Here is a 1,153,433-nt window from a genome sequence, read left to right on the forward strand (position 1 = left end):
GCCTAACCCTTACAAGAAACAGCAGTGGTTTTGACCATCGCCATGCCTGGTAGCAATACATTCCACATGTTAGTTATGCATAACTACACACCTCATGAAGAAATAAAACACCTCCTTGAAAATAAATACTCAGCTCTCCTTTCAGTGGCTCCACTCACTTTCCCCAGGCAGCTAGCTCTGCCACCAATTAGGTTTCTGTTTTTTCTAGATTTTGCAAGGCCCTTTTCAATTTCTATTAAATTATTCCTACTCTACTGGAGAACAGTAGAATTCCCATTATGCAGTTTCTGGCTCATTAAGCCTGTAATTACTTTGATTTTGATGTCAGTAATCATTTATCAACGACTGAACATTTAATAAACAAGTGAGCAGCGCTTTGAAACAAAACATACAGGCATTGATTACACATTGCAAAGGACATATATTATTGATCATTATGGTTGAATGGCTGCCAAGAAAAGGAACCAAGACACATATGATGGGGTCATGCAAATTGGCAATCCTGTGAAGACTTGAATCCAGAAAGGCTGTGCCCCTTTATAAGGCAGTTTATATTTTATGGGAGCCAGCATGGCATAGTGGTTTGAGTGTTGGACTACAACTCTGGAGACCGAGGTCTGAATCTTGGCTCAGCTAGTCACTAGGTGATTGTAGACAAGTCACACTCTCTCAGCTTCAGACTATTACAATGGCAAAAGTCCTCTGAAGAAAACCCCATTATAAGGTCGCCTTAGGATCACACTAATCAGAAACAACTTGAAGGCACACAATAGCAACAACAACAGTGATGAGCATAAACTCATTCTCCAGATAGTTCTTCTGACATCCTTCATGTTCTTGCAGACTTTTCAAATGACTTGAAGGCACACAATAACAATAACAATAACTATAACATATTTTATATGAACTGAACAGGTCATCATCCTTGCTGGTTGGGGATGATGGGAGCTGTAGACCAATATCTTTGGAGGGCACTGCATTGGTAAAGACTATTAGATTTATAAAGTAATTTATAAAATTAGCTATGCTTTTTCAAACGCTACCTCCCTTTTTTTGTTACCAGCAGTACTTGGCATTTCTAAGTTAATACCATTTCCAGGCAAGCATTCCTTCAAAGCTAGCCTGACCTTACAAAACAAACAAACAAAAAAAAAAAAACACCAAAAAAAACAAAAACAACAACCCACCATTGCAGATTCCAAATCCTGATGTAAACTGGTCTATGAACATAAGAAGGACCTGAAATAAAAATAGTGTTATTCAAAGGCATCCATCAGCTGCCACCCCATCCAACCTTTCAGGCCTCCTGAAAAGTTGCTTTAGAAGACTGGAGGTCAACCTGAAATAGCATGCAATACAGTATATCACAGAAGGCTGCAATAGAGAAATGGTGATGCTTGGAGAAGAATGCGGACAGCTGTAGTACAGCACCTCTGAGGCCATCCGGTTGAGGAAAGCTAGACTTGGAATAGATTGCAGGGTTATTCACACTGTAAAAATAATCCAGGATGAATCTGGGCTGAATCTCCATTGTTCACACACATCCCGAATGCACCCGATTTGGTTTCGGGGAGGGCGGCTGTTAAAAAAACCCATGTAATTCGGGATAATCGATATCGGGTTTCTCCCTGAGGTTTTATTTTTAAAGATCCACATTGTTGGTAGTGTGAATAACTGATGCAAATAGACTTGAACAGACCCAGGTTAAAACCCTGCATGCCTTGAACATGTTCCAAATGTATTTGTATCGTCAATTCCATCTTTATTTGAATTCTTGCATGTGTGAGCAATGGAACTTGCAGAGATGCACATCAATGTGGTTCAATAGTGTGAATAACAAACCAGAATGCATGAGTGAAATAATTTGCACTGTGATGCTAAAAAAATGACATCTGAATGAGTCCAGAGACTCCTTTGGACAATGAGAGATATTTGAGCAAAAGAGCATGCCTCCTAGCCAGTTAAGAACAATGTCATTAGACCTCTGCGAAGGAAAGAAAAATCACACTACAGATTTTGGCAGCAATTCTACATGCAGCAATGAGTGGCAGATAGGGAGCAACCAGCAGCTGTGTGTGAATCCACATGTGGGATTTGTGCATGTATGCTCACACACTTGCCTCTTATCACATCTTAGCATAGGGCTGAAGGGTGGGGTATAAATACCATAAATAAATAAATAAATAAATAAATAAATAAATAAAATCACCATAGGACTCCTAGACCACATATCTTTCCAAAGGAATCAACACTGGCAACCAGGCACTGAACCCTTGAAATCAAGAGAGGAGAGGCAAACATAATACTATTTTATACTCTAAAAACAACTTGTAAATCTGAAATACAAGGCATAGCCCACAAGGTCTAGGTATAGAGTAAAGGTCTAGGAAGGCTTAATATTTTTTGGTGTTTGTCATTTCTAATCTGCCACTTTATGTGGTAGTAGTTTACTAATAAAAATAATAACAACACCAAAAATCAATCTTAAAAGCACTGCGCACGCTAAAGTCCCAAAGAGTAACTTCAGTGCACTCAGATATGATATGGTTTGTACCAGAAGTCTTTACAATATGAGATCTGTGGAGGAATGTTGCTTGTATAATACCAAACCCTTTTAATTTATGAACAATGTCAACAAGATTATAGCATTTGTGCATCTTTTGCTTTTCTATCTAGTCACATAACACTAGGACAAACAATACCTAGAAAAAGATTCATATATACGTACTCATGTATAAGTCTAGAAATTTTAGTCAAAAAATTGACCCCAAAAACCTAGGTCGACTTATCCACCGGTGAATGTAAATACTATAACTCTTATTAAAAAGGGAACCATCCCCTGGTGAAAGGCAAGAGTGCAGTCTGTCCTGGAAGCACTGACCTCCCTCTACTCTCTCTTCCATCCAGCATTTAGTGTGAGCCAAAACAGTTATGCCTGCCATAATTTTGTAGTTCTTTAGCATTGTTTTCCTTTGTTTCATCATTTAGATCCTTTGTTGCATGTCCATACATTTTACCCTTAACTTATCAAAGGGTCATATCAAAGTCCATAATTTTGTCCCCAAAACCTGCCCTCGACTTATACATGTAGTCAAGTGTATATGGTAGATATGCCAAAGAATAAGATGGAAAGGCAGGGAGAGATTTGTTAAAATGAAAGCGGGCACAGACCTTATTTTACAGTAAGGGCTGCATTAAATTTAAATTGACATAATCATTGCCTGAGGTAGTAAATTATGGTATGTATTTAATTTCTAATAGGTTACATAACATAGTTTATTAGCTCCCCTAGAAGAGTGTAATTGAAAACACTGACTAGAACAAAAAGCTCCCAAATAATGGATTCATAACTGTCAAATTTGCTTTATACAGAGAATGCAAAGGCAGCTTTTTCTGTTCTTCTGTGGACTGTGTAATAAGCGCTCTTTGTTTCAGTGAAAAGCCTAAAGGTTATGACTGTTGTCAGGAAGTCAGCATTGTATCAAGAAAGTGTATTGTGACATGGGGGGGGGGGGCACACAGAAGGCCACACACACAATTAATGCCACCGATATATCTCCACAGTGGAAGTATTACAGATCTGTGGGATCCTTTCTTGATCAGACAATGGTGAAACATATCTGCCTATGTAGGTTTTCCCCACCATAACTTATGAGCAAACACACATATATTTATGCAGTTTATCATGTGGGGGAAATCGTGGAAAAGCGGGGGTTTAAACTGTCATTATCCCATGAAAGTTGTGCGATCGCGCTGAAGATTTTCACACGACGTTGCAATTAAAGAGGACTTATCTGGCAATTACCAGGTAATATCCAGCAACAAATCATTCACGGGGATTTCCCTCATGATTCATGAATGATTTGTTGCTAGTTATTACTTCATTATTGCTGGGATAAGTCCTCTTCGATCGCAATGTGTGTCAAAATCTCCCTGTAATCATGTGACTTTCCCAGGATAATGACAGTTTAAACCCTCTGATTTCCCCCTGTGTGATAAAGTCCTATGTCACAGGAGACAAAAATAAATCTTTATTCATATGTTAATTTTGTGGTTGTGTGTTTAGACCAACTAATTACATTTCACCAATAGTGAACTCCAAACTTTTTATAATATACGGCTGGTTTCCAAAAAAGTATTTCCTAACTTTGGGATTTTTCTCCTCATGAACTGCCACATTTGCCTCAGTTGGTCCCCGACAGCATCCACCTTTGTCCTCCTATGCGAAATACTGCATGGGATGCTGAGGTGATTTTGAGGGAGGCAGCTGGTCCACTCCTGTGGACAATTTAAAAAGAAAAACAAAAGGCCTGTAATGGGCAATTTATGTGTTTAATATAAAGTACAGCTAGGACTTGGTCATTTTCATGTGTCTCCAGCATCCTGAAATAGGGAATGTTTGCTGGACGTTTTATTGGCCACAGACTCAAGAAAGTTGTGAAAACAGGGACGATGCTGATTATAATCTTTTAGGAAAGTATTCGAGCATCTGCTACTCTGGAGTCAGAGTAGGCTGGCCACAAGGCCCTGGCTATGCGCAAACAGGCTGAAGCATGACTCATGGGGACCACATGGCCTAATAAAAGTAAAAAGTGCTCACAGAAACATAAATGCATGCTTCTTAGTCATGCTCAAAATGGAGAACGTTTTGGAATGCCTCCTGGACCAAAGGCTGAAATGTAGGGCATGCCTTGGGAAAGGAGGACGGCTGGTCACCCTGGACACATGCGCACTACAGAAATAATCCAGTTTGATAGTTTTTTGTGTTTTTTTCGGGGAACGTGGCCATGTTCTAGAAGAGTTTATTCCTGACGTTTCACCAGAATGCCCGAAAAAACCACAAAAAACTATGGATGTTGGCCACGAAAGCCTTTGACTTCTCAATCCAGTTTGACAAAGGTTGACCATGACCAGATGTCTACCTTTTCCAGAACGTATCCTCCATTTCTGCCCAGGAAGGATTCCAAAACATCCTCCATTTTGAGCATGACTTAGAAGCATGAATTTATATTTACTTTAGCGTCTTTAGCTTTTATTTGGTAGTGGCCTTCAGTTCTGTGGAATATCCTAAATTGTTTTGCAATGCCTCGTCCTCCTTTGTGTCTAGGACACCTGGTTACGCTGGTTTGACACCCCCTTCAACTGCTTTTACCCAACGCTATGGAATTCTGGGAAACTGTAGTTCTGTGAGACATTTACTCCTCTCTGCCAACAAACCACTATTCCCAGAATTCCCTAGCATTGAGTCATGGCAGTTCAACTGGTGTCAAACCGGATTATTTCTGCCACACAGCCACACACACACACACTGAAGCCAGGAATTGGGGAGCCTTTTTATGGTTTTTTAAATAGTTTTTATTATTACTATTTCTTCAGATAAATATATTAAGCAAGCTCTGTCCAGTTCCACTCCTGAGCCTGTCTAATGGGAAGGAAGTCCTCCTGGTTTATTGTGGCACCAGAGCTATATTATGTCGCAAAAGCACAATTCCCAGAATTCCTTGAGCCAGGGCGTTTCAAGCAACTCTCCAACTGGATTAGTTGCGGCGCGCGACGGCCGTTGGCGCAACGCGAGCCCCGCCCTCTGCTTTTAAAAAAATGGAACGCTTTTAAAATCCCAACCGCCTTGGAACCGGAACGTCGGCGTTCGAAAAGCAAGGCATGCTGGGATATGTAGTGTCACGCCATCTCCATCCGGGTATTCCCGGTCAGGCCAAGAAGAAGAGAAAGGTTCTGTGCGGAGGATTTGAAAAAACCCCGCGAGGGCCGTGCTTAGTTCTCGCGAGACCTTCTCCTCCCTCACGCCGGTGAGTGTGAGTGAGCCTGAGTGGGCGGGAGAGGAGACAGAGAAGAAGGAGGAGGAGGAAGGTGGCTGCTGCGCAGATACAGAGCCAAGGACCCAGCAGCGCAGTCGGGGAGGCCTTAGCGCGCCCGCACGCACGCTTTTCCTCAGCCGCCGCCGCCGCCGCCGCCGCAGCGGAAGCCATGTCGCGCCTCTGAGGCCGAAGCCGAGCGTCGTGAGCGGTGACAGCCGCCTCAGGAGCAGGTAATGGGACTCCCACCACGGCGACGACGGCGGCGCCTACCGAATGCTAGGCCCGGTTTGCTAGGCCAGGCCTTCCCTGCCTGAGGGAAGGAAGGGAGGCAAGAGGGAGGCGCCGCCGCTGCTGCTGCTGCTTATGTAAGCGCCCCACATGGGCCCCTGGGCGGCCTTCCCCTCCGGCTCCGCTTCTCTGGCACAGTGCTGTGGGCACCTCCTGGGTGTGTTTGCGAGGCCTCCCCCCGTTTCTCAGGCCGATAAAAGGCGCAGATACTCCTCTCAAGGGGCGGAGGCAGAGGCCCTCCTCCTCCTCTTCCCTGCGAAGGAGGACGAGGAGCCGCAAAATGGAGGGCGCTCCAAAGGACACAGAGGGCCTGACTGACCCGAAGGAAGCTGAAAGTGCTTCTATCAGGATGGCCACACGAGGACCTGGCTTACAAAAGAAAGCCCAGAGTACTCGTCTCAGGGAGGGCAAGGGGCTGCAAAATGGGGAGACATGGAGGACCTGGCCCGAGAAAAGCCGAGAATACTGATACCAGGGGGGGTGGCCCTGTCTCCTCCTGGCTGCCCAGAGGACATGGAGGACCTGGCCCAGTCAAAAGCCGGAAATGCTGATTGGAATGTAAATGCACGCCTCTTTGTCGTGCTGGAAAGGGAGGGCATTTGGGGATCCCTCTTGGGCAGGAGGAGGGCATGGCCTGGGGAACGAGGACCAAGCAATCTAAGTCCATGCTTCTTCTTAGTCACGCTTGACATGGAGGGCATTTCGGAATCCCTCCTGGACAGAAGAAGAAGGTGGAAATGTAGGCAGGGTGGCCTTCTTGCCTCAAAGGAGGACAAGGGGCCACAAAATGGAGGGCGTTCGAGAAAACATGAAAGGCCTAACCCAATTTAAAAGCTGAAAATACTCATAGAAGTATAAGTCCATGCTTCTTAGTCATGCTGAAAAGGATTTTGCAATCCCACCTGGACAGAAGGTTGAAAAGGAGGGCATGTCCTGGAAATGGAGGACTGAGTCTGGTCACCCAGTGGACAGTGGGCTTCCTAGTGATGTTCCAAATGGAGGACGCTTTGGAATCCCTCCTAGACAGAAGGCTGAAATGTGGGACATGTCTCTAAGCAGCAGCAGCAGCAGCACCACAGCGGGGAAAGCCTGGCTTCTCAGGGAAGGAAGGAAGGAAGGAAGACGGCAAGGGCAGCATGGTCTTAGCAAGCTGGAGACTGCAATTCTTTTAGGGGTCAGGCAGTAAGGAAGGCACAGGGCGACCAGAAGCCCTAGCCTGCAAAGGAGGACAAAGGGACACAAAATGCAGGACATTCCAGAAAACATGTAGGGTCTGACCAAATAAAAGTGACACTCATAGAAATATAAAACCCATGCTTCTTAGTCAGGCTCAAAAGGAAGGACATTTTGAGATTCCTCCTGGACAGGAGTTTGAAGTGTAGGATGTGTCCTAGGAAAAGAGGGGTTCCAGGTCTCCCTGCAAAGGGGGGTCTTATGCCCCTCGTTCCTGCCAGCCTCCTTTTGCCCACTGAAGCAGAGAGTGCGACTTGGGGTTCCCTGTTGGTCACCATATTGGGAGGGGGGAATACGTTGTAATTGAGCTCCTTCCCTCCCTTTTTGTCCAGTGCACAGAGAATACATGAAGGTTATCTTGGTAAACAGAGAAGATGTTGGGGAAACAGCCATTTTTGAGAGGCCAGTGTACATAGGTCTGTCAGAGGCATGGATTCAAGCCCCTGGTTGGGCCGCCTGGCCCTCTGGGAAGCAGGGCTTTCATTGTTGAAAGTGAGAGGGGGATTGCTTCAAAGAAAGGGTCGGTACTGGCCATTGTAGCCTGCATTCTGTGTAGAAATCAACAATACAACTGTGTTAGAATCTGTATGTGGAGAGATCTTGTAGCACCTTTAAGACTAATTGGAAGAAAGTAGTTGGCAACATGAGTTTTCCTAGGCCTAAGTCTACTTCCTCACATGTATTGTATGCTGTGTGCCTTCAGGTCATTTCTGACTTGTGGCCCCCCCTAAAGCCTATCATGGGGTTTTCCTGGCAAGATTTGTTCAGAGGAGGTTTGCCATTGCCTTCCCCTGAAGTTGAGAGAGTGTGACTTGTCAAGGTCACTAGGTCGGGTTTTCATGGTTGAGCCACAATTCGAACCCTGCTCTCCAAAATCTTAGTCCAAATACTTAAGCCTAGTCCTATATATTTGGGAATAAATCTCATGGACATCAATTGGAAGTGAGATTCACTAAACATCATGGAAAGGGGCTAGATACCGTAAAGATACTTGAATACAAGATGCTGTAGGCTATATTTCATAAGAAGGAAAAGTGGCAAAAGCATCTCAGAATATTATTTGTCTTTAAAAAAAAACATTAAATTCATTGGTTGTTATAAATGGGCAGGAAAGTTAAGTCCAAAACATGCTGCAGAAATAATCCAGTTTGAGACCACTAACAGCCCTGGCTCAGTGCTAGGGAATCCTGGGAATTGTGTATTGTGGCACCAGAGCTCTCTGACAGAGAAGGCTAAATGTCTCACAAAACCACAGTTCCCAGGGCAAGTAAAGTGATCTCAAAGTGGATTATTTCTGCAGTGTGTTTTGGACCTTAAAGGCGCACACACATACATCATGGAAAGATGCCATTAATGGTGTAGTCTGTTACCTGCAGGCCATGATGATGCGATACAGTCTGGGTGTTATAGATGGGCTTTGACTCACTTGTGGACTCTCTTGGGTTTAACCCCCAGTCAGTGACCCAAAATATTTTTCAGGTAGAAGCTAGCACGGTACAGTCGCACCCTCCTCATCCGTGGATTCTGCATCCATCAATTCAAACATCCATGACTTCAAAACATTCTAAAGGAAGTCCAAAAGCAAACCTTGATTCTGCCATTTTGTATAAGAGGCACCATTTTACTAGACATTATATATAATGGGACATGAGCATTCACAGATTTTGGTATCCATGGGGGAGCCAAACTGCAAAGGATATTGAGGGCCCACTTTAGTGAGAAGACTGCTGGAGCCTTGACCTCCTCCCCTTGTATGTTGTTATTGTTGCCTTTTTGTTTGTATGAGGCTCCTTTTGTGGAGATAATGTGTTTGAAAATAAGTTTTGGCTATCTGTAGTTTGTGTAGATCTGGATAACATTTCAGTTGCATATCTGCAACTGTGACGCAAGAAATGGCTGGTTCAAATTTTACCTCATTCATAATAATAATAATAATAATAATAATAATTTTATTTATATACCGCCCTTCCATAAGATCAGGGCGGTTTACAACAATTAAAATACACAATATAAAATTACATAGATCAAACAAAAAAACAAAGACAAAAGCAAAAACAAAAGCAAAAGCCCCCCGGGTTAGCCAATCCATTACCTGTGCGGCGGGGGGGGGCCTATGGGGCCTTAATCGGGGAATGCTATTTGAAACAGGTAGGTCTTCAGATCCCGTTTGAATTGGGCCAGGGAGGTAGCTGAGCGGAGCTCTATGGGCAGCGTATTCCAAAGGGCCGGGACGGCGATGGAAAAAGACCTCCTAGAGGTGGAGGATAATCTCGCCCCGGGAACCCTAAGTAGTTGCTGCCCAGATGTTCTGAGGGTGCGGGGCGGAATGTACGGGGAGAGGCGGTCCTTCAGGTATCCTGGGCCCAAGCCATTTAGGACATGAGTTGATTATCTGGTCCATTCACCCACACACATTTCACTTTACTAAGATCTGTGTGGCTTTCTTTTACTTTCTCAGAGTACTGTCTCTCCACACTTCAGGCATTGTGTTTAAAGTAGGAAGCTTATTGTCAGGACTAGAATAAATAAAGATCTTAAATCAAGGTCAAAGCTTGGTTTAATATCCTTGCTTGTATCTTTCCAGCTAATCATATACGCCCAAGTCAAGAAACAATCATGGTCAATTAATTAAGGCAGGGGTAGGCAACCTGCGGCCCGCGGGCCGGATGCGGCCCGGCGAGGCCTTGAGACTGGCCTCAGCCTGGTCCTGCCGCCGATTGCCGCCGGGGCCTTTGGGGGGCAATTGTCTATAGAAGCCTCAGAAACATGCATTTATATTAACATTTTTTTAAAAATCAGCAAATTTTTTCGCGTGTCCTCCATTTTTTTAAAAAAAAGTGTCTTCCATTTGAAAATTTTGTCCTACATTTGTCCTGGTTTATTTATATATTTAATTTTTTTTTTTAAAAAAAATTATTTAATTATTTATTTTTTGGCTTCGGCCCCCCAGTTGTCTGAGGGACAGCAACCCGGCCCCCAGCTCAAAAAGATTGCCTACCCCTGAATTAAGGGAATGTTGAGCTACATGAGGTTGAGAAGGGAAGACCAGGATTGGTGTGAGGATGGAGCATCTGGGAGCTAGGTGTGTGCATATCTCAGTTTCTAAGCCTCCTTCTGTAATAAGGGATAATGTTTGCTTCTAGTATGCAAGTTTGTTGGTCTTATGGGATCATGAATGTGGAGTTCTTCAAGCACTTGGGGAAAGTGTTAAATAGGAAGCAGCATTATAATCTTTTAAATGGGATTAACTGTGCAATCCCATAGAGGTCTGCACAGAAATATATCCTGCTGAGCACATTGGGACTTGCTTCCAGATAAATGTGAGTACAATTGTAGCATTTTGTTTGTGTCTTTCAGGGTAGTTGTTAAGGAAGAAATTTCACTTGCTTGTGTGTGTGAGTGGGTTTGGGAAACAATGCTCTAAAATGACTTTTCTTTTCTAAAGGAAATATAGCTACCAACAAAGAGAGGCAGTGTGGTGTAGTAGTTTGAGTGGACTAGGACACTTGGGAGACCAGGATTCAGATCCCTGCTTGGCCATGAAAACCCACCTTGGGCAAGTCACACTCACTCAGCCATATAGGAAGTAAAAGGCAAATCCTTCTGAACAGATATTGCAGAGAAACCCCTATGATAGGTTTGCCTTAGGTTGCCATAAGTCAGAAGTGACTTGAAGGCACACAACAACAAGGCTTCCAATATGCCCTGATCTATGTGATCAGAGTTGGATAAAATTCTCTGAAGATCTGAGTGGTGAGCTTACTAATGTCATTGGATTCTACATTGGCAACCATAAAATCTGTGTTAAGCATGGTTGTGGATATTCTGAATTTAGTGGGTTAAACATCTGAGTGAGAACAATGTGCCAGGATATAGGTACCAGATTACATTATATAGACGTACAGCTATCTTCAGAATTTAAAGATTGCATTGTTTGGTGTTAAGTTATTATTTAATATTATCATAAAATCATGTCAGATTCTAGTACTTTTGAGTTTTTAAAGGCATGCATATTCTAGCAGACTGGAATAGCTGGTGTATAAAAATTTTTAAAACCTTAAGCCTGTTGAGTCTTAATTTCTTCCTTTGCTGTCTTTGGTTGTCACTATTCTAGTTGATACAGAAGCTGAAAACTGTTTGATCATGAGTCAGGCAATAATTCTGAATTTTCATGGGCAAAAAAGGACTCTTATTTTTTTTATTTCATTTATATGCTGCCTTTCTCCCAATTTAAAGATTATATATTAAAAGCCTGTTTGAATAAAAATGTCTTTGCCTGCTGGCAAAAGGAAAGCAGGGAGAGGGACAACCTAGTCTGCCATGGAAGGGAGTTGCAGAGGGTGGGAGCAGTCACTGAGAAGGTGCCCCCTTCTCTCTCTCTCCCTCTCTCTCTCTCTCATGCTCTCACCAAATGAGCCTGTGATGGTGGTGAGACCAAGAGAAGGCTTCCTCTGAAGATCTTAGACTTCTTGCAGGTTTGTATGGGGAGATAAAGTCTTTCATATAGTCAGGAGCCCAGTTGTATAGCACCTTATAGGTCATAACGTTTAATTGTTTCTTGGAAACAAACTGGTAATTTCAATAAGGAAGTTGCATGCTCCCTCTAACTGACCATCGCATTTTGAACCCGCTGAAGCTTCTGAACAATTTATAAAGGCAGTCCCACATAAAGTATGTTACAGTAAGACTTGTAAGAAGGCTAGCGTACTTATTTCAATATCTGCTATCCAATGGGATCAATACTTCTGAATCATTAAATAAACAAGTACTAGGCAACAAGCTATCTGTTTTGCTGAGCTTCTTAATTTTTTGTTGTGTTTGTTATGCTGCTTTTATCTGCTCTTGTCTATGGTTTGTATCTAGTTGAAAAGCTTATTTTTTGTTATCTTTAAAACATTTAGATGAAAGGCAAGATGATCTTAGACTATTTGGCAAACATATATCAAAGGTTTAGTAGAATTATAGAGTTGGAAGAGACCACAAGGGCCATAGTATATTTCAGAGTAGATCCTAATGAGCTGAAACAACTTTTTATATGTTGTAATCAAATGTTCTCTTTAATGGGAAAGAAGAGCAAGATGTGTAAGTTATGTGCACAGCTACAATCCCAGTGATAGTTGCAGTGTTACAGTGCATAGGCAACTCATGAGCTGGGTAAATTGGTGAATCACTTTAATATGGGCTGAATAACATGACCTCCCAACTTGAACTTTTCCAAACCTGCCTTTGTTTTTCAGCCTTCATTTTGGACATCTGCTTATGACTTTTATAGTGAATTAGAATAAACTAGTGGAAGAGAACCCCAGAACTGCTTTCCTGAATGATGATTTCCTGGTTTTCTAAATAAAAGGTTGCATTTGGGTGTTTTAAATTAGTTTTTCTATGGAGAGAGCATGACTTGGGACTGCAGGCAGTGGCCTGCTTAGGGAGTGGGCCATGTGACTGCCGCAGTCCTGGCCTGAACAGGGCTGGAGTGGCCATAGGCCCCTACTTCCTGGCCCTCTGCTTCGCCCCCAGATTTCAAATCCTGACTCAGCCATGTAAACCCACTGGGTGACCTTGGGCAAGTCACACTCGGTCAGCATTGGAGGATGGCAATGGAAAACCTCTGAAGAAACATACCAAGAAAACTCCTTGATAGGTTCACCTTAGGGTTGCCATAAGTTGGAATGACTTGAAGGCACACAGCAACAACAGCAAGTTCAAAAACACCTGAAGGGCCATAGTTCCCCACCTCTGCTCCAAACTTTTTTAAAAAGTGTTATATGTTCAGTATCGACAATCTCTGGGTTTGGCAGTAGTGACTGAAAGTGGAGGGAATTCATTGAACTGGGGTGTGATCTTGAAGCCTGTAACATGGTCATTCAGATATCTTTGTTCATGAGAGAAAATGAATTGGTTCTACTGCATGATGTGATTGGAATTACAGTGAATGCAAAACATGTGTTACAGAGAAAGAGAAGTCTGCTCTTAACAGGGTCATCAGTACATCTTCATGTCTTATGGTCTGCCAGTTAAACTGCTTTATGAAGGAAAGTGTATCAATGCATAGGAAAGCAGCTAGCTCCATTGCCTCTGTTACGATTTTCTGGATATTGGATATTATCTGTCTCTATTGTAAAGGAAATTAGATAGTAGTACCATAATGACAGAAAGTTATGCTTAGATTTCTGTAATGTGCTCTACATAGGGCTACCTTTGTACCAAGTTTGGAAGCTTCAATTGATCCAGAATGCAGCAGCCAGATTGGTCACAGGAACACCTAGATCGGACCATATTACACCAGTGTTAAAATCTTTACATTGGCTGCCAATCAGCTTCCGGGTGCAATACAAAGTGTTGGTTATTACCTTTAAAGCCCAACCTAGCTTGGGCCCAAGTTACTTGAGGGAATGCTTCTACCTACAGAATCCACCTCACACTCTCAGAATATTAGGGAAGAATTTGACTACCCAAAAGCAAGACTAACAACAACTTCCCACGAGGCGTTTATGATTGCAGCCCCCAAATTGTGGAACAATCTACCAGAAGAGATCCGTCTTATTGCCATCTTAGAAGCTTTCAAGAGGGCATTTAAGACAGATCTCTTCCGGGCCTACCCACCTGACCTGTTATGACGACCCTGAAAGAACCCCACCCAACCATGATAAGATGGAAATAGACAGCAAGCTAACTTTTAGCAATAGTAGTGATATTGTGATTTTACTGAATATGTTGTAATGTGTATGTTTTTATGCTGTGATCCCGCTTCAATCCATAGAGAGAGGCAGAAAAATATAAATAAATTTGTTGTTGTTGTTGTTATGTGGGCTGCATATTAATGATTTGCTAGCCTAAATAGGTGGTGCCCTTCTAATTGTGTAGAGTACTTGTAAAATTTGGAGTTTGTTTGGGATGGTGTGGGGGGATGCCAGCATACTTTCACTCTGATTAGAATGTTTCCAGCTCTGAGTATTAACATTGTGGCAGATTAATGTTGCAGAGCCCAACTTGTATTTTTGTATTCAAATGCTGTGTTAATTGGGCCTTACTGTCATGTATTTCTAAGATTTCAGGCTTGGTAAATTAGGGTTGACATAAGTTGGAAATGACTTGAAGGCACACAACAACAACAAACAACAAACATTTGCATGCATGCATACAGGCTTAGTTTATGGCTGATGTGTTGATAGAGAGACTTTTTATATAATCCTTCGTCTGATTGAATCATAAATATAGAGAGCATGAACAAATACTTCATGGCACTTAAAGCAAAGAGAGAGTGTGATTCAGAGTGTACCTTCAGAGTGCACATTCTCAATTTACAGTAAAGAGAATGTTAAATGTAAAAGGAAGAAGATTATTTTTGCTGTTTTTCATTAATTGTATGAAGAAGTCCATAATCCTAAAATGATTTGCAGGTCTTGTTCATTTGAAGTGTTTGATACTTGCTTGTACTGTTGGTAGTGAGGTTTCCACTGGATATTAAAATTTAGTAAGTACAGTCAGACATCTGTATTCACAGATTTTTTTTATCCACATATTCAAGCGCTCCCAAAAAAGCAAACCTTAATTTTGCCATTTTATATAATGGAAATCATTGTACTATGCCATGGTTTTTAATGCGATATGGACATTCATGGATTTTGATATTTTTTTTAAAAAAAAAAAAGGGGGGGGGTCCTGGAACTAAACCTTAGGGGATACTAAAGGCTCACTAGTTTTTCCATACTGTGGCACAAAACAGATCCAAAACATTGACATAGTCTGACAGTGTAGTAAGCAATATTCTTTCAGTACATTGTGATGTTCCCTGAGTTGGTTTCAAGATATGTTAGCACTTTTCCTATCTAGCACATGAACCTTTAGTTACAAAAACTACTTTTATTGTTCAACAAGCACTCAGCATGTGGCAGCTCCTTGTATGATAATGTTTTCCCAAGTGGCAACCTTAGTTAGATAAATATATGGCAAGCTGTTTATTTTCAAAAATCATACTGCAGTGATTTTCCTGTCCAATTATTTTATGACTAAAGTGTTAACCATTTTGATTTATAGACATCATGACTTATTTATGGCACACTGAAAATAATTTTGATGTATCCTTTTTGTTTCATTGATGAACAACCCTTGATTTTAATGGTTAAAGAGTTATTTACATCTAGATGCTAACTAGAAAGAGAGCACTAGCAAAAGTCTCTTGATTTGGGGAGTGGGGTAATGGTTAGGCTGAAAGGAGATCTTACTGGATTGATTTTTGGCATTAGCTGAAGCTGATAACAAAGGTCCCCTTAATGTTAATGGTAGAAAATTGAGGACTTAAACCCCGTGTCTTAATCTGGTAGAGGCATATGCCATTTGAGGACATTGTACAGAGCCATCAGTCATGGTTAGCTCAATAGAACTATTCACTGCCTCTTCAGTTTGCAACAGAGCACATTGGACTTGTTGTGCACCTGTGCATAAATACTTGCATAACGTGGCATGTTTATGTAATTCACTTGAAGCTGGTAGAGTGGGAAAGCCTGCAGTCTTAAACTAGGTTTGAAAGGAACACTGGAATTGCAGATTATTTTAACAGATTGTTTTAACAAAACAGAACAAAGCCTACTCTATCATTGAATGTACCCAGACATATTCCTCCAGTTTTTGCTGAAGAAAATACTCCACTGTGTTGATGGATGGAATTTGTATTCATCTGCAGAATGTGGTCATCTTCATTTGCAATACAAAGAAATTTTCCTCATGGACCAGATGTATCCCTGGCCCTGCCAGTATTTAATTTCCCCATAAAGACATTGCACATTTTGCATACCTTGCTCAATTGCTTATGCTACAAATTATTATCTACCAAACCAAATGAAATCTACCAACAACTTGAGAAATGTCCTGTAGCTTTTAAAACTTGATTAGCATTTGAAGAAAATGACAAAACATATTCCAAGTGGGTATTTGATGAGGAAGCTACGACATCTTAAATATTTAAAAATGAACAACAAAACAAAGCTACAGAAGAACTAGATATAAAATGAGTTGCATTAAGGCATGAAACCACCTGCATTGTTCACATACCTCAGTTACTACATAGAGCTGAAAAGATACTTCATTGTCAAGCCTTTGGCAAACCACTTGACAGAGAGGTAAATCACATTGTACACACCTGCTCTACTGCAACCTCTTGTGTGGTACACTTTGTTTACCTGGATTATAGTGCCTGCTAAGCTGAGTGACAGTGGTTGGGTTGGGCTGATCAAATCCTGGTGTTATAAGCAAATATATGAACAAAGTTAATGACCTTTGATACATCTGCTTTTCTTTTATTTGAACATTCTAGCATACCCTCAATTTGCTAGTGATGTTTTAGGATAAAGGATCTTGCCTTGAAGGGACATGGCCAACCACTGGTCATGGTGGACACTTAGAAACTGGGTGGTATAAAGCCTCTTTAATATCCAGAACATTGGACTGTATAAATCTAAAAGCTTAGTTAGATAAAACTGCCTCTTAGTGCTAGGCACTAAAAGGACAGCAGACCAGTCCATCACAGATTTTTATCCTACAACGAAGGACCTAAAATTAATGCATATCAAGTAGTGGATAACCCTGAATCAAGCAAGCTGGCAAGTTGGAAAAGGGAGGGGGAAATTGCCCTCTGCTAATGGCCAACCTCTAGTTTCCAGACTTGCAGGAAAACCTCATAAAATACTTCCAGAAAGATTGATCAGCTTAGTACCAGTAGATGCCAAACTGACAACTCTGATGGGAAAAATAAACAACATAGAAGACACTGCAACCGAAGCATTAAAAAAGACTGATTCTCACAAATTAAGGAGGAGCATCTGGAGGAGGTGAACACTTCCCTGATTAATAAGATGGAGGACCTTGAAAATAGAGGGAAATGGTAAACATCTGCCTTTATAGATCCAAGGAGAACATAGAGCAGGGAATTCAGTGAGCTTCATAACAATGTGAATAAACAAGGAATGGCCTGAATTGATCCTGCGGGACTGACACTGAATGTGTTTATAGAGCCATACTCCCCCCACAATTAGCCAACAAACCACTCGGAGATATTCTCATCCTTTTTTCTCATTATCCCCACAAAGCCTTAACTCTCACCAAGCTCATTGCCACTCTAAACTTCAAGTATAATGGCACTACCATTCAAATACTTCCAGATTTGTCACTGGAAAACCTCAGAAAGGGATGGATTTTCAGATCTCTGACCACACTACTGCATGAAGAAGGCATCAAATATTGTTGGGGATTTCCCTTTAAATTAATAATAACAAAAGGCAAAACCAATATGATGGCCTCTCCTCAGTCTCAGCTGCTGGAATTTCTCATGGTTATAGATATCCAAGTTCTTGAAGATTTGGAAGAGGAAATAAGAAAGAACTTTCCTACTGCTGATCCTCATGAAGTGGAATACAAAACAGAAAGGAACTTTTCACTGCTGATCCTCACCAAGGAGAATGGAAGAGAAAAAAGAAACATTACTTAAAACACAGAAAAAGAGCTACTAAAATCCATCTCTGCAATTTACTTATCTGCTTGAGACCTGCTGCACTCTGACTACAGTCGCCATGGGGAGGCAGCCATTTTAAAAGAATTCATGCCGATGGCACAAAAGAACTACTTCACTGCCATGCTGTGATGTACACCCAACTATTTTTGCTCTCCACGTTCCTAGCAGAAAACAAATCACTAAAACATAAAAGAAATCATTACTTTTTTCTGCTTGCTATTGCTAGACTTGTAATTGCCAGAAACTGGAAAATGGGGAACCTTACTGGAGAAAATTGGTGGGATAGGTTTTGGCATTTGTGCCTAATGGAAAAGCTCATTGATAACACCATGTGATTGACTGAACAAGGCAGTTGCACACAATTTAATGAGAAATGGTCTCTTATTGATTATGTAAAGAATTCTATGCTACTTGTAAACCTCCCTCCCCCACAGCAGGTCGTACTCTGGAAGGATGTACTGAATAAAATCCCAGATGGGACAATGGAATATCAATTGACTCAAAACTATCTTACATCGTTTGAAAAGGAAAACAAAACAAAACTTGATTTGCTGTTCACCAGTTCACATCCAAATGCACACTATTTGTTATATTAGTGTTACAGTTTATTGTTGTTTACTATGTAAATGATGAAGATGATGATGGATCCTGCTTTCATTCAGCGGAATGAAGTAGCTGCCCTATAGGTATCACCTAAGACACCTATCAGCAGATAGACGTTTGTCCTGCAACTCTTTGTGCATATGTGGTCTTCAGAACCAAATGAGAATACTGTAGTTAGAAACAGTTAAGCATAAGCACCTAAATATTCTTTTTAAAAATTCTTATATAGAAAACTGTTGGTATCAAAAGTGAACAATGCAGCTTCTCAGAATATTTATATTCCTGAGTCCATAGTTCTTCACACTTGAGTAATTGAACTAAATGTTAAATGCAAGAGTCCTGCAGTGGAACTAATCTCCAATAAAGTTTTTTTATGAGCTGCTAGTAATTGCTAAGATTGTAGTTCTATATACACCTTGCTTCCAAATAATAACAAATAACAAACATAGAGCATACATGTCAGAATTTAACAAAAGGGGGAAAATGGCACTTCTGGTTCAACTGTAAATCTTTTAAATACTTCCTTCTCAAAATAAACAAATATGTGAAACTATTGGAAGAGTTGCCAGGATTTTGGGGTTCTGATGGCACTCAACTCTCCTTTCAACTTGACTGCAAGGAATCTGTTTCTGTTCTAAGCTAGTGTCAGGCATCACTAGTGGACTGGATGAAATTGCATAAATTAAACCTTAATTTAGGTAAGATATGTGCTCCTGAACAGTTGAAAGGTAAATTAGGGAATAGGAATCCACACTGTGTTGGGTGGGATTATATTTCTCCTAAGGACACAGTTCCAATATTTGGGTGAACTCTTCAATGTGTTTCTGTGGCTGGAGGTCCACATTTGTTTAGTGGCCAGGAACACATTTGCACTGTTGAAGAAATGTCTGATCTGGTCACAGTGGTAAATGTTTACTTATACTCTGTTTCAATTACTGCAATGTGTTCTATATGGGACTGCCTTCAGAATGTGCTCAAAAACACATACTACACACAAAACCTCTCATGGTTTTATCAAAGGTCCTAATGTAGGTTAAGAAAGATCTTGTGCCCATATCAAAATAGTCAATCTGATATGGGCACATGTTCTTTCTTAACCTACATTAGAACCTTCAATAAGACCATGGGAGGTTTTGTTTGTAATACAGTGTGCCCGTGTCATGTGAGCATGCTGAAAGCCGCATAGGGAGGAAGGGACGGCACGTCCCATAGGGATGAATGGGGGGTGGCGCACCCCGCCCCGTGCACAAGCCCCATTCATTTAAATGGGGCTCGAGCATACATGTTATTTGTTTTACACAGGGGAGTCCGAAACGGATCCCCCGCATAAACAAAGGACTCAATGTATGAAAGGAAAATATATACAGCCACAAACCCACATGTTAATGTTTTTAAATGTTGGTCCAGTTGTGAATGGAGATAGTTGGTATTAGTTGTTAGGGCTGGGGAGATCATGTGGATCTAGTGTATGCATATTTTTGATGTAAGGCAGCCGTCCCTACAAATAATAATAATAATAATTTATATTTGTCACCTCTCCCTACAGATTGAGGCAGGATAACAACATAAATAAAAGTACAAAAACACAGTAAAAAGTTACAATTAAGCCCTATCCCACCATTAGAAATAATAATAATTCAACAGTTAAAATAGTTACATCAATAACATAATCTAAAATAATCAAAATGGAATGAACTGTTAAAAGCAGAAGGGCCTATCCTCCTTCAGAAGGTAGGTTTGGTAAGTTCAACCCATCTGGGCCTCACCATGTTAGAAAAGGCTGTTCTACGCCATCCTGTTAACAGTTGGCTTTTCTCTTCATCAGAAGTTGGTAGTGACTAGTAGTAATTAGAAATAAGCTTTTAACCTATAACCATAGAAAAAGGCTTGAAAATCTGAGGGAAATATATGTATGACATCAAAGAATCTGAGGTGGATATCAGTAACACTTCATAGCCCTTTGCAACTCCCTAGCTACTGCCCCTTTATTCCTACAGTGTTCTTTATCTACCATTAATTCCCTTTGCTTCCACCAGACTTTTCTGGAAAATTCCAGGTATGTTACAAATGTGGATTGCTGAAGAAGAATGTTATGCAGAATAAGCAAACATGAATTTATTTTGTCTGTAGAATGTGGGTTTTCCTAGCACACAGTACAACAGCCTTAGCCCATGGCTATTGTAATAGTTGTAATAATTTACTGATACTGACAGCTTGCTGAATAAACTTCCTATTGTTTGTCTACAGTGAAGCATGCGAGACCTAACAGCTCACGTAACCAGCAGTCTGCTGCAGTTTCCAGAAGTTACTGTACAGGCACTTGGAGAAGATGAGCTAACAATAGGCTGTGTGCTTCATGGGAAATTCACTGGAGGTAAATGCCTGAGACTTCTTTTTGTATCAATTATAACTGTTGTAATATTTGAATGCATGACCAAATTTTCTCAGAAAGCAAATAAAAGCAGATTACATTATTGGATCCATGTGAGGAGCAATTCCTTTTGATCAGCAGTGCAGTTTGTGGACAACTGGTCATCTATAGATCTAGGAGCAAGATCTAAGCTTCATACTGCAGCAGGCACATCTACATGGAAAATGAAGCTAATTAGATTAGAATGGAAGCACTGGTGATTGTCGGTTCTAGGGAAAATTATATTTCCTACTTGGAACAAGGTCACAGTCCTCCTGTAAGAAATATACAATGGATCATTCCCAACTGCAGATGTTGGGTGCCAGGGCCTCCTGTGGATAGCCATGCCCAATATTATTCGGTGGTGGCAAAATGCATGTTGATATATTAGTGCATCCATGTGCACATGTTGCCATTAAATAATATGGGTTGTGGCAATCCACAAGTAATCAGTCCATGCCAGCCCCACCAGAGTGGAGAGCCCACTATATGATTTGAAGAAGTCACATCATCAGATTAACAGGTGACATTAATAGCTTGAGCACTTTTGTACCATCTTGAGCAAATCAATTTGCTGTATTCTTCCTCTCTAATTTATGTAACAGTAACTTCTCAGTGGACTAGTACAATATAGTAAGTTCTGATTTTCTGTTGATTATTGGAAGCTTAGATAATTCAGAATGTGATTATCCACCTATTGACTGGCGTGATCAAAAGAAAGCAAATCACTCCAGTTTTGGGCTCACCTAGTCTACACTGATTTAATTTCTAACCCAATAATGTACTAATTCTTAATTTGTAAGTTGTTTGTAGCCTCCATCCTTTACCTTTGGGGATACCTCCCTTCACAGGGAGTCAAGATATTTAGGTTTGTTTACATTGTGAGATCTGTACATTGTGAGATGCACAGAGTTCTGACAGCTGTTTCTTTGGAATTTCCTTCCATTAGAAGGTTCTTGTTAGCTCCTTCCTTTGCCTAGAGTTAAAATCAAACATCCTGTGAATCACATGTGGTCAATAGAGGAAAGGGCCATATGGGACCCCTCTTAATTCCATTGGATTTCATCCTGGAACTACGAAGCCTCGTGCTGGTAAATGTTCCTTTCATTTGGCTGAATAGCCACAATAGAAGCTTTTATCATTTTTGTGTGGAGAGCTGCAGCAATTTGAAGGTGCCTCACAAGGAGTAACAATGAGCAAATAGGCCTAACAATTTCTGGTGATTATTCAGGAATCAATTAACTCTTTAAATACAGATTTAAGTACTGTACTTTCTGGCATATAAGACTACTTTTTAACCCAGGAAAATCTTCTCAAAAGTCGGGGGTCGTCTTATACACCGGGTGTCATCTTATAGGGCAGGTGCTGAAACTTCTGAGCCGCCGCATATGGTGGGGGGAGCTCAAAAACAGCTGCGGCCACATCCCCACCATATGCGACGACCGTATGAAAGCAGCTACTGCACTGATAGTCTTGGAGACAGGGAGGGCTGGGTAGGCAGGGAGAGCTGACCAATCCAATCAAGCTTTGTATACAACAAGGTTTCCTGCTAAGTACCTGCATGTCATAAGTATTTGAATTAAAATTACCATATTGAAATCAAATCTGATGTTTTTTTTTTAAAAATGTTACTTGGTGTGCGTTGGAAGAGAGGTAGTCTTATACGGTGAGTATATCCCAAACTCTGTATTTTAACTGGAAAAGTTGGGGGTCATCTTATACGCTGGAAAATACGGTATTAGTTTTATAGTAACAGGCAGATAATGTCTATGTATAAATTACTTTTGTGTATGTTTATTGATGGCACTGAGATTGCTGTGGGGTATACTCTGGAGACTAGGGTCCTGAATAGATAAAATGTGTCTGAAGGGAAACTCATCCTTTCTTTTACTGATCTCCTTTACCTGCTTCCCTCTGGTATTCTGTCTTAATGAGTTCCATGTTCAGACTCAGCCACATTTCCCTTAATTTCATGCATTTCCCCTTTTTTCTTGCAGGGCGAAGTGGACTGGCTTGCCTAGCATGTGGACCTCAACTTGAAGTAGTAAATGCAGTCACTGGAGAACGGCTCTCTGCGTATCATTTTAGTGGGGTGACTGAGCAGTCTCCTACTATCCTTGCAGTGAAAGAGTTTTCTTGGCAGAAAAGAACTGGATTGCTTGTTGGCTTGGAAGAAACAGAAGGGAGTGTGTTGTGTTTGTATGATCTTGGAATATCAAGAGTGGTTAAAGCAGTAGTTCTTCCTGGAAGGGTATGTATATGGATTTTAAATGTAAAAAGCAAACCTTTTGCTCTGTATATTTTAGATACTGTTTCTGTTCCATTGTTGCTGTTTACAATGACTTACATTCTTTCCTTCATTTCAAACATTACTTTTATATTTGAAATTCAGATCTTGTTATAATAGGAACTGGTAGAGAGGTGGAAATCATGAGATCCTCTGGATGCCATTGGATTACAGGTCTCAGCAGCCCTTTCTACTGTAGCCAAGGGTGGAGAATGCTGTGAGTTGCAATTGACATCATCTGGAGGGTTGCCTGATCCCCACCTCTGATTTTATACTGTGGTGTAACCTGGGGTGAAGCTTTATCCCTCCAGGTACAGTTAGCTCTTCACATTTGTGGACTTGGCATGCACAAATTTGGTTATTCACGATGGGAGGGGCCAGGGGAGCCTGTGCGTGAACCCCTTCCTCCTCCGATGCCTGGGACACTTGACCAAAGCTGTCCTAAGCATTGGAGAAGGTGGGCAGGGCTCGCATGCAGGCTCCCCTGGCCCCTCCTCCCATGCCTGGGACAGCTAGCTAGAGCTGTCCCACGCATGGGAGGAGGAGGTGGGTGGGACTTACACACGGGATCCCATGGCCCCTCCTCTCATGCCTGGGACAGTGGCTGCAGCTGTCCTAGGCATCGGAGGAGGAGTACAGGGCTTGCCTTATTCATGAATTTTCCACATTCGCTGGGGTCTTGTTCTCCTAACCCATGCCAATGTGGATGGCCTCCCATCTTGATTAATAGGTATTGATGAAGTTAGCCAAATGGGTTGTAATATAAACCAACTGAAATACTGTTGAATCCAGAAATTCAATTTAATGAATGAGGGTACGTTAATGGTTGTGGTTGAAACTAAATAAGAGGAGGCAGGTGCTTTGAAGGAAAAGGGAGACAAAAATGCTGACATTACTTCTTTGCTGTGTGTACTTCCAAAAGCATATGTTTGTCTCATGTAATGTGTGAGACACATCTACCTTGACATGAGCTGAATTTACATTGCAATTAGTTGCTTTCTGTATTATCTCCCAACCTACAAGGGCTCCCAAGGCAATGAACAAATAAAAATCAATTAAAACAATAAAGAAATTAAAAAACATTTTAAAAAGACATTAAATTATTGTTTAGAAACCCAAAAAAGCATTCTAAAAACAATCTTTGAATCCACTTTTAAAACCATTAAGTGCATTACAGTAGTCTAATCAGGAGGCAACTAAGACATGAACCACTATAACAAGATCTGTCTTCCCAAAGAAAGGGCGCACTTGGCACACCTGCTGAATATGGTAAAAAGTGCTTCCTGCTACCACATCAACCTGGCTTCCCAGGAGCAGTGCTGGGTCCAGAGGACCTGAAGCTATAAACCCAATCTTTCAGATTTAGTGCAACCCCATCCAAAACAAGTTGTGATCTCAATCCCAGGTTGGTTTCCTACTGACCAGTATCTCTTCTGTCTTTTCTGGATTAAGTCTTCGTCTGTTCATCCGCAACCAGTCCTTTACAGCATCCAGGCAACAATTTAGTACTACCACAGCCTTTTTGGCATCAGTTGTAAAGGAGAGATAGTGCTGAATATCATCTGCATACTGATGACATCCAACAAAGGATGCCTTGCTATCAGGGGCATTTTTTATCTCTTCCATTTCTTTTAGACAATCTAGACATTAGCAGACTAGTAAATTATATCCAGCCTTGCATAGAAGTATTAACGTTTGGAACTTTTTGCCACTGCCTTCCTGGCCACTGTGGACTCTGAGAAGCCTGTCTTGAGAATGGGAAGACTCAACAATAAAGTGGGATACGCTGTGGAGGAGAATGTACAAAGTTGCATAAGCCTTGTACGTGGTTTGAAAAGATTCCCTCCTCTAGCAGCTTCTATGTTGTCATTGAGGATCCTTTAGTTCTCAGTATAAGCCTTTCCAGAGCTGCATCTGAGAGATGGAGAGATGACAATTCCCATAGTGTTGTGGTGCTTGGTTAAATAGCTGTCTGTTGCTTCTAACTTGTTTATGTAAGTAATCCCATTGTACTTTTCTGATTTTTTAAAAATTATGACATTCATTCTTTTTCACTGTCCATAGTTTGGAACTGGAAGCAAAGATTAAATTACATTGGGTTTGCCTTAAAACTTTCTCTTAGTTTTTTTAAAAAACACGGGCCTGTTACAGACTGCCAAAATAAAGCTGCTTCGGGTCTCTTTGGAGGTATGCTATTTGAATGATGCATGGGTCCTAAGAGTCTGGAGGTCGCGCCAAAGCCACACTCCGTTCCTAAGCACTGGAGGGCAACTTTGGCGCAGCTTCCGGATTCTTAGGATGCATGCATCATTTAAACAGCATACCTCCAAAGAGACCCGAAGCAGCTTTATTTTGGCAGTCTGTAACAGGCCACGGTCCCCAAATTTGTATGCTAAATGATATAATTTCAGCTGCAGATCAAATTTGTGTTCAGTCATTGTTAAATATGTTGCATTCTTGCCTCTTGGACTCTTAAGGCAAATGTATCGAGGTCATTGGACTCATGGAGCTGATGGTAATGCCTGGAGTTTTCTATTTGTGCCAGAAGAAATAAAATCTTGAAGCACATGATACTTTCCCATTTTCATAACCACTTATCAGATCCATGATGGCACACCTCTAATCCACTGAAATATTCTGCGCTTCGTTTTGTTACTGCATTGAAAACTTACTTGTGAATTTTAATTTTCGTTGACATATCCTATTTTTAAAAATTATTTTGTTGATCCAAGATCATGTTTTAATTAATTAATTAAACCCTTTTAAAGGAAATAACTAAAAATTGCAAAAGGCATTTCTATAGAGCAGCGAGAGAAATGGAAAAAAATATGTTGGCATACAATAGGTGTACAATGAAATTCATCACCACCACATATTTTTTGGTGTATTCGTTGACAGAAATGATTGTGGGACCCCCTGCTAATTACCAGATTTAATCTTCTGATTTAACCTGCTGAACTGTTTTGTCATTGTACAATAGAAGTAGAGAAAATGGAACAATGGATGCAAGCTCCAGCAACACCTTAACATTAGGAGAAACTTTCTGACAGTAAGGTCTGTTCGACAGTGGAACACACTCCCTTGGAGTGTGGTGGAATCTCCTTCCTTGGAGGTCTTTAAACAGAGGCTAGATGGCCATCTGTCAGGGGTGCTTTGATTGAGATTTCCTGCATGGCAGAGGTTGGACTGGATGCCCTTGTGGTCTCTTCCAACTCTACAATTCTATGATTCTAATCTCTTTTATTTTCCTAGCCACACATTTTTTGCTCCATCTTAACTGTTTGTACCACCACTGTGCTGTGACTCAAAATAGGCTACAATATTCCATACTAATTGATCTGTTTAATTCAAAATCATGAAAGATTCAATTTGTGGTATGCTGCTCTTGTGTTGTACACAGTGGAATGCAACAGAGAAGAGCATTGCATTATCCTTTTACTCTATGGAAAGTTACCCAGAGCTTCATTAGTCATATTTTCCCAGGCATATTGCTTTTGACATTCTGTGCTTTGGTTCTCCTGAAACAAGAGTCTCCTAGAACTGAGATAATGTGAGCCATCAGAGTAGGGAGCTACTAATCTGTATGCAGAGATACTTTCAAAATCTTCCATTACCACAAAAAATTCACAAAAACAATCATAATGTAAAACCAAATCTTTCTTTAATGGAAAAATAAAACCTGAAAATGAGAAGTGCAGGAGATAAGAGAGCTGTCTGTGTATTAATAGAAATTAAATAAGAAATCCATACATTGTTCACAGGACATACAGAGCCAGAGATCAGCTCCCAGTTTCACCCAGATAACCAAATACAGAATGCCGTGCTGGAAAAGCCCTTTGCGCACCCCAGAAGAAGTAATGGGGCGTGCACCTGTGGTAGGTGTGCACCACAGGCACGAGCCCTATTACTTCTAATGGGGCTCCAGCATGTGCGGATTTCCTCTTACGCAGAGGGATCCAGAACGGATCCCCGCGTAAGGGGAGGGCCCACTGTATTGTATTAATATCCTCTGTTTCTTGCATAGTTTGGGGTAATCCAAACTGATAGTGACAGTATTCAGAAATGCTAAATTGGTGCTCCTGATAACGAGAGCTTGACTACTTTGAGGTGATTCTTCTTTGTTTCTTGCTCCTGAAGAATAAAAACCAATACTTTGCACAATACTATTGGTACAAAAAGTGTTTTTGAGAAGGCATTGAGAAATTCTGAGTGTTTATTCAGAGTTCAGGACACCAGTATCAGGAAAGTTGACTGGAATAACACAAAGCTGAATGGAGTCCAATAGTGTTGCTTACTGGAAGAGGTGCTATTTCAGAGACAACTTTTAGTCCATCAAAAAAGGGACTGGATATGTTGGGATATAGAGTCACAAGGAAAATGTACAATGTGGGTTTTAATAGTAACCAGGCATTAAAAGGTTACTGTGAGCCATAATGATTAGGCATTTAAACAGGAAGTGACATCAAAAAGATAGTCAACAAGTGCTGTGAAGTACTGTAGAATGCCACCAGTCTGAGAAGTCCCTCAGGAGGGTGGCTGGATCCTTTGTGGCACCAGAGGAAGAGGCAAGGCTTAGTAGGCTTCATGGAGCCTTTGCTAGAGTAGTGACGAACATTTAACTCAGAGAGGGTTGTTATTAGCGTGGATGGTGGATAGTGTCCATGTATATAGTGTTGTACACGGTGGAACTTCATCTATGAATAAAAGCCTCATCTGAGAGAAGTTTACATCATCTCTTTGCTCATTAAGAAGGGGAGAGGTGTTTCTCCAGCTCACAAGCTGCAGATTACAGTCACAAAGGTGGAAAATCTGGTGCCGAACATTGATGCATTGCCTCATGCGCTGCGCAACATCAAAAGCATTTTAACAGGATACAGCATAGTGGTTTGGTTAGCAGTGCACCAAATATTGCTAACTTCAAAATTCCCTTGATTTTGGAACAGATTTCTTTGCTCCCCGAAACAGTTATTCTTGTTCTTGTACCAAAAGGGGGGGAGTACCTTACATAGTTAGAGAAAAAAGTAAAAATGGACAAATAGCTTCCTTGCTATAAGCATTGGCAAAAATTGGATATTGTTTAAAAAGCTTTTGGCAGTAGCATTTCATATAAGTATTAGCAAATGATTAACTGATAAATAACATATTTTCATGGGGAAAAAATGAACTTACCCCCTTTTTTCCTGGTTAATTTGTCACTGTGATTGAACTACGACTTCAAGTAATGCCTACTGCAGTTCTAGACGGACGCTACAACAAAGTGCCTTTTGAGAACAGACTATGCATCTGCAGTCAGTCTCAAGTGGAGGATATTGTTCACTACTTGTTAATTTGTCCATTGTACAGCAACCTTAGAAAGAATTTTTTAACACCCTTGATGACAAACAAAAGTGGGAGCTCTACTGTTCATTGAGTCCAATTCCTTTTGAGTGATACCAATGACTATGTAACACATAAACGATTAGAAAGAGAGAGGTAAACAAAATTGCCATGGAGAGGCCAAGTATTAATTAGATTTTATGATTTTATTGTATATGTTTACTAATATTCAGGAAAGATGTCTCTTTTTCCTTTTGTCCTTTTTACCAGTTAACTATTTTAACTGCACAGTAAATGTTGGGACATTTTTTGTCCTCTGTATTCTGTGCCTTTTGTTTTAAATATTTTATGCTTTTTGATAAGCTCTTTTTGTCATGGCCTTTGGCTAGTACAATAAACATTAACTTGAAACTCACTGTGATTGAATTTGTTTCTTCTGTTTGGCATAGGGGACAAAGCTATTAATTTATGTCCAGTTGCTAGACACGCTACATTTCTGTGTATAGCAACAGCAAATTAATGGTACAGATTTCAGTTAGGGATGATAGAACTGAGCTAGAAATATCAGAAACGAATGAAATATTTGTATGATCATCTTAAATTTTTAATGCACAAGTAACATTCATTTTTTTTCTCCTAGGTCACTGCCATAGAACCCATAATTAACCATGGAGGAGCCAGTCTGACAACGCAGCACCTACATCAAAGTCTCAGGTGGCTGTTTGGTGTGGCTGCTGTGGTTACAGATGTTGGACATGTCCTTTTGATAGATCTTTGTCTGGATGACTTGTCATGTAGCCAAAATGAAATAGAGGCATCTGGTAAATCCATTCAAGATTTTTTCTGTAATGTTGCTTGCTAGCTGAAAATGAATTAAATATTTTAGACCATCTGTGTGCCATTTTACACATTTTTAGAGAACATAACTAGCATAGATAAAGTGGCTAGGATACCTGTGTTGTGTCCTTCATTCCCAATAGGATGGTTGACTTTGGTTTGATAAGCTATAAAGTGTATTTCCAGTCCCATTCACAAGAGTTTCAGTGGGATGGTGGATCAAAGCAGTTGATCCACCACATTAATTCCCTTGATTGTATAGCTTGAGGAACAGCTTTTGAGTTTCTGTCCATAGCAGAATTGTACTATAACTATTGATGATATTAAAAATGCATAATAAACATCTAACCTATGTTGGCATTCAGAATATCTGGGATTCTTTGGGTTATATCCATCTGTGTCAGTCTACACAGCAAAATGGAGACTTCTGGCAGAATGGATTTTCCACCTTCCAGTCCTCCCACACACCACAGACCCACTCCAAGGAACTGGAGGACCGTCAGTTCCCTGGAGTCGGCTTAGAAAGGCACAGAACACAAGGAGGAAGGAGATTTTTCCATTGTGCAACTGGGAGGAAGTATACTTCTGCAAAATTGGGTGCTCATCCAATACTCGAGGGAAAGTGTCTGGATAAACAATATTTGTGAGTGCCATTAATTTTGACCACCCTCCCCCCCCCAACTGTGATAGGACAACAATTTCTGAGTATTATTGCACTGAAAATTATGTTACAATTACTGCCCATAATCCACAATCCAATATGTTCTCTCCATTGTCTCTCCAGTTTACCTTAATCTCCAGAGTCTCTTTTGTGATTCAGTAGATTGAAGTACAGCCAGCCCTCCTTATCCATGGTTTTCTTTTCCGCGGATTCACTGTCCACAGCTTGAAAATACTTTAAATATATATAATTTCCAATAGGCAAACCTTGATTTTGCCATTTTATATAAAGACACCATTTTACTCTGCCACTGTATCTAATGGGACTTGACCATTCACGGATTTTGTTATCCACGAGGGGTCCTGAAACCAAACCTCAGCAGATACCAAGGGCCCACTGTATAAACTTACAAAGACATTTAAATAAGAAACACCTGTTGATTCATGTACACAGCTTTAGAAGAGCTTTCCACAATAAGGAATTTTTTTACTTTCTGTGAAATAACTAAATAGAGGTATTTGTTTCAAAAACGAACTGAAAAATAAGGCACTGTTTTATATTGAAGAAATAGGTTAAACCTATGTATGGTTCAAGTAGATGGAGGAAAATACTGAAACTGACGCAGAAAATCCTTATTTAAAAATAGCCCATATGTGCCCAGCTCTGAAAAGTTCAAGAACTAGGGACAAGAGCGAACAGAACAGTGAAACTTTAAAAAGGAGTGGGGGCTCTGTTTAGTCTAGATACAAAACTATATCTAGTTTACATTTTAATTGCAGATAACATTTGGAATATCCTGCCTAAATGTCTGAAAGTATAGAGATTGGATCCTGGGGGTGGAAGGATAAGCAATTCAGTGGGAAACATTGTAGGCTGCAGAAAACTGCTTGGACATTCTGTTGAAATCTGTGAATAGCTGAACAAAGTAATGAGTGCCATTTAATTTACTGGAAGACAGAATATGTAAATAGAATATATAAAACTTGAAAAATGGAAACAAATGAAAACTAAAACAAATCCTAGCACATTTCCTGTCAGAACAGTTTAATCTTTGACCTAAAGCTTTTATTTAAAAACAGGCTACTTTAAAGCTTATCGATGTGCATTTAAGTTGCGTATTGTCATTTACACAGATCTGGAAGTTATTACTGGAATCCCTCCTGAAGTCCCACAAATAAGGGAAGCGATAACAAGGAAAGGTCGGCATCTCTGTTTCCAGTTACTAAACCCTTCAGGGAGTGCTGTGACAGCTCTCTCATACATACATAGAAGTAACCAGTTAGTTGTGGGGTTTTCTGATGGCTATCTCTCATTGTGGAACATGAAAAGCTTGAAAAAAGAGTAAGTATGTCTGGAGTATTTCATTGAGTGAAATAATCTGAAAGAAAGCGTTGATAATGACATACTTAGTAGCAATGATTGTTTCAATGATGTGTAAAAAAGGTGTGCTTATCCTTTTTTTTTAAATGCTTGTATTAAGTTTAGATAAACTATGAAAAGTGCATGAAATGTACTGTGTAATTTAACAGGATTTTAAAAGGCATCTTGAGACCAAAGTAATTGAGTTGCAGTCATTTTGTCACTTCAGCTTTTGGTAGGGCTGTGCAATACTTGTGTGGGAGTATAGAGATTCAGATGGCTTGGAGTCAGGCATACTATGAGTGAAACTCTGTTCAATGATGCTTCTCTGTAAGTGAGAGTGAAGCAGATTTTCTTTATTTGCACATGCATACATTCCCCCACCAGCAGTGTCCTGGAATTCTATTCCAGAGTGCTTGGGAAAAATCATTTTATGTGCTGGATATGATAAAAAGATCAAAAGAAAAATTGTCAAAAATCAGTTCTCTCTTCATCCTTCAGAAGACTAGTTCTGTCTTCTTCCTTCAGTGGAGCTTCCACTGTATTAATTGCATGCCCTTCTGTGAACAGAAGGTACTCCTGCATCTAACTCAGTTAATATATATGTATAGTGATCAAAATATAGAATTGATACCAACTTGCAATGTGGCATCTGCTTACCATCCATAACTCTTATAAGTTACTTCAAATGAAAGATGCAGGACAGGTAAATCTATTCAATATAAAAACACCTTATTTATTTAATTACAGTGTGCCTGCGTCATAAGCAGGCACCTTTTACGCGGCTTTCAGCTTATGCTGAACACGCAACGGGGTTGTAATGGTGCTCACACTGCACGTCATGCACAAGCCACATTATTCTCAATAGGGCTCAAGCATATACGCTATTTGCCTTATGCAGAGGGGTCTGGAACAGATCCACCACGTAACTGCAAGGGTGCACTGTAATTAATTTATACAGGTTGAGTATCACTTATCCAGAATTCCAAATTTCAAAATACCCCAAAACCAAAATTGTCCACATGGATGGTGATAGTGATTCCTTTACTTTTTGATTTTTCATTGTACACAAATATTTCATGCACAAAATTATTTAAAATATTATGTATAACATTACCTTCAGGCTATGTTTATAAGGTGAATTTAATGTTAAGACTTGGGCCTCAACTCCAAGATATCTCAAAAATCCAAAATCTAAAACATTTCTGGTCTCAAGCATTTCAAATAAGGGCGGCTCAATCTGTATCTTGCCTTTCTCCTTGCACAGGATTCATGGTGGCCTGTCTGACTAAGTAGGTTTAGCAAGGTTCAGACATATGAGTACCTAGCTAATTATCCCAGTAAGTCTTTTTGATTTCTTCATTGCTGAGTCATAGGAAGTTACTGGAGCAGCATATTTAAGAAGAGGCCACAGTGTTGAATAGTTATTCTGTAAATTCTTCATGACTTGTCTGTTTTATGGTGTCACCATCATACTAATATCACATTTTACCAGCATCAGAGTAGATGAAAGATGGAATAAATGTATGACAATTAGATTTCCATTCAGTACATTACAATAAGTATTTCAGCTAACCAATATATATTATTATGGAGTCTCCAGTGAACTGGTGAAACAGTTATGCTAATTTGTCTGTCTCCCTCCCAATTTAGATACCACTCCCAGTTGGAAGGAGGTAGGATTCCAGTATATGCTGTTACTTTTCAAGAACCTGAAAATGATCCTCGCAACTGTTGTTACTTGTGGGCTGTTCAGTCAACCCAAGAAAGGTGGGTGAAGATGAATTGTCAGATTTAGAAAATACAAATGAATGTTTTTAAAGTTATGAGCCCAAATTCTAAGTCTTACCATGGGCATAAATTTTCATATTTATTCTGCTGTCTGAACACAAATGGTCCATTAAATTTTATATTGGGTGAGAAGTGGCCCTAGGGCTAAATGTAGCTTTCCTTGGGAGTTTTTCCAAGTCTTGAACCTTCTAGATTCCTGAACCCACCCTTTTTCTGGCCAGAAAGAGTGAATTGCCCACCTGTCTGAGAAGCCTCCAGGAGTTGCATTCCACCTTTTAAATAGGTTGTAGTCCTCGCCCCACTAATTCTGTTCTCAGTAGAATGCTTAGACTCTCTATTACTATAATCATATGTTGCAGAACAGTTAAGTAGTCCTAACTAGAATTCCAGAGGTGGAATCTTTAATTATTATCAGTGCTAATGGAGTGTAGTTATTGGGTTTTATTTGTGTGATTTTTGCCTGTTAATGGCAAATCTGCTCCATGGTATTGGGAGACTGTTCAAGTTGGGGAGGGGACTGCAAAGGAATGGGAGAGTTGTTTAAAATCACCCTCCCCTTGTGTGATAAATGTCTTTAAGGTGGGATGCTTCAGTGTTGTTGAAGAATTCATTGATAGAGATTGAAAGAGAGATTAGTTTCAAAAATTGTATTATCATTATTTAATTCTGCCTGTGAATCTTGCAGAAAATAGTGTAGAGCATTTTCTTTTAATATAGCAAAGCCTTCAACTGCATACACATTGTAAACTCTTTAGAGAGTTCTTAAGTGCACTGATAAGCTGTATAGAAATGTACTTGCTATTGCTGTTGCTATACATCACAAAAAGCAATGGATGGCTCCTAAGGACATGGGAGTACCACTACATCTGATAGTCCTGATGAGAGATCTGTACTTAATACAAGAGATTACTGTTAGAATAGAATATGGGGAAACAGAATAGTTCTCAGTTGGCAAAGGGGTCATGGCTGAATGCAAGGCTGGATTCTATCACCCTTTTTGTTCAACTTGTATGTAGAAAATAACATTCAAAGAGCAGGTTTAGATTCAGAAGGAGGAGGAGTGAAGATAGGAGGAAGGAATATCAACGAAATTAAGATCTTTGGATGACACCATACTAGTAGCAGAAAACATCACAGACTTGGAACAATTATTAAGGAAGACCAAGAAAGAAAATGAAAAGGCAAACTTAATGCTAAACATAAAACAAAACAAAAAAAATGACCACAGATGAACCACATACATTGAACCTATCCGATGAGGAAATTGAAATAGTAAAAGAATTCCCATACCTTCGATCAAACATTGACCAGAACAGAGACTGCAGTCAAGAAATCAGAAGACTAGGAATGCGAAGGACTGCTATGAAAGAATTAGAAAAGATCCTAAAGGGTAAAGATATACAACTGAGCACTAAGTTTAGAATTGTCCAAGCCATTGCATTTCCCTTAACCATGTATGGATGTGAGAGCTGGATAGTGAATAAAGTGGACAAGAAGAAAATCAATTTGTTTGAGATGTGGTACTGAAGAAGAGTGCTGAAGATAATAATAATAGGATTTATTTATAAGCCGCCCAATCACTGGGAATCCAGGCAGCTTACAACAGAGGGGATAATAGACGGTTCCCTGCCCTCAGGCTTACAATCTAAAAAGACACGACACAAAAGGAGACGGGAATGGTGGGGGGGGGGATCAGGTCCAGCATTCTTCTCTCCCTCTGAGGCCTGGACCAAGGCAGATGGACTGGAGGGAGGGCTCTTCTTCTTCAGCCTAGCCCTGATGGAGCTGGGCCTGCCTGATCAACTCCCTCGCAGGCCGGAGGATGGCAGTTATGGAGAGAGGAGTCTCTTCTTCCAGGCTAGCCCTGATGGAGCTGGGCCTGCCTGGTCAACTCCCTCATAGGCTGGAAGATGACAGTTATGGAGGGAGGAGTCTAAGATACCATACACAGCTAAAAAATCAAATGGGTCCTTGAACAGATTAACCTCAAATCTCCCTGGAAGGCAAAATGATCAAACTGAGGCTCTTGTACTTTGGCCACATGATGAGAAGTCATGACTCTTTAAAAAATACAGTGCGCCCGCGTCATACGCAGGGCGGAAGGGGCAGCACGTCCCATTCAATTGAATGGGTGTGTGCGCCCATTCCGCCCTGCACGCCGCCGCGCCGCCGTGCACAAGCCCCATTGTTTACAATGGGGCTTGAGCATAGGCAGAATTCGCCTTACACGAAGGGATCTGGAACAGATCCCTGCGTAAGGCGAGGGCCCACTGTACAGTAAAGCTAGAAAAGGTAGAGAGAAGTCCAGAGGAAGGCTGCACTCTTAAGTGGATAGGTTCAATTAGGGGGGCCATGGGTCTGAATTTACAAGACATAAGCAGAGCAGTGGAGGACAGAGAGTCTTGGAGGTGTCTCTTCTACAGTGTCACCATGAGTCGGGTATGACCCAAAGTCAATTAACAATGAACAACAATGTTTCTTGGATCCTATTTTGGGGAGAAAAGCAGAATGTAAGTGGAATAAACAAATACCAAATAAAATCTAGTCAGCTGTCTAAGAGAAGTTAGTTACAAACGTTACAAGCCTTTTTAGAGCATACATTGAGGCTATATAAGTTGAAGGCTTTCATGGCCGGCATCCATAGTTTTTTGTGGGTTTTTCAGGCTATGTGGCCATGCTCTAGAAGAGTTTCTTCCTGACGTTTCGCCAGCATCTGTGGCTGGCATCTTCAGGGAAAGATGCCAGCCACAGATGTTGGCAAAATGTCAGGAAGAAACTCTTCTAGAACATGGCCACATAGCCCGAAAACCCACAAAAAACAAAGTCTATATAAGGTTTGAGTGTTTCGGTTATAATGGCAATAGAAAATTATTATTTGCCTTTTTCTTGAATTTTGTCACTTAAATGTGCATATGGAACTTACATGCATAAGGGTGTCTGATCACTTCAGTGGAACAAATCTGTGCAATTAAGGTAAAAGGGATCCCATGCAGATCAAACAGGAAAATGATTAGATGTTCTCAGTTATATTTCTGTGTATGTGTTGGAGCACTTGCTACTAGAATAAGTTATTGGGTAGGGGTAGCACTGGAAAAAAATCAGTGAACTACTTTATCTGGAAGATATGTTTAAAAACCTTATTTATGATAGTATACTATATCTTAAATAGTTGCAAAGCTGTCTGAGTTCTACACTAAAATCTTAACTTATTTTATTCTATTCTAGTGAAGGAGATATTGTTAGCTTACATTTGCTGCAGTTGGCCTTCAGTGACAGAAGGCGTTTGGCATCAGGACAAATCATGTATGAGGTAAAATATTTTTATATTAAAACACAACATTGTTTCATAGGTTCATCTATAACTGGGGGTAGATTGTAGCCCATGGGCCACATGTGACCCCCAAAACTTTCCTAGCAGTCCTAAAACTCTTACACCCCAAAAATCAGATAATTGCCCCATATTGTTAATTCACCACTCCTGGAGGCCTCTGGGAGTGGAAGATAGTTTAAATTGAACTCCTAAATCCCCAAAGATTGGGGAAAAACAGAGATGAAAACCAGAAGTTACGTATTTCTACTTTCATTTTCAGCTGATCTTCCTGGGTGGTGTGGCCTGCCACAAGGATGAAAATTCTCTGCAGTTGTCACTCCTGATCTAAAAGCACCTAAACTTAATTTGATTCCTTTGATTTTAGAGACTAAATTAAAAATGATTATAGAGAGCCAGCGTGGCTTAGTGGTTTGAGGAACTATGACTGGAGACCAGGATTCAAGTCCCAGCTCGGCCATAAAACCCACATGTGTTAGGGGTGCTTTGATTTCCTGCATGGCAGAGGGTTGGACTGGATGGCCCTTGTGGTGTCTTCTAACTCTACAAGTCAATGATACAGTGATTCTAGGTTCATCTTAGGGTCTCACTCTCCATAAGTTGGAAACTACTTGAAGGTACACAACAACAACAAATATGAGTTTTACCAAACCAGTGGAATTATATTATTATAATCTTCTGTTATCTATATACCTCTATATAGTGCTGAACTATGTGTGATATTTGTGTGTACATATATTTCAGATGTAAAGCCATTAACCTTTTGTTCTTACTGAACTAAATCCACATTGTATATTGACTCCTCCTCCTCCAGGCTGGATAATATCAGAGGTGTATGACTCAATTTGTTCTCCTTCTCTGCAGTTTCCCATTTACCACTTCTCAGTCTGCTCATAAGTGGTGGCCCAAAACCTCTGGAGCAGGTTTGGAGCAACTGGAGAAGGAAATCAGTACAACAAAGAATGATTACCCCGTCACACATGTATTTACTACCATCCTGCCATGTCATGTTTATTATAAATTGATTTTAAAACTCTTTTAATTGTAATATATATAATTCTTTTTTTATGGGGAATATTATAATTTTACGTATTATATTGTACATGGACATTTTAGTGTGAGCGGCTCTGATTGTCTTGCTACAGAAGAGCAGAATATAAATAAATTTTTTATTAACAGAGGTATTTCAATCGTGGATGTAAACAGTTAGATGCTACCCATTCCTTCCTACCTTTGCTTTTTATGTGTTCTCTAGTCTTAGATCTAGACTTACTTAACAGCACTTTGTTTGCCTTCTTAAAGCCAAATTACAGTTTGGTGTAGTTAAGACACACAGGATACCTCTAAAAGTGTGTGTGTGTGTGTGGGGAGAGAACAGAAATAAAAGATTGCTATTTTTTTAACCTGAGAGAACACCTCTCTAGGAATCTCTAAGTTCCCCAGAGAAACTCTGTGGTCAACATCCTCTGGAAGCTGACCACGGAATTGTACTGCAAATGCTCAGGGAAGTGTTATCTTTCTAGGTCTTCCAGCGCAACTTCTCATGAAAGTTGACCATAGAGTCATGGTGGAGGACCTAGAGATTCCTAGAGAGAACATTAATCAAATCTGCAAAAGTCAAAGCTGCAAATGTGGAGAGCCAACTGTAAACATACAGTGCGCCTGCGCCATACGTGGGCACGCCATACGCAGCCTTGAGCACACACGCTCAAGCCGCGGGGCAGAAGGGGCGGCGCGTCCCATTCAATTGAATGGGCGCGTGTGCCCGTTGCGCACCACCGCGCCGCCACACACGAGCCCCATTGTTTCCAATGGGGCTCGAGCATAGGCGGAATTCGCCTTACATGGAGGGATCCGGAACGGACCCCCCGCGTAAGGCAAGGACGGACTGTATAACACTGCATAAGTGGATTGAAAATCAGGCACAACCTCTATCTTGATGTACGTTTAATTTGGCATGGCATTTATGAAAAAGCAAAGCAGATGAATAACATTTAATTATGTGTGGAGCGTTAATCCTTAGTACTAGCCTAAGGACTCATTCAGGTATTGTGCATCCTTGATGAAGCTTCAAGAATTGGAATTAGTTGCCCCAGCCCAAAATTGTCCTGATTTTATTGCAAAGCTCCAAACGCGTAGAACACAGCATATTCCTGTAGGATTATTATCATGGGAATGAGATTACTGAATGAAACTGAGAATGAATGAGATTCAGTAAATCAGATTTTATGAATACAGTGGGACATTGGTATCTGTGGGTTCAATATCCACAGATTTGAACAACTGTAGATTGAAGTGAAGAAACATTTTTTTTTTTTACCTGCAATGGCCAGGCTGAGAAATGGTCCCAGGACAGTAGTAGAAGCTGTTGTGGCAAGATCCGGACAAGCCGATGTAAGTCAATCCCACCACAAAGCCACAGTCAGCCACAGTCAGAATTTAAAATTCTCACTGTTTCTCACAGGAAGCCTCTGCCAGAATTTAAATCTTACCTCACTTTGTTTCCCTCCTTCACACAAGGAAGCTTCTGGTGGAATTTAAACCTCTTTCCCACTGATACTCCTCCTTGCCCCACTCCTTCTGCTGCTCTTCCCTGAGGTGGATTGGTGGCAAGGGGGTTTAAAATCTGGCAGAGGCTTTGTGATGGGAAGATGAAACAGTCAGAAAAGGGTTTTAATACTGGCAGAACCTTCATTATAGGGAAATGGGAAACAGTTCAGGAAGAATGCCTTCCTGATGCCTGGTTCTTGTCACTCAGGTAATTTTAAATGTTAAATACTGACTTGAGCATTTGTGGTTTTTGGCATCCACGGGGGATTCTGGAACTGAACCCCCACAGATACCGAGGGCCCACTGTAATCAGCTTGCATAAAGAAGTCATTTTTATTAGATGGTATGAGGCTTTAGTGCTATCCTGAAAGCCCAGAGGTAAATCCTGGATTTAGCTACTTGTGTTTTTAAGTAGGTATTTTTATTGCTTGTCAGTCATTGTTTATGTATGTAGTTCATGACTCATGGTTGTCTTTTCAAGTGCCCCAATCATTGTGACTACCTTAGAAAGAATCTTCATCCCTGTGTTTGTTTTCCTCTCAGGCTCAATTCTTTAAATGCTTTCTAGATTTTTGCCTGTTTCCCCTTCATGTTTCTTCATAAAGTGATTTCCCCCTTGAATTTATTCCTTTCAATGTTGGTTTAATTTTTTAAAATCAACTTTGTTCTCTTAATACAACTTAATAATGATTTACATGAAAAATCAAATTGAGTCCACCATGACTGTTAAAAACTTAGAACAGGACATAGACATCGGATTGTAGTGGAGACCTTCTTTGGACAGAGGCTGGATGGCCATAATAATAATAATAATAATAATAATAATAATAGGATTTATTTATATGCCGCCCAATCACTGGAAATCCGGGCGGCTTACAGCAGAGGGGATAATAAACGGTTCCCTGCCCTCAGGCTTACAATCTAAAAAGTCACGACACAAAAGGAGAAGGGAATGGTGAGGGAGGGGAGGGGATCAGGTCCAGTATTCTTCTCTCCCTCAGAGGCCTGGACCAAGGCAGATGGACTGGAAAGAGGGCTCTTTTTCTTAATCGAGGCTGAGCCCGATGGCATTGGGCCTGTCCTTTCACTCCCTCTCAGGCCAGAAGATGACAGTTGGAAGGAGGGAAGGGAGGGCTCATCTGTCAGGGATACTTTGATTGAGAGTTCCTGCATGGCACGGGGTTGGACTGGATGGCCCTTGTGTTCTCTTCCAACTCTATGATTCTATGATTATTGTATTTGAATTAGCACTTCTAGTGTTTTATTTTTCTTTAAACTTACTTTTGCTAGTTATATTTTGAGATGCATATCTTACTTGTTAGTTACTTCAGTGACTTTCTCATTTAATGTTGAGAAAGAGCAGTGTATTACTTCTGATTAATTTCAGAGCTGATTTGATTGTACATTTCTTTGCAGAAATTAAATGTGTGCTTGATACATACCTTGAATTACAGGACAACACTCATGAATTGATGAGTGATTTAAAGTATTTTTTCTTGAGTGCCAAAAAAACGAAGTAACATCCACTTTTGAATATATTTAGCAAAATCTCTTCATTTCAGCTAGTTCATATCAGTGGAAGTGTTATGCAAATATCTATCTGTACCTTAGCAGGAGGAGAATTCAAAAATATAGCTGTGTTAGTCTGGAAAATCAGTATGCAAAGGGCTCTTGTAGCACCTTTGAGACTAACTGAAAGATGTTGGTAGCATGGCCTTTTGTAGACTTGAGCCTTCAGATGTATGTTTTGGAATAGAGAATCAAGAGACAGACTTATATAAATTGTTTGTATGTGAGAATGTCAGTTCAATTTCAAAACCTTGTGTAAGGAGATGAGGTGACAAGTACAGTTTTAAAGATGGTCGTTGGGGGACAAAGGCAGCAAAACAGCTGTTCCCCTACAGCCAAGGAGAGGAGATAATCATGAATGAGTATTAGAATGTCACTTTCCCTCATCAGTCTGTTCTGTCATAGATTAGTCCTGGGTGCAAGCCTTCCTTGTTTATTCCTCTTTTTTACTACATGTGGCAGGTACTGTAGTTTGCGGATTGTAACTTGAGAAAATGTAGTTTGATACTGAAAATGTAGTTAAGAGAAAAATGAAAGAACCCCACTAGTGGTCATATACAGCTCCCAACTAGATCACTCAGGTGTATCATCAATGAACTACAACCCATTCTGGACAATAATGCTGCCCTTTCAAGGACTCTTGGTGGCAGACCTTTACTCGCCTACAGACAGCCTCTAAACCTCAAACAGATATTTACCTAAAAGAGGACACATAATACTGATATGGACACTGGTACAAAACCTTGCCACAAACCAAGGTACCAACTCTGCCCACACACCTGTTCAGGAACTCTGAATAGACTCTAATGATATCACCCACAGTATTAAAGGGATTTTCACTTGCTCATCCTCCAATGTGATTTATGCCATACTATGTTAGTAATGCCCTTTAGCACTCTACATTGGGCAAAGAGGCCAGTCCCTGTGCCAGAGAGTAAATGGACATAAATCAGACATTAGGAATGGGAATACAGAAAAACTGGTTGCAAAGCACTTCAGTCTCCCTGGATATTCCATCTCAGACCTCAGAACAGCAGTTGTTAAACAGAAGAACTGCAAAGGAAGATTGGAAAGAGAAACAGCAGAATTGGACCGTATCCACAGAATCCAGTCCATCAGCAATGAGTTGAACAGAGATAATGGTTTTCTGGCATGCTACACACATTTCAACACTGTCTTACCCACACCTTCATGAGGGCACCCATGACCCCATTAATCACATCCTTCTCTGTTTCTCACACTACATTCCGATACCCATATAGTTATCTGCTCTCTGACTGTAAGCAACAGCTTTCATGCTGCCTTTGCCCCCAACAACTATCTTTAAAACTACTTCCCAGCTCATCTCCATACTCACAAGGTTTTGAATTTGAATTAACATTCTCATACACGACTTACATAGGTCTGTCTCTAGATTCTCCACTCTAAAACATGCATTTTAGGAAGTAGGCTCAAGTTTATGAAAGCTCACACTTATACCAAAATTTTATTCATTTGTTTCTTTATTTTATATCCTGTCTTACTCCTGACATGGAAATGAAGGCAGCTTCCAAATTAGTGAAAGAGGTAGCATTTCAAGTCCAAGGAATGAAAGTGAGGCAGGGAGACCATTGACTCTCAGGCCTAATGTGGCTCACTAAGGTATTCTGTCCAGCTTTTGGTAGGCTTCAGACAAGCTGAGTCACACACCCTGATGTCATCCACCCCACAGTGGGAAAGGTGAGACGTGTTCCTTCCTTCCAGTTTCCTAACCCTGCTTTAAGGCAATATTGAACGTCAAGGTTCTGTACCATAACTGGAAAGTGGTTTTTCATTGTGTGCCTTCAAGCTATTGACGTATGGTGACCCTAAGGGTATCCTATCATGGGGTTTTCTGACGCTGGGAGTGTGTGACTTGACCAAAGTCACCCAGTGGGTTTCCATGGCCAAGCTGGGATTCACAACTTGGACCCCAGAGTCATAGTTCAGTGCTCAAACAATTACACCACACTGGCTCCTTTGTATTTTGGATGTTTGTTTATTTATTTTTATCCCGCCTTTCTCCCAAGTTGGGACCCAAGGCGTCTCAACACACACACTCACATATTAAAACAACACTTTGAAAACAATTAAAATTTAATCATTGCTGTTGTGTTAAACACGTAATATTTCTTAAAATCTTATAAATCTTTCTATTTAACACTGATAGTTTTAGTATTAGTAAAAACTTCGAATCTTTAGTAAAGACAAAGACAATATAATCCCTGTGGTCAAAAAATATGGCTGCTGAATTCAGTAAGGGTTAATAATATTTTTATTCTAGTTACTGTGGTTCTTTCTCCCCCACCCCAGGGTTTGGAATACTGTGAAGAAAGGTACAGTTTGGACCTCACATGCGGAGTTTTCTCTTTGAGGGGGCAGAGTAGCAATACCAAATTAATCGGTTGCCAAACTGTAGAAAAATTTCGAAGCCATGTTGATAGAGAAGATGGCATTAATGAAGGTCAGTACAACACTCATTTTAAAAGTTTAGTTGTGTAAAAAAGCCCTTTCTCCAGTGAAGACTGATTGTTCAAACATTTTGTTTCCCCATAATTTTTTAAAAATTTAATAATCCAAATTCTGTTTCAGAATAGTGACTGTTGCACTTTTTACGCGCCATGTCAAAACAGAATTATTATAAATCATTGATCTGTGCCAATGAGAGGCACCCACAGCGTTTGTTCTCCACCTTCAACTCTTTGCTTAAACCTCCCTCTCCTCCTGTCTCTTCATCATTCTCTCCTAATGATTTTGCTATTTCATCTCAAAGATTACAACTATTCACTCTGAGATAGTCCCTCCCAATATTTCTTCTATTACTAATCTTCTATTGCTCTCGCCTAAAAAAAATTCTGTTTCCTCCTGTTTCTTTGGATGAACTCTCTACGCTGCTGAACTCTTCCATACCTGCAACTTGTTCTCTTGATCCAATTCCTACTCGTCTTCTAATTTCTATAGCTTCCTCTTTTCTACCCTTACTTATCTATATCTTTAATCGCTATCTCTACGGGTTCTTTCCCTATGTTCTTTAAACATGCTTTAGTTTCCCCTATTGTGAAAAAACCCTTCTTTTGACCCCTCTTCATTGCCTAGCTATTGTCCGATTTCTCTTCTCCCTTTTCTTTCTAAGGTTTTGGAATGGGTCGTTTATTCTCGCTGTCTTGAGTTTCTTGAAGCCAATTCCATTCTCGATCCCTTTCAGTCTGGTTTCCACCCACGGCATTCTACAGAGACGGCTCTCACTAAGATCTCAGATTATCTTTTGCAGGCTAAGGTTAATGGCCTTTACTCTGTTCTCATTCTTCTTGATTTGTCTGTGGTCTTTGACGCCGTTGATCACAGTCTTCTAGTTGACGTACTTTCTGACCTTGGGTTCCCGGACTCTGTTCTTGACTGGTTTAGATCTTATTTGTCATATAGATCTTTTGCAGTGGTCACAGGTGGTCAGACCTCGTCCTCTGTTCCCTTATCTGTTGGAGTTCCTCAGGGCTCTGTTTTGGGTCCCCTTTTGTTTTCTTTTTATTATTATTTTTGTAATATTTCCATAGACAAATATCTCCCCACATTCTATTACATACTATTACATTTTAACACATTATTTTATATACCCCTCAGTGCCCCCCTTCCCTGAAGCCATTTCCATCCTTATATTCCATCCAAAATTTCAGTTCATCTTCTGGAGGTAATCTTCCATTTTCTTTTCTCAGTACTTTCTTGACAAATTCTTTCCAAATCCCCTCAAAATCATTTCTTTTCCATAGTCCTTTTTTTACTCTCAGTTTACATGTCAGTTTATCATTAATAGCTAATCTGCATACCTCTTTGTACCAATCCTCCACTTCTACATCTATTTTCGTTTTCCAACACCTTGCTATTATTAATCTCCCTGCTGTAATCAAATTTGGTACCAAATCTTTTTCTTCTTTTTTCCATTTCTCTGAATTATATAACGATAACAAAACAATACTCGGTATTCTATCTATTTTTATGTTCATAACATTTTCTATTTCTAATAGCACTTTTCCCCAAATATTTTGTACATATTTACATTACCACCACATATGCAATCCCCTTTTGTTTTCTCTCTACAAATTGTCCCTAGGAAAACCTATCCACTCTTTTGATTTTTCCTATCATCTGTACGCTGATGATACTCAGCTGTATCTTTCCACCCCTCACCTTTCTCCGGGACTTGAACGGCAAGTTTCATCTTGTCTTACAGCTGTCTCTCAGTGGATGCACCATGTTTGAAGGTCAGTGTGTCCAAGACAGAGCTTCTTGTCTTTCCACCTAAGCCCTCCCTCCAAAACACCTTTTCTGCAGTCTTTGTTTTATTTTTTATTCTTCTCTGTTGTGTATCCCCCAGATCCAGGCCACAGCCAAGGCCTGTAGATTGTTTCTCTACAATATTGCTAAAATCCGTCCATTTCTTTCAGCCTCTACTGCCAAGACTCTGGTCCACCCTCTGGTCATCTCACAACTAGATTATTGTAACCTCCTTCTGGCAGGGCTTCCTCTCTTTCTCTCACCTCCATCCTTTAATTTCTGTCCAGCATTCAGCTGCACACATTACATCTGCTCGCCGCTTTGACCATGTTTCTCCTCTATTATCTACCCTTCACTGGCTCCCCTTCACCTTACGTATTCAGTATGAACTTCTGCTGTTGACTTTTAAAGCCCTCCATATGCTGGGCCCTCCTTATTTATCTAACCTCCTTTCTCCTCACCTTCCCACTCGTTCCCTCTGTTCTAGTTGTCAAGGTCTACTGTCTCAGCCTAGGATTTTCACTGTCCCGTCCCGGATTCCTTTTCACTTGCTGCTCCTCATTCTTAGAATCTCCTTCCCCCATGAGCACAGGTCATCACTTCTTTAACTAGTTTCAAAGCTGCGTTGAAGACCATCCTGTACAGAGAAGCGTTCCCAGGCATTGCATGACTATTATTTGTTACTTGACATTTTTAATTTGTTGCCTGCTTTACTTTATTTTACCCTTTCCTGTATTGTTATGTATTATTTATATGTATTATGCTATTATTTCTTAGATTGTACACCATGGGCAGGTTTACTTTATGTATTTTATTGTTTGTATGTACAGCACTGTGTAAATCTACAGCGCTATATAAATAAAGCATAGTAGTAATAATAATAATAAGAAGAAGAAGAAGAAGAAGAAGAAGAAGAAGAAAAGTTATGAACAACTACATGTATACTCTAGATTTTAATAGGGGTATAGAATACTCTGTTAAATGCCACTTTATAACAGTATCACTGAACAGAAAATATATCTAGCTTGTTTTTAAAGTAATGAGAAAGCTTCTAGTGCATTAGTGTGGAAAGCGGAGATTGCTGTGTATGTTTGTAGATGTGTTTTATTATGTGTACACATTCAACAGACTATTACTATAGCTGGCTAACATTATTATGCTATCTTTTGTGAAAGAAGCAGAGTACTCCGAGTGAGGAGGATGTATCAGTCTCATCCTAAACATGCTTTTCAACTGAATAGACTTTAAGAAAATTTCTAAGATAGGAGTGTATTAGTTTAGGTTATTTAAGTCTTGAAATGTGTACACTTCTTTATAAAATAATTAGGATGAAAGCTGAACTTGCATGTAAGTTCTCCTATTCATGTGTTGGCAATATAGGTGTTATAGTAATCGTTTGTCACAAGTAAAAAAACACACCCATAACCACACATAGTCTCTGCTTTTCACATTAATTCCTACAACTGTTAAGAATATTTAAAATGTGAGATAGTTCCTAGTACATCATTTGTTTAATCTTTAGTTAGACCTATTCTAAAGAGCATGAACTAACCTCAGAACTGATGCTTATTAAGGAACAGCCATCTAACAATAGCCCGAAACAGGCAGGCTTAAAAATCTATGAATTCCTTATTGTGCCATTAGGACAGCGTGCATGGTTTTTCCCCTACTCCATTGTAATATCTTTACAACAGGTTGAGTCTTTTGTAGTCATGCATATATAGTTTGACTTACTGGCTGCTTGAATCTACTGCTGGAAGAGCTAGAAGACTTTGTTCTGATGTGTATTCAAAAAAATTTATTTAAGAAAAGGGTTCATTTATTTGGGTAAATTTGAAGAACATGAAATATCTGAATAGTCATGCTGCACATAACCGGGTATTTTTATTAGGTTGATACTACTTGAATTTTAAAAGATGATTAGATATAAGCTATGAAATTGAACTATAGTTATGTAATTGGTAGCTGCAAACACTTACAGAAGTTCAATGTTTTTTCTCAGTCATATCACCTGACACAAGTGTGTCTGTCTTCAGCTGGCAAGTGAACACTTATGGTCAAGGCAAACCAAATACCTATTTAGGTATATTTGACATAAATCGTTGGTATCACGCTCAAATGCCAGACTCATTAAGGTAAGAAGTGTGAGTTTTTCTTCATAGATTTGCCAGAAGAGAATGCATAGTATATTGTCATCTTGATTTTCTTATGTGTTTACTTTCTCAAGACCAGGAGAATTTCTGCATAATTGCCCCTATTTTGCATTATGGTCCCTGGATGCTGTAGTGAGTATGACCTCTCCACACCAGATCCTGGATGTCTTAGTACATGAACGAAGCTTTAGTCGTGGCGTGCCTCCTTCATATCCTCCACCTGAACAGTTTTTTAACCCAAGCACCTACAACTTTGGTATGTATAACATGAGTTGCTTCTATAGGAAATTGTTGAATAAGAGAAGTGGAGATAAATTTTCCAGTTCCTTTACTACTGTGAATCTTTTAATAATTTCTATCCATTATGGACTGATCCATTTCAGAAGCTCCCTTGTGTCCCAGTTTGTGAGAGAAGGCAGGGTATAGTTATTACTAATCTTAATAATAACAGGAGAAACTAGCATTCTTAAGACTCAAGGCAACCTTCGTGGTTGTTTTATTGCACTTTGTTAAATGAGGGAGGTAAGCATAGCTTTTCCTGGCTGTCACAGAGCTCCTTGTCCCTTTGTTGGGTAGTGTGTGTACATCCTGTGTTGCCAAGGAATGTCATCAGCTGAGGGGGAATGTACTTACTATGTCCAGTACTGGAGTTAGGAGATTTGATGGAGAGGCTGGCTGAAACATTTGGATCAATATTTTCCCACAAGGGTAGGAGACCAATAAGATTGTTGAGTGGTCTGCCTTGCCTTGTTCATGGTCCTAAAATTTGAGGACTTTGAGCATTAAATAGTTGAAAAGTCTGAACTTATAAGGATGCAGTTAGCAACCCTTCTCCATCTGCTTCCCCATGGCCTCCCAAAATATCAACACAGTGACACAGCAGCTGAGCTTCATAAAGGTCCCTGCAGGCCACCCATCTAGATAGTAATTACATACCATATTTCTGCTGTAGCAAATCATATATTGTAGCCCCATGATTCCCCATCTAGAAGTGGTGTTCTCCATACTGCAAGCATGTGGCCTGTCTGAGCCCTCCAGTCCTAACTAAAGGTCTCTTCTATTTCATTACTCTTCCTCATGGTGGTGCATTTTTGGTCTTGGGGAGAGAAAATGATATTGAGAGTACATGTAGAATTGAAGTAAGATTCTTACTTAAGATAGGCTATACCTCTTTTAGTTCTGCTTACAGTAAGTTGAGATAGGTGCTTGCATAGTTGAGAGCCAGGTATATCCCCTTTCACCCCATTAGGGTCAAAATGTATCCACATGTAGCAGACAATGTCATTTCTAAGAAGCTGATTGTATCCCTCTGGGTCTGGTATACATGCATAGGTGGTTATTTTTTATAGGTGGGATAGTAAATCTGACCCTCAGATGCTGCTGAACTCTGACCATTGGTCGTACTGGTGGGGGTTGATAAAAATGGAGTTCAACAAGATTTGAAAACCATACATTTCCTTACTGTTAGTCTAGATATTTTTTGTCAGAAAATAGAAACACATATTTAATCTTTCAGCTAATTAAGTGTTATGATTTCATGTTGCTGACAAAGTAGATTTTAATGAAATATTCTCTTTTATAGATGCTACTTGTCTGCTGAATTCTGGAGTTGTTCATGTGACTTGCACAGGGTTTCAAAAAGATGTGAGTTCCATAAAGATGTTTTGTGCTGCTCTTAATATGATGTGCTGCATATTGTTTTCTTATCTACTTTGCAAATCATAAATGTTCCCTCTGTCCTGTCTTGGCATCTGTTTCCAAGATATCTGGGAACAGTACCCAAAGATACCGTGCCAGTTAAGATTGCCAAGTCTCAGGACAACAACTGAAGTACTATGTGAACAAAGTGTCAGTTGTAGCAGCTGGATGCATTTTATTAACTGATAAAAATGATTCCCTTCCTTTTCCCTATCTGGGTTACCGTATTACCTGGTTGGTCAGGTTTTACATGGATTTTGAGGCCTTTTATGTGGATCTTCCTTGTGCCAGTTTCCATAAACAGTTGGTTTAGAAATAGCTCATCCCCAACTCTCTGCCTTACAAGGAACCACTCCTGTGATATTTTGATTTTCTCAACTGGGATCACTTCAAAGTGAAGCTCTGACCTATAGTTATAACCAATTCATTTCCTCACAATGCTTGGGAGCCAAGAGATGGCAGTGTTTCACTGTGCAGTTATTCCCTAAGTCATTCCTCGTGGAGCTTGGTTTTCAGAGCTTTGATTATTTGGTTGCCTTCCTTTGAACCAGCTTTTCAGTAATTTTCTTAGTCTGTGGTGATCTATATCCAGATCTAGATACAGTATCCCAGGTGAAGTTTGACCAAAGCAGACTAGAGTGACTTTACTATTTCCCTTGATCTGGATAGCTTCTGTACATTTTGCACTTTGCAGTACACCCAATCAACCAAGAAAAAATGGCTTAAAATTGAAGTATGTAAGCAAATTCCATCCAAACAGGCTAGTTAGCCAGTAATTTATAAAAGTCTGCATAAATAATTACTTACAAAAATGTTAGATATAAATCTGTTTATATAATCCCATCCTCTGTTTTTTATTGATTAAAAATAGCAGTATGTGAGAAACTTCCTTTCTTAGTTTCTCAGAAATACCTGCTTTACTGCCTGCTGATGCTTTAAATTATAGGATTATTTTATTTTTTATCCCACCTTTCTCCCAAGTTCGGACCCAAGGCAACCATTCAAAACCAGTTTTTTGGTATTAAATGGGAGTATGCTAAATATGACCATTCAATCTTATAAGGATATGGAAGTGAGTTTGATGAGGAAGTGGGGTAGAACAAAACAATTGAGAATTTCAGATACCTATCATGCTTATATGACTGGCCTTGAAAAGTTGTTCTTGAAGGTCAAAGGACCATCCAGTGTGAAATTTGATGGAAGAATTGGCCCGCTTTTTCATGCGTGCGCAGAATCACTTGCTACTCATATATTAGGCTCTTTGGAATCCAGTGTCTTTAGCACCAGTTTGTACAGAATATACCTGCTGGTGTCATTGAACCCCTGAAGCAATAGGGCTAGTGAACACAAGTTCAGCACCATTAGGCAGCACACTGAAAACTTGATCTTACATGAGTGCAGTTCCATGTGGCCTGGTTTCTGTAATATAGCACTGCCTTTATTTTGACCAAGGGTATGTAGTCTTTTCCATTATTTTTTCCATTACTTTTTTTCTTTGTAGTTTTTTGCTGGTAGTTTAATTGCTGTCTAAATTAGTAATAATGTTGTTTACTTACAGACATTGCATTTCTTAAAAAAATCTGCTTCCTTGTTAAATGAAACTATTCCTGATGGTTATAATAGATGTCTGGTAGCAGGTTTGCTTTCTCCAAGATTTATTGATGTACAGCCTTCAAGTCTGACTCAGGTGAGTCCGTAATGTTTATGTGAGTGAAAATGTAGCCTTTCCTTTGTGATTCTTGATTGTTTCTACCCAAACTTACTTGAATTCAGTTAAAGTGCCTGATTTTTAACAAAAGTTGTATCCTCATTGCAGAATTATAACAGTTTCACACCATTTTAACTGGCATGATTGCAGCCTGTGAAATCATGTAATTGGTAATTTTGTAAAGTATTTAGCTGACTCTGCAGGGAGCTATGGTACTTCACCAAACTACCAATCACAGGATTCTGTACAATGGAGCCATAACAGTTAAAGCAGTGTCAAACGCCTATAATTCTGCAGTGTGTCTTAGAGAATGGGATAGCAATTTGCCAGTTTCCCAAATGGGGTTGAAATCAGAATTTCCAAGTGGTGTGGAAGAAAAAAAAATGCAAATTTCCCTCAGCTTTGCCAAGGCATTTTTTTCCTCCTTCTTGGTCCAAAGCTGCATAGCTTGCATTGAAAAATGCACAGCTTTTCCAAGAGACATGTTCTGGGTATTTTTTTTCCTGCAACTTTCCCTCTGTTCTCCCTACCCCAGCCCCAAAGTTCTCATTTGAGAGCTATAGACTTTAACCATGACTTCTCTGAAAGATTACGGGGTGGGGCGGAGGGGAGTTGCAGGGGGAAGTTGCTAGTTTTGATCTAATTTCTGTTTTTCCCACAACTTCCCACCAACCCAAGTCCCAATCTTGATGAGAGGCTGTGAAAAGACTTTTCAGCTACTGTCAAAGCAGGGGTAGGGGCACTAATGGAGGAAACTGAAATGTCTTTTCATAGCCTCTAGTCAAGAGTTTTGTGAAAGATTGAGGGGGCGGAATTTTGGATGTTTGGCAGCTGATGATCTAGTCAGCTAACAATCTAGTCTTCACCTCCTTCCCCACAAGCACTAATCCTGATGAGAAGCTGTGAAAAGATATTTCAGATGCTATCAAACTGGCTGAGGGGACTGTGGAAAGAAACTGAAATGTCATTGATTGTGTACTTCTGCATGGCAGGGTGTTGGACTGGATGGCCCATGTGGTTTCTTCCAATTCTGTGATTCTGTTATTCTTTTCACAACCTTTCTTTTTACAAGCTTTCTGTGAAAGATTGGGATAGGATGGGGGAGCTGGGGATGTTTGGCAGCTGACAAGTATAGTTTCTGTTCTTCCCACACATTCCCTCCCTCCAAGCCTCTATGTTTCATAGAAATCCAGACTAGGGGCTGTGAAAAGACGTTTCAGTTTCCACCTTCAGCCTCCCCACAAAAGTTGGTTTTCATAGTCTTTCATCATGAGTAGGGCTTGGAGTGAGGGAGGTTAGGGGAAAAACAGAAACTACATTGCCATCTGCCAAACATCCATAACTTTCTCCCTTCACAACTTTCCTCGGCAACTCCCATCCCTCCAGTCTTTCACAGAAATCCTGACTCAGAGGCTGCATCTTTCAAACCAGAGCTCCCAGCTTTCTCGTACCTTCCTTCCTTCCCTCAACTGGTTTGACAGCTGAAACGTCTTTTCATAGCTGACAGTTTTTATGCACAAGTTGCAGGAAAACGTTTCAGCTGGAAAAAGCTGTGCCCTTTTCAATGAAAACTGTGCTGTCTTCTGAGAAAGCTGTGCAGCTTCCTGTCATCTCAGAGGGAAAAAAATCTTCCATGTGGGGAGAAAAATAGATGGATTTTTTTTTTACACCCATCCGGACAAAGAAAATCAAGAAGTATCATCCCTAGTGTGGATACAGCTTAAATAAATAAATAAATAAAACTTTTATTTATACCCCACTTTTCTGCTACAGGAGCAATCAAAGCGGCTTACATGATTAAAAGGCAGTCAATATACACTACATACAGTCTGTACAGTACTATATCTAAACCCCCCCTTAAAAAAGAAATAAATAAAACTTAAGAGATGTGTCGCAAAAGCAATTCCATTAAATCCTCAGTAGAATTGCCTGGAAGCATCATTTGAAGGTGGTATCCTCGCACCTATCTGAAACCAGCATTGCACACTGCATATAATGACAGCTGGACTGTTGTTGTGTGCCCTCAAGTCATCTGACTTACAATGACCCTAGGCTGAACCTATCACGGGGATTTTGTGGCAGAATTTATTTAGAAGGGGTTTGCCTTTGCCTTTCTCTGAAGCTCAGAGTGTGTGACTTCTCCAAGATGACACATGGGGTTTCCATGACTGAGCAGAAATTCGAACCCTGATCTCCCAGTGTCATAGTCCAGCATTCAAAACACTACACCACACTGAGCTGAATTGGAACCCAGAAAACCATTTGCACCATAAAATGTATTAATTACTGATATCAGTGAATTTTACTTTTTATTTTTGTAGGAACAGCAGTTTGAAGCTGTATTGTCAGCTGCTATCCAAACCAGTTCTCTGGGGCTCCTCACTAGCTGCATCAAACAGTGGACTGCTGAAGGTAGATAAACTTGTTGTTTAATTAAATTACAGTACCTATAAGAATCTGGAGTTTATGCTCATGACACCTGTTTTGTTTTTCTTAGAGCAACCAGATTCTGCCCCTAACTTGCATTTTGTTCTTGAATGGACATGGAATAAAGTGGTGAATACAAAAGAAGATTTTGTTCGTCTTTGTAAGTAGTATAGTGCATCTTGGGTGGGAACTAAACTGCCTTGTATTGAACATATTCAGTAATTGGGGTGGTTCACTTATTCATTTAGTGATGTTAAGAAAGAGCACCTTTAACTCTCACTCCACACTAATACTTTCATATTCTTTATCTTTGTTTTATAAGGTGTTCCTCTGTTTGATGGATCATCAAACTTCATTGACCCACAAACTCTACAATCCCTACAGCACTGCGAGTTGCTTCTTAGTAACCTTAGCACAGTTTTAAACTGTTTTATAATGGAAGCACAAGAACTGACAGAAAAAGGTGTGTGAGATCACATGTTAGATGCACATTTAATGTAATTTTCTAATAAGTGAGGATCTTACCATTAACTTCTCCCTTATATGGTTATATGTCTGTTTATATTGATTTTCTAGTGAGATGTGAGGAAAAGTCTGTATTTTTTTTTTCTAACGAAAAACCTTCTAACCTTGAAACATAGCATTATAATATCCAAAAGAAATTGCAGAAAGCTTTGGTTAACATATAAAGGCCTTATGTTCCTGGGTGTTACCTCCATATCCTGCTGTCTTGATAACTTGTAAGGGCATTTTTAAGTTGGAGTTGGTGATTCCTCAGGAGCTTGGAGGGAAGTAGAACTAGAGGTGACTGTGTGCAGAAAGGAGCCATTCAGGAATGGGTTAACTCCACTGCTCTCTTTGCAAGGCAGAGGTTATGTGATCTGTATTTTATCTTGAAGATGTCTTTTCTCCTTCTTCAATTGTTTCCTGTTCTTTAGCCTAGGAAGTCGTTTACTACTTTGGCTTTTTTCTTGAACTCTTATTTTGTATATTCTTATTCTTCCATTCTTTCAAAAATCCCCCAGTCTTTAACTCTTGATAGATGTAAAGCTATCAAGATATGTTAACAGAGCATGTGGACTGCATGCAGATTCCGTCGGCCCTGTTCCACCTCCAGTCTGTCCTGTCAAATGAACTATTATTTGTCTGAACAAGTTGTTGTTACAATCTATTAGGAAATATATCCTTGGTCCTTTCACAAGGACATGGTTGCCCTGTTCCTGTGGCTGAGATCACTCAGGTGTTCTGAACATCACAGTAGAATTCCACAAGAGAATTATTTCCAAAGGAAACAGAAGCTTTACCATTTCATCTCCAGTCCCTTTTCTGGCCAGCAGAAGTTTAGAGTGCTCTGCCTGCCCTCGGGATGCCATTACATCTTCCAGGAGAATGTCCAAATTAGAAGCACCCACTTTCAGCAGACACCTGTGTATATTTGGGTAAAGATATGGTCAAGATGCACTTAGATTCTACCTGTAAGCCGAAGATAAACTTTATCTTTTAACATTCAGAGGACTCTTTTGCCCCAGACTATTCCTACTCTCTGAATGGGATGGCATAGGCTGGAGGTAGATAGGGCTCTTAGAATTTAAATACATAGAGAATCTCTCTATCTCTTTCCTTCCTAACTCACAGATGAAAAGGTCACTTTCCACCTTAGCAAGGGGGTTGAAAGCCTATGTTTCCATAATGTAGGAATTCTTGCCAAAACCTAAGCATATCACATCACAATAGAAAATCACAGCTACCAATTCAGTGGCTTTTTTAGCTGATTGTCCTTTTCCTGAAATTTGCAAAGTGGCCACATGCTCTAAACCTTTGTAATGCCTTCACATATCATGAGGCTTAGGAATTTCACTCTTAATTTTACAAAAACTTTTTTACAAATGACAAATTGGATCAGTATGCATCAGTTGAAATGACATTTGGAGAAATCATGTAACAGGTTTTCTCCTCATAGGTTCTCAGGCCCCATACAGACTGCCAAAATAAAGTTGCTTTGGGTCACTTTGGAGGTATGCTGTTTAAATGTTGCATGAGTCTGGAAGCTGTGCCAAAGCTGTGCTCCAGTACTTAAGATTGGATCGTGGCTTTGGCGCAGCTTCCAGACTCTTAGGATGCATGCAACATTTAAACAGCAAACCTCCAAAGTGACCCAAAGCAGCTTTATTTTGGCCTGTCTGTATGGAGCCTCAGTTACCTTTCCACCTCTCTTTAAAATTTAAGCTTGAGCACATTTCAGTATTGGAAGGTTTCTTCCCTATATAGAGAGAATGGAAGGCAGGTGACTTCCATTCCATGAAGAGGGAACCGGTCATAGACCAATCCAGGTAGTGACCACTGAAGTTTTATTTGAGTTGTACCATACATCAGTCGGTGGTGTTATTCCTTATTTCTGAGCTTTACTATGTAAATAACTGTGAGAGGACTCAAAGGATCTGTTGTATAAAGACAGTTTATAGATCTTGTGACATCTGCCTTGCCCGAGTGGCATCTAATACGGTCCTGGGCATCTCCTTTTCAGTCCAGAATGGACCTTCACAGCAAGTAACCAATACTCCATTTCAAATAATTTCTTATATACAGTGCAAAATAATTGTTGCAAATTCATATTGCTTTCTAAGCATGCATTACGATTTTTAAAATCCTATGTTAATTCCATTTCAGGCATTACAGATCTAACAAACAAGCAGGTTGTAACTGGTCTCCTTTCCCAGTATATGCAAGTGGTCATCTGGTTCTGCCGATCCAACCTTCTACCAGAAAGTTCAGGTAAACTATTTAAAGCTCTCCATTTCTCAAGCATGGTAACTGTTCAAATTTAACAACAGGCGAGGTGTAAATTCTGCATACTTAATACTTTTGGAATTATGGTAAGTGGCTACCGTATGTGACCGAGCTGTTGTTTAATATCTTCTGGGTTGGAATTGGGTAGTACAGCTTATCCAGAATATTTGGGACTAGAAGTGTGTTGGGTTTTTTTGGAAGTTGTTTTGTTTTGTTTTGTTTTGTAATACAGGTACAGGAATATAAAATAGCTTAGGGGGCAGCAGTGGAGGCAGTGGCAAGCCCCAGTTGCCAGGTGTGCATTATTTGGGTTCCCTCATCTCTATGGAGAGGGAGGGAAATGGCACAGCTGAGTTTGCAGCCAAATTTTGCACAAGGGGCAGCAGCAGTGGCGGCAGCTACTTCTCCACAGCCATCCCTCAGCCTAAGTGAGGTCTAGAGTGGGGTGTGATAGAAGCAGCTGGTGATGGCCCTGGCCAGCCTTGGCCTGGAAGAAAGCTCCACAGCAAAAAACAAACAAACAAACAAACAAAAAACATTCCCCTTCTCCTCTCCCTACTGCTTCTACCACTGAAGCCCAAAGTCCAGTTGATGCGTTTTGGTTTTTTTACCCAAGTGTTCAGGACATGGGAACCCAGTAATTACAGCCATCTCTGATAGCAGTAGCAATGGTGCTGTCAGCTGCCTGCTTCTGCCTTTGAACAGCAATTGCAGCTCTCCTCCTCATTCTCCAGCCTCTTTCTGCAGCTGTATCTCTCTTCAGCCTCGCTGGACAACGGGGAGGAGTTATTCTGTCAGTTGTGAGTCATCATCAGAAATCCTGTTTGGCTTTCTCCATTACAAAGAAATGTTTGATGCTGGCACAAAATAGGGCTTTTCTTTTTTTATTAAATATTTTTAAAAGACAAAAAAAAAAAACAAACAAACAGACAAACATGTACTCACATTTTATAAAACATATTTCAATACATCATATCTAAAATTTGTACTCAACTTTTTAAACATTCTTAGTTACTTCCTAGGCTACTGACTTAAATCAATCATTCACTATTATTATTATTATTATTATTATTTTAACTGAACTCTAAGTAAGCATATTACTCCTATTGATTCCTTCTAATTTGAATGAAGTTGAGCGCTCTTGATGCCATCGATTCTCTGCCTTACCCTATGAATGATTGTATTTGTATAATTGTATTACTTGTTTTTATCTATTTTATGAGATGTTTTTAATACTTTTATAGTCTGTAAACTGTTTTGATCTAGGGAAAAATGGTATACAAATAAAATATATTATTATTATTATTATTATTAATTACCTTAATTATACATTTACCACACATCCAAATATATTAATGTCCACTGCTTTTTCCTGCTATACCATGGTTTTACCAACCCTAAGTATTTTAAGTAATATAGTCACTATTATTATAATTTCTCTATATATGTACATAAACATATAACTAAATAGAACTACACCAAAAGAGCAACACTTAAATATCTCCATCCGTTAGTCATCTATATCATTTCATTTCAGATTCTTCCTATTGAGCTTCTATAATAGTGAACATTTATCCTCTTTTAAGTTACTCAGATACTTTTTCCAAATAACCCATTCTTAATAAAATTCTTCCAAAGGTCTATCCTTAACCAGGTATGTCAACTTATCCATTTCATACAGATCTAACATCTTCCATCTCCATTCCTCAATTCCTGGACAATCTTCTTTTTTCCAGCTTTTAGCAAATATTCTTGCCGCAGCCAAAGCGAGCAATAAAACTTTTTCATTTATTTTTTCCCCATAATTTTGAGCTTCAAACATATTCAGGAGATAGAACTTAATGGTTGGCCTTCCCTTTAATCCAAAGATCTTTTTCATTTCTATATGTATATTTTTCCAAAATTGTTTTGCTATAGGGCAAGTCCACCACATGTGTAGGTAACTACCTACACTTTATTACATTTACAGCATATATTTTTGTTTTGCTTAAACATTTTTGCTAATCTGAGTGGGGTAAGGTACCATCTATACATGGACTTATCTATGTTTTCCTTTAAGTCAACACTTATCATCTGTTTGATTTTTCCCTTCCAAAGATTTTCCCATTGATCTAACTGTATTGTTTCATTTATATCTTTAGCACATTTAACCATAAATTCTTTTATAGTCTCAGATTCCAATTCATACTCCAATATTAATTTGTATAAGTTTGAAATTTGTTTCTCTGAATGTTTAATTATCTTCTCTAAATTTGAATCATTTCTGTTTTAATTTCTGTTTTAACTTACTATAAAATTTATTTTTATTTTCTAAGGGTCCATATACACCAACTATTACCAATTTTTTCTCTTTTTCTTCTTTATATGTTAATTCAATTATTTCATAATTGCCCTGATTATCACTGTGAATTTCCTTTGCTTCATACTTTGAGTTTACATATATTACTATTCCCTTTTTTTTTAAAAAAAAATTGAGTTTGCAGAGAACATTTGTCCTAATTTATTACATCTTAGGTTTTTTTAAATCTTTTTCTTTTATTCTTGTTTCTTGTAAGCAAATTATATCTAATTTTAGTTTCTGCTGGTAATGAAAAATCTTTTTCCTTTTCTGGGGTGTATTTAGTCCCTGGACATTCCAGGTTAAAAAATTTAAATTAAAGGCCATGATCGTTAAATTCTATCTCGTGAGTTTAAATAATCAGCTTGTCGAGTTCTTGTTCAAAATTTTATTGAAATACAGTTAAAATTTAATAATCCTTTTTCATAAAACTTGTCTTGATCGGGGTGAATATCTGTTTTTCACTTAAACTTGATATTCTGTTACTTCTAATTTTCAGAACTCTCTTCTCTCCTTTTCTTCTCTCCTTAGTCTGATTTCTTATTGTATCAAATCTTGTTCATCATAATCCAACTCTGGAATTGGGGGATCTTGTAGGTTCAATAAATCCTCTTCTTCTTCCTCTCCGTCTTGTTGCTTGTTTACTTCATCCTTTCTTTCTTCTTGGGGTGTAGTGTGTTGTTTTTTAATCTGTTTTAAATATTTTTTTGCTTGTTCTGGAGTTAAAATCCTTACTCTTTTCTTTTTCCACCAGAAGGTCAAACCTTCTGGAAGCACCCACCTGTATATAGTCCCTATATCCCTCAAGAAAATAGTAAGTGCAGAGTATTCTCTTCGTTTTCGCAAGATTCTTCTGGAGATATCTTTTAGAACCTTCAATTCTTGATTTTCAAAAACAAACGGAGTCTTGTTGTGTGTATTTAAGAAGGTATCCCTTACTATTTTTCTTACAAAAAAACCTAATATGCCACAGGGTAATCCATTTTGTTTTGCTATTAAGGAATTAACCCGGAACAGTTTATCTATTTCAAACTCGAAAGATTCAGGATCTCTTTTTAAGAATAGTGCTATTTCTTCTATCAATTTACCATAGAAGTCTTGTTCCTTTTGCTCCGGGATACCTCTAATTCTGACTGATTTCTCTTTCGATTTTAATTCTGCAACTGCTTTTTCATCAAGTTCTCGCTCTTCTTTTGTCAAAATTTTAATCATCTCATTCTCCACTTTTTCATTCTTTATTTCCAAAATTTCCCCTCTTTGTTTTATTTTTTGTGTTTCTTGCGTCAGTTTTTCCACTGTTTGGGTTATTTCCTGCAAATCTTCTCTTATTTCTTGTTTAATTTCTCTCATGAAATTATTCAGTTCTTTATTTAAGTCTTTAGACAAATTGGTCATGCTTATTGAAAGACTCTCTATGTTCTTTAGAAGTAGCTCATTCATGTCTGTAGTTTTAGCTTTGTCTAAAGAGAGCCTTCTTTGATTTATATTCTGTATATTCTGAAAGTTCTGTATATTTGCTTTCTTAGTCTGTGTCCTCGTATTCATTATCTTCCCTCCAAATAAAATAAAATAGGGCTTTTCAGTGGCAGCATCCTGGTTGTGGAAGTCTTTCCTCATCTCCTTTCCCCCACCCCCAGTCTTTGATGGTTTTTTGGTGGACAACAAAGACATTTTTACCCCATAAATTTCTAATATTGTTAAGTGAATGTGTTTATGATGATTTATTTTTGTCTGTTCTTACTATATTAAGATGTACGTTTTGTGTTGAAAATTTGCCTTGAGGGCACTTTTGAAAGAACCATACTAAGCTCAAATATGAACAAGCATGGTTATCAGGACATATTTTACATTTTGAACTGTCTAAGATAAGTGCGAAGGACAGCTCAGCTCTTTAAAATATGAGAACATTAAGTATTTCTATACTTAAACATGGTTGAAGTACTTGTTCTCAGAGCAGAAAGATAGCCTACTTGTATATTCAACTGGAAGTGCTTTTATCTATTTTTAAAATGATGTTCCTCTCATGGCTAGATGAAGATACACCATTGTCAAAACCTTTCTATAATTACGAACATATACAACGTTTTTATGCCGGCTGTCGTCAGAAACTGGAACGGTTATCCAGGTGAGGGCTCTTTTAGATTTCAGAACTTTGAAAAAGTTTTCACTTGCTATGAGTGGATGTGCATATTACTACTGTCAAGATGATAAGCAGAATGGTCTAGACAAGACAACATAAGGGATAGGTTTGCACTTTCTAAATGAATGATATCTGAGTAGGGATATATGACTCTTCTAATATCTTTATGTACATATTTTTATGTTTTAAAATTCTTTTCATTGTCTTGTTCTTTTTGCTCTCCTGTTACACTGTTATTTTAAATTGTAATTTATAAGCCATCCTAACAGAGCTATTGCAGCATGATAAATAGTATCCAACAACTTACTATTTTCAAAACATAAGGATTTTGCAGAGTACTCTTCTACAGAGCCTACAGACCAACTGGTTCAAATTTTGTGATGGATTTTTGTATATGTAAAGATATAAATCAAGATCCATTATCTAACAAATTTTCCATTTGCTTTTAACTCTTAGGAATTAAATTGTTTTGTACATTATTCCTGTTTGTTTTGTTGTAGAGGCAAATGGAACCCTGACTGCTTAATGATTGATGGAATGATGTCCCAGTTAGGTGATCCAGTTGTGAAGCTGTGGCAGAAAGATGGTGGGGGAACAGAGAAATATCCTCCTCCTACATTACATGTAAGTGTGATTAATTAAGGTCTGCTAAACTTTAACAAATGACATAACTGACTGTATGTTATGTATTATAGGCACTACTTAATCTCTACTTGTCAGAAAGTATAGAAGAACTCTACAAGCATGCAATTGTATCCTTTTATATACTTAAAACATAATAGTTCACTCATCAGAAAGTACTGGGTTAGCCTTTTCTTAATTTGGGAGGGGGGGAGTTCTGTGTAAAATTTAATGTACAGTGTTAGAACAACTGAAAAGCCAAAAAGTAAGGAAGTGAAAAATACATACAGTAACTGTCATCTGTAAGGGGGACAGAGCTGTGTTAGCCACAAACACATACATACACCCAAAACTGTTGTCACATCCAGACCTATTACAAAGTTTTGTCCTGCAAAATTTGAGTGTTTTCCTACCATCTCCTATATGAAAGAGACATACCCAGAATGGAGTCTTGCTAACTTCTTTTTTAAAAAATCAGTTATATCAAAATTTTCTTGTTAGTCCGGTAACTGCTCAGCCACTTGGTCTCTCTGGGTAGTTTGGTGCCTAGCTGATTGGCAAGCCAAGAAACAAACAAACAAAATATCAGTCTCTCCTTACTACATATCCCTGCTGCTTGATTGCTGTTGACCAGAGAAGGTTGTAACTTCATACCTGGCCTCAGAGGAAGGCAATGGCAAATTCCCCTGTGAACAAATCTTGTCAAGAAAACCCGGTGACAGTGTACAGGTGTAAATTCTCTGGAACATGCAGGGGTGCAATCTGCACACTAAATTAATCCCTGCAATACCTGACAGAGGCAGGAATCACATGATATTGCAAAATATTCTTGAATGCTCCATTCCTGCTCCTTTCAGATTTTTATTTTCTGACCAGAGTTCAGTTTTATTTTTTTCCTATTTTCCTCTGTAAGAATTATTATTTTAGACTTATATCTATCTTAGTCTACATGCTGGTATTCCATCCCTCTGCCTTTCAGTTTTATAGTGGTTCTGTTTCACACTTTACACAAGTATCCATGCAGTTCTTTAATAGGTTCTCTAGTAGTTCTAATGCTTGAACATATCTTTGAACTTGCACGAAATGTTTGTAAAATTACTTGGAGCTGTGGAGTGAAGAAAAAAGCCATGAATAAAATGCATGTATAATATGACTTAACCGCCTGGGAAATTTAATTCTGTAATTCAGACTGACAAAAGAATTTATATGTATTCATGTTCAATGAGAAATAAGATTGTATTACCTGAAAACTGCAGAATATATAATTTTATAACTAGATCATTGTCCTTAATGTTTCTAATCAGACAATTTATTTACTATTGGACATCATGCATTCCTGTCCAAATAGAACTGATACATCAGTGGACTCTTTCCCAACTGCCTTTGCGATTCCTATAGGTCTGGTTAACCTAATCCAAGGTTTTTGGTGTTTGGATCACAATGACTATGAGGTAAGTAAATAAATGGCTATGAAGGGAAAATAAAGGACATCTAGTCAATTAATATACATAGCTAAATGATTTCATTACTAGCAGTCTGTTGTCTAAAACCCAATAACAGGGTTTTAGGAGCCCTGGTGGCACAGTGGTTAAATGCCTGTATTGCAGTCACTCATTCACAAAACGTAAGGTTGCGAGTTCAATACCAGCTAAAGGGCTCAAGCTCGACTCAGGCTTGCATCCTTCTGAGGTCGCTAAAATGAGTACCCAGATTGTTGGGGACAGTTAACTTACACTTCCTAAACTGCTTAGGGAGTGTTTGAGTGAGTGCGGTATAATGCCTTTTGAACTAATACACTGTTTGGGGTTATAGTGATAGGCTCCAAAATATTGTTGATACTGCAATGTGAGACATAACTGTTACAGCAGTACTAATGGAGGGCAGATAAAACTAACTCCAAGCAGCCCATCTCTTGAATGTCTTCTTCATGGCTGCTTCACCCACAGTCTGCTTCTGCTGCTACTGGCTATGCATAGATGCTGTAGCCATGAAGAAGACATTGGAGAAATGGGCTGCTTGGAGCCAGTAGATTTTGCCTGCCTTCCATTAGCACTGTTGCATGGCTCTTTAAAAAAGTGCACCACAAGATTATAACCTTAGTTGCCAATGGGCCATGTCTCTTGATTCAAGTTGTCCTGTTCCAGGTACAGTAGTGGGCTGTAAGTCAGTTGTGGTTCTTAAATATTTCTTAGTGAAAAGTGAACAGAAATCTTAACCAGAAAAGGACAACTATACCAGGAGTAGCAGATTAATTTTTTTTACTACTTTTTCCTTTTCCAGCAGCCTACTAACACTCCAGAACTGGATGTGACACGAGGTCACTTCCAGTTTCATTTAAAAATGACTGATTTTTGAGAGGAGTGACAGGGCAGTGTGTGTGGTTTTTTTTTTGGGGGGGGGGAGTAGATCAACAAAACTGTCACAATTTTATAGCAGTTTGGATCCATTTTGGCTTATTTGGTGTCTGTGTGTGGGATTCCAGCATGAGCCAGCAGGATCACATAAATGCCCCAGGCGCTACATGTGACCTTCAATCTGCATTTTCTCCACCACTGTCTTAAGTAGATTGTGTCAAAGTAGGTACCACTTTGATGACTGTATTATGATAACTTAGAGGTCTGTGCTCCCAGTTCTCTCTTTTGCTTTATGGTACACCTAGCTATCCTAAATTACATAACATCTGTGTCCAGTTAGATTCAGAGCCTATGCCCACAAGTATGTGGTTATTGTTAAATACTTAAAAGTTAAGCTATAGACTGACAGACTGTTAGGTGCAAGGGTCCAATACTGAAAGGAAAGGGCAGCAGCCCTTTGGGTCTCATGGATCTCTCTGGGTCCTCAGTGTACATAATGAAATTGTATATTGCCAGTATTGTTCACATTCTAGTTGTCACTTTGGACTTTTGCAGAATTCTCTGGCCTATCTATTTCATCCAGCTACAATCAGATTTTCTTGGCAACACATGAGGATAATGCAAGCTTTGATGTGTCAAGGAGAGCACAAGAGAGCCCTCCGATATGTACAAACAATGAAACCATCCATGATGAGCAGCAGTGAAGTTATGCTTCACCTAACTGTCTTGCTGTTTAACAGGTAAAACATGGATAGCAAATTCTTTCTTTGCTCTTTTAAATGATGAGCTGCAATGTTCATGAACAAAAATACTCCCCATTTTTTTAAAAAAAATTAACTTATTATCAAATGATTGTTCATTTTTAGTAGCACGTATTGGAGATATTTCCTAAACCTTTGGAATACTTTTAGTACTACAGTAGTAGTAATGTAATTTTAATGTAGAAAATCTATCTCAACTTTAACCTGCATTTCAAAAATCAATTTCAGTTGTATGGTAGAAGCTTGGAGTGTGTTGCGACAGCATTCTACTAGGTTAAATGCAGAGGAGATGCTCAAACATGTATATGAAATCTGTCAGGACCTGGGGCTCATGGAGGATCTGCTGAAATTACCATTCACAGAAACCGAACAGGTAAGCTGTGACACAAATAGCTTCTTAAAATACACTTCTAGACCTAAAAAGGCGATTGAAAGCACTATAACAAATAAGTATGCAAATATCACAATACAAGCACTATGTTTTTGCATAATTAGACCCTAATTACTATAGAAATGAAATATAATATTTTAAATCTTTTCTAGGAGTATTTACAGAAGTTTTTGCAAACAAGTGCTGGTGTTAACAATCACGAGTTCCTATTAGTACACCACCTCCAGCATGCAAACTATATTCCTGCACTGCAGTTAAATCAGTCATTGAAGAATAATCTCATGGTAAGCCTTAATATTTATGTCAGTATGAGAGAAACTGTGGTCTGTTTGCCCTGGACATTTGCTTTGATCTATTCTGAAAAGTTAGGTTGAAAATCTAATTTGTTTATACTCTTAAATGATTACTTTTTAATCACTGTTTTTCACTTTACCATATAAGTAATGTTAAACAAAACTTTCCCCTCCCTCTCATCCTTGTTAAAATTACAAACCAGTAACTTGTCCATAAATCTTCCTATTGTCATGGCATGAATAACACATTCATATGTAGATCTATACAATTTGTGTAACTGCTGCTCTTCACATCATGGTTTTATGGGATTAATTAATTTAGTGCCCATTTTAAAAGATTTTTTAAAAAGTAATAATATCTTTCAGTTTGTGAAATGTTGATTTAGAATTTCTCCTCACTGTTCCATTAATCAGAATGATCGTGATCCGCGATGGAAAGAGAGATCAGTTGTCAGAAACTCTATATTAGACCAGTATGGGAAAGTCCTTCCCAGGGTACAAAGGAAGTTGGCTGCAGAGCGAGCCAAGCCCTACCATTTGTCATCTTCAATACGGCGGGAAAGTAAGCCTTTCATTACAGTGCAGATTGGTGACTTTTTATTCTTAAAATGAAATTTTGAAATTTTAGAAACTCAGTTGTAATGCCAATTTTCTTTATTTTTTCCTTCATAGTTTTGAGGCCAAAGCCTTTATCAACAGTCGCAAAGCAGGCTGCTCCAGGAAATGTAGTTACAAAAGCAACTTTCATCAATAATGTACTGTCCAAAATTGGAGAGGTGTGGGTAGGAACTGAACAGAAAAATAAATCATTTCAGAATGAAATGTAAGTATTATTTTTGTTACATTAGGGAATAACTGGTTTGTACTGCTCACTTCCAGTGCTAAAATACATAGGAACATCAAATCAGTGATCCATAGTTCTTCACCTTGCTTCCATTAATCACTAATAGTAGCCTGGTATTCTATAAGTGTGCCTTTCAGTTATAGAAACATTCATCCATTTTGTAGAGCAAGTTCCCATAGTTCTACAGTGTGCTAAACTATGTGTTTGTAATGACGAGAAAAGAATTGTTAAATTCATATATGAGTATCATTTCTGCTATGACTTTGGCCTCTCACCTGTTTTCCAAATCTAGAAGTGAAGAACCACCACCTAGCATGTCCTGTACTAATACGGAGTTACCTGATCCATTTCTTGGAACACCAGTTACTAAATCACTACGAAAATGTTCTAGGTAAAAGTTCTTAAATCTGAAATACACCTAAAGCTCAATAGGGATTTATAACCTTGCGGTGCTTTCCTGATCTAGTAACATAAGCAACAATACTTGCATATAGTTGTATAGCTGGGAATTGATTGGTGAATTTGTAACATACAGTTGATAGTTGCCTTGAATTAAATTTTATTTGTAGATCGTCTTAAAAATTTAAGAGTTCAATTTTAGGTTTTGCTATTTAAGGAGAGCTTTTCTGTGTATTGGGAAAGAATGTATATATAATTAAGAGCAGAGAGGAGAAACTTTATGTATAAACTAAATAACTAGTTAAGTGTGAGAAGCTGGCTTGAGGAGGGAGAGGGATTTATTAGCTGTTTTTGTTTAGTGTTTTCTTCCATGTATTTTTCTTTTATTTTTTAAATAAAATAATAATAATAAAACTTTTATTTGTATCCCGCTTTTCTGCTGCAGGACAATCAAAGCAGCTTACATGTTAAAACAGCACCAATATACAGTACACGATACATATACAATACAATATCTACCCCCCTTAAAAAAGAATTAAACATAATATAATTAAAATTGATCTGTTAAAATAGAGTATTGTCAACAGTAGTACAATAGTCCAATGGACAAAGTGGTGGCGTGCTACTTAAGAAGGGGAGAATTTATTCATAACTGAGTCATTTTATTCAGAGAAGGCCTGCCGGAAGAGATCTGTCTTAACAGCTTTTTTAAAGCTGTCTATGCATGTGATTTTATGGATCTCTTCTAGCAAGTCATTCCACAGTCTGGAAGCAGTTGCGGAAAATGTCCTCTGGGAGGTTGCAGTTAGTCTAGTCTTTATTGGCTGCAATAAGTTCCTCCCAGAGGGTGCAGGGTGGAAGTAGGCAATCCCTAGATAGGTTGGACCCAAGCCATGTAGGGCTTTAAAGGTCATAACCAACACCTTGTACTGTGCCCGGAAGCCAATAGACAGCCAGTGGAGTGACTTTAAGATGGGTGTTATGTGATCATTCCTAGATTTTTCAGTGACCAGCCTTTTAATTGTCTTTGTGGTATTTTCTGCTTTTTCTGTAATAATGAAACATGAATATATATATATATAGCGAGAAAGAGAGAGAGTTCTAGTAATGTCTATATATAAGGAGTTCTAGTAATGTCTATTCCATGGTACCAAACTAAAATGACATGTGAACTATGTGTTTGTAATGTTGAGAAAATAATCCTTAAATTCATATATGAATATCATTTCTGCTAAGACTTTGGCTTCTCACCTGTTTTCCAAATCTAGAAGTGAAGGAGTAGTATTAAAAACATATTTTTATTAATATAATGATAAAAACATAAATTAGAAGCATGAAAGCAGATTTTATTAATATAAAACAACTTAACTTTTTCAACTCTAAAATATTTACAGATTGCTTGACTTGATGGTCCAGCCTATTTCTCTTGATTCACCACCCCTTCGGAGTAATTTACAGATGTCGCCAAGAGTTTCTGCTTCCTGCATGCTTTCAAGTCCATTGCATTCCAACCCTCGATTCTCCTTAAGAACATTACTACATAAGAACATTACAAGAGCTCCTGAATTAAAATTACTGGAAACACCCCCTGTTGTTAAGGTATTTAAAATGGTGAAAGTTTCACAAACCTGTCTGGTTTTTAGGCTGAAGCCTGTCACTACATAGCACTTCTGCTAACCTGGATTTTTAGTTCACCCATTTTAAGATGTTTTCTCCTCCCCTTAGAGAGCTAAAGCTTTGACATCTACATCTTCCTCTGGTTTCCCTGGTTTTGCCCCTCAGTCTATTCTGAGATCAAGTCTTCGCACTACTCCTTTAGCTACTCCAACTGCATCTCCAGGAAGGTCTGTTACACCACCTGTACGTGCAAAAGAAACAAAAATTTCATTTATGGAAGAAAACAAAGCTTCACAGTGGACTGCTCCAGTAAGTTGAAAGAAATGAATGCTGGAGAAAATAATAACCTGACTGATTATCTGAAGTATGGGAATGAAGCCAATGCCAGCTCTGCTTGCAGAGAACCAAAGAAATCTAGATTCCATCTAGGGAACCATTGTTGTTACTTCTCAAAAAATGAGAGGGAGAGTAAGACAAACTGGGCCAAATTCACTTGTTTCTGCATGAATGGGATGCAAGTGAATGTGAGGTCTAATGAAGAGGTGTCAGGCAAGCTCAGAAAGCAGGGGCACAATGCTTTTTACAGCTCCCTTCCATGTACAGCCTCTGTATGGTAGCATAAGAGCATATAATAATAATAAGAAGAAGAAGAAGAAGAAGAAGAAGAAGTTTTATTTATAAACCGCTGTTCTGTGTTGATCATAGCGGTATACAGGTAAAAATTGCAATATCAAATACAAAATACAGGATAAAAATTGCAATACATAAATAAAACTTCAATAAAAACATTTCAGAATACAGATTAAAACCATACATCATATCTACCATATCTACAGAATACCTAATGTAAGCTACCTTTAGTGTTCAGTTTGTAAGGCAACTACAGTTAACACTTCCCTGCGATAATATGAAATAGAAAGTTGCTAAATAAAATTGTCAGTAATGCATTTTCTTCTCTTTTTTGAATTTTTTATTATAAAAAACAAATTACATATAAACAAACAAAAAACCCAACAGCACACAAATACATTCATTAAAATTTGACAAAATTCTTCTAATACAACTTGTGTGTAAATTTGTTATTCATATAAATAATTATAATTACTAGTAATAGTATTCATAATTGTCATTAATATTTTCATTATATTGCCTCTTCTCTCATTCACAGTGAGGGGAACTTCTTTCTTTATAGACTTCATTTACTATAATCAACTTACTATTGTATTCTAATTATGTGCAGATATCATAGGAATTAACTTCTATCATTCTTCCATCTATCATACTACACATACCCTAATAATTATCCCTATATTCATTCTACTTTACTTGTCTACATTCATACCTACATGCCAAAGTTACTTCACATTCAACCAGACACACACGTTTAGTTTTATGACCTTGCATTTTTTTCTCTGAAGCTTAAAATAGCTGCATGGTCCCTGCTTCAATTGATTTCAATTCAGTTCAATTTATTTCTAGAACTAGAGCCTTCCTTCTGCTATCTCTGAACTTTTGCTTCATTGGCTTCAGAATGGCAAGAGGCAGGTCTCCATGGAATCATCCTCTAAGACAGAAATCAGTTGCAGAGCAGAGAACAAAGGAGCAAAGTACATTGGAGTTTTAAGCAAACACAAATGTATGGACTCAAGGGACAAGTTACACGTGGCTTATTTGGAGAACTGGAAGGAACTTAACTATTCCCATGAAGAGCACAAAAAGACACAGTCTGCTTTGTCTACTTAGATAAATAATTGGGCTAGATCCTCAATTGCAAGGCTTGCTCCTTCATGAACTGCCACTTCTCTTGTGTCTTTGAGGAAGGCAGTCTGGAGTCAGGTGGTAAAATGTCAAGTAAACATTTAGGCATACATGTTTCTGAAAATTGAGAAGTTTTGTGTGGCAATTAACTTTTTTTACAGTGAAAATTCTTTGAGTTAACATCTTAATTCAGAAACACCCACATCAGATGTGCAAAGCTCTTGTGTGATTGTTTAATTTCAGTAGAAGAAGCTCACATATCCAAAACAACATGCTTACATCTGAATGCTTAAAGTAAATGTTTTCTCATATGCTCCTTTTGAGCTTAGGCATTCAGTAGTTTTTCTGTTCAGAAAATTATCTGTTCACTGGAAAAACTGAGATACTTATCTATTATAATTTGTCTTTTTTTTCTTCCTCAAGGTGATGGATTGTAAAGCAAAACACAGTGAAGTTTCATCTGACTATAATACTGACATACAACTGGAGGATGTGTGGACTAAGAATAGAAAAACTCATTGCTTCTCCATGAACAGTCTTCATGAAGAGCATGAAGATATGAACTTATCATTAGAATTTATACAAGGTGATCATTTAGATAAAAATGAAGACTCAAAAGGAACTCACAACACTGATGGCAAGTCTGCACAGCCAACTTCAAAGTACTATGATTCAAAATTACCAGTTGACTACGGAAGTAATACCTTTGTTCTTGCTCAGACAACTCATTTTTTCTCTGAAGACACTGTAAATATATTAAGGTCAGCTGAGAAGGATGACAATGAGACAGCTGAAATTGATCCTTTACAAATGGAACAACAAATATCACCAGAAGTAAAACAATCAGTTGGTATGTGTCCTGTGACCTAATTACCTACAGACATAATGGCAAAGGCAGCAAGAGAATGTTGAAACAGATCAGAATTCCAGTTACTCTATCATTGGTTCCATAACATTGGTAAATTGTGGGTAGTACGAAATAATGGAGGCAGCCAAATCTAGTACCACCAACTTTATCTCTAGTGTCTGGAGAGAAACAGGTTCTTTAAATATGAAGGTCCTGTCCATTGGCAATAATGGAACATGAGGTTCCTTTCTTTTTAATATCCACGGTAGGGGAGGGGTCTGGGACAGAATATCTGCCAATACGGAGGGCCAGTTGTATTTTCTTTTTCTTTAACAGTAAACTTGGATAGCTCTGTATGTCAGTTTAGAAGCAGACTAGATCCATGAAAAAATAGAAAATGTCCTTTACATATTCAGGGAACACCTTAGATACACAGGAGTAAAAAAACAAACAAATGTAAATTAAAAGAAAGCATGTACAGTTAGATTTAGATGGCAGTTAGTTGTTAGGGTAGGTCCAAACAAGTCTTTGGTCAAATGATGCCCTCTGTACATTTTGTACTACAACTCCCAAGATCCCTTGGAGCTTGTAGGAATACTGGAGGGCACCAGTATCAGGAAATCTGATTTAAATTAAAGAAACCAGAGATCAGTTAGTTATTATCTTCTCTTGCAGGAAGTATACACTGCAACACCCGTTACAGATCCTGTTTTAAAATTAACAAATTATAATCTGCTGCTTTAAAAATATGTGAAATAGTTCCATCACAGCAGTCTGTAGCTATGGTTCTTTTAAGTTACTGTAATACACAGCTGTTCTCTTACGAAAAAAAATAATACAGTGCAGCGCCCGCGTTATACGCGGGCACGCTATGTGCAACTTTGAGCGTACGGGGCTCAAGGGGCGGCGCATCCCATTCAGATGCCGCACCGCCGCATGCACAAGCCCCATTCAAGTGAATGGGGCTCATGCATAGGCAGAATTCACCTTATGCGGGGGGGGGGGGGTCCGGAACGGATCCCCCGCGTAAGTCAAGGGTCCACTGTATATCATTGCAAGGGCCCTGCAAGCAACTTTGCCTTTAGTGACTGCCTTTCCTTTGGACGAATGGGACAAAATTCTCCTGACAAACTTCAAAAGAAAATAACTTTTCATGTGCCACCTCACACAGAGACCACTGGAGTTTGAAAAAAGCAGAAGCAGTGAGAAAGATTTATGTTTCTCCTGCCTTCCTCTGAGCTTACCACAATGTTAGTCTAGTCTAGTTAGTTAGTTATATGCAGATTGTCAAGCATTCATGTAATTAGCCCATGGTCAGCTACTAAAATCAGAACATTTAGCTTGCCTTCAAATTTCTGTTTAACAGAAGTAAACATCTGAGTTTCCTTAAGGTCTTTCCTCTGCTTTTTAGAAGCTGTGTGTATTAGTTTTTTAAAAAATTATACTGCAATTTCTGTTCATAGGATTGCCTGAAACGGAACATGACACACATCCTAAGGACAGCATGTTGGTGATGGACCACTTAAATGCTGTTCAAGACACTGTAGATTCTTTTGTGCCTCCTAATGAAAGGTGAATATGCTTAAGTATATTAAGCTGGTTTTGAAGGGTAGCTTTTTTGTTCATATTCTTGACTGCTGTGATTTTGATGGGAGTAAGGGAAGGAAGGCCACAGGTGGAGCTATTTTGGGGTGGTCTGCGTGGGCAAAAAGGCCCGTGTTCTCCCCAGCCTTGCATCATCCAGTTCAGATGACACAGGCTAAAATGCCAAAGGAAGGATCAGACCCAATCCAGCCAGACCCTGTCATCTGAACTAGATGATGTGAGGCTGGGGAGAACACGGACATGGGTTAATAGCCTTTACCCCAAGTCAGTTTGATCCCTGGTTTGCCACGGTTTCCAGGAAACTCCATGGCAAAGTCCTGCTGTTTATATGACCCTGCCCTGCACTCCATACCTTGCTGCACCGTGGCTGGCATTGAGAAGCCCCCTGTTGTCACATCTGGCATTGAAATGGGGTGCCTGGCCACATGATTGCAGCCAGACGCCCCATTTCTGCATTGAATGTAGAAACAGGGACATCTCAGTAACAGCCACAACACAGCAAGGTAAGGAACATGAACCAGTAGTGGGTCTCAGGTCAGCACAGGGACAGATGTGTAAAAACCTACCCGACCCAGGGACCGATCCCAGTGAGCACCAGGACCAGCATTGCATGGGCTCAACCTGTGCCATCCTACTCTGTATGCTCAGCGCCTATGAAGCTTTTTTCATTTATATTTCTTATTCTTGTTTTCTGAAGAATGCTTATAGTTACAAACTGTTACCTTATGATAAAGTTCATAAAGAGTTTTGACAGCTTCTGATATAGCTTTGAGATCATTTTTCTACTTCTATACTATTTGGCTCACTTTTTGTGTCATCATGCTCTTTAGTTAAAAAAAAAAAAAGCAAAAAATGCAGCCTCCAAAAGCCAATTTTGTAGCCCACAGAAGAATTCTGACTTTTAAAATAATGGACAAATGTATCTCTTGAAGGGGTGCAGTTTTCATCTGAAATAAAGTTTGCACCACACATCATATCGTAGCCAATTATCCATCTTTTAAAGTCTGAGGAAGTTAGAGTTTGGGGTGTTTCAAATGGAAGTAGTCAGCATGGAGTAGTGGTTTGAGCATTGGACCGCTGCTGTGGAGGACTACGACTCTGGAGACCAGGGTTTGAATCCTTGTGTGGCTATGGAAATGGGTTATCTTGGGTGAGCCACACACACTTGATAGCAGGTACATTTCTATATTGCTTGTCAGTGCACTTAAGCATTCCCTAAACGGTTTACAATCTGTAAGCTAATTGCCCCCAACAAGCTGGGTATTCATTTTAGTGACTTATGAAAGGATGACAGGCTGAGACAATCCTGAGCCCCTGACTGGTAAAGAAAATCTTGTGATAGAGTCACCTTCAGCTTGTCATAAATCAGAAATTACTTGAAGGCAAACAACAACAAAAGTAAGGTTCTGATAATTTCTGGTTGCTTACCTTTTAAAGGGTTGTAGCTCCCAGAGTGTTCAGAGGATGTAAAAATGGTCCCTGGAGCATAGCCACCGTTACCTTAGTACAGTGGGCACTTCTCTTATGCGGGGGATCCATTCCGGACCCTCCCCCCAACTAAGAGAAAAGCACGTAAGCTCAAGCCCCATAAGAAGCAATGGGGCTCATGCCCGTGGCACGCCATGAGGCACGCACCATAGGCGCATGTCCCATTACTCCTACCGCGGTGCGGGAGGCTTTTTTCTGGCATAGCTTCCAGCATATGCTGGAAGCTGCGTATGGTGCGCCCGCATATGACGTGGGCTCGCTGTAGTATGTATTTGAGTCTTGTGCTATAGACTGTCCTGTGTGAGATAATAGTTATAACAGTGTTCTTGTACTGTATTCATTTTCTGTGAAGTAAGCTTTGTATTTATAGGGTTTTTCTGTAACTAAATGAGGTTTGCTCCTCAATAAAGGTGCTTTTTGATACTCAGTAATTGTTAATTGAATATACAGGATAGTAAGAAATACAGACTTTAACTTTTCGTATTGTGACCCACTTTGTGTCACAAAGACTTGGCAATTTACCAAAAGGGGCCCCCCAGACTTTTCCATAGAACAGTCTTTAGCTCCTGCATTCAACTCAACTGTAGCTATACTGGTTTAAGATGTGTGTTGCCAGAACAGTTTAGTGGTCTTTATAAATATGATTTTTAAACTTTTTTTAAAACTTTAATTGAATGTTTTCTTTTTCTATATACTAAGTGGAACAGCTGCTATAGAATCCAGTGTGCCATCATTGTTAGATGAAAGGCTTCTTGCTGAGACAAATGCCCAAGCCATGGAGCCAGCAGGAACAGATGTTGAGTGTATGTATATTTGAATTATCAGACAAATAAAACTAACAGAAGGGTTTTTTCCCATTTGCTTGTAACAGATGAAAGATGCTTTAAATTCCAAGACTATGTGACTGTACTTTCACTGTATGATTTTAACACATGTATTTAAACTTTTGGAAGCCAAGCATATTTATTAATATGATGTGATAGTTTCTGAACTCTTGCCACACCAATGTTTTGATTACACAACATTTTGTATAAGCATATATCCAAAGGGAGCATTCTCTCTCCATATTCCAGAGCCTGCTTATTAAGATAAGTTGTAATGATTATTTAGTATCAGATTTTATTTAAAAGTCTTTTGGAAAAGGCTTGGAGTTATTGTCATCTATTAAGCAAACATATGTTGTTTCTGAAGATCATTTCCTAGAAAAAGTAATCTACAGGCTACTTTCTCTACTCTTCATACTAAACACATAGAAGACAGCATGGAAACTGCCTTTTTTCTGTGCTTCACTGTAGTAAAAGCTGAGTCGAAGCCTTGACAAACTTACTCAAAAGCCCCTGCTTCATATTTGCAGATTGCAAGCAATCAAGAGTCTGTTTAGAGAAAGCCAACTGATGTCTATAATATTGAAAATTATGTGATCAATTATTAGCTTAGCCTTAATCAAAGTACACTTGTCCCTCCATATTAGCTAGAGTTAGGGGCACAAGACCCCCATGAATATGGAAAAAACACGAATAACAAAAACACCATGTTTTTACCTGAGAGAACACCTCTCTAGGAATCTCTAGGTCCTCTGGTGGAACTCTGTGATCAACGTCTGACAGACACTGACCATAGAAGTGCACTGGAGGAGCTACAAATGCCTAGTAGAGTACTCTCTCTAGGAATCTCTAGGTCTTTCAGTGCAACTTTTAGTTAAAGTTGACCATAGAGTTGCATTGGAGGACCTAGATATTCCTAGAGAGAACATATTAATCAAATCCGTGACTAATCAAATCGGCAAATATCAAAGCCGCAAATATGGAGGGATGAGTGTATATTGAAAGGATGTCTAATATCACTGTTTTTAAAATAGGAATATCGTGGTGGAGTATCTCAGACATTTTGGGATGTGGTGGCTCAGTGGTTAAAGATGCTGGCTCTGATGATTGCAAGATTGGCAGGTCAAGACCCAGGTGCCACATGATGGAGTGAGCTCCTGTCACTAGTCCCAGCTTCTGCCAACCTAGCAATTCGAAAGCATGTAAAAGTGCAAGTAGATAAATAGGTACCACTTCAGTGGGAAGGTAACAGCGTTCTGTGCAGTCATGCTGGTCACATGATCATAAAGTTGTCTTTGACAACGCTGGCTCTTTGGCTTAGTAACGGAGATGAGCACCACCCCCTGCAGGTGGACACAACTAGACAATCACGTCAAAGGGAAAACGTTTATCTTTTTATCTCAGACACTGAAAAACCTATAATTGTTACTATTTTGTTTTACTTGGGACTAGGAAGTACTTAGGTGGCTTCATATTAATTGAGATGTGCAATAGTTCATAACAGTTGCAATACTTTTACCTCAGTAATGATGAGAGGCTTAAAATGTTCCTTAACATTTTAAGGTAGATGGTAGATGGATTTTTTTTTTAAAAAAAAAAACCTATCACTAATAAAAAGTATTAATTCAGAAATAATAAGTGAGATAAATAATGGGAGGAAAATCCTTTTTCAGCTATCATCAGTATTCCTGATAGTGAAGACATGGCCAGTATTCATTCCACAAATGAACTTGATGAAGTAGTAGTAGATGAAGATAAAGCAGAAGCTGTCAGAGGTGTAAATACAATAATACTGCAAGAAAAAGCACTACCTCATAGTGAACCTGAAATTCAAGAAGGGAAAGTAAGTAAAATCCATACTTAATACTAGCACATTATTTGAAAACAGTTACTGTGTTTGGAATTGTTTTACCAGTATAAATGCTTTCAAATTTCTTTTTATAGTCAATGATCTGGATATATATATAGGTTACTATAATGATGTGTGAGTGTATTACAGTAAAAAAATAATAATCATAAATTGTTACTAGGAAGTGGCAGTTGTATCCATAGATGCTAAAGGTCAGTTCTTTCACCCTTCATGTGGATCTGTTCCTATAGTTGCTCCATTTGAATTAGTGTATTCAATCAAGTTAGTGGGGTATAGCTTTTAAACCGTTTGATTCTTTCTCTAAACTCTAAAGTACATTCTGGAAAACATTATATTGGAACTGATTTCATACACTTTTTGTTCTTTAGGTCACTGGAGACAGAAAACATGGAGCCTCAATTTCAGAAACTGTTGTGGAAGGGTTCCCAAGCATTCAGCTGAGTCCCTCAAACAATCTTACATTTCAGTACACCTGTGATACTGTGGAGCAACAAGTCACATGTGAATTTCTTGATAAAGATACTGAAGAACCTAACTTTACTGAAGGAGAAGGAGAGCTTGTTCTGTCACAGAACAATTTTTCTTTAATATTAGAAGGGGATGAAGAAGCTGAGATAGACTCTGCTGTATTGGATACTTCTCTTAGTTCAGCTGAACCAAAAGAAGATGAGTGCACAAATGGCGCTGGAAATAACAACAAAGAACTTATTACAAATTCCGTGTCCACAGTAACTAATGACGAGATCTCTCAAAATACTGCTGAAGTACTGCCCTATGTACCTGAACCTATTCAGATGGCTATTGCTGAAAACCTTTTAGATGTAATAAAGGACACAAGAAATAAAGAACTTTCCACTGAAGTAGTAGAACAAACTCTTCATGAAGGCATAAGCAAGAAGGTATCAAATTCTCCACAGGTTCCTTTTGAAAAGAAAGATACAAAATTAAATAGAATGGAGAATTTGGTGATGTCTACTACCTGCACAACAGAGCAAATGTCAGATAGACTGAATGTCTCATTGCCTGATGGCCAGCCATTGTCAAAGATGAATAAACCAGAAGTGCTGATAGTGCCCACTCGGAGAAGTACTAGACAAGTAAGAAAAACTCCAGGCATTCCTGAAAGCCTTCCTGTAAGGTCTGAAGAACAGCAGATACTCCAGACTTCAGCTTTTACAGTAAGCAATGCCAAAAAAGCAAAGGAATGTGACTTAGAAGTGTTGGCAAATGTTCAGACTGTTGCACAGGAGTTTCAAGCAACCATTACTCCAAAAAGAGGGGTGAAAAAACAAAGAAAACTTGCATCAGAACTTCATGAGCATCCAAATGAGCAGCCATCTTCTGCTCTCAGAAGAACTTCTAGAACTACAAGAAGCTTAAGAGATCAGGAAGGTAGTCAGTTTATCATTGATCATACAATACAGATGACAGTCAATCCTAAAAGTGCAAAGAAACTAAAAAACATTGCTTTCCAACTCACAGAAAATGTAATTTCAAATACAATGGAACCACATGAACAGCAGCTGAGTCCAAAACCAAGGAGGAGGACAAGAAAGCATGACATACTGAAAGTAACACCTCAGACAGAAAAAGAATCTGGGAAGCTACCATCAACTACACCAATTAGAAGGACTAGAACTAGAAAGTCCAGTCTGCCAGAAGCAACATCTGAACATGATGTACAGCCAAATCAACTACTGACACCTGTCCCAACTGAACAAGCAAAAGCACAGATTACAAGCGTGTCAGGAACAGAACAATCAACTATACGACGTAAAAGAGGCAGACCAAGAAAGAATCCTTTAAATGTTTCAGCAAATCCACAGCTAGATTTGTCTCAGCTATCTTCTCCTCCTCCTCCTCCTCTTCCTGCTCCTCAAACAGATTCTAAAACTTCTCTCACTACTAGAAGAAATACTAGAAGTAGAGCATTAAATCAATCAACAGGTACAGGATCTTTATCTTCTCCAGAAGAGTCTGCAGTGTATATTACAAAGAGGAGAACAAAGTTTGCATCTGCAAGTGTAGATACAGAAAAATCTCTTCTAGAAGAGCATTCTGTCCAGTTAAGCAAGACAGTAACTTCAGCAGTGAGTTCTGGGAGAAGACAGTCTAAAATGACAGCAATCAGAAAGAGGAGTAAGCTCCCTTCTTTTTCTGAGAAAGGTACAGAAGAGGAGAAACACTTGGCACAAGAAACCAGTGATCCAGAGGAATTGCAATCTGCAGACATGACCAAACTAAGGCTCACTGAAACAGGGACAACTCTTACGCAGCATGGTACTCACATTAAAAGGACCAGATACAACAAAAAGAATGTGAATGAGAGCCTCTCTCTGGATGATGCTTTCTATTTTTCTCCTCCTCTAACAAAGCTCACTGAAAAATCAAAAGGTATTTGGATTTTTTCATAGGCATTAAAAGTCTACAGGCAAATAAATTGCTTTCTATGCATGAGCATTGATCACAATCAAAGCCAAAGGAGTATTGAGGATTTTACTGCTCTATATTGGTTGCATGGATACAGAGAGTACAGCTGGAAAGAGTATGACCTGCCTCCATTCATATAAGGATTACAGTTGGGAATAAGCTGTGCCTTTTCCAATCTTGCTAGCAAATCATATGTGAAACATGTCTGCTGTCACTTAGAGACATACAGAGATGTGGATGCACAAGTAAACCCTTTCCCTAAAGTGTGCATCCCAGGGCAACATTTCAAAGGTGGTGTGCTCCATTACCAGTTTTGGCATTAGGGACAGGGCTTGCATGGGTGCCCACATTCCTGTACAATTTGTTTTATACACGTAGGCAGACAGATGCCTGCTTGACTTTTGTTGTTGTTATATGACTTCAAATCATTTCTGACTTAAGTCTACCCTAAGACAAACCTATCATGGGCTTTTTTGGGGCTGAGAATGTGTAACTCACCCAAGGTTACCCAGTGGGTTTCCATGGCCAAGCCTGGAATCAAACCCTGATCTCCAGAGCCGTTGTCCAACGCTTAAGCCACTACACTATCCTGGCTCTGCTTATGACTTAGGTAATGCTTAAGCCAAGGTAGCACTAAACAGGACAAAAATGCCATACTCTAGTAGGAAAATAGAGAATCGGCATTATTTCGGCATTATTTCCACAGACTCCTGTAAAGAATTATAAGCCAAAATTGTGCATGTGAATTGTGCACTTGCTGGATAATCTCTGGCAGCAGAAAGCAGTATGCTCATGCATACTTGGGAGGTGGAAAAATCAATTTGGCCGAAGGAACCGCCCAGTTCACCCATTTGTTTTGATTACTTCTAAATAAAAGGGTGGTAGAATAGGTCAGTGACTCCCAAATTGGCTGTATAAAAGCAAAGAACTGGGCCAAGACACAGGTTACCCTGTGGTGTGCTATGAGCACAGCAACAGTATATTGGTTTGGGGAGCCCAACATGATTGGCAGGGGAGGGAAACATTTTGGGGACACTTTTATTTTGGTGCTTTTTCTCAGATCCTATTGTCCATGTTGATTTGGGGATGAAGGGAGAGTTATAGAATCATAGAATTGTAGAGTTCGAAGAGACCACAAGGGCCATCCAGTTCAGCCCCCTGCCATGAACTCTCAAGCAAAGCATCCCCGACAGATGGCTATCCAGCCTCTGTTTAAAGACCTCCAAGGAAGGAGACTCCACTACACTCTGAGGGACTGTGTTCCACTGTCGCAGCCCTTACTGTCAGGAAGTTCCTCCTAATGTTGAGGTGAAATCTTTTCCTGTAGCTTGCATCCATTGTTCCAGGTCCTGTTCTCTGGAGCAGCAGAAAACAAGCTTGCTCCCTCCTCAATATGACATCCCTTCAAATATTTAAACAGGGCTATCATATCACCTGTTAACCTTCTCTTCTCCAGGCTAAACATCCCCGGCTTGCTAAGCCATTCTTATTGTGTCCCCAAAGTAACTATGGAGGAAATAGAAAGTTGTTTCTAACCAAAATGTAGCCAACATGTAGTGCGAATATGTGATTTCATATTTTCCTATGACATTAAGAGATCTTAAGTTTACATGAACATATCAACAGTAGTTGAAAAACAGACAATATACTGTGGGATCAGAATTGCTGCCCCCCCCCTCCCCTAACTCTGGAAAGAGAGATTACTTAGTTAGCAGGGCTTAATTTGTCTAGAATCTGGTCTTGGTTTAATATAACTATTATCTTATAATACTGACTCTGAAGCATTTACAACAAATCCTGTTCAAAATGGACAGTTTTGGGAAAATATTGGGAGACAGTGAATGCCAAGACCACTGTCTTTGTGAAACAGAGAATTGGGTATAGAACTTTTTTTCCAGGAGATACTTCCCACATGCATGTCTGGTAAAGCAGTTTACCAAAAATATTGCAGCTTAGCTGTTAGTTCACCTTAAATGGAGATTTTGATTATAGCGTTGAACATCCAGCTTCTCCTCTAAGACTTAACTATTTTCAACAAAAGCAGACTTTTGCAAGTATATACCATTGGGTCAGAAAAAGAGATTAACTCGATCTGTCTACTAGATTGCATAAATCCATGGCCTGGTGTTAGAATCTAACAGTTAGATGGACATTTTAATTGGGTTCACATTGAAATCTGCTTCACACAGAACTCTCCACTTTGCCAGATTTCAGCTAAGGTTTGGAATACTTATTTATAAGTAAAAATAAATATACTTGGTTCCTAATTTTAGGTGAAAAAGAAGTGTCTCCTGTGCAACTCAAAAATTTAGAAGCAGACTTGACTTCTCGATTTGTCTTCTCACCTCCTGTTTTGAGATCCAGGAAAAAACAAATGTCCAGTATTTCAAGGATTGTGGAAGAGTTGGTGAGTTGTTGTTGTTTGCTTCCCCTTTCATACCCATACTTTCTGTTGCTTCATATATCAGAACAGAGCAAACCAACATATTCAAGTGAAACAGTCTTTTACTTTTGTCTAGGTCACAGATGGGAATTGCATAACCTCAAAGTCCCAACCCCCCCCCCCGACGTTTTGCAAACCCAAGAAAAAAATTTCACCCACCAAAAAAACTCTAGATTCCCCCTGCTGCCCAACAAAGAAAGGTAGTATCACACCTCATGGAAACATCACAGTTCTAAAAGCAGAGTGTGCCCCCACACCTTGTCTTAGCAGAAAATGTGTGTAGGAGCTGGTGTACTCTGTGAAGGAGGAAAAATGGCTCAGAGCTTGCCCATCCATTCTCTAAGTAGACTTTTAAAGCATATCAGAAGCCAGGACCAAGCTTTTGCTGCTGCTGCTGCTGCTGCTACTTGTTACCTTCAAGTCATTCCTTATTTATGCCAAACCTATCACATGGGCTTCTAGGAAAGATTTGTTCAGATACAGTTTTTCTTTTGCCTTTGAGGCTCAGAGAATATAACTTGCCCAAGGCGATCACCTGCATGACTGAGTGGGGATTCTAACCCTAGTCCTAGTCCAACACTCAAACCACTACACCACACTGGCTCTGTTACTGCTGCTTAGTGGTCAGTCAAATTTTATTCAAGTGTTCCTGCTTCATTGTTCATTGTTTATGTATCCCATCCTATCTTCCAAAATATGAAGCATTGGGTTATGTTTAAAACAGCTTCTTGATTTGAACAGTGTATAAGAGTTTCCAATCTAAAACATTCTGTGTTTCAAGGAGGTCACCGCAACAGTCTGTTGCAGAAAAATAAAAGAATCTTTCAACACCTGAAAGACTAATACTTTTTTTTAAATGCTTTCATCAAGCTCAGTCAATTAAAGGTCATTCTAAAGAAGCCATCCACAACCACTGGGTTACTCCCTTGTGCCAGCTCTTCAAGGCAGGAGACCAACATTCTAATATGTTACTACCGTTGCTCCTTTCTCTCACCTCTTCAATTTTCCTTTTGCCTTGCCAGCTGGTTCGAGAAATTCTCTCTCTCTCTCTCTCTCTCTCTAGTGCTATAATAATTCATTTAAAGTTTCTTGGGCATAATTTACTAGTCAGCAAGATGTGACATCAACAAGGGACTTAGCTATGAGGAAAAGGGAAAATACTGATTCAGATGAGGAAAGGAGAAGCCCCCCATGCCTTGTCAGGGAAAAAGAAAAAACTGCTGGGAGAATGCAGCAGAATCTACTTAAATAGCTGCAGGCATGCCGCCTTCAGAAAATATAAAATAAAGAGACTTCTGCCAACCAGTTGTGCATTGAGAGGCATTCCTCTGATGTGGCTGCTGAGTCAACATTAAAGAAAATATTTTTGGCATCCAGTGAGGGTAAAATGGAGCAAAATCCAACAGCAGTGGTAAGGTCTAAAAATTTAATTACAAAAAAGTGTTTAAAAGATAAGGGAAAGGCAAAGGCAAAGAATTTACCAGTCCATTCCCCTCAGATGGGGAGAATGCTAGAAATTAGCATGAATGTGACTTTAAACATTCATCTGAGTGGTTTTAATTCACACCATGCAATTCGATACAAAACTGAAGGGGAGAGAGAAAGGAGCAATCGACTCTTACCTTGAACAACTGGCACAAGGGAGTAATCTTGTTGAGTGCTCCTTCTGCCTTCCTAATGAAGTACTGCATGCTGTAGCTGTATTAACTGGATTCCAGCCTGTTTCATCACACACTAGGAGGTGAATTTCTGGCAATAAACCATACAAGGCAGAAATAGAATTTTTTCTCAGTTTTCATTCTTGAAGTCACATTAAGCAATAGGACAAATAACATGGGAGAGCAAAAGTTTCATATAGAAAAAGTGCTTTATTCTTGCATACAACAATAATAATTTCATAAGGATTAGTATGTAAATTGGATTGTATAATCCAGGTTATTTGCTCTAAAGGCTGAAAGTTGTTTGTTGTTAATACATTGTCTTAACTCATTTCTGTGGAAGATCCATTCACCAAAAGAGAAAGAAAGAAAACTTGGGAGAAAGGCAGAAGTAGAGAGAGAAATAAATTTAAATTTAAAAATTTAATAAAATAAGCCGGTTCATTGGTGATGGAACAGCAAGACAGATGAGAAGAAATTGGTCTGGAACCAGCTCTGCTGCTTCCTTTGTGGTTTGTTCTCATCCCCTCTCTCTCTCTCTCTCTCTTTTAATAATTCATTGGAAAGGCTGGAAACATTTTTAAAATGATAGTATAGTATTGTGTTAACCGTAGGCCACATATGTGGGCATACGGAACTTCACAATGCAGATGTCTTAACACTCTTCCTTTGTCCTTAGGAACTACCAATTAAAGAGGAAAAGGATACCATCTCCATAGAGTCATTAGAAAAGCCAAATATAAAAAGAAGCAGAACTACAAGGTCAAAAGGGACAAAAAACAGCAAGTATGCAGTGATTCCATCTTTTAAAAGTTTTTTTAAAAGTACAAAGACCTATTACATTTGATATTACTGTAGTGTGCAGAATTATGAACAAATGAAAACATTAATTTTGTCTTTTGTTAAAGTATGTAAAGCAATAATTTAATTCAGTTAAAATAAGATACTTGTCAGCATAACCTGTTTTTTCCCTTTCCTTGCAGAGTCTTAGGAAAAGAGAGCTGGTCACCACCACCAATGGAAATAAAATTTATTTCTCCTTTTGGCACCCCAGTAGATGGAGCAAAGAGCAAACAGAGAGAATCTGTGGACAAAGCAGAAAAAACTGCTCAAAAGACTGTTCATAGGAAAGAGAGGAGGCTCTCTAGCTATCCAAAGCCAGTTGTTCGGAAGAAGATGCTATAACTGTTTTTGTTTTTTCTTTTTGTTTTTAAATGTATAATATACACCAGTGTTTGTAAAGTCACCAGAATTGTGTGGAATATTAAGAAATAATCATCTAATTTGGAAGATAATTTATATAAATTATTGTAAAATTTCAGAAAACTAAAGGTCTTCAATAAGTAACTCCATGTGGAGTGTGATTTCTTCAGTCAATACAGTTTTTCTATTTTATAAGACACTTCATACATTTATATAATATGTAAATACATCTTATTTTAGGAATGTTAAATAAAAATGTATACTTAACAATTACTATTGTCCACTAGATTTTTGAAAGAGAATGGGTATGTGGTGCAAGCAACTTAAAGTGGATTTTAATGATGAATTACCACTGTTGATGCTTCTGTCATGGAAGGCTAATGTTCTTTTTTTCTTTTTTTAAATATAGTTTGATCTTGCAAGGTTTTTAAAAATTAAAATTTGGCAGTTTTAGGATTTATAGAAAATGTTTTGATCTTCGGGGAACTGGTAAAAGAAGTTATCCATTGCAAACAAATCCTTAGTCTCCTGATTGGACATGTACTTTATTGAAGTCAGAATGTAAACAATTGTATTGAAGCTGTGCAATATTTTTTTTATTTGTATTTGTCTTAACCTGAGAAAGCTGCTCTTCAATTGATAAAACAAAATTTCACCTCAAATGTTTCATGGTTTTCTTCAGTTTGCTGCATCAGAGGACCTTATAACACTCTCAAGGTATTTATATCACATATCTTCACCATGAGACTTAACATTTTGTGGGATTCCACCTATATAAAACTTGATTCATTTTTTGATGTTTTGAAATTATGCATGTTTTATCAACTTTATAGTTATTATTGCTGTCACAATTTTGGTAAAATAAAAGTTGCCCAGACATATATTTATCTGCAATTTTTGACCCATCAGTGCAGCCCAGAGAATAGTGAAAGCAAATTCACTATTCACTATGAAGACATCATTGTCCAAACTGACAGAGAAGCAAAATACCAAGTGATTCAAAAAGAATGGTGCAAAAGTGAAGCTGTTCTTACTCTGTTTTGCACCATTCTGACTCATCCGGTATAGCCAGTTAATTCAAATAGTTTCACATAGGATGTTCAGTGTTCATAATGTGCTGATTTTGGGAACAATTCACACTAGTGGCTTGTTTGACCAGTTAGAGTTCCTCTTAGAAATAATTTATCATGTAATGTATACAGGTGATGAAAGCATTAATAATTCAAAATCCTAGAAAGAAACAGCTGCATTGCACTCTTCTGAACCACTTTTATTTTCACTGCAAGATGATGAAGATAAACTGATGGGTGTGCTCTCTATTTTTGCTTCTGAATTTCTTGGAAAATTTAAAACAGCTAAAGCATGCCAAGTTATGACAGCGTGAAAGTGGCAGTACGTGTAAGACCTTTCAGTCAGGTTAGTAACTCATTTTATGTTTTCTGTTGAAAACGAAGGCCAAAGAACACAATTGTGGGAAGTTTGTTGAAAGTATTTAGGAAAAGTGTGTCTGGCAAAGCAAGGTGAAAAGGAACTCAAACTCAGTTTTCCAGTAATTGGGTGTACGTATGCTCTTCTACCAAAGCACAGATGTAATCATAGAGGAAATGAAGAGGCTGGTGTTGGACACATTGCCTAATTTTGTTGTTGTGTGCCTTCAAGGCATTTATGACCTATGGCAACAGTAAGGCAAACCTATTGCAGGATTTTCTTGGCAGAATTTGTTCTGAGGCCAATATCAGGAGCCCTGTGCTTTACCCTGCTAATGTCTTGTCATGTTATCCCATAGAGAGGTGCTTTACATGCTGTATCACATCCACACTAAAATTTGCCAGAGTTGGACTAGAAGTTATCGTTTGAGGTGGCTTTTCTGGTGGCTGCTTCTTTCTGAAGGAACTTGAAGTTTAGAGTTTACATCTACAGTGGACCCTTGTTATACGCTGGGTTTTGGTTCCAAGATCCCCCATGGATAACAAAATCCATGGATGCTCAAGTCCCATTAAATATAATGACATAGCAAAATGGTGTCCCTTATAAAAAATGGAAAATCTAGGTTTGATACTTGAAATTTATACTTTTTTTTAAACATTTTCAAACCGTGGATGCTTGAATCTGTGTATAAAAAATCAGTGTATAAGAAGGGCTGACTGTATCTGCTTGGCAAAGCTTCTTTATATACAGTTAGTAATAGAAAACCTAAAAGCCACCAAGTGCTGCATCTATAAATACGTTGGGTAAACAGGTGGAATTGACTCTTCAGTTTTGCTAAGTAAAAAAGTCAAGCACTCTTCCAGAAGCTGTTGGATTGCAACTCCCAGCATTTTTTACCATTGGCTATCCTGACTTGTCCTTGCCAACTGATACAGTCCAGTAGATGCACAGTTTCTACCAGTATTGTGGATGCTCTTAAGTCATTGTGTTATTTGCCAACATACAGCACCTAGCACTTTCTTCTGCTTGTTTTCTTATAGCCTTGAGACTTTGTATTTCCCTTTCCAATTCATGCATCATAAAAGATGGCTTTATTTGTGATATTAACAAAATTAATATGTGTTGATATCACAAATAAAGCCATTAATTAATATTAATTTGTGTTAATGTTTATTAATATTAACAGCATTATTAATATTAACTTTATACCCTGCCTTTCCCCAAGACTGCAACTTAAAATAATCGCAATATAGTTTTAAAATGATTACAAATCAATATTAAAATAGAAGTAAACGTGGTGTAGTGGTTTGAACATTGGATTATGACTAGAGATCGGGGTCAATTCCCCACATGGCCATGGAAACCCACTGGGTGACCTTGGCCAAGTCACACACTCAGCCCCAGAAGACGCCATGTTAGGTTCACCTTGGTTGCTGAACCTACGTCGCATAGGGGCTGTATACACCGCCCCTTTTGTAGCAGGATAGGGGCTGTGGCAGCCGCGGCCCCGATCTGGCCTTTCCAGGGTGCAAAAAGGAACCACAAAAAGTGGCTCCTTTTTGCACCCTGGAAAGGGTGCAATAACTGCAGCACTGCAACTTGAAGGCATTCATTTGGCGCTGTGCCATATGGACGCAGCGCCAGAGGAGCACCATGTGGAACAGCATGTGTCATTACTGTGCCCTGCGGCTGGAGTCGGGGCGTGCATCATGTGGACATGATGCCCCAACTCTGCCCCCAGTCTGGCCTTAATGGCTGTTCCGAACAGCCCCATAATGGTGTATAGGTGCTATGAACTATGCCCCTAAACAGATTGGCAGTCAGTGGAGTTATTGAACTCTTCAAAAGCAGCCCCATGTAGTGTGCATTAGAATAGATCAATTCAGATGATGTAACTAAAGTGTGTGTCACCTTGACTAGATGAGGCATCTCCAGGATTGGACACAACTGATGCACTATCAATCTTGACCACTACCGAAACCTGGCCCTCTAGGTTCAAGGCTGAGTCCATGAATAAACCAAAACAGTTTGGGAGAGTATAACCCCCATCCAACAAAGCCTAAATCCCTGTTCTCTGATCTTTTGACTATGAAGCTTCAATTTGTTTGTCTTCATCCAATACATTTCTGATGTCGGGCACTGGTTTACAACCAACATCTTCCTTGGAGTTTAGTGGAAAGGAACAATAGAGTTGTGTGTGACACCAACCCCCAAACCTTTAGACAACCTTTTCATGTAGCAGTTTCATGCAGCTATTGAACAGCATGGGGAACAGAATGGAGCCCAGATATATCCCAACTCTATCTAAGAGGTACTTTGGAAGTGACAAATATGGAGGAATGAAAAAGGCATAAAAAGTATTAGTTTGAAAAGTCTTAGCCCCAACTATCAGATTGCATTCCTATATTTTTGCTTCTCTGCACTATGGTTAGTTTAGCTCTATCAGATCCTTGAGCTAAAGGAGAAGAGGTAGAAAAATCCCAAATTCATAGTAACCAGCTGATTCCCCCCACCCCATGGGATTGGTCTCATGGAGGTCAACTTTATGAAGGTCAATAGTTCCACCTGCAAGCCCAGTCCAGTGACTGCAACAGGGTGCATTAATCACCTGGTATTTGCAGTGGCTTAGTGGTTAAGATGCCAGTTCTGATGATCAAAAAATTGGCAGTTTGAGGCCTGGGTGCTGCCTGACAGGGTGAGCTCCTGTCACTAGTCCCAGTTTCTGCCAACTCAGTAGTTTGAAAGCATGCAAATGCAAGTAGATAGATGGATGCCATTTCTCAGTGGCAGGGTAGCAGCATTCGGTGCAGTCATGCTGGCAACATGACCACCAGAGCAGTCCTCGGACAATGCTGCCTCTTCCATGTAGAAGCGGAGATGAGCACCACCCCTACAGTCAGTTACAATTAGACATGTCATGACTTTTACCTTCACCTTTTATAGCCAGTCTGCCATGCCAACAGTGTCCATATTTCCTCCTCCCCTTGAGTCCACAATAGCAGCTGAATAAAGCAAAGGTCAATATATCCATTCACCATGGTTTCAGGGCATTCATCATCTGAGCTTGCTGCATGGCACCATTCAGGGCAGGTTCCAGTCATTTCCTGCCAGCTCCTGCTCTTGTTGAATAGATTCGACTTCCCACACCAATTCCTCCACCACCTGGGCACTCACCAATGTGGCGTTTCCTCACTTCTGGCCTGCCGGTGTCCCACATTGAGATGTTACCTTCAGTGTCTTGGTCTTAGTTCACTTGGGTTGGGGATGGGGGTAGATGCAGTGCAGTTGGCAATCCAACATCCCTCTGCCCATCTGTGTTTTCTGCTCTGACTCTGCTGGCTTAACAGATGCCCAGGCAGCCTTTTTGGTGGAGCCAACTCCTACCAACTTGGGTCCCCACAATTGCCTCTCCTTGGCCATTCACACACAGTAGGGTGTCAGAGTTTCCCTGCAGCAAGGAGGATGTCTGGGGTCAGATCATCTTGGAAGTACTGCTTTTTTGTGGTCTCAGACCAGTCAGGTTTGTATACTGCCAGTTGTTTGAACTCTGCCACATACTCATCCACCGACTTACTTCACTGTTGCAAATGTTTTGATGGCCAGGGCATAAATTCTCAATCAAAAGCACCAACTCATGCATATTAAACCTCATCTCCTGGGTATCACCCACTGAACACAGTTTCAGAGAATGATTACTATTTTTGACAGCTTTCCTCTTCTAGAAGATTGAATCCCTGTCTGAAAACAAAATTTATTTGAAGGATTCAGGCCTAGTAGGTCAATCCACACCATTCTGAAATGGTTTAAACATGAAAAAGTAAAACAAATAGCTCCTTTTAATCTGATAAAAAGGTCAGTGTGGAATTCCAGGCTGCACTTTTGGTTTGTCTTCTATTCTCCAAATCCAAACAAATAGTTTTAATGAAAGGGAAGGAGTTGCACAGCATAACACAAAATGACTGAGACCACAGAGGTTCTTTTCTAGGTCTTTTCCAAGCTTCTTAACCAGTCTGTTCTTACCGTTTTCTGCTGCTAGTTTACTCTTTAATGCAGTAAGAGCTTGGAGACATAGAAATATATTTTTTAAAAAGTAAGAGTGAATAGCTTCACTTCCAATCGCATCCACAGCCTCAAAACAAAAATAAAGCAAAAATCTATGGATGTAACAGAGCATATACAAAGTTGATCAATGTGAGTCCCATTAAAGGTGTGGGCTCTGCAACCAAAAGATAAAACCTTTATTATCTCATATCCAGAGGAGAGAAAAGTACACCACCATTTACTGAACAAAGTCAACAGTTACAAGAATTTAGCCAACAGCAACTACTTGGATCAATTAAAAACAAAGGATGGTGGGACTTTAGGTAAACTGCGAAACTCAGACAAAAGAGCTGTTCACGCCACCATCTTGGCTTTCTCAGTATATGTCAAGAATGTGTCCACTGAGAAGGAGACTCGTGACTTTCTGAACTCTTTTATCCTGGAGAAACAGTTTAAATAATTTTCAGGTCTGAGGGTACCACTGGATAAAAAACTATGTGCAGCTCAAAATAATAATAATCCCCCCGTTACAATCTCTTATGAAGCTCCAGGGAACCCTGGTTGAAAAACTTGTTTGAAGTATGAAAACAGAATGCCAGCATTGAGGTGTTTATTTCTCCTACAAATAGTCAGAGTAGAAAATGCAGAGACTTTGTAAAGCCTATGACCTTTGACTTATTTATTTCCTACCTGTATTCCAATATGGGGCCCAAGGAAGCTCACAACATACCGTATTTTCCGGCGTATAAGACGACTCCCAACTTTTCCAGTTACTATATAGGGTTTGGGATATACTCACCGTATAAGACTACCCCTCTTCCAATGTACACCAAATAAAAATTTTTAAAAATCAGATTTGATTTCAATATGGTAATTTTAGTTCAAATGCTTATGGCATGCAGGTACTTAGCAGGAAAACCTGTTGTATACAAAGCCTGCTTGGAATGGATTGTATACAAAGCCCGCAGATGCTCCAATCTGGCTCGGTAGTTTCAGCACCCACCCTATAAGACGAAACCCAGCATATAAGACGACCCCTGACTTTTGAGAAAATTTTCCTGGGTTAAAAAGTAGTCTTACACGCCAGAAAATACAGTAGATTAAAATAAAACCTAATCTTGTTTCATAGTAAATAAAAGGAAAAGAAGGGCGGAAAATGGAAATCATCTGTAGCATCTGTATCTGTAACATCCAGTCAGTAACTCCCATCAGCTCAGTCAAGATAGTCAAGTGAGAAACTGCACTCCAACAACACCTGGAGGGCAGCAAGTTACCCACTCTAAATGTAAAATTTGAATTTGGAACTTCAGTTTCCTTTTAAAAGCAGACTATAACTTCAACAGAGAGAGAAGAATGTCAGCAGCAGATGTGTGATCTCCATGAATGCCAGCACTACAAGCATACACGATCCGAAGAATCCAAGCCATGTGAAAACATTTACCTTTGACCTGGCATATTGGTCCCACAGTGGATTTTTGAAGGACCAAGATGGCAAGCTCATTCCAGCTGGACCAAACAGCAAATACTCAGGACAGGTAAAATGTACTGGGGGAAAGGGGCTTTCAAATAATCATTATCATGATACAATACTGAAAACATAACTATCCATTCTGTATTTGTAAATGTTCACTAAATGATGTAACATATAATAAGTTAAATAAGAACAAAACTGTAATGTCCTCTGTGGATGTACACTAACAACCACTTCTATTCCTCTCTGCCCCCTATACATGTTTGAAAATTGTACATATTATATATATTAATATTCAATCTTGTCATAGAGGGAAGTTTTCCGTGATCTTGGACAGGGAGTTCTAGACAGTGCATGGCAAGGTTACAACGCCACCCTCTTGGCGTATGGCCAGACTGGCTCAGGGAAGAGCTATTCCATGATCGGATATGCTGCCAACAGGGGCATAATTCCAGTGGTGTGTGAAGAGCTCTTTAAAACAATTCATAGCCAAGAGAAGAACAAGCAGTATCAGGTATGGTCAAATTGTATGTAATTTTGTAAAATCCAAAATTGGTGGAAGGATGGTTGTTGCTGGGTTGTTTTTTTAAAATACACTTCTATGTTTATTAACATATTGATTTGTGTTTATGAGTGTCGCAATTGTACGGAAACAAAAAACTATCTGCCTGGATGCTGATGCATGTCACACAAACTAAGTAGGAGGCATTTAAGACACTGAGGATTTACAATGGAGCTTGTGATCAAAATGTTTTCCTGTCTTTCACACTTCATTTATTTCACCTACCTCCATCTTGACCCACAAGAAAATTAATTAATTGGGATCAAGAATGAATCATTGTTGCTATTTTTATATTGTACTTTTTCTACAATGAGCTCAAGGCAGCGTATATGATATGATAGTTTTGATCCTCTCAACAATCCTGTGAGGTAGTTTCATGGTCAAGTGGAGATTTGAACCTGCATCTCCTCATCCCTCATCCAACACTCTGTCATGCATCATGGACCAGGAGGTTATTCTGTTTCTTAACTTTAAAAAGCCGAGACAAAAAGTGATTTTGACAAGAATTAATAAAATAGTTGGATAAAATGCAATGAGAAAAGATGAAGCTGGTTGTTTGGGTTTTTGAAAACATTTGGTAACTTCACATGATACATTCTGTAATATATTCATATATGGAAGATGATACATTCCATACCAGATTTATATAAAACTCAGTAATGAATTTTGCTGAATGAACCTAAAATGTGAAGAAAGTAACTCGTATTTTGATACGTCACCTTTCTCTCCTTTTCAACTTGTAGGTTACATTTAGCATGCTGGAAATTTATAATGAACAGGTAATAACAGCAAGAGTGTAATGGACCCTTCTTCCCTACCTCTTCCTCCCTGAAGTCTCCTACGCTGGACCAAAACCATCTCCCAAGGGGTTTTCCAGTAATTTAGGGCCACTTTGAGGAGTGCATTGGGGGGGGGGGGAGTGCAGCTGGCCAGGGGATTCTGTCCCACTTCTGTTGATGGAAGGAGATTTATCAACAGAATCCTTTATTTGGATTGTGTTCACTGCTGCTACTTCTGGGTCTGTGTATATTTCTAGAACATCTCATTGTGCTAGTCCTGTGTAGCATATGTGTTCTACAAATAATTCTCCAGAGTCTGCATTCCCGTCTACTTCTTAGTCACATTTGTTTAATTAAACTTGATGGCTGCTAAACCTGATTTCCTCCCTTTCTCTGTACAGTTTTGGAAACATAGGTACCATATGAGGAAGTGGAAGAAATTGCATCTGTACACGTACCTATAGTATACATGTGTATCCACACACAAATGTTAGTCTATATCCTCAGGAGCACCTATATTTCTGTCTGATTTGTCTTGTTTTAACGTGGTTTAAACAGTTAAGATGGGCCTGTGCAACAGGTGTAAAAATTTGGAACAGACAGTGGACACCTTGAGCTGTATTTGTGACACTGGTGTAATTATTAAGAAATACAAAATCATGCATTTAAAACTCACTGTTCTTTTGCAACTTAATCTTAAATGATTTCAAGAGTGGCCCCTACACACACAAATGGAATTCTGTTAAAATTTACTCTTTGTCTGCAAATCTAAGGTGACAGACTTGCTATCTAAAATCAAGAAGCGAGGTGGACTCAAAGTAAGGGAAGATCAGCAGCAAGGCTTCTATGTGGATGGTTTGAAACGGGTGCCTTGTGACAGTTATGCCCAAATTGAGAGGCTAATGGAACAAGGTACCAAAATAAGAACTACTGCTTCAACAATTATGAATGCCACCAGCAGTCGGTCTCATATGCTCATCACCATCCAGTTCAAACAGGTAGGATGAAAAACATTTTTTTTTTTTAGTTCACATTGTCCTGCATCAATATCCATTTTGTACCTCTTGTGGTAATCTGTATATTATTGAGGTTTGTGATAGATTTTAGCCAAGAAAAATACACATAAAACATGCATATTTGTAAAACACATGTAATCAAAAATGTGTACATTTGAACAAGGATACACAAACACTTTGGGTAGTGAGGAAAATGTGTAAAGAAAATAATGTAGTAAATAAACATGTGTAAAAATATACATAAAGATGTTCATAAATTTCTGTATATGGGACAAGAAAGTGTAGATTTCAGTATAGCTCTAAGTATGGGAAGAATGTTTGTGAAAATCCAAGAAGCACAGTGAAAATTGGACTGGATGGCCCTTGTGGTCGCTTCCAAGTCTATGATTCTATTATTCACATCTCTAGTTGTGGGCTGGCAAAACCTGGCAAGCATACACAGATCATTTGCTCTTAATGGATTGGATTATTATCAGAAGTATTATCCTTCCATGTATGTATTATTAAAATAGGGAACTATTTTATCAGGCTGTGGACAGTCATCCTCTGCAATACGTGATGTAAGTAGAACATACAAATGTTTTGGGTGCATCTACACATGAATGGAGAGCTGATGGCATGGTGAAACCATAGGGTGAGGGAAACATGGGTCCCTCCAAATGTTACCAAACTTCAGCTTCCATCAGCTCTAGCTTGCATAGCCAGTGATAATGAATAATGGGAACTATGGTCTAGCAATACCTGGAATGTGATATATTCCCCATACTTGCCATAGGGATACAACAAGCCTTGCCCTCATTGTGGTAGTTTACTAATGCAAAGTGTCACCAAGTTACAAAGGCTGAGTCTGTATTGTAGTGAAGACAGTTCAGCTATCAAATATTGTGGATTTGACTTCACTTTTGCTAAAAATTATGAACCATCATGAAACTGGACATTAAGTAGGCTCCTACTCCTGCAACAGTTTCCTTCTCCTATAACTCTAGGAGAAATTAGACCAGGTCTGGTCCATCAAGGATCCAGCTGTATTTGGGGAAAGAAATTATTTTCGGTACCTCTCAACCCGACATAATTGTATTTTAATTGTATCATGTTTAATCCTATTTTAAGAGGGGGGGTTGAGACATAATATTGAATGTGGATATTTTAGTGTGTTGTGAGCCGTTTTGTTTGTCTCATCACAGAAAAGTAGGATAAAAATAAAAGTTTTATTATGTATTATTTACATAAAAGAATCTGAAGACAATAGGAGCCTGAGCCATGAGCTTATACATTTTAATATCATTTGCCAAGGTTGCCAAGTCACTATGCAAATGATGTGCTGGGGAAAATTCCATCAGGCTAACAAATTCATTTTTCTCTATAGCCCAGGTGCCTCTTCCAAGGTAAGCAACCTTTCCCCAGTCCTTGCTACATGACCCCATTCCCCAGTGCCTTGGCCTCCTAGATAACAAAATATACCGTGTAACTTTCACAGGGTCAGCTTCTTGTTTTAGACAAGGAAGTCCAAGGCAATACAAAAGCATTCTGCTGCGTTAGCCCATCGGAAGCCATTTTAGTTTCTCCTTTAAATTCATAAATGAAGATACAGGAAAGAAGAAATGGCTGCTAGGGGTATACAGGGGCAGTAAAGAATTCCAGGACTAAAAAGCAATGATCTTGACCTAAGTATGTAATAGGTTTGCAGCTGTTTTGTGTCCTTGATACGTGGGGTTGCAATGTCATTTTATTTGTGGACCAGCACCCAGTTTTGCTTTGTCCCTTTGTATACAAGCACATTTTAATCAATGTACATTCGATCATTTATCATCATATCAACATTTGAAGTGTGTTGGATATACTGAGTACAATTCACTAGGAGTGTGTCTTTCACAGATGCAAGCCAGTTTAGTTCATGACAACACAAGAAGCAGGGCTTGCACAGGTGAATTTCTCAGTGAGTTCTGTCCCTTGTGTTCCTTTCTTGGTGCTTTTTCTTTCAGATTTTCCTGAGAGAAGACATCACTAAACAATCCCTTATAAATCTGGTGGACCTGGCAGGAAGTGAAAGGCAAAAATCCTCAGGATCAGAAGGAGACAGACTAAAGGAAGGGTCACGTGTAAATCTGAGCTTAACCACTTTAGGAAATGTTATCAGGTACAAAACAGATTAGGACCCATTTCTAAATCACCATCAGAACCTCAGTCTAGGTCAAGGGTGGGCACAGTGCAACCTAGAGGCTGCATGTGGTCCCTGGGACTCACTTTTGTGGTATCTGAAGTCCCTCAAGCGGTCTCCCAAAGCCCCCTGACCACCCAATTTTTTAAAAGACACTATTTTGAAGCATTTCTTTTTGTTGTAGTGCTCTGGCTGAGGCTGCCATGGGAAAGAAAGTGTTGCATGTCCCATACAGAGATTCAGTTCTTACAAAACTCTTGCAGTCTGCTTTGGGAGGAAATAGCAGAACTATTATGGTAATGTGAACTTTTGTTGTTGTTGTTGTTGTTTTTCACTTAGATGATAGGGATGTGGGGGAGAACGTACATTTTGCCTTATGTTCCTCATGAAACCTATATTCCACTTTTCATTCCTGAGAAAAACAACCAAAAAAATAAAATTACATGAAAACATTTCATTTATGTTGGTAAGCTAAGCAGGATCAAGCCTGGTTAGAACTTGGATGGTAGACCACTGGGTAATAAACCCCAGGAATATCCAGGTACTTCTAGGAAAGAGTGATGCTGGAAACTTTGAAGAACAGCTGCCAGCCAGAGTTGACAATGTTGGGCTAGATAGCCCATGATCTGACTCAATATAAGGCAGCTTTTTAAGTTCCCTTCAGAACTAAATGCATACATTTCATATACATCTCACATATATGTATATGTCGGGGGGGGGGGGCGAGGGAGGACAACTAGAATTCTGGGAAGCCAGTGGATCATGCTGAAGCTGTTTTCCTATTGATTTCAGCTTCCTGGCTGGATACATATAATGTTTCAGCATCCATAGAAATAAACTAGAGGGTAGGCAGGAGAGAAATAAATGTGAAAATGCAAGGCACTGAGAAAAACTTAAATTGCTCTTTGTAGTAGGGAGGTTTATAATTGTGCTTTCTTGATCAGTAGATGTGCTTAGCCTGACAGAGAACAGGTGGAAAATAGGTATTTTCACCCATAGCCCACCTGCCAAAAAACATGGTGCTGGTTGTTCCATCTAGGGAGATGCCATTTTTCTCCAGCCTCAGCTACTAGCCAAGCATTGTTTTGGGAACTTCCTTAGCTGAATGCTTAGCATCTTGCTCCGCTCCCTATTGTACATCTTGAGCCTTTGTCATTTGGACATCTGCTTGCTATTTTTCTTGGTCCTAATATATTCATGTAACTTAATTTTTTTTTAATTTGTATTATTTTAAAATATATTGCTAGCTGCCTTGAGTCCTATTATTGGGAGAAAGCAGGATATAAATGAGTGTGATAAATAAATATAAATAACAAATAACTCTGAATTTCTTTCTCACACCCCTCTATAGACCAGCACCAAAACTGGATTTTTTGCCTTCAGTACCAAAAAAAGTTGTAGAGTACTATGTATCTATGCTTTGATTGTGAATTCCTGCATGGCAGGGGATTGGACTGGATGGCCCTTGTGGTCTCTTCCAATTCTATGATCTATGTACCTTAACTGAGGGTTGGGAGTTTTGTTATACTCTACAGACTACAAAATGTCTTGAAATCATGTTGACCAGCATGTTCTTTCTATTGATATATATTGGGCAATATTTCTGTAGTGAAAGGGAGGGTAGGGTGTAATTGGGTCAAAAGGATTATCAATTACCAATTCCTACTCTAACCATTCTTAACTAGAGAAAAAATAACCAAAATGAAAATTAATTCTTGTTTAATGCACCTAACACTTTCACAGATTGCGGCTATTAGCCCAGCAGACATATCTTACGAGGAGACACTGTCAACACTACGGTATGCTGAGAGGTACAATATTTTCTCATCTTATATGACAAATGATTGGATTGGGGCCAATGATGGGACAAAGCATTCATATTATAGTAAACTCTCATTTATTTTTGCACACAAACCGTTCTATAACAGCACTTGATCTCCTGTTGTCATCCAAATTTATGCACAAACTCACTTCTAAATTAGGACTTAGGTAATTTTTATATACTCAGTTAAACCAGGCTGTTCTAATTTCCAGGCCAATTTAATCATAATAGCACAATCGGCATCCAATTAAAGTTGATACAGGACTGGTTGCCAGATATTAATTTTCAGTGGAAAGCTCAAGATAATTTAAGAAGACAGATAAAACAAATGAATGAATGTTAACATGAATCCCCAGACCTGGACATACTTTTAATTGTGTGAAGTCTCTCAGAAACCTTGGTTTTGAAAATCATGGTAACTTTTCCTCTCCCACACTCTATTTCCTCCCAGTAATCTTTCCACAATGTTTCTCATTTAAAGGGAGAGCAATTGGTTGTCAAAGAGATTTCTACCAAAGGGCCTATAAAGGACAATTACCATCGGGCTGCCCCAGGAAACTTGGGTTACTCACTGTATACCTTAATAACAAGATAAGCATGGAATATCACCAAGCACCACTCTTGTTTTACTATGGTTTTGAGGAGAAGCTGGTATGAAAAGACTGGGAAAGGAGGAGGCAAGGATGATAATAGGAATGGCCTGTGAGAATAAAAAAAGGTGGGGAGAGAGTTGTGTCTTCACCAGTGGAACAGTTAATTCTTTGTGGTGGCAGGTCAGCTCTTTAAACTGGAACCTATTACATCTGTCACTTCAAATTATGGTAAGCAAGACCTTCTGTGTTTGTGAGCAAGTTTTGCTTATTTTACTGAGTGGGACTTGGGTTTCAGTTCCAAAAATCCTTTCCAGCAACAGCATGGTTGATTTTCATGCTTACTGAGCCAAGGTGAGAGGTAGGGCTCAGATGGCTAGACTAACAAATCAATGCACTACAAAACTTGTGTCCATTTCACAAAATCTTGCTTGTTCATCAGTCACAAGTACAAGTCATGAAGACAAAATGTGAAATATTCAACTACTGTACTGAATCAGAAAAGGAACTGATAAGTAGTGCACAGTGTGAGTTAAGCTTCAGATTCCATGTTATACCTCAATAAATGAGGTTAAACTGTAGGTATAACATATACCAGGTACTGCTCTCTTTAGATATTCATCCTAAACAGGTATTCATAGAATCATAGAATCGTAGAGTTGGACGAGACCACAAGGGCCATCCAATCCAACCCCATTCTGCCATGCAGGAAATCACAATCAAAGCATCCCCGACAGATGGCCATCCAGCCTCTGTTTAAAGACCTCCAAGGAAGGAGACTCCACTACACTCTGAGGGAGTTTGTTCCACTGTCAAACAGCCCTTACTGTCAGGAAGTTCCTCCTAATGTTGAGGTGGAATCTCTTTTCCTGGAGCTTGCATCCATTGTTCCGGGTCCAGTTCTCTGAAGCAGCGGAAAACAAGCTTGCTGCATCCTCAGTATGACATCTCTTCAAATATTTAAACAGGGCTATCATATCACCTCTTAACCATCTCTTTTACAGGCTAAACATCCCCAGCTCCCTGAGTCGTTCCTCATAAGGCATGGTTTCCAGACTCTTTACCATTTTAGTCACCCTCCTTTGGGCACACTCCAGTTTCTCAATGTCCTTTTTGAACTGTGGTGACCAGAACTGGACACAATATTCCATGTGGGGCCTGACCAAAGCAGAATAGAGTGGCACTATTACTTCTCTTGATCTAGACATTATACTTCTATTGATGCAACCTAAAATTGCATTGGCCTTTTTAGCTGCCACATCACACTGTTGACTCATGTTCATCTAATGGTCTACTTAGACTCCTAGATCCCTTTCACATGTAGTCTCGTTCAACCAGCTGTAGCCCATCCTGTATCTGTGCATTTCATTTTTCTGCCCTAAGTGCAGTACCTTACATTTCTCCATGTTGAATTTCATTTTGTTGGCTTTGGCCCAGCTTTCTAGTCTATTCAGGTCGTTTTGAATGTTGATCCTGTCCTCTGGAGTATTAGCTATTCCTCCTAATTTGATAAGAATGCCCCCAATTCTGTCATCCAAGTAATTGATAAAAGATGTTGAACAGCACTGGCCCCAGGACAGAGCCCTGTGGGACCCCACTGGTCACTTCTCTCCAGGATAAAAAGGAGCCATTGTTGATCACCCTTTAGCTTCGGCCAGTCAACCAATTACTAATCCATGTAACAGTTACCTTGTCTAGCTCACATTTTACAAGCTTGTTTGCAAGAATGTCATGGGAAACCTTGTCAAAGGCCTTACTGAAATCAAGATATACTATATCCACAGCATTCCCTTCATCTACCAAGCTGGTAATTTTATCAAAGAAATACAACCTTCACTGGCAAGTGCTAATTATGCCAATGTGATTATTGATCGTGGGCCCTATGTCTGTTGTTCCTACAGCAGGAAGTTGAGGCTCCAGGGCTAAGCAATGTTAAAAGCCATCAGAGCATCTGCCTTTCCTTCAAGTGCAGTCATTTTTTGTTAACTTTAACAGAAAAATATCATATTCTCTTTACTTTATTACAAATATTCTAATATAATTTCTACATAAAGTTTTGGATGTGTTTGAATATAACATTTAAATCAAATGTGCTACATTAGATAACATTATTTAGAACACTGAAAAATTTTCCTATTTTTCTTGTTTCAGAAAACACACATCACTGCCACTGAATATAGAAATCAAGCTCTGTCTGTGAAGGCTAAAATTTACATTTGCAAATTCAAAGTCCGTATTGTTTGGGGATGCTCTGATGGCTTTTAAAACTGTAAGGCACTATAGTTTTTAAATACAGTATCCTCCTAGCATTCCTTTAACCAGGGAAAGAGGAGTAATGAACAGGAAATTTAATTTAAGGGTGTCTGTAGTTGCAGTTTTCTTCATTGGCTAGAACAAAATTGCTTAGCCCTGGATTCTCATTTTCCTGCAGGAGGAACAACAGACTTAGGACCAACACTCAATAATCATGTTGGCATAATTATCACTTGCCAGTGAAGGTTATATTTATTTGGATTCTCTTTCTTGATTCTGCAAAATGGTAAAATCATTATTTTCCCCTCCATTTTTCAACTACCAGAACGAAAAAGATAAAAAACAAAGCCGTGATAAACACAGGACCAACTGCAAAGCTGATAAATGAGTTGAAGGCAGAGAATTATAACCTGTTCTCCAGATTGTCAAACCTTGGAAATTCTGGTAAAAAAGTGGAAGATGAAACAAGTGAGTGTATTATGAAGTAAGAACATGACATTTACTATTAAGAAGGACTACATTTTTAAAAAATAGCTCCCATTTTCTGAGAGTGGATGGAAAATGATAATAGTTTGGATTCAACAATGTTTAGTACAAGACACTTTCACTCACATAATAAGAATGCCCAATTTCCACTGCCCTCCAACTGCAGCCTTGCTTACCACATCCTCTGACTCTCTGAAGCATTTCTCAGAGAAGGACTGTGGCACAGGATACTGCAGTAGGAAGGCTCATCACCTGCCAGCAGGTCTCTATGAATGGTTCTTGAAATCCCTTTTGTTGTTTTTAAGCAATTACCAAGGATAAGGTAAAAAGAAGAGGAATAAGAGCTAAGATAGCTTTATAATTAGCTCTCACACATACAGTATGCAACAGCTATATAACCCCTTTGGGGGAAAAATAAACATCTGTATGTATATGTATAATCTGTGTGTGTAGGAGAAAGCAGTCTATTCCGCTGTAGAATAAGTTACTATCAGGAACTTATTCATAATATTAAGTCAGAATTTCCTTTCTTGCATTTGAATCCACTGATTCAAATGAATCCTAGAGTAGCAAAAACAAAAACAAGCTTGCTGCATCACTTACATTGACATCCCTTCAGATACTTAAAGGTGGCTGTTGTATCATTTCTTGGTCTTGTCTTCTCAACCATTCCTCACAGGGCTTGGTTTCCAGACCCTTGTCATTATCCTTCTCAAATAATGATGCTCATATAAAATGAAAACAATATACTCCAGGTGAGGTTTGACCAAAGCAGACAATGAACTATCACAGGCCAGGCAATCCGAACAAAGTGTATTGCAACATTTGCCAGGGCCCACTAAAACTGCCACGACATAGCCTCCCCAAGAGCAGTACCCCTGCAGCAATCAATTTCTCCCTCACATGTATGGGTGTACCTAGTGGTGGCAGCACTGTAATGGCACATTATAGCACTGCCACTAAATAAGCATATGAGCAGATGCTAGAGGAAGCCTGTAGGCTCTCCCATCCATCCCTGGATGTGTCATTTGTGAGCAGGATTTACAATGGCAGCTCCTAGCCCCTTCTGCACCACTATTGGCAAATTCATGATGGAGTGCAGGCAGGGAAAGTTGAATGAGCACTGTCCCATGGGGCTCAAGAGGTGATGGGGGCAGGGGGGGCACTGAGACCAGGGTGCCCAAAGCCCACATGCAAAATAACTATCAAATACTATAAAATGATGCAGACCAGCAAACGTATAATGTTTCCTCTGGTCTTCTAGCCTCTCAGAGTGTTCAGTCTGTCCTCAAAGGTGGCACTTATGTAAAAGGGCCAATAACTGAACAATAGTTAAGGTATATAAACAATGAAAGGTAACCAAGTTATTCATTCAGCTATAACAGGGTCACTTGAAGAGCTCTAAGGGTATCAGCCATAGAAGGCAATGGTTGTACAGACTGGATATATGGAAACTCACATGATCGTGGTTGCTTGGACATTATGTAAACAGTCTGGACTCCCTGGTTTACATAAGAGCACAGATCTTGAAGCATTCCCAAAATGCTGGTTGAGCCTTATACCTAGGCTGCATCTGTAATGTGTATCTATCATGCAACCCATAAACATGAAGCAAATTTACTTGATGGGTATTGAATTTGTATACATTCTAAGTTGGAGCACAAAGAAGATACCAAATTAATTTTTGTCCATTTGTTCTTATATAATAGAAGCATGAGGTTAAAGTTTATTTAGGAAAAATTCATCAGTACTCAAGAATGTTGTTTCATTGACTATGTCAGGATGTATTTCTATGAAGACTGTTTATAAAAAGCCTAAAGTGAAAATGTCACTAGTTAAACCTGTGGGACTTTCTTCCCCTCCTCTCTGACCACAGCTCTCTGGGTCAACCAAAAATCACCTCTAAAGGTGCTGTCAGCCTTCACGACCTGATTTTGGGTGTGCAGGAGGTAGCTACGGTGCTGGAGAAGAGTGCTGAGGATTCTGTGGACAGCCAAAAGACAAAGAAATGGGTCATAGAACAAATCAAGCCTGAACTCTCTCTGGAGACCAAATGACTAAATTGAGGCTGTCATATTTCGGCCGCATAAGGCATGACTCATTAGAAAACGCAACAATGATGCTGGGGAAGTCAGAGGGCAGTAGAAAGAGAGGAAGACCACATGTCAGATGCATAGACTCAATCAGGGAGACCTTGAGCCTGAGCTTGCAGGACCTGAGCAGAGAGGAAGAGGACAGGGCTGCCTAGAGTCAAGACTGACTCGAAGGCAGTTAACAACAACAACAAAGAGGCAGCACCCTTGGCATGCCTGTACTCACTAGTTGCTAGGTTGCAAGTCTCTTTAAGAGTATATGGATAACATGTATTCATGACATTTTCTGTTTACTCGGCTTTGTCACACATGCTTTCTTCCTGCATCAGTTAATCTGAGGTTGTAATCTGCAGTTATCTCTCTCTTATTTTTTGAAGAGCACCAAGAAATTTTGAGAAATCCTTAGTATTTGTAAGCTAGCCCTGGTTTATTTCTCTGCTAAGCCCTTTATGTGAAGGGGTGTGCAGGACTGGTTGTTGTTCACATTCTACTTGCAAACACTAATTACTCTGCTTCTGAGATTTTGGCGGGTTACAGACCACCCGTTTGGGGCGGCCTGCACCCGCCCCTTTCCCCGCTGTATCGGGGCCTCAGCTGCCAGACCGGCAGCCTCCGAGGCCCAGATCCGCCTCTTTGCAGGCCGTGGGGAAGCGGCAAAAGGCCGCTTCCCCGAGGCCTGGAAAGGCGTGTCCTTGGGGCTTCAAGCCCCAAGGACACCCGGCGATGGCAGGGAGGAGGAGAAAGGGGCCGCTTGGCAAACCGTTTCGGAGCTCCTTCTTACGCCACAGAAAGGGCGCTGTAGGCACCCTCACGTGGTGCAAAGACGTCACGTCCATGCCGCCTCGTTTGGAGGCAGTGCGGTTGTGACATCATAATGGTGGCGGCCCTGTGGAACAGCCACCACCATTTTGTATGGACTCAGTCCATGCTAGGGTTAGGGGCGTCTGGAAGAGACGCCCCTTTCTAACCCTAGCACAGACTGAGTCCATCCTAGGGTGCCCGTCTGTAACGGGCCATAGTATTAGTGTATATACTCATGTATAAGTCTAGAAGTTTTAGTAAAAAAATTGACTCCCAAAACCTGAGTCGATTTATCCATGGGTCAATGTAAGTACCAGTGATGTTTGCTGAATTTTGTAAGTTGTTTGGTATCATTTCCCTTTGCTTCATTCTTTACATCCTTTGTACATGCCTCTAAGTTTTACTCTTGACTTATCCACAGGTCATATCAAAATCTTGGCCCAAAAAACTGTCTTCAATTTATACATGAGGTCGACCTATAGTCAAGTATATATGGTATATCCCTGGTTCTCTAACAAAGAGTGCCAGAAGTATCATACAGACCCTAGTTCTCTTGAACTCTGCCACTGGAAGTGCCCAGTTGTCTCCAGCCATTTTGTTTTAGTTTGTAGTAATCACATTTGCTTCAAGATTTTTTTTTCCCACTCTTTCTAGAAGAGCTCCGTTGTTTACTCGCTGAAAATGAACTGAGGATTCAAGCCATCCAAGCCACGTGGGAATATCGTCTGGAGGAAGCCCGGAAAGAATGGGAACAGCAATATGCTGCAGTTACTCAGGTCAGAAATGCCGGACGTTATATGTCCAACTCCATCAACTCTGTCGCTCAGCCATGAACCTCCAGATGTGTTGGACCAGAACACCCATCACCATGATTATTAGATATGCTGACTGGAGGATGAAGGGGATTGTAGGTGAACACATTTAGGGGTGAAGAGCTTGGGAAGGGCTCCTGAATGTGCCTTCTAGCTTGTCACTATGGGAGAAACATGCTGGACTAAATAGCACTTTGATCCAAGAAGGCAGCTTTTTAGTTTTTAAAATGTATGTTTTAAATTTATTTGTATGTTTTGGGGACTGCTTTCAGAGCAAAGCAGCATATCTGTAGGTCCCTGTGCAAGCCTCGTTCTTGTTCTCTTCGTTCTTTTCAACTATCCACTGAAAGCGACACTCAAAATTTCTTCTCCTTGTTAAAGCAAACAAGAGAGAGCTCTTTTTGCTGGAGTTGGGGGCAGGAGGGCTTTATGTATATGTTGGACCTCTCTGCCTACAGCACTTTATTAGACTGAGATGAGCAATGTGTGCTTTTGATACAATTTATCTATATTCCTTACTATGAATTCCATAACAACAGATATGCTATAGTTTTTGTGAGTTTTGGGGCTATGTAGCCATGTTCTAGAAGAGTTTATTCCTGATGTTTCACCAGAATCTGTAGCTGGCATCTTCAGAGAATGCTGAAGATGCCAGCCACAGATACTGACGAAACATCAGGAATAAACTTTTCTAGAACATGGCCATATGGCCCTAAAAACCCACAAAAAAATATGGATGTCAGCCATGAAACCCTTCGACTTCACAATAGATGTGCTACCCAAGCACATTTTGTTAGATATAAAATGTTGCACCTTGTTTGAGCAACAGTTGGGATATCTGTGCTGTAGTACTGCTGAGGACAGATATGAGGACTGAGGGAACAAATGAAAAACAAAAATCCGAGAATAGTAAATTGTGCAGAAAAGGAGCTTTCTATCATTAATAGCTGCCAAAAAAACAACAACCCATGTCTTTAGGTATGATATAGTTGGACAACTTACCAAGCTGCTCGTGCATTTTCCCATCTATGGGCAATATGATAAAAGGATGGAAAGAAATACTTACAGGGTTTCAGGCAAACTTAATATTTATATTAAATTCCTGATTTTATTGTATGCCACCTTGAGATCCTTGGATATTAGGGGAGATATAAATATTTTAATATAAGGAAGGAAGGAAGGAAGGAAGGAAGGAAGGAAGGAAGGAATTGTTCTCAAATTTACCTTTGAGCATTTGTCTAGATTTTTTTATAAGAGTAAAAATCGATGGAAGACCATTTGCTTTGAATGTTTTCCTCTCTTACTGAATCCTTTGTGGAAGGAATGTATGTTCTGTTTATTCCTGCACTTGGCACAAATTCTTGGTCTTAGAATTCTTTATTTCTAATTGTATAACTTCTGTATCAAGCTCAAGTTGGTAGACCTTCTGGATGTAGTAAACAAATACATTTAAAAAAAACCAAATATAGTAAAACCTGCAAGCCTGCTGTTTACCTCTCACTACCATGGCACTGATAAGCAGAATGTGTTCAAAGTTTAATGAATTCTTCCATAGGAGAGATGGATGATGGAAACATTACCGTATCTTGTGAATATCAATGAAGACCCTCAGCTTTCAGGAGTTCTTAAATATTTCATTCAAAAAGGTATTATATTGTTTAAGTAATGCATGTCTGATGCCAAAATGAGCATTTCATTATCTGATTATTAAGGACCAGCAATATAAGCAATTACATTCAGACTAAAAATAAAAGAAACAATGAGCTTATCATCTAATAAGTAGGGAGACAGGATGTTTAGCTTGGAGAACAGAATATATTACTTGACTAGAATATATTTTTCCTTTCTAAGGCCACTGTCACATCTCATAAGAGTGACAGGAATGTTTTAGTCCAGTTTCAGAATTTTACTACCATATGAGTCAAAGTGTGGAAATTAGAATTTACAAAGTTTGTATTTTTCCCCCATATGTTATAAGTAAAATTAATTAATAAAAATAAAATATTTTTTTGAGGAAAAGTTGGTCTACCAAGTGTCAAAAACTACTTGGTGGTTTGGTGCTCCATCTTACTGAACATTTGCTAAACTAATTTAGCAGTCTGATTTCTGCCAGCTGTCTACTCATAGTCCCTCATCGGTAGTCTGGGAGCAATGGGGGGGGGGGGGTCAATATAACTGGTTCTAGAAAACATACCAAAGTATATGATGAGAAGATGTAGCTCACTGTAATATTTCCGAAGAAGACCAAAAACAAAGACATTTTTATAGGACAAGCTCTTTTTTTCAGGCTCTTCTGATGTTGGCCAATCATCCTCAAATGCAATAACCCTCAGAGGTTTGGGGTATGTATATGAACTCAATGCTTTTCCATCCTTCATTCCCAGGAAAATTGCAGGAGCAATATGGTAATTTGATTTCAGTTTATTTCCATAACATTAGAAAGGCAGGCGATAAAAAGGAATGTAATAACTATTCATCAAGTTAGCACTCCCTAAAATTACTCTCACTCTCTGACACTAAACTAGGATAAAAGGACTCTGCAAGATAATCCAGTCAAATCTTTCTCTCTGGGTTTAGTTTGTACTAATTCCACATAATTTGTCTCAGACCATCTGCTCTTTTCTCTTAGACCTGGTAGTCCAACATGCATGGTGGCACACATGGTGAAGGCTGTCTCACATCATCTTTGTCTTCCTATACATGAGGTTGCTAAACTCACTAGGTTATCAGTCCTGCTCATATATAGGGAAAGTGGGAATGCAACATGAAGCTTGAAGATGATAATGCTCACGAAAGTAGAAGGACAGAATACAAACAAATGGAATGGTTTCCAGTTGGCAAGGGGAAATGCATTTTCTCATGCTATTTGTTTAACTTGTATGCTAAAAATATACGTAATGCAGGATTAGACTCAGAAGAAGGACATAAACATTGGAGAGAAGAAAATCAACAATCTAAGATATGGAGATGACATAATAATATGAAGAGAAAATAGCAAAGGCCTGGAACAATTGCTGAAGAAATTGAAGGAAGAAAGCACAAAGGCAGGTTTACAGTTGAACATTAAGAAATAAAAATAATGACCACAGATGTTTTACACAGCTTTAAAGCAGATGATGAAGACATTTGAACCAGTTAAAGAGTTTCCATACCCTTAGCTCAATCATTAATCAGAATGGAGACTGCAGTCAAGAAATCAGAAGGAAGGTCAGCTGTGAAGGAACTAGACATGATCATGAAGTGTAAAGATACCTCATTTAATATTAAAGTTAGGATTGTCCATGCCTTCCTATTTCCCATCTCTATGTATGGTTGTGAAAGTCTGATAATGAAGAAAGCTGATAGAAAGAAAATCAACTAATTTGAAATGTGTTGCTAGAGAAGAGTTCTACAAATTCTGTGAACTGCTAAAAGGATCAATAAATGGGTCCTAGAGTAAATCAAGCCTGAACTCTACCTAGAAGCCAAGATTACTTGAGACTGTTGTACTTCAGTCACATTATGAGAAGACATGACTCACTAGAAAATGTCATCTAAAGCTTGGTAAGGTAGAAGGCCATAGGAAAAGAGGAAGACTGCATTCCAGATAGATAGACTCAATCAAGAAAGCCATGGCCCTGAATCTTCAAGACCTAAGCAGGGCTGGTGATGGTAGGGTGACTTGGAAGTCTCTCATTCATGGGATCACCATAAGTCAAAGTCAACTGGACAACAAATAAGGAAAACTATCAGCCATAAAGAGATCACATCCTTTCCCCCGTTTATCACATTTGCTCCAGACCATTGGTCAATCTAGGGCAGTGCTGTCTTGTAAAGGTTCTTCAAGGACTCATGCAAAGAGTAGATAAAGTCTGGCCCTTGGACCACACCCATCTCCTCAAGGCTGTTGTTGAAGCCCTCTGCACCTTCAGACTTTCAACCGGCCCTTTTACGGCCAGAAAAAGAAGGATGGAAAGGAAGCGGAGGGGGAAAAGGAAACTGGCAATGTTTAACATTTTTGTATTTGTTATAACTAGAAGTGGATTCTCCCCTTATTTTTGGCAACTCAAGCAGCCTCCAGAGATCCCAGGGATAGACAAGTGCCCCTTGCGCCCCCACAATTGCCCACTCCATTTAAGAGCTCTTTCCCAGACGTGGGATCTTTAACTGGGGATGAGCCATGAATACTTCAATTAATCTTTGGGTCTTCCCCTCAGGATCTCCTTAAATCTTCCAAACAGCACCTTACCAATACCTTGTATATATGATCACTCCTCATCTGCAATATTCAGTGCTCAGAAAAATTACTTTTTAGTCTATTGCTTCTAGGCTAGGCAATTTTGGTAGTCCAAAAATATTTTTCTCTCTCTCAAACTCTGCCTTTATTTCATAGAATAAAAATACTTATATTTTAAACTGGGATAGGGTAGGGGCATTTTTTATAATAGATTTTTAATCTATTTGTCTTCCTCTCTTTTAGCATTCTGGATAAACATGCAACATTCACAAATACTGATGGCAAAGTTACAATAACTCCTCGTGATAAGTGTAAAGTCATTGTTAATGGGGTTCCCATTGTTGTGAAAACTAAACTACAGCATCTGGTGAGTTGGTTATTAGTTTTAATTAATTTGTTAACAAGTTCCCCCTCCTCCAGCATGCTTCCAACTTTATGTCATTAACAGCAAGCTAGTGAAATGTTAGGCTTTTACATTTGCTAACCTACTCAGAAAGCTGGGTTGTAAAATGGGCCACTTTATTAAAATCTTTAAATTTAGTTTTTCTTTCACGAGAGCTGCAAAAGCGGGGGGGGGGGGGGAACCTAATGTGGGAGCAGCTGAGGCCAGTGATCTTCTCCCAGACCTTCCCTATCGTTTTTTCTGGGCAAAACACCTCTGTCCTGAAAAGAACCCAAAAGCTGGATGGCTCCCTGGCCAGCCTGCTTCTGGAACACCAACCTGACAGTCCATTGCTCAACTCACAGGACTGAAGTGAGGATATCAATCCAGTACCAATGAAGGATTCTTTCCCCACCCCTCTTGTCACAAAGCTTAAGGAGGCAGTTTCTGAGGCCTATCCACCCAAAGGGGGTGCTATAGGTGCTCACCAAAATCCTATACTGTATCTCCCCCCAATACCTGCCAAATGACCGCTTTTTTAAAGCATCACCCTAGCCAACTGTCAAAGTTCTCAAACAACAGTGTGGGGTAGGCAAAAACCCCATGGAAAGCGGAGAAAATTCCTACCTAGGCCCAGAGCAACCATCTTGGCCCCCTCCCCACCCATTCTCCATCATGGTGCAGCATGCTGTATACTGAACTCTTACCCAAAAGGTCAGCAAATGTGCTTCCCCCACTGTAGGCTACGCTAACAAGGGTGAAGCAAACATCATCTGCATCAACTAAGTTTTTGCCATGGGCAGAAGTGTTAATGGTTCACCTAACTACTTTTCTTATCTGGAATTATAAAAGCACATCTGAGTTTGAGGAACCTGGTGTCTTTTGAGAGGAACTGAGAAAGGTAAATAAATAAAGAAATCTCGAACTCTCTATAGTTTTAAGAAACACCTAAAACAAAAGCAGGCTAGTATTTTTGTGAACACCACACTGACACACAGCAATACTGGTCATATTATGGCCTTCCATGGATTGGCCAGCTTCCTTGCAGTGTTCCAGGCAAAAACAGGAGCCCTCAAAGGAGCCTGATGTTACAGGACATAAAGCAGGAGACTTCTGAGTAAATAATTTCTCTTCTCAGTCAGTGTCTAGAAACTGTAGTACACGCACTGGTAACCTCCCAACTCGATTTCTGCAATGCGTTCTACATGGGGCTACCCTTGTGCCTAGCCCGGAAACGCCAATTAGTACAAAATATAGCAGCCAGGTTGGTCACCGGAAAAACTAGGAATGACCATATTACACTTATTCTGAAGTCACTTTGCTGGCTGCCTATTGGTTTCTGGGCACAGTATAAGGTGTTGGTTATTACCTTTAAAGCCCTACATGGCCTGGGTCCAGCCTATCTAAGGGATCACCTACTTCCGTACAATCCACCCCACACGCTCAGCTCCTCTGGGAGGCATCTATTAACAACCTATCAAATCCAGAATGACTGCAGCCTCCCAGAGGACTTTTTTCTGTAGCCGCTCCCAGAGTGTGGAAGGTCCTGCAAGAGGAGATACGTCAAATTACCAGTTTAGATAGCTTTAAAAAAGTTCTCAAGACAGATCTCTTCTGGCAGGCCTTCACCAAATAGAATCCCTCAGCCAGATAAACCTCCCATCACATTTCACATATTATACCTCACTCAATCTTTTTGTAAAATTATTGTGATTGTTAGTATTATTTTAATAGACTAATTTTAATTTCAATGTGTTTAATCTTGTTTTAAGGGGGGAGTTGAGGATGTGATATATATTACCATGTATTGTATATCGAACTGGTTTTATATGTAAGCCACTTCGATTGTTTCCTAATGGAAAATCCGGATAGAAATACATTTGTATTATAATGTATATAATTTGTATATAATGTATATAATTTGCTCTGAGACCAGACTGAAAGCTTTGATGCTCCACTCCATCACAACTCTATCCCATCCTACCAGGTCTTAAAGGGGCAGGCATTTGCCCTGGAAACTAGCACTTCTCAATCTCTTCAAGAGCTCTTTGACAGGCAGCCATACTGGTATTGGAGCACTGACTTCATGGTTTGTTGACCTCTTGAAGATAGGTAGGTTGGATTGGTGCTGGAGTTAGGTTCAGGGACCACTAGTACTGATCCAGGCTCAAGGATATTGGGAGTCCCTGGCACCTTTAGCTCTGGGGTCTCTTAACTCCACAATGATCCAGTGGTGGTAACTAAGACACTACTGAAATCCATGGTCATGACGTTTCCTGTTTAACAGGAAAGGTCATGACCATGCCCTAGAGGACAACTCTATATGGCGTGGCTGGGCTGTAGACAGCTGACAAACCACAAGTCAAATAGGTATGATATAACATAATGGAGAATAAAGTATGTTTCAAAATTATATTTAACTAATATGGGATAGAGATTTATAATGCACTTATAATGCAACCATACAAGGTTTCAACAGAACAAAGATTATGAATGAACTTGCTCTTAGGACTTGCATTGCAAGTATTTAAGTTACATTTTGCTCAGAAACACTGAAACAACAAAGAGTCTTCTGCTGGCATATTGAAACTTTAAACTGGGCTCATTAATAGTTTTGGATGTTAGTACAGTATTGAATAGTGTATTTTCAAAGATTAGCAGCCCAAGCCTGTTCTAGTTTAGATTCAATGGTACACAGTTTCATTTAGGATGTACTTAGTATTTATTGCAAGTGGCAGAGGATTAAGACTGAGAGTTGCTTTTTAAAATCCACATATTGAGTTTGTAGCCAAGGAGTTTTGAGCTAGGAATATTTTCTTGGTTCAGAATCACTTAACAACAACACAATTTCGTTGCTGTCAAGACCAAGTTTTTGCCATTGCTGTCAAGACCAAGGCTCTGAAAGCAGAATAGTCATTATACTTAACCGTTAATTGTGCAATAGAAACAGTTTCAACAAGCACTATATACTCATTCCATCAGGATCGTATTATTTTGGGATCAAACAGTGCCTACCTCTACATTGGTCCTCCTACAGATCGCACCAGTGAGGATTTGAGCAGATATGATTATGATTTTGTTCAGTCAGAGATGGCAGCTGCAGAAGGCTTCAGTGTAGATAAGCTTGGTAAGCATTAAGTTACATGCATTCTGTTTTTATACATTTGGTGTCCTTAATTTATTTGTATGTTTTAGTTATTGTGCATGTATTAATATTTAATTGTAAGCAGTTTGGGGTGGGACAGGGCAAGATTACTTGCATATACTACTATTATATCTCAACACATCTTTCAAAATGGAGAACATAGGTGCGGGTGCATGATCAAGACTTTTGTCTTACTGGGCTCTATGTGTGCAGAATGCTGTGGGGATCCAGTGTACTGTCTGATTTCCAAGTACTTACTTTGGGTTGCAAGTCAGTATATTATAGTCAATTGAGTGCTGGACTAAGACTCCGGGAGACCAGGCTTCCACTCAGCAATGGAAATCCACTGAGTGATCTTAGGCCTAACAGGAAGGTAACAACAAATGTCCTCTGAATAAAAATGGCTAAGAAAACCCTTGGAGAGGGTTGACATATGTTGGAGTTCACCTGGAGGCACACAACAACAGCAGCAGCAGCAGCAGCAAAAACAACAATAACAACAACTTTGTATACCACTGGCAGAATTGATTCTCTCATATCTACACACATAGCCAGTCTGTTTTGGAGGGCAACATAAACTGAACTGAACAAAAGAAGAGACTAGTCCCTTCTCAAAAATTCTAAAATTTCAGTGGGACAGTGGGGAATAGTAACAGAAATTGGAGGGGGATGAAAGAGGCAAGTGGAATAGAAGATAGAAGTGAACAAAAGCACCTTCATGCATTTGGCCCTACTCCAATTTTATTACTGATAGTTTTCCTTTGGTCCTTCCTCCAAGATGGCATTCATCCTCTTGCCATTTTTTATTCATTCACCATAACTGAACTGAAAATTGGCCCAATGTGTTTAATGATTCAAGGGTATTGGAACCTGGAGCCCAGGTAGCGGAGTGGTTAAATGTCTGTACTGCAGCCACTCACTCACAAACCATAAGGTTGCAAGTTCAATACCAGCCAAGGGCTCAAGCTCGACTCAGGCTTGCATCCTTCCATGGTTGCTAAAATGAGTGCCCAGATTGTTGGGGGCAATTAGCTTACACTTTGTAAACTGCTTAGGGAGTGCTTAAGTGCATTGATAAGAGGTATAGAAATGTACTTACTATTGCTATTGGATATCCCATTCGTGTGTCCAACAAGGTGTTCATTCTCTCATATACATTGTCCATAAAATGTGCACCTTGTACAAAGTGAATGAGTAAGTGTGCACCCACCTGCTTCAACCAAAGAAATGGTGGTTTAGTTTGTGTGATCCTTATACACACAAAGATAGGGATAGAAAAGAATAATTCAAACATAGGAAGTTGCTGTAGAGGGGAGAATGCTGATCTAGTTTCTCCACTGCTGTACATAGTAAATGTATGGTCTGGGGAATTGGTCTGCTGCTGTTCATGAAGCTTCTCTCTTATAGTCTTTTCTCAGCCTAATTCCCTACACTATTTTATTTCCTTTTCCACTGTTGCCAGTCTTTATATGCAGACTAGTCATATCTCAATTTCTCTTCCCATTCCTCCTATCCCCAATGAATGAATGTGTCAGTTTTGTGCTCTGTCCAATCCTTAGCCCAAAGCTGATGAAGTATTATGTGTAATTTCATATCTGGGGAAGAATGTAGTTTCTTGTCATGTCTGGTTTTACCTTTAAAAACATCAGTTCCTTACTACCAAAGTATTAACAGGAACCGAATACAACTTCCTGAAGGGAAGTGTTCATGTGAGATTGTTGCTCATTATGCACACAGACATCTGCTCTTGATCCAAGAAATTGTAGTCTTTCCTTCATAAACTGTTTCTAAGTGCACTATTTCTCTTTTTCAAAATGAAACTAGCCATACCTCTCTACATTGTTCCTCCTAAAGCAGGCCTGTGTTCAGTGGAGACTGGTGGCTGTGTTATCAGTGGAATGGAGAATCTGCTCTGGTTTTAATTCAAACATTAAAGGAACTGTCCAAGTCCCAAACCTATTTTGGGGGTATAATTCAGCACCTTGGATAGTTCTTTTAAAAAATCTGGGTTGAAACCTAGAAAGGATCCACCAATTCATGGGCATCAGTTAATAGCTTCCACTGCCTGCATTTACTCTTTTTAAAAAATACCCACCAGTATGGATGTGCAACCAATGCAAATGTTGATACTGATTGCCAAACATCTGTTTATCATAGTATTTTTGATGTTTCTCAGACTGTTTTGACAGATATATCTCATGAACGTCACAGAAAAAACAGAAAAGTTCTGTGGCACCTTAAATGCCAACACATTCACTCACTGTGTTAGATGCATGAACTCTTACCAGAATGTCAGACACATATACAGTACACATGATTCAGATTGGGATGGTAAAAAACAAGGCCAAAAAGAAATTAAAAACATAAGGTAGTGACAATGAGAATGCTTAATGTCACAAGCACTGTCAGTCATAGTCAATACCTTCTGGCCTTATTGTCTACAATCTCACTCTAATTTTGAATAAGACTGCATGCATCTAATGCAATAGGCTATTGAGAGCTCAGGTGGTAGTAAATCTGTAATTAAGCTGCTACTGAATTCTTTGTTGGTTTTGCTTCAATGAACACAAAATGAAAAGACAGAACAGAAAACTTATCTTTGCAAAACATGGAGCTGGAGAAACTTTTAATCATACTGGGAAAACTGCCTGCCTTTCAATAACAGGGTAATGGGTTACATCCCATTTGGATTACTGTAATGCTAATAATAAATAATAATTTTTTATTTCTATCCCACCTCCCTGACAAGATTGAGGGGGCTTACAGCAAGAAAAAAATACAACAATACAAAATAAAACCCCTTATCCCTCCTACATGCTGTATGTGGGGCTGCCTTTGAAAAGTGCTCAAAAATTTGAGTTCACCTGAAGAGCTGCAAGCAGGTTGATGACTGACACAGGCACAAAACTCCCTTGTTACAACAGCTTCATTGGCTGCTGGGCCATTTTTGGGCACAATTCAAAGTGCTGGTTTTGATCTATAAAGCCCTATATGATTTGAGCCAAAACTATTTGAAGGACCGTATCTCCCTTTATGAGTCAATTAGCACTCTAAGATTTTCAGGAGAGGCCCTTCTTTCTGTCCTGCCATCTTCTCAGGCTCTTTTGGTGAGAACAAGGAAGAGGACCTTCTTGGTAGCTACATCCAGACTTTGGGGCTTGGATGGCTCCCTCCTTGCTCTCCTTCCACCAACAAATAAAAAAGTCCTATTCTATCAGGCTTTTAGAAACTGACTATGATGGGCTGTGTTATTTTGTTGGTTTTAATTATTTTAATTTTACAATTTTTTCCTACATTTTATTGATTTTTTGTATAGTTTGTAGTCTGTATTGCTTTTTAATAAGTTGCAAGCAGCTTTGAGTTCAATTATTTTGGGAAAGAATATAAATGAATAAAACACACAAATACGAATAAATAAATTATTTAGTTCCACAATTGTGAAAGCTTTGCTTGTTTAGAATTGACACTAAGTTTCATCTCTCAAAGGTGTGGTAAACAGGAAGGATGGCAAGCCAGATCCCAGTGTCCTTGCTGTCTTCCATGATTATATTAAGTTAATGCCATTGGTTGCTGAAGCAAATCAGCTGAGTGTAGAGCTGAAGAAGGTATGTTTAAATATCTAATTGTGTATTGCAGGGCTGGAGTTGCTTTGTATGTTGGGCAGAACTCATAGTACATGCAAAATTATTAATTCTGAGATTCAAATCAGTCCAGATTAAGGATAGATGAGAAACAACTGGTGTATCTTTCTTCAGGGCAGAACACCTTTCCTATAGCACTAACAATGAACTTGCAGGGGATTAATGAGAACCTAAAATGGATGCCTTTTTCAACAAAAAAGAGCCATTTTTAGATCAGAGTGTATAGTGCTTTGAGTGCTGGACTAAGATTCTGAGAGTCCAGGGTTCAAATTCCTCTTCAGCCATGGAAATCCACTGGGTGACCTTGGCCAAGTCACACACTCCTTTAAACTAAGAGGAAGGTACAGTCGCCCCTTCTTATACATGGATTTTTTATACATGGATTCAATCATCCACAATTTGAAAATGTTCCAAAAAAGTATAAATTTCAAATATCAAACTTTGATTTTCCATTTTTATAAGGGATACCAATTTGCTATGTCATTATATTTAATGGGACTTGAACATCCACGGGTTTTGTTATCCACAGTGGATCTTGGAACCAAACCCCAGCATTTAAAAAGGGTCCACTGTAATGGCAAGCCTCCTGTGAATAAATCTTGCCAAGGAAACTATGATACAGTTGCCATAGGTCAAAGTCGACTTGAAGGGACATAAAGACTACAAGTGAATACCATTGGTTGCTAAAATCAGATGGACGTGGAGCAAGACTTTATTCAAGGTTTAGGTGGACATATTCAATCTCCTTTACTATTTTAGCCTCTATGCCTGTGGGTCTCCAACTACAAACAGTCCCATATCTAGCTGTATTGAAGACAAGAACAATAACATGCTATGTATAGTGTAAGTTATACTATCTGCATAGTTTATCACTGATATCCCATTCTCTGGTATTGCATGTTGTCCAATATCACAGTTTATGCTTCCGCAGGAGATTTTGGGAGTTGGGAAGGGACTCTCAAATATCTCAAACAGCAACAGTTGTCTCATGTAGAAAGGGAAACTGAAGTATGAGACATGGGAAGGTAACTTTAAGGATCTCTTTGTACACCTCCTACATAGCCTGGAAGAAGAGATTCCTCCCTCCATAACTGCCATCCTCCGGCCTGTGAGGGAGTTGACCAGGCAGGCCCAGCTCCATCAGGGCTAGCCTAGAAGAAGAGACTCCTCCCTCCATAATGTAATCTTCCAACCTATGAAGGAGTTGACCAGGCAGGCCCAGCTCCACCAGAGCTAGCCTGAAGAAGAAGAGCCCTCCCTTCAGTCCATCTGTTTTGGTCCAGGCCTCAGAGGGAGAGAAGAATGCTGGACCTGATCCCCTCCCTCCCCCATTCCCTTCTCCTTTTGTGTCGTGTCTTTTAGATTGTAAGCCTGAGGGCAGGGAACCGTCTATTATCCCCTCTGTTGTAAGCTGCCCGGATTCCCAGTGATTGGGAGGCATATAAATAAATCCTATTATTATTATTATTATTATTATTATTATTATTATTATTATTAAAAGCTATTAGCAACTTTCCCTTGCAGGAATTCACGTTTGTTCCTATAGGCACCTTGAGTATATTCATGTTGTTATTTCTAATAAGTTTGAAGAGGATTTTTTTTAACCTATATGCTAATCTGCAATACAGTACAAAAACTGTTCTGAGAGGCTTTTCTTTAACAGGATTTAGTGCTGGAACTGAAAGTGAAAAATTTGGCATCCTCTGACTCAAGAGGCTATGACCTGCAAAAGGAGGTCATAGTTAAAGTGAAAAACAAAGTTACTAACCAGGTAAAAAGACTTAGCCATTCTGGACATTCTTGTATTAATAGAAGATTGTATGAAGGAAGATTGGGTTTAGTGTCAGAGAATGCTTGCTTAATGCACAAACTGGGCTTTCTGTACCCATCAAAGGTAGTATACAATGACTAGTCCCAGTTTTAATGAGGTTCTGGTCTGCCAAAGGTAGTATACTTTGATCTCTACCTGCTCCAAGGCATATACAATATCCAACTCAGCTTTTTAGGAAGTTGCATTTGGTCTTCAGTAATTTTTAGTAGTTGGGAGATGGGAAGATCTTAGCATATATATACATATGTATGAGGATAAGAAGCTTTTATCCAATCCAAATGCAAGAGATACAAATACAAGAGAACTTAATGTCTTAAAATAGCCTAATTTTTCTAGGTGTGGGTTTGGTCAAAGCCTAAGTTCATCAACAGGAAATTTTTAATGGAAGAGCTTTATCAGCGTTTTTTAGATGGGGAAGATGTGCATGTTGACAAAGAGAGAGATCCATTCTGGGATCCTGTGGAAGTTATTCATTTAGGATCAGCCCATATCTGGCTCCAGTCCCTTGCTTACTGCATGAAACTTGAAGAACAGACAGAACTCCTGAATTCCGAAGGAACTGAGGAAGCCATCATATTAGTCAATATAATTCCATGTTCTCCAAATGGGAGGTGAGTGCCTCTGTTATTTTGACTATAGAAGAAAAACTGAGTTTAGGAAAGCCTATCACAGTATATTGTGCACACCTTATCTTTAAAAGCCTCAGGGCACAGAGAAAAGATGTACAAAGGAAGTCACTGTGCCTTTTCCCTCCTTATCAGCCTATCAGTTTGCTTGCTTATCTTTCCCATTTGTTATACAGCAAAGGCTATATAAGGGAGGGCAATGGAGAAGGTGAGGGGTAGTTGCACGTCTCTCACATCTTCACAGTTGTTAAAAAGAATAGATGTGTTATATGAGTAAAGACCTGATGACCTGTTTCCTTCCCTTTGCTTCTGAAGATTGTGGACAAAAATCCTGAACCCAATAGAAAAGTGGCTAAATATACATTTGGAATAATCTGGTCAAATTTGATTTGAATGAGACTTTATATAATCTTCTATGATTTGTAATGCAGATATTGTGTTTAGGTGTAACACCAAACTATGGTTTAGTGTCCTATAAACAAGCCTCAAGGTTGTGTATTCCCTTCTCTGGCAAGGCTGGCTGGCATGATTAATATTAATATGACTGGTATCCTATTCATAAATTGTGATGGTGTAAGTCTGACCTATGCCATCACAATTCACTTTTATGGTCATTGCAAAAATCTAATTTGACCACACAACAACCAAATCCCTCCAAATCTCCCTTTTAAGTAGTGCAGCCTCCCAAAAGAGCCCTTTCCATGTTGCTAGAGAGCATGGGATATTCCCTGAAGCCATGCCAAAGGAGAAGCGAGTTCAGGAAACAGGCTTCTCCTTTTAATGTAATAATAATAATAATAATAATAATAATAATAATAATAATAATAATAATAGGATTATTATTATTATTACCCCGCTGGACAGTCATGGTGGGACTTGGGGCCATGCCCATCTCATTTCCAATCCCACCTTGTGAGCTGCACTGATCCCTTCCTAGGAAATTGTCTAGTTTTCTGAAAATGGAACTTTGGTGCAAAACAAACACAGGGAGAGCCTGCACTTTGTTTTAGGCCAGTGATGGCGAACCTATGGAATGAGTGCCAGAAGTGGCACTTAGAGCCCTCTCTGTGGGCACACACGCCATCACCTCAGCACGGAATTCACCAGAGTTTGTTACTAGAAAGTCAGAGGGACATGGCACTTTGCGATAAATAAGTGGGTTTTGGTTTGCAGTTTGGGTACTGTCTCTAAAACGTTTGCCATCACTGTTTTAGGCCCTTGGTGGCTTCCAGAGGATGGATGGATGGATGGATTTCTGTCTGTTTGGGGAAAGTTCTAAGTGGTCAAACACAATCTTGAGGGGGGGGCACTATTCCAGGTCTTCACTTCAACATGTTAATTGGTTTTGCTTAATGTTTTGGTTTAGCATAAATGTTTTAAGGTTACATCCAAACAAAGCCATTCTCAATACCACTTTATAATTAATCACTATTCTTCTCTCCTCCTTGCCCCCAACAGAGTCTTTGAAGAGGATGACATGATTATTGACCCTCTGGAGTTGCTTGGCAAAAGGATTGATTTCCAGATTCACATTTTACATTGTCTTGGAGTCAAATGGATTAAAGAAGTAGCACACAGAGGGATTCAGATTGGGTAGTTATTTTAAAACTTTCTGTAGAATAGTTTTCAATATGCTCTTTGAAGAAAAAGATTAGAACTATGCTATAAAACTGTTTGAGGAAAAAAGTTATTGTGGGGTTTTGTTTTTAGATGTGACATTTTAATTATAAAAACTAGGAGTGCAAAACATTTAACTGCATAAAGAAATAGTTGTCTGAAATATATGTTTATAATGTATGCATACAAGATTATCTATTCAGGAAACATCTAAGGTTTGAAATATTTCTGTCATTTCATGGAGCAAAAACTAGTATGTGATGATACTACTTCTACTTCTCTTTCCCTCTGCAACTTTCCCAGATTGATTTGAGGGGTTCCTACAACCTCCCAATGGAGATTTTGAGGGTGAAGATGGGTGGGGAGCTTCAGTGGAGAGTGGAATCCTTCCCTTCCCATTCCACAAATGTCAGTTGGATACTCTTTGGAGACTGAACTTCATTTTAATTGGGTGTTGAATGTTTGTTTGTTTTACACCTTTAGATATAAAATTTATGACCTCCCATGCTCATTATATACAAAACCTGTTTGGAGAAATGTGAATCCGAAGATAGAAGAAGTAGCTAGATTTTCAGCTATGAAGACATCCCATGATTTTTTGAACTATCTGCAGAAAAATGCTTTAATAATTGACTTGTGGGGGCTTCAAGGTATTTTGTTTGCTTTATTTTAGTAAATCCATATGTGTTTTCATAAGCTTTGTATCTAAAGGTTTTAAGTTCACATATTACCAAATGGCAATCTACTTTTGATTAAGAAAGGTAACAGTCACATGAAATTACCCAATACAAGGTCCAATAGTAGGTCACGACAGTTAAGTGTTAACTACTCCACTATGCAGTTATTCTTCAAGGCATTATTAAGCAGAGGTCTTTCTTTACCAGACCTGCTAGCTGAGATCCCTTTTACTACAAGTGCCAAGCATAAAACCTGAGAGTCTTTTGTTGTTGTTGCTCTGCTACTGAACCGGGGTCCTTGCCAACAATTCCAATTAAAACGTGTTCTACATGTTATTTTACATAATTGATCCAGACCAATCAGGAAAATTCAAAGGACTTCCCTTATTGTTATCAGACTTTAGAAACCTATCAAAACACAACAGAATTCCTTCTGCAACCTTCTCCGCCTTATGGATTCCATCTCTTCACTTCCTATGCCTCTTCTAGAATGGTACAGAAGGATCTTGCCATATTTGTCCCAAAGACTACCTGTACTATTGGTAGTCCCAACTAGGCCAGATCTATTAAATGAATCCTACCAAATCCCTCAGTGTATTCTAGTCAGGAGAAACAGGAAGGGTCAACATTTCTTGCCAAATGAAGTTGTGTCAATTAAGTTTGTCCCAGCTGATCTGTTAAGAGATATAATTTCAGCCAGGTCCAACAAGATCATGAAGCCTTTTAACACCCTGTTTTTATCTGGTGTGGTCAGATTCTGTGAGCCTAATCATTTTGCACAGTTTGATATTCTCCAATAGCAGTTTATGTATTAGAGATGATCACATTAATTTTTAACATTTAATATTAATTGTTAATTGTTGATGATTTTAAGGAATTAATGGTTTTAATGGTTTACATGTGTATGAATTGTATTGTATGTTTTGTATAATTTTAAGTAGTTTGTAACCCCGCTTCGATCCATTGGGAGAGGCGGGGAAACATAAATAAATTATTATTATTATTATTATTATTATTATTATTATTAATAGAAAAGGCAGAGTACCTCCTTTCAGTTTGAGTGTAGATCTCACTAGTCTTTTTCCATACTTTCCAATACTGAGACATGGAACACTGAGCCTTTGAATTCTGAATAGCCCACCTCTTATTCACTGTGAAACCATTACAACTTACACAATTTTGACTTGTCTTATAACTGAAGCACTTTTAGTTAGCCCAAACTAACTGAGCTATCAAAGATTCAAGTGTACCTACTGGGCCCAGAGGATGCCCAGTGTCCGGTTTCCCTAGGATACTATGTATGAACAGTATCATAATGGCACATAATGCCTGTGCATCAGGGGCTTATACGCATCAGAAGCAGGAGAGAATAAGGTACAAGGTAAGGGAGGCAATGTCAAAGGAGGCAGTGCTTAATAGAGGATCTGTAGCTTAGATGGTGAAGGGACAACACAGGTGGCTAGTGTCATGGTTTGGAAGATGGTTTTGTGAACATCTCAAAATGAATTTCTAAAGAATGTGGAAACAACAACCCATATGATACTATCTGAACAATTAATGGCAACCCTATCAGAGCAGTGGTAAAAAGGTCTCACAAGTATAATGCTATAGAACAGAAATGTGGAAGACAGAACATGGTCTTTAACTGTTCAAAATGTTCCCAATAATGCAGAAGGATGTGCGGAACTGGACTCAGCACAAGAACACTTGGAAGTCACTGGTGAGAGCTCTATTATCATTGATAATCCTAAAGCTGAGGGTCTGAGCTACACTGGTCTGGTAAGTGCATTACTAGCATACAAGGGACCAAAGGTCAAAGTCAGGCTGCTCCACAAAAGAACTATATATTACAGCTCATGTGGCAGGTATCTTTCTAACACTTTCATGTTTTAATACTTTAATGCTGTATATTGCATCCCAAAATGTTGTTTTGATCTCTTTCTACCAATGAAGGTGACAGTCTATTAGAAGAAATGGGTCACTATCTCATTATTTAGACCCGGAATTAGGCTTCTCCTGTCTACCGGCCTTAATTTCCGATCATTCCAGGGCACAAAATTGTCTATCAGACTCCTCAATTTGTCATGTTATTCTGAATCTCAACAGGAAAGTTTCCTCTTAAGACTAATGGGTGCATTTATTCCCTTAAAAGTGCAAGTGGGTCCTAATGGGCAGAGCCCATTTCCGCTCATGAAGCAACAGGAATAACACAATAGAAATGATTGATAGGACATGTCAAGGGATTCCTAGGGAATCCATTGATCAATAAGATACTTAAAAGGGTGATTTAGGAAGTCTGCCACCCTCCAGCTAATGAACCCCTACCTGGGGTTACTGTTACAAGTTTGGCCACCTGAGCAACAGTTGCTGCCACTCTTCATTGTTTATTTCAACAAAGGAGAATCTTTATTCCACTGTAAACTTCACAGTAGCCAGGAAGGAAGATGCATGCGCTTTGTTCCATTATTTCTTTATTTTGGTGAGGTCGAAGGATGTGGACAAAGGGAAAGATGGAGCCCTTGTGGTGCAATGGCTAAATGCCTGTATTGTAGCCACTCACTCACTCACTAACCACAAGGTTGTGAGTTCAATACCAGCCGAGGCTCTGGGTTGACTCAGCCTGGCATCCTTCCGAGGTTGCTAAGATAGTACCCAGCTTGCTGGGGACAATTAGTTTACACATTGTAAACTGCTTAGGGAGTGCTTAAGTGCACTGATAAGTGGTACAGAAATGCACTTGCTATTACTATTGAGAAGCTTGCTGCTTGGAGCAATATTTTTTTCTGTAGAAATGATTCCAAGATGTGTTGAGGCTTCTGCAGCAGCAAAACCATTAACAAGAAAGTATGAAGGAAACCACACCATGGCCTCTGCCCTGGCAACACTTCTTCTTGCTTAAGGCTATCCTGTTTTCCAGACGTTCTGGCTTCTGAATCTAAGTGTAGAGTAGTACTGGCCCACCCAAACTGACCATTATAATTTTATGTTCAAGTTTCACAAGCGATGTGACTGTCCTTTTTAGACCTTTTCATATTCAGCAACATTTTAGCTAGTTATGGAATGGAATGGAAGGAGAGCAATGTATGGGTGTTTCAGATACTATTTTTCATGCATATTTGCATGAATGTGTATTGCAGTGGAAATCTTTGTGAACAAGCTGAAAACTGAAGAATTATAACATTTTCCAATTTACATGAATTATTTAAAAGGCATCCAACACTCTCTACTCAAAGTATATTTGAGGATAATAATAATAATAATAATAATTTTATTTTTTTACCCCGCCTTTCCAAATGCATGATCAAGGCGGCTTACAAGATAAAGAACGATAAAATACAGTTAAAAACATCACAATATAAAAATTTAAAAACATCATTACAAGGGGTATGGACGGGAATCTATACAAATTGCATTCACCAGGGGCGAGAAAAAACAATGTTTGCACTAGTCTGGGGTCAAAGAAAACAAAGAGACAAGGAGCAGAGAAGAAACACTATTAACTAAAGTGAAAAAGCCAGCTGGAATAGATGTGTTTTTAATTGTTTCTTAAAAGAAACTAATGATGCAGAGGAACGGAGCTCTACAGGGAGCTTATTCCACAATGAGGGGGCGACAATAGTAAAAGCCCTCTGTGAGGTCCTCGCCAGATGGGATTTAGGGACCTCCAACAAATTTGTCCCAGATGTTCTGAGTGTGCGGGGCGGATTATATGGGGAGAGACGGCCCTCCAAGTACCCTGGGCCCAAGCCATTTAGGGCTTTATAGGTCAAAACCAACACCTTGTATTGAGCTCGGAAGCGAACGGGTAGCCAGTGGAGATCTTTTAAAATAGGTGTTATGTGGTCCGTCCTGGAACTACCAGCGACCAATCTGGCTGCGATATTCTGCACCAGTTGTAGCTTCCGGGTTTGGTACAAGGGTTGCCCCATGTAGAGCGCATTGCAGAAATCCAACCGAGAGGTTACCAAAGCATGTACAACAGTTTCAAGGTCCCGTCGGTCCAGGTAGGGGCGCAACTGGCGTATCAGCCGAAGCTGATAGCAAGCACTCCTGACCGTCGCATCCACCTGAGATGTTAGCTGGAGCGACGAATCAAGGAGTACTCCCAAGCTGCACACCGAGTCCTTCAAGGGGAGCGTGACCCCATTCAGGACAGGCTGACAAATCTCACTACCCGGAGCCGAGGGACCTATCACCAGTACTTCCGTTTTCCCTGGATTCACACTGAGTCTGTTCTCCCTCATCCAGCCCATTACCGACACCAAGCAGGCATCAAGAGGAGAGATGCCACCCTTAGTTACTGCATCAGTCGGAGACACAGAGAAAACTATCTGGGTGTCATCAGCGTACTGATAACACCGCGCCCTGTGTCTCCGGATGATCTCTCCCAGCTGTTTCATGTAGATATTAAAAAGCATAGGGGACAAAATCGCTCCTTGAGGGACACCAGATGTAAGGGCCCTCTTATCGGAGCGACAGTCCCCCAGCTCCACCATCTAGAATCTACCCGAGAGGTAGGACCGGAACCACTGCAGAGCAGTGCCCCCGATGCCCAACTCTCTCAGGCGCTCCAGAAGGATACCATGGTCGATGGTATCGAAAGCCGCTGAGATATCCAAGAGCACTAACAGGGACACGCTTCCCCTGTCCATGCTCAGGCGGAGGTCATCAACTAAGGCGACCATGGCAGTCTCAACTCCATAGCCTTCCCAGAAGCCGGTTTGAAATGGGTCCAGAAAATCAGTGTCATCCAAGATCGATTGAAGCTGGAAGGCGACCGCTCTCTCAATCACCTTCCCCAGAAAAGGTAGCAGCGAGATGGGCCGATAATTGTTGTGAATCAGGGGGTCTAAGGAGGGCTTCTTAAGCAAGGGCTTAACCACTGCTGTTTTCAATTTAGATGGAAACTGACCCTCTCTTAAAGATGTATTAACAATGCGGTGCAACAAGGTCAGCACCGCATCTGCCCCCTGAGCTGCCAACCATGAGGGACAGGGATCAAGAGAGCACGTCGTCTTCCTAACGCTTCGAAGGATCTTGTCCACTTCCTCGGTACTGACAGACTCAAAGTGATCTAGTATAACCGGGGCCACGGACGCTTCAGACACCTCTCTTATAGGATCTGCACAAATACTGGCGTCAAGATCAGCCCTGATCTGAGAGATTTTATCCGCAAAGAAGTTATTAAATTTGTCACAGCAGGCTGTAGATGGTACTAAAATAGGACTCAGGGAGGAAGGGAGCTGGGTTAACTCCCTCACAACCCTGAACAGCTCTGCTGGACGCGACTCTGCGGACGCAATCCGTGCAGCATAGAACGAGTTCTTTGCTGCACTTATTGCCACTCCATAGGCTTTCAAATGAGAGCGAAGGAGTGTCCTGTCGGATAAGTGCTGATGTCTTTGCCAGTTACGCTCTAGTCGTTGCACGGCCCGCTTCCTTCCCCTGAGATCTTCCGTATACCAGGGTTGTTTGTTGGAAGCAGGCCGGAAAGGATGCTTGGGAGCGATACTGTGTATAGCCCTGGAGAGATTAGTATCCCAGATATTGGTCAGGGCATCAACAGAATCGCCGTCAGTACCAGTCGTATATCCCTCTAGGGCTTCTTGGAACCTTTTGGGTTCCATCAGCCTTCGAGGGTGGACCATCCTAATGGGTCCACCACCCCCGGGGGAGCTTAAGGTAGAAGCCTTGATTCGAGCCTCAACCAGGAAATGATCCGTCCATGTCAAGGGAGAGATGTTTGAGATCTCTACCCACGGAGCCTCCATGTCCGTACTAAAGATCACATCAAGGGTATTACCAGAGCAATGCGTAGACCCTCAGACTAGTTGAGACAGGCCCATGGCTGTCATGGTAGTCGTGAACTCCCGAGCCGCACCTGTTGGAATGTCACTGGCCCCGAAAGGGATGTTGAGGTCCCCCAGGACAAGAAGCCTTGGGGACTCCAACACCAGTTCCAAGACCAGATGTGTCAGCTCGGCCAGGGAATCTGTTAGTGCACGGGGTGGCCTGTAGACCAACAGAATCCCCAGACTGTCTCTGGCCCTCAGGGTCAGGTAAATACACTCAATGTGATCCGTTTTCCGGACTGGAATCCTGGTTAAAGAGAAGGTGTTTTTATGGACCAAGGCAACACCGCCCCCCCATCCACCTAACCTGATCTGGTCCTTAACTGAGAACCCGGCTGGGAGGATAGATATTACGCATCGATCTCGCCTTCCGTTTCGACACAGATCCGCTTTCCTACCGCCATACCTCCCCTTGCCCCACACAACCTCAATAGGAGCTCCGGTTACACAAGCATCCTGCATAACAGCTGGCCGTTGAACCTTCATATCCGCAGGGGATTCATTCCAGACACACACACACACTGATGTGAAAAACTTCAGGACCTCAAGTCCTGTTGTTCTTCATAGCGGCATGCTGGGTGTGCACCACCATTTGGGACAATGGGGCTTGTCATACATGGATGCTCAAATCCACAGATGGCAAGCCCATGGATGGCAAGGTCCCACTGTACCGGGATCCTGTACTGGATCCCCGTGGAAGAGTTTTTCTGCAATCAGGACAGGTTCAAGACAATAGAGGATCCCTTGCTTAAACAAGGACATTTGAAGAATATATATTCATTTATTATCTATTTGGCGTTGTTGGGGTTCTTTTGCCCATCCGGCTTCCAAAGTGATACTTGGCAGAATGTGCAGTAGCATTATGTGTCATATCACAGAATTTTCATCTGGCTAACAGTGGCATGAACCCAGGAGCCTTTTCACATGAACTGAATATACATTCTTATTGGTGGTATTCATTCAACCTCTTTTTTTTTTTAAGAAAAAGGAAGACAAAACCACTGAACTTTACCAAAAGCTACAAAAGCTAGAGCAAGAGACTGAATTGCTCAGAGATATTAACAGAGCTCTAAGGGAAGAAAATGTACTTCTGAAGGATAAACTGAAAGCATGTGAGGCAGAAATCCAGCAGAGTAAGGACCTGACTTCTTTATAAATTAAGATACAGACCTTTACTTTTGCTTCCTTTCAGACTACTACTGATTACTCCTTTAATGTCTATTTTAGGTGGGATATTCATTTTAATTTTTTTACAGTGGCCCACGTAAAACACCTCATTAAAGTTTTGTGTTATTATGTAAGCAAGGTTTTTTGGGGGTGGGGGGTGGGAGAGTGCTCCTGGCTTTTATAAATGACTGAAAACAGGACTTTTTACACCCGTTTATTCAAAATCAAGATTAAAAGCACACAGTGCCCCAATAAAGTGATACTGTAAAAGAATGTGTGTTTTTAACAGAAAACAAAGACAAGAACAATGGCATTACAAGGGAAGAAATATTTCAGTAGCACTGAGTAAATTGTGTGTTAGTATTAACAAATTCTGGATCAACATGTGGGGTGGGAGGGAGCTATCAGTGACAAAAGAGATACTAATATTCTATTCTTAAGTGATGCCAAATCTTTCCTGTGTTTCCCCAAACTCAAGTCCTATTAGAGGAAAAACAGAACGTAGCACTTATGTCTGTATGTATGTACTGATACCTACACATAAACACAAGACACAGAGAAAGGCAAATCTACCCACAAAAGAAAAGAGGATTAGTTCACCCTAAAGAACACAAACATTTGTACAAGTACTAAACATTTTAGGATGTAGCAAACCAAAAAGCTACACAATGAACTGAAGGCTGAACATAATTTATTGGTCACACAATGCTGAATGCTTCTTGAGGGGAAAAAGCCACATGGTCAAGGTAATATGGGGCTTGCCGTACATGGATGCTCAAATCCGCAGATGGCAAGCCCCCAAATGGCAAGGCCCCACTGTACAGGGATCCTGTACCAAAGCCCTGTGGAAAAGTAATTTTGCAACACAGACAGGTTCAAGACAATAAGAGATCCCTTGCTTAAACAGGAATATTTGAAGAATATGTATTCATTTACCATCTAATTAGTGTTGTTGGGGTTATTTTGCCCATCCTGCTCCCAAAGCGAGGCACCTCGGGGTTTATGTGTATGTATCAGTACATAAATACCAGTACATGGCAAGAGAAGGACAAGACACCAACAGGAGATTCCACATTGCAACAATTTCCAGGTCCTGCATTCATAAATGTAATCACCTGAATCGCTTCTATGTCTCAAGTGCCTGTCTGTTGATACTAATTTTTAACTTTCTCATTCCAGACAAAACCTTAACATGTTCTACAAAAGCCTCAGCTACTAAGATAACACCAGCAGCATCAAAAGACTCTCGACTAGCATGTAATTCTCGGATAAGCTGTGATGCTGAATTTGCTAAAGCTCTCAAAGCCTTTTACCACAATATCAATGTCATCAGAGGACAGTTCTTAAACCTAAAGCACTGCAGAGCTCCGGTATATATTTTAAGTAAATTCATAATGGAAAAGTTTATTCTATCTTTGGTTTCAAAAGACTGTACTAATAGTTCTTCTGCAAAGTGTCTGAGAATTGTTCTTAGGATCACGCTTTCTTAACCTGCCCAATTTTATTAACTCTGTAAATTCCATTTAATAATGCCCACATCTTCTTGAGAGTCAGCATGATGTAGTAGTTTGAGTGTTGGACTATGATTCTGGAGACCAGGCTTTGCATTCCTTCTCAGCCATGAAAGCCCACTAGGCGTCCTTGGGCAGGTCACACTCTCTGCCTTAGTGGAAAGGAAGGGCAAACCTGTTTTGAACACATCTTGCCAGGAAAACCTTATGATAGGTTTGTCTTAGGGTCACCATAAGTGAATGCACAAAAGTCTTCAAATTTAGGAATCTACAAATGAAATACCTTAAAACTTTACCCTGTTACCTGTGTTATACTTAGGCTGGGAGCCACCGTAATCAGAAACAACTTAAAGATAGACAATAGTGCTAGATAAGGTTGTCTACCATGTTGAACTTAATTAGATGTAGTTGTTTATTACCTCTTGTTGTACAGACATGATGACGTTGCCCATCTGCTGGTGCCAGTTATTTTATTCTTGGTATTTATTTTCATATCACTTTCTTGAGGGTCATATGAATTACACTATTTGCTTTTATTTACACAATGCATCTTCCATTGCATAAATTAATAAGACTTGTTTTATTTCCAGGAAGAGGATAACATTCAACTACTTCGACTTTTTGCAGAGAGGCAATCAAACATGTTAAAGGAATTTGGAGAACAACTTGAGTCAAGCATAAGTAAACTGAAAAGTGATGTTGCCTTAATAGTTAAAAAGAAACGAGAAAGGCTGGGTTACAGCAAACCATGAAGTCACTACAGTACACTGCCACCAAATAAAACTATAGTGGTTTAGTATAGTAGTTATAGCAATTCTTAAGCATATCGTTATATATACTTCCATGAATCAGGGTATAATACTAGATCTACCGTGGACACAGATGCAGGAGTGGAACAACCTAGGCATGCATGCATGCATACACTAGAAATGCTGGCCACTACTTACTGTAGACCCACAATGTACCCTTAAATTTCTGATGTTGGTCCTTTGATTCCAGACTCATAGTGAATTCAGATTGGATCCAAACTCTCTGCCCCTTTACTTAATAGCCTCATGTATGCTTACCGATACCACACCATAATTCTGAAGGTGATAGGGATGCCTGAGTAGCTGGAAAGGAAAACTGGTTATTTACTTTTGGCATGAAATACAGGGCCCTTAGAATCTAGTTTACAATTTAAAAACAGAAGTACAGCTAATATCAGTTGCATTCCATCTTCCATTACTTAACTTAGGGGCTTGACAGATGGAAAGAAAGGGGCGGTCAGAAGCTGCCCCTTTCTCCCCCGGATTGTGGCTGTGCCAACCAAATGGCACAGAAACGATGCGCCTGAAAAGAAGAGCCACAAAACGCGGCTCCTTTCTCCACTATTGCCAAGGCGCCATTAGCACACCGGAGTGGCACGGTGACGTCCTTTGTGTGCTGTGCCGTTTGGACGTGGCGCACAAGACATGTCATCGTTGTGCTTGCCAAGATGGCATCCAGACAGTGTGGTAGGGCTTGGGAGCATGCGGACACTCTGCTCTCCCGAGCCCTAAAATCGGCCCCAGGCTGTTGCAAAGCGTACCGGGCCTTACTTTACCAAGAATAAATCATTATTGATTCTCTTTTTTTTTAATTAGAACTTTAATATAGTGGTGTACATGAGTTACACAAAAGCCAAAGGAACTTGCAACCTTCTTTTATTATATTGAAAAATAATAGGAAGTAGCATCCCCCCCCCCCCTTACTCATTAGTACCCTATTTTCCCTGAGGAGATCACCTCAACAGAAAACGAGTATCAGATAACTCATTCATGCTTAATTTGCCACAAGTGTTCAGGCTATAAAGCTACTATTTTTAAAAAAGCATAAGCATTCTCCCTTACAAGCCCTATGGGACTTCAGTTAAACACAACACATTGGTTCCCTTGGGATCAACAGAATTTATTGACTCAATCTGAATATGAGTGGTAAGGCTCACTGGTCAATAGGACTTTAAGTTGAAGAGTAGGCTGTAGCTTTATTTAACTGTAAGACAGAGGCTCAATTGTCTGTGAAGGAACACTCAGTAAAAGGGAAAGTGGCTAGAATACTGGCCTAACTATAGCTGGGCAGAGGCCTGTCTGTCATGTAATACAGTACTCCAAAAATTAAATCAAAATTACAGGAACTCTTCAAGAGACCCTTCTGCTATATATTATTCATTTGAGAAACTGTCCTCTCCTATCAACAGATATTTGGTCAGTTAAGGCACACATTTTAGAACAGAATCACCAACAACTTACAAATTCCCAACAAAAATAAGTGCTACATTTATAGTAACTACATTAAAAACCCGAATAGATTACAGATTACCATAGTGAGAACTCGCTTTCATCTGAGAATTATATTGGAAGAGCTTCTTAATTTCAAGCCTTTCTAACTAGCAAAATGATTCTACTACTACTAATTAATACAGTAATATGTTCATTAGATTAACTTCTGCTGTGTTGAAATGTCCAGCTAAAATTTCCAATAGTAAAAATTCAGTCTTTTTTCTCTCATTTCTAACAATAGTAGGAAACACGTATTCATAATACAAATTTCAAAACATAGGTACTTTATTAAACTTAGCAACCTTTCCTAATTTCTGTTGTTACTTTTGGTATACAAGTACTATCAAAAATTTGCTGGTCATGCTGTCTCTTCAGAGTATTTTTTTCAGGCTTCAGGCTTACTAATAACAGAGAATTCAATTCCATGCTTGTTGAGTCTGTCAATAAGTTTTGTTTTTGAGAACACAGCCCCAGGAGAATAGACACCTCCTCTGTAAAACAAATACACGTTTGTTATTAGCACCCCTGTTAATCTTTGTCCATTACCAGTATTAATCTGGACAAAGTGATCCTTTTTTCTCTTAATTAAAACACAACACATGCTAAATACCATAAACTGTTAGAAAGAAACAAATTTATTATTTAAATTAATTTAAGAACAGTGGGGTAAAGTTTAATTACATAATTGAAGGCACTGATATTTCTAAATACACTTGTAGGATTGCACTAAGTGCCACTGCATTCAATGGGACTGCCAGAGATACAAGACTATAGCCTGAAATACTACACAATACTGAGCTTGATGTGAAAGCTCTAGTATAAAATTGAAGAATCTAGTGAAGTCCAAAAGTTTACTTTCTCTCGCAAATGAACTTTGTTTGAAAAAGTAGTATGTCTTCTGACAAGAGGTCAGCAGTAACAGGTTAAGATCAATCATATTATTAAATGTATTCTCTAATGTTTATTTTAGTAAACTACCAGTGATCTATACAAATGGCTCAGAAAGTGTTCAGTGTTGATTTGTAAAGTGGGAGAGAGGAAAGAGCTGCTGCCAAACTGTTCTGAATACATGCTGCATAACCTGCAGCATTTCAATAATGTTATGTCACTCAGACAATTATGAGAAATATTCCACTCTAACCCTCTGTGGTGGTATATTTCTAGTCTTCTGCTGACTAGGAAAAGGAGAATTTGTTTAACTAATTATGTCTTTGGAGCTAATTTTTATGCTGTTGAAAAGATAGCCCTGATCTATAGATTAAAAAAGAAAGAAAAAGAAAAGAAAGCATAGCAGATATTTCACACCAATAAAATTAAGACTTACTTTTTAGGAAGAGAACTCTTGTCCTTCAGAAGTGCCACACCTGCCTGAACCATTGCTATAGGTGTAGCAACATAGCCAGCCTCTGCAAAGACAAGTGAACCAAACAACAACAAAACAGTTTAAGCAATTTAAAATTTACAGTAACAGGTTGGCAGAGGTGTAGGCACTGAGAGGGATGAAGGCATTGTCCCCCCATAAGAATTCTGCCACCCCAAATAAAATTTTCTTTCAGTCCCCAAATTTCTAGAACTTAAAGCAATAACTTAAAGCTTCAGCATTCAGAAACACAGTTTAGGCATCCAAAGAAAAGGGGCAGTTACCAAGGGGATGCAAACACTGTAAATGTTAAGTTTTTAGAATTTTTAAGGATAAAGGAAACTTTCATTGGTTGAGGAAGAATTCTAATCTGAGGAGATAGTGTCCACATTTTGCCCCTTCATGACTACAACTCTGAGACATGATACATGGACAGTCACCTAATCCTTGAGTGTAGTGGAGTTATGCTTATGTATGTTTAGATTCTAGCCTGTACATCTGTGTTACTTTCTTTAATATGTATGTATGTAATGAGATTATTTCCCCCCCCCAAAAAAACCCCAGCTAGTAGTATGTTTCAATTGTGCAAAAATGTGTATATTTCCAAAACACTTTGGGTAACTTTAGCATGAGAAATAGAGCACATCGGAGCATTTGCAATAAGCTGATACGTCAAAGGCTCAATCCAGAAATTCTTTAACGTGCTTTGGAAGACAGGCCCCCTCTTTTCCTATCAGTTTCCTGTTTAATTTAACACAGTACAATACCTTGAATGGAAACTGATGAATAGCTTGCTTGGGAGAAAATGGGGCGAAGCAGGCTGGCAGCTTGGAGCGGCTTCTGGCAGCTCTAGCCCCCATCAGCCAGGGACTGTGGCGACCAGATGCTGTGGTCCCAAAGCTGGACACTGCTGCAGTCCTAAACGGGCTGCCAGCAAATAGTGGTTTTTTGCTACTCCTTTTCTTGCTGGCTTTTAGCCAATTTGGGGGGCCTCAGAGCAGCTTCTGGTTGTGAAGTTGCCAAAAGCCACATTTTTTGGTCTGTGTTTTGGGCCAATCTGACATTTCCTTTGTGTGAAACCTTGTTCAAGCATAAAGGTTTTAGAACTGGAATTATTTGATGATTCTGAGTGAAGTGAAGCTCAATTTTCCTGAGATAAGAAAAATGTTTCTATGAAATACTATATCTCTTGTGTGAAGTCATGCACAATTATGAAATCCTGTTAACATATTTTTAAAGTATATTTGCCTTCCCACAGGCTGATGTCTAAGAGAAGCAACTGATTACCAAATGGGGCTGTCACTTTGGTGCCTGTTTTCATAACAATCACATTTTGCAATAAATATGGTAATTATTGAAATACACATGATTAAATTTGCTACAGTATGGTTGGCCTACCTGGTCCCTTCACTTGAGTGCATATTTTAACATCTGGTTTGCCTTGTGGATCTTTGCCTGAGCTGTATCCCTCACCAAAAAACGTCATTTCGAAGGATGATCCTTCCATCTGCAATTTCAAAATAGAGAAAGTAAACAGCATTAGCCTTCTCAGCCACAAAACCATGTACATAAAGTTATATCCCACTACCAGTATGCAAAATAGCCCTTTCATTAAAAAAAACCCTCACATCCTCAGTTACTCCTGTTTTTCAAACATAGTACAGGTTGCATATCCTTTACCCAGAATTCTGAAGGACTCCAAAATCCAAAATTTTCCACAAGGATGACTGAGATAGTATTCAGTGTACACAAACTGTTTGTTTCATCCATAAAATTATTTAATAAATAAATAAATAAATAAATAAATAAATAAAATTTATTTTATTCCTCCTCTCTGCAGATTGCAATCAGGGCGATGTCCCCTTATACTATCCCCCTTAAAATACAATTAAACAATTTACAATATAAAACATATCTTAAATTAATACATAACAAAGTAACAATGAATTAACAATGAGTACAACAAAAATCAGGATCCAATGAGTTAGAAGTTTTTTTTTGTGGCCGGGTATCTATTCTGGAAAGGTCTGCTTGAAGAGATACATCTTAACAGCTTTTGTGAAGCTGTTTAAGATGGTTATATGACCGATCTCATCCAGCAGGCCATTCCATATTATGGGAGTGGTCGCCGAAAAGGTCCTCTGGGAGGTTGCCAACAATCTAATTTTTATAGGTTGCAGCAAATTCCTCCCAGAGGACCTGAGTGTGCAGGATGGATTGTATGGAAGGAGGCGGTCCCGAAGATAGGTTGGACCCTAGCCATTTAGGGCTTTAAAGGTGATAACCAACACCTTGTACTGGGCCTGGAAACTAATAGGCAGCCAGTGAAATGATCTTGGAATCTGTGTTATAAGGTCTCGTCTAGTTGTCCCTGAGATCAATCTGGCTGCCATATTCTGTACTAATTGCAGTTTCCAGTTCAAGCACGAGGGTAGCCCCATGTAGGGTGCATTACAGAAATCAAGACGGGAGGTTACCAGCACATGCACTACAGTTGCAAGGTCCCTGATGTCCAGGAAAGGTCGCAGCTGGTGTATGAGCCGAAGCTGATAACAGGCACTCCTGAACGTCGCATTTACCTGATTCGTCATCTGGAGTGACGGATCCAGGAGCACTCCCAAACTGCAAACACTGTCCTTTGAGGGGAGTGTGACCCCATCAAGGACTGGAGGTTGTATCCCGATACCTGGGTTTGGGGCCACTACTGTGAGCATCTCTGTTTTGTCTGGATTCAGTTTTAATCTGTTTTCTTCATCCAGTCCATTTAAAATGTTATGTATAAAATTACCTACAGTCTTATGTGTATAAGGTGTATACAAAACACCAACTAATTTCATGTTTAGACAGGTCCCATGTCTAAGATAGCCCTTCCCCACGACCATTTCCCTTCTCCTTTTGTGTTGTGTCTTTTTAGATTGTAGGCCTGAGGGCAGGGAACCATCTAATTAAAAATAATAATTGTAAGCTGCTCTGAGAGACTTTAGGGCTGAAGGGCGGGGTATAAGTACTCTAATAAATACAATAAAAAATAAATTATGTGTATGCAAATATTCTAAAATCCAAAAACAAATACCCAATCCTGAAATCCAAAACACTTCTGGTCCCAAGCACTTCAGGTAAGGGAGAATCAACCTAAGTTTAACATCTGTAGGAGTAAACACCACTGAACACAGTGGAACGTCTAAGTCATCATGCAGAGAACTATAGTCCAAAACACACTGCAAAAATAATCCAGTTTGAGACCACTTAAACTGTCCTGGCTCAGTGCTAGGGAATTCTGGGAACTGTAGTTTTGTGAGACACTTGGCCTTCTGTCAGGAAGAGCTCTGGTGCCATAATAAACTACAGTTCCCAGGGTTCCCTAACACTGAGCTAGGGCAGTTAAATCAGTCAAACTGGATTACTGTATATATTCATGTATAAGTCATGTATAGTCAGAAAATTGACCCCAAAACGTGGGTCGACTTATCCACGGTTCAATGTAAATACTGTAACTCTTATTTTAAAAAGGGACCATTCCCTGGTAAAAGGCAAGAGCATAATCTGTCCTGTTCTCTCATCCATCCAGCTTCTAGTATGAGCACATACAGTTACGGGTATGCCTGCTAGAATTTTAAGTTCTTTGGCATTGTTTTCCTTTGCTTCCTCCTTTAGATCCTTTGTTACATGCCCCTAAGTTATCCACGGGTCATATCGAAATTCAGAATTTTGGCTCCTGCCCTCAATTTAAATATGAGGTCGACTTATAATCAAGTATATACGGTATTTCTGCAGTGTGTTTTGGACTTATGCTGTTTCTCATACATAGGAATCTCAACAGGAAAAAGGACAATATAGAAACGTAGGAAAGAAACCTACCAACACCAAAATGAGGTAAATGTAAAAATGGACTAGAATTTGCTACATAAAACAACATAGACTGAAATCTTACTTTATTTTTATCTAAAACAATGTACTTGAGCATCGAAATTACCCTTTGGGTTGTTTTCACTTAGCCTTCATAAGGTTAAAAATATTAAAGGTTCTTTTAAAGGTTCTTTTTCAAAACACAGATTGAAGAAACACTTATCAGTGATAAACTGCATACCATGCAGTGATAACAAATATTTGCTCTAAACAGAATGGAGTCAAATCTGTCTTGCAACAAGTAATTTTTCCAGCAAGTGTACAGAAGATTGAATGCATAATTCTACATCTACAAACATACACTGTGTTGTATTGCAAGCTTGGGGACACATTTCAGTTGGCTCCATACTGCACCAAGTATAATGTTCTTCCTGGATTACCCATCTTCTAGATTTAGGCTTTTGCCTCCATGTAGCAAACCTGAGTATATTTGCCAGCTACATGCTGCACAAAGATAAACAAGTCTGCTAGATTTATCCTTTTACTATTAACAGTATCCCAGTACTTCCATTCAGAACATCACTGTTTTAATTTATTCATTCCCCAAGATACCTCCCCTTCATTTTCAAAGCTTAAAATAGCCTCCACACACAGGAGTAAGGAATTTTCATGGTTGTAATTAAGAAATTAATGTACAGGTCACAATGAATCAGTACCTCACGTGGAATATAAACAATGGCTTCATTTCCTGAGGGCAAAACAGCAACATTAAAAGCAGAAGAGGAGTATTCAGAAGCACAAGGACATCTGAATACAGCTAAATTTATTGGACAGGTGCAAGGGCACTCCTTTGAGTGCTGTTCCAACTACTAATGTGTACAAAATCCTGTCAAAAATATTATCATCAAATAAGAACAAAGGTAGTGATTACCTGTTTTTCTGTTGGCCCTTCTTTTGTAAAATATCCTCCAGAAAAAAATTCAGGATACTGAAAATAAGAAGGTCCTCATTAATTTCAAGTAGGAATTTCAAGGCTATCAAACCGAGAAATATTTAAAACCATACCTACTTTTATCAGGAGCTTTCTTCCAAAGTTGAACTTCACAAGCATTAAAAACAGAAGGCCAGCAAACATCAGCTTAATGACAGATCCAATACCACCCACGGTGGCATAAGCAGCATACTGTACCTGAACAGAACGGAGGGTTAATATCAGTAAACAACTACAGTTAACTATATATTTTATTTGCAAAGCATTCTCATATTTTTGAAAGCTTTCCAAAAAGTACAAAGTATCAAAATAGTAAGGAAAAAATACTTAAATTATAAATAAGTGACATCAGTAAAGAAGTGGCTTGGAATTTAGTGAAACTCTTATCTAGAAGTGCTCTCTGATGTTGGAAGCAAATCATCAGCTGACAGTGAGTCAACAGAGTGAGAGCTGATACATGAAAACTGCACTTAATTCTCCTTCATGCGGTCTCCAAAGAGACCACCAGGAATGCCTTCTCTGAAAACCTCAGAGACTTAGCAAGTTGATAAGGGGGAAGGCACACACAGAGACACTGAGATCCTAAGTTGCTATGCGCTTTGTTCACTAACACCAAAACCATAAATCTGGTCTCATTTCCAAGATTTACTCATGGATTTTAGTGTACAAACCTGAAAAGTGATCATTCACTGAGATTTACAAACAACTCTGAAGGCTAAAGAAAATACATTTTCCTTTTACTACCATACTTACAATAGCATCAATCCAGCATTAACATCAGTGTATCATTGTGCTAGGTAATAGTAATTTGTTGCTTAAAAAATAGAGAAGCGTGTTATAGAACATGAAGTGAAGAATGCTCAAAATGGAAACAACAGCAACATATAGCAATAGAATTTACTTTTCTATACTGCTTATTAATTAGTTAGTTCTTATCAATCAGAACTCTCTAAGCAGTTCACAATCTGTAATCCAATTGCCCCCAACAAGCTGGATACTCATTTTACCAACCCATGAAAGGATGGAAGGCTCAGTCAACCCTGGAGCCACCTTGTGGCTGCAGTACTGGCATTTAACCACTGAGCCACCAGGGCTCCATTTGTTATTGTTATTAAAATAAAGTTCATTTAAGTTTGAGAATTTTAAAAATGTGATGGCATTGTTGCAGGAGTAGTGCTAACAGCCTTGCTGCTATGTAACACATTTGATTTTGTTCATTAAACAGAGCTATACAAACACTCCCATGAATGGTGGGGGGACATTTTTTAAAAACTTCCCAGAAGTGCATAAACTAAGATCTGGAAGATTCATACAGTCAGTACTTCCCTTATGCGGGGATCCATTCTGGAACCAACCCACCCTGGCGTAAGGGAAATGCCGTGTGTGCTCAAGCCCTATTGAAAACAATGGGGCTTGTGCACATGGCACAGTGTGGTGCGCACGCCATTGCTGTTTCCATCACGTGGCTTCAGCATAAGCTGAAAGCCGTGTATAGTGTACCCACATATGGAGCGGATGCATGGTACACTGCAGTCCTATGCAGGTGACTCCAGTGGAACTTTCTCCCAAATAAAGGTATATAGAGTTGCAGCCTAAGTGATACACACACAGTCAGTTCAGTGATTTCACTGAAAACAGAGATGGTAGAATGCAGCCCCAGCCCTCTACCTCTGAAACCTTTGTCTACCATGAACAAAGAGAGCATTTTCCTCTTAAATTAATCCTACGGATGGGAGCCCAAGAAAAGATCCATCACAATTTGCACCACTTTGACTCATTTCTGACAAATAGCCAGTACTAATGTACCCAGCTCAGCAATGCTCAGACCAGGTATTACTGTCTTCAGATTGGACATTTACCCCACCCCACCCAACCTTCATTCCAAAATGTGTAATGAGGGGCATGAGGTTTTTCTTTCTCTATTTGCCTTGAAGAACCTCCTTTGTTGCTTCAGTCTCCAGAAGGATTCTGTGCAACTGAGCACCCATGAAAAGTTGGTCAAACTACATTTTCTTTTTATGCATCTGTTAATTTCTTGACCCTTTTAAAAATGTTTGCATTAGAAGCCTGTAGTTGAAGAGTGAGCTCTGCTTGCACCTAAAGTTGCCTACTGAGTCATCCTGTCTAAAGGTATCTAAAAGGCCTTTCCCATTAGGAATACTTCACTTCTGGATTCCACATAAATATATTTAAAAGAATTAACATGGTGGTTGCCGCTGTTGTTCATTAGCAAAATTTTTACCTTTAAAAACAATAAATGTGCATTCCTTTGTTAAAACTGAACAAAATTATTTTAAGAATGATTAAGTAAACTTACTGGTGTTTCCTGCAGATGTGTGTGCAAATAGCGCTGAGTTCGTTTTACCACAGCGACATCTGCTCCCATGAATGGAATGGAATACTGTTGAAGTTCATTACAATAAAACACTGCACCTCTGCAAGAAGAGAAGCCAAAAAAATTAAAACTCAGCAAAGTGTATTTGAGCCAAGACCTTTATCAAGAACAAAATAATCTTTTAGGGCCTGAACAGACAGGCCAAAATAAAGCTGCTTCGGGTCATTTTGGAGGTATGTTGTTTAAATGAGACACACATCTTAAGAGGCCAGAAGCTGCGCCAAAGGTGTGTTCCAGTCCTTAGGACTGGAGTGTGGCTTTGGCATGGCTTCCGTCCTCTTAGGACACATGCATCATTTAAATAGCATACTTCCAAAGTGACCCGAAGCAGCTTTATTTTGGCCTGTATGTTCAGGCCCCTAGACAAAGGAATCTTTGTAAACATAAATTCTATCAGGATGTTTCCTTTCAGAAAATTGAAGGCATGTACAAATTCCCTAACCTTCCATTCAGTCAAGAAAATCATTTTGTAGTAAGCAAATGTCAGAAAATAAAAAGGCTCTAAAAGAGGTATCGAGAACTTGTGGCCCTCCAGATATTGTCTCTCAACTGCAGTTCCCATTATCTCTCACCAGTGACTAAGGTCGTAGGACAGAGGTAGGTTGCAGTCCAACAACATCTAGACAGCCACAGCATTGGGCACCAAAATATACATAAAAATTTTATACCTTCTCTTAAGTTTTGCCCCAATCACTGGAATGGGTTTATGTCCTATTTGCCGTCGAAGTTTCTTGAGATTTTCTTGGTCAGAAAGACCATATATTGCTGATTTCCAGGTACCATCATGAATACAGGAACCCTATATTAACATATTATTATTATTATTATTATTATTATTATTATTATTATTATTATCATGGTAATTTATAACATTAATGTACATTTAAATAATTTCAACACATGTACAACACTAGCTATGATAGTGAATTGCAATCACACAAACTGAATCTGATTCAGAAATTAAACTAGAATACATCTGAAAGCTATGTATCAGCTTCTGGGCTCAACCATATACTCACTTAATCTTTCCTGCCCAAGAAAAAAAGTGTTCGCTCTTATAGCAGTATACATTTGAGTGGATACATCTATAATAGTTATGTCAAATTGATGTCTCTATGAATCAACTGTCACCTCTATACAGTATGAAGTACTGGGATGCAAGTGGTGTTTTAACTCCACTGCAACTTTTTGTATGGGCAGGACTAAACCTGTTTCTGCTCTAGGATATATCCTGATATTCTAGGAATGTTAATATTGCATTTGTTTTTCCACTGACAGTGTAATAAAATATTATCAGCTATTCCATTTATGTAAAGATTAGCACTGCTGCTTCCTGCATTTATCTCATATCCTTAACAAATGTTACACACACACTCAGAAGGCTGTCACAAACCTAGGTTGGAATATATGTTCTCTGACATTCCAAAAGCCATAAAAGAACATGCATGATGTTCTGCTGAATGACAGCTCCACAGTCTGCCAAAAGAGCCAACTCTTCATTTAAATAAAAGATCTCAAGCATCTTCTCAGTGTTTACTGATTTCATTGTATATGTAAGCGGTGGGAATTGTGTGGCCCTCCAGATGTTTTCACAGTGCAACTCCCACAAGCCCTTGCCTCCATCACCAATGGTGAGATGTGCTAGAAGTTACAGTTCCAAAATCTGAAGAGCCACATCATTCATTCCTTTGGTATACAGAATAAGTGGCTATTCCAAGCTTAACAAAAGAGCACCAACTAACCTCTGGGCCAAAATTAATAGTCAGGAAACTTTCCAGTGCTGTTAAGGTACCTTTAAGAAAGAGAATGTATTATTATCTCTGGTCATAAGGAAGTAAACAGATGTTGACATTCAGACTGTCAGGTTGATAGATAAATGGCATCACCCTGGCATGGAAAGGTTTTCACAACAGAAGGCTGTAACTTCAGGGCTTCTGGGCTTGTCTTAGACCAAGTAAGGCTTTTTCTGTAAAGCTTCCCCAAAATTAAAACAGGATAATCCCCACCCCCCACCCCAGGAAAACTGTCATTTTCTTTTGACAGGGTGCTGGGAGGACTTTTCAACATTGAAAAAGCCCACATTGAGGGCATGTGGGACTGCTCTGGGACACCTGGAGACTATATTCAGCCTACAGATCACATTTTCTCACCCTTGCTCCCTCATGTGGATGAAAAGAAGCTTTGTGTTTTGTCTTACTGGAAGGACTGCTTGATGTACACAGTTTTTAGGACAAATGGAACATGAAAAATACAACTGCTAAGTTTAAAACCAATTAAAATTCTGTGATTTATGCTTCCAGTAAAAATGTGAGAAACTGGGCCATTCTGTCAGTCTTCCTGGAAGACCAGCTTCATTGGGCTCTTTCCTCTCCTGCCATTTTGTATCCACAATTCCATTAGGCAGCAGAGCAATAGGAAGCACAGCCACTCACTCTATTAGCTCAGTTGACCTGGTTCCTCACACCCCTTGATTTCCTTAACTGCCTATAATCATTCCACCAAGCAGTAGCAGATAGGAAGACAAGAAGCAAAGCCACTGTACTGGCTGTGCTGAAACATCAGCATCATAAGGCTCCAATTCATTCTAAACTGTTTCCACAACATGTTGGCTATTTTGGACGACAAAGGCTATGCTCCTGAGATCCATAAATGTGCCACAACATGCCATAAATAATGCATTTTCCATTTCAGTTATCAAAATAGTAAATAAGCAAAATGGTAACCTTTCAAATTGTTTCTGGTAAATAATACCCCCATATCTGCTGGAATAGAATCAAAACCACAGCTTCCAACAATATATACTCCTTTTTCTTCAGCTTTGTCATTGTAGTTCAAATACATTCCTTCCAGAAACTGAAAGAGAAATGTGATGATGCTGTATTGAAAAATAGAAACTATTCTGTTTTGATGGTCAAGACAATAATTTTCAAAGCTGTTATTGCTATCACCACTTTCATTGGCACACTATCCACCTTGCAGTGGTATGAAAGGTTATTATTTGTCTAAAATTCATATGTAACCTGGCTATAACAATGCTCAGTAATGAAAATCCAACATTGATTTCTAGAATGGTGTAACACACACTGTGTGTGGGATGTGTGTGCGTGCATGGGCCAATGGCTTATGCTGCCACTGCTAACACCCACTCTCAGCTTTTGCATAAGGTGGAAGATAAAACAATTAATTAATTAATTCTCCAACTTTTAGCCATTCTTTTACCATATCCTTCTTTTTAAGTCTATCCCCAAAAGAATCCCTAAAAAAGTGCATGTTGGAGGAATAATGGGGCTGATAATGTTGAGTGTGCAGCTCTTGAGCAAGGAGCAGCCTGTAACCAGCCAAGATGAATTTAAACAGTATCATTCTATGGTAGTGTTAAATGTAAAAATAAATGTTTTCCCTTTCATGTGATTGTCTAATAATCGTATCCGACTGTAGGGGGCGATGTTCATCTTTGTTATTAAGCTGAAGGAGCCAGCATTGTCAAAGATGACTCCATGGTCATGTGGCCAGCATAGTTTCAGAGAATGCTGTTACCTTCCCACCAAATGCTACCTATTTATCTGCTTGCACTTTTAAATGCTTTCGAACTGCTAAATTGGCACAAGTTGGGACTTATGATTGGAGTTCACTCCGTCATGTGGTGCTTGAGTCTCTAACTGATGACCTGCCGACCTTGTGGTCATCACAGTCAGTGTCTTAACTGCTAAGCCACCACATCCCCAGAATGGTAGCATTACCAAGCTTAACATTTGAAAATAAATATTACTCCTGTATTATAGTCAGATGAGCAAGTACTAATATTTGGGGAAATATTCTCATAACAATGTAACAAAAACATTATTACCACACAAAGTATTACATGTTTTCTCAGTTCCACATACCTGGGGTTCTCCACTAATATCAACGCAGCTTGTACCATTCTCCACACAAGCTTTCACCACAGGTTCTCCGTAAAACCTGTACTATAAGAATGAATAAAAGTCATTACTTATATTATGCAAGGCTGTCTCAGTAAATTCAGCCAGCTATTCACTTTTGCTTGAACAGTGGGCTCTTTTTATCCACGAGCTTCCCATCTGCAGATCTGAGCTTCTGCAGACAGCAAGCACAGTTGTTTTTAACAGAGGCATGTGCATATGGCTGCGCCAGTGGCCGCATGCATGTTGCACCACCATACAAAACAACTGGACTTGACATCCCATGTTTTTTGTTATCCGCGGGGCTGGGTGGGACTGGAACGGATCCCCCAAGGACACAAAGGGACAGCTGTATTTTTAATCATTTTTGAGATATAGTTAAATATGGGGAATAATATAGGCATTTAATAATGAATAATAATAAGGCTATAGCCAGATTTTAAAAATATCTTGATTAACTGAGTCTTAATCAATTAATGGAATTTGTACGTGAAAGAAACAATTTTGAAGAATTTTTTAAAGGGTATGCCTGCCTCCATTTTAAAGGGGCATTTATTGCAACCTCTCCTCACACAGGAAGTAGTTTCTCTAAAGTAATATATGCAAGGCCTGCCTAAATACCCTAAAGGAAGCAGATCCTATCTAATCCTGGAAGCTAGGCAGAGCCAACTCTGGTTAGTACTTGGATGGAGACTGATAGCAAATACCAGGTGCTGCAGGCTATATTTCAGAGCAGCTTCAAACCCCAAGGACATCCTGACAATGGCGGGGAACAAGAGAAAGGGGCTTCTTGGCCCCTTTCTCCTTTGTGTTGCGGGTGCAGCCATGTAAAGGCTGCGCCAGCGACACAAACCCAGGAAGGAGCTCCAAAATAGAGCTCCTTCTGGTGCCACAGAAAGGGCGCCACAGGCGCCCTTCAGTGGTGCCAAGATGTCACGTCTGCGCCGCCCCATGAACGAAATGGCCTGTCTATACAGGGCCTAAGATATGTAGATAACAATATACTACTAGCAAAAAATAGAAAAGACTTGGAACAATTACTGAGGAAAGTCAAAGAGGAAAGTACAAAAGAAGATTACAGCTGAATATTAAGAAGATAAAAATAATGACCACATAAGATATACATAACTCTGAAGGGGATGACAAAGATAAAAAAAATCTTAAAGATTTTCTACACCTTGCCATCAATAAAAATAGAGATTTTATTTTTAAAAAATCAAATAATAGAATCACAGAGTTGGAGGAGGCCTCATGGGCCACTGAATCCAACCCCCTGATCAGTGCAGGAATTCCAGGTGAAGTATCCCCAGCAAGTAGTTGTCCAACCTATTTTGGAAGACATTCAGGGAAGGGGACCCCACCACCTCTCTAAGCAGTTGGCTCCATTGCCAAACCGCTCTTACTGTCAAAAAGCTCCTTCTAATGTTCAATCGAAACCCACCCTACTGTAACTTCAGATCATTAGATCTGGTTCTACTCTCTGGAACAGCAGAGAACAGACCTGCCCAATCCTCTCTGTGACAGTTCTTGATTAGACTGAACTCTCACAGAAACCAAAACGACTAAACTGTAATTTGGGCATATCATGAAATGACAAGACATTTTGGAAAAGATAATAATGCTTGGTACAATTGAAGGTAACAGAAAAAGAAGAGGACTATATTACAGGTGGATTGACTCAACCAAAGAAGCCACAGCCTTTAACAGGCTGTAACACCTGAGGTCATTCAGTTAGTAACAGGGTATCTCATTCATAGGGTTGCTGTAGGTTGAAGTCAACTTGGTAATACATGTAATGACTCTCCCCAAATTAAACTATCTAAATATTATAGTCTAATATAAAAATTATCAGATTAAAATAATTAACTGCTAAATAGGGCTGTACTAATGTTAATGGTTCAATGACAGAAACTGGCCAAGTCTTGCTTTATCCACTATCATGGAGCTATGCATTCTGACTGACCTTGTTGACATAGGAAACTACTTCAAATGTCCAATGCTAGTATCAATTAACAATGTTGTCTCTAATACTAACCATCGCACAGTTCTTTTTCAAATCATACCACCATTACAGAATCATTATGTTAAAAGGTTAACCTTATAAAATTTGTTCCTTATAAAGTCTGTTCTTTAGTCTGTTAAATAGCAGGACTGTCCCAATAATATCCCCACTCAGGAAACTTATTGGTTTAATTTTTTAAAAAGTTTCCATTTCCAAAGTTAAAGCAAAAAATAAACATAGAAGTTTTATCTTGTGACATTCTATGGCGATTTGATTTCTAAAAAGGTTGCTGCAACATAAAACCTCTTATCTTTTTTAACAGAGGAAAATACTTACTGGGCCTACACAGTTGAGAACAATAGCTGTTTGTTTAGCCATATTAGCAAGAGAGGATGGATCACTGACATCACATAGTATTATAGCAACCTCTGACTTCAGTTCTGTTTTCCCTGGAAAGTGAAAAATGAAATGTCATTTTTAAAAAAACTGAAATTATATAATGATTTCCCCAATATATTCTTCCCACTCCATCACCATTATTTTGTTATTAAATGAGAAAGATAAGCAAACCAAGGCCAATTCTAAATTCCTTAATTTAATTACTACTGCTAGTAAATTGTTTACATCCTGTTAATATCCTTTTCCTACAAAGATGACCAGAGAAAATTCTAAAAGTTACACAGCACTTTTAAACAGAATCAAAGCAAAGCAGGCATACAAGGAAGAATCAAATACTGATCATTGTATGTGCTCAATTCTGATTTAGAAATTCAGAGTAAATAGTACTTTCTGACCTCATGTACATTTTAAAAAATCCAAGCCATCTAATCACCATTTTTCTTTCTTTTGCAAGACAGTTTATGCCCATAACGTGAGAACTAAGACAAGTTTTAACGCATTAAGTATAAGGCCTGGGGATGTCCAGCAAATCCCAACAAAAATTTTACAGATGCAAACAAAAAATTGTTAAGGTGATTTAAAGTAATCATAATATTTCAGGGCAATATTTGTGAAACTTAAAAAATGCTGGTGATCAGCTGTATTGAAGAAAACTGTTATCCTAAATAACAACATGCAGTATATACAAATCAGAACAAAGTAACAAAATTAGCATCCGAAAAAGCACAATTAACAGCTGAAAGATCACAACAACCGGAATAACCTAAACCAGTGGTCCCCAGACTGCTCTTTAAGGGATTTTGGACGTCAGCTCCTAGAAATATTGGCCAACATGGCTGAGGCTTCTGGGAGATAAAGTTCAAACTCACTTACAGGGCAGTTTATGCTGTTCACACAACCATAAAGAAGAACCACCTCAAGATATCTTGCGGCCTGATTCACAGGAACATATGGTGCTCCCACTCAACTACATCTGCTCCCACACTGCAGAATTAATGCAGCTTTACACCACTTTAACTGTCATGGTTCCATTCCATTCTATGGAATCCTGGGATTTGTAGTTTGTTGTGACACCAGATCAGTCTAAATATCTCATAGAATTACACACCCCAGAATTCCATGGCATTGAGCCATGGGATTTAAAGCCTCAGTCAAGGTACATAGCACCCAGATAAAAGCCAAGCAATGTGGGCAAATGAAGCAAAAAATTAATAAGCACCAGCAAACAATTTGCTGGCCTTTTATGACATCCAAATTTTGTTGCATGTTATCGGCTCCTCACTGCCTTTGTTGAGTGGTGTTTTTTTTAGTGGGCTCATGCACACAACTGAAGCTAAGATGTTTCTGAGGATTGGGTTGTATGCAACAATGACCTGATAAAATTACCAGCTTGGTAGATGAAGGGAATGCTGTGGATACAGTATATCTTGATTTCAGTAAGGCCTTTGACAAAGTTCCCCATGACATTCTTGCAAACAAGCTTGTAAAATGCAGGCTAGACAAGGCAACTGTTAAGTGGATTTGTAACTGGTTGACCGGACGAACCCAAACGGTGCTCAACAATGGCACCTTTTCATCCTGGAGAGAAGTGACCAGTGGAGTCCCACAGGGCTCTGTCCTGGGCCCAGTACTGCTCAACATCTTTATCAATGACTTGGAGGAAAAAATTGGGGGAATACTTATCAAATTTGCAGATGACACCAAATTAGGAGGAATAGCTAATACTCCAGAGGACAGGATCAAAATTCAAAATGACCTGAATAGACTAGAAAGCTGGGCCACAGCTAACAGAATGAACTTCAACAGGGAGAAATGTAAGGTACTGCACTTAGGGCGAAAAAATGAAATGCACAGATATAGGATGGGGGACACCTGGCTTAAGGAGACAACATGTGAAAGGGATCTAGGAGTCCAAGTAGACCACAAGTTGAACATGAGTCAACAGTGCGATGCGGCAGCTAACAAGGCCAATGCGATTTTAGGCTGCATCAATAGAAGTATAGTGTCTAGATCAAGGGAAGTAATAGTGCCACTATATTCTGCTCTGGTCAGGCCCCACCTGGAATATTGTGTCCAGTTCTGGGCTCCACAATTCAAAAAGGACATTGAGAAACTGGAGCCATGTGTCCAAAGGAGGGCGACTAAAATGGTGAAAGGTCTGGAAACCATGCCCTATGAGGAATGCCTTAGGGAGCTGGGTATGTTTAGCCTGGAGAAAAGAAGGTTAAGAGGTGATATGATAGCTCTGTTTAAATATTTCAAAGCATGTCATATTGAGGAGGGAGCAAGCTTGTTTTCTGCTGCTCCAGAGACTAGGACCCAGAGCAATGGATGCAAGCTGCAGGAAAAGAGATTCCACCTCAACATTAGGAGGAATTTCCTGACAGTAAGGGCTGTTCGACAGTGGAACACACTTCCTCGGAGTGTAGTGGAGTCTCCCGCCTTGGAGGTCTTCAAACGGAGGCTGGATGGCCATCTGTCGGGGATGCTTTGATCTGGATTTCCTGCATGGCAGGGGGTTGGACGGGATGGCCCTTGCGGTCTCTTCCAATTCTATGATTCTAACACCACCTGTTCTATATAATCATGTAAGAATGCAGGCTATTGGCAAGATGTTTATAACTATGGCCATGCCAAAGGAGGTGAGGGAATGTCTTAAGCTCTTGGTGCTCATAAATATGGACACCAAACAGCTTTACAGAGGCCCCATTCCCACTAGCCCCTTTGCCCTGGGTAGATCTGAGCAGATCCAGTAATCCCCAAACCAAATCCCTCCAGAAAGAAGTTCCCACTACCTTTACCTCGATCGGACCTCCCCGGTGCAATTTACCCAGCTGATGTTCACATTTGACAAAAGTAGTGAATTAGGATGGAGCCTCCCTATTGTCAATCAAACGATTTGCATATTCACTTCCACTGTAGCCAATGACGATGTGTCATGTATCTGCTGCAGCCATTTGTCAAGGGCATGGATGCTTCCCCCTCTTTTTTTTAAAAAAATCTAGTGGGAATGTTCACATATTCTGTCAATGTGTCAATTTTTTTTTAAAAAAAAACACCAGGCCTGGCGACATCCCAGCAAAATGTGGCATCCCAGGGTCAGGGTCAATGCGGATGTGATTGCCGGGAGCCTGGCCAGAGCACTCCTGGGACCACCTCTGCCTCCCCCTCCTCCCTCCGGCTGAGAGAGTGTGCCTTGAACTGGCATGGCGGCACTCCGTTTCCCTCCTCCTCCTCCTTCCCCTGCTACTTCTTTTCCTTACCTGAGCCTCTATTTCCCTCTCCTCCTTCCCCTGCTGGTTCTCTTCCTTGCCTGGGTACTTCATTTCCCTCTCCTCCTCCTTCCCTTGCTGGCTCCCTTCGGGTCTGGGGTCTCCTTGCTCTAGCCCCACTTCAATTTCAGGAGGAGAAAGAAGGCAGCAGGGAGGGAGGGAGAGGAGTCAGGAAGGTCCTCCAGGGGTCTCTTCCTAACTCCTCTCCTTCCTCTTTCCTTCCCTTCCCCCCACCTTCCTTCTTGTCCTGGAGCTGAAACGGGGCTGGAGCAAGGAGGCCGTAGGCCCAGGTAAGGAAGAGAGCTGGCAGGAGAAGAAGGGGGATGAAGAGGAGGAGGGGGAGGTGGAAACAGTGCCACCGCGTGGGCTCAAAGCACACCCTGGGTAAGCCACACTCTCTGAACAAGTCATACTCTCTCAGCGAGAGGAGGAGGCAGAAGAGGGCACAAGAGCACTCTGGTAAGGCTCCCCTCCGGTGAGGCTTCCAAGGGCGGATTGGAGCCAGGGGCCTGGAGAGGGAGCTGATGGGTTCAGGAGCCCCCAGACAGCCACCATTCCCTCCCTGGAGCATGTGGGGGGAGGGGTTGGGAGAGCAAGCGAAAAGGAAATGCAACACAAGCATTCACACATTCTTCTGCTGAAAGGGAAACAATGTAGCAGAAGTATTCATTCTAAATGTAGCACAAGCATTTGCATAATCTGTCACAAAATAAATTACCCCCTCAAAACAATGCCCCTTGCAAAGTGACCGGTGCTAGAAGGGAGGCATGTTCCACCCACTGCCCACCCTCTCACATTTATCCCTCCCCCTGAACTTGACCTGATCATGACCAGGGACAAGTTCACATTTGCCGGCACCCAGGAAGAACCGGGTTTTCTGAAAAGAAATGGGGAAAAACCTGCTTTCAGAAAACCCTTACTGAGGGGGCTTTCCCCCGAATCAGATGTGTACAACCCTGATCTGGGTGTGTAAAAACTGGCACCAGTGGGAACTACTCACTTGTAAACCAGTTTGAAATCCGGGCTATACTGCAGTGTCAATGGCCTCAGATAAGAAGTAGGCAGGCCTGAGTTCCACACTCACCCCTTTCATGGCCAAATCCATGTTTATTGGGCCCAACTCCCTATGCAACTACCGATGACTTCCACACAAAACAGCAACTGCAATGTAGGGGAACCTTTGGCTCATCAGGCATTTTGGACTGCAGCTCCCACAATCCTTTATGCTCATAGAATCATAGAGTTGGAAGAGACCACAAGGGCCATCCAATCCAACCCCCCCCCCCCCCCATGGCAGTTCCATGCCAAAATACCTTTGGAGAGCCAACCTGTACTGTTATGCCCCAATGAAAAGGATTATACTGTACTGTATTACCAAACTGCAACAGCAGGTTCTCTCTTTTCCCAGTTTATAAGGAAAAGCAGTGTAATCAGAGTTGCAACACACTGTCATTTCAAAGTTCAATGTCTGCCAGCTTCCTCGAGGCACCAAATCAAGTCTCCATCTGCATTTTGGTGTAAGGCAGCTTTGTAATATGCATTCATGTTACGTGAACCTCCAGGTTCATTGCTTGCAGGCCTCTTACAAGTAGAAACAAGATGCTGGACTGCATGGATCTTCCGAGCTGATTGAGCTAATCTTGATTTTAACCAAAAGCTACTGGGGTTTAGCTCACAGGTTTACACTGTGAACAATGGTTTTTGCTCACAGCAACCTATGACAGAGAGCCAATGTGGTCTAGTGGTTAGAGCACCAGACTACGACTCTGAAGAATGCAGGGCTTTTTGTGGGGTCTTTAAACAGAGGCTGGATGGCGATCTATTGGGTGGGTGGGGGGTGTTTTGATTCAGAGTTCCTGCATGGCAGGGGGTTGGACTGGATGGCCATTGGGGTCTCTCTTTAAATTCTAGGATCCTTCGGCCAAGGTTCAAATCCTCGTTCAGCCACAGAACCCAAATGGGTGACTTCACATAATCATTACAGCTTATCATGCAGCGGGCAGATTGGTAAAATCCCATGCAGAAACAGGATTTTAAAATCCGAGTGTTGTTTGTCAGATGAGTTGGCGTGAAAGACAACTGACAGGAAAATAATCCGAACGGAAAACTCCTTTGTACTTTTGGAATCAGCGATAGTAAAAAAGAGCTGGTTTGGACAACTTTGCATTTGGGTTATTCTTTTGCATTATTTCTCTTTTATGCAAACATCGTCTGAAAAACATCCGGCAAATGTGGGTTTTTTTTCAACTTTCTGTTTGGGCTAACCCTGAATGTCATCCGAAAAACAGCCTGCAAATGCAGGTTGATTTCAGTTTAAATTTAGTTCATTTAAATTTAGCCCTCCCTCCAGTCCATCTGCGCTGGTCCAGGCCTGAGAGGGCGAGAAGAACCTCTGGACTTGATCCCCTTCCCCACCACCACCCTTCCCTTCTCCTTCTGTGCCCTGTCTTTTGCGATTGTAAGCCTGAGGCCAGGGAACCGTCTAATTACAAATAATAATAATAATAATAATAATAATAACTGTAAGCTGCTCTGAGAGACTTTAGGGCTGAAGGGCAGGGTATCAATGCTGTAAATAAATCAGTGTTGGAAGAGAACCCAAGGGCCCTGATCCGGTCCAACCCCATTCTGCCATGCAGGAACTCTCAATCACATTACTCCCTGACAGATGGCCAACCAGCCTCTTGTTTAAATGCAAGCCACTCTCAGCCTCAGAGGAAGAAGGCAAAGGCAGGCCCTCCTGGCAAGCCATGCTGGGACAGGGTTGCCCTACGCCAGCCGGCAACCACCATCTTGTCAGACTCCCTTCCCCGCCCGAGAGAGGGAACTGGAAGCATCTTCAGGACAACATGTCTGCGATGCAGCTCCTGACAAGGCCCTGACAGACACAGGGGCAGCCCAAGCAGAGGAGGACCCAACTAAGCAGAGCAGGGCTTTCCAACAGTGTATTGTACACTGTAGTGTATTGTGGCAACACCAGAGCTCTCTCTGACAAAGGCTGCATCCACACTGGAGAAAATAACCCGGTTTGGCAGCGCTTTAAGTCTTTGTCTGGCTCGAGGCTATGGAATTCTGGGAGCTCCGCTCTGGGCCCCACAACAAACTCCAACTCCCAGAATTCCATAGCAAAGAGTCAGACAGACTTAAAGCGCTGCCAAACCGGGTTATGTCTTCAATGTGGATGCATCCAGAGAAGGCTAAACGTCTCACAAACGCTACACTTCGCAGAGTCCCACAGCCTGGAGCCATGGCCGCTAAAGCGGTACGAAACCGGGTTATTTCCCCCATGCAGACGCAGCCAGAGAGTCTTCTCTTCTTTCTTCCTTCCTCCTCCTTCTCAATCTCACCCAGCTTGGCTGCCGCCTTTTCCAGCACGGCCTGCAGCTTCTCGCTGCTCCTGCCAGCCACTGCCCAGCGTATCTCCTCCTGGGCGGCCACCCGGGCCACCTCCTCCACCACGTACTGCCCGGTGAAGCCCGAGGCCCCGAAGACCACCATCTCGAAGGGACGCCTCGTCGCCATGGCAACCTCCCAAAGATCTCCCTCCTCCTCCTCTGCCTCCTTCACTCTCCTCCTGGAAGGCGAGCGCCGCTGCAACTGATGCTGCGCCACAGAGGCGCGCGCGAGGCTCAACGGCGAATGGAAGGGGGCGGGGCCTCTCAGTCTCTCTCTCTCTCTCTCTCTCTCTGTTGCGCGCGGGCGGGCGAGACAGTGATAGGGGCGTGGCCTAGGGTCCGCCTCGCGCCAGCCCTCGGGCGAGTTCGAGGTCACGTGGGCGTTCTGCCGTTGGAAAGCGTTTACCTCAGGGGGAAAAAAAGCCAACAAAACGCTTATTGGCCGTTTTGTTTGTTGTTTGTTTCCCTCAAGGAAGGCCTCTTCGTCGTCGTCGTCTATCGCCTTCTTTGCCTCTGGCAGAATGACCCGGATGTCCTAACTAAAAATTAAAAATGTGAAGCAAATAAATAAATAAAAACTTTTTTGAATTAAAAAAGGGAAGAAAATCGATTATGGAATGTTTTATTTTAGCATGATTCATGGGGGGAAAATAAAAAATAAACTAATACAAAAATGTAGGGTTTTTTTCCTGAACCCCCCCCCCCCCGCCTTGACATCTCTAGTCCTAACAAAGGACAGGCCAAAAAAAGGAAAAATAATATTGAGGACCTGACTAAATATAAAGCTCGAAACACTCAGAAATATAAATTCAGGCTTCTTTAGTTATGCTCAAAATGGAGGGTGTTTTGAGAAAAATGGAGCACCTCCAAACAAAAGCTCACATGGTGATGTAAGCACCTTCTGCGTGTTCAAAATGAAGGGCATTCAAGAAAAGATGGTAGACCTGACCAAATAAAAGCTAAAAACACTCAATGTAAATTCACGCTTCTTAGTCATGTTCAAAATGGAGTGCGTTCAAGAAAAATGGAGGACCCGGTCAAATAAAAGCTGAAAACACACAGAAATATAAATTCATGCTTCTTACTCATGTTCAAAATGGAAGGCTTTCAGGAAAAATGGAGGACCTGGCCAAATACAAAGCTCAAAACATGCATAGAAATGATAAATTCATGCTGCTTAGTCACGATCAGAATGGGGACATCAAAGAGAAATGGAGGACCTGATCAAATAAAAGCTCAGAACACACATAGAAATATATATTCATGCTTCTTAGTCATGTTCAAAATGAAGGGCTTTAAAGAAAAATGGTCCCAATTCTGGCTTTGCTATTTCAGCAGAGGGGCAGAGAACCACAGAATCCTTGACATGGAAGGGACCACAATGATAATCTTGTCCAACCCCCTGCCATGCAGGAATACACAATTAAGACACAACCAAAGCACTCCCAAAAGACGCCCATCTGATCTTTATTTAAAGCCAGGGTGACCAGATGTCCATCTTTTCCAGGACGCGTCCTACATTTCAACCTTCTGTCCAATCTTCCACCTCCTCTTTTGGAAGAATTCTAACATGTCCTCCATTTTGAGCATGACTAAGAAGCATGAGTTTATATTTCTATGAGTGTTTTGTGCTTTTGTTTGCTCATGTCCTCCATTTTTCTGGAATGGCCTCCATTTTATGGTGCCTCATCCTGTTTTGCAGTTAGGCCATCTGGTCACCTTGTTTAAAGCCCTCCAAAGAATGACAGTACATCATCCTCTGAGACAATCTATTCTATTGTTGAACAGCTCTAACAATAAAAGAAGTTCTTCCTAATCCTGGGATCTGTTTACTCTGTTTGTTGGAGCCTGCTTGGTTGGTAGCAGGAGTTTGTCAGACCTGAGTGTGGTTTTTGATGAACGGGCTGCATCTACACTGCAGAATTAATGCAGTTTGACACCCCTTTAACTGCCATGGCTCCATGTTATGGAATTCTGGGGTTTGTAGTTTTGTGAGACATTTAGCCTTCTCTGTCAGAGAGATCTAGTGCCACAGCAAACTACAAATCCCAGGATTCCATAGGACAGAGCCATGGCAGTTAAAGCAGTGTTGAACTGCATTAATTCTGCAGTGTAGAGGCAGCCCAGTGACTCAAGTAAGCTTCTGTGGTACACTACCCAAAACTGCATTAAATTCTTCAGTGTGGCAGCAACCCAGGGCTCTCTTGGAGGACTCTCATTCATAATGCTACCACAAAGTTGAAGCCAACGTGATGCAGGATGACCAGATGTCCTCCTTTTCCAGGACAACATGTGCTCCATCTCAACTTTCTGTCCAGGAGGAATTCTTAAATTTCCTCCCTTTTGAGCATGACTAAGAAGTATGAATTTATATTTGTGTTTTGAATTTTTTTTCTGTCAATGCCCTACATTTTTCTTGACTGTCCTCCATTTTGCAATGCCTTGTCCTCCATTACAACTAGGACATCTGGTCACCCTGACTTGATGGCAAGTCATAACAGCAATAACATGCCTTCCTTGCCCACTTTTGGCAGCCACCACACTCTGCATCACCAGTCAGCCTTCATCCCAATCCACCAATTAATTGAGAGCATCTTTTTAATGCTCTTGCTATTAGGAGTATGCTCATTTCACAAGCATTTCCCAGAACTGCCTGGTTGATCATAGCTATAAAAATGTAGAGGGAAAAGGCCCTATTAAAAAGCTCTACCAGGCTTTATTATCAAGTTGGTCCCATAAATGCGAGACATCCAAAAACCCCTATCATCTACAACCATGCTCTGATCTAGCAAATTCAGGCCATCTGTACCATTATTATTATTATTATTATTATTATTATTATTATAGTGCTATAGATTTATACAGTGCTGTACATACAATCAGTAAAATAGACAAAAATAAACCTGTCCATGGCGTACATTCTACGAAATAATAGCATAGTACATATAAAATAATACATAATAATACAGGAAAGGGTTCAGTAAAATAAGGCAGGTGACAAATTAAAAACATCAAATAACAATCACACAATGCCTGGGAACACTTCCCTGAACAGGATGGTCTTCAACTCAGTTTTGAAACTGGTTAAAGAAGGGATGAGCCGTTTTCGTGGGGGAAGGAGGTTCCAGGAGTAAAAGACAGCAAGTGAAAAGGGATGAAGCCAGTATGGGGCAGTGAAAATCCTAGGCTGAGACAGCAGACCTTGACTACCAGAATGGAGGGCTCAAGTGGGAAAGTGAGGAGAAAGAAAGTCTGATAAATAAGGAGGGGCCAGCCCATGTAGGGCTTTAAAAGTCAATAGCAGAAGTTTATACTGAATACGGAAAGGGAGGGGGGGTAGTGAAGGGATGACAACAAAGGAGAGATATGGTCTAAGCAATGGACAGATGTAATAATGCATGCAGCTGAATTCTGGACAAAAAATAAAGGACGGAGGTGAGAAAGAGGAAGCCCTGCCAGAAAGAGATTACAGAAATCAAGTCGCGTTACCACTAGGGCATGGACCAGAATCTTGGCAGTAGAGGCAGAGAGAAATGGTCAGATTTTGGCAATATTGTATAAAATGAATCTACATATTTTAGCTGTGGCCTGGATCTGGGGGATACATGACAGAGAAGAATTAAAAATAAAACTAAGACTACGCGCTTCCTGGACTGGTCGAATAGAGATGTCGTCAAGTATTGAAGAGTAGACTTCGGTGGAAAAACAACAAGCTCCGTTTTGTACCTATTGAGCTTCAAGCACTGATGCCACATCCACTGAGAGACAGCTATAAGACAAGATGAAACTTGCTGTTCAAGACCCAGAGAAAGGTCAGAGTTGGAAAGATACAGCTGAGTGTCATCGGCTTACAGATGATAGGAAAAACCAAAAGAGTGGATAGGTTTTCCTAGGGACAATTTGTAGAGAGAAAACAAAAGGGGAGCCAAAACAGAGCCCTGAGGAACTCCAACAGATAAGGGAACAGAGGACGAGGTCTGACCACCCGTGACCACTGCAAAAGACCTATCTGACAAATAAGATCTAAACCAGTCAAGAACAGAGTCCGAGAACCCAAGGTCAGAAAGTATATCAGCTAGAAGACGGTGATCAACAGTATCAAAGGCCACAGACAAATCAAGAAAAATGAGAACAGAGTAAAAGCCATTAGCCATAGCCCGCAAAAGATCGTCCGAGATCTAATGAGAGCCGTCTCTGTAGAATGCTGTGGGTGGAAACCGGACTGAAAGGGATCAAGAATGGAATTGGCTTCAAGAAACTCAAGACAACGAGAATAAACGACCCGTTCCAAAACCTTAGAAAGAAAAGGAAGAAGAGAAATCGGACAATAGCTAGACAAAGAAGAGGGGTCAAGGGAAGGTTTTTTTCAGAATAGGGAAAACTAAGGCGTGGTACAGACCACCCACCCGTCCCTTTTCTTGCTGGATTGGGGCCAGGGCAGCCTCACTGGCAGCCCAGAGGCCCCAATCTGGCGCTTTTCGGGTCCAAGGAGAAGCGGCAAAATGCTGCTTCTCCGTGGTCCTAGAAAGGGGTGTCCTTGGGGCTTCATGCCCCAGGACACACCACCCGGCCCCTTTCTCCCATGGCTTCATTCCTGTGACTGTCTAGTTGCCGCACGGGAATGAAGCTTGCGGCGTCGCAACAAAAAGGAGCTGCCTAGAGCCACAACCAGGAAGTGGTGCCATTATGATGCCACTTCCTATGTGCCACATTTGGGCACTCAGTGGCGGTGCCGGTATCATGGCGGTCCTGTGTAGATGGGAGGCAGCCATGATGCTGGCACGGTCCTGTAGTTGGGTTAGGGAGTGTGCAGATGGTGCTTTAGTATCCTTAGTATCGGTGCAAGTACACCACTTTATGGAGGTCTGTACTACACCAAAAGTATGCTTAAAGGCCAAAGGGAAAGAACCCATAGAGAGAGAGATTAAAGATATAGAGAAACGAGGGCAGAAAAGAAGGAGCTTTAGAAGATGAGTAGGAATTGGATCAAGAGAAAAAGTTACAGGTTTGGAAGTGTTCAGCAGTGTAGAAAGTTTGTCCAAACAAACAGGAGGTAACACAGAAAATTTATTAGTCGGAAGTGATAGAAGATTAGTGGTAAATGAAAAACCAGGAGGAACTATCTCAGAGTGAATAGTAGTAATCTTTGTGATGAAATAGTTAGCAAAATCATTAAGAGAAAATAATGAAGAAGCAGGAGGAGAGGAAGGTTTTAGCAAAGTGTTGAAGGAGTAGAACAAATGCTGTGGGCGCCCTCTCATTGGCACAGATCAATGATTTATAATAATTCTGTTTAGCCATAGACTATCTTCTTCTTTCTTTCTTTTACTGCCTTCCACTTTTCCCAGCATTATCATCTTTTCCAGTGAGTCATGTTGACTTATGAGATGTGCAAAGTCCAGTAGCCACAGTTGAGTCGCTTTGGCTTCTAGGGAGCATTCAGGGTTGATTGGCTCAATTTGTTGGTCATTTGGGCAGTCCGTGCTATCCATCAAAAAATCCTCCAGCACCTCATTTCAAATAACAGGAATCTCTCTCAATCCCTGTCGGTTTTCTTCACTGCCAAGCTTTCCCAATCATACAAATAAATTGGAAATACAAAGGTATTTTTAGACAGCAACCTTTGTTTTGTAATGATAATGGCAGCTGCTCTGAGTGCCTCTCCTGTTGTAGAGTGAGATGTACAGTACATGTAAATAAATAAATGCATAAATTTGAGGGGGTATATTAGGCTTCATTAGCTGTTAAAAAGGTATCTTACTCTGTTTGTTGTTCAACATTCTTTGGAGACATCCCACTATCCATAGCCTATTAACACAAATCACTTCTAAAATGCTTCTGTGCAAATTATATAAGACATGAAGATGTAAAACACATCTGCCAGGTAAGGAGGGTGAGTAGATGTCACTCCTTATTATAGAATTGGTTTCTGCATCCCTTGGTTCTGTGGTTTATGCAGGTCCATGTCTCTTCCAGTTACTACACAGCTTTCTCCTCAACCCCTAGAAAGCACTTAAACATCTGCATCCCATCTGGTCTTCTGGATTTGATGGGAAACAGTTAATGAAATTTCTATTATTGCTGCATTTTTTATTTTAAGAGAGGGAGACGTGCTTGTGAGATTTTCAGCCCCAAGTGCCCAGATAATTTGGCTGGACTGGAGTACTGCACACCTTGATTTTTTGCAGGGAGGGGACTAATTTGTTGTTCAGGTTCAGGCCACAAAAGAACTTGGACCTGTAGTGCTTTTGTCTAAGAGCATGGAAAGCCCAGACTGAGCAAGATGGACAAATAGTTGGAAGGCATCTTCAAACATGTGTATGGGCTACAGGGGCCTGAGGCTAGCATGTCACCCTGGAGAAGCAAGCAAGTGATGTGAACCACCACACAGAGAAAGACTATAGTGGTACCACTGGCAGGAAGATATTGCAACCTGCATTAAGTAGAGCTTCTTCTTTTCTCTCTCGGCAGTGTAGCATTTAGGACTTGCCCTAGTATGAGCATTGTTGTTGCTGTTGATGTGTGCTTTCAAGTAGTTTCCAACATAGGGGGATACCAAGGCAACCCTATCATGGGATTTTCTGTGGCTGAGAGTATGGAACTTCATGAAAGTAAAAAGCTGCCATTTTCCTCCATTTTACCTTCGGTTTATTTTTGTGTTATTTCACGTTTGCAGGAATGTCATGTGATAAGCCTTCCACATTTGCGGGTTTTTAAAAAAATTAAAACTAGTTGAAATCCTGTTTCTGAATGGCATTTTGCTAGTGTGATAAGGTCCTGTGGCTCACCCACAGTCACTCAGTGGGTTTCCATGGCCATGTGGGAAATTGCACCCAAATCTCCAGAGTCATAGTCCAACATGGAAACCAGAGGAAGCAGCTGCTGCAAAGTGTTTGAACTCTTTGAGTAGCTCAGTCATTAGGATGATGCTGCCCACTGATCACCTGGCTAAAATATGCTGTGGATTTTAGCTAATAAAAGACTGGCAACCTGTTAATTAATTAATGTTAATGAAATATAATGCAAATTAATTTTTGTGGTCAGTATGAAGGTCAGCATTCATTTTCAACTATGCATTGACCAATACCTCCCCAAACCTCACCCCCTAACAATAGCAATAGCAAGTACATTTCTATACCGCTTATCAGTGCACTTAAGCACTCCCTAAGTGGTTTACAACGTGTAACCTAATTGCCCCCAACAAGCTGGGTACTCATTTTAGCGACCTACAGAAGGATGCCAAGCTGAGTCATCCCTGAGTCCGTGGCTGGTATTGAACTCACAACCTTGTGGTTTATGAGTGAGTGGCTGTAGTACAGGCATTTAACAAGGCCATTTCCATGTTGTTGGGGTGTGTGTGTGAGGGTGGGGACAAGCAGGGATGTATTTTCTTGTACAAATGGCCCGCCATATCTACAGATTTGGCATCCACAAATTCAGCTAACTACATTTTGAAAATATTCACAAAGAAACCAAACAATTCCAAAAAGCAGAGCTTGATTTTGCCATTTTAAATAAAGGATGTTATTTTACTTCACCACTGTGTAGAATGGGACTAGAGCATACATGAATCTCGGTATCCACAGGAGGTCCTGCAACCAACCCCCTGTGGATACTGAGGGCCCGCTGTAGTTGGACGCCCTGCAAGGACATCATCTGGAGATAACTTGCAAAGACCCTCAGAGGTCTCTGCGAATGCCTGTTGAAGTGTATCCAGATAGAAAGTAGATGAATACATTACCACTCCTTGAAATGGCTGTGTTGGAGGGAGTGGTGCTGCTCACAAGGTGATTTTGAGAGTGGCATTGGGAGACACATATGTCTCAGAGCTAGTGTGATGTTGTGGTTTGAGCATTGAACTAGGACACTGGGAGTCCAGGGTTCGAATGCCGGTTCGGCCATGGAAGCCCAGTGGGTCATCTTGGGCAAGTCACACTCTCTCAACCTCAGAGAATGACAATGGCAAACCCTCTCTGAAGAAATTTGACAAGAAAACCTTATAATAGGCAGATGCCTTAGGGTCAACCTTAGGTTGAAGACACACAGCAACAACATTGGAGACACATATGTCTCACCATGCAAGATATCAGCCCATAATTTCAGCATCCTGAGACACATATCCTTTATCTCTCTTTTGTGAGAGAGGGAGATGCTGACTCTTTTCAGCTACAGGTGCCTACGTTTCCTTGCATCTGGACCTGCACCTGTCCTTCCCCCTTGAACAGGGCGAGGCAGCTGCCCCCACAGCTTGCTAGCTTGCTTGGCCAGGCAAGCTGCAACAGAGTCACAGTTGGTTTCATGCATCTGCTGAGAAAAGCTGTTTTGTGGGAGGCATAAAACCACTTTTGTCTTTTTGTAGGTAAACACCAATTAGTTTAAGACTGTAATCCAAAGCACAATTCCCCAAGAGTGTGTGTTTGCAATACTTCAGAGGTGTAGAACCCCCCAGATTTTTATTCATAGTTACAAGGACAATAATTGTTCTGAAAGCACCAATAGAAATATGAATTACATTGACAAAATTGACATGAATGATAGTTCTAACAATATACAAGATTTCAGCAATAGATTTACCTCAAAGAAAGCACAGATTCCTTCTACAAGATAAATAATCTTATTCAAGAAACAAATTAAACATATGGTCAGATTTTGTTATATTGAATGGAAAGTATGAAATAATAAATAATGAATGAAGATGCAACAAAGATCAGATAATGGAAACTGACATTTTATGTTTGTACTGATTATTTTTTTTAAAAAAATAAAAATAAAGTTTAAAAATGACATTTTGAGTTTGTTCAAAATGGAAACACTGGACCAGATATGCCACTAAGCTGTATTGTAGAGGGTAATATTTATGCAGGGAGAATGTAGGGCACGTTCTGGCAGACAGGAGGGTTGTATTGCCCTTCCTGAATGTATTGGAGTGGGGGTGGATCATATTACCCACATTCAGTCGCAGAAAGGGCTAATTTCCCCCTTTATAACAAGTATGTGGGGAAGATGCACCTTGTTTTAAAGCCAGGTTGGACTTCTGTGAGTATGTTTTAGGTTAAAAAGCAGGTGGATGCTCCCCTGGCACTGTACCTTATCAGGGGAGTGCAGCTGTTTTGATGCACCTCCAATTTAGCAGTGAGTATGGGTCACAAAAATTGGCAGTGTGGTGCATGTATATCCTTGGTGTCAGGTCCACAGTGTCCCAAAGCTTGCTTCAGGATGCAACTCCTCAGTATCGTATTCCCAAATATATCCCGGGGGCATCATTTGTTCAATCATATAATCAAATATTTCAGCCAGTAGACAGTGCTGGTGGATTTCACAGGGAATAATCTCATAGCAATTCTATTTTTATTTAAACCATTTTTGCTTTTTCATGATATGAAAAACTCTCAGTGATTTACAGCAAGCAGCATATTATGGGTTCATAAGCTAAAAGGCATGATGATACCAAAGAAAAAAAGATTTGGGAAGGAGGAGAAATAATTCAAACTCAGGCACTAGCTTCTTGGTTAAAAAAAACTTAGCAGGCTGTAGACCAGGATACAACAGAAATGCTGTATCTTCTTTTTCCTTTCCTACATATCATCAGTTGGAGGAAAAGGGTCTTTAACACAGGAGAAAAACAGATGGCATAATACGCCAGCTTGGGGTTGGCATGGGGTCATGGGGTTTAGATGACGCATGCCCCAATGCTGTCCCCAAGCTGGCGTCATGCTGCCTGCCCACCCAGACAGCAGGCAGTGTTGAGGCACTCCAGCGGCCTGGCATTTATATGCAGCACACTGCACGAGTGCCGCAAACCTGCGGCAGCAGAAAGGGTGCCCTTTTGCCGCTTCAAAAAGGAACAGTATTTTGCCATTCCTTTTTGCACTCGCAAAAAAAACAAAAACAAAAACGGATTGGGGCCACAGTTTGCAGTTGCCACAGCCCCAATCCAGTGCTCAAAGGGGCAGTGTCAAGCGTGCCTCTGTACATAGTTATAGCACATTGATCCCAATTTAACTACCATGTTGACATCCTATGAAATCCTGGAATTTGTACTTTGGTGAGGCATAAGAGGAACTCTCTGGCTGACAATTTTAAATAACCCTCCCTAAACTGTACATCTCAGGATGGAGTGGTAGCAGTTAAAGAGGAATTATGCTATATAATTGTATGAGTCAAAACGAGAATAAAACTACTTCAACTGGACCTCTTGAAGTTTTATACCCCAGAAACCATTCACTTGCCTACCTTGCTCAGCTATATTATAATTATTTTGTTGAAAGACAAACAGGAATATCAGGCTGGGGTGGAGGTAACTAGCAAACTTGGCAAGTGTTACTTTTCTCATCTCTAGAATTCCCACCACATTGCAATAGCCTTGGCTCAAAGGTAGGGAATCATTGAGCAAATGGCAGCTAATCCAGTTTGCAGGTCCCATCTTAGAGACTGTGAAGCAACAACTTTAAGTGGTAGATGGCTGGGTCATGTGGAAAGCAGTGTGTCTGTGCCATTATGCTCTGGACACCCCACGCTAGCCTCTTGTCTTCAGCTCCAATACAGAATCCTTTAGTGTTGTTAGTACTGAATTCAGAATTAATTTTTAGGTAGTTTTTATATATTTAAATGGATCTTGATTTTTATTTCAGGCAACAATCATATTTATCCAGCCCTGCTAGTTCAACTTGAACAAATATTTTCTGTGGGTGTGTGTTCATTGCATCCTTAGAGCAGGTGAAAAGTCATGGGAGTTTCAGTGTCTCATTATGGCTGCTCATTCAGCTCTTTATTTAATAACATCTGGGAACCAACTTCAGTTTCATCTAGAGACAGCCAACTGTGTAATGTGGAAGGGGTGAAAGCAATGGTGTTTATTGGAGTGGGGCACATATATGTTGTTGCGCTTTTGTAATATTCATTAGGCTAGCTAGAGGTGATGGGCATTATAGTTAACCATCAAAATGCAGATCTTTCCTGCCTCATTTTTAGCAACTTGTTACTTTACTTACTAGATAGTAGTGTCTTTAAAAAACTCAAACTAGGTAACAAAATTGGACATGATGGTGGTAAAGTCACCAGTATTTTGCTGAAAAGAATGGCAGTATGCTCTTATTATCCCTAAAAGTCACTTGTTACACATAATTACTTTCAGTTTGTTAGCATCATGTTCTGTCAGAATCGTCCCTCAACATGAAGAGTGTGCCAACTATGAAACAGTATCCTTTACTTACTTATTTATAACATCTGATCTCCTTACGCCTCCCACATGTTGTTCTCTTCAGTATACATGCCCCAACTATACAAGCCAACCCTGCGGAGAAAGACAAATTCTACTCAGACCTACGCCACCTTATACAGAAAGTCCCTGCAGAAGACAAAATCATTATCCTTGGTGACTTCAATGCCAGAGTAGGAAAGAACTTCGAAGCCTGGAAAGGTGTTTTAGGCAAGCATGGTGTTGGAAACTGTAATGATAACGGACGCCTCCTGCTAGAGTTTTGTGCAGAACAGCAGCTGACTATTACAAACACCATCTTTCAGCAGAAAGATAGCCTGAAGACAACCTGGATGCATCCCCGATCCAAACACTGGCACCTCATTGACTATATCCTAGTGCGCCAGAGAAATATTTCCGATGTCCGTCATACCCAAGTGATGCCCAGTGCAGAATGTCAAACAGATCATTGCCTCGTAAGATGCAAACTAAATTTTCATTTCCAGTTCAAACCTAAGAGGGGTGGCATCCTAAAGAGGAGACTCCAAGTCAACAATCTTCAACAAGCTGCCACAAGAGACAACTTCCAGGCAAATTTGCAAACAAAACTTGAAGACCATCCTGTAGACTCTTCTCCTACAGTGCTTTGGCAACATATCAAAAACAGCATCCTGCAATCTGTGGAAGAATCCTTAGGGTTCTCCCTCAAGAAAAACCAAGACTGGTTTGATGAAAACAATCAAGAGATCCAGGAGTTGTTGGCAAAGAAGAGAACTGCTCACCAGGTACACCTCGCCCAGCCATCCTGCCATGTAAAAAAAGCAGCCTTTCGCCTTGCATGTAGTCAACTCCAACAAAAACTCAGAGATATTCAGGACAAGTGGTGGATCAATTTAGCAGAAAAGACACAACGTTGTGCAAATCTGGGTGATTCCAGAGGATTTTATGAAGCTCTTAAAGCAGTGTTTGGACCTACATATCAGATCCAAAGCTCCCTATACAGTACAGATGGTCAAACACTAATCACAGATAAAGCTTCCATTATGAACCAATGGGCTGAACATTTCCAAAGCCTCTTTAGTGCCAACCGAGTAGTCCAAGACTCAGCTATTCAACATATGACACAACAACCGATGAAGAAGGAATTGGACATAGCTCCCACTTTGGAAGAAACCGTTAAGGCCATACAGCAGATAAAAAATGGCAAGGCTGCCGGGATTGATGGAATTCCACCTGAAGCTTGGAAACATGGAGGTCATGTACTCCATGCTAAACTCCACGAGTTCCTTGTGAGTTGCTGGGAAAAAGGCGAACTGCCATCAGATCTCCGAGATGCAGTCATCATCACCCTGTACAAGAAAAAAGGAGCAAAATCAGATTGCTCAAACTATCGAGGTATAACACTGCTCTCCATTGCTGGAAAAATCCTTGCAAGGATACCGCTGAACAGATTAGTCCCTGCTATTGCAGAAGAACTTCTTCCTGAAAGCCAATGTGGCTTTAGAGCTAAGAGGAGCACTACAGACATGGTATTTGCCCTTAGACAACTGCAAGAGAAATGTAGAGAGCAGAACAAAGGACTCTATGTAACATTTGTCGACCTCACCAAAGCCTTCGACACTGTGAGGAGAAAAGGTCTGTGGCAGATCCTGGAACGACTAGGATGCCCCCCCAAATTCCTCAAAATGATCATCCTGCTACATGAAGGCCAGCAAGGTCAAGTCAGATATGGCGACGCTCTCTCGGAGCCCTTTCAAATAACTAATGGTGTGAAACAAGGTTGTGTTCTTGCTCCAATTCTATTTACAATCTTCTTCAGCATCAGGGACGTAGCCAGGATTTTAGGAAGACAGGGGTCCAGACTAAGTGCCACCATTATAATGGGGCTTGAGGGCGGCGGTGCAGCAGCACACACCATTCATTTTTCGAATGGAAGGGGGGGTCCGGACCCCAAGATCCCCCCCCTTGGCTACCTCCCTGTCAGCATGATGGTCCAAAGGGCTACGGCAGATCTCACAGAAGAAGATGGCATTTATACACGCTACTGTACTGATGGTAGCCTGTTTAACTTAAGCCGCCTGAGGGTCTGCACTAAGACTTTAAACTATCTAGTCCTTGAGCTACTTTTTGCTGACGATGCTGCCCTCATTGCCCATACAGAAGCAGCTCTGCAACACCTAACATCTTGTTTTGCAACAGCTGCAGAGCTCTTTGGACTGGAAGTCAGTCTGAAGAAAATGGAAGTTCTTTACCAGCCGGCACCTCAGGAAGAACACTACCATCCCCACATCACTGTAGGCACATCTGTGCTTAAGTCCATCCAGCAGTTCACCTACCTGGGAAGCATCATCTCCTCAGACGCCAAGATTGATAAAGAGATCAATCACAGACTGGCAAAAGCATATAGTGCATTCGGAAGGCTTCACAAAAGAGTCTGGAGTAACAAACACTTGAGGTGAAGCACAAAAATCAGTGTGTATAGAGCCATTGTACTGTCTATTCTCTTCTATGGGTCTGAAACATGGGTCACCTATCGCCAACATCTACGACTCCTCGAACGCTTTCATCAGTGCTGTTTATGCACAATTCTAAATATACACTGGACTGACTATGAGACAAATGTTGCTGTCCTTGAGCAAGCAGGGATCACCAGCATTGAGGCCATGCTATTGAGGACGCAGATGTGCTGGGCTGGACATGTTTGTAGGATGAAGGACCATCACCTCCCCAAAATAGTATTCTACGCTGAACTCGCCATGGGTCAGCGTAAGAGGGGTGCCCCAAAGAAGAGATACTAGGGCGGGTTATAGACCGCCCATTTGGGGCGGTCTGGACCCGCCCCTTTCCCCGGAGTATTGGGGCTTCAGTGGCTACACCGGCAGCCGCTGAGGCCCCGATCCGCCGCTTTTCGGGCTGCGGGGAAGCAGTAAAGCGCCACTTCCCCACAGCCTGAAAAGGGGTGTCCTTGGGGCTTCAAGCCCTAAGGACACCCCGCGGCAGCGGGGAGAAAAGAAAGGGGCCGCTTGGCCCCTTTCTCTTTTAGTCCGCTGGGCGCAGCCGTCTGAAGGCTGCGCCCAGCGGACTAAACCAGGAAGGAGCTCCGAAACGGAGCTCCTTCCTGCTCCGTGTTCAGGGCACACTAAGCGCCCTGGCGCGGAGCAAGGACGTCACGTCCGCGCCGCCCCGTCTAGAGGCAGTGCGGTCGTCATGTCCTCACGGCAGCGGCCGTGCGGAAGGGCCGCCGCCGTTTAGTGCGTGACGAGCACGCACTAGGGTTAGGGTGGTGCGGAAGCACTGCCCTTTTGTAACCGGCCAAGGACTCTCTGAAACAAGATCTCAGGCTTGGCCAAATTGATCATCTACAATGGTCTGCCCTGGCCTCGCATTGGGAGGCATGGAGACGCAGTATCTACGATGCTGCAGCCTTTTTCGAAAGCTCACAGAGAACGAGTCTTGAAGAGAAACGACAACACAGAAACAACCACAACCCGGAAACATCACCCAAGGAGACTTTCCGCTGTGCTTTCTGCAACCGGACCTGTTTGTCCCGGATTGGCCTTTTTAGTCACCAACACGCTTGTACAAAGCGTGGGATGCGTCCTTCCTGAATCTTCGTTCGTGAAGCAACGCCAGAGAGAGAGCGATTGCTCCATCACAAAGTTCTGTTATTCTTCTGCAGTAAACAAATATAAAAACAATGCAAAATACAGTATAAAATTATACAATTGCAAGCAACATACATACTACAGCAAAGTAACACTGAAGTCTTCTGGTATTTGATAAGCATCATCCACTGTTAGTTTTAGATGCATTTAGAAACTATTTATGCAAGTCTACATCATATAGTCCAACCTACCACCTTTTTCATGGAAAATATAATTATAGGCTGATACTCTGCATGGAATACGTAACTACAATGCTATAATCCAACTTCTGATCCAACCGCCTAACACCCACCATAAAAGGCAGGCAGCTGTACCAGGCAAAGGAATTATGTGGCATTGGCGAGCAGGGCACTGACAGATGATATGTTCAGTCCACTACCACCAGTAAGGTATGGTGCAGTGAAACAGGGTCCTATTACAACTCCTTGTTGTATTGTAGCTTCCTGGTGGAAGATAGCTCAAGGTATCCCTCAGTGCTCTGCTCCCCTGTGTCATAGGATTTCTATGTTGAATATGGCCAGCTGGCTTTGAGGATCACATGTGGTCATGCCAATGGTGCCATGATCGTAAATGTGAATGCAAAACAAATAACAGGTTGTAAGTTTAGCTTATGACCTCATATGTGCCTACCAAGATGCCAGCCAACATATTTAAAGTTTGTGTATTGTGTAGATAATATTTTCTTATTTTTGTATACTGCTTTGAAAGTTTCACTTTGAAGTTGTTTACACATATTTGTAAATCAATAAAATCAGCAGTTTGAAAGCATGCAAATACAAGTAGATCAGTGGTTCCCAATTTGTGGGCCGCAACCCCTTTGGGGATCAAACTACCCTTTCACAGGGGTTGCCTAAGACTGTTGGAAAACACATATTTCTGATGGTCTTCAGAACCTAGGCCATCGGTTGAAGGTCACCACCACATGAGAAACTGTATTAAAGGGTCGCAGCATTAGAAAGGTTGAGAACCACTGAAGTAGGTAAATTGGTACCACTCTGGTGGGAAGGTAAACAGCACCACATGATCACAGAGTAGTCTCTGACAACCCTGGTCCTTTAGAGATTATCACAACCTTTAAATCAATCAATAAATCAGATAGTACTCTAAAATTAAATGCACAGAGTTAAAAACAGAAAGGGACAGACTACATGAACAATTTAAAACTCCTTTTAAAATTCCTTGTAGATAATATACAAAATGGTGGCACAGTTCTGGAAGAGGACAATAGTGATGTTTGTGATATGTCCAATATCAAAAGGAGAATATCCTCCATGGTGCAGAAAGTGTCAAGAGCAGTATTATGAGCAGTATTGCAACATGTAGCTATGGTTGTTGTGTTCAACATTCATGTATTCTGAAATCAAATTTGACCATATTTTACAGGCCTTTAAAAACTTAAGCTGAAACATTAGATACATTCTGCATCAGTGGAAAAGCAAAACATAATGAGACTGTGTGTGAGTGTTGTCATATTCTGATAATGCAGGATTAGTCCAGGAACAGTTTTTTCTCTCAAGGATTTTGAGTTTCAAAATGTTGTAAAATCCTACAGCAACTGTTCAAACATAATATTAAAAGCAGCTTTTCTCCCTATGTAATGCAGATGTGTCAGCAGCAAATTACAGCACACAGTTACTTGAGAAATGAGTGGGCTGTTGCAAGGACTTACATAAGAAAACTATCCATTTGTTTTCAACTTTTAATCTACTGACAAGTATCACTTTGGGATGGTGTTTTCTTTCTTTCTGCTTCTTTCTTTCTGTCTTTGTCTTTAGGCAATTTTAAAAGGTTTCTGTGTAATTAAGAATTTTGTTTGCTCCCACTTCTCTTTTTCTTTTTCTACTTCTGCTCTTGAAATAAAACAGAGCTGATGCTATTTGATGAATTAGCTGGCTGATTACTTTGCCTGCCTGCCTTTACACCGTTTTAAAGAGTTGCTGTTCACTTTGTACAGTTTGAGGAAGTCTGCTTTGGGGACTTGTGGGTTGACTCTGATGTTTCAGGATAAAAACTAAAAAACTGCTCAGTAAATAATTAACATTTATTAGAAATTGTTAGCATTGTGATTACAAGGACTGCATTACACCACACCAAGCTGTGCACCTGGATGGACACCAAAGAACTGACACGAAGCTCTGTGCAAGGGGGAGAATTCCCTCTCCCTCTCTAGAAGCAGGCAAATGAGACAATAGACAAATATCTCTCACGGAGGCACTTTACTTCTGATTCCAGCTACTCGTCTAATGCCACACACTGACAAACCCAGACTGTACAATGGGGCTCCTCCCCTTATATACATGTGCCATGCACAGGCACTTTGTCCAGCCTCTTCCTGCTGTGTTACATATTTAAAGTTCCCCCATGCAGTGCGACTTTGCACTTTTCAGCCACCTCCTGTGACTCAGCACAGCTCAATTGCTGATTCCTCATGGCTCCTGTTGGGCACAAGGTAGACCTGTCACCTTTGTCCCACATCTGGACATTTCCCCTAGGATCCATTCTTTGACATTTAATATTGGTGAATATTCACAGGGAACTGAGCCAGTGTGGTTTGAGCGTTGGATGATGAGTCTGTAGACCAGGCTTTGAATTCCCTCTCAGACAGAGAAACCCAATGGGTGACCCTGCGCAAGTCACACCCTCTCAGCCTTTAAAAAGCAAAATCACCTCTGAACAAATCTTGCCAAGAAAGCCCCATGATAGATTCACATTAGAGTAGCTCTAAGTTGGAAATGACTTGAAGGTACACAACAACAGTTCATAAGGAGGGGAAAAAGCTAAATGGACACTTATATTTACTGGCAGTTTCTCCACAGGAATCAGTAGTTCTTATCTACTACATGGCAATGATTCATTCTTGAATATAACTTGATTCATTCACTAACAAGACAACTCAGTGATTCACAAACTAATGTAGTTCGAAACCTATTGACACATCAGTGTCATCTTCTCTGTCTCATCTTACATCTGTACAAGAGCCATTCCTGCTGTGAAATTTTGTATCTTGGCTTCAGTAGACAGCTGGCAGAAATCATTTCCAATCCCACCCTGTGAGCTGCTCTGATCCCTTCCTAGGAAATTGGGTGAGCAGATCATCCTCAGATCATCGGGTACAAATTTAATGGAAACAAGGAATCCCAAATATGCCTCCACTTTGCAAAGAGCCTTTTCTATAAGGGCTCTGAGTTTGTGGAATAGCCTTCCCGAGGACATCCGCCTGGCGACCTCACTACAGGTATTCAAGAAAGCGATTAAAACCGAGCTTTTCCGCCAAGCTGACCATGATATGATATAATTTACTGACTGACATGTTCCCTGAAAGAGATGCTGTTCTATTCTCTGATTGTATTGTTAACTGGTAATTTAACTGATAATTGTGATTGATATGCTGAGATTTTAATGTTAGTAATTTGTTTAAACATTTCTCTGTATATGTTGGATTTTATCTAGTCTGTAACCTCGCTTCGATCCAATGGGAGAGGTGGGGAAACATAAATAAAATTTTTATTTATTTATTTATTTATTATTAAGTGTCACCTACTCCACTATGCAGTTATTCTTCAAGGTATTAAGTAGAGGTCTTTCTTTACCAAACCTGCTAGCTGAGATCCCTTTTACTGGAAGTGCCAAGCATAAAACCTAAGAGTTTTTTGTTATCGTTGCTCTGCTACTGAACTGGGGTCCTTGCCAACAATTCCAATTAAAACGTGTTCTACATATTATTTTACATAATTGATCCATAATTCCAAGGACTCTCATTGCTATCAGATTTTAGAAGCCTATCAACACACAACAGAATTCCTTCTGCAACCTTCTCCGCCTTATGGATTCCATCTCTTCACTTCCTATGCCTCTTCTAGAATGGTACAGAAGGATCTTGCCATATTTGTCCCAAAGACTACCTGTACTATTGGTAGTCCCAACTAGGCCAGATCTATTAAATGAATCCTACCAAATCCCTCAGTGTATTCTAGTCAGGAGAAACAGGAAGGGTCAACATTTCTTGCCAAATGAAGTTGTGTCAATTAAGTTTGTCCCAGCTGATCTGTTAAGAGATATAATTTCAGCCAGGTCCAACAAGATCATGAAGCCTTTTAACACCCTGTTTTTATCTGGTGTGGTCAGATTCTGTGAGCCTAATCATTTTGCACAGTTTGATATTCTCCAATAGCAGTTTATGTATTAGAGATGATCACATTAATTTTTAACATTTAATATTAATTGTTAATTGTTGATGTTTTTAAGGAATTAATGGTTTTAATGGTTTACATGTGTATGAATTGTATTGTATGTTTTGTATAATTTTAAGTAGTTTGTAACCCCGCTTCGATCCATTGGGAGAGGCGGGGAAACATAAATAAATTATTATTATTATTATTATTATTATTATTATTATTATTATTAGAAAAGGCAGAGTACCTCCTTTCAGTTTGAGTGTAGATCTCACTAGTCTTTTTCCATACTTTCCAATACTGAGACATGGAACACTGAGCCTTTGAATTCTGAATAGCCCACCTCTTATTCACTGTGAAACCATTACAACTTACACAATTTTGACTTGTCTTATAACTGAAGCACTTTTAGTTAGCCCAAACTAACTGAGCTATCAAAGATTCAAGTGTACCTACTGGGCCCAGAGGATGCCCAGTGTCCGGTTTCCCTAGGATACTATGTATGAACAGTATCATAATGGCACATAATGCCTGTGCATCAGGGGCTTATACGCATCAGAAGCAGGAGAGAATAAGGTACAAGGTAAGGGAGGCAATGTCAAAGGAGGCAGTGCTTAATAGAGGATCTGTAGCTTAGATGGTGAAGGGACAACACAGGTGGCTAGTGTCATGGTTTGGAAGATGGTTTTGTGAACATCTCAAAATGAATTTCTAAAGAATGTGGAAACAACAACCCATATGATACTATCTGAACAATTAATGGCAACCCTATCAGAGCAGTGGTAGAAAGGTCTCACAAGTATAATGCTATAGAACAGAAATGTGGAAGACAGAACATGGTCTTTAACTGTTCAAAATGTTCCCAATAATGCAGAAGGATGTGCGGAACTGGACTCAGCACAAGAACACTTGGAAGTCACTGGTGAGAGCTCTATTATCATTGATAATCCTAAAGCTGAGGGTCTGAGCTACACTGGTCTGGTAAGTGCATTACTAGCATACAAGGGACCAAAGGTCAAAGTCAGGCTGCTCCACAAAAGAACTATATATTACAGCTCATGTGGCAGGTATCTTTCTAACACTTTCATGTTTTAATACTTTAATGCTGTATATTGCATCCCAAAATGTTGTTTTGATCTCTTTCTACCAATGAAGGTGACAGTCTATTAGAAGAAATGGGTCACTATCTCATTATTTAGGCCCAGAATTAGGCTTCTCCTGTCTACCTGCCTTAATTTTTCATCACTCCAGGGCATGAAATTGTCTATCTTGGGGCCCATACAGACAGGCCAAAATAAAGCTGCTTCAGGTCACTTTGGAGCTAGGCTGTTTAAATGATGCATGTGTCCTAAGAGGCCAGAAGCCATGCCAAAGCCATGCTCTAGTCCTAAGGACTGGAGTGCAGCTTTGATGCAGTTTCTGGCCTTTTAAGATGCAAGTATCATTTAAAAAGCATACCTCCAAAGTGACCTGAAGCAGCTTTATTTTGGCCTGTCTGTACAGGCCCAGAGTCTTCAATCAATTTGTCATGTTATTCTGAAACTCAACAGGAAAGTTTCCTCTTTATAAAGACTAATGGATGCATTTATTCCCTTAAAGGTGCAAGTGGGTCCTTATGGGCAGAGCCCATTTCCACTCATGAAGCAACAGGATTAAAACAATAGAAATAATTGATAGGACATGTCAAGGGATTCCTAGGGAATCTATTGATCAATAAGAGACTTAAAAGGGTGATTTAGGAAGTCTGCCACCCTCCAGCTAATGAACCCCTACCTGGGGTTACTGTTACAAGTTTGGCCACCTGAGCAACAGTTGCTGCCACTCTTCATTGTTTATTTCAACAAAGGAGAATCTTTATTCCACTGTAAACTTCACAGTAGCCAGGAAGGAAGATGCATGCGCTTTGTTCCATTATTTCTTTATTTATTTTGGTGAGGTCCAAGGATGTGGATAAAGGGAAAGATGCCCTGATGGAGCCCTTGTGGTGCAGTGGCTAAATGCCTGTATTGCAGCCACTCACTCACTAACCACAAGGTTGTGAGTTCAATACCAGCCGAGGCTCTGGGTTGACTCAGCCTGGCATCCTTCCGAGGTTGCTAAAATAGTACCCAGCTTGCTGGGGACAATTAGTTTACACATTGTAAACTGCTTAGGGAGTGCTTAAGTGCACTGATAAGTGGTATAGAAATGCACTTGCTATTACTATTGAGAAGCTTGCTGCTTGGAGCAATATTTTTTTCTGTAGAAATGATTCCAAGATGTGTTGAGGCTTCTGCAGCAGCAAAACCATTAACAAGAAAGTATGAAGGAAACCACACCATGGCCTCTGCCCTGGCAACACTTCTTCTTGCTTAAGGCTAGCCTCTGTTTTCCAGACGTTCTGGCTTCTGAATCTAAGTGTAGAGTAGTACTGGCCCACCCAAACTGACCATTATAATTTTATGTTCAAGTTTCACAAGCGATGTGACTGTCCTTTTTAGACCTTTTCATATTCAGCAACATTTTAGCTAGTTATGGAATGGAATGGAAGGAGAGCAATGTATGGGTGTTTCAGATACTATTTTTCATGCATATTTGCATGAATGTGTATTGCAGTGGAAATCTTTGTGAACAAGCTGAAAACTGAAGAATTATAACATTTTCCAATTTACATGAATTATTTAAAAGGCATCCAACACTCTCTACTCAAAGTATATTTGAGGATAATACCGTTGAACCTTCATATCCGCAGGGGATTCATTCCAGACACACACACACACTGATGTGAAAAACTTCAGGACCTCAAGTACTGTTGTCCTTCATAGCGGCATGCTGGGTGTGCGCCACCATTTGGGACAATGGGGCTTGTCGTACATGGATGCTCAAATCCACAGATGGCAAGCCCATGGATGGCAAGGTCCCACTGTACCGGGATCCTGTACTGGATCCCCGTGGAAGAGTTTTTCTGCAATCAGTACAGGTTCAAGACAATAGAAGATCCCTTGCTTAAACAAGGACATTTGAAAAATATATATTCATTTATTATCTATTTAGCGTTGTTGGGGTTCTTTTGCCCATCCGGCTTCCAAAGTGATACTTGGCAGAATGTGCAGTAGCATTATGTGTCATATCACAGAATTTTCATCTGGCTAACAGTGGCATGAACCCAGGAGCCTTTTCACATGAACTGAATATACATTCTTATTGGTGGTATTCATTCAACCTCTTTTTTTTTTTAAGAAAAAGGAAGACAAAACCACTGAACTTTACCAAAAGCTACAAAAGCTAGAGCAAGAGACTGAATTGCTCAGAGATATTAACAGAGCTCTAAGGGAAGAAAATGTACTTCTGAAGGATAAACTGAAAGCATGTGAGGCAGAAATCCAGCAGAGTAAGGACCTGACTTCTTTATAAATTAAGATACAGACCTTTACTTTTGCTTCCTTTCAGACTACTACTGATTACTCCTTTAATGTCTATTTTAGGTGGGATATTCATTTTAATTTTTTTACAGTGGCCCACGTAAAACACCTCATTAAAGTTTTGTGTTATTATGTAAGCAAGGGTTTTTGGACGGTGGGGGTGAGACAGTGCTCCTGGCTTTTATAAATGACTGAAAACAGTACTTTTTACACCCCTTTATTCAAAATCAAGATTAAAGGCACACAGTGCCCCAATAAAGTGATACTGTAAAAGAAAGTGTGTTTTTAACAGAAAACAAAGACAAGAACAATGACATTGCAAAGGAAGAAATATCTCTGGTCATTTGAAAGTGTATGGACCGTCCCAATTTATTTTCATTAACTGCCTGAAAGTAAGTAAGGCAAGATAAACATTGGCAGTTAAGGATTTCAGTAGCATTGAGTAAATTGGCTGTTAGTATTAACACATTCTGGATCAATATGCGGGGCGGGAGAGAGCTATCAGTGACAAAAGAGATACTAATATTTTATTCTTAAGTGATGCCAAATCTTTCCTGTGTTTTCCCAAACTCAAGCTCTATTAGAGCAGGGGTAGGCAACCTTTTTGAGCCGGGGGCCAGGTTGCTGTCCCTCAGACAACTGGGGGGCCGAAGCAAAAAAAATAAATAATTAAATAATATAGGACATTTTCAAATGTAGGACACATTTTTTAAAATGGAGGACATGCGAAAAAATTTGATTATTTTAAAAAAAAGTTAATATAAATGCGTGTTTGTTAGGCATGATCAAAATGGAGGACATTTGGGCCTCAGAAGCTGGCTGATATCAATATCACCATCACCATCATCATCGCTATCATTGTTAAAGCAGACCTTTTAGCATTAAAAGCACCGAAAATACACAGAAATGCACTTTGGAAAGTCACACTGTCTCACGTTCAGAAAGAGTGAGTGCATGTCTCAGAAACTGACTGATATCATCACCATCATCATCATCACCACTATCATTGTTAAAACAAAGCAGACCTGTAGAAATGGAATGGAAATCCTCCTCCTCCTCTTCTTCTTTATCCTCCTCCTCCTCCTTCCTTCCTTCCTCCCTCCTCCTTCTTCCTTCTCTTCCTCCTTCCCTCCCTCCTCCTCCTTCCTTCCTTCCTTCTCCTCCCTCCTTCCTTCCTTCCTCCCTCCTCCTCCTGCTCCTATTCCTCCTTCTCTTCCCCCACCCCCTTTCTTCCCTGCCCGCGGCTGTCTGGCAGCCGCGGGAAGGGAGGGAAGGAGGAGGAGGACCCCCGCCCCCTTCCTGCCCTGCCCCAGCGGAAGGGACCAGGCAGGGCTAAGGAGCCTCGCTCCAGCAGGGCTCCTGGGCCCTGCCCGCCCCACCCGCCGGCAGAAGGAACCAGGCAGGGCCAAGGAGTCTCGCTCCAGCAGGGCTCCTGGGCCCTGCCCGCCCCACCCGCCGGCGGAAGGGACCAGGCAGGGCCAAGGAGCCTCGCTCCAGCGGGGCTCCTGGGCCCTGCCCACCCCGCCTGCTGGTGGAAGGGACCAGGCAGGGCCAAGGAGCCTCGCTGAAGCGAGGCTCCTTGGCCCTGCCTGTCCGCTGGCTGAGGGCCGCTCGCGCGAGAGGCCAAAGGCCCCACGCGAGAGACCCGGTCCTGCCGCCGATTGCCACCAGCGCAGGGCCTTTGGCAATCGGCAGCAGGACCGGGCTCAGGCCGGTCCCAAGGCCTCGCCGGGCTGGATGTGGCCCACGGGCCGGGGGTTGCCAACCCCTGTATTAGAGGAAAAAAGAATTTAGCACGTATGTCAGTATTTATGTACTGATACCTACACATAAACACAGACACAGAGAAAGGCAAATCTACCCGCAAAAAAGAGGATTAGTTCACCCTAAAGAACACAAACATTTGTACAAGTACTAAACATTTTAGGATGTAGCAAACCAAAAAGCTACACAATGAACTGAAGGCTGAACATAATTTATTGGTCACACAATGCTGAATGCTTCTTGAGGGGAAAAAGCCACATGGTCAAGGTAATATGGGGCTTGCCGTACATGGATGCTCAAATCCGCAGATGGCAAGCCCCTAAATGGCAAGGTCCCACTGTACAGGGATCCCGTACTGGATCCCTGTGGAAGAGGTTTTCTGCAACGGGACAGGTTCAAGACAATAAGACAGGGGTCAGCAACCCCTGGCCCACGGGCCGCATGCAGCCCGGCAAGGCCGGGTGACCGGCCCGAGCCCGGTCCTGCCGCTGATTGCCAAAGGCCCCGTGTCGGCGGCAAGACCGGGCCCCTCGTGGGAGAGGCCAAAGGCCCTGCTCCCTCGTGCGAGATTTCAAAGGCCGCTTGCACGAGAGGCCAAAGGTCTCCCACACAAGCGCGCGGGGCCTTTGGGGGGCCACCGGCCTCCTTCCTCCATCTTGGCCTCCGCGGAGGCTGGGAAGGAGCCCGCAGGGCCAGGAAAGAGAGGGAGGCCTCCAGCGCTGGTGGCCCTGCTGCCGGCTCTTTCCCGGCCTCTGACGGAGCCTGGGTCCCGTCAGGGACCGGGAAAGAGGGGCAGGCCTCCAGTGCTGGTGGCCCCCCCGCAGGCTCTTTGCCGGCCTCTGATGGGGCCTGGGCCCCGTCAGGGGCCAGGAAAGAGGGGCAGGCCTCCAGCGCTGGCGGCCCCCCTACCGGCTCTTTCCCGGCCTGTAGGAGCCCCGCTGCAGTTGCCGGAGCCCTCCAGCAGGGCTCCAAGGGCTGCAGTGGGCCTATAGGAGGCCATGCAGCCCCAGGCCCCCTCCGGAGAGAGAGATATGGGGCTGCAAAGGCCGTGGAGGAGCCCAGGACGGCGGTGTGCCCATTCAGCCGAAGGAAGGGACTGAGGAGGAGAGGGCGGGCACACACCTCCTCCTCCCCGCAGGGCTTCGGCAAACCTGAGGCGTCCTTCAGAGGAAACCTCAGGCCTGGCAAAGCCCCAAGGAAAGGAGCAGGCGCGCGCCTGTCACCCCCCTCTCCCAATCCCCCCCTCCACTTCTAGCTGTCTCTCAGACAGCTGGAGGTCGGGAAAGGGAGCAGAGAAAGCCCCGCCCCAAAGGGTGGAAGCTCTGCCCCCAGCATGCAGCTCCGCCCCCAGAGCATGGAAGCTCCACCCCCGGCACATGGCCCCGCCCCCAGAGGGTGGAAGCTCCTCCCCGGCTTCGGACCCCCCAGTTGTCTGAGAGACAGCAACCCGGCCCCCCAGCTCAAAAAGGTTGCCTACCCCTGCAATAGGAGATCCCTTGCTTAAACAAGGACATTTGAAGAATATATATTCATTTATTATCTAATTAGTGTTGTTGGGGTTATTTTGCCCATCCTGCTCCCAAAGCGAGGCACCTCGGGGTTTATGTGTATGTATCAGTACATAAATATCAGTACATGGCAAGAGAAGGACAGGACACCAACAGGAGATTCCACATTTCAACAATTTCCAGGTCCTGCGGTCATAAATGTAATCACTTGAATCGCTTCTATGTCTCAAGTGCCTGTCTGTTGATACTAATTTTTAACTTTCTCATTCCAGACAAAACCTTAACATGTTCTACAAAAGCCTCAGCTACTAAGGTAACACCAGCAGCATCAAAAGACTCTCGGCTAGCATGTAATTCTCGGATAAGCTGTGATGCTGAATTTGCTAAAGCTCTCAAAGTCTTTTACCACAATATCAATGTCATCAGAGGACAGTTCTTAAACCTAAAGCACTGCAGAGCTCTGGTATATATTTTAAGTAAATGCATAATGGAAAAGTTTATTCTATCCTTGGTTTCAAAAAACTGTGCTGATAGAATCATACAGTTGGAAGTGACCGCACAGGCCATCCAGTCCAACACCCTGCCATGCAGGAAATCCAGATCAAAGCATCCCTGTCAGATGGCCATCTAGCCTCTGCTTAAAGACCTCCAAGGAAGGAGACTCCACTATACTCCGAGGGAATGTGTTCCACTGTCGAAAAGCCCTTACTGTCAGGAAGTTCTTCGTCTGCAAAGATAGTTCTTCTGCAAAGTGTCTGAGAATTGTTTTTAGGCTCACTCTTTCTTAGCCTGCCCAATTTTATTAATTCTGTAAATTCCATTTAATAATGCCCACATCTTCCTGAGAGTTAGCATGATATAGGAGTTTGAGTGTTGGACTATGATTCTGGAGACCAGGCTTTGCATTCCTTCTCAGCCATGAAAGCCCACTAGGCAACCTTGGGTAGGTCACACTCTCTGCCTTAGAGGAAGGGAAGGGGAAACCTGTTTTGAACACATCTTGCCAGGAAAACTTTATTATAGATTTGACTTAGGGTCCTTTAAATACCATAAACTTTACCGTTTTCTGTGTTATACTTTAGGCTGGGAGCCACCATAATCAGAAACAACTTAAAGGTAGACAATAGTGCTAGATAAGGTTGTCTACCATGTTGAACTTAATTAGATGTAGTTGTTTATTACCTCTTGTTGTACAGACATGATGACGTTGCTCATCTGCTGGTGCCAGTTATTTTATTCTTGGTATTTATTTTCATATCACTTTCTTGAGGGTCATATGAATTACACTATTTGCTTGTATTTACATAATGCATCTTCCATTGCATAAATTAATAAGACATTTTATTTCCAGGAAGAGGATAACATTCAACAACTTCGACTTTTTGCAGAGAAGCAATCAAACATGTTAAAGGAATTTGGAGAACAACTTGAGTCAAGCATAAGTAAACTGAAAAGTGATGTTGCCTTAATAGTTAAAAAGAAACAAGAAAGGCTGGGTTACAGCAAACCATGAAGTCACTACAGTACACTGCCACCAAATAAAATTATAGTGGTTTAGTATACTAGTTATAGCAATTCTTAAGCATGTCTTTATATATACCTCCATGAATCAAGGTATGATACTAAATCTACTCTGGATATAGCTGCAGGAGTAGAACAACCTGGGCATGCATGCATGCACTAGAAATGCTGGCCACTACTTACTGTAGACCCACAATGTACCCTTAAATTTCTGATGTTGGTCCTTTGATTCCAGAGTCACGAGTGAACTCAGATTGGATCTAAACTCTCTGCCCCTTTACTTAGTACCCCATGTATGCTTACCGATACCACACCATAATTCTGAAGGTGATAGGGATGCCTGAGTAACTGGAAAGGAAAACTGGTTATTTACTTTTGGCATGAAATACAGGGCCCTTAGGATCTAGTTTACAATTTAAAAACAGAAGTACAGCTAATATAAGTTGCATTCCATCTTCTATTACTTAACTTACTTTACCAAGAATAAATCAGCATTATTCTCTTTTCTTTTAATTAGAACTTTAATATAGTGATCTACATGTTGGACTATGATCCAGAGGGAAAATGTCCAGATGTGGGTGAAAGGTGACAAGATAAGAAAAGGTTGCTTATCTGTAACTGTGGTTCTTCGAGTGGTCATCTGTGCCCTCACACAATAGGGGTTTTGCGCCTGCGCAGAGACTCCATTTAGAAGCTGAAAAGCTGAACAGATTGGCAGAGGCCCCACCCACTCCCATGCACTGAGCATGCCCAATCCTGGCAACCTTCAGCCTGAGTCCACCTCAAAAAACCAGCAGGGACCTGACCAAGGGGAGGTAGGGTGGGGTTATGTGAGGGCACAGATGACCATTCGAAGAACCACACTTACAGGTAAACAACCTGCTCTTCTTCGTGGTCTCTGTGCCTTCCACAATAGGGTGACTAAAAAGCTTTACCCATGATAGGTGGGAAGGTCACTACAAAATTGAAGAAGGACCAGCACGGCCGAAACTGGCATTCTGACCTGGAATCAAGCCAATAATGACAGTCAAAAGTGGAAGACTGAGACCATGTGGCTGCCTTGCAGACATCAGGAAGAGGGACCTCTTAGGAAGGCAGCAGAAGAGGAGACAGCCCTGGCTGAGTGTGAGTGCACAGGAAGAGGGTGTTTGGCCAGTTCATAAGTCAGTACAATGGTCTGGGCAACACATTTTGAAAAACCTTGGTGTTCTGTAACTCACTAAGTACCACTGTAAATAAATCAAGCAATGCTATAACATTTCTAAATCAATATATGTACCTAATTACTTGATTATAAATCAAGATAATGATAATACAATTATTATATGAGAACAAAAATTATAATTGAAAAGTCCAACCCAAAAACACCTTGCAAGGATATAAGATGCTGCAAAGACAAATTCCTCTGTTTATTCCATGATTGATAATATAGGCTGAGTAACCCAATGATGCAAGTTCAATAAACAGCCTGGCAATAATGGCAGTGTCCCAGTGAAACACAGTAAGTCACCTTGCGAAGATTTTGCTGGGTTGGTATGTCAAAAGTGTAGACAATCAGGGTAGTAGTATATAACAACTAACTGAAGGAATGGTAGCATTTATATCAATAGCATTACTATCTATGGTAGCAACAAGTAATTGAAGCAATGCTAGCATTTATATCAGTAGCATTATTATCTCTGGTAGTAAAGACGGCTACCTCCGGAGTTTATGTGGCCGTTTTGACTCAAATGTCTTCTTCAGTAATAATGTAACATTTCTATTCCAGATTATAGTTCAAGAAGATATGATTCCAGTAAGCTATTCCATGCTTCAAATATGTGAAATTAACACACAATAGCAAGAATATATACAATTATCACAAAGATGTCTTGATATCATAAGAGAGTCCTCTGTAGTCTGGAGATGTGAAAGTGTGGCAGGTTGAAGAGCCTGCAATACAGTTGTAGGCACCAAAACCTGTGGCACAGCAGAGGAGGCATAGGCTGTTGCACTGATACCGAGGAAACAATAGGAATGACTGACGGTATGGGTATCACAGTCAATATCAAGGTCGGCATCGAGACCTGAGGTTCAGCTGTCGAGTGGACAGGGGGGACAGGTGGCTGAGAAATCATAGCTGTTGTATGAGGTGGAGATGGGGCCCTATAGTCACTGTGCTCACGACGCCTTGGCGAGCAGGAGCGAGGTTGATGGGCGACAGAAAGGGAGCATTCCCACAGAAAAAGTTTTAACTTCTGTGCCCTGTTGCGAAGAGTAACAGTAAAAGCCCTGCAATGTGGACACCAGTCGGTGACGTGAGTTCACCCAGACAAAAAAGACATTTAGAATGTCCACTGGTGAAGGGGATCTTATGATCACAATCAGAACAGATTTTAAATAAAGAGTTGGAGGCCATAAGAGGCCAGGAGGCGAGGGGCCCATCTGGGCTCAAAGAAAGAAAAAAAACCTCACTCCAACTCTGTAAAAAGAAGGGCAACGCTCAGAAAAAAAAGAAAAACAAGAAAAAGGGAGAAAAAAATTTAGAAAAATAAATTCTACTGTACAATAGAAATCTACTCAGCTCAGGAGCAAACCGAAGGAGATGTTTCTCTTGCAGTGGATGAAAGAGAACTGAAGGTGGAGCTAGATTGGCAGGATTGGGCATGCTCAGTGCATAGGAGTGGGCAGGGCCTCCACCAATCTGATCAGCTTTTCAGCTTCCAAATGGAGTCTCTGCGCAGGCGCAAAACCCCTATTGTGTAAGGGCAGAGACCACAAAGAAAAACTATAGGTCACCTGCAGCCATGATGACTAGGCATTTAGGCTGTGCTGAGTCACAGAAAGTGTGGTCATCATGTGCTGGAAAGTGCTGTAAATATGCAAAGTCCCCCTGCAGGGGGGGCTGGCCTTAAAGTGACACATCAGAAAGAGGCTGTACTAAGTGGCTGCATGGCACAAGTGTATAGAAGGATGGAGTCTCAGTGTACAGCGTGGGGTGATGGTGTTATGCAAGTAGCTTTGTCGGAGAAGACAAGCTTGTATATAGAGCAACTCAAGAATAAAAAGCCTCATTACGAGACATCTGCCTTGTGTCTGCTTTATCAGCTTCTGAGGAGAGAGACAAGACTTCCCAGCCTGCACAGAGCTCCGTGTTGCTTCTCAGGTGGCCATCCTGGTGCCAAGCTTCAGCGTCACCCTATGCACACTACGCAACCACACTAGCACTACATGAGTTACACAAAAGCCAAGGGAACTTGCAACCTTCTTTTATTATATTGAAAAATAATAAGAAGTAGCATCTTTCTCCTATATTCATTAGTACCCTATTTTCCCTGAGTAGATCACCTCAACAGAAAACGAGTATCAGATAACTCATTCATGCTTAATTTGCCGCAAGTGTTCAGGCTATAAAGCTACTATTTTTAAAAAAGCATAAACGTTCTCCCTTGCATCATATATGGTGTAGGAAAAATTGTTAGGTGAGTTGAGCTGATTGTGACAAGCCTATGAGACTTCAGTTAAACACAACAAATTGATCCCCTTGGGATCAACAGAATTTATTGACTGCATCTGAATATGAATGGTAAAGCTCACTGGTCAATAGGACTTTAAATCGAAGAGTAGGCTGTAGCTTTATTTAACTGTAAGACAGAGGCCCAATTGTCTGTGAAGGAACACTCAGTAAAAGGGAAAGTGGCTAGAATACTGGCCTAACTATAGCTGGGCAGAGGCCTGTCTGTCATGTAATACAGTACTCCAAAAATTAAATCAAAATTACAGGAATTCTTCAAGAGACCCTTCTGCTATATATTACTCATTTGAGAAACTGTCCTCTCCTATCGACAGATATTTGGTCAGTTAAGGCAGACATTTAAGAACAGAATCACCAACAACTTACAAATTCCCAACAAAAATAAGTGCTACATTTATAGTAACTACATTAAAAACCCAAATAGATTACAGATTACCATAGTGAGAACTCGCTTTCATCTGAGAATTATGTTGGATGAGCTTCTTAATTTCAAGCCTTTCTAACTTGCAAAATAATTCTACAGTACTATTACTAATTAATACAGTAATATTTTCATTAGATTAACTTCTGCTGTGTTGAAATGTCCAGTATGTCCAGCTAAAATTTCCAGTAGTGAAAATTCAGCCTCTTATTCTCATTTCTGACCACAGTAGGGAACACATATTCAAAACACAAGTACTTTATTAAATTTAGCAAACTTTCCTAATTTCTGTTGTTATTTTTGACATACGAGTACCATTGAAGGTTTGCTGGTCATGATGTCTCTTCAGAATATTTTTTTTCAGGCTTCAGGCTTACTAATAACAGAGAATTCAATTCCATGCTTGTTGAGTCTGTCAATAAATTTTGTTTTTGAGAACACAGCCCCTGGAGTATAGACACCTCCTCTGTAAAACAAATACACATTTGTTATTAGCACCCCTGTTAATCTTTCGACAAAGCAATCCTATCTTCTCTTTCTTACACAACACATGCAGAGATTCCACCTCAACATTAGGAGGAACTTCCTGACAGTAAGGGCTGTTCGACAGTGGAACAAACTCCCTCGGAGTGTAGTGGAGCCTTCTTCCTTAGAGGTCTTCAAACAGAGGCTGGATGGCCATCTGTTAGGGATGCTTTGATTTAGATTTCCTGCATGGCAGGGGTTGGACTGGATGGCCCTTGTGGTTTCTACTAACTCTATGATTTTATGAAATACCATGAACTGTCAGAAATAACACATTTATTATTTAAATTAATTTAAGAACAGTGGGGTAAAGTTTAATTACATAATTGAAGGCACTGACAGTGCAAACCTACAAGTGTATTTAGAAATAAGTGCCACAGCATTCAATGGGACTGCCAGAGATACAAGACTATAGCCTGAAATATTACACAATACTGAACTTGATGTGAAAGCTCTAATATACAATTGATGAATCTAGTGAAGTCCAAAAGTTTACTTTGGGTCTACACAGGCCGGCACTTTGCGCTGACCTGTGGGCGGAGTCAGGGTGCATCGTCTACATGCTGGATGCCCTAACCCCACCCCCAGGGCACCATTTTGGCGTGCACCAGTCTACATGGCATGCACCATCATGGCGCAATTCTGGCACTGCATCTACACTATGCAGCACCAAAGAGGTGTCATAAAGCCACACCACCGCACCTATGGCACCCCTTGAGAGAGTGCAAAAAGGAGCTGCTTTTTGTGCTCTCCGGAGGCCAGATCGGGGCCAGTAAAGGGGCGGCTGCATGCTGTCCATTTGGACAGCTCCTTTCTCTCCCAAATGCACTTTGTTTGAAAAAGTACTATGTTTTCTGACAAGAGGTCAGCAGTAACAAGTTAAGGTCAATCAAATTATTAAATGTATTCTCTAATATTTATTCTAGTAAAATACCAGTGCTCTATACAAATGGCTCAGAAAATGTTCAATGCTGATTTGTATAGTGGGAGAGAGGAAAGAGCTGCTGCCGAACTGTTCTGAATACATGCTCCATAACCTGCAGCATTTCACTAACGTTATGTCACTCAGACAATTATGAGAAAAATTCCACTCTAGCCCTCTGTGATGGTATATTTCTAGTGTTCTGCTGACTAAGAGAAGGAGAATTAGTTTAACTGAACGATCTCTTTGGAGCTAATTTTTATACTGTTGAGAAGATAGCCCTGATCTATAGATTAAAAAAGAAAGAAAAAGAAAAGAAAGCATAGCAGATATTTCACACCAATAAAATTAAGACTTACTTTTTAGGAAGAGAACTCTTGTCCTTCAGCAGTGTCACACCTGCCTGAACCATTGTTCTAGGTGTAGCAACATAGCCAGGTTCTGTGAAGACAAGTGAAGTAAACAACAACAAAACAGTTTAAGCAATTTAAAATTTACAGTAACAGGTTGGCAGAGGTGTAGGCACTGAGAGGGATGAAGCATTGTCCCCCCCTAAGAATTCTGCCACCCCAAATAAAAAAATCCCTTCAGTCCCCAAATTTCTAGAACTTAAAACAGTAATTTAAAGCTTCAGCATTCAGAAACACAGTTTAGGCATCCAAAGAAAAGGGGCAGTTACCAAGGGGATGCAAACACCACAAATGTTAAGTTTCTAGAATTTTTAAGGATAAAGGAAACTTTCATTGGGGGAGGAAAAATTCTCATTTGGGGAAGTCATGTCCACATTTTGCCCCTTCATAACTACAACCCTAAGACATAATACATGGGAAGCATGAACAGTCACCAGACCCCGATCCCCTTTTTTCCTACTGGTTTCCTGTTTAATTTAAGACAACACAATACCTTGAATGGAAACTGATGAGTAGCTTGCTTGGGAGATAATGGGGCGAAGAGACTGGCAGCTTGGAGAGGCCTCTGGCTGCTCTAGCCCCCATTGGCTAGGGACCGTGGCGACCAGATGCTGCAGTCCTAAAGCAAGACACTGCTGCAGTCCTAAACAGGCCGCCAGCAAGGAGTGGTTTTTCAGTGCTCCTTTTCTGGCTGGCTTTGGGCCACCTTAGGGAGCTTCAGGGCAGTTTCTGGCCGTGTCAGGGCCGTGAGTCCTCTGCACACCGTGCCCCTGAAGCTGCCAGAAGCCACACTTTTTGGTCTGTGCATTTTGGGCCAATCTGACATTTCCTTTATTTGAAACCTTGTTCAAGCTTAAAGGTTTTAGAACTGGAATTATTTTAGAATGATGATTCTGAGTGAAGTGAAGCTCAATTGTCCTGTGATGAGAAAAACGTTTCCATGAAATACTATACCTCTTGTGTGAAGTCATGCACAATTATGAAATTCTGTTAACATATTTTAAAAGTGTATTTGCTTTTCCACAGGCTGATGTCTAAGAGAAGCAATTGGTTACCAAATGGGGCTGTCACTTTGGTGCCTGTTTTTATAACAATCATATTTTGCAATAAATATGGTAATTACTGAAATACATATGATGAAATTTGCTACAGTATAGTTGGCCTACCTGGTCCTTTCACTCGAGTGCATATTTTAACATCTGGTTTGCCCTGTTGTGGATCTTTGCCTAAGCTGTATCCCTCACCAAAAAATATCATTTCAAAGGATGTTCCTTCTATCTGCAATTTCAAATAAACAGTATTAGCCTTCTCAGCCACAACACCATGTACATAAAAGTCATACCATACTATCTCTACGGAAAATAGCTCTTTCATAAAAAGAAAACCACACACACCTCAGTTACTCCTGTTTTTCAAACATAGTACAGACTGAATATCCCTTACCCAGAATTCTGAAGTACTCCAAAATACAAAATTGTCCACAAGGGTGACTGAGATAGTGACCTTTTTGCTTTCTGGTGGTTAGTGTACACAAACTATTTGTTTCATTCACACAATTATTTAAGATATTATGTATAAAATTACCTTCAGTCTTATGTGCTTATGTGTATAAGGTGTATACAAAACACAAACTAATTTCATGTTTAGATGGGTCCCATTTCTAAATTAGCTCATTGTGTATATGCAAATATTCTAAAATCCAAAAACAAATACCCAACCCTGAAATCCCACACACTTCTGCTCCCAAGAATTTCAGGTAAGGGAGGCTCAATCTGTAGCTTAGGTTTAACATTATTCACTGCAGAAATAATTTAGTTTGAGACCACTTAAACTGCCCTAGCTCAGTGCTAGGGAATTCTGGGAACTGTAGTTTTGTAAGACATTTAGCCTTCTCTGTCAGAAAGAGTTCTCGTGCCATAATAAACTACAGTTCCCAGGGTTCCCTAACACTGAGCCAGGGCAGTTAAAGCCATTTCAAACCGGATTACAATTTCTGCAGTGTGTTTTGGACCTATGCTGCTTCTCACACATAGAAATCTTAATAGGAAGAAGGGCATTATAGAAATGTAGGAAATAAATCTTACAACACCAAAATGAGGGTGTAAAAATGGAATAGAACTTGCCACATAAAACAACATAGGCTGAAATCTTAGAATCATAGAGTTGGAAGAGACACCAAGGGCCATCCAGTCCAACCCCCTGCCATGCAAGAACTCTCAATCAAAGCATCCCCATCAGATGGCCATTCAGCCTCTGTTTAAAGACCTCCAAGGAAGGATACTGCACTACACTCTGAGGGAGTGTGTTCCACTGTCGAACAGCCCTTACTGTCAGGAAATTTCTCATAATATTGAGGTGGAACCTCTTTTCCTGGAGCTTGCATCCATTGTTCTGGGTCCTGTTCTCTGGAGCAGCAGAAAACAAGCTTGCTCCCTCCTCAATATGACATCCCTTCAAGTATTTAAACAGGGCTATCATATCACCTCTTAGCCTTCTCTTCTCCAGGCTAAACACCCCCAGCTCCTTAAGTTGTTTTTCATAGGACATGGTTTCCAGACCTTTCACCATTTTAGTCACCCTCCTTTTGACAGTTTCTCAACATCCTTTTTGAATTGTGGTGCCCAGAACTGGACACAGTATTCCAGGTGGGGCCTGACTAGAGCAGAATAGAGTGGCACTATTACTTCCCTTGATCTAGACACTATACTTCTATTGATGCAGCCTAAAATTGAATTGGCCTTTTTAGCTGCTTCATCACACTGTAGACTCATGTTCATCTTGTGGTCTACTTGGACTCCTAGATCCTTTTCACACATAGTCTCCTTAAGCCAGGTGTCCCTCATCCTATATCTGTGCATTTCATTTTTCCACCATAAGTGCAGTACCTTACATTTCTCTGTGTTGAATTTCATTTTGTTAGCTTTGGCCCAGCTTTCTAGTCTATTCAGGTCATTATGAATTTTGATCCTGTCCTCTGGGGTATTAGCTATTCCTCCTAATTTGGTGTCATCTACAAATTTGATACGTATGTTCACAATTCTGTCATCCAAGCCATTAATGTTGAATAGCACTGGTCCCAGGACAGAACCCTGTGGGACCCCACTTGTCATTTCTCTCCAGGATGAAAAGAAGCCATTGTTGAGCACCCTTTGGGTTTGGCCAGTCAACCAATTACAAATCAATGTAACAGTAACCTTGTGTAACCCACATTTTACAAGCTTGTTTGCAAGAATGTCATCGGGAACCTTGTCAAAGGCCTTACTGAAATCAAGATATACTATATCTATGGTATTCCCTTCATCTATCAAACTGGTAACTTTATAAAAAAAAAGAGATCAGATTAGTCTGGCATGACTTGTTTTTCTGAAATCCATGTTGACTTTTTGTGATTATGGAATTGCTTTCTAGATGTTCACAGACTCTCTGTTTAATGATCTGCTCTAGAATCTTTCTTGGTATAGATGTCAGACTAACTGCACGATAATTGTTGGGATCCTCTTTTTTCCCCTTTTTGAAGATGGGGACAACATTTGCCCTCCTCCAGTCTGCTGGGACTTCTCCTGTTCTCCAGGAGATCTCAAAGATTATTGCCAATGGCCCCGATAATACATTTGCCAGTTCTTTTAATACCCTTGGATGTTTTTCATCAGGTCCTGGAGACTTACATTCATTTCGATTAACGAGGTATTCCTATACTATCTCTTTCCTTAGTCTGTGCTGAATTTCCCTTATTCTGTCCTCTGCTCCATTATCCTCAGGTTGAGCACCATTTGCATTTTCTGAGAAGACTAAAGCAAAGAAGGTGTTGAGTAATTCTGCCTTTTCTCTGTCCTCTGTTAGCATTTTGCCATCTTCTCCATGCAGTGGCCCTACCATTTCCTCCTTCTTCCTTCTGCTGCAGACATACCCCCCAAAAGCCCTAACTTCTCTAGCAAGCCTGAGTGTTAGCTTTTCTGACTTTACCCCTATACGTGCTTGCTATTTGTTTGAATTCCTCTTTGGTGATTTCCCCATTTTTCCATTTCTTATACATGTTTCGTTTAAAACTTGGCTCAGTTGAAAATTCATTAGTCATCCAGCCTAGTTTCTTGAGACATTTCCCATTTTTCTTCCTTACAGGAACTGTTTTAAATTGTGCCTTCAGTATCTCCCTTTTGAGAAACTCCCATCCATTTTGAATTCTCTTTTAGTATTCCTGACCATGGGATCACCCCCAGTATTTCTCTAAGTTTACTAAAATTAGCTCTCCTAAATTCTAGAATGCGTCTTACTTTATTTTTATCTAAAACAATGTACTTGAGCATCGAAATTACCATTTGGGTTATTTTCACTTAACCTTCATAAGGTTAAAATTATTGCTGGTCCTTTTATAGGTTCTTTTTCAAACACACACTGAAGAAATACCTCTCAGTAAAAAACTGCATAACATGCAACGATAACAAATTTTTGCTCACAACAGAATAGAGACAAATCTGTCTTGCAACAACTAATTTTTCTAGCAAGTGTACAGAAGATCGCATGCACAATGCTACATCTGCAGATATACGCTGTGTTGTATGCAAACTTGGGGACAAATCTCAGTTGGATCCATGCTTCAAGTATAATGTTCTTCCTGGATTACCTAGCTTCTAGATGTAGGCTTTTGCCTCCATGTAGCAAACCTGAGTATATTTGCTAACTACATGCTGCACAAAGATAAACAAGTCTGTTGGATTTATCCTTTCACTATTAACAGTATTCCAGTACTTCCATTCAGAATATCACTGTTTTAGTTTATCCATTCCTCAAGATACCCCCTATTCATTTTCCAAAGCTTAAAATAGCCTTCACACACAGGAGTAAGGAATTTTCCATGGCTGTAATTAAATAAATTAATGTACAGGTCTCAATGAATCAGTACCTCACATGGAATATAAACAATGGTTTCATTTCCTGAGGGCAAAACAGCAACATTAAAAGCAGGAGTATTCAGAAGCATGAGGACGTCTGAATACAGCTAAATGTATTGGACAGATTCAAGGGCAGTCCTCTGAGTTCTGTTGCAACTAATGTAGGAAAACCTGTCAAAAATATTATCATCAAATAAGAACAAAGGTAGTGATTACCTGTTTTTCTGTTGGCCCTTCTTTTCTAAAATATCCTCGAGAAAAAAATTCAGGATACTGAAAATAAAAAGGTCTTCATTAATTTCAAGTAGGAATTTCAAAGCCATCAAACCTAGAAATATTTAAAACCATACCTACTTTTATCAGGAGCTTTCTTCCACAATTGAATTTCGCAAATATTAAAAACCAAAGGCCAACAAACATCAGCTTAATGACAGATCCAAGACCACCCGCAGTGAAATAAGCAGCATATTGTACCTGAACAGAAGGGAGGGTTCATATCAGTAAACAACTGCAGTTAACTTTTTATTTTATTTGCAAGCCATTCTCATATTTTTTGAAAGCATTCCAAAGGGTACAAAGTTTTGAAATAATAAGGAAAAAATAATATTTAAAATATAAAAACAGTGACATCAGTAAAGAAGTGGCTTGGAATTTAGTGAAACACTTATCTAAAAGTACTCTCTGATGTAGGAAGCAAATCATCAGCGGATAGTGAGTCAATAGAGTGAGAGCTGATACATGAAAACTGTACTTAATTCTCCTTCATGCGGTCTCCAAACAGACCACCAGGAATGCCTTCTCTGAAAAACTCAGAGACTTAGCAAGTTGATAAGGGGGAAGGCACACACAGAGACACTGAGATCCTAAGTTGCTATGCGTTTTGTTCACTAACACCAAAATCTTGAATCTGGTCTCATTTCCAAGACTTACTCATGGATTAACTATTCTAGTGTACAAACCTGAAGAGTGATCATTCACTGAGAATTAAGGATTTTACAAACAAATCTGAAAGCTGAAGAAAATACAGTAGGACCTTGTTATCCACTGGGATTTGGTTCCAGGATCCCCCATGGATAGCAAAATCCGTGAATGCTCAAGTCCCATTAAATAAAGTGGCAAAGCAAAATGGTGTCCCTTATATAAAATGGAAAATCAAGCATTTGCTATTTGGAATTTATACTTTTTAAAAATATATTCAAACCATGGATGCTTGAATCCGTGGATAAAAAATCCGTGGATGAGGAAGGTCGAATGTATATTTTCCTTTTACTGCCATACTTACAATAGTGCCAATCCAGCATTAACATCAGTGTATCATTGTGCTAGGTAGTTACAAGGAATACTAATTTGTTGCTTAAAAAGAGAGAAACCTGTTATAGAATATGAAGTGAAGAACGCTCAAAATGGAAACAACAGCAACATATAGCAATAGCATTTGCGTTTCTATACCGCTTATTAGTGAACTCAGAACTCTCTAAGCAGTTTATAATCTGTAATCCAATTGCCTCCAACAATCTGGGTACTATTTTACCAACCCATGAAAGGATGGAAGGCTCAGTCAACCCTGGAGCCACCTTGTGGCTGCAGTACTGGCATTTAACCACTGAGCCACCAGGGCTCCATTTCTTATTGTTATTACAATAATGTTCATTTAAGTTTGAGAATTTTAAAAATGTGATGGCATTGCTGCAGGAGTAGTGCTAACAGCCTTGCTGCTATATAACACATTTGGTTTTGTTCATTAAACAGAGCTATATAAACACTCGCATGCATGGTGGGGGGACATTTTTTAAAAACTTCCCAGAAGTTCATGAACTAAGACCTGGAAGATTCATACAGTCAGCCCTTCCTTTATGTGGAGATCCGTTCTGGAACCAACCCACCCTGGCGTAAGGGAAATGCCGTGTGTGCTCAAGCCCTATTGAAAACAATGGGGCTTGTGCACATGGTGCAGTGTGGTGCACACGCCACTGCTGTTACCGTTGCGTAACTTCAGCATAAGCTGAAAGCTGCATAGGGTGTCCCCACGCATGGCGCGGACGCACTGTACACTGCAGTCCTATGTAGTTAGGGATGCCATAACCCGGCTGCAGGCAGGGCAATCACGTTTTTGGGGGTGCTGGCATGGTCACGGTCCGGTTTCGTGCCAAAACCGGGACTGCCCGCCGGCGGCCACCTCCGCCCCCATGCTCATGCAGCCGGCTGGCCACCCACTTCTGCATCTGCCTCCTCCTTGTCCTCCGCCCCCTGCGCGCTCCCTCTGGTCGCGGCCGCCCATGTGGCCGGCTGGCCAGCCAGCCAGCCAGCCACCCGCTTCCTTCTCCAACCTCCTCCTCCCCCACGCGTCCCCCTTGCCTTTCAGGGCCATGCGTGGCTGGCTGGCCACCCTCCTCCTCCTCGGCGACCCTGGCCCTGGCCGCACGCCAGCCTAAAATAGGAGCTGGCCCCTAAAGGAGGCAGAGCCTCAGAAAAGGAGGAGGAGGCAGAGCGGAGGACGACTCTGGGCCAGAGGGAAGGGAAAGGGCCCTACCCTCCCTTCAAGACGAGGCTTCTGCACTTGCAAGGCCACACGCAGGGCTAATGAGGAGGACTTCCTCCTCTGAGTCTGGGGCTGAACAGCCCGCCCCCTTCTCCAGCCCAGAGCCTGTGAGCGTTGGCAGCGGGCTGGGCTGTTCCAGCCCCAGTCTGCCCCCATTGGCCAGTCAGACTCAGGAGGAGGAGCTCCTCCTCTGTTGGGCCGGGCTGCAGCCAGAGAGGAAGGAAAGAGCCATTTCCTTTGCCCTTTTTTGGCACCAAGGAGGAGGAGGAGGAGGAGGTGGGTGCCCATTTACAGTATTTATTTTGGTTAAGTGTGCTGTTTTTAAAGTGTATTTTTTCCAGTATTTATTTTTATTAAGTGTATTTTTAAAGTGTATTTTTTCCAGTATTTATTTTAATTAAATGTATTTTTAAAGTGTATTTTTTCCAGTATTTATTTTAATTAAATGTATTTTTAAAGTGTATTTTTTCCAGTATTTATTTTTATTAAGTGTCTTTTTAAAGTGTATTTTTTGCAATATTTATTTTTATTAAGTGTATTTTTAAAGTGTATTTTGATCATGCCTAAGAAACATGCATTTATATTTACATTTTTTAAAAATCATCAATTTTTTTGTGTGTCCTCCATTTTTTAAAAAAATGTGCCCTACATTTGAAAATGTTGTCCTACATTTGTCCCGGTTTGGAGGTCCAGACTTATGGCAACCCTATATGCAGTGTATACCTTTATTTGGGAGAAAGTAAGGTATATAGAGTTGCAGCTTAAGTGATACACACGCAGTCAGTTGTGATTGCACTGAAAGTGGAGATGGTAGAATGCAGCCCCAGCCCTCTACCTCTGAAACCTTTGTCTATAATGAACAAAGAGGGCATTTTCCTCTTAATCTTATAGATGGGAACCCAAGAAGAGATCCACCACAATTTGCACCACTTTGACTGATTTCTGACAAATAGCCAGTGATAATGTACCTAGCTGAGCAATGTTCAGCTTATGTGTAGGTACCTCACACCAGGTATTACTGTCTTCAAATTGGACATTTACCCTGCCCCACCTGAACTTCATTCCAAAATGTGTAATGAGGGGCATGAGGTTTTTCTTTCTCTATTTGTCCTGAAGAACCTCCTTTGTTGCTTCAATCTCCAGAAGGATTCTGTGCAACTGGGCACCCATGAAAAGTTAGTCACAATCTACATTTCCTTTTTATGCATCTGGTAATTTCTTGACCCTCTGAATTAGAAGCCTATAGTTGAAGAGTGAGCTCTGCTTGCACCTAAAGTTGCCTATTGAGTCACCATGTCTAATGGTATCCAAAAGGCCTTTCCCGTCAGGAGTACCTCACTTCTGAATTCCACATAAATAGATTTAATAGAATTAATATGGTGGTGACAGCTGATGTTTATTAGGAAGATCACTCAGACTTTTACCTTTAAAAAAGCCAAGTGTGTGTTCCTCTGTTATAACTGAACAAAATTATTTTAAGAATGATTAAATAAACTTACAGGTGTCTCCTGCAGATGTGTGTGCAAATAGCGCTGAGTTCGTGTTACCACAGCAGGATCTGATTCCGTGAATGGAACGGAATACTTCTGAAGTTCATTACAGTAAAACACTTCACCTCTGCAAAAAGAGAAGCCAAGAAAATTAAAACTCAGCAAAGTTTAAGCCAAGACATTTATCAAGAACAAAGTAATCTTTTAGACAAAGGAATCTTTGTAAACATAAATTCCATCAGGATGTTTCCTTTCTGGAAAAGCCTTGAAAACTCTATAGTTTTTTGTGGGTTTTTCAGGCTATGTGGCCATGTTCTAGAAGAGTTTATTCCTAACGTTTCGCCCGCATTTGTGGCTGGCATCTTCAGAGAATGCTTGCCTAGAAAGGAGTTGGGTATATATATATATCTACGGTGTGAATCTGGGAAGACAGGAGTGATTTGCATGTGTATGTTCTGTTGCTAATGGCAGGCCTCAAGGTGGGAGGGTATGCAAGAGAGGATTACTGTCTGCTTGATTAGTGCTCATTATCTGCTGAGAAACTCCTGACCCTGGGAGATTTCTCATTTGCATTTGTTGAGTCTTCATCTTGCTATTTTTCAGGATTCTGAAGATGCTAGCCACAGATGCTGGCGAAACGTCAGGAATAAACTCTTCTAGAACATGGCCACATAGCCCGAAAAACCCAAGATAAAGACTCAACAAAGATGAACCCTCAACAAATGCAAATGCACTAAATGATAATTTAGTGCAAGACGAGTTGAGCGTCTTACTGTATATGATAACAACTGCTAGAGTGTTGTATGCCAAACATTGGAGATCCCCAACTATTCCAACATCAGAGGAATGGAGTGTGAAATTAATTGAATTAGCTACATTAGATAGGATTTCTATGTCAAGAAATGAAAGATCTGTACAGGAATATGATGAAAAGTGGAAAAGGGTTTTTGAAATATGGGAAAATAAGAGTAAGAGATAAAGCGTTACATAATGGAGATTGCAAGACTGTATGTTTGTTTTCCAAAAAATGGTTTAGTTTTAAATACTGTTATGTAAATATAACTGAAATAAACATATGCAGGGGAAAAAATAATTTTAGGTATCCCAAACTTGATAAATATAACTGTTTACTCAAGGAAATCAGCAAAAGAAGATCCTGGGAATATAATTAAGTTAAATTAACTCATGAAGCTAGTTGAAATAAGATAATGTAAAGTAAGCAGTAATCAAGGCAGAAGGATAAAACGTTTACTTAAATAGAACAAATATGAGAGGTTTTCCAAGTAGAAGGAAGTCGTATTTCTTTTTGTGTTTTATGTTTTCATAAAGATAGGTCCTTTAGGAAGTATATGTGAGTTATTCCTGTAAGTCTTGTCTTTTTAAGTTAGTAAATGTGGAATAGCACATGTATAGGGATGTTTTCATGTGTATTTATGTATATGTAAAGTTCTCAGTTTGTTTGTCTGTAATTGTTATATGTTATATGTTGAAAAGCAAATAAAGACTATTCATAAAAAAAATAAACCTATATATTTATTGGAAAAAAACAACCAAACAAACAAATGCAAATGAGAAATCTCCCAGGGTCAGGGGTTTCCCAGCAGACAATGAGCACTAATCAAGCAGACACTAATCCTCTTTTGCATACCCTCCCACCCTGAGGCCTACCATTAGCAACAGAACAATACACTTGCAAATTATTCCTGCCTTCCCAAGTTCACACAGTATGTGTGTGTGTGTGTGTGTGTGTGTATATATATATATATATATATATATACACACACACACACACACACACATACATACATACATATACCCAACTCCTTTCCAGGCAAGCATTCTCTGAAGATGCCAGCCAGAGATGCTGGCAAAAAGTCAGGAATAAACTCTTCTAGAACATGGCCATATAGCCCAAAAAACCCAGAAAAAACTATGGATGCCAGCCATGAAAGCCTTCAACTTCACCTTGAAAACTCTGTTATTATATATTTAAGGCATGTACAAATACCCTAAGCTTCCATATGGTCAAGAAAATCATTTTGTAGTAAGCAAATGTCAAAGAATAAAAAGGCCCTAAAAGAGGTATGGGGAATTTGTGGTCATCCAGTTATTGGCTCTCAACTGCAGCTCCCATCATCTCTCACCACTGACTAAGCTGGCAGGGTTGAAGCAGGTTGCAGTCCAACAACATCTAGACAGCCACAGCATTGGGCACCAAAATATACATAAATAATTTATACCTCCTCTTAAGTTTTGCCCCAATCACTGGAATGGGTTTATGTCCTATTTGTCGTCGAATTTTCTTGAGCTTTCCTTGTTCAGCAAGAACATATATTGCTGACTGCCAGGTACCCTCATGAAGACAGGCACCCTGTCAAAATATCATGGTAATTTATAAAATTAATATACTTTAAAATCATTTCAACCCACATACAGCACCAGCTATGATAGTGAAGACATATCCTACTGCAATCACACACACTGAATCTGATTCAGAAATTAAACTAGAGTACATTTGAAAGCTATGGATCAGCTTCTGGGCTCAACCATATATGATGATGATGATGATTTATTTATAGCCCGCCCAATCACGAAGAATCTGGGCAGGTTACAACAATAAAAGACATCAATTACAACAGAGTTAAAAATCAAACCCTAGACCTACCGCCCCCCCCATACCCAATACTAAAATAGAATTAAACAATAACAGTATAAAAACATTAAAAACATTAAAAGCATTTTTTAAAAGGCAGAAAGATAGGTGGGGAAGAATAGACAAATGAGGGGACAATATCTCTGTATCTGGCCATATACTCACTTAATCTTTCCTGCCCAAGAAAAAAAGTGTTTGCTCTTATAGCAGTATACATTTGGGTGGATACATCTATAAGAGTTATGTCAAATTGATGTCTCTATGAATCAACTGTCACCTCTATACAGACCTTTGGTATTGGGATGCAAGTGGTGTTTTAACTCCACTGCAACTTTTTGTATGGGCAGGACTTAACGTGTTTCTGCTCCAGGATGTATCCTGATATTCTAGGAATGTTCATATTGCATTTGTTTTTCCACCAACAGTTTAACAAAATATTATCAGCTATTCCATTTAGGTAGAGATTAGCACTGCTCCTTCCTGCATTTGTCTCATATCCTTAACAAATTTTACACACAAACTCAGAAGACCTGTCACAAACCTATGTTGGAAAGCCATAAAAGAACATGCATGATGTTCTGCTGAATGACAGCTCCACAGTCTGCCAAAAGAGCCAACTCTTCGTTTAAATAAAAGATTTCAAGCATCTTCTCAGTGTTTACTGATTTCATTGTATATGTAAGTGGTGGGAATTGTGTGGCCCTCCAGATGTTTTCACAGTGCAGCTCCCACAAGCCCTTGCCTCCATCACCAATGGTGAGATGTGCTAGAAGTTACAGTTCCAAAATCTGGAGAGCCACATCATTCATTCCTTTAGTATACAGAATAAGTGGCTATTCCAAGTTTAACAAAAGAGCACCAACTAACCTCTGGGCCAAAATTAATAGTCAGGAAACTTTCCAGTGCTGTTAAGGTACCTTTAAGAAAGAGAATGTATTATTATCTCTGGTCATAAGGAAGTAAACAGATGTTGACATTCAGACTGTCAGGTTGATAGATAAATGGCATCACCCTGGCATGGAAAGGTTTTCACAACAGAAGGCTGTAAGTTCAGGGCTTCTGGGCTTGTCTTAGACCAAGTAAGGCTTTTTCTGTAAAGCTTCCCGAAAATTAAAACAGGATAATCCCCACCCCCCACCCCAGGAAAACTGTCATTTTCTTTTGACAGGGTGCTGGGAGGACTTTTCAACATTGAAAAAGCCCACATTGAGGGCATGTGGGACTGCTCTGGGACACCTGGAGACTATATTCAGCCTACAGATCACATTTTCTCACCCTTGCTCCCTCATGTGGATGAAAAGAAGCTTTGTGTTTTGTCTTACTGGAAGGACTGCTCGATGTACACAGTTTTTAGGACAAATGGAACATGAAAAATACAACTGCTAAGTTTAAAACAAATTAAAATTCTGTGATTTATGCTTCCAGTAGAAATGTGAGAAACTGGGCCATTCTGTCAGTCTTCCTGGAAGACCAGCTTCATTGGGCTCTTTCCTCTCCTGCCATTTTGTATCCACAATTCCATTAGGCAGCAGAGCAAAAGGAAGCACAGCCACTCACCCCATTAATAATAATAATAATAAATTTTATTTATATACTGCTTTTCCGCAGATCAAAGCGGTGTACAAACAATTAAAAAACCATTAAAAATGCATAAAATAGATAAAATCCCATAATAAAACCGTGCAATCACAAACCTTTTAAACACAATTTTTCACATTCAGGGGTTCGCTCTGTTGACCTGGTTCCTCAGACCCCTTGATTTCCTTAAATGCCAATAGTCATTCCACCAAGCAGTAGCAGACAGGAAGACAAGAAGCAAAGCCACTGTACTGGCTGTGCTGAAACATCAGCATCATAAGGCTCCAATTCATTCTAAACTGTTTCCACAACATGTTGGCTATTTTGGACGACAAAGGCTATGCTCCTGAGATCCATAAATGTGCCACAACATGCCATAAATAATGCATTTTCCATTTCAGTTATCAAAATAGTAAATAACCAAAAGGGTAACCTTTCAAATTGTTTCTGGTAAATAATACCCCCATATCTGCTGGAATAGAATCAAAACCACAGCTTCCAACAATATATACTCCTTTTTCTTCAGCTTCGTCATTGTAGTTCAAATATATTTCTTCCAGAAACTGAAAGAGAAATGTGATGATGCTGTATTGAAAAATAGAAACTACTCTGTTTTAATGGTCAAGACAATAATTTTCAAAGCTGTTATTGCTGTCACCACTTTCATTGGCACACTATCCACCTTGCAGTGGTATGAAAGATTATTATTTGTCTAAAATTCATATGTAACCTGGCTATAACAATGCTCAGTAATGAACATCCAACATTGATTTCTAGACTGTGTGTGGGATGTGTGTGCGTGCATGGGCCAATGGCTCATGCTGCCACTGCTAACACTCACTCTCAGCTTTTGCATAAGGTGGAAGATAAAACAATTAATTAATTCTCCAACTTTTAGCCATTCTTTTACCACATCCCTCTTTTTAAGTCTATCCCAAAAAGAATCCCTAAAAAAGTGCATGTTGGAGGAATAGTGGGGCTGATAATGTTGAGTGTGCAGCTCTTGAGCAAGGAGCAGCCTGTATCCAGCCAAGATTAATGTAAACATTATCATTCTATGGTAGCGTTAAAGGTAAAAATAAAGGTTTTCTCTTTGATGTGATTGTCTAATCGTATCCGACTGTAGGATGTGATGCTCATCTCCATTACTAAGCCGAGGGAGCCCGCGTTGTCAAAGATGGTCATGTGGCCAGCATATTTTCAGAGAACGCTGTTAACTTCCCACCAAACAGGTACCTATTTATCTACTTACACTTTTACATGCTTTCAAATTGCTAGGTTGGCAGAAGTTGTTACCTATTATGGGAGCTCACTCCGTCATGTGGTGCTTGGGTCTCAAACTGCTGACTTTGCAGTTGTCATAATCAGTGTTTTAACTGCTAAGCCATCACATCCCCAGAATGGTAGCATTACCAAGCTTAACATTTGAAAATAAATATTTCTCCTGTATTATGGTCAGATGAGCAAGTACTAATATTTGGGGAAATATTCTCCATAACAATGTAACAAAAACATTATTACCAAACAAAATATTACATGTTTTCTCAGTTCCACATACCTGGGGTTCTCCACTAATATCAACACAGCTTGCACCATTCTCCACACAAGCTTTCACCACAGGTTCTCCAAAAATACTGTACTGTAAGAAAGAATAAAAGTCATTACTTATATTATACAAGGATGTTTCAATAAATTCAGCCAGCTACCCACTTTTGCTTGTACAGTGGGCTCTTCTTATCCGCGGGCTTCCCGTCTGCAGATTTAAACTTCCGCTGGTAGCAAGCACCGTTGTTTTTAATAAAGGCATGTGAATACTGTTGTATCAGTGGCTGCGTGCACGTTGCACCACCATACGAAACAACTGGATTTGAGTTCCCACTTTTTTGTTATCCGTGGGGCTGGGTGGGGCTGGAATGGATCCCCCACGGATACAAAGGGAAAGCTGTATTTTTAATCATTTTTGAGATGTGATTAGATATGGGGAACAATATAGGCATTTAATAATGAATAATAATGAGGCTATAGCCAAATTTTAAAAATATATCTTGGTTGATTAACTGAATTTTAATCAATTAATGGAATCTGTATGTGAAAGAAAGAGCAGCAGAGAACAGGCCTGACCACTCCTTTCTGTGACAGCCCTTAATTAGACTGAACTCTCATAGAAACCAAAATGACTAAACTGTACTTTGGACATATCATGAAATGACAAGCAACAGAAACAAATGATAATGCTTAGTACAATTGAAGGCAACAGAAAAGGCAACAGAAAAGGAGGACTGTATTACAGGTGGATTGACTCAACCAAAGAAGCCACAGCCCTGAGTTTGTAAGACCTGAAGTCATTCAGTTAGTAACAGGGTCTCTCAGAGGTCTCTCATTCGTAGGGTTGCTGTGGGTTGAAGTCAACTTGGTAACACCTGTAACAACTCTCCCCAAATTAAACTATCTAAATATTATAGTCTAATATTAAAGTTATCAGATTAAAATAATTAACTGCTAAATAGGTCTGTACTAACGTTAATGGCTCAAGGACACAAATTGACCAAGTCTTGCTTTATCCACTATCATGGAGCTATGCATTCTGACTGACCATGTTGACATAGGAAACTACTTCAAATGTCCAATGTTTGTATCAATTAACAATGCTGTCTCTAATACTAACCATCGCACAGTTCTTTTTCAAATCATGCCACCATTATAGAAGTTATAAAAAAGGTAACCTTATCAAATTTATGAAGTTAAGATTAGTCTATTCTTTAGTCTGTTAAATAGCAGGACTGTCCCAATAATATCTTCACCCAGGAAACTTTTTGGTTTAATTTTTTAAAAAGTTTCCATTTCCAAAGTTAAAGCAAAAAATAAACATAAGTTTTATCTTGTGACATTCTATGGCGATTTGATTTCTAAAAAGGTTGCTGCAACATAAAACCTCTTTTTATCTTTTTTAACAGAGGAAAATACTTACTGGGCCTACACAGTTGAGAACAACAGATGTTTGTTTAGCCATATTAGCAAGAGAGGATGGATCACTGACATCACATAGTATTATGCCAACTTCTGACTTCAGTTCTGGTTTCCCTGGAAAGTGAAAAATGAAGTGACATTTTTATAAAGCTTGACATTATATAATGATTTCCCCAGTATATTCTTCCCACTCCATCACCATTATTTTGTTATTAAATGAGAAAGATAAGCAAACCAAGGCCAATTCTAAATTCCTTAATTTAATTACTACTGCTAGTAAATTGTTTACATCCTGTTAATATCCTTTTCCTACAAAGATGACCAGAGAAAATTCTAAAAGTTACACAGCACTTTTAAACAGAATCAAAGCAAAGCAGGCATACAAGGAAGAATCAAATACTGATCATTGTATGTGCTCAATTCTGATTTAGAAATTCAGAGTAAATAGTACTTTCTGACCTCATGTACATTTTAAAAAATCCAAGCCATCTAATCACCATTTTTCTTTCTTTTGCAAGACAGTTAATGCCCATAACGTGAGAACTAAGACAAGTTTTAACGCATTAAGTATAAGGCCTGGGGATGTCCAGCAAATCCCAACAAAAATGTAACACATGCAAACAAAAAATTGTTAAGGTGATTTAAAGTAATCATAATATTTCAGGGCAATATTTGTGAAACTTAAAAAATGCTGGTGATCAGCTGTATTGAAGAAAACTGTTATCCTAAATAACAACATGCAGTATATACAAATCAGAACAAAGTAACAAAATTAGCATCCGAAAAAGCACAATTAACAGCTGAAAGATCACAACAACCGGAATAACCTAAACCAGTGGTCCCCAGACTGCTCTTTAAGGGATTTTGGACGTCAGCTCCTAGAAATATTGGCCAACATGGCTGAGGCTTCTGGAAGATGAAGTCCAAAATCTCTTACAGGGCAGTTTGTGCTCTGTTCACACAACCATAAAGAAGAACCATCTCAAGATATCTTACGGCTTGATTCACAGGAACAAATGGTGCTCCCATTTAACTACATCTGCTGCCACACCGCAGAATTAATGCAGCTTCACACCATTTTAACTGTCATGGTTCCATTCTATGGAATCCTGGGATTTGTAGTTTGTTGTGGCACCAGAGCGGTCTAAATATCTCATAGAATTACACACCCCAGTATTCCATGGCATTGAGCCATGGAAGTTAAAGCCTCAGTCAAGGTACATCTGGCTTTGCTTCGCGAACGAAGATTCAGAAAGGACTCATCCTGCGCTTTGTACAAGCACGTTGGTGACTAAAAAGGCCAATCCGGGACAAACATGTCTGGTTGCAGAAAGCACAGTGGAAAGTCTCCTTAGGTGATGTTTCCGGGTTGCGATTCTTTCTGCATTGTCATTTCTCTTAGAGACTTGTTCACCGTGAGCTTTCGAAAAAGGCTACAGCATCATGGATAGTGCAAGGTACATAGCACCCAGATAAAAGCCAAGCAATGATGGGGCCCTCCAAGAGGCCCGTTGCCGTCAATGGGGCCCTCCAAAAGGGCCCCGGCGACGGCGAAAGGGCTGGCAAAGAGGAGGAGGCCTCCAGCGCTGGTGGCCCCCGCCGGCTTTTTTGCCAGCCTCTGATGGGGCCTGGGGCCCCGTCAGGGTCCGGCAAAGAGGGGGAGGCCTCCAGCGCTGGCGGCCCCCGCCGGCTCTTTCCTGGCCTCTGACAGGGCCTGGGGCCCCGTCAGGGACCGGCAAAGAAGAGGAGGCCTGGCCCCCGGGGGGTGGAAGCTCCACCCCTGCCATGCGGCTCCACCCCCAGAGGGTGGAAGCTCCACCCCCAGCACATGGCCCCTCCCCCAGAGGGTGGAAGCTCCACCCCCCGGCTTCAGCCCCCCAGTTGTCTGCGGGACAGCAACCCGGCCCCTGGCTCAAAAAGGTTGCCTACCCCTGGTTTAACCGATACCAGTGTATTTTAAACAGTTGTAAATTGCAAGTGAGAACACCCCCAAGATGCTGGACTGCATGGATCTTCCGATCTGATTGAGCTAATCTTGATTTTAACCAAAAGCTACTGGGGTTTAGCTCACAGGTTTACACTGTGAACAATGGTTTTTGCCCACAGCAACCTACGACAGAGAGCCAATGTGGTCTAGTGGTTTGAGCACCAGACTACGACTCTGAAGAATGCAGGGCAACCAAAACAGTGAAGGGTCTGGAAACGAAGCCTTATGATGAGAGACTTAAGGAGATGGGTCTGTTTAGCCTGGAGAAGAGAAGGTTAAGAGGTGATATGAGAGCCCTGTATAAGTATTTAAAGGGGTGTCATATTGAGGCTGGAGCAAGCTTGTTTTCTGCTGCTCCAGAGAATAGGACACAGAGCCATGGATGCAAATTACAGAACAGGAAAAGAGATTCTACCTCAACATTAGGAAGAACTTCCTGACAGTAAGAGCTGTTTGACAGTGGAAGTCACTCCCTCAAAGTGTGGTGGAGTCTCTTTCTTTGGAGGTTTTTAAACAGAGGCTGGATGGCCATTTATTGGGGGAGGTTTGATTCAGAGTTCCTGCATGGCAGGGGGTTGGACTGGATGGCCCTTGGGGTGTCTCTTCCAACTCTAGGATTCTTTGGCCAAGGTTCAACCCCCGTTCAGCCACAGAACCCAAATGGGTGACTTCACAAAGCATCTGTCATCATCAGGTGTGGGAGGGAGTGAAAAGGCAGGCCCACCTCCATCAGGGCTAGTCTGAAGAAGAGCCCTCCCTCCAGTCCATCTGCGCTGGTCCAGGCCTGAGAGGGCGAGAAGAACCTCTGGACTTGATCCCCTTCCCCACCACCACCCTTCCCTTCTCCTTCTGTGCCCTGTCTTTTGCGATTGTAAGCCTGAGGCCAGGGAACCGTCTAATTACAAATAATAATAATAATAATAATAATAATAACTGTAAGCTGCTCTGAGAGACTTTAGGGCTGAAGGGCAGGGTATCAATGCTGTAAATAAATCAGTGTTGGAAGAGAACCCAAGGGCCCTGATCCGGTCCAACCCCATTCTGCCATGCAGGAACTCTCAATCACATTACTCCCTGACAGATGGCCAACCAGCCTCTATCTGGTTTTTGATTGGAGAGCTGATGTTGCTGTTTTTAACTGCTGCCTGCTTATTTTAACCAGTTCCATTTTATATCATTACCTATTGTTTTATACGTATTTTGTCGATTGTGTGCCATTGGCAGGTTTCATTTTTATTGATCTGATCATTTGTATGTACAGCGCTGTGTACATTTACAGCGCTATAGAAATAAGCTATAATAATAATAATAATAATAATAATAACAACAACAATAGTTTAAATGGAAGCCACTCTCAGCCTGAGGGGAAGAAGGCAAAGGCAGGCCCTCCTGGCAAGCCATGCTGGGACAGGGTCGCCCTACGCCAGGCGGCAGCCACCTTCTTGTCTCGCTCCCTGTGACTCCAGGGTCTCAGGTCCAAAACAGACGGTGGAAATAACCCAGTCGGAGGCCGCTTTAGCTGCCATGGCTCACTGCTAGGGAATTCTGGGAATCCTGGCTTTGTGGGAGGGACATTGAGCCTTCTTCTGTGTCAGAGAGAGCGCTCTGACGGTGCCACAATAAACTACAGTTCCCAGGATTCCGCAGCACAGAGCCAGGGCGGTTAAAGCGGCCTGCAGCTGGGTTTCATTTCTGCTTAGGTCCAAAGCCCACTGCAGAAACGATCCCCGTTTGAGGGAGCTCTGGGGACTGTAGTTTCTTGTGGCTGAGTTGCCTCTCAAAGACTACGCTTCCCAGAATTCCCTTGAGCCAGGGGCAGCTGCAGCGGCCTCAAAGTGTGTCTTGGAGCTTCCCTTCCCAGTCCCCAGACGGGGGCGTCCTCTTCTTCCTTCCTCCTCACCCAGCTTGGCAGCCGCCTTGTCGAGCACCGCCTGCAGCTTCTCGCGGCTCCTGCCAGCCACCGCCCAGCGGAGGGCGCCCCGCATCTCCTCCTCGGAGGCCACCCGGGCCACCTCCTCCGCCACGTGCTGCCCGGTGAAGCCCGAGGCCGCGAAGACCACCATCTGGAAGGGGCGCCCCGTCGCCATGGCAACACCCCCAGAGACTCCCCTTGCCTTTGCTTTCCCCTCACGCTCCTCCTGGGAGGCAAGAGCAGCGACTGAGCGGCACAGAGTCTGGCGCCAGTCTAAAGAAGAGGGAAGGAAGGGGCGTGGCCTCTCTCTCTTCTGCGAGGGCGGGGCGAAAGGGGCGGGGCCTAGTGGGGTCGCAGAGATCGCCGTCAGAGTTGTCTTTTGAGGTTTGCTTGTTTTTTCTGTCAATGCCCTACACTCTTTTTGACTGTCCTCCATTTTGCAATGCCTTGTCCTCCATTACAACTAGGACATCTGGTCACCCTGACTTGATGGCAAGTCATAACAGCAATAACATGCCTTCCTTGCCCACTTTTGGCAGCCACCACACTCTGCATCACCAGTCAGCCTTCATCCCAATCCACCAATTAATTGAGAGCATCTTTTTAATGCTCTTGCTATTAGGAGTATGCTCATTTCACAAGCATTTCCCAGAACTGCCTGGTTGATCATAGCTATAAAAATGTAGAGGGAAAAGGCCCTATTAAAAAGCTCTACCAGGCTTTATTATCAAGTTGGTCCCATAAATGAGAGACGTCCAAAAGCCCCTGTCATCTTCAACAGTGCTCTGATCTGGCAAATTCAGGGACATGGCACCTTTGAATCAACCCATCTGTACCATGGTCTTATGTTTTGTTTTACTGCCTTCCACTTTTCCCAGCATTATCATCTTTTCCAGTGAGTCATGTTGACTTATGAGATGTGCAAAGTCCAGTAGCCACAGTTGAGTCGCTTTGGCTTCTAGGGAGCATTCAGGGTTGATTGGCTCAATTTGTTGGTCATTTGGGCAGTCCGTGCTATCCATCAAAAAATCCTCCAGCACCTCATTTCAAATAACAGGAATCTCTCTCAATCCCTGTCGGTTTTCTTCACTGCCAAGCTTTCCCAATCATACAAATAAATTGGAAATACAAAGGTATTTTTAGACAGCAACCTTTGTTTTGTAATGATAATGGCAGCTGCTCTGAGTGCCTCTCCTGTTGTAGAGTGAGATGTACAGTACATGTAAATAAATAAATGCATAAATTTGAGGGGGTATATTAGGCTTCATTAGCTGTTAAAAAGGTATCTTACTCTGTTTGTTGTTCAACATTCTTTGGAGACATCCCACTATCCATAGCCTATTAACACAAATCACTTCTAAAATGCTTCTGTGCAAATTATATAAGACATGAAGATGTAAAACACATCTGCCAGGTAAGGAGGGTGAGTAGATGTCACTCCTTATTATAGAATTGGTTTCTGCATCCCTTGGTTCTGTGGTTTATGCAGGTCCATGTCTCTTCCAGTTACTACACAGCTTTCTCCTCAACCCCTAGAAAGCACTTAAACATCTGCATCCCATCTGGTCTTCTGGATTTGATGGGAAACAGTTAATGAAATTTCTATTATTGCTGCATTTTTTATTTTAAGAGAGGGAGACGTGCTTGTGAGATTTTCAGCCCCAAGTGCCCAGATAATTTGGCTGGACTGGAGTACTGCACACCTTGATTTTTTGCAGGGAGGGGACTAATTTGTTGTTCAGGTTCAGGCCACAAAAGAACTTGGACCTGTAGTGCTTTTGTCTAAGAGCATGGAAAGCCCAGACTGAGCAAGATGGACAAATAGTTGGAAGGCATCTTCAAACATGTGTATGGGCTACAGGGGCCTGAGGCTAGCATGTCACCCTGGAGAAGTGTGCAGGTGGTGGCTGTTCTTTGTGGCCACACCATTCAGTGGGAAAGCACATGAATAGTTGAAGAGTTATTGGCCACTGTAAGGAAAAGCTCCCACAAGCCTCTTCTCTCTCTACTTTTCTTCTGAATGCCAGTGATTCCTGCTCCTATTTGTCCTGCCACTCAAGTGATGGGTCCTATCCAAGATGGTTTCTTAACACGTCTGCTCATTTTCCAATGGCCCTCTTGTTAAGATGGTTGTGATTATGCATAGCCAGTCGAGTTCTTTTTGAACCACCACACAGAGAAAGACTATAGTGGTGCCACTGGCAGGAAGATATTGCAACCTGTATTAAATGGAGCTTCTTTTCTTTGCTCTCAGCAGTGTAGCATTTAGGACTTATCCTAGTATGAACGTTGTTGTTGTGTGCCTTGAAGTCGTTTTCAACTTAGGGGGATACCAAGGCAACCCTACCATAGGGTTTTCTGTGGCTGAGAGTAGGTGACTCGCCCACAGTCACCCAGTGGGTTTCCATGGCTAATTGAGGAAATGAACCCTGATCTCCAGAGTCTTAGTCCAACACGCAAACCAGAGGAAGCAGCTGCTGCAAAGATTTGGATCCTAAGGAAAATGTACAGATGTGGGACAAAGGTGACAGGCTTACCAGAGGTCACAAGCAAGCCATGATGAGACAGCATCTGGATCAAGCTGAGTCACACAGGGTCATCATCATATGGCAGAAAGTGCAAAGTTATACTGCATAGAAGATATGTATAAGATTACACACTGGGAAGGGCCTGGACTAAATGCCTGAGGATGGCACATGTATATAAGGGGAGGAGTCTCAGTATACAATGTGGGTAGTTGGTGATGTGTTTACGGCGAGAGACTTTGGCAGTGAGCACAAGATTTGTAAACAGTGGAACGATAAGTAAAAGCCTCATTGAGAGATATCAGCTTGATGTCTTGTTTGCTGCTTCTGGGAGAAGGATTTCTCCAGCTTGCGCAGAGCACTGGTGGTGCAGTGGTTATATGCCTGTACTGCAGCCATTTAAAGGTTGCGAATTCAATACTACCCTGGGCTCAAGCTCAATTCAGGCTTGCATCCTTTTGAGGTCACTAAAATGAGCACCCAGCTTGTTGGGGGCAATTAGCTTACAGCTGTAAACCACTTAGAGACTGCTTAGGTGGTATGAAGCAGTATATAAATGAAGTGCCTATTGCTATCCAGGTGCAAAGCTTCAGCATGGTGCAACGCAGTTCGCACAATCGAACCAACAGTTAGGACCATGCTACCCATTGATCACCTGGCTGCCACAATGCTGAGAGAGAAAGAAGAAACAAAAAGAGGAAAACCTGCAGAGCATCCAAGGAAATTCCCTGAAGGAAAAGGAGATATGTCTCAAGATACTGAGGACTTGTCTACCTGGGTGATTTACCCCAAATTCCCTGTGAACTTCCTGCATCCTGTTTACATGATGCAGGGCCAAAACCTCAAACTGGGCCCAGACTATCTTCACAACACCATGTTTTCCTTTCCTAACTAATATTTAAATAACTCACCTTTTCTTGCAGGATGCCTGGTGCTGACACTGTGGGCGCAAGTAAGAACTAGGTGCCCAGTGTTGATAGCGTGGCTGGGCACCTTGTCCGGATCTCAGCAGCAATGCTGGGTGTTGAACGGGTGGCCATGTGTGAAGGCAGTTGGATGTCATTTTCTGCAAGAACTAAACACCCAGAGCAACCAAACACCCAGAGAGAGCAGGAAAGGGGAGAATTTTGGGCCAGCATACTCCTAGGGCAGCCTGGAATATTCTGGTGTGTAGATCTGTCCTGAAAAGATGATACAGTATTAGCTGTATAAAACCCAGTGTAGGTTCTCTTAAAGACTTCTTTGGGGTTATACAAAAACACAAGAGAACAATACATAAATACATGATATCCAATGGCATAAGGACATGATTATATTTGTACGTTGCTTAAAACATGCTCATACCTACTCAGAATTATAGCTGGAGAGACTTCTGAATATGTGAAAAAGATAAGGTTCAAGGACATCTAGATGTATCTGGGCTAAAGGGGAAGAAGTAGCCTAAAAAATCTGAAAGGTTATGTGAGAGTAGGAGATAATAAACATCTTCCTTTAGACCTGAAAGATATATTCCACCTCCTTTTGCAGCAGAACCCTCTCATTAGTGAGCTTCACCCTCTCTATTTCCCAAAATCTATACAGAATATCCAAGAAGTAGCTTGACAAGGTACCACCTGTTTTGTTGTTCAATCTATTAATAATATAGAAATAGTACAATAATGTTCTTACACAACTGGATGTCATATATTTATGTGTTTTCCCTCTTGTGATTTTTCTATACAAGAAGGCCTTATGAGCATCTGCAGGCTAAAATGTGGTGGGGGTTTTAGCTAATAAAAACTGGCAATTCATTAAGGAATTAATGTTAATGAAATATAATGCAAATTACATTTTATGGTCACTATGAAGGTCAGAATTCAGTTCTAACTATGCAATGTTCCTGCTACAGAGAAGAGGAGGAGAGAGGTAGCTGGGCAGCCATTTTAAGTGGTGACTGTTTAATTGTTTTTTAAACTCTAGGAAGAGTGTGCTTGTAGTCACATCTTCAGTGAGTCACACCTGTGAGTCACTAGGAGCGGAGCAAGCAGACTAGCTCTTTATTTCTTCTCCCAGAGCCTCTGCAGAGCAGTTCCTGCTACAGAGAAGAGGAGGTGCGCGAAATTTTATTTGTATTTTTATTTCATTTTTTTTAATCCAAGGAAATCTACAGCAAAGGCAGAATTGATTGAGTTCACTGCCACAAATTCTTGAAGCATCAGGGGCTTAGCGTTGGTGTTTTCTGGAGGATTCTTTTTTTCAGGAGGAAGCCCACAGTCCTGTTCCAGTAATTTCCTAAGACTTTTCAGTATGGACACTGACGGAACCACAGCAGTCACCTGCAACACTTGTGGGATGTTTGTCTTCTTGCCTAAAGAAGTGGAGAACTTCACATGCCCTAAGTGCAAGTTGATAGCCCTCTTGGAGGATAAAGTGCAGCAGTTGGAGTCCAGAGTAGCTACACTTCAGCATACTAGGGAGCAAGAGGATTTCCTGGACAGAACAGAACTAACAATCCTGGACGAATACCATGCAGAAGAAGATGCTAGAGCCGAGGAGGTCACTTCACATACACAGGAGGCAGACAGCTGGAGGAATGTCACACAGAGAAGTAGGCCAAGAAGGGATTGTTTGGGGAGCTTGCAGCTAGAGAATCGATTTGAAGCTCTTTCCCTTATCAAGGAGGATGAAGAAGAGCAGCATGGACAGACTTCAGGGACAGAGCAGGCAAGCCTGAGCGTCCCACCCAAGGGAACAGCTGCTGCTAAATCTTGTAGGAGGCGTGTGGTCGTAGTGGGGGACTCCTTGCTGAGGGGTACAGAAGCAGTGATTTGTAGGCCTGACAAGATGTCTCGAGAGGTGTGTTGTCTTCCAGGTGCAAAGATCCGTGATGTGACAGAGAGGCTGACAAGACTGGTCAAGCCTACTGACCAATACCCCTTCCTCTTGGTCCACGTGGGAACCAATGATACTGCAAGACACAGCCTGCAGAACATCAAAAGGGATTACGAGGCGCTTGGTAGGAAGCTGAAAGGAATGGATGTACAGGTTGTCAACTCGTCTCTTCTGCCAGTTGAAGGGCACGGTCCAGGAAGGGAGAGGAAAATAGCGGATGTGAACAACTGGCTTCGCAGATGGTGCTGCCGAGAACGATTTGGATTCTTCGATCATGGGCTGCGGTTCCATGAGGAGGGACTTCTTGCAACGGACGGGTTGCATCTCACACCAGTTGGAAGAAATGGTTTTGCCAACAGTCTCAAGAACTTGATCAGGAGGGCTTTAAACTGAGTTCCGTGGGGAAGGGAGACAATATTAAGGAAGGCGAAAGGGCTGGAGAAAATAGTCAAACAGACATAGAGGAAACAAGAAAAAAAGTGCAAGGATCCAACAGTGGGAGGCAAATAAACTTGCACAAGCAAAAAGTAAATGGGACCCGTGGTCTGCGATGCCTCTACACCAGGGGTAGGCAACCTGCGGCCCGCGGGCCGGATGCGGCCCAGCGAGGCCTTGAGACTGGCCCCAGCCCGGTCCTGCCGCCGATTGCCACCGGGGCCTTTGGCATCTCGCACAAGGGGCATGGTGGGGCAATTGTCTATAGAAGCCTCAGAAACATGCATTTATCTTAACATTTTTAAAAAAATCAGCAAATTTTTCCACGTGTCCTCCATTTTTTATTTAAAAAGTGCCCTCCATTTGAAAATTTTGTCCTACATTTGTCCCGGTTTATTTATTCATTTAATTTTTTAAAAATTATTTAATTATTTATTTTTTGGCTTCGGCCCCCCAGTTGTCTGAGGGCCAGCAACCCAGCCCCTGGCTCAAAAGGGTTGCCTACCCCTGCTCTACACTAATGCACAGAGCATGGGAAATAAGCAAGATGAACTTGAACTCCTAGTACAACAAAGCAAATATGATATAATAGGCATCACTGAAACCTGGTGGGATGAGTCTCATGATTGGAATGTGGAAATAGAGGGATATAACCTTTTTAAGAGAAATAGGCCAAACAGGAAAGGAGGAGGAATAGCACTATATGTCAGAGATATTTACACCAGTGAAGAGATCCAGGACATCAATCATGGAAGCCAGGTGGAGAGCATCTGGATAAGAATCAAAGGTGGGAGTCTACTACAGACCCCCAAGTCAGACGGAGGAATTGGATGATGCCTTTCTAGAACAGATGACCACACAGTCAGAAAAGAGAGATGTAGTAGTGATGGGCGACTTTAACTATCCTGATATTTGTTGGAAGTCAAACTCAGCCAGATCCTCAAGGTCTAGCAAATTCCTCACTTGCCTGGAAGACTATTTCATGGTCCAAAAGGTGGAAGAGGCAACAAGGGGGTCAGCTATTTTGGATCTGATCCTAACCAACAAGGATGACTTGGTTAATGGGGTGCAAGTGGTGGGATCCTTAGGTGGAAGTGACCATGTTTTCCTGGAGTTTGTTATACAATGGAAAGGAGAAGCCAGGCATAGTCAAACATGCATTCTAGACTTTAGGAGAGCGGATTTCAGTAAACTTAGAGAAGTATTGAGGGTGATCCCATGGTCAGAAATACTAAAAGATAAGGGAGTTCAGGACGGATGGGAGTTTCTCAAAAGGGAGATACTGAAGTCACAATTTCAAACAGTTCCAGTGAGAAAGAAAAATGGGACGTGTCTCAAGAAACCAGGATGGATGACTAAGGAACTTTCAACTGAGCTAAGTTTGAAACAGAACATGTATAAGAAATGGAAAAAGGGGGAAATCACAAAAAAGGAATTCAAAGACATAGCAGGCATGTGTAGGGATAAAGTCAGAAAAGCTAAAGCGCAGAATGAACTCAGGCTTGCTAGAGAGGTTAAGAACAACAAAAAGGGCTTTTTTGGATATGTCAGCAGCAAAAGGAAGAAGAAGGAAATGATAGGGCCACTGCGTGGAGAAGATGGCAAAATGCTAACAGAAGACAGAGAAAAGGCAGAATTACTCAACACCTTCTTTGCCTCAGTCTTCTCAGAAAAGGCAAAGGGTGCTCAACCTGAAGATAATGGAGCAGAGGACAGAACAGGGGAATTTCAGCACAGAATAAGTAAAGAGATAGTAGAGGAACACCTTGTTAATCTAAATGAATATAAGTCTCCAGGACCAGATGAACTACATCCAAGAGTATTAAAAGAACTGGCAAATGTAATATCGGAGCCATTGGCAATAATCTTTGAGAACTCCTGGAGAACAGGAGAAGTCCCAGCAGACTGGAGGAGGGCAAACGTTGTCCCCATCTTCAAAAAGGGGAAAAAAGAGGATCCCAACAATTATCGTCCAGTTAGTCTGACATCAATACCAGGAAAGATTCTGGAGCAGATCATTAAACAGAGAGTCTGTGAACATCTAGAAAGCAATGCCATAATCACAAAAAGTCAACATGGGTTTCAGAGAAACAAGTCATGCCAGACAAATCTTATCTCATTCTTTGATAAAGTTACCACCTTGTTAGATGAAGGGAATGCTGTGGATATAATATATCTTGATTTCAGTAAGGCCTTTGACAAAGTTCCCCATGACATTCTTGCAAACAAGCTTGTAAAATGTGGGCTAGACAAAGTAACTGTTAAATGGATCTGTAATTGGTTGACCGGCCGAACCCAAAGGGTGTTCAACAATGGCTCTTTTTCCTCCTGGAGGGAAGTGACCAGTGGGGTCCCACAGGGCTCTGTCCTGGGCCCAGTGTTATTCAACATCTTTATCAATGACCTGGATGACAGAATTGGGAGCACACTTATCAAATCTGCAGATGACACCAAATTAGGAGGAATAATTAATACTCCAGAGGACAGGACTAAGACAGATGAATTTGGGCAACAATCTCTTAACATGGATATCTGCTATATATGGTCATCAAAGAGCTCAGCTCTTAGTTAATGGCGAGAAAACAGATTATTTTAACATCGAGCATGGAACGAGACAGGGTTGCCCTTTGTCACCAATTCTGTTTATAGCAGCATTTGAAGTTCTAATGAACAATATTAGGTTCAACGATGACATCAAGGGAATATGTATTAGAAAACACTCTTTTAAAGCAAGAGCATTTGTGGACGATCTTATTTGCTTTTTAGAGGATCCAATCCATACTATGCCAGCTTTGAATAGCACAATGCAGACGTTTACGGAATTTTCAGGGTTAAAGGTCAATCAGAGCAAATCGGAATTACTAACTAAAAACATGGATAAAACAGAACAATTAGAACTAAGCCAAATCTAAGGTTACAAAGTCGTTAGCAAGGCCAAGTATTTAGGAATTTATTTAACTAGCAGGAACATTGATTTGTTCCAGAATAATTATGGCAAGCTATGGAAAGATGTAAAAAAAGATATGATAATGTGGTCAAAGTTACACCTCTCCTTTTTTGGGAGAATAGCGACCCTGAAGATGAATATCCTTCCTCGGTTTCTATATTTGTTTCAGAACCTCCCGGTGATTGCTGATAGAAAATATTTTGCCTTATGGCAAAAAGAGTTTTCTAAATTTCTTTGGGAGGGAAAGCAGGCTAGAGTGAGATGGAAATTATTAACCGATGAAGTTCTTCGAGGAGGATGTGCGTTGCCTAATTTTGAGCTGTATTATTTTGCATCATGTTTATGCTGGATTGAAAACTGGGTCAAGTTACAGAATGATGGCTTTGGAATGTGCAGATCTGAGGTTTGGAATTCATGCCTACCTTTGGTACGACAAAGTTAAAGAACATAAGGGATTTAAACATCATTTTCTGAGGAATGCTCTTCTTTTTGTTTGGAATAAGGTTAAGGATATTTTCTATACTGGCTTACCACAATGGGTGTCTACTCAAGAAGCCCTCTTCAGAAGAACTAGAGATTATAAGAATCCATGGCTGACATATAAAGATCTGATTTTCTGGAGGCCTGATAATATTGTGTCATTGAAACAGAGGGAAGCTATCAATGTAGATAGTCATGAAATTGACTGGTACTTGTATTTCCAACTTGCAGACAGATTTAGAGTAGACTTAAAGTTGAAAGGTTTCAATAAGGAAAATAATGAACTGGATAAGGTTCTGTTGGATAAAGGGAAGGGGCATCTCTCACAATATTACAAAATCTTAAAAGAGAGACAGTTGGAGGATGAAATTGTCAAACACTCGAAGGTTAAGTGGTCGCAGGACTTACAGAGACCTATTGATTTAGAACACTGGGAGGAGTCTTGGAAGGATACAAAAAGATTTACAGTTTGTCAAAACTACAAAGAGAATTATACTAAAATGCTTTTTAGATGGTATATGACACCTGTAAAGATTAATGAAATCTATAAAACTGCAAGCAATGCTTGCTGGAAATGCAGGAAGCAGGAAGGTTCCTTTTTCCACCTTTGGTGGGACTGTGAGGTGGCCATAAAGTTTTGGGGGAATATACATAGATTAATGCTAATCATTCTTCAGGTAGATATACCATTGGATCCTCGTATTTTTTTGTTAAATATGATTTGTACACTGGATGACCCGAGGATAAGAGAGATGTCGCTATTAATTCGTTACATGGTAACATTGGGTCGAATTATTTATGCACAATATTGGAAGAGGAAGGAAATCCCTGATGAAGATGTTTGGCTAGTTAAATTGAGAGAAGCTAAGGAAATGGATATATTGACAGAGAGCTTGAGGGACAAAGATATGAAGATAGTAAATAAGAGATGGAAATGTTTGGATTTATATTGTGGGCTTAAGATATCATAGATATGGCATGGCGTCTCAATATATTGATTGTTCTAGAAGAAGCTAGACTATAGGCCCTTATTACTCTGGGAGATTCCAACTGGAATTGAGTTATACTCGGCTTCTATCCTAGGATAGATAGACAGGATAACAAAAGCTAAGAAATTCAAGCTGGATGTGGTGGAATATAGTATATGTTAAGATAGCTAAGTACCATAATGGTTGCTGGAAGTACTTGAAGAGAATTTTAAACGGTAATGAATAAGCATGTATGTTTAATGTATCCGTGCGTTGTTGTGTATTATGTTTGTATTTGTTCGGTATCCATATTTGTATATTGTATATATCATATTTTTGTGTAATAAAAAAATTGAAAAAAAAGGGGAAAAAATAAGTTTCAGAGAGCTAGTGTGATGCAGTGGTTTGAGTGTTGGAGCAGGACACTGGAAGGCCAGGGTTTGAATCTCGCCTCAGCCATGAAAACACACTAGGTGACCTTGGGCAAGTCACACTCTCAGCCTCAGAGGATGGCAATGGCAAACCCCCTCTGAAGAAACTGGCCAGGAAAATATTATGATAGGCAAATGCCTTAGGGTTGCCATAAGTTGAAAACAACTTGAAGACACACAGCAACAACATTGGAGACACATATGTCTCACCATGCAAGATATCAGCCCATAATTTCAGCATCCTGAGACACGTATCCTTCATCTCTCTTTAGAGAAAGAGCACAAAAGAGAGATGCTGATTCTTTTCAGCTACAGGTGCCTACGTTTCCTTGCATCTGGACCTGCACCTGTCCTTCCCCCTTGAACAGGGTGAGGCAGCTGCCTCCACAGCTTGCAAGCTTGCTTGGCCAGGCAAGCCGCAACAGAGTCACAGTTGGTTTCATGCAACTGCTGAGGAAAGCTGTTTTGTGGGAGGCATAAAACCGCTTTTGTCTTTTAGTAGATGAACACCAATTAGTTTAAGACTATAATCCAAAGCACAATTCTCCAAGAGTGTGTGTTTGCAATACTTCAGAGGTGTACAGCGCCTAGATTTTTATTCATAATTACAAGGACAATAAATGGTGTGGAAGCACCATGCTAGAGAATTAGATAGAAAAATGAATTACATAGAAAAATCGACATGAATGATAGTTCTAACAATACAGAAGATTTCAGCAATAGGTTTACCTCAAAGAAAGCACAGACTCCTTCTACAAGATAAATAATCTTATTCAAGAAACAAATTAAACATAAGGTCAAATTTCACTATATTGAATGGGAAGTATGAAATAATACATAATGAATATCAGATAATGGAAACTGTCATTTTATGTTTGCACTAACTGGTTATTTTTTAAAAAAATAAAAATAAAATTTAAAAAATTGTATTTTGAGTTTGTTCAGAATGGAAACACTGGACCAGATATGCCACTAAGCTGTATTGTAGAGGGTAATATTTATGCAGGGAGGATGTAGGGCACGTTCTGGCAGACAGGAGGGTTGTGTTGCCTGTCCTGAATGTGTTGGGGTGGGGGTGGATCATACTACCCACATACAGTGGCAGAAAAGCCTTATTTCCCCCTTTAAAACAAGTATGTGGGGAAGATTACCAGCTTGGTAGATGAAAGGAATGCTGTGGATATAGTATATCTTGATTTCAGTAAGGCCTTTGACAAGGTTCCCCATGACATTCTTGCAAACAAGCTACTGAAATGTGGGCTAGACAAGGTAACTGTTACATGGATTTGTAATTGGTTGACTGGCCGAACACAAAAGTTGCTCAACAATGGCTCCTTTTCATCCTGGAGAGAAGTGACCAGTGGGGTCCCACAGGGCTCTGTCCTGGGTCCAGTGCTATTCAACATCTTTATCAATGACTTGGATGACAGAATACTTATCAAATTTGTAGATGACACCAAACTAGCAGGAATAACTAATACCCCAGAGAACAGGATCAAAATTCAAAATGACCTCAGATTAGAAAGCTGGGCCAAAGCTAACAAAATGAATTTCAACAGGGAGATATGTAAGATACTGCACTTAGGGCGGAAAAATGAAATGCACAGATATAGGATGGGGGACACCTGGCTTAAGGAGACAACATGTGAAAGAGATCTGGGAGTCCAAGTAGACCACAAGTTGAACATAAGACAACAGTGCGATGCGGCAGCTAACAAGGCCAATGCAATTTTAGGCTGCATCAATAGAAATATAGTGTCTAGATCAAGGGAAGTAATAGTGCCACTCTATTCTGTTCTGGTCAGGCCCCACCTGGAATATTGTGTCCAGTTCTGGGCACCACAATTCAAAAAGGACATTGAGAAACTGGAGCCATGTGTCCAAAGGAGGGCGACTAAAATGGTGAAGGGTCTGGAAACCATGCCCTTTGACGAACGACTTAGGGAACTGGGGATGTTTAGCTTGCGGAAGAGAAGGTTAAGAGGTTATATGATAGCCCTGTTTAAATATTTGAAGGGATGTCACATTGAGGAAGGAGCAAGCTTGTTTTCTGCTGTTCCAGAGACTAGGACCCGGAGCAATGGCTGGAAGCTCCAGGAAAAGAGATTCCACATCAACATTAGGAGGACTTCTGAGAGTGAGGGCTGTTCGACAGTGGAACACACTCCCTTGGAGTGTAGTGGAGTATCCTTCCTTGGAGGTCTTTAAACAGAGGCTGGATGACCATCTGGCGGGGATGCTTTGACTGAGATTTCCTGCATGGCAGGGGGTTGGACTGGATGTCCCTGCTGAACTTTTCCAACTCTATTATTCTATTATTCTTATCAGGGGGAGGGCAGCTATTTTGATCCACCTCCAACCACCAAATTTGAGCACTGGATCAGGAAATTTGGCAATGGGTGTGGGTCACAAAATTTGGCAGTGTGGTCCATGCATATCCTTGGTGTCAGGTCCACAGTGTCCCAAAGCTTTTTTCAGGGTGCAACTCCTCGGTATCTTATTCCCAAATTTATCCTGGGGCCATCAAAACAAAACAAACAGCTTCATTTATATACCATTTCATATTGAACTAACAGTGTCTAAGCGGTTTACAACTGTAAGCTAATAGCCCCCTACAATCATATAATAAAATATTTCAGCCAGTAGACAGTGCTGGTGGATATCACAGGAAATAATCTCACAGGTATTTTATTTTTCCTTAAACCATTTTTGCTTTTTTTATCACATGAAAGACTCTCAGCGATTTACAACAAACAGCATATTATGGGTTCACAAGCTAAAAGGCATGATGATACCAAAGAGGGGGGGAACATTGGGAAGGAGGAGGAATTATTCAAACTCAGGCATTAGCTTCTTGGTTAAAGAAATTAGCAGGCTGTAGATCAGGATACAACAGAAATACCATGGCCCTTTCCAGAAGGGCACCCTAGTACGTACTGTGTACGTACTAGGGTTGTCCGGGGGCATCTCTTTCAGACGCCCCCAACTCTAGTACATACACAGTACGTACAAAATGGCGGTGCCCATTGTACATGGGTGCCGCCATTTTGATGTGACGGAGGGACGCCTAGCGTCCGCACATCCCAGTGCACTTGTGATGTTGCAAGTGCACCATTGGTACCTTGCGGTGTCACAAGGGTGCCAGAAAAAGAAGACGCTTTTTGCCCGCTGCGTTACGCTGGGAGGTGGGGAGGGTGGGGCGGGGCTTCCCCTTCGCCTCTTCCACCCCTGGCTGCGCGGCCCGTTTTTTGGTGGCACGATCGCGGAGCTGCCTCCAGGGCCTCGCTGGGGGGGGAATCCCGGGGCGGGGCCAAACCGGGGTGGGACCGTGCGGACCAGGAAAGTTCTGCCCCCAGGCGGGATATGGCAAGCCTACCCGGGAGTAAAAACAAGAATATAACTACTTCAACCGGATCTCTTGAGGTTTTGTACCCCAGAAACCATTCACTTGCTTACCTTGCTCAGCTATAGTATTTTTTTGATGAGAGAGAAATAGGAATGTCAGGCTGGGGTATGGATAACTAGCAAAATTGGCATGTGCTACTTCTCTGAACTCTAAAATTCTCATCATGTTGCAATAGCCTTGGCTCAAAGTTAGGGAATCATTGAGCAAACAGAAACTAATCCTGTTTGCAGGTCCCGTCTTAGAGACTGTGAAGCAACAACTTTAGATGGTAGATGGCTGGGTTGTGTGGAAAGCAGTGTGTCTACGTTTGTGTGTCTGTGCCGTTATACCCTGGACACCCCATCCTGCCTTCAACTGCAATAGAAAATGCTTTAATGTTGTCAGTACTGAATTCAGAATTAATTTTTTAAGGTAGTTTTTATATATTTAAATGGAGGGAGATACCATCTTTGTTTTTATTTCAGGTAACAATCATATTGATCCAGCCCTGCTTATTCAACTTGAACAAATATTTTCTTTGGGTGTGTGTTCCTTGCACCATTAGAGCAGGTGAAAAGTCATGGAAGTTTCAGTTTCTCATTATGGCTGCTCATTAAGTTCTTTATTTAATAAGATCTTGGAACCAACTTCAGTTTCATCTAGAGAGAACCAACTGTGTCATGTGGAAGGGGTTGAAAGCAATGGTATTTATTTCCAAGCCAAAGTTTCGGGAGACAGGATGTAATCTACATTTTTATAATATAATATACCATAAATAACTATTATGGTCAAGAACAGGAGTGGGACACATATAAGTTGTTGGGCTACACAGTAACATTCATTTGGCTAGCTAGAGGTGATGGGAATTGTAGTTCCCCATCAAAATGCAGATCTTGAAAAGTTAGAAAGGCTGCCTGCCTCATTTTCAGCAAGTTTTTACCTTAATAGATAGTGGTGTCTTTTAAAAAAACCTAGCTAGGTAAGAAAATTGGGTGATGGTGGTGGTAAAGTTACCAGTATTTTGTTAAAAGGTATGGCAGTATGCTCATTATCCCTAAAAGTCACTTGTCACACATAATTACTTTCAATTTGTTCAGTCAGAATTGTTCCTCAATGTGAGGACTGTGCCAACTATGAAACAGTATACTTTACTTACCTATTTATAACATCTGTATATTGCTCCATCACAAAGTTCTGTCATTCTTCTGCAGTAAACAAATATAAAAACAATGCAAAATCCAGTATAAAACTGTACAATTGCAAGCAACATACATACTACAGCAAAGTAACACCAAAGTCTTCTGGTATTTGTTAAGCATCATCCACTGTTAGTTCTAGATACATTTAGAAACTTTGCAATTTATGCAAGTCATATAGTCCAACCTACCACCTATTTCATGGAAAAGATAATTATAGGATGAGATCATGCATGGAATACATAACTACAATGCTGTAGCTATGCTCCATCTCCTGAACCAACCCCCTAAAACCCACCTTAAGGCAGGCAGCTGTACCAGGCAAAGGAATTATGTGGCATTGGCGAGCAGGGCACTGACAGATGATATGTTCAGTCCACTACCACCAGTGAGGTATGGTGCAGTGAAACAGGGTCCTGTTACAACTCCTTGTTGTATTGTAGCTTCCTGGTGGAAGACAGCTCAAACTTTCCCTCAATGCTCTGCTCACCTGTGTCATTGACTTTATGTGTTCAATATGGCTACCTGGATTTTAGGGTCTCTTGTGGTCATGCCCATGGTGCCATGATCGTAAATGTGAATACAAAACAGTGAACAGGTTGTAAGTTTAGCTTATGACCTCATAACTGCCTACCAACATGTTTAAATTTTGTGTATTGTGTAGATAATATTTTCTTATTTCTGTATACTGCTTTGAAAGCTTCACTTTGAAGCTGTTTATACATATTTGTAAATCAATCAATAAATCAGATAGTACTCTAAAATTAAATGCACAGAGTTAAAAACAGAAAGTGACAGACCACTCAAATGTGCCATGCTGCCACCGAGTTTAGGGTTAGGGGCCGTGTGGCAACCGCACAGTCTCTAACCCTAGCACAGCGTGGCGGCCTAACAGTGGCAGCGTCCTGTATACATGGCCCAGCCATTGTGACGTGTCGCGTGGTGTCTGCATGGTGCCACACATCACTTACGTTGCGAGTGCACCATTGGCGCAATTGTGACATCTGCTCTTCAGTGCAAAAAGAACCTGGTTTTTCCGGGTTCTTTTTCCTCTGGAGGGAAGCCGCATGGTTGGAGGCTGTGGCTTCCCTCTGGAGGGAATTAGGCTGCTGGCAGCCTGCCATTTTGGGGCGGTCTGTCCCGCACCTTAATGAACAATTTAAAACTCCTTTTAAAATTCCTTGTAGATAATATAGAAAATGGTGGCATAGTTCTGGAAGAGGACAATAGTGATGTTTGTGATCTGTTGAAAGGAGAATATCCTCCATGGTGCAGAAAGTGTCAAGAGCAGTATTATGAGCAGTACTGCAACAGCGTTCCCAGGCATTGCATAATTGTCACTTGCTATTTGATGTTCTTTTGTTGCCTGTTTTATTGAATCATTTCCTGTATTACTATGTATTTTATATGTATTATCCTACTAGAGAGGCCCCTTCCCCACCACCACTCCCTTTGTGTCGTGTCTTTTTAGATTGTAAGCCTGAGGGCAGGGAACCGTCCAATTAAAAAGATTGTATGTACAGCGCTATATAAATTTACAGCGTTTTATAAATAAAGGTTAATAATAATAATAATAATAATAATAACATGTAGCTACAGTTGTTGTGTTCAACATTCAGATATTCTGAAATCAAATTCAACCATATTTTACAGGCCTTTAAAAGCTTAAGCTGAAACATGAGATACATTCTGCATCAGTGGAAAAACAAAACATAATGAGACTCTGTGTGTGTGTGTGTGTGTGTGTGTGTGTGTGTGTGTGAGAGAGAGAGAGAGAGAGAGAGAGTGTTGTCATATTCTGATAATGCAGGATTAGTCCAGGAACAGTTTTTTCTCTCAAGGATTTTGAGTTTCAAAATGTTGTAAAATCCTACAGCAACTGTTCAAACATAATATTAAAAGCAGCTTTTCTCCCTATGTAATGCAGATGTGTCAGCAGCAAATTACAGCACACAGTTACTTGAGAAATGAGTGGGCAGTTGCAAGGATTTACATAAGAAAACTATCCGTTTGTTTTCAACTTTTAATCTACTGACAAGTATCACTTTGGGATGATGTTTTCTTTCTTTCTGCTTCTTTCTTTCTGTCTTTATCTTTAGGCAATTTTAAAAGGTTTCTGTGTAATTAAGAATTTTATTCGCTCCCACCTCTCTTTTTTCTACTTCTGCTCTTGAAATAAACCAGAGCCGATGGCATTTGATGAATTAACTGGCTGATTACTTTGCATGCATGCCTTTACATTGTTTTAAACAGTTGCTATTCACTTTGTACACTTTGAGGAAGTCTGCTTTGGGGAATTGTGGGTTGACTCTGAATGTTTCAGGATAAAAACTAAAGTGATGAACTGCTCAGTAAATAATTAACATTTGTTAGAAATTGTTAGCATTGTGATTACAAGGACTGCATTGCACCACACCAAGCTGTGCACCTGGATGGACACCAAAGAACCGACATGAAGCTCTGTGCAGGCGGGAGAATTCCCTCTCAGAAGCAGGCAAATGAGACAACAGAGAGATATCTCTCATGGAGGTACTTTACTTCTGATTCCAGCTACTTGCCTAACGCCACTCACCAACAAACCCAGACTGTACAATGGGGCTCCTCCCCTTATATACATGTGCCATGCACAGGCACTTTGTCCAGCCTCTTCCTGCTGTGTTACATATTTAAAGTTCCCCCATGCTGTGCGACTTTGCACTTTTCAGCCACCTCCTGTGACTCAGCACAGCTCAGTTGCTGATTCCTCATGGCTCCTGTTTGGCACAAGGTAGACCTGTCACCTTTGTCCCACATCTGGACATTTCCCCCAGGATCCATTCCTTGACATTTAATATTGGTGAATATTCATAGGGAACTGAACCAGTGTGGTTTGAACGTTGTAATGGTTTGAGCATTGGACTAGGTGTCCGAAGACCAGGCTTTGAAATCCCTCTCAGATAGGTAAACCCAATGGGTGACCCTGCGCAAGTCATACCTTCTCAGCCTCTGAAAAGCAAAATCATCTCTGAACAAATCTTGCCAAGGAAGCCCCATGATAGATTTGCATTAAAGTAGCTGTAAGTTGGAAATGACTTGAAGGTACACAACAACAATTCATAGGGAGTGGGAAAGCTAAATGGACACAATGCATGTTTTGCTTATATTTACTGGCAGTTTCTCCACAGGAATCAGTAGTTCTTATCTACTACATGGCAGTGATTCATTCTTGAATATGACTTGATTTATTCACTAACAAAGCAACCCAGTAATTCACAAACTAATGTAGATCCAAACTTACCCAACAGAGGGGAGATTTATGATGGGGCTTCCAGGGGGTAGGGCTTCTGGGGATGGTGCGTGTGCCCTCTCCCCAAAATGGCCTGTCCTTTTTCTGATGAAGGATGGGACAGTGCAGGAGGGACAGAGCACATGTGGGAGGAATAGAGCGGCGTGCGTGCAGGTGATGGAGCAATGCATGGGCAGGGATGATGGAGCAAGACGAGGAGACAGCAATGTGCAGGCAGGAAGAATGGAGTTGCATGCGGGTGGAGATAATGGAGCAACGTGAGTGAGATGAAATGGTGTGCACGGGCAGGTGGGAGGAATGGAGTGGGTCGCCGGCAGACTAGCATGCAGGATGGACAGAGCATGGGAGATGGTGCAGGGGGGGGGGGGGGGCTGACTGGGTATGTCTCCCTTCTGCGGTGTCACCTGGTGCAGGCCACACACACCCACACCCCAATGATGCTGTTGTGATGAGAGACTATCAAGACATCTCTCATCAACAGCCCTGTTCAGGTCCTGCAAACTCAGGGCTTTAGTTCCTTATGCTGTTTCTATCCTGTTGTCTGCCATTTTTCCTACTGCCTTCTACTTTGCTGAGCATTATCATTTCTTCTTATGTGTCCTGCCATCTCATGATATTTCCAAAGTACAGTAGCCTTCCAGCTACTAAGTATCAACAAGAAAAGACACACTGAGTCAGATGCTGAAGCTGAGTCACTGCTTCAAAGGGTCTACTGCAATTGGGGCTAGCAATGGATTTGGGCCATAGAGTTTAAAAATAAATTATAATTTCTGTTAACAGAAATTTACTTGAGTGCTTTAGCCATGATTCTCTTAGAAGAAAGTAAATTGGCAATCCATCTTATACTAGGAAGCAAGCCCCACTGAGCACAGTAGGACTAACTTTCAAATAGATTTTCAATGAATTGGGAATATGCTATTAGTTATTAATGTCTGTAGAAGCAGGGCATAGGAGTTGCTGAAAAACACAGAACCCTCTCCAAATTATCAGGTGGCTTCTTAAAAAAATTTTTTCTTGAGCTATCTGTGGTAATCTTCTCATAGACTGTATTAAAAGAGCAAGCTGTCTGCTTTCACTTAATTTGTGCATAGACTTGTTAATACCTGTTCATTTATAAAAAGTAGGAACAATTGTTCACAAAAATGAACTATGGCTGGATTATCTCTCATGCAGGGCTGACAATTGGCAATTTAAATGCTATTCCCTTACTCCGCTCGGCCACCTCCCTGGCCCAGTTCAAAAAGGGGCTGAAGACCTTTCTGTTCAAACTTGCATTCCCTGATACAGGCCCCAACTAGTTCCCACCCCCCTATGTCTATGTCAGCAGTGGCAAGCTGGCTTGAATTGTTTTTAATGTATTTGTTTTTACTGTAATTGTATTTTATGATGTTGTACACCGCCCTGGTTATATAGAAGGGCGGTATATAAAGAAAATTTTTATTTTTATTATTATTATTATAGTGGTACTAAAACTTTTTACCCTTAGGAATCCCCCCTGCTTGACATAGAATATGAATAAATATGAACATAAATAAAATCATATACTGTGCATACAGTTGGCCTGCCCTTAAGCGGGCTTGCCTTCCGTGGATTTGAGTCCATGCGGAAGGCAAGTCCCAATACAAACAATGGGGCGTGCGCCTTGTAAGACCATCTCCTACAATCAGTCACAACTTAGACAATATTGTCAAGGGAAAACCTTTACCTTTTACCTTTTTTATAAAGAGTCAAATGCTTGCACAAAGCTTGTGAAAGAAGAGAACCTGGTTGATTAAATAATAAGTAAAATATAACATTAACTTTGAAACTAGCAGAATCTTAATTCTAGACAACTTATATACTGAAAGCAGCCTGTAATCAGTAGATGCAGTGAGGACTTTCCTGGCATCTACTGTCTTGTTATGCTGAGCCAAATGGCTGGAACAGAGTACATGTGGGTCCATCCCTGTTTTGTGGTCCATTGCTGCCATAGAATTGGTAGCAGTTGTAATCATTGCAATGGCCATCCACACAGCTGAACTGCAGTAGTTTCCACTTCTGTCTTCATTTCTTGTCACTTAATAGGAGAAAGGATACTCTATGGTGCAAGAAGACACACTAGCATCTCAGTGCACCATGGAGAGCCACTGCATTTGCCATTGTGTGTCAGTGATAAATTTGATATTGATACTTGCAGTGGTGCTACACACTAAGTAAGTATAGCTCATGAATGGTCCAAGAGGACAGAAATTAACTTTAAGCCACCCTGTCCCTGCAACATTATTTTGAGCACTGCCAGCTTTTTGGAAATGCTACATGCTTTAAATGGTCCAGGAAACTGACTACATGTGGGAATGAAATCACCATACTTTCTGCAGGCTGTTGCAGATATATGTGCAATCGATGCACTTGTTTAACTGCATCTTAAATAGAGTTTTCAGTACAATAATATCTAAATTATAGGGCCTTTTTTAACAGGATGAGTGGGGTGATTATTGCTAATACTTCATTATCAACAAATCTGTCATACATGTCTCAACAAATGTATCATGTATGTTATTGCAGATACACATATATTGGTACAATTTTTCTATCGGTACTTATATAGCTTTCAGTATGTTATTAAATATCTAAATTATAATGGTTTTTTTCTTACGTGATGAACAGAGTGATTATTACCAGTACTTCATTGCCAACAAAATGTATCATACAATTAAGAGTTAGTCAAACACTACTCAAAGTGATAGTCCCTGGACCAGTTCCACTCTTGCTCCACTGACTGCTGGTCCCTCTTGGAGTGGTGATAGATAAACATAAAGTACAAATTTGGAGCTTAATAACTAATGAGACTGCAATATTAGCTATCGAGGTGAATGTCAACCTAAAGACCTGCTGTTGGGTCAGTGGTCAATTGATCACTTCCAGAGAGATTGGAGTGATTGGTTTTCTCCAGGGGAACTACCTGGCTCTTGAACATGGCTCTTTAGCAATGTCCTCCCCCCCCCCCCAAAAAAAAAAAAAAAAACCCAACAGGGATCACTTCTTTCTCTGCAGGTTCAATCAACTCCATCAATGGACTCCACCTACTTATACTAGACTAAGTATAAGAACACAGGGATAGTTGGGCATCTGGCCTTCTCAGCAGTTCTCTCAGGGGAACCAATTTCTACCAAGTCCAGTTCTCATCTGGGACCAAGTAGGTGGAGTAGTGACCTCTGGTTCTAAACTGGAGGTCTTATCACTGGGATCCTCTTTTAAAACAAACTTGTTCAACAAAGAATTTAGTTCCACTATCACCTGATGTTGAACGATGAGCACCTTCTCACTCTGTAGCTGTATATCTATTTCAGAGACATCTGTTTCACCTTTGTCCAAATATCTTATGTGTTGCCATGCAGAAGGAATAGATATAGGGCCAAAACAGATGGTGCTGGATTGGGGATTGCCGCTCCTTTTTGAGGTGCAAAAAGGGTGCGCCCTGTCCCCATTTCTGCAGCTCAGTGCATATAAATGCCAATGCCATGATGTCGCCTGCTGTTGTCAAGAGGGTGGCATGATGCTGGCTTGGAGGTGGCACTGGAACATCCGGCGTGTGGATCCCACACCCCCATGCCACCCTGAAGCCAGATCCTTATGCCAGTGTGTTTAGCCCTATTGTTGGCTTTAGAATAGGAGTATTAGCACTAGAGGAAACCTCAGAGACAGAGTTATTCCATAGAGGACTTAATTTCTTTATTGTCTGGCATTGCAGAGTGTATGTCCTCTTAGTCTGGAACTCTAAGTCATTACATTCCCTAATCCTACATTTATTCATTCACTGAGATGTTTTTGTGTTTTCTATGGACCAATGAAGTTTTTTATGGTCATTTGGCCCTCCATTTCTTACTGTAAATGTAATCAAATGGCTCTTTAAAAGATCAGTTCTGCTGATTATATCATTTTGCACTTCACAAGGTAGAGTAGGGAAAGAATCTAAAAGGTTCATCTCTTCTGGTTCTAAAGGTTCCATGAACCTCTCTGTTGACTGCTGAAAAACATCCTTTGTTAGAACTATATTGCACTGGTTTTTATCTATGGGGGATTGTTCCTCAGTAATATCTATGATGTCTGTAGGGCTTAGATCAATTAAGTTGGTACTGTGGTTTCCCATCACTTGAGGATTTTCAGCATAATCTGATGTACGAAGCACCAGTGGCAAAGGTGGATCACATTTCTCAAAAATTCTTACCACAGTCAGTGCATCTTTATAGCCATACATCATTTCAGCTAAACTCCCTTTAGTGAATGTAGCCACTAGGTATGGATACCATTGAAATATAAGTATTCCACAAATATCAGATCAGCCACGGTGAGAGCTCCTGGGATAACAGATTCTAGAAAATGTAACAGATGTAATTTACACTTGAATTGTGGTATGAATTCCAGCATCACTAGCTTTTGTCTGTTCAAAACTAGCTTTCAACCATAATCTGCAATGCTTCTAACCTGTAAAGCTTTAGTTTTTGGTCAAGAATGGACCTGTGGGCTCTGAACAACATATTTTGGTTCTTAGACAGATGTAATTTTAGGAGCTTTTGTAAAAGGCTCCTCTGCATTAACAAAGAGGCAGTTACATCCCTTAAGGTTAGAGCTCTCATGTACTGATGGGTTCCTGCCAGTATCAACGTCTTTCTGTGCTGATCTACTATCCAGTAGTTTGAAGAGTTTCTGGAACTGCATCTTTATGTAGTAAGATGGGTTCAAATTTTTAACATTCTTGCTCTTTTTTTGTTCTTTTTTTTTGCTCTTCTTAATTGTAGTCCCTCTTTGGTAGCTTTTTTGTCCTTTGCCTTATTGCATGCCAAAGTAGCAGTAATTCTCTTTGCTTTTTTTTTTTTTTTTTTTGGTCAAGATGGATTAAATCATATCTTTTCACAGATATCCACAAGGATTGTTAGAAGTTTATTAGAGTCACTAACAATAAATAAATAAATAAATAAATAAATAAATTTTTAAAAAATCATATTCTGGATATCCTCTGCTAGAGAGGCCAGCTCCCAAGAGATAAATCATCGCTATCTGATAGCAAAGTCAGGTTTGCTGCTTGTTCCTTGGTTAGATTCCTTTTATCTGGAGTCAGCTTTGGTGGTTATTTCATCTCTAATGCCCCCAGAAGATTGGTTTTCTTAGGATGTTGCACTAAAACAGGTGGGACCAAATTCTCAGCACGGGACAATTCAATGGCCAGGTTTGTTATTTCAAACTCCTCCTTACAATCATTAAGATTTCCTTTAAGGTCCAAAGACCAATCCAAACTAGATGCAATAGGGCACTGCTCACTGTTTTCCACTCTTACTTCATTGCTTCCTCCTGGGAAGAACTGGATAATTCTCGTTTGTACTCTCCACTATCTTAAAGGGGACTTTGCAGCCAAGGTTGAGAGTCCCAGAGTTTTATATCCCCTTCTGGTTAATACTATTATCTTAACAGCATAAAGCCACACTTATCTGCCAGGTATGTGTCAAATAATGCTGTTGTTAGAGGCCAGTATGGTTGTGTGAATATCTCTATGACATTCCAAGGCTTCAACAATATACTGAAGAGTCTTCCAAACAAAGATCAATATATCTTGGTATTTGGCAACAACACCAAGGTTTTATCTCAGTTAGTTGACCATACTATGATTATGAGGCTTCCAACTTACTGTAAATAAACTTCCTATGGCTGCATTTACTCTTCCTCTGCTCTGTTCCACTTAAGACAGAAATTAAACAGTAGTACTGAGAGCAATAGAGAAGTGTGTCAGGTTACGTTGCCATCTTGTGCCCTCCTCACTGGTATTTAAACATTTTAACCTTGGAACCTCCTAGTCATCTACATGTGGATGTTGCGTGTAGTATATTAATAAAAATATTTTATTTAGTGTGCATATGTTTATTTGCACATTCATGTACATATTCATGTATATTCATATATTTGCATTTTATAAGAAAATAACATTATTCAAATTATAACAGTTTTATTTAAGTAAATCTGATATTTAACTCCACACATGTGAAAATTTTACAACATTAAAAAGTTTGGGAGGGATCAAGCCCTCCAAGTCTTGTGCCCCCCTTGAGCAACTCTTGTATCCCTCCTGCCCTAGGGTTGCCATCCCTGAGGACCTCCAAACCGGGAAAAATGTAGGACAAGGTTTTAAAATGTAGGACCTTTTTTTTATTTCCTGGCCAGGAAATTAAAAAAAAAAGGTCCTACATTTTAAAACCTTGTCCTCCTTCCCGGCTTGGGAGGAAGCCTCAGCCTCCTCTCAGGCCGGGAAGGGGTGAGGGGGCCGCCCGTCATCGCGGCCATCGCCGCAGTGGCAAGCGGCCTCCTCCTCGTCCCAGGCCCCAGCGAGGCCTTGGAGGACTCCGCGATCACGGAGCCGCCCCCAGGGACTCGCTGGGGGGGAATCCCGGGGGCGGGGCCAAACCGGGGCAGGACCGTGCGGACCCGCCCCAAACCGGGAAAGTCCCGCCCCCAGGCGGGATATGGCAGCCCTATCCTGCCCCACTGTTTGAGAACCACTAGTTATTATATAATGGGAAATCATCACTCAGGAAAGAAACTAGTGGTGGAAAATGTAGTTACTGCTGATGGCCAGATTCCTGAAACAAGGCCATACCTGCCTGCTCTCCATTGGCTATTAAATGGTCATGGAGAAAGGAGGATCCTATTCCCCAAAAGGTTGGGTTTTGGGGAATGAGAGGGGAAACTAAGGAGATGATCACACTACACTCTTAAAGCATTGCTATTCCATTTGTAACTGCTCTGGCAGTTAAATGCCTCCTGTTGCATTCTGGGATTTGCAGTTTAGGGAGAGGCATTTAGGATATTCAGCCAGAGAGCTCTTAGGCCTCACTGAACTACAAACCCCAAGGTGTAACAGGAGACAGTCAGCGCAGTTAAAGTGGAATAGCAACGCTTTAAGTGTGTAGTGCCATAATCTCCATAATGTAGTTCTGCCTGTGGAACTTTTATGCTACATCCTGCCATGCTGAATCCTGGCCTGCATCTCCAGTACCACAGTGCTTCTGTAGTAGAATTTATATTCCTTTATGGTTTTTAATGTACAGTGGGGCCTCGTTATCTGCGGACTTGCCATCCGTGGATTCCAGCATCTGTGGATGGCAAGCCCATAGTTGTCCCCAGTGGTAGTGTGTGCAAATGGCCACACAGCCATTAAGGACCCCCCAAAGAGCCCTTTGGGGGAGAAGAAAAAAGGTGGAAGCGCAGCACCTTGGAAAGGCCCCTCCCGCCACTCCATTTCTCTCTCAGCCTCCTTGGGCCGGCTTTTCTCCTCCCGCTTGCCTGCTTGGGCTGGGAGGAACTGTAGCAGGTTTCTTTTGGAATCAGGGAGACCCGGAGTACGATTGAAAAGGAAACAGAATTTATTTTTGCTGCAGCAGTCTCCAGAGAAAAACATCCAAATTCTGGAGCTCAGATTTACCAGTCTTTTATAGTACTTTGAACAAAGAAAACTACAAATTACATTCATTGGTTATACATAAGCTAAACATATACACCCCTTTATACTCATAGGTTTCCAAATATACCTTTCTCTATCCCTCCTGGGCACCCATCAATCAAACTTTATCTCTATGTTTCCTTTTTACTGTCTCCAAACCTCCCTGCATTATATCCTCTTATTTCGGGTAACAACCTAAATCATTGGCCACTTCAGGGTACATTTCAGAGCAGAGGATTTGACCTGACCTAATATCTGTTGTCTGGGCGACCCTTGCTTTCAATATTTCAGCACTATAGTTCTCTGCTCTTGAGCATAGTAAAAAATTCAATTTTAATCTATCTTCTTCAGAGCGAGCAGTTTGGTCCCCACTGGGTCAGGCCTGCTCTCCTTCTCTTCCTCTGAGTGGAGTTGGAGTTAGGAGCAGCATGGCCTGTCTGTCCAGACCTTTTCTCACTGTGGCTCAGCTGCCCCAGGAGTGTGATGGTGGTGTTAGTGGCGGCCCTCCTTGTGCAGCCCAGCCCAACTCCAAATGGAGCGTGAAGCGCCCCAGCTGGGCCTCGTCTCTTTGCCAGACTCCCCGCACAATCCTTGGTAGGCTTGGCCCGGCCCCAACGCTCTCCTTCCCTGCCCTGTCTCCCCGTTAAGGACCACACCTTTGTACGAGGACTTTTCTGAAGTCCCATTTTCCCTAATGGTGGCACGGCCATTAGGGACAACAGGGCTTGAGATCCTGCAGTTTTTGGTATCCATGGGTTGGGGGTGGAACAGATCCCCCGCAGATACCAAGGTCCCACTGTACTAGATACTAATGTCATCTTTGAAATGTTTAACTGTATTACCTTCTGCATATTTTCTAGAGAGTTTATGGTGCATAATCCTAGTAGTTAAATCTGCTCTATTACAGACAGTGTGCAGTGGTTTGAGATTTGGACTAAGACTCTGGAAAACCCAGATTAGAATCCCACACTCAGCCATGCAATTCCACTGGGTGACTTTGGGTGAGTTACATTCTCTCAGTCTCAGTGGAAGGCAATGGCAAGGCACCTTTAAATAAATCTTCTGGGCGGGAGGCCTTGATATAAGCAACTGTGCATTGCATTCTCTCCAACTATCCTTTAGTTGTGCTTCTTTTTCCTAATATCCTTTGCTCTTTTTTTCAAAAGGAAGCCCACTTGTATCGCAACTCCCAAAGATCTTTTTTTTTTTTCTGGGTAAAAAAGTAATAAAGTATAGTTTATAGAAGGACATGCAAAATTTTGCATTTGAGAGAAAAAATACAAAAATAAATACATAACAAAGTAGTATGTCAGGCTTGTTTGGGTTGGCAGTAGTTCAAGTGAAAAGCTCCTCAGGGTTGGTGCTGATCACAAGCTGAACATGAGTTAGCAATGTGATGCTGCTGCAAAAAGGTTAAAGTGAATTTTGGATGCATTAATAGAATCAGTGGGCCTAGATCCAGCTATTGCTTTCCACAATGGAAGAATGTCAGATTTATTTCTCATATTTCTAAATCACCCCTTCATCCATATGTCTATTAAGGCAGTTTTTCTAGCCACATAAATATTTTGATCTATTTGGCCTTATGACTGTGGAAATAGTTTTCATTAACTCCTCTTTTTTGCAACGCTACATGCAACTCCAACTGTGTTCTGTTGGAAGCCCTTCTGAAATAGTTAAATAAATGAATGAGAATAAGGTTTGAAGTCAAGCCAAAATGACAACAATGGGTTCTACTTTTACCTAGGTTACACCATTATTACAATATATTAATTACAAGAAACATACAGTAACGTTATGGATCAATATATGCCATTAATGTATATCGGTAAACTTAAAAATATTCTGTAAATATTAGATAATGTTCATGTTAGTTATCAAAAGGTAAGTGGACCCTTTTCCCATTTTCTCCAGGCTCCATCACCCTTATCCGATGGTTGCAATAGTACACGTATCACTTGAAGGTGCATCTCATTGAACTCAATGGTACTTTCTTTCAAGTAAACGTACATATGAGTTCAGCTGGGTGTTGAGCACACATTAGACTACTATGATCAATTTGTAGGTTCTAATCTCACTGTATTAACAGTCACTGCTCTATTTGTGTAACACTATGGTATAGGATTGCCACTTAGCTTGGAACAATTCTTCACTGTTGTTATTTGCCAAAGTACAGCAGTTTTGTTATGTGCCAAAGTATAACGATGATGCGTTACACTCAAGGATCTTATTCAGTTCCTTCATAGTTATTTCTTCTTGTTGGTCCTTTAATTGCCATCAAGTCAACAATACATAGAAACCATACACAGAAACTGGAAATATGTCCTAGGTTGTTTTCTTTCTTGCAGTCTCTGCTCTGAGTAATGTCTGAGCCACGGTATAGAAAATCTTTGTTGTCTACTTTAAAGTTATGTAAAGTTATGTGGTCAATATTTTTGTTTTATTAATGTTCAAATATAAATTTGCCTTTGTACTTTCTTCAGTAATCGATCTGAGGTCTGAAACACAAGGACCAAAAGAAGCAGCTTCTGGCTGCTTTGGGAACATGGTGTTTACATGACGTAAGTCAAAGAAGCCGGAAACTACTCTGAAGCTGGCAAAAGACAGTGTGAACCCACCACAAAATGGAGCCATTTAAATCTGGCTCCTGGTGGTGGGTGGTTTGGCCCACTTTCAGAGCAGACTGTGCAGTCGCCACACTCCCAGTATGATTGCGGCTAGAGCCCACTCTTTATCATCCATGTGCTTTGCCCCTAGTCTTGTTATTTTCTGCTCCTAGTATGGTGTCATCTGCATATTTTAAATTGTTGGTGTTTTTTCCTCCAGTTTTCATGCCTCCTTTCTCTGAGTCTAATCCTGCTTTATGTATGAAATCTTCAGCATAAAAATTAAACAGATAGGGAGATAAAATGAAGCCTTGCCCAACCAAATGAAAACAATTCTGTTTCTCTGTGTTCTGCCCTATCTTGTCCTAAATGTTAGGACAATCAAATATTATGGCACAACCATTTCTTAAAAAGCAATCCATTGTTTTTCATGGTCTATACAATCAATGACTGTTTATAATCTATAACAGGGGTAGGCAACCTTTTTGAGCCGGGGGCCGGGTTGGTGTCCCCCAGACAATGGGGGGGGGGGGGGCAAAGCCAAAAATATAAATAATTAAATAATTAAATAATTAAATAATATAGGACAACATTTTCAAATGTAGGACACATTTTTTAAAAATGGAGGACATGCCAAAAATTTGATGATTTTTTAAAAATGTTAATATAAATGCATGTTTCTTAGGCATGATCAAAATGGAGGACATTTGGGCATTATTCCTAGACAGATGGCAGAAATGTATTTCCCTTTCTGGCCAACCCCCCTCCCCCCATTCCAAACAGCACATTTGGGCATTGAACATGGCTTTACTTAAGATGGCCTCTTGCATATTTCAGAGGCTTATTGCATAACCAAACTCTTTCGTTTCACACTGAACATGGGTTCACATGGCTATGCATATTGAACATGTCAAGGTGGTTTCACAGTTCTTGCATCAAGTGTACTTCTCAGAAGTGTGTATTTGGTCAAGGGACTTTGGTTTTTCTTCACTGCGCATGAGTTTGTAAAAATCACAGCAATTTACACTGGCCTTGCCTCAGAGGCTTGCTGATATCAATATCACCATTAAAAAACCAAAAACACACAGAAAAGGCACTTTGGAAAGTCACACTCTCTTGGCTTCAGAAACAGTGCGTGCATGCCTCTCAAGCTGACTCATATCATCATCATCATCATCATCATCACCACCACCACCACCACCATCACCATCATCACACTATCACTGTCAAAACAAGGGAGACTTGTTAGCATTAAAAGCACCCAAAACACACTTTGGAAGGTGACACTCTCTCGGCTTAAGAAACAGTGTCTGCATGCCTCTCAAGCTGACTCACATCATCATCATCACACTATCATTGTCAAAGCAAGGGAGACTTGTTAGCACTTAAAGCACACAAAATAAAAATTTAAAAAACCTTGAGGCCTCTGGCCACTCACCACCTCCTCCTTCTGCTCCCCCTCCTCTTCTTCCTCCTCCTCCTCCTGCTCCCTCTCCTCCTCCTCCTTCTGCTCCCCCTCCTCCTCTTCCTCCTCCTCCTTCTTCTCCTTCCCCTCCTCCCCCTCCTCTTCCTTCTTCTCCTTCCCCTCCTCCATGTGCCGTGCGGCCTGGGGGCAGGGTGGAGGAGGCAGAGGAGGTGGGCAGTGTGAGGCCGCACGGGGAGGCAGGGAGGGCCGCGCTGGGCTTCCCCCTTTGCCTCCTCTGCCCCAGGCTGCGCAGCCCTCCTCTTCCTCCTCTATGTGGTGGAGGAGGAGGAGGGCAGCGCGGTCGCGCAGCCGAGGTGGAGGAGGAGGAGGAGGCGGTGGCAGCGGCAGGACCGGGCTGGGGCGGGTCCTGCCGCCTCCACGGGCCGCCTCCAGCCTGTGGGCTGGGGGTTGCTGACCCCTGATCTATAAAAAGCAGACTGATTTTCTTCTTAAATTATTTGATATCCTCCATTATCCAATATTTGCAATATGATCCCTAGTTCTCCTTCCTTTCCTGAACCCAACTTGGACATTTGGCTTTTGTTGGTCCATATATGGTAAAAGCCTTTATTGTAGAATTTTGAGCATCACTTTGCTTGCATGGAGACTAATGCAGTGCTCCTGTGATTACTGCAATCCCTGGGATCCTCTTGTCAGAATACAGAAGAGTATAACTGACAATTTGAGAAACGTGTTCACAGCCCTCAGCGAAGATGATGGCAGATGGATGTCTTCCAGGAACGAAGGAATGCAGCTACCGTTGGGAACTCTCCAGCACCATTGTAGGCTTCTGCTCATTAACGACCAGACAAGCCAGGCTCCTGAGAGTGCTTATCTTTATTTACAGAGTGCAAACCAAACAACCAACGCTACTATACAGAACTACACAACCAACTCCTATCTCTCAACCCACATCACTCATCGGAAGTCCCTGAGTTTATATACACACAATGCCATGTGGTCCCACAAACTCACCCCCTTCCTGTGTTACATTAAAACTTGTCCCCTTGTTTAAACAGACACATGTACATTTCCAGGCTTGCTGCATGCAGGCAGTAGAATGGCCTTGTACCTATGAGCAACAGCTGTAGCTCATTATCTTTCATCCTCCAAAGGCTGATTGCTCATGGTCACACACATCTAAACATTTCAGTGCTAGTTTGGCTTTTAACCCTTGACACCTCTTTCTTGGGGATTGGAATGTTTCTAATCTGTGAATCATTGTTTTGTTTTCCATATTTGTTAACAGGTTTTAGTTAGAACTAGAGTAGATTCTGTTTCTGTAGTTGGTATATCATCTGTTCCTGGTGATTTATTTCTCCCAAGTACTTTTGGGTACAGCTTCCACTTCACTTTCTAAAATGGTAGGTTCATCTTCAAATGGTTCTTCCTTGAATGAATCTGTCATCCTTTCCACTCTTTCATATAATTCTTTAGTATATTGTTTCCATTGGCTTTTTATTTGTACTTGGTCATGTATTGTGCTCCCCTGCTGATTGAATAGCACCCCTACTCTTGGTTTATATTTCACTTTGATATCTCAGATTTTATGGAACATGCCTCTTGTTCTTCCTTTTTTGTTGTCATATTCTGTTTCTTTGCACTGATTGTTATAGTAGTTTTGTCTCTGCACACAAGTCATTGATCAGTTATATTCAGGGTTCTGATCCTATTTCTGTCACCTTTTACTTTTGCATCTCATCTGTCCTTAATTGCATGAAGAGTTTCATCTGTCATCCAATGAGGGTTCTCTTCCTTTTTAGCTGTAGATAGTGTCTTCCTTTCTTCCTGCCAGACAGTGCCTCTCACTTCAGTCCAGAGTTCCTCCAGCTTCTGGTCAATAAAGCTTAATAGTTTAAAACTATTCTTTTTACATCATCTTTATAATCTATGAGAATGTTCTTCAGGTTGTATTTTCACACAATGGTTGATTTAATGCTCTTTAGACTTACTCTTATTTTATATCAGCAGTTTATGATTTGTCCCACAATCTGTTCCTGGTCTCTCCCCCCCCCCCCCCCCGCCACAGAATTCAACTTCTTCATTTTCTGCTTCTAATTATGCAGTCTGATTTCTGTTTTGGCCATCAGGTTATGTCCATTTTTACAGTTGCCTCTTAGGTTATTTTAGGAATATGTTTGCAGTAAATAAACTGTTGGCCTTGTAAATTTAAACCAATTGTTTTCCTGCTTCTTTTCTTGATCTCAGGCCAAATTTTCCTACAACCTCTGATTCTGCTCTGTTTCCTGCTTTTGCATTCCAATCACCTATGATTAACAAGTCCTGTTTTAGCATGTCATCAATTTCATGAACTCCCACATAGAATCTTTCCCCCCTGCCTCTTGTTGGAATATAAACCTGGATTATGGTTGTATTGATGGGTTTTTCCTGAAGTTTTATAAATATTATTCGGTCAGACTTATCATTATATACTTTTGTTTTTGCTACATCTTTCCTCTCTAGCAATGCCATCCTATTTCTTCTTAGATTTTCATTTCCTGAGTAAAACATTTTGCAATTAATTGACTCAAAACATCTCATTCCTTTCCAATTTAGCTCACTTACACCAAATATTACAATGTTTACACACTAAATTTCTTGTTTTACTATGTCTGCCTTCCCCTGATGTATGCTTCTCATATTCCATGTTCCTATAATATAGCACTATAATTGCATAATTATATATAAATAAGATATAACATGTTCTTATTAACGTATACTTTCTTATTTACATGTAATTATACAATTATATCTAATTCTAGATGTTCCAATATCTATTACTGAGGTTGAATAGGAAAAAAATTCTGCACATGGAAAAGCTCACAATGTCTGGTTGTATTTTGTATGTGGGCTTATATGTGTAGAAACAGAGTAGGGGGAAAATCACTCAGAGTGAATATCTTCATGCAGGAATGACACGTTTAATCTGTGGCAACTTCATGCAGTACTGAGAAAGAATGGAAAGCTTCTATCAGTCATTGTTGACAATACTGGGCTGGATGGACCAGAAGTCTAATATGATACAGTTCCTCACCCATTCCCACCTCACAGAGATTATACAAAGTCTACGACCCCAAAGAATCTCGTGATAAAATGTTTAAATATGCATTTTGTGCCATATTTGAATATCCCATGGTACCACTTTCAGCTGTATTACACAGACATAATTTCTGTGCTTACATAGTACACCACAGGACTATCAGAACCTGGTCAGAGAGGTTAGTACTGGCACCATTTCTGGAGCAAAAAATACAGAGATGCTATATACTAAACTTAGAAATGATATAGTTTCTATTATTTTAGCGTCATCCTGTGTTCAGATGGCTTTCAACAAAAATAAAGTTAGGGTTTTAGCAAAATCATTTGGCCAGCTACAAAAATATTTGTGTGCTTTCATATGTCACAATTCCAGACAGTACTTGACCTTTATTTCTGAGATTATTGATTGCAAGCATTTCAGAGTATGTGCCTAGGAAAGAAATGTCTAAACTAGAGAACTCAGTGAAAGATGGAACAAGTTATTTTTCTGCACACAATATTGTAACACCAATTCTCTGCTGAAACACTCTTGGTGCACTTTCTCTTTTTCCCCACCCACAGTGTAAATGCAAGAACTTCTACTGGAGATGGAGTTTTCCAAGTAATGAACTGGAACTATTTGACATTGTAAATTATTTTGCACTTCCACTTCTTTTTGTAGAACAAATATAAGTGTCATAAACAACACAATATAAGCTTTCCCTCTGGGTTAGATATTCTGTTTATTAAGAGCAACACAACTGTATTCTTATGTAATTCCACTGAGAAGCTTTGCTGGAGCGGAACAGGAATAGTTAATAATGCCACTATTCCATGGCTTAAGTAGATGCAGTGCCTGATGAGGGATGATAGGGAAATCACACAGTCCCATGGGAACTAGTTTTAAAAACTAAAGGAATTAAAAACAAATCCACTCTTTTCAGGATCATTGTTTCCAGTCTAACAGCATTGTTTCTTTTGTTTCATAACAAAAGAATGCATGTGTGTCTGTGAGTGCACTTCAGGCTCTGGTGGGAGTCCGGATCTGGTGCAGGCGTGACTGGGGACATGTGTTCAGAAGGTGCTGGAGGCTCCCTTCCAGACACAGAGTGAATGTGATGAACCGGTGGATACTTGTGGATTGAAGCCTGTGGATGTTGCAATAAGACAGATTGGTTGTCTGTATTTGTGTCTTTAGATCCTGTTCGTAATATTTGTGGTAACTTCACTATTCATAGATACTTTTCTTCATTTTCTTACAATTTTTGTTCTCTCTCCTGGAAGTTTTTAATCTGGAAACCCTTCCCACTCTTGTAGCTGGAAGGACTTCGGATTCGTTCCTGTTCAGGAGCCTAGATATTGAGCTGGACAAGGTTATAGATGCAAGGATATGATATCATTTCCTGGTGGCCTATAAAGTTAAGATTTTAACTCCTCCTTCCCTGGCAAAATAAGTGAGGTTTTGTAGGGAGTCATCTAGGATATCTCTGGATTCCTTCTCTCATACCTTTAGTCAGTTGCCAAGTCTTGTATCCATGTACATTTATGTATCCATAAAACCATTGAAATTGGCTAGGGGTCTATTTGAAATTGTGATAATTCTCAGTGCTGTTATTAATCCAACGCTGGTGACTTTGGGAAGAGCCACAATTAATTAATTAAATTCCTCCCTTCACTGCTGGTACCCTGTTGCCTGTTTATCGAACCATTTCCTGTATTGCTATGTACTGTATATGTATTATCCTACTTGAGAGTATGTATTTTCCCTGGAAAATGATTAACCATCCATTTTGAAGCCAAGCCCTCCCTCCAGTCCATCTGCCTTGGTCCAGGCCTTGGAGGTAGAGAGGAACTGCTGGACCTCTTACCCTTTCCCTCCACCACTCTCTTCTCCTTCTGTGTCATGTCTTTTTAGATTGTAAGCCTGAGGGCAGGGAACCGTCTAACTAAAAAGATTGCATGTACAGTGCTGTGTAAATTTACAGCGCTTCATAAATAAAGGTTAATAATAATAATAATGATAATAATGATAATAATAATAATAATAATAATAATAATAATAATACACTCGTCCCCCGGGTTACGAAATTAATTCGTTCCGGCGCCATTTTCGTAACCCGGGGGACTTTCGTTAGCCGAATCCCCATAGGCGCTAATGGGGAAAAGCCGCGGCTCCGCCGCGGCTCCATTTAAAATAGCGCCGGCTTTTTTTCGCAACCCGGGTAAACCTTCGTAACCCGGAAATAATTAATTAAAGTTTTTTTTTTCGTATCCCGGGATTTTCGTATCGCGGCGCGTTCGTATCCCGGGGTACCAGTGTAATAATAATGGCTTGCTTCCTTGCTCACTTCATACATTTTAAATTCTGGAAAATAAAGCAGCAAGTTGAATGCTACTTGAACCATATGATCAGCAGATCCTCCCACACTGCCATCCCCTTTGTATTTTGGTCATGACTTAATTAGTTTGTAAGACTGAGTGCAGGGAATTGTTTTGCTGTTCTATTACTTGTAAAGCACTATATGGAGCCCTGGTGGCGCAGTGGTTAAATGCCTGTACTGCAGCCATTCACTCAAAACCACAAGGTTGCGAGTTCAAGACCAGCAAAAGGGCCCAAGCTCGACTCAGGCTTGCATCCTTCTGAGGTCGCTAAAATGAGTACCCAGACTGTTGGGGGCAAATTAGCTTACTTGCTGTTCACTGCTATGATCTTTGGAATAGCGGTATATAAATAAAAAAAATTATGTAGTGTGGTGGTGCTAAATAAATAAATGAATAATACAATGACATAGTAAACGTAAGAATCACCCTGCATAGGACCAGAGGCCTATCTTGTCTCGCATTCTGCTCCCACAGTGGCGAAACAGCAGAAAATGAAGGGAATAGTCCTCTGCCACTGTTCTCCCCCCAACAAATAGTATTCAAAAGCATGCTGACTCTGAGCCACCATGACTAGCATTTATTGGTATTCTTATACTCCATTGGTACCCCACTGGAGAATTCCTAACTATTCTTAGTTGAGTTTTTGTTCTGCTTCTTTTCTGCTGTCTTTAAAAAAAGTGTAATTAAAGATACAGAGGTGTGTTTTGGAATGTAAAGCTAATCCAGTGTTATATATTTATGTTAGTCATATTTATGTAGAGTCTATTTATTTAGAAAGAAAGCCTTCACCCTCTGTCAAGAATCCAAGCCTTTGGCAGCATTGTTTCCTGGAAGTGAAATGGCTCCTTTCCAGATTTTACCTTGGCGGAGACTTGGGAATTCTCAGTACACTGTATTCTTTAGTCAGTAAGTGCAATGATAATATAATTATTGTATTTAATGTCTGGTATTTTATATTGCAATTCTCACAGATAGTTAATACAGTGGGCCCTCCACTTATGCGGGGATCTGTTCCAGATCCCTCCGCTTAAGGGGAAATCAGCGTATGCTGGAGCCCCATTGCAAATAATGGGGCTTACGCCTGCGGTGCACGGCTACACAGCCGTGCACTGTGGCTGTGCGCCCCATTTGGTTCTTCCGGGGTGCTCGAGGGGCTTTTCCGGCGCAGCTTTCAGCGTACGTGGGCACACTGTAACAGGTTTTATAGAACTTTTATAGAGCTTCTTTTCTTTTTAAAACACACACAAAACATGCCTCTAGAATTACAAAGAACGGATATCCACTCAAGGTTTAGGATATTCAGCCAAAGACTTTGGTAGACATTTGTTCCAGTCTTGGGATTCTCACATTTAGTGGTGTGGAATTTTAATTTCAAGCATGTAAAGGGGAACTTGAGGGAATGATCAGTCAAACACATGGGTGACTTTTAGATCAAGCCAGTCACACCTTTTCCTGCCACTATGGGGTCACTGCTCATATATATAATCCTGGATAGAAGCACCACTGGACTATTATGCTCTGTACCTGCCCAGATTTGAGGTGGAAAATGCTACCCTCACAAAGCCCAAATGTCATTGTCTACATCACTAGTTGCAGGTGCAATTTTGTAATTCTTTGGAATAAGGAGTCACTTAAGAGAGTCAGCATGGTGTAGTGGTTTAGAGTGGGACTTCGGGAAACCAAATTTTGCACACCCATTCAGCCATGGAAACCCACTGGGGTGGCCATGGGCAAGTCTTTCTCAGCCCATGAAAATGTCAATGGCAACCTCTCTCTGAACACATCTTGACAGGAAAACCCAATGACAGATTTGTCTTCCAGTCTCTAAGTCAGAAATGTCTTGAAGGCACACAATAACAACAACAAAAAGTCATGTAAATGCCTTTTGAAAACATGATTCAGTCATTGTCATTGAATACATATTAACTAGGTCTATTATTAATGAGAGCACTCAAAAGTGATGCATTTTCTCATGGACACTTTATTTTTGTTTTTATGTTCAGGAATCACAAGCTTGGTTGATGGTTTCAAACAGTAATTTCCTACTTTTGCCATCAGTAGCTAAAGTTAGCTTTATCACAAATAATAACTTTGAACTGTCTTTAGTTTACAGTATAGGGGAACAAAAAGTACAATATTTTCTTGTGTAACAGCCCTTTTATTAGACATTTAGGGGTATATGAGCTAGATATGCTCACAAAATGCAACTTTATACCTAATCTGGTTTACAGTCTTCACTAGTCCATCACTGAAAAGGCATAACTTTGAAACTATTCCCATTGTTGGCAGTAATTTTTTCACATTCACGTGTTGAAACATTAGTGATCACATAGGCAGTGATTAGAAGGAATGTGCTGTATAAGTAGAATCCAACTTTTCTCTCTTAAACAACAGCTTTTAACTAGCTGATTATTTTTTGTATATAAATTTACAAAAGTTCAGTACATTGTCTGTCCACATATAATTTCAAAGAACAGAATTGTACTATCATATCTTTCTGTTTTGTCTGACTTAGGTTTACCTGAAATACCTAGTCATACATAACCAGGAGGAAACATCTATGTGAAGTGGTATATAGGCAGATGATTTTTCCACAAATTAATTATGATGTAAGACAAAAAAACGTGTTTCCTAACTTCTCATTTCTCAAATTCATAATTTGAAGTGCTGCTTGTAATGATATTTTAATATAAATATTTTCAAAAATAAATGCAATGGTTATATTTATTTTCATCTAGCTTGGAGCAATGTTAGGTTGAGATTCCACACAGGCCTATACAGGCACATTCAGTGTTAAATTAATTGGATTAAAATGCAGAATCAGGGCCCAAGATACTGTGGAGAAAGACTATAAAAATATCTGAAAAGGGTAGGTAAAGTAACATTGTGTTATATAGCCAACCATTTGTAAAATGTCACTGCAAAGCACGTGAACTATCATGCCAAACAAAAGTTAGTACCAATGTGTTACCCCATTACATGAACAGAGCATTCAGCTATAATTCAGCCTCACATGATAAGCAGACTGATGAAGCAAGACGTGCAAACATGGTCAAAATTTCCAGACTGATTCTGCTGAGTGGTAAACCATAAAAACTGCTCTAAATTGGACCAGTTCTGGACACTGCCTTCCCTCCTTTCAGTTTGCCACTGGCCTCTTCCAAGGGAAATATGGGAACTGTTATATGGATTCTGTGACTGACACTCTTTAAGGTGATACTGGATTAGGATTTCCATATAAAAAATCTAAAAGTCTAAACAGAGGGCTAGATCCAATTGCTTGTTCCATATAGAATATATATCTAGTGAATGAATGTGGAATATGTAGTTAATTAAACAAGTATGTAAGGCCGACTGATTCAATAGATCTACTTGGGACTAATAACTGGATTTAGCCAATCGACTGCTACAATGATTGTTCATTAGAACTTGGTGGAACAGGGAGTGCTCTGAAATATGGGTTATCAATTACATTTGTTTAACTGCCATGATTGCAGATATGGGCATTATTTAAAAGGAGGGCATCCGACAACCCTAGTGCAAAGTAAGATAATTTTAAAATTGTGTTCCACTTATTTTAAAATGTGCAATAAAATTTTTAAAATCACTTCTGTCAGAAAAGGAACCTACGTATCAGCCTTTTAAAGATATCTTTACATGACATAATTTTAAAATAAACATTTTCAAGTTATATCTCTCAATATTTTTGGTGATCAGGTGCACAAACATTTAAAACAGAGGTGAAATTGACTGTTATTTAGAACATTAATTTAACATTCAGGAAAACACTGAACTGAAAATTACATAACCCCAAATATATATGAACTACAGAGGAGTTATAAATACATTATAGCTACTGAATGCATGCTTAACATTCCATCATAAAAATACAAAATAAAAAAAATCCCTTTACAGTTCAAGTGATTTAATGTGAGCAGACAAAAATGATGTACTGAACCAGCCAGTATCATTTTAAAACTCAAGCCTCCCTACTGAAACAGATTGAACACTGATATAACATAAGAAAAAGTCTTTTGGAGTGTACATGGGAAACTGTGCAGACATTGCAGATTTTTTTCTTAAGACACAAAACATGTAAAATTGCCAATTAATCACTTCATTGTAAATCTTGCTCTGGCAGTATCTAAATCCTTTGGCTAGGATCCAAAGAGCCACAAGGGGAAATCCATGATTTGAAAAGCTACCTCCTCTTCACCAAAACTACTTCCTACACTCTGTAGAATTTTAAGCACAACCTCCAGTACAATTTAGAGAAGTTGTGGGCAGACAAAGAAACAAAAAATAAAATACCCTTGATGTATATGCGGAAGCATTTTTGTACAGCTAATGAACCCTTTGGATAACCTTAGCCTGAAGTATACCAATAACTATGCCCATAGTAACACTAACACTAAAATGATAAGCCACCATTGTAAGTTGCAACTGGTCAAAATCTAGAGAGCTATATAGGAAAACTATTAGTTTTATTACAGGATGTCCTATTTTCTAACCACCCCAAGTAGATAGTTTGGTAAGTAGACAAAACAGGGTTTTCTCTGTAGTGGCTTCCCAACTACAACAATTTCCCCAAGGGAAGTCAGGCATGTTCCATTCCTTATGAGCTTCCAGCAAGCAGCCAAAGATGTACTGTTTCATACAGCCATTGCCCTTAAAGCAAGGTGGTATTTCTAGTTGCTTTAGGTGTCTCTCTCTGTGTGTTTTGAGAATTTTTTTTTTAATTTAAAAAACTGTCTTAGGTTCAAAACACACTGCAGAAATAATCCAGTTTGAGACCATTTTAACTGCTTTGGCTCAGTGCTAGGGAATCCTGGGAACTGAAATTTATTGTGGTACGAGAACTTTCTGACAGAGGTGGTTAAATGTCTCACAAAACTACAGTTCCCAGATTTCCCTAGAATTTAGCTAGGGCAGTTAAAGTGGTCTCAAACTGGATTATTTTTGCAGTGTATTTTGGACCACTGTCTATTTTTAAACAATGTTTTTGGTGGTTTCATCTGTTTTTATTTATTGTGTATCTCCTAGGGAGGCCCGTTAAGTTAATAGGTGGAAATATTTATATAAAATATAGGTTTTTTTTAAAGAGCCATGGAAGCGCAATATAATGTATGGCCCCATCCAGGCACAAATAAGCCCCCCCCCCCAGCTATTTCAGAAAATGCTTTGAAAGCTATTCTCAGAAATATCCCAAAAAGCAATTCCACATTCACACAAAGAGGTTAATAAGCTAAATAATCTAAAAATATTTGGGCCAGTATCCAATGCTGTTGTTGTGCTAGTACTGTAGTAGTGGATGCACATTTTCATAGTTAATACAGAAGCACTATCCAATCCAGGTTTTATTGGGCAATTTCTTGAACAAATGTTTGCACAGAAGTGTAATCCACGACAGTGCTGGTTATTCAGCTATTGTTAAGTCTGGATTTAGGCCACTGTCCAAGATTCACTACTATGTGGGACTACTAGTTTTGGATACATCATTGAGTTTAGGTTTTGTATTTCTTGAACATTGAGCCCTCTGTGCCACATGGTGGATCACTTTCAAATTGAGGAGAGGTTAGTCAAGCATATTTCAGAAAGGGTTTGCACACACAAATCCTAGACTGCCTCCTATATGTTATAATCAAGAGTCGTTGACTGGTGAAGAATAATGATTTCACTTTGTTAGAAAAAACTCAATAAGAGCAGCTTTTATGGAGGCAAATGGCCCCAAACATAAACTGACAGCAGACACAGGGATGGTGTTGGAAACTTCTAAGGCACACAAAGATGATGACAACCCAAAGCCCCATGTCAGCTAAATGCCTGACTTAAACATTCCATTTTTCTAAACTGCATGCAGGGGTTTCTCACCTGATATTGGTGTGAAAAGTGACTCAGCAGGAAGGCAGACAGTTTAAAGTCTACAAACCCAAAGACTAATAAAATAAAATGGCTGGCATGCACTGTCACTGTATGTAATTTTCAGTGGCTCCTATTTCTGTTCCCTCTTAAAAAAAATTTAAATTGCTGCTCTCATTTAGTCCCTTTTTAATCCAACATTTAAACGTTTCAGAAAAGTTTGGTGACTGTGGGAAACATGACCTAAATGGAAAGCAAGACAATCTACTGCTGAATTGCAATGGAGGCAGAACCTTCACCTGACAACAATAAATAGCTACTGGTGAAATGGCATAACTAGATTGTTCCTGTTGCTCTTTGGTCTGGGTGTAGCAAAGTCAGATTCTAATTCTTCTCTCTCTGAGGCATGCATTTCAAATATTACACTAATACGTTTACATCCTTGTGCAAACACAGGCTTTCTCGGTGTTCATTTTTCCCCTTCATAATGTGATCAAGTAGAAATTAGTAGGTTTAAGAGAACCACTGAGAGTTATGATATATCTATAGCCCATTTTGCTCATCACTCAGGTTTGCTTCTGAATGCAGTAGGAACCTATAGCCAATTATGGCTCCTCATCAAGTATACCAGTATGATGCTGGTTGCATGCACACTTCACATTTCTAGGTATACATTTAAAACATAAAACATGAAATGTGGCAAGCATCTTGTTAAAGGTATGATGATGACACCTTTCATAGTCTTTTTTTGTTTTATGTGTTGTCAATCTATTTTTAAATTTTCATTTCTTATAAACCTACAATTTGAAAATTCCACAAAGTTTGCCCAGGCTGTTTATGAAATGATGGATGCATTACTTATTGCAGTTACTATATTCTGAAATGCAAGGCAGACTAACATCTAGAATCTAGATGGAGAGCTCTGATTTTTACAGGAATACTCCAAATTACACAACTCACCAGACAATTAAAAAACAAGACAGACATTATTTAAACCCAAATTAGGAACATTTCCATAAGGTCTGGACTTATTGCATGATAGCTGGAGACAATATCTTTGCAAAATTAGCTGGAAAGAAAAATCAATAGTCTTGCACTAAATTTACAGATTGCATATGATTATGTGAAGACCAAAAACTGTAAGGAAGGCAATCATTTCTTCTTCTTCTTCATTTCCCAAGTGTAGATGGTAATAAAAGCATCTCAAAAGACAAATATTAGGACAGTGCATTTACCAGTTTGTCATGTTGCCTCTTGAGGCTTTAACATGATTTCTATATTCCTAATCACTGGAAAGTAGCTCCTATGTAGGTGCTTATGTCATTTCCTATTCATCTTCTGGAGGTGCCATATCATAAGAAGATTGAAGATTTTTCTTTCTTCAGTAATTGTCAACAGGACGTCAGCAAATGTTTATATCCGTTTTCTCTATGAGAAGGATATCCAGTGCTTAAGCTCCTCTATACCTTGCAGTATTCGAGTATAATAAAAGTCCACATTGGTTGCAAACTCAGTACATACCGGAGATTTTGCATCACCAAATGTGCAGTACAGTGCTGTTCCTCCAATACTAAGGAATACAGTTGCTATACACAGTAAGATCAGTAAAATGCACGAACCACCTCCAACTTCCTCTGTAAATATAAGATACATGACATCTAATCAAATCACATGTAGCTGGAACATTGCAGTTCAATTGTTAAATATTGCCTGGATTATGTACATTCACTGATTCTGGAAATGGAGCATGTAAAAGCCATCAGCAACACATTCAATTTTAAAGGGTTCACATAAGACAATGAGCTCCGCACATGTTTAGCTATCCATGGAATATGTTACTCTTTCCTGTTTTTGTTCTTGCAATGTTATTTGGACATATGGTCTGAATAAAAAGAACTACTGCTACTACAAATAATCAAGGAAATAATGTTCAGCACTTTGACAAAAACAAACTTATTTCATTCTGTTATTGACAAATGTATACCAACATTGGATCTTACTTCTCCACGACTAGGGTAGTTTTACAATTTCTGTCCCTCACCTCAACATGTTTTGAAAGTCTATGTGCACAAGGTGCATGATACAGGTACAAGATAATGTCACCACTAGAGAACTGAAATTATACAGATGATGTGTGTGGGTACATGTGTGTTTATATATGTATGAATGAACAGATAGACAGATAATACAGGGAACACTTTCCACATTCTCAGGAATTCGCACTACAATCCCCTGGACTTTGCAAAAATTTTGGAGGAGTGTTCCAAGGTGCAAAATGAATTTATGTGACACACTAGTCATGGTTATCATTTGTCCCAGTTAAAAATTTCCCATGTGTGCAGCACATATTTCTGAACATGCTAGAGGCAGGCTGGGCAGCATCTGCAGCTTGTAGGTGGTGGTGAGGAGCAAATTCCCCTGCCCCAAAATCTGCTGCCTTGTAGTCAAAATTATGCTTCTAACAAGCTACTATGAATTTGATTCTGTTTTAAGACAAAGTATAAGCTTTCTGTGTGCCTTCCATCCAAATGAAAATATAGTTTGCTACTGCATTGGCACATTGGTGGTACACTGCTGGTGATGGAGGCGGGAGCCCAAAAATCAGGAGGTTTGTATGCAGCCCACAGGCCATCCATTATCCACCACTGTTCCAGAGTCATAGCCAGGTAACTGGTATCCATATCTTTACCTCAAAAAGAGTGTACTGTGTACTGCATATACCATGAGAAGTGTGTCAAATAGAACCACTTTATTCTGATGTGTTTTGAGTAATGGGGACCTTTTAACAAAAGCACCACAGCTTGTAGCCAACACAGGGCCACTAAGAAACTAGGGGTGTATCAACATTCTTGGGAAAGCTCAGAAGCATTCCTAATAATAATAATAATAGTAATAATAATAGGGCACTTGCCCATGTATCTCTCCTTAAAAGCTCAATGAGGCCACAGTAGGCTCAGTAGCCACTAATAGTTACTGTACAAAAAAGTGAAATGAAGTTGCAGGATATGGAAGGGGAAGATAGGAGTTAGAAGAGTCAACATTTTACAGCAGGTTCCATTTATCACACTAATCACCACTAACAAGTGAGGCAACTCTGGCTTAATCACGTAGTTCATTAGCTTTTAAAGCTCATACAATACAGTGTACTTACATAAATACAAATATCTCACATAAATATAGTTACTTTGCAGTAAAGATGGGGAACATGTGGTCGCCCAGTTGTTGTGGATTACAACTCTCATCATCCCTAACTATTGGCCATGCAGGCTCAAGTGAATGGGCTAGTGTCCAACCACATCTGGAAAGCTACAGGTTCCTCATCCCTGTTGTACAGAATATTTCATATCACTGTGAAAATATGACACTAGTGTGTAACTTTAAAACAAATCTGAAAAACATGAGAAGAATACCTTGATCTAATGTATCATCCATTTCTTGGAATCTCACTCTTCTTTTTGACTGTCTTTGTTGGATTTGAGCAAATGCTTTTCCTTCAGTGTCATCTCTTTTCTTTAATATGGATACAAGTCCTTCTGTAGGAACAGTCTAACAAAAATTATAGCACAATTATTTTAATAATACAGTAATAAGAACACAGTCCCTCTCTATGAAAAATCAACATGCATTAAACAATGTTTTGTATATAACTATACAACAACATCTACTACTAAGACTTTGCTACTGTTTATAATTACTCTGAATGATTTTGCAAAGATACCTAAGAAATTTGTCTTAACAGAGATGTCAGTAAATACTGAAGTCACTGTTCTGTTATTACAGTAATACAATACATCAGACGCGTGACAGAACCAGCAATGTCACGTGTGCCGCATGCACGAGCCCCATTGTTTTCAGTGGGGCTCGAGTGTATGCAGTATTTGCTTTACGTGGGGGAGGGGGGGCTGGAACGGATCCCCTGTGTAAGGCAAGGGCACACTGTATAACATAAAATAGATGCATACATGATTTATTACCATGACTGAAGAGTTGCCTTTGATCTTTCTTTATAATTAACATTTCCCCTTACACACACTACACATAGGGGCTATCCAGGCAATTGGTACAATTAGCACCCCTGCAAAAATTATAGTGCTTTCTAGGATTTCTTCTGTGTATAGTACAAACAATATGAAGTGCAGAGTTGTGTAGCCATATTATTACATTTTAGTAGCCCTAAAACCACAACAAAATGTTGCTGGGAAAATGCAAGTCATCCTGCTTAAGCACAAACTGTGTGAACTGAAGTACTGTTTGAAATATGATTACATGAGTAGCTCAAGCTCCTAGCGTGTAGTAACAATGACATTCTTTCTAATGAATGAGACATTGACCATGACCACATTGTGACCTTAACATCAGAGCTCATTTTGCAAAGAGGTGACTCACAGCAGAGCTGAAACAAACTGATCTCAACATGAACCATAAAGATCATATCAATTTTAACCATGGCAACAAATCTTCAGATTATACAGTGAACTTTGGTCTTGACTGATTGCCAGGTGCTTTTAACACTGCTCAATGTGGTTCAATGTTTTTAGCTCCAGTGAGGGTTCTCTGTTCTTTAGGTGGCACTTCATTTAGCAGTAAGGAGGAGGCATGGCAATGACAACAGCAGCAGTAATACACAGTAAGATCGGTTCTTTCATAGAATCATAGAATCGTAGAGTTGGAAGAGACCACTAGGGCCATCCAGTCCAACCCCCTGCCATGCAGGAAATCCAATTCAAAGCATCCCTGACAGATGGCCATCCAGCCTCTTTTTAAAGACCTCCAAGGAAGGAGACTCTATCACCCTCCGAGTGAGTGCATTCCACTGTCGAACAGCCCTTACTGTCAGGAAGTTCCTCCTAATGTTCAGGTGGAATCTCTTTTCCTGTAGCTTGCATCCATTGTTCCGGGTCCTGTTCTCTGGAGCAGCAGAAAACAAGCTTGCTCCCTCTTCAATATGACATCCTTTCAAATATTTAAACAGGGCTATCATATCACCTCTTAACCTTCTTTTCTCCAGGCTAAACATCCCCAGCTCCCTAAGTCGTTCCTCATAGGGCATGGTTTCCAGACCCTTCACCATTTTTGTCGCCCTCCTTTGGACACGCTCCAGTTTCTCAATGTCCTTTCTGAATTGTGGTGCCCAGAACTGGACACAATATTCTAGGTGGGGCCTGACCAGAGCAGAATACAGTGGCACTATTACTTCTCTTGATCTAGACACTATACTTCTATTGATGCAGCCTAAAATAGCATTGGCCTTTTTAGCTGCCGCATCACACTGTTCACTCATGTTCAACTTGTGGTCTACTTGGACTCCTAGATCCCATTCACATGTAGTTTCATTCAGCCAGGTGTCACCCATCCTATATCTGTGCATTTTATTTTTCCGCCCTAAGTGCAATACCTTACATTTTTCTGTGTTGAATTTCATTTTGTTAGCTATCATGCCTCCCACAACTTGTGTGTGTAGACACCCCTGTAAAGAGAATTTGGGCATATTCGGCTGGTTCTATAGAGAAATCCATAGGCTTGGATCTATTAGGCTTTTCTTCGCCTACAGAAAACTTGTGACCTCAAGGGTGGATCCTAGAGTAACTTCTGCAAATTGTTCCCTGCTGCACCACTTGGAGCTTCCTAAAACTGCTCCAGACAGTATCTCCCTGCAAGCTCTGTGGCAAATTTTCGGAGGATTCAGGCAGCTATAGGAGGTATTGGATTATCCTTCCATTTGGAAGCAGGACCACAGCCTAGATCCAAATTAATGGTCTTTGTCTGACGTGAAGGTCATTCTGATGGCTCTTTGCAAGAAGTCTATAAGGAGTTTCTAGTCCTTGAGAAGTGTCACTAACGACCTTTCTCTAATCAAAGCAGACAATCTGTCAATTTGTGCTAAATCTGTCAATTTGCCTGAAATTTTAATGCTGCATATATACAGCTGGAACTGTAAAGGCTGGAAGCCATGTTCCAGCCCAAGAACAAATACAAAAATACAAACCCAAACATACCCAAATAAAGTTACAAGGCACATTTAAAAAAGAAATAAAACCTAGGGTTTATATTTCAAGCATTAATTCTGGCATTTAGCTCTATACATAAACTCTCTCAAAATATAAAATCAGTAATAAACTGAACTGCTAAAAGCATAAGTACTACAAAGGGAAGATACTAGTAGCTTTTCTCTAAAGAGAGTTTAATTGTTTCTGTTATATTAGAAAAACATTAATAACAATGTTGATAAATTATTCAACTTTCCAAGCTGCCAGTTGGTACCTATAGTAGTTCCTACTCTCATAGTAGGTCATAGTAGAAACAAAATACTGAACAAAGTTTTCAGCACTATAAAGCCTTACAGGAAGATTGTAACCTTTTGCTGTTATTGAATAACTAAAAATATTCAAGAACTCACAAGAGTGATGACATTCCAAGCATGATGCCCAAATTAAAATGTATCTTTGGTATCCATGTAGTTAATCACATAGTTTTAACTTAGTATAATTCATTAGTATCTTTTGTTAAAAGCAAAAATAAACATATTTAATGATATCTGGTTATGCAATGTGAAACACATAAGCACTGATGCAACCAGCAACCACAAATGATATAAATGATGAGAACTATCCTATAAACCAGGGGTGGGAAACTGTTGGAGGGCAAGGGGCAACATTAGCCCCCTGGAAACTTTGGGAATTTTACCCCACCATACATCCTTTTGATAAAGAAATTCAACTGTTTTGGCCCCAAATGCTCTCTAAGAGGTACAGGGGGCACTTTTATCACACACGCACATCCTTGTCTGGTATAGGCTTTTTTCAATCAGGGGATCGTTTCTTGTTTTGTTTGTTTTTAAAGCCTTTCCTGGGTCTAAAATGGTAGAGATGGAACATGGCAAATATTGTCCACTCTCCCTAGATGCCATTTAAGGGCTTTTTTTTTTACCCGGGGGGGGGGGGGGGCTCAGGCCCCCACAAAATGCTCCATCTCTTGTATAAATACTACCTCACATACCCCTTCTATAAATACTATGGCTATGGGACTACCTTTTCAACAAATTTGCAAATGCTTGGACTGCAAATAGGGAGTGTCTGTATTAATTTAATTAGCAAGCTGTTTCTTTTAAGAGATGGGTGTCCTTTTGCCTTTAACTCCTGACAGCACTACCTTTATGCAAAGATTTTCTTTTAAAATGTGATCTATTTGTCATAGATAGCTGAATAAAATAATGGGGCTAAATGTTCTTATGCTAGCCAATCTGGGCAAAACATATTTCAAACAGAAAATCTGAAAGGTTACATTACCTGCACAAATGTCAACAGAATCTTTACTAACATTACATTTAATACCACACATACAAAATTTCCATTTCCTTACATAAACACCAAGTTCCAAAAAATAAGTGACAGTGTGGCGTCACAAAGACTATTCTTAGCAGTGTTGGCTCTAACTTTTGGGGCCCATTGGGCATGATGCTTTCAGTGGGCTTCCCTGCCTGAACAGGGTCATCGTCCTCCTACTCTTGCTACTGTTCCCCAGCTCTCTGAGCCCAATCTACATACAGGGGTGTATTAACAAGAGTGGTGGTTTAAAATGAGGGCACTGCATCTTTAAGTAGGAATTCTGACTCTCTAATTAAATTTCTCTTCAGTCCCAAATTTCTAGGAGTGCATAGAGTGAAATACCGAGAATAGGTCATACACAGAACTCTTGCATTGGCTCTGTTCACATTCCCATGGAAACTTTGCCTATCCCCTTTCTTTGAAAGCCTAAACTATATTTCCAAATACTCAACTGAAGTTTTACGTTGTTGTAATGCTAGAAATTTGAGGACTGAAGGAAATTTTCAGGGGCGTAGGGGTGAATTCTTATTTTTTTTGGGGGGGGGGGAATGCCTTCATTTTACCCCTCCCCAAGCTATACTCCTGACATACCACAGCCCACTAACATGTGGGTATGGAGAAATGCCCAGAACGGCTGACTCTTGATACCAGTTTTCATGCTTTGGAATCAATTCAAAATTAAAGATTAAAGCTAATATACTTATTATAAAGGAAGCAAAGGAAAGCTGATGACATCCTGACATCTCCTACTATGTACAGGAACAGCAGCCCAACCAGAACATTATATAGAATCATTACAAGATATACCTCTGCTCTGACACAAACAAGAATTCCAGTCTATCCCTTTTGCTTTTGCCTGATTTATATCTTTCTGAAGCTCATGCCTGGGTAACATGCTCCCTCTAGAGACAGCCAGTTTTACTCCATATTTGGCCCGGAGAGATAGCTGTCGAATGATGCAAGGTACATTCTGTGCTCTATTCAGAGACCAAAGTCTGCTTGTGAAGCACTGTGAGCCAAGTTCAGAGAAGAGCAAGCTGGAGCTAAGCATTACATAAGAACTCGTACCTTATTACAGTAAACATAATATGAAAGGGGTGAAGAAGAAAACAGAGTTGGAGCATTCAAATGGTTGCTAGAATTGCTATCATCATAATCATAATCGTTTTAAGAATATAATTTTAATCAAACAGTATGACTAAATTAATGAATAATGAAATTTAACAAGCAAGATTTTATCATGAAACTATGTTCAATTTGTAGTCTATTTACATAAACATTCATATGCTGGAAAAAAAGAAGCAAATAACATTGCCAGCTTTTTCTTCAATCGGAATGAAAATTAGTTTTAGTTCTAGATGAATAAAAGAATATTATTTCCTTCTTTTTAATTAAAATTATAATAGTATTTAGCAGATCTCTGAATTTGGGTTTAAATTTTAAAGAATTTAAAAAACCTTTTAGCGATGATGAGGACTACTGAAAGTACTTTTCCTCTAGGAAAAACTTTCAAATGCTGCCTGACTTCTCCATGTTGTCCCCACTCAGCAGCAAGGTTCGGAGCATATCTGGATAGAGAAACTAATGTACAAATACAGGCTGACTCTAACACACTCCTTATGTCATCAGTATCAAACTTCACACTCTTCACACTCTTGTTCAAATGAAGAGTGTATGCTTTTGTAAAATTTATTCATTTCACTACATAATGGGGCTCCCAAAGAAAACATGCTAATTATTTATTTGGTCATTTTAGAGGCCATTTTATATCCAGTCCCATAGACATTTTAAAACAGAAAATACTTTTTTTTTTTTGGTTACAACTCTGCTACTTTTCTACTTTACTTAAGGTGGCAACATACTGTCTTTAATTTAATTTCTTAGGGGAGGCCAATGCTTGCATCATACTTGGGCTTCCTCCAAGCACTTAGGAATGCAGGTGTTCATGCACACTTTCAATTGATTTTTTTCAGCATGCCATAAAATATTCCCTTAAGGAATGGGGAAAATATACAAGAGGAAAATAGCATGTGTGTCTTCATGTTTATCCTCACACAGATGCAAGGTATTAAGAGAAGTGAAAACAATTTAAAAATATTGCCAATAAACTTGAAAATAAAACACTGGCCTTAATCTAACAGGACACCTACAATAGAATCAGGATTTCCAGCCCTTCTCTCTACAGCCCTGTCCTGCACAAAAACATGCTATAGATGTTTTTTCACTCATCCAGAGCTGAGTTTTTCCTCTCTCCGGTGCTAAATGGGGCTACAAAAGAAAGATAAGACTGTGCCCCCACTGCTTATGCTGGATTCCACTCTTGCATGAGGAGACTCCAGCTCTGGATACAGATCAACTTTCAAAATATTTCTAAGTACAACTGTAGTTACTGATTGTGCCACTGACACTGAAACTGGGCAGGCGTCTTTATTCTTTATATGAAAAAAGCAGACTTGTTTATCTTGCCTTAAGAAAGATTTTAAAGAAAATGATGACAGCAATTTCTCCTTTTGGCTTTATGGATGCAACCATAACTTGTAATGGATAGCCTTCAGTGGGTAATATATAGAGGACTCAATGAACATGCTCAGAGGCATGATGTGAACTCAGGGAGGTCATGCAGCTGTAAAATATGGTGCACTCTGTTTTAAGCTCTAATGGGGCACTGGAGGCTTTGGAGCAGCAGTACAAAGTGCTCATAAAAAGTGTTCATAAAATATTCTGTCTTCAGGTCTTTCATATAGCAATCTATCCTATTCAGAATCCCTTTGCTTAGTCACTCTGCCTTCTCTTATCCCTTAGTTTAAAAGAATGATAGAATCAAGTGTATTTTTTTCTGAGAACAAGTGTGAATGTATTTAATCAGACAGTCATGATTTTATCTTAAATGAAAGGACTTGATCTACTGGAATTTGAACTATAGATAGAATGGGGAAGAAGTCTAATTGCTACTATTGATGCTTACTATAAATGCTGTGGCCTTTTAAAAATATACAGGTTGCAATTAACTTTTTTTCTTGACAATCATTTGTCTGAAAAACATGTTTTACTGATCAAATTCATTAATGAAAAAGGGGAAAAATCTAACGTAACAGTTAGAAAAAAACACAATTATGATAAAAAGAACTTCTACTTTTCCATGCTAAAGAAAATAGGGAAGAGAAATAAAAGAAACACAAAGAATGGAAAACAATGTGTTATTTTTGCAGCGTTTACCTCAGCAATCTCTATCCGTTTTGCAAGTTCGTCAAGTGAAGAAAAGCTTTCATCCAAAGAAAAACCATCTGATGAACTATAAAGTGCTTGATCTGGTAGAATATGAGTAGCAATTTCAGAGTCCTGTTGGCTTTCTAGGGATTTGGGGGACTCTTCTCTGTCTTTTACACTACCATTTAAAAACCTGTCAAATAAGTCTTCTGGTCCTTCGCTTTCACATTCCTCTTCCAGGACTGTTGCTTCCTTTTGTATTCCTTCACGTGTGGCACAAGCCTTTTCAGGTATGCTACTTTCAGCACACCCATCCCCACTGATGTCTGATGTTTTGCCTTGGTCAGAATTTCTATCATTTTCGTAATCAGGCTGCTGCTGCTTGCTTAATATGCTACTTTCCAGCTGATGGCTGGCAGTCACAATAGATCTGAGAAAGTTTCCTTCAGACAGAACATTTTCATCTGTGGAAATTAGATCAGGAGGTATATTACCAGCATCTGTCACAATCAATGTATCTACCATTGGCTTACTAGAGCACTCTGCTGCAGGCTCCTCAGCAGCTGCTTCTATTTCTGCCACATCCTCAGAGAACTGTTCTTCCCTTAGCTGCCGACCGTCATCTTCACTAGCATCCCTAAAAGATAAACAGCCAGAATGAGGCGTGCTCAGCTTCTCTGTGGACCGAGTGGGTGGATCTTGTGTTGATTCAGCAATGCGGTGCTCCTTCTCCATAAGGTCCTTCTCCACAGCTAGGCGATGACCTGTCCTCTCCTGAAGCATATAATGGCTTCTAGACTGGAAACTCTCTCTCCTTTCACTCTCTTTGTGATGATTCTCTTCCTTTGGCCCAATGCCAGACCAAGTTTGTGTATCTAAATGCAACAGGAAAAGCATTCAAGCATTTCAAATTGATTCAGTACCTCAGCATTACAGTGTGTGTGTTTGAAAGAGAGAGAGACAGAGAGACAGAAAACCCCACTAATCTGATAACACTGACCATTAATGCTTTGCATGAATTCCTGTCTGTTTAGCAATGGGTGTGTTTCACTAATTTTAGGTATAAAATACCAATCCTATTTGTTGAATAAAATGAACTAGCTGTGTATTCTTCAACTGCTTAAGATATGATTAAACTGCACTGGACAATGTTACATATTTATATATTTTTAAAGCTTTGGCAAAATGCAGATCAATTTCCTTCCTAGACATTCTGTACAGCAGGGATAGGAATAGTGTGGTCCTCCAGATGTAGCTAAATTTTGCCTACATTAGCTAGGAAGATGAAATTCAACCTGGAGGGCTGCACACTTCCCATCCCAACTATACAGCAAGAGTACAGATTTATCAATATTCTGTTTGCTCTGACAGGGTGGAAGCAGTCTAGATCAAGCTGTTATCCTGGCTCAGGGCATCACCTCTCCAGAAAAAAATGGATTGCTCTAAACCTGTGCATCAGCTTACATGCTACATGCCAGATTTCATAACATCAGTAGCATTCCAGCCTCTTTCCCACCTGAGCAGGAAAAGCACTGAAACTGCAGGCTGTGCTTTTGAAAGCACCGCTGCTTAGATGGGAAGGGGGTGAAACATGGAGAAAGCAATGATCTGCACTTTCAATGGATGGCCCTGCCAAAGCTGGAATTTCCCCCTTCTTGCCCAAGCAGGGCAGACTGCGTTAACAAACCCACTTGGGTGAAGAGTAGGAATAGTATAGGAGCTGTCTGCTTCCTTGGGGTGAGGCTGCTGGCACTGGCTGGGGAGAGAAAGAAGGAGGGTGACAAAAAGGCAAAAGAAAAGGGGTAGCTTGGTTCTTCTTACCTCAGCCAAGCCCCTACTCCATTTTGCACCAGCTCCAGCCAGTGCTACCTGAAACCTTTTGGGGACTTTCCCCAAAGATTACAAGGCCCTTCTTAGAAGAAAGCTTTCCCATTTGTTTTTAAACATTTCTTTAGGCAGGCCAACAGTGCCCAGGAACTGTTTCATGGTATCATTGCCAAAATTATGCACTGTCAACTACATTAATTAAAATAATGAAATATAAACTATAGCTTGAAATTTTTTTAAAAAACCCTCAAAGTATCCAAATGATTAGAAAATCCATTGTGTATGATCATGTCTCAGTAAAATAATACCACTTAATTATGCACTGCATACAAAAGTTTAAAAAATAGGTAAAGGACATACCCCAGTAAGAAGCCTCCCTGTGAGCAATTACATATTAAAAGCCTGTTTAAACAAAGAGGTCTTTGCCTGGCAGTAAAAGGAGAGTGTAGCCTCCCACAGAAGGGAATTCCAGATGGTGGGAGCAGCCATTGATAAGGTTCTCTCTTGTGTCCTCACTAAATGAGCTGATGGTGGTGGGACTGAGAGAAAGCCGTTCCCTGTAGATCTTAAGATTCTGGCAATTTTATGTAGGGAGATAGGGTCTTTCAGATAGTCTGGATCGAAGTATGTCACGACCACTTCTTTGAATAGTGCCCCGAAATGAACTAATAGTCAGTGAAGATGTTTTAACAAGGCAGTTACATGTTCTCTTGTAATTGTGACTGTATTGTTGATAACAGAATTCTGTTTCTATTGGTCAAGTCCTTGTGCCCATAGTGTAGCAGGCACCATTGTTGGCAACTAAGTTAACAGAGACAGCAAAGATTAAATTTTTATTCAGAAGACAGTTTCGATAAGGTTAACAATAGTGAATATAGATGTCTGAGGAAAATTTGGTACATTCTGCCTGAATAGTATTTCCATAATACATTTTAATCTCACTACATAATGATTCTGAGGGTGAAATTTTATTACTTCATTTGAAGTTTTTAAACAAACTTTCACAAGCAGTATCCATTTTCCTCTGAAAATTAGGTGTCATATTTTATACTAACATACATATAAATTGTTTCTGATATGTCCTCTACCTTTTAATAAAATACATACATTTCAGCCTATAGCCAAGTACTAGTGTGATGTTGTGGACAAAAACGTGTGCTTGGAGTTTCAAGTTTGTTCCTCCTTTCAATCAAGCTGACTTATACCATATGCTGCTTCCCATATTAAAGCCCTATATTTAATATGATAAAAATGTCTCCAAAGCAATAAGATACCTTTTATAGAAGAAAACACTTGGCAGTAGAGCATAACTAGGAAAGTTCAGGGGATGTTTCCACATATTATTTAACAAAACACTGAAAAATTCTATTTCTTTTCAACAATATGCAGAGAAGCATACATTTTTTTCTTTCAATAAGGTCACATGAGGACACAGCTATTATTATAGGAATAATTATGTTCTTGTGTGGATGGTACAAAAATATCTTTTGACATTTTCAAAGTTAAAAAAGAGTACGAATACACTTTAAAAGTCACTTTTCCAGCTACAAAGTATATGGTGGAAACCTGACACTCTACCTAATAGTATTGTGGGCCATGATATTACAATATGAAGTAATCTATTCTGCACTGCACCAAAGAAACATTTACTGTTTTCTCTCTGGGCTCTATTTAACAACTTCCAGTGATGAGTCACAGAAGACTGTGGTTAGGGATGGGGTTTAGTTGGCAAGGAATTCATTTTAAAGAGTTTGTGTCTAGAAATTGTAATTTTAGAAGAGCATTCCCCCCCCCCCCCCAGCAGATCAGGGTTTGCATGGGGATTGATGTGATGAGACAAACACATATATAACTTAATGGCTGATGGCATTAGTTAGGGCCATGGACATTAAAGGGAAGCTTGAATAAAAGAACTCATTAGGAAAATAAGCAAAAAAAAAATCTAACAATACTTTGATCTATATTTTAGTACGAGCTTCTGTGGGTATCTGTACACTTCAACTTTGATTGATAGCCATAAAAGCTAAAATATAAATTAGTCTGAAATAAGTTAGTCTTAAGATTTCTTCCCCCTCCCCTTCCCTTATTCCTTTTTATGCTATAACAGACTAACACAGCTATCTCTTAGAAATGTATTATTAAAAGGACAGAAGTAGTTTAAGACACTGCTTAAGAGCTACAAATAGCCAGAGTTTCAGAATATACCACTAAATGTTTTTGTGAATGCCAAACAGTTCTAGTTATGTTGCTAAAGACAAGGCAATGCTAAGGCGTTCAGTAAAGACCTACTGGTCAGTTGCTGATAGGATATTCTCCTTGTTCCATCAGTGGAGCCTAGCCATGAACTGGTGAGAAAAGGCTGAGCTTTTGGTACCACCTGAAAATCAGAAGGACAAACCATTCCCTTTGTATTTCCCCTTGCTAATTGCATCCATGATTGGTAATAATCCCTTGTTCCTAATGGAACTATAATTCATTTACAGTGCAATCCTACAAAGATCTACTAAGAAGTATGTTTAATTGATTTAAACGGGACTTACTCCTGCACTTTATTTAATAAAACTACTGTGTATTTTCTGTTTTGTGAACTAGAGTCCAGTACCCAATTACAGAGTCTTTTATATGTTTGTTTTTATATGCTGTTTCAGTTTTTATTGATGTTTAACTGTAAAGATATGTATGATATGTGTTTTTATGATGTACGTTTTTTAAAGACCCTGTGAACCGCTTTGATCGTTCCAGAAGAGCGGTATACAAATAAAGTATATTATTATTATTATTTTAAAACTTAAAACAGTTCCGTATAAATGCTAAAAACAGCAAAGAAAAGCCTAAAAAGATGGATGGGGGGGGGGGAGTTGAAGCATGTAGGAACACATCTAGAAAGTCTTAAGACAAGTGTCTGAAACATAACTTTCTTCAGCCTGTTTTCACTTTATCAACAGTGGTGTGAATATGAAAGGTGAAGAGACCATTTTTAAGGTTGGGCACATGAAATATACTATTCAAAATCACAGTTTGCATATTATGTTGTTTCCAAGAAAGGTCTAGAATATCAAAAACATAATACTTACTTTCCTATCTTTCTCCCATTAGAAACGTGTCTAACTGTATTCCAGACATGTTTCCAACAGGAAATGAATGCTTTCCAAACACTGGCATGTTGCTTTTAAATATAAACTCAGATAAATTGCAAGAGGGATACCTGAATCATTTGCAGCCGTGTTTCTTTCCTTTAAATCTTCTGATACCATTAAACCTATCAAACTCTCATGTCTCAAGGACTTTTCTTTACTTATCAGCTGAAAGACAGAATAGTATTCCTATCATTAAATAATGTTGCTTTTTAAAAATTACATGCTACACATGCTATGGGAAGTAAGCTCTATTCATTACATTTAGCAACTATGAGAACTCCCAAACATTTAATTATAAAACTATGCCAAGGAGTATTTTATGCCTTACCTTGCTTTTGGACAGAAGTGGCCTGCAACCAAAAAATAAAGTAAAAAAAAAATTAAACAGCTGTTTTCACCCAAGTGTTCTTCACAACAAACGTCATCAAAACTAGACGACAAATCAGATTTGTTCTTTCTGTGCTCTAATATTAGCACAGAAGTTTCCAACACTGAAACATTATCTGTGCCAGCATAGTTTTAAAGCACTGAGGCAGACCGTATGCTAACATCATTACAAATGTCAATGATCAGTAATGGCCCAGAACGTAGTTAAAGTGGTAAAATCAATACAAGATGTGAGAAAGTTTCTTACAAAATTTATTTATACAAAGGTATCAGTTTTCAAAAAAATCATCCTGAGTTGAAATTGTTTACTTAAAGAATTCACAGTGGCTTTGAGAGCAAAGAGATTTTGGAGAAGACAGTACTACTTCCTGTTTTAATTTTCTTTGCAGAGTAAATGGGAATCTGTGAAAAAGTGAACTCTTCTGATATTCTGCAGCATTTGCACAACACATTTTTTCTCTATTTTGCTCAGTAGTCAGTTCTCTTGTTTGCCACAGAAATAACCTCATAAAGGAAAAGAAGTGTAAAATCACTGGCAGCAGGGCCCAATTTTTAAAAGGTTATCCTGTATGCCAAAAGCAAACTAATTTTCCAAGCACAGATTCTTATGTAATGAAAAGGGAACTATCCACAAAGAAGAGAAATTGCAAGGACCATCCCAAAGTCTGCGTAAATATATCCACAGAAAAGAACTCCAAAAAAGGGAATGGCCCAAAACAGCTCACTCAGGACCGGGAATGCTCAGTGGATAAGAAACACTGACTGTTGAGGGGAAATAAAAAAATGGGTTAGAGGAGAATAAAGGGTGGAACAGAACAGAGTATCCATGAAAGGATATAGGTAGCTGGTTGACATTATGAACAGGAGCAATCAATGCAACAACATTGTTTCTTTTTTTAAAAAAATATTTTTCATAATAAATGCACCAACATTGTTTCAGATTCTATATTTATTTTAGATTACCTGAAGTGTACTTGGTGCTACATGGATCCATGCCTGCAAAAGCCCTCTTGCTTTACAACTTCCCTTCTTTAACATCAGAAATATTACCAACACCACCTTTTAACCCAGGGGTAGGCAACCTGCGGCCCGTGGGCCGGATGTGGCCCAGCGAGGCCTTGGGACCGGCCCCAGCCCGGTCCTGCCGCCGATTGCCGCTGGGGCCTTTGGCATCTCGCACAAGGGGCATGGTGGGGCAATTGTCTATAGAAGCCTCAGAAACATGCATTTATCTTAACATTTTTAAAAAAATCAGCAATTTTTTTTGCGTGTCCTCCATTTTTTATGTAAAAAGTGCCCTGCATTTCAAAATTTTGTCCTACATTTGTCCTGGTTTATTTAATTATTTAAAAAATCATTTAATTATTTATTTTTTGGCTTCGGCCCCCCAGTTGTCTGAGGGACAGCAACCTGGCCCCCGGCTCAAAAGGGTTGCCTACCCCTGTTTTAACCTCATGCATCTCAGCAGCAGTGCCTTTACCTTTTCCTGTTTTCTTACTTACCCACCTTCTTTGGGGATCTTAGCACAATACCTCAAGGAGCCCTCTCCAGTTTTCTAGCTCTGTTGCGTCTGATGCTGTTCAGGTTTTTGCCAAATACCACAAATGGGTTTCATGGGACAATATGTCTTGCTGCCCCCCCCCCCCCCCCTTTTTAAACCTCAGGAATCTTTTCCTGTTTTTCTGCCCCTTTTAAACTGCAGGAATCAGTTTTCCTGTTTTTCCGCCTTCTTTCTGCCTAAGGAATCTTTGCAGCAGCACCCTAGAGAGTTGTATTTTGGTTATTAAAACAAATTCTCTCTAAATTATGGCAAGCCTTCCTTTTGCTTCTAGGAAGCCACCCCACTTGGAATTTCAATCTGAAACTCAGCACTGTAATTTGCATGACAACCAAAATATTCTGTCAAGTTATGAGGTGTCTAGCACCACCGCCTAATGAGTTATGACTGCCAACACATGCACAAATTCTCTTTACTATGGATCATACCAGTGTTAACAACCAAGTAAAAATAAATGAATATCCTAAGCAAATACATATGGAATTATTAAACATAAACATGATAGTGGTGGAACACAGTAGTGAAAAAGATGGTATAGAATGGAGTCCATTTCAGTGTGGGGACCTCTACATGAAAAATATGGATTCTAATTTTTCAATCCCACTTTACTATTTTTCATTATGTTCTTCCAAGATGCTGACAAACAACTCTGTGAAATCAGAATTTCATGGCCTTCGTAGTAGTGCTTGCTTCTTCCTTTATTAACATCAGATTAGTACACAAACAACTTTTCAGTATTGTTCCCAGGACTTTGGATTGCACCTGTTTTCTTCTTACACATGTACAGTATGTGTTCTACTATGGAATATGCTGTTTGTAATCCACTGGTACTTCCCCCACCCCCCGAAACCAGAAAAATAAAAATATAAAGATAACATTAAAATGGTTGTGTTCAAGTCCATTGGATCATAGAAAATATCATAAAATACTAATGAGCTTTCACTTCAAATTTTAGTCACAGAGATATCTTCAAACACTTTAAGAAAATTTTGACATTCCTATAATGGGAACATTTATAGCAAAACCAAGTAGAGCCACCCACCTGCTGGAAATGTTATAAAAATAGAAAAGGTCCCAACAGAAAATTAGAACAGATCCCAGTAGTCATAAAGAAACCAAGGACACAGAATATAAGCCTGTATAATATTGAAACAATATCCAAAGAAGTCACATGCAAGCCCATCACTGTGCATGAGTGGTTAGAATTGTATACTCAAGCATTTCTGTGTTTTACTCTAAATTGCAGACCTAAGAAATATTTGAGAAAGCTAGATTTTTTTTAAAAAAAAAACTTGCTGGAAAACTATCAAGTGCACCAATTATTGCTCCACCCCATAGGGGTGCCAAGGCAGCTCTTTAGGAAATTTATGTAAAAAACCTTATTCTAAACAACATGAAGCAGAAAGCTCAAAACTGTAGGTACATGATCAGAACACAGGTGGTTATCCCGTCACTCTTGGGCCTTGTCCAACCCACAGACTAATCTCAAAACTCCTTTCCAAAAATCAGTTCAAGTATCAGACAAGAACAAGCTGTCTTTCTGGCATCCTGGTGGGCAGGGGAAGAGCAAAAGAGAACAAGGGATAGCAGAGAGAGAAAGAAGGGATGTCTCCCCCACTTTTGATTCTAATCGCTGAAATCACTAAGATGCAGATCCTGATGGATTAACAAAACAGAAATATGGCCTTCACAGAAAAAAAGGTTGCCCACCTTTTTTTAAACCAAGACTTTATAACAAGGGTGTGTGCAAGTTCCAGGGGTTATTTTTCTACTCCTAAAATTGATTTTTGTTACCAAAACCTTCCACAAACATTGATAATAACAATTTGGTTTATGTTTGTGGTTTTCCAGGAGCTACAAAAAAATGGTATTTTGGGATGCATGCCCTCCTCTGTCCTACAGGTTAATGATATTCATTGTGACTCTACTAAGGCCAAGTAATACAGTTGGCCTTCCACATTCACGGGTTTGACATTTGCGGTTTTGGTTATTTGCAAATGTTAAACCTGAAGCCCCAACTATCCTGGAAAGGCTTGGGATATGCTTCTCCCAAGGCTTTCTAGGGCGGCATGGGCCAGAGGAAGGGAGCAGTACATTCCCCCGAACCCCTGCTGCCTTGGCTACCGCAGTGGGAGGGAAGCAGGTTAGTTTGCTTACCAGCTACCTTGGCATGTTGAAAAAGTATAGATCTACAACTTTTACCACCAAAATGAAAATCTTAAGTAAAGTGAAGACTATTGAAAGAACGAAAAAAATCAACCTGCAATGCATTTTAGAAGAAGTTACTAGTTCTTTCTATATCTTTGGCATCCACATATAAGTAAGTGGCTATGTACTGTATGCTGTATATCCACTGTATATACTCATGTATAAGTCTAGAAATTTTAGTCAAAAAAATTAACCCCCAAAATGTTTTGTTTTGTTATTTGCCCCATTTTGAAATCATAACAAAAATGCTGGGGAGTGTAGCTTATGCCCTCAGTATAGACTGTACTGACCGTACTTTTTCATAACTAATCTAGAAATGACATCTATTGAAAAAAATCATTATTACTGCTCATGCTTTACTTATTTTTCTTTCCTCTTCTAATTCTAAGCATTTCTATCTCACATCCCAACAGTTTTATCAGCACTCTCGTATTTTCTGGCTGCATAACTTCCCAATGTTCTGCTTTATCATTTCCATAGTGAGGAAAGTGTGGTATCTATGGCCATTTTTGACCCATAGAGATCCTATCTTCAATTTTTAAAAAGTTTTTAAAAAATCTGAATTCAAAATGTCCTCAAACTTTCTAGAATAGGGGTTCATAATCTGAGTCTGTGGCTATGCTTTAGGGGAAGCATGAATTAGGTGCAAAAGCGCTTTTTCTTTGATTTCCTTCCTACTGCTTTGAATTTTTACCTCTGCTAAAACTTTAGTCTTTTTAAATGTAATTTTTCCATTACAGACTAGTTTTCAGAAATAAATTTCTAACATGATAAAATAAACTGTATGCAAACTTTTTCATGCATATGTTTCAGTGTATTTTTGAAGGATGGAAGTCTATAGTTTTTTGTTTTTATATACCGCTATTCCAAAGATCATAGCAGTGAACAGCAAGTAAGCTAATTAGCAAGTAAGCTAATTTGCTCCCTACAGTCTGGGTACTCATTTTAGCGACCTCGGAAGGATGCAAGCCTGAGTCGAGCTTGGGCCCTATTGCTGGTCTTGAACTCGCAACCTTGTGGTTTTGAGTGAATGGCTGCAGTACAGGCATTTAACCACTGCGCCACCAGTTTTTATCATCTACTCAGGTGCATCTGTGTTTTGGAAATAATTGAGAACCAGTGCTCTGGAGTGAGGGGCATTTTCCGCCATGTTTATATTCTCTTGAAAATGTCCCCTCAGCTGGGTCAGGGGAGCTTTCCCCCCCAATCCTATGGTCACCATACTCCTAATTCTAAAGCTGCTTAAAAGGTTCCAGCTAGACAGATGATGAGAAAAAGGGGTCTGGGCAGACATAAAAAGTCTTTGTAAAAAGGAACTTCTTTTCCAGAGGCTTTGTTAACTAAGATATGCCTATACTTCTCAGCCTGTTGGAATATAGAACATAAATCCACTGTATGTCTACCACTACCATGATCTTGATAAAGGGCCTTTTAAATCCCGCAACAGCAACACAGCAATAGATTGTAGGACCAGGAAAGAGTACTGATGCCTTAATTTCTTCTATAAAGGGGAAAGGGAGTATTGCATTGCATGTTAAGAGCAGACTGTTCAGACAATTGTTGCTTGTAAACAATTTTACTCAGTCTGAAGGGCAAAATATTATGTTAGTCCCACATCATGTTTGCAGCTGTTACATTCTAGAATAGTTTATAATCAGACAACTATAATCCATTTTTGAATTTAGATATGAGTAATACTAAGTGCTTAGCATGAAGACCAGCCCAGACACAAAGAAAGTGAGAACTGGCATGGACTTTGACAACTGCAAGTATAGTAGCTGTCATCAAACCATCTGTCTCTGGAAAGAATTTGTGTGGCAGCAGAATTCCTTATTGCCACCTCTGACTAAATGTTAGCATTGTATAATTATAGCAGTTTGATGCCATTTTATAAACCATAATCTATCCAAGGAATCTTGGGATTTGTAGTTTGGTGAAACAAGTGGAAGACCTTTTGTGCTGTAGCTTAAGGGAGTGGTTCAAAACTTTCCAGAAGATAATTCTAGGTATCTCACTAAACTAAAAACCCTGGTATTCAATAAGATGAAGCCATGGGAATTAAAGTGGTATAAAAGTGCTACAACTGTTTAAAGTGGATACACCCCTGGATTAGCCAAGGATCTGAGTTTTTCCAGAGAGGCCTTGCTCTCCAGAGAGGTACCAGCAATATGTCCAGAGAGCAATGAAGCAGCAAGAACATGCAAAGCAGAAGCTACAGAAAAGCAGCAGCCTATCTGGCTGAGGAGAGATTAGAACCCAGCAAATGCTGTGATGCTGACTTTACTGTAGAGGTGATGCTGCTGTCACTGTATCAGAACTGTGCTGAACTTTTTATGTGGTAAACAGGCTTGTATAAACTAGCCCCTTCCCACAAGTGAGTTGAAGGAATCTGCCATAGCTCATTATGGCTTGCGTGCACAGGAAAGTGCTCTATCAAAAGTTGCTAACAATGAATCCAACCTTGGTGCCACAATGAATTTAGAGCATGCACCGAAAATGCAACCACCACTGCATGGGTAGCAGCTACTGCTGCCTGAGGGAGTTGATGAGAAGCATGAAGAATTTCAGCTGACCTCTTGCTCATTCATCTCTGACCGTTCCTAGCCATTTTAAAGCCAGCCATTAGAATCTGATTGGTCTGCTATAATAGAAACAGAAGCCTCATTGAGATTCTGTAAAAGTAAGAAGCAATGATGCATTCAGGTCTCTTAGTCCAAGTCTCAAGTCAGGTCTCATGTCTCTACTTTCAAGTCTCAAGTCCTTGCGAGATACATTCAAGCTAAATCTCAAATCTGGGAGGCAACTTTAACAGAAAAAAAGGAGGAGGGGTGTGTTTCTCAGAAAGGAACTGCAAACGCATTAGGCAATGGACCTGAGGCAAGGGTTGAGGTCTACTCAGCAGCCTGTCCCCTCTGTACATTGGAGGAGCTTTTGAAAAGCTTTAGAAGGATCGTTCCATACTAGGCCTGCTGCCTAACACATTTGCTGTTCCCCTCCAAGAAAAGTGCCCCATGCTCTGGGGGTGGGTCTTGCCTGCTGCTCAAAGTTGATGATGTTAGCAAGTTGGTCACTAAAAATATACAAGTTGCAAGATGAGTCCAACTTGAGTCTTAGAGCTGGCTTAGTGCGGCCCTGATCCGGTGTTTTTCTAGCCCCAAAAGTAGTGGCAAAATGCTGCTCCTTTTTGGGGCAGAAAAAAGGGACCCTTTCCGCCATGGCACCGCCATTTTTATGCTCCTGGGGCATGCGGTGTCTGGTTGGGGAGGTGGCGTAATGCTGGCTTGGGGGTGTCATCAGGATGTCTGTCATCTAAACACCAAACCCTCATGCCCACCTCAAGCCAGCGTATTATGCTGGTCTGTTTTGTCCCTCAGTCAATTAATTCACTTGAAAGAAGAGAGTGGAATATTATTTGTGGATAGAAATCTTTGAATCTATCCATGGTGCCTGGATGTTTTAGATCTCTCACATTAGATCTTTCAGATCCCCTCACACTGGGTTTCTCAGAACCCACCACACTGGGTTTTTTGGATCCCACCAACTGGCACCAAATTATGTGACAATCACCAGGTTCCAGAGGATTCTGCCTTATCCTAAATAGTTTCAGGCTCCCCCCCCCCCCCCCCCCCCGATAGAAATATTTTTCTAACCCTCAGTCTTCCCACTGACTTAAGTGTCTCTACTAGTAAGTGTTTTTAACATTCTTGGTAGTGTATTTTGATGTTATACATAAACCACTTCAGGAAACTCCTTTGTGAACAAGAAGAAAATAACTTTTATTTACATGCAGAACTTATGATAGTATCTTTCTTGGTAGTTGGTTTTCAAGGCTTGTTGTTTTACTCTCTCTCTCTCTCTCTAGATCACTACAGTTGTTAAAATTTACTTTGTTCAAGTTTCCTCACTGAATTGCTTCCCACAGAACACACTCCTCTAATATCACTGTACCCCCTTTGTCTTTTTCAAATTTTTCCTCTCTTATATAGGAATCTGAATCATACTAGGGCTAAACTCTTATCTGCACCTCTAGCAGTCCTAACTGTTCTCAACAGTTCTTGACACATTCCTCACTCTTTTTATCCTTTTTATAGCTGCATATCAGGCAGGTCTCCACCTTTTTGCCAGCCTGACTCCAATTGTCTGCTCTGAATATTCCATTTTTCCAGTGTCTCTCCACACTATCCAACCTTGCAAATTGCACAGCTGTGGCCCAACTCCAAGCAATACTAGACAAGAAAGATCTTGATCTTGATCTTCTTTATCTACTTTCCCAGGATTTTTATAAGACTGAAACTGCCTCATTCAGAATACGAGTCTAGACAGACCTTAGCCATGATCTAGCAAACCTCTTCTTATTTTCTTACCCAAGTTTTACCAAAGAGCACTGAGTCTTTTCTTTGTTTGCAGGGCATAACTATTTTTAGAGCTGAACTTATATCAATGTATTCTTTTACAATATTATTTATACCCAGATAGGAATAAAATTTACCTGGTTGTGAAAGTGGAAGTCACTAACATACTTCATCAGATTTGAAATGTCTCAAGAGCCATATCCCTAGTTTTAATTTTTAACCATTTTCCCCAAGGAATGTTTGGAAATTTTTGAATATTTTTTCTTTTAAAATTAGCACTCTTTGCAGATAAAATTAAATACTGCACACTGCGACTTAATTTAGATATATCACTTATTAAACCAGTAGCCCTCCAAATGTTGTTGGACAGCAAGTACCTTACTACATTCCTTACTATAGGCTTTGTTGGCAAGGGCTTGCTGGAACTTGCAATTCAACAGCATCTAGAGGGCTGCATGATTTTCATGCCTGTTCTAAATTATGAACAATATCCTGACCCTCCCATATTGATTCCCTTTTCACTTTTCTGGTTGGCACACGAATTTTCAGCTATAATTAAGACACCATGAGTAATGCTAACCATAGTTTGCTTGATTAAGATATCACAGTCACAGTAAAACTGCACTTATACAAATCTTGGAAAGGAATGGGAAATAAGAAGAAAATAAGGGGTCCACAGTATATTTTTGAATTTCCAAAACCGTAGCTGTAGGTTTTCCCTGACATCTGAATCAAGCAAACTAATTTATTATTTGAAACAGCAGCTTTGTTTTTAATGGCAAGGTGCTCTTTAAACACTGGGCACTTTCAAAACCACTTTATAGTGCAGGATGGAAAAGGCACTCTTCAAGGAAGAAACAAAGGCAAGAATTTGCTGCGCATTAACTATTCCAAAGTAGCCCCCCCAGGTGCAGATAGGATTATGGCTGAGAATAATGTGTATTACAGTACTTACTCTTGATGTGATGTGCAAAGTTCAGCAAGTTTGTCTAACTCTTCATTATTCAGACTTTTAGCTGAATTCTTTAGATCTGGAGCCTCAGTCAGTTCTGTTGTTTTCCATTTTTTTTCTGCAGAAATAATCAAAATGTTTCATATATTTCAATATAAAAATTTGCATCTTTAAAAGCAAAACATTTTAATAGTCTTCAGACTCAAAATAGTTTCAAAATATTATAGCGCAGAGTAATAACAGTAGCCCATTAAAAACCAAAAACCTAAATTAAAAACCTTACTAAATTATGTTCCCTTTCATTTATGGAAATCAGATGAGAAAAACTTTCTGATGCCATACAAACTGATAATGGTGTATTTCATACCACACTGAGCTACAGAAACATCCAACTGATTTTTTATTTTCTGCACAGGCTTTATTTTATTATAATAAAACCATAAAAGAGTTTTTAAATTTAATCCAATGGTGAGGTTCCAACTATACGACACACTTACCCCACTGCTGTTGAATAGAGGAAAGATTTGCAAGTAACTGCTCATGATATAACCGTTCAAGCTGAATGAACTTCATGGCTTTCTCATCTGATTGGAAAACTATAGGAAAACACAGACTGACAGTGGCGCATAGCTGTTATTTTGCAAGTATTTTCAAAAGCCTTATGATATAACTTGATATGCAGCGGTTATATGGGTACAACCATCAACTCTCCTAATTTACTCTAAATTTCTCCCCTGCAGTCAACAGTCCTAATTCATGATGCATCTTAACATTTTACCTTTTTTGGTCAATGTGCTCTCTGGAATGAGCGCTTCCATCAACAAACTGATTTTCTCATTTAAAGATGCTAGATTTGGTTCAAACAATGCAGTCCTGTGCTAACTGCCAGAATTTATTTGTTCAAAACAGCACACTAGACTAGAAAGACCCAGAAGTTGAATTTCTGATTTAAAGCTAAAAAAGAGCTACTCGTGGGGGGTGGGGATGAAAAATAGAAGCATTTTATACATTCTGCAGCATGGCATGTGGCTTTAAGCTGTAACTGAAACAAACATTTACTGTATACTATCAATAAAGTTAAAGTTTAACCTCCTAATTTAGTAGTAGACATCACTTTGTCTATTTTAACTACTGTGGGAAAATATACTGGACAATTTAAGATCATTTATATTGTGACATAACCCTCCAACATTTCTCAGATGAAAATCAGGACACATCTAGCAAAGCAATATCACTGTGTAGTCAAGAGGGCAAAAGTTATAAATCAGGAAGAACACACAAGCTTAGAGAGATTGCAGCAGTTTGTTTTTGCTGGAATATACTGGGAAAAGCAATATTCTCCCCACCCCATTCTCTCCCTCCCTCTGAGTTAACTAAGTGAAACCTATTCTGCACTTTGAATTCAATTTGCAGCAACAATTTTTAAAATGTAGCACCCGGCAATTGGACACAATACTCCAGATAAAGTCTGACAAATATAGAATAATGAACTATTACTTCCCATGACTTGAAAACAATGGTGCTATTGATGCAGCCAAACACTGCATTAGCCTTTGCAGCTCCATTACATGACCAATTAATATTCAGCTTGTAATAAGCTACATTCCCAAGACCCTTTCGATATGTACTACTGCCAGGCCTGCTAGCGACTGGACTGTAACTATGCATTTCCCTAAATGCAGACCTTTCCATCTTCCACTCTTGACTTTCATTTTGACATTTTTTGCCTCAGCACTCCATTCTGTCATGGCTATTTTTAATTTTATGCCTGTCTTCTGAAGTATGAACCTCCCCTTCTTTATGACATCTTCAGAGTCATCAATTAGATCACATTTCCTGGCGGCCCTTTCTTTCAACTGTATTAATGGCATCCTCTCTGTGGAGAACAAATTTAAACAAATAGCACCTTCATGTGAATGCTGCCCAGGCATGGGCCAACTGGTAGCACTGCATACACGTGGACCATTGGGGAGAAGGGCTGCCAGGAAATGCAAACTAAACCTATTAAAATTGGCCCTAAATCCCAGGTTAACTTATTTACAGGTCAGTATGGTAATGTGATAGCAGCTCTTTCAGATTTCCCCATGCAGTCAGGACAGCAGTTTCTTTCTCTTATGAGCCAAGCAGAAAGAGTCCTGGGTGGCTGATTGATATTGCTGTTTGTTTAAGAGTTCTTCTCCTGCTAGCGCGTATTGCTGTCTGGGGAGTAAAGGCTGAAACGGGAGCTGAAACGCTCAAGGAAAAAGCCTCAATTAGAGCCCCTCTTGCTGTGTGCACACATACACACAATGAAGGAGCCTCCAAATTTTACCCTCGACTTATCTACGGGTCATGGCAAAATCCATAATTTTGATTCCAAAACACAATGTTACACACACACTGCAATTCCGTAATTAAAATTCAAAAGGGATTGACAATTTCCCCCCCTTGCAAATGACCTCAAGGGAGTATTGTGATATATATAGATATAGATATATAGCCATGTTTTTGCCTCTGCAGGGCATTTGGTGCCAGGTGAGATCGTTTTTAAAAACAGGAAGTGTACAGGAAATGATTTCCTGTTGTGGAAAATGGAGTCTCCTGGGCCTTAAATGCAATGGGGAGGCTAAAATATGAAAAAAAAAAAAATAGCTCCATGCTCTTCAGAAGGTGTTTGAGAGCATTTTGGGAAGGAACAATTTTTTGGGGGAAAGAGGAGGAGGGTGGGACTCCAAGGTCTCTTGAAGGCTAACCCCTAGCCTCACCAATCCCAGTTTTAGAGGATCCACTGATGCACAAAAACTGCTTTATAAAACTATGGATCCTAGATTACAGCAATATAAGTAATGAAAAAAAATGGCCTATGAATTATCCACTGGTATTTTAGTCAGAAAAATACTGGCATGATTCAGAGACTATAATGTGTTTCCAGAAACCGAGTATTAGGTATGTAATATAATACATAATACTGAGGTAAGATTAGAGCAAATTCATGCACATTCATGACTAAGCCTATGTAAAAGCTTTTCATAGATCAACACATGGGAAAGTTCAACATCATCACAGAGTTTTTCTGGCCACTATCTGTATCCATTTAAGAGAAGCATTTAGTTAAGGGAAGTAATAGTACCACTCTATTCTGCTTTAGTCAGGCCTCACCTGGAATACTATCATTTTGAATTTTGATCCTGTCCTCTGGAGTGTTAGCATCTCCTCCTAATTTGGTGTCATCTGCAATTTTCATAAGCATGCCCTCTATTCCTTCATCCAAGACATTGATAAAGGTGTTGAATAACGGTGGGCCAGTACAGAACCCTGTGGTATCCCACTCGTCACTTCTTTCCAGGATGAAGAGGATCCATGGGTGAACACCCTTTGGGGTTGGCTGGTCAACCAATTATATATCTACCTAACAGTAGCCTTGTCTAACCCACATTTTACTAGCTTGTTTACTAGAACATTGTGGGGAACCTTTTCAAAAGCCTTACTGAACAAGATATGCTACATCCACAGCATTCCCTTCATCTACCAAGCTGGTAATTTTATCAAACATGCCTAGTAGTTTAACCTTCAGCCATATGCTGTTATTTTTCCAACCATGACATGCAACTCAGTTGTTATTTTGAAAAAGATACATTCTCCAGCTTGAAAATAGGTTTCAGCAATCTGTAAATGAAAAAAGGTGTTTATTATTATTATTATTATTATTAATTTATTTATATTCCACTTTTCCCCAATACTAGGAAAAATTAATATTATCATAGTTAATACAGTTGGCCCTCTGTATCCTTAGAGTCTATATTCACAGATTCAACCAACCAAAACTTGAAAATATTTTGGGAGGAAATACCTCAAAAGCAAACCTTGCTTTATGCCATTTTCTATAAGGGACACCATTTTACTACATCACTGTGTACAATGAGACTTGAGCATCCACAGATTTTGGTAGTCATAGGGAGTCCTGGAACTAAACCCCAGCGGATACCAAGGGCCCATTGTAAACATGGGAAGTCTTCTACTTGAAAGGAAGGTAGTAAAAGACATAAGTAAAAACATAAAAAATATTCATAGGATAGATTTTAAAAGACGAAGGATAAAAATCAGCAAAACAGCATGCTACTAAAATCCTTGCAGCCAATTCCTAAGAACCTATAGGAACAGAAAATGGAAGGGCTTAAAAGAGGGAGCCTCCCTTGGCTGGGAGTTTCAAAACCTGAGAACAGCCACCCAGAAGACCCTCTCCTATGTCCCCACCAAATGTGTCTGAGACTGAGAGAAGCCCCCTACTTCAAGATCTTAAAGTCAGGCAGGTGCATGTAGGAAAATATAGTCTTTCAGATAACTTGGATTCAAATCATATAAGAATTTATAGGTTATTGCCAGCACCTTGAGCCAGACCCAATTAATAATCTAGCTGCAGCTTCTTGAGTCAACTGAAGTTTCTCAGCAACTTTCAAAGGCACACCAAGAGTGCATTACAGAAAGACTAACACGATATATCCAAGACATGTGTCACTGTAGCCAGATCAGACTTTTACAGGAATGATGTAGCTCGTGCACTAACTTTAAAAATTGAAAAGCACTTATCACTAGAAAAACCTGGGCCTCGTGGGCTGAATCCAGGATTACATCAAAACTGCATCTTTGGGGAACTGTAATCCTATGCAGCACAGGCTGAATCCCTATTTTTTGATCTACCTTTTGACTGACAAGAAGAACCTCTGTCTTGTTCAGATCAATGTCAATTTGTTTGCCAATAATAATAATAATAATAATAATAATAATAATAATAATAAATTGTTCATTTATTAACCACTTTTCCAACGATCAAAGAGGTGTACAGAAATTGTTAAAAACAGACAATAAAAAACAGTAGAAACCACATCTTAAAAGTACATAATTAAAATGGATTAAATGCGACCAAAATTTAAAACATCCAATGACATTATTAAAATCAAGAATCATAGATACTATACATCGATAGGGGAATATATTCTTAAACGGAATTATTGCATCTATTACTCATACCAGACACTGGTTTAGAATCAAAACAGACTTTGCTGCTAGCATTTTCACTCAAATCATGTACTGAATTCTCAAATTCACACACACAAGAAACACACACACACATATATAAAACATATACATATAAATGTAAAATATTACACGCACAGAAACATTAAACATTCTGAGATCTAGTTCTCAATAGATATTTGGCATTTCAGTGTGTACTCTCAGACCACATCCTGGGACGTTATGGAAACTGAGAATTACTAGTGACAATTTTTAAAGAATGCTAGTTCTGACTATTGACATTTTTAATTCACCTAATAAATGTCTATTATACCATGGCCTACATTAGTGTGAAGAGGTAAAACACAACTGCTAATGGTGATATACAGTTCAGTATTGTCTTGAATTCATTATACAAATTTAAAATAACCAGTATATATGTACAGTACCAGCAGAGAAGTACTGATGTCTTTTGGGGAGCCTCTTCTTTCAGTCACACCACCCTCTCCAGGCATATTTAGACAGACATGGGAAAGACTCTCCCTGGTGGCTGTTCCAAGAATGCAAGGCTGACCCTCTCCCTGTTGTCCTTCTGCCAGATCTTTTTATTTTGGCATCCTCTTGGTAAACAAATGACTACTGAAAAAGGGGTTTCAGTGGCCATTGTACTTTAAAAAAAATATATGTGCTTTTAAAATGCTTTAAAATCAATTGTGTTTTAATATTGTAACTGGTTTGTTTGTTTTTTACACATTAGATTTGCAACTCTTTTAATTTTGCTTTGAGCTGCTGAGTCCCAGTTTGGGGGAGAAAGGTGAAGTGGATCCTGCAGCCCTCCTTTATGACTGAACTTGCAACATTGTGGCTGGTAAGCAGCAAACAATACAAATAAAGAAATCTATCTTTAAGGCTGAGCTGAAGACCATATTGTTTAGGGAAGCGTTCTTAGGGAATTTGTGATTGTCATCTGGCTGTCTGATAACGTTTGATGTGATTTGCTTTTATATCTGATGTTTTTTAATTTGTCTTTTCCTACATTGTAATTTTATCTATTCCTCTAACTAATTGTTATTACTTTTAGAGTGTACGCCTTGGGCAGGCTTTTATATATTCCTTAATTTTACTGATTTTGTACAGCGCTGTGTATAATTACAGCGCTTTAGAAATAAAGTTTAATAATAATAATAATAATAATAATAATAATCTTCCTGTAGAATTGAAGTTATAAAGCAATATCATAGTTAAAAGTACTGGAGAGAAATCAAGGTATGTATTCACTTTACCTGATGGAGATACAGAGGTAGCAATCGTGAATCCATCTGCTCAAATTCTTCTCGCAGGAGAGAGAAAAGGGCTTGTAAGGTCTGGTTTGGATCGTTCTGGGAAGAATTTGCATTCATCTTATTTATGTCTTCATCATAGGCAGGAGCTGCTGTTGCAATGACAGTCTTCTCCCGCTTGTCTGGAGAAATGGGGAAAAAAGTCCCCCATCCCATCTTTTAAAAAAGTGTTTCTCAAAAATTATTTCAGCATATTAGACTGTATCCAAACACATGTGACCATTGGTGCATGCACATATACAAAGGAATTTCCCCATCTCTACTCCCTGGCAAAGTTGTCAGGAAAGACCTGGGATGTGGAACAAGATGACAGTGGGAATGGGAATTTCAGTGAGTTCCCCTTCCAATACAACTTCCAGACTTCATTTGTAGGCTGACCATATTTCCTTGAGACAAAAATGAGACATTGGGATGGCAAAAATGGCAAAGGATTATATAATATTCCATATGCATGAAAAAGTAAGACAATAACAAAAGTGTTATTACATTAACTTATTGAGCTAGCAATTATTCTTCAGTGACAGAACTCATACAAAAACTAACGTTACAGCAGAACTGACAGTTACGCATCTTCAGGTGTACTGCAGTCATGCACTGGACTATGACTCTGGAGAACAGGATTCAAATTTCCATTCAGCCATGTAAACCCACTAGGTGATTTTGCTTTGCCTTCCCTCTCACTGCTCCAGAAAGAAACATAGGGCAGGGCAAGGCATGGAGAGGGAAGGCAAAGTTGCAGCCAGTTGTGTGGGCAAGGGGATGCTGCCATCAAAGCCAGTGCTGCCCCCACTGAATCTTTCTGGGTTTGGCTGGGTGGGAAAGCGGGGTGGTGTGGGAAAGCATGTTCATGGACTCTTTTCCTTCTGGGGAAGGGACGAGTGTGTGGTCGCCATTGGTGCCACTGCCTGCTTTGTTTTCTACCAGCCAGCAGCCCATCTAAACCCAGAAGAAGCTGGGGGGGGGGGGGATGGTGACTGCCCTGGGTGTTCGAATTAATGCCAGCTTCAATATTACATACTACATCCATCCTTAACATTACAGATGACTGTGAGATAAGCATGATATCTTCAGACATTATAGCACTTTGAAACAAAGGATTACTGAAGACTAGTATAGTATTTGGGCATGGCACTTCCAAAAGTCACAGGCTGCCCTAAATAGAAAACTATTCCTTTCAGGGTAATCTTTTTATTCTATCTCAAATATAATATTTCATAATTGTTGGAAATAAACTGGCTGTTGTAGATCTTGGCTTAAAAGAACAGTGATAACTGTTAAACTAGCAGTTTAATGATTTTAGAATATCACATTGTATAATATTATTATTATTATTATTATTATTATTATTATTTATATCCTGCCTCATCTGCACTCAGGGCAGCTTACAACATTAAAAATTATATAAATCATATCCCCCAACCCTCCCCCCTTAAAATAGAATTAAATAAAATAGAATTAAACACACAATGTTTAATTATGTATAATGTTTTAGTACTCATGGTTTAATTGAAAGGATCTAGCAGTGCGTGCATTTCTGTGTTTTTGGCCACAGTCCCCCACTCTTAACTAACCATGATAGAATGTAAAGTCTGCCTACTGAAGATTTTGATAAACCCAAAGTCATACAAAATAAGTAATCTCTTGGATCGCTTATCTGCATCTATCTCTCAGGTGCAAAACACACAGCAGGGGGGAAAAGTTTAAGACTGCATTAACTGTCCTGGCTCAGTGCTAGGGAATCCTGGGAAATGTAGTTTATTGTATCACCAGAGCTCTCTGACAGAGGCAAATGTCTAAAAAAATGATAGCATTGAGCCAGGGCAGTTAAAGTGGTCTCAAACTGGATTATTTCTGCAATATATTTTTGACCTCTGTCATTACTTTTCCTTTTGAAAAGTAACAAAGAGTGTTAGAAAAATGTAAATGGCTCATGGACTTAATATGTCCAGCACAGCACTTCTGGGAGGGAATTATTTAATGTTTGCCTTTCTGCTACTGGCATACCCCACAAACCAGCTCAGGAGCATTCAGAAACTACCCAGACAAAGTTTTTGTAAGGTTCTGGGAACTGCAAGGGGGATGGAAGCACTAACATAATGTTGGATTTAGGCTATGGGATAGAATTAAGAAGACCTGGAAATTGATTCTGTTTTTGCAACAGAGAGAAAATAATATGGCCTGAGTTCTTTAATCCTTTTCCACCAAGCTAGTCTTGTATGTAACTTGTATGAATTAACACTGCTTATGCAAGGAAGATTAAGTAAGACCATCCTTTTGGTATCCCCTCTAAATTGCTACGGTGTAGTTAAAATTAAGCTCATCAATATATTAGGACAGTTGTAAAACCAACTGCCCACTACCACTATAGTTAAAAACATAAGAAAAACCCACTTAATAAAATAGCTCACACTTCAAAGAACTGAGAAACAATTGATCAAATTAACAATTTCTAGATATGTGAAGATTTTCAGCTTCTAGTGTATTAAGCATTTTAATTATCAGGAATACTCTTTTTAGATTTTATGACAACAGTAAGACCTTCATCCAGAGGAATCCATTCACATCAGTATAAATCCAGGACCCTAATATGGTGATTCTTAATTTCAAATTTTATCTTTCTTCCATGGCAGCATAAATAGAACTCCTAGGTACTCCCCAACAAAAACAATGATCATACTCAAACCTACTGCTGTATTATATGCTTTCAGACAATGCCTTGGAACTTATATGCAGTTTCAAATGTAATTATACTTACACAGATATCTAAAAGACTTATTGGTATTTGCTGGAAAAATAGACATAGAACATTGTTTCAGTATTAGGTCTGTTATATTCTAGGCAGCTATCTCTTCTTATGCTTTCTTTCTTTTTTCCCTCTCTCTCTGGCTGCTTTTTCCTTTGTTTCTTTCCCTCTCTCTTTTGCTGCTTTTTGGGGGTTATGGTGGTGGCTGGAAGGGCTCTCTTAATATTTTTTCCTCACTCTCCTGCCTCATTCCTCTGTCTCCATCGTCCTTGTCTTGGGGAACAATAGACAGAACAGGGAGAGAAAGTGTTAAGCTGTTCTGCTGACTCCTATAATCTTGAGGTTTATTAGGCTTCTCTGTAGCTGATATTTACTTAACAAAATGGGCATGTTTATTGTATTTACACAATTAATGCCAAGTCTACTATGGCCCTTTCTGTTAAGGCTACCAGCATAATTCAGAGAAATTTCCAAACCTTGGAGAGAAAACAAACAAACAAACTGAATTGTGCAATGCCCAAAGTCCAGAAGATTGATAACAGGCCTTCAGTAACCCTGCCTTCAAAAACATGGGCTGCAGATCGCCTGTTCAATACAGGTATATTCTAGTTAATGTTCCCCAGCATTACTTCTTTAACAGAAACTTTGGTGCCAGAGACATCTGGTGTTTACCCTGACTGTTGTAAGAATATGCACACACAGAAGTATTACTAGATGGGAGAAGAACACAGCAGGTGATGTCTCAGGGTGGGGTTGACATCTGGTTGGGTCCTCTGTCCACTGATGTGAGTTGAGTGCTCCTGCCACCCAGGAGCCCTTTCTGAGTCTGGTAGGGCTGTTGGCTGGGCAGGAAAGGTAAGTGCCAATGGCAACAGCAGCAGTGGTACCATGGACACTTCCCATTCCTGCTGCCATCACCTCCCTTTCCCATCTAACTGGCTGCTGGGAGGTAGCAGTAGCTTGCCTCAACCTGCCATTCCTATTTCTACCTTGGGCTTTCTTGACCTGAGCAAAGAGAGTCCAAGGCAGTGGTGAAGCACAAGGTGGCAGGAACAGAGAGCCATTTGCAGGTGCGGATGGGTGGGGGAAATGGCTGACAGGCTTCTTTGTTGCCTTGGGCTCTCTCGAACTCAGCTAAAAGAGCTGAAGGCAGCAGCAAAGCATGATGTAGCGCTGTGGGAAACCATTTGAGGATGGGGGGAGAGGCTGCTATGCAGCTGTAGTTCCCCAGTGCTGGCGCATTCCTGCTTCTCAGCACCCTTGGAATCTCTTGACTTTGGCCAAGAGACCCCAAGACAGTGGAAAACCACAAGACAGTGTCTGTGAGAATGGAGAGGCAGTCAGGAGGAGGTGGACAGAGGGCGAACACTCCTCCCTGCATGCTACTGCTTATACTTCAACCACCTCTACCCTCCCACTCTCTCCCCATGTTGTCTCCCCTGAAGTGGCTGTTTGCCTGGGGGTGACATGAGTTACTGCACTGAGGTGGCACCAACCTTAGTGACTCCACTGCACACAACTACAGTAGGATCATCCAGAGTAGAATCCTATTCTTTCCCAGCTAATGCTTTACTGCATTTTTGTGCTGTAGAAATGCTGCTCAATATGTCACTGAAAGTCTGTATTTCTCCAGCCTTCCTTCAACATCCTCCCAGTACTGATGCTAAAAATCTTCCAGCTAATCAGAGGACAAGAAGGGCGTGGATGAGCATGTGTAAAAAGATTTTGTAAAAAGAAGGTTTTTTGGTAGAGGCTTTGTTAGCAGAGATATACTGTACTGCAGTGCCAGTTTTAGAGAAGACTATACAGTATACCTCAGTTAAGAATCTAAATTCTTGGTATATGATTGGGATATGCGCTAAATAAAGCCAAACAGACTGAGTTTTTGTTTTTATCAGGTAACCATAATTTGCTTGCTCTTGGTTTGTTCCAATGAATCCTAATTTGAATTGAAAACAACTATGTCCACTTTGAATATAATGACAAACCATGAATAGCCTTCTGTCCAAATCATTTGTTTTCAAGGCCTAATTGCAGTTGTATGCCCAGTTTCATGCACCAGGAGCCAATATTTAGCTTAGGTGCTGGAGTGTATACTCATAAGGCTGCTTAGATACAACAGGTGTTTAAAAAGAATGAGTTATATTCCACAGTAATACCGTGCTTGCAGAAAGCACTTCTATAAGACAGGGTACTCAAGTTTTCCTCTATCAACTGCAGGCTATCATTACATATCTAGTCCTGTTCATCCAACCTTATCTTTGGAAGCAGGTGGAAAGGACTCAAGGGAATACTGGTCACCAATGCATATTAGGTACCCTGTTTGTAGGAGAATTTCTTTCTGCTAAGACAAAGCCAGCTAGATGCAAAAGATTATAACCAGCCTATTGAAAAAAGCACGTCTGATGCTTAGAAACCTAATTTTTTTTCTAAGCTGCTTAACATATCCTTTTTAGTGTTGCTCCAAAAATATAATTCAGTTCATCATCATTTAAACTGATGAATTTTTGTGGAATACTTCAAGAGTTAACTTGAAGGAAGGGAACAATATGGAATAAATGAGATATCAAGTGCTTCTGAAAAAATACTATTAGTTGCCGTAAATATTGGATGAGTAATTTTAAGTATCCTTGTTGTTACTGTTGTGTATCATCAAATAGTTTCTGATTTATCATCTTCCACTTCTGACCTTAAGGATGAACCTATCATGGGATTTTCTGAGGCTGAGAATATGTGACTTTCCCAAGGTCACCCAGTGGGTTTTCATGGACAAGTGGGGATTCAAACCCTAGACTCCAGAGTTGTAGCACAATAGTTAAACCACTAGACCACTCTGGCTCCTATTAAACGTTCCAGTACTGTGTTACGGCCATGTGTAAAACAATGATGTGATTAATACAGAAACAGAAATGGGACCTTCTGATGTTCAAGAATTTCTGTGGTGAGAAGAAATTCTTTTTGCTGTCACTGTGAAATCAGATGGCTTCATCATGCTCCACCAGGCCTAGCCCAGAAACAGAAGAAGGGTTCTCCCTCCATTCATCTGCCATGGTCTTGGCCTCAGAGGGAGAGAAGAACCACTGAACCTGATCCCCTTCCCCACTGCCATTACCTTCTCCTTTTGCTTCATGTCTTTTTTAGATTATAAGCCCAAGGGCAGAGAACTATGTAATTAACAATTTATAAGCCACTCTACCAGAAAAGTGGGGTATAAAAACTCTGAATAATGATGAGAAACAACAGAAAACAAATTCAATAAGGATTAAAATGGATTGAGAAGCAGCTGATGCAAGTGCTATATTGTGATATACATCTAGGTCCTAAGAAAAATAACGCTTGTTGCATATGAAATCCCAGGCATGCTTCTAGATTCCACAAATGTAATTGGTTCTTAGTCAGAAATGAGTTTTATTGCAGTAGATTTATTTATTAATTTTATTTATATCCTGCCTTTCTCTCAATATGGGACTCAAGGCAACTAATAATTTTGAGTTAAGGCAAAATGCAGTCAAAACCATGAATAATGCAAACTAAAAAACCCTAAAAATTAAACAATCATATTGAAAACACTAATTTTAAAGTTTTCAAAAGGCCGAAACAATATACCATAATAATAATAATGATAAAAATATACATGCAATAGACCCTGATTAAAAGATTTTCTGCAACAAATAGTTAACACTCAAAGGCCTGGGCAAAGAGAAAGAAAGAGAAAGCATGAGGCAATTAGCCTTCCATGGAAGGGAATTTCACTGTTTGGCAGCAGCCACTGAGGACACTCTCTCCTATGTTCCCTATAAATGTGACTGTGATGGTGGTGGGAGATGAGAAAGCCCTCCCCCAAAGATCTTAAAATTCAGGCAGGCTAAAACAATCTTTTAGCCAGACTGGACTAGAGAATATTATAGGTCACAAACAGCACTTTTTGCCTGGAAATAAAACCATGCTTTATTATAAAATAATGGAAAAGGCAGAGGTTCTAGTCATTGTAATCTTTCCCTTGGTTATGTTAAATAAACAGTAGTGAGACAGATCTAGAATTCTGGAAAAAAGAAATTAATATGAGAGACAGTATGGAACTGACCCAGTTTCATTCCCAAAACTGAGCTCTAAAACAGAATTATAGCACTCTTTCTTTTAAAAGTACGCTACAGATAACTGTTGCCCAATCCAGACCTTGGCATATTTATGTACATTGTACAAACACTACCATGCCTTAATGTTAACTATGCAACTGAAAATAAACCCATCCTACCTTTACATAAATATGTGGCATCTCATTTATTAGCTTATCATAGCAACAGTGTAATGCGCTATGTAAGAACAAGGTGACTGAAGGGTCAAATGGACAGGAATAAATATTTTATCTTCCCTATTAAAACTACCATGGCTATTTTAACAACCTTTACTATTACTGCTACTGAGAACAAAAGTAGGACAGCATAACCTCACAGGAATCCAAAAAACACCTTGTTTCCTGTCTATGTGATTTTAAGTGTGAGTCTGCAGCACAGGAATAGAAAATGTTAAATTATTCATATATAGATAAGAGTTCTTATAGTTTACTGATAGTCTTTGGCGCAATGTGGTTGTGGAAACTGCAAAGAAACTGTAATAGATTTAGCTTTTTCCTCCTCCACCCCAAACTCCTTTACATAACAGTACTTCAATGACAAGCAGATGTAACTTGCTAAGTATGCAGTAACTGCAAGGCTAGATTCTGTTGAGTTTGTATAGAAGTAAGCACTTATGAAGTTCAGTATGAAAATTGATATGAGGTATCAAGATTTGTCACATGAAATGGAGTCGGTGAGTGTGAGTGGTATGATCCTTTCACAAATTATCGCTAAAAAAATTGCCAGCGATATCCCTCTAGTACATACTCATTTTACAGATCAATCTCCACTAAAAATGCTTCCTGAATTGTATTCCATTTTCCAAAAAAGTTTCAATTTTCATGGAAATACTAAAACAATGAAGCACTGTCTATATTCACTGGCTTTCCTCCCTGCCAATGGTTATTGTTATCATCTAAAAGTAAGACAAACAGTGAACAAATAAATGGTAATACTTAAGAAGCACAAGTATGTTCTTTACCCTATGCCCAATTATTTTTTACATGGAAATATCCTAAACAACAAATCCTGAAATTAGGAGATAAAATTATGGCAGAAATACAAGTATTTCTTTCAAACAGTAAAACAAAAATCCCATATTTTATTTTTCAATTTCTCACACACACTTTGAAAGCACAGATTTATGATTGTACTACTTCAACTGAACAGCCCAAGTGTTTTCAAGTTCGTTCCTTAATTATATATGACAAGCCATCTAACTGGCTAACAAAGAAAAGTGAGGGCCTCAAGCAAATGGCTTCAAGAAAATAATTCTGCGGAAATACAGGAGGAAAAAGAATCCATCTCAGAATCTTTGTACAGTGCGCCCGCGCCATACGCGGGTGTGCTATATGCAGCTTTCAGCTTATGCTGGCCGATCTGGGAGCATGGCATACTGATGACACACTCCAAGCTAACAGTCTACTTGACTCCAAAGTCACAAAGGATTAGGTTTATTTCACTTAACAAATTTATTCAATTTAGCATGATTATATTTGTTCTAAGGTATGGCAAAATAAAACCTCATGACTCTTTATGAAAGTCTTAAAACACATCATTCTTATGAATTCAGGTTCTATATAGTCTTAGGAAAACATGAAACCTATGTGTTGATTTTCAGCAATTAAGCTGATTTTCTGATCAATAGCACAAACTGCAAGCTATTATTTAATTATTTATGAAAATAGTGAGGTATTTGGATACAGAGTGAGCTTATAAATATATTATCAAATAAATAAATAGTAGCTGGATCTTGAGCTGCTTATATATGTTGCAGTTTATCAAACACATCCTGTCTCATGCAAACACACGTAAGCAAGATTAAAGGTGAAACAGAGAAGTTCTGGTAATATTGAGCACACTTGTTTCAAAATTTCAAGCAAACCTAATGTGTTTATTTAGAAAGACGTAATACCTTCACTGCTGAAATTTTGTGTTTTTCTTGGATTCCTTTTTTCAGAGGCATATTTTTCAACAGGGAGCATTTCATCTGCAGTGAAACTTCTAGATGGCTTATCACTTTCATCTTCATGGCAACAAGATGTGTAGTCTCCCCTGTCCTCATTATTATTTATGCTGTCCTGCTCAACTTTTCCCATTTTGTTATCTCTGCTGTTCAGAGCATCATGCTTGCTTCTGTTAAACTGATTTTCATTTTCATCTGGAGAACTGGTCAAACACTTTTTTATCTTTTCCACGTGTGTATCAGTATGAGGTAATTCTTGTAAATTTAACTGCAGGTCATTTGTAGGAGATTCCCTGTCATCCATTAGAGCGTTCCCACAGTGAAGTTTCTATCCTCTGTATCCAATTATTCTCAGCTCTAAAAATAAAAGAAGACATTTAAATTTTTATAATAACCAAAATCTAAGTCTGCTGAGTTGCATCACCTATATTTATTTCTACTATTCTGGCAATTTAATTGGTAGCATCTTACAATTATGAAATATAATCAATATACTTTATAAGGCAGAGAATACTGCAGTGTTATAAAACAAAGTCATTACTTCTAATAATTTCTCCTCTCAAAGCTCAGAAACATGCACATATACAGATTTCTACATTAGCTATGTGTGTTTGTATGTGCCTGTCAACTTATGAAGACCTCATAAATTTCATTGTGTTTAATAAGACAAAGAATACTCAGAGGTGGTTTTGCCAGTTCCTTCCTCTGGAATCTAGACTATGGCATCTGTTCTTTCTTGACAGTCTTCCATCCAAGTACTAGCAAGAACTGACCCTCCTTAGCTTCCAATATTACTGGTAGATGGATTCTGGTTCCTTTAGGGCAGTGGTTTCCCAGAAATGGGGCAGGACCCACAGCGGGGATGTGAGAATTGCTCAAGGGCAGGATGTGAGACTTGGAAGTCCTCATCTCCCTTCCTCCTCTCAAACTTTTCAATGTGTAAAATTTACACATGTGTTTATTTAAATATTAAATTTACTTAAATAAAACTATTCTAATTTTGAATGATGCTATTTCCTTATGAAATGTTGAAATATACATGAATGTTTGAATGAAAATATGTACACTAAATAAACAAAATATTTCTTATATCGAGCGGGGGGAGATGTGACATCCACATAAGGAGAGGGGGTCCAAGAGTAAAAAGTTGAGTACCACTTCTTTAGGGTATGTAGCCCCCTTTATGCAATACAGTGGGATCTTGGCATCCGCTGGGGTTTGGTTCCAGGACCCTCCATGGATACAAAAATCCATGGATGCTCAAGCCCCATTAAATACAGTAGTGTCCCTAATATAAAATAGAAAAATCAAATGTTACTTTTTGGAGTTTACTTATTTTAAAATTATTTTCAAACCATGGATGCTTGAATCCATGGATAAAAAATCCGTGGATATGGAGGGCTGGCTGTACTAACTGAAAATATGGTATTTATTAACCATGTGCGTAGCCAAAAACAGGGCTTTCAAAACCAGTTTTATCATGCACGTTAAATGCTGTCATATTACTATTTAGCATTTAAAGAAATTATCTATCTAAGATGTACCTCATAAACCTCAATCATCCCAACAACTATGATACAGCTTTCACTCTCTTCTTCACAATGGATGACTGGCTAGTGAAAAAGAAATTCATGCAAGACTGCACTTCAATAAGTGATCATCTATAGTTAAAATGATACAACGCTTGTCTCTGTCACAGGATAAGAGACAGTTTATTTTCATACTGAAAAGAATTTCAGGCACAAAACCAAGAAAATGTTTCAATTTATTTAGTTAATGACTCATCCTAAGACTGGTTAATTCAGGAAGCAAGAGAACAGAATGGGAGAAACTATCTGTTGCCACTACACTGTTTTGAATAAGTATGTTGTAGTTAGTAACCACTGTAAAAAGCAAAGCTATATGCTCAGATCAAGCCTCCAGTGAAATTAGAATTTCTTAGTAGCTACTAAGTTGTTTTAGATTTCTAATTACTGTATGTACTACAGTTGGCTCCCCACATTTGCGGCTTTAACTTTTGTGGATTTGATTATTTGCAGTTTTGATTAATATGTTCTCTCTAGAAATCTCTAGGTTCTCCAGTGCAATTCTGCCAGAAATTGACCATAGAGTTGTGCAGCAGAACCTAGAAGTTCCTAGAGAAAACACTTCTTTAAGCATTTATAGGTCCTCCAGCATAATTCTATGATCAGTTTCTTGCAGATGTTGAACACAGAGTTGCACTGGAGGAATCTGGAGATTCCTAGAGAGGTGTTCTCTTCGGTAAAAAGAATAATGCTTTTTATTTGCAGCTTTTCCACATTGACGGCGATCCTTCACACCAAACACCAGCAAATGTTGAGGGACCACTGTAATTACTTAGATAAAAGATTTAAAAAGAAATAATACCTTTGCAGCAAAAGATTGCCTTTATTTGAAGAATATATTTTGTAAAGAAAAAAAATACTTAGGCTGGGTCAGATGATACTGTGTCTGAATGTTCCCCTACATGTGGCCAGCATGTCTTATCTCCTCAAACACCCAGCATGTCTATTCAACCACCAATGCCACCAGTGGCTATCATACAGGGAAACACAGTAATAAATAATAATGAACTTTTATTTATATCCCACCTACTCTGATTAGGACCGAGGCAGCTCACAGTAAAACAGTCAAAACATAGTAAAATAACAAGTTCTACCCTCCCCTCAGCTAATTTTGATGCTCTTAACATTCATGCTTTATTTGTAAGTTATTGTATTTTCAGTCTTATCTTCCTCATTCAGTCATTATTATCTCCTCAAACTTATTTGTAGTGTTTGAACACAAGCACCCAGTTCTAAGGAAGAAGCAGTATTTCCCGTTGGACAAGTTGCAGATTGCTAAGTGAACTGCTCAAGCCACTGTCACATAAAAATGGGTGTTGTCTGGTAAATTTCTTGTGCTAATTAGCACGTGCAATTCCCAAGTAGCCCGTATATTAATGCAAATGTTACAACACCATGGCATCGTTTTATAAGTCAATAAAGTTACATGCATGGTGTACTCAGAAGAATGCAAAATTTACAGTAACTATCTGGGATCTTAGATGGCTTCTAATAAATAATATAGGATGTTCCCTCTGGGGGCCAAATGTATTTTCATTTCTAAGTAAAACTGCAATTTGATTTTTATTCAGTCTTCATATGTATATTACCTCAAAATCAATCTCTAGATTTATTAAATGTAAAAGATTTTTAATCTCTGTGCTTCATAATGTTCCTAGCCCTGCAACAGATGGATCTAAACCACTGCCTCTATCTGAAGTGGGAAACTATGATGACTGTATATTGCCTTCAATATGCCTCTTAATACCAGCTGCTAGAGAACAAGAGAGGGAGGGTGCGCTAATGTTCAGGTCTTCCTTATGGACTTCACTTAGCCTCCTGGTTGGCTACTGCAGGAACATTGCTTTTGGTTTGATCCCACAGGGCTTTTCTTTAGTGTTGTGCAAAACTCAGATGCAGTGGGGCCTTGATTAATGCCAGGTTTGCATTCCTGGACTTGTGATGTAAACTGAAACTGAAATTAACGCACGGACCTAGCTCCATAAGGAATCACTGGAGACAAGGGGGATGCATTCCAACAGAGATGAAATAGCCACAATGTAAGTGACTGTATTCAACACAACACCAATTTTAAAAAGATTTAACAGGGAAAAAACCCCACAGCCTACTTTCTCCAGGTTAGAAAAACATGGAGGTGTTTTCCACAGGGACTAAAAGAGGCAACAACTGGTGATTACTTAATGTTAGATTATTATTGCTTTATTTATTTATATCTCACATTTCTCCTGATACTGGGCCTTAAGGTAGCTCAAGGCAACAAATTTGAAACAGTACAAATTAAAAACAATACAAAAGCATTAAAAGTGTAAATATAAAGTTTAAAAAACAGTTAAACAATTAAAAAAGTTAAAAACATTACCAATTTTAAAATACATTAAACTAATATACAAACCTTGACATCTGAGTTGCACAGCATTTAAAAGACCAATTGTGGAGGGATACAGACAGGCAAAAAGGGGCAGTGAGATGATGTCCCTTTCTGTCCCAGATGGAGGCCACAGCAGACAAACACTGTGGCCTCCACGAGGCCTAAAAAGAACCCACACCTGGCGGGTTCTTTTTAGATCACACGCAGGGAGCCATTGCCACCCTCATGCACAATGATGATGTCTGTGTGGTGCCGTTTGGATGCTGCACCATGCATACGTCATCATGGCAACCCCTGTGTGGATGGAGGGGAGCCATGATGGCGCCTGGACAGTGCTTGGGAGTTTTGTGCCAGTCTGTACTGGGCCTCTATTAGTGTGAAAAAGTCTGATGGCACATAAATGTTTTTACCTGGGGCAAAAAGGAGATCAGGGTTGGAGCATCTTGGCCTCACTAGGGAGGGGGTTTCAGAGCCTGGGAGCAGCCACCAAGAAAGCCTTCTACCTTGTTCTCACCAAATGAACCTGAGAGGGTGGTGGGACAAAGAGAGGGGCCTCTCCAGACAATCTCAATACTCTAATGGGCTCATAAAAGGAGATACAGTCCTTCAAATAATTAGACTATGTGACAGGAATGACTGAAGACAACACATCTGATTCTTGATCTCTTAGCTACACCACAAGCCTTTGAATTCTATTTAACATTTGATATCCCTTGCTTTTTCAAAGATTAAGACCTTCATAAATGCCAAGCATTTCTAACCTACATATAGTGGAATATGCGTCAACAGCTACTAACAAAATTACATGTTGAATTCATTCCTTATGTTTAAATTATTTAGTAGTAAAATATCTGATTGTTTTGACAAGATCCAGCTTCCCGTTTAGATTCACCAAAGGGAAGAAAAACTATGCTGCTTGAGTCTCTCTTATCTTAAACGCTTAGGACCATAAATGTCTTGGATCAGCATATACATAAAGAGATATTTTGGACATGAGACCCAAGTCTAAACATGAAATTCATTTACATTTCATATACACCTTATACACATAGCTTGAAGATAATTTTATACATAATATTCTTAATAAATTTGAGCATAAAACAAAGTTTGTGTACGCTGACCCATCAGAATGCAATGGTGTTACTGTCTCGGCCACCCATGAAAAGGTTTTGGATTATGGAGTAGTTTGGATTTTTGAATGTGTGATAAGGAAGACTCAAAACCTCTATTATAAAGCAGAACCTTGGCATCTAGGAAAGTGTTGCTTAGTACACAAACAGATTAACGCTGTAGGATTAGCCTATAAAGTGTTACTTACACTAAGCTGCACTACAAATATCCACAAAAGGAAATGAAGCGAACAGTACTTGCCAATATCTTACATGTGCAGGGATTTAATAATAATAATAATAATAATAATAATAATAATAATAATAATATAAAAAAACAATGTCACCTTCATAAAATCAAGAATAGTTGATATTAAACCACAAAATTATGAAAGAAAAATTCATGCATGATTTCTCTCCAATATTTTTTTTGTCAAGGAACAGGCATGGGGATAGAGGATGACAAAGACTGTTTGGATATAAATTCTCTTTCCAGACCTGCTTTCCAACAGAGACAATTGTTAGTCAGGGCATCCTCATTAGTAGTTTCTCATCATGAGAAACTACATGATGCCTAACCCTGGTTAGGCATCATGTAGGAAAAAAAGGCTACACAAAAGCAGCAGCACATGATCCCAGCATATGATTTATTTCCAATTCTTTTATCAAGAGAGCAAACATATCTTTATGAGAAGTCAAAGGCTTTTATGGCCGACATCCATAGTTTTTTGTAGGTTTTTTGGGCTATGTGGCCATGTTCTAGAAGAGTTTCTTCCTGACGTTTCGCCAGCATCTGTGGCTGGCATCTTCAGAGAATGCTTGCCTGGACAAAGTTGGGTGTGTGTGTGTGTGTGTGTGTGTGTGTGTGTGTGTATATATATATATATATAATATATATATATATATACACACACACACACACACACACACACACACACACACACACTCTGCATGAGCCTTGGAATGCAGGAGTGATTTGCATGTGTATTGTTCTGTTGCTGATGACAGACCTCAGGCTGGGAGGCTAATGCAAAAGAGGATTAGTGTCTGCTAATTGATGATCATTATCTGCTGGGAAAGCCCCAGCCTGAGGCCTGCCATCAGCAACAGAACAATACACATGCAAATCACTCCTGCATTCCCAGGCTCACACAGTACACACACACACACACACACACACACAAAAACTTTGTCCAGGCAAGCATTCTCTGAAGATGTCAGCCACAGATGCTGGTGAAACGTCAGGAAGAAACTCTTCTAGAACATGGCCACATAGCCCGAAAAACCCACAAAAAACTATATCTTTATGAATCTGCACTATGTGAATACCTATGCAGAGCCTTGGTCAAAAAAATTCAGAGGTATCACAGAAGACTTGGCCAAACTTATTTATTCACCTGAGACAGACTGTGACTTAAAGGCCAATTATTATCTAGCTATTCACTATTGTAACGTCATTTAAGCCACACAGTGTATGTACAATGTATTCATATTATTTTTTACATTAACCCTCTATTATCTTTGGTTGTCATATCTTACTCCAGATATAGACTGTGCCTTCTAAGTCACTAACTGGCATGGAATGGTAATATAGGCCAGGTCCAGATGGGCCTATAGGGCGCCCTCGTCACGTGTTAGGGGTTGGCCAAGGGCGCACTGCCCACACGTGCCTCAACCCTAGCACATGACGAGGGCGTCAAAATGGCGGCGCCCTGTAATAATAATTAATTAATAATTTGTTTTATTTATATACCGCTATTCCAAAGATCATAGCGGTGAACAGCAAGTAAGCTAATTAGCAAGTAAGCTAATTTGCCCCCAAGAGTCTGGGTACTCATTTTAGCGACCTCGGAAGGATGCAAGCCTGAGTCGAGCTTGGGCCCTTTTGCTGGTCTTGAACTCGCAACCTTGTGGTTTTGAGTGAATGGCTGCAGTACAGGCATTTAACCACTGCGCCACCAGGGCTCCTGTACAGATGGGCGCCGCCATTTTGACGCAATGGATGCCTAGCGTCCGCACATTGCGGCGCCATAATGATGACATGAGTGCGGCGTTAGTGCACTGCGGCATCATTATGGCGCCGCAAAAAGAACCCGCTTTCTGCGGGTTGTTTTTGCTCCACGAGGGAGCCGCGAGGTTTGTCCGCTGCGACTTCCTCAGGGAGCAAACCAGGGTGCTGGCAGACCACCCTTTTTGGGTGGTCTGTATTAGGCCTTTATTCTGTAATTCTATCATCCATCCCCTTCTCTTCCCTTTAGCAGCAGGCTGGTCTCCAAATGCGCTGCATAGCAGGTAAGAGACTGGCTAGACAAGACTGTGTTAGGAAGAGGTAGGAGAAGCAGATGTTGCCATTTTCCTGCATCAGCTGGAAGTATGAAGGGCAATGTTTATCTGATTGGGGTAAGAGGTGGGAAATCTGTTACTACTATTATAATCTGATATAACATGACTAATTATATTTGGATTGGATTGTAAATGTGCTCCCTACATAGCTGAAGAATGTACTTTTTCATTTTTGTTTGATGAAACAACTTGACAGTACAAGAACTTGGATTTCAAAATAGCAAAAATATAATTCTATTTCCCTTTCAGCATTTAAAAACTAAACATATGGGCAGTGGAGAATTACTTAAATGTCAACTATTATTTCCAAATTCCCATTCAAAATAATTTAACCTCTTACATACATTTAATTAGAAGCATTGCTGATTTTCCAGTTTTTTTTACCTGCCAGTTTAATAATTTTTGAAAGCCATGACTTTCAGTTTCAGTAAACAAATAACTTCTTAACACAATGGAAACATACTTACTTTTGGCACAGCAGTTATTTTCTTTTTCAGGAGTGTACATATGTTACTTTGAATATCCATACCGATTCTAATTTAACACAAAATTAAAGAGCAATCTATCCAGTTTTACTTATAGGAAAGTTCCATAATTTTCAACAGGATTTGCTTCCTACTAAATATGCCTAGGATCACAGGCCATAACTGTAAATTCTATTGGGAGTAGGGAAGCGGTGTATTACTTGCCACTACTAAAGTTGGCTGGGATAAGGCGAGAGTATACAGGTTCATCACGCTTTTCACCCTTGTTAGGCCAAAGAAATAGCACAAAAGAATAAAGAATAAATTTATAATGAATGTTACCTGCCCACTCCCTAGTCTTCCTCCACAAAGATTCAGCTGTGCAAGAGCAGGAATGAAGAGTAAGCCAAGGCTGAGATTTGGTAGAAGGGCTTATGTGGAGAAACAATGACAAAACAGGAGATTGGGGAGTAGCAGGAGGTCCACGGCTTTAGAGCACTAGTCTTCCATTAGGGGGATCATGGCCCACACAGGATGGTTTGTAGCAGCAACAGTATTACCTTTTATTTATATGCTGTCTTTCTCCCAGGATGGGATCCAAGGCAGCTTCCACAACAAAAATTAAAAATGTTTACAAAAAGCTTTAAAATCACCATGTCAATGTGAGGTAAAACATTAAAGTGGGTACCCAAATCTATTTTTGAAATAAAAGTGATCCATATCCAAAGGGGAAAGTGGCTCAGGGATTAATTTCCAGCCTAGTTCATAGCAGATCACATGTTTAGGACTTCAAACCATATGCTGTCCTGATGTCTCCTATGCTTTATAAATACTGCTATTGTGCCTATACAGAGATAATACTGTCAGCATTAAATAATCCTTATTTATATGAATCCTTCATCTCATTATACGAATCCTTCGTCTCAAAATGCAATATTGCTCTGAAATACTCACTTGAATCTTGGTCACTATCAAAACTAGTTATAGGTTATTACCCACTCTGGAAATTATATAAACCGGCAAAAGAGATTATAATTATTAATCTCTCTAATTTCCTATGTTTCAAAAAAATTAATCCCAAAATCTCATGTTTTTTTTACTACCACTTAGAGCTTACTCCCCACCCTGTAAATTAGAGGGAAAGCACTCACCATTTTTTGTTCCTCAAACGTACTGCAGGGCAAAGAGATGACTTTTTTTAGGCAAAGAGTTTACACAGAGGTATCCGGAATCTGCTCAACCTGTGAAAAAAGAGGGTTTAAAAGTAAACAGGTATGCATGTGGGTGTTGTCTAAGAGAGGGATGCTAGAAAACTAACCACATGAAATTTAGACTAGTGGGAGATATATCTTCATCTTGGTAAATCATACTTATCAGCCAGGCAACCCCTTTGACTTTGTTCAGCTACCAAAGATGTTTTTCAAACAAGAATTTAATAAGAACTTGAGCATCAGGATCATTGACACAAAGTCCAAAACATGAACTTAGAAATACCTTGATTAACCATAATAGTCCTATGGGATTCTCTGTAGGTTTTTATTTTTTACAAGTGTTGACATGATTATCACCACAACGTGTATAACACTGGCCTCTGTAGAACGCTAAGATTTGAAATGTAGCTTGCTAGACATAACTCTTAAAAACATTCCCAAAATCAAAGATAATTCAGCAGATCTAACCTGGAGCTGTTCAGGATGCTGAATACAACCCCTGTTAGCCTCAGCCTGTGTGGCCACTGGCCACCCTGACTATTATCATTATTATTTTTATTATTTTATTCATTTATAGCACACCTTTCTTTCCCCCAATCATGAGATACAAAGCAACTTAGAAAATATTACAACAAATAGAGATTAAGATATATAAAAACCATCAGCAAAATCATATAAAAATTTAAAATACAATTAAACAATTCACAGAATTAAAAACACTTAAAATTCATTAAAAACAAAAACCAAACAAGATGGTTCACAATTAAAAGCACATTTACCATCCATTCTTTAAAGCCTGTTATAATAGAAAAATCTTCAGTTGGCAATGGAAGGACACTAAGAAGGGAACCATTTCACCCTTCCTAGGAAGGGTGTTCCAAACCCTTCCTCTGGAAACAGCTACCAAGAAGGCCCTCTTCCCTTTTCCCATCAAATGTGACTGGGCAGGCAGTGGGACTGACAGAAGGGTGTCTCTTAAAGATCTTAGGTAGGCTTCTACAAGGAAATACAGTCCTTCCAATAACCTGGATCCAGGCCACATGGCTTTACAGACCATAAGCAGCACTAGGTCCAACATACCCAGAGGATTCCAGGTTAAAGAAGGCTGCAGAACAACAGGAGGAAAGCAGTTTAAGATGGCTCTGTTTAACCATATTTGTATTTAAAACAACTCAGGAAAGTATAGACAATTTATTACCAATCAATGTCTTTATAAAAAGATGTATGTGTCTTCAGCAACCTTAAGTGTTTCTTAATCTTATTTCTATACATTAAAGCAGCACCAGAACATGCAATTCATGTTACCAAGAGCACGTGATTCAAATTGTTTATCAACACAGTTATACAAATAATGAACGTTACAAATATGACCAGCAAGCAAGCCTCTTGATTTGAAAAAGCAGAATAGGTTTACAGCTGGAATCCAAGGAGCATCCTAGTAATTTTTTCAAGAGCTTTGAATCTGAACAAGAAGACCAGCATGCCACACCAGACCTTCCTTGGAAGCTTTCACTAGTTTCAAAGGTAGTTTGCCATATGGCACTGATGTTTGAACGGTTAATGATACACTAAATCAAAACTTCTTTGGACATAGAAAAATAGCTGCCAGATTTTTTTTTAAAAAAACTTTTTTTGGATCCCAGCTTTCATCTACCACCGAGCCAACCAAAGGTAAAGTAGGCAGGAAAAGAAAAAGAGGAAAATGTTTTCTGGAGATTTGGTTGGCTTTCCAAATGACTGGGATAAAATCAAACTTCTGTAGAAAATTCACTAGTGGAAAACCAAAGCTTATTCAGTCACCATTTAGTGGTTCCAAATATGGTTCAGACACCTTTCAGAATAAGCATTTAGATATACTTAACATTGATATATTATATAGAAGGTCTAGCACTTTTATATAACACAAAAGCAATTATAGCTAGGAAGTTGAACAACTGGTTGGTACTGCTTCAGTAATTACCAGTATCCTGCTGCAATGAGACCTTATTTAAAATTATGCACTCTGCAATCATTTACACAAAAAGAAAGGAAAAACAAAAAAGAAACACAATGTCAGAAGCTAGCAATTTTCCTATCCAAATAAGGTTTTCAACTTTGAACTTAAAAACAAACTAACTCAACCTAATACACTAACGATGCATTAAATATGAGTGCAGACTACCTTCCAGATGACACCCATGCACCTGCCTCCTCCACACACTGGACACCGATTCACAATATATATAGCATAATTGCTCAAAGCCCCGACTTATTTTTACTTCTCATCTAATGGATTGTCTTGTTGCTGTTAACTGCCATCAGCTTGAGTTTGAGGAATGAGAGACCTGCAAGCCACCCTATCATCAACAGCCTTGCTCAGCTCTTACAGACTCAGGGTTCTGGCATCCTTGATTAAGTCAGTCCACTTAGAATGCAGCCCTTCTCTTTTCCTACTGTCTCCTACCTTAACAAGCACTACTGTTCTTTATAGTGAGTCACGTCTTCTCATGATATGCCCAAAGTATGACAGTTTAGTCATCTTGGTTTTGAGGGACAGTTCAGGCTTGATCTGCCACAGAACCCATTCATTTGTCTTTTTAACAGTCCACAGTATCTTCAGAACTCTTATCCAGCACCACATTTCAAATGAGTTGATTTTCTTCTTATCAGCTTTCTTCACTGTCCAGCTTTCACAACCATACATAGAAACAGGAAATATGATGGCATGGGCAATCCTAACTTTAATATTCAATTATATATCTTGAAACTTCAGTATTTGTTCCATTCATTCATGGCTGCTCTTCCAAGTCCTAGTCTTCTTCTGATTTCCTGACTGCAGCCAATTCTGATTAAGCCAAGGTATTGAAAATCTTGAATGTCTTCATCATCTACTTTAAAGTTACATAAATCAGCTGTGCTCACTATTTTTATTTTACTCAAGTTCAGCTGTAAGACTGCCTTTGCATTTTCTTCCTTGATTTTCTTCAATAATCACTCCAAGTCTTTGCTAATAATATGGTGTTATTATTATTATGCTTTATTTATATAGCACTGTAGATTTTACAAAGTGCTGTACATACAATCAGTAAAATAGTGTTCTCTACATATCTTAAATGGCTGATGCTTCCTTCCTCCAAATTTAATTCTGACTGACGTATGATTTTCAGTGTACAAGTTAAACAGATAGGGGGATAAAAGGTAGCCTTCCTGATCCCCTTGTCAATTGTAAACCCATTTCTCTATGTTCTGCCCTGACAGTAGCCCCTTATTCTGAGTACAGGTTACACAGAAGAACAGTCATGCAACCAAAGGCTTTGTTATGATCAATAAAGCACAGACTGGTTTCCTTCTGAAAAATTTTGATGCACTCCAATATCCAACATGTGTTTGCAATATGAATCCAAGTTCTTCTTCCTTTCCTGAACCCAGCTGGGACATCTGGCATTTTTGCCGTCTATATGGTAAAAGTCTTTGTTGTAGATTTTTGAGCAGTACTTTGCTTGCATGGGAAATTAACACAGTGATCTTTTGGTCACTACTGCCTGCTGCTCAGTGAATCTACACCACATGAATGAAAGTTCCTCTTTTAAAGCCATGTCTTTTAAGAAAGAAGAAAAAGTTAGGTAGAAAATTATGAGCCAATTAAGCTAATGACATTGCTTTGGCAATCTGAATAGCTGGCAGGCAACTGTGAAGATGAACACAGGAATGTACTTGTATTCAAGCCATTTAGTCACCACACCTTACTGACCTTTCTGGTTTTGTTTAAATTCCTTATCCCTGAGTTCACATCATAAAGAGGAAATGCCCCTGGAACAAGTACTAAATGATCTTGAACAGATATTAAAAGTAATCAAGATAGCATTGTAAATATACCCACAAGGTTATTAGCCTGCTGGGCAGTGATATAGCTGGACAATTCTAAACACTGGGTTCTATAGTCTTATGGGACTTTCCTTTACATAACCATATGTATTACTATACAGTAGTTGAGAAATATCTGATTTACATTTTTCTTCTCCCCCTCCATTGCTGTTCTGTACTTTACAACTTTATTCTACACTCCTGATGTGATAAAGCAAGAGACAACAACAATCTTGTTTGCCAACCTTGATTAAAAACAACAACGGATACTTCCAGCTCATGGAATTTTGCATTTTATACTCAAATTATAATACCACCAAGACAACAAGAAGAAAACCAAGTCTGTGTCTATTGCAGTGAGGTCAGACATCTATACTTGGGAGAAAACACCACTTTGTGGCAGAAAAGTATAATACATTTTGGGATTACAGTTGTCCCTCTACATTTGCAGTTCTGACTTTCAGATTTGATTATTCACAGATTTGATTAATATGTTCTCTCTAGATCCTCCAGAGCAACTCTATGGTCAATGTGCACCAGAAGTCATACTGGAGGATCTAGACATTCCTAGAGAGAACACTTCTCTAGGCATTTGTAGCATGATTCTATGGTTAACATCTGGCAGATGTTGATCATAGAGTTGTGCAGGGGAACCTAGATTCCTAGAGGGTTGTTCTCTTATCTGTGGCTTTCCCACTTTCGTGGGGATCCTGTGTCCCTAACCCCAGCGAGTGGAGGACCCACTGTAATAATAATCCTGGAAGCATCTGTAACTATGTGCATATCCAGATAGCTGTCCCCTGACTATTGCATGTAGTTAAAAGGAAGAGAAAAAGAAGAATGCTATGTTGGCCCTGGAGGTGCTGAGTCCAGCCTGTTTAGTACAGTATTGCCCATCACCTGTTGTTCTCTGGCTGGGGCAGGGAAGATGATCTCCAGGGCCTTGGATTTCAATCCAACTACTGCTGAGGGCTGGCCAAAGATGAAATAAGTGTTTCACTCCTCTCCAAGAGCACTTTACATTTCTAAAATGGATTCAGAGGTGTGTGTGTGTGTGGGTCCCTTCTCAGGCCACCCACTTGATTTGTATAATGAACAGAGAGGGACAGTGTATCCTGTCTCAGCCAGCCTTTTCACTCACCTGTATGCAGTTCCTTGTTGCCAATAGCTACCAAGCTAGAATTTAAAAACAACACGGGAGTGAAGGTGGAAAAAAGCCATGACTAAAGTACTCTGTTATTGTTCCTCATGCTTATCATTTTTCCTGTGTTACTTAGATGGAAAGCATCCTCTTTGATGGAAAAAAATAACTTAAGCCACAGCTAGATGGTGACATAGGGTTGCTCTTATGCCCTCGCTTTATCACACGACTCTTCAAGTAAAGCAGATGCTTTCTGTGTAGATGTGTAACATCTGAGGTCTCCTCAGGCAAGTGATCTGATATTGGATTGGCAACAGGACAAAGACCAGTGCAAAAAGCTGGCTTACTATACTGGCAAGGACACAAAAAGGCTGGAAACCAACAGGCAACCGCGAGGCCCACAGGGGTGCCCTGAGTAACCCTCCTCCACACAGAAATCTTGAAAGGTTACAACCCCAGGGAGCCACTCTATGCCCTATGGGTGGAAAGGGGTGCATCTGCACTGCAGAAATAATCTAATTTGAAACCACTTTAACTGCCATGGCTAGGAACTGTGGGAGCTGTAGTTTCTTGAGGCACCAGAGCTCTCTCACAGAGAAGGCTACATGTCTCACAAAACTACAGTTCCCAGAATTCCCTACCATTGAGCCAGGGCAGTTAAAGAAGTTTCAAACTGGATTATTTCTGCAGTGTGGATACAACCTATGGATCCACATCAGAAACAGAGATTATGGTGTGCATGATGTTATTCAAACATTATACAGTGGACCCTTGGTATCTGCTGGGGTTTGGTTCCAGGACTCCCCTGTGGAAACCAAAATCCATAGATGCTCAAGTCCCATTAAATGCAATGGTGCCCCTTATATAAAATAACAAAATCAAGCTTCATTTAGTATTTTCAAGCTGTGGATAGCTGAACCCAGGTTAAAAACAAAATCAGTGGAAAGGAGGGCCAACTGTGTGCCCCAGAGTGGTGTAGCAGTCTGAGCACTGGACAACGACTCTGGAGACTTAGGTCCAAAACATACTGCTGAAACAGTCCAGTTTGAGACTGCTTTAACTGCCCTAGTGCTAGGGAATCCTGGGTGGCACTGGAGCTCTCTGACAGAGAAGGCTAAATGTCTCACAAAACTACAATTCCAGAATTTCCTAGCATTGAGCCAGAGCAGTTAAAGAAGGCTCAAATAACTGGAATATTTCTGGAGTGTGTTTTGGACCCAGGGTTTGAATCCTGGATTGGCCAGGAAACCCCACTGTGGCTGACTTTATAGAATCATAGAGATGGAAGAGACCCCAAGGGCCATCCAATCCAACCCACTGCCATGCAGGGAAACACAATCAAAGCATTCCCAGCAGATGGCCATCCAGCCTCTGTTTAAAAGCTTCCAAAGAAGGGGAGGCCACCACTCTCTGAGGGAATGTATTCCACTGTCAAACAGCCCTTACTGTCAGGAAGTTCCTCCTAATGTTTAGGTAGAATCTTCAGTACTGTATTAAGAAGCCAAGTTCTCCCTATGGGGTTGTCATGGAATCATAGAGTTGGAAGAGACTACAAGGGCCATCCAGTCCAACTCCTTTCTGCCATGCAGGAACTCTCAATCAAAGCATCCCTGACAGATGGCTATCCAGACTCTGTTTAAAGGCCCCCAAAGAAGGAGACTCCACCACTTTCCAAGGCAGCATATTCCACTGTTGAACAGCCCTTACTGTCAGGAAGTTCTTCCTAAGGCTGAGGTGGAATCTCTTTGCCTAGAGCTTGCATCCATTGCTCTGGGTCCTGTTCTCTGGAGCAGCAGAAAACAAGCTTCCTCCCTCCTTAATATGACATCCCTTCAAATACTTAAACAGGGCTATCGTATCACCTCTTAACCTTCTCATCCCCAGCTCCCTAAGTCTCTCCTCATAAGGCATGGCCTTCACCATTTTAATTGCCCTCTTTTGGACACGCTCCAGTTTCTCAATATCCTTTTTGAATTGTAGTGCCCAGAACTGGACACAGTCTTCCAAGTGGGGCCTGACCAAAGCAGGATAGAGTGACACTGTTACTTCTCTTGATCTAGACACTATACTTCTAATGATGCAGCCTAGAATCACGTTGGCCTTTTTAGCTGCAGCATCACACTCTTGACTCATGTTCAACTTGTGGTCTACTTGGACTCCCAGATCCCTTTCACATGGAGTCTCCAATTCCTCCGTTAGGCCCCTAAACCAAGCCTTTGGTCCAGCTGGGACCCAACCTGGGATCCCTACCGAGGTGGTCGCTAACCCACTGGGGCAGGTTGGGTCCCAGGTGGACCAAAGGCTTGGTTTCGGGACCTAATGGAGGAATCGCATCGTTGCCGTGGGAAGAACGCCGCCCCCGCCCCAGAAGAACCCCCTCCCTCCTAATCGTACCTCCGGAGGCACTTCCGGTGGAGCGCCAGGACGCTGCTGCTGCTGCTGCTGCTGCTGCTGCTGCTTCTACCTGTGACCCGGCCTCTGGAGGAGAAGAGGTGAGCACCACAAAGCCGCGGCGCCTAGAGCGGACGGGCCATAGAGAGGATGGAGGCTAGAGCGTTCCATCCGGAAGCGGAAGTGGTCCGTCCCAGAAAAAGGCGTTTCCGGTGTGCTCCTCCTCCTGCAAGGTGACACACATGTGGAAGACGGCGGCGATGGTGCTGGGTGCCCCCGGCTTCTCTCCCGGGCTGCGGCTTTGGAGGCGAGGCCTGGCGGAAGGGTGGGCCCGCGGCGTCTTGCAGGTGCCGGCGGCGGGGGAAACGGCCCGGTTGGTGGCGGAGAAGGCGAGGGCGCCGCCGCCGCTGAGGAGGTTCGTGGCCTGCCCAGAGTTGGCGCGGTCGGTGGCCTCTAGGTTGGGCAGCAAAGGAGGCTCGGAGGGGAAGGAGGAGGAGGAGGCCCTCTTTGTGGAATGCGAACCAGGTGAGCTGCGGAGGAGGAAGGACTGGGCTCCTCTCTCTCCAGGGAGGCAGCCAAGCCTTTCAGGTCCATTTATTGCCAACTTGCGTCCAGGTCAAGGCACTGAAGTGACATAAGCTTGAGTCAGTAAACTCGAGTCACTGGGCCTTTAAACTCAGTTGCTGTGCTTCAGCCCCACAGTCTTATTGCCGGAACCATGCGCACATCTAGGAGGAACAGGAGGGCGCTCTTTTCCATGAAAGGTTTGTTATAGATGGTGAACACAACCTTTGTGCAACATTAATACTTCGATCAGAGTAGAGGCTTAAACTGGAGGCTTTTTTCTGTTCGTGGCTCTGCTTCTTGGCCGTTGTGCTATGCAACACAAAGTACTAAAGCTGTGTCTGCGCTGCAGAAACAACCCAGGTTGCCATCGCCATCGCCATCGCCATGGGCCAGTGCTGGGGAATTCTGAGAGAGAACTGTTGTTTTGTGAGACATTTAACCTTCTGTGTCAGAGACCTCTGGGGCCACAACAAACTACGAATCCCAGGGTTCCATGGGATGGGGCCATAGCAGTTAAAACTGGGTTATTTCTGCAGTGTGGATGCCATCCGTCTTCAGAGCCTGAGACTGGGTTTGTTTGTTGTTCCGGTTTCCTATTTTAGCTGCTGGTAGATGCAACACTCTTATAGAACATGGCTACATAGCCCAAAAACCCACACAAAATTATGGATGCCGGCCATGAAAGCCTTGTTCTCTGTGTGCTTTTACAGGTATCCTGATTCTCCAGCAATCAGTGTAGAAAATGTGCAGCTCTGGAAGGCTAAGGAGCCGCATTAGACCCACATGAGGCAAAACTTTTGTTGGGCAAATTTTGTCACAATTTGTTTTGACCGCAAAGGGGCTCCAAATGTGGTGGAAATACCTCCCAACAGTCATTTTGGAGCAAGCTCCCCCATGTCTTGACCCATGGGAGGCCACAAAATCTCCTTAAGGGACAATATGCAGCATGCCCCTTGTCCGCCTCTGTGCTAGTTATGATACATATGCACTGCATGTGATGTATGTTGACATAATTTCAAAATATACTTGTTAACAAAGAATTATACATTTTCCACATCTAATTTCCAAAGTGCTCTGAAATTTTGGCTGAAGCAGAATTTGTATATTGACTTTGGGTTTCATATCATAGGAATCTTGGGAACATGAAGAACAGTTAGATTATTAAAACATATACAGTCGCCCCTGTTTTCATGCACTCTTGAATCCGTGTCCCTTGCCTGTTTGCAGGCGGCATATGGAGAGGGACAAAATGGGGTGAGTGTCCTTGGTGCGCGCCCGCAGGCACGCACGCACCACCATGCAAGCCAATGGGGCTTGAATACCGGCTATTTTCCATTATTATGGTGAGGTGTGTCCAGAATAGATCCCCCTCGAAAACAGAGGGGCTACTGTATAACTTTTGTCACTTCCTGCTAAAACAGACAATCAATGTAAGAATGAAGGCAGAGGTTAAAGCAAAGCTGCCTCTGAAAACTTGAGGTAAAGCACTTTAGTAGCAGCATGCGTCTTTCAGAGGCTTTCCGTACAGCCCATCATATGATGTCATTATATCCCCCCCACAAATCTTCCCACTCCTTTGGTGCCGATTGTGCTGGGGAAGATGGAACAGAAGAAGTATTGTACAACTGTGCCCTCTTTCCCAGTTCATCTTCATCAGAATTATTGAGAAAGGGATGAGACTGATGCATCCTCCCACCCCAGAGTTATTAATTGGGATACCATGGAGTACAGAAATTTTAACTTCACCCAACCCTCAGTTCTCATTTAAAGCAAAACTGTTCAGTTCTAGACTTAAACTAGTTCCAGAGTAAAATATTGAACTCTGGCTGTTTTCATAGGTCCTGGCATCCTGACCCGAACGCTGCTCAATGCTGGTGCTCGTGTGATAGCACTAGAAAGTAACAACTCCTTTCTTCCTAACTTAGAGGTAGGTATGTTGTGTTTTGGACTTTGATTCTGGAGAGCAGTGTTTGAATCCTTGCTTGGCCATGGAAACCCATTTAATAACCTTGGGCATGTCATACTCCCTTAGCCTCAGAGGAAAGCAAAGGCAAACCCCCCTCTGAATAATTCTTGCTAAGGAAAACCCATGGTGGGGCCATCTTAGGGTTGCCATAAGTAGGAAATGACTTGAAAGCATACAACAGTAACAACATTTTTTGTTACATTTAATTGGCCATTGATGAAGGAAATTTATCATTATAAAAAAGAATATAAATTTAGGCACAACCTTTGTGCTTATTGCTCACACTTGCCCCAGCTGACATAGCTAATGGACTGGGCGATGGGAGTCATAGGCTTGATACAGACAGGCCAAAATAAAGCTGCTTCGAGTCACTTTGGAGGTATGGTATTTCAATGATGCATGCGTCCTAAGAGTCCAGAAGCTGCACCAAAGCCACGCTTCAATCCTAAGGACTGAAATGCAGCTTTGGTGCAGCTTCCAGAGTCTTAGGATGCATGCATCATTGAAACACCATACCTCCAAAGTGATTTGAAGCAGCTTTATTTTGGCCTGTCTGTATAGGGCCATAGTAGAAAAAAAATCTGAAGGGGCACAGGTCCACCTTTCATTTATTAAAGAAACTTGTGTTAAACGATTGGAAAAGCTACATTGTTAGTTTAGATAGACAGTGTTGGGCTAGAAATATCTATGGATTGAGCAGTCTCTTTCATATGTTCAAATAACCTTTTGCTTATATTTAGTCTTTAAAGAATAAACTAGATGGCCAACTGGAAGTTGTGCATTGTGACTTCTTCAGATTGGACCCTATCAATTCTGGATCAATTAAACCCCCTGTGATGTATTCTGAGAATCTTTTTGAGAACTTGGGCATCTCTGCTACTGCTTGGACAGCAGGTAAATTGTAATGTGTGCATATAGTTGTGAACAGACTGAAGATCAATATCTGACTGTAGCATTCCCCCTTTCTCCATTTGGTGTACTTAAGATGGGACATGATCCAGTAAAATTCTGTACATTAGAATATTTATTGTTATTATTATAGTTTATTTTTATAGCGCTGTAAATGTACACAGCGCTGTATATACAAATGATCAAATCAATAAAAATGAAACCTGCCAATGGCATACAATTTACAATTACATTAGAATATGTGCAAAAGAATAGCAATAGCACTTAAAGGCAGTGTGAAATGGCACCAGTTAAAACACTTGCCACATTATTTCAAAAATGTGTATTTTGTTTTCAAGAAGAAACTTTTCCTTGGTTTCTTAAAACTACTGTGTCTCAGCCGAGAGCTCTAGCACTGCATCTTTGAAGTGTTATGAGTGAAAAGTGGTCTGTAAATATAAAGATGTGGTGCCACCATTGGGAAAACTTTGTATGGGGTTGCCAACCTTAGGCTACCATACCAGAGCCTTAGAATTTCTTAAAATTGGTATGTGGAATGTGTATCCCAGAGTCATTTTCATGCCCCTCCATGCTTCTCCTTGGAGTCTAAATGTTTTCTTTAAAAAACAAACAAACACTTGACCCCACATGCCCTTTAAGAGGCACAGGGGAAGCAATTTTGCCACTCGACCACTTCAGACCCAGGAGTTGTCTTTTTTCTTACAAACAGTGAACACTAACTTGACTTCCAAGTTAGGTCCTGTTATAAAACAGGACTAGGTCCTCTCCTAGTCAAAAAATCCCCCAGCCCCCTTTCCCAAACATTATAAAATTGCCCCCTAGAGGAGGAAGGAAAAATATCATTTTTTGCAGGGAGGGGTGGCAGTGGGGAGGTTCAGTCCTTCCTTGAGGTTTCCTGGCGGGGGCTGTCATTACACCCCACTCATGCGCAAGAGTTTCCCATTCCTGCTCTCAAACATGAGTGTATAATCTATGCTGCCTGGTATTACAGTGGGACCTTGGTATCCACAGACCTGCCATCCACGGATTTAAGCGTCCGTGGATGGCAAGACCCGCTGTCCCCAGTGACGGTTCATGCACATGGCCATGCCTCCATTAGCAGCAGCCCCATTTGTCCCTAATGGTGGTGCAACTGTATGCATGTGCTGCTATTGGGGACAACGGGACTTGAGGTCCCATGGATTTTGGTATCAGCGGGGTGGGAGTCCACAACAGACTCCTGTGGCTACTGAGGTCCCACTGTATATGTTACCCCCTCATGGTCCCTCACTCAGATTACCACCTAACTCTATACTGCTGCCAGTTTAGGAATTGATATCAGAAGGATATGCTTCCTTGGAAGATACCCTAGGAGTCAAGGTCAGTCATGGGTTTGAGAGAAAGAGTGAACATGCTTGTGTATGCCTTTGTAATTACACGAAAGGAAAATTGCCTGAATTCAATTGTTAGTCCAATCTAAAGAATTTGTTTGTTTATTTAAATTACATTCCTCACTTTCTTGCAATAAGGGATCTAAAGTAGTTACTTTGGGTACCATATTTCTCCTAACATGGGATTCAAAGTAGACTCATTGAATCAAAGGAATTTACTTAAATATCAATGTATATATATAGTGTTTTGTTTATTATTAAGTATTAATGTACATTTATAGCATTAGGTATACAGTTATTCCTCCGTTGTTGCAGGCTTGGAGTCCACATCCCTCAGAAATAAGCGAGGGGCAAGTGGAGGGCGACACAATGTGGTGCGCACCCGAGGACATGCTGCCATTGGAGTCAATACGGACTCCAGTATTGGCGATTTTCCTTGGAGGGGTTCTGGAACAGATCCCCCACGAAAATAGAGGGGCAATTGTATCTGTAATGCCATTTCCACCAAATGGTGGAACATCAAACATATACTGTACAATATATGTTTGATGTTCCACCATTTAGTGGAAATAGCATTATAAATAAACATTATTATTATTATTATTATTATTTACATGTTGCCATTAATTCAGTCTATGTTCACTGTTTGAATGAACATTTCTAAAGCACATAGCAGTGTGTTCATATGTATTGTGTGTGTGTGTAATTGTATGCATGACGAATTAGTATACACGTGGGGACATAGGTGTGCTTGTGAATGCATCCAACATCACATGTGGCCTTTTGTTATTATTTGTTATCAGTCGATTTCAACTTACAGTGACCCTATGAATGACAGACCTCTAAGTGCCTTGCTCATGTCTTGCAAACTCAGGGCTTGACTGATTGAGCACCTGTAGTACAGTCTCCCCCTTTTCCTACTGCCTTCCACTTTATCAAGCATTATTATCTTTCCCAGTGAGTCACATTGTCTCATGGTATGTTCAAAGTACAACAGCCTAATTTAGGCGGGATACAGACTGCCCCTTTGGGGCGGCCTGCACCCGCCCCTTTCCCTGACGGATTGGGGCCTGAGCGGCCACAGCGACAACCCCAGAGGCCCTGATCTGCTGCTTTTCCAGGCCTTGGGGAAGCGGCAAAACGCCGCTTCCCCGCAGCCTGGAAAGGGGTGTCCTTGGGGCTTCATGTCCCAGGACACCCCAACAGCGGTGGGGAAAGAAAGGGGCCGCTCGGCTCCTTTCTCTTCCGTATTGCTGGCGTGGCCGCTGAAAGGGTGCCAAAAGTGCCCTGTAGCGGCGGCCGTATGTCACGGCCGCGCTGCTCCGTTTGGACTCGGTGAGGCCATCACGTCAAAATGGTGGCGCCCATGGAGACAGGGTGCCGCCTTTTTGACGTAAGGAGGATGTACTAGGGTTAGAGAGCGTGTGAATGGTGCACGCTCCCTAACCCTAGAATCGCTGCCGCCATGCTACATTTTGGCGGTATGTATTCCGCCTTAGTCACATTAGCTTCTATTGAAAATTCAGGCCTGATTTGCTCTAGGACCCGTTCACTTGTGTTTTTTTTAGCAAGTGTGCCTCTTAAGGTGTAAATCCCTGCTATTAGAAGCAGGAAAGTTCACATAAGGTCTTAGTACACAAACTGCAATTTGTTATTAATGATGGGAAAGATTATATTGCTAATAGTTTCATTGATGCCATCTACTTCATCACTCATTTGTAAAATCAATTTTTATCTCACTCTTACGTAGAGACATATATAGTATGTTTTTCATTCAACTTGTTTCCTTTTCTAAACAGGTGTTCCTCTAAAAGTGGTTGGAATTGTTCCACAAAAAAGAGAAAGGAGCGTGCTATGGAAGCTAATCTATTCCTTATATGAACGTAGTTCTGTATATAAATATGGAAGAATAGAACTGAACCTGTTTGTCAGTGAAAAAGAATACAAGGTATATATTATATGTACAAGAATTTTTGCTAATAGGTTGATTGATTTTGTGTTTTTTTCCAAATGGCCATTTTTAACATGATGATGTATTATTTATTTGTATTTTAAACAAAACATTTTATGCTTCTTTTATAAATAAATCATTGTGTAATTAATTGGTTTGTGGTCTGCTCTAAAGAACCTAAAGGTGAATAAATGATAATCTAATCTATTGTATTGGCAGTAAGACCTAGCAGTTAAATATTATACAGTCAGAGAATAGACAGCAAGTTCACCTTATTTATTTCTAATGGAACAATATCTGAAATCCAGTGGTGACCATCTGCCAAAACAACTTAAATAAAATGGCAGTGTGCCCCAAAGGGTTAGGGGACCCTCTGATTTGGTGGAAGGAAGCAAGGAAAGCAGGGTAGGTCCCGTAGTGTCCCATCTAAGAATCGGTGCTTGTATGATGTTGGATGAGATCCATAGCCTTCTTTTTAAATAGGAAAAAACAGGTTTCAAAGCTTTCCACAATTTGCTTTTTCTTTGGAATAAATATCAACTGTCAGTTTTTCAAGAAAGATATCTTAGTTAGAGTATGAGTTTATGTGCGTGTAGCTATGCAATAAGGAAGTCTTTTAATAAGGAAATATACTGTGCAAATATCCAAAGGCATTTTGTTATTCTTGAGCAAAGTTGTTACATTGGGTGAAAGGTCTGTCGATTTATATTCCCATGGTATAATTAAACTTCAGCAAATATTTGGAGAATTGCAATAATGATCAACAAATAAAATAAAATAAAAACTGGAAACCCAAACTATCGGTTGCACATCATAATCCTTAGAGCATTAATCTGCTTAATATATAAACATACTATATATAAACATTTTGCACTTTAGAATTACTGCAGTTGTTTTAAGGATGAAGGAGCAGTGTTTGAAAAACATTAAATTTAAACTGGCCTGTGGAATTACATATGTTGTCTCCCTGACTGCAACAGGAACAATTTTGCTGTGACATATTGCTTCTAATATGATCTCTGCTGTGTATGCTGAACTGACATCTATGCCTCGATTAAAAAAAAAAAATCTGATGCTATTTAGAACTTCTTGACTTAATTATGTTTTTTGAGTTCTACAGGTAGGATTTTATTAATAATTTAGAAATGTATAAAATATAACTTCTGTTTTGTCTTTGTCAGACTCTTGTTGCAAAGCCTGAAGAAGCACGAATTTATCAAGCACTAAGTGTACTTTGGCAAACAGCTTGTGATATTCAGCTTCTGCATATGGTATATGTTCTTATATTATAATACAAACATCCTGGCCTTTGGCACTTAATAGTAATGTTGGATATGTTGCACATAATACAAGTATTTTCAGAATGGTGTGTAAACTTTGGGTTTGGTTTTAGTCTACTTCTTCCTGTGTGCCAGCAGGAAGAGTTTCCTGTTCCTCCTGGGTGAAAATATGCTCAGGAGAGTGCCCTGCTGTGCCACTTGCTATGTTACATTTATGTAGAATGGGACATCTACTGGTAGAGGAATACCTCAGTACTCTTTGTGTAAGAAGAAGCTCACTTGCATCACTTGTGAATTTCATAAGCTCATTATTATACTTTTTCAAGAAATGATTTTGTCTTTTCTGTGGCACTTGTCAGATTATGAGTGCTTATATTCTTACAATGAGATCTGTTAGTTGATCACTGCATATATTATTGGGCAGTCATGGTTTACGACTGTATTGAGAAGTCGCTGCTGAAAGTTGTTGTTGTTGTTATTTATTTCATTCATTTATATACCACTTTTCTCCTGACAGCTAATAAAATTTAGAACAGTGCAAGTTAAAAATAATACAAAGCATTAAAATGTTGATACAAAGTTTAAAAGACAATTTTAAAAAGTTAAAAACATTACACATTTGTGGGTTTTTGGGGCTATGTGGCCATGTTCTGGAAGAAGAGAGCCACATAGCTCACCCCCACCCCAAAATACCTATGGATGCCAGCTATGAAAGCCTTTGATTACACATTAAAATTTAAAATGTATTTAAAACTCTATACAAAAGTCAATGCAAACTTTACACAACATTTAAAGTCCAGCCCTTATCAGTTTGAGAAACCCTGGCAGCATAAGAATGTTTTTATCTTGTACCAAAAGAGCAGCAGGGAAGGGGTTGACCTGGCCTTTCTAAGGTGGGAGTTCCAGAGGCTGGGAGCAGCCACTAAGGCCCTTTCCCTTGTTCCCACCAAATGAGCCTGAGAGGGTGGTGGGACAGAGAGGAAGGCCTCTAGTGATGATCTCAGTGCTCTAGTGCGCTTGTAAAAGGAGATATGGTCCTTCAAATAACCTGGAACCAAGCCTTACAGGGCTTTATAAGTCAAAACCAGCACTTTGAATTGTGAACTGATCTAGATAATCCATCTTATCCAGGAACCCATGGAGTTGAGAAGCCAGTACACACTACAGCACTTTGCACAAAAAGGAAAGGTTGGAAACTGGCCTACACAGTATCCAGGCAAAGTTTTTTCAGAAGAGGTTTTACCACATCCTCCTTCAAGCATGTTGGGACCTTGCCTTGTTGTAAAGAAGCTTTAATCATTTCCCTGACCCACTCTACTAGTCCTTCTCTGGCCTATTTAATTAGCCAGGAGGGGCAAGAGTCTAGTATACATGTGGTGGCTCTCACTGCTTCAAGGATCTTGTCTTCAGGCTGCACAAATTGTCTGTCAACACTGGGCAAGCAGGAGCCATGATTATATCCAAACTGTATGAACTGTGGTGTCACAGCAAATCTGAGCGATTTTATCTGCAAAATGGCAGGGAAATTATTTGCAGCAAGCTATTGAGTGGTTTACATTCTCCTCTGGACCAGATTGTAACAGATCCCTGACCATTCGAAACAATTCAGCTGAACTTTTCTGAGCATAAGAATGTTTTTATCTTGTACCAAAAGAGCAGCATGTTGTCTTTATTGCTCCACTGTATGCCTTCAGGTAAATTCTAGCTTGTTTTGGTCAGATTCACTATGAGATTTCTGTCACTGTCATTCTAGTCACCATTTCATTTGTTTCATTGCGATCAACTCCTTAAAAAAACAGGGAGCTAGTTTAGCTCCACTCCATGAGACAGGATGATTAGGAGTGATTGTGTCAACCACCATGGTAATTTCCCCATTCCAAAGTTTGACCAAGGTTTGGACAGGATCCCCTGCCAAGTCAGCAGGAAACTCCCCAACAGCCATCAGGAATCCATCTGGATCCTTAAGCCTCCTAGGCTGGACCATCTTAATGGGTCTCCAATCCCTGCAGAGGTTCTGAGTTCCAGCAAGTCTAAACCCTGACCAGGAAGTGATCTATCCATGTCAACGGAATAGTAGAAAACTCCTCCATTTCCAGAGCACCACTAACAGGGTCAGCCCTGTCAATACTTGGATGGGAGCTGCCAGTGAATACTATATTTCAGAGGAAGTAACTGGCTAAACCATTTCTGAGCATTCCTTGCCTAAGATAATTGAAATGTATGGGGTCACCACAAGTTGACAGGCAACTTGAAGGTACAGAGAGAAATATATACTTTGCCTTATCTCTTTTTAAACCAATTCAACTCTATTTCAGTCTTTCTTCAAAATGTTGTAAGAAAATGGTAGTACTGACTGTTCCTTTCATTTTAGGAGCCCTGGTCTTCATTTTTAACTAACTCAAGAAATGGTGGACTCTCCATACCAAAGAGTGTGGTAAGCTGTATGTTTCTAATTATTAAAGCAAATGTAATGAAAATATTTAGGTCTAATATTTCATCATTACAACAGACATTAGAAGCAAATACCATTAGGAAGAATTGTACTCTGATTTGCTGAGCATACACCATTAACAATGTTGGAAATCCACAGTTCTACTTTCTGTGGGACACTTGATTATTCATGATGCTTTAAATTCCCTCTTCACAGATTTAAGGATTGAAAGCAGGTGTAGGCAAAGTACAGGTCTAAAGCTACATGCTGCTCACAACACTGTTTTTGTATCTGATCCAGACTCCGTTGGACTTCACTTTTCTAGCACAAAAAAGGAAAGTGTGTGCACTGCCTCTTTTGAAGGTCTCCAGTAGTGATTTCCCTTTTACATATGCAGTGGGACCCCTGTACTTTTTAACTTTGAAAAATACCCATTTGCAATACCAGAAGTGGACTTTCAGCCACTTCCAATTTTGTTTTTGTTTTAATTTTAAAACATTTGTGTGATTCTGTTTGGCAGATTGCCCCTGGGCACACCAAAGTTGCCGTCTCCTAATATAGGGGCTGAGACCTGTCTTATCCCGTTTAAGCCACTGAATCCCATGCTAAGAATGAATTTAAATCTCAAAACCAATATTTTAGAGAGAAGCACAAAGATTCATTTTGCTGATCATTTACTCTAGCAGTCAGTGTTCAGTGAGCTTTTTAGTTAAGTCAGACTTGTATTAGTAAACCTCTTCCACTGGCACACTTTGAAAATCTAGGTTGCAATACTTGTTTTGCTATAGTAGTGCAATAATTGTCACATTCACCATAATAGAATGTTACGGTGGGGGTGGAGGACATCTTCACAAGCACACAGATACTCCACTTACATGCTGATTTGTAATTAGAGGATTAATCCAGTTTCATGCAAAGGGATGATAATTCATGGGATGTTGAAATTCTTAATGAAATTTGCATGCTAGTGTGCAGTATATTTTTAAACTGTTCTTTTGAGCAGTAGGACATTTTTCTGTGTATAAGAATATTAGCGCAAATACATATACATTGATTAATTAATACATTAACTAATGTGTTTAATGTTCTTTTGTTCTACATGCAGCTATTGCAGAATGACCACTTATGCTTAGTACGAATGACACCCCGGAAGGATTTGTTTACAGACAATTTGACAACTGTTAATTCAAACATATTTATTGTGATAGTAAAACAATGTCTTGCTAAAGGCAAAACAAAACTCATAGATAAATTAAAGTAAGTAAACAGTAATCCAGTCTGTTGACAAATGTAGCAAAATGTAACAAACTATGGCACTTATATAATTCTAAAAAATAGTATGCAGAATATACTTTAACACAAGATCTAACGTAGTTTCTTCAGGGAAGTGGGCCTATTGTCTGGTTCTTTCAATATTGACTAGCTGGGATTCAGAAATGTGCTTTAAGTATTCCTCAAGGGCATAGCCCTTCTGATTAGGAATTTCTAATTTTATTTTATTTTTTGTGGGTTTTTTGGGCTATGTGGCTATGTTCTATAAGATTTTCTTCCTGACGTTTCGCCAGCATCTGTGGCTGGCATCTTCAGAGAAGCCTCTGAAGATGCCAGCCACAGATGCTGGTGAAATGTCAGGAAGAAAATCTTATAGAACATAGCCACATAGCCCAAAAAACCCACAAAAAACTATGGATGCTGGCCATGAAAGCCTTTGACTTCACAATTTCTAATTTGAACAGCAGGGTACCATACTGTATGAAAAGCTGTTGTTGGCATCAGCTGAGACTTGGGACAGGCTGAAGGATAAACATAAGCCAATGCCCTCTTTTCTCCCTCCAAATTTAGATATTGGCCATTTGTGTTTTAAGTTACATAAGAGACTTTATTTACATGAATATATCATAGACCTATGGCATGGTGCATTAAATTGCATACTGAAATCCGTGATGGAGATCAGAGTTTCACAACAATGGAAAATGAAGCTGCATTTTATAGTTAATTTAGGAGTAATGATTATATGTCAAACTAATGTTTATTTGCTGCAAGCAAGGCTTGCAGAAAAATACATAAAATGTGGAATATTTCTAGTCAAGGTACCAACATTCAATTCTCCCTCTCCTTGGCTTTCCATAAGTCAGTGTTGTATACCCAGTGGTTTCTTGGCCTTAATTCCCCCCCACATTCCGTTTGGGATTTTTTGCTTCCTTCATTTGTGTCTTATTGTTACATTAATAACTTGTTCCATTAATTTCCATATACCTCACATGTCTCTGGAAACATTTTGAAATAATTTCTTGGTTTGAGCCTTCCTGACATCTTCCAGCTGCTCCATTCCATTCTTCCTCTCACCTGTTTTTACTTTCAGTCACCCTAACCTTATCTCTCCCATCAGATTCTTCTCTCTCAAAATTCCATGCCATTGAGTCATCATTGGGCTGAATTTTGAGGTTCTGTTTTTAAGGGGGTTGTTCTGAAAACTCATGTGCATGTGTGTGCATGCACCTTCAAGTTGCTTATCAACTTATGGCAACTTGATTAATTTCGTAGGGGTTTCTTTTGCTAGTTCATTTCCTTGAAAAATAGCCTACAACACCTGGTGGTCTCTGGGGCTGACCCTGCTTAGCTTTCAAGATCAGATGGGATCTGGTGCCTTCAGGGTATTTAAAGTCTACTTACAGCTGCTTATGCCTGAGTCATGTGCTTTAGGCTATATTTGCAGTGTGATGCTTGATATCAGAGGCAATAACTTACCTGTGCAGAACTAAACCTGGTGAGAGTTATGTGAAAGCCTGAGTGGAGTGTCGTGTTGGAAAATTATATTGTGTTTCAGGAACAAGTACTACCTAAGTAGCTATAAACATTCTGCATCCCCCCTCCCCCGGTGTGCTGATTGTTTCCTTGTGATAGAATTATAGACATTTTATACATTAAAACTTTATATAGATAGTATAATTATTCTAAGCTGGTTGAATGACTTATTAAAATTACTATCTCATTGTGATTGTTTTTCAATGTCTTGTATTTCAGTTTATGGAGTTGCGAGAGCGGGAAGAAACTGTTGAGACAGTTAGAGATGCCAGAAAACATTACGACAGGTAGTCTGTATCCAGAACAGTACAAATGCCTTTTTGAGCTTATGGAACAATCTAATGAATTTGACCAAAGTTGGCTATATGATGATGATTGCTTGGAAGATAACATGGGCCTAAATATTTAAAGTGAAGCCTAGTTTCAAAAAGAGTTTTTGTGAGTTGGAATATGGTGCAAAAGATAAAAGGGTTTGAAATCTCCATTAGTGATGGTATTTCTGTATAAATGATGACACCACTTGAAAATCCAAGATCTCTACAGACAAACAAGTGCAGTGCTGAAGTTTTTGAATCTTTTAATGTTGGAAAGGCAAAATTCCATGGCTTAAAAAACTGTAAGAAGTGAACTCTGGTGTACAGTCCTTGCATTTTACCTTAAGTGCATTTGGGGGAAAAAGTCAATAATGGCATGTTCTCCCAGGAATTTCAAAAATAATAATGGCAGCAAAGCTAATACTATGTCAGCTCTTAGTGTGCAAGAACTATTTTTATGTGAAAAACACTAGTTACTCTTGAATCAGAATGTTGTAAAATCAACAGTGACTAAAACCACAGGAGGAAAAATAGGAAGAAAATGTGCTTTTTTGGTTTAAAAGTTTGCTTTCAGGTACCTAAGTTACACTGAAACTGGCTGAAAATGGTAGAATATTTGCAAAAATCATTCTGCTTTTGTATACACTGTATAATACTGTACAATTTTTGTATGTATATACCTACATAAAGTATATATATGTGAACATGCTTCAGTTGATCTATTTTCAGATGAGAATTTTTATTACAATGTAAACTAAGAAACTTGTATTATAATATGATTCCTAATTTATAGAAATGTATATATTTGTATTATAAAACACAATAAAATACTATTTCTAGTAAACGTAGTAACAGTGTATTTCCTTTTCAGCTATGTTTTCTTACTTATCTAAGACTGTGATGGTTCTGTCGGTCCCCCACCTTTCCTGCTGAGCTGGATGGGACCCCATGAGACCATCTATTATAAAAAAAACCCCACAAACAAACCCAAAAACAACCCCAAAAACAAACAAACAAAATTGCTGGCACCACCTAATGATTAACTTGTTACACTTCAACAATGCATTCAGATGTTGCTGGGAAATTCCACTGGTATATGCCAACTCAGTGAAGAACTAGCCAAACTAAGGCACGTGAAAAAGAGTACAAGTGAAGCAGAGCATTTTAAAGAAAAGGTTTATTTTGACTAAAAGAGTTCTAGCGCAAAAGGATATCACTAGATGAGGGACCAATTTGTCCTATAGAAAATCTGTTACAGAGTACAATCATTTCAGCCAGACCAGGAAAATAAAAATCCTGAAGCCACTGACTGGTACATGTTCCTAATGTTAGGCACAGATCAGATGGGACTTGTAGTCCTTGATGTTTCTGAATAGCTGGGAGCCTGGAATACATTGTCCAGCTCCAACAGCTTTCTCACGGTCTGCCTCACGAGAGCCAGAAACAAATGCCAGGAGGCAGGCAGACAAATACTTCATGTCACATGCAGTTTTTTAAAAAAACCTCCCCTCAGAACCATCTTAAAAGTTCGTGCTTCTCTCCAATTGCCCATCTCATTGGACAGTTGCCAACTCATCAGCTGTGATGTAAACCCTCATTTAAATGTAATTGTGAGATGGATAAAAGCAATATTAAGTTTTATTCAATATAATCGATATCTATTTCCCCTGAATATAATGAGAAAAAGACCCAAAAGGGGAACTTAACCTTAGTGAGAGAAATGCTGAAGAACTGTTTTTCATGATGGGATAAAAAGGGCAGAGTGACATCTTTGCTGCCTGGTGCTTTACTTTAAGTCAAAATAATTGATGTTGATAAGTAATGTGTAAACTAAGTACAAGGTTGAGATAAACGGAGCATTTAGTAATAACAAGATTGATAAGAGAAAAGATAGAATGTGGCATAGGGGTTCTAATGCATATTAATTGAGTTGATATATTCAAAAATCTTTACTTTGAAGGAATTTTTATATGTTTAAGTTTTGTATTGACCAATAGAATTTGCCAGTTTTCTTTGTCTGTTGCCTATAATTTGTGAAATTTGGTTTTATTCTTGGCCTCAGAAAATTGGTTGGAATTGGGAATTCCAGTCTTAGGACTGCTAACAATACATTTATTTCCTTATCAATTTGGGTCTTCTTCTGGTTGAATTCTGTTCTGTTAAGAACCCAACATCAGGGTAGAGTCAGTTTGGCTGATTTCCATCACAATTGTACCTCCCTTTGTTATCTCACAAGGCTTTGATAAATGGAGGGACTCCCATTTATCACAAAGTCTCAGGAATTTTTATTAAATGGCACTATTGACATGTCTGTAGAGTTGGATCCAGAGAATTGTACACAGAATGGGTCTGGAAGATGACCTACCTTGGCCTCCTCCATCAACCCCATTGCATCTTTTGGTGGTTGAGAACTCTTTGTACATTGGGTAGACTGCCGTTCAGAAGCAAGGGGAATTGGCCTTCTTGATCACAGCCCACCCCATCCAAGAAGGTTCCTAATCCTCAAGAGATTTTTGAGGTTAGATAGCTAATGTAAAGAAAAGGGAGGAATATAACCATCTTGGCTAATTCGATGGCTGTGAAGGAAATGGGATAACTGACAATTACTCTCAACATTACCCTTATAGCTTAGAAATTATTGGAAGAATCTGCTTCATTTACATTGGGTTGAATCCTGATTTAATCCTTTACAGACAAATCTCTTACATTAAACTCACTGAAGCTTACCCCTTAGTTGATAGCAAGATAACACTCTGTAATGCATTTGCTATTAACTTCCAAGGAAATCAGATAAGATATATGTTATGATCCACAATGATTTTTGCAATAACTTTAATGGGACTAAAATGGAACTAATTTAATTTGGATAAACCCTAGATTTCTATCCCACTACTCTCAGATGCTGATGGCAGTTTACAACATATTTCAGGGCTAGAAGACTTAACTTTGTTGCTGCTTTTTACGGAAATGCCAGGATCTACCAAGTGGAGACTGAAGCAAAAAGCCTTGGCTTAAAATTACTTACTTCTGAACCCAATAATTCCTTTTGAGGCCTGTAATAAGATCGTAGTCATTCTATGCAAAAATCCATTTCACATTATTTCAAGCTTTCATAATTCATATGTATAGGCAATAAAAGGAGTCTGTTGGTTAGTGTTATTAAACAATTAGGAACCAGATATGCTTGTCAATATACTGGCCCAATACAGACAGGCCAAAATAAAGCTGCTTCAGGTCACTTTGGAGGTATGCTCTTTCAATTATGCATACATACTAAGAGTCTGGAAGCTGCGCCAAAGCTGTGCTCTAGTCCTTAGGACTGGATCATGGCTTTGGTGCGGCTTCCAGACTCTTAGTACGCATGCATCATTGAAACAGCATACCTCCAAAGTGACCCGAAGCAGCTTTATTTTGGCCTGTCTGTATAGGGCCACTGTATTGCAATTCCTATAAAATCTCCCAGAAGGTCCAGATGTATCTTTTGCCATACCTGGGTTAATATTATATGAAATAACTATAAGCAGACAGAATAGCCCTGCTGAATATTCAGAAACAAAAATCTGGTTAGATCTACCCAACATGTATTTTAAGCAGTGAGTTGTAACCTGCCAATGTGGCCCATCTTAGTTGTACCACAACAACTCTTAAAAAATTAAGAGAGGAAAAACTGACAGTGATAGAAGGAAAAATTGCCTGTTACAACAAAAAACCAAGTTTCCCCCTGACACCCCTGGGAAAAATTAATTCTTAATTTTACAGCGTAGCTAAATTGCTTAGAATGTTTTCACTGTTTCATTATTTAATGAGATAAAAGTTTTCCTCTGAGAGTAAGGAGTCATGCTGCATGGCAAAGTAGGATCAATTACCTGTAGCAAACACTGCTCTTGGCAATATGATCGCATTTGTGTGGTGTATTGTGCCACACCAGGAAACGACAAAAGCAATACTGTAATGGAGGCATATGATATTGGAACTCTGATAGAAAATTAAAACAGTACATTATCAGAGATCAATGAGATATTGCAGTAGGTTTCTGAAATACATGTAATGTTGCAAAACTATAGCTCTACCTGTAAAATAATTTAGAAGAATATTAAAGCTCAGAGCTTTTGTTGATTCTTTTGTTTCCATTAGACAGGTTTTTTTTTTTAAAATAGGCAGGGTAGTAATTTAATCTTGAACCAATAAGTACATATGGCTGAACCCTTACACAATATTCCAGGTAAGGCCTTATCAAAGCAGAATAGAGTGGCGCTATTAACTCCCTTGATCTAGACACTATTTCTATTGATGCAACCTAGAATCGCACAGGAGGCAGAGGAGGGAGGCCTTTAAATGGGGTGTGTGCTCTGGTTGTTTTAAACTTTGTATTTTTATGTTGCTTTATACTGTTTTAGATGATTTTAACATTTCAAATTTTGTTATAAAACTATTATTAATTTTTGAGCTGCCTTAGGTCCCTTTCTGGGAGAAAGGCGGTATAGAAATGAAAAGGGGATGTTTACACCAACATTGAGGGGAAATCCCCCAAATCTGCCAGGGCTGCCTCCGTCCTGACTGTCCTTGGTCCCTTTCACAGTGCAGCCGCAGCACTATAGCTGTGCCTTGATTGCATCCTAATCACGGAGCGTCCTCCATCGTTTTTCAAAGGCTTCCTTGCTGGGCATGCCTAAGAAGCATGAATTTACATTATATACTTTTATATGAGTGTTTTGGGCTTTTATTTGGTCAGGCCCTCCATTTTTCTTGAACAGCCTCCATCTTGCAGCTCCTTATCCTCCTTCTGTGGTTAGGACACCTGTTCACCTGGCACCCTTTCACCTGTTTGGGAGGAGCAGGAGAAAGAGGCTGTTTGTGTTATAAACACTCAGAGAGGGACTGTGAAGGAGACATGTTGAAACCGGGCTCTTTTTTTTTTCATTTTGCCCTCACTCAAGATGGCGCCGGCGGCCACAGAAAAGGGAAGGTCACGTGGTCTTAGAGGCGGGAAGGGGCTGCCAGCAGCCGGAGCGTTTTAACGCCGCTCTTCTCTTCGTGGGGGAAAAAAAAGAAGGGAGGGGGGGACGCATGGAGAAGTTTGCAAGCCCCGGCCGAGGCAACGGCGTCCGCCTCACGACGAAGGCGGTGAAGCCCGGCGAGCTCCTCTACCGCGCGGAGCCTTTCGCTTACAACGTCAGCAAAAAGTGCCTGGGAAGCGTGTGCGAGCGCTGCCTGCGCAGGTAATTGGCCGCCATAACCCACCCACTCCCCCTCCCCGTCTCGCGCGCTCTTGTTCTCTCTGGTGCGCGCTCGCGCTCGTGCTCAGTCCTCGCGCTCCCATTCTCTGCTGCGCGTGCGCGGATGCTCCCTCGCGCTATCCTAGCGACTGCAATGGCCGCGTTGTCCTTGGCGCGCTCTAACTGAGGCTGCGCGCGCTGCGGAGGAGGAGGAAGACAGCCGCTAGAGGGCGCTCCTGTGACCCTTTTTTGGGTTAGGAGTTTTGCTCTCGTTTTGTAGCATCCGCACTGCAGAAATAACCCGGTTTTGACATCGGTTTTTTATCATATATATATATATATATATATATATATAAAACATATTGATATATAATAATAATAACAATAATATGGAATTTTGGGAATGGTAGTTTTATTGTGGCAGTTCCAGAATTTGATAGCACTGAGCCATGGCAGTTTTTTTGGCACTGCTTTAAGCATCCTGGCTCAAGGCTATGGAATTCTGGGAGTTGGAGTTTGTTGTCGTCGCCCCACAACAAACTCCAACTCCCAGAATTCCATAGCCTTGAGCCAGGATGCTTAAAGCGGTGCCAAACTGGGTTATTTCTCCAGTGTGCATTACTATTACTATGGAGTTTTATCACATGAGACAGATCCTGTGCGAAATCAGGATTTAAGTGAAAAAACAAACAAACCACACCAAAGTGGGTTTATTATCAGACGACGTCCGGGTTAACCCAACATTAACCCGGGCAGAAAGTAGAAAATATACGCAAACGTGTAATTGATTTTCAGATGACATCACTGTTAAGGTGCATTAACGTGACATTAACCCAGCTAGAAAGTAGACAAAACCCGATTCTTTATCCGGAAAACAGTGTGACGCAGCAGCTAAAAAGACCAACGTGATGCTAGGCTGCATCAATAAAAGTATTGTGTCTAGATTAAGGGAAGTAATAGTGCCACTCTATTCTGCTCTGGTCAGGCCCCACCTGGAAGACTGTGTCCAGTTCTGGGCACCACAATTCAAAAAAGACATTGAGAAACTGGAGCGTATCCAAATGAGGGTGACTAAAATGTTGAAGGGTCTAGAAACCATGCCTTATGAGGAGAAACCTAGGGAGCTGGGGAAGTTTAGCCTGGAGAAGAGGAGGTTAAGAGGTGCTATGATAGATAGCCCTGTTTAAATATTTGAAGGGATGTCTTATTGAGGAGGGAGCAAGCTTGCTTTCTGTTGCTCCAGAGACCAGGACCCTGAAAACAGATTCCACCTCAACATTAGGAGGAATGTCCTGACAGTAAGGGCTGTTCAACAGTGGAACACACTCGGAGTGTAGTAGAGTCTCTCCTTCCTTAGAGGTCTTTAAACAGGCTAGATGGCCATCTATTGGAAGTGCTTTGATTGAGAGTTCCTGCATGGCAGGGGGTTGGACTGGATGGCCCTTGGGATCTCTTCCAACTCTATGATTCTATGAAAATACATTTTGTCGTGTTTCTAGCCAGTTTAATGTTGTGTTAACCCCAATGTGTCTGAAAATCAATCGTTCTTGTGTGTGTCTTCTTAGATTTTTTTTTTTGGGGGGGATTAAATCCCATTTTTGCACTGGATGCCTCCCATGTGATAAACTCCCTGGTGTGGAAACTCATCGTGTCACTCCCCATTGACCTCCAACCATACTGGCCACGCAGAAGCCTTAGTAATGTTTTTTGCACTAATGCTACCTGTAAATTGTTATTGTATATAAACAGTAGATCACTGAAAGCAATGGCAATAGTTGTGGCATAAGGTGTTGTTGCTGTTGTTGTGTATCTTCAAATTGTTTCTGACTTATGGCGACCCTAAGGTAACCCTATCATGAGGGTTTTTTTTGTGTGTGCAAGATTTGTTGCCTTCCCCTGAGGCTGAGACAGTGTGACTTGCCCAGGGTCACCCAGTGGGTTTGATTGCTTCCCATGTCAGTTTCGTAGCCAACTGCAACTATGAGCTTTACACTTGTTGATTGGTCATCTTGCTCCTCATTTCAGTCTTGGAAATAACTTTACTGGTAATTCCGCTGCATTTCTTTATATCAACCTTATTCCCCCATCTTTCCATTACTGCTTCCCCATATCCCACTGATCCTTGCTGTTTCAAAGGAGGTCCAGATTTTAAAACTGATATCAGTCTAGTCCAGAACTGCTTATCTTTCCAGCATCTCTACTGGAAATGTATAAGTGAGAACTGGCTCTGAATGTGTAACAAAACAGACTTAAAATAGTATCCTTGTTTAAAAGAAAAAAATGGGGATGTTTTCTTTGTTTCAAAACCACCAGTAGATGGCACTATATGAACACTGAAAAAGGTGTTTTATTGCACAAGCCTTTTAAAACATTTTAAATACCATCTAATACTATCATTTCAGGGGGATGAAATAGTTGCACCAAATACTGTCCCCAAAATACTGACAAATGGAGCTGGATTAGCTGACTTGTCCATAAGGTAGAGCCAGCTACTGGACATAAACCCTGCTACACGTGGGGGGGGGGGGGGGAGAATGTCACTAAACACTATGTGTAACTGAGGTTTTGCATTTTAGGAACTGATACAAATATTTTCATATGGTATCTAACATATTTGCAAACTGCCTTTAAGAATGAACATCTCAAGCTTGCAAAAGAAAATATAAATAACAATTACCTTAAATTGGTAAGAGCAAGCTGAAATAAGACTGACATACAAAGACCTCTAAGAGACAGTCACAAGCATTGCATACCTATAGGTAAAACCAACAACCATCCAATATGTAGGGAATTTTATTTTTTAAAATCCAGAAAATAGGTACATTTTCAACTTTTTTTTTTACACACCTTTAATAGGGACAGACATACCATAGCTGGTAATGCTTTCTATTGATGTTCTGAGAAAGCCCCCTGCTTTGGGCCTGCTTACATGCGGTGAATCCCACTGGAGAAATAATCTGGTTTGACACCACTTGAACTGCCATGGCTCAATGCTATGAAATTCTGGGAATCGTAGTTTGTTGCAGCTCCAGAGCAGAATTCCATAGCATTGAGCCATTGCAGTTCAAGCAGTGTCAAACCAGATTATTTCTCCAGTGTGGATGCAGGCCTAGTTTTCACTGCTGGACATGTGAAAAGGACCTTAGTGGCTGATATTAAGGTGTGCAGATGTTGATATGAGTGAAGCCTGTCATTCAGGTAACTCAGTTGCAAACACTTTTAAGGCTTTAAGAGTTAAAACTAGCATTTTAAATTGAACCTGGAAACAAACTGGCAGTTTGTGCAATTTCCCCATTATAGGTACCTTGAATGGTTTAATTTTCTAAACTACCTTTCAATGCAGACTTCTGCAAGACGCATTGTTTTTTTATCATGTTTATATTCCACCTTTCCTCTAATGAACTGAAGGTGGCATACCTGGTTCTCTTTCTACCCATAACAACATGTGAGGTAAGTCAGGCTCAGCAATAATGACTGAGCCAAGATCACTTGGTGTGTTTCATGGCTCAGTGGAGATTACAATCTGGATCCCCCCAAATCCTAGTCCATTATTGTATCACGTTAAAACAATGCAGCCTGGATTTCACTAGTGCCTGGATAGCTGTGACCGTATTTTTCTTCTTGAGATAAGACCACAATTGGCAAACCATGGTAAGTGGACATATCCAGGGTAGCCATGTTAGGGTGGCCATGTAAAAAAGTACAGTAGCATCCCAAATCCATGAAACAGTGATATACCTTTCCTGGGTCACCTCAAATGCACATTATACTGTACATATTACAAGCTTTTGAAGCTCCACTGGCTTTTTCAGGCAAAAAGTGTTAAAATTCATACAGGAGAAAGAAAAAAAAATGACAATGTTAATCGTGGGCCTGCGTTTTGTCAATATGAAGTGGCTGTTGTCCTCAGTTCAGACGATATGGAAGAGCATTCATACATGGCTCCTTCTGGCCATGCGGGTACTGGGAGAACTTTAAAGTCCCAGAAATAAACTTTGAATTCCATTAGCAAGACAAAAAGCTACTGCCTTCGAGATCGATTATAGCAGTACCGGGAATCATACAGCCCACAGGGCTTTTTTGCGCGTGCGCGCGCACACACACACGCACACAGACACACCGCCTTGGTCAGATACCTAGAGCTAGCTGTGACTTTTAAAAAATGCCTTTTTTTATGCAAACAAATGCCTTGAAATGGTAAATTGCCAAACTTGAAGGCTTTTTAGAGGTGGGGTGGGAGGTTTATCTTAAAACTGTCCAGACTGTCTCAAAGCCCATGCCTCCTTTATTGAGCCTGCCTGACTGCTGAAATATTCAGGGATGAGTTTCCTCTGTCTCCTGCTGCCATAAGATATATGTTTGATGAGGATGAGAGGGAGGCTGTATCCACATTGCAGAAACTATCTGGTTTGATACCACTTTAACTGCCATAGCAAAATGCTATGAAATTCTGGGAACTGTACTTTGTTGTGGCACCAGAGCAGAGCTCAACAAACTACAATTCCCAGAATCCAATAGCATTGAACCATGACAGTTAAAGTAGTGTCAAACTGGATTATTTCTGCAGTGTGAATGCAACCAACGAGCCTTCTTAGAGATTGCTCTCAACGTGTGTAATTCCTACCCATGGGAGACTTGGTTGACCTTTTTTATTCTTTCTTCCAGTAGGCAAGCAAATTATTATTATTATTATTATTTAGGCAAGTTTTGTTTTTTTAAATTATTGTGGCTGAATAATTTTTTTAATGGAGTGTATTATGCCCCCCCTTGTTCTGATATAGTTTTAACTGTTGCAATATAGTGTTTTAACAGAACTGTTTAGTTTAAAAAAAATCCATTTGTATCAAATTAGTTTTTAGGGTAATTTATTTTTAACTTAATGTGGGTCTTGAGTCCTGTGCGTGGAGATAGAGGAGATATAAATAAAACAATATAAATAAATAAAATAAACCTCATGTCTACCAAACCTCTACAAAAAAAGAAAGAAGAGAGAGAGAGAGAGAGAGAGAGAGAGAGAGAAGCTCACATCTCAAACCCCAGTGGGCCCACTGTACATGTACACAATCTCACGTGGCTGAAGCTGACATTTGGTAAGATGTGAGGTTTTTTAAATAAAGTTTAAAAAGAATAATTTTAAAAATTATATATATATTTTTAAAAACAATTTTTTTTAAAATTAAATTTTTGAAGTTTAATTTTTTTTTTAAACTACAGCCTCTCCGTTCTCATCCCACGGAGCCTTGCCCCACTCACACCATCTCTTCAGCATTTTAAAGGAATACAGGCAAATGCCACAGCCCATTTCTGCCAAAAGGCAGATGTTTGGAGAGCCATGGTGTCATCCCCCCTTAGGGTGTCATCTGGTGCAGTCTGCACCCCATGAGGCCCCCTAGTGATGCCCCTGGTCCAAATGTATCTCTTTGGGCTATTATTGTGCCCTCCATGCCACCAGAGTTAATAAACCCCCTAAATGCTCTCTAGGGGGTTGTGGGGCATATTTTCACCATGTTTTATGGCCCCTTGGCTCATTGTAGTCTGTGGTAAGACCTTTTGAAAAACAGGAAAGGACCTCTGGGTCTCTTTTTGTTGTTAAAAGAAATCCTCTCCTTTGTTTAAAATGGCCGATACCCCTCCACAGACTATGGCAAAATGCCTCCAGACTCTGGGGTGGCAGAAGGTTCTTATATATGTTGCTCAACTCTGTACTCCAATGAGTCTCATAGGTGTTCTTTTGTCTTGCCAGAGGGGTATAGAAGTAGATCTAATATGTAACAGTGTCACCTAATACAGTTGGATCTTAGTATCCACGGGGGAACTGTTCCACCCCACTTCCCATGGATACCAAAAATGTGGGACTCCAAGTCCCATTGTCACTAATAGTGGTGCAAAGTGCATGTGCCTGTTAGCACAGCCATTGTGCACACATGGCCATTGGGGACAATGGGGTGTGCTGTCCACGGATGCTTAAATCAGTAAGACATCAAGCCTGTGGATAAGGAGACCCCACTGTAATGGTAAATGATTTCTCCTTATTTCAGGTAAGTGCATGTACAGATTTTTTTTTTGCTGATAAGCATAGAAAGAATAGCGTGGGAGGGGGAAATGTCCCAATAAAAGTATTCATTTTTACCATTGAGATATTGTTTTTGTCCCAGCCAGGGTAATATACGCGGGTTACAAACTGCCATTTTGTACGTATTCACTACGTATTAGGGTTAGGAAGGGGTGGTGCTTCCACACCTCCCTAACCCTAGTACATAGTGAATACGTACAAAATGGCGGCGGCCGTTCCACACAGCCGCCGCCATATTGACGTAGCGGATGCTCTGCGTCCGCACGTCGTGCGCCACTTATGACATTGCGAGTGCGCCATTGGTGCCTCGCGGCGTCATAACTACGCCGCAGGAAGAAGCTCCATTTTGGAGCTTCTTTTTTGCTCCGTGAGGGAGTCGTGCGATTTGGCTGCTGCGGCTCCCTCGCGGAGCAAACAGCAGCCCCGGCAGCTGTAACGCACCTCACTGATCTAAAAAACAGTCCCATGACATTTTTGGGCCACCTATAATATGACAAAGCAAAGGTGATGTGCTCAGGTCGGCCATAGTTCTCCCCGTTCAGGTAGTATCATCATTTTCCTCATGGCATGGGAGTGGACACTGGCATTCATTGGGTTGAGGAAATATCTCACAACATACAAAATGTAACTTTCTGTTTCTAAATATTTTTTTTCTTTTACTCTTTGTGGTTTCTGGCTTAGCATGTTTGTATGGAACATGTTTGCTTCTGCAAATGCACACTTGTTTAGACACTTGTCATTTTAATACCCTGCAGTATATTGAATTTCCTATTAGAGTCAGAAAATCTCCCACAGTTAATATGATGCAAGCTTCTTTATTGGAATGGGTGAGAGTTAATATGGTTTGCTCATAACATATCACTGCCTGGTCATTCTCAAGGTCTAAATAATATATGTCAAGTGCTAAAAGCACATAACATAGTTTGTTTCAGCAATTCTCACAACTTCATTGTAAGGAATTTTTATTCTCCTATTGCAGATTGTGGGTGAGGTTGAGGGAGTTGAGACTGAAAGAATAGTGTCTTATTTCCTATATAGTCACCTGAAAAGCTAATGGCTGAAGCAAGATGATTTCCTGGATCACACTTCCAACCATGGCACTACTCCAGCTCACAGAAAGATAAAGTGTTTGTTCATAGAGCCTTTTTAATCTGTGGAGTGGTGATAGATTTTGAATATCAAAAATATAAAAAGCCCTACTGGTAATATGTCAGATAATGTAACAGTGTTGTTATTATGGTGTGAATCGTTTCTGAATAAAGATGAATCTTGCAGCCTGAAACATTGACCAAGTCTGCTATTTTCACATGTAAAATAGAAATCCAGAATTTCTGCTTATAAATATTAATACATGCCAAAGGAAAACCCTCAGTGTGTAAAGGGAGGGGGAGAACAAGAAGCCACAATATAGCAAATTAGCCTGTGCTCAGTGTTCACTTTTTTTCTGCAAAGGATAAATCATTTCCCCCCAAATTCATAATGATAATAAATGCTGTGAGGGAGAACTGGGTATTAAAATATGGATCATAGCTCATGTAAAATGCAGTTGCAAATTAGATTCTCTTTATTTTCTTGAGAAGGTAAAGGGAGGTTATTTTATGCAAGCTACCTATTTTAATCTTTGTATAATCCCCACACCACAGTATCTCTGAGCTTCAAAAACCTTTTGTAGAATACAGCAACCCCTCCAAATATTACACAAATTTACTTGAGGAGCAGTGCCTTTTATGAGGTTTACACATTGTCGGCTTTCCTCAGGCAGTTTTGGTTTCAACCTAAGAATTGCAGATGTACTGTATAAAGAAAAAGTCAGCAATACCATTGGGCAAAACTCACTGGGTATGCATAAGGTAGTTATTTGGAATACTGACGACTGTGCTTAAAGATATATTTATTATTATTATTATTATTATTATTAATATTTATTTATAGCCCACCCAATCATGAAAAATCCGGGCAGGTTACAACAGTAAAAATACATTTAAAATACAGTAAATACAAAATTAATCCCTACCCAACCCCCCATCCCAATGATAAAACTACAAATTAAATAATCATAGTTAAAAACAATAAAATACAATACGTAATTAACTTAAAATTAGAGGAAAAATTTGGCAGGCAGAGAGACATAAATCACAACTGAAATCATACTCATAGACAGGGAGAGGGAGCTAGGATTTGTTGGAAAGGCCTGCCGGAAGAGATCCTTCTTAACAGCCTTTTTGAAGGTTGCAAGAGTAGAGGGATGCCAAATTTAAGCTCTCTCTTAGAGGAGCAACTGTCTCCCAATGCCACCACCTGGAATTTTCCTGAGAGGTAGGAACAGAACCACTGTAGAACAGTGCCTCTGATACCCAGCTCCCTCAGGCATTCCAGAAGGATACCATGGTCTATGGTATCGAAAGCCGCTGAGAGGTCCAAGAGCACCAACAGGGTCATACTTCCCTCGTCGATGCCCAGATGGAGATCACTGACTAAGGTGACCATGGCAATCTCAGCTTTGTATCCCATCCTGAATCCAGTTTGAAATGGATCCGGAAAATCAGTTTCTTCCAAGACTGGGATGTATGTTTTTAATCTGTTGCCTGTCTCCCTTGTATATGAGAATGACTTCAGAGTTTATGGTGAACAAAAAGTCAAAGTATTTTCTGCTTCAAACAGATCTTTTGCATTTCTTCAACCCGTTTCCTCATACAAAAATGCCAGAGTCCTAAGATCTACAGGAGAAGGCTTTCTCTCAATGGCTTTCTCTCCATTACTTGGTGAGGAGAAAAAGGAAATCCTTTCAGTGGCTGCTCCCACCCTCTGCAAACTCCCTTCCATGGGAGGCTAGGTCGGCTCTCACCCTGCTTTCATTTTTCTGACATACAAAGACTTTTTTGGCTGCACCTGCTCTGGAGAAATAATGCAGTTTGACACCAGTTTAACTGCCATCACTCAATGCAATGGAATTCTGAGATTTGTACTTTTGCGAGATATTTAGCTTTCTGTATCAGAGAGCTCTGGTGCCACAACAAACTACATTTTCCAGACTACCATAGGATGGAGCCATGGCAATTGAGGTGGTATGAAACTGGATTATTTCTACAGTGCAGATGCATCCTTTGTTTAAGCAGGCTTTTAAAGGGTAAGCAGGGAAGCTTCTGCCTGACTTGGGATGTATGTTTAATTTTTTAAGACCTGCATATGTTTTTAAATTATTTTCTATCGTTAATATGTGGATTTTTAATTGGTTTAAAAATTATTGGGGTTTTAGAAATTGACGTTCTTTGGGAGCCACCTTTGTGTCCTGCTCTGGGAGAAAGGCAGCATATTAAATAAATAAAAAAAATAGTTTCCATCACAGATGCCTTCGTCTGCACTATGAAGTTTGATTTCCCCATGGGGCTCTAATAGGTCCTGTTATGGGAATGATGGTGGGGAACCATAGAAGGAAGGAAGACACGAGGGCACTGCATGTTAATCCAATCTGTTTTGAGGGATGACAGGTATAGTAGGATGGAAAAGAGATCATTTCTAATACAGAATATAGCAGGTATACCTTTTATGGGTACGCACTACATAAGAGTGCTTGAGAAAATCAAGAAGTTAAATGCAGTTATATTACAAACACATGCAAAGAAGGGCTACAGTGAATAATTGTTATATTTCATTAAAACATTGTACGTTTAGAGGTATTCCTTTTCCAGATTGGTTTGACTGTGATTTGTTCCTGTAATAGGAACAGAGTTTCTGTAATGTCAAGACAGTAACATCACAACCCTCCCCCCCACTCAATACTAGCACTTCCTATTCTGTTTTTTGTTTACAGCTTGGATTTTTTAAATAGTAATTTTGAAGTACATCTGCTTCACTAATGATCCTTTAGTAGTTTTTGTTCTAAGAGATTTCTCTTCAGTTTATCACCCCTCTCTTATTCTGACTCATGCTTCCCCTGCTGTCAATTAATTTTATTCTTGTTGGCATCATATATTCAGTTTTATCTTGGCCTTGCTTTCAAAGCCCAACATTACTCAGATCCTCTCTACATCGCAGATGAGATATCTTTATGCTTTATACTGATTTATAATCTACCTGAGGTATAAATATTGTTTACAACAGTTGTTTGAAAACTGGAGAGATGCCTGAATGAAGATCTGCTTATTGGTACAAGTATGACAGCTTGTTGCCATTTGAATTCCACAACTAATAAGGATGGGTTCTAGTCCTTTCCTCTGTAGTTGTAAGTGCTCATACAGAGCTAAAGCATGTTAAATTTCAGACTGATAGATAGCCCAAAGCATGCTATAATGGTTTAATTCTGTATTATAGAACAAGGCTGTCTCTAGCTCCCAAGATTGGTTCTTTTTATGTTGTAAACCTTGGATCAATACATTCCTTTATATTAAAGTGTTAACCCCCCCGCCAGTGCATGGTGTGATGGAATTTCCTCCCTCCCCATTAATGCCAACAAGTTGTAGGTTTTTTTTTTAAAAAAAAAAACTTTTCAATCTCTGGTTTATTTTCAATCAGTTCTGGTGCAGCTGTAATTCCATTTATATAAAATATGAAATCTAGCAGGCAAGGCTTTTAACATACCTTTAAGAGATGTGGGTGTTTAAAATCAATTCTTGATTGAATGCCAACAAGTACTTGGTTTTCAAGATAATGTTTTAGGGTGGTATTGCATAAATGGAATGGAATGGAATATGCCATTGTGCATTTTCCCTTTATTGCTCCTACTGTTAAGCAGGGATGGGTGTTACTTTGTGTTTTTCATGTACACAGTTACTAAGACGTTCCCATGACATTCAAGACTAATTGTGTTTAAGAACAGGTTGCTTGATGTAAAAGTAAAATGCTTTTTGACATAGGGTGCTTCCAGACTGCATTTTTATCATCAACCTACAGTGCCCCATTCAGTGAAACTGAAGGGGGATCTAGAGATGATATCATCTTCAGTTTGTAAGAGAGCCCTTTGTGGGCCAGCAAGATTTGGCCTATGGGTTGTATGCGCTGTAGATTTTTGAGATAGCCCCAAAGTTTTGATTTGTTTTAAACCTGAGGCCCCATCTGATGTCCCTCAGAGCATCACCCCCCAACAAAAATGGATTTTCTTGTTCCTGAGAGTCTCTAGAAACAACAGGTTTTGCATAAAACATAACAAAAAAGAGAGGAAAGCATGTATTCACAGCTGACAAATAAAAGGAAACAAAGTCCCACTTGGTGTGTGATGGTCCAAAAACTTTAAATTCTTAAAAAGCACAATGCAGTTTGTTATCAGTTGGCCTTCTTCAGGGACTATTATCAGAAATTTCTGGAGTTGCAGTCTGCACTGTCAATCAAAATAGACCTTTTGAGTATTAGAAGCAAGGGCAACATGTAAACCCTCATGTTTAAATCAAAAAGGCTAAGTGAATGCTAGGCACTTCTGGATTTTATTTTTTTATATTTTATTTTATTTTACCTTTTCGACTGTTTCTTAGTTTAGTATGGCTTGTAGTGGGTGCTGGGGTGTGTGTAAAAATTTGACCCTCACACCCACCAAACTTGTCCACTCCTATTCTAGGTGCCCACAATCTTGCTGTGAGGCTCTTCCTTTTACTGGAACTGGAGATTGCTCTCAGCTGGCCTAGCTTGGATGAGAGTGCCCCTTTCAAAGAGGTTAAAGTAGGGCTGGGCATCTTCACTGGACCATTTATTTTGTGCCTGGGACCCCTCTAAGGACTGCACAGACTTGAGAAAAATGCCAAAACCCAGTTAATCAGGAAGTAGCTGGAAATTCACTTCTGGTTTTGATAAAAAGTGTTGATTTTTAAAATGTGAAACAGTGCAGGGGGGGCTGTGTGACCTATTTGAAAGATGAATGGCCACTCCAAGATGCTTCTGGAAGAGGCAAACCCCTTTTCTTCATAGCAAAGTACAGTAGGGGTCATTTCATAGTGTTGTGGAGGGAGTTACATTTACAACCATTTACAAGGGAGGGTTTGGGGACTGCAGACAGCCTTGGGCACCATGCAGCCCCAAGCCTGCTCCTTGCCCTTCCCTGGTTTGAAAAACTTCATCTTGGATTGATTGGCTCCATGGACCAGGTTACCGGTCTGCCAACTCTTCTAAAACTGATATTTCCATTATAGGGCTCATATTACAAGACCATGCACTCCAGCTGTCCCTATTTGGCGTGGACATTTCTCATTAATCCTTTGTCAGCCCACTTTTTCAGCTGGTTGAAAAATGTCTCAGTTCTCTGCCCTCTCACTTTCCCTCTTGGTCTTGAACTACCTCAGTTACTTCAAGCTAAGTTCAAAGTACAAAAGTACTTGACTTGACCACACTCTGATGTTGTTTGTTGCTATGTGTCTTGGTTTTCATCTGTGAAACATTGGAGGGCATGTAGGACTGTGTTACAGCTATGCATAATTGGTGCCTTCTCCCATTGAAACAACTCTCAGGAAAAATCAAGTTAGCCGCTTTTCTGAAATTCTCCCTTCACAGCTACTTTCACCCTTACTAATGTGTCTAGGCCCATATGTATCTTGCAAAGACAGGTTTGGAACCCCATAGAAAGAAATGGAGAAGGATGGGCATGTTTCAAGGGAAGTCCTTCTTGTAGGGGTGCCATTCCACAAATCAACAGTGTGTATAAATTGCAATATCCTAAGATTTCATATTAGCTTCATGGTATCATGTCCCATAGGGTAGTTCAGGGATGGGAATTATACAGCTCTCCAAATGTTGGACTGTAAGTCCATTTCTCCCATTAGCTGTAATGGCTAGGGCCGCTGGAAGTTGTGGACCAACAATATCTGGAAGTTCTTTTTATAGGAATTTTTAACAAATGCATTATAATAGGTCTGTCCCCCTTTATGAAATCTCCTGTACCCTGCAGCAAAATTTTACTTCCTATACCAAAATCTTCCTCAAGTCTCATAACTTCAGTGCAAGGGTGGGTATCTTGTAGTTCTCCAGAGTTGGACTGCAACTCTTCTTGTTTCACCATTGTCCATGTCACATCTGGTGAATGATCCCCACAGCCTATTTCTTATTTCTGGAATTCAGTCAATCACACACGTTTTTCCAAATCCACCCTATAATTTCCCAACCATAATAATATATTATTCCTTTTGGAATGTTCATACAGTAAATGCAGTAAATAATTCATCTGTTATTTAATACTTAAGCATGCCCAGGACTGAAGCTTTAATGGTATTTTTCTCTCCTTGTCTAGGCATGTAGCTTAGACCTGCAATGATCAATTATTTTGACCTGAAATGTTTCTAGGGTGTAAGAAATTAATGGAAGATTGATTATACCAAATATTATAGAACTGGTCTAAGCAAAATGTTATCTGCATAGGCAGCATTTTATAACCTTCATGTCTGCGTGCAATTATATGCTTTTCTATATGTTTGACAAACTGTTGGGCGAGTAAGCAGGCCAGCTCTTTCTTTACAAATAACTGTATCCTTGCTGCAACAGGTGGTGGTATTAAACTGTCAGGATGACGGAAGGGCCAGAACTAGTATGTTAGTCTGGGGTTGGGTTGCCATATTGGATCCAGGATTGGCCTCCTGTAACATTAATCCTTAACAGATCTTAAAGCAGGATGAGTTCAAGCTATGTTAAGTGGGACAAAGGTAGCCGTCTTTCTTACAGACGCCAACTTTCAACTTCAACTGGCCCCACCAAACACAGCTATTGTCGTTCTGTGCACCCAGTGACAAGAATAGAACTGTGCACCCATCTCTGAGCCCCCCCCCCCCCACTCTCCACTAGCAGCCATGTTAGGAAGGAATAGTTGCAGCTGAAAGTTGGGATTTGAAAAATTAGGATGAGTATCTATGTCCCGTCTGATTGAGCTTTATGATTTCTCATTCTGTCCCCCAAATCTGTTAAGGATTAAAGTTACAGGAGCCCTGCCCCTGATCCAGTCTGGCAACCCTAGCCTAGTGTTCCTTTTTACATTTACTCAGTTATAGCACAATGATTCCAGTACGGAATCCTGGGATTTGCAGTTTAGGGAAGGGCATTTGGAATTTTCTGTCAGAGAATCTTAATATCCCTCCCTAAATTGCAAACCCAGATTTCCATAGGATGGAATCATGGCAGTTAAAGCAGAATCATAGTGGAATAATTCAGAGACATAGCCTAGAAAATCAGTGTTATAGCATCTTTGGGACTAACTGAAAGAAATAAGTTGGTAGCATGAGCTTTTGTAGACTTGATTCTACTCTTCCTCAGATGCATGGAGTGGAGGATCCAGTAACAGACCTATGTAGGCAGGCTGTGTGTGAGAATAACAATAGAAATGCAAAATGTGTGGGAATGGTGATGAGCTACCAGTTTCTTTTTTTCAGTTGGTCAGAGGTGCTACAAGATCCCTTTGCACACTGTGTAGTATAAAGGGGCTTCAGGGTTAGGTCTCTGATAAAAACATATCTTCTTATTTTTGGCCTCACCATGACCTCAATTTAGATCCTTCAGCATTCCACAGAATAGACCAAGGGAATGGTGTAGGAGAACAGCACAGATCATGCAAGGGAAGGTCTGAGCATGTGCACCTTACTCCCGAAGGAGAAAATAAAGAAACTGTGAGAGAACATGGCAAATTGTCTGTTGACAATTTAGTTGCTTTTTGGCTAATTGTTGTCCCATTTAGATAGTTTGCATATTGCATGTAGATGGTTTACAAGTTCTTATCAAAGTCTTTATTTCCTTGGGAGTAATTTTGACTGAATTACCCAACGTATTTGGATAGTCCCTTGTTTAATGTCTTGATAAACCAGTGCTTCTTAAATTAAAAATTTAATGAAACATGCAGAAGGCTGCTGATGTGTTAAGACCTGCATGTACATCTCCTTCCTTTCCACACAGACGTAAGGTCGCTGGTAATTTCTTTTGAGCACAGTTTTGTTTTTAATGGTGGAAGGGACCAGCAAGATAATATTTGAGGATTTCTTTACAATATCAGTTTTTCTTTTAGCTGTTAAAATAACAGGCTGGAATCATAGAATCATAGAGTTGGAAGAGACCACAAAGGCCATCCAGTCCAACCCCCTGCCATGCAGGAAATCTAAATCAAATCATCCCAGATAGATGGCCATCCAGCCTCTGCTTAAAGACCTCCAAGGAGGGAGACTCCACTACACTCCGAGGGAGTGTGTTCCACTGTCAAACAGCCTTTACTGTCAGGAAGTTCCTCTTAATGTTGAGGTGGAATCTCTTTTCCTATAGCTTGCATCCAATTGCTCTGAGTCCTAGTCTCTGGAGCAGCAGAAAACAAGCTAGCTCCTTCCTCAATATGACATCCCTTCAAATATTTAAACAGGGCTATCATATCACCTCTTAACCTTCTCTTCTCCAGGCTAAACATCCCCAGCTCCCTAAGTCGTTCCTCATAGGGCATGGTTTCTGAAGATGCCAGCCACAGATGCTGGTGAAACGTCAGGAAGAAACTTTTCTGGAACATGGCCATATAGCCTAAAAAACATACAAAAAACTATGGATGCCGGCCATGAAAGCCTTCGACTTTACAATGAACAGTATTGTTTATAAATAGGAAGATAAGTTGAAGAGGCATCTACTCAGTGGCATCACCAAGTGGGAAGAGGACCCCACCAGGGTGTCACCCATCCTGTGTGGTGTCATCTGGTGCAGTCCGCACCCCAGCACCTACTCAGTGACACTACTGATCTACTGATGATAATTACTCTTTGAGGGAGACCATAGCTAGCAGTGGGAAAATTGTCCCCCCTACCCCAGATGTTTTTGTGGCCCTTAACACAGGGATTCTGTGGCTGAAAAGGAAGAGTAAACCGCTGATTTGTTCAAAAGTATACTTTTTAACATCCTGCCATACTCTAACTAACATGTCCAAGAAATATTGCTATCATGGAGTTAGGAGTAGTCGTTCTGTGCAAGGGTTCTGATAGAATTTGGGAAAGCTATGCAGGGGGCAACATGGAAGTGAAATAAATAGGGACTGAAGCTACTTGTCAGTACAAACAATGAGATCACCAAGGAGAGGTTGAACTCACATTCCATTAACAATCAAAACATGCTTTCTCTCACTTTCTCTTGAATGGCTACCATTTATTCCTATGAAAAATAAAGAATAAGATGATGAAAATGGGGAGAGTATTTTGCAATGTTGGGCCACCAAATAAGTGCCTTGGGTGTTGTAATGGCATACAGTTATTCCACACAAATTGGGCTAACTTGTCTATGGTGGGGTATACACCGCCAGAAAAGGGCGCCTCCCCAGCACCTCTCTTTGCTCCACAGGAGTGCCACAGCAACCAAATTGTGCGGCGCTGCTGTGGAGCAAAAAAGGAGCGCCCGGAAGCAGTCCTTTTTGCAGCGCCATTGCGACACTGCAAAGCGCCAGAGATGGTGCAGTGACGTCACAGCTGCACCGCCCCATTTTGAGGCGGTGCAACTGCAACGTCGCCATTACGTGCAGCATCTGATGGGTGCGCACCAGGCAACCCTCGCACGTGATGAGGGCGCCTCAAAGGCCCGTCTGTTCCGGGCCAATGTTTCATGTGGATGCTTTATGTAGTGTCCTTTTCTTAGTGAGTCTTCCTGCCTGAATAAGGACTTCAGGGCTTGCCCATGTGGAACTAGTTTTCTGCAGGCTAATTAATTTTTCAGATCGACTACTTTTTAATTTCCCCCTCACCCACCAAATTATAAATTCTAGCTGCCCAAACATACTCTTTAATGCTCATGTAAATGCAGGTGATGACAGTAGAGTTATTTAATATTCAGTCATGCCTATATGCAGTCAGTTTTTTTAATTATAAAAATAACCAGTAGTGTGTTTTAATTTGAGAGATGGAGAAACCCATTTTTAATTGTGGGAGTGTGGCTTGCATTTTCTGCAGTTGTAAGTAAACAGTGATTTGGTATCAAGAGTTTAAATCTGGGCTTTCCCAGGCATTTTAAAGGCTGATCTTTTTTTCTGTTCCATATGTAACAGGTTTTGAGTGGGGAAAATAGGTTTTATTTTCCAGATACAGAGTCATCTGCTCCATGTCCCTCTGTCTCTTTTGCTATAAATGCTTTGAGGCATGAAATAGCCTGGCAATTGTCTGTTCCATTCAGAATTCAATAAATGGATATCAATTTGTCATAGCCACAAATTGTAATTAATGCATGATACCATTGAATCCCATTGTGGGAGAAAGACGGGATAGCAATCCTTGAAATAAATAAATAAAGAAAACTGTTCCAAATATATACAGACCTTGGTTTAGAATGGGTGAGAATATTATCAATTTTATTTGCATTGATCTTTTTTGTGGTAATTGATGTGGAAACTTGTCCTCCTTATTGGAGAGAGACCAAAGTCAGCGCAGAGGCTAGTGGTGGGCTACACTTTCCTCTGTGCACCAGGGCAGAAGTCACATGTTGGAATCTGTCTTCAGTTAGGTGAGTTCATAATATGCAGTGAGAAGCCATACCAAGAGAATAAAGGAAACCACAGTGCCATACACAGAGCTTGGAAGAGTTACTTTTTTGGATTGCAGCTCCCAGTCCTTTCCAGATAGCACTACCAGTGTATAAGTCTCAAATCCTCCCATGGAAGATTATGAAAATTATAGCGTTTGGAATCCCTTGAATGTTATGACTCTCAAGATCATAGAGCTGTATGTTCTTCTTTGCTCAGCAAGTGCATAACGATGCTTGTATTAGGTTGTGCTTGCCATGGGCATGTGTAGTGACAAAAAGAAAAGAAGGGGAAAAATAATTTCTTCCTGAAAACCATGGTATTTTGAAACGTGGTGTTCTCTCTGTTGCAGGTTGCAATAAACATAGCAGTTGTATAGTTGAATACTGTAGTTAGTTTTATGTATTGTATTGCATTACTGTTGTCCCTTATGACAGTCAAAACATATTGTTTACACATCACTCTTTAAGGACATTTTTAGAAAGCTGTTCTTCAGCTTTTCTCAGAGATGAATTGGTGCATGTGTATGCACACAGAAAGTAAAAAAGAGCCTTACTAATAAGATCTCAGGGCTGATATAGCAGCTGTATAGGTAGTGGCAAAACCACCTCTGAGGATTCCTTGCCTTAAAAAACCCTTTGAAATTCATAGGGTGCCATAAATTGACAGGGGACCTGAAGGCACATATTCACAATCCTTGAGAGCTAGATATATTCTAATCTCAACGTTGGCCTGGGAAGGGCTAATTCATCACTGAGGCCAAAGATTTCACTCTGCCCTCTTCTCAGATCATTAGATCAACCCCACAATTATTTTTTCTCCAGCAATTTCCCAGGAAATAATCCTTGCCTGGATCATCATCAGTCTTAATGTTTAGGACTTGTAGCTTGCTTTATGCTCTTTTTATATTGCTTTCACTACAAGATGTATTCACTTGTCTGTCTTGACACCCAAGCCCTCACACATTTAAGGAATGCCATGATTGTCTTCAAGAATAGAAACATTTAGGAACAAGCCTAACAAAATCTCTGCCTTTCTTGTGTTGCTTCAGAAAATGTATTTTGCTTTGCATTGCTAAGCTTGCATCATGTAAGGCTGAAAGCTAGTTTTGGAAATCAATTTGCAATTTGATGAGCTTTGACTACCAAGCCCAGTACACTGATTGCTTTTGATCTCAGCCTTTTGGGCAGGGCATTCACATAAAATGCAACATAACCACTATGGGAGGATGGACTTATTTGTATTCCTTTGGTTATAAAGAAAAGTCTGTTTTGCATAAATGTCTAACAGCAGTTCAGCCACATATAAGACTTTGAACACTTGTTTTACAGGATGTAAATAAATTGTATTTCATTAGGTTTGTGCTTGCCTACTTCCATGTCATGTCATTTAAAATGACATTTTAAGAGAATTTGAAATGGCTCAGATTGCATTACTTTCAAGGAGTTTGATGTGTGTGTTTCAAAAGTTTCAAAATATTTTTTCATCCTTTGAAAATTTCTGAAATATTCAATGGGGTACTGCTTTGTTCCTGGCTTCATAACCAGGTGTTGATTTTTACATTTAAAGGTCTATATGGACTGGCTTTGGGATAGTTGGCAGCAAGATTGCTTTAGAATATTTTAATTAATGTTTACATTTTACATGTAGTTTGAGAATTTGGAGTGCATTCACAGTGGTCCTCTCCAGTTTTCAGTCTGGCAGTTCTAGCCAGAATTATCTTACTTTTCATGCTTGCAAGATTCCATCTCAACTGGTTCCTGTACTTTGCTCCTTTTCCTTTGGAGATGCTGGTTGAGCCAAAATCTCTGGGCTCAGCCAGCAGCTCTCTCTTCTTCCTTCCCTTGCCCCTAAAAGACATAGCTGGTTCAGTGACTGAGGAAAGGATGGGTGGAAAATCACAGTGTAGATATGCATGATGTCAGAGCATGCTGGCATACCTTCTGCCATCATCCAACCCATGAAGAGCTGAGGCAGAGGGAGTTCTTCCCACTGTTGCAAATTTACTTCCCCACTCTGGTTACATTTGTTCTCATATAAACTGCTTACACTTAGTCCCAGTACACTGTCTAATCCTCTGTAATATGTTGCCACCAAGTGATACAATAATGTTAATATGCAATAACCTCCCATTCATTTTCTGTCAAACATGCTAGGGTTAACCTAAGTCCTCAATGTGCCATGTGCACTGCCTGGCATGCCTTACAGTTTCCACAAAAAGAGGATGTTTAAAACGTGTGTGTGTGCGTGTGTTGGTAGAGAATACTGTCATTTAGGTAGAGAATTCTGTCCGCATGATATATGTTAGTGATCTAAATGGAAGCTTTTGGGACAGAGTTTGATGGAAACCTTCTGAAACATTGTTTCTGGAGGTTATTGTCTACACTTCCTCCTTTTCATTTTTATGAGGCCCTAAACTGTTACATGTGGCTCTGATAGACCAAGTGATATGAATAAATGGAAAAAAAGAGTTTGATATGGTTTCTAATCTGTGGTTAGTTTTTCTGAGATGAAACTCCCTGGGTGACCTCAAGACAGTCACTCTCACTTTGGCGGGTTACAAACCGCCAAAAAATACATATTTTTTCGCACCCGCTAACCCTAGTACGTATTCCATACGTACAACATGGCGGCGCCCCTTCCACATGGGGGCCGCCATGTTTATGTATCGGACGCTGTGCGTCCGCACGTGTCGCGGCGTCTATGACGTCGCGAGTCCGCCCCTGGCGCCTCGCGATGTCATAGAGGCACCGCTTAAAGAAGCTCCATTTTGGAGCTTCATTTTCGGTCCGTGCGGGAGCCGCGCGGTGTGGCTGCTGCGGCTCCCGCACGGAGCAAACAGCGGCGGCGGCAGACCGCCTCAAAGCGGCGGTTTATAACCCGCCTTTATTAGGACTGGGTTGTTTTGAGAATAAAGGGGAGAGAGGAAAGCCTCCCAGAATCCTAGTCCAACACTTAAACCACTACACTACACTGGCTTTGGGGGAAGAATCTTAACATACAGGTAAAATAAACTGACAGATTAAAAAAATGTAATGATATGATACTATCTACAATTATTTTGCTATTTAATTAAAGATAAATCTAAAAATTTAATGTATAGCAATAATTAAACATGACTGGTGTATGAGCATTTGTGGCTGGATCTTCACTGAAGCTAAATGCCCAGAATGCAGATCATCAAGGGATCCATGACAAACTACAGACAGACATATCCACCAACAGCAATGTTTTTTTTTTTCTGATGCAAGGTGGATTCTGCTAAGCATCTAGCTTTTGCTCCTGAAGAACCATGAGAGTGACATAAAGACTGAATTCTGATCTCACTCCTGCAGTGGTTCTGCTTTTAAAAAGGTCCAAGTGTGTTAACCAATTTAAATATTTTGTTGGTGCCCCTTCCTCTTTTTTAATGAATGATTTTTTTTAAAAAAAGTAGGAAAGAGGGGAGGATTTCACAGGGATGGTGAATCCACTCTTTATTCCTGCCACAGCTGTTCTGGGTTGTGTAGTTCTCTGGGTGCTGGACCTCTATTAGAAAGGTTGAGGGTGAGCATCAGAACAAGGGAAGATTATGCATATAGACCTGTATATATAACCCAAAGCAGTTGCAGAAGGAGTGACCATAAAACCAAAAGTAGAAACCAAAAGTGGATAACCAGGTGATAATGAATCCACTGGCCTCTCTGGTGGAAAAGCTGCTCTAGGAAGAGGGGAGAAATACAGTCGGCCCTTCTTATACACAGATTTTTTATACACTGATTCAAGCATCCACGATTTGAAAATGTTAAAAAAACATTCAGTCTCTTCCAATCCAACTGTATGATTCTATGATTCAAATATCAAACCTTGATTTTCCATTTTTTATAAGGGACACCATTTTGCTATGTCATTATATTTAATGGGACTTGAGCATCCACAGATTTTGTTATCCACAGGGGATCTTGGAACCAAACTCGAGCGTATAACAAGAGTCTACTGTATGTCACAACCAAACCACCACAGTGCATTTGGTGGTAACTATCATAGGAATAAAAGTCTTTACATACTTTTGTTGGTAACCATAACAGAACTGTTTTCTCCTGAGCTCTGAAGGCAAACTTATGTGTTACTTTTGTCGAATAGTTTTGGCCTTTAGTGATAGGGGTTTACAAATTGGCATCATGGGGGGGGGGGCATTTGGCTCAGGACTGTACTGCAGGTGAGGGTTTAGCCTTTTCCCTCTTTTGTGGTCTCAATCTAAATCAAGTTTCCTGCACCTGCAATTTGCATGCTTAAGAGAAAAAAAACTATTTGTTTAAGAGTTTTCTAAAAGAGCTGTGGATTGTAAATATAATAAATTAAAATATGTTCACCATACGTGTTATTAAATTCAGATGTAAATTATAATAAGTCCTTCAAAGGTCAACAGTTGCTATACTTTAAATATGATTTGAATTTAGAATTTCATGTATTGTCTTAATTTACCAAAGCAGTAATTGTAATCTTCTGAATGCCTGGTGTACTACAAAATTAGCAAAATATACTGCACATTGATTTTTAAAATGCAGGACTTTTTCAACATCAGAGTAAAAATTACCTATACGGTCAGAATCTATTTTTGTGCTTGGAGTCATTGATGTAGGGATCTTTTACAATAGATTTTGCATGGGCCAAGACAATTACATTTTGACAGAGGTCACAAAAGAGCACTGTTCTGCAACTGCCCAGTTGTCAAATATATGACTCAGCTTCTCTTATGCTCTGTTGATCTTACACCTTTCACTTATTGATTGCTGACTGCATGCTTTCTTTTTGCATTGGGTTCCATGCACTTGTGTTTCTTTATTTTATTATTATTTATTTAAAGGATTTATATCCCATCTTTCTCCCACAATGGGATCCCACAATGTGTCTTAAATCTTTCAGTACAATTTTATACTTGCTTACCTGGGAGAAAACACCTTTGAACCCAGTGGCACTTTCTCTGCAGAAGATATGTGTCATTGTTGTTGCTGTGTGCCTTCAAGTAATTTCCAACTCATGGCAACCATAAAGCGAATCTATCATGGGGTTTTCTTGGCAAGATTTGTTCAGAGGAGGTTTGCTATTGGCTTCCCCTGAGGCTGAGAGCATGTGACTTGCCCCAGGTCAACCTATGGATTTCATGGCTGAGCTGGGAATCAAGCCCTGCTCTCCAGAGTCCAAGACTCAAACCACTACACCATGCTGGCTTAGTATCACATGTATGTGATAGTGCAATATAAATATATATAATAAGTTGATGTTGCAGTTATTTTTTAATAATAGTTGCACTATTTCTATGCTTTTTTGATTCATATTTGGCAAGCCATGCACCTTGTTCTTTGGTGTTTAATCCCCCTCCCAAATGACCAGCACGAGGTGCCAGTTTGGTTTAGTATAGAGGATATGGGGTCCCTTGGCCATTGCTGCAGTCTCCCTACTTAACATTTGCATGATGTTAGTTCCTGTGGTGGGAGTTATGTTTCCTATCTGTTCATTTTATTTAATTTGGAAAGTGAGATTTATATGCTGCCTTCTAACAAAAAGTCTCAGGACAGTTTACAATCCTATGCAAATACAGGTAGCAATTACGTAGAGCACAGTTTGTCTCTAGGCCATGGTAGCTTCTAGGATCTGAATCTGCATCCTTTGGCTGGCTATTTCCAAGAGAAAAATTGAGCACTCTAGGGCAAACCAAGTGATTAATCTCCTGTGTATATTATCCCTCAGATGAACAATCAGCATACATTTCATTAACATAAATCCCTGGAAAAATATCATTTGGAACTATTTGTTTATTTTGGAGTCTTTCTTCATTTCACTCTTGTTGCTTATCTTGATGGCTAAAGACACTTATCACTGGAAGGGAAAAAGTGAATGTTAATTTTCATATTATTAATGGGATATAATACAGGGATTACAGTTCTAAGGCACTTCCAGCCCTTTGGTAAATATTCCATCATAGGTGCATTAGAAATGCATGTCTTCCTTGTTTAGTGCTCTTCCTGACAAATATATCAAATAACTGCTGGACTATGACAGGAGCAAGCAAGAACAAAGCTGCAGAAACAATAATATTAATTGAATTTGAATGTAAAATATGCATAAGTGATGTTTTTGCTTTATAGTTTACATTCTTGGCTACCACTAAGGTTGCATCACTTCAATCTAAGAATTATTAAAATGTGGGAAAACTAAAGTCCGGCATGTTTGCCCCATTGTAAGATGTACAGTTTGGCTGTTTTGCAAATATTTATTTGTTGACTCTAAGGTGAACTATCATGGGGTTTTTTTGGCAAGCTTTATTCAGAGGAGATTTTGCCATTGCCTTCCCCTGAGGCTGAGAAAGTGTGGCTTGCCCAAGGCCACCCAGTGGGTTCACAGTAGTTGAACTCCCACAGGACATTAGATTGACACCTCCCTGATTTGCTGCCAGATAAATATATTTTTTAAATTTAACAGCCATTTTCTTGACTTAGCTGGCTTAGCGGTAAGGTATTTCAATAGGTTTTTAAATGATTTTATATTGTTTTTATATGGTAGTTTATATAATTGTTTTAATAATTGTGTTTTTTATACCTCTCCCCATTCCATATATACACTTGATCACACTGCTGTTGAAAGAATTCAGCAACACCCTACGAGGATTATTTTTAGCATTTTCTCTGTTACCTTTTTTGAAGAGCCATGTTTGGGAACCACTTTCCTTGACTGAGACTCTCCATGGATAACATAGGCTGCCCAAAAATGCTCGGGGGGGGGGGGGGGGTAGAATTCCATTTGTGGCTTGGAAAAACATGATTTTTTTAAAAAAAAATGTAAACTGTGTAGGGAGGCCTTTAATCAGAGGTTGGATGGGCATCTTTCATGAGTGCTTTAGTTGTGCATTCCTCCATGACAAGAGATTGGACTTGATCACCCTTGTGGTCACTTGCAATTCTAACATTCTAATTACATAGAGAACTCTTGGAGCACTTTTGAGACAAACTGAAAGAAAGAAATTGGCAGCATGAGCAACTGAGGAAGTCTACCAAATCTCAGGCTGCCAATTTCTTTCTTTCAATTAGTCTCAAAGATGCTACAAGAACTCTGTAGGTACTGATTCTACAGACCAGGGGTAGGCAACCTTTTTGAGCTGGGGGCCAGGTTGGTGTCCCCAAGACAACGGGGGGGGGGGGGGGAAGCAAAAAAATAAACAATTAAATAATTAAATAATATAGGACAACATTTTCAAATGTAGGACACATTTTTTTAAAATGGAGGACATGCGAAAAAATTTGATGATTTTTAAAAAATGTTAATATAAATGCATGTTTCTTAGGCATGATCAAAATGGAGGACATTTGGGCATTATTCCTAGACAGATGGCAGAAATGTATTTCCCTTTCTGGCCAACCCCCCTCCCCCCATTCCAAACAGCACATTTCAGCATTGAACATGGCTTTACTTAACATGGCAATCTCTTGCATATTTCAGAGGCTTATTGCATAACCAAACTCTTTGGGTTTCACACTGAACATGGGTTCACATGGCTATGCATATTGAACATGTCAAGGTGGTCTCACAAGAAGTGATTTGCCCTCGGGTTCAAATGTACTTCTCAGAAGTGTGTACTTGGTCAAGGGAGTGTGGTTTTTCTTCACTGCGCATGAGTTTGTAAAAATCACAGCAACTTACATTGGCCGTGCCTCTGAAGCTGGCTCATATCAATATCACCATCACTATCCTCCTCCTACTCCTGCTCCTCTTCTTCTTCTTCCTCCTCCTCCTCTTCCTCCGCCTTCCTCCCTCCTCCTCCTCTTCCTTCCTTCCTTCCTCCTTCCTCCTCCCCGCGCGGCTGTGCGAGAGGTGGGGCCTTTGCCCCCCCTTTGCCTGCTGCCAAAGGCCCTGCGCACTTCTGCGAGAGGCCAAAGGCCCCGTGGGGCCTTTGGCGGCAGCAATCAGCAGCAGGACCGAGCAGGGGCCAGTCCCAATGGCTTGGCAGGCCGCATGCGGCCTATGGGCCGTAGGTTGCCGACCCCTGCTACAGACTAACATTTGAATTCTAATTACATGTTAAATTAAACTAAGGTACCAAAGACTAAAAGATGTTTTAATAAACTACCAGATTAAAAGGACAATACTTTAAAACAATATAAAATCATTGTACCTGTCTGGATAGTGTTGTAATGTGAATGTGTATGGCCTGCTGAAAATATTATTTAGCATTTAGCTATTAGAAATTCAAAATTAAACAGAACGATTTGAAATCTGCATAGCAGCATTTCTTTCAAGTGGAGCAAAAAGTTATCAGAATTGAAAAGTGGTTCATTTGTGAAATATTTTCATAGCTTTAATGGATTTATGCTTCAGTCGATAACAATCATATGTGCTTTTTGCCTCTACTTAAAAAAAATTAAATAAATTGTTATAAAAATTATGTTAGGTCAGAAAATGATGGAATGCATATCATGGCAAATCGACCCAAACTGACAAGTGCCTCTGGAGGTAGAAGACAGAGTGGATCAGCTAACGTATAATGTTCTTGATCCTTTAAGACACGGATGAGAATCCTATGGCCTGCAAACCGGATAGGATCTTAAGGCATTTTTTATGGCCTTGCCACAAAACTTGCACGGTTCCCTCATCTCTGTCCCTTTGTAGAGGCTTGACGGTTCTTTGCCTTATGCTTGCCAATATCTGTTCTAAATTCCCCAAGACACCAGATCCTCTTTGATCTTGTAAGGTAAGTAGGGTCAGTTCTGGTTGGTACTGAGATGGAAGACTGCCAATGAATATGAGGTGCTGTGGGCTATATTTCAGAAGAAGGAACTGTCAAAACCACCCCTAACTATTCCTTGCCTAAGGAAACCCTATGAAAAATTTATGGAATCACCATAAGTCGACAGGTGACTTGAAGGCACGTACACACAGAGTTTCTTAGAGATCACAATTTTGGTCACCAGTGTTGTAAATGACATCCCCCCTTAAGAACATCTTAAGGTTTGGATTTTTTATAGTACAGGAAAACAAATCTGTAACTTGATAGTTAGTTACCGTATATAGTACATTTATGATATAAAGTAGTACAATTAGCTTATGCAGTAACACTCCTTGTGGAGGTTCATCATATCACATAGACATTTCTAGCTGAGGTACATTCTCTTTCATAGACTTCATGGTCTATTAGGAACATTTTCTATACTTATAAGGCAATTTATAAGCCTTTCCTTGTAAGAGAGTTCCACAATGTGGGAATGGCCAATGATTAGGCCATTTCCCATTTTCCGCATCTGCAGCAACCTGTCTCTGAAGGTAGTGCAGCTATGAAAATGGAATTTCCTGCAGACCTCAAAGGATATGGTATTTCAGATAGCTTGAACCTCAGTTGCATTAGACTTTATATTCCTAACCAGCAAGAACCCCTCCTCCCAATCTTTTGTTTGACAACCCATTTTTCAAAAAACCAAAGTGGACATCTGGCCTGGTTTGTTCTGGATTTATGAATCTTCATTTGCTCCTTGGTGGATCCTGGGGGCAAACAGCTGGCTGCTGGACTCCTATGGCTTCCAAACACTTACTTTATGAAGATCCTATATTATCTTGTCCCTGTTTGCTAAGTGCTACTATGCGACCAAAGTATGCTACCATGAATACTATACATTTCTGAGTAGTAGAACATGTAGCATTTTGCCAGATAGGTAAAGTATAAACGCTAGTTTAATTGATGTTAATACAAATGAAATCAAGCTTTTTGGAAATATTTTCTTGTATTCAATGAGTTATTACAAGGTTGAAAAGTCCTTGGTTTAGTTCTTATCTCTTGACTTCCCAAGGACTTTGTCCCCTGTTTTGCTTGGGATAAAAATAATGTTCGGGTATCTTTTGATTTGGATTCCCTTTGATTATGCTGTCATTTAGAGCTTGAGGTTGGGGCCACACTGGAGTGAAAAATGTATGTGCTGCTGCTGAAGGCTAGCATCTATATTAGAGTTCTGAAATAAATTAATCTGCTTTGTATATAATCTTCATAAATGTCACTGTCAGTTTTCTGACTGGTTTATGTGTAGCTAATTCTTAAGGCAAAGCGGCATCATCCATTTTATTTAGAGCAGGCTGATAGCAAAGCAATTATCAGCAAGTCATTTGGTTATGAAGATTATTTCCAGGAAACTAGAAACAAGTGTACTGTAGCAGATTGTAAAGGCAACTATTCAAAATGACCACAAAGTCATTTTGTATACCAGAGCATCTGTGCTTCCTTCAGACAGTCATTTATATACATTAGTGAAGCCATTGTGTCTTCCTTTAATTTTTTTTCTTCGTGGTACACCAGTGCAAATATTTTCCATGCCAAGTGTTATTAAAATATATTTTGTGCATCTGTCCACAAAGAGACAAATTTAGTTAAAATATATGGTGTGTGTATTTTTTTGCTGTTGAGCAACAAGGTCAATGTGTGAATTCAAAAGTGAGTCATTCTCTGCATTTCAAACAGCATATTCTTTATTCTTCCACAGAGTTTCTATCTTTCAAAATATTTCCCCGTTTTCTTACCTAAAAAAGAATGTACAATATTTATATACAGTACTTCCATTATCCTTGCTGCTGTCTTCTTTTTCTCCCTTGGTTTGCTCTTCTTTCAAAATTGTAAGTTCCTGCTCTTCCTTTTTCTGCTTAGTGACAGTGTTACATAAATAATGAAATATATTAAAATAGTAAAGGACTATTTTAAGAAGAATCAAGTAACTGATTAGATCTTTTGAAGCTCTTAATCATCATGGTTTGAGAAGGATATTGACAAGCTGGATCATACTTATCTTTTGATGTCATTTTTATTAAACATAAACACAATTACAAAAATATTTTATGAATATATCTAAAACATGAACAATAATAGCAGACAAACAATAACTAAACAACCGCAACTAAACCATTAAACAAAAATAAGCATATACTATTGATTCCTCCCCCCCACACTGATGGATATATATACCACTATTACTCTACTTCCTTATATATAATACAGGAGGTCTTTAGTTCCAGGACTCCCTGTGGAAACCAAAATCTGTAGATGCTCAGGTTCCACTAAATACAATGGCATAATAAAATGGTGTCCATTATATAGCATAGCAAAATCAAGCTTTGGTTTTTGGAATTTATCTATTTTGGGAATATTTTCTAGCTGTGGAAAGTTAAATTATGAATAGATAAAAAATCTGTGGATATGGAGGGCTGATTGTAATATATTTAACCTCTGCTATACACCAATTATGTTTATTTTACAGAACCTAAAACCGATTCATATCCCTAATGTAATAAACAAATCCTAATGCTCCTTAAAATTACTCAATTTTTTCCCTTGATCAGCATTGTTGATTTATTCATTTCAGCAGGTTCAGTCATCTTCACTAGCCATTCCTCTTGTGTTGGTATATTAGCATCTTTAGGCATATATTCTTGCTGCTGTAATCATCTATTGCAGTGTCTTCTTATATATATTTTTTCCTATTTGAATAGTCAGCATTTCAAGCAAAAAAGTCTCTGGTTTCATCTGTATCTTTACGTTAAAAATGTCCTTTAACAATTAATGGATTTGAGTCCCATATTTCAGTGCCTTATCACAGGCCCACCATATGTGAAAGAAAGACCATATATTTAATTTATATTTCAAACATTTGCTTGAATTATTTTTATACATTTTGTATAATGTCTCTCTCTGGCTTTGCTTCACGAACGAAGATTCAGGAAGGACTCATCCCACGCTTTGTACAAGCGCATTGGTGACTAAAAAGGCCAATCCGGGATAAACGGGTCCGGTTGCAGAAAGTCTCCTTGGGTGATGTTTCCAAATTGCGGTTCTTTCTGCGTTGTTGTTTCTCTTCGAGACTTGTTCGCCGTGAGCTTTCGAAAAAGGCTGCAGCATTGTGGATAGTGCGTCTCCATGCCTCCCGATGTGAGGCCAGGGCAGACCATTGTTGGTGATCAATTTGGCCAAGCCTGAGATGTTGTTTCAGGGAGTCCTATCTGGTGTTAAATACCATCTATACATCATTTTATAAAAATTCTTAAGTCATAACTCAAAATAAATTTCAAACTTTTTGTTCACATTCTTTCCCGTTGTTCGATTTGAATCAGCCAATCAATATTTTGAGCCCATTTTACCACACAATCCTTCAACTGTTCCCTTTCTGTTTGATATCTCAACAATAATTTATACATTTTAGCAATCAAATGTTCATTATGTGTAAACAATTGAATTTCAAATTCAGATTTAGGCATTCCAAATCCTTGAGGGTTTTAAAATCCATTTTAATTAAGTGGCTTCTAACCACTTTGAAGCCTAGGTGTTTAGATGATGCACGAGGTGAAAGCGAGTGGAAAGCAAAATGAACCCGTGCTCCAGGACTAAAAACTGAAGCAGAAACAGGCTGGGATATTCCAACTCAAGGCAGTAAATGTGCATCATTGCTCTGGCATATAAACAGCCTGGGATTAGTATGGGATGCGGCGAAAACCCCCCACCATGATTGCCAATAATGCAATGGATGTAATTACAGCATACACAAACCAGACAGTCCAACAGGGGGGCATGGGGTGAAGGGGGCATGTTTGGAGAGCCTCCGTTATTTTGCTTTCCCAATGTATCACTGGGCACATCGATGCACCATTGCACTGTACAGGTGGTATACTGCACATGCGACTGTGTGGATGGTCATAGGGGCAGGTGCCCAATGGAATGACATCTGGGTGGTGAGACGGTTAATCGTTAACAAATTACAAATCCCAGGATTCCCTAGCATTGAGCCATGGCAGTTAGTGATGTTAAACTGCACTGTTTCTGCAGTGCAGATGCACCCTAAATACACTCACAGCAGTGGTTTGTTCTTTGAAATTAAATATGACCTAAAGTGATACCATCTTGGCATTATATAAACTCTATGGTTTACTGCATTGCTGTGGATCCAGAACATTTTACTATGTAGCTACCACAACTTGTAAGATATATGTCATATCACTGTTGACAAGGATTAACTGAGGGTCTGTGCAGACCAGCTATTAAGACCGGCCTGGGGGCGGAGTTGAAGCATACAATGCATGCCCTGACTCCGCCCCTATGGCGGCGTGACACCATGCGCCACTCCACACGATGCGCAGTGTCACGCCACTGCTCTGGTGCTACATTTAAATGATGCAGTGCCAAAGGAGCACCTTAAAACTATGGTGCCATGGCTATCGTGGCCTTTCCAGGGCACAAAAAGCAGCCCCTTTTTGCGGCTCCTTTTTGCGCTTTGGAAAGGCACACTGAGGCCTTGGTCTGGAGAAGATGGAGGCGGCTACAGGCTGCACCTTCAGTGGCAGTCTGCACAACCCCTGTGTCTTCATTATTAACTATTAAAAACATTCTTGTCTTTACTAATAGAAAATAAATATTCTCTTCACTCTATTGTATTGTGTTGTGCATTTGCACTGTCTCATTCTGTGGTTGTTGAAATAAAACATTCTTACTTTGTTCATGACCTACTGTAGAGCCTATCTCTTAGCTTTAAAACAAAAAGCAGTTTAGCTAATTGTTTGAAATGTAGCCATTGTATTTCCTCCTAAAATACAATGTTAATTACACACACACACACACACACACACACACACAGAGGAATTTATTACAATCAACTGATCAAACATCACAAACATCAACCAACAAACATCACAATAAATCATCCAATTGTAAAAGTAAATAATATTTAAAATTTCACTTATAAAATTATATTCTTGCAATGTTAATTATATTTCCCCCCCTGGAAAATCTATGTAAAAACATCCAGAAACAGTCCCTGTCAACCTGGCATTTTCATACTGTTTCATACTTCACTGCTGTGCCTGTGTCGCCTTTGAAGTGACTTCAACATTGGCAGCAATTTTTGAAATGGAAATGTGTTCACTGATGTGCTACGATTGCATCAGCTGAGCAGGAGAGTTCTCTTGTCTTGTGACAAATAGCTGTGATGGTCCCACCTCTTTTTAGAATGTGTGTGTGTGTGTGCCGATTGACATCAGTACTAGAGAGATAGAGAAGTACTCAGATGTCGGAAGAAATGCTGCACATTAGCTTTGCAATAGATAATTATTTTCTGTACAATAAAATTCCCTAATGTAGTTGTTTACAATGATCTTATAATGGTGTATTGGATAAAGTGCATATGTATGCGTGTGTTGTGTGCCTTCAAATGGTTTCCAATTCATAGTGACCATAAGGCAAACCTATTATGGGGGTTTCTTGGCAAGATTTGTTCAGAAGAGGTTTGCCATAGCCTTCCCCTGAGGCTGAGAGCATGTGACTTGCCCAAGATCACCCAGTGAGTTTCATGGCTGAGCAGGAATTGAACCCTGGTCTCCAGAGTCATAGTCCAATACTCAAACCACTATGCCATGCTGGCTCTGTACAGTTCATATGTTGTAATTATTTACCATTGAGTCCATTTTGACTTGTGGCAACCCTTTGTATGAGAGATTTCTCTCAGATTGTGCAAACTCAGGGCCATGGTTTCCTTGATGGAATCAGTTCACTCATTGTGCCTTCCCCCCTTTTTTCCTATTGCCTTCCATTTTACCAAGCATTATTTATCAGGTGAGTGTAGTGACTTGAGTATTGGACTAGACTGAGAAACCAGGGTCTGACTCTCTGCTCACCCATGGAAGCCCACTGAGTGACCTTGGGTAAGTCACACTCTCTCAGCCTCTGAGGAATGAATGAATGAATGAGACTTTATTTATATACCGCCGTTCCTTCGATCACGGCGGTTTACAACATAGTAAAATACAAATTATAACAACAACAATCCCCCCATATTAAAACAGTACAATACATCATTAAAAACCATCATTCAATCATAATAATTAAAACCAGTAAAAAATAGTAAACATTCAATAAAAACATTCACAAAACACAGGAGAAGATAACAATTAGGACATGTGGGGGAAAGCTTGGCGGAAGAGATAAGTCTTAAGATTTTTCTTGAAAGACTCAAGGGAGGGGGCCGAGCGGAGCTCGTCAGGAAGAGAGTTCCAAGTCCGGGGGGCCGAAACAGAAAAGGCCCTATACGCGGACACTGTGTATCTAACCTTAGGAACTCTCAGAAGTTGTCTCCCTCCTGACCTGAGAGTGCGGGGCGGATTATATGGGAAGAGGCGGTCCTCCAAGTACTCTGGGCCCAAGCCATTTAGGGCTTTATAGGTAACAACCAACACCTTGTATTGTGCCCGGAAGCGGATAGGCAGCCAATGCAGATCTTTCAATATAGGTGTTATATGGCTGGCCCTGGAGCTACCAGTGACCAGCCTTGCTGCCATATTCTGAACCAATTGTAGCTTCCGAGTATGGTACAAGGGTTGCCCCATGTAGAGCGCAATACAGAAATCAAGTCGAGAGGTTACCAGTGCATGTACCACTGTTTCAAGGTCCCCCCGGCCCAAGTAGGGTCGCAGCTGGCGTATCAGCCGAAGCTGATAACAGGTGCTTCTAACTGTCGCATCCACCTGAGAAGTCAGGTGAAGCGACGAGTCCAGAAGCACCCCAGACTGTGAACTGTGTCCTTCACGGGGCGTGTGACCCCGTTCAGGACAGGTGGACAAACTTCCTTCCCGGGACCGGGGGAGCCTATCACAAGTACTTCCGTTTTCTCTGGATTCAGGCTGAGTCTGTTTTCCCTCATCCAGCCCATTACCGACTCCAGACAGGCATTGAGCGAAGAGATGCCATCCTTAGACAGGAAGGAAAAGTCAACTCCTCACTGAACAAATCTTGCCAAGAAAACGCTGTGGAAGGTTTGCTTTAGGGTTGCTATACACCAGAAATGACTTGAAGGCACATAACAACACAACATTGTCTTTTTTCATGAGCCATGTTGTCTCATGACATGTCCAAAGTATGACAGTTTATTCACTTTGGCACAAGAATTCAGGCCTGGTTTTTTCCTCCTCCTCCTCCTCCTCCTCCTCCTCCTCCTCCTCCTTCTCTTCTTTTGACAGCCCATGGTACTTACAGAATTTTCTGTCAGAGAATTCAGAGGATTCTTAGAGAATTCAGAGCTAGCGCATAGTGGTTTGAGTGTTGGACTATGACTCTGGATGTCAGGGTTCAAATCCTATCTAGGCCATGTAAACCCATTGGGTGACCTTGGGCAAATCACACTCTCTCAGTCTCAGAGGATGGCAATGTCAAGCCCCCTCTGAAGAAACAAAACCAAGAAAAACCTGTGACAGGTTTGCCTTAGAGTCACCATAAGTTGGAAATGACTTGAAAGCACACAGCAGCATACATTTCAAATGAGTTGATTTTCTATCATTCCTTTCCATTTGTTTATTTATACCCCTTCTTTTCCCCAAAGTTAGAACCATATACCCAACAGTGTAGACCCAAAAAGAAAAATAAAGGGGGGTGGGAAGAAAAAAAGAGATATATTGTGGGTGTTATGAAGAAGCTAGTGTGGTAATGCATGTTTTTTTCCTATCTCCTGCTTGGCTGCAGAAGAAAGCACAGACCTTCCAACATGTGAACCAAACATTCTGCTTTGGATCTCTCCATGTAAAACCTGTTAAAAACATATTAAAACATAAACTGTTAAAAAGAAAACAGCAAATAGAAAATCCAGCACATTAAGCAAATCCCTTCCCTTTCAGCAATCAGTCTTCCAAGGGCTGCCAAAATAAGAGTGTTTACATGCCTATGGAAAGACAGCAAAGACAGCAAGGTGACAGCCTAACCTCTCTGGGAAGGAAATTCCAAAGCCATGAAGGAATGTATCTGGGGGAAGGGACAGACAGAAGGTCCTCCTCAAAAGATCTCAAAACACAGGCAGGGTTCATATGGGAGAATATGGTCCTTCAATTAACCTGGATCTGAGCCTTGTAAGGCTTTATAAGTCATAACCACAAGGTTTGTTCTCAGCCTATGGGCCCATACAGACAGGCCAAAATAAAGCTGCTTTGGGTCACTTTGGAGGGAGAGAAGAATGCTGGACCTGATCCCCTCCCCCCTTCACCATTCCCTTCTCCTTTTGTGTCGCTTCTTACCTCCAAAGTGACCTGAAGCAGCTTTATTTTGGCCTGTCTGTACAGGGCCTATGTGAGTCATGTGTTGAGAGATAAGTCAGGGATTCTGGGTTGTAAGTTACAGTTAAAATCACAAATGGAAAGTTTGTGATTTGATTAACATCTGTTTGCAGGAGAACAACTGGGCAGCAATATAGAAATGTACAGGCATGGCTGTTCCTGACATGCAAGTGTGGTCACCGCTGACTGAGATGCTTACTTATCTCAGTTGATCTTCCAAAATAATGCATTCTGACGTGTTGCTGTTTATCTGAGATGGCTTTCTGATGAGTATTTATAAACTTTATAAACATATTCTACTCTTTTGTAGAAATGTTTGCCTTTGTCAGTTATATGACTGTCAGAGAGAAATGTACTATAAGAAACTGGAAGTATGCAAAATAATGTAGATGGCTGTATTAAATGAGACAACCCATACACTTAGGGTAGTGAAGAAGCAGGGTTGCCAGGAAGCAGGATTGTTAGGTCAGGAGCAATTGTTCAGAGCCTGCCATTCAAATAAAAAGAACTCAGCAAGGAAATATTTAGCTAGGAGTTGTGGGGATGAGAAAAAAGGAGATAGAAGACAAGAAATAGAGGGACTAGGGAATCCTAATTTTAAACAATTATACAATATAATCAGGAGTTGGGGGGAGGAGAAAGGCTGAGATGAGCTAGTGAGAGAGAAAGGAAGGAAAGGACATTTATCTGGGAACTGAGGGATGGGGAGAGAAAGAGGGTGAGAAAGAGGTGAAATAAAGAATTTAAAGAAAGTGGCATCCAGTAAGCAGAGATAGTAAAAGACTTCTCATACCTGGGATCAAACATTGATCAGAATGGGGTCTGCAGTAAAGAAATCAAAAGAAGACTAAGAATGGGGACGGTGGCTATGAAGGAACTAGAGAAGATGCTAAAGAGCAAAGATATACAATTGAGCACAGAAGTTTGAATCATACAAGTCACTGTATTCCCTATTACCATGTATGGATATGAGAGCTGGACACTTAAGAAAATGAATAGAAACAAAATCAATTTGTTTGTGATGTGGTGCTAGAGAAGAGTGCTACCAAGGGCAGCTAAAGTGACAAACAAATGGGCCCTAGAACAGATTAAGCCAGAAATCTCCCTGGAAGCCAAGATGTCAAAACTGAGGCTGTCATACTTCAGACTTATCATGAGAAGGAAGAACTCATTGAAAAACCCCAATAATGCTAGGGAAGGTGGAGGGAAGTAAAAAGAGTGGAAGACCGCATGCTAGATGGATGGAGTCTATTTAGGAGGCCATAGGGATGAATTTACAGGATCTCAGCAGAGCAGTGGAGGTCAGGGAGTCTTGGAGATGTCCCATCCACAGGGTCGGCATGAGTTGTGCATAGGGCTGCCATAATTGTCCACTTTTACCAGGGACAAAATGTAGGACAAATTCAAGACCAAACTGTAGGGCAACTGCAGGACAAAACTCAGCTCAAAATGTAGGACATTTAAGGTCCACCATTTTTCTTCAATGTCCTACATTTTGGGCTGAGTTTTGTCCTGCAGTTGTCCTACAGTTTGGTCTTGAATTTGTTCCACATTTTGTCCCTGGTAAAAGTGGACAATTATGGCAACCCTAGTTGTGCAACAATAACAACAAAAACAGAGATGATGAAGGAGAGTCATATTAATTTTTTGTTAACAGTGGTGTTTCCACATATATCCCAGACTAGGAAGGTAAATTATATTGTGGTTTCAGACATTTTGGGTAGGGCTGCCATATCCCGCCTGGGGGTGGGACTTTCCCGGTTTGGGACGGGTCCGCACGGTCCCGCCCCGGTTTGGCCCCGCCCCTGGGATTCCCCCCCAGCGAGGCCCTGGGGGCGGCTCCGTGATTGCGGAGTCCTCCAAGGCCTCGCCGGGGCCTGGGAGGAGGAGGAGGCCGCTTGCCACCGCGGTGATGGCCGCGATGACGGGCGGCCCCTTCGCCCCTTCCCGGCCTGAGAGGAGGCCGAGGCTTCCTCCCAAGCCAGGAAGGAGGACAAGGTTTTAAAATGTAGGACCTTTTTTTTTAATTTCCTGGCCAGGAAATTAAAAAAAAAAGGCCCTACATTTTAAAACCTTGTCCTACATTTTCAGGGATGGCAACCCTAATTTTGGGTAGCATGAGGAAAGTTAGAATAGAAGGAAGAAAGTTAACTGTAAAATGCAACCACTACAAAACAGCAATCCTGTAAATACTATATTCAGTAACTCCTGTCACATTAGGTACTGAGGTGGCTCAATATTTCTCAGTGTTCCTTTCCACTGAGGCCTTGTACCAGCCACAGTTGAGAAATTTTGAGCAGGGAAAGAGGTAGCCAGCTGGACCTCTGAAAATGAAGAGCATTTGCTCTGAAGCCGTGGAAGCCCAGCAAGGAAGAGGGGTTTGGCCCTGCTAACCCTATGTAGGTAAGAGGATTGAGAAACTTCAGAAGCCAGATAATTCAGTGGATAAAGAGAACATTGGCTGCCTTGACTTGAATGGGGTGGGGTGGGGGACAGATGGGAGGAAAGTGAAACCTAAAAGGTATTGTGAGGCTGTGAGAAAAATCCATTTCTGAAGTAACATATTTAGGATTGTAAATCATTTTCTTATTTAAGCTGTCTATTTTTTTAAAAGAATAGAAAGCAACAATGTGAGAGCACATATAGAAAGAAGACAAAGGCTGTTGGTAATGTGTACTTGGTTAAATAAAAATGGCATGTGTAGGCAAGTAAATCCCTCATTTATTCATTTTGAAGGTGTGGCTGGCCTGTGGTTAAAACATTAACAGGTTTTAACTGTGGTTGCATCTGAGTACCCTTTATTTTTTTGGCATGTTCAGTTTTGAGAGTGTGATGTAATACTGTTCTGAAAATTTATGGTAGGCTTGTAATTTTCTTACCATAGGATGTCACTAGAGTACAGGCAGATAAGAGTATTCAACTGATGTTAGGAGATACTTTTTTTTAGCCCAGTGAAATCTCAAGGAAATAACCTCCCCTCCAAAACGTACAGATTTGTATTATATTTTACCTTTCATCACTGTGAGTCTTCATTAATGCTTTTTATAGTCTTATCTAATGGATAGTACAGATGAATTTCTAATATCCTGTGTAATATTGCACAGTTTAATAAGATGTATATTCAATTAGAGTGTTGTATAGCATGGTGCAGTGTGGGTTGAGCATTGGACTACAAGTCTGGAGATCAAAATATGATTCCTGTCTTGGCCATGGAAACATTGGGCAAGTCATTCACTCTCATTCCAGAAAACTCCTTGATAGGGGCTTGCCTGAGGGTTGTCGTAAGTCAGAAATGATTTGAAGGCACACAACAACAACAACAACAACAACAACAACAACAATGTTGATTAAATATTTAATTCATTGGGTTCATCTAGTGATTCATGGATATTTAGTTGAGTGATAGAGGTTGAGATTTTGATACACATATGTATTCATCACTTAACAATTACAATATCAAGTGATGATTTTAATACTGTGTCATAGGTAGAACTTTAATTCCACCTTGAATTACCTTGGATGTAATCTTTTAAATGGCCTTTATTTATACATTCAGTTTCCAGTGTGGAAAAACCAAATAAGATATGCACCTGTGACAAGAATAATAATAATGTGGTGTCCATAATGTGTGTCTGTCATAGAGAGCACTACTTACAAAGGGATTTCTGAAGGATGGAAAGAGAAAGGTTTGATTTAGCTGAAGTTGAAGCCATCAATCCCTCTATGACTTCATAGCAGTGGTTTATGAAACCATAGATGAAAGTACAAACACTCTCAGTATGACCTTGCCTGCTAGATTCTCAGTTATGACATTACTGACATGGCATGTTGAGCATGGTTTGTGATTTGACTGGGTGATCTGGGTGATGCCTTTGTTAGAGCTAGTGCTCCTTATGTGTTTTTGTACAGAATTAGTTGTTTTTGCAAGGATCCACGGTTATTGCTGAGATCATTAATAACTGACTGTCTGACATTATTTTAAGCATGTAAACATTTGCCCAAATATTGGTTTTGTTCTTAAAATTTTTCAGACTTATAGGACCTGGTATCAATGCCTGAAGAGGTTGTTAGGGATTGTCATTGTTACTTTCTCATGGCATCATCCATTGATGGCTCTTTTGTTTGGTTGCAAGCAGCTTCAGCTGAATTTAATGGAGCTCATATTAGAGTCTCATATAAACACCATTAAAATGAAAAGAGATGATTGGCAGCAGTACCCTACTTGTATCTTTTTAATGGTAAAAAGATCTGGATGGTCAGTTTAGTAAAGAAAATTTCACCTGATGTGTTTGAATGAATAGCTTGGAAACCACATACTTTGAAAATGTAAAGAACATAATTAAAATACATAATATGCATTCAGTCATACTGCTCAGTTTCTTCCATTAAAACTAGTATATCAAGATAAAATATTCCAGGTTCTAACCAGTAGCGTTCCACACTGGGGTGTCACCTGGTGCGGGGTAGGGTAGGGGCTTTGAGGTGGAGCCAAAAGAGGCCCCTCCCTCCTTGTCCCACATGGCTTTACTCTAAAGTAAAGTCGCATGGGGCAGGGATGGGGGGAGCTGGGCCCTCTCCCTCCCTGTCCTGCGAAGCTTAAAAGTCAAGTCTCCCAGGGCAGGGATGGGGGGGGGGGGGAGCCAGGTGTTCTCCCTCCCTGCACGCGAGGCTTGACTTTCAAGCCTCCTAGGGCAGGGACGGGGGCACTGGGTGTTCTCCCTCTCTGAGCTGCGAAGCTTGATGGTGCCAGGTCCTCTGCCTCCCTGCCACAGTGGTGTCACCACACTCAGTAATGGCGCTACTGATTCTAACCACGCTGAAACATCCTTTTATACCAACGGTTTGCAAATATGTAAAACAGTTTTTAAAACCTCTAGATTCCTGATGAACACCCCATGATGGTCATTCATTGCAGACCAACTTTAATGAGGAATTTTATCAGCATCTGTCATTCAAGAGTCTGAATTCATGATTTGGAATATTACTTCAGAAAGTTACTTCTTCGAATAGTGCTAGGATAATGCTCTGGAACCTAGCAATGGATGGATAGTTTCAGTGTGCCATTATATTCTTATTACAAATAACTTTCCAAATTCTGTAAAAAAATACATAGTTTACATACATTGATACTCTCTAATACTTAAAATTAAGAAACAGTTCATTTGTCTTTGCGTCTTAACCGAATATCAGTCTCTTCCTAGTCTGCATCTACACTACAAAATTAATGTATCGTGACTTAGCTATTGTAATAGCATCTTCCATTAATTTTTCTAATCTCCTTAAATCTGTCCAAACTGATGGCCACACTACATCATCTAGCAGTAACAAACTCCATAGTAAAATGATGTACTCTGTGAAGAATTGCTTCTTTCTACCTTTACTCAATCTCCCATTCAACTTCAGTGGGTGATCCCTGATTCTAGTATGATGAGAGGAGGAAGAAGAACCTCACATTATCTACTTTCTTTGCACCAAGTCAAATAGAAATGTATACTCTTCTATCTTATCTTATCTCCCCTCCCCTTCCTTTTTCTCTCCCTAAGCCAAATAGTCTCAGATGTTATAACTGTTCTTCATAGGGGATTTGATCCAGCCCCCTTGATCAAGTCCCAGCTCAGCCATGAAACCCACTGGATGACCTTGGGCAAGTCATATACTCTCAGCCTCAGGGGAAGGCAATGGCAAACTTCCTCTGAACAACTTTTGTAAAAAAAAAAAAAAAAAAGAAAAAAAGATAGATTTGCCTAATGGTCACCATAGGTCAGAAACGACTTGAAGTCACACAACTCACAGCTTTAATCTGCTGTTCTTGAAGGCTTCCACAAGCACCAATTGATCTTTGGGGGACAACATTTATTCGAAAATAGTTTTTTTTGGAAGATGCAGCGGCTTTAAGAAAGATCGGAAGCCGGGGGGGGGGGGGCTGAAAAAATTAGTTAGGGCTCCATGCCCCATGGGCTCATGGGTTATTCTTTCCACATCCTTGAGCTAGAGGTACGAGGGATACAAAGAGAAGCCTTTTTGAGCTGCCTTATGAAGACTTTGATCTAAAGGATGGCCTACAGATAGAAGTGGGCAAATAAATAAGTGAAACAAAGAAGCAACAGACAATCAAATGCATTCTGCAACACCCCCCTTTTTTAAAAAATGGAGCCTTAATTGAGGAATATCATACTTTTGTCTTCTAATAAATCTGGATTGTATGCTCTGTATGCACTGAACTCGCCCATGGCTTTACATTACTTACCGGACTTATTCTCATGTAAGAGCTTTTGAAAGCTGCTGGTACCTTTCCAAGGTTAAACGCGTAGAGACAGATAAAGAGATGTTAATGATTTAAACATCAATCCTTAGTGCGAAGAGAAGAAAGAATCTTCACAACAACAAAGAGGGCTTGCCACAGTTTTGTACTGAATAACTACTGTGAATCTAACCTTCTGTAATACAAAGAACAGGATAATAATTGCATGTTGGTTCATGTACAGATTCAGCAACTTTTGACAACCCTGCCTTATGACATCAGTCTCAGTGTTTAATACAATAGTTTCAAATGGAAACTGTTGCAGGAGGGATTGTAAACAGAAGAACTCAGTATTAACTGAACAGTTCGGATTCATCAGGGTGGAGCCTTATATCAGATTGTAGAATTTTGTATGTTGTTGCTTTAATATCTTGATCTTCCTTAATCATATCATGGAAAGGCCAAGAAGAACCTCACATTCACCTGTTTATTGGAGAAAAATAGTCATGTGTGTAGATGTCTGTGGTGTAGATTTGGAAATAAGAAACCTAGATTTGAATTTCTAGCTTGACAGTGCTTGTCACATTTATCTCATCTTTAATAATCAAACACATTATATTTATATGCATTCCTCCAATGAATTGATGGCACCATATATGGTCCCCCCCCCACCTCACATTTTTTAGAACAATCCTGTGAGATAGATCAAGCAGAGAATGTGTGACTGGGCAAAGACAACCCAGTAAGTTTCACAGCTCAGCAGAGATACTCTTGACCATCTTGACATCAGCCTTTCAGTCTCTGTCCAGACCACTACTGGTCTCCTAGACCATGACATGGTTGGAGCAGAAGTAGGGGAAAGCAAAAGAGTGTGACATCATGATATCAAGGTAAGTTCGTTCAGTGTTAGAGAGGAAGAGGGACAAACTAGCTGCACAGCTATTTGTGTTGGCAGTGACCTTACATCAGGTGTGAGGAAATTGTGGCCCATTGAAATTGTTTGTATGACCTGCAAAGCCCCATCCCAGCTTACACTTTACCATCATGCCTAGTTGGTTGGTTCCTAGGATAACCTACTTTTCAGAGTTGTGTTGCACAACGTTGATTTGGACTTATTGGGAAGAAATATAAGATACAGATAAAACCTGATGATAGTCGGAATAAAAAGGTCTGTTGGATAGAAATGAGAGAGATGACTGTCTTTTTTGTCAGCTTCCTGAGACTGACTAGATGTTAACAAACAGAAAGCAGTACTACTAGCTGTTGCTTTGATCTGATCCCGGTTGGTATTCTGTATGCAAAACTCCAGTTCTGGTGCAAGATATTTCTGAATGGAAATGGAGAGGCCTGTGTTTTCACTGAGCACCGCATTCCAATAATTATTGAAGTTCAGAGTGCCTGAGCTGAAATCCTATTGAAGTCTGTGCCACTGATTCCACAGGCTTTGGCTTTGGCCCTCAGAATACAATGCCTGCTGTGCTCCATCTTCTTTTCAGGATTGATGCATTGTTGCTGAACCTTTGCACACCTCAAGATATTTTAAAGTCCTGAATAGCTCTTCAAACTCCCATTGTTCTTTTATCTCCCCTGTACGCTTGCATGAACTGTTAGTACTGTGAAAAGAGAGGTCAGGCACACAACAGAGGAGAAAAATCACTTTTTATGTAGGTAGTTTCCAAGGCCAACCTGGCCTCTATGAGAGTGAGCACAATGGACATAAAGATGTGCTGATGCATCCATGATGACTGATAAGGCAAAGCAGCAGGATATCGAAAGGAGCAACGTGACAACATGCAGACGGAAGAGGGGAGGGAAACAACGGGTGAAAAGACCTTGAAAGATCACCTGTTCTGCATTGCAAGCAAACTTAATTATTCACTGTCTAACCCAGACTGCTGCACAAATAACGGTGGCTTTTGTCTTATATCTCCCCAAACAGGCTGCAGTAGAAAGCAGTGGATAGCATTTTTAAAAAGAGAAGTAGATAATAGGTGATTTTATTTTCTGAAACATGTTACTAATTTTGAACAAATGATGGGAGAGGTCATAGTGATCCAAGGTTATCTCTGAACTTCCCTGCACCTTGCATTCTCATTCACAGCCCTCCTTATTTTTATTTTTCTAGACTTATGTTTTAAAACTACTTGTTTTTTTAAAAAACAATCCAGTAGTGATCTAGAAAGCCAGTTAAACCAGAATGTCTTAGTTTAAGCTGAATGATTTCCATTGAATTATATCTTGGCAAAAATTCAAGAAAAACAGATGGAATTAATATGCAAATTGTCATCACCTTGTGGGTTTTTAAATCACTCTAAATATCTAAATCTTGTAAACATCCTCTACGTTAACAGGTTGAGAAATAAGTACAGTTGCCTCTTAGTTTTCATGTGTGTGTGTGTGTGTGTGTGTGTGTCTGTTCCGGACCCTCCCCCTGCAAAAATGGAAACTCGTCAATATTCAAGCCCCGTTGGCTTGAATGGTGGTGAGTGCCCGTGGACACCTCCAGGCACATGTCATGGGTCTGTGATCCATTTTATCCCCCTTCGTTTGCCGCACGCAAACAGACAAGGGACTCAGATTTCAAGTTCGCAAAAATGGAGGGGTGACTGTATTTGAAATCCTACATGATTGAATCTGCATCCTGCTTAATTTTATAATAGTTCTCATTCTGTCCGGCCCTGAAATGCAAGTGGTTAATTTTCACATATGTTCTTGGGGTAAGAGTAATAGGTGATAATTCAGCCTTATAGATGAAAGATTTACAGCAAGGGAGAGATGCTCAGAGGAGTAAATGAGACATAATATTTTCACCCACCTTCTTTCCATCTCACAAGTCTGCACATTATTTATAATGGAAACTTGGTTCATTGCAGAGTTATAACAAGAAGTGAGGCTATTAAAAATAATAATTGTTAGCTGCTCTGATAGCCTTTAGGGCTGAAAGGCAGGGTATAAATACCATAAATAAATAAATAAATAAATAAATAAATAAATAATATTGACGAACTCTAGTCAGCAAATAGTATGGCAAGAAAGACAAGAAGAAAGAGAGGGATTGTTTTATAGTCCCATAGTGCCACATAATTGCTGTTTGTTTGTGACATCATGATAAATAGTGATCATCATGACTTCAAACTCAACCACAGATGGTGAATAGAACCATTTCAGCCCCTTGTCAAAGTTAGGTATATTTCTCTTGCATGTTGGCAAAGCTTGGGTTACATACTACAACAGGTTGAATGGGGTAGTCAGCATGTGCCCTTTGACACCTCTAAAACCATGCTGTCAAACTCTGGTAGTACATTATTCTGTCAAATGGAGGATAGAGCCTAGCTGAATCGTAGCACTTTAACTGGGTAGTGTGAAAGGGCCCTCGATCCACTTCAGGTACCTCCTTAACAGACAGCTCAGAAGACCAAAACAGTCATTGTTATTATTATTATTATTATTATTAACCTTTATTTATGAAGCGCTGTAAATTTACACAGCGCTGTACATGCAATCTTTTTAGTTAGACGGTTCCCTGCCCTCAGGCTTACAATCTAAAAAGACATGACACAGAAGGAGAAGGGAGTGGTGACAGGAAGGGTAAGAGGTCCAGCAGTTCCTCTCAACCTCTGAGGCCTGGACCAAGGCAGATGGACAGGAGGGAGGTCTTGGCTTCAAAATGAAAGGTTAATCATTATCCAGGGAAAATACATACTCACAAGTAGGATAATACATATACAGTACATAGCAATACAGGAAATGGATCGATAAACAGTCAACAACAGAACATCAGATAGTAAGCGACAATTATGCGATGCCTGGGAAGGCTTCTCTGAACAGGATGGTTTTCAACTCCGTTTTGAAGCTGGTTAAAGAAGTGATGACTCTTGCTTGTGGAGGAAGAAGGTTCCAGGAGTGAGGGGCAGCAAGTGAAAAGGGGCGAATCCGGGATGGGGCAGAGGAAATCCTGGGCTGGGACAGGAACCCTTGACTACCAGAACGGAGGGCCCTGGTGGGAAGGTGAGGAGAAAGAAGGTCTGATAAGTAAGGAGGGGCCAGTCCATGGAGGGCTTTGAATGTCGACAGCAGGAGCTTATACTGAATGCGGAAAGGGAGAGGGAGCCAGTGAAGGGATGCTAACACAGGAGAGATGTGGTCAGAGTGGTGGGTGGAAGTGATAATGCGTGCAGCTGAATGCTACTAATCCTGTCTATGCTGTGCATACATAACTCTAATTTAACTATTTATTTCTCTGTTTCTCCCCACTTCCCTAAGTAGTATTCCTTTTGTGAAACTTGAGTCACTTTAACTATTTTACTTTAGATAAAACTTTAAGGTCATTTGACATTGCATGAAGTGTTTATGGTATAAATGTTTGCCGTCACTAAAGGTGTCTGAAGATTCACAGCAAGAAACTTGCTTAAGGCAAGGTAATGTAAGGAATCAGAGTTGCTGAATTTTAGCTTGCAATGGAATATCACGAGTTCCAAAGACAGATGGTATCCCACTGTGTTGTTTACTGCAAAGCGGTTTGGAGCTTCTCTTATGTTAAATAAGAGTATTTGATTCCTTGACTACATCACAGGAGAGCAAGGAGGTGTTATGCCTTTCCTCCATCACACCACAGAAAAGAGTAAAATATTTTCTACCCAGATTGCAGCATTTCAACTTGTGTCAAGTAGGTACTGCATATAAAGCCCTCATGAATACTATGAATTGCTTGCCTACATAGCACAAAAATGGCAAATTGTTCAACAGAAGCAAATGCTAAGAGCAATACACTGTGTTTTTTTTTGGGGGGGGGGCAGAGGAGGAATAGCTCTTTAGGCACTAGCTCTCTGCTAGTACCTAGGATCTTACAGGCTGAAGGCTTTAAAAATGGACAATTAACCAAAGTGACTCTCATAAAAATGAGGCAGAAGGACAAGCTGATTTTGCAGCAAAAACAATTATTTCTTTTATAAAAAGACAGGGAAAGATAGAAGCAGAAACCAACAGAATAGTGAATGCCAGCTGTTTCTCAAAGTAAAAGATGGCAAAAGAGCATGGGATTAAAAACCAACCAATTTTGGAGGGGGGATTGCTAGAGGAGTGTAGCTAAGCTTAAAGGGGTTTACAGACTAAAACACATGAGTTTTCTCACTCTCTGATGTGGAGAAGATGACTGCAGACTGTGGAAGGTTCGGGGGGGGGGGGGGAAGAGAAGTCCAAGATAGGGCAGGTCAAAGAGAAAGAGTCTCTCTGTGTGTCTGTATTTTAAAGATTTTCCTAACTTGAGAGGTGGTCTCCTAAGAGTGAGGGAATGCCTCTGGGTGGAGTAAACATGACCTCAACATGTGCTTCCAGAAGGGAGAGGTGAACCTGCCCTTCAGGTTTTGATTATGGCTGTTAAGTGGTCTGAGCAATACTATAAAATGGGGTTGCATAGACAGGACGAAAAACCAACCTGTATGGCTATTCACTACCTTCTAAATCCAAACGTGTATCACCCTCTCTGAAGATAGCACAACACTTCACCATAGGCGGTATACTAGTCTGAGCCATGTTGGCAGGGTCTCCATTCAGTGGATGTGGACGATATAGTTAAGCACTGGTAGCTTTCAATCTATGCAAACATTTTCTTATTAGCCAGGGCAGAGAGAGGATGAGGAAATTTTGTAGTTTAAAATGAGTCTTGGATTCTCCAAGATGGGCAAAGCATCCAGGCTGCAGCAGCCCTAGCCTATCCACTATGGATTTTTAACAGTTTGTACAGATTTTTCTGTCTTATGCTTTTCTGTCTTATGCATCAAAGTCTAATATTCTAATTTATGGAGCACAACTGGTAACACAAGTATATCAGGTTCTAAAATTGTAATAATTTATGCCAGTGGTGGGCAACCTCCAGCACTGAATGTGGGGTATTGTATTGTAACACCCCCCCCCCCCCAGATTGCTGTGGGTTGCAATGTGCTGCTACATGGCTCAAATGTGGCTTAGCAGTGACAAAAAGGTGCTTTCCCTTTTCAAAGCAGGGCACATATGGAAATGGAGTAGTGCAACAGATTTTCAAAAAAGAGTGTAGAGGATCTGCATGTGGCTCCTGGGTCATATTTTATCTGCCTCTGATGTGCACGCTTACCTGGGAGTAATACTCATTAAGCTACATGGAAGTTATTCCTGAGTAGACACAGTGGACCCATTTCAAACTGGCTTCAGGGCGGGCCACGGAGTTGAGACTGCCATGGTCGCCTTAGTCGATGATCTCAGTCTGGGCATCAACAGGGGAAGTGTGACCTTGTTGGTGCTCTTGGACATCTCAGCAGCTTTCGATACCATTGACCATGGTATCCTTCTGGAATGCCTGGGAGAGTTGGGTATCAGGGGCACTGCGCTCCAGTGGTTCCGATCCTACCTCTCGGGAAGATTCCAGATGGTGAGGCAGGGGGACAGCTGCTCTCGTAAAAGAGAGCTGACATCTGGTGTCCCTCAGGGCGCCATTCTGTCCCCCATGCTGTTTAACATTTACATGAAGCCGCTGGGAGAGATCATCCGGAACCATGGAGTGCGGTGTTATCAGTACGCTGATGACACCCAGATCTATCTCTCCATGTCTCTGACTGATACAGTGACTAAGGATGGCACCTCTCCTCTGGATGCCTGTCTGGGGTCAGTAATGGGCTGGATGAGGAAAAACAAACTCAAGCTGAATCCAGAGAAAAAAGAGGTACTCGTGATAGGTACCCCAAGCCCGGGCAGGGAAATTTGCCATCCAGTCCTGGACGGGGTCACACTCCCCCTAAAGGACAAAGTTCGCAGTCTGGGAGTACTCCTGGGTTCATCCTTACAGTTATTATCTCAAGTAGATGCGATGGCCAGGAGTGCTTGGTACCAGCTTCGGCTGATACGCCAACTGCGTCCCTGTCTGGACCAAAAGGACCTAGAAACAGTAGTAAACGCACTGATAACCTCTCGTTTGGATTTCTGTAATGTGCTCTATATGGGGCTACCTTTGTACCAGGTTCAGAAGCTTCAATTGGTTCAAAACGCTGCAGCCAGATTGGTCGCCGGAACCTCAAGGGCGGACCATATAACACCCGTATTAAAATCTCTTCACTGGCTGCCAATTCACTTCCGGGCCAATACAAAGTGTTGGTTATTACCTATAAAGCCCTACATGGCTTGGGCCCGAGTTACTTGAGGGAACGCCTCTCCCTACATAATCCGCCTCGCACTCTCAGAACAATGGGAAAATTGTTGCTTGAACACCCCAAGGTGAGATTGGTAATGACTCACCAAAGAGCTTGTACAATGACAGCTCCAACTCACTGGAATGCACTTCCAGAGGAGATTCGATCCAGTTGTACATTGGAAGCCTTCAAGAAGGCATTAAAAACTTATCTCTTCCAGTTAGCATACCCTCCCGATTCTCTGTAGAAAGTATTCCCCGACTAGATTGGACGACTACCCATAATTGATATCCCGACTATCCTAGTTATACTGTTTTTTAAAATTGAATGTTTACAACTGTTTTTATAACTGTTTTTAATATTGTATTTGACATGTGTCATAGAGTTTTACTGTATGTACACCGCTTTGATCTGGAGGAAAAGCGGTATATAAATAAAAGCTTTATTATTATTATTATTATTATTATTATTATTATTATTATCTTAATTTGTAGTGTCAGAATTGCCAATTCTGAATCATCCAAGGCTCTGAGGTTTGCAGGCCAGAACCTGAGATGTAGGGATGACCCTTGGTGATGTCAATAAGCATTATGCATGAAGTACCAATCACAGTTGCTCATAGTTTGTCATTCAAACACACACACACACACACACACACACACACTGCATTTTCCTTTTTGAAAACTGAGTGCGAAATCTTAGCTAAATAGGTTGTTACCAGATCAAGGTGAAATGATGGGATTGTTCCTTCACACTTGCTTTGGGAGATGGGATGTAGAACATCAAACTTTTGCTTGCTTCTAGCCAGAAGGTTAATGTAGAGTCAAACAGAAGGTAAGTTCTGGCATCACAACAACTGGGAGGAAAAGAAGGAACTCATTAAGTAAATACCTTACTTAAGGACCCCCCCCCTAAAAAAAATTTGCAGGTTGCAGAAAGAAATCAGTTAGATTTTGTAAACTTATAGTAAGCTGCAACTAGCTGACTTGGAGATTTCATCTTGTCTGAGCTGAGTCCCTCAAAACTGGAGAATTTGTACCCTTGTCTTTTACTTGGAGATGACCCATGATAACTGGAGACTCAGGGCCAGGCCCTGAACTCTGACAACCCTAACTGTCATTCATTTTCTTCTCCATGCTGCTATTCTGCTTGCTACTAACCAGAGGTGCTTTAAATATTTTTATGGCCATTGTGCTAGTTGAAAATGCATGAAAACACACTTAAAAACCAGTAACACTTTTAATTTTCAGTTTCCTTTTCTTATGATGCTTTCAAGAGGGGAAAAAAGGTGATGTCAAGGTGTTCGTACATGCCATCTTTGAACTGTGGTGACATGCCTCTTCTAAATAGAAGGGGAGACAACTGGCCACAGTTCAAAGATGGTATGTGCAAACACCTGGACATAATTTTTTGTCTCGCTCTACAATTTTCTCAGGAATTTTTCTCCAGAATGGGTTACCTCTTAGGCAATAATTGCAAAGGGAATGCAGTTTTCTTAAATTACAGTCTAGAGCTGCATAGTGTGAGATCTGTGTGTCTCTCTGTGTGTTTGTGTGTGTTTGTTTCATCTGCCTCCCACACAGCAGCCTTAACAGCCCCTGGACTTGGAAGTATTCTCTGAATTATGTTCTGTTATGTTCTAGCCTTAGCCTTTTAATGTTTTTTTAAAGTTTAAATGCATTCTTTCAAAGCTTCTTGAAAGCTCTTGGAAAATATCTCATCCCCACCTTTTCCTATCCACAGGAAGGAGCAGCTGCTTAGATGTTCTCAGTGCAAAGCTGCGCGATATTGTAATGCACGTTGCCAGGTAATGATGATTCTGAAGTGAACCACAAATACATAATGTATGTATTTTAACCTTTGAGCTTTTTGCCCCCATTAACCTTTGGTAATGTCTATGCAATTAGTTGTGATGACTAGGAAAAACTCCATATCTGCAATGGTAAATATCCATAGTATTGGATATTGGATGACAGATTCCAAGGCATTGTATGTAAATATACATGTTTTAAACTTGTAATACTGCTAGCACTGTTTGAATGCAGGGTATAAATATGGAACTAACATTACAAATAAGTGCTTAAATTGTAAATATATGTTTTGATGTTTACTTTTATACTGTAAACAGAGATCTGATTATTTGTGACAAGGAATTGCATTTTGATGCATTAAATATAAATTTGTTCACTGGAGAGATTCTGGATAAGGTATATAGAATAAGAGGTAAGACAATACAAGTTTAATTTTTAGTTTTGTTTTGTTTTAAAGCAAATCTTTCAGACAATGCTAAACTACTACATTTATTGTTTTACAAGAACATCATTGCATATGTTTTTCAGACCTTTTGGTGTCATTAATGTTGTATTTCAGGTTTCTCCTACACTAGGACATTATAGTGCTTCGGAATTATTGCTTTTCTGTAGTGTGCTGGAAGCAGAACAAAAGAGGTTGCACACAGCAGTAAGTCATACTTAACAAAGCTCCCCTGTGCATTTAATTAAAGATTCCTTCTTGCTGCTTCCTTTGAAATTGTTTTCTGTGTAGCTTGGCATCACAAAATGAAGCAGGAGAGAGAATTATTGAATTTTGTGATGCCAACAGTTTGTTCTTTGCAACCACATTCTTCCATCAACGAGACAACTGTAAACATGGAGAGTTAAGAAGAAGTGAGATGCCAAAACAATGGTCAATACATAAATCAAACAGATTTCAAAATTAAAAGCAGAAGTTGGTGAATCTTCATTTTCTCTGGAAAAATGACAAGAAAAAAGAACATGGAAAGAAAGAAAGGCCATGAACTGCTGATATGAAAGTATATTAAATCAGTCATTGTGCCAAAATGTTACCTGAAGAAAATCACTGTAAAATCAAAAGACTATGTAAAGAATATACAGCTCGCCCACGCCATATGCGGGCGTGCCATATGCAACTTTAACCTTACGTGTTAGGTTAAGCCGTGGTAGCTATAATGACATGTGTGCCTATGGCATGCGTACTGCGCCGCATGCAGAAGCTACTCCCCCATTAAAACAAATGGGGTTTCAGTGTACACATTTTCCCCCATACGCGGGGGGTGGGGGGTCCGGAATGGATCTGCCGCATATGGGGAGGGCCCACTGTATTTGTGCTATTAAGCCTAAGAGACTGAAAGCCAGAACTCTGGACTAAAACTGGGGGTGTTGTCAGGGAACAATGCAAAACAAACTCATATTTGCAGCCTAAAAGAAAGAAAAAGCCTCTTTGGATGACAGACAAAACTCTTCACACAGTTAAGAAGAAGTGAGATGCCAAGGGCAAGGGTAGATTTCTGAATGCAACTGTTCAGCAACTTATGCATAGGGACAAAGAAAACTATTATAATAGTCAATGCAAAGAAATAAAAGATGGCAAAAAAAGGTAGAACAAAAGACTTCTTCCACAAGATCTGAGAAATCAAAGGGAAATTCAAACCAAGGGTGGGAACTCCGTATAAACAACAGGGAAATATACTATATATAAACACACAAAAAATAAAATAAAAAGATGATGGAAGCAATACACTGAAGAACTCTATAAAAGAGATGAAAAATGATAGAGTCATTGATACCCAAAATGCAAGGGGCACCCATCTGAGAGGGCACCCACACTTAATATTCAAGTAGGGGGATTTTATTAGCTCATATGACAAAGCTGTTGCCTGAGAGGGCTCAGGCAACTAAAGTGGGGATCAAGCCTGTGTATAATGGTTCCAAGAAAGAGGAGTGCAGAGAGTAGTCCAGAGTTCAGGTAATGTAATTTTATTTATAGGCAATCACCATTCACATGAGACACCCACTCACACACACACTGAAGAACTAAAGATATAAAGGTGGTGGCAGATAGCTACTTAAAAGTGTTGCAGAGGGTAATACTGTACCAATTCCAGATGTATAGCTTCAATTAGGGGTGGGGGCATGGTGAGATGGAAAATGGATCAGCATCTACTTTAGGATTATGGTATGCCGATGCCCAGTTTATGCTGAGGAGTCAAGTGAGATCTGGACAGAGTGCCTCTCTGACCTCAAATGAGACGAAATTGGGCTGCGTGGGCAGGCACATTTTAAGGCAAAACATATTCCAGGGTATGTTTCAGGATGTGAAAGGATTTCCAGGAGTGAAGAATGAACAAGGAATTTGAGAATGGCTAGATTATCAGTGCAAAAGAGTATTGCTCCCAGAGAGGAGTGTACTTGGATTTCTTTTCACGTGTAAGCCCCAGGTCTGTTGCCCACCATCATTCCTATGAGTGCAGGGGTTATGCGGATTCTGATTTTGATTGATCTATCCTGTCTATGTGCTCTTGAGCTCCCCCATGCTCATTTCCTTACATGGCAAGGCAATTTCCTGCCCTGGGCTGCCCTCGTGCCTATGTGCTTTAAACATCCTATTGATATCAGGAGGGGTTCAGAAGGCTAGATCTTGGGGTAACATCATTCAAGGAAAAACCTTTTGTCAATGAACCCAAAGGGGTGGGCATAGGGATTGTTTTCCTCTTGGATTTTATTGTAACTTTGATGTATTTTATTGTTGTAACCTGCCTGGATTCTCTGTGATAGGGCAGGCTAGAAATATATTATTATTATTATTATATACAGACTTAGCCCAAGTGGCTAATGTGGGTCCTAGAACAAATCAAGCCCAAACTTTCTGGAAGCCAAGATGACCAAACTGAGCGATCATACGTGGACATGTGATGAGATTATATGATTCATTAGGAAAGTCAATAATGCTTGGTAGCGTGGAGGGCAGTAGCAAAAGAAGAAAACCACATTACAGGTGGATACACTCAGTCAAGAAAACCACAGCCTCAAGCCTGCAGAACGTGAAAAGCCCTGCTGATGACAGGGTAACTTGGAGGTTTCTCATTTACAGGTTATCAAGTGGAAGCCAATTTTATGACAGTAACAACATGAGCCAGCGTAGTGTAGTTGGTTGAGTGTTTGAGTATGACAGAATATTAGGGTTCAGTTCCCTACTCAACTAAGGGGACCCACTGGGTGACCCACTGTCAATCCCAGAAAACCTTGTGATACTTTTGCCTTTTGGCAGTGATGGCAAACCTTTTAGAGACTGAGTGCCCAAACTCAGTGGCTTTCTGGGAGTGGGTGTCTCCAGGTACTGGGGGCAGGACGTTTTGGGGAGGCAGAACTTTTGGGGGTGGGACTTCTGGGACTTGGACTTCTGGGGTGGGTCTTCTGCCTGCTGGAGGCGGGACTACTGGGGGGAAAACCCAAGGCACACTCTCTCAGCCTCAGTTTAGTAATAGGAAACCTTCCTCTGATGAAACTTGCCAAGAAAACCCCATGATAGTTTGACTTTAGGGTTGCCATAAGTTGGAAACAACTTGAAGGCACCATACACACAAGTCACACTCTCTCAGCCTCAGAGGATGGCAATGGAAATCCCCCTCTGAGGAAGCTTGCCCCATGATAGATTCACCTTAGGGTCTCCAGGAACTGGCACTTGGAAGGGAGGGTGCTCTGGGCCCATAAGTTGGAAACGACTTGGAAGCACACAACAACAATAACAAGCATAATAAAGCACAGAAGGCACTGACACAATGGCATGGTACATACCGCCCCCTTGGGGCGGCCTTCACCAGCTCCTTTTCGCTCCGGCTTGGGGGCAGGGCAGCCTCACCAGCAGCCCTGCGGCCCTAATCTGGAGTTTTTCCGGACCACGGAGAAGTGGCAAAATGCTGCTTCTCCGTGGCACGGAAAAAGGGTGTCCTTTTGGCTTCATGTCCCTGGACACCCCGGGAGCCACAGCCATGGGAAAAAGGGGCCACTCAGCCCCTTTCTCCCCAGTGTTGTTCCTGCAGCCCTTTGGTGGCTGCGGAATGAGGCATGCACCCAGAAGGAGCTCCGTTTCAGAGCTCCTTCTTGCACTGCAGCCAGGCCATCGTAAACGGCCTGGGGCGGTGCAGAGATGTTACACACATGCCAAGCTGTTTTGATGCGGCGCATGCGTGACATAATCATGATGCCCCCCCAGTGTAGATGGGAGACCGCTGTGATTGTGGCGCCGTCATGTACTAGGGTTGCGGGCCATGCGGACACTCTGCCCCTGGGTAACCCTAGTACGTAGCCAGGCTGGTCTGGATCAGGCCAATAACAAGAACAAAGAGAGTCAGCGGTTTGAACATGCTACTCTGGGGACCAGGGCTTGAATCCCAGCTCAGCCATGAAACCTACTGGGAGACCTTGGCCAATAATAATAATAATAGGATTTATTTATATACTGCCCAATCACTGGGAATCCAAGTGGTTTACAACACGGGATAATAGACGGTTCCCTGCCCGCAGGCTTTCAATCTAAAAGACACGACACAAAAGGAGAAGGGAATGGTGAGGGGAGAGGGGATCAGGTCCAGCAGTTCTTCTCTCCCTCTGAGGCCTGGACCAAGGCAGATGGACCGGAGGAAAGGCTCTTCTTCTTCAGGCTAGCCCTGATGGAGCTGGGCCAGCCTATTCTCTCCCTCGAGATGGTGGATGAAGGGAGGGCTTGTCTTCTTCCAGGCAGGCTTGGTGGAGCTTAGCCTGCCTCTCTCTCCCTCAAGATGGTGGATGAAAGGAGGGCTTGTCTTCTTCCAGGCAGGCCTGGTGGAGCTTAGTCTGTCTCTTTTTCCCTCAAGATGGTGGATGAAGGGAGGGCAAGTCTGTATAGTAGCTTAGATTTTCTGTTTACTGGAGCTGTTAACACTATCTGCTGTCATCATTGTTACATTGTGTTATGCTGGTCTTGTTACCACCTCTTTGCATTGTTTGCTTATTTTAAGTCCAGCCTCTCCTCATGAAGGCTGTGGCTATTGTCAGCTTCCATGTCAGTGAACTGATGAACCCATTTTTGAGTTTTTAATTCCAAATTTTAAAACGAACTATCAAATTTATCAAATTTGTTTTTCCATCTGGGAGACACTCAGATAATTTGAAAAATATCAAGTGCTCAAAATGGTTAAGACTCTGTCCTTTGGACAGAGTAACAAGTAACAAATTGGTTTTCTTTTCCGAAAGAGTCCACATGCAAAGATATGTAATTGGGGCAGATGAAAACCAGTGACTTGCTGGTCTCTCTTTAGGGGTTTCTGAACAATTAATTTTTTTCTTAGAGCCATGCTTGCATTATTGGGATCCTTCTCAGCTCTGCCCATTTCATCTCAGTGTCTTTTGTGGAAGAGATCTTGAGTAGCAGTTGGTGCACTAGCTATGCCCTCGGTCCTGCTCTAGAGCGGCCGAGCGTCTTTGGAGAAAGTCCAAAGAGTTGGGTTAACTTTATCCATTTCAAATTTGTTCTTTCTTCCTTCTCACGTGCCCTGTCTATGGCAAAACAGAATTATTACAAATCATTGATCTCCGCCAATGAGAGGTGCCCGTAGCATTTGTTCTCCACCTTCAACTTTGCTTAAACCTCCCTCTCCTCCTGTCTCTTCATCATTCTCTCCTAATGACTTTGCTAATTATTTCATCTCAAAGATTACCACTATTCGCTCTGAGATAGTCCCTCCTGATTCTTCTTCTGCTCATAATCTTCTTTTGCCCTCGCCTAACAAATTTTCTGTGTTTCCTCCTGCTTCTTTGGCTGAACTCGCTACACTTCTGAACTCTTGAAAACCTGCAACCTGTCCTCTTGATCCAATTCCTACTCGTCTTCTAATTTCCATAGCTCCCTCTTTTCTGCCCTTGCTTCTCCATATCTTTAATCTCTCTCTCTCTACAGGCTCCTTCCCTTCGGACTTCAAACATGCTCTCATTTCCCCAATTCTGAAAAAACCTTCTCTTGACCCCTCCTCTCTGTCTAGCTATTGTCTGATTTCTTTTCTTCCCTTTCTTTCTAAGGTTTTGGAACAGATTGTTTATTCTCGCTGTCTTGAGTTTCTTGAAGCCAACTCCATCCTCAATCCCTTTCAGTCTGGTTTCCGCCCAAGGCATTCCACAGAGACAGCTCTCACTAAGATCTCCAATGACCTTTTACAGGCCAAGGCTAATGGCCTTTACTCTGTTCTCATCCTTCTTGATCTGTCTGCAGCCTTTGACACCGTTGATCACTGTCTTCTAATGGATATACTTTCTGACCTTGGGTTCTCAGACTCTGTTCTCGACTGGTTTAGATCTTATTTGTCTGGCAGATCTTTTGCAGTGGTTGCAGGAGGTCAGACTTCATCTCCTGTTCCCTTATCTGTTGGAGTTCCCCAGGGCTCTGTTCTGGGTCCCCTTCTGTTTTCTCTCAACACACCGTCCTTAGGAAAACTCATTAGCTCTTTTGGTTTTTCTTACCATCTGTACGCTGATGACACCCAGTTGTATCTTTCCACCCCTGACCTTTCTCCAAGGCTTGAACAGCAAGTCTCATCTTGTCTCACAGCTGTCTCGCAGTGGATGTGCCATTGGCGTTTGAAGCTCAACATGTCCAAGACGGAGCTTCTTGTCTGTCCTCCTAAGTCTACCCTTCAACACTCCTTTTCTGTCTCTGTGGACAACATTTCTATTCAACGAGTCCAGCAAGCCCACAGTCTTGGTTTTATCTTTGATTCTTCTCTGTCATGTATCCCTCAGATCCAGACCACAGCCAAGGCTTGTAGATTTTTTTTATACAATATTGCCAAAATCCGACCATATCTCTCTGCCTCTACTGCCAAGATTCTGGTCCATGCCCTAGTGATCTCATGACTCGATTACTGCAACATCCTCCTGGCTGGGCTTCCTCTCTCTCACCTCCGTCCTTTAATTTCTGTCCAGCATTCAGCTGCACGCATTATCACATCCGCCCACCGCTCTGACCACATCTCTCCTGTGTTAGCATCCCATCACTGGCTCCCCCTCCCTTTCCGCATTCAGTATAAGCTCCTGCTGTCAACATTTAAAGCCCTCCATGGGCTGGCCCCTCCTTACTTATCAGACCTTATTTTCCCCTCACCTTCCCACTAGGGCCCTCCGTTCTGGTAGTCAAGGTCTGCTGTCCCAGCCCAGGATTTCCTCTGCCCCATCTCGGATTCGCCCCTTTTCACTTGCTGCCCCTCACTCCTGGAACCTTCTTCCCCCGCGAGCAAGAACCATCACTTCTTTAACCAGCTTCAAAACGGAGCTGAAGACCATCCTGTTCAGAGAAGCGTTCCCAGGCATTGCATAATTCTCACTTGCTATTTGATGTTCTTTTGGTGCCTGTTTTATTCAATCATTTCCTGTATTGCTATGTATTTTATATGTACTATCTTACTAGACAGGCCCCTTCCCCACCACCACTCCCTTCTCCTTCTGTGTCGTGTCTTTTTAGATTGTAAGCCTGAGGGCAGGGAACCATCCAATTAAAAAGATTGTATGTACAGCGCTGTGTAAATTTACAGCGCTTTATAAATAAAGGTTAATAATGTTAAGGAAAAAGCAACATGGGACATACAGTGATTGAAATAAAACATGTATGTGAGAGTCAGAGTGACTCAGCAGAAGCAAGTAGCAACCACACAGGTGTAAAAGATAATACAATTAACAAGTCCTGAATGCCAAGGACAGAAAATGTAAAGTGGATAATTGAAAACACCTGAGAATTGTTAAGTGGTCAAGGCTGAGATGATGAAATCACCAATTCTGGATAGAAACAAGAGAACCAATGAGAATGGATGTACACGCCCACTGGGTGGAAACTGACAAGGGTGGGTGGTATTATCCAAGGACTATAATAATGACTAAGAATCCCAATGTGTTTTGTGGGTAGTCGTTGGGAGTATTGGAGTAGTGAGGAGTATTGTTGTGTTGGATAGTTTGGAGCTGTATATAGTAGAATAAAGTAGATCTTTTATATAAGACTACTGAGTTGTCTGGTGTCTTGAGTGAAGATACAAGAACCAGCTGGATCCTGAAGAAGTGGGAAGACTTCTGTGGAAGCAAGAGTGAGAAGGCTTGGAGAGTTTGTCAGGGTCTTCAGCCTATTCTCTGTAACTCTGCTGCTTTTGAAGCAAAGCTTTAACCACTGATCAAAACTGGTCAGTGTCGGTGCGCAACAAGGTGGTGAGTTTGAGCCAGAGGTGAAGAGCTACAACTCCCATCATCCCTGACAAATAATAATAATAATAAGTGTGTACAAGAAAAGAGAAATTGCAACTCAACAATTGTTATTCTGCTACTGCACATAACAAAGACCTGCCAAGCAAAAGGAGGTGGGAGTAAACTACTGGGACAAGTACTGTTGGGCTTGGCAGCCTAGGTAAAGTGGAACAGCTGTGGGCAAATAAATTCTGGGCTGATGCCTCGTTTTTATAGCACCACCAGCAGGTGCAGTTGTGCTTTTATTTAAAACAGAAAGGACTGTGCCCATTTTAGCCTGTATGGATTCATACTGTGGATGGATTCAAAGTGGCAGTGATCATAAGGATGTGACCCAACTGTCTTTCTAATGTGAAAATGCAGCACTAATATTGGAAGAATGAGATGCATGATTTTATGTGATGTTGCATCTTTCATCTCATCAGCATTTTCCTGGTTACATAAACTGTTGATCATGTTGATGTCTCATCTAGTATATTTTGAAATCCTTCTCAGTATTTACTTTAAGAACAAAGCATATCAGACAAGGACTGTCTTCAAAGAACAATTTTAGTTGGCTCAGGAGAAACACATCAGTATTTCTGCAATAAATTTGTGCAGCATTATGTCCTAATGATTACAGGCAATACTGTTTATTTAGGATGAGAGAAACTAGATTTGTGCAGCTTCCTTTCTGGATAAATTGTGTTGCAGTTATGTGTGTGTGTCTTCTTTATCTTTAAGTCATTTCCAACTTATGGTGGCCCTAAGGTGAATCTGTCACAGGGGTTTTCTTGACAAGTTTCTTCAGAGGGGGTTTGCCATTGTCATCCTTTGAGGCTGAGAGAGAGTGACTTGCCCAAGGTCACCCAGTGAGTTTTTCATGGTTCAGCGGGGATTCAAACCCTATTTTCTGAAGTCATAGTCCAACGTGCAAACCATTAAACCACATTGGATCTTATTTGTCCATCTTAATACATCACTATCACTTTGTAATCCATGTGAAATAACAGATGCAGCAGAGAGGGGTAAGCCTTATACAAAACACGTTTTGATTAATTTGGATTACCTAAAGAAGAATGTATATTTGTGTGGACTTTTCGCAAGATTCATAAGATGTGAAATACACTTCTTCATTCAGCAATTTATCAGAGGAATCCCTGTAAATAGTACCCAAAGTCTTCAGCTATCTTTCCATTTGTGCCATTACTCTGAATTGGCTTTCTGATATTACCTTATAGCCAATTATGTGAATGTATGTATTATGATTATGTGAATGTATGTGAAACTTCCTTACATTGAGTTAGACTTTCTAGCCATGTATTGTCTTTTCTGAGTGAAGGCAGTACTCTAGGCTCATAGCCTTCCTGTGGTCTTTTGTGGGATAAATTTATCATTAGAATGCTCTTGCTCTGAATGTCTGCTTCCCCAAAATTAATTTATTGGTTTACCAACTTGCTACTAATGACCTTTTCTTCTGCTTGCTTCACTTTACCTCCTTCAGTATACTGGCAATGGGCTCCAGTACATGTGTTCTCTGACCTTGGGGATTAGCTTTTTCCTCTCAATCTGTCATCTTTCAAGTATTTATTACACGATCATTTAAATGTTTAGTGATATATTCAGTAGGGTAATTTTTTGTCAGATGGATTGAAACTGAAGGACACATTACTACTACTACTACTACTTCCTCCCCCCCCCCCCCCGAAACAGGGAATTGATTTCCATCTAATACTGAGGAATAGAACTTTAATCAACTCCAAGTTCTCTTCCAAATCCTAAAGAATTCAATGTTTTATCTATAATCGGTAAACTTATTTAAATATGGAAGACATATGGCTGCTAGAACATTTAATTAGTAGATACTTCTAATAAGTAATAATTAATGGAAAACTGTAAAAAGATGCATGTACTTCCACAGTGATTCTTGCCAAAGCTGTATGTGCCTGAATATTGTCAAAGGCTTGTTTTGGGTCAAAGATGCTTTATCCTCTGTGCAATCATGTTTACTGAGGCCTTTGCAGTAATACTTAAAAAAAATAATACAAAATTTATTACGGCATACAGCCAGTACAAATCAGTAATACTTAGTTAATACTCATATTAACCTGACTTTAGAATGTTTTGTTGCTGTAACTATATTTTAGAAGCAAATTAATTTTTTATTTTTTCCCATTTGTAGAAAGAAGCCTGGCAGGACCACAAACGGGAATGCAAGTGTATTAAGAGTATGGAGCCTAACTTTCCACCAGACTCTGTGAGACTAGTGGGGAGGATTATTTTTAAAATAGTAAGTACATTTTCTGTATGTGATTGATAGTAAAATATGTGCTAATGTGGAGGTGGATTGATTCAACATACACATCGGCAGCATTTTACATTTTGGCATCTTTGCATGGACACTTTGGCGCGTTACAGACCGCCCCTTTGGGGCGGCCTGTAGGCGCTCCTTTCCCCGGTGTATCGGGGCCTCAGCTGCCAGAACAGCAGCCTCCGAGGCCCCGATCCGCCGCTTTTCAGGCTGCGGGGAAGCAGCAAAAGGCTGCTTCCCCGCGGCCTAGAAACGGCAAAAGGTCGCTTCCCCGTGGCCTGGAAAGGGGTGACCTTGGGGCTTCAAGCCACAAGGACACCCAGCGATGGCGGGGAGGAAGAGAAAGGGGCTGCTTGGCCCCTTTTTCCTGTGCGTCGCTGGCGCAGCCATCTAAAGGCTATGCCTGGCGACGCAAAGCTGGAAGGAGCTCCGAAACGGAGCTCCTTCTGGGGCCGCGGAAATGGCGCACTAGGTGCCCTTGTGCAGCCCCACTACATCACAACTGCGCTGCCTCGTTTGGAGGTGGCGCGGTTGTGATGTAGTCATGGCAGCGGCCGTGTGGAACGGCCGCCGCCATTTTGTACGTACTGAGCACGTACTAGGGTTGGGGGTGTGCGGAAGCGCTGCCGCTTCCTAACCCTAGTACGTGCTCAGCACGTACTTAGAGGCCCGTCTGTAACGGGCCCTAATTTTCTTCACTTCTCCTGAGTGCTTTCATGCCTGTTTACATCTATGCGAATGCTGCGGGCCACATGCAGCATCAATGTGAATTAAGATGGCATGGAGGAAGGAATTGTATGTGAATGCTGTTGGGTCAGAAAAGCTTTTGAAATAGGTTGTTGGCTTGCAAAATAAATAAAATAGATAAAAGTTGAACAAATGTGTATGAGCACCTCAGCACACAGCAGCACACACTCAAAAATTATGCTTTCCCAGATCGTGAAGGAGGTGGTTTTATTTCCTGGCAGGAAAAGATCATGTGATATGTTCTGTTTCACCCATCCACTCTCCCTCTGCCAAATAATCCTCTGTAATGGAAACACTTGGAAAGCAGATACCCACATGTTCAATGATTCACATCCTTCTGGATACTCTGGTAAAAAGTGTGATTCCTCCCCCCTACTCCCAATTAGGCCAATTGCATCTGGCTGGATCATGTAGACTAGTCCTAAATCTTCCAGCCAATATCGTTATTGCTCCCTTAGGAGGAAGCTGAGATAATTGCTGTATTTTTATCTGGCAAAGCAAAGTCCCTTCTGAACCAGCAAGAACATGGCATGTTGAAGAATTCAAGCAGGACTTGTTGAATTGACTGCCGTGTAGGTCAGCCTGATGTCTTGAACATAGAGAAAGGAATGGAAGCAGGTTATTTGCTTTTCTGTGGCTCTTCCTTTCCCTGGCTTGCTGCTCTTCAAGCTGATTAATGTTAACTGTGTAACCTTAAGAATTGGTACATGGCTTTTCTACTGTCCTTCCCCCATCTTCTCTCTTTCCTTTTTATTCCTTTATTTTTTTGATTGTTTACTTAGAGCAATAACATTATTGCATGTTATTAATCTGCACACCACATTGGGAGCTGTATTGAGTGAAGAAGAGGGTTAAAATGGCTGTAAACAAAGAGAGAGAGATTAACACTTGTATTGATCACATTCTGTAAAAGGTACAAAACTGCTGCCTCCTCATACAAAAAAGAAACAGTCTTTTAAAACATAGACAATTACTGCAGACATACATTTCATTAGACTTATGATTCCATATAATCTATGGCCCTTATCACACGTGGGAGGTTTGCAGTTCAGATCCGCAGTCACTCCTGTTCTAGCAACGCGAAAAGTGATGTTTTTCACACCAGATTCGAGGTCACTCCAATGCGAGTTCACATTGAAACGTGATGTTTTACCACACCTGGTTTCCTTTCCGTTGCCCTTCCGAATCGCGGGGGAAGCGGAGTCAGTTCAATTCTAAGCAAGTCACGTGATGCGGATTCAAACAAAGCATGTGAGTGCACATTGTATTAACACATCAGAGGGTTCAACGATTCAAATCGGCACCCTTGCGCATGCACAATGGGGCTATGGATGCTGTCCTCCTTACCTGCCCCCTCCTTAGCTGTCATCCTTCATCGGGATGAAAGAGCAGGCAGGGGATGATGGGATAGGTGGAAGAGAGGACGAGATGGGGATGCAAGAGCAGGCAGGGGATGATGGAATAGGTGGCAGAGAGGACGAGATAGGGATGCAGGAGCAGGCAGGGGATGATGGGATAGGTGGCAGAGTGGCAGAGAGGATGAGATGGGGATGCAGGAGCAGGCAGGGGATGATGGGATAGGTGGCAGAGTGGCTGAGAGGACGGGATGGGGATGAAGGAGCAGTCAGGGGATGATGGGACAGGTCACATGGGGTCACTTGGGGTTAGATTGGTTGATGGAAAAGGCGGGGGATGATGGGACAGGTCGCAGGGGGTCACTGGGGCCAGGATTGGGATGCAGGAGCAGGCAGGGGATGATGGAATGGATAGCAGGGGGGCACTGGGGCCAGGATCGGGATGCAGGAGCAGTCAGGTGATGATGGGATAGGTCGCAGGATGGCAGAGGGGGTGAGATGGGGTGAAGGAGGGGGAGGAGGATGAAGGAGAAGAACGCAGGGGGCCAAGGGGGGGCGATATCATGTACAGGGCGCTGCCATTTTGACGCCTGCATCACATGCTAGGGTTGAGGGGCGTCTGGAAGTGCCACCCTGAGGCAATGCTAACACGTGATCAGGGCATCTTAAAGGGCTGTCTGTAGTGGCCAAGAGATTCCTACCATATATAGAGCATGAAATCCCAGAGTTGCAACCTGGATTTAGGAAAGGAAGAGGCACTAGGGATCACATTGCAAACATGAATAATGCAGTGCACCAGGAAATTCCAGAAGAAAATCTGCATGTGCTTTAATGATTACAACAAAGCCTTTGACTGCATAGATCATGACAAGCTATGGATTGCAATAAGAGGAATAGGGCAGTCACAACATCTGGTTGTCCTAATACGTAATCTGTATTTAGGACAAGAGGCTGAATCGGAACAGAATACAAAGAAACAGCCAATAAGCAAAGGCTGCATTCTATTCAACATCTATGCAGAAATCATCACATGGAAAATATTATGGATATAAGAATAGATTGAAAACCAAATATACTATTGTTATGAATGTATAATGATGTAGAATGGAAAAAAGAAGAAAGAAATCTTGTAACAAATTTACTTAACAGCAGCGAGATTAATTATAGCAAGAAGTTGGAAACCGAAAATAAATGTGGAATTGAAGAATTGGTATAAAGAAGTCTAGCAAATAGTGATTAATGATAAATTAACATGTAAATTGAAAGTTAAGAAAGGATTATGGAAAAGAAATGATTTTGATGAATTATGGAAAAAATTATTGAAAAAGTATTACGAAAAGAAGATGGAAAAATACCTTCATGAGATGAATTAAAATTGTGGTTGGAGTATATGGATGGGAATGGCTCCAGGGAAGGGGTGCACTGAGGTGATATTTAGTATAAAATAAGTAAAATGTTAAAGCATATATTTGTATGAAGAAAGCGTAATAATTTGTATTGTAAAATGTAAAAATATTAATAATAAAAAAGAAATCATCATACGCAGAGCAGGCTTAGACTCAGAGGCAGGATGTGTGAAGATAGGAGGAAGGAACATCAACAACCTAAGATATGTAGATGACACAATAGTACTAGCAGAAAAAAACAAAGACCTGGAACACTTACTTAAGAAAGTCAAGTAGGAAAGTGTTGGATTAATGCTGAACATTAAAAAACAAAAATAAAATCATAGAAGATCTTCAAGAATTCACCCCAGACAATGAGAAAACTGAAATAGTCAAAGAGTTCCTATGCTTTGGCTCAAATATTGATCAAAACAGAGACTGCAGTCAGGAAATCAAAAGAAGGGATTAGGAAGGGCAGCTATGAAAGACCTGGACAAGATCATAAAGTGTAAAGACATAACTGCGAACACTAAAGTGAGGATGATCCAAGCCATTGTATTCCCCATCACCATGTATGGATGTTAAGATTGAACAGTAAGAAAAGCTGATAGGAAGAAAATCATCTCATCTGAGAAGTGGTGCTAGAGAAGAGTGCTGAGGATACTGTGAATGTCCAAGAAGACCAACAAATGGGTTCTGGATCAGATCAAGACTGAACTCTTCCTGGAAGCCAAGATGACAAAATTGTGGTTGCCGTACTTTGGCCAAATCTTAAGGAAAAATTATTTTAAAAAGACACTGATGCTAGTAAATGTGGAAGGCAGTAGAAAGAGAAGAGGACCACATGCCAGATGATGCGACTTGATCAGGTCTGGGCATGCAGGATCTGAGCAGAGAGGCTGAGAATAGGGGATCTTGGAAATGTCTCATCCACAAGGTTGCCATGAGTTGAAGTCGACTCAATGGCAGCTAACAATAGATTTACAAAATAACTGACTACTAATGCTCCCCATATAATCATTTTTTGGAGGGAGAGAATCCCATTTGGAGGAATTTGTGGCCATTTTTGTATTGTCTTTTTTAAAAAAGCAAAAATTACATTACCAGAAAAAGGTTACTTTTTAAATAGCCATTACCAAAAGTAACTTACTTTTGAAGTAAAATATTCCAGGCTCTGAATCCTGTTTTGCCAGAGTCTTAGCCTAGCATCGACCTTCCTCTTACATATTTCCTAAGCATTAATTATTAAACATGATACATGCTGCCTAGTAGTTAAAAAGCTTGATTCAGTGGACTATTAAAAAAGATAAAATCTTTTATCAACTATTTTAACTCTGATGCTATATAATATCACTTTTCAAAACAAAATGTAAAAATGAAAAGGAGAGAAAATAAAATAAATGAGCAGTAGCTTACAGTAATAGGATTTAAAATGCTAACAATGTTTTCCATAACATGGAAGTAAACAACAAGTGATTTTTGCTGCTGGTTGTTATTTACTTTGATACGCAGGTGCATGAGGATTATATGAATTTTTAAAGCGGAATTAATTATTAATCCCATCACATTTTCTTTCATTCATTTTTTTGTGTTCTCAACAGTTAAGACAGTCAACATGCTCATCTGAGGAGCTCTACTCTTTTTCAGAACTTCAGTCAAGTAAGTAGCTGTTAGCAATATTTTTGTCATTTCCCCCCTCACTTTTACTGCGTAACCTGAAGTAAAAGTTCCCTTTGGAATTCAACAGATTTAACTGCATAATTCTTGTGGGAGGAAAAACTAGAACACACAGGAAATATTCTGCCTTTTCAAAGGTTGTTTAAGACAATTTCTTTAATAACAAGGCCTTTGATTTTTGAGTTGGATGAATTTCTTATTTTCTTATTTTCTGCTCTTGATGTTAACTGTAAAGTTATCAGTTGTTAATATATTAGTTGTTTCTGTTTCTGAAGTGTACCCTACTTTACAAATATGTTCAGTTGAATTCAAAATTGAAGATTTGAACGTGTAAATGTGTAATACACTCATCGCTCCTAAGATCTGAGATCCGCACCCTTGAATATATGCAGAGGGATGATCTCTGCTGTTTGCAATGGCGTGCGCGCACTGGGATGCACTCCATTTAAGCTTATGGGGCTTGAATAAGCATAAGCCTCTGTTTTTGTGCGGGGATCCTGGAATGGATCCCCTGCGAAAATGGAGGGCCAACTGTAAATGTTTTTTTATTAATTTCTATCACTGTTCACCTTTTTTAAAAAACCCTTCCCTATTACAAAGTTAAAAACCAATAAATACAAAAAATACACAATAAAATCAAGTATTAAAACAGTACAACAGTGATAAAACAATTTTTAGAAATTAGTTGTCTGGCACCTTAAAGAATTAAAAGCTCTATTGGTCACAAGCTTTCATGGTATGTAGACCAAGATATCAGATGCACCTTATCCAGACCATTTATAGAAAAGTGAGTTGTTTCATCCTGGAGAGAAGTGACCAGCTGGGTCCCACAGGATTCTGTCCTGGGCCCAATGCTATTCAACATCTTTATCAATGAACTTTATTGCACAGGACCACTCTCAGAATGGAACAGAACGAGTAAGGGACGAGTGGGGGACACATTTTACTTTTTAAAAATTCCAAAAAGCAAACCTTGGTTTTTCCATTTTATATGAGGGACAGCATTTTACTGGGCCACTGTATTTAATGAAACTTAAGCATCCACTAATTTTGGTATCCACTGGGTTCTGGAACCAAATTCCAGCGGATACCAAGGGGCCACTGTAACATGTTTTGTTATCATGAGTTGCACTGGCTGCGGGGAGAGACTGTCCCATGACACTAGAATCATAGAATCATAGAATCATAGAGTTGGAAGAGACCACAAGGGCCATCCAGTCCAACCCCCTGCCATGCAGGAAATCCAAATCAAAGCATCCCCAACAGATGGCCATCTAGCCTCTGCTTAAAGACCTCCAAGGAAGGAGACTCCACTACACTCCGGGGGAGTTTGTTCCACTGTCGAACAGCCCTTACTGTCAGGAAGTTCTTCCTAATGTTGAGGTGGACTCTCTTTTCCTGTAGCTTGCATCCATTGTTCCAGGTCCTGTTCTCTGGAGCAGCAGAAAACAAGCTTGCTCCCTCCTCAATGTGACATCCTTTCAAATATTTAAACAGGGCTATCATATCACCTCTTAACCTTCTCTTCTCCAGGCTAAACATCCCCAGCTCCCTGAGTCGTTCCTCATAGGGCAAGGTTTCCAGACCTTTCACCATTTTAGTTGCCCTCCTCTGGACATGCTCCAGTTTCTCAATGTCCTTTTTGAATTGTGGTGCCCAGAACTGGACACAGTATTCCAGGTGGGGCCTGACCAGAGCAGAATACAGTGGCACTATTACTTCTCTTGATCTAGAAGGAGACTAGGAAGGAGACAAACCTTCTCCAAACAGCTTTGTGTCCCACAGGCTGCACATGGGGCTCCATGTGAGAAGGAGGCCTTTGTTTGTCTTGGGAATGAGTGCCATTGCTTTGAATGTAATTCGCTTGTGTAAAATCGTAGTGCAATAAAAGTATCACTGATGGATTTTTGTTTCCATAGTGCAGTGTGTTTGTATATGTGGCATTGGAATAATTGTGTTACATTTCTAGTATCTGTAAAAAAATATACAAATCAGCGTAGCCTAGAACGTGCTATGAAAAGGAGTACCTTCCACTTTCTATATGGCTTCAACAACATTAGTTTGTGTGCACAGATGGTGGTAAAGGGCCTTGAAAGTGCTTTTGGTATAACATGTGAAAATAGTCTCTATAAGACTATTCATAGCTACACTTTTGGCAGTGGTTTATCTTCCAAGGAATGGGACAGTTTTAAATTCCTTAATGGCAGAAAATTAAAACAGTTCATTTCCTTGATTTCATTTCAGTTTTTAATTCCTTTGGCATCAGTATAAGATGGGAAGCTTAGCTTCTGCTTACTTGCCATGAACCCCTTGTGTGGCATTTTCTTCCTTGAGAATGGCTAATTTTGACATCTTGGCCAAATTCCAATTCAGATATTTGTCTTCTGATTTTGATGCACAAAGTTCTGTGTGGATGTAATTATATTGTTTACATCATCCTGAACTGAAATGTCCCACATGCTGTGCATTCCCAAACAGTTGCTGTTTTCCATCCCAATTATGGTTTTGTTTCAGTGACAGGTAAAATTAGTAAAGCTTGTCCATCTCTTAACAAATCAATCAGTCCTGTGATATGTACTGTCCCCTTTTAAGCTAAATATCTCTTTATAATGTTTGCTTTCAAATGTTAAAAACAAAAGACATTTCTAGAGGAATATAATTCTGCTGGAAAATAAGGCATACAGTTTCACCATGACCTATTTCCAACATCATTGGTAGAATTTTTACATTGGCAACAGCAGTGGCAATTTCAATTATTATTATTTATTGTATTCATTTGTATCTCAACTTTCTCTCAATAATTAGATTCAAGGTGGTTAAGAATATACATAAAAACAATACAGATTACCATATATACTTGACTATAAGTCGACCTCATGTATAAATCAAGGGCAGGTTGTGGGCTAAAATCACGGATTTTGATATGGCCATGTATAAGTTGAGGGTAAAATTTAGGGGCATGTGACAAAGCATCTATAGGATGAAGCAAACGAAAATGATGCCAAAGAACTTAGCAAAATTCCAGCAGGCATAACTGTTTGTGCTCCCACTAAAGGCTAGATGGATGACAGAGCAGAGGGGGGGTCGGTGCTTTGAAGACAGATTATACTTTTGCTTTTCACCAAGGGATGGTTTCCTTTTTATAAGAGTTAAAGTACAGTACTTGCATTGACCTATGAATAAGTCGGCTCAAGTTTTTTGGGTCAATTTTTTGACTAAAATTTCTAGAGTGTATATATAGTAACAAAATGCAAACTTTTCAATTAAAAAACAATTAAACAATTGATAAAGTTAAAAACATTAAACGTTAAAAACATTAAAGTTCATTAAAAGACAACATTACTTACCTTAACCCAGCACCTCACAGCATCAAAAAGCCCACCCTAACCAGTTTCCAAAAGCTTGGCAGCATAAAAATCTCTTAAATTTATTATGGAAGGAGAACAAAGATGGGGCCATTCTGGTCTCTCTGGGGAAGGAATTCCAAAGTCTTGGAGCAGCCACCAAGAAGGCCCTCTCCCTTGTTCCTCCAAACAAGCCTGGGAAGATGGTGACAGGCAATCATCCAGAATATTTATATTATATCAACATGCATTTATATATAGATTATATATCTCAGCCGTCCTTAATTTCCCTAAAACTCTGCTAGTGTGATTCCTCACACCTGACTGCAAATCTTGCACTGAGGAAGATATTTTGGGACAATACAAAGGTACCATCATAAGTGTAGTCTATCCTACCAACTGCTTGTGCTATTCTACATCTTCTTGCACATCTGTTTTGATTCTGAGCTTTTGATTTTTCATACACATAATGTTTGTACAATTTGGCAGTGGCAATTTGGTGGTGAAAGGTAGCTGTCAAAAATAAAGAGGCATACACTTGCCCCTTTGTGTTTTTGGGGTTGGGAATGTCTAGACTGCAAAGATGATACCGGACTGCTTAAAGAACTTGGCAGAAGGTTTTGAAATATATTGCCTCCTTTAAAGATGTTGCAGAGCTATGTGAAGAAATGAAAGAAGGCCTCTGGCACCTTGCAAAGGCACTGCAGCTGTATTTAAAGACAGAAATCCAGGATGTTTCTCAACTGCCACCTGCCTTGGATATTTTTGAAACCTTCGCAAAAGTAAGTATTGAACCAGATACCTGACAACTCTATAAATTAACTGCTTATTTTTTGTGCTTTAGTGTTTGGTGAGAGAGCCATGAAAAACCATAATATATTGCCAAATGTCAATGTGAACAGTAAATTTTATACTCCACTTCACTCATTAAACAAATTCCCTGCCAAGTACCAGTAGCTTTTTCTTTTTGATATGACTGAATTAAACAATTTAATTTATGTTTCAAACAACAGTTTTTTTAAAAAAAAATGAGGTTGGTGACAGCACAAAATGCTAATATTGAAAAATGACTTGCGATTATTAAAGTAAAACTCTAGCTATCTTATATGCTGCTTTTTTAGAGACATAGTGTTATGTTTTATGCATTACCTTTTTTGAAACCTATATATTTATGGCAAGTATAATCTGATAACAAATATATTTATATTCTGTGTTCTCTCATGCTGATATATGATGATGCGTTGTACAAGTCATCAGTGCATCCCACAATATGCCATTTCTGTCCCTTTTCCTATTTCTTGATATATCATCCAAGGTTTCATATTTATTTACTATAGATGTATTAGTATGCCAAAGACTACTGGATGTCATACCCATTTGGCTTAACCAAATGGATATACAACTTGATGAAATAAATTTTGAGATTCCCTTTAATCATAATCATCCAGTGTTAAATGAATTTATTTATCATTTGTTGGAAATGCATTAGCAATTTAGAGTCAGTGTTTCTGTGTAGTTTCTGGACAGGTATAAAGAGAATGGCAGTATGGTTTGAAGTGGCTAATTGGTTAATTCTTTAATTAATATTTTAGATATCACTTTTTGCAGTGATTTGTCACAGTATTAATAATTCCATGATTCCTTCAGAATAGAGCAATAATACTTAGCAGCCGGTTAGATTTTCTTCAGTGATTTCAACAATTGGGAAATTTCTTAGTGACTATTTCAGATTAATGGCCAATTCCTTTATCAGTATGTGAATTGTGTTGATTTGTGCATCAAAAAAATTAAAATACATTTTAAAACCTGAAATATTAATGCCAGAGGATATATTAGCATTTGGCATGTGGAATAAAATTTCAGAATATTTATTTTTTCAGTTGACCTGTTCTCTTTCATGAGTATTTTCCTCTTTACACATCACTACAGTGGATGGGATATGGTAAACTTGTATTTCATCAGTAACGTTCATCGCTGGTACCAGTGGGGAATGTCTTCTGGATTGTTCTATTTCCACTAGAATTGGTGATCTGCCTTTCTTCTCCATCTCCCTATGTACTCTAAAAGCCTACTCCAGAGGTCTGGGAAACCTACTGCTGCTTCATGGAAGAGAGTCCCTAATCCACAGCTCTTTGATATGGAAGTACCCTATTGAATCTCACCTGATGCTGTGCTCTTAAATGGATGGCATAAAGGGAAATTCCCTCGAATTTAGGTCTCCTTCTGTTTACTTAGAGAAACAAGTAAATAACAGGAATGATGTATATTGGGGATGAACATGATACTGCACAACTGCATTGTGATTATAGTGAAGTATTTTACTTAAGTACAACCTTTTAACTATTTCTTATTAGAATTAATTGAAAGCATTTATTTATATGAAAAGGTGAAAATAGGCACATTCTGGTGTTTCATCAAAATCTGCCTTATATATCATTGGCTCCCACCTGTTCTGTGTTATATTCCATTTATTTAGTGACATGGATATTGAATTCAAGCCTGATTATTCATTTTTGCATTTGTTCAGTTTATACCCTTTTCATTTTTTAAACATAGTTTGAGTTTATGCAGTTTTCTTAAGCATAATGTGGTGATGAAAATAAATTGTGGTTATGGCAGTGTATCTTATTAAGTTTCATTTTTTCATTTTGCCTAAATTATTGGGCTTTATGAGAAATGCTCTTGGCTGTTCTTTCGTGAGACTGCATTTTGGGTGTTGGCAGTAACAAATTAATTAATTTTTTTTAGTATTGTTGTGGTGCCTTGTTTTGACAAATAAATGAACATAAGAAAGGTTTTATTTGTAATTTACTTGGAACTGTGTTTGGATTTTTCACTTCTTGCCTAGACAGAGGCAATCAGTTTTATGCTTTTTTAAAAAAAGTACATGAACTAAAGATCCTGTAGAAATATTTACTAAGCCCTCATTTTAGAAAATGTTTACAGTATTTATTTTATTCATTAATAACAATCAACAAAATAATAATGGATAGTGTGCTGCTCAGGGTATAAGCATGTCTTGACATGTTTTGCAAATTTACCTCTAGGTTTTGTATTTTTGTCCCAAATATTTTAATTTAGGAGTATGGGGAGGCGGTGGCTCAGCAGTTAAAGCGCTGACTCTGACAATTGCAAGATCAGTAGTTTAAGACCCAAGTGCTGTGTGACAGAGTGAACTTCTATCACTAGTCCCAGCTTCTGCCAACTTAGCAATTGAAAGCATGTAAAGGTGCAAGTAGATAAATAGGTACCACCTTGGTGAGAAGGTAACAGCTTTCTATGAAGTCATGTTGGCCACATGATCACAGAATCGTCTTTGACACCTCTGGCTCTTCCGCTTAGTAATGGAGATGAGCACTGCCCCTGCAGTCGGACATGACTAGACAATCCTGTCAAGGGAAAACCTTTACCTTTTACCTAGATCATTCCTGTACTCAATCTGCTGTATTTCATATAATGACCTACTGATTTATATATGGAAGTTTAAGATTTGTTTATTATGAAACTATTTCTGTTGTACAATGCAAATGCTTAGCTTTTCAGTGGACAAACATGAAGAAAATGGTAATTGTGCAGAAGATGTCCCTTATTTGAAAGGATGTCACTTATTCAAGGGTGAAAAGCTTATACTTTATGTATTTTAAACAAGGTGCCAAAAATCTTGTATGTGGTCCCTGGGTCCTTTAAGAAAGGATGAAGCCAGGTCGCAGGAGCAAGCTGATGTGTCTGAAGCTTACTATCAGTGCATACAGTTATATTTTCTCCTCTGCCTTAAAGCTAGTAGATGTTTTCTCTGGAGCATTCTAGCAACCAATCAAAAATAAGTAAGCTGAAGCAAATTGTTATTTATTATAACAATCCTATGGGGCATGTTAAGCTAGAAGGCTGCAATTGGCTTATGGTGACCATATGTACTCTCTGGGGAAGCTGGGATTTGAACATTATAATTCCATCATGTGACGTTAGAGACTCATATACAGTCTTATCTTTGGTAGGAATTCCAGAGTTCATCTAACTCACTGCCATTGCAGGAATCCACAGCTATGATATGAGTGGTTTTGTGTGGCATTCTGTCACTCCAACTCAGGATGCTATAGAGCTCGGAAAATTGCTGAAAAGATGTCTAAATGTATCTAAAAGTTGAAACATCTCTTTATAAGGAAAACTAAAGTATTTAGAGATTCTGTAATCACCTGCATAAGTCTCTTGAAGCCAAACTGGATTGTTACTCTCAGTGTAGATTTGAATGCTGCTGTTGTTGGAGCTTATGTATTTGTTGTTTCGGAGTATTCCAGCTTGAAATGCTTTTGTAAAAAGGATTTTTCAGTTCTGTACTCCACAAATGGAAGTGATAAGAGGAACAGATCTCCTGAAAATTGAACCAGATCTAGGAGGCAGGTTTTAATATGAAATTTAATCATAATTGTCAGGCAGTTTTTCATATGATTAAAACAGGTTCATTTTTAATCCATGTTAAAAAAGGATTTCCCATAAAGACAGAAGTTGGTTTGTGATGTAATTTACAATGATGAGAATGTGGACAATATGTTAATTTTATAGAGAAACAAATGTCTATGTTAACTTTTATTTGTAAATTTAGACAGAACACACCATGTTAATAGATACTTCTTGATTGTTAATCCCATGAATCATGAATTTCAACTCTCCCTAGCTGCCGTTTTGAAAACCTGATAACCCTAAGGAGATGTGAAATGAGTTGTAGCATTTCAAAGACCTTTGAGAATTTTACATGGTGCTTTTTCTACAGAATTAATCTAAGTGGGATAGGCTCATGCCTTTAATAACTTGCCATAGAAGAAAACAATTTTACCTGCACTCCAATACTGTTTTTCAGTCCTTCTCCCACATCCCTTTAAAGTCTACAGAGTGTTTATTCCAGTTCTGAAGCCAATGGTTTCCTTTCTGCTCAGTCTTAACTGGTTAAAGTAGGAAGCTTGATTGAAGGCCAGGTACAATCTGTTCAGTGCTTGAACTTGAGTGATGGAAATAAACAGCAAGACAAAAGGAAAAACGACAACCTACAAATGGTGTGGATGTAGGTGTGTTTAATTCCTGACATGTTTTAGAAAAGGAACAGTTATATCTGGCCATTCCCATTTCTTTTTCTTGGATCCTTCTGTTCAGCACACTATAATTTTACGGGCAACCTCACTCTATAGTCTTAAATCAACAAGGGCCTCAAAAAGCTCAGAATGAAACAGATTTAGCAAAATAATAACAGAACCTTATCATTTATAACAAGGTAACTTACAACATAACCTCAGCAATATTACCACTCTTTAATTGTGGGCATAATTTGATATTAGTATATAAATATCTTTAATATTCATATCACTGTATTCAGTGAGTTTCTAATATGACTATTTTTGGTTTTGCATATTAAATCTTATTCTCTGAAGTGGGGGAGTTGGCCCCGAGTTTGTGATAATACCTGTGGTCCGTAATCTAAGCCATAATTTTTCATGACTGATCCTATTGGAGCTGCCTGCTAGAATGACAGATGATGCAGAGATGTGTGCCTTTAATGCATTTGCTAAGCCAGTTATTACATATAAATTATTGATCTATTGTGCTTTTCCCTCAAGGTATTACTTCTAATAAATTTAAAAAGAGACATGTCCTTAAGTTTATACTAATATTGGATGAAAATGGTAGAATTTTGTCTCATACTTTTGGTATATCAGTATATACCAAACTTCTGGGATTTTTAGTGGTCTGAATGTAGGACTAGGACCATAGAGATGAGGTTTCCATTCTTCACTCAGCATTTCTTCTCCCTCCCATGAAATTTACTTTCAGTCCCCAAAATTGTTGCATTACAGTAACTTAAAACTTCAGTGGTCATTTCAAAATAGAGTTTAGGCAACCAAAGAAAACATTCAAACAAAGTTAACCAATGGAACATGAACACAGCAAATATAAGAGCTCTAAGTGTGAATGGTTTTCAGTGTCTCACTCTCTGCAGTTATACAAGCCAGGCATACCATAAAATCAGTGTAGAACAATTTAAAACAATTACAAGACTAAATCCATATTTAAACAATTTATCACTCAATACAAGACAATTTAAAACCAGTGAAAACAATTAATAATATTACAAACCATAGCACAAGTACAAATTTCAAATGAGATTCAACACAACAAGCTACTCTTAAATTTTAATCTTTCTTTCCGTTTCCTGCCTTTGTTCCTTTTTTCTTTATGTGATAGTCTGAAAAGTTCTGCCAATCTGCAGTATATCTGTATTAGCTATATTAGTTGCTTCAGTCATTATGTCTGAAAGTGGAGAAGGTTCACATTCTACCACCTGTCCCCCAAACTGTATGATTCCCAGGTCTTCGATTCTTATGAGCAACCGTATTGATAAGATGGCTAGGGATTATGATATGGGACACCTCTTTTAGTGAATACAAGTTGAAGGAGATCAGCTGGTACTTGCTAGCTCTTATTTTCAAACTTAGAGCTCAAGTAATTTTAAGAGGATCCACATGGTTATGCCTAATAACAAAGAGTCATGTGGAATCTTTGAGTTGTTTTTTTAAATTACAGCATGAAGCTTCCATGAATTACAATCCAATTCTTCAGATTCATCTTTGAGGTTCAAATGGATAATATATATGACTATTCATAGTGCTTGCCTTCACTTGTAAAAAAAGCCTGAACTCACAGTGTTCCTATGACACATGGCTTCTTCTGTGGAAATGCCACATATTTTCCCTGCTAATCCCACTTTGTCTCAAAGTCAGCAAAGTTGGAGAAAACCCCAGTGTTTCCCCAAAACTACAGGATGATACAGGGTTTTTGGCACGTGGACAACTGGATCAGGGCTGATTTGGAACGAGCCAGTTGTGCACCCACCAAGAGCCATGTATTACCTCTTCCCCATGTCGAGCATTTCAGGGAAAGTGGATGGCCTGTCCACAGAGCCACTGCTGCCACTTCCTCACCAACAGGAGCTCCATGGAAAGGCTCTGGCATGCTGTTGCTTCTGCTGAGGGTAGAACAGACATCCAGCCATGTGATTTGAGGGTCCCTCTACTCTAATTGATTGCACGGAACCTATTCTATCCTCAGCAGAAACATTGCTGTGTTGCAGCATTTCCATGTAGCTCTTGTTGTGAGGACGTGGTGGCAGCAGCTCCATTGGACAGCAAAGGGAATCCATTGTTGGTCTGGGTGTCTCGTGTGGACACTGCTGGTGCCTTGCACCATGTTCGGCACACTATGTGTGGCCCCAGATTTTCAGCCAGTGTAGACCAGCCTATAGATAGCATTTAACTCCAGTTAAACTTCACAAAATAAACAGTAACATTCCATGGTATTGCTGACAGGGTTGTGATGCAATTGGTACAACAGCTTGTATGGTAGCTTTTGGAATAGAGTAATTTTTTTAAAAAAATAATAATTAATCAAATGCTATATTTGAGAGGGGCTTGATCTTTATTTTGAAACATTTTTGAAGGGAAAAACACAAATATTTCACATGAAGAACTTGGTGCTACATTATTGGTGTCTACATGATTAGAAATCACAAGAACATGGAAAAGATTGAAAGATCTTTCATTTCAACACTGGTTGGATCACATATGAGGAGTTGCTCTTCCAGAAAAAAATGACTTGTAGAATTCATATGGTTAGCAGGAATTTTAAAAAGATGCATTTGCCACAATTTGATCTCCTTTAATCAGTAACTGGTCCACCATCATGTCAGCTAATATTTGGGGGTTCATCTCTTTAGAACAATTAAGCTATTGAAGGGTTTGTATGTAATCATTATTGTACAGAATTAAATTTGAAATCAGTGTTTGTCCTAGTTGGTTGGCTGTGCTATTTTTTCTTTTCTCTTTTGTTTCTTTTTCTTTTTATTGATTGTTTGTTATTGTTTGTTTGTGTGTGTGTGTGTGTGTGTGTATATATATAGTGGTCAGGGTAGTAATGTCAAAAGGAATTTTGGTGCATAAAAGACTGACTATAACAATTATATTATTTTTCTTATATATATTGCAAAAACAGAGCAGTATGGCTCACAGCACTGCCAAATACCTGAAAGAAAGAGAGAAAAAACCAGATGTTGGCTCTCTAACTTGTAGGGGATCCTGTGGGTGAAAAACTAGTCTCCCATCATTGCTATAGTAGAAAATGTATAGTTGTTAATATTCGGTCTGCCAGATTATTTTAAGAAATTTAACAGAAGTCCAAAACACACTGTAGAAATAATCCTATTTGAGACACTTTTAACTTCCTTGGATCAATACTAGGGAATCCTGGGAATTGTAGTTTTTGTGGCACCAGAGCTCTCTGACAGAGAAGGCTAAATGTCTCACAACACTACCATTTCCAAAATTCCCTTGCACTGAGCCGAGGCAGTTGAAGTGGTCTCAAACTGGATTATTTCTGCAGTGCATTTTGGACCATAATGTTAAATTCATAATGAAGCTCTACTCCAGGAGAGTGAAGAGAAACTGGGAAAAGAATACATGGGCTGCTTTTAGATCCTCAAAGGAACAATAGACAGGGGATAATAAATATATTATATCTTCACTGTTGGAGACAGAAATGATGATCATGAAATATTACGAAGGCCAATTCTAATGGAATTTATTGTATGTTGTTAATCTTATTTAAATCATTTTAATTCTTTTTGAAGAGCTGAAGTTAGCATTCAGGTTTAGAGCATTATATTCTATAATGTTGTACAACAATACTATCTGTATTTGCAGTGTACCTTTCCACAATGTGGCAGAAGTAGTGAATTTTGGGATCAGCTATTATAGTATTTGTCAGTATTTTTCTTTCCCCCCAACAAAAGTGAATAATTGGCCTACAGTTATTTATATCTCATATTAACTACAATAAAAATGAATGCATGTGATAATATTACCACATTGAAGCCATAATATTAACATTGTTTTTCTCTAGTCTGTTTATTTATAAATTTACTAAAATGCAGAACTACAGCTGGAAGAAATATAGGTGAATTAATTTTTAAAAAGGCAGCGTTTCCCTGAAGACTTACTTGCCGTGGAAGTCTTCAGAATGAAAGGCAGTTTTTTCATAACATGAGAGTTTGTTTAGTCTCTGATTTTTCATTCTTTCGTCTTCCTTGTTTTTTATGTTTAGTCCTTTCCAGGAAACTATTATACCAGTGATTTATAACTGGGGAGAATCAGGATTTTCCATGTTATTTGAATTAACCTTCTAGCCACAGCAATCCTTCTTGTGTTCTGTTGCTTATTACGGAATAATGTGTATGAGCAAATATTAGTCGCTCTGTCAAAATGAATTGTAATTTAATTAGAAGCTCTTGACTTGCACTTCTTTGTGTAGTCAATACAGAGTTAGAAGACTGAAATGTAGATAATGGGGCAAAGTTGTTTGCACAGTGCAGAAATAGGCAGCCAATCATGTTGCACAGTGTACAGTAACGAACATATTCTAGACTCAGGAAGCTTAAATGGGACTAAATCTGGAACATTAGTATTGCTGGTGTGTGTGTGCACACAATACAGTAATTAACTTCAAACACGTATCCATTTGTTTGTTTTGTTGTTGTTGTTAACCACCCTCAAGTCAATCTTGATGCTTGGCGACCCTGTGGATGAAACATCTCCAAGACCCCCTATCCTTCACTACTCTTCCCAGTTTCTGCAGATTCATATTTGTGATCTCCTTAACTGAGTCCATTCATCTAACATGTGGTCTTCCTACTTCTTTCCACTCTTCCCAACATTATTGTCTTCTCTAATGAGTTGTGTCTTCTCATGATTTGACAAAAGTAAAACAGCCTCAGTTTAATCATCTTTGCCTCCAGGGAAATTTCAGACTTGATCTGCTCTAGGACCCCACCCACTTGTTCTTTTTGCTGTCCATGGTATCCTCAGCACTCTCCTCATGCACCACATCTCAAATGAATTTATTTTCTTTTTGTCCATTTTCTTAATTATCCAGCTCTCATCCATACATGGTGATGAGGAATACAGTTGCTTGTACGATTCCGACTTTCGTGTTTAGCTGTGTATCTTTGCTCTTTAGGATCTTTTCTAGTTCTTTCATAGCTGCTCTCCCCATTCTCAGTCTTCTTCTGACTTCTTGACTTGCAGTCCCCATTCTGATCTATGTTTGATCCCAGGTATAGGAACTCTTTACTATTTCTATTTCCTCATTGTCTAGACTGAACTTGTGAAGATCCTCTGTAGTCATTATTTTTGTTTTCTTTATCTTCAACAGTAAGCCTGCCTTTGCACTTTCTTCCTTGACCTTTCTCAGTAGTTGTTTTAGGTCTCCAATGTTTTCTACTAATAATATGGTGTTGTCTGCATATCTTAGATTGTTGATGTTCTTTCCTCCTATTCCTTCTGTGTCCAAGCCTGCTCTTTGTATAATATGTTCTGCATACAAGTTGAAAAGATAGGGTGACATGATGCATCCTTGTCTGACCCCTTTGCCAGTTGAGAACCATTATGTTTCTCAATATTCTGTTATAACCGTTGCCTCTTGTCCTGAGTACAGATTCCTTATCAGGATTATTAGATATGTTAGTACTCCCATGTCTTTAAGGGTGTTCTATTGCCTTTCATGATCTATGCAATCAAAGACTTTGCTATAGTCTATAAAACACATGCTGATTTTCTTTTGGAATTCCTTGGTTTGCTCCATTAGCCATCGTGTGTTTGCAATGTAGTCCCTAGTGCCTCTTCCTCTTCTGTTTGTTACTTAGCATTTATTAAATGTTTACTTTTTAATATCCAATTGTTGGACATTTTGGGTATGTAAGTCATCTTGAGATAAAGGTGAATCCTTAAATTGCACCCATATATATATATATATATATAAATATGATGGTCTTTGCAATGGGTGGTAAAATAGGCTGACTTAAATAGGTAAGGAGATTATATATTTAGATCAGCTCTGCTTGCTATTTGTTAATCCAAAAGACCCTCTTGCCTGCCTGTATGTAAAGCAATTGATTGTGAGTATGAAAAAGGAGAGCAATTCAGTTGGGTGGCACTTGTCTGAGAAGAAATTCACCCCAAATATGTGTGTGGTCACCTTCTGCTGTCTCTACCTTATGCCATACATCAATTGATAGCTGAGCTTTGAACAGTAATGTTTTGGAGCTCCAGCTCCCAACCTGCCTTCTCCAGGCAATATGGCTGTGGCCATGTTTGTTGGGAGATTGTGGGAACTGTAGTCCAAAAGAGTAATCTTTCCCAGCTCTGAAGTGGTTGTAGTTTGATCACAGAGGACAACTGTACATCAATAAGTACAAGGCGTACTTGGTGCAAACATTGTCACTTCTTGCCTGCATGGTGCTTCTAACCTTATTACCAGCTGGTGCATAGAATCCTGTGGCAGCAACTGTGTATTATTCAAACAATAGATTTGATATTTCACCTTCAGCATGAGCCAGGTGTAGAAAGATCACAATCAGTTCTATTTTGTTTTATTTAGTGATCATAATGCATCCAATATTCAAAAATAATTTATCTTTATTTAAAATGTCAGCCTGTAATAATTAATAAAAGATGCAATCAGATTTTCATTTAGCAACAGTTTAAAATGACTTAATTATCTTAAGCCCTCTCTCTTTTCATTACTATTCATAGCGCATGGAGCTCTGTTTTAATTTTTAGACTTACAGAAATGGGCTGCAAAGTGTTAGCTTAAACTTGTTTAACCAGGCTTAGGGAAAACAGATGGAAGTTTGCATGCAATTACTACTCCGTGTCTGGGCTGTGTTTGAGGTCCTTTTCTGGCTATTAATTCATAGTATTGCAAAAAGAGCATCCTTGTTTCTCAATTGTTCTGCAGGCTACTTTACATCATATTTTGTGCTTTGGTGCCATGGACATGAATGCTAGAAAAATGCAGACCCCCCCCCCCCATAGCAACAATTGTTGTTCTTGCTGTTGTTTACACCCCATCTTTTTTCCAATCCTCAAACTCAAGGCAGCCTACAAAAACGTAAACAGATACAAAAGCTGTCATTAAGAGAAAATACAAAACTTTTAAGTATGATTTACCTAGTTATTGGTTTAAAGAACTACTGTATTTAAAAATGTATTCCTTAAAAAGTAAAACATACAAACAGAATATACATCAGAATAAAAAAAATCTACAGTTAGTTCTAAAAGCCTGTTGAAATTATAATTATCTCATGCAGTATATTTTTAACAAAGAGTCATAACCCTATCCTGGTTACTGAGTGTGATGTGGCTGGTGTTAAAACTCTTTTATTGCTGTGTCAGACTTTATTTCTTTCTCCCATCAGCCTTTTTGTTAAAATAACATAACGACCTGCTGAGTTTTCACTCTTCCTCTGATAGGTGTCCGTTGGGGTATGTGGCACCATTCTTTCTGTCTAAAAGTAGGGATTATAGTTCTGTTGAAAGATACTTTACTTTCTGACCTTGGGTTTTCAGACTCTGTTCTCAACTGGTTTAGATCTTATCTGTCAGGCAGATCTTTTGCAGTGGTCACAGGTGGTCAGAATTCGTCCTCTGTTCCCTTATCTGTTGGAGTTCTCCAGGGCTCTGTTCTGGGCCCCCTTCTGTTTTCTCTCTACACACTGTCCTTAGGTAAACTCATTAGCTCTTTTGGTTTTTCTTACCATCTGTACGCTGATGACACCCAGTTGTATCTTTCCACCCCTGACCTTTCTCCAAGGCTTGAACAGCAAGTCTCGTCTTGTCTCACAGCTGTCTCGCAGTGGGTGCGCCATCGGCGTTTGAAGCTCAACATGTCCAAGACGGAGCTTCTTATCTTTCCTCCTAAGTCTGTCCTTCAACACTCCTTTTCTATCTCTGTGGACAACATTTCTGTACAACCAGTCCAGCAAGCCCGCAGTCTTGGTTTCATCATTGATTCTTCTCTGTCGTGTATCACTCAGATCTAGACCACAGCCAAGGCCTGTAGATTCTTTTTATACAACATTGCCAAAATCCGACCGTATCTCTCCGCCTCTACTGCCAAGATTCTGGTCCATGCCCTAGTGGTATCACAACTTGATTACTGTAACATCCCCCTGGCTAGGCTTCCTCTTTCTCACCTCCGTCCTTTAATTTCTGTCCAGCATTTAGCTGCACGCATTATCACATCCGCCCACCGCTCTGACCACATCTCTCCTTTGTTGGCATCCCTTCACTGGCTCCCCCTCCCTTTCCGCATTCAGTATAAGCTCCTGCTGTCGATGTTTAAAGCCCTCCATGGGCTGGCCCCTCCTTACTTATCAGACCTTATTTTCCCCTCACCTTCCCACTAGGGCCCTCCGTTCTGGTAGTCAAGGTCTGCTGTCCCAGCCCAGGATTTCCTCTGCCCCATCTCGGATCCGCCCCTTTTCACTTGCTGCCCCTCACTCCTGGAACCTTCTTCCCCCACAAGCAAGAGCCATCACTTCTTTAACCAGCTTCAAAACGGAGTTGAAGACTATCCTGTTCAGAGAAGCGTTCCCAGGCATTGCATAATTGTCACTTGCTATTTGATGTTCTTTTGTTGCCTGTTTTATTGAATCATTTCCTGTATTGCTATGTATTTTATATGTATTATTCTACTAGAGAGGCAGGCTAGCTCCAACAGGCCTCCCTGGAAGAAGATTACCCATACATTAAGAAGCCAAGCCCTCCCTCCAGTCCATCTCCAGGCCTTGGAGGTAGAGAAGAACTGCTGGACCTCATCCCCCTTCCCCACCACCACTCCCTTCTCCTTTTGTGTTGTGTTTTTTTAGATTGTAAGCCTTAGGGCAGGGAGCCGTCCAATTAAAAGATTGTATGTACAGCGCTGTGTAAATTTACAGTGCTTTATAAATAAAGGTTAATAATAATAATAATGTCATGGCCAGCCAAGATCAGGTCTCGGAGGATGAGGAGGAGGATGGGGCTCCTCCAGAGCAAGAGGTAATTGAGGCTACACCAGGTGCTGGTCCTGCTCCAGTGCAAGAGATAGTTGAGGCTACACCAGGTGTTAATCCTGCTTTGCCAGAGTCCAGCCCTGATCTCCCAGCCCTAGAGGAGGAGGATCAGCTAGGTCCTAGTGCTGGTGGGATTCCTCTTGAGGTGCAACAGCCTAGTGGTGACGCTGGGGAGGAATCATGCCTGGACGTGCCTTCCTTCAAGCAAAGAAGGGCTGAGAGTGCTTGCAGGCGTAGATCCAGGAGGATTGCAGAGAGGCAATTAGCAAATCAGCCTCAGGTGGTATGGGGAAGAGTTTTTCTTACTTAATGAGCAGAGAGACATCAACTCAGTGCCAGAGTTTATTGCATGATCCTTTGGTGTGATTGCTGCTGGCACTGGCTCCTTGTTGCCTTGACTCTTGACCTTGGAATGGACTGGACTCTTGCTACCTTCTGCTGCCCTGACCCTGGACCGGACTGACTACGCTGACCTCTGTTTTCCTGACTTCAGCTCTGGCTTTCGGCTTGTTCTTTAACTCTAACTCCTTGCAAGATTTGTGGACTGGTTCCAGTGCTTGCTAATTACCTTGCTGAGACATCCTTATCAGCGTTGTTTATGTATGCTGGCTGCAGTTCAAGACATAATAATAATAATAATACTTATTTATTTAGATTTTCTCTAGATTGTTTTGAGATTGTGAGATTACATTCTCCCAAATTCCAGGGAATAATTTTATTTTTCTCCTAGTACCCTGAAACTCATTCAGTATGGATTTCTCTTCCTTTAATGTATTTTCTGGGAACAATAGTAATGTTCCCAGATGAAGAGAAAGCTCAGATGCCTACACAAGATGAAGCATAAAGCTTACCACATTCCAAAAGTGGTTGGGTATAGATTGTTCTAAGTGAATTTAACAATGCTCTTAATCCTACTAGATTGCTTTGTTCAGCAGTGCATATAGATTTAGTCTATTTGTTATTGTCTTGTGGTCATATCAGTTGGTGGGATTTGCTAAGGCAGTTTCCTGCACAAAATTCTGCAGCAATGTCAGTGAAGTTATAATAATAATACTTCATTTTTAATTCAATTCAATTTAATTTATATCTTGCCTTTCTCCCATCAAGGCATACTACAAGTTAAAACAAAGTATAGCTAAAATCCTGGACCCAAAGCAGCTCAGAACATGAATCAAAAGAAGGGCCAAAGTATTATTAAAACCTCATAAAAATTAAAAACCAAATAAACGATTCCCTTAAAACATCCATATTTCAAGACAGTAGAAATTCATTTAATGAAAACCATTTGTCCCCCAAATCAGCCAACTATCAAGGCCAAATAGTTTGGCCTTAAAATATTCCTTTATTTGTTCCATTTATATCCCACATTTCCTCCAGTGTTCTCATTCACCACTTTATCCTCATAAAGCTCTTCTCTTCCCTACTTTAGCCTCACAACAACCTAAACCAGAGGTTGATGAGCCTCAAATCATCCAGTGATTTTCAGGTCTCTCTGCAGCCCCAGTCCAATGCTTTAACCACTATATTGCTACACCACAGACTCCCAGAATCCATGATCCATAGCACTTCACAGCCACACAATTTCCCCTGTTTCCCTGTAGAAGACACAAAGAACTTTTAACCTCTTCCTTGTGCATGTTGTTCACATTTTAGAATAAAAAACCTGACATTAGTAACAAGGAAAGAAATGACTGCCTTGTATAATGCTATACTTCTATTTCTGAGAGAAAATATTATAATGACCTGTGTCTTCATTTGTAGTTTTTTTAAAAACATGATGACAAAGCTTCTGCTCAAGTTTCATTGTATGCTGTGCTGTATTTTGCTTTGTTTCATCTTTTGAAAATGAGATTTAGATTAAGCCTGGTAAAGTTCTGTTGGAAACAAACAGAGACAGTATTCCTGGAAAATTTTCTCTCCAGTGAATTGTGACAGCTGTGTCTTTTCTCAGTTTAAATCCCTTCTTCTATCCTTCTTCCCTTTATCGCCTAGCTTTTTGTCATTTTTAACCTAATCTTAAATCCAGGGATTTAAATATCAGAATTCTGAATGTAGCCGGATTTTGGCCAAGTTCAGAATGAGCTTGAATGTTGTATTCTATTTTCCATGTGTCATTTTGATGGTTAATATGAGCAGTATACTATTTCTTCCTATGCATTTTAATTCAGAATTTGTAGTTTATATTGGATACTAGGCTTGTGTTGTGCAAAATGTCTGTCTTACAATAGTGTGCAACTTTTCTGTAGCAAATTTGTGTCTATCTTGGTGACAAATATGTATTGTGCGTAGTGAGACAGGACTATTGTATTTCCTTTTTGTTTAGTGGCTCTGCTGTCAGACCAGCTCTTGCTAATTATTCCTGATATAATTTCAGATCTGACTGTGAAATTGTATCTGCAGGAGTAAACTTTTGAGTCCAGTACTATATCTCCGTAAGGCAGTTCACCTGCTTGCTGATCTGGCTGGCTGGCATGCGATACGGGTAGAAACTAGAGCTCTGATGTCAACTAGAGCTCTGATGTCTGAGGTGGCAGATTAATTCTTAAGGCCTCCTAACATCTCACTGTAAAGCAGCTGCGGGAGATAATGCTGTGGGAGATGGGCAAACAAGTATTCTTTTCCTGAAATGATCAGAAAATGAAATTCTAGAATTGTTGCTTGATTGAAAGAAATCTTAATAGTTGGTGGAGTGATGAAATCTACATATAGAACTCCAACTATGCCATTGTGACTTAGGTGCCATTGAAACTACCGAGCATGTTCTCATTTATTGCCCGTTTTATAGGGATGTCCGTAACCAACTGATCTATTCGATCATAAACAAATTCCCAGGTAATACCGATCTATTTTACTTACGCCTCCTTCTGGATAGTCGTAACCCTAGTATGATCCATAAGGTGGCCAAATTCTGCTACATTGTGTGTAAAGTCCGCCCTCAATTGGTAAATGAAAATTTTACTGCTGCATAGATGATTTGACCCGGCATTATTGTAACTGTAATTGTTTAAGTACTATTCATGCCCAGGTATGTACAATGTATATTTTAAATTATACTGATGCTGTTTTTCTTTTCTTTTATTTTTTATACTGGTCAAAGACCGAATAAACTATATTACAATTATTACATATAGAGTATTTGCATGTATATGAAAGCAACGCTTCCAAAGAAGAGAAAGGGATTCTTAATTTTGAGGTGATCCACCTGTAGGTCACAGCAAAACAACAGCTCAGAAGAAGCATCCTCCAGTATGAGAGAGAAAGAAGGATTCCGCCAAGAGGACACTCTTCTGTCACTCTCCATTGGGTTCAACATGGCACACTGTGTGTGGAATTCTCTCCCATTGAAGATGTCATGGCCAGCCACAAGGACTTGGAGGATGACAAGGAGGACTTGGCTCCTCAGGTGAAGGAGGAATCTGAGGCTGTGCCAGGTCCCAGCTCTGCTTTCCCAGCCCCAGTGGATTTGGCTCAATCAGACCCTAGCTCTGTGGGATCTTCTCCAGTGGAGCCTGGGGCTCAGCAGCTCAGCCTTGCCCCAGTAGAAGTTCCAGACTTGGGAGACATAGAGCAGCAGAACATTGAGGTTCCTACCTTCAACCAGAGGAGATCAGAAAGGGCATGCCTTCGTCGTTCCAAGAGGCTTTCTGAGAAATGCTCATTAGCCTCTCAGCAGCTGTGATAAGGGAGCTAGATATAAGACACCTGGCAGACGGTGAACTCTCTTGTCAGAGTCTATTGGTTCTCATTAGTAGACACTGCTTGATCTGACTCCTTGCTTCCTCAACCTTTGACTGCCTTTGAATCCTTGTCCTCGGACTGGACACCTTGACCAACCCTCTGGCACTCTTGACCTCGGACTGGACTGGTAGTATTGCTCTCTGTAATTCTGAATTTTGGACTGGCTAGTGGCTTATTCTATTGGACGTGGTTTGACATTGTTGCTTCAGGAACTGCTTCTTGGCAGCTTGGCGTAGTTTCCTTTTGCCGAGCATTCTCTTATCAGCCATATGAGTGTGCGTTGGCAGCACACTGGCTTCATTTCCGTGCCAAGAAAAAGTTATTTATTAAAGCTTTTGGGCCTAGCTAAATATCCATGTATCTGAGGCTGAGAGCATGTGATGTGCCCAGGTTTCACAATGGGTTTCATGGCAGAGCGAGGAACCCTGGTCTCCAGGGTCAGCCCAAAACACATTTGTCCTTCTCTGTCAGAGAGTTCTGATGCCACAATAAACTACAATTCCCAGGATTCCCTAGCACTGAGCCAGGGCAGTTAAAGCAGTCTCAAACTGGATTATTTCTGCAGCATGTTTTGGACTGGAGTCCAAAACTGAAACTGCTGGGCCATGTTAAGTATATTACTTTCAAGTATATTGTAACTTGTTGTAAGATTTGTAAGCCCATTGTAAGCTTACCTTGAGCATTTTGTGAGAAAAGATGGAATATAAATATAAGTGCATACATTCATGCATGCATGCATGCATACACAAAACAAAACAAAGAATTATTTTACAAAAAAATCTATTGCCTTATTAATTAGGAACCACGTTTTCATCACATAAAGGTCTTTCATAAATTAATTATAAACGTTTAATGTTACAGACTTGCTCAATTCTCATTGCTACATTATTGGTTGTTAGTACTTTGACATTATGGATTGTGATTTCAAATGTGTTAAGGACATCTCTTGGCTTAAATGCTCACAACAAACCTTTGGCCCACCAGATATAGGCTAAAACTGTCCCAGTCTTTTATGCTGGATGAGACTGACAGGAGCTGTAAGCCAAAACATCTGGATGGCCAAAAGTTCCCCAAGTACATAATCATATATTAGGCTGTCAGGAAAAGTTCCAGATATCTTTTAAAGAAAAACCCTAGAAACATTAGGGTTATTTGGGTGAGTAGGAATGTCACAAAACAGAAACATGCATCAGACATTATTCTGATGGCAGCAACTACACCCAAAGGATACAATCCCTGTTGCGATTACCACTATTCCAGATATATTTCCGAGATGACTGAATTTACAGAACATATTAACCAACAGAAGGGCCTAAATACCCCAAAGGGCAGGCACCAGATCCTATCTAATCTTGGAAGCTAAGCAGGGACAGCCCAGTTAATACTTGTACAGGAGACCGCCAATGAATACCAGCTGCTTTGGGCTTTATTTCAGAGGACAAAACTGGCAAAACCACCTCTCAGTGTTGATTGCCTTAGAAAATGCTATAGAAGTCATGGTATCTCCATAAGTCTACAGACAATTTGAAGGTACACAACCACGTTAACAAACAAAGGTACACCTTATACCACTTTTCCACTTGCAACTAGATCTCTGAATACAAATATAGGTGAACAGAAATAACAAAACTGAGGGGCTAAGCAGACGGGCCAGGAAAGCATGAGCTCAGTATGTGCTCTCCTAGCCCAGATGCTAACCTGGATCAGACCCCAGGCTGGTGTGAGGATAGGTGGAGGTTTACATGTCTGCCTGTCCCCATGCCACAGACCTGGTACTGCTGTGTGGCCTTTACCTTAGTCTCCCATTGCAACTACTGAAAAGACTCCTGTCATTGCATCTGATGTGGAAATGGGGCACCTGGCTGCTCCCATGTGGCCATGTCAGATGTGGTGATGGAGGTCTTTTCAGTAGTGGCAACAGGAGAATATGGTAAGTGGTGTGCAGGTCCATCTAATCTGCCAGGGTTTGTTACAGAGTTTTGGGGAAACTTGGAGGTAAACCAGTGGTCAATTTGGGCCAGATCCACTTCTGGTCTGCCAGGATCCAGCCTGATCCTGGCCCTGAGTTATTGGCCTGCATTGTCCGAAGAGGATGACACAAGGCTGAGTGGGAAACAAGGGCCATCTGCCATGCATGGATAGCCTCTAAGTTGATCCTTTATTGAGTCATTTCTTGAAACAACATCATCCTGCAATTGGCTTTCTATATTGGGCTATAGAAAAGGTGAACCCTGTTGAGGAGAGAATTCTGATAAGGAAATAGAATGAATTTCAAAATCAAAATATTTGGTCCCTAGAGGCCTAAATGAAGATCTTAACTGTCTCCCATGCTTGTCAGTTTTCTTTGAGTTTGTTGATGTTCCCTCCCCTTTTTTTTTACATCAAAGCATCTTTGAATGTTATCTAGCAACTCTTTTTTTCCTGACTGTCTGCTGACATAAAATGCCCTTGAATTTACAAGTTTCTTTTTGTCTAGTAAAAGGTATGAATTTTAGTTCCAGAAATTTTGAAACTTATAATTCAATAAGTATATACAGCTCATAAGCAGTATAGAAATATTATAATGGCTTCATTCATTGTAAAATTATGCATTGTTTTATTATGTATGTATGCATCATCCCTTTTTATGATTTCATAAAGCCCCTGAAGAAGGCCAAAATGTGTTGGGCTTTTTATTAAATCATTCATCCGTTCAGCACCTTGAGACTTAACTCCATTTTTTCTCTGTGAAATAACCTGACACTGTGCCACCTAGGGCTGATGTTATTTGCATTGCAACAACATCTACATGATTCTTCCCTTCCCTGAGTTACAAGGCTAGGACTGAACAGATAATATTTCCCAGGCAAATTTATTTGTTGTACAAAGGTTAAATATTCTTAGCAAGCTTATAGGGTAGTTGGGGGCTCTTGGAATTATAGTCCCAAAAAAGTCACTCTTTCAATCTCTGGATATTCTGTAAAGAGCACTGAATTGTGGTCAGGGTCAGTATACACCAGAATGCTGCATCCCAAAATCATTTTGCTACTGTTTGGAAACACATTGATCGCCTTGCTATGAATGTATACATGCCACCATTATTTGTGTCTATTGCAAAACATTTGAATTAATTTTGACATTGAAACACAATTGCTTGTTTGGCCTAGAGTAGTTCTTAGGCAAGAGATGATCAACCTGTAATGTTAATGATCAGGGTACAATCGCTACATTCTATTTTTAAAATTTTATTTTGAGCACACAGTAACATTTTTAACATGTTTAAAAATGCCGAAAACTCCATTTTTGATTTCTGCTTGCTTGTTTTTAATGTGGCGCTATTCCAAATATGTGTGGGGTGTTATAAGAAAGAGAACTGCATAAAATCTCAGTGGAATAATTAAAGGCTGCTTTTTCCATTACAATTTATCAATGCAGGAGTACTTACGTAAATTGCTCCCACGTGAGACACTATAACGTAAGAAGGATGAATGCATTAATCCAGAGGAATGATATGAGCACTACAGGCTGTGGTTGGAATCCTACACTTAGCTTATTTTGATCTGTTTATGTGTGTACTCTCCATGTTGTGTATGTACTCGCCATATTGTTGTGTGCGTGCTTCCTGTCTGGAAATGATAGCTGGCAGGATTTGTTCAGAAGGGGTTTGTCTTTGCTTTTCTCTGAGACTGAGAGAGTGTAACTTGGCCAAAGCTCTCAGAGCATTCCTGTGTTACTGGCTGAGATATAAGTATTGTCCCTAACAAGTTAGTGAAAAGTTTCATTATTATTATTGGGCCAAAGCAGACTGGTGACTTAATAATGATGATGATGATAATGATATTTATTTATATTCCACCTTTTCCCGGAGGAATCAAGGCAAATTACAACAGAAATGATAATAAAACAATTAATAATATTACACCATAAAATACAAATACAAATACCGTGCGCCCACGTCATACGTGGGCATGCTATACGTGGATTTGAGCATACGCTCAAACCTGTGTAGAGTCGTGCAGGAGCGTGCGGGACGCAAGGGGCGGTGCATCCCATTTGAATCAAGGCAGATTACAACAGAAATGATAATAAAACAATTAACAATATTACACCATAAAATAAAAATACAAAATACAATGAATAGGGTGTGTGCCCATGGGGTGCGCTGCTGTGCCTCCACACCGCCACATGCACGAGTCCCATTCATTCCAGTGGGGCTTGAGCATGCATGGAATTGGGCTTACGTGGGGGGTCTGGAATGGATCCCCTGCATAAGCTGAGGGCGCGCTGTACAAACAATAGTTACATTATACTGTCCCCTTACAACCCCCCCACCATTACATAATAATAAAACACAATAACAATTAAAGTAGTTACACCATTAAAACAATTTAAAGAAGCAAAATGAAGTAGGTCAGCTAAGAGTGGATGGGGCTGTCCTTCTTTATCATCCTCATCTCACCCATTTGCCGCCCAGATGCTGTATCTACCCTGGAATGTCCTCTGGCCCTGATTGGCCAAGGACTGCTGCAGTGGTCCCAAGTGAGCTGACAGCAAGGAGTGCTTTTTCGAACTCCTTTTGCTGGTGGCTTTGGGCAATGAACATGGAACAATGGATGCAAGCTACACGAAGAGAGATAACAGTAAGAGCTGTTTAGCAGTGGAACACAGTCCCTTGGAGAGTGGTGGGTTGGACTGGATGGCCCTTGTGGTCTCTTTCAACTCTGTGATTCCATGATTTGGAACAGTTAGTGATTTTCAGACTCGGAACAGATAGGCCAAAAGAAGCAGCTTTTGGCTGCTTTGGAGGCATGGTGTTTAGACGACACATGCCCTCAAAGTGGCTCAAAGCCATTCCAGTGCTGCAACCTGGTCTTTTGGACCAAAACAAACCGGAGCCAGGATAATCTGGTTCCTAGCTTTGCAGATAGGGGCCAGTGGTACCAGCTCACTTTAGGTGTGGGCTGTATGGTCACTGTGTCCCGGGACACTTGTGGCCCGTGTGGCCTTGGGACATTCTTTCATGCCTGTCTGTTCCGTACCTCAGTCTACTTAACCGGCTTCTTGTCGAGACAGAAAGGAAGTCATGCCTGTTTCCCTGAACTTTCTGGAGGAAGTGATGTGGGATATAAATATTACAAAATAATACATGCACAAGCATAAAAAGTTATGCAACCTAAAGTAGTCAAAGGCGGGTTACAGACCGCCGAAAACCGGCGGTCTGCTGCCGCCGGTTGCTACATCCGGGAACCGCAGCAGCCAAACGGCGTGGTTCCCGGACGCAGCAAAGAAGGAGCGTGAAAATCGCGCTCCTTCCTGGGCCCCGGAAGAGATGCCGCGAGGTGCTAGTCACGCACTTGTGGCATCACTTGTGCTGTGTGACGTGCAGACCCAGAGCGTCTGCTACGTCAAAATAGCGGTGGCTGTGTGGAACGGCCACCGCCATTTCTTACAGACTCTGTCCGTGCTAGGGTTAGGGGCGTCTGGAAGAGACGCTCCTTTCTAACCCTAGCACAGACTGAGTCCATCCTAGGGTGCCCGTCTGTAACGGGCCTTAGATTACAAAGGAGAGAAACAGGGGAGGAACTGACTGCTAGTCCTTCTTTATTTTTAAAAAATATTGCAGAATTGTGATTGTTTCCTTAGATTGATTCCACGGACTTGGAATATTTTTTCTTTCTGTCTCCTCTTTCCAGAATTTATTTGGCCTAGAAAGTTTTCCCAGGCTATAGTTACAGTACCTCTTAATTTCATCTTTCAGTAAGCAAGAAGGAGGCCATGCATATCAACAGATACACTCTTTCCTGTTCTCTAAGATTAAGCTTTACTAGGAAAGAGTTCAAGAGAAAGGGCAACTGGTGACTTAACTCAAGTAAACAAATGGTTTTGATTAAATCCATACAATTATAAATGGTAGGATTTAGGATAATGGGGTACAGTTAGTCTATTTATTTTTTCAAGGAAAGTGTGATTTTGTACAATTCTTGAAAGCATCTTGGTAGGGAATCTTCAAGGGCTGTGTAGTTCATTTTACCTTCCTTTATCATAATTGCCATCAGCTTTTCCTTCAACAAATGCTCGCTGAGTAGTACAGTGATTTGAAATACACTAACACACCTCTCGTTTGCTCTTAATCAATGTAATCCTATGCAAAATGATCCTAGTTTGTCTTCATTTTGTAACACAGAGGTTCAGATTTTTTGTTACTGACTCGCCCTAAGACAAAGAGCAAATAATACATGTTTAGATACATGTGAATTGGGCTTTCAGCAGTATATAAAGACACAAACAGTAGGTGAGATGAGTTGCCAGTAACAGTGTTGCCTGTAACTGCATACAGTTGGCCCTTTGAATCTTCTGGTCCCAAGCGTTTTGGATGAGGGATGCTCATCTTGTTTCTTTATACAGTAACTTTCTTAGCTCTGTTGTGTGTTTCCCTGCTTTCTGTATCTTAAAAAATGAAATACAATGATAGAAGCAAATGGAACAAATGCAAATGAAACAAAGCAAGTAACAAGTTTTTCTTTTCTTCCTAGAATGTATACTTGCTAAGGGCTTCTGATATAAGAAAAGCAAAAAACTAGCTAATTTACTATTATTTTTTAAGAGTGAAATTGTGTTGTCATTTTACAAATTAGTTAAGAACTACTGCTTTAGTATACACAGAATATTCTTCTGTAGAGAGATCTTGTAGCACCTTGAAACTAACTGAAGGAAAGAAGTTGGCAGCGTGAGCTTTTGTAGACTAAAGTCTACTTCCTCAGTTGCATATCTGCATATGATATGCATCTGAGGAAGTAAACTTCAGTATATGAAAGCTTATGCTGCCAACTTCTTTCTTTCAGACTCAAAGGTGCAACAAGATCTCTCTACATACTGATTCTACAGACTAACATGGCTATATTTTTGAATTCTAAGAATATTATTCTGTTATTGATGCAGAAACTTTTAATTCAGTGGCTAGAAATTGCAGTGGAAAAGGCAGTTAGCCCCAATAATAGATGTGGACTAGAATCTCCCTGACTGTGTATTCAGCCTACTGCATATTAGCCTTTCCCCATACAGCATGGGATGATTTAGCACCTTGAACTGATGCTCAGTATCTGAGGTGTTCAGTAAGTGAATAGTCAGTGAGAGTCAGGTGGGATGCTTAATATAATCTCAAGAATCAGTCCACATTCTGTATTCTTTTTTATTTTTTTCCTTTTCCTTCTTTTTTTCTCTTTTGCAGTTCTGGGGGAGCCTTTAGGTAGTATGTAGAAGTTGAAGTTATCAGACACTCTACTAATCATTTTTTGCATTATGCTCTGCAGATTTTTTTTGAGGGAGATTATTAGACTGAAATGTTGTGTTACACCACCATAACTACATCAGTGTAAACAGTGGCAGTTGGCTGAAAAAGGCTGTCAGTGTAGTGGCTGTGAAGGAAGAAAGAAATAGGCTGACCAGAGCTGCCCCCCTTCCTTTGGAAGCACCATGTGCACCTTGAAAAATGCAACCAGTATGGTGTGTCAGTAGGAGTCTGACCTCTGTGTATGTGAGTAGAGAAAGGCAGGAAAAGGGGACAGGTAAGCCAGTAGAAAGGGTAAGCGAGCCAGCAAAATGTACATACAGTGGATCCTTGTTATATGCTGGGGTTTGGTTCCAAGATCCCCCGTGTATAACAAAATCCGTGTATGCTCAAGTCCCATTAAGTATAATGACATAGCAAAATGGTGTCCCTAATAAAAAATGGAACATCAAGGTAAATGTATACGTTTTTGGAACATTTTCAAACCGTGTATGCTTAAATCCGTGTATAAAAAATCCGTGTATAAGAAGGGCCGACTGTATCAATATTCAGGACAGGAACACCTACTCCTCTGCCACAAGCCGAGGTGGTATAGTGATGAGAATCTTAGATCTGAACTGGAGAGACCCAGTTCAAATCCCCCTAGGCCATGAAGCTCAGTAGGTGACTTTAGAACACCCACTGTTTCTCAGGCTGACCTACCTTAGTGGGTTGTTGTGAAGATAAGATGGGGGGAAAGAGAAATGTCACATGTTTTTTTGAGCTCCTTGCAGGAAAGTATAAATGTAGATAAACTGTTGTTGTGTGCCTTGAAGCTGTTTTCGATTTATTGCAATCTTAAAATGAACCTATCACAGCATTTTCTTGACAAGATTTGTTCAGAGAGGGTTTGTTTTTGCTTTTATGTGAGACTGAGAGAGTGTGATTTGCCCAAGGCCATCTAGTGGGTTTTCATGGTCAAGTGGGGAATTGAACCCTCATCTCCAGGGTCATAGTCTGAGCTCAAACCATTACACCATGTAGACTCTCTGATAAATTAGATAACTAAAATATTGAAGACCGTGATGTACATTCATTCCCTGTAAGGATCACTGTTCCATAGGAAGATATGCCTGCAATCTTACTGAGATGTAAACAGTACAATTACAATGTAATAAGTAGCTGATTTGGCTGGTATATGAAATTTCAAAAACATTACATTATAATTAGACTGAGCAGTGCAAATGAACATCAGTGGGATAAGACACAAGGAATGAATTGTTAACATCAATGCTATTATTCACATAAAATTGCTATAGGCAAGGTTTTAAATGATTTAATTAACATTGCTATTAATGTAGTGTTACTAATTAATTTTTCACCACGATCTTCCATTATAATAACCCCTGAGTTTTCAGTATTCTGCATAACAGTTGAATTGGTAATATAGAATAGGTTTGAGAGCTGAGAAGAAAGTGGAAATTAGTGTTATTTAGTACTTCAGCTTCCATCAGATAAAGTATTTTTAACCTGATATATAACAAACTGTAATATTTTGCATTATGTCTGCAGCAATTTATCCACTATATATTGAATACCCATTATACACTGTTCAGGTATGCCTAGTTAATAAAGTAGATCTGTTTCTGGGCATTACTTTGTTATCATATAATTTAGTGTCAGGGGGAGAAATAACATGGAAAAAATAGGGACAATTCCTACACCACAAAAAAGAACAGTCCAACCTGTTTCAGCAAACAGTTTATTCAAAGCTAACAATGTGCACATGAGAAATTAATCTTCCAGGTCAAGTGAGCCTTGCATAAGTAAATAGAAACCTTTCTGAATCTTCTAGTGACCACTTGAAGTTTCTCCCTTCTATACAACTACAAATGAACCCCTCCCCACTTCATTAGCCTCCACATTTCTTATGATTTCCATTTTGGTGGCCAGATGTATGGTGTTTTTTTTTTTAAAACTTACAGAATAGTAGCTGGTGAGACAAGTTTATCTGCTCTCCCCTTTTCTCTCTGTTTTACACATACTTTGTGAGGGATTTTGGAGGCAGCTGTTGTTTATTTTGCCGTCTGTCATGGCCAGCCAAGAGAGCAGGTCTCGGAGGAGGATGGGGCTCCTCCAGAGCAAGAGGTAATTGAGGCTACACCAGGTGCTAATCCTGCTCTGCCAGAATCCAGCCCTTATCTACCAGCCCCAGAGGAGGAGGCTCAGCCAGGTCCTAGTGCTGGTGGGATTCCTCTGGTGGTACAGCAGCCTAGTGGTGACTCTGGGAGGAACCAGGCTTGAAGGTTCCCTCCTATAGACAATGCAGGGTTGAAAGTGCTGGCAGGTGCAGATCCCAGAGAATTGCTGAGAAGCAATTAGCAAATCAGCCTCAGGTGGCACGGGGAAGAGTTTCTCTTACTTAATGAGCAGAGAGACACCAACTCAGTGCCAGAGTTTATTGCATGATTGTTTGGTGTGACTGCTGCCTGCACTGGCTCCCTGTATCTTGACTCTTGAGTTTGGAACAGACTGGACTATTGCTACCTTCTGACTGACCTGACTCTTGACTGGACTGACCATTGTGACCTCTGTTATCCTGACTTCGGCTTGGCTTTTGGCTTGCTTTCTCTATCACTCCTTGCAAGGTTTGTGGACTATTTCCCAGCTTCATAGTTAATTGCCTTGCTGAGCCTTCCTTATCGGCGTGTGTCTGTGTGTGCTGGCCGCAGTCCAGGACACCGTCACAGATTGGTGACGATGGGAGCATAGCGGAAATGAAGGTGTGTGATAAACACCAGTGGTAGGTGGAGTCAGATGAAAGTTGGAATAAGTTCAAGAGCAAGTAACTTCAAGGATCATGCATATAAAGCAACTTGAAAATATGGCTTTGAACCCTTATTTTTTGTCACAGCAGCATCCTGTTGCACAGAAAAAGCAAACTAGAGCTCGATTTTAAAAATAAACATTTTTATTAGTTAAGTCGTTGTTTGAACAGATCTTCAGTCTCTAACTGGTTGTGGCAGAAGGGTCTTTTAATGTGGTATTTTGAACCATTATTTTATGCTTTATATTATTGTAAATCATTAAAAAAATTTAATACAATTATCTATTTAACTTTTTAAAACATTTGTACATATATTATTTTAACTATATTTTGTTTTATTCTTATACTTTAAGGGTCATTGAGTCCCATTTTGGGAGAAAGTTGGGATGCAAATGAAATAAATGCATAAATTTAAAGAAACATAGATGGTTAATGGGCTTCAAGGATTACAATGTCACCATCCCATAAGTGTATTCAAATTTAATTTGTTTAATTAAAAAGACTTCATAAATCTGAATAAATGCCATAATTCTTTGCTCTCCTTCCTACCCAGCTGCCAATAAGGAAAAAGTCTTAGAAATTACCTACCAATTGCTGGCTGCAATGCTTTATCTTCAAGGCATGGGTTGTGCTTTATTGCCTGTACTTTTGATCCTCGGTTCTATTCCAAGCTGGGTGTGCTTGGGATTTCATTCCTACACATGTACATTGAGGCAGTGTGTCCTGGAGTAGTGCACTGCTTAGTCTCTTCTGATTCTTTCTGGCTGGCTCACCTTGGCCAGTCAGGACAAAAATGGGTAGGTAGCTGGTTTAGCAATGATGCTGAAGTCGCTGGAGTCTTTCCATTTATTGTTCCAAGTGCAGCTACTGGGACTGAAACTGTCTGGGCCTCTCCCTCTGGACCATTTCTTTTTCATTTTCAAACTGAGAATCAGTGCTTTGGTGCTTTCCAGCCAAGCTTTCTATGAGACCTGGACCTGGATATTGTTACTGGTGAAAATATCAGGAGCCAGAGAGCAAGAACCAGTCACCCTTGGCCTTGTATAAAGCTGCTTTGTATTGTGAGCCACCAGAAACACAGTCTGAAGCACCTTCCCGTGCACTCTGGTGCAGTATATATTCAGCAGTGCCCTGATACTAGGCCAGGTATATATTCTTAGGAAGAAAGAGTTCCACATTTCAATCACTGCACCATTGATCTTGAGTGATTCTATTGTTTTGTCTCTTGGTTTCCCCCCTCTGCTTTGACAGCTTCCTGTAAAAGAACTCTAACAGGAAGTCCAGCCCCATTGGTTCTGAAGTACACCATTATGTGTATACCCATGAACATTCAAATACTGTGGCACTTGCAGTGATATTTCAAAGTCAGATGTGCTTAGTACTGTTGGTCCTGTTCTTTAGAACAGGTTTCTTCAACTTGGTTGCCCCCCAGGAGCAGCTTTTAGTGGGGCAAGGGAAAAGTGTCCTCCAAACATGATGCTTCCCCTCTGAAATCCCCATTTCTGCACTCCTGTCATTATGAAGGAAAGACATTGTTCACCTGTAATAGCATCTTAAGATATCTCTCCTGTTTTGCCCTTGGGAGGCTTGCTAAACCCTTAGTCCAGACTTCCAGTGTTTCAAACACTTAGAGAGAAAGAGAAAGGGAGCTTGTCTTACCAAACCATTGGCAGCATAAGCAGTGGTCATATTTTCATGTATTCCCCAATCTTGTTCTGCACCCATCCTAATTTTTCTAAAAATCTGAGTTTTCCACCATTGTGGGATGTGGGTCATTCACCTAGAAACATATTTGTCCCCTCTATGCCTCTGGCGAAGTTTTTTCTAGTGCCACCACTATTCCCTTCAGTTGTATTGGACTGTGACTCCTATTAAACTTAGTATGCGGACCAGGTACTTCCTCAACCAGGTTGAAGAAGACTGCTCTTAACAAGGACGATCTTCAAGGCAGAATCTCTGAATTCTGTTGCTATTTGTGTGGAAAATGGCATCATTAAATAAAATGCTGGTAAATTTGCAGAGAAAATGATATACTGTATGCTACTGCCCAGCCCCTTGCATTTCAGTTTTCACCTTGTCAGTTGAATTCCTCACGGTTCCAACATTTTTACTGTATACCTGAGACGTGTATTGAATTCAAGTGAAACATAGCAGACACATCTTGGACTCTCTAGAGAAATTTATCCTTGATTAAATTGTTTAAAACTGCTGCTGCGGCGTGACATGTTACCAAGGAGTCTTTTACTGATAGGCATTATCAGAGAGAGGAAACACTGTGAACAAGTGATGAAGAGCTTGAATTGGAATTTGGAATGTTGCCCAGATGTGTTTCCTGAAATTAACCTTTGCTGTTTGCTGCCCCAAAAAAGAATGGTCTGTAATTAAGGGGATAATTTTAAATGGAAATCAAGTAATATCTTCTTAAGCCATGCAACCTGGACCAAACTAAGCACAGACTTGTATATTTTCTTAAGTTTAGACAAATGGTATAATTAGCTTTGTAAAGGCTGTGACTCTTTTTGAGCATTGCATATGGATGCCTTTATGAAAACTCATTACTGTAATTGAAATATCCTGGTGCACAGAACGCCATCTAATTTAAAATAAACAACTACACAATCCATAAAATTTAGCTGCATAGGAAGCAAGTGCTATGCGAGACAGACTGTAATTGAGAGAAGCAGTTACAACTGAGTCATACCATTCTGGATTATACACAGATAGTCAAGGGCGTTCACCAAGATTGAAAAGAGATGCACTAGCAAAGTGTCATCTATTTCAGAATCATGATACAGGTTGATTCTCCCGTATTTTAAATGCTTGGGACAAGAGGTATTTTGGATTTTTAAATTTATTTTAGAATATCTGTATTTGCATATATGTACACAATGAGATATCTCTGAGAGGGGACCCAAGTCAAAACACAAAATGTATTTATGTTTCATATATACCTTATACAGTGGGCCCCTGGTATCTGCTAGGATTTGGTTCCAGGACTCTCCTGTGAATACCAAAATCCATGGATGCTCAAGTTCCATTAAATACAATGGCATATTAAAACGGTGCCCCTTATTTAAAATGGCAAAATCAAGATTTGTTTTTTGAAATTTATATTTGTCTGAATGTTTTCAAAGCATGGATGAATCTGTGGATAAGGTGGTCTGACTGTACAGATAACATGAAGGTAATTGTATACAATAGTTTTTTGTGGGTTTTTCGGGCTATGTGGCTATGTTCTAGCAGAGTTTCTTTCTGACCTTTCGCCAGCATCTGTGGCTGGCATCTTCAGAGAATGCTTTGGTCCAGAATGGTCCAGAACTTGGGTGTTTTCAAACAGTTCTGGGCCATGCCAACCACTACCATGTCAGGATGCACAGGGAAGCCATTGAAATCCACAAACACCTGGACAATTTCAACAGGAAAGAAGAAACCCTTAAAGTGAACAAAATTTGGCTACCCGTCCTGAGGAACAGCAAAATAAGGACTCAGCAAATGCAAATGGGAAACCATTCAGAGTCAGGGGCTTTCCCAACAGATAATGATCTCCAGTTAGCAGACATTAATCCTCTTTTGCATTAGCCTCCCAGCCTGAGGCCAGCCATCGACACAGAACAATACACATGCAAATCACTCCTGCATTCCCAGGCTCACACAGTATATATACACCCAATTTTTCCAGGCAAAGCATTCTCTGAAGATGCCAGCCACAGATGCTGGCTAAACGTCAGAAAGAAACTCTGCTAGAACATGGCCACATAGCCCAAAAACCCCACAAAAAACTATGGATGCGGGCCATGAAAGCCTTCGACTTTACAATTGTATGCAATATTTTAATAATGTGCATGAAACAAAGGCCTGTTACAGACAGCCAAAATAAAGCTGCTTCGAGTCACAGTGGAGGTATGGTGTTTCAATGATGCATGCGTCCTAAGAGTCCAGAAGCCACACCAAATCCACGCGGAGCATGGCTTTGGTGCGACTTCTGGACTCTTAGGATGCATGCATCATTGAAACACCATACCTCCACTGTGACTCGAAGCAGCTTTATTTTGGCTGTCTGTAACAGGCCAAAGTTTGTGTACACTGAACCATCAGAAAGCAAATTGTCACTATCTTGGCCACCTGTGATTTTTTTTTTAATATTTTGGACTTCGGCATTCCCTTTATCGATGCCTAATCCCATCAGATCTCAGAAGCTAAGCTTTGTCAGGCCTGGTTTTTACTTGGATGGGGTACTGCCAAGGAATAGCAGATGCTGTAGGCTGTATTTCAGAGGAAGGCAATAGCAAATAGATTCTTTGTAAGATATTTAGCCTTCTCTATCAGAGAGCTCTGATGCCACAACAAACTACAAACCTCAGAATCCTGTGGCACTGAGCCATAGCAGTTAAAGCAGTGTCAAGTGGCATTAATTGTGCAGTGCAGATTACTCCTGACACTCTGCATTGCTAGAAATTTGGAGACTGAAGGAAAATTTCACCAGGGAGTAGACAGACTTTTTATTTGGGGGACAGTTCACACTTCCCAGTTAACTTAAATCCCTGTTTTTGTTTGCAAAACCAAAAACAACAACAAAACCAAATAGTATGTAAGAGTGTTTATATAAGAGAGTATCTTTACTTCACAGTTACTATAGCTTGATTCAAAGATATAGTCGTTTTAGTCTGTAGTATTAATATGTAGAGAGATCTTGTAGCACCTTTGAGACTTACTGAAATAAAGAAGTTGACAGAATGAGCTTTCCTAGACTAAAGTCTACTTCCTCAGATGCATTTAGTGGAGTGGAAATCGGGGGCAGACATATATATGCCATTGGTATGTGAGAATGTCCATTCAAATTCAAAATGCTTTGTGTATGAAAATGAAGTAGCAAGTCCAGTGAACAAAGACGTTGTGCACTGGCCAGTGTGTGTCGAAATGAAGAGGCAAGACCAGTTTGGCACTGGAAACTGGCCTGTAGGTGGAGAGAATAGATGAGTGTAGGATGTACCCTGAGGATGGGGTCAGATAGTGTTGAAATGTGTGTAGAGAGCCAGGAAACCATTATCCCTGTTCAATCCCATGCTGAGGGACTGTAGTTTATGGGTGAATCCCAATTTTGCTGTTTTTCTTTCCAAACTATCTTTGTAGTTCTTTTATTAAAGGACTGCTGTTCTGAGGTGTGAAATGGAATGCCTAGAAATATTTTGCCACCAGTTTTTGTGTATTCCCATTCCTAATGTCTGATTTATGCCCATCTGGTGTAGGGACTGGCCTGTTTGCCCTATGTAGAATGCTGATGGGTGCACTAGCTTGATGTCACTTTAATGGTCATGGCTCTGGCCTGCAGATTCCTGAGTTTTGTTTTTTTTGAAAATTATATTTGTCTGAATGTTTTCAACCATGTATGAATCAGTCAGATAAGGAGGTCTGACTGTACAGATAACATGAAGGTAATTGTATACAATATTTTAATAATGTGCACGAAACAAAGTTTGTGCACACTGAACCATCAGAAAGCAAAGTTGTCACTATCTTGGCCACCTGTGATTTTTTTTTTTTTTTTTTTTTTTTTTTTTTTACTATTTTGGTGTTTGGTGAGGTACTTTGAATTCTCTGCCAAAGAGCTCTAATGCATGCTCTGATCTATAGCACTGAGAGTTCTCACACAGAGAAGTCTAAGTACCTAACCAAATCACAAATCCCACAATTCTTTAGCTATGACAGCAATAGCAGTGTCAAATTCATAAATTGTGCAGTGGAGATACATTTGGGTCAGGAGGGTTCCAATTTATGACCCCAGTAATCTATGGGCTGAAAGCACCTCCTTTGTATTGTATGGCCTGATTATTTGGTCTGATTGTTCAAAGCCATACAATGAGGTTCATGTCTGAGCAGTTCTGATATGAACCTAGGTGTCCCAACTTCCAAATGCATCACAGTCTATAAACCCATCCCTACCCCTCAATTGGCTATGCTGCCTGAGATTTATTGAGGAATTGCAGACGGGATTCATTTTGCAATGGATGTTCTAGCCTACTGTGTGCATATCAGAAGTTAACAGCATTTTGACTTTCTTCAAAGGGATAGCAATGATTTAAATGGCAAACCACTATTTTATTCCAGATAGTTGACTCCAGGCTGGCTTAGGTTACTGTTTCTGTTAGCCCAGTGTGAATTCCTCTGAACAGCATAACTAGTTTTTAAATTAAAACTGTTTTGTCAAAGATGACTTTGTTTAATTCATGCTCTATTACCAAACAACCAGATGGGTTTGGAAAAGGGTGAGAGATTATTTAGCTCACATCAGAGCTTTGGCACCTGTAACAGTCTGTTAAAAGGGTAACCCAAGCTGAATTGCATCAGCATATTGTAATTTAATTGTGTGAAAAGATTGTTGAAAAAGATAGCTGTCCCTGATTCTTTCTTCTGCTCTTATTACTTGAAAGATGATTCTCTCTTTTTCAGCTCCTACAAGCTTAAACTCAAATGCTTTCCTGTTCTTTGAAAAAGACACATCTTGTGGTATAAAGAAGACTCAAAGCAAATGAACCAGGCCTGTTATGTCTAGGTGGAAAACAAATGTACTATGCAGTAGGTTTTTTTTTGGGTGATTTCTGGAGATCCAGTAACTCTGAAAATCAGCTTGTTAGTTACGGCAGAATTTTAAAAGTATTGTAGTCTGTGCCTGCTGTGAGGACCAAAGAGAAACAGCAACATTTTGCTTTCCAGGAACAGAATGTAAAAGCCTTGGCATTTTGAAGTCTCTGGTCATTATTTGAGTGCCAGAGTGGTATGCTTGCTACTGTTCCATAATTGTACCCTCGGGTACACTTACCATTCACATGAGTTTTTCAGGTTTTGAGTCTGAGCTGTGAACTAAAAAATAATGTTAATAGTAAGTTGTTTGTGGGGTTTTTTGGGCTATGTGGCCATGTTCTAGAAGAGTTTATTCCTGATGTTTGACCTGCAGGCGAAACATCAGGAATAAACTCTTCTAGAACATGGCCACATAGCCCAAAAAACCCACAAAAAACAATGGATGCCGGCCATGAAAGCCTTCAACTTCATGTTAATATTAAGCTTGGCTAATTAAAAATAGTCACAACTAAATGTTTACTTACTGATGTTTTTGCTGTTTCCATTTAACATAGCTTTGTTGTTGTGTTCCTTCAAGTCATTCCTAAAGTGGTTTTCTGGGGTTGAGAATGTGTAATTCACCCAAGGTCACTCAGTGCATTTCCATGGCAGAGCAGGGAATCGAATGGTCTCCAGAGTCATAGTCCAGTGTTCAAACCAGGGCTGGCTCATCCATATAGGTGAACTAGGCAGTCACCTGGGGCAGCAACATTTAGGGGTGGCTTGGTGGCTTTTTTGTACAATTTTTTTGGCTTTTTGGCATTTCTCAATACTATGACGAGCGATTGGAACCTAAGTTTTATGTTATGTTTAGCTTTAACAAATGAAACAGCAGAAATCAAGGGGTGAAAATAATTATGAGGGGCAACAGGGGGTGCCAAAATATTTCTCGCCTAGGGCGGCCAAATACCAAGAGCTGGTCCTGGCTCAAACTACACCATGCTGGCTCTCCTAACATGGATACTTGTCATAACTTCTTTCTCTCCTTGTATTCAAACAATGGGATGCTAGACTTTTAGTCCCAGGGTTCTGGATAGTTTGAAGAATTCTTTAAGATCTTTTCCCCCAAATACTGGATAAGCAAGGAGTAAAAAATTTATTTCCCATTTCAGTTCAAAGTTGTGCTTTAAACATTTGAAGCCAATGTTTTGGATCCAAAGTGTAGCAAAAACTGCATCATACCATATGCATTTTCCTAAGTCTTGAAATATAAGCATTATTGCCCACACAAAGGGTCTACATACAATAAAAGGGTAGTAGGTTCCTACTGAGAGCCAGTGTTGTGTAGCAGTTTGTGTATTGGACTATGACTCTGGAGACCAGGGTTTAAATCCCCGCTTGTCCATGGAAATTCATTTGGTGACTTTGGGCAAATCCCATTCTCTCAACCTCAGAGGAAGGCAAAGGAAAACCCCTTTGGACAAAACTTTCCAAGAAAACTCCATAATAGGTACTCCTTGGGGTCACGGTCAGTCAAAAATGAGATAATGGCACACAACAACAACAACATCAGGGTCCCTGGCTTTGGCCACCATCTCATCTTACACCTGCTTGTCTGATGTATCTGTATATCTGAGGGAAGATATTCTTTGTCAAAGGCCTCCCCAAGACTTTGTTTGACATCACTAACATATATTAGTGCTATAAGATAGCAGATGTCAAGTGGTATATTGAGGGTTAATTTTCATTACAGTCGGCCCTCTGTATCCATAGATTTTGCATCTGTAAATTTAACCACCCATAGCTTGAAAATACATTTAAAAAAAAAACCCAGAAAGCAAACCATAATTTTGCCATTTTATAAAAGGGACACAATTACCGTTGTTTTAGGGGCTAGTTCTACCCTTGGCTGTAAGAGGATGCTGTAGCCCATAATCAAAAGGGCTGAAATGCTTCTCTGCTCTATACTATCTACCACATCATTTACAACCAATAAGGCAAAGCAAGGTTTGCAAATCAAAATATCATTGTGGATGGTTGAATATCTGTGGATGGTTGAATCCATGGATAATGAATGATGCTGTGGAGGGCTGACTGTATAGCATTTGGAATCAAGGTCTTTCAGCTATTGTTGTTGTGTGCCTTCAAGTTGTTTTCAACTTATGGCAACCCTAAGGTGAACCTGTCATGGGGTTTCCTTGGCAAGATTTGTTTAGAGGAGTTTTGCTGTAGCCTTCCCCTGAGACTGACAGCATGTGACTTGGCCAAGGTCACCCAGTGGATTTCATTCTTGAGTGGAGAATCAAACTTTGGTCTCCAGTGCTCCACACTGGTTCTCTGTTAAGCTTTTTTGCTAGTTACTTGAACACGTCCTTTTTATATTGTTTTAAAAAGCAATAAATTTATGACACTGTCTGCTCTTAACATACAGCTTGCACAGTTCTGGTTTTGAGTAATAAGAAGTATTTGAGTTCACATGTTCACATATATTTTAACAATAAGCGATACTAAAGTACTTAGATGTCCATGTAGTCTGAAAGAGGTCTATGACCTGGTCACAGAACACATTGAAAATTGATTTTATTTTATTTGCATTTCCATGTTGCATATTTGATGCACTATAAGGAAATCATGATGTTTAACAATACAGTAAGCCTAGTGTGTATATGTTGGTGAAGAGTGGTGTGCTCTCTTTCATGGAAGGTTTCTAAACAGAGGGTGGATGGCCAGCAAAAGGGATACTTTAGCTATGGATTTCCCATTGGACTAGATGACTCTTGGTTTACTTTTCAGTTCTTATAGTTTTATGTTTCTGTGATTTGAAGTGAGTCCTCAATACATGAATAAGGTCTGAAACAGGCTAAGCCTGTCCTCACTTTCCTGGGTGTATATCCTGTTGACCAAGGTGGTACTTATATCTGAGCCTTACCTGTATAGGGCTGAATAAGAAATGGATTACAGTTCCTTTTTCTCAGTGGCCTTGTGTCACCTCTATTAACTTTATTTTTTGCCACCCTCCATTTCCATTGTAGTGATCTAACCCTCCTAGTAATTTCTATCCACCACCAAGGAATTCTTCTGTATTGACTCTAGAATGGAAATTTAGTATTGACAGATAATGGAACAGAAATATTGCAAAACGAGCCCCCCTCTCTAGGTTGACTGTTGGTAATCAATTTAGTTGTCCAGCGTCTAGCTTGAATTGAAATGCATAATTATTTGATTGATCTTGAAGAACCAATCCATTGTTTTTTAAAGCAAGCTTTTCTCAATAGGGAAGGAGTCTTTGAACATGATTAAAAAAAAAATAAATCCAAAGTTTAAAGGAAATCATTGATTCTTTTATGTTTCTAAGGGGCAAAGTAGATGGCATGGCCTCTGGCCACTCAGGCCGCAGTTGGACTGTATGGATCGTTCCCAAAGCGAGTCACCACTTGCGATCCCAAGCCATGCCATCCAGGAGCTGGATTAAAATGGTTCCTTTGGACCGAAGGCTGGTGTCAGAGGGGCTTCCAGCCACATTGGTGTGTGTGTGTGTGTGTGTGTGTTGCATAAACACCATGTCTCCAAAGCACCTGGATGCCACTTAGGTATTAGAACTGTTCACGTTTTGAGCCATAGGCCATAGCAATATGAAAACAGAAACTTGTACAACAAAAATAACATTTGTATTAAAATACTAATAATAAATGTACAGATCTGCAATCAGCTACAAGTGTGCCAAGATATATTTGTCAGCCATATCTGTATTCAGGTACAGAGCTCCTTTTCTTAAGCCTAGCCCAACCTCCTCCTCGACAAAGCAGAAACTCTCTGCAGGCCTGTGTTAAGCTCCCTGCTGGGAGCTGTATACAACCTTGTGATTAAATGAATTAACTTGCTTTCCAGTATCTCTGGGGAGCCCAAATCTGCAGTCAGGGTTCAGCAGACTACATGAAGATATTTTGCAGTTGCCCTACCAGATAAAGTTCACACATCATCTGAAATTTAATTATATTGTACTAAAGGGCAGTTTTTGAATTACATACATCAGACATGCCAGACACAATAAAATATTTATTTCTAGTCATATTTTACACTGTCTAATAAAAGAGATGGGTAATTCTTTGAAATGTGTGGTAAAAGCATCTATAATGGGGGAAAATGTAAGATATATTTGAATAATAAGCTAGACTAAAAGTTTGTATGTGCATGAATATATATTTTCTAAGTCTTTAATTAGTAATATGCAATGGTTGCTAGGAAAATATTTATTAAGGTATTATATGAAGTACTGATTTCTTTTTATATGGACATAACATTTTAAATGATGGAAGCACTGGTGTACTGTCTCCCAGAAACCATTCAATCTTTATTCTTCTACTGTCTGCTTTCAAGTTCAATAAATTTTAAAATAGAGTGCCTGTATTTGTGTCAAGTGACTTATATTTTCAGTTTTCCCCTTGCCTGTTTAGTATTCTTGTATGTCAGTCTTTGTTTCGATTAAAGGCGTTTAACACCAGGATATTAGCATCTTCTGGATTCCAGTGGTGGAATCAGTTTTAAATGAACTTGTAAGGGTGGACAGTTTATGAGCAGAAGATAATGAGAGTGTCTCTATTATAAGTATGCCTGCTCTTTGTATCATTATGTATTCTGTGTCATGTTTGTGTCCTGTGATGAGGTGAGCAACTGTGGTCCTTCCAATGTTGTTGGACTTTGTCAACCCTAGACACTATAACCAGTGGTGAAGAATGCTGGGAACTGCAGTTGATCATCATAAAGAAAGCCACAATTGCCCACTTCTCTTCCACCAGACAATGAGGTCAAATAATGATTGTGCAAGACATATCACTTCTCTCCTTTTCATAGATGGCTTTGCAAAACAGGATAATCAAGTTGAACAGTGGCTGGAGGATTAGGAATGGGAAAGAAGTACAGTATTTATTCAGTGCAAATTGCAAAAATCTGTCTGCCTGATTATCTCTTGAGAAGATACAAGTTAAAGCCCAATATCTCTGCCAGCAAGAACATAGTTTAGGAGTCAGTATAAAATAATGTAATTCCCAAATGAGGTGATGTCTGTGTAGAACAATGCTGGTAACCATAGTTTAAGCAGCTATGAAGAACCTCTAAGCCATTATACTGGCACAATTTGAAATTTCCTACTTTGGAGAAAGTTGATGAATATAACAATAGTTTCTTAGCTGTTAATTATACAAAGCACCCATGCATTCAAGCATATAGCATATGCCAGGTGTATAATGTATAACAGACAATTTTGACACTAATGGATACCGCCTTTCTGATTTAAAAAGCCACTTGAGGAGAGATTCATTGATATTTTATCATGGGAGGAAAGAATTAAACTCCCCTCCCTATGCACTTGGGGGAAGTGATGGCTTAGCGATTAAGACACTGACTCAGATGTCCATAAGGTTGACAACAAGATCAGCAATTCAAGGCTCAAGTGCCGCATGATGGAGTGAGCTCCTGTCACTAGTCCTAGCTTCTGCCAACCGAATAGTACAAAAGCATGTAAAAGTGTAAATAGATAAATAGGTGCCACTCTGGTGGGAAGGTAACAGTGCTCTGTGTGCTTTGGAGTTTAGTCATGCTGGACATATGACCAAGGAGTTGTCTTGGACAACACTGGCTCCCTTGGCTTAGTAATAGAAATAAGCACCACCCCCTATGTTCAGACACGGCTAGACAAACTTGTCAAATGGAAAACCTTTCCTTTTTATCTTTTACCTTATGCACTAAAGGGTGGGAGTAGTAACCCTCTAGATGTTGCTGAACTGTAGCTCCTACAGCCCAGATCAGCTTAGCTAATGATGAAGAATGCCAATGATGAGGAACGTTAAGGTGTTCATCAGCATTTGGAGGGCCACATAATTTCCACCTCTTCTTTCTACCCTGGTCCCAACCATGCTTGGGGAAAAGAGGGGCTGCAGCTGCTACAGCATTTAATTTTTGTATGCCTAAATCCAATAATCAGTCCTATCTAGAGAAAACTATTGAATCAGTGTGAATTTAGTTGTTGTTAACTGCCTTCACATCGATCTCGACCCATGGCGACCCTATAGATGAGACATCTCCAGCCCCCCTGTCCTCTACTGCTCTGCTTAGCTCCTGAAAACTCATATTCGTGGTTTATTTAATAGAGTCACTCCATCTAGCATGTGGCCTTCCTCTCTTTTCTACTTCCCTCCACCTTTCCTCACATTTTTGTCTTTTCCAACGATTCATTCCTTCTCATGATGTGTCCAAAGTATGACAGTCTAAGTCTTGTCATCTTGGCTTCTAGGGATATTACTGGCTTGATCTGCTCTAGGACCCATTTGTTTGTCCTTTTGGCTGTCCATGGAATCCTCAGCACTCTTCTCCAGCACCACATCTCAAATGAGTTGATTTACCTCCTATCTTCTTTCTTGACTGTCCAGCTCTCACATCCACATGTGGTAATAGGGCATACAATGGCCTGTATGATTCTGACTTTTGTGCTGAGTTGTATGTCTTTGCGTTTTAGGATCTTTTCTAGTTTTTTCATAGCCACCCTCCCCATTCTTAATCTTCTGATTTCCTGGCAGCAGTCCCCATTCTGATCAGTGTTTGATCCCAGATATGAGAACTCTTTTACTTTTTCTATTTCTTCATTGTCTAGTTTGAATGTGTGTAAGGGGCTTTACAGACCGCCCCTAAGGGGCGGCCTGCAGCCACCCCATTTTGTGCCAGATCGGGGCTGCGTCTACCTCATGCCGCAGCCCTGATCTGGCCTTTTGAGCCCTGATCTGGCTTCGAAAGGGCACCATAGCTGCATTGTCATGGCTATGCGGCACTCCTTCAGCGCTGCATTGTATAGACACAGCGCCAGAGGAACACCATGAGCCTGCTCTCCTTACAATATGTTCTGCATATGTTGAATAGGTAGGGTGATAGGATGCCGCATTGTCTGACTCCTTTGCCATTTGAGAACCATTCTGTTTCTCCTTGTTCTGTCCTGACAGTAGCCTCTTGCCCTGCGTACAGATTCCTCATTAGGACCATCAGATGTGTTGGCACTCCCATGTCTTTAAGGGCGTTCAATAGCCTTTCATGATCTATACAGTCAAAGGTTTTGCTATAGTCTATAAAGCACTTTTTTTTTTTTTTTGGGAACTCCCTGCTATACTCCGTTAGCCATCGTATATTTGCAATGTGATCCCTGGTGCCTCTTCCTTTCCTGAACCCTGCTTGGGTCTCTGGGATTTCTCTCTCCATGTGTGGTTGGAGCCTGTTGGAAGTGTCTTAATACGAAGTGTACTAAGTGAACTTAGTACAACACTTATATATGAGTTCAAATGATTCAGTGGTTTAAAATGTGCACATTGGTTACTTTTATGCAGTTACCAGTTAGTTTGGCCTTGGGGTTCATAGCTGAAAGTGGCTCATTGCTGAAAGTGGCTTGAACTGTTTCTCATGGAAGGCTTAGATAAGGAAACTAGACAAGAAGACTTGATTGTCCTTCAAAAAGGACCAGCAGATCAGACATGCAAAATGCCTCGGGGCAGTTCATGACTAAATTGTATAACTGGTATGAGAATAACCTTCTCATGTTGTTGAATTGCAACCCTCAGCAGCCATATTCACACAGTATCCTGAGCTGAGTTTGTGCTGTAGCACAGTAATGATAGCAAAGTCTAATATATAGGACTGTATGATGTCATGGCATAGCAGTGTGTTGTGACAGGAGTGGGAGCCTGTTAAATCAGTTGCAAAGAAGAGAGCTGGGTTGAACTCCTTGTCCTCTTCTTTACCTTTTGTAATACAGTAGATTGGATTTTTTTTCTCTTTTGCAAGAACTACTGATTCACCATGTGTTACAAAAACTGTAATAAATGTGACCTTGGTTTGAACCAAATGGCTGTAAAAAGAAAAAAGAATACACTCCTTTTTTTTTTTTAATTGATTATTCATACATTTTAAAAAGTCTGGCTATTATTACTATTTTCCAATCTTATTACTAGGACAACGACTGTGAAATTAACATTTTAACTTTTAACAGTTTATTGACAGTTGTTTATTGCTAGACCAGTATCCAGTGTCAGTTGCTTCTTTTAAATCACATCAGTTTATAGTGCACAAATTACCATTCAGAAATAAATCTATCAATTAATTTAAGTTCAACCAAAAAACCTCTGAGAATACTTTGTAAGTTTTATTAAGTATTCTTATTGTGTGCCTTCAAATTGTTTCCAACATGTGGCAACCTTAATGTGACCCTGTAGCAGTGCTTTTTTGGAAATGTTTGTTCAGAGGAGGTTTGCCTTTGCCTTCCTCTGAGGCTGAGAGCATATGACTTGCCCAAGGTCAAGCAGTGGGTTTCCATGGCTGAGCTATAGACAATGTATATTCAGATTTAATAGAAATAATAAGCATTAAAATTGGTGTTTAATTGAAAGATATAATTCATATTAAAATCGATAACTTCAGATTGTTAATGTTAGAAAGCATTAAAATATGGTTGATCAACCTTTCTAATATACAAAATAATGTTTCATAGTATTAATATAATAAGCAGTATTTCATTTTTTTCATTAAAAGATTAATGCAAAAAGTTGCTTTAAACAAACAAACAAAAAAAATACAATTTAAACCAAAAAACCCCCAACAACCCATTTTAAAAAAAACAAACAAACTTTTTTTCTCCAAAAGAGTGAGAAATTTTTTTTGGCCTAGGCTATTAATTTTGACGATACATTCTAATGAGTAAAGTACCCCTCTTTATTATGTGACCTCTCCAGAAGTGCTCAGCTATGTATCACCAGTTTTTGCCATAGTGTTTTAAACCTCTGTAACAACAGTCACTGCAAGCACAGACACATTTAGAAAATGTGCTGAAGTGACAGTTGTGTTGCCTCCCACCATGGGGACTATGAGTTTTCATCAGCCTCAATTTAGGATTTACCGTATATTCCGGTGTATAAGACAACTGGGCGTATAAGATGACCCCCAATTTTACAACTTAAAATAGAGTGTTTGGGATATACCCACTGTATAAGACTACCCCTCTCTTCCACAATAAGTCAGAAAGGAGCTGAAGGCACACAACAACAACAGCAGCAGCAGTGACAGAGGAGAAAGAGGGGGGAGGAGAAAAAAGGAGGAGAAAGAAGAAAGGGAGGGGAAGAGGAGGGAAACTCCACTACACTCTGAGGAAGGAGTGTGTTCCACATTTGAAATAACAGCATACACAACATTATTTCACCCGCCTCGACAACCCCTCTGCCCTTCCCTCTTGGTGCATCTACACTTTAGAATTAATGCAGTTTGACACCACTTTAAGAGCTGCTGCTCCATCCTATTGGAATCCTAGAATCTGTAGTTTTATAAGGTCTTTTGCCTTCTCTGCCCAAAGAATGCGGGGAGGGGCACTGATCCAAACTACAAATCCCAGGGATTCTGTATGGATGGAGCCGTGGCAGTTCAAGTGGCTCCTATTGGAATCAAAGCCCAGGAAGCTTTGTGCCAAATAGAAACGTGTTTGGCTGCAACTGCACTGCAGAAATAATCCAGTTTGACACCCCTTTAACTGCCCTGGCTCAGTGCTATGGAATCCTGGGAATTCTAGTTTTCTGAGACATTAAACCACCTCTCTCAGCAAACTTTGGTGTGACAACAAACTACAATTCCCATGATTTCATAGCACTGGGCCATGGCAGTTAAAACGGTATGAAACTGGATTGTCTCTGGAGTGAAGATGCAGCCTGAGTTGGATCCAAGACACACTGCAGAAATAATCCAGTTTGAGACTGCTTTAACTGCCCTGGCTCAGTGCTAGGGAACCCTGGGAAGTGTAGTTTTGTGAGACATTGAGCCTTCTCTATCAGAAAGAGCTCTGGTGCCACAACAAACTACAATTCCCAGGATTCCCTAGCAATGAGCCAGGAGAGTTAAAGTGGTCACAAACTGGATTATTTCTGCAGTGTGTTTTGGACCTTGGTTATTAAAAATGCTCACGGTCCAATCCATACTGCAGAAATAATCCAGTTTGAGACCGCTTTAGCTGCCCTGGCTCAGGGAACCCTGGGAATTGTAGTTTTGTGAGAAAGAGCTCTGGTGCCACAATGAACTACAATTCCCATGCACCTGAGGAAATATGCTTAAATCAAGGAAAGCTGCCAACTTTTCTTTCAGTGAGTCTCAAAGGTGCTACAAGATCTATCTCTCTATCCTCATCATCACCATTATTGTTATCATTATTAAATCCAAATGCACCAGCAGAAGTAGACTTAGGCCTGTTACAGACTGCCAAAATAAAGCTGCTTCGGGTCTCTTTGGAGGTATGCTATTTAAATGATGCATGGGTCCTAAGAGTCCGGAGGTCGTGCCAAAGCCACACTCCATTCCTAAGCGCTGGAGTGCAGCTTTGGTGCAGCTTCCGGATTCTTAGGATGCATGCATCATTTAAACAGCATACTTCCAAAGAGACCCGAAGCAGCTTTATTTGGGCAGTCTATAACAGGCCTTAAATTGGCAACACTGATATACTTCTGGGGCTGGGATCTGGAAGTGTGGAGGCAATTATTATTATTATTATTATTATTATTATTATTATTCCCTTGAAATTCCCTTGAAAAACCAGGGAATCCTGAGAATGGTAGTTTGTGAGGGTGGGGGGGGGGGGACGACCACTGTCCTCAGTCTGATTGGCTGTTAGTGTGACTCCATCCAAACAGGATTGGTTGCTCTGTAGCAAGCCTCGCTCTCAGAGTCAGGGCCCCCGGGAAAAGGAGGACAGGAGAGGGAGGGAGCAAGGAAGGAAGGAAGAGAAGAAAAGGAAGAAAAAGGGAAGGAAGGAAGGAAGGAGGGAGGGAGAGAAGGAAGGAAGGAAGGGGAAAAAGCAAAGGAGGGAAGAAATGGAGGAGGACGCTCCTTTGCCTTTGGGAGAAGGCTTTCCTGCCGAGGGCTCTATATGACTCTCTTTAGGACTCAGCGGCTTTCCGGCGTACAAGACGGCCCCTGACTTTGGGGAAGATTTTCCTGGGCTAAAAAGTCGTCTTGTACGCCGGAAAATACGGTAGCTATTATGTGGTTTTAATAAAGGAAGAATCTTTTCTGACTGAGCAACTGCTTTACACAGATATTTTCCAAATTACTGGAAGGTCTGCCCTTTGAAAGAAATTTATCAATAGAATTGTATAAATAGCATTTAAAAAGACATTGCAATTCTTTCATTCCTTCTACCATCACAGGCTCGCTTTGAATGAGGGCATGAGAGAGGCTTCCTAGTGGTTGGAACCCTCTTCCATAGGAGGCTCTTTGCTATCTTTTCATTGGCAGTCAAAGATGTTTTTGTGCAAGCAGGCTTTTAATATATAATCATTCTCAGGGAAGTGACAACACTAATGAAGTGAGTGTTCTGTTTGTTTTTTTAACTTAGGTATTTTAAAGTAATTTTATGCTGTTTTAATTAGATGATTTTAGTTGTTTTAAATTTTTTATTGTACAGACAGTGCCAAAGGGGTGGCTCCAGCCGCCCTTTTACAGCCAGATTGGGGCCATAGCAACTGCATGCTATGGCCCTAATCTGACTTTTGTTGGGCGCAAAAAGGAGCCGCAAAAAGTGCCTCCTTTTTGCACCCTGCAAAGGGTGCGATAGCTGCAGCTTTACAGCACTCCTTTGGTGCTGTGTTGTGCGGAAACAGCGCCAGGGAGTGGCATGTAGCATCACACTGCCCTGGGGGCAGAGTCAGGGTGTGCATCATGTGGACACTACGCCTCGACTCTTCCCCTCAAGCCGGCCTTTAAGACCAGTCTGCACAGGGCCTTTGTAAACCATTTTATTTGTAAGCTGTCTTGGGTCCCATTCTAGGAGAAAGGTAGCATATCAAATAAATTTAAATGCCTTGGGTTGAAATTCCCTGATGCATGCAACCATGTTCAGTGTGTAGATGAAGTGGGTGGATCCAAGCCTGTGAGGCAGCAGGGTTTAGGAATGTGCTTCTCCAAAGTAATTGGTTTGGTTACTCAATATAATGTTTAAAAAGCAAAGTTTTCAACTTGCTCATTATAGTGATGGACAAGTTAAATTGTTATGTTACTAGTTGCATTTCTTACTACATTCTGTTGCTTTTTGAGGAAAAAGCCTTACTATTGATCAGAGAATAACTTGAAAATTGCCTTTTAAAATGCCTCAAAGCACCTTTAAAAATAACTTTGGACTTATTACATTAATAAAATAACTTCGCTCTTACTTCTTACATTGATTTTGAAACAGCAATACAGTATTGTTACACTCTTGTTGTAACTAGTTACAATAACAACATTACTTATGCCTCGTATCTTTCAAGCTTTGGCCATTCCATGGCAATTATACAAAATGGACCACTTCTCTCACTGAAATCAATGGGATTTACTCCCTAGTAAGTCTGTATATAATTACAGTCTCTAAGAGCAAGCTCCCCTGAGCATAGTGAATCTCACATTTGAATATGCAACCATAGATATACCTTAGTTAACCAAGTAAACATGTTTCCAGAGAATACTTCTTTTAACAAAAATTTTGCTACCTGAAGCAGAAATACATGAAATACAGTTTCTTATATCACAGAAAAGAAGAGCAATTCAACAAACATTTATCAAAAACTAGCAATATGCAGACAGCTAGGTAAAATGACACAGCTAGGGTAGAACATTGCTGTTTCCCAACTCAAAGCTTTATTCCATTGTTTACTGCAAACAGGCTGCTGCAACCCAACACTAAAACTCTGTTTCACCAGCCCTCATTACCATTCCCCAGTGCCAATGCTGCTTAAAAAAAGTCCATCTAGACAGAGGTCAAGGAAGAAAAGGTGGGTTGGGGTGTAAAAACCCTTCATAAAAAGAGCCTTCACTATCTGAGGCTTTATTAACTGAGCTATGCCAGTACAGAATTGGGCTATGGTTGAGGTTTGTTTTTTAAGTACTGAATATTCACAGTTGCATGACTCTTGAGCCTGTCTTCTGATCCATGGTAAAGCTTGTAAATTAATATTGGATCAAGCTTTTTGCCTCTTCAGTGGGAAGGTAACAGCATTCGGTGCAGTCATGCTGGCCACATGACCACCAGAGCAGTCCTCAGACAATGCTGGCTCTTCAGCTTAGAAACGTATAGGAGCATTGAACCCCTACAGTTGGTTATGACTAGACATTCATATCAAGGGACTACCTTTACCTTTTTTTTATCAGTTTTCTTCAGTTTGTACAACCATTCCATTTACCATGGAAGGTGAGGTGAATGGTCATTTCATTTTCCCCATCTTAATCTGTACAAGTTGCTGGTGCATAATTTTTAGTTACTGCATTTTGTGTATTGTTCTTTGCTTCTGTAGCAAACTTATGTTGTGCATATCACTCAGAAAGATATTGGATGATGCAGTTTTGAGAACAGTCAGAGCTCCCTGAATGGTTGTGAAGTTTCATGATTCCCAGGGTTCCCACAATATTTTTTCCTTCACCTACAACAGCAGTGAAGGATTTATAGAACAGTGTCATCCACCTTCCTGCTCTTTTGTGGCTTAATTTATTTTAAATATAAACTAGAACTTAATTTATATTATTTAATATTTAAAAGGAACAAAGGGATTTAAATAACTCTTGGCAGTTTGATTTTGTGATAAATAAAAATGTAGTGAGAGATTCTGTCGAGAGACTTGAGGAAGCTCTGAAAATTCAGTGCTTGGAGTCACTGACTCATATATCAACTGTGACTTTGTGGGTGTAATGAGAACTTCAGCCATTTGACTTGGTTCTGGTTGAATAGTGCTTCTGGGTGAAATTTCACAGGCGTACAACCATGTGGAAATATGGGTTTTCCCCCTAGCCTTTTCTCATTTTAAAAGGGGGATTTTCCCCCTTAAGGTAACTTGTGTTCTCTTTCATTAGAAATAGGCAAACTATTTTGCCTGTCTGATTTGTATAAATTGCTTAATAATATACTTCCTCTGATTTAATCATTAGGCTATCCTTGTCCTAAAGGTTGTTTTCTTTTGTCTAATAACCTATAAAACCTGTAAAAAGAAAATGAAGTAAAACCTCTCCTTAATTACATGATCAAAATGCTGGAAAGCTGCTAAGTTATCAGAGTTATTGCAGCTCTTCTATTATCTCCTGGGGGTGAAAGCAAAAACAAAAACAGCTAGGCCTTAAAAATGAATTTTTCCACATTAGTGGGAGCTGGAGCTAATTTTTAAAAGATACTTTGAAATGGGTTCCTACATAAGTTCAAATAAACCCTTTGTTGCACTGTTAACCTTAAGAATCAAGGGATTTTCTGCAGCTCAACATTATTCTCATATAAACATTCGCTTATCAGGTTTTTAAAAGAAACCTGCTATTATTTTAAGTTTTCACGATGTCCTATCTTGGCTACTTTATTGTGTATATTGTATGATAATGAGGTGTGTATAGAAGGGGTTTGCTTGTTTTTTTGTTCACATGGAAAAGTAATTACTAGGCAGTTATAGCACACTTTAATTGCTATGCTTCCATCTTACGGATTTGCAGCTTAATGAGGGGCACTATATTTAGAATGTTCAGCTAGAGAGAACCTCTAGTGAGTCACCAAACTACAAAATCCAGGATTCCATTTTAAGCAGCCATAGCGGTTAAAGTGGAATCATAATGCTAATATTGTATAGTGTGAAAGGGCCTGTTCTTTTTCTGTACCGCAGGAGCTGACACATGGGGCAGAATCCTGTTCAAGTCTTATGCATGAATTAAGTTCTCCTACAGAAGTTTGCATGGCACAACCAATGCCTAACTTTGCGTATGGAGATTTATGGTACACTACCCTGATGTAAGCCCCAGTGTGGTATAGTAGTTTGAGCGTTCGACTAGGACCTTGGAGAACAGGGCTTGAATCCTCTCATGGTCATGGAAACCCACTGGGTGACCTTGGACAAGTCACATTCTCTCAGCCTCAGTGGAAGGCAAGGGCAAACCCCCTCTGAATAAATCTTGCCCATAAAATCCTGTGATAGGTTTCCCTTAGGATTGTTATAAGTAGGAAACAACTTAAAAGCAAACAGTGATAAACCTTGATGTAAGAACTTGACCATTAGTTACCTCCATTGGTAGTGCTCAATGAATCGTACATTTTGCACACTGGCAATTCCTATATGCTTCCTTGCTCTGTAAAAATAACCAGGGCTTGGCAACTTGGCTCTGTCTGCATCCTCACAAATATAAATGATATGTATAAATTATTTTTCATGGGAACATTTCTTTCTACATACAACACAACCTCCAAGGGCAAAACTTGTCTCACTTTCTCCTTTGCCAGCACAAAGCATTGTTTTTATGAGTGTGAATGTGTACATTATATTGTGATAGCAGACAGAGGTAGTGGGTGAGAATGAAGGCTGGTAGAAACTAAGGTATCCTGCTGTGTTTCTTTGACTAAAGAAACACAGGGAAGTTCTCTTGCTGTTGCCTTTTCTCTTTTTCCTGTTCTTTCCCCTTTCAGGAAAAACAACATGGTAACACACTGAATATAAGAGGAGACAGCAAAAGGAGGGAAGAGACCCAGGGAGAAGTTTGGGAACAACTCCACTGACTTAGTTTTAATTCATTTGTGTAAAGCTAGACTTATTATTTTTATAAGACTACATTTGTCCTTACCTCCCATACAGACAAACATGTATCACTCTCCCTCAGCCCAAACAATTGTATGTATGTTTTTCTTTCCTGTTGTCTTTTATACCCCTTCTCAGTAAAGCTTCAATAAGGAAGAGGTCATGGAATATTCATTAAAAATTCTTCCTGTACTTGTAATTCATGAATAAAATTGGAAATTAAGTTCCAAGATGGCTTTTGGGAGATACAAGGAAGAGCAAACTGTCTTATTGTAAAATGTTGAAGGCAGCTGTCCTATGAGACAAGTCTCAGAGCAGATAACGTGTATTTGGACTTGATAGGGAGGTCATGTAAGCAGAATCTTTTAATTTAATTAAAAACTGTAATTAATCCTAGAGAGATATGGTAGTTTACAGTGGCCTGTTACAGACTGCCAAAATAAAGCTGCTTCGGTTCTCTTTGGAGGTATGCTGTTTAAATGATGCATGCATCCTAAGAATTCGGAAGCTGCACCAAAGCTGCACTCCAGTGCTTAGGAATGGAGTGTGGCTTTGGCGCGACCTCCAGACTCTTAGGGCGCATGCATCATTTAAATAGCATACCTCCAAAGAGACCTGAAGCAGCTTTATTTTGGCAGTCTGTAACAGGCCAGTGGTTCAATATAATAGGTTTACCAAGTTAAAAGCCAAACTATAAATTAAAATGTTACACTTGAAAGATTTGTTTTTTTTTCCTTTTGACCAAATTATCTGATGAAAATAGTATCCAGACACATTGTGTGTGAGAAGAAAATGACAACACCCTTGCTTTCAATGATCAAAAATTCTGTATAGAATATATTTTTCTATAGACGGTACAAAACGTGATGGTTGACCTATGGATGCTGGTCATTATGTTTCGGTTTGCTTCAAAATGTCTTTAAAACAGAACAAAACAGACAATTCTGTCCTTAGCAGTTTGGAGTAATATCCTGTGCATATCTGGAAAGACTCATTTAATTGATGGAAATAATTTATAATCAACATACAGTCGACCGTCTGTATCCATGAATTTTTTTATCAGTGAATTCAACCATCCACAGCTTGAATATATATAATTCCAAAGCAAACTGGATTTTGCTATTTTGTGTAGGGGGACACCATTTTACTATGCCATTGTTTTTAACAGGACTTGAGCATCCACTGATAATGGTAACCATGGGGAGTCCTGGAACGAAATCCCAGTGGATACCAAGGGCCCACTGAGCTCTATAATGAATGAAACATGCTTACCATTATTTTGTACTATACTCTAATTTTTTCTGTATCCACGTGTCATTGAATTGTTAAAGTTATTATTTAGTAAAATTTAATAGAATTATGTTTAAAAGAAGTCAATAATGTAATAGTGATTTTATAGAGTAGGAATCCACCAAGGGTCTTGTAGTACAGTGCAGCCTTGCCTTACATGGGGATCCATTCCGGACCTCCCTGCGTAAGGCAAATACTGTGTAAACTGGAGCCTCATTCAATAGAATGGGCTCGTGGTTGTGGTGGCACAGTGTGCGCTTGCCACAGGCGCACACGCCATTCCATGTATTGCAGTGCGGCTTCCACATAAAATGGAAGCCAAGTATGGCATGCCCGTGTATGTCACAGGTACACTGTATTGTAAATACTAACATATTTATTATGGCATAAGTTTTCAGTGGATAATGTCCATTAAAACCAGAGGCACGAACTGCTTGTGTCCCTATAGATGCTGGACTGCAACATTCATCGTCTTTCCCCATGAGCTGCACTGGCTACATTAGGGCAACACTTACTATCCTTTCCTAGCAACTACTGAGGAGGAGCAGGAGCTAGGAGAAGACTGATGCTCTCCTTGTCAGGGATGATGGGAGTTGTTGCTCTTCACCTCTGGCTCGAACTCACCACCTTGTTACGCACCGGCGCTGACCAGTTTTGGCCAGTGGTTAAAGCTTTGCTCTAAAGCAGCAGAGTTACAGAGAATAGGCTGAAGACCCTGACAAACTCTCCAAGCCTTCTCACTCTTGCTTCCACAGAAGTCTTCCCACTTCTTCAGGATCCAGCTGGCTCTTGTATCTTCACCCAAGACACCAGACAACTCAGTAGTCTTATATAAAAGATCTACTTTATTCTACTATATACAGCTCCAAAACTATCCAATACAACTCCAATACTCCTCACTACTACTACCCACAAAATACATTAGGATTCATAGCCATTATTATAGTCATTTGGATAATACCACCCACTCTTGTCAGTTTCCACCCAGTGGGCGTGTACATCCACTCTCATTGGTTCTCTTGTTTCAACCCACAATTAATGATTTCATCATCTCAGCCTTGACCACTTAACAATTCTCAGGTGTGTTCAATTATCCACTTTGCATTTCTGTCCTTGGCATTTAGGACTTGTTAATTACATTACCTTTTACACCTGTGTGGCTTCTATTTGCTTCTGCTGAGTCATCCTGACTCTCACATACAAGTTTTATTTCATTCACTGTATATCCCATGTTGCTTTTTCCTTAACACTCCTTACTATCTTTTCCTAGCCAACTGAGGAGGAGGAGGAGGACTACTACTAATGATGGCCTCCTGACTATCCTTTCCTAGCCAATTGAGGAGGAGGAGGAGGAGGAGGAGGAGAATCTGGCAGCAGCAGTGGCAGCTTCCATCCTCATGGTTGTTGCTGTGCACAGCAGCAACATGTTGCAAACTACCCTACTCCTCCTCTTCACTTATGCTGCTACTGCAGCGTACAGCGGACTTAAGGTCACTGTTCTCTGTTTCTGTTTCCTCCACCCAGCAGACCTCAGCCACTAAAAAAAGTATGGGAGGACAGATTAAAATATCCTGTGACACAAGGACACAGTTTGGGACCTATCCTGAGCTGTCCTGTTAAAACACCAATTAATGTAAAATAGTATAAAAGCATTCAAAAAATCACATTAAAGATAAAATTACATGATAGCCCCACACACCTTGAAAAGACACGTCTGCACAACCAAAGGAATTTCCAAAAATCGATTTCAGTAAAATGCTTCAGTTGGGAGGAAGGTAGGGAGGAGGCCAGGCTGCCTCCTGTGGAAGACAATTCCACAGCCTGGGTGCAGCCACTGAGAGAACCTTGTTATGTATCATCACCACACAGGTCTGTGACACTAGAGTGACCAAATGTAAACCTATTATTGAATTAATAGTAGGCCTTTCAGAAGATCTGGATCTATGAGACCACCATCTAAAAATAATAACCAAGGAGGAGCAGAGAGCCTGTCAGGTATCTGGTGAGGTACCCACAGGCACCTAGAAAAATGATTCCTTGACCTGAAATCTCTCCACTTTGCTTTGAGGGTTCTGTGGAATTACTATGTGGAGAAGTGAATATACTTTGCATCTGCTCTGGAGTCTATTTAACCTGCTCTTTGCTTATAATCTAGAATATTAGTACATCTGTTGCTTAGAAAGATACTTCTGAGAGTTTTTTCTTAATTGCTTGAAATTATGGAGACATTTTGAAGCTGGACACCAGCTCTGAGGTGACAAACACACTTTATTGTATGCGAAAAGTTGTGTACTGCAGCATCTCTGTGCTTGGCTTTCAGCACTCTCTTTGTTCTGGTTTTGTGATTTCACATCCCCCTCACTTTTGCTGTCATCTCAATTGTTTTACGATTAATCTTTGCTGCTCACTGAATCTTATTTTCTAGGCCTTGTGGTTTCATCTACTATTGGTGTCAAGGTCAGAATCTTTTAATTTTATAGGTAGAGCTGGCACCATAACCTCTGGGTCTGCTGCGGTATATTTAAATGCTGTCAGTTGTCTAGAAATGACAGTGTCTTGGGCTTATGTCTGTCAGCTCCTTTATTGAATTTCTGGGCTGTATTTTGTTTGAGAAGCCTATAAACATCATGATTTCAAAATTGATTTTTTTTACTGTGACAACCTAACACATTTAATATAGGGATTCTCCTGTTAAAATATAAAGTTTTATGACATTAAATATTTTACTACTGATGTTCGATTTTCTACTGATTACAGAAAAAGCTAGTAATTTGCTACAGATATTGTAAGCTTGGAATTTGCTATGAGTGGACTGACTTTTTTTGTTAATCTAAGGAACTGCTGAGGATGGCTTCAGCTGAAAATTCATATTCCATATACATTTTGGAAAAAGTTCCACAAAAACTTCACATACAATGCAGAAATTTAGGAATCCGCTGCCATAGGTATGGTGATCGTCACTCACATCAATGCAGAGCTTGAAAAAAGTTACTTTTTTCACTACATCTACAATAGTATTCTGTGAAATATACAAAATACATACTACAGTCATCCCTCCATATTTGCGGCTTTGATATTTGCAGATTTGATTATTCACGGATTTCATTAATATGTTCTCTCTAGGACTGTCTAGGTCCTCCAGTGCAACTCTGTGGTCAACTTTAACTAAAAGTTGCACTGAAAGACCACTTGTAGCTACTCCAGTGCCATTCTATGGTCAGTGTATGTTGGACATTGACCACAGAATTGCACTGGAGGACCTAGAGATTCCTAGAGAGGTGTCCTCTCAGGTAAAAACAGTGTTTTTGTTATTTGCAGTTTTTCCATATTCACGGAGGTCTTGTTCCCCTAACCCTAGCGAATATGGAGGGACAACTGTATTCCTAGTGTATAATTGTGACTAAACTAGATATTTTGTTGTTTTGCTATTCCCATGTTTCTTTTACTGGAGACTATCACATGGGGAAAATCAGGGAATTAAAAAGGCATTTTCCTGGGAAAGTTGCACGATCTTGGGGAAGATTTTCACACACGTGATCTGTGAGGACTTATCCCGGGAAGAACCAGGAATGCTCCAGCAACAAACCATTTGCATGACTTTCTTGGGAAAATGCCTTTTTAATCCCCTGATTTTCCCCATATGGCAGTCTCCATAGTATCCAGACGTTGGAAAACTTACATTCCCCCCCCCCCCCCCCTATATAGAATTGCCAGATTTGGAGGAAGTATATCAGTTTTTGAGAAAGTCATAGCTTACATGTTCCATTAATGGAATTCCCAAGGACATCGTCCTGGCCACAAACATAGAAATATTACCTTTGGGGATAACATGCAGAAATCCATACTGCCAAACTGGCTAGAGGGTTTTGGAAGCTATTGTCCAAACAAATAGAGAGATAGATGGAAATAACAACTTTAACAAGCATTGGCTTGACCAATGTGAGAAGCAAAATGTTAAATTAGACACATCTTTGTTAAAGAACAGGATTGCTCTTAGTTTCTTCTTAGCATCAACATCCACCCCCATCACTTATATGTGATGTACTGTTGTACCATTGCAGTAACTAGGGCCTAATTCCCACGTATCTCTTGATTTGCTTCCTGCCCCAATTCCTGAAACCGATTCAGCAAACAGCGTGGTTCCCGCTATGTTTGCGCCAGTTTCAAGAATCAGTGCAGGAAGCAACAGCTGCGGCTCCCCCGCCATGTCTCCCTCCATCCTTCCGGTCCATACCGGGGGCGGAGAGGCTGGGGAGGAAGAAGAAAGGCAAGCTGAGAGGACTGAGGCATGCCAGGGTGGAAAGAGAGAGGCAGGTTGGGAGGATGGAGGACTGAGGACGGAGCAGGCATGGAGGCTGGGAAAAGCTGCTGCCAGTGGGAACCAGGGTGGATTCAAATCTGATTCGAATCTGTCTGGTTCCCACTTGGCTGAATTGATTTATTTCCAAATAAATCGATTCATCCCAAAAAACACCCCGTTTTACCAGCGTCTTTTTGATGCGGCTTTAATGGGTAGAAACCATGCCCCCCCTTTCCGAATTGCTTCAGTGATTCAAATTAAGTGGGAACCATGGTGGTTTAAACTGGATCATTTGGAATCACAATCCGGTTTAAACCATAGTGGGAATAAGGCCCAGGGCCCCCCTTTCCGAATCGCTTCAGTGATTTGAATTAAGTGGGAACCATAGTGGTTTAAACCGGATCATTTGGAATGTGGTTTAAATCATAGTGGGAGCAAGGCCTACCTGTGTTTGTTTTTGTTTAGGGAGTACTTTTTGTTCAATTTTAAAATATATAACTTTCCAGTCCCACTCTGTCTCCAAAGAGCTAACAGAGGTATTCCCTTTTACTTTCACAATGGTATTCTGAGGTGAACTTGTCAGGGATGATGGGAGTTGTAGCTCTTCACCTCTGGCTCGAACTCACCACCTTGTTACGCACCGGCGCTGACCAGTTTTGGTCAGTGGTTAAAGCTTTGCTTCAAAAGCAGCAGAGTTACAGAGAATAGGCTGAAGACCCTGACAAACTCTCCAAGCCTTCTCACTCTTGCCTCCACAGAAGTCTTCCACTTCTTCAGGATCCAGCTGGCTCTTGTATCTTCACCCAAGACACCAGACAACTCAGTAGTCTTATATAAAAGATCTACTTTATTCTACTATATACAGCTCCAAAACTCCAATACAACAATACTCCTCACTCCTACTATCCACTACTACCCACAAAATACATTAGGAATCATAGCCATTATTATAGTCCTTGGATCATACCACCCACTCTTGTCAGTTTCCACCCAGTGGGCGTGTACATCCACTTTCATTGGTTCTCTTGTTTCTACCCAGAATTAATGATTTCATCATCTCAGCCTTGACCACTTAACAATTCTCAGGTGTGTTCAATTATCCACTTTGCATTTCTGTCCTTGGCATTCAGGACTTGTTAATTGCTTTACCTTATACACCTGTGTGGCTTCTATTTGCTTCTGCTGAGTCACCCTGACTCTCACATACATGTTTTATTTCATTTACTGTATGTCCCATGTTGCTTTTTCCTTAACAGAACTATGCTGAGATCACCACCATCAAGTAAGTTTAATGAGTGAATGTAAATTTGTACTGAGGTTTTCTTGTTCAAGTACCAACACTGCACCATGTAAATTCTCAAAATGCCCTCAACAATGCACAGAATGAGAGACTGCCAGGATCATCAGGAGACTTGGGCTAATTGTCTTCTAGTCTGGTACTCAAGGCGAGCCACTGAAGGCTAATAGGGAAAACAATTCTCTTTTTTGTGGTAGAATAAAGCATTCTCTTGGCTCCTACTTGCCTTCCTGAACCCTTGTTGTAAGGACCAACTTGTGTGAAATAATGAGACTATCACATTTTCTAGTCTTGTTCATCTCCAAAAGTAAAACAGAAAGCTTATTATGTTGATTCCAATTACAGCCATTTCTCAAAGGTCTCTGAACATATGGACATTTTTGTTAGCAGTGTTAGTACTGCCCTTTTCTACTCTGTCGGCCCAACAGCTGCATATTTTTCAGCAGAGCTCTTCTAAGGGATGTAAATCTTTGCTTCTTTCTTTCTGACATGCAAGAACTAAAAAATTAAGTTACTTTCTTTTCATTCTCTGAGAATATGAAGCATTCTGTACAGTGTTTGAGTACGGTTCATACTTCATGATTGTGAGAAAATCCATTTACACAAAAATATATGCTTTTTCTCTTCAGGAAACATATTCTGAGCAAAGACGTGTTTCCAACACTAAAAGCACTATTTTTGAGAAGAACAAAATGTGTTTGCACAAAATAACATTGTTTCTAGCTCACAAATATATCTTTTTATATCAGACACATGTTTTTTATGAAGGAATTGATATATTCACACAAACTGCATAACTACGCTATTTATAAACCACTAAAAATTACATAACTTTCTGCTTAAACGAAAGCCATGTTTTCTTTGCAAGAAGCATTTGTAAAAATACTGCTTTTTATGTAGGAAATGCATTTCTTGACTAAAAATGCATTTTCTGTACAAAAAAACAACACAAGCTCTTTTGCACAATCAAATTTACCTAAACCATGTCACAAACTGAAGAATCTTTTTGGAATCTCTTCCTTTTTCTTAGTGGAATTTTGGATGCCAAGGCATTAAAAAAAATGAGGATGCAAATATTAACAGATATCGGTCATATCCCTAACAGCTAGTTATATATTCTAAGCATTTATCCACCTTTCTAATAAAATAGCCCTCTGACAAAGAGGTGATCTTAGTGTTTCAGGTTAAATGGTGGTTGGGTTAGTTTAAATTTTAGATATGTATTACACCAAGGGTGGGGGACCTTTTTATATGGTGATGTGTGTTCCCTTGGGAGTAGTGTTTGTGGGGGCTCCATGTTGGCAGCAAGTGAAGCTACTGTCATCCAACAGACTTTTTATTTGTAACTGGTATGTCTGTGATTTAATCACAAGTATACTTGAACTGAAATGATTAGTCTGCTCTTCAAAAGACATAAACTGCAATGAATGACACCCTTGAAACCCCATGATTATGGCCTGGCACTCAGTAATCCCATATTGATTCCCAACACTGTGTTTTCCCAAACACTGAAAACAAGTACATTCTACATCCCATGCTTCCTATGGAAATTTGTTTTTTTTAAATTGCATCTTACATAATTCTCATTTTGCTGGTTGGATGGAGTGACAAGGTGCTGTTGGAGGGTGCCTTTTCTGACCATTTGGGGTCTTCCTCAGAACTCCATCTTGCAAGGTTTGCATAGACACTTTCTTTGCAATCAGGAGAGGCTTGCTTTGGTTGGGCAAGACTTGGACTTTTTAAGAAATCCAGGTTCTGCATCCAGTGCCATCACTTATTCATTGTTGTCATTCAGAAATTTTTGGTGGCTTCAAGGCCAGTGGGGCAGTGAATCTATTCCAGGTTTTCGAAGGCTTTAAAGGACCTAGCTTTGAATCCAAACTATTTAATAATAGGATTCACCACCTGGAAAGGCTGCAAGAAAACCTGCAGTGAATTCACCACCCTAGTAACTTGGAAAAGGCCACCTGCCACTGTTGTCATTCCTTACATACCTTACTTACTGTTTTCTCATGCAAATAGGGAAGCCTTACAGAAATGAGTAAGATCTGAAGAAGTAAGTAAGAGTGAAGCACTCCTCACTAAATGGTACATATCAATACGGTCTGCCCTCAACATTCGTGGGGGTTTGGGGCAAAAGTCCCTTGCAAAAGTGAAAAAAAACATGAATACGAGGAAAAGCCCAGGACAGAGGAGGAGGAGCACGCATACCCTTCCAAACAGCTGATCCTGGGTTTGGCTTTCCCCCATTTCTGTTGGGGGGGAGAGCGCAGGACAGGAGAAGGAGGCTGCACACATCCTTCCAAACTGCTCATGTCCTGGACTTTCCCCCTTTCCTGTCACAAGCATGTGTGCACCCTTCCAAGCTGTGCAGGAGGGGGAGAGCATAGTCAAACTCGCAAATAATCAAATCTGCAAATGTTAAATGCGCAAATATGGAGGGCTGACTGTATTTTCCTTTTCGAGAACGGCAAGGTTTAACAGGTGTCTTATTTATATGAGTTGCTTGAATGGTGATGAGGAGAGCTATTATTTATGATATGCCTTAATCACGTCAGTAATAATATCTCTCCCCATCATAACCCATTAATCATAATGCCTTAATCAGTGGAGGCTGGTTGCTTCCATGTCAGGGGTGCAATGACTTCACCCTGAGTTTTAGTGTAAGGAGCTATCCATGGTCCTGAATTCAAAATCCTGTAGCTACAACTTGAACAGAGCTTCTGATGTTCCCCCTCCAAATAAGAATTTTTGTACTCCAAATAAGAATTTTGTAAGGAGCCCTGTTGGCTCAGTGGTTAAATGCCAGTACTGCAGCCATTCACAACCACAAGGTTGTGAGTTTGATCCCAGGCAGGGCTACAGGGTCCATTCAGCTTTGCTTCCTTCCGTAGATTGCTAAAATGAGTATCCAGCTTGTTGGGGGCAATTAGCTTACATGTTGTAAACCGCTTAGGGAGTGCTTAAGTGCCCTGATAAGTGCTATAGAAATGTACTTACTATTGCTACCCCATGTGAAATTTCCCCCAAATTTCTAGTATTGTAGTACTTTAAAGCTTCAGGTGAACATTTAGAAATAGTAATAGCAATGGCAACAGCAAGGACATTTCTATGCCACTTATCAGTGAACTAAGCACTCCCTAAGGGTGTAGAAGCACTAAATTCAGGCCCCCTATTCTGTTCAGATTCTAGTCTGCCAGGGTATGGGACAGAAATGCATTTCTTTCATTTAAGATGAATCCCTGATTTACCAGCATGACCTTCTGCTTTTTCCATGAGTATCTGCGGGAAGAAATTCCTTTTCTATGAATAACATCCAATCCAAGCAGTTTCTGGCATATTATTTTTCTTTTTGCCCCTGTACTTCAGCAAGGTGAAATCAATTATTATGTGCAGGCTTTCTTAAGAGGGATATTTTTTTGCTATTTCTAATGATATTGCATGCCTGTCTTAGACAGGGCAGAACTGATACAGAAGATGTAAGTTTCTGATCTCCACATTGACTTCAGAAATATCAATTCCATCTTTATACATTTCATTTAAACTTAATTTACACTCCCAGTGTAATGCCACTCAGTGTGATACTTGAGAATGCCATTAATATACAAAAAGAATAACTTCTCTAGGACAGGATAATGTTTTTCCATGAGTTGAATACTAATGCTAAGTATGTTTGTTCCCATTGAAATCAATAGCATTATTTATAATTCCCCATGATTTCAGTGGGACCCAAGCACAAATTATTTGGTGTAGATCTAGTCCCATGAGGAAAGATAATTAAATATGCATAAGTAAGAAGTAACTAAAGGAGGAGATTAAATAGCTGAGAATAAAAAATGATGAATGAAAGGCAAGTAAGAAGAAATATCATGATTTAAAATGTGATTTGCAAAAGACTAAAAAAAGGTGAGCCAGTAAGAAAGCTAGAAAAAGAATGCTGATCATTGCCTTCTGATGCTCTGTTTACTCATTGCTCTGCTGCTGACACAAAAATATATAATCTGAACATTTTATTTTGGAGAAATAGACTTACTCTTGCATGACTCGTTTCAAACAGGTCATGTTATTTTTCCTCCCTCAAAATACAGAAGCTTATTTTATGGTGATCTTAATTCATTTCCTTATAAAATAACTTTTCCACTTGGGTGCTTAGAATATATGCCATCTGGAAATGAGGTTGTTTGTAATGCACAGCTAGAGTTATTCTTTCCCCACGACCCCCAGAGGTTGACAGCAGTCACCAGTTTTGCAGGTTCCATCATTGCCCTTCATTTCTTCAAGTAATAATGCTGGGAGCTCATTGCATGGTGTGGGGTGGGTGAAGGTGGAGGAAGAACTGCAGTGTGAAAAATAAAAATAAATGCCTTTCATATTTTTGCTATTAATGGGAAACTTTCCCAGATGATAGTTTACCAAAGTGGAAAATGGTAAATAGCTTGTTTTGGTCAGCTCTGCTTGCTTTTTCATTATGCATGGCCTGGTACATACCTTCCATGTTGTCCGGAGTGGCTGCGGCCTTTTTTCCTGTGGAGGGAAGCTGCAGCCACCAAACAAAAAGCTAGTTCTTTTTCTGCCACACCAGTTATATCCAAGTGTGCCAATGGCGCACTTGTGACGTAACTGGCACGATGCGACATGTGTCCACTATGCGTCCATTATGTCATAATGGCGGCGCCTGTCTACACAGGGCACCACCATTATGCTGCTGCCAGTATGTGCTAGGGTTAGGGACCGTGCGGTTGCTGCGCGGTCCCATAACCCTAGCATGGTGTGAGCATGGCGCTTTAGCACCATCTGTACCATGCCCATATTACAAGTGCAAATACAACTGCCTACTGATTTTTATTCCAAAATTTACCTATGGAACATTCAGAACCCTACAGCAGATCCTGCTTTTCTATCTTCAGACTTATATCTTTCCATCATTCAATGATTTGCATACCAGAGCAGAACTATGGTTGCAAGGCTGTGTCTCTTAGTGGGAATTTCAAAGTGTTGAAGAGTAAGTAATGAGGGGCAGAGAATATCTGTCATCCTAAATACTATTTTAAGATGAAGACTGTTTTATGCCCCCAAACCTTTCATCACACACATGATGCTTCCTTGTACTGGCTATGCCCAGGCCCTTTGGCCATAAGACAAATATTATCTATCCTGATTGACAACCATTATCTATGACTTCAGGGATAAGAATTTCCCCAGTTCTTCTGCTTCTGCTGGAAAACACAGAATCATAGAATCATAGAGTTGGAAGAGATCACAAGGGCCAACCAGTCCAACCCCCTGCCATGCATAAAATCTAAATCAAAGCATCCCCGACAGAGGTCCAGCCAGGCTCTGTTTAAAGACCTCTAAGGAAGGAGATTCCACTACACTCCGAGGGAGTTTGTTCCACTGTCGAACAGCCCTTACTGTCAGGAAGTTCCTCCTAATGTTGAGGTGGACTCTCTTTTCCTGTAGCTTGCATCCATTGCTCCGGGTCCTAGTCTCTGGAGCAGCAGAAAACAAGCTTGCTCCCTCCTCAATATGACATCCCTTCAAGTATTTAAACAAGGCTATCATATCACCTCTTAACCTTCTCTTCTCCAGGCTAAACATCCCCAGCTCCCTAATTTGTTCCTCAAAATAGGGGGCTTGTACTTGCATTGTATCTGCTGCATCATTTTTGCTGTACTTGTCTTCTTTACCAGAGCTTGGAAAAATGACTTTATTGAACTACAATTCCAATAAGTGTCTATAACTTTCCCAAGCTCTAAGCTTCATGCCAGTATTATTTCTGTATAAATTTTTCTTCCACAAATAGATGTCATGCCATGTACATTTGTGCAGTATTCAAACAGGTAGTGAGGTTTTTTTTCCCATATGTTGGCGGAGATCATTATAGGCTTAAAGAGGAATCTGCTGTAGGAACCATAATTGCTTCTTTTTGGTGATGGCTCTGGTTTCATTGTATCAGGGAATCTGTTCTTTATTTTAGTCTGAAATTGGCAGGTGTTCTCCAAGGTGCCAAACCCTATCCCCCAAATAGGTTCAGCATCTTAGACAGCTTCATTTAAACTTAGACTAAACCTGGTATGAATTCTTCAGCCTGCTGACATGGAGACTACCAGCTGCCACTGCTTGATGTCATTGTATTCCAGTTTTCTCCCATGGGAACTGCTTTGCTTGAGAACTGTAGTTGGCATATCTCTTGGAGATGGGTAATAGCACAGCCCAGGGTGATGTGTAATGAGATCAGTAGTAGAGACAATAGAAATGTTGCAAGGGGGGGGGGGTTAGATAAAAAGAAATGGCAGTTTTTCTTGTTAGGGCTCAGTCCCAAAATATGTGAAGAAGATACTATCTTGGAGCAAGTACAAAGTGAAATTCCTACATTTCTGATTAAACCGTAGCCTCCACACATCTAGGATTCATGTAGACATTAATTATGGCTGCTTTAATTTCACAGTGGCAAGCAAGCTATATCCAGCATTTCATTAAGAATGTAGATCTTCCATTCCATTCTGTTCATTAAGGATGTAAATGCTATAAGAAGCTGCTTAATGATTTGCACAATTTCTAAATCTATACAGTTTAACAAATCCAGTTAAAATAATAGTAGCATTACTGACCTAGGAATAAATGCGTCTGATTGAGGTTTGATTCTGTTTTTGGTCTTGCTATCTTTCGCATCAGATTATGCTTTTTGTTGTCCAACTATCTGATATACATGGTATATGTTGTCATGTTAAGATATGCTCAAGAAGAGTGCACTGTAGACAGTCTACACATCTCTATAGATTCAAAAAGATGTTAAAATGGTGGAGAAAACATTTGAATCAGTCATGGTTCCCATTTTGAGTAAATGTACAAACCCATCCAATTTCCTTCTTACACTAGTCACTGTATTCCATGCAATTTGTTAAACAAAACCAAGCAGAATGTTACCAATAATTTTCTGAGTCTTGGAAGTTGTACTCATGTTGGCAATGCAAACTTGCCACTGGCATTTTGAATTACATAGTCATGTTGTTGATTCATGTTGGATTTGTTCATTGTTCTCTCACCCAAATCTTTTACAGAAGCACAGCTGTGTAGTCAGTTTCTCACCAGTTTATACTTGCAATACTTGCAGTTTATACTTGGTTTTTTTCCTTTCTTGCCTGTAGATGTTTTCCACTTGATTTGTTTTTACACAACAGTGTGGCTCTGCTGAGTTTAAGTGAATTTTTCTTGTGCCTTTTTACTGTGGCCTAGCTCAGTTTGTACTAGCTGTGCTGCGTGAAACTGCCATTTGTTCTTTGCCTAGTGCAGCCAGGAAGCACAATCTAATTCTACTGGGACAATAAATTCCCATTTATGCTCATCATTCTCCTGTGCAGTCTCTACAATTGGTGTGTGATGCTGAAGTTTTTTATTTGCAGTGAATGCTAAGGTGACTGGCATGGTTTTGAACGCTGCCAGCAGTAGAAATCAAGTCTTTGTCAGAGCACTTCATCCAGATATTTTAACTGATTAGAATTCTTATCCAGCAGGGGGTGCTTTAATACCAGTAGAAGATATATATGCATTCAAAATCATGTGAACTATATATAACATGAAGAAAGCTTTTGAAATCATTGTTGCACATTCCATCTGGTCTTTGGGCTTCAGAGAAACAGATGTGCCCATTTTGCACTTAATATACTGGCATGTCTTACATCTATATAATATTACATTACTGTACTGTATGGAACTGAATAGCAAGGCTTGGCCATTTCTGTAAGAATTATTGCTCGCAGTGGTGTCTAGCAATAACAATGATCCGGTTTCCTGACTGAGGAGGACAAAGATTCCTTCTTTTCTGTAACTGCCCTTGTTACTGCTTGCAAAGCTGTAGAAAGGAGAGTTGGGCCTTGGCTTTGAACCCTGATCATACTGCTAAGTCACTGTTGATGAGCACTGTCCATACCTGTTTGATTAGGAATGATAAATCTTCCACCTGGAAGAGTTGAGCTGCTACAAGTCAGACCCATCTTTCTTACTAACCTGTCAGTTCTTGTCTTTCTCTAAGCCTGTCCTCTGAGCCTGCCTTTTACCAAGCTGTATACATTTTGAGAACAGACTGGCCAGGAGAATCCACTCTGCGAGTCAGCCAAACAACTTTTACTCCAAACAAGCTTTCTCAAGCAATTAGAGAACTCAGTGGCAGAAAAAAATAGATTTTTTTTCCTTAGGGGAAGTGTCTCATTGCAGGTCTAAGGGTACAATGGGGAATGATGCCCCTGCATCAAGCTTGGGGGAGCTCAACCAATCAGAGAATTGATTAATGTATCACTGGTCTCATTCAATGTATTTTCTGAATTGCTTGCCAATAACTGATGTCGTAAATTCATCTTCTGTCATTTTCTCTCTCCTGCTTCATTATGACTATGTGTTGCTATTACCTGAATTGACACACCAGCCATATCATACCCCCAGCGATTTCGCCTTCCTTAATATTGTCTCTGTGGGGAAGGGAGACAATATTAAGGAAGGTGAAATCGCTGGAGAAAATTGTCAAATTAACATAGAGGAAACAAGAAAAAAAGTGCAAGGACCCAACAGTGAGAGGCAAAAAAACTTGCACAAGCAGCAAGTAAAAGGGACCCATGGTCTGCGATGTCTGTACAGAGCATGGGAAATAAGCAAGATGAACTCGAACTCCTAGTACAACAAAGCAAATATGATATAATAGGCATCACTGAAACCTAGTGGGATGAGCCTCATAATTGGAATGTGGAAATAGAGGGGTATAACCTTTTTAATAATAATAATAATAATAATAATAATAATAATAATAATAATTTATTTTATTTATATACCACTATTCCAAAGAGAAATAGGCCAAACAGGAAAGGAGGAGGAATAGCACTATATGTCAGAGATATTTACACCAGTGAAGAGATCCAGGACATCAGTCATGGAAGCCAGGTGCAGAGCATCTGGATAAAAATTAAAGGGGAGGGAAACAACAAGGATGTTGTGATGGGAGTCTACTACAGACCCCCAAGTCAGACTGAGGAATTGGATGATATCTTTCTAGAACAGATGACCACACACTCAGAAAGGAGAGATGTACTAGTGATGGGCGACTTCAACTATCCTGATATTTGCTGGAAGTCAGACTCAGCCAAATCCTCAAGGTCTAGCAAATTCCTCACTTGCCTGGAAGACAATTTCATGGTCCAAAAGGTGGAAGAGGCAACAAGGGGGTCAGCTATTTTAGATCTGATCCTAACCAACAAGGATGACTTGGTTAATGGGGTGCAAGTGGTGGGATCATTAGGTGGAAGTGACCATGTTCTCCTGGAGTTTGTTATGCAATGGAAAGGAGAAGCGGATTTCAGTAAACTTAGAGAAGTATTGAGGTTGATCCTGTGGTCAGAAATACTAAAAGATAAGGGAGTTCAGGACGGATGGGAGTTTCTCAAAAGGGAGATACTGAAGTCACAATTTCAAACAGTTCCAGTGAGAAAGAAAAATGGGAGGTGTCTCAAGAAACCAGGATGGATGACTAAGGAACTTTCAGCTGAGCTAAGTTTTAAACGGAGCATGTATAAGAAATGGAAAAAGGGGGAAATCACCAAAGAGGAATTCAAAGAAATAGCAAGCACATGTAGGGATAAAGTCAGAAAAGCTAAAGCACAAAATGAACTCAGGCTTGCTAGAGAGGTTAAAAATAATAAAAAGGGCTTTTTTGGATATGTCCGCAGCAAAAGGAAGAAGAAGGAAACGGTAGGGCCACTGCGTGGAGAAGATGGCAAAATGCTAACAGAAGACAGAGAAAAGGCAGAATTACTCAACACCTTCTTTGCCTCAGTCTTCTCAGAAAAGGAAAAAGGTGCTCAACCTGAGGATAATGGAGCTGAGGACAGATTAGGGGAATTTCAGTACAGAATAAGTAAAGAGATAGTAGAAGAATACCTTGTTAATCTAAATGAATTTAAGTCTCCAGGACCAGATGAACTACATCCAAGAGTATTAAAAGAACTGGCAAATGTAATATCGGAGCCATTGGGAATAATCTTTGAAAACTCCTGGAAAACAGGAGAAATCCCAGCAGACTGGAGGAGGGCAAACGTTGTCCCCATCTTCAAAAAGGGGAAAAAAGAGGATCCCAACAATTATCGTCCAGTTAGTCTGACATCAATTCCAGGAAAGATTCTAGAGCAGATAATTAAACAGAAGGTCTGTGAACATCTAGAAGGCAATGCCATAATCACAAAAAGTCAACATGGGTTTCAGAGAAACAAGTCATGCCAGACAAATCTAATCTCTTTCTTTGATAAAATTACGAGCTTGGTAGATGAGGGGAATGCTGTGGATATAGTGTATCTTGATTTCAGTAAGGCCTTTGACAAGGTTTCCCATGACATTCTTGCAAACAAGCTTGTAAAAGGTGGGCTAGACAAGGTAACTGTTACATGGATTTGTAATTGGTTGACCAGCCGAAGCCAAAGGGTGCTCAACAATGGCTCCTCTTCATCCTTTGATTTAGATTTCCTGCATGGCAGGGGGTTGGACTGGATGGCCCTTGCGGTCTCTTCCAACTCTATGATTCTATGATTCTTCTAGTGGTACCTCTCCTCCCTCCAACCCCAGGGAATGTGTCCCACTATGAATACAATGAAGGACTAATTTAAGGGTTTCTATGAGCAGCTACAGTAAGCACACTACCACAGCAGCAGGACAAATTTGGATCAAAATTTATATAAGACAGTGTTAATAGTGGGGTACATTGTAGTACATCAGTGACAACCCAGTGGTCTCTAGAAATAAGCTTCCTATCTTTAAGTGGCATGAGATTTTGGGGCAAAACAGACCGCCCCGAAGGGGTGGCTTCAAACTGCCCCATTGGAAGTCATATTGGAGCCACAGGAGCTGCAAGCCACCACTCCAATCCACCCTGAAGCTGGCCGAAAAAGGAACAGGGCAGCTGCTGCAGCCCTTGAGTAGCTTTAAGCCACTCTGGCAGTGTATGGCATGTAAACGCTGTTGGGATATAGAGTCCTGAGAAAATGCACAATGTGGTATTGAAATAGTGACTGGACAACAAAGGGTCACTGTCAGCCCTGATTACAAGGCACTTTCCACCAGTGCTGAGTCATGGGAAATCAGAGATGATGGTCACCAAGTGCAGTAAAGTGCTGCAAAAGGCTGCAAAAGTGCAAAGTCACTCTGGACAGGGGACAGAGATCATTGTGATACAGGAGGAAGAGGCAGGGCCAAAAGGCCACATGGAACCCTGGCTATAAAAGGGGAGTGTTTCAGTCACAGTGTGGGTTGCAGTGGGTTGTTGTGATGGTGGACGGTGTTGGAGCTGTATGATAGTGTTGTATATAGTAGAACTTCTGAAGAATAAAAGCCTCTTATTGAGACATCTTTCTGTAGTATCTCTTCACTGACACTGAAGGGGAGAGGTGTTTCTCCAGCTTGCAAGCAGCTGCCTTTGTTACCCATGCTGCTCCATATATATTTTGGTATAAATGATAACCCTTAATGACCCCTAGATGAACTCTAACAGCCTGTCCACCATTGCCAGCAAGGCATGAAGACATGTACACACACCCCTGAGGGGCACCCACATCATCATATCTAGAGAGTCGCATAAGAGGATTATCATATGACCAGGAAGAGCAAATGTTTGCCTTGCCTGAGGTTCGTGCCCCCTCCCCAGGTCTGTTGTCCGAGCAGCTTAAGACCACTAAGACAATCAGACAGGGACATCCAGGTGAAAAGCAAGTAATTCAACACCTTTGTTCTCACCATCAAGCACCTTTGCCAGAAGCAAGATTTTGCCTATAAATACTCTCAGATTTGCCTGTTCACTGGGCCAGTCTGGATTTCAGGGGGAAGCTCTGTCCCCTTGAACCCTGACCTGGCTCCTGGCTCCTGGCTCCTGGCCAGTCATTCCATGGCTGAGCCTCATGCCATCCTCATCATATTCCATTTGGATTCCTGGAGGGAGTCTACATTCTGGTACGTATCACCCCAGTGATGCCTAAAATCCTATTCCATGCTAACCTATGCTTTTCCTGAGCCTTGTATGTGTGTGTGTATGCTAGTGAAGCGTATGTGTTATTTCCCCTTATAAATAAATTGGTTATTAATTCTAGAAGTCTGTCTCAGCTCCATGTATTGGGATACCCTGGTCTACTCCGTATACATATCGGGAGACGATTCTGCAAGGGCTGTCGTAGCAGGCCCCCCTCTTGCAATATTTGAGCTAATAACAATAATAATAAAATTCCCCTAAACGGACCCTTGGCTACACCTTCATCGCAGAAGGTGGAGACTATGGTGCCAGATGCTGACTGCGCAAATCTACACTAACAAATGCCACACTACTGGAGCGCCCGGAAGCCGACCCATGTCTGGGCAGCCAGGCGGTTTGAAGCTGAGCAGCCGGGGGCATGCATCATCTGTACACCACACTCCCAAATCAGCAGGAAGCTGGCTTTTTATGCTGTCTGTTTCTCCCCTTAATGTGTTATGTGAGATTGTACTGGTGCTTGGCAGTCTATAGTTGTCTGATGATATTAGTGTTCTCTGTGTGTTGCAGTGGAATAGGCAATACTGTCATTGAGGGTTCATTTATGTCAGTTTATAAGTGTCCTATGGTAGAGAAAGAAATTCGGGGTGTTCTAATGTTCCATTTCTCTAGTTTTGACTTTGGCATGTTTATTAAAGGTAAGGATAGTGGATGCTTAAATCACATAATCTATGTTGTGCTGTCCTTCCAACTGGAATGCCTGCAAGTGTACGGAATTTGACCATGCACCCATCATTCATAAGTGAGGCAGGTTAATATATAAGACATGTGAGAACATAGGTTCATAGCACTATGTTCTTCTTGTCTGGGGCACATTCGCAGTTTTCCATGTGAAGATAATGGAAGGCTATACGCATGAGTAAGTTATTTCCTTGACTCAACTTTATTCTTCACATCTTCTGTCAATTTAGTGGAAATGATTTTCCTTGAACTTTTATATGTACAATGATTTTTTTAATGGAAAGAATGGTAGATACATGAGCACCAGCATTCAGCATCCTTGAACGTATGGACCAAAATGTTTAAATTTCTGTGTTTATTCAGGAGTGGTATCTGCAAGGAACTCTGGCTAACCTCTGCAGAGGAGTGTGTAGGCAGCTCTTTGATACTAATTAGAAATGTTTGCATGAATCTAAGTTTCAAATAAATAAGATTGATTTGTCAGATACATTCCTGAAGCTTAATTGCTTTCTGGTTTTTGATGGTCATCATTGATCTGATTAAGATGTAGAGATTGAGTTTGTGTGTGTGTGTGTATGTGTATGTTGGAAAGGCAAGAAGTTATTTTATACCAGACAGATAAGATTATTATCTTCTTGATAGACAGGGATTTATGTGCAATTCATTTATTTTCAAGTTGTTTTCCTACTTGTTTTTGAAACAATACAAGTTTGGTTAAATTGCTATTGTTTAAGCCATACATATTCCTTAAATGCACTTTTAAAGTGCAAGTGGGTTAGTTTGGCTGGCATCATTAGTTTCAACAATACAGTTTCCATATATGGTGGCATCTACATAATTCTAAACTCTGAAAATTCAGCACCTGGGCCTGATTCCTCTAGAGTAGACCCACTGAATCAGTTGTTGAATGGTGAGCCAACAGTTGCATAAATCTCATGAAGTCCTCAGTAATTATATTAATAGTACACCTCCCTCCATTTCTATTTAACTATCATCATATTCCACTTGGATGCTACATGGATTTTGCAATATATGATCATTATATGGTTTAGATAAGATTGATATGATTATCAAATACCTATATATCTAATTTCATTAGATAAAAGCTAAATAACTGTATTGCTTAGTTCCATTAATGTTGCAGTAATACTATTAATTTTTAAGTTCTTTGCAGCATGATGTATTCTTAATACAGCATTTTAAAAACTGCTTTGTTGTTCCTGGTATTTAAACCTTAGGATGTTCCACAAATAACTTGGGGCCTATCCACTCCTTGCATATATTTTCTTGATGGATGACTAAAAAGTGCAGGACAGCTTGAGAGAAAATTGGATGTTGGCAAAAAGTGTGCCGAAGGGGACTGCTTCCTGTTTAGCGCACACTGTCTTCACAACAATTGGATGCAAACAAAAAAATCAATTAAAATGTTGTATTCTTTGCCAAATACTTCAGCTTTTAATTAGGAAAGGGATTCTGCATTTCAGAATTAACTGTATGTGTGGCAGAAAATGTAGTGTATTATATTTACTGACATTTCTTGTAAGATGGAGTCTGTTGCCAAATCTCAGTAGTTTCACTGTAAAGACAAATTCTTTTTGGATTGTTCCCTTACTCCTGACACATCATAATTCATGGATATTCTGTCCAATTCACCCACGAACAAAATTTGTAAAATATTTTCTCTTTATTTCCGCAAGATACCCAGGACAACCCTCCAGCATTTCTCCTCAGGTAAAACAGAAGAATGATAGACTACTTCTGTTTCCTCACATTTCAAAACTAGTGGCAGAGCTAGTGCATGGAGACATTGTTTATTTATCTCTAAGAGTCTGTTGTTGTTATTTAGAGAGATCTTGTAGCACCTTTGAGACTAAATGAAAGAAAAAAGCTGGCAGCATGCCATATGCATCTAATGAAGTAGACTTTAGTCTATGAAAGCTCATGCTGCCAACTTCTTTCTTTCAGTTGTCTCAAAGGTGCAACAAGATTTCTCTACACACTGATTCTACAGACTAACATGGCTATATCTATTGTTATTGTTATAGTTCAGGGGTCGGCAACCCCGGATGCGGCCCGCGGAGGCGGCAGGACCGGCCCCAGCCTGGTCCTGCCGCCGCCGCCTCCTCTTCCACCTCCTCCTGGGCCACACGACCGCGCTGCCCTCCTCCTCTTCCACCGCGCAGAGGAGGAAGAGGAGGGCCGTGCAGCCTGGGGCAGAGGAGGCAAAGGGGGAAGCCCCGCGCCACCCTCCCCAAGTGGCCCCGCGCTGCCCTCCCTGCCTCCCCGCGCAGCCCACCTCCTTCTCCTCTGCCTTCTCCGCCCCGCCTCCAGGCTGCACGGCACATGGAGGAGGGGGGAGGAGAAGAAGGAAGAGGAGGAAGAGGAGAAGGAAGAGCTATGTAGTCCCAGCCATAATTTTCCTGTCCCTTTTTAGGCTTGATGCTTACTCTGGCTCTGATGTGGCTTTTGGTAGAGTGGTGCTTTTGTCATTGCTGGCATGGCCCATCATCCTAAGTGAATCAGCTTGCTATTCTCCCATATTTACAAGTCACAGAGATCATAAAAAAGAAGAACAAGTTGCCTACCTGTAACTGTGGTTCTTCAGGTTGTCATCTGTGCACTCACACAACTCCTCTCCTGTGCCACTCCTTTACTCCAGGTCTACCACTTGGTCGACCCGGAACTGGGGTTAGGCGGAGCACACATGTTGTATCTGTGGTTCAGGAGGCAGGGTTACTGCCAAAACACAGCTCTAGAAGTTTCTGATGATCTCTGCATAAGTGTAGGACCACTTGAAGAACCAAAGTTACAGGTCGACAATCTGTTCTTATTAATTTAATATGGGATTCCTAATGTGAGTGTGGTCACATGTTTTTGTGCAATAACTGGGTTGCTGAAAATTACACTCAAGTACACCTCATCAAGGAGGGGTGGTAGGAGGAAGTATCACAAATGAAAATGCTAGGATACACATTTTACAACAACCTAAACTTTATTCTCATGTGCTTTAATCCTTGTCTAACTTGATCATTTACTAGCAGTCCATAAAATGTGTTATGTATTCAGTTAATTTATAATTTGTTGGGAATTAGTTGTCTGAAGAATACAGTGATGAAAAACATGTTAGATGCCAAAGCAGCAGCTATGCATTACATTACATTACACACAATCCGCCCCGCACTCTCAGAGCAACAGGGAAGCTCTTACTTGAGTACCCTATGGTGAGACTGGTAGCAACTCACCAAAGAGCATTTACAACAACAGCTCCTATGTATTGGAATAAACTCCTGGAAGAGATTCGCCTTAGCTCTACTCTGGATTCCTTTAAGAAGGCACTGAAAAGTTATCTCTTCTGGTTAGCATATCCTCCTGACTCTTCATAAAGAAAACTATTCCCTATTCCCTAATAGAAGTTTTACCTCGAGATGTTTACTTACGACTGATAGACTCTACGACTGTTTCTATATACTGTTTTTAATTTTTTTTTCGGATTTGTATCTATAGTTGTAATTCTATTGTGCTATGCTATGATATGCTGTCTTAACTGTATCTGTAAACCGCTTTGACCTTGCTGGAAAAGTGGTATATAAATAAAGTTTTATTATTATTATTATTATTATTATTATTTGTTTCTTAAATTTCTTTAAAAAGGTTGATGTATAATGCAGAATTTTCACCCCATTGATATACAGAGAGACCAAGGAAACCTGTGGGTCTAGAAAGGTACCGTATAACTCAGGAGCAACAATTATTCAGACACTCTAGTCTTCTTGGAATGCATCTCCTAACATTCTTCACCATTGATTTTATTGGGTAGGGCTGCTGGGACTTGTAGTTCAACCATCCCATTCTTATCCCCAATATAACTGAATGAACATTTCCAAGGTCTGAAAAAACTTCTGCATAAAAATATATTTGCTGTAAAAACAAAAAACCTGGTCGGTCAAACCAGAGCATTAACAAATAAATCCCATTTATTTTTTTCTCTTATTTTGAAGAAAGAAAGAAAATAATTTTACAATTTTTTTTGGAAAACATAAGGTATAAAAGGCTTCTGATAAAATTGGCAGTCTACAGCAGGTGTATAAATCTTTCTATAGACATGCCTAAAGCCTGACAAAATTAGAGTTTTAACAAAAACTAATTACCACTTCCCCCTTTTTCCCCTTTCCATGAAGGAAACATAGAAAATAATTTTACAGGATTTTTTTAAAAAAAAGAGTAATCATATAGAGAAGTTTGGTTTGGAGCCTGTGACACCTTTTAATAGACATGAAATATTCATGTATTGCTAACTGTTATCCCAAATGTCATGCTAGAAATGTGTTGTTTACACACACAAGGACTTCTAATCTCAAATCAAACTGACATTGCATTTAGTGTTTTTCTTTGTTGCCTCCCAAATCTTTCATTTGTGGGTCTACTATATGTATGTATTGACTGTGTTCATGCTGCAGTGGCTACTGTGCATTTGTGTACTAACACACATTTTGTCAGACAGTTCATACAGGAGATCTCTTCTGGTTTTACAAATTATAATGAAACAGTGCTTGAACATTTTGAAAGATGGTTTAGCTTCCCTTGTTCCACCTTCTTGATACATTTTACAGGTCATTAGTACATTTAAAACAAAGAAAGGGCAATCTTGTTATCTCTTCCACAATCCTTTGTATTGCTTTGCTATAATGCCATATTGAACTTGGAATATAAGGATTAATTCACTTTACAATAGTCAGACAAGATTAATGCTGCTGATGGTGCTTCTGATAAATTCAGTATCAAACTACATTTCCCCTTTTTTTCTTTTAGTATTTGTAGAATACTACAAATAGAGGTTGTGCTGGGTCTAAGCATTGTAGCGATGTACCCAACTATCCTGCCCTAAACAATCCAGATGCAAAGTTGTGAAATACAAATATTTCAGTCCTACAGATAGGTATTATAGAATCAGCTTTTGTACAACAGTGACTTTGATCCCTTGCACCCCTTTTCTTCCTTAGATCCCATTTTTCTTCTCACTGGGCTCCAAGATTGGAAATCAGTCCTGCCAAGAGAGGGGAAAAAGGTACACACAATAAAGGTTACAGGGATAAAGCAAAGATCAGAAGAAGGATTTCACCCTTGCTTCTCTCCAAACTTCTTTGTTTGGAATTGCTCTCACATCTTTGCATCAGTACAGTATGACCCATGTTATAATTTATGGGTCTGTAAATCTCTTGTTTGGTTCTAATAATAGGGCAGCCACACATCCTTTTCCAAAAAAGAGAAGAAATATTTTCATAAAATTATAATTACTGTTACTTAAAATAGCAACATAATACATCTCAGTGTAGAGAGAAGGACCATGATGAAGTGACTTGTATACTTTCTCAACTCCTCTTTGGCTGCTGGTGGATTCCGTTCTTATAGATTCTCCTTCCATATTTTCTTTCAGTTAGATATGGATCAGATAGCCATCCAAGCGGGGGGCTGCCTTATCATTTCAGTTTCAGTTTAAATAAGTTCTTAACAAAGGGGGAGAAATGGCCATCATACTGTTTTGTTGTTGTTAGCAGCCTTCAAGTTGACTTCATCTTAATGGTGAACTTAAGAATGAGAGACCTCCAAATCACCCTGTCATCAACAGCTCTGCTCAGGCTTGCAAACTCAGAGCTGTGGCTTTTTTGATTGAGGCTATCCATCTGGGATGCAGTCTTCTTCTTTTCCAACTGCCCTCCACCTTACCAGGAATTATCGTCTTTTCTAGTGAGTCATGCCTTCTCATGATTAGACCAAAGTATGACAGCCTCAATTTAGTCATCTTGGTTTCCAATGAGAGTTCAGGCCTGATTTGCTCAAGGACGCACTTATTTGTTGTTGTTGTTTTTTAGCAGACCATGGTATTCTCAGATCTCTTCTCCAGTACCACATATCAAATGAGTTGATTTTCTTCATATCATCTTTCTTCATTGTCCAGCTTTCAAAACCATACATAGAAATTGGAAATATGATGGCATGGACAATCCTAACTTTAGAATTCCGTGATATATCTTTACAGTACAGGATCTTGTCTAGTTCTTTCATACCTGCCCTTCCAAGTCCTAGTCTTCTTCAGATTTCTTAACTGCAATCTCCGTTCTAATTATTAACTTGTATGTATGAAAAATCAGTGTCTTCACTATCTACTTTAAATTTATGTAAATAATCTCTGGGCATTATTTTTATTTTCTTCATATTCAACTGCTAACCTGCATTTGCACTTTTTTCCCTTGCCTTTCTTCAATAATTGTTCCAAGTCTTTGCTGTTTTCTTCTAGTAGTATGGTATTGTCTGTGTATTCAAATCTATTTCACCTACCCTATCGTAGGGCATTCTTAGTAAGATTTTATTTGGAGGTTTGCCACTGGAGGCTGGGAGATTGTGACTTGCCCAGGATCACTCAGTGAGCTTCCATGGCTGAGTGAGGATACAAATCCCTCTTAACAGGAGTACTAATCCAACACTCAGACCACTACAGAAGACCAGATCATACATTTTCCCTGAGAATACTGGCATTACATACTGTAGGCAATAGTAACATTGCACACTGGAGAACCTAGGGCCAAAGCATCATGGATATAGTGAGATGAAATTCTGAACCAATTTGGACATTTCCCCACCAAACATACAAAGCATTGCTCAGTTCTGTGCATGTGTTCTATAGTGTACCAGGCACGCAAAGCTAGATCAGTTTCATGCAGTGACTTTCATGCCTGAAAAACACAGCTCAAATTCCATGAAACAGGTTTTGTGCCTGTAAACCACAATTCAGTTTTAGGAATCATATTTTATCATTTTAAATACCTCTAAGCACAGTGGAAGCCAGTGGTTTTGAATCAGTGAGTGCTGAATGCATTCTGTGCTTTAGTGTAGACATTAAAGTTGCTGTCCAAAGTGCTAATGCCCATATCCCAAACATGTTAACAGTTTGGATAGCAACTGTAAAATTCAAATTATGTGCATTGATTTTCACCTCACTTTCCTTGGTTATCTAATTCATCAAGATGCTGTTGAATTTAATTTCATACTACCAAGAGCTTGTGGTGGAGCTGCACACTCCAGCTTTTTGGCTTGGTTGAGTATGAAAATATTGATTAATAGGAAGCCTAGATTTAGTGGAACTGAATCATACCTCTAATGGGTACTACATATAACAGAAGGCAGCAATATTATATTGTCTACCTTGAAGAATGAGCTATGTGACCTAAGTGTTCTGTTTTATTACCACTTTGAGACAATTAAGTGGAACTATCTGCCAAATCTGTTTTAGAACATGGAGAAGGAAAGCTGATTAAAGCAGCAACCACCCTGGATCTCACTGATATATTTCACTTACCTTTGATTGCTGTTGTGCAGATTAACAATCAAGAAGGAAATTCAAAACCCTCCATCTTCAACACACATACTGCAAAATATGATATGAGAAACTAAAGGAAAACAGTGGAGCTTTGAGGCTTACAGACTTGGCATCATTCCTCCCTCCCAGTGTTAACACATACACCTTGAAATGCCATTACCTGCTGTAGCTGAACACAAGGCAATTTGTTATGTGGAACAGCTAATTTTTCATTGCATTTCCACTGGGGTGTAGTACAAAGCAATCCAATGCTGCTGCAATGGTAGTGCAGCCACTTGAATTCAAATCAGGTAAGCTATTGGTTTCTACTTCCATCATCTTTAAGGCCAATAAGATCTGTTTGTTGATTCATTTTAGGGCTTTTAAATGTATTCAGTCCTTTCCTCTGTACAGGCAGAGAAAGACTACTCATCATAGTTCAATGCAGCACTACAGTTAATGATTTCTCTTTATGCCTTTAGGCTGCAGTCCTGTTGGCTGGCACAATTACCTTCGTGTATTTCGTGGTGGTGGTATAACGCGGCAGCACAGCAGCAGGGATTAGTTGACATGGGCATCATTGCAATGGAAGGATGGCATAGGATGTTTTATCTGTCAGACATCTGAGTTGTTTGGAGGTGTCAGAGCAACTTTGTCTGGTGACTAAGGTCCAAAACACACTGCAGAGATAATCCAGTTTGATACCACTTTAACTGCCATAGCTCAATGCTAGAGAATTCTGGGAAATGTAGTTTTCTGAGATATTTAGCCTTCTCTGTCAGAGAGCTCTAGTGCCACAATAAACTACAATTCCTAGGATTTCCTAGCACTCAGTCAGGGCAGTTAAAATGGTCTCAAACTGGATTATTCCTGCAATGTGTTTTGGACCCAAGACAACTTTCACTTCCATCCTTCCATTGCTACTGTGTACTACTCCAAAAAGTGCTTTAGGCTTGGAAAAGGGAGAGCCAGTGTGGTGTAATGGTTTGAGTGTTGGATTACAATTCTTAAGACCAGGGTTCAAGTCCCCAATCAGCCATTAGGTGACCTTGGAAAAGTCATACCCTGTTAGCATCAGAGAAGGGCAAAGGTAAATCCCTCTCCAAATAAATCTTGCAAAACAACAACAACAAACAAACAAGACCTGTGCTAGGTTTGTTTTAGAGCCATATGTCAGAAGTGTCTTGAAGGTACTGTACACAACAGCAGCAGCAACCACAATGGAGTGTTATGTGAAGGTAAGTCCTCAAGACATTTCTGGCCTTTGTCAGATTTAGCAGTGCTTAGGTTAACACTGTGAAAGAGAGGTGAAGGGAAGATCAGAAGCTGAATAAACATTTGTACTAGTAATATTGTGAACATATGACATGCAGCAAACAAATGCAAAATATACCAGTCTGCAACCAAGGAGCTTACTTTTAGTGAGGAAGCACCCTCAGGGTTCAAAATGTCACTTACTCCATCAGCAGAAGCATGTGCCTATCACCCCTTCATCTGATTCCTGGACAGACCAACACTTTGTGGGGGATTTAAGATAGAACTTAAAATGGAACACCTCCCAGAATCGTTTTGACAGTCAAAGATGCTTGCAGAGTTGTTTTGGCAGTTAAAATGCAAGACTTTATAGTGACTTCAGTGTTAAGAAGGAAATACTAGTTTTAGAGGCTTTTTTTCCTTTTGCAAATTTTCATCTTTTGCATTTTGTGAAGTGAGAAGTTGGGTAGGCTTGGCTAGAACCAAGCAATCCAGCTGATGGAATGCTGTGATGGGAGGGCCTACGGGGGGAAAGGCTATAGCCTCAAGCCGGGGTGGGTAACTATGGGGGGTTAGGGGGCTGCATTACCCTCATGGGAGACCTTAGAGGGCCTTCCCCATCCCTCACCTGCTTTCTCATACACATTTTCATCCAAAATGTCCTTCGAGGAACAGAGAGGCATTTTCACCATGTTTTCCAGCCTTATTAGGCCATTTTTTTTAAAATTGAAAGTGAGCATAGGTCATTTCCTCTCCTGTTTTGAAAAAAGGTTCCACCTCACTTGAGGGACACGAAATGTATTGGAAATGTATCCCAGAGCACATGTTGGGGTAAAAACGCTTTTGAAAATGTTGGGTGGGGTCAGGAGGCCTCCAAATGTGGTAGAAATGCCCTCCACGCCCCTTAGAGTGCATTTGGGGAGATTTTGGAATGCTAATTTTTTTAAAAAATCCTTGGGTTACTGGGGTCCACAAAAATGGCCCTGGGGGGCTGCATGTGGCCCATGGGCCACACTTTACCCATCCCTAACTCTGAAGTCAAAGAGAGAGGAGCATGGTGAAATACAGTTAGGGCACTTAAAGACAGAGTGAAGGCCACTTAGGAAGAGAATTTTATTTGAACTGAATAGATTTTTAGGGAGATGGGAATGTGGAAAGAGTTTAGGGAGTTCATGTTTAACTTAATTGTTGTAGACTCAATCTTAGGCCGGTTACAGACTGGCACTTTAGTGAGTGACGAGCACGCACTAGGGTTACAAAAGGGCAGTGCTTCTGCACCGCCCTAACCCTAGTGCGTGCTCGTCACGCACTAAACGGCGGCGGCCCTTCCATACGGCCGCCGCCGTGAGGACGTCACAGCCGCACAGCCTCTAGACGGGGTGGCACGGACGTGACGTCCTTGCTCCGCGCCAGGGCGCTTAGTGTGCCCTGAACACGGAGCAGGAAGGAGCTCCGTTTCGGAGCTCCTTCCTGGTTTAGTCCGCTGGGCGCAGCCTTCAGACGGCTGCACCCAGCGGACTAAAAGAGAAAGGGGCCAAGTGGCCCCTTTCTCCTCCCCGCCGCCGCGGGGTGTCCTTGGGGCTTGAAGCCCCAGGGACACCCCTTTTCAGGCTGCGAGGAAGCAGCATTTTGCTGCTTCCCCGCAGCCTGAAAAGTGGCTGATCGGGGCCTCAGCGGCTGCCACTCTGCACGCTGAGGCCCTGATACACCGGGGAAAGGGGCAGGTGCAGACCGCCCCAAATGAGCGGTCTATAACCCGCCTTAGTTGGTTTTATTTTCTACAACTGTGACTTTTTTCTTCTAAGAACTGAAAAGGAGAACTGGATTCACTTTACCACACTGAACCCACTAATCAACACAGCCACTTGCCCAGAATAGCAGCTACCTTGAAGTGCATGTACCAGATCCAGGGATGGGTCCTAAAGGTGAAAGGGCAAAGTGTGTGATTGTAGCCCAAGGATTTAAATTGTGGGACCAGCTTGGATAGGGCTTCCATCACATTTTTGGTTTGTAACTTCATTTTTCTAATGGAAAGATCTCAGGATCAATGCTGAGCATCTCCTGGTAAGGTTAGAAAAAACACATGCCTGAAAAGAAAGAAAGAAAGAAAGAAAGAAAGAAAGAAAGAAAGACAACCACTGCCAGCCCAGTCTAGAGAATGCCAACTTAGATGCATCAGTGGGTCTGATCCAGCATAAGGTGTAAGCTTCCTGCATTCTTGTGTTTGCTATCTTTTTTGTCCTTTTAAAAGCTGATATAATGGGCATCATTTCTGAGGATTGTATTACTACAATGAATCAGGATATACTATATTATGGGTATTTTTTATTTTTTTAAATGGCTCTTTACTTAAAATGTTTTCCCTAAATTCATCACTTACTTGGCCACAATAAAAGAAAAAAAAAAGAAAAGAAAAGAAAAAAAAGGAAAGGAAAGGAAAGAAAGAAAGAAAGATATTTAAAGCTACAGAAGCAGGTGGCAGCTGCAATCCCAGCTCTGGCAAGCTCTTTTTTAGTGTTGTGAATAGTAATTAACTGAAATGGCTGCTAGAATATGTCTTCCAGTGCAGGAGCAATCGTTTCAAAAGGTTGCACTTGCTAAGAATACTACTGTCATCTTCACCTCTTTTATACTTAGGTGGTCTGAACTAGGCTTGTATGTATTACCCGAGGATCCTGCAGCAATATAAAAGTTGTACTTTTAAATAGACTTGGCTGCAGCTTCCCTTTTTTGCCAAAATATTAGGACATGATTTCTCTGGAAAATGTGATGATCCACCTCATCTCACTCACTTGAGCCGTTCAGGGCCCCTGTAGTTGCCAGCCATAAAGTTGGTGGGGAGCATAGCTATGGGGGCAGTTGGAGAAAAGAGGGTGCCTTGTCTCCCATCTGCATTTAAATGTGGTTATGCTTATTTGAACTCCTGAAGGATCTCTGGAGTGCATTTAGTTTCTTCTCTGGGACTCTTCTTTTTAGTCTTTATGGTAATGCTTGCAAAGATGGGACATTCCTCTCAAGTACTTAGACTTCATCTCATTATCTCTTCTGAAGGCTCATCTACACATGCCAGAATACTCTGGGTTACCCCAGAGTATTTTGGTCCCAAATTTTCCCCAGATTTGTCCCTTACCCTGCAGGAATGCAAGTTAGGGGGAAGAAACCTTAAATTGGGTGCAGGTGTCATGAAGACAGTCTGGATCTGATTTGGAATTTTGGCCCTGTTTCATGTAATCAGGACACAGCGAGCCCAGGGGAACTCGCTGAAGGGGTAGTAAAAATTGAGAGGGCCTTCTAAGTTATGGCTTTCCAACTACAGATCGCAATGTACAATGACATTTTTGGAGCTATATCTGTTTTAACTTTTGTCAACCACCTTGGGTCCCAAACTTGAGTAAAGGTAAGATAAGAATACAAAGAAAAAAGGTAAGAAAAAGAATAAAACACTCCAACATTTATTTATAATTGATTTAAAATGGCTCCAACTCTATTTGATTCCTTAATTGATGTGCCACCCTTCTCCTGATATGAGACCCACAGTGGCTTACAATATAAGTTAAGACAAAATAAATACAGAAGTCAAAACCCATGGAATAATGAATGCCAGACTACATACATATATACAATATAGTTGTAAACTCATCCCCATAGTAGAACATACAGTAGACCTCATTAAAAAAGGGAAAAAAACCCTTTTGCCAGTTGAACGGATTAAAATCCTTCTGCCAGTTAAAACCAGCTAAATGTTCCTTACCGCAATTAGTAAAGGATGAAGACCTGTTCTCCTAGAGTCTAGACCAGAGAAAGGACCACTCTTGGGAGGGAGATCCATAATCTAAGAGCAGCCACAACAAAGGCTCTGTACTGTGTCCACACTAGACAAGCTTGTGAGGTTTGTGGGACTGAGGGAAAGCTCTTCCCTGAAGATTGTAAGACTTGGACAGGCTTATAAGGGGAGAAACAGGCTTTCAGATAATGTATTATCCTCCATTCCTCTACTCCCAGGTGTTTAATTAATTGATTAATTAATTAATTAATTAACAGTATTTATACCCTGCTCTTCAGCCAAAAGGTTATCAGAGCAGCTTACATTATTTTAAATTGGACATTTCCCTGCCCTCAGGCTTACAATCTAAAAAAAAAAAAGGTTATGATTAGTTGATTAAAAAAAATCAACATTGTATCAATTTGCCATCCCTATCATAGAATCATAGAATCATAGAATCGTAGAGTTGGAAGAGACCACTAGGGCCATCCAGTCCAACCCCCTGCCATGCAGGAAATCCAAATCAAAGCATCCCTGACAGATGGCCATCCAGCCTCTGTTTAAAGACCTCTAAGGAAGGAGACTCTATCACCTTCCGAGGAAGTGCATTCCACTGTCGAACAGCCCTTACTGTCAGGAAGTTCCTCCTAATGTTTAGGTGGAATCTCTTTTCCTGTAGCTTGCATCCATTGTTCTGGGTCCTGTTCTCTGGAGCAGCAGAAAACAAGCTTGCTCCCTCCTCAATATGACATCCTTTCAAATATTTAAACAGGGCTATCATATCACCTCTTAACCTTCTTTTCTCCAGGCTAAACATCCCCAGCTCCCTAAGTCGTTCCTCATAGGGCATGGTTTCCAGACCCTTCACCATTTTTGTCGCCCTCCTTTGGACACGCTCCAGTTTCTCAATGTCCTTTCTGAATTGTGGCGCCCAGAACTGGACACAATATTCTAGGTGGGGCCTGACCAAAGCAGAATACAGTGGCACTATTACTTCTCTTGATCTAGACACTATACTTCTATTGATGCAGCCTAAAATAGCATTGGCCTTTTTAGCTGCCGCATCAATGAATTGTTTTATGTTGCAGATATGTTGCTTTTATTCTAATTTTTAAGTTATGCATATTTTAATATTTGTGGTTTGAGTGTTGGACTATGACTCTGAAGGCCAGAGTTTTATTCCCACCTTGGCCATGAAACCCACTTGGTGACCTTGGGCAAGTCATACTCTCTCATCCTCAGAAGAAGGCAATGGCAAATCCCTATTGAACCAACTTTGCTAAAAAAAAACATGATAGGATCACCATAGGGTCACCATAAGTCAGAAATGACTTGAAGGCACACATAACAACAGAGATGCTTATTTAGTTTTATTTAGAAAAGGAGTTAGAAACCTGGGAAGATGGTGATGACGATGATGATGTATTTAAAACAAAAAATATAAAGGGATTACCTTATTTTTAAGATTTCCATCTGAGTGGAAAATGTGAAGTCTCTGTGTCTTTTGTGCCTTTTGAATGCTTGAACAATACACATAAACAGGGAAGGAAGGAATAATATTCTGTTGGAATTGATGCATGGGCTACATTTTGGAAGCAGGCCTACAGTACTTTTGAAGCCCTGGGCTGCAGTCCAGTTTGCCAGTAATGTAATGAGGCTTGACCTGACACCTCCCAGCAAATCATCTGAGCACAAAGTATTTCATAAATCAAAGGTGAGGGAGTTGCAGTCCTCCAACTCTAAGCAGCAACAGCTCTTGGATTCCAGCTTCCTTCGGTATCAGCCAGCATGACTAGTGGTAAAGAATGTTGTAAGCTGGAATCTTGCAATATCTCAAAAAACATAGTTCCTCCACCTTTAAATAAGATGAAAGTGTATTGTGAATAGGTACATGTAATGTCAGAAAATTTCTCTTGAAAATATTTGATTTGAGAAACATGTCTGAACATCTGAACATTTCACATTTTTCTTTGCATCAGTCAAATGCTGAATGTCAACAAAACTCAGCTACTGGCTCTTCCCAAGGACACAATCTGTTTCCAAATTACGTCCTGCTCACCTCAGTGTGGCTCTTTTTGAACTTTTGCATCCTAAGGTCTACCTAAGAGAAAGGTTAATTCCTGGGAATTGCCTTGGTTGAGACAAGACAGTGGCTCACCAGATCCATTGGGTACTTTTATATATGGAGGTCCTATACAATGGGTATTGTGTATGGTCACGCTCACTAATGGCTAATTACAGGCATACCTCAGATAACAAAGGGGTTCGACAGACCGCCCTTATTAGTGCTACATCAGGGCTGTGGCAGTTACATGCAGCACCCCCGTCTCTCCTTTCTGTGGCACCATAGCTGCTGGTGTGCAACTTTTCTGTACTCCTTTGGTGCTGCGTCATGTAGCCGCAGCACCAGAGAAGCACCATGATGCTGCGCACCCTGTGGAGTGGTGTGTGGCATCACGCCAGCCTGGGGGTGGAATCAGGGCATGTGTCATATAGATGTCATGGCCTGACTCTGCCCCCCAGGCCGGCCTTAATGGTTGGTTGGTCGTGCCCCAAAGTCTCTTGAGAAAGAAGCTCCTTTTTACAAAGTCTTTTTCTGCTCAGACAGCCCCCGCTCTTTTCCTCCTTGTCCTCTTCTAGCTGGGAGGGTTTTGTTTAGACAACATTGGAGTTGGGAAGGTAGTGAAGAACTGGAGAAACATGGACATTCAGCTGCAGCCTTGCACCATCATGTCTGCAATTTGCAAAATGCAATATATCTTGAGCTGGGAAAGGATGGGAAAACCCTTAACCAATCCTATTCTAATTCTGTTTGCCTGCCCATAACGGGCAAGATAATAGCACCTGCCTCTAGAATCCCTTACTGAAAAGCAAAAATGTGTAAAAAGCAAAACAGAGAGAAGGGGAAAGCAAATTAACTTGCCTCACCAGCTACCCCCCAGCAGCTTAAAAAAAGCATAGAGTTAAATGTTTGCTAACCAAAATGGAAATCATAACACAAGCAGAGGGTGGTGAAAGAAAAAATCATAATCTCTTGATGCATTTTGGAAGAAGTTTCAAGTGGTCTGCAAGGCTTACTTTGTTTGTTTGTTTTTCATATCCATGTGCATATTGTTAGCTTTGAATAAAAACTTTGGTGAAACCTATTGAACTGTTCTTCTTTTTTGGTGGTGTAGAAACTTGTCACTATTCTTTCCATGTTATTTTTACCTCTGGTACAACTTTTGTTGTTGTTAAAGAAGTAATGTCCAGGAACACATGTGCTTCATTAACTGGGGTATTACTTGTAGTTATTTCTTCTGTTAATTTGTCTGCTGCTTTTAATAATCCATCTGAGCTACTGACCATAATCCTTTATTGTATGAACTAATGAGGAATTGCTTTCTTTTGTCTCTCCTTCAATCTGCTGGTAATCACCTTCACTGAGTGAGATCTAATTATCAGATAGGCAGGCAAAACTTGTCTACTGTTTTCATAATTATATGAAATTCTTTCATGTCTTCTTGAATTGTCTTGCCCCAGATTTAAAAAAACCCAGAAGCTTCATTGTGGGTTTAAGCGAAGTAATATAATTCCCTAGACTCTAGGGGCATAGAAGATTTTAGTTGCCATTTGCAGTACCAGGTGCTCTAATCAATAGCCTTTTGTGGGATGTCACAGCAAGAAAAGAGCACAGTATTTAAAATAAGAATGTATCAGAGATTTATGTAATGACATCATGGCATTTGCTGCTTTATTTTTAGATTCTTTTCTAAAAGTGATGTAAACTAGCAGTAGCTTTAGGAAGTATTGTACTTTAAAACGCCAACATTTTAAATAATTCTCCCTGGAAATAAATTTGCTGAGAACATTTTTGTCTGTCTAGCACCCTTACACACCTATCCTGAGATCATAGAATTACATGCCCCTTTTTTCTAGGTTTTGTATATGTCTGTTTAGGCTTATGGCTCATCGTATCCTGATGGATGAATAGCTGCAGAATTTTTTGGAGTTCTCAATTGGCTGTCTGTATTAACTTTAAAAATTTTATTTTCTTTTTTTCTCATTAATTGACAGTTTCCTTTCTTCTTTTCTCTCAACCAAGAAGCCTTCCTGCCTGTGCCTTACCACCTCTCTATGACTTAGGAAGCTCTCTCATATTCATTAAATCGATGTTCATTTAGTGTTGCTGTCACCATGCCATGGCTGGCCTCGGAATACCTTAGATATTAATCATGCAGACACAGTAGGCAAGGTTGAGGATAAGGTGGCATGGAGAATTCTATGAGAAAAGAATATCTACAGTTAGGCCACAGGATTTACTGTATATTCAAAATTATTATAATATGTATTTTATATTTATTCATATCCTGCCTTTTTCTCAATTTGAGACTCAAGGCGGTTTACAAAAGGTTTTTTAAAAAGTCATCATAAATTGGAAACAACTTGAAGGCACACACCACTAACAACTAAATAGTAAATTTAATGCTTGGGTTGATCTGAAGGGTTGTACAACTAAATACATTAAGATGGTAAGGGGAGCCTGCTAAAGGTACCCTCCCCATATCATCTTAACTAAGGACAGAAACAACAAAATGCGGGCATCTTACTAACATCTCCAATTTTTCTCTTGTTTGGTATGTAACATCTTGCCTGAAGAAGAAGCCAATGGAACTTCAAAAGCTTGCAACAAGTATATTGTGCATTTTGGTTGGCCAATAAAGGTATCACTATTTGGTGGATTTTTGTTTGAATTTACTAAATGGCCAACACAGCTACCCCTGAATGTTTTCAGGAGACTTCTACAGCCATTCTAAAACTAAATAAGGTAAATACATGAAATAGGAATTCTACTAGCCTCAATTCCTCTGACTTTATTTGCACCTTATTTCCTTATTTCACCTTCCAGGTATGGAGGCTGACTTTGGGAAAAGGAAAGCATCTTTGCAGAGATAGAAAATGTTGGGAAAGCAGCAATCTGTGAATAAAGGAAGCTGTCCTATTTCAGAAAGTTACCCTCCATGTATGAAGAACAACAGAAATAATGGTAGAAAACAGTGGGGCCAGTTTACACCCTCTCCATATACATTTATTTTATGTATAGCACCTGACCAGGACTAACAACAGTTTTAGATCAGAGCTATCACTTTCCCTCTTGCTGCTTAAGGCTGGCCAAGGTTGCCACTGCTTTCCTCACCCCCAGGCATAATTACCAAGCATGTTACCCTATTTCTTCAAGCAGTGGTATTGATGCTTTTGGAATTCTTGAATATGAATCCATATTCATGGAAAATTTGTGTGTGTTTGGGTCTGTGTGTGGGCGGGAAGATAAAAAGATGGCTGTCTTTCCTGACAAACAAAATGTCAGGAAAGCTTGTTTTGTGAAAGAAAATACTGATTAAAGAAAAAAAAATTCTAGGCTACGTATGAGTGAAAAATGTAGATGTTTCCTCCATTGTTGAATATCTCTCCCATTTAACAGGGGACAGGTGGTCCCACAGTAGTGGAGGGATGTATGGCATTTGTTGTTGTTAGCTGCCCTTGAGTTGGTTCCGATTCATGGCGACCCTGTGGATGTGACATCTCTAAGAATCCCTATCCTTCTCTGCCTTGCTCAGATCCTGCAATAATAATAAATAATAATAAATTTTATTTCTACCCCGCCCTTCCATGGATATGCTCAGGGCGGCTTACAAAATTTATAAAAACATTTCAATACAGGATAAAAATTCAGTATAACAGTTAAAAACATTACTACAAAAAACAAAAACAAAAAGCAGGAACAGGAAGACAATAAAATACACATGTCAAGGGCAAGGAAAAAGAGAAAAAAGTTTACATCGGTCCGGAGTCGAAAGGGGAAAATAGGGGGCAGGAAAATAAACAGACAATCTAAGGTGGGAAGGCCAGCCGAAATAGATATGTTTTCAGCTGTTTTTTGAAGACAGCTAATGAGGCGGCGGAGCGAAGCTCTGCAGGGAGCTTATTCCAAAGTAAAGGGGCAGCAATAGTAAAAGCCCTCTGTGAGGTCCGTGTAAGGTTAGACCTAGGGACCTCCAACAATTTAGTCCCGGAAGTTCTGAATGTGCGAGGCGGATTATATGGGGAGAGGCGGTCCTCCAAGTACCCTGGGCCCAAGCCATTTAGGGCTTTATAGGTCAAAACCAACAAGCCCCTGCCCACAACCCTGCTGATTGAGTCTGTCCATCTGGTTTGTGGTCTTCCTCTCTTTCTTCTACCCTCTACCTTTCCTAGCATTATTATTTTTTCTAGTGATCTGTGCCTTCTCATTATGATAGTCTCAACTTGATCATCCTAGCTTCCAAGGAGAGCCCTGATTTGATCTGTTCAAGAACCCATTTCTTTGTTTTCTTGGCTGTCCACAGTATCCTAAGTACTCTTCTCCAACACCACATTTCTTTCCTCTGCCTACCATTAGATACAGTTGGCCCTTCTTATACACGGATTTTTTATACACTGATTCAAGCATCCACGGTTTGAAAATGTTCAAAAAAAGTATAAATTTCAAATATCAAACCTTGATTTTCCATTTTTAAGGGACACCATTTTGCTATGTCTTTATATTTAATGGGACTTGAGCATCCACGGATTTTGTTATCTATGGGTGATCTTGAAACCAAACCCCAGCATATAACAAGGGTCCACTGTATATTGTTTCTGCAGGGTAAAAGAAAACAAAGAAATGGGGCAGGGGGAATTGCTATAGAGTATTATATTATTCCTGAGGAAGGCAGATACAAATCTGTTCTCTGGTGATTATACAAATTTGTCTCCTTTATGCTTAGACAGTATGATGATGGATGCCATGCATATAAATAAAAATGTTTTAAAACCCGAGAGATTTATTAAGAAGGGCCAATTTCATGCAGCTATTTTTATGGTTGTGTTTTAAGGTACATACTAACGATTGAAGTTTCTAGTGAGATATGGGAAGTGTACCCCCCCACTCCATCCCAGCACACTTTGACTATAAAGGAGGATAAATACTTTCCTGAGTACTAATGTGCTTTTGTCTCCTTCATTTGTCTGTCTTACTCATGTAGCTTTTCCACTAATTGATAATTCCACCTTAATGAATCCTCTGATAGTGAAATAAAATTGAAGTGGGAATCTTCTGTATATGTTAAACTCACAACTAGAATGAGATTGGCTTGAAGAGAATTGTTATTTATATAATAAACAGTGCAGATGGCATGTACAAGAAAATCACTCTTCCTTCCTGAAGAACCACTTGATAAATCACAGGCTTTCTTTTAAACTTATTTTTCTCTCCATGCCTAGGTAATCGGGAAGTTATGCAAATAAGAAGCACTCCAATCATGCTGAACACCTGGCAAAACATAATCAGTACTCATAACCGATTACTTTAATACGCCTTTTGTTTATCTTTATGATATGTAAAAAATGTTTGAAATTCCTGGGAAAGTTTTGCACTGTATATTTTATTAATGCTTCTCTGATATAAACAAAAGACATAGGTCACAACTGAAATGGATGCATGCAAGCACTGTGTGGACAGGTAGCACTTTGTGTCTCTACAGCAGCATATTCCTCTATTAAAGCGAAAGCTCGTCTCTTTGTCAGCTGCTATGACTAATACCATGTAAACAAACTAATCCCAAACTAGAGAATGTTTTGAATGTGCATTCATACATCACTGTTTAGGGGGCGGATCACAGTCCTAGAATATTGTTGTGTTTGTTTGGAACATGTGGCAAACATGGAGTTAGATTCAGAGAAGAACAGGTGGAATGCCACTACTGCATCAGGGTTTTTCTACGTTCTCCCCTTCCACAGCTGCCTGTGGTTCCCCAAGGTAGTCCTGAAGGCTAAGGGACTCTTGGCAATGGTGCATGATGTGGAAATTGGAAAAAAAATATGTGGTTCTTTGTGAGAGTAGGAGTGTCTCTACTATTTCAATAGGGATGCATTCTGGATTTGCCATTAACACATTTTCTGTTGCTTTTAGTACATTGTTCAAAGTGACAAATAGCTCAGTTTTTGTCTGTCTCTCCTGTTGTAAGATGGGTGTTAAATCTATGGTAGGTCTATAAATGCCTGCATAGAGTATGCTCCCTAGTGCCTATTTGTGCTTTCAGATAATTCAGTCATGAACTCCTAAATCATAGGTGCCTATCTGTGCTGAATATGTCTACAGCTAAGATGAATATTTTAACAAGGTATTTATGCATGGGGGGAAAAACCATCTGATCCACCCTGTCAGGGAACTTAAGAATTGGTGATTAGGGATATAGTGATAAGAAGATGGTGGTGTAATTATGGACATATTTGTTCTTTTTATATTCAGTGGTGAGAAGCAAGGGGCTATTCAGACTTTGTTGGACTGCAAATCCCATCAGGCCTAGCCAGCATAACCAATAGTGAGGAATGCTGGGAATTACAATCCAACATCATCTGGTAGTCTGCATGAATCCTGCCCCTCACTTATATGTTACTTGTTCCTGCTAATAGGGACCCTTGACAAGAGAGAGAGAAAACTTTTTTCATGCTGTGTCAACTTTTTTGAAGCAACGTAATCTGCTCTTAGAAGCATGGAATGAATATATCCTGGGCATATGGCTTCAGAACCAACCAAAAAGGATGGCAGCTCTGGACCTAATCCTAAATGGAGTTAGTTTGAGATGTGTGTGTAGTTGAATCAATGGGAAACACTAAGCACAATGCTCTCACATTTAATTTATATATAAACAGAAAGGTAACAGGGAACTCCAAAGCTGTCATATTTGACTTCAAAAGAGCAAACTTTGTTAAAATGAGGGAATTTTCAAAAGGATGCTCAAAGGAAAGGTCAGGAGGGTTACCTCTTTCAAAAATGCTTGCGGTGTGTGTGTGTGTGTGGGGGGGTTGCTCCTAACCCCAGTAATAGAAGTTAAGCTATGAGTTATACCAATGTTCAGGAAAAATAATACAAAGTCCAAGATTCCACCTGCATGGCTGACTAGCACTGAAAAAGAAGTCATTAGAAAGAGGAAGAACTTCCTTAAGAAACTGCAAGTTTTGCCAAATAAAAGGAACACAAAAGAACCAAGAAGAAAGACAAATGTGCATGACAAAGGCAAACAGACAATAAAGGAGGCAAAAAAGAGTTTTTTTTCAAGGAGCCTATCATGATCTGAAGTCGAAGGCTTTCATGGCCGGCATCCATTGTTTTTTGTGGGTTTTTCGGGCTATGTGGCCATGTTCTAGAAAATTTTCTTCCTGACGTTTCACCAGCATCTGTGGCTGGCATCTTCAGAAACTCTGAAGATGACAGCCACAGATGCTGGCGAAACATCAGAAAGAAAATTTTCTAGAACATGGCCACATAGCCCAAAAAACCTATCATGATCAACAATAAAGAGTTCTTTAAATACTTCACTAGCAGGGCTTGGGAAGCAATGGGCCCTTCCATTACAATGGAATTAAAAGTATACTAAAAGAAGATAAAGGCCTGTTACAGACAGCCAAAATAAAGCTGCTTCGAGTCACAGTGGAGGTATGGTGTTTCAATGATGCATGCGTCCTAAGAGTCCAAAAGTCACACCAAAGCCACGCTCCAGTCCTTAGGGATGGAGTGTGGCTTTGGTGAGACTTCTGGACTCTTAGGACGCATGCATCATTGAAACACCATACCTCCACTGTGACTCGAAGCAGCTTTATTTTGGCTGTCTGTAACAGGCCAAAGAGATGTCAAAGAAGCTACATTAATGCTTTTCATCTGTCTGCCATGCTAAAGGTGTAGGGCAGATACCTGTGATTCTTCTAGGAGAGGAATATGAGGAGCAGAGGCAAATAGTGTTGACGAGAGAGGATCTTATCAACAAACTGCAGATAAGCACATTGTTGGATCCAATTTGGAGTTCTCAAAGAACTTCAATGTGAAACTGCTGATCTTCTAATTAAAGTAAGTAACATGTTGTTAAGATCAGCCACAGTGCCAGAAGACAAGAGATTTCCAAAGGGATCCAGAAGTATCTGGAAAGTTATAGGCTTGTTAGCTTAATGCTTGTTCGAGATGTGTGAAAAATATTATTGGAGATAAAAGTCTTAAACTTGTAAAAAAAGCAAACCTTGTGGAAAAAGAATACCCATGCTGAGTCCCTCAGCAAAACTTTCCGAGCATACTTAATAATCATGGGATAAGAGAAGATATACAACTGAGCACTAAAGTTAGAATCATCCAAGCCATTATATTCCCCATTGCCATGTACAGATGTGAGAGCATGGAGGACCTAAACAGAGCATTTGAGGATAGGGAGGAATGGAGATATCTCATTCACAGGGTCAACATGAGTCGATGCCAACTTGAAGGCAGTTAACAATAACAAGAGAAGTGCATTTATTGTTTCCTCATCAAAAACCATGTTTCCTGACATGTAGGAAACCCAGTTGAGAGGAATAACACAATGGTGAGAATATTGTGCAGGTTTTGCCTGGTATTTGCAGCCCCCCCATCCCCCGGCAGGTTTTTGGAAATGTTTCTTCACAGAAATACACATGTTCTTTGAGTGACGGTTGTGGTTATTGTATGCAAAAGGCCATATCTTTTGCATAAAAATTATTTTCAGATAGTTGGGTGGGTTTTTTTTGTGAATGCTGAGTTGCTGTTTTCTGCACAATATGTTTTAGTGCAAGACTTCTGGTTTTTGTGCAGGAAAGAGCAATCCTGTGAGGAGGGGAGTGTGTCTATTTTTTTCATAAAAAGAACACAAGAAAAAACTTGCACAAAAACTTTGTGTTTAGAAAGTGTGCAATGGGATATGAATCCAAATGTAACTAATACACACATGGCACATGTCAAAGAATATTATGCTTTTCTGAGCTGCCTTGGGAAGTCTGTTTAAGGATATTTCTCAATCAAGTGGTGAAATAAATAAAGAAATAAATCTCAAATGAGATGAGGGGAACATTGTACATTTTGTTATGGAAATAAATGATTTTGTGGAAAGACTTATCTTACCAACGTCTATATGCCGGTAGTTACTGAAGATGGACCAAATTTGTTTTCTGCAGCTCCAGAGACTAGGACACAGAACAGTGGATTCAAATGACAGGAAAAGAGATTCCACCTAAACATTAGGAGGAATGTCCTGACAGTAAGAGCTGTTGGACAGTGGACTACACTCCCCCGGAGTGTGGTAGACTTTCCTTGTTTGGAGGTTTTTAAACAGAGGCTGGATGGCCATCTGTCAAGGGTGCTCTGATTGTGAGTTCCTGCATGGCAAGGGGTTGGATTGGATGGCCCTTGGGGTCTCTTCCAACTCTATGATTCTATGATATTTGGGGGGGAAATGACTGCAGTGCTAAGTAGAAAGTGTCTTGATATGAAAAGACTGATATTATGAACAAACCATGTGAGAAAAATGAGGTTTCATGCAAGAAATTTGGGAGGTTATCCCATGAGGCTTAAAAAATGGAATTTTAATAGAATAAAAGTTTTTGGCTGGTACTTATCACACAACATTGCAGTATAGCAACAGCAAGTACATTTCTTTACTGCTTATCAGTGAACTAGGACTCCACAAGTGGTTTACAATGTGTATGCCAATTGCCTCAATAAGCTCAGTATTTATTTTACCGACCTACGAAAGGATGGAAGGCTGAGTGAACCTTGGAGCCTGGGATCAAACTTACAACCTGGTGGCTGCAGTACTGGCATTTAACCACTGTGACACCGGGGCTCCCTTGTGTCTGTTGTGCTGCCTTGCATTCTTTTGGTTTCTGTTGATCATCTTTTCATTGACAGGCAAACCCGTTAATAGGCTCTCAGTTTTGTTGCTGTTTCTTTTCTGCCTTGGTGCCATAGACCACTGCAGTTCTACTTCTCAGGCAGCCACATAGCATGAGTGGGCATGATTGTGCTCCTCTCCTCCACTACACCCTTCCCCTTGCGGTGATCGGAGCTGCCCATATCTTCCTGAAGGCATCAGCTGTGTGTACATTCATGCAGCAGCTGGCTTTGGGAAGGTATTGACAGCTGGGATTGCTTATCATCCCCCTGACTTCCTCCTGAAGTGTGGGACTGCCGTGTGAACGTGTGTGTGAACACAGAAGCCCCATACTTCAGGAGGGGGAAGGAAGAGTGGACCTGACTCCCAACATCTTCCCAATCTCAAACCTACCACATGATCGCTCTTCCCTCCACCACCACTGCCTGATCTCTCTTCCCTGCCACCTGTTTTTTCTGCCCCACCCTGGGCTGCCTGATCTCTCTTTCCCTCACCTCTTTGCCATCCAATCTCTCTTCTCCTTGTCACCTTATCTCTCTTCCTCCTACCCTCTGCTGCCTGATCTCTCACTTCCATTTTCCTCCGATCTCTCTTTCACTTGCTCACCTGCCACCTATTTCTTTACCCCCAATCTCTTCCCCCCACCACTACATGATTTCTCTCCCCCCCTGCTGTGTGATCTCTCACATCCATCTTCCATCACTTGATCTCTCTTCCACTTGTCCACCCCCCCACCCACCTGATCTCTCTTCCCTATGCCCCCTGCTGCCTGATCTCGGTGTTTATCAGTGTTTCAGACAGCCCTATGTGGATATACCAAGGACTGAACCTATGCCTTTTGAATGCATGGCATCTGTTCTCTGGTTGTACACTACAGTCTTTCTCAACACATTCCCAGTATATATAGTATTGTGTATACTGAATTATGTACTTACATTGCTATTATTATTTAATAATTAATAATAATTTGTTTTATTTATATACCGCTATTCCAAAGATCATAGCGGTGAACAGCAAGTAAGCTAATTAGCAAGTAAGCTCCTTGAACTAACTCTCCTTCCTATTCCCAATATTATCCTCACACCAACTCTGTGTAGAAGGGTAGTAAGTAAGTAAGTTCACGGTCTCTCAGTGAGTTTCAAGACTGAGAATGGATTTGAATGTGAGATTCCACTTTCCTAGTCTGATGCTTTAACCACTCCACAAGAATAGTGGTCTAATTGTATGGGTTGTGTTGCATTTTTTCCAAGTCAGTTTTGTGCTTCTGTATATATGAAGAACAAAGCATAAGAATGACACACTATGTTGAGAGTTCATATTTACTTGCCTATTGTTCATTATCCTGATGTTTAATACAGCAGTTACAGTAAATAGTGCCTACTATCTCCAGTAAAACCCTCTTGTCTGTGAAGGACATGCTGCACTGGTTTGGTTTATTTCAATTAATTTCTTTTACTCTGTATTTGTAAAACAAACACTCAATGTTCAGTGTTCAATGGAAGCATTTATTTACTGCCTTGCAGGATGCCTGTCACATTCAGTAATGAGGAAAATCTAATTTGGGAGTGTGCAGGTACACAGGAGTATCCACAAGTGAATAATTTACACATTATTTTAAGAGAGATTGGAAGTGTGAGAGGGACTTCTCTCTGTATATAGTACATGTTCTTTAAAGGGAGCAACCTCTGCTTTTCTAGGTCATTATAATTCACACTGCGTCTGGCACTACTGGAAAACTAATGAAAACACTGGGAGTACAAGGCTTTATTTTTCAGTTGAGAATTCTCAGTGGTTACAGTATGATGTTCTGCTTAATTCTCTTGGTGTTGTGTGTGGGTTTTTTAAACTGAATTTTCTTTTCAGCCCAGTCATCCATTTCATTCATTAACCCTTTCCCTACTGAAAATTTTTGTTTTATTTTAATAGCACTGAGCTTTCACTGGAGATCTGTTTGTTCTGTTAAGTGTAAATAGAAAAAAAATCCTGTCAAAAGGAGGACTCATCTATGCATTCTTATTCTAGAAATAAAAAATATATATGGAAAACTGGTGTTTTATAAAGGAAGCTCCAATAAAATGAAAGTGCTAGAATGAAGTTGGGAGGGGGAATGTCAGAATTACATTTACTTTACCAGAGAGAATGATCTGGTACAATGCAACTGTTGCCATAGTAAAATTATATCATATTGAATAAATGCAAGCTGCACTACTGAGACAAATTAAACCAAGGTAATAAACTATTATAGTGTAATTCCTGCCGTCTTTCCTTATCTTTGTATATAGGAACATTCATCCCTGGGATGAGCCCAATTAAAAGCTAAACTTGTATCAACAGATATATGAAACACAGTTAAGTGGGTCAGTTTTAAATGCAGCATTATGGTATATCTATATGGCAATAATCCTTAACAAATTCACCTGATTGTCTGAGGCAGTAATTTCTGAGGCAGTAAATTCTGGGCATGCAGTTAAGCAGTCCTGTGAGCATCCTCATTATTTAGACTGTTCTAAAAATAAGACTATTCTTGACCATACAAAAGGAAGCATAAGCCATAGACCCAGGGTAGTCCTGCTGAGCCCAGGAATGGAAGAAAATTATAAATGGGTTATTAAAGCAGCACCAGGGGTGTTATAATGAAATCATGTCATTATTTGGTTTTGAGATTCAACCTTGTGAAGCCTCAATATCATGCATCAGTCCAATAGCTTCAGCAGTGTACACTTGGGGGTGATTTACAGCTTCTGAGAAATGACACTATGCAGCTGACTTGGGACTACTTTAGAAAGTGGAGATGTTTAAAGATCTCTTGCCTGCTCAAGACATTTTGCTGCCTGAGGCAAAAGACAAGGTGCAGAAACTGACTGGGTAACAGTTGGACTCTACTCCAAACCAGGCAATGAGACTGGGTCACCTACTACATCTGAAGAGTAGGGAATAGTTTAGGATATGCAGGGTAGGGGGATGACCTGAGCACTCTGGAGGAATAACTGCGGAGCTTCACTGCACCTTTAAAATCCATCCATGTTGAGTGTCTCATCACATTTTAAATTATTAATGACTTGTTTCATTTCTGTTTCTATATCAGATGATGTTATTAGCTGATAAGATTTAAATAATTGCCACTTTAGTAAATTAATGGACAAAGTGTCATAATTAATGTCTTATAGGTCAGGATTACTTGATGAGTAAAATTTCTAGTAGAATGTGGAAAATGCATTCCTGATGTCCTTTATGTGGATCTTTGTCTTGCTAGATGAATGGAATTATGAGATCATACTTTTTCTTTAAGTCTCTTCATAGATGAAGTTCCTGTTTCCAAACTCATAATTTTTTCCTGTTTACCTTAGGCCACCTAAATATTTCCTGTTCCCAATGCTTTTAGTTCATCTTTGTTTTCACCACTGTGTAAGTCAGGAGTGAGAGTTATGTGGCCCTTCAGAAGTTGTTGGACTGCATTTCCCAAAAGAACTGTGAACTATGAATCCAGGTAGCAAAGTTTTGTTACCATGTTTTAGAACAGGTGTAGGAATTGTGATTTCCTCCAGATGTTGTGGGTCTGTCACTTCCAGAATTGCTCACCGTTAGCAATGCTGTGTAGGGCTGCTGACAGATCCACACAATTCTTAGCCTTGTTTTAGAACAAGATACATTCAAAATATGTGTCTAAAGGGATGCCTTGCATGATAGAACTTTTTATTGCTTCAATTTATGGAGGTTTTCTCATTAAATTTTGATGGCAATGTGCATTGTTATATCTGTGTAGCAGGATATAGGTGCAAATTTATTCCTTGTTGTTAGTAACCTGTAGTTCACTAAAGATCCTGTGCGTTTATAACATTGTCAAAAATGCCAATGTAAATAGACTAGCACTTATGTGAGAGCTGGTGAAGAAACATCTAGTGGCAAAATGAAACTGACATGATAGTACTGACCAATAAGCACTTACCATGATAACTACTGGCTGTTTTTCATCCCTGAATTATAATTTATAAAGAATCTCTTCATGAGAACCCTGCAAATATTTAAATAGTGCTTTTGTATTGAAAAAATGGCAGGGTTCATTTTCCTTTTAATTTTGCCACTACAACCTCTCCTATCAGTCACACTTCAACAGTTACTTCTGTTGCATATGTCCTTTCAGCTTTCCTGTCTCTAATATAATCTGGTCTGTTCCTGTTTTCAGGGAAAATCAGGGAAGAAAAAAAATCTGGGAAGAAAACTAAAACAAAATCAGGGAAAATAACTAGAAACTAAAGCCCATTAGTCTTGAAAGGGTTTTGACTCAAATGAGGGTGGGGGGGGGGGGGGAATTATCTGCACTCTGATTTTGCTGCCTTTTAGGTTTTAAAGGTTTATGATTATATTGTTAGTTTAGTTGTGTTTGTTTTATTGTATGGCAGACGTTGGCTTGATTGATGCTTGAATTACCTTGAGCAGTTGAGAATGGCAAGGCATTAATGTTTTAAAGATATAAAAACAGTGTGTGTTGAATTTAGATGTGGGAGGCCAGATTTGAATCCTTGCTCATCTCTGAAGCAACCTGGGTGTCCTTGGGCAAGTCGCTATCATTCAGCCCGATGTGAGAGTAATACAAATAAATACAATGTAATAAGTAAATAAAGCTCTTATATACCCAAGCAGCTTAGCTGCCAAGGAATGGTCAGGAATGACAATAACGTGTAGACACATTTTAACAACCCAGGGTGAGCTGCTGCATGTGAGAGTATTTGCATTAGTACTTGTGTGTGTTTTCTAGTTTTCACACCTTTGCAAAAAGACTACAGTGGCCTTTATTTTTATTATGTACTTTGCAAACTACATGCATTTCTCTCCCCCTTTCTGAACAGAAAGCTGAAATCCTCCCTTAATGACAGCTTGGCCTTGAGAGAAAAGCAAAATCCAATCATGAGTCCTGCAGTGACATCTGGAATTTGACAGCCTGATGGCCTTTTTTTTTTTAAATCCTCAAAGCCATCCTTTCCTTAACAAAAAGGCTAGCAAAATGAACCCGGGAATGTAAAACTTTCTATAATTGCAGGATATTTTCTGTCTATGAGATTCCCTCTTTCCTAAACACTAAACAGCATCACTGGGTAAGGCAACAGTAAAGGTGTTTGTAATATGTGCCTTGCTCATAATGTGCAGGTAAAAATCAAGTCTAACAAAAGAGGAAAATATACACAGTTGGCCCTCCATATTGTGGCTTTTACTTTTGTGGGTTTGGTTATTTGCGGTTTCGAGTGATATGTTCTGCCTGGGAATCTCTAGGTCCACCAGTACAATTCTGCTAGAAATTGACCATAGAGGAACCTAGAAGTTCCTACAGAAAACACTTCTCTAGGCATTGTAGGCTCCCAAGCATGATTCTATGATCAGCCTCTAGCAGATGTTGGCCATAGAGTTGTACTGGAGGACCTGGAGGTTCCTAGAGAGGTGTTCTCTTAGGTAAAAAGAATATTGTTTGTGATTTTTCCATGTTCACGGGGTCCTTCACCCCTAACCCTAGATAATGTGGAGGAACACAGTACAAATATTTTTCAAGGTCGCACTCTTGCCCTGAGATTCCTCCTAGTCCCCTGAGGACTGGAGAATCAGGGCCAGTCCCTGAACCATGGTAACCCTAGCTATATATGAGAGGGACCCGTTGCCCAAATGTAGATCTCTCTCTCTCTGTTGAATCTAAACAGCCCACCTCTTTTTTTGTTGTTGTTCACACACCTCATATTTGCTCTTCTTGGATGTTCTTAAAAGTTGTTTGCAGGAACATTTACCTGACACTTAATGGAGAAAGGGAATGTAATGCAGGGTTTAGGCTCTTAAGTATATTAAATAAATAAGTGGATAAATACATTGGTTGGATATTTCAGGAAATCTTGATGGCTGCTTCCAGACTGTGCAATTCTTTCCCATGGGAGGCTACCCACTGCTCATCTTCTGTTTGACAGGTAGAGATTTTTATGTGAACAAGCTCTTAGTTGAATAACTTGCTATGCAGTAAGGTTTTTAAAGGGAATATCTGTGTTATGTTGTTGCTAAGTTTTTAAATGATTTTAAAATAATAATTCAATATGGTAGTTTATTTAATTGCCCTCTAATATTTTATCATTAAGCTTTGTAGATGCATCTTGTTTTAAATTCATGATGTGATCCAATATATTGATATTTTTCACATTTATGAAAGAGATGTACAAGACCCAATACGTATAGTAGCTTTTTAGTGTCTTCATTCAGGTGGGAGCTTCGCTTCATGTCCTCCCCTCCCCTCCAAAAACCCACAAACATTTGAGAGCTTTTAGGCTTGGCAGTCCATGAAACATGAGGGGTTTCTACACAAGAGGGGAGGGAAGGGAGTTTACCATTCCCACCACGTTGTTGGGTTCAGTCACAGACCTTCTTTGTGGTCCCAGATTTAGGGAAACAAAAAGCTTGCTTCTACTTTTTGTGAGATGTGTGAAATGGTGCTCAGAGGAAAGTATACATGAAGGGATGTTCTGTATGCAGTCCCATTACTCTGGATTCATTTGAGATTTGTTAATATATATGCGTTTGTGTGTGTATGAGAGAGAGCCAGCCTGGTATAATGGTTTATGTGTTGGATTCCCTGCTTGGCCATGAAACCCACTGTGTGACCTTGGGCAAGTCACATGCTTTCAGCTTCAGAGGAAGGCACAGGCAAACCTCCTTTGAACAAATCTTGCCAAGAAAACTCCATGATAGGTTCACTTTAGAACTGGGTTTAAGCTGGAAAAGGACATACAACAACAATGTGTGTGCGCATGTGTGTGTATGAGCTTATGGAACTAGACCAGATTCTGGGGATTTTGAGAGAGTTGTCATCCAAACAAATAACTTTTCCAGGCTGTGGAACTCATCATCATTTGACTTTCACCAAGCAGTTTAACATGGTGAACCCCTCTGCTTTTAACTGTTCCTCCAAGTAGAACAGTGGAAAGATAATATTCAGTGGGACGTTAAATTTCTAGCTCTTTCCATATGGGACTGTATTGAAAAGACATTTGTTAAATAAAACTGACAGGCACAAGTCACCTTGTGGTTATTTTAGCATGGCCATCAAAAATGTGAGACGGTTTTAGTTTGCAGTCAGGTCAGTAAAGGACAGGAGACAGTACTATATAGTCAAATCTTTTCCCCAGCTAAATGGATTTATTAACTTCATTTATCTCGTCAGATAAGGAATCTTTACAGCTGTCACAAAGGATCTTTTCATTTTGCCATACTATCAAAACTTTTTTTAAAAAAATGTAAGATCATTGACACAGGCATAGGATGTTAATTAGCTGAATGAAATTATATTCTAAAAATAAAAAAAATCGCACAGGAAAATTATTGCTGCAACAGAGGTTGTTAATAATTACTGCATGTTGAAAATCCTCCAGTATATTTATTACTGTTTTTTGTCTGTCTGTAATATTTAATTGGTTCCTAACTGACCCCATGAGAAGAGCATAAGAGCAGCTTTCTTGTTTTGTGCCTTCACAGAACATTGAATACAATATATAGGATGATGACCCTATCCTAGGGTTTTCTTGGAAGAATTTATTCGGAGATGGATTCTGTTTTTCTGTAGTTTGAATCAGTTGCTCTGTATCCTTGTCCGTGGTGCAGCAGAAAAGAAGCTTGCTCCTTCTTCCATATGGCATCCTTGCAGTTATTTAAACGTGGCTATCATTTCATGGCCATTTCATGTTACCTGCTTAAATGTAAACCTTAGGTTTAACTCTATTGAAATTCATTCTGTTAGTTTTGACCCAGGTCTCCAATCTGTCTTCTGCGGTATTTAGCTATCCCTCCTAATTGGTGCCATCTGCAAATTTGGTACTCATGCCCCTCTATTCCATAATTCAAGTCATTTACAAAAATGTTCAACACAAGGCCCAGGACAGAACTCTGACACCAAAACAGGTATGTTTCCCCACCCTGATATTTCTAGACTGACAGACTGAAGGTTCTCTACTGTTTGTCAGTTAACCTGTATTTGTTTGGAAATCCATCTAATCATCTTCTGATCAACTCAGCTCCCAACATTTCAACAACAGAATAGTCCAAACAGGCAGATTTACCATTAGTATTCTACTGAAGCACTGTTCAGTATTGGACTTTCAGGATATTTTTGCATTATAGAAAGAGCAGGCAGCTTCATTATCATCTAGGCTATTTTTAAAAAACAGATAAATATGTGCATGCACACATAGCTCCCCTTAGAATCGTAGAATCATAGAATCGTAGAGTTGGAAGAGACCACATGGGCCATCCAGTCCAGCCCCCCTGCCATGCAGGAACTCCCAATCAAAGCATCTCTGACAGATGGCCATCCAGCCTCTGTTTAAAGACCTCCAAAGAAGGAGACAAATATATATATGCGTTTGTGTGTGTATGAGAGAGAGCCAGCCTGGTATAGTGGTTTATGTGTTGGATTCCCTCCTTGGCCATGAAACCCACTGTGTGACCTTGGGCAAGTCACATGCTTTCAGCTTCAGAGGAAGGCACAGGCAAACCTCCTTTGAACAAATCCGAGGGAGTGTGTTCCACTGTCGAACAGCCCTTACTGTCAGGAAGTTCCTCCTAAAGTTGAGGTGGAATATCTTTTCCTGGAGCTTGCATCCATTGTTCCGGGTTGGGGAGGAAAATAGAATTTTCATTGTCTACACATAACATATATATTGACATTACATTTCATGTAAGGCATTACACATTTTACATCATGTTATCTTAGTAAACATCACTATGAGGCAGCTATATAGACTCACATCTATCTCTAGGTCATCCGTGTATCATCTGTAGAGAAAACACACAAGGATCTGTATCATTAACAGGTATCTGTTGAACATACAGGTATTTATCTATCTAGATAAGAATTACATATTCAGTGGGCCCTTGGTATCTGCAAGGGTTTGGTTTCAGGACTCCCCATGGAGACCAAATCCGTGGATGTTCAGATCCCATTAAATACAATGACATAATAAAATAGTGTGCCTTATATATAATGGCAAAATCAAGTTTTGGTTTTTAGAATATACACACATACGCACACACACAGAGTATTTTCAAACTGTGGATAATTGAAACTGTGGATAAAAAATCAGTGGACACAGAGGGTTGAATTTATTCAGTATAGCCTATTAAATGAAAGCAGTGTGATAAAGAAGTAAATCTCTGAATACCTAGAACTTGAAAATAATAAGTTAAAATCACTATATGTGTTTGTTTATTTATATTGGATACATGGTCACATCCGTCCATTCTATCATGGTAAGGGTGTAATTTTTAAGTTTTCATCACTATGCTAATGAGTTTTGAGTGACTCTGGGCCTGAACAGACAGGCCAAAATAAAGCTACTTTGGGTCACTTTGGGGGTATGCTGTTTAAATGATGCATGCGCCCTAAGAGGCCAGAAGTCCTAAGGACTAGAGTGTAGCTTTGGCGCAGCTTCTGGCCTCCTAAGATGCGTGTGTGATTTAAACATCATACCTACAAAGTGACCCGAAGCAGCTTTATTTTGGCCTGTCTGTTTGGGCCCTCTGTTTCTAGTTTGAGACTGAAAGAGAGTGGAATAGGGATACACAGTAAACTTTAAAACTTCGAAGGTATATATATATATTTTTTTAAAAAAAGACAGCAGTATTAAAGGGTTTACATTTGATATTTCTTTCTGTTAGTACAAGCAAAGTGTAGACAAAATAAATTCCTTTCTCCCAAATTGCAATACAAAAACCCAGGCAAAACAGCAGCAACTTCCTTGCATTAGCGTAATCCAGGAAAGGGTTTTCATTAAGGTACAGAACCATATGGCTCTCCAGATATTGGGCTGCAACTACCAGCACTCCTTACCATTACGTGACCTGGTCAGGACTGCTGAGTGATACAGTCCAACAGCATCTGAAGAGACAGTTGATTTCCACTTCTGGTTTACCACCTACCACTTCAGTCCTAACCACATCTACTGAGACTTAAGTGCAATAGAGTTCAGTGAGTTTCCTTTCCAGTGAATGAATGAATGAATACAGGATTGTAACTTTAAAATTGCAGATTTAATATTTAATAAAAGTCCGAGTATGTACAGTGTGCAGGTTAAAGATACAGGTAGTTTATACTGTATATACTGATGTATAAGTCTAGAAATTTTAGTCAAAAAATTAACCCCGAAAATGTGGGTTGAATTATTCACGTGTCAAAAAAAGAAAAGAAAAAAAAGAACCTCTTTCTTTCTCTGAGTGGCAAAAGACAAGAGCTTAGTCCATCCCAGGAGCACCTAAAAGAAGCACCAACCTTTTCTACTCTGTCCATCATGGCTCCACTTCTGACCTTTTTGAATGCCTGGGTTGGAAAAGCACAAACAGTTATGCCTGCCAGAATTTTGTAAGTTCTTTGGCATTGTTTTCCTTAGCTTCCTTCTTTATCCTTTGTTACATGCCTCTAAGTTTTACCCTTGACTTGTCCATAGGTCAGATCAAAATCCATAATTTTGATACCAAAACCTTCCCTCGACTTATACATGAGGTAAGTGTATAGTTGAATATATATGGTACTTATATTGGGTTCTTTAAAAAGTGATTAACTTAACAAATCAAACTTTTACCAGCTAATAATAACAATAATACATTAAATATGGAACCCACTGATTATTAATTAAACAAATTAAACTTCACTTTAAAAAGCAACAATATTATAGCTTGGAACATTGTGAATATGAATATCAAGCTGTAGCAAAAACTCACAGGAGATTCCTGTGGCTTTGTAGATATTCCACAAGAGAATCTGCCCACTCTTGGTCTACATAAATCTTTGGCTTGATCTAACAGGGATCTTCTTGTGTATTTATGTGATTGTGTCAACTACTTAAAATATTTACGGTAGTATAATATTTGAAAGATGTGGGGGAAGTGATGAAATCTCCTTCTTTGAAAGTTTTCATGAGTGTTGGATAGACATAATATCAGCAAATGGTTTGTCATGAGGTTAAGGCTTAGATAGATCACTGGTGTCATTTTTCTTGAATATGTTATCTTCTTAGAGTACTATTTTTTAAAGCAAGCCTTAGTGGAATTTTGACCACTCTGTCAAAACAGTCACTGAATTCTGTTTAAGATGTAGTCCAAATGTGCAGAAATGTTAAGAGGCCATGTAGCCTAAGAATCTGGAAGGCAATCTTGGTCCAGTGATAGTGTGTTAGCATGGCCTTAAGATGCTTATTTTTTCTCCATGCAGAGAGACAAATTTCAAAGACTGACAGCTGCAGTGGAAATGTACTAAACTAAGCTAACCAGGTGACTTAGGGCTGAAACAAACCGGCATAAAAAGCCGTCTTTCAGTCAGCTTGGGGACATGGTCTACAGACTACACATGCCCCCAAGATGTCCGGAAGCCGGCTTTAATCTGCCCGGCTGCCCACATGTGGACTGGCTTCCAGGCATTCTAGCAGCATGGCGTTTACATGCCACACCCCACCAGAGCACCTTAAAGCTGGCTTCCGACCATGGCAGGTGGGAAACGTTGCCTTTTTGCTGCCCAAAAAAGGAGCGTCTCTTTGTCACCCCTTTTTCAAGGCGTATTGGGGTTGCGGTGTGCGGTTGCCATGGCCCTATCAGGACGGTCTGTTTCACCCTTAGAGACTGTTTACTCAATCTTGTTATCAGGCCCAACTAAATAAGACCCACTGAATCAGTGACATTTACATAAGCGTTAACTCATCAAGACATTCAATAGGAATACTCAAACTGGGACTAACAGTTGTATTTAGGCCCTTGGTTGCGAGCTCTTTTTCAATGACATATCTTAATTCACTATATTAAAACAAATGTTACCAATGAAAGAGATCAGTTGATCAACAGATAACCAGTGGGATGTGGTAGTTTAAATGGTGGGCCAGAATTCTGGGAGACAACGGTTTGAATTAGCCATAGAAATCCATTGGAACCCATTGGATAACTTTGGGGATGTTACACTCCCTTAGCCTTAGGAGAAGGCAGTAGCAAATCTACACTAAATAAACCTTGCCAAGAACAACCTGTGTTAGGGTTGCCATAAGGTGGAGTCAACCTAAAGACGTACCTGTCCCAAGAGTTGCATTACTTCTTAGAGTACTATTCTTAAGATGTTCCAGAGGTGTCAAAGATTCACCATATGTGGTGTCATATTACAAGAAATTTAAAAGACTGACAGCTGCTTTGATTGGATTTGGGCTGAAGGATCTGTCCTGTTAAGACTATAGCTCACCCCAGCTATAGTTTTTTCTCCCTTTTTCTGTTCTAATAAAGATGCTCCCCACTAGGAATAGGAATATTATTCAAAATATTCTGTGAAAAATGTATTTCTTTACTGTTGATAAGAAGAAACGTAGGCTGACAATAAGCTTCATGTTCGGGGATTATTCTAAAAGAAAAGGGGAAAAAATGCATGTTTTTGTTTTGTTGCTTCTTTCCAGAAAAAAATTAGCAAAGAATCACATTTCTAATCTCCACACATGCTTTCCCCGTTTTGTCTGCTTGAAAAATGGTCTTTGTCTTGATCAAGCTATTTCTTTTTATCCTTTTAGTTGCTTGAGTTTATTGTGTTTATTGCTGCTAAAAGTATCCCTTTCTCCCAGTTCTATCTTCTCTGTGCTTAGAGAGATTTTTTGTGCTTTATTTTTGGACCCACTTTTTGCTCAGATGCACCGTCATGTAAATAGAGGGGTTTTTCCTACTGGAAAGGACTATGCCCAGGCTCACTTTCTTGTTCCCTCTTGTTGTTTTCTCTGCTTGCAGTGGTGATTCCACTGGAAGCTCTCTTGGCAATTTGATTACACTGAAGCAATCTGCTTTGGAAGATGAGAACAAGGCAAAGGAGGTAGAGTGCAAGACACTTGATATCTGTGCAAGAGAGAGTTTATGTGTGATAGAAAGAGTGAGAGAGTAAAGAAGGCAGTGACAGAGGGCAGGAAGAACAAAAACCCACCTTTATTTCTCTAGTGGCTCTTTTGCAAGGCTCATAATGCTGAAGGGAGCTGCTGTGCCTCCCTGATGCCTGGGAAAAACCTGCTTCTTCCTCTTGCTCATGTTGTTGTTGTTGTTGTTGTGCGCCTTAAAATCATATCGGACTTAGGTGATCCTAAGGTGAACCCATCATGGGGTGTTCTTGGCAAGATTTATTGTTATTATTGGTTATGTATTTATTTCTATCCTTCCCTTTTTTCCATTCAGGACTCAAAGTGGCTTAAAACACATTAAAAAACATATTAAAAATTTACAAGATACAAAAGTTAAAATGAGATTGAACAAAACTAGATTTAAAAAATGTATCATTAACAGACGTACATACACATAATTGTTTAACCTCCTTCTCTTCCAAAAGCCTCAGGACCCTAGATTTGCTTAGCTTTCTGACCCTGGTAGTGCTCTAGCCCCTCTTTGATGGTTCTGCATGGCTACAGTATGGCCTGGTAGCCTCTAGTATCCTCAGTGTAGGGAATGAAAAACATTTTGAAGTTGTAATACTTTTAACTCAGTATCTATTTTCCCTGAATTAATTCCTCAATCATTATAATTTTATATATTTTTTATTCCTGTGTGATAAAAAAGGAGTTGATATGAATAAGCTATGGAGACATTTTTAAAAGACATGCTATTGTCAAGGTTATGTGTGTCAGTGTGTGTTTAAGTGCATACATGTGAAAAAACATTCAATGGCTAACATCCGGTATGGAACAGCATAGCATAAAGGTTCCACATGTGAAACTATGCTTCATTTATCTACTCAGCACCCCCTGCATTCACTATTTAGCCACTATAGCCATGACTGTTGGAGATAAACATTTGGTAGTGTTCCCATAGCCAGATACAGAATGATCACATCATCCACTGCAGTCCAAAAGAAGTCTTCCGGCCATAGAGACATAGCTAGATGCTTCTCCAACCCCCTCTACCCACTCTTTGCCAGCCATGGAATGGCCAAACGGGCTCCAATGGCTAAATGGTAAGTCAAAGAGAGTTGCTGATTGAGGAGAAAGGAAGAAAGTACCAACCTCAAAAAGAAGACATATGCAGTTGTAAGGTGGACTTGTGCCTGTGTATGTCTCTTAACAGGATATCAGCAGTTCTAGTAAACCACATGGTCTGAGATTTACAACTTTCAGAATTTTAGATTTAAATGATTCTTATGCATAATACATCCATCATTGTATGCAGTGATTACATCAAGAAAATAAGTAAAATAAATTCTTTCCCCCCCAAGCTGGTAGCTTTCTCAGCACTAGGAGCTTTTTTCCATGGAAGTATTTTCAGTTTTGTCAGACTTTCCTGACTCAGTGTAGTTCAGTTGATTTTGCCTGTAACTCTGGTCTTCCACTTGAGACTGAGAATGGGAGCTGTACTATGTCTCAGGATGATAAACTAAAGTGGTACAGTCATACAGTTCAGAAGAGCCCATGCCCTGTGTGTGTGGATGAGTAAGAGAATCTCATTGCACAATGGAATGAGTTAATATCACACATGATTTTGCATTTATATCTGCTTACTTTCTCAAATGTAGATTGTTTGCTTTTTTAAAGCATGGGCATCATGAATGCTTTGATTTTATAAAGCTATCAACATACCATCTACAAGACATGAAAATATTTTATTTTTCCTCCTCTTAGAGATCCCCCACTACCTTGAAATGGAGAATGAGTGTACAGTTAGTATTCACGTGAATGGTTAACAGACCTAAATAGCTAGAGGAAGTTATCATCTTTCTGGTATTGATGTCTAAAAGAAGAGTTTTGCCTTAAATACAATATGGATTCACATTTTGAAATTTTTCTATGATTATTTGGAACTTAATTTGGGAATGAATTTAGTCCCTTGAGACTGTTGGCAAATACACAAACTAATAAAAAATAAACCATCTGTTTAAATGTCAGCCAAATTATTAAATCACATTGAAATAGCAGACAGTGATGTCACAGAACACATGAGATAACAATATGTTAGATTATCGTTAATGAAAAAATAATCACCATGACAGTATGTTTTTAAAAATGAAAAATTAGCAACTAAACTTTATACAGAATGATTATGTGAAATTTCTATATGAAAAGAGATTCCACCTAAATATGATAAAGAACTTCCGAATTGTAAGAGCTGTTTGACGGTGGAATGTGCTGCCTGGGAGTGTGGTGAAATCTCCTTCTTTGGAGGTTTTTAAATACAGGCTGGAACGGAATCTGTTGGGGAGTGCTTTGATTGTGTACTTCTGGTTGGACTGTTTGGCCCTTGTGGTCTCTTCCATTTCTATGATTCTATGAGATCTATTCAGAGGTACCACTGAAACCTATAGGATTTACTCACAGTTAGCCATAATTGAATTGATGCTTAAGTTTCACAAAAATGTGGGAACAAGCAAAGCTGCTGGAGTTGTGATCACCTCCAAATAGAGTGAACGCATGAACTGTTTCTGAATGAAGAAACTTGCACACCAGCTTTGCCCACCCAGACTGATCAATTGATTCTATTTAGTAGGAAAACATATAAAGGTCTTCCAATTCTAAATGGCCCTCACTCAAGAAACAAGAAGCATGTGAGATTTTGAGCATATCATCCTCTGGTTGGCTCTCTTGGTTTGCCCTGATTGTTTTTTCTTCTTCATAAGTGGTTTGCTGTCTGCCTTCTTTGTGAATAATGGTAGCACTAAGGCAACACTATCACTGGGTATTCTTGGCAAGTTTCTTCATAAGGAGACTGAGGGAGTGTGACTTGCCCAAGATCACCCACTGGGTTTACATGGCCGAGCCGGGATTTGAACCCTGATCTCCAGAGTCACAGTCCATTGCTCAAACCACTACACCATACTGGCTCGCTTTCTGGTTTACCAGCTATGGTTCTGATTATCTTAATATAATTAAGTAATATAATATGTCCCATAATATAGTAATAATATATATGTTCTCCTGATTTGTAAGTTTCCAGGATGCATTAGAAAGCCAAGTCTGAAACTCCCCCCCACCACCACCCCGCTCCCAGCTGCTACTTGGAAAAGAAGAACAATAACTTTGCTGCCTAAACTGATCACATGCTTAGCTGGACTGTGACAAAACTTCATAATGTAGTTTTATAAGTACAGTAACAATAGTATTTTACTAAAATCAGAATAAGAAAAAGCCAAATTAATTCCATTAGCTCTCCCTCACACACATGGTGATATATATATATATGAATTAATTCTTTATTATTTGTTAAGGTCTTATGATTTCTTAGTATTTTACGAGAGTAGTAGAATCTAAAATAAGGAACCGTGCTATGGTTATGTGACAGACTAGAGAATATAAACCATATTAGGGGAGGGAATGACCGGCTTTGCTCTCATTGTTAAACCTAAATCCATTTTCTAAAAGGTTAAGTTAAATTCCTTGTAGAAAGTAAGATGTTTTTACTGAATGGGTCTCTCCTAGGAAGTGATTTATAGAGGATTAACATACATTGCAAGACTGTTAAACAAGAAAATTATAATATTTTACATAACCCACTTATAAGGGGCTTGTCTTTTAATTCAGCCTTCAGTCCTCCAGGCAAACCTTGTAGCTAAGGAAATCTGTAGTTGAGGAAAATTTGACAGTAGCTTTGGGGCTGTGTGTGTGTTTGTGCACTGTGCTATGTAAGTAAAGACAGAATTTGATTATCTATGCTTTATTGGTCTTATTTGTTAGATAACTTTGATTTTTGGAACCAGTGTCTTCTTTCTCCACAGGTTTGAACAATCCATTGTTAAGCATATTGTCTGTGATTTTTAAAAGTTATTTTGAAAAGTAGCCCTGTTAATGCTATCAGCTGAGTTCTAGGTAGAATGCCACATGGAGATGTTAGTTCAAGAAGCAATATCTATATTACTGTTGCTGTTATATTTATAAGGCACCTTCTATTGAAGGCTCTTAAGGAGGCATACAGTACACTTTAAACAGTTGAAAACAATGTAAAACTGTAAGAATAATTTAAATTAGCAAATTAAACAGTTTAAAACAAAGCCATGCACAAGGGCAGATTTGGATAAAATCAGTTAGGTCCAAAAGTCTTTAAAAGCCATGTTTTTATTTGGCGCCAGAATAAGGGGAGGGTATTCCATAACAGTGGCACCATAGCAGAGAGGGCCATCTCCCATATCTTCGCACAGTGTATTGTCTGCTTTGGAACACGGAGGGACATTCTTCTAGCAAACCAGAGTCTTTGGGCAGGCGTATATAGGGAGATCTTTTCCTTCAAGTCTTGTAAGGCTTTAAATGTTACCATCAGTACCTTGGATGCAGACTGAAAGCATATTGGCAGCTAGTGCAGTTCCTTTAAAATTGTGTTATATGGTTGCTATATGGTGCTTCAGTGAGCAGTCTGGCTACTGCATGCTGCAATTTCAGAGTTGTCTTGCAGGGTAGCCCCAGGTAGAGTGCACCAGAGTAATCTAAGGGAGGAGTTACCATTGTGTAAGCCATCTCTGTCCAGGAAAAGATGTACCTGGTAGATTAGTTGAAGTTGGCACCATGCACACTGCGTCATGAGGTCCACCTGGGCCTCCAGTGATAGATCTGCATCTAAAACACCCAAGCTAATCTTTTAGGTAGAGAGGAACTGCTGGACCGCATCCCCTTCCCCACCACCTTTCCCTTCTCCTTTTGTGTCATGTCTTTTTAGATTGTAAGCCTGAGGGCAGGGAACCGTCTAATTAAAAAGATTGTATATACAGCGCTGTGTAAATTTATAGCGCTTTATAAATAAAGGTTAATAATAATATTAATTATTATTATTATTATTATTATTATTATTATTATTATTATTTTGTTACCTCAAGCAGAATGCATCCCCATCCAGGGCATGCTGTTGATCCAATTCCCAGACCTAGGAACCACCAATCTATAGAGTTTCTCTCTTACTGGGATTCAACTTTTATTTATTGGCTTCAGCCAACCCATTAGATCACCCATGAACTGGTTCAACATTTCCCAAGTTATGAGGCTGAATAGAAATCCTCCAGTACCATTCTCTGAAACCGGCCTTATAGATAGGAGCAGAATCACCATTAAGTAGTGCCTCTTACTCCCATGTCAAAGCTTATCCAGTAGCAAGTGGTATCAAAAGCTTCTGAGAGCTAAGCCTGTTTCAGTGCCATATCTTGGCCTGAAACAGACCAATGATTTGTTTTTCCAAGAATGCCCAGAACTCTCCAGCCACCATACACTAAATAAATTTTCCGGGAAAAGGTTTAGTGAGAAGATGGTAATTCTCACATACATCTGGATCCAGAGAAGTCCTCTTCTGGAGAGGGTACACTACTAAATAAAAATCTACTAAATAAATAGATGAAGGCCCAAGAAACACACCCTGTCCGTAGATTGTCTTCTGGTGGTGATGTCAAAATGACAGTGACAATTTGTTTATTTTTTATCATGTCTTTCTTCCAGGGCATAAGATGTAAACAAGGTAGTTTGCAAAATGAATTAAAAGAGCAATTAAATAAGCTCTTTATAACATTGAAGAAAAAGTAAAGAAGCTGTCTTATTAAAATTAAACACTATATTAAAACAATTTTAAAACATTTAAAGAATTCAACAAGAAAAGGGAGGGAAGTACAATATCCACCTTTAAAAGACCTGCACTGTATGTTGTATTCAGGGTATTGGCACTCAGTCACATTTATGGCTTTTGGTTTCCCATGCACACTCACAGACAAAAATGACTTTCTTTAATGAAAAACTTCATGGTGCCAAATAGAAGCAGAATCAGGGGCAACCATTTCAGGACAATTACAAAGCAATGTTTAGCAGAAGCAACAATCATTGCAACCTGGTTTAGCAGCAACAGAAAGTAATCAGAGCTTAGGCATAAGCAATCATCATCTGCTAAAAGTATCCCTATACGCCCATGTCCCTCCACAGGGGGAAAATGTTAATACTTGAGGGATGAGGAGGAGAATGTTACTGCTTCTTTCTTGATAACAGGCATCTTGGAATCATTCTGTTTCGTGTGTTTTTCCTCACTCACTCTGCCAAAGCTCATGCCTGCTAAACACTCTCCTGCTGCTGTTTGGTATTGCTGTACTCCATCCTTCTTTAACCTGTTGCCCTTTAAATGTGTTACACCGTGACCTCATCACACTCAACATACTCCACCAACCAGGCACATTGGTTAGAAATTATGGTCATTGCAGTCCAATGGTCATTGCCATCCAAGAAAATTTGAGGGCTCTGCTTTGGAGAATATTTGCTTCATTTCAACCTAGTGAAACAAGATGTTGTAGTTGGAACAAAAGACAAGTCCAATGCAAGAATGAGAGAAGAAACACACTCATGGTTATTTTTACTCATCTTCTGGGCTGTTCTATGTTTTGCCACTAGTACTGAACAGATGAAAAGTGCATGCAGATCTTTTATTTATATCTTTTATATTGAAAAAATAAACCCCAGCTTAGATCCTATTGTTAGTCCTAACTCAAGTAGATCCATTGAGTCAATGGTTAACTTGGTAAATAAACAATTGTGTAAGTTGCATTGATTTGGGGCTGAAACAGACAGCTCTAAAGGGGTGGCTCTATGCTGTCCCTTTGGGCGCCAGATTGGGGCTGCAGCAACTGCCTTGGCCCTGATCTGGTGTTTTTCCAGCCCAAAAAGAAGCGACAAAATGCTGCTTCTTTTTGGGATGGAAAAAAGATGCCCTTTTCGCTGCGGTGGCTGCTTGTCGGCATTTCTGCAGCATGTCTAAATGCTGTGCTGCAGAAATGCCATTATGCTGCCCACTGTATGGTCAGTGGGGTGGCGTGACCACCAGCTTGGGGGCAGCTTCGAGGCATGTGCTGTGCATACACCATACCCTCTTGAAGCTGGCATTTTTTGCCAGTCTGTTTTGGCAGTTAATGGGTCTGATGTAGAAAGGTCTTAACATGTAGCATTCAAGTCCACCAGTTTTATTCCTTTGTGTGTGTGTGTTTTTGGAATCACAAGATACAAGTTTTAAAGATCCAGTCACTTTAAAAGATGGATTTTTCAGTCTAGGTGATATATTTTTCCCTATTTATTTCAATATTTGTGTGTATGTATCTTTACATGTGCTTTGATCTTTACATACATTGATAAGAAATGCCCCATGTCTCTTGGCATTAAGTCATGCCTTTTTGATACTTAGCAAGGATAGTAAATCTTCAGACAAGTTTGCTTGCATATTTCTGGCTTCCCATACTCTGATGCTTTTAACTCTTCAGGGAGCACTGGCTGTTGTTTGGGAGTTAATGGTGTGCCACTGGCATTTGTAATTTCAAGATTCCTCATCAAAAACTTTCCATAGCCCCAGCTTTCAAACAACTCCTTCCTGCTATGGAAAATATAAAGTGGAGCCGGGGGGGGGGGGGGAGTGCACTGCACAAAAAGTCACACCACACAGAATCTTTGTCCAGCAGAGTCTGCAGGTTGCTACAGAAGAAGAAGTTTCTATGAAAGCACAGTGCTTTTGATGGGGGCAAAACCTTCTGAAGCATATCGATTGGATTCAGTACATTGAGAAGGAATCAGGCTAAGCAGCTTCATCTTCCTTTTCTCTGCCTTTCTGCCCTCCAAGTCTTTCATGTACAGTGGGCACATTAAGGGAACAATGAGACCTTTGGGTCTATTTTAAATGAACCTTTGCCTTGAGGAGTGATGTGATGGAATTGTGTGATAGCTAAGTGACACCATTCCCAGATAGAGGGCAGCCTGATCTTTAACCAAGAGAGTATCAGGGTCTCCTGGGTGCCTTTAGAAGTAGTATTTGTAAAGGACCTTTACTGATTTTTAGAGTAACTTAACAAAACTATCCTCGCTGTTGTAGAACAAGGCACGGTTAGAAGGATAGTATGTTATTCAAATGTGTTTTGAAGTAAACTCTTTTTCTAAGGAAAGAGCCTTTACAGGTGTGTATTAGCATTTAATGAGGATAATCAATAAATGTACATGGCCACCCCTTCCCAACTTTCATCTCCCTAAACAACAACGACAGGGATACCTATGGGGTTTTGCATTAGAAGACAGATCGATCTGTCTGTCTGTCTGTCTGTCTGTCTATCTTCCAATACACTTCAACCTTTATTTTCACATACTGCAAAATCATTCTATTATTGTTTATAAGAAAAGAAACCGGAAAGCCATTCCAGCTGGGGGAGGTTTGGTATTCGTTTTTTACTCAAACGAGATTCTTCCACTGTGGAGATAGTTAACCATCTGAGTGCAAGTTGAGTTGTCAAGCTGTGACCTAGACCTTTTCTCTGCTCCTTTAAAATTACTGATTAAATAGAGGAGGTGACAGCTGAAGCTTCTCCCTTTCATCTCCTCCTGTGCCACCAGCTATGTGGCCCACCTGTTATCAGTAGGTAGGAGGCAGATAAAAAGTCCAGGGAAAAGTGGATGGGAGAAAGCTATTGTTTTGAACTCTATTTTTAAAAGGAAGAGCACATTTTCAGGTGGCATCTGGTGACCCTAAAGGTAGGTGCAGTTTTTTTTAAAATAATAATAATACTATTTTAAAAAGAAAATAGCAAATTGCCTGCAATGAGTCTGTAATATCTGTTGCCATTGTCTACACAGCACTGCAAACTGCCAAAGACAGAATAAGTTTATGTAGCCCTATTCAGTCATTTAGTAACTGGTAAGAAAACACAGTCTAACGTTTCCCCCTAGATCCCCACGTATGTACTGGCTGTGTAAACCAGGTGATGGATATTCACTGTCCTTCTAAAGGAAGACATGTAGGGCTCTTGCCACATGGATAGGGACTTGAACAATCAATTGACCATTATCCACATCATTATTTATTTCACAGGGATAACTCATGCATTTTTCACACATTAGATACCAGTGGATATCAAACACCTAAATAGGTATTATCTGTTAGATAATACATTGATACATTTTGATGCAGCTTCTCATGCAGCTTCTGCTATCTGCCTCCTAAGGTTGTGCTGAAGTGATGGCAATATAATTGTATGTAAGCAGGATACCTGCCATCTTATTTTTCCACAATACAACACCTAATGTTGGGCAGTGCAATTTATGGCATTAAAAACAAAAACAAATGATTGCCCTACCTCAAAGGCATCAGATCCCATCTGACCTTGGAAGCTAAGTAGGTTCAACCCTAGTTAATATTTGGATGAGAGACTGCCAGTGAATACTGTGTGCTGGAAGCTACATTTCAGAGGAAGGAACTTGCAAAACCACCTCTGAATATTCCTTGCCTAAGAATGAACAGGCACTGAAGGCACATGCATACACACATAGAAGCAGAAGTTCCATTTACCCTTTCCCAGCCAGTTATGTAGCAAAATTAGGGAGAATGTTGCATGTCAGTTCTACTAGTGGATAAGCAAATCAAACTATCATGCAAGAGAAGGAAATTCATGATTGCAATAGAAGTGGTGTTAATGGATCCTCCAAAGAACTTGGGTTGTCAGTAAGTGTCAATGGGTTAAACTCTGGTTATTGTATGTGGTGCATACACAGTTCAAAATATGTGTAGGCCAAACAGAAAATGTTAAAAATGGTGGGTTACAAACCGCCATTTTGTACGTATTCACTACGTATTAGGGTTAGGAAGGGGCGGTGCTTCCGCACCCCCCTAACCCTAGTACGTAGTGAATATGTACAATATGGCAGCGGCCGTTCCACACGGCCACTGCCATCTTGACGTAACAGACGCTGTGCGTCTGCACGTCGCGCCCCGGAAATGACGCCACAAGTGCGCGACTAGTGCCTCGCGGTGTCTCTTCCGGGGAGCAAGAAGGAGCGCGATTTTCACGCTCCTTCTTGGCAGCATCCAGGAACTGCGCCGTTTGGCTGCTGCAGTTCCTGGACGCTGCAACCGGCGGCGGCGCGAGACGGCCCCTTCTGGGCTGTCTGTAACGCGCCAATATAAAGATTATAGAGACTAGGCCTTATGAACACATAATTCACTAACTGAACTAGAATAATCAGAAATCAATGAGTTAGCTTCAAAGTAAAATAAAGTCTACTGAATCTCAAGCTATATTGCAAAAATAACTGATGAATGCTTCTTAATTAAATACAATTAAAATATACAGACATTGAACATGACTAAGAACTATCGGTGGAAGAAGATTGGAGAGATTTTACATGGGGCATTTTTGATAATTTATAAGAAACCTATTTCAAAAATAATTTTCATAAAACTCTTAATTCACTGTTGACAATCAGGACAGCTTAAACTAAGAAAGCTTTGATATGTTTTGTTGTGATATATGTACTGTAACTTTGCTACCAAATTCTTTTCTACTGATCTTGCTAATTTTTTTGTTGAAAATATGTCTGAAGGTTTTGTTTATGGAACAGACTGACCACAGTACTGTGTTATGAAAAGCCATTTCATCGGTTTAAACTGTTCTGTTAATGTTAACAGAACTGTTAACTGTTAATGTTTTGTGACACAATATCAAATATGTAATTGTGTGAGGTGGTGGTGGTGTAGATATTCATCACTCTGTGTTTCTATGGCAGCATGGTTTAAGCTGTTTACATAAATATGTCAGTACAGATGGAGATGTGGCAAGTAGTTCTTGCCCCCAACACTGCATCCATCACATAGCCTTTCACTTTGATATGCTGTCTGTAGGGAGGGTGTTTTTGCCTATACGGGCAATAGGAGCCCTGGTGGTGCAGTGGTTAAATGGCTGTATTGCAGCCACTCAATATTAGCCAGTGCTCACGCTCGACTCAGGCTTGCATACTTCCGAAGTTGCTAAAATGAGTACCCAGCTTGTTGGGGGCAATTAGCTTACAGTTGTAAATCGCTTAGAGACTGCTTAGGCAGTATGAAGCGGTATATAAATGAAGCTGCTATTGCTATTGCTGCTATTGCTATATGACTGCATGAATTGCTGCTTATGTGGAAGACTTTGCATGTACACATGAAGGCCTCCTCTTTGTAGATGTCCATGCACCATATACAGACATGTCTATGTAGAGACTACACATTATCCTTGACACTAGGAGCAGAGCTGCTTGGTCCAGCTCTGTTTCTGTTTTTGTGTTTATGAAAGCAGATTACATAACAACTAAATAGGAATTATTTCCATTTCATAAGACAACTAGTAGCGCATGAGGTATGTCTTTATGCAGTTTTAGCAAGTGAATACTTTTGTCTCCAAATTTGGCTATGCTTATATTCAGAAGTATGGGAAGACAAATGTTTCAACCCATGGTGTTCAACATTTGCAGTAAGTCCAATTCTGTGATAGTCTGGTTTTAAATTATCACAGGTTTGGATCTGGAAAAAATTGGCTTGGTGCATATTTTTACAAATATCCTTTGGAACTCATTTTCTTGGTTGCGCTTGCAGATTCCAGTTTTTTTTTTAAAAAAAAGTTGGTGCTAATATTGTTGTTCAAGAGGTAGAGTAGAATGCTAGGTTCATGTATATTGATCAGCTGACTAGAGCAATGATCTTGGATCCAAGTTGGATTCAAGTCACACATAGAGCAAACTCATTGAAATCAATGTGAGTTTAGTCAGTACTTGTTTAAGCCCCATGGACTTTGATGGGTTTGCTCTTAATTATGGCTGTGTGGATTCAGCCTGTCGGTCCCACATCTTTAAATTAAGGTGTGTGTGTTAGATTGTGACTAATACCAACACAGAAGAAATATTTTAAAAAATCTAGAAAAGTAAGCATGGACCCAATACCTGTGGCAAAAGTCTCACAGCAACAACTGAGACATGATATACAAATATAAAGGTGATTATATAAAAATATAATTTGAATTATACTGAAGGAGAATAAAGATGCTTCTTTTGAAATGTTTCTCAGACATGTGTCCAAATATTGTATTAAATCAAAATTAAAATTGTTCAGACTTCAGACAACTGCTTAATAATTAGAGACTACTATTCTTTTCTATGACTTATTTGATTATTGGATCAGCCACTTGATATAACTGTAATTATACAATACTGTTTTAAATTGGAAATTTTTATGCAGGGATTTTTGAGGTATTGAGGGACAGCTAGGATTGACTAGATCTTTTCTGCCCATGACTTTCTTGCCCACTATTATCTTCCCAATTATATTTCTGGTATAGTTTTAGTTTTAAAATAAAGCCACCTTTATTTTAAGTCACTTGCACTCTCTATATTTGCAGATGCATTGTAGTGTTAAGGAGATCAGCACAGAACATAATGCTTCTGCTCCTTAAGCAGACACTAGAATCATTGGCCTGTTACAGACTGCCAAAATAAAGCTGTTTCGGGTCTCTTTGGACGTATGCTATTTAAATGATGCATGGGTCCTAAGAGTCCGGAGGTCTCACCAAAGCCACACTCCATTCCTAAGCACCAGAGTGCAGCTTTTGGTGCAGCTTCCAGATTCTTAGGATGCATACATCATTTAAATAGCATACCTCCAAAAAGACCTGAAGCAGCTTTATTTTGGCAGTCTGTAACAGGCCATTGTTACACTCTTAATACATAAGCACTTGAGTTGCTTAAATATTTTTTACATTTTAAAAATTACATTAACTACAGTTTTCTTAGAGTTTTTAAACAACCAAACCAGGCAAACAGGGGAGGAATGACAGGAAAATAAGGTCACAGTAGATAAATGCAGACAGGACAAGCTAAATGTATTTGCAGTGCAGTCCTAATGAACCAAAGTGCAGCTCATATATGTTGGTTGTGGCTTCCCAATAAAAGGCAAAATAACATGTATTATTGCCTGCTCTTTGATCAAATTCATTTGAACAAATGCAAAAATATAGCCACCAAATTTATTGGCAAAATAATGTTTGATCTTAGGCTTCAGAGAGAAAGAATCATTAACATACAGAGAGGTCTGTCATATTGCATTAGTGTGCAGGGTGAAGGACAACAGTAGAGAGATGGGTATAGTTGTGTGTGTGTATGCGCACGTGCAATCAGAGGATATTCCCCCAAACAAAGGTGTCCAGTTGTGGGCAAGAGTACTTTTAGAATGGGATCAAGATCTGTACTGTTAGCACATTGGATGTCAACCATATGGGCAAAAGCAGTGTAAATAAAAGCTCCATTACTAGCACTTGGCTCCACGTGCTTGGTTAAATCTGTAATATGAAGCTCCCTTTCTGTTTTGGTTTTGTTGAAATCTTAGCAAGGGAAGAGAGCCAGTGTGGTGTCTATGACTGTGGAGACCAGAATTTGAATCGCCATTCAGCCATGAAAACCCACTGGATGACCTTGGGCAAGTCACACTCATCCTTAGAGGAAAGAATGGACAAACTCTCTTTGAACAAATCTTGCCAAGAAAACTGCACAATAGGTTTGCTTTAGTGTCAAAATCAGTTGGAAACAATTTGAAGATACACAGCAACAAGAAGTCAGGGAAAGATCTGAACTGGGACTATACTGCATAGGGAAAGGAGGTCTAGTCTTCTCAGCTGGGACCTCTTCAAAAATTCTCACACAGAAAGTTATTGCAAACCTATTGGCATACCTGTATGGAGGCAGATATCAAGGTTGAAGATAGCAGTAAAGAGAGCAAAGCAAGGCACAATGCTCACATTACAGACAAACTCACTGAACTGGGCAGCCAGCTCTCAGGCCTAGCCATTGTAAGGATTGCTGTGTCTGAACTGACTCTGGCTCAGCTGGCTGGATGTTTAGGTAGGTTGGTATTACTGCCAGCATAGCATTCTTGAAAGCTAGTGAAACTTCAGCCCAATAAGCTTGCAACTGAATTCGAACACTTGGGGGCACTAGACATGAAGTGCTATTGCTGATGCACTTTGATATTTCCTTGGGAGTTCATGGACAGCATCAGAGAAACAGAACCAAGCAGAGACATTTATATTTTTAATGTCATTTTTAAATTGCCCTTTTCATTTAAAGATGCTCAGTGTAATGCCAGATCATATATCATATATAATGCCTGATCAGTATAATATAACATTTGATAATAGAACATTTCTCTAATGCTGCTCCCAAGGCTGGGGGAGATGCTGTGATGTGAAATGTGCTGGTTAGTGATTACCAAAGGGGCATACAGAAAGTTTATTGGGTCTTTCTTTCTAGTTCTTTGATTCTAAGATTACATAAGTGGGATTGTATCCAGTTGGTGTCAGCAGAGGAGCATGAGCACCGCTTAAATACAAGTTTGCCAGAGTGAAAACTGTAGACAATTCCTGTACCTTTAATGGTTGGTAGAAGAGAGATTTCAGTAACAGTTGCTTCTTACCTGATTGCTTGACAAGCAATGCCTGCTGAAACTCTCTCTTCTACACAAGCATGAGATGTACAGGAGTCCTCTACAGTATTCACTCTGGCAACCCTACTTACATATGATTTCCTGGATCTAAATTATTTCAGTCTCTCAGTAGAGCTGGTATTGAAATCTGCTAAACTATGACCCTTCACCCATTAATGTACTTTTTTTTTTGCTCTTACCATATAGAGTCGGCCCTCTGTATCCACGGATTCCACCATCCACAGCTTGAAAATATTCAAAAATAATAGCACTTCAAAATGCAAACCTTGATTTTGCCATTTTATGCAAGGGACGCCATTTTATAAACCCACTGTATATAAAGGGATTTGTGCATCCATGGATTTTGGTATCCATAGGGGGTCTTGGAACCAAACCCCAGCGGATACCAAGGGCCCACTGTATTTAGTAATGTTAAACCACTTTGTGTTTTCCATGCCTCTCTGCCAAAAGAGTCTCTGAATAAATATAAGTATTAAAAATATCAAAATTTATATTTGTGTTTAAGGATCACACTATTACTGTTTGTGCTGAGGGTCAACTGTAGAGTTGTATCAGTTGATGCAAGACTTGTTCTAATCCAGTGGTATTTTAAACTAATTCTTTATTTTTGGCCAATTGATCCCCATGCTTTAATTGCAAACTGTTTTGAAACTGCTCTCCTCTTCACTTACACAAGCAGTTTGCCACTGTCATGGTTGTTTGGATCCTAGCCTATAAGGTAACCGTTGCCTTACTCAACCTCCAAATTCTTACAAAACTATCCTATTGAATATGGAATCCTTTCAGTAATCTCACTCTCTGTTGTAAATTTGGATGCTCAGAATAACAAATTAGGCAGCTGAATATTCTTGGTGGTTTGTGTATGCGATCTGATTATATTAGCTTATTAATATTACACTTGATGCTATGCCTACTCTACCCCCTGCCAGTATATTTCTATTTCAATATAAGGCCAAGATGTGTATTCGAAAAAATGCTTCCACTAAAATTCAATCAGATCTGACCTTTGCTAGGGAGATGTGCTAAGACTAACTAGGGAGTATGAAAACCTTGAATATTTGATGGGGGTTTTATTTGTGAGTTTTGCATTTCAGACAATAATTTGCTAATGGCTTCTTGTTCCTGTGGGGTTGCTGCAATAGATGCTGAGACGGCAGAAGAACAGGGTATAGCAAATAAACCCAATGAGCTGTCAAAAAGAATTTTTCTACATCCAAGAAGGCTCTTTCTCTCTATTTGTGCTCCATATGGCCACCTCCTCTGGCACGCTCTTCCCTAAAAGTGCAATTCTTTCAAGACATTTTTTAAAAAATGTAATTTAATTTAAAGACTGGGTTGACTGTTGAAATTTAAGGTAAAAGAAAAATGTGGTGAGATTTCTCCTAATCTGCCATAGAATAGTAAGAACAAAAATTTCTCTTTGCTGTTGCTTAGCAACCTTTTTCATAGCAGATGCACACAGAGGGCCTCCTGATTGTTTAATGCCGGCACTTCTGGCTTCTGTCAACATAAAACGCTGGCTGCAGAAGTGGCAGGAGGAAGTTGCATTGAAACACAGGTAAGAAAGGCAATACATTTCCCCTGTGCTTATTGCTGCGGATGATGTGATGCTGTTCCCTTCCTTTGACCATGCCTGAAAGCTTTTGATGAACAAGGAAAATCATTTTGTCAATGTAATGTATCCAGAAGAGAAGAAACTAAGGCACAAAGAACTGAGATTTTTGTTATAGAGACACTTTATTTGTCAAATCAATATAATTCATCAATGTTAAAAACAAAATTGCTGCAGTCAGACCAAAATGGAAAGGAATTAAATTGTTGCCGTCATCACCACCACCACCACCACCACCATCATAGGGGATGTGTCTGCAATATAGTAATAATCCTATTTGACACCACTTTAACTGCCATGGCTCAGTGCTATGGAATTTTGGGAATTGTAGTTTGTTGTGGAACCAGATGGTGTCACAACAAACTACAGTTCATAGAATTCCATAGCATTGAGCCATGGCAGTTAAAGTGGTGTCATAGAATCATAAAGTTGGAAGAGACCACACGGGCCATCCAGTCCAACCCTCTGCCATGCAGGAAATCTAAATCAAAGCATCCCTGGCAGATGCTTTATAGAGAGAAAGAGTCTTATTGGATGTAGAAAAATCCAGCCTCTGCTTAAAGACCTCCAAAGAAGGAGACTCCACACTCCGAGGGAGTGTGTTCCATTGTCGAACAGCCCTTATTGTCAGGAAGTTCCTCCTAATATTCAGGTGGAATCTCTTTTCTTGGAGCTTGCATCCATTGCTCTGGGTCCTAGTCTCTGGAGCAGCAGAAAACAAGCTTGTTCCCTCCTCAATATGACATCCCTTCAAGTATTTAAACACGTCTTAACCTTCTCTTCTCCAGGCTAAACATCCCCAACTCCCTAAGTCGTTCCTCATAGGGCATGGTTTCCAGACATTTCACCATTTTGTTCGCCCTTCTTTGGACATGCTCCAGTTTCTCCACATCCTTTTTAAATTGTGGTGCCCAGAAATGGACACAATATTCCAGGTGGGGCCTGACCAGAGCAGAATAGAGTGGCACTATTACTTCCCTTGATCTAGACACTATACTTCTATTGATGCAGCCTAAAATCACATTGGTCTTGTTAGCTGCCACATCGCACTGTTGACTCATGTTCAACTTGTGGTCTACTTGGACTCCCAGATCCTTTTCACATACAGTTTCATTCAGCCAGGTGACACCCATCCTATATCTGTGCATTTCATTTTTCTGCCCTAAATGCAGTACCTTACATTTCTCCGTGTTGAAATTCATTTTGTTAGTATGTGGTCATCTGTTGTAGAAAGGCATCATCCAAGCTTTCCAATCTATCAAGGTCATTTTAAATCTTGATCCTGTCCTCTGGGGTATTAGCTACTCCTCCTAATTTGGTGTGATCTGCAGATTTGATAAGTATGCCCCCAATTCTTTCATCCAAGTCATTGTTAAAGATGTTGAATAGCACTGGGCCCAGGACAGAGCCCCGTGAGACCCCACTGGTCACTTCTCTCCAGGATGAAGAGGAGCCATTGTTGAGCACCCTTTGGGTTTGGCCAATCAACCAATTACAAATCCGTGTAACAGTTACGTTGTCTAGCCCACATTCCACTAGTTTGTTTGCAAGAATGTCATGGGGAACCCTTTCAAAAGCCTTACTGAAATCAAGATATACTATATCCACTGCATTCCCTTCATCCTAAAAGCTAGCAATTTTATATATATATAAAAAAAGAGATTAGAATTGTCTGGCATGACTTCTTTCTCTGAAACCTGTGTTGACTTTTTGTGATTATGGAATTGCCTTCTAGATGTTCACAGACTCCCTATTTAATGATTTGTTCTTATTTCTGCACTGCAGATACAGCCAAAAATAAATATGTATTTCTAACCCACCTCTCTCCATGGATTGAGGCTGGGAACAACAGACTGACAATGAACAAGATCAATTAAATTCAGACCTCATAAAAAGACTAAAGGCCACAAGTTGAAATACCCCATATATAAGAATAGTACAAATGAATTGATATGAATTAGTACACATATGACACAGAAGCACATTCAACTGAAATAAGACTGGTGTGTGTGGAATAGCACTACATATGTCAGCTGCAGCTCCACCAAGATTGCTGCCTCATGTGTCCTCAGATTATGTCCTTGGACTGGCTCTGGTAGCAGTAAATGATGATGTAGTACGCTTTCTTCGAAGATAATAGTTTTTTTTAAATGCTCCAAATAAGCGCACACCGATCATTAACATGCAATGCAGTATAATTATTCATTTATTCAGCTCATAGAATTGACTTTGCAGAAGGTTCATGCAATTAAAAAAAAGTTAAGTAAGCCCTTTAATCTATTGCTACTTGCTAAAACTCTTGACCCTGTTTCTAATTCTTCCTTTGACAAAGCCATATATTATGCAGTGTAACAGAGATTAGACCATGCATGAAGCCAGTAGCACAGTAAAGTTTTTTTTAAAGAGAATGCTTGTAGTAATCAAACAATTAATCTGTGTACTCTGTAATGGAGATATTTGTGTTCCATGTACATTTTCCCACATAATTATTTCAGTTAATTATCAACATGATAGGGCTGAACTACCTGCCAGCTGCCTTCTCCTGAAAGTTTTTTTCTGGGGTTAGTGGCAGAAGTTATGGTCCTGGAAAATCAAGAAGAGTATTCTGTAATATTTCACCAGTGTGAAAGCATTCCATATGACTCCCCTATCCTGAAAAATTACATGCTTAGCTGCAGTGTTCCCAGCCAGGTGGTCCATGGATGAATGCTGGTCCTCAAGCCACTGGCTGCCAGTCCATGCCGAGTTTTCAGGAAAGAAAGAAACAGTTGTAGCCTATGGGTTTGTCCACCAATTGAACTGCATCTATTGGGACCTCCTTTCCTTTAAGATGCATCATTTGATGGACTTTTTCCTACCTCACATGACTTTCTACAGGATTCACTCTGGCAACTCTACTTACATATGATTTCCTGGATCTAAATTATTTTAATCTCTCAGTAGAACTGGTATTGAAATCTGCTAAACTGTGACCCTTCACCAATCAATGTACTTTTTTGTAATGTGCTACACATTAACATCTTTCTCTCTGACTTTCAGGAAAACCTGATAAAAATATTGGATGTTTTAAAAATAATATGTGGGTTCATTACTACTGTTTTAGCTATAAAAAGAATGTGTTTTCCATTAGAATTAAAATTAGGAACGTTTTATTTTAGCACAAGGATTGTATGTTCCAGTAACCTGAGCCAGTATAGCCAATAGTGAGAAATGTGGGGAGCTGTAATATTTGGAGGGACTCATAATTTGTATTCCTGTCAGAATGTTATAAAGCTGCGATGTAATATGGTAAGATAAATGTTAAGTGTCTTCATAGTAGCATAAGCAATGTCAGCAAGAGTTCATGCGCACAAGAGGGACTAGAGTCTGGAACCAATGCAAGTCTCTCTCTCCTTACATATAGTCTTGATTTATGTGTGTGATTTTTATTTATACTGAAAGGGCAAGATACATAATTTGCAAAAAAATTTTGAGATTATTCTACAATATTTTCAGTGTAATGGAAGGGACAAATGGATCATAAAAAAGAGTAAACACTCGGAAATAGATCGTTATAAATTTCTTAGGTCCTTTATGTCTGATGTGTGGTGCTAAAAGACTTACATAGTGTTAAGGAAAATGCAACATGGGACATACAGTAATAGAAATAATGTATGTGAAAGTCACAATGACTAAGCAAGAGCAATTAAGAAGCTACACAGGTGAAAAAGCTAATGTAATTTAGAAGTCTTGAAAGTCAAGGACAGAATTATAGAATGTACAATTGGAAACACCTGAGATTCATTAAGTGTACAAGGTAAAATGAAGAAATACTTGGCTTGGTCTTAAGTGTGGGTTGAACTATGTGAACCAATCAAAATGAATGTACACACCCACTGGGTGGAAACTGACTAGTGGGTGGTGATTAACAATGGCTATAATAATTGCAATGTTTGCCAATATTTTTTGTTGGGTAGTTTGGAGATATTGTGGAGTATTGGAGATTGTGATTTGTAGGACATATAGTATTTGTATATAGTAGAATAAAGTAGATCTTTTATATAAGACTACTGAGTTGTCTGGTGTCTTGAGTGAGGATACAAGAGCCAGCAGAATCCTGGAGAAGTTTGGAGACATCTGAGGAAGAAGAGTGAGAAGGCTTGGAGAGTTTGTCAGGGTCTTCAGACTATTCTCTGAAACTCTGCTGCTTTGAAGAAAAGCATTAACCACTGACCAAAGCTGGTCAGCTCTGCTGCATAACAAGGTGGTGAGTTAGAGCCAGAGGTGAAGAGCTACAACTCCCATCATCCCTGACACATAGTTGAATTTTTTTTTCTTTTTAACAGCTGTTTGGCTGCTTAGTCATTATGGATTTGTTCCAGTTACTACAATACAGATGTCTAGATTTGCCACACGCATTCAAATGTCAAATAAATATATTTGGCAGGCTTTGATTGTTTTCATAGCCCCTTCTTTCCATGAACAAAGTATGTGAATTAAGGCATATATACTTCTCCAAGACAGCAAGCATGTTGTAAAGGTTTGAGTATTGGACTATGACTCTGGAGATCACAGTTTGATTCCCAGTTTGGTCATAAAAACTCGCTGGGTGACCTTGGGCAAGTCACATACTCTCACCTCCAGAAAATCCCATGGTAGTGTCTGCTTAAGATCACCATTATTTAGAAATGACTTGAAGTCACTCAACAACAACAACAACAATACTTCTCCATAATTCAAAATAGCCACAAAAACTTGAAATGGAAAGATGTGTTCCCTACCACGTATGAAGCAAACTTTCGAACTTTTGAAATATATTTCTCCCCATATATTTTAACTATTACTTAACTAAAATTAGTATCAGAACCTCTGCTAAATTTTTCAACTAGTTTTAAATCCCCCTCCTGCCATGCTTGAGGGTTATATTCAGTAGTGTCATTCAGTGACTGTAAGGATGGGCATCTGTGGCTTTCCAAATGTAGTTGGACTGCATCTCCTATAAGCTCTCCCCAAGCCACTCTGACAAGTTATGATATAAATATTTTAAATAAATAAATACAGTTGTCCCTCCAGATTCACGGATTCAACTATTTGCAAGTCCCTAGCTGTGCGCACACACACTCCTTCCTCTCCATCCCTCCCAGGCTTTCCCCTGCTGTATGAGGGAAAAGCGGGGAGGGTGTGCACGCACAGCAAGGGATTTGCAAATAATTGAGCTCCCTGAAGCCTTGGAACTGAAGTGCACCCTCCTTCCTTCCCTCCCAAGGCCTGAGAGAGGTCCTTGGACGTCACCCAAATCTTCAGAGGGAAGGGGGACACAGCCAAAGCGCCCTCTTTCCTTCCTTCCTTCCCAAGGCCTGAGAGAGGTCCCTGTACATCTCCCCAGCCTTTGGAGGGAAGGGGGATGTGGCCAAAGCACCCTTTCCCTTTCCCCTCCAAGGCCTGAGAGAGGTCCCCGGACTTCTCCCAAGCCTTTGGAGGGAATGGAGAAGCAGCTAGCACGAACTCCCATGCCTCCCATCATCTCAAACAGCTTACTAGAGCTGTTTGAGGCTTTGGAGGGGAAAATGGGCATATGCATGTGTGTGCGCACACACACACATGCTAGTCCCCCCCCCCCATTATTCACAAGTTTTTCCTATTTGCGAAGGTTCTCCTCACCCCCTAACCTCTGCGAATCTGGAGGGAAGACTGTATACTTACTACACCTGTGCAACTGAACATAGATTTTATTGCAAGTGTTACAACCAACCAGAACAAACCCACCAAAACAAAGAGAACCTAAGTGAATCCTTACTCAGGTTCAGTCAACTCAGTAGGCCTCTGCCAGTTGCGATGAACAATTGGATTTAGGCATTTTCATGGGGTTTGCATTATTCTGACATTTCTAATTCTAGCCAACTCTTACAGACAATCCAGTACAATGTTGTGGTGAGCCATGCTGTAAAAGTAGGATCAACAGGGAGTCATTCTTCTATTAGGCTCCAGATGGAGATCATCCAGTGGGGCTACTAATGCAGTTGCACTAACATGGTTCAACTGAAACTAAGCAATCAGAGTTTTTAAAAAAACATGCTCTTGGGGTTGGCTGTGCACTCCATCATCATAATTATTCATTAAGAGCAAAGAAACAGTCTTTTTTTCTTGGATGTGTACTTAGAATAGTAGTAAAAGTAGTTAATTTTTGCAAGTTTTTTTGGAGGGGGGAGTATTTTGGGTCTTTGCAAAAAAAAAAAATTTGTGCAAAAAACATTTTGTTTTCTGTGATTTTTTTTGTTTGTACAAAACTTGTGTTTCTGCACAAGGTTACAAAACTCAGAAGAGGGGAAGCTCTTGAAATTATTCTTTCTTTCATGCAAGAAGCAAAGATTTACCTTTTTTGTTAGTGTTCTTTGAGCCAAAAAGCAGACCACTTTGAAAGAATACATTATATTAATGTCACAACTTGGCGATGCTTCTTGTAGACCCAGGAACAGATGACTGGAACCCAGAATTCTAATCTGTCAGCAACAAAAAAAAAGCACATAAAATAACAAAACCAGCAACAACATGTAAGAATTTTAGGATCTAAAAGTGTTACAAGCAGCACTTAACATGCCTGGAGAATAGAAGCACCTGGTGAGTCTTTCTGAGGGTGCATCTACACTGAGGACATAATGCAGATTGACACCACTTTAAGTGCTGCAGCTCCATCTTTTGGAATCCTGGGATTTGCAGTTTTACAAGGTTTTTAGCCTTATCTGGCAAAGAGTGCTAGTGCCTCACACAACTACACATCCCAGGATTCTGTTCCTTTTTTTTAATGGTTGACAAGTGATAGGTGGTTGCCTGTGATAGGTGGTTGCCTCAACCCCCAAACATTGTGAAGCCCTACTTTATGCACTGTAGTGTACATCTCTCTCCAGAATAGGCTGAATCAGTCAGACAGATCACTTAGACAAACACCAACAAAAAGTGTCTCTTTGCTAGATTGAATCAGAGTTATCAGCTTTTGAGTTTTTGGTTCTGTCATTTAGATTTAAAGTATCACAGATAATATGGTGCTTCATACATTAAAATATACCTTTGTTTAATGTCTTTTGCCTCTTCATGTAGTCCCCTTCCCCTTTTGCAGCATGGTGCTAATATAAAGTTATCTTGATTTGTGAGCAGATAATGAGTAATTTGTCAGGGAGAATGACAAATCTACTTGTCTGCAAGAATGCTGACGTAGAGATTTGGTGCAGGCAGTACCTAAATTGCTTTTGTGAATGTCTAGAAAGGAAGCTGACTTTTAACAGTCCTCTTTTGTTTTCAACAGCATTCCAGGAGAGCTCACTTGCTCTAGTTTTAGACAAACTATGAACTCTGCAGCTATGCCCTGACTAGTTCAGGCATATGAACCCTCCTTTCCTAGGGTAATGGCATCTCAAAACCAACTGTGAAGATTACCAGTAAGAAGTGCATTGAACACAGGAAGGTGGTAGTTAATGCAAATATCATCTCCATAAGTAGAAAGCAAGAACTGTGCTGAATTGCCCTCAAGTTTACCATCCTCTTTTTATTTCACTTTCTGCTTAAGTAAGAGCTGCTCTCACTTTTCCCCTATAGTTTAGAAAGGGTTGAAAACAAGTAGAAGATAGGTAGATTGTGATCTACACACTGTGCAAGCACTTGCGATCTGTATTGCTACCTGTATAGTGAAGGAATCACCATGCTATCATATTATTAGCTGCCTTTGTTGTCCTTGTAGTTAAAAATCCAGTTAATGATTATAAAGTATTGAAAGTGGATATGCATGGGTGATGTGACCCCCTTTCTATGCCTTGAGGTTTCCTTTTACCTCTCACTTTTAGAAGGTCCCTCATAAATGACACCTGCCCAGCATCCATCCTTTATATACACTTTCCCTAAATATATAAGGGCTAGGATCCCAAGTGTCTTCCTCCTATAAGTTTAAAATCTTAGGTCATGTGTTTGTCGGTGCCTATATGGTTTAAAATTCACTCAGGCAGAGGATTCTGTTACAACAAAAACATTAACTTTATTGAATAGCATTTAGCAAGACTGTACTTCGGTAGAAAAGCTCAAACATGGCATGGTGACATTAATATAACAGTTGCAGGCATTTCACAGTTTATGGTTTTTTGTGGGTTTTTCGGGCTATGTGGCCATATTCTAGCAGAGTTTCTTTCTGACATTTCGCCAGCATCTGTGCGAAAGAAAATGCCAGCCACAGATGCTGGCGAAACGTCAGAAAGAAACTCTGCTAGAACATGACCACATAGCCTGAAAAACCCACAAAAACAATGATATTTTGATTTGCAAACCTTGCTTTGCCTTATTGGTTGTAAATGATGTGGTAGATAGTATAGAGCAGAGAAGCATTTCAGCCCTTTTGATTATGGGCTCCAGCATCCTCTTACAGCCAATGGTAGAATTAGCCCAGTGATGGCGAACCTATGGCACGCGTGCCAGAGGTAGCACTCAGAGCCCTCTCTGTGGGCACATGTGCTGTCACCCCAGCACAGAGTTGGCCAGAGTTTGTTACTAGCAAGCCAGAGGGACATGTCCCCTCCCCTCCCAGTCAGTCTGAACCATGATTGGCTGTCACAACATGTATTAAAAGTGAAATAATGTATTAAAAATGAAATCATGTTTATTTATTTTTTTTTGTAAAATTAACAAAAGCTATAGAATATAAGAAATAGTGCATCACCTTGTGTTTATATCCATACTGTTGGAAGGATGAATCGTACGTGGAGGATCTGTTCCGGATCCCCCCACATATGGGGAAAAACACATACACTCAAACCCCATTTATTTACACACCCCATGTGTGGTGTGGCATATGCTCCATGGACATGCACACCATTAGATCTCCCACAGCTTAACCTTCTGCATAAGGTTAAAGCTGTATATGGCGTGCCCACGTATGGCACGGGCACACTGTACATAGTTCTGTTTTCTCTTGCTACACTTGCACAGTTGCAACTTCTGTTCTCCACCAGCTAGTACCAAAAAACATAGGCTGAATCTGCATGGCAGAAATAATCCAGTTTGATACAACTTTTAACTGCCATGGCTCGATGCTGTGCAATTGTGGCAATTGTAGTTAGTTGTGGCACCAGAGCTCTCTGATGGAGAAGGCTAAATGTCTCACAAAACTACAGTTCCCAGAATTCACTAGCATTGAGCAATAGTATCTGATATCAAACTGGATTATTCCTGCAGTGCAGATCCAACCATAGTGCATCTCCTCTGGACTAGTGACTAGTAGTCACTGATAGACTTGTTCCTGTAAATTTAAACATCCTACAAAGAATCTGAGTGGGTGGCCTTCACCACCTTTGTATTGGACAATTCAGTAGTTAAACAATGTTAACTATGTGCTATGTGAAGAAGTACTGTCATCATTTGGCTTGATCAGACCACCCAGGTCCTGATATTATAAGAAGGGAAGAAAGATACTGCCTTTGTGTTGGACAATTCAATAGTTAAACTATGTGCTGTGTGAAGAAGTACTCTCATCATTTTGCTTCATCAGACCACCCAGGTTCTGATTTTATGAGAAAGGAAGAAAGATATTGCCCAACCCATTTTTCCCCCACACCAGGACAGTTTCTTCCCTATTACATGCCTTCCTCCTCCAACTGGTTTTCTATTGTCCATTAGAAGGGAAAGCAGTCCTACCGTATACCTGTACATAAGCAATGGCAGAACAAAAGAGAACAACCTATTGTGAGAAGGAAACGAGGAACCAGAGGAAAGCAATTCTTTTGCAGAGGTGTTTTCAAAATTCCCCCAAGGTCAGTAGGCCAGAGCAGCTGGTGGTGTACTGAGTTTGCTGGCCTAATGAAATATTTCTCACAGAGTCCATATACCATCTGTTTAATTTATCATTATGGTAGTAGGCAGAAATATGGTTGTATTCAGCAACAGAATTCCATTCAAAATTAGGAGAGAATATCAGCTGCTCATTCCTCTTTCTGCAGCTAGTTTCTCTGCTGAGACTCATGGTGCTTTTGCTTGAACACATTTGTGAATCATCTGCTCTCTAAATCACAGTGCCAGTTGTCCACAAACAGCACACTCAAAATGTAGGGCACCCCTATTTATTGCTGCTTGCCCACATGGTTATCACCGTTGGCACTAAAAGATATGGTTATGCCAGAATTGTAATGGAAGCTCTAAATTCTTGCAGTCTAAAAAGCAAAAGCAAAAAACAAACCACAGCCTGAGTTTTTATAGGCAGCCTCTGGCAGGTGGAAAGCGAGCAAAGGAGGTGATCAGAACACGAGATTTATGATTATGATGGGCACTACAGTCAGTATAGTGAGGAATAATTGCAGCCAAATACTGGAATTCAGCAGCAGAAGGGGACATTCTGTTTTTCTGCTAATATTAGAGATTTCCTGAAAATATTTGCAAATGTTCTGAGTTCATGCCTTTTCTAGTACTTTCAGTTCTGTATAGTAAAGAAGGCTGCAAATTAATTAAATTATGCAATAGTTGTTTTCTTAAATAAAGAAACCAGGTTCATCAGTAATATGAAATACATGCCCTTAGTGGCCAGCAGATCCAATCTCAGTTCCAAGAGTGAGAAAGGAATATTTTTAGTGGACATTTTAAACTTATTTTGATAGATCAGAGAGATTTTATGAATGACTCAGTAAAGGTAACAGCAATACCCAATAACAGCAATACTTTTACTGGGCCAACCAAAGATGCACAAAATGCATACACAAGTTTTCAAAGCTCCACTGGCTTCTTCATTAGGCAAAGGTATTAAAAAACATACAGGAGGTTTATTGGTTGGCGCAGTAAAGATATTGCTATTTTCTAGATTTTGAATGTTACTGTATTTTGCTATATGGCTACTCCTGGATATGTTTAATGGATTTGAGGATAATACATTTTAGCCACAACAGGGGAATCCTAAACAGGGTACTTAGCTCTTTGAGGTTTCTATCTCCAACAAAAGCAAAACTATTGTTTTTTGGCACTGCATTTGGCATGTTTTAGCTATACCGTACCTAAAGGTTATTCTAGATGCAACAGTACAGAGACTTCTTGAGAAATTCAACATTCTGTGCCTAAGAAAGGGGCAGGTAGCCTCACCCAGGATAGAAACAGTCTGGATCTCAAGGGAAGTTACTTTTTCTGTCGCTAATGGAGTTGAAATGTTATTGCCTAGATTTTATGACTCTGTCTCCCAGAGTGCACATAACCAAAGAGACAAGTGGCCTCTGTTTGCATTAATATCCCTCCAGACCATCTTAGTTGACAACAAAAAATCCCAAGATCTTTACAAAATGTAGGCCTGTGACTCTAACATTGTCATCTATTTTCCTTCTCCTTGAAAAGCTTATATGATATATTTTGTACATTTTATTGGTGCAATAAAGGTATCACTATTTTGTGGATTTTGGATGGCCAACACAGGTACTCCTGGATATGTTTTTAATAAAGCTAAGTATACAATGAAGTTATGAGTTCTGGAAAACTGTAATTTATTTTTGAGAATTATTACAGCAGATAAGTATTTCCCCCCTGTTTAATGTTGAAATCAGTACTCACAGCTATAATTTTAAGTCACAGTAATTTACAAGAGACAGAACTATCTAGAAATCTGTGATGACAAGCCTTTTAATGACTTAGGTACTTTAGATGTTCAGCAAAAGCTGCCAGAGGGGCTATAAGAAATATTAGACTTTATAATATTCATTGATATTAAATCACAGAAAATGATTTTAAGTGTCCTGTAAAGCTCAAATTAATGTATTGTAGACTATAGTCAGTTTAATTAATTAATTAATTAATTAATTGCTCCCACTAAGTTCCATAAAACTGAGCTGCCAATGGTTGATTCCTTAAAAAGAGAAAAATAACAATGCAGAGAGAGCACAGCAGGTTCATTTTGAAGATACATCTGCAGTTAGCATCCAGCTTGTATGGTAAGAGCTGAACCTCTGCCCATACCATATGAAATTGCTGACAGCTGCTAACGTCAGCCCTGCACCATGTGCAAATGCATTAATCATAGTGCTAGCTACATCTGCTCTTGGGAAAGGGACACGTCTCACCTTTGAGAACAGGTACCTGGCTGTAAAAGACTTGCTTTTCTATTGTTATACAGAGCATCATGTCAGCCCATTACTAGAGACTGCTGGACTGTGATAAGAACTAATTGACTGGCAGCGCTTAATTTACATTGTATTTTTGATTCCCAGAAATCAATGGATAACCTTTAAGTCACAATGTTACTGAGGTCAGCACATACAAACAGAAATCATAAGATTTAGGTTAACCCCCAGCGTTCTGAAATAATGTGCTTTTCTCTCTTCTCTCTCTGCCTTTCTCTCTCTTTCAGTTCCTACTCTTATGTCTATCTGTCTGTCAGGACAAGAAGTTTGGGACTAGGCACAAAAGCGAGTATTTTTCTACTTCTTTGCAGAACATGCAGTTATTTAAGTGAAATTTCCTGCTTATAGATATGTAGGCATGTAAAATGTCTGCCTAACTTGATAAATGAACACCTTTGTGCAAACCCTGCTGGCAAATATTTTCAGGCATTTTATGTCATTACTTTTTAGGGCAAATGTGATAACTCTGACAAAGAAAGGTAGTATTTAGAGAAATGCATTAACATGAGCACAGATAGCAATGTCTTAAAAATACAAATACATTTTGATGTTTTTGTTTTTGAAAGAGCTTGTAATGGCTCTTTCTGCTACATGTTTCAGAATACATTGTTCTAGCATTAGTCTATACAAAATTAATTGGTAACTGCATAGAAGAATAAAGCAGCACACATGGTTTTATAAGGCCTTGGCAGGTTAACTTAGGGTCCGAACAGACAGGTCAAAATAAAGCTGCTTTGGGTCACTTTGGAGGTATGCTGTTTAAATGATGCATGCGTCCTAACAGGCCGGAAGCCACAGCTAAGCCACGCTCCAGTCCTAAGGACCGCAGCGTGGCTTTGGCACAGCTTCTGGCATCTTAAGATGTGTGTGTCATTTAACCAGCATACCTCCAAAGTGACCCAAAGCAGCTTTATTTTAGCCTGTCTGTTTGGGCCCTTAGTTCTTACACAGAATTTTTAGTATAGCGGGGGAACACAATTGTTACTAAGGCTAGCCCTAGATGAGGTCTTCAGAAGTGTGTGTGTATGTGTGTGTGTAAATGCCTTCAAGCCCCTGTCAAGTTATTGTGACCCCCATGAATTTCATAGGGTTTTCTTAGACAAGGAATACTCAGATGTGGTTTTGCCAGTTCCTTCCTTTGAAATATAGTCTACAGCACCTGGTACAGTGGGCCCTTGCCTTATGTGGGGGATCTGTTCCGGAACTCCCCCCCCCCCCCAATTAAGGCAAAAAGCACGTTTGCTCAAACCCCATTGGATATAATGGGGGTTGGGTGCGTGCACCATTCTCCCATTTGCCACACGGCTTCAGTGTAAGCTGAAAGCCACCTATAATGAGCCTGCGTATGGCACAGGCTCGCTGTATTTGGTGATGGCCTTCCATCCAAGTACTAACAAGAGCTGACCCTGGTTAGCTTCCAAGATCAGGCAGGATCTTGTGCCTGTAGGGTATTTAAACAGATTTTCAGAACTGTACTACTATAATGTGCCCTTGCTTTATGTAGGAGATCCATTCTGGACTCCCCCGCATAAAGCAAATACCGCCTATGTTTGAGCCCTATTTAAATGAATGCAGCTCGTGCATGTGTTGGCGTGGTGGTGCGGTGGCGCCCTGTGCCCCATTACTCCCTAAGGGACGTGCCGCCCCTTCTCCCTGCGCAGCTTTCAGCGTATGCTGAAAGCCGCATATAGCGTATGACACGGGCACACTGTATACTACTTCTGCATTAGAAGAAACTGAGTATGCATGACTGAATGATAAAAGGAGAATGATAGGTAACATAAACAAATTACATGAGACTGGAAATATGTATTTAGTAGTATTCCTCAATACAGTGCTCATTTGGGTGAAATGGTCTATTTTATTCTGTAATTTCAATGTGGATATGAACAATTAACAGATTTCAGTTATTAGATAACAGATTGCATAATGAGATGGAATTGCAAACTGTTTATAGAGAGTAGGTAAAAAATGTAGCATGATTTCAATAACCAGGGAAACAGGCCAAAAAGCAACATGATGCAATTTAACAGAGGTAATAAGTAGGGTTACCATATTCCTGCTCACCAAATCCAGGCAGCCACATTTTCATATTAATCAAATTATGTGCACAACCTTCAGCCCATAGGTATCATGTGCTACACTAGGCTACTTGCTTTCTTCTCATGCTCTTTGCTACCTTTTTAAACAACCCTTTATTCTCACAGAGCTTATGTGTCAGTTGCAGAAGATACAAACAAACAAACAAGCTTCATTTATATACTGCTTCATACCACCTAAGTGGTTTACAACTGCAAGCTAATTTGCCCCCAACAATCTGGGTACTCATTTTAGCAACCTCGGAAGGATGCAAGCCTGAGTCAAGCTTGAGCCCTTTTGCTGGTCTTGAACTCGCAACCTTATGGTTTTGAGTGAGTGGCTGCAGTACAGGCATTTAACCACTGCGCCAGCAGGGCATTGCAGATATTCAGTTAGTACTGTTTCCCCTGGAAGAAAGATTCCCCAAAGTTTGGATTTCACTGTGGTATCAGAATCAACATTTGGTAAATCTTCAATAGATGTCAGCCAAAAGAACATTATAAACACTCATTTCAGAGCATGGAGAGTTGTCAGACATAGATACACATAGCACACACACACACACAGAGCAAAGGTGGCACAGTGGCTAAATGCTTGCACTGCGGCCACTCAATCTCAAACCATAAGGTTGTGAGTTCAGTACCAGCCAGGGCTCAAGCTTGACTCAGGCTTGCATACTTCTGAGGTTTCTAAAATAAGTACCCAGCTTGTTAGGGGCAATTAGCTTACATTTATAAACCGCTTAGAGACTGCTTATGTGGTATTTAAATGAGGCTGCTATTGTTATATACAAGACATCCACAGTGTGCAAGGAAGTGGGGAAACTGCAAGCATCCATTTCAGAACTAGAAAATATTTTTAGACCTAGAGCATGCCAAACAAAAATTGAAGATAGGAAACAGTTTTTGAGACCTAGATTGTTGTAACATATCCCATTCATAAGAAGAGTGTGGGAGTAGAAGAATTAAATGCTAAATGCAGAAACAAAGGGTGGATAGCTGGCTAGACAGTAGCACTGAAAAAAATGGGATATAATGGTAACAATATGTGTAGATTGAAAGGGCACAGGTGCTGTCAATAGGTCTTTTTTTCTTTTTGGCTTACAGTGTAGCATTTTATGGTTAGGTTATGTAAGGCTCACAGTCCTGCCATGGTTGCTGGCCATATTGTATGTGCTTTGTAATACCGAATGACGGGTAAGTTACACAAATGGTGACACTGGGTGGAAAGATTGTTTATTCTTCTTGAAGCTGGCTAATGAGTAGATGTGAGGGGAGGAAAATTGTCTGTTGATCTGCCAATGTCAATTTGGTGAGAATGAGCAAAGGAGAAGTAGTCCTGGGATGGAGACTGTTTTGGTTTGAAAATGAATGGGGTGTAAGTACATGAAAAAGTTTCAATAGCTTTGTGTTTTTAATGTACTGTGTAACCATCAAGTGCTTCAGTCCTGACTGCATCATCACACTGTGAACAACTTCAGTTTTCTGAATAAAGCTTTCTTAACTTACTGAAGCCTGTATTCTTGAACTGAAGTTAGCCAGTGCATGGCAGGTTATCATACTGATAATGTAGGGAATTACTAGCTAGAGCTGCTGAATTATCTAAATGGCACAGTATTTTAATGATGAAATTTGCTGTCTGAATAAATTCTTCTGGGAACATACTAATTAGTGATCTACCATATGTTGCAAAATACAGATATTTCTGTTTCCCTAAAATAGAATGTCCCTATACAAAGAACAAAAATTCTGATTTGGTGAGTACTCTTGAGTTTTTCATTCCAGCAGCAAGTAGTTACTGGAAGTCTGAATGTATCTCCACCACATAACCTGGTAATTTTAGCATTATCTAGCTATTAAAATCCTGTTATTGCAGCACTCTCAGCTGAACAACAACAAAACAAAGCTCATGTACAAATGGACCATGCAATCTAAGGAAGCAGCCCTGCCACCTTTAAATCATGCGTCCAATCACTCTTATTACCTTTTCTTAGAATCCTATACTCATCTGTTTCAAAAATATGTAATATCCATCTATTGTGCTTTGAAAGATAAATCTGAAAATGTGATGCATTCAAAATGAGAATGCAAGTAGTTCATTTCTTTTCATTGCTTTTAAACATTCATGAAGTGCAAGTCTGTGCAGTAGAAGTTTTCAAGGGCTGATTTAAAACTGATTTAACTTTTTCTACATGTGTTGGTAGCAATTTCAAAATGCAAATATTATAGAATAAGGGGATGTTGTATATAAACCATGTACAGTTTAACATCTGTTAGAACTGAGAAAATATTTTATATGCAATTACAACCATGTATAGCTACATTTTATAAGTTAACTAATGATGAGTTTTGAATTGGTATGGTCACATAGGGCCAGTAAAATGTATTATTAATACACAATTTAAGGGCACTTTGGTATTAAATAAATCAGATCATAGCTTGCAAAGATGTCATGTAGCAAAGACTGGTTCTGTTTTATGACATAGGAAATCAAAGGATTCAGTTTATTTCCTGCTTTCTTGAATCTCCTGTGAATTAAGGGATTTCTGTCCACAGTAAACTGGAATATACATCTCTTTATGGTTTTCATGGGTTTGACAAGACACCTTCTTTGGGTATTGGATGTTCTTGAGAGTCTCAAGATGGGCAATTACTTTCTCTGATGTGTTTTAATCATATAGACACTCTTTGAGAGCAATGCTACTCAGAATGGCAGTCCAAGCTATTGGTTTCCAGTCTGTGATGAGTTTCCAGGAAGCTATGCAAATATGATAGTAGTATGGCACAAATATAGTACTTGTTTTGGGGAAGAAAAGTCCATATCAGGTAGCTAAAAAGACACTACGTTCATTCTACATTCCCATAGTTTTACTACCAATTTGCATCTCTTCCATCCAAAATGATTAAAGAAATTAAAAGAGGAATAACCAAATCAGTTCTGTTGCAGAAAACCAACAGTGTCTCCTGACACCATAAATACCAACAGGTTTTATTAGGGTACAAGCTTTTGTGATCTTCAGCCCACTTCTGTTATGCATAGAGTGTGACGTCAGTAGATGGACATTTATGCACATGCTGTATGGAGTGTGTGTGAAATGGTTGACTCTTCACTGTGATGGTTTTCAGAGTGATAGCTAAGGATCATTTCACATTAATGGGAGGTGAGATATCTTAATGGTGGACATTAATGTGTTTTGCAATATATATATATATATATATGTTCAAAACACATTAATACACACACACACACAAAAAAAATTTCCCCCTAAATTTGTTGATTATTATTGTTGTTATTATTTTTTAAAATAATGTGTTTTATGAAATTCCATGGTGGATGGCAAGTTACACTGAAACAAAAGATAGTAAATCAATGCATTTATGATAGATAATAATTTATGTCTAGATTAAGTAATAGAGTTCAGTCTGTAAATAAACTCAGGTGGTAATTGATATAAAAATGCAACTCTTTTTTGCCTTCATATTGTATAAATCTTTCACCTTACAACAGAGATGGGAATATAAACAAATCTGCAGAAATGAGCTGATTAATATTGTAGTAGATTTAAAAGCAAAACTTTATCTCTATTCAGGTCAAGAGAGACAGAAATGAACATCCTACCTTATTCTTGTGCCTTATCACTTTTGCATTTCTGTTAAGTTTCCACTGAGACTGCATTCCATGCATCTGAAGAAGAGGACCACAGTTCATGAAAATATATGCCAAATAAAACATTTTAGATTGCTAAGGTGTTACAAGACTCTAAGATGATATAAGCTTTCTCATAAAGAGAGAATTTAGCACACCCTGCCTATTGTTGTCTTATTTGTGTGTAACTGTGCTGGTTGAAAATGTAGATTTTGTTATAGTGACCATGATATAGTAGCCTGATGCCACCAGTTGATGGTGGTGGTTCTTCTTCTTCTTCTTCTTCTTCTTCTTCTTCTTCTTCTTCTTCTTCTTCTTCTTCTTCATACCCGGTCTTCATTCTTTTCTAGACCTATACATGAGTACAGCTGGCCCTTCTTATACATGGATTTCTTATACACGGATTCAAGCATCCATGGTTTGCAAATGTTAAAAAAAAGTATAGATTTCAAATATCAAACCTTGATTTTCCATTTTTTATGAGGGACACCATTTTGCTATATCATTATATTTAATGGGCCTTGAGCATCCACAAATTTTATTATCCACAGGGGATCTTGGAACCAAACCCCAGCGTATAACAAGGGTCCACTGTATAGACAGCAATAAAATATCATGGAAAACCAGATAGTTTAAAAGTATTTAAAATAATTATAAAAATAATGCCAACCATAGCACACATACAAAATGATTAAAATTGGTTAGACCTGAAGGTTTTACTTAAAAACCATGTTTTGACTTGGTCCTGGAATGACACCTGCACTGGTGTCATTTGGGCCTCTGAGGGGGAGGGTATTTTGTATAAGAGACCCACAGCAAATAAGCCCATCTGCCTTGTCCTCCCACAATGTATTGCCCACACTGGTGGGACAAAGGACTTCAATTCTGAATCAAACATATATTGTCTAATATAAAATTTCAGTCAGATACCAATCCCTATGGCTAGGATCTTACTTAATCAAATTGTCAAGCAAACAAACCAAAGCCAAATGGTTTGATGGTGTTGGACACTTGCACAAGGAAACATTTAGGAGCTGTTTGTGACCACCTGCTACATGTACACAACTCCACCAGAGAAGAATTTGACTACCCAGCCATGCTTCAATAGACTCTCAGAAGGCTACCATGTAATTAGTGGAAGCTGATGGCTGCTGTGTGATGTATGGCTTATTTGTTGTTGCTAACTGCCCTTGAGTTGTTCTTGACTCATGGGGACCCTGTAGATGAGACATAAACAAGAACACACCCACTCACCCCTGTCTTCCACTGTTCTGTGACCTCCCTAATTGAGTCTAGCCATTTGGCATGTAGTCCTCCTCTCTTGCTACTGCCCTCTACCTTTCTTAGCATTATTATTTTTTCTAATGAATTGTGCCTTCTTGTGATGTGGCCATAGTATGACAGCCTCAATTTGGTCATCTTGGCTTCTAGGGATATTTCAGGCTTGGTCTGTTCAAGGACCCATTTGTTTGTCTTTTTGGCTGTCCGTGGTATTCTCAGCACTTTTCTCCAGCACCACATCTCAGATAAGTTGATTTTCTTTTTTTCTGCTTTCTTCACTGTCCAGCTCTCACACCTATACATTAGTGATGGGGAATACTATGGCTTGGATGATTCTAATTTTAGTGCTCAATTGTATATATTTCCTCTTTAGGATCTTGCTTAGTTTTTTTATGGCTGCTTTTCCCATTCCTTGTCTTCTTATTATTTATTGACTGCAGTCTCCACTCTGATCAACATTTGATCCAAGGTATGAGAAAACTTTAACTGCTTCACTTTCCTGATTTATGTAGGGCTTCTGTGGTCATTATTATCATTTTCCTTATGTTCAATAGCAATCCTGCCTTTGCACTTTCTTCCTTGACCTTCCTTAGTAATTGTTCCATCCACATAAAGATTGTTGATGTTCCTTCCTTATATCTTCACTCCCCTTTCTTCTAAGTCTTCTAAGTCTTACCTGTTCTTCATATGATGTCTATTACATACAAGTTAACAAGTAGAGCGATAAAATGTAGCCTTGCCTGACCTGCCTCCTCTGCCAATTAGCAACCATTCTGTTTCTTCATATTCTGTTGTAACAGTGGCTTTTTGTCCTGAATATTTTGTCATCATAACTATAAAATGTAGTGGGACTCCCATGTCTTTGGGACCGTTTCATAGCTTTTCATGATCTATACAGTCAAAGGCTTTGACATAGTCTATACAGCACATGCTGATTTTGTTTTGGAATTCCTTGTTGTGCTCCATTAGCCATTGTATGTTTGCAATGTAGTCCCTAGTGCCTCTGCCTTTCCTGAACCCTGCTAGCACCTTCTCTCTCCATATATAATTGGAGTCTTTGTTGGACATACATATATATTTACATATACACATATTGAGCATATATGGAGATTCACCATGTTAACATTCAAATAGGCATAACTTTCCCATAAGTTCTTATGGAGCTTAGCACTCTAAAGATGGCTCTGGAACTCCATCTGATCTCTCTGACCACCAGCCTGATCTTGTCTCTGAAATTCTTAGCATTTTCACAAACTTGAATGAATACAATACTTACGAGACTAGGGGAAGTGTTGAGAGATGATTCCTTCTGATTATTGCCATTTGCCCCTAACATAAGGAAGGGGCCTTCATGACCATCACATATCTCATCACAATAGCATGTTCCATTCCTGGAGGGCTAAACTTTATTTTCTCCACTGATTTTTCATGTAGGTATAAGAAAATATATAGTAAGCATTTCCAACTTGTCCCTCTCTGGAAGCCTGAGCTGTATCTCAAGGCATACAATATTATGGGGATGGGAGCAAAAATCTGTCATATTCCCCAGCAAAAATCTGTCATATTCCCCACCCATAACTATAATATAGGGACCATGCATTGTCTGATATACAAATGAAAAGAAATTCAGGAAGGAAACAAAGTCAGAAAACCTATTATATTCAAGCACTGTATAAATATTTTCTGTTTGCTCCCATTTTTTTTAAAGCTAAGGCTGTTACTAAGTTCAGATTAGAGGCAGTGCAAAAGCGAATGGGAAAACAAAATGAGTGACAGAGGAGAGAATGATAATAACTTATAAAAATTTCATGGCAAAAATGCTTTGAAAATTTCATTTTGACAGGCTCTTTAAATCAGTTGCACCCATGTAAGGAATATGTTTTACAATATTTAAACTTCTGCATGCAAAACGGTACCGTTGTTGCCTGTAAATATGCTAAATACCTCCTGTAGTGTCTTGTAAATATGCTAAATACCTCCTGGAGTTTGTCCCCCTACTTCCATTATAAAAAAAGAGCAAAACAACAAATGCTTCTACTCCGATTTTATAGTTGCTTTTCCCAGGTGTAAATCTGCCTTGTTTGCTGTTACCAGGCAAACATGTTGACTGACAGGTTTTGCAGTTTTACCATAATTGTGAGCTTTGCTTTCAATCATTGTGGTTTTGAAACAGCAGGGAGTGATGATGTATGTTCCGTTTTAAAACAGCAAAGGGCATCAGAATGCCAGCACCTAATAAATCATGAAAAGACATATGCTGCTGTGGCTGCATTTTCTTCCTCTCTTCTTCTGGCATCATACATTTTTAAAAAAGACACACCTCACACAGCTATAGTCATGCTAGCATTTTAGCTCTGCTCCTTGTATCAGATTTTTATTTTTATTTTTATTTTTTTGCGTTTGGGAAAGAGGTGGGAGACAGAAGAGAAAGATGTAAATTTCTGTTGAATATCTTGGTTTATAACTGGAGTTGCCAGAATGAAAACTAGAGAGAACTGCTGTACCTTTAATAGTTCTGTGGAAGAGGGAACTTCAGCAGATGTTGCTTGTTATTTGGTTGGTTGACAAGCAACATTTGCAGAAATTCCCTCTTCTACACAACCATTACAGGTATAGGACCCTTCTCTGATTTGCACTCTGGCAACCCTATTTATAATTCTTAAAATGTTAGTAACTGTTGTTTTAAACTGGGTATATTATGGTTTTAGTTTTGTTAGATGCCAGGAGCCTTTCTCTGAAGAAAGGTAGGAAAGAATTTTTTTAAATTGGGGGTGAACAAAGTGGCTTGCAGGCCACATATATCCCCTGATTATTTTGGTGACTCTGAACCCCCTTTTGCTGCTATGGTAAAAATAGCATCACCCAAATTTGCTGACACTATAAAAGAAGATTCCCTTTTTGTTTCCCTTCCTCTCTTGGATGTGAAGGACACGTGATATTTTGCCACTCCTCAGTTCTCCATTACACAGAAGTGTGCTTTTGTCTCCTTCTCATACCACAAAGAAGCTCTACATTTGCTGCTGAAGTTTTACAGCAACTACAGTATGGAAGATAGTAGCTTGAAAGTGGATAAATTTATTATATCACATGTTTGTAACCCTGATAAAGTCCAGGGTGTGTTGTGTGTTGTGGGGATGGCAGCTGTGTGGGCAGAACTTCATCTATCCTGGTGTAGAGTCAGGAAAGTTTTAGAAGAAGAAGGATGAAGACAGTGCACTAAACCATCCACAAATGTGTCATTATACTCATTTATCTTACAAATCATATTCCAAGTTCTGTATCACTGGTGCAGTTTTAGCATCTCTATGGAATTGCTTTGATTTTTGTATTATCAATAGACTGACAACTCTGTATTTGCTCTAATGAACTCCTGTTTCTGACCTGAACCAGCCCTTGGATTCCTTAGTTGAGTGAAAGAGGAAAATGTGTCTATTGAGCTTGCTCCAGCAAGCTAGTAATAGAAATCAGAAAGCGCCAAAGTTGAAAAATACATTGGAAGTATTTATTTAATGACAAACAATAAAAACTTACTGACTCAGCAATAAGATATGAAAGCAGTATATAACTGGGGGGGGGGGGGGGGAAGGTATGTGTCATGTTTTAATAGAGAAAAGTGACAAATGATGAATGAGCTATAAATTCCAAAAGAATGGAAAATGAATCTCAGGACAAGGCAGTACAATGGTGTTATGTATATATTCAGGATTTACACAAAGTTAATTAACTCAAAAAAACAACAACAACCAAATAACTCCAATGAACATGCATTACTAAGCCTAAATTCTATGCTCCTAAGATTTAAGTTAAAGCTAATGATGTTCCTGCTGTATAGCAATTTAATCTAAAGATTAAGGATGGAAAGTGGGGGATGGAAATGGGAAAGAAAATTGTAACTACTTCTCCCAAGCAAAGGAGACAGTTTCGTGTGTGCTCAGACTGTAGTTAAAGAAGATTGATCCAAGTGGTATAAAGTACCCTAGAAGATTCAGATGAGAAAATTAATTCAGAGAGAGAGAGAGAGCGAGGAGGGGGAGAGAGGGAAGGAGACTGAAATAAAATAGTTAGGTTTTAATCTCTCTGGGTTTATGAAATACAATATAATTATAAGAATAAATTTATATTTATAAAATATATATTTAAACCTCCAGAGACTTTCATGTTCATTTTTTCTAGTTTCTTAAAACTCTGCCTGAAGATGTCAGACAATCTAGAGCTTTATTGGGTCAGGAACATTGGTTGAGGATGTGGACACAGCATTGCGAGGGTGCACCTTTGCCCATATTGACTATTAACAAGCAAGTGCAGTGAATCTTGACATTTTACTAGATGAGAAGGTGCCAGCGGCCTTGAAAAAGGCCCTCTTCAGAGACTCCCTATGTGCCTGTATTCCCTTTCATAGCAAGGAATTTGAAAAATTCATGGTGGCTCTACCTCAGACATTTTGTAGGAAGCAAATAATCTCAATCCATTTCAGACTGGTTTCAGTCTTAAATTTGGTAGTGAAAGAGCTTTCAAAACCTTGATAAAGGAACTTTATTAGGTAGGATTTTGGCAGTGTGACCCTCTTAATAATCCTTGATGTCCTATTTTGATACCACTTTGCTTCCATTTAACCAGTCTGAACATAATGTTGACTCTTCAATTACATTACCATCATATATTGCAAGAGAGGCTGCCCTTGAATCCAAAATCTTAAGGTAGAACAAAATGCTACATTGAGAATTATAACTGTTACAGCCAAATTAGAACCCAAGCCCAAATCAAGGTACTGGTGTTCAACCTTAAAAATATAAGCAACGTGCAGAGATAGGAACTAACTGACTAAAACCAATTAATGTATCCATTATACTGATAAAAACTATAATAAAATGGGGCAACCAATTCAATTTTTTAAAGTAAAGCAACCAATTTAAAGTGAAATTTTAGCATAAATCTAATTCTGCCATTAAGTTACAAATTATTTATTACTTAAATGAGAGACAGTGATAAAGAGGAGGATTTCAATGCAATAATAATTGCAAATATAGTCCAATACACTCAAATTTGAATTGCAACTACCTAACGTCCAGTGAAAAAAACATACGTCATGTGTTTTTAATGATTAATTTCTCCATCAGGTGGTTTAATAAAAACAAATGGCTATAGGAATCTTTATTTTAGTTCATTATTAAAGTATAATAGCTTAGTTAATTTCAAGGTTAATTTTTTTAAACCAACAAAAAGTAAGGACAGCTTGGAAACTGATTCTGCTGTGTTATGGACTGGACAGTACATAGAGGCTGTCTGAAGAAACTTGGGGGATCAGCCAGTAAAGAAAGCTTAAAGAAAGAGACAATTTGTATAAATAATAATAATAAATTATTTATACCCCTCCTCTCCAATGAGATTTTAGCTGAGTTCTGTTTTAGCTTACATCATAAATGATCTTGAATCCTGTAAGGATAGAAACATGGGATGTAAAATACCCTGGACCCTTCCCATCTGCCAGAGTCTTGTTCTGCCCCCCCCCCCCCCCGTGGGAAAGATGCAGTATCTCAAGCCCATATTAGTCAATGGGTGGCAATGTGTATGCACCCATGGGGCAGGGCAATCTGCAGGAGTTCCAACTCTCAAATGGCGGGCTCACAGTAAATAAATATATGGAGAGAAGAAATTTTGATGGGGTGGATGAGAAATTAGAGTTTCCAAAATGCATGTAGCTGTGTCTTTCTGACCCAGATTTAAAGCAGGGATGGGGGGTGGTAGTGGTGGTAATATGGAAGACATTATAAGCTTCATTCTGGTAAGGCTAGTACATGCATTTAATTTACATTTAAATGGAACTTTATTGAACATGTAATATCTTCTGATTTACTCCATTCCATCTACCAGTTTATGTATGACTTCAGATTGTCAAGGCTTACAGTGTAGGCTGAGGCAGTATATGCCAACAGGGGAGAGAGCCTTCTTAGTTGGATGTCCCAACTATGGGACTCCCTATATACACACAACTGGCGCCAACCTAGCAATTGTTTTGGCATCAGCTCAGAAACTTTTTATTTGCTCAGACATTTCAGCTGGATTATTCAGTCTGCTATATTCTATCTGCATCTTTTCTTTTTATCTTATTATAACAACGTAGGTTTTGTCTTTATATTGTTGTAATTGTATTTGTACACCGTTCTGGAATCCATCAAGCTGAAGAGACATTTCAAAACGTTTCAATAAATAATCTGTCCATCTATCTATATTCCAGATGGCATTTGAATGATTTTATTTGTCTGGTGGCTGCTTGTTTAGATCTTGATTTTTAGTTATTTTTGAAAAATGGCTTATTCCTCCACCCCGCCTCTTTTATTTACTGAGAGCGCTTTGAAATCTGTCATTTTGACAGTACTGTACTACTTCTCAGAAAGAGGCCTTGCTGACTTCAGTTCAGCTTACTCCTAGGTAAAATGGTATAGGATTTCAGTCTAAAAATACTTTTATTAGTGCTGTATCAAAGGCCCCATTAAGAGATTTCATGTTAGAAAAAAGATTTTCAGCTGCCATGTGGGCATTTTGCCAGAAGAGACTTGCAGTGAATTTGCCCTCCTTCTGGACAGCAGCTTGTCTTCAATATGGATAGTAACAATGGCGTTTTGCCTACAGTTTGTTGCTTGGCTGTGGATATTATTAAAATATTTTTGTTTTGTCATGTTGAGGCTAAGTCCTATCTATCAGCCCTCTAAAATCAACTCACATCATTCAGACTAGAGTATGCTATCAGTGAATCAGAAACACCCCATAGGGTACCTCCAGAGCAGATACGGCAGAACATTCAAATAAATGACTCTGGATAGGTGTAACTGAGATGGTTAATAAGCAAGGTCAAGAATCTCCACCATTTCTGATCTGCAAGGAAAGTTATCTTTTGATGCTGACTCCTAAAGCGAAACCCATCTTATACGTCTTTCATATTAGATATAGGAGGTACTATCCCTACTTACCCTTTCCCTCCACCACTCCCTTCTCCTTCTGTGTCATGTCTTTTTAGATTGTAAGCCCGAGGGCAGGGAACCGTCTATCTAAAAAGATTGTATGTACAGCACTGTGTAAATTTACAGAGCATCATAAATAAAGGATAATAATAATAATAATAATACTTCTAGCAGTCCCAAAAAGAAGCGCCGTTAGGTGGGGCATTTCGAAAGTGCTTTTTGAGTCCAAGCGTAAGAAACATGGACTCCTGCAGAGAAGACTGGGTCCTTTAGGGAAAGTCTGATAGATGAGATAATTGGTTTAGTAATCACTGCAGATCAAGGATGGGCTCATAGCCATAGTGTACCAGTAGGTTTATTGATATCTCTAACAAAGTCTATTTCAAAATATATGTTATCTAAAATCTCTACTACTTGATTGTAATTCTGTTTTAAACTGATTCCAAAACATTGTTTGTTTTTCCATTGCCAGTTCCTTCATCATTGAACTGGCATTGTAATTCCCTTTTGATGAAGCTGTGGTTTTTATTTTGCTTTATTCTGATTTTGGTGTAATATTTTCCTTTTGAATATAGATAGTGATTCTCAGCCCTTGGTCCTCCATTTGTTTAGAATTTCAGCTCCCAGAATCCCTGACCGTAGTAGGGCCATCCTGGCTGGGTCTTCTGGAGGACCAAATATAGAGAACTCCTATAGTAAATCAACCTAAGAATTGTGATTTATGGAATAGCTTTGGTTTCTATACTATAACTGATTCACACCCTTCAGGAAATTATAGCACATGTATGTTATATATTGGAATTGAACTCTGGAGACCAGGGTTCAATTCCCAGCTCAGCTATGAAACCCACTGGGTGACCTTGGGCGAGTCACATGCTTCCAGCCTCAGGGGAAGGCAAAGGCAAACCTCCTCTGAACAAATCTTCAAAAGAAAACCCTGTGATAGGGGCACCTTAGGGTTATCATAATAATAATAATAATAATAATAATAATTTGTTTTATTTATATACCGCTATTCCAAAGATCATAGCGGTGAACAGCAAGTAAGCTAATTAGCAAGTAAGCTAATTTGCCCCCAACAGTCTGGGTACTCATTTTAGCGACCTCGGAAGGATGCAAGCCTGAGTCGAGCTTGGGCCCTTTTGCTGGTCTTGAACTCGCAACCTTGTGGTTTTGAGTGAATGGCTGCAGTACAGGCATTTAACCACTGCGCCACCAGGGCGCAGTGGTTAAAGTCAGAAACGACTTGAAAGCACACACTACAACATGTTACAGTGGGCCCTTGTTATCTGCTGGGCTTTGGTTCCAGGACCCCCATGGATAGCAAAATCCGTGGATGCTCAAGTCACATTGAATACAGTGGCATAGCAAAATGGTGTCCCTTATATAAAATGGAAAAGCGAGGTTTGTTATTTGGAATTTATACTTTAAAAAAATATTTTCAAGCCCTGGATGATTGAATCCATGGATAAAAAAAATCTGTGAATAAGGAGGGACAAATGTATATATCAGAGGCAGATAACTTCAGTGGGTTAGGGGGGCAATTCCCTTCTGAAATCCATCATTGGACGCATGAGTACTTTGTTGCAGACTACAAACCCTTGCCAAAACATGCTGCTGATATTTAGCAAAGGAAGGGTGTTTTATCACTGTACTGAAGCATTGTGCAAAATTAAGTAGAATTACTTTGTTATATGGCCTCTCTTTTATATTTATTTCCTTTCTCTTTCCTTTTAATCTGCTTCCTTTTGATCCCAATTCTTTATGGGTCCTTTTTGTTTCAAAGAGGCTCCTCAGCGTTGCAACCTTAGATGGTACACAAAACACACCCAGCTCATATTGCAGCCTGTCAGCTGGTGTGTCTTTAAAATAGAGGAGTCTATCAAGTACCCGACAGGTCACGGTATGAGGCTGGTCTATCATGTATTGCCCAGGGCCATCAATATGAAAGGCCTTTTTCAGAATAAAGTGTTGTTGTTTCTGCTGATTGAAACTGTTCATTAATATTTTTTACAAATCTGTTACCTTCACATAATTCAGGCTTTGCATTTTAGAGGTTCAGTAATTTAATTCCACATATGTTGATTATTTTCCATGCCTTTAAATGAGCTACTTTTGTTTCAACATTACTGTGTTGGCTGTGTTCTGTCCTTTTTCTTTTAAAAGAACAGAACAGACAAAACACATTACTGTGTTATGTATTTGCAGAACAGAAATGATTTGGGTTTTGGTGGGTTTTTTTATAAAACGTCTTGTATGCCTTAAGAAATATCATAATATAACTGGGGGGGGGGGGGGGGACAAACATGGCAGCACTTTTAAGACTAACTTTTCCCCCCTGCATGAACTTTGGTGCATATAAACCCACTTCTTCAGATGCAGTACCAATGGTATTAAGGCCCCAGATATAAAGCATATTTATACAGTTATGGGAGTGGGATAGAATGTAATAGGATACAGAAAGATGCAAATTGTGACCCTTGCCCTAAATTTTCAAAGGGTTGCATAAAGGGATATACTGTACATACTCGACTATAAGTCAACTTCATGTATAAATCGAGGGCAGGTTTTGGGGGCAAAATTTTGGATTTTGATATGACCCATGGATAAGTTGAGGGTAAAACTTAAGGGCATGTAACAAAGGATGAAAATGATGGAGTAAAGGAAAATAATGCCAAAGAACTTACAAAATTCTGGCAGGCATAAGGGTTTCATGCTAAAGGCTGGATGGAAGAGAAAGCAGAGAGAGGTCAGTCTTTCCAGGACAGATTGCACTCTTGCTTTCACCAGGAGATGGTTCCCTCTCTGCACTCTTGCTTTCACCAGGAGATGGTTCCCTCTTTAAATAAGAGTTAAAGTATAGTATTTACATTGACCCATAGATAAGTCAACCTAGGTTTTTGGGGTCAATTTTTTGACTAAAATTTCTTGACTTATATGTGAATATACAGTAGGTCTTTCAAATGTTTATAGTGGTCTTACACTATGGGAAGAATCAATGTGTCATATGAATTGCAAGCCATTTTTTCCCTTTTTTATACATGCCAACTGGGCAATACATGATAGATCAACCTCATACGGTGACTTGTCAGGTACTTGATAGACCCCTGATTCTACAGTTGGCCTTCTGTATTCGTGGATTCTGCATCCACAGATTCAACCATGTAAAGCTTGAATTTTTTAAAAAAAAATTCAAAAAGGAAATCTTGATTTTGCCATTTTATATAAGTGACACCATTTTACTACCCCACTGTATATAAAGTGACTTGAGCATCCACAGATTTTGGTATTCATGGGGGATCCAGGAACCAAACCCTAGTGGATACTAAGGGCCTACTGTGTATCTGTTTTCTACCTGTTTCATGGTGAGGTGCTTGAAACAGCTTTTAGGATCAAACAACCTAAAGAGCATTTTCAACATAGGGGTCTGGCCCAGCCCCATTTTCCCCCTGTGGTTTGGGGGTCCCTAGGGGATCAAGGGCCATACAGAAAACCACCTCCCCCAAAGCCTGATGTACCCCATGGGCCACACAATTTTCACTCTTGCTTTAGAATATGACCATACAAAGAGCCTTGCTGGATCAGAGTGAAAGCCTATGTGGTCCAGTATTCTGTTCCCACAGAAGCAGAGCACAGGCTTTGGAAACTGCACAAGTTAGGCTTGGAATTAACGGAGGGGGGGGGGGCTGTTGCAACTTCATGGAATTCAGAGAAACTGTGTCAACTCGCAGTAGGCCTGAATTGGGTCCAGCACATGGGAAGAAGCAGTTTCTTTGAAGAACCATATGATGACATTTGTTCCAGGAGCCTGCCGTGACTTTGCCTGCTGTCAGGCAACTCTTGGCACAGCACATAAAAAGCGTTTTCCTCTCAAGCTAGCAGAAGCTTTTTGTTTGCAAAACACGTAGCATCACATTCACTTCCACTTCCCAAGCATGGGAATGCATGGGGTGAGATGGATGATAGTAATTTTCACAGCTTAAGTCACTACTTTATCACCAGGAAGCAAATAGAACCCTTATGATGTACAGACTATAGAAGAAAGTGTTCCCTTGCTGTAGTATTCCACTGCTGTTAAACCCTGTCAAATCTCCTTTATAGTTTCTTACATTTCAGATGCTATTTATATTGTTTCTAGAGATGTGTGAGCAGTCCACTTTGGGGCTGTATTTAAGGGAATGTATTCCCCAAATGATAAGCGGGCATTGATTGCTTTGTGTAAAATGATTTTTAGATAAGGTTGATAAAAATGTTCTGGAATTTATTTATTACATTTTCATCATACCACCCTTTCAATCTGCACCTGAAAGGCAATGTTGGATATAATACAGGTGATATTTCCTCTCATTATTTTGGGTTGATTTTGGGCACTTTCGTCTTGTTGCAATCTTTTTGAGTAAGTGAAATACATAAGAGAAGATGTTCTTTTGCTGTCACTGTATACTATTTTATACTCAGAAAAATAGGGGTACAAGACAGACAAAAAAGAATTTGGCTTTGAAATTCAAAAAATGAGTTGGATGAGATAATAGAAGGAAATTCATCCAAACCAGTTGCAAAAATCTATAAAAAACTTCTTAACAGAAACCAAAATCAAGAGATAATTAAAAGAGAAATGATATGATGGGCCAGAGACCTAGGGAGGAGTATAGATCTAGAAAGTTGGCAGTACTCTAGAAGGAAATCATTTCAATTCTCTAAATGTCAGAGTGTAAGATAAAATTATCTGAAGATGGCACCTGACTCCATCTAAACTAGCAAAAATTTATAAAAATAAAGAAATTAAATGTTGGATATGTGGAAATGATGGTGGTAATTGGTATCATATGTGGTAGTTATGTCCAGATATCAAAAAACTTTGGAAAGATATGCATAAGGAGATTAACAGAACTTTAGATATAAAATTTGAAATGCTGCTGGAAATATTTCTACTAAACATGACAAATAAATTATCAGACACAGAAAAAAAAACACATTGGAAAACTATATTATACAGTCCGTCCGCCTATGCTCGAGCCCCATTGGAAACAATGGGGCTCGTGCGCGGCGGTGCAGGCGCGCGCAGGGCACAACAGGTGCGCGCGCCCATTCAATTGAATGGGACGTGCCGCCCCTTCTGCCCCGCGGCTTGAGTGTGTATGCTCAAGGCCGCGTATGGCACGCCCGCGTATGGCGCGGGCACGCTGTATATGATTACTTCAGCTAGGATTCTCATAGTGCAAAAATGGAAAACAAATGAATTACCTACAACAGATGAATGGTTATTAAAAACCCTAGATAATATAGAAATGGATAGACTAATGAGCATGATAGAAAAAAAATCAAACAGATCGTTTTACTCAGATTGGGAAACTATAACAGGTTTCTGTAAAAAAAAAGATGGTCATAACACACCACAAATATACCAAGGCTCTGAAACAATTCAAAGATATCAATAATTTTTTTTATATGGTAGTAAACAACAATCATCTAAATATTTAAGATGGAACACCTTTCAGAGTCACAGTTATTTATTTATTTTTAAATGGTTTATTAGTGCTATGCTCTGTAAGAACTCTGCAGGAAAATTGGAACGATGGCTTAATAGTCAGGGCCAGTTATAAATTTTTCATCTCTTGACTCTTGTCATTTTCCTCTTTGTTCATTCATTCTTTGTTCACTGTATTGTGGTACTTATAGTCTTAAAGCTCATCCTCAAGCTTGCTACTTAAAACAATGTTACTTTTCAACAAATTGTTTCTTTTCCTTTACCCCATATTATTCATTGCATGTAATTTTGGAAGTGGCTTTTTACATTTTGATATTCAAAGACAGATTTTATTGCTGCCCTGTATGTTGTTTTACACAGCTCTTCAAGTTCATTTAGTTAACTAAATACCTTCCATTTTTATTGTTCTTTCTCTATTTTTAAGTTTTCTATGCATAGTGCATGCACAGTGAATCTATATTTGGGGCAGATTGTGTTACCGAATTGTGCACTAGAATGCTGAATGTGACACTAATTTGCAGTTAATCTTCTTTACCAAGGAAATGCAGTGTTCTTGAATGCTATATCATTAGTGTAACCTGTATGATGACTGAGAAGCACAACAGAATCGACCATCTGTTTTTATACCAGTCCATGAATGACCTAGGATTGCACATCCATACTTGACATGTACATAGTCCATGTGGATTAGGGAAGTACAAAACTGTTGTTTGACAATTAATCTTTTTAATGGGCCCAGTATCTGTAGCTCCAGATGGATGTGAACAATCTGGAGAAAATAAGTCTTCCAAACGAAAGCACAGCATTTTGTGTGGTAGCATAAGCATGATAGACAGAGCCAGAGCAAACTTTCTTGTTGCTGCAAATATTTAAGTCAATGGAGGTTAGTATCCACTCATGAGAAAATATTTTGTGTATATGTAGCATTAAGAAAATGAAAGTTACAGGCTACAGTAGTGACTCCAGAAACCTCAACAGCTTCTAGAGTTGTCTGAATGTATTTTCTAGAGGAAGGTATAAATGTGGTAAAAAGTCTGGAATCCTAGGGAGCAAGAGAAGAGAAGACTGATAAGTGTTATGATAGCTATCTTTAAACTTTCTCATGTGGAAGACAAGTGAGTTTGTTATTTGTTTGTTGCTTCAAAGATTAGGACACAGATCAATGGATTCAGAGTCTGAGAAAAAAGATTCCACCTAAACATTAGGAAGAAATTACTGATGGTAATTGTTTGACAGAGGCTGGTGGACTCCTCTTCTTTACAGGTCTTTAAACAGAGGCTGAGTGCTCAACTTTTGCGAATGCTTTAATTGCTTATTTCTGTATGGCAAAAGTTTGGACTAAATGGCTCTTGAGGTCCCTCCCAACTCTATGATTTCATAATTCTAAGATGTACAGTGTCAACCTCAAGATAATCTTGAGTCTGCCCTGTCCTGCTCTAATCCTAAATCTTTTGTCTGCTTACATTAGACAAGTGATAAAGTCAGTATAAGTCCAAAACACACTGAGAAATGATCCAGTCTAAGACAGTGTTAACTGTCCTGGCTCAATACTAGGGAATTCTGAGAATTGTAGTTTTGTGAGACGCTAAGCCTTCTCTGTCAGAGAGCTTTGGTGGCACAACAAACTACAGTTCCCAGGATTCCCTGGCACTGAGCCAGAGCAGTTAAAGCAGCCTCCAACTGGATTATTTCTGAAGTGTGTTGTGAACCACAATCTCCCAACTGCTGGAGCCAATTATGTACAGTACTCTCTGAAGTCCAGTTCAGGTCACAGTCTCTGGCTGTGAGGTTCTTGCCATTGATTCCTAAATCAGTTGAACATTTTGGTGAGGAAGGAACTGGCAAAATCCCCTTGCAGTACTCCTTGCCTAACAAAAACCTCTGAAATGCAAGGGGTTGCCATAAGTTGACATTTGGTTTGAAGGTGCATGTACACACACACACACACACACACACTTGTAAAAAGAAAAGGCCAGAAGCAGCTTCCCCATCTTAATTAACAAGCATCAGAGGGAAAGAAGATATGTTGGACTTTTCCCCCTTCTCCACTGCCATTCCTTTCTCCTTTTGTGTCTTGTCTTTTTAGATTGTAAGTCTGAGGGCAGGGAAATGTCTAACTTAAAACAAATGTAAGCTGCTCTGAGAGCCTTTTGGCTGAAGAGTGTGGTATTAAATAAATAAATAAATAAATAATGCTCCAAACTACATATGTATTGCACATCAGAGCTGAACAGCATATGCACATACCCTTAGCATTTCACTTTTTAACACTCAGTTAAAGAAGATCTGGTCCTTTTTTCCAATCACATGTTAAGCAAGTTGCAGCAACAGAAGTGAGGCTGGGAATATCTGTAAAAATGTAGCTTAAGACACTGATAAATATGCAAAGCCCAGTTCATTCTTTATTCAATGATGATTATTTTTTATTTATTATTTTTTGTACTATGATGGGCTGCATTTCTTTGAGCTAATTTGCCATAGGCTCCAAGTCAATCACAAGTTGAACCTCTGTGGTTTATTTTGAATATTGCCATTGCAAAATTATGACCTCATAATACTGAAATGGAAAAAAGGCATACGTATGTTCATAAAAGAAAAGCTCTTCTGTCACAAAAACAAGTTACACACATGAGCTGTGCATTTCACTGTCAGTGCCATTCAATAGGTTTGTCAGATATCAAACAACTGCTAAATGGAACTGGACTAATTTTATAGACTACAATGAAATTATAAGTATTACCAGTGTTATGTATTGCCTCGGTCATTTTTGATGTCTTCGAACACAAATGTTTTTCTCCTTTTACTAGTCCTCAGGAAAATTATTGATTGATTTGATTTGATTTATAGCACATCTTTCTCCCCATGCACAATCCAAGTGTTTTGAAACATTATAGTGAAAGCTTAGAAACCAGAGGGCAGCACTTGAACTTCTAAGGAAATTCCAGTATGGTTTTCTCTAGGTAGCCTAGACAGTGCCCTGGCCAAACATTTTTAGGAATTTTCTAGCAGTGTAAACTTTCTGCAGTTCAACAAACCAAGTAACTGAAAAGCCATCTTGAAAATAGGACAACTGAGGAATACAGAATCCAACAGTATGTAGTTTAAATGTAAATTTTTTTGTAAGAGAGTTCTGATACTCCACTCTATTTTATTGCTGCTTATCATTGTTGTGAAGATGTGAGTGTATTGTCGTACTTCACTGAGCTTCAACCTTAAAATTTAGCTGAATTATCTTCAAGGTCATTTTTCAAAGAGAATCAAGCCAAGCTTGAAAATGTCAAGTAACCTGGAACTATAGAACTTACGCACAATTTTATTGCTGTCTATAATTGTGATTATGTCTGTCTTTAGTGAATGAAATGCCTTGGTCTTCCCAGTGGAAAGAATGAAGTAATATAGAAAGTTCAGTTTTATGTAGCCCAAACTGTCAGGAAATTCTTACACAAGATGTGGGGATATAAGATTTATAGGTGTGTGTGAATAATGCCTGTTCAGTCACATAAAGAAACAAAGCCATTTGTTCTACTGATTAGGCTAAGCAAAAAAGTATCTGAAAATATAAGACTGCACTAAAATGTTTTTATGATCCGGATTGAAACTGACTGAACATTCAGAATTATGTTGGGTGTACTTCTGAGAAAATGTGTACTTTGCTCCCATTGAAACCAATGCCCTATAAACTGACAATCTCTAACAATAGAATTCAGATACATAGTCATGCTAGTCTGGAATATCTGTATACAGAGGGATTTTATATCACCTTTGAGACTAATTTTGTGAAAGACATAGTAGCTCTAGCGTTTGTAGACTTGGTCTACTTCCTCAGATGCATGGAGTGGACCTAAAGGTCCTTTCTGGGCACAAGCTCACTCCATGCATCTGAGGAAGTAGATCTAGTTTACAAAAGCTTATGCTATAACTTTTTTTCACACACTTTCTCTCAAAGGTGACACAAGGTCCCTTTGCATGCTAGTCTCTAACAGTGCAATCATGTGCAGTTTTACTCAAAGATAAGTCCTACTATGTTCAGCAGGGTTTACTGCCAAGCGTGCATAGGATTGTGGAGTCAGATTTAAGCCAGTCCTATATGTTGAACTCTGGGCTTTGGGAGTTTAAGACACAGGCCTGAAACACACAGACCAAAAGAAGTGGCTTCCGGCTGATGCACATCTCCAATGTGGCTGGAAGCTGTGCTGGAGCTGCAGTCTGGTCCTTTAGACCAGAGCAAAAAAGCCCGAATAATCCAGCTCCTGGTGGTGCGTGTTTGAGTCACACAGTTGCCATAGATCTGATCCGCTTGTGGCTGGGGTGGCCACAGACTTCACTTTCCTGGCCATCTGAATCATCCCCCAATTTCAGCCTGTACTTCATCACTTAACTTTGACCAAGTGGGTTATGAATGTGCTGAAAGATTTACCAGAATACTAATTCCCAGAATAGGTCGTGCAAGGATGAAGGTCTGTCTCTGCTAAAGCCTCTAAGATAAGCTTACTTCCTTTGTGTGCACAACAAAGATCTCAGTCCTTTCCCCTCTCCACCTCATGTCATAACCCTATTTCTCCTTCACCATCTCTATAGAACAGAATAGTCTTGTGAGACATGACAAAAATTGTTGACATCAGCCAACATTATATTGTATCGAATTGTAATATTATATGGTAGGCATGTCACTTCCACACTACACAATTATAGCTCTATGATTTCACTTTAACTGTCATGGCAACTACCTATGGCATCTTGGGATTTGCAGTTTAGCACAGACATTTAGAATTCTCAATTGGAGACCTGTAATATCTCACCAAACTACAAACCTCAGGATTCCATAGGATGGCAATTGACATTGAACCATAGTGCTATACAGTATATACTCATCTATAAGTCTAAAAATTTATGCCCAAAAATTGACCCCAAAACCCCAGGTTGACTTATTTATGGGCCACTATGGAAATGTGATAGCAGCTCTTTCAGATATTCTTAAGCAGTGCAGAAAGGATTTTAGCAAGAAAGAGCCAAGCAGAAAGAATCCTGGATGATTGATTGATATTGCTGTTTGTTTAAGAGTCCCCCTCCCGCCCGTGTGTCTGGCTGAAATGATGAAGAAAAGCCTCAATGAGAGTCTCTCTTGCCATATGCACATATACACACACTGAAGGAGCCTCCAAGTTTTACGTTGACCTATCCATGAGTTGTGGCAAAATCCATAATTTTGGCCCCAAAATCTGACCTTGATTTATACATGAGTTCGATTTATAGTTGAGTATATGGTAACTGTGTAGTGTGAAAGCGCCAGTGGTTAAAAAGAAGTATAAAGCTTGAGTGAAACATGTAGAATGTTTGGTGAAGTGATTTTGTGTCAGTAGGTTTTTGGAATTATATGATGAGTCCAGTGGCGTTCCATGCCAAGGTGTCACCTAGTAGAGAGGTGGGGCTTCAGGGGCGGAGCCAAAAGGGTGCGTGCCCAACTCCCTGTCCTGTGTGGCTTTATTTATGAGTAAAGCCGCACAGGGAGGGATAAGGGGTGCCCCAGGCCCTCTCCTCCCTGTCCCGCATGACTTTACTCACAGGTAAATCTGCATGGTCCAGGGACAAGGGGGGTGCCAGGCCCTCTTCCTCCCTGATGCACACCATGGCACACATGAGGGAGATGGAAGGGGCGCTTCCTAGGTGTCACACCCTTGCGGGGTGTCACCCGGTAAGGTCTTCACCCTCCAAACCCCCTAGTAACACCACTGGGTGTGATGGAGGGGGAAAGTGTAAGGTGAGGGGTTGGAAGAGGACAAAGGGATGTCTGAGTCCTGAGGGGGGAAGAGACCCTTTTGGTCTTGAAAAGAGACGGAGTGAAAAATCACGAAATTCAGTTGAGACAATAGCAGAAGTGGATCTGTGGAGATCTTTATGGCACCAATACCCTAGCAAGTGTTTGACAATATGAAATGGCATTGCCACAGGTAGTGTTTAGTGGTGTGAACACCACATCCTGCTCCATTGTACTTATGCAAGAGGGTCATAACACAGTGTGAATCATGCCTTTTGTTTGAGCATTTGTAACATTTATATCCCACCTTCCACTATTTTTCCCTTATGACAGCCCCAAGAAGTAGGTTGGGCCAAGAGACTATGTATTATTTCATTATTTATACAAATATTGTCCCCTAATCTGTCTGATATGTACTGGCAGAAAATGAGACTCAGATCCTGTCTTCAGGCATATAAATGGAAAATAAGAGAAAGGAGAGAGAAGGATCATTAGAGGAAGATCATCAGTTTGAAAGGACTGGAAGAAAGTGATAAGTTGTGAATAGGAATGCCAGAAGAATCTGACATGGATCATTTTTAGCACAGTTATCAAAGATCCACCACCACCAAAACCTCAGAAGACTAGTTTCTGTGGGTGTAAATGAGCTCCAAACCAGTTTTTTGATCTGTGAAATTGACAGAGAGATTCACACAAAGCTAGTGACAGCACTGTTATGTTCAGTGTTTCATTACTATTTTTTGGGGAAAAACTATATAGTGATGTGTAGAGAGGTTAATAAATGTAGTTGGGATTTTGCCTCACACCTTTCCCAAAATAATCCTCTAGAGTCTAGAGCCAGGCAGGCCCAGTCCCACACGCTGTACGCTAGGGTATAGGGGCCAGTGTTTGTCTCTTGACCTGCGGCAGGCTGTGCTACCTGATATTTGGTGAAAAGTCCCCTAAAATTCACACCTGGAAGAGTTTAGAACTGTTTCTGTGTGTGACTTCCAGATATGGAAGTGCCACTTTGGGAGGTTTCCATGAGCAATAACTGGTAGTTTTGGGCCATTTGGGAGATTTCCCCTTGAAAACATTTGGGATATTTGTGGGAATTGACGATATCAAGGGGGTTGGCGTCTTCTCTGGGGCATGGAGACATTTTGCCCACACAAGTCACTTCCTGGCTTTTTTTTTTTAAAAAAAGGCTTTAAATGGGCAAGCAGATGAGCTTCTGACTGGGATGTGTGTTTTTATTTATTTGTAAAAACTTTTGTGTGTTTTAAAATGGTTTTATATTTGTAGATAATTAAAAAATTATTGTGATTACAGTTGATTCCTATATTGTAAGTTGTGAATAGACAGTTATATCCTGCTGGGCCATAGGTATTGTCATGCTGAACTGAGGCGCTTCAACTAGCATCCTTTGCTCTTGGACAATGTCAGAGGCCAGAGAGTGCTTCAGCAGTCAGACAAGGACTGGCAGTTGGATCAAGTTTTCTTTCTGACAGGAAACAGGGAAGTAAAGCTCCTTCTCTAGTTGATGGATGTGTTCCTGCCTTTGCATGATGTTCCTCCTGGGATACAGGAGGTGCAACCTCCTAGTGACCTTTGATCACCAGTGGTGGAACAGTCTAAACTAGAGCATGGTGACTTGACTGAGGGTAAAGACCTGTTTTTTCTATAAAGTTAGAAGGAAGCAAAGCTGGCAATAGCCCACAACCATCAACAGAGCTTCATGGGGCATTTGATTTGATTTGAGCTTCGTTTCTGCTTCCTGGCAATCCTACCTCATGTTTTAAGGCAAAACCTGCCAAAATCCTTGTATGGCTTTGGATCCGTACAATTGCCAGATTGTAGACTTTGCTTGTTGTCTAACTAAAAAGAGCAAACATATCAACTGGCCCTGCTGAAGGTGAACTTGCCTTGCCTATATCATGTTACCATCCTTTTGAAAGGTGCTGCTTGAACATCTTTTACTTTTTATTAAATGAGAAAATGCTATACATCAGCTATTGTTTTGTGCTGAAAATGTGATGGTTGTGTGCAGGGCACCTGGAACTGAACATTTACTTGGCAGAAACTGGAGCTGATGGTAAATTTCATTGATTTTCAATTGGCTTTGCACATGCTTTAATTTCTCTGGGTTGTGCCATTTGTGGTATCCAGAGATTTGTATGTGCGCACAGATAAGCAAATGGTTCATTTGTGTGTGTGTAAATTGAGCTGATCATTCATCCCATGGAAAGAGCAGATTGAAAATGACTTCCTGCCTCAACACGGATTGGGAAGCTGTTGTTCATGTGGGACTTTCAGTGTGCATGAATCCTGTTTGGGAGGCTGAATGAGGATATAGAGATTGCATTATTACAGGTGTGGCCTCATATTCTCTGATTATATGGATGTTCTGAAGAGTAGCAGCAATTAAAACAACAATAACATTGCAGGCGTCTGTCCTACCATGACTTTCCAAGCACACGTGCACATTCCACTCTTGACTGGGACATAAAATGTTATTGTAAATGTGCATCAAAATTTGGTGATTAGACAAGCCATCAACAAAACAAATTTGTAACTTGGAATGAAACTTATCAGTATTAAGAAGATACTATACCCATACCTAGCCTACAGGAGAAAAAGTCCAACAAACTTTAATTCTGCAAAATGTCATCAGTTTATTTTTAATAATCATCACTATCCTTCTTGACTTGCTGTGTCGGCAAAAACAGTGAGATTTTGTTGCTGGTAGAGGGGAAAAGACACCAAGACTGACTGAGTTTCTTGCACTGAAAAGCAATTCTTAGTCTTCTCCAGACCATTATCAAAGACTATGTGACCTCTGTTGCCCTCCCTTAGGCACTGAAGAGAGAAATAAATCATGCTGGACACTTATATTAGACAGTGTTCAATACTACTGATGCTTTTATTTCATTCTCTATATTAAGCTACACTTCTTAAGGTGGTTTTGTTTTAGGCAGGTGGCTCGTAAATGAAGATAAGACATGGACAGTTAGTTTAACAGCAACTCAACACAACTATATAAAGTGCTGAAAGTCTTATTTTTTATTTATTACACTGAGAAAGTTCATAGTTATACCTAGTGATGTTGGTAAGGGACCTATGCACATGGTAAATTTCATGCTGAAAATAAATTTTGCTCAACATAGTAATTTACCTGCCAATCACAACATGCAAAAATTATAATGGGTTCACTATGACCAAACATGTGGGGGCTCTATTATATATGTGCAAATGTGTCTGTAAATGTGTATGAGGCCGTGATGTGATCTGACAAGTATGGCAAGATCACACAGTATTCCTTCTCTATCTGATTTTCACCATATCATGTTATATATGAAGCACAGAATGATTTGTCTCTTCTTTTAAGATTGATTGTTGTCTTACCTGCCTTTCTTGTAATTTAATTGTCTTGCAGTAATTTATGTTGTAGGGTACTTTCTACTGATGCTTATAAAGATAGTGCTGTCTAGCTTTTACACTTTGGAGAATGTGCTTTTATCTTTTTATTTTCATGCTCTTGCAATTTACTATAGGACATGTGCAACTTTACCAATATGTTGAATAACCCTATGACAGATTAAAATAGATCTAAACAGATATGCTGCAGGTTGGAAACACATTAGCCAGATTCTCCATAAACTAGTAAACATGATCCACAATTGTATCCTCTTTAGCATTTAGTTTTACAGTAGGTTAAAGCCTGCATTAGCTAAACTGGGTTAGGCACTCCATTTTGTATTTCGGTTCTGATATCTGATTACAGACTATACATAATCTGAGGACAGACTATACAATTATTAAGGATGCATGCATGCATAAAAATGTGGTTCAATCTGAATTACAAGTTAGAACCCTATCTCTTCCTAGCTACAAACTGTGTTTATAAAGCCACAACTTATATATACAGGCACCATTTATGACTGAGATAATAATACCATTTTGTTTGGGTTTTGGAGACCTGGAGAAATGGACACATACTGTAGCATAGAAGAATCAACCCTCACAGTGTGTGTAAAGTAGCACCTAATCTGGGATAAGTATCACATTAAGTATCCAACTGGGTTGGAGGTATAGTACATGCGAGCCTGAGACCTGTTCCTGATCTCACAGCTCAGAGATTTGTTTAAATGGTTACAAAGGGTCATAACTAGCAGGAATCCCAAGCGGTTTCAAGACAAATTTAGGAGATGCTCCAAGTATCTGGAAACTGCAAATGAGTATAAAATTCAGAGAAGCAAGATAGTGCCAGTTGATTCTCTGAGAAGACGTCATCTTGGATTATACCTCAGAATGGGAAAATAATTTTTAATTACAAGGCTTACAGTACCAAAGCTTTGAGAGAAGTACTGAACATATATGCTTCCTTTGTGTGTTTCCTAGTTTCCTTGGGCAACATGCTAAAAATCTTGAGTGGTGAACTAGTGTTCCTCTATCTGGAAATTATCAGGCACACATACACACACAGTTTCAACACACACACAAGCTTATACACACAAACACAAAGATCTGTACTGTGTTTAGACTTGGAAAAACTCCTAATTGATGTGCTGGAGGGATTTTTTCTCAAGGAAGGCTTTTTAAAAAACTTAAATCAGAGGCAGACTAGTATGGGAAGCTTGTTCTCAGGAGACCTTGGGGGGCTACTTTCCTGCCTGCAGGAAAGGAAGAGGAATAGCATTATATGTCAGGGATGTTTACAGCTGTGAAGGGATCCAGGATGTAAATTGTGGAAGCCAGGTAGAGAGCATATGGGTAAAAATTAAAGGGGAGGGAAACAACAGGTATGTTATTGTGAGAGTCCACTACAGATCCCCAAATCAGACTCAGGAACTGGATGATGCCTTTCTAGAACAGATGACCACATACTCGGAAAGAAGAGATGTAGTAGTAATGGGTGACTTCCAACTATCCAGATATTTGCTGGAAATCAAACTCAGCCAAAATGTTAAGGTCTGGCAAATTGCTCACTTGCGTAGAAGACAGTTTCATTGTCCAAAAGGTAGAAGAGGCAAAAAGAGGATCAGCTATTTTAGATCTAATCCTAACCAAGAGGAATGACCTGGTAAATGGGGTTCAAGTGGTGGGCTCTTTAGGTGGGAGTGATCATGCTCTCCTGGAATTTGTTATACAGTGGGAAGGAGAAGCCAGGCATAGTCAGACACATTCTAGACTTTAGGAGAGTTGATTTCAGTAAAGTTAGGGAAATAGTGGGGGTTATCCCATGATCAGGAATACTAAAAGAGAAGGGAGTTCAGATTGGATGGGAGTTTCTTAAAAGGGAGATACTGAAGGCATAATTTCAAACTGTTCCAACAAGGAGGAAAAATGGGAGAGGTCTCAAGAAGCCAGGATAGATGACTAAAGAACTTTCAGTTGAGCTAAGTTTTAAATGAGAGATGTATAAGAAATGGAAAAAGGAGGAAATCACCAAAGAGGAATTCAAACAACTAGCTAGCACATGTAGGGATAAAGTCAAAAAAGTTAAAGCTAGAGAGGTTAACAACAATAAAAAGGTCTTTATTGGGTATGTCCGTGAAAAAGGAAATGGTAGGGCCACTGTGTAGAGAAGATGGTGAAATGCTAACAGGACAGAGAAGAGGCAGAACTACTCAACACCTTCTTTGCCTTCTCAGAAAAAGGGTACTCAACCTGAAGAAAATTGAGCAGAGGACAGAATAGGGGAAATTCAGCACAGTAAAAAGGTACTACAGGAATAATTGGTGAATCTAAATGAATTTAAGTCTCCAGGACTAGATGAACTACATCCAAGGATATTAAAAGAACTGGCAACATAGAAACAAAGAAAATTGTCCCATTGTCATTTTTTTGTTGAAGCATGATGTACAGAAGCTGGTATGAATATTCAGATTAAAAGAAAGAAAGAAAGAAGGTCCCTCTCCAGACCGGCCCTTTGCAGCGCGACCACGACGTGCTAGGGTTGCCTCGGGGTGGCACGTGCACACGCCCCGCAACCCTAGCACGTTGTGCACGTGCCGCCATTATGCAGCACCTTACACACGGCACGCATAACCATCACATTGCAGCTGCGCAGCTTCCATACGGAGCTGTGCAGCTGCGATGTATATGCGGCATCTTTGGTGCTTTGCGGCGCAGCAAAAAGGAGCTGCTTTTTTGAGCTCCTTTTCTGCTGTGCAGCTGTGCCGTGCAATTTGTATGCTGCGGCGCACTGTGCAGCAGAGAGAGGCGCCGAGGAGGCGCCTCTTCTGGGTGGTATGTACCCCGCAAAAGAAAGAAAGAAAGAAAGAAGTCCTCCTTTGCAGAAACATGGGATTGCATGATCACTTGATCCCGTCCAGAAAGGATCAAGCATCTCTCCTGATGTCATGAGAGGCAAAGATGGAAGGACTTGATAAAGATATATAAAGACAGTTCCTTGTAAAACCACAGAGGACTATAGGGAAGCAGACCTGTATGTGTGTGTGTGTTTTATCTTGTTCTTTTCATGTATATTGGTTGTATTCTGTTTACTGCTTCCATAAATACCTAACTCATCCTTCCTGCTTGCAAATAATCTCAAAAAAGTCATAAAACAGTGTAAAGTCCATCAAACCAAGGTGTTGAACAAGCAGGGGACATTTAAAATTGCCAACTGGGATAGAAGCTCTGGAATGCTAAAATGTGTGCATTCCTATAGATGTTATGCTAGTACTCCTAATTGTTTCATCATCATAGGTAGTTCCATATTGATTACAAGGACTTCTATTGCATTTTAAGCCATACTTGTCTGGGTGGAGGACAGTAGAAGAAAATTGAGCTTTAAAATCTGCTGAAAATAGAAAGGGGGGTGGAGGGGAATGAAGCAGGTCCCCAGTATTAGCCATACAGCTGTTTGGACAAATGTCATCAGTCCCTATTCTCAGCTATTGTGTTGCTGATCTGTCTGTGTGATAGGCAGTGCCTACATGTTTACTCATCTAGTAAAGTCATGCATGAAGTTCTTTTACTTGTAGCCTACCTTCCAGGAAATGATAATCTACATGATTAGATCTCTTTATTATTTGGAATAATAGTATCTGGATGAGTGGCGTATTAATCACAGAACGCGGGATTGCTGCATGAACCTGTCTGTGAAATAGCTTCCTGTCTCACGATTCTTATATCATAAAAATCAAATGTATTGCATGGAAAAATGTATTTAGAAATTAACGTTCCAATTAGGGATGCAACACTTCATTTACATTATTCTTATACACAAGAATGAAGCATTTTTAAATTTTCTCTGCACTGTATGAAATTATGGAAGTTTTGGGGCATTTGTAAATTATTTTTCATGTTTTACAGCCTTTTTACAAAAAATATTATTTGCACAAAAAACAATTTTTGCACAAAAATCAATGTTTTTATTCAGGAAACAGTATTTTCTGCAAAAGGCACTGCTTCCTAACAAAATTTCATTGTTTGTGCAAAGAACAATATTTTTTGTGTAACCTAATTTTTCATGAAAAAGATCCTGAAATGAAAAAAAAAAAATTCTGATAGGTTGTTCTTATTGAGAATGAGAAACTCGTGAAGTGTGGCCTACATTTCTAGTTTTAAGTTTGCAATGTGTTGCCAAGTGTTGAAGGACTTAAAATGAGACTCCAGCAGATTATATGATGTACCACATGAACAATAGTACCAACAGTTCCTGATGGGACATATCATAGGATCCTAACACCATCTTAGTCTTGGAACCCAAGTATCATTATAGGACCAAATCAGTGCTACTGCCAGATCTACTGTGTTCCTTTGTCTGGACAACTAGTTGCTGATGGAGATTACTGTTTTTTTCCTCTTCACCATCAGACTCTCAATCTTCAACGGACCTTTCTTTTGCCTCTCTCTTACAGCAGTGATCAGATTATGTGGAAAAGTTAGAGTTCTCTTAATAAAATGTACACATCTCATCTCTGATTACATATATTGTAGCTACTATATGGACCCATATAGCTTTCTTATTGCAACAGATAAGTGGGTCAGCTGAAGTAGGAAGGGTATAGAGGAATCTGTCAATCTGCATGAATGCATGTATGTATGTATTCATTCATTGTAAAAATGGCACACTCTGCCTTTGTCCCAAAGAGGATTTTGGAGTGATGTATACTGTATATACTTTCAGGCAGATCATGTCCTGAAAGTATTTTTTCACCTTTGGGCTTTATGACATGTACAACAGCTCCTTAGCAGATGTAGACGTTTTATTTCAGAAAGACTGACACTGGGTCTGAACAGAGAGGCCAAAATAAAGCTGCTTTGGGTCTCTTTGGAAGTATGCTGTTTAAATGACATACACCTCTTAAGAGGCCAGAAGCTGTGCCAAAGCTGCACTCTAGTCCTTAGGACTCGAGCATGGCTTTGGTGTGGCTTCCAGCCTCTTAGAACGCATGTAGTATTTAAACAGCATACCTCCAAAGTGACCTGAAGCAGCTTTATTTTGTCCTGTCTGTTTGGGCCCACTATGCTATTTTTGAGATGTAACAATCACTATCAGGTGGTTTTACTAATGTGAGTTGGTGCCAAAAATGGATTTCTGTTTAAATGTGTTACAAATCCACAAAAATATAGTGATTTTTTTTTTGGGGGGGGGGGGGATGAACCAAAGCATTTACACCAACTGTATTGTCAGCTCCTAATAAACTACTAAAGAATGTAGGAAAAACCATGGTAGGTTAGATCAAAGGTCTGAGTCAAGGGCAAGTCACTGTGGGAGGCTGGGGGGGACACATTAGCTACCTAGGAGACCTTGGGGGGCACACACATTTCCATTGCAAGCTCCCCATTATTTATTTATTAATATAAATGTTTATTGTTGTTCTTGTTAATTGCTTTTGAGTCAGCCTTGACTCATAGTGACTCTTTAAGACATCTCCAAAACCCCCTATTCTCTACTGTTCTGCTCAAAGCCTGAAGATTCAGGCCTCTGAACTCCCTGATTGAATCTAGCCATCTAGCATGCAGCCTTCCTCTTGTTCTATGGCCTTCTAACTTTCCTATCATTATATTTTCTAATGAGTCATGCCTTGATTTATTTTAGGACCCATTTGTTTGTTTCTTTGGCTGTTCACAGTATCCTCAGCACTCTTCTCCAGCATCACATCTCATATAAGCTGATCTTCTTTCTGTCTGCTTTCTTCACTGTTCAGCTCTCTCAGATGTACATGGATGGGGAATGGGGAATACCATGGCTTGGATGATTCTGAATTTAGTACTCAATTGGCTGTCTTAACATTTTAGGATCTTGTCTAGTTTTTTCATTGCTGTCCTTCCCACCCCTGTTCTTTTTCCTATTTCTTGACTGCTGTCTCTGTTCTGATCAGTGTTTGATCCAAGATAAGGGAAACCTTTAACTGTTTCGATTTCCTCATTATTTAGATTGAATATATATATATATATATATATATATATATATATATATCTCCATCCTCATTGGCTATTATCAGGATAGGTTGCAAATGGCTTTTAAAACAGGTTATTTTTTTAAAAAAATAACATATTTTAAATAAGTTAAATGTATATTAAACGATATAGTGAGTTAAAAACAGATTTTAAAATAATAAGGGGGGTATGCCTTCAAATGTCCTCCAATACCTCTAGGGATTGTGTGGGGGGCATATTCACCATGGTTTTTGGCTTTTGTATTCTATTTTAGACCCAAGAGAGGGTTTTTTTTTTCAAAGTAGGGAGTGGTTTGGAGTTGCTTCCAATTATTTACAGTTTTTTAAAAAGGCTTTTCTTGGCTTTTTTGGGTCCAGAGGTCCCAAATCGTGTTTAAAAATGGTCCCATGCTTCCTAGATGACCTCTTGTTTTTTCTTTTTTGTTTGTTTGTTTGTCGCAATTTTTAGACCTCTTGGAGGCTACAAAAATAGCCCAGGGGCCACCTGCAGCCCACAGCCCACACTTTGTCCACCCCAGTCTATGTAGTCTAGAATCTGGACCATGATCAACCAGTTGCCTAAAGTAAGCTCATATGCAGGGCCTCCAAGTGACTTGTTGCTAATTTGATCACAGCTGACAGACTCTAGTCTGTTTTGCTTAGGGAAAGAAACCCTACTTAAAGCCTAAAGCGATTTCACAAAGTCCAATGTGTCCACAGCCCAAACACAATATCAGTAGAATTCTCCTCCTTTGTACAGCTTCATTTATCCTGCTTTCTCATCTTGATTAACAGTGAGACTGACCTCACATGCAGCCTGACATATGACCCATTCTGGTTTCATTCCCCCAAGTTTCTTAAAATCCTGGACCAAAATTTGGAAGACTTTGTGTGACATAGGCTTGAAATTCTCCTTTGCAACACTTAACATACTCAGCACCTACAATTTCCTTGCAAGCATAACTGAAGAACGTACAAAGAATGTGCTTGAGCAAATCCAAGGTCCACAAATGTAAACATTTCCTTCCTACAATGGAAAACTGAACATGCTTCAACTAGTGTTACCTCTCAGCAATGGAATTATCCTGATTATTCTATTATTCTGTGTTATCATGCCCCTGAACCAAGAGGTTCTATATAGCAATCATGATTAATACCCAGAGATTTATTTATTCTGGCCTAAATTTAATTGTTAGTTCCAATTAGACCATTACATCAGTGTATTCATTAGAAATACTCTGTCTGGGACAAAAAACTGGACTTGGGCCTTAGGGGTGAAGCAAATTAGTGTGTTGGAATAGCCACTGCTGGAATTGCAGCAACTGGATGCCACAGTCCCAAGGCCACCAAGGAACAGTTTCTTCTTCTTTTATGGCCAGGTTTGGGCTGCCTTAGGCGGCCTTGCACAGCTTCTAACTGATCCGGAGACCTCCATCATCTGTAAGATATGCCTCTGAAGCAGGCGCTTTTTGCCCGTCTGTTTCAGGACTCAATTATATATTTATATGTATTTATTTATTACATATATGTCTTGTCTTTCTTCCCAGAAAGATGGCCTTTAAAGTGGCTGGGAGTGTATATTTCTGTGAACTTCTAACATTTTAAAACACACTGGCATTTTCAGTGTTGCTTATTGATATATAATGACTAATATTCCATATTTTCAGTATATCCCTTGTAATCAGACTTTAAAATTATTCACTCTGCCAATCTTATTCAATTCATGCATTTGAATCAGATAACCTTCAGATTTAAAGGTCTGTTTTTTCTATATATTCTATCTATATTTTCTGTTTTACAGACCACAAAGAATGAGCATTTTTATTTTAAAAAGCAACATTATTTTTCTGCAAAGCACTGCCAGAAACCTAATTTCAGGGTGTTAAATAAAGAGAAAATTTTCCTTGTATTGCTTTCAAGCACTTTATTAGGATCATAGCTCATTTATCTGAGTGCAGGGTGGAAGAGTGACAGTGGATATTAATCTCATTAATTCATATTGCAGCCAAAGTGTAATGTTCAATTTCTATTTTCTGAATATGTTATCATTATAGAAGAGGATTCTTTCCCCCATGTGATAATCTTGAGAAAAGAAAGAGCCTGCAGTTTAAAAGTGTTTCTATTGTCATACTTTGAAACTGGACTGTTTTCAAACTGTTCCTTTTAAAAAAAAAACTTAATACATTGAAAATACTTTTAACTTGAATTTAAAACACTGATGTTTTTACTTTTTAACCACCTGAAGAAAGAAATAATTTGTTCATAACTTTTCATGCAATGTATGAATAACGAGCCAATGTGGTGTAGTGGTTTGAGCATTGCACTATTACTGGAGACCAGGGTTCAAATCCCAGTTTGGCTGTGTAAACCCACTGAGTGACCTTGGGCAAGTCAAACACTCTCAGCCTCAGAAGATGGCAATGGCAAACTCCCTCAGAAGAAACTTGCCAAGAAAATCCGATGATAGGGTTGCCTTAGGGTTAACCATAACTTGGAAACAACTTGAAGGCACACAACAACTGGCTAGGAGTATGGTTTTTTTGTTTGTTTGTTTGTTTGTTTGTTTTTGCCTGTTCCTTCTTCTTTTCCCTTTTTCATTGAACTTTTTTCCTGAGATATCAAACACTCTGTATTGTCTGAGATTTGCATTACTCAGAGGTTCAAGCTGAACAAGTCAGTGTCAAGGGGTAGGAGTCATCCCAATGTGATTAGCACATGAAAGGCAAACCAGTTAAAACAAGCAAGTGATCCAACTTAGTCACAGGGTAGCCTTAACAATCTGCAACATCATCATTTAATAATAATATAATAATAATAATATTTATTTATAGCCTGCCTCTCCCCGGAGGATCAGGGTGGATTACAATAAAAAATAAAACATAGCAAAATAATAACACAATCCCTGATCCACAATTTAAAATACACAGCATAAAAATCAGTTATCAAAATTTCAATAAGAATTACAATAAAATTTAATCCCCATTGCAATGAGGCGGTTTAAGGGAGCGTCAAGAAAGCATAGTTGTGGGTCAGTAGAGAGGGCCTATGTATTTGTCTGGGAATGCCCGCCGGTAGAGATCAGTCTTGATGGCTTTTTATTGTGACGGAGCTCCTCCTGTAGGTCATCCAAAGTTTAGGAGTGGCCAATGAAAAGGTCTTCTGGGTAACCACAACAAGCCTGGTCTCCTTAGTCTTTAGTAAATTTGTCCCAGAGGACCTGAGTGTGCAGGGTGGGTTGTGTGGAAGGAAACGTTCCTTTAAGTAAGCTGGACCTAAGTCATGTAGGGCTTTAAAGGTGATTACCAACACCTTGTACTGTGCCTGGAAACTAATTGACAGCCAGTTCAAAGATTTCAGAACTGGAGTTATATAGTCGCCTCTTGATTTTCCGGCGACCAACCTGGCTGCCATATTTTGGATTAATTAACCGAAGTTTCTGAGTTAGGTACAAGGGTAGCCCCATGTAGAGTGCATTGCCGAAGTCCAATTGAGAGGTTACCAGAGCATGTACTACTGTTTCTAGGTCACCTGGTTCCAGGTAGGGTCGCCAGGTAGTTGGTGTATCAGCCGAAACTGATAACAAGCACTCCTGGCCGTCGCATCTATCTGAGCTGTCAATTGAAGGGATGAGTCCAGGAGCACTCCCAAACTACGAACACAGTCCTTTAGGGGAAGTGTGACACCGTCTAGGACCGGTGAACATATCTCCATACTCGGTTTTGCGGTTCCTATAGCAGGTACCTCGGTCTTATCTGGATTCAACTTTAGTCGGTTTTCCCTCATCCAGACCATTATTGCCTTTAGAAAACTCTTATAACCTGCAAACTCTATCTTTTTATTCAAGGGTTTGAAGCTGAAATGGGATGCCTCACACTTCTACACAGACTCTGGCCATATATTGTTGTCTGCAAGATAATTTCTGTGCATGTGCACTGTATGTACAACATTGCAGACAAATAAGTTGAAGGTAGGGACGTCAGTAGTCAGAACCTGTGATCCTCCAAGGATGGATAACTGTGCAGGTGGTGGAGCCATCTCCCTGTTTTCATCTGGTGGATCATACCAACACATTTCAGTGACCCAGAAATGATTCAGTGTCACTTCTGGCTGCCATTTTGGCTGATTTTGGGGGTGGGGTTTTTTGATGGGGTATTTTGGGGAGCTTTGGGGGATAGGGGGAAAACTCATGCATTTTAAGGTTGCGTTGGATAACTTGATGGTACAGCAACATAATATGAAAATACTTTGTAGGGTCCTTGTTTTGAATATTGCTTCTAAGAGTACAATGTGCTATATCTTAGTAAGCTTACTATAACCTTAAGAAAGTCCTTCTCTATCTATCTATCTATCTATCTATCTATCTATCTATCTATCTATCTATCTGTCTGTCTATCTATCTATCTATCTAAACATGCATGTTCCATCTTAGATAAAAACATTTTAGTATATAGGAAGTCTCCAAGCTGTCTTTGTGTGATAAAAAAAAGAGTTTGCACTCATAAACATTATCATCTTACACAGGTAATAATCATCTATCCAGTTTTGTATTTGTTTTTTTGGGGTTTTTTTCTTTACATAAATTCATTAGAATTTAACTAAAGTATGAAAAGAAGAGGATCTCTAGCTTTCATTTTTCAAAATGAATGCAGAACTACCACTGTCAACTGTGTAGTTCATTTCCCACCTTTTCTATCTCATCATAAATGAGATTATTTTAAGTTTTGTGATAAAAAGCAATATAAAATTCTTATATAAGATAAAGCTTTCAGTCTGTGAAGAGATTTGTACAACAGTCAGTTTTGTGTTTACAATTCAATAAGTCATTTATATGAATCTCTGATTCCAGGCAACCTTATTTATATAGTTAATATTGAGAGTGTGTTGGGGAGTTTTCAGAAATGAAGCAGTGGAGAGGGTAGGATTGAGATGAAATAAAAATATGTGTAAACATTGATGAATGCATGCCCATGGGTTATTTTTATATACATTCTATCTAGATATAAATGTGCAAATTGTTAATGAATACAAAGTGGATATTTTATTATGTGATTTCTGTAATGTGATTTAAATATTTGAAAAAACAAAGGCATCTTTAAAATGCTGGGCCTGATCTAGTTTGTGATCTAGTGAAGATCTAGTTCATCCTCTCTATGTTCAAAATTGTGTACATATGGAAGGAAGATGTCGTGGGAATAGAAATTCTGTCATCCATGGTTTGGATATTCCATGTATTTTTGAATATATAATAGAAGGTATCATTTCAAAAGCAGAAAAATATATTTATATTTATATATTGGAAAACATTTAAATGTTCTTTAATTAATAGAAGTGAGTGGTGAAATGTAATTGTATCCAGCTACAGGTGGATAAGAAAGACTTGTTGTTCAAATCCCCATTCATATAATTTGATATAACCGGTGAGTGGTACATATTTAATGCACTAAATGTGACGCCAAATCAGGCATCCACTAAAAGGGTTAAAATCAACATTTGAAGTGGAGTCAACTAGCTCTGCTGCCTCCCCCCCCCCCCCAAATATGTGGTGGGTGACAGGCTGAAGAGGGCAGCATTCTCTGCACATTGAACCCCTCCATGTGACCAGGAATCTTGTTTCCCCATGTAAGAAGAGCAATGATGGAGATGAGTAAAGCTAACCTGCTCGCTCCTTGCTTGTTGATTTTATCTGATTTGGCAAATGCCTGGGTAGTACTACAGCAGGCATTCTTACCCTTTGAACCACCAGCTGTTTTGTACTTCAAGCCCCAGAAGCCACTGCCTGCATGGCCAATGCTGACAGATTCTGGAAGCTGAAGTTCACAACATCTGGATGACCAAGGTTCAGAAGCACTGGGCTACAGTTTACTGCATTCAACATGTAAATCCTATTGGTGTGTGTAGGAGTCGAAGGGTTTCATGACTGGCATCCATAGGCTTTTGTAGGTTTTTCAGGCTTTGTGGCCATGTTCTAGAAGAGTTTCTTCCTGACGTTTCGCCAGCATCTGTGGCTGGCATTCTCTGAAGATGCCAGCCACAAAAGCTGGTGAAACGTGAGGAAGAAACTCTTCTAGAACATGGCCACATAGCTCGAAAAACCCACAAAAAACTATGTACTCATAGCCTTCTGTTCACACAACAGACCATTTTCATCTAGGATGGTTATATAGAAAGAGACAGCACCCAACTGAGCATCCCTGGAATTACTCTTGCTAGTTTGGTACAATTCCAGCTTTGCCTCCTCCTTCCACTAGCAGCAACAGTTGTACATTTCAGACTGTTAAGTAGTTAGTATGAACCACGTTGAAAGTCTTGTGAAGGTCAGGAGTAATCTGGTTATAGCATGATCCCAGGTATGGAGTCCAACTACAGCTAGTCTATAGGAAAGGCTCCAGCCAATTTTCAGATTTCTGAGAATAAGTGCATGCAAAATAAGGCTTTATGTGAAAAATTCCAGGCAAAATAATGTACAGGAAAAGGTATTTCTCATTATGCATCCTTCTGCTCTCCATAGTTGTCTTATCCATAAGATAAATGGGACAGCTGCCCTTTGCAGGAGTCAAAAACACTATGCCCTTATTCCTGTTGTGATTGAGCCATGAACATTACTGATCCCTCCCTCATCTTTGTTCAAGCATGTGCCTTTCTGGCAAATGCAGGACAACAAAGTAGTAAAATAAAGGCAAGACAGCTGTCAAGAGAAAGCAACTGAATGGTGAAAGAGGAAGGCTAGTAAGCACCTCATGGACGGTACAACTTTCTAGGCTTCTATAAATAGTATCTTTCAAATGCATGTATTCTCTAAGACAAAGTCTCCGGTGGAATCTCCTTTGTTTCTGAAGCATTGCTGTGCTGGTGTTTTTCCTCCACATGCATAATTGCTGCTATATGGTCACACATTAATAAATGCAGTGCAATATCTATTGTGTTTATAACAACTAAGTGCTATATACCAAGGCAAAATGTTGTAATATTGGGAGAGGCACCTGGCAGGGACATAGCCAGGATTTTGGAAAGGGGGGGGGGGGTCCAGACTAAGTGCCACCATTATAATGGGGCTTGGGTGCGGCGGCGTGGCAGCACATGCCATTCATTTTATCTAACGAAAGGGGGCGGTCTGGACCCCAAGAACCCCCCCCCCCTTGGCTACGTCCCTGCACCTGGAGCTTGAAAGGTCCCATGCAGTTTAGAATATGAGTTTACGCTGAGAGCACATGGTGTTAACTTCACTGTAGTAATGCAGTTCATTTCAGATTCCTTTTTTTAAAAAAATGTAAAGTACATACATGGTTGCATCTACAACTATATAGACATGGAGGAGGAGAAGCTGTGTGCAGTGGAAATTAGCTTCTCCTCCTCCAAATGACTAGTCGTGTGCACCAATGAGGGACAAAAATATCACCTGCAAATGTCTTCCTCCCACCTGAGGCGAAAAGTGAAAGTGGAGCAATAGTATTAGGACAATGGATTCGAGAGTGGTTTGGATACCATGCAAATAAGTCAGATGTTGCAGCAGAGATTTTTTTTTTTAATAAAATGTGTGTGCATTGCTCCTAAGACTTCTCAGGCTCTCCTGCCTTTCTGCATGGGTTTATGATGATTATGAAGCGTAGAGTTCCAGCTGCTTGTAGAGGAAGGAGGCAAAAGTGGGATCTTATCCAAAATAAGCAAGGCCTTTCAGGTCAGCTCATTCACATCCCATCCTTACCCAGCAACTGATCTGGTATGTTGAAGTGACTGACATTGAAATGGCATCATACTTTCCTTCATGTGGCTTGACTCAAGTGGGACAATCTGGCTTCTCCTGATTAGTACTACTTTTCATATGGTTGACTGCTTTCCAGTTTAAAAAACTAAACTGACTTTGGTTAAATCTCTCTCTCTCTCTCTCTCTCTCTATCTATCTATCTATCTATCTATCATCTATCTTTTTAAAGTTATCAATTGTAAATAATTGGGTTGAGTGACTTCCCATCTTTTAAAGGTGTTGCTGATATACTTTTCTCTGAAGCAATGTTTTTGCTGCTTTTTCTTAGACTTGGGGGAAAAACCTAAGTATTTAAAATTCAGTAATATATTGTTGGGTTTGTTTTATGCCTCATGCAATAGTAGTTTATCAAAGCAAATACACAATGACAACATTTATACTAAAGAGTCATATCTACTCTGTAAATTGTTTGCTCCTTGTCCATTCTTGTTTTAAATATTCTGTACATACCATCTTAAAAAAATACTTTCCATTTTAATAATATCTTAGGAGTTTATCACACTATCTCATGGGAAAACGAGAGTTAAATGCATTTTAAAGCGAATAAAACCTGGAAATGCCTAAAGTTTATCACACAATGTCGCAGTTAACGTGAAATAACACGAAGGTAAACCACAGTTAAAGTGGAGAAAAACAGCAGCTTTTTGCCTTCGTTTTAGAAGCAATTCGGTGTGATAAACTCCCTGAATTTGCAAGTTTTGTTTAAATTCGAATGTACTTTAAATCATGTTTAACTCCTGTTTTCCCGCAAGATCACAGCCCAGTTATTTACAATTGATAACTCGCTAGTGTGATAAAGCTCTTAGTGTGTTGGTAGTTTATTTGTCAAAGAACTATGGTTGCAACCCACCCAGATTTTATGTAACCACAATACGATGTGAACATTTTAATTTTTATGGGTAGCCCAAATATTAGTGTGTTGATTAAAACTAACGAATTTATAGTATTTGAGACATTACTTCACTGATTTCAGATTTGTTTTGGTTTTTTTTTTTTTTAGTTTCTTATTCAATGACTACAACTAACTTCATTTATTTTTCTGTTTTCAAAATACTTTAAAATATTCCTTCTTTGGGATAATACGAGTCAAAGGCTTTTCATTCTCTTTAATTGTCTTCTAGAATAGAAAAAATGGATAACAGATACAATGTTTGTATTTTTTTCCATATGAAATAGACTACTCAAGCTCCTGGCAATATACACCCCTCCCCATGCATCAATGGGCTAATATTAATCTCTTCTTTTCTCCCACCCCAGACAGTAACAGAGACAAAAGCTCACTTGAGATAAATTAGAAGTAGTTTGTATACATCATCCTGCTTAAAGGCTAGCTACGTGTAATTTGTGTAATTAGCAACTTTTTAAAAAGACCTGGACAGAAACAGATATAGATGTAGACAGACATAGTCATTATTCAGGAGGCAGAAGTAGTGGGAAGAGAGCATTGTTTAATCTAGCCATGAGGATCCCTAGATTTTCAGCCTAGGGATCTTCTTCCACATTGGGAAGCATTTTGGGTACCATATTCCACCAGTGGATGTGGCTCAAATCATAGCCAAATCAAAATGGATATGGCCAGGTGGTAGTCTTATCCATCTGTCACCCTTGCAGCAGCTTTCAGGCACACATAGCCTTTCCAGTTTGCAATCCAGAATCCTTGGGTCATGCAGGGCCTTCCCAATCTGCAAACCAGAGATAAGGACAGGAGAGAGTTCATGAACTAGAAGGAGAAACTCCGTGGGCCAGAATAAGCCCATGTACTGGAACTTCCTTTTGCCTGGTATAACCCTTATGTCACTCAGCCCCCCCTCCCCCATTTATAAGCTTTAGAATAGTGGTTCCCAAACTGTGGGTCGGGACCCCTTTGGGGGTCGAATGACCCTTTCATGGGGGTCGCCTAAGACCATTGGAAAACACCTATTTAATTACAATTATGAAGTAGGAAAGAAAATAATTTCATGGGTTTGGGTCACCACAACATGAGGAACTGTATTAAAGGGTTGTGGCATTAGGAAGGTTGGGAACCACTGCTTTAGAAGATGATGTCTGACTTCTGACCTTGTAATAGTGGGTGTTTTATGGTAGTGTGAAAGAGGGAATTTCAGCAAGTGCTGTCTTATTATATAGGAATTTGCACACAGACATATTCTCAATAGAAGCAGCTTTGTTTTTTCCTGGCAACTTTTACCATAAGGGTAAAATGTTGGTAATGTCTACAAACTTTTTGCCACTTGCCACACTTTAATGGAACTCTATTAATTTAGGTATAGTGCCTTTCAGAAGTATTCAACACCCTCTTGTATTTTCTTACATTTTGCTCTGTTACATCCTGGAATTGAAATTGATTTTATTAGCATTCTTACCACTTGATATACACAAGGTACTCAACATCATGAAGGGGCAATTTTTTTTAACTGTGGGACAAAAGTTAAGCAAGCAAGCAAACAAACAAAACACTGCCTCCAGAAGCCACCTAAGTAGTTGAGTGGAGTCCACCTCTGTGTAGTTCCGGTGCTGTGTGATCTTGGATTAAACATACCTGTTCCTGAAAGACCCCAGAGTTTGTTGGAGACATTATCTAAACAAACAGTATCATGAAGCTCAAGGAGCCATTAAAATAGAGATGTAGCTACTGGGTTTGGGGTTGAGGGGAAAGGGCATTATCCCCTTTCAAAAGAAAATTGTGCCTCACCAATGGAATTTTCCTGCTGTCCCCAAATTTCTTGAATTGCAATAACTTAAAACTTTACTTGAGCATTTATTTGAGCATTTAGGGATTTCAGGCATTGAAACATGCTTAAGACTGCAAGCAAAGTTAGCAAGGGTAAGGTAATGTACACACAGCAAATATTAGATGTGGGGGATTTTCAGTACCTCACTCTCTGCAACACTAGAATTTGGGGAATGAAAAAAAAATCATTTTGGGGTCTATTTGAGTGCCATGCCCTCTGTCAAATCCTGCAGAATACTAAATTTCAAAAAGTCAGGCTCAGTAGTAAAATCCTAGAAAACTTTATTAAGAAACTATAGGTCCAGTCTGGTGACTTAATTGTCAGAACTGACCAGCAACCGTTACAACTACATAATAAAATTACACACAGTTCAAACTTTAAGCAGGTTAAATTCTTATTTGTGGGGTCCCCCAGGGAGCTATTTTGTCCCCAATGTTGTTTAACATCTATATGAAGCCGCTGGGTGAGATTATACGGAGTTATGGTGCTGGGTGCTATCAGTACGCTGATGACACCCAAATCTATTTCTCCATGTCTCGTTCGTCAGCCTCAAATTCTAATGGCATCTCTTCTCTCAGTGAATGTCTTCCGGCGGTAATGGGCTGGATGAGGACAAACAGATTGAAGCTGAATCCGAACAAGACGGAGGTGCTCACGGTAGTGACCCTGAAACCAAGAATTGGGTTGCAACCACCAGTCCTGGATGGTATCACACTCTCCTCCAGTGACTGTGTTCGCAGTCTAGGGGTGCTCCTTGACTTGTCGCTCCTGATGACAAATCAGGTGAATGCGACCGTCAGGAGCGCCTGTTATCAGCTTCGGCTGATATGCCAGCTGCGCCCTTTTCTGGAAGTAAGGGATCTCGAGACTGTTGTGCATGCGCTGGTAACCTCACGCCTTGACTTCTGTAATGCACTCTACATGGGGCTACCCTTGTGCCTGGTTCGGAAACTACAGTTGGTTCAAAGCATGGCAGCCAGGCTTGTGTCAGGAACATCTAGAAGGGGCCATATCACCCCGGTTCTGAGGTCCCTCCACTGGCTGCCTATTGGTTTCCAGGCCCAGTACAAGGTGTTGGTTATTACCTTTAAAGCCCTAAATGGCTTGGGTCCAAGCTATCTCAGAGACTGCCTCTTCCCATACAATCCTCCCCGCACTCTCCGGTCCTCTGGGAGGAACTTGTTGCAGGCTCAAAAATCGAGGCTTGCGGCGACCTCCCGGAGGGCTTTTTCTGCTGTCGCCCCCAGGCTCTGGAATGACCTGCCAGACGAGATCCGTCAATTAACATCTTTGGACAGCTTCAAAAAGGCTGTCAAGACGGATCTCTTCAGACAGGCCTTCCCAGACTGAAATATCCCAGCCTCAGGATTTCAGGATCTCAGGATCTCCCCCCTCCTCAGTAATGTCTCCAAAGCCCCCTTTTCTTTTCTTTAGAACTGAAGTTGCAGTGGTTTGTTGGTTGATATTATTTTGTTTAATTTATTGTTATTTTAACTAGTTATTGTGGTTTTAAATTAAATATTTAGTTTAATAACTTTTTAAGGGCGGAGGGAAATATATTGTTTTTATGCTGTATGTTATTTTAATGTTGTAAACCGCCCGGATTGGTTCGCCACAGGGCAGTATATAAATAAAAAATTATTATTATTATTATTATTATTATTATTATTATTATTAAACAGTCTTAAATATTTGAATTTATTTTGAAATATCCAGACGATGCACAAATAGTGCTTTGCTCCTTTGTCCATACATTTTTGAGGATGAATAGTTGGCCATACAGTTTCATCAGATATTTTTCTGAATGAGACTACAAACACTTTCGGTATACGCAGCCTTGAGCATATGCGCTCAAGCCGCGGGGTGCGCGCAGGGCGGAAGGGGCGGCACGTCCCATTCAATTGAATGGGCGCATGCGCCCATTGCGCCCCGCGCGCTCCCGCACCGCCGCGCACGAGCCCCATTGTTTCCAATTGGGCTCGAGCATAGGCGGAATTTGCCTTACGCGGTGGGATCCGGAACAGATCCCCCGCGTAAGGTGAGGACAGACTGTAATTATACCAGGAAAAATGAATTTGCTTCAGGCAGGACTGGAGTCTGGAGAACAGTAGAAAAATTCCGAGAGAATTTCCAGCTATATCAAGTAAACTCTCTTAGTTGTATCAGATAATATGTTGTTGTTGTCGTCTTGTTTGCAATTTTTTTCTAAAATAAGCAAAATGGGGAGAACAACCTTAGTTATTGTTTCATTTAATTAGAGGATGGCTATAGGTAAACATGCACCATTAAACAGTAATTACTGACTTCCCTAGAGCTTTAGTTTGCAGCCTGTAGAGACATTCTTATTTTAATTTTTTCTAAAACTGGATGGGAATAATGTAGCCCTACGGATGTTGTTGAACTATAATTCCAAGAATTCCTCAACACCAGCTCTTCATGCTATAGCTACTAGGAACTGCAGTGCTACAATATCCGGACAGCTGCACAATCCAATCAGTGTTCTAAAGAAAGGAGTACAATTTTTAAAAATTCGAAGCCTATTTTCCCCAAAACATATATGACATCTAGAGATATGGTGAATCAAGCCAAGTGCTTCTCTAAATTATCATGTGTATATGGTGTATATGAAACATAAATGAACTTCATGTTTAAATTCAAGCCTCATCTCCAAGATATTTCATTATGCAAATACTCCAAACTGCAAAAAATAAAAAATAAAATCCAAAACCCATCTAATCCAAAGACTCAACCTGTATAACCAGATACTGGATTATGGCTGGATGTGTGTAGATCATAAATACAGCCAGAATCCACTATTAGATTATATTTTGTTAGACAAGTAAATTTTAGTGGTTATATGTGAGGCCCATTGATTTCACTGGGAAAAGGCTGTGCTGGATTGCACTCACTAAAGATATTCCCCATGGAAGAATTCTTCCCCATGGGAAGTGGCATATCATGGCACATATCTAAAGGCTGTTTTTCTCTTTGCAGGTGAGTAGCAGTTGTTTTGTCTTTTCAAAGTAAGTATACCATACTTTTTAAGAAGCATGAAATGCAAGTGTGGCTAACTAAATATATAGTTCTGTTAGGTTTATGATATATTTTTTTCAAGTGACCTGTGAAAATAGATATTCTTTATAGATTGCATGAATTAAGTTAGAAGGAAAGTAGGCTAGTGGAATCAATTGTGCCATTCCCCTCAGTTTTGTGATGGTTATCCTGGCTTTAAACTGTCATTGTTGATAGAAAGAAGAAAACCATAAAAAAATCTGAAAACATTTGTTTTGCTAACAATAGCAAAAGACTAACAGTGCAACTCTATATGTGTTTATTTAGAGGTATGCCTCACTAATTTAGTTTTCTGAATGTGTTCAACACTAAGCCATGCTGAATAAAACTGGTGAGTCCTTGAACTTTGGCTCAAGATTGATTACTTCATCTAGTAATTACAAAAAGGCATTAGTTTATGTAAACTGATTCAGATAATAACATTTAACAATTCAAACCAATTACAAAAATGAAGCAATCAACAGGAACAGTGTCAGGTCTCCATCTGTCAGAAGAATTGTTTCCTTTAATGCCAAGAGAACAAGCCATTCCCCTTGGTTGTTTTGAGACCAGCTTTTTAAAATTCAAAGTAACTCCTGCTTTGCTCTTGGGTAACAGCACAACCATCCACCCCTGACTCAAAGTTCCCACACTAAGAGGAGCTGGCAGCTGATGGCTTGTGGACTGCCAATGTTCCAGGGATCACAATTATGAGTCCCACTGCTCTTAGTCATTCCTGAGCCCATGGTATTTTTTTCAACTGGTGCTCCATGGGTTTACTTTTTTCTTGAAAGGACCACTGAATGGTAGTGGGAATAAATCTGTGGCGGAGCACAAATTCACATGCAATACCAGGAGTAGCTGGGAAAAATCATTTGGAAGATATTTGTGCATGTGAAATAGCCTTCAGGTTGCTTCTGTTCTTTTGTAGGTCTGATAGGTCAAACTGCTAAATCCCTCTGGATATCATATTAAGATGGTAAATTTAAATAGGATATCCAACCTAAGAATGCATCCCCCTGTAGGACTAGTTGAATAGTTTTCAGGTTTTATCTCCCTCTCATATCTTAACTGGTGTCTGAGCAGAGCTATGAAAAATTTTAATTACATGTGATTTTATTTATTTCTTATCTTTTTCTTTGTCACAGTGCTTTTGTTCTTTCTTTTTCCTATTTTGAGAATATTTGATTATTGCATATAGAGTCCATTTTATTTAAAGTGTCTAAATTGGCTGAGAACGCTATAAACAGGGATATGCATCATAGCAATTGCAATAATGAACAGATAGAGGAAGAAATCCACTGGGTGCTGCTCCTGTGCAGGTCCTATTAATTTTAATGAGGCTTGCATGGTAGCAGCATCTGGTGGATTACCCCTCAAACGTTGACAGAATGGCAAGGACTTGAAATGTATCTGGTTTTCATGACACACTGCCTTGGACATGGCGGTGTTGTTTTCTGCATTCTTTCTGTATGAGGCCAACTTTTAATTCAGCCTCTCCCCCCCTTAATCCCCCCAAACAATATCTATTTTGATCTTAGTCTAATTTTTATGGTTCTAGAGAAAGTGTAATGTCCTTTGTTATAGTTGAAATGATTGAAATTTTGTATTTTTATACCTAGCCTTTTTTTGTCCAAGTATATGCAGGATGAAGGCAGTCTGTACTATAAGATCAAGTGAAAGAAAGTTTCTCAGCATACAGTTTACATATTACTTCCTTTTTTTGTTATTTCTAGGTTCTGCCTAACTTTCTGAGTCAAGTAGAGTTTAAGACCTACTGATTTGAGTGGTACTGGGCTTAGCCCTTCTTTCTCCTGGATTTGGCCTGCTGTAGGTCAGGCCGCTTTGCAGTGAAAACTGTTTCTTCAGTCTGTTTTAGAATTCTGGAAATTTATGTAAGTATCCCTTACCAGTTTTGTTTTCTTAAATACTTTTTCTGTATCTGCAATAGTATTTTCTATCAATTTCCCAATAATTCCTGACATTCTTATTGCCTTCTATAACATCTTCAACTAAGATAGTTACAAATATGCTTTGCAACAGTAACAAAAATGGATATTTCCTATTACAATTATTTTTCATTTTAATAAAGTTGGATCCTGGCATTATATCTGAAGATTTCCCCGAATTTTAATAATTTTATGGAACAATGTTAGTTTAGAATTTATTAGGAAGTTGAAATATTGTTGTTTAGTAATGGGTGCATTTAGTAATTGTGATTAATTTGCTAGCTAACACAAGGTATTTCATGTTGATGTATCTCTGTGTAAAAGCACTATTATTTCTTGTGTCCATTTGTAAACTAAAGTAGATCTTGCATGCATTTTTGTTAAGCCATATTTTTGTCATTGTTGTTACATTCTTTCATATTAACTCTGACGTGTAGCAATTCTATCCTTCTTGGCAAAATTTGTTCAGAGGAGGTCTGTTGCTGTCGCCTTGTTATGAGTAGAGTGTGTTCTGTTCCACTGGTGGTCTGAGGCTGGCCTTACACTGTTGTAACAGTCCATTATGACTGTCTAACATGTTTTGGGGAGTGGTGTATAGCAACAGCCAGAGAAATTTGACTGCATCATCAGAGAGTGATGCCCTGCTGGACTTCAGGCAACTCAAGGGGGAAGCAGATAGCCACCCGTTCTGAAGATGAATTGGGGCCATGGCAAACACATGCCACAGACCCAATCCATGGATAAGATCTGCTCCTTTTTTGTTCAGAGAAAAGCCAGCTTTGCTGGCCCTGCCATGGCCTCATGACAGCCTGATGATGCTCTGGTGGTGTGCAGCATACAAACACCATGCTGCCGGAGCATCATGAAATCACCCATGTCTGGGCAGCTGGACAGCTCCAAGCCGGCTTCCAGGCAGCATTGCAGATTGTGGCATCAAAACACCATGTGCCGATGACGCCCGGAAGCAGGCTTATTTCACCTCTCTGTTCAGGCTCTCAGAAATGGACAGGGTAGCCTTTTCTGAAAGCAGAGTTGGCTTTCTGAAAGCAGAGTTGTCTTTCTGAACCAGCTCTGCTTCTTCTGAGGTGCTTGGAGGGGTGGGCAACTGGAAAGTGGTGGAGGGTGTTTTTAACCTGGTGCTCCAGTTTCAGTTTTGGCTGATTTTCAGCTGATTTTTTTGGGCATTTCGAGTATGTGCATGGGGAGGGGGTTTCCAGTGAGAGGGGCCGCTGCATTTGATGGTGTTGAGCTGTTCTCCCCCCCCCCTCACCATATAAAATGGGTTGGGGGCTTCAAGTGGCCACAAAATGGGGAGTAGCAGGCCACACATGCCACACATGGACCACACTTATCCTACTCTTTCTCCCTTCCCCCTGCCAGCTAGTCATTGCTGCACCTGTGGCTATTTTATAGTTGCCACCATGCTGTCACCTACCTCAACTTTATTTCTCCAGCCAACAGGACAATAGCTTCAAATGCTCTCCCCAGTAAGAGCTGTATCCCCAATAAGAGATACATCCCATAAGGCCTCTGTGCATCTGTTTTAATTCTTACAAGTGAGAATAAAACAAGCATTAGCCCTTTCTTTCCCCGTTTACATTTCCACTTGTATCTGGTTTTACAGCCCATTCCCATGTATTACTTTTATTTCCCTTTTTAACTTTCTGATCAGTTGAAGCAAGCTTCATGCTTCTTTCTTTTGTTTCATCTAAACCTCAAAATTTTGACCAAGCCCAGGCCTCTTTTAATGAGACCAAATGGAACGTGTTTTTTTTTTTAAAAAAAATCCCAGCAACAATAGAACAGTAGCTTATATAAGTACTAATGTTTTCATCTCCTTTGGTCACAGTACCTATTCAGATTTATCAGAAATACAATGCATTTTGTTTATAATTCTCTTAACATTGCATTTGGAAAATCCCACATATATAGAAGTAGATGATTTCAGACTAGGTTTTCTAGGCCAGTTTTTACAATGACAATTTTTCCTTTGTCCTTAATGTTCTGACTGTTCTTTCCTAGATGAACATATTGAATTAAATCCATAATATCATCTTTGTCACTTTGGTACGGCTGGGATGTGTTCTGTCATAACAGCAAAAACCCCAAGCTGAATGATCTCATAAAAAGTATTAGGCTGGATCATAGCATGCTAAGTCATGCCTTGCCTCAGTAAATCAGGCAGATTATGGAAGTATTAAATTAATAATAATAAAACCAGCTTATCCTTGCTGCTTTCACTCTTTTAATCATTTTTGCTCACTTCATAGATTATTAACCCTTTTCCTGCTGAATGAAGGTTTAGGCCTCAGTATGATTGCTGGTTTCAGCTGAAGTTGGGAATCAATAGAACTTACTTAAGGGTTAGGTGTTCCTGTTGATACAGTAGGATTCAGCTAACAGTTGGATTTAGGCCAAAATTGTGAAGTGGATAAGATCACAAAATTAGTATTTTTTTTAATAAGGACATCTTAAGCAAATTATATGTATTTTCTGGCATGTAACTGGAAAATTTAGCAACATATAATAACTATATGACAAAATGCAAAGTCATGCCTCTATAATGGCTTTATGCTTTAGTATCTTCTACATAGTTATCAGGAGGTGCTCCCAGATTGGCAGCATCTGGTGCTACCCAATTCTTGCTCTTCTGCTGTAATCAACATAAGGATTTATAATAATCTTCCATGTTTTAAGTGCTCCTGTATTTTTTTTGCTGTTTGTACATTCCCTTGTGATCACCATTAGACAGAACCTGAAGTATGAGGAATGGAAAATTAATCTGATCACAGTATTTTTAATACCATTAAAATTATTTTTTAATTACTAAATTACTAAATAAAAAACACTTTTTATATTGTGCTAATAATTTTTTTAAAGGTAGGATTCAGTGGCAGTTAAAATATTGTGTATATGTGCTACTCTAGTTACTGAGCAACTCATAAACCCAGTTTCATATTTTGGATCTCACTGGAAATTGTGGTTTAGGAAGCCAAGATATCTTTCCAGGAACTGGGCATGTGAGAGTAATGAAAGGAAAGACTGAAGAGAGAGCGTGTGAGCACAAATCTTGTTCTCAGTCTTGATAATTATGGTTAATTTGAACAAAATTGTTACAGTTGTAATGAACCAACATTCTCCCCCTCCCCCCCAGTGCATTTTCTATAGTGGTCATTTTTGTATCATACAATAGAAATACTTGGAATTTCACTGGCTTTCTGATATTGTTTTATTCAATAATTCTGAAAACAGCATAGCTTATAATTTCCTATTTGTAGAGGCAGATTGGAGTGTTTGCCACACATTAAAATACACTGTCAAATTCGCTAAGGCAAGCATATTTTTCTGTAAAATTGTTCTGTGAAGATCCAACAAAATCTTCATGTTTACAGGCTTTGGAAGTATCTCATCAACACACTAGTAAAATGAGGAGCAGTCGTTCTTGAACAGATTCTCTCCACGGACCACCAACTACCTTGCATACAAATTAAGATGACAAGATGGTATATATAATTTTGCAAAATGTGGACATGGACGACAATCTGCTTGCCATTACTATGCTGTGCACATCAAAGCATAATACCACAGACCCCCACAGTCACAAGATAATTTTAAACTGGTCTGAAATCATCATTATTTTCCTCAAGAACATTTGACCACATACAATTTTATATGCTTTCTCTCCAAGCTTAACCCCATGCTCCCGTCTTTCTGCTGTGTCTAGGGATGTAATTAATATTTTCATTTTTTGGTTCATTTTCTTTTCACCAGTCACCAGTTTTTTTGGCTTGCACAGATTGAAAAGACCAGTTCCTTTTCCTGTTTCTTTGGATTTTGTGCAAAAATATTGCATTTTGTTCAAAAATGTTTATTGCACATGTGATAGATTGCTTTTCCTAGGCTGTCCCCTTGGAATTCTGCCATCCATCCTGCCCTCGTTTCCTCCTTAATCCCTTCCTGGACTGGGCGCTTGGACCTCAGGATGACCCATTAAAATTGAACTTGTATCTGTGTTGCTGTGATGGGTTCGTATTGAAATACATACCCTGAGTCCTTCAGACAGTTTTAAATAAAAACAGTGAGGCCCCACAGACAGGCCAAAATAAAACTGCTTCAGGTCACTTTGGAGGTATGCTGTTTAAATGATGTATGCGTACTAAGAGTCGGGAAGTTGCGCCAAAGCTGCACTCCAGTCCTTAGGACTGGATTGTGGCTTTGGCGCGGCTTCTGGCCTTTTAGGATGCATACATCATTTAAACAGCATACCTCCAAAGTGACCTGAAGCAGCTTTATTTTGGCCTGTCTGTATGGGGCCTAAGTATATCTTTATTGCAACACTGTAAGATTATACATGAATGTTTGAATATTCTATTCTTTTATGTTCCTCAGAACCAATCAATTCTTTCTCCTAGCTATCTATCCTGACTCTCTGAAATCACAACTCTGTCTCCATCAAATCCAGCCTTCTTTCTCTGAAAATCCACACCTTATGTTTCTCAACTTCAAACCCTGTTTCTATGTCATCTTTTCCCTTTCTGTTCTCTATCTGGCTTCTCTCCAAGACAAACCCTGTTTTGTTACCATTCTTTTCACCTGCAGCCCCCCTCCCAGCCTCCCTGAACCAAATATGCTCAGTGCCACCTTACAAAACACAGCTTTTTGTGATGATGTAATTTTTGCACTAAAACCTTCGTAAAATGTTCACTAAGGGGTGAAAGAGATGGGTGAAATAAAGCAGCTTCCATCCAGTTTGAAGATGGAGCATTTATATGACATGTGCCTCCAAAGCTGGTGGAAATTGAAATGAAGCCACGCTCCAGGACTAAAAACTAGAGTAAAAATAAACCCTGATACTCAAGTTTAGCTTGGAAAACGTGCATCTTTTTTTGATACAGTATTGTAATGTATTATATTGTATTATTGTCTTATAGGAGGGTTATTTTAAGAGAATTTTAATGGTTGGAATTTGTAGTTGTATGTAATTTTGTTGTGATCCTGCCTCGATCCATAGGGAGAGGCAGAAAATAGAAATAAATCATCATCATCATCATCATCATCATCATCATCATCATCTTCACACCTGCTTATATACAGACCGACCCCAGTGCAGGGCTGTGGCAAAGCAAAAAATAAAAAAAATGAAAGTCTGACAACACCAATGGATGCAATTCTTTGATAAAATTACCAGCTTGGTAGATGAAGGGAATGCTGTGGATATAGTATATCTTGATTTCAGTAAGGCCTTTGACAAGGTTTCCCATGACATTCTTGCAAACAAGCTTGTAAAATGTGGGCTAGACAAAGTAACTGTTACATGGATTTGTAATTGGTTGACTGGCTGAACCCAAAGGGTGCTCAACAATGGCTCTTTTTCAGCCTGGAGAGAAGTGACCAGTGGGGTCCCACAGGGCTCTGTACTGGGCCCAGTGTTATTCAACATCTTTATCAATGACCTGGATGACAGAATTGGGAGCATACTTATCGAATTTGCAGATGACACCAAATTAGTAGGAATAGCTAATACTCTAGAGGACAGGCTCAGCATTCAAAATGATCTGAATAGACTAGAAAGCTGGGCCAAAGCTAACAAAATGAAATTCAACACAGAGAAATGTAAGGTACTGCACTTATGGCAGAAAAATGAAATGCACAGATATAGGATGGGGGACACATGGCTGAATGAAAATACATGTGAAAGGGATCTGGGAGTCCAAGTACACCACAAGTTGAACATGAGTGAACAGTGCAATGCGGCAGCTAAAAAGGCCAATGCAATTTTAGGCTGCATCAATAAAAGTATAGTGTATTGATCAAGAGAAGTAATAGTGCCACTGTATTCTGCTCTGGTCAGGCCCCACCTGGAATATTGTGTCCAGTTCTGGGCACCACAATTCAAAAAGGACATTGAGAAACTGGAGCCATGTGTCCAAAGGAGGGTGACTAAAATGGTGAAAGGTCTGGAAACCATGCCCTATGAGGAACGACTCAGGGAGCTGGGGATGTTTAGCCTGGAGAAGAGAAGGTTAAGAGGTGATATGATAGCCCTGTTTAAATATTTGAAAGGATGCCATATTGAGGAGGGAGCAAGCTTGTTTTCTGCTGCTCCAGAGAACAGGACCCGGAACAATGGATGCAAGCTACAGGAAAAGAGATTCCACCTCAACATTAGGAAGGACTTCCTGACAGTAAGGGCTGTTCGACAGTGGAACACACTCCCTCGGAGTGTAGTGGAGTCTTCTTCGTTGGAGGTCTTTAAGCAGAGGCTAGATGGCCATCTATTGGGGATGCTTTGATTGGATTTCCTGCATGGCAGGGGGTTGGACTGGATGGCCCTTGTGGTCTCTTTCAACTCTATGATTCTATGATTCATACACAAACCAGGCAGTCCAACAAAGGGGCATAGGTTGAAGGGGGATAAAGAGGGCATGTATGTGATGCACTGATGTCCTGTACCGGTGGAACATCACATGTGCAACAGTTTGCAATGGGATGGCATCTGGGCAGACGTGGGAGGTACTTGGAGGTTGCAGGCAGTTTGTTTTTCTGACGGTGAGCATGCATGGTGGGGAGGAAACAAAAAAATTACCCAGCACCGCAGCTTGGTGCTGTGCCATGTGGTCTGCCATGGGTATTCAGCCTGCCTTGGGAGCAGGATGTTCAGACAGCAGGATTTCAACCCACTTTTGGAAAATACAGGACCAAGCCACTTTTTCCTGCCGGTCTGTTCTGGCCCTAAAACATCATGATATATGAAACATCATTAAAAATACATGAAATGTTTTGCAGTCCTATTAGAAACATAGAATCAAAGAATCATATAGTTGTTCATCAGGAGAGTTTTTAAAAAACTGTTTTATTCTCACATGCATCCATAATCTTGATTTAATTTTCATCATTAACCATGTCTTTTTTTTTACATTCTTGACCTTGTCCAATTTTCCATTTTTTTCCCCTTAGAAAAAGGTATGACCAGCTGAATTTTGATAAGCCTCTCCATACTTTACTAGTCTGCTTTGTTTTGAGCCACTTTTCTATAGAGGTCATATTAAATCTAGGTAGAAAACACGTAGAAGCTGCCACTCAGCTTGCCGCTGACATAGCTTTCAAGAGCCTAGGATCACCTTCAAACCTTGATAAGTTAGCACTGTAGGACTTTGCAAAGGATCAGAAAATAGACGTCCTAAAATTATTGCAGAATAGCTGTGAGGCATTCACAGGCAAAACAATTGTACTGGAGAATAAAGATAGACAAAAGGAAGTACTACTTTGCACAATACAGAGATAACATGTGTATGGAGTTTGTTGCTACCAGATGTGATGACAGCCAGTAGCTTCCATAGATTTCACATGGTCTCAGACAATGTCTACTAGTCCTGTTGCTTTTGCTTGCTTCAGAGGCAGTGCACCTTTGTGTGCTAGGGCACAGCAAGGAAGAAGGCTATGACTCTCAAGCTCTCTAAGATTCCTTCCTTTCTTTTTTTCCTCTGCTCCTAAAATACTATTTTGTACAGTTGTCATCATCTCATAGAGTACTGTAGTTTCCTTACTGATTGTTTCCACCTTCAGACAGTTCAGAATAGCTCTAATAATATATTCTCATCACAACCATGTTTTCTTTTGGCTGGAAAAGTCAACATAGAATCATAGAATTATAGAGTTGGAAGAGACTGCAAGGGCCATCCAGTCCAAACCCCAGCCATGCAGGAACTCTCAATCAAAGCATCCCCAACAGATAGCCATCCAGCCTCTGTTTAAAGACCCCCCAAGGAAGGAGATTCCACTACACTCCGAGGGAGTGTGTTCCACTGTTAAACAGCCCTTACTGTCATGAGATTCCTCCTAATGTTGAGGTGAAGTCTCTTTTCCTGGAGCTTGCTCCCAGTCCTATTCTCTGGAGCAGCAGAAAACAAGTTAGCTCCCTCCTCAGAATGACATCCCTTCAAGTATTTAAACAGGGCTATCGTATCACCTCTTAACCTTCTCTTCTCCAATCTAAACATCCCCAGCTCCCTAAGTCGTTCCTCATAGGGCATGGTTTCCAGGTCCTTCACCATTTTAGTTGCCCTGCTTTGGACATGCTCCAGTTTCTCAATGTCCTTTTTGAATTGTGGTGCCCAGAACTAGACACAGTATTCCAGGTGGGGCCTGACCAAAGCAGAATAGAGTGGCACTATTACTTCCCTTGATCTAGACACTATACTTTTATTGATGCAGTCTAAAATCGCATTGGTTTTGTTAGCTACCACATCGCACTGTTGACTCATGTTCAATTTGTGATCTACTTGGACTCCCAGATCCCTTTCATACATAGTTTCATTCAACCAGGTGTCTCCCATCCTATATCTGTGCATTTCATTTTTCCGCCCTCAGTGCAGTACCTTACATTTTTCCGTGTTGAAATTCATTTTGTTAGCTTTGGCCCAACATGATTGGAAAGTCAGAGAATGAGAGAGTGAAATGGATGATCGAGTCAAATGTCCTACACCTGTGATGACCTAGGGCGCATGCTAAGGAATGCATTCAAAATATTACCAAGATTCAAAACTAAATTAATTTTCTCGGTGGATTCCCCATAGAACTAGTTAGCTTGGACCATTATGCAGAAGTGGAGATAATAGAAAATGCAAACCTATAATTAGACAGAACAAAAAGACATAGAGCTATGCAAAATTCAACATATTTTATATCAATCTAGCCATTGGGGGCTTGTTCATAAAAACTTTAATGTTACCCGTTGTTGTTAACTGCTGTCAAGTCAGCTCTGACTTATGGTGACCCTATGAATAAAAGACCTCAAAGTCAACCCATCATCAACAGCACTGCTCAGGTCTTTCAGACTCAGAGCCATGGCTTCCTTGATTGAATCTATCCAACTGGAACGTGATCTTCTTTTTCTGCTACCCTGTATTCTACCAAGCATTATTGTCTTTTCGAATGAGTCATGCCAAAATATGACAACTTCAGTTTAGTCATCATGGCTTCTAGGCACTATCATGTTGAATTGTTGTATCATAAGGTTTCTGTGGTAAAAGATCTTTAAAAAGAGTTTACCAAGCCTCCCTCTGCGCAGTACAAACACATATTAGCTACAGAGCCACTACACTTGCCTCTGAGAGATCCTGCACCAGTATTACCTTCCCCGGCTGCTGTCCAGTAGCTCTTTAACTTATGTTACAGTCAATATGGTAGTGATGAGATGGCTGGTTGTCTATTGTTTTCCTGTGCCAACTGCCTGGGAATTCAAAAGTAAATCTGGGCAATAGCAAACAAATTACTTTCTTATAGAGCATAGACCTATTACTTGTATTAAAAATTCTTTAAAGTTCATCAAAAACATTCCCTTTTGCCTCTTGTCTTTATTTAAGTTGCTCTAAAGAGAACGCCACTGAGAACAATAAGGGGAGTTTTAAAGTTTCTGAAGAGTCTCTGGACAAGAAAATTATTTTTCATGCCACATTACTTACGACTCTTGGTCTCAGTGTTGTCAGAAGTGCATAATCACATTTTTAAAGTGACCCCAAAGCTTTTCAGCACTTCTTGCCCTTTGAGAACAGGCTTCTCACACAGTAGGACCCTCCATTTCACCCTCTGGGACAGGTAGTGATTGGAGAAACCCATGTTTTTCTTCTCGTTCATTGAGAACTTGAAGATAATTTCTTTAAAAAATATTCGTTCCACAAAACCCCCTTTCAAAAGGTGATTTCTCCTCTCCCTTCCAGCAGCTAGCGAAATATTTTTCACAGATTTCTCGAATGACAATAAAAGACAAGTCGAATAATTACGCTAATTACTTTGCATTTCAAACTCAATTGCCATGTCAAAAGGAAGTTTGGCAGATGTTTAAAGAACATTCCTATGCTTAAAAAAACCTGAAGGCACACACACAAAAGGGGGGAAAAAGCCCAGTCTCAATAAATAAACTGTGATTGAAGCCCCAACAAGAAATGGTAGAGTTGAGGGGACCTAGGAGTTGGAGTTGAAGCTGAGAACAAGTGACTTGCCCAAGTGAATTTCTAGGGTGAACTGGGAGAATGAAGATCTACTGAACTTTTCCCCTTCCCCACTGCCATTCCCTTCTCCTTTTGTCTCTTTCATGAATGAATGCTGATGGTTCTAGCCTTTGGTTTTGTTTCATTTCAAGAAAGCCTCTTTAAATAATAAAGTTACAATTTATTTATTTATTTATTCTATGATTGGTTTGCTTTTGGGCAAGGATTGTTCAGAATGTCCCTGAGGCTGAGACAATATGACTTACCCAGGGACACCTCTGCATTTACCTGGCTGAGCTGGGATTAGCATAATAATAATAATAATAATAATAATAATAATAATTTATGCCAAGCTCTTCAGCCAAAAGGCTATCAGAGCAGCTTACAAATTGTTAGACATTTCCCTACCCTCAGGCTTCCAATCTAAAGAGACAAGAGATAAAAGGAGAAGGGAATGGCAGTGGGGAAGGGGAAAAGTTAAGTAGATCTTCATTCTCCCAGTTCACCATAGAAATTCACTGGCTGACCTTGGGCAAGTCACATGCTCTCAGCTTCAACTCCAACTCCTAGGTATTCCTTCATGGTAGAAGAGGGGGGGTTGGATGTGTTAAGGAAAATGCAACATGGGCTATACAGTGAAAGAAATAAAACATGTATGTGAGAGTCAGCATGACTAAGCAAAAGCAATTAAGAAGCCACACAGGTGTGAAAGGTAATGTAATTAGCAGTCCTAAATGCCAAGGACAGAAATGTAGAGTGTATAATTGAAAACACCTGAGAATCATTAAGTGGACAAGGTGAGATGATGAAATCATTAATTGTGGGTTGAACTATGAGAGCCAATCAAAATGGATGTACACGCCCACTGGGTGGAAACTGGCTAAGTGGGTGGTGTTGTACTATGACTATAATAATTGCTTTGATTCCCAATGTATTTTGTGGGTAGTTGTTGGATAGTTGTGGAGTTTTGTGAGTATTTTGGAGATTGTGATTTGTAGGGCATTAGTATTTGTATATAGTAGAATAAAGTAGATCTTTTATATAAGACTACTGAGTTGTCTGGTGTCTTGAGGAAGATACAAGAGCCAGCAGGATCCTGAAGAAGTGGAAGACTTCTGTGGAAGCAAGAGTGAGAAGGCTTGGAGAGTTTGTCAGGGTCTTCAGCCTATTCTCTGAAACTCTGCTGCTTTAGAGCAAAGCTTTAACCACTGGCCAAAACTGGTCAGCGCCGGTGCGTAACAAGGTGGTGAGTTCGAGCCAGAGGTGAAGAGCTACAACTCCCATCATCCCTGACAGGATGACCTCTTGGAATCCCTTCGAATGCTAGGTTTTATCCATCATGGCAGAATTCCTGCCATTGCACCCCACCCTGCCCCTTCTTATCTTTTGTGAGGGTCACACTCTCTCAGCCTCAGAGGCAGGGCATGACAAACCTCTCTCCAGCTCTCTCAAGGTGAGGCTAAGGCAAACCTACTTTTATTTTGCATTATATATATATATATATATATATATATATATGGCAAGGAGAGTTCAAAATATCCATGAATAAGAGTGTGTGATGCATCCAAAAAGAGCATGGCATAAAGGGCAGAATGTCTTATCTACCACCAACACACAAAATGCCTCCCCTTTTGTTCTCTTTTGTTTTTCAAAGTAAAGCTGTGAGTGAGCAAAGATGGGGGGGAAATCACCCTAACAAAGGAAATAGCCTCTGGTAAAACCCAGGATGAATGGTAGCTTTTCTTACGCAAAATACCCAAATCCTGTAGGTCGAATTTGTCAGCTGAAAGTTTCTTCTCTTCTCTTCATTTGGAAATGATTAAAAATCAAAATTCTTACTCATGATCGAGAAGTGATCAGAATTTCTTCTCTATAAAATGCTTTCGAAATTTTCGAATTAGACATATTTCTACTAATTTTCGAATTTTGGAGAATATTCTTTACATCCCTAATGGCAGGCCTCCTCTGAACAAATCTTGCCAAGAATACCCCACGATAGATCATCTTAGGGTCACCATAAGTTGGAAATAACTTGAAGGCACACAGCAGCAGCAGCAACAACAACAACATAAACCTCTATGTTCCCCTTTTTCTCCAAGAAGCAATTTTGCCAGCCCCTTACTCCTCTGGCTGATGATCACAGTGTAGAGCACTTCTCCAGCAGTGGAGCACTCACATGCAGAAGCTAGTGCTCTGCTGTCTTCTCCAAATACTTATTGGTGATGTTTAATGATTAAGTTGTGGTCACATTTTCCAGCATGTTTTCTGTGATGACTGATATCATAAGGGCAAACAACCATGAGCCAGGAGTGCTAATAAATGATTAGCCTATTTTCAGGCTAATGGGGGTGCAGTGGTTAAGATGCTGACTCTGACAATTCCAATGTCGTCAGGTTGACAGTTCGAGACCCAAATGCTGAGTGACAGAGTGAGCTCCTGTCACTAGTCCCAGCTTCTGCCAACCTAGCAGTTTGAAAGCATGTAAAAGTACACATATATAAATAGGTACCACTTTGGTGGGAAGGTAACAGCGTTTTATGCGCCTCGGCATTTAGTCTTGCTGGCTACATGACCACAGAGTCGTCTTTGACAACACTGGCTCTCTTGGCTTAGTAATGGAGATGAGCACTGCCTCCTACAGTCGGACATGACTAGACAATCACTTTTTTTTACTGGTTTCAGAAGAACCTCAGTACCACCACTGGAGTAGTTCTTTAAACAGAAATGTGTGGTTTTTCAAGCTTTCTACAAGGCTAACATAGCTTCTATTGTGCCTGTGTTTTAGTGTCATTCTCTGACCTCGGCAGTAAAGTCAACTGCCATATTGCTCCAGGATATGCAGCGTTTATTGTGAATATACTGGCTGTTGCACTATGCTACACAGCTTCACATGAACAATACTCCTGGATGCTTATTTCATTTTCATAGCCAGTAAAGGCTAGATGTCCAGATTTCAGATACTGTTAAGATTTTGCCTTGGTTGTCACTTAAGAAATGGTACGGTACAAATATTTTTCACAAAAACTGCAGTATCCCCCTCCTGCTTCCATTTTTCAAAGGTTACGAGTTATGGAAAACATATGATTAAGGCTGGTGCTGAGAAAAATGCCAATTAAGCAGTAGTATGCAGATTACAAATCACTGTTAACTAATTAAGTTATGATACACTCTTACCATTAGTGGAAACTATAACAGGAGAGAATGGGGTGGGTAGCATGGAGGGAATTCCATGCAAATTCTTGAATCAGGCTGTATAATAGAGGGTGCATTACAGCATTCCTACATTGATAATCAGAGCAAATAAATTAATAGGTGCCATATGTAATTTAAATAGAAGTGTCTGTTAGTAGGTTCTTCCAGGGTATAATTAATCACTTGCAGCTGCATGTTTTGGAGTCATTATGATGTACAGTAGTAGCATTTCATTAAAAATCTCACTTGGTAATTATGGGTCAATCAAATTGTCATTGTTTCTCAAGGAAAGTCAGAAGCCAAACCTCATTGTATAATTTCATTGGCTCGTTGCATCGATAGGTTGTATGGAATTGAATAAAAATCCTACTGGCCTAATTGCTTCATATACTGCCATTTCGGAAACCTCCTGGGCTTGTCAGCAGAATTGGCAGAAGAAGTGCAGTGTGTTGTGTGTGCAATTGGATAATAATAAGTCTTTGGGGATTGTAGAGGGAAGGATATGTGAGACAGGGGACCAGGAGAAACACACAGATGAAAAACAACAGCATTATAGAGGCTGATAAGAGACTCAGCACACTTCAGGTAGCCTGTAAGATGTCTCTTCCACCCATGTTTATATGGAAGTGAAAAGATGCTGCATTGAGAATAGTTAAAATTCCAAAAATTGTTCACAGCTGTGTTCATGTGGCTGAACAGTATTCATCTGTAACCACAGAAGCATAATGCAGTATGTATTCAATAATATGCTACACCATTGTAATATCTGAAGTTGTTTGGTTTCCATGAGCAGCTAGATGTCAGTGTTGTCATGGTGGAGAATAGGTTTACTGAGACATTTGTCCAACACAGTGTAGGCTATTTGTGCCTGGGTTCTGTCTGGTGGTTGTGCACTGTTCTGTCACAGGAAGATCCTTCATTTTTCCTGATTTGTAACAGAGCTAAATGTGCAATGTTCTTCTCTGGTATGTATGGAAACAGGCATTCTTGCTTCTTAAAAATATGCCAGCATTCCCAATTCTCTCCTTATACAAAGGTTTGCACCTTGTCCAAGTATTAAGTTCCCACCATAAACCTAGAGTGTTCAGAAAGGGTGGCTAATTTTCAAAGGACAGTCCACAATCTGAAAGGTTGCTAAAGTCCAAACCTCTTTTTGAAGATGACTTCCATTTTAAGGACTGTCCATTCCAAGTCTTCTTTGAAGATAAAGAACTATAAAGAGGGATTTCACTGATGCAGAAGTGGCCGCTCCACATTCACTATCTGGGCAGGAGACTGAGCATGCATGCTGGTCTTCTGTATACTGTCTTTCCCCATTTAAGAGAAATGTATTGAATGAACCTCTGTTTAAATTGCAAACATAAATTTTAATGTTGCATCTGTATAACTAGCACATACAATTTTATAAAAACCAGATCCCTCTTTTATTTTCCTTTTTTGGTGATGTTAGTGACCACCTTACATACAGTCCAACTAAAAGCCTGCTCTCTTACTTGATCTCAATATTCTAAGGAGCAGTTCTTGCTTTTTACAGTAGAAACAAAAGCATTTTCTGAAGATGAGAGCATGGTCCCTCAGATCCAAAACACCAAAACTGAGTTTTGTAAAGAGGTGTTTGTGATTCCCGCCACCCCCCAAATAGAATGAACATGGATACCTTTTGTACAAAAACACTGCATATTCACATCAGAACACACACGGTACTCTTGAGGAGGGGGAGTCATAATGTTTAAAATAATTTGTAAGTATGATTTCACTGGCTTTATTAATATGGACTTCTCAAGCTATCACTGCAGTTTCCATCAAATTATCCACATTATAGCTAGCTATAACTTGTATCATATTATAAAATGCCATGCTTTCTTAACTCTGTAAAAAGGAGAAATTATAAAACTGAATTGTAATACTGGCCTTATTATGTATTGGAAAGCTAAACTGAAATCCTGTGTATAATTAAGCACCTTAAATACGGATGAGGATTTAATCAGCCTAGCTGTGTGAAAGACTGCAGCCCCAAACACCAGTTTTTTTCCATTTTATATTTATATATGTTTTCATATGTATAATAATAGCAACATTTGGCAACATTTCACCTGATTTTCTAGTTTGCTAAGGAGGGTGGCTGTGAGTTGTGACCATTTTTGTCTTGTTATTGCCATTTTAGATTTGGGGATAAGTGCTGAAACCATATGCCTTTGTTTCACATGGAATGACAGATAGGTTTAAAATACCTTTCTTGCCTTCCCCCTTCTTCTTGCAGCTGTTTTTACTGGTACTAAAATATTCGTCAGATTGACAGCCACAGATTATAGGAAAGCATTTAATTCAACAGTCAGCAGTTGGTTTTTAGACTCTGCAAAATTCTTAATTTTACCACAGGGACTGTATTACTTTTTAACTTCATAAAGCTTTTCCTATCCAGTCAATATCTGTGGTAGCATATTAAACGGAAAACTTCTAAGGACTCTACCACTAATGATCATTTCAACTTCTCTGTACTGCATAAAGGGGAAAAAGAACAAAAAGAACAAAAGCTGCACTCAAAGGATATTCAAAGCTAGCTTAATGCAAATACATTTAAAAGAAGTCAATGTGATAGAAATGTTATTATGATTTTCATAGTGCATGATGGTATTTCTTAGGGAAGAGAAGGATAGTTCAGCTTCACCAGACCAAATGACAAGGAAAAACAGGTACCTAGTAATGTCACAGATCAGTATAATAATAGGACATTTCATAATGTCAAAATTTAGGAAATCCTTCAGTCTTGGATTTTATGAACAACATAATGGATCCCCTGCTGGGAGAAGAATGGAATAATAAATAAGTAAATAAAAACTGGCATTAAGATCAATTTTACTGCATGATATTTAGAACTAATACAGTATTTATATAAACAACTTTGTATATTGGCATATATGGCATATATGGTACTTTTGGTTGAAAATTTGACATCTTCCTCCCCTTCAAATAACTTCAATGTGCCTTTGTGTTCAGCCATACTTGATTCTAAGTATGTAGTCATGATATTGTGAGTAGGGATGTCAGACAAGCAGAACAATGGTGCTTCTAGAGGCAGTTTATTCTGAATAGTACTAGCCATTTATATTGACATGAAAGAATCATAAAATCATAGAGTTGGAAGATACCACAAGGGCCATCCAGTGCAACCTCCTGCCATGCAGGAACTCAAACCACCTCCAACATATGGCCATCCAACCTCTGTTTAAAAAACGCCAAAGAAGGAGATTCCACCACTCTCCGAGGGGTGTGTGTTCCACTGAGGTGGAATCTCTTTTCCTCTAGTTTGAATCCATTGTTCTGTGTCATATTCTCTGGAGCAGCAGAAAACAAGCTTGCTCCATCCTCAGTGTGACACCCCTTCAAATACTTAAACAGGGCTATCATATCACCTCTTAACCATCTCTTCTCCAGGCTAAACATACCCAGCTCCCTAAGTCTCTCCTCATAAGGCAGGGTTTCCACACCCTTCACCATTTTAGTTGCCCTCCTTTGGACACGCTCCAGTTTCTCAACATCCTTTTTGAATTTTGGTGCCCAGAACTGGACCCAGTATTCCAGGTGAGGCCAAAGCAGAATAGAGTGGCACTATTACTTCCCTTGATCTAGACACTATACTTCTATTAATGCAACCTAGGATCACACTGGCCTTTTTAGCTGATGCATCACACTGTTGACTCATGTTCAACTTGTGGTCTACTAGGACTCATAGATTCCTTTCATATGTAGTCTTGTTAAGCCAGGTTTTCCCCATCCTATATCCATGCATTTCATTTTTTCTGCCTAAGTGCAGTACCTTACATTTCTCCCCACTGAAGTTCATTTTGTTAGTTTTAAAGTCCAAACTGTTCTTTCACTAGAAGAAATCAAAATATAAGTACAGTACTGCTCAATGTTAAACTTTAGCTCTTATGAGAAACACTAAGGACAAGTAATGCAATGCCTAAAAAAGATTAGAATTATTTGTTCATCCATGAGTTACCGTACATGCAACATGATAATGTTGCATGGGTTATATTCAGCCTATGAGGCATAACAGTTTTCTGCTATTTTAAGGTATTCTTCTAAATTTGTAAATCTACAGCGCCATATAAATAAAGTATAATAATAATAATAATCTAAGAAAATCTCTTTAGCACTCCAGTTTATTATTTATTTTCTGCTTTCCTTCAGATGTTTACAAGTGTATGAAATGCAATAGAAACATATTAAAATAAAGTTAAAAGTGAAATAAATAGGCCTATATGCAATGTTTTCTCTTCCCCTTACTTGTTAGCACACATCCCAGATCTGTTCCAGAGGGTTGCCAAACCCTGCAGGATGGATTTCAGGGTGTGCTGTGGGTTTACAGAAGAAAAGGGGGAATTCAGTCTGCCACCAATGTGAAACACTATTGGATGCAGCCCAATATCTCTCTAATATAAAAGAAATAAGAGCTACAATAAGAACATAAAAGCAAAAACAGTGGCTTTAAAACATAGGTCATATTCCAAAAGCATCTTGAAATGAATGGATCTTCACTAATAAAGCCATACTGTTTGAATTCTCTTTTTAAAGTAGAAGTACTTATTTTGAGTATTTGCCATGTGTCTAAACATAACTGAAGAATGATAAGATACTGTTGTCTCTTAAATATGCTCATTTGAATGTAAACCATGTTGAAAACTCCAGACCATTAATTACACCACACACATTTGAATATGTTTTAAGTCTGTTGTTGGTGCTGCTGTTGCTGCTGTATATAATCAAGTCATTTCTAGCCTATGATGATCCTAAGGAAAGCATATCATAGGGTTTTCTTGGCAGAATTTGTTCAGAAAAGGTTTGTCTTTGCCTTCGTCTGAGGCTGAGACACTGGCCTGTTACAGACTGCCAAAATAAAGCTGCTTCGGGTCTCTTTGGAGGTATGCTATTTAAATGATGCATGGGTCCTAAGAATCTGAAAGCTACACCAAAGCTGCACTCCAGTGCTTAGGAATGGAGTGTGGCTTTGGTGCGACCTCCGGACTCTTAGGACCCATGCATCATTTAAATAGCATACCTCCAAAGAGACCCGAAGCAGCTTTATTTTGGCAGTCTGTAACAGGCCACTGTGATTTTCCCACGGTCTCTCTGTGGGTTTACCATGACCAAGAGTAGATTCGACCCCTGATCTTCTAGAGTTCTAGCCCAACATTCAAACCACTACACCACACTAGCTGTCCAAGATTTAAGACTCCTTACAATGTGTTAAGTATAGTTTCTTTGTAATTGTACACATTGTTTATAAAATAGCAAGCACTTGCTAATCTTGAAAACAAGGAAGGTTCCAGTGCCAAAGTATCCCAGCCCCAGTGGGAAAACATACATAAAGGGGATATATATGGCCCGTTACAGACCGCCCAAAAGGGGCGGTCTCAGGCCGCTGCCGGTTGCAGCGTGGAGGAGCCGTAGCAGCCAAACCGCGCGACTCCTCCGCGCTGCAAAAAAGGAGCGCGAAAATCGCGCTCCTTCTGGCAACCCGGAAGAGACATCGCAAGTGCCAAAGTGCACACTCGCGACGTCTCTTTTGGGTTGGGACGTGCAGACGCAGAGCGTCCGCTACGTCAAGATGGTGGCGCCCATCTGGATAGGGCGCCGCTATCTTGACGTATCAGTTACGCGTGAGGGGAAGGCGCGTCCGGAAGCGCCACCCCTCGCGCGTAATCACGGCGCAAGGATGGCGCCTCTTAGGCCCGTCTGTAACGTGCCTATCTCTGCAAGTAAAGAGCTCCTATGGGTTTAGCAGCATGGGCACTTTAACACAACCCAGTTCTAGGGATATGATCCCCGTTTAACTGTTTTGGCAACATCTTATGGAATTCTGCCATTTGTAGTTTGGCGAGGTTCTAAATCTCTCTGTTGAAAATTCTAAATTTGTTGTGGATGTCTGCCTTCAAATCATTTCTGACTTATAACAACCCTAAGGTGAACCTATTATGTTTTGTTTTTTTTTTTCTTTTTGACAAATTTATTCAGAGGGGTTTGCCATTGCTTCTGACTGGTGGGTTTACATGGCTGAGCAGGATTCGAACCCTGGTCTCCAGAGTCCTAGTCCAACACTCAAACCATTATACCATGCTGGCTTTTATACCTCTCCCTAAGTTGTAAACCCCAGGATTCCACAGGTTGCAGCCAGAGCATTTAAGCTAGAATCATAGCATGGTAATTTTGTAGTCTGAGCCAGAACAAGGAACATGTGTTAGTGATTAAATGTTCTTCCATTCAAATTAATCAACAATATGTGCATGTGTGTGTTCATGCACGTGTGACACAAGTGTATGTATGTTTGCTTAATTTAAAAATATAAGCCAAGATCAGACATCAATATGACGACAGAACTCTATCATTGTAGTTACGTCTGACAAAGCCACCCGTCAAAATATCATTCTTTTCAGCCTGGCAACACCCCAGCTGAAGACTTTCTGAGATGAAGACTCTGAGAAATTATGTCTGCAGTAATCTTCTTGTTTGTGGGCACATTGAGAACAGGCAACTGGAGAGACCTCTCAGGGTCTCAAGTTCCTTTGCAACTTTTAAAAAATGTAAGTGGAAGCTTGGTGCAAACATACATTTGGTATTTAATCTGTTTTGGCTAAAATGGTATACCCTAAGAGTCAGGTTCTCACCTTGGGCATGTTCTTGTATCCATTGCTATAATTCAGTAGTGAGGTGATTGTGGTGGCTTAGGCTGTTCCACATCAGTGGATAGGCTGACTGACATGAGATAGAGCCTTGTTAGTTAGAGCATCACAGCTGTAAAATGCCCTACTGAAGTTGGGCTACAAGGATCCTTTGCAATAATTTTTCATTGCAAAATAAAGACATATTGGCGGGATACAAACCGCCATAAAGTCCGCGCTCCGCGCGTACTAGGGTTAGGAAGGGCCGTATTAGGGTTAGGAAGGTTCTTACCTTCCTGACAGCCCTTCCTCCCAGTACGCGCGGAGCGCGTACTTTTTTGCGGTGCCCATCCACATGGGCGCCGCCATGTTGACGTACTGGACGCTGTGCGTCCAGACGTGTCGCGGCGGAAGTGACGTCGCGAGGACGCACTCCACCCCTCGCAGCGCCACTTCCGCGTTCCAAAAAGGAGCGGCATTTCGCCGCTCCTTTTTTGCTGCGCAGGGAAGCCTCGCGGTCTGGCAGCTGGGGCTTCCCTACGCAGCGAATGGCGGCGGCGGGAAAACGGCCCCTTGAGGGCCGTTTGTATCCCGCCATTGTTTTGATGCAGCATTTGTGGGAGTTTTTCTTTGATGGTGCTGTTATATTTTGTCTTTTGATTTGCTGGTTTTGAAAGCTCTGCTGTACTGTATAATCTCTCACACACCCTCTCTCTTGCGCTGTGTGTGTGTGTGTGTGTAAAATAAATTATCCCAGGGGTTATCTGCACAGGCCAAATAAAGCTGTTTAGATGACATACTAAACTTTTGTTTAGACCATGCACGGTGAAATCAGATGGGAAACAAATTGAAACTGTGTTCCAGCGCTAAAAACAGGAGCAAAAAGAAGCTCTGAAACTCCAACCTAACATGGAAAATGTGCATCATTGCACCAACATATAAACAACCTGGTGCCAGTGCAGGAATGCAGCAAAACAAAAACATGAAAGTACGTCAAACAGGGCAAGTCACCAATAATGCAATGGATGTAATTAAAACATACACAAACCAGACAGTCTAACAGGGGAGCAAGGGGTGAAGGGGGCATGTATGGGGGAGGGCTCCATGAATGTGCTTTGCCAGTGTATCACTGGACACACTGTTGCACCACTGCACAGTACAGGTAGTGTGCAACTGTGGCTGGTCATACCGACAGGTATCCCGTGGAATGGCATCTGGCGGGAAGAGGGAGGTAATTGGAGGTCACAGGTGGTGTGTCGCAATGGTGCACATGCATGGTTAGGAGGCAACAAAAAAAATTGTGCAGTACAGCTTGATGCTGTGTTGTGTGGACTGTCTGTGGGTGTTTAGCCCACTTTGAGAGTGGTTTCAACTCACACAACCCAAGATCAAACTGCTTTTTCTTGCTTGTCTACTCTGGCCCTTAATTTGATTATTAGTCATTCCTTGAAATGAATGGTGCTTTCATAGAATCATAGAATCACAGAGTTGGAAGAGACCACTAGGGCCATCCAGTCCAACCCCCTGCCATGCAGGAAATCCAAATCAAAGCATCCCTGACAGATGGCCATCCAGCCTCTGTTTAAAGACCTCCAAAGAAGGAGACTCTATCACCCTCCGAGGGAGTGCATTCCACTGTCAAACAGTCCTTACTGTCAGGAAATTCCTCCTAATGTTGAGGTGGAATCTCTTTTCCTGTAGCTTGCATCCATTGTTCCGGGTTCTGTTCTCTGGAGCAGAAGAAAACAAGCTTGTTCCCTCCTCAATATTGAATCCCTTCAAATATTTAAATAGTGCTATCATATCACCTCTTAACCTTCTTTTCTCCAGGCTAAACATCCCTAGCTCCCTAAGTCGTTCCTCATAGGACATGGTTTCCAGACCCTTCACCATTTTTGTCGCCCTCCTTTGGACATGCTCCAGTTTCTCAATGTCCTTTCTGAATTGTGGCGCCCAGAACTGGACACAATATTCTAGGTGGGGCCTGACCAAAGCAGAATACAGTGGCACTATTACTTCTCTTGATCAATACACTATACTTTTATTGATGCAGCCTAAAATTGCATTGGCCTTTTTAGCTGCCGCATCACACTGTTCACTCATGTTCAACTTGTGGTCTACTTGGACTCCTAGATCCCTTTCACACGTAATTTCATTCAGCCAGGTGTCCCCCATCCTATATTTGTGCATTTTATTTTTCCGCCCTAAGTGCAATACCTTACATTTCTCCGTGTTGAATTTCATTTTGTTAGATGTGGCCCAGCTTTCTAGTCTATTCAGGTCATTTTGAATCTTGGTCCTGTCCTCTGGGGTATTAGCTATCATGGATATAACAATATAAAAATTCTGTGCAGTACCTGCTGAATGATTTTTTAGCAATACAAAGTGTTAATGCATAAAATCAAACTGAGATAAGCAAGGCCTCTTAGGCCTGTTACCAATTTAGAGCTATGAGAATAATTTACCAGTACAACCTGAAATCCAAATAAGCTAGAGCATTTTGTTTTGGGGCAAAGAAACTCTTGTCTCTGTATGTGTGTTTTTTTCTTTGTAAGCTATTGTTTATTTTAACACTGTAGCCCTAAGCTAGACGTGCATTTATTAAGCCCGTTATGTATGCAAATGCTAATTTAAATTAGACCCCCCCCAAAAAAACTAGTGAAATATGAAAAACTCCTTTAATCTAGTGTATTTATTATAGCAAGTTTTTGTTTTGCTAGTGCATTTTATCAGTAATGTTTAACTCATTACTCTAAGCCATTAACTAAATGGCCAAGTAGATCTAGCTCTCATCTTGCACACAAAGTGATGGATGCTATGGCTGTGTCACCATTATTCTGCATTACACACTCATTTTTAAAAGCCAGAAACAGCAAACTGCTGGTTGTTTGTGAAGTAATTGCCATTTATCAGGTTTACAGAAATGGAACAATGCACACAGAGATTTCTTGATTAGTATAATCAACTTCTCAGAGAAGAGTTTACTCACTTTACATTGGGCCAGTAAACTTGTGACACTCTAGATGTTGTTGGAGTCTAGTTCCTATCAGACCAACCTTGCATAAGTAAGGATGGGAGCTGCAGTCCAACAATATTCTGGAAAGCCTACCCCTTTTTTTACATGTTACCCTGTTTCATCCTCCTACTGATAAAATGCAATAGCAAAAGAGTCACTATTTTTCTGAAATGCATAATAATTAATTAATAATTTGTTTTATTTATATATCGCTATTCCAAAGATCATAGCGGTGAACAGCAAGTAAGCTAATTAGCAAGTAAACTAATTTGCCCCCAACAGTCTGGGTACTCATTTTAGCGACCTCGGAGGGATGCAAGCCTGAGTCGAGCTTGGGCCCTTTTGCTGGTCTTGAACTCGCAACCTTGTGGTTTCGAGTGAATGGCTGCAGTACAGGCATTTACCCACTGCGCCACCAGGGCTGCATAGTGCATGAGCCCAAGTTGACTGCTGACAGTTGACACAACTGCTTTCTTTCTTTCTTCCCCATGTGAATAGTGCTGTTCTTTCTTAGGTATGTATTTGCCTGAAGAAGGATAATTGAATAGCCATAGATAGGGCCAATATAATTGGTGAACCACAGGAGCAAAGATGACTGCTGAGAACATTACTGCCATCCGGGATCACGTTTTACATTCAGAGCTGGTTGTTATATGATCCTCTTGAGTGAATCAGCATCTGGTTAGTTACTGGTAGTTACTTAGGCCCTGTACAGACCAGTGAAAAGCGCTGGCCTGTTGGTGGGGCGAGGGCTGAGCATCTGCACACTCAAAGCCCTACCGCCGCCGGCAGGGCATCATCGTGGCACATGCCACAATGATGCACCTCTGGTGTAGTACCAAAATGGCTCAGTGCCAAAGAGGCATCATCACACTTTGCGGCGGTGGCTAAAGCACCCCTTTGAAGGCACAAAAAGGAGCCAGTTTTTCCAGCTCTTTTTTGTGCTCTGCAGATGCCAGATCGATGCTGTGGCATGCAGTTACCATGGCACCGATCCACCCAGTAAAGGGGAAGCTGAAGACCGCCCCAAAGGGGCGGTCTGTGTAGTCCCTGAGTTACTGTATTTATACCCAACCCTTCAGCCAAAACGTCATCCAGAGTGGTTTATAAATCATTCATTTGACAAATCCCTACACTCAGAATTACAGTCTAAATAAGACACATAAGGGAAAAGGGGATGGCAGTGGGGAGGGGATCAGATCCAGCAGATGTTGGCTGCTCTTCTCTTCTTCAGTGGCCACAACATGAGTAATTTGAATATGGAGGGAGGGACAATCACCAGCTACTGGGGCCAAGCTACAATGGAGTTGTTCCTAGCTGTTCTTTTTCCCTGCCATGTCACAAAAATGGCAGTTGGAATATGGAGAGAAAACCTCTCATCAGCTGTTAGTGGAAAGACAACATACATTAATCCCATCTTAATGTAAGGCTGTGTGTCTGTGCATCATATCAAGGATTTCGAAGCTTTCAGTATATTTAAGGCACATTAATAACTGGAATACTTGAAATGAAGATGGCAAAGTTGGTGAGGGCCTCAAAAACTTAAGTCCTGTGAGAAACCTTTGAAGGAGGTTGTCTAGAGAAGAGACAATTAGAGACAATAGCTATTTTTAAATATTTAGAAGACTCTTAAATAGATTCCCGCAACAAAAACTTGGTGCTAGGGTAAAGTCAATGAGACAGGGGTATAATAGCCATCGTAGTGGATTAACTTACACACAGGATTTTGAGCATTTGGGATAAGTGCAGTAGTGATTTGACACTTGAATTTAAAAGTACTGTATTCAGTGATTTACAAAAATCTGACTGATGTGAATAATCCAATGAAATAATCTCAGTTGGTGGCTCCCAGGTCAGTGGAACAATTTATCTGCGCTGGATTGTAGGCCAAACTTTGAAGGAGCTATCTGAGGTGCTGAACCTATGATGATGATAACAATATCTTACCCACTTTTCCCCATGGATTGAGGCGGGGAATAACAGTTGACAAATACACAACATCAGTTAAAAACACATCCGTTAAAACACACATCAGTTTAAAAGGACAGCTAAGGTGTACACATATTAAAATTATCCACATTTAAAATCATCATTTAAAATTCACAATTTAAGATCATCTGGATAAGCCTGCCAGAAGAGTTTAATCTTTAATGCTGTTTTAAATTCAGACAACGAACCCACTGTCTAGGGACAGCTGAAGCACTTTGGATAGTTCTTTTAAAATTCAGGCAAAAGCCAAAGTGGGTTCACTGCTGCACTGACCTGCAAGCCACCAGCTGCTACTACAGGGTATATAAACTAATTTTCTGTGGCAGCCTTGTCTTACCTGGTGCCCTCCAAACATTTTGGACTGCAGCTCCCTGCATCCCCAACTAGCAGATCCATTGAATGTACTTACCATGAATTGAAGTTATCTAATTTCCACAGTTCCTGGTCAGTATACTCAATGGATCTTGTAGTTGTGGATGAAGGGAGCTGCAGTCCAAGACATCTAAAGGAAGCCCATCTTCCTTAGGGGCCTAAAAACCTCATCTTTTATCCTCATCCCTTTATATGGGCTGCATATAATAAATGAGATCTTTCTCCCTTCTTTTTCATGCAAGATGAAAACAAAGAAATGGACTTTGAGTAGGTTTTTAAAAAAATAACAACTTAGCATTTCTTGCTCATGTATGAGCTATAAACGGTGTTGAGTTGTAGCCAGTGGCAGTAATGTTTTTCCCGTCCCAGCTGACGTTCTTCCTTAATGAAGTCTAGATTTCTGTAGTATTCCGGGTGAGTCCAAGTTAGTTATGCAAATTACTCAGCAGGCAGCTTCTTTGCCACAATTCTCAATGCATACAAATGAAAAGATATAACTTTATCCTAATAAGAATGCTCACCAACCCTATTTCATTCCTCCTCATCAAAATCTCTTCTTGTGTGTCCGAAGAGTAAATATTTGCCCTACTGTTTCTACATTAAAATTGATTATCCTTCAGGTAGCTCCATGTTTTGTTTTTATTTAAAAAATAAAAGGATGTTTAAGAGAAACTGTTGAATTCAATAAACTGAATATATTCAATCTGAATTCAAGTAAATTGTATTTAATTCTGTTTGTACTGAAGATTGTATTGGGCTATGGACTGGTGTCAGTCCCTGAGCCATCAGCTGCTAGTCCCTGGAGAGTTTCCAGAAAAGAAACAATTATAGCCAGTGACACAAATATGCTACTAGCCCCTGGCATATTTTTGGAGGCAGGGGGATGTCACCCCCACATATCAGCTAGTTTAAGAAGCAATGCCCTATACACTGCTATCCTTGAGTCATCTCTGTTTCTGTAGGTATGTAAGTAATATTATGATTCTAACTCAATATTATTTTAATAGGAGGGTGCAGGTTGATCTCCATAGTTTGCTATATATTTGTGGTCATCTCCCACAGATATATCCTGTAAAAATTATCTGTGTAAGCAGTCTTGTAGTCTTTTATCTGCATTAATGCCATGTGTGGCCATTCCATATTCATTTGATTAGTTACTGTATGAAAACAATGCAGGAGTAGTTAGCTCTTTGCTGTAAGTCAACATGATACTGCTTATGTGTAGGATAATGAACTATCTGATAAGTTAACTATTGAGCTGTATCTCATGGTCGTTATATATCCCTTTGTCACTAGCCTCCAAAGTTTTTGAGAATGGGTGTGAAAAACAAAATTATACTTTTAAGGTTTTTTTTTTTAAAAAAAACATTTTAAAAACATCTCTCTAAATAATAATTTCCAGTTTGAGACATGTAGCCTCATAGCAAGCCTGTGAATGATGAAAAGCTTACATGACTGAAGTACACTGGATCTATCCAGGGGGAGAGGGCAGATACATATAGGCAATGAGCTGGGAATGATGGTTCGTAATGTTTATCCAATTTCATACTACATGATAAACTGCTTTTAGTCAAATATACATGACTATTTTCTCCCTGATATATATCAGAAAATTTACCCCATGTAATTAATAGTTTGAATGTTGAGACTACATCCGTTTTAACTGACAAGAACAGGGTTCAGTTGCCCACTTGGCCATGGACACCCACTGGGTGATCTTGGGCAAGTCATCAGGCAGACCCAGCAACATCAGGGACTGCCTGGGGGAAGAGGCCCCTCCCTCCTCAACTGTCATCTTGGCCTTAGAGGGAGCGATCAGGCAGACCCAGCAACATCAGGGACTGCCTGAAGGAAGAGGCCCCTCCCTCCTCAACTGTCATCTTGGCCTCAGCGGGAGCCATCAGGCAGACCCAGCAACATCAGGGACTGCCTGAAGGAAGAGGCCCCTCCCTCCTCAACTGTCATCTTGGCCTCAGAGGGAGCGATCAGGCAGACCCAGCAACATCAGGGACTGCCTGAAGGAAGAGGCCCCTCCCTCCTCAACTGTCATCTTGGCCTCAGAGGGAGCCATCAGGCAGACCCAGCAACATCAGGGACTGCCTGAAGGAAGAGGCCCCTCCCTCCTCAACTGTCATCTTGGCCTCAGAGGGAGCCGTCAGGCAGACCCAGCAACATCAGGGACTGCCTGAAGGAAGAGGCCCCTCCCTCCTAAACTGACATCTTGGCCTCAGAGGGAGCGATCAGGCAGACCCAGCAACATCAGGGACTGCCTGAAGGAAGAGGCCCCTCCCTCCTTAACTGTCATCTTGGCCTCAGAGGGAGCCATCAGGCAGACCCAGCAACATCAGGGACTGCCTGAAGGAAGAGGCCCCTCCCTCCTAAACTGACATCTTGGCCTCAGAGGGAGCGATCAGGCAGACCCAGCAACATCAGGGACTGCGTGAAGGAAGAGGCCCCTCCCTCCTCAACTGTCATCTTGGCCTCAGAGGGAGCCATCAGGCAGACCCAGCAACATCAGGGACTGCCTGAAGGAAGAGGCCCCTCCCTCCTCAACTGTCATCTTGGCCTCAGAGGGAGTCATCAGGCAGACCCAGCAACATCAGGGACTGCCTGGGGGAAGAGGCCCCTCCCTCCTCAACTGTCATCTTGGCCTCAGAGGGAGCGATCAGGCAGACCCAGCAACATCAGGGACTGACTGAAGGAAGAGGCCCCTCCCTCCTCAACTGTCATCATGGCCTCAGAGGGAGCGATCAGGCAGACCCAGCAACATCAGGGACTGCCTGAAGGACGAGACTTCTCCCTCCTTTGTCACCTTGTATTTTGTATTGCATTATGATTTTTACTGTACACCGCTATGATCATTGCGGAATAGCGGTCTATAAATAAAACATATTATTATTATTATTATTATTATTATTATTATTATTATTATACATTCTCAGCCCCAGAAAACTCTGTAATAGGTTTGCATTAGGGTCATCATAAGATGGAAACTATTTGAATGGTTTGGAAACCATGCCCTATGAGGAGAGACTTAGGGAGCTGGGTATGTTTAGCCTGGAGAAGAGAAGGTTAACAGGTGATATAATAGACCTGTTTAAATATTTCAAGGGAAGTCATACTGTGGATGGATCAAACTTATTTTTTCTGCTCCATAGACTAGGACCCGGAACAGTGGATTCAAACTACAGGAAAAGAGATTCCACCTCAACATTAGGAAAAACTTCCTGACAGTAAGAACTGTTTGATGGTGGAACACAGTGCCTCAGAGTGTGGTGGGATCTCCTCCTTTGGAGGTATTTGAACAAAGGTCGGATGGCCATTTCTCAGGAGTGCTTTGATTGCTTATTCCTGCATGCCAGGGGGTTGGACTAGATAGTCCTTGTGGTCTCTTCAGCTCTATGATTCTATGATTTTACTCAATTATATTGAGAAAGGATAGCCTAAAGATGTTAAATAATTCTTGTAATCTATTGTAAAAGTAAACAAAAACTTTTTTTAAAAAAACTGAAAAACTAAACATTATTCACAAACCACATGCCAGTTCTATAATATTGGCAATATGAAGCTTGCTTTAACAAGAATTACAAGTATCATAAGGCTGTAGTGTGTATGTGTTTTATAATTTTATTGATGAGGTGAGCTTGGTTTATTTACTTTTATTCATTACTGTTTGCCAGCACCTCTCTTATTGGGTCACTATCTTTACTGACAAGGTCTCAGATAGTTATCAGGGAGCAGGATCAATACTGGCTTATTCTTCACTTATAATTAATTCTATCAGATCCAAATTCCACAAGAGTTTTCTCCTGTTTCATGCAGTTGTTCATTCTTCAGGCTTGTGCCTTGGAGGGGTGACTATTGATCCTCAAGCAAAGAAGCATCTTGTGTTAAATGTTATTGAAGGTGTCAAGATATGGCAGAGCCTGCCAATAATGCAGATAACTGTTAATAGATCAGGAACAATATCCCAAAATAGATATTCTTTTTTAGGGAGAAATGCACAACAAATTCTGCAACGTTTCCTTGCCAACCTCAAGACATGTATCTCAGGTTGCTAAATGTATTGAGATAAATTGTCTGTCTCATTTTCAAATTGCTAGGTATGTGAAAAGCAAAATGAATTTCTTTTAGGAATTTGGAGCAAAGCAAATGAAACTGCACATGCTATTTGTGTAATCTTTCCTACTTTCCATGTTAGGGATGGGGATTGTTTATCCCCAATATCTTCCTGGGATGTCAGAAAACATGTTGGCCAAAAAGCCATTTTGCCTGCGACAAGCTTTTCTGTTTAAAAACACCCAAACCCAGAAATGCCCCTGAAAATGACTATGAATGATGGAACATCACTTTTGTTCACTCAAAATGGTGTTTCCAATGGTATGGCAAATGGGATGTAATTGCACAGAAATATTATTTTTCTGTATGGAAAATGCTGATACACAAAAATCTTGTGCAAATTTTGTACAGGCATGCAGCTGCCCCTTTACTGGCCAGATTGTGGCTGCAGCAACCGCACACCATTGCCCCAATCCAGCCTCCAGAGAGCATAAAAAGGAGCTGCCAAAAGCGGCTGCTTTTTGCACCCTCTATAGGGTGCCATAGCTGCGGTGGTGCGGCTTTGTGATGCCCCTTCGGTGCTGCATCATGTGGATGCAGCACTGGAGGGGCATCATCATGGTGTGCACCGCCTGGTAGTCTGTACTCCACAGGCTAGTCTGTACAACCTCTAAGTCCCAAATTACAAACATGTTCCTCATTAGGATTACCTGACCCACCAAGAAACAAATTTTATGCTACTGCAAAAACATATTTTTGAATATTCTTTCTATCCTAGTCAAGAGATGCTGAAAATGGCCTCCCAGCTTTTACCACATGCCTACCCTTTTTCTGTATAAGAAATACATTTAAATAGCAGTCACTGCTGAAGGCCTCCCTTTACTAAAATCTGATACCTTCTATAAGATACTATTTTCCATTGGACTTTTACCCCCCTACACTACATTCTAGTTACTTTTATGGGCAAATCCAGAGTTAGTCCTACCATTCGTCAGAATACACCATCTCTTGCACTAATCAAATTTCCAGTTAGTTCAAATTTCCATTTAGTATTTTGGCAACCAACTGGCTGTTGAGAAATGTGCCTTTAACAGTCTGGTGCCATATTGTTATTTGGGGGGATTCTGGGAACAGTAGTTTATTGTGGCCCCATTGCTCTCTGGCAGAGGATGCTAAATGTCTCACAAAACTACAGTTAATGGGATTGCCTAGCACTAAGCCAAGGCAGTTAAAGTGGTACCAAGGCAGGTTATTTCTGCAGTGTGTTTGGGACCTCAGTTAGCTTCCTTCTTCCCTTACAGTTGTTATAGAGACAAGGCTCTGCTCTGCATCTCCCTTTTGACTTGAAGAAAATAGCCTAGATGAAGGTGAGAAGGAACAAGCTACTTGTTTTACCTTGATCTGGAGACAGCCCCTTCAACTAAAGTTTCTGTTTTATCTTCCAGACATAAAAATATGTCTAGTGTTTGTATGCTTGTATGTGTTTGTGTTTGAATGACAAGCTGTGAGCAACTATGGTTAGGATATACTGCTGAAGTACATCACCAGAGGCTTTTCCTAGGTTACATGGCAGAAACCTAAGGCCTGGGATGACCCTCAATTGGGAACCCTATTTTTAAGCTAATTTTTGTAACTGCGTGTTTTAATACTTCTGTAGGCCTTTGGGAATATATGGTTTATGGGGAAAGGACTTTTAACAATGTCTTCTACTCTTTGCATGTGGATATTGCCTTCAGTTCTGTTGATAATACTATTTTAAGTTTTGTATGTTTTTAAAAATGCGAGTTTTTATTTGTACAGTATCTGTTTTAATTTTTGTAAGCTTCCTTCAGTTGGGAAACACCAGGAAATAAATAAGTACATATGATAAAAACATCTATAATTTATTTTTGTATTACCTTAATAAAATTTTGGTTCAATTGTTATTTGTGCCTGCTTTAATAATGTTAAACAATCTGACAAACCACTTTGTGTTGCAGCCTTGAGAGGAAGACAGGATACAAATCAAGCAACGAAATAAATGACTTTGGGAATGATGGGGTTTAGTCCAATTCGATGTGAATCCCAATATATTGTGAGTTATAAAAATGCCCTCAGGCCTCAAGCAGTTTTCTATGTTTCTAGCATGGGAGGAAGTCACAATTAAAGTAATTAGCATATCCTTACCTTAGGCTTAATTAATTTGATGGTGCAATGTCTTTAATTTTGCATGTCAGTTATAAGACCACATACTAAATGTCATACTTTGATTTCTCCCATTTAAGGCTGGCAGAACCGTAATTTGACTATGTCTTTCAGCTCTTAGATTGTGTTTAAACAAATGGAATAGAAAAAGATTGGCTAACTTCCAAATTATTGATACACATACACACATACATAAAGGAAACAAACCAGATTAATTTCAAGTATGTTTTAATGAGATTAAATTGAAATAAGTATATTTATTTATTAAACGTCAGTAAGTATAAACACATAATTCCAATTCAAGACCAGGCTGTTAACTTGATATGCTGGGTGGCAGCAGCTTGAAAAGGTGATCTGAATACTTTCCAGAAGCTGTATATTCAAAATGCACAATACTTTTTGTGGGGGATAGTGTTTTATAAGCCATTTTCTTCCCAAAAATAAATGAGTAGATATTCAGTTGCTCACAGTGACTTCATTTTGCTATACTTACAAGTTTGTAAAACTTTATAATGATAAAGTGAATAAAAGAGGAAATCCAGTTGTTAGTCGCAACTAGAGCAGACACAGGAAATCAAGGGAACTTATGGAAAGTGTTGACTTTGCAACCTCCCATTTATTCACTGGATCAGATCTAGTTAAATCTAATGGTTAGATTCAGGACATGAGGCTGGCGAATCCACTGGATTTTGATGCTGTTCTTGCAGCTGCTCAGAATTGAGCTGGTGCCAGGATCCAGTAATGGTAGTACTCCTGTTCAACTCAGAGCAACTACAGTGGTAATATCCAGAGTGGATGTGTCTCCCCAGAGACAGTAGATCCAGCAGCAGCCCCTGCCCAGACTGGGGAGGACATTCTGATCAGTTATGGTGGCTTAGCCCTACATACATTCCATGCATCACCTCCCCCATCATTTTCAGTGCCAATCTGGTGACCCTGTGATCCAGAAAACAACTGATTGTTCTAAATAATCCAGACTCTGATAAGCTTTTGTTCAACTATTCCTCACCCTGAGATTTGTATTTGCTCTCCCATGCTATTTAACATTTACATGAAACTGCTGGGAGAGATCATCCGGAGACATGGGGCGCGGGGTTATCAGTACGCTGATGACACCCAAATAGTCTTCTCTATGTCTCCGACTGATGCACTGACCGAGGATGGCGTCTCTCCTCTTGTGGCATGCCTGGAGTCAGTAATGGGCTGGATGAGGAAAAACCGACTCAGCCTGAATCCAGAGAAAACGGAAGTACTCGTGATAGGTTCCCCTGGTCCAGGAATGGCGGTGGTTCCACCTGTCCTGAACGGGATCACGTTTCCTGTGAAGGACTCCGTGCGCAGTCTGGGGGTGCTTCTTGATTCGTCGCTTCACCTTACATCTCAGGTGAATGCGACGGTCAAGAACACCTGTTATCAGCTTCGGCTTATTCGCCAGCTGCGCCCATACCTGGCCCAGAGGGACCTTGAAACGGTGGTACATGCTCTGGTAACCTCTAGATTGGACTTCAGCAATGCGCTCTACATGGGGCAACCCTCGTATCATACCCGGAAGCTACAGTTGGTACAGAATATGGCGGCCAGGCTGGTCACTGGCACTTCCAGGACCAGCCATATTACACCGGTGCTCAAAGATCTGCACTGGCTGCCTATTCGCTTCCGGGCACAGTACAAGGTGTTGGTGATTACCTATAAAGCCCTACATGGCTTGGGCCCAGGATACCTGAAGGACCGCCTCTCCCCATACATTCCGCCCCGCACCCTCAGAACTACTGGGCAGCAACTACTTAGGGTTCCTGGGGCTAAACTCTCCTCCACAACGAGGAGGACGTATTCCATCGTTGCCCCAACCCTTTGGAACACGCTGCCCACAGAGCTCCGCTCGGCCACCTCCCTGGCTCAGTTTAGAAGGGACTTAAAAACCCTTCTATTTCGAACTGCATTCCCCGAGTGAAGTCCTAAATGGCCTCCCTCTCTATGTTGACGGCAAGATGGATGGCTGATCGGGGGGTTTTGAAGTTGTTTTTAATTTGTATAATGTGTGTATTGTTTTATTGTGTTGTTCACCGCCCTGATCAATGGAAGGGCGGTATATAAATAAAAGTTTTATTATTATTATTATTATTATTATTATTATTATTATTTTGTGTTGTTATTTTTTAAGTGCAAGCTGGTTTGAAGCATAAAAAACCAGACTGTTCTTAATATTACAGATGTGTCCATAAAAAGGCCTGTTAAAGTATCAGGTTTATTTTCAGTGTAGTTTTGAATGTATACACTATTAGCTGTTAACAAAATTATTTTGCAACTTTTTAAACAGATGATTTTTTTTTTTTGTCATTCCATATATCTGGGCTGACACTAAGTACCATATGTAGTCAATTATAAGTCGATGTTGTGTATAAGTCGAAGGCAGCTTTTGGGGCTAAAATCAGGGAATTTGATGTGACCCATGGATATAACTCGAAGTTAAGACTTAAGGGCATAAGGGGATTAATAAAAGAGACTCACCGGAGGAAGATTGACCAGGGAGAGTCCTCCCCTGCCACTTCTTTCTCTCCTGGGCAGGGTTTACCTTTGAGAGCCCAGGGATGGCTGCTTGGCCGCTGGAACTGCTTTAAACCCAGACTGAAGGCAATGAAATTTATCGCATGGGCCCTGGTCTAACTGGTCCCGTGCCCATTGCATCCTAAAATGGGGGCGCACATGGAACGGGATGGGGCTAGGGACCGCATTTTATTGCACAAGGGAATGCTGCTGCTGCTGCCGGGCATTCCAATCGCATCCTCCCCCGGTTCCAGAGGGCATGATTTCTGAGAACTGTTCTAAAGCGTTCCCTTGTGCAGTAAAATGCAGTCCCTAGCCCCATCCCGTTCCATGCCCACCCCTGTGCGCACGCGTTTTAAAACACAGTGGGCCCGTTTTAGGGCCCGTGCAATAAACTTCAGTGACTGGGATCCGGGACTTGGTTTAAAGCAGCCCCTTCTTCCTTTTCTCCTCAGTGTTCCCCTCCCCACCCCAGTTTGGATGCCTGTCAGGATACAAGAGGGTCAGGGAGCCAGGAATAACCCTCCACTCTGACCTCCACCTTGGATGTGGGAAGGAGGGTTAGGGAGCCAGGACTAATCCTCCACTCTCCCTCCAGCTTGGATGCCTCTCAGGATACATCTAAGGTGGGGAGGAGGGTCAGGGAGCTAGGCTAACCCTCATTCTCTTCTCCACCTTGGATGACTCTTGGAATACATCCAAGATGGAGAGGAGAGTGGAGGGTTAGCCCTGGCTCCCTGACCCTCCTCCTCACCTTGGATGAATCTTTGGATACATCCAAGTCCCCCTGGAAGGAGGGCTTTGAGGGGGCCATTCTGCCTGGTCGACTTTCCTCTGGTGGGTCTCTTTTACTCCCATTTGCTTACTCTTTTACCATATTGACCCGTGTATAAATCAATCCAGCTTTTTGAGTCAATTTTTGGGAGAAATTTTTGGACTTATACACGAGTATATACGGTATATGTTTTCCCATATTATTTGGCTCTCTCTGCTTTCATGCTCACTTGCTTCCCCAACCTGGCGACCTCCAGGTGTTTGGGACAATAAAAACACCTCAAAGGCATCAGGTTGGGGAAGGCTGCTTTTGACTATTTAAGAAGCTGAAGCAAATAATATTAAGAAGAATGATTAAAATGACAAAACATTAGCAGTGCTTTGTATTCTTTCCATCTGCCTTTTGTTTGAAAAATACCAGCTTTAGTATGTGCAATGTTTGTTTTATGCTATTTTCCAGTGGAGCATTGCTAACTGGAACAGCTGGCTCTGTCCCCATTAAACTCCTGAGTGTCTACACAAATCTTTTATTCATTTAAAATAATTATTGTTTCTCTTGCTTTGAATTACCTTCCTTGAATGTAATATTATTTAGATAACTTTTTCATAGCATATCTCAAAATGATATTGCTTAAATCCACTGGATAATGCAGCTGGTCTAACTGGTCCCATTCCCTGGTGATATTTACACTAATTCTGTCTTCTTCCAAGTGATTCTACTCCACTCCCCATTTCACAATATTTGCTTTTATTCATCTTATGTGTGACCTTTGGTGGGTCCCAGAAAACCCACTGCAGTTGCCCACACTTGACTCATCTCTAATATCTTGTTTGTGCCTTAAAAAACTAATGTGACAGGACTTCCTTCCCTCCCACATCGTCCGGGCCACACACTTTCTGAAAACCTCTTCTGGAAGTATGTAGAGAGATCTCATAGTACCTTTTAGACTCACTGAAAGAAGGAAGTTGGCAGCATGAGCTTTCGTAGACATACAGTATATACTTATGTATAAGTCTAAAACTTTGGTCAAAAAAATGACCACAAAAAACTGAGTCGACTTATCCATGAGTCAGTGTATGTACCGTACTTCAACTCTTATTTTGAAAAGGAAACATCACCTGGAGAAAGGCAAAAGCATAATCTCTTTTGGAATCACTGATGCCCCTCTATTCTCTCATCCGTCCAGCCTTTAGTGTGAGCACAAACATGCCTGCTGGAATTTTGTAACTTTTTTGGCATTGTTTTGCTTTGCTCCATCCTTTAGATACTTTGGTGCATGCCCCTAAGTCTTACCCTTGACTTATCCATGGGTCATGTCAAAATCCTTAATTTTGGCCCCACAACCTGCCCTCGACTTATACATGAAGTTGACTTATAGTTCAGTATATACTAAGTCTATTTCCTCAGACTTAAGTCTACGAAAGTTCATGTTGCCAACTATTTCCTTTCAGTGAGTCTCAAAGGTACCACAAGTTCTCTCTACATGCTGATTCCTCAGACTAACATGGCTATATCTTTGAATTTTCTTCTGGAAGGTTTTTCATCCCTCCAATTCAGGCTTTGAGCAGACATAAAGTGGCTGCAGGTAAAAAGGCATTACCCATCTTCTTGTCCTACTGAGGGAAGCAGTTCCAATGAACAGAACGTTGTATCTCACTTAATGAGTAAATGTGTTCTTGGGCATTGCTTTTTCAACTGTAACTTTTGTACTAGAGATAGAAATAACATGGTAAGCATAGAAGAAGAGCAGTTCAACATGTTTCAGTAAATGTTTTATTCAAAACTATCAATATCCATATGTGAAATGAAATGGGTCAGGTAAGCCTTGCATGAGTAAAAACAAAAAATCTAGAGGTCATTTGAAGGCTTCTTCTACAGCGCCTCCAGGGATGACTTTATTACATCACTCTCCACTTTGCTTATGATTTCCATTTTGGTGTCCAAAACATATCAGTCTTTTTTGTTTTATATGGAGGCATACCACGGTAATCTGCTCTTTCTGTTTTTCTTTCTGTTTTGCTCAGTAAGGGATTCTAGAGGCCACTCTTTACCTTTTTTTAGGAAGTCACAGACAGCTATATGGCTCTTTCCCAGGTTAAGGCTTTAACACAGACACACCACTGTAGTCTCACACTGAAAGTCTGTGTTTCTTTGGCCCTCCTTAACCATCCTCTTTATGTTGGTGTTGCTAAAAAAACAGCAACTAGGCAGAGGACAAGGAGTAAAATGAGAACTGGGCTAATATAATACGCCTTTGTAGAAAGATGCTTCTGTAAGAGATGTTTTGTTATCAGAAGTTTGCCTGTATTTCTAACTGCCCAGTGGTTTGAGGAATTTAACAGTAACATAGATAGGATAATGAAAAATGTGGAAGTGCTGGTAGCTTATCTGCATTGGACAAAATGCAACTAAAAAGGAATTTAGCTGAAACATGCAACATTAGGAAATCTGTTATTCTTATCTCTTTCTTCTTTCACAGTTAATCACAAAAGCATTATCTATTGACTGTATTGAGAGGAATCCAATTAAAACCTGACATTAAGCATGTTGGCAGTTAGCAGATAGAGTGACTGCAGTAAACATATTTTTTATTTATGATTCAGCTCACAATAATCTTAAATGTGATATGTTATTGCCTGCTAATATCTTAGGGGAGTTGCTAGTTTCTGCTTAGCCCTTTGGAGCACAAATTTCCTGGTGCAAAAAGATGCTTGCAATATAATGAATGTGGAAAGAGTACCGAGGGATATTTCTGAGTGCTTAAACCCATTTGAGGTTTATTAATTTTCTGGATTTAGGTTAACATGGTTTCATGAATAGACACGGGGCCTGGAGAGTGGGATTAGGAAGGTTTCCAGGGGCTCTGAACTCATGTCAAGCAAAACTGTCATGCCAACCAGCTAAGTCAACTGAATAGGGAATAGCCCTTTAAAGTGCTTTAGCAGTGCATAATGTTTGTAAATTTTATTCAATTAATTTACAGCTGCAGGGCTCATGAGGCTGAAATGAAAGTTTTGTGAAGTTTTGATAAGAAAGCAGTCATAGCAAAAAATGAAAAAGGTTGGGTTAATTGTACGTTGTATTAAAATACATACATTGTATGACAAGTACTAATAATGTTTTGTCAGTGATATACATTTCAATGGTTCAAGTGACATTGTACAGTTGGAAGGAGCAGGGTCTTCTCTGTAATAGCCCCGGGCTATGGAATGAACTTGTGATTTGTCAGTGCTCATCTCGGTTAGCTTTTCATTTAAAATGAAGGAAAGATCTACCTTGCAAGCACTTTGTAGCTGGAAAATGGAAGGTGGAAGAAATTGTCTATTAATCTATTTCTTCTGCAATTGTTTTCTCTGCTGAGCATGTTGATTTCTTTTTTTTTTCTTTTGTGTTTTAAAAATTGTTTTATGGTTGTAAATTTATTCTGTTTTAAGGATTTATATGCTTCCTTGAGTGCTGGGAAAGGAAGGATACTTGTTTTAAAGACATAGCTGTTCAATAGAAAATCCAATAACATCCAAACAATGGACCTTATCAGACGTGGGCTAAATGTCATGCATACGTGGCAGAAACATTGCAGAAGCGCCAGGGATGTGATCATCCATGGCGCTTCTAAAGTGTAATTGAGACTTCCCGCTATGTTCCCATCTTGTGTTAAGGAACACAAGATGGATGGAGTCACAACAAAAGTTCTCTGGTAACACCTCTTCTCTTTCCTTTCTTCCCACATTTCTCTCCCTCTCCCTCTCCCTCTCCCTCTCCCCCCTCTCCCTATTTCTCTCTTTCTTGCTACCAAAATGCTAGGAAAAGGACAGCTTACATTTTCCAGAATTCTGAGCTGATCACACATAGAAGGTTTATAAATCAGGCTAAAGACCTTTGGGTACCCCTTGTTTGTCAATAGTCCTTTGCATTAAGAGGATCAACCAAGCATGTTTTTATTTATACTTCCATATTTTACAGTATGGGACCAGCACAGCATAGTGGTTTGAGTGTTGGACTACAAGACCAGGTTTGATTCCCATCTCAGCTATGAAACCCACCATGGGCGAGTCACATGCTCTCAGCCTCAGGGGAAGGCAATAGCAAACCTCCTCTGAACAAATCTTGGCAAGAAAATATCATAAAGCTTATCACATACATTATTTTCCCCATTATGGGAACGGGAAGGGGATGCTCGGGGATGTGCGCAACCGAGAAAAAACAGATTTTATCACACAGCAAATCATCCTCAAAATGGCCCTGTTCCATCCACTGACACCAAGCCGGCCCTATTCCAGCCGAGCAAAATGACACGCTCCTCAGCAGTGAATGGGGACAGCTTGGTGTGGGGATGGAATGGGGCCATTTTGAGGATGATTTGCTATGTGATAAAATCCGTTTATTTCTTCGTTGCGCGCGGCCCTGAGTGTCCCCTTCCTGTTCCCATAACGGGGAAAATAATGTGTGTGATAAGCTTCCATGATAGGGTTGCCATAAATCAGAAACAACTCGAAGGCACACAACAACAATTTTACAAAACCATGTAAATCATCTTTAAAAGGGTTTTTAATCTCATCCACTTAAATTGATATTTCAGCTCCCCAGAGCCTCATTTTGTTGCAGAATTCACACAGAATTATACCTACAATGCAGACATTGTACAATATTTCACCTGCAGAATACTAAATAGTAGTCCCAAAAATCTTGCTGGGGGGTGTGGGGGCACATGCATGCATTTATATATGTATAATAGACAAAAAATATTACAACAAATCTATTGGGTTTTTTTTTTTTTTGCTATTGAGGTATGGTTTTGTTCCAGCCAATTTAAATGTATGGGGCCAGAAATGTCCTATTATATTTTTGGCACTAAATTATGATGCTGAGAAGCAATAGCACCATATTCTGGTTTTCAAAAGGTTGGGGGAGGAAGGACACTGGCATTCTTAGTAGGTTCCGAAACAAAAGATGTATAAAATTAATCCTGATAGTTCTGCAAACTCTTACACTAAAATTTTCATTACATCACACAGTACTTCTGAAATTGCTCATAGGAATCCTTTTTTATCTACCTCGATGAGGATTAAATAACTTTTGTTACATTGGATAGCCTCCTAGAAGGTCTCTCTCATATAGCACAATTAATTTCAAGTTAGATAATATTGACCTCATTCTTCCTAAAGTATAATAAATCAATAAAAAACATTGTAGTTGCATACGTCCAATCACTTCCCGTTCTAGGGAATATATGGGGATGATTACACTAATACATCAAAGACAGTTGGTAATTATTTTGGTGCTGATTTCCATTCTTTACATTGTTCTTGTGGGTATGACTTCTGGAAAACAAAAGAGATGAGGTGATTATTAATATTTCTATTGATCCTTAAGACAACTCCTCTTCTTATCCCACGCTAGAGAATTTTGCTCAAAGTCTTTTTCTATGGACATGACAAAAGCCTTTGGAAATCTATATAAACAGTGTCTGAAGGTTCACCACTGTCCACAAGTTCTTGTGTTCTTCAGACTGTAGCAGATTTATATGAAACCATTGTATAAGTTTACATATTCACATTTCTGAATGTATACCTTACAGATGTAGTTGGAGAATCTACTGTTGGTGTGAACTTAGTCTTTAGTTAACTGCTCATGAGTCCTATTATCTATTCTGTTATCGCAAATAATTACATCTATCTTGCATTGAGTTTAGTGGAAATCTACCCATTGTTTATTAAGTAATCCTTGACAAATTAATTGGTGCTATTGGAAAGAGTGATTGTAATTATTCATAGATAGGACTATCATAAGATCATTATTGTAATGGCCTAGCACAAAGTTTTGGTGTTTTCTCAGGCATTGTGCCTGGTCTGGCCATCTGGGTGGGCTAAATTTTTGTTGACACTGTCTTACCGTGTACATAGTGGTTACAGAGTTCATCAAATCCTGATGGGCTTTCATCATAATACATCATCACAAACATTGCTGTTGCCATTTCTCAGAAGCAATAAAATTTTGTAATAGCTTAAAGTTGTGTATTTGTACATCATTTGTAAGAGTCTATGGATTATAAGATGTGTTCTGTTCAGCTGACTGTTAATGGGAATGCAATCTGGTGCATGTGCTGGTAAATGCCACTGAACAACTGGACTTCAGAGTAAACATGAACAGTGTAAGCATATCTACAGTTTAAGTGCATCTATATTGCATGCCATATTTTAGTTCAGTTTCTCCAAAGAGTATATGCAAGCATAAAGTAAAGCCTATCTTGATCTACATGGTGTGTTTTTGGGTTTTAAAAAAAACCACAGTGTGTGTGTGTGAGAGAGAGGGGGAGGGAGAGAGAGAGAGAGAGAGAGAGCTTGGAATACCATCTTTCTCCATGTTTATAGAAAGAAATCTGCACATTAAAAATATTTAGGAAGAGCTTCTTGTGGATGAGATGTGATACAGGTAGCTGCCAGAGAGTAGGTAGCTCCTCAGACATTGTGTTCATTGGCATTTACCAGAACCAGTCTTCCCAACTGGTGGCATACCAGTTGTGCAATGGTCTCCCCACAGAGATGTTCATCTGACAATTTACCTCTTGTCCTGGTTGCATCAGGCAGACAGTTTTATTTTCCAGGCCTTTCATATAGAATTGTAATCCTGGTGATTGTCTCATGTAGCATGTGGCTTTCACACACACACACACACACACACACACACACACACACACTTCCATTGTTTTATTCTTGTTGTAAAACCATACCGAGAATATAATTAAAGTATGATTTAAAACTTCTTACAATAAATAAATGACAGATCGCATCCCCCTCCCCCCCCCGCCACAATCCTGTTCTGGAATGTGTTTGATATTAGTTTGTGGTTTGAATTTCATCCTTAGTGTGGTAAGCCTCTTATATAAGACAGCAACAGCATCTTGACTCTTTAATCTCAAAACCAATTACACTTGATTTTGCAAAATATTTTGGTCAGCCATTTTCTGCTGCCAGAGAAATAAATTATGCTTCTTTATGACCTTCATAAATGATAACTGGTGAAAGATAGCTACCTCAGCAAACACAGATCTATTATTAATAATGCATGCAAGATTATTAGAGGCAAGGAAGTAAGTTTGTTTATGAAACATCAGTGTCAGGTATGATGTGGCTTAGACCAAGTGCCCTGGGCCTCCAGTGTCATCAGATCACAGGAGGTAACTGCTAGATTCTCAAGGCAGCAGGCAAGTAAAACTGTACTCTCCAGAGTGTTTAGATGAACCAGTTTTTTCCTTCCTGTATAAAAGCTGGAGTTGGTGGTTTCTCTCAGAATGTGGAAGTAGCTAGTTGTAAATAAGTACTAACTTGTAATTAGGTCTTTCCCACTGTAGTTTATAACCATATCACATTATGATTGTAATTAAGTAAAAGATAACTTCCTTCTATGGAATAACTTATGCTTAGTTTGATAATTACAGTGTTTGGATCTTATTAAATTTTAGAAGAAGAATATAATATGGTCCATATTTTGGCAATATTCTGCTCTTTCTGTTCTGTTTGGGTTGTTGAGGACACACTGAATAGAGTGAGAGGAGAGTATGTTTTGGACCACCTGCCAGCTGCTTGTAGCATTCAGCAGTGCTTTTAAATATGTAACTAAAATGACTCTTAGGCCTGTTCTACACGTGCCTTTGCCATGTCCCCAGTACGTCCTAGGGGTTGGCCAAGGACACAGCGTCCAATCAGGCCTCACCCCTAGAATGTACTGGGTACGTCAAAATGGCAGCGTCCTATACACATGGGCGCCGCCATTTTGATGTCGCGGACGCTTAGCGTCCGCATATCGCAGCACAGTAATGACGATGCAAGTGCGCCATTGGCGCCTTGCGGCATCATAACTGCACCACAAAAAGAACCCGCTTTTTGCAGGTTCTTTTTGCTGCGCCAGGGAATTGCGTGGTTTGTCCGCTGCGGTTCCCTGGCACAGCAGACACAGGCGCTGGCAGAGCGCTCTTTTTGGGCACTCTGTAAAGCACCTTAGTTACTTTTGAGAAAAGGGGAAGTAAACATTTATAAGAATAACTGTCCCAATTTCCTTTCATTCCCACCAATGTGGGCTTAAGTGTGGGAACTGGGCTACATAGCTTCCCTGCCTACTTTCATTGCCTGCCTGCCTTTCTGCTATTGCTGTTGATTCTTTTGTTCTAAGAAGACCAAATCTGTTCCCAGAGGGTCCAGCTTTCAGAGTCCTGGTCTATCCACTTGCCCCAGGGACATCGATGTTTATCACACTATACTCTTAAAGTGCTACTATTCCACTTTGACTCCTCTAGCTGCCTCCTGCTGCATTCTGGGATTGGCAGTTTTAAGGAGGGGTATTTAGAATGCTCAGGCAGAGACGTTCTCTGCCTGAGAATTCTAAATACCCCTCCTTAAAACTGCAAATCCCAGAATGCAACAGGAGGCAGCTAGAGCAGTCAAAGTGGAATAGTAGCACTTTAAGAGTATAGTGTGATAAACATCATCACTAGGGGGTGCACAGGGTGCAGAATGCACCAGGTGACACCATAAAGGGAAGGTGACACCACTGCTTCACAAACATCTGCCTTTTAGGAGAAATTCCTGCATTCCTTTAAAACACTGAAAAGAAGGGGTGAGTGGGGTGAGGCTCAGTAGGAAGAGAAAGGTGAGGCCCAAGGGTTTTTTTTAATTACATTTTAAATTTTTAAATTTTTAATTTCTTTACAAAACACACCACATCTTACCAATTTTTCACTTTAACTACATGAAATTATGTACATGTGAATGCATTTAAGCTGTGTGTATCATATTGTAAATTGGAAGTATAATTTTAATTTTGCTAGTTCTTTATGTCACAACTATTGCCATAATGCTTGGTCAGCTTAATGGTGTTTTAATGGTCAGCTTAATGGTATTTTAAGGTGGGAGGGAGATAGGGAATTGGATTTTATATATTTTGCTACGTTTTTTACTTGTGGCTTGTTGTGTTTATTTTTATTGTTCTTATGCTTGTTGTTACCCGCCTCGATCCAATACAGGGAGAGGCGGGATACAAATAATAATAATAATAATAATAATAATAATAATAATGTATCAGAATTATTATTTATGGCCCGAAACAGACAGGCCAGAAATTGCAGGTTCCAGCCACTTTGGGGATGTGGTGTGCAGATGACGCATGCCCCCAGTGTGGCCAGAAGCCATTCTGAGGCTGCAAAGCTGCCGGAAAAAGGAGTGCGAAAAAAGTGCTCCTTGCCAGCAGCCCTTTTTGGACCATGACGTTGGCCCCTTTTTCAGAGTGGGTTGTACGGTTGTTCTGGTCTTCAGAGATTGGGGGTTGATTGGGGTTGGAAAAGCTAAGTCACCAGTCAGCTTCACCCCTATGAGTAATGTTAGTACAAAAAAACATAACTAAGGTATGGGGGGCAGTGACACCATGAGTTACCACACTCTGTGATGCCAACCATAGTGAAGCCACTGACTTGCCCTTGGCCACCTTGGCCTTAAATGCTCTAGAGCTGATTGATTTTTAAAATACCAACTAAACTTTAATGACTTCGGCTTGTTGTGCTTCTGTAGTCAGCAATCTTGAAAAAGAGTCAGGCTTTTCACCAGATGCTGTATTACTAGCTGTAAGTTAATGGAGTTACAGTTAAGCTCATGAGTTGGCACTGGTGAGACTAGAGTTATATAACCTAAACCAACATTACAGACATATGAGCATCAGATTTGATGACACCTTTGCTTTGTTGTGTTGTAACCAGTTCCTCTTCTTTGTGTGAACTTGGTTCTGGAACATACTTTTACTGAGCTTTTTTGAACATCCTGCTATCTCAAGTATGATCTCATCAGAGGAGATTATATTCTCTTTCTATGAAACATGGTTGGCTGGATTGAGGAAGTTCACTAATATAAACTGTTTAGTATGCACAATTTCAATAATATCAGGGAAGTATTTATTGTTAAAATTTCTATTGTTCCTTAACCAGAATACTGGGACAGCAGTTTTCTATATATTAGCCAACAAAAATATCTGGAGGAAATTTGGTTTAGAAAGTGGCTAGCAGGAAAAAAATGTCCTAGTGTTCCCTTGTTATAACTTCTATAACTTAAATACAGAGAAGTACTGTTTCTATTTGGCATACTTTTAGATGGCCATACTTCCCCCTCACATTCTTGCTGATATCTATTGCATTTCATACTACTCACAGCTACCTTCCACAAAGAGAGAAAAACTTTGGCAAAGACAGCAGGGGAGGTGGTGAAGGGGGCAGGCAATGTATATCAACCAGAAATACTGTGGTCCATATTGTCCTCAAGGAAATATTCTAAAATTATATCAAATTTAGTTGGCAGAAAGGTAGTTTATGTTCTAGGTTAAGGATTTTCTTTTTCTTCTTCTTCTTTACATATTAGCATAATTAATATTATTTGGTTCTGCTCTCTAGTAAAGGGAAAAGCTTTGAACCAACAATTTTGGGGTTCAAAATAGTACCATGAATACCAGAATATGTGACTCATCACCTAGGGATGCCTGTCATGTAGAGATGGCATGAAACTCATGTACCTTCATGAGTGCAACTAATGATATGTATTGCATGCTCTTTGGGGTGTTTTATGTAGTATATCATGCCACATAAGAGACATAGTATTTGAAAAATAAACTAAAATGGCAAACAGCAATGAAATGGGTTTCCTACATAACTATTTACCATTTTGGACCTCTTTGTTATCACAATTTCAAACATTGTTATTCAGGAGAAATGAAACTGGGTGGTTCTAAATTGATGGGGGTTGCTGAAAATTATTGAAGCCTTTTGCTATAATCTGGATTCTTGATTAAGTCAATAAGAGACTGTTATTGGAGGGAGCATATCAAACTGTGAAAATAGGAATCGGAAAATGACTTATGTATGAGTGTCACAATTCTAATATATTTTTATTTGCCGACAGAAGAAATGAATGAAGATTTTGGTATTTGTTTCAGTAATTACATCCTTGAATTATGTTTTCAGTGTGATAATTGCTAATTCCATTTTTAAATAGGACACTCTCCACTTTATGCCTCCAGAATATAAATCAGTAGATCAACAGTGATAAACAGATGGATGAGTGTTGCAGAGGAATTTTGTTTCCACCTACTAACTAACAGGTAGTTATTTATTTCAGCAGGGGCTTTTCACAGCAGAAGCTACCATATTATTCATCTTTATGCACTGCTCAACCCTGACTGTTCCTTGTAACTTTACCCAGTAGTATTGTCAAAGGCACCAGTGTAGTTTTACACCTTCTTGCTCTTGCATCCAGTTGCTAAATTCTTGGCTCTGTTCAGTTCAGCAGTGGCAGATAGTTTCTATGGCTGCATCTGCACTGCAGAATTAATACAGTTTGACACCGCTTTAACTGCCATCACTCAATGCTATGGCATCCTGAGATTTGTATGTTTTCTGAGATATTTAGCCTTCTCTGTCAGAGAGTTCTGATGCCACAGCAAACTACAAATTCCAGAATTGCATAGCATTGAGCCATGATAAACAAACAAATAAACAAACAAACATTTATTTATTTATATCCTGCCTCTTCCGATTGAGGAGCAAGGTGGGTAACAATAGAGAAAATACGATATACAGCAATAAAAACAGCAAGCCCCACAAAACCGCAACCCAACCCTCCCTCCCAAATATAAAATTAAACAGTTTTTTAAAAATGTTAAAAAAATACATACAATACATCAAAGTTAAAAACAAATCACAAGTAAGAAAAATAATAAAAAGGGGATTCAATTGGTTTTGGGGAAGACCTGCCGGAAGAGAAAGGTTTTTGTTGCCTTTTTAAAAGTCTCGAGTGAGGATAATTGGCAAATCTCTTCCGGCAGGTCATTCCAGGTTTTTGGAGCAGTGACAGAAAAGGACCTCCGAGAGGTCACCGCCAGTCTGTTTTTTCTAGATTGTAAAAGGTTTTTCCCGGAGGATCGGAGTGTACGGGAAGGATTGTATGGGAGGAGGTGTTCCTTCAAGTAGACTGGACCCAGGCCATGTAGGGCTTTATAGGTGATAACCAACACCTTGTACTGTGCCCAGAAGCTAATAGGCAGCCAATGCAGTGATTTTAAAATAGGTGTAATATGGTTGAACTTAGATTTTCCAGCGACCAGTCTGGCTGCCATGTTTTGAATCAATTGAAGCTTCTGGAAGTGGCACAAAGGTTGCCCCATGTAGAGCGCATTGCATAAATCAAGGCAAGAGGTTACTAGAGCATGTACGACAGTTTCTAGGTGCTGCTGCTCCAGGTAGGGGTGCAACTGGCGTATCAGCCAAAGCTGATAACAGGCACTCCTGGCTGTCGCATCAATCTGAGAAGACAGTTGAAGCGACAAATCCAGGAGCACCCCTAAGCTGCGGACGCAGTCTTTCAGGGGAAGTGTAACCCCATCTAGAACTGGCGAACTTATCTCCGTACCTGAATTGGGGTTACCTATCATGAGTACCTCCGTTTTATTTGGATTCAGCTTGAGTCTATTTTCCCTCATCCAATCCATTACCGACTTCAGGCAATCATTCAGGGGGGAGATGCCCTCCTTGGTCACTGAAGCAGCCCGAGACATAGAGAAATAAATTTGGGTGTCATCAGCATACTGATAACACCCCGCCCCGTGTCTCCAGATGATCTCACCCAGCAGCTTCATGTAAATGTTAAACAGCATGGGGGACAGAATGGTGCCCTGAGGGATGCCAGTTGTCATCTCTCTCGTAGAGGAGCAGCTGTCCCCCAGCATCACCATCTGGAATCTGCCCGAGAGGTAGGAACGTAGCCACTGCAAGGCAGAGCCAGCGATTCCCAACTCTCTCAGGCATTCCAGAAGGATACCATGGTCTATGGTATCGAAGGCCGCTGAGATGTCCAAGAGCACCAACAGGGCCACACTTCCCCTGTCAATGCACAGACGGAGATCATTGACCAAGGCGACCAGGGCAGTCTCCACTCCGTATCCTGACCTGAAAGCAGTGTCAAACTGTCTCATTTGGATGGTGAATGTACTATGGGTCTTAGGCTGAACTCTATAGGAGCTATCTGAGGTTCTAAGCCTATTTTGGGGATTGCCTTCAAGCAACCTGGATAGCTTCTTCAAAGTTCAGACTAAAATCTGAAGTAGATTCATCATCACACTAGCACAGAAGCTGCAAGCTGCCTGGATTCATTGTGTCTTCCTTTGCCTTGTAACTTGCCAGCTCTTTGCGCTCTGACAGAATTGAAAGGATGACAGTGATCGGCCCATTGCACTGTGCTTTTCGAATTATATACAGCTGCCCAAACAGTTTTAGCAACATTGGCGAGACAACAGAACAGTTTACTTTTGTATCTTCAGCTGATACCATGTTACATTCTGAAGCTATGATTTCTGGGCTGACAATCCAAATTGGTGAGTGAATGGGTGAGGTTATTTATTTATTTTCGGGGGACACTATGAGGAACATAAATCTTTTATATAGTGCTTGTAGGATGAAGAACTGTTATCTGTCAGTGATGATAGGAGGAAATGCTGTGGTTGTGTTTGGTTATTGTGCTAATTTGCACCAGCCTTTCTGCTGAATGGAAAAAAACCATGGTATGCAAAGCAACTACCAATAATAAAAGACAGATAGAAAGAAAAATCTTGATTAAAACAATATTTTTTTAAAAACAGAACCATAGCCTGTGAGGTTGCAGTAACAAGGGAATTATATGCTCCCTGTAACCAGCCCCAGTCAACAATCTGGCCGTTTGAGACCACCTGATGGTCTTAAGCATTTGGGTCCAGCTGAAGGTCTTAAACACTTTTTGAACTGTATGCACTCCTGTTCACCACCAAAACCTTAGCATACAGATCAAGGGCTAAATCCAAAACTACACGCAGATGGCACACCTGAAACTTCAAGGATAGTATAGTTAAATTCAGCACAAGCTAAATCCTGATTTCATGATCTCCTTTCTGACTAACCAAAAATAACTGTCTTTTGTAGATTAAGCTTCAATTGGCCTATTTACAAAGGTAAACTTGGTTAGGCAGCTCACCTGTTGGACATATCGCCTGAGGCATCTGTGGAATTTCCATGTTGAACTTTTTTATGGAAAGGGCTGCAAGGAGTGTTGTTAGGCTTAGACTGCGGAGTGTGGGGTGCTGCTTAAATCGTACTACCAGTTCTGGCAAAGTGATTGGGAAAGTGCATGTCAAATTAACATTGTGCTGAACCTAAAACTAGATCTCTTTCTAGATCTCTGCACTTGTGGAAAATTTCTGTTTAAATTAATATATTCTAATTCAGTGGTGAAAGCTAGCCTGGTGTAGTGGTTTGAACATTGGACACTGGAGATCAGGGTTCAGTTGGGATTCAAATCCCTGCATGGCCATGGAAACCCACTAGGTGTCTTTGGGCATATCACACACTCTCAGCCTCAGAGGAAGACAATAGTAAAGTCACTCTGGACAAATCTTGCTAAGAAAACCCCGTGATAGGGTTGCCTTACGGTTGCCATAAATTTGAAATGATTTGAAGGTGCATAACAACAAATTGGTACTTCACCACATGTTTTTGTTTCTTACAGAGATAGAATTCCACTGTGATTTTTGAGATGTGCGATTTTACAATTTGGGTCCAGTTGTTGTGATGGAAATTTTGAAATTTTTCTTTAAGGTGCTCTCCACCAACACACACTGTCTGATTTTGGGAGCTAAGCAGAGTGAGGCCCAGTTAGTACTGGCAGACCATTAGGAAACAAATACCAGGGATCTTCATGGAGGGTGATGAGAAAATTATGCCAGAAATTGTGGAGCGCTGCTGGCAGTCAGAGCTAACATTACCGGGCTGGCTGGATCAAAAGTGTGCCTTAGGCCTGTTACAGACTGCCCAAAAGGGGCGGTCTTGGGCCACTGCCGGTTGCAGCGCAGAGTTGCAGCAGCCAAACTGCGCGACTCCTCTGCGCTGCAAAGAAGGAGCGCGAAAATCGCGTTCCTTCCGGCAACCCTGAAGAGACGGCGCAAGTGCCAAAGTGCGCACTCGCGTCGTCACTTCTGGGCTGTGACGTGCGGACGCTAAGTCAAAATGGCGGCGGCCGTTCCACACGGCCGCCGCCATTTGTTACGGACTCTGTCCATAATAGGAGTAGGGGCGTCTATAAGAGACGCCCCTTTTTCAAACTGGGACGTCCTGAGGACGTCCGAAATGGCGGTGTGTAACGCGCCCTAGTCACTTCCTAAGTTCCTTACCTTCTCTTGCAGAGCTGTGAACCCAAATGACAGAAGCTGAGAGTAAATAAATTATATGAGGAGACTACTAATCTAACCTTTCAAAAGGTTCTCTTGAATTCATAGTTTCATCAAAAAGGCAGAAAATCATTTGTCGGAATTTTTTTGTTATAGAGTGTGACAAAATATTAAGTTTTCTTTTTCCCTTCCCCCCAAAAGAGTGACTCTTAACTCGCCTCCAGAATGATTATATAAATAATTAGAGACACAAATGAATAGTGTGCAGTCCACCATCTATCTCTAATATTGTTGGTAGTCTGCATTGCTCCAATTAACTGTATATATTTGAATGAAATTCTGTTTCTATTAATTCCCTAACTAGGCAAGAAGAATTGATTTCTAGGCAGTTTGAAAATACATTCTTGGTAATTCATCCTTTCCATTTTCTTCTCAACCATTTCTGACAGCCCACTCCACAATAAACTTGAGCCAAATTTAGTAGATTTATGCAGATATACTGTATTGTCTTGATGCAAAATATAGTAGAAACAATTCCTGTACAAGAAATAAGAGTGGCTTCCTTACTGAAGTTATCACTGGATGATGCTCTGGGCTGCATTTAATGTCATGAAAAAGTTAAAGACAATCTCTGACATGTTTTCAAACATTCTTCCCCTCTTCCCGTGGCATAGATACAAGGAGTTTGTAAACATTAGTTCCCATTTTTAATTAATCACATCTTGTTATTTCATCTGAGCCCAACAATCTCTGGTTAATCTATACAAGCTAGCTGTGGATTGTGGTTTATAAACTTACATGTTTAAACAAACCATTGTTGTTGTTAACTGCCCTTGAGTCAATCTCGACTCATGGCGACCTTATGGATAGACATCTCCAAGACCCTCTATCCTCCACTACTCTGCTTAATTCCTGTAGCCCCTTAAAATCTGTGACCTCCTTAATAGAGTCCATCCATCTGGCATGTGGCCTTCCTCTCTTTCTACTTCCCTCCACCTTTCCCAGCATTATTGTCTTTTCCAATGAGTCTTTCCTTCTCATGATGTGTCCAAAGTACAGCAGCTTCAGTTTGGTCATCTTGGCTTCCAGGGAGATTTCCGGCTTGATCTGCTCTAGGACCCATTTGTTTGTCCTTTTGACTGTCCATGGAATCCTCAGCACTCTTCTCCAGCACCACATCTCAAATGAGTTGATTTTCCTCTTATCTTCTTTCTTAACTGTCCAGCTCTCACATCCGTACATAGTATTAGGGAATACAATGGCTTGTATGATTCTAACTTTTGTGTTCAGTTGTGTATCTTTGCATTTTAGAATCTTTTCTAGTTCCTTCATAGCCACCCTCCCCATTCTTAATCTTCTTCTGATTTCCTGACTGCAGTTCCCATTTCTATCAATGTTTGATCCCAGATAAGGGGAATTCTTTTACTATATCTATTTCTTCATTGTCTAGGTTGAACTTGTGAAGGGCCTCGGCAGTAATTATTTTTGTTTTCTTTATGTTCAACATTAAGCCTACCTTTGCACTTTCTTCTTTGATCTGAAACCCTCCCAAACATGCCAAAACCCATAGAAATTCTAAACAAAAGTGACTTGTATCAGGTCAGCTGATTTTCATGCACTGCAGTGACCCATCAGTTCACAGGAATGAAAATTGGCCACTGCAATTGCTGACCTTTGCTTTTGGAGAGCATCCAAATGCAAACATTGAGATTGAATTAGGCAGAATCAAAGGACTTGATAGCTGATTCAGATGTTTATTTTGTGAACAGGGTTGAGATTTTGCATACCCAGGAATAATGTTGTATGCAAAATTGTCTTTGCCCACAGTTAGATCTATGTATTGGGAATTAATTTTAATTTTCAGGTCTGTCCGTGGATGAGTATCAGCCTCAGCAAAATCAAAAATGAAGCTTATAGTGCCTTAAAATGAAATTTAGGAAGGAGGTACTTTATTTTTGGTCTTAGATATGCCTCGAAATATAAAAATAAGCAAGGAACATTCAAACCCAGACCCAAAGGAACACTTTCTTTTCTGTGTGTACATAACCTTTTCTTACAGCCTGTTACCACTACTATAACTGTTTGTTTAAAAATCAGCATATTGTCTCCTTTTAGACAGCTTCAGGGTATTATCTAGAATAGTGCAAGAAAATCATTCAGTATTGCCACTTATTTCTAGTACGGAATCCTTCAAGATATGTTCATAAGATCCCAATATGTGCCAAATCAATTTCAATTAGCTCTAGGCATTTACATTCTTTCAGGGTTTTCTGTGCAACATGTTATTATTCTTTAAAAATTGCCAAGTGGAAATCTCAGAGTGGCATTGTGAGTTTCATATATTCAGTAGAGCTCCTTTGTGGCCATGTAACTTATGAAATGCTAAGTCTGAAAAATATGAAGTTGTCCATTGCACTACATGTCTTCTTTACTAACCAGGAAAAAATATTGTGGATGGTATCTGGTTGTTTTTGTGACCTGCATGCTATGATGGATCTGGTTAAAAGAGGGGTGGGACACACACACACACACACACACACACACCAGCAGCCCCAAATACCTCTATTTTCCTCTGTGGTCCCTCGCAAAATGGCAAGGGGAAGTGATGTATTACTACCTTTGGCCATTTTGGGAGGGACTACAGAGAAAAATGGAAGTATTTGGGAATAGTATGGGATGCTTTAGTTCTTGTGGGGATGGGGTTATTTCCACATGTTTTCATGTGTTTGAGGGGCTTTCTGAGTGATATGGGGCCTAAAATTGCCCAAAAATCATGTTGATTTTTTTAAAAAAGTGGGACCTTTGGGAAGGAGTGGGCATGTTTCAGGGGTCACAAAAGTTAGGTTCAAGGAATGTGTGCAAGTAGTGGATACTTTCATGCACAAGATCTTTACAAATACTTACGCTGACATTATTTATTTATTTTATTTGTTGCCTTTCTCCCCACATAGGACTCAAGGCAGTTTATAAAAGGCTTAAACAAGATATCTAAAAACATGATAATAAAGAAGTTAAAATGCAATGGCTTAAACCTCACTTACTCCAGTGTAAGTGATGAAGTGGACTTTGTGCTACGTGACCACATCAGGCAGCCAAAGTAATGTGGATTGACTTTGCGGAAAGGAATGGAGTATCATAAACAAGATATTCAGTATCTCGGTATTCCTGCATTGTGGCCTCCTCCAACTCTATGATCTAAGGATACAGCTGGCTGGTTGACTGACTAGGGCGCGGTACAAAGAGTGGGTCTGTGGCGCCCCATTTATCTCCGGGTTGGGAGCAGGGCAGCCTCATCGGCAGCCCTGCGGCCCCGATCCGGAGTTTTTCTGGATCATGGAGAAGTGACAAAATGCCACTTTTCCGTGGCGCAGAAAATGGGTGTCCTTGGTGCTTTATGCCCCTGGACACCCCAGGAGCCTCAGCCATGGGAGAAAGGGGCCGCCTGGCCCCTTTCTCCCTGGCATCATTCCTGCAATGGTTTGACTGCTGCGAGAACAATGCAGCACTGGAAAGGAGCTTCGTTTCGGAGGTCCTTCCTGTGCTGCACCTAGGCCATTGTAAGCAGCCTGGGGTGGTGTGGAGATGTCACACACCATGATGACGTCGCTACCACATTCTAGGGTTGCGGGGCATGTGGACGCTCCGCCCCTGTGCAACCCTAGTACGTGGCTTGGTTGGCGCAAAGCACCGGTCTGGAACAGGCCAAGGATAGTGAACAAGAAAATTTCCTGCTGAAACATTTAATGTGTATGTCACCAATTTCTTCCTCCTGTAACAGTTTTTAATGTACAGATGCGCTTTATATTAAAGGTACCAACCCTGATGTACCAACCCTGCTAAAAATGTTTTTAAAACTTGATAACACAGCATAATATGCTCTTCGAGCGCAACTAGTAAACACAAAGGGACCATGGACTTCAGAGCCTAGTGTTTAACTCATAGTGTTCTTGTTCACTATCCTAGTCAGTCAACCAGCCGTGTCCTTAGATGTCATTAGAAGGCATTTTCATCTGCCACTCCCAAATTATGGAATGGTCTGTTGGAAGAAATCTGAAACATTACCAATCTTGACAGCTTTAAAAAGGCTGTCAATGCGGATCTTTTCCAATAGACCTTCCCTGAGTAACTCACTTGGACTCCCGCTGAGACGGCTCACCATATAGTATACCTCAGGATACCCATCTCTGTCGCTGATTGATTGTTTTAATAACGTAGATGATATTTTATTATTGTTATGGGTAGTATAATGCTGTTGTTTGGAGGGAGGGATAATGGGTTTTATCTTGTATTGTTGTATTTTTACTGTTGTTGTAAGCTGCCTCGATCCTGTTGGAGAGATGGGTTAAAAATAATTCATTAGTGCTAATGCATGAAGATACCAGGTCAAATCATAAGCCTTTTCTTCCCTACAAATGCTCTCCCCAGGGCAGTTTTTATATGTTAGTTGCCAGGCTCCAAAATCAGATATCCAGTTCAAGGAAAACAGCTGAAGAAGGGTATTAGCAAGGAAGAATCAGCAGAAGAGGGTAAGAGCACCCCATCTTCCTATGAGCTGATCCTACCCTATAAGTGATCCCAACCTCATTAGACTTGTTTTCCCCAGAAGCTATTATTTGCCCAGTAGGTGGAGGCTTTCTCTCTTCCCCTCACAGCTTCTCAGTTTGCTTTGGGATTATCTTTTGGAATAATTTATGTGAGAGACAGAGAAAGCAAGATATGTGTAGTAAAATTAGAAGGCTTTCAGAGACGGGTAAAATGTTGACTGATTGTGACATTGCAATATTGTTCTGGTTTGGATTATAATTTCAGGCTGTATAAATTTAGTAGTAGTAGTCCGCTCTCACTCCTTCCCTCCTGTCTTGTGACATTGTTGGTGCAAAGATTCTGGCTTGTTTTAAGACAGTTCCCAAACTCTGGAAATTTTGGCTCAGTGTTGGCTAACATATCTGGAAAATAAACTAGGATCACACCAATTGCAGATAAAAAAAATAAACCAGGAATCCTATCTAATTCTGACATACTGTGGATGAATAGCATCGTGATATATCTAGTCCAATTCATACTTGTTTCCCTGCTTTGGCCTTCCCACTGACTTCAGAAACAAAGAAACAAGACACAAGAGCTGAATTCTGTGTTCCAACTTAAGAAGTTGTTTTATTGCTCCATAACTCAGGGTTTGTTGATAACTTATGAATTTTGGCTTCTCTGGGAATAACAAGCCAGTATTCCAGATAGAAACTTAAAGCATATTTATTGCTTCCAGATTTGTTTACCTGTTTTGCTTGAACAAGTGGGAAAAGCAAAGCAGGCATGAATGGGATGAGTGATTGTTTCTATAGAACTCTTTGATGATAGTAATGCATTTCTTCACTAATTTGATCCTCACAGGAGAGAATGGGTAATTTTAGCAATTTTCTTCCCACTGCTAGAAAGTCTTTGAAAACTGTACATTTTACAAAGAGTATTTGCAGTTTGGGATTTATTCTGCACAAAATTAGCAAATCTTTTGTACAGAAAACATTTTCTGCTCAAGAAACAGCATTTTTGTGAATATAATATTTCTGCATAATGTATTATTTTCTGCACAGAAAATGCTGTTTCATGTGCCAAAAATACTGTAGTTGGAGACTTATTCTAAACAATCTGTAGTTGGAGACTTATTCTAAACACTCTTCACATGATTCTGGAAAATGTTTTCTGTGCGAAAAAGGTGCAAATTTTGCACATTATAAATCCCAAACTATGAATTTTCTCATCAATCCAAGATCTTCCTCATCAGGGTTTCTTAGGCCACAATATTTTGAATATTCTTTCATGCCTAATTTACAGTAACTCAAGATTAGACAGGGAATATTGGCTCAAGTGTGTAAATGGGTCCATTGTATCTTATGCTGAGACCATCTGCTGGTCAAATCTCCTGTTCATTATTCCAAATGATATGTTTGTTTTGTTTGGATTTTGGTGGAGTCATTGTTATTTTGATTTTTTTTAACAACAAAGAGAATGCTTTGTATTGATATTGATATCTTTGTGATATTTATTTTTCATTTTTCCTCATAGGTTGCATAATCTTGGTTTCCAGCAAGGAAGCTAAGCTTATGTGGCCTGAGGATTTCATAAGCTATACATACGCTTGAGCTCAGAGCATATCAACTTCTGTATGCTTCATTTATGAGAGACACTGGAAAATATAGATGCGACCTAGTAATCCTCCCATTTTATTGCTTGCCTACCTCACAAATCATATGTGTGCTTCTTTTCAAGGGAAATTATATCCTGACACAATGAGTGGAAGTGGAAGGTTTTCATGGGTTAAATATGAATGGTTTTGATATGTGAGAATATATTGCAGAATTTCAATCTTTCTAATAATGTGTGTCTATAACTGCTCAACACCTAAAGCCTTACCACCAATATTCTCAATTCCTTTACCTTTTCCTCGTTCTTTAATGTCAATGTAATACCACACTATACATCTGGGAAGTGATTTTATGGTAAAGCTTCATGCAACAATTGACCGAATTGTCATTTGCCATATTTATAAACATTTCAGATTCTTAGATTGTCAACAACATGCTTGCTGTTCAGTTCTATGAGGGAAGGAGAAGTTGTAAATTTGACTCAGATTAAAATGCCATATATGTATGTCCTAGACACAGGAGTCACTATATAAAGCAGACTGAACATGAAATTTGAGAGTAAGCCTAAAAATTGGAAGGCTCAGATAAGGCAGAGGCAACTGTCAGTGTTGATTGTTTTTTTAAAAAATCAAGGCTAAGATTTAAGAATAAATGTATTTTATCTGGCATGTTATTACGCAACCAGTTTATCCCATATGGATCTGCCAGGGATTTAAGATCTTCAGCCGAAATCTTTCTCTCTATCTCACCAATGTATGAAGTACACCTACTGAAATCAATGGGATATTGATTAACTATCAGTAATGTCAGTGAATCTGGTCTAAATTAACTTTCTTGTAATTTGCTGTGATGACTGTTATTATTTAAAAATGGTATAGGGCAGCCACAGAGCCAACAGCAAATAATCCATGAATAATCAAATCTGCAAATGTCAAATCGGCAAATATGCAGGGCCAACTGTGCTCTGAGTTCTTTATAGAAAGGAAATGGTAATTCAAAAACTTGAGAAAAACTGGCCAGGAAGTCAGAGGCTGTACAGACCAGCATTATACCAGCAGAGTGGTGGTGTGGCATCCACATGACAGATGCCCCGATGCTGCCTTGACCCTGCCAACATGCGATGCACCCAACCGTATAGTGGGCAGTGTCACAGCGCTCCTTTGGTGCTGCGTTTAGATAACGCAACGGCAAAAGGAGTGCCAGAAAGTGCCACTTCAGCGGGAAAGGCGCCTTTTCCCTAACATGAAAAGGAGCGGCATTTTAGCATTGGGAAAAGAATGGATAAGAGCTGTGGCATGTAGTTGCTGCGGCCTCTATCTGTCGCTGAAAGGAGTGGCAGAAGGTTGTTCCAAAGGGCAGTCTGTTTACTCCCTCCGTGAGATGTAACATCTCATGGTTTATACCAAAGAAGGATATTAACTATAACCATCTATTAAAGCACTGGAAGTCATATATTACCCTGTCATTTTAGTTTATGTGTCTTCTATTTAAGTAGTGTAGTTGTATTCATGTTAGATTATTTTATGTTATATTGTGATGTGTAGGTTTTTTGTTTCTTTATAGTTTTTGTAATGTTTTCTCCCTGTATGTAGTTTTAGATCTGAGTCACATTCTGACAGATTTCAGACAGTGAGGAGCTATTCCTCTCTCTGTGTTAATTAAAATATGTGTGTTAGTTTAAAAAAAAACCCACCAAAAATGAGAATGTAAGAATGAGAATCCTTTGGAAAAAGCACAGAATATAAAATAATATCAGCTGTAAATCCTCCCCTCCTCATCGAAGTACAGTGAAGAAACCCTATGGATCTTTGAAAGGTGAAGGGTATATAGGTTTTCAATGACACCTCAGGTCACCCAGATACAGAGAGATAGTTAAATTTCATAATTTGCTCTAACCAGGAAAATAGAATGTGAAGGGCTTGGGGGGGTGTGTGAAGCCACTTTAGGGTTGAATCAGACCAGGCTGATACAGGAGAAGCCATTGTGACTAGTAGTGGGGAAAGCATTAAGACTTTTTAAAAGGCTGTGATGTTACTTTTGATATGGGAGGCAAGTGAGATGAGGTCTTGCCCTCTCTCCTTTAGGGCTGCATTTTATCTCTAATCAGCATGCTCCTTTGAGGAGCACTACATGACCCATTTTTCACCTAAGCCTCCAACTTTTGTAGTACTATTTGGTTTGATATCCAGGAATAGCTCCTCTTTCTGTCTGAAATCTATCATGATGTGAATTAGATCTTCTGGCTCTACATTGCATAAAAGAGCTCTATCTTGCCATTAAAAGATATTCAACTAAGCTTTGTAGATTTATATACTTTTAGTGACTTTCAATTCAGTTTCATCCCACTTCCTAGAAAATTGGTTCCCCTAAGGAATGGAACACAAGACTATATTTACTCTTAGATTGGTTTCACTTTATCTTCACAGTTTTCCTGTGTAGTTAAACTTTTAAAGAAGTTTTAAAAAAACACCTCAAACCGAATAGTGCTTCTGAATAGCCATGCTTTAAAAGCTTGCTCCTTTACTTTGCCTAACCATGTTCCTTATGGTTCCCTGAAAGCAGTGTCTTGGGGCTAGTTCATACAGTAATTTCTTCCTGCAGGGCAGTCCTGAACCATCCACAGCCATGTGCCTGCCTGAGATAATTTCTTTACACCAACTGCAAACTACACATGGATACAGACTGGAGCAATTTTCAGAATCAAAGCAACACTTTTCCCAGCCTCTGTTGTCACTAGAATCACTGTGTGGTATAATCTCCCAGCTTTTTAATGACATATTTCTGTGCGAGCTGAACACTGAAAGATGGCTTGGCATTGCTTGCCTGCTGGTGAGAAGTGCTACATGAATCATACTTTGGTGTTTCTTGTACATCAAATGTGAATATTTAAAAGGCATGTTACACCAAGTAGCCTTCTTTTCAATTTTTGTTCCTGGTAAAGCTTTACCAAAAATTTGATTTCTAATACAAAAATCAATGTGAGATATTTGACTTAAGACTTCTGGGCTTGTGGCTGATGGGAAATAGCAATACATATAATTTTAATATGTGGTTTATATATTGTACTTGGAGGTAGGTGTTTTTGTGTGAGCTGTTCAGTCATTATAAGTATGTGAAGAAATGACCTAATTTTCTTGATGGCATTGTTTATCGGTAGTTCTGTACATTTAACAGGAGAAGAATGCTGTGCACATCTTTAGTTTATCATCTGAATAGAAGAAAACATGTACACACTTGATTATCAATTCCATCTGTTCATTTCTTTTTCATGTGCACACTGTGTCGGTGTCCTGTTTGTTATTTGAGTTTACTGAACTGATTACAGCTAATCTACGGCAAGGTTTTACTCTGAATATTACCTCATATAGTGAATTTGTATTGGTTTCAGATTCCCCTGTGTATTTGACATTAAACCTTGGTTAATGGCAGTAATTCTAGCAGTAGTGGCTAATTCATGGAAAGTTGAAGATTTGGGGAATGTTTATTTGGCTTGTTCCTCTGGTTAAAAATTAAAAAGAAAAGATGTACAGAAGGTTGCCAAGATGGTTCTAGTTTTTATGGCAGACAAAAAAATACAGAGTACTTAATGCTTTTCACTGAAATGAAACTGTTCAAAAATAAACAACCATTATTTTTGTTTCTGGTTGACGAGTTTTGTTTATTTAGCTTTTAATCTAAACCAGTTTCTGTGTTCTTTATCTTTATTGGCATGATAGCAGCAGTGCCTGCAGAGCAAAACACTCTAGAACTGTGGTGAAATCTTGGATGTGAATGGGACTCAGGATCAGATATGAACTTTATGACTTCTGTCTTTATAGAAACCCAAGCCAATAACCTAAAACTGGTCACCCATGAATGGTCTGATGTAATCTTAGGTTGGTGAGCCCATTTGTAATAGCAGAATCATGCCCCAACTTACTCATAGAAAATACTAGCAAAAAAATCTGAAGCTGCGTATCATTTATTTTATCTGTCTATTATCTCTCTCTCTCTCTCTCTCTGTGTGTGTGTGTTTCTAGCTAGGCCCTGTATGATTGATTTATTGATTTGACATATCCTACCTTTCACCCAGGACTGGAGCTCCAGGTCAGTCACAAGAAGATATGGGGGGAAAGACAAAACTAATGATAAAACACAATTATACAAGGTTATAATATTAAACATGATTGAATTAAAAACAGTCTAAAGCAAATGATTTTGTAAAAACAATAGGGTACTGATAAATTAAAATTCCCTTTCCCAATTGTGAGGCAATAGCTTTAAATCTATACATACAATTGTATAGTGCATCTCAAGCTACCTGACCAACCATTTGCCTCCAGTGTGTCAGGGATCCATACCATATTTGTGCCCATTTGCTACAATTATTTCAATTTTTTAATTGAAAAGTCACCAGGACTGGCAGCTACCTTTTTGGGACTGGCACTGGTCTATGAACCATCACATTGAGAAGCACTATGCAGTATGTGAACTGTGCAGTGTGTGAAAGCCACTCCTTTAGCTACACACATACTCTTTCTCCTTTGTTCCCAAGGCCTGTAAACTCTCCTGCTAGAAGTGTGCTTGTATTGCCCTTAAATATATTAACATGGGAGATGGGTCATGTTTGCCCAGTTCAGTTTCTTTTGTTTGATTCTGCTCTGTACAGTCTTGGAGATCTGTCATCCAGTTGCTATGTCTGGGAAAAGTGTGCATCCCAGCTTCTGTGACATGTTAGCCAGGCGCTGATGGAGATCTGGAGTGTGTTGGCCCAGGATAATCTCAGTAGAATTCACTGGTTAGGAGCCTCTTTCTGCCATTTTCTGCAAAGGGATGATGGAACCTCTTGGCTAATGGACTGTGATACTTTCCACTTCTGTAGATCACCTGCTGCATTTACTTACCACCAATTTATCTTATAGTAAAGATGTGTGTCAGTTTTTAATCTTGATGTTGCAAGTTTCTGCTCAAAACATATACTTTGCTCTTTTTTTGAACTATGAAAGCAAACTACTGCTTCTCTTCTCCCATGTCCACTTCCCAATTTCTATAATCAGAAGGGAAAGCAAATTTGCAGAATGGAGAAGGGATGAAAAGTATTGGATTCCTGTTCCCAAATTCTCTTGTCATTCATGTATGGGTGTGCAAAGTAGAGAAATACTGTGACTAATCTCCAAACTTAATCCTTTGACATACTGAAAAATTGAAGGGATTCAGCACTGTTTGGTTTACTTAGTCCTGGATGATGAGTAGCTGTGCAAAAACTGGCATCCAGGTACTTTTAAAAATCTTTCTTTTGTCACGCATAAAACAGGCAAGAGATGGAAGCTTTGAAGTCTTTCTTCTTCCTACGCATTAGAACATTTACAACCTGAACAGAGAAGTAGAAAATCTTTAGCTCCTCTTATGCTGAATCTGATAGGACGTTCGCAAAACCTTTGGCTTAAGCCTGGGAACACGGCTTGTTATTTTTATTATCAGGGAACAAGAGCTTGAAGTGGGCTTCCGTTCTTCTACTTATCCGCTTCATAATAAATTAAAGTTGTGCTAGTGGAGGATCTTTAATTCCATTTGGGATTTGGATGCTAGGAGCAAGAGTGAAGCTTTGTCCTAATGAACAGGAAAAGATGCAGGAGTGAAGATCATATTCTTCTGTAGTCTTCTGTCACCCTGTTGGCTATATGATTGTCCCTATTTATATCATGCAAAACAATGGGGCTGAAGTAAAAGCAAAAGTATAAAAATTGTATGTGGTATTTTGTTTTGCCTTACAGTACTTACAACATTGTGTCTTTTCTGCTAAGTTGATCCACCACTTGTTCTGAATGTCTGAGTTTTTGTTGGAGTTGACTACATGCAAGGCGAAAGACTGCTTTTTTTACATGGCAGGATGGCTGGGTGAGGTGTGCCTGGTGAGCAGTTCTCTTCTTTGCCAACAGCTCCTGGATCTCTTGGTTGTTTTCATCAAACCAGTCTTGGTTTTTCTTGAGGAAGAATCCTAAGGATTCTTCCGCAGACTGCATGATGCTGTTTTTGATATGTTGCCAAAGCGTTGTAGGATTTTACGAAACTCTTAAAGCAGTGTTTGGACCTACATATCAGATCCAAAGCTCCCTATACAGTACAGATGATCAAACACTAATCACAGATAAATCTTCCATTCTGAACCAATGGGCTGAACATTTCCAAAACCTCTTTAGTGCCAACCGAATAGTCCAAGACTCAGCTATTCAACATATGACACAACAACCGATGAAGAAGGAATTGGACATAGCTCCCACTTTGGAAGAAACCGTTAAGGCCATACAGCAGATGAAAAATGGCAAGGCTGCCGGGATTGATGGAATTCCACCTGAAGCTTGGAAACATGGAGGTCATGTACTCCATGCTAAACTCCACGAGCTCCTTGTGAGTTGCTGGGAAAAAGGCGAACTGCCATCAGATCTCCGAGATGCAGTCATCATCACCCTGTACAAGAAAAAAGGAGCAAAATCGGATTGCTCAAACTATCAAGGTATAACACTGCTCTCCATTGCTGGAAAAATCCTTGCAAGGATACTGCTGAACAGATTAGTCCCTGCTTTTGCAGAAGAGCTTCTCCCTGAAAGCCAATGTGGCTTTAGAGCTAATAGGAGCACTACAGACATGGTATTTGCCCTTAGACAACTGCAAGAGAAATGTAGAGAGCAGAACAAAGGATTCTATATAACATTTGTCGACCTCACCAAAGCCTTCGACACTGTGAGGAGAAAAGGTCTGTGGCAGATCCTGGAACGACTAGGATGCCCCCCCAAATTCCTCAAAATGATCATCCTGCTACATGAAGGCCAGCAAGGTCAAGTCAGATATGGCGACGCTCTCTCGGGACCCTTTCTAATAACTAATGGTGTGAAACAAGGTTGTGTTCTCGCTTCAACTCTATTTACAATCTTCTTCAGCATGATGCTCCAAAGGGCTACGGCAGATCTCAAAGAAGAAGATGGCATTTATATACGCTACCATACTGATGGTAGCCTGTTTAACTTAAGCCGCCTGAGGGCCCGCACTAAGACTCTAAACTATCTAGTCCATGAGCTGCTTTTGGCTGACGATGCTGCCCTCATTGCCCATACAGAAGCAGCTCTGCAGCGCCTAACATCTTGTTTTGCAACAGCTGCAGAGCTCTTTGGACTGGAAGTCAGTCTGAAGAAAACTGAAGTTCTCTACCAGCCGGCACCTCAGGAAGAACACTACCATCCCCACATCACTGTAGGCACATCTGTGCTTAGGTCCGTCCAGCAGTTCACCTACCTGGGAAGCATCATCTCCTCAGACACCAAGATTAATAATGAGATCGATCACAGACTGGCAAAGGCATATAGTGCATTCAGAAGGCTTCACAAAAGAGTCTGGAGTAACAAACACTTGAGGTGAAGCACAAAAATCAGTGTATATAGAGCCATTGTACTGTCTATTCTTCTCTATGGGTCTGAAACATGGGTCACCTATCGCCAACACCTATGACTCCTCCAACGCTTTCATCAGCGCTGTTTATGCACAATTCTAAATATACACTGGACTGACTATGAGACAAATGTTGCTGTCCTTGAGCAAGCAGGGATCACCAGCATTGAGGCCATGCTATTGAGGACGCAGCTGTGCTGGGCTGGACATGTTTCTAGGATGAAGGACCATCGCCTCCCAAAAATATTATTTTACGGTGAACTCGGCACAGGTCAGCGTAAGAGGGGCGCCCCAAAGAAGAGATACAAGGACTCCCTGAAACAACATCTCAGGCTTGGCCAAATTGATCACCAACAATGGTCTGCCCTGGCCTCGCATCGGGAGGCATGGAGACGCACTATCCACGATGCTGCAGCCTTTTTTGAAAGCTCACGCCAAACGAATCTTGAAGAGAAACGACAACGCAGAAAGAACCGCAACCCGGAAACATCACCCAAGGAGACTTTCCACTGTGCTTTCTGCAACCGGACCTGTTTATCCCGGATTGGCCTTTTTAGTCACCTTTTTAGTCACTTGTACAAAGCACGGGATGAGTCCTTCCTGAATCTTCGTTCACGAAGCAAAGCCAGAAAGAGAGAAAGGGGGGGGGGGAGGGAGTACTTACCAGATGTGCCTAGAAAGCAGCAGAAATTACCTTGATTTTTAGGAGCCCATAGTAGGAGTTGGCCCATGTGTCATCCCCATCATGGTAGCTGCAAGTCCTACTTCAGGAAGGGGGAATTTAAAATATGGTGGTAATGCTGCCTAATGAAGGATTCATATTCCATGTCATGACAGAAACAACTACAGTCTCTTACATGCACAACTTGGAAGAAAATTCATATACTGTACCACATAAAAACAGGCATTATTGAACAGGATGTGGATGATGGGAAACTAATTGAAATTTCTTGTACAAACCTGCAGTACAAACTTGTAGTAATTTATTCAGATCTGGGCTGGCCTATAGGAATCTTGCACAGCTGGATGCAGTTTCCCACATAAAAATGTACCACATTGGCTTCTCTTGTATCGAAACACCGGTCCATCTAGAACTGTGTTATTGGTACTGACTACAAGATGCTCTTCAGGATTTTGGACAGGACATTCTTTTGATACAAGGAGGGGGATATATGTGGTCTACTGCTACACCATGGCCATGTTTCATGCCTATCTAATAATGTGAAATATACATGGAGAACTATGTAAGACAAGGTGGGCAAATTTGGTGGCTTTTGTGACTCCAGATCCTGCTGGAGTGATGTTAAAATGGGTGCCATGGTGGCAACCAGAAATGGAAAATTCTCACTTTGTCCAGGATGCTCAATTCCCTCCATTTTCATGGACTTTGAGTCTGCAGACTCGGTCCTTCATTGACTGGCAAGCGGGGAGGGTTAAAATGGCGTCTACATGGGAGCACATGGCCATTCAAGCCAATGGGGTGTGAATATGTGCGAATTTCCATTTTTGTGGGGTGTGTGTGTGTGTGTCTGGAACGGATCCCCCACGAAAATGGAGGGAATGGTAAAATACAGAACCACTGAAATATATGCAAATCCACACATTCCAATAATAGTCATTTCAACTCAGGGACAATCCTTGGATGATTGAAACATTTTATCACTATTAATTAATTTATAATAAAAGTTAATTTTTCTAAGGAAAACACTATCTTCTAGATCAACTTTTCTGTCTATCTTATGTGAGAAACGTACAATTATTATTTTTTCCTTTGTGCTAGAGACTGGTAGTAAATTTGTGCCCACTGGGCAGAGCTGTTCCTTTATTTTCTGAAATATATTTCTCAACTGCTTTAGGGGGAAGGCTTTTATTTATTTGTTTTAAATCACAGCCTCATTTTTTTTATTACTGACAATTTATCGTTTAACCATGTCTTTCATAATCAACCAGAGAGACAGATTGATGAGAGAAGCACAACCAACATGGATTGAAATTTGAAAGTTCTCAGGAAAAAGCTGGCAAAGGGCAAATGAAACCAGTGGTTGACTTTCAAAACAGCTGTCTTGCTATCATGTTACTAATAGGCAGTGATGTTATCATTTCCATAACTAAAATCCACTGGATATGGACCAAAGTACTTGGGAGGACTTCTAAATGCCATGTTAGACCAAAATGCATTTTCTGTATCACTAACGTCCCCCTACTTCTCCCCAGATATGCACACAAATGAAGCTCACTGGTTTTGAGTCTGCTGAAATGTCCATTGAAAAGGACTGAGTACATTGAACACATAACATTCCTGAACAGTTTCATGGGAAATGAATGAATTTCTGGGCACAATTTATAGTGCAGATTATGACCTATAAGATCTCAGTCCACTACCTGAAAGACATCATCTCCTTGTATAATCCTGCTGGAGTTTTAAGATAATCAAAGGAGGTCTTTGTCTCAGTCTCACCATTGTTAGTAGTCTATCTGGTGAGTAAACATGCGAGGACCTTCTCAACTAGGTTGAGACTAGGTTAGGGGGGCTGACACCTTCCCAATGAACAGGCAGAATTGGACTAGCAAGACTATATAGTTTGGTAAGATCAGGAATTGTCAATCAACAGTATGCCAAATAATCAAGAAAACACACACACACACACACAAGTTTAAGATAGTTATTGTAGTTGAACCTACCAAGGATATAGGCAGTTTGTCCTATGCACTTGTACTTGGAACTAAGCTACACTGAAGACACAGACAGAGGATGTCTAAATACACATTGTACTTGTAAGATTCTTGATATTGAAAGATGACTGAATGATAATGGGTGGGAAGAATCACCTCCTATTGACTATGCCCTCAAGCACTGTGATAGCTGTTGTGATGGCCTGACTCGCGAAACCAGATTGCAGTAAGATGTAGAACAGCCTGCCCTCAATGGCCTAAACAAGCATCTAATCTCTCATTAAGAACTGTTTTAGTGAGCTAAAAGATCAGCTTTATCTATTTGATGTTGCCAGAGATTGAACCAGGAACCTTTTGTATGGGTTCTGTCACTAAACTTCAACTCTTACATCATGCTATTTGTATTTATTCAAATATATAAATGTATAGTAATAGTAATGAACAGACTCATCTTGGGGTGAAGCTTCCACCTAAATTTTAGCCTGTTTTAAGCAATAGATTTCTGATAGTAGAAAACAGTTTTGCTTCTGAAGATGTCCAGCAGTTACCTTACAAGACTCAACATTTCTAATAACCTCAGGGGATTTGGTCAGCACTAAACCAAAGATTACAATTACTGTATCCATTGACTACACATGGTGTATATTGGATGGTGTATTTTCCGGCAACAGTAGGAAATCTTAATGATCCCCAGTGAGATTTGTGATAGTATGGAGCTCTCATTTTCTGCTTTGTAAAGTGGAGATGACAAGTAAGCATGAATGAAGACAAGGCTAATTACAATTCATTGCAGAACAGATCTAAACATTATTATCCTGTTAACCTAATTGGAGGGGGGAATGTGATTATGCCGTTAATAACCAGGGAAAGGAATATTCAGAAAATGGTTGGTATTTCAATAGTCATTTTTCTCACTCTGAAATTTTCCATAATTTGGAAGAAAATTCTCCTTTAACTGAGATGTTGTTGTAAATCCCAGCATTCCTCACACTGGCTATGGTGGTTAGAGATGTTTGATAGTTGCCATCCTAGTCCAACAACATCTGGAGGGCAGCGTGATTCCCCTCCTTGATTTGAAAGCTCTCCAATCTTGTTGTGGAAACTTCTAGGTAGTTGGCTGCAGGCAACAGCTACCCCCAGTGCTCTCACTGGGGGGTGAGGATGCGGGGGGAACACCATGTGACACCTGGTCAGGCCCCCTCCCACCTCCCTCATTCTCCTCATGAGAATAGTATCACAAAGAGAATAACACATTGAGGGAGGTGCTGTAGCCTTTGCATGGTGCACAGCAACATGCTTAGCCCCCCTCCCTGCCATGTGCCACTCTACACGTAAGTAGAATGGCTTACAGTAGGGGGGCTGGGCACACTCCCTCCCTTCCATTCACTGCTGTGCACATGAATAGATGGCCTGTGACAGGGGGGCTGGGCATGCTCCCTCCCTGCCATGTGCTGCTCTACATGTGAGTAGAATGGCCCATGGTGGGGGGTTGGGCATGCTCTCTCCCTGACGCACTCTGTTCTACTCATGTGTAGAGTGTCGCACAGCAGGGAGGTAGGCGGTGCCCTTTTGGCCCCGATCCTGGAAGCCCTGCTTGAAAGCCCTGCCTCAGCCCCCGGTGACACCCTGGGTGGCAACACCATTGGCTACCCCAAGGGCCAAATTCAACCCTTGGTGAGTACTGGTTGATACTTTGCTTACCACTCAGCCAACTATTAAAAGTATTTTAACTTTAACTAGACCCATCACAATTGGCTACTTCACCTAATTAATGTCCAAGAAGCACACCGTTTGAGATTGGTCATCACCTCTTAACTTAACTCCCATCACAGGACTTGGCAACTCCTCTCCCCCCTCAGCGCTGGCGCAGGTGTGGGTGGTGTGGCGCTGGGCGCTTTCTTTGACACTGGGCGTCCGAGCTCTCTGTGTATGCTTCTGGTGGGAGGTAAAGGAAAGGGAGATGACACTGCACCCTGTTCTCTTCCCCTGCCTGCCCTCTGAAATTATTCTATCTAGTTTTCAACCACTGGAATACAAAAAAAGCTGAGTATTATTGTCTGAACTTATAGAAGCTTTCAGTCTGGGACCTTGGGAATTTAATGGATTCCCCCTTAAATAGAAGGGCCAACAAATATGTGGGTCCCCTACTATTTGAACTGCAGAATCCATTATATCTCAGCATTGATTATGTTAGCTAGGGCTGACGGTAGTCCAACAGCATCTAGAAAGGCGCATATTCTTCAGCCTTAGTATAGACTACCATACATTGAGTTCTGGCTAGAGGACATAAATGAATGGGGATCAGTAAGATACATAAGATCAATTCCTTATTAGAGAAGTTCAGCTGTCCTCTGAATTCTCTCTATTGTTCTTGTCATTAAGGAAGACAGCCTTGTACCACTCTCTGCCAGAGTTTGCTTCTGCTTCTGCCAATGTCTTATCTAACCCAACACCTTGTTTTGTTTATTGAACATTGCCATAATACTTAACCCGTTTGCTTGTCAGAATGCCAACGGCCATATTATTTATAAACACCTGTTTTAATTATCTTTAATTGTATTATTTATAAATGCTGTATACATGTTAGTATTGGAATAATGAAACTATCTTTGAAATTCTTCTGTGAAAATAATCAAAATAATTGTTCCAGAAGGAATGTATTTTAAGATTTAAAGATATGTTTCACATTAGAGATTCCATTATCTTTGTTATAGCATTTATGGTATCTCATTTTAGAACATAGCTGAATATTAAAGGTGTTTTATTAGTTTTGATGAAAATATGATATGATGTTACAATGTGAAGTGATTCACAAACTGCCAGTAGCATGCTTAGGCACAAAGCCTTCTTTCCAAAGGTGAATCCTAATTCATACAGGAACATCAAGTTTTCACCACATGTATACTAATCCTAGGCCTTGATGTTAAAGTTTTATTTAGCCTTCTAAACAAGAAATCTTAGTTCCATTAAAGAGCAATTAAGAGTTATTTATCTTCACTATGTTCCCTCAGGCATGTGATCTAAGCTAGAAAGTATATGCAAAACATACTAAATGGAGATGACATTGCTTCCAGTTTTGAATCTGTTGGAAGAGATCATTTTTCATTAACAAGATAATTACTTAAATTACTAGATTTAAAGCAGCCCTTACTTTTTTTTTGTTTGAGTTACAAGCCATATACAAGGAGCAAGTTTGTTATGTGGAGCTGAATGATTTTCTTAAAGTGTTTCATAATGTGTTGAATGTTTTTTCCTAAGCTAATCATGATGTGAGTTGGAAAACTGGAAAGGAAATATATTCCTTCACTGAAGCACCTGGCAAGTGACATAAATTGCATCTACTGCAGAAATAATCCAGTTTGACACCCCTTTAACTACCTTGGCTCAGTGCTACGGAATTATGGGATTTGTAGTTTGTTGTGGCACCAGAACAGGAAACCAAATTATTTCTTCAGTGAGGATGCAGCCAGAGCTAGAAAAGGTTCACTTATGAAACAGTGTAGATTAGTGCTATTGCTACAGATCTTTACTCTGCTGGTCAATTTTTCTGCTTTTCAGACTGAAGTTGAAAACAGGTTATGTGAAATACTGCATAGGAGCTGTTTGGCTTGCCAGGTTTTCACTGGGCTGGTAAATCTTAGTTCTGTAATTGGTTTTTCATCTATCACTGTTCTCTATCCAGGCAGAGTAAGAAAATACATCTTGGTTCTTGTCATTTGCAATTTACAAGATTGCCAAAATATTTTAGCAGTAGGCAGTAGAGGCAGTAGATTTTGCTGATGATAGTCCACAGCTATGAGTGTTCATAGTGTCCTCTGACTTGCCCTATGGCCTTTTTAAAAACTTACTACCAATATTATTTATTTATTTATTTATTTGCACATCTGCCATATTATTTTTAAACTGCAGTGGTGTGCCAAGAATCACTATTCAGTAAAATATCTAAGCCTGCACCCGCCCCTTTCCCCGCCAGATTGGGGCCTAAGTGGCTAGAGCGGCAGCCGCTGAGGCCCCGATCCGTTGCTTTCCAGGCCGTGGGGAAGCGGCAAAAGGCCACTTCCCCGAGGCCTGGAAAGGGGTATCCTTGAGGCTTCAAGCCCTAAGGACACCCCACGGCAGCGGGGAGGAGGAGAAAGGGGCCACTTGGCCCCTTTCTCCTCTGCATCGCTGGGCGCAGCCATCTAAAGGCTCCTTCCTGCGCCGACGAAAGGGCGCACTAAGCGCCCTCGTGCGGCGTGTTGGTGTCACATCCGCGCCACCTCATTTGGAGGTGGCGCGTTCGTGACACCATCATGGCGGCCCCCATGTAGATGGGGCGAAGCCATCTTGTACATCCTCAGGACATATTAGGCTTGGGGGCATCAAGAAGTGACGCCCCTTTTTAAACCTAGGACGTCCTGAGGACGTCCCTTATGGCAATCTGTAACCCGCCTTCATTTGCTCTCAGCACCTCATTGCATGCCTAGATGAAGGATTTGGATAAGAAGCAGTCTTTGGACTATTTTTCTAGCAAGCTTATTTAAACTATATGAGACTGAGGGCAATGTGTTAGTTCACTCTCAGGTATACTCATATATCCAAATATTACTCAAGGCTATGACAGTGTAATGAATATAAGAAGCAAAAGGCTATCCAAGTAGGTTGAGTGATCAAGGATGAGCTTAATGAAATATGAATTCAGTATCTAAGAGTGTGGGCAGGAATTATTGTGATGATGATTTCATTTATATCCCATCTTATCCCTGGTATAGGGATCCAAGATGGCTTTGGTTTTTGACCCAAGGATTTTAAGGCCGAGAACTGGTTTAAACTAGAAGGACACTTTTCTGAGGAGACTACAACATCAGAGGATGAACAGAGACTATGGTATTGTCTAACCTTTCTCTAGTCTAGAGAGAGAAGACACAGATAATAACAGTGAACTCATGACTTTGAGAACCATGAATTTGTAGCAATTCATACTATTAGGAAATGTGAGAGATAGTTCCTAATCTCTCAAGCAAAATAATCAGATTGGCAGAAGTTGAACAACAACCACTCTCCCCCCACTCTCCACCCACCCACAAGGCATAATAGAGAGGGAAATAAGCCACTTTTTTTTGGTAAAAACTTATAAAAGCAGATCTACTTACAAATTGCTTGTGCATAGTCAAACACAAGGTCTTATGGAAGAGAGGGAAGGAAAAATGGATGCACATACTGAAAGAAAGTGGACAAACAGGAAGTTACCATAATGCAAACCAGCAATCTGTCAGGGTCAGTATGAAAAAGTTGCTAACACTGACAAGTACTCACCTGACTCTAAAGCCTGTTTCTTCCTCATTACTGCTAGCTGCATAATGTAAGAAAAAATTATAAATATGACCTGTAATAATAGTTTGTTTTGTGAGTTTAATGAAATAATTAATATCCTGGTTTTGGTTCATTTTGTTTTTTATAAATATTTCGGAAGCAAATCTGACAAATCACTATCAATTGCCAGCCTCTCAATAATCACTTGCCAAGTCAAGTGGTAGCAGGCCAGAAAATTATATTCTGAAAGTTGCAAGCAGGCAATTAGGACAATTGACAGTTTTTGTTATATAGCCGTATGTGACTGCTTCGAAGAATGCTGACAGCCCATGTGGGGTGATGTCTTTTCTGAGCTGTTGACAACCTTGTTTGACACTCCTGTTATCCTAGGGATAGTGAGCTTTGACACAGAACTTGTAACAGAAAACCTGTGAAGGTCTTTCCATTCATCTCACCCAGAAAGTACTCCCTGGAGCAATTGCACAGCTGGTGGAAAGTTTCAAATCTGAATCCCTTCTTTAAATCAAATGCATCTGAACCCCAGTGCTGTCATGTTGGCATCTATTAATTCAGCTCCTATATCACTTATGCCAAACCATCTGTGATGTTTAGAAGTATGATATTGGTGGGACTTACAGTGGTGAGTTTATTAGGTTTCCTTTCCCCCCCTGCCCTTATGCTCTTGGTATCAGCTGAGGTTTGGTTCTAGCACTCTGTGTGGATACCAAAATCTGTGAATGCTGCATCCCATTATATACAATGGGATGGTAAAATGCTGTCCATATATAAAATGGCAAAATCAAGGTTTGCTTTTAAAAAAAAATTTAAAAAATATTTTCAAGCCATACATCGTTGAATCTGTGCATATGAATTCTATGGCTATGGCAGGCAACTGTATACTGTGGGCATACTATGGCAGGCAATAGTATACTGTGTATACTATGGGATGCAAATACAGGCACATCATTTCAGATGGGTAATGCTGGACAGTTGCCAATGGCCCAAACGCTCACATGGGCACACTGCTGACATAGGTGTGGCTGTACCAGATAAGTTCCAGTTGTTCTTTGCCAGTCCTGGCATATAAAACTGTGCAGGACTGATGTACTAGAGGCACTGCAGGGAAATAAAATGACAGGCATCAACTTCAGTGCTAAGTAAGTAGACTCTTATTTTTCTTGCTGTGCAGACCAATGGGTTTCTTTAAATGTGAAGAACAGACATGCAGTAAAATAGCTGGCATTGTTCAAATAGGGATATGCATTGATTGATTGATTGATTGATTGTATTTATACCCTGCCCTTCAGCCCCAAAGGCTATCAGAGCAGCTTACAATTATCATTTTTAATTAGACGGTTTATGCAGTTATGCAAAAATGGAACTCAATAGTCAGTTATGTCCAAACAGTGGTCAAGCAGGAAATAGCTTATACACTGAAAACTGAATTCATACATGACTTCCCTACATGTGCAGGGTTCTCAGGAAGCCAACTTGACACTGTAGAAAACTGCTGACAGTTCTCCTAAAGCAGCAGCATCCAATTTACTTGTAAATGAAGGTGGTTCATTTGGTTCAGAGACCTGGGTCTTCTCTAAAGGCTACACTTTTTAAAGATGGGTTCGAGAACTAAGGGGTTATACAGATGGTCAACTAAAAGCCTCCCATCTTTGCCCCATGTCATTTCCGTGGCAGCCGCATGGCACGGCACTGACACGCTCCTAAAAAGACGACACTCTAGGCAGCTTCTTTTTAGGGGCGTCCTTATGGTGCTTATGTGCCATGATGATGCCCCTTCCAGCAAGTGCCAGTTGGACGCTCTGATGCATGTGCATCATCATGGTGCGCCTTAAGTAAATGGGGGCCCACCATGATGGTGAACGGGCACCGATCATAGAGCTGGGCACATGTGGACTCCCAGCCCTATCTAGCCCTAATTTCAGGCCCAGGCCAGTGCAAAGCACCCATCTGTACTGGCCCTATGATACAAGATGGTTATGTGAAGATTTGCTCTTAGAATTATTAAAAGGGTTCCATGACAAAGATTGGCATTCGCAAGGGAACAGGACTCCGCTAGTTAGCAAACTGTTCCCTAACTGGGAATCACAAAGCAAAAGCTCAGAAAGGCATCTACCACAGTCCATTTAAGAAAATAAAACTCCTTCTTTTTCCTCCTCCACTGCTACTCACCCCAAGATTCTCTTCTCATCTGGAGTCCTGGACATCACAGCAATTCCATGAGATTCTTCTTCAGTGCTCAGAGACCTGACATCCTACTCAGGCTGTGTTTGTGTGTGCATGTGCATATGTGTGCATGTATGTGTGCATGAGCACCTTCAAATTGCTTGTTGACTTATGGCAGCCCCATGGATTTGATAGGGTTTTTTTAGGGAAGGAATATTCAGAGGTGGTTTTGCCAGTTCCTTCCTCTGACGTATAGCCTACAGCCATCCAAGTACTAACCAGGGCTGTTCCTTCTTAGCTACCAAGATCAGATGCGATCTGATGCCTTTAGGGTATTCAGGTAGAGCTCTGAATAAGAACTTGAAATTGTGCCCAGGAAATAGCTATCTGTTGGTCCTTGGAATGAGAGGGGAAAAAACAACCTTAAAGAATTAGTTCTGGAATCACTGTAGCTCATGTAATTCAAGGCAATAAATCAGGGTCTCATTACATTTTAGGGAACTAAATGAGAATCTAGTGAGGACTATCTATCATGCTTCAGCTTTGTACACACCAGATGACCAAGTTGTTTACAAAAACCTGTTCTATAAAAAAGAAAAGAAAATGGACCTAATAAATGTCCCAAAAATGTAGCTGCACTTCTCATCTAGCAGCAAAGAATTTGTTTCAATTGCCCTTCACCTTTTCCTAAAAAGAATCTGATTAAGTTGCACAATTAAGGCTTTTGTTTTAACACTTTCTCAGCTCCCAATTCAATTTTACTTTCTGTTTCAAAAGAGATAAAATGATTGCTCCTTGGATTAGAAATGAGAGTACTCATAGGGTGAACTTCTCAATTGAATTTGTCCAGGAAAATTATTTATCATTTAGCAATTTGTAGGATCAAGAGCCAGGGGGTATAGTTTAAGTGTTGGACTAGGACTCTGTGACACCAGAATTCAAATCTGTGCTCAGGCGTGGAAATCCAGTGGGTGGCCTTGGGCACTGTTTCAGCCTTAGAGGAAGGCAATGCTGAACCTTCTCTGACTAAATCTCACCAAGAAAATCCTGTCATAGGGTTGTTGTAAGTAAGAGTCAATTTGAAGGAGCACAAAGACAATAAATTTATAAGATCTGTTTCCAAGAGAATTGTGATTAATTCATTTCACCTGTTAATCTCTCAGTATTTTAGGTTAGGCAGAGTAGAGTCCAAAAACTTAAAAATTCTCCCAACTAAACCATGTTCTTTATTCACCTGTAACACTTCAGCTTTCTTCAAAACCTGCTAGGCCCCAGACATGGTTGACTCCTGTTCCCCCTGAGAGAAGATTTATTTTGGCTTGTAATGCAGTCCTATGTTTTCTAGCAAATAAGGCCTACTCCATAGAAGGGCACTATGATTTTGGAGAACAGATATTCAGCACAATAAAATTATTTCTTTGCGGGCTTGTAAGGTACATACATCTTGTTTTTGCAATTGCTCTGAACAATTAACAGTCCATATGCCAAGGAAAAAGTGGTGATACTTCCATGTACAGTATCAAGATTAACTTAGGTGTGGATAAACAGGAATGGAATAAGATCTGCACAACTGTATGGTAATTTTGAGAGCCAGCATGGTCTAGTGATTTTTGCATTGGACTACAGCTCTGGAGAGCAGGATTCAAACCCCCACTGGATGACTTTGGGCAAATCACACTATTTCAGCCTCAGAGGAAGGCAAAAACAAACCCCTCTGAACAAATCTGGCCAAGAAAACCCCATTATAGAGTTGTCATAGGTTGAAAACGACTTGAAGGCACACAATAACAACAGCAACAACTGTAATTTGACAAAACACAAGCATAATGTATAATTTTAACAATATTCCAATGTATCCTAACTTAAACCATGCTGGTTCTTTGTCCTAAAAATAGTAGAGCGGCAGGATGATCGTCCATGTTAATTCTTGCCCATTTAGGAAGAGATAGATTTGTTAATTAATTTACCTTTTAGATTTGCCCTCCTATTCTTGGGGTGTGATCTAGATAGTTAAGCTTTGACTTGTATCACAAGAAGAGTCTTCTCTCTGAAGTTTTTCTGCTTTTACTTTTCTATATATTTAAAAAATCTATTCCTCAGCTACTTTATCCTTCTTTTCCCTGGCTGATTCTGTTATCTGGATCTGTTCCTGTCTCAGTTTCTGCTTGGCTCTGGACTGCTTCACTATTGTGAAAGACCTGATTCAGAAAGGTCTTGTGTTCTTCTTCAGCATTATCTGTGTTTGTCCCACTCGTAAATATTCTAAGCAGATTATGCAGAATGAGGTATCTCTCTCTTCCTTAGTCCTGTTTTCCTGAGTGCTCTCCCCCTTTGTAGACACAGCCATCTGACAAAGTACCACATTCTTCAGCCACTTTTGCTACTTTACTTCAAGACCGGGTGTTTGTTAATTGCAAGCCAGCAGTAAGATTCTTTTTTTTATTTGCCTGTGCCTCCAAGAAACTTCAAGATTGTCAGTGGGCATCCTTTTCACATACACTCAGTGCTGTTACCATTAGGTTACAAATTCAGTTTACCTCTGGATAGAATGAAATTCTCTCTAGCATAGAATTATGCATAATTCTGTCCCTAGCATTAAGTAGAATAAGGCAATCACCTCAAGTGCTAGATGCTAGGAGGTAGCAACAAGTTATGTCGAGTGATGTTAGTCCATCATCTGCGTTCAGCTTCAATTATCAGGCTTTCAGCCTTTTGTGTGTGGAATGGATACATGGTGCATCAGTAGAAAAATGTCTTGAGCAGACCATATATAATGTAGTCACCTTGTAGCTTTAAGACAAAAAAGCCCAGTACAGTACATTTTAAACTTAAAACCTGTTCTATAAAAAAGAAAAGAAAATGGACCTAATAAATGTCCCAAAAATGTAGCTGCACTTCTCATCTAGCAGCAAAGAATTTGTTTCAATTGCCCTTCACCTTTTCCTAAAAAGAATCTGATTAAGTTGAACAATTAAGGCAGCACATACTGACATAGCTTAAAGGAACAGTGAACAAGAATAACTAGGTTGCCATTTTGGAAGTTATACACTGTCTGCTCATTAGCCTCTGAGGATTAGATATGTCTCAGTGTTAACAAGATGTTGCTGCTGACTTGACAGTTTTAGATAGTACTTACAGTGATGATTTTTTAAAAACATCTCCATGTGATTCCATAGTACCATGTGCCAAACAATAACAATAAAAAGCCATTTGAGCCAAGTCCAACTTTTGAATTTAATTAATGGAAGCTGATCTTGCAATCCTTACAGAACATATGCTGTTCAAAGCTAGTGGTGTTGGCAGAGATTTAATCTTACCAGTGAAAATGTTGAGAAATATGGGGCTATTGACCTTTTAAATTCTTGAGAGGGGGTAGATTGAGAGGGAGATACAGTCAAAATATAGGAGTACAGGTATCATGATTTATACTCTTACAATAGATCCAGTGTAGTGTGATGGTACAGTACTGTACTAGTTCTGTAGAGACCCAGCCTCAAATCCCCAGTCAGCCATGAAACTCATCAGATGGCCTTGCGTCACTACCTCTCAACCCAACCTAACTCAAAGGGTTTTTGTGAGGAGAAAAATGGGTATGACCCATTGAGAACCTTGGAGGAAATTTGAAATATAAATATAATTAGCCAATTAATAAAATTTCACATTGACTATGGAAAAATGATTATAGTCTATAATCAAAGGCTATGATCCAATGCAGTTGCATCTTAATTAAGTACGTAAGCTATGAATCAGTAACTCCATGTGAAAAATCTCACTGTGTCCATTGACACCTGTCTCCCCAACGCCATTGGGACTGCCCTCAAGAGAAAGAGCCCTCCCTCCATGGCAACTGCTATCGTCCAGCCTGGAGGGAGTGAGGGGGCAGGAAGGGGCTAATTTTGAATTTTTATCACATTCTTTATGTATTTTTATTACTGTAACCTGCTCGGATTCCTTGTGATTGGGCGGGCTATAAATAAATAATTTATTATTATTATTATTATTATTATTATTATTATTACTGACCTACCTTACATGATTCATCTAATGATTATTAAGGCAGTATATACACAGGCAGTAGCCTTAACCACAAAAAATAGCAAGCATGTCCCATTGCAGAATGTAGTTTTTATTTTATTTTATTAAGAAAACATATAAAGAAGACATAATACAAAACATACAAGACAAAACAAAACAACAACAACAACAAAACACAATACAAAAATGATTATATGATAATCCACATTAGTTTCATACACTTCCAACATAACACATGGTACCCCGCTTTTATAACATCATTTATATTCCTCCAAATTGGTATTAAATCATCAGCTTCTATGAAAAACATATGAATATCACAAATATATTTACATTATGCAAAAAAATTAAAACAAGGAGAGTTAGGCAAATTAGACAAAGTTAAGCAGCATAGGTTATAATACCTTAAGTCCACCGTATCTATCTAAGTATGCAGAATGTAGTTTTGAGTGAATATGCTTAGGATTGCACTGAAAATGTGACACAGACACTTATTATGAGTACAAGAGCTTAGGAGCATAAAGACTGGTTTTGTTTACATTTTACCTCCAAGAGTATATCCATTTAACCCAAACACTTTGAATTTGAACTTCTCCCACATTTAACACATCGCTGGCAGCTCACCAGGGATCTAGCTGTAATGAAAATTCCCAGTTTTGCAGATTTCTCACATCGATATCTGTGTTATAGATGTAGCTTAAAACACATCCTGTCAAGCAAGGGTAGCTGTAGAAATTCAATAACACTCTTCATGCATTCTCTTTAACACAGTTCAGTTGTGATGCAAAAAGACCCCCAACAGCAGTAACAACAAAAAGCCGGACTGCACATACTGCTTCCATCTCCTCTGATGCATCCCTATCAACTGTCCCCATTTCCTTACATCTGCTGGAGAATGAATTTGTTGTTACATGCCTTCCACTAAACTCCAGTTTTCGGCAACATCTCGTAGGATTTTCATGGCAAAACATATTGAGAGGGTGTTTTCCATTTCTTTCCTTTAAGGCTGAGTTTGAATTGCCTAAGACCATCCAATGAGGTTTCTGTAGCTGTGTAGAGATTTAAACCTAAGTCTTCCAGAGTGCTAGTGCATCACTCAAAGAATATTCTGAAATTTTCTCATGCTGGATGAGAAGGGGTTCCTCTACACATCAAGACACTGTCAAAAAGTGATCAGGCACTGTGAATTTTTGTTGTTGTCATCGTTTTTGCATTAGAGGACTTCTTTGCAAAACATTTTTTTTTTGCAAAAAACACATTTTTGCATCAAGCACAGTGTAATTTGTACAAAATAGTATTGTTGTTAGTTCAATTAATTGTCCTCCCCCCAAAGTGAAGTGAATAATAACAAATGTGCACAAATGCTGTGATCTGGGGTGCTTTGAGTGACCGATTCAAATAATGCTTCTTGTTGTTCTTCAAGTAATTTCTGGCTTATGGAGACCCTAAGGTGATTCTTTTACAGGGTTTTCTTGGCAGAATTTGTTGAGAGGAGATTTTTCCTTCCTTGGAGAGAGTGTGACTTCCCTAAGGTCACCCAGGTTTCCATAGCTGAATGGGGATTCAGACTCTAGTCTTCCCATGTCCTAGTCCAATGCTCAAACCAAGACATTATACTCGTAGGCTATAAATTAAATAAATTGCCCAGTAGGGAGAAAACTTTTGAAAATAATTGTTGCATATAAGAATGAAAGAGGTTAAGATTTATGAAAGTTTACATACCAATGTTTTGGGCAGGATACTTGCAAGCACATCTAGCAAGAGCTCTCATTCAGTCTTCATCCTCTATTTTGAGACTGGTTTTAACTGCTGATCCATTGGACAAATTATGGGATTCCTCTACTTCTTCCTCCAATGCCTTATTTTTGTGTCACCTATGATAAATAGTTCTGGAGAACTTGAAAACTTTCACACTTTTAAAGCTTTTTAGTTAGTTCTGGTAAAGGTATTTAGGACTAAAGTGGATTTTGTGGGATGCAGTTTCCTCTTGGAGGGATGAAGTGGCTTAGTGGTTAAGACACCAGTTCTGACAATCGGAAGATCGGAAGGTTGGCAATTCGAGGCCCAAGTGCAGCATGATGGGGTGAGCTCCTCTCACTAGTCCCAGCTTCTGCCAACCTAGCAGTTTGAAAGCATGCATGCAAGTAAACAGGTACCACTTTGGTGGGAAAGTAACAACGTTTGGTGCAGCCATGCTGGCCACATGATCACCGGAGTCGTCTTCAGCCAACGCTGGCTCTTTGGCTTAGTAACTGAGATGAGCACCGCCCCCTGCAGTTGATTACAACTAGACATTCATGTAAAGGGACTATCTTTACCTTTACCTAGTTCCCTCATAGACCTTTATTTTTTCCATTGTTCAGCATGCATAGGCTTCACATGTGACTCAGCACAGAGATTTTAACTCTGTGGCCATGTTGGTTAATAGATTGTGGGATAGTATGTTTTTCAGGTTCTGATTTAGAATGACCTGGCCAGCATTCTAAATTATACGGGGAACCTATGTGAGTAGAACATGTAGAAGGTAATGGAGATGGATGATATGGACGCAACAGAAGGTTCGGGGTCAGCAAACATGTGCTCACTTCCTCCTGTCATGTGACCTGAAGTGAGTGAGGATGCCTGAACATGGCTAGTGTCTTTAGGCATACAGTGTGCTATCTAAATGCCCTTTGAATCAAGATAACATGTCGTAACGCAGTCCATTCAACTTAAGATGAAGCTGATCTTTAAGATGAGCCTATTATGAATACAATTTGTGGCAAAACATGATTTTTTAAAAAAATTATCCAGTTTGAAATTAGTTGCTCTAACTTGGTTGGCTTGCCTTGAAAGGTTAATGCTATAGCTTGGTAAGTGGTAACTAATTTCAAGCGAATTTATTTCTATTAAAAACTCTAATCAATTTTTAGTGGTAATACCTTTTTGAGAGGCTGTAGGTTGAATGAGCAACTGCACTCTGATTACTCTGATAATGAATATTTTTTTGCTCATAAATGAGTAGTTTTTTACTTGTCAGAATCAACTCTTATGCCCTCAGTTTTAGTATTTTTGATTCTGTATTCATAGTTTGTTTTAGTAATTGTTTGGTTATATTGGGCTATGCTGAGTTGCACATGCATGCATAATATATGACACATTATGCATGAAATTTTCCTAAGTGACAGGCTCCAGTTACTTTCCAGTAAATACAGTGTCTGTCACATAATAAAGCAGATCCTTCTTTATGCAAGTGTATTCTTAGATCTCTAACAATTATCTCAGCTGTTGAGTGAAACAAATGACTGTTTAAATTATTGTGTTATGCTCTAGTAATTGTGGGAGGAGGGAATTCTAATATGTGAATACACTAAAATGTATTTCTGATGTAACAAATCAGAGAGGTGGTTGCATTTAATATTGTCATAACGAAACACTGCAGAGATTGAAGTTTAATCACAGGCTTTCCCCAAGGTTGGCCGCACAGAGTTAAAAATAGTTTTTATTTAATTTTATGAGAGCTTTGTTTATCTGTCTCAGTACTTTATTAGATGCCTTGGTCTGTCATGTAAATATACTGACTAACAGAACAAAATAGTATTGAGCTAGTCTGCTTGTATGTCTGTAAGCCAACGAGTGTGCAGAAAAAGAATAAATCAATATTTGTGTCAGAACAGAAGCTGTTCTGCATAGTTTGTTGAGGAAACAGACACAGAGGTTTCCCCACAGATTTCTAGTATACATGGTAATTCATATGCCTAACAAAAAATGGGATATCTGTCATGCTAATTTTGTTCCGATGTCGTCTTGTCTGTTCCCTCGTATCCCTACCTATTGAAACATTAAACACATTGTTTCTAGTGTATGAGTATGTAGCTAAATGAACACCTAGAATTTTCAAATATTATAATGCATATGCTTGCTTAGGGATGTAATTCTGTGCTAATTTTGTTCCTGAAAGAAGCAATTTCAGCAACATTTTTCCTATTGTGAGGAAGTCTTTAAACCTGCACAGTTTTTGAAGACTATACTTCAGGACTTATTCTCCCATAAAATAAATAAATAAAAATCATGTGGCATTTTTGCACATAAAACAACATTTTTAGCACAGAATAATTTTCAGCACAGAAAGTGGGATTTCCTGAACTGACAATGGCATAGTTGGGGACATATTTGCTAAATTAGCATTTGTATTTATGTAGAGGAAACAGCATTTTCTGCTCAGGTAATAGTGTTTTTTGTACCAAAATTAAGATTCCTTCTGATCAATTTTGTGCAGAATAAGTCCTATATTGCAAAGATTCTCTTCAGTTTAGGACCATTATTTAAAATATTCAAATATTATTTCCTTCTTTGTGCTTGATCCACACTTTTTTCCTCTGTGGAATGGGATTCAAATCATTCCGTGTGAAACAATTGGTTGCTTTTAGTTGGCTAACCTAGAAATTAATTTTTATCAGTAGATAGTGCCAAGATTTTGAGGTAGCTTCACACTATACTTTATTTTTCAAAGAAGGTATTTCAGCAGATCTTGATAGTATTGTACAAGGAACATGTTTTATAACTTACCATAGATCTTGGCTGATGCCAAGCAATCTCCTCCTACAACATGCTCATAATGTTTAAAGGTAATGGCTGATGTGCTTTCTACAGCTTGCCAGGTGCTGGGAAGCACAAATCACAATTATCCTTAGATGTCTAAGAGAGAGAAGATACCTCCCATTCTGTTCCTTTATTGTTCTTTGTGTTTACTCTTCTCTGCATTCCACCCTCCTAAATTCTGGTTCAATTAGGAAAATCTGTAAAATCAGTTCCAAAATGGTCACATGCTGTGTCAACGTTCATTTCATCTGCAATTTCCCCCTCTGTTTTGTCAATACAATTGCAATGGGAAACGCAACCTTGATTTGACTGTACGTTCTTGTGTCAAGATACTACTGGAATTGAGTTAGTACCAATTTACAGTCCTAGTGTACACAGGGAGTCTTTATATAACTATAGGTATGCCAAAAACATCAAAAAGTCTTCAAAGAAATAGTCATGTTAGTGTCTTGTAGCATAAAAAGGAGGAAATCAGGGAGAGAAAAAGGTGGGGAAAAGAATGTAACAGTATCTTTAAGACTTGGTTGGGTTTTTTTTAGCATGAGCTTTTGTGGCTATAAATCAACTTCTTCAGATGCAATACAAAGTGATATTAAAGCCTCAGGTTATAAAGCATATTTATACAGTCAGAGGAGTGCAATAGAATGTAACAGGATCCAGAAAGATGCAAGTCATGCTTCTTGCCCTACATTTTCTGGCCTTCAGCCTACATCAGGTATGTCTATACTAAAAAATAGTGCAGTTTGACACCACTTTAACTGCTGTGGCTGCATTCTACAGAATCCTGGGATTTGTAGTATGAGGCACTAGCACTCTGACAGCTAAAGACCTTGTAAATCTACAAATCCCAGGATCACAAATAAAAACATTTTTCAGAACTTTGCAATAAAAATTTTAAAAGAATTAAAGGCAATGAAGTTAAAAACAGTATAAAATTGCATACATTAAAAGAAAAAAATAATTGAAATGCACACCCCATATATTATATGTTGAAAACCTACCTGATTAAAAACATTTTTTGCTACATCACTTACAGTGGTGTCAAACTGCATTATTTCTACAGTGTAGATGCACTCTTAATCAGATATCGAGTCTATAAAAATTTATGCCAAACAAAACTGGGGAATATCTACATTGCACAATTACAGCAATTTGATGTCACTTTAACCTGGGGGTCCACCCTATGGGTTCCTGGGATTTGTCATTTGATGATGGACATAGAATCCTTTTGGTGACTTCCTTGAATTACAGCATTATAACTCTCTTGCTACAAATCCTAGGATTCCATTGGACAGAAGTATGACAGTCAAAATGTCATAAGAGGCTATAACTGTATACTGTGGAGACACCCCTTGTTAGTCTTTAAGTTGCCACAAGACTCTGTCATCATTATTTTTTAATTTCTTTTGCTGCAGCAGATGAATTGCCCCCTGGAAACATGGACAGGTTTGCCCCTTTGCTCACTTTTATTGTGTGCCATGAATGCTCTTGCCCACCGAGCATCTGGATACAATCATGCGTGCAATAACATTGAAGTGGTGGCTTTTGTGATTGCTTTTGCTGTGCCTTATCAATATGACTGTGCACATTGCTAATACAAAGGGAGGGAAAAGATATGAAGGAAATGAAAAGCTGCAGCCAACTATGCAGACACAGTGCTCAAAACACTTGAAATATAAAATGAACAATAAAGAATTCCTGATGCATTAGTTTTCACTTTGGAAACAAGACAAGGTAATCCAAAACTGCAAATTCTAGGCAGGACTTTTCATCACTGTATGCATTGTATTTAAGTGTTACTGGCATTGTCCTAGGAAGAGATATTGGTTGATGTTGGGCACATATATATTCATATGTTTGGTCTTTGTTGCAAGTGCCTTATGCTATAATTATATTAATCTGGTAGAGTCTGAATTGCAACAAAGAAAAGGCACAGTATCTGCATTCCAGACCATGAACAATGTTACAACAGTGAGCTGCCTTTGCAATGAGTATTTTGGTACTTTTTACAGGTAAGAGTAAGCCATGTATTCTCTTTTTTCAAAAGCTGTATTTCCTATTTCCCAGTGGGCGCATCCTTGTCATTATGCAAATAATACAGTGGCATTCATGAATTCATAGTGTCAGTTTCATACTCTGCACCTGAGGCAGCATTAGGCTTTGAACTGCAACTCTTCCATCAGAAAAGTGACTCATTAATAAGGCCTTATCAGCTTAAGAAAACATTACCCATCTGGATGTAGCATCTCCAAAGGAGAATTCATTTTGTAAATGAATCTGTTCAGTGCAGGAAAGTAAAAGTATATGTATTAGATGGATGAATTAGACTCTCCTTCATTATATAAATTTTGAAAAACTAGGTATCAAGCTATGAAAGAAGAATGCTGAACGTTATTTATCAGGGAATTTCTCTCCCACCTTAAAGAACTATTCAGGACATGTTCCAATAAAAAGCAATGTAAGCCATCAGCTATAAAGTAATTTAAAGAAAGTGTAAAAAACAAGAGCATGGGTCCATAAGAACATATTATACATTTAGTTCTGCTGGATCAGGGATTCCCAACCTTTTTGACTCATGGAGCCCTTTTTAGAATCAATTTCTATGGTGGAGCCCCTAAGAGGCCTACCCTACATCTTACAAGTTTAGGACTAGTGTTATATTTTCCTGGAGCGACTGTGACTGTGGAACACCTGGGAAGTGCACACGGATCCTTCAGGCAAGTGCATGCAGAATCCTAAGGGCTCTTTGAAGCACAGGTTGGGAACCTGAGGCCCATTTATTTTCCATCTTGTTTAAATTAGTGGCCAGTAAGCTCTAAGAAGCTCACAGGTAGGTCATGAAAATGTTGTTACTCCCCATCAGTTAGCATTCAGTTTTAGAGAACATAGAAGGTTCATACTGTCATCATGACTAGTACTACATCAGACAGAGAGCTTATCTACATTTGCAAGAATACTCCTGGCTGCCCCTCAGAGTATTCTGGCCCCAAATTCCACCCAGATCCCCCACGTACTTGCTGCAGTAAAACACAGTAGCAGCGGGCAGCTGCCTTTCCATGTGGTCACTGTGAGATGGCCACTGCCGCCGCCACAACCATGAGTCATACTGAAGTCAGAACAAGGCACTCAGCCTCGTTCTGACCTCAGAACAACTTGTGTTCACAGTGCAACCCACAGAGATGCTTGCAAGGACTGTGTGGAAAGGTAGCCACTCCTCATTGCCACATTTTACTCCAGGTTTTCTGAAAATGTCTTTTAAATCTGGGACAAGTGATGGAAACCTTGAATTGGGTCTGGGTGTTTTGTAAAGAGCCCAGACTTGTTTTTTGTGGGTTTTTCGGGCTATGTGGCCATGTTCTATAAGAGTTTATTCCTGATGTTTTGCCAGCATCTGTGGCTGGCATCGTCAGAGAATGCTAACCTGGAACAGTTTGTTTGCACACTGCGTTTGGTGGTCCCTATGGGGACTTGTCCACAGCTGCATGGTATGCAATAAACTTCTGCGGCTTCTGTGATCAGAGAAACAAAAATCAAGGAACATGAGAGACACTGGAGACTGGGCCAGCCAGAAAAATCAGCAATAGCAGAACATGCCACAAACCATCCAGGGCATAAAATACTGTTTGAAAACACTGAAATTTTGGACCATGCCAACCACTACCATGTCAGGATGTACAGGGAAGCCATTGAAATCCACAAACATCTGGATAATTTCAACCGGAAAGAGGAAACCCTTAAAGTGAATAAAATTTGGCTATCAGTCCTGAGGAATAGCAAAATAAGGACTCAGCAAATGCAAATGGCAAACCATTCAGAGTCAAGGGCTTTCCCAGCAGATAATGATCACCAATTAACAGACACTAATCCTCTTTTGCTTTAGCCCCCCCAGCCTGAGGCCTGCCATCAGCACAGAACAATACACATGCAAATCACTCCTGCATTCCCAGGCTCACACAGTATATATATACCCACTTTTTCCAGGCAAGCATTCTCTGAAGATGACAGCCACAGATGCTGGCAAAAGATCAGGAAGAAACTCTTATAGAACATGGCCACATAGCCTGAAAAACCCACAAAAAACTATGGATGCTGGCCATGAAAGCCTTCAACTTCACAATACATACAAGGACACAATACAAGGGCATATCCAAGTGAGTTTGTTCTGTGTTGTACTGTACCCTAGAAATAAGCCACTCAGGCTACATCTACACATTCTGGATCTGTTCTGTGTTCTTCATGATTCATGTCCAGCACAGCTGAGTTTTGTAACCCTTTACCCCATCATGCTGTTTGAGCCAGAGAGTTCTAGTACCTCACCAAACTACAGGACCTGGGATTCCATAATCTACTGCTATGGTAGTTAAAGTGGCTCATAGTTCTACAACTGTGTAGTGTGGAAAGACCCTCAGACCTAAGTCCAACAGTTAGAATAGGTTCATTAAATCAGTACAAACTTGGTAAAATAACACTTCTGTATGTTCCAATGAGTCCTCTCTGATTGGGAGTAACAACTGGATTTGGACCACAGAAGTGGGTGGTGGTTCTGGGTTCTATGTCAGAGAGGCAGTAAATCCACTCTGAATTTTAATCTGAATTGATAGTGCTGAATACTATTCTCAATATAGGTTTAGCACCTTATAAAGCTCACTTAATGCAAATGAAAACCCAGAATGGATTAACCACTACCAGCAGACAATAGATAAGGGATATGTCATATATTCATATCCTGTTTGTCTGTAGCTTCTGTTGTTTTCATGAGATATTTTTAAAATGTTTTAATATTGTTATCATTTTTATTGTATTGTTCTTGGAATTGTAAAAGGCAAGATCATTTCAAGTAAATAAATGCTGAAATGAAATTGACTTGAAAAACAGTAATGTGCCAATATAAGTAATACGCAACAGGCTGCTTCCATACTTTGTGAGCTGAGTTGAAAGCTGAGAACCCTTTACATAGGTGCTTAGAAAGAGAGCTTTTAACTGTTGAAGGAGCATTCAATAACTGGTGTAGTTTGATTAAGTGGCCATTGACTTGAGTGAGCTTATTATGGAAGTCTTAAGTGGCCAGTGATTCACCTCTCATTTCAGCTGGCCTATGAAGATATGACTAAACTTTGGAACCTATTTCCTCATTCTCAAGGCAAAGAAATCTGAGTAAAACAATCCTGTTAGCACAAGACAGAAAACAGCATTCATTTTCCAATTCTCAAAATATTTGACAAATCATAGTGCTATCCCCTTCCTTAACTAAGTGGAGAAAGAATGTCACATTATATTCCTGACACACAGAATTGCTTACTTTTCATTATGAACTAAATCCCACATACTACACTAAATATATCCTGAAATAAGTTTAGTTAATTCTCTTAGGATAGAAACTAAACTGTTCAGCAGACTTAAAGTGAGTTCTTCATACAGCTATGGATTCAGAGATGTAATTATACTGGGTTTGTTCTTCTATTGAAGCACATCTTAAACATTCGTAAAATTTCTGATTGCAAAATGCTGGCTTTCTTTTTTGTTTTTTAAAAAATTGAAACTGAAATTACACATAAAAAACAGAGACAAGAGACATCAGTTGATAGAAGCACATCAACTCACAACATACAACCCCATTGTTTATAATCACCATAGAGACTTTAAATAAAAGACATTTACAATACAAACATCCATATAACTTTCCTACCCTGACTCATGATAAAATGCTGACTTTCGAACCATTTCCATCTATCTCTATCTATAATGGCTGGTGCAATACCTGGACAGATAAAACATGAATTGCCCATGCTGGCGGTGAGTTTGTGCATTTCTAACACTGGGCCCCTTTTTGCATCCATCATGATTAGAAGATGTTTCCAGTTAGGAAAATGGAAGAATTTTGTTTACTGTGGAAAGGCTTAACCACGATAAGGTTGTTACTTAACAACAGCAGGTTAAGAAAAGTATAAGTGACAGACATTTATATGATGACTCATATCATGGAAAATGAAGTACTCATCAGCAAATGATTGTTTCAACTTAATTATACCTGCACTTGAGAGAGGAAAATTAGCAGCCTGTTATCTGAACCACAAAGATTCCACATAGTTGGTACAAACATACCAGAAAACATGCAAAGATAACCCTGATTTTGTTTCATTTTTATTTCAGATGAAGCCATTGGAGTTAATATTGGTGCACACTGAACCATTTTTCCCCCTTTAAGGATCAAACCAATATGCTGAGTTCCTTCTGTAGATCAGAATGCAGTCTTAGAGATGCTCATGAATAGTCCCCACAAGACTGTTCTGTGTGTCAGGAATATAATGTCCAGTGCTGTAGAGCAGAGCTTCACTGGTCCTTTGAACAGTCTGCACCATGATACAGACAATTACCTTTGTCTAGGTACAGCTGCCATACAACTGAACCAGTCATGTGCTCATGGCCATATTTGTGTGACAGAAATGCAATCCTACATCATATACCTCCAGCATTTCACAGATGAAAACTGACACACAGGAATAAGCAATATCAGAGTGTGACAAAGGTGACAAAGGCTATTAATGAGGAAAGATAAACAAGCCAAGAGAGGCTGCAGCTGATTGCTTTTACCTGAGCTTACTGGCAACAGCAAGATCCCTCCCCCTCCTCTTTTCTCCCACGGCTGAGTTTGTAGCAACTGAAGTCTAGGACAAAGAGGGAAAATGGGAGGTGGAGAGAAAAATGTGGGCATTTTAAAAGGAGCTTGAAAAGTGCAATGAAAGAGGATTAACTGGGACTGCCCCAACACTTGGAGGGTTATTTATTTATTTATTTATTTATTTAATTTTTATGCTGCCATTCTCCTAAAAAGGGATCCAAGGTGGCTCAGGAGATAAAAACAATCTTGGAATAAATTTTTAAAAAACAATTAAAATAACCCAGTTAAAATAATATAAAATGAAAATTTAAACACACATACAAAAGTGAAACACACATAATCTAAAACACCTGCCCCATGTAAAAGCCCCCCTGTTGTGAATCTAACATGTCCTTCCCCATTGACTCTCAAGGGGCAACATGGTTGCTGCTACCAGAATCTGAGCAGATGCAAAGAAAGAGGCAGTTTGTCTTCATATAATTCTGGCCACCTGTCATAATGCAGCTAACTAAAAATCTGTCCCCCATTTGTGGCCAATGGAAAATAGTAAATATTGGGGGCAGGTGTAAAGCATTTTCACCTCAAATATTAAAGTAAAATATTAAAGTGTGCTCATGGTAACTAAACTTCTTGCATTGTGTAATAAAGTAATCAGTCTCAAAGCCCATGAAGACCACCACCAAAATTGTCACCAACTGCAGCACATCTTTATGTAGAGGTGGGGCCCAGAGTGGCCTACCAAACCACAGAACATTCCAAGAATACAGAGGAGAGCCTCTTTTCCTTTCTGGAAGTGGCAGGAAAGGAAAGGAAGGAAGATGGCATTCAATAGCACCAACTGTAGAAGTGGTAGTAGCGCTGCAGTGGGAATGCAAAAGCAAAAGGCCCCCCATTAATTGTTCATTCTTCATCTGTGAGCATATGCAGAGAAAGAGACAGCCACTCATCATATAGTTTCAACCACCTGTCAGATCTGCAGCAGCTATAATCTGTATTTTTGTTCTGTTAAATGGAACATGGTAAACATTGTGCAGAAAATATTTTTGTTTCCTGCATTCAAATTGTCAGCACAACCGCTGGGGTCCAACAACCACTGTCAGCAACTCAAACGAGTCCTGTGGTTAAATCAGACATTTGAGCAGAACTAGCAATTTTAGAAGCAGAACCGTGGTTCCAAAGGCAGTTGAGGTAACAGCAGCTGGATGTCTTCCAGGAACTGAAGCAATGCAGGAACCTCCGGGGACACCCAGCAATCCGATGCCAGACTTCTTCTGATAAACCACCAGAGAAGCTAAGTCTCCCAATGTGCTCTTTATTCACAGTGCTATAATACAAATACAGATCTCTCCAAACTCCACAATGCATACCAAACCAACTCCTACTACAAACCCACAAGCTATCACTTGAAACCCCTGGGTTTATATAGACTCCAGACCATGTGGTCTCCCAAACCCAGTGAGTTCAGGTGTGTAACCATGTCATGTGTCCCCTGTGTAATCCAGACACATTGTTTCATCACCCATGGCTACGTGCATTTGGACACCAAAGTGTCCTTGAGCCAATGAGCATCAGCTGTGCTAATCAGCCTTGTCCTTCTGCTGAATGCTCATGGTCAAACACACACACATCAAGCATTTCCTTGTGTGCTGTGTTTTAACCCTTGACACAAATATACCCATGATGTGAGAGTTTCATGCTTTGTTCAATATCAAAATTGTACCCCAAAGCCCACTACAGCCAAAGAAAAGGCTCTGATTAACTGCAGTAGAAATTGGCTGAAAATGGCCAATATTTTTGTTTGTTTGTTTGTTTTAAAGAAACCTGTACATTGTGTTTATTGTTTTTTGGTAGTACTTTATCTGTTCTATGCTGTTCTTTCCAGAAACACAGAATTTTATTCTCACAACTATCATGCGTTCATTTTCCATTCTATTTCAACTTATTCTGGTATTTTAATACCTGTCTGTCTTATAAGATTCATAAAAGATAATTCAGAAAGATGTGTGATGCATTATTAAACAGGATTCACAACATCAGTGCTACAACAACAAAAAAGTTTCCTTTTAAAATTATCACAAAGGAATTCTACACATTTTTGGCTAAAACTTATTTCAGCAAAACTTTGTAAAGGGCTCTCAAATAACCTAATTATTTCCATGAAGTAAAAGTATATTCAATTACTTGCCAATGTATCACTTTGAACTTTACCCTAATGGAATGTGTAGTGAAATGCCATGTCCATTAGAACAAACACTGGAAGGGGAAGGGAAGACTATTTCAGCATTTCGAGTGCAGCTTATTAACAAAAAAGAACAAAGAGGACAGGACCCATTGCAAATCCATTTTACTTCACTGTGTAATAAAGGGCCATATTCACAAATGGGTGACACCTGCAATTTGAATCTGGCTAAAAGAATGTTTAAATTCATTTTCCCCCTTTTCAAATGGAAAATAGACATTTTGGGGGGGGGGGGGAATAGACACAGGAAAATGAGAACACCAACTCTGTAAACCTCAGGATTTGCAAAAGCAAGTCATTTGCTTATAGCGAGTGATACTTTAGAAGCCAATTGCAGCCTGAAATAGTATGGTGTATTCCCATAGAGAATGACATTTTATGATTTTCTGTTGTATGACATAATTTTTTGTTGCCTGTATATTATTCCCAGTAGAATTACAGCAATGCTAACTCAGTTTGTTCTTCTATTGTTACCCATCAGTATTCCATTGATGACTCTATTCTTCATCTGACTTGAGTTGTTTTTTTAAAATTAACCTCTCTCTATCATATGACATATTCAGCCACCCTGTTTCTTTTTTCTTCATAAAATTCATATTCCCCTCATCCTGTTCTCACACAGTGTCTGGCTACTCTATTTGTACCATACTGTTAAAAGATAAAAACTAAATTGAGTACCGGCACAAGGGGAAAGTAAGAAAATGACCACTTTTGTACCTTTATGCTTGGATTGTATAAATACATACACCCATTCAAAACAATAATTTGACATGAAATATTGCTACACATACCAAATCTTTAGTGTAATCATTTAATTAGTCTATGGTAAACTTTTGGGGATTCCTATTATATTCAATATTTATTAGATTAGTCTAATCTAATTTCATTTTTTCCCCTATAGCAATTAGCTAGAAGTATTAGGAAACAGCAGGAAAAAGGTGACTTATGTCTATACACATATTTTATATTATTAAGCTGAATTAAATATTTTTAATGAATGACTTTAAAAATAAAAGTTATAAATGTTACTCCACCTAATACATACAATCCACAAGAACAACAGTAAGTTTATTTCCTCTTTAGTGTCTGCAACTGCACTGCAGAAATAATGCAGTTTGACACCACTTTAATTGCCGTGGGTCAGTGTTGTGGAATCCTGGGATTTGTAGTTTGTTGTGGTAACAGAGCTCTCTGACACAGAAGGTTAAATATCCCACAAACCTACAAATCACAGAATTGCCTAGCACTGAGCCATGGCAGTTAAAGCGGTGTCAAATTGCATTATTTCTTCAGTGCATATGCAGCTTTTGTCTAAATAAAACAGGTTGAAAACACCTTAGTCTGACTGCAGCAGATCAACTGAATGAACATTGGAAATGGATTTTGTGCATGGCCACACTGTATATAGTTAATCCTAAGAATATTCAAAGATTTCATCTCATCTGAAATATCATTTCATTTTAATAAAACTACATAATAATTTACAGGGAACCTCATTAATATTATTTTGATAAAATTATAACAATTAATTACTGCAAATAGCCTCAGGCTTTTTGCACAGAACCAGATTGTGTTTTCTTTTCCATGTTTGGGGTTTTTTTAACTTGTAGAAAAATTGCATGATTGGATTCTTCACCACTTGAAAAACTACTGGTTTCTTGAAAGCTAGCCTCTCAGGAGAAAGTGCTCCAGCCTAGTCTCTTCTCTGATATCATTCCATTTCTGTCCCTTTCTCCTCCTTGCTTGAGAGGCAACATTTAATTTTTTCTCCCCTCAAATTCACTCTTACACCAGAAAAAATAAAGCAGCAAACACTAATCAAAGTATGCACCTGATTGTCTAACAGAATCCTCACAAGAGCCAACACAGCCATAATTGTGTCTTTCTTAAGTCCAGAGATTTTAAACAACAAATCCTTTTTAAGGATGACTGCTTTTATAAATAAAATACCTTTCCATAGCTCAATGATTTTGTTCTGTTGTTATGCTTTTGATGTTCCACCTTCAAGGATGTTTTAGTCTTCTTCCTTGTCCAGATTTTCTCACACTCAACAATTGCAGCCTTTTCATCTTCAGGATTAATGAAACCCTCTTCTTTTTTTTTTAAATTAGTACTATCATTTTGTCATCAACACTCAATTTCCAGCAATAAAAACTGCAGACCTCCTAACTTACTGTTTTCACTCTCAATTTCATAAAAGAATAAGGCTGACAAGGACAACATCATACCTGTAACATCTCATTTGTTTGAAAGATGAACTGCAGACCTCTTTTTGGATGGTTGTTGGGGAGTGAACTTAAAATTCGTATTGTGTTTGGGTTTTTTTTTAAGACACAAAACAATGTGAACATTTATTCACTGCCAAATTTGGTTTCAGGTATTAAAGCTTCCCTATCTGAAAGAGCATATCTTCCCATGAGCCTGCGGGAAGGCTTTCTCCCAACCCCACCATCCTCATATGCACATTTGGGGAAGCCATGAAAGGGGGCCTTCCCAGTAGTTGCTCCTAGGATGCACCGGATGCTAGGCTGGCCCCTTTCTGCTCTCCTCCCACTGGCTGGTAGAAAACCTTTAATTTAGGCAGGTTTTTGAAAATTAACTCTTTTGTACAGAAGAGTTTTTTAAAGGTAGGGTTTTTAAAAATGTTCAAATGTTTTTAAATTCTTTGGAATCACTGTTTGGTTTTCACAGGATGGTTTGTTTTATTACTACTACCAATACAGCGTGTTTTCTGTTGCTCCAGAAACTAGGACATGGAGCAACTACAGGAAAAGATATTCCACGTAAACATTAGGAAGAGCCTCCTGACAGTAAGAGACAGAGAGTAGTGGCGTCTTCTTGCTTTGGAGGTCTTTAAACAGAGGCTGGATGGTCATCTGTCAGGGATGCTTTGATTGTGAGTTCCTGCATGGCAGAATGAGGTTGGACTGCATGGCCCTTGAGGTCTCTTCCAACTCTATGATTCTACAATTCTATGACTACAACCCAGGCTTTTTTTCTTTCTCGCAGTGGCAGCAGTCCACACTCCTTTTGTTTCCTTTGCTCTTTTGCCTTGATCTTCTTGAGGGATATTCATAAAAACAGAAAAGATAGGCTAATTTTAAAAATTTGGACCAAACCTAACTCATTGTCTGTGTGTCTTATATTCCTAGCTGCTGTCCTCCCCTTCCTTAAGTTGCAGCACAAGACAGCCACCCATGTGACCATTCTTTCTCCTCCTCTCCCTTTGCTCAGATTTAAGGCCTTTCACACTATGCAATTGTAATGCTATAATTCCACTTTATCTGGCATGGCAACATCCTATGGAATCCTGGGATTTGCAGCATATGGTGGTATTGTTTGCCTTCAAGTAATTTCCTACTTATGGTGACCCTAAAGTGAATCTATTACTGTATTGGGTTTCCTTGGCCGGTGTGTTCAGAGGGTGTTTGCCATTGCCATCCTCTGAGGCTGAGAGACTCACCTAAGGCTGTTCAGTGGGTTTTCATGGCCAACCATGGATTCAAACCCTGCTCTCCAGAGTCATAGTCTAATGCTCAAACCACCAGGGCACGGTGGCTCAGTATCTGCAGTGTATGGACGGCTATTTAGAATTCTCAGTCAATGTGCTCTAGTGCCTCACCAAACTATAAAGCCAAGGTTAGGAAGTAGCCCTGACAGTTAAAGTGGAATCATAGTGCTGTAATCCAGTAATGAATGAGTAAGAAGCTGACACTCCTTTTCATCCCATTGAAATATACTGAATTGCAACTATGTCTCTTACAGATGAAAAAAGCAACTTCATTTGAGCTCATTAATACAAAAAATAGCAAGCTACCAAAGTAACTCTTTGGGAACATGTGCTACATCTTAGCTGTTATTCTACTCCATTGAGCTGCAAGTTGCTTGTAGTACATTTTATATACATTTATATACCTTTTAATTTACATGTATTTGCCCCTTCATCTTCTCTTGTCAAATATATTATGCTCTCCATATTTAACTCTGCAGTTTTGTTTTTTCTTTCCTCCCTGACATCCCTCTTTCATTTGTATTTTATGTTCTTGTATTGTATTGTATTTTGGAAGTAAAACACAAGAATTAATAAAAGCATAAAAGGTAACTATTAAATAGAAGTAATATCTTTAAATCAATGGTTGTGGTTAAAATAAGAATAATGCAAACAACATTTATAAATAATCTGTACAAATCTGAAAACTCAAAAAGGGACGGCAGCATTATTTGAAAAGTGTTGAACTGATTTATAGATTTGTCTTTTTATTAATACACCACACTTAAAGTCTAGCAGGACAAGGGAGAAAAGAAATCAAGCAAGAAACCAATTTGATTTTTAAAAGACCTTTGGGATATCAGGTCAAGAGCCTTTGCTTTCCTTTTCCTTTTAAAATAAATTGTATTAGCATACTTCTGAAATTGTATGAAAAATGTAAATAATAATAAATAAATAAACCCTGAAGGGCATGCTGGGTGGGGAGGATTGCAGAAGAAAGCTCAAGGCCCCATTTGCACTATTGTGAAGATGTGTGCAAAGGGGGAATGCTTCAAAACCAGTATATATCCAGTTCCCTTTACTAGTATGACTGTGGTGAGAAAGGAGCTTGTGTGATAAAACCTCAACCTGAATCCCATTGGTAGGCCCAACTTTGAACTCCTTTGAATCTATGGAATTTGTATAAGAGTTGACTCACCAAGCAACATTGGTTTCAACAGGTGTAGTGTAGTTGACAGTACCAATAGGATTTCGGTCATTGACTGTGATCAAGATAAGCACAGTTTTTGTATGAATACAACTGCTTCCTTTTAAATATTCTATCTTTGACTCATCAAAGTACCAGCCTTTTATCAAAAGTCTTCACTCTGACCAGGGAGATCAGAAATTGTGAATGACATTTATTTCATTGTTCCTTTTTTTTCTCTTTTCAGATAGAAGCTAATTTGTATTCATTTTAACTCAGCCTTGAAGAAACAAAGAGACTAAGATGAGGTGCAAACACACTATTCCAGTATAGGTTGGGTTCACTTTAACATGTGAAGAAAATAAGCTTTAATTAATTTGTTAGCTGTTAACAAGGGTTAACCACATTCTCAACTAGCATGAGCTCTTATACACAATCTGACATTACACAGGCTAGTAATTTGCTGACTGTGCCACAATTACTTCAACATGACATGCTGCTTTATTTTTATTCATTTTTCAAAAATTAATTATGCTGCTGGTATTGTATAGTGCTTTAGAGAGTATCATAGTCAAAAGATGAACTAGAAAGATTGCAAATAACACAAAAGAGATAATGCAGGGAAGCAGAAGCAAGTGAAACAGAAAAAAATTGCTGTTACGCAATAGTTTACATAGAGGTAGGGAATGTAAGGATCAAATAAGCTATTATGGGAAAGGTTACCTTTCAAGGTTTGGAGGAAGAAGCTTGTCCAATGTTTTTCTTCTAGACTAGCATTTCTTAAGCTGAATAAATGAAGCAGAGAAGGGGGAAAAGTGCTCCAGGCAACTGTTCCATAAGTTTCTAATATAATCCTACACTCCCTTATGTGACAATAGTTTTTGCTAGATTGAATCAGTCTTATGTCTTACTAGAAGTGTATAGGATTGTGCTGATAGTCTGTGCAAAACTCACTTGCACAGTATAATTCTTTGGTGTGTGCAGGGATGTAGCCAAGGTGGGGGGTTGGGGTCTGGACCCCCCCCTCCATTAGAAAAATGAATGGTGCGTGCTGCTGAGCCACTGCACCCAAGCCCCATTATAATGGTGGCACTCAGTCTGGACCCCCCCCCTTCCTAAAATCCTGGCTACGTCCCTGGTGTGTGGATTGTTTGATATCTTAATAACATCTTGAATAATATCTTAATACTCTCTTGCGTGGAGTGCTGTCTTAGACTGGGCTTGAGGACAACTGGGGTGTAACCTGGAACCTATTTTCTGACTTGGGACCTGCATGTGCTGCTAGAAATGTCCTATGACAATGTTTTGTCATGAAACTCATGTATGGGAGAAGGAGAAAATGTCCACTGATGCCTCCCTACCCCATTGATCTCTTGCAGCTGGACACGTGTAGTTAACTGTAGAAAAAAAATATGCAAATCTCAAACTGATACTGAAAAATATATACAGAAACCCTTTTTGTGGGGTACAATGACTCACTTTATTGAGTATTACTAGCAGAACAACATATCTCACTCACAAGTAAGTGGAATTGAAAATGTTGTAGTTTACTTTTTAATCAGTCACTTTATACCCTGCCTTTTCCCCTCCATGATTCAGGCTCAAGGCAGCTTACAGATAAAAAAAGAAATAGAAATAAAACCACGCATGGCTAAAAACATGTTCAAAAAGATCAATGTTAAAGTATAGTGATATTAAACTGTTCATAAAATTAAAACCATTTAATTTTAATTTTACCATTGAAAACACAGGCCAAGATCCTGTGCTACAATTTGTAACTTTACTATGTCATAGTTACATCCCTGATAGGACAAGCAACCCTTCTAGTGAATTGGATGATGCAGATTGGGGGGTCCAGTGTAGTGTCCTATTGTTCAGTGGGAGTTCCAATTGTGCAGTGAGTCCCATAGCATTCTGGTCCCAATTGGGCAATAGGTCCCATTGCACCCTGATGCATATGGCACAATGGGGCTCATGATGCATCGGCCATACTATTGTCTCTATTTGCACAGTTGTCCCCGGAGATTTATTTCCATCTCTGCTCCCCTCCCGAGAATATTAGCATTGGTTAACATCACAATACACATTTACATGATCTTTGGCCAGTTTATGATGACATAAATATATAACAGGATGCCAGCCACAGAATAAAAATAGTAGAGAAGACTAACACATAAAACCCTTACATGTAAAACATTAGTTCTCAAATGGCTACTGGAACGGGGTCCCATGAAAGACTTTTTTGTTGCTGACAAACTTTCGTGATAAGTGTTTCACTTTGGCCTTAATCCTTCTTTTGCAGTTCTTTGGAATTCAGTATATGTAGCTTAACTGTGGAGAAAAACATTTAGAGGAGTACAAAGGAAATACCCAGGGGTGTAGTCATGGGAAACAATTGAGTTCATTGCCCCCCTCAAATAAGAATTCTGCCCCTGCCAAAATGATTTCCCCCAAAAAACTGCTAAATTTCTAGCATTGTAGAGAATGAGCCTTTGAAAATATTTCAACCTAGAAATCATAGATTTTCTATGTTGGCATTCCCTTAGTACCTTTGCCTGCTCATTTTCTCTAGATACCTAAACTGAATTTCTAAATGCTCCTCTGAAGTTTTCAGTTAACTGCGATGCTAGAAATTTGGGTCTTGAAGGAAACGCCGTTGGGGGCAGAATTCCTATTGAAGGGGAACATTGTCCTCCTTGTACACGCCCTCCCCATAGCTACATCCTTGGAAATACCATACATATATTTTCAGGCAAATGGCATTAAATAGCTGTGTCCAGACCAGCATGGGAAGATCTTCACCAGAACACATCACATTTCCTAGTCTTGTAATGCATGAAACTCCAAATATAGATTTCATGAGGAAATTCATCTGCCCATTTAACAAAGCTCACATCATTTATCTATTTACAGTAAACAGGACTGAAACCTCTGATCTGCATTAAGAAGTAAGTGATTATATTCAAAAGGGGGACTCTCTCTCAGTTCAAGCACTTTATGACTGAGGGCAAAAATTACTTATGGTTTCAGTGTTATCTGAAATGTATTATACTGACAAATATTTTCATGCTGATTGTTGTTTTTTTAAAAAAAATGTAGATTTTTATTTTGTTCCTAACCAGAAGTATTTTATGCAGTTACTTTGAGTAGTTGTCTTGAACATACTTTCATAATAATTGATTTGTATTTTGATGTTTGTGAACAAGCTTTAAAGCAAAGGTGCTAGACTTACTTGCCTTGAGCATGTTCCTTAGTGAAATGAATCAGAAGTCCCAAAGTGATGGATTTTCCATTTTCAGTGGTACCATTTTCATCTACACAATCAGGATAACAGTCTTTAGATTCTTCTCTGATTGGTATCTCACATGCTTGTATGCAATTGCTGATATTGCCATAAACAACCATTGTAATTATCACTTTCAGGACTTGTTTCAACAATTAAATAATGGGATACCTGATTTAATCACACAAATATGGGTTGTGTGTATGTTATAATTATGAAACTGAAATTGGAGTTGTACATGCTTACTGGCCCTGGACTTCCCGTTTGCATTCATCTAGAAAAGTTGAAACCTATAGATGCTTGCTATATGTGGCAGAATTCCAACTGTGCATGGGAGACCTATGCTGTACCATTTTCAGCAATTATGCTGAATGCACAGAGGGAAGAAGTCAGCAGGTATCATCTGGGTGCAGTAAGTTGGGAGTTTTCAGGGAGGGGTGTTATTTTGCCCGGATAGGATGTAACACCCCCTCCTCCAAAGATGAGATACACAGTCTGGAAGTGGCCTTATTTTTGGTGGCTCCAGTGACTGTGGGGAGATTACATTTTTTTCACAATTCAATAGCATAACTGCAAGACTTTAGCATAACTGCAAGACTTCCTAGACAGAGGCTCCCTAACCACAATTGTAGTAACATACAATAGCTCCTGTGCTGGTGAAGTATGAATCCATTCTGGATTTTCAAGGAGCTACTTGGAGTACTGAACCCTATCCTCAAAGTTGGTTCAGCATTTTGGATAGCTTTAGATTGTAGCAATTTGTTATACTTGGGGACACCTTTTGAGGCCTGTTTGGAAACGACAACTGATGCAGAAACAAAAACAAAAAGGTAGCAAATTATAAATTGGTACAACATGAATGCATTAAACACATGTTGGCAGTTTTCATATACCTACAGTATATCCAGATATAATTCAAAGCACTGATTAATTTCTGAAGAGGCTGAAGCCTGAATGCTTTTGGAAAATCAACTCCTCCGAGTAACTGGAGACTGAACCTTTAAAGTTATGGTACCCCAATTCCTTGGGATTTTCTCTCCAGAGAGATTTCTCTGGCAGCAGCATCACTTTCTTGTCAGCACTAAAATCTATGTATTTGTTCAGGTCTTTTTAGTGTCCCTGCTGTCATATTGCTATTTTATTCTTCTGTTACTTGCTTTTTCTGTGAACCATTCTATTGTGTCCCTTACATTTTGGAAATTGTTTTGAAAACTTCATGTAAGGAGCAACTAATAAATTTTCATTTATTAAATAAATGAAAAGAAAATACTGTGTGCAGGTTGATTGATCCATTTTATGTCTGCAGTGCTTTACGTCTAGGTAAGATTTGGGGGAAATTCTGTGCCTAGAGCTTTTTAAATACATAAGAATAGTATTTTCTTTAAATATAAGTTTACTTTATTGAAGGAAGGAGAAATTTACTGCAAGTGAAATGAATAAGCACATGAATTTTAATTGGCTGCAAACTGGCTCTTGTCTAGTAGTTTTAAACCTTCTCATAAACAAAATGGCTGAATTGGTTGATTTAAAAAAAAAAATACAACCGTGACAAGTAGTTATCTTGAATACGCCTCAAGAATTCCTAGCCTGCTAGCGTTTCGTCTCCACACAAAAATTAAAAGTTGAGTGTGTCAGGTAAATTATTTGGTGCAAATCATTTCCTCAGTGCTAATTGGGGTAAACATTTTTATTCATTCAAATCAAGGAAATGAGTAGACTCAGATGTGGATTAATTCAAATCTGTAGCAGTTCTATCTGAGAATAATTTTAAAACAGATAAATAGTAAAGTTCAATTGCTATACAGGCTGTTACTATGGATACTTGGATTGCTAGATGTGTGGCTTCTTGGGTAACATTTCTGCTAAAGGGCATATCGCTAAATAACAAGCCTTGTTTGCCATAATGCATAAATACTCGTTCCAGTAAAATGAACACTTTCACACTGAATATATCTTGAATAAAACCTTAAGGCATCTGTAGCTTGAAGTCATCCTACATTTATACTGTGGTCAGTAACACTGGTATTACTCTTAATTATTTCTGGTTTTTAGCTGAGTAGTTTTATCTGGCGATTCAGATCTGATTTCCCCTTGAATAGATTTCCAAAGACACTATAGTCATATCTTGTGAACTGTTATGTTCATGGTAATACTAGAACTAGATTTCAAAATATCTGGAAATATATCAGGAACCAGAATGCTGTAGCTAAATGTGTAATTTGCATAACACTGCATGGACATAATGACTGTTGGATTTCTGGAGTTAGCAATCTTTCCCTCCCCTAGTAGTTCCATGTGCATAGATTCTAAAAAAGGTAAATACCTAATTGATAAGTGTACCAACAATGAAGTGAGTGGGGATCTTGGCATAAGGATCTACAACACTGGAGATACTGCTGCTGTGAATCATTTCAAAGTGGTACTTGACAGCCATGTTACTGGTGAGATTACTGCAGCTGATGTGGTGGTATTATGCAGAAGTGTTAAGTAGCAAATAAGCAATTGTTTGTGGTGCATAGTGAAGTAAGAAAGGAACTGAAACTCTTGATCATACTAAAAATATGGCTTCTACCATGAAGACATCCTGTTTTGCACCTGTTATATTGTTATTGCTTTTGTAATGGATCATCTGCTTCCGGGTAACAAAGCAGGTTAGAATAATTCAATACATAGTCATGTGTAGGTCAAATGGATGGATGCTTGTAGACTTGGGATGTAAAGGGAGTTGTTTATAGATTTTCTTAGCAATAGGAGCAGTCAATTCTTCTGAAACCAAAGGACTGCCGCCTTCCCAAACTCTTTCTCCATACATGTTTGAAAGATGGGGAAGCAAAGGTACATGAGTAAAATACTTTATTCTCTGCTGTCTTCTTATCAGATATTTGAAATCTCACTTTATATACTCTAAAAAAAGAATGACAGTATGGTGTAGTACTTTAAGTGTTGGACTATGACCCTTGAAAACAGAGTTAAAATCCCCGCTTAGGTATGGAAACCCAGTGGGTGATCTTGGGCAAGTCACACATTCTCAACTTCAGATGAAGGAAAAGGCACACCCCTTCTGAATAAATCTTGCCATAAAACCCTGGGGTTACCATAAGTTGGAAACAATTTGAAGATATATGATAACAACAGTGCTCTAAAAGCTATATCCAGAAAATGATTACTTATAGATATAAGTCCTGAAAGAAGAGGTAGAGATTATGGTTTATGGAACTGGTTTCTGAAAATCAGTTTTTAGATTTTGGTATGACTCATGCTAAGCAACCCTAGTTTTCTTACTGTATTGACTGGTACTCCTAATGCTGATATTCAAGTCTAAAAAATATGAGGTGCAGGCTTGATGTGACTGAGAAATAACATTAAAATGACAATAACACTTCAATAAACTTCATATTTCTTCAAGTTTATATGCAGTGCCACTGTTTAAAAAGATTTTGAAAATAATGAAGGAGATTCTTGAATCATTATTGTCATTTTAATAAAGCCTTATATTTCCTGTGGTCTAAAGCACATTGCAGAAATAATCCAGTTTGAGACCGCTTTAATTGCCCTGGCTCAGTGCTAGTGAATCCTTGGAATTGTAGTTTATTGTGGCACCAGAGCTCTCTGACAGATAAGGCTAAATGCCTCACAAAACCAAAGTTCCCAAAATTCTCTAGCATTGAGCCAGGGCAGTTAAAGCAGTCTCAAACTGGATTGTTTTTGCAGTGTTTTTGACCTAAAATTTATTAATGTTTTAAAAGAGTACTTGATTCTTACAAATGTGAACATCTTGAAAAACAATTTTTCCAGATCAACGAAGTCAAAAACTACATGAATTGACAGCTATTTTCTATATACAAAAGTGTCCATGCTCAAAATTACAAGAATATGAAAACTACCCAGATGTACAAGTTGACAGAGGGTACTTAATTTTTCAGTGGCTCCCATTTAGTCCAATAGGAAAAAAGCAAGAATTTTGCAGTCTGATACAGGTAGCAATGTGTTTGTGGCATTGTAGAAAAGAATGGAACCCTCACTCTTCGCTCTGGTGACCAAATCTAATAGAACCGTAGTCAGTATGCGTATAAAGAAACTGTGCATATGTGTCTAAATTTTGTTCATTTCAGTGAAATTTATTTAGGATTGGATTTTTAATTACATGAACATTCCGATCCTGTACACTGAATGGTAGTGTTGAAAACATATTTTTGAAAATATTGTTGCTCATGAGAATGTTAATATAAACATATAAATATTTGATATTGTCTATTGTTTTAAGAGTGCTTTAAACATTTGCATAACTCAATTGACTTGCCTACTGTATTGAAGAGTTGCATTTGTGGGATATAGGATCTGAGGGAGGAGTAACTGGTAAATAAAAACCTACCCCAAATTGCTTTGTAGAATAACGCCTGCAGAATCTGCATCACAGCACTGCAACTATTTCCACTTGTCAATGGGAAGGGCATTCACTATGATTTGCTGAAGACGTATTTTAATTATGGTTGTATGTTTACCTGTCCCACTCCAAAGAAATGGGTGGCTAAACAAAGAAGGAAACTGTACTAATGTTGAAGTGGTGATACTTGATTTTAGGACCAACTTGTAGGGTCCTCATCAAACACAGTCTTGAATGAAAAATGGAAAAGGTAGTCATGTCAATTTAAAATCAATCAAGTGGCAACCCCAGGTTTCATCAGTTATGTTTCCTTTGGAGGAGTAGATCAAATACATGGCTTGACTTTTTAATTTGCTTCTTTTGGCAGGATAATCCCATGATCAGCATTCCACTCATGGGGCTCTTCAGTCTGTAAGATAGTCAATTGTTGCTAATTTGCACTTCTTCCTCCAGTCCTTGTGACCTCTGAAAATCTGGATGGTTGGTGGGCTCTCGAAGGGTGGGGTGGGGCATAGAAGGAAGGGGGGTTGATGAAAACTGCCTCTCTTCCATTTAGCCAGTGGAATGTGTGGCTGGATCGAAAGACTTCCTTCAAAGGAAGGCATCCTTCTCAGTGAAGTTTAACTCCTGTAAAGGTACTGAAGTTACGGCCAAGGAAAAGAAAATGTCTCCAAAATGCTTGCTCATGTTCAGAAGTGTAAATTGGGAGTTACCTTGGAAAGTTACCAAGTGGTGAAAATCTTGATTCGTACTTTTTCTGATTCTGTTGTTTGGCCTCTTCTTATTATTGTCAGATGACCTAAGAAGGAGATCCCACTTTATCCAAGTGGCAACACATACTCAAAGGACACAAGACCATTTAAATAATAAAGGAAGCATTTAGTACCCATTCTCTTGGTGTATGACGCCAAGTAAAGGACAAGGATGCTTCCATCCTTCTTAGGCCTTGCTGAGGTTAAACTGCAAAACTACAGGATAGCACTAGTACAGACATAGTCATGAGCTAGGACTCAGCATTCACAGGAGTAGCAGGAGCTTGTGATGAGCCTGAACAGCCCCCCCCCCCACTGCCCGGGCAGCACTAATCTCCATTTTCTTGATTCACAGAATCAAGCTGACGAGGAACTGCCTTCATCATATTCCCAGGAGAGGGTTGTATTGGCAGACCTCTTAAATTATCTGTGTTTCACCTATAAGATCTCCTGGACCATAGAGATAAAGGAAAAACAAGCTTGAACGGAGGCTGGATGGCCATCTGTCGGGGATGCTTTGATTTGGATTTCCTGCATGGCAGGGGGTTGGACTGGATGGCCCTTGTGGTCTCTTCCAGTTCTATGATTCTATGACCTTATCACACAGACCTATGTGCTTCCATCCCAAAAATAGTTAAAGTGTTGGCATCCTGGTAAAGCAAGCAAATTCACTAATGATTATCACAAACAGAGCACAACAACGGGTTAAAAGCACATTACTTAGTCAAGAAAGTGGGTCGAAAGTGAATTTGGGTTTCAGACAGATGAAGACAAATCCCGTTGCTAGCTTGGAAATAACATTTTTGCACATGCTCCAAGCTGTCATTTCCATATGTGCATACACACATATGCTCCAGAGAAGAAAGGGAAACGGGGAGGAAAATCCTCTTTGCCCCAGAAGCTGTTTCAGAGGAAGGAAGGCTGAGGTTTCCCTTTGCAAACTCCCATAAAACCACATAGAAACACACACAAACACACACACTAGAGAGAAAGAGGAGGTGGCTGGTCCATAAACATGCCTAATTTCAGAGAGGGCAGAAACTCCCAGATGACCTCCTTTTCCGGGACATATCTTCCATTTCTCCCTCTTGTAGAGGAGGAATTCCAAAACGTCCTCTCTCTCTCTCTCTCTGCCTTCTCCCACCAACTGTTCCTTACAGGCTGCAGGAGGAGGAGGAGACCCGTCACGTGAGGGAAGGAGGTGTGTGTGTATGTCCCTTTAAGAACAAGGCTGCCTCCTTCTCCTTGGCACAGCAAAGGAACCATGGGAAATGGTTTTCAGACGACTGTACTTACATGAAGGAAGTGAATTTGTGAATGAGCTGGAAATGAAAACACCGTATTTTCCCCAAAAATGCCTAGTCCCTGATTCACCTCACTTTCTGTTTGGATTCTAACCTGTTTGAGTGCAGTGTTGTCTGAAAAGCAATTGTGAAATTGTCCCTAATGCTCTGGATGACCCTGAATTATGACCAGTTTAATCTTCCAGTTTCCCCCATGTAATATGCATATTAGTGAGTAAGCATACTTTACCCAAGCACAGAAAAAACTCCACCTCTAGCAGATAAGTGTATCTGCAACATAACTTGAAAATATAATATCCAGAATACATAGCACTATTGACTGGTATTTGTCTATTTATTTCCCACCTTTTCTCCACAATTTCGATTCTTGGAACTCCAAAAATAAATGACCACCAAGCTGCATATATCCTGTACTTAAGCCAGGTTAGTTGGACCCTAATTTCTAAGAGTTAAAAGAGAGTGGAGAAGAAACAGATTGCTTAAGGCAGCATTTGTTTGTCCTGTTCTTGGCTGAAATTGCTGAGTTAAATTGTCTGCACAGAATATCTGCTCTGGTTTGTATAGAAGAAGTCTATAAGTCAAAGGTGCTGGGGAGAATAGGTAATAGATTTGCTGATAGTGACATGAAATATTTGCACTTCAATAAAAACTGGTGGGCCAAGGGGAAGGTGAATGCGGTGAATCAGAACTATTTTAATTTTGCACAGTTAGCACAAACATCCTGAAGTACTTAAGAGCATCTCATTAGGACTAGAAACAATGCAATTTTTTTCCAAAGGGAGTTTCAAGTTATTGATTCATTTTATCATTAATCTATTTCTAAAACAGACCCAAAGATAAAACATATTAAAGAGTATAGTACAGAGAAATTTGCCATTTTAAAATGATGCATCTGTAACATGAATAATATTTATTTGTAGTCTGGATAAGGATATCATAAACAGCAAAAGGAAGGGAAACAAAGTATATGTATGTGGAACCTGTAGAGGAAAACAAGCTTTAGTCTACAAGAAGCACACAGAAATATTAATCTGAAAAAGTAACAATTAATTATTAAACTGATTTTACAAAGGCCAGCCATAGAACAATCTTATCTCTGCATTTAGAAAAAGGCACAAGGACCGAAAGAAAAAAACATTTCATGACTCTCTAGCATCAAAGTTGCTTGCTGACAATCATTTTATTTAGGCAGGCTTTTAAATATACAGTATATAATACTGGTACACCACCACTCACCACTTGTTATTTTCAAACAGTATTAAGTTTTCAATACAATCCTAAGAGTGGTGGAAATCAGCAGATCTTTTACTTCCAAAATCCTACTCCATAAATTGTGGGGGAGGAGACATGGATGGGCTTGAACTCAAATAGTATTGTCTTACTTTTTTCTGTTTCCTTCCATTAGTTCTAAAGAAATGAGTTAGTTACCCCAGCACAAGTCTGATGCAAATGGGAAGAGACACTGATGAGCTTATCCCGTTAACAAATAAACCGGTTTACCTCTTGCAGCTTGAATTCAGGTTCTGGAATGCCCCTGGATGTTATCATACCTAAATTGCCACCTCTCTAGCTAGTATGCAGCTGCCCGGAGGCATCCTGGGTTGAAGCCCTGCTCAGCCGGCCAATTTTTTGAAGTCGGAAGCTCCCCGACTTTGAAAAAGTGCTGGCTGAGTGAGGCTTCAACCCAGGATGCATCCGGAAGGCAGCATCCTGGCTAGACCAGTGGCAATTTAGGTATGATAACATCTGGGAGCATCCCTGATCCTGAATTTAAGTTGCAAGAGGTAAACTGGCTTATTTGTTAATGGAATAAGCTCCTGAATTTCTGTAAGGAATGAAGGTACTTCAGATCCACTAGATCTAAGGCTGTGCATGTGCTGATCTCACTCAAAAATGCCCTCTTTGGGATTCACTAATCTTTCCATGACTGGTGCAGTAAACGCACACCTTGTTTTAAAGCAGAATTGTACTTCTAGGACGCTTCTGGGACAGCAGTTCTACTTGAAAGCAAGATCAGCTTTGGCTGATTCGCCAGCTGCGCCCATACCTGGCCCAGAGGGACCTAGAAACTGTTGTACATGCTCTGGTAACTTCAAGATTGGATTTCTGCAATGCACTCTACATGGGGCAACCCTTATACCAAACTCAGAAGCTGCAAATGGTGCAGAACATGGCAGCCCGGCTGGTCACTGGTGCTCCCAGGACCAGCCATATAACACCGGTTTTAAAAGATCTCCATTGGCTGCCCATTCGCTTCCGAGCTCAATATAAGGTGTTGGTAATTACCTATAAAGCCCTAAATGGCTTGGGCCCAGGATACCTAAAGGACCGCCTCTCCCCGTACATTCCGCCTCGCACCCTCAGAACGACTGGGCAGCAGCTACTGAAGGTGCCTGGGGCTAGGTTAACCTCCACTTCTCGGAGGACGTTCTCCATAGCTGCCCCAGCCCTTTGGAATGCGCTGCCCACAGAGCTCCGCTCGTCTACTACCCTGGCCCAATTTAGGAAGGACCTTAAAACCTTCCTATTCCAACAGGCATTCCCCGAATAAATATCCTGTGGGCCTCCCTCCTCTTTCGTGGCCAAGAGGTTGGGCTATGGGGCTTTTTTATTGTTGGTTTATGTGTATTTTTTAGTGCTTATTTTAATTTGTTGTATTTTAACATGTTGTAAGCCGCCCTGATCGAAGGAAGAGCGGCATATAAATAAAAAGTTTATTATTTATTATTATAACTGCACAAAAGTCACACCTGGGCTGGGGACAGGATAATTTTCATCTAACACAGCTGATGTATCCGAAAACATTCTGTTTGCAGCTATGTTTTAGGGACAAGTACAGGGAGCTGTACTTGTTTAATGACACTCTGTTTGCCATACTATGTTAAAATGATCAACAGACTATATTCCTAGTAAACATGAATGATATTCATAAGATACAGTGAGAAAAGAAGTGTTTAGTGGTAACCAAGCTGGGATGGAATTTGCAGTGGTAATGAAACAAAATTATTTCTAAAAGAATTTCCTGAAGATCATGATTAGATGCAGATCTCTGAACTTTGGTTGTGTACCCACAAGTATTTGAGCTGTGAGCTTAACTTAGTGTTTGTCTAAGTTAGACGTCATTCTTTGTTATTCTTCCAAGACATCTGGTAGAAACACGTTAGAATGAAATATGTTTTCTTTCCTTGCTGGAACAGATCAAATCGTGGAGATAAGAGAAAGATCATTGTTTGTTTAATTTTAAAAATCATTTTTCACGTCATGATGTGACAGTCTAACAGGTCAAGGGGATGAATCAGACATCTGTTATTCCAATAATTATTTTAAAAGTCCTGGGTAATATCTACATCTTTGCTTCTAATTTTAGGTCATCACCAACATATTTCCATGGTAGCAGGACTAATCTAACACCAAGCTATTTAATAGTTAGCAGATGGAATTTCTACATTTTCCTAAGATCAGCAGAGAGGACAGAGCCAATTCTGATAGAAGAAGTACGGCTCAGGATGACTTAAATGATACCACTCTCAATGGGGCATGGTTGATACTTACCCTGTACTCCCATTATACTGAAAAGCAGCATTGCCTAATGAAAATATGGCTAGAAATTCTATAGAGGTTATCAGTACAGAGATGAAAGAGTCAAAAGGAGCTTCTACTCCTCTCTACATTCTTAAATATATATATATATTTCTACACTAAGGTGTTTTTTAGAGATGTAACGCAAGTAAGACGGTGCATTTCAGTCCATGTGAAATAACTTTCTAGGGCTAGCCATGAGGTTTCTATTTGTAGTTTTAAAAAAAGAGTGTCCAAAGGAAACAAAGGTAAATTATTACTGTAATAGACAGTGCAAATAAACTACAGCATCTGGTTCTGTCAACACTGATAATATAGCTAAAATGAAATGCTACTGACAGGTGGGAGAAAGCTTGGAAAGACTGGTGGAAAAGAAGTAAGTTGCACCATATCCAGAAATACATAATGGAAGGTGAAGCTGTTGCCCCTATATAACTAATATCGACACATGCTGTACCAGAGCAATATACTTTCTACTGAAATATACTAAGGCCCAAAATAAACAGATTAAATAGAGCGGCTTTGGGGGCATGGCATTTAGACAATGCATGCCCCCGACACAGCCAGGAGCCACTCCAGGGCCACCTAAACTGGCCCGAAGCCACTAGCAAAGGGATCAGGTTAAATCAGGATTAATAATTCAGGACCCCGTGGCCCACTTTGGGAGCAGCCCATCTGGTTACCACAGTCTTACAGCAAATTGCAGCCAGAGCTGCTTCTGGGTGCTTCATCAAACCAGTTCTAATCATGTCAGATGGGATAACCACATTTGTGTGTGTGTGATCCATGTGTGTTTATTTAAAGTGGCATACTCTGCCTTTTTTAAAACAATAAATACAACAGCCAAAGTCCTATAGTTATGCCTATCTTGGTATAACTACACTAGCATAGGCACTGGTAGTGGCAAAGTGGCCAGAGAATAAAGATTCAGGTGTAGCTGCCACAAAGAGACAAATTTATCACCGATATTGTCAGAAGAAAAGGGCTATTAATTCCAAGCACCCCATTTTTCTATTGCTGGGTTTCAAAGGGAATGTTAGTGTCCAAGGCTCTGCAAGAAGGCTGATTTGAAAAATCACCTTTGCCATGGGATAGACAGTTTTCCAAGCCAGCCTTCCCAGAATGCTTTTATCTACAAGAACCTCACCATCTCCCCGCAGTTTTTCTCTTTCCCAATGATGACAGCTCTGTCTTACTTATTCATGGACACAGTGCAACCTGCTAAAAATGCACCTGCTAGTAGAACAGACCTTTATACGATTGTACTACAATAATAAGATTTTTAATTTAAAAAAATCAATTTATGTTAGTTTTTTTTAAAGATAAAACAAGCCAATGATAGCTAATAAGATAGTTCTGTTGGCAGTAATGCTAGATGGAATCTGAAGGCCATCAATCTCAGTAACTTGTATCTATGTAGGTTTCTCCAAGGCTGAACATACAAAATTGACTTATCAGAGAAAAGCAGACAGCTTTACTTTTTCTCTTATGGACCCTTTGAAGATAAATTTATTTATTTTTTGCAGGGAAATTTCAAACTTTTAAACCTCTAACTAGATCAGGGATGAAGAATTCTATCTGCCCCAAGGACCAGATTGTTACCTTGCCACTCCCATCACTAAGGACCTTGGGCCACGTGGCATCAAAGAATGGCCCTCCTTGAGATTCCCCACCAAAAAACAAAAGAAAACAAAACAAAAACTATCATCCTGACATCAGGAAATATTTATGGTACATGAAATTTAAATTACTGAATGAAGAGATAAACCTTTCACATTGAGTGAATATTCATTATTACAGTGGGAGAATCGCATGATTATCAGAATTCTCTGTCTATATAGAACACTTCCCACATTATATTACCCACATGACTCAAAATAAAACTATGTGGACTGTATATCATCATATGAGAACCAGGCTTGGATTGCTTTGAGACTAAACAGGGCCACTGTGATAGAATTTCAGCTATGAACTTTGTTTAAACTATTGCCTGACAGGCGCAAGATCACTTAAAATTCAGGAACTGAACTGTAGAGTAAATGCATGCTGGTTTCTGGGAAGCCTTGAGAGCTGATTTTGGGTGGTAATTGTATTCCCAGTTTGTCCTAACTTCACTGAGAATGATTGGCAGCAGAAATCTCTGAAAAGCAGAATCTTGCATAGTCCAAGAGCTTGTTTATATGTAATTGCCCCTGAACTCGGATCAACCTTTTCTTTCTTAATAAATTCAAAGAGTGAATTGAAGTCTGAAAGAGAATCAGCAACCTCTGAGAAGAAACGAGGGAATCTCTTGATTTGGCCCCCCATCTGATTTGTGTCTCCTCCTAGCTTGAAATCATGTGAATCCACCAGCCTCTGACATCTATGCACTAAATATTCCACTTATCAGGGTTTTTTTTTTATATAAAGGTGCCATGTTTAATAGAATTAACAGTCATAACAAAGTTTGGTAATTTTTCATTGTAACTGGGCACTCAATAGAAAGGTTTGTTTGGTTTTTTTTAACAAAATGCAAACCATTGCCTGAAATCTTAAAATTTAAATTATGAAAACAAACATATGATAACCAGACTTGGACTGTTTTGAGACTAAACAAGTCCGCTGTTAATAGAAATATTTGTAGAAATAAATGCAAAGAGGAAATAAGAAGGTATAAGATGATGAAAGATTCAGCTGCATGGTGGTGTTTCTGATATATAACTGTATTTATATAACTACGTACACACAATTTTTTAAACCAAATAGCTGGCAACCATGGCAGGCCCCGGTTTCACTGTTCACGATTTCACTGCCCTTGGTGGGGAGGCAGGTAAGAAATCCTCCTGCCCTTAATCGTGGTGCGGCCATGTGGCTTACTGCCATTGGGGACAATGCAGTCTTGCAACCCACGGGATGCTTGAATTCGCAGATGGCAAGTCCGCAGATACCAAGGGCTGACCGTATGTCTTGGAAGCACCAACCCTCCCCCCCCCCCCCCACACACACTCATTCATCTAGTCTTTAGGGTGAGAACAAACAGTTATGCCTGCTGGAACTATGTACTTTGGCATTGCTTTCCTTTGCTTCATCCTTTACATCCTTTGTTGCATGCCCCAAAATTTTACCCTCAATTTAGCCATGGACCATATCAAAATCTATAATTTTGGCCCCAAAACCAGTTCTCAACTTACATATGAGGTCGACTTATAGTTGAGTCTATGCTGTAAGTTATTGTGATTAAGAACCAGACCTATTGATGGCATATTTAAAACATGGGTTTGTTGCACTTTGTCTAACCATCATATCTTTTAATGTTCCTCTCTATCTTCCTTCAAACAAACAAACAAAAATATGGTGGAGAAATCTTTATTTCTGGTTAAGAGACTTTTATGTTATAGCTTGAGAGATTTCATCAGCCCCCTCACATTGCCTCTGTGTACTGTTCTTTTTGTTCATCCTGCCTCAGTATTCAATTTGTATTAATATTTAATGTTAGTGGCCAGTAATGACAGTCATCTTCAGGGACAGAAGAGCATAGCTGTTTAGTTTGGCCATAAAAATGGCTCTCATTTTATTGTGAACAGGAAAACAATGCTTATAATGCTATGATAATCTAATTTGTTCTTTAAAGATGATACAGATCTAGATGGTAAAAGGCCAAGACTTTATGGGGAAGTAGTTTCTATTCTCATATCTACATTACTAAATCAGCAGTGTGATTGGATAGCATGTACTTTTGTTGTACCATGTACAGTATTTTGTTAGTAAAGCCTTCCACATTCCACTATCAGTTCCTACTTTTAATGACACAGGCATATTCTCAGCAGTAACAGATAATTATTTCTTAGGGCATCTTATCAGAAGGCCTCTGCTTTTGGTGTTGTATGCACATACAGTACCTGAGTACACAGTGCACAAATGGCAACTTGAATGTAATAGATGCATTCTAGGAATGTAGAATACATTCTCATTCTCTCATCTTTGACACATAGGCCCGTTCCGCACGGGCGTAATAGTACGGACTGGGTCCATACTAGGGTTAGAAAGGGGCGTCCCTTCCAGACGCGCCTAACCCTAATACAGATCGAGTCCGTACAAAATGGCGGTGCCTGTTCCACACAGGGGCCGCCATGACTACATCACCACCGCGCCACCTCCAAATGAGGCAGCGCGGTAGTGACGTCGTCGTGCTGCGTGAGGGCGCCTAGAGCGCCCTTTCCGCAGCGTGAGAAGGAGCTCCGAAACGGAGCTCCTTCTGCAGATTGTATCACTGGCGCAGCCTTTAGATGGCTGCTCCAGGGACACAAGAGAGAAAGGGGCCGAGTGGCTCCTTTCTCCTCCTCCCCGCCGCCATCGGGTGTCCTTGGGGCATGAAGCCCCAAGGACATCGATTTCCAGGCCGCGGGGAAGTGGCCTTTTGCCGCTTCCCCACGGCCTGGAATGCGGCAGATCAGGGCCTTGGAGGCTGCCGTTCTGGCAGCTGAGGCCCCGATCCGGCAGGGAAAGGGCTGGTTACAGGCCGCCCCAAAGGGGCGGTCTGTAAAGTGCCATAGAGACATTTTGTCTCTAACCCCCCCTCCCCCATATCTGTTGTTGCCATGAGACTATTTGCTCATGTCAGCACCCCCATCAATAGCAGGAATAACATTTTCTGCTCAAACATGTTCTCTTAATGCAAAACAAACAAACAAAAATTATTGAGATGCAAAAAAGGCAAAGAAACACAAATTTACAAAACCTCTCATAGGTCAAGATTATATTCTGACTTATTTAATGATACTCAGTGATCCTCTGGGAAGTGTTCTGGTGGATATTTCTGGTCAAGGAGCAGAGCTCTTCCTAGATATGTTGTGGATGAAGGGAGAATAATTTGCATAAGTACCTAGTGCATACTTCCTTACACAAATCTGTCAAAAATATAGCTGCCAGCTTAACCAGCAGTTATACTGGTGCCCTAATAGCATTCCATCTAATTTTGCCAATTGGGGAAAATATTTTTAAATAGGCTGATACTTGGAAGAATTTGCCATATTGAACTAGGGCTATCAAGAACCATGTTAAAAGTTTGGAAATCTCACAAACCTGATCAGGAGCTCTTTAAACTGAGTTACATAGGGGAGGGAGACAGTATCCCAGAAGGCAGGGGAACACCAAGTACTGGAGGTAATAGTCACAATGTTACAGGAGAAACTGGGCCAATAGTACAAGAATCCAAATGTGGACCGGGGAAAAAAGCAAGGAATCAGCTGGAGAGAATGACCCATGATCTTAGATGCCTCTGCATTAAAGTACAGAGCATGGGAAATAAACAAGATGAACATGAAACGTTAACACAGCAAAGCAAATATGACTTCATATGTATCACTAAAAGCTGGTGGGAGGAATCTTATGATTGGAACATTGTAATGAAAGGGTATATCCTGTTCCAAAGAAAGATTGAGAACCTTTGGGTAAAAAATTAAGGGACAGAAATAAAAGTGACCTCATTGTGGCTGTCTGTTATAAGTCCTCCCAGCCAGACTAAAGACTTGGGTGATGCCTTCCTGAAAGAAATGACCAAATATTCAAAAAGTAAAAATGTAGTATTCATGGCAGACCTTAAGCATCGATATTTATTGGAAGTCACACTCTACATGAGTGTATGGCGACGCTCTAGCAAATTCCTCACTAACCTTGCAGACAATTTCATTGTACAAAACATGGAGAAAGCAGCAAGGGAATAATCTATTTTGAAATTGATCTTAGTCAATTAATTGGTCAGTGGGACAGATCCTTGTATGGGGGTGACCATGTACTCTTGGGATTTGTTATAAATAGAAAAGGGTAAACCAATTATAGTCAGACAAACACTGTGGACTTCAAAAAAACAGGTTTCAGTAAGCCTGGGGGAATATTTAGTGAGATCCCATGGTTGTTCCCTTCATGTATGAGGTAGATCTTTGAATGTTGGCTGAGGAATTTTGTGAACTGTCATCTGAAAGAGCAACTTTCCCAAACACTGAATTACTTTAACAGAGTTACTTCAAATACAAACCCAGAAGAAGAGAACACATTAAAGGTCTCATAGGGTTTTCTAGGATCCTATGTCTGTCATTTACAGAGAGTAAGCCTGAGGTATTGAGTGTTCATTTGATTTGGGCAATCGCATTTGCTTCACAAAATCAAGAATAAATGTGGTGATTTATTCTCCTTTTCACCTTGTGTGAAGCCAATTAATACCTAGGAATTGGCTAGAGGAACTTCTGTTTCAAGCAACCTTTATAATTCCCTAACATGATATAACTGTGAAAGGAAACTTCTTTATCTGAAGCATAAATGGGGAGCTGACTTTGTGGTTATTAGACAGAAATTCATGCCTATTGTCATTCTGAACATTAGGTTTATGGGCTATCTTCAGATCCTTCAGTACTAAGATGTTGCTTTGTTTGTGACTGCACTTAAGTGAACTGATCCCTTATTTATTAATCTGTTCTACAGACTTGTCAGAATTATCAGATAATGTTCTATAAATCACACACACACACACACACACACACACACACACACACACACACAATATGGCATCATGTATCACCATAACATCAAATCAAATTATTCCCATTTATATGAAAATGTAACAAATTAGGGCAGGCTTGCAACCTAACAATAAGCTCTTCATATTTAATGGAGAGAGAAGAAAAAGGAAAATTCAATTCTTGAAATATTTGCAAAGTTTTAGTGCCTAATGGAAAAAGAGAAATTGAAATGTCTACAATAGTTTAAGATGATCTGAGAAAGTAATAACATAACATCACTTTCTCACTTGTCTTGTTTTCTTGATATCTGGATAAATTTTACAGAAAATGTTTTGGTGAACAGTGGAAGACAATGATATTAATAGTATTACTAATATTAATACCAATAGTAGTATTATTGTCCAAATGGTGGTGGTTGTTTATGCTGCTGGTGGTGTGACTTCAAGTTATGGGGGGGGGGGACTTATGATGACCCTAAATTAAACCTATAGCAGGGTTTCCTTGGCCAGATTTGTTCATAGAGGGTTTGCCATATTCTTCCTCTTAGGCTGAAGGAATGTGACTTGTAGAAGGTCACTGAATGGGTTTCCATCACCAAGCAAGGATTTGAACTCTGGTTTCCTGGCCCCTAGTCCAGCACTCAAACCACCATACCATGCCGGCTCAAACAGTACAAATAGTACAATATACCAATTAGTTGTATGGTTCTCTCTCTGTGTTTCTCTCTCCCTCCATTTCCCCCCTCCCTCACTGACTGCTATTCATGTGCTATAACATAGTTATTTGGAAGCTTAGGGGACTTTCCTGATGCTGCATGCATAACTTATTCAAAGAAAGAAAAGTCCAAAGTCTTGCACCATCCTCATGGCAGACAAAGTCTCTAACATGATTATAATTAAATGCAAGTTACTGAATTAATTTTTGGGATGATGATGATGATGATGATGATGATGATGATGATGATGAACAAGAATGTATCATATCTCACCATGAAAAAGCAGAGGACTCTTGAGGGGCCTTGTTAACATACACCAATGATACAAATATAGAAATTTACTATTTATACAGTGTAATGAAGAAAAAAATCAGTGTAAACTGATGAGCAAAAATAAACTCGTTAAAACTAATCTAAAAACAACACACTATTAAAAATGATTATCCATAGTACACAAATAATGCATCCTTATCCAACCTAGGATAAACTCCCCAAGCACCACTATCTGAGCAGAATTAGACCAAACATTGCCTCAATCCCCATTTTAAGCAGCCTGCTTCAAAAGGATACAATTGATTGATTGATTGGATTGGATTTATATCCTTCAGTTCTCCCCAAAAGGGACTCAGTGCATCTTACTAAATGCTGAGAAATCAAGAGGAGCTCAATAGAGATTAGAGAACACACTCCTCATCTCTCTTGCTTGGCCCAGGTGATTGCACAGGATTACCAAAGTAGTCCCAGCATCAAAACTGAACTCAGATGGATCAACAATATCTGGAATGTCTTGAGTTGGCCAGAAACTACTGGTACAAGGACTTGCCTAGCAAAGAGAGTTACACAACTGGTCTAAACATATTCAAATTTGTGAATGCAAGAAGGCCTTTTAAAGGATGTGGTAATGCCACTGCTATTTTATGAGGTCTAATTCAGTTCTTCTGGCTGTCCCTTCCCTGCTAAATTTCACTGGCCTCTGGTATCTGTGGGTAGGGATTACTGCGAAGGACTGAGACTCTGAGGAGCCACTGCCAGTCAGCTTAGACCAGTGCTACTCAAAGTGGTGGTCCACAGGCTAATGCTAGTCCATGAGCCAGAGGCTTCTTCTTTGTGGTGAGATTGCAGGAAACTATACAGATACAATAATCCTTTTGGGCCAAATAACCCTGTGATATTACTTCTACAGCTGTTAAAATGCATGGCTCTTGTGGTTTTCTCCCTAAAACATGTACTGTTAGAGATATAGTTTACTTCTTACTTTTGGAGTGAAACTTCTTTTCTTCGAAAACATTTCTTCTGGTATTATACCTGAAACCTCACATAACACATTTAGCATGAAAACTACGATTTGGGTTGGAATTTAGCATGGGACTTACATCCTCATGAGTAGACTTACTTATGGAAATAAAACTGGGTAGTTTTGCATTGTCCCCATTCACCTAGGAACTGCCATAATGTACAATGTTGCACAATGGTAGCCAGGGAAATGAGTGGTGCATGACAGCCCTGATGTGCAATGGGCAGTGATACATATCAGGACACTTCCATTGTGCATCCAGACACTAGTTAAGAAGTGCTGGAGCACAACAAAAATGCCTAATATGCAGCAGGAGTGCCCAATGCTCATCAGAAGTGCCCACTGTGCATTATAAGTGCTCAGTGAGTGTGGGAAGTGCCCAGTGCACATCAGCTGTGTTGGATGCTTATCAGGAGTAGCCAATGAGCATCAGAAGCACCCAATGTACATTGGAACACCTTTGCCTGTGCCCAGATTCACATCTTTGCAATTCACTAACAGGGTTTGTTGCATTTTTGCAACGTAGGTACTGAATTGTAAAGTTACAAATTATACACTGTAATGTAGAATCTCAGCCATCATTTTCACAAATACCTTGTGAGGAAGAAGATAATGATGATTCCCCTTTGCACATAGGAAATGGGAGTGATCATGAAACTTCTTATAGGGCAGAAATAGAAGCATTAAGGTGGCAGATCTAGAATTTTAAAAGCACTTTATTTAGGTAGAAAAGGATAGCTTTAGGATTTATCTATAAGTTAATTAAAAAACTAAAAAACTTACTATATAGAGATAAAACCATGTAGGTTGGGTCCCCTTTATCTGAAATGCCTGGGACCAGATGTGTTTTGAATTTTGGATTTTTATTTATTTACTTATTTATGTGGATTTTGGAATATTTGCATATATGCAATGTGATATTTTGAAGAAAGGACTCAAATCTAAACATGAAGTTCATTTATGTTTTGTATATATCTTATGCATATAAGTAGTTCATATAGCCTTAAAGTAATTTTATACATAATATTTTTAATAATTTTGTTCATGAAACAAAGTTTGTGTACACTGAACCATCAGACAACAAAGGTGTCATTATCTCATGTGGGTAATTTTGGATTTTGGAGTATTTTGGATTTCTCAGTTCTGTATCATGCACATTCTGCCTATACTATGTGTTGGTTTTGTAGTTCTTACTGTTCTGCAGAAATTGAAGTATTGAGAGATATGCATGCTTTCTCTGTGTGTGTGTGTGTTTTTTTTTAATTAAATCTGTTGTCTTCTGTTTCCTGGCACCCTGGATTGCTTAACATTATGAATTGGAAGCAGGGAAGCTCCTGGTGAGCACAAAGAAGAATCCCATGGATGAAGCATGCATATCATCTTTGAATTGCTTTGGCTGACTATAAACATTGCAAAGGCTTAAAAAGCAATGTCATCATTAATTGGATGCAGAGTTTACTGAGATCAAAAATGCTGCAAAGACAAATGCCTTACATGCTAATTAGCAGAGTTTTCTTTACCCACAGTGGATGTTAATCACTAGTAGTCCTTACCATTGCTGAATCTCTTTACAGGTGTCTCACTTACATGTTTATTCTAATGGCTTGTAGATTCAATGAGGAGAGCAATTGCATGCATTCCAAGAAGTCTGAAAAGGCATTGCCTTCAAAAGTGCAAATGCCAACATCTGTCTTCTGTGTATTGGTACAATATTCTCTTTTTTTTTACTTAAACCTTAAGACGAAAGACCGGCTTCATGGGATAGACATAGCCTTCTTTGCTTTGATTCACAACAAAATATCTGAACTGAAATCTAAACTCCAAGGAGCTCAAGTGTTCAGGAGAAGCATGAAGGGCTACAAAAGTGTAACTTCTGTTCCTCCTCCTTGTCAGTTTCATTCTGAACATTGATTGAAATCTGGTTCTCCACCATCCAAAGCAATATTCTATTCATTGTAATACAGTGACTTATATTAAGAACATGGTTTCCATTCCCTGGGTTTCAATTGCCAGTTTGCTTTACATTCACAGCTTTTTTTTTGTTTTTTGTTCCTAAAATAACCTTTAAAATCAATATATCCTTCCCAATCAGATGTCATCTTGTTTATTTACTGACTGGTGTCAGGTGTGCATTTTAGAGAGCATATAACACCAGTCTTGCAAGAACTCCACTAGCTTCCATTTTGCTTCCAACCTCAGTTCAAGGTGCTGTTGTTGACCTGCAAAGCCCTAAATTAAATCACTTTTGAAAAAAACCCTCTCTAGACCCTCTGATAAGAAACAACTATAGACCGGTCTCCCTACTACCATTCTTGGGCAAGTTGATCAAGAGAGTGGTTGCTCTCCAACTCCAGGCTGTTTTGTATGAAGCTGATTATCTAGACCCATTTCAAATCGGCTTCAGGGCAGGATACAGAGTTGAAACTGCCATGGTTGCCTTGGTCAATGATCTCCATCTGGGCATGGACAGGGGAAGTGTGACCCTGCTTGTGCTTTTGGACATCTCAGCGGCCTTTGATACCATTGACCACGGTATTCTTCTGGAGCGCCTGAGGGAGTTGAGTATCGGGGGCACTGCACTTCAGTGGCTCCGTTCCTACCTCTCGGGCAGATTCTAGATGGAGATGCTGGGAGACAGCTGCTCTCGTAAAAGAGAGCTGACATCTGGTGTCCCCCAGGGTGCCATTCTGTCTCCCATGCTGTTTACCATTTACATGAAGCCGCTGGGCGAGATCATCTGGAGACATGGGGCAAGGTGTTATCAGTACGCTGATGACACCCAAATTTATTTCTCTATGTCTCCGACTGCTGCAGTGACTAAGGATGGCATCTCTCCTCTAAATGCCTGTCTTTAGTCGGTAATGCGTTGAATGAGGGAAAGCAAACTCAAAGTGAATCCAGAGAAAACGGAGGTGCTTGCGATAGGTACACCTGGTCCAGGGATGGAGATTTTTCAACCAGTCCTGGACGGGGTCACACTTCCCCTAAAGGACGAAGTTCGCAGTTTGGATGTGCTCCTGGACTCGTCTCTTCAGCTGTCATCCCAGGTGGAGGCAGTGGCCAGGAGTGCATGGTACCAACTTCGGTTGATACGCCAACTGCGTCCCTACCTGACCAAGAGGGACCTTGAAACAGTGGTACATGCACTGGTAACCTCTCATCTAGACTTCTGCAATGCGCTTTACATGGGGCTACCTTTGTACCAAGTTTGGAAGCTTCAATTGATCCAAAATGCAGCAGCCAGATTGGTCACAGGTACATCTAGCTCTGACCATATTACTCCAATATTAAAATCATTACACTGGCTGCTGATCAGCTTCCGGGCTCAATGCAAAGTGTTGGTTATCACCTTTAAAGCCCTACATGGCTTAGGCCCGAGTTACTTAAGGGAATGCCTCTCTCTACACAATCCGCCCTGCACTCTCAGAACATCCAGGAAAAATTTATTGGAGTATACAAAGACCAGACTAATTACAACTTCCCGTAAAGCGTTCACAGCCGCGCCCCCCACATTCTGGAACAACCTACCAGAAGAGATCCGTCTCATCACCACCTTAGAAGCCTTTAAGAAGGCATTTAAGATGGATCTCTTCCGGCGGGCCTATCCACTTGATCTTTTATAGTGGAACTTATAGAAGTTTTTACACCTGATTCAACAGTACAGAAACAGACAACGATTTGGCTTCGTTGATGATTGTATTGTATCTTGGCGTGTTTTAATTGATTGTTTTATGTAGTATGGCAGGGGTAGGCAACCTACGGCTCGCGGGCTGGATGCGGCCTGGCAAGGCCTTGGGACCGGCTCCAGCCCAGTCCTGCCGCCGATTGCCGCCGGAGCCTTTGGCCTCTCGCATGAGGGCGTGGGGCCTTTGGCCTACCAGGAGGAGGCGGGCAAGGGGGGGCAAGCGGCGGGCAAGGGGGGCAATTGTCTATAGAAGCCTCAGAAACATGCATTTATATTAACATTTTTAAAAAATCAGTGTCTTCCATTTGAAAATTTTGTCCTGGTTTATTTATTTATTTTAATTTTTTAAACAATTATTTAATTATTTATTTTTTGGCTTCAGCCCCCCAGTTGTCTGAGGGACAGCAACCCGGCCCCCGGCTCAAAAAGTTTGCCTTCCCCTGTAGTATGGGTTGTGTAATTGTATTGTTTGGCTTTTATCGGTTGTAATCCCGCCTCGATCCGCAGGGAGAGGTGCGAAATATAAATAAAATTTTATGCTTATTATCATTATTATTATTAAATGACTTGGGGCTAAGATATCTGAATGACTGTTCTCCAATACAAGCCTGCCAGAAATTTGAAACCCTCAGAGGAGGCCCTGTTGAGTGACCCAACAACTCATGAAGTTAGGTTGGTGGGTATGCATAATAGGGCTTTCTTTGTAGCAGTGGCTCATCTGTGGAACTCCATGCCCAAGGAGGTTAAGGTGGCCCCATCTCTTTTAAGCTTCCAGCGGGCAGCCAAAACGTTGCTGTTCTGCATGGCATTCAGTGTTTGAAACTGGTATTTCAACTGTTTTAAAACTGGATTCTAGGATTGTTTTTTACTGTTTTTAAAAGATTTTAATTTACTTTAAAATGTTTTAATTGGTTTTTGTTTGTTGGTTGCCTCAGGAGCCCTTGTGGGCTGGGAAGTGACACAGAAATACTTTAAATACAATAAATAAATATTTAGATATGTGCTTATTAACCCTGCTACTTCTCCTTTCCCTGCACAAATTCATGTTAGTTGGTGCAGAAATGGCTCCTTTCTAAAGTACTGCTGGGTCATAGTACATTAAACATAGGTGATGATGATCAATAGGCCGGTATGTAAATGTCCCACTGCCTTTTATTTTACAAAGCTGCTTTAGTTGCACTTGTAAGTGTGTGATCAAAGGGTCCTGCTGTGCTACAACTATGTAGAACAGGGTGGCAACATGTGGCTGTTCTGATGCCACTGGACTACAATTTCAGTTATTTATCACCATTAGCTATGCTGGCAGCGGGTGATGGAAATTGCAATCCAACAACATCCAGAAGACCACAGGTGCTTCAGCCTTGGCATAAATCTATGGGAATTGGGCAGCCATTCATTCATACAGAATAATATTTCAAAGACATAGCATGGAATGACTCATTTTGTGTCTACTGAAAAATAAATTCAATATTTTTGCAACCAATATAATCATTGTTTAAAATGAACTAAACTTAGCTTGCAAGTGCTGTCTGAAATTTGTTTCCAATAGCTGCAGAGGAGACATAATTAAGATGTATGGCTTTAGTAAATGATTGGTAATGTCAGTATGGGTTAAATAAATAATAGACTAATTAAAGTGCAGTGTTTTTGTTAAAAGACATTATATTACTGTATATATTTATTTTAATTAATGTTGCTGTCAAGGCCTGTGAAATTACTCTGTAGGCAGATTTTGTGTTTTAATTTATGATTAATGTTACTTTACAAACATCCATACAATGAAGTTGTTTGTATGATTTTCCCCACCCTTGAAACTAGAACTTGCATTTTAGCAACCTTTTAAAGGGTGGTAATATTTCTGCTTCTAATTTGCTTCTGCTTTTCACCTCTTTTTGAGGTTGCCCTTGATTTACACACTGAACAATGAAAGGGTAACTTTGTGTCGGGCTCGAGTATCTACTCTACTTACCCTAGTTCTGTTTTAAAGTTTCCAGCTTTTACTTGGATATGAAATTTCTGAATGACTCTATTAATCATAATTGTGTTTTAATCTTGTTTTTACAGGTGACCTGTAACTGTTTCAGCATCAGCAATGGAGAAATGCAGAGTGTTGGTGTTGGACTTTATCCTAGGTACTCTTAACATTCCTTAATTCACAAGCAAAACCTAATTCTAGTTCTCTCCAGCCCCATGTACATACATCATACACACAAGAGTCCTTTCCAGGCTACTCAAATACCTCTTACTATAATGCATCAAGAAATTTAGAGAAATTTGCAAGTTTGCAGGAATATTCAGCACTGGCCATTCACCACTTGTCATCCAGTTATATAGCAAGGGTCCAAAACATGCTGCAAAAATAATCCAGGTTGAGACTGCTTTAACTGCCCTGTTTCAGTGCTAGGGACTCCTGAGAATTGGAGTTTATTGTGGCACCAGAGCTCTCTGAGAATTATTATTATTATTATTATTATTATTATTATTATTATTTAATATTCTGCCCTTCTCCCAGGACTGGAACTCAGGGTGGCTTCTTCTTCTTCTTATTATTATTATTATTATTTGTATCCCGCCTCTCCCTATATTGGATCAAGGCGGGTAACAACAAACATAAGAACAATAAAAATACAACACAACAAGCCACAAGTAAAAACATAGCAAAACATATCAAATCCAATTCCCTATCTCCCTCCCACCTTAAAATAGTGTTAAAAACAACAATTCCCAATAAAATGCTACCAATAAAGAAGTCAATAAAATCAAGCACAATCACAGTCCGGTGGGAACAGCTATGCAACTGGAGGAGGTCAATTTGGGAAGGCCTGCTGGAAGAGATATGTTTTTATTGCCTTCTTAAAGGCCTCCAAAGATGTTATATGGCAGATCTCTTCCGGCAGGTCATTCCAGACTTTTGGAGCTTCCAACATTAAAAAACAATATAATTAAAGGCATACAAAAATAGCACATTAAAACAGAATTAAATTAGTACAATAATTAAAACAAATTGCATACTAAAATATCAAAAACTTTAAAAAGATTAAAATATTTAAAATACATTAAAACAATATAGCATCCCAGGCCATTCTTTAAAAACTTTCTGTATTGAATGCCTGTCTGAAAAGGAAGGTTTTTGTCTGTTGGCGGAAGACCATCAAGGAAGAGGCCGTTCTGGTCTCCCTGGGCAGGGAGCTCCAGAGTCTAGGGGCAACCATGGAAAAGGTCCTTTCTTGTGTCTCCACCAACTGTGTTTGTGATGGTGGTGGGATGGAGAGAAGGACCTCCTCTAAGAATCTCAGAGCCCAGGCTGGCTCATGTAGGGAGATACGGTCTGCCAAATAGCCTGGACCTGAGCCATATAGGACTTTATAGGTCATCACCCATCACCAGCACTTTGAAACAAACTGGCAGCCCATGGAGCTGTTTCAGTAAGCTAAATGTCTCAGAAAACTACAGTTCCCAGAATTCCCTAGCATTGATCCAGGGCAGTTAAAGTGGTCTCAAACTGGATTGTTTCTGCAGTGTGTTTTGGATCTGAAATAATTATCACCTGTATAGTAGACCACATTGTGCTATAGACTATGAATTACCCATGTACAGAGCTAGAAAAGTGCCAGAATGTCCTGTAAATGAAACAGAATATCCTATCCATAAAGAATCTCCATGACAACTCCAGAGGTTGAAAATAACTAGTTACTTTGATTAATTCCTTTTTCCTACTGATGGAGCTGTACTTAGCTTACATGCAACTATAACTTCGTTCCTTTTGTGTTTCTGTCTGTAAACATCTGAAGGACTGATTCCACTTTAACTGCTGTAACCCCATCCTGTGGGATTCTGGAGTTTGTAGTTTGCTGAGAGAATAGCGCTCTGTGGCTGTGAAGTCTAAATACCCCTCCCTAAATTGCAGGTCTCATGTAACATGTACATGCAAATCACTTCCTCCCAACCAAGGGTCACACAAGTATATATATCCCACATACTTTCAGGCCACTACCTGAATGCCAGCCACAGATGCAGGCAAAATGTCAGGAATAGATTCTTCCAGAACATGGCCACATAGTCCAGAAAACCCACAGAAAATCCAAATGATTTCATTACCCTGTAATGTAAAATTCACACCAAACCCCCAAGTGGATTCATCACCCCACTAATGTCGGAGCCATCAGCCTTCACTGTTGACATGTCTGATTAGAAATACAACAGATGTGAGTTCTTCCATCACTAATCACAGTTCTACTACAGATTTATAAAACCTATTTATATAGGTCTCCAGGGTGGAGGGTAGGAGAGAGAAAGTTTCAGAAACAATAGAAGAAGTGGAAAACCAGCATCTGGAGGTCTAAGAGTCTCATAATAACTAAATGCTGCTTCATATTTCCCCCTTCCAAAAATGGTACCTGTTGTTTTTAACTATAAAATTCCAGGGCCATTGCTTGGGCTTCAGTTTCTTATGTCCCTCCTTTAATGGACTGTGGAGCAAGTGAAGAGAAAAACCTGAGCCTGAGTTCTTGCTAGTCAGGTAGATAGTACTACATTACAAATGCTCAGAATTGGTATGAAACAGCTTCCTGTGTTTCATATTAATATCTGCAAAATAATATCTGCATCAAGCTACTTTCCTAAACAGTGTTGTCTCTTTTCCTTCCTTAGCATGTCTTTGCTGAACAACAGTTGTGACCCCAACTGTGCAATAGTCTTTGAGGGTCCCCAGCTCCACCTTCGTTCCATCCGGGAAATCCAGAAGGGGGAAGAGGTAATTAACTTGTTCTGTCTCCCTTCACAGCCACCTGCAGCAGTTGCATCTCCTTAAATAACTTCCAGACTGCAGGGCCACCAGCTTGAACACTTTGATGATATATTGATGTGACTTCCTATCATGTAGCTATCAGGAAAAAGATGATAAAGGGAATCTTTTCTTCACACTGTCTGGCTCCCATAATTATTACCTCTCATAAATCACTGGCAGCCTTGATGAATTCTTCTCCTTCCATTCCTCCTCTAGGCACTTCATTTTGTTTGTATTTGAGTGCCTGTACCCTGATAAAAAACACTTATGATACTTCTGCGTGGAATGTGGCATTCACTAAATCATGGCAACAATAAGCATTTGTTAGATTGAAACCATGCTGAAGCTGTAAAGCTTTCCTTCTCAAGGAAAGTAACAAGGCAGGGGATGTTTCCTTGTTGGTTTTATTAAACATGACTTGAAGAAATGCCCTTCCAAAATTATTTTTATCCTTTATCAGAGAAATGCTTCACATCATCTTCTTTCCCCCCCAAAAATGGTCATATCCAATACATACCCTCAGAGGATTGCTACCAGCCAAGTATGATATGGTATTGAGCTCAGAGAGTAAAGCAAAGATGTCTCTTCATTTTCTTTTCTTACCATCCAATATGGCATCTCAGCAATGCATATAAGCAACTATGTTTATTTTAGTTGCTGTTTTTAATATATATTCCTTGATTCTTCCAATAAAACTCCCAAACCTACTCCTTTTCCCTCAGAGCTTTGAAAGTTACTTTGAAAAAGAATGAATAAAGCAATGTTCTGAAGAAATAGCTAAAAAGTGATAGGATAATTAATGTCATTATCATCATTCTTGAAAGCAACTATCCAAGCTGCCCCCCCCCCCCCTTTGTGCCTTTCCCCCAGAATTGTCAGGATTTTGTAATAGAAACTTGTTTATTAAACTATCTTACAAAGAGGCAGTATTATAGGAACAAACAGTAATGGTGGAAAAAGTTTTATGCATGCTTATTTGGATGTTAGATGTGTGTCTCCATTTAAATTAGTTGGAAGTTAGGACTAATATTTAATATTAATTTCAGTGAAAGTGAAGTTTAGATAATCTTGTGTAGATTAATCCCTGCGCCTTTTAAACATGGGGTACAGCTATTACTTTTTTTAAAAAATAGGATTTTGCTTCATTCAGTATCAAAATGTTGCAGCATGTTTGATATTCAGTTTTCATGATTAGTTGTAAGTATCCTACAGCAATGCAATTTATATTAGTGAATATTTCACTACCATACTACCTTTCATAATAAACAAAATTAAATGTCGAAAAGTTCAATTTTGTATACAATAAGCTGGGACTAAGTCTAATTGAACTCAGTAAGTTTTTTTCCCCTCAGGAAATAGGCACAGGATTGCACTGTAAAGTAAAATAAAATCCATAGCTTTTGTTGCCTTTCCAGCAACTTTCTAATTTACAATTTATAAATGTTATTCAAATCAAAGTTGCATGAATCTATGTTCAACAATTTTATAACTGTATTACATGCAAAATGAAGACTAAGGTAATGGTAAAACATTTTTTTGCTATCTCAGATTACTTCTATATGCTAATCCTGATTAGATGCCTCTGAAATCTATATGTTGGTAAATGTAGATATATGCCATATTCTAAAGGGAAGATGAAATAATTTGTTCAGCAATTTAGACTCAAACTGGATTAAACTTCACAAAAACACCAACTGATCGATCTGACTGCACTTGTAAAGCAAATAATAATAATAATATTATAATAATAAAATTTATTTATATCCTGCCTCTCTGTGCTACACAACCGGGACTAGAAGTAGAAGTAGAAGAGAGCTATAGTATAAAAACACTAAAACAGTTCTTAAAATAACTTGCTGAATGAAAATGTCTGGCTGGAAAATACTTAGAATCTTACAATGCTCTTTTTCTAGCCAAGGTACTCTAGGGAAGATACTTAATAGATGGCGTATCATCACTGAAAAGACTCTCTCTTGTAACCACTGGCCTCTTTTCATCTTGTTGGAGCTCCATGGCTGCTGCCACACTGCAGAATAAAGCAGTTTGATTTCATTTATCTTAGGTGGCTCAATACTAAGGAATTCTAGGATTTGTACTTTGGCGGGGGCACCAGAGCACACTGTCAGTGAAGGCTAAATATCTCACAAAACTACAAATCCCAGAATTCTATAGCAGACAGCAAGAAGTGTAGAGCTAACAAATTTTTCCTTAAGACTGCATCTAACATGTTATTTATTTAATGAACTTATATCCACCTTTCTCCCAGGATGGAATTCAAGGCAGCTTACAATAGCTGAAAATGGTAGGGCAATTTAAGTTTCCTAAGGCTGCAACCTTTGATAAAGAAACAAAAAATATTAAATAACAAAAATGTCAAAGCCAGGGTCTAGCTTTAAATTAGCAGAGTAGCAGAAATATGCCTTTGTCTATGCTTCCCTAAGAACTGAGACTGACTCAAAAACAACAAACATGTAACTTATAGTTTAAAACAAAAGTTTACTAATGGCTTTAATCTATATATACATAAAAGCTATATCCTAATCTAGCTAGTGAATAGTTCTAATAAAAAGAAATCTTTTTCTCATACCATCTTTCTAAAGAAAGTTGAGACAGGAGGAAGATGGAAATCATGCAATACAGTAGAAAATCTTGAGAGAGAAAGTCTGTTAGTCCCAAAAGGAGGAATGACCTAAATCACATAGTGAGTCTGAATGAGAGAGAGAGAGAGACAGAGAGAGGAGTTTGCATGCAAGAAATCCCTATCTATCTAAGGAGGGGAAAAGAGACAGCAAAAGCCTCCAAGTTAAAATCTTATTTTATAAAACTTAAAGAATTTAACAACAGCATTATTTTAAAGAGCCAAGGTTGAAACACATTTAACACATATTTGGGCCCGAACAGACAGGACAAAATAAAGCTGCTTCAGGTCATGTTGGAGGGTATGCTGTTTAAATGACACATGCATTTTAAGAGGGCCAAAGCTGCGCCAGAGCTGTGTTTCAGTCCTTAGGACTGGAGAGTGGCTTTTGGCACAGCTTCCGGCCTCTTAGAATGCATGCATCATTTAAGCAGCATACCTCCAAAGTGACCTGAAGCAGCTTTATTTTGGTTCAGGCCCATTTATTAATGAAAGATAAAAATGCAACACTTAGCACATGCTCTGCTACATAATTTAAATCTCAAAGGTATGCTTGAATTAAAAGGTCTTACCTGCTGATAGAAAGATTGCAGAGAGGGGTGCAAACTGGTTCTCTCATGAAAGAGAGTGCCACAGCCTGGGAGCAGCAACTAAGAAGGTTTCCGCCCATGTTCTTACTAGATGTGCCTGGGAAGGTGACGAGATCAAGGGAAAGCCCTCCCCAGAACATCTTAAAACTCAGGCTGGTATGTAGAGGGAGATAAGGTCTTTCAGATAGTCTGAACCTAATCTGTATTGTTGTTAACTGCCCTTGAGTCGATTTGACCCCTGGTAACCATTCTGATGAGACATCTCCAAGACTCCCTGTCCTCCAGTGCTCTGCTCAACTCCTACAAACTCATATTCATGATCTCTTTAATAGAGTCCATCCATCTCTCATGCAGCATTCCTCTCTTTCTTCTTCCCTCTACCTTTCCTAGCATTTTTGTTTTTTCCAATGATTCATGCCTTCTCATGTGTCCAAAGTATGGCAACTTGAGTTTTGACATCTTACCCTCCAGGGAGATTTCCAACTTGATTTGCTCCAGGATCCATTTGTTTGTCTTTTTGGCTGGCCATAGAATTCTTAGCACTCTTCTCCAGCATCACATCTCAAATGAGTTAATTTTTCTCCTATCCTCCTCCTTAACTGTCCAGGTTTCACATCCATACATGGTAATAGGGAATACAATAGCTTGTATGATTCTAACTTTTGTGCTCAGTTGTATATCCTTGCATTTTAGGATCTTCTCTAGTTTTTTCATAGATGCCCTTCCCATTCTTAATCTTCTTCTGATTTCTATCAATTTCTATCAATCCATTTCTATCAATGTTTGATCCCAAGTATGAGCATTTTTTACTATATTCTATTTCTTCATTGTCTAATTCAAATTTGTGTAGGTTCTCTGTGGTCGTTATTTTTGTTTTCTTCATTTTCAACAATGTGCCTGCCTTTGCACTTTCTTCCTTGATTTTTCTTAGTGATTGTTCCAGGTCTTTGAGGTTTTCTGCTAGTATTATAGTGTTGTCTGTATATCTTAGATTGCTGATATTCCTTCCTATTTTCACTCCTTCTTCTTCTATGTCCAAGCCTGCTTTTCTTACAATATGTTCTGCATATAAGTTGAAAAAGTAGGGTGATAAGATGCAGCCTTGTCTGACTCCTTTTCCAGTTGGGAACCATTCTGCTTCTCCATGTTCTGTTCTGATAGCCTCTTGTTCTGAGTACAGATTCCTCATCAAGACTATCAGATGTGTTGACATTCCCATGTCTCTGAGAGTGTTCCATAGATTTTCAGGGTCTATACAATCAAAGGCTTTGTTGTAGTCAATAAAGCATATGCTGATTTTCTTTTAAAATTCCCTGATGCGCTCCATTAGCCATCGTATGTGTACAGTATGGTCCCTTGTGCCTCTTCCTTTCCTGAACCCTGCTTGGACCTCTGTTATTTCTTTCTCTATGGCCCTATACAGACAGGCCAAAATAAAGCTGCTTCGGGTCACTTTGGAGGTATGCTGTTTAAATGATGCATGCATCCTAAGAATCCGGAAGCTGCACTAAAGCTGTGCTCCAGTCCTTATGACTGGATTGTGGCTTTGGCACAGCTTCCAGACTCTTAGGACACATACATCATTTAAACAGCATACCTCCAAAGTGACCTGAAGCAGCTTTATTTTGGCCTGTCTGTATGGGGCCCAAGTATGGTTGGAGTTTATGTTCTAGAATTTTGAGCATAATTTTGCTTGCATAAGATATTAGTGCTATAGTCCTTTAGTTGCTGCAGTCTTTTGTGTCTCCTTTTTTGGGGATGTATATAGATTGCTTCCAGTCTGTTGGCCATCGTTTTGTTTTCCATTTTTGTTGTCATATGTTGGTTAGCAGTAGAGTTGACTCTGTCAATATGGACTGCAGCAGCTCAACTGGAATATCATCTGTTCCTGATTACTTGTTTTTTGCCATTTCTCTTATTGCAGCTTCAGCCTTGCTGCAATAAGAGAAAGCTTCAACCTTTAGTCCATATGTCCTTAATTTTGTCATCTCTTTTACATAGCTCTTCTGTATATTGCACTCAATGTCTTTTTGTTCCTTCTTAGTCTTGAATAGTGTTATTTTTATTGTCATAGAACATCCCAGTCCTTGGTTTGAACTTTCCTTTGATTTCTCTAATCTTGTGGAATAGGTCTCTCGTTCTTCCCTTTTTGTTGTTGTCTTCTATTTCTCTCCACTGGTTATTATAGTAGTTTATCTTTACGTACAAGCAATGGTGTAATAGTTCTTAGCTTGTTCCTATTTGTTTTTATTCTCTTCTTTCCTTTATTGTTTGTAACATTGTATCTGTCTTACATGGTTTCTTTTCTTTCTTTTTGCCTGTTGAAAGTATCTGTCTGCATTCCTCTTTTATTAGTCCTTGGCTTTAGACCAAAGCTCTTCTGGTTCTCAGTCAATTATGTTCAGTAGTGCAAATCTGTTCATTACATTGCAATAGCAAGTAGCAATAGCAAATACATTTCTATACCACTTAAGCACTCCTTAAATGGTTTACAGTGTGTAAGCTAATTGCCCCCAACAAGCTGGGTACTCATTTTAGCAACCTATGGAAGGATGCTAAGCTGAGTCAACTCTGAGCCCCTGGCTGGTATTGAACTCACAACCTTGTGGTTTGTTCAGTAACAGCATTTAACCATTGCACCACCAGGGCGAATTCATTTTTGAAGAATTCAGTATAGATTCTGTTTAGCTCATATTTTGTAATGATGACTAGTTTTTGTTTTCTTCTTCAATTTTACACTTAATTTTGATATGAGTAATTCGTGGTCTGTATAGGGCTTTGGAAACCAAACTAGCACTTTGAATTGTATCCTTATATCAAAATGGCTGCTACCCTAAAGTTCAATAGTGTCCTGGTGTTTCCTATAACTAATTCCTTCTATGCAAGCAATCACCAAATATTTTGATTTCTCTGAAAAGTTTTAATGGTGCCCTTAAACCATGGGGCACCAGGTTATGGTACTCTTTTCTGTGTAATTGACACATTTGTATGAGCTAAATGATATGGAAATGTGGAATTCCTGTGATCTCAGGTGCCAAAAATACTGTATAAAATATTATATGACAGTATGTTATCACATATTCTGCTTGTTGTGCAATGATTGTCTTATTTGTATAAGACCTAGGAAATGTCCTGGTTCCTGTTTCTATCCTTTTTCATAGAGTTAGCCATGTAAATGCAGTCTTTGGATATCTGAAGTCCATTTGGAGTGGCAAGACAAATTCTCCAAATCTGTATATGTATGTGTTTTCATGTGTACCTTCAAGCTGACTGTTGATTTATGACAACCTCATGAATTTCACTAGGTTTTCTTAGGGAAGAAATAATAATAATAATAATAATAATAATAATAATAATAATAATTTATATTCTGCTTAATCTCAGGGAATCCAAGCAGATTACAGCAGTAAAATAACATACAATTAAAAGAGAAATGCATTAAAAATTCTAAAATCCCCAACCCTCCCCCCTAACATAAAAACCCAATCAAGTTCACAAAAAGAGACTGAATCAAAAAAGAAAAATTAAAAACATTAATGTACAAATACACTAAAATGAGATTTTAAAAATTCAGATGGAGTCTGGGTAGGGTAAAAGATGGAGGATGAAGGGAAAGAAGGGGGAGGCAGGTCAGCAAGGGTGTTCTAGTCTGGAAAGGCCTGCCAGAAGAGCTTCGTCTTAATAGCCTTCTTGAAGGTTTCCAAGGTGGTAATCTGATGGATCTCGTCCAGCAGGTTGTTCCAGAGTCTAGGAGTGGCTGCATAAAAGGATCGCTGAGTCACTGCAGAAAGTCTAGTCCTCTTTGGTTGAAGCACATTCTTCCCAGTGGAACGGAGAGTGTGGGGAGGATTATATGGGAGAAGGCGCTCTTGCAAGAAGTCAGGATCCAAACCATGTAGGGATTTAAAGGTTAGAACCAACAATTAGAAATAATTAGAGATTAGTTGCAATAGCCTCCCTCTGAAAAATAGCCTATAGCACATGGTATTCCTTGGCAATACCCATCTTAGTACTAACTAAGGATGCACCTACCCTGTAGAAATTATGCATACCACATCCTAGTACTAACTAAGGGTACAACTACGCTGTAGAAATGATGCAGTTTGACACCATTTTAAGTACTGTAACTACATCATATGGAATTCTGGGATTTCTAATTTTACAAAGCCTTTAACCTTCTCTACCAAAGAGTTCTGGTGCTTCACAAAACTCCAAATCTCAGGAGTCTGTAAGATGGAGCCATGGTAGTTACAGTGGTGTCAAACTGCATTATTTCTACAGTGTAGATGCACCCTAAGCATGATCTTGCTTACTTCCAAGAGCAGATGGGATGTGGTGACTTCAGTGTGTGGTCAAGATCAAAACATGATAGTGGAAACTCTACTAATTCTGTTCTCTCCCCCCCCTCCCCCGGCACGCTTTCTGGGTAATGCGCTTGCATATTTCCAACCAACGTAACCTGTTACTGGAAATCTCCTGCCAATCCCAGCACTACAGTTAAAGGCAGAACAGGCAAGTGTAAGAATATTACAAGTTCCTCAGCTCTCATCCTTGGCTATAGCAAGAGAATGCCTTACTGTGTGTGTGCGTATTTGTCTCAACAGCTTTGAGTTCATCACTAGGTCTAATATAAGGAAGAAAGAATCCATTATAGAAGTCAGCTGTGGTTATTTTACAGTCTGTCTGTTTCTAATTGCAAGGCTACATGAGTCTGAAGTCTGATACTAGTCACTCAGAAGCAATTATAACACCTTAGCCTTTCCTATAGTGGCAGCTTTGGTTAACCCCCACCCTACTCCCACACACTTCATTTCCTTTTCCTTTTTTCCTTTGTCAGCCTCCTGATTTTTAACTCTTCCTGCGTCACATATAGTAATGGGAAGGCAGGCTAAAATATGAATGGTTTACCCACAGGTCACCACAATTCATTTGGGAATAAATTGGACTTAGTCACTGCATTAACCCTCCTTCCCCCTAAGACACTGGGATATAGTATTTTAAGAAGACATTGGACCTTGTTCTAAAGTTTCAGTAACCCAGTTTTAAGCAATTTCTAACTGTTCCACTTACATTTGAATTGCCATTCAATGTTTACTCTGGTAGGACCAATTTTGCTGGTCTGTTGGGCAAATTTTGTGCACTCCATAAATCTTTGTGTTCAGCTTATAGGATTCATATAATAACTATAATACCAGGCTCAGGTATTCCAAACCAATCTGTACTGAATTAAAATCCATTAGCCAATACCTGTCACATTTCATATTTTTAAATTAATACCCTTCTTGGGTAATCAGAGCTGACAGTCTTGCACAATGGGTTCACCATTCAACACCTTTTGATTAACTCTCCTCTAACAAGAGAAATGCTAATGATTTTTGTTTTTAAATGAAACCTGAAATTAAGATTGGGAAAACTGTATTTTTGAAAAGTAAATATGGCTACATTAGCAATAATGTGAATAAATAACAGACAGACAGACAGACAGACATACAGATCTTCACAGAATGGTAAAATAAATAACATGTTGTCTTTTCTAGCGCTGTATTAGGAAAAATTTGTTGGATGATTTTACTGTTATTTTTAAGCTTGAAATTTTGTTTTCCTGTTTGTCTAGATATAATTGTTGCTTTCCTTGTTGTGTGCAGCTCACCATAAGCTATGTTGAGACAATTATGCCCACTCCTGAACGTCAGAATCAGCTGAGACGCCAGTATTGTTTTGAATGTGACTGCCTCATGTGCTGTACAAAAAGCAAGGTAAGTCAGCAAAGATTTTCTCTTGACTGTTCTCTTTGTTTGATGACAATTTAAGATCAAATTCTTCTGATTCTTATAACTATTTATGTTCTTAGAAAAGACATAGGTAAATGAAAGGAAAGCAGGAAAAAAGGCCAAATGGCTGAGGCTGCCCCAATGTGCTCATGAAAAAAGGGCAGGGTCCAGGATCCAAACAGATCTGCTCACATGAAAAGCACTTATTTCTTTGATTTGATGCACATGTGCATATATTTACCTACTGACCTGGTTATTTGTAACTATTTTGTTTTTTGGAATTATTATATTATTGTTGTTTGTAACGTTGTGAGCTGCTTTGGACACCGTGTTGTCAAACATTGTATTATATTGTATATTCCTGCATAGCAGGGGATTGTACTGGATGACTCTTGTGGTTTCTTCAAGTTCTTTCATTCTATGATTCTGTGAATGAACAACATATATGCAAATAAATGCTGCTGATGATAATTATCATTACTATTGGAGTGAGCAACCTTTGTATGCTCACAAGTTGCCAGTTTGCATATCTAAAACTTTAGACACAGTACACCCTTTTTTATTTTGTCCTCTCTCTTTCTGTGATTCTCAAAGTAGGCAGTACTGGGGGTGGTGGAAGGTTCCAGGAGAGGAAAATGTGGTAGTAGGGGGGCAGTGAGGGAAAAAGAGGGCAGCAGGGAGCCCTTCAGTCAAACGTATTGGTGTGCAAGGCGGGTGGTAGCCTGAAAAAGCTTGGAGACAACTGCTCTAATCTGTTAGTTAATTTTTCTGCCATTTTGTCTGTGCCATTCTTCCTTTGTCTCTATCCTGCATGGCAAAGTTTTGGAGTACATGGCTTTTGAAGTCAGTTCCATCTGTGTGATTTTATGATACTATGTAGCATGTAGTGCTGCTGTTTATGCCTGAAATAATTTCTAATTCAGGAAGTTTCACAAGTGCTTCATTTCTTTGAATTACAAATTTTGGTACATGATAGACCTTCTGAGAAATCTTTTTCTAACTTTCCGGCAAGTTCCAGTTAAATGGAATTCAGAGGCAGATCTGGTAGCTTGTGTTTGCAGATTCTAAATGCACGGTATACAGATGTTCAAGAGTCTCTTAAAAGAAACATAATTCTGTTGGACTTGTAAGATTTTGGCAGGAGCCTGCCTCCATATTCAAGAAGAAGGAATGGATGAATATCCTGATGAACTGGGAATGGTGATAAGGGTTGCTATTTCTTGTCCGTTTTTATCAGGTAAGGGAATCAGATCTACACAGTTGAAAATTTAGTCCTTGAAGTTACTATATTACACTCATTAATGCTTCAGTGTCACAAGGTACACTTTCAAATAATGAAAAGTAAACAGATCTCTAATTCACCTCCTTGCTTTTTCTTCTCTTTTTACAGAAGAAAATTAAATTTGTCTAGTAATAAATTCCCTTAGGGTGTAGTGCTACTGTGAAATATTTTGCAAGCTTTGATATTGCTGCTTTATCAGGAGAATATTAAGGGTCACATACACAGTACTCTCATTGGCTGAGTGTCTCAGACAAGTTCTAATCTCAAGTACTGTCTACTTTTCCTTGGTGATTTAAGGGCATATTCCACTTATCTCTCCAAATGCATCCTTCTAACATGAATTAGCTTGACCAAAACATATTGACAACCTGCAGGATTTCCAATGAAAAGCAGTAACTTGTGTTTTTTCCCCCAGACAGATTGCTTTCGCAAACCTTGACTGTCTCTTTGGGTCAAACAAGCTCCCTTGTGTTTATCTCTCTATTGCCCTCTGCCTGCAGCTACAGAGCTGTTCTGATACAATGACAGTTAGTTCTTTTTACAGGATTTTACTCCACGAGCCTTGGATTTCATAAAGCTGTCAGTTATTTTCTCTCTGTGCAATATGCTGGAGCTAGACCATTCTCTACAATAATATCAGATTTATTTCAGTCCTTCAGCAAGCTGCCTATACCTCTTTTGGATCAGGCTGGAATTGAACACATTGGTCCCTAAAGTATTATCAGTGAGTTTACTCTTGTGGCCACTGAAAAATCAATTTTCAACCAGTCTCCTATCACAGATGTTTTTTGATGATTTTATGTGTGAATTTATCTTGTCTTTTAATTTATTTTGTCTATATCTCTTATAAAGTACTATCCAGGGCACATGCTGGGGAAAAATTCTGAACACAACTGGTGCATTGTGCATGAAGGTATGATATTGTTTGAGGAGCTACTCATAAATATAATTATTTGCCTGAAACAAATTAATTTGGGAGCATTTTCTATCTGCAGCTGGAATGTGTAACTCTGTGGAGCCCTGGGCCAATCCCCCCTTGTCAGCTGCCCATCAGGCCACACACTTACACTTACACACCTCCTCTGTGGCATCACTTCCTATCACCATTTTGAGAGGGTCTACAGAGGAAAATGAAGGTGTAGAGGATAGTATAGGATTCTGGGTGGTTGTGAATGTGGGGGTATTTTGTGTATTTTCACATATTTGGAGGGTTTCTGCATGATTTGGGGGAAATTTTCCTCCACACCAGGCAATTTTTAAAAAATGTGGTTAGAGGGCTTTGGGGAGATTCAAGGACCACAAGAGTGGCATCCAGAGGCCACATGCAACCCAAGGGCTGCACAATGATCTGTAGGTATCAATTGATCCAGGTTGGTAAGGAAAAGGTTAGAGACTTACTTATTTGTTTGTTTTGTTCGTGTTGTTTTAGTGTTGTCAATTTCTAAATGAAATCCAAACAGTCTCATCCCATAAGCATAACACACTTTTCAATACACGTCCCCCCCCCCCCCCCCGAGCATGTTCCAAGGTAATATTGTAGAGCATGGCTAGGGTACACATGGCCTACTGGATGGTGCTGGAATACAACTTTCAGGATCTCTTAAATTTGGCTCTGTTGGATAGTGCTGGTGGCAGTTTAAGGTACATGTGAAAGATTTCAAATGCTGCCAAAGGAGACCATAATGAAAAGTCTATTGCTTGACAGAAGATGTGCACTTCACTCTGTAATGCTTGTGGCATATCCCAATCTTTCTCAAATTAAAGCCTGTTGCCATCTCTATTGAATATTCCATTTTCAACATGCTTTAGTCCCAGTTGCCTCTCAATTGCACCCTATGGCCCCATACAGACGGGCCAAAATAAAGCTGCTTCAGGTCACTGTAGAGGTATGCTGTTTCAATGATGCATGCATACTAAGAGGCTGGAAGCTGCGCCAAAGCTAGTCCTTAGGACTGGATCATGGCTTTGGCGCAGCTTCTGGATTCTTAGGACGCATGCATCATTTAAACAGCATATCTCCAAAGTGACCTGAAACAGCTTTATTTTGGCCAGTCTGTATGGGGCCTATATTAATTCAAATAGTTTGTTCTGACCACAGGGTGTGTGCCATGAGAGTGTAGAGCACAGCTTTTCACTAAAATCCACATTTTTCCTCTGAATACAGCAAGTTAGTATTTGAAGAATATTATGGGTTAAATCCAGTTTTTTATTCCAGCTACAGCATTACAGTGGGACATGATGGTTCAGCAGTTAAGACACCAAGTCTGACAATTGCAAGGCCGGCAGGTCAGCAGTTTGAAACCCAAGCGCCACGTGACAGAGTGAGCTTCCGTCACTAGTTCCAGCTTCTGCTAACATAGCAGTTCAAAAGCATGTAAAAGTGCAGGTAGATAAATAGGTACCATTCTGGTGGGAAGATAATGGCGTCCTGTGCAGCCATGCTGGTCATATGACCATAGGGTCATCTTTGGCAATGCTGGCTCCCTTGGCTTAGTAATGGAGATGGGCACCACCCCCTACAGTCAGACATTAGACAAACTTGTCAAAGGGGAAACCTTTACCTTTACCTTTATCTTACAGCATTACTATAATGCCAGCAAGCTAGTGTTGTACAGTGATTTGAAAGTTGGGCTACAGGAGGCCAGGGTTCAAATACGTATGTGGTCATGGTGACCTTGGGCAAGTCATATTCTCCTAGCCTTAGAGGAATACAATGGCAAACCTCAAACATACATCCCAAGAAAATGCCATGTTACAGTCCCAACTCCATATGTTAAAAGTGACCTGAAGGCACATAACAATAAAGAGTAGACCCACTGAACCAATTAATACTTGATAAGTAAATATGTATGTAAGTTCCATTGATCCAATGCAGTTATTCTAGTTGGGACTAACAATTGGATTTAAGACCAAGCGTCCTTGAAAATACTTATACTGAATTTTTGCTGATGAATATTTGTACTAAATTAAAATATAATAGATCTAACAAAAACATATTTGCAATGATAATCATAATATTAAAATGATATATTTAATAGCACTTATGGTAGGGGAGGAAGTTATCTCATCATGGGAGGATAATAGATTTGGGATAACATACCTTATTAAAACACTTGCTTTAAATTTAACCAAGCTAGAAACCACATTAAGCATGACAGATTAAAATATTTTTATAATTATTAGTGTGTTCATTCATCCTCTCCCCCCCACACCAATGTGATAGATAGCAAGAGCAAAGTCTTCCCATTTTGCCTTTATTTTTTTTCAATGAAAGAATAATGGTACAGAATTACAGAAGTTTTCTTTGGTCCTTGAATACTTTACTAATATATCTTGCAAATACTGTAGCATGAAGGGGAAATGCAAATGTTAAGTGTGTAAAAGAATACTTTGTTTTGTCTTCAGATAGATCATTTAATGTTTAGTTTCCACAGGAGTCACCTCCATACAGACAATTATGGTATCGCCTTTCATGGAACGTAGGAGTCATCAAAATCACTTAAGAATCCACACCTTGAGTTTCTGCTTTTACTATATGAGGAAAATTGAGGATAATGAGCCTCAGTATCAGTGAACTCACACATATTAAAAAAAAACAACCCCTACCTGTCATATACTATAATGTCTGGCAGCCTAGTTCCTAAGTGTGAAATTAATATAGCTGTGTGGTTTGGACTCGTATGAGCTCTGCTAAATTATGCTTATAACAACAATCTACATTAGTGGGAAATGTAACTATATAGATCACAATTTCTCTAGTGCTAGCTTTGCCTCTTTTTGCCAGATTTTGAAGGTTGTTATTTCTATATATGAGACTCTTCATGGAAACCCACTACAGTGGTACCCCGGGATACGAAAGCACCGCCTTACGAAATTCCCGGGTTACGAAAAAAAATAATTTAAAAAAACTGTTCCGCGTTACGAAAGTTTTTTCGGGTTACGAAAAACTTTTGGTGCTTTTCGGCGCGATTTCACACCAAATCGCGGCTTTTCCCCATTAGCGCCTATGGCAATTCGGCTTGCGAAAGTCTTCCGGGTTACGAAAAGGGCAGCGGAACGAATTAATTTCGTAACCCGGGGGACCACTGTATGTCTGCAGGACTTCCCGGTTGGTTTCTAGCTGGTTTTCAGTTATTCTTTCCAATATCCTCCTTTGGGGGGCATCCATGTGTCTAAATATTTATTTAAAAGTAGAAATTGTTTTCTTTTTCTAAAGGAAAAAACAAAAACAAAATCAGCTTATAATAATAAAATAAGTGACAGCTAAAAATGCACATTAGTAATGTATACAACAACAGTCATGACAAAAGAATAATTAATCACCAACCCTGAAGTCAGTTACAAAATTTTTTGCATTTTTTGCTTCTAGTTCACTTGCAGGTTACTGAAACTGATCAGCTATAAATCTGAGCTGGAGGCACAATCATGAGTATGAACATAAGCCTTGTTTCCATCTATTGCCTTATGCCTGGCATCTTCCCAGAGTTCTGTATGTTGAGCCCAAGCTATGCACAGGGCTTGATAACTGCATTCAGCTATGTGCAACTACAGAGTTCTAGACAGACCTTTGTTCTCCACAAACAAAAGTGGGGGAAGCGGCCAGACTCACAGTGACGCACATAAGGGAGGGCAGATGTGTGCACCAATAGCCCTGCCTGCAGCTTAGACCAGAGGCGGGCAAATCATAGGGGCCGTTTCCACTGGGGTATAACGCGGGTTACGAAGCGAATTCAGAAAGTAGTGTGCCCATTTGAACCCGATTTAAACCTAGAACGGTTCTAGATCACCCCGCATGCATCCCCATTTGAAATCGATTCATATCTTGGTTCTTTTTATAAACCGCGTTAAAGGCGTATAACCCGCGTTAAAAAAATAGAAGGGTTGAACCTTCTATTTTTTCCTTGATTCGGGATAGGAATCTAGTTATTTAAATGGGAACGATCAGCCTCTGAAATCGGGTTAGCTGGATGGGAGGAGCGAGCGCGATGGGCCAGCTTGGGGCAGTTGCCCTTTCTGTCCCCATCCGTCGTGGCCATCGGCATCTTTGCTTCCCTCACCCCTTTTTTCTGCTGCGGTCTTTCAATAAGAGATAAGGATTTTTATTTTATTTTAATGGTTTACAGGCGCTTAATCTCTTCAGCATCCGTGCCACTCAAGGAGAGGGTTGCTGCACAGCAATCTTGGGGGAGATAAGGAAACCCTGTGTGTGTGTGTGTATCAATGAACACCATTTGTAATGGAGGGGAAGAGTGCTCCCTCCCTGGGCTGTCTATAGAGCCATGAAGCGGGGATCCGTCCTGCAAAACCCATCATAGTTCCTCTGGAAGGAGCTTTCCCTAAGCAAGCAGCCTCCGCCAGCCTCTCTGGGGTCTTTTTTCAAAGGCAGCAGCCAAGCAGAAGTGCTTTGGGGAGGCAGTTTCTCTCTCCCCTCAACCATCCTTCCCCACGGATAATTGCAGGACTCCCCTTCCTTCGAAGGGAGAGACCAGAGAGGGAGGAAAAGGAAGGAAAAAAATCTCTTCAGAATTCACCCTGCAAGCGCAGGCTCCCAGCCCTGGGCAAAGCTACCCCTCCTTTCCCTCCTAAACACACACAGCCTCGCAGAGCAGAGGAGTAACCCGAAACCTTCTGTCCTGTCCTCCCCCCAGGAGACAGAAGGAAAAAAAAAATGCAAGCCTGCTCTTTGTTTGAGAAGGAAGGCTATTCTCCCTTTCCTCACATCTAATCCTCCTTCCCTTTCCCGCCGCACTTTAAGTGCCTCCTCATTGGCTCTTTTATAAAAAAAACGCGAAATTTAAAAGTGATGTTTTGATGACGTTGCTTTGATTGACAGCCCCAAAATGGTGAGTGGGAATGAAATAAGGCTAAAACTGGTTTATATATACACTGTTTTATTTGAATAGGAACGCAAGCGGATCACTTAAAGCGAATTAGTTGGTAAATGAGAACGAAGGAAAAAAAAGCGGGATAAGACCAGGGTTATTTTGCATCGGTTTTATTTAAAACGGTGTATTTTAAATCGTTGTAAATCACAAGTGGAAACAGCCCCAAGGTGTGCATGAGTCCCACCTTTGTTACCTCTAAAGCCCCCCCAAAGCCCCTCAACCTCCCTGATTATTTTTAAAAATGTTTTGTTGCTATTTGGGGGCAATTTCTCTCTCAAAACAATGCCCCCCATGCATGCAAAAATGAAAAAAAAATCCTCACAAACATTCCAGAACTATGTAATAGCACCAAAGACATCTGTTGTCTCAAAATGACAATAGAAGTGCTGTGATGTTACTTCTTGTGACCATTTCAAGAGGGACAGCAGAAGAAAATCTAGGTATTTGGCCTTGTTGGTGGGTACTGTTGGTGTGGGATTAGGTGCTAACATAACCCTAGCCTTATAGCCTAAACAACTGCCAACTCCTATCTTAGACCTACAAACACCTTCATGAGGCTATAGCCACACCATGCTCCTTTCTACCAGTCACTAGTCCTCATATAGAGTACTGTCTAGTAATCTCCTCCTCACACCAGATTCATCTATACTTTAGAAATAATGCAGTTTGATGATACTTTATCTGCCATGGCTCCATCCTACAGAATTCTGGGATTTGTAGTTTTGTGAGGCACCAGCACTCTTTGGCAGAGAAGGCTAATGACCTTGTAAAATTGCAGATCCCAGTATTCCATAGGATGGAGTTACAGACATAAAGTGGTGTCCAACTGCATCGTTTGTACAGTGTAGATGTACCCAAAGAGCAGTGAACTAGAACCATGGGCCCCCGATATTTCCCTGAGCTGCACAAGGCCAACAACCATCACTATATAATATCTCCCCATGTGAGAATGTTCACAAACGTTAGTCACCTCCTCACCTTCTCTGCTTGAATCAAGCTTGATGAACTTGATTCATAAAACTGCTATAAAGGGAAACAAAAATAATACACAAAATAGGAAAGGTTTTTAAAAAAGGCCAACTCAAAACCTTTTTAAAAACAAATATATCAAGTTTTAACCAAATGTACAAAGGACAGATATGTGAGGTTACTTGCTATAGAGAACAAGCTACCTGCAATTCATTCAGAAAGGCAAGAGCGTAATTTGTCTTGAAAGCATTGACACTCCCCCAACTCTCTTTTCCATCCAGCCTTTAGGGAGAGCATAAACAGTTATGTCTGCTGGAATTTTGTAAGTTCTTTGGTATTGTTTTCTTTTCCTTCTTCCTTTGGCTCCTTTGTTACATGTCCCAACGTTTTACTCTTGACCCATCCATGGGTCAGATCAAAATCCATAATTTTGGCCCCAAAATGTGCCCTTGACTTATATATGAGGTTGACTTATAATCAAGTATATATGGTATATCTTAACAAGGGCTAATATCACTCATTCCATGATACAGCTGTCATTTTAAGAGCTATTTATGTGCCACAAAATGGTCCCATAGCATGTGCTGAGTGTTGCTGCATTATGTGGTTGTTAAGAGGAATAAAAAGTAGCTGTTTTGTTATTTTTCAGAAACAGGAAAATGATGCTTTAAAAATTGTAACTTTAATAGTACATCTCTGAGGTCCTCCGATTTAAAGCAGTATATAAACATCTTAACAAAATCAGTAATAAATAAAATCAATGACTGTTTTGAGATTTCAGATTATGACTTACAGCTAATATATTTTTAAAAGAAACTACCCAAATGCTGTTAAAGGCCTAAATGTCATGGCATGGAAGATCTTATCTACAAGCTGGGTGCTACCACTGATTAGGTTCTCCTCTTTCTTACTGTTTTCTACAGAAGGCTGGGGAATGAGAGCAATGCCTCAGATGCTGAGTGGAGCATCAGGGAAGGGGCACATAGAAGAAGAGAGTGTTCAAGGTCCCAAGCTCCAAGACATTTACAGCTTTAATGGTTAAAACCAACAACCTGTTCCAAAAACAGACTGGCAAGCAGTAGTGATTAAACAAATAGATATAAAATGTTCTGTATGCCAAGTATACAGCAGATATTCTTAGACAGTAAATTCCTGCTAATAATTGAGCATCCAACAATGGAATTAGCACCTATTTATTTATTTATTTATTCATTCATTTATTCATTTATTCATTCATTTATAGGCCAAATTCCAGTTTGGGGAAAGTGTATTCTGACACTGAGTGGGGCCCAGGGCCCAGGACCAATGCAAAATGGCTGCAACCAGATGTGATTCTTATCAATTTAGAGTTTTTCTGGGCATGTACAGCTCAATTTGGTGCGTGTCTACTCGGTGATAGTTCCAGTGCAGCATTCCCTGGGCTGGAAAACACAGATCACTTCCACACAGCTGCTTCCTGGACTGTAAAGCATAACTCAGTCCCATTCAACATCTTCTTGGGCTTTCAAAACCCCTTTCCCACTAACCTTTGATCAATGATAACAGGAGTCCTGAATTGCCATCTCCTTTCACGTCTCTGTAGATGTTTGCATTAATTGCTATTTATGATCAGATTCTACTGCTGGGAAATTTTTCAAATGAGTATTATTTGGAAACTAAGTGAAAAATTTTGCAGTTAGATATTGAAGACTTTTGTCTCTTTCCTCCTTGCATTTGTCTGCTCCTATTCTAGAAAGTTTGAATCCAGAGGAAGGTAATGAAAGGCTATATCTGAGAGGCATATTATGCTTGGCTGCAGTCACCTTACACTAAAACCAAACATGGGTGGGATACAGACCGCCCAAAGCGGGTGGTCTCCCGCCGCCCTAGTTTGCTCTGCGGGGCTTCCCCACGGAGCAAAAAGAACCCTTAAAAATTGGGTTCTTTATGTGGCACCATTGTGACGCTGCAATGCGCCAATGGCGTACTTGCAGCGTCACAATGGTGCCGGGATGTGCAGACGGTAAGTGTCCGCCACGTCAAAATGGCGGCGCCCATGTGTACTAGGTGCCGCCATTTTCACGTACAGATTAAGTACTAGGGTTGCGGGGGGTATATAAGCAGCAACTCTAGTACGTATGCAGGCCGACAAATTCTCCAGTCTGTACAGCACCATGATAGTATAACTTCAGAGAGTAAATATTACTGTTTCCTAGCAACTATAACTAGCAGTCTGATTTTGGAGAAAACAGCAGGAATAGAAAAGAGCTTATCACAGCTGCATCATCTGAATGTGTGAACTAGATAAAAGTCTTGGAAACTCTGATGTCTGTATCAAGAACATGCAAAAAATAATAAAGTTTTTAATGGTTGAAGAACAATGACTACTGTTTGCTCCAGTGTTACTCAGATAGTGAATCAGCTATGGATCTTTGTTTGACCTTTAAAGGATCTATCCAGGTTCTGAACCTATATTTGCCTAAGTCATCCATTCTAAAAACATTGCCATCAATATGTATCTATCCCTGGAACTGACTGGAGGAACATCCAAATTGATTGTGTTGCCTGTATTTCAAGAGGTTTCATGATCATAGCATGCCTTTTGGAGCAGTTCAGGACAGTTATGTTGTTGTTTTGTTGTTATTGTTAGTCATAAGGAGCACTGGAAGTCCCAAGAATCATGCCTGAGTTCTGCTTTTAATGGTTTTCTGCTTGTGGCTTTTAGGATTTCTCCTGGTTCGGTTCCAGTGCCTAATGAACAGCAGACCTTGACAAATGAGGCTGAGATCCCAACAGTTGTTTACCTCTTTTAGATGCTATAAGGCTGTTTTCACCCAGGGACTTGGTCCCAGTGTTTATGAATATGCTGGAGTAGATTTTGATGCCAGGGGAGGTGAGGAGGGAGGCACAGGAAATAAATTATGGTTCACGCAAATGAATGAGAGCTTTGAGATGTCTGCCAGACGTTTAGATTTGAAGACTACTGGAAAAGGGGGTGATCTGTTTAAATCATCTGTCAAAAGGTTTACATTTCTTTCCAGCCTCCTGGCTTTGTGAGTAATGAAATTCTCTTTCTCTCAGATGACTAGAAACCTTGCCTCTCAGGAGAGTGTTGTATTCCAATCCTGCTTCAGCAGTATAGCATACCAAGCCTGCCAAATTGTCATGCCATATTAATACCACTTTCCTTCTCTGACAGTGTTTCCGTTTGGAGCCTCAGGCTTTTCTGTGGTTCTCGGTTCAACCAATGAAAGGAAGCAGGGCCAATTATCTAGGCAGCCATTCACATATACAGTGGGAAAGTTGAATTCCTGCCACACAAGTACTCTACAACCATGCAACAAAAGAAATCTTGTGCTAAATGGAAATATATGGGTATACAAATTTCTGAAGTTCTCAATAGGGTTGGTTCACAGAAATCAGTGTAATCCAGTGTAGGAAAAAATACTGAACTATCTTCGTGTATCTTCAGGTATATGAGAATCTTAGAACCACTGTTCAGAGGCAATTTAAGAGTACCACAGTGGTAAGAATTGTAAACTATCATAAGCTTCTTCTGCATTAGAGCTTGGGAAAGGTCCTGTCTAGGACTACAAATTCAGAATGGAGTGAATTTAGCAAGAGTGTGAGAAACTGTGCAGTTTTGCAATGAAAGGCTATGTTCAAACAAACAAAAAAACAAGCTTCATTTATATCCCGCTTCATAACGCCTAAGCAGTGTCTAAGCGGTTTACAACTGTAAGCTAATTTGCCCCAACAATCTAGGTACTCATTTTAGCGACCTCAGAAAGATGCAAGCCTGAGTCAAGCTTGAGCCCTTTTGCTGGTCTTGAATTCACAACCTTGTGGTTTTGAGTGAGTGGATGCAGTACAGGCATTTAACCACTGCGCCACCAGGGTTTTCATTTCACCTGTTTGTATTGTTTTACACTATGTTATGTAATATATCCCTATATAAACAATGTGATGAAGGGTTCGACATTGTGGCAATTTGGGTTAGTGTGGAAAGCCCCTTAATGAAAAACCTAAGAGCGACATAGAAAAAGAGAGAATGTGAGTGTCTTTTGAGAGTTTTCACCTACACATTTTGACTTGGAATTGTCAGGGGGAAGGAAAGACAAACAATGGCATACAACAACAAAAAATAAACTCATGCCAACTGGATCTGTTGCCTTAGCCAGTTGGAATGTTGCACAACCCAAATGTTATACAGCAGGGAAAGCTGACTGAAGCCCCCTAGAAATAAACCAACCATGTGCCTACCCTTCTCCCAAGATAAGAGGAACACTTTCTCATTTCACAAGCATGATCTCTCTGCACTTCAGATCAGTGGGTACTAAGGACAATAAGTGCAGGTTATACCATAAAATTCAGTCAAAAGTACTGAGGTCTCCAATTTTCAAAGACCTCTCAAAGAACCTCGCAATGAACCTCAATTGTCTGTTAGATGTGAGGGCTGTAGAGCTGCTCTCTCCAAACAAAAGATTCATGGGTGTGTACTCATAGTGTGCAAGAAAGGAGGCAGAGTTTGCCTGATTCTTGATCTCAAATTTGTAAACAAGTACAGTCTGCCCTCCTCATACACAGGGGATCCATTCTGGACCCCCGCCCCCACGTATGGGGAAAAGAGCATATGTTCATGCCCATAGAAAATAATGGGCATATGCTTATGGCAGTGCATGGCGCAGATACACTCCCATTACTTCTGTTGGGGTTTGCCTTCCGTGTAAGCTCAAAGCTGCAGAAGGCAAGCCCACCTATGGGGAGGGCCGGCTGTATGCAATAATAGAAGCATTTCTAGATGGAAACCCTCCAGACAATCAAAGAGCACATTTTCCCTAGGGACTACCTCCTCTCTGTAGATCTTTCAGAAGTTTATTTTCATATCCTTATTCATACTTCGTCACACATTTACCTTCATTTTTGTTACCAGAATGCCTACTATCAATCTGTGTTGTATTCCATTAGCACAGAAGCCCAGCATGCCCCTTAGACTCCAGGCCCTCAGCAGTTTTAATCTCCAGAATACCTAGGAAGATCATGCAGGAAAAAGCAACAGCCATTCTCATAGCTTCTCACTGGCCCTGCAGGCCTTAGATCTCCCATCTAGAATAATAGAATCATAGAATCGTAGAGTTGGAAGAGACCACAAGGGCCATCCAGTCCAACCCCCTGCCATGCAGGAAATCTAAATCAAAGCATCCCCAACAGATGGCCATCCAGCCTCTGTTTAAAGACCTCTAAGGAAGAAGACTCCACTACATTTGTTTGTTTGTTCCACTGTTCCACCTGCTAGCATTAGTGACCTGAGAACCTTCCAAGCTTGCCCAACCTCCTCAGTCAAAGCCCCATTTTACATTCAGACCCAGGTTGGCTCCATGTAGGCACCTGACAACTGAACAGAGAAAAGATTATTCTGAAAAGGTGGTAAGCACGCACTTGGCTTCTAGATCAGATGTCACCCTCAGGACATATGAGACCTGGAGAATCTTTATTAGATGGTCTCAGAGAAAATTAGTATCACCATACACAGCAGCTGTTAAAGAGATTTCAGACTTCCTCCAAGCAGGCTTTGACTTAGGTCTTAAACCCAACTCCTTACAATCCCTTCAGCACTCTCCTTCAGCAGAAAGGTGCTCCAGCAGGTCTTGCCAGATTAACTAATTTTCATGCCATCTTCCCTTCCACTTTCTGTTTAGGCTAGGATAATTCCCATTCATGGATAGTTCTTTCTCTGCTAGCCATTGAAGAATTTACCATGAAGGCCCATCTTAACTAAGTAGAAGGAGCTATTCATTCCCACCTGAAAGTGGCATAATCATTTCCCTTTTTCTAGAATATGTATTCCCTTTTCCTTTTTTTTTTTTTTTTTTTTTTTTGTCTTGGGAATGGATTGAGGAGGTGCCTCACCTGGGTTGCATCAGAAGTTAACCCATTCATGGATAGTTCCTTCACCTTGGCTAGGATGGACTTTCAAGGTAAGTTCTCCGATGTGCCATTTTATGACTCAAATAACTTTTAAAGAACTTTTGTTTTAGTTCTTGGAATGGGCTGAATATGATTCATGGAATTCTGGAGAGGGCTTAAAAATGGGGCAGAGGAGATGCTAAGCTCTCTGCAGCTGTCAGTCCCAGATGAAGTATTTGAGGCATGATGCTGACTTAGGCCTGTTACAGACTGCCAAAATAAAGCTGCTTTAGGTCTCTTTGGAGGTATGCTATTTAAATGATGCATGGGTCCTAAGAGTCTGGAGGTCGCACCAAAGCCACACTCCATTCCTTAGCACTGGAGTGCAGCTTTTGGTGCAGCTTCTGGATTCTTAGGATGCATGCATCATTTAAATAGCATATCTCCAAAGAGACTCAAAGCAGCTTTATTTTGGCAGTCTGTAACAGGCCTTAGTTTCACTGTGCTTTACTGAATCTGTATGAATGAGAGCTTAGTCATACATAAACTCAGGAAATGCAACTGTCCAGGGTGTGGGGCATAAGTAGAACAGTTGTAGAAGTTATTGGGACTTCCTTTTGAGAACTGATACTCTATAGCAAATTTGGATGTCAAACTCTTTATTCTGTGTTGAACAAAGTGGGAGACTGTCCTCAATAAAAAAACTCATAGGGTAATACACCATAAATGGGGAGTTTTGGATCTCCAGATGTATTGGACTACAGCCCCAAGAATCACTTATGATCAGCCATTCTGGTAGGTGATGCTGGAGTTATAAGCCAAAATGTCTGGAAGGACAAAGATTAAAGCTTCACTCGGGAGTGTAGCTACTGGAGAGGGGAGAGAAGGGCAGGCGCCCCATAAGAATTCCGTCCCCCAGTGAAATTGTCCTTCAGTCCCAAATTTCTAGGATTGAAGGGAGGAAGACACTGAAAATCATTTACACCTAAGTTCTCATTACCGTGGTAACTGCTTGCCCCTTTTCCCCAGATGCCCATTTTTCTGAATGTTCAACTGAATTCTCAGTGTAGCTCCAATGCTAGAAATGAAGGGACTGAAGGAACGTTTCAAGTGGGGAATTCTTAATAGGGAGGGGTGATGTCCTCATTCTCTTCCCTTCCCATAGCTATATCCTTGGGTTTTCTATCCCTGTCATGAACATTGCTATCTTAAGAGAAGGGTCCTGAAAGGGCATTAGGTCCAGAATCAAGTCACCTTGCAGCACTACTGCTTGGTGAAGGAAACACTTGGGTTTGCATGCACAGGAAATCCAGATTCCTGATTATACTGATCTATCAGATCCAATCATCATCATTTTCTGTTTTACATTTTATTGAGATTTTCAAGACATAAAAGTGACTCCCGATTAGTCACATCTTGTTGTGATTTTTGACCTTTACTTCTTCAAAATCCTGATAAATCAGCATCTACTAACTCACTTCCTCTAGTAATAAATATAACAGTATGATCAACAACTGCTTCTACATTAGGTGAGGAAAAATGAATGGACTGCACTGTCACCATGTACTTAGCTAATTTACATGGTAAGTCATGTATGGAAGGTACTGTGGAAATGGATGAGGTTTGATCTAAAGGGGAAACAAAGCATTGTAGCATTACAGCACTGTTCGGAATGAAATACATTCATTTGGCTATGTAAATATTTTGGTAGAAATATCAGAGCTGAGATATGAGTCAATTACAGAAAGGTTATTAGAACACTGAAGAATGCATACTTAGCATTTTGCTGCTTTAGCTGATTAGCTGAACACAGCCTTCATGACAGAACAGCTCAATAGTCAGTTCAGGGTGCTGTGAATATTGCTTAAATATGAATACTAAAGAATGAATATGAAATTCCTTTCTTTATTTTCATGATCTGTAGCCCACCTGTGTGTTTATTTGTTGAGGAAGGAGGACAGGCTACCTGCACCAGATCTCATCTAATCTTGGAAATTAAGCAGGGTCAGTCCTGGGTAATACTTGGATGAGAGTCCACAAAAAGATGCCAGGTACTGTAGGTTATGTTTCAGAGGAAGGAACTGGAAAAACCACCCTTGCATATTCCTTGCCTAAGAAAACACTATGAAATTCATGGGGACTGCCATAAGTAGACAGGCAACTTGAAGGTGCACACATATGATGTGTGCATGTACAGAAGGAGATTATTTATTTTTGACAGCAGGTATATTGCATTTCCCTCCATTTCATCCCTCCAGTGTTTCTGAGATTCACAGACATAAGACTGACTCCTGATTATATCCCAAAATTCCTTTCATTTTTTTTCCATTGGAGTACTTAATTTTGTTCTAGCTGATGTTCCATGCTGATTTTTGACAGCAACAAAAAAAATTGTGCTGTTTTTCTGCGAATTGTGATGGGATAAAGAAACAGTGACATATTCTGGTTGTTAGTAGACTGGTACAATTTGGAAGTAACAGCAATTTTGTCCATTGAGCAGACACTAGAATTCATTGGCATCAGTAGATATTCCACAATATGAGAGGTGTATATTTTATCTGATATTATTTTAATATTAATTCAATTTTGGATTTCATGTTGTTTGGGTGGAACACATTTTATTCTGCTTATACAAAGACTCTTTTGACCTTCAAGCATTTTTATTCTGAAATGTTCACTGCAGTTTACAGAAAATACCCTGAAGTTCACACCATGCAAGGTTTTTGGTTTTTTTGCCCTTGTATATGAGAGTTATTAGCATTTTAAATCCGGAGGAGGTACTGAGCATATACACACTCTTCCTGTATGAACAAGCAAAGCATTTAATTCACAAAGTGTCTTCTATACTACATTTTGCACAGAAATATTAAAACATGATGTTTGTACAGTGGACCTCTTACTTATCTGATTTCATTCAGTTCATAGAGGGGAAAATGCCTAAGCCATGCCCCTCCATATTAATTTTCTAAGATGGAAAGCAACAAGTCTGGAGGAATTTCCTGTTCATGTGAAGTTTCCACATGAACAAAAACACTGACTTTCCGGTGTCATTGGTCACACATGAACTGGAGCTTTCTCTCTTCAGACTTATGCCTTTCCATGCTAAGGACAGGCATTCCCTTCTTTATGTGCTTAATGAAACTGAGTAAGTTACACCTGAACAGGGCTATTGTTACTACCCAAAATTCTTCAAATGGTTATCTTCTGTAGATGAAGTCTGCGAAAGAACTCTGGAATCTTATCATGTTGCTGTTAGGTGACTTTCAGCCAACTCACTGCAACAGTGTCAGATGGTTTTCTTAGCAAGATTTATATCTAGGATCAAACATTCACCAGAATGGAATCAAGAAATAAGAAGAAGATTAGGAATGGGAAGGGCAGCTATGAAAGAAAAGGAAAAGCTACTGAAGAACAAAGACATACAACTAAGCACTAAAGTCACAATCGTTCAGGCCATTGTATTCGCAATTACCATGTATGGATGTGAGAGCTGGACAGTGAAGGAAGCAGACAGAAAGAAAATCAATTCATTTGAATGTGGTGCTGGAGAAGAGTACTTAGGATACCATGGACAGCCAAGAAAACAAACAAATCAGAACCAGGGCTCTCCTTGGAAGATAAGATGATCAAGTTGAGACCATCACACTTTGGTCATGTAATGAGAAGGCATGGATCACTAGAAAATCAATAATACTAGGAAAGAGAGAGGGTAGAAGAAAGAGAGGAAGACCACAAACCAGATGGACAGACTCAATCAGAGGAGTTGTGGGCAAGAGCTTGCAGGATCTGAGCAGGGCAGTGGAGGATAGGGATTTTTGGAGATGTCTCATCCACAGGGTTGTCATGAGTTGAACCCGACTCAAGGGCAACTAACAACAATGTTAAGCATTACCCTAAATATGAAAGGTTTATACATCCTTCCCAGTGCAGGTGCATTTAAGATTAGTGATGGATAGGGATTAAAATGTAAAGGCAGGCCTACTGCTGAACATAAAGAAAACAAAAATAGTGACCACAAATGATCTACATAGTTTCAGTGCAGATACTGAGGAAACTGAAATAGTTAGAATTCCCCTATGGTGAATCAAACATAGATCAGAATAGAGACTGCAGCCAAGAAATCAGAAGACTACGAATGGGAAGGGCAGCTATGAAAGAACTAAATAAGATCCTAAAGTGTAAAGATATACAATTGAGCACTAAAGATAAAATGGTACAAACCATTGTAATCCCAATCACCATGTATGGATGTGAGATCTGGATAGTGAAGAAAGCAGATAGGTAGAAAATTGACTCATTTGAGATGTGATCCTGGAGAAGAATGCTGAGGATACTATGGCTGACCAAAGAGACAAACTATTGGGTCCTAAAACAGATCAAGCCTAAACTCTTCCTGGAAGCCAAGATTATGAAACTGAGGCTGTCATACGTTAGCTATATAATGAGAAAGTATGAGTCATTACAAAAGAGTAATGTTAGGAAAGGTAGACGGTCGCAGAAAGAGGGGAAGACCACGCACCAGATGGCTAAACTTAACCAGGGAGTGGTGGGCCTTAATTTGCAGGACCTAAGATGAGCAGTGGAGGATGGGGGGTCTTGGAGATGTCTCATGTACAGGGTCACCATGAGTGTAGCTAAGAACAATAAATAGATTAAATATTTTGAATGTACTCTGTACCTGTTTAGACCTTCCTGGTTGCTGCTTCCCTCAAATTCTGGTCTCTGATGATGAAGTGCAGGAATTGATAGGCATATTATTTATAAACTGGATTTATCAAATCTGAAGAAGATCTCTCCAAACTGAACATTTGGGGAGAGGGGAACTACATTCCTTAAAGCTGAACATTGAAAACTTGACACTTGAAACTTGCTACTACCTCTCTCTTGTGGCAAATGCATTTGAAGAGCTCCACCCTTATAATTATAAAATGTATTCAAAGGGCTAGGGAGAGTAAAGTCCCAACTATAGATACTGATAATGTTTTATCCAATTTTCTATAATAGAATCACAGTCATGACAGCTGTGATGATGAACAAAAAGGGTTTCAAGGGCCAATAAAGAACTTTGAAGCACCAAGCCTGCTGCGAGAGTGAGCTTGACCATTAGAGAGCAGTTTCAGTCATAATTGTTGCAACAGATTAATAATTAATAAGTTGAAAGGTTCAGCAAATTGGAGAATTCAAGGACTTGTTTGCATAAAAAGTGTTTCAGGCCTTTTCATTTAAAAACTGGAAGAATGTCTACTAGCACTGCCCCATTATTTACAGCTGAGAATAGTAATGCTTCATGGTAATTAAAGTATTATATTGGTTGTATTAAATGCATCGCCAGACCTTAGACCTCCTATTTGTCTGTAGATCAATAATCTCAGTATCTATGAATATTCAGCTTTGGGTAGAAGCAAAATCCTTTGCATCTCCTAGAGTAGGCTTTTCTCTGGAAATAGGCAGGGAGCAGCGGAGCCTGAAAAGCTGAGTTTATTAATATAGATGTAATTGTTTCATCCGGATGTTAATAATACTTTATTTTTGCATTTGGATCTAGTGAAACATTCACTCGGACAACTTGGGTCAACCTTCAGTTAAGATAATGGGATGATAAACGGGTTCTTCTTTTATGGGGACCTTGGAGCATTTTTTTAAAAAAGTGATTTGTTTTTGTTTTCATCTTGCCCAACCCTAAAGTAGTTTGTTGCCATCACATTTTTTTTCTGCAAAATTAAAGATAATGGTTTACTTTCCCATTTCTCAAAAGATAGTTGTTGTTGTTTTGCATCTTCAAGTTATCTCCTGATTTAGAGCAGCGGGTTTTCTTGGCAAGACTGATTCAGAGAAAGTTTGCCATTGTCCTTCTCTGAATCTGTGAGAATGTAACTTTTCCATAGTAATCTAATGGGTTTGCATGGTCGAATGGAGATTTGAACCCTTGCCACCAAGAGTCCTAGTCCAGCATTCAAAGCAGTGTACCATGCTGCCTCATTTCACAAAGTTGCTGATTAGTTTCCCTTTTAGTTATTTTAGACATCTAGAACTAGATGTGCTGCAATTCAAAAACACTCTATTTTCCTATCCTATCCTATCCTATCCTATCCTATCCTATCCTATCCTATCCTATCCTATCCTATCCTATCATATCCCATCCTATCCACTGTATCATCACCTGAACACCTACAACAGAGTACGGGGTCACAGGTATGAATTTGCAGGACCTAAGCGAGCAGTAGAGAACAGGGAATCTTGGATATTATCATCCACATGGTTGCTATAAGTTAGGATTGACTTGAAGGCAGTTGGCAACAACAAATTTCATTGCAAAGTATATGTGTAAAAGGGATCTTCATATCAACACCGGTAGGAAAACCTATGCATGTGAACTCAGACATATGTGTCACTATGTTCAGTGGTCATTACACCATAGCTAATCTGTTTATGATTGCAAGCTTAATGTGTACCTGTGTATTCATTTAATTAAGAGTTAAATGTGACATATCACAGTGTTAGAGAAACTGTGGGCCTTTGGGAGATTCAATTAATACAAAAGATGCCATCTTCATTTGTGCTGCCTGAGCTGGAAACCAGTTTAAATATAAAATCCTGATTAATTTGATGCACTGTTTATATTGACAGGGCTAGATTCTTTCTCTGTTGAACAAATATTTGCTTTGTTATAGCATGCTACAAAACTAGTATTCATCTTTCCACTCCTCATTGTAAGATGGTACTTATTATTTCATCTTGATTCATAGTTTGTTGTTGTCATTTGCCATCAGATCAATGGTATTGATTTATATTGCATAGAAGTATACATATGAACCAGAACAGTCCCGTATTGTTCTTAATGCTGTGTTGTCAGTACTTTGTACTGCACTCCTAATCATTTCTCAGACTGTACCTAAACTTAATGCAAGCACTACTGAATGCTCACATAGACAGTGATTGCACTGTAAAGATGCAAACCTAAGTGTGTTTCTAGATGAAACTGCTGAGGACTGGGCTTTTAAAAATTATACTATATCTAACAAAGCAGGCAAAATTAATTCAGCTTATCTGAAAGCGAACATGTATTCTGAGCATGCATCTAAAAGTACACCTTTTCTGAATAAGATATAATTAAAATCAAGGGAATCATCTCTAAAGATTCACCTGTAATTCTCCCACCCTCCAGATGCACTGCATTATTGAGTAGTTGTTTCATACCAACAGTTTTATGGATTGCATTCACCCATTCACTGCACTATGTTGCCTTTCTAGAAGTGAAATAAGACATTGTTTATTTCATTGTTATTACTTTTATAGCAACAACATGCCCTCCTTTGTTAGATTGTGATCAGTATAGTAATTTACATGAATTTTTGCACATGAGGGGAAAATTCTTGACTACTTCATGTTTCAGAGCAGTAGGGTAATTTGGTTGAAATTTCCATGCTTTTAATTTTTCTGTATGAGTTTTTCATTTTCATTTATAGTTGCCACATTTTGTATCATTTTCAAAATAATTTTCCACAGTGTCATCTAGCAACAGTTTTTCAAACGAACATTTTGCATGTTAGTAAACCAATCAGAAGTGTGATATGAGTGATGAATCAGAATTACCTCTTCCCAACATCTTCAGTTAAAAGATATCTTCAAGAAAATAGATTAATGTTATATTGGTCAGTATGGAATAGCCTACCAATCAAACATATGTCTTTTTGAAACACATTTTCATTTGTTTTATTTAAAATGTACTACAAAGCTGTTTTCTCAGTCATGATAGTTTGTTTTTTGTGTGTTTTTTAAAACTGAGACACACATTTGTGGGCAAATCTTTGAATCAGTAGTTTCATCAATATCTGGTTCAGTTTCCTGCCTTTCTTTTTATCTACGTGACATGGAGGACTATTTTTTATATGAAAAAAATGTTTTAAGACAACAAAAAGTGTAGCAAAAGGTGGTATTTTGTGAGGAAAGATCTAAATTGGAATTGATTTTTAAACTTGAAAAGTTTGGTGTTTTCATAGCACGTCGCAAGTAACGGGATTAAGGAAAGATTGCTTTGTTTTGAGAAAGAATGCAGATTTGTTATGGCTGTGAGAGGTTCCTATTGAAATCAGTGAAAATAGCAGAGGCTAACCATCAGGCTGTGTCATTATCACATTCTTTTGGAGGAGGCATTGAGGAGCTGGATTTGTTCATTCTATGCATACCAAGAAATGTGTAATAGAAAATTTTAAAGGCTTCTCAAGTTGAAATTGCAGTGTTGTGGCAGGACATTTTGGAGGAACTTAGATTAATGAAGGGGGATCTTAAAAACTATAGAACAAGATCCAACCAGAATTTTGGACTGTCTGATGAAGAGGTAGATTATGAGGAAACAATGGGATTTGCTATAGAAAGGCAAAAGGGACCAAAGTAAATGACCTGGAAGGGGCAATCACAGATGGGATGGGAGATTTAATGATTTATTCATGTTGTCTAGTAATAGTGTCTCAGGTCTTTTACTTGACTTGAAGCAGATGGACAGGATAGCATGGACCAAGCCCAGGCCAGTCCCCAGGCCAGTGATGGGCAGGTATTTACATGCTCATCCACTGCCATGCCATGGACTACCACCATGTGCACCATGCCTGTCTCTGCCACCACATCTGCTGAGAAGACCCCCGTCATGGCTTGTAAGCATGGAAACAGAGCACCTGGCAATGCCCACTTGACCAGGCACCCCCATCCGATCTCACAAACTGTGACAGGGGTCTTCTCAGCAGATGCAGTGGTGGAGGCAGATATGGCAGAGGTGATGGTGAGCATATGGGGCTTCCGAGAAATTCTTAGCAAAAAAGATCCTTTTAGGCTGGGTTAAGGCTCCCTTGGGCCAAGATTAGGCTGGTTCCACCACATCCGTATCCGGTCTGGCTGATCCCAGCCTGTGTCATACAGAGAAGACAGTACAAGACCGGGGGAAGCACAGGCCTTTGGGCTCATGCATACAGGCCATATGTCTCAAATTTCAAGTGTATACCTTCAAGTTTCAAGTTGAGTCTCAAGTCCTTGCAGGATAATTTTAAGTCAAGTCTCAAGTCTGTGAACAATTTTAACAGGAAAAAGGTGGTGGTAGGGTGTTGGGAGGAGCTTTGAAAAGCTTTAGAATGACCCTTACACTTCAAGTCCTTTGGCTAATGCATTACCCTCTGGGTAATGTGCTCCACACTCTAGGCTTGAGGCATGGGTTAGGTCTACTCAGATTACCATTTTTTGTTCTGTAACCTTTCTGGATAAATGTGTTGTGTTACTGAACTAAAGCCAGCAAGTCAGTCACTAAAGTGTATAAGTCACAAGTCAAATCAGTGCATTATTATTGATTCCGGAGTTGAGGTCAGGTCAGATAATTGAAGCAACTTGAATTCGACTTGAGTCCAAGTCAATTGATTCAAGTCTATATCACTGTCTTGAGATTAAACTTTGTTCATCTGTTGATATGGATACAGCCTGTGAGAGTTTATGTCATAAGTAGAGGTTAGGAAATTTACATTTTTGGACTGTAGCTCCCAGCAGTCATTCTGGCAGGGGAATTCTGGAAGTTGTAGTAAAATTTCCCCATTCTTTGGCCATAATAAAATTAGTTAGTCTTTCACGCGCTGCAGGACTTTGTTATTTTCCCCACTAAAATTGCCGCTTATCTGGAAAATGGTCATTGTACTTTGGATACCTCGTGAGATGACACAACCTATTGGAAAATATAATGCTAGGAAAAGTAGAAGGCAGTGGGAAAAGAGGGAGACCGCATTCAGATGGACCGAGGAAAGAAAGGAAGCCATGGACCTGAATTTGTAAGACCTGAGCAGCATTGTTGAGGACCAGTTTTCCATCAGGCAAATAACAACTGGAAATTGGTAACAAAGATTAATACAGTCAGCCTTCCTTATCCACGGATTTTTTATCCACAGATTCCAGCATCCATGGCTTGAAAATATTCCAAAAAGTATAAATTCCAAATAGCAAACCTTGATTTTCTATTTTATATAAGGGACACCATTGTACAGTGGTCCCTTTCCTTACGTGGGGGATCCATTCTGGACCCCCACCCCACATAAGGGAAATTACGTGTATGCTCGAGCCCCATTAAAAGTAATGGGGCTTGTGCCTGCAGTGGCCTGTGGCAGCGTAGGCACAGCATTACTCTTTCTGGCGCATGGCACCGCTTGTTCCAGCACAGCTTTCAGTGTATGCTGAAAGCCATGTATTTAATGGGTCTCGAGCATCTATGGATTTTGTTATCCATGTGGGGCCCTGAAACCAACCCCAGTGGAAAAAAGGGGCTCACTATATTTAAGGCACTAAACATTGGTCCTAACATCACTATTTGTTCCTTCCAAGTTGTCATTCTCTCAGTAACTTTTAACATCAAATATTCTCAAAATGGGGGCTAGTCATCATTTTAGTTTTGAAATTAGAATAGAGTGCTAACATCTCTCCCTGAGCAAATTGAAAAAAACTACCAATGAGAGAGAAAAGTATAGCCCTGTATTTCACTCCATCAAACCAGTCTTTCCTAAAATATGTTGAGATCTACACTGTCCTGAACATGAAGATGCAGTGTGCAGTTTAAATAAATGTAGTGAAATCTGCACATTTTATTCCTTAACACTGAAACAGCTTTTATTTTTCAAAATGTGCAATTCATTTTTGTACAAAGTACAACTTGCATTGAATTTTAGAACATCTTAACTACTTTCCCTAAAATACATCTGCTGTCATGTCAGAAAGATGATGTACTTCTGTGCTGTCATGAAATAGAATGAAAAGTCCAGAAACATCACTGGCTTTTGATATCTCTGTGAGATGCTGAGACATTTTTACCTAACAAACAGAAACAGGGAGTATTGAAAGTATGTTTCTCCTTTCTGTCCACTTGGATACTTTTGACCAAAGGGAGCCCTTCTTGCATATGTGCATATGGGCTGCTCTTGTCCCTTGCATGGTGTTGACAAAGGAAAAAGTCCCTTTCTATCTGATGGTTGGATTTCTTTTTAAAAAAGAAAGAAAAGAACCCTACACTATATGCTCATGGGTTTAGTCACAAAAATTATTCATGGTAAATATCTGATATAGAGAAATTTATCTTGCACAAATTAGCTTCCTTACTACATCAGTATAAAAGATGATATAAAGAATGGCAGAAGGAATATACATGGGAATAAATGAATGGTAGCACAAGGCAGAGTACACATGCCAGAAACAGATGGTGCACCTTCCCATTGCATCATATTTTACACAATAAGCTTCTACCACATACCAAAAAGGGATATCCTTTTGATTTATTGTCATATTTTGTACACAGTTGTATACTACTACTACTACTACTAATAATAATAATAAGGAAACATTTAAAAAAAAGAAATTAAATTGCATCCTTCTGGAGAATGCAACTGAAGGAAAATTATGTCAGGGTGATAGTTGTTAACCCTTTCCCTGATCTTTCCTTGCTCCAGATTTCTCCCATCCAAATATTTCTAATACGTATTTGTACAAGGCTCACAAAAACCCCACCACCACCACCAACAAAATGGGTCCAGAGTATGTTTGACCAGGTAAACCAGTGGCTGTTCCCTTTCCATTCTCAGTTACATTACTTTGAAACTACCTTAAAACAAAGAGTTATTAGCTGACATTTACATATATTGTTTGTTTATTTATTTGATTTTTTTTATAAACCACCTTTTAGAGCAAACCTATAAATGTAAAATCTGCTGCCTGCTGATGAGATTATGGAAAATTGGAATTGGGCCTCAGATACAAGAAACATGATCCAGACTCTTATTAAGGGACATCACTTCTCAGTTCAATGTTGGTGTTACACATCACATACTGGTGTGAACTGGACAGAAGCCTTACTCTCTGTATTGACTGGAACATACTGAAAGGGCTTTGGGATCATGCAGGCTTCCCCTCCCACACACGTTTATGCACTAACACCATATTTTCCCATAGAAATCCAAGAAATCCTTTTGATAAATATAATAGGGAGAGAGGTAGTTTCAGAGCTTTCAAGGAGAAAGGTGTGCAGATTTGGGGGCTGCAACTCCCAGAGTCCCTCAGCTAATGTAGCTGGTGGCCATTCTGAGAGGTGAAATCCATACAAGTAATTTCCCAAGCTCTAGATAGTGTACATCTATAGTTGTGAGCAGAGTTTGTCCTTGTACTCCCCTCCACACATTCAATGAATGCATGAGGGAGGGTGTGTGTATCTCCCCTGACTGATGTAAGTGGTAAAGCATAGGACGTTTTTATACGGAAGGCAAGCGTCATTAAAATGTAATAGCACAATTGGGGGGAAGATTATCATACCCCTGCGCACTTCTCCTATTAGGGTACCATGCTAAACTGTAATGGACGCATCATTGGGTAATAATGGGAGTTTCCATTATTACCCAATGGCATGTCCATTACAGTTTATGGACATGCCATTGGGAGAAGCATGCAGGGGTGTGATAATCTTCCCCCCGATTGTGCTATTAGCACGATTTAAACACTTTTTAATGACGTTTGCCTCCTCCGTGTGAAAGAGCCCATATATGATTATGAAGAAACAGTGTATGGAATAAATCTCCTAACAGGATTGTTTTGATTTCAGTGAGGCTTATTTTCAGGTAAATACATATGGGATTGTAACCTTAGTTGTCACAATTAATGTTTACAGACAGGCAGCTATTCATGGATGTAAAAATCCATGAAACAGAATTTTCTTCTTCTTCTTTGAATCATGCAAAAACTTGCTCTGTGGTATTGTACTGGGATAATTGTCACATTTTATGGGTCACATTCTGGTTTGAGCTACATCAACATATATGAGTTCAATTCCTCTGTAATTGTTACTGTATGATTTCATGACAGCACAATTAAATCCAGGCCAAACTTGGCACATTTGCTTTACATGCAAAGCTTAACTCATCTAGATCTGTACATTAACATAACTGACATAACTACGGCAACATGAGCTTTTTTGTCCCATAGCTGACCTTTAGTTGTAGCAGCTTTCATTCTGAACAAAATTATTACCAGGTGAGCATATTGTGATCTGAGAGGTGATTTTATGGAAAGTACATTTGCAAATTTGAAGGGAAACACTGCTTTCTTTGTAATTTACCGATATGGAATGTCATCAAATTCTGAGACGGCAGAGGCCATTTTGATGCAATCATCCCTTGGGGTAGTGCAAGAGTTCACCTCTTTCTCTTCACTTTGGACATGAATGGCAAGACGCTGATGCAAAGCTACACATGGAATTGATATGGACTCTCCTATTATTTGGAACACAGAGTAATTAATTTTCCTTTTCAGTGTGAGAAATGCAGATTAATACCTCTTAAGTTTTGTGCTCTAGGGATGATAATTGATATAAAATTGGATTGCCATGCCTAAGCGCCTTTGTATAAATATTTTGGTGATATTCATGGGGGAGGAGCTGCCTCTCAGAATGTTATCTACTCTTTTCTCACATGATTTTCATTCGTTGCACATTATATTTATGACAAGTTGAGCAGGTTAAAAATCCCTGCTATGCAGTCAGAAGATTGGCTCTGTGGTGTACTGCAGCAGACACTTGCATTGTGTTCTACCTTGGTTTTCGAATGGAACTCGTCACACATATTTCTACCTTAATAGTTGCTAACCATTGCCTTTTTCAAATACTTTACTCTCAGGATATTACAGACAACAATGTTTCCTATCAGGTGATTACCTTCCGAGTCACTAAGCAGTAAGAATCTGAAATCATGCCAGCATTGACTTTCACTGTACACTGGAGCTCTTCTGAGAATTATTAGACTTTATCTCCCCTCTGAATAACCACACACAACAAACAAACCATCATTGATTAGGAAAATCTAGTTATTAGATGCAATCAGTGGGCTTCATGAAAACAAAACAAAATGTGGCCTTTAAATGTATGTTTTATTATACTGTGTGTTGTTATGTGCTTGCTTTCAAGACATTTCTGACTATGATAACACTAAGGTAAACATATCAGGATTTTCTTGGCTAAATTGGTTCTGAGGGAGTTTACCCTTGCCCCTCCCTGAGGCTGAGAGAGTGTGACTTGCCAGAGGTCACCCAATAGGTTTCCATTGCCAAGCAAGGATCTGAACTCTTAACCGCCAGTGTTCCAGTGCAGCACTCAAACCTCTATACAATGCTGGCTCTCCATTTCATGATATTACACTTCAATTTTTGGAATGCCTGATTAATAAAACTCTTATCTATCATTAATAGATAACTTTAAAAACACATAACACTAGTTGTGCTGACTTCAATAAGTGATTAAGACCTGAGCATCAGCATGTATCCAGCAAAATGATAACTGCATTCTGCACCATAATGTCAGTACAACACCATACAGTATTTTCTTTGGAAACAGTGATTTCTCACCAACGCTGGGCCTAAACTAGTCCTTGCCTTGAACATAGGTTGTTGCTTCTGGCAAACAGTTTTGTATATATATATGAAGAGTACATAATATTTAAGCTGTTGAAATATTGTTGTTGAAATATTATTTCACTTCTCTAATTCGGTTTCTTGTCTGAATGTTCAATGCTCACCTTCGAAGCTGTATGACATGCTATCTATTAATATTTATAAAACTATATTAGTATTAACACAAATATAATTGTTTGGGCTATAGATATGAAAGTTCATTTATTCACAAGGTATGGCATGAATGCAGCCTAAGAAAGCCCTCCTAGCACTGTCCAAGAGCCACGTGGACTAACGAAAATGAAAAGAAGACCAGGCAAACCAAACCAAACCTGGAAGTGATTGAATATCTTCTGGCTTTTAAAAATAGGGATTTTTAATGTTAAAAAATGTAGTGGGTGGGTTGGGGGCCTGCAACTTGTTTAAATTGTGAATCATTGATACCGGAGACTTCTTTGAGATACAAACTTTGTTTCATGCACAAAATTATTCAAAATATTGTGTACTATATTACCTTCAGGCTCTGTATATAAAGTGTATACAAAACATAAATTAATTTAATGTTTCGAATTGGATGTCAAGATGTTGCATGTATATGTCAATATTCCAAAATCCCCCCCCCCCCCAATTGAAATCCAAAATACTTCTGGTCTCAAGCATTTTGGATAAGTTAAACTCCACCTGTAGTATCTCTATGCATTGAAAAATGGTTTTCGCATTCCCTTCAATTGAATGTAGACAACATTCAAAAAGATCTTGGAGAAAGTGTTGACATTTTCCAGTGTCATGTCTATTTGACCATTTTGCTCCTCAGTGTTTTTCACCCTCACATGGACAAGTATGGCTTTGTCTGCTTTCCTTTCCCTCAGCTTCACTTTCTTTTAATCCAATGTGCTGTCTCTTTCATTTCTGTCAAGCAGGATGATGACATGTTGGCAGGGAATGAACAAGCTTGGAAAGAAGCCAAAGAAGTGGTAAATAAAAATGAAGGGCCAAAGTCACAAGAAGGTATCCTTTCAATGTCAAAGATGTGATTAGTAGTCAATGGGACTATTTTTGGAACCAGAAGCTTATAATGGCCAGCAGCCTATGTTTCTTGTCCAGGTGGTTAATTTATTAATTTTAGATCCCACTGTTCCATAAAATATGTCCAAGATATCAGGTAAAATCAACCATTAAAATGTAATGCAGCAAGCAGCACAAATTTACGTATCAAATGCAACTACATAAACATGACAGGCATTTTAAATATAGCTAAAATATATGTGCAAACTTACAATAACCAAGAAAACAAATTAATGCTAATAGCTGTCATTTGTAGGTTACAGACATTCTTTTTCGGTTAAAATTCCTGTCAGCTTCTGTATCATTTCACGGGGGGGGGGGGGTGTCCTATTTACCTGGGAGTTCCATTAAATTCAGTGGTAGATCTGAATAGATGTGGACATGAATGAACATTTGGTAGAATAGGTATATGTAAGATTGCCCTTGTAAATTAAGAAACTCTGGTTCAGCAGGTTTCGTTCAGATCTTTCATTGTTTTCTGTACAAAATATTTGTATGTAATACAGTCTTGATGTTCTTGCAGTGCTTTTTCAATTGTTACTTCTCATTCACCAGTTTCCCCCAGCTCACTGTATGTTGTGATCTGCATTCCTTCTGCCCCTATAGCCCCTGCTCTGCAATTCACAGTCTACCTCATTCTACCTCATTCCTTCTACTTCATATCATTGCTCTCTTCTAAAATAGGTTACACTTTAAATGTGCATATGAATCTGATTTTCTTCTGTTTCATTTCAGTGGCAACTGGTGGCTTCTGTGTCATAGGGTTGGTGAATGTGCTCTTAGTCTTAGGGCCGAAGCATACAACCCGGAAGAAGTGGCCTCTGGCCGCTACCGCCCTGATAAGCCCAGGACCACGGTGACCGGACAGCTTGCCCCCAAAGCGGACCACCACCGCAGTCCCAAATGGGCCGCTGGCAGAAGCAGGTTTAATCTGCTCCTTTTGTTGGTGTCTTGGGCTGCCTTAGGTGGTCTCACAGCAGCCTCCAGCCACTTCAGGGGCATGCATCGTATAAACACTATGCTCTCGAACTGGCTAGAAGCCACTCTGTTTGGCTCATCTGTTTAGGGCCTTAGATGAACATAAAGTAGCTATTCAAAGTCCTGAACCCTACCCGTTGAATAAGTTCAGCACCTTAGGTAGTTGCTATAAAGTTCAGGGTAAACCGCAGAGTGGATTCACCACTACACTGATGTGCGGCCAACAGTCACCATCCTTTGTTTTTCCACCAAGGTTGGTCAGGAGCGAGATTCAAGATCATGACTGCAGTGCACAGGGAGACCATTAAGCTTTTCTCTTCATTTGTTGTTCTTCTTAAATGCCCTCGAGTAGACCTCAAATCATGGTGACCCTGTGGGTGAGACATCTCCAAGAGTTCCTGTTCTCAACTGCTCTGCTCAGGTCCAACAAGCTCAGACCCATGGCCCCTTTGATCGAGTCTTACCATCTGGCATGTGATCTCTTCTCTTTCTACTGGCCTCTACCTTTCCCAGGATTAATTTTTTTTTTAATGAATCATGCCTTCTTATGATGTAGGCAAAGTGCGACAGTCTCAATTTAATCATTCTGGCTTCCTGGAAGAGTTCAGACTTGATGTATTCTAGAACTCATTTATTTGTCTTCTCAGCCATCCATGATATCCTCAGCACTCTTCTCCAGTATCACATTTCAGATAAGTTGATTTTCTTTCTATCAGTTTTCTTCACTTTCCAGATCTCACATCCATACATGGTGATGGGGAATACTCTGGCTTGGACTATCCTCACTTTAGTGTTCAGAGTTATATCTTGACACTTTAGGATCTTGTCCAGTTCTTTCCTTGCTTCCCTTCCTAATCCTAGTCTTCTGATTTCTTGACTCTAATCTCTGTTCTGGTCAGTATTTGATCCAAGGTATGAGACCTCTTTGACTATTTCTAGTTACCTAGCATAAATTCTTGTAGCTTTTCTGTGTTCATTATTTTTGTTTTCTTAATGTTCAGCATTAAGCCTACCTTGACGCTTTCCTCCTTAACCTTCTTCAGTAATTGCTGTGTTCACCCAGAACCTTTGGTCATTGAACAGATTGCCTTTTGTGGGGAGAAAGACAGTTTTCATCAGGGCTGTGGTATTGGACAAAGGTTAACCTCTTTCCCTACACATCACAGTCTGATCCCAATTGTCCTCCTTACATGTTGCTTGAAAAAGAATCAGCATGTTTAGTTTTGTCTTCTTAATTGGACTTCCATTGCCACAAGGGAGGTATCCTGAACCACCTGCTTTGATTTATACTCTTTCAAGTCATAGGCCTTTCTTCCAAAGATGGGAGTCAAGGTGGTTCACAAAGATATTAAAAGAAAATAAGAACACATGTAAAACACAAAACAGAGTCAGCTGCTAAAAGAGAATTAAAGTCTAATTTAAAGCATTTGAAAAATAAAATTTAATAAGACATCCGAGAGAAATGTACAGCACCTGATTGGTAACATGGCAAACTGATTTTACTTTCTCAAAGGCGGGATACATACCGCCATATAGTACGTATTGTATACGTACTAGGGTTAGGAAGGGGCGGTGCTTCCGCACCCCCCTAACCCTAGTACGTATACAATACGTACAAGATGGCGGCGCCCCTTCCACATGGGCGCCGCCATCTTTACGTACTGGACGCATACGTCCAGACATGTCGCGGCACCTATGACGTCGCGAGTCCGCGCCAGGTGCCTCGCGACGTCATAGAGGCGCCGCAAGAAGAAGCTCCGAAATGGAGCTTCTTTTTTGCTCCGCACAGGAGCCGCGCGGTTTGACTGCTGCAGCTCCCGCGCGGAGCAAACGGCGGCGGCGGGGAAGCGCCGCAAACCGGCGGTTTGTATCCCGCCACAAAGTTGCAAATTGTCATTTTGTGCATTTTGTTCCCTGAGCCTTTATGAACAGTACACAATGACACAGTAACTCAGCTAATCACATTTAAATTGGTGGCTTCATTTCTGTCACTACAACATCCTGTATTATTATAGTTTCAGTTTAATATTAATAGTAAACTGTTACAGTAATATTACAGTAATATTGCCCCCCTGTGTATGTGTGTGTATAATATTGTTATTACGTGCCTAATTATTATGTGCTTTCAAGGCAAATCCAACATATGCCAACCCTCTCATAGTGTTTTAAACAGGGTTTGTCATTGCCTTCCTCTGAGGCTAGGTGAGTGTGACTTGCCTAAGGTCATCCAGTGTATTTCCATTGCTGAGTGGTGATTCAAGTCCTGGGGTGCATCTTAAACTGTAGAAATAATGCAGTTTGACACCACGTTAACTGCTGTGGTTTCATCCTACAAAATCCTGGGATTTGTAGTTTTGTGAGGCACCAGCACACTTTGGCAGAGAAGCTAAAAGATGTAGTAAAATTTCAAATTCCAGGATTCCATAGGATGGATCCATAGCATTTAAAGTGGTGTCAAACTGCATTATTTCTACAGTGTAGATGCAGCCTTGGTCCTCCAGAGTCCTAGTCCAAATTTTAAACCACTATACTCCACTGGCTCTTAAAAGTGTATAGGCAGGCTTTATGATTCAGGCAATCTCAAGCATATTTCACTAGTCAATAAGTTCCCAAAAGACACAGTGAAACATACCTCTGAGTGAACATGTATTTCAAACATACATATCAAGTTTTAGAATTACATTTGCAGAGGAGATACCTTATTACAAACAATGCAAAAGTGCTGAACATAAAAGCCTTCAATTGAGAAAAAGGACTGGGAATATTCTACAGAATTCTCTAGTGCTCTCCTGAACCACATAGCATTGCAGAGAACTGTAGCATTTACAGAAAATTCTAAACACTTCATGAAACTACAGATCCCAAGATTCCATAAGATAGAGTCATGGTATCAAAGGATGAAAGTGGTACCAAAGTGTAATGTAATGTGGATACATGCCCTTTCTGATGCCCATATTGATATCCTCTGAGAACCCCTGACATATTGTATAAAACAGGATGAAAGTAGGGCAGAAACAGCTAAGTTGCTATCTTTATTAATATTATAGTAGAGTTTATATTATTATATATTCAGTCAAGGTATTCTGACCAAGGCATTTTTTGCACCTTCTTACACAGAAATAATTAAAGTGAAATGTTTTTCAGAAGACTCAAAAGACAGCAATTATAACAATTGTTGACATTCAGTTCACATTATCATGTCTGAGCATGTTATCTGCATAAGCAAGTACTGAAGCAATGATTAGACCACTGTGATATTGACATGTATTAAAATTACTCTGTTTTGTTTCACATTTGTTTAAAAGACAAATTTTAAGATGCCAAACTAGATCTGAAGTTGAAGGTGCAATCATTTGTAACACCTTCTTCAATTCAACTAAATTCATAAATAAACAAACAAATCTATGGGTGGCAGTGGAGCTGTATCAGGAAACTCATGCATTCTGGTCATTCGGCAATCCTGATCCAAATTGTCCCTCAACTGCTATTCACTGTGGAAACAAAAATCTACAGCCATCATATTGTACTTGTTTTTCCTCTATAATTAGGAGCTGCTCTGGAATATTTTTTTAAATTTTATTTTTCATCTGGACTCTCTTCCTGCTTTTAGGCCCCAAATAAGAACTGCCATCATCCTACAAGCTGCTTTTAGGATGCACACGCATATGCCCACACTCGCATTAGCAGAGACACAGTCACACCTCTTCAGTTGTTATTGTTGTTAACTGCCTTCAAGTTGACCCATGACGACCCCATGGATGAGACATCTCCAAGATTCCCTATCTTCCTCTGCTCTGCTCAGGTGCTGCAGGTTCAAGCCCATGGTCTCCTTGATTGAGTCCAACCATCTAACATGTGATCTCTATCTCTTTCTACTGCCTTCTACCTTTCCTAACATTATTGTCTTTTGCAGTGATTCATGCCATCTCATGATGTGGCTGATGTGTGACAGCCTCAGTTTAGCAATTTTGGTTTCCAGAGAGCATTCAGGCTTGATCTGTTCTAGGACCCATTTGATATCTTCAGTACTATGATCATTTGACCCTAAGTGGACTTCTTCCATTTAGCCTCCTCTAATCAATTTTTCAAGGAATCCCTGCTGAAACAAATGCTGAAACACTAAATATGAGAAGTAAATTCATTGTTGTGCACTGATTTTACATTTTGCCTCTCTTTTTTGGCTCTTCTTTGGCACTATTTTTTTTTTTTTTGGCTCTTTTTTGGCATTTCTCTTCTTCTTGTTATTTTCTTGCCAACTAAGGAACAAGAAACTGGGAACATCAGTGCCCACTTATGAAAAATATCTTTGTAAGTGAAAGTGATATAGACCTGAGTGGATAACTATTATGTGAATCTGATTCATTTGAACATGAAGATCTTTTGTCTCTCCTGTTAATGTAGTGAAGGAGCTTTTGAAACATTTAATAATTGGATCATTGCAGTGCCTTTTATCACACAGATCACTAATCTAAAACCATTTATCTGTGAAGCCCAGAGCAGTTTTTCCCCATCTTGGTCAATTAACGCTGGACAAAACCCTTTTTAGTCGGAACTGTTACATGAAAGAAATGACAATTACGTATCTGTAGATGGTTTTTAATTTTGTAGAGACATTAAAGCAGAAGTAGTACGCTAGAAAGAGACCGCTTATTTTAGGAAAATAGTGCTTCGGAAAGTCAAGAATTAATTATAGCTTGACTTGCCTTCAGTTTTGTATTACTGTACCTGTATTAAAGTAATATATTCTCCCCACCTATTTTTATGATTTTCTAGTGAATATAGAGCTTCCTATATAGGAGTTTGTGAACTCTACATTGAAATAAAATGTTTTACAGTTGAATACTTTATGGGATACTATTCAGATACATAGTATGGGATACTGTGTATGGTACCTTAATCTAATATAATTTTACTGTGTGCTGAAGTTTTTCTCAAATTATCATATGGATCAATCCTTAACCACAATAAATGGCAGAGTGGGAGCAAGTTCTGAAGACATGCAAGACATTACTTAAGAACAATGCAGCTCAGCTCCCAGACACAAATATCTACCAGCTGAAAGTGCTTGACCTTGCCATGGATGCCTGCATAAACCTTGGCCTTTTGGAGGAAGCTCTGCATTATGGCTACAGAACTTTGGAGCCTTACAGGTGAGATCTAAAACTGCAATGATCTATTACAATCCAGGAAAGAAAGGTGCTCCACATCCCGACTGTATGATGTCAGCCAAGAAAAGTGGGGGATGGTTCTCACAACAAACGTTGGTCCAGCACAGCTGCGATTTGGACAGGCATGTGTTGTTGTTGTTGATTCCCTTCAACTTCAACTTAAGGCTGCCCTATGTATGAAAGACTCCCAAGTTCCCCAGTTATCAACTGCCTTGCTCAGGTTTTGCAAACTCACTTTTTTTATATATATTCTGAGCAGTAATGTACAACTTCTTAGTATATGTGCACTACAATGTTCATAAGACTTTTTTGTTCAAGCTGGCTTTTAAGGAGTAAGTGCTTGCACGGAGCCATTTTATAGGGGAAGGGTGCTTTCTTTTTAACTTTAGTGTGCTTTTAAAGTGTTTTATGCTATTTATAAACAATCATTTTAAAGCAATTTTTTAAAAAAAATCATTTAAAATCTTATTGTTAAAATTTAGCTCATTCTTTTGATGAGCCACTTTGGTTCCCACTCCAGGATGTATATAAATGAAATAATAATAAATAATGTGAATTCCAAATTCCATCCCTGCTAGAAGAAGAGAGATAAGAGGATTGATATGGCTTGCACTTGATGCCATTCTCTAATTTGGTTGGTAATTAATGGCAACCCTTTTCCAGCAGTGTGTCCAACCTTTCCAGCCAGAACATTTACAGTGTGTTGGCAAAGAACAACCACTCTTCCTCATTTTAACTATTTTGGGGAAATTGCTGACATCTTCCTGCTCTCATTGATGCTGAATTCCACATTATTTGCCATATTTTGGGGCATCTCTAACTGTTGTGTACTTCTCTAGATGTTGCTGGTAAACAAATCCCATTGTCCCAGACCAAGACTGAGGCTGGGCAGGCTAATGGGAGCTGCAGACCAACTACATTTGGAGAGTTACAGGTTCCATGTTTTCCTCTTCGACATATATTTTCTTGGAGAGCTTTGGACTCATTTCCATCAGATCTGTTTGTAGTTTCCAATAAATGCTGTAGTCCAAGGTGCATTTTGTGAGACATGTTCTTCTTTATCTCCTTATAGTGCTTCTTGCTTTTACTCTTGCATGTCTAATTAATTTTGACTGATATGTTTTGAACAAAAGATGAGTCTTTTTCCTTTGAAACAAATAGCAAATGTATGGGGAAATAACGTGGGCGGTAGCCAGGGATGATCAAAGGGAGATCTGCAGTTTTTAAAAGAAATTGTTCATAGGAATGCATTTTTGTAAAAATAAAATTAAATTAGATTGATGAGGAAGCTCAAAAGTTGGGTCTGTAAATATCAGCATTAGTATTGCAGCTGTCTCTACCTGTTTACAGAAGGGAAAGCAGTCAAATCTTCATATAATTGTTGTATGTTCTTGGGAAAGGGGGGTGATTGTGGGCAGGGGTTAAGTGTGGCTGCAATAGGAATTAACATTACTAGCAATTGTTGCTGAGAGGGATACTTCCTCTGATACTGGAGGTAATATATAACCATCGTGGCAAATAGCCACTGATAACCTTTTATTGTGTGCCTTCAAGTTGACTTTAACTTATTGTGAACCTATCTTAGGGTTTTCTTAGCAAGATTTTATTTAGAGTGGGTTTGCCATTGCCTTTCTCTAATGCTGAGTGTGACATGGGTTTTCATGATTGAGTGGATAATCAAACCCTGGTCTCCCTCAGTCATAGTCCAGTGCTTGAAACCACTAGCTCTACTGATAGCCTTTCCCTCCAGGACTTTGTCTAATTTAACACACTGTCAGGAAAGGTGCAGTATTTCCTCAAAATGACTGCTACCTTTTGAATTTATTCCCTTTATTTCCTGTTTCTATTCTATGGTATTTCTTTTACCCTTTGACCTGTAAAGACAGCGCTTCAGGTCAAGAAAATGGCATATCATTTAAAATGCAGAAAGGATTGCAGCAGAAAGCAATTTTAATTTTATCAGTCATTTTAAATATCTTTTTCCATGTTTGCTTAGTGGTGTGTAGCATACTACTGGATGACTGATTATAGCCAAGTTGATACCTTCTCTTCTTCCCACTCCTTCCACTCCCTGTTTGTACACACAAGTGGCATGCTCTGTTAAAATGTCTGTGATGGACTGTTGCTGGCACGGGAAGGCTCCTGACCTCCCTCGTACCTTGAAGATGGTGCTGTTAGTCACATCAGGTGCAAAATCATTTCCTGAGGAGAGACAATTTCTGTCCGAGTTCTTTTTAGCTTCAAGCCATCACTACAAGTTTTGACGCACCTGACAAAAAAACAACAACCCAATTTCTCATTACAAGAAGTTGCGCCTGAAGCAGCAGGATATCAAATCCTGGGAAATCTGTTGGGGTGCATTGAATTTCTCCAGTTGAATCAATCTACTGCTTGACTGCTCCTGCAGTTCCATTACGGCTATCTGTATTCCTTTTCTGAGTTCTAGGAGGAGAAAAATATTCATATTTGTTATCTGCAGGGTATAACCGGAACAACAATCCATCCAGACAAACAGGAGGTGGTATGTCCACTTTTAAAAGGGCTGAAGGAATTGGTCTAAAATCATTTTAACTTCAGGAACTGTATTTACTTTGTGTATTTCCATTATGTGATCAGCAGGGTTGACAGCAACAATAATGTACTAAGTGCAGTTTTTGAAAACATGTTTTCAATGAAATTGTTCCTAGCTTTTCATTGAACAAACATATTAGTCAGTTGAAGTATCTTTCTAAAGAATATGCTATCTGTGAAACTTTAAGACTTGTTTGCGTTATCCTGTAAACTGAGAAATAAATAATACAGTTTGAGTCTCCCTTATCTGGAATTAATAAATTCGAAATATTCCAAAATCCAAAACTTTTTTCATGGGTGACTGAGATAGTGGCACTTTTACTTTCTCATGATTCATTGTACACAAACTTTGTTTAATACACAAATTAATAATAATAATAATAATAATAATAATAATAATACATTTTATTTATAAACCACTATTCCAAATAGATCATAACGGTGTACAAGAAAATTATAAAACAGTACAATATATAAAAACAAATGCAATAGATATATGAAACTGATAAAACATTACAGTTACCAATAAAATACATATTAAAACCTCTAAGAACAAGACCAAGCCAGCAGATGTACTTGAGGTTGTTACTCATTTTTGGGGAAGGATCACCTTAACAAAGAACCTCAGGGAAGGCTTGATGAAACAGAAAAGTCTTCAATCTCTTTTTAAAGAGATCTAGGGAGGTGGCGGCACGGAGTTCCTCGGGAAGGGTGCCGAGATGGAAAAAACTCTCTGTGAAGTTGACATATATCTAAAGGAAGGAATCCTCAACAGATTCTTCCCAGATGACCTGAGTGTGCGGGGCAGATTATATGGGGAGAGGCGGTCCTCCAAGTACCCTGGGCCCAAGCCATTTAGGGCTTTATAGGTTATAACCAAAACCTTGTATTGTGCCCGGAAGCGAACAGGCAGCCAATGGAGATCATGCAGAATCGGTGTTATATGGTCGGCCCTGGGACATCTGGTGACCACCCTAGCTGCCATATTCTGCACTAGCTGAAGCTTCCGGATTTGGTACAAGGGTTGCCCCATGTAGAGCACATTACAGAAATCCAACTGAGAGGTTACCAGAGCATGTACCACTGTTTCAAGGTCCTCTTGGTCTAGGTAGGGTCGCAGCTGGCGTATCAGCCGAAGCTGGTAACAGGTGCTTCTGACCGTCGCATCCACCTGAGAAGTCAGCTGGAGCGACGAGTCCAAAAGCACCCCCAAACTGCGAACTGAGTCCTTCAGGGGGAGCGTGACCCCATTCAGGACAGGTGGACAAATTTCACCACCCGGACCGGGGGAGCCTATCACTAGTACTTCCGTTTTCTCTGGATTCAAGCTGAGTTTGTTTTTCCTCATCCAGCCCATTACCAACTCCAAGCAGGCATTTAGAGGATAGATGCCATCCCTAGTCACTGCAACAGTCGGGGACACAGAGAAGCATATTTGGGTGTCATCAGCATACTGATAACACTGTGCCCCGTGTCTCCGGATGATCTCTCCCAGCGGTTTCATGTAAATGTTAAATAGCATAGGGGACAGAATAGTTCCTTGAGGGACACCAGATGTAAGTTCCCTCTTATCGGAGCAAACGTCCCCCAGCTGCACCATCTGGAATCTACCCAAGAGGTAGGAACAGAACCACTGGAGTGCAGTGCCCCCGATACCTAACTCCCTCAGGCGTTCCAGAAGGATACCATGTTCAATGGTATCGAAAGCTGCCGAGATGTCCAAGAGCACTAACAGGGACACGCTTCCCCTGTCCATGGCCAGACGGAGATCATCGACTAAGGCGACCATGGCCGTCTCAACTCCATAGCCCGCCCGGAAGCCGGTTTGAAATGGGTCTAGAAAATCTGTTTCTTCCAATTAAATAATTGTATACAATAACCTCCAAGCTATGTGTATAACGTGTATATGAAACATAAATTAATTTTGTGTTTAGACTTGGCTCCCATCTTCAAGATATTTCACAGACTTGCCATCCATTGATTCAGACATCCGCAGATGGCAAGCCCGTGTTGTTCCCAGTGGCAGTGTGTGCACATGGCCATCTGCCATTTTGGACAGCCCCAGTTGTCCCCAGTGGCAGTGCGTGCATGCAGCTGTGCTGCCATTCGGGACAAAGGAGGCATACCTGAAGTCCTGTTTCTGTTGCCCCTAATGTTGGTACAAATGCATGCATGCGCTGCCACTGGGAACAACAGGGGCTGTCTTCAATGGCACCATGGCCACATGCACTTGCTACATGGGTCAATGGACTTGAGCATCTGCAAATTTTGGTACCTGTGGGGGGGGGGTGTCCAGGACAGATCCCCCACGGATACCAAATTTACATATATGTAACTACTGATAATGTGAAATAAAAAAAATGCAAACACCTATGGTTCCAAGTATTTCAGATAAAAGAGACGCAACCTGTAAATCATTTTAAAGCACAGAAATGGTAGCATATTTTGCTGATTTAAAGGAATAGGAAATTCATTTTAAAAGCTGCAAGCATAAGTAAAGTCCTAATCTGCATAAAGAGTTTTACTCAGACCTTGGAAACATTTCTTTAGAAAGATACTACAGCTCACAGTCAACATGGCTAATATTGCTGGGAGTTATAGTACAAAATGAAACCTTTTCAAGTTCTGAGGTCCACAGCAGTTAATTACACATCTATCTTAGTTGGAAGAACTGATATATGGAGCTACTGCACATGGTTTCTCATGAAGCCTTCTCATATATTTATTGCTGTTGCATTCATTGTTGGCAGGTTTCCCTTAGAGTAGACAATGCTGATTGCTTGGCTATTGTGTGAGCAGCATATTGGACTAGAGAGCCCTTTGGTGCAATCCAGTATGGCTCATCCTGTGCTCTTATTTCGAGAACTTTGACACTGCAGTGGCATTAGCCACAATCTAGAACAAGTCATTTAGCATGGAAGTCTGTGGTTTCCTGTAGGAAGAAAATGACTTCAAGCTCCCAGAAATGTTGGCATTTTGTAGTGTTCAAGTGACGCCTTTGCCATTTGTGGCTGGTGTCTTCCTTGTTAGTGTAGTGGTGAATCTGCTATGGTTTTTAGTCTACACATTACAGGAGTGTCAATAAGACAAAATGATAATTGAATCATAAAATTATAGGTCCAAAACATGCTGCAGAAATAATGCAGTTTGAGACTGCTTCAACTGCCCTGGCTCAGTGCTAGCGAATCCTGGGACTTATAGTTTATTGTGGCACCAGAGCTTTCTGACAGATAAGGCTAAATGTCTCACAAAACTACAATTCCCAGGATTCCCTAGCATTGAGCCAGAGCAGTTAAAGTGGTCTCAAATTGGATTATTTCTGCGGTGTATTTTGGCTAGTATAGGTAAGGAACTGCAAGCATATAGCCTAGCAGTAAACAAAGAGGAGACGAGCTCCAGATGCTCTAAGGATGGTCAATTGTTTATTCAATGTTTAAATAGCCCAGCATGTTTTGGCCACACTAAGCCTTCCTCAGGGGTGAAAACAAATATAAATACACTTGATTTATAATATTTAATAAGAGAGGACAATGTGTTTTAGACCATAGAGTGGTAAGGGCCCTTGAGGGTCTCCTAGTCCAAACTCTTGCCAGTGCAGATGAAATGAAGGGGGATGTTGAAGGACCCATTCCATGAAGTGTGGGTTTTGTTTCGTTTTTTGCACCATTTACCCATGTTAAGGTCAAGTTTAATGGAAGGAAGTCTGTACTCACAAGAATGTGAATATAGTCCCAATTAAGACATGTCAAGCTCCTTTGAAGTTAATAACCCTTGAGTTAGGTGTTCCTTACTTGGAATAGCACCTTTTGACCTCTTTAGGTGTAAAGTCTTCTATGTAATTGTTCATATCAAACTTGGAATGGCATTCTACATCCATTCTTAATTTACTGTGGATGTCTGATGTATGGAAATTAGGGGATTTAGAAACCACTTCTGCTCAACAGCACAGGGATACCCCGATGTCATTTATTGATAGAGAATAGGAGCAGCCCTGAATGTTTGTACTGTTCTGGAGATAGGCAAAGTCAGCATGTTGTTTCTCCTTGAAATGTTGCTTGTTCTGCTTTAATGGAGTTGTTTCTGTTTAGCACCAATGTATCTTAGAAGAGCTGGAAGCTGTGTGAATACAAAAATGATCAAACAAAGCAAAACAAAAACTCTAGATGTTTTTGATTAAAATCATATTTATTTATTTTAAAAGGTATTTTCCCTTAAAATAAAATCTGAAGTTCTTTAAATAGCTAGTTTAACAGATACCTTGGGTTGGGTGTAGACTTGATCATAGTTGGAGTTGGTTCACTGAATCAATAGGATTTGTTAGTTGTGGGTAACATATGATTTATTCATGTAAGTCCCTTGGATTCCATTCAGTTTGTTCTAAGTTTGTTTTAAGTATGATTCAGTGTAATTTAACCTACTGGCTCAAGTTCATCTACTATTACTTGTGGCATATATACCAAGCTGTGATTAATTTGAATTCTATTGCTTTCATTGTGATAGGATCAAGCTAACTTTAACAAGAGAGCCAGATTCCTTTTCTTTGTGAATGATGTATCTATTTACTCCTTTCTCAAATTATTAGCTGCTAGCCTTTTCTTTTGGAAAGTTGTTTCTAAGGAGAGAGTCATAGAGCTAAATCCATTGTTAACCTTAACAGGAGTAGAACCATTGAAATAAACCCCAATGCATTTAATACTACTTAAAGTGTACCTTTACATTAATTGTTCAGCCTTTTCTTCTGTTTTAACCTAGTGATTTGTTTAATACATTTTAATTCTATTTAAATATTTTTGTTGTTTTTACTCTAGAATTGTTCTAAACATTTTATACTCATTTAATCGTATGCCACCCTGAGATCTCAAAATAGAGGACAGGATGGAAATATTTTAATTAATCAGATAACCAATCAATTAGCATAAGTGATGACTAATGTGTACTGTTCATTTCAGTGGGCTTAGTCTTGCTAAGACTAACTGTGGCCTGAATTCAATTGTTAGTTGCAACTACAGTAGATCTATTGAATCAATGGCTGAAAGGTAAGTCAACACTTAGGCAAATCCCTTTGATTAAATAGCTCTACTGTTGTAGCTGTTGGATTTAGGCCATTGGGTTTAGATGTGTCTGGGGTGGGACTCATACAGCCATCCAGATGTTGTTGGACTAAAAGTCTCAATATTCTCATTTTGGCTGTGCTGGTTGGGTTTGCTTTGTGTGTGTGATTTAAGCAAAAATCTCCTTTTAATCTCTGTCTGTCTAGAGTCTGACTATCTGATTATTAAATGTAAGCCTCATTGCATTTGTCTATTTCATTGTATAGCTAAAAGGACAAATTAAATCTGTTGCAGGTTAGTTCCATAATGTATAATACTACCTAATGCAGCAGGCCACCCATACAGGTATAGCCCAAGTTTCCATGGCCTTCTTGTCTCTACTTAACACTGTGTAAGTGCAGAGGATAGGCATGCCAGTGGTATAGAGTCTGCAGAAATGAGGCTAGTTAAAATTAATAGACTTTCCCCTTCCTCGATATTATTTCTGTAGACACTTGTGATGTGGACTGTTAACAGCATGGGGTACTACAGTACTATGAGTTGATTGCTTTAGCGACTCATATTTGCTAGAGTGGAGAGTCATCCCTGCATAAACCTTGGCTACTAGGGATCTCAGAAATGTGTGTCAATTCACTGAAAAAAGGAGTAGCAAGCAATATTATAACTTTTTATACTTGATCCTCTTGTGCCTTCAAGATGATTTGGATTGGAACTCCTATCATTCCTGACTGGTTCTGATGGGAGTGGCGACCAAACACATGTAGCAAACTTGTTCTTTCGGTGTAGATGTTTAGGTAGGTGAAAAAAAGGTGATCTACATGTATGAGAGAGGCTTGCAGAAACCCTCCTGTTTTGTAGAAATACACATATGTTCACTGACCACGGAATGCTGTTCTGGGAAAACCATGGTGGAAGGGAAACATAATGGTTAGCAGACTGGCTGCTGGAAATCTGAATAGGAGCACTAAACACTGCAACATTTTGTTACAGATATTATTATTATTATTATTATTATTATTGTTATTATTATTATTATTATGATCATCCTGCCTTCCCCCCAGTATTGTGACTCAATACAGAAACATCAGTAAAAACATATAAATGTTAATTTAAAAGCAATAAAACAATATATAAAATTAACGCCATTAAAATTCATTGAAAAGCAGGACAAAAAAATCAGAGGCAGACATAAAATATGATATAGAAAAAGCGATACCCCTCACATACCAAATATTTTTTTTTAATGTGAATTTATTAGAAATTAGAAAATGTGAAGTAAATCAGGGATTCTTTGGATGCTGGTTCTTTTCCCTGCTTGTTTTTGAAAGCACCACAACAAAGAACATCAAAATGGGGCATATTACCACTAGGGGTTGCTGGTGTTTGGCCCCAGGGACCCTAAGTAATTGCTGCCCAGAAGTTCTGAGGGTGCGGGGTGGAATGTATGGGGAGAGGCGGTCCTTCAGGTATCCTGGGCCCAAGCCATGTAGGGCTTTATAGGTAATCACCAACACCTTGTACTGTGCCCGGAAGCGAATAGGCAGCCAGTGCAGCTCTTTAAGCACTGGTGTAATATGGCTGGTCCTGGAAGTACCAGTGACCAGCCTGGCCGCCATATTCTGTACCAACTGTAGCTTCCGAGTGTGATACAAGGGTTGCCCCATATAGAGCGCATTGCAGAAATCCAATCTAGAGGTTACCAGAGCATGTACCACCGTTTCAAGGTCCCTCTGGGCCAGGTATGGGCGCAGCTGGCGAATGAGCCGAAGCTGATAACAGGTGTTCCTGACCGTCGCATTCACCTGAGATGTTAGGTGAAGCGACGAATCAAGAAGCACCCCCAGACTGCGCACGGAGTCCTTCACAGGAAGCGTGATCCCATTCAGGACAGGTGGAACCACCGCCATTCCTGGACCAGGGGAACCTATCACAAGTACCTCCGTTTTCTCTGGATTCAGGCTGAGTCGGTTTTTCCTCATCCAGCCCATTACTGACTCCAGGCATGCCACGAGAGGAGAGACGCCATCCTCGGTCAGTGCATCAGTCGGAGACATAGAGAAGACTATCTGGGTGTCATCAGCGTACTGATAACCCCGCGCCCCATGTCTCCGGATGATCTCTCCCAGCGGTTTCATGTAAATGTTAAATAGCATGGGAGACAGAATGGCTCCTTGAGGGACCCCGGTTGTGAGGGCCCTCTTATCGGAGCACACGTCTCCCAGCTGCACCATCTGGAACCTCCCAGAGAGGTAGGACCGGAACCACTGGAGCGCAGTGCCCCCGATACCCACCTCAGCCAGGCGCTCCAGAAGGATACCATGGTCTATGGTATCGAAAGCCGCTGAGATGTCCAAGAGCTCCAACAGGGACACGCTTCCCCTGTCGATGCCTAGACGGAGATCATCGACCAAGGCGACCATGGCCGTCTCAACCCCGTAACCCGCCCAAAAGCCAGTTTGAAATGGGTCCAGATAATCTGTTTCATCCAAGACCGACTGAAGCTGGATTGCAACCGCCCTCTCGATCACCTTCCCCAAAAATGGCAGCAGCGAGACTGGCCGATAATTGTTATATACCAGGGGGTCGAGGGAGGGCTTTTTTAATAAAGGTTTTACAATGGCCAATTTTAACTCAGATGGAAATTGCCCTTCCCTCAGAGATGTATTAATAATCCGTCGCAGTAACAAATTACTGCCGGTCACCCCTGCGCTGCTAGCCATGAGGGACAGGGATCGAGAGAGCAGGTTGTCTTCCGAACACTTCCGAGGATCTTGTCCACATCATCGGTACTTACCAACTCAAACTGATCCAGTTTATTGGAGTCCACGGAGGCTCTCGATGCCTCTACCCTAGGTTCTGCTCCAATGCCAGCGTTAAGACCTTCGCTTATCCGAGAGATTTTATCCGCGAAGAAGTTGTTAAATTGGTCACAGCAGGCCTTAGAAGGTTCAAGGAGCTGGTTCGGGGCGGGAGGGAGCTGAGTTAGCTCCCTGACCACCCTGAACAACTCTGCTGGACGCGACTCCGCGGACGCGACACGAGCAGCATAGAACGAGTTCTTAGCTGCTCGTATCGCCTCTCCGTAGTCCTCCAAAAGGTGGTCTAGGAGAGTCTTGTCGGCTAAGCGTAGGTGTTTCCGCCAGAGGTGCTCTAGCCGTCGCAGAACCCGCTTCCTTGCCCGGAGATCTTCCGTATACCAGGGCTTACGCTTGGAAGCAGGTTGGGAGCGATACTGTGTATAGCCCTAGAGAGACCGGTATTCCAGATACCAGTCAGGGCATCAACAGAGTCGCCGTCACTTCCAACCATGTATCCCTCTAAGGCTTCCTGGAACCTATTGGGTTCCATCAGCCTTCGAGGGTGGACCATCCTAATAGGTCCACCACCCCCGGGGGGGATCTGGGTAGCGGCTTTGATTTTTGCCTCCACGAGGAAGTGATCCGTCCATGACAGGGGGGAAATATTAGTTATTTCCGCCCACGGATTTTCCGCATCCGAGCAGAAGACCATATCAAGTGTATTACCCGCGAAATGTGTTGGACCCGCAATCAGCTGGGACAGGCCCATGGCTGCCATGGTATCCATAAATTCCCGAGCCGCACCGGATGGAACATAGTTGGCCATGAGAGCGATGTTGAAGTCGCCCAGGACTAAGAGCCTGGGCGTCTCCAGCATCAGCTCCGCGACCAGCTGTGTCAGCTCGTTAAGGGAGTCCGCTAGTGCACGGGGTGGTCGGTATACCAACAGAATCCCTAGACTGTCCTTAGCCTTTAGGGTCAGGTAAATGCACTCGATAAAGAACGTCTGCCGGATGTGGTTCCTGGTGAGAGACAAGGTGTTCCTATGTATCAAGGCCACACACCCCCCGCCCACCTAACCTGGGCTGGTCCTTCACCGAGAACCCAGCAGGAAGGGCCTGTGCCAACACAGCGTCACCCTCAGGCCCAAGCCAGGTCTCGGTAATGCAAGCCAGGTCGCAATTAGTGTCCTCCAACAAATCGTGGAGGATGTGGGTCTTGTTGTTAATCAACCTGGCGTTGCACAGGAGCAGCGACAGGGTTTGTGGCACGGTTGGAATGACCCTCAGGTCCCTTTGGTTGGGAGGGGGACAGGAAGGAGAGATAGATATGACACATCGATCCCACCTTCCTCTGCAACGCAAGTCCCTTCTCCCACCGCCATATCTCCCCTTGCCCAGCACTACCTCAATAGGAGCTCCGCTCATGCCGATGTTATCCCCCTCCTCCCCAGCCCGCGCATCCCCCACGTCCATAACCTCCTCCCCCCCCTTCCCCAGCAATAAAGAGAGCAGAGGTTAGCCACTTCAGGCATCCCCTGCTCTAAGGCTGACATCTGCACAGCCTCTTCTGGCTCTTGCGCCGCTAAAACTGCGCCGCTGCGCAGTTGCGCAGCTGGAGTCCTCCAAACAGTCTGTGGGTGGCCTCCCTGGGGCGGTGCGCAGATGCGCACCTCCGACACCCCAGAGAGAGCCGCCCGGCAGAAGCAGCTTGGCCCCTGGCCCAAAGTCCGGGAGGAGAGGGAGGCGTGGTGAGGAGGAGTCCAAGGAGGTGGTTTTCAACGTGTCGCTGCCACCGACACGCCCCTCGCTCCACCTTCCCCCCAGGTCTCCCGAGTCTGGTCCTCCGGAGCCGCCTCGGAGCCGCAGCCAAAAGCACAGAGGAGTCCTCCAAACAGTCCGTGGGCGGCCTCCCTGGGGCGGTGCGCAGATGCGCACCTCCGACACCCCAGAGAGAGCCGCCCGGCAGAAGCAGCTTGGCCCCTGGCCCAAAGTCCGGGAGGTAGCATTGGAAGTTGTGGGAGGAGGGGGAGTCACCCCCCAAATGCCACAATTGCTGTTCCACTGATGAAAGCTTCCACAAGATCAAAGAAACTTTCGTGAGCAAAGCAACATCAGTTAGCTACAATCCATATCTTAAAGACTTCAAAACAACAGAAGTGTGTTTTCTGAATTTTTATCATTTGCATAGCCATGTTATTAGTCCTACTCTTCCTTCTTTAAACAAGGAACCCACTTGAAACAATTGGTGGTTCTTAATTAGGATTGTACATCTTTGCTTGTTTAATTATCATATGCAAGAATGAATAATTTCATATATCTTTCTCCCCACTGTGTAAGAGTACAAGGCATTCTGCACAACTTTCAACTACTATTTACATTTCACGACTATTTTCAGGAGATTTTGTGCAAAAATTGATGTACTGATTCTGTGTAGTTTATGTGGGATTTGTGCTGTTTTCAATATATGCAATGTTATTGTATTTTGCACAAAATGTATTGGTTTCTGCACAAAATGTTGATTATTACATAGATTTTATGTGCTTTTTTGTACAAATAAATGTTTCCAAAGAGAAACCCAAAGTGCAAAGAATCTTGTACAGTACCCATTTCCCTTCTTTTCAACAGGATGTCTCAAAAATCACAACACCTTTTTTCATTGAGGATGAGCTTGCACAATGTAGGATTTTTAAATGTTAGAAATATTGGTACAGTTAGAGCTCAAGTGTAATCTCAGCTACACTTTGCTGTATATTCTATGAAATGTCATAAGTGATTATTCAAATTTCAGAGGTTACTCACTGGAATATGAATGTACGTGTAATGGGGGGACCCCTTTAGATTAAACTTGGGGGAGATGATGAATTCCAGTTTGGGGTACTGCCTGGGTGATGAATTCCAGTTTTGGAAGGCTCTTGTGGGTCACATTCCAGTAGCTGTAGCATCTTTGAAACTAAACAAAAGAAAGAAGTTGGTAGCCTGAGCTTTGGTAGACTTCAGCCTACTTCCTCAGATGCATCTAAGAAAGTAGGCTTAAATCTACGAAAGCTCGTGCTACCAACTTCTTTCTTTGAGTTAGTCTCATTGGTGCTATAAGACCACTTTGCATCCTGATTTTCCATACTAACATGGTTATGTTTTTGAATTCCAGTAGTTGTTCAAGCTAAAGGCACAGGACAGAGCCAAAGCAAAGTGAGAAGGGCCATATGTCATTTTTACCAATTTGGATATTTTATGACCAAGCACACAAAAAACAATTGGGCTCCACATAACTTCTTCCTGGCCTGTGAAGCAAGACTCATTTTCATAGAGCAAGCCCTTAAATGCCCTCTGGTCTCTTCATCACCAATCAGAGATTAACACAAAACAACTTGTGAGACAGCAACCTCTCTGGGTCAGATCTGACCATTGATCTGAGGTTGTTGCCACTGCTTTAGAGGTTCTGCTGCTTGTATTACATATTGTCATATGCTGCTGTTGTCAGGATTCCTTATGTAGTTTTACTGGATAAACACCTTTTTTCTTTTCAAAGTGAAAATTGTAATATTGTCATAGGAAGAAGAGATAGGCCCTGTACATATGGGCCCTTTAGCACGTCATGGCAACGTGCTAGGGTTGCCTTGGGGTGCTGTTTCCTGACGCCCCACAACACTAGGATGTCGCCAGGATGTCACAGCTGTGCGGTGCCATTTACACGGCGCGCACAGCTGTGACATCACTGCCATGCGGCAACGTATACACAGCGTGCACAGCTGTGACGTCACTGCCGTGTGCCTTCCACATGGGTGTGCGTGGCAGCGACGTCCTTGCAGGCAGTTTGCGGCAGCACTAAAAGGAGCCACTTTTTAGCGGTCCTTTTGTTTCTGTGTAGCTGTGCCGCACAATTTGGATGCTGTGGCACGGTTACACAGAAAAGAGGCAGCCATTGGCCGCCTCTTTCTGGCGGTCTGTACCCCGCCATAGTTAGATACACACATCATACACACATACATGGGATTGAGAGGACATGATCATAACTTTCCACAAGAGCTCTGGAAGTTATTTTATGGACTACAACTCCCAAGCCAATATCCTAAACAGTTCTAGTGGAGATTAAAAGTCTGCTGGTATAGGTACATGTGAGGAGGAGAAGGCCTTGCTGTGTGATGGCATGTGGCAGTGGTGAAGAAAAAAAAATAAAGGTGGAGGTGACGGGAGGTAGAGGAAGCTACTCACTGTGAACTCTTTATTTATTTTTGAATGCCTCTTTTGGTGGAATCCTCACTGCTAAAGTACTATGGCTCATCTGCCCTAAAAAATCTTCTGTAACATGGCACAGGTGATTTTCCAGGTCACCACCTATATAGTGCCTTGGCCCAAGGACCCCTTGTAGCCAGGAATTCAAAAAATAAGCACCTTGGAGTCAGTATCCAAAAGACAATATATGGCAGACTCTTATTCCCATTGTTGCCATTTTTCCACTTGTGCAAGGACACTTTTCTGTATGACTGCAAACACTATCAAATTGTTACCTGGCTGGGCAGTTCTGGGAACTGAACCTCAAAAAAGTAACTTTTCCAGTTTCTGGTCTCCAAAGTGTTTTTCATTTCCCCATATACTGGAAATCTACAGTCTACTTGCAAAGTCTGTCTCTTGTGATCTGGGGTCTAGCTTTATTTGAAAGAAGCTGTTGTATCATAAGAACCAGTAATGATGCTATGACTTCTGATACATGATTTATAAAGATGTATCCATAAATGACTTCCTTCTGCAGCCCTTCCTGTGCCCTAAATTCCCTGAAAGCCTATTCTGGAAGGCTGGGAATTTTTCAGTACCAAAAGGGCTGTAAAAGGAAGGGGCAAAAAATCCTGAGGGTCACATTGGATTTTGCCCTGTAAATCCATACCCTCCAACTGTCCTGCATTGGCAGGAACAGTTATGATTAATCTTTTGTCCCACTTTCTCACCTGCTTTTAAAATGTCCCAGTTTCTGTCTTCTCCTCCCACATTTTCCCTTTGTCCTCAGCTTACTTCCATTGGTGTGCAAATCAAGTTCAAAAGTGCAACAGAAGTTGGCACTGAATTAACTCTGTTGGGGGGAGAAGAGTAAGCAAGGGATCCTCAAGCAAAAACAAATCATGTGTTATTCCTCATTAATAGTTTTTGCCATCTTGACCACACTCTGATGTTGCTTGGCCACAAATATCCCAGTTTCCATCTGTTGTAAGTCCAGATTGTTTCTCACAGCAGAATGAAATTACTAATCAGACTGAAGTACTGTACTGTATTTTCTGGCATATAAGACTACTTTTTAACCCAGGAAAATCTTCTCAAAAGTTGGGGATCGTCTCATACGCCAGGTGTCGTCTTATATTGCGGGTGCTGAAACTTCCGAGCAGGACTGGAAAATCTGCGGTCGCCGCATATGGTGGGGGGAGCTCAAAAATAGCTGTGGCTGCATCCCCTCCCTATGTGGCGACCATATGAAAGCAGCAAGGGCAGCGCTGTACAATACGGTAGAAGAAAATCTTGGGCTGGGCAGTCAGGGAGAGCTGACCAATCCAAGCAGGCTTTGTATACAGCATTGGTGTTTCCCATTTCTTGGTGTATGCCAGAAGCATGGAAGTGCTCTGGGGTCTGTGGATGAACAGCCTCTCCTGACACAACCCAGGAACACTCTTACAATTTCCCCCACTTTTAATGAACTCAAATAGCTGAGTACTAGGGATGGAGTAGCTTCAGCTGGAGGTCCTTCCAAACTTTCAGGCAGGGGACATGTGATTGTTTCTTCTGCAAAGAACAGGGTTCTCTCTTTTTCTTTCTCTTCACCCCTCCTTCCTTCACTTTCTTGGGGTGGAGGTTAAAAAAAAAATCCTATGCCCCCTATGACATGTTTGTATATTTTAATGGGACTATAGGGTTGATTATTTATTTAAAATTAAATATTATTAAGATATATGTCAATCTTCACAAATAAATTCACAAAGCTAAAGAATCACAGAAGTGATACCATATGTATTTATTTATTTACTTCATTAAGTGCAGCACTGATCACGCACACTGTAGCAAAACATTCTCAGGACAGCTTGTAACAAGCGCAATAAGATTAACAGTCTAAAAGAGTGTTGAACACAATTTGAGAAGCAGAAAATAAAACAGACTAAAATGGATTTAACAGGTGGTAACAGGTTTTAAAATGTCTGAGGGAATACAATGTGGAAAGATTGTTTTGAATGTTTTAGAAAGCCCTTATTCTTAGATGACCATATTTGTACATCTCATTTTCCATGATAGTTTCTGACAATGCCAGTAAAACCATGTGCAACAGCAGGCTTTATCATACCCACCTTTTTATATAATATATAACTTAATACCACTGATTTTGTGACTGGGGATCAGTGGATAGGTGATATTTAGGCCTCATGAAAATTTCCATGTCAAACATCAGTCTCAATTCTATGTTTCTTGCAACAAAAATAAAAGGCAAAGGAAGTCATTTCAAACAAAATAATGAAAGAAAGAAGAAAGCCTTGGCTAAACAAGACTAATATATTTATTATGTTTTTCAATGGTAAAAAGTATATGTTAGTCATAGCTTGTGATTTTCCTTACCTATATATTTTGGATTTAGTGTACTTAATTTTGTCATTGGCCACTGGAAGATAAACAGTGGGTTAATTTGCTAGTCTGATTGCTGAGACATGTACCTGTGAGGAATTGCAAGGAATACACATTTCCACTAATATCTAATTTGGCTCTTATTTACAGAGTTGGATTGAGATTCAAGTGTGCCCACTTCCTCCTCCTTACAGCATCCCCTAACACCCCCTCCAAAAAGAAAGCTATGCAAATAGAGTGAGTTGTGATGAAAATTTGGAAGAGGCCATTTCTGTGAATCCAACTTGTTGAATGCAATCCAGGATCTAGCTCACATTCTGCAGAGATTGTCTACATATCATTAAATTTAAGACTGAGTGCCGTGGCACCAGTAACAAGAGAGAGGAGGAAAAACTCTCCAGGATTTCACCATTTATTGCAATTAATGATATGTGTCAAGAACTATACTTTTAAGAGAACACAGCTAGATTCTGCTGAAACAGGTTCTGTAACCAGAAGAATGAACAATTGATGTGTTGCTATTTGTGAAGGTGTTGATCTCTTTGAGTCTGAAGATGCTAAATGGGAACAGATAACATCAATGTTATATCTCAGTGGCAGAGAACATGCTTGGAATTTTAGTTTCAGTCCCTAGCATCTCCACTTAAAAGGATCTTAGATAGCATGGCTGGGGGGGCGGGGGGGGGATACACCTGTATATGAGATAGATTTCAACCAGAACGGAAAACCCTGAGCTAGATGGTGTCTGTGTATTTATGAATGAAAACTGGGTTTGGCATATGCATTTTAATGATAAGCCCTTTTTGCTATGCCTTCTCCTCTTTGTGAATGAAGGCACAATCTGAATCTAAAATAAGACAAGAGCTGCATATGCACTGCAGAAATAATACAGTTTGACATCACTTTAATTGCCATGGCTCAATGCTATGGAATTCTGGGATTTGTAGTTTTGTGAGACTTTTAGCTGCTGCTATCACAGAGTTCTGGTGCCACAACAAACTACAAATGCCAGGATTCCATAGCATTGAGCAATGGCAGTTAAAGTGGTGTCAAACTTCATTTCCCCCCCCTCAGTGCAGATGCAGCCATAGAGGTACATAATTCCTGACATGTCAGTCTAGTGCTTCCTACTATTACTACTGACAATCTTGAGTGACAGAATATTGTATGTTTGTGGTACAACATATTGCAAATAGTGGTAGCTTGTGACTTCTGTGTAAATGGAATTGAAAAATTGCTGGGGGGGGGGGGGAGAGGCCAGGTGCTAGGCCTTATGCTCCAATTTGTTCAGCTTCTTGAATAGCTCCTTTAAAGTTTAGGCTAAATCCTGGAGCATTATGGGGTCCAGGAGCTGCCACTGGTTCTAAGCAACCAAGAGGTACCCAAGGGAATGATAGAGTTGGTAGAGACCACAAGGGCCATCCAGTCCAATCCCCTGCCGTGCAGGAGCTCACAATCATCTGGTATCCTTTCTTCCCAGCCCCATAAATGAGCAATTTCCTTAATCCATCATTTCATTCTGCCTCCTTTGGTTGGTTTCTTCATAGGTATTCAAACTACAAAGAATGACTGTGCTATTTCTTTCTTTCTACAAGTCTCTTACTTATGGGTTAACAGGAGATGTGTACAATACACATTTGTCGCACCCCCTGGAATTTGATCTTGCACCCCTTTGGGCTGTGGGTACCCCAGGTTGGGAACACCTGATCTAAACAGAATTCATCCTTCTCCCTTAATAACTTTTAAGATTGTGCAATTTAGTTGTGTAAATGATTGATTGGGTCACATAACTGTTTTGGCATGATGCGAATACACAGCCTTTGGTGATATAGGCAAGCAATAAATCTATGGTGACTGGTCTTCCACACAACAGAAATAAAGCATTTGGACACCATTTTAACTGCCATGGCTCCAATCTGTGGAACACTGGGATTTGTAGTTTGGTGAGGTATTTAGACTGGTCTGTGAGAAAGGTATTTAACCTGCTCTGTCAGAGAGTTTGCTTTACCAAACTAAAAATCCCAGGATTTTGTAGGATTGGGTCATGGCAGTTCAAGTGGTGTCAAACAATTTCTGCAGTGTGACTACACTCTCAGTTACTTCACTAGTCATTGAATTCCCTTACTAGAGCTTACCCATTTGTTTTAAGAAGAGTTTTACAGTGCCCTTGTAAATCATGGCCATGTAATACTGGGGAGCTCGGAGAGCTGCTTTAAATCAGATTCATCATTCAGTGCTGTGCAATAAGCAACATCGCACTAAGGTGAAATGCCTGTATTACTAGGGTTTACATAAAAGGCACACACAACTGTATTTATTAGTAGTTTTTGAAAGTGTGTGCATCTTCTGTGTTTGCCTCCTTCCCCATTTCTGTCTAGTTTGTAGATTTTCAACTTAAAGAGGAAGTTCTTCCAAAAGTGAAGATGCTATGCTATTTAAATATTGTGGGTATATGTGTGTGTATGTGTGTGTGCATGTTTGTCAGTAAACATTGTCACAACTGAAAACACTTGCTAAAGAGCAATATCAGCTTTCTTCAGCTGTGTTGTGCACATTTGGAAGGACCTGTCAGCTGGCTGTCAAAGATTGGAGAAAAAAGTCCATCATCAAAGGAAACTCATTATTGCCCCCAGTCATAGCATGAATGCCTTTCTGTAGCCACTCAGGTGTGTTTCTAAAAGCAATACACTACAAGGGGTTAGTGTACATTAAAGCTGGCTAGCATTTCAGAAGCAAATGGATAGAAAGGAAAGAGGACTGCTGGGAAAGCAGTCGAGTCACCTCAATCTATTAATTTCTGCCAAGTAAAGAAAGCAAATATTGTAGGATTGATAGAGTTAATAACATATCTCACAACACTGGCAAAAATACAGTATAGATTTGAAATGGAAAAAGAAACTCAAATTTAAGAAGGCAATGTTATCTTTGTTAGAAAAAGATAATTAAATTGTTGCTTTTATTTTTTGTAACTGTATTTTTAATTTTAACCAGTTATTTGAAAGTAATGTGAAAGAAAAACAAATCTTAAAAGAAGTAAAGCATCATGTTATTGTATAGTTTTCTGTGGGTTTTTCAGGCTGTGTGGCCATGTTCTAGAAGAGTTTCTTCCTGACGTTTCGCCAGCATCTGTGGCTGGCATCTTCACAGAATACTTCAAAACACCAAGTGACATGGCTGCAACTGGAAGAGGAGAGTTGGGAGAGTGCCATATCTTCTTGTTGGCTTCCCAAACACCCCCCTCCCTGGAACAAGTGGACTGAGGTGGCGAGGCGACGACAAGACAAGGCTTGCCAGTGAGAGCAGCAGGCTCTCTCTCCTTAGCCCACCAAGCCCCTCCAGACCAAGGACTGAACCCTGCGGAGGCTTTAAGACCTGTGGCTCCACAGCTGTTGGAAGGGGTGTGCCAGAGGAACCAGCGAGCCTTTATGGCCAGCTCCCATTGCTCCACTGGAACTTCAAAACACCAAGCAGCACGGCTGCAGCTGGAAGAGGAGAGTTGGGAGAGTGGTATTTCTTCCCGCTGGCTCCCCAAACACCCCCTCCCTGGAACATCTGGACTAAGGTGGCGAGGCGGCAACAGGACGAGGCTTGCCAGTGAGAGTGGCAAGCTCTCTCTCTTTAGCCCACCAAGCCCCTCCGGAAAATCAAGGATTGCGTTGTCACAGCACCTTGAAGCCTGCAATGCCACATCTGTAGGGAGATGGGCTGGGAGAACAGCAATTGGGACAGAGGGAGAGATTTGAGTTCAATTATGGAGCGGCCATTAGAGTTGTGTGGGGTAGCAGAAGGTATGACGTCAACAGGGTGAAAAGCTATTACAAGGAAGATGAGATAGATGTTTACAGTCTATCTCACTTTCCATTCACCCTGTTGTCCCAAAAGAACTGGAGAGCAAAGCCATCCAGCCACAGAACCTTACTTTGCTCCTTTGCAATACCAGGTCCGTGAAAAACAAGACCCATATCATCTATGATCTGTTAACAACGGAAAATGTGGACCTGGCTTGCATCATGGAAACTTGGCTAGATGATACTAGTATGGTAACATGGGCCAAGGCCCTACCAGCCAAATACTCCATTATGGAGCAGGTATGGGAAAGTGGGCGAAGGGGAGGAGTGGCTTTAATCCACAAAATCAATCTTATTCTGACCAGGATACCTATCCGGAAAACAAGCTACATAAAGTGTATGTACCTTAGCTTGAAGACAAGGGACGGTCTGCGGATTCTGTTGGTTTACCGTCCACCCCGTTAGCTAACATACTCCCTAGCCAAGCTGACACTACTGGTCTGAGAGCTGGTGCTGCAGTCACCTAGACTTTTAGTCTTGGGTGACCTCAAATCCCACTTGGGACCAGTTCAACTAAGTTAACTGGTGCAGCTCGGGAGTTCATGGCCTCCATGACAACCATGGGCCTGTCCCAACTAATCTCTGGGTCCACACATTGTGCAGGTTACACTCTCGATGTGGTTTTCAGTATGGAACAGGCATATCCCTGGGTGGAGGTAGTTGATACCTCCGCATTGTCATGGACGGATCATTTCCTGGTCAAGGTTGGACTTAAGGCCACTATTCAACCTCCTGGGGGTGGAGGACCTATTAGAATGGTCTGCCCTCAAAAGCTGATGGAGCCTGCCAGATTCCAAGACGCTCTAGAGGGTCTAATGGAGGGTAACACCAGTGATTCTGTTGAGGTCCTGGTTAACACCTGGAATAGAACTCTCACCAGGGCCATAAACACAATCGCTCCTGAGCGCCCTTTTCGACCCGCTTCAAATAGGAATCCATGGTACACAGAAGAACTTAGAAAAATGAAGCGGGACGGACAACGACTAGAGTGCCGCTGGTGGAGGACTCAACTCTTATCTGACAGAACTCTTTATAAGAACTTTCTTCATTCCTATAAAGCGGCAATGGAGGCAGCAAAGAATTCCTTCTTCTCTGCACCCATTGCATCTGCAAAGTCACATCCAGCAGAGCTGTTCAGGGTGGTTAGGGAACTAACCCAAGTACCTGCCACCCAGAATCCGCTGTTAGAACTGACGGTAGCCTGCTGTGATGCCTTAAACAACCACTTCGCAGATAAAATCTCTCAGAGAAGAGCTGACATAGATGCAAGCATTACAGCAGAAGCAGTAAGAGAGGTATCCAGCAACTCCGCTTACGTTGTTAAACTAGATCAATTCGAGTCGGTAAGTACTGAGGAAGTGGACAAGATCCTTGGTTGCATGAGAAAAATGACTCGTTCTCTCGATCCTTGTCCATTGTGGCTGGCCATCTGGGGGGGAGGAATAATCAAGATGCTTATATATTATATAATAATTGCATCCTTCAGAGAAGGTGGTCAAGCCACTTCTGAAAAGACCTTCCCTTGACCTCCTGGACAAAAATAATTATAGGCCAGTTTTGCTCTTACCATTTTTAAGCAATGCAATTGAGAGAGCAGTCGCTAATCAACTCCAAGTGGTCTTGCAAGAAGCTGATTTTCTAGATCCATTCCAAACCGAATTTAGGACAGGATTCGGAGTTGAGACTGCCTTAGTTGATGATCTCCGTCTGGGCATGGACAGGGGAAGTGTGACCCTGTTAGTGCTCTTGTACCTCTCAGCGGCCTTTGATACCATTGACCATGGTATCCTTCTGGAAGGCCTGAGAGAGTTAGGTATTGGGGGCACTGTGTTGCAGTGGTTCAGGTCCTACCTCTCGGGAAGGTTCCAGATGGTGATGCTTGGGGACAGTTATTCAACTAAGAGGGAACTCAAATCGGGTGTCCCTCAAGGTGTGATTCTGCCCCCAATGCTGTTCAACATTTACATGAAGCCGCTGGGTGAGATCATCCAGAGATATGGAGCGGGGTGTTATCAGTATGCTGATGACACCCAAATGTATTTCTCTATGTCTCAGACTGATGTAGTGACTAAGGATGGCGTCTCTCCTCTCAATGAATGTCTTAAGGCGGTAATGGTCTGGATGAGGGAAAACCGACTAAAGTTGAATCCAGATAAGACAAAGGCACTTGCTATAGGAACCTTGAAACCAGGTATGGACCAGTCCTAGACAGGGTCACGCTTCTCCTAAAGGACTGTGTTCGTAGTTTGGGAGTGCTCCTGGACTCATCCCTTAAGTTGACAGCTCAGATAGATGTGACGGCCAAGAACACTTGTTATCAGCTTTGGCTGATACACCAGCTATGACCCTACGTGGCACCAGGTGAGCTAGAAACAGTAGTACATGCTTTGGTAACCTCTTGATTGGACTTCTGCCATGCACTCTACATGGGGCTACCCTTGTACCTAACTCGGTTAATCCAAAACATAGCAGCCAGGTTAGTTGCCAGAACATCAAGAGGCAACCATATAACTCCAGTTCTGAAATCTTTACACTGGCTGTCAATTAGTTTCCAGGCACAGTACAAGGTGTTGGTAATCACCTTTAAAGCCCTACATGGCTTAGGTCCAGCTTACTTAAAGGACAGCTCCTTCCATACAATCCACCCTCACATTCAGGTCCTCTGGGACAAATTTACTACAGACTAAAAAGACCAGACTTGCTGTGGTTACCCAGAAGACCTTCTCATTGGCCGCTCCTAAATGACCTACTGGAGGAGATCCGTCACATAACATCTCTTGAGGCCTTTAAAAAACCCATCAAGACGGATCTCTTCCGGCAGGCATTCCCAGATTAATGCATGGGCCCTCTTCACTGTCCCACAACTATGCCTTCTTTGACTCTCCCTTAAACTGCCTCATTGTAATGGGGATTAAATTTTATTGTAATTTTTATTGCGATTTCAATAACTAATTTTATGCTGTTGCATTTTAAATTGTGGATTAGGGATTGTGTTATTATTTTACTATGTTTTATTTTGATTGTAACCCGCCCCGATCCTCCGGGGAGAGGTGAACTATAAATAAATATTATTATTATTATTCTCTGAAGATGCTGGCGAAACGTCAGGAAGAAACTCTTCCAGAACATGGCCACACAGCCCGAAAAAACCACAAAAAACTATGGATGCCAGCCATGAAAGCCTTTGACTTCACATCATGTTTTCTTTCCATACAACATGATAAGCATTTGGTTACAATGTCACAGATATTTTCTTTATAAAGGTATTATTATTGTTGCTGTTGTTGTTGCTGTTATAATTAACCAGAACACTGTTAAAGGCTGTTTAGCCTGGTGACTGTGCCTTGCTGTGGCAGAGGATGCCATTGCCTATGCCTCTCATATATCTTATTGCCCAGGAGATTTCATAGAAGGTCACAGAGTCATGGAGCTTGGGTGATGATCATAGGTATGTTTAGTATGCTGGTTGCTGGCTCATGTGAAGAGGTGGAGATAGGTTATCATGGGAAATTCATTTTATGGCTGCCTGCTATATTTATGTAGAAGCCTCTGCTTTTTAAACCCTAGGCCGTCCATGCCTACTTGGCCTTTTAGGATGGAAAAGCATGTGATATCTCTGAAGAAGATAATATCCAGTTTAAATAACTTCTTATCTTTTGCATTTCTGTCTGGACTCTGGACACAGTTAGTCTGCATATTGTCTGTCTGGTTTGTCTGCCTTCTAGGTAATACCTCACATTTATCAAGGCAGGAAACAGTGAAACTTCAAGCAGCTTCAGTATTTGTTGAAAATAAACACTTGTATCATGAACATCATATAAAATCAAAGTTGATTCATTTTCTAAGCGCTGGGAAGCACATTATTGGAAAAAATGCATCCCATTTATAGAAAACCAAAGATTATCGTATTGGTTAGCATACATATTATCAGCATACTTATTATCACTTTTCAGAAAACATTCAGGGCTAGCTGTGTTGGCCATTTAACAAATACAAACAAAAATCTATCAGTGATACCTTTATTGGTCAACCAAAATACACAATATACTTGTTGCAAGCTTTCAAAGCTCCATGGGCTTCTTCATCAGGCATGATGTTACAAACCTGTTTGGTTTGTAACATCTTGCCTGATGAAGGAACCCATGGAGCTTTGAAAGCTTGCAACAAGTATATTGTGCATTTCAGTTGGCCAATAAAGGTATCACTGATGGATTATTATCACTTTTCTTTAGGGATAAAATGTGAATATGCAGACAAGGATAAATGTTCTTAAACAATATGTGATATATATATCAACAGTAAAATGAAGCGTTTTCATCCAACAAGGTAGTTGGTATTTTTTTTTTTTTTATCTGATACATCTTGAGCATCAGGATCACTCTTTTCAGGAACACAGGTCCCTACCATCATCGCTAGCTTCAAAGAGCACATAATAGCTTCTCCAATTTGCCCTTAAAGACTGCCCAGAAAGTATAAAATATGCCAACCTACCTGTCCATTGCAGCTGTATTTTGGAAAATAGGCACTAGATCTTGTAGTGTCCATATCCATTGCACAGTTTTTTATTGTTAATATATATTGTGTTGTCATCCCTTTAAAACAAACTTGTCATATAAAAATAGATTAGGCTGCAAATAGTGTTGCCAGTTTTTTCTGTCTTTGGATTTTTTTTTTATTGTTAGCCACTGGCAAATTTTCAATAGACCCTGTTTAACTAAGGTTTACTAATGCTATTCAGTTTCCTAGAACCATGGCAGCACTGATGACAGCTGAGACTTATACAGAGATACCACTGTCTGATACTGAAGGAAAGTTAAGGCATTGTTTTTAATACAATAACATTAACCGACCTTGTGAATAAGTGGTTACTGAGTTCCATTTCCTTATAAGAACATGTGTAACAACTAAAGAATGTATACCTCAAGTGAACTAAGCATTAATCTGTCAGCAGGCTAAGTGTGTTTAGGATAGGGCAATGGAAATATGCAAAGGGGTGACACAGTGTGTATTGCTGAGAAGTATTTAAGAGCAGATGGGAGTTGTAAAGCAAACTGATTCATCTATTTCATTAGCTTAGTCTTTTGTCTGAACCTACATAAACATCGGACTCACAATTACAGATCCCCAATAAAATAATGATAATGTTGCAGAAGTATTAAGTAGTGTGATTATAATCTGGGAGGTTTTTTTTTCCTTGTAAAAGTTGTGGGTTTTCTCTTGAAGATACAAGTCATGTCTGATGAAGCACAGTGTCTGAATGAAACACTACTCCAGAGTTCAGATGAAGCAATGTGGAATTACCACATTGTGTTCATTTGTTTTTTATGGGCTAACCACACAACATCCTCATCACAACATTGTCGTCTGTGTTTTCTCTCAGATCTCAAAAATATGAGTTTTTTTAAGGAGCTACAGTGTTACTAGCACAAGTAGAGGGCCCTAGTGCTATTTTCCTATATATTCATTGATGTGGAACTTTTAAGAAAAGACATATATTAAAAATAGAACTCGGGGGGGGGGGGACTCTTGAGAAAGTCCCAGCAAAAAAAGAATTGCTAATCCTAATATATTCATATAACTTTAATGAATTCCATAACATCCAGTCCTCAGACACTGACAGACAGGAACAACAACATGTGGTAGACTGGGAATGTGATACCAACCAATCAGAATGCCTATCTACTCTAGATAAATCCTTAAATAGCTACAAGAGACAATAATTCATTTTTATTTTATTTTATTTTATGTTTTGCCTGCTATTAAATGTTATTTTCTTTTTTGTAACCAGCTCTAGAAAATCTATCATTTTCAGCTATGGTTGTCTCTACTTATTTGTTTGACTTGTAAGTACGGGAAAGAGAGATGTGTGAAATTAAGCCAGCTCAAGGTCACTTGTGCCAGTAATGGATTAATCTGTCAATTTCAGTTTCTTTCCATTTCTGCATCAGTTTGCCAGGTTTATTTTTCAGTGTACACAAAAAATAGCGTGCCTTTCCATGTGGCATTTCCCCTAATATATGTACTTTCATAGGCAGTTTTACGAACACCTTTGATTTTAAATATGTGTCTGTGTGCGCTGAAGAACTGCATATCCACACTTCGAAAAGAGAATATGTTCAGATGTTTGGATCTGTGCATAGTTTCAGGGAGTGAGACTTAGGTAAGTTATCATTAAAATACAAGTCACATAAATTTACCTTCTACCTACTACTTGTTACTCTTTCGTTTTTCATCCTGAATGTTGGCATAACACTAAGATAAAGGAAACTTTTAAAATGACACTTGTAAGAAGCTAAATCAATCCTTCTTGTTTCACGCCTTCTTTCACAAAGTAATTGGGTAGTCATTCTTCAATAAGTCTTACAAGGTTAAAACCAATTGCTAGTCTTAACCCAGAGTAGACCCATCAAAGCAATGAAACTTGCATATGTGTTGACTTATGAACTTCCTACTGATTCAGTAGGTCTGGTCTAATTGGGACTGGCAATTGGATTTATGACTAAATATTGTTACTGTTTTTAAACACTGCTGCTCAGATTGATTTTCCACATGGCTTGATCATGTGGTGAGGACAGAAAATTGCAGGATGGATTTACAGCTGGCATGGGAATCATGTAGGTTGCAGACTGTTTGCTCTCACCAGGCTGTTATTGTGGCCCTCAAAGGGGGAAGAATTCACCAAAATCCTTTTTTTAAAGGATTTTTTAAAATGGGAGAATTGAACATTTAGGAAGCCCAATCCTCCTCTAAAACAAGCTTTGTGTCCTAATGCACCTTAATTTAGGCTCGAGATCATTGTTTTAAAAACTGAAAATAATTTTTAAAAAGTAAAACCTGGAAACAACTAGTTTCCGTTTGAGGAGCTGATGTGGCATGTGAAGGAACATAGGGGTGAAAAAATGGCCTCCAGGAACTCGTCCAACCTTGCATATGGGAAAAGAAAGATACCCATTGCAGAGTAATGCAACTGCAGTTCCCCTTGAAACTAGTAGTAGACAGGCAATGACTGACCAGTAATAAGAGCTGCTGTCTGGAGACACCTTTGAATAGAAATTCAAAGACATAATTAATATAATTTTATGGATTTTTTTAAGAAACATCAATCTTACAGGTTTGTAGGGAACACGCTCTATTGCAATCCAGTTTCTCTAGTACTAGTAACTGCTTCTCATTGCTCAATCTCTCATGACAGTGTTATTTGCTTTGTGGTCCTATTATTTGTCTATCTCTCTTCCCCTTCCTCTCAGTTGTAGTATTTTGCATTGAAATGAAAATCACGAGGCCATCCATATGTTGTTGGACTGGAGCTCTAAGCATTTCCCACCATTTGACTGTTATCCTAAATGTGTAGGGCTTGTAGAGCCTCCATTCACAGCAATAGTCTCTAATCAGTTTGGAGAATACTTGGCTTGGCTTTGCGAGAGAGGGTAACATGTAAGATCCCAGCACCAGCTATACTAGTAATAACTGATGAAGGCCCCAGGTATGGGAGAATCATACAAACTTTTATTAAAGAAAATATAGAGTAGCACACACAGAGAGATAACCCATGCAGATACTCAGCATACAGAGCTAACTGAATAGAGAAACATGGAAGAGAATAGCAGAGATTGAGGGTTGGGAAAGAACTCATCTTTTAGCTTTCAGTTTCTTCTGTCTCTATGGCTTTCCTCATGGTTGAGCCTGTGTGTCATTACATTACCTAGGTCCCATGCTGTGCATATCATCACAGTCTATTTCTGCTCATGCCGACACCTTAATGTTGCATCAAACTCTACCTGGATTGATAAATATGTTAGGGGATGTTCGGATACTTACAGGCTATGATAGCAAGGGCTGCCAGGATTTGTGACCAACAACATCTAAGCAATTCCCATCCCTGTTTTAGGTAGTTTGATGTGTAGAGGAGTGCTGGAGGCGGGTATGTGCAAGGCATGTGATGATACTAAACACCTAAGAAAGAGTGGATTAAGGCTAGGAGCCTCTGTGTATACATGTGGCTATGTGGAAATCCACCAGGAAGTATTACAGTGTATCTGTAAGGATTTGTGTATTTTTTCTGTACCCCATCACTATGATATTTTTTCAGCCAATGTGGTACTTAGAAGTACTAATTACTAGCAATATTACTTAAAAGACCTAGTGTATCAGCCTTATATATGGCAATCTTTGAAAGCAGAACAACTCAAGCTATTAGATTTGTCATGTCAGTTCCCAGCATATGCTTTATGTTGTTGTTGTTGTTGTTGTTGTTGTTGTTGTTGTTGTTGTAGTTTCCTACCCACCTCTTCCTCTGGATTGAGGCAAGGAACAATAACAAATAACACAACACATAACATCAGTTAAAATAGCATATAAAACTGATATGTATTAAAATCCATCAATAAATGATGGATTTTAAAACCATAATTTAAAAATAATCTGGATAGGCCCACTGAAAGAGACTGGTTTTTACTGCTGGTTTAAACTCAGACAGTGTCTTGAGCCAATGAATTATTCTGTTAAGACATTCCACAGTCTGGGGGCAGCTGAAGAAAATGTTCTCTTGGAAACAGTAAGCCTAGTTTTGGCTGACTGAAGTAGATGTCTCCCAGACAACCTGAGTGTATGGGGCAGATTATATGGGAAAAGACAACCTTGTTGGTAACCTGGATCCAAACAATGTAGGGCTTTAAAGATAATAACCAATATTTTGTACATTGTGCTGAGTTCACTATTAAGTGGTATTGAAATGTAAATGCTATTGCTATTCCTATAGTCCACAAATTAATTGGTAACCAGGTGCATGATGTTAATTTTGATGTAATATGGTTACTCCTAGATGTACCACTAACCAATCTGGCTGCCACATTTTGAACTAACTGAAAATTTCAAATTTGGTACAGAGGCAGCCCAATGAACAGCACATTACAGTGCTCTCTTGCTATCTGTGGAGGTCTCTTCCAGACTCCCCTCCCACCGCAGATAGCAAAATGTGGGACCTTAAGTCCCGTTCTTTTCAGTGGGTGCACTCTCCTGCTTGTGCTGCCATTTGCACGCATGCCCATTGAAAAAGTCAGGGCTTGCCATCCATGGAAGCTCAAACTGCAGAGGGCAAGCCCACGGTTGGCGTGGGTGCACTGTACTGGAGTCCAGCCTTGCAGTTACTAGCTCGTACACTACCATCTGTGGGTACCTCTCTTCTAGGAAGAAGCATAGCTGGTGTAACAGATAAACTTGATAATAAGCAATCCTGACCATCACAGAGATATAATTTGGAGTGACAGATCCAGGAGCATGCCTAAGGTGCAAACTCAGTCTTTCAAAAGGCCTGTAACCCCATCCAGGACTTGCTGACACACCTACAAACCCAGGTTAGGATCCTTGATAGTAAGCACCTCTGTCTCATCTGGATTCATTTTCAGTTTGTTTTTCTTCATCCAACATGTTTCCTCCTCCAGGCATTCATTCAGAAGAAACACACTATCCTTAGCTGATACTGTTATTGAAGGCATAGAAAACCATATTTGGGTGTCATCAGCATACTAATAGCACCCTGCCCCACGTCTCTGGATGATCTCTCCCAGTGGATTCATGTAGATGTATTCTATTAGTGATCTATGGTAACAATTTGGACATTCAAACATAGAGCCAATGTTATCAGTGGGGACTCAAATCAGCCATTACAGTATTATACATTTAAACTCTAATCATAATGGTGAAACATTCTTTTGCAATGAAATATTATAGAGATAAAAAATGAAATAGATAGCTTTCAACAAAATATTTTTCTGCAGCTGCTGGCAACATCGTCCATGTAAAATGAGAATATATGAATAATTAAGAATCTTTTCTAGCTGTCTGACTATATTACCATTCCTTTCTGCCAAGACATCCAATGCCCATTAGGAGGCTTTTAATCACTTAACAAATAGTCCTTAGAAACCCAATACCATTCCTTTTATAAATGTAATTGGTCATGTATTGTTTTGGATGTTCACCAGTTCATAAACAAGCCAAAAAACTGAGTCAAAAATAACATCATACTGTATGTAATGCAATGATGGAACAGGAGTGCTGTAATCATTTTTCAACTCATATGTAAATCACTATCCTGTGGCTTAATACCGTATCAGGAATGCTGCCCCTTCTAGGGCAATCCATTGTGAAAAGGCTGCGTGCCTGAGGGGTCAAATAGATTGGCAGTTTAGAGCAGTCAGAAGCTGCTCCAGCCCTGATCAACCCCTGATCAGTGAGGGACCACAGCGACTGAATGCCATGGTCCTGAGGCCAGATGCTGCATACTGATAACACCCTTCGCATATCCCTGGATGATCTCTCCCAGTGGATTCTTGCAGGAATGGACCGCAGGCAAGGAGTGGTTTCCCCTCGCTCCTTTTGTGGCCAGCTTTGGGCCACATTAGCCAACCTCGGAGCAGCTTCCAGCTAATCCAGGGGCATGTATCATCTGCATGCCACACAACGCCCCCAGGATCGGCCTGAAGACAGGGCTTTTTGCCTGTTTACTTTGGATCTGAATTTCTCTATACAGATTGAGTCTCCTTTATCTGGAATTCTGAAATCTGAAATATTCCAAAATCCAACATTGTCCACATGGGTGGCTGAGTAATCCAACTGAATAGTAATCCAATTGAATGAGATAGTAATTCCAAAATCCAGCGTTGTCCACATGGGTGGCTTTGCTTTCATATGATACAATGTACATAAACTTTGATTCATGCACAAAATTATTTAAAATGTTGTGTATAAAATTACCTTCAGGCTATGTGTATAAGATGTATACAAAACATAAATGAATTTCAAGTTTAAACTTGGAATCCAGCTCCAAGATATCCCTTTATGTATATGCAAATACTTGAAAATCTGAAAAACTCCAAAATCCAAAACTCTTCTGGTCCCAAGTATTTGGGATATGGGAGACTCAACTTGTATATGTTTCAAAGAGCTTTCTAAACATCTTTAAACCTGTATTTTATTATTTTATTGAAGTTGACTTGTTTTAATACTGCAAATAGTTTAATTCTATTTTAATGCTCTCTTCTTTATATTTCTAGTTATATTGTTCTTTTAAATTGTGAGCTTTTTTGAGTCCCAGTTCTGGGGGGTAATGGGATATAAATAAATACAATCATCATCATCCTGATCATCATCATTAACCATTAGGTATCATTCCAAAGCTCTCAGATGACTGCAGATAGTTCCAAGGGACTTAGCTATTAGACATCTGTGCATTTTTGCCAGTGATTTGTTGCCGAACCCTTTCAGCCTTCTGCTTACTTCTTTGAGCTGATACTTTTCTAACATTGATTAAAAGTATTATTAAATAAACATACTCTCACTACAGAGCCATGTTTTTTCCTCTACTTGAAACTAGACAGCTAGCAACAAGCTCCCAAGAGGCCAGTTTCTCTTCTTTACATTTAATTTTGCTTTTTGTGAGCAATAAGGTTCCCAGAAGTATCACCCATGACTACTCCAGCATAGGCAAATATTGGCTACGGATATGTACCATATGGGAACATTTATGAATAGGAACACCTGTAAAAAAAATAAGGCCATGTGACCTAAAATGTAATGTTCGCTTCAGCACTGCTGCTCTTCTCTTAATGGACATAATGCTTGGTAACACAAAGCTATTTCCCATGAAATTGAAGGCAAGTAATTACACTGCAGGTATTTGTCCCCTGCAACTTCATGAATTCTCATACTCAATGCTGTGCATTCACTAGCTTTCCAGTTGTCTTCACTGGATATTTCCCTTGTATATTCTACTTTTTCACACTTTTAGTCGGTAGCAACTAAACATTCTGAGAGCCATTTTTAATAAACATTGTTATTTCTGTTATCTGACATGATAAACTTTAAGGCCTGAATCCTATGATTCCTTCCAGTAGGATGCAATATGGAATCATTTGTTGAATGGTGAGTCAACACTTGTGTAAAACCCATTGATTTAGTGGGTCAGCTCTAATAGGATGTAGGCCTAATGGGGGATTTGGAAATAGGAATGTTTATGATCCCATAAAACAACTGTGTAAACTAACACATAACATAAGCCAATTAACTTAAACAAAGAATAACTTAAAAATAGAAGCAGCAAGTCAGCAAAAACAAAAGATGTGCTTCAACAAAATGCTTCAACTTAACAAGGTAACACCACTTAACAGAATAACACAATAAAAATTATCAGCTTCAGAGGTTCATAGCTTCCTAGAGGAAAACTGCCCATTTTATCTATCTGTTTACACAAATTTTGTAGCCATCATTTCTCTTTGGGCAGTAATGACAGAAAGCTAGCAAGGAAGGGACAGACAAGCTCAGAATTCCCAAATCTTGGTACCATTGTTGAAAAAGTTCCTGTCTTGAGTAACCCCTGTACCCTCAGTCTTAAACAGCTCAAATGGACAAAACACAGACTGGCCAGTGAAGATGCCATACTAAGGAAGATGTTGAACCATCTGAGAGAAGGACCAGGTTAATGGATCCAAGTATTTTAGGTCTTGAAGGATTTAGTATCATATCTTGAATAGCGCCCAGATATTTTCTGTGAGCTTCTGATGGCATCATATATTTTCTGTAGACAATCACAAATAATTATCTAAGGGCATGTTTTGAATCAGTTATTATTTTGGACATCTTCTCACAGGCAACTGTACACTGAACATATTACCATTATCTGGTCTGGGGTGTACCAAAGCATGAATAACCATGGGTTGCTTCATTATTATGAAGTCCCAAATGAGGGATGTAATTCTTCACTAATTCTTCTCAAAGGAAGCAATTAGTAATTTTAGCAATTATCTTCCAGCTGCATGAAAATCTTTAAACACTGTGTAGTTTTTGAATCCTGCTTGCTGTTCAGAACTTTGTTGTTATTGTTAACTGTCGATCCAGGGACGTAGCTAGGATTTTGGGAAGGGGGTGTCCAGACTAAGTGCCACCATTATAATGGGGCTTGGGTGCAGCGACGCATGCCATTTGTTGTATTTAACGGAGGGGGGAATCCGGACCCCACACACACACACACACCCCGGCTATGGCACTGGTCGATCTTAACCCATGGCAGCCCTGTGGATGCATCACACTGGCTCTTATTTGCAGGTTAGGCAGAGATAATTAGAATTAGAGAGCTCTAACGCCTCATCAAACTACAGAATTCCATGGAGCGCTATCAGAGCATTTAAGCTGGAATTGTCATAGGATATTTCAGTGGCACCACAGTGAAGTAAAATGAGGATTGTCATGTGATGCATTTGTGCTTGATCCATTGTTACCCTTACCAGCAGCCAAACAGGTTGAAATCTGGTATTCCTTTGCACATCGTTGAGCAGAATGGCTGCTGCCAGGTGATCTGGGAGGATCCCTTCATGCAGAGGCTGCTTTATGTTTACACACTGCCAGCTTTGAACTTTTTATTAATCATGGTGTGAAAGAATGAAGAGCTTCCCAGTGTGAAAGAGGGCACATTCTACCTGCAAACTTTCACTATGTAAATTGCCTCACCATGTGTGTGTGTACTTCTGTCCCATGTAGCTCTACATCAAGGGAATCAGTCCTACATACGCAAAGCTCCTGTTATCAGAATTACTGGTGATCTATATAAGTGGCTGATACAAATTGAGCCAGGAGTATATTGTCTCTTCAAAGGGAAAGTCTGGCTTTCATCATTTGTTTTTTAAACTGATATAATGGGGTCAGAGTGAAATCCCAGCAGTCCTTTCATATTATATGCCCCATTTTTTTTTCCTTTCGGAACCTCACTGTATTGGTACAATCTTCTTGGCTCTGGACTCTTTTTGCTCTAGAAAGTTTAAGCGCATACTTTTTGCATTCAGCACTGCTGTATCAATATTTCATTTTTTTGCTCCACTGTTGGATTTGCTATCTTATTACATCATTTGAAACATTCTCACCCTAAACTGCAAATGATATTCCGCAAATCACAAATTGCACCCTAAACCGCAAATTGCAAATGATAGTCCTTGATTTTCATTACCAATATGTCAGTTGGACCTCAAACATCAAACAAAAGCTTCTCTGTGTAGTGTCAAAAATAACGGTCACAGAAGACTTGCATAGCTTAACACTGGATGATGAAGGTACTGAAATAGTTTTTTTTATACTTTGGCACATTCATAAATCAAAATGAGACTGTAGAAAAAAATCAGAAGAACATTAAAATTTTGAAGGATAGCTTTGAAGAAATTAGATAAGAACTTCAAATGTTGTTATTGTGTGCCTTAAAGTTGTTTCTGACCTATGGCCATCCTAAGGTGAATCTATCTCAGGATTTTCTTGGCAATATTTGTTCAGAGCGGGTTTGTTTTTGCCTTCTTCTGAGGCTGAGAAAGTGTGACAAGGCCAGTAGGGATTCAGACTCTAGCCTCCAGAGTCATAATCAAATGATCAAACCACTACACTATGTTGGCTCTTGAAGCATGAACAGATATAATGTAATACCACAGTCAGGATCATCTATGCTCTATTATTTCCAGTTACTACAGACAGATATGAAAGCTGGTCAGGAAGGAAAGCTGACAGGAAGAAAATCAACACATTTGAAATGTGGTTCTGGAGAAGAGTTGTATAGATACCATGCATGGACTGCCAAAGAGTCAAATGATTCCAGGAGCAAACTAAGCCTGCATGCTGCCTAGAAGCCAAAACTACTAAACCTAGGCTTTTTTTTTTAATATGGAGCCAGTCTGGTGTAGTGGTCTGAGTGTTCAACTGTGACTCTGGACACCAGGGTTTGAATCCTGGCTTGGCCATGTAAACCAACTGGGTGATCTTGGGCAAGTCACAATCTCCCAGCCTCAGAGGATGGCAGTGGCAAAACCCTCTGAAGATACTCACCAAGAAAATCCCCTCATAGGGTTGCTTTGGGTCACCATCAGTCAGAAACAACTTGAAGGTATACAACAGCAACAACAAACTTTGAAAATATCATGAGATGAGATGACTCTCTGGAAAAGATAATAATATTCAGAAAAGTTGATGGCAGTAGGAGAAGAAGAAGACCACATTACAGATGGATCGACTCAGTAAAAGAAGCCAGTCCTGAATTGGCAAGTTCTGAGCAGGGTTTTTCATAATTGGGGCTCATGGAGGTTTCCATTCAAAGGGATATTTTAAGGCAAAGCTGTCTTGACAGCAAAGGACAATAACAAGATGTGGGATCTCTGCCTAGTTTGACTTTAACCTCAATAGAGGTCAGATAAATTAGTTTGGCAGATGCTTGCCCATCCAAATCCATTATGATTCTCTCTTCCCATGCTCATTTCTCCTGCCCCTTCCCCTGCCCATCAGAAAATATTGTCTACACATGAACCCTAGCAACTCTTTACCACCATCTAGACTATATGTGTGTGACAAATCAAAATCAAGAAAATGTCCTATCTATGGAGTAAATACCTCCAGGAAAGATAGTTAAGCTACATGATACATTATTTCATCAAAACATTAAACATGAAGCAAACTTTTCAGAAAGTGTCTGTCCATGGGAATGAAATGTAGGCTGAGAGGTTATAACAGAACAATTGGCTCTTTCTGAATCCAAGTGTTGATCTGGACAAAGAAGACAATGCCATTATCAATCTTATATAAAACGTCCTGGGATATTTTATTTATTACATTGTCTCATGGAGTTCCAGGCATTCTACGTCTTTTCTCTCAGGCCAATTTCATTCTCCTTTCAGCAACTCTGTTTGGTGAAGTCGAAGGCTTTCATGGCCATCATCCATAGTTTTTTGTGGCCACATGGCCACATAGCCCGAAAAACCCACAAAAAACTCTGTTTGGTGAGTTAAGCTGCAAGGTAGTGACTGGGCCAAAGATACCCAGTATACCTTACAGCAGAGATTTGAACTGAAGTCTCTCCTGATCTAGTTTGAAACTGTAAGCACAACACTATACTTAACGGGCAATTGTTGGAAAAGACAAATGAAACAAATAAATAGGCATATATAGAATTGTTCTTTGAAAGACTCTGCTTTTCAGCTCTGCCTTATTGTCCATAGATCGAACCAGCAGGTGAAAGAGACAACGGTGATTAGTGTGGCCTTTTAAGTAAATAAACAGAAGAGTTGGAAACTAAATTGATAGTTTATAAAAAAAATCTTTGAACCACCTAATGTGGTGTTTATGACTTATATAATTACCATGTTGAATTAATCAGTGTATGTAATAACAGACAATCAGTATAATACCAAGTATTTGCTAACAGATGTATTCTTGATCCTTTGTGAAAAGGCAGGATATAAATACATTCTTATTTTATTATTATTTTTTGTTATTATTGCCATGATCCCTTCTTTGACTACCTTTATCTTGGGTTTGATTTACTGCTTTTTAATGCTGGAATTTTAGCAAAGAACTTGCTTGATGTTGCTCCCATGGTATTATTGGAGTGCTTTATAACTCAAGATTCTCCAGAATTAAGGTCAGAGGCAAAGCCTTTCAAGAATCAGAAGACAGCCAAATTACAAGTTAAGTGAAGGTAAGCACTGGAAAAGGGCTAGTTCATGAAATACACAAGAGCCCCCAAAACAATTAATCCTCTTAAGCAAAATGTCATTTGTATACTTGATATTTCCCATAACTACCTGACATGATATCAGAAAAGTAAACTCTACTAATCAAGAAAGGACAGTAGAAAGTTTTAGCTGTTATTCAAAGAATTAGATCTTATTATTGAGATAACTGATTGATGCTTCTTTCCTAGGAATCTGATTGGGTTTTCAAGGGATGCATATTGGTGCATGGAGAAACAAAGTATGACTCAATTCTTTTATTAGTCTCCTCTGCACAAAACAAAACAGAGTAGGGATCCCTTCAAGCAGTATGCTGTACTTTTTAGCAGAACATCATTTGTTTCTTATCTCAAAGAGTATTAAGAAATTTACTAGTTTAAATGCCAAAGATGGAAGTATTTGCACCTTGTAGAACATGGTTATTGTAGCATTGTTACTTGTTAATATGCTACTACCTTAGTATGATATATTTATTGAGAGAGAGGGGGGATACAAATGTTGTTGGAAATGTGACAATATATTTATTTACACCAAAACAACTTTAAAAATTAAGGTCAATTTTTTTGTTGAAAAGAGGGTGTTTCTGACATCTAAGTTAATTTTAAATTAACATTTCATTTGCATTTGTTATTAGCTGCCTTTGAGTGAACTTCAACTCCTGGCAACCCCTCTATCCTCCACTGCTCTGCTCTGCTCAAGTCCTGTAGACTCAGACCTGTTGTGTTCCTGACTGAAGGGCTCGAGAGACAGGTGGCCTGCAACCTTCCCTTTCCCTGTGGATCATTGCTGGCATGGCCAGATGCCACGGCAATGATCTGCTCACTCTTGGGAGCAAAAAGAAGCTGCCAAAAGTAGCTTCCTGAAAGGGCCACCATTATGGCGCTCACGCGCCATGATGACACCCCTTCCAGACAATGCCATTTGGGCACTCTGATGCTCGGGCATCATCATGGCGTGCCCTGTGTAAATGGAGGCATGCCATGATGGCGTACGGGCAGCAAAAGTAGGGCTGGGCGTGTGTGGACGCCCAGCCATACCTAGTCCCAGTTTCGGCCCCAGGCTGGCACAAAGTGCCAGTCTGTTTAGGGCCTGAGTCTATCCATCTGGCATGAGGTCTTCCTCTCTACTTCCCTCCACTTTCCTCAGCATTAATAAGTTAAATCTTCTCATTATGTGGCCAAAGTATGGCAGCCTCAATTTAGTCATCTTGGCGTCCAGGAAAAGTCCAGGCTTGATTTGTTCTAGGACCCAATTGTTTGTCTTTTTGGCCATCCACAGTATCTTCAGAACTCTTCTCCAGCACCACATCGCAAATGAATTAATTTTCTTCCTATCTGCTTTCTTCACTGTCCAACATGGTAATGAGGAATATAATAGCTTAGTTGAGTCTAACTTTTTTGTTCAGCTGTATATCTTTACACTTTAAGATTTTGTCTAGTTCTTACATTGCTGCCCTTCCCATTCCTAATTTTCTGATTTCTTGACTGCTGTCTCTGTTCTAATCAATGTTTGGTCCAAGGTATGGGAAATTTTTAACCCAAGGTATGGGAAATCTTTGATTCCACAAGGAAAAGGCAGAATATAAATAAATCGTATTATTATTATTATTATTATTATTATTATTATTATTATTATTTCAATTTCTTCATTATCTAGATTGAATTTATGTAAATTCTCTGTGGTTATTATTTTTGTTTGCTTTATATTTAACATTAGGCCAGCCTTTTCTCTTTCTTCTTGACTTTCTTTAGTGATTGTTCCAAGTCTGTGATGCTTTCCACTAAATGTACGGTGTCACTGGTTACCTTGGACAACTCACATACTCTCAACTTCAGGGGAAAGCAATGGCAAACCTCATTATAGGATTGCTTAGGGTGACCATAAATCGGAAACAACTTGAAAGCACACAACAATTAAAATATTATTAAGGTGAAAATTAAAGTTGCTATGGCACAGTATACTGCAAAGATCTAGAACACAAGCTAGCTCATCACAAGAAATAAAATAGGATGTTAACTATATGTATGAACTATAAATTACCACTATATGTCAAAACCAATGGCATATCAACAGAATCTTTTTCATTTGTTTTTTTTTACTGTAGTTATTAAATAACTGAAAATAAAAACAGAACCAAGTGTATATGAAAGCCAATGCTTGAATCAATTTAAAAATAGCTCCTTGAGGATGGAAATGTTCAGGCAGCAGTAGGCCACACCTTTCCAGCACCTTGGATAGTTCTTTTAAAGCTACCCAAAACCTCGAATTAATGCACTGCCCCACTGATGTGGAAACCATCATCCAAAACTGCTCTTCCCTCTTCCTCTCTTCTCCTGCTCTCCCTCGCTCTGCAAATGTTTCTTCTTGTGCAGGATGCACCGAAAGGCAGCACATTAGTGCTGTGCATTTTCTGTTCATGCTCCTTTCCTCCCTCCTTCCCATTCTTGTTGTTGTGCTTTGCAATGCCACAGCCACTACCACCCACCATGAGGTGAAAAAGCTCTAACGAGGATGGCAAGGTAGAATGACGGGAGGAAGCCTGCTAACACATGACATGTTATTTCCTATATTATTTGCAGGAAAATGCCTTAAAAACTCATGGAGTAACAGTGAAAAAAATCCATGTTTTAACCTATTTTTCCCTTTTTATATAGCCTCTAATGTAATCAATTAATGGCATTGATTTTATATCTGTTATGTGTGTGTATGTGTTGAATATACCCAGGATGTCTGCTTGGTTGTGCTAGCCTAGTATATTTCCAATGGGAACGTTGTTTACAAAAATGATTTCAATGAGCTATATATTTCAAAATATTTGTCTGAGCTACTATCTTGGGCAGCTACTATCCATTTAGTATTCCAGAGAAGAACAACCTTGAAGCTAGCATTAAATGCAGACTGTGATTCTGTCCTGGACGAACAAGTAAAAGAGCATGCCTGAGTCAGTTAAACAGCAAGGCCAATAATCTTGAACTGAAGTATGTACCAAAAACATATTAAAAGGATGCCTTTGTTGCTGACATGGGTGCTGCAGCATAATTTTAGCATCCATAGTTGCCACTGCTAATGTCCCTCCTAGACTGGAACCAATTCATAAGCAGTTGAATTGTTTAGCCTTCTATTCTGTTCCTCCTCCTTTATAAAATTTTTAGTACAAGCAGAAGGCAAAGCATACTCAAGGCATCCATTATTTCTTTCCACAATTTGCTGGAAAAGGCAGAAGCTATTAAAAACTGAAGGCATGCATATCTCATGCTATTCAGCTAACTGGTAATTAAAGAGCAATTAAATTTTTCATGGTGTAGATTATGACTGGTTTTCAAAGACATTAGAAGCGGCAGTTCCCTGAGAGTTGTGTTGCTAAGATAGAGATGTTTATTGCTACAGCATTCATTAAATACACAGATTAATGTTGTCTGAGAATCTTGTATCCAAGGTGGCTTTGTACCGGTCAGTACTGTTTATGTCCATAATCTGAAGCTGCAATATTTCCAGTATGGTTGTTGTTCCTTCTGTGTGGTTCAACAAAGAAGAAGAGATATTTGTGCTGTTTTGGTGGAGGGAACCCATCTGGGGCTCTAGGCCCTCCAAGCTCAAGGTCTACCAAAGCAACTGAAAACTGAGAAAATCTCTATCATGGCAATAGGAAGCAATGACTGCTGGACAGGTCATTAGGATGGCTTCCTCTGACAAATTTCAACCACTAGATGGGAGGCTTCTCCTTGATTTATAAGCACAGTAATGCTAGAAGGGGACATTATGGGAAAGACATGCCAGCCGTTGAAAACATGAGACATGGACCTCTCCCTTCAGTGATGCCATATCACTCAATTTTATTATCTCTCTTGCAAGGAAACAGCATTCACAGAAAATCATGCATTTCACATTATAGGCAGTCCTGGTAAAGAGAGGAGGTTTGCAGTTTTGGCCATCTCTATGTTTCCTGTAATATCTTAGCACTTCCTGTGAAAATATATATTTAAAAGATTATTTGTTTGTTTATTTTATGGCCTGCTTTTCTCCCATATGGGACCCAAAGTGATTTACACATTAAAAAGTAAAAATAGCATGCTAAAACAATATAGCTTAAACTATCTGTAACGTAAAATATTAATAGAATGGACAACAATCCTCTTAAAACATTAATTTAGAACAGTTAAAACACATTAAACCTCTTACACATTAAGAACTGGTACACTCATTGCACTACCCCAACCAATTAAAAGTTGAATGCTGGTGTGAATAAGAAGGTTGTTGCCTGCTAGTGAAAAGAGAGCAGAGAGGAGTTTGGTGTACATATCTGAAGAAAAGTGCTCAAAACAAGGTAAAATTGGCTGCTTGTATCAATTATGCCATTAGACTGATCCACTCAAGATGTTGTTAACTGCCAGTAAGTTGACTTTGGCTTATGGTGAATGTGAGACCTCCCAGTCACCCTATCATCAACAGCTATTCTTCGGTCTGGAAAACTCAGGGCCATGGCTTCCTTGATTGACTTTATCCGTCTGTAATGTGATCTTCCTCTTTTCCTACTGCCTTTTACCTTGCCAAGCATTATTATTGTCTTATTTAGTGAGTCGTGTCTTCTCATGATATGTCCAAAGTACAACAGTCTCATTTTGGCTTCTAGTGAGTGTTGAGGCTTGATTTGCTTTAGAACCCATTTACATGCATTTCACATTATAGACAGTTAGTCCTCCACATTTGTGGGTTTGACATTCATGGGTTGACTATTTGCGACTTTATAGCTGCTGCTTAACAAGGCTGACCTCATCTACCCCCTCTTCCCCAGCCTCCCTCCCTCCCACTGAGCCAGTCAGAAGCAAAACTGTACCTTCCCTACTTTGCCAAACTTTGTATCCTCCTCATTTCCAAAGTCCTTCCACTTTTAATCTGATGTTAGCAGCCACCTGCTAAGGATTTAACTTCTCTTCCCCTCTCCCTCTTCATCCTCCCTCCCTTGTTATACAGTTGGCCCTCGGTATTGGGGGGATCTGTTCCACCACCCCTGTGGGTACCAAAATCCGCGGATGCTCAAGTCCTCATTGTCAACAATGGCAGCACAGCTGCATGAACATGCCGCCACTGAGGACAATGGTGGCTGTGGCAGTGTAGGCACATGCCCCATTACTGTGGGGTAAGCGCTGGTAAGTCGCCTCTATAACGTTGAGGAAGCACACGTGTGTGAAAGCCTGGCGTGCTTTCTCAACATCAGGTAATCGTCGCCTCCCTCTAGAGTCACTGAATCGTTCAGGGAGAGGGAATTTCCTCTGAACGAAAAGTTTCCAAATGATTCAGTGATGCTAGAGGGAACCGACAATTCCCTGGTGTTGACGAAGTGCGCCAGGCTTCCACACATGCACTTCCTCAACGTTTGAGAGGCTATTTACCAGTGTTTAAGCGCTGGTGGGATAATCTTCATAGTGACCTTTTACTTTTGCTTCTTGTCTGTCCTTAACTACTTGAAGAGTTTCATCTGTCATCCATTGATTCCTCTTTTTTTTCTGGCTAGTGGCAATATCTTTTTGCATCGCTATAGCTTCAGTCCAAAGTTCATCTCATTGCCAGTCAATTAGGCTTAATAGTGCAAGTCTATTTTTCATATTATCTTTATATTCTATGGGGGTGTTCTTCAGTTTGTATTTCAGCATGCTTTAGTGTTCTTCTTTAGCTTTCCTCAACTTTAGCTATTAGTAGTTTATGGTCTGTGCCACAATTTCTTCCTGGTCTTGTTTTTTGCAGAGAGAATGAAGCTTCTCTGTCTTCTCCTTCCAATTATGTAGTCTATTTGATTTCTATATTGGCCATCAGATGTTGTCCATGTATACAGTCACTTCTGGGGCTGTTTTAAGAATGTGTTAGTGATTAACAAATTGTTAGTCTTGCAGAAATCAATCAGTTGGTCTCCTGCTTCATTTCTTGACCCTGGGACAAATTTACCAATTTTTGATTCTGGTCCAATTCCTATGTTTGAATTCCACTCACCTATGATAAACAAGAAGTCCTGTTTTGGTGTGTGATCAGTTTCCTCCTGGGCTCCTGCATGGAATTCTTCAATTTATTCTTCTTTTCACTCTGTAGTTGGAGCATAAACTTGGACTGTGGTTATATGGATAGGCTTTCCCTGAATTCTTATTGATATGATTTGGTCAGCCTTTGCATTCTTACCTTTAAGTGTTTTTGCTACATCTCTCTTTGCTATGCCACCCCATTTCTTCTTCTTTTTTCTATTTTTTTTTTTTTTTAGTTTTTACTGTAACGTCTGTAGATCAATGACAAAAACAACAACAACTAACTACAAGAACCAAAGTTATGTAACTGATGAATAGTTATTCTGCAGCAGAATAAAAAAAATAGTTCTCAGCAAGAGCCAGAGAATCTGGCTTGTCAAGGTGTAGAGTGTCCGTCCAAAGATCCATCTGTGAAGCAGGAGGTTAGATCTAGTGGGAGTGATGATTAACATAGTCAATAAAGATCATCCATTCTTCTTGAAATGTGTCATTCCTTTTGTGTCCAAATCAAAACCTCGTCGTAGCTGACAGTTTCTCCATCAACCAAATACCCCAAATTCTAGACCACCAGTTCTCCGCGGAGAGGTCACCTGACTTCCAACATTTGGCTACTTCTAATCTAGCAGCAGTAATAAGAGAAATTAGCAGTTTCCTATGTTTAAAGTTAGAATTACTTTTAACAAATATAGAAAGCAAAAGCAAAATTGGACAGAAATTTACAGTTTGATCAGTGATACATGAAATTTGATAAAGAACTGCATCCCAGAATTTTCTCACTTTTGGACATTCAACCCAATGCATATAACAGCCTCTAGATTTACGACCCCTCCAGCAATCCAGAGAGTGTGTTTTAACCATTTTAGGGAGTGTTACAGGTGTGAGATACCACCTATAGATGGTTTTCAAAGTATTCTTCCTCACAGATATTGAACAGGATTTGTATGGGGTAAAGATCCAATATAAGTCCATGCAGTGTCTGAAATCATAGTTTTCAATTTGCCTTGCCAAAATGAGTGCATATATTGGCCTTTCCCATACATGTGATCCATGAAAAGTTTGTAGATAACTGCTGTCGTTCCTTTAGTATGAAATGAGGAGTTCAAACAAAATTTTTCAAAAAAGGAGAGCAAACATGCTGAGGCTAGATGTGATGCAAAGTAAACAATTTGGTGTATTTGAAGCCAGGTAATTTTGGTTTGTTGTAGGGAAGTTTTTATGGTGGTGGTGGGCTTTGGTAATCCATCAGAGAACAGGGCTAAAGTGTGGTAGAGTCCACATCTTCTCAATAATCATATTAGTGGGAATTGCTCACCTAAGTGAGAAAGAGGATGCCAAAAATGGTTTTGGGAGAGGGATCTGTGGCTAGTGTGTGTTTCCATTTATGCCAGATGAGTAGGGAATTTGGTAAAAACAAGTAAATTCAGTGACTTCATATTATAAACTTCTAGATTTACCCATCTGGTAGCACTGTTGTCCTTAATTAATTGAATAGTTTGGCTGAGTTGGAAAGCCTGGAAATATAGTACAATATCTGGGACTGCCAGACCGCCGTTCTTGGAGGCAACATGTCTAGTGGGTTTGGGAAATTTAGGTTTCTTTTTATTGAAAATAAATTGATCAATTAATTTTTGCCATTTCTTGAATCTAGACGGGGATTGTTTGAAATGGGAAAAAGAGTTGAGAGATCATAAACATCTTGACTAATGCAATCCTGCCAAGGATGGAAAGATTTAAAGCCTTCCATTCTTTCGATTTACGTATCATCCATGCGTCTACTGGATTATAATTTTGGGGTATGAGCTACTGGATGTCTTTCATGATGTTTATTCCCAAACAGGAAAAACCTGAGGGGTGAAGTTGCAAGCCCATTAGGCCCTGCCAGGATTTTTGCTGTTGGTATGAAGTGTTTAGAGCTATTAAAGTGGATTTGTTAATTTTTAAACCTGAATAACTACCAAAGGGCTCAATTGTCCTTTTTAGAGGGAGAAATTATAATACTGGGTGAGTTAAAAACAACAACACATCATCAGCATAAAGCGCAACCTTATAGTTTTGCTTGTTGATGCAAAGGCCAGTGATATCAGCATTATGTGGAATCATGTTAGCCAAGGGCTCTATTGTCAGTGCCATTTCTTCTTATCCTTTCATTTCCTGGTAAAACACTATGTAATTATCTGACTCAAAATGTACCATTTATGTTCATTTTAGCTTGCTCATTCCATATATGTTGTATAATGTTACACATTGTACAAGATCTTAAGTCTGGTAATTCTATTGTTCACTTAAGAAGCAATACAATGATTCCTTCCTAGTACCATGCCACTTTTAAAGCATACAGCCGAGTTGCTGGTATTAACATTTTGTATAAATCACCTGTATGGCACAAATACATGTATGTATGTATGTATGTATGTATGTATAAAATATACACTAAATTTTTACTGGCTTCTGTATGAACCTTTTAGGTATTTTTATTTTGGATCACCCTGCCTAGAAGCTCCAATTTTGTCTGTTTTATAAAATGAATTTATACAAGGATTGTGGATGCAGCCATCCTGTGACAGGAAAGCAAAATATAAACTGTGCTGCCTGTTCATCACTCCAAACCAGTTGAAAGGTATGCTGAAGCAGGAGCTGTATGTGATAACTTGATGAAATGTCTTGAAATCTTAATGTAGCCAAGGAACCATTTTATATAAAAATGAGGCTTGCTTTAAAAAGAAGAAGCAAAAACTGGATATATTTATCTTGGGATATCTATAGACTGCATCATCTCTGCTACTATTCTTTAGAACTGTTTGTGGACTAAACAGTGAAATCTTTTTAGATTAATAAGTTAGATATGACAAAATTTTATAGAGAGCTTATTCTCTCATCCATTAGACAGTCCATGGAGTGGCTATTTATATCAGCAGAAGGACTGTGAGCCAAAGCATTACAGTTAGATTCCTGATATCAATCAGATAGCTGGAACCTTTTCAGGAGCCTTCCAGTTCTTAGACATACATAATCTGCTGTACTAGAAGCACATTTCATTCAAATCTTTTAACTCTTCTGCCTTTTTTCTTGGCATTTTAGTTGCAGGCATGCCTACATTTGTGGCTGAGTGGATTGGTATGAACATGCTATATTTCTGCTTTGCCTCTCTGCACTGCCTGTGTGTGAGGTAAAAGATTAAATCTGTGAAGAACCTCTGATGAGAGACCAACATTTTTTTTTATCAGCCTTACTTTGTCAAGCTACACATGCTGAGCGGAACAGCAGGAAAGCTGCAGTAAAGGAGGCAAAGGATGAACTGAGAGCAGCAGAGTAAGGCAAGACACAGACAGAAATAGGAAGGCTATGAAGTGAAACCAAGGGAGTATAAGAGATACGGAGAGAAATATGCATTCAGTGGAGATAATGGGCCACAGAGACAGCCTGATAGGAGAAGAGAGATTACCAGATGTTAGCAGACTGTAAATGGCAATCATTGGTATGAAGATTTGGTGTGTTGTTTTTGTTGTCATCTTTAACAGAGATTAAAGCTAATGTGTTTAAAGTTAAACTAGTGTGCACAACATCACACAACAAAGGGAATGGGAAGTGAGGTTGAAGATTTTCATGGCCGGAATCCATAGTTTTTTGTGGGGGTTTTGGGCTATGTGGCCATGATCTGGAAGAGTTTATTTCTGATGTTTCACCAGCATCTGTGGCTGGCATCTTCAGAGAAAGTTGGCATGGGATTATGTGAGGTATATATATACTGTTTGACCCTTGGGTAAGAGAAAGTGATTTACATGATGATAATAATAATAATAATAATAATAATAATAACAACAACAACTTTATTTATATACCGCCCTTCGAAACATCAGGGCGGTTTACAGCAATAAAACTACATTCAATACAATACAATTTACAATTTAAAAACAATACAATTAAAACAATAAAAGAACTTGTGCCAAATCGTAAGGTGCTAACAGAGGGAGGAGGGCTCTCAGGGGAAGTATCAGGGGTAAGCCTGTTTAAAAAAGAACGTTTTCAGCCCCTTCTTAAATTGGGCCAGGGAGGTTGCTGAACGGAGCTCGATGGGCAGCGAGTTCCAGAGAGTAGGGGCCGAGGTGGAAAAGGCCCTTCTGGTGGTGTTGACTAATCTGGTCTCTGGAACTCTTAGCAGATGCTGCCCAGTAGATCTGAGTGTGCGGGGCGGATTGTACGGAGAGAGGCGGTCCTTTAAGTACTCTGGACCCAAGCCATTTAGGGCTTTATAGGTTATGACCAACACCTTGTATTGCGCCCGGAAGCAAATAGGCAGCCAATGTAGGTCTTTTAAGACCGGTGTTATATGACTGGTCCTAGGTGTATTAGTGACCAGTCTTGCTGCCATATTCTGCACCAATTGCAGCTTCCGGGTATGGTACAAGGGTTGCCCCATGTAGAGCGCATTGCAGAACTCCAACCGAGAGGTGACCAGAGCGTGTACCACTGTTTCTAGGTCCCCCCGGCTCAGGTAGGGACGCAGCTGGAGTATCATCCGAAGCTGATAGCAGGTGCTCCTGACCGTCGCATCCACCTGAGATGTAAGGTGGAGCGACGAGTCAAGGAGCACCCCCAGACTGCTTGCAGAGTCCTTCACGGGAAGCGTGATCCCATTCAGGACAGGTGGAACCACCGCCATCCCTGGGCCAGGAGGACCTATCACAAGTACTTCCGTTTTCTCTGGATTCAAGCTGAGTCTGTTTTCCCTCATCCAGCCCATTACCGACTCTAGACAGGCCACGAGAGGAGAGATGCCATCCCCGGTCACTGCATCAGTCGGAGACATAGAGAAAATTATTTGGGTGTCATCAGCGTACTGATAACCCCGCGCCCCATGTCTCCGGATGATCTCTCCCAGCGGTTTCATGTAGATGTTAAAAAGCATGGGAGACAGAATGGCTCCTTGAGGGACCCCAGATGTTAGGGGTCTCCTGTCGGAGCACACATCTCCCAGCTGCACCATCTGGAACCTCCCAGAGAGGTAGGACCGGAACCACTGGAGCGCAGTGCCCCCGACTCCCACCTCTGCCAGGCGCTCCAGAAGGATACCATGGTCGATGGTATCGAAAGCCGCTGAGATGTCTAAGAGCACTAGCAGGGACACGCTTCCCCTGTCAATGCCCAATGTTAATCTCTGTGTTGGTCTGTTGTTGAATGGTAAGGCCTCAGGGTGTCCATTTAATTAATGATCCATTGTCTGCTAGGAAATCCCTCTGACCTTGGGTGATTTTCATTTGTATTTGCTGAGTCCTGGTTTTTTTCAGGACTGGTAGCCAAATATTGTTTACTTTAAGGGTTTCTTCTTTCCTGTTGAAATTGTTCAGGTGTTTGTGGATTTCAGTGGCTTCCCTGTGCATTCTGATCTGATAGTTGTTGGCATGGTCCAGGATTTCAGTGTTTTCAAACAACATTTTATGCCCAGGATGGTTTATAATGTGTTCTGCTACTGCTGATTTTTCCAGCTGATTCAGTCTGCAGTGTTTCTCATGTTCCTTGATTCATGTTTGAACACTGCATTTCGTGGTCCCTATGTAGACTTGTCCGCAGCTGCATGGTATGTGGTAAACTCTCTCCTGTCCTTCACTGAGCACAGCATTTGCTGGATTTTCTTGGTTGGTTTGTAGGCTGTTTGGAGTTGTGTTTCCTCACCACTTTCCCTATTCTGTATGCAGCTCCTTTGACACAAGAAACACTGCAGACTATAGGCATGGAAAGTGTTTTCAGTTTCTGAAAACTATATCTTTCTTCCTCCCTCCCAACCTCTTCCCAACACCAAATAGTTCCAACCTCGCCTTTTGAGGGCTGTGTAATCTGTGCCTCCCACCCCATCGATTATTCCACGTCAGCTATTTTTAATGGGAGCATGTGTTTTGGGGGGATCAGAAGGACAGATACCACAACTTGTTGTTGTTGTTGTTGTTGTTGTTGTTGTTGTTGTTGTTGTTGTTGTGTGCCTTCAAGTCATTTCTGACTTATGGTAACCATAAACCTATTATGGGGTTTTCTTGGCAAGATTTGTTTAGAGGAGGTTTGCCTTTGCCTTCCCCTCAGGCTGAGTGTTTGTGACTTTCCCGGGGTCTCCCAGTGGGCTTCATGGCCAAGTGCGGAATCAAACCCTGTCCTCCAGAGTCATAGTCCAACACTCATAGACCAACCAGTATGTCACGTTGGCTGTCAAAACTAGAGCCATCCAAATGAGGCTGAAGTCTCTAGAATGAAATTATAGTTGTACTAGGAGCCCAGATCAGTTTAGGTACATTAGTTAGTATGAATGCTGTCTCTGCGCCCTTTCACATTATACTATTACAGCATTGTGATTCCACTTTATTAGCCATGACAACAGCCTATTGAATCCTGGATTCTAAAATTTGGTGAGGCACTAAAGGATATCTCTTTCTGAGAATTTTAAACATTCTTCCTCACTGGAGAGCTCAGGATTTCATAAGGTGTTGCCATGGCAGTTAAAGTGAACTCATAGCACTACGTGTCACAGTATTTAAGGGCCAAAGTTAACTAAATCTTGTTTAGAAAGTGAAAGATTATTACACAGTGCAGTAGTAGTGCAGAAGTAAGCAGTTTACTATAGTCAGCACTTAGTATCCGCTGGGGTTTGGTTGCAGTACCTCCTGCCCCCATGAATATCAAAGTCTGTGGATTCTCAAGTTCCATTATATACAATGGCGGGTTACAGACGGGCAAAAAGGGGTGTGCTCATGACGTCATGAAGGTATAGCCTTTAGACAGCCCTTACCTGAATGCCGCCATGAACACGCCGCCTGCACGCCCCAAGCGGGAAGAAGCGGCATTAAAAAGGTGCCGCTTTTTTCCGCTTCTTTTCTATATACTGCGCAGCTGCGCATCTCCGTCTGTAAGCTGCTGCACCGGTACGCCAGAATTGTTACGCTGCTAATTTAAGTTGCCCGTTTAAAGGCTCCGAGTCAGCTGCGTTGCATAATGAGTCGGGGTCCTGGAACATGCGCAGTTTGCACCGAGGCTCTAATTAGAGTGTCAGATGCCATGCAGATGTGGAAGCTGGAGCACAGCTGCACTCTATTTTGATGCTCGTAACCCTAACCCTAGAGCAAAATGTACGCATGCGCTGCTAGAACTGTGGAAAGTTTGGAATTTAAAGTTAACCCCTACACACATTCCTGCACCATTTTCACCTAACAATAAAAAAAAAACCGCTAAAACTTTAAATATTTACATATGTACAAGGGAGATGATGGGGGATGGCAGGGGGACAGCGGTGGCAGTGGTGGCAGCAGCGACAGCTGTGGCTGTGCATTGCAGATTCAGCAAGAGCGCGGGGACCAAAGGAGAGGAGGCATCCATGATGCTGGTGACACTGGCAACGTGCAAGCAGACAAGGATACCAACACCAGCTGATCACCAGCTGGCAGGAGGCCACCTTTGTTCTTGGGTAGGGCAGGGGAAAAAGTTTAAAGGGGCCTGGGCGCTTTAAATGTGCACATACGCTTTCTGCCGCTGGTGCTGACCGCCGCAGCTGCGCAGCTGCGCATCCGCCAGCCGGCAAAAGCAAAAAAAAAGCCGCATTTTTGGCCGCCCGTGCGGAAGCTGTCTGTCTCTTTGCAGCGTCCTGCGAGGCGGTGGTATGGAAGCTGTGGGTAAGAAACGGCCCCAGTTGAGGCGTCTTCACTACCCCCAGTGTGGAAGCCCCATACACCTTAGCCACGCCCCCGGGGCGGGTGGTCTGGAGGCTCCGTATTCAGGGGAAGATACCTTCAAGACGTCTTCCCCTGCCCGTCTGTAACCCGCCAATGGATAGTAAAATAGTGTCCCTTATATGAAATGGCAAAATCAAGATTTGCTTTTGGGAATTTATTTATATTTTAAAGTATTTTCAAACCTTGGATGCTTGAATCTGTGGATTAAGAATCCATGGATATGGAGGGTCAGCTGTAGTAGATAAAATGAGTCTTACAGTTATATATACCTTGACTATAAGTTAATCATTGCAAGCACAGGATGAGAGTATCAAATATGCTTTTTTTTTTGCAAGGAAAAAGATCAAAAATAAAAAATAAGGTATTGCATGATCAAAAAGAAAAAGGGGGCCTAGGTTTACCAAATTTAGAAATTTATTTTAGGGCCTGCACATTAATGTGGCTCAAAGAATGGATCCTACTAGAGGATAGAAGACTTTTAAATCTGGAAAGCGACAACCTATCAAAGGGATGGCATGCATACCTTTGTTATGAAGGATTTAAAGAGAAAAAAAGAGATCAATGAACATTTTATTCGAAAGCCCTTATTTAAAGTTTGGAACACATACAGACAACATTTCTTTAATAAACTACCAAGAAGGTTATCTTCACAGGAGGCCTTACATAGAAAAGAGAATATGGCAAGAGGGAATTGGTTCAAATACGAGGAACTTAAATAAAAAGAAAAGGATATGAAATTAAATTGAGAGAGGAATTAAAAAGAAAACGTGTAGATATACAGTGGTTTGTATATTGACAAATTAGAGAGGATTTTTTAAAAAAACACAGAAGTTTATGGTGTAGAGAATGAAACAGCGGCCCTGGATAAGATATTACAAGAAGGAGAAAAACATATGATCTCTAAGATATATAAAATATTGTTAGATAGAGAGATGAAAAATGAAACCATAAAAAACAACATGATCAAATGGATGTAAAATATTGGAAGAGCAATCTCATTATCATATTGGGAGAAATCATGGCAAAACATAAGTTCTCGAAATGTAACAACCTAAAAGAAAATGATTTTTTAAAAAATTAGATGGTACTTAACACCTGCTAAAATTAAGAGGACAAATGAGAATAAGTGCTGGAAATGTAAAAAAAAAGAAGAAGAAAGAAAGAAAGAAAGAAGAAGAAAGAGGAGACATTGTACCATATGTGGTGGTGGTGCAAGGTAGCAAAAAGGTTTTGGGGAAATATACATAAAATAATGGGGGAAAGCATGCAAAAGCACCTGCCTTTAGTACCGAAATTATTTTTGTTAAATATAGCGGAGATTGTGAATTATATCTTGAATCAAGGAGATAAAAGTATGCTAATATGCATGTTAACAGCAGCTTGTATTATTTATGCAAAATACTGGAAATGAGAAAGGAAGCGCTGAAGATCCTGACCTCCCCTGAATGCTCACCACTCTTAGCAGAAGATGCACTCCTTCGCCGTCTCCCTGAGACATTCATTTTAACCTGTGAATATGACATCCTGAGGGATGATGGATTGCTCTACAACAAAAGATTGGAGGATAATGGCATCACAGTCATTTGGCACCACTTTTCCAATGGATTCCCACAATAGATGAATGGAAAATCAAAGTATAGAAGTTAGCTATAATGAACAATCTTTCATGTTGGCGAATGGGAAAACAGTACAACAAGATAAGGGAAAATGGGGGAAAATAGCAAAGCTATGGCTTAAGGAATAAACAAATAAAGAAGAGGCAAGACAAAAAAAAATTGAAATTAGCCAAACTCCCCTCATTTTTCTGTTCTCCCTCTTCCCTCTAGTGGATAAGATATAAAAATAGGGTGCATGCACCCATAAAACATGACTATGGGAAATGCTATGAATGCTAAGGGATTATTAGTAATACAATAATGATTTGAAGGAACTGTGTTCTGGAAGATCTAAATATAACTAGAAGAGTGTTAAAGGAGAATTAACAAAAAAAAAGTAAGGTAAACTCTCATTTTATTGAGTATTTAGTGTTGACTTATATATAGTTGCTATCATTTATATTTTTGCATATGTATAAAAACATATTGAAGTATGTATATTATAAGTTGTGCATGTTTGCTTTTAATTAAGTACCGGTATTTATAATTCTAATTCTAGGAGATTCTTCCTTCAAATCAAACCCCATAGAAATATTTAGGAAAAGTCTGCTAGACTACCAGGTCATCAGCCCTTAAAAAGGTTATAATGTCAAGAATTCCCCATCTAGCATGGCCACTGGGAGCTATTGCCCAAAAAAGTAACTTTCTGAAGATCTTTTTTCCATGCTTGGCTGAGCTGAATTCAATAACTAAAAATGTGAGATTTCGAAAATTTCCTTTTGTTCCTTTCTGCAGCTAGCAGCACACCCATTTCCCTGCTCATCATACCAAATTCCTGCATAAATCATGTCAATGACCATGATCCCTGGCTCCTTTGAACAAATTCAGATGAGATCTGGTGCCTTTGGGGTATTTAGGCATACATCCCCATAAAGGCAGCTTCCCATATCACTGCAAAATTCATACAGCAGTGTTGGAGATACACAGAACAAAATAATATACAGAACAAAATAAGTTGGGGTTGGGTCCTTTACTAGCGTGCCTTTGGGAAAAGACAGGTTGTATATCAACTTGTTTTCCCTTAACTCTTTTCCAGTTCATTTTCCAAAGAAGAAAGGCAAAGATTAGAAACAAGTGGAAGTGGAAAAGGACCTCAGAAAATACCTATTTTGTTATCATTGCCTGTTTTATTCAGCACAATGTATTCTATATCCAGTTTCTGGTCTGGAGCAAAATTGGAATGATGATGACCCTGAAAAGGAGTCCTGATGGCAAGAGGAAAATCCTCCAGCAGTAAGCCACATCCTTCATGGACAAAAATAAAGAAGGCAGCATATTTCCACAAATTTAACTGAGCAGCGATTCCTTAGTCATAGGCTAGATTGAAACCCTGCCCAGTTCCAGTTTCTTGTCCCCTTGCCCATGTTTCCCCAATGCTCTGAAACCCTAACCCCTCTGAGCGGGTGCCAAAAGGGTGTGAACTCCCACAGCTGTGTCATTTTGTATCTGAGAAATCTGCAATGTGATCTGATATAGAACTACATTCTAAAATTAATTTATGGAGTTAATCCCCATCTGATGGTAAGAAGCTGCTGAAGGCTACTTAATCAAAACATGGGTGTTATGTGCCCCCCCCCCCCCACACACAATGATTTGGGGGTTGTGTGGCAATAGTGGAGTCCTGATCCTTTTTTTCTCTTTTTTTATCCCAATGCCACTGCTGCTGCCTTTAAGATAGCAAACCTGGCTGTACTGTCATGCAGAGAAGAGGCTTTCAAGCAAGGTGGGAGCATTGGCAGCATTCCAGATGTTGTTAAACTGCATCTCCCAGTGTTCTTCACCAAGCGCTACACTGATTCAGACAGACCTTGTCTGTTGTTGCAGTCCAATAGTATTTGAAGGACCGCATGATTCCCAACGCAGCCTAAGGGTTCTTATTAACAGGTGGCCTAATTGATATGGCTGGACTACCAGTCCTGCCACCAAATCATCACCCTGATGATTGAAGCTGAAGTGCCAACTGCACCACTGAAAAGCCAGTCTAAGTGCCAGGTCTGGTGCCACATACAGAAATGCCCTGAAAGTAGCTATCAGAAAGTCAGCATAATTGTCATCTAACCCAGGCATGCTTCAAACCAGAACCAATGATAGTAAGGGAAAGCAGAGGAGTGTAGATCCCTTAAATAGTTCCCTCACCACCCCTTTGCTGTCAACATTGCATGTATCTGGTTGCTGATATCATGATATCTCCTCATTAGCAAGATCACTCCTATGCTATTTCTCCAGTATTGGTGTGTGCATGCATGTCTTCTCAGTGTTGTCTGTAAAGTGACCAGAGTATTCACTAAAGAGCATACGAAACCCCTGCAGAAACATAGTTTTCTTCTAAAATAATATGAATATATAATGCATGATAAATGGCTGAATAACCCTTGATTAATCAACTCGACTACAGCTTCCCTGACTTTTGAATTATTGGAGAATTTTTGTGTACCATGCAGAAACACAGGAAACCCAGTGTGTTGTAGAGGAGCAGAGTCTATGTGATAGAGTGGGACAGAGTGTAGCGTTTCAGTATGGAAAACCACACATCAAATCAACCTTGCACTGTAACACTAACCGGGTGGTCTTGGGGAAGTCACTGTCTATAAGCTGAATTTAGGACACAAGGTTTCTGTGTGTGGATTAAAATTTAGGACAATTGTAGGATAAAATTTAGCCTAAAATGTAGGACATTAAAATTTTATCCTACAATTGTCCTAAATTTTGTCCTACATTTTGTCCCGGTTTATAGTAGAGAATTATGGCAACCTTAGCTTTAGTACTGTAAACTTTGTATGCTAGAACTCACTTTGCTGGATACATGGTGGTCCCTGAAAGCATATGCCACGGTGTACTTGTTACATGCCTCAGCATTCCTATTAATGGGGTGTTGTTATTTTGTTGTTGTTGTTGTTTGAATCTCCAGCAAAAGCACAAATTATGTCCCACCTCCTTTATGGCAGTTGCATCAAGTTTTCTTGGTGTGTTCAGCTGTGCTATTGGCAGCAGTATATCTTCTTAGGCTGGACTTGATTTGAACTATTGTGTGGCTGATATCATTTGGGAGAGGTTTTCCCCCCCACATTGCAATTTTATTAATCTTTTAAATCAATAGTTATATAATACATGCTAATAAAAATTAAGGACAATAAAAGCTACAAACAATAGAAGAAAGAGTAAACTGGAATAGATAGATAGATAGATAGATAGATAGATAGATAGATAGATAGATTGATTGATTGATTGATTGGTTTTTCGGGCTATGTGGCCATGTTCTAGCAGAGTTTCTTTCTGATGTTTTGCCAGCATCTGTGGCTGGCATCTAGATGCCAGCCACAGATGCTGGCGAAACGTCAGAAAGAAACTCTGCTAGAACATGGCCACATAGCCCGAAAAACCCACAAAAAACTATGGATGCCGGCCATGAAAGCCTTCGACTTTACAGTAAACTGGAAGTTAATATTCTGATCTTGTGACAAAGTGATTGTTTAACCATCCTCTTTATTACATCCTTACAAGCAGACCTCTCATTTTTGCTGAAAATCAATTGTAATTTTCTGTTGAAAGTACATTATAAGCTGGACCCAACTCCTGCTGAGGGTATTGTCCTTCTGCTGAATAGAACTGGGTGTAGTGATTTACATCCACCATTCCCCCCACCATCAAAATCTAGTCCAGAGCTAGAATGTCCTCCAAAGAAGATTATAGAATGGTGCACAAGGCTGTAGAAAAGAAAGGCAGATTTCCTTTGCACTATTTAAATCTGTTAATGCTGGGTTTAAGCCTACATGTTTGAAATTAGACTCAGCTGTACACGTTAACAGTCAAGAGATTTAATCATGTTCTAACCAATTGCCTTGACCATGGTCATGGATAATTTCTAGAAATGTAGTGTAGCTGCTGACATGTTGCGCAAAAATTATGAAAAGCTGTAAGGTTACAGTTAAGTTCCAGATGAGAAGGCAGAAAGCAAAGAAAAGGAAAAGGAAATAGTAGCAGCATGTGTCTCTAAATAGGTTTCTTACAGCCAATTCCCTAATGGAGAGCATGACATTATATGTGCCGTAGTGAAAACCATAGGAGGAGGCAAAAGAAGAAAGTGGTACTTTCTGCTGCTGTACCATCTGCAGGTGAAGCGATCCTATATCTCGATTTAATTGCTGTATCTTGATTTAATTGCAGAAATTGCAACATAGGCTTCTTCAGTTAAGGCCAGATCCAGTTTTGATCATTAAAGTCACTTTGCTATTCTTTAAAAAGACAGCATAGTGTAATGCTAGGAGTGCTGGTTTAGGACTACAGAAGACTAGGGTTCACATCCCTGCTCATCCATGGGAATCCACTGGGTAGATAATAATAATAAATAATAATTTTTATTTATATTTTCCCACCTCTCCTAGGTGGATCGAAGTGGGATTACAACCCAATAAAATATACAATGCATAAGAATAAATTACAATAAAATTAACTAATAATTTTGTTAAAACAAGTTCTATCAAAAATTGGCAGTGATATCTTGGACAAGTCATATTCTCTCAGCACATTCTCTCTTCCCCTGAATAAATCTTTCCACGAGTGCTCTAGGGTAGGACCAAGCAGAGCAGTGAAGGATAGAGTCTTGGAGGTGTCTTATCCAGAGGGTCGCCATGAGTCGGGATCAACTGGAAGGCAACAAAAACAAAGGATCACATGTCAGTGTTGACATGAAGGCACAGAAGGAGGAGGAGGAGGAGAGATGAAGGAGAAGTTATTCCTTAATTATAAAGCAACAGCTTTACACTTTAATTATTTTATTATGTTTAAAAACTTGTACAGTGGGCACTTGCTATCCACTGAGGTCTGTTTCTGAGACCAAAATACATGTGCCATTATATACAATGTTATAGTAAAATGGTGGTCCCTGTATAAAATGGCAAAATCAAGGTTTGCTTTCTTAGAATTTATATATATTTGAATATTTTCAAGCCGTGGATGATTGAATCTGTGGATAAAGAATCTGTGGATATGAAGGCCTGAGTGTATTCAAAACCAAAACAGATCATAGGAATCCATGCAGGTGGAATGACAGTTCCATTGCCTCAGCCAACAAAACTGGGACAGAATGGGATCAAGTACAATTGAAGCATCCTCTGAGACAGCTGTAGTATTGAGGATAGAGAAGGGTCCCAATTGTAGCAGATGAATATCTGTTTTCCTCTTAAAGAGGAATTGTGTCCTCTCCAACATTATGTATGTATGTATGTATGTATTTAAATATTTATATCACAACATGTATCAAGTTCTCAAGGTGGTATTCAATAACATCAATTTAAAACAATGTAAACACATTATTTTATAAGGCTAAAATATATTTAACAATTAACCTTAGAACTGACCTTAGAAGCAGTTGTGTTCATCCAGTAATTCTAGCTATGAAAAAGAGTAATGCTGGTAGATTTCTTGCAATTAAATGCAAATGAAGTGAGAGAGGTTGTATGTAAAAACACACCCCTTCCAGCCCAGAAAGCATGCTGGCTATCAAGGATCTTTCCTTTCATAGGTCCAACTATATGTTGACCTCCCACCCCAATACCTTTGGGTGCAAATAGTATTCCTGAGGGCTTATGATAGCATTGGATTGAATGGGAGGGGAGGGAGAACACAGAGAACAACTTTAAAAATCTTGTTTCCATTCTGTGAATTTAAGAATACATACATTCTTTTTGTGAAAGAAGCTGAGGAGGTATTTGTATGGATGCATTTTTTGTTTACTGTACTGTGTTTGCTTGTTTAAAGTTTGTGCTTCATGTGACCTTTACAGGAGCTGCTGCAGATAATTTCCACAATTTTGATGCTTTCCCCTTGGTCAGTTGACCAGATTTGTACAAGCTCCATGGAAGGAAGGTCAAACAATGTCATCATTTAATAGATTCATATTACATTGTGGTGGGGGGCAATACTTGTTTTTGTTTGGAAACCAGAAAAATAGCTGTGCAGAAATGACAATGAATCCTGAAACACTTTAAAGACTAGTATATTTATGAGTTTTTATAGGCAAGATCCCCTTCATCAAATTTAATCCTAGTTCACCTGATAAAGTAGATATGAGCCCTCAAAAGCTGACACTACAATAAATTTGCTGGCCTTTAGGAATTCTGTGTTGATGTGTTTATTGCTGCCTCTGTAAAGAAGGTGTAAAAGGAAAGAGGTATGGTGGACAGTTGACTGACTCCAGGTGTCTGATGGTGCCTAAAGAAACCTTATTCTACAAGCAGTATTAACTTATTCAGGAATCAAGATGTACAGTTTTGATCTTGTTCACAAATTTGAATGTAATACCACTTTTTCTTCGATGTTAAGCATTCAAAGTCAAAGGGATGAGAACAGCGATGCCCACAAATGACAAGTCAACCAAGCTACACAGCCTGGCAAGCATATAAAGTAATGAATATAGAACAGCATATTGCAAAATCAACACAACAATAGGGAAAAAGCAATTTTCCCGACTTTTCCTTTCAAGCAAATTATATTATAGCTTTGGCTTGGCAGAACATCAAAATGTCTACATAGACAACCTCTGCTCCCTTGCTGCTGTTCTATGACTTGATTTGGAGAAGAGAGGTAATTTAATATTTTTCAATCTTGTTTGATTTTGTGCAAAACGGAAAGGAGCAAATGGGTTCCTCCCCCTCCCACCCTCCCCCAATAGTGCATGCAATGAATTTTTGATAGAATCAGAGCTGTCAGCAACCACAGCTGGCAAAATATTTTGCAACATGATGGGACCACCATGTCAAGAGATATTTAAAGCATAGTTATCACTCATAAATCTCAACATGCCTCCTTAGATTTTAGGTATGGCCCCCAAGTTTCAGTGATGCCAAGCAGCAATAAATTAGTTTTGTTTCTACAGTGGTAGGCAAAAGCGTGCCATTCACTACACTTGCTTTATTGATAGACAAACACAGGCAGGGGAGGAAACAGGAGATTTGTTGGAGGTTGATCCCACCATCCTCTCTGTGCTGCCAGACAACTCTAGTCTGAAGCATGTCAATAATCTCTATTTACAGTGAAGTTGTAACAACAAACTACAAGAGTTTCCTTCAGATTAAGAAAGGTTTCTGACAGCAGTGGCTGATGCTTAGCATGGGACAGTGGAATGACAGATCCATTCCAAGTTTCAGCCTGAACTTTAAAGGAGTTATTCAAGATGCTGAACTCATTGCTGAACACACTTCACAGCCGGGGATAGCTCCTTTAAAGTTTCCACTGAAACCCAGAGTTGATTCACTACTTCACTTACTTGGAAGCCACCGTTTCCCCATGCTTTCCAAACTTCTGCCTTATCCTGGAAATTCCTAAAGAGGTTTCCTCTGGGAAAGGGAAGATTATATGTGTAGAAACAGGTGTGGTTCCCCATTCCCATTTTTAGACTGAGAGATTGAGAGTCCTTGCCACTTGTCAGATAATCTGGATTTTATCTAGGATTCAATTATCACCTTCTGGCCACTTGAGTGACCCAATTCATGCTGGTGGTTAAACCAGACACTCAGAGTTAACATCAACATTCCTCTTAAGCATTCTTAAGTACTGAAATCGCAAGGTATTTACATGGGAATTGAGCAGGATTGTTGGTACTCTTTAGGCTATTTATTATATGCACATAGATATTCAAATAGATACAGTTACATTTTCATCAAGACTGAACCTTTATTTCTCTGCATCTCTTTCCAGGCTTTGAAATAAATAACACATATATAGATATCATAAACAGTATAATTCAGCCGTATGTCCATCATAATCAGGTTCTTTCATACTTTCCATAGCATCTGTTAAGACATGATAAAGACATGTCATAAAGACATTATAAAGGCATGTCATATGTACAGAATCTGGTATCTTTTATCATATTCATAACAATCTATCCATCAAAGAATACAATCTCATCTGTTGAGGCACTACATATTTCTAAATGCATTTGTGAACTCACTAGCATTCAATGGTTAATCTCCATGAGCATAATGGGAAAATTAGTTTCCCATAAACCAAGACTGAGACTTACCAGTACTATCTTTCAGCATCTTTGGGCAGGTTATCAGCCTGCTAGTTTATCAGGAACAGCCCAGTCCGAAAAAGTGGTGTTCATCTGTGGAGACATGACCAAAGGCAGTCTGATCTGGGATTCTATTTGCACTTTTTTATTCTCTCTCTAGTCTCACCCATTTTATCAGTTGTCCAAAAAAAAAAAAAAAAGAATCAAAATAAACGTGTTCAGTATTCCTTACTTACACTTATCCACTCAAAACAGTGATCTTTGGATGTGAAGGTACCTTAGCTACATTAGAGCCTTTGGCTGGCTGCCATCCTAATTACATCATCCATCACAGCACCTGCTCTGAAGTTATTCTACTTTTATCTTGATTACAACTAAGCATATTGCATCTACTAAAAGGTTATTATGAATCACATCTACTCACTTTCTCAGCATGAAGTTATATTCAGTGATGTCATGTTGACATTTAAATATCAACAAGTCAGGGGGTTGTACTGGATGGCCCTTGTGATCTCTTCCAACTCTATGATTCTAAATAGGCATTTCCCCAGCCTTAAGCTGAAGGCAATTTCTCATTGATACATACATATACTGTAATACATATGGCTTCCTGTATTATCTCTTACATTCTATACTCTGTAAATTACATTAGGGTACACTCTGTACCTATTAGGTTTATCCCCAGGCTGCAAAGTTGGCAACTAAAAATGCCTAACTTGTAATAAGTAAAAACCCAGAAGAAGAATAGCTCTGATACTTTTGTCATAGCAGGGATGATGGGGTCATGAATTTGGTTTCAATTTTAATTCATACTATAAAAATGTTTTCCAGGTTGCAGGACCTGTTGGGGATAGGGTCAACAACTTGGGTGTATCTAAAGACTAAAACCCAAAATGCACAGGCCAAAAGAAGCAGATTCCACATGCTTTGGGGTTGTGGCATTTACACAACACATGCCCTCAACGTTGCCAGAAGCCACTCCAAAGGCTGACAAAGACAGCCCAAAGCCGTCACAAAAAGGAGCCAATTAAATCCGGTTCCTGGCAGTGGCTGGCTTGGCACCACGGCAGGGGCCTGCTTTGGAAATGAGCCGTGCGGGTGCTGCAGTCCAGGTGTGATCACAGCTGAAGCGGTCTACACTACATTGACTCTCCATCCTGAATTACATCCTGTCTTTTTCTTGAACTGTTCTGGATTTCCCTCCCTCCTCCCTCTATTTTGTCCTTTCCCCTCACTCATCATATATCACATCCAGTCCCTTGCAACATTTTGGCAGATTCTACTGAGCCTTTTAAAATATTATTCAGGAATTACAGTCAAAATGCTAAAGTGCTTTAGCAATATTACACGAATTAAGCATTGGGATCATTTTGTTTTAGTACTAACATTCATCTTTCTCTTGCTTGATCTCTATTGAATCTGTGTCTTGGAAATGATTGTTGTGTTTATTGATGGCAGTCATCTTAGCTAGTTTTGAAAATACAGAAACACACAAGAGAGGTACAGATACATTTCATTTCTGAAAATATTTGGTAAAGTTAATGGACTTGGGCCATGGGAATGAAAAGTTCTTGAAAATGCTAGGATCTGCCAAGAAATGCTTCAGGATGGAATAACCATCATGTGGATCTCCAAAATAAAATTGGAAAGCACAGGTACAAAATCTATAACTTGCAGGATTTTTTAATCCATCTGAAAGTGGCCAAAGTGCCAGTGTTTGTGCTGTTGTGTTGTTTCACTGCAAGTTCTGGGGAGAGGTTCATTGGTCCCTCCAGGACCAAAGACATTGCCCACCCCTGTCAACTTTAAGTACAAACAATGCAGGCATACAGTTTATTGAAAGCTACAAATTTAAGGAGCCTAGGAGCAAAGTATTTTTGGTGGACTTCTTCCCTAGAGTTTTAGTGCACCTGTCACCTGGCCAGCTTCTCCCTACTATCTTGTTTTTCTTTTCTTTAATATGAGGAGCTGTCATCTTCTACTTCTTCTTCCCACTGCTGCTGTGTCACTAAAGAAAAATCTAGGGCCCTGGACTAATAATAATAATAATAATAATAATAATAATAATATATTTATATTTACCCACCTCTCCCTTCTGGATCGAGGTGGGGTTACAACCGGATAAAAGCATACAATAGTGATCAATAAAATCCATTAAAATACATTTTATAACAGTGGAATTACACAGAATCATCATTAAGGCTAAAGGATGTGGTCCAGCCTTGGCAGTGCCCTTGAGTTTTTGTGCAATGGGGAGAAAATGAGTTGTGCTAATCTTATTATATCTGCTGTCTTAGAAAGAGAAATGTGCCATTTTTAGTGCTTATAAGATTACTGAATTGTTTGAAGGAACACAAGATTGATGAATAAATTGCTTGTTATCAAAATGATCAAACAGGAAATAATTCTACTGAAAAGGAAATTATTTGCTTTGCACATGGAAAAGGGGCTCTAAATATAATTCCAATGTCCATTTGAGATACAAAGATAGGAAGGACTCCAGAGTTAAAATAGTAGGGTACATATAAGGGCAATGTATAAGGGAGCCTTTGGAATGTTAAAATGAGGTACACAGCCATTTTCATATCTCGTTTCTACTGCTCAGAATTTAAGAATGGTTACTTTTTTGTCCTGAATTTTATGTAAGTATAATTTGAAATAGCAATAACAATAGCAAATACATTTCTATACCACTTATCAGTGCACTTAAGCACTCCCTAAGCTATTTACAAAGTGTAAGCCAATTGCCCCCAACAATCTGGGCACTCATTTTAGTGATCTCGGAAGAATGCAGCCTGAGTTGAGCCCTTTTGTTGGTATTGAACTCGCAACCTTATGGTTTGTGAATGGGTGGATGCAGTACAGGCATTTAACCACTGCGCCACCAGGGCTCCTACATAGATTGGTTCTAGTTCAAGAAACCTTGACACTGATCCTGTCCACTTTTTGCTTTACGTAGTAGACTCCAAGACCGGGTGCTATCTGTGTCCAGCATGTTTGCTATGTGTTCCTCAAAATATGGTGTCTTTTATTTAATCACTCATTTAAGAAACAAAATGCTAACCTGTGAGTTTCCTTCCAAGAACGGGGACCACTCTGAGAAGGTTCAACATGTCTGTTTCTAGCTGTGCTTTTTTAACTGCACTTCCAATTAAAACAACACACTTAAGAGCTGAATAGGGGTGTCTTGCAGCAACAGCCCATTATTGATTTGCTGTCCGAGAAGACAATGAATGCCAAGGTTATCACAACAATATCAAACTGTTGTACTTATGGTACAAAAAAGTTTGTGCTGTAATAAATTTGTTTGTCTTTAAGGTGCCATGACACTCTTAGTTGTCGGTGTTGTTGTTGTACTTAATTCTCTTCCTTTCCCCGTTTTCCTTGTTTCTTACATCTTGTTTCAGTCTTCCCTCCCCCATATGATCTTCACATTAAATTGTCATGTTCCTTTAGATTTTGTGGTGCAGAACACCCAACCACCCAAGTATCCATTTTTTGTTAGAACTGTAAACCTGTGAAATTATAAGAACAATAATACTTGATAGGATGTGTATTTACATGGGGGGGGGGGGGGTTAATAATTTTTCACAGGAAGAACCTTTATACCTTTATCTTAAAATAAAATATTTGCACACACACACACACAGAAAGTGGGTACTTTCAAGTCACCTGTCAGTTTATGGTGACCCTGTGAATTTCATAGGATTTTCTTTGGCAAGGAATACCCTTTTCCTTTGCATTCCTATGAAATTTGGCTACAGCACCTGGCATTCACTTGTGGTCTCCCAAGTCTGAATTGCACTGTTTGGCTTCCAAAATGATATGGGAATCAGGTGCCTTCAGAATTTTTAGGAACTAGAGATAGGAGTTTAAAGTTGTGGCACCATAGCTCACCCCACTGAGAAAGACCAGAACTACTACCCTCATGTCCCAACCCAGAGAGGTGGCCAAGAAAGATACCATGGTCAATTGTATCAAAAGCCACTGAGAGGTCTAGCAGAACCCACAGGGACACATTCCCCTGTCCATTCTTCTGCATAGGTCATCCACCAAGGTGACTAAAACTGTCTCTGTCCCATAGCCAAATCTGAAGCCAGATTGAAATGGATCTAGATAATCCATTTAATCCAGAAATTCCTGGAGCTGGGAAGCCACCACTCACTCCAGACACTTGTCCAAGAATGGAATATTAGAGAGAACAGTTAAACTTTGAACTGTTTGTGTATATTCAGCATGTTCAAATTTTATTCAAAGCCTCCATGTATTCACATGATTCCTGAGATTCATCTATGCTGGATGAAATGGGGGAAACCAAATCTGATCTTCCCACTCTTTACCACCATATATGAAGGATGAATGAAAACACTGTCCACAGTTCATATAGCAGAATGCTGGCTTGGGAATGTACCCAAAAAGCTGTTTATTTTGTTACTAAAATAATAATAATTCTGCACATTGCGGCTCTTAAGGTCTTCTTTGGGCTCTATTTAGAATCAAAGTCCAGAAATTTCTGAACCAGGAACTTTCCAAATCATTTTTGAAAAGGTGAAAAAAAATGGTCTGGTCCAGACATTTTTGAAATTTGATTCAAAGTGCCTCCCTGAAGAAGTCCTTAAGGGTTTACACAGACCAAAACATGTCAGACATAAACAATAATTAAATAATAAAGCAACCACATTTTGAGGATCTTGAGATATGTCTTCAGTTTCTTCTGTGGATTTTATTGAATATTGCTGCATTTCTCCTCCTTTAGATTGAGAATGTGCACTCCAGGTATGGAATATTTTGCTTGAACTGGGGTAGGAGAGGTGGAGGAATGCAGGAGTGGGAATACTTTTACCATCTAAATATTTCTGAGCTCATTTTCTCCCCATTGCACAAAACCTCAAGGGCACTGCCAAGGCTGGACCACATCCTTTAGCCTTAATGATGATTCTGTGTAATTCCACTATTATAAAATGTATTTTAATGGATTTTATTGATCGCAATTGTATGCTTTTATCAGGTTGTAACCCCACCTCGATCCAGAAGGGAGAGGTGGGTAAATATTATTATTATTATTATTATTATTATTATTATTATTAGTCCAGGGCCCCAGATTTTTCTTTAGTGACACAGCAGCAGTGGGAAGAAGAAGTAGAAGATGACATAGAGGAGGTGATGACAGCTCCTCATATTAAAGAAAAGAAAAACAAGATATTTCTGACCTCCTGCCTAATGAAAGCTCCCTCCATTTGGCCAAATCCTTACCCTTACTCCAGCCTTTTAAAACATTAGCTAAAGAGGTCATCACAACAGGTAGGGGGCCATGACTTCTGTGGTCCCTATGTAATTTGAACACTGGCATAATATGTGTCTCACCTTTACTTACTTTGTGTGTCACTTGCTGACATATTTCACTTGTCAGTTTTTAAGATCTCAAGGCATTCCGGTACATACTCTCAAAGTTGCAGCAGGCAGGCAGAAAAAAGCAGCTCAATCCTGGGTTTTCTGAAAGTGGATTGAAACCCCATTGTCCACATGGCTACTCCCAAGGCAGACTGAACACCCACAAGCTGCCCCGTACTATGCAGCATCAAGCTGCATTGCCCAGTTATTTGCATCCCTCTTCCCACCCAGACACCATTTCATTGGACACCTGGCCTATAGGACTGACCACACAGTTGCATGTGCAATGAACATTGGTGTGCCAAGTGATACATTGGCAAAGCATAATCATGGAGCTCCCTTCCCCACCCATACATGCCGCCTTCACCCCACTTCACCTCATGCCCCCCTGTTGGACTGTCTGGTTTGTGTATATGTAATTATGTCCATTGCATTTTTGGCAATCTCATTTTTGCTTTGCTACAGTCCCATACTGGTGCCAGGCTGTTTATATGCTGTTGCAATGATGCACATTTTCTGCCTTGAGTGGGAGTATCCCAGCTTCTTTTTGCTCCAGTTTTTAGCCCTAGAACAAGACTTAATTTTGCTTTCCATCTGGCTTCACTTCATGCATTGTTTAAACAGCCAGACTTCAAAGCAGTTAGAAGCCACTTTACTTGCCAGTTCCGACTACTCCTCAGTTATATTTGAAACAGAGAGAAACAGAGTGTAGGAGAATTTCACAAGCTGATTCATGGTCCCAGAAACTTGAAAAATAATGTTATTTTTTAAGGTGAGAGATGAAGGGGAAAAATTGCCCCATCATTTTCCAAAAATATTCTCATTAACTGGAGCAGTGTTTCCACTCTTTGTAACTAAAATTAGTGTGATGCCATCATCATGCTTTACTTAATCACCATTCTTCCTGAAGTCCAGAATCACAGGATATTGATAAGGAATATTCCCTGCCCATATATCCCCCCTTTTGTAATTTCTCAGGTTTTTATAGAAGTTCATGTATTACAATTTTCTCAGTCTTTTTGACTTGAGAATAATGTAACAAACATTCATTATAGACAGTGATTTCAAGGCTTACGATTCATTTGTTTTTGAAATTCCATCAGGCTGAAGGTGGAGACAGAAATGTTGCTTTGCAAATGGATTTACTGAGAATAACATACATCAATTAACCTATTTTAAATTGTGAGGAATTGGAAACGATCACCGTTTTCTTTACTCTGTACTAAGCTTTTAAATCTAAACTCATGAGAGGATGAAAAAGCTCTAATTATGTAGCCTGGGAAATGAAAAAAGAAAGGGGGAAGTTCTAAGAGGAGTTCTCTGAAATGTGGGGTTTAAAACCTTTTATTACATATCTAGAAAGCATTAATCCATTCCTTTTTCATATTTCCCCTTAACATTAAAAATGGGATGCTCAGATAAATGGATGACACATATGTATTTCAAATAAGGGAAATGAACAATTTCTTTCAAAAGCAAAGAACTAGCTAGTAGTATTTATTTCCACAAGAGATTATACAAGGAAAGTATGGGAGTCTAATTTCTTGAGAAAGAATTGATGATGATAATAATAATAATAATAATAATAATAATAACAACAACAACAACAACTTTATTACTGCCATTTGGCCAGCACAAAGAATTGATAATGTCAAAAAATCACCGTAAGTTTATAAGACACCAAATGTGTATTTAAGGGCTTGGAATGTGTTCTTCTGGGTTCTCCCTGGCTTCAGATATTGTTTTATAGTACACTGAAAAGGACATCATGTTTTAATGTTTACTTATTTTGTTTGAACCATAAGGATTTTTTTTTAAAAAAATAGTATTGTTGTTTTAACCACTTTGAGTTCCAAGGAGAAAAGGTAGCATTTAGATATTTATTTAAAGACCGATTTGTATACAAGACCAGGGCAGGATGAAGAACTGGGCTTTTTGCCTTTTCTGGTTTCTGCTTTTAAAGGGGCTTTTATAGTGTACAGGATATGGTTCTGTCTAGCATCCATGAGAAAGAGGCAACATTGTTGTAAAAGTGCCCCTGAATGTACATCCCTACCTATCCATCTCTTGTAATGATATTAGAGAGCATTCCAAGAGTCTGATGCTAAAGGCCATAAAGCAAGTGCAAAGTTGCTCTGGAAATAATGCCAATGATGTAAGGGATTCTGATTTACCTTGCACAAATCTATTCAGAGTTCAAGGCTCTTTCTGATGTGACTAAGACACACCTGGATTAAGACTGAGGACTTCATCACACAAGGTTTTTAAACTGCCAAAGAAAGCCTGATAATAGTTCCTTTAGTGATACCTATCACACAAGATAATCTCCCTCATGTTGCTGCCTTGTCCTCCAATTGTGGTTAGCCTGCACCTTGCCATTGACAGGGAAAACCCATCAATAAGCTCCCAGTCATGCTGGTATAGCGCAAGTCCACATGTGCAATAAAATATCCCATAGCGGTTTCAGGATTGGGCAGTCGCATGGTGTCAGTGTCTCCTCCTCTCCCCCTTCCCCTCCCCATTTCTATTCCAGAAGAGCCTTTGTTGTTGTTGTTGTTGTTGTTAAACCTCATTAGCACAACTCAAGATGGAAGAGAGAGCATGGGACCAGCAAAAGCCTATTTGTATTAATTGAAAGGATGTGTAGGAGGGAGTGCCTCCCAATCCACTATGTATGCATGTCCTTTCATTAACACAATCTCAACAAGAATCAGGACTGTGTGATAAAGTCCTGAGATCCAGATTCTTCTGTTTTTGTACAAATCTCTTGGGATTGGTACATATTCATCCTTGGATGTAGAACCCCTTTCAGATTGGAGGCATCACTTTCTCCCTATGCAAAGTGATAGTTAGGATAGCACCTCTCTCTGTGTGTGGACCTTTACTAGGTGAAGGTCTGTGAAACAGCACAATCCCTAGAGCCTAGGGTTCCATCCATTCATTTCATGCATCCATTCTGATTGAGGTTTTATCCTAGCAATTTCCTAAGTGTGTGCTTAGGATCACATGTACAGGAGGAGACAATGACCCATTGAACAGTGTAAAAAAATTAAATTTCTCAAAATTTTCAAAACCAGCCTTTATTATTTCCCATCCTCCTCCATTTCTGGAAGTCTGTGTGGTCTCTAGAGATTCCTACTGACAGAAAATTGGCCCACAGATACTTCAGTGATGCCTACCTCTCTGGACCTCACTGAACTAATTCATTTAGTATGCTGTTATCTAAATTGAGGTCTTACCACCATGTCTGGATTTTGATATTAGAGTGATGAAAGGAATGGAAACCAAATTGTTGCTTCTTGTTTACCTCAAAAAATAACTCTCCACTAAGGCCGCACATTACTGCCCTAAGAAGGATGTCCAGTACACGTGTTTGCACAAAAGATGTTCCAATAATTTAGCAGATTTATTGCAGAGAATAATACTAAACAGCTGGTTTGTTGTTGTTTTTTTACATCTCAGGCTTAAAGCTTGTGAAAAGCAACTAAACACATGCATAAGACCAGTGCATAAATCAGCCCAATAAAACAGCTTTGTAAATATTTATGTACTCAGTGCTCTCAGTTTCATGCTTGCTTCCTTTACCTTCACCTCTTAAATTTCCCTTCTCTTTAGTTTATGGCTCTGAGTGGTTTTGGTCATCTGCCTGACATTGCTTAATTACTCACTGCTTCCTCTGGTATCATATACCATAATCCTAAATCTTCACAGACTCTGATTACTCAGGAATTGGATGCAATTATTAAACAAGTCTGGGTAGAGCTGAGGTGGGAGTAAAGAAGGAGTCGGCAAGATGAATTTACTGCTTCATTGGTGGAAAACCACTTGAGCTAGGAGCCAGGCAAACTGGGCAAAGATCCAATCCCCAGTGCCAGTGAAAGAAACCTTAGTGCCATGCTAGCCTGGTCTCCCTCGTCTTCCTAACTTCTGTCGCAGCAGCTCCTGTTATTTCTGATGCTTTCTTGCTGAGACAGGTGACCAGATGTCTCAGTAAAGGTGACAACCATTCTCTGAGGCACTTGGAGAAGCTCTAGAGGCAACCATTCTCTGAGGCACTTGGAGAAGCTCTAGATGTGGAGATACTTTAAGTGAAAGTATCAAATGAGATCTAAATGAAGAGATTTTGTTCTTCTGCAAAATATGGTTTTACAGATTGGAGCTGGGTTGTTCCTTCTTGTTTTGATAGAGGTAATGTGTATATGTAGAGAGTCAGAGAATCTCCCACAGAAAACAAGCTGGCAAGCCCAAACTTAGCATCACCCAGCTATCTTAGTAAGGACAATCCCTGTTTTCTCTTTCCTGCCCCAGTACATATGTACATCTCCAGTTCAAGAAAACTGGAAGAGGAGGCTGAAACCTGAAGAATAGGAATTCTATCAATACCATTGGAAAATTAGGCATTTCCAAAAGGCAAGAATAGTGATGGAACAGGTGTCAGTGATGTACCACGGACAGTGGCTGACACGTAGAACTGTTTTTGAACAAAACACTTCTATTCATGTTTGTAAAATTTATCTTGAGCAGCAGTATATCAGTTAAATAAATACATCAATAAATAAGTGCAAAAGCATCTGTCATGTTGTTATTACTGTTGTTATTACTGCTCTTAGTGGTGTGTGTGTGTGGTTTTCTTTATTTTTATTTTTTTGCAGTAGCCATCTCAGGGTCTATACTAGCACTCTTCTCAGTAATGTGGCCCTGTATTGTGGCTCTCATATTGTAAAGTCGAGATCAAGGTGGGATTCTTGGCCAAGGGAAGGTTTGAAGTGGGGATTTCACAGTTCATGCTCTGGGCCACTCTGCTGTGTCAGTTTTTGTGGGTCAGTTTGTTTGGGTCTCTCAGTTTGGGCCAGGGAATGGTATCTGCATGACTCTCAGATGATATAAACTGCACGTCCCAGCAATCCTAGCCAAAGCAGCCAATGGGAGGAAATGCTTGGAGTTCCAATCCAACAACATCTGGAAAGCTGTGTGATTCCCACCCTGGTTTAAATACTGCAAACATGATCTCTTCTGCCATTTTGTGGGTTATAAAAAACATGACTAGGGAAGTGCAATCAACTATCCAGACCAAAGCTCTCCATGTTTCACCATACATTCCTCAACTCCCATGCCAATTGCTATTAAAGAACAGACACTCTGACTCCCCTCTGAAATCTCTCCTGTGAAAATGAATTTGTCCCAGTGCTACAGTGACAGAAAGCCTCTTTGTTTAACACTAAGTGCAGTCAGAGCTATTGTATTGTCTAACTGAGGTGTGTGAATTAATGCCACCCCTGTCACTTTCTAACAGGATAATGTAAAAGCCATTCTATGGAGACGGAAAATAATAATTTGTTAATTCCCATCAGTATTTCACACTCCCCTGCGGTGGAGCTCATTTTCCTCTGAATACCTGATTAAAATTCACAGTGGCTTTGCAGGCCCACCCTAATAGCTCTCCACTGAGGCAGGAACTGTGAAGGTGAGAGAGCTGACAAAGATGCTATGGTTTTTCTCCTGTCTGTGCATCTAGGTTGTATTATTCTGGCTTCCATCCTTTGAGGACTGTCCAGATGATAAGAGTGGCCAAGTTGCAGTACAGCCAAAATATGTTTTCCCAGGCTCTGGAAACTTTGAAACAGGTCAGTTCTTCTGTCATGTCTCCTTTTCCTACTCCTAATCCCTTCTCCCAATTTCCACCCTCCAAGCTCACCCTCTCTTTTTTCAGTACCATCCCATAGTCTGCCCTCCCACATCTTTATCTACACTGGCTCCTTAGGCAATAGCAGCAAAGTGAGGTGATGGGTCATTGCTGCTTACACAGTTTCCAGGGGTGACTTCCTTTAATATCAGTTGTTGGTAATTACTGTTCAGTAGCTAGAGGGGGAAAGCATTAATCATCCCCTAACCTTGAATGGCAAATACCTATTAAGTTGCAGGAAGGAAAGGATATTTCATGGCCTTTTTCTGTTTCTCTCCTTCCTGTTTAAAATGTTGACCATTTTGGGAGGAGATGTCATTTTGGTTATGGTGCATCTGCCTATTCTCGGCCTTTTGGCTAAGATCAAGTGTAGTTTATCTGCCTATTTTGAGAAGGTGGAATAAGAGTAGCCTACTTATTGTTTTGTGTTTACCTGATTGTGCAGTCCTATCCTTACTTTTTATAAACTATCATTTGTTTATACTCTCCAATCTGCCTGTACATGAACCTATGGTATAAAACTAAGTTATGTCTTAAAATGGAATTTTGTAATTGTGCTGGCCAAATGGCTGTAATAAAGTTTGTTGTTGTTGGAATAAGAGTAACTAAAGATCTGTTTGCATGTTTATGGACATTTTTGGTTATGGAAGATCATCATCATTTTTTATTATAATCAACAGATCAATAAGAGGCTCAAGCATAAAATAAAATCAACATCCAAAAAAATAATCGGTACAGTAAAACAATAAAACAGTTACTATGAGCTTTTATATAAAACTCTAATCCTCTCACTAAAGATCTATCTGCATGTTTATGGTCATCTTTGGGAGGAGATGTCATGGTGCAAAAACCTCATCTGAAATATTTAGATTGAAATTTTGATGTAAAAATGAAAAACAATTAAATTTGAGTTAATGACAACTAACATCTGAAATTTGATAGTGGTAAGTATCACAGTCAAGCACTGAGTTTGACAATACTATTTGGTTTTCACTTGACATATCTGAGTTGGAAAGCTAACTTCCATTTTAAAGGTGTCTCCTCTGGAATTGTGGAGAACTCAGACAGGTTTTTAAACCACAGTGTCCTGCAAAATTCATTGCAAGTAGAGGGCAGCAGTGGCCATGCTTCATTTTGTATTGCCAGTATTGCAAAAAGAATACTGACTTTTAAAAGCAAAAGGTGGATTTGGGAATGATGAAGAGAACAAAGAATTTCATATTATTAGATGACCTGATCTGAGTTTATTCATTTTAATGTTATTATTTAAATAATAATTCTGAGTCTTTACAATCAGATTCATGAACAAAAATAATCTTAAATTTTCATTGTTATTGGGAGGATTGTTAACATGTGGTTTGTGAACATGTTATGTGCTTTTGTGCAATATATCTGATTGGTGGTCTCTTACCTAATTAATTAATTAATGTTCCTAACCTTTCCTTCCAGAATGACACTCAAGGAAGCTAATAATTGTTGTTGTGTGCCTTCAAGTCATTTCTGATTTATGGCAATACCAAGGCAAACCTATTACAGGGTTTTCTTGGCAGAATTTGTTCAGTGAGGGCTTGCCTTCACCTTCCTCTGTGGTTGGGTGAATGTGACTTCGACTAAGGTTACCCAGTGGGTTTCCATGGCAGAGCAGGGATTCAAACCCTGAACTCCAGAGCTGTAATTCAGTAATAATATAGTCACCGTATAAGACTACCCCTCTTCCAACGCACACCAAATAAAAATTAAAAAAAACATCAGATTTGATTTCAATATGGTAATTTTAATGTAAATGACATGCAGGTACTTAGCAGGAAACCTTGTTGTATACAAAGCCTGCTTGGATTAGTCAGCTTTCCCTGCCTGCCCAGCCTTCCCTGTCTCCAAGACTATCAAAGCGGTAGCTGCTTTCATACAATCGTCACATAAGTTGGGGATGCGGCCGTGGCTGTTTTTGAGCTCCCCCCACCATATGCGGTGACCACAGATTCTCCATTTCAGCTCAGACATTTCAGCACCTGCCTTATAAGACAACACCCGGCGTAAAAGACGACCCCCAACTTTTGAGAAGATTTTCCTGGGTTAAAAAGTAGTCTTATACGCCAGAAAATACAGTACTCAACTATAAATTGATGTCATGTATAAGTCGGGGGGGGGGAGGTTTGGAGGCCAAAATTATGGATTGTCATATGACCTGTGGATAAGTCCATGGTAAAATTTAGGGGTAAGCAAAAAATGATCTAAATGATGAAGCAAAGGGAAACCATGCCAAGGAACTTAAAAAATTCTGGCAGGCATAACTATTGTGCTTACCCCAAGGGCTGGATGGATGAAAGAGTAAAGGGGGGGTCAGTGCTTCCAGGACACATTACACTCTTGCCTTTTACCCTGGGATGGTTCCCTTTTCAAAATAAAAGTTAAAGTACAGTATTTACATTGACCCATGGTTAGATCGACCCAGGTTTTTGGGGTCAATTTTTTGACTAAAATTTCTAGACTTATACATAAGTATATACAGTATTTTATTTGTATTTATTTACTGGATTTATGCCCTGCCTTTCTCCCAAAATGGGATTCAAGGAGGCATGATATACATTCAGCATTTATAACAGGATTGTGATAACATTGTAAATTTTAATCCAAAATTGAGCTTTGTTTTCTACACTAGATAGGTATTTGTGTTTCTAGTACATGTATTTGATGAAACAACCTACATCTTTTTCTCTACTGCTTGACACCAAAATCTGCCAAGATGCTATTTATGAGAAGTCACTGTCTCACTGTAGCATGTAGATTGCATCTGTGAAAGAAATCTGTCCACTACAATGGTGTTATAATGAATCTTAACACTTGTAATGAAACATGTTGTCAGCACATTTCTAGCACACCTTCCAGATTACAGAGTTTACAGTATGAACTATTTTCCTTTCTGTAAAGGTCAGTGACACTGAACTGTGCACTCAACTAATAACTGAATAGGAATTTCTTAGAAAAGTGAATCCCATTATTGCTCAGGTTTTGTCTAACGGTATGTAAGACACCATTCACCAAGAGCATGTGGGTCCAGCTGCTAATGAAACAGATTATGTTTCAGTCCCTTTCAACGTACTTTAAATATTTTGATTACTATTTCAGTATTTATTTTACTATTTATTACTTATTGGGAAATTTGAACCTGTTCTCCAGGGTCCTAGTCCAGCATTCAAACCACTACACCATGCTGGCTCTCCTGACAAGATATCACCTTTAATTTTATTTACATAGTGACAGTAAAATGTCCAAAAAAGTATATATATATTTTTAAAAAATCATCACATCAGGATATTTCAAATGATGTGCCACATTACCTCTGTGAGTGAAAAATAAGGGGGTGCCCCTTAGGGCATTTATACTATTTAATCTATATTTTAAGTTAGGCTATCCCAAATATGCCCTCCATACTTAGTGAAAATCAATCTAACCATTTGGGTATGATGTGGTGACAAATGGATGAGCAAACCGACATAAATCTTAATTTTATTTACACTGATTAAAATAGTAAAATATTTATTTATTAAAACATTGCAAGGTTGCTTGCAATAACAGCTCAAAGCAAAATGCAACATGAAATTGCATTGTATATGAAACAAGTCAGCTAAACCAAAGCAAAATATTTTATTTTGCATAAGTATATTTTAGAAATACTAAATGACAACAGAGTTTCTTTGTTTTTTTTTCTTTTGCTGTTCCTGCAAATACTCATCAATGTCCATGGACACATATAGAGAAGAACATATCCTCCTCACTTTCATACACATCTTTCTCCTTCAGGTTCAAAGCATTATTCAGGTGGTCCAGAATGGATTTCATGTTTAACTATTTTGCCATATAAAACAGTAACACAACTTTCCTGTAGCTGTGTTGACTGCTGTTTTTGAAGTTAGGGGATGGCAAGATATAAATTAAAATTATGATGGTGGTGGTGATTGCATATCGAAAGCTAGGATATCAGGAATGGACCTAGCCTACAAAGACTGTAACACATAACAAGGGGGGGGGGGACCTCCTTGCTTGCTGCATACAGAAAGCTAGCAAATCAAAAAGAGATAGGTGAAAATTGGTTCTAATGGAAAGCAAGTCAACAAGAATACATTAATTCCTGTGCTGAAAATTGTAGTATCTTACATCCTGGAATGTTTACTATCTCTACTGGGGAAAAACATGAAGGGATATAAACACAAATCCCTTTTGCTCCAGAGTGGCATTTTTAAAAAACTAGGCTTCATTTGAACTGGTTCTTTCCAGCTTGCCCTGTGCATTATTAACTGCATGTGTGATGAAAGTAAAATGAGCATGGCTTTCTAGGCATTTGTCCTTCCTTTGCTGTCTTCTAACAGGCATTCATTTTAATCAAGGGACAAAGGAGAAGCAGAAATGATTTCCCCAATACCTTGCCCTTCGCTTTGTAGCACATCAGCGCAATGGAGCTAGCTTCCTCCTTTCATCATGACTGACTGAGCAGCGCAGTGGCATATTTGCATACTTTTCCATGCGCCTCTGATGTTAGGTACCCTGCCCAATCCCAATGCAAATCAAACACAAATGGATGTGCTGTTCTTTTATTTGCATTCCAAGGCACATTTGTACCAATTATCTAATGAGGCTTTCTGTTCTTGGGCAGAAAACAGTGGCATTTATAATGCCAGGCTCTGTGTCCTATTTGTGTGCTGTCGTTTTTCACCATAAAACTAATTGCTTGGATCATGGAAAGCCATTGGTTCTACAAAGTTAAACATAAATTATCAGCCTGCATCACACAAAGAAATAGATTAGCCTCAATCACAAGAAGAAATAGAAATAATTTCTGCAGTATGGCTTCTGTATGTTCTCTATAATATTTAGTTTAGTGCACTGGTCATTGCTCATGTGCTTTCTTCCTAACTTTTATACATGCCACACACCATTCATTCTACAGACGTTTCTGGCTGCCAGGAAAATGGGAACTTCAGATAGCATCATTCTCCAAAGTGTGGCGGCCACTGCAGAAAAAGTGCTGCATTGTCTCCTTATACTGCTACCTTTCACAGAGATTAGGGCATATGACAGAGCCAGTGTAGTGTAGTGGTTTTGAGAAGAGGGTTTAAGTACCCGCTTGACTGTGGAAACCCACTGGAAAAGTCACATTCTCTAAGCCTCAGAGGAAGGCAAATGCAAACCCCTTCTGGACAAATCTTCCCAAGAAAACCCTGTGATTGGTTTGCCTTAGGGTTGCCATAAGTCAGAAACAACTCGAAGGCACACAACAACAATTGTTAGCTTCCTTCCTTTCTATTCTGGAAGGAAAGGTAGGAAATATTAATTAACTGTTTATGTAAGAGACCACCAATCAGATATAATGCACAAAAGCACATAATGTGTTCACAAACCACAAGTTAACAACCCTCTTAATAATAAAACAAATTTTATTTATGCTTTTTTCAACTTGACTGATTTTCCAATGAAAAAGCAATAATGCAGCCTGTCAGTGGGCCCTATGGGTAACCCTCCCTTCCCAGTTTCCTATTGATTTAATGAGATGATACCTTCATACCATGAAAGTAGCTTTTAAACATTACAATGCAAAGTGAGTGAATTTATCATTAACAACCATAACACTATTGGAAAAGAATTTCTTTATTTGGAAAAGGAATTACAGTCCCCTGTGCCACATTCACTGATTTTCCTTTCACAAATTTTATGATCCCTGGATGTGATTAATATGTTGTTTCTAGAAATCTCTAGGTTCTCCTATGGTTGACTTCCTATGGTCAACTTCCACTGGAGTGATTCTATGATCCAGAGTGATCCTATGTTCAACTCATACCACTCGTTGGCCAAAGAGTTGTGCTGGAGGGCCTAGAGATTCCCAGAGAAGTCGTCGTCTTCTTCTTCTTCTTCTTCTTCTTCTTCTTCTTCTTCTTCTTAAGTTTATTTATAAAGCACCGTAGCTTTACATGGCACTGCACAAAAAATATGGTCAAAATACAGACAAAAGCCTGCCTATGGCATACAGTCTAAAAACAAAAAGGGATGAATTTATAAAATTAACAAAATGTCATTAAAATTCTCCCTGTTTAAAAAAATAACATTAACTATTTTTATTTATATTTGTTTATATTCACATTATTTTCACTTTCACAGGTGGGAGGATTGTAATTACTTCCATGCTTTGACATAGTATAGTAAAGTATTTTACTATACTAGTATTGTATTTTAGATAAGGGATGAGGGATGGAATTTTAGTGTATACGTTATGTACTGTTTAGGTATTTTATTTATTTGTTTGTTTAAATCGTTTATGCATTTTATGTGTTTTTATTTAATTATGTAAACCGCTTTGATCTTTTTGGAAAGGTGGTATATAATATATTTATTATTATTATTATTATTATTAAAGTATAGCAAGGTATTACTGTAAAGGATGATGTATTAGTTGACCTCCCCCCCCCCTTTTTTTTTTTTTCCCCCTCATCAGGCTTATGATATTATGAAGGTGACCCATGGAACAGAGCATAGCCTAATGCAAGACCTGATGATGCTTAAGGAAGATTGTGAAGCTGGCTTGCCATTAGAATGAAGAAGACCTCCAAGCCGCTGTTCCATGGAAAAGAAACAGAAGACAGAACACAACAAAGTCCTTCCAAGATATATTACAATCTACCCACATGCATATGAGATCCCATTAATATGAGTGCAGTAGAGAAAGATTCCATTTGTTATGCAGTATAAACCTGGTATTATTAGCTTCTGCTAATTTTCCAAATGATGTTTCTTATCACTTGGCACTCCAGCAGAATTGTAGTGTCTGCAGTTCAATATGTTGAGAAAAAATTTGGACACTCCTTTCTAAATGTACTATTAATTGTGTAGAAAATGCTAACTGTGTAAATTACTTTCTTCATAGTTAACGGTTATTAAGGTACACTGTATGTCTTGGTCTAAATAAATCTGAATACCAAAAGTATTTGACAAGCATTTTCAGTATTACATTTTCTCCTCTTGTAGTGCTTACAACTGCCCACATTATCTAATTTCCAGATACATTTTTCCAGTTTAGTTTGCCATATTTGTTCATTGAGAAATTGAATGTGCAAGTTAACTCCCATCCTCTAAAGTTATAAAATGAATAACTCTTGAATTGTCTGAATTCAGCAGATTTAGCATCATATGCACTTGAATGGTGCAGTGACATGGCTGAGCTGAGGTAATAATCTGGCCATGCTGATTATTAAAATAATAATAATAAAAAAGATTAAGAAGCTGCCATGATAAGTGAAGCCAGCTAGCAGTCTCAGACACACATTGCTCTCTAAACCCAGTTGACTACAATTTATTGCTAAGTAAACAAGCACTTTGATCTGAATCCAGTTGCTAATCCCAGTGTGTAGACCCACTGAGTCTGTGGTTGAATGGTAAGGCAACAATTACATAAATCCCATCTAGTTCATCTACTCTAGTTGAAATGACTTGAAGTCACACAACAACAAACTAGTTGGGATGCACACAACAACAAACTAGTTGGGATGAACAACTGGCTTTAGGCCTTCATCACTCAAACACCATGTGTTCAGCTTTGCATTGATGCCCCCAAAAATGATTTCATGTACACTAGTTTCAGCCTATATTTTAAATCAGACCATCCTAAAGAATGCTGAACTCTCCAACTTTGATGAAAATGGACCAGAATCCTGTTGGTGAATTATGATGGCTTAAATGGAATCTACACCATCACAGTTCACTTTTTTTGGTCATTACAAAGCTTGGAATTCAAGCCCGGAACCCACCTTTCAATGAAGCCATTCCTATGTCACTGGTGTGCAAGGGGATCAGTGATAACTGGGCACTCTGCAAGGATGTCATTATAGGTTTTTCAATCAATCCATACTTCATACAGGAAATTCAGTCATAGACTGATTCTTTTCTAATTGGTGGAGCTCAAAACTTAGTAAAAGTGAACAACACATTGTTTGCTTGAAACAGCAGAAACTCTATGTTTCACCTGGTTTACTTTCTTGGAAACGATTTTTAGAATCCACACTGGGGGGAAACTAATTAAGAGACCATTTCAGTTCCTGCTCACTTAAAAAAGAGCCACCGCTTGCTGACAGAGTCCATACTTTGCATGTGAAAGGTCCCAGATTCAGTCCCTAACACTTCTAGACTTTACTGAGGAAAAATCTATATGAAACCCTAGAGAGCTGCTGCCACTCAGTGAGACACTGCTGTGGTATATGAACTAGTCTTCCTAGTTTCATTGAGTAGACTGAGCTTCCCATGGGGAGAGAGGCATTCTGGCCATTGTAGTGCCCTTTAATCAGAACTTGGAAACATTATGGCTGGCATACTGAGAGAAGCAGTTGTGGCAGGGCCCCCTGGTATCTTCCCAGCTGCCTGATTTCAATGCACCTCACAAATGGAACAATGTTGCAGATGTCTTTTCCCAGTGCAATAAATTGTAATGATCTAGAAATCCTTCAGGGCACTGAGAAGCTGAAAAAGTAGGATCTGTGAAGGCAGTGTCATCAGACATATCTACAATGGAGCTCCATTCTTGTAGTTACATCTTACAAGTGTAAGATTTGTGCATTTGTACAATTGCACAATTGTAAGTCTACCTTTTCAGACAAGGGGCAGAATCCTATTGGTGACATACACAGGCATAATGTTGCACAGTACTTAGTATGTTATGGTTATTGTGAATAGAGGCAGTGAACTTCCATCTGCAGTTACCATCCATCCCACGCATCATTCTCTTAATTTACCTATCTGCCACTTAGGACTCCACAGCCATTTAGTAATCAAGGGAAGATGGAAGCATGAAGGCAGCAGCTGGTTGAATTTCAGCAGTTGGCCACAAGAAGGAGAATATATGCTTCTGAATTTCTTGGGGGTCTTCTGCTGAGAGGTCACACATTAACTGGCCATCCCCATCTTGTCACAGCTACTAAATGGGGAAGGGAGGGGCACACCATCAGCAGTGAAACGGAAACAAGTAGACTTCACATGGTGGAGCTTTACACTCTATCAATATGGTCTAGGTTCTCAATGAATAATTCCCAGATTCCTCAGCCACCAAGGCCAACGGCTGTGTTGGCTGATTGAGTCTGGTCAGATCTAATCACATTACATGTCCAAGCTCTGCCCATAGTTTTAACCCTTAAATGGAAGCGAAAGCCACATATTTGAGTGATAATGTAAACAGAAAGCATTTATATGCATCAGAGTATCACTGTAGGTGTGTGTCTCCCCCTGCCCCTCCCCTGCAATTTATTTCTATCTCCACATACATAAGAATCATTTCATTATTCTCAAGACAGGTTCTTCACACTGATAATTTGACATCATTCATTGCAACACTTCAGAGGAAATGAACACTGGGCATAATTTACTGCCACAACTCAACAATGCCAATGTGAAGGAATAAGCTCTTCTCAAGGCGTTTACACATATTACAGTAAATGAAGCATCTCACATTTACCTGGGAGACACCTGAGTCAAGTAACATAATGTCTCCACTGGATTGCTCTTCTAGCTGTTTAAGATTAAGACTGTGCCATGTGAGCCACCATAGAGCTCCATAATCCAGGGGGGAATCGCTGCTTTACTTTTTCAAACCACAATTATGAAAACCACTGTTATTTAGAGGCAAGATGAAACCCAGACATTTAGGAGCAAACTAGACACGAGTTTAACTGCATGAATGCTTTTAAGATTCATTTTTATATATCTTATTAGACCTATGGAGTAACACTAACAAGATGAAAACCACAGGGAATGGGGAAGAAAGTTTAACCTTCTTCCTCTACCATGGTTATGATAACCCCTCCCCCCAAAAAATTGCTATTTGAAATGGGGGAAACATCCATCCATGGTCATGCTCCTGCTCTTCCCCCTCACAGCACCTACTTACATCATAGAAAGTGTACTTTCATCTATCCAATTTGGTCCTTATTGGAATTTTGATGGCTGCAGCATTTGGGAGAAATTTTGACTATGCTTTTCCTTGCCAAACTATTTGCATTGCCATTCAATGGAGGAACAACTGGTTTTCTCATGTTGTAGATTCCATGTTGGAAGTAAAAGGATAAATTCTCCCTCAACAGGATATACGCCATAGTTCATCTATATTGCCACAGGTTGTTCCTCTTTGTGAGATGCCTGCACTGAAGATTGCTGATGTGTGACCACAAATGCCCTAGGAACTTCAGAATTCTATTAGCAAGTGAGAGCTTAGAAGCATAACATTTTGGACTCCTCAAATCCCATAGGCAGCATGACCACTGCTTCTGGGAGTTGTAGTGTGAAAGAGTGCCCAAGATCCTTTGATTCTATGACTGTATGGCCTGGTCCAGACGGGCTCTTTAGCATGTCCTGGCGATGTGCTAGGGTTGCCTTGGGGCACTGTTTCCAGACACCCCGCAACCCTAGCACATCACGAGGACATCATTGCTGCCTGGCGCTGTATACACGGCGCATACAGCTGGGAAGTCACTACTGCACGCCATCCAGATGGACCCGCACAGCAGCGACATGATCGCACCACTGCCAGCAGTTTGCAGCGGTACTAAAAGGAGCTGCTTTTCAGCACTCCTTTGTTTTCCATGTAGCCGCCCCGTGCAGTTTGGTTGCTGTGGTGTGGCTATGTGGAAAAGAGAGGCGGCTCCTGGCCACCTCTTTCTGGCGGTCTGTACCCCACTCATGATTCTATTCTGCAGCAAACACATTGCCATGATGTCATGACTACACAGTGTCTCCCAATTGATACCCAAACCCACCTTAAAATCCAGTGAGCTGCACTGGCAAAAAGAATGTTGAAGGTTTGTGTGTCCTGCCAGTATGAAGTAGTGCACCAACCTGAAGCAGGGAGCTCATTGGGTTTTTGTTGCAATTCATTGATACACCACCACATACTGGCAGGAGAGATTGGATGCATTCTTCAGGTTCCTACTTGCCAATGTGGCAGAACAGGGCAGTAGTTCCTCAAGTTAATTTATTTATTTTTGTACACTTTTTAGATGAATGAATCTGAAGCTCACATGCCTTAATAGTCATATAACCAATAATCCTAGAGTAAATCTCTTGAATCAATTGTTGAATGTTAAATCAATGCATAGGTATCTACACTAGTCTATTCTCAAGATTAACAACAAGATTCAGTCCAAAATGTATAAAAATGTTTTCTCATTTTGTGTATTTCAATAAAAACATTTTCCAGCAGTTGTCTATAATTGATCAAGTACAGTGGGCCCATGGTATCAGCTGGGGTTTTATTCCAGGAACCCCTGTGTATGCCAAAATCTATGGATGCTCAAGTCCCATCAAATACAGTGGCATAGTAAAATGCTGTCCCTTACAGAAAGTGGCAAAATCAAGGTTTGCTTAAATTAATGAATATATATTCAAGCCATGGATGGTTGAATCCATGGATAAAAATTGTTGATATGGAGGGCTGACTGTATATTAAATGGCACATCTCTATCAAAGGTGAAATTTGAATCTATTTCCCTTGATATGAGCCAGTTAGTTACCCAGAAAGTAGAGTGTTGGATTTTGGTACCCTGTCCCTTTACATACATAGTAAGGAAAATCTAATGTGCAAATGAAAAGCATTTCACATAGTGGATCTTCCTCTGCCCTTGCCCCCTTTTTGTTCTGATAATTGGGGCTGAGTGAGCCCTGTGGGGCTTAGAAGGTGGGGAAATCACTCCATGTCAGCTAGATGACTCCTTGTAAAAATTCCTCATTTTCAGAAAGGACAGAGGAACATGTACAGAGGGGAAACAAGAAGGGAAAAATGCATTATCTGGAATTGTCTTCTGTTTTTATAATCCCCTATACAGTTCAGTGAAATGGAAACCCTTCTTACTTTGCAAATATTTGCTGCTAAAAACTAAATCTAACAAGAAAAAGAAGACTGATTCTCTGATTTTGGTTCATGTTGCATCGACCCAGGTTGAATCAACACAGAGATATATACTTCTGTAGTTGCAAATGCTCTGGCAATTTTTAAAGAAACGGTTTCATTACCAATCAATGCCGCTGCTGACATTACGTCTCAGAATTGTTCCTGCAACATATAGCTTCTCATCTTTCTCATGCTCTCTCAGTTGTTCCTATTCCCTCCAAGTAGGAGTGGTTAGGGGTATGAATAATCCTGTGTGATGACCGTATGGGAGTACGACTATTAATGTTGCCTGCCCCTTCTCACCCATGACTTGCTATCCAAGCTGTATGATGACTTGTTGACCTGATGTGATCCTGTTTATTTGGAACAGAATTTGGCACACAATTTACATAGAAGCAAAGAACCACAGAGTTAGTGTGGTGTAGTTTTGAGTGTTGCACTGTGACTCTGGAAACCAGGGTTCAAATCCTCACTCAGACATGAAAAGCCACTGGGTGATCTTGACCAAATCACATTATCTCAGCCACTCTCAACATCAGAAGAAAGCAAAGGCAAATCCTTTCTGGACAAATCTTACCAAGAAAACCCCATGATAGAGTTGCTTTAGGGTCACCATAAATCAGAAATGGTTTGAAAACATACAATAACAACAAAGAACCACAAAGGCTGGAGGTGGGGGAGGGTTCTTCCTCATTTTTAAGTGTACCTCTGGTTGCCATCTCAAATTCACTGGGAATAAACCTGCATAGGATTCAAAAGGTCTTTACTGTGGAGAAAATGTGCTATAGGATTAGGGTTGGAGTCCATACATATTCATGAAGCTTTAACACTTTAGAATCACAGAACCATAGAATCGTGGAGTTGGAAGAAACCACAAGGGCCATCTAGTCCAACCCCCTGCCATGCAGGAACCCCCAATCAAAGCATCCCCAACAGATGGCCATCCAGCCGCTGTTTAAAGACCTCTAAGGAAGGAGACCCCACTGTCGAACAGCCCTTACTGTCAGGAAGTTCCTCCTAATATTGCGGTGGAATCTCTTTTCCTGCAGCTTGCATCTATTGCAGAAAACAAGCTTGCTCCTTCCTCAATGTGACATCCCTTCAAATATTTAAACAGGGCTATGATATCACCTCTTAACTTTCCTTTTTCCAGGCTAAACATCCCCAGCTCCCTAAGTTGTTCCTCATAGGGCATGGTTTCCAGGCCCTTCACCATTTTAGTTGCCATCCTTTGGACACGCTCCAGTTTCTCAACGTCCTTTTTGAATTCTGGTGCCCAGAACTGGACACAATATTTCATGTGGGGCCTGAGCAAAGCAGAATACAGTGACACTATTACTTCCCTTGATCTAGACACTATACTTTTATTGATGCAGCCTAAAATTGCATTGGCCTTTTTAGCTGCCGCAGCACACTGTTGACTCATATTCAACTTGTGGTCTACTTGGACTCCTAGATCCCTTTCACATGTAGTTTCATTCAGCCAGGTGTCCCCCATCCAATATCTATGCATTTTGTTTTTCCACCCTAAGTGCAGTACCTTACATTTCTACATGTTGAATTTCATTTGGCCCAGCTTTCTAGTCTATTCAGGTCATTTTGAATTTTGATCCTGTCCTCTGGAGTATTGGCTACTCCTCCTAATTTGGTGTCATCTGCAAATTTGATAAGTATGCCCCCAATTCTGTTTAGCCCTCCCATGTCCAGATTGTGGAGGAAGAAATAACCTTGCTCTAATATTCCTACCTACACAGTTTGCATTTTTGACATCTCCCTCACTTTGTACCATTCCATTTGATCCCATCCTCCTGCTCTCCTTCCTTGCCATAAAATGACTTTTGCCTCTTTTTTCCAGTGGAAGGGAGAAAGATCCACCACTTCTCTGTTCCTTTTTCATTCACACATTTGAAATGGAGTGTGGGAATGTATGTGAGGAAAAGGGGGAAAGCAAGGGTGGGGAGGACAGGTAGAGAGAGCAAGTGATGAGATTACAGTGGGAAGAATCAGGGGCTGTTACTACTGTACTTCCACACAAAGTACAGTATTGTGGAGGGTTGTGCATTTACATGATGCTTCTGCCAACAATGGAAGGTAATTGGCCAGAAAATGTGGCCAGAACTATGGCTGCAAGAATGAGGGGAGGCGGGACTTTTAACAAGGCAGAATATCATTAATAGAAGAGGGGGAAGAAAAGCAGAGCAGTGTTAGCAATTTGTGGTACAGTAAATACATACCCTGATAAGTGACCACAGTCAAAACTAATTTAAATTGTCACCTGTATCAGACAAAGGGAAAAGTGCTGGGGATAATGTAAGACTGTGGGAGTAGTTATCCATTTCTTTGCATATGTGTGTGGGTCATGGGAATGGAAAATTAAAACATGGCAACAGCTGCATGCTTTCAGGCACAGTTAGCATTACATTCACCCTATTTAGATCCTCTGACTGGTTCAGTGGTTGCACTGGCACTCCCTGATCCACAGGAGCTTACTGCTCACATGGAGGTGGCCCAGCGTAGGCCTTTTGTGCTGCTTTTCATAGATGACTGTTTATTTCATTCTTTGTGTTTCTCACAGCGGGAGTAATAAATGAAACAGACATTTACTTCTGTATGAGAGTTATTTACTGGACAATTTAATTTCTGGAGGGTGAGTGCTACAGAAATGTAGAGCAGCAAAGACAGCAGGGGTGTTGTTGCTCCTGTTGTTGTTTTTACCCATTATGAACTATGCTGGGAAAACAAAAGCTGGCAGATCTTGACAACTCAGTTTAAATAAAGGCTAGGCTTAAGATGGAATAACAGTGCATTAGCTCATGGAGAGACAAAGGACTTATATTCATGAGAAGCACTAGTTTGTGTCAGAATCCTGATACCTAAGTGCAAAATATGTGGAGATCACATTGTTACCAAAACAAAACAATCAATCCATCAATCAAACAAACAAACCTAGGGTTCTGGGAGGGGAGCCACAAACTGTATTCAATGGGGAAATTGATTTAGCTCAATAGGGAGCAGCGAGCAGGCCAGGGTAATGCTAGCCAGGACTTTCAGCCTGTATCTATTAGTTCTGAATCCAAATTAGTTTAGTTTATCCATAAAAAGAGGAATCTACATACATGCAAAGCACTCATATACACACACTGTCTCACACACAAAAAACTAAGATATATAGAAAAGGTAACAGTGTTGCAAATAATAGCAAATTAAAGGATTACAATGGGCAATGCTTACCAGCTCCAGAAGCCAGGGTTCAGTCTGGGGCAAATCTGGGAGCTGAATGTGACTCAGTCTGCTGCTGTGTGGCACAGATAGCAGTACTGAATCTAACAGAGTTTCTGCCTAATTCCAAATGGGGCCAAAGTGGGAGTGCCCAGTCAAGGTTATTTGAGCCCTGTTGGCGCAGTGGTTAAATGCCTGTACTGGAGCCACTCACTCAAAACCATAAGGTTGATAGTTCAATACCAGCATAAGGGCTCAAGCTTGACTCAGGCTTGCAGCCTTCCAAGGAGGTTGCTAAAATTAGTACCCAGATTGTTGGGGGCAATTAGGTTACAGTTGTAAACCACTTAGACACTGTTAGTTCAGTATGAAGTGGTATATAAATGAAGCTGTTTGTTTTGTTTGCTTGTATTTATGGGCCAAACCTGACTTCAGGCAATTGGAGTTGATTTTTCAGGAGTCCCAGAATCCCTGTTGGTTAATGATTTTAACTTCAGAATTAGAAAAGAAATATTTTGGTGGTGCCCAGCCATGGATTTAATAAAGCAATGACAAGATCAGGACAACCCCAGGGAATTTGGGATAGGATGAGGTGTGGGAAGATATAATGGGGGCTAGCAGATTGCTTGGCTTACTGCTTTAGGCTATCAGACCTCTTTGTCTTTGACCTTCAAGAGAAAATGCACATGGTAAGGGGTTGGGAAGGAGCAATATTCACAGCAATTATGTTACATGGTTCCTTTACACATGCCCTCAGGTTTTGGGACAGCAATATATTTGCACCTCAAAATTATGCAGGGTATGAAGGGTGTGGTAACAACGTGTATATAATACACTCCTCTTTCTTTCTTCTTCCTTTTAATGTGTTAAAAGAGGAAACAATCACTTTATGCAAACTTGTGCATTACATACTGGGTATAATGGCTGCAGTCAAGAGATAAGAAGAAGACTAAAAATGGGAAGGGTAGCTATGAAAAAACCAGACAAGCTCTTAAAGTGCAAAGATATACAATTGAGCACTAAAGTTAGAATCATCCAAGCCATGGTATTCTCCATCACTATGTATACACGTGAGAAAGCAGATAAAAAGAAAATAAACTCATCTGAGATGTGGTGCTGGAGGATAATGTGCTGAGGATAATGTGGACAGCCAAAAAGTCAAACAAATGGGTAATTGAACAGATCAAGCCTGAAATACCCCTAGAAGCCAAGATGATCAAACTGAGTCTGCCATACTTTGGCCACATTATGAGAAAGCATGACTCATTAGAAAAGACAGTATGATGGGAAAGGCTGAGGGTAGTAGAAAGGAAGGAAGACCACACACCAGATAGCTAGATTCAATCAGAGAGGTCACAGGCATGAATTTACAAGACTTAATCAGAGCAGTGGAAGACATGGAGTCTTGGAGCTGTCTCATCCACAGGTTTTCCATGAGTCAAGGTCAACTCAAGGGAAGTTAACAACAACAACAAAGGCTGAGATCCTTTATTAGGAACTGTATAGTATCTCATACTGCAGGACTTATCTTACTCCTGTCCATCCTTTATGGCTATGTAGCAGCTGATGAAGAGTGGGAAATGGCTGAGAAACATGTGGGTATGTGACTATAGTTAGATGCATAACAATGACATCAACTTCCAGGACCTCCAGAAGAGCCCCCAGGGGGTCCCAGAAAATACCTTCATCATTATTGGCCACTCCCATCCCACTCTTCACTGGAGTGAAGGATGCAGAAGGAAGGTGGGTTCTTCTGGGATATGTTAGTGATGCTTGGAAGACAGATAATTCTGACCTCTGTAACAACCACATCCGAGAATACAAGAGTCATAAGTTGCACACACCACTAACAGGATGCCATCTGTTATGCGTACAAATTGTACGCTCTCTCTTTATACATCTACAGTCTGTCTAAAGCCTGTCTGATAAAAACCAACTGGATCTTTGAAGAATGTAAGCATATAGTGAGCTTTTCAACTGAAAGCAATGGAAATTCCTCTGCACTGTATAAATATTGTACCTATAGACAAAAGTCCTGTTAAGAGTTAGTGCAGAGTAATGCTATGCCTGATGTAACACAACATGATCCAGGGGGAAACAGTGGTGGTCAGACATGTGGGGTATGGGCAGGTTCAAGGCCAGATTAAGATAGTTAGGGTCCCAGAGCAATTCTAAAAACAGTATCCCTTGACATGCATCTGTGAGCTATCATTTGGAGTGGCAGAAAAGAAATAAAATAAATTAATGAATAAACAATAAATAAAATGCAACAGGCAGCACAATTCTAGAATTCATGCTTGTTGTACTCCAGTAACACAAACATTTTGATTATAACAAAAGGAATCCATTGCAACCTATTGTAATAAGGGACACAGCAGCATGCCTGCAAAGCTAAATATGTTATTGGGGGGTGGATGGATATCCTCATTACTACACAGAAAAAGCAACCTGTGGAGCAGCAGCAAGTTGTGAGAGAATCTGAAATGTAGCCCTTTGCATGCTAAGTACAAAGCATCCCCAAATCCCTCATCTGTATGTCTATTCAGAGGTAAAATTGAGAAGGAGCACACAGTACAGAAATCCTGTTTATGGCTGTCTAGTTGGAAGCGAGAAGGACTAGGAGAAAGCATAGTTTATTTAGAGAACATCCACAATTCACTCTTTTGCATGTAATAAGGATGATGATAATCTGCAAAGCCACACAAAAATACTGCTCTGAGGACACATTTTACAGTTCCATCAACAACTCACATTGCACTGCAAGGGAAATTGAATCAGGGAATTAAAATCCTGATTGCAAAATAGTTGGGGGTAGTGATGGAATCTACTAATTTCAAGCAGAAATCTATTCATTGAGTTCATTCATCCACTGCCACACACCTCGCATTTATACAGGTTGTAATTCTATACACATACATATACACAGTCAGCTCCCCTAGAGACATCCACAAATCCTCCCATCCACTCATTCTTCATATGAAAACACACACAAAACCTGCTCATGACTGTTCTCATCCTACTGTCCCCAAGCCCTCTAAGCTTTTGACTCTCTGGGAAAATGTGGGATATAAACAAAGACTCACATAAGAGCATGTATTCTAGAGATCAATAGAGGAAAGAAACTTCTGTCATCTCAGGTCAGTGTAATTTCTACATCACCTACAACCAGACCAAACATTAGTGTAGTATATAGAAATGCCAACTTTGCTACAGAGCAATTTCAGGTCTTTGCATGACACATAAGTTGTACACATGCCTGTCTGTGTTTAAATGGGAATGCTTTCCACCACTGCTCACAGAGAAATTTTACAGAAACTACATTTTCTGTTGCATTTGATCTGACAGCTTCCCTGAAATGCATCAGAGACATATACCAGTGGCAGCCAAGAGAGTAAAAAGTCAGAGGAATTGATTTGTTGCAAGATTGGAGAGAGGCAGCCTAGAACATGGAAGCAAGGCTTGACTCGCTTGTCAGCAATGACACCATCTAATGAGAGGAGATTTTCTGTCATTGTCATATAATAACACTTATGCTGTTTCCTTTGCCACACTACAATGCTTTCTTCTCAGCTACACAGGTGAATGACCTGTGCTCCTAACATACCATCAGATGTACTGATTCGGTGATTGCTGCATCTTTATTTCTTCTCTAAAAACAATGGAGGTCAGTTCCGAGCTTTAGAAATATACATGTACAATAGCTCAAAACATTGAGAACAGCAGATCTTTGAAGGTTCAAGGGAATATCAGCTTCTCAATGGATGTGGGTTTGTTTGGCCTGTCAAAAACTATATACTCATTAGTTAGGATCTAACCTGGTAGCAGCCTCTCTCCAAAATCCCCCCTTCAGAGCAGCCCAACAATCCCTAAGATGGTGTTGCAGGAGAAGAAAAACAGACACCCTATTGATATACATCTCTGTGCACACACACACACACACACACACACACACACACACACACACACACCTTCACACCTTTCAGATATACTTTCACATATACCTTGGGATCCCCCCATGATATTGGACAAATTGGTGTGTGGACTTGTATCATCTAACACAGCAGTAGTTAGTTTCAGTATGTTCAGGGGACCACTTTTATTCTTCTCTCAACCTATGAGCCATAATATTTGATGCGATGAGGAGTTGCAGCTGAGGTTTACTTTCTGATCATCACACACTGGAGAGAAAGTTTTGGAAACATCATCCTGCTGTATCCCCATTAACAATAGAACAAACTTGCATTCCTTGATGCAGGTGATGGGTGTTAAGGTACGTTTGGGCAGTCAAGTCAGAGACATAGGCCCCATACAGACAGGTCAAAATAAAGCTGCTTTGGCTCACTTTGGAGGTATGCTGTTTAAATGATGCATGCATACTAAGAGTCTGGAAGCCGCATTAAAGCCACGACCCTGTGCTAAGGACTGGAGTGCTGCTTTGGTGCAGCTTCTGGACTCTTAGGACACATGCATCATTTAAATAGCATACCTCCAAAGTGACCCAAAGCAGCTTTATTTTGGCCTGTCTGTATGGGGCCATAGTTATGCATTTGTAACCATATCTCTGATGTAAAAGATTAGTGACGATGATGTGAAATTGCTAATTATGCCACCCCCCCCCCCTCAATAGCCTGTAAGGGCAAAACCAGCCATTTCAAATCTATTTGGGGGCCTCATAGATCCAAAGTAGTCTTTTAAAAAAAATCAGAAGTGATTGGCAGACCATTCTAGATGTATTCCTTGTCTAGAATATTATAAGGGTAACATAGCATTATATCTTACATTATATATTATAAGATAGCATAACCTTATTATACCTTATAACATCTATGACCTGTTCTGTCTACTAAGAGTTACAAAGCAATCAGTCTGTTTTCATGCTATGTCAGTTTCATATGCGTCTATAATTCTGTCCTGTTTCTGCACTGATCGAAAGGCTTTAAAATATGTGCATGAAAAATCATATACAGTAGAGTCTTGATTATCCGACATAAACGGGACCGGCTTGTAGTCGGATAACCGAATATGTCAGATAATCCAGACTTCCCCCCTCCCCTTCTCCCCGTGGGTGCCGGCGCTGGAGCAGGTACTGCGCAGGGAAAAGGGAAGGGGGTGGGGTTCACTTCTTTCCCTTCTCCCTGCGAGTGCCAGCACTGGCGCAGGCACCCACGGAGAGAAGGGGATGGGGGCGGGGCCTCCTCCTCCTCCTCTCCCTTCCTTCTCGCGGGTGCAGCCACCCGCGGGGAGGAAGGGACGGTGGGGGCCACCTCCTCCTCTCCCTTCCTTCCCGTGGGTGCAGCCACCCCTGGGGAGGAAGGGACGGTGGTCCCTCCTCCTCTCCCTTCCTTCCCACAGGTGCAGCCATCCTCAGGGAGGAAGGGACAGTGGGGGCCGCCTCCTCCTCTCCCTTCCTTCCCGTGGGTGCAGCCACCCACGGGGAGGAAGGGACAGGGGGTCCCTCCTCCTCCTCCCTTCCTTCCCGCGGGTGCAGCCACCCGCGGGGAGGAAGGGACGGTGGGGGCCGCCTCATCCTCTTCACCCCGGGGCTGCCAGGCATCCGCGGGGAGAAGGGGATGGGATTGCAAGCCCCAGCGGGCCTCGCGGCTGGAAGTCCCGCCCCTTTCCCCTCGGCGGCCTCCCTAATTGGTTGGGAGAGTGGGAAGGGGCGGGATTTCTGGCCGCAAAGCCCCCTGGGGCTTGTTGGCAGCTGAAAGTCCTGCCCCTTCCCAGCCTCCCAACCAATCAGGGAGGCCGCCGAGGGGAAAGGGGCGGGACTTCCAGCCGCAAGGGGAGGTAAGCCAAGGGACTTTTGTCCCCAATCTGACGTCCCATGCTTCTTCTCACGAAGAAGCATGGAACGTTGGATAATCCAGAGTGTCGGTTAACCGAAGGTCGGTTAACTGAGACTCTACTGTATATCTGCATATGCATTTTATCCTAAAATGCTGTTCTTATATATAATTGGTACATTTTAAAGCCCAAAGCTGCATTGCAAAATGGGAAGGAAAAGCAATTGACACATTAATTCAGGAGGTGGGAAACATGGGAATTTACTTTCTAATGCAGACTGAATTTTGATGCATCCCTGGGTATAACCAAGGCATACTAAACTGAATTAAAGCTCCATCTAGGCTACCCATGAGAATCCTGAGGTTCTCCAGACATTATTAGATTGCAGCTCACAGCAGCCCTCCCCAGCATAGCCAAGATTGATTAATTATAGGAGTTGCAGTCTAAATCATCTGGAAGGCCACACAAGTCTAACCCCTCAACTAGTGCTAAGTGACTTCAGCATCATCCACAACATGCTCTCCAACATTTCACAGAGCAAAACTGGGACATGTGACCAAGCAACATCAGAGTGTGGTCAAGATATCAAAAGTTAATTAAGAAGAACACATAAACTAGGATGGGCTGAACAGTTTGCTTTTGCCTGAGTCTACAGGAAAGGACAAGGCTCCACCCCTTCTTCCCATCTCTTCTGTGCCGAGTTAACTGAGTGCAAACTACTTTTGCACTTTGAACTCAGTTTGTAACAACTTAAGTAAGTTGCAAACAATGAGGAAAAGTGAGAAAAGTTGCACAAATCTGGAACATTTTAAAAGAAATTGAGAAAATGGGGAGACAGATGATTAATTGGATCTCTGCCTCCAAATCAGGACATTTGGTAGATATGTCATAAGGATAGTTTTAAATGCACCCATCTTTTGCTCTGTTTATTATGCTCAAAGCACTTTTTTTAGGGAGGGTATTTTTAAGCCACTTTGTAACAAATGAAAACCCTTTTCTATTCTCATCAAGATGACAAGACAGCTGTACCCTGATTGCACATGGATCAACTTCTATGCAATTGCTTTGTAAAAGTGTGGCAATTATCACAAAAACAAAGTTGTATGACCACTCCTGACAAAATCTTCCCTGGACCCCCTGGATATGAAAAGGCTGTATTACATCTGGCATTTTTTAGTAAGGTGATCGAGAGGGTGGTCACCTCTCAACTCCAAGTGATCCTGGATGAAACTGATTATCTAGATCAATTTCAAACCGGCTTTAGGATAGGATATGGGATGGAGACTGCCATGGTTGCTCTGGCTGATGACCTTTGTCTAGGCATCGACAGGGGACGCATGACCCTGTTGATGCTTCTGGACCTCTCAGCAGCTTTTGATATGACAGATCATCATCCTCTTGGAACACCTGAGAGAATTAGGAATAGGGGGCATTGTATTGCAGTGGTTCTGGTCCTTCCTCTCAGGTAGACTGCAGAGGGTGATGCTTGGAGACAATTGTTTCTCAAAATGGAGCTCAATTATGGGGCCCCTCCTGTCCCCGATGCTATTTAACATTTATATGAAGCCACTGAGAGAAATCAGCTGTAGACATGGGGCGGGGTGTTATCAGTACACTGATGGCATCCAAATATAATTCTCCATGTTTTGGTCATCAGCTCTAATGACAGATGGCATTTCTCCTTTCAGTCAATGTCTTGAGGCGTAATGGACTGGGTTAGGAAAAACAGACTCAAGCTGAATCCAGACAAAATGGAGGTGCTTAAAGTAGGGGCCCCCAAACCAGGTATTGGGTTGAAACCTCCAGTCCTGGATGGGGTCACGCTCTCTTCAAAGGACTGTGTTCACAGTCTGGGGGTGCTCCTTGATCCATCACTTCAGATGATAAATCAGGTGAATGCGACAGTCAGGAGTGCCTGTTATCAGCTTCAGTTGATATGCCAGCTGCACCCTTTCCTGGAAGTAAGGGACTTAAAAACTGTAGTACATGTGCTGGTAACCTCACAACTCGATTTCTGCAATGCGCTCTACATGGGGCTACCCTTGTACCTAGTCCGGAAACTTTAATTAATATAAAACATGGCAGCCAGGTTGTTTACTGGAAAAACCAGCAGTGACCATATAACATCCATCCTGAAAGCACTTCACTGGCTGCCTATTAGTTTCCGGGTGCAGTAGAAGGTGTTGGTTATCACCTTTAAAGCCCTACATGGCCTGGGTCCAACCTATCTAAGGGATCGGCTACTTCTGTACAATCCACCTTGCACTCTCAGGTCCTCTGGGAGGAACTTATTGCAGCCAAAAAGACCAGGCTGCTGTAACCTTCCAGAGGACATTCTCTGCAACCCCTCCCAGATTGTGGAATGACTTGCTGGAAGAGATTCATCAAATCACTAACCTGGATAGCTTCAAAAAAGCTATCAAGATGGATCTCTTCCAACAGGCCTTTCCAGAATAGTTTTCACCCACATGAAAGTACCCCCCCCCCCCTATGCTGAATATTTTATATTATGCCAACACTCACCTGTTAGTTATTGGTTTTAACAGTTTATTTTAATAGAGTTATTTTTAATAGTAATATGTTTAATTCTTTTTTAAGGGTGGTTATGATTTATCGTGTTGTCTATTGTATTGTAAGCCACTGTGACTGCCTTATGGTAGAAAAGCAGGATATAAATAAAAAAAAGTTTTATTTAAAGTAATCACATATGGATCATTCACATGGGCCCAAAACAGATGGGCCAAAAGAAGCAACTTCTAGTCACTTTGGAGGCATGGTCTTCAAATGCACACCTCCAAAGTGGCCCAAAGTTGCCCCAAAGCAGTGCTCCCATCCTTTGGACTGGAGAAAAAAGAGCCGGGATAATCCGGCTCCTGGCAGTGCGGTTTGGGCCAGTGGTGGTGGCCCACTTTCAGAGTGGCCCATGCAGTCGCCATAGTTCCAATCTGCTTGCAGCTGGAGTGGCCTTGGCCTGCTCCTTCCCACTCATCTGTCTCAGGCCATGGACATTTTGCTTCAGAAATGGCATCTCTGCCCAAACCTGGCAATGTTATGGGTCAGCACCAGGCTTATACAGTCACATCACAGTCTTAACATTCCCCTACTAGTGTCTCTTTATTCCATTGAATCAACACAGTTTTTTTACCTTTGTAATTAACATGGATGTGGAAAATCTGTTTCCATCATTCTGTAGAGTGATTGCCAGTTTAAATAAGCACCTTAGAGATTCTTTCCCAAAAGAAAATGAAGACTTCAGCATTTGTAATTACATTGCACACAGCCCTATGAATCTGAAGAAACTAATTCAAGTCACCTTTTAAGACAGAGATATAGTTATCCGATACTTCTGTTAAAACAGTTGCTGATATAACTCATTGGAGACCAAAATTGTCTGAATGGAAGGCAGTGGACTTATTCTGTTAATGGTGGTGCTGAAACCTGTTGATTATACTGAAGGACAGGCATTTTTGAAATGGGTACAAAGAACAAGAGTATCAGAAAAATCTACAGACTGTTTCCTTTCAAAAGGCTGAATTTTGCTTCTTGTTTATATATGGAGCAGCCCATTTTTGCTCCTGAGGGAGCCCGTAACAACCAAACTGCACAGGCTTCCTCTGCACCAAAAAGAATCTGCTAAAAGCAGCTTCTTCTTGGTGTGCGTGGCCGCTTCCATGAGTGCACCATTGGCACACTGTCGCACGTCGCAAGTGCAGTGCCGCAACGTGCGGATGCTGCACCACGCTTGCATCATCATGGCAGTCCCCGTGTGGATGGGATGCCACCATGATGGTGCTGTCACCTTGCACTAGGGCTTGGGAATGTGCAGATACTTCACACTCCCGAGCCCTAATTTTGGGCCTAGGCTGCCGCAAACTGGTAGTCTGTACTGAGCCTATGTCTCTTCTTTATATCTCATAGGCCCTCAAACAACCCTTCCCTCAAATATTTTCAACTGAAATGTGTCAAATGTTCTTGTTAGAGAATAAAGCCTGAAATAAAATGTCCAGATGTGGAGAAAGTGACAAAGGTAACTATGGGTCACTTGCAGCCTGATAACCAAAGAATTGGTTGCAGCTGGTACAGGACGTGATGTATCTCCCTACACAATCCGCCCCACACTCTTAGAACATCAGGGAAGTATTTACTGGAACTTCATAGTACCAGGTTAATGACAACTTCCCATAGGGCGTTTACAGCAACGATCCCAAAATTATGGAATAGCCAACCGGAAGAGATCCGTTGTATTACTACCTTAAGAGACCTTCAAGAAGGCACTCATAACAGATCTCTTCCAGTGGGCTTATCCATTAGATTCTATATAGAAGTTGATGATAATATCCCACTCTCAACTGTGTTCACTGACTACTGACAAATTGATTTTAGGGTACTAATAGGAATAGGTAAATTTAATATTAGTATTTTATTCTTCGTATTAATATTTTGTACCATTTGTATTACCTTGTATTATTTTATTGCTGTAATCCCGCCTTGATCTTTGGTGAGGTGGGACATATAAATAAACTCTATTATTATTATTATTATTATTATTATTATTATTATCATTATTATTATTATTATCTGCAAGGTCATCATGTGCCGGAAAGTACTGTGAAGTGTTGAAAAACTAATGTAAATATGCTTGGTCATCTTGGTTGGTGGACAACAATTAAGGTGACACAGCAGGAAGAGGAGAAGCTTAGTGGCCACATGGCAAAAGTGTATATAAAGCCCAAGCCTCATTGTTGGTGGTGGATGTGTAGCTGTGGATTTTGGTTTCTATATATAGCAACTGGAAGATTAAAGAGCCTCTTTGAAGAGACACTTATTTCAGTGTGCTTTCTCAGCATCTGGAGGGAAGGAGGAGATTGCATGTCTGGCACACAGCTACCTGACAATCTGCTTGGTGGTTCTTCTGGCAAGCAGCTTCTGTGCAAATCCAAGCAGGCTGCGCACTCAGCACATTCCAACAATACTAATCTTTCCATAGCATCCTGGTATGTGTTATTTTCATTTGTAGATTCTAGTGACTGCTCTTCCTCTTTTGCTTCCACCAAGCCTCTCAAATACCATGGTGACTGGTGACCCAAACTGAGCCAACCAGTCCTCTCCACAGAAATGGTCAAGGGATCAAAGATTTCTAACTGAGCTATAGCTTCAGGGTGGCTGAAGGAAGCTGTGTAGGATTGAGAAGTGGGGAGGGCTCCTGTACCTTTAATGTCTGTGTAGAAGAGGGGATTTCAACAGGTGTTGTCTGTCACATGGTTTTATGACAAGCAATACCTGCTGAAATTCCTTCTTCTGTACAATCATACAGGAGCTCTCTCCAGTTCTTAATCAGGAAAACCTAAGAGCTGCCTTCACCCCAACATCCTGGCCCTGTACCAATATGGCTTGCCTGCTGAAAATGCTTTCCCATCACAGCTGCATAACTTTCAATTTAGACTGTTGAAGCACCTAAATATTTTCAGATTACATAACTAGGTACTGCTACTGCAAGATTATGATGTGTTTCTAATAAGACAAAAGCTTGGTTTCACCCTCTGTTCTGAAAAATTTTCATAGCTTCATGAATAGTATGTGTGTGTCCTTTAATTTTCCTGAAACTTACCATAAAATCTTTCTAGCACCATTTTATATGCAGACATGACTACTGAATACGAACAGCCTCCAGCATGCCCTGTCTTTTCTCAACATGTTAAAAAATCTCTCTTGGTTTTACATAAACAGTAGGCTTATAAAGGTCTGAGCACCATTTACTTGTGATCTCCTATATTGTTTCTTTTATTGCAGCTAAATATCACTGATGCTCCAAATTTCTAAATGTCTGCATTGTTTTGCCTCTTCTTCTGAGGATTCTGGATATAGTAATCTATGGTGGGATACAGACTGCCCAAAAAGGGTGGTCTGCCAGCGCCTCCTTTTCCACCAGAGGGAAGCCACAGGGGATAAACCGTGTGGTTTCCCGCCGGCAAAAAAAGAACCCGCAAAAAGCGGGTTCTTTTTCTGGCGCACTTATGATGCCCGAGTGCACCAATGGCACACTTGTGATGTCACAAGTGCACCACGGCATGCAGACGCTAAGCATCCATCAGGTCAAAATGGCAGCGCCCGTGTGTACAGGGCGCCACCATTTTGATGTATGGAAAACGCACTAGTGTTGCAGGGCGTCTATAAGCGACACCCCGAGGCAACCCTAGCACGTATTCGTTATGTGCTTAAAGGCCCATCTGTACTGGGCCCAAGTTGTATGCAGAAGCAGCAACAATTGTCAGAGTGTCTTCCACATTTTCTATACCTCCTTTACAAGATCTGAATGTGTAATTGGCCCATGTTTCTCGTAAGCTGCAGTGTTCAAGGAGACAGTGTTGCCAGGTTTTCTACAGAGCAATCTGGGATGGATGAAGCAAATCTATATAATAATAATAATAATAATAATAATAAATTTTATAATAATAATAATAATAATAATAATAATAATAATAAATTTTTATTTATATACCGCCCTGTGGCGAACCAATCCGGGCGGTTTACAACATTAAAATAACATACAGCATAAAAACAATATGTTTCCCTCCCCCCTTAAAAAGTTATTAAACAACATATCTAATTTAAAACCATAATAACTAGTTAAAATAACAATAAATTAAACAAAATAATATCAACCAATAAACCACTGCAACTTCAGTTCTAAAGAAAAGGGGGCTTTGGAGACATTACTGAGGAGGGGGGAAATCCTGAGATCCTGAGGCCGGGATATTTCAGTCTGGGAAGGCCTGCCTGAAGAGATCCATCTTGACAGCCTTTTTGAAGCTGTCCAAAGATGTTAATTGACGGATCTCATCCGGCAGGCCATTCCAGAGCCTGGGGGCGACAACAGAGAAAGCCCTCCGGGAGGTCGCCGCAAGTAGGGTTGCCATAACCCGGCGGCCCCCGTGCCATTCACGGTTTCGGGGGGCCCCTCCCGGTCCCGGTCCGGTTTGGGCCCCCACCCGTGCCTTGTTCCTGGTTTGGGGGCCCGCTCTGGCCATTGCCGCTGCTGCTAATGCGGCTGCTGCGGCGCCAGCCCACCTCCTCTTCTGGCTCCGACTTCCTCCTCTTCCTCAGCGGCAGAAGCGCCGCCGCCACCGCGCCCCCATTATGAGGGCTTGCGCGCCGCCCAGGCCTCAGCAGGGGTCAGTGGCAGCGCGCGCGCTTGCCCCATTCCCCCCACGCGCGTGCGCGCGCGTGCGCGCCTGCCCCACTTTGCTCCCCCCGAGCGCCTGCCCTGGTTGCCTCCGCGTGCGCGCGTGCCTGCCCTGCTTGCCTCCCCCCCCGCGCGCGCGCCTGCCTCACTTTCCTCCCCCCCGCGCCAGCCATCAAAAGGAGGAGGAGGGGGGAGAGGAGGAGGAGGAGGAGGAGGAAGGAGCCGGAGGAAGGGTGCCTGAAGGTCAGGGCAGAATTGGGCCAGAGAAGGAGGAGGAGGAGGAGGAGAGCTGAGTCAGTGGCCATTAGGTCTGCCTTGGTTTTGGGGGGTTTTAAAATGATATTTAAAAATATAAAATACTTATTTTATTTAATTTTTTAATTTTTATTATTGCTTGTTTTTATTTTTTATTTCATTAATTTTTATTATTGCTTGTTTTTATTTTATTTCATTAATTTTTATTATTGCTTGTTTTTATTTTATTTCATTAATTTTTATTATTGCTTGTTTTTATTTTATTTCATTAATTTTTATTATTGCTTGTTTTTGCTTTATTTCATTAATGTTTAGTATTGCTTGTTTTTATTTTATTTCATTAATTTTTATTATTGCTTGTTTTTGTTTTATTTCATTAATTTTTATTATTGCTTGTTTTTATTTTATTTCATTAATTTTTATTATTGCTTGTTTTTATTTTATTTCATTAATTTTTATTATTGCTTGTTTTTGTTTCATTAATTTTTTATTATTGCTTGTTTTTATTTTATTTCATTAATTTTTATTATTGCTTATTTTTGTTTTATTTTATTAATTTTTATTATTGCTTGTTTTTATTTTATTTCATTAATTTTTATTATTGCTTGTTTTTATTTTATTTCATTAATTTTTATTATTGCTTGTTTTTGTTTCATTAATTTTTTATTATTGCTTGTTTTTATTTTATTTCATTAATTTTTATTATTGCTTGTTTTTGTTTTATTTTATTAATTTTTATTATTGCTTGTTTTTGTTTTATTTTGTTAATTTTTATTATTGCTTGTTTTTTATTTTATTACATTAATTTTTATTATTAAATATATACACCCCTGCCTTGTTTTTTATTTATTTTTTCATTATTTTTTATTATTAAATATATGCAAGTGCATTTTCTGTGTATTTATGGCGCTTTGAATGCTAACAAGTCTGCCTTTCCTGGACAATTATAGTGATGATGATGATGATGATGATGATGATGATGATGATGATGATGATGATATTGATATCAACCAGCCTCTGAGGCACGGCCAATGTAACTTGCTGTGATTTTTACAAACTCATGCACAATGAAGAAAAACCACAGTCCCTTGCCCAAGTACACACTTCTGAGAAGTACAGTTGAACCTGAGGGCAAATACATTTCTGCCATCTGTCTAAGAATAATGCCAAAATGTCCTCCATTTTGATCATGCCTAAAAACATGCATTTATATTAACATTTTTTTAAAAAAAACCTCAATTTTTTGCGTGTCCTCCATTTTTATAAAAATGTGTCCTACATTTGAAAATGTTGCCCTACATTTGTCCTACATTTGTCCCGGTTTGGAGGTCCTCACTTATGGCAACCCTAGCCGCAAGCCTCGATTTTTGAGGCTGCATCGATTTTTGAGGCCTCTATGTATAAGCCTGGCAATAGACCTCAGTTCTCCTGTGAGATTTCAGATCTTGTGGGAATGTCACAACCCATGCAAATCTTGCCTGCTATTGTAAGACATGAACTTTTCTCTGCTGCTTGGTGTTAGCCTAACCAGATAAAGAAGAAAGGGTGGCATCATGCAGACAGACCCCTAGTATTTGGAATTAAGGCCTGATTGCAGCTTACGTACAAAATACCTGAGGGTCACTCTGAATATAGTCTTCAATATAGGATTTGGGATATCATGTATGATCCTGATAACATGACTTAACTTTAGGACTCCAAATATGGGACATTCTGTACAAAACAGGACTCATGGATACCTTGATGGAGATAGTATACTGAGGCTGGCACCCTGTTGTTTAGTCCCAACCAAAGTAGACTTATAGCAATAGCGTGTTCATTTTATAGTGATCAGTAAACTCAGCACTCTCTAAGTGGTTTACAATCTGTAAGCTAATTGCCCCCAACAAGCTGGGTACTCATTTTACCAACCTACGAAAGGATGGAAGTCTGAGTGAACCTTGGAGCCCCCGGTGATGGAATTCACAACCTTGTGGCTGCAATACCAGCATTTAACCACTGCACCACCAGGGCTCATTTTTAAAAGGACTTATTGAATAGAATGGTGAGTCAAAACATAGGAAAATCCAATTACTTCAGTGGGTCGTGAATAAGATTAGGAGTTAGGCCAAAGTGAGAAGAGAGGATATGGAGGCAACTGTCACTATTTCTGGGTAATATGCGTTGTTATTGTTGTGTGTCTTTAAGTTGTTTCCAACTTATGAAAACCCCTATCATGGGGTTTTCTTGGCAAAATTTGTTCAGAGGTGGTTTGTCTTTGCCTTCCTCTGAGGTTCAGAGAGTATGGCCAGTGGGTTTCCATGATGGAGCAAAGATTCAGACTCTGGTCTCCAGATTCATAGCCCAACAGTACACCTCTGTAATAATATGCATATGATAATATATAATATGCATAAGCATTCTGAAAATGCCATAAAAAGGGAAATACATCACTATGAGAATTGCAGTCTGTTTATCATCTCATCTTTTTGAGTTGTTTTGGTTTGCCTGATTATCTTATAAAGATTTCTGAGTTTCAACTGTCTAACATCTCTAGGGCCAATGTGATCTTCCTGTTTCCTTGTTATGCAAGACGATAGAAATAAATAGGCATTAAGTTCACTGTGTGTCACCATTAGTACGTATAATGCAATTACAGATAATGCAGATAACAAATTGGGCAACAATCCAACACAAATTAGTTGGAATAGCTAATACTTCAGAGGACAGGATCAAAATTCAAAATAGATTAGAAATCTGGGCCAAAGCTAGCAAAATGAATTTTGAAATGTAAGGCACTGCACTTTGGGGGTGGGGGGGGGGAATGAAATGCATAGATATGCAAGGTACAGTGGGCCCTTGTTATCTGCTGGGATTTGGTTCCAGGAACCCTGTGAATAACAACATCCATGTATGCTCAAGTTCTATTAAATACAATGGCATAGCACAATGGTGTCCCTTATATAAAATGGAAAAATCAAGGTTTGATACTTGAAATTTATACTTATTTTTAATGTTTTCAAGCCGCGGATGCTTGAATCCATGTATAAAAAATCCATCTATAAGGAGGGCCAACTGTACTGCACTTAGGACAAAAAAAAAAATAAAATGAAATGAAATGCATAGAGATAGGATGGGGGGCAGCTGGCTGAATGAGGCTACATGTGAAAGGGATCTAGGAGTCCAGGTAGACCACAAGTTGAACATGAATCAACAGTGTGATGCGGCAGCTAAAAAGGTCAATGCGATTCTAGGCTGCATCAATAGAAGTATAGTGTCTAGATCAAGGAAAGTAATAGTACCACTCTATTCTGCTTTGGTCAGGCCCCACCTGAAATACTGTGTCTGGTTCTGGGCACCACAAAGTTGATAAACTGGAGCATGTCCAAAGAAGGGTGACTAAAATGGTGAAGGGTCTGGAAACCATGCCCTTTGAGAAATGACTTAGGGAGCTGGGGATGTTTAGCCTGGAGAAGAGATTGTTAAAAGGTGATACGATAGCCCTGTTTAAATATTTGAAGGGATGTCATATTGAGGATGGAACAAGCTTGTTTTCTGCTGCTCCAGAGAACAGGACCCTGAACAATGGATGGAAGCTATAGGATAAGAGATTCCACCTCAACATTAGGAGGAACTTCCTGAAAGTAAGGGCTGTTCGACAGTGGAACACATTCCCTCGGAGTGTAGTGGAGTCTCCTTCCTTAGAGGTCTTTAAACAGATGGCCACCTGTTGTGTATGCTTTGATTGAGATTTCCTGCATGGCAGGGGGTTGGACTGGATGGCCCTTGTAGTCCATTCCAATTGTATGATTCTATGACTCCATGGATGCAGCTTCATTGTGTGCATGTTTTTCTGAATTTTTAAATAAATATCTCCAGGAAAAGATGGCGACTCTCTAGAGTTGTCTGGAGGAAGCTATTGAGAAGGTAACGGAGGACAGAACACAGACTTTGCATTATGACCATACAGGATTCAATAATGGACAAAATCCTTCATCAAGCAGGCAAAATACAATATAATGCTTTGCTCATGTAGTTCCCAAATCATCTCCCCAAGCTGGTGCCTGTCAAACTACAGGGCAGACTGATGTTGTTACTGCCTACTGGTGACAGGAGAGAAGGTGGAGAAGAAATTCAGATGAAGAAGATGTGGTTGGCTCTAAGGGGGGAGAGGAAAGGAAGGTGCACTCCATCTGCCTCTCCTTTCCTTTCCCTTCCCACTGGCAAGGAGCAGTGAACCCTCCTGAGATTTAAAGTTGTTGGGGAGTGAAGTTTTGGATGGGGCAGAAAAGATTAGAGATGTAAATGTCTTGTTCCAATACATTGTTAACTGGATTGTAGTGGATAGGCTAAGACCTTAAGTTAGTACCTGTATTTTCCGGTGTATAAGACGACTGGGCATATAAGGCGACCCCCAACTTTTCCAGTTAAAATAAAGAGTTTGGGATATACTCACCGTATAAGACTACCCCTCTTCCAACGCACACCAAATAAAATTTTAAAAAACATCAGATTTGATTTCAATATGGTAATTTTAATTCAAATGCTTATGACATGCAGGTACTTAGCAGGAAACCTTGTTGCATACAAAGCCTGCTTGGATTGGTCAGCTCTCCCTGCCTGCCCAGCCTTCCCTGTCTCCAAGACTATCAGAGCGGTAGCTGCTTTCATACGACATCACATATGGTGGGGATGTGGCCACGGCCGTTTTTGAGCTCCTCCCACCATATGCAGCGACTTGGAAGTTTCAGCACCTGCCCTATATGACGACCCCCGACTTTTGAGAAGATTTTCCTGGGTTAAAAAGTAGTCTTATATGCCAGAAAATACAGTACATAAATGCTCCAGTGGATCTTTTGCAACATGTTTATGCCAACATCTTAAAATCAGCTTTATTTTTTATTGCGATTGACTCATTATCTCAGGATTTAAGTAATGTGGCCTTCCTTGGGTTTCAGTCTAGCATACCCGCTTCCATGATACCATCATTTGGGGCATCTCAGAGTGTGAACCTGTTTCTTCCCATTCCTAAGGTGTAATTACAGGCATTAGCTTCAATCCTACAGCCCCATATTCCTTCATAAACATCCACATGTGGACCTATGCTACACTGAGCCATATATCCCCCCTTACTGAAAACTCCCTAGAGGTGTCCTGTATGACCATTCTTGCTTTGCAACCAGCAGATCTCCTCATAGCCAGATGCAAAATGATGACTTCAGCTGTGAGATCCACCAGAGTCTCTAGGGGGCTCAACGGTACAGTGATTATTTCCTATCTTGATATGGGGAGGTAACTTCTCTGAGAATGCCTGCTTACTGAAAAGCATGGAATAGCTGTGTGGGGTACCTTCATGAGCTTTTCAATAAGTCTGGGTTAGGCTTTGGGCACAAGGAAGATGGAAATGCCAACCTCTGCAGCACCCAAAAAACATTTGCACATGTGAGGAAAATTTAAGCATGTGAATGTCCCTAATAAAATACCCATGAAGAATTTATTTAATTAAAAATACAGGAATGTTGGTATTTTTGTTCCCACCATTAGCATTTGGTCACATACCACCCACACTAGAATGCCACTCCTGAGAATTTACCCTTAAATTCCTTAAATGGAATTCAGTTGTCAGGTTGAACAAGATTCCTCATCCTCACTTCCCAGCTTTCTATGCATACCTGCAGAAATCAACACTCTCCTTTACTCTGGAGCTTCCACCAAAAGTTTTCGTCCATACATTTTAGAATATCCCTACATTTGGGTTCCCTTTCAGAAGCTGTTGTGTGGAACTTTTGATACTGTGCATCAGCTGAAACTCTTTCAATCTGCATCTACAGCCCCTGGTTGAAAATCTGATTAGATTGTCAGAGCTCACTAAATAATCACAAGCCATGCAGATGGATTTGTGAAGCAGCAGATAGGTCATTCTGTACACCTGTGTCCTTCTCTGTTTCTTTTACATGTGTGTTAACATTAGGTGTTGAAAAAGCCTTTCCTATACCTGCTGTTTCTAGCAAGAAGAAAACAGCTTTATTAGAAAACAGCATAGCTGGATAGTCAATGCCCTTTGGTTTCCATCTACCAAAATGAGTAATTCATTGTGCTTTGCTGCTGGGGAGCAGGAAGATTCATTTCTGAATAATCAGTAGCAAAAGGGAACCAATAAATAACCATATTTAAAAGGTCATTGTGAGGAAAAGACACAATGTGATTATCCCCTTCCCCCTTTTTCTGAAGTGTTTTATGTGAGATTTAGACTACAATTTATTGCTAAATGTAGACACAATCTGAATTTGCATCCCATACCATTTTGCACTTATTATGAATATTTATTGGTTTTGCCCTTTATGGCAAGCTTGCAACTCAATATTTGCAGGGGAGAAGCAGCAATAGGGAAGTAAAAAAACAGTCCTTAATGTTTTCTTATTCAACCATCCTAATACTATAATACAAAATAGTAAAGAATTCACAAGGTTTCATGTGTGAATTCCCATGGTTTCGTTGCACTTTCACAGACTCTTATTAATTAAATCAGTAATCCCATGACTGTGTGAAGCATCCAGAGTTTGGGGGCTCTGGCCTGCTAATACATAGCACATCTGAGCTTTTGGAGCTTCTGACCTTTTTTATTAGTTGTAGATGTTGTGAAACGGCTGGTCCCAGCCAATTTCTTCCATTCACAAAGGAGCAGTCCAGTTAAATCTGTTGTGGGCTCTGGGACTGGATGGCAATATACATTATGTTGTTCAATAACTTACTAGGAGGCTCCCCAACATGTAATATTCCTCCAAGATAACAACGAGGACTACCAATTATTGCTGTTTATTAGGGTTGTGCAACTGGCTTGGTTGCATCTTGAAGAAAAATGAGCCAATTCAGGACTGACTTGACTTGAACCAGTTCTACATTGATACAAATTGGTTCAGTTTAATTTTGGAACAGAACTGCACAGTCAAAAGCTATATGGATTAATTCAGAGAGCCAAATGTGACAAATAAGTGTGTGTGTGTGTGTGGGGGGGGAACGGTATTCTGTTAGTTACCATGGTGTAGGTCCAACATATGCCCCTATAACCCACTTTTAGGGTTACTGATGAAGTCAGAATTCTGTTCTGACTATGTAACAACTACCGCCACCACCCTTGAAATGCTGTCTTCACCATATACTGAAAGAGGTGTAAGGTTTGGAAGAATGATCAATTCCATAACCTGCCTATCCAGCATACACAGTAATAGGACTCATGTTGTGCCTGTTAGTCCTAGAAACAGCTGGAGGACTGTCAGGAAAAAGGCAGCTTAGAGCAAATTAGATCTGAACTTAGTAGAAGCCTACCCAAGAAGACTTCAGTGAAGGTTTTTTTCCCCCCTTAGTCCTAGTCCCATCATAGGCAAATTCTCCGTGGCTGTTTCCATGTTGTGGAACTGCCTTCCCTGGGGATCAGATGGTCCCCCTTCACTGCTGTCTTTAAGGTTGCATTTTTCTTTTAGTATGTTGTGGCAGATAGAGCTTTTAATGGTGGTGGTGGTTAATGTTTCTGTTTTATTGTGTATTAAATATCTTTTAATGTTATTTTTAAATTGTGTGTTTTAAACAGATGTCCAGTTGAATTCTGTTTTAACTTTTGTATTTGGAGGTTTTAAAAAGTATTCATTTTTTTCATTTCATTTCAATGTCACTAAGGTGACTCACAGATAAAATAATTTAAAGCTTTTACCCAAAAAATATTTTAAAATGTGTTGTGTGTTTAAAAGGTTGTACACTGCCTTGAATCCCATGCTAGGAGAAAGGTAAGATAAGAAAGAAAGAAAGAAAGAAAGAAAGAAAGAAAGAAAGAAAGAAAATGACTTTACAGGTGGGTTGATTCTATCATGGAAGCACAGCCCTGAGTTTTGGGATAGTTAACAAATTCAAGATCTGTCATCTATTTGAACAGCCCCATTCTCTTTTACAAGTACAGAACTGTAAGAACAGAGAGCAAGGCCTTGATTCCCCATCAGTAAGTATTACCTGGACAACAGACTGAACAAGAATACAGATAATGTGATCACAATAGTATGTCTATGGTGGGATATTGTATTGCTATCTGAATTACAGTACCTGTTTCCAGTTTGGCATCGATACATATATACTACATAGGCAAAATTTAGGCAGACTAATTCCTTTTTCTTTCTTTGGTAAAGTGTCTTCTCCTTCTGTCAGTGCATAACTGGCCAGGTTATCTGTGTCTCTGTCCAGGTAACGTAATAAATATTTGCTGTATCGCTCCTGCCTATTATTTACCAGTCACAATCTCTGCAGAAAATATTAACATACCCTCCAGCTTCCAATTAATCCTCAGATGCTTTTAAAATATCCCAGGCCCGGAACAGATGGGCCCTTTGTGATACCCTCGTCATGTGCTAGGGTTGCCTCAGGGCGGAGCACCCACACGCCCCGCAACCCTTGCATATGACAAGGGCGTAAAAATGGCAGCACCCTGTATACATGGGTGCTGCCATTGTTACCAAAGTGCCGCATGGCATCTGCACGGTGCTGCGTGGCACTTACATAACGAGTGCACCAGTGGTGCACTTGTTATGCTGCTGGTGCGGCTTCAGAAGTACCCACTTTTCACAGTTTTTTTCGGCCGGCGGGAAGCTGCACAGTTTGGCGACTGCGGCTTCCCTCCGGTGGAAAAACAAGGGTCTGTACCGCACCCTTGTTTCTCTCTGCTCCTCCCCCTTTCCCCTTTGTGCTGATCTTACATGAACTGCTACAAAATTAGTTCAAAATACAAAAGCACTTTGCACTTAGTTACCTCAGGCTGCATCTATACTGCAGAAATAATCCGGTTTGACATCACTTTAACTGCCATGGCTCAATGCAATGCAGAGCTCTGGTGCCGCAACAAACTACAGTTCCCAGAATTAAATACCATTGAGCCTGACAGTTGAAGTGCTATCTAATTGGATTATTTCTGCAGTGTGGAAGAGAGGAGAGAAAGAGGTGCACTCATGCCCTTCCCAGTAGGCTCAGGTGGAAGCAAAATACTGCAGCCTTTCCTAGCTTGTGTGTTCGTTCTCATTAATAACTTTTGTCAGCTTGACCATACTCTGGTGTTGCTTGGTCACACTTGTCCCAGTTTTCATCTGTGAAATGCAGGAAGGGCTGGAATAACTAAGTCCCCATACAGACAGGCCAAAATAAATCTTCTTCAGGTCACTTTGGAGGTATGCTTTTTAAATGATGCATGCGTACTAAGAGTACAGAAGCTGTGCCAAATCTCTGCTCCAGTCTGGACTGGATTGTGGCTTTGGCATGGCTTCTAGACTCTTAGCACACATGCATCATTTAAACAGAATACCTCCAAAGTGACCTGAAGAAGATTTATTTTGGCCTGTCTGTATGGAGTCTAAATTTCTCTTAGGAGAATCATATCCTGCAAATGGCTAAAACTCCTTTGCTTCATGTTTTGCTGAATGTCTCCTGAATAGCTGCTTCTTTCCAGTCCCTTCAAAAGCCGTTTGCTATATTTTATACTTAAAGAGTAAAATGACACTGTCAAACACTGTCTCACATTTCTCCTATTTATTTGGCTTACACACACTCATTTTGAGCTTCCTTCATTCACTCCTGAAAACTGTCAGTTAGGCTCGGCCCAGACGGGCGCGATAGGATGCCCTCATCATGTACGAGGGGTGGCGCTTCTAGACGCCCCTCGCCCTTCACATGTGACGAGGGCGTCACAATGGTGGCGCCCTGTACAGATGGGTGCCATAATCATTACATGACGGATGCTTAGCGTCCGCAAGGTGCAGTGCCATCATGTTGCGAGCGCGACATTGGCGCACTGTGGAGTCATAATAGAGCTGCAAGAAGAACCCACTTTTTTGGGTTCTTTTTGGTCTGCGGGGAAGTCCCGTGGTCTGGAGTTTGCAGCTTCCCCACGGACCAAAGCTAGGCACCAAGAGACTGTCCTTTTTGGACCGTCTGTCCCACGCCTTAGTTTACCTTTCTAAGGCCTGGTACAAACAGGCCTTTAGGGACGCCCTCGTCATGTGCTAGGGTTGCCTGGGGGTGGGGCATCCACATGCATTGCAACCCTAGCACGTGACGATGGCATAACAGTGGCGGATGGCCTGTATACATGGGCACCGCCATTGTCATGTAAGCGCCGCACAGCAGCCACACAGCACTGTATGGCACTTCCATAATGAGTGCGCCAGTGGCGCACTCGTTATGCTACCACCACAGCTCTAGAAGAACCTGCTTTTTGTGGGTTCTTTTTCCGCTGGTGGGAAGCTGTGCGATTTAGCGGCTGTGGCTTCCCTCCGGTGGAAAAACAGGCGCTGGCAGGCTACCAATTTTCGGCGGTCTGTACTGTGCTTAAAAACCTCAAATGTGTACAGTATTGTGCAAATTTAGACAGGGGGATAAAATGGTGTGTGTGTGTGTGAAGGTGCTCGCAAAAATGCTATGGCTTGCAAAGAGACATAATATAGCTTGATTCCGGCAAGTGTCAAGAAATAAAAAATAGAAGGAGATATACTTCTCATTTTTTCAAATGCATAGCCTGGTTCACAACTTAGCCAGAACAGTAGGATGATTAAGGGTCAGTAAGCATTTTAATGTTTAGTGGATAAGCATGGGGAAGGGACAAGGTTAGTAGCAAATTTGCAAGACTTGTTTAAACTGAAAATAAGCAAAGCCTATGTCCCACTACCTGTAATTACAATTATTTTTAAAATAATCATTATAGGCATGAAATAGGTACATTATAGCCAGTCAAGAGTACCTCTTTCCAACTATTTCCCTAATAGTCATAAACTGAATTCGTTTCACACTACACAATTATAGTGCTATGATGCTACTTCAACCATCATTGTTCCACTCTATGGAATCCTGAGACTTGCAGTTTAAAAAGAAGCATTTAGCCTTCTCAGCCAGAGAGCTACAGACTCAACAAACTACAAACACCAGATTTCCATGGTCAGTTAAAATGGAATAACTGTGTAGTGTGAAAGGCCTCAGTGTAGGTCAATGGCCTGGGTGAAGAAAATACTCAAGGCAACAAATGTCTAGCTGTCAGGATGTAGAGAGGATTGAGATGCTGTCAGCTCTTCTGGTTCAGATGGTTTGCCATGGGTCCGTGGACTAGTGTGCTGTTCTCTGATGAAGGAACAGTCTTGGCATAAGATGCCAGTCTGGTCAGCTTCTGAAATGGGCAGGGGGGGACAGCATGTCTTTTGCCTCAGACAGGGGAAAAAAATACTTTGAGCCAACTCTGGCAATAATAACCTGTAAAGAGATGCTAAAATTAGCACAAAGCTTAACTCTCACGGTTTTTTAATTTCTATATATGGATACATATTTCCCTATGTCACTTTTTCTTGGCCAAGAACAGATTTTTCAGGAAAGAAGCTTGTTTACTAGGCTAGGCTTTTTATTTCACATTTGACAGATTTTGTTACTTAAACCCTTCAGTAAATCGCATTGGTCCCGCTCACACAGCTCCATGTTTTGTTGTAAGCAAATCACATTGGTAAGTGTGTTGAATTGCAAACAGGATGGGATTAGCAACTGTCTTTTTGAGGTCTTTGTTGAGGGCTCATAGGCAGAAACAATAGAGATGAAATGAGTGCAAAGAATTCCAAGGACTAGGCACCGTCCAACAAAATTTACTATACAGTCCAGAATATCAAATTTTATTTAACGGGTTGAGCAAGCCGCTTAGCTGAGCAAGCTGCTAAACCAGCTGCTTAGCCTGCGAAGCCATGGAAGATCCAGCTTGGGATTGAATCCAAGCCATCCCATCTGAGGGCAACAAAAGTCAATCACCACAAGGCAAGAAGAGAAACTCTTCCATTTTCTCCTCCTTGCCAGATAAAAATTCTTCTGATTGACCTTGAAAACCATGATAAATACAGCCAATGGAGAAATGTTGCAATTCCATTTTCCAGTTCTGAATTTTTGTAGATGCTGATTGAGTTATATATTGATATCCCACTGTTTATCCTGTGATCTCAGGATACAGTAAATACATGCTAGGCTGTGATCAGTGTGATGAGCTGGCTACTGTGATATATATACATTAGCAGCTTCTGGCCTGGCCTGTTGTAAGACTTCTTATAACATGTCTATGTGAGACTTCTTTTGACGACTGCTGGGGATCTTTAAATGGTTCACAAATATTGCTGCCTATTAGCAGAAGCAAGCTGATGCAAAGAGATCGCTTTTGGTGCCAGGTGCCATACAAAGGACTCATTTTAATCCCTTAATGCCCAAAGTGTCTTGAGCCCAGGTCTCTGGTGTGAATCTTGCATATAAAGGCAATGAAAAAAGGCTTTGTTCCAAATCCTATCTTTATCTGAAGCCAGATTGATGGGGGGAAAACAGCTAAGCCTTCGCAGTTAATGGTGCCCAAGATTGTTGAACCTCTGTGCCCCATTCACCTTCCCAGGGAAATATCTAAGACCTGCTCTGTTGCAAACATAAATTTAACATTTTTTAAAATCCACCAGACTTTGTAGGGTTGCTGGCTGGAATTTTAGCTGTTCATTGGTATCATCCTATGATATGTTCTATCATTCTTCTTTGAGATGTATGGGGCTTGTTTTTGGTGTGTCGCAAGTTGCCCCTGAAGCCTCTTTGCCAACATGAATGTGAATAATTTAATTTTCAAAATGCAAGCATAAAAGAAATACTTAGAGCTAGAGCAATAGATGAGGTGTGCTTGCGATCATTAGCATAGTGAGTGTAAGCCAAAGATGAGGAACCTCTGATCTATTGGGGTTTTCTCTCCACACCTGCCTACAAGCCCTTCTTATCACTAGGCACAGGTAGCAACAGGACATTATTTTTGGGCTGTGATCACTGTGAATAAAACATGGATAACTATTCCAATCGTAAGTAGATGTTTCTCTTCCTTAATCAAATTGTTATTTTTGCTGCCACTGCTGCTGTGCTATGCCTTCAAGTCCTTTTTGACTTATGGCCATGCCAAGATGAACACATCATAGGGGTTTCTTGGCAAGATTTGTTGAGAAGAGATTTGCCATTGTCTTTCTTTGAGGCTTGGAGAGAATGGCTTTCCCAAAGAAAATGGGTTTCCATGGCCAAGTGGGGATTTGAATACTGGTCTCCCAGAGTCTTAGACCAACACTCAGACCACTACACCATGCTGGATGTCTCTTAACCACATCAACTAAATAACTTGCAACACTGTTGATTGATTGCCATGTTGCCAAATCCAAACCATATACATTAATGAAAACCTAGCAGGTGTTCTGTACTAAGCATAAAAATGGCCAACATTCAAACCTCTTAGGAAAGTTGTGTGTTCTTGGTCTAGCTAAACCTGGGTTACTACAGTCATTCTAGAGTACATTTGTATGGTAAATGAGCACAATCTTTTTGTTTGTTTGATTAATTGCTTACTTAGCATCCTGTTGCAAGACCTAAAGTGAGATGAAAGGTGCACTGTTGTCGGAAAGGATTTGGGCAGCAATAGAAAGAAGCAGGGCAGTACCTTACCCAGGTAAACAGTGAATCTAGACCCTTATGGGAATTCTACCACTTCATTGGGGGGGGGGGGGGTTCAACCTGTGTTGCAACATTGTATCCTTACAGTACTAATGGAGCAACCAAGCAAATTACAACATAGTTGAGCTTCCTGGCTTTCTCCCCCACCCCCTGCACACCTCTGATGAGAAATGAAAAGACATTAAAACATATTAACATCTAAACTGAGGGAGGATCTACAACACAACCACATGAAAGACTGGATGAGAAAGATAGTCGATTATCAACTTACAGAATGTCTCAAACAAACATGTGGGACCCAGGCATACCAACAGCAAATATGTGTTGGTCTGGGGGAAATGTCACAAACTGAATTACATTCCGCTCACCCAAGTAATTATTCTTTTCAGGAACACGTTACAGCCCCAAGTGTATGGGAAACTTGAAGACCTACTGCTTATAGTGTTTAAAACAGTAATGTTTTTGTTTGCCTTCTGCTTTCGGTTTATGCATTCTAATCCCAACAATCATTTTAAAAAATAATGACCAAGTCTTTACCTTACCCAGGGATTTAAGTGATGGGGAAGAGGTAACAAATCTGTAAACATTTTGGGCTCCATCTTTGCCCTTGCCAGAACTCTTTGCCTAGTGCCCCACAGTGGTGTGAGATCTTGTGGTGAACAACGTTTCTGGTTAATCTTTTAATCCTTTAAAACTTCTAATACTTAGTTTTTACTTCCTCAGGGAATCATTTAATTAACTATCCTGCAGGTGGAATCAGCAGGAATCCAGTTCATAAAGTGGTGATTCAGGTTGCATTTTTTATCCTGTACTCACATTTCTTCTAGTAACTGTACAATGCTGCATTTTGAGCTGTCAAAAAATCTATTCCAGAAGCCTGTGGAAATAACCAGTCCCCCCTGAAGTCAAAGCTTGCTGAGAAGCACAAGAATTGGTAAGATAAAAGTAAACATTTAATGCCACTATATTTGATATCTTTTAAACATCATATTTTGACAATATGTTTCACACCTCATATACCACAAAAGGTAAGAGATTTTAATCCAGCAAACAGTAAACTTTACATTTTAATGGCAAAAGGTCTGACATATTCATTCAATAAACTTGCAGATTTTTGTGTTTTTCTGATTCTTTTTCCATTCCTGTCCCAATGCTGTTTTTTTCCTGTTCCAAAAAAAGCTTAGCTGATGTAGCACAATATAAGTTTGCAGGTCTGTCTTCTTGTGGAACTTCCCATGACTGACTCAATAGAAGCATTTGGCCCAATGGCAAGGGGCACATTCCCACCTTACGTGACTTTATTATACCACTGTTAATATGAAAAAGGACATAGCCACAGACAGAATGAAATGGATTCAGCAAATGTACACTTCAATGCATAGCACTTAGATAAGCATTTCCAATTAAGATGGGTAAATAAATTATAAAGTACAAGCAATTCCATAAAGCAAGAACATCCTGAGTTTACAAATAAATTATATCCTTCATATGTCAACTATGTGATGGATGTTGGATAGCAGTTTCAGCTAGGGAAATGAGGGGAAATTTAGAAAAAGTAGTATCTATGTATACATAAAATCTCTAGGTAAATGTGTTTTATTTAGATATCCATTCACACACATATTATACAATATAGAAGGTGGCTAAATCCATATAGAGAGTATATGTAATATAGATATAGCTGAAACTGCTTTAAGCACCATTTTCATTACCATTATTTTATTATAAAGTATGCTCCATTGCTGAGTATGGCCATTCAAAGTTTTATACAATGCATATTTTTATTTCCCTTTGGGAGTGCTGGAAAGGCAATTGCATGAGTATTACTCAGTGTTTTGTTTTTCTTTTCTTTTTTTAAAAAGAGAGAGAGAGAGAGAGAGAGAGAGAGAACATCATCATCCAAAGGGCTGACAGATTTTCTTGCAACACGAGCATCATGGATTTCTGGGACCAAGCAAGCTGGGACTCAGTACTTAAATCTGATTGCAAAAGATATTCTAAGAGGGCGTGCAAATAAGTTCAAATCAACCTTCAACCCTTCCAACATTAGGGGCTATATTGTATAGCCGGGAAGAGATGCCCTTTGAGAAACAGGGAATATATGGTTAGTTGGGCCCAAAGCAGATACTCCATAAAAATGTTCATCTGAAAACAGTTCAGTAAAACATGGTTATAGTGAACTGGGGTACCCTGTATTATCAGGGGAACATGTCATGGACACACAGCTTGCATTGTGTACATAATATTATTGTATACCCTGAAGGGTCATGAAGGAATTCATTCACATTTTTTTGGGAAATGAAAACACTGTAATTAGGCCTTATTGACTATTCATTCCAGCATGCCATTCCTGTAGGTAAAAAAAAATGTGATCACAGATTGTCCAAGAAACACTTGCTATAGTCACTCTGTTTTTTTATTCTCGGAGCTTCTAGAGAGTGGAGGCAGAATGTAAGCTATACTCTACTCCTGAGCAGAAGGGATTTCTTTGTCTGACTTTTGGGGGCACTCTCTATAGCCTGTTATTTGCAACATTACTGAATCTTTTAAAATACCTATGTCAAGTTTTTGATAATCAAACCCCAAATCAACAAGAATTATTGTTCTCATTTTCGGTAGTTAGTTAGAGAAGAAAAAATGGTCTCTAGCACAGTCAGTCCACTATATCCATGAATTTTGTATTGATGGATTCAACCATTTGCAGCTTGAAAATATCCTCTCCATTCAAAAAACAAACCTTGATTTTATCATTTGATATAAGAGATACCTTTTTACAGTCCACCCTTGCCTTATGCGAGGGATCTGCTCTGGACCCCCTGCATAAGGCAAAATGTGTCTATACTCAAGCCCCATTCATTTGCATGTGGCACCCCCCATTCATTGTATTAGGGCTTGCCATCCGTGTGACCTCAAGTTCGCGTATGGTGAGTCTGCATACAGTGTGGGCGCACTGTACTATGCCATTGCATATAATGGGAATTGAGCATTCAAGTATTTTGCTATCCAGTGGGGGTCCTGGAACCAAACCCCAGCATATACTAAGGGCCCACTGTAGTTAATATTTGTTTTCTTACATTTTGCATCCATAATAGATGGCAGAAGTTATTAGGTGCCATATTCCAATTATTTAAGTTAAGAAATCCTTTTTGCAACTAACAATCACAGCCAGAGTTTTTTTCTGGACTGTACAATACTGTGTGCCATAGCCAAGTGCAGTAAATGGAATATAAGGGCTGATGCTTTTAGCTACTGACATCTGTGATAGTGAGTCACTATTAATGAGAATTTCGTGTTCTACATTTTGGTTATGTATAACGACCAGCAACCATTTTAGCTGTATTTTTAAAACATCACATGTGCAATACAAAGATCATAGTCTCTCATATACTAGGCCAAAATATCTGTGGCATAACCCTTTCTTCCAAAATGGCCAGGAAAAGCTCAGTAGCAGCCAGATCAACTTTCTTCCAGTCGTCTACTAATTAGAGCAGCCCATAAAAATACTAGGAGGATACAAATACTGTGTTCTGTGTTGAGAGGGAAAGGGAGTGGGGGAAGAGGGAGGGACCATGGATTCACTCTTCATTTTCTTCACACTATCTCTGTTTATATTACATGATTAACAGAGCTAATCCTGGATGTCTTGAGTACATCAGACATTAAATCAGTGACAATCACATGTATTTTTTAATTGACTTGATGGATGTTATAATTTTTCAAAGCTTTATGTGAGGCAAATGCCACAACTTGGCTTTATAGGGTAAAGAGCAAATAGACACTAATACAATTCTCATTTTAAAATACAGCTACAATAAAATGTGGCATACATAAATGGTCAGCCTTCTGGTGAGTGGGAGTGTTAAAGTTTTATTGCTACTGTCTTGTAGCAAGCTTCATAAGTTCTGCTTTGCCGATTTTGAGTAGCTGCACTAACTCTAGCACATAAAATATCACATAGATTTTGGGTTGCATTTCTGTGGGCATTCTCCTTTCTCTGCCCCAACCCCCTTGTTTTTAATTCAGTACATGTGGATAGGAGACCGGCAATGAATACCAGCTGTTGTAAGCTATTTTTCAAAGGAAGGAACTGGCAAAACCACCTCTGAGGATTCCTTGCCTAAGAAAACCCTATGAAATTCATGGGGTCGCCATGAGGCAACACTTGACTTGAAAGCACATACACATATACATACACACACACAGAGAGAGAGAGATACATGCCACAGCTATTAAGAACCAAACATGTTTTTAGTACCACAGTTTAGAGACACAAATAAAGAAAACTGAGGGATGGGTTGACACTACATTTGAGTCAACCTTGACTCATGATGACCTTGTGAATGAGACATATCCAAGCCCCCCTATCCTCTGCTTCTCTGCTCAGGGCCATGGTCTCCCTAATTGAGTCTATCCATCTGGCATGGGGTCTTGGATAGTCACCAAGGAATACTGTGTCAATATATAACATGGCATATAAAACGGGAACATGTGGAACATTGTTTCCCACAATCCCTCTTCATCTATGGAGTTGTTTTTAACTTTCTGGGGCAGAAAGTAAAGGAGAAAGTTGGAAAACTGGTTTGAGGGATACCACCTCTTCCCCAGAGCAATGGTTTCTGTTTCAACTTGAAACCCCAACAGCTGCTAGTAGCCTACTAAAGAAGCTGCACTAATTTCCCACCTCCATGTACTTTGATCCAAGAATCCATGCTTCAATTTACACATACTGTTCCCATTTCAGAAAGTAACTCATATATTGCAGCTTCCTCATTCTAGTCTAGTCAATTTCTTTTTGATTAAGTTACATATTAAATTCAAACTTAGCATACTTTTGGAAGAAATGGTACTTGAAATGCTGAAAGAAATCTGTTTGTTCATTCATGTGGTTGTCCTCACCTGCACATTTGTCATTTAAAATGCTTTGTTTTGTGATTAGTCATTAGAAGGTAAACATTGACATAATTCTGAGAAAATCCCACTGAGGAATGGAAGACACGTTTACTGCAGGGAACATGTATTTGCATATGCATAGTTTGATCCTCAGTGGATGCCTCACCAAGCTCCAAAAAGCACCAAATAGCCTTATAAAATGCTGTGTCAGGCTCCAGTAAGCTCAGATCTTGGAAAGTTATCTTATCTCCTGATATTAATTTTTCAGGAAATTTCAAGGAACATGAAAGATGACTACAAGATAGCAGGTTAGACAACCAGATCTGACAGAAAGATCATAGAAGCTAAATATGCTGGATGTCACTGGGAAAGAGTACTGTAACAGTATAATTGTTGATACATGTAGATACACAGACATAATATATTCTTTTTTATAATTGTCTCTGCATCAGATGAGTGTTTTTGAATAGAAGAAGTATCCAAATACCATGCCTAGATTGGGCATAAGTTTAAATAGATGACCACTGTATTCTTCCCTTGGGTTTATCTAGAAACAAACTATTAGTTATACTTCCCCAACTAGGAGTCAAATAAAACTTAAAGGAAGTTAAAAAAAAAGAATTAGATCTACCAAAGTGCAAAAAATACATAGTAAAATACAGGAACTTCTTGAGAAATTCAATATTCAATTTTCTCTGCCTAAGAAAGGAGCAGTTTCACACAAGGCAGGGACAACCTGGATCTTAAGGAAAGTTACTTTTCTGTTGCTAATGGAGTCATTTTATTGCATATCTTTTACTGCCCTTTGTCCCTGGTCCAGAATGGCCAAGAGAGGAAGTGGTGTTTGTCTGCATTGATGTTCCTCCAGAATAACTGAACTATGACAGAAACAACATCTGATACAAAATGTAGGCCTGTGACTTTACTATTGTCACTTTTCTTCTGTATTATTAACACCTTTTGCCTGATGAAGTCAGGGAAAGCTTGCATGATGTATTCTGTGCATTTCCATTGGTCAACAAAAGTACAGTCTGCTCTTCCTTTATGCGAGGGATCTGTTCTGAACTCACCTACCCCCACATAAAGGGAATTCTGCCTATGCTCGAGACCCATTTAAATTAATGGGGCTCGTGTAGACAGCGGCACACACACACCTTGGGCACGCAGTCCATTATTCCTTGTGGGACATGCCACCCCTTCTTCCAGCGCGGCTTTCAGCATATGCTGAAAGCCGTGTAAAGCATGCCAACGTATGATGCAGATGCACTGTATAGCTACTTGGTAGATTTTGTTGTATGTATTTTGCTGCATAGCTAAAATGGTTGCCCTTGCCTGAATTTATTACCAGAATTATATCTACAAACTTTCATGCTTCTAAAAAAGGGCAGCAGCTATGGCTACAAAACCAAATGCACTGTCCAGAATACTGTTGGTTATTCCCAGACAGAGAACCACTGAATCAATGGTTGAATGTAGGTAAATCCCATCTCACCTACTCTAGCTAGGACTAACACTGTAATTCAGGTCATTACTTTTTCTTGACTACAGCTTGAAGACTCCCCCCAAAGGAATGATACTACACTACTCACATCACTGAGATGTGAATTTATAGGTAAGCACTGCTAATCATCATGCTGCTGTTTTATGTACCTAAAACAGCAGTTATTGTCTGAATCTATTATTGTGACTCCTTTGTGAGCTTGTTCATTATTATTTCTCATACTAATAGAGGGAGAATGAACACTACCTGCATGGAAATCTTTTAAATAAGATAAAATCATGCTGATTTTTTGAATTGAAAAGTTGAGAAGCAGGGTTTTTGCTTTGTTAAAAAAGTGTGTTCTTTGTGCATCTGGCTTCTGGATCAAGTAGGGAAGTTATGTGTTTAGGAGCAAAGTAATTGCTCACATTACTCATGGAAGTCTGCTTCTATGTATACCGAGCACTGAACTGGATTCAGCTAAATTTTCAAATCACATTGCACTTACATGATTAGAATACTTATTGAGAAAATGTCTTCCCTTTTGCATCTTTCCAACTTTTAGGAGTATTAATCAAATCTACACAAAGATGTCCGTTCTGCATAGTTATTAGCCAGGAGATTAGGCCAAGATCCTGGATCAGAGAGATGTAGGTCACAATTCTGCATCTCTTATATATGATGGGTATAAATCTTATTATTAGTCCTAACTACAGTAAACATTGTTTCAGTGAGATTTACCTCACCATTCAACAATTTCTTGAATTGGTTTATTCTAGTTGTATTAACCAACACCATATCAGCCATAGTCTCCCATCTATCCTCTCCTACAATAGGAAAACAGTTGGGCACTTGTCTGATGCTCTCTCATTCTCCACTGACCAGGAAAATGGCCAGATTTGGTAGTGTGGGTCAAGAGCTGAGAAAGGGTGGGGAGTTGGTGGGTACTTTGATTGTTGTGCAGTTGGCAAAGAATTCCAACCTTCGCAACAACCAAAACTGTGAATGGTGATGGCATAAAACACCAACTCGATACTGCCATATGAAATTCTGTCACCCAGAACATGACATCCTTGGAAAATATTCATGTGTGCTAAAAACACGTTTGGTATAAAAGAACTAGTCCGTATAGAAATACACATGGTTTTGGGGAACAGAAAACACACAGAAAAACCATGTGTATTTCTGTACAGATACTCCCCCAAGTGCAAAGAATCTTGCAGTAGCTTTCCAGCTGCCTGCATTTCTTTCCAATGGAAGAATACAGCCAAGAAATGAATAACAAATAAATATTCTTTCTACCTTGGGATGCCTGCCAAGAAGGACATGAAGCCAATAGTGTGCTCGCTGATGCTGCAGGAGCTCGTATTTCGTGCTTACTGACAATGAAACAGAAGTGACCACTAGTAGTCACTGACAAACCTCTCCTCTGTGAAGCTATCAAACCTCTTTTAAAATCAATTAAACTTGAGGCTACCATTGCACCTTGTAGCTGCAAATTTCCCAACTGCATTACAGAATACAATCTGTGTTAATTCTGTGTGAGAATGCACTGTTCTTTCATAAATATGCATAGTTTTCTTCACTTTATAACTAATTTTTGTTCACATTTATTTTCTTGTATTAAGTGGCAGCTGGTGGGTCTGATCCTAGTTGGGAGGAGAATCTGTTCCAGGTTTTTGTCCACTCTTTAAACTAGTGATACTATTTGGGAATAATGTCCAGCTTCTTCAAACTAAACACTAGAGTGGACATGGGCATGAGAGGTGCCAACCACCACTAGTCATACTTAATATATATATATATATATATATATATATATATATAATATATATACAGCATTTATTTATTTATTTGTTTCTTTGTTTGTTTGTTTGATTTATAGCCCACTGTTCTCCCAAAATGGGATTCAAGGCAGCTCAATTACAGTTTTAAGTTTTTCTTGTGTGTGTGTGAACTGCTATCTCTACCTAGTTCAAGGGATGGGAATTGTGAGGCCTGGGGCCACATGGAGCCTTGGTGGGTTGGGTTTCATATGGCCCGCTGCTTCCAACAGGATTTTTTTTGGGGGGGGGAACAGCGGTGTAGCCTATTGTCAAGCAGGGCCTTTCCCCCTCTATATACCTCTACAACTTATACTTGAGACAATTGGAGAACATCTCTGAAAAATGAAAGTACCTTTGGTCAACTTTTGTCAGATACTGTATATTTAAAGAGATCTTTTTTTAAAAGAAGCAAAAATATCTTATGTCTATTCATAAATAAAATCAGCTGCCTCAGAAATGCCAAAGGTACAAACCAAAGTTCTCTACCAAACTTTAACAAAATTTGTGGCACAATTAAATAGGATGGTCATGTAGATTCAGGGCATATGTCCCCATATCACTTAGGCAATCCAGTATAAAATATAGGCTGCAGGGATTTTTCAAAGAGAGGAATCATGGTAATAGGTTCACTATCATCTGCTGTATGGACTAGCAAGGACAGAAAAAAAAATAGCAACTGATGGTACACAATCAATGCTGCCTCTTCCTGATGCAAACCATGTGCAGATATTTCTCACTGACTTCAATTTAGGCAGCAATGAAGCAAACATTCAATTTGTGTTGCTTTGCAGGAGGGCTAAGACAGACAGAAGCAAGTCTTTATATGTATCCTGTATGTATTTCCACACTGAACAGAATATACATACCTTATGTCAAGCTCTATTATAGACTGAAAAGGTTTAACAAAAGAGGGCATTTATTTTGAAATGACATCAAAAACCTGAATTTTAAGTTCTGCTCTTTTTAAACCTATGCTAGAAAATGTTTTGCATAAATATACTTACCACTGCAAAAGTTATAAATTTTATAGCCTTTCCATAGAAAGTGCAGGACTGTTACCGTTTCCTGCAATGTGTCCATTTGTTGAATCTGACTATTAAAGATACAGCGTTACAGAGTTTCTATACTAAGACTTAAGAGTAATATTCTCAAATTTATTACCTCTCACAAACAAAATGGACCACTTACAGCTGATTGCCAGAGGCAATCTTTCTCTCAAATAGTCCACCGTAGGAAAGGAGAAAGGACAAGAGAACGGGAACCGTTTTATGTTCATGGCTGCATACTTGCAACTCCATGATAGAACAGATCCGATATTTGGAACACTCACAACTTGACACTTGGCCTTGTACTAGGAGCTAGAGGATGGTTTCACTGTGTCATTCTGACATCTGTAAAAAGTTCAGCATCAGATTCCCAACCTACCACATTCTACAAATAACTTACTTTTCCACAGCAAGGTAACATTTTGGCTTGAATCCTATTAATAGCCCCAACTAGAATAGAGCCATTGAACCAACTGTTGTATTTCTCTTGGCAGGTAATACACAAGATAATAAACAACACAGAGATGATATTTCAATGAACACATGGACCAACAATGGGGGAATGAAGTGGCAAAATTCTTTGAGAGGAGAAAGGGACCATGATCAGCCTGAAGGCAGGGGAGGATGGATGCTGTTTTTGCCTCTCTCTTCCACAAGCAGACACAGTTATTTTTATTTCAAAGTCAACATAACAATTACTGTTGAATGATTTAACTGGTTTATTCTTGTTGGGACTACCAAAAGCATTCAGGCATGTGTCATGTTGCCAGAAAATCCACTGTAACTGGACCCCAGAAATATCTCCTCTTCCCATGTTTTGAGGTTGATGTAAAAGATTTAGTCTCTCCCCCTCCCCCCCCCCCCCACCTTTGAGTGGCCTTACTCTGATGTGTAACAATGAAAGACAGTTAACATTTATTTATATGCTGCATTAGTTAAGAAACATCTCTACAAACACAAGTTACATAGAAACAAGTGAGAAATAGGATAAAACACCAAGAGGAAAATAAAAACCAGGCTGTAAATACATTTCCAAAAAAAATGTGTTTTGATTTTTTTTGTCTTTTTCTTTTTCTTGACTAGCACCATCTGTACACAAGAAAATATGAACATAAATGTTTGGATAATAAAGATTTGCAAGGCACTTAAGACAGTTTCTCTGTGTATTTTCACTTTAATGGTGCTCTCAGCAGCAGCGATCCTACATCTGCTCTTCCTCCCTCTTCGGTTACTGTTGGGGGAAAGTCACTTCTGCCAGCAGTTCCTATTTACAAATACGTCCTTAAAGATTTCTCAAAGTGCTCTTTCAGGCTAGAAGAATCCACATCCTTATTTCTCATGTCTTTTCTTTTCTTCATTATCTATTCAGTTTATGATCTGCTCTTTATCGTAACAGAAAGGGGAGAATCTCTTCTTACACGCACGCACACACACAGTCAAAACATGACACCAACCTTCATCCTCATTCTGTGTCTTTGGGGTTCTGTTCAAAAGGGAGAACAGGGATGGCAGTAGTCCAAAACATTGAGCTGAAATCTTCACCGGCGCCTGGAAGTGATGTCAAAGCAGGTGATCATCATGAGGTGGGCCTTGCAGTAGTTGACACGGTTCTCCAGTCGTTCAGTCACACACTCAAGAGCCTCCAAGTACTCCAGTGAATCCAAGTCAAATACTTGTTCCAGGTCAACTGTGAGAAAGGAAAATGGAAAAGATGGTAGAGAGACAAGAAAGGAACACAACTATTCTCTGTTAGTAATACAGCTGGCCCTCCATATCCATGGATTCTTCATCCAAGGATTCAACTATGCACAAATTTAAAATTTTCCCAAAAGATATAAATTCCAGAAAGCAAACCTTGACTTTGCTATTTTATATAAGGGACACAACTTTACTATGCCATTGTACTGAATGAGACTTGAGCATCCACAGGTTTTGGTATCCATGGGGAGGTGGGGAGGGGGTCCTGGAACCAAACCTCAGCAGATATCAAGGGCTCACTGTATTGTGTCATCTGCATATCGTAGTTTGTTGATGTTCCTTCCTCTGATCTTCACTCCCTGTCTCTGAGTCTAGGCCTGCTTTTCGAACTATATGTTCTGCATACAGGTTGAATGCATAAAGTGATAGTGTGCAGCCTTGCATGACCCCTTTGCTGACTGTGAATCATTCTGTTTCTCTATATTCTCTGGTAGCATTTAATATTCTTTAAGTTAATATATGTTCAGATTATGTATCTGTACTAGGCCAGAAAACCACCTGCTTGCTATTACTGATTTTAAAGTACTAAATTCCCAAGTCCTGTGATAGCTCCAAGAAGCCTGTACCAAAATTATATGTTTTTTTTGTTGTGTCTGCATCTTTTAAAAACATACTCCTTATTAATATCCTTCATAATTTAAATGCATTAATCCCTTTATGACTCAGTTTTATGAACTGTATCCATTTCTGGCTATATGTAGAGAACTAAATTAATCTCTTACATAAGCCCTTTCAACCAAGGGTCAAATTTGCCTTAAAGTATTATTTCACAGCAAGAGAACAGATTTATAATTCATATGTCTGAGTGATCTGAGGGCAGGAAAAAAAATCTCATTTTCAAAAGCTGTGGACTGAGGCACATAATCCAGTGATGGCAATATTCCTCACTAGAGTACCTTACAATTCCTGGAGTCAGCTCTTGAGCAAATAGGCCAAGCTGGTTCCAATGTGACAATTTAATAGGGAGCATATGAGAAAAGTTCTAGAAATACAGACAGTCAAAATCTTCCCTAGGTCAAATATCAATTTAAGCTTTGGTTGCACACATAGTGGCCCACAGTTTCTACACCAGTAAAAAGAAAGTTAGTATCTCTGGGGGGGGGGGGGGGACCAAAGAAGACTAATTTGTAAAATCTTACATTCACTGAGCCACTTATTAGGATCCAGCATCAGGTACTGTTTGGTCACTTCCAACTCCCTCATTAACCATTCATACTTGGCCTTGACCTCTGCAATTCGCTGCTGTCGGTGCTCCAAGATTTTCAGTTTGGCGTTGAAGCAAATCACCTCCTACCCAATAAAACAAATGAAGAGAAAGAAAAATAAAAATAAACTGAGACCCGGTTAGATTTCCCACAGCCAAATTATCTTCCATTTAGTAATAACTATTACAATAACTCAATAAATGAAACAGCAGGGAATTAATTAAACAAGTAAACCTTTGACACTGAAGGGACTATGTACATTTATTTGTCAAGTATATTTACCAGATGCCTTGTTAAACACATTATTCAAGGGGAAAAGGTTTCCACAATTCATTTTTCAACTGTTCTCAGAAATATATCTTAAAGCAGTCATGTTTTCAAAGTGGGGGGAAAAATCACTTTGGAGCAGGAGCCCTGAGGGTCAAACTAGATGCCATGAGGGAGTATAGAGTTCCTAAGCCTATATTTCCTACATAGTGCTAATTCAAGTGCTGAGGAGGAGAAACAGCTGATGAGTCAGAGGTTCTTTCTCTTCCAACAATTGCCTATGCTCCCTTATAAATGCATCATCTGGTCAGTATTTTGTCCTGACTACTCTCTAAATCTAGAAATGAACTCATGAGGGAGAAAAATGGACTAGATGATATTAGAGGGGAGAATCAATAGGCACAAGAAGTGTCCTTTTCTCCTGCTTATCCATCTCTTCTAGTGAGTATTTGCCCCTGAAATCCTTTTATGGTCTTCTCAGCCATCTTTGTTATCTGCAAAAAGCTTATCCAGTGAAGCTCTCTCAAATGTTTTTTACACTCTGGTGCATGAGAAGAGAATTTAGAGACTCAGTGGCCTAGTCTGAACAATTTGTCGAGCACTTTGTAGACAAAATACTGTAACTCAGATCCATTCTGACTTTGACTCTGTAGTTCATACAAATATAACTCTTGTCCCTATTTGTCCAGAGACTTTCTTCCATTTGTATAGCCCAAGGTTACAAGACAGAATCCTTAGAGAGATGACACTGGGCTGGATACTTGCCCTTCTTGGCACATTAAAGAGACTGTAGGTGAGGGACTGGCCAAGTGGGTAAAGGTTTTAGTCAATGCCTCTATAATCAGGCAGGATACCAACATGAATAAAAGTAAAAGTAATTGTAGCAGAAATTGTAAATTTGTGTTGCACCTTTCATTGCTTGAACTACTTTTTTTTGGGGGGGGGGGGGGATTTAGGATCAATTAAAAAAATGAGATAACACTTGAAAGATCCCACTCAACATGCCTGTAAAATATATAAACATGTTATTTAAAACAGCATTAAAAGTAATTAGAAAATACTATTTGTTCAACTTTAACCTTGAAAAAATAACGTAATTCCCACTTTTTACATGATTTTTGGTATGTAACTTTGTTATGGCTTGATCATAAAAGGGAGGAGGAGTAACTCATTACAACCAATTGCTTTGGTTGTAAAATGTTACTTCCAAGCTTTGACTTTTAGTGGATGTTTCAGCTTCAGTTTAAATTTGTATGTTAGGATCTTCCATAGGATATATTTCATTTATAAAGTGAGAGGAGTGCATTGTTTTAAACCTCCCTTAGCCCTGGCCAACTTGCTGGAAAGAGACCAACTTAAAATACAGTAAGATAGTATCCATATTTTTGTTGTTGAAAAATGGCATGGTCTTGGTTATGATGGTCTCACATTGTTTTCTCCCATGCGTCGTCGCTGGAGCCGCTCCACATCATCAATCTCATAGACTTTGATTTCAAAGGGCTCCCCTATTCCTCTCTGGGCACTTCGCAGAGGTCCATCTACCCAGCGTACTGCTGGGCTGGTAGGTTTCCTCACAGGTGATGTTGTGTCAAGTGACAAAGCTGGAATGAGTCTCCGTCTCTGAGAACCTAAATAGTGCCAGATATAAAGTCCTGTTATAAAAGGATACATCTTCTGTTTTGTTCTGCAAAGAGGAATTTAGGTCATGTAAGGAAGCAAGAGAGATCAAGCACGCCTTTTACTAGGAAGGTTGCCAGCAATGATGGCATGATGCTGCAATTCTGCCAGAACATACATAAACGTGTTGGGTTAAATGGTATCCAGGATGGATGTGTATTGGGGGAGTTGAGCAACACTGTGTCCCCTGGCCTGCTCATTCAAAACACTGCATAATTAAAATCCTGGGAATAATCCCCATCCCCATAGAAGGCCCTAAGCTCACTCACAACACCAATGAATTAGTGTCTTCAATACTACAGGGAGAGGATCTTGTTTGGAGACTAGTCAGAGAATGTGGCTGCTCTGCATGGGTTCGCTGTTCCAAATAGAGCCCTACAACTAATATTTCTGCTGCAGAGCTTTCCATCTTCTAAGGATATATGCCATATAAATGTCATGCCATATAAATGAGAGAAAGTAGGGTGTATTAGATATGGAGCCCAGTATACTTGGGCCTGACAGATTACAAAACAAAGACAGATGTAACATTAAACTGTAATGTATGTTTGTTACTCATCAATTTTGAAAACAAAATCATTTTCATTATGAGCAAAACTGTGGGGAAACGTTAGCATTCTATCTAGCCTGTGGATCACCACTTGGCCATCATTAATATGGACACACTGCCAGGGGGAAAAGTCGTGTCTGGCTCAAAAATATTCACCTATTTGTCAAAGGCATCATGGCACAGAACGTTTCTGTTCCAATGCAAATGCCTGTTGAGAACACAAACCTAATCACATATATCTTGGGGGAAGGAAGTTGGTCTCTTCTGCAGAGTAGAAAGTGGGAGAGGAAACTATATTTTTTTCATCAACATAACACAGTAAGAGACAGATGGAAGAAAAATGCAGCTGGCTTATTTTCTGAATGATGGCAGCTGCTACAATGTACCTCCTAAAAGAGATTAGGACAGTTTGGCCCAGTCAGCCAAAGCCAGACTCTAAATGGAATCTCCTGGCTGTTGGAAATTAGTCTTGAGCCAGTGTGGAAGGAAACATTGCGAGCACACACAGATTATTTCTCACCCCAAATAAAATAATTTAGACAACTCTCAGAAATGTACTTGTTTACTATTAAACATAAACTGCTACCAAGGCATTGCCAAAATTCAACTTATTTTAGTTTGAAAAATCACTAGAAACCATTTGATTGGAGCTGTTTCCTCCACCCATCCACACGTATGCAATTGCTGATTGATGTTGTTTTTCCAAGGACTACAGTAGCTGTCTTATAATTTGGGAAACCTGGAGCTACTGATAATACAGAGGAATTAGGATGCTTCATTGTTTTGTTTCTTCTAGTAAATGAAGGTTGTGGCTTGAGTGGCTTTTGTTATTGGCTGATACATTTTTTGTTAGCATTAGAATGTTGATTTTTCTTAGGAAGGAGAAAAACCAAAGGAGAATATTCCACATGTCTTGAGACATAATGCCACCCAATTCAGATTTCTATCAACTCTGATTCTGGAATCTGATCCATCATGTCTTTTCTGAACACCAAGCCATGTGGGTTTGTGGGCTTTACATATTAGATTCCTGTGCAGACAAGTTCTCACATTTAGAACAAAAATTTGTAGATGCTGATCCAATTGCTAACAACAATAAATAAGAGTAAGAAAACAGTTCTCTCCTACATGCAAAGAAGGTGATCTGAAATGTAATCTATTTTAAATAAACATTGATTAATGAGCTGTTTTTAGTCTAGACACAAAAGGTATAAAGTGACTTAAGAAGGATTCCATCTGCCTCAGAGTTCCTTCATTTAGTCTTTGTGGTTTATCTGATTTCATTTAAGATGGATTGCATAAGGAAGTACATCCATGCTGCAGTATTTCAGGGTGAGTGCCACCATGAATTAATGACAACACAATGGGAAGAGGCTCAACTGGTTCAAGAAATTAAAAGGACCCACTTTCACCAGGCTCTACAGGCTGAGAATATGGTAATGTTTTATAGATACATATAAATTAAGCAAGTATTTTGTTGGAGGCCACAATACACTAGTCCTCTACAGCAAGTGGAAAGTAATGGGACATTTGGCAAGATTATAATCCATCTGTTGTCTAGATGGAAATATATTCATTTTCAAGCAACTAGTCATCAACCTGAACCTCTAATAACATAAAGGCTCACTCATTTTCAAATCTCTATGAAATAAAAAAAATATAATGAGCAGATTGAATCATTTGTGTCAGTTAAGAAAGATAATTTTAATTTATGTCTAGTACCTGATTCTGAGAGGAGAAAGTAGCATATATATGCTTCAGTGATAAAAAGACTAGTAAGGTAAAAAAATATGAGTAACTTTAAAATAACTATAAACATCAACATGAAATTACCCACTTAGTCCAGAGAGACACCACAAAATGACCACAGCTATGTCAGCAATGGCAGAAAGGGAAGAACCAATTTGACTGTATAATGCAGTGAGGTATTTTCAAATTGAAAATTAGTATTTAAGAGTTGGAAAACTTAATATTTTCAAGTCAGTAGATTAAAGAAATTCAGAAATATACACTTTCTTCTTAGAGAAGAAAGTAGACATTGAATTGCTGTGACACAACAACCTCAGGATTCTGCATTTGGAGCTGAAGCCTAAAACAGTATTTCTTAAACTGTTTGATGGGGGGGGGGGGGGGAACCAAGAGAATGTTTTTACCAGGGACCGGCACCATAATTGTGCCTATTGACTACAACTGTTTCTTTCTTTCCTGGAAACTTGCCAGAGATCAGGGGGCAAATGATTCACTGGTTAGCACCAGTCCATGGACCACCATTTTCAGTAGCAGTGGCCTAAAGTTCTGCCCCAAGTGGAACTATGCCCGGGCTCTTCTTTTTCCTCTACAGGACCCACCTTTCTTTCACTACTCCTTAACGCAATGATCCCCAGTTGCTCAAGACTCACCTTCCTCCTTTGGTGCCATTGTGTTTGCAGTCATTTAGTGGCCTATGTGTGGCAAGGTGTGTTGAAGAAACACTGAGCTCTTTCCTTATAGCCAGAAACAAAATAACAATGTTATCCTCTGGGACCTTGGGAGGAACCCATGGGAGGTCCTAGAGGCTGCCTTTGTTGTTCTGCATTTGGCTATAGGGACGTTGCCAAACACTTCTCTCATTCTACACCAACCACTAAAGGGCCATAGAGGGCACCAAAGGAAGAAGGCGAGTCTTGAGGGGCTGGGGGTCATTGTACTGCATGATTTCTTCCCACTACAATGACTGAAAAGAGATATACACAGGTGTAAATTTAACTTATGCCTCTCTATGTGACTAGAAGGACAGCCGGCCTATGTTTCCTTCATCTTGTTTCACTATGATTTCAGAGGTTGTAAAAGTTTTGCTGGTAAGGGACTATGGCGGGTTACAAACCGCCATAAAGTACGCGCTCTGCGCGTACTAGGGTTAGGAAGGGCCGTATTAGGGTTAGGAAGGTTCTTACCTTCCTCATGGCCCTTCCTCCCAGTACGCGCAGAGCGCGTTGTAAATGGCGGCGCCCATTCACATGGGCACCGCCATTTTGACGTCTTGGACGCTGTGCGTCCAGACGTGTCGCAGCAGAAGTGATGCCACGAGGGCGCGCTCCGCCCCTCGCGGCGCCACTTCCGCGTTTCGAAAAGGAGTGCCATTTCGGCGCTCCTTTTTCGCTGTGTGGGGAAGCCTCGCGGTCTGGCCGCTGGGCTTCCCTACGCAGTGAATGGCGGCGGCAGGAAAACGGCCCCTTGAGGGCCGTTTGTAACCCGCCTATATTTTCTAAAATCCTTCAGTCAGCACTCATTATGACAGCAGGCTGGGAGATTCTGGGAAATGTTGTTTTAAAAAGTAACTGTCCCAAGCTCTCTATAATTCTAGTGACCCTTTAAAATACATCTCATTCTTGTGAAGTACTTAGAATTCTCTGCTACAGGGCCTTCCTCTAAACTACTCCACAAAATCTCTCTAGTAGAGGATTCTAAGTGCCTCACTAAACTGAAATCCCAACGTTCACTAAATTATAATTTCCAGCCACAGCACTTTGATGCTTAAAGTGGTGCCAAATTGCTGTAACTGGAGTCTGAGCAAGAGTCTGTTTCTGGGAAAATCATGTTGCCACACTTTAACTCAACTGTGCATTTAATGCCATATTCCATGGAGAAGGATATCTGCAAGATGACCTTGATTTGAGTCTGGTAGCATATGGCTCTCAGCACGAGTCTGCATGGACTGAGATCCTGTAGTAACAGCCAACAAAAGCAGGCAATAAACATAGGAACTGAATTACTATGACAATTTCTTGTGGAATAAAAAATAAATGGGCAACTCATTTATTGTTAAGGTATTTGGCATGCCATAAATATATTGCCTGAGACTAAAGTGGGGACATAGCACCAATCCTTTCAAGGAGAAATACTGAGTAAAATCGCAAGGGGGTGGAAATATCTGTTTTTCCTTTCTGATCAATTTGTTTAGCCATCCTGCTCACACAGAGACATCAGTTCCACAACTGCCCTGCATTCCTTGATCTAGCTTTATTTCATGACAGGCCATTTAGAGCCCATAAATGAGCCCTACCTCTCAAGAGGCAGTCCCTCATTGAGCATGGCAGATTGACAAGAAATTTGGGAGAAGCCCCAGGGAAGATGTAGGTCAGAGCTGACAATGTCCAACACCCACGCCATCTCCAACTGCCCATTGAATAGGGATCTCCCTACACTCACCCTCCCAAAAGCTTATTTTTACAAGAACTGGATTACAACACACTCTTTCCGTGCCAGTTGCTTGATGCTATTGTATGTGGAGATGATTCTGAGCTGGTTTTTGTCCCAGGCGCAGGGTTAAAAAAAATTAATGAGCTCAGTCTGTTTCCCAGCCTTTCGAAAAGAAAAGGGGCAGCTCCAGACAAACCAGTGACTATTGTGTTTCTGTAAGCTAATTCCAAGCCAGCCAAGTTAGCAGGTTTTATTTCCAATAGCCTAATGGTGTCCAGCTCAATCATGCATGTTCCATGGAGCTTTCAACATGCACAATAGTCCACTGCTACTTCCTCTATTAAATCATTCCTATATTCATGCGGTCGAAAGCTCAGTGCTGGCACGTGGCAGTCAAGCGTGTAAAAAATGATTACTTGGGTCCCTTTCAACACAGATTTGCTGCATGAAATGGCCTGGCTGTGACCTGAGAAAAATCAATGCTGTTGTTTTTAGTGAACAAATATATATATATATGGTGATAGGGGCCCATTTCACCATCCCTGTTCTGTTTTCCAGCCAGTATTCATGCTTTTTAAAAAGCTCATCAAGTACAGAGTTTTGTCAACTCCCTTTGCAACTATGTCTATGACCTCTAAGATTAAAAAATAACTTTTGGTATGAATAACTATCACTGTTGCTAGTGTTGTCAGTTCTGGATGAGCTAAAAAGCAAGTATATCTAGTGCTACAAGGCTGAGGAGGGACTCAGTCCTTTTCCAAACAATGGGACTGCAATCTTGCTCTTGCTTAAGCATGGCTTAGGTGTATTTCATTCTAGGCTCTTCCAAGCTGATATAAGGAAGTGTGAGTTCTTGTGATATAGTTCTTTGGCTCTGCCAGTTTTACTAGGTTTAGTCCCCTTTGCATCACCCATATTTCCTTTTTTGTAGGTTCCAAATGTAGTACAGTGGGACCTTGTTATCCACTGGGGCTTGGTTCCAGTAGCCCCCGTGGATAACAAAATCTGTGGATGCTCATTAAATATAATGGCAGAGTAAAATGGTGTGCCTTATAAAGAAGGGAAAATCAAGATTTGCTATTTGGAATTTCTACTTTTTTAAAATATTTTCAAGCCGTGGATGCTTGAATCTGTGGATAAGGAGGACCGACTGCAGTTCCTTGGATTTACACTAGGGCTCTCCCAAAGGGTTTTTTAATGTTGTGTTTTGTTTAATAGAAGAAAAATCCAAAATCCAAACTCAAATAAGGTGTAGAACTAGAGCTTACCCAACTCAGGTATAAAACCTGGTCTAACCAACTATAGAAGATCTGCTGAAACATTGGGATTTACTTATGTAATGAACAAATTATTCAAGAGGTTTATTTTAGTGTAATTAACCTACAGGATTCTGGCGTCTATCTAACTCAGGTACTGGGAATCTTGAGGTTGTCCAGATGTTGTTGGATCACAATTCCCAGCATTCCTGACCACTGGCTATATTGGCCAAGGCTCCTAGAAGTTGAAGATCAGCAACATCTGGAGTGCCACAAGATTCCTACCTCTGATCTAATTACCGGCACCTCTTAATTTCTCTGTCTTTTGACATGTTTTGAAAATATGACAGTTCCCTTAACGGGAAAGATTACCAATGTGTAGCAGTTGTGATTTTTTAAATTACACAATTTACAGAATTACACAATTTACATCATGATGATGGTGGTGGTGATTATGAGTCCATAAAGCAGGGGTTGAACCATCCCCTCAAGATCCTAGAGGGCTACCCCCATTATACATGTTTCCTTCAAGAAACCTCAAACTGGTCTGCTTTGAATTATGAATTGTTGGTTTGAAAAAAAATTAATTATTGGTTTGGCTCAGGGTGTGGGGAAGCTTTAACAAAGAGGCTGTATTTGCTAGTTCAGTCCAGAAAAAGTGAAAGGGGAAAAACTGGAGAGAAGCTGTCTTTGCCAGGAATTAGAATGAGATCCTTAACATTTTGAATTAGGTAATATAAGTTTAATGTATGAAATTAGGAGGGAATAGAAGGACAAACTCCTTACAATGGACTTTGCATTATTTGTATGTATCTATTTTATATTATTTAGAGCTCTGAGTCTCTAGATAACATCTTGTTAGTGACATATGCATGAGTAAATAACACAATGCATACAAGGCAAATTATTCACCATTGTGCAACAGACATATTGTGTTGACAGCTGTGGAAGTAGAGTTGTGTGTACAGCTATGCTGCATGTATAGATTGACCCAGTCACTGGCATGTGTTGTGCAATATTGCTATTTTCCTTGGGAACTGTGTAGTGCTGGTGTAGCATATCTTTGAAAATGAATGTTAATACTAGGCTGAAGAGATGTTGGTTGTGGTCAGTGACTGCTCAACAGCAAGATTTCTGCAATGAAGTTCTGCACTGATGCTTTGGAACTTAGGAAGACTCTATGGTCAAGTTCCTGTGTTGTGGGCTATGATGCATAACTTTATCATGACAGAGCTACCTCCACATAATGCAACAAAATCGTGTTAGAGAACTGTACAGTGCACTGCATCCTCTTGCATATCAGGGTACCCCACAAGGTAGCAGAGTGTCAATATAAGAGGTGTTCCTGCTGTCCTATGGGTTTTGGGTTTTTTGCCCACCATGGCAACCCTATCCTAGCTGTGTCATTGTACAGCAGCAGCCTGGACAATACACTGATGTTGTGTATCATCCTCCTTTTGCAATGGCTATTATTTCTGTACTGCTTGTCCCAAAGGCAGAATTACAACTGTGCTCCCCTGTTGTGAATACGATTGTTGCTCAATGACACAATTTTTTGCTCTGCACTCATACATTATTTTATGACACTGTAAATTCCCAAAAGGATGCTAGCCAACATGTGCTGGATTCAGCATAAAATGTGCAGCATTCTTGCTGTGTTTTTAAAATAGTTTTTAAACAGTTGTTATAAATATGCCAATTGCTTAAACTTTTGCAATGTTGTTTGCAATATTCATTTACAAGTGGCCCCACAGGACCCAAGGAAGTGGCCCACCAACACCTGTTACTTAGGAAGTATTACTGAACACTCCTTCTAACATTGATGCAGGGAATACAGCCAAAACAGAGTCACTGAGAAACAGAAAGGAAGCAATGGGCATGCTTTAGGGAACCCTGAGTTTTGCCAGAGAAGAGGAACAACACTACCTAAGACATTAAAATAATTTAAAATAACAACAATAACAAAGAGGTTAAAACTATTCCATTAGGACTGAGTGTGTGCTCTGTAGCTATGGGCATTAGACTGGGATGGAGGCATGAAGGGCCTTTTCACCATGCCTTTACGCTACCTGGGGCATCTTTTTTAAAAACAGGAGGTGAGCAGGATGTCCTTTCTGTTATTAAAATAACCACTTCTGAGCCTAATATAGCCAAGGGGGACCGAAGCATGGCAAAAATATCCCCATGCCCCTTAGGAGGTTTCTAGGGGCATTTGGGTGCATTTTAAAACCTATTTGGAAGGGGTGTGGTGCAAAAGGCTTCATTCCTCCCAAGTGTGTGTGTGTGTGTGTGTGTGTTTGTGTGCCATCACCTTGCCTATAGACTTATAGCAACCCTATGAATTTCAGAGAGCATTCTTAGGCAAGGAATCCTCAGAGGTGGTTTTGCCATTGACTTCCTCTGAAATCTAGCCTACTCATTTTCATTGGCTGTCACCCATCTAAGAACTAATCACAGCTGATCCTATTTAGCTTCCAAGATCAGACAAGATCTAGTTCCTTTTGGGTATTTAGGTGGACATGCCTCCCAATTCTGCTAGAGGGCCAATATGGCTCCCACAGTTGTCTACCTCTGCTGCAGGGTGACAGCTGGAAAAGAAAAAAAGCAAGAAAGTGCATGGCCTCTGCTTTAGGGTGCCATAATTCTCTACTAAAAACCAGGGCAAAATTTTGTAGGACAAAATTTAGAACAAAATATAGGACAATTGTAGGATAAAATTTAGTCCAAAATGTAGGATATTTAAGAAAAATGGAGGACCTGAAATGTCCTATATTTTGGGCTTAATTTTATCCTAGAATTTCCTATATTTTGGTTTAAATTTTGTCCCACATTTTGTCCCGGTTTTTAGTAGAGAATTATGGCAACCCTACTCTGCTTGGAGGGGATGGCTGGCTGGATACCTGACCAGGAGAACTAACTCCTCTTAGAAGGCAAGAGAAAGAGGGATATTTGTTGCAGGACCCCATATTTTTTAATCTGCCACTTTCCAGGAGTCATTTTGAGTTGGCTGGGCCTCTCGTTCTATAGAATGCTTCTTTTTGACATACCAGATCAGTGGATGCCAAGTGAAGTCCCACAGTAGTTGAATCTGAAGAAGCTGTAAGTCAGTTCTCTCTCTCAAAATAGCCACCATGCAAACACTTGTATGCTTCACTATCCATGTCCTTGATCTCCTTTCCAAGTGAGCTAGCTCAGACTTTGCCAGCAGGCAGCTATCCAGGAGCAAATTGCACTGCGATCCTTTGTCAGTCTGTAACAAGCTGCTCTGTAAGGACTGACCATGATCCTCCATTCTTACAGACTTAACCACACTGCTTCTGCTGTACTGAGCCCTCTCTTATGAGCTTGGTAGGTTTTTAGTTTTAGAAAAGCCAACGTGAATGGCAGAAAGCTATGTGCAAACTATGCACATACATGCTCCTAATGATGGAAAACTGATCATTAGAGTCAATAATTAGTCATCGTTTCAGGCAGTCCAAGAACCCTTTGATCTATCTATATAAAATCATCAAGGACCTATTTTATAGGAACCAAATGAACTCTTAAACATGGCCACAGGCAGCCTGGGGCAGGGCAGGGAGGGGAGACCACTAAGGAAGATCAGTATTGTTGCCTTCAAAAAACTCATCCTGCTGCAAATGATATTCATTCAGTGCTCAAGGGTGTGCTGCTGACTGGAAACTCCACAGCAGGACAGGAACTAGAAGCAAATAAACAGCATGCAGGAAAAAGCCACAATATTTGTAAAGACTGTTTGAGAGCTTAAGTGTCACCTTGATGTATGAGGTAAACCTAATTACAGGTCTGAGTTCTACTGTGTGTGTGTGTTTTTTTCTAAACCCAACTCATTTCTTTGGGAAAATTTTTGACATACATAGTGTGTCAAATATATCTCATGTAACAGAAAATTCTACTGGTAGAAATTCAATAGTGTTTGGTTAGCAGAGACCAGAAGATAAAGAAAAATAATATTAATATCTTACTAATGATTGGCTACACATATTGTTCCACAATTCAGAAAGGGGAGCAGCACACACCATTAAACACAAAAGGAAGAACTCTCATCTTGATCAAGTGCCCTCCCCCCCACAAAAAAAGTACCAGACAGGTGTCCTGACAACATCTCTCTCTTTTTTTTTACAGTGCAAGTGTTCTCGTGCTGCCATTCTACTTTTACCCACCATATTCCTCTGCCATCTCCTTCTCCCTGGTGTCCTGATTATTCTGCTCCCCCCCTCATAGCTTTTTAGGCCACAGTCTATTTCTTTTACTCTCTCCCTCTCTTTCTTGTTCTATAGTCAGCAGGTGCCCTGTGAAGCAAGGGTCTTCCTACACCCACTGTCTTTATTTCTGTTGAGATACTCCAGTGGAGATGCTGGAGGTAGCCTTTGACAACATGTACTTTGTTATGCAGGCAAAAGGCGCCTGAATGTTTAAAAAAAGAGAGAGAGAAAAGAAGTGTATCACCCTTTGTTCCATTTATTTATTTCATTTATGAATCATACCACTGCTGAAAACCTTTGGACAACACACATGATTCAAACTTTACATTAAAACATTGTTAGTGAGTTATGATGGCACAAGACCCTCTTACACTATTTTACGTCACTTTTATAATACTTTGGTTCACTCCCTTTCCTTAGTTCTCTAGCAGGAAATCTGAGTACCTCTACAAAACTACAAATCTAAGGATTCCAGGGGATGGAGCCTTTAAAATTAAAAACACACCTGAAGAGTCATTGAGTCTTCTGAGTCAAGAGCTCAGAAGCATTTTAAAACTACATCTCTGAGTGCCCCAGCCAGCATAGCTGTTGGCTAGGAGATTCTGGGACTTGTAGACCAAAATGTAATTTTCCTGGTGTGGCCATGTCTATGTGGGTTGTACCTATGTGGGTTGTACTGCATGATGTATAAGAAGGGCCTTTCTTATATTGCCTTTCTGTTGTTAATAATCATAATTTTCACACCAAACCGCTTCCCAGAGAACCACTTGTTCCTGATCTTGTTAATTGTTATGCTGGTGTGTAGGTTTAATGATATATGTTTTAATCTGGTTTGGTTTATTGTTTAATCTCATTTTTAATGAGATTTTTTAATTATATGTTTTTTTTAATTTGTTGTAAAAAGCTTTGAATCCCAAATTCCTCAAAAGGGGGGATATAAATGAATTATTTATTTTTATTTTGTGTCACCGATTTATGTCAAGGATTGGTAAACACGGCCTTTTAAAAAAAAATTGCCTGCCTACAAAAGGCTAGCAAGGAGAGTGCCAGTCTAACCTCTGTGGAAAGTGAGTTCCATAGCCTGGGAGTAGCCACCAAAAAGACCCTCTCAGTGAGAAAGTTTGGAAGACAAGTAGACTTCAGTTTTCACATACCTTAAATTTCAGATTCTAAGCATAATAAACAGAAGAACAATGAAAGGAGGGCAGAGAAGGAGTCTAGCAGCATCACTGAGACCAACTGGCATATTTTAGCATGACCTTTCATGGATTTCAATCCATGGTGCTAGATTCTTTCTCTCTGCAACCCCTTTCCTGTTATGCTGAAGGAGATCAACTGCTATTTTCTTTGAGGGTGGAGTGGAAAAGAAAATGCTTGGAAATAACACAGATGTAGTATTTAATCATGCCTTCTGGCATGCATGCAGTACATACACACAGAGGTATCTTCCTCTCATTCACCAACCTCTCAGTATTGTGGTTACATGTAGAGATCTTTCCTAGTGCTCCTTCTACTGTAATGATGGGTTGTTCAAAACTGGTCCAAATAAGTGTGAATTCTTATCTATAGCTTTTGTAGTTTGTTGTCACCTCTGGGTCAACTCTTTCCATTTAAGAAGGGGGGCTGCTTGTAGCCATTTCTTGGGTCTGTATTAGGATTCTTCTAATGTTAAAAAACAACCCCAACCAGGGGCACGGTTTACTGAGGCGCTCCAATGGTTTGAAGGGCAGGTTTTCTCCTCTGATTTTTAAAAACATTTTTTCTTATAGTTATAGTATAATAGAGCCCTGGTGGTGCAGCAATTAAATGCTGGTACTGCAGCCACAGTCTTGCGTGTTCAACCCCAGGGCTCCAAGGTTGAATCGCCCTTCCATCGTTTCATAGGTTGGTAAAATAATTTCCCAGTTTGTTGGGGGCAATTGGCTTACAGACTGTAAACTGCTTAGACAGTGCTGAGTTCACTATGAAGCAGTATAAAATGCAAATGCTTGCTTGCTAATACAGAAAAAGTACCATTTCACTGATGGACTGGTGCACTATAGCAGTAAAAATTCACTTTAAAAAAGGAGAAAAAGAGAAGAAGAAAGGGCTTCTCAGTAGCTGCCCCCAACCTCTAGAACTCCTTTCCTAATCTGACAGATTGGCATCCTTTTCCCTAGCCTTCTGTAAACAGATGAAGACTTTATTTGTTTCCTTTGAGGGCTTATTGCTCAAGGGGGGTGGCCTTTAATAAAGTGCTATATTGTTTACATTTGTCTTTCTTTTTAATGGGTATTCTTTTATATTGCTTTTAAGTCTATCGATAGTTTACTCACAGGCCTGCAAAACTGAGGGTCATTAAAACTTTTTTAAAATGTAAGCTGGTTTTATAGGAAACTAGTGTTCTAAATAAAAAATGACATGAGTTTTGCTCTATCATACACAGTTTTTTTTACAAATTGCTTTTATATTTCTATATTGTGATATGTTGACTGAATGAAGTGATCATGCAAAGAATTATCCTGCAAAGAGTAAGAAAGGGGCTAAGGCTTTCTAACAGACTTTCAAAACACTGTAATTCTCTGATATGAAACACAAAAATCCATTCAAAAGCACGAAAAGAAATTGCACTGGAACAACAGGATCCACATTTAATCAAGGCAAAGTAACAACTTAATTGATAAAAATATCAGATTTGTAAAAGAACTGTGTGTGGCGTGGCATTGTATTGTATTTTTTGAATCTGGCACTAAAAAAACATTAAAAACAGCTACAAAGTTAAAAAAGGTTTCCCCCCCAATAATAGCCTATGCTATATTTTAACTAATGTATGATATAAATCTTTTTAGCTGTACTTTTTAAAACCTTTGTAAGCCACCTTGAATTGCAGTCTGGGGAAATGGTGGGATCATGAAAATGATGATGATGATGATGACAACCTTCAGATAAGTCTATACAACAGTGAATATAAGAAAAGCTGAAAAGGCATGGAGGAAAGGGGGAATCTGTCTCTGTATTGCCTGGGAACTTTGAAAGTAATTGTGAAACCTGACAAGGCTGCTGGTGATTTCCTTAAAAGTCTTTGTGGCCTCTCTTTAAGGGGCTCTCTGCTGATTCATGTTGATCACGCCTGACAGCTAGCATTTCCGTTAATAATAATCATAAATAAACTGGACAAGGTCACCTGACCTGAAATGAGCATAGCTACAGCACCATATCCATTATAGCAATGTCTATTCTGTGACAGGAAATCAGGAAGGGTCTGATGGTCATGACACAACGGATTAAAATAATGTCCAAGTCGAGATGTTAGGAGTTTCTGAATTATTTTCTTTACTTTATAATAGCAGTGTTTTGTACATTGAAAAGGATTAAGGGATTTACAAGTGTGGGGTGGGGAGAAGATCTAGAAGTATAACACTCCTTATCCATATGTTAATACTAATGTGAGTTCACCTTGGCATCCCAGCTTAATCCTGGGCCAATGCTGAAGTCATAATCTTGTTTTTATGATCTCATAAATCTGTGGGCATGTAAAAGATTGTGCTTGCACCAAATACCAAAGTATGGTTTTTATTGCTCTGGGAGGTGAGAGGATGCAAGAAGAAAACATGCTCCAAAGCACTGGAAGGCTTGATTAATTCAGAAGCAAAAGTTTAGTGGGGGGAGGATTTACATAGATTTTTATGTTTTGTTCTAAAACACTGAAGTGTGTGTGGCAGGGTGAATGTTAAAACAGGATGTGTTAGAGGTTTAATTAGAAATAGACACAATTCATTCAAAATGCTGGCTGGACAAAAATAAGTGCATTCAAGGTCACAATTAAGTCTTAACCTTTCCCTTTGCAGGCAGAGCGTTCCTTGCACAATTCAGTAACAATGAGCTTTACACCTTCTGCTGAAGGTCAATAGATTCAAGCTCCAGTGGGGAAATAGGGTAAGCAATTCCTGGAGAGAGTGTCTGAGTGCTGGGGGGAACCCAGAGGTCAAGCCAACCAAACACCTGCATTATGCCAGGATTTGGTAGACTTAAACTACCCCTGACAGCTACTTAATCAACCCCTTTCTGAAACTACAGATGAAGCACAGATTGGAAAGGTTACAATGTTTGGTCTAGACCTCTTAGAATCCCCACATGCTGACAAATGGATTCTGGGAGGTATAGTCCAAAAAGGTAAACCTTCTGAGTTTTGAGAGTAAGATTTCTGTATTATAAAAGGAGAAAGATAAAGAGAGTATACTGGCTATCAAAAATGTAACCACATTGTGCCAGGCTTTATCTCCCAACAACACATATAATGCCATACACACAAAACAAAACACAAGGATTTTTCAGATTTAGTCACTTTCCAGGAAAACTAACCCACCTTCAGTGTAAAAGCCATTTATTTATTTATGTAATGAAAGCCAACTACAGTGTGTTCCAATGATCAGAGTGTTGGACTTTATCATGAAGGATCTTCCAAGTATGGTTGACTTCCAGTAACACCAAACAGCTTAAATGAGCTGGGGCCCAATCACACAGCACATCCATACTACCCAATTATAGCACTATGATTCCATTTTAACTGCCATGGCTGCATCCTATGGATTCCTGGGGTTGATAGTTTGCAGAGGCACTAAATGCTCTTCCCTAAACTGCAAATCCCAGGACTCCATGGGATCCATAGCAACTTCCTAGGAAAGTTAGGATGATTCCTTCATTGTTTTTTCTTTGGCAACAGGTTAAGACCCCTCTTTTCTAGCTAGCTTTTGGAAACTGATTTTAAGAAAAAAATGACTGTACAGTTTTTACAGAGAGCCAGTGTGGCATAATGTACAAAGGAATCTTGTAGCACTTTTGAGACTAAGGAGATTACCACATATCATTCTCAGAATGTTCTGCACGTAACGTGATGAGAACGTTCCTGGAACGGATATTACCGTATTGAGTAAACTGGAACGTGATCAGAACGTGATTGGAATGCATTTTACCTCACAGCACTTCCTTTTTCTTGAAACCGTTCCCAGAATGGTTTGCTGTATTACGTTTTGTGGGCTGTGTACTGATGACATCGCCACTCAGTGGTTGGACGGCTCGGGAGAGGCGCTGCTCCCAGGAAAGAGGAAAAAGGGAGGCTTGGGCCATGGAGCTCGCCTCTCCTGAGTCCCTCGGCTTACTGAAATCCCTCACCTCCCTTCCCCATAGGAATCAATCCAAAAACGGAGTTTAAAAGGAGCAGAGAGCCCTATGGGTCTTCATCTGGGGAGGCAGAGGTTGCCTGGCTATGGGGATGTCCTGCCATCTCTCTCTCTCCCCTCTTTCCCCAATCTCTCCCAGATGCAGACCCAAAGGGCTCTCCTCTGCTCCTTTTAAACTCAGTTTTTGGATTGATTTCTATGGGGAAGGGAGGTGGGGGATTTCAGTAAGCCTAGCGACTCTGGCCGGGAGAGTGCTTCTCAGCCTCACTCAGAAGTCTTCCCTCCGAAGATTCCCTTGGGAGGGAAGGAAGGCAAGCGCCCCCCCCCCCCCCCCAAGCTTGTCTTCCCTCCGAAGGAAGTCCGAGGATTCTCTTGGGAGGGAAGGAAGGCAAGCCCCTATAAAACGTTGGGGCTTCATATGCTGGCATATGTTTGAAGAAAATAGGATAAAACCTATGTAACTTGATGGGCCAAGGGCAGAGTCCCCTCCTTGGCAGCCTGGGCTTTAAGGGAGCTCCACGGAGGTCCCTTCAAGTGGAGGGAAAGGGAGAGGACTGGACCAAGGGCAGAGCCCCGGCAGCCATTGCAGCTCTTTAAACCGGTTAGAAAAGAAGAGTCCTCTGCTGCCATCCCATTTCCCCTTTTTGGCAGCTTGACACCCTTTTGCTCCTGTGTGTGCATGTAATGTGTGCCTTCAGGTTGTGAGCTTCCCTCCTCGCTTTAACTCTTGTCTGGCTCTCTGCTATGGAATTCTGGGAGTTATTTGTGGGTTCCCTCCTGGAGGGAAGGAGGAGAAGGTCCTGGGCATCCCTGCCTCCTGCATTGTGACAGCACAGGAGCCCCACTGGACATGACACTAGAGGCCCCCCGCAGAAACAGCCAGACCCTCTCCCTCTTGCTCTCTGCTCTGGTCTCCTCTTTCCCTCTCTCTTTCTCTCTCTTTCCCTGCTTTCCTCTTCTCTTCCTTGTCCCACCTTTTCTCCCTTTTTCCTTCCTTCCCTCCCTCCTTCTTCCCCCCCCTCTCTCTCTCACACACACACCCCTTCCCTCACTGCAGTCGCTGGCCTGCCTGCCTCCCTGCCTGTCATTCTTTCAGCCAATCAGGAGACGGAGGAATCAGAGAACGGATTTGAGAACGGATAAGAATACCGCACAGACCTCTGTTGGAACGTTCTCATCACGTTACAGCTCTCTGGGAACACATTCAATCCGTACCCTCCTGGAACACATGTAGAACACATTTAGAACATTCTCAGAACCCGATTGGAACACATACATGCAGTATTCTTAAATGTGTTCCGTTCTCATCATGTTCTGAGAACGTTCTCAAAACACAGTGCGGTAATCTCCTAACTGAGTGAAAAAAGTAGAATAAGCTTTGGTAGACTTTGGGGCTGAACAGAACAGCGATAAATGCCAACATCGGGGTGGAGGGAGGGCATGGTGACTGAATACCGCATGCCCTGACTCTGCTCTGATGCTGGTGGCATCATGCTGCCTGCCTGCCCAGATGGTGAGCACATCATGTTTAAATGTGCTGTGCCAAAGAAACCCTGAAAAGCTTCCACCATGGCAGCAAGGGCATCTTTTTGCTAGCTCTAAAAGGAGCAGCATTTTGCCCTTTTTTTTAGAGCTGGCAAAGCACCGGATTGGGGCCGCAGCATGCAATTTCTGTGGCCCAGATCTGGTGCTGAAAGGGGCAGAGTGGAGCCATTCCTTTGGGCCAGTCTCTTTTGCCCCTCTGTCTACTTCCTCAGAGTGATATAGTGGTTTCAGTGCTGGACTAAGATTCTGGAGGCCACAGTTTGAATCACTACTTAGCTATGGAAACCCACTGGGTGACCTTGGGCAAGTCACACTCTCTCAGCCTTAGAGAAAAGAAAAGGCAAGCCCCCTCTTAATAAATCTTGCCAAGAAAACTCCATGAAAGGGTTGCTTTAGGATTGCCATATGTCTGAAATGACTTGGAGAAACAAAACAACAACAACAACACAATAATTGTTTTTTTAATCTGTTTTAAAGTCATGTTTTAATTGGTTTTAATTCCCTTGTTATTTAATATGGTTTTAACTTTAATTTTCTACATTTTTAATTATATGTGTTTTACTGTATTCTGTCTTTTTGTAAGTGGCTTTGAGTCCCAGCCTGGCAGAAATGCAGGATATAAATAAAGGTAGTTGGATGGATAGATGGAGTGGAATCGAAGGCGGGTTACAGATTGCCCGTTTGGGGTGGGCTGCACCCGCCCCTTTCCCCAGGGTATCGGGGCCTCAGTTTCCAGAGCGGCAGCCACTGAGGCCCCGATCCACCACTTTTCAGGCTGCAGGGAAGCGGCAAAAGGCCCCTTCCCTGCAGCCTGGAAAGGGGTGTCCTTGGGGCTTCAGGCCCCAAGGACACCCTGCAGAGGCGGGGAGGAGGAGAAAGGGGCCGCTTGGCCCCTTTCTCCTTTGGTCCGCTGGGTGCAGCCATGTGAAGGCTGCGCCCAGTGGACCAAACCAGGAAGGAGCTCCGAAAAGGAGCTCCGAAAAGGAGCTCCTTCCTGCTCCGCGCTAAGGGCGCACTAAGCGCCCTGGCGTGGAGCGAGGACGTCACGTCCATGTCGCCCCGTATAGAGGCAGCGCGGTCATGACGTCATCATGGCAGCGGCTGTGTGGAACGTCCGCTGCCATTTTGTGCGCGCAGAGCGTGCACTAGGGTTAGGGGGGTGCGGAAGCACTGCCCTTTTCTAACCCTAGTACGCGTTCTGCGCGTACTTTCTGGCCCATTTGTAACGGGCCATAGTGTTATAATCTTGCAATGTAAAAGCGCCCCCGAACTGGTGAGTCCAAGGATCCCTGGCATACAGTTAACCGTTATTCTCAATGTAGCCTATCCCATATATGAGTAACATGAATAATTCCTATAAATTGTGACTTCCATGTTTGATGGATGTGAATCTAATCTGGGTTGTAGTGCTAACTTTAAAAGCACTTAAATTATTGGATATTTAGGATTCAGAACCATGGATATCTCCAGTTTAGGTTGAAACCCAGTACAGATTTGGAGGCCACTTATACCAATGCATACTGCCTAAGAAGGTGGGAGTATACAAGTGAAAAGTAAATAAACCAAGCAGGAAAGTAATTAGGAATTACATTCTCTATAGTACCAGCCTTTTGTGGTGGAAAAAACTCCCAACAATCAGAACATGACATCTCAGTTCTAAAAAGGACAATGGGCAGTGGGTTGCTCAGAAACAGCCAAACGGATACTTTCAAACTAATACTGGTTAATCATGTAGTTATGAACAGTAATGTGTTTTTGGAGAATTCCGTTTTGTGAAATATTATCACGCTCTGATTCTATATAAGTCTTTGCTTTTGTAAAAAAAAACAACAGAAGAAAAACAAAAACAATAAACAATAATTTCTATCTAAACAGGTGATGCAAAATCCAAAAATATGAAGAACAGGCTGTAAAAAATGCCTATACAGAAAACAAACAACTACAGTTTAAAAAATAGTTTGATTTAAGAGAAAAAAATCAGTCATGCACAAAAAGCATGGAAATCTAAGGTTTAGAAATTAACCTCTTGTCATGCAAGTAATAAAAACTTCCCAAAGTGTCACATATTATTCTGGTGTCCAATTCAGGCTCCATGGTCCCACAATTTGTCCAAGTCAGGCTCCATATTTCCACAATTTGTTTTCTGGACTCACTCTTCTTTTGTGCAACTGAACCTCATCGTGTAAGCATCTTTGCATGCACAATTTTCAATGGTAAAGACTTAAGTATTTGGATTTACAACTCTCAGTGTCCTCCAGACAGGCTGTGCCCCCCCCCTCTGCCAGTGCACATATCCAAAGACATACCTGTATTTGAACGCTTCTTTGGATTTTTGAGACTTCGGCATCTCCCGCTGACAGAGCTGCTGTTCTCGCTCATGGAGTCTTGTGCTGAGGAAGCACTTCCTGTTGCTTCGCTATCTCTCATCATGCTTTCATACCCACTGCTTCCTCCACTGTGATAGAACAAGGCTGTTTTTCCCATGGCAGGTGGCAGTTCCCCACTCAGAACACTGCTGTTGTCACTTCCATGGCCGCTGCTACAGCGGTGAGGTTTCCTTGGTGGAGTTATCTTGCTGTAAGGAGAAGGCAGCAGGTGAACAAGTGGCTTCTCATCTCCATGAATCACACCACGCTCATCAGTGTCTGAATTCCTGCGCAACTGCAGTCCTCTGGTCCCTGTGCTTCCCTGCAGCAGTTCTGAAATCCTACCATTAACAGCTCTGAGGGGCATCTTTGAAGAAAGGCCAGAGTTCCGATTCCTACTTAGAGACTGAGTGGACCAAGACATGTTCTTTCCATTTGGAGGCAAACTTGAACTCTGTCCTACTGATTGAGGAAGGGACTTCGTAGAAAAGCTAAGTGTTTTGGTGGTTGAGGCTGCCAGACTTCGAGCCTTTGGACTTGCCAAAAGAAGTTTGCTCACTGCAGAGATCTTAGACTGACTGGCTTTTGGTGAAGCACCTGCAGACTGAGAAATGCCTGAATTTGTTGGTGAGGACATCAGACTACGGTTCAGACTCCTCCCAGCTCTTGGCATTGTGGTGTCCTTCCCAGGACCCATCTTGGAGCTGACAGAGGACAGACTCTCTGCCCTTTCCAGTGACAGGCACTCATAATGGCTCCCACTGGGTCTTCCCAGGGAATTGGTTCTGCTAGCCAGCTGTTCAAGTTTGGCACTAAATAATTTACTGCTACTGTTGCCATTCTCTATACCTGAACCCTTCTGTTTCCCAGTCAGCTCATCAGAAAAACTAACTAGACAAGATGCTGGTTGGTTTGAAGGGCTGCTGGTGCCACTACTGCAAGCGCTGTGCTGAGGGCTGGCCCGATTTTTCTGATCAAGGCTAGATTTTCTTACAGGAGGCAATGGTGGGGTTCCTTTTGGACGTGTGAGAACGCAGTGCTTGGGGGAAGCGACTTTTCTTTCCAGGCTAGCTTTCAAAGTATGGCCTGAAACAGAAGAGCTAATGACATTGTTCTCCTCAGCATAATGATAAGATACTGCATCCAGTTCCTCCTGCTTGCTGGTCTTCTGGAGCCCTCTTGTGAGGCTGCCATTTTTAATGTCAGTAGAATGAACTGGGCTATGGGTAGTGGAACTGGGCAGTCCCATTTCACATCCATCTACAACCCTCTTCAGGTTTTCAGTTCCTGGAGAGCTAGAAGTCTCACCACTACTGCTACTAAACCTGTCTGCTGAGCTCTGCTTCCTGTTTTGATCAGGTACAGTTTCAGATTTGGGGCCACCACTTTCTTTTTTCACACTGTCTTCCCTCTTTAGCCAAGGATCATCAAATTTTATCTCTTTCCTTATGTTGGATTCGTTCACCTCTTGGAGAGGTGGTGTTTTTGTTGGTGACGATACTGCTGAGACAGCTTCATGATTCTCTTGTGCCTTAAAGGGATTAACAGCAATACATGGATACACGGTAATGTTGGTCTTCATTGGAATGAAGCCTTCACAGCTGCTTAGACTTGCAGTGTTTGATATTGTGACCGTCGTCTTTCCTAGGGCTGAGATTTTACAACCTTTGATGGGTGACATTTTGTTAATACTTTTGTCAACCACTTCTGGCAGTAGAAATATTTCTTCAGTCACTGGCTTCTGCTTCTCATCTGTACAAATTGCACTATTATTCTGTCCAGCTTTTAAAAGCTCAGGAATAGGAGCCTCTGCCATTGCTTCCCCATGACCGTAGCATGCTTGTGCTATGAAGCTATGGCACGATTGTTCGCCATCACTACCAGTGCTCATTTCACTCAGCCAGGAGCTGATAGATGAGCGTCTACTTTCAGCCTCTTCAGCTTTGTTACCTAGCCCCATTTGTGGAAGAGGGAGAAACTGGGTAATGCTGACCTCTGAGACAGGAGCTGTGCTGGCATAGCATTCAAGGTCTTCACTAATACTGCTGATAATGCTAACTGGTCGAGACCCAGAGGCCAAGGCCTGCACAGAACAATCACTGTTAAAGCTGATGATACTTGTTGGACGTCCATTCTCAAGAACTCCACTAATGGTCAGTTCTTCAACCAGGGTGAATACCAGCTCATCCTCTCCATTCAGTTCTAATGGCTGCTGTACTGTGACCATTGTGGTACTCAAAATCTCCTTTTTTGTCTCTGGCGAAAGAGACTGTTGTTGCTGCTCTACACTATCCATTGTCTCTCCATAGTCCCCACTGCTGGAAGATAGTGACTTTTTCATGAGCTGAGGGCTCATTCCAATGGGAGGAGTGCGAATATCTGGCTGCATCAGTGACTCACTAGACACCATCCCTGAATCTTTGCTAAGTGATGATGGTGGAGGTGCAGGATTGGGCAATACCCCCTTCTGGGTGTAAACTTTGCACCTCTGAGAAGGAGATGTGGGTGGCTTATATTCAGATGTCTTGGAAAGGCTTGCAATGCCAAGCCGTGGGGAACCCATGGACCGAGGTTTGGTTTCTACAAAGCCACAGGAGTTAAGACTTTCACGGCTGCTTTGCAGGTCTGTGCACTGAGACTGCTGGGAAGAGTTCATCTGGCTACTAGGGCTGCCTGTTACACTCCTGGGAGAAGGAGGAGTAGAAACTTCATTAACCATCCCAGTGTGAACAGGCGAGTGGCCTCCCTGAACTCTGTTGGACATTGTGTTTAGGTTTTCCTTGAGGTCTTTATCAGGCTCTTGGAAGCCTTCTTCCCTCTCTGTCTCTAATGCATTCTTGAACTCTGGCACTTGGCTTGACAAAGGGCATTTGGTTGCTTGGTCTGAGCTAAACTGAACAGGCAACTCCTCAAAAGGAAAATGGTCTATCTCCTCACTGCCATCAATGCAGTCTAACCTCTCCTGGAGCTCCGCAAATGTATTGCACTTCAGGCAGTCTCTTTCAGAGCTACTGGGGGCTGTTTCGCTCAATTCCTCCAGCTTGCTTTCATTTCTGGTCTTCTGAAGGGCAGGAACGATAGGGACAAAATCAGGGGGACCTTCATTATCTGTCAGCTCTTTGTCTGATAGAGCGGTGCCATTAGGGCCAACATAAATGACAGTATCACATGACTGTTCACTGCTAGAAGAATAATCTGGATCACTGGACAGGTGAAGAATGGGGAAGTCTGGATCAACGGCATTCCGAGAATGGAAAGGTCTTAGCTGGGTCGGCCTCCGCATTCTCCCTTCTTCACAAGAGCTTTCTCCTCCAGAAGAGCTTGATGTATACTATGAATGGAGAGAAAGCAAACTGTTAGCATTTCAAATGAAGTTTATATTTATCATTTGTAAATTATTGTTTGCTATCTTGCACTGGGTATTAGAAACATCATGGTAAATAAAATGTTTTTTAAAGTTAATATTGATTCATTTTAACAATATTATTCTCTTTTCAAATGAAGAACTGAGGCTAGACAGCCACCCCCCCCCCCCCCAAATGTTCCTTTGCAGGAAAGGACTTAAATGCAATAAAGAGTCATGTTGGGTCAAATAAAAGGCCTATCTATTCAACATGTTGCTCACACAGAGGGCAACCAATTGCTGGGGAGCTTGCTAACAGCAGATAAGTGCAGTTGCATGTTCCATCTTTCACTTTGTGACAATTGATATACAGAAGCCTGCAACGTCTGATACTGGAAATGCTATATAGCCATCCTGACCAGTCACTCCGTTCTACTCACTGCACATTTAAATCTACCCAGAGTTGCATCCAGTTCTAAATGTTGTGCTAATGTGCATTATTATTATTATTATTATTATTATCATTATCATTATCATTATCATTATCATTATTACTTTCATTTATCCCACCTTTCTCCCAAAATAGGGACTCAAGGCAGCATATGTGTATGTGTGTGTGTTAATACTATTTTTTTTTAATCTGGTAGTATTTTTTTCTGATTATTTAACTGTGTTTTAACTGTTGTATCTTGTAGATTTAAAACATTTTTTTAAAAAAATTCTTACAAAATGCTTTGAGCCCCATGGAAAAGGAGGAATATAAATGAATGAATGAATGAATGAATGAATGAATGAATGAATGAAGCTTATAACTCTTGGCTGTGGGTTCCAAACTTCAACTATACACTATATGAAGATGTACTTCCTTTTATTGGGTCTGAATGTTCTACCACTGAACTTTGGTGGATGATCCTGGGTTCTAGTATTATGAAAGAGGGAGAAGAGCTGCTCACGATCTCCTTTTTCTTCACTATGTACACACCTCTCCCATGTGTCAGAACTCTGTAACTTTTCCTTGTATGGCAGCAGGTAACTTTGGTTGTCCTTTTTAGAGCTGTATGATTTCAGTGTTTAGGTACTGTGACCAGGTGCTAAATGCAGTGTTACAGATGTGCTGGTGCCATGGATTTGTATAAGAACATTATGATATTGGCCTCCTGCCTTTCTAATTTTGCCCAGCATAGAATTTGTCTCTTTTTCCACCATACACTCTATCAGCTACACACTTTCCCTTGAATAGAATAAAGCTAACTGAAGTATAGTTTCCTGGATCTCCAATGTATACCTTTTTAAAAATTGCTATTATATTGGCCACCTTCTAGTCTTCCGGAGCAGAGATTGCTTTTAGGTATATTTACATATTTTAGTCATAAGATCAGCAAATTTGTTTTAAGGAACTTTAAGAATTCTCAGGTGGATACCCACTGAACCTCATGATTTATTTGTTTCTAATTCATCACTGAGATCTAGAATATTCTCTCTTGTCACCATTATCTACTTCAACTCCTCACTTTTCCTGCTTGGAAGTATTCATTCAAGTATGGAAATAGCTAAGAAACTTCACTGATGAAAACAAATTAAAAGAATTCTTTCAGTTTCTTTGCAATATCGTTTTGCTCTTTCAGAATTTCATTGTCATCTAATGATCCAAGTGCCTCCCCAGCTGTCTGTCTGTCTGTCTGTCTGTCTGTCGGTTTAATGTGCCACCTTTTTCACAGAGTGGAAACCAAGTTGGTTCTCAAAAAGCACCAGCTAAAAACAATAACATTTTAAACACAATTATAATAATCATATTAAAACAATAAATTAAAAACAGTATAAAGTCATTAAAAAGGAAGCAAGAATTAAAAATAAAGTGCACTCCATAAGAAGCTTTCCTTCAAGTAATTATATTTTAAAATTCTAATTGAACAGAAAGGTCTTTGCCTGCTGGCAAAAAGAGAGCAAGGTAGAGGCATGCCTAGTCTCTCATGCAAAGTAACTTGAGATGATGGGATTAGCTACTGAAAAGGCTCTCTCTTGTGTTCTCACAAATGAGCCTGTGATAGCATTGAACCAAGGGAAAGCCTTCCCCTGATGATCTCAGAAATCTTGTAGGTTTGTATGGTGGGATACAGTCTTTCAGTTTTTCTTGACCTAAGCCATATAGGGTTTTATAGGTCATGAGCAACAGTTTAAATTTTGCCTGGAAATGAATCGGTAGCCACTGAAGTTATTTTAATGAGGGAGCCCCCTATAACAGGCCTCAGTCAGCATTTTGGCCACAGCATTTTGTACCTGCTGAATTTCTAAACAGTTTCCAAAGGCAGCTCCATGTAGAACGCATGACACTAGTCCAAACAGGATATAATCAAGGCATGTGTTACCATAGCACAATCTTGCTCCTCAAAGAATGTGTGCAGCTGGCACATTAGTCTTAACTGTGTAAATGCACTCCTGGTCACTGCTGAAACCTGGCCACTAAGTCTCAGAGTTCAGTCCAGGAGAACACCCAAGCTGTGACCTGAGATTTCAGAGGGAGTGTAACTCCATCTAACACAGGCTGAATCCCTATTCCCTGATATGCCTTTTTTGACAGACCAGAAGCATCTCTGTCTTGTCTGGATTAAGTTTTAATTTGTTTAACCACCTAGTCCATTAATGCCAGCCAACACTGTTTCAGTACTGGGACAGATTCTTTTGAGAGATAGGTTGGTTTCCTGCTCCTGAGATGTTTAAAGAATTGCTTATTTGTGGTTTTGATACTATTGGGTATACAGAATCATAAAATCTTAGAGCTGAAAGGATTCACAAGGAATACAAAACTCAAGAACCCTTGAAATATGTCCATCCAACTGCTATTGAAAAACCTCCAAAGGAGGAACGTCCACTACTTGCCAAGGCAGTCTTTTCCCGTCTATTATGTTTCTCAAAATCCTTTTGTGCACCTGTAATTTTCTGCTTGTATTTTCTTTGTCTAAGTTTTTGTTCTTTATGTTCACCTCAAGGCAAGACATCCAGTTTCTAAAGGTACTTTTTTAACCCCTTAACAGTTTCCTTTATACTGAACACTAGCAATGCTGGTAGCTTCTTCGTTTTGGTGGTTTTGAATAGACCTTACACATCACAGAGATATTTGATACTTTTGACTTTTACTTACAACTGCCTTTTTACCAGTTCCCTCATTTTTAAGAATTTACTTTTCTGAAGCCAAATTACTCCAATAGCGTCAGAGTTGATATTAAGGTTGTCAGGCAAAATATACAGGGTGACAGTGCAGTGTAACAATATTGAAAGGAAAATATCTACAGCTGCAGTAAATTTAAGAAACACATTTGTTTATTTATTTATTTTCTATGCTGACTTTCTTCCAGAAAGGGACCCAACGCAGCTCACAGATAAAATAATTTAAAAACAACTTCATAGTAAAAAATTAGTATTTTACAGTACTTTGCAGAAAAAAATTAAAGACAATTAAAATAATCTGACTGATTTGTTGTTGTTATGTGCCCTCCAGTTGATTCTGACATATTGTGCCCTCTATTATAGGTTTTCCTTGGCAAGATTTATTCAAAGGAAGTTTGATACTGCCTTTCTCTAAGGCTGGGAAAGTGAGACTTGCCCATGGTCACCTGCTGGCTGAGTGGGGATTTGACCTCTATTCTCCCAGTGTTCTAGTCCAACATTTACTGGACACACTTATATCTAAAAGAGCCTAGGATGGGACTCCATGAGATCTCAGTGCCTCCCCTGAAATTTCATGTTAAAAAATTAATTAAAAAATTAATTTAGACTCCTAAAACCTGTATTCCTGCAATGATTAATATTGTGACTGGCTTTCACACCCTCTCGCTTCAGGGACGTTTTACTGGCGCTTAACTCACTGTAAGCGCCAGTGTAAAAATCTTCTGGATTCATCCATACTTGTGCCGAGGTCCATTGTTCTAGAAGTAGTGGAAAGATAGTTCTTTCCAATTTCTCCCTTCACTCGATACTAGTCTTTGAAGCTTACCACACAGGTCTTCAGGGCCATTCTCAGAATGGCCCAGCAGGAAACGGAATGAGTGTGGGATGGATTTTACTGCACACTCCAGTCCCTCACTCGTTCCATTCCCCCTCTCTTCTGTTCCCATTCCATTCCAGAGGGAACGCTTTTTGAGAACTGTTGTGAACAGTTCTCAAAAATTGCCCCCTCTGGAACGGAACAGGCACGGAAAGGAGGGAGAACGGAATGAGTGAGGGACTGGAGTGTGCGGTAAAATCCGTCCCCCACTTGTTCCGCACTTGTTCCTGCTTCTTCCATTCCGTTCTCAGAATGGACCCAAGAGGAACAGTGCCGTAAGCTTCTTAGCGTCATCTATAGATTTAGTGCCTCACTGCCGTCAACTACTCCAGCAAGAAGTGTCTGCTAGATCTCAGTCATGTGAGGAAGAAGCATCCTGGAATTAAACCATAGTTGGAATAGAATGAAAAAATTATGAATTGGTAAACAACACCCATCACTTGATTAGGTTCTAGTCTTATTTGCTTGGAAGTGTATTCCACTATAATCAGTGAATCTTATTTCTGTAACATTACTTGTGTGACTGCAGGAGATCAGAGAGGAAAAGAGGTAATGAAAAAACAGAAAATGCTTTCCATTTATAAGATTCACATTAGGAATAGCTTTTGGAAAGGTTACCTTGTTCCCAACTTGCAATGTTTTACATTCCTTAGATCTTCTAACCTTATTGGATAGAAGTGATCATATAAGAGCTTAGGTCTAACCTGCACTGCAGAAATAATGCCGCTTGACATCACTTTGACTGCCATGGCTCAATGCTATGGAATGCTGAGATTTGTAGTTTGTTTTGGCACCAGAGCTCTCTCTGACAGAGAAGGCTAAATATTTCACAAAACTACAAATCTCAGAATTGCATACCATTGAGTCATGACAGTTAAAGTGGTGTCAAACTTTTTTATTTCAGCAGTGCAGATTAGACCCTAATCCAATTTCCTGCATTCCTAAATGTAAAACCAAAGTTCTCTCTGGCGGGTTACAGACCGCCGGTCTGGACCCGCCCCTTTCCCCGGAGTATTGGGGCTTCAGCGGCTACACCGGCAGCCGCTGAGGCCCCGATCCGCCGCTTTTCGGGCTGCGGGGAAGCAGCAAAACGCCGCTTCCCCGCAGCCAGAAAAGGGGTGTCCTTGGGGCTTCAAGCCTCAAGGACACCCCGCAGCGGCAAGGAGGGGGAGAAAGGGGCCGCTTGGCCCCTTTCTCCCTTGCTTCGCTGGGCGCAGCCGTCTGAAGGCTGCGCCCAGCGAAGCAAAGCGGCGCCGCGGACCAGGAAGGAGCTCCGAAATGGAGCTCCTTCCTGGTCCGCAGAAAGGGCGCCCTAGGCGCCCTGCCGCACATTGAGGATGTCACGTCCGCGCCGCCCCATCCAGAGGCGGCGCGGCCGTCACATCCTCACGGCGGCGGCCATATGGAAGGGACGCCGCCGTTTAGTGCGTGACGGGCACGCACTAGGGTTAGGGCGGTGCAGAAGCACCGCCCTTTTGTAACCCTAGTGCGTGCTCATCACACACTAAAGCGCCGGTGTGTAACCGGCCACTGTTTTAGTTATATCAAACAAATGCATGTTCAGTAATTTCTGGAGAAACCTCTAAAAAGTATTTCACTATTCCTCCAGGCAAGTTATCCACATTTAATTAAAGTTATGACATATTTCCTTGTATCAAACATGAACGCAGTGGGACTCACATCTAAACAAATATCCTTGGGACTGCAGTGTGAGGATCATGTGAATTTTATTTATTTGTACAGTTTATGAGACTCCTTTCAAAAACTGCTGACACAAATGTAATAACAAGTGAGAAAACATAAGAAACTAACAAGCAAGTTTATGTTCAACTTCAGCTGGGTTTCTAACCTATTTCTTATCAGGTAAATAGGTAAATGGGCTCAAGGAGAGTGGGGGGATTCATAAATATTTTTATTTGCTGGCAGGAACTGCTGAATGGGAATCAAGCAGAGTCACTTCCAGAATCCTTCTATTGCCATGTTGGCTTGGGGACTCTGGGGCTCAACAGACTACCCCTTTGGAGAGGCCTGCAGCACCCCCTTTCCTTGCCGGATTGGGGCCATGGCAACTACACACCACGGCCCCGATCTGGCCTTTCCACGGTACAAAAAGAAGCCACAAAAATGTCTCCTTTTTGCACCACAAAAAGGGTGCCCTGGCCACTGCAGTAGAAGCTTTTTGTCACTTCTTCGGTGCAGCATGTGTATATGCTGCGCTGAACATGCAGTGTGACATCACCCACTGTCTGGTCAGGCGAGTGGCATGGGGGTGGCTGGCATGCAATCACCCACTCTGCCCCAAGGTTTAGTATCCGTCTGTTGAGACAGTCTGTTAGTAGTAGTCCCAAAAAAGGTAACTTTTCTAAGCACTGCATACCAGATTGTGAAAGCCATGTCTCAAAGATTTCACTTGTAAAAAAGGAACAGTGATCACAGAAGCACTGCAATACCCCAGTGAATAGGAAGTAATACACTCGCCCTATAAATTTCTAGATAAGTTAAACCATACTGTTGTGCCTTTACCCTAGGCTACACAATTTCTGTTTTAAAAATACTGGGTGCTGTTACTAAATGATGTCTAATACCGCACTACCATACCAGCATGACAGGACTTTACAGCTTCCTGTTCTCTGCCCAGTACCCATCACAAAGTTCCAAATGTGATCCAGAAATTTACTGAGCATGCAGTGTTGCAAGAGGAAATTCTTTTCTGCTGGTGGACGATGGAAAGAATATTTGAAAATAGTTGAAGGAATGGATTTTGCTTAGAGCAGAGAGAGACTTGGAACATGGAAATAATGCTTTAAGATGTGAGTGGCATGGTTATCTTTGGTATGATAAGTTAAAGCATGCTTAGTACACGTTTACTACTGATATAACAGACCTCTCCCCAAGACAACATTAGCCATCTCACCACAGGAAGCCAATATATGATAATAGCAGCAAAAACACTATTTGCTCAAACTTGGAAATGGACTGAAGCACCAATGATAAAACAATGGATTGTTAAGGTTGCTGAGTTAGCCCATGTTGTCAAAGGACAAAACAACTGAAGACTCTGTTAAAGATAGGAAACCATTTATGGACTTTTTGAGCAATAAAAAATCTAATGATGTAATAATTTGTGGATATGGCTACTAGTGATTTTAGTAGATAATCTAGTTGATACTGTAGTGGTAGAATAATGTATTTTGTCTTTCTCTTTTCTCTCCCCCCCCCCCCTTTCATTACAGTCTGGAATGGGGGATCAGAGCCCCTTTGTGTCTTAGTAAGTGTTAAGTGTTTTAGAGTTTTAGGCACCATTCACACTACAGAAATAAAATGGTGTGGAACTGGGTTATTTCCATGAAGTTCACACTTGCCATGCTACCTAATCGATTTGCGCTGCATCATTCCCAGAAATGGAGGCAATTGCATTTTAAATCGATATGGTGACAAATGTGAACAGCAACAGGGTTCAAATGGCATGGAGAGAATGGAGAATGTAATGGGAACACCAAACCTATTCTGAATTGATTCTGAATCAGTGCAGGGCTGAAAATCTCTTCATTCAAAAAAGTGTCAGTGACCCCATAGTATGTTTTAGTTATATACATACATGTATTTTTCTTCATTTTTCTTTTGTCATATAGAGATATAGATATAGATCTATATATGACCAAAAAAAGACAAATGAAGAAAAATGCGTGTACATACGTATACACACACACTCAGACACACTCACACAGGTTGAGCATCTCTAATCTAGAAATCTGAAAACCTCCCAAACCCTGAATGTTTTGCCACCAGCCACCTCCTTCCACCTTCGAGACAGCAGCTGTGGAATTCCTGCTTGTTCATCTCTCTGGTCCTCAGCCTTTCTTGAGCCTCACATCTCATACGCAACACAAGCAGTGAGCCAACAAGACACAAGGCTGGGGAGAAATGTGAGGTTGGAGAGAGATGTGACTGGAGAGAAACAGTTGGATCTCTGAAATAGCAGATGTGGATTTGCCTGATCACTATGCTTAGATTCCCACCATTTCATAGATCCTCCGTCTCTCTCCAGCCACGTCTCTCTCCCTCCAGCCTCACATCTCTCACATCACTCTCCAGCCTTGCAAATATAGTACATAATATGCTACTTCTGTTGTGTATTGTGAATTATGCATATACAAATACAGATATTCCAAAATCCATCACCCCCCCCCAAAAAAAAAAACAAAAAAAATACCCCGAAACATTTCTGGTACTAAGCATTTTGGCTAAGGGATATTCAACCTGTTCATATTTTTTCTTTCTGAATGTTTATGATTTTGGTAGTGAATCAGACTGTGTGTGTGTTAAAATTAATAAATATATAATTAAAAGAAAACATTTGAAAAATGAGTTTCTCAGATGCTGGAAAACCTTGATAGAGAATATCCTAGACAGACAAGAATCTCTGCAGAACAGGACTTAATTCTCATGAAACACACATGTGAAGGTTTTTGTACAGAGGGAAAAAAAAGTCAATTCTGTGCAGAAAAATGTTTCCTACACAGAAAACAGCATTTTCGGCACAGTATTTTAACATTTCTATTTTCTGTGAAATAAACTTATTTTATATTATTCATTAGAAAGACTGGTTTTTGTGCAGAAAATTCAGTTTTCTGTGAAGAAAACTCTGCTGCAAAAAAAATAAGTTTTCTGCACAAAAACATGAATTTTTGTTGCAAATTGCAAAATATTTTTGACAATCTGATAACTTTTGATAACTTTCTTGCTGCAAGGAGGAAAATAGTAACATTATTCATTCTTGTCAGAGAGAATGAAATTTACAAAGATTTATACCCCTAGAGGAAGGCACTATTTGATTTCATTCACAATTTCTACAGAGAGTAAGTGACATAACACTGTGTTTTTACCAATTCTGTTTTCTTCTAAGATCAGGTAAGCATATGAACACTGAGAATTGGACCCAATTAAAGATATGATTACTATGTATCATCCCTCATTTCTGAAATATGAGCTTTTTCCAACAAACAAATACTATAGTGCAGAAATCAGAACACCCAGCTTCTCTCAACCTGACTTACAATATAAAAGATTGCATTGTCTTGAAATACTTTGACTACATTTGTTCCTTCCTGACCACATCCACTTATCTTGTTTCTTAACGGAACTTTGTACTTGTTGGAAGAATAATGGGTAAAATGCTAGAGAAATTAGCACCAGTGACATACATTATAGCCTGTTCTATTGAACAGATTTCCGTCTGTAAACAGACTGTTGTGCAATGGTATTTGAGGGACCTGTTCATTGATCTTCATTCACATTTCACATTCCTTAGTCTGCTAAAGTGAATAATGATAATTCAAGCTGTTACAGTGATTACAGTATACCTACTTGAAATTTTAAATAGTATTCAGTGCTTGAACTATTCTAATAAAACATCCTCAGGGCTTGAACCCTCTGCCAAATACCCAACTATTATAAACACTAAATGGTTTACCTAACACTAAACATATGATTTCCCCTGTGCACGCAGATGTACACTCAAGCACTCAGAAATTATGAATATTGATTTTGTTAAAAGCTGCATTTTTAAGGCCTCCCCTCTTTACTTGAGACCTCTTCGCCGCTCTAGTATTGCCCAAGAAAGATAATAAAAGAGTTTCCCCCTGCCCTTACCTTGGTTTTCTTTTTCTTCATTCTTAAGACCCTGGATGCAATCTGGATGGTGGAAAGTGTTTCAGCATAGTTGCCCGCAGCTGCCGAAATGTGAGCTATCATGGTGGTACGGCAATTCATGTTCCCAAGGGACTCCCGGAGCAACATGGTCAGCTTGCTGTCTCTGCAAAAATAAAAAGAATTAAGGTTACATTAGTGAGGCATGCTTCACTTTGACTGTCGGGATGCGACTCCAGGTCTCAGCAAGATTTCTTCTTTTTTAATGGAATACTAATTAGCATTGTTCTTCGGGTTTCTAGTGCACTCCATCTGCAGCTGAACGAGCTGGAAAATCCTTATGCTGAATGACAGCCTTTCCCCCCCTTGCTTGTCTTGATTTTCCAGGGTAATGTCAGCTGTGGTGTTGCTTTTATCACGGGATGGCAACTCACAACCAGTACTGTACTCATGATGGACTGGAGTTTTAAAATAAAACCCTACAGTACTGAAAAGCAAAGGTAGAGAAGGGTCAGGCCTTTAAAAACAGCACGAGTTTCACCTCTGCCCATTCAATGTGATGACTGAAGATGGAATTAGTTTGTGCCATTCTCCTCTCCTGTCACTCACAATATCACTGAATGGACTCACTTTTAAGACTCTAATACCCTACCACCTCCTCCCTCCCTTCTCTAGCACTCACAATGATTGTAATGAGACCTGGAAATGGAATTGCATGACAATTGCCTTGGTGGTGAAGAAACTGCATAAATGTAACCCATTAATGCAACCAGCTTATTACTGCAAGCAGTGGTGTGCTGTCAAAAATTCAACAAGAGGATTCTTTTTATATATGTGTGTATAAAAAAAGCCCTTCCTCCTGTCAGCCATGCATAAGACAATTCAAGGAGTAAAACAGTCCCTGTGTGTATGCAGTGGTGGTGAAGAGCATTAATTCAATGCTATTAACAAGGGCACACAATCCACTGGGAACTTCTCCTCTGAAGACCCTATTGAAATGGATGGGAATTCTGCTGGAGACGTGCATGATTCACTTAAAAAGCCTACTCTATCATTTCTTTACTTAATAGGATTCCATTCCTGAAACCTCAAAGAGACCTCCTTCAAGTGGTAATGACTCACAGACTCATTCTGGCTATGGGAAGCCGAAGGGAGGGGGATGTCTAATAGGGCTCCCTCTCCTGTGTATGCCTAGCACATGGCTTGAGGTTAATTAGACATTAGCCAGCATTTTGACACTCAGTCCACAGGAAATAGAGAGGGAGCATGAGCCTACATTTATTTCTTGGGGCTACTAGTCTAACTATAACTGCTGCTTCCAGACACTAAGGGCCTGAACAGACAGGCCAAAATGAAGCTGCTTCGGGTCACTTTGGAGGTATGCTGTTTAAATGACACACACACCTTAAGAGGCCAGGATCTGTGCCAAAGCTCCGCTCTAGTCCTTAGGACCTGAAGCAGCTTTATTTTGGACTGTCTGTTCAGGCCCTCTGACAGGGTTACAGCTAAAATGGAAATCATATTGTCCTAATAATGCTTTACAGAATAAGGTTTCATGATACAAAATAATAATAATAATAATAATTAAAGCACTATAGGCTTTATACAGTGCTTTACAAAACAACAATAAAAAACAGATAAAAGCCTGCCTATGGCAAACAATCTAACCAACAACGAAGAGATATTGAATTAATAAAATAGGATTATACTAAAATTACACAATAGGATAAAATAGAATTATACAGTGTAGCTACACTGGATGGCATTGCTTCATGAAAATGTGACAGGTGCATGCAGTACTGTGTGTAGCTGGGAGTTGCTCATCTGCACTGGAGACATCCTTTAAGCAGTGCCCTAAACAGCACAATTGGTTGCTAAGTGGTTAATCCAGAATAAAACTGCTTGGGTGACCTTGATTAGCACAGTGTCCTCATGCAACATCCAAAAAAAAAAAAAAAAAAAAAAAGGAGGAGGAGGAGGAGGAGGAGGAGGAGCACATTCACTTGTGCAACAGTATTTAAGCCAGTCTAAGTTGGCAAAAGGATTCTGGCTAGAATGTACAAAGACCCCAAAGGCTCTATGAAGCAGAGAGAGCAGGGATCAGCACTGACTTCAGAAATCTTTCTTTCAGTCTTTACAAAAGTGCTGCAGTTTCCATTGCCTCCTCTGACTGCACTCTACTATGTGCAGCAGCAATGCCAGGGGAGATTATCAGCACAGTGTGCTGATGAAAAAGTCAAAAAGTTCACTTACCAGATCTGTGAACAAGCAATCCATTGTCAAAGCTAGGCACACAAAACAGAATACATTTATGTGGAACAATCAGGCTGTTCCTTAATATTTCCTTCATGTTTAAAAAGTTAAATTCTGGGCACCTTGGAAATGATTCTTCCCAAACTATTCTTTGGGAACTTTGTTTCCTGGTTAATCAATTTATAGTTGTGAAATGAACTATGTCCATAGTGCAAATTCCTATAAGGTGACTACAGTCTGCCCTCACCTTATGTGGGGGATCCGTTCTGGACACACACACGCCGCATAAGGCAAAAAGCCTCTATGGAGGCTTGCTATGGCTTGCTTACATGCATATGTGCTGTTGGAAAACTAGCTGGTGGGGGAGGTGTCAATATAATATAGCTACAATAATATATGAAGTATATACAGAGCAGAGCAAATTAGGAGAAAGAGAGGAAGACCACATGCCAGATGGTTAGATTCAATCAGGGAGGCTACAGATCTTAGCCTACAGGATCTGAGCAGTGCAGTGGAGGACAGGAGATGTCTTGGAGATGTCTCATGATGACAAAGGGTCATCATGAGTTGAGCTCAACTCAAAGGCTGTTAAGAACAAGAAGCCCATGTGCTGACAGTCACTTGCCAAAATGCCACATCATAAATGAATAATTATAAATGCTACACTGTGAGACACAAAGTTTCTTTCATGCATCAAATAATCAATTATTTTACATCTGTAATAAACAAACAAAAAATTCATTTGATAGTGACTAGGATACCCCCCCCCCCAGGCTTTGTCTGACCCTTTCTAGAATAGATAAAACACTGAATTAGGCAGTGGTTTTATAGCAACTGTAATTCCTGTGTGTAGCTGATTTTCTTGATATATTCCAATCAAGACCCTTTTTTAAAAAATAGCGTACTTTGGTATTTATTTCAAAATTGGTTTTAAAATGTATGATTGTTGTGATTTTCATAGTTTTGTTGTTGTCAGTTGCCTTTCAGTTTACTCTGACTCATAGTGACCCTGTGGATGATACATCTCCATGACCCCCTGTTTTCAATTCTCTGCTCAGGTCCTGCAGGTTCAGACCCATGACATCACTGATTGAGTCTATCCATCCGGCATGAGGTCTTCCTCTCTTTCTACTACCCTCTATCCTTTTCCAGCATTATTGTCTTTTCTAATGATTCATGCCTTCTCATGATGTGGCCAAAGTATGACAGCCTCAATTTAGTCATCTTGGTGTCTAGGGAGAATTTAATAGCAAATACTTCTGTCTTTCATCAGGTTTAAAGGAAACATCTTACTGAACGATTGGAAGTTTTGCCGGAAAGTTAAAGTTTGACTTTTTAACTCCCTGCTTTGGTCAGTTCTTAGCTAGTTCTGTGGGCAGAACTAGTCAGTCCCGCTACAGTATGAGCTGGAGTATGATGTAAACAAAAGTCCATTAAGATGACAGCAAGCCAACAGCCTTCATTTCATTGGTGACCTGACTCAGCTTTGAACCCATAGATTCAGAGAAAAAAGACTGGCTTGCAAGCTTCATGCATCTTCTCTTCATCAAGGAATATTGCAAATCACATTCTTTGCCTTCACAGCCTCCATTCTAAGAATGACATACACGGAAATTATTAACATCTGTACAGAAATCAATACCAAGCCTCACATATACTCATGCTTCCATCAAAGCAAACCATGGAATGACAGTGCAAAAGGGCAACAGACTACATCTGGGCCTCTAGAGAATATGGAGCTGTCATCAGCAAACCGGTGTGGTCTTCATACAGATTATAAATGATGAATGTGCATAGGTCACCTGAGTCCTGTTTGCATCTGAAATACGGTGCTGTACTGTTGTAAGAGAGACAGTGTTAGAATAATTAAAAACAACCTAGGTTAGAATGAGAAAGGAATTATCCGGGATTATCCATCTAAAGGACAACAAATGATTCTATTAACCAACAACACCTAATGATTTTAAACTATAAAATCAAACAACAGAAGTAAAGCACCTAATTCATATCTAGGTTTATCTTGCTGATCTCTTCCATTTTGCTTCAGGCTACAGTCAGCTGCCTCCCTTCTTATCATGTCTGGCTAGACCATTTCCCAGAAGAAAATTATAAAGGGAAATGTTACTAATCACACAATTTGCAAACATTTTGCATTTTATGCAAAATGCAGTCCTGGACCTCCCATTTTAGTTGTTCAATTATCTTTTGCAATAAAGTATGCTAATGATGTAGGGTTGTGTTTTTTTTTTAATCACAGCCGGAGAAAATACCATAAGATGCAAGTCACCTTGTAGCTGCCTTTTATCTTTAACTCAATAAATTTTATTAACTGCAACTATTTTAAATATATATATATATACTTGACAAATAAGCATTGAATAGCAATATCCATTTGAAAAATGAAAGTAGATTTTTGATATTTAAAAAAACTATTTCTGAACATTCTGATGAATCTTTTTAGTCAGAAAGGAACAATCCTATCCCCACATCCTGACTATGTGACAAACCATTTGAATAGCTCTGTTCAGAAAGACGGAGATACAATTCAGATTTGTAAGGAATCTAATGATTTTGATTGCCACTTTGTCAATGACTGCTAACTCTGTGGATTTATACTGGTGCTGATTCCAGCCATTGATACAGCTTCTCCTGGAATCATTTCTTTTCATTTAGTTGACTCAGGTCCACCTAATTGATTGAATTATTGGAGTGTATAGAGTGAAAGATGATACAACCGATTGGGCCAATCTGAAGAATCCTGGAATAGAAAGTTATGTTTGCAGTGTCCCAAATAAATCACTATGGCGGGTTACAGACCGCCCGTTTGGGGCGGCCTGCACTCGCCCCTTTCCCCGGTTTATTGGGGCCTCAGCTGCCAGACCAGCAGCCTCCGAGGCCCCGATCCGCCGCTTTGCAGGCTGCGGGGAAGCGGCAAAAGGCCGCTTCCCCGCAGCCTGGAAAGGGGTGTCCTTGGGGCTTCAAGCTCCAAGGACACCCCGTGGCGGCGAGTAGGAGGAGAAAGGGGCTGCTTGGCCCCTTTCTCCCTTGCGTTGCTGGGCGCAGCTGTCTGAAGGCTGCGCCCAGCGACGTAAAGCAGGAAGGAGCTCCGAAACGGAGCTCCTTCCAGGGTCACGGAAAGGGTGCCATAGGCACCCTGTCACGGCCCCAATACGTCACAACCGCGCCGCCTCATTTGGAGGCGGCGCGGTCGTGACATATTGATGGCGGCGGCCGTGTGGAACAGCCGCCACCATTTTGTGCATGCGGAGCACATACTAGAGTTAGGGGGTGCGGAAGCACCGCCCCTTCCTAACCCTAGTACGTGCTCCGCGTGTACTATATGGCCCGTTTATAACGGGCCTATGATAATGTTAGTATTGAAAGTAGAGAGTACAATGATCCTTATGGTTCAGTTAAATTAAACATGTTACGTTAAGGGAAAAGAATAATAATATGTTTCCACTATACAACATGGATCTTGTAATAAGTCACTTTTAGTTTGCTCCATAGATGTAGCATGGAAAAGACAGAATGGATGCCACAGTTCAATATGGGCTCTAAAAAGCAATGGTAAAACTAGACTTTGAAAGGTACCTGTATGATCATGGTTCAATGGCATTACTAGCACCCCAATACAACATTATTATGGCTTGAGAATATCTTTAAATTGTTCTTCTCAGGCTATTTTCAATCCAAGGAAATACAGCAGGGCTGGTTGGGACAGAAACTCAGACCTGAAGTTATTTTCCCATAAAGAAGCTATTCAACAGTGGAGCACACTCCCTCAGTGAGTGGTGGAGTCTCTTTCTTTGGAGGTTTCTAAACAGAGGGTGGATGGCTATCTGTCGGGGTGGATTGACTGTGCATGGCAGGGGCTGGACTGGATGACCCTCCAGGTCTCTTCCAACTCTATGATTCTAAACCAATCCTTGGATTTCAGCCTGGATTCTTGCTGTGTTTCATTATTATCTCTTAGTTCTCATCGTTCTTAGTAGGAAACCATTTGTGATCCATAGTATAAATCCATAATATAGGGCAGGAATGGAGAAAGTGCAGCCTGACTGCTGTACATAGCTTCCAAGACTGTTTTGAGGCTCTTGGAAATCATCCATACACCAAAATGTTTTAAGGGGAGGGGCAGAAAGTTTATTACAAATGTCCCCCAATGAGTGGGGGCAATTCTCCCATGTTGCTCTGCCCCACGAGTTTTAGGCCCAGAAGAATTTCTTTTATAACCAAGAGGCAAAATGAAATGGCTTCCAGATTTCTTTCTCATTCATAAAAGGCCTCCCTTGGGCCTAAAACATCATGGTGGTGAATATGAAACATGGCAAAATTGCCCCAGAGGACATGGGGCATTTGGGATAAAATAAAGGGGGATAGGGTTTGATGAAGGGATTGCAGCCTTCTCAGGTTTAGTGAGAGATGTGTGCAGTCCCCAAACTCAAGTAGTACCTCTGCCCAAGAATAAGGGGATTCTATACTTTTGTTATTTCTGTTGCTTTCTATTTCTGTCTACACTCATGAATTGGGATATAAAACCAAGTGAAGACATTAGCTAAATCCTAGTGGCTGAATCTTGCTAGTAAATGGTATTAGTAGTACTAGCATGTTGTCAAGGATCCTCAGTCCTGTAACCACCTGGTCCCCCTCCAATCTAATCTTGATGTTGAGTATTCAAGTTAATTCCCATATCCTGAGTTGTCTCCTCTTATTTCCTTTGAATGTTTTTTAAAAAAAACTTCCCAAGAGAATCCCCATTTGGGGGAGAGAATTACCTTTCTGAAGGATGTTTGAATGTGAAATGTCTCCTTAAATACTGTGATAATATGTTTTCTTGTTGTTCATTGTATGAAGCACACCACTGGTTTTCTCATGAAGGATTATACATCTGGAGTGAGGTACCACAAATACCCATACAATTGGTTTTGTGTCTGGAAACCTGTTGGGGTAGTCTGTTAGTGTAAACATAGTTTTACAAGCAGCTGAGCTTTCATAGAGATTGCAGAAGTGCAATCCTTAGTGCAACCAATCATTTCACAACCACATACACAGGTCTTCCTCTCACATCTCAGTTAGTGGGCGGGTACCTAATTGGTCATTGGACAATGGATGAGCTAAAGACTATTGCACCCACTGCACAATTTGTTCTGTGACTTTGGGATAAAGAATAAATAGAAGTAAATAGAATCTTGGTGCTTGTTTCTTGGGAAACAAGGTAAGCCTAATGAGAAATACAACTGACAATAAATAGCTCTAGTAATTCAGTAAAGCACAGAACTGCCTGTCCATTGGTGGGTTTCAGTAACCCAGACCACTCATGTTTTTCACGGTTGTGGTCTAATTATAATACTAAAATGGGTACTACTTATGTGATGTGTGTATCTTCTCCCTTAACACCCCCCTCCAAAAAAAAAATACACTTTGCTCATTAAAAAATAATAAATATGAAGGGGAAGGATTTAACCTACCTTTCTTTCAAACATATTAATTTTTATGTGTAAGTAACACTTCTAAGTAGGGAAGCTTTCCATTAAACAGCTCAGCTTATTGCTACAGCAAACATTAAAGTGCCCATGTTTTTACAGGGGACAATGCTCTGTTTGAAGGGCTGTCAAATGAATTTCCACTTTGTACTCCCCTTTGAAGATATACACATCACAAGAAAGGAAAGCAGAAGCTTTGTAGTCATCCAGTGGCAATGGAAGCAGCAACAAGCAGATACTGATGGACAGTTGCCCAGATCTTGGTTGGAACACGTTCAAAGTTATGCTGTCACTCATGACTTGTTTTCTTTAATTTTTTTCCCAGTAATGTAGGTCAATAGTAGTACTTTTAAATGTTTTAATAACAGTGGTGTTCATGTTAGAATTTTTGCACAAGTAATTTTTTCATTCTTTCAGGAAAATGTTATTGGATTTGAACAGCTCAGGGCCATTTTGGGTATTCCTCTTCCCCATCAAAATAAATTTAAGGCAATAATCGTATTACATTATCATGAGTTAGTCCAAAAGAACCTAATGGTTAAATGAGTCATGTGTTGCTTTTTGTGTGACAATTCCAAGCTCTGCAGCAGACTAAGGTCCGAGACAGACTGCCCGAAAATGGCGGTGTGCAGGCACCCGTTTTAACTCCAGAGGGACGCTGCGTGACATCTCTCCAGCATAAAAAGAACCCGTTTTTTCTGGATTCTTTTTGCAGTGCCCGGGTTATGTTGTAAGTGCGTCACTGGTGCACTCATAACATAAGTGACATGCAGCAATGTGCAGATGCTGTGTGTCCTTTACGTCAAGATGGCGGTGCCCATGTGGACGGGATGCCACCATTAGTCCGCCGTCATTACACACTAGGGTTTTGGACTGTGCGGTTGCTGCACAGTCTGGAACCCTAGTATTGCCACCACCAAGCTGCTTTTGGCCCATCTGTCTCGGGCCTGAGTGAGCACACAGGCCTTCTGGTCAATATTTCTCACTATGGTGGAATGAACTGTATTTCTACTTAAACTGAAGTAATAATTTCTAAAGAAATATGGATAGATAGATAAACAGACAGACTGATAGCAAGCACATGGATATTTTATGTAAATCTGCATCTACTTTTTGTTCTTTTTTGTGTGAATCATTTCCTCTCTTTGGGAGATAGGTAGGGGGATCATCCTAGCCCTGAGGTTTACAGCATCCATAAAAACTAAACCTAGGAAAGCTTCTCCTATATTTTCTGCTATCCCTTAAAAGGATAATCAAAAAAGAGAAATTAATTTTAAGAACTATCAAAGTAGTTTCAGGGGAAACAATGTATGGATGAATAGTAAATTGTTATTCTGTAGATGAAAAGAAAACATAAAGAACAAGATCCAACTTAAAGACATTGGAGCAACTATCACCTCCCAAGAGATTATTTACACAGTATTATTATGTATTCAGTTCACATTTTAAACATATTAAGTTACAAATATATCTACTCTTCCTGCTTCCGATCTCCTTTCCACTTCTCTTAGGATAGTAGCCAATAAAAAAAAGAGAGGGATGAAAACATCAATGACAGTAAAATTAAAGATGCAAAGAGAACATTATTTTACTTTATTAAGCAATATAACATGCCAGAGCATGTGTTCCTATATTCATACAAATGACATATCATGGTCTCTTGCTGGGCACCAGGCCAATGGCAAATATTATTAACCACATAGGTGTGTGATCATTACGTGATCTGAGAATGTATGCCTTCAAGCCTGCAGCAATGCAGTAATTTATTGACACCAAATCTGTAAATGCAAACATATCTCATGAAGTCAAAAAATATAGGCCAAATTAGAGTAGATCCACTGAATCAATGGAACTTACACAGTGATGACTTACCAAATTCCAATTGATTAAATACATCTGCTCTAGCTGTGACTAAGAATGAGAGTTAAACCAAAAACATGGTCTGAATGCTTATTTTTGTAAATCTAACTAATATTGAATTAGTATAACTTGTTTGATTTAAGTGCTGTTACTAAGCCACTGGGGGTGGGCAGTCTCATAATTGTGTTTCTGCCCTAGTTCCTGAAGTAGAATTGTTAGCACTCTTCAACAGAAGCAGAACTGATACTTGGGCTTCCCTGTCCAATGTTACACTGTTATACAGTTTTAATTAAAAACTCTTGGCTCAATTCCAAACAGGACCTCTTTAAGTGGAGCAGTTAATGTGACCTCCTGGTCAGAAGGCTCACTTGAGTTTATTAGAAGGTCTATGGTTCTCTGTCTCTCAGTGGTAGTTTTCTATAGCAAACACTTATCCTTAGATAAATCCAAGGTGTGTATACTGTATTGCATGTATTGTGTGTATGGCCATGCCTGGGAACTGGCACTTCCTCTCAGAAACTAAGCATTCACAACCCTCTGGTGATTCCTGTAACTCCACAAAAACATCCCCAGAAACCTGCTCACCAGGTAACAGGAGATGTCTCATATTCTTTTTATTTTAACAATGAGAATTAGGAACAGTTACTATAAAAATGCATTTTTGAAGTCTTCTGATTCTAAACATCACATTCTAGTCATAATGTCCAACCATCTGTGCAGGTGCAAGGATGATCCCTACCATCAGGCAGAATGAAGTTGCTGCCACTAGTAGCTGATTTGGAGTGTCATCAAAGACAGCAAATTGCTAATTATTGAAACTACTGGATTGCTGCTGTAATTTTATTAGGGATGAGGGACAAATTTATTTGTTCTGCATTTTAATACACATCTAGTTTATTCCCACTTCCTAGTCCAATCTACTTTTCTTCAGACTTTGCAACTAAAAATACATGTATATTGAAAACTTGCACATAAGGAGAAAGGGATCTGAAAATGTGTACAAATGAGTAAATCTGTCAGAAAAAAAAATTGCAAGCTGATATCAAAATTAGACTGAACTGGAAAACTGGAAAATGAGAACTGGACAGAAGAGATAATGATAGATATTGTTCAGCCGTATTCTTTACTCCACAGAAATACGGAGAAATTATTGCGGGATCTTCTCCCTCAGATGCTAAAATAAATTAATCAGCCTATGCACCACAAAGGATGAGGTGGCAGTATGTGAACCAGCAAAATATCTTTGGTTGACCCTATGTGTATAATATTGCTTGTACAAATATTCATATGAAGAAAGGAAGGAAAGGCTATGCTGGGCAAATATATATAAGAAGCACTTCAGGTTCTTAGAAAATGGCAGGTTAAAAGACGAATAAAACAGAAAAAGGAAAGCGGGGTGAGAACCAAATTATAATAACCAACTGTCCTGAAAAATGGTCACAGTCCTGTTAGCTAAAATGCTTGAAGGAGGCTTGCAACCTGAATAAAGTTCACCTTTCATTATAATTCAATCAGTCAGTCACTTTATTTCATAGAATCACAGAATCCTAGAGCTGCAAAACACCCACAAGAGCCATCCAGTACACTTCCTTGTCATGTAGAAATTCCTTTAAATATTTAAACATGGCTACGATGTCATCCCTTAACCTTCTCTTCCCCAGGCTAAACATGCCAGTTCCCTAAGCCACTTCTCATAGGGCATTGTTTTCAGATCTTTCACTGCTTTCAGAATAATAATAATAATAATAATAATATTCCGCGTAATCACTCGGAATCCAAGAAGATTACAACAATAAAACACGATACAGTTAAAAATTCTAAAAAAAAAAAAACCTATCCCCCCTCCCAGTATAAAAACATAGTAATACTAAAAGGAGATTAAACCAGAAGGACATTAAAACAATAGTATAAAATAACAGTTAAAATAAGTAGGAGATTTGTAGGCTGTATATTATAGCGGGGTCCAGATAGGATAGAAATGAGGATGGAGAAAAGAGGAGAAAAAGTAGAGGGGGGGAGGAAGGTAAATGGAGGTGGTCTAATCTCGAAAGGCCTGCCGGAAGAGATCCATCTTAATAGCCTTCTTGAAGGTTTCCAAGGCGGTAATCTGATGGATCTCGTCCAGTAGGTCGTTCCAGAGTCTAGGAGCAGCTGCTGAAAAGGAGCGCTGGATCACTGTCTAGTCTAGTCCTCTTTGGTTGAAGCAGATTCTTCCCAGCAGAATGAAGAGTGCGGGGAGGATGATATAGGAAAAGGCGTTCCTGCAAGAAATCAGGACCCAAGGTATGTAAGGGCTTTAAAGGTTAAAACCAACACTTTGTATCTTGCCTGGAAACTAACAGGCAGCTAATGAAGGGATTTTAAAACTAGTGTAATGTGGGCAAATCTAGATGTGCCAGTAACCATCTGGCTGTCATATTCTGTACCAATTGAAGTTTCCGAACTTGACACAGAGGTAGCCCCATGTGGAGCACATTAAAAAAGTCAAGCCGAGAGGTTATCAGCGCATGTACTACTGTTTCAAGGTCTTCCCGCTCCAGGAAGGGGTGAAGTTGGTGTATCAGCCGAAGCTGAAAGCAAGTGCTCCTGACCGTCGCATCCACCTGAGCTGTCAGATGGAGAGACGAGTCTAGGAGCACCCCCAAACTGAAGACAGAGTTCTTCAGGGGAAGTGTGACCCCATCCAGAACTGGCTGGCATAACTCCATTCCCATATTGGGAGTCCCTATTACTAGTACCTCTGTCTTACCTGGAATCAACTTGAGTTTGTTTTCCTTCATTCAGTCCATTACCGCATTAAGACAAGCATTCAGAGGAGAGATTGTGTGTTCCAGATGCTAAATATTCAGCAACATCACAGAGGGCCTTTTCCACCTCGGCCCCACAGCTCTGGAACTCGCTTCCCAGCGAGCTCCACTCGGCCACCTCCCTCGACCTATTTAAGAAGGGGTTAAAAACCTTGTTCCAGCAAGCTTTTCCCTAGTGTCCCTATCTGTAACTTCTGCTCTCCCTTCACTGCTGTTGTACTGCTGTTGTATTTTTGTGCTAGCTTGGATGTTGTAGATTGCAGTTTTTAATGTATTTTATTGCTGTTTGTAATGCATTCTGTGATTGTAACCCGCCTTGATCTATGGAAAGGCGGGCTATAAATAAAGATTTTATTTATTATTATTATTAGATGCTCTCTTTAGTCACTGCAGCAGTCTGAGACATAGAGAAATATATTTGAGTGTCATCAGCATACTGATAACACCCCACCTCATGTCTCTGGATGATCTCATCCAGCGGCTTCATGTAAATGTTGAACAGCCTTGGGGACAGAATCGCACCTTGAGGGATGCCCGACCTGAGCTCCCTCTTGGCCGAATAACTGTCTCCATCTTCTTCCTCTGGACACACTCCTGCTTATCAATATCCCTCTTAAATTGTAATGTCCACAACTGGACACAGTATTCCAGGTGAGGCCTGACCAAAGCAGTATGGAGTCTATTACTTTCCTTGATCTAGACATTACACTCCTACTGATGAAGCCTAGGATCATACTGGCTTTCTTAGGCCCAGTACAGACGGCCCTTTAAGTATGTCCTGGTGACGTGCTAGGGCTGCCTCGGGGTGCTAGGGTTGCCTTACAGATACCCCTTAACCCTATCACGTCATCAGGACGCCTCAGCTGAGCAGTGCCGTACAGACGGTGCACTCAGCTATGACATCATCGCGCCACCACCAGCGCTTTGTGGCGTTGCAGGTACGCCACAAAAAGGAGATGCTTCTGCGCACTCCTTTCTTGCTGCTGCGGTACTGCTATGGTGCAAGGAGAGACGCCTCCCGGCACCTCTCTGTACCGCTCCTTAGTTTCTGCATCACACTCTTGAATGATGTTCAGTTTGTAGTCTACTAAAAGTCCTAGATACCTTTCGCATGTACTGTTGTCAAGCCAGGTATCCCCCATCCTATATCTGAGCCTTTCATTGTTTCTGCTTAAGTGTAGTACCCTACATTTCTCCCTGTTATATCCCATCTTTTCCTCAAGGGTGGGGCTTAGGGCAGATACAGTAGGACTTTAATTATTTTTAGCAAGCAAGCAGTATAATAAAAAGGAAGATTACATGTGAGAGTTGTCTTGTGTGTTACTTATACAGGCAAGGTTTTGCAAATTTCAGAGCAGTGGAATAAAAATGCACACACATATTTTCTTCCAAAACTGAGAAGATTTCCCACTCTGTAATTAAAAAACAAACCTAACTAAAAACAAGAGTAATTTATAAAATTAAATGAAGTTAAACAACTTATCTTATTAAAAGAACCTTTTAAAAACAATTCAAAGTCACACTGATGAAGGGGAATTACAACATTTTCCATGAAAGGCACATCCTTAGCAGCAAGTGAGTTCCCAAAAGCTTTGCCTTAAAAACAACAGTAAAAGGTTTTTACTAGCAGCAGAAGGATAACAGAGAAGGAAATATCCTAGCCTCTCTTGCAAGGAAGTTCTACAATCTGGGAGCAGTTTATGAGAAGATCTTCTCTTGTATCCTTATGAAACAGGCCCCTGAAGATTATGAGACTGAGAGAAATGCACCTTCTGGAGCTCTTTCAACTCATATAGGTTTGTGAGGAAACACAGCTCCATAGATAGCCCAGACCAATGCTATCCTGAAGGAGCCTGGTGGCATAGTGGTTAAATGCCTGTACTGCAGCCACTCAAACACAAACCACAAGGTTGTGAGTTCAATACCAGCCAGGGACTCAGGGTTGACTCAGCCTGGCATCCTTCCATAGGTCGCTAAAATGACTACCCAGCTTGTTGGGAGCAATTAGCTTACATGTTGTAAATCACTTAGGGAGTGCTTAAGTGCACTGATAAGCAGTATAGAAATGTACTTGCTATTGCTATTGCTATCCTGGCCCTGGTGCTCACCTGGGTCAGTCCCACAATTGGCCTGTCCTTCTAGCGACCTAGGACTGGCACAGGCGCACACTCCTTCCTTACCTTGTCCATTCTGCAGGATAGGCTAAAAGATGCCACTAATTGTCATAATGCAAAATATCAAAATAGTCAGTCAATACCAGATGAGCATTCATGAATTACTACAAATATGGAAGCAGTTTGGATTATCAGCCATTACCTAAATGAATGAGCATTATCATTATCATGTAATACTTATTATTTTTAAACATTCTTATTATTTGTTCCATGAATTAAAAATCTTAAGGGTAATTGGGGTTTTTTTTTGGGGGGGGGGGGAGAAGAGGTTCAAAATGAGTCATCACCAAGCTGTTTGGGTAAATATTGACATGCTAATTGTCAATGGAAATGAGTATAGAATTTGCTTGGACTTGAAATGGCTTGCAGGGGAAGAGAAAGAGGGTGAGAGACCTCGAGGGTTAGCACTGATTTTCAAAGTTTTATAGTATTTCCTACCACCATAAGATGTCAATAATTTACTAGGTTTCTGACATTTTAACTAAATTTCAGTTGGTTCAGTTGTTTAATTTGCACAGTTGAGTCCTATTTTAACCTGGCATTGATAACAAGCTTTATTATTATTATTGTTATTATTAACCTTTATTTATAAAGCGCTGTAAATTTACACAGCGCTGTACATATAATCTTTTTAATTGGACGGTTCCCTGCCCTCAGGCTTACAATCTAAAAAGACACGAGACTTTCTTTTAATCTGTCCTTTGAAAAAGACTTGTACTCTGGGCACATAACTGGAACAATAGACATGCTCAGCTGAGTTTGTGCATTGAGAACTTTATTTCTGGCATTCAAATACAGACATTATAAAAGAACATAAAGATTGTACACTATTCCTTTTGAGAAATAGAGAAAGCCATTCATAGCTGGGGGAAGGATGCTAAGGCAGAGGTTCTCCATGCTTTCCCTTTTAACTTGACTAACTCCAATAACAAACAAAGTCTTATTCACAAGCAATAACTTGCTTTATAATAAACTTTTTCTCTTCCAAGCCGGGGGGGGGGGGGGGGGCTCAAAGAGCTTTAGAACATGCTAAAGAGTATGGACTATTAACTATTTGTTCCACTTTAAAAAAAAGCCTTTAAACTCTTTTAAGGTTCAGAAAAGCTTGTTGGATATTACCAGTGTCTTATAATTACATCTTTCACACAGTTTAGTCAAGAAGCCATAGACCTCTTCAGTTCTTAACTGAAGAAAGAACCCAGTATTCAAATGGGTATTATGTGTGGCATTTCAAAGTACACTCTTAAAGAATTGTTCTATGTTACCTCTCTTTTATCAAGTTGCCAGGAATGTGAGAAGCATCCCTGGCTTCTCTGCGACCTCCTTCCCAGCTCCTCCCCGACCTTCTTCCATTCCCTGCACCCGGTGAAGGCAGGAAGGAGGTCACAGGTAGGCTGAAGAGAAGCCGGTGGTACAGGTACGGATAGGCAGGGAGGCCAGTGACAGGGAAATGGCCGGGGCCATTGAAGCTGTCCCCCCCATCACTGGTGCTGCAGAACGTCTTTTAATTCAGTTATTTTGTATTTGTATTCGGGTATCTTGTATTTGTATTGGTATTTTTAAAATTATTATAATATTTTAATTGAACCTAGAAATGCATTTTAATTAATATTTTAATGCAATTGTTTCATTGATTTTTAAAAACTTTTGTACTATTCATTGATTTAACTATATTTATTTTAACTCAGATTTGTGAGCCACCTTGGCCAAATATTGGGAGAATGGTTGGATATAAACAAACAAACAAACAAATGTTTGCTGCTGTATCTTGTTTATCATTTTATCATAGTTTAGATTTGCACCCTGGGAAGATAACAGAGCATATTAAAAACTATGATGAAAATGTACCCTTTTTATTGTTGAATATAGACAAATAAGAATGCTGTTTTTAGCAATAATATATATATATTTAAAAAAACATTTTGATTGCTATTTTTCCCCAGCCAGGAATGATACTATAAAATTCAGAAGAGTGAAATTCATAAGAAAACTTTTTCCATGTGCATGTTCATCCTGAAATTGTGACTCAGATCAGTTTGCATCAGAATTTGCAACTATTTAATTCCTCAAGCATGCATGGCAGGGGTTGGGTGGCCCTTGTGGTCTCTTCCAACTCTTACGATTCTATGGTTCTATGATTCTATCCCTACTTGGCAATATTGAAGGAAATAACTGTTAGAAAAGCCTTTCTGTCTAAATATTACAGTCAGCCCTCAGTATTCACGAGGGATCGATTCCAGACCCTGCCACAGGTACCAAAATCCACAGATGCTCAAGCCTGCGCTGTCTCCAATGGTGGCATGTGAATGTGGCCACGCCACCATTGGGGATAAGGGAACTTAATGGTGGCGTGTCTTCATGAACTTGCCACCACAGGAGCTGTCCCTAAAGGCAGTGTGGCCGTATGCACGCATCGACACTGGGGACAACACAGGCTTACCGTCTCTGGATGCTTAAATCTGCTTATGGCAAGCCCGCAGATAGCGAGGGCCAACTATACTTCCAATATCCAACAAATAGTATAGAAATGACTACAATGTTCCATTAGTCAAGATGTATCCACACTATAGAAATCAAGCAAAATTTCACCACTTTAACTGTCATGGCTCCATCCTGTGGAATCCTGAGATTTGAAATTGGTGAGGTAGTCAGCCTAGTCTGACAGAAAACTCTGATACCTCACCAAACTCCTGATTCCAGGAATCTGTAGCATGGAACCATGGCCAATAAAGTGGTATCAAACTAATTTATTTTGGCAGTGTGAATATTCTCTTAGACATCCAGATGAAAAAGAGAAAGATTCTATATTTTGCTTGTTCAGCCATTTCCTGAACATTAACAGGCCATCCACACTGCAAAAATAATCCAGTTTGACACCACTTTAATTACCAGGGCACAGTGCTATGGAATTCTGGGAACTGTGATTTGTTGGGGCACCAGAGCTCTCTGACAGCGAAGGTTAAATGTCTCATAAAAATACAATCCCCAGAATTCCACAGCATTGAGCCAGGGCAGTTAACATGCTGTCAAACTGGATTGTTTCTGCAGAGCGGATGCAGCCTTACAAATCAACCACGATTACAAAACAGAATAAAATAAAAAGGAATTGTTTTGAGGAGGTTTTAATAGGAGAAGGGGTTATAGGGAAGAGTTTCCTATACCTGAAGATCTTGACTAGGAATTTCCCTCCCTTCTCCACCAGGTAATAAAATGCCTACTTTCACTGAACCTGCATCTCTTTATAATTGGAAGTTTGCAATAAATTGTGTCTTATGAGAGGAAAGTCTCAGTAAGCATTGCGCTAATTAGGGTCCAGATGCATATGTCAGAGGGGGAATAATGCTAGCTGCCAAAATAGTGCTGCTGATGGGTAGAGCAATAAAATAGTGCTGACGATACACATTGCGGACAACAGATGACTAGAGGGACTCTGTGTGCATACCAGGGATTATTACAGTCACAAATAAATGACATAGAAATGAGTCAGTTTCCACTAATAATAATCAGAATATAACTGCCATGGAGGTACTCTTAGGAAAAAAACTACCTGCAGAGGCCCATCTTCTCACTAACCACATTTCAGAGATTTGCCTCAAGAAAAAGTGCTGAGACTGAATGGTGGTGATATTTCACATGTGATGCAGACTAGACGGAAGCATAGGCTACGTGGTTATGGACTGGAGAGCTTGGAAATAATTCATTAAAATAATTCTGTTACCCCCTAACACATTAAAATGTTAACATCAATTCTAAATGTCATTACTGAAGTCAGTAAATGCCAACAGTTTTAATGAGATGAGCAAAGATTAACATTCTGTGTTAACTTAATTCATTACTTTGGGGAGATAATTTTGGGGGCAGTAGCCTCTTTTAGAAATTTTAATTTTTTTTTTTCAAAAATGTAAATCCATATTCTATGCTGTTAAAAATTACCACAACAAATGAATTCTGTAACATTCTCTAAAATGGGAGATGGAACAAATTAATTCCCAAATTACTATGCTTGCCAACAAATTAGGTTCAGCAACAACACTGATGGCCTATACAGAAGTGTACACTAACATTAAAGAGTTCAGGGCTATATTCCATTCCTTTCTAATAAACCATTTCCTGAAGTTTCTCCTTAATGGAGAAGGACTAAACTAGCAGAGCAGTCATGACTTACGAGCCTGAATTCTTCCTTCCCTAGCAATCTCATGTCACAGGGCAGGGGTATACAACTGTGCAGAGCACAAGAGCCATCCCTCCCTTCCACCACTGCATTGGACAAATGTTTTGGACATGTTTGGACAAATGTTTTGTTTTGTAGTTTGGGCTACGAGATTTGGTTGGTAGACTCTGGAGAGTCAGGAGAAGTAAGCTGCCCCATTTTCAGGTGGTTTGGGTAGCTTTGTGGAGATTTTTCAGCAAACGCTTATCTAAAAATCAGCCTGAAATTTTATTTTTTAGTCTGGTCAGGGGGATTTGGGGCAGTCTATATTTAGAGGTCCCAAGGGCCAGATATGGTCCACCACCCATATTTTGCCCATCCCTGGTACAGGGCTATAAAAGAAAAACTATGGAGGACATGTTAGAACTAAGCCGTTTCCAGGGGAAAATGTTTATCCAGTAGGTGTAGTCTGTAAATATGCAGAATAAAGGGAAGATTCTTGTCCAGCACATGCAATAAGAGTAAGAAGCACCAGAAAAACCTCTGACAAATCAATTGAGATTTTCACAGTAATCATCATTATATCTTTCATTCATGAAATACACAGAGAAGAGTACAGTTATCAGTTAGAGTGGGGAAATATCCAGGACGTCTTCCTATTCCTCCTTGCTTTTTAGAGCAATGAAACCTGTCATGCTATTTTAGGGACAACTGGAATGATAATTTTTACATAACTTAGTATGTGATAACAATAACAGCATTGCATGACTGAGAAAGTTATCATGCAACATATTGTGCTGAGAACGTATATATAATAATTATGACTGCAAATGGTCAAACGAATTATTGTTGAGTGTGTGTGAATATGTACATTCATCCCTCCATATTTGCAGATTTGATATTTGCGGATTTGATTATTCACAGAATTGATTACTATGTTCTCTCTAGGAATATCTAGGTCCTCCAGTGCAACTCTATGGTCAACTTTAACTCAAAGTTGCACTGAAACACCTAGAGATTCCTAGAGAGAATAACCTGCTAGGCATTTGTAGCTCCTCCAGTGCAGTTCTATGGTCAGTGTCTGTCAGACGTTGACCACAGAGTTGCGCTGAAAGACCTAGAGATTCCTACAGAGGTCCTCTCAAGTAAAAACATGGTGTTTTTGTTATTTGTGGTTTTTCCATATTCACGCGGATCTTGAGCCCCTAACCCTAGTGAATATGGAGGGACAAGTGTATTTTCTTTTCAGCTGGCTAGGAAACATTCAAACTAATTCCCATAATACTAAAACCGGGGATTCTCAGGAGTGTCTTTAATATTTGTTTATTATAAATATTTTGGGATTCCTTTGTAGCAATAGAATTTTATTTTATGATTAAGTACATAGAGCGCTTGATAACAAAGTCAAACGTCTAGGATCATGTATTTTTCATATATATATATATATATATATATATATATATATCCTCCCTTGACATTCAAAGAAATGGAAAAATCAAACTCAAAGCTCATGATCATTAAATGGATAGTAAAATGCGATTAAAATACAAAACAAGCTCATATAAGAAAACAGAATTAAACTTTTAAAAACTATTTAAAATACATCAATTTAAAAAAACTGGAACCATTTAGCAATCAGTAAACCTGGATTAAAAGTTTTTTGGCTGCTTGCTGAAGGACAAAAGAGGGGAGCTAATCTAACTTTCACCAGAAGTGAGTTTCAGAACCTGAGACATCCCCCAAGGAAGCCAGCTCTCACATCTCCACCATATATGCCTTGTAGGACAGGGCTAATGGATGGTGGAAGTGAGGACAGTCACAAACACACAAACCCTCAATTGAGCAAAAAATATTATAGTCACTTTCAGGGTTTTTGACCTATCAGAATTAATTTTGTAGTACTTTTTTTTTTTTACTGTCTAGGCTCTCAGGCCCCAGACATTTGTTCCTTTATGTGCCCCTCTCCTCATCCCTATGGAAGGGTAACAGGACTAAGAAAAGAGCTTCTTCTGATTATCTTGAAAGCCTGGGCAGCAAAAGTTAGGACAAAACAGTTCTTCAAATAGCACAATCCCATTTCCCCCACCATGAATTGCCTTCTTTATCATTACTTTTAAGTAGGGTCCTTTCACACCACACAGTTATAGTGCAATGATTCCATTTTAACTGCCATGGCTGCATTCTATGGAATCCTGGCACTAGTTCAGGGAGGCACTAGAGTCCTCTGGCTGAGATACACCACCCTAAACAGCAAGGCTCAGGTTTCCATAAGATGGAACCATGGTACTACAAGTTGAATCATAGTGCTATAATTGTGTAATGGATGCCACCACTAATACGGCCTACTTTTGTTAATGTTATGGATGTGATCTTTTATTGTTTATTTAGTGAGTTCCAGTAGATGCTATCAAATACCTTGCAAGATTTCACAGATAAAAGCCAGGACATGTGTGGCCAAGCATACCAGAGGGTGGACAAGCTGGCCAAAGTTATTAATATTGAAGAACAGACAAGCTAAAAGAGGCAGCGGTGGTTTGCTTTGGCCTAAGTCTACAGGGAATGAATGGCAAGATTGCATCCCTACCTGTGTTAACTGAGTGCAAAGTACTTTTGCACTTAGAACTCAATTAGTAGGAATTGGGGGGGAAATGAAGCAAGATGAAGATAACAGGGAGAGAACAAGAAGTTGAAAAAGTGGAATGGTGGATGTTTAATTGGGATTACTCTGTCAAATCAGGACAGAAGGTACACCACTGAAATAACTAACATCAAGACCAGTGTTTGGTGCCATAGCAGAGTGAAAATACCACCTGGATGTTATAATTCTAATGACAATGACACAGTACAATAGACAACAACAACCCATAATAATTTCTAGTGTTGCTCACTGGCAGGGTACAATAAATCGTGCCGCATGCTCTCCTGCTGTGATTCATTACAGTTCAGATGTGGAATGTCACAGTTATTTCCTCAAGTGAAATTAACATCCAATATTGGTGATTATCACATGGATATTTATCAGCTTTCAAAAAGCTTTCCTCATTACTTCATTTGGGTGAGACTCCCTCGATCCACAGGAGCAGTCCTTTATTTATATAAAATCCTTCCATCAAGAGGCCAACAATGTTATACCTGTAGCATGACTTTCCCAACTTCCTGCACTGGAGAGCTGATCTTGTTATCCTAACTGCAATTGCAAATAAAGAGGATGCTGAAAATAAATCAACTGCTGTTCAGTTTTAGAAAACACTTGATTTGGGACAGCAACTAGTCTAAAATAGATCATCTCCACAGGAAGCTAGAGAGGTCACTCGCTAAGATATTTGGCATCTGGAGGCGAAAATCTTTCTGTGTGCCAGTTTCCAGCCTGTAGCACAGCAGTTAGGAAAAACAGGACTATTTCTGTGCTGTGAATTAAATGTCCCTCTTGCCTATAAATGTGCTTCAGTTCAAAGTATATTCCTTCCAAAAAACATGAAAGCATGCTTTTATATACCAGTCCCAAATGATTATAACCAACAGTAACAGTAAAGCCATTAACAAGGCTTCATACATTTCATCCTAGCCCTATCTTACTAAATACAATTATTCACTCTTCAGCATCTCAGTTAACATCCTCAGGGAGGGGGCACTAAGAGTTTAATGACAAATTATATATCTGTTGCTGCAAATTAGTGTTACAAACCTCCCCTTTCTCTGGCATTTCTGTTGAGATTATTACAAAACCTGAGATTATTTACTTTTCACAGCAAATCAGACTGCATATTGACAATGCTTCCAAGACTTTCATCAGAAATGTTCCATTCTTTAAATATAGTGTGAGAATTTAGGGGACTTGTGCCATTCCTTAAGCCACTGTTACTGGTCCTTACAGAGTTTCCAAGAGAGAAAGAACAATTGTAGCCAATGGCCATAATGAGCATGCACACACACACATAGCATTTCTCTGTTCCTACTGGGGCATGAATCTGGTAACCTGTTCATTGTACTGCAAAATTCCACACTGAATTATATCTGAATCTGGAAGCTTAATCCATTTGTCAGAAAAGTGTTTTATCTGAAAGATCTTTGTGTATAATCACAGCCAGAGCACATAAAATGGCTGCCAAAGTCTATTTCAGAGAATTCTCCATGGCATCTTCCTACATGAAAAGACCCTTTTGTGCATTGTGTCTCAATACACAATTCACAGATTTTTTTCCATCTATTTTTAATTAAAAAAACAAACAAGCATCTAAAATAGTTTGCAGTAATGCTACAGAAAATTTTTCCTGAGTACCAGTGGCTGAGTACCAGTGGCAGTAAGTGAAGGAAATTAAGGGGTGATTATTTTTATAACCACTGCTCCTTAGTAACTGGCCAGATATGTCAAAATTTTCTGTTTTTAAAATTTATTTATTTAGTTATCAGATTGATATTCCAGTTATTCTTCTTGGAATTTAGAGCAGCACACTCTAAACTAAAATTTTAGATTTCTCAACAACCACTAACATTAGGTGGAGAGATATTGTTAGTCAAACATCATGTAGGAGTCAGTATAGAGCAGTGATGTTCAAACTCTGGCCCTCCAGGTGTTTTGGACTTCACCTTCCAGAATCCCAAACCATTGGCCTAGGTGGCTGAGGCTTCTGGGAGCTGAAGTCCAAAACACCTGGAGGGTCAGAGTTTGAACATAGCTAGTATAGACCAATGCTTCTTAATCTATCTGATGTGAGGTGATTTTCCCCTCCAAGGATGCCAGGAATTGGTCCTGAATTTGTGTCCATTGGCTACAATTGATCTTTCTCTCTTTGAAACTCTCTAGGGACCAGCAACAGATGGCTTGGGAACTGACACAGTCCATGGACCCCCAACTTTCAGTAGCAATTGGTTTAGAGAACAGCTTTAAAAATGTTGGTAATATGGGTCCTTTGGCTGTTCATATAAATGGCACAGCTGTGAATAAGGACCTCTCTTGTCTATCATTTTTATTTACACTGAGTATAAGCACATGAGTTCACTGAATCAATAAAACTGTTCATGAGGAAGGGAAAATTCATAAAAGAAACTCTCCTAAATTCTCACAATAGTTTGCAACAATTTGACATGAAATATTTGGCAATCTGGTATAGACAGTTCCAACTCTATTTAATTACATCACTGTCAATGTTAAAGATGGGTATGGATTTTATGTGTTATTTGAAATTCCATTCTTCTTAAATAATATCCTGTTATTTAATGAATTTATTATGATAACATTCATTATGTATGAAGTGCAAATGTGTGTTTTTTTAAAAAAACCTTTATCCTGGAAATATGAAAGTAAAAAAATTCAAAGTGTACTTGGCAAAATCACTACCCAGCTTTGAAGTTTTTCTTAATAATCCATATGGGCTCAAGAAGCATCTTATGCAGCTAATGCACCAGGAGGTTACCACCAGGAGTGCATCACATCTGTTGTTGCATTGCAAAAGATTATATCAAGAATGGATTAGAAACTATAAGACACTGCCTTGCCGGTTTAGATCAAAAGTTCATTGCTTCCAACTGTGGCCTGCCAGATGCCCCAGAAAGCTAACAAGGCTGGCAGGACGGTGATAACAATCTTCTGTTTTTCTTCTCCCAACATCTGGGATTAAGAGATATCTTTTCTTCATTATATTTGTATACCATTCTTTTCCTGTTGTCACAAAACTGAAATGCTGCTCTCAGGTCTCCACCCAAATTTTGCTAGGGTTAATTTTCATTTAAATTAACTCATCAGCATAAAATCTTTTTAAAGGTAATCATACTTTGTCTTTCTTTCAGATCACACAAATTTTCTGCCTGTTCCAAAAAGATAATCATATAACTAATAATTAAAATAAACAGAACTAAACAGGTACTAATAAACCAAAACAACAACTAATATATCCACATAACAGAAATGGATATATAATAATTAAATAACACTTAAAGGAAGAAAAATATTGAACCAATGAACCCATCACATAAAGAAAACTCACATAGTTACTGAAGTTCAATGTATTTCACCAGAGTTGTTAAGGCCAAGAAGATTGGAATCCACAAAGCTAATCTTAGCCTTTCAGAACTGTACTGCCAACCTGTTTCTGGTCTCTCTCCTACAAATATGAAGAACATTTCTAAATGTTCTCACTGTTGGGGAACAAGGGTGTCTCGTCATGGAGAAACACCTTTCTGGGGGGGAAAAGTGAAGCTCTACTAGATATTTCACACATGTGTGAGAGTGAAAACACAATTCTCCACCCTCTCCACTCCATTTCTGGGAGGTAAAAATACAACTGGTATATTTTATTCAATAATAAAAAGTGCCTTGAAAAGTGGAACATAATTTTAAAATCTACAAATATTGTCTAATCTTAACCAGAAAGGAGAAAACATATGAAATATTTTGTTCCTAACTAAAAGAATGAAGTTAACAAGTGCTGATCATAACTGCTCTTTCACCAGTTCCTCACTTAAATTTCCTTCTTCATTCACAGAAAAGATCAAAGGACCCGCATATGGGACACAGAGTAGCTCATGGATGGTTCTTAGACAGTCACTCATTCAAACCCTTCTTAGAGTCAGAACCCATTAGCTCTGAGAAACAACCCTTCAGTAGTTAAATCACATCATGTGCCTTACAGATATTTTCTGGAGGACAAAAGGGAGGAGGAAAGGAAGGGAACTGACAATAATCACTGCCTGGTCATCACTTTTAAGTCTGGGTTTCCTGGGCTGTGGAAGATTGGATGCACTTCCCTCCACCTATCTGTCCAGATGTAAAGAGTAAACGGCAGGAGTTGTTGCTGCCTCTAACACCAACTGAACACCTACCTGATCACCTTGAAGGTAGCCAGCTACCACTTTCCCTGCACTGTCCTGGGAGATCAGTATTGTTCCCTCACTCATATGCCTTCTGTGGTGAGCAGGTAGACAAGCAACATGAGGTTGTTGTTAATTGTTTTCAAGTTGACTTTGACGTATGACAACCCTATCAATGAGAGACCTCCAAGCCACCATGTCATCAACAGCCTTGCTCAGATTTTGCAGACTCAGGGCTGTGGATTCCTTGATTGAAACTATCCATCTGGAATGAAGTCTTTCTCTTTTCCTACAGCTTTCCACCTTACCAAGCATTTTTTTTTTACCTAGCGAGACATGTCTTCTCATGATATGCCTAAAGTGTGTGGAAATCCTAGTTGAATAGAGAGCCACCACATACATGCTGTATCTGTGCCAACCATTTGGTGTTATTACTGTTTTTTTTTAAAAAATTATTATGTATGTTTTTAGTTGCATGTCATTTTAATCTATGTTGTAGCCACCTCAGATCTGTATCGGGGAAATGGCAAGATACAAATAAAATAAAATAAAATAAAATAAAATAAAATAAAATAAAATAAAATAAATAAGACGGGATCTTATTGTTGTCACAAGAAATAGCTTTTTTTTTTACTGAGATTGTGGGTCTTCAATGAGTCCAGGCAGAACTGACCTAGGAAACTGTGCTGTGGAGTCTGCAGATGGATTTTGTATGCAGGTTCCAGAAATGGACTCACCAGTTCTGTTGTTAAATCATTACACAGCTTGAAACTAGTCAGTCATAATAAAAATGAGGAAATTTGCTGAATTTTTCAGATAATTTAGCAATCATTTTGATGGACTACGTATTAACAGTCCACTGACTGAACAAAAAGAGCAAAATATGATGAAAACTTTTGGAAAAAGGAAAGATGTTTCCCATTTTCATTTTAACAATTAGAAACTTTCCTGCTTTGTTTAAGCTACATTGGGGGAAAAACACCTTAATAAACAGGAAAATTGATTAAAATATATTTAACATGTTTTAAATAGAAGTTTTTTCCCCAAAAAAATACTTGGGTTGGAGAATATGTTTGAGAAAATTCTCAAGGATATTGTCCAAGGGTTTATTCTTAGCGATTTTGCAACACTGTTCCAACTGTTCCTTCTGCAGCCCCAATGGATTGTTCACTAGGAGTTGAAGGCAGTTTACAGGAGACTGAGATGGTGGGGTAAGAGAGAGGAGAAACTGTCCTCCATTTTGTCGCTTACATCTGAGAATCAAAATATGTGACCTCTAAACAGTCCTACTGTCAGGCACAACAAGGCAGCCACCTTGGAAGGTATGCTTAAGGGGACGGAATACAGAAAGCCTGCAAACTGCCATATGACCTTGCCATCCTCTTTTCTGGTTTACTTTTGGATATGGAAATGAGAGTGAAGAAAAGTGTCCTTTGCTTTAGGCAACAAAATGCTGTGGTCTGGATCTACCATTGAAAAATAAAATTCCATATTCATTTATCTTAACAAATAGCTGTTGATGATTTTCTACATTCCATGAATTTATCTGGTGGCCATCACATTTTTACCAAGGCCACTAAGGAAACTTTGGCGTGTTACAGACCGCCCATTTGGGGCGGCCTGTACCCGGCCCTTTCCCTGCCGGATCGGGGCCTCAGCTGCCACAGCGGCAGCCTCTGAGGCCCCAATCCGCTGCTTTCCAGGCTGCAGGGAAGCGGCAAAAGGCTGCTTCCCCGTGGCCTGGAAAGGGGTGTCCTTGGGGCTTCATGCCCCAAGGACACCCGATGGCAGCGGGGACCAAGAGAAAGGGGCCACTCGGCCCCTTTCTCATTTGTGTTGCTGGTGCAGCCGTGTAGAGGCTGCACCAGCAACGCAAATCCTGGAAGGAGCTCCGAAATGGAGCTCCTTCCTGCGCTGCCAAAAGAGTGCCCCAGGCACTCTCGTGCGGCAAGAGTACGTCACTTCCACTCCGCCTCGTTTGGAGGCAGCGCGGTGGTGACATAGCAGTGGTGGCGCCCTTGTGTACAGGGCGTCACTATTTTGTATGGACCCAGTCCGTACTAGGGTTAGGGGTGTCAGGAAGTGACGGCCCTTCCTAACCCTAGTACGTCCTGGGGACGTACTCTAGGTGCGTGTGTAACGCGCCATTGATTGCCTTTTCAATGGGTACTGTTTAAATTTTTGACTATGCATCATAGACGTCAGCCAACAGCAGAGACAGCTGTATGAGCAGGAAAGATTTTTATTTCCACTTGACAGAATGGAAATAAAATTTAAACAGAGACTGGATGGCTGTCTGTCAGGGATGCTTTGATTCTGAGTTCCTGCATGGCAGGGGGATGGATTGGATGGTCCTTGTGGTCTCTTCCAGTTATATGATTCCTTGATTCTATGACATTAAAACAGATCAGAATATAAAAAATTATGACTGTGTTAATCCTGCCATTCAAACCATACTAGACCTGCATCCTGATATGCTTACAGAAGTTTCTTTGCAGTAGACATGCCTCTCTGTGACGATTATGAAGTAACACCAAGGTAACCTTTTTCAAATCAAACAGCAGGGGAATCACACTAAATCCATCTATATAGTAACATACATCTCACCACCGGAAAATCTTAATTGGTGTGTTAGGTGGTACACATTTTTAAGGCTGCTGTGCAGTCCAATTGTGTGCTCATAGTCTCAAAAATGCACACTGGTTTCATACCCAATTAATGGTAAAAGATAAAATGTTCTCCAGTGAACACTAAATAAATAAAGTCAATACCTAAATGACTGTTTTGAGAGTACAAGATATTATGGCTTTGTTAAGATCTTTCAATAGTTCAGATTTACTTATTTTTCCCTTGTGACACAAGCCTTTTATTATAGTCTGAATGAACAACTCCTTTTTACAACACCCACTTAGTCATTTTTACAGGGTTTATGATACACTAGAGAAGAAATGTTATCATGCTTTCAAAGTTGATAGCTTCATGGAAAATAGTGGAAGCACATATTAGACATACAATATGGCTTCATATCATACCAAGGTCTCATGGAAGGAGTAATATCCCCAAGAAGTGGCAGTCTAACATAAAGGTGATCACTGACCACTCATCTTCTTTTAATTGTGACAGCAAACCAGGCATGTACATTTATCCTTTCATCAAAATTAAGAGTGAGTTCCAAAGATACCCTAAAGACACCAGATTCTGTCTGATCTTAGAAACTAAACAGGGTCAGCCCTGGTTAGTATTTGGATGGTGGATCACCAACAGATACCAGGTGATGTAGGTTATATTTCAGAGGAAGAAACTGGCAAATCACATCTGAGTATTCTTTGCATAAGAACCCCCTATAAAATTCATGGGGTTGCCATAAGTCAACTGGTGACTTGAAGGTACATAGACAAAAACATACAAAACAAAAGGATATAACATGACTAGGAGCTTAAAATTAATAAAATTTAAAGATTTGACTATTTACAAGTTTTACCAGGATTTTTACTTTACGTATTTTTTATTTACTTCATTTAAAAAAAAAAATTGGCTCCCAGAATAGCCATGTCAGCATGGCTGTTGTGCTGATTCTGGAAGTTGTAATATAACAAAAGTAACATTTCCAAGCTCTGGATCTAATGGAGGAAATATGTTGAACTACCATGTACAGAGTAATGGAGAATGCAACATATCCTCCTCCTCTCCCTCCTCTCTCTCTCTCTCTCTCATCACACTTTTCTTCCAGCATGGCAGCCAAGATAGCTATAGAACTGTTGTTCTCTCAAACAGTAAAAAGAAAGCTGACATGTGAATACAGGTAATAATCAGCCAACTAAAAATGAATGTACATTTTAGAAATAATGCAGTTTGACACCACTTTAACTGCCATGGCTCCATCCTACTGAATCCTTGGATTTGTAGTTTTGTGGGACACCAGCACTCTTTGCAGACAAGGCTAAAGACTTTGTAAAACCAAATCTCAAGATTTCATAGGATGGAGCTACAGGACTTTAAATGGTGTTTAAATGCATTATTTCTAAAGCGTAGATGAATCCAAGGTCTGACCATCACTAGATCTCAGACAGTACAACCTTTGGGGATAAAATGGGGTAGGAAGCAGGAGATCCTTGCAGGAAGTGTGAAATAGAAATTGTAATATATAAATACAGTTGGCCCTCTATATCCACCGATTTTTTATCCATGGATTCAATGATCCATGGCTTGAAAATATTACCAAATGCGCGTGCGCGCGCACACACACACACACACACACACACACACACACCTCCCCCAAAACAAACCTTGATTTTTCCATTTTATTGAAGGGACACAATTTTGCTATGCCATTTTATTTAATAGGAGTTGAACATCAAACGGATTTTGGCATCTGGGATTGGGGGTCTGGAACCAAACCCCAGGGGATACCAAATGCCCACTGTACAATTCCTCACTTGTGGTAATGAAACAGCCAACCTTCCCACTGACTAGCATGGAATTCTATTATGTTTTTAGCTATATTGAAGACAAAGGAAAGGAGACAGAACCCATTAACACCAGGCTCTTTTTGTCAACATTTACAGCATTTCAACATTTTTTCATTTCTACAAGTTCTCAACATCTCTGAACAATTCATCTTTGTGTGTTACATAACAATCCTTCACTAATGTTACTAAATGGCAGGCTAAATTCAGTATGTATATTGCTGGTGAGTGATCAGTTCTATAAGACCTATTTAAAATTTTTGCTTAACTGTAAAAAATAGTCATAACCCCAGTGAGCAATTCTAGCAAGTACATTGTTTTCAACAAAACTCACAGAGAGCATCCGTCATAACAAACAACCCAAACACAAGGGGAAAAAGAGAAAAATTTGCTAGAAATGCTGAATTATGGCAAACTCCATCATCAAAAAATACAACATCTCAGAGAAAACCCTAATTAAGATCTTATCAATATGTAGTTTTAGTATGTAACTCACTCTTACATAGAATCATGTGCTGTACAATTATACTCTAGTGTGTTGGGCCTCTGCCAACAGGCACATGCCTTTAGGAGTCCTCACTGGCATCATAGCACAGCTGTCCAGTGGTATGAAAGAGTTAATTTATATTAGTGACCCTGTAAGTAGTTTTTGCATTAGCGTGGTAGTTTGAGGCTGGGAAAGATATGAAGGCTGAGAACTGGGCAGAGGAATGCATGTGTCTCTAATGCTAACTGTGCACAGTTTTCATAGCTGTTGGCAGGAATGATGGATCACACTTGCATATGGATTTTGTTCGTTTCTGCACTATATAAACCTTGGGAGTCCATCTTCCATCAATCCAGCCCAGGCTTACACATAACCAGCAATGGAGAATGTGACTGCTGACTGAGTGATAGTCTGGGTAGAATTAGCTTGAGGGCCCAATTCTTCCATTGGCTGAAAGGAGATGCTGAACCCCACTAGTGAAAGGATTGGAATACTTCACTGCAGTGTACCATCTCCTGCATCATTTACCACCAATAAAGCGTATGTGGTGAGCAAGGTGTTGTGACCGACCTATTACTGTGAAAACCAGAAGTGCAGAAGGCCAGGGCTTATGGCTGGCATGGAAGATTCCACCACCTGTGTGAAGATGTAGTACTGAAACAAGAAACTCTTTTGATGTTTTGTGCAGTGAGCATGTTGGTGAAAAAGGAAAGTAATCTGGATTTGGCAGGTAAAGTGTCTTTAACTGCCAGTGGGACAGAGAGGACATGCTTAGAACCTGCCAGAGCACAAGTAACACTGGCTAAATTATTTCTGTCTAGGAGAGGTCATAGCTGGTCCTTAAGTCCTAGCTGGTGGAGGTCATAGCTGGTCCTTAAGTCCTGGCTGGTGGCATATGCTGTATCCTAATTTGTTTGAAATGTTAGAATGGGATGGAATGAAGATTCCTGAGAAATGTGTTGACTTTGCAAGATTTATGGTGGAGAAATCTATAGTGTAAGGAATGGTTTATGGACTGCTGGCCAAAGGTAACAGGATGATTGGCAGATGGGAGGGAAAGAACAGTGCTAGTTAACCCCTTCCATCTGGAAATGGAAGGGTTCTTGTTCCCTTGTCTGTTTCAGTCACATGTGTCAGTGTTCAACACTGAAAGAACCCTGGGAGGGGCCTGAAACTATGCTCAGTTCCAGCATATGCAAACCAGAAAGAATGATATAGTAAGAGTAAAGTAAAAAAGAATGCTTTAAAGAAATTGCAGCTTTAATCAGCGTGATCACCCATTACCTTATGACAACCTTTCTGTGGATTATATCAGTTGCATTTAACTGTGGACTTTTAAAATTGTCACAGAAGATAAATCAATTTAAAAATCACAGCATTATACACAACACACATCTGATCAGACAAAATTCTAGGAAAGGCAATGAAAGCAACGAAAAAAGCAATATGACATGACATGACTGTGTCCCATAGTGTGTAGGCCTATTACCCAAGTACTGAAACAGGGCTGCTTCTAAAAGAAATAATTGATTTTCTTAAAAACATAAACAAACTAAAAGATATGTTTTAAACTAAAACAAGATTCATGGAAGTACATGAGCATGGTTGAAGATGGTTGGATGACAGTTGGCATGGTGGCTCCTTTATTTATATTATTTTAAAATCCATATCTCACCAGGATAAGGCTCATATGGAGACTAATTATAAAAATAACTAAATTAAAGCAAATAGAAAAAATATGTGTGAACTGCAGAAGACTGATAAATCTGCATGCCATATAAACTCTAAACCTTGAAAATTGAGCTGCATCACCAATAAAATAATAATAATCATGCTTTAAACAGATGAACAGCAAGGACATCTACTGCACTATATTTACAATAGTCATCACCACTCAGAGTAAATATAATATTTTCAAATTTTCTCTCACTGTGAATAGTGATTGGGAGGGAGACTCTTTTGATTCATGTCATATGGCAAGAAATTAATCAGTTAAATACCTTTGTGCTTTGCCTGTTGGAAATGCCAAGGCAATGGTCATGTGTCTTGTATAACAGAGAGCAGAGAGGAGAATATTACACTAAATTGAAGGAAGATGGTGTTCTATTTCATTTTTGGTAATTGTAAATAAATGGGACATACAGTAGTAATTCCTAATTATGTCAGTTGGACTGGAAAGTTATTTGGCAAATTAGAGCAAATCATGGAGCTACATTATATCAAAACAATACAATCACATAGGAGATGAAATAGAAAGCAAGTGCTGATGTCTTTTTTCTTCTATTATTCTTTAATATCATTTTAAATAACATTTTCTGCTGGCTGGATGCTTTACTTGTCCTGATGTAAGGCATTTATCAATGGAAGCAGGCTGGGGGCCGGGGGGATTGTCAGTGTCTCCTCTTTGAGCCCCCTCTGGGACAGATTCCCCGTGTACCAGATGCACAGAACATCCCTTAAAACTGATTCCCTCCCTATTCCACTAATGGATCCCTTCCATCCATAAAGTGATATCAATTAGAATACCCCTGAAATTTCTTTAGAAATAAATAAAATGGACAGAAACATTTTAAATTAGGAAACAGCATATGTCATCAGCTCAGACTTAGAGACCGCTATGACCTTTCCTAGACAGAAATAACTTAGCCAGTGTTACTTTTGCTCTGGCAAGTTCTAGGAATGCCCTCTCTCTGTCCCGTTGGTAGGTGAAGACACTTTTATTTCGACAGGCTATTGGCTATAGTTTTTTGTGCGTGTGTGTGTGTGTTTTTCGGGCTATGTGGCCATGTTCTAGAGGAGTTTATTCCTGATGTTTCGTCAGCATCTGTGGCTGGCATCTTCAGGCTATTGGCTATTAATTGGTTGCTGCAGAAAGGTTTTTCAATGTGTGTGCACATGCATGCATGTGTAACTTTTATTGTTAATAAACACACACACACACACACACACACAGAGAGAGAGAGGACTACTGTAATATTTGTTATAATAGGCTCCTCTTGAAGATGCCTCAGGAACCCACACATTTTGCTTACTAATTGGAACTAGTAAAAACAGATCATGTCTCACCAGTTCTTAAACAACTGTGTTGTGGCCATAAGACATAATTCACAGTGCAGTTACTTGCCTTTAAAACTTAAAATGGCTTTGTCTTTGAGGGTCTATGAACAGATCAAGCCAGAAATATCCCTGGAAGCCAAGATCATCAAACTGAGGCTTTTGTACTATGGCAACACCATGAGAAGGCATGACTCACTGGAAAAGACAATAATGCTAGTAAAGGTAGAGGGACGTAGAAAGAGATGAAAGAGGGGATGCTAGATGGATGGATTCTATTAAGGTCATAAGTATGAATTTACAGGCCTTAAGCAGAGCAGTGGAGGGTAGAAAGTTTTGGAGATGTCTCACCCACAGGGTCCCATGAGTCAGGATCAACAACAAACAGCCAATGGCAACACCTGGTGGGGCACTCTGGGAGTAATAATAATAATAATATTTTATTTTTATCCTGCCTCTGCCAAAAAGCTCTGGCAACAACTAGTTTTTTTACTTCTGTTAGCATCATGTCTGCCTATTTGAACAGTTATGCAGAATTTAGAAAAATTATACCACATGGGAAAAAATAAATGTTAGATTTGACTTAAGGGGTAGCACAGGAGCCTCATATAAAGCATTATAAAAAAACAGCTTTGCCAAGTTTCAAATGAAGTATCTTTGTTATAGCACTGTTAATCACCATATAAACATCCCAAGTGGTATAAATCTTTCATTGGGGGCAAATTAAAAGTGTGGAAATGATTCCACTTTAATGAGTTTGATTTGGCTACTATATGATGGAATATTCTAAGAAATGGGCTGCAAACCAATTGTGCAAAAACAGCCACCCAAACTAATCCAAACAACATAAACAATATAAATATAAAGGTCCATCCCTTTAGGCATACTTTTTAGCCAGGAGAATGAACAAAAGTAGCAAGAAGAGCAAGCAAAGAACAGACTAGTAGGGTTGAAAAGTTAGCAATCTGATAGATGGCTTCACTTTTTTTTGCTAATCTGGGGATTTTGTTGTGTAAATCTGGCTTTTTCAGGGTTTTGTTGTGTAAATCTATAGTAGGTCATAATGCAATCTGCCTGTTCAAAAGGATATAATCAGACTATACCACCATAGGCTGTTCTCAAACCAATGTCAGTTTCCAGAAGTTTACAGTGCAGACACTATAGATCAGAGGTATGTTAAATCAGCCTCAGTTCACCAATATCCCAAAGCTGTACTACACAGGAGAAACATTTTTTAATAATCTTTATTTTAATAAATTGTTTTAAAAAAGACATAAAACAGAAACAGAAAAACAGAGATACAAAACTAACAAAACATAAAACATCTCCTTTACAGTAATAACTGACCACATACACTTAGAACTAAAAATTGACTTCCTTGTCTTTGACTTCTTCTCCATATATACTGTGTCAAATTCTAAACACTTTCTATTTTCACATCACTTGTCACTTTCCCGTTGTGTGTACTTTCTCAACACTGAAACAAAAATTTATTAAAATTTCTTATTCCAGCCCCTGGCAAGGGAGACGCCATGATCAAGAGAAACATTTTAGAAACAGGGTATTGGATAATCATCAGTGAATTTATATTGAAAATCTGGCATCTTCCAAGTGCATCTGGCATCTTCAGGTGCATTTAGTACATTCTAACAGTCCCTTTGCTTCCCTTTGCTTCATTTGTTCAAACCCCTTCATCCCAAATGAATTCCACTTCTACAAATACCTCTAAAAATCCCTTGTTAAAATTTTGTAAATTCTTGTATATTTTCCTTAGTCTTTCTTTTTTCTGAAGCAAGAAAGCTTCCATCTGGGTCCTCACTGGTCATTTATCAATCAAGCCAATCCTTCAAAATCTCAAATCATTTTCCTCCTCTCCTATGACTCTGTTCCAATTGGTCAACATCATTCCTATATAAAAATATACCCAGATGGGAATGCAATATTTCAGAATTTTTCTTCTATGCTATATAATGCCATGTCAGAAACAACTTGAAGGCGCACAACAACGACAAAATAAAATAATGATGGATATTTCCTATTTATTTATAGATAGATAGATAGATAGATAGATAGATAGATAGATAGATAGATTATTTTTAACCCACTCTTCAGCCACAAAGGCTCTCAAAGTGGTTTACAGATTGCTAATTTGAATGGTTCTCTGTCCTGAGGCTTCCAATCTAAAAATAAATGGAAGAGTATTCAAAACATTTCAGCTGCATCTAGACTGTTATGTCTGAGAATCTGAAGAGTAACCTTGTCATGCATAACATAATGCCTAACTTGTTCGTCTACTACCTAGAGAGTGGTGTAGGTAGCAATTATGGGAGCTAGGGATCAGAAACAGATACAGAGGACTTCATCACATGTGGCTTTTAAACAGTCATAAACGTTTGATTACAGTGCTTTGGCAACACCAATTGCATAACACCATTTCCATCTTGTTGCTGCCTCATCTTGGAAGCATGGTTAAGCCCATACCTTGCCACTGAGGGGAAAACTCATCAATACGCTCCCAATAACGCTGGTATAGCACTAGTGCTGAGGTGCAGTAAAATACTACCAAAACAGTTCCAAGACTGTGCAGTCATGTGGTGTCCATGTCTTCTCCTCTCCCCCATCCCCCCTCCACTTCACTATTCCAGAATAGCCTTTTTTGTTTTGTTTTCATTTTTTTTCCTGTTAAACCACAGTCACATAACTCTAGAATTGTGTTTTAAAAAACCACCCCTCACACAGAATGAAAAGCATGCATAGGGAGACAGGATTAACGAAGAAGGTGGAAGAGAGAGCAAGGGGCCATCAACAGTCTAGATGCACTAATGAAGGGATGTGCAGCAGGGACTGCTTCCAAACCAGTAGGCATGCAGTTTCCTTCATCATGGTGAGAACAGAGGTGGTGTGATAAACTCCAGATTTAGATCTGATGAAATAACTTGAGGAGTCAGAGGAGTGAAAGGATACAATGAAACATATTAAAAGAAGAAGGAATGTTCTTGCTCAGTCCAAACAGAAATGTTTTTATAGCCTTTTTATCTGGGGTGGGGGATTGTTCAATGGCTACCAAAATATGGGCAGAAGCTGAGAATTCTTTACTAACCAGGGAGATGCCTCATATTTCAATTACCGTATTTTCCGGCGTATAAGATGACTTTTTGACCCTTGAAAATTGGGTCAAAAGTTGGGGGCCGTCTTATATGCCGGGTTGAGCCCGGGGGCCCAGTGCGCGTGCACTCGGCCACCAGCTTCTCAGGCCTCTGGAGGCCTGGCAAGCCTGCAGCCCCACGCCAGCTTCTAAGGGGCCTTCGGAGGCCCCTTAGAAGCCGGCGTGCACACTCTCGGGGCTGCTGGCTTCTCGGGCCCCTGGAGGCCTGGGAAGCCTGCAGCCCTGTGCCGGCTTCTAAGGGGCCTCCAGAGGCCCCTTGAAGCCAGTGCGCACATGCACGGCTGGCTGCCGGCTTCTCAGGAGGAAGGGTAGCCTTATACGGTGAGTATATGCTAAACCCTATATTTTTATTTTAAAAGTTGGGGGGTCGTCTTATACGCCCGGTCATCTTATACACCAGAAAATACGGTATATCACTCACCACAGATGCACATGCTAACCTACAAGTACTGGAAAATCTTTTGTGAAAAGGGGAGCTGGCTATCTGTGACCCAGCAATCTTCCTGCTAAGCACACAAGGAACTGCAACATAGTAATAGGGCCAGTCTCCCTGTAATATAGTCAGCCCTCCATATCTATGGATTCTTTATCCATGGATCCAAGCATCCATGACTTGAAAATATTTTTAAAATATACAAATTCCAAACAGCAAACCTTTATTTTTTGCTATTTTATATAAGGGACACCATTTCACCACTGCATTTAATGGGGATTGAGTAATGAGCATCCATGGATTCTGGTATCCATGGAGGGTCCTGGAATCAAACCCCAGAGGATACCAAGGACCCACTGTATTTGCAGCAGATCTATTCCTTTATCCAGGCTAGGTCTTGGACTGAGTGATTATAGTCACTCCACGTTTTCTGCTGGATATCTGGGAAGGTTGGAGCAACATGCCTGTGGCCTTGAACAAGGAAAGAACTATAGAACAATAAGGGCTGCATCTTTTAAGCATCTGAAGAGCCTATGGTCTTACTTCTAAGAATTCAGGCTTCAAAATACAATTGTCGCATTAACAGCAGCCATTGCATTGCATCATAACCATCTTAATAACTCAGAAAAATTTTAAAGCAACACAGCATGGGAATATTGTTCAGATAAATTCCCACTGAACATACTAATCTTCTACTCTTCCCTTGACTTTGTAAGAAGTCAAAGAACATCAAGATAGTTTCTAGAATGATAGTTCAGAGGTTTGCAAGTAAGCCTCCTGAATTCTGAACCATTTGCAGAGGCAAAATAAATACTTATTAAAAAGGGATAGGTGGGGGTGGTGGAGGAAATGTTGAAAACGTTATAATCTTTCTGCTCATTTGCATGTGGTGGAAGTATGCTAAAAAGGAATTCTACTGAGTTAAGATTCCCACAGAAAGTAAGTGAATGGCTACTTATGTGATCTCTTCAGGCTACCCTTTTGTTTCATTATGACTGTTACATAGGAATGTGAGGAGAATAAAAAATGATGCCTAAGATGCATTTAATTACTTTTAAGGTAAATATCTGTAATCATTTCTCAAGTGTGTCATTTAAGACAAAAATAGCTGCTTTTCATTTCTGTAATTCTATGCTTTGATTTGTAACTGACAGAAAAACCCAATCTGTAATTGCAGTGGAAAGCCAATTCATATTGTATTCATTTAAAATATAATGAAAAAGGCAGGAGTAAAAGAAAAAGAAAGAAGAAAGGCGCAGCCAGAAAGTTATGAGGATGAACATGCATCTTACTAGCATAAAATGAGTTGCACAAAGTTGAGAATGAATAAAGGGACTGCTTCTTAAACCAAATAATATCCAGCTGATGAACCTAACTTTACAGCATTAGAAGTTGTCTTGTCAGATCCTTCACACATCTAGCCTTATCCTGTCAAGTCTGACTGGCAGCAATCTAAAGTCTGAGGAAGTAGACTCATGCTGTCAACTTCTTTCTTTCAGCTTTCTCAAAGGTGCTACAAGATCTTTTTACTCCTCAGAGAAATATGTCGCTATTAGCTAGATATTTCTCATCTTCTCCAAGGTTTGTGAAGAAAGTCCTAAGACAATGATTCTCTCATGGGAGATTGGCAATTCCTCCCTTTCTCTCCACTCCATCCTTTCTCCAGGGACCATAATTATGCCATACTATTATTGCATTCACATATTTCCCTCATAACTTGCCACAAACTGGCTGCCGGAGACTGCTAGCCTGCAAACCAGTACGGGTCTGTGGACCACTGATTTACTCCAGTAAAAACACAAGCAATTATACATGTTAAAGTACAAATTAAACCAAATGTACTATTAACAAACCAATTAAATTGTTTAAAAACACAGAACTGATAACAAATCAGCAGTAAAATATTACAAAATTCAGTATATCCCTTTAAAACCATCAAACCATTATGAGGCAGACGGCTGCTGAAGGCTCAGTAAGGGTATTAGCATAACTCATCTTGAAAGGAGTTCCATAATTAGATGAGCCATTGAGAATAACTTTGCTTATATCTTCCCTAAATGCACCTCTGAAGGTGGTGGGACTGAGAGAAGGGCCTCTCTTGTTCTGGGGTGCTGGTGAGGGGTTTCCAGGCAGGATTTTTACTAGGTGCACTTGGAGATCCCTGGTAATCCCTCAGACAAGGTCTAACCAGACTCAACCTACTAGGCTTCCAAAATCAAATAAGCTCATATGCATTCAGGGTGATATGGTGCTATACAAATTTTGCTAAAACAAATATTAGCTGAAATACATTACTATTTCCTTTGCAAAGGAGAACCACCATTATTACTTAATTGACTGAATCTGTGTGTGCTAAAAACACTGAAAACATGGGAGATGTGTGGCTGAATTCCTGGGATTGAAATTATTAATGTTTGTGATACTATTTTAGTGTATTAAGCCCAAATTCATTTGTATGCAAAATTGGTGTGAATGCCTAAATGAGCTCTAATTAGGTCATATTTCAGCAGCAAGAGCATAGAGATGGCTCACGTATGTATTATCAGATGTTTGTTTTATCCTTGGTCAATCTACTATCCTTCTCTCTAGGTCTGCAGTATGCGAATCTGTCATGAATGATATTTTAATGTATCACATTTTAAATACACACACACATACACACACATATACACTGCATAAGCCATTACATTTTCTAATTCTCTATAGCAGTCTTTCAGTATTTTCCTATTGCGATATTTATACAATGTAACTGAATTTTTCTTAAATTACTGAGTACAACACCAGAGTTCCAGGCAGTCCTAATGAAATCCAAAAGCCTCAAATATGCAGATAACAGTGCAATCCCACTGATGCTTAGTTAAATTAAGACCCACTGGGAGTTGGTATTTGCTGTCAAGTCAATGTCAGTATATGGTGCCCTATGAATGCAAGACCTCCAAGAGCCCTGGTCACCAACTCTCCTGCTCAGGTCTTCCAAACTCAGGGCCATGGCTTCCTTGATTAAGTCTATCCACCTGTAATCAACAATTTAAGATATGCAGATGACACCATACTACTAGCAGAAACATCACAGACCTAGAGCAAATACTAAGGAAGATCAAGGAAGGAAGTGCAAAGGCAGGCTTACTGTTGAACATAGAAAAAATAAAAATAATGACCACAGAGAATCCACACAAAGTCAACCTAGACAAGGAGGAAATAGAAGTAGTAAAAGAATTCTCATGCCTGGGATCAAATATCGATCAGAGCAAGGACCGCAGTCAAGAAATCAGAAGAAGACTAAGAATGGGGAGGGCAGCCATGAAAGAAGTAGAAAAGATTCTAAAATGTAAAGATATACAACTGAGTTGAAAAGTTTGAATAATTCAAGCAACTATATTCCCTATTCCCATGTATGGATGCAAGAGCTGGACAGTTAAGAAAGAGGATAGAAAGAAAATCAATTCGTTCGAGATGTGGTGCTGGAGAAGAAAGCTGAGGATTCTGTGGACAGCCAAAAAGACAAACAAATGAGAACAGACCAAGCCATAAATCTCCCTGAAAGCCAAGATGACTAAAGTGAGGCTATCATACTTTGGTCACATCATGAGAAGGCAGGATTAGAAAATGTGGAGGGAAGTTGAAAGAGGTAAGCCACATGTTAGATGAATGAACTCTATGAAGGAGTTCACAGGTATGAAATTACAGGACTTAAGCAAAGCCAAGGGTGGGTGGGGGGACAGGGAGTCTTGGCCATGTCTCATCCATGGGGTTGCCATGTGCTAAAATTGTCTCAGGAATGGTTAACAACAACAAAACCTCTAATGTAGTCTTCCTCTTTTCTTTCTACCTTCTAACTTACCAAGCATTTCAGTGTGTCACATCATCTTATTATCTGTCCGATGTACAACAGTCTCAGTTTTATAAAATGAATTGAACTTTTATTTGTTGTTGTTGTGCTGGTGGTCGTGGTATGTTTTTTAAATGGTTTGTGCTTTTATTTGTTTTTGTCGTGGTGGTGGTTGTGGTATGTTTTATAAATAGTTTATGCTTTTAACTGTTTTCATGTTAATGGTGGTTTAATTGCTTTTTATTTTTGTAAGCTGTGAATTTTTAATTCTATTTTTAATGATGATGATGGTGATGATGATTATGGATATTATTATAATAATTATTATTTACTCAGGTGAATCTATGCTATTTAGCCTTACACAGCTAATGGAGCAATAAGGAATTGTATGGAAATACCTAAACAGTAAACATTTATTCTTAAAAGGAAGCACACCTCCTCACCATAAATCTCAGTACAAAGATTCAACAAGAATTCTCCACAGCTCTATCAGTCACAAGGTAATAGAAACATAAGTGTTTGTCACACATTTTGGCTTTCCTACATGCATGACACTGGTTTGTGAGAAGTGATCCTATGGAAAACCATCCATTTTTAACAGAAATGCCACCTCAAATTCTGCAATTCGTCTTCAGTTACTTCAGGATAGATATGCATACCAATGTAAGTCCTGAATACTATTCAGGACTTGCTATAAGGACAGGCTGTGTCACTGGATAGTACTAGAAACTCAAAATGCAGAACAAAATTAAGCACTGCCAGAAGGAAGATGGATGCCTTAAAATAAATTAAACTGATATTACTTAGCAAGGGATTCATACATACTTTAAATTTTCTAAATACATCTCTGGCATTCCAGCAGTCATTATGCTGTATAAAATGATTATTTCCAAAAACAGCATTACTGTGAAATATCACCACCGCTGCCTAGCAACCAGCATTATTTTTTTGAACACTGAGCTCTATAAACTAGCATCTGAAATTTGTGCAAATGAGCATTCATGTGGGTTGAAGAGACATATTCATCTTAAAAATCAGACGAAGATAATATAATGCATTTAGAAAAACAAAGCAGTGGCAACCATTTCTGCATACACATTAGTAAAATCTTCTAGTTACTACCTTACTGTCTTACTGAAGTCTTGTAAAGCATAGTTCTGACAGAAACACAATTCCTTTATCTCTTCTAAAAGGTTTGAGGATTTTTACATGGTTTGCCACTTAAGAAATAATGGAATTTCCAGGTCTCATTCCACATAAAGGTCCAGATTCTTCAGGAATCAAGGTCCAAATCACAATAACCCCTCCTTGCCACTCTCCTGTTCCCATTCCCAATCCAAAACCTGTCCCGCAGCCATGGGGAGGACTTGCAGAGAATCCTCCCATTGTTTCTGATAGACCTCATTCCTATACAAGTTTTAACCTCCTGGACAACCACTGATTGGAAAGTTGGGTTGTTTGGGGGTTTTTTTACTCATTTTTCAAAAATTAAGTTATTGTCATTGCTCATTGCCGTGTTTCAAAAATAATGTGATATATTTTTCATTACCTTTCTATTGCTTTTGATTACTGGTGGGGGGGGGGGGGGACAAAAAATTTAAAGTCCTGACACAACAACTTTTTAATAAATATTTGTTTATTTCATTCTTGCACATAAAGATAACAAATTTCAAGTTGTCTCTTTGCTGGATAGATTGAGAATTGCTGCAAGTTTTTCAATTTTATTTTATCTTTTTGCACATTGACAGTTTTTTGCACACACACAAAAAATCACTTGCACAACCGAGTCTATTCTGGTCTATTTTCATTGTTGTTCACACAGCCAGTCATGTGAATCTTTTATAAAAACTCAGGAAAAATCCCCAATATCAATTATCCTAGGATAAATGGGGGGTTTTGGCAGCCCCCCCCCCAACATAATTAGGATATGTGTAAACAACAAAGATTCATCCAGAATTCATCCTGGATTATTTTCATCATGTGAATAGGCCCCAGTTTTGGATAATGCAGACTTAAGCAGGGCACACACTGACAATGACCATAGAGGATTTATCGTTTTGGTTTCTAATTGTTGAATTTTACCCTTATACTGTTTAATCCTTTTTTTTGGGGGGGGGGGAGATATTATGTATATATTGAAGTATTTTTATTTATTTGTTTATTTATATTCCACTCTTTTCCCAGGACTGGGACTCTGAGCAGCTTCACAGCATTAAAAAACAGTACAATTAAAGACATATTAAAAAAAACAACGGACATTAAAAAGAATTTTTAAACTGATCCAACATCCCAGCCTGTCCTTATAGCAATTCCTTAAATTCCTGTGTGAACAGGTAGGTCTTCACCTGCCAGCGGAAGGCCATCAAGGAGGGAGCCGTTCTGATCTCCCTGGGCATGTTTGTACGCCGCTTTGATTGTCTTGACAAAAAGCGGGATAGAAATAAAAGTTTTATTATTTATTAAATTCAAGCTAAACTATGAAGAAATTAAAACAGTTAAAGATGCTTGGATAAAACATCGATCGGAATGTGGACGGCAGTCAAGAAATAAGAAAACTAAGAATGGGAAGGGCAACCATGAAAGAACTAGACAAGATCCTAAAGAGTAAAAATATACAACTGAGCACTAAAGTTAGAATTGTTCAGGCCATTGTATTCCCCATCACCATGCACAGATGTGAGAGCTGGATAGTGAAGAAAGTGGATACAAAGAAAATAAACTCATTTGAGATGTGCTGGAGAAGAGTACTGAGAATACCATGGCCAGCCAAAAAAACAAACAAATGGGTCCTTAAACAAATCAAGCCTGAATTCTCTTTGGAAGCCAAGATGATGTTGTGCTTTGGCCACGTCATGACAAAGAATGACTCATTAGAAAAGACAATAATGCTAGGAAAAACAGGCATTATTAGAAGAAAAGGAAGACTGCATGCCAGATGGCTAGATTCAATCAGGGAGGTCATGGACCTAAATCTATAAGGCCTAAGCAGACCAGTGGAGGATAGGGAGCCTTAGAGGTATCTCATTCACGAATTGGTGTTGACTCAAGGGCAGTTAATCACAAGAACAACAAACACTCTGATATAAACATTTCTCTTTGGATACAACTAATAATATTTAATAATTTGGGCAATTCTTGTCTTCTTGAAAAGAGATGGTATATAGTGCAATTAAATTGAAAATAAGGGACAAGATGGAAAATAAATTCAATTAATGAATGAATAAGTCTATTTCATTTTCATTTTTAAAAAATAGTCAAAGACATCTTGATTGGGCTCAGATTATAGAGAAGTTTAATACTTTGTCCTGTGCTGCAGTTCTGGGTCATCCCTTTACTGCCTTGCTTGTGCAACAAATCACAGCTTTGTCATGGGTGATGTTGATGTGCTAAGTTTTTTTTTTAACCATTCTGATTCCTCTAATGTGCTGTCTAAATCTTGCCCAGCTTTATTATGTCCCACTCAATGGGACACAATCCTGTACCCAAAGATTCATAACCTGAGCTGTTCTTAGAAAGGGTTCTCAATACCCTAGCTCCTTAAAATTCTTTCAGACCACCTACCACTTTAGTGATATCAACAATGGCCAGTGCTTCTGAAGCCCTGTGTGTTCCCCAATAAATCATATTCCCAGTACTATTTCTATTTGATGATTTGCAAAATGTTTGAACAAACCAAACACTTCTTTTACAAACAGATTCTGTAAACAGCTTTATTGAGAGAAAGATTTGTGTTTCTTTCCACTAGATAGATGCAAACATGCACAAGTGTTCTGGCACCTGTATGTCTGAAGAAACCCAGAAGAGTGTGAAGGAACAGCTGTGAATCACTGCAGCAAAAGATTGCCCAGTAGAGTGAATAAAAGATGTTTTCAGTGCTACTTTTCTTTTAGATGCACACTGCCAAGAAAAACAGCTGTTGGAATTAACTAAAACTGATACTCTGTAGGCTAAGCCTGGTGGCATTTCCCCCATTCTTCTTCATTCTGTTTTCTTTTCAGGCCCACATAATCAGAGTGAAATATACCGACATAAAAGAGGCACTTTAAATGATATCATACAGAGTCTGGTCTACAAGCATTTCAAACTAGCACTTAGCTAGGAGGAAAAATTATGATTAGTCATGTGATCTGGATTTAATTCATCAACAGCTATTCACTGAAGCTAATTTTAAAGGAAAATGAAAAAGCAGATAATCCACTTAAAATTCTCAGCCAGACACGAGATCATCCAAGAGGGAAAAGATAATTGTACAATATTACTATTATATTATTAGCTGCAGTAACCAGTGGCTTTTATGTCAGTAAGGCAGTGAATCCGCTCTTAGTTTTTGTCCAGACATCAAATAATCTATCCAAGGTCCTGTCTTTATTCCAAAAATAGATTCAGAAGGCCTTGAATAGCTCCTTTAAAGTTCATACAAAATCCCAAAGCAGTTTTACTGCCTCACTAACATCAGATCCTTCACCTGCCAGTGATTGTTGATTACAAATTTCAAAATCAAGTTATAATGGCTGATGTTAGATGAACAGGGTATAAAGAAATTACTTTATACTCTGGCTGCAGCCACGCTGCAAAAATAATCCAGTTTGACACCACTTTAACTGGCATGGCTCAATACTACGTAATCCTGGGAATTGTTATTTGTTTTGGCCCTGGAGCTGTCTGACAGAGAAGGCTAAATATTTCACAAACATCAGTTCCCAGAATTCCATAGCATTGAGCCATGGCAGTTAAAATGGTGTCAAACTGGATTATTTCTGCAGTGCAGATGCAGCCATAATAAAATGCTTCAACTGTTCAGTATCAAGAACACTCAGTAGCAGAGGCTTTCCAGGTTTTCAGATGGGGCAAGGAGACTTTCCCAGCTTCACTCTGACATGACAACAACTGTAGCATACCATCTGCCAATGAAGTACTACCCTTCAACAATGAAAAGAGATATCTGGTGAAAGTCTCGTCATATGAATAAGAGCAGGACAGGAGCAGTTTCCAGTGGATTATCCTCTAACATTATACCTACTACTCTATTTTTACAAAGATATACAGTATAACATGACTAATTTCCTTTCATGAATAAACTGAAGGGGGAAAGAGGAATAAACACGAGAAATCATGTGTCCAACTGTCATAATATGATGGGTCCAAGGAGTACTGTTAGGAGGCCTGGTTCCTAACATTTACATGGTGCACCAAACTTGCTATGAAGCCTGATACAGCTATTCAGATTGAGGATGCCATCAAATACATGGCTCTAGCCTGTCTTGGTCATCCATTAAGTCCCATATCTGTGGGAAAACACATGAGAATGACCATGTTGGATTAGATCAAAGCTTTATATAATCCAGCATTCTATTCCTACAGCTGCCAAGCCACAGTTTGTGGGAAGCTCACATGGAGGACATGAGCAGTACTTGCTGCCTTTCTACAAACTTCACTGAGATAGTGTACCACAAAGCAGAGAAATCACAAGACTAATACAAAACTCAACAATTAAATTATATCCAAAAAGCATAAAATCATTAAAACAATTTAAATTTAACAGAGAGTAGGTTACACCCACAGTCATTCATTCATATACTAGACCCAACAAGATCAGTTCATGATGAACATAAATCCCACTGATCTCAATAAATCTACTCTAAATATAGTTCACTTTGGAATTAACCAGTACCTGATATTGAAAGGCCCTGCCTCTGATGTTATTATGTGTCTTCAAGATCACTCCAACTTTTTAAAGCTTTCCACATTTTAACGATCACTTATTGTAGCAAAGAAAGAATTCATGCATAAGGGAAAAAAACCATAGAGTTCAGAAAAAACCCCAATGGACATTCAATGCCACTAACAGAAGGAATTACAAATAAGCATAGTCTGGTGGGCCTTGTTCATTCCTGGTTGCCTTGTCAATGGGTGGCAGGGCTGAGAATGAATCTGAGCAGGAAACAATGAATTGCCTATACTTACACAGACATTCATAAGAGCAGACGGTCCAAATGATGCGATTTCCAGCCACTCTGGCCATGATCACTTTGGGACCGCGGCGATCAGACTGCCCCTTCCTAAGGCAGGCCACCACTGCGGTCCTGAATGAACCACCAGAAGGAGAGGATTAAATCCACTCCTTTTGCCAGCAGCTTTGCTTTTACCAAAACTATATCACAAATTCAATGGCAGCTGCTGGTTCCCATGTCAGTGAGATTATGAATCCACTCTGGGTTGTAGTATGAACTTTAAAGGAGCTATTCAAGATAAAGAACTCTAGTGCTAAAATGTAGCAGCATATTCAGCGTTTCACTACACCAGTGACATGTGAGCCATCTTGGACAAATTCATATGTTTTGCTGTGGTCTCTCAGGCTTCAAAACAATTACACTGCGTTTCCATTACCATGGGTTTCTGATCTCTCCCCCTCCCCCTACTAAAAGAGGTACAGGCTTCAAGTCAGAATTCACACTTGGAGCAGAATATTGATCTTATGCAAGCATTTATAGGCTGTCCTTTAGAAACCTGCTCTACAACAATGCTTGCTTCTCCCATATGAATACTTACAAATCTTGCCTTGGTTTTCCCCTTCATTGCTGAAGCATCCACAACAGAGCTTCCAGTAGTTTCTGACTCTGAAAATTCTTCCTGCTCTGGTTCATTTCAGAGGCTTTTCTAGTAAAGAACACTGGGCAAATGCTGGCAGCAATCACCACCTGCCTTTAAAATTTGGAGAAGACACTGAAGGACTCCTTTGGCTAGATAAAGGCCTTTTGACTGCCCCTTCAGAATTGGATTAGATCCATAATATTCTTAATAATGTTCTCCATTACAAGCTGGACAGACCTCTTCCACCCAGGGTCCTTTCACATTGTGATTATAGTACTATAGTTCCACCTTAGCTGCCATGGCAACATTCTGTGGATTCTTGGGATTTGCAGCTTGGGGAGATGTTCAGAATTTTCAGCTAGAGCATTCTACTGTCTCACCAAAATACAAAACCCAGGATTCCAGAGGTAACCATGTCTGGTAGAATGGAACCATAGTGCTATAACTGTGTGGTGTGAAAGAGCTGTTAATAAACAGCCACTAACTTTATTTGTTTATTTAAAGTATTCCTGTATTGTCTCCCAGCTCACAAGATTTCCTGAGGTGATGAACAAATAAAAAAAAATTTGAACAATATAGGCCCAGTACATACGGGCCCTTTGCGATGCCCTCGTCACGTGCTAGGGTTGCCTGAGGGTGGAACGGCCACACACCCTGCAACTCTAGCACATGATGAGGGTTTAACAATGGTGGCATCCTGTATACATGGCGCCGCCATTGTTACGTAAGTGCTGTGTGGTGTCCCCATGGTCCCACGCGACGCTTACATAACACACTTGTTATGCCGCTGCTGCAGCTTTAAAAAAACTTTTCGTGGGTTCTTTTTCCGCCAACAGGAAGGCACACACTTTGGTGGCTGTGGCTTCCCTCCGGCAGAAAAACAGGCGCCGGGAGTCTGCCCTTTTCAGGCGATCTGTCCCATGCCATAGAGACAAAAGGATTTTTAAAACACATTAAAAATACTGGAAAAATCCTAAAAGTAGACTAAAAAGAATCATTTTAAATGTTTTGAAACATTTAAAACAGCAATTTCAAACACTGAATTCAATGCAGAACAGCACTGTTTTGGCTGCCCACAGGAAGCTTAAGGAGATACAGCCAGCCTACCTTTCTAGTGTTGAGAAAGCCCTGTTATGTGTATCCACCAACTGAAGTTTACGATGTTTTGGGAGACACTACAGGACCTTCTCTGAAGATCTCAAATTATTGGCAGACTCATATGGGAGGAGTGAGTCTTTCAGATATCTTGATTTCAAATTATTTAGGGCTTTGTAGGTCAACACCAGCATTGTGAATTGAGTTTGGAAGCAAACTCGAAGCCAGCACAGTTCTTGTAGAACCGGTTACGTGGTCTCTAAAATGCATACCTGACACCAGTCTGGTTGCTGCATTTTGAACTAGCTGCAGGTTCTAAACACTTTCCAAGGGCAGCCCCACATAGAATGTATTACTGTAGTTTAAATGATATTTAACTAAGGCAGTAACTACTATGGCCAGATCTACCTTCCACAAGAAAGGGCACAGCTGGCACACTATCTGAAGATGGGCAAAGGAGCTCCTAATCACATAACAATCTTGCTTTCTAGGAGCAGCTCTGGGTCCAAGACCAACCCTGAAACTACAAAACTGATCTTTCAGAGGGAGAGCAACCACATCCAGAACAGGCGGCAATCCCAGTTCTAGGTTGGTTTTCTTACTGACCAGTAATAACCCTGCATATATAAGGATGCACATAGAGAATGATAAACAGAAAGAGATGACTTACTTGTATGGAATATGTTTGCTCCCATTGACTAGGGCAAGGATGACATTGCCCAATGCAGACAATGAAAGACAGAGCCCAGAACCTCCTTCTCGGTTTTTGCTAAGAGGTTTAACACAGCTCCCCAAGTCAATGAGGTGTAAGCGGCTACGGCCTCCTGACACTGTCATAAAAGAAAGAAGAAAAACAAAGTAAGAGCTTTCAGACACAACAAAAATATGGTTTTGTGAGTCACATTAAAATCAGTAGAACTTACTTTTGAGTGAATATATTACTGTATCTATATCTATATCAGATTGTGCTAAAAGAAAAGCTAATCCTTTTCATGGTTTGCTGAGTACAGGCAAGACAGACACAAGGAATTATACAGTTATTAAGGTCATTGTGTGATTATTATTACCTACACTTCCATACTCACAAAAAAAAACCTTTTTGAGAAATATCTATTAATCTATTTAGGGGAGAAAATAAATATCCATGCTTTATAGCTATCTCAATGTCTTTTTAATATCAAGTTCATTGATGTTGCAAACCTACACCTACCTGTTTGGGAGTAAACCCCCATTAATGGGAATGAGTTTTGAATTTACATTAATAAGGTTGAACATATACGGCTTGTTTTTTATCTTGAAAGACACTGATGTCTCTGTGGGTTTCAAGCAGCATTGCCACATCATTTACAGCAAGGCTTCAATAAACTGTATTACTTGTGTGTGTGTTTGGTTATAGGTGATTATCTGAGGGAGTGATTGGAAGATGGCTGACCAAATTGTTCTACATGAGCCACTACACAGTTACAGTGCTTATGGTTCCACTTTAACTGTCATGGTTCCCTCCTGTGGAATCCCAAGATTTGCAGTTTAGAGGGGAGCATTTCAAATTACCAGCCAGAGAACAATAGTGCCTCCCCAAATTATGAATCCCTGGATTCCACAAGATGTTGCCATGGCAGCTAAAGTGGAATCAAAGAACTATAATTCTGAAGTGTGAAAGGGTCCCAAGAACTGGAAGTTCTGCTGAATTTTCTCCAGTTACATTTCTATACTGCTTCATACTGAACTAAGCAGTCTCTAAGAGGTTTACAACATTGCCACATCATTTACAGCAAGGGTTCAATAAACTGTATTTTAACTTTACAATAAACTGTAAGCTAATTTCCCCCAACAAGCTAAACTCGTTTTAGTGACCTCGGAAGGATTCAAGCTGAATCGACCCTGGAGCCCCTGGCTGGGATTGAACTCACAACTTTGTGGCAACCATTGCGCCACCAGAGCTCTCTTAAATGAAATGTTTTACATATCTGTTTTGCAGTATCAACATGTTCTCAAACACATAAATGGATAACTTTGTAACTAACAAGTAATTTGTGAAGTGTACTAGCAAACTTCATGTTGCCATTGCTAAAATGTGTGGGCTCAGGCCCTGCCTGCTGGGTACTCGGTGAAGGACCAGCGCAGGTTAGGTGGGCGGGGGGGGGGGAGTGGCCTTGGTACATAGGAACACCGTGTCCCTCTCCAGGAACCACATCCGACAGACTTCCTATATCGAGTGTATTTACCTGACCCTAAAGGCTAGGGACAGTCTAGGGATTCTGTTAGTGTATCGGCCACCCCGTGCATTAGCGGACTCCCTTAACGAGCTGACACAGCTGGTCGCTGAGCTGATGCTGGAGACGCCCAGGCTTCTTGTCCTGGGCGACTTCAACATCTCCCTCACGGCCAGCTATGTTCCACCCGGTGTGGCTCGGGAATTCATGGAGAACATGGCGGCCATGGGCCTGTCCCAGCTGATACAGGGTCCTACGCATTGTGCGGGTAATACTCTTGATTTGGTCTTCTGTTCGGAGGCGGAGAATCCGTGGGCGGAAATAGTTAATGTTTCCCCCCTGTCATGGACGGATCATTTCCTGGTAGAGGTGAAACTCAAGGCCTCTACCCAGATCCCCCCCGGGGGTGGTGGACCTGTTAGGATGGTCCACCCTCGAAGGCTGATGGAACCTGAGAGGTTCCAAGAAGCCTTAGAGGGACTCACGGTTGGAAATGACGGCGACTCTGTTGACGCCCTCACCGGTATCTGGAATACCGGTCTTTCTAGGGCTATACACGGGATCGCTCCCAAGCGCCCTCTCAGGCCCGCTTCCAAACGTAAGCCCTGGTATACGGAAGATCTCCGGGCAAGGAAGCGAGCTCTGCGACGGCTAGAGTACCGTTGACGCAAGCACCTTCGCTTAGACGACAAGACTCTCCTAGACCAATTATTAAAGGACTATGGAGAGGCAATACGAGCAACAAAGAATTCGTTCTATGGTGCTCGTATTGCGTCCGCTGAGTCGCGTCCGGCAGAGTTGTTCAGAGTGGTCAGGGAGCTAACTCAGCTCCCTCCCACCCCGAACCAGATCCTTGAACCTTCTAAGGCCTGCTGTGACTTATTTAACGACTTTTTTGCTGATAAAACTTCTCGTATAAGCGAAAGTCTGAACGCCGACGTTATAGCAGAACCTAGGGTAGAAGCGTCCAGAGCCTCCGTGGACTATGTTAAACTGGATCAGTTTGAGTTGGTGAGTACCGAGGATGTGGACAAGATCCTCGGAAGTGTTCGGAAAACGACCTGCTCTCTTGATCCCTGCCCCTCGTGGTTAGCGGCCCAGGGGGGACCGGCGGTAACATTATTGTTACGCCGGATAATTAATTCATCTTTGAGGGATGGGCAATTTCCATCGGATCTTAAATTGGCCATCGTAAAACCGATCCTAAAAAAGCCCTCCCTCGACCCCCTGGTACATAATAATTACCGGCCAGTTTCGCTGCTACCATTTTTGGGAAAGGTGATCGAGAGGGCGGTTGCCATCCAGCTTCAGGCGGTCTTGGATGAAACGGATTATCTGGACCCATTTCAAACTGGCTTCCGGGCGGGCTACGGGGTTGAGACGGCCATGGTCGCCTTGGTCGATGATCTCCGTCTGGGCATCGACGGGGGAAGCGTGTCCCTGCTGGTGCTCTTGGACATCTCAGCGGCTTTCGATACCATAGACCATGGTATCCTTCTGGGACGCCTGGCAGAGGTGGGAATCGGGGGCACTGCGCTCCAGTGGTTCCGGTCCTACCTCTCTGGGAGGTCCCAGATGGTGCAGCTGGGAGACGTGTGCTCCGATGAGAGGCCCCTTAAAACTGGGGTCCCTCAAGGAGCTATTCTGTCTCCCATGCTATTTAACATTTACATGAAACCGCTGGGAGAGATCATCCGGAGACATGGGGCGCGGGGTTATCAGTACGCTGATGACACCCAAATCATTTTCTCTATGTCTCCGACTGATGCAGTGACTGGGGATGGCGTCTCTCCTCTCGCGGCCTGTCTGGAGTCAGTAATGGGCTGGATGAGGGAAAACCGACTCAAGCTGAATCCAGAGAAAACGGAGGTACTAGTGATAGGTTCCCCTGGCCCAGGAATGGCGGTGGTTCCACCTGTCCTGAACGGGGTCACGCTCCCTGTGAAGGACTCTGTGCGCAGTCTGGGGGTGCTCCTTGATTCGTCGCTTCACCTGACTGCTCAGGTGAACGCGACGGTCAAGAGCACCTGTTATCAGCTCCGGCTGATTCGCCAGCTGCGCCCATACCTGGCCCAGAGGGATCTAGAAACTGTTGTACACGCTCTGGTAACTTCGAGATTGGACTTCTGCAACGCACTCTACATGGGGCAACCCTTATACCAAACTCGGAAACTGCAGATGGTGCAGAACATGGCAGCCCGGCTGGTCACTGGTGCTCCCAGGACCAGCCATATAACACCGGTCTTAAAGGACCTCCATTGGCTGCCCATCTGTTTCCGAGCTCAATATAAGGCGTTGGTAATTACCTATAAAGCCCTAAATGGCTTGGGCCCAGGATACCTAAAGGACCGCCTCTCCCCGTATATTCCGCCTCGCACCCTCAGATCGACTGGGCAGCAGCTATTGAAGGTGCCTGGGGCTAGGTTAGCCTCCACTTCGCGGAGGACGTTCTCCACAGCTGCCCCAGCCCTTTGGAATGCGCTGCCCATTGAGCTCCGCTCGTCTACCACCCTGGCCCAATTTAGGAAGGACTTAAAAACCTTCCTTTTTCAACAGGCATTCCCCAAATAGATATCCTGTGGGCCTCCCTCCTCTTTTCGTGGCCAAGAGGTTGGGTCATGGGGCTTTTTTAATTTTTTAATTTTTTTCCTCTACTGTAGGATTGTGTATTGGATGTTTTTATTGTATTCTTATTGTAATTTTTATTGAAATTGTCTGCTTTTACTGTTGTGAGCCGCCCTGATCGAAGGAAGGGCGGCATACAAATAAAATTTATTATTATTATTATTATTAAAATGTGCTTCTCTTCTGGAAAGTAACTGAACTTTTGCTCTGTAAACATCTTTGAGCAAAATAATTATGAGACTTAAGAGAGCATATTCTATATCTATACTCACATGCATATTCTATATTTGAGAATCTGGCTTGGAGCGAATGTGGTCTGGATTCAGACGTTAAAAGGGGGTACATTCTCCTGCCCCCAAGAATGAATAAGGGAGGGCAAACTGTGGCAGGTCCATGTTTCTCTTCTCTTAAACTTGGATACTTTAGTATATTCAGAGGGAGACTGGTGGTCAAGAGCCAAAAAATGACGTGAATAAATGTAGAACAACCTTATATGCAACAAGGTGTGATCATGCTGTTTCCCTTTCTCCCTGCTTCACTGACCAATCTGTTGTTAATATGAGGAAATACATCACGCAATGTCATGGAATGGCTACCACTGTGTTATATATACAGTTATATACTGTAGAGTACCAGGAAGGAGGATAAGAGATATGGGCCAACAGCACCATATTTTGTGAAATCTAGTTCTGACATCATGCTATTATTCAAAGGAGCCCTGGTGGCGCAGTGGTTAAATGCCTGTACTGCAGCCATTCACTCAAAACCACAAGGTTGCGAGTTCAAGACCAGCAAAAGGGCCCAAGCTCAACTCAGGCTTGCTTCCTTCCGAGGTCGCTAAAATGAGTACCCAGACTGTTGGGGGCAAATTAGCTTACTTGCTGTTCACCACTATGATCTTTGGAATAGCGGTATATAAATAAAACAAATTATTATTATTATATTCTAAATGAAGAGAGGTTTGCCAGATGATTTGGCCTACAACCCTATACCATTGACCATATTGGCTGGGGGCTGTAAAACATCTTGATCTAAATAAAATGATTGTTGACATTCTATCCACAGGTGTAAGTCAATCTTATACCAAGCAATTTTTTTTACTAAGAAATAGAAATCAGGACCGGGAGGGAGGGGGGGCTCACCAATTTATGGGAACACCAATCTGATGACTACTGGAAATATTAGTTCTCTCCTTTCTATATGAAAATATTCATTTTTTTAAAAAAAAAAGAAACATTGTGTTTTTTATCAATATATTTATTAGTTTTCTCCAAAAAATATATATTGATTAAAACTTTAAAATGGCAAGCATCAAGTGACTTCAGCAAGACTAACTTTAAACTAGATCTGAACTGACATCCAGCTCTCGCTAGCTCAATAGGTCATCCAGAGGTGGAACATAAATGAAACTGAAACCAGTGGGATTTGGATTTTGTTGTTGTTGTATCAGGATCAGGATAGACTTCACAAAACTATAGGATTTCTTTATTTTTCTGAATTTAAAAGTAATTAAAAGATAGGTGTGTGTAAAAACAGAAAATTACATGATTGTAATGGTAATCTCCTTAAAACAAATAAATCTCTGTAAAATAAGCAAGTTACTGTGGGCATTCATGGACTTTCTTTCCACTGAAGGGTGGTTAATTAATAAATCCTTAGTTAATTGAATTTTGTCTGGCAATTCTATGAGGGTTATTACTGAAAGACAAGCAAACAATTGGTGTTTTATATGACATCTGGACTATAATTTATACACAGAGTGGGCTGGATCCAAATTCAGGAGCATGCAAATGATCTGAGAGAAGAGAAATTTTCCACTACTTCTTCTTCACTGCTTCTCTTCCACCCTCTTGAAACTGCTACACATGAGGGTTAGAAAACCCTGTTGAATAAGATGGTATATGGGAAAGAGGCATCCTTGAAAATTGAGTGAATGCACATTGCATGAACCCAGCTATATGAACTCAGCTATACTGTCAGATCCTGGCTTCACAATTTTCTATATACATTATGCTTATATTTATATAACCACATAGAGAATACATAAATTGTCTATATCCGAACTATCATGTTTCATAAGTGGTGATGTTTCTGTCATAAGTGGTGATATTCTTTGCATCCTCAGGACTGGACTGAATTGCAAGTACTCCAGAAATCTAAATTGTTCATTGACACTGGCATGTCCTATAGATCCCTGTTCCTTGAAGAGAGTAACTGTACCTATTCAGACAGGCTGATTTAGTGTTTGAGGAGTGGGGAAGGTATAGCATGGAGGAAAGTCACTCAGCTTCCCAGCTAGGCTGTCCTGGTGGAGGCAATTCACCTGAGGAGAGGCTGTGGGAATGATTGCTCGGCCTTTCCGGCCTCTTCCCAGCTGGGCTATCCCTGCGGAGGCAGCCTGGCTGGGAAGAACTTGGGACAAGTTATCGTATTGACCTGTGTATAAGTTGACCTAGGTTTTTGGGGTGAATTTTTTGATCTAAATTTCTTGACTTATACATGAGTATATACGCTACTCAAAAGGGAAGAGCTACGTGCACCCCACATTTATGACCCTTAATATAACATAGCTGTTTGCTGTATTACTACACACTATATTACACTGTTATATTGCGTGAGTTCAAATCAGAACTTGAAAAAACTGCCAAGCTGGCCAGGGGATTCTGAGAGCTGTGGTTTAAAAAAAGGACTTTTCCAACTTCTGGTTCAACAAAAGGGTGAACAATCATTTAAATAACAGTGATCAATAATAGAACTTGTTGGGAAAATGAAGAGACTTACTTCCCCCTTTACCACTCTTCTCCATTCGGTACTGATAGATGTGCAGAGTGAAGAGCATGTGAGAATTCTTGTGATCTTCCTCCCGGCAATCCCGCTGATTGCTTCGACGGGAGGCAATTGCTGCATCAAGGAAGAAAGCAGCTTTCTCTGCTGTGGGGGCTCTCAGCTCACTTTGATTCTGAAGCTGTGAGGTAATCCAGGACACATAACATGTGCTTTTAGATATTTGACACTGGTAAGAAACTTTCTGTTTGCAAAACCAAAACAAAACATGCTCGGGATAAGGGAACATTCTGCTTTCCAGAACACCTGTGGAAAATCAGAACTCATACATTGAGATTCCTCTACAAGAAGAAGGAGGAGCAGGGACAGGAATCCAGAACTATGATGCCAAATCCACCCTCTCCTTGCTCCCATGGTTCATGCTTCCATGCATCTAATTCCCAGCCAGGCTGGCTCTGATTACTGCTATCTGCAACTTCCATTTACCACTGAGATTACTATCAAGCCCTCAACAACATAACTATTTTCTTTCCAGTCACTTTGTTGTAAGATCGGGACCATGCAAAGGTCTCCTCTCTCTCCTCAGACACAATTGTTTTGAAGGTTCATCCTCTCTCCAATTGACATTCCATCATCTCAACTTCCTCAAAGGCCAAATAGATTTGAAGTGTCATAAGTATCGCTCCCAAGCGCCCTCTCAGACCTGCTTCCAAACGTAAGCCCTGGTATACGGAAGATCTCCGGGCAAGGAAGCGGGAGCTGCGACGGCTAGAGTACCGTTGGCGGAAACACCTTCGCTTAGACGACAAGACTCTCCTAGCCCAACTGTTAGAGGACTACGGAGAGGCGATATGAGCAGCAAAGAACTTGTTCTATGGTGCTCGTATCGCGTCCGCGGAGTCGCGTCCAGCAGAGTTGTTCAGGGTAGTCAGGGAGCTAACTCAGCTCCCTCCTGCCCTGAACCAGATCCTTGAACCTTCTAAGGCCTGCTGTGACCAATTTAATAACTTCTTCGTGGATAAAACTTCTCGGATAAGCGAAGGTCTTAATGCCGACATTCAAGCAGAACCTAGGGTAGAGGCATCCAGAGCCTCCGTGGACTTTGTTAAACTGGATCGGTTTGAGTTGGTAAGTACCGATGATGTGGACAAGATCCTCGGAAGTGTTCGGAAGACAACCTGTTCTCTCGATCCCTGTCCCTCGTGGCTAGCAGCCCAGGGGGGACCGGCTGTGACTTCTCTGTTACGCCGGATTATTAATACATCTTTGAGGGATGGGCAATTTCCATCAGATCTTAAATTGGCCATTGTAAAACCTTTATTTAAAAAGCCCTCCCTCGACCCCCTGGTACATAATAATTATCGGCCCGTTTCACTGCTGCCATTTTTGGGGAAGGTGATCGAGAGGGCGGTTGCACTCCAGCTTCAGGCGGTCTTGGATGATACGGATTATCTGGACCCATTTCAAACTGGCTTTCGGGCGGGTTACGGGGTTGAGACGGCCATGGTCGCCTTGGTCGATGATCTCCGTCTGGGCATCGACAGGGGAAGCGTGTCCCTGTTGGTGCTCTTGGACATCTCAGCGGCTTTCGATACCATAGACCATGGTATCCTTCTGGAACGCCTGGCTGAGGTGGGAATCGGGGGCACTGCGCTCCAATGGTTCCGGTCCTACCTCTCTGGGAGGTTCCAGAGGGTGCAGCTGGGAGACGTGTGCTCCGATGAGAGGGCCCTTAAAACTGGGGTCCCTCAAGGAGCCATTCTGTCTCCCATGCTATTTAACATTTACATGAAACCGCTGGGAGAGATCATCCGGAGACATGGGGCGCGGGGTTATCAGTACGCTGATGACACCCAAATAGTTTTCTCCTTGTCTCCGACTGATGCAGTGACTGGGGATGGCGTCTCTCCTCTCGTGGCCTGTCTGGAGTCAGTAATGGGCTGGATGAGGGAAAACCAACTCAAGCTGAATCCAGAGAAAACGGAGGTACTCGTGATAGGTTCCCCTGGTCCAGGAATGGCGGTGGTTCCACCTGTCCTGAACGGGGTCACGCTCCCTGTGAAGGACTCCGTGCACAGTCTGGGGGTGCTTCTTGACTCGTCCCTTCGCCTGACTGCTCAGGTGAATGCGATGGTCAAGAGCACCTGTCATCAGCTTCAGCTTATTCGCCAGCTGCGCCCATACCTGGCCCAGAGGGACCTTGAAACTGTGGTACATGCTCTGGTAACCTCGAGACTGGACTTCTGCAATGTACTCTACATGGGGCAACCCTTATACCAAACCCGGAAGCTACAAATGGTGCAGAACATGGCAGCCAGGCTGGTCACTGGCACTTCCAGGGCCAGCCAGATAACACCGGTATTAAAAGATCTCCATTGGCTGCCCATTCGCTTCCGGGCGCAATATAAGGTGTTGGTGATGACCTATAAAGCCCTAAATGGCTTGGGCCCAGGATACCTGAAGGACCGCCTCTCCCCATACATTCCGCCCCGCACCCTCAGAACATCTGGGCAGCAATTACTTAGGGTTCCCGGGGCGAGATTTGTCTCCACTACTAGCAGGACATTCTCCATCGCCGCCCCGGCCCTTTGGAACACGCTGCCCATAGAGCTCCGCTCAGCCACCTCCCTGGCCCAATTTAGACGGGACTTAAAGACCTTCCTGTTTGGGATCGCATTCCCTGATTAAAGTCCTCTAGGCCTCCTCCCTCCACACTGGCAAGGGATTGGCTAATCCGGGGCTTTTCTGTCTTTGTTTTTATTGATTTATTGTATGGATTTTACTGCGTATGTATTGTTTTAATTTGTTGTAAACCGCCCTGATCTGATGGAAGGGCGGTATATAAATAAAAATTTTATTATTTATTATTATTATTATAAAGACTTGCTGCTCCTAAAAATGACAGCTGCAGATATAAATATTATATAGGCGTTTGCTAGGTGCATGTATTCCATCCATGAGGGAAGCACACTATCCTTCTCTCCTGCATTCTCACTTTCCTCACACAAAAGCAATGTGTCTGAAGAGGAGAACTATGGCAGCTTTCCAGAGACTATGCAAAAATCAGGGATCTGCCTCATGTGGAGGACCTCCATGCAAACCACAGGCTCTCCTCTGCAACCATGCTGCTATAAACACTCAGAGACGGAAGGAGTGGTGAAGGGGATGTGTTAGTGCGTTCCTCTCTGTTACAAGCCAGACTTGTTCAGATGCAAACTTTGCAGCCTGAGAACAAACCAAGAGCTCAATGGTGGCAGTTGCTTGTAATAAAAGAGGAAGTTTGAGGCCTTCAGCAGATTTTGCAGAAAGCTTTCAACAAGCTCTGCATAAATATAGATCACATAATTTCACTGAAGTCTTTCCTGATCAAACTATATGTGGCCCTTTGTGTCTTCAAGAGCTGTAAATCCAGTAGTCAAAGAAGAGTACAAATGGGAGGTCTGTGAGTTAATTCAGCCAGCCAGAAGACCTAAAGGATTAGATTTAGCTATGACTGGGGATGGGTGTCACACAAGACTGTTGCAATTGATGAATCTCTGGGCTTGGCCAGGAAAATTTTCTTTTCTTTTCTTAATCCAGTTGGGTGTTCCTCTCTGAAGAAAACTGGAATTATTCTTGGCTTGACCTGGGCTTGCAATCACAGCTTGGCGGCAATTAATAAGTAGCTATTAATACTTCCTACAACATTACTAAGTCTACTAGTATAAATAATGTAGTTCATGGAGATGTAAACAGCCATATTATTGGCCTCCAGTTATTTGTGCAATATTGTAAATATTTTAGCTTGTTGTTATACATTGGAGAAATTATTATAGGAAGGAGACAAATTTTGTTTGATCTGAATCCTTTCACATTTTACAGCAAACAGAGGTCCCTGCTCAACATCATCTTATGCCAAAGGCACAAATATTTAGGCCAGGAGAGCAGATGGCCCTGCAGCTGCAGGTCATAAAGTTTCTTATGTGCCTGAAAGTAAACACTTCCAAGTTAGAAAAGTTTATTCTCTGGGTAACTTTTTGCTTGAAAACACCCTAGTAAAAACATGACACCAGTAAGTGTACTTCACAACTTGAAAGAGTTTTGCATTCACCTGCATGCCACATATTGGATCCTCACAAAGGTAGACACCTGGAGACTGGCCATCTTGTAAGCTGCCTGTTGCCACTTCTGAGAGCAAGTCTCTCAAATTTTCTTCTCTACCCCACACTTCTACTGCGGAGATTCGGACTGAAAAACGGGCTCCTGTTTTCTCTTTCCGTTCATTAATCAGCTTGAAAAGCCAGGAGATGGCACAAGGGATTATGCCAAGATTCTGCATGGAATCATCTTTTCCAATCATGGTATAAGATTTTCCTGTTTGCAATAGAGTGGAAGGGAAAAACTGATATATCAACAAACAGAAAATGTAAAGAAAAAAAACTCCACATAAATGAACGAGTAATTTAAAATATTTCACACTGTCAGTACAGGCCCTGCTCTGCAACAAAGTATTTTTCTTAATAGTTGGGTATTCTATTGACTCATTTATTTTATTTTTGTATCTGAAGTTTCAATTTGTAAAAGGCAGTGTTATAAAAACCCATCTCAACTGTAAAACATTACAACTGTAAAATGTTAACTAGTATATATTGTGAAACATTATAACAGTGTAGTGTGATATTGTCTATAGTTTAATTTCATGGGTAGAAGCTACACACCCAATGTGACCCCATAGGAGTCAGTTTCACCCCAAGCCAGTAACACCACAAACCAGCACCCCACCTGCTGATACAAGAGATCATACAAGAAGGCATATTTCTTGTACAAAACAGCAATGGTTTGAAAGTGAAACATACTAACCTAGTTTGGCATGCCCAAAGCAAAATACACATCCATCTGCCCCATTCACCACAGACTGGATCACTTCTGCTACTGTTCCTGCACATACCTCAGCCTGTCATAAAGGGAAGATTATTTATTTATGATGAAATATAAATGCAACTTATTTTAAAGGAGAAGTCTGGGATAACACAGATATTTTCCTTAAGAAAGACAAGTACTAAGCCTTAAAGCAGATACCTTACATAATAAGGAGACCCATTTTTTCAGAAAGGCCTTTCTGAGTACTCCCTCCCGCCATCCTCAGCCACCTTAATATGATGTTTAGATTGTTGGACTAGGACCTAGAAGACCATACATCAGGTCCCCAGTCAGCAATGCATCTCATTGGGCAACCCTAGACCAGACACTATCCCTTAGCATAATCTATCTCAATGAGTATTTGTATTGGGAGAATAATATGCATGAACCTGCACTCCTTAGGGTGATGATAAGAAGTAAATGAAGTAACCATGGGGAGAAACACATGGGCAAAATACAGCAGCTTCCAGCCATTTTGAAGGCAAGGGTTTTTGATGATGCATGAGCCTAAAGTGGGTAGAAAGTGAAATGAAGCCATGCTCCAGGGCTAAAAACTGGAGAACAAAAGGTGAGAAATTCTGATTAAAGGCAAAAAATGTGCATTTTTGCACCATCATATAAATGGCCTAGTGTAGTGTGGGACTGCAGCAAAGCAAAAATGCAATTGCCACTAATGCAATGCATCACTGGGCACGCCAATGCACTGAACAGGTAGTGTGCTGCATGTGCAACTGTGTGGCCGATCATATGGGCAAGCATCCAATGGAATGACATGTGGACAGCAAGAAGGAGGTAATTGGAGTTTGCTGGTGGTGTGATTGTGCAGTGGTGTGCATGCATGGTGGGCAAGTGGCAAAAGATTGCATGGCGCAGCTTGATGCTACGTGATGTGGACAGAGTTTGCAGGTTTCCTTCAGTGCAGATGGCACAGAAAGTGGGGTTTCAACCCACTTTCAGATAATGCAGAATCAAGCTGTTTTTCCTGCCTGTCTGCTCCAGCCCTAAAGCACTGGACAAACAAAGTCCTAACTAACAAACAAAGTCCTATGACTTGAATGTGGCTTGAAATATATAAACAGTAAGCTAATCATGAGAAATAATGACTGGTTAAGGACAGAAGGAATTCTGTGGTGCTGTCATCAATGGAGGTCAGTGAACATGAGGAAAATTGTGTAAACTCTTATCCAGGAAATCCAACAATGTAGGCAGAAGCTTGGGGGATGCTGAATTTTACATCCAGTTGGGAAATTATCGGCCAACTATTTGGTAGTAGGCCACTACTTTAGTGATATCATTGATCTATTTTACTCATTTCAACTTTTGTTGACATAGGTTTTAATTAGGAGATAAATCAGGCTAGACATTGAATTAGAATAAGATAAGGATTTAATATTTACTCTACATTTTATAAAAGAAAAAAAGGCTTGCTCTATCACACTATAAAATCAAATAGTACAATTCCTAAGAGTTTAATCTGAGTAATGTGCTTGCCTACCTGAGAGGCATCTTGAGGGAAAACAGCATCAAATGCAAACATCTTGGGTGGCACTTGGCTGCTCCTTTTTTGGAAGGCGTTCTGGCTCCCACAGGACAAGGGATCATAGAGAGTAATCTGCTTCTTACGAGGATCAACCTTTAGGAAGGAGCTGGATTCAGAGGAGTCTCTGGCCAGGGTAGAACAAATCCGTACCATGACTTTCACCTGTTAGCAAAAACAGAAAGAAACCCCCCATCCATTTCATTAGGCTACATACATAATTACAAAGGGATGAACTTTTAAAATGGGCCTCTCAACTGTCCTATCTCCAAGTCCTGCTTTGGGTGTGACTCTAATCAAAATCATTCTCGGTACTGGCTACAAACATGATACACAAAAATACATGCATACATAGAAATTTTGAACCCATATGCATACAAGCAAACATTAAGCAAGTTTTGAAGCTGTTATTGCCATCTCCCTCTAGTCACAGGAATCAGTTTGCATATAACACACATATACACACACACCAGATATATCTGAAGGTGCCTGCTCTTCTTGTATCAAGGTATCATATTGCCTTTTAATTCTTACTCTTAAATAACAAAATTGAAAATTAATTGCTCTCTACTGGCCCAATTACGGGAAACAGATTATCTTAGAGGCCAAGGTATCACATGCAATGCTGTCAAGTGATCAATAAAACAAGAGCAATAAAAATCTGCAAATTAAATGTTTCAAATAATTCAAATGCACACAGATAAAGTGCTGGGTTCTTGGTGTCCTTCAGCAGACAGTAATAAAATAAAAAACCCTAGCTTTTAATGCGCAGTGTTTGGAATGTTCTCCAAGAACTAAAGTGATCAAAGATGTGTCATGTCTCCATTATAAGTGAAAGGATTATAAACTGTCTCCTAATAAAGAAACAAGTAGGCAGATTTGAAATTGTGTGGGTAATCATTAATCTAATAATCTAACCTATTAAGGAGGAGTCTGATCAATCTCTGCTGAATTCTACTTAACCCTTTCACAATGTTGGATGGCACAGAAAGGTTTAACCTCAAACTGCAAAAGAAGCATTTTAGAGAGGTGTTTTATCACACACAGTAGCAACTCTCCCATAATCCCCACACCTCTCTATACAAAATCAAGATGGCGTATTAGGAAAATAAATTGAGAACTTGTTTTTCAGTTCCAAGTAAATATGTTGAAATATAGGCTTCTTGTTTGGTTTGGTATAGGTATTTATGTCCAAAGAAATATTTAGTTATAATTTTTGTGGGTTTTTCAGGTTATGTGGCCATGTTCTGGAAGAGTTCTCTGAAGATGCCAGCCACAGATACTGGCGAAATGTCAAGAACAAACTGTTCGAGAACATGGCCACATAACCTGAAAAACCCACACAAAACTAGGGATGCCAGCCATGAAAGCTTTCGACTTCACAAATATTTAGTTAATTATTTATTAGAACAGTTTACTCCTTGAAGAAAGATGGTAGCATACAGTGACTGAGGTTTATTCCCTTAGCTCTGTATAAAGTCTAGAATCAAATATTAAATGTTTTCAAAATTTTCAGAGTTCTGGGATCTGAGATGTCTTTCTCTTCTATGATCTGTGCTTTTAGATTTAGAACATTTCAGAAAAAGTCAAATTAAACGTAAAATCCAGAATGCAGTGAGTAAGGATAGATAAACCATATGCTGCAGCTTCCCAATCAATGCACCCTTAAAATATTCTGGCTTCAAACCTTCAAATTAAAATTTAATTGAAGTCATAGAAGTTTGAGATCAAAATATACATCAATGTAAAATGAGCATTTCATGTGGATAAGTGGACTGGATCTCACTATGTATTTAAACTGATCTTTTCTTTTGTGATCTCCTAATTCCTCCCCCATCTATTATATGACTTGAATCTAAATTGAGACCCCTGCTACTATTTTTAGGAGAAGAAAAAAAGTGGGGTTACCTTGCGATATTTGCAAGTCTATGGGAGTGACAGCTCCATCCTATTCTCACTTTTTAAGGCTCTCTTAATTGTGGAGACCGAATGTGAATGACAGGGGCAGCAACCCTATATGCACAATAAGCTTGAACAAAAGGAGGTTTGCATCCTTGTGAACATGCATATGATTGACCTTTATATTTATTTTTTTCTAATCCATTTTCTCTGAAAAAGAGAAATTGTTCCATGCTCTGTTTCAGACCCACCCTCCTTTGGTAAATTAAAAAAAAAAAAACTTTTTTCTCTCAAAGAAATTTAAGATCCAACAGTATTTATATTGTGAGATGGAAAGTATTATAGATATGCAAGTGATAGAAATTTTGTGTTCTGTAGACCACTTTAAAAATAGGTAGATAGCATAGCCTTATATGTGAACATAGTAAGTCAAATGGACTTCATCAGGCAGAACTGATGAGCCATACGGTCAGCTGCATTCCCATTTCACATGCAATTTATGAGTAAGTAGAGGTACTGGGTTTAAATCCAGAAGTAGATTGTGAAATACACCACATTGGAGAGCAAACCTAAATGGACAACAGCAGCAATTTGTTCAGCTCAGGGTAGTATGGGGAACTTAACTGACTTTTTAAAAGAAAACCCTTCCATTCTATTTTAGCAGTTAATGATCTTGGCAATTGCTCTGACACAGAAAAGATATGGTAAGAAACTAATTCGCAAGAGTTCCTTTCTAGCCAAAGGAAAGAAACCAGCCCCTTATACAGTATAAGTTTTCTATGTTATTTCTTTGCATCAATACCATAAATAATTTCTTCCAAATAGAATTTTTGAAATATTGTAGTTGAGAAAAATAAAGTTAGTTAATGTTTGTCCATTTGTTTAAAGTGCCATCTCACCCTTTCAATTGTCATCATTTTTCCTCCCTGACATAGGCCCCATCTGCATGGGCCAAAAGGTCCATGTTTCCCCTGGCCTGGCATCCTCTCCAGGACTGGGCAGACCGGATAAGGATCCAGTAGATCCCAGGCCAAAAGGCCTTTACCCCCATCTCAAAAGAACAGCTGTTTGCAACAGAGTCTCTCTGAAACTCCTCTATAATAAATGGCAGAGTGGATAGGATCACATACTTTCTGAAGGCCCTTGCTACAGCCTGTGACATTGGAAGGGGGCACCTAGCCACATGGCCATAGCCAAGCATCTTGTTTCTGCCTTATGGGTGCGGTGGGGGCCTTTAGAGATGATACTACAGTAGCAACAGGTAAGGGGTGTGTGGCAGTGGTAGATCCATGGTGTAGTATTGGGTGGATGTGTGAACACCCACCCATCTCCATGTCTGCCTGGGGACTGATCCAGGTGTAAACTGTGGGCAGGATAATACGGGGTTGGCCCATGGTATCCTGGCCATCTTATCTTGGCCCATGGTATCCTGGCTCATAGTTAGATGGACAAGCTTAGTTGGCTGCCTAGCACTGTGATGTCATTTTGTTCACTGCATGATCCCAGACAGGGTTGGGATCACCCACATGACTAATCTGAGAGGCCCATATTTTCTCTTCCCAACACGTACCCTTACTGACATCATTATGCAATTTGACTGGCAAGTAAACATTATGATTTCATTCCATTTGCAATCTAGTCTCTATTTAACTGGGCTTGCTAAGGACCCAATTATGAAAGGAAAAGAAATTATCGCTTAAGGGGAAATGACACTGGGCAGAATTTTTTAAAAAAATAATTACTACAATCAAGGCATTTTGGCTGCCATTGTACACTCACCTACCTTGGAGTTTGTTTCATTTAACTCAGTGAGGCATGTTTCTGAGAGCCCTGTGCAATTGCACTGTTACGACAATTTTGTTTCACATTAAGAAACACACCAGACCTCTACTATTATTACTTATGCACTTTACACAACTAATGTTCTACTAGACTGTATCTACACTGCAAAATTAAAGCAGTTTGATGCTACTTTAGCTGTCAAGGCTCAATGCTCAATGCTCAATAATTTTGGAATGTGTAGTTTTGTGAGATATTAGCTTTCTCTGTCAGAGCGTTCTGGTACCACCACAAACTACAAATCCCATAATTCCATAGGATGGAGGCATGACAGTTAAAGCAGTGTCAAACCACATTAATTCTGCAGCATGGCAGCAGCCTGGATACAGTAGATCTAGAAGTTGTCCCAAATTATTTCACTTTATTTGCATGTGAGCATGTTCAAAATGGAGATTTCTCTTGCTTGAATTTATTGTATTTCAGAGGATACCTCGCAGCAAAACAGCTATTTACAATAATCCCAAGGAAGGATTGTACAGGCATATCAGAGTTAACAAAGCCTCTAATAAAGAAGATCCTTTTTACAAAGGCTTTTTATGTGCCCACAACATCCCTTTCCCTTTTTTCCACTGTTTATCTGTGTGGTTTTGTTGATTTTTTAACAGGATCAGAGAGGATGATGGAGGAGGACTGGACAAACACAGACTTGGATTGCAGCAGTCTGTCTGCAATAAATAAGACAATAAATCTTGAAGTGGGGAATAATGGGATTGTGCTCCATGCAGAAGTTACTGTAATTTTGTGGACCTGCCTTCAAGGGGCAAAGAAAATAGCATTTGCCTCCGGAGTTTCATGCTGAGTATATATGAACAGAAAAGCGGAGAGAAACCATGCCTTATGAGGAGAGGCTTGGGGAGATGAGTATGTGTAGCCTGGAGAAGAGATGGTTAAGAGGTGATACGATAGCCCTGTTTTAGTATTTGAAGGGGTGTCATGTTGAGGATGGAGTAAGCTTGCTTTCTGCTGCTCCAGAGAATAGAACCCAGAGCAATGGATGCAAGCTACAGGAAAAGAGATTCCACCTCAACATTAGGAGGAACTTCCTGACAGTAAAAGCTGTTTGACAGTAGAAGACACTCGGTAGAGTCTCCTTCTTTGGAAGTTTTTAAAAAAGAGGCTGGATGGCCAGCTACTAGGGTGCTTTGATTGTAAGTTCCTGCATGGCAAGGGGTTGGACTCAATGGCCCTTGTGGTCTCTTTCAATTATATGATTCTAAGAGTGGAAGTAGATAAGCCTGGCTTCTCATCTATTACTAATTACTAGAAACTAACAGGGATGTATAATTCAGTATTAGTATTTTATTGATTGTTTAATTGTATTGTATTATTTTAATAATGTAATTCTGCCTCGATCCTTGGAAGAGTCGGGACATATAGATAAAAATTATTATTATTATTGATAGCTCTATACATTTGGCCAACAAAATGGAAATCATAAGAAAAATGGAAGCTGGTTAAAGAAAAATAATTGCTGGATACAATTTGGAAGAAGCTTTCAAGTAGTCTCTAGAAGGTTCCAAATATTATTTAGGCAGTATCCAGACCGGCGCAAAGTGCCAGCCTGGATACATACTAGGGTTGCCTCGGGGCATCCTTTCCAGACACCCCGCAACCCTAGTACGTAGCTGCAGCATGGTAATGGTGGCGCCCTTTCTACATGGGCGCTGCCATTATGATGTCACAGCCGTGCCGCAGCCAAACGGCATGGCGTGGACGTGATGTCCTGGTGCCGCTGCAGGGCGCTTGTGGCACCCTTTCAGCAGTGCCAGAAGGAGCTCCTTCTGCCGCACGTATCGCTGGCGCGGCCTTTAAACAGCTGCACCAGTGATATAGAGAGAGAAGGAGCTGAACGTCCCCTTTCTCCTTTTCCCCACCACTGCCGGGGTGTCCTTGGGGCATGAAGCCCCAAGGACACCCTTTCCAGGCCGCGGGGAAGTGGCATTTTGTCGCTTCCCCAAGGCCAGGAAAAGCGGCGGATCGGGGCCTCTAGGGCTGCCGTTGTGGCAGCTGAGGTCCCTATCCATCAGGGAAAGAGGCGGGTGCAGGCCACCCCAAAGGGGCGGTCTGTATCCCGCCTTAGTTACACAAGGCTTCCCTGACCTGGTTGCCTGATCTCACATGATTTCACATGTGCGTATTATTAGTTTTGAAAAACATATTTTACAGTTCTTCCCTTTTTATTTATTTATTTATGAAAATATTTATAGCCCACCCTTTGGATGAAGATATAAGGACGGCTTACATTAAAATGATCTTAAAACAATAAATAATCACAAAAGTTTTAAAATATTAAAATATATTAAATATTTTCTTGATTTAAAAACATATATTTTAAACCAATTAAAACAATCTTGAATAATATAACCATAAGGTATGTGCAGCCTGGATAAAATCAGTTTGGCTGATGCCACTCTGCTTCAGGGGAGGGAATTCCACAATCAGGTGCCACTGCAGAAAAGGCCCTCTTCCATGTCATCCCACAATGTACTTCCCCTACTGATGGGACACAGGGAAGGGCCCCTCCAATAGATCTCAGTTCTCAGGTAAGTATAACTATAGAGAGAGGTGCTCCCTCAGTATTGGCAACCAATGCAATTCCTTCAGACCAGGTATCGGAATGGAATTCTAGTGAGCAGTTTAGCTCCTGAATTTTACACAAACTGCACTTTCTAAGTTGTCTTCAAGGGTAGCCCCAAGACAAGTGTATTACAGTAGCCTCATTGGGAAGTTACCAGTGCATGGACTACTGTGGCTAAGTTATTCCTGTCCTTTCATGGTGTACTAACTTATCCCTATTCTTTCCATGTTATTTCTACCTCTGGTACCAAATTTTTTGTTAAATACATATTGAGTCTCCCTTATCTGAAATGCCTGAGACCAGAAGTGTTTTAGATTTCAGATTTATTTATTTTTAAATGGTATACCTGCATTTGCATACAAATCCATAATGAAATATTGTAGAGATGGACCCAAGTGAAAATTAAAAATTCATTTATGTTTCATATATACCTTATTATACACATAATTTGAAGGTAATTTTACACAATATTTTAAAATAATTTTGTGAATGAAACGAAGTTTGTGTACACTGAACCATCAGAAAGTTTTTGGGAATATTTCAGATTTTGGAGTTCTGGGTAGGGGAGGCTCACCCTGTAATGCCCTATGTCTAAACATATTTACCTTGTTAATTGGGGTATATCTGTATTCTTCCACATTTTTCTCTCTGTATTACAAAATCTTGACATAAACAAATGGGAATGTTTCTAGTGACACTGAGTTTTGTATACTGATCCTGGCAGAGTCACTCTGGGCTGTATTAGCATAAAGCAGAATCCTTGCTATGTAAGCAGTGTTTGGAATTTCTGGATGGTTTGCCAATAGTCTCCCATCCTCACCTTTAAGTCATTGTCATGGTACCAGAAATGGAGGCTTAAAATGAGGGTGGGATGTTGGTATTTAGAGACCTCTATCAAGAGTATTAGCAGTTCTGTCTAATCCCACGTTGTAAGATTCCATGGCTGGACTGTTCAGCTTCTTCTGAAATATCTAAGGCTAGTGCACTTTCAGCAATGTGTTTTTAGGAGCGTCAGTCATTTTGACACTTTTTATTGGATATGCACTGTACGGGAAGAAGGCTGGCAGGAGTAACATTCTCCATGGAGACAGGCAGAGCAGAGCTATCAAGCTCTATTAGCACTCCATCACTGTAATAGCAATTGCTGACTATACGAGCAGACTTATCAGAGGTTAATTAAGACTAGGCTTTGTAATTCCTCATTGCCACCGCTTTCAATAATGGAAGGAAGTGTGTGTATGTATCAGTATGTATGCATACATGTATGAATGTATATATGTGTGTATTGTAAGCAGCCATAAAGTGCCATAAAAATATATATACACTGTATCACCAAATGCCACACACACACACACACATTCTCACCCAGAAACAACCATAGAAGTGGAACACCAGGATTTGAAGCAAATATATAAATGAACTTTATTCATTTTAATTATAACTCTGATACTGCTCCATTGATAGAGTTCAAGACAGGACTAGCAGCCATGCAGAATTTAAGCAAACTGCGATGGCAATCCAGTAAAATGTGACTTCTCTTTGTTTTCACTTGCCCTATTACAGTGGATCCTTGTTATACGCTGGGGTTTGGTTCCAAGATCCCCCGTGTATAACAAAATCCGGGTATGCTCAAGTCCCATTAAGTATAATGACATAGCAAAATGGTGTCCCTAATAAAAAATGGAACATCAAGGTAAATTTATACTTTTTTGGAACATTTTCAAACCGTGTATGCTTAAATCTGTGTATAAAAAATCCGTGTATAAGAAGGGCCGACTGTATTTAATAATATTAATAACCATTTAATAAATAAATTGATTACCATTAACACAAGAATGAGTAAACTGCTGAGGATGTGGTCCCAATTTAGCCTTTCAAGAGGTTGCAGAGACTGCCCTGAATGCCAAAAAAAGTGAAAAACCAAACAGAAACAGAAGTGGATGGAAAGCTACTACTGGTTTGGGAAAACAGGACCTCTCTCAACAATCAACAGTAAAAGAGGCTTTCAGCAGAGGTAATTCCCCCCCCCCCCCCGCCGCCCAACCTTGGGAAGGGACAGAACAAGGGTGATCTTGGGGATTCTGGAACTGTAAGTCTCTCTCCCCCCCCCCCCATGCTAATGGAAAATAAAAATGCATTAAGTAGCAAAACAAGTGAGTTACTCTTCCCAGCCTTCTAATGATAATGTGTTACTTTTCAAGCACTGTAACAATAGGAATGAATTACTTTTAAAAAGTAACTTTGAAGCTCTGAACCAGTAGAGTAGATATAATGGCCTTTCTGTCACAGAAACAGAACAAAAAACAAAAGCATGTATTCACAGTGGAAGAAGGAAAGGATAAAAGGAGACAAAGTCCTGAATGCTGTGCGATGGTAAAAACAAAAACAAAAACATTTATTTCTTAAAACGCCCAACACATTTAGGCCTTATCACCAATTCAGGGGCTTTTTTTTTTTGTCTATTTTATCATAATCCCTGAAGGCCAGTTAGCAATAAGGCTGAAACATATTGGGCTTTTTAAGAAACAGAATTTCTTAACAATTGCACAGCACATGAGACTTTGTCTCTTTTCATTCTTTCTGTCACAGACACAGACATCCAAGGGCCAGAATGTCTCTGCAAAGTAGAGGAGATGCAAAAAGCATGATTTTCCCACCAGAGATTATAGGACTAATAATTCATCTGGAGACCTTCCTTGCTGCAATGAGGTACTCACCACTTCCCTAACTCCCTTTAGCTGCTTTCAGAAGCCAGGAAGGGCAAGGATCCAGTATACATCTGGTGGCTCTCCCCTTTCCAAGGATCCTGTCCACATCCCCAGACTGCATAAACTGAAACATATCCAATGAACAAGCAGGCACCAAGATTATATCCACCGGACCTGCCTCAGAGGAGATTTTGATTTTGTCTGCTAAGTCTCTTGCAAATTTGTCACAGTGGGCTGTTGAGTGGTCTTTGCTTCCTTCTTGTGGGCCAGAGTATAAAAGGCCCTTGACCATCCAATATAGCTCTGCTAGATGATACTATGCAGATGCAATGGTGACAGAGAAGTATAATTTCTTTGCTGTCACCCTTGCTATGGCACATGCCTTCCAATGAACTGCAGCCTGTATTTGGTCAGACTTGCTCTGACACTTCCGTCATCATCACTCTTGTCTCCATCCCACTCATTTCATCACTGCCAGCTCTCTAGTGAACCATGGGGCTTGCTTGGCTCTTCTTCATGGAAGGGGATGCTTAGGGGCAATTGTGTCCACTGCTCTGGCCATTTTCCTATTCCGGAGATCAGCCAGGGCTTTGACAGGATCACCTCCCAAGGCAACAGCAAACTCCCCAAGAGCTGTCCATAAGTCCCCTTGGGTGGACCTTCTCAATCAGTTTATACTTATACTGCATATCAAACTACAGTTAAAGGAATTCTTGTTCCTTTAAGAAGGCCGGGACAGATTTTTTTTTTTTAAATGGACAGTTGGAAACCTTTTACACATTTGTGACTGAATGTGAAAGTGCCATCTATCCCCTGATGTTTTTTTCTGGGCACGAATGGTGCAGAACTCAGAAGAGAAAATGGGCATTATGAAATAGGTAAAATCACATGTGTGTTGATAGATTCTTGGTATTAATTGGCTTCTCTTTATATAAAAGGAGAAACTATGGTTGCTGCTTTCCCTGTTTAAAAGGTTGATGACCACTGGTACTTTGTTGCCTTACAAATGTGTCAAATAAGGGGATTACACTGCCATTTTTATATAGCTATTGCTCATCTCCCACTGTACAACTTAGTGGTTTTCATTAAAAGTTCATTGCATTGAAGCATTACAAAAATAAAATAAAATAAATGATTTCTCTCTCCCCTTTCTCTCTCACTTACCCCCCCCCCGCCACTCCCAATAAATTCTCCTCTACTTCTGAAGTCCTCCTGCTTGAATTACATTTATTATATACTTCATTCATTCATCCATTTGCATGCCTCTCTTCAGACAATACACTACATTAGAATAGTATAAAAATATAAATTAGATTGATAAAAGTTGCAGTCAAGCATCATCTGGAAGTCCATGAATTTACCCCTTCCCAGTGTTTGTGGTGCTATTATTTTAAGATCATTAGTCTCTTTGGTCATGAAAATAAGCCCTCACTTTTTCATTTGCTATAGTTGCGTGTCAGCTCAACACCCTCAAAAGCACATTAACAAAACTACTGTTTTAAAAAGTGCTATGTATATGAGACCTAACAGAGCCAAATACATTGTGGTGATCATTTGCCTGGGGAAAGGCTACACAAACATTGCAATAGTAGGGAAATCCCTAGGTGAATTTTAAATACTGTTTCCTATTTCGTGTTGGCTGCTTAGACCTAAGGGCAAATTTTAAAGGCATTAATTTGATATTTGCCAGATGTAAGAAAGGATCTAATTATCTCAATTGTTTTTGTGACTTAGGGTTTTTTAATATCTTTTTGCAGTGCTGGGGGTCTAAGTTAAAGGGTATCTGATTCTGAAAATCTGATTCTGAATACTGCAACTGTTTGATAAGGAAGATGATATTAATACCTACTTGCTTTTGTTTCTTCTACTGATATGATTTGATTTTTATTATGGGTCGAATCTAGAATTTTCTTTTGTTCCACTCAGAACATTTCTACTTTTGGAACATAGGGAAGGCATTTTTCCATCCACAATCTTTCCACAATATTTTCATTGTTCTAGAAGCTTCCTTATCCTGTGGATTAGTTTAGGAGACAAAGGACTACAGATGAGAGGAGGAAAGGGTATAGATCATCTTCTGCTCCATTCAACCCCCTCTCCCAAAAGTTGGATCAAATATCTAATCCAATTCCCAAATTGTGCTGGGTATGATCCTCCAGCTCATCTGAGAAGCTAATCAGAGTCAGTTCTTGTGAACATTTGGATTGGGGACCGCGAACCTATGCTGTAGGCTATTTTTCAGAGGAAAGACCTGTCAAAATCACCTCTGACTATTCCTTGCCTGACAAAACTCTATGAAATTCACGAGGTCTCTATAAGTCAGCTGACAAATTGAAGGCACACACAAACGATCCTCCAGATACTACAGGACTCCTAATTCAATTATCAGCCTGGCTGATGGTGAAGGATTTGGGGATCAATAGTTCATTAACCTCTGAAGGGCCACAGGCTCCCCAGCCCAGAAGTACACACATGGTTCCAGAGCCAACAGTGTTCTACAGCACTAGTGTGAATTGGTGGTTTATCAGGCAACAGAACCACACAAGATTTATCATTCTAAATTTTTCATTGTATTCATGCTCCAGAATCTTATTCTGATTTTATTAATGCTAGAAGATCTATATATTAAAACATCAGGGTAGATTATGCCACCACTTTGCAAGTAAATCTAACTACTGTTTAAGTATGTATGGTTCCTAAACACTCAGTTTCAAACAAAATATTGTGAACTTCTTTAAGAGACCAGATCTGTCAGTATGGAAATAAGTGAGGACTTTACTATAGGACTTTACTATAAAATGGCAAATGCTTATTCAGTTATTAAATATGACACACAACCTTCCCCCTGCCCCCCTGCAAAAAAAAAAAAAAAAAAAAACACCAAAGAATATTTAGGGCCTGCAAAACAGCAAAATATCTTAGGTGCTGCTATTATTTTTATACCACAGTTACAGTACATGCAAAAGAGGTTGTTCAGGTGTGCATATGACAGTTTATTGAGTAGCAGAGAAAATAATGAGCAACAATGCAATCAGATAAGAACAATTACATTCCTTAAAGCTGAAATAGGAAAGAGGTGACAAATTGCAATTTAAAGGAGACAAGTGTGCAAGAATGTGTGACAAGCTGGAGAGTGAAAAATGATAATCACAGTCATTCAATACAACATGGCTGATTCATGGAACTCAGCAAAAGGAAAAAAGGTATAGGAGTTTGCTAGCTAGAAAGCAAGTCTAAGCCAATAAACATCTGTCAAGGAGAACACAAGCAGCAGGACAAAATAGCTGCTGGAGCTCAGTATAAATCGATAGCTGTGGTATGACCATATAAGGCATCATACCTGTATTTATACAGTTTTATGCTTCTAGAAATAGAGAGAATAACCATAAAATGATGTTCACTGAAATGCAATAGTATTAAAAATGACTTCAGGGGTTTATAGGTATAGGAAAAGCCAAGGGTATATGCAGGCTTGTGTTGTTGTATATTCTTTGCTTAACAACCACAACAAATGTGATCCTGTATTTAAATCAGGAAAAGTATCATGTGTAGGTATTAAGCAAAAGATTTTTAATAAACATTAAGGTTAAAATTATTTCTTCTACTAATAAACTGAGAAGTTTGAGTGACTATCAGTTGAAATTGATAATGGTAGGCAATAATGGCTAATGCTATATGGTATAGTAATAATAACAACAACAGTGATTATGGTTTCAGGAGTAGATTACTTATAGTTTGGAGGGAACTTCTCAAGTGTTGGTTATGATTTGACCCTTCTGCTGCCAACAGGAACAGGTTTCTGCATATTGGATGGATCCTTTGAAGTTCAGACTGAGGCCAGAATCCTGTTAGTGTCATATACATGTATAAATTCCCTTAAACATGTTGTTGTTGTTGTTGTGCAATGGACATGTTCGGTTCATGGTTGCATAAGCAAAGTTCCACACAAGTATAACCATTTCACATGAGCCTAAATCTTATTGACTAAAGTAGAGTCACTCTCTTCATCTGACTCAGCTGCATTTACTTCTGAACTGATTCAACATTTATCAATTGAACTCAGTGGGTCTACTCTTGTTGGTTATAACCAACAGAATCCCAACCAAGCAGTTGTGAATTTTTAGATGATGCATAATTATTCATCAATGCTTTTAGTGTATCACTTTGTTCACTGCCATTTCAGAAACAGCCACTATGCATTTCCCCACTGCACATAGGACAAAACACGTACACTGGCAGATACATCTTCAGTTACTATAGCTATAGCAAAACCATTGTGCAACTATGTAAGTCCTACCTCATAAGCATGTTCTAGGACATTGGTCCATAACCTGTTACCACTACACTGATATGGAAGCATCAGCCACCACTGATTGCCAGGAGCAAAAGGACTGTCATATTAAAGGCAAGTAGTTAAATAAGCTGAGTTTTCTCTTGCCACATGCTGCCAATCAGCACTCTTACATGGATCTCAGACCAACATCATTGCTGACTCTTAATCCAGATAAGTGCAGCCACCAAGTACTGTGGAGTAGCAAAAACAAAGGAGCCAGAACTGAAATAATGATCCCCAACCTTGCTTAGAGCATCATTAAGTGGTATAGTAAGTTAACATTGTGCTGTTAATAAAGCAGGTGACTAATTGCCACAGAATGGCACACCAATGGCTTGTTAGCATTTGTAGTAGAAGAGATCATTTCCAAATGTACTTCTCATTCAGTCAGTGTTATTCCTTTTTTTAAATTTTAGTTATCAACAGAAGTTCTCATCATGCAAGCTTATCACTTGCTTCGCTGAAGATCTTTTAAATAGAATAATTCATTATGATGTGTGTAGCTCAGGGACTGTGTAGGTGTTTTTTTCCTGGTGTGCAGCAACCTCTAATGAATGGCACCTGATCAATAATGCAGAATCTGACATCTGAGAATAAATAAAAAGGCCTTCCATGTAGGTTCTGTCTGTGGAAAATGTCACAATCATTTATCATGGATCCAGATTGATGCCCTGCAGCTGCTATCCACAAAGACTCTAAAATCTAACTTTAAAGAGTCTTGCAAATGTGTTTTTGTGTCTCTCATAATTAGCTTTCCTCCATGACTAAAACACAGAATAAGGTCCAACTGAGAATGTGTGTGGTGGCGATTATCAGAGCTTTATGAGAAAGAAACTTTGCCATAATGGTACTTTGTTTCCAGGCTGCTTCTTACATAGCATTAGTTTATCTTGATTTCCAGGTGCACTCCAAAACAATCCACCTTGTAACACTATACAGTCTGAGCTGTTTAATCCAAATCAGTTTGCAAATTGCATTTATATTGGGATTTTTAAACCACTGATTAACAAATCTATTCAACAAACAATGCGAGCCAAACCAAATGGCAAACGCTTTACCTCTCCTGACACCAGAGTATGCAGCTGAAGTATACAGGATCACTCAGGTCTTATTGCACTACAGTAAGCTCCATGCACTAAGAGAAAGCAGGGAGAAAGCAGAATAATAGGAACCAATTGTCTTGTTTTACTTCACATTTAAAACTCCAACGGAAAGAGAAGAGTTGTTATTAACTGCTTCAAGTTGGCTTTGACTAATGGAAACCCTATGAATGAGAGACTTGGAATCACAGAATCATAGAGCTGGAAGAGTCCACAAGGGCTATTCAGTCTAATGCCCTACCATGCATGAAGACACAATCAAAAGGCTCCCAATAGACCAGCCAGCTTCTGTTTAAAAATCTTCAAAGAAAGGAGATTCCATTATTCTCCAAGGCAGTGTATTCCACTGCCAAAAAGCTCTTACTGTCAGGAAATTCTTCCTAATGTTTAGATGGAATCTTTTTCCTGTAGCTTGAATCCATTGCTCCATGTCCTATGGAGCAACAGAAAATGAGCTTGCTCCACCCTCAATACGATATCTATTCAAATATTTAAATGTGGCTGCAAACCTTCACTCCTCCACGCTAAACATACCCAGCTCCTTAAGGCATGCTGTTACTAACAGCCCATCTAAGGGCATGCAAATATATGGCTATGGCTTCCTCAGCTGAATCTATCTATCTGTAATACTGGTGCAGTACACACAGCGCTAAAGCACTGTGCTGGTGTCATACTAAGTTAAGGGACCACGCAGCAACCGTATGGTCCCTAACCCTAGTAAGGCACGGCACCATAACAATGGTGGTGACCTGTGTACATGGGCACCACCATTGTTACATAAGTGCCATGTGGCGTCTGCACATTGCTGTGTGGCGCTTATGTAATGAGTGCGCCAGTGATGCACTTGTTACGCCGCCCCTGCGGCTTTAAAAGGACCCGCTTTTTGCAGGTTCTTTTTCCTCCACAGGGAAGTCACATGGTTTGGTGGCTGCGGCTTCCCTGCGGAGGAAAAAAAGCTGCCGCTGCTCCGGACATCAAGTCAGGTATATACCAGGCCTCAATCTGCCTCTTGTCCTACTGTCTTCCATCTTACCAAGCATTATCATTTTTTCAAATGAATCATGTGGCATAACTAGGGTTGACATTATCCAGTGTGGTAACTTATTATGTCACTTTCTGCATTGACCTCCTCCCTTAACACATCATAAAGAATCCTTAGTAATTTTTTTTGTACTAACGTTACCCATAAATTGTAATTGGGGCATAGAAAAACTCTATGGAGGTGCTGAGACCACTTGTCATTATTATGCTTTGCTTTTAATGTTGCACAACTCAGTGGCATCACTCATGGGGTTATTCCCCCTATTGACCTCCTCCTTATAGAATCATATAGAATGCTCTGCAACATTATTCACAATTCATAATTCCCATATATCACTGAATGTAATGGTAATTGTGACATAAACAACTAGCAAAATTAAAATTATATTTTTAAATTGCAATATCATACACACACTCAGCCAAAATGCATTTACATATACATAGTTCCATGTGTAGAGAGATCTTGTATCACCTTTGAGACTAACTAAAGAAAGAAGTTGGCAGCATGAGCTTTCATAGATTTCAATCTACTTCCTCTGCCAACTTCTTTCTTTAGTTAGTCTCAAAGGTGCTACACAATTTTTCTACATACTTTCTGTAGACTAACATGGCTATATCTTTGAATAGTTCCATGTGGTTAAAGTGAACATTTGGTAAGATGTTATGTTTTTAAAGAAAACTGTAAAATAATAAAAATTATTTAATTTTTTTTAAAATATTCTTTTAAAAAACTGGGGCCTCTCTTTTCTGCTCCCATTGAGACTCACCCCACTCACCTCATCTCTTCAGCAGTATCATCTACTCTTAGAATGTCACCTGGTGGGATCTGCACTTCCCACAACTCCCTAGTGATGCCACTGCATGTTATCTGATGATTTGCTCAAAGTACAACAGTCTCAGTTTAGTCATTTTAGATTCTCAAGTGAGTTCGGACAGTTAGTTTCAGTGCAGACTTTAAAGGAGTTATCCAAGATGCAGCAACATGGGGGTGGGAATAATGTTCCGCACCTTCAAAGTTTGGACTAAACCCAGAATGGATCCACTTGTAGAAGATACCAGTCACTACTGCAACAGCCTGAGTTGCAGAAATTTGCAAGTATTGAAAAGTTTCACTGGATTATTTCTGTAGATCAAACTGGTGTTAAGGGTAGACTTTTTGAATTTTGAATATTTCAGAAATCCTTTATATGACCTTCGAATTATTAAGAGCCCTAGAAATTCATCTGTCATGATTACAGCGCCTTGCAAAAGTATTCACCCCTTTGACTTTATCTACATTTTTGTGTTACACTCTGAACTGTTACCATATGATATATGCTACAATAAAAGTATTTTGCACATTTACAGTGTCTTGGTTACTTTAAGTAGTAATAACACCAATTAAACTGAATTCAGTTTCAGAAATCCTTTTGCAGAACCCAGTTATACCGCTTTGATACCACTTTAACTACCATGGGAATCCTGGAAAATGCAGTTTAGGCATATTGAGAATTCTCATTTAAAGAGCTCTAATACTGCACCAAACTATAAACCCCAGGATTCCACAGAATGTTGCCATGGAAGCTTAAGTGGAATCATAGCTCTGTAACTATGTAGTCTGAAAAAGAATCCCACAATGTAACACAACAAAATGTTGAAAGGTCAGTGGAGGAAGTGAATATTTCTACAATGTACTGTACAATTCTCATAGTAACACCAACCTTTTACAGGAATTTCAGTATCCCTGTCTTTTCTGGACAAATCACATTCTCTCAGCCTCAGAAGATGGCAGTGGCTAACACTATGAACATGATGGGTTTGCCTTAGGGTCACCCTAAGTTGTAAACAACTTGAAGGCACCCAACAGCAACAACAACATACTAAGATGTTAAGGCTGAACAAAGTCAGGGGCCCTGCATACACAGCAATAAGCACAACTGAAGGATCTGCTTATTCATCTCCTTCTAGAGGCCCCAGACATGACAATGGGTACCTGATCTGGAGCTATATCTGGTATAATAGAGGCGTGTTGACTGTTGCTGCTACTTCTTTTGGTGGCTAGACAGAGGTGGGTTACGCGTTCTTAATGTCAAAGAATAGCCCTGATCTGAACTGCCCCAACTTCCTATTAAATATAAAAGAACCCATTCTATAAATAAATAAATTCTTAACACTACTTCAGCCTGATAGCACAAGTACTAAAATCTGGATCATTCCTTTCACAATCTGTAATAATTCTTCAGAAATGTCCTGGTCTATGATTCAGGTTAACAGAGTCAGATTCTTTTTGTTCCTGTTCCTGTTCACTAGTATATACTGTTAGGTGAATATATTTAATAGTCCTTCTGGAGAATGCACATCCACAGGCTAAATCTTCTTCTGAAATTTATGTGTAATTGCAACCGACCAGACAGACTTAGCCAAGGGGGGGAAAGTGTGATTTATGTAAAAGCAACGTCCTGTTATGAAAAACTTGGAATCCCTCCTAGTAGCTCATCTGGGATTTAGATTTCTTTTTAATTTACATCAGATACATGAAATCTCAAGGCTGTCAGTTCAAATTTCAGTTGCTGGGGTTATACAGTGGTTAGCACTGCAACCTTCAAAATGGAATCTTTCAGGATAATTTTCAGGTCTCTCTCTGCCAGTAAAGACTTTTCTTTTTACACCAATAGAGTGTTGTTTTCCAGTAGGTTAATTAGGGGTAATACTAGCCCAGAGATAGGAAAATTAGAGAGGAAGTGCTACTATGTTATATTTACATTTAAAAGCCTCGAACACATTGGTAACATTTGTGTTGACAAAAAGAAATTGAAATACATTAAATTACAGTACTGAACCAAATTACTTCACCGAACTAAAAATATCATCAGAATGCAGATGAAAACTCCTAACTATGATTTCATACCCTTTTTCTTCTCTAGTCCGTTTTCAGAAAGAAACATTTGCATGGTTTTTGGAAAACTCCATTTCTCACCCATCTACAGAAAGATAATGAGTGAGATTAAAGAGTAACATACACACATGGAAAAAAGAGTCTGTCACTTTACAAGGCAGTCTATTTCTCTGTCATGGAGTGTTTACAGCCAAGAAGTTTTTGCTAATGTTTAGGTGGACTTTCTTTTCTGGTGATTTAAATCCATTGGTTCATGGTCTAGTCTCTGGAACAGCAGCAAACAAACTTGATCTATCTTCCACCTAACATCCCTTCAGGTATTTAAACATTATTATCTTATTACTTTTCAATCTTCTCCTCTCCAAGTTGAACATATTCAGCTCCCTCAGCCATTTCCCATGGATCGTGGTTTCCTATCCTTTTACCATCTTAAAGAAAACACGGGGCTGCCATTGTTAAGTGCAAATGTAATTGGCCAAAGGCCTGATGATCTGACACCTGGCCAACTGAAGCTGTGCTAAATTCAAATCCTTCCCAACACAAGGGCATTGGAATCTACATAGGACTGCCCCCATACTGGCTTATGTGCCACCACTGTGTCTCCCTGGCCTAGGGGAGATGTAGCTCCTGTGCAACTTGCTTCCTTTTTTGCTCAACCTTTTCTCTACCTCTCTTTTGTCTCCTTGCCAGCAGATTGACATCGTGGCAGATCTCTCAGATCACAATGTGATAGCCCCTTTTAAAATCCCTCCACAAACATCCAATTCAATCCAGTGCATGTTTCAGCACCTTTGTGGTGCATTTTATTGCCTCCACTACAGCAGGATTGGTGAAATATGAGTGACATAAAGAAAACTGAAGTAAATATTACAGAGATGGACGGGAGAAAGCAAATTGCAACTATTTCCCACATTCTTTGTAACAGGTATTTTCAGATCTGAAGTGTACAAAAAACAAAAACCCAAACTCTCGTTAGAAATATGTTAAGCATATCTATGGAAACCAGACAAGTCATGCAGAAGACCAACATGACCTTTGGGTCAGGCAGTTGGGTTCTTGCTCTGCTTACACTCCTCTTGCAGACAGCAGAACAAGAATTATGGAAACTATACAATACATGCCCATTGCTTAGTGTATGAGGGCCAGATAATTCTGCAGTTCTTGACCAAAGCATATACATATGTAGATAATATACCATGGATACCAGATTCGGTGGGAAACTAGCTGTGACTTGTGATAATTTCTCTCCACCATTTATTTTTTATGTCCATTCATATGGATACATAATGTGCATTTCACAACACATTCTTAATTATAAGGAAGATGAAGGCTGGAAGCACTGATCATGAGATGTAAAATTGTTTAACTATTATTATAATTATTATATAACTTTTTCCCCTTTGATAATAGCTTTGCTTGTAAAAGTTACTTTTTTGGCTACAACTCCCAGATTCTCTTGACCAGTGTCTCTGGGAATATAAGTTGAATCTTCCTTATTGAGATGCTGAAATCTGAAATATCCGAAAACCATTTTTTTCTATGGGTGGCTGAGAGACAGTGCCACCTTTGCTTTTTGATGGCTCAGTGTAACAAACTTTTTTCATGCATGACATTATGTAAAATATTGTATAAAACTACTTCCAAGCTATGTGTATATCAAGCATAAATGAATTTAATGTTTAGACTTGGGATCCATCTCCAAGAAATCTCATTATGTACGTATATGTAAATACAGGTCTGGAGAAACACAGGTGGAATAGAATGTTAACAACAAACACGCTATCAAGTATATTAAAATGCTACCTTTAACCAGGAACCATGTTCGCCAAACTTCCTATATCGAGTGTATTTACCTGACCCTGAGGGCCAAGGACAGTCTAGGGATTCTGTTGGTCTATCGGCCACCCCGTGCGCTAACAGACTCCCTTAACGAGCTGACACAGTTGGTCTCGGAGCTGATGCTGGACTCCCCCAGGCTTCTGGTCCTGGGAGATTTCAACATCCCCTTCGCGGCCAACTATGTTCCATCCGGTGCGGCTCGGGAATTGATGGATACCATGATGGCCATGGGCCTGTCTCAATTGGTCTCGGGTCCGACGCATTCTGCGGGTAATACACTCGATTTGGTCTTTTGTACGGACATGGAAATTCTCTGGGTGGAAATTACTAATATTTCCGCTCTGTCGTGGATGGATCATTTCCTGGTGGAGGCAAAAATCAAGGCATCTACCCAGATCCCTCCCGGGGGTGGCGGACCTATTAGAATGGTCCACCCTCGAAGGCTGATGGAACCCAAAAGGTTCCAGGAAGCCCTAGAGGGGTATATGGTTGGAAGTGACGGCGACACTGTTGATGCCCTGACCAACATCTGGGACACTGATTTCTCCAGGGCTATACACAGCATCGCTCCCAAGCGTCCTCTCAGGCCTGCTTCCAAAAAGAAGCCCTGGTATACGGAAGATCTCCGGGCAAGGAAGCGGGTGCTGCGACGGCTAGAGCACGCCTGGCAGAAACACCAGCACTTACCCGACAAGGCTCTCCTAGACCATCTTTTGGAGGACTATGGAGAGACGATACGTGCAGCTAAGAAATTTTTCTATGCTGCACGTGTCGCGTCCGTGGAGTCGCGTCTAGCAGAGTTGTTCAGGGTTGTAAGGGAGCTAACTCAGCCCCGAACCAGATCCTTGAACCTTCTAAGGCCTGCTGTGACCAATTTAACAACTTCTTCGCGGATAAAACCTCTCGGATAAGCGAAGGTCTTGATACCAGCATTAGAGCAGAATCCAGAGCAGAGGCATCCAGAGCCCCCGTGGACTCGATTGTACTGGATCAGTTTGAGCCTGTTAGTACCGAGGATGTGGACAAGATCCTTAGAAGTGTTAGGAAGACAACCTGCTCTCTCGATCCCTGTCCCTCGTGGTTAGCGGCCCAGGGGGGACCGGTAGTAACTGCAATGTTACACTGGATTATTAATACATCTTTGAGGGAAGGGCAATTTCCAGCTAGTCTGAAATTGGCCATCGTAAAACCTTTGTTAAAGAAGCCCTCCCTCAACTCCCTGTTGCACAACAATTATTGGCCAGTCTCGCTGCTGCCATTTTTGGGGAAGGTGATCGAGAGGGCGGTTGCAATCCAGCTTCAATCGATCTTGGATGAAACGGACTATCTAGACCCATTTCAAACCGGTTTTCGGGCGGGCTATGGGGTTGAGACTGCCATGGTCGCCTTGGTCGATGATCTCCGTCTGGGCATGGACAGGGGTAGCGTGTCCCTGTTAGTGCTCTTGGACATCTCAGCGGCTTTCGATACCATAGACCATGGTATCCTTCTGGAGCGCCTGGCAGGGGTGGGAATCGGGGGCACTGCGCTCCAGTGGTTCCGATCGTACCTTTCCGGGAGGTTCCAGATGGTGCAGCTGGGGGACATGCGCTCCGATAAGAGGGCCCTTACATCTGGGGTCCCTCAAGGAGCCATTTTGTCTCCCATGCTTTTCAACATTTACATGAAACCATTGGGAGAGATCATCCGGAGTCATGGGGCACGATGTTATCAGTACGCTGATGACACCCAAATAATTTTCTCTATGTCTCCGACTGATGCAGTTACCAGGGATGGCATCTCTCCTCTCGTGGCCTGTCTGGAATCGGTAATGGGCTGGATGAGGGAAAACAGACTCAGCCTGAATCCAGAGAAAACGGAAGTACTCGTGATAGGTTCTCCCGGCCCGGGGATGGAGGTGGTTCCACCTGTCCTGAACGGGATCACGTTTCCTGTGAAGGACTCAGTACGCAGTCTGCGGGTGCTTATTGACTCGTCGCTCCATCTTACTTCTCAGGTGGATGCGACGGTCAAGAGCACCTGCTATCAGCTTCGGCTGATACGCCAGCTGCGTCCTTACCTGGACCGGAGGGACCTTGAAACTGTAGTACACGCTCTGGTAACCTCTCAATTGGATTTCTGTAATGCGCTCTACATGGGGCAACCCTTGCACCATACCCGGAAGCTGCAACTAGTGCAGAATATGGCAGCACGACTGGCCACTGGTAGTTCCAGGGCCAGTCATATAACACCTGTGCTTAAAGACCTTCATTGGCTGCCTATTCGCTTCCGGGTGCAATACAAGGTGTTGGTTATTACCTATAAAGCCCTAAATGGCTTGGGCCCAGGGTACCTGGAGGACCGCCTCTCTCCATATAATCCGCCCCGCACACTCAGATCAACTGGGCAGCAATTATTAAGAGTTCCAAAGGCTAGACTAGTTACTACCACCAGGAGGGCCTTTACCACATTGGCCCCCAACCTCTGGAACTCGCTGCCCGTTGAGCTCCGCTCGGCCACCTCCCTGGCCCAATTTAAGAAGGGGTTGAAAACATATCTTTTCGAGCGGGCTTACCCCTGACTCTATCCCCCGGTATATTTTCTCACCCCTCCGTCATCAGCTGGTTGAGCTGGCATGAGTTTGCTTGTTTTTATTGCAATGTTTTAATGTATTTTAATATGTTTAATTATATGGATTTTCTTGTTGTACACCGCCCTGATTTTTAGAAGGGCGGTATAGAAATAAATTATTATTATTATTATTATTATTATTATTATTACCAAAAGTAATAAGGAGGAATTATTAATAAAGACATATAAGTAGTGGCAGTGGGTTAGATCTCTGTCACATAATAAATTGGTGCAAAACAGTCAGACCTGAAAGACTCATTGTGCTGGCATCTGAGAAAACCAGTTTGTCACGTATGTAATTGGTGGCAGCGGTGGTACACAGTGGAAGGGATCTAGTGAGATCCAAATCAGTGTCAAGTTGTTGCCGCAACAGGTATTCCAGTTTTTTAAAAAAATCCAAAACACTTCTGGTCCCAAGCATTTCTGATAAAGGATACTCAACCTGTAGTAGTCTATAGAGATAACTTTTTCAGGCAATGGTAATGCACCCACTCCACTTTATTAAGAGCAGGAGAAGCACAGAATACTCTGAAAGCCATTATGTAACGAGTGCTGCACCTGCCCTATTACTGTCTTAAAATTCCTCACTTTCAAACAATCCATTTGTAGTGTGTGTGTTGTGTATCTCCATGCACACGCACACGCAGACACACATTACACATTCAGTTTGAGCCCCTCAGAGAAGCACTCTGGCATTTGTTAACTATGAAACAGCAAAAACATTATCAATAAGAATCAAGTCTTTCAGGGCAAGAAAGAAAAGGTAATCATTCCCATCTGAGAATACAGACTTTTTAATATGATCCTTTAAAGAAATATAAAGACAAACTGTTTACTGAATGTTTCTAGCATAACATGAGTTTTGCCGTCAGCTGACAAGTAAATGTATCCAGTGAATTCCATTGCTGTGACCTTAAAAACAAACACAGAACTCCTTTTAATTTTATTAGTGCTGTTTCTGTTTTATTAACAGAACTTTATGAATTCTGCACTATTCAAAATGTTAATCTAATTATGGTGACTGTTATGGGTTAGATTAGCTATAGTGTATTTCGGTGATTTGTGTGTGGGATGTGTGTATGTATTTGAGAATAGGATATCACACATAAAATGGCTGATCCATACACAAAGTCAGTCCTGACAATACAAATGTTTACCATGAAGAAAATGCAAAGAATTTTGCTCCCTCATTTGGGCTGAATCTTCTATACAAAAAAAATAAAAATAAAAAAAAATGCAGGCATAGGATATAACAAACTCACCCAAGTATTGTTTGAAAAGGAATAGTCAGAGCTTGTAAAAGTTTTTTTAAAAGACTACAAGGTTTATTGGAATCTGGGAGATGAATTATTTTAAAAAGAAGGTTCAGGTTCATAGTGGGTAACAGCAGCACAACTTACATTTGTCCTAATCCAGATCCAATCCTCTGTTTTCATTTCATATTATCAAATCAGATGGAAGGATACTGTACATCACAAACTACAGGGACCTCCTGAGGTTGGAACTGCACAGTGGCTAGAGGATCCAGGGGATATCTCAGTACTTAACTAACCCATTCTCCCTGCTCTCTCTCTCCCCTCAGAATACAACTGAGATTTAATATGCCCAGTTCTCCAATACGATATGCTGGTACCAATACAGAAGATTTCAAGTTTTATATATTTAAGGCCTCTGCTAGAGAGTTTCAGGCACAGTTAGTACTTGTTTCAGGGATGCACATGAACTCACGTCACAGCAAGCAGAATCAAAGGGGAGTCAGCCAAAATTAAATAGTCTCCCCAGTCCCCATTTTAATTAATGTACACCCTGTCAGTCAGACAAGGCTGTATCTTTTCACTCTATCTGTTCAACTTGTATGCAGAACATATTACAAGAAAATAAGGCTTGGACACAGAAGAAGGAGGAGTGAAAATAGGAGGAAGGAATATCAACAGTCTAAGAAAGTACAAAGACAGGCTTAATGTTGAACATAAAGAAAACAAAAATAATGACCACCGAGGACCTTCACAAGTTCAACATAGACAATGAAGAAATAGAAATAGTAAAAGAATTCCCATACCTGGGCTCAAACAGTGATAGAAATGGGGACTGTAGTCAGGAAATTAGAAGATTAAGAATGGGAAGGGTGGCTATGAAAGAAATAGAAAAGATTCTAAAATGCAAAGATCTACAACTGAGCACAAATGTTAGAATCATACAAGCCACTGTATTCCCTGTTACCATGTATGGATGTGAGAATTAGACAGTTAAGAAAGATGATAGGAAGAAAATCAGTTCATTTGAGATGTGGTGCTGGAGAAGAGTGCTGAAAATCCCATGGACAGCCAAAAGGACAAACAAATGGGTCCTAGAGCAAATCAAGCCGGAAACCTCCCTGGAGGCCAAGATGACCAAATTGGGGCTGTCGTACTCCAGACACATCATGAGAAGGAAAGACTCACTGGAAAAAACAATAATGCTGGGAAAGGTGGAGAGAAGTAGGAAGAGAGGAAGGCTCATGCCAGATTGATGGACTCTATTAAGGAGGTCATGGGTTTTATGGGGCTGCAGGAATGAAGCAGAGCAGTGGATGGGTCTTGGAGATGTCTCATCCATAGGGTCGCCATGAGTCGAGATTGACTTGAGTGCAGTTACCAACAACAACAAACACCCTGTCATTCCACCACCCACTACATATCCATGCCCTACACTGAAGAAGAGGAATGGGACACCAGGCAGCAACCACTACTTTAATTTTCCATAATGCCCTGAAGTAAAGATATGATGGCAGGTAGGACCAACAGCATGACACAGGGCAACAAGTGGGCACTAATTTCCATGCTGCCACTAGAGAGGCTTTCTAGAGTCCATGAATGGCATCCTCAAACCTGCAATTGGCTCTGGTCCAGTACTACCATTCCCAGCAGAAAAAGGCACTGAGAGCACAGTTTCTTGATAGAGGACAGCCTGCTCACATGTCTTCATGGGTGGTATGTGCCACTTGTAAGTAATCCAGTGTACTACCAATATATCCTGATTTACCTTTTGGCCTTCCTACAGTTTTACCATGAGTAAAATTTCTACAGTACCCTACATATGAGGTTCTCTGAGTGGTGTAAAATGATTTTAAAAATTGAATAAAACAATAAATATACAATATAATACTGATGCACAGCACAGATGCATCAATGAGAAACACTCACTGCCAGAACATTGTTGGGGAATGTGAGAGACAGTCTCTCACAAGTATAGTTATTAGTATTCACAAGCAGACAGCAACAATCAACCCCACCCCACACACTCACACTGGCTCTAGCAGAGAAATAAAGCAGCTTAAGGCCTGAATAGACAGGCCAAAGTAAAGCTGCTTTGAGTCACTTTGAAGGTATGCTCTTTAAGTTATGCATGTATCCTAAGAGGCCAGAAGAAGCACAAAAGTCATGCTCAAGTCCTAAAGACTGGAGCGCAGCTTTGGCACAGTTTCTGGCCTCTTAAGATGTGTGTGTCATTTAAACAGCATACCTCCAAAGTGACCCGAAGCAGCTTTATTTTGGCCTGTCTGTTCAGGCCCTTGGTCTTTTTTTGGCAAAAATAGCTGAAGTAGGTTTACTTGAAAAATACTAAAGGTTTTGTACCATTTCATGGTGAGAAGCTGTGTATCATGTACTCTTCAAATATGGAGGAGAAAAAGGGAAGAACTGCGGACTACAACAAAGAGGGAGAACAAGATAATCAGAGTAATTGATGCAGAAATAGAGTGTGACTAAGACCAACAAATATGAAATGACATGAATGACAATAAACTCTTAGGCTGCTGCCACACTGCAGAATTAATGCAGTTTGTAACAGCTTTAACAGTGATGGATTCATCCTACAGAATCCTGGGATTGGTTGTCTGTGGTGGAACAAGAGCTCTCTTACAGTGAAAGTAAAATGCCTCACAAAAGTACAAATCCCAGAATTCCATACCAATGAGTCATGGCAGTTGAAGTGTAGATGCAGATGTAAACTAGCAACTACTGAGTATAGGTATGCTAAGGTTACTACTACTACTACAAAATCAACATTTAAAAAGATCTTAAAAGCTAGAAGAAATACATTTTAAAGGATTTTCCTGATCTGAAAAGAAGATGAAATAAGCATCAGGCCAGCCTCTCTGGGGAAGGCATTTCACAATAAAGATCCTCTCCTTAATAGCCATTCACTGAATGTCCGTTAGCAGTGGCCCAGAGAAGTTCATCCAAGAATGACCTCAAGGTCTTGACAGACAAAGATGGAAAGAGCCAATCCATAGTGTTACAGAGTCCCAAGCTATTCAAGACTTTAAAGGTTAACTCTTTGAATTCAGTCTGGAAAATGACTAAAATCTATTGAATATTAAATTCTGCAATCCTTATAAACAATCCTGAAGCTATGTTTTTGGCTAACTGAAGTTTCCAGATTAATATCAAGGCAACTGCAGTGCAGGTTCAATGCATTAAGCCCAAGGTTTCTGCAACATGGAGAACTCTAGTGAGTTTTCTATTTCTTCAGTTATAGTCACAACTGAATTATCAGTCAAGACGACCTGTGACTCCAGTACCCACGCAGAATCCATGATCAATACTATAGAGAACAGAACCTGTAGATACAATGCAGTCTGTCACCACTTTAAATGTTATAGCTCCATCCTATGGAAACCTGGGATTTATAATTTTACAAGGTTATTAGCCTTCTCTGCCAAAGAACATTGGTGCTTCACAAAATTACATATCTCAGGATTATGTAGGATGAAGCCATGGCAGTTAAAGTGGTGTTAAACTGCATTATTTCTACAGTGTAGATGCACCTTAAGTGACCTAGGGCAAGACACAATCTCGCAACCTAAAAGGAAGGCAATGGCAAATCTCCTCTGAATAATTCTGCCAAGAAAACATAGGGTTGCCAGAAGTCAGAGGTGGCCTGAAGCTACATTACAAGAATAAGAAGCAGAAATCACCTAGCATAATCTTCTGTAAGCAACCATCCAAAAAGAAGTGGAATGAGGGCAAAGCATTGCTTCCAACCTCCCAATGCAGACTTTCCAGAAGTCATTGTCTGGGACTGAAATGTACTGAAGAGTCCAAGAGACTACACACATTTCATGGCCCGCTTTTTTTCCCTGGTAGAGGAACTTTCACAATGCAAACAAGTCAAATCTATCAGCTGTTACTAGTGCAGTTTACTCCAACACCTTGACTGAAACTGAAGTGGGTTGAGAAAATCATCCGTTTGGAATTGAGAGCAAAAGAAAACACCCATTTACCACTTAACATACAAGTTGAGTATCTCAGCTTCACTTAGCAATGGACACTATTTTTGAAGAACGATATTTCTGCAAAGCTTAGCAACACAGGAAGAACAGAAACCCAAAATAGCACAATTAAAGAATTTTACAGGGGGATTTCGGATTAATTCAAACAACTTAATCCGTCGCTGATTGATTTTAACATGTGGGAAACCAAAACAATTTTCACAGTCAACTTTACTTGTGACAGCTATCTCACCTTGTAATTTCATGAAAACTGATTTAGCATTATGAAGGAGTGTGGTGGGGGCTACGATTTCTCCATAATATTAGGATCTTCCCAAATATTATACATAGGCTATAACCTGACATAATTTCTCTCTTTCATAACACCAGAGGAATTGACTAGGGCTAAAATGACTGAAGCTACAATCAACGTCAATAGGACTAACCTCTGGGTAACCCAACATTGAACTGTGTTACTGGGAATAAAAAGATATAATTTTTTTTCTTGAGCATAATGCATTAATATCTAAACAAACAAGGGCAGTCTTTCTTTCTTTCTTTTTTGGTTAAGCATTAGCTATAACTCTAGCCTGACTACTGTACAGTAGTATAATGTTAATATTTGTTATTTACCAGGAACTTTCCACTAGGTCCTCAATCATTTTTTGGAGTGAAAGCAATAACTGTTGGAATTCCTCTTCCTTAACCTTAATTAATATCATGGTCACACTTCAAAGGAACAGTAGATTGGCATATTTATTCTTCTGTACATGCAGAACATCTCCTTCTACGGAAACAAATGAGTCTGTGTTCAAGCATCTTTTCATCATTGTTACCACAAGTTGAGTACGTCTTGTCTGGAATTCCAAAATCTGAAATCCTCTAAAATCCAAAGCATTTTGAGCTATAACACAAGTACAGTAGTAAATACCTGTACTGTATTTGTGAGGCTGGAGAGAAACATGGCTGGTGAGACACATAGATGGAAAGGCATGCAAGGAACTGTGAAATGGTGAGAATCCATATCTCCTGCCATTTTGTAGATCCCCAGTCTCTCTCTCCAGTCTCGTTATGTCTCATTATGTATGTGCAAACACAGGGATTCCAAAATCAGAAGAAAAAAATGAAATACAGAACACTTCTGGTCTTAAGGATTTAAGGATTCAAGATGAGGGATACTCAATCTGTAGTTCTGTTCATTGCTGGCCCAAAAGATTGGAAGGTGGTCATGCCCTTTATTTAGACTTTAGGACTGAGTATACAGCAGGAGATACATGGCCTTCAGCTGACTGTTTAATGTCATGAAACATGGTTCTTCAAATAATAAAATATTCATATTCAACTCATATTACTGGCTACTGGCCTTTGTCTATTTGGCACTATCTAAGCAAAGGAAAGGTTGTATATTTAACTAAGCAATTATTATTTTAATGAAGACAAATACTGAACTTTAGGTTAGGTATGTTCCCTTCCCCCATTCTCACTTCTACCCTGAATGAATGCCTTGTGAACAGTATGTTGATATAAGACTGAGAGGTGTAGTATACCATAAGGGATCTGTTTATATAAAGCAGCATACATTGCTTTTTTTATTAAGGCAATCCATCACTCAGCATATATACCCTGTTTAAGAAATAAATGGATCATACAGAAATGTTATGATTAGGAGTGAAAATCATGAAGTTCATTTGTGGGAATAGATATTGACAACTTGGTAAAAACGAATTAGTAGCATTTCTAAAAAAATTGTAAGACAGGGAAACCAACACACTAGTGACAGAAAACAGAGCAGACATGGTTGAATAGAGAACAGAAGAAAGGGGAAATGAGAGAAAAATATAAATTCTGGGGTATACATGGTACACACATCCTGTGATTGCAAAGAACTAAATCAGACTGAAAATGCATTATGTGTGTGCTTCAAACATCATGGAATCACAGAGTTGGAAGGGATCTCAAGGGCCATCCAGTCCAACCTCCTGCCAGTGGAGGAATCCACTGTGCAAACATGATGAAAGCACAATGCCTGAAAAAAACTCCCATTCCATCAATATTCACATTGTTAAATGGAATCTCTTCCCAGCAGCCCATGAATGTATACTGTGCAAATACAGGATGAGTGAGTTACACTGTGACCACCTGATCTCTCTTTATAAGATGCTTTACTAGAAAGAAAAATAAAATGTATCTGGTCATTCCTTTGCTCTACACATTATTACCCCATATATACTTATGTATAAATCAATCTCATGTATAAATTGAGGCCAGGTTTATGGGCCAAAATTATGGATTTTGATATGACCCCTGGATAAATTGGGGGTCATTCTGCAGAGAGGAAAAAGTGACAGCACTACCTCAAGGACCTTTCACAACTCTACTCAGAGGAGGGATAGCTTTTTAAACAAGAATGAAGGCATAATACTTACACTGAGTGTGGATGTTAACCCAGTTTTTTGTGGTTGATTCCTTGACTAAAATTTCTACACTTTTATACAAATATATACAATATTCACTCTCAGATAGTGATGGGGCAGAGACACATGGAGGTGCTTGTTAAGGTTTCTTCTTACATATTACACATAATGTAGTGATATATATATATATATATATATATATATATATATATATATATATATGCATATATATATATATATATATATATATGCATGACATGTTATTGTATGTTTACTGAAAAGGCAGCAAAAGTCACTTTTAACTAAAAATGTAAAATAAACATAGTCAGTTCTATGGTGCTTCAGTTGTGCCAGAGGTGTCACTAGGGAAATGCAGGGAGCATAGACCACACCAGGTGACACCCTAAAGAGGGGGGGGGGGTGACACCATTGCTCCCAAAATGTCAACCTTTTGGTAGAAATGGGTTGTGACACTTGCAGAAGAAAAGGAGTGAGTGGTGCAAGACTCAGTGGGTGGGGAAAGGAGAGGACTCAGGTTTTGTTTGTTTTCAAATTACTCTTTTAACATTTTTTTTAAAAAAATCACATCTTACCAAATTTTCACTTTAAACATGAGAATGTAAATACATTTAGGCTATGGTTATGATACTTTAATTTAAAGGTATAATTTTAATTTTGCTAGTTGTTTATGTCACAACTATTGCCATTACATTCAACGATACATGAAAATTACAATTTACAAGTAACATTAGTACACAAAACATTACTAAAGATTCTGTATGGTGTGACATGGGAGGAAGTCAATGGGGGGGGGGGGAAACACCATGAGTTTCCACACCAACCCTAGTGACACCACTGAATTGTGCAACGTTAAAAACAAAGAACAGTAAAGATGAGTGATCTGAACACTTCCATAGCAGTTTTCTATGTCCTAAGTTACTGCATATAACTTTCAGACTGGGAAGGAATTGACCAAGCTTAGATACTCATGTTTTGACACTGAGTAATTCTGAAATAACCACATGCTCCAGAAAAAGTATTTTGGAAGTGGCACATATACCAAAGTTATCCTTTCTCTGAGGACACCCTGGCACTTACTGTGAGAAATTTTCTCTGTGAACTATACATGTTGTGCTGGGTGGTCCTTATTCTACTGCAAAGAATACAGTGAAAGATATGTGTGGAAGATTTTAATGTGCCATTGAGAAGATTGCATCTGAGGAAGTAGAGCAAGTCATCAAAACCTTATGCTACAAGGTCTTTTACTCAGGTAGGGGAGATACAGACTGGCAGAAAGGGGCAGTGAGACACTGCCCCTTTCTACCCTGGATAGAGACCACACCAATCAAATGGTGCAGCCTCCAGGAGGCCTAAAAAGAATCCACTCCCAGCAGATTCTTTTTAGGCCACATGTGGGGTGCCATTAGTGCTCTCACATGAATCATGACGTTCGCGTGGCACTGTGCCACATGGACATCATCATCACGGGCCGCATGTGGACAGGGTGCAGCAAGATGGCACACAGGCACCAATAGTAGGGCTGGGGGTATGTGGATGCTCAGCCCTTCCTAGTCCTAATTTCGGCCCCAGGCCGGCATAAAGCACCCGTCTGTACAAGATCCCTTTACAAACTGATATTCCAAACTAACACTATATCTTTGAATTCTACTCCCATTGAGAACATGACAGCTAGGTTGTTGATAGGGGCTTGCCTTTATGAACATATTTCATGCATATTTTTCCTATATGCAATTGGCTCTCAGCATGAGCCCAGGTACTACTTTTTACTTTTTAATGTCTAAATGGTGTGGCACTATGGTACCGGAAGGATCACTTGTTTTTTCTAAAATACATCTACCTGGTAGCTAATTGCAGGAAGATACATCAATAATTTAAGATATGCAGAGAATAATATATTGCTAGCAGAAAATAGCAGACATTTGAAAAAACTACTGATGATAGCGAAGGAAGAACGTTAAAAAGAGGACAATGCTTGGTGAAGTTGAAAGTGATAGGGGGAAAAAAGGAAGATTGAATTATAGGAGTATTGACTCAACCAAAGTAGGCAGGACCCTGCCTTTGCAAGACCTGAGGTGAGCTGTTAATAACTTTGTGTCTAGGATATCCCTAATTCATAGGGTCACCATAAGCCAAGGCTGATTTGACAGCACATAACAAAAACAACCTAGCGCTTATCCCACCCTTACTTTTCTATTTGTTTATTTTTTACTTGGTATCTAGTTTTGACTTGACAGATGGATTGTTGGGATTTTAATTTGTGGCAAGTGATTTTTTTTCCTTTGTTGCTATGCTGATATCTTTTTCCCTTTGATGCTTTCGTGTTGTAGTTTATTTTGTCTTAATGATTTGTTAAGCTACTCAGAGAACCTTAAGAGAGCAATCTCCACGATTATTACTTTATTATTTGAATATTTGTATGCCACCTTTTCACCCCCCATGGTAATGGGGAAAGGTGGCATACAAATATTCAAATAATAAATTAATAATCGTGGAAACTGCTCTCTTAAGTCTTTCCCAGAATAATGCTAATATGTATCACACACTACAGCTATGTCATCTTGGTCTCTTGAAACTGAAGTGAAATGCAAATCTAATGAATTATTATTATCTGAAGAGCTTCACTAGCTGATGTACCCTATGTATCTGTAGTAGGTACTAGAAATACTGAAAGAATGATAGTGTTCCTTTGATTGCATATACACTCAAGATTCACTAATTATATATATTAAGAAAATCTAATTTATGAAATTCTTTTTCAGTTATTTAAATCTCTTTTAAAAACCCTTGCAAAAAGAACCCAAAGTAACAAAAATATTCTGTTTACAAGGCAAATCAGAAGCTACTATACTCCAGTTTTGTGGTGCTCTTGCATCACAGGGATTTGGCATCATAGAGAAATGAAAGCCTGGAGGACTGGGTTTTGTAAGCAATTTGCTTCACTTGTCATCCCTGCCTTGTAAAAGCCTTTTACAGAGGATATTGTTCTAGCAAAATTGTCTACTGCGAAAGGCCAACAGCATGTTCATCTTGTCTAAATCAAAGAAGGACAAAAAGAAATGCTAAGCATGTCTATCAGTCATTGGTAAAATTAGCCTTTTTGGACAGTAGACACTAGTTCTCATAAGAACCTAATTTCTCATTTGAAGATACCTTTCCTTCCATAATCTGTCAAAAGCATACAAAAGAATACTGCTAACATGTAATACCTGACATCCAAGAATACCAGACAATGCAATGACAACAGAATCAGCACTCACATTTTTAATACCTTTCTGAGAGATATGTGAAGAACTATGAAACTGGAAACAGGATTCAGCAGAGAGGAAACCGTAGAAAGATTTCAACATGAACAATAAGAATGGATTGTTTTTTATGGGTTTTTGAGGCTATGAGGCCATGTTCTAGAAGAGTTTATTCCTGTCAATTCAGAGAAGAAGATACCAGCCACAGCTGTTGGTGAATGTCAGGAATAAACTGTTCTAGAACATGGCCTCATAGCCTCAAAAACCCACAAAAAACTATGGATGCTGGCTGTGAAAGCCTTCGACTTCACAGTAAGAATAGAGTTCTCATTATAGCAAGATATCAATAAAAACCCAAAGCAATTATCATTCTCCATTCATTTTTCTTTCCTGATATAATTCATTACTTTTGTCAGTTAACCAGTATATTATAAAAACAAAGGTTGTAATCCCAAAGTACAGTTAACTATAGTGGGACTTCAGTTATGAATTAATATATATAAGTTTTTGGTGAAAGTTGAGCAACAAAGAAATCTCCAATAGTCATACAATGTTCTCACTGAGGAAAACAACCACAAGCAGTAAAGATCATAAAAACACTCCTTTCAGCTTCAATTATACAGTGAATTCTGATGCTATCAACACAGTTCCTCATAATACCTTCATACATTGTCTCAGAAAAAGAGCAAATTGTTATGGAAGATGGAACCAACGGCTCCATCAGCATGATAGCCATTATAGTGTTATATTCATATGTTCCTATATTTTCAAAATGGCTATGCATTTGAGGGAGAAATGCTCAAACAATTGCTACCTAATGCCAATCTGTGTGTATACATTTGGATTTGCTTTGCTTCTTTCAGTTATATGGTACAATGTAAAAGACTTCTCTGGAGCAAAGTGTCATTGTTTTTGAAGGACACAGTGATTCATCATCTTCTTAGAGCAGGATGGGCAACTATGGAAGAGGAAGGGACAATTCCCCTAGCTCACCTGGCAGCGTGGACTGATGTGTTTTGGAGCACCAAAGGTGGGATTATGTCACTTCCAACAGTTGTTTGCGCTGTTTTCCACCTGTTTTTTATTCCTTAGGGGTGGATTCAGGGTCTGAGGACTTTGGCTGGGAAGTAAACTATGGTATTTACAGCTGGTTTGAGTTGAGTTTGGTTTGTTTTTCAGGTGATTGTTTCACCATAGGGATAATAGAGAGATTTCTGTTTCACTTTTCACTGGTGGTGCAGTGGTTAAATGCCTGTACTGCAGCCACTTGTTCAAAACCATAAGGTTGCGAGTTCAAATACCAGCGAAAGGGTTCAAGCTCAACTCAGGCTTGCATCCTTCCGAGGAGGTTACTAAAATGAGTACCCAACTTGTTGGGGGCAATTAGCTTACACTTTGTAAACCACTTTGGGAGTGCTTAAATGCACTGATAAACGTATAGAAATGCACTTTCTATTGCCATTGCTATTATGTAACGTGAATTTAATACTTGGGATAGATGACACATTGATAGGTTTGGAGACCAACATCTTTCTTAGGCTCTAAGAAGAGACACCAGGGGATAAAGGCCTCCAATGAACCTTAATATTGTTTACTTCTGACAATTTTCAGCAGGCAGGCAGGAAGAACTCTACCATCTAATAAATGCGCATTTGGCTATCTGTCAACTTATCAATGTGAATAAATCTGCATTTGACTAAACCTACTATCTCTGAAAGTGAACGCTATATCCCATACAAGTGCAAATTGTAAGAAATCCTACTGCATTTTATCCCAAATATTTGCCATGTCAAAGCCAATTTGAAAAATTATTTTCCTTTTTACAATGACCCCACTACCACCACCATGCAAAATACATATCAAGACATCCAGGGAATATTCTGAGGAAGGCTGCATCATAAACACATGGCTAGCATCAGGCTAAAGCTGTGATCCCAATACAGAAAATAAAGAACAGTTATGATGATAGAAATACAATTTATATGAACATAAATATTTGTATATTTATACCAGGTTGTAATACCACCTCAATCCACCTGGGAAAGGCAGAAAAAAATATAAATTAAATTATTATTATTATTATTATTATTATTATTATTATTATTATTATTAAGAAAAGACTGACTGGATCAGTGGCATCTAAGCCAGCCTCTCCCTAATGGATGCCTTACAGATGTGCTAGACTGCAACTCCCATTATTTCCAGAAGAGGATCACAGTATGGCCTCCTTACCTTCCCATACTGAACTGTGTTATGTTATGTTATTTATTTTTTTGCTATGAACTACATGTTGCTTTTGTACTCAGCCATCATTTAGCAAAAGAATGTGTGCTATATTTGTCTTTAAACATGAAATATAATAGGGCCAGCAAAACCAGAATGGTACTAATGAAATAGGCATAAGATTACATTTTATATTAACACTAGATAGCTGAGCTTTTGAAAAGATAACAGGATATGAGTACAGTATTCACTTTGGGGAAAATAAATAAATGAGTTTGATTGTACAAAAACACAAGAGAACCTTATAAATTGAGCCTGTCTTTGTTCTAAGAAACCTGTATGAATATAGATGAGAAAGTTGTATTCTTATTTTTTCATCCAGTCTAGAGACACTTGATTTAAATAGATTCAAGAAACTTTATGAATCATTGAAAAGAGCAGTTAATCTTTGCACCATGGATTTTTTTTATCCTCTTAAAAAAACTCTTTAAAAATTCATGAAATTAAAGATTCAAACCAGAATTTCGGCTTATTTTTTTCATTTTTCATATAAATAACAACAACAAAAAACCCAACATAATGCTACTTTGATATTATGTATGCTATGGGAACATTCCTTTAATTCTGTTTAATCAGAACACTATTGTATTAGCTATTAACAAGATCTGTGTATTCCCCAACTTGAAGACTCTTCAAAGAATACGAACCAGTTTTCAAATTGTGTTTCATTGATACATACTGTTAATTATAGTGAATTTTCAGACTGTCTATGGAAGGACATATTCAGCATGTTTTGTTGGGGTCCCAATAGGCTGATGGGGGTAGAAGTAGCATTAGGGGCCTCTGTATTCTTTAAGTATGTCTCATATCAGAAAACCGGCACTGAATTATTCTATGCTGTCAAAAAGACTGAAAGCAAAGGGGAAGAAGAAATGTATCCTCTGTCACAAGATCCATGTTCTCCCTGGTACAGGCACAGGTCTGATCATTTTTCCATCAGATTTCTTTCATAGTAACATTTCCAGACAGTTCATGATCTTAGTTTTTACATATCCTGTTATATCTGAACCAACATTACTGACATTTAAGCCAGTGCTTTTAAAGCAATCTGATGTGACAACTGGCTGGGTTTCTTTCCACATTGTGCCCAGGACTGGCATCATCTTTCAACACATTGATAATAATTGCTCTTCTCGTTCCTAGTCCTTTTCTGATTTATTGACTGTAGTCTCTGTTCTTATCAGTATTTGATACAAGAAATCTGACTATCTCCCCATTATCTAGGTTGAATTTATGTAGATATTCTGTGGACATTATTTTTGTTTTCTTTATGTTCAGCAGTAAGCCTGTCTTTGCACTTTCTTCTTTAACCTTCCTTAGTAATTTTTCCAAATCCAATATAGCAAATCCAAATATTTTCTACTAGTGGTATAGTGTCATTTGTATATTTTAGATTGTTTATGTTCCTTCCTCCTATCTTCACTCTTTCTTCTCAGTCTAACCCTGCTCTTTGTATGATATTTTATGCATGCAAGCTGAACAAATAGGGTGACAGAATGCAGCCATGCTTGACCCCCTTGCCAATTGCGAACCATTTTGTTTTTCTATATTCTGTTCTAATTGTAGGCTTTTGTCCTAAATACAGATTTCTCATCAGAACTATCAAATGTAGTAGCACTTCTTTAAAAGCATATAGGTTTTTGTAATCTATGGTGTCAAAAGTTTTGTTATAATCTATAAAGGACATGCTGATTGTCTTCTGGAATTCCTTGGTGTGCTCCATTAACTACTGTATATTTGCAATGTGCTCGTACCTTTGGGATTTCTCTTTCCATGTATGACTGGAGTTTGTGCTGCAGAATTTTGAGCATAAGTTTGCTTGCATGGGGAACTAATGCTATGGTCCCATAGTCATTGTAGTCTTTTGTGTCTCTTTTTTCATGGATTGGGATGTACATTGATCTTTACCAGACTGTTGACGACTGTTTCATTTTCCATATTTTTGGCATATTTTTGTTATCACAAGAATTGTTTCTGTCTGTATGGATTGTAGCAATTCTACTGGAATATCATCTGCTCCTGGTGATTTATTCTTCCCGATATGTCTTATTTCAGCTACTGCCTCACTCTCTAGGATTTGGGGTTCAACTTTATATGATTCCTCATTCCATGTGTCATTCATTTTACTTCTCTTTTATATAACTCTTCTAGGTATTGTTTTCAACATCATTTTATTTCTTCTGGCTATTGAAATATCTTTCTCTTCTGATCATAGAACATCTTCAAAAGCTGACAGGAAGTGTGGTCAGAAAAAAGGTGCCAAGTTTCACTTTGGATTATTGAGCATGCTCCAAATCATTTGACCATTCTAAGTAGCATAGGTTAAAGAAATCTGATGCCCTGAGACATTTTGCTCTCTCAATTGTATTTATTTATTTGTTTGTTTGTTTGTTTGTTTCAAGAATTAATATCCTTCCTTTCTCCCACAATGAGATTCAAGGTGGGTCTCAGTGAAACAGCAACTGGCATTCATGTGTGTGCAAAAACAGACAAGTCTAGGTTCATAGTAAACAAGGCTAGGCAAGTTATTCTGGCACATGAGACCCATAACCCAAAAAACAAACCATAAATTCCAGGGTTTCTTTGCTTAATTGTTTTGTTGTCGTTGTTGTTGTTCCTCATTAACACTTTTTGTCCCCTTGTTGCCTGTCCAGATCCCTTTGACCACACTCTAATGTTGCTCAGCCAGGCATGTCCTAGATTTTATTTGTGAAATGTTGGAAAGCATGTATCTGTTGCCAACAATTCTCAAAGGGAGGGAACCCGATTTCAGTATCAATTCTTCCCTCTTCTAATCATCATATTCATATTCATATTCCTAATGACAGTGATCAGCAAAAACAGGAGTGGCAACAACATTGACCAAGCCTCCCCTTTGGTGGAGAGCAGGCCAAAATATCTTCTTTTTCATCTGCATCCTAGCCAAAATGACAACTAGAAGTGATGTGACGTTGCTCTCAGGTACCATTTTGGCCAGGATACAAACAAAAAATAAGTTATTTGGGAGAGTTTCTGGGGTGTTGGATGCAGAGGGTTATTTCTGCACATTTTGACATGTCTCAGGGACTTTTGTCTCTGAAATAGGGCTCAATTTATTTTTTTTAAAAAAAGAATTGGATATTCAGGGTAGGGTCTAGCAACAGCATGTAGCCCAGGGACCACACTTCCTAAACCTTTAAATAAACAAGAAGTATCACTGATCTTAGAACTCCAAAGACTTCCTGCATGATATGGTTGCAGGACAATCCTGTTCTGACTCCCCAGCCTGTTGTAAGAAAATTTCTTCTTTTCCAACACAGAAAAATCACCACATACAGTTTGGCTGTTCAGGCTTGGGAAGGATTTGTACTATTAAATTTATCTTCTGTTGCTCTGTAGACAAAATTAGTATTTGCTTTCCCACCCACTCAACCTATTGAATTGCTAGTATGGACCCTGAGCCTTTAAAATGATTCCTACAAAGGCTTTTCTGTAGCACTGAATGGTCACAATGCTTTATTTTGTTAAGCAAATTATGTCTTTAAATAACAAGGAGTAAGCTCTTTTGACTGCTAAACTGACTAGAGGAAGTGTATGATTTACAGACTTCCTGAACTCCCATACCAGCAGTCTCACAGACAGAGGAATTTTTCAGCAAGAAAAATCCAGAAAATGATTTGTTGCTGTTTATTGCCTGTTTAATAGCGATGTGTGTGAAAATCTTAATTGCAATATCACTTTTTACACAGGATAATCACTGTTTAAACTTCTGATTTTCCCCATGTGATAAGGTCCATAGATGAGACTGACACCAAGAAGACTGTACATGAGGGGAAGTCTGTTGAGGCTTGTCTGGTAGAATAGCAGCTGTATAGCTACAACTTTTGAAGATGGAAATCTAGTTAAATCAATTGTTTAAACACCCAATGCTTATTTCCTGAAACAGCAGAAATCTAAGTCTCAGGTAGAATTTTTAATATTCAATAAAGAAATTAATAGGGGGAGAACCTAGAAACATTTTTGCTACAGTAGCTATACTAACCTGATTCATTTCAAGCAATCTCAATTCCTCAGGGTCTCAAAATGGGTGTTTATCTTCCTTATCCAGTTATTTTTAATTTGTACTTCTATTATTATCGCTGCATTATTAATATTCCATGATAAACTGGGAAATAGCTTGGTGGAATTCAGTTTCAACACTGCCTCATGCCACATAATAGCCCTCATGATAAATGGTTCCCTGCAATCTGAACAGATTCACAATTCCCACTGTATGTCGAGTATGAGTCTCCTGGGGAGCCCTGTTTCCTCATTTGTGTTGCTATTCAGCTTTCCCAAAAGGAGAACAGGCCTCCTCGTGTTTATCACATCTGCACATGCTGTTATCAATCAGTGTGCATGCCTTCACCTTCTGTGTGGTCAGGCAGTACACACATCCCTATTGCCACTGTTATATCTTGTGCCAGAACACAGCTCAGCACCCTCCTGAGAGATGACAGCAATTTAGAGCCAAAATCCAATGTTTAAATTATTTTCAGGCATGGCAAGGAACTTTGGAGAAAGGCAGATGGCAGAATTTGAGGTTAAGGTATGTAGCCTGATTGAGTTGAAGGCAGAATTTTATTCCTAATCTTTGGGCTGTGGGCATAAATCTACCCAGATAAGAACTTGAAGATGAAGGTTTTCAGAAGAGTTAGGTCTATCTTGAATTATTTTAACAGAAATGTTACATTTTCTGTGGAAGGGAAAAAAGGGACAGAACTAACAAATTACAAACAAGCTTGGGGTAACGGGTAGCACACAACTTTGTTACCTGTAACTAGTTTGAATAACAACAGGGTAACAATGTTACATTTAAAAGCAATGTACAAGCAAAAGCAATTACAGTTGGCCCTTCACATTTGCAGCTTTAGCTTTAACTTTTGCAGATTTGATTAATGTTTTCTCTAGATTGTGCAATACAATGCTGCCAGAAATTGACCATAGAGTCACACTAGAGGACATAGAGATTCCTAGAGAAAACACTTCTCTAGGCATGTGTTACCCATTCAGTGTGATTCTATGATCAACGTCCACTGGATGTTGATCATGGAGAAGTGCTGGAGAACCTAGAGAGTCTTGGAGAAGTATTCTCTCAGGTTAATAAAAAATAAAAATAAAACAAATATGGTTTTGCCACTTTCATTTGGGCCCTGTTCCCTTAACCCCAGTGAACATGGGGAGCCTACTGTACTTTATTAAGTACAAATCTAATATATCTAATCTGCTTTATGTGAGAGTGGTCAAGAAAGATGAAACAGAATGGGAATGAGATGGAGGGAGAGCTGTGCTGCTGTTGCTTGTTTACCAAGACATAGCCATGTTAGTCTGAAAAATCAGTATGCAAAGGGATCTTGTGTCACCTTTGAGACTAACTGAAAAAAGAAGCTGATAGTATGAGCTTTTGTAGACTTAAGTCTACTTCCTCGGATGCATGCACAAAGGCTAATGCTACCAACTTCTTTCTTTCAGTTAGTCTCCAAGGTGCTACAAGATCCCTTTGTGAACAGTTCACATTAACGGTTGACTTGTATAACTGATGTAATATTGAAGCTGCAGTCTCATGGAAGTTCATACTGTCTCTCAGATTAATTGACTAGACTCTTTGTGAGAACATCTCACTGAATAAGATGTAAAACAGAAACTGACTCTAAAATGCCAATGGTAATTATTTTTAAAAGGGAGGTCTCACTTAAGTGACTAGGAATTACTTCTAACTATATGTGGCGACATTTTTCACATTTACGGAATGCATACATGGACTTTGATCTATTATTATTATCATTACCTCAAAATTTAGTGGAAAATAACAAAATAACTTTAATCATATTTGTGAAGATTGTAATCTACCATTTGTTATACAAGGACTACGCTGCTGTATATGATGTAAACTCGATCTAGCTTTCTTCTGATGCAAAAAGTGGTGGCAAAATGCTGCTCCTTTTTGCACTAGAAAAAGGGTGGCTTTTCTGCACTCCTTCATTTTGCAGCATATGAAAACCATGCCACTGGAGCGCTGCAATGCTGCCTGCCATATGGATGGGTGGGCGGTGTAACACCAGCTTGGGAGCAGTATTGGGGCATGCGTCATCTAAACCTCATGCCCCCACGCTGCCCACACACTGGTGAATTGTGCCACTCTGTTTCGCACCTGAGACACTCAAAATTTCTCCATTACATGCATTTCCCCTCAGACCTGAAGATTTTGCTTCTAAAATCTGACCTTTTGTATGCTTCACCATTGACTAACACAAAGAAATAAAGAAATGCCTACAACTTATTTATGTTTTGAGAGATGCTGATGAATATCTGTGGCATAGTACACACACACACACACACACACACACACACACACACACACTTTGGGGTGGATGAAGACTCCCAAATTTCAAAAAAGCAGATTCAGGGGTTTCTGTTGAGCCTATCTTTGTACTTCTGAAATTAAAAAGGGGATGACAATATATTTTGTTTCTTCACAGGACTGGATGTCACCAGGCATAGTTACCTCTTCTGAGAGGATAAAGTCTGCCAGACTTCAGACAGATGGCTGCCAAGTCTTATATACAAGGGTTGGTGAGGAAAGGTTTTATCCTCCATCCAGTTTTTCAAGTAAATTTGATGAAAATAGCATTTATCATAGAGATCAAAATAACATAAAAATAGCTTAAGGGCATTTCATTAATTTTGGGAGGCAAAAGGAAATCACATGCTGTCCCTCATGTCTTTCTAGATAATTTGTGTAAATAGGATAAAAAAGCAAAGTTGTGCACAGTTAGCACAAATAGGATAGAATGTCAAGCTCTTTGAAATAAGCTGGTAAACTCAGCTGGCATAAAATAACTGATAGGTCCCTTCTATAGGTTTCCTCTATGTACAGTGATTTAAATAGAAGGGATAATCCCAGTAAGGCTGTTCCCTGGATGAAAACTAGAACCATCAGTGAGCAGATTACGAACATTTTTCTCCACACCCCTCTGCCTGCCTCATGTTTTCTTTTTTATGGTGTATATGGAAATGTAAAAGGAATGTATCAATGTTTAAATTGACTTCTTCCAGCTGCTGTAAAACTCATCTACTGCTTACTATACTTCACTTCAAACCTACCTGTTGCCTTATACAGCCACTTCCCTGTAGCTAAGATCACAGATGACTGCTGTATATTATGGAAAAACACCACAATCACACATGGGCAGATCATGTTACTCTCTCACCTCACCAGAAATTTTCTTGGACATAACTACTAGTCCAAGGACTCACGTCTGGTTCCATCCAAGCAACTATGTTATTTTTATGCATTTCCTAGCCATGTGGGATTCCACTAAGAGAACATGGCTTTCATCTCTGTGTGTATCAAAATACCTACCAGTAACACAGCCATCTCTTAAATATATATAACATTTTGAGACACCTTTCTTGCACACATGAAGTGGGATTGTCTCTGGCAAATCAAAAATAAAGGAATACACCTCCTCCCTACTGTGTTGGATATATTCTCAGGTCTTCCTCAATGCACTGAAAACTATGTATCTAGCCTAGACAAAAAAGTTGGTGTCTTGAAGACAGAGCAGAGCTGAGTGACCTTGGGGATGAATCAATAGATTCTGTTGGATCATTAGTCTCTGTCATTACAGCACTACTATAGTGTAGTTTCCAACAGCTTTACCATCCTGTCATCTTCCTCTAAGCAAGGCTCATGGGCATATGCAGAGGGGAATCAAGTAACAAAAGAAAAGGTGTACGTTTTTGGAAAGAAGAAAAACTTCAGAATAACAATGTGCTTATGTATATGTAAGGTTTTGTTTCAATTCACATTTGCCTGTAACACAATTGCTTGCTCTACAGCATTCCACACTTAAATTTCTTTTGCAGCATATTTGAATCACCTTATAATATTAGTTTCTTTCATCATGACTTTCCTAATTTGTAATAACCTTGTCCGCAGAGATTTAAACCTCTACAAATAATTAGACTGTGTTCAAAATGTAGATCTGAAAGCTGCAGATCAAAATCTGGCTAATTAATAAGGCCAAAGCTACCACCAAAAAGGGAGATATATTATGTATGGCATAATGTACAAATAGTTAACTACATATAAGAAAAGGCATAGGTATTGGGTTGTGCTTTTTTTTAATCAATGCTATTGAGATATTTTTATAGCAATTATAGCATTCTAGAGTTTTCAATTCCAAGGCAGCATTTTGCTATATCCAGTTCTACTGTTATTTGTAAAGGAAAGTTTATTGATTCAGAGAATGAATTTTTCGATAGATAAAGATACCAAAAATTTCCCAAGTGTATTAATACTCATAACATATCTATAGTAAATACAGTGGGCTCTTGGTATTTGCTGGGGTTTGGTTCCAGAACTCATTATGGATACCAAAATCTGTGGATGCTCAAATCCCATTAAATACAATGGGATAGTAAAATAGTGTCCCCCTATGTAAAATGGCAAAAACAAAGTTTTTAAAAATATTTTCAAGCCATGGATGGCTGAATTAGTGGATAAAGAATCTGTGGAGATGGAGGGCCAACTTTATAACATAATTGCCATTGGAACATTAAACCCACTGAAATAAAAGAATAGTATTTCAGGCGCGTTACAGATGCGCGTAAAGTATGTGCTTGGCATGTACTAGGGTTAGAAAGGCATGTCCTTTCCGGACACCCCTAACCCTAGTACGCACAGAGGGTGTACAAAATGGGGGCGCCTGTTCTACACGGGCACTGCCATCTTGACATCGCGGACACCTAGCGTCCGCATGTCGCGCAGCAGAAATGACACCGCGAGTGTGCCATTAGCGACTTGTGGCACCATTTCTGCACCGCAAGAAGCAGCACCATTTTGGGGCTTCTTTTTTGTTGCATCCAAGAATCGCAAGGTTTGTCTGCTGCGATTCCTGGACGCAGCAACCAGCGGCGCCGGCAGACCGCCCTTTTTGGGCGGTCTGTAAAGCGCCTCAGTTCAGTTTTTGAGCTCAAATATACCCAGAGAGAGATAAAATTAAAACAATTGACAGGAAGTATTAAGTATAATGCCTTTTGAAAGTAAGGAAAATATCATGGTTTCCTTGAGAATTTTCCTTTTCTTATAAAAATTGCAAAGTTATTGAGGACAACAAGATAAAGAACAGAACACCCAGGAAAACAGTGTGTCTGTGCTCTAATTGAGCCCAATGTATTGTTAAACACAAAACAACATATTGTGCTATTAACTTACAAAATATAACATTGACATTTTATATAGGGGACACAATTTTACTATCCCATTGTATTTAATGGAATTTGAGCATCCACAGATTTTGTTATCCACAGCAAGTTCGGGAACCAAACCCCCGCAAATACCAAGAGCCCACTGTAGTAAGTTTTATTATAGATATGTTAGGAGTATTAATAATCTTGGAAAACTTTTGGTATCTTTATCTATCCAATTCCAATATTGTTCTGTTGTATAATAGTACAATAATGATTGTCAACTTCCTGAAATTAGAACAAATTCTTACAAACTTGCAATATGCATTTATCATATTTTACAACATAGCCAAAGAGAGTATGCATAATCATCAGATATTCTAACTGATTCTTATTTTAAAACTGCATTAGCAGGACAGACATAATAGTTAAAATGAACATACTATTGCTATACTTTTCTGCCACTATGACAACTACAGAAATGAAATCTTCCTGTTCCCAAAACTTCAGCAATAATGAGCCTTTCCATTTCTGAAGCAGCCTCTCTTGATGTTCCAGGGAAGCTACTGTGTTTCTGAATCACTGTTAGGAAAAAATACTTTTTGGTTCAGTCTGTTGTGGGTTGTTCATCTTCTAAGAAATACAGGCAGGTAAGCAGGTAGTGTCTATTACATTTAACACAAACAAGCAAGAACACAGTTGGCCACATGTGATCATGATCATGAGGATATCATCTGGTCACATCTTGATTTAGCCTATGGCAATAGAACCAACAGTCTGCTAAACCCTGTAAATGGCATGGACTGCAATCGTTCTGTGAAAGAGCACATCGCCTTTAAAAAGGTTGCTACTGTTATTGTCATATGCCTTCAAGCTGACTCTGACTTAAGGCAACCCTGAGCAAGATTCATTCAGAGGAGGTTTGCCATTGTCATTCTCTGAGGCTGGGAGAGTATGACTTGCCTACGGTCACCAAGTGGGTTTCCATGGCTGAGTGGTAATTCAAACCTCAGTCTCCTGGAGTCCTGGTGAACCACATCATGCTGGCTCCTTAAAATGGTTTTCATTCTTCCAAATGTGCACCATGCAGTTAAAAGTTCTTTTTTCTTTCCTTCCTTCCTTCTCTTGTAAGAAAGCACACAGGGGCAGACACAACTAAGAGAGGCTGAAACTTTATCCCTAATTGTTTCTCTCCTAAGAAAACCTTAGCTGGCATCCACGGAGATTTTCCTTTACCGCACACAATGTGGTGGGAGACAACTGTGGAGAAGCGTTAACAACATTTGGGGTGGGGGTCGGGGTATGTGATTTGGACTAGGTCCTGTTTGCTTACTTAGTGATAAAAAGAAAAATAAGATTCAGCTTCATTCTGAGTAACTGGCACACTAATGTTTAGTTTAACTCAAAATGTGAAGTTTTCTTCCTCCTCAGAAGTCCAGAAAAACTGTTTAAAGTGGTGCTGGAAGAACATGAGTCACTACAAACAGGGTTATAGGTGTGATCATCCGGCCCCTTTCTACACATTGCACTCCTTCATGTGCATAATTCACATATGCTAGGTATCATTATATGATTCCGACATCACTGTAAACCTACAATACCAGCAAAGATCCAAGAATCTGTCCTTGTCATAGACATATTCAGCCATCAGTTAAGAAACAAGAGACTGCAGTAACTGATTCTGTCTCCTATAGGGGCCCATTTACATCACACAATTATAGCACTATCCTTCCACTTGAGCTGCTATGCAATAATCCTATGGAATCCTAAGGTCTGCAGCTTGGTGAGGCATTGGCACTTCCTGGATGAGGAGTCTAAATGATCCTCCTAAACTGCCACAATCCCAAGATTCCATAAGACAGAACCGGGGCAGTTAAAGTGGAATAATAGTGCTATGACTGTATAGTGTGAATGAGCCCTTGTTGTAAGCAGACAGAAACATGAGCTAACAATGACAGAGTCAAAACAGGCTCTGGTTTGCATACGTACATTTATCCCTGAGAAGAGCAGTTATGGGGACAGTGTACATCTGGGACTGGATTTGGTTTGTGGTCTGATTAATTAAAGGGGCTGTGTTTCTGTTTTGTTTTTAAAACATCTTGCAGTGAAAGGCATTAAATTATTTCCTTGCACAGTTAATTGACCCTTGGCCAGCAAAAGACCTCAGTCGGATCCATCAAACCTGTTTCCTGAGGAATATCTCTTGTTATGGTGCACTCTAACATGAGGACTAAAGGCCACCTGGCTTTCATGCCAAGTGGAACTAGCTATTTAATTTATAGAACAATCAGTTTGACTACAGTGATGAACATACATATCTTCTTCAAGTGTCTCACGGGGTATTCCTTCTTGTTCCCATTTCAGTAACCATGGTAACTCTAAGGAGAAACAGTCTTTGTTCTTCCTCTCAAAATTGTTTCTAAGGGAAAATAGTTTTAACTCTCATTTGTCCTACAGCAATTAGCTTTTGACTTACTGCGTATTCCAATGCTGAGGTTTCAAAAGGGAAAATAGTTTTTGCTCCCTCTTCCTTTTAAAAACTTTTCATGATCAGTATTAGCAGTTCATGAAGCTCAACCAGCATTCAGGAAAACTTAGAACACAGACAAATATTCTTAACCGAAAACTATATATAGATTTCCAGTAGATGAAAAGAATATGAAAAGTGTGTGGTCATAAACCTCAGTTAGAAGCAGTGGGGAAACTGGACTTCTCCACTAAGTGTTATAGAAACATTCAGGAAATGTTATTCACATATTAAGGATGCACTCCTATGGGATGCACTAACACAGCAGCATACGTCATGGAATTCATAGAATCGTAGAGTTGGAGTTGGAAGAGACCACAGGGGCCATCCAGTCCAGTATATTCAGTTAATATACATAGGATATGGCATAAATATTTACTTTAGGAAACACAATGTTAGCACTAGTGAAAGCACAACGAACAAATTTATTGCATAAGTCATACAGCTGCCCACTGTTTTCTATGGGAAGAGTTTTCTTTTCTAAAGTTAATAAAGTATTATATTATAAATAAACATTGGTTGTGGATGAATTCCTACCTTGCCCAAACCAGGAGTGTCTTTTACTTTGTTGACTGCTCTCAGCAAACATGGTGGAGCTGGTGGAGGAGAAGTCTGTAAAATCATACTGAACTTTGTAGCAAAAAGATGAGATTCAGAAACAGAGGATGTAGAAGGCCTGTGTTTCTTCTTTTTGGATGATAGGTTCAACTTCTGAGCAGCTCTGCAAAAAAGATAAAGGCAAATACAGATTTTACCAAGTTACATCAAGAAGCATCTTAGTGATAAGAGACATAAAAAAAAAACCACCACTGACTCAATCAAAAATACCTTTTTGAGTTTAAGCCTTTTCATACCACTTCTTTGAGAGGATATGTATACAGATCCAAGTGGAATTTCTTCTTATTTAAACCAGGAACTGGTTAAACAGGATCCAAATTATATACGGCCTTCTTTTTTCTATGCAGTTCTCCATCTTAGCACACAGGCCCTGTTGTAGCCTATCACCAAATTAATGAGGTGTACAAACAGCTATTTATGTTAGACAATTTAGTTGTATAAATGGACTTTTAGATTACAAAGAACTGTTTGTCATTCTCAAGTCTTTGGGTGTCGTTTTTCAATGTAAGCAGCCAATCATTATTATGTTAATGTTTCTTATTAAATGCCCAAGTGATATTAATAAACCCATAAGGAACCTAGCACTGACTATTTTAAACTTTTGACACCTCATAAAAATTCCACCCTATTTCCTGACATGCAGCCAATCAACTTTTTGCTATTAGCAAAGCAGTTGGAAAATCATACAAACTAACAGTTGGTTAAATAAACTGCACTTTGATTTAGGTACTCAGAGCTAACGTGACACGTGAGCCATGCTTTCAATTCAAAAACAGATTTTTAAATTCAAATTAAGATTATTGCTGCAATCTAGCTTTAAAACTACTTCTACCTTAACTTTTATTTGCAGCACATGGTATATGAGAATGAACTCTGCATGAAAATGATATTGAACATTGCAGGCATTTTCCTCTTGAGTACTGTTTTTGTTTTCACACTTTCTACAGTTCAGAAACAGTGAAGAAAGTATTTGGCTTCATAAGGGAAAAAAATCCAAATCCAAAGACCAAACAAAAATGCCATAACACAGCAAACAGCCTTTTAGTTTTTGAAAATGTTAGTGGATGTAAGCAAAGTAATGTGGAGAAGGAAACAAAGGTTTGATGGTGCAAGAGACAAACATAGGAGGTTATTGCACCCAGGAATCCCAGCAGGAGAGATGAAAACGTATCCGGGCTGTAGGCAGCCTGTATCCACTCAGGCAGCCTATCTGCAACCCACAGCTTTTCCAAGAACAAGAAAATCTCCTCCTTGAAAACTCTATGGGAGAAGTCCTGGTTTCAGACAAGCTGCCCGAGTGGATATGGGCTGTCTACAGCCTGGACACGGGTAAATGTGATAACATTCATTTTCATCTTTTAGATCTCATATCTCTCCTGCTGGTATTCCTGGGTGCAATAATCTCCACAGCTACTTCTTGAAAAATAGATTTGATGTTGTATCACAAATGCTACATTCAATTACAGTGTTCAGACTGAGCACAGGTAAAGCCTTCAGACTAAATTGGAGAAAGGTATGGATTTCTATGAGAAATAAAGTCTTATTTATTAGGTTCAAAATGGCATTAACTTTTAACATGCAACAAGAAGAGTTCGAGAGATTTTTCTTTTTAATTCAGATATTTACTAGTGGTAGGCAGAATAAAAAATAAAATAATAAAAATTGCTAGGATACTGATGTGTGTAAATGTATTTGCAGCTCTGTATCGACTTCCTGCTTTAAAAAAATCATTTTCAACACAATCTGAATGTCACAATCTACTGTATGTAGCACCAAAGCTTCTACTCATGAATCATTTGAATGAGAAAATGGACACACAGTAACAATTTCTTTAAAAATGCCCTTGTGTGCATAAGGATGAATCTGCTTTCCAACTGACCAAGAGCACCTCTGTCTTGGAATCTGCTTTCCAACTGACCAAGAGCACCTCTGTCTTGTTTGGATTGAGTTTCAATTTATTCGCCCTCATCTAGCCCATTACTGATGGCAAACACTGATTTAGGACCAGGACAGCCCCTTTGTATTGGGGTGGAAAGAATATGCCCGTTTGACATACGCCAAATATTGGAAATCTAACACCGTACCAGCTCTAAATGAATGGCCAATAAAACTGAATGAGTTAGCTACATTGGATATCTTATCAATCCTCAACAATAACAGATCTACACAGTAATATGAAACGAAATGGAAAAGAGACACAAAATTATGAGAAGATAAGGACATATGATATGATAAGTTAAATGATAATATCTTACAAGATAAGCCAAAAGAATGTTATTTCAATTCTGATTATGTGTTTTTGGTCTCTTCAAGTAAAAACAAAGATTAATGGCTTCATAAAAACAAAACAAAACAAAGTAGTAGATTTGAGTGTCATCCATATATTTATGGCACCGCACCCCAAAACTTTGGTGACCTTCCCTCAGTGGCTTCATGTATGTTTAATAGCACAGGGGGAAAACAGAACCCTGACGATCCCACAGACCAATGGGCGGATGGGTCAAACAGGAATTCCCAAGCACCATTGTAAAACCCCATCACAGTGAGGTGGTCCAGAAGGATGCCATGGTCAACAGTATCAAAAGCCACTGAGAGGTCCAGCAGAACCAACAGGGACACTCTCTGTGTCCAGTTCCCTGAATAGATCATCCACCAAGGCAATGAAAGCTGTCTCTGTCCCATAGCCAAGCCTGAAATGAGATTGAAATGGATCTAGATAAACCATTTCATCCAGAAATCCCTAGAGTTGAGAGACCACCACACACTCCAATACCTTGTTAAAAATGGGAACTTGGACACTGGCCAATAATTATCAATTATAGAGTGATTCAGTGATGGCTTTTTAAACATCACCCTCACAAATGCCACTGTTAGGCAAGCTGGAGCTCTGTCTTGTTGTAAGGCAGCACTGACTACTCCTTTCCCTACTCAGCCAGATCCCCTCTGGCATGTGGGATAGGCCAGGAAGGCCATGTGGTGATTTTCACTTTTCCAAGGATCCTGTCCACATCCTCAGGATACACATCTTGAAAAGGATGCAATAACACTGGAAAAAATAGAGGAACTAAGGTTACATCCACTGGAATTGTATCAACTGAAGCATCCAAGTTGGAGTGCATCTCAGTAATTTTTTTCTGCAAAGCGCCATGTAAATTCTTCACAATGGACTGTCACATGGTCTGCACGTTTTACTTGAGGTCCAATGTGTAATTAATCTATGATAACTTGAAACAGCTCTGCTGGACACCTCCTTGCAGATGTAATGGTGGCAGCAAAAAATAATTTCTTTGCCTATAATTAGGTTCTAGCCCATGTTCAGTCAGATTCACTGCAAGCCCCAACATTACTCTAGTTTCCTTCTCACTTGCTTCATCACTGCCAACCCTCTGAAAAACCAGGGGGCTGGTTTGCCTCTACTCCATAGGAGGGGATACTCAGAAGCAATACTCAGAAGCAGGATAATCTCCAAGAGCCATCTGGAACCATCAACCTGCTGGGGCAAACCATCCCATAGGTCTCCCATCCCTGCAGAGATTCCAGGTCACATTTAGTCTAAACCTGACCAAGTAATGGTCTGTCCATGGCAACTGAACTGAAGAGAATTCCTCCAACTCAAGGTGACCATCACTCACCAAACACAGAAAACAAGGTCCAGAGTGTGGCTATCACATTAGAACCAGATGCCACTTGAGACAGACCCATGGTTGTCATGGAAGCCATAAAGTCCTGAAACCAACATGGCTGTCTCAGCGTGAAGTTCCCCTGTGCTACTAAAAGTGGGGACTCCAATACAAATCCTGCAACCACCCTGTCTAGCTCAGGAAGGGAGACTATTCCTTCCCACCTCCACCTCCAAGTCTTGCCTGTTACTGAACAGAAGAGCTTGGTGGCCAGAGCTGAGAGAAATTAACACTCCATCCCAGCCTCATCCAGCCAGGTCTCTGTAATACAGGCTCATCCAGAAACAAAACCTGACTGGCACTTGTTTTTCCATTCATCATCCTGGCATTCAGCAACAGCATTTTCAATCCAGGGGAACTATCACCAAGGCTATTCATACTATTTGACCTAAGAGAGAGTCTTCAATATTCTACTCTCTTATTTCACTATTCTGACCAGAATTCATTTATTTCCTTAAAAGGGGGGGGGGGGATCCTTATATAACAGTGTGAACAAACGCAAATCACACTTATGCATATTAAAAATATTAGCTGAATGTACATGTTTAAGCTGACTGGTCCATTGTTTTTCTAAAATGATAACTGATCTGTTTAGCTTAAACCATCTCAAACTCTCAGCACACATACCTTTACTCATATCTTTGGTTTAATCCAAATTAATTCCATTATACTATCCATGGTAACTTGTTGGACCCATAATTTCTTCCCTGTTTCTTCACTGGCATATTCCAACACTCTCGCTTTGCTTTCTTAATCTTTTAATCTTTCTAAAATATGTATTGAACCAGAAGGTCTATTGCTGACATTTTTACTTAAAGGAAAAGAAACACTATTGGAAGATAGCTGGCCTTTTCAAAACCTTAGAATGATATGCTATTTTGACAGTGCTAACCTTTGAAATGGAATTAAAACAGAAGAACCTTGATTTATTTTGGCCAACAATTTGAAAAGGAATGTAAAATATATGTGCTACAACCTCATCTTTCTTTTTTTAAGGGAAAAAAACCAAGAAATAGGAATAACAGAATGACAGGTACATACTTCTAACTTATGGGAAGAAAGTAACAAAAGATATATCTCTGCAACCTCAGATGTTTTCAACAGAAGCTTGGGGAAAAGTGGCTGATATTTTTAGAGACTTCTAAAAACTATGTGTGAAGCTCCTATTTTTAAATATTGAATTACAGAACCATGGAGTTGGAATATGTAACTAGGGACATCTGGTCCTACCAGTGTAGGAATCCACAATTAAAACATTCCTGAGAAGTGACCATCCAGTCTCAGCTGAAAAAGATCCAACAAAGGAGAGACCACCATCTGCCATAGTAATGTATTCCACTTTCAAACAGCTCTTACCAACAGTCTTCTCAAAAGTCTTTTGCTCTAGTTTTTAGACCCGGAGCACAGCTTGGGCTTATATTCTTCCTGCTTTGGCCACATGCATCTGAACAGGTAAGTTTTGAAATGGGACAGGGCTGTTTCTTTTAGCCTGTGTAGAGAGCCCCATAGTCTTCTCTTTTCCAAGCTAAACATACCCAACTCTCTCAGTCATTCTTCATAGAGTATAATTTCCAGATCTTTTACTGTCTTGGTCATCCTACTCTGAAGTAATTCTAACATACACTTACCAGTAATATAATTGCAAGAATTTCACAAAATTCTTTTCACAATGTTATGTTATTTCCTTAAAGGCTAATACAACAAGTGATTGAAAGGTCAAGTGAAAAGAGGATATAGATCATCTCACAAAAATAATGTTCCTGAAACAGGCCATTAGTAACATAAATAATAACTATGCTATATTTGAGTAGAATAATTCTTTGGTTCATGGGTTGGCTTTCAGAAAGAAAATGACCAAATATGTAAATGTCTGCTTGAATTAACTGGGATCAGCTAAAATATAAATCATAAATGAATGGATGCATAATATTTATTTTTTTAGTCTCCAGAACATAGCAGATATAACCAGCAAATGACCTATTTAGCATAATTTGTTGCTAGAGAACAAAATGGTATGAACTTTGGGCTCCCACAATCTCACCTAAAAGAGAAAGAGGAGTAATGTTGCCATTTGTGGCTTATTCCAAACCACAGTTTTTCATTTTCTTCAACAAAAACAAGTACTTAGAAGACTTGAATTACCACGATGTAAGTAAATTGTCTGGAAGTTTGGCTCTACTTCAATTGGCTTTACTGATCTAGGGCTACCACTAGGTAATTACCACCATCCACTTTTTAAAAAATTAAAAAAAATACCTCTTGCTTTCTTGAGACTACTCTGGCTCTATCTGGTGGCTACTCCCCATTTAGTCTTATGTGAGGACAGGCCCTATGTGTACAGTAAGTTTCTCCTAGCATGGTTATTTTTGGCTCAAATCTTCCCTGCTCTAAAATGGAAAAAGTCTATACAAAAATGTTGGTACCTTCTTAGGTTTGGCAAACAAAGAGATGAAAGGTGGAAGTACAGTGTGATTAGCTGACTGCTAAATGTGATCCTAACACTTATCCTAGTTGTGCAGCAGTATCCCACTGCCTGAAACCTCTAAACCAATTCCCAAGACCAGGAGGTATGCCCTTGTGATGTCATAGAGGTGGGTATTTGCAAAATCAGAGAGGACACAGGGACTGAATGAGCCACAATCCAGCAAAAGACAGCTAATCAGTTAATATGGCAATCCAGGTAGGCAGAAAAATGTGACCATCAGTTTCTCCGATTTCTGATAGGACTCACATAGTTCAGGGCGTCACCTATAGCACTTATGATGGCTGGGAACCTTTTCCAGGGCCTACAGCACTTTTAGGACTGGTGAAAGGCTCACCACCAGCCCATGGGAAGTTTTTCATTCAAGTCCTACACCTCTTCTGCCATGATGTGAACAGTAAGAAGGCTCATAAGTCTTATACTGGCATTCCATTCTCTGTCTTGGTCCAAGTGCCACAATTGGGCTAAGTGCATGTATCCATCGTCTCCCTCCCCTTCCATACTCCTCAGCATCCTGGCTTTTTGGTATGCCCTATTGTGCAAATACAACACACACTGAAGCTTTAATGCCACCCTCACTCACAGAATTCAAACATTTTCTTCCCAGTATCACTGACTTTTTTTTCTCTGTGCCTGAAGACCTGGGGAAGCATAGCAAAATTCTGAGACTTCAAGCAATGCCCTGAGACCAGGCAACCCTGGTGAGCACCCCAGCAATACTATAGACTGAGATAGGAATCCAAATCCAGGAGACTTCATTTTTAGGGGCACTGTCAGAAGCCACATGTCAGAGGTCGGTGGACCCTCCATGTAACTTGGTGGGTTTAAAAATAAGGTTTAAAGAACAGTGGAAGAAAAAAGAAAACACAGGGCACAAATGTTAGCTGCAGCATTAAATTTATTGGCAAAGAACATACAATAATAATAATAAGGCTTTATTTATATATCGCTTTTCCAATGATCAAAGCGGTGCACATCAATAATATAGTTACATTCAGTTTAAAAAATATAAAATCTACAAATATTAATATACATAAAAACACATCCGAAGATCTATCAGTCAATAAAGTGCAATAAAGTGCAATTCTGTCAAGAATAGTGACTACAAAGAGTATGGGTATGCTAATTGAAATAAATGTGTCTTCGAAGCCTTCTTGAAGGCATCTACAGTGGAGGAGGCTCAAATTTCATCAGGGAGGTTGTTCCAGAGAATCGGTGCTGTCTATGTATATGACCTCTTGTGAGTTGTTGACAATCTCACTCTCGGACATTCTAATAGATGTTTTCCTGATGTTCTGAGAGTGTGGGGCAGATTGTGTGGGAGAAGGTGCTCCTTCAAGTAGCTCGGGCCCGAGCCATGTAGGGCTTTATAGGTAATAACCAACACTTTGTATTGAGCCCAGAAGCTAATGGGCAGCCAGTGAAGAGATTTTACTATCGGAATTATATGGTCTTCCCTGGATGTTCCAGTGACCAGCCTGGCTGCAGCATTTTGGACTAACCGAAGCTTCCGAACCTGGTACAAAGGTAGCCCCATGTAGAGCACATTGCAGAAATCTAGACGAGAGGTTACCAGTGCATGCACTACTGTTTCAAGGTCCTTTGGTCCAAACAGGGACGCAGCTGGCGTATCAGCCGAAGCTGGTACCAAGCACTCTTGGCCATCGCATCCACCTGTGATGACAATTGTAGGGAAGAATCCAAGAGTACTCCCAGACTGCGAACTTTGTCCTTTACGGGGAGCATAACCCTGTCTAGGACTGGATGACAAATTTCCCTGCCTGAACTTGGGTACCTATCACGAGTACCTCTGTTTTCTCTGGATTCAGCTTGAGTTTGATATTAGGAATAAAGAAAAAGAATGCTACTCAGCTGAGAAGTTTATGCCTTGTCTGCACTACTCAGGATACTCTGTGGGATACTTGGAGTGTCCTGGCCCCAGAACTGCTCCAACCTCTTCCTGTTACCTGACCCTCTATTCCCACACTGGAGTGGCTGCCTACATGGGTGTCCTGCTGAGCCATCTGGCATGTCCACTGACATTGTAACAGGTCACTTACTTCTGAGGTCTGAACAAGGTGCCCAGCTATGAACACATGGCTGGGCACCTCATTCTGACCTCAGAGCAAGTTACTGCTGACAGTGGCAGATGTGCAGGACAGCTCAGCATGATGCCCATGCAGGCAGCTACCCTGGCACAGGAATGGAGGGCTCCGGATCATCCCAGAAGATCCTAAGAAAGAGATGTTTTTTGTTAAAATTCATGCCTAGGTGCCCAGGTCTGATGCTGAACATGCCAGATCTTGTCTGGACTGTTTGCACCAGAAGCAGAGTTTGAGCTGTGTTTCATCCAAACTTGACACTGCCAGAAGTAGTAGTAGTAGTAGTAGTAATAATAATAATAAAATTTATTTATATTCTGCCTTTTCCTTGTGGAATCAAGGTGGATTACAAAGCAAAGGGAGCAAAATACAAAGTACACACCCTCCACCAATTACATCACAGCAAACATAATACAATAGATTAATTATACAAGAAGTCAAAAATACACAGAAAAGTACAAAATACAAAAAATACAAAATACACAACATAGCATAATAATCGAGCATAATATAGCATAATAATCTAAACGACAATCCCCAACTCTCTCCTAGCAGCAAAACAACAGTCTATTAACAATTACATGTCTAAAATAGTTATCCTCAAAGCCACTGCAGCCAGGCGATCTGAGAGCATTGGAGCTGGTATAAAATACTCTGCTGCTCTCCTCCGCATCCTTTTCTGGGCCAATGTAGCCAGGTGATCCAGGGAGGGGGCCCACGAGCCGGAATTTTAAAAGTGCCACTCTCCGAGGGTGTCTCCCAATTAGCTGCCTCAGGCCCACTGGGCTTCAGGTGGTCTTCACCACTCTCACTCACACACACAGCTGGAGCCAGGAGGTCTTTCTCCACTGGGGCTGCCTAGAGAAAAGAGGCCTCTTCACTTATCAGGACAAGGCCTTACACAAATTAGAGCTGCCGCTTCATTCTTGCAAAGCATATACTCTTAAAAGAATTTTATTCTGGCCTGGAAGGGTTGGCTCAAACAAATAGGCAAACTCACAGGCTAAACAGTTGGCTAGGGCCTCATTTCAAAAAGTGCTAATCAGTCAGTCACTGTTTTCCCCATTCTGCATACATATCTACTCATGAGTAAGTGCCACTGAAGACAATGGAGCTCACTTTCTTGTAAATATGGCCCAGTACAGACAGGCACTTTGCAGTGTCCTCACCACAAACTAAGGGTAGATGAGGCTGGGCATTTACATGCCCAGCAGCCCTAGTTTGCAACCATCATGGCTCGCCACCATCATGGCTCGCCACCGTCTACACAGGCAGCACCATAATGGTGTGAGCATCATGCAGCACCCAAACGGTGCTGGCAGGAAATGACGTGATTGGGCGTGTCCATGTGCCAATTGCTCCCCTTCCAGGAAGTTGCTTTCAGCAGCTTCTTTTTGCTCCTGGGAGGGAGCTCATCATTGCTGCGCTGTTTGGATGCTGTGGCAATGATGCGGGGCAAAGAGGAGTGGCACAGTGCCGCCCATCTGTCAAAACCCTATATTTAGAACTGCAGGCTAGGTCTACTAAACCAAAGAAAAGGAAACAGGGTCTAGCATCCTGATAGTGACATATACATGTGTACGTCACACTAAGCATGTGTAGATAATTATTTACCCTAGCACAATAGGCATTCTGCTTATAGCAGAAGACGTTTCACACTGCACCTTGCAATCTAATCATTAGCATGTGTTGCTCAGTTTTGAAATTTTGCATGGGAGTTACATAGTGCTGGGGTAGTGTATCTCTAAACAGATATATTTACACTGCACTGAGGGGTTGCTGGACTACAGCTGTTGTATCGACTCTGCTGAGATGAATCATGAATAAAGTGGAAAATCTTTGCATGATACTCATCTCATGTGAAGTCGAAAGCTTTCATGGCCGGCATCCATAGTTTTTTGTGGGTTTTTTGGGCTATGTGGCCATGTTTTAGAAGAGTTTCTTCCTGACATTTCACCAGCATCTGTGGCTGGCATCTTCAGAGAATGCTTGCCTGGAAAGGACTTGGGTATGTTTATATTGTGTGACCTGGAAAGGCAGGAGTCATTTGCATGTGTATTGTTCTGTTGCTAATCACATGCAAATGACTCCTGCCTTTCCAAGTCACACAATATAAACATACCCATGTCTTTTCCAGGCAAGCATTCTCTGAAAATGCCAGCCACAGATGCTGGTGAAACGTTAGGAAGAAACTCTTCTAGAACATGGCCACATTGCTCGAAAAACCAGAACAAACTATATTCATCTCCGTCTGTAAATTTCTCCAGACTCTGTGCTATTTCCATTTAAGTATCCCAAAGCATACATGAGAAGATCTGGATATAATTTCCTTTCTGTTTGCATTATAATGTGTGAGGTTGTGTATGCACATGCCTTCAAAACACACACACACACAGTTTATATGTCCGTGAGGATCTATAAACATGTCTTTTAAATGCTCAGTAAATACCTCATGCTTGTTCTTCCTATTTTTATGCAGGTATTCAATTTCACAGCAACAGTAAAACTGCCCAGGCCATGTGTGTATCAGTGCTATTTCCACTTTACATCTTGGGTGGTTTCATTCATTCAGCTTTTGGCCTCCTACAGAACCTAAAGTAACCAAACTCTGCTGGATGTATTATAATCACTCATCAAATCATAGCCATGAATTGTTACATAATTATTACACACAGTCAGGGTCAAATATGTAATCCTAACAAAGAGCCTAACCCACTAAAAACTGAACCCCCTTTTGTCAATTGATAATTGTACCAAAAATCAGTGGGGTTTTCCTTTAATTTGACACATGGGCGGGATACATACCACCATATAGTACGTCTTCTATACGTACTAGGGTTAGGAACGGGCGGTGCTTCCGCACCCCCCAACCCTAGTACGTATAGAATACGTACAAGATGGCGGCGCCCCTTCCACATGGGCGCCGCCATCTTTGCGTATCGGACGCTGAGCGTCCGTACGCGTCGCGCCGCTTGTGACGTAGCGAGCGCGCCCCTGGCGCCTCGCTACGTCGCAAACGCGACGAAAAAAGAAGCTCCATTTTGGAGCTTCTTTTTCGGTCCGCGCGGGAGTCGGGCCGTGTGAAGGCTCCGGCTCCCCCGCGGACCTACTGGCGGCGGCGGCAGAGCGCCGCAAAGTGGCGGTATGTACCCCGCCATGGATTTCATACTTGCTGTGAATCTATTGACCTGAAGCACTATGAACATGCACAATTTCAGTATAAGTTCATACGGTTTCCTGCCCATTCTCTCAGGGCTCTGAAAGACATTGATGAAATCTTTATGTTGGTTGTGGGGAGGGGGTCTAAGATGTTGCTACTATGTCATTTTTGAAGTGTAAGAGCTTGACTTCATTACAGTGACAACAGAAAGATTCAAATCATAAAAGTAGGAAAAATGTTTTGTTATATAAAGCCAAAGTACTCATCACACCTGATAATGGTAGGTCAGTTTTTTGGTTCAAGAGAACAAACCTTCAATAATGTGCTAACTTGTCTTTAACCTCTTGTTCAAGAGGTTTCCATATATTTACAGGTGTAATTAAGGGATCAGGATGTGACACCAATGGCATTATTTCCTAAACCAGAACTACTGAACCTGGGGCTCTCCAGATGCTGGAGTCAAATTGAGTCACCCCCGTTCAACATGACCAGTGTTGGTGCATGATGGGAATTATTATCTGGAGAGCCACAGGTTCCCTACCCCTATCTATCCTACTATTCTTATGCCAGGCTAGGGTATATTCTCTAGATAATCTCCAAAAATTCTTAACTCACTCTCTTTCCTACACACTCCCTGTACTTAATTGTTTAAATACTTGAAGGGATGTCATACTGAGGAGGGAGCTGACTTGTTTTCAGCTGCTCCAGAGACTAGGTCCTGGAGCAATGGATGCAGGCTACATGAAAAGAGATTCCACCTCAACATTAGGAAGAACTTCCTGGCAGTAAGAGCTGTTCGACAGTGCAACACACTCCCTTGGAGTTTAGTGGAGTCTCCTTCCTTGGAGGTCTTTAAGCAGAGGCTGGATGGCCATCTGTTGGGGATGATTTGATTGAGAGTTCCTGCATGGCAGGGGGTTGGACTGGGTGGCCCTTGCGGTCTCTTCCAACTCTATGATTCTATGATTCCAAATGCAGAAGAAGGGATGGAAAAGTTGGAATTAGGAACATAAAGATCAAGTTGGTGCATATACAGAACAAAATCTAGGTCAAAGATGGATAAACTTTGGCTGGAATTTTTTGGTACTAAACTTCCCACTTTCCCTTATTATTGGACATGCTGAGTGGGGCTGATAGCAGATGTAGGCCAACATTTCCCATTTTTGGCCTGGGGACTAAGAGGCTATCCAGACTGGCCTGAAAGGCCGTCCTGTGGGTAGAATCAGGGCGCAGGCCCTAATTCTGCCCCAGGGCACCATGATGGCGTGCACCGCTACAGACAGTGCATGCCATCATGATGCACCTCCAGCACTACGTGCAGATGATGCAGTGCTGAAGGGGCACCGTAAAGCCATGCCACCATGGCTATGGTACCCTTTGGAGGGCATAAAAAGAAGCCACTTTTTATGGCTCCTTTTTGTGCCCTCCAGAAGCTGGATCAGGGCCGTGGCATGAGGTTGCTATGGTTCCGATCCGGCCAGGAAAGGGGCAGCTTCAGGCCTCCCCTTTGAGGCGGTCTGTATATCCCTAAGAGTGAGAAGCAAGGAAAGGGGACTGTCCACAGATTCAAGCATCCACTGCTTGTAAATATTACAAAAAAGTATAAATTCCAAATAGCAAGCCTTGATTTTCCATTTTATATAAGGGACACCATTTTACTATCCCATTGTATTTTAAAACATAGATATTGGATAAGCCTCAAATCAATTTAATTATTGATAGATCTGGTTTGTGTCTACATTCATGATCAATTAATCCCTATGGTTTTTGGAGACAGAAGTGAAATTTTAAAACACAAGAAACCTCTGAACACTTAAGCAATGAGACATTACAGCCCATTTTAAAGGCTTGAAAATGCTATAAAGTTAGTAAACCATTTGTGGCTTGGTGGATTTTACAGGCTTTGTACTCTTCTACTACCTCCAGCATGAAAATGTTGGCCACACACGAAGCAAATTTTGATATACCCTTACTCCGGCTAGCCTAAACCTTTCATGATCTCATATGAAGAAAAAGAGCTGTATCACATCCAAAATATAGCTCTTCTTGGAGTTTAATGTGCTTGTTGACAGAAAAACTATATGAAACAGGAATGATAGCACAATTGATATGTTATCTCTGCATTTTGCATTGGCCAGCCAAACTTGTGGGAGCTGCTATGCTTTGGAAAGAGGTTTTCCTGTTAATTTAATGCATTAAACATGCACTTAAGACCACCTCTGCAAGTCAGCTTTCTGTGTTGAATTATATTTTAAAGCTCAATACAAATTTTTCTGAACAGTTTAATATCATTATAAAAGTTATGGACCCACCACCATGAAATTACTAATATTACTTAATAACAATGTGTGGCAATTACCACATTGTATAAAATATTTACAACCTAGCCTGTTTCAACTGCTGTCACATTATCTTGAAACCAAACCAAATATTAATATGCCTTCCACTTGCCCTTAAAATAACTAGGTTGAACATCTACCACTGTATATTTATCAGTCATCAGAACATTTATCAGAAAATTGACCACTATCAGTCAAACATTTTGAATTCAGCTGGAGAGTCTTGTGTTTCAGGGAATTGTCTCAAAGACATGTGTAAGAGCTTAGAAAGGCAGACTGGAAAAATAAGGTTTGACCCAGAAATGGCTCTTGAATAGAATAAATTAGTGGTTCCATTATATCTGCTTCAAGAGCAGCTAATGGATCCACCACTGCAAAGGTGGCAAATGCACTTTAGATCTTATCATTGCTCTTCCTGCAGCTGCTCCAAGTTGCACAGAAACTGTACTCGTGTTGGATCTCAGTTCTGAACCAGCAGAATTCCACAATCCAAAGCAGTTGTGTTTTATAGTGATTGACTCTCATTGAATTGATGGTTAGAAACTGGAAAGAAGAAAGAACATACCACTAAAAATATTGAAACTAATTTTTGGCTGCACTTGAGACCCTAGCCGTATGTACTTAAGGACAGTATTAAAAGGGTGAAAGTAGGGTGAACGTTAATGTCCAGGTACCTTCTGAGGCCGAAAGGTGGAATTAACCTAAGTCTTAAAGGAGGACTCAGATTGGCTGCTTTCCAGTCATTTGGGATTTAGAAACAAGTTATCAATGTTTTAGAGATAAACTTACATTTGAGTATATTAAGATGTCTTGGATGCAACTATTATGGTCTTGTGGTTTGTTAATTTAAGTTTGACAATCAGGCTTAAAGCTACATCTCTTCAGTCCAATACATATTAGCCCCAATTCTTCACACTGCTTTGTTGAAACAGTTGATTTAGGCATGAGTATCGGCCTGGCAACTTCTGCAGTGAAAATGGACACAAACGATTAATTCAGCTTCCCGGCAAGCTCCCTGTCCGACTTTAGCACAACTATCTGCTGGCATTTAATAGTTCAACCACATCTCTGTTTTCCTCCTTTTGAAGTATTTAAATAATTTTTGTACTGAGAGTTTTAATAGGCTAACTCAAACTGTTAGTCCCAACTGGAGTTGATGCATTGCATAAATGGGGCTTATTAAGTAAAAATATATGGATGTCCCATTTGATTTAATGGGTCTATTTCTTTCAGGACAAACATCTTGATTTAGCTCAGTGCTAAATGCAATATGCTGCATCTCTTGCAACTTTTATTGTGTGTGCAAACGTGTGTTCCTTTTTGTTCTCATTACCATTTTATGAAGGCAGTCTTTCTAATAGCGTCCTTGATTCTATTGCTTGAAACTCTGACAAATATACCTGGTTGTATATTTCTTGATTTCCAGCAAATATTTTTGCTTAAAATCTATTACTGTGATTTTTAATAATCTTAGAAGCTTTCTGCAAAAAATTAACTCTCTTTCAACTTTCTTTTTAAATTGTTTCCCCCAAGTCTCTTCATTGTAGAGTTGTTTCCTCTTTTGAAGTCAAATGTGGAACATATTGAACAATTCTCTACATTGTAGGATCAAATAATCATAGAGTTAGAAGAGACCACAAGGGCCATCCACTCCAACCGATTGTCATACAGGAACACACAATGAGACCACCCCTAACAGATGGCCTCTGTTTAAGAACTTCCAAAGAAGGAGACTCCGTCACACTCTGAGGCAGCATACCCCACAATCAGCTCTTATCATCAGGAGGTTCTTCTTAATGTTTAAGTGGATCTCTTTTCCTGTAGTTTGAATCCATTGCTCCATATCTTGTTCTGTGGGGCAACAAAAAACAATCTTGCTCCACTTCCATATGATATCCTTTCAAATATTTAAACATGGTTATGATATCACCTCTTCTCTAGGCAAAACATGCCCAGCTCCCTAAGCCACACCACTTAGGGCATGGTTTCCAGAACTTTCACCATTTTGGTCACCTTCCTCTGGACATGTTCCAGATTGTCTGCATCCTTCTTAAATTGTGGTGCCAAGAACTGAGCACAGTATTCAAAGTGGGGGCCGTCCAAAGCAGAATAAAGTGGCACTATTACTTCCCACAATCTAGATATTATACTTCTATTGATGCAGCCTAGAATCATGTTAAATTTTCTGGCTGCAGCAACATACTGCTAAGTTATGTTCAGCTTGTGATCCACTACGACTCCTGGATTCCTTTCGCATGCACTGCTATCAAGCCAGGTGTCACCTATCCTAATATTTGTACATTTCATTTTTACCACCCAAGTATCCTACATTTTTTCCCTTTTGAAATTCAATTTGTTAGTTGTGGCTCAGTTTCTAATCTGTTAAGATCATTTTGAATTATGATCCTGTCCTCTGGGGTATTGGCTACCCCTCCTAATTTGATGTCATTTGTAAATTTGATAAGCTTATCTCCTAATCTATCTTCCAAGTTATTTATAAAGATGTTGAATAGCACTGGGCCAAAGACAGAAGCCTGTGGCACCCCACTAGTCATTTCTCTCCAGGATGAAGAGTAGCCATTGGTGAACACCCTTTGGGTTCTATCAGTCATCCAATTACAAATCCACCTAACAGCTGCATTGTCTAGTCCACATTTTACTAGCTTAAAATATGGGCTAGACAATGCATTCTACACATGTCTTGTCCACTTTTCTTGGATATAACAACACGTCCATCACTGATTGTACCTGATTCAACAACATCTTTATCAACAAGATTCTGGGAGGCATTTAGTATCAAGTTGGTTGTCTCCCCCTCTAATCAATTTCATAACTGATTGGTCCAGGCCAAAGTCATTTAGGGTTTTCTAGACATCCTGGGATATTTAGAAATGTGACTCTTTTCCTTCTTTCATGGCATGAACTAAATTATCTGGAACAAAAATTATGTGTCTGTAATGTTTTCTCAATGATAGCTTATAGTGCTAACATTTAAATAAACCTTTTGTTCTCACTCTTCTATTTTCAACCAGATGAAATGAAAAATGACACATAATTGAATACATACTACTCAAAAGAATATTTCATTGCTGGGAAGCAGTAGATTGTGTGAAGGTGTGAAATATGCCAACAAGAAAAAATTGCATAGGATAGAAAGCTTTTATAATTTACAGCTCTTCCCTTATTATCTTTTGATCATTCAGCAAAAAGCTAATTAATTTTCAATTAGAGGAGATCTTACCATTGATTGGATGCCTGCAGGATAGTTAAGCAAAAGTTTGACATTTAGTTTTGATTCCAAGGAACAGCTATGCAATTTCAACTATCATGAAATAAATATATTTGCTATGGGAAGGAAGATCTTACAAGCAGGTTTAATAGTAAAAGAAAAAATCATGCCATACACAGTGTACATAGAAATTAAACTGTCTTAATTTTACCATCATGTTAACTGCAGATATAATCAACATGGTAAAACTACTAGGTGCACAATTCCCAACTTTCAAAAGCACAAAAAAAAAAACCCTCTTGAAAAGAAAACAGCAATCCTGCAATTGCTCACTATTAGGCATATACCACAGAAAAGAGTCTCTACAGATCATTATTACAAATATTGGAAAGTGATGTCATAACGACAGAAAATAATGCAGGAAATAGTCTAGGTTAAAGAAATTTCCTCTTCTGAAGTCAACTGTGGAATGAATTGGGCTTACGCTTACCTTAGATTTAACAGCACTATGGTCACCGTTCCCAGCTGATTCAACAATACTTGTATCCTCCACAAGATCTGAAAGCCTCTTAAAATTAAGTCCAAAGTTGCCTTACCTCTACTTGATTCCACAACTGATTGCTCTAGCTCAAAGTCCTTTATAGTATCTTGATACATTGGGGTATTTAGTAAAGTTATCCTTTTTTCTTCTGTAGTGCCATAAACCAAATTATTTAAAACAAAACATATTCTGTTACTGCCAACGTACTGACAGTCTCAAAGACTCTGTCCTTTGTGTAGAAATAATATTCTTTCCATGCAATATATATGATCATTGAACAGCACTGGCAGGCTTGAAAAAGACTCCTGGTTTTATGCCCTATTAGCTGTATATTTCTATACACTTCTACAAGGAAATCTATATTGGTAGTTAGTTTTCAATGTCACCAGACAGTCTGAGACCATTCTATACCATATTCTATATCATTTTGTCCATTGCAGAAATTACCAAAGGAAGAAATGAACAACTAGACAATGAAATATTGTGATCTAGTACACAGGGAGTTACCTAACCAAATTAAATAACACCTCTTCACATTTATCTTCAGAAAAATAAGCTCTAGATCAAAATGAAAGCTTTATTCTATTGCAAGGTATTGATTAGTCTGAGACTTATCTTTGCTGGCTGGTTTTATCAATTTAGAGTTTCTAGGATCTAAAGAGTACCATATATGAAACTCCTTAGAGGCATGTACAGCTTTTTTTTCTCCTTTTCCTATCTTCTCACCTTCAGTATACCATTTTACCGTTCAGCACTTTTGCTGATTTCAATCAACGCTTTTCTCAAAGACCCTTTGAAAATAACGATGTATCTAAACTCTTGTTCACTAAGAAAAATTGCTTTGCAGCCTTTCTCAGAAACAGTGCCCTTGGCAGCTAATCATTTTACTTTTAATAGCAAATGTAATGTGCTTTGTGAAGGTTTAATAGGAAACATTAGGAAGCCATTTATTGATGGCACAGACAGATCTGAAGAGATAGCGAGTTGCTATTAGGAAATAAAAGTTATTGTGGTCCGTCTTCTCAATTTCTGATTTGTCCTTTCATGTTGTCATTAAAATGCACCAGCACTCAGCAGTCTTATTCAAATATCAACTTTAAAATGAATATAAGAAATTATCAGTTTGCAGGATGACAGGAATTAAACAATTAAAAATATTATTTGGAATAGTGTCCCAAAGCAGCAATATTTTCACTGTTATTTAAGTGGAGATGTGTGTACAATTGGCCCTCCATATCCACAGATTCTGGATTCAATACTGCATCCAGTCCTTGGCACCACAAATCAAAAAGTATTTTGAGAATCTGGGGCATGTCCAGAGGATGGCCAAAATGATGAAAGTTCTGGAAACCATGAGGAGCTGAATATGTTTAGGCTGAAGAAGAGAAGGTTAAGATGAGATAGGATAGCCCTGTTTAAATATTTGAAGGGATGTCATATGGAAGAAGGTGCAAGCTTGTTTTCTGCTGCTCCACAGAATAGGACACAGAGCAATATATTCAAACTATAGGAAAAGAGATTCCACCTCAACCTTAGGAGGAACTTCCTGACAGTAAGAGCTGTTTGACAGTGGAACAAACTCCCTCAGAGTGTGGTAGAGTCTCCTTCTTTGGAGTTTTTTAAACATGGATGATAATAATAATAATAATAATAATAATAATAAGTTTTATTTATAGACCGCTATTCCACAATGATCATAGCGGTGTACAGTAAAAATTGCAATACAATACAAAAAATTGCAAGGCCTCTCTCTCCCCCTCAAGATGGTGGTCGGGAGGAGGGCTCTTAGTCTTTCCAGGCCAGGTCTCATCTCTCCCCCTCAAGATGGTGGTCGGGGGGAGGGCACTTAGTCTTTCCAGGCCAGGCCTCGTCTCTCCCCCTCAAGGTGGTGGCCGGGGGGAGGGCTCTTAGTCTTTCCAGGCCAGGTCTCGTCTCTCCCCCTCAAGACGGTGGTCGGGAGGAGGGCTCTTAGTCTTTCCAGGCCAGGCCTCGTCTCTCCCCCTCAAGATGGTGGTCGGGGGGAGGGCTCTTAGTCTTTCCAGGCCAGGCCTCGTCTCTGCCCCTCAAGATGGAGAGTCAGGGACCAACGAGAATCGACATCAGTCTGCAAGCCAGTCAGTATAACTTTGGAGAGTCAGGGACCAATGAGGATCGATGTAGGGCTTCCTGCCAGCTTGTTTGACCTCAGAGAGTCAGGGACCGACACGAGTTGAAGTCGGGCTGCCATCCGATCGGTTTGACTTCCGAAAGTCAGGGAAGATCGAAGTTGGGCAGCCATCTGATTGGTATGACTCCAGAGAGTCAGGGACCTACAAGGATTGGCGTAGGGCTGCCAGCCAATCGGTTTGACCCTGGAGAGTCAGGGACCGACGAGAATCACAGGTGGGCTGCAAGTCAATCGGTATGACTTTGGAAAGGCAAGGACCAATTTGGATTGACGTAAGACTGCCAACTAATCGGCTTGACCCTGGACAGTCAGGGACTGACAAGGGTCGAGATCAGGTTGCAAGCCAATCGGTATTACTCCGGAATATCATGGACTGATAAATATCGAAGTCAGGCAGCCATCCAATTGGTATGACTCCAGAGAGTCAGGGACCACTTTGCATCAATATAGCGCTGCCAGCCAGTTGGTTTGACCCCAGAGAGTCATGGACCAATGAAGGTCGAAGACAGGCTGCAAGCCAATCACTATGACTCGGGAGATCATGGAATGATGAAGTTTGAAGTTGGGCAGCCATCCAATTGGTATGACTCGTGAGAGTCAGGAACCAACAAGGATCGATGTTAAGCTGCCATCCCATCGGTATGACTCCAAAGAGTCAGGGACCGATGAAGATCAGTGTCAGGCTGCCATCCAAACAGTATGACTCCAGAGAGTCAGGGACCAGTGAAGGTCAACATCGGGCTGTAAGCCAATCGGTATCACTACGGAAAGTTAGGGACCAATTTGCATTGACGTAGAATTTCCAGCCAGTCGGTTTGACCCTGGAGAGTTAGGGACAGACGACGGTCGAGGTCAGGCTGCAATCCAATCAGTATGACTCCAAAATGTCGTGGACCGATGGAAGATCGAAGTTGAGCACCCTTCCAATCGCTATGACTTTGGAAAGTCAGGGACCAATGAGGAACGATGTAAGGCTGCGTGCCATTGGTTTGACCCTGGAGAGTCACGACCGACACAAGTTGGTCACGTATATGCAGGGGACGTGGATCTCAAGGCTTCACAAAGAAAGGGGTGACCGAAAAACTTTGATAGCTAAACTATCAAAACTGGATAGCTATCTATCAGGATGCTTTGTTTATGTAGCCTTGCATGGCAAGAGGTTGGGCTTGATGGTCCTTCAGGTCTCTTTCAACTCTATGATTCACAGCATGAAAATATTCCCAAATTTCCCCCCAAAAAAGTAAACTTTGATTTTGCCATTTTATACAAAGGAAACTATTTTACTACACCGTTGTACATAACACGACTTGAGCACCCATCAGTTTGATATCGAAGGGAGTGGTGGTCCTGGAAACAAGCCCCAGGGGATACCAAGGGCCTACTGTGTATGTGCCTTCAGGATCCCTGTCAACTTATTGCAGTCCATGAATTTTATAGGTTTTCTTGGGCAAGGGATAATCATAAGTGGTTTTGCCAGTTCTTTTCTCTGAATCAGTGTCTGATATTCATTGGCAACCTGCCACTCAATTACTAGCTGAGGTTGACCTTGCTTTGTTTCCAAGGTCGGATGGGAGCTGGAGCCCTTAGGGTATGTAGGTCCTAGTGGAGACAAATTAGATCAGTGGTTCTCAAACTTCAGTCTATCAAGTGCTTTGGGCTTCAACCCCCAGAAGCCCTTGCAATTTGTTCAACAGTAAGGAATTCTGGGAGCTTAAGTCCAAGACATCTGGAGGACCAAAGTTTGGGAATCACTGCATTAGATGAATTCACAGATTGTGTAACCAGACCCTCAAGGCAGAACTTAGAATCGCTGGCCTGATTAGTCAGTAACCAGTGAGTGGTTCCATCCAAACTGAACTGTGCAGACTCCCACTTACATGATGTGACTTCCTTTTCCTTTCACTCTGAATTTTTGCACACACTTGCCTAAATTTGCTCCAGAAGGTCCTGTATGCCTCTAGTGCAGTTTTTAAGGTATGCAAGGGACAAATTAATCTGCCAACAGTGTCTGTTCCCTATATAGATGGACCCTGTTGGATTTTGCCCACTGTTGGCTCTCGTTATACATTACATCCTACCTGCTTTTAAAATGATCGATGCTGTTCTAAGCTCTGAGACACATGCCTAAAAGCTGAGTAGAAGAATACAGTCAAATTGGTTGATGACATGTATTAAAATCTTTGCAGACCCTGAATTACATCCCTCACTCCCTAATCCTGCATCCCCCCCCCCCCCCAAAAAAAAAAAGCACTACATTTTTGTTTTCACTAGTCTTCTGGGACCAAGCCAGTGTTCAAATATAAGAGACAGTGGTTTTATAAAAGTCATTATACTAGATAATGGCTTTATAAAATGAATTGCATTCATTTTATATTTATGCTCTCTCTTCCAGCTCTGGTTTCCAGCTATATATTACAGGAGAATATTTACTAGCTTCACTACCATCCTCACCTGAAAGATGGATTCTTAATTAGATTGAGAAAAAACTGTATATACTTTGTGTCAGGAAACCACACGCTAGGGATTGGAGGAGGTGGCAGCAGAAGCAGTTGCCTTGTCCATTTCACGCATGCTTATTTGTATGTCCATTCTGCCCCATTTCAGTATTTACTGCCCCAGATTATTGTTTAAGAAACCACATGGAATTCTATTTTTAAATTCATTTTTTAAAATTGCATTATTTTGCACACCCATAATGCTAAAACTCACATTTTATCTTAAAATCTTGTTTTGGCATTTATTATACACTTTAATTGAGCTGAAGAAATGTATTTCAAAAACTAGAAAAGAATAAAAAACAAAGGATAACTGTATCTTGGTCCCCATATTAGGGTGTACAAATCAGGTTGGCTTGCTTAAAAACTGAACAAAACCTTCAGTTATTCCTGCCCCACACCAACTTCATACTAGCTTTAGTGCTATTGTGGACTGTGGACTGCAGTTAAGTAGCAGAAGAAAAATCTCTCTTTGGAAATAATTGCTTCAATGATAACAATAATGGCAGACATCATGGTAAAGTTAGCAAAACATTAACATTAGAGATGACAAAAGCAGTAGTGTCAGGACTATGGCCAAGTTTTTTAATGGAAGTTGCAGGAAATACCACCGCGGGGTTTACAATTATCTAGCCTGTCACCTAGGAGACAATGGCATAAATAATAGGATACCAGTCCATATTTCAATTAGATCAGCAAAGCAGGAAAATAAGCTTGTAAAGAAAAGGCTTCCATATTGATGGAACCAATCCTGGATTCTTCATCAGGTCTGTCAGTATAGAACTATAAACCTGAAAATCACAATGCTTCCATTTCTCCTAAAACACTACTATCCCTAATCCTACCTGTTTCATACTAAGTAAGAACACTGGTCAATCTACTCAGTTCAGGGTGACCAGATGTCATAACCACAAAGGAGGACAAGGCATTGCAAAATGTAGGGCATTTGAGAAAAATGCAGGACATTATAAAATAAAAGCTGAAACACTAATACAAATATAAATTCATTTTAATATGTTTTATTTATAGCTATATTACAAATACAGTATTTTATTATGTATTCACCTGTATTTTTCTGGTAATCTTACATTCATTAAAATACCTTATTGATTTACCATATACTTATGGAACTGTGAACAAAACTAATGCTTAAAATTGTATTTTACTTGCAACGAACCCAACGAACACCTCTCCCAAAAAGGTCAGTTGGAAAAAGATGAATTGGTGCTTATGAAAGTCTCCAGAAGCAGCAATTCTCCCCTTACAGAAGATGCATCCACTCCACGTCTTATTTTGCCCTGGAACCCTCATAAAAATGGGTTTCCAAATCCAGAAATGGACTTCCATTTTCTCTGGGGGGTTGGTATAGGCCCCACAGCCCCTAGGACATGCTCACAACTAGTCTACAGAGATTTATAGTGGCTCTCCTAACTTTCCAACAGGTTCTCTTCTTTCACACAGGATACACAAACTAAGACACACTGATCCACATTTTTTTCCAGAACTGTTACAGGTATATTAAAATAATAATAATAATAATAATAATTTTTATTTATATTTATATTTCCCGCCTCTCCTGTGGATCGAGGTGGGATTACAACAATAAAAACAACAATTACAAGATTAAAACTACAATGTCATATAAAATACACTCAATAAAACAATATGCCATTACCAATACAATGTACTGACTAAATTGTCATTTTAAATAGATATCATTACAAATAGAGGTGGAGTATTTCTAACTCTCTTATAACAGATTGGATGGATAGGCCTGCCAGAAGAGATCTGTCTTAAGCACCTTCTTAAAGGCATCTAAGGTGGTGATAAGACGGATCTCCTCCGGCAAGTTGTTCCACAGCTTGGGGCTATGGCAGTAAACGCTCTGTGGGAAGTTGTTATTAACCTGGTCTTAGCATATTCCAATAGTTGTTTCCCGGATGTTCTGAGAGTGCGGGGTGGATTGCGTAGGGAGAGGCGTTCCTTCAAGTTACTCGGGCCCAAGCCATGTAGGGCTTTAAAGGTAATGACCAACACTTTGTACTGTGCCCGGAAGGTAATTGGCAGCCAATGAAGAGATTTTAGTACTGGTGTTATATGGTCAGACCTAGGTGTTCCAGTGACCAATCTGCTGCTGCATTTTGAACCAATTGAAGCTTCCGAACTTGGTACAGAGGTAGCCCCATGTAGAGCGCATTATAGAAATCTAAACGAGAGATTACCAGTACAAGTACCACTGCTTCAAGGTCCTTTTGGTCCAGATACGCAGGGACGCAGTTGGAGTATCAACCGAAGTTGGTACCAAGCACTCCTGGCTGTTGCATCCACTTGAGATGAGTACTCCCAAACTGCAAACTTGGTCCTTTAGAGGAAGTGTGACCCCGTCCAGGACTGGTTAACCAATCTCCATCCCCAGACTTGAGGTACTTGTGGCAAGTACCTCCGTTTTCTCTGGATTCAGCTTGAGTTTGTTTTCCTTCATCCAGTCCATTACTGACTCAAGGCAGGCATCCAGAGGAGAGATGCCATCCTTAGTCACTGCAGCAGTTGGAGACATAGAGAAATAAATTTGGGTGTCATCATCGTACTGATAATACCGCACGCCATGTCTCCGGATGATCTCGCCCAACGGCTTCATGTAAATGTTAAACAGCATTGGTGACAGTATTGCGCCTTGAGGGATGCCAGATGTCAGCTCTCTTTTAGAAGAGCAGCTGACCCCCAGCATCACCATCTGGAATCTGCCTGAGAGGTAGGAATGGAGCCACTGGAATGCAGTGCCTCCAATACCTAACTCCTTCAGGCGTTCCAGAAGGCTACCATGGTCTATGGTATCGAAGGCCGCTGGGATGTCCAAGAATACCAACAGGGTCACACTTCCCCTGACAATGCCCAGATGGAGATCATCAACTAAGTCGACCAAGGCAGTCTCAACTCCGTATCCCACTCTGAAGCCAGTTTGAAAGGGATCCAGATAACCGGCTTCCTCCAAGACAACTTGAAGTTGGAAAGCAACTGCCCTCTCAATCGCCTTGCCCAAGAATCGTAAAAGGGAGAGCGGTCTGCAATTATTTCCTACCAGGGGATCTAGGGAGGGTTTTTTCAAAAGCAGTTTGAACACCGCTTATCTTAGTTGGTTTGGAAATTTACCCTCCCTAAAGGATGCATTATAGATCGTAGTAGTGTCTTCACTGCATCACCTCCCTAGGCAGTCAACCATGACATGCAGGGATCAAGGGGGCATGTTGTCCTCCTTACCTTTCGAAGAAGCTTGTCTGCTTCATTGGTATTTACAAACTCAAAGTGATCCAGTTTAACATAGTCCACAGAGTCACTGGACACCTCTCTTACTGTCTTTTGTTTTAATGTCTGCATCCAGATCAGATCTTATCTGAGAGATTTTATCTGCAAAAAAGTCATCAGATGCATCACAGCAGGCATTAGTTGGTTCCAAAAGTGGGTTCAGGACAGGAGGCAGTGTAGTTAGCTCTTTAACCACCCTGAACAGCTCTGCTGGACTAGACCTTGCAGAAACAATGCGTACAGCATAGAAAGAGTTCTTTGCTGTATCCATTGCCACTTCATAGGAATTGAAGAAGTCTCTATGGTGTGTTTTATCAGATAAAAGCTGATGCTTCCACCAGCGGTGCTGTAGTCGTTGCGCAGTCCACTTCATTTTATTACGATTTTGAGTGTACTATGGTTTCTTATTTGAAGCGGGCTGGAAAGGACACATGGGAGCAATAGTGTCTATATAGTCATCATTCCAGATACCAACCAAGGATTCGACAGAATCGTCATCGTTCCCAACCATAAAACCCTCTAGGGCTTCCTGGAACTTAATCGTTTCCATCAGCCTTGGAGGGCAGACCATTCTAATAGGTCCTCCACCCCCGAGGGGAATGTGGGTGGTAGAACTTCAGTCCCACTTTGACCAAGTCCGTCCATGACAGAGCAGTGGTGAAAATCACCTTTGCCCACGGACATCCCTGATCCTTACTAAGGACCACATTGAGTGTATCGCCTGCACAATGTGTTGGCCCTGAGACCAACTGGGACAGGCCCATGGCTGTCAGGGAAGTAATGAACTCCCGAGCTGCACCTGTCAGATCCAATAAACCAGACTCGAAGAGGATGTTGAGGTCCCCCAGGACCAAAAGCCTGGGAGACTCCAGCACCAGCTCCATGACCAGTTGTGTCAGCTCGGTCAGGGAGTCTGTTAGGCAACAGGGTGGAAGGTAGACCAACAGAATCCCCAGACTGTCTTAATGAGTGTTTTAATATATCAGCCTCTTGATTCTATCAGCCTCTTTTGAAATAACCATGTTTGCATGTGTTTGGCATAGCTTTCAAGTCTTTGGCACAGCTGCTTAGTTTTTATTAGTTGATGGAGGAAGGGGGTCATACCAGTCAGTCTATTCAAGACCATATGAAAACTGATATCCTATTTACTCACAATGCAATCCACCAGAAGAATGTAACTGCACTAATTGAGTATTTTATTTTCCTTTTTTTGCTCTTAGTGGGAGTTTGATGCTGTAATGCAATGGGAACCTCTCAACAACTGAGATAAAGGATAAATGTCTTCTCTAATATAATCAAACCATGGAGTCTGGGCTCTTGTCCCAATAGCTATGTGTGCTACAAAGGGAATCTTCATAATAATGTAAGATGGACTCGAGAGTCTTGTAATGAGATGTGCACTAGACACAGCATGCCCAGCTCTGTCCTGTCCACAGCCCTGATGTGCTAACAAAAAGCAGAATTAGAAAAGCTTCTAGTGGTTTCCTTCCACCACACCCACCACTCCATTCCAGCCAAACTGAAATATTAGCTAAAACTATAGGTAAACTGTACTATTTTTCACTGTGCTAATCCTCAGATATTTTGAGTCTAACATGGTGAGCAGGGTGATATCCTAATTATTTTAAGTCATCCAGTGAAGCCAAAGCCAGTCAAATTATTTTCAAGACTTAACCACAGGCTGTATTATTGCATTATGAAACTAGTATGTCTGACCATTTAGAGAACATTATTTTTAATTAGTCTCTACTAATATTGAGTGCACTAATCCTCTGCAGACCAAATTTAGCTCAGTAACGGCAGTAGGAACAACAAAGGGCGGGAGGGTAGGTGGAAAGGAAAGGGAAAAGAAAGCAAGGGAGGGAGGGAAAGAAAGAAAGAAAGAAAGAAAGAAAGAAAGAAAGAAAGAAAGAAAGGTCAGTGGTCATTTGAAAGAAGGATGCAACAACTTAGACGAAAGCACCAAAATGCAAGGTAGAAAACTTAAAGATGTCAAAAGAAAGATGTCAAACTAGGTCTCAACAGAGAACAATGTCAGGTCTATAAAGATGAGAAACCTGCGGCCTCCAGATGTTTTTGGAACACAATTTCTATTATCCTTGACCATTACTCATACTGGCTTGGTTGCTGGGAGATGAAATAACATCTGCAGAGTGACACGTTCTCCATCTCCATTGTAAAAATGGTTCCACAGACATTTGTGTTAGACTTGGTAACATTCAAAGAACTAAATCTTTTATTTCTATCAAGAATAGATCTGCAATTAAGGCAGTTGTGGGTAATAAGTTCTTTTCATTTTAAGAGATCATACTATGTAGAGCTAATATAGAATTTAACCCATAATCCTCACCACTTGTTGCTAACTTTGAAAATGCACAATGATAACACATAACTGAGAGAACTCTTAAATGCTATACCCTGTACAGCATAGACTAACCTTTCAAAATAACCTCAATACTTTCCTAGAGAACTCAGCAGACAGCAACCAAATTAAACAAGCACAATGTTCCAGGTGTTGTGCACAATGTTCCAGGTGTTGTGTATTGAAAAGAAAAAGAAATTCACATATCTACAATATCTATGATAACCATCCAAACAGTATTGCTAGGGGATTTACTGTTGCTGTGTGCCTTTGAGTCATTTCTGATTTATGGCAACCCTAACATGAACATATCACAGGTTTTTTTTTTTTTTGGGGGGGGGGGAGTTGCAAGATTTGCTCAGATGGGTTTCCCCTTCTGAGGCTGTGATGTGCCAAAGAACCTTCAGTGTGACCCCATGGCTGATTTCCAGAGTTGTAATCCATCACTCAAATCACTACATCAAACAGGATCTTGGGGTTTTAGTAGGGGACAAATGACTGGACAAAGCCAACATTTAAAAGTCCAGTGCATTGTAAGTTTATTTTATTTACTATTCTATTAAAATGATTTTATCTTGCCCTATCTGAGGTTCCCAAAGGTTTAATCAAAGGTGGAAGGAGAAATAGCACCACTTTTCTCAACAATGGCAAAAGCCCAAGCAGGCAATGTAGTATGAGGATGGTTTGTAAGAACTTGGTGTATTTAACAGCAGACCCAAATGGCTCAGAAACCCTTTGGTGGAACATGGCCACATGATATATACATTCATCACCTTCCTATTTTTACTGCCTGACTGTGATTTGAAAAACATGATGGGGCAAGCATTGTATCTCTCTTGGCCATAGTTCTTCCTTGTTTTTACTATCAACTGCATTACTAATGCCACTTGTTAGAAGTTAATGACCAATCAAACTTCCACATAGCATTTGAGTTTAAGAACAAATGCATCCCCATTCTAGTCCAGCATTTTCTAGAAAGGCAGAAACTGGAAATAGGGTCCTTCAGATGTGCTGTTCTTACTTGCAGGACTAAATTATGAGGTTGCCTTCCCACACAAAATCATTCAAAAGTAAGGAATATGCATCCTCATCTCTGTAAGAGATTTCAATTGCTCTGTAATTCAAAATATATCTTTTTTTACTTGCATACTGAATGACCACGTCCAACCACCTAGCACTCATTTGACTTTCTAATTCATGCCACAAAAAGAGTGGCCTAAGGGCTGAAGAGCTAATTCTGAGTGCATGAAATATCTCTAGGCTAAGAAGACCAGGGCTGAATAAGCAACGCAGAATTAAAGCAGTTTGACACTGCCTTAATTGCCATGGCTCCATGCTATGGAATTCTGGAATTTATAGTTTTGTGAGATATATTGCATTCTTTGTCAGAGAGCTCTGGTGCCACAACAAACTAGCAAAATCTCAGGATTCCACAGCATGGTGCCATGGCAGTTAAAGCAATGTCAAACGGCATTATGTCTGCAGTGCAGAATCAACCTAGGAAGTACTGAATATGCAAATAGTCTTGTTTGGAACCATACTCCTACCCCATCCCAGATGTTCACCAGCATCAGTTTTTCTTAATTGTACCAAAGTTATTACAAGTCCCACATAAACACACTGAAGCTAAACCCACTTAGAGGAGAAAATGTTGTGGAGGATTCTATGAACCATGTTTTCAAGAGAATGTGCAATACAATAGCATTTCTCATTAGATTGGTTTTTTTTCCCCCATGTGTCAATAATCTCACGAATGTAAGAAAACAGAGTGGATGTAACCTGGTGTCTTGCTAGGGTAAAGGAGAACAAATCCCTTCACTTCAGTGGAGTGCTGCTAGTCTGTACTACAGTCACACACAGCAACTATGAAACAGAAACCTACCTCAGTGTTTATTCTGTCTGTTCACTTGCCAGAACCAAGAAATTCTGGCAAAGTGTTTCATGTCAGCTTAAACTCTTAAAATTAACTACACCAGACAAAAAGCAACAATTTTGACTATTATTTGCAATAAAATCGGAGTGCCATATCTGGCTGTTTTTCAGACATACAGCAGATTCTGCACCATAAAGATAAGGAACAGTCTAGATTCAGGCTTGTCACTCACATGCATTATTCAGTCAACCATTCAGTAATAAGGCTGCATAATTTCAGCATTAGTTTCAAATGAAGAACAAACTAGGAACATTTTACCTTTAAAAGGTAAATATCCTGAAAGTAGATAATGTAGTTGCCTTAACCAAACCTGGATTGATCATTCAAATAAACAAAATGATATCCACTTACACAGCTCTCCAGTCCATCCTTAGCACTTTTACATTATACCTAAAGCAAGCGAATGCATAATCCATTTCTTCAAGTCAGTTAACTGGAAGGTTTGCTTAAACAGTCTTCACAGGTCCACAGCCATGTCACTAAGAAGTGCAACAGTGTGACATGTAAAGGAAGAAAAACATTAAAACCTACAGGGAGCTGAATATTCCCAGGAATCCAGAGTGTCGGGGCATTCCAATCCTCTCAAGCTGCCACAAGACACTGTCTCTGCATTTGAACCAACTGTTACTTCTTATTTCACACAGGACCTGATCCAGCACAAAATTTCCCATCTATAGTGCATCCTGTTAATATTCTGCAATCTGGTCTCTCAGCAGCTGAAGAAAAACAGCTTCAGTCACTCTCTTTTCTGTGATCTGGAAAGGGTGTGGATGCATGTTTGTGTGTGTACGAGAGAGTGTGTAAGAGAGGCAAGTGTGTGGCTCCACGTAAGCAAAGGTGGAATTGACTGAGTGTGTATGGGAAAAGGAGACAGGCAAGGAAAGGGAGGGGAAGACAGAGAAAGAGACTGTGTGAGAGAGAATGAAAAAATCTTGTTATTAGCATATTGTAGTTTAGGAATTCTGTAACAGAGCAGCTGCTGTAGAAAACTAAGTGGTCTTCCTGAGATTGAATCATTCCTACATCCACCAGAGTACTGTCCAGGAGTGGAGAAGCTTCCAATCTTTTCACAAAAAAATAAAACCAAGAGCGGGTTTACTGTCTCACTGACATGAAAGTCATCAGCCATCCCTGCTCTACTTGTAGCAGCTCACCAGGTTTTTAGATAGGGGTCTTTTCAGCATTACCATGAGATGCCAGCGATTAGACATGGGACTTTTTGTATGCAAAGTATGTGCGCGACAAGTTTGCTGCAAACTTTCACCAAAGGTCTTAGGTGAACTTAAAAGCATTCAAATGTTGTTACAAATCTACAGATTTCCTATAGAATTATTTTTAAAAAATAACTCTAGATATATACACATATAAGAGTTTATCACATAGGCCCCTGGAACGGGCCTTGTGCGTTACAAAAGGAGCCGGGATGGGGCTGGAACGAGTGGGGGATGCATTTTACCGCACACAAAAGTCCCCATTCCATTCCATTCCCTTCCGTTCCATTCCCCATCCATCCCACAGGAGGCGATTTTTGAGAACTGTTCAGTAACCGTTCTCAAAAATTGCCTCCTGTGGGATGGATGGGGAATGGAACAGAAGAGAACGGAACGGGGACTTTTGTGTGTGGTAAAATGCATCTACCACTCGTTCCGCACTCATTCCCGGCCCCTTTCATTCTGTTCCAGAGTGGAAGATCAGAAGACTGGCATTTAGAGGCCCACGTGCAGCATGATGGGGTGAGCTCCTGTCATTAGTCCCAGATTTTGCTAACCTAGCAATTTGAAAGCAGATAAATAGGCACCACTTCGGTGGGATGGTAACAGCATTCAGTGCAACCATGCTGGTCACATAACACCCAAGTTGTTTTCAGACAATGCTGGCTCTTCAACATAGTAACAGAGATGAGCACTGCCCCCTACAGTTGGTTACAACTAGACATTCTTATCAAGGGACTACCTTTACCTTATCTATATACACATATATTGTGCCCATACATGAAAGTAAGTTATTATAGATGTCTTTCAAATATAGCAGTTACGCTATAATACTGCTATCCTTTATGAATCAATTGCATGATTCCACTTAATCACAAAAATAATATTCATAATACAAAATTCACAGGTAGACAATACCTTTATTGGGATTAGCTACAAAGTGTTCAAGCTTTCAAGTTCTCCAGAGCTCTTCATTAGGTTAGATAGTAGGAAAGGGGGGAAAGATAAGGAAGTCTCCAAAAAATCTAGTCACCATCAGAGGGGCACATACCTGCCACCTTGAAGTGCCCAGGCCTTGTGCATAGAATTATAGAATCACAGAGTTGGAAGAAACCGCAAAGGCCATTCAGTCCAACCTTCTGCCATGCAGGATCTCTCAATCAAAACATCCCTGACAGATGGCCATCTAGCCTCTGTTTAAAGACCTCCAAGGAAGGAGACTCCACTACACTCTGAGGGAGTGTGTTCCACTGTCGAACAGCCCTTACTGTCAGGAAGAGGTAGAATTTCTTTTCCTGCAGCTTGCATCCATTGTTCCAGGTCCTAGTCTCTGGAGCAGCAGAAAACAAGCTTGCTCCCTCCTCAATATGACATCCCTTCAAGTATTTAAACAGGGCTATCATATAACCTCTTAACCTTCTTTTCTCCAGGCTAAACATCCCCAGCTTCTTAAGTTGTTCCTGATAGGGCATGGTTTCCAGACCCTTCGCCATTTTGGTCGCCCTCCTTTGGACACGCTCCACATTTGATCCTGCCACTGTTAATAATTACAGAAGAGTCTCCGAGTGACTTTTTGAAACAAGATGCTCAAGAAAGTGATAGAAGGTTGGCTCCAGGTGGTTTGGGACTATGCTCAACACTTATATTGAAACCATCTCTTTTTTCAGAAAGTTTATCCTCATAGTAAATCATTGTTCTTCCATTTGGGAGTTGTTCTGGAGGGTTCCACAGAATTACCAGTCTTTTAAACTTGTAAATACAGTATACATGAGCATTTCTAAGAGGTATGTAATAAGAATATATCAACCAGATTACTATCTCCCTTTTAGCAGATTCAAGTATGGCATTGGAGTCTCTGAATAGATGTCAGCAATCAGTAATGAGGAAACATAAATGGAAGCTTAGGGCAGACAAAAAAGAATTTATGATTATCAGGAGCTTGGTAGACTAGCTGGCAGGAGTAATGACTATTTCGGACAGAGTCACATTATTTCTAAACAAACATATTTGTAATGTGGGGCTGTTTCTGGGCCCACAGCATTATTTCTCAATTCCAGCTTTGGCCTGGGATGCATTTTCTGGTTTCAGCTGGTTTTTTCAGTTACTGTATATCTGATGGAACAGAATAGTGATTAGACTGCTGTGATACATAACCAGGTGACTTCTAGTTGTGTGTGAGTGTGTGTGTTCATTCCCTCAAGTCACCTGCTGCAATCCCATTAATTTCATAGGGTTTTCTTAGGTAAGGAATATTCAGAGGTAGTTTTGCCACTTCCTTCCTCTGAAATGTAGCTAACAGCACCTGCTATTCATTGGTGGTCTCCCATCCAAGTACAAATGAGAGCTGACGCTGCTTAGTTTCCAATATCAGATCTCAGAATGCTAATTTTAGGTGTCTACTGTAGTGCAGATGATCTGAAAGCATTAGCTGGTTCAGAATGCTAATGGCTGAGGACTGGTGGGCATAAGCAGATGAGAACATATCAAGCTGATTTTTAAAAAAGTGACTTAGTCTACTAGTATGATGCCAGGCCTAATTTAAGTTTCTGGTTTTAATCTCTGAAGTCGTAAAGAATATGCATATTCCAAACAGTGTGTGCATAGTCATAGAATCACAGAATCATAGAGTTGGAAGAGACCGCACGGGCCATCCAGTCCAACCCCCTGCCATGCAGGAAATCCAAATCAAAGCATTCCCGACAGATGGCCATCTAGCCTCTGCTTAAAGACCTCCAAGGAAGGAGACTCCACTACACTCCGAGGGAGTGTGTCCAACCAGCATGAGTAACTGATGAAGAATCTTCTCCTTTATTACTGTTGAGAAATTTTGAAACCAGCCAATTACACATTGCTAGACTGTTCTGGATGCTCTGACACCCAAGATCCACAGAAACTTTTCAGCTATAGCTCTGGTGTTGTGGAATGTATGCTGTAAACAGATCACTCACACTCATTGCCCCACCTCTCTTTGGAACAGGCCTGGTGTCTGCACCCAACATTTCAAACAGTTCACATGGCCTAAAAGAGAGACTCAATGATATCTTGCCTTGTCTGACCCCTTTTCAGCCTCTATTGGGTCTCCTAAAAATTTCTGCTGAGGGCTATGAGCTGGGTCCCTGTTCTCTGGTTTAAACTATTCTTACACTTTGCTGACACCACAGATATTATCCAGATCTGTAAATATCTGATAACATAGCCAGGGATGACAGGTTGGATACAGGAGAAGGCTCCTGTGCCTTTAACAGCCAGCAAATCCTGGAGAAGGAACATGCTGCATAAAATTTTCTCCCTGGACCCACTTTTTAACTGCTGCATCTGCCCTCAACAGTTAGTTACTAGTCAGGAGGGAACAGGGGCAGGAGAGGCACATTCAGCTATGTTCCCATAGCTGGATGCACAGCACTGATTTCATCTTTCAATGCACCCAACTGTAGAAATATAGCTGCAGAGATCTCTGATGCCCTTGCAGCTAAAAGGTGAGGTGTTTTTTTTTTTGGGGGGGGGGGGGCATTGTATAGTTCCATCTAGTGCAACTTTACACTATATCTTCGTTTTCTGGGGTCTGTTAACTATTAAAAGTACAGAATCCCTGTTCCATATTCAGTCTGGAAAATCTAAACATAACCAAAAAAAGAAGCATTTGTGTGAAACTAACAGCCTTATTTATGACACAAATCTAATTAAAATAGGAAGATTACTTTTTGTACAGAAACACAAGGTTTTAATCTAGTTCTTCCCATTACATTACACTTTCTTATACTGTTCTATTTCTGCCTAGCCTACTCACCTAGATATTCCTATTCTAAATCCACTCATACCATCTAAACCAACACAATAAACAATGCAAACCCCACTCTATCTAATCTCCATACCCTACAATAACCACACTTCACCTGTCTCCCACTAACTGTTAAACCTTTGTTTTCAAACTTTTTAAACACTTATCCAATCACTTCAGCATCACAATGGTTTCTTCCCCAACACACAACAGACCCCTTACCATAAATCACTTAACATATTTACAAGCTATAGAATAATACATCTTCCCTTAAATCATCTAATATATAGCTATAAACAGTTAGAAAAACTGCAGAATATTGTAGATTTTCTTTCCTTCTGTTCCAACCAATACTCATTCAGCCTCCTCTATTTTAATTTCGCCCCATAACTCTATGGGCTTTCATACTTTAGTTCTCCAAATCCAAGCAGCTATATCTGCATTGCTACAATGGAGGTCCAGAAAGACTACGGCTCTTCCTTTTTTCCATATACAAAACTGCAGCCAGATGATGCTTGAGAGTCTCCTGCCTACCAGACTTTGACTGGCCATGGGGATGGAAGGTGCATTGCACATGGGAGGGAGCACTACATAAACAGGTACTCAGCACCTCCTTCTGCAATGACTGAAAAAGCACAGACACCATTATAATGAGAACTTATGCTACCAACACAATTCGAGCCGCAAGCTATCTGTGACCTACAATAATTAAGTAACTAGAAGATAATCATAACTGAAATGATGTGAGAAAAGACACAGACAGACTGCTTGCAATCTCATAGCCATCACTGGTTAGTTTGAAGCATGGTGAGATGTTAAATGAGAGGTATGGAATCCACAGACAGAGCTGCTTGATAAAGTAAAAACAATGAGACACAATTAATGGGCTGTGTGTGACTTCTTTGTGGGCACACATGCAAGCATGTATACACCCTGATCACATATTATCCAATTATTTCATTGTAACTCATGTTAATCTAGGGGAATACAAATAATATCATTTGTAATACAGTACTTCAGTTATGGGAGAAAGCAGAAAGACCTCCAGACACTTTTTGTGACAGTTGGTGAAAACTAAACAAAGCCTACAAAACAGGATGGGATCTGCAAGAGCAGTCTGGAGATTCATCCTGTAAGAGACAAGGCCCTGAGCTGGTTCCAATGGAATCTAACGGATTAAGTATCAAAAATGTATACATTCTTTCCAAGATAATTGTTTGTGGTTAGAGAGAATGACACTGACATGGGTTTTTAAAATAGAACATTACAGGATATAGCTTTACTGCTTTAATGAAGCTTAATACTCATGTGCACCTGTTTCTCAAGAAATATGAGATGCTACTATACACTAAAAGCTTTTTAATTTTATCAAAAAAGAAATAGAAAGTCAGTCCTCATAATACATGGTTTAAAGAGAGTAAGCTGGTGAAATAGCAAAGGCTGTGCTATGAATGAGAAAAACATTGTGTTGTTTAATTTGATATAGTTTTTAAAGAGCCTTTCTCAGAAAACTGAAAGAATACCAAAGAATTCCCTGTATTTCCTGCTCTTAGCTTGGTTTTGGTTTTTTTTGCCTATTTTCTTTATTTATTTTTTGCATCTTTAGTTACCTTTATGCCCATATCTCCATGAAATTGTCCAAGGCAACTACCAATAAAATCCACAGCAAAAAGTAAGAAAAACCCATAACACTGTAAGTAACAGTATAATCAAATGGCATAAAATCTGTGATATAGGAGCATATATTAAAAGTCAGCTAGTTAACAACATAATGAAATCAAAAATAAAGTTTTAAACACTGGAGCACTGATTGGGACTAGAGACACTCCACCCAGTTTCTAATTATTTTTGGACCATGTACAGTCAAGACTGTAACAGAGCAGCATCATGTTGCATTTAATATATCTATTTTTAAAGACTTCCCAAAATATTTACATACAATCTAACCATCTATTAATGAAACTACAAAAATATTTCTCTCAGAGAAGGCTGTTGCCTTTAAAATAACTTCAAGTCATAAGGGTCAAGACAGTGAAGCAATGCCTAAGGATAACCATACTACTTCATCAGTGGGAAATTTAACTACCCACTTAACAGAATCTTTCTGTCGGGTACAGAACACTCAGGGGACAGACTCAACTACAAATTAGCCTCAGATGGCAAGTCAACAAGTGAGTCAATAAACTCAGCTGACATTACATACCCCTAGAAGTGTTGTATTATCAGTGTAGTCTACAAATGCTAACAAGAATTCTATACACTTGCTGAAAACTTTATTGAGTGGTCCAAACCTTTGAAATTAAGCCATCACATTCCAAGTTATCAACTTTAAAAATGTAATTACTCTGCTATCATCCCAGTCAGAAAAACAATCCAGGGTACTGGATGTAGAGGCATTTGAGAAAAGCAAATGTACTCCTTGCCTAATTAGACTGTGAAATTGACCCAGCAATGCATACGTATGACATGTATGTAGACTCTTCTAAGTAAGCAAGAATCCTAATTGTGCATACACAACACACCCTTGTATATGTATATTGACAAGGCCATTACTAATGTTGGAATTGGGTGCCATCAGTATAACCTGAAGACACACATACAAAGCATCTTTAGAGGCTTAAACCATCAGGAGTCTTGTACTGTTAGGGAGGGAATCCTCATAGTAAATCATTGTTCTTCCCTTTGGGAGTTGTTCTGGAGGGTTCCACAGAGTTATCAGTCTTTATATTGTACAATTCTTTCATTGTAATTTGAAATATATAATTGTTTTTAAAAAGAGTGAGAAAAAAACCCTCGAGCCCAGAACTGTGTCTAGAAACATCAAAGGAAACAGCAAGCCTTTGTTGTAATATGAGTTCCGCAAACAAGATATGATTTATTGATACAAGAATGCGAGAGTTTTTTTGCTGTAAAAATAAAGTGAGGAAAGAAAGTGAAATATGAAGCCACAACCTAAAGAAATTACAAACATATATTGGGGGGGGGGGGGGGAGAGATAAGGCAATGAATTGTCCTGCATACTATTATGAACTCCTTTTCATATTTTGAATCAAGTAAAACAGCACAGTGGCCTAGTCATTCAAACTACTATGAGATTTACTTCATGCCTCACACAATTTATTTTCCTTCCCCCCCCCCCCCTGCAGCTTTTGATGGTGAAACACTGTAATTACTGTATCATGAAATCCTTGTTATAGTTCTGTTGGAAGTAGGACTCTTTCAGTAATTGTTACAGTATATGTAGTGAGAATATCCTATTCTTGCTTGACTACATGTCTACACAAGTAATATTATCAAGAACATCATGGGTGTAAATTTTTAACACCTTATCATCTTTGGATCAAGCAGTGGAGAGTTCCACAAATGTCATCTGAAAAATGAGGTCACAGTATTACAAAGAACCAACTGAGAATGATTTAAGCAGATATCTAATATACACCTTGATCACTAAATAAGAGACAAAATTCATGGGGCCTTTTGTCTCTGTAAGAACCATGGATGTTGCACATAGGTATGTGTAGAATTACCGTTGTTGTTGTTGTTGTTGTTGTGTGCCTTCACATTGTTTCTGACTCATGGCAACGCTAAGGAAAACCTGTCAACGGGTTTTCTCTGAAAGGTTTGTTCAGCAGGGGAGGGGAAGTGCCACTGCCTTCCTCTGAGGCTGAGAGATTGTGACTTGCCCAAGGTCACCCGGTAGGTTTCCATGGCTGAGCAGTAAACATCCATTTAAACCCCGGTTCCCAGAGTCCTAATCCAAAACTCAAACATTAAAATTCACCATTGTAGCTCTCTTCTAATCAGCTTCAACCCATGGCAACCCTTATCGATGAGAAACTCCAGGAGCCTCCAACTTCACCAGCCTTGCTCAGGTCTTGCACATTCAAGGCCATGGCTTGCTTGATTGAAACTATCTACCTGTAGTGAAGTCAGCCTTTATTAGCTCCTAGATCCATTTATTGTCAGCCAATAGTATCCATGGAATGTTCCTCCAAACCACATTTTAAACAAGTCAGCCAACTTCACTGTCCAACTTTCATAACCATATATAGAAATTAGAAATATTATGGCTTGGATGCTTTTGACATTGGTATTTAATGATGTATCTTTCACATGAATATCTTGTCTAGTTTCCAAGTCCTAGTCTTCTTTTGATTTCTTGACTACAGGCTTCATCTTGCTCCTTTTCCACTTTCTCCTTGCCTTTTGTTTAACAGTCATTGCATAACTTTGCTATTTTCTGCTAGTAGCATGATTATCATCTGCATATCTTAGGGGTTTTTTGTGTTCCTTTCCCCAATTTTCACACTTCCTTCCTCTAAGTCTAATCCATCTTTTTGTATGATATGTTCTGTATATAAATGAAACATATAGAGTGATACAACACAGCCTCTTGCCAACTGGAAATCATTCTTCTCCTCCATATTGTGTCTTGACAGTGATGCCTTGTCCAGAGTATAGTTAATGCACTGGAATAATAAGGGGTTGTGGCATAGCTATTTTTTAGAATTTAGAATTATTTTTAAATTCTCATAATCAATTATGGCTATCAAAAACCATACATTCTCTTACAATCAACGGCTGTACTGTAATCTATAAAGCACAGGTTGATTTTCTTCTGAAATTCCATTAACCAACATATGTTCGCAATATGTTCCCTGATACCCTCTCCTTTTATAAATACAACTCTTTCTTAAACATCTGGCATTTCTTGCTCCACATATGGTAAAAGTCTTTCTTACAAAATCTTCAGCTCCTCTTTATTTGCAAGGTAGATCAGTGCAATAGTCCAATGCTTACTAAAATACCTGGTGTTCTCTTTCTTGGGGTATGGAAAGTATATTGATAATTTCTAATCTGTTTTGTTTTCCATGTCTGTTGATGGGTTTTAGTGAGAACTGAAATGGATTCCATCCCTACTTGGAACATATCTATTGGTATGCTGTCTGTTCCTGGTGATTTTGTTCTCCCACATGTTTTGGCGGCCTCTTCCATTTCACTTCCTAAAATTGTGGATTCACTGTCAAAGGCTTCTTTCTTTAAGGAATTAATTTCATCACTTTTATATAATTCCTCAGGGTATGGCTTCTATTGTCTTTCTATTTCACCCTGATCCCATAATGTGTTCTCTCTTGATCATATAACATCACCACAATTGATCAGAATTTTCCTTAAATTTCTTGTATCATAAGGAAGAGCGCTCTTCTACCTTTTTTGTTGTATTTTTCTCTTTCTTTGTTTTGATTATTAGAATATTTTTGTTACTACCCACATCATAGAACAGTTGTATTCAAGATTCTGACTCTATGTTTGTCACCTTTTAACCAGCATAGTGTAGTGGCTTGAGAGTTGGACTATGATTCTGGAGATCAGGGTTCGATTCTCTGCTCAAGAATAAAATCCCAATCCTTGGGTAGGTCATGCTCTCCCCGCTTCAGAGGATGTCAATGGCAAACCTCCTCTGAAGAAACTTGTCAAGAAAACACCATAATAAGGTTGCCTTAGGGTCACCATAAGTCAACATGACTTGGAGGCACACAAGCATCAACAACAACTTACACTTTTATTAATCAGCAAAGCAGGAGTGTATGTGTGTGTGTGTAATAGGAATGGAAAGAATATTAAAAAACATTTGAAAATTGTAGAAAAACATATTATTTGAATATCATCTTTATTCAGCCCAAAAGGTAGGGGGACTGGAGGGTCCTCATCAACTGTGTCAGTGTCTTTAAAGTTACTTGCAAGAGGCTGAGTAACTTGAGGGTTGTTTACACCTATGTATATCAGTACTAATTGTGGGAGAACACCATATTTGGTGAATAAAGAAGATTTTTATTTAGAACTATGCAAGACTGCAATCACACACACATTAGTAGTTCAACTAGACACATTACAGAGAGCTAACTGAAACAGAGGTATGGAAACTGGATGGCAGAGTTTTAGGGTTGTAGAGAGAGATGATATTTACCTGTCCTGCTAAGCAGACCGTGGAAGTGGGCTGTGGCTCAGACACAAAGTCTGAGGGCAACACAGGGAGTGGAAGAATCTCACTGTGCACACTAGGGGGCTAGATTTGGAACTGATATTGGAGATGCTAGGTGTATAGCAAAAACCTGATGGCCTTCTTGTGGAATCTGTACCTAACAAACTCAGTGAAAAAGTAGCTAAAGAAAATACAGTGAGTAACTACTAATTATATAATGAGCAAAAATTACATATACCAAAAAATATCAAGAAAGTAACTAACAATTATATAATCATATACAGAAAGAAACATTTTTTTTGTAAAATTGACTTTACTGAGAAATAGCATTTACAATACCAGTAGTTGACTGAATTGTTAAAGTGCTAAATAGAAGTCCATGAAAAGAATTGTCTCTATAACTACAACTTCAGGCTTGTATCCTGGAGTAAACACTACTTTGCTACCTCATGTGTCAAGCTGTAATAGTGGAATAATAAGCAAACCAACTTCACAGAGAATTGTTTCTAACAAAGTAACTTTAAGTCTTGAATCCTAGAGTAATCACTAATTCACTTCCTCTGATGTCAAATTTGAATAAATCTTCATAACGTATATCCTTTATTAGCTTCAGTAGAAGTTGCATGAGATTGTATAAAGAACAATAACATAAATAAATGTTGTGGTAGTATATGGCTACACCTGGAGCTCTGAAGTTGTTTTGAAAATATCTTTCTCAGTAATGATAAACAGTTAACATTTTCCAATTACTTTCCATTATACATTCCACACATCCAGACTTTGGTGCAACCAAAAAAAAAATGGCAATTTATAACAATTTTATAGCAATAGTCATTTTCATAGAATCAACATTGGGATTCCAGAATTATTGATGCCTTTAACTTCAGAGTAACAAAAACAATGACGGGATTTAGGACAACCCCAGAATAGATAGATAGGGAACTTGTCTGGGATCGTGGCAGGAGGTAGGTAGGAAGGATTGGCTTTCTCACTTTTGCCTTTGTCTTCAGTATGAGAAGATATGCAATAAATCTGAGGGAAGGACGAAGCGATCAGTAAACCCATTCAGCTTTTATTTTGGCATTATCTGGGTCCTGCACATGCCTTTGGGACTGAGGCGGGTTACATACCGCCGAGAAGCAGCGCTGTCCCGCTGCCGCCGCTTGCAGCATCCGGGAGCCGCAGCTGCCACACCGTGGGGCTCCCGAACGCTCAGAGGAAGGAGCACGGAAATCGCACTCCTTCTCGGGCCCCGGAAGAGGTGCTGCAAGTGCCAAAGGGCGCACTCGCGGTGTCACTTCCGGTGCGCCGCGTGCGGACGCAGAGCGTCCGTTACGTCAATATGGCGGCAGCCGTGTGGAACGGCCGCCGCCATATTGTACGTATTAAATATGTATTAGGGTTAGGGGTGTGTGGAAGCACTGCCCCTTCCTAACCCTAATACGTATTCAATACGTATTTTTTGGTGGTCTATAACCCGCCAAAGTTCTTTTCCCCTGTGTTTCAAAGGTCATTGTGATCTCTCAAAACATGCCTGGCTCCAGATATGAAAATATTAAAATACGAACGCCCCAAATATAACACTGGGTATGTTGGGTATTCTAACAGAATCCTGGATTATGCAGGAAAAAAATGCCATTCTCTGTACACAAAAAACCTGTATGAATTTTGTGAAAAATAAGTCCCAAACTGCGAATAATCTTTAAAATTGCTGTTTTCAAAAATGTTTTTGCAGTGGGAAGAAAACTACTAAAACTACTTGTTGCTACCTTTTAAGAACAAAACTAACAAAAAATTATACCCCTAGATCATGACTGTTTTTCTATGTGTTTTTTGCTTCATCCAAATCCCTCCTGCAGTTTGCCCCTTGGACATAATGGTGTCTAAAACTGGAGCATCTTCCTAGTGAAATACTTTCTTGGAGGCATTTAAAGTGGGGAAATGGTGGGTGTTTTAAAATGCCAACATGCCAGCACATACTCCTTAGTATGAGGGAAAGCCTTTGATAAACAAACATATTTTCCCCCTTTACATCAGCCACAAGATATAAGAAGTGCTTTATTTTACAAGAACTTAATTTTAATGCATGGTCCCTTTTAGTTTTGCCATTCTGACCACAGCCAGTCTCTGGCTCTGGTACAGGGCATTCATTTCCTCCCCCTACCCCAAAAATCCCACAGCTGAATATTGGAAATTGAGTCTTAGTAAACAACCTGGTTAATAAATCATAAAAGGTTTGGCAGGCTGAACATTTGAATAGAGTACTTTTACTCTGTTGGGTTCTTCTGGATTTGTAGCAGACTTGTTTCATTATATGTAGTGAGATGACACTGATTTAAATATGTTCTGGGCAGTAGAAATGTAAATATAAATGTGATGATGGAGGTGTGCTGTGGGAACTGTACAGTACATCTATCCTCCCCTACAAGTTTTCATTTAAGTGTTGAGTGTTCCCCAACAGACTCAGATAATGGCTTCTCAAAATATCTCAAATTAAAAGTTCTCTTTATGGAACCTGCCATCAGCTCAGTTCCCCTGTGCATGATGCCCATCTGGCTGAGAGGTTCATTTTCTTCTACCAGCTCCCCTAATTTCTGTCTTGCACAGTTTCTCATTAATCAATTCAGACACAAATCGCTGTTTCCAGTGGTAAAATATTTAAGCCTCCATGATTAGACAATTAAATATTTACCTAACATATACGATGACATTTTAATCTTTAAATTCCTTTCTGCTAAGCATTATTTTATCTGAAAGACTGGTGATTACCCAAGTGCTTCCCAAGATGCCTCATTATTTTAATACAGAATAGATCAGTTAATCAGTTAAACCTCTCTCTCTCTCTCTCTCTCTCTCTCTCATTCTACACACACACACACACACACACACACACACGCGTGTTTGTGTTAGACAATTCAATTTCTCCCAAAAATAGGTCTGTTGGATTCTAGTGTAGTATTGTTACCTGCCAAAAGTATATGCATGTGTGTCTCTTGACTCTTCCAGGATAACTGGTGGCTTCCATGTCAGTGGGATGGTGAATCCACCCCAGGTTTCAGTCTGAATTTCAAAGCAGCTGGCCAAAGTGCTAAACCCTATTCCCCAAATTGCTCCAATGCCTTAGATAGACTCAGCATCTTACATGGGCCTAGACCAGATTCACTGCAAACATGTAATCCACTACCTGCCCCCTCCTCTCTCTAAGATCACAAAGAGATAGCCTTTTCTATGTTTTACCTAGGGCATAAAGGCACAGTTGATGGCAATCAGACATAGGGCCTTTTCAGTGGCTGCACCAATGTTGTAGAACACCTTCCCTGTGTAACACAGATGGTCTCATTTCGGTGTGTGTTTCACAAACTGGAGAAGAAAGGCGACAGGAAGGATAGCCCTGGTGGTGCAGTGGTTAAATGCCTGTACTGCAGCCACTCACTCACAAACCATAAGGTTGCGAGTTCAATACTAGCAAAAGGGCTGAAGCTCAACTCAGGCTTGCATCCTTCCAAGGAGGTCGCTAAAATGAGTACCCAGATTGTTGGGGGCAATTAGCTTACAATTTGTAAACTGCTTAGGGAGTGCTTAAGTGCACTGATAAGCGGTATAGAAATGTACTTGCTATTGCTATTGCTATTGCTATAGGGAAGCTCCAGTCTGAATATCGCAAGGAGAAGGTCTAGGAACAGTGTGTGGAAAGTAAAATGTCAGTTAAGGTCTATTAGACAGTGGTCTACACAAGAAAATACCTATTTATTGACTTCTAGATAAAAGAACTAAATAAGAAAATAAGGAGGTAATCAAGGAAGAACAGTGGAAGAAAGATAAGATGGTAAGGACAACAGCCCCATAGCAGAGTCACAAGAGAAATCTGTGTGAGAACGAACTTAGGAAAAAGTACAGAATAATGTCAAAATGTAATTCGCTATTGAACACACAGCTGCACACGGGAGCTGTCATGACTTCCCTGCTCCAGAATGATTTATATGCTGAGGCTACTGATGTATATTGCATTCATTCCCATGACAGCCCACTGCCACAGAGCATTTTCAGATGAACATCTACTGTAAATGGGACACTGTCTGTGAAAAAGCTGTCTTAGCAAGACATCATTTACTGTAATTTCTTTTTGCACTCAGAAAATCCTTAATCAAGAAAGCAAAGTTGAGAGCTAAAACTTGGGGAAATCCATTAAATCCTCATAATGAGCCCATCACTATGCATTTTAATAATATAAATCCAGGGAGAGTGATAGGATAATTTAATTCTTCACACCTGCCCATAGTGGCCTGTGCCCAAATAGTTCATGAATAGCTTATATGCTTTTTAATATCATGGTTCATAAGTTGATAGGTTGCCCCTTATAGCATCATCTGTTACAATATAATATTATAGGACAGGAACACAGGAGGGGCTCTATTCATTTCTGCTAGCTTGCTTTCAAGTTACTCTTCTTCCTACAAGCTTCTGTTTCTCCTATCGCTATCCACAAAAGTGCAACACAATTTAGAACAGGATTAGAAATCGGGGGGGGGGGGGGGGGAGCTCTTACATGTAGAATGTTGCAATTACATCAATAGGTCAACCGATGGGAAAACATAATGAGTGCCATGTACAACAGCCCACAAGGTATTTCAGAGATTAGTGACAGGGCGAAAGAGGTAGGTCTAATATAATGCACACCAATAGACAGAAACAAAAGGATAAACAAAGGACACATTTACAGTCATTCAAAGGAGAAATTGAAAGTAGCGGTTCTCAAGGTTTGGTTTTCTAGATGTTTCAGATCCTTTATAAGGGAAATCAAAAGCAATGGTTCTCAAGTTTTTTTGGTTTCCAGACTTCACTTCCCAGAATCATTGGCTATTAGTTGTGCTGGCTGGGATTCCGATGGATTGAGGTCCCACCCATATGAAGGAATAATGGTTACAAATCACTGCTCTAAAACAAATACACAAATTACACTTTGTTAGAAAACAGAAACTCACAGACGCATCCAGTTATAAAGTATAGTTATTAACTTATAACAAAGTAGTGAATAATAATAATGTTAGTTCCAAAGAAAGTATAGAACGTATTATCCGGTCTACTGGGTGAACATGGCAACAGAGAATTTTTCCCACTGGCACTTCATCCCAACAGTGTCATTCTGTAGAGATGTGAGGGATAATCTGTGGCCTTTTACAGGCTGATAAGAAAAAAATTAATCAAACACTTCACAGTTGTGCTTCATCTGGGGATAAAGTTGCTCAGATCTGATACACTTTCATGGGTGATGCAAACTGCATGGTGTAAGTATCTACAGCACTGACCTGTTCAATTCTGTTAGATGAATTTCAGTTGAAGCAACAGAGTACTTAGATTGGTTCATTTCACCATCTTAATTCCTGCCAATATTGGATGATTTAAATCAGTAAAACTGGCTTGAGGATTTGATCTGGGAACATCAACATTTTCCCAAGAGATGATTTGCATTTCCTGAAGAAACTAGGGGACTATAATAATTGTCTGTGCTAGGAGACTAACAGAATGCATCTCTATTGGTTCTTCTGGAGCTCTCAGCAACTTTTCTTACCACAAACCATAGCACCCTTTAGAAAACATGAAGCACTGTTTCACATAAATTCTGCTCTTATCTGGATGGTCAATTCCAGAGGAGCAGCACATCCTTCCAAACTGGGAATATCCTGTTCTGCCCTGTTGGAATTCCAGTATACTATCTTTCTGTGATCTGCTTTGTACTTTTTAAAACAACTTCACAAAATCACAGGGCATACTTGCATGGAAGAATGAAGGGCATTGCTATCAATATCTGATGACACTCAGTATCATCCCTTCATGTTATCAAAGGCTGGTGTGGCAATGACTGTCTTGAACCGGTACTTAGGTTCAGTTAAAGGCTGGATAAGGGCCAATGAACTGAGAATTGAAACAAGATGATGGTTCTGTTAAATGGTGACTCATCTGCCTGATTAAATAGTGTTCATCTTGCTCTAAAATGAGTTTGACATTCTTCCTTGAATGCAACATGTTCATCGTCTGTTTACATTCTGTTACTGTAGGCCCAAGAGCCATCAGTGGCACAGAGTGTCTTTTATTGATCCATCAGGAGAGGCGGGACAATATAAATAAAACCTATTATTATTATTATTATTATTATTATTATTATTATCTGCATTAGCAAATATGCCAGCTGAGCACTGGTAACTTTTTGCTTAGATTAATGTAAGTGTGATATGTTAACTCTCCAGAAACTTCAGTTAGTGTAGAACAGTTAATGTAGAACATAGCATTGAAACTGGTTGTTTTACATTACTTCAGTGCTATGGTCAGCTTCACTGGTCACCTTTCAGTTTCCAGTTTAGATTCGAGGTGTGGATGGTGACCTTTAAAGCCCTAAATAACATGGGATCAATCTCTATGAAAGAGAACTTTCATCCATATGTTAGGATTATCCCAATGGCCAGTGGCGGACAGTGTCTCCCTTGTTAGCAGGGAGGTGACCTCACGTCTGATTTTAACCCGAAATCTGTTTAAAGTATTTGCTGAAATTATTTTAGGGATTGGGTTTAGCCCATGCGATAACTCAGTTAAAACCCAGACCAAGGAGTTTATCATGAGCCCTGTTCTCACTTCAATAGTATTGGAGAAAGAAACCAGATACAGTACATATTGGTTGGGGAACTTTCCTTATCACACCATTTGTCCATTAACACTACTGAGACTATTTGTAGCACATACTCTCTTTCCCAGACTCTCCCTTAACCCCCACTCCCAACTGCTGATTTTAGTAATTATGGCACTGCAATTGGAGTAGAGGAAAGAAAGTGAACACAACAATAACAACAACAACAACAACAACAACAGAAAACCAGTCTGCTTGGGGCTAGTGGTGATATGGAGGGAGAACAGGGGAGAAGAGAAGACACTGAGACCATGTTACTGCCTAGTGTCAGGTCTGCATTATCACACAGCAGGGTTAATGGAATATATGCATTATTGGGAGACTATTCACGGGACCACTGTGAATGAAGAAGAATGCCTTAATCAAGCTTCAGAGACACAGCAGCCACACTCTGGAGACAACAACATGTGACAAGTTTTGCCAAAAGCGTTCTTTTCCCCTTTAAAGTCCTAAAACCATGACCATCATTAATAATGATAAATGCTTTCAGGAGTGGAGAAAAGAATTGGCAAAATTCATCTGGGCCAGCAGAAAAGCGCGGATAAAATGGAGCAATGTAATAGATGATAAGAATAGAGGAGGGCTGGGGACACCGGATTTACAGAAATATTATTACGCATGTGGACTGACATGGTTAGAAGATTGGTTTTACTTGAAAAATGAAAGGACACTAAGGTTGGAAGGTCATAATATTAAAGTGGGGTGGCATGGATATTTAATTTATAAAAGATGGAAAGAGGATAAGGAGTTTAAAAATCATGTGGTAAGAAAAAGTTTGTTGAAAATTTGGGAATACTTTAAAAAGAGATTTTATAACAAAATACCAAGGTGGACATCACCTCAAGAAGCGTTTTTTGGGAGATTTAAAAAAACAAAAGAGGAGTGGATAACATATGAACATATTTTGGAAAAAGGAGAGAAAGCAACATTAAAAATGAAATCTAGAGAGAAATTAGAGCAAGAAAACATAAAAAGAAAATGGTTCCCATACAAACAGCTGGAGGAAAGGTTTAAAAGAGATATGAGCCAAGAAGGAATAGAGAAAGACAAAAATGAGTTGGATGTCATAATCTTTGGAAAACAGAAAAAGAAAAAGATATCAAAATATTATGGGGAATTATTAAAGAGAGATTTGGAACAAGAATGTATAAAAGAGAACATGATAAAGTGGAGCCAGATAATACAACAAAATATAAGTTTAGAAAATTGGGAAACGTCCTGGCAGAAAACTAATAAGTTTACCTTGGCACAGAGTTTGAAAGAAAACTATTATAAGATGTTTTATTTGTGGTACTTGATACCTGTTAAACTTTCAAAAATATATAAAAACGTAAATAAAACATGTTGGAAATGTGGAAAAATAGAAGGAACATTTTACCATATGGGGTGGCTATGCAGGAAAGCAAAGCAATTTTGGGGGAAAGTACATGTGGCAATGAAAGAAATGCTAGGAAGAAACTTTCCGAGGAATCCGATGTTATTTTTGTTAAATATGACAGGGGTGGTAGGAAGAGAAACAGAAAGAAAACATGGGAAAATAGTGTTATATATGGTGACAACGGCAAGATTGTTGTATGCACAAAAGTGGACAATGTCGCAGGTTCCTACAGTAAAAGACTGGATTAATAGATTGTTAGATATGAGAGAATCAGACAGATTGTCTAAAAGGTTAAAAGGTGGTAAAGAGGAGGAGAACAATGACAGAGATGAATGGAATATAGTAATACAATATTGGGAAAAAAGTATAGAAAAATTAGAATAAGGATTTAAAAATGGCTATATGAAAAAGAGAAGAAAAGAGATGAAGAAATGTGATGTATATATATAAGTTGTGTGAATGGAGAGATAACAATATGGAGAAGTATATGTATAAGTTAAAGAGAAGTATGGGTTGGTTATAGAGCGAGGAACAAAAAGGGGAAGGGAGGGGTAAGAGGGGAAAGAGTAGGGGAGAGGGGTTGGGGAGGAAAGGGAGGGATAAGGAAAAAAACAGAAATGTATGTATATAAGATGCTTATTGTAAAGAGGGTTGTAAAAGAAAAAGCAAATACAAATAAAAGTTAAAAAAATAAAAAATAAAAATTAAGTCCTAAAACCATGACCAGATTCACCACCTTTTCCTTTCCTCTAGTTTCCTCCCTTTCTTCCTCTGTAAAACTGCCTCTCTTTATAGATCTACTTGACATGTTCCTTATACAGATATAAACATCAGACATGCCTTTCCCACCTTGCATATCTGTGAGAAATTTATTATAATTTGATTGCTGGCTTTTATATATCTTACATATCTTAATATTGTTATAATGATATCAACTATTTTGGTTGGTATGTTATTGACTCTCATGGGTTTTTATTACTGTAAAGCATCTTGAGAGCAATTGACAGTAGGGTGATATAGAAATTCAATAAATAAATACACCATTCAGTTGATTTTAAAAGGAATGAATACCTTGCCTCTCAGACAGGCTTAAAAGCTGACAGAACATTTCCTTTACTGGTTCTACTGAAGAATTTTGAATCAACAGTCCTGGTATTCTAATAGTATTTATATGGCCTTCCAAATAGCCCAGTCTGAGGCAGTCTGACTGGGAACATCTACCTTCCACTCATTTCCCCATGATTCTTATTAATAATCTCCCTTTCAGCTATCTTTTGTCTGGGACAAGAAAGCTGAAATCTCTTCTGCTCTACTGCTATTGTTCATCTTGGTCCTCTAAATATTAGACTTTGATTTTAGCTTCCTTTTGATGATCTGCCTAGACTAGAACTTTGTTTTGTTCCTATGGGCTTACAGATGTGATGTTAAAACAAGCCACTTCACCTGAGCCAGCATCTGGATCCTGACTTACCATTTTTGTCTTAAGGAAGTTGCTTTATGAATTCTACATCACTGCTCTCAAGATATATTTTCTGAGGAACATTTGCCAGTTTTATGGCTTTTCCAAAGCAAAGCCTGCTCTCTCATGACCAATAAAAATGCACTCTCCAGCCTTTACTTGAGCCCTGTGCCAAGGCAGAAAGCCTTCCCATGCCATTAAAATACTTCCCTCCCCAACCCAAGCCCTTTTCTGAATTTACAGGCATTGATTTGGAATGAGAAAGAACAGGGTACTGAGATATTATAGGAAGCTAAGCCAAGTTCTAGTTGCAACACTTTCCCAAAAACATGTATCTTAAGTTATCTAACCTTACTCCTGCCCCTTAATCAACCTTTTCCCCTCATGTAACTCTATTTCCCATATTTTCTGCTACATTTAGTATATTTAGTATATCTCAGTGAGTTCATAGTCTTGCCCTGAAATAACTGTGAACAGGATGGTAATATGAAGCATTGTAATTGGATGCAGAATTGCAGCCCATTTGATGTACCATGAAAGACCCAAAATTAATGTATTTAACTGTATAACATCTACCATGAAACACTCTCACACGCACACTCATATGCAAGATATATCTGTAGCATGATTGACATTCTTCTTGAATGTCTCTTTAATAATTCATTATACACCAATTGCTTACAGAAAGGCAGCAGAATGTTGTCAGTTGATATAAGTTTTAAAATTAACCCAGTGAGAAAGTAAGTATTTCCAACTGTGTATATAATGCACTGTGGGATATAACTGAAAGTAAGAAGACCTGCCAAAGTAAGTTACCTCTAGAACAATTGCTTAAACAGAGCATAATCTAATTAATTAGACTGTGATGGAAGGAAGGAAGGGGAGCCGGATGTCTGTATAAATTCACTGATAGCTGAATATATAACAACTTGGCCTTACTAATCCACATTTATCCCCAAACTGGACCACAGCCAAATTTCTTATAGCCCAATCCCCAGACAAGTGAACACTGAACTGTTTTTCCTGTACCCAATTTAAACCCTGTTATGATCAACAGATGAAGATTAGCTTAATTCCTAGTATCCAGGTAGCACATTGAGCTGCCCACAATGGGTTTTAGGACAACATGGGACACAAGACAATCCTTCAGACTAGTCTGAGAAAAACCAGAACATTTCTGACAAATTATTGGTAAAAACTATCAAAAGCACTGCCAATACATTCAAAGGCAAGGCATCCAGTATGCCAACAGGTATTTCATCACATGCCATTTATGTTGGTTACCTTCAACTTAATTCTCATTCTATTAGATGACTTGGGTTGGATTAAAAATTTAATTCAAAGAGCAGTAGCATTTCCACAAAAGACAGTACAAGAAGTACATCCCCCAAAAAGGTGGGCAGGAGGGGAGTAATCATGGGGCTGGGCAGAGTTAGAAATCTTGTTGTCATTTGGCATCTCCAGAAGGAAGCTGGAACAGAGCTCCCACTGCTGACTGTGAGAAAGTGCAGGGGCCTCAAAATATATTTTTCCAGGCACTTTTTAAAAGATTAGCAGCAATTTATGTAAATCCATTTAGCAAACCAGTCAGGATGCAGGATTAAAAACAGAATCACACAGAAGGTTTTTTTTTATTATTACTTAATGCTGTTCAGTTTCATCCGACCTTTTTAAGAAGGGAAAACATAGACCATCACTAAATTAAGCCAAACCAAAATCAGGAAAATTGGGAACAGAACTGGGAACTTTCTGAATAGAATTCTCATCACTAATGAATTTCACCAGAAACTTTTTTTGTCTTTAAGTCCTGCTACTGTACTTGCAGGAAGATATGAATTCCCTAAGGATGCAAGCACTGTACATAGATCTGCCTACTGATAAAAGCTGCATTAAAAAAAATCCTTAGGCAATTCCACTCTAGCATCCTGAATGTTAATGGTTTTAATTAAACCTGTTTTTTGTAAGCCTTATCAGAGCCCACAACTTTCTTCCATTCGTATCAGAAACATTTCAGTTTGCTTACTATCATCTTCACAAACACCATCATCTCTCTCTGCATGTCACTTAGCCCCATTTCAGTAACTTATCTGTTGTAAAGCTCTTAGACTAAAACTACAGCTGGGGGACAAATTGTGAATAGCTTCATTATCGAAATTTAACCACATTGCTAAGGTTGTATTTATACAGTTTGATGAGATTGTTACTGAGGCATGGTGGACACTCTTTTTCTCATATGCAAATGTCAACTCATGGTTTATAGTGTTACCCCAGCCACAGCCATTCAGGCTGTTCAGACTAATAAAAGGAAATGACTTGATTAGCTTTGTTTCTGGATAAATACATGGATTTTTTTTTAAAAAAAGCCCTCATATGTTTTGTTTTTTTAAAATAAAAGGCTGATTAAAAGAGGTAATTTGGTAAAATTAATCCTTGGCATCCACTGGGGGGTTGGTTCCAGGGCACTAACCCCCCCCCCCCCCCCATGAGTACTAAAATTTATGGATCTTCAAGTCCCATTAAATACAAGGGTGCAATAAAATGTTATCCCTTAGATAAAATGGCTAAACCAAGGTTTGCTTTTTATAATTTATGTATTTTGAAAATATTTTGAAGGGGTGGATGCTGGAATCCGTGGATTAAAAAACTGTGGATACGGAAGGCCAACTGTACCACAAGTTTTAGCAATGACCACTAACTTGTCAGCTTTAAAAGGACAACCAACAAATGTGTGGCGAATAAGACAATCAATATCTACCATTCATCATGGATCCCTTTAGCAAACCGCCATGAATTTGTGAAGCTGAAGGCTTTCATGGCTGGCATGGATAGTTTTTTGTGGGTTTTTCGGGCTATGTGGTCATGTTCTAAAAGAGTTTGTTTCTGATGTTTTGCCAGCATCTGTGGCTGACATCTTCAGAGAATGCTGGCATGGAAGTTATACACACACACACACACACACACACACACACACACACACACACACTGTGTCACACAGTATATATATACCCCACTCATTTCGATGCCAGCATTCTCTGAAGATGCCAGCCACGGATGCTGGTGAAACATCAGAAACAAACTCTTCTACAACATGGCACATAGCCCAAAAAACCCACAAAAACTATAGCCATGCATTTGCTTGGCAACAGAATGCTAGCACTGTTAGTACCAAATGGCCCTTTGAAGGGAGGTATTACATAACTAGGGTGCCAAACCAGGGAAGGCCCTTTCCCTTGTCCTCTCACGGTGTATTTGCCTTGAGTGATGGGAGGAAGGGCCCTCCATCAAACCTCAAACCTCAGGTAGGCATATAAAAATAGAGGTACTCTTTCAAGCATTGAGGACCCAAGCCACTTAGGGCTTTGAATGACATTATCAGCACCTTGAATTCAACCTGGAAGCATATTGGTAGCCAGTGCAGTTCTTCTCAAAAAACTGATATTTCAGTGGGCCCTCCCCTTATGTAAGGGGAAATCCACATATGCTTGCACCTCATGAAAAACAATGGAGCATGTGATCATGGCTCGGGGTAGTGCCTGCACCTGCGGGGCGCATGCCATTGTTTAATTGGTCTGCAGCTTCTGCATAAGCTGGAAGCCACATATAGTGCACCCACGTATGGCATGGACACACTGTACATGATTTCTGCATGGTGTTCCTTGTCATGACACTCAAATCATAAAGATCAGGAGAGGATCAGGAGAAGACTAGGATGTTTATCACACTATACTCTTATAGTGCTACTATTCCAGTTTGACTCCTCTAGCTGCCTCCTGTTGCATTGTGGGATTGGCAGTTTTAAGGAGGGGTATTTAGAATTCTCAGGCAGAGAAAATGGTGCCAGTAATGCAGGAAAGAGAAAAAGCGGGTGACACCCTCAGGCCAGCCCCTTGAGCACTGCTCCTCCCATCCCCAAGTTCCTGAATCAGACACCCTTTCGTTCCCATTCATTTGCCCCAAATCAGACTCAGGAGGCACAGAAAAACTCGCTAAAAATGCGCTGTTAAATTAAACCACTTTATCAACCACTGATTTGGTTTTTTTCAGGATAATTCGATCACATGGGAGTCAGATTCGAATTCCAATGGGAACGATATCGGAGCAATACGGATCGAATGCGCGCTCAAATGGAAACAATGCCCCCATGATTCGTGTCCTGATCCGCATTATAAGCCAGTGAGAATGGGGCCTAAGTACCTCATCACAGTGCAAATTCCAGTAGGATGAAGCCAAGGGATTAAAATGCTATTGAACTTTTCTAACTGTATAGATAACATTCACACTTTTCTGGCAGATTTATGGGAGAACAAAAAAGCTTCAGTTTTGTTTTTTCACCCTTTATTGTGTCCAGTTCTGGGCACCACAGTTCAAAAAGGACATTGAGAAACGAGCGTGTCCAAAGGAGGGTGACTAAAATGGTGAAGGGGCTGGAAACCATGTCCTATGAGGAACGACTTAGGGAGCTGGGGATGTTTAGCCTGGAGAAAAGAAGGTTAAGAGGTGATATGATAGCCCTGTTTAAATATTTGAAGGGATGTCATATTGAGGATGGAGCAAGCTTGTTTTCTGCTGCTCCAGAGAATAGGACACAGAGCAATATATTCAAACTATAGGAAAAGAGATTCCACCTCAACCTTAGGAGGAACTTCCTGACAGCAATAGCTGTTCGACAGTGGAACATACTCCCTCGGAGTGTGGTGGAATCTCCTTCTTTGGAGATCTTTAAGCAGAGGCTGGATGGCCATCTGTCAGGGATGCTTTGATTGAGAATTCCTGCATAGCAGGGGGTTGGACTGGATGGCCCTTATGGTCTCTTCCAACTCTACGATTCTATGATTCTATGATTCTGGTGTGATGGAAAATTCTGTGCCACTGCCAGGATCAAAGGAAGATTCAACCACTAGTCCAGTCAGTTTTCTGCACAGACCGAGAGTGCAGTAATACCTTGCTCTTTGTCTCATTCAGTGCAAGGCCTTGAGCTACCCTGGCTTGTAGTCTGACACATCTGACTGGTATCAGGTTGGAGAAGGCCGATATAAGCATAAGCAAAATCAGGGTTTTGAGCCCACAGTTTTAAACCTGAAAACAAAAAACAGAAAGACCAATTAAAAAGCAAAAAAGGGCAAAGCCCCTTTACTGGCAGGAGACAGTTTGCAGGCTTTTATGCAAGGTTGTACTGGCTGATAGCTAATTATTTCATTGCACGTTTCACAGTTCTGCATGAGAAATGCCAGCCACAGCATTTTCCTCCTTTCTCTTTCAAGTGGTTGCCCCAGATAAACAGGTTTTAGTTATGGTTCACAAACCTTGTTTTCTACATGCTTTTTGTGATCAATTTCCTTTCCAATGATGGTTTTTGACACTCCGGTGGAGTAAACGATAATCTTCTCCTCGCCTCCTAATTAAACATATGGAGCTGACAGTGATAACCTTCACCTCCCTGGCTGTCTTATCGCTTTGGAAGCTCTTGAGGTTTCCAATTCAATTTCCAACTCCTCTGATCACACAAGAGTAATTAGGATGGAAATGCAAACAGTGGAGCACAGGAAGCTACCTGTACTACTTCAGATTACCCATAGATGGTGGCAATTAAATCCTTACCTTGCTGGTGGGTCAAAAGGGCATGAGTAAAATTACATTCCAATAGTGGTGAAATCAAACATTGGCAGGATTCCTTTTCCAACTACCACTCTCAGATTTCTCCAGCTGCCTTGACCATGCTGCCCTGGGGAATCTGGGAGTGGCAATCCAAAAAGGTAAATTTTACATGGTTTGGATGACAATATATACTGGTTTTTTCCCTTTTCCTTTAGAAATACAATTACGGTATGTATTAATTGTTGGTCAATGAGAACCTCACAAGAAGAAAGGAGATCAAAGTACTCAGTCTGGCCCCCACCCATTCATCTCCCAACTGATGACTGGAGGAATGTGGTTTGCACACTAAGGAAAACAGTTGTGTTCTTAGTACTTCTGAATTCACAACACAACACATCCCACTATGTACGATTTCACTTTAACTGTCTTATGTTAATACAGCTTTTTCCCAATAGAAACAAAGCATAGAAACCAAGACATTTAATAAATATTGGGGGGCAATGCATCTGTTTGCCTTATAGTGGCTGGGGTCATAGAACTATAATCCTTTATCTGAGTGATAGCAAGTAACAGAATCATTTTGGTCAGACTTCACCTGGAATACTGTGTCCAGTTCTAGGAAGATAAAACAGTTCAAGAAGGTTATTGACAAGCTGGAACACGTTCAGAAGAGGGTGACCAAGATTTTAAAAAGTCTGGAAACCAAGAGAATGGCTTAGGGAGCTGGGCATGTTTAGCTTAAGAAGAGTAGACTGAGAGGTGAATGATAGCCAGTTTTACATAGCCAACGAGATGTCATGTAGAAGATGGAACAAGCTTGTTAACTGCTGCTCCAGAGACAAGAATATGAGCCAGTGTATTGAAATTACATAAAAAGAGCTTTCACCTAATAAATATTAGGAAGAACTTATTGACTGTAAGAGCTGTTTGGCTATAGAATAGATTGGAGGGTGATGGATTCTCCCTCTATGGAGATCTTTAAACAGAGGTTGTATAGTCATTTTTCAAGAGTTCTTAACTGAGTATACCTACAAAGCAGGACTCAATGGACCTTGCAGTCACTTCCAATTGATTCTATTTCCCAAATAGATATTAATTCATTCTCCTTTGCTCTTCAAATCCAGCACTGTGGTGGAGTTGCAAGGATAATTCACTCATAGTTGTAAAGGTAGTAGCACAATTGGTAAGTCACTCAGTTAGCACTGATTACTTTGACGGCCTTAAAATATCAGGCTATACCAAAACAGAGATAAGGGAGCCATCTCTCCATTTTTAGTGATGGGTGTGACAGTATTTAAATTTCTTTCAATTACTTTTAATAAAAGGTTTGCCTTATCACCACCTTGACAAGTGTAAAGCACCAGCAAAGAATGATGTATAATAAAATTAGAAGTTCATAAAACAGAAGGTTGCTGATAAAAATGCTAAGAGGAACAGGCTTATAAATTAAATTAGTAAATATTGTTAGCCAGTTATACAGTCATACTCAGTCACGCCCCTCAATGAAATTAACTTGGGATTTATATTGACCTCAAAAGATTAAATGATGGACAATTAAGTAATAAATGGTGTATTCTGTGTACTGTAAGGGGAATCATCTTACTTGAACCAGTCTGTGGCGGCTTGCAAAATTTAGAGACACATCAGGAAAATCAGCAACATCATCTTCTCTTGTCACTTGGTCAGTAACTTAAATAACATGAATTTATTTGGTTCAAATAAAAACTGCAGTAAAGTTATGCTTAGGCATGTTATCCAAATAAGGAAAGCCCAAAGCTTTTTACATTAACATATGGAAATGTATAGTAGCATGCAATTGTATTTTGTGTACATAGTTTATACCATCTCAGCACACTTGCACATTTTTCCCTGAAAGCATCTACACTTCATAGTCATAACAGTCTGATACCTCTTAGCTGCCATAGCTCTACCCTAGGAAAATAAAATAAATAATAAATAAATATGGTTTTGTAATTTCAAAAGTGTGCAAATGCAAGTAGATAAATAGGTACCACTTTGGTGGGAGGGGTAACAGTGTTCGGTGCAGTCATGCTGGCCACAGAGCAGTCCTCAGATAACGCTGGCTTCAAATACCAATAAAGCCAAAACACCTGCCTTCGGCTTACAGTCTAAGAATATAAACAAATATAAAAAATATCATATCATAAAACAGGGGTAGGCAACCTTTTTGAGCCGGGGGCCGGGTTGCTGTTCCTCAGACAACTGGGGGGGGGGGGGGGGCGAAGTCAAAAAATAAATAATTAAATAATTTTTTTAAAAAATGAAATAAATAAATAAACCGGGACAAATGTAGGACAAAATTTTCAAATGGAGGGCACTTTTTTAGAAAAATGGAGGACACGCAAAAAAATTTGCTGATTTTTTAAAAAATGTTAATATAAATGCATATTTCTGAGGCTTCTATAGACAATTGCCCCCCTTGCCTGCCGCTTGCCCCCCCTTGCCCGCCTCCTCCTGATAGGCCAAAGGCCCCACGCCCTCACGCAAGAGGCCAAAGGCTCCAGCGGCAATCGGCGGCAGGACCGGGCGGGGGCCGGTCCCAAGGCCTTGCTGGGCCGCATCCGGCCCGCAGGCCACAGGTTGCCTACCCCTGTCATAAAATATTAACAATAAGCTAAAAACCACAATGATACAAACTGCTGCTCACTGTTGATTTAACTTATGTCTTATTTTATTGGCACTATTACCTTCACATGACATCAAGAAAAAAGTTCCAACTTTCTAAAAAGGCTTTCTTCATAACTGAAACATTGGTGACCTACACTATGGAGAAGTGCAGACGAGGTTGCAAGAGTGTATTAGTATTATTATCTTGGTTTCACAGTCTACCACACATTACCAACTGGCATTTGGGGCCATCTCTCCAAGAATCAAGGAGGCAATGAGAAGCCATCAGCATATTCTAAGTAGAATCCCTTTTTGTAACTCTGCTATTTATGCTAATTCAGATGTGTTATGAGTACACATAGAATTGCTACTAGAACGCTCATCATCTTCATCACCACCACCATTGTCACTGAATTATACTTTTGCACTTAGAAAAGAAACCAAATTGCCACTCACTCCCCCAAACATTCCAAACACAGATTGAAAAAGGGGGATGGGGGAGGTATGTGGACAATGAAGGCAAACTGTGTATCACAAAGCATAGCAGATTGCCTCTTCACCAAGCCCCAAATAATCCCATCACAGAATACTGTCAGCAAAATGTCCTCTTAATAACTATAATTAGTTTTGTTCTTCTTTTTGGTCAGGTCAACTGAAATTTAATTAAAAGTATCTCTAGAAAGAAGTAGGCTTTGCCTAATCCCTGTTCAGCATCATTGATTCAGGGCAACCTGCACTCTATAGTTGTTCAATGGCTTGAAAAACTTTTCAAAATTCATAATAAAAAGCAATGCCTATGGATATTATAATGAGAAAATGCAGCTAATGAGTACATGTACTTCCAGCACAATGATCTTAACTGCAAAGTCTTGCATTCAATCAATTATTCGGGCTCCAAAGGGATAGAATTCAGGTCAAAAGTTTAGGTAAACATTAAATCATTTACATGGGAATGGGAATCTCCATTCTGCTCTCAGAAGAATCAGCTCACACTACAAACTAATAAGGGTGTTGTTCTTTATGAACATAGTACATCAATCCTTTTCATACCGCTCACCTTATGGGAATATTTTACACATTGACTTGTCTGCTGAAGTAGTGCCAGTGCACTACAGAGAATTCAGGTTCGCACCAAAGTCACTCAAACCACGGACAAAGTCTGTTGGTATTTAGCAGTGGACAGTCCTAAAGCATCCACAATGCCCCATTAGAGCTGGAAATTAAAGGGAAAGTTCTGTTCTGCAGACAAAGACTAATAAACTCTTCAGAAACAACTGGCTCATATCTACAGATTTTTTATCCACAGATTCAAGTATCCAGGGATTTAAAATATTTTTAAAATATATAAATTCTAAAGAGCAAACCTTGATTTTGCCATTTTATATACGGGGCACCATTTTACTACATCATTGTGTTCAATGGGACTTAAGCATTCATAGATTTTGGTATTCATGGTGTGTCTGTGTCTGTGTTCTGGAACCAAGCCCCAGTGGATACCTAGGGCCCACTGTATAATCTTTAAAAAAAATCTGCACAAGACACGAGTTGGCAAGGACTTAGGAGAGAGCCGTCTCTGAGGCTGCTCCCAGGTGTGGAAAACTCTGCCAAGGGGAAGTTAGGTAGGCCCTCTCCCTGCTTTATTTCTGCTGGCAGCTGAAGACATTTTTATTTAGGCAGGCATTTGGTGGCTGAATTTTACTTGTGCTGGTTTTAACTGTGTTTTAACTTATGTTTTAATATTAATAATGTTTAATAATTTTTTAATTTTTGTAAATTAATGGTTTTACTTCTGTCTTTTTACATTATTTTGTATTTTTAAATTATTATAACCGACTTTGAATCCCATTGTGGGAGAAAGGTGGGATAAAAATCCTTGAAATAAATAAATAAGAACAAATACAGAGAAAAAGCTGGACTAAAAGGAGCTGAATTTTTCCGCTTCTTCCTGGAAAATGCACACCTTCACTCATACGTCTAAATGCAGCACTGCCAGAGCGAGTCTAAAGGGGCGCTCTATCCTAATCCTAACCCTAATTGTGCATGTAAATGTCCCATCACAGGAGCACATTTAAAAGGGACAGAAGTGCTATACCTAAGCGGCGAGAGTGGCAATGCCCAAAGAGAAAACAAGAGACCTCTTATCGAGATGAGTACAACATATACAAAACAGTTAAAGAGGGGGCATTGGTTGAAGGTAGGCATTATTGTACCTTGCCATCATCTGCATGGGCATACCTCTGCTCCAGTGCCCTGTCCTGGGGAAACACAGGTTCACAGGGATGGCCATCCAATGGGATAGTAATCGATGGCAAGATGTGTGGTGATGATGGGGGAAACAGTTTTTTAAAAGTACCCAGCGACATGACTTGAAGCTGCACCATGTGGTTATGACATGTGCACTCCAGCCACTTTGGGAGCGGCCAGTGCAGTTGGTGGGGTTTCAATGCAGCTTCAGAAAAGGCAGCTTCAAGCCGCTTTTTCCTGCCAGTCTGTTCTGTCCCTTAATTTCCCTGTCAGTGCAAATAATGGAGGGAGCTAACATACATTATAGATTTCTTCAAATGAAAGAACTCTTTCATGTGTCAAAAACAGTTTTGTAAGTGGTTTTGTAAGTGATGAAAGCAGCCTCAAACCATTGCTCCCTTTTTACAAAACAACAGAAGAAACTGTATTCTTGGGTATCCATGTAAATAATATTCTTAAAACTTAAATTTAGTTCTGCCAGTTCGGAATTGGTAATTACATACAAAACTGTACTTCTTAATAAAAAAGAGCCTAACAAATGAGACCAAGAGTGTTGTTTTACAGAGCGCAATTCTGAGAGAAGACCAGTCAATATATGTGCGGCAGTTCAAGCATCCTACCAAGATCAATCGTAAATGGTTCTCAAGGGAACATGGATATTAGGTTTCAGCCTGGGAAAAGATCTTCTTCTCCATGTCCATTATACACAAGCAAAAACCACAACATTTATTTCATGGTGAATGTCTATACCTGCCATACTCTCCGCTGCAATTACTAACTTGGCAAATAAGATAGATGTTCATTCATTTGTTCATGGAATAAATTCTGATCTCTTCTTTTGTTGCAAAATACATGATGCAAGAAAAAAATATTTACTAGAATCAAAAGAACTGTAAAACTAGCATTATCTTTACATTTGTTTCAGAACTTGGAACATATATATATATATATTAAATTACTGCATAAACCTTGGTGCATTTTTTTAAAGACCACTCATTATATATTGCTTTATGAGTAAGTCTTTACTTTCTACTTTTAAAAATTAAACCATTAATTTAAATGGCCCAAAATTCTCAAAAACAACACTCAGTGTTTTAGGAATAATAAGAAACCACAAACTGAAAAAAAATACATTAAGAATTATCAGTAAAACCATCATTATGCCCATATATATAAGCAAATGTTGGCCGGGAACAGGCGGGCCTTTTGTGATGCCCTCGTCACGTGCTAAGGTTGCCTCAGGGCGGCGTGCCCACACACCCCTCTACTCTAGCAAGTGATGAGGGCGTAACAATGTTGGCACCCTGTATATATGGGTGCTACCATTGTTATTCAAGCTCTGTGCGGATGCTGCACGGCACCGCATGGTGCTTTCGTAACAAGTGCACCAGTGGCGCACATATTACACTGCCGCTAGGTTTTATGTAGTGTCTCTCTCTCTCTCTCAATCTGTGTGTGTGTGTGTGTGTGTGTGTGTGTGTGTGTGTGCGCGCATGCGCAGGAGGGGGATTGGAGTTATGGAAATAGTGGAGATTAATCTATCTAAACCATGATGTTGTGTAGTGTTTTGAGCAGTCCGGAGCATTTCACAATTCACTTTCCACACACACACACCCAAAAAGTGTGTCAAGTTTATATGTGGCCTCTCAGCTGTACTTTCCCCATCCCTTGTATATACTGAGTTAAAGAAGTCCATACTAAGTGTTTAGTATTTTTTCTTGATTACTTAATTTTCTTCCCCTTCATTCTTTAATCAGTGCAGGAAATTAGATTGCTATATAATCATTCTATTGCAATTTAAAAGATAAGCAATGTCATTCACAATACTCATCAGATTCCGTTGCTGTTACACCTTAATAGGCTTTTCAAACAGTATTGATATATCAAAGGTGGCAAGGTTCTATATCCCTGCAGATTTAAAAGGTGGAGAGGAATTTAATCATCTGCAAATCAAAATGGGGGGAGGGGAGTTAGCCCTAAAGAAGACTAAATACAAAGGCCTAAATCCCATTGTTAGTTTCACCTAGAGCAGACCCACTAAACTGCCTCTGTGTTGAATCACCTTTCAACAATGGAAGCAGTAACCAATGATTCCTGCCAAGCTGTGCCACTTACAAATGTACAAGGTCTCATCCCCAGAACGGATTTGATTGCACACTTTAATTTCAAGGTAAGTATATAAAGGAACCTTGAGGACCATGGCTTCTTTTAAAAGCTGTACACTATCTGAACAGCCACTGTCAAAGGGCTGAAAAGAAACTTCACCTATTGCAAGATGCAAGAAATCTTCCCTACTCCTTTGTACAAGCTGCCTTGAGTCCCAGATTTGGGGAAAATATGGTGTGTGTGTGCGTGCGCGCACATGCGCGCACGCGCACACACACACACACACACAAAATGCAAATTTATTGTTATTTGCCATCAAGTCATCGTCAACATATAGAGAGCCTATGAATAAGAGACCTCCAAGTCAAACAGCCCTACTCAGGTCTTGCAAACTCAGGGCTATGGCTTCCTTGACTGAGTCTATCCACCTGTGATTCAGGTTTCCTCATTTCCTACTGCTTTCCACCTTGCCTCACCTCTAGTGAGTCATGTCTTCTCATTATATAGCACACAAAATATAATACAATGATCTGTTCAAATCAAGCCAGACCCCTTTGGATAACCCTTTTAAGGAAGAGAAATTAAGGATTAGGAACAGAACAGTCAGTGGGGCGGTGAATATGTTTGAAACTTTAAGGGAACTTTCCAGGGTGCTGAATTCTTTCTCCAAAATAGATTCAGCACCTCGGAAAGCTCCTTTAACATTTACACTCTACAGTGCCTAAACTGAGGTCAATATTTCTTGCAAGATCGCAGCTTATTGGCTGGTAAACTGGGCTTCACGCATTGCTTGGGCTGCTCTGGACTCATTTTTCCTGAACAGGATAATTGAGTGTAGCCTCTTGAATATGAGAGAAGGTAGGAGGCCTCAGAGTTGGACAATCAAAATCTTGTGAGTGGACTGGCAAGTTTCCAGACCTGATCCACTACCAGCAAAGAAACAGGAATAACAGTAAAAGAGCCCAATTAATTTGGCAACATGCAATGATTGCCTACTCCAGTGTCATGTTTGGATTTCTCCAGCCATCCAACATGCACATAATTGGCTGTTTGCAAACTAATGCACAAAGAGGAAATACTCCATCTAAAAACTTTTAGCATAGTGGCTTGTAACTGTAATGAAGAACTTAACCCTTGACCTTTGGAGTGGGGCCCGAAAGACAGGTCAAGATATATAAACTCAGTGGAAATTGGATACATTCCTCATGTTCCACAAAAATTCTGGCAAAATGGGATTAATGGGGCAAATAGAACTATAGAATCATAGAATTGGAAGAGACCACAAGGGCCATCCAATTCCCCCGTGACAAATATGTCAGCTAGATTAATCTCAGGCATACTTGCCATTACCACAAGCATTGATTGTGGAAGCAGTAGGGCTCTAAGGTGAGAATAACAGTTAAAGCAGTTTAAAACTATTTTAACTGTGCTGGCTTCATCCTTGGATTCTGGATTTGCAATTTGGGAAATTTCATTTTCACTGCTAGGGAACTCAAGTGCAATTCCTTGAGCTTGAACAACAAGAGCTCTTCAGCAGAGAATTCGAAGTTCTCAGTCCCTCATCAAATTCAAAATCCCACAATCCTGTAGGATGAATCCATGGCAATTAAAATGGTATCAACTTGCTATAGCTGTATCGCACAGACACACTGTATGACAGGACATGTCAAACAACACAACACTTTACTTCTGAATTTTTGTGTTTTCATTGGAACCTAATGAGCTGTGCAGGCACCTAAGCAAAAAGCTGATTCTTAATTTTGCTATTAGACAAAAACATATCTTGGAGGTCAACTCCCCAAGAAAAAGCCAGGGAAAGGTTAAACAACCAAGACTGGACTCCGTGTTTCAAAGAACAACTCTTGATCATTGAGGTGTTTGATAACAAAGATCATGAGTCCACTTAATCAGGCTCTGACTAGTGGAACTAATCAGAAGATATCTAGATAAGAAAGAGTCCTATTTTGGCCACTGATGAAGGAAGTGGATGTTGAAATGTTCAAATGTTGACTTGTTTACAGGAAAAGTCATTAGTCTTCTACCAGTGAAAAGATTTGTGTCAAATGGACCTTCATATCTATTGTCGCTTTAGTGATATAAACCTGTATGGATTATGTATTCAATATAGATTACTTACTGTTCATGTGAATTTACTGGAAATTGATATTTTTAATTTATTATACACATGTGTGCACACACATACACATTTATTATTTGCCAACTGTTTTTGTTAATTATCAGTTTTGTGAGGCAGCTTCTATATTTCCTTCCCTCCTTGTCTTGCTCCTTTTAACCATTACATCCTTCTCCTCCCTGATATGATTTACCTTTGCTTAAAAACAGAGCTCATTGTAACCAAACTCTCTTGCTATTTTTTTCATTCTTTTGTCCCATAAAATGTCATTTCAGAAAGGCATATTTTTCAAAATCTATCATATTATATCCAGATACTATCTGCTGCTCTTAAGATAACATTATTAAAAGTAAAGATCTGATAATTCTGTTTTAGTGGGTTCCTCTATATAAAAAAAAATGGCCTCAGTGTCCATTATGATCTGAATCCTGTTGTTAGCCCCTGTTCTGAATAAATTTTGAAGGGTGAGGTGACACTTGATTAAATCATTTTGATTCAGTGGGTCTGTTGTTGTTGTAATTCCTATTATATTTATATTCTATTTCCCCCCCAAAATGTGGGAACTCAAAGCAGCTCACAGTTTAAAAGAACAATTAACGTTTTTATTTGGGTCTAACTAATAGGTTTCAAGTCTGAACCTAGCTTAACTATGATGCATTCACAAATATAAGTAACACATTGTACATGACAATCCAATGACAATGGAAACAGCTTCTCAGAGGATGGACAGGGGAATGGCGACCAGTAGGGCAGTAACAGCAATGGGGGCAGAGTATATGTTTTTCTGTCTCCAGAACAAAGAACAAAAGGCGGGCATATTCTCTAGAGAATATGGCCAATTAGCCGCAGAAAGTGCCAAGATCTTAGCAAGTCCCAAACACTGGACCCTGAGGGAAACTTTCCTCAGAGTCGCACACTCTAGAAGAATGTCTAAGAATATCATCTATGCTTTTAGGAACTGGTGCTATGCTCCACAGAATGGGGCAGTGCACTTGATTGAGGAGGTATGTTCATGTCTTCTTACCTCAGGCAGGAGAACTGCATACACTATTTCTGCTTTGCAACCAGGTGCCAAAATCACCTGTTACCTCCCCAAACCTGAGGAGGTTCCTTTGGACTCTAGACATACAGCATTAGGATAGGAGCCAAATGTCACAAAGTATGGTCCATTACTCCATCCCTACAAATCCCTCATCAGCTAAGGCATGACAGCTATTCAGTGCAACGATGCAGTGCTAAAGAAGTGGTTTGGCCTCTGAAGGAGTATAATAAATTGAGACAGGCTTTATTAATTTACCCACAATATTTAAATGTTTGATTTTGGATAACACATACAGTCCTAATGACAAGATTTTTACATCTCTGTAAGTATTACAAAAGGAATACAATATAAACCTACATTTGGTAAGCTAAGAAAGGAACTGTTTCCATGAACATCTGGGATGAATGCAACCAACCCTCCCAATGTTTAAACAAAGAGTCAGCACAGTAAAAAAGGAAGATGTCTGTTTCCATTTAGGATATTGTTCCTTCCTTGAAATACTGAATAATGTATTTTTTCTTAATGTGGATGAAGTGGGGTTGTGTTTCTGTGTGCCTTAAAGCTGTTTCTGACTTATAATGATTCTGAACTCAACCTATAATAGGGTTTTCTTGTTCTTGGCAAGATTTGTACAGAGGGGGTTTGCCTTTGATTTCCCTCCTGTGGTTAAGAGAGTGTGACTTGTGCACAGTCACCAGTAGGTCTCCAGAGTCATAGTCCAAAGCTCAAACCATTAGACCACACTAGCTTGACAAGTGGGGTAATACAGTTTTTATTTAAAAAATGCTCACAGGTTGAATTATAGAGATGAATCACCAAGCTATTAATGGATTCCACAATATATACTGATCCCTGAGCAAGGGCTACATAAGCTTGTGGCTGGGAAATCTGTAGAGTTTCTGTTATAGAAATCCAAGGCACAATACTGGGGAAGGTGACCTTTAGAATCATAGCAACATCATATTACTACCTTCATCATAACACATTTAAAACAAAATTGGGCTCAAGGGCCCATCTACACTACACAATTATAGTGCTTTTATTCTGCTTTCCTTTCCTAATCCTATCGAATCCTGAGACTGGCAATGTAGGGAAAGGCTTTTAGAATTCTCAGCCAGAGCTCTACATAACGGTTAAAGTGGAATGACCATTCCTAGTCCCAGAGGCAGATGAAAGGCCCTCCCTACATTTTAACTGCCTCTAGCCTGGCCCCAGAGGGAGAAAAGAACAGGCAGTATTTGCTGGACTTGGTATCCTTCTCTGCTGCCATTCCATTCTCCTTTTGTGTCATGTCTTTTTAGATTGTAAATCTGAGGGCAGGGAACTTCAAAATAGCAATGCGTAAGATGCTTTAAGAGCCTTTGTGGTAAAAGAACAGGATATAAATACTCTAAATAAAATAAAATAATGTGAATGGACCCCTACTTTATATAAGACACAAAACAATTATGAAATTTGTTATTGTTGCATATTTGGTCAAGCATGGAAAAGTATACTTGTGCAATTTTCTAAATCTTTTGCAAAAATAACTGGGTTTGGGTACCCTGCACTTTAATCTGGGTAGGAGAGGGGCACCAGGGAAGTCATAATTATGTTTGACTAGGTCCCTTGAATACCATGAAAGCAGCAATCAGCAGATTTCTAGACCCAGTTCTTCCTGTGTGAAGCCAAAGTTAATATAAACAATACATTATCAATGGCAGGATACAGACCGCCCAAAAGGGTGGTCTCCTGATGCCCTGGTTTGTTCCGCGAGGGAGCCGCAGCGGCCAAAACATGCTGCTCTGTCATGGAACAAAAAGAACCCGCAAAAAGCGGGTTCTTCTTGCATTGCGCTTGTGACACTGCAATGTGCCAATGTCACAAGTGCACCGGGACGTGTGGACGCTAGGTGTCCGTCACATCAAAATGGCAGTAGAGAGGGCACCACCATTTTTCGCTCCCAGTACATACTAGGGTTAGGGAGCGTGTGAATGGTGCGCGCTCCCTAACCCTACTGACGCCGCTGCCATGCTACAAAATGGAGGTATGTATCCTGCCAATATTTCCAAAAAGATGAGGAATAAATGCAAACATATTCCAGCATGATTAGTAATGACACTAGTTTATTAAGCACTAACAACAATATGGCCATAAAAGAAAAAATGAAAAAGAAGAAGAAAAAGAATGGAGGTTGCTAATGGTAAAATTAGGTATATGGATCTCCTGAAATCAGCCTGTTAAAAGGTCTTTAAGGCAGAATGGGTCCAATCTCAACAGGTAAAGCATAACTCACAAAAGAGGCAAACCATGTGCAATTCACTATGCAATCCTACACAAGTCTACTTGTAACAAAGTCTTAGTATGGTCAAGAGAGCTCATACTTGCACATGTTGGTACAGGATTTATAAAGTAACGTTGGAAAGAAAAGAAGAATCAGAGGAAGGTAAAAACTATCAATGAGATAAAAGAGAAAGCAAGTAAGAAAGATAGCCAGGGAACAGATGGTATAAAGTTAGTTTAAAAAATGACAGGACCAGCAAGGTGACCAAATGAAAGTATATGTGCAGAATATACTTAAAGCAGTTTAATTCCATTCTAGTTATCAGGTTCCATCCTATAGCATCTTGGGATTTATAGTTTGATCTACTTCAAAATTCTCCACTAGACAACTCTAGTCACTCCCTTGAATCACAGCTCTAAAACAACTCTCCAGCAAACATTTCCAAGTTCCTCTTCTGATTACAAATCTCAAGGTTGCATGGTATGGAATGACAGTTTAAGTAGGATAGAACTACTGTAACTTTGTAGTATGGACACACTCTAAGAGAAAGCAGCAAATGACGAAAGTTATAGGTCAAAAAATAAGATGATCAGAAGGAATGACAGAAGTATGGTATGGATAAAGTAAAGCAAGGAAAGAATGAGAAAAATCCACCTGTGGCAAAGGCTGCACGCACTTTTCAGAAATAATGCTGTCTAACACCACGTTAACTGCCATGGCTCAATGTTATGGAATTTTGGGATTTATAGTTTTGTGAGATATTTAGCTTATTCTGTCAGAGAGCCCTGGTGCCACAATGAACTACAAATCTCAAGATTACATAAAACAGAGCTGTGGCAGTTAAAGCATACTGTAGAAATAATGCAGTTTGACACCACTTTTACTGCCATGACTCCATCCTACAAAAACATAGGATGTGTAGTTTTATGAGGTGCCAGCACTCTTTGGCAGAGAAGGCTGAAGACCTAATAAAACTTCAAATTCCAGGATGCCACAGGATGGAGCTAGAACACTTAAAGTGATGTCAAACCATATTATTTCTACAGTGCAGATGCACCCCTAGAAAAATAAAAAGGCTGAAAGCTAGGTTGCTTAGCAGCAGAAAAAAATATGAGATGAAACAGACAAGGAAGACTAAAGGAATTTGTAGCATCTAGCAACAGAAGAGGAAGAAAGAAAAAGTCCAGCTACAGACCATAAAAGTGAGGGTACTGCCCAAATTCAACAAGACTGAAGAGGAAAAATAAGAATTTGTTTTAATAAAATTAAGCTTGAGGTTAAAACAAATGTGCAGTATTATCCAAAACCTTTGGGGGGGGGGGGAGCAGCCATCCCTTAAGCTGTTTGGGAAGCTTTCAAGGCAGAAATTTATTTGTTAAGTAGACCACTAATCCCACTGTTTAACTCTCATGTGAAAGAGCAACTGTTCTAAACCTTTCTGAAAATCGGATACTTTTTGCTTTAGCTGCTTGTCTTAGACCATATGGGACTCCTTAATCCTATTGACTCAGGTGCGGTCATCTTATCACACAGGTGAACAAAGTAAACCTCACTGAAGGCCTTTGCCCCCACATTCCCATCCTTTATACTGACAAAGCTTTGTTGGTTCTGATTTCACCCATTCTCAAACAAACAAATAAACAAATCCACACATATGTGCGAAGTTTTACACAGGACAACTGGCAATTTAGGACTTTCCTAAGACCTGCAAGGGGACTTTGGGCCTAACAGTATGCTCTAAGGAATTTTGCTGATGCTAATGTAAATGCACCATATCATCATGTGCTAGATTTAAACACAAAACACAACAAAAAGACTTTAAAAAATATTAAGCTTATCCCAGAGGGGTGTAATTTTCTTCAGGACACCTCACACAACAGTTGTTCTCAGAGATGTTGCTGCTCAAGATAAATCCTGCCCAAGCCCATCCCCTGGCCATAACACTTCCTCTACACAACAAACTGTTAATTTGTTCCATTCCTATTCCACACTTCATTTTAGGAAATTAGAGGGGGGGGGGGTCATTTTATCCTCATTGCAGTTCTGAGGCAAAGGTTTACTATGGCGTGTTACAGATGGGCCCATAGAGGCACCATTGTTACGCGCGAGGGGCTGTGTTTCCTGACGCGCCTTGCCCCTTGCGCGTAACAAGTACATCAAAATGGCGGTGCCGCATACAGATGGGCACCGCCATTTTGACGTCGCAGATGCACAGAGTCCGGACGTCACGCATCGGAAGTGGCGCCGCGAGTGCGCGCCTTGCACACTGCCTACTCCCAAGGCAGCTGGAGTGCACATGGCATGGCTTCAAGCTGTGCCACTGGGTACTTTTTATCACTGCCCCTCCCTCCCCGGCATCCCTGCGAAGGTGTCAGAAGCGAACCGCCGGTGACTGCCATACCATTGGATGGCTGTCCCTGTGAACATGCATACATTCACATGTGCAGCACTTCACCAGGTCATGGCACTGGAGCAGAGGTTGCCCATGGAGATGACGGCAAGGTTCAATCATGCCCCCCTTCACCCCATGCCCCCTCTTTGACTGTCTGTTTTGTGTATGTTGTTCTTATCTCCATGAGAGGTCTCATGCTTTCAGTTTGGGTATTGCCAACCTCACCGCTTGGGTATGGCACTTCTGTCCCTTTTAAATGTGCTCCTGAGAGGGGGCATTTACATGTACAATCAGAGTTAGGGTTTGGAAAAAGCATCTCTTTAGAGCCGCCCTGGTGTCAGTGTATTTATACATGCATGCGATGGTGCACACTTTCCTGGAAGAAGAGGAAAAATCCAGCTCCTTTTTAGTCCAGCTTTTATACCCATAGCATGGCATGGGAGTGCTTTCTGGCCAACTTCAAGGTGTGTATCATCCAAATGTGCCACCTCAAAGCTGACTGGAAACCTGCTTATTTTGACTGTCTGTTTTTCCCCTTTGAAACAGTGACCTGGCACAGGCACTCATTACATTTCATTCCTGCTTAAGCATTTGAATCCAAATTCATCTTTTATTTTCCCATGTCTTAAGAATTATAGGCTAGCACCAGAAGTGGACAACATGTAGTCTTCCAGAAAGTGTTGGATTGGAACAGCATAATCACACACCACTGGCCATGCTACTTAAGGCAATGCGAGTTGCAGACCAGCATCTAGACAGCTACACATCTGGTCTGCCACACATTGCTCAGTCATTTGGATTGATATTTTTTTCTACATATGGAAAAGATGAGGTCATATCACTGGTTCTACTCCATGCATACATCCATCATCCATACATTGGTCAGAATGTTTGTATAATTTGTATTCCTGATTTTCTCCCAGTTATACAAGCATAAATAATATCTTCCCCAGTAGAAGGGCCAGGATCTGTCATCCCTCTGCTGCCATCTCCTCCAATGTCTGCATAAGATGATTGTTGTTTTCATTTGTATTTCTAATGGGACAGTGTCATATTGCTTATGTGCCTTCAATTACAATGTCTCTTGTATTTCTGATTAACTCCGTGAAGTGCCTCCAGGTGAACAAATTGACTGGAATCTAGAGAGCTCCTCTATAAACTGACCGTTTCAAGTCAATACACAAAATGATTTATCACATTAAATTGTGGTATGCTGCAAATCCAGCTCTATGTTTAGACAACATGGCCATTTTACCATTTCCCCTTCTAGCACAGTGTGGTCTTGTTAGAAAGTAAAACCATACTGGACAGACATATACCCCTGAGCCACGCTGAAAGCAGCTACACACATGTTTCACTTTTCTTGACATTACACAGAGGTTTCTGTAGATTTTAATGTGGCCATCCGTTTTACCCACTAATTGCAGGGAGAAAGTTGGTTGAATGAATTGCTGTTTTAAAAAAACACTGGTTCCTTCTGCGGTCTTGTTCACAGTACTCAGCAGGCATAGTAAATTTTGGCTGGATTTAAAAAAAACAAACTCACAGCTGTACTTTAACAACTGCCTTATTCAGAAATTATTGTAATGGGAATCCAGTCATGAAATAAATGATACTTTAGATTTTACAGGTGTATGATAACTGCAGTGTTAAGAGTTTGGTTTTCTTTTTTATGTTTGGCTCATGAATTTCTGAATCTGTGACTATTTATTTATTTATTTATTTATTTATTTATTTATTTATTTATGGATATTTATAGACTGTCTATACCTAATCATTTCAAAAACAATATTTGTTTAATTTTTAATTTTTTATCTTTTTTATTTTTAGAAAATTCAATCAAAAAGACATAATACCAGGGCTGAATCCTGCATCAGAAGATGTACATATCTCACATATCTATGTCTCCACAGTTATATCTCCTGATACTACACCCTACCAAAACCCATCTTGTAAGCAGTGCAGCCCCCGCCCCACGGCCATTTCTATGTCTTTGGAGGGGGGGATCCAGTTATTTCTACGCAACTGGACACACTGTAATGCTACAGGGACCTCCAGGGGTCTTCAAGAGGTCCCTGCAGATAACATCCTTGCAGCATCTCTGCTGATCCCTGTACATTCCAACAATCCAAAAACTGCCATGTGGCAGGAGAGCTGCAGTACTTACAAGGTGGGTTTGGGGGGAAATCTGGTTGCTGTATACATGGAACAGAATTCCAAACTCTACAAAAATCAAGAAAGTGAGTTGCAATAATGTATATTCAACTTACACCACAGTAATTCACCAACTGGATGCCAGCTGATATTTACACTACTCATGAGAACAGATGGTAGATTGGACTATACAAGGAAAGGTTGCAAAAAGATATCTGTCCTCAACATGCATTTAAATCTTCAAATTGCTGGAACACTTTGATATTTTGAGGGATTAGTATTCCAAATTTGGGAGGAGAGTGCCACATACAAACTGAACTTCTTGTCCTGTAATAACAAAAAAATCCTGCAGAATTGTAATAGTATTTTTCAGTGTGGATATATAATGGCATCAATCCTCCACCCACCCACCCCCATCCAGCATGTCGTAATAATAATAATAATAAAATAAATAATAAAATTTTTATTTGTACCCCGCCCTTCCGGGTGATCAGGGCGGCTAACAAAATGCACCGAAGCGCAAACAAAATACAAGATTAAAAACATACAATAACAATAACAATCCTTAAAAACACTAAAAACCCCTTAGCCCAACCTCACGGCCACGAGAGAGGAGGGAGGCCCACAGGATGTTTAGTCGGGGAATGCCTGATTAAATAGGAAGGTTTTTAGGCCCTTCCTAAATTGGGCCAGGGTGGTAGATGAGCGGAGCTCCGTGGGCAACGTATTCCAGAGGGCTGGGGCAGCTGTGGAAAAGGATCTTCTAGCAGTAGCAGCCAACCTAGCCCCAGGCACCTTCAGGAGTTGCTGCCCAGATGTTCTGAGGGTGCGAGGCGGAATGTACGGGGAGAGGCGGTCCTTCAGGAATCCTGGGCCCAAGCCATTTAGGGCTTTATAGGTGATAACCAACGCCTTATATTGCGCTTGGAAGCGAATGGGCAGCCAATGGAGATCTTTAAGCACGGGTGTTATATGGCTGGTCCTGGGAGCACCAGTGACCAGCCGCGCTGCCATGTTCTGCACCAGTTGCAGCTTCCGAGTTTGGTATAAAGGTTGCCCCATGTAGAGTACATTACAGAAATCCAGTCTCGAAGTTACCAGAGCATGTACAACAGTTTCAAAGTCCCTCTGAGCCAGGTATGGGCGCAGCTGGCGAATCAGCCGAAGCTGATAACAGGTACTCTTGACCGTCGCATTCACCTGAGCAGTCAGGCGAAGGGAAGAGTCAAGAAGCACCCCCAGACTGCGCACGGAGTCCTTCACGGGGAGCGTGACCTCATTCAGAACAGGTGGAACCACCGTCATTCCTGGTCCAGGGGAACCTATCACTAGTACCTCCGTTTTTTCTGGATTAAGCTTGAGTCGGTTTTCCCTCATCCAGCCCATTACTGACTCCAGACAGGCCACGAGAGGAGAGACGCCATCCCCGGTCACTGCATCAGTCGGAGACATAGAGAAAATGATTTGGGTGTCATCAGCGTACTGATAACCCCGCGCCCCATATCTCCGGATGATCTCTCCCAGCGGTTTCATGTAAATGTTAAATAGCATGGGGGACAAAATGGCTCCCTGAGGGACCCCAGTTTTAAGGGCCCGCTCACTGGAGCACACGTCCCCCAGCTGCACCATCTGGGACCTCCCAGAGAGGTAGGAGCGGAACCACTGGAGCGCAGTGCCCCCGATTCCCACCTCAGCCAGGCGCCCCAGAAGGATACCATGGTCTATGGTATCGAAAGCCGCTGACAGGGATTAACACAGGGATTATCTATGAATCTTGCTCTTAAGCATGTAAATGGCAATATGAACTGATGTCATGTTTAACTGATCCTTGACCATAAAGACTCTGATCATTAAGGCTCTTAATTATCATTTACACTGAGAGTAAAAGTGACAAGTGATCCACCATTAAAAGGCAATGCAGGATTTTCCTTTTCTCAAGCACATGTCTCTCTCTCCTATAGATAATCCAGTAACATTCAAATAATGGTGGTTTACAGACTGCCCCTTTGGGGCGGCCTGTACCCGCCCCTTTCCATGATGGATTGGGGCCTCAGCTGCCACAGCGGCAGCCCTGAAGCCCCGATTCCCAGGCTGCGGGAAGTGGCAAAAGACCTCTTCCTGCGGCCTGGAAAGGAGTGTCCTTGGGGCTTCAAGCCCCAAGGACACCCCAACAGCAGTGGGGAAAAAGAGAAAGGGGCCACTTGGCCCCTTTCTCTTTTGTGTCACTGGCACAGCCGTGTAAAGGCTGCGCCAGCAACACAAATGAAGGAAGGAGTTCCATTTGGAGTTCCATTTACTTGAGTAACAGAACAAAACTTCAAATGATTAGGCAGTTAGTCTCATGGAAGTTGCAAGGCTGAAAGTGGGTTCAAACATGAAGATTTGGGTGGCACAGTCCATTACCAACTACATTACAAACTACACGAGTAACCATTACCCAGCATATTGGGGGCAATTAGCTTACATGTTGTAAACCACTTAGATAATGTTTAGTTCAGTATGATGAGGTACAGAAATGTAGCTGCTATTGCTATTTCATTTATTCAATTGTTCGGGTTTTTTTTTTTTTCTTTCATCACTCCTAGACTAGCCCACACACCAGGAAAGGATGGCTTATTCTTTGGAACGTTCCAAGGCCCCAGCGAATTTAATTTGGTTAAAAGATTCTAGTTCTTAGAATCTGAAACTGAGAAATTGTTCATGAGAAGTGAATGGATTCTGAATGCCATTCTAAAAATATTGTTGTTATAAGGTCTGATTATGATTCTATTCAAGCCAAGAGATGGATATCACATCATAAAGCAAGAATAGGAAACTGATTGCACTCTTGATATTTTCAACACCAACTCCTATCAAATCCATCTAGCATGGCTAGTGATAGGAGTTGCATGGAGTTGCCTAACCTTATCTTAAAAAATGACAAGGAGAAATCCTATCTCCTAATCTATAAATGAAATACAGATTTGTCATTATTTAAAGAATGCACAAACTGACATTTCAAGGCTCAAGCCAAGTGTTTGTTATCATGCCAGGCATTGATGAAATCAGTGAAGTTACTCATAAAATGTAAGAACAATTGCCTGACAGTCGTTCCAATCATTTTATACTTAGGATAGAAGGGAATGTTTTATTATTCATTAAGTTGCTTACCATACTGTCCAGCCAGCCTCATGGCTAGCTCACAAACTCTAAACTAAAAGTCTGTGAGCAATTTCAAATCAGTTGCTGCCAACACAATATTCCCAGTTGCCATGAAGGATCAGAAAGCTTAAGCACATGACTAGGCTCATGCCAATGTAAATATCACAGCCAGATTTCTAAGCAACATTTTAACTGGAATTTGACTTCTGCAGTTCTTTAGTTAGAATTGATGGTGGGTGAACCACATGTTATTAGGCGGTTTGATCTAATCTAGCCATATTTGGAGGGGTCTCATATGTGTCAAACCTAGGGCAGATCAAGAATGAAGGATCCAGCCATAACTATTTCCATAACAGTTTTTCCAAGAAATAAATGAACTTAGCCAACAGTCTTTCATTTTCAACATACGTCTCTAATTTAGGGTTATTCTGTTTCCACTTTCCTTTCAGTTTGGAAACATAATGTCCACAACTATAAATAAAATTAAAACCATCTACAAGATTCAGTTTTAAAACATTAAGAAACATAAAACATAACATTTTTAAATAGTTATCTTGATAGACATATTTTAAACTATTTTAAGACTAACAAAGTAACATCATGTAATTGCAGTATACTGAACAGAGATTTTAAAATACCAGTGGGGAATATTAGAAAGATGAAATGGACAAAGTTGAACTGTCATTGTTGGGTGGGATTTCTGAAATTAAAATGAATGTTTTACCTAAAATATTATTTTTGTTTCAGATGATACTGATTTAGTCTAATGATGTAGCATTCAATTCAACAGCTGAATACTCTGAATTTAAAAGTGTATTAAAGGCCAGTCTCTTCTGGCAGGCTTACCCAGATGATTTTTAAATTGTGAATTTTAAATGATATATTTTAAATGTGGATTGTTTTAATATGTGTATATCTTGTTCTTTTTAAATTGTATATGTGTCCTTTTAAATTGATGTGTATTTTACCTGATGTGTTTTAACTGATGTAGTGTGTCTGTCAATTGTTGCTGTTCTCTGCCTCGATCCATGGGGAAAGGAGGGTAAGAAACAGATATTATATTATTATTATTATTATTATTATTATTTCAAGCAATGGCAGAAAGAAATTTCAGCTTTTATTTCACAAGATAAAAAACCAAGAACCAGATTTAAGATATGGCAAATGCAAAGCAAAGAGGAAGTTTTGGCTTGCCAGACTAAAAGTTATATTACTGTGGGCATGAAGGAGCTATCTCTGGCCACTCTGACCATGATTCGTCCAGGACTGTGGCAATCAGACGGCCCACTCTTGAAGGGGGTTGTTGCCACAGTCTCCAACAGGGCACTGGCAGGAGCAGATTAAATTCGCTCATTTTGCCAGCGGCTTTGGGCTGCCTTAGGCAACCTCAGATCAACTTCCGACCACTTTGAGAGCATGTGTCATCTACACACCACACCCCTAAAGTTGCTACTTTTGAATTGAGTGCAGTCACATTGTGTAAACTGAGGAGGTGATATATTAGTTATATTTTGAATGTTGGCAGGCCACTGAGGAAGACGATAGTCGAAACGTGTCTGGCCTTGAGTTTTTAATACTATAGCAGTTTATTTTCTGCATTTGCATAATTTTAAAGGGGTTTGTTTGTACCCATTTTTGATATTTTACTGGCTTTTTTCTTCCAGGGTTTAGTTACTCTGGCTTTGAATTTTGACATTTTTAATATCATTATATATTCACTCTTTGCATTTGCAGACTTCTCAGTGGGGTATTTATACACTTTTAGAAATAATATTGGGTTTTTTGCTCCAGGGTTCAGTTATTCTTCAATTTATCCTGGCTATTTACATTTTTTGTTAGAACCCTTCGGTTTGTAAAAAGTAGTAGTAAAACTTTATTTATATACCGCTTTTCCAGCAGATCAAAGTGGTTTACAGAAGTTTGGTTTGTTTCAGGCCTATGTCTGCTTTCTAGTATGACTGAAGAATTGGATAACATTGAAAAATGAAAGTCTGCTGCAATTGGAGGCTTCTGATCTGAGATTTGGTTGGCATGAATGGCTTTCGTACGATAATGCTAAAGTGGACAGAGAATTAATAAGCTTTATGTGAGGAGATCTTTATTGAGAATTTGGAACAGATTTGAAGCTTATTTTTATTCTAAAACCTTCTGGAACTCACCAGAAGAAGCATTATATAGAAAATAGACTTTTTAAAAGGATAAATGGGTTGCATACAAGGAGTTGTTATTATTATTGAGAAATAGACAATATAGAATAGAATCTAGAGAAGAATTGGAAATAGAAATATATATATTTAATTGATTTTCTATAGATAACTTATTGACAGATTTATGATTTTGAAATGATCGAGTCAGAATTTGTTTGTCTGTGCCTTCATGTTTGTCAACATATGAATTTAATAGGATATTCTTAGGCAAGGAATACTCAGAGGTGGTTTTGCCAGTTCCTTTCTCCGACATATATTCTACAACACCTGGTATTTGTTGGTGATCTCCCATTCAGTACAAACTAGGGCTGATCCTGCTTAGCTTCCCAGATCATCTGGTGTCTTTAGAATATTTAGACCATCCTGATACGTAAGAAGACCAGCACTATATTTGGCAGAGAGAAGTAACTGCATCAAGGCAGTAGATGCTAAGATTGGTGGTAAAAGTAATGTTTTCTTTAACTGTTCCTCCTGCGTCCCCTCATCCCACCCCAGCTATTCCCATCATGAGGAAAACAGAACTGCACACACCAGCATGCCTTTTCTGGGTTCCTTAACCTGCCAGCAACTCAGATGCTAAGGCAAATACCATCAGTTTTTACTACTCAATTGGCTTTCATACAAGGAATAGGAATGTGGGACTCTTAATGAACCTAGTGTAGAATACAGCATGTAGAAGAAACACTATTCAGGTTGCTTTGAATAACAGTCCATCCAAACTAGATGGTGCCACATGGGCATCATTCATTTTCCTTAAGAAATGTCAAGGAACTGATGAAATAAATATAAACTTTGCCCACACTTATTGAAATGACACTGAGGCATTACCCACACATGGAGCAGAATAAAGTGTTAGAGTGAACTGCAGCTTACAGGTGAAGAGTGCTATCTTTTTCATAAAAGTATTGTTTTAAAAAACTTCATAAATTAATTAGAACATCAAAGAGAAAGTTTCTAACCCATTGCCTGATGTGATAATACATTCTCATAGGATGCTAGTGTCTGTGTGTGTGCTTTTTTTTTAACATTGAGAAACTTGAAAAAATCTTAATTCACCCACTAGCTGCTTACCAAGTTCCTTCCATCTACTTTCCTGCTGCCTATGTGGACTGATCTCCATTTTGGCTGTCAAGGAACTTCTAAACATGAGCAGTTTGCATAGGTTTCCAGAGTTCCAACTAAACACATGGAGACAGATTATACTCCAAATCAGCAAAACAAAAAACCTCCAAACAATATATGGTTGTTATTACCTTATGAAAATCCAATACTTACAGGACACAACTTCAGCATGTAGCATTGATCACATTATCAGATCCTTTTCTCAACCATTTTTATCTGCATTTATTCTAGATCTATTTCTCTACTCTTCCAGGCAAACCAGAGGTATACAGAACAGCCAAACGTACCTGGCAAAAAAGGAAGCTGCCACTGAGGTGCCTGTTGATGGGTTACTGGCAACACAGGTGCTTTGGGAGGCAGGGATGCTACACAAGGAAGGCTTATCTGCATTGTAGCGGTTCAGCACAGCTTCACTTAGTCCCTCTCGACCCGTCTCAGTTATCAACTGTGAAATCTAAAGGAAAAAAAGAAGAAATAACAAGATCATTGGGTGCCATTTCACCCCACCACAATGTTGGTTGGGGGGAGTATTGCAGATAGCATGCTTTTACAACCTTTTAAACACATTTACTACCACTCTCCAATGCTATTTGGAAGCACTTTAGCTAGGACTTCACCTCATTTTCATTAAATGTAATGAGCTAAAATAACCTCCTGACATTATAAGTTTCCATTATGGCTTTGGTGTTTCTTCTGTTTGGAGGAGAAAATGTAAAGCATTACCATTGCTCCATTTGAGCACAGTGGGGGGGGGGGGGGCTCAGAGACATTAGTTAAAGCCTATTTATTAAAAGGAACCTTTTCACAAATTTTTGTGAGTACTACAATGTCAAGATGTGCTTCATGCAAGTTGAAATGATGACCAGGAAGAATGCTAAGCAGATCAATGTCTTCTGAGCATTACAGGTATGTACTTAGAGCAGGGCATTAGTGTGTACAGTACTTCACATACTGTTCACAGTAATTTCCTATAGAGTTGAAGGCACAGTATAAGAAGAGCTTTATTACAGTGGGCCCTTGGTATCCCTGGGGTTTGGTTCTAGGACCCTCCATGGATACCAAAATAAGTGGATGCTCAAGTCCCATGATATAAAATAGCATAGTAAAATTGTGTCCTTATATAAAATAGCAAAATCAAGGTTTGCTATTTGAAATGTATACTTTTTGGAATATTTTCAAGCTGTGGATAGATGAATCCGTGGATAAAGAATCCACAGATATGGAGGGCTGACTGTATATAAACATGCAGCTAGTGAAATATATCCTTTTTGTGTGTACTGAATGGCACTGCCACATCTGACACATTTGCATCTTTGCTTTCCCACCCTTGTGTCTAATAATTGCAGTTGTTTACAATGTTGTGTTTATTCAGGATTCATTCACACTACAGAAATAAACCAGTGTGGGACCGGTTTATTTCTCTGAAGTTCACACTCACCCAGACCACAAACGATGCAGTTTGGAGGGGGGGAACCCTACTCAAACTGGTGCATTGGCACCAGATCCCTTAGCAGTTCTTTTTTAAAGAACTACAACGATCCGAATGTTCAATGGTGAGAGCAAGCTATCAGATTAATTTGGATCCCATGCAACCCCCCCAAGTGCACTCCTCCCTCCTCCTCCCTCCTCTCACACTGCCGCTGCAACACTTTTCTCTTTCCTCCTCCTTCCTCTTCCTCCTCCTGTGCTATGAACATTTAGAAGGGAACACCATAATCACAAAAAGTAAACATGGGTTTCTGAGAAACAAGTTGTGCCAGACTAATCTGATCTCTATTTTTGATAAAATTACCAGCTTGGTAGATGAAAGTAATGCTGTCAACATCACAAACAGTGGACCCTTGTTATCCGCTGGGGTTTGGTTCTAGGACCCCCTGTGGATAACAAAATCCGTGGATGCTCAAGTCCTATTAAATATAATGGCATAGCAAAATGGTGTCCCTTATAAAAAATGGAAAATCAAGGTTTGATATTTGAAATTGATACTTTTTTTGAACATTTTCAAATCCGTGTATAAAAAATCAGTGTATAAGAAGGGATGACTATATCTTGATTTCAGTAAGGCCTTTGACAAGGTCTCCCATGAAATCTTGCAAACAAGTTAATAAAATGTGGGGTAGACAATATGGCTGTCAGGTGGATTTGTAATTGGTTGACTGGCCAAACCCGAAGGGTGCTCAGCAGTGGCTCCTCTTCATCCTGGAGAGAAGTGACTAGTGGGGTCCCACAGGGTGTTGTCCAGGGTCCAGTGATATTCAACATCTTTATCAATGACTTGGATGAAAGAATAGAGGGCATGCTTATCCAATTTGCAGAAAAATGAAATGCATAGATATAGAATGGGGGACTCCTGGCTGAATGATACTACGTGTGAAAGGGATCTAAAGTCCTAGTAGACCACAAGTTGAACATGAGGCAGCAGTGTGATGAGGCAGCTAAAAAAGCTAATGTGATTCTAGGCTGCATCAACAGAAGTATAGATCAATGGAGTTAATAGTGCTACACTATTCTGCTTTGGTCAGGCCTTAACTGGAATATTGTGTCCAGTTCAGAGCACCACAATTCAAAAAAGGATGTTGACAAGCTGGAGTGTATCCAAAGGAGGGTGACTAAAATGGTGAAGGGTCTGGAAACCATGTCCTATGAGGAATGACTTAGGGAGCTGGGGATGTTTAGCCTGGAGAAGAGAATGTGAAGAGGTGATATGATAAGCAAGTATTTGAAGGGGTGTCATATTGAGGATGGAGCAAGCTTGCTCTCTGCTGCTCCAGAGAACAGGACCCGAAACAATGGATGCAAGCTACAGGAAAAGAGATTCCACCTAAACATTAGGAGGAACTTTCTGACAGTAAGAGCTGTTCAACAGTGGAACACACTCCCTCGGAGAGTGGTGCAGTCTCCTTCTTTGGTGGCTTTTAAACAGAGGCTGGATGCCCATCTGTCAAGGATACTTTGATTGTAAGTTCCTGCACAGCCGGGGTTTGGACTGGATGGCCCTTGGGGTCTCTTCCAACTCTTTGATTGTATGATATAATGTGAAAAAACTGTCAGTCTCTAACAGACTCATTTCTAGGAGAAAAGATGCTGACATCATCATTTTAAGTCCACCTATAACTATTTCTGTGACTTCTAGTTAGCAAACTAGTTCTTTCCATGATCCTAAACATATTTACTTACAAAAGCATCACCTTGACATCAGTGAACTGCATTTCTGAGTAAACAATCAGAACAATGGTAACATCTGGCTGTCAAACTCTAAGCGCTTCCATGTGTGCCCTACATATATATCTTCCTCTGCAAAAAAAAAAAAATTTTTAAAAAGCATTGCACTGTTGGACTATTTTATATACATCTGCATCAGTCATGGGCAACTTGTAACAAGCTGAAGGCAGCTTCCCAGCTAAGATTGGAAGTTCACCATAGTCTGGCTAATCCTCCTGGGGGGGGGGGGTTCTGCCTTGCTGGGACTGCTTCCCTACCACAAGGTATCAAGCACCTGGCAAAACAAAATACTTGGCTGGTGGGCCATGTTCAGCTTGGAAGATCATAAATTGTACAGCTCTATTCTTCATGCCACTCCACACACTAGAATCTGCTGAACAACCTGAACAACAATTTCCTCCTCTTGAGGAAAGAAACAAGAGTCCTAGGAATGATTTCGTGTGACACTTATCCTGCTTCACTACCCTTATCTCATTTAACCAAGACATAGGCCACTATCAAATAACGAATTAGTACAAATGCTAAGATGTTACAGGCTCTCATTGATAAGTCAAACTACAAACAAACTGATTTAGCTCTCTTAAAGTCTAAAGTGTCACAAAACATGCTCTTAGCAAGGTTTTCCATAGATTAGCAAAATGATATGCTTAAACTTCTATTCAAGATAATATTCCTCAGGAGACTATTACATAAGAATTACTAGTACTGCTCCTGCTACTACCTATATTTTAATTAACATATAGTATGAAGTAGGGAAAATAAAAAAATCATATCTTTACACTGTAAGCTACATACACTTGCACTGTGAACATTAATGTTACTTTTAAAGACTTCTAGAGAGGATTAAGCTGAGAAATTTTGGAGCCAATTTAACAAGAAATATGGTTTTCACTCTCTGGTCAGGTGTGATGTCTGGAAATATCTTACAGTGGAAGAACGAAGTATTCTAGAACACCTATTTATGACCCTTCAGAGGTAGCCATGTTGTCCTTAAGAGAAACACAACAAAATCCAAAATTCAGCCTGTGGGAATATCAGAATGACTTCTTTGATACAAAAATACATTGCACTAGCTTTCAAAGGTTCACAGGCTTCTTTATCAAGCAAAAGAGGATAAAATAGCATTAAGGGGATAAAAGTAACAATACTGTGCTTGTAGCATCCATGTTTCAGATGCTATAGATAGAAACTATTAAATGATGAAAAATGGCAGTAAGCTGACTGGGAACAAAAGCAAGAAAACAGTGGGTTTTTTTGGCTTTTCCATTTGAATTCATAATGCATCCTTCTCTGAGAACTGTGCTGATGGAATGCATTTACTCTCTTGGGACACTGTAAATGTCCCAAGAGAGTAACACCAATGTGCAACTAAGTAACACCAATGAATGCCAAAAGGAAAAGAATAACAAGGAAAAAATGACATTTTTAATATTTAATGCAATAAAGAATCTACCTCCCTTAGATCTCCATGACAACACATTTCTGCAAATTACTTTGAAAACTTTGTACTCCTATTTCATTCTAATCCAAGAAGAAGAAATATGCCTATATTCTTCCCTCACACTGGAGAAGATAAATAACAAGAAAATGCACACAACTCTCCTTGCACAGACTTTTTCCAAAAGAACTTCTCAGCCTTCTGCTATAACTCTGACAACAAGCTTTCATTTAAAAAGAGAGATCTGACAAATTCTTTTTCAACCATGTGTTCTGCCACCAAGCTTATTCTTTGGGTGAGCAAAGATTTAGGATGGGTTAATGGGATAAATTTTGAAAGAATCTTTGTCTAGATATTGGCAGCATTTCACTGCCTAGTTCAGCTGTAACAGACATAATATACCGCTGTCTTCCATGTTGTATCCCCCCCAAAATTTAAAATAATAATAAATTGAGGGAACAGGGACAACACATATGTTTCTCTCCAATTTCCCTTCTTTGTTCTGTCTTAAGAAGCGTAAGGACCAAATAGCCTCTCCTCACCTCTTCTTTTTCAGCTTGACAATAGCAGTCACTGAAAATTGCTCTCTCTTGAGGTCCTGCAGGCTGGCTGAATGAAATGAAGGTATTGAGGGCCCTTCCAAATGGTTCTACCAGAAAAATAACTGGCAGCTGGGTTTTTCTTCACATAATGTTATTCACATGCACCAACAGTAAGTAATAACAATGCATAATAGCCCCAGTGGCTGGAAATATACTTAATATTATTTATTCCCAGCCTATGATTCAGCTTGGGTTCTGCCATAGCCTGCCTTTGAGATAATGTCCGTACCTCTTCCTCTCATCTGAAGCAGTTTGCCCATGCAATAAAAGAGTCACTATCACAGCACCCCCATGTGGCTACGTTTAGGTATTTTGCCATGAAAAGCTTTCTTAGGGGGGACACTGACATCATGTTTTCAAGATTTTCTCTGATGACAATGATGTCTAGAAACTAGTTTTAAAAAACAACAGTTTCATTTTATGACTGCTAATAAACACGTCAGTAATCATATTTGTATTCAGTCAGACGACTGTTGTTATGTTTCTGCTTTGAATTCTTGAATGTTTTTCTTTGGTGCTCACATTACTTTATGGACATAATCTCAGTAATCTTTAAAACAATCTTGTATTGTTAGGCCAGGATTACTGTCATAATATTAGCGACACTAGATTGAGACTGAGAATTTGTTAGTGGCTTGCCAAAGTCATGGATAGGGAATATGTGTCACCCTCTAGACTGCTTAGGGGGGCTGGTAGCATCTGCAAGTCAATAACATCTGGAAGGCCATCTGTTCCCCATCCCTGGCCCAAATGGTTCACAGCTCAGCTCAATATGAATTTAATGCACAACCTGTTGTTGTTGTTGTTGTGTGCCTTATACTGTGGACGTCAGAACCACAACTATATGCCTTAATTATATGGTTTTACCAAATCTACTGCATTATTCTGCCTTTTAGAAACCTTGTCCTAAACTATACATGATGCTAGGAGATGTCCAATAGTGCAATAGTAGTGCAAACTTTGGCTTATTCTCCACCCATCCAACTCCACACTTGTATCTATCCTAGAAGTTTGTGGTTGGCATGCCAGCCTTCCAGAACAGACTTTGAGCTATGTTTCCTTCTTGCCATCAACAGAAAAACTAATTCTGGAAGCTATCTTCTGGTCCTAGAGCTGTAAGATGGGGAGAAAACATAGGTGTGAGCATTAGCTTCTGGATTGCCCTATAAATGGACTGCAGATGCTTCCCATGTGCTATAGTGCAAAAATGAACCAATGACTATTACAAATAAGTGCTTTTGTGGGTTTTTTAAATCCAGCAATTCAGTGTACACTTGCTGCTGAACACACTAATATAAAAAAATTAAAAATCCTATTTTCACATTGCACATACTTTTGCTTGGACAAAACAGAACATTTGGGATAAGCAGTGCAGTCTAGTCAGTTTCAAAGGTCCATTAATGACTGAAGTGTAGAAATAAACAAGGAATTATTCAATTGTGTTCTGTTGTGTATGGTAACTGAATGTAAATTTGTATTGCAGTCTTTCAGAAGAAATTTATGTGTTAAGAAACAGATGTACTCATAGCCACTAAAGAAATAAGTCTAGTTGCCAAGAAAGTATTGACAGAAAAACTGTCTCACTCAATGAGCACAGTATTTTAATAATTAAGTTTTATTATCTCCTGAAATACACAAGTGGGCCTGGGAAAAAATGGTCCATGCTTTTAAACAGGACATTTCCTTTTAAAAATATAAGCATACCATGCTTAACTACGGCAGAGTACAGACCACCCAAAAAGGCGGTCTCCCGGCACCTTCAGCCTTCAGACCGCAGGACTTCCCCACGAACCAAAAAGAACCCGCAAAAAGCGGGTTTTTCTTATGGTGAGATTGTGATGCTGCAGTGTGCCAATGGCACACCCGCGACATCATAATGGCACCATGACATGTGACCGCTATGCGTCCAACACATAACAATGGCAGCACCCATCTGTAGTTGATGCCCTCGTCACGTGTGAGGGGCAAGGAGCATCTAGAAGCGCATTTTCAAACCGTGGATGCTTGAATCCATGTATTTAAAAATCTGTGTATAAGAAGGGCCAATTTAAATCCTCTTTCATGTCACCGTGAAGAATATATAATAGAAAAAGGTAAAGGTAAAAGTAAAGGTAGTCTCTTGTCATGAATGCCTAGTTGTAACCAACTGTAGGGGGCGGTGCTCATCTTCATTACTAAGCGAAAGAGACAGTGTAGTCCGAGGACCACTCTGGTGGTCATGTGGCCAGCATGACTGCATCGAACACCGTTACCATCCCACAGAAGTGGTACCTATTTATCTACTTGCATTTGCATGCTTTCAAACTGCTGGGTTTGCAGAAGCTTGGACTAGTGACAGGAGCTCACCCCATCATGCAGCACTCAGGCCTCAAACTACCAACCTTCTGATCTTCTGATCACCAGAAATGGAATCTTAACCACTAAGCCACCACATATATAACATATAATGCACATATAATGTACATAAAGCACATATATTAAAATGCAGAGCCAGCATGGTTTAGTAGTCTGAGTGTTGGCCTATGACTCTGGAGACCAGGGTTCAATTCCCCATTTGACCATGAAACTTACTGGATGACTTAGGGGAAGGCACATCCTTTCTGCCTCAGGGGAAGGCAATGGCATACCTTCTCTGAAGAAAGCTTGACAAGTAAACCCCAGGAAAACCCCTTATGGCCTTAGGGTCACCATAAGTCTGAAATGACTTGAAGACATACAACACACATTGCTATTTTATCAAATTACAATATGCATTCACTTCAGTGATACTTTTAACACTTTTTATTTAAAAAAAACAGCTGTGAAATGGATTAACGCTGAATTAAAACAATGGTTTAAGAAATTAACAGGAAGATGAAGAAATAGTGACACTTGCAAAGGTGATCCTGTGTAATGAGCTGTGATAGGTTCAGCAGCCTGATAACATCGCTTCCCTTGTCAAAGTCTTTAAAAAGATGGAAGCACAAAATTCTATGCCTGTGGAAACTTCACTAGTGTTCTGAAGGGGAAACCAAGGGAGGGAAACCTTGGAAAAATACTTTTATGGATCATAACTCCCAAATCTTCCAACCAACATGACCCAGAAGGTAATTCAGGGAGTTATCAAAAGAAGAGGAGGAGGAGGAGCTACTTTTATATGCTCTAAAAGGAACACGGGAGGAAAAAATATTGTGGTAACGTCATGATAATGTCCAGTATAATGTGTACAAGTGAAGCAAACATTCACTCATGAAGAAATTTCCCCTAAAGAAATTTGATATATGACATTTTTTCATATCTTGGGATTTAAATCCTTAACTGTTTCCATGTTTTCATGTCACTCCCTATGAAAATAGCAGGAATTTCTGCATTGATATATACCCAAAGCAAAATCTTATTTGAAGCCAGCAGAGTGAAAAGTCTCACTAGCAAAGCATAGCATATAGGATCAGCCAGAATTGGAGATACAAGGTGTTCAGACAACATGGCAAGTAGTGCTGGCACGCCACAGTGGCAGGTCGTAGAAGGGGTGGAACTCTCCTCAGGCATCCAGTCAGAGCTCTACCAGCATGTCAGCTGGGCTTGTTGTGCCCCCAGGCTCTTCAAAAAGGCCAGGAATTGCTGGCACAAGGAGATCTGAAATGCCTTACTCCATGAGTGAGGACAATTTACAACTGCTGGAGCCACCAGTGTTGCATTAGCATTGTGCTCCAACAGTAACCAGGTGCTGGTTGTCTTAATTGTTTATACTTGCATAATATCAGGACCAAATCCAAGAAGTCAGAGGAGATGGGTAAAGTTCATTTAATAAAAGATTCATCTAGACAATACAGTACTAGTGATATTTATGTGGTTTATCTCTTTGGTTTTGTCAGATAGAATCTGCTTTACCTAAACATTTGACATAAAAGCAAAAAGACCAATGGACATTCTAATTTATACTATACACATTTTTTTGAACACTTTCAAACCGTGGATGCTTGAATCTTGTGTATAAAAAATCCATGTATAAGAAGGGGTGGGTGTATGTACAAGCTGTATACATATTGACTCTTGATATATACTACAAAGAGATGACATCCTATGAAGCCCAGACCCTACCGTCATAATCTAAATATTCTTCCATAGTTTGTTCTGCCCTATTCATAACATTTGTTCGGAATAAAGGCTTTATGCGTTTCAGATTAATATGAATTCACTGTTTCAAAATAAGTGACTATGAATTTGCCTTTAGTTCCATTCAAATCTTACCTTTACAGATGTACACATTAATCTTCTTATTTTTACACACATCAAAACAGGCTTCTCCATTGTGCCACACTGAAAAAAATACAGCTGTTTAAAGTATGAATAACTAATGTATATTCATAGCCCTCCTGCCCTCATCCTTACCTTGTGGTGTTGCAATAAACAGTAAATGTTGAAATTCAGGCATCCATCATGATAGCCCCCCCCCCCCCCCCATTCCCATACCTTCAAGAAGTGAGCAAAAATTCAGGCAGTTGTGTTGATCTGTGTTTTGTGTGTGTATGTTTTATGCACATATTTATTTATTTATAAACAAATGTTCGGCATTACCAAAGGATAGTTTATAGCTATATACTGTTGCACAGAAATCCGTTTCCTCCCTACCTTTAAGGAAGATTACAGCCAGGGAGCCATTCAAGCATCTTTTTTTAGTAGAATGATGCAAATGACCTCACTAATACATTCCAGATTTGTTATTACACTATGGATCCATATCTATGCACATCTCTGCAAGTTTGGTTGCTCACACATGCCAGCACTTGAATAAAGAGAATAAATCTATTCACATTTGTTATTCACACTGCCGACAATGCGAATTGGGGGTTTTTTTAAACTCAGGGAGAAATTCAGAATCGATTATCATGGGTTAAGTGGGGGTTTGGCCAGACTCCCCAAAAAACTGAATTGGGTGCATTCGGATTGTATATGAACAACAGAGATTCAACCCAGATTCATCCTAGATTATTTTTATCATCTGAATAACCCCAAAGCTTTGGTGGAACAGAGAAGCTTGAGGGCTCATGGTGGCTGATAAGACCATAATCTCTGCTCATTAAACTATCCTCGAGCTTTGATGCTAAGAATCATGGTTCCCCTACAGTGCTGCCCCAACCCATCTTTACAGGCAGCAACTCTAAACTACCAGTCATATTTTTCCATAGTGGTAGCTCTGGGAAAGCCCCCAAGGGTTGTACAACTTTTGTCTGCCACATTTATTATAATTAGATATTTCACTTTACTGCAAGTAAGCCACCTGCTGACACTATCAGGACATTGTACGAAGCTGAGATCTTAACTATAGCTGCTGCCACATCACAAGAAGCAATCTGTACACCATTGACCTTGCACTTCTCGACTGACAGGAATGGCACCGAAAGCTACCCAAGTGTGTCCGTCTGCAGCCTTCTTCCTAAATGGCATTACTGAGACAGAGAGCAGCCTCCTTGTCATTTTCAGCAAGACAGTAAGCAATATAGAGAACTAGTACCTCTTCACACAGACTGTATTTTAAACTGCATCATTAGTCTTTATTTAAAAGATATATGACAAACTTCTACTGCAGAGAGAGTGGCATGAAGAAAATTACTATTTCCTGTGATCAGAACTGTATTTTCAAAAGACATGAGCTGAATGCAGAGTACAGGGCAGGCCTGTTCCCTTCATTTTTCTACATTAATGCCACTGAGTGGGAAAGGAACTCCCCTCCACATCTCCTGGTGCTTGATGTTTATCATACCTTATATACAGAAATGAAATCATTAAGTGAAATACTGATTTCTATAAGGAAAACCATCAGACTTTAGCACACTGATTGGTTCTAGTCAGCACTTTGAACTGGAATTCTTAACACACCTCCTAGGAAGTAAGTCTCATTTGACATTGTACAACTTACTTCTGGGCAAACAAACATTGTCAGACACCACATTTTTCATGCAGATATTACCCCTTCCCCTACTAATTCCAATGCCACAGGCACATAGCAAATATCTTGAATCTGCCTAATTCTTAAAATAATTTTGCATTGTTTCCCTCCACTAAGAACAATCAACTGGGCATGTTTTCAACAGCCTCTAACTTCTATGAATTCCCAGAACTGCTGAGAAAAATAATGTTAACAACTGACTCAGAATGTGAAGACACTTATTTGCTGTTGGGAAAGTAACTACTGTCATTTATTGTTGTGTTCCTTCAAGTCGTTTGTGGCTTATGGCAGCTGCAAGGCAAAGCTATAATGGGGTTTTCTTGGCAAGGCTTGTTCAGAGGAGGTTGGGAATTATCTTCCTTCCTCTGAGGCTGAAAAAAATGTGACTTGCCCAAGGTCACTTAGTAGTTTTTGATGATGAAGCAAAGATTCAAACTCTAATCTCTCAGAGTTCTAGTCCAACACTCAAAACACTACGCTGGCTCTCAGTACTGCCATCAGTTTCTAGTATTTGCTACCATTATATATTATTGGTTGCACAAATTTTATTTATATGACTTTCTGATCATATGGTACAAGGTGGGATATAAGTATTTTAATAAATAAATAATTGTAAAAGTCCTACCAAGTACCCAAAATGGATCCCACATATTCTACCTACCATTCAATGTACTTTTGTCTCCATCTTAAACATAGTAAGAAAGGTTTCCTGACATGATCAGTCATCAATGATCTGATGCCAGTCATTCTCTGTCAGCCACTCTCTCGTCTCTCCAGCCAATCAAGAGGTAACTAACAACCTACACTAGATGCAGTCCACTTGGACAAGAGCTATGAAAAGAAATCTTTCATCTATTGTTCTTGCCAGGTATTTAGGAATAGACTCACTACAGGACTTTGTATATCTGATCTTCAAAAACTAACTAGGGAGAATGGAAGAGGAAGCTGTCCAGATATCAGTGAGGACACCAAGTGAACTTCATGGCTCTTGCTTTCCATAACAGGAGAGCTGCCATGGAGAATACCTTTCTTTGTGAGGCCACTCTGAATTTCCAGTCCAAAAGGGATAAAGAGAAGAGCTTCCACTAATGATCTTAAAATGTGGAGAAGTACACATGGGGTGAGGTGTTTTATATCTCAAGGTTGCAAGCTGCATGGAAATTATTGTCAAAGCAAGCACCTTGAATTGGATCCCACAATTGGATTAGGAGCTAATAAATGTGAAAAAGAACTGCAAAATAATATAAAAACAATGCCAGGTTGAGTAATTATACCTTCAATTGTGGTGTGGAAAATGCCAATAAAATAGCCTCCGAAGACCTCATCCTTGTTTAGCCAGTTGTGGACAGCTCACTGGGTCCTCTGAACTACTGCCATTGCTGGACAGCTCCCACATATTGCACAGGTCTAAGTGAGCTACCCTCTTTGAAATCTATGATCACATGTCCCCAAACCTAGGTTGTGAAGAACTATAGAGGGGCTAGAATAGGAAACATATGGTTACATGATCCAACTGCCAAACGTTAATGTCACAACTGTAGAAGGGACATGAAATTATTTAAATCAACAGAGGAGACTTCAAGAGTACTGTAAAGAAATCAGCCAAAATGCCCTTTTTCCAAACCAGAACCTGAACTTGAACTTGAACCTTAACCTTATCATCTTCCCAGTTAACATTCATCTCAACTGAACTGAGTGATTCTGGTTCCCCAGATATCAAGGAACTGGAACATGTATACATGTTCTCAAGTATACAAGAAACAGTAAACCCAGCAATTCCAGAGCTTCCAAATACACAACATCAGCAGGCCCAAATGAAAGCTGTACAAGCTTTATTTTCTGGCAAACTAGAACAGGCTTCGAAACTCTCTTGCTAGTTTTTGGCTCTCAGAATCTAACCTGATTACAACCAGCTGTATTGTGTGGGATCTGTGTTGTTCTTAAATTAACCCTTGCCTTACCATGTCGAGCCCAATAACTCTTGCTTCCTGATATTGGATTAGCCCTGCATATCTCTCCTCTGGCACATGACTAAGCATGGCTTCTCTCATGATAGCAGAAATGTAATGGTTTGTTAGGAGAGTTCTTCATGCATTGTGACGAAATTCACTGCCACAAGATATGCACAAGCATAATTGCCTTTAAAGGAGGATTAGAGAAATTAATAGCTGGAAAGCCTATCAGTTGCTAATGGATATGGTGGCTACCACACAACTTCTAATTAAAGAGGCTTGAACACCAGCTGCCTGAGAGCAACAAAAGGGCAGTCGTCTTCCTTTTATCTTCTGCTTGTTAGGCTTCCCAATGGCATCTGGTTCTCCATTCTGGCCCCTCGGCCTTTCGTTGCTGATGCATAGAACAAAATGGTGATTTCTCCCATTCCATATGCAGAAGCCAACCAAACAAGCAGTTAAATATTAGATCAACACTAGCAGTGGAACACCCTCCATGAGGCAGCGAGGCAGCTTAGGGAGCACACAACAGGCCACAAGTGGCACACATAGCTCTGTTCTCCAATGCTGACATACACCATTCTCAGCCTGCCATCATCAGCTGCCTGAGACATCAACCTTATTCTGCCTAATAGTAGGGCCAGCCCATGTGGGAAATAGCACACTGAACTAGGTGAACCATTGGTCTGATCCATCAGAATCCCTCTTATGGTTCAGGAACCAACAATACCAACCCTCTCACAAAACTCTGTAGGCTTTTAGTCAGAAGTCAAGGTAGAACAGGTATCATTTCTTAGGAACTTTGATACCAAATGGTATTTTAAAGCATGCCTCATATATACCCTAGATTCCATGCATAGTTTATATGAAAATATGCTGTGTGGCTATGAACGGAGCCATATGAACAGAGTGATTTTGGTAAAAAATATAGTACGACTAGTTCTCTGAACTCTATCCCTGAACCAGCAGAAGTCTTGGATATGCTTCCAATTGCTTATATTGAACATGACAGTTTTCCACCAACATTTCCCAGTAATACAGTGCACAATGTTCTGCCCCCTTGTGCACAATAATTGACTCTTACTGGGATGCCATTTAAACGTTAATGAGTTACCTATTGGGGAGATTGTCTCATTTTTATGACACCAACAGTTTCTGCTAGTATAATAAACCAAAAGAACTCAAAAAAGAATAAGCAATAGTTTTTCAGTGTGGGCGAAAATAATTCCTTCCTGACCCTGAGAGTGATCACCTCAAGATCTCCTCCAAAAAGTCTGATTGCTCTTATCACTGTCATGGTTTGCACAGCTATAGACCTAATTAGTAGTCATAAAGCCATCTAGATACATTGTGTGCTTTCATGGCTTCTTCAGACAATGAATTCCACAGATCACTTTGAAACATCATGGTTCTTACACAAGCATGCTAATGTAGAGTTTTCTGTGTTCCTTTAATATGGGCAAGTTGGAAAATCTCACTTCTCCCTCATAAATTACAAGTTCATCTTAAGCCAACTTTTGGGAGCAAGTTGATGAGTTTTTTGTGGTTTTTTTGGGCTATGTGGCCATGTTCTAGAAGAATGTGAGTTTGATGAGTTTTGCTGCAATGCAATTTCCATTCCTCTCTATAGAACAACTTATAAATAAATAAACAAACAAACATATAGCACAAAGTATACAGAGACCTCATTTAAATCAACAGGGATCACCTCAGAAACAACAATGAAAGTAAATCCCATTCACTTCAATGAGTTATTCAAAGTAGATGTTTCTTAGAATCAACATGTCATAGTTATAGGTATGAGTTTTGGAACAGAAGATTCTGTCTGTTAATTTTCTGCTGCCAAAGGATTGCTTCACTTTCTCCAAGGGTCCCCCCCTCAATTATTCCCTCTCAATGTGGTGGCAGAGAATTAATTGTGCCAGCATTTGGGAAGCATTAAATGTAATAGAACTTACTGGCCTAAAGCCAATTGCCAGTCCCAACTAAACTAAACCCACTGAATCAATATGATTTATGGATATGGAGGGTTGTTTTTTTAACCATTCAGAAATTCTTTCTATGGGTCTGTTCTAGCTGAGACTAGCAATTTAGGCTACTCTCAAGAAATGCATAGGACTACATCCTTACTATGGCAGAGTTTATTGTGAAAGCTCTCTGGATAGCAACAAATGGAAACATATTAAAATAATAATGGTAAGCCACTCTGATAGCCTTTAGGGCTGAAGGGCAGGGTATAAATACCATAAATAAATAATAAATAAATAAATGATCACTGGATAACAACAAATGGAAACTGAAGAGTAACAACCAGACTTAGAAGCCCCTCCTGCAAGCCCCTCTGAATGCTCTTGCAAAACTGATTATTTGATAAATAGATGATGAGCACAGGAATGCATTTGGTCTTAAAGGTCATAATGGACAAAAGCAGTCTCTATGATATGCTGAGTCAAGGTCATTTATTGTTCTGTAGGCATTATGAACTGGGACTGGAAGGCAGTGGCATTAACTGAGCCTCAATAGTAATGAAAACCATGCACTTCTAATTCCAGCAAATAATTGCTCACTACTAATTTATCTATGTATGCATCTAGTGAAATTGTAATAGCATTGCAGCAACTGAACATTAAATTATCTGCCACTGATATAGCATTTCCTTAAGTAAAAGAGATGGTCTTATATAAATGTGTGTGTGTGTGTGTGTGTGTGTGTGTGTGTAAGAACCATCATAATCCATCTTCACTATAACATCTGAACACCAGACATGACACATTCCTGTTCTCGCCCTTAAGGCACTGGGCCTTCTGGGAACATTAAGGAGAGTGACTCTGTTCTCTCAACTGGAATTTATTATTCACTGATTAAAAGACTACATAGGCAAAAGACTCTAGCAGAAAAAGGGATGGAAGTGGCGTGGGGTATTTCAGTGATTTACAGTTTGATACTCAAAGCACTCCCAACAGAAGCCAGTGTTCCACTGACATGAAATGTAGATGCTTTAACAATCTAGTCCTGAAGGTTTGCTGCTAGCATATATCTGCCTATAGTACCAGCATAATGCCATGCCTTGTGATATTGCCCTGGGGTACATCATTCAGTATACCTCTTTAGTAGTAGCAATCAGGAGTTAGCAGGTGCTGTTCTATGACTGACAAGCTTAGTTCTCTTTTGCAAATGCAACCGAAGTATTTTGGACAGTACTACTCAGAGTCCAAAATTTTCCCTTGTGGTTGCAGAAGTGAACTCCAAAGATAAGTGTATGATTAAACAATGATTTTTGTTAATATATCAAAGGAATGAAATGCCATAAAACTTTACCAAGACATACAGGTATTCTGGGAGTCATACTCCTGCCCCTCCCCAAAAAAACCATTTGGAAATCAAGCCTGCTGTTTGTGGAAAGTGGTATATGGATTCAAGCCATTATTTACCTATCTATTATTGATATTTCTATCTAATGCTTCAAACAGAAGGGGAACACACATGCTTGTATCAGCGGTACACTGTACACACATTGGTTTGCATGGCCACATGTGAATGGAGACAACCAGGACACTAGAAGCACCATCGCATCCCACTAACCATAAAGGTTGTAAATTGGCTGTGGAATGCAACCAGCTCATTCAGTTGCCAACTTTTTTGTCAGAAAAAAGTGGGGTTTTTAAAATGTCTTTTAAAAAAATATTTTGGCATCCAAACTATTATCTGTTATCTGGCCAGGTGTCTCTTACAGACTTTTCATTGCAGCCCAAACTGAGTCAGATTAACTGCCCTCTGTCAATATTTAAGGCAGGCTCTGAAGTGCAACATGATTTTCAGGAAATAATCAGAGATCTAGTTAAGCTTTGGCTGCTAACACTGCTTCAAGGCATTTAGGATTATTATTACAGAGAGCACAGACACCTGCAGTGGCTGACAAGGTCACCAGGTAAGGCAGCAGGTAACAAAAGGTCTTTTCCCCACCCCTTAAAAAAAATCCCAGGAACTTCCTTTATCTAAGAACAACAAATAAATCCCCTACTTAACATCTAATTCTACCAAAAAAAAATCATTATTGGATTAAGTCCATAATCTATGGCATTTTCAGATGTTCATCACTGACATTTAGAGGAAGATATGGGAAGTTTATTTTAAAACTAGGAGGTTTTAGTTGGCGATTCCACTCAGCTAAGGGAACAAACAAAAATGGCTTGATTGGTTTATATTGTTTCCTTGGTAAAAAGCCAAATGAAAATCTTCTCAGTTTAAACTGAAGCTTGATACTAATCTTAAAGTACTCTTCCATACTACTTTACATAATATTTTCATCTCATTTTATTCAAAAACATTTTGGCTGTCTTTGAATAAAATAACAAACTAGGGACCCATGCGCAACTCTGCCATATTGATTATGCGTCACTGGTTGGCTTGATGAGTCCTGCTAAAAGAGTTGTGGAACTTTGCTCCACAACTTCTGGACATAGTTTGCTTACCCTAAAAAAAACACCAAAAGAATCCATTATTTGTCTTTAATTTATTTCTCTGGTTGTTGGACAGTGACTACATTCAAACAACACTGTTGGGCTGTGTTCTGTTATATTGTGTTGGCTTATACAATACATCTTTTCCCCAAAGTTGGGACAACTAACAAAATGAGGGAGAAAGCATGAAGCAGAATGGTTGGTCAGCACACATCATATTGCATGTCTATTACATGCCATGATTTGTGCTGTTTCTTGGGGTTTTGTATAATCAGACATTCAGGCTAGAGATGGAAGAATATTCAAAAAATGAGCTGAAAAATACACTTCTTAAGTTTTGGGTAACCCTGATGAGAATTATAGAGAATTTTCATTTTGAAACCTATTCTGTGCAACAACAAAAAATGCACTTGGTGGGGGTTTTCTGTATTGAAATTACATTGCCTGCACAGAAAATTAACATTTCTATGCAGAATGGAAACAAACACAAAGACAACAATACTTTCTGTGCAGAAAATGCTGTTTTTTGTTCGGGAAACTTCTGTGCACTGTCTATATATAGGTATTTGTACAGAATAAATCCCAAACTGCAAATAGTCGTCAAAGATTGTGCAGTTTTCAAGACTTTCTTCAAGGTAAAAGAAAAATGGTAGAAGTATTTGTTCTCACCTGTGAGAATGATATGAAGATTCACATGCCTAGTGCATTTCATACCAAACAAAAAGAGCACTGTAGCCTCACCATCTCCTGTTGCTATTTTGTAAAGCAATATGAATGAAGAGGAGAGCTGCTTGTTTTAACCATGGAAGTTCTTCCAAAGTATTGGAACCATGATTTTTCCAGAGTTGTGACTCACACAGAGAGCCTCCATGGATACCACAAGCTATTTTTCCAGACATGTTACTTTCATGTGAAGACAGTGGCAAGTGAGGAGGTGGGGCTGGTGTGTTTTTCTCTTTGTGGTGAACTACATATGCTCAGTAAGTGCCTGAACAGGAATTAGAGGACAGTGTCTCTGATAGTAACTGACATCAAGTCTTTTGTCAGGCTTACAAACTGAAAATATGCATAAGGGAATGGCGTGTGAAGAAAATAATGACTTCTCTAGCAATATAGTAAAAGTGCTTTCAAATAAAGCTTTTATAGTACAGTCATCCTGACTCATTTACTGCATTTTACAGAGGCTGCAGTGATAATGCCTTCCATTCACAAAGCCCTCCGCTGCTTTATTTTTTTTCTTCTGCTTCTTCCATTCTTTTTCTTACAGCAGAAAGAAGATAGGATGGAAGAGCTGTGCTGTACAGTGCCTTTTGATTGTTTTCATGAGGATCCCTCTTTCTATAAACACCGTAAGGATCAGATGCTTCTGTGCTGGTCTCAGGCACTCCATTCTCTCCATCTGAATTTGGATCAGAAAGACCAAGAAAAAGAGAAGGTGCACAGCAGGTAGCTTATCAGCAAGTACAATTTGTGACATAGTAAAACATAATTGCTGATGTTTCTCTTCAGAGAAAGATGCCAGCCACAGATGCTGGCAAAACGTTAGGAATAAATCTTCTAGAACACGGCCACATAGCCTGAAAAACCCACAAAAAACTATGGAAATTAGATACATTGTTTCACAAAGAAACAACCTACAACAGTTTTGTAAGGTATGTAGAGGGTTGAAGAATAACACTCTACTGCACCATTATGTTACCTGGTCAACCCAACATGAGCCAGCATGGTGTAGTTATTTGAATGTTGGACTATGATTCTGGAGATCAGGGTTCAATTCCCTGCTCCACCATAAAGCCCATTGGGTGACTCTGGGAAAGTCACACTCTCTCAGCCTCAGGGGAAGGCAATGGCAAACCTCTTCTGAACAAATCTTGCTAAGAAAACCCAAGATAGGGTTGCCTTAGGGTCACCATTAGTAAGAAAGAACTTGAAAGCACACAGCAACAACAACACAACTTGGACTTGAACCAAGCAGCTGGACCAAGCATCAGATCATTCATCTGTTTTTTCCTGGCTTATCATTATGTATTTTATGTTTCCTCATGGATAAAGACCCTAAAAATTAATTTTATCTATCAAAATACAACTTTTTAGAGTGCTTCACTTTCCTAAAGATGGTGCTTTGTATGCATTTCTTTCTCTTTTTTTAAGTCTTAAATATTAATTGCCTTTGGCTGTCAATAAATTTCCTCCACTACTGTCTATCCTTTCCTACATTAATGCTGGCTATTAAGCATTCAGAATACAGCCTGTGCTAAAGAAAAGTAAAAACTCTTCAATTTAAACACTACAGACATGAATACTAACAGATTTATTTGAGAAACCATCTTTCTTGCATTAGCTAATCCACTATTTCTAGCATTAGCTAAAAGGTCATTCTTTAATTATTATTTTTTAAATGTAAATCACCTGGAATCCTTTTAAAATATTTATTAAAAGTGCTGGCTCATCTACATGAAGAGCCATGAATTATTAAAACTGGAGTTCTCTCTCCTTCTCTCTTTCCCTCTCTCTGAATCAAGGTTACAGATGTTCAGTCAAGATCTCCTTGTGACCTTAAGCATGATCTACAGTTTAGCTCTTTCAAAGGTGACAGGTCATTACCCTTTATTCTTGAATCCTTGAACTCTTCTGGGGATAACCAACTATGTGAGGTGATTTTGAAAGGTGATGCACTCTCTCTCATTTTGCCAAGACATCCCATTATATGGGACTGATGCTCCATCACCTCTGGCCATGTGTAACCTCTCTTTGCTCTTCAGGAAGGACAACCATGGTGGGTGTAGGATTCAGAAGCAGCTGGTCAATTGGTATTCTTCATGCTTGTCATTCATACAGTCCATTGTGTCAGTTTTGGCAGGCAATCTGACTAGATCTATTCAGGCTAAGGGTCAAACTAAGGGCTAGTTCACACACTGGATTATTTAGCAGCAGAGTAACTGCTGGTTTAAATTGTTTTCCCTTATTATTATTATTTTATTTTTTACAATTTTGTGGGCTGGGAGTTGGGAGTGAAAATATGGCACATGGCCCTGCCAAAGTTGATCACTTTTAATGTCAGCAATAAAAATGTACTTTGTCTATAGAAAATGTACACAAAGTATATTTTGATTGCTGACATTAAAACTGAGCAACTTTGGAAGAGCTATGGGCCATATTTACTGGCAACTGTATATTGTTGTACATTGTACAACAATTGTAGATTGCTGACAATTATATATAAATAAAGTCAATAATGCAATATTATTGAATATGGCCCATAGCCCTGCCACTAAAAATTTTTAAATCATATACTCACACACCTTTAAAAAATGGAAATGTGCCATCAATTTCATTAATTTGTATTTGCTTCATATAGCTGAAATTATAATTTGAAGTTAAATATTCTTGATAAACGCACTTTAATTTTTTTTAGTTGAACATTGCATGGAGTTTAATCTTAGTAAAACACACGCACTCATACACATACATTGTCAGTGTGGTCCCACTATGCAAAATGTTGATTCAATTATGTGCTTAGTGTACTGGGTTAAAATAACTATTAACTGGTATAGTTTTGAGATATAATTCACTACAAAGTATAGTACTGAGTGAGGCTAATACTGATACTATGTACAAGATAGTAATGATTCCAGGCATTTCAAGTAGCAAAGAAGAAAAGAATACAATACATTACTGTTCTAAGGTAAATCCTTATTATACACCCTTATACTACAAATGGGAGACAGGCTAAGAGAGAATCTATCTTATCCCATGCAAGGGTAGAGGCAAGATTTCAACAGTGAACATCCTGAATGTAGGCCACTATGCTACATTAGTATTTTAATAATGATTCTGACCAAAGCTTGGAAAAGTTGCTTTTTTGGACTACATCTCTAAGCACTAAAGGGATTATTGGAATTGGAGTCAAAAAACTTGCAGTCTCTGTGGAAGAACTTTCTCAGTAAACTGTGCTCTTACATTCCTTCTCCTTTAGGTTGGATCCAGATTCTATCATGCTGAGAACAGACCCACTGAAATTAATAAGACCTAAATACTTTGGGTTTCTGCTCTCAATATGATTCGCTCTGGACCTTATCCTGTATGTCTATCATGGTCACTATAACTAAGATTTAGTGTGATTAAAGGGGCGAAAATCAATAGCATTGTTTCAGTTTGGCTTTTGACAAGGTCCTCCATGATATTCTTAAGAGTAAGATGTTGAACTGTGGACTAGACACTTTACAGTTAGGTGGACCGGTAAAGTTGTTGACAGATGAAGACCAGAGAGTATTCACCACTCTTCACTGTGGAGGGTACATAGGGTACCACCTATGGGGTTCTGTCCTGAGCCAGTGTTGTTTAACATCTTTACAAATTACTTACATGATGGAACAGACAACAAGCTAATCAAATCTGGGGGACTAGCTAATACCCCAGAGGACAGGGTTCAAAATGACCTCAACAGACTGGTGAACTGGGCCAAAACTAACAAACTGAATTTCTACAGAAGTAACTGTAAATGTAAATCTATATCTAGGCAGGAAAAATGAAATGCACAAATATAGAGTAATACCTGATTTGAAAGCAGTACATACAAAACAGATCTATGGGTTTTCCCAAACTACAGGTTAAACATGAGTCAACAGCATGATGCAGCAGCCAAAAACCCAATGCAATTGTGGCTGCATCAACAGGAGCACAGGGATCAGATCAAGGGAAGTAGTAGCACCATTAACAGAATCATAGAATTGTAGATTCAGAAAATACTTCAAGGGCCATCAAGTCCAATCCCCTGCCATGCAGGAATTCACAGTCAAAGCACCTCTGATAGATGGCCATCCATGTTCTGTTTAAAAACTTCCAAAGGAGACTCCACCACACTCTGAGAGAGTGTCTTCCATTGTCAAACAGTTCATACTGTCAGACAGTTCCTCCTAATGTTTAGGTGCAATCTTTTTTCCTGTAGTTTGCATTCATTGCTGTGTGACCTAGTCTGTAGAGCAGCAGAAAACAAGTTTGTTCCATATTCAGTATGACATCCTCTCTAATAAACAGAGCTGTTATATCACCTCTTACCCATCTCTTCTCCAGGCTAAATATACCCAGCTCCCTAAGTCTCTTCTCATAAGGTATGTTTTGCAGACCTTTCACCATTTTGGTTGTCATCCTTCGGACATGTTCCAGCTTGTCAACATCCTTTTTGAACTGTGGTGCCCAGAACTGGATACAATATTCCAGGTGAGGCATAACCAAAGCAGAATAGAGTAGCACGATTGTGTCCGTTGATCTAGACACTATACTTCTATTGATGCAGCCACTCTATTCTGCTTTGGTCAGACCTCACCTGGAAGATTGTGTTCAGTTCTGAGCACCACAATTCAGGAAGTATACTGACATGTTGGAGCATGTCTAGAGAAAAGTGGCCAAGATGATCAAAAGTCTGGAAACCAACCCTTATGGGCAGGGAGCTGAGTATGTTTAGCTTGGAGAAGAGAACGCTGAGATGATTTGATAGCTATCTAAAATGATGTCACGTAGAAGATGGAGCAAATGTGTTTTCTGCTGCTTCAGACACGAAAACGACAAGCAATCGATTCAAAATACAAGAAAGCAGATTCCTCCCGAACATTAGGAAGAACTTTTTTTACTGTTGAGCTGTTCAATAGTGGAACAGAGTGCCTCAGATAATGAGGGACTCTCCATCTTTGGATGTCTTTAAGCAGAGGTTGGATAGTCATATTTTAGAAGTACATGAGAAGGGGATTGGATTTGATGGCCCTTGTGGTCCCTTTCAATTCCTATAATTCTAATTCTTTCTTAAGTTCTGGTAACAACCTTAACTGTTGATAACAAAAGCAAAATTACTAGCATTATTCTTAACTATTTAAGGTAGTATCTGCACTGCACAATTACAGCAGTTTAGTACTATGAGTAAGAAAGTAAAATACTACGTATTTCAACAGGCATGGCTCCATTCTATGGAATCCTGGGGTCTGTAGTTCCCTGGGGTACTTAATATTCTCAGCAGGAATGCTATAATGTTGCTGTTTAGGGAAATATATTCAAGGTCCCTGCCCAAAATACAAATCCCAGGAACCATGGGAATTATAGTAGTATTGTATGTACTATAGATACTTGCCCTTGTTTAGTGTAAAAAATAAAACGTAACCCTATGAGTGTACTCTTATTTCTGATCTCCATAGGAGTGGGCTAAAACATCCTCATGCCATCTTAAAGATGAACATAAACTATTATATCAACTTTCAAAGCCCAAAGCCCAATGCATCAAATCTTGGCTGCATTTCAGGGTGCTGAAAATGATTATAACAAAGTCAGGAAATTAATGCCAATATATATTATTTAAAAAGGGAGGTGGCAGGCTTGCAAGCTTTGCATAGATAGGAGATCTCAAAGACCTTTGGTACCCTGAACCGTTTGGGAACACAAAGTATTTTGTATCACTAAATAATATATCTTTGGCCCAGGAGAAGTGAGGGAAATCCCTTACTTCCCTTGGGTCAAGGATATATTATCTTTGATAATAAAGCAGTGTAGCTAGGTTAGCCTCACTAGAGCAAGTTCCTTTTAAAAGGTATCATTAAAAGGTAGTTTGACCAGGAAAACATCTACAGACCTTGATCCAAGTTTATCTGGAGTTGTTTCCCTTTGCTCCAAGCTTTCCCAGGCCCAGATTACTCTAGATTGTCTCACAGGAAAGAGACAGTCTCATACCTGAGCAAACTCAGCTGGAGAAAGTCAAGAATCCAAATCCTTACTAATTGTGATCTCATGTCATGCACTATATTAAAGGATTATCTCACTCTTTTTAAAAGGGCTGGCAGACAGCTTTGTCCCATCGTAGCTGAGTCATGGGGCTCTCATACTCACAGGATAAGCCTCCTTAGCTCTGTTCAGTTGCTGGGATACTCTTTCCCTCTCACTTCCCTTGTTCAGTCGGGTATCATGAAGGAAAAATGAATGATTCTAGGGGTCGCTAAGCCATGCATAAAACTGCCAGGGGAAATCAAATCACACCAGAGTGATTGTGAAAAAAGAAAAAGACAATTAGTATGGAATCCAACTTCTTCTAATGGTATAAAATTTCTTTTCTTTTCAGGACATCACTACACCATTAATTTGAAAGCCTGGTATAATTAGCCAATTACTGTAATACACAAGCTAAATTGATTACTTCATGGCAAGAAGGTCAGCCGATGACTTATGACTTTACCAAAGCTAATTATTAATCTAATTATTAGTTAGGTTACTTTAAAAAAATGAGACCTATAGTCTGATCAAGGGAATTTTTTCAAACCACAAGTAAGTGCAAGGAAGATACAGTCGAAGTTCTTGCTTGTATTATTCCTACTGCTACTGTTGTTAATCTGTGGAAAACACAAACAATTGAGGAATCAGATTAATTGGCTATGTATGCACCAGCCCCATTTGAATTTCCTTTGCTCAATTAGTCAGCACTTGATGATTAACAACTACAAGTGTGGCCTGATGCTGTTAAAAAGCATGGGCAAAATCCAATGTTAGACCAATAAGAACAGAACCGCTGAAACAAATGGAATTTGTTAGTCACCACTTAACTGTCTGGTTTATAGGGTCTACCATGGCTGGTAGTAAGATAGGTATGTTGAAATAAACATTGTTGTCATTGCTGCTGCTGCTGCTGAATACCTTCAAGTCAATTTTGACTTATGGCAATTCTTTCCTAGGGTTTTCTTTGCAAGATTTATTCAAAGGATGTTTGCCATTGCTGTTTTCTACGGCTGAGAATATGACATCCCCAAGATCATTTGGTGAGTTTCCATGGTTAAAAGGGCATTGAAACCCTGGAGCCCATTCACACTACATAATTATAGCACTATTTTCCCACTTGGAACTGCTGAGGTTCCATCCTATGGAATCCTGGGGTTTGTAGATTGCTGAGGCACTGGAATGCTCTCACTGAGAATTCTAAATATTCTTTCCCAAACCACAACTCCCATGGTTTCATAGAATGGAACCATGGCAGTTAAAGTGGAATAACAGCACTATAATTCTGTAGTGTGAATGAGCCCAGGCTCTCCTGGGGTGCTAGTACAATATTCACATCACTACACCATGATGGCTCTACAGCTCCAGAAGTCATATTCATATCCAGTTAGCCCTTTGTATTCACAAGTTCTGCATCCACAGATTCAATGAACCAAACCTGAAACTAAACCTCAGCAAACATTTCAATGATACACTGGACCACTGTTTTCACTTCCACCCTCCTTCCCACTATGTCTCCCTGCACCTGGAGATTAGAAACAATACTTTCAGATACCATTACTTTACAGTTTTATTTTACAGCTTCTAGAATCCTACAGCCAACACAGCTAATGTGGCATGACCACTGAAATTATCCAAGCACTGTATGCGCGCATGCACACACACACACACACACACACACACCATGTACTTGGGAGATAAGGGAGTTTGGGGATGGTTTCAGATATGTTACACAGACTGAAGGGAGGAAAGGGAAATTTGCAGAAATGACTCCACTTTCCTTAGATGAGTTTGGGGTCCACATGCTTGAGGCAATGACATGAGATGAGAACACCACTTCTTCTTGTGGCCACACTGGAGGAGGAGAAGGAAAAGGGAGCATACAAGCTTAAGGCTTACCATGACTTGCTGTTGTCTATGATAAAACATAGCTGATTATGACATTGGACAGTAATAATTGCCGGCCACCATCAAAACCTTCTAAAAAATTTAAAGGAGCAATTCTATTTCAATCAATAATTGAAATCTATAATTTTTTTCTGTGTAATAACAATTCCATATTAAATTCAGTTTCAATGTAATGGTCTGATCATTACTGAATAAAACATATCTACTGATGGCTGTTTTTTATTAGTATTCCAGAGTGGGATACAAATAAATATAATAATAATAATAATAATAATAATAATAATAAGTCTATGAGCTGCTACAAAAGATGACTTTCTTGCATATCAAGCATTCTCCACCTTTCCCCTCTCATTATTATTATTATATTTTATTTATAAAGTGCTGTAAATTTGCACAGTGCTGTACATAGAATGGATAAAATTGATAAGAATAATAAAACCTGCTAGTGGCGTACAATCTAAAAAATAACAAATGCATATAGCAGACAAGCTGGAATAAAATAAGCAAACAACTGGTTAAAAACATCAAATAACAGACATCAGATCAAATATTAGATGTCAAATATAAACCGTCACACACTACCTGGAAACGCTTCCCTGAACAATATAGTCTTTAACTCAGTTTTAAAACTGGTTAGAGAAATGATGAGCCACACTCGTGGGGGAAGATGGTTCCAGGACTGAGGGGAAGCAAGTGAGAAAGGACGAATCCAGGACAGGACAGTGGAAATCCTAGGCTGGGACAGGAGACCTTGACTACCAGAACGGAAGGAACGAGTAGGAATGTAAGGCAAGAGAAATTCAGACAGATAATGAGGGGCCAGTCCATGCAAGGCTTTAAACGTCAACAACAAAAGTTTATACTGAATGCGGAAGGGAAAGAGGAGCCAATGGAGGGAAGATAATAAAGGAGAAACATGGTCAAAGCAGCGAGTGGATGTAATAATGCGTGCAGCTGAATGCTGGACAGAAATTAAAGAATGAAGGTGAGAGAGAGGAAGCCCTGTCAGAAGAAGATCACAATAATCTAGTCATGAGACCACTAGAGCATGGACCAGAGTCTTGGCAGTAGAGGACAAAAGAAATTGATGGATTTTAGCAATGTTGTAAAGAAAGAATCTACAGGCTTTGGCCGTGGCCTGAATCTAGAGGATAAATGACAGAGAAGAATCAAAGATGAAACAAAGACTGCAGGCTTCCTGGACCAGTCAAATAGAGATGTCGTCAACAGAGACAGAACAGGAGTATTGAAGGGAGGACTTGGATGGAAAGACAAGAAGCTACGTCTTGGACATGTTGAGCTTCAAGCGCTGATGCCACATCCACTGAGAGATAGCAGCCAGACAAGATGAAACTTCCTGTTCAAGTCCTGGTGAAAGGTCAGGAGTAGAAAGATACAGTTGAGTATCATTGGCATAAAGGGGACCCAAAACAGAGCCCTGAGGAACTCCAACAGAGAACGCAGTCTGACCACCCGTGACCACTGCAAAGGATCTGTCTGACAAATAAGATTTAAACCAATCAAGAACAAAGTCCAAGAACCCGAGATCAGAAAGTATATCAAGTAGGAGACAGTGATCAACAGTGTCATAGGCTGCAGACAAATCTAGAAGAACAAGAACAGAGTAAAGGCCTTTCACCTTGGCCCAGAGAAGACCGTTCAAGATTTTTGTGAGAGCCGTCTCTGTAGAATGCCATGGACTGAAAAGGATCAAGAATGGAGTTGGCTTCAAGAAACTCAAGACAGCGAGAATAAACAATCCGTTCCAAAACCTTAGAGAGAAAAGGAAGAAGAAAAATCAGACAATAGCTAGACAAAGAAGAGGGGTCAAGGGAAGATTTTTTTCAGGATTGGGGAACAAGGGCATGTTTAAAGTCTGAAGGGAAGAAGCCGGTTGAGAGAGAGAGATTAAAGATATAGGAAAGTGAGGGCAGAAAAGAAGGGGCTACAGAGATTAGGAGAGCAGGACCGGAGAAACCTAACTATCGGAGAAAGCTAGGGCTGAGGCCTAGACGTGAAGGAGGACATGCGTACAGATACAGGGGCAAAGCTATCAAGAGTTGAAGAAAGAGTGGAGTTGAAGAAAGACATTGCTGAGTCAGCAGAGTCCCCAAGATATAGAGAAGAGAGAGATGAATCCAAGGACTGACTGAGATTATCAGAATTAACAAACTGAAGATTACTAAAAGTGCGTTAAACAATATGATGAGGAGGTGGGATATAAGTAATAGTAAAAGAAATTAGATGATGATCCGACAATGGAAAGTCAGATGCCAAGTAATCAGAAATGACACACTTAGCAGTGAGAACTAGGTCAAGGCAGTGACCGAGAGAATGGGTTGAAGAGTTGGAATGAAGTTGAAGATTGAAAGAAGCTAAGAGGGAGCTAAAGCGAAATGTTGAAGGAGTCTTAGGATCGTCAAGATGGATATTAAAGTCACCTAGAATCAGAGAGGGGACAGAATCCAAAAGAAAAAATGTGAGCCATGATTCAAAGTCTGAAAGGAATTGGTTAGCAGAGCCAGGAGGGTGATAAATGACAGCAACCCGCAGCTGCAAAGGAGAAAAGAGTCTAATAGAGTGAGACTCGAATGAAGAAAAACAATAGCTAGGGGCCTACATGTCAAGTTTTTTTTTTAAAAGCCCTACGTATCAAGTTTTTGTTAATTTGTTAGTGTTCACATGACAAAATAAAAAATATCCAGAGAATTCTTGATGAGCAATATTTTTTTTACATTTATTTTTTATTAAAAAGATTTTATAACATAAAACAAAAGCTTAATACAATGTCCATCACACCTTTGAAAGGGTTTGACCCCTTTCTGGTGTCAGAAGATACACTGACACAAACTTCCAAGCAATATTTTTATGGGAAGTCACAACATCCAAAGTCACAGGTAACGTCTTTCAAACCATTGGAATGATTAATTTTAATATAAGATCTCTAAAATATGGAAAAACCAATTTTAGCAAGTTAAAAGAGGACTTTTATTTAATACTGCACATATTGTTATGGCATAGGAGGAAAAACACTTATTTTATCTTCATAAAATATTTAGCTTATAAATCTCCACAATATGCTAAAAGGAATAGTAGTTGCAGCAGAGCCAGATAGGTATGTGATGAGATAGTTTATGAGGTTCTGGTAATTCTTACCTCTCAGATACAAACAGAATGATGTAGCTGTCTATATTTTTTATCATTTACATGATCTTTTTAAAATGGAAATTACTTTACAATGTCTGTGTAATTTACTCTTGTAATGGACCTGTGAAGAGGCTATTACAGACAAGCAACTTATTATGTATTTATTTTATTTATTTATGGTATTTATATCCCGCCCTTCAGCCCTAAAGGCTATCAGAGCTGCTTAGAATTAACTGAAGTGAAGAGATTATACACAACATCATGACAAGAATCCATGACCTGAAATCAGATTGCTCCATCATCTGTAGATTGAAACAGTAGGATAGGCTCCTAACTTTGGGATCCCCATGCAAAATAGAATTGACTCCCTCTCTCACAAACACACAAAATTATTAAGTAGAAAATTGAAATACCATATATACTTGACTATAGGCTGACCTCATGTATACATTGAAAAAAGGTTTTGGGACCAAAATTGTGGATTTTGATATGACCCATGGATAAATCCAGGGTAAAACATAGGGATATGTAACAAAGGGTTTAAAGGATGAAACCAAGAAAAATGATGCCAAAGAACTTACAAAATTCTGCAGCCATACCTCTTTGTGCTCACCCTAAAGGCTGGATGGGTGAGGAGGGAATGGCAGTAAACTCTGGCTGTGTTATGTGTGGGGAAGGTAACCAGGCATAGCTGGGGCTAAGAAAACATGGACATGTCAAAAAGGATGGGGGGGAAAGCAAAGAAAATGGCAACTACATTAGCAGTGATTATAGCCTTTAACTTTAATGTGATAACTTTACCTGATTTTAACCCAGAAAAGCTGACAAGCATATACAAATGTTTCATTCAGATCCTTCAAAGCCCAATCCCTCTTGGCATTCCTTTGAGGGGAGAACCAAAGAGCTGCCACCACTGCCATTTTCCCACCCAGACATTCAAAAAGATCAGAAGCTGTACCATAGTAAAGATAGAAAAAGGGATTCATGCTTCTTTTAGGAGCTCCTGGGATAGAGTTAGGGGCTGAACAGACCGCCCCTAAGAGGCAACTCCATGCCGCCCCTGGAAGCACTGGCAGTTTCACGGCACAAAAAGAAGCAGCAAAAAGTGGGTCCTTTTTGCACTGTGGGAAAGATGCACTAGCTGTCACTGCCACGGCTCTTCCACAGCTCTTTGGCCCAGTGGTGGGGCACACAGCATCACATTGGTGTGGGGGCAAAGTTGGGGCATGCAGTGTGCAGTCACCATGCCCCCACTCTTCCCCTACACCGGCATTTATCACCGATCTGTTTAGGCCCTATGTTCTCACTTACCGCCACTGTACTCAGAGAAAGGGAGACTCCTTTTTTGATAAGATGAAGTACAGTACTTACATTGACTTGTGGATAAGTCGACCCATTTCAAATTTTTAATTAAAATTTCTAGACTTGCACATGAATAATAATAATTATTATTATTATTCCACTTAATCTCAGGAAATCCAAGTGGATTACAGCAATAAAATACGGTACAATTAAAAGAGTTAGATTAAAAATTCCAAAATCCTCCACGATCCCCCCTCACTTAAAAACATAATCAAGTCCTAAAAAGAGATTAAACTGAAAAAAGAGTTAAAACATTAATATACAATACACTAAAATGAGATAAAAATTTCAAGCAGAGTCCAGGAAGGGTACATAAAGATAAAAGATGGAAGATGAAAGGGGAAAGCGGAAAGGGAAGGGAGGCAGGTCAGCAAGGGTATTCTAGTCTGGAAAGGCCTGCTGGAAGAGATCCGTCTTAATAGCCTTATTGAAGGTATCTAAGGTGGTGATCTGATGGATCTCGTCCGGCAGGTCATTCCAGAGTCTAGGAGCGGCTGATGAAATGGGATCTCTGGGTCACTGCAGTAAGTATCTCACTCTCCACTTGCTTAAATTGTTCTCTTCAGACTGATTCGTTCTTAACTGATTTTATTGCCCATTGTTTGGGAATTGCTTTTAATGTTAATTTTAGGGGGGAGGGGGTGGGAATCTGGAGTCTAGTGCACTTTTATCTACTGTTTCTGTGCCTTTGATTTTAGTGTTTTCTCTTTTATATGCTGTTACACGCCTTGATCCCACACAGGGAGAGGCAGGTTATAAATAAATATTATTATTATTATTATTATTATTATTATTATTATTATTATTACTTGTATTTTGCCCAGAAGTTAATAGGCAGCCAGTGAAGGGATTTTAAAACTGGTGTGATGTGGGCAGATCTAGGTGTGACAGTAACCAACGTGGCTGCCATATTCTGTACTAGTTGAAGTTTCCAAACTTGACACAAGGGTAGCCCCATGTAGAGTGCATTACAAAAGTCGAGCCGAGAGGTTACCAGAGCATGTATCACTGTTTCAAGGCCTCCCTGCTCCAGTATATACAATCTATCACATACATGCTTGAACAATTATGAAAACTGGAAGTAAAGTTTGACTTAAAAGAGCATCCTGGCAAGGCTTTTATTCTGCAGTATCCCACCTCATTCAGTGAATTTTAGAAAGGATGTTGTTATCTTCCAAGTGTAATGTTCCCAGTTTTTTCTAAAACGTCCATTTTTTTCTTGTATCAAAAAATCTGTTATGGAGGAACAAGTGAAACATTTATGCAACATCTTTTGATTGCCAGTGCTGGCAGTCCTCCATCTAGAAATAGTCAATTGTCTAAGAAATCCAAATGATTATAGCTAAAGCCCCAAAAGACCTACGCTTTGTTGAAATGTCTCCTGTTCTCCAAGGAGTATCTAATTTATGTATTTGTTTTCCATAGTAAATATGCTCACCTGTATATTATGCATGCCTGTATTATTCAGCCTTAGCAGTAGTAGTATGTGCCTCTTTTCTACTTATGTGTCTCTTTTCTGCTTATGGCAGCTCCATGAATTCCACAGCGTTTTCTGATGTAATGAATACTCAAGACGTGGCGTGTGATTACCTTTTGCTGAATATAGCCTACAGCATTCTAGTATTACCTGGTAGATTTCCTTCCAAATACTAACCAGGCCTAACCCTGTTTAGGTTTTGAGAGCTGACAGAATCTGCGGTATTCAGGGTTTTTACACATCTAAGAGACTTGGGCCCGTTACAAACGGGCCGTTTTGTGCGTGCAGAGCACGCACTAGGGTTAGAAAGGGGCAGTGCTTCCGCACCCCCCTAACCCTAGTGCGCGTTCCGCACGCACAAAATGGCGGCGGCCGTTCCACACGGCCGCAGCCATGAGGACGTCAAGACCGCGCCACCTCTATACAGGGCGGTGCGGAAGTGACGTCCTCGCTCCGCGCCAGGGTGCGTAGTGCGCCCTTAACGCGGAGCAGTAAGGAGCTCCGTTTCAGAGCTTCTTCCTGGTTTGGTCCGCTGGGCGCAGCTTTCACACGGATGCGCCCAGCGGACCAAAGGAGAAAGGGGCCAAGCGGCCACTTTCTCCTCTTCCCTGCCGCCGAGGGGTGTTCTTGGGGCTTGAAGCCCCAGGGACACCCCTTTTCAAGCTGCGGGGAAGCGGCGTTTTGCCTGAAAAGCAACGGATCGGGGCCTCAGCGACTGCCATTCTGGCCACTGAGGCCCCGATACACCGGGGAAAGGGGCGGGTACAGCCTGCCCCAAATGGGCGGTCTGTAACCCACCCAAGAATCCTGCAAAAAGCATAATTCCCAACCATGGGTACAATTATATATGCTCACAGTGGCCTAAGACATTTTGCAGTCTGGCTCAAAGATCAAGATAGCAATCCCACTACATAGAGAAACCAACTAGACTGGAAACTAAATATTACACTAAAACTGGCTATGGGACAGCATCTCTCACAGCATCTTAGTGCATCAAACTAGCTTAGGCCTACCAGTGCATCACATACTGTATTGTTCTATCCTCCAGTAACTTGCCATTGCATCCTACCACACAACAGCTACTTGCTCAGGCAGTTGACACCAACCAAAATCCATCCTGCCTCGAATATTTAGCTTATATACCAGCTGCCTTGAATACCATTGTGGTAGAAAGGCAGGAAATAAATCCTTAAAAATGATTATGATGATGATGATGACAAGATGCAGCCTGCTAGTATCCAACAAAGCTACTAGTGAATGGAGATGGTAGCTACAGCCCAACAACATCTAGAAGTTAGCATGCTGTCCATCTCTGGCCTACATGGTCCTGAAGGTTTGAAACAAGCATTTATCCCATGGTTACAACTGCAGATGAAATTGTTAGAGGCATAGCTACAGAGAATGGGCCAGTTCAAAGCCTGTCAAGTCTTACTAAGCAGAAATCAAAATCTGAAAAAGAATCCTGCCCATGCTGCCTGGAAAATTCTAGGAGTAGTAATCTAAATTTCTCAGGCTCTGGTAGAGTTACAGGAGATATCAGTCAATCAATCAATCATGTTATATTTTGCCTTTTCCTCAAAGGTGGGACTCAGGATGACATTTTCCATGGGACATCAGGGCTTCTCAGCATGGCAGTAGGTGACCTCGGTAAATGCAAGTCTTCGTCTAGTTACAGGACTAATATTTGAATGTCATGGTCTCCTCTTATCCAGGTTGCAGAGCATCCGTAGGAAAAATAAAATCAGCCTTCAAAGCAGTCAACCATTTCTGGCAGGCTGACTAAACTATCTAACTGGAAGCTAATTTACAATGGGGAGATGCCCACATCAGGAGCCATTGAGTCTAGCCAGTCTCACAGCTCTTGTTCCTGGGCATCAGTCTGACAAATTATGATGCAGAGGGCAATGAACCCCACTGCTGGAACTGCAGTGCTTTTAATCCAATGGAGACCCCCCCCCCCCCTTGGTCCCATTAGCTCAGCATTTCTCAAAAGCAGCCTTTAGCAAGATTTTGTTTCTTCAGAAATCCCCAATCACCTCTTCTCAATAAAACAGTGTTAAAAAATGCTATGTCATCTGGGGAAGACATATCTTGGAACAGAATTGTCACTGTTATCTGAATGTCTCAGAGTCAAGATTACAATCAAGTGGTGGGACAGGACAGCAAATGGGGGGGGGGGGGGAAGAGAGAGAGCAGATCCATAATAGTCTTTTAAAGGTAGGAGTGGGGAATGTATAGCCATCCACATATAGTTGGATTGCAGTTCCCATTGGTTGTGTTAATGAGAACTGCAGTCCAAAAATATTTGAAGATTTGCAGCTTTCCCAGCTCAGACTGAAGTTGGTTTGAGACAAACTTAAAATATCTGCCCCCACTCCCATTAACAGATTCTAACCAGCTACAACTTTCCGTTGGCCTCACATGGGGGAAGATGTAAAGTGAGAATTCTTTGTAAACACGAATTAAAAATTGTATTGTACAGGATTCTAAATCATGCATCGAATCTATGCATATAGAGGAGGGGCTCCTTGCTTTATATCTTCATTCCTCCTTAATATGGACCATATCTTCACATAGGATCCTGCATTTTACATTTTTCCTCTTATAAGCTAGAACAGAAAAAGGTCAAATTCAACATAAATAGAGAAGTGACATATACAAGTGTCTGTCTATAACCCTAATCTTTTTACTAGGCCAACGTTCTTACTGAACATTTGTAGGAGCAGGCTATGAACCTACTATCTCATATTAAATATTCAGTTCAGAAATACTGTAGAACATTTTAATTTCCTACACAACACATATAACTGTAACAACAGGCATAGCTGCATCACTACCTTTAAAATACATCCTAGCTATAAAGCAAACAAAAATTGAAAAAAACGATACTTCAGATATTCACAATTTCTTAACAGTGATACAATAATTTTAATACCCAACAGTACAACAGCATTTAATGGTTCTCTTATTTTGTCACCATAAAACTGTCTCTTTTATCATATTATTCTATTGTTATTAACCATGCAAATACTAGGGAATCAAATGTTGAAATCCATACTCATTCATTCTTGCTTGCATTAATCTTGCACTATTAATACTATTCCCTACTTTGTATCAACATCATTATTACAACTGTCTACAGCACCACCCTTCCTCCCTCCATTTCCTTCCATCTCTCCTTATCTCTTTCTTTGAGTCAGGCTTTCCAATACTAATTCTTATACTGAATAGTTCAACATGCTATTTATTTCCTGGAACAAACAACCAAGCCTTCTGAATCTATGCACGTTATCCATCCAGCCACAGACAAAAACCCTGTTCTGAATTTTTGAGGGCAACTGAGGTACTGCTAATGTGTGGTTCTTTGTGGTTTTAATTTACTGAACCACAAGAAAGTTGCCAGGTCTGATGGTAACCAAAATATATATTATGTTTCATTCTGATGGCTTGACCTTCTCTTTTTACCAGCATGGTACACTGTTACTAGCATTCTGTTAGTCAGTTATGATATCATATGTTAGTCTGAGGACATCATAACTGTTAAGGATTCTCATTTGCAATAATAGCACTATTGCCACAATCACAAATGACCCTGAAACTCACCTTAAAAGCCATTCAGCTAGCTGGAGTAACAGGGGTCTGTGCTGCTGCCGAGTGCCGCAGTATGAGGTGACCAGCACCATGCCACCAGTGAGTGACACCACAAGAAAAAGCAGGGCCCCTGTAGGGACCTGTCACAACTCTTCTTCACAGTGTCACTCACTGGTAGAAGGGGGCTAGTCAGATTATCCTGCAGTAGCAACACAGACCTCAAACACTCCAGGTGGCTGACTGGCTTTTAAGGTGAGTTACAAGGGGAGTTAGAGCATAGCTGCATGTTTGATGCAGCATCTCAAACTATGTTATATCATTAATAATACAATGGTGTAGTATCAGGTTATTACTTAATTCATACCAATTAAAGCCAGAAAGTACAGTCGGCCCTTCTTATACACAGATTTTTTATACACGGATTCAAGCATCTACAGTTTGAAAATGTTCAAAAAAGGTATAAATTTCAAATAGCAAACCTTGATTTTCCATTTTTTATATGAGACATCATTTTGCTATGTCATTATATTTAATGGGACTTGAGCATACATGGATTTTGTTATCCACAGGGGATCTTGGAACCAAACCCCAGTGTATAACAAGGGTCCACTGTACTCTTAATAAATAATCCAGTAGGGTAAAATCCTTTCTAACACTACTTACTTGATAGGGATACAGAGTAACGCCATTAGTTCTTGACAAGGACCAGGTGCCGTCTAGGTACTGGTGAGCCTGGATAGCCACAGAATTCAGGATATTACCATTGCTGGGGCTGGTGGCCATCTGCACACTGACCTTTGCTTGGTGTCCCAAGGAGCCATTTTTCTTTTCTACTCCATTAATGATCCCTATGTTGTTCGATTTCCCACTCAGTTTATTAGGCAGAAAGCCAGTGTAATTGGAAGTAGCATAAGGAGCAGACATATATGCCCAGTCCCTGGGTTGCAGGCTGCCCATATGTCGAGAGCCCACTACAGTGGGAATATTGGGATGGGGAGGAGGGGAGCCAGGAGAGGCATCACAGTCTTCAGTGTTAGCAGCCTGTTCAAGTGTCAATACCATCTGAATAGCCTCCTGCTTCAATTGGTTCAAGTGAGTGGCACAAACATCACACCGGTTGTCTCTTTCATTCCATGCTTTCCTGGTGGTGTTGGGCACCTGCAGTTTGTCATGAATTGCTGAAGAGAATGCTGGGTCCTGAAAATCAAAAGAAGAAAGTAGGAAATTGTTAGATCATGAAAGTTTTCCAAATAAACCAAGAATCAATTCTATAAATTTTTTTCATTGTGGGGACAAGGAAGAATTAAGAGGTAAGAACCCCTAGGTTTTTGCCATATCTTCATTAAGATGATACTTTTGAATACTTTTAAGAAATATGTTTCTGAGTAGACTGATAAAGACCTACGCTATCTGCAATTCTAAACTACATTATAATGGCCCATAACCTCACCAAAAACAATGACTTTACCCAAGTGATAATCATAAATAATGTTCTTGAAGAAAGCTTTTAATCATGTATTTGATATTATAAAAACAAACATAATGTTATCCATGTATTATATTTTAAAAATAACCTATTTTCCATCACCAAAAAGAAAGTAATATAAGAGAATTAAGACTGTCCCTTATCATTTGAAAGCAGAGTGGAAAGCCCACCCTGAACACCAACTTTTATTTCACAGTACTTTTCCCCAACTTCTCTTTTGAACAGAAACCAGAGTAATCCAAAAGAAAGATCATGTAGTACTTTAGAAATCACCTAGTCCAGTTTCAGGGCAGCATCTTTTATATACAACTGTTTTTTGCACCATACACAGTCCATGGCCTTAAAGACAATGTTCCATGTGCAATGTACCCCATCAGGATAATATGTCACAACTTTATTCAGATATTTATCCCTCCCATATGCAATCAGAATTGTTTGAAAGGGAGCACAGAGATTAGCCTCTTGGCTTCACTACATTTTCATACATCTCAAGTAGACCTTGCTGGATATAGAACCTGGATATTATGGTTTCCACTTCACACAGAAGATAAATTCATTGGAGAAGTTATTTGTCCAATGCAAGGCAATTATCAGGATGGGTACCAAAGATGTCACAGAAGGGGCGACACCAACAGCTCACTCCCTCCATTCCTCCTTATGAAATACTGATCATGTAGTGACTGAACCTCTGAAAAGGGATAAGCAGGCGGAAAGAACAAACATGGTTCTCATGACAAACCTGCTTCAATAAATCAAGATGTGATTTAGGAAGGCAATATATGTGGTTCAACCAAATGTGGCAAGAGAAAGGAAAACCTAATTAACGCCATCCCATTTGTGGTTCCCAATTAATTTGATGGTGTTTGGGTTGAATTTAGTATGACACAACATTCACATAAAGTACTCTTGTTTATGCAAGGTATAACCACCATATAAATTGAAGTACCCTTACACACACTTACACACACACACACACACACACACACACACACACTCATTATGGTTCTATGATATATCCTCTGAAAGGATGACCCTGAGAGTTAGAGGAACCTCCATATCATGTTATTATCTTCATGTCCAACTAAAAATGTAGAAAATTCCTATATTGCCTAAATTCATATTTATATCTCTAATGTGTATATGAAAGAGTATGTGAGAGCGAGGTTAGCTGCCCATTGGGAAAGGTACATGTTAACCTGTGTTCAAGGTAGGGAAAAACTTGTAAACTCAGAGGTTTTTTGCAACCAAGCCTATTAAAATAAATTCATTATTGCTTGTAGATATCTTGGACAATTTCAGCTTACATGGTTTCTTTAAAATCTCAGGTCTCTCTGCAATCCCTGGAGGAGTGCATTATTATAAACTTAGTTCAGAAAAAGTAAGGTTGCTGATCTTTTTAATGGGTTAGAACAGTATGCAGTTCAGTACCATGTTTTCCACCAACAGTCAGTCAGAGGATTTTACCAAGTTAAATGGCCATCTTCTGTTGTTTCCCTGAGGAGTACATTTCCCTTTCCATATCGTCAACATACTTTTATTTAGATAGGGTTGGAGAGGCAAGGCTCAAGTAAACAAAGATCCATAATGTATTTCTGTACTGGAAAAAAATGCATGCAGCAGCTTCTGGATAACGGGGAGATAATGGTGTATTCACTGTGGGGAGGTCATATTAATTACATTCCATTTTTATTACAAGATGAAATATTTTTATTTCCACTGTTGATCTACCATGAATAGCTACTCAGCATGCTCTGATTAACTGATTACAAAATCATATGGACTGTTTGTGTGAAGTGGCTGAGAAGCACCTCTATCAACAGAAGCCTAAGAGGGACCTACATGACACTGAGAAAGCATTCAAGGATAAAGCATAGGCTGGACAATTTTGTGCAGGAAGAGCGTTTGGAACCTGCTTATTGATTGAAACAGGCACATTTCAAAGACATATTACCATCCTTAGTTATATGTGACCACCAGTAAGACTACAGCATAACTAATACAGTCAGGGGTATGTGGAAGGATCAGAAATATTTTATATTGATGCAGAATTTGGTGCCCTGAGAAGTTAAGCTCAGTTCAAGCCCTGTGTAGCAACCTCAAGCAACAGGTGGGATCCAGGAATTCCTGCAAAACCATTGATAATGTTTGCTGTGGAGCCTCCTTTTTAAAAGAGAGAAGAGACGAGGAAAGAAAAGAAAACTCCTGAAAGCTAATAACCTGATCATCAACTGGGCCAATGGGAGCTAGCAATGAACCCATGCCAAGGTTCACAATTAGGCCCTCTTTTAACAAATTTTCCTACAAATGCAATGTCACTACTATCATGGAGTTTAACAGTTCTAGTCTTAAGCTGCATGTTGTGCTTTGCCTTGTCTGAATCATCATCATTATCATCATCTTGGTACTTCTAAGGCCCGGTACATACCTCCATGAAGCAGCATGCTGGCGCCAATTCTAGGTCTCTGGACCGTGCAGCAACCGCAAGCTCTGGAACCCTAGTCCATACGGACGCCGTCATCATGACGGCGGGCCATCATGATGACAACGATGCACAGCATCCAGATGCCACTTCCAGGAAGTGGTGTCATAGAAGCGCCCTTTACAGCATCGCAAAAAAAGAAGCCGCTCTAAGTAGCTTTTTTTTTGGTAGCATATCGGTGCTGGAGCACCAACTTGGGGCAAAGATGGGCGGCATGGAGCCACCCATCTTTGAGCCCCCAAGAGATGCTGAAATATAGCAACAGGCATTATAAGCACCCCCCTGGTTGGCTGCTATATAGCACTAGCAATAGCAAGTACCTTTCTATACTGCTTATCAGTGCACCTAAGCACTCCCTAAGTGGTTTGCAATGTGTAAGCTAATTGCCCCCAACAAGCTGGGTACTCATTTTAGCGACCTTGGAAAGATGCAAGGCTGAGTCGACCCTGAGCCTCTGACTGGTGTTGAACTCACAAACATGTGGTTTGCAAGTGCGTGGCTGCAGTTCAGGCATTTAACCACTGTGCCACCAGGGCTCCTATAAATAACAGAATTTATAGTGTAATGCAGTATCTTGTTTGTTTACCAACCAGGTAAACCAACCAACTATAGGTCCGAGATGTGGAGATTCTGCCCATCCCCACCGCTTCTCCTCAGTCTTGATCATTACCAGCTACACCAGATGCTGCCATTTTAATTTCTCACACTGCCCCAGCCTGTAGTGAAACTGCTGTTGTTCCCGCAACCTCGACCACCTCTTGGTCTGGCTTTCTATGTTGCAAAGAAATGTTGGGGACATGTAAAAAAAACAACATTGAAAGAGTCTCACCAAGTTAAGTTAAACAGGTGTGAGCTAACCTGTCCATAGTTCCTACCTAACCTGCCCATAGTTCCTTGGCCCTCCCATATGGACAATTTCTTCCTCCTTTCCAGCATATCTACTGTTTTGTTCCTTCCTTCCTGCTCCTTGTTTTTCAATATGCCTATCTCCTTTCAATTAAATAACTCTCTTGAAGGTAGTAAACCCTGTGTGCCTTTAATGTAAAGTATAATATTTGAGAGGGGGTATAACAGGTGTTATAGTGACCAGCATAGCATAGTGGTTTTAGTGTTGGACTATCTCTGGAGACCAAGTTTCAATTCCCAGCTCAGCCAAGGAATAGCACTGAGTGACCTTGGGTAAGTCACATGCTCTCAGTCTCAGTCTCAGGTAAAGGCAAATCTTGCCTTAGGGTCTCCATAAGTCGGAAACGACTTGAAGGCACATAACAGCAACAAAATCAGTTGTTATGAATGTTTGTGACAATTATTCCACATTTTCAAGACATGACCTATTACTGAAGCTATATTCACCCTCTCTTCATTTTATTTTATGACATTTGTATAATCAAATTCCTATTTCAGAATTCTTCCCTTATCCCAAAAAAGCACCTCAAGGAGTTTGCCTGTCTTCACAGCAAAAATACTGAGGCCTCTTGGTTCTGAACACTTCTTTCTCCTGGTTGATTATTCAGGTTACAAAACTGTTGTCAGTTCTCCTGCTTCAGCTCCTTAACACAACAGGGCTAGTGTTGTTATTTGAAACTTAACCACCCTCTCTGGTCATGGGCTTGACCCAAGAGTAGGTACATGTTATATTTATCTTCAGTACGAAAGATTCTGGATGCTGTAATAAATAAATCTTAAGAAATAAAATCTTTTCTAAGGAAGCCTCATTGTCCAAGCAATATACAGTAATTAGCCTAGTAAGTGCAGTGGCTTCAGAGAGAGTTATGCCCTGACATATGCCCCTATGATTCAAGATTTGAAACAAACTTCATTTCCTTCTCAAATTTCATCAGCTGCTACATTTACAGGTAAGAGCTTCCAGAGAATTACATAGAACCTACTTTTTTGCAACATCAAATCCAGCAGATGCATAGCATCGAATGAATGCTGACAATCAGAGTTGTCAGATTGTAAACTACATAGAACTCTTTAATGGCTGTGTAGTGAACACTCTAAGAACCACTGTGGTTTAACACTTTGAGCATTGGTCTATGACTTTGGAGACTAGAGTTTGAATTCCCACTCAGACACAGAGTGCGGCTTGCATGGCCTTGGGTAAGTCACACTCTTTCAGCCTCAGGGGAAGGCAAAGGCAAAAAAAACCTCAAAAAAATCTTGCCAAGAAAGCCCTACAATAGGTTCAGCTATCAACAAGACCAAAGTAAATACTCTAAAGGCATCAGATCCTGTCTGATCTTGGAAGCTAATCAGGGTCAGCCTTGATTAGTACTTGGTTGGGAGACCACCATCAAATATCAAGTGCTGTAAGCTATATTTCAGAGACAGGTTCTGGCAAAACCACATTTGAGTATTACCTAAGAAAACCCTATGAAATTCATCAAGTCACCATAAATCAACAGATGACTTGACATCAGACACATAGACAGAAGAGAACATTTTCAGCAAGTGCTGCTTGTCACACAGCCAGATAACAAGCAACACCTGCTGAAGTACCCTCTTCTACACAACCATTAAAGGTATAAAGCTCTATCCAGTTTTGACTCTGGTAACCCTACAAAAAGCAGTAGTTGGCTCACCTGACGCCAACCCTGATCCAGTCAATCAATTCTACCAAAGGAGTTTGCAACTTCCTTTTTTGAATGACATGTCACAGATCCTGCCAAACATCTGTGCAGAGATCCAACTGATATGTACAGGCCCCTCCACTTGCCCGTTTTCACCCAGCGCTATTATGTTCACCCTTCTTTCACTCTTAATAGATAAAAAGATAAACAGGTAAATCATTTGGAAAATCACCCCTTATATGGAACAAAAATAGAACAGAGTGTCTGCCCAGCTTCATAGATATATCTATAATGATCCTACAATTTAGATTAAACAAATAAAACAAATATGTAGAACAAATTCTTTACATTTTTAAAAAAAGATAACATCAAAACATATTAGTTCCTTTTTTAAGATGGGTTTTTAATTAGTACAATTATTACTTAATATCTGTGATATAGAACTCTTATTTTTTTAAAAAAACTAATCAAAATTCAGAATTGCTGAAAACATTTATTATTATTATTATTATTATTATTATTATTATTATTAATTTGATTTCTATGCCACCTTTCTCAGAAAGGGACCCAAGGCGGTTCACAGATAAAATTGTTTTAAAAGAAGATGATGATGATGATGATGATGATGATGATGATGATGATGATCTTACATTCATCAATCAAAACAGGATGATAATAAGTATTTCCTAAGAACATAGATTTTGTAAGTGGACAGAACCCTAGCATCAGTATTTAATAAAGTTTAAACTTTGTGCTTGGCAAAAATGTTATGAGGTTATTGCAAGAAAAGCTTCTGAAATTGGAATGACCATCATATACTACATATGGCATGAGGAAGTTAAATGACTATTGTGTACATCAAAGCTTCTAAAACAGATTGCTGGAATAGCGCAACTTCTATGTTTTGGCATCAGTATACTTTCTGTATGAGTTCCAGGGGCATGTTGGTGGATTTAATGAGCAGCAAGTTATTAGCCCCACAGGTGTGTGTCAAACAGACAGAAGGACTTCAAACTATATATAGTTTGGGTTGCACAGTATAAGCAACAGGAGGATGCCAGGTTACACACACTGTTTCAGCTCCTTAGGCTTTTAAACTCAGCAGGAAGCCTCACAGAAATAGGCTTGCTTGTGAGATTTCATGTTGACTTGAAAAGTCCATGGTATTTTGGCATGCATTTCCGAAGTGCCAGCTGTGGAGAGGAGCTCAGAGCTTTGTAAAACTCAAGACAATTATTCAAGGTTATAAGCATATGTTTATTTTGTAATAAAAAAAGTTTCGTTGTTTTGAGCAAAGGGGAATGTAAAGTTACTGATTTCTCTATTCAAAAGCTAGAAACACAAGCATAAACTAGAATAAACTAAAATTATGAAAAGAAGTAGAGATAAAGAATCAGATGACACCACTTTTTGGAAGAATCATAAAGACAGTGTATGCAAATTAATAAGTTAAAAAGAGTAAGACAGGTGGTGAGCTATATATTCTTCGTTCATTCTGCTAGGATATGCGAAACATGCTGTCCGTGTTGTTTCTTTGTTCTTCTTTTCCCTGCCCCCATTTCTTTTGTGTCATCCACCTGCTCTGGCCTGTCATTTAAAGAATCCCAAACTTTCTTCAATTCACTCCTCTCACTATACCAAAAAATTGCAATTTGATCCGTTCTTTAAAAAATATTAATATGAGTAAACCAGCCTTGTTCCCAACATTATTAATTATCTATAGCTTCAGTCTTACTAATAATATTTTGGGCAGGCAAAAGCCAATGGCTTCACGCTATTATTGATGCTCTCTGATACAACAGTCTTGTTCAATTTGTGATCTGTCAAGCAAATGCCAAGTATCAACCATGCATGGTGATCTGTTAGGTGTTCAGTGGACCTCCTGTGCTGAGATCTCAAGTGTCACCATTCTTGGCTAGTGGGCTGCACTCAGATTGGTATACTACACCATGTGTCCACTTGTAATACAAAATAATTTGTGGCTGGCCATGCTTAGATAGGTCAAGAATTACCAGGGATGTCACAAACTCAAGGCTTAAGGTCTGATTTCCATGTTTCAAAGATCTGTCTGAAACCCTTATGGTTTTAGGCACACATACTGTACACACAAAACAACCCTGTCCATAGTGCACATCCTACTCCCCAAACTTTCTAGATTTTGGGTGGCTTTCATGGCCAAATAAAGCTTGAGTTGTCAGTCAGACAGTCAACCTTTATTAGGCATAAAACAACAAACATTTACAATAACAAATTCAGGGTTGTTATTAAAATTTGAGCCATAATCTTGTTGCCTCCACCAGAAAATTGGCCATTAGCATGGTAATATCAAAGAATCATAGAGTTGGAAGAGACCACAAGGGCCATCCAGTCCAACCCCCTGCCATGCAGGAAATCACAATGGCCATCCAGCCTCAGTTTGAAGACCTCTAAGGAAGGAGACTCCACTACACTCCAAGGGAGTGTGTTCCACTGTCGAACAGCCCTCACTGTCAGGAAGTTCCTCCTAATGTTGAGGTGGAATCTCTTGTCCTGGAGCTTGCATCCATTGTTCCGTGTTCTAGTCTCTGGAGCAGCAGAAAACAAACTTGCTCCCTCCTCAACATGACATCCCTTCAAATATTTAAATAGGGCTATCATATCACCTCTTAACTTTCTCTTCTCCAGGCTAAACATCCCCAATTCCCTAAGTCGCTCCTCATAGGGCATGGTTTCCAGACCTTTCACCATTTTATTTGCTCTCCTTTGGACACGCTCCAGTTCCTCAATGACCTTTTTGAAATGTGGTGCCCAGAACTGGACACAATATTCCAGGTGGGGCCTGACCAAAGCAGAGTACAGTGGCACTATTACTTACCTTGATCTAGACACTATACTTCTACTTCTGTTCTTAATTATTAACTTTGTATTATTTCATGCTAATGTTTCAATTGTCTTACTCTTTGATGTACACCGCTGTGATTGCTGGAATAGCGGTATAGAAATAAAATTTTATTATTATTATTATTATTATTATTACTGATGTAGCCTAAAATCGCATTGGCCTTGTTAGCTGCCACATCGCACTGTTGACTCATGTTCATCTTGGTCTACTTGGACTCCCAGATCCCTTTCACATGTAGTTTCATTCAGCCAGGTGTCCCTCATCCTATATCTGTGCATTTCATTTTTCCACCCTAAGTGCAGTACGTTACATTTCTCCGTGTTGAATTTCATTTTGTTAGCTTTGGCCCAGTTTTCTAGTCTGTTCAGGTCATTTTGAATCTTGTTCCTGTCCTCTGGGGTATTAGCTCCTCCTAATTTGGTGTCATCTGCAAATTTGATATGTATGCCCCCAATTTTGTCCTCCAAGTCATTAATAAAGATGCTGAATAGCACTAGGCCCAGGATGCGGGTTCTGATCTTCCAATAAGTATTCCACTGATAACCTATTGAAACAGATATTCATTTCCAATAACCTTCTTAACAATTTTTCCCTTAGAATTATATACAATGGACAAAACAATACAATATGATGGAGAACATCTAGATCTTGATCACAGTGACATACACGATTCAAAAATGGGGTCTGCAAATATCTGCCCCTGGTCACATTTGAGGGGTGTATGTTCAATCTTGCAAATAAAAGGTCCTTCCTCAACACCAGCAGTGAAGGAGTTTGAAAATAATCTGGAATCCTACCCTGCAAGGGAGGGATACTGAGCATCGCTGGAGAACACACTCTAGGAGGAGTTGGATATGTCAGTTGATGTTCTCTCTCTGCAAGACAGACCTTAATAGATTCAAGACACTCCTTTTCAGTTAGTAGAAGGAGAGAATAAAAATGTAAACCCACAGAAATTACTTTACTTTCATAAAATTTAGCCCAACTTGCCTAATAAACGTCAGATAGTAGGAACCATAAAAGACTGGGTCTATTAGGCCTGAAATGTATCTTAAACCAGGCGTCAGTTTTAACAGCATTCAATCCCAGTTCTTCATAGAGAGTCAGATGGTGTACACATGGAGGTACAGATAATAGTTTCCTGAAAAAAAGTGTCTGCAAATGTTCAATCTCCTTATTAAAGGCTGGAAACCAGTTGAATATGCTATAAAGTAATTGAGGTCTTAATTTGGCTTTGTAAATTTTTAAGGCCGCTAGAATATCCTGGTTGCTTTTTTTATAATAAAAAGATTGTATAACCGCTAATGATCTTTTTCCTGTTTGCATTACTTTATCTCTCTGTTTATTCCACTGCCCGTTAAAAAGCTTGAATTGAACAGGAACCCCACTGTGAGGGATCTATGTGTCCCCCTCCTGTTTCTGCCTCAGCTGGATGGGAAACCACCTTAAACAAACTAAAGGGCTAAACAGACCAGTGTTATACACCAGCATAGGCACAGCATGGGGGTGTGGTGTCCACATGCTGCACGCCCCAATGCCGTCCCAACTGTGGCATCACACTGTGTGCCCAACCACAGTGTGTCTTTGGTGCAGCGTTTAAATACACTGTGCCAAAGGAGCACCGAAAAGCCTCCGCTGCTGTGGCAAGGGTACCTTTTTGCTGGCTCTAAAATAGCAGCATTTTGCTGTTCCTTTTAGCACCAGCAAAGTGCCGTATCAGGGCTGCAGCGTGCAGTTGCCATGGCTCCGATCTGGCACTGAAAGGGTTGACAAGACGCCACTCCAAAGGGCAGTCTGTCAAGTTGCCACCACCTACTGGATAGACCCCTCCTTTTTTTCCTACCAATTCAGTAGGAAGTTGCTTTGGGGTTACTTTCCATCTCTGACACTGCAAAGACTCTCCCAACAGATCCTGTTGGGGAGATGGAACTGATATACATACACACACACACTTTTATTCTACTGTCCTTTTGATGATGAATAGGTTTACTGTCTTGGCATAGCACCACTGGCTTTTTAGATGTTTGAGATTTACTACTGCTTCTTTGTTTTATTTATATCTTAAATGCTATGTTCTATGACTTCTAGTGTTTTATTTCTATTTTAAATATTTGATACTGGTGGGGTATTGCTGTTTGCTGGCAAAATCTGGTTTCATTTTATTTTGTACACTGCTTTGAAAACTTTGCACTGAAAAGTGACCTAAAAATAAAAATATCAATAAAATGCACTTCCCAACTTGATGCCAAATGAGCAGAAAAGGAATAAAATATAAGACACAAGCACAATTGAGACCTAGAAACTGCTTCTCACTTAGGCCCATTACAGACTACCCAAAAGGGGTGGTCTTGGGCCGCTGCTGGTTGCAGCGCGGAGGAGCCGCAACAGCCAAACCGTGCGACTCCTCCATGCTGCAAAAAAGGAGTGCAGAAATCGCACTCCTTCCGGCAACCTGGAAGAGCCGCCGCATGTGCCAAAGCGCGCACTCGCGACGGCTCTTCCGGGTTTAGACGTCCGGATGCTGTGTGTCCGTTACGTCAAGATGGCCGCGCCTGTCTGTATAGGGCGCTGCCATCTTGCCGTACGGAATACGCGCGAGGGGCAAGGCACGTCCGGAAGCACCGCCCCTCGCGCATATTCCTGGTGCAACGATGGTGCCACTTAGACCCGTCTGTAAGGCACCAAAGAGACATGCTGTGCAGATATCAGGTTCCTATACAGAGAAGATAGCAAGAACCTGAGCTAGGTGATCAGTCAGGCAGACCAAGTGGTGGGAAAGGCAGGAGAAGAGTAGAGATCAAGGGCTACAGATCTTTGTGCTGACAGAAGTATGGTTTCTAAACCTTCACTCCCAGCATGGGGTAGGAAAACTAATTAAGAAACACTGATGGCAAAGGAGGCTGATCCTCTGATAGGAACCACATGGGTCTTTTTACCACCTGAAGACATCTTGGCTCCCTCTGTTTCATGACTCTAGCTTGTTAGCACAGAAACGATTTTGTTCAAGCAAGGTCTTTGCCATCTTTTTAGGACACTGAATGGAAGAATGAAGTGATTTATTTCTTAGGAGAAAACCATGTGTGTTTTTAATATCTGTGATATATCTGGGCCACCTGCCAGATGATATTTCACCTTAACCTTAAATACACACTTCCTTTCCTCTAAAAATGAATTCACTGCCCAGAGTTGCCAAACTTCACCAGCCGCAAGATTTTGACTGCTGAAAAAAGTAACCTCCAACTGTTAAAACGACACCATTTATAACAGAATGCTCGAATAAACTGAAACCTGTGGGAGTCCTGTGCAAACAGGGCCTGTGGTTTTAGGGTGGTGAATACAAATGAGCAAAAGCACTACCAGCAAGAGTTACAAATTATTATTTTGTCAAGCAAGAAGATAAAAAGATAGTGTGTATGTGTGCATGTGCCTTCAAGTTGCCTGTTGACTTATGGTGACCCCATGAATTTCATAGGACTTTCTTAGGCAAGGAAGATTATTATTTTTCAAATGTTACACCCCAGAATGCCTTCACACAACATTTTCCCTCCCATTGTGTATCACAAGTTAAAGCTTAGGAAAGTTACTTTTTTGGACGTTGGTCATGCTGACTGGAGATTTAGGGGCATTAAGTCCAAAAGTGTAATTATCCCAAAATCTAGTCATACCACCTCCTCTCACATATTATTTTGCTCACCTCTGCACCTGCACAATTATTCCAATGATTATAATATATCCTGGTTGTTTGAAATTTTCATTCAATCTTTCTGAAATGTTCAGTAGGGATTGACCACCAATCACAGCTTCTTCACAAGTGTCTCCTTATGACAGAGTTATTTCCAAACCTTGTTGCATTGTAAGATACAATTAGAATATGTTTACATACATTTCCCTCCCTTAAGTGGAGAAGCAAATGATGCCCACCCACCCAAGTCAAAATGACACCCAAAGCTAGTTAAATTATTTTGGTACATAAAGCAGAAGATCCAACAAGGGCCTGTCCTCTTTGCTTGGCAATGAAAAGGCAATAACAATATATTCAATAACTAATATTTGGTGCTCTCTAATCACAAATAATATTTGCTGCCTAAAGAAAGTGCTGATCCTACTTTAGATGTGTATCTAACAAAAGAAACAAATAGAATGGTCCATGCACAAAGATCTTTTTTTCAGCCATATAATGAGTGAGCAGGAAGCATGTTCATTTTAAACTTGCCCTATAACCTGGTTATATGTCATTGATGGTGTTCCATATGGATGTTAAATAGCAAGAGTGGCTTTTTAAAAAGAACCCTGTAGTACTCAGCAGGCTAATCCCCATATTCTCATTTTAATTAGAATACTACAAGCAATGCATTGAGGAGAAAATAAATTGGGTTTCCTGACTGCTTCAGGCTTGCTCTAAGGATGGATTGGCAATGACAGGTTACCAGCTGTACACATCTGTTACCCAGGTGTTTGCATTACATTGTTGCAAACATGAAATTTGACTGTAGCCAGATTTTCTAATTAGAGGAAGCATAAAGTTCAGTCATAGGAACAGATCCATGAAGAGGCAGTGGGTTATAGTGCATACAGTGTTTGACTGGAGAGTCACTGGGAGACTTTGGGCCAGTGATTCAGTCTAAGTCAAACTTTACCTCACAGAGTTATTCTGTGCAGACAATGAAAATGGGCAGGAAAACCATGGATATTTTGAGGTGCAGGAAACTCATGCATACACACACACAAGTTAGATCAAGGGTCTGGTAAGAGTGGTCCTCCAAAACTGTTTTTGTGATCCTTAGGACCCCCTGGGATAAAAAAAAATACCCCCAAATGTCCTCTAACAGGCGTGGGTGAAATTTTTGCCATGCTTCCTTCTCTGTACCATTTTAGGCCCAGGAAAGAGCTTTTTTACAACCAGAAATAAATTCTCCCGAGCCTAAAAACATAGCAAAATGCATCCACACTTCCTAGACAGCAGTGAGAAAAAACATTTTGGGGGATTTTTTTCATGGAGGTGAAGGGGTGGACATCCAAGATCTCTTGTCAAGATAATACAACCACCCAGCCTCCCACAATTGTGCATCCCTGAGCTAGATACGCATCTGCCCCTATGGTTCCTGTATTTCAACACATCTAGGAGTATTCAGACATATTTCAAATTCAGAATTAGCTTTGATCCTAGAGATGATTTAGGCTTATTTTAAGACAGAATAAAACCAAACAAGAGCCTGAAATGTGATAACCTATCAATATCTGCCAGTTCTACATTCTTTTTAACGAAATGTACATATAAAGATAAGTATGATAAATTCAAATGTGCATCTATCATGTCCATACAACCTTTGTTTTTCCTGCATACATGGGGAGCATCTGGTGATTCGGGCATGGCTTCCTGCATCATAATTAACTGTATCAAGAATACTTAACACCTACCCAGTAAAATACCACTAAATAGCAGGCCCTCTTCTTTTTTCTACCCAAAAGCTATTAGAGATATGCTACTGTTAATCTGTTATTTATCCAGTTGAGTGCATATTGCACCCATGGAAAGGCAAGAGGTCACCCAAAGAGATTCGGTGGGGGGAGAGGAGAGAAGAAGCATAGATAGAAGGTTCAAGGAATCAAGCAATCATTTTAGTTTTCCCAAGACTGTGATACAGATATACAAAAAGCAAGCCATTTTAAAAGAAATTGTACCTGGGTTTTCATTTTTCCATTCAAATGGTTTGTGAGTGAAAGCTTTCTTGCAACATTTATTTATTTATTTGAATGCTGCCTTTTTCTCAGTGTGGACCCAAGGCAGCTCACAAATGCTTAAAATCAATAATAAAACAATACAATTGTAAAACACAATTAAAACACTATATTATTATAACAAAAAATTGTAAAGCCCTTAAGAATACTAAGCTACAAATGTATTAAAATACATACAGCTGTGATATTTAGATTGAGGTGAAAGAGATTTAAAAAAAAAAAGAAAAAAAAGAACACCAGACAGTAAATTGAGGCACAAATGTATTTGCCCAGATTCTATCCTAGCATTAATCCTTGTAGCATTCATCCAATCTGGAACTGCATTCTTGATTCATTGGTTCAATTTTACATCTCTATTTGTCGCCACCAGATGTCCATAAATTAGGACTGGGAGTCCATTTGGATACACAACTGTTACTTTAAAAATGCCTTGTCAAAAAGTGCTTCATTTCCCCTCGATTATAGTTTCAGGTGAATGTCACTGGGCACATGGTGCCATCATATCATCATTTTCACCAGCTGATCCTTTGCTGGATAGGATCCAGTGGTAAAGAACTCCTTTCGAGTAGGAGCAGCTAACAATTGTGAAAAATGCTTTGCCATTGTGTATCTTCAAGTCATTTATGACCTATGGCAACCCTAAGCCAAGCATATCATGGGTTTTCTTGGCAGAATTTGTTCAGAGTAGATTTGCCTTTGCCTTCCTCTGAGGCTAGAAGAGTGCAAATGCCTAGGAGAGCAAAACAAACAAACCTAAAAGTAAAAGCACAAGACTATTTTGTGGACCTTTTCTCCCTCCCTCTGCCTCCAAGCAGCAATGTTTCCATCAAAAATGTAACCTCACAAAAATTTGGCACAGGAAAACTTCAGACAAAGATCCTGAAAGTTATCAGTCTATTTTATGACTAGCTCTCAAGAGACAGCTACAGTTAGAAAATAAAAAGGCTCTTGTAATATGTGTTTTGGTTCAAGATGAAAATGCTGCTTCACAATGCAACATTCTGTGAGGTCTCCTCAAAGAAGAACATAACAGCAGCATGGCGTGCATCTTTAACTTCTGGCATCTATACCAGAACTGGACAGATGTTTATTATCTAAACAGCAAACTATCTTTGTTCATAGCACCAGGTGTCAAAATGTAGAGATTATAAAATACTTCATGCAGTAATAATGATGCTTTTCTCTAACAGTGGTTTCGTGGCATGAACCCATTACAGCAACATTGACATGACATTCACAAAGGAAGCCATACTGGAAGATTATGCTTCTTCCTGAATGTTGTAACTGTCTCTTTGGCATGACCCCAGGTGGTCCACTCTTACAACACTGAGAAAAGTAGTTATAACTCAGCCTATTCCTTTTTTTAAAAAAAGACAATCCTGCAGAACTTGTTAAGTCAACAGTACAGACTGAAACATTTCATTGCTTTCTGGACAGTTATTTCATGCCTTCCTGCTGTGTGTTCTTCTAATGTAAATTCACCAAGAAGCAAATCTGTATAAAACTCCAAAGTTTGAAGTTTGCACTGGTGCAGAACGATACACCTAAAAACAAAGAGGAAAAACTTGCAGAACATCTTAGAGAAATTGGGGCTTCACAGCTTGAGGTGACTACTAGATAGCAATTCAAGAAAAGCTTTCTATCCCTGGAAAAGAAATAAACAAGATTGGGATAGGGGAAACAATAGAACCAATCCACCAATGTCATCCTATTCTGTCATAATTCCCTCTGATACCAAACCTGGGTGGTCCAGTACCTATCAAAATGAGTCCACCGAAAAATAAAACAACTAAATCTGCATATTTGGAATACTATTCAGGACAAATGGGATATTTATGAATTTTAAAAAGATTTTATTTTAAACCACACTGGATACAAACTATGCCCAGCTATTTTCAAGGCATTTATAATGCAAAGATCAGTTAAACCACACAACATTTGGGGGCAGAGGTAAGCAATCTAGTAGACTTAATGACATCACCCACAACATTAGAGGGACTTTCACTGGCTCATCTTCCAACATGATTTATGCCCTATTATGTCAGTAATGCCCTTCAGCACTCTGCACTGGGCAAACAGTCCGGTCCCTACACTAGAGGATAAATGGACATAAAGCAGACGTTAGGAATGGGAATACACAAAAATCAGTTGTAGAACACTTCAGTCTTCCTGGGCATTCCATCTAGGACTTAAGAATAACAGTAATTGAACAGAAGAACTACAAAGGAAGGCAAGAAAGCGAAATAGCAGAATTGGAATGTATCCACTGACTACAGTCCATCAGCAGTGGTTTGAACCGAGATAATGGTTTCCTGACACACTACAAACATTTCAACACTATCTAACCCTCCACCCTCATGAGTGCACCTTTAACCAGTCCATCACATCTCCTCACAGGTTTCTGCACTATGGCCATACCGGCCTTTCAGGTGCCCTCGTCATGTGCAACGGTTGCCTGGGGGGTGGAGCGCTCACATGCCCCGCAACCCTCGCACATGACAAGGGCTTACAATGGCAGCGCCTTGTTTACATGGGCGTCGCCATTGTTACGTAAGTGCTGCACAGCGTCCACACAACGTCGTATGGCACTTACGTAATGAGTGCTTTTTGCAGATTCTTTTTCGCCGGTGGGAAACCTCGCCTTTGGCAGCTGAGGCTTCCCTCCGGCAGAAAAACAGGCGCCGGCAGGCCGCCCTTTTTGGGCAGTCTGTACTTGTCACCTCATCTCCATACCCCCAAGGTTTTGAATTTCCATTGACATGCTCACACTCAACTGGTTTATACAGGTCTTTCTCTGGACTCTTCATTCCACCTCATGCATCTGAGGAAGTACGCTCAAGTCTTTGAATTGTCGTGCTGCCAGCTTCTTTCTTTCAATTAGTCTCAAAGGTGCTATAATATCCCTGTACATAAATTCAACCAGACAATGGGGAAATCGAAACAATTAAAGAGTTCCCATACCATAGATCAAGCATTGATCAGAAAGGAAACTGCAGCCAAGAAATCAGAAGAAGATTAGGAATGGAAAGGACAGCTCTGAAAGAACTAGACAAGGTCCTAAAGAGTAAAGATATGTAACTGAGCACTAAAGTAAGAATAGTCCAACCACTGTATTCCCCATCACTATGTACGAATGTGAGAGACAGACAATGAAGACAACAGACATCATTTGAGATGTGGTGCTGGAGAATAGTGCTGAGGATACTGTGGACAGCTAAAAAGACAAACAAATGGGTTCTAGAACAGATCAAGCCTGAACTCTTCCTGGAAGCCAAGATGACAAAATCGAGACAGACATATTTTGGCCACATCATGAGAAGACATGACTCATTAGAAAAGACAAGGAAAGGTAGAAGGTAGTATAACGAGAGTCAGACCACATGCCAAATTACTGGACTCAATGAGGGAGGTCATGGGCCTGAATCTGTAGGACCTAAGCAGAGCAGTGGAGGATAAGGGGTCTGGGACATGTCTCATCCACAGGGTCCTCACAGCTGCACTGGAAGACAAGAAAGATGGAAAGTATAAATACACACCTTGTACTAACTGTGTCTTCAGCACTGTATTTCTGGATTGGTGTTTTGTCCAAATATAGCCATTATACATGAACAAACTGGTGCATCTACACAAAAGCACTGGAAGCCATTCTGAATTCTTTGTGAAGTACACTCAATAGGTATAATGCAAATATCTGTGAATCTCTTTTTCTCACATTCACACCCAACCAGTTTAGGTATATGCTCCAAGCCCCTCAGGTGTATGATGTGGTCCTAATTCATAGATTTCACAAAACCTCACAGCAACTCAGTAAACAGATGTGCAAGAAAGACTTTAGCTGCTCCTGCTGAAAAAATTATATTGTTTTATGGCAGGCTGCATTATGAATGTTATTTGAACATTAGAAAATCCAAGAATTTGTTTTGATATTATAGACCTTACATTACTTTAGAATTCATTACATTTGCACATGAATATACTTAATTGACAGATATAAACTACACTGATTGTTTATGGCTATTTTCCATGTTATCAAACTGATAATGCTAATTAATGCAATTAGGCTGACCAGATGCAACAGAACACTCCTGTATATTTTATAATGTATTATACTATTGGGGGGGGGGGGAGTGTTTTCTCTACCTTGATAAGTTGCCAGGGTTTGCCTTTGTATAAAACTATGACAGGTTCAGGAGTCATCATCATTATTCCATGTGCCCACATCCCCTTTGCTACAGGAATGATTCTAGACCATGGTTTTTAATGTTCCGTTGTGACAGCAAAATGAGATCACCTTTTTATTTCTTTATTCTAAACTCAAACAATCACTTCCTATTTGGCTTATTTTGCTTCATTTTGGGTTTCTCTCAAAAGAAAGTTTAAAATAAATGTCTATGCGTTCAAATACCTCAGCTGCACCTTCTAACTAGCTGTTGTCTAAGTATGCAGTTCTACTTTTTGGTCTTTTTTATCTGTTATCTTTTTAAAAAAAAAATGTTTAACCTGTTTGAGTAATGCAGGGTATAAAGTTCTCTTCTGGAGAACCTTCTTTCAGCAGGATTGAAAGGGACCATTCAGAGATGAGTGAACCTTTTTTCGGCTTGACTTGCACTCGCATAAAACACTTCACACACAAACACCAAGTCCTTAGGGCAGGCAGGGCACAAGGGGGAGCCCCCCACCCCCGCAATGAGCTCCTGTTACTAAACAGCACACTTTTGCTTGCCCCATAGCACTTATCTCTGAATGTAGGCAGAAAATATACCATCACCCCAGCCCTGGTCCTAGCCTGATTAAGTCAAGTACTGAAAAGCCCAAATGAGCAGGAGAATAGCTTCTTGACTTGTGTGTGGTCCAATGAAGACTAAGATTACAAATCTCTTCCCAAATATTCCCCAAGTGACCCCACTCCTTCCTTGCTCCTGACAATCAGGGAGGGTGGCAGTGGTGGAACAAAACTGGAAGAAAAGCTTTCAGTGTAATGGGTAACCTTAACCATCAAGGTCTCGAATCAAAATACACTCTTACTTGGGTTACAAAGTCAATTGGAAAGTTCTCTAATCAGCCAGGGAAGGAAAAGAGGGGAGGGGGAGAGGGGTGCTCAGAGAACAGGCCCCCAGCTCTTTGTAAAGATCACAATCTCCCAGGATGATTCAAATTTAACTGACAGTGCTCTCTGTGTGCACAGGGGTTATGGAACAATCAACAGGGAGGCAGGGAAAGGAAAAAAATAGAGAGAATGGTACCTGAAAGCCTTCCCCCTAGTGCTACAGGTAGATAACTTTGGGCAGTTTGCTACACACTTATTAGATCTACTCACTCTCCCTCCTCTTCCCCCTGCTTCTCTGCAATTCATGCAGCATTTGGAGAAACCAGCCCTTTTTTGCATTCAAGTTCCACCAGGTTATCCTCTGCTGACTTGCTGCTGCTATGGTGCTGAAATCAAACTTGGCACCCAGCATCCTCACTAGTTCTTAAATGAAGATAGATTTTGCGGTTA

General features: G+C 40.1%; 8 protein-coding genes across 17 annotated transcripts in view; 4 read left to right on the forward strand and 4 right to left on the reverse strand.

Annotated features, from left to right (window-relative positions):
- Nucleotides 1–5,658: 5,658 nt before the first annotated feature.
- Nucleotides 5,659–84,161, forward strand: LOC149310803 (protein ELYS-like). The gene is made up of 36 exons (XM_089529790.1): nucleotides 5,659–6,046; nucleotides 20,695–20,821; nucleotides 22,855–23,108; nucleotides 29,101–29,281; nucleotides 31,092–31,299; nucleotides 32,971–33,087; nucleotides 36,334–36,418; nucleotides 42,887–43,037; nucleotides 46,845–46,977; nucleotides 47,070–47,251; nucleotides 48,578–48,639; nucleotides 50,252–50,380; nucleotides 52,723–52,813; nucleotides 52,899–52,988; nucleotides 53,151–53,291; nucleotides 55,496–55,600; nucleotides 59,985–60,078; nucleotides 60,594–60,717; nucleotides 60,789–60,845; nucleotides 62,019–62,165; nucleotides 63,624–63,808; nucleotides 64,058–64,202; nucleotides 64,373–64,504; nucleotides 64,928–65,075; nucleotides 65,186–65,336; nucleotides 65,650–65,748; nucleotides 67,151–67,355; nucleotides 67,482–67,682; nucleotides 69,555–69,981; nucleotides 71,442–71,550; nucleotides 73,771–73,874; nucleotides 75,569–75,738; nucleotides 76,134–78,159; nucleotides 80,469–80,602; nucleotides 82,976–83,082; nucleotides 83,280–84,161. The coding sequence occupies exons 2-36, from the start codon at nucleotides 20,701–20,703 to the stop codon at nucleotides 83,479–83,481; spliced, it is 7,017 nt and encodes a 2,338-aa protein (XP_089385916.1). The 5' UTR covers nucleotides 5,659–6,046; nucleotides 20,695–20,700; the 3' UTR covers nucleotides 83,482–84,161.
- Nucleotides 84,162–90,332: 6,171 nt separating this feature from the next.
- LOC149310804 (kinesin-like protein KIF28) lies at nucleotides 90,333–129,228 on the forward strand. Its single transcript, XM_089529791.1, has 22 exons — nucleotides 90,333–90,503; nucleotides 90,750–90,953; nucleotides 91,745–91,780; nucleotides 92,554–92,778; nucleotides 94,779–94,933; nucleotides 95,139–95,250; nucleotides 96,698–96,765; nucleotides 99,945–100,087; nucleotides 103,654–103,775; nucleotides 105,367–105,457; nucleotides 106,099–106,153; nucleotides 108,271–108,394; nucleotides 111,392–111,536; nucleotides 115,041–115,159; nucleotides 116,859–116,966; nucleotides 117,363–117,637; nucleotides 119,111–119,245; nucleotides 119,753–119,919; nucleotides 121,619–121,725; nucleotides 126,781–126,931; nucleotides 128,145–128,335; nucleotides 129,067–129,228. Exons 1-22 carry the CDS (start codon nucleotides 90,348–90,350, stop codon nucleotides 129,226–129,228), a joined length of 3,051 nt encoding a protein of 1,016 aa, XP_089385917.1. The 5' UTR covers nucleotides 90,333–90,347.
- A 1,156-nt stretch (nucleotides 129,229–130,384) lies between these two features.
- Nucleotides 130,385–152,617, reverse strand: LOC149310805 (saccharopine dehydrogenase-like oxidoreductase). Its single transcript, XM_089529792.1, has 12 exons — nucleotides 152,309–152,617; nucleotides 145,627–145,739; nucleotides 143,253–143,333; nucleotides 142,092–142,221; nucleotides 141,111–141,160; nucleotides 140,037–140,167; nucleotides 139,291–139,408; nucleotides 137,052–137,171; nucleotides 136,914–136,970; nucleotides 133,535–133,643; nucleotides 132,101–132,182; nucleotides 130,385–131,267 (listed from the first exon to the last, which is right to left on the reverse strand). Exons 1-12 carry the CDS (start codon nucleotides 152,481–152,483, stop codon nucleotides 131,162–131,164), a joined length of 1,272 nt encoding a protein of 423 aa, XP_089385918.1. The 5' UTR covers nucleotides 152,484–152,617; the 3' UTR covers nucleotides 130,385–131,161.
- Nucleotides 152,618–182,817: 30,200 nt separating this feature from the next.
- On the reverse strand, nucleotides 182,818–205,637 carry LOC149310806 (saccharopine dehydrogenase-like oxidoreductase). The gene is made up of 12 exons (XM_089529793.1): nucleotides 205,380–205,637; nucleotides 201,494–201,606; nucleotides 200,084–200,164; nucleotides 198,959–199,088; nucleotides 197,815–197,864; nucleotides 196,535–196,665; nucleotides 194,304–194,421; nucleotides 190,620–190,739; nucleotides 190,482–190,538; nucleotides 186,543–186,654; nucleotides 185,326–185,407; nucleotides 182,818–183,985 (listed from the first exon to the last, which is right to left on the reverse strand). Exons 1-12 carry the CDS (start codon nucleotides 205,564–205,566, stop codon nucleotides 183,880–183,882), a joined length of 1,287 nt encoding a protein of 428 aa, XP_089385919.1. The 5' UTR covers nucleotides 205,567–205,637; the 3' UTR covers nucleotides 182,818–183,879.
- A 37,192-nt stretch (nucleotides 205,638–242,829) lies between these two features.
- On the reverse strand, nucleotides 242,830–303,343 carry CNST (consortin, connexin sorting protein). Of its 3 annotated transcripts, XM_089529795.1 has the most exons (13): nucleotides 303,282–303,343; nucleotides 295,844–295,933; nucleotides 294,696–294,762; nucleotides 286,772–287,179; nucleotides 277,942–278,120; nucleotides 275,281–275,311; nucleotides 272,164–272,250; nucleotides 271,670–271,784; nucleotides 262,538–262,559; nucleotides 262,278–262,374; nucleotides 257,255–258,120; nucleotides 250,124–250,259; nucleotides 242,830–248,347 (listed from the first exon to the last, which is right to left on the reverse strand). In XM_089529795.1, exons 4-13 carry the CDS (start codon nucleotides 287,124–287,126, stop codon nucleotides 248,142–248,144), a joined length of 2,094 nt encoding a protein of 697 aa, XP_089385921.1. In that variant the 5' UTR covers nucleotides 287,127–287,179; nucleotides 294,696–294,762; nucleotides 295,844–295,933; nucleotides 303,282–303,343; the 3' UTR covers nucleotides 242,830–248,141. The 3 variants fall into 3 exon arrangements, with proteins under 3 accessions (XP_089385921.1, XP_089385920.1, XP_089385922.1); XM_089529794.1 differs by lacking the exon at nucleotides 294,696–294,762; XM_089529796.1 differs by lacking the exons at nucleotides 294,696–294,762; nucleotides 295,844–295,933; nucleotides 303,282–303,343 and having other exon boundaries at nucleotides 277,942–278,115; nucleotides 286,772–286,889.
- A 158-nt stretch (nucleotides 303,344–303,501) lies between these two features.
- Nucleotides 303,502–317,606, forward strand: TFB2M (transcription factor B2, mitochondrial). The gene is made up of 8 exons (XM_089529797.1): nucleotides 303,502–303,803; nucleotides 305,684–305,772; nucleotides 306,552–306,705; nucleotides 309,890–310,038; nucleotides 311,223–311,312; nucleotides 313,693–313,755; nucleotides 314,858–315,009; nucleotides 316,777–317,606. The coding sequence occupies exons 1-8, from the start codon at nucleotides 303,521–303,523 to the stop codon at nucleotides 316,964–316,966; spliced, it is 1,170 nt and encodes a 389-aa protein (XP_089385923.1). The 5' UTR covers nucleotides 303,502–303,520; the 3' UTR covers nucleotides 316,967–317,606.
- Nucleotides 317,607–321,846: 4,240 nt separating this feature from the next.
- Nucleotides 321,847–825,171, forward strand: SMYD3 (SET and MYND domain containing 3). 8 transcript variants are annotated; one of them, XM_089528390.1, is made up of 12 exons: nucleotides 321,849–322,090; nucleotides 371,821–371,884; nucleotides 382,294–382,401; nucleotides 387,511–387,568; nucleotides 391,576–391,712; nucleotides 698,960–699,027; nucleotides 701,546–701,648; nucleotides 710,555–710,665; nucleotides 740,068–740,155; nucleotides 746,166–746,340; nucleotides 818,050–818,158; nucleotides 824,702–825,171. In XM_089528390.1, the coding sequence occupies exons 1-12, from the start codon at nucleotides 321,939–321,941 to the stop codon at nucleotides 824,801–824,803; spliced, it is 1,275 nt and encodes a 424-aa protein (XP_089384516.1). In that variant the 5' UTR covers nucleotides 321,849–321,938; the 3' UTR covers nucleotides 824,804–825,171. The 8 variants fall into 8 exon arrangements, with proteins under 8 accessions (XP_089384517.1, XP_089384516.1, XP_089384518.1 ...); XM_089528391.1 differs by lacking the exons at nucleotides 818,050–818,158; nucleotides 824,702–825,171 and adding an exon at nucleotides 792,231–792,313 and having other exon boundaries at nucleotides 321,847–322,090; XM_089528393.1 differs by lacking the exons at nucleotides 321,849–322,090; nucleotides 371,821–371,884; nucleotides 382,294–382,401; nucleotides 387,511–387,568; nucleotides 391,576–391,712 and adding exons at nucleotides 513,266–513,310; nucleotides 659,287–659,317.
- A 45,095-nt stretch (nucleotides 825,172–870,266) lies between these two features.
- The window catches only part of KIF26B (kinesin family member 26B), a 321,102-nt gene continuing 37,935 nt past the window's right edge, over nucleotides 870,267–1,153,433 (reverse strand). The window contains exons 2-14 of the mRNA XM_089529798.1: nucleotides 1,133,442–1,133,975; nucleotides 1,097,231–1,097,397; nucleotides 1,017,554–1,017,737; nucleotides 969,205–969,411; nucleotides 967,650–967,743; nucleotides 966,901–967,163; nucleotides 962,808–962,991; nucleotides 955,859–956,018; nucleotides 906,534–906,696; nucleotides 893,437–896,827; nucleotides 873,970–874,169; nucleotides 872,209–872,359; nucleotides 870,267–870,998 (exon numbers count right to left, since the gene is read on the reverse strand). Coding sequence (XP_089385924.1) covers nucleotides 870,850–870,998; nucleotides 872,209–872,359; nucleotides 873,970–874,169; nucleotides 893,437–896,827; nucleotides 906,534–906,696; nucleotides 955,859–956,018; nucleotides 962,808–962,991; nucleotides 966,901–967,163; nucleotides 967,650–967,743; nucleotides 969,205–969,411; nucleotides 1,017,554–1,017,737; nucleotides 1,097,231–1,097,397; nucleotides 1,133,442–1,133,975 — 5,847 coding nt within the window. The 3' untranslated portion in view covers nucleotides 870,267–870,849. The remainder of the gene's footprint in view (nucleotides 870,999–872,208; nucleotides 872,360–873,969; nucleotides 874,170–893,436; nucleotides 896,828–906,533; nucleotides 906,697–955,858; nucleotides 956,019–962,807; nucleotides 962,992–966,900; nucleotides 967,164–967,649; nucleotides 967,744–969,204; nucleotides 969,412–1,017,553; nucleotides 1,017,738–1,097,230; nucleotides 1,097,398–1,133,441; nucleotides 1,133,976–1,153,433) is intronic.

Source organism: Sceloporus occidentalis, unplaced genomic scaffold (assembly GCF_023333645.1).
Source record: "Sceloporus occidentalis isolate IW3139 unplaced genomic scaffold, rSceOcc1.0.p SCAF_6, whole genome shotgun sequence".
Lineage (NCBI taxonomy): Eukaryota > Metazoa > Chordata > Lepidosauria > Squamata > Phrynosomatidae > Sceloporus > Sceloporus occidentalis.

Bases quoted from the DNA above. Each gene is read 5' to 3' on its own strand.
- SMYD3 (XM_089528390.1), top strand. From the start codon at position 321,939: ATGGAGAAGTTTGCAAGCCCCGGCCGAGGCAACGGCGTCCGCCTCACG. The intron at 382,402-387,510 runs GTAAGTACATTT...TGTTCTCAACAG, and splicing joins GGAGGATTATTTTTAAAATA to TTAAGACAGTCAACATGCTC. The intron at 701,649-710,554 runs GTAATTAACTTG...TGTTGTGTGCAG, and splicing joins AAATCCAGAAGGGGGAAGAG to CTCACCATAAGCTATGTTGA.
- LOC149310806 (XM_089529793.1), bottom strand. From the start codon at position 205,566: ATGGCGACGGGGCGCCCCTTCCAGATGGTGGTCTTCGCGGCCTCGGGC. The intron at 190,740-194,303 runs GTAAGTTTATTT...CCTTCTGTTCAG, and splicing joins CACATCTGCAGGAGACACCT to GTACAATATGCTGCTTATTT. The intron at 186,655-190,481 runs GTAATCACTACC...TTGAAATTGCAG, and splicing joins AAGGGCCAACAGAAAAACAG to ATAGAAGGAACATCCTTTGA.
- LOC149310804 (XM_089529791.1), top strand. From the start codon at position 90,348: ATGAATGCCAGCACTACAAGCATACACGATCCGAAGAATCCAAGCCAT. The intron at 111,537-115,040 runs GTAAGCATTAAG...CATCTCTCAAAG, and splicing joins CTTCAGTGTAGATAAGCTTG to GTGTGGTAAACAGGAAGGAT. The intron at 115,160-116,858 runs GTATGTTTAAAT...TTTCTTTAACAG, and splicing joins TGAGTGTAGAGCTGAAGAAG to GATTTAGTGCTGGAACTGAA.
- TFB2M (XM_089529797.1), top strand. From the start codon at position 303,521: ATGTGGAAGACGGCGGCGATGGTGCTGGGTGCCCCCGGCTTCTCTCCC. The intron at 303,804-305,683 runs GTGAGCTGCGGA...CTGTTTTCATAG, and splicing joins CTTTGTGGAATGCGAACCAG to GTCCTGGCATCCTGACCCGA. The intron at 313,756-314,857 runs GTAAGCTGTATG...TTCTACATGCAG, and splicing joins TCTCCATACCAAAGAGTGTG to CTATTGCAGAATGACCACTT.
- LOC149310803 (XM_089529790.1), top strand. From the start codon at position 20,701: ATGCGAGACCTAACAGCTCACGTAACCAGCAGTCTGCTGCAGTTTCCA. The intron at 50,381-52,722 runs GTGAGTCCGTAA...TTATTTTTGTAG, and splicing joins AGCCTTCAAGTCTGACTCAG to GAACAGCAGTTTGAAGCTGT. The intron at 52,989-53,150 runs GTAAGTAGTATA...TTGTTTTATAAG, and splicing joins AGAAGATTTTGTTCGTCTTT to GTGTTCCTCTGTTTGATGGA.
- LOC149310805 (XM_089529792.1), bottom strand. From the start codon at position 152,483: ATGGCGACGAGGCGTCCCTTCGAGATGGTGGTCTTCGGGGCCTCGGGC. The intron at 142,222-143,252 runs GTATGTGGAACT...TTTCTCTTTCAG, and splicing joins ATATTAGTGGAGAACCCCAG to TTTCTGGAAGGAATGTATTT. The intron at 137,172-139,290 runs GTAAGTTTACTT...CGTTCTGTTCAG, and splicing joins CACATCTGCAGGAAACACCA to GTACAGTATGCTGCTTATGC.
- CNST (XM_089529794.1), bottom strand. From the start codon at position 287,126: ATGGATGACAGGGAATCTCCTACAAATGACCTGCAGTTAAATTTACAA. The intron at 262,375-262,537 runs GTAAGGCATAAA...TCTGTCTTTCAG, and splicing joins CACTTCTGTCCAAAAGCAAG to CTGATAAGTAAAGAAAAGTC. The intron at 258,121-262,277 runs GTATCCCTCTTG...TGTTGCATTTAG, and splicing joins CACGGCTGCAAATGATTCAG to ATACACAAACTTGGTCTGGC.